Here is a 1,153,433-nt window from a genome sequence, read left to right as displayed (position 1 = left end):
GTCCTGCTGACACCTTGATTTGGAGTCTCTGACCTCCAGAATTGCAGAAGAAGAAATTTATGCTGTTTTCAAGCCATGAGGTTTTTTGGTAACTTGTTAATGGCAGTCCAAGGAAACTAATAAGAACATCTGAGCAGTATAAAAATATTCCTGGACTTTCATTTATGATTTAACAGTGCTTCTTAGAGTTTTTGATGTGTTATCTACCCTACTGTCATCAAAGTCAAAACCCTGAATAGTTTTTAAACCATAGGAAAGTTGGAAGAAAAATATTTTCTACTCTTTGATAATGCTGGGGCTTAATTACACATTTCCTGAACTGCAGCTTTAGGGAATTTCAAAACACATAATTTAACCTTCCTCTAGAGTATGATCTATTCTATTGGAACAAACAAAATTTTGGCTGTTATAGTCAGTTCTTCTTACCCAGAAGGTAGAAGTAGTAATTCATACATTCAAAGAGAGAGAGAGAGAATTTACCTAAAGTGGCCAATTTTAATTTCTGCATTTCCTAGATTTTAACACTGGGTTAAGCTGAAAGGCTGAAAATAAATGTGTCTTGCTTGGAGCCAAAGGCAGAAAATTGCATGTCTCCTAAATAATGCCAGGCATGAACACTCTTGTCCCTAGATGGTGGGATGAGGAGGAAGGAATAAACTGGGGCTTGGGGCAGTTAGCTGTGAGAAGCCCCTAGGGGTAGGGAGGGAGGGGACTTGGGAAGGCAACAATTTACAAAGTAGGACAGAGCTGCTGCCCTTTAACAACTGGCTCTGCGTTCCTATGCCAGTCAGTTGCAAGTGGCACCAGTGATGTTGGTAAAAACAACACACCTGCCAAGTGCTTTCCCACCCATCACCTTGATTCTGCAATAACACTTGAGGATAACTGCTCTTCTGTTTCACAGATGTCTCCAACCACCAAAGCCTTAAGATATAAATGACCCTCCCAGGGGTAGCCCCAATAATAATAAAAGCCCCAATATAAGTTGTGCATGCAGGCCCTAAATTCGTATTTAAGAATTTGAAGGTCAACCTTCTTTTCATTAAATGATGGCTACTTTTTAAACTGGGCTTCCCAGCTGGCGCTAGTGGCAAAGAACCTGTGTCCCAGTGCTGGTGACATATGAGACGTGGGTTTGATCCCTGGGTCGGGAAGATCCCCTGGAGGAAGGTAAGGCAACCCACTCCAGTATTCTTGCCTGGGAAATCCCATGAACAGAGGAGCCTGGAGGGCTACAGTCCATAGGGTCGCACAGAGCTAAACACAACTGAAGCAACTTAGCACATGTACACACACTTTTTAAATGGCATCTCAGGTGGCTCAGTGGTTAGAAAAATCCTCCTTCCAATGCAAGAGACTCAGATTTGATCCCTGGGCAAGGAAGATCCCCTGGAGAAGGAAATGGCAACCCTCTCCAGTATTTGGTGGGTTGCAGTCCGTGAGGTGACAAAGAGTTGGACACGACTTAGTAACCAAATAATAACAAACCAAGAGACCAAACCAGTCAATCCTAAAGAAAATCAGCCCTAAATATTCATTGGAAGGATTGATGCTGAAGCTTAAGCTCAAGCTCCAATCCTTTGGCCACCTGATGTGAAGAACTGACTCATTTGGACCCTAATGCTGGGATAGATTGAAGGCAGGAGGAGAAGGGGATGACAGAGGATGAGATGGATGACATCACCGACTCAATGGACATGAGTTTGAGCAAGCTCCAAGAGTTGGTGATGGACAGGGAAGCCTGGCGTGTTGCAGTCCATGGGGTTGCAAAGAGTTGGACACGACTGAGTGACAGAACTGAACTGAATCTTCCCTCCTGGGGCATACAACCAACCTGGTTTCCATTTCAGATGAAAGAACCAAGAAAGTTCCCCTGGAGCCAGAAAAGATGCCCACATCAAGGCTGCCATGGGAGCTGTGATGAGGGTTGGGTTCTCAGATGAAGAACCCTCGGGGATGTATTATGGATGAATCTGAAGATCGTGGTGGGGGTGGAGAAGGTCAGTGTACCTCCTCAGCAAATTACCTAATCAATGTGGATATCAGAGTCAAAAACATGTGTTGACTTTACCCAGTACACAGCAGAATGTAATAACCCAAAATGTCAAACACAAAATTCAAGATGACGGCCAAAATACATTACTTTATGGGAGAACAGGATTGAGAAGGGCGCATCCTTGCATTTGAAACTGACAACAAAGGACAGAGTTGACCTCCTCTTGCTGGTGGGGGGGTGGGGGGGCAGGGAGGAGGGGCAGGGACCATGGGGTGGTGTGGCCCGAGAACTCACGGTGGGGGTCGGGGTGGGGGGAGAGAGGTCTTTTGTTCCTGGGCTACTGTGTGCTGGAGAGGCTGTTCTGGAGGTCAGGTCTAAAGACAATTGGCCAGTGCCCTTGTATCACCTTATATCAGAATGTCCAGGCGGTGGCCGAGGCGTGCAGCTCTTTCTGTAGGTTTGCAGGAAATGAAGTCTCTCTCTCTCTCTCAGCCTCCTGCGCATGTCCTTCTGCAGGCTGCATTTCCAGCGTTTATTCCTGCTTTGAGGCTGAATAATGGATTCCGGTTCTGAGCAGCAGAAAGTCTACAAAAAAGATTAGCCAGGCTGCGCTGGGCTCTGTGCGCCGATGGACCTTGTCCCACTTGTGCTGCTGCGGCTCTTGGAGAACAAATCCAAGGCACGCACCTCTGAGGACAGAGACCTGGGGACTCGGAGGAGATGGGGAGAACCTGATGCAAACCAGAGAGCGACTCTCCTGCATTGTCTGCGGAAAGCGAAACAGCAGAGGAGGCTGGCATCGCTCTCCTAAACCTGAGAGTGAGTTTAGGCCTGCAGGGTGCCAGGAAGAACTGCCCATCAGTGTCACGTGACTCCAGGGTTTACATGACCTCCAAGGGTCACACAGCAAGTGAGAGATGCAATCATGACCGTGAGCTGGGAACAAGCTTATTCTTGAACTGAGTATTAAAGCCCTAACTCGTGTTCTGTTTCGTGTTCAGGACTGCAGACAGAAAACAGAAGAGAGTCTCTTTGCTCTCGGAAACAACAAAGTAGATTAACCCCATGTTGTTGAAACTAACAAATTAGCATGAAAGAGCCGAGGACGGAAATGACATGAAGTCCAGGATTTGCTTCAAAATGACTGTCCAGGGAGGAGGGGATTGGGTAGGGTAGAGCGGAAGTGAGACCAAGTCACGGATTAATCATTGTTGCAGTCTGGATTGAGGTACAGAAGGGTTCTTTACTCTCTCAAGTGGCATGTACTTTTGAAACTTTCCACTATGAAAGTTTTTTTTTTTTTTAAGTAGCCCATTTAGAGCAAAAAGCAGCAAAGACATTAAATTAAACCTTCCAAGAGATGTACTGTATCTGTATCTTAAAAAAAAAAAAAATCTATAATCCCTAATCGAAAAACCTGAAGCCTCAGAAAAACAGAATATTCCTGGATGGGAACTTTTGTTACCATAATGATATCAATTTTCACCCTAATTAATCTGTAAATTCAATGTCTCCCAGTGGACATTCCTGCAGGGTTTATTGGAACTTGCTTCTCGACTTCATATAGAAAAGAAAATATTCAAGAATAGCAATGACATTTAAAAAAAAAAAAGAATGAAAAAGATATTATTTTACCAAGTATCGAAACACATTACAAAGCTATAATTAAAACGTGTGGTATTGGCATAAGACAGGACATGTATTAATAGTACAAAATAGGGAATTCAGAAATAGGCACATGTAGACATGAAAATCTGGCTTAATTTAGAGATGACATTTCAAATCCTGCCCCCTCCTGAGTGGGGACAAATTCAGGTTTTCACTTGGAAAAAACGTGTACTTATAAAAATGCATCTATATGTCAATATGTTTATACATGGATATATCTATGTCTACCCTATTTCTATAGTTATGCAAAATTGATTTTTATCTTAAATACTTATTTTATATTTTATACATTTCATATGAAAACTAGTTTATTATATTTGCGTATATATTCCATGTAGACAAATGTTGCAAGGAAAAAATAAAGGTAACAAAGCACTTCCACTCCTGTGTCACTTGTAATTTGCATACAGAAATGTAGGCTGTGCCTGTGTGCTAAGCCGCTTCAGGCGTGTCTGACTCTTTGCAACCCTAGGGACCGTAGCCTACCAGCCTCCTCTGTCCATGGGCTTCTCCAGGCAAGATTACTGGAGTGGGCTGTCATCCCCTCCTCCAGAGGTTCTTCCAGACCCAGAGCATGGACCCCCGGCTCTTGCATCTCACGCGTGGTAGGAGGATTCTTTACCACTAGCGCATGTTTTGTATATATGTGTGTGTATTTGTACGTGACACACACGGCGATGTGAGCAGACCTGAAGGTGCGGTGGGGAGGCGAGGAAGACTCCCAGCGGGGAGAGCTTGCAGGCAGGAAGAACCTGGTCCAGGCCCAAGAGAGCATCCCAGGGAGCCCACGTGGGAAGCCTGGAGGCTCCCTGTGACTGAGACGTGGGAACAGCACGGAGTGGCCACAGAAAGGGGTCTACGGAGAGGAGGCGCCATCAGTGAGGGTGGAAATAACTGGGAGACCCCATCTGGACTGTCAAGAGTGTTAAGACGCATCCTAAACTTGAGAAGGAGCCAGCAAATACGACTGAAAGGGGAACAGAGCAAGGACACGAGGTGGAGGACAAAGCGGGAGCACGACCAGCCGGATGCTGTAGGACCCTCTGGAGGACAGCTCAGAGACACAGGGACCAGAGATGAGCAAGTGAGTCTGGCTGCCACTGCAGTGACCTGATCTAGACCACAGGCCAGGGGCTTGGGCAGGAGGGACAAAGGCCAAGTTCTGGCTGCCGCCGGGAAGAGGGAGCGGGGAGTCAGACGCTGGACAGGGCCACAGCCGGATACCCTTGGCAGTCACCAGGGAGCATCTCTTATTAAACAGCGATGCAGGGCCGTTGCTGTTTCTGAAGGAGCTCCGTGAGTGACTCCCCCACACCGCCAGAGCTGAGAACCCCCGAGGTTTGGGCCACAATGGCTGGAGAGGGTTGCGAACTGAGACAGACAAGGAGGAAGACGATGCGATTGGAGGAAGGCAGTAAGGCTGAGTCTGTGGTGCCTGCGGCCCATTCTCCTGGAGAGGCTGGTTCCCACCTCAGGTGTGGGAAGGCGCCAGGTTGCCAGGAGGCGCTTATCAGGTGAGATGGCATCTGACTTAGGACACTGAGGCCACTGCGACAAAATCTCAGACACCGGGCATCTTACGCAGCAGGCGTCTGCTTCCTCACAGTCCGAGAGGCTGGAAGTTCAAGGTTAAGGTGCGGGCAGGGATGGTTTCTGATGAGACCCTCTCCTCTGTTTGCAGGTGGAGGAGGCTTCTTGCCATGTTTTCATGCAATCTGCCCTCTGTTTACACGTATTCCTGGTGTCTGCTTGTGTCCTAATCTCCTCTTCTTATGAAGTCACCAGTCAGCTAAGATTAGGGCCTCATTGTCACTTAATCACCTTGTTAAAGGCCTTATCTTTAAATACAATCACATTCTGAGATACTGGACACTGAATTTGGGGGGGGGGGGGGTGGAGCAGGGATGTAACTTGGCCGATAAAAGCATCTTAGCTTTGTCCCTGAGCTCTTGGAGGACCAGCTGCCAACAGGTCCATATGATAAGGAGCTGGTGACATTCCAGTTTGTGGGGATGATTCTTACTGGGTGTATATACTTAACCTCCCTGAGATCCATCCCCACCAGACCGTGGACTGACGGGGGGAGAAGGTCGGATGCCTGTGTCTCATCCAGGGAATAAACACACTTTCATGTCCTTAGAGTCAAAACAAGAACAAGTGGTTACTGTGCGTCTGATGTGCCATCTCATTCACCCTCACAGCAGCCAAGATGCGACCTGTCTACCCTCGCTATGTTTCTTTCTCAGATGGAAAGCAGGTTTGGCTTGGAGGTGTGACCCCTGACTGGGAGGTGGCAATGCCAGGCCTTGCCCTTGGCCCGTCTGACTCTCCAGAGCCCTTAACTTTAACCCTGACACCGCGCTGTTTCTCTCAAGTCATTTCAAACCATATTTCTTTTGCTTAGAAATATTTTTAATTCTTTTAGAACTAAAGGTGCTTAAGCAATGCTTGGGTCAAGGAGGTGATCTTCTGTCAAAGTTTTCAAATCGTTTCTTCTCCCTGTGACTCTGGAAGGCCTTGACGGTATTACTGGTATGACAGTGGAGAGCAGCCCCGCTTGGATGTTCTCTGGGTGTCCTTCCAGCAAACACACATGTAGTCATCTCAGGCAGCCCTGACAGCGAGACAGAGAGGCAGAGGAGAGATGATGGGCCCAGAGAGGGCACAGAAAAGAGCTAGCAAGGACCAGAAGGGCATTTTGATTTCTGTCTCCTGGCAACATTCAGAGCGCTGTTTCAGAGAATGAACTGGGTTGAGTTAATTGACGTGGTCCAGGTGCCTGTAAAGCAGTCTATGCCTGGTGGTGCCAGAATAAATATCGAGGGGAGTAGAAAAGTCTCCCTGGGCATCAGGGCATGAACATGGGGAGAACAGAGCATCGAGGAACTCAACACAAAGATCCGTGTCTTTGTCCACCATCAACCAGTCACTTTCAAGGAGAGAACTGTACCGCTTGGTGGAAGATGGGTGGTTTGCCAACTTCATACAAAAAGCATCACTATCGTTTAGTGATGAGCTGTGTGTCTTCAGTCAGTCATGTCCGACTGTCTGTGACTGTAGCCTGCCAGGCTCTTCTGTCCATGGGATTATCCAGGCAAGAATACTGGAGCGGGTTGCCATTTCCTCCTCCGGGGGTCTTCCCAACCCAGGAATTGAACCCACCTCTCCTGCGGCTCCTGCATTGCAGGTGGAATTTTGACCCGCTGACCCGCTGGGGAAGTCCATCTTTCAAGGATACTGCCTCCATATTCCACTTGGAAAGAGAAGCATATAACCAATATATCCCCAGGAGACTAATTACTTGGGGAAGTTGTTTTTTAAAACCAATAAAAATTATACAGAAATCAGTGCTACCCACATCAGGCCTTGTATTAATAAAGACACATACAGGATTTTAGCTGAGAAGATGGAGTTCTTCCATTACAAGCCTCTGATCCATGGAGGAAGACGTGCACACAGCTTCTAAAGTTATTTGCTGAGGAAATGTTATGTTAAATATATTTTCTGAATATCCTCTTCTTATCTCCAGTGTGCAGTAAGATGGAAATCATCAAGTGTCTTTGGAAATCACCTCCGAGTTGAAAACATCTGGGTATTGCAGGAAATTGAATGAATTCACTGAAGGAAAAAATTACCTTACTTTTCATATACTGTCCAACCTGGGCAAGTATACTCAAATGAAATAAAATTTCTTTCAGTGGCTGCCACAAGAAACCATTAAAGAAAAATGTTGGCACCATCATAGCAGAAACAAGTTCGTTTTTTAAGGGCAAAAAAGTAAGAATTGGGAAGAATAATCTGTATTACTAAATAGATATGTTCCTCAGTTCAGTTCAGTTCAGTTCAGTCGCTCAGTTGGGTCCGATTCCGCGACCACATGGACCACAGCATGCTAGGCCTCCCTATCCATCACTAACTCCTGGAGTTTACTCAGACTCATGTCCGTTGAGTCAGTGATGCCATCCAATATATATGTTAAATATATTCCTAGCCCTCCCTTGCTGCTGCTGCTGCTGCTGCTGAGTCACTTCAGTCGTGTCCGACTCTGTGCGACCCCATAGATGGCAGCCCACCAGGCTTCCCCGTCCCTGGGATTCTCCAGGCAAGAACACTGGAGTGGGTTGCCATTTCCTTCTCCAATGCATGCAAGTGAAAAGTGAAAGTGAAGTCACTCAGTTGTGTCCGATTCTTAGCAACTCCATGGACTACAGCCTATCAGGCTCCTCCATCCATAGATTTTCCAGGCAAGAGTACTGGAGTGGGATGCCATTGCCTTCTCCAAGCCCTCCCTTAACTGACATCATTCATGGGTGTCTTCTCCTGGTGGATTGTCCATCGGCAAATTATAACTGCCTGAGGACTTTCCCTGGCCAAGAGTACAAGTTCAGCTTCCTGTGGGCAGATGGGTATGGCAAAAAGGATCAGAAGGTTGGGATGGCCACTCCCCACTCTGGGCAGGGGAGTTGACATGGAGGGGAGGGGAGGGGATCACCCAGGTCTATTATAAATCACTCTGAGCTCATCTCTTGTTAGATAGCACATGTCTTCCCTAATGGAATGGACAACAAAGATGTGTAATAATAGATGCTGAGAATATGTATAAACATCAGTTATCTTGAATTTCAAATATTTGTATAGGACAAAAATGGATGTATTTTCCTCGTTATTCATTCAATATATTCTAGTCCGTTTGTGTGATAATGAATTTCTTACACTCTCTGCGCTGACTCATTCTGCTTCCTAGAGTGTTTCTTATTTCTCCTCCTGAAAGGACCCAATGAGAGCCTGGAACTGAGACAGCGGGAAGGAAGGGTGGCTGTTGAGTTCGGAGACAAGTACAAACCACTGTCTTCTTTCCAAGTCACCATGAGGTTTGGGTCTCGAGCCACCAGAGACCCTGGGGACCCAGGGATCATCCATCCTATACCCTGCACCATATGTGTCCTTGTAACACATCAGGTGCCTCATCGCTAACATTTGGAAGTTTGAGATCAAGAGATCGCAAACACTCATTAAGCAAGACTAAATGCTTGGAGTTTCCCTAGCTGGACTGACTCAGGTGGAACCCATGAGCGTGGTAATAGGAGAAGGCAGCCCTGGGAAGAATTGAGCTGACATTCACTCCAGACAAACTCGGGGTGGCTGGGGGGTCTCACTGCTCCAGCGCAGAGCTGCTGTAAACAAGCTGTGTCCCTCGTGTCTTACTTTCAGCTTCCCCAGATAATGACACCTACTGTTTTGTCTTGACAATGTGCAGTGTTGACAAAAAGCTTGCCAGAGTGTGTGAGTGTTAGTGTCAGTCATGTTCGACTCTGCGACCCCATGGACTGTAGCCCACCAGGTTCCTCTGTCCGTGCTATTCCCCAGGAAAGGATACTGGAGCGGGTTGCCATTCCCTTCTCCAGGGGATCTTCCCGACCCAGAGATGGAACCTGTGTCTCCTGCATTACAGGCAGATTCTTTACCGTTGGGCCACCAGGGGTGGCGCTAGAGAGCTGCTGTTTATTAAATATTTCAATGAGTGCTACTATAACATGGTAACATTGTTCACCGTCCCCATATGAAGAATGAGGTCTGTCACTTCTAGGTAACACTAGGAAAAGCTGGAATGCAGTCTCAGCTTTTCTCCACGAAGCACTGGTGGTCCAGCCTGCTCTCCAGAGCAAAGCTCCCAGAGAATGGGCCACACTCATGACACTGGCTATTCTGTCCAGCCCCTTCTCTTGGTAGGTGCTCAATACATGACGCCCGGCAAACTCCAATCCAGATGAATGCAGCACCGTGCTTGGTCCATGGAGTCACATCCAAGGAAGCAAAGAGGGGAAAGGAATTCAGATCCTTACATCAGGTTCTCCAAAATGTCCAAGGGAAGCAGACAACACGGAGAAGCCAGCTTTCCCTAATGTCCTTGCCTTTTACCTGCCATTCTTCCTCTTGCTCCACAGCTGACAGTGGCTTCCCCAAATGTGAGTCTCCTCCAAAAAAGCCCCTCGAAACACCTTCTCTGCAACTTGGCCACTGTGACTCCTGACCTTCTCTTCTCCTCGCTATTCTACCAGAACTTGTAGAGTGTTTTCCCAACAGACACACTTTCTCTTTCAAAGTACTTCTTTCTCTCTGCTCTAGGCTGTGAACACACACACACATACATGCTAGTCAAGTCAGAAAAAAGAAAGTGGTAGGTGTAACAAGAATTCTCCCAGTTTTCCTGTTGAGAATGGTGGGATTCAGAGGATGGACCGGGATGTGAAGATATTCTGCGTTTTACCTCGGGTCAGCTACCACTTCTGCACCTGCTGTCCTGGGGACACCTGCAAGGTTCTCAGCCAGAAGAAACTGCTTTAGGGACTAAGAGATGCCCGTTATTTTATTGGCTTGTCTTGTTCTGGTTTTGTTTTCCAGAAAGGTTTAACTTTCATTTCTTGCTTTGTTCACATAAAAGATTTCTGTTTGAGAGCTTCCCAAGTGGTGCTAGTGGTTAAGAACAAAACAAAACAAGATTTCTGTTTGAAATAGAGACACAGATGTAGACAGCAAATGTACAGACACCAAGGGGGAAAAAGAGGGGAGAGGGATGAATAGAGGTTGGGACTACACGCATACTCTATTGATACTATGCATATGGCATTACTGACTCAACGCACATGAGTTTGAGCAAGCTTTGGGAGCTGGTGATGGACAGGGAAGCCTGACCAGAGGCAGTTCATGGAGTTGCAAAGTCGGATACGACTGAGCAACTGAAATGAACTGAACTGGAAAAATTGATAACTAATGAGAACCCACTGTATAGCTCAGGGAACTCTGCTCGGAGCTCTGTGGTGACCTAAATGGGAAGCAAATTCAAAACAGAGGGGGTGTATGTATATGTATGGCTGATGCACTCAGCTGTACAGTAGAAACTAATGCAATGTTATAAAGTGACTACGCTTCAGTAAAAATTAATTTTAAAAGTAAATAAAAAAGGAAAAGATCTCCTGTATAATATCCTAATTTTAAAAGTCTTATATTTGCCTATTTTACTATAGTCAAAATCTTCTCTGAGGACTACTATGATTCTCCTTGCACAGAGTAAACATTTGAGGATTAGAATGTGTTGTTTTGAGACATCCTACACCATCAAGGTCCTTTTGGAGAAGGAGCCGCTTCACAGGCCCCATGCTCCGGGGGCCCGAGCTGGGTTTAATGTTCTTGCATCTTGAGCTTCTTCGTGTCTGCACTAGGCTCTGCATACTATGTAGCTAGTTTTGTTTGGCAAGGTGCCTTTTCTAAAATTCATACTGTCATGTATGTCTTTGATCACTGGATGCTGAGAAGATTGCACACCTTTGTGCCCTCTGACAGCAGGTCCACCAGAAAAGGACCATCCCTCTGAGACCTGGGCAGGATATGGCTGAATTTCCCACTTGGTTTCCATGGAAGGAAGCCCAGGAGAGGCTCTGTGATCAGGCTCTTTAAAGCATTCCTAGGCAGCCTGCTTTGAAAGTGATATGTTTCCAGTAAGACTGGAATGCGTCAATATGCAAAAATATGTTTTTACAAACTCCAGTGCCCAAAAAAAAGAAGACTGAACAAGAAAAGAATCCTATATGTTGAGGGGCTGTTGGATGCTATTCCAGCTCTTAAAGGTCCCCTGGGTCTGCAGATTTGGTAACTTCAGGCCCCCAGCCGCCCAGCACCCACGTCCCCTGCACACCCATCATCACAGTACCGCTTCCTTCACGTCTCCCCACAGACCAATCCCAGTCTCAGCCACAGCCTGTGATCCACCGTGACTTACTACCTGCCCGAAGTCCCTCCCAGAATCGAGGCCCCTCTGGACCCTCTGGTGAGATCACCCCCTCTCTCCTGTTCTTCCCAGACCCCCTTCCCTTTGTGCCCTGGAACGCAGCAGGACAGAAGCCTGGAGACACAGCTCCTTTCTCTCAGTGGGTTCCACACAGAATCTCTTGTTCATCTGCTAGAGCGGTCAGCAAACTCCCCTGCTACCCTTCTTCCTGGATTTCTCACCGCTGAAAAAGCCAGCCTCACCAGCTCAGTGGGGCATCCCTCACTGAACAAGGGTCTTGACCCTGTCACAGATTTCCAGCGTGCGCAGTAGGTGTGAAAAGCAAAGCAAAGCACAACTTGTCAATGTGCAAAATGTGTTTGCATTGTCCCCAAAGTCTGAGAGAAAATAATTTTTCTAAGCAACACGGTAAAAGCTGCCAAACTAATTTTCTTTCTCTTTCATACCCAAAATTTCATAAATAGTTTGTTCTGTTTTAACAAAGAAGAAAAATGTAGTTCACGTGCCAGGCATTGTAAAGCTCATCTGGGAAATAAATTCTTAAGACTATCTAACACGTTTTTGAAAAATAAGGATGGTGAGGTGAGACAGACCCTAAAGAATATTTAAGGCAAAGCAAGGACAACAAAAAACTAACACAGTACGATGTCGGCCCAGGAACAATTAAACAACACAGAGGAACAAAAATACATGTTATAAAGAAATGTAGCATATGACAAAGATGAAATTGCAAATTGGGAATGAAATGAAGGATTTTTTTATCAAAATCCATTTGGACAATTAGTTAAGAATTTGGGAGATATGATTAAGCCCTTTTCATCTTAAACCAAAATAAATTCCTGACAGATGAAGGATTTATATCCTTAAAAATTATCCAAAATTCATCCAAAGCCATAAAAATAAGACAAAACTACTGGTGAAAGATTTCTATTACATGAAAGTGAAATGGGGACTTAGAAACTCAACACCCAAGACAGACAAGTCTTGGATGGTTTCCACCAAGACTACCAGACAATTACAAGATCTGAAACACAGGGTACATTCGTTAGCCCACATCTCACATGCATAAATATCCACAAGTTACAAATCAGGTTAGCGTTTTGTTAAAGTAAACATGATGCATCCTTCTAACTTGACAAATATGCTATCACAACAAACAACAAAAGCAAAACAATTTTCCATAAAGCCATGGTGTTTATATGAATGGAAGTTGGCAAAATATCAAAACCCAAAGTCAACCATTATTATGCTGTGTCTGGATGTTCTGTCACTAAGCCAGCAATATTTGGGGAAGTCATTAACGAATGTGTGCATAATTAGCACGTTACATTTATTCAATACAATTATTTTCTTGTTTTCACTTCAGCAAAAATCACTATATTATTTTTCCTCATAATTTGCACTCCATTGACACTAGTGATTTAAAGGGTTAAAGAGTAAAATGTAATTGAATTTCAAATGTGCACAATGTTAATTATTTTCTTCAAAAATAGAAATTGAATGAAGATAAAAAAACCTCTAAAATTATTTCTATGAGTTTTCAAAGAATATCTTTCTTCTAAAATATTCAAGACTTTGGTACTTCCCTGGTGGGACAGTAGTTAAGACCCTGCCCTCCCACTGCAGGGAACACAGGTTCAGTCTCTAGTCCAGGAACTAAGATCCCACATTACATGCAGTATGAGAAAAAGAAAATAAAATATTCAAGCTTTTAATTAAAATCAAAAGACCAAATTTTAATTCATGGCTTTGGAATTTTTAATCACAATTATCTTCAAATTTCTTTGTATTACATCTTACTTAATATTTTAATAAAAACAAACATTTGCAAATCCAACATTCACTGTCCTTATTGCCAATAAAAAGAAACAGAATCAGGCTTCACACCCATTATGTTTACAAATATATATGTGTATGCATAGGTATGCTATTAGTCTTTACAGAGAGAGTGCCAGGAGTGCACACGGATAGAGAGAGGCAGAGATACTATGAACTATTCAGCAGAGCGACACGTTCTTTCCCCAGCATGTGCAACTGTGAATGGAAAGACCTCCAGATTCAAGAATTTGCACTTGCAAAGAGACTAGAAAATGGACTCTCAATCTAACCAAGAGGGCACGATACACCAGACCGCATGCGTCTCACACTCTCTGAGAGGCATGGCCTGGCCAATCTGTCCTTTTTCTGCCCAAAGCCCTGGAGTCACATGGCTCTCCCCACTCAGGAACAAGCAGCTCTTCCCAACTTTAGCCTCACACAATACACACACCATCCTCGGGTGGAGACACAGTTCCCTTTCTTTTTGGAGGACATGGGTAAGAGGTGAGGAAGTTTTCTAGAAGCTGAATGATGTAAATCAAAATAGCTGTTATTTAGGGCATGGACCCCACTGTGCCCATGCTGGATACACCCAATCCCTAAGAGGCATTGGCTTTGATAACACCGAAAAAATCACTTTCTCATAAAACAAACTAGAACCCATGAATAAAATTTAAAATGAACTAGCAAGCTGGAATATACGTCTGTCACATACATAATAAAGCAGGATTTAACAGCTTTACTGTTTAAAAAAAAAAAAACTCATGCAAGTGTTTTTAAAAGTTCTCTTAAAGGAAGATATGCAAGGAACACGACACCAAATAATTCACTAGAGAAAAACTATGGATGACTATATATGGCGTATATGGAAAGACCTCCAGATTCAAGAATTTACACACAAAAAGAAGCAAGAAAGTGGACACTCCGTCCAACCAAGAAGCTGTATCTTATCATGCAAGACTATTTATTTCATATTTTCCAAGAGGTGCAGTTTGACCCATGTCTTTCTCTCCCCAAAGCAATGAATGGTAAACAAAACAATTTGATTTTATAAATATATACATAAAATATGTATTTTAGAAGTATATTTTTAAAGATATAATATATCAGTTTAGTTCAGTTCAGTCGCTCAGTCATGTCTGACCCTTTGTGACCCCGTGATCTGCAGCACGCCAGGCCTCCCTGTCCATCACCAACACCCGGAGTTCACTCAAAGTCATGTCCATCGAGTCAGTGATGCCATCCAACCATCTCATCCTCTGTCATCCCCTTCTCCTCCTGCCTCCAATCCTCCCAGCATCAGTTTTTTCAATTCTTCACATGAGGTGGCCAAAGTATTGGAGTTTCAGCTTTAGCATCAGTCCTTCCAATGAACACCCAGGATGGATTTTCTTTAGCATGGACTGGTTGGATCTCCTTGCAGTCCAAGGGACTCTCAAGAGTCTTCTCCAACACCACAGTTCAAAAGCAGCAATTCTTCGGCACTCAGCTTTCTTCACAGTCCAACTCTCACATCCACACATGACCACTGGAAAAACCATAGGCTTGACTAGATGGACCGTTGTTAGCAAAGTAATGTCTCTGCTTTTCAATATGCTATCTAGGTTGGTCATAACTTTTCTTCCAAGGAGTAAGCGTCTTTTAATATCATGGCTGCAATCACCATCTGCAGTGATTTTGGAGCCCAGAAAAATAAAGTCTGACACTGTTTCCACTGTTTCCCCATCTATTTCCCATGAAGTGATGGGACCAGATGCCATGATCTTAGTTTTCTGAATGTTGAGCTTTAAGCCAACTTTTTCACTCTCCTCTTTCACTTTCATCAAGAGGCTTTTTAGTTCCTCTTCACTTTCTGCCATAAGATTGTGTCATCTGCATATCTGAGGTTATTGATATTTCTCCCGGCAATCTTGATTCCAGCTTGTGCTTCTTCCGGCCCAGCATTTCTCATGATGTACTCTGCATATAAGTTGAATAAGCAGGGTGACAATATACAGCCTTGACATACTCCTTTTCCTATTTGGAACCAGTCTGTTGTTCCATGTCCAGTTCTAACTGTTGCTTCCTGACCTGCATATAGGTTTCTCAAGAGGCAGGTCAGGTGGTCTGGTATTCCCATCTCTTGAGGAATTTTCCACAGTTTGTTGTGACCCACACAGTCAACGGCTTTGGCATAGTCAATAAAGCAGAAATAGACGTTTTTCTGGAACTCTCTTGCTTTTTCCATGATCCAGCAGATGATGGCAATTTGATCTCTGGTTCCTCTGCCTTTTCTAAAGCCAGCTTGAACATCTGGAAGTTCATGGTTCACGTATTGCTGAAGCCTGGTTTAGAGAATTTTGAACATTACTTTACTAGCATGTGAGATGAGTGCAATTGTGCAGTAGTTTGAGCATTCTTTGGCATTGCCTTTCTTTGGGATTGGAATGAAAACGGACATTTTTCAGTCCTGTGGCCACTGCTGAGTTTTCCAAATTGGCTGGTATATTGAGTGCAGCACTTTCACAGCATCATCTTTCAGGATTTGAAATAGCTCCACTGGAATTCCATCACCTCTGCTAGCTTTGTTCACAGTGATGTTTTCTAAGGCCCACTTGACTTCACATTCCAGGATGTTTGGCTCTAGGTGAGTGATCACACCATCGTGATTATCTTGGTTGTGAAGATCTTTTTTGTACAGTTCTTCTGTGTATTCCTGCCACCTCTTCGTAATATCTTCTGCTTCTGTTAGGTCCATACCATTTCTGTCCTTTATCGAGCCCATCTTTGCATGAAATGTTCCCTTGGTATCTCTAATTTTCTTGAAGAGACCTCTGATCTTTCCCATTCTGTTGTTTTCCTCTATTTCTTTGCATTGATCGCTGAAGACAGAATTCAAACTTAACAACAGGCCTTCCCTTCCTGGTAAAGGAACCATAATGGAGTTCCTAGGCAACCTCAAGTCTGCTATTTGCATGTTTAAGAGAAGACCTGCCTTTTGAGAGCCACTTCTCTGGTGGCTCAGATGATAAAGTGTCTGCCTACAAAGAGGGAGACCCGGGTTCAATCCCTGAGTCGGGAAGATCTCCTGGAGAAAGAAGCGGCAACCCACTCAGTATTCTTGCGTGGAAAATCCCACAGACGGAGGAACCTGGTAGGCTACAGTCCATGGGGGTCGCAAAGAGTCGGACACGACTGAGCAACTTCACTTTCACTTTTGAGAGAAGCAAGAGTGGGACCCCACAAGAAGGGAGGCTGGGAGAGTCGTAAGGGCATCAGGGATGCAGTTTCAGGAAGCTGAGTGGTGGCGATCGAAGGCCACAGGGTGACCCAGGAGGGGAGGGTCCTCCTTACTTCACCTGTAGAGTCCAGAGAGGCAGGAAAAGACAGGCTGCCCTGGGGTCCGCTGTCATCAAGGTGACAGAGGGTAACTATCCCCAGCGTGGCTCGGAGTGCCCGTGAGGTGTGAAGAGTTGTGCCAGACACCTTCAGGGGGCACCTGTTACAAATCTGACAGCCTTTGAGAAAAAAAAATAGTCCATGGCTCTCGGGAAGTCACCAGGCACCTCTGAAAAGAGATGAGTCGGTGAACTGATGGCTTTGCCAAAAACAGACTTGCAAACCCAGGACCCAGGGCTGTTTTCAATAGCCACAGCCTCTACCAGCACAGAAATCAAAATCGCCAGCTTTTTCTTAGAGTTACTGGACTCTACAACATCACTTCTATTTCATAAAATACATAACTAAGAGTTTTCTGCCGTTATTATTAATTTATGATAGTGCTAGTTATAAAGAACCCGCCTGCAATGCAGGAGCCTTAAGAGATGCGGGTTCAATCCCTGGGTTGGGAAGATCTCCTGGAGGAAGGCATGGCAACCCACTCCAATATTCTTGCCTAGAGAATCCCGTGGAGAGAGGAGCCTGGCAGGCAATGGTGCATAGGTTCGCAGAGTCGGACATGACTAAAGTGACTTAGCACAAACAACATTATTAATTTAAACTAGCAATAAACATTTAACCAGAACTTTAGAACGGTGAGACTAAAAATCAATTATTTTTATTTGCTATTAACTGCTAAACAAAGGACTTTATAAGTCATTTCTGTCTAACAAAAGACTTTATAAGTCATTATTTTAAAAAATATTATAAGAGCCAAGGCTTGGAAACCACTCCTATTTGCCACTATATCATAGATTTATGTATTAAATAATAGTGGCCCAGATAGAATTATGACATACCTTTTTCTAAGTCATCCTTTTATAGCCGCATTCTCACTGGGATACTATGCTAAAAACAGTGGTACTAATTTTATCCTACATTTAACTAAACTGAGATAATTACAACCTTAAATTTTAGTTTTTAAAAAAATAGCTCTTTTCTCTTGATCCAGTAGATCCTTGCCTTTGGCACCTCTCCTGGGCCTCCCAGGGCAGATTGCCAGCTCTAGTCCATGAAGAAGTTCTCCCCCAGAAATAGCACTTGATCCTGGAAATAACAAACAAATCGCAAACAAAGGGTTAATTGCTTGCCACCTTCAAAGGTGGTCTCTGAAGCAGAATTTTTGGATTACATGTGAAATTGTTTTTGCTAAATAAGCGCCATCTAGAAAAACAAGGACGGAGAAGGCAATGGCACCCCACTCCAGCACTCTTGCCTGGAAAATCCTATGGACGGAGGAGCCTGGTGGGCCACAGTCCATGGGATTGCTAAGAGTCGGACACAACTAAGAGACTTCACTTTCACTTTGCACTTTCCTGCTTTGGAGAAGGAAATGGCAACCCACTCCAGTGTTCTTGCCTGGAGAATCCCAGGGACGGGGGAGCCTCATGGGCTGCCGTCTATGGGGTCGCACAGAGTCGGACACGACTGAAGCGACTCAGCAGCAGCAGGAAAACAAGGAAGAGTATAAATGTAAACCCTTCTAGAATCTGCTCTAGCAGGATGTGGAGGGCATTAGCTCAGAGCAACTAGCTCTGGCCGAGGTCATTGTCTTCTGCCTCCCCAGAGCTCCAGTGCCAGAGGTCAATGTCCCCTTCTAAGCCATGCAGATTCCAAGGCCTCAGAAGCCTTGCCTCTCTCTCCACTACTCTTCACCAGTGACTCCTCTAAGTTTTTATTATATTGTTATTATTATTTGCACCGTGCTGTTCTGCCGTGGAGCTAGAGAGATTGAAGAGTTTTCATAAAAAGCGCTGATATGATAAAGGCATAATCAGACTGCCAATGCATGTCGATCAGCGCATAATTTTAATTACACAGTGCATAATTTTAATTCACTGAAGTTACACAAGCAACATTTCTGAGACACTGTCTCCCCATCACAGTGCTTGTGTTCATGTGTGATTGGACATCAGCAACAGGTCTGAATTCACATCACACTCAGTACCTCTGTTTTCTGATAAGCCTGAGAGTGTAGGCATATAGAAGGTGCTTGTTGAGTGGTTGTTTAATGAGTGTGCACAGTCTGTGAGACCTTGAACTGCTCACTTCTCATGGCCAGTTCTGTAGGAGAGAAGCCCTTGGCGTGGGCACTAGGCTTCCCTGGGGCAGGGTGGATACTGGGAGGACTTCCAGAGAGGCTCCATCCAGAGAGAAGCACAAAGTGGAAGGAATACAAAGTGATCCTTTGCATATGGCTCAGGAAATCTACAGCAAGGTCATAGCAGGAGGTTTGTTGATTGGGATGGAAGATGGTCAGACATCAGGCAGTAACACTGGGCTGTGGAGGGAGGGTAGTACAGGAAAGTGTTAGGTTTTAGCCCCTGAGATGGACACACCGAAACTCTGCAGAGTGGGGACAGAAGTGGAAGTGAGACAAACACCAGACCCATCACAGGAGGGAAAAGAAGGACCCGAACCAAGGTCCAGGTGGAATGACTCTGATGGATCTGTAATAAGTCCAGCATCTTGGGGCTCAAGAACCATCTTGAGCTCAAGAACCATCTTGGCTCAAGAACCAAGCTGCTGCCTGTTCAGAGAGAGGCTAGTTGCAAAGGGGAAATCTTGCTAAGCCTCTCAGGCTTGCTCTGGACAAGTTTAAATATCTGTCCAGGAAAGAAAAAGGAAGGATGGAATGTCCCTATAACCCCAGCGAAAGAAAGATGAGGGACTTTGAGGCTGGGCTATGGAAAAAGCAGGAACTGCCCTAGAAAATATGATTAAACAGAAGTCGTTCCACCAAGGCCATAAAATCATTTTATTTGACCCAGTGATTATAAAACCCCTATTGTAAAATGGGGAGAAAAGGGAGGAGACAATAATTAGGATGTGTTCCCAAACTTAATTGCTTTTAAAAAAATCAGATTTCTGTTCCGTAAGGAAACAGTACGTATACCAAGAGAAGAAAATCGCAAAGAAACTTTTCTTTAAATTCTACTAATATAGACTCTGAGTTCTTAGATCACACCTATTAGTTCCTACTATTGTTAGGAAAACTGTAAAAGTGTTTGTGTGTGCTCAAGTTGCTCAGTTGTGTCTGACTTTTTATGAACCTATGGACTGTAGCCCGCCAGACTCCTCTGTCCATGCAATTCTCCAGGTAAGAACACTGGAGTGGGTTGCCGTTTCCTTTTCCGGGTTATCTTCCCAGCCTAGGGATTGAACCTGAGTCTCCTGCATTTCTGCATTGGCAGGCAGATTCTTTACCACTGAGCCACCTGGGAAGCCCATAAAAGAGTTCACGGTGGGGAAAAAAATTCCTGGGTATCTTGTCTAGCACGCCTTTAAACCCAAGGTCCCTGTTCAGTGTCTTTGAATTATCTTACAACTTTGTAAGGTTTTAGAAAATTGACATTAATATGAATTATTTTTGCCCATAAAAATACAAATTATTTGTTTTGGTGGAATGCAACTGATTACTGACCCATTTGCATCTATTTATAGGATCATTTCTGCATCTCTTTTCTGCTGTTGTATGTGTAAAGAACTCGGAATTCTCCTTTGAACAGGCTGTAACATCTTACTGGGGCTCCCTCCTCTACTAATGACTTAAAATATACGACATGTGTTCCTCCTAAATCAGTATGAGTCATGTTTATATCTCTCTTAAAGAGTCTCTGTTAATACTACAAAATGGTTGAGGATACTCAAATGGAAAGACACTGGAACACAAAAGAATAAGTTAAAAAAAAAAAACAACAACATTTGTGGCAGCAGAACTGTGAACTGATCATTGGAAGACCTGAGCCCCAGTCTTAGGGCTGGTGTTGACTGCGAGACCCAGGGCAAGGTCAAGTAAAGGGCACGGTGGGACTCAGTTTCCCCCAGGGGCAATGAAGGTGAGCTACCCTGGCTCCGGTCTCTGTGATCCCATACCATCAAATGCAGCTCGATTGGTCTTCGAACATGTGGCTTATAATCAAATACAAGGTGAAATCCTTTTATAGCCTAATGTATGTGGGTTGCAGGGGGGAGGGGGAGGGCGTGGGACTTCCCTGGTGGCTCAGACAGGAAAGAATCTGCCTGTAATGCGGCAGCCTACAAAGGCAAAATCCTTTCATATCCTAATGCACGGCTCTAAATCATCACATATTGGGTTGAAATATAGTCTTCTCAACAGAAAGTAAAAGCCTCTGTTTATCCATCACTAACCAGGAGTGCTGTCAGCGCCAGTCTCCAGTCTGGACACGCCTGAGGAAGAGCTGCCAGGATGATCAGCAGGGCTCTGATCTCTTAACAGGGCACCTGGGAAGGAGGGGCATAACTAATGGACCCCACAGGCTGAGCCCACAGCCCAAGGTTTAATGACCAGCAGTGACCACGTCCAGAAGAGAGACGTCAATGCAATTATCCTACAGTAGAAAGAGCAGCCATTCTGACCCACAAGCTATCATTAGTCAATGGATATGTGACAGCCTTTGCAAATTTCAGTTTGAAATAAAGGAATAATTAAGGTAAAAACTGAACTGACAAATTGAAGGCCATTACCTCTGAATACGTTTGTATATATGAGTGTATGTTGTTGTCTAGTCGCTAACTCATGTCTAACTCTTTTGCAACCCCATGGGCTGTAGCCCACCAGGCTCCTCTGTCCATGGGATTTCCCAGGCAAGAATACTGGAGTAGGTTGCCATTTCCTTCTCCAGGGAATCTTCCTGACCCAGGGATCGAACCCAGATCTCTCGCATTGCAAGTAATTCTTTACCACTGAGCCACCTGGGAGGTCCATGAGTGTATACATATTGAGAATATACATTTTTGTTGTTGTGTATATTTTTCTGGGCTCCAAAATCACTGCAGATGATGATTGCAACAATGAAATTAAAAGATGCTTGCTCCTTGGAAAGAAACTTATGACCAACCTAGACAACATATTAAAAAGCAGAGACATTACTTTGCCAACAAAGGTCCTTCTAGTCAAGGCTATGGTTTTTCCAGTGGTCATGTATGGATGTGAGAATTGGACTATAAAGAAAGCTGAGTGCTTAAGAATTGATGCTTTTGAACTGTTGTGCTGGAGAAGACTCTTGAGAGTCCCTTGGGCTACAAGGAGATCCCACCAGTCCATTCTAAAGGAGATCAGTCCTGGGTGTTCATTGGAAGGAATGATGTTGAAGCTGAAACTCCAATACTTTGGCCACCTGATGCGAAGAGCTGACTTATTTGAAAAGACCCTGATGCTGGGAAAGATTGAGGAGGAGAAGGGGATAACAGAGGATGAGATGGTTGGATCACATCACCGACTCAATAGACATGAGTTTGGGTAAACTCTGGGAGTTGGTGATGGACAGGGAGGCCTGGCGTGCTGCGGTTCATGGGGTCACGAAGAGTTGGACACGACTGAGCGACTGAACTGAACTCAGTCACTAAGTCATGTCCAACTTTCACCCACATACCCATATATATATATATATATATATATATATATATATTCAGAACAACTAACAGTGAAATGTTCCAAATATCTATGAATTTTTTAAAATTATTTATTTGCAAACCTTTATTGAGTACTTAGAGGCCCAGATTTAACTTGGCAAAGAATAGGGGAGAAAGATTCTCTTACCAGCTGGCCACCACTTTAGAACAAGCTGACCGAGTGTCTCTCAGGATGGCTTGATAGAGACTCTTGTGAGTGACTGTGAATCCGAACTGTGCATCCAGAGAGAAGAGAAAGGAAAATGGCCCCTCCAGCTTCCAGCCCAGGTTGGTCAAAGCTTGTTCCTCAGAGCATCAGGGCCCTGAATTTCTGGACTGGGGCTTGCATGACCCTGTTGATCCCCCCGTGGTCCATCCTCAGTGACAACGGGGATGCCCAGAAGCAGGAGATGAGACAGCGGGTGTAAGAAGGGGCACTGGATCCTGCCCTCAGGCCACGTGAGGAACTGGGGCAGCCACCTTGGTGGTCCCTAAGGGGGCAGTGGCCTGGACCTCCTCACTGGCCTCATGCAGATATGGGCCCTGCACATAGCTGCATCCCAGACACACAGCAAAGTTCTCAGGGTCTTTATACATAATTCTAACTTGGCTTCATTTACTATCTTCCATTTATTTTTCATAAGAATGTCCAATCACTTCTGTATTCACACGTCAAATGAGCAGCCTCCATCTTTGTATTCCTTTCCCTTCGTCTCATGAATCAGCATGAAATGCATTTTAAAACAGCCCTTTAGGGAGAGTCACATTTTCAGCATGTTCCCTAACCTAGAGGGGAAAAAATCATATTTTAAAGACGAAAGTTCACTGTCCTAAGTTTAAACTGCCCCTCGAGCCCATAAAATCCCGGTCCTAGAAGCTGTGCATTTTTTACGCCTCGCCTCTTGTTAGCAGGCCCTAAATCTTCCGCAAAGAAGGAGTCGTTAAATAGAGAAATGCTAACCAGCAGATGGGCCTCATTTTCTGGTGTCTGGCGGAGCACATATTTCTACCTGGATTGATGGCGATCCCTCTAACCCAGCGCTCCCTTTCCGAGTCCCACTTGACACACGTCTACAGTCACACTCAGCAGGAGCCTTGACCGCTGGTTCTTCCCCCTCAGCCATGTTTCTCGGCCGCTTCTGCTGGTGCTCTTGATCTCTAATTATAGGTGTCATACTTAGTGTACCCTTTGCTGACGCAAACACACGCTGAAGAGCAAATAAGAGCTTCTGGCATGTGTCCACTGCAGTGTGGCGAATGACTCAGCCTCACAAATAAAAGAGCTCCATACGTGAGTGGTCCAGAGAGCACTAGCCTGCAGAGAAGGTTCCGATCCCTATAGTGACCATTCCCAGACTCTGTCGTTGTGCAGGCCACCATCTGCTACGTCAACTCCCAGCCCACCTCACTCGCAGTCATTGCTAGAACCCCCCAGGGAATCATCTTAGAGACCACACATGCCGTCTGGTCTCTGCGGTGATGTGCAGCTAAGTGTCCAGTCATGGGCGGCCAAGGTTCACATTCAAGTCAAGGTGCCAGGGTTCCCCTTCCTAAATAAGTTTGCTGTCCTTTGCCGATTTTTGTTTCCTTGCCCAGGGATGCTTTTTTCTTGAAAAGATGAGATAAGAAGCTACAGTGGCTCCCGACAGCCCTGCCGCTCCAAGGTTGTCCAACTCTTCAACAAGGGTTGGCTGGGGACTTCCCTGGTGGTCCAGGGGTTAAGAATCCACCTTCCAATGCACAGGACTTGGGTTCAATTCCCACTCAGGAAACTAGGATCCTACCTACCACAGGGCAGCTAAGCCCACTCATGCTATAGAACCCCCCACACCACACCAAAGACCTCGAGTGCTACAACTGAGACCCAGTGCAGCCAATAAGTGAATAAATATATATATTTTAAAGAAAACAAGGTTTGGCTGAGCAGGGGACTCCCTTAAGGGATGTCACTGGGGCCTCATGAGGCCTCTTGCATCAGCCACAAAAAGTTGACTCCTTGTCACAGAGCTTAGCTCCAGCCAGTAGCATGGAGTGTCCTGAGTCACAGCTGGGTGGTCAACAGGTCCAAGGATCCCTGGGGGAGGACTGTGCCTCAGAGGACAAGAAGGTGCATCCCATTGCCTGAATCTGCTCTCAGAGTGACCAACTTGTCCTGATTTGCCTAAAACATGTTCTGAGAGCTGACTTAGTCTTGGGCAAACAAGACAATTAGTCATCTACCCGCATTTTGTGAGTCCTTCCCTGCTTTAGTGGAGAAGGAAATGGCACCCCACTCCGGTACTCTTGTCTGGAAAATCCCATGCACAGAGAAGCCTGGTAGACCACAGTCCATGGGATCGCAAAGAGTCTGACATGACTGAGCGACTTCACTTCTTTCTTCTTCTTCTTTCCCTGCTTTAGAGACCTTGGACTGGTGGTCGAGGCCCTTCCTATCTAGTTTCTCAGAGGGGCTTCACTGATGGCTCAGCAGTAAAGAATATGCTTGCAATGCAGCAGATTCGAGTTCTTTCTCTGGGTCAGGAAGATCCCCTGGAGGAGGAAATGGCACCCCACTCAAGTACTCTTGCCTGGAAAATCCCATGGACAAAGGAGCCTGGCGGGCTACAGTCCGTGGGGTCTCAAGGAGTCGGACACGACTGAGGGACTGAGCATTACTGCAATTTCATTAATATTTCCTAAAGGTACCAGAGTATTCCAAAGAGAAAGCATCTCCTTAGGGAGCAGCACCATCCCTCATTCTAAATCGGTGTATATTCCCCCCTTTCCATGAGAACTCCATCCTCATCTCCACTTGCAACTTCTAACGGGACACAGAAGTTTCCCTCTTCTGGTGGTGTTAAAATAACCAAAGTATAAATCCCCTTGGTTTGAACCATGTAGCCAAAATAATCTCTGCCCCCAATGCCCATCCCAAAGTAAAAGTCAAAGGGAAGAGGGGTTCCTGTGCCAGCATCATAAAGTGAAGTCGCTCAGTCGTGTCCGACTCTGTGCCACCCCATAGACGGCAGACCACCAGGCTCCCCGTCCCTGGGATTCTCCAGGCAAGAACACTGGAGTGGGTTGCCATTTCCTCTCCAATGCATGAAAGTGAAAAGTGAAAGTGAAGTCGCTCAGTTGTGTCTGAATCTTAGCCACCCCATGGACTGCAGCCTACCAGGCTCCTCTGTCCATGGGATTTTCCAGGCAAGGGTACTGGAGTGGGGTGCCAGTTCCTTCTCCAGAGGATCTTCCTGACCCGGGATGGAACCCGGGTCTCCCATATTGCAGGCAGACGCTGTCCCGCCTGAGCTGGCAGGGAAGCGTGCCAGCACCATAAGACATTGCAAACGCATGACACATCTCCTGCTTCCTCCGCTTCGAGCAAGCTGCCACCTCAGGCTCTGCACTTGCTATTCTTTCTGAAATAGTCTCTCTTGGTTTTACATGGCTCACTTTCAGACCTCTTTAGAGGGGTCTTCCACAACTGCATGTCTAAAGTATGTCCCCATTACCTCCATAAAGGTATTCTGCTTCGTTTGTCTTCATAGCTTTATTATCACCTGTCCCTCATACATCTATTTGCCTAATAGATAGTTTCTCCACAAAAATGTAATCTGTGTTAGGAAAGGGACTAACTACTCTCTTCACTACTGTGACTCAACGCCTAGAATATTATTTGCAATATAGTAAGTGCTCAATTAGAAAATACTGGTTTAGGGACTTCCTGGTGGTCTGGTGGCTGAGACTGCATGTTCCCAAGGCAAGGAACCCAGGTCTGATCCCTGGTCAGGGAGCTAGATCCCACATGCTGCAACAAAGATCCTGCAAGCCGCAACTAACACCTGGTGCAGCCAAATGAACACATAAATATCTAAAATAAACTAAAATTACAGGTTCCTATCTTTGAATCCAAATAAAGGAACACAATTCAAAACAATAACAATAACAACAATACTGGTTTAATGTATAGAAGTTAGTATCATTCCGTCAGAGTTGCTTTAAACCACGCTCTCTATATTATATAGTAGTCCAGTGACCGTTCCCCTCTCCAAACTTTCTCCAAGTTTTCTAGGAAGGTCTAGATGTTTCATGGATACTTTTGGTTCTTAAAATCTGGGATTTTCAATATAGTTCCATTTAGGTGCCTTATCTCCACACTTCTTGGGCTGTCTCTCTTCCAGTTGTGTTGAAATTTGGCTTTCTTTTTTAATTGGCTTAGTTCATGAAAACTTCAGAAAAGACATTTGTGTTGAAAAAGATGGAAATAGTTGTATCCTGACAATGTTAGCAACTTGAAAGGTAATACTGATAGAACATAGACAGAAAATCAGTAAAGATAAGGAAACCTATTGATAGAAAACCAATGTATTGGTTGGGAAACCAATGTATTGCTAGAAAACTCCACCCGATAAAGGCAGTTCTTTACATTTGCTATTTTTTTCTGGATATGCCTTGCAGCTTGTGTTATCTTAGTTCCCTGACCAGGGACAACCTGTTTACTGTTGGCACAGTAAAATGCCAACTCTTAATCTCTGGACCACCAGGGAATTTCTGGGTTCTTTACATTCTTTTTAATTTTTTATGAACATTTTTTGCAAATGCATATAGACCATTCACTGAGGAAAACCATGTGCTATCCATAAATCAAGCCTTAATAAATATAGGACTGAAATCACACAGAGTGAGTTCTCTAAGCATGTTGGAATTAAGTGACAAACCTGGACAATTCCCAGACATGTAGAAGTTAAATAATCCATTTTAAAACAAACCATGCCTTTAAGAACAAAGAAAAGATACAAGAAAATATTTTCAAATGAATGAAAAGAAAAACACAATATGTCAAAATTTCGCTGAAAAAGGAATTTGTAGCTGAAATTCTTATATTAGAAAATTTTAAGTCTAATTTGTGTTGTTGTGTTAGTCACTCAGTTTTGTGACTCTTTGTGACCCCATGGACTATAGCCTCTGCAATTATTTAATCATCCAACGTAAGGTAAAAATTAAGAGCATTAGAACCAGAGTAAGTAAAAGAAAATAAAAAAGAATGCGTTAAGAGACTTCCCCAATGGTTAAGAATCCATTTTCCAATGCAGTAGACACAGCTTGGATCCCTGGATTCCACATGCGGAGGGGCAACTTGAGCACTGCAACTACTGAGCCAGCAGTCTAAAGCCTGCGTGCCACAGCTAAGACCTGACACAGCCAAATAAATAAATAAATGCGTCTTACTGGTTCCAAATAGGAAAAGGAGTATGTCAGGGCTGTATATTGTCACCCTGCTTATTTAACTTATATGCAGAGTACATCATGAGAAACGCTGGGCTGGAAGAAGCACAAGCTGGAATCAAGACTGCTGGGAGAAATATCAATAACCTCAGATATGCAGATGACACCACCCTTATGGCAGAAAGTGAAGAGGAACTCAAAAGCCTCTTGATGAAAGTGAAAGAGGAGAGTGAAAAAGTTGACTTAAAGCTCAGCATTCAGATAACGAAGATCATGGCATCCGGTCCCATCACTCCATGGGAAATAGATGGGGAAACAGTGGAAACAGTGTCAGACTTTATTTTTTAGGCTCCAAAATCACTGCAGATGGTGACTGCAACATGAAATTAAAAGACGCTTACTCCTTGGAAGAAACATTATGACCAACCTAGATAGCATATTGAAAAGCAGAGACATTACTTTGCCAACAAAGGTCCATCTAGTCAAGGCTATGGTTTTTCCAGTGGTCATGTATGGATGTGAGAGTTGGACTGTGAAGAAAGCTGAGTGCTGAAGAATTGATACTTTTGAACTGTCATGTTGGAGAAGACTCTTGAGAGTCCCTTGGACTGCAAGGAGATCCCACCAGTCCATCCTAAAGAAGATCAGTCCTGGGTGTTCTTTGTAAGGACTGATGCTAAAGTTGAAACCCCAGCTGTTTGGCCACCTGATGCAAAGAGTTGACTCATTGGAAAAGACCCTGATGCTGGGAGGGATTGGGGGCAGGAGGAGAAGGGGATGACAGAGGATGAGATGGCTGGATGGCATCACTGACTCGATGGACGTGAGTCTGAGTGAACTCTGGGAGTTGGTGGTGGACAGGGAGGCCTGGCATACTGCAATTCATGGGGTCACAAAGAGTTGGACACGACTGAGTGACTGAACTGAACCTAACTGAAAGGTAAAATGTAAAAAGGAATGGGTGAAAATAAATAAAATTGCAAGCAGATAAATAACAGGGACTATTGATAAAATGAAAAGCTGGTTTTTTGAAAAATAATTGTTAAAATCAATAAACCTTTAACTAAAATCATTAAGAAAACAAAAACCTACAAATGACTAATATCAGAAATAACAAAGAGGACATCACTACCGATATTAGAGCTACTAAAAGCATAATAAGGTAATATTATGAACAATTTCATGCCAATAAAAACTGAGATAAATTCCTTGAAAGATACAAATAGCCATAACTGACAAAAAAAAAATACAAAATCTGGGTAGCTTTTATATGTTGAAAAATAATAAAAATTATTTCTATTAAGAAAACACTAAACAAATTGCTTCATTGTGAATGCTAGCCAAACTGTAGGAAAGAAGACTAAATCTCTACATTTCTTTGCAAATTCAGAAAAAGTAAATATTCCCCAACTTACTCTGTGAGCCCTGTGTTCGAGCTCAGTCACTCAGTCCTATGTGACCCTATGGACTGTAGTCTGCCAGGCTCCTCTGTCCATGGGATTCTCCAGGCAAAGATACTGGAGTGAGTTGCCGTGCCCTCCTCCAGGGAATCTTCCGGACCCAGGGATCCAGCCTGTGTCTCTTATTGTCTCCTGCATTGATAGGTGGATTCTTTACAACTAGCGCCATCTGGGAAGCCCCAAGTCCAGTGTTATCCTCATCCCAAGCAAAGACATTACAATACATAAAAATTATAGACATATATCCTTTAGGAACATAGATAACAACAGCCTTTGTTGGCAAATTGAACCCAGTAACTAGGAAAAAGGGCTTCCCCCATGGCTCACTGGGTAAAGAATCCACCTGCATTGCAGGTGATGCTGGAGACTCAGGTTCGACCCCTGAATCAGAAAGAGCCCCTGGCAGAGGGCATGGCACCCCGCTCCAGTATTCTCGCCTGGAGAATTCCATGGACAAAGGAGCCTGGTGGGCTACAGTCCAAGGGTTTTGAAGAGTCAGACACTACTGAAGCAACTTAGTACACACACACACATACACACACACACAACAAGGAAACTACATCATGATCAGTTGAGTTTATCCCAGGAATGAAAGGTTGAATTAACATTTAAGAATCAATCAACATAATTCATGAACAGAAAAAATTATTTTGAATAAATTCAGAATAAAATTGAAGAAATGCAAAAATAGAATTTAACAAAATTCAATACTCATTCATGATTCAATACTCATTCATTCATGATTCAACAAGCTGAGAATAGAAGTGTCCCTTCCCAAGGTGATAAAAGGCATCTATGAAAAAACTGTGCCTGATGTTGTATATAATGGTGAGAGACCAGATGCTTACCCCTTATACTGGGAGCTAGGCAAGTGATTACACAATCACCAATCTTGCTCAGTTTTGTCCTTGAGTTACCAGACAGTGAGACAAGAAAATTAAATGCATATAACAGCATAAAATCAGAAAAGAAGAAGTAAAACTTTTGTTTGCAGATCATTCACGGGGAAAATCCAAAGGAACGGATGATAACAAAGAGAGGGAGCCTCAAGAAGGAGTGAATATATGCATACATATAGCTGATTCACGCTGCTGTATAGCAGAAACTAACACGACATTGTAAAGCAATTCCACTCCAATAAAAAGAACTATGACGAGGATTTAGCAAGGCCACAGGATAAAATAACAATCCTTATATGAGAAGCAATTGTACTTCTGTATACTAGCAACAAATAATTGGAAAATATCATGTGAAACAAAAACAACAGCACTAACAACAGCATCAAAAAATTCTGAAACACTGAGGGGAAAATTTAGCAAACTACCTTAAGACCTTCACGCTGGAAATCACCAAGTGTTGCTCCAAGTAATTAAAAGAGACTGAAATAAATAAAGAGGTATATCCAATTAATGAATTGGATAATTCAATATTACCCAAATGTCAAATGTCTCAGAAGCAATCTATAGACTTGATGCAACTCCAACCAAAACCCTAGCAAACATTTTGGTAGTGATTTAGAAGCCAACTCTACAATTTATTTGGAAATGCAACAATATTGAAAAAGAGGAAAGACTTGAAGAGCTAACACTATCTGATTTCAAGACTTACTATAAAGATTTTTAATGTGTATGTTATATTGTTATAATATTAAAGTAAAATTTAAAATATAATGACCAATGTGTAGATTCTTAGAAGTCCTTTATTTTCACAACTTAGATTCTAGCAACATTGCCTATGTCTCTCATCTCCCCTTACATCTCTCGTCCATTTTTTTTTTCTCGCAAATTGCTTTAAAATGAAGCAGATTAGCTGTCTTTGTTTCTGTACTTTACCATCCACTACCCTGTGGGGTTTAGATTTTCATCAAGTGGCTTATCATAATGTTTTCTTCAAAAGACAGCTCCTAGCCTAAGAATAATTCTAGTTATAATCATTAAGCTAATAAAATTTACATCTTCCTAAAGCTATGGAGGATGACGATGGACTGATAGATGTAAATACAGACTTTCCTTAATAATACTGCACTTTCAAGATTTCAAGATAACATGACGCTAATTATTTCACTCTCTGCTAGAAGCTTCTAGTTTCTATGGTGATGTGGTATCTCCAGCCATACCTGCCTGTTTGAGATCCCTTATAATTGGAGTAAGACATGTGATATTAAATCCTTGATACACAGTTGAGTGAACAGTACATCATTTTGACAATGCATTTTGCAGTGAAAGGCAAATAGCTATGCGTTCAGATGGTACAGCAAACACATTTCTGGGGTGTTAAATATTCAGAAAATAGGTGTGCCCTGTTAGCACTCTTCAGAGCTCACTCAGAGCCTTGTACAGTAGAATAGGGTGGGTATAAACAGCCTCCATCTCCAAGTCCATCTTAGAGGACAAATTTCCTGGAAATACCAGGGGAGACGTATTAAAATCTGCTTCTGAACATAATCCTGAATCATAAATTCTGTTACTAGAACAACCAGATTCCAATATACATCGTTTGACATTTGGTCTATTTTAGGAAACAAAATATGAAGAATCAGGAGCATTTGGTAATTTGTTCCTGATTCGCTTTCCATTTTTCTAGAAAATGCATTCATCTGTATGAATTTCTGTCTTTGGGGGGTTAAAAAGGAAACAAGAAAGTAGATCTCAGGCATCCCCAGGCGGTCCCTGGAGTTCTCCAACTAGTCCTCCACGACTGAGCTGGGAAACCCGTTTGAGTCCCAGGCCAGGTTCAGGGGGCCATGCTGATGCAAAAGACAAGCTCCACGAGGTGTGCAGGAGAACCTATGAATCCCAGGGAACACTCGGGGAGACAGGTCTTCCATCACTGAGAGCTACCTGTCTGTCTGGCCTGCCCTTATCAGATCCTGGATACACAGCATGTGAAGAGCACGTCAGTCTTCCCTGGTGGCTTAGCTGTAAAGAATCTGCCTGCAATGCAGAAGACACAGGAGACGTATGTTCGATTCCTGGGTCGGGAAGATCTCCTGGAGTAGGGCATGGCAACCCACTCCAGTATTCTTGTCTAAAGAATTCCATGAACAGAGGAGCCTGGTGGGCTATAGTCCATGGGGTCTCAGAGTTGGACACGACTGAAGCAACTTAGCAAGAAGATCGTTGCAGCAAAGTATTTACAGTAAGTCGCCTACATATGAACCTTCAGGTTGCAAACTTTCGAACATGTGAACATGTGTTCTCATGTCCAATCATGTAAGTTAGTTCATATGTCTGGTGTACTTTGTCACATGGCTGCATCCTCTACAACTGGTTGTGCTTTTGTGCACTTTTCTGTGCACGACTGTACAGAGGACAGCGGTGCAGTATCTTTATTTCAAGCCCAGGATATCCAGAAGTGAAGTGTGAAAGCAACAGTGATATCGTTGGTATGCTAAGAAGCACCAGCTGTTATACTGTGAAGTGAAGTGAAGTGAAAGTCACTCAGTCGTGTCCGACTCTTTGCGACCCCATGGACTATACAGTCCATGGAATTCTCCAGGCCAGAATACTGGAGTGGGTAGCCTTTTCTTTCTCCAGGGGATCTTCCCAACCCAGGAATCGAACCCAGGTCTCCTTCATTGCAGGTGCATACTTTACCAGCTGAGCCACAAGGGAAGCCCAAGAATGCCGGAGTGGATAGCCTATCCCTTCTCCAGCGGATCTTCCTGACCCAGGAATCGAACTGGGGTCTCCTGCATTGCAGGTGGGTTCTTTACCAACTGAGCTATGAGAGAAGCCCGCCACCAGCTGTCACACTGCATGACTGTGCTTTTCAAGGTACTATGCATGCTATGTGCTCAGTCACTTCAGTCACGTCCAACTCTTTGTGATGCCAAGGACTATAGCCTGTCAGATCCCTCTGTCCATGGGATACTCCAGGTAAGAACCCTGGAGTGGGTCGCCATACCCTCCTCCAAGGGATCTTCCCCACCTAGGGATGGAACCCTCATCTCTTAAGTCTCCAGCATTGGCAGGTGGGTTCTTTACCACTAGCTCTATAAGGTACTATACAGTAGTATTAAAAATGTTTTCTTTCTTCTTCTTTGTGTCTGTTTATTTTTTATGTATTATTTGCATGAAAAGTATTGTAAATCTATTACAATACAGTGTTTTGTAGCCGATGGTGTCAGTTGGGTACCTAGGCTAACTCTGTTGGACTTACAAACTAACTGAACTTATGAACGCACTCTCAGAACAGATCTCATTTGTACATGGGGGACTTACGGTCCAGTGAAACTCCATGACTCGCTGTTTAGAGTCAAAAGCAGCAAAGAAAGAGAACTGAGCTGCTGGTGGGGCACACACAAGGAGCTTGGCTCTGGAGCCCAGCAATGGCAAGCAGCAAGAGATGTTCAACACCCACAGGGCTGCAAGACCGTGAGTCACTCAGGTTTCTTGGCAACGTCCTCAAAGTGGCCAAAGCTGAAAACCACAACAGCAGCAACCCAGCTCCATGAATCCAGCACCTGAGGTGATACTTATCTGAACCCAGGTCTGGGGTGAGTTCTGCCCATGTAAAGAGACAGTATTTAATGTTTTCTGTGAACACGTGACCTTGAAATCTATCTACTGCTCTGAGAGGAAAGAAGCAAATCAAATAAAAACTGGCCAGAACTTTACCCCATGTAGTCATTGTTCTTGGCACTTGAGAGGGTTCCAGTTACTAAAACAAACACCAGCATTGAACAGATGAAAAGAAAGCATGCGAAAAGCTGAGTAAATAAATTCTAAATAACAGCTAAAGGTAACAACGGGGTGGATACCATGTGGCAGTTGAGGAATAACTGCTAGGTGAATTAGAATAATAAAAGTGCTATTTGAAGAATACTGAATTTTAGACATACTCTCACGGACTTCTAGAACATATTTTTCAGCAGAATGAGTAATCTGGAGCAATTTGCTAATCATCGGCTTCACTAGATCTTGATGATGTCACCCAGTATCAGAACATTGATAAATTATTATATTTCCATTTACTTGAATATAGTGTTGATTTCTGTTTGTGGCTTTTTCCTAATTGAAGAACAGTTGATTTACAATGTTGTGTTAATTTCAAGTGTGCAGTAAAGTGATTCAGTTTCATATACGTTCTTTGGTAGATTCTTTTCCATTATAGGCTGTTACAAGGTACTGCAGATAGTTCCATGTGCTACACAATAAGTCCTTGCTGTTTACTTATTTTAATTATAGTAGTGTGTATCTGTTAATCCCAAACTCCTAATTTATCCCTCCCACCTCTTCTCTCTCATCTGTTTGATTTTAACCAACACTTATCTAAGGGAATGCAGAGTACCCAATTTGTGGATTTCTACAATCAATATTAACTTCCAAGTTTCCTCCTATAGCCATTTTGGAGATATTTCCTATGATTGACTACAGCTCGCTCACCAGAAATGGGAATGCCACTCCACGCAGCACTGACTTGAGAAAATAGATTTGGTCAGGACAATTGGCTGGAGACATACTCTAAAGCTAAAAAGAAAATCCATTAAGTTTTGTGCCCGTTTCGCATTGTCTTCGCATTACCTCCTCCATTAACGCAAATAATTTAGTTATATAAAGTACATCGAAACTATTATGAACCTTATAACAAACGATTTCCTTAGCTCTGCTTAAAGTTTTCCATTTCCACTAAGGCACCCAGTGCCTTTTCCAGAACTGCCCTCTTCACCTCACAGAGAAAAAGAGCATTTTTGGAAAAATGACCTAACACAGGTGTTCTCAAGCTTGAGTTCCCCCAGCTACACAGACCAGATGATGCTCACAGGCATGACACAGATCCTACTTGTTGGCTGTCATTCCAGCCCTTCTCGCCTTTCAATAAAGCAAAACACATGTGAGTCAGGGAGAATCGCATCCTGGAAGCAGCAGCTCTCTTCTATTGTAAAGTAAATCATTCACCAACCTGAGTCCTCTACACACTGCCAGCAACAAATGACTTAGAGTATCCCAAGCATGTGGGCTATCCCCACGTGCTGCAACAGCCTGGATGAAAACAGCTCATGTCGAGTAGAAAACAATCCCGACATCTTAAGTGACACACATTCCCCCAAAAAAGAATGGAATTTATTTTGCAAGCAACCAAATACGTAAAATGGCAAACCACTCCAGTATTCTGGCCTGGAGAATCCCATGGACAGAGGAGCCTGGTGGTCTACAGTCCATGGGGTCTCAAGGAGTCAGACACGACTGAGCGACTAACACCACGACTAAAGTCATTCAGTGCTTTAGCAATGAAAGTACTGAAAGTCATCAGCTATGGGAGGATCATATCTTCCAAGCCCCAGATTGGAACAAATCTGCTACAGGTGGTCAAAAAAACACAACAAACAGATTAAATATTTAAATTCAAGATGGTCTCGTAAAATCTGAGATGTCACGAAGTCAGGTGAGGGGAGCAGGGAGAATGCTCAGCAAAAGTGCGGACAGAGGTGAAAGATTAGGAATGGAAGAAGATCCAGAGGGCGGAGAGGAATGGGGTCCATGACCTGATCCAGGCAGCATGAGGTGTGCACGGTGGGTGTGTCCTTGGGTCTGGTGAGGCAACACCGGCTCTTGCCCACCAGCCTGCACTGCTGGGAACCAAAACTTAGATTCCCTGGTGTCTCACATTTCACTGTTCTCTTTGGGACCAAGAGGAGATCCCCTTCAGAAAATCCGCATGCCTCTATTCTTGGACAGGGCTTCCCTGGTTGCTCAGGTGGTAAAGAATCTGCCTGCAAATGCAGGAGACACCAGCTCAATCCCTGGGTCGGGAAGATCCCCTGGAGAAGAGAATGGCAGCCTACTCGAGTATGCTTGTCTGGACAATTCTGCAGACAGAGGAGCCTGGGAGGCTACAGTCCATGGGGTTGCAAGAGTTGGACACGACTGAGCAACTAACACTTTCATTCTTGGGTAAGTCTTTCTAAACCTCAGAACCGCTGTGTAGAACACGACAGCACCAAACCTACTCAGAGAATAGCCGCAAGGCCGACAGCCAAACAAACTTTCCCCTCTGTTGTCAAAATCACTCGAGTCCTGCGAGGCAGAGCTGTTCTCGCCTGCTCCAAGTGCTTTTCGAAACAGAGCATCACGAGAGGATTCCTAAGGAGGAAATATTTATAAGGCCTGGTGGCCGATAAAAATATCTCATTAATAAACATTTAGGGAAGTGAAAGTGTTTCTGTAAATAATACCAAGATGAACAATCCTTAATATCAAGAGGAAAATCTTTGGTTGGTAAAAAGTGGGGAGTCTATTTTAGTTCTTGATTTGGGGGATCCAAACGTACTTAGCAAAGTGGAAGAAACTCCAAAATATTAGGAAACTAAAATGCCTGCAGAAGTTAAGCTTTGGGGAATCACAAAAAAGAGACGCAGATGACTGAACAACAGTGGATGGGTTTTGAGGTTATAGGGGTATTCCAGAATGATCTGTGTAAGAGAAGGTGGCCAAATGCAGCACACACACAATTATGTTTATACAGTTATGTATATACAGTTACGTTTTATCATTTTGTGCTTTTTAAAAATATTGTATTTAAACGAACAGATTATTTGGAATTTGCCTTGCATGTTCTGATGCTGTTATGTAGCAGAAGATTCCAGACTATTGTGTTGTGGTTCAGTCGCCAAGTCGTGCCTTTTTGTGACCCCACGGGCTGCAGCGCACGCCAGGCTCCTCTATCCTCCCCTATCTCCTGGAGTTTACTCAAATTCATGTTCCTTGAGTGGGTGATGCTCTCTCACCATCTCATCCTCTGCCACCCCTTTCTCCTTCTCCTGACTATTACACCATCTTTCATTTATTCTCTCATTAAGCCGGGAATGATTGAGTGTCAGACCCTGTGAGAGAGGGCAGAAGACAAAGGCAAACACCCGCAAGCTTTGCCCTCCTGTCCTTGGAGGCTAAGGAAACAGAAATCAGCCTGGAATTAAGGCAATCTGTGGTGAGCATCCCCAAGGAAAGTGGCAAGATATCTCTCTTCTCTGTGCAGAGGGACTCAGGCTGACCAACCACCCTGCTTTGCCTGGGGCTGTCTCAGTTTGGTGGCAAAATTCCCTGGACACCCACCCAGTCCTGGGCAAACTGGAAATTGATTAGTCACTTAGCAGGTAGGAGTGGCCCCTGCTGGGAAGGGATGATGAGCAGGCAATTGTGCAGAGTTGATTGGATGGATCTGGGCTTGAGGTGTAAATTGGAGCGGCTACCATATGGCTGATGGTGAACTGAGTGGCCCTCCCCCAGGGAGAGAGGGTGAGACCTTTGTCATCAAAGTGAACTGAGCTCCACTTTCCTGGGAAGGCTTCTCGCTTTGACTCTGTTGACAGATACTAACATATTCTCCCTCACTTCCTTTTTAGTTCTCGTTTACTTGATATGTGTTGGCCTCAATTTGTCTCCTCTTTCATCATCGTGTTTTAAGCCTGTCTTTCATCATCGTGTTTTAAGCCTGAGTTTTGTAAGGAGCCTACCGTTGGGTTTGGGGGATTTTTCATTCAACTTTCTCCTTTAACTTAGAGGAATAACCCATTTATACTCATTGTCGTCATTTATAGTCAGTTTTGTTTCTGTCATCTTTTGAATGTTTTTTTCTTTGTTTTCTAATTGCTTGCTTTCTAGTCTGTTTTGTTCGGATAGGTTTTTGTTTCTCTGTTTTTTTCTTTTATGATGCTAGACTTCATTGTGATCTGTAGGGTAAACAGCCTTTTAATTTCGTTAATTGCTACATCATAGATTTTTTAAATGCATTTAAAATGTATTCTTCACCTGAAGGGAAACCAGTCATCAGAGTCAGCAGGGAAGTAGATTGTGTAATATCCTTTGAGGAAGATGGTGGGTTTGTTCTAAAAATTGCTACCTCAATTTTAATATTTAACTCTGCACATCCCCTGCTCTTTCCCGTCTTGATTTCCTCAATTCAAGTTCCGTTTTAGGGTTCATGGGTATTTTATTCCACTGTTTTTTTATTTCTTTAATTCCATTATTTCTTTAATTATTGGTTTTGCCCTCATCTCCATTCTGTACTCTCTGAAATGTTATTGTCTGTAATCCTTAGCTCTGTCCTTCACATACTTTTTCTTTCGGTCTTGATTTAGTCAGCTCAGGCTGCTCTGACAACTACCGCAGGCAAGGCGGCTAAAACAATAGTATGTCTCACAGGTCTGGAGGCTGGAAGTCTGCAATCAGGGAGCCAGTTTAGTTGAGCTGGGTGAGAACCCTCTTCCTGGGTCTGTCTTACCAGGGCACCAATCCCACAATGGGCTTCCCTGGTGGTTCAGACGGTAAAGAATCTGCCTGCAATGCAGAAGATGCTGGTCTGATCCCTGGGTTGGGAAGATCTCCTGGAGAAGGGAATGGCAACTCACTCCAGTATTCTTGCCTGGAGAATCCGATGGACAGAGGAGCCTGGCGGGCTGCAGTCCATGTGGTTATGAAGAGTGGGACACGACTAACACTCAGTCCCACGATGAGGGCTCCACCCTCACAACCTGAGGATCTCCCGAAGACCTCATCTTCAAATACCACCACTCCTTGGATTAGAGTTTCAAGATATGAATCTGGGCGGGGGAGGGGGAATCACAAGCACACACTTACATCCCCCTCTATAACACAATGGACTGTGATTCTTCTATTTGCTTCTAGCAGCATTCTCCCTGGCAGAAAACAGATATTTACCAAAGCCGGTTTTGTCAAAATACCACATAAAAGGAAATCAAGAGCAGCAGAAGGGATGAGGCAGGGGGAGAATCTAATCCTGACTTGACCTTAGCCAGGTGGATATTGAAGAAAAGAGATGCAGAGCCCCTGAGGCCCCTCCCATCATCCACATTTGTGACTGTCACCCCAAACGCTCGGAAACGCTGCTCCCCAGACTCCACTCAGACCGCACCCTCTCACCTCTCCAGCTGCTGCCCCTGAAACCAACAAGCAGCAAGTTGGGGGAAAAGAAGCTGGTCACTCTCTAGTTATTGTCCTCCTCGTCCTCATCCATGCCGTCCAAATTTCTTGAGAAACTGCTAAGCTCTGGGCATCCATCTTCACCTCCAGTGTCTGCCCAATCCCTTGCGGTCTGCCCTCTGCCCCATGCCCCTCTGCCATCGCTAAAGTGACCCACTATCTTCCCATGGCCAAGCCATGGATGTTTCCTGGCCTTCATCTTTTTAGTCATCATGCTGACACCCAACCCTACTGATCCCTTTACTCCTACTGGAAATATTTTCACCCCTATCTATCCTGTCTTCCTTTCTATGTCTTTGTCTGTCCCTTCTTAAGCTTTCCTCAACTCCTCTTTGATACTCATTCATTCACTAAACAAACATTTGCGGAGCACCAACTATTTGCCGGTAGATGTAGCAGTGACAATAATCTCTCATTTCATGGAACTTGCAGTCCAACACAGAAGGAGGGAAAGAGCAAGGAGTGAACGATAAATGAATAAATGAAGAAGTGTGTCAGACGATCAAAGGGTCAGAAATCCTGGGCAGCGAAATAAAGCAAGGCAAAGCTGATAGAGAGAGGCACTGGAGCGGGGAATCTCACTGGGTGAAGGCCATCAGAAATCAGCCCTCTGAGAAGGAGACAGCACATCAGAGCTGGGACAATGTGAGAGGGACTGGAGAGCTGGGGGGCGTGCGTGTGGAAAACAGAGCAGCGAGTCCCAAAGAAGCCGAAGTAGGTGGCTATCGGGTGTGTTCCAAGCATAACCGGGGGAATATGGCGGGAGAGGGAAATGGAGAGGGAAGGCGAAAGCCAAAATGCCCGGGGTGAGTGACAAAGGCCCCTGCACACCAAGGGGGAGAGGCCGTTGTTCTCCAGGCAGTGCCCTTGCTCTTCCTTCTCTGTATACTTTCAGGGCAGGACGTCGCCCAAACCCAGAGCCTCCATGGCCACCTTCATCCCCGTGAAGCCAAGCCTACTTCAGCTCAAACTTCTCAGTTAAGCACCAGGTCCTACGGCTTCCCTGGTGGCTCAGTAGGAAAGAGTCCGCCTGTTAAAACAGGGGACATAGGTTCAATCCCTGATCCAGGAAGATCCCACATGCCAGGGGGCAGCTAAGCCCACGTGCCACAACTGCTGAGCCCATGTGCTGCCACTCCTAAAGCCCCTGCACCCTGGTGTCCGCGCTCCACCGGAGAAGCCACCGCAATGAGAAGCCGGTACATTGCAACTCGAGAGTGGCTCCCGCTCGCCACAGCCCCAGAAAAGCCCACCCAGCCACAAAGGCCCAGCCTGGCCAAAAATAAAAAAAATTATTTTTTTTTTTAAAAGAAAGAAACATGCAAGCCTCTCTATATTTAAGAGCAATCAGGTACTGCGAATGAAATGGCAACCCACTCCAGTATTCTTGGCTGGAGAATTCCATGGATGGAGGAGCCTGCTGGGCTGTGGTCCATGGGGTCGCAAAGAGTTGGACACGACTGAGCGATGATCACACACACTCTCTAGTTAAGGCAGCTCTTCTCCTCACATGTCCCAAATTCATCTCAGACTCGACGTGTCCAAACCTGATCACGTCATTTCCTCTGGAACGTCTCACCATCTGACACTCACCTAGTGGAGTCATGGTCTACTGAGGTCATCAGGCTGAACTCTTTCAGAGGCATTTTTCAAGACCCCTTCCCCCTCATCCCCAACACAGCCACCAAACTATGGTTTCTGCTCAATAATATCTTCTCTCTCTGCCCTCCACTTTTGTTACATTTTCACTGTCCTGGTCTGGATTCTCAGCACTTCTTGCCACAAATATAACAACCAGTTAACTATTCTCTTTGACCTAAGTCTGATCCTCTTTGGGTCCATCCTGCATATTCCTGACAGAGGGGACATTTGAAGAGCAGATATCACTATATTCCTACCCTGTTTCAAGTCTAGAGTTCTTAGTTCAAATCCCTTGGAAAGGTGATCTGTCCATCATTTGGCTGCCTTTAAAAAAAAAATTTTATGTATTTATTTTTTTTTGAGGGGGGTTGTTCTGGGTGTTAGTTATGGCATAAGAGATCTTTAATTGCAGCATGTGAGATCTAGTTCCCTGACCAAGGATTGAACCAGGGCCTCCAGCATTGGAAGCGGGAGCCTTAGCCTCTGGACCACCAGGGAAGTCCCTCATTCTTAAATGCATTCCTCCCCAACACACACACACACACACACACACACACACACACTCACACACTCACACACTCACACACTCACACACTCACACACTCACACACTCACACACACACTCCCATCCCACCCCTCAGTCATCAGCTGGACCTGGCAATGTCTCTGGCCGTTCTGTACCTCCATGCCTTCCTTCCTGCTTGCTCCTCTGCTTACATGCCTAGAACCTCTTCAATTAATTTATGCCCATCATTCTTCAAAATACAACCCCAGTCAATGCTGGCACATCCATAGAGAGAAACACTATATTCTGTGAACGTCTTCAGAAGCATCTGTAGGATATTTTTGTTTATACAAAAAAATAAGCTGCAGAGTACTGTGCACGGGATGCTATTATTTGTGTTGGCGGGGGGGGGGAAGATTATTAGAAATATAATAGCAGAAGTAAAGATAATTTGGTAGAATATTTTGAAAATTAAAACAGTAGTGATATCTTTTAAAAACAGAGCAAAAGGATAAAGGGATAGAAAGCAGGTGGGGGGAAAATATAAGAAAAATAGAGCATCAATCCAGGATGTCAAACAACTGAATAATAGGGGCTCCAGAAAGAGAAAATAGAGTGACCATTTATTTCTAGGCTTTTTGTAGAAAAACATCAGGAAAATTTCTCACAATTTAAAGATATGTGTTTTCAGATTGAAAGGGCTGTTAAATTATCCATCATAAATTATAATAGATGAAAAATACCAAGAGAGGGCTCAAGAATTTTCACAAGCTGGAAACAGGAGAAGTACTTAGAGAAGTTTCTAAGTATACCAACAGAGAGAAAAATATATATCCATAAGATATTACATCTCTGCACATTTGGTGTAAAAACAAAAAAATTGGTTTCCCTGGATGATGTGATAAACGTCTTGTTAATAAATAACTCACTTTTTCATTATTTCCTGTGTTTTCCCTCCTCTTTGGTTGCCACGTGGACCCCTAACCCCATGAGCCTTCTTTCCAAGTGTGTCTGGACAGAGTCTGTCTGGTTGCCTCTTCACGGTGGTTCTCTGAACATATCTGGCTATCTGGAAAGAGGGCAGGTTGCCTGCTACCTGCTCTCTGCCCTACCCAAACCCTCGCTTGGCCTCATCTGGGGGACAGTGGCTGGAGCCCCTCAGGCTGATACATGGAGCAATCAGCTCAAAGACTGGAGAGGGGTTGTCCAGGGCCAAGGTCAGAGCAGGCCACCTCCCAGTGTGGTCCCTATGCCCCATGTAGTGTTTCCAAGGATGCTTGAGTCTGCTGACCAGAGGGAAGGCCAGCCTGGCAGCTTCTAGATTCATCTCCAGGACTCTCAGATAAGCCATGAAATCTCTTGGTGCCTGGGAAGAATGAATTATGAGGTCAAGACTGATCCTGTCATGGAGGCCTGAAGAGCATGACCGCCCCTGAGTGCCAAGTGGCCTGGCAAAATAGATTCTGTGCACTGCTCAGCGGCTGGAGGTCAGATTCTGGAGCAGGGCAGACCCAGAGACAAATTTTATCTTGATTTTAGCGGTGATCTTTGCTGAGTCATTCAAATTCTCTGAGCCTCGATTTCTGTATTAACCATATCTTATGTTTCATGGTGAATTGACATCTGTGTCCAATCCCTAAACATAGTAAACAACTTGTGCTCAAGCTTGTTTTTCAGTTTCAAAGCAACCGATCCAGGGTTCACACCCGACCACTTCACTCATTGGGCCCCACACTCCAGACCACTATCCACCTGCCCTAATTACACTGGGGCCTGCTAGCAGACAGCTAGGGACAGAGAATCAGACATGAATGAAGCGACTTATGCCCCGGAACCTGCTGCAATTATTCAAAACAGCCAGTCCCATGCTGCTTACCTGGCCATACCCATTACTCTCCTTGGAATCCACAGTACAGGTTTCTTACCCTCATCCCCTGGCTCCCTCTGTCTCCCACAGAACCCTGGTTCCTCTCCAGGCAGCCCAGTGTGCCTCACCTCCTGTTTCTAAGAAACTGTATGATTTAAAAAAATGTGTATAATAATATATATATATATATATATGTATTAGTCACTCAGTCTTGTCTGCCTCTTCGATCTCATGGACTATAGCCCACCGGGCTCCTCTGTCCATGGAATTCTCCAAGCAAGAATACTAGAGTTGGTATCCATTCCCTTCTCCAGGGATCTTCCTGACCCAGGGATCAAACCCAGGTCTCCTGCTTGGCAGGCAGATTCTTTACCATCTGAGCCACGAGAGAAGCCCAATTTAAATCCATATTTAAGCCTGATTTAAACAAACGTTGATGTGATCAATAGTAACTGATAGTTTGGGGGGAAATAGAAGAAAGCTGCATGCTCCTGGCCCCATGGCAAGCGGTGTGCACACAATAGGAACAAGTTCAGGCAAATCTTAGAGCTCTGAGTAGGCTTTTCTGCTCTTTCTGCTGCTCCCTAAGCTCCAGTTGCAAAAGTATCACCTCACCCTTAAATTCCCAAACTGACCAAGTTTTATTAAATTCTCACAGTTTGACATTGAAATAGTCACTGTGATGAGGCCCAGCCTTGCATAGCTGGGGTGTGCTGTGCTGGGACACCTCAGGTTGCAGCTAATCTAGTCTGTCCAGCCACATCATCCCCAGGGTCACACATCCCACCTGGCACCACACACCACACCACACACACAGCAGCTTGCTCCTTCTCAGAGCAGGCTCAGCCTGGGATGTCGCCCCTCCTCCCTGCTTCTAACCTTGGACAAATTACACCCTCAGGGCCTTTGCCATCCAGCCCTGAGGATGCCCACCCGCCACCTGTGTGCAGGCTGGGCCAGGTGGCTGTCCTGTGTGCGCCCTGACACTCAACTACTTAACAATTTACAGAGTAACTGTCTATTCCCACAGCTGTCTGATTCTTCAGTAGAAGGATGTAGGATGTACCTAGGGCTTCCCTCGTGGCTCAGACCATAGAGAATCCACCTGCAATGTTGGAGACCTGAGTTCAGTGGCTGGGTTGGGAAGATTCCTGGAGGAGGGCATGGCAACCCACTCCAGTATTCTTGCCTGGAGAATCCCCATGGACAGAGGAGCCTGGTGGGCTACAGTCCATGGGGTGGCAAAGAGCTGGACAGGACAGAGTGACTAAGCATAACACAGGATGTACTTAACCTTTCTATCCCTAGCTCCTGGCACACTGACTGGGATATATGAGCATTCTAGATAGATTTGTTAAATGAATAACTGAATACTTGAGGACAGAAATGGATATTTATTTAGGAGTATTTCTAGAAGTTTCCTGAGAGCCGCAGAACTCCTTTCAGCTGAATTTTTTATCTGTCTCCCTTCTGGATTCTGCACGTGTACCTGTGACATCCTAGCCACTCCCCTGTGTGTATGAATGAACTAGAGACACCCAGGAGGAAGGAGGGCTCAGTGTCACAGCAGCGTAGGGCGGGAAGGACAGAGCTTTCCACAAACAGCAAACAGGTTGTCCAACATTTTCTCATGAAACAGGGACTCTCTTATAGCTCATGTTGAGTTATTGGCAGAGCAAGTTTTTCTGATCTGCAGTGGTGGGTGAGGGGGCGGAGGGTGGGAAAAGCTGAGGACGGAAGAGCATCTGATTCCCCACATCCCTGCATAGTCACGGGGGGCAGGTGGGACCCAGCACCCGCCAACCTCTCCACCCTCACCTCTCTGCATTCTCCACCTCACCCTTTCACTCTAGCCACCCTGCCATCACGTCAGCTCCAAAAGGGCACGAAGCTTTCTCCAGCCTCTGAGAACCAGAATATTGCTGCCATACCAGTAAACAGTCTGTCTGACAGTCTGACAGACTTTTATTTTTGGGGGCTCCAAAATCACTGCAGATGGTGACTGCAGCCATGAAATTAAAAGACACTTACTCCTTGGGAGAAAAGCTATGATCAACCTAGAGAGCATATTAACAAGCAGAGACATTACTTTGCCAACAAAGGTCCGTCAAGTCAGGGCTATGGTTTTTCCAGTAGTCATGTATGGATGTCAGAGTTGGACTATAAAGAAAGCTGAGCGCCAAAGAATTGATGCTTTTGAACTGTGGTGTTGGAGAAGACTCTTGAGAGTCTCTTGACTGCAAGAAGATCCAACCAGTCCATCCTAAAGGAAATCAGTCCTGAATATTCAATGAAAGGATTGATGCTGAAGCTGAAACTCCAATACTTTGGCTACCTGATGCAAAGAATGGACTCATTGGAAAAGACCCTGATTATGGGAAAGATTGAAGGCGGGAGGAAAAGGGGATGACAGAGGATGAGATGGTTGGATGGCATTACCGACTCAATGGATGTGAGTTTGAGCAAACTCTAGGAGTTAGTGATGGACAGGGAGGCCTGGCATGCTGCGGTCCATGTGGTCGCAAAGAGTTAGACACGACTGAGCAACTGAACTGAACTGAACTGAACCAGTAAACAAAGGGCGTTGCAGACATCCAGCCATCACATCACAGCGGCCCCAAGAGCAAGCTCCAAAGGAACTCTGAGTGGAGGCTAGATGCTTCCCCTCTTTGAATCATCAGACTGCAGCCACCCACCCCAGCCACCCACCGTGCACCCTGAGGAGACTCAGGATGAGAAAGCACAGGATACTGGCCCCAGAGAGCTGAGCAGTGTGTCAAAGGAATGGTTTCAGTGAGCCCAGACTCTTGGGTCTTCCCGCGCACAGGCAAACACTGCACTGCTTAACTTGAGACATCTGGTTTTCTTTTATTAATAGTTATGTTTGATGTTCTGACAAGGCCTTTTGTTGCAAAAACTCCTCTATATCCTGGCTGCCCTCACCCTTGCCTCTTGAGAGCAGTTTCTCAGTGTCAACTGAGATGCTGTGTCCCAGGCTTGACATTCTCAGGACATCCGCCGGATCAAACACAGCTCTCATCTTTGAGGTGCGCCCTGCCCTTTCTTTCAGTCGACTCCTCAGACTTGGCCTTTGCTGTGCTGTCTGCCTGCATGCCCCTCCCTGGCTCCTTTCTCTTTGGCACTGATGTCCCCTCCCCCGACGGCCCTCTCTAGCTGTGCTACCTAAGTCAGGGAGTCTCTTGTCTCCTGGTTTGCGTGATTTCCTTTCCAGCTCATACCACCCACGAGCTTGTCCCTTTCCTTCTGTTTCAAGTCATCGCTGGACCCTCAGCACCAGGAAGGCAGAGCTGATGCTGTCTCACCCATCCTCAATTCTCAGGGCTGAGCCCAGGGCCTGGCACACACATGTTCAATGTGTAGGTCTGAATTGCACAACTGTCACTCTTCAGGCTTGTGACTCATGTCAGGAGCATCTTCTCCCTCAGTCAAAATCCACAGAGGGTACTCAGCCAGGCTAGGGTTTTCCCAGAAGCCCCCTCCTCACACTCTCAGTCAGAGATAGCAAGTTTGAAATTCTCTTCAACCATGTGGATGATGCAATTCCTGTTTTATAGATTCCATTGGATAAATACCTTAATGCCTTACACTTGTCTTTTCCCCCTTTTTGTATTTTTTAAATTCTATTTTCCCCTTGACATAGGCATTTTGATCATAACTGATCTCACTTCTCCTAAAGAACATTATTTTTATTTCCTTGTAGAGAACGCCCTTGTCCCTAGAAAGAGACTTTCACGATAAGCCCACGTGCGATTTCTGAGAAGTTACTCCCTAATGTGAAGTGTACTTTACAAGTGGCCAGAATGCCACAGTGTTAGCAAGCTTTGGTAGAGCTCAGGGCAGTATTTATCACTTATTCTTGCTTGAACTGCTGTCTCTAGCAGTGCTGCGCGTACTTAAGAAGCTACCAGCGTGAATAATAGGCGGTGGTGGTCGGTATGGATTAAGCTCACGCTATTGCTGGTTTAAATAACAGTAATTCCATGTTGATGGTCCAAATCCACACCAGCCTCCTCTAACTTCTTGGGCATCTTACTTTCCAACACATGAGACTTCCTAAGATGGCATTTTTCCCCCAATACACTGAGTGCCTGCCATTATAAAGGAGCCTACACTCAGAGAGAAATTTGGCAGGTGAAATCCTTTTGCAAAGCCTGAAGGTCACTTTCTTGGATTCCCTCATCAATGCTTTTCTGCCGGGCAATGCGGTCAGCTCCTTGAACTACAGTGGCTTGCAAAAAGGTATTTCTATGTACAGCTGGTATAAAACCAGGAATGAAAGATTAACTTGTAAGTATGTGTGTGTATACAAAATAACAGTAGTTTATATTTATAAACACTGTAAGCTTGACACTGAGCAATCTGCACACTTTATTTCATTTAATCCTTGCAAATATTATGCCCAGCTCCAGATGAGAAAACACCCAGCTGTTAAGTGATGGGACTGGTATTTAACCCCAGGCAGCCTGATTTCAGCACCAAATATGCACACTGGTTCACACACACACACACCCCTACAACACACACGTTTCATATATACATTCATACACTCTAGCATATTGTAAATGCTTAAGGAAAGGTTTCTGGATGGACACGTAACAGTACTTTGTTAACCACGGGATCTTGGCCAAGTGTGAAACTATGGTCAATGCCTACTTGTTACCCTTGTTGTTCATTGTTCAGTTGCTAAGTCATGTCTGACTCTTTGCACCCCATGGACTGCAGCACACCAGGCTTCCCTATTCTTCACTATCTCCCAGAGTCTGCTCAGACTTACGTCCACTGTGTCGATGACGCCATCCAAATGTCTCCTCCTCCGTCTCCCCCTTCTCTTCCTGCCCTCAATCTTTCCCAGCATTGGGGGTTTTACCAATGAGTTTGGCTCTTCATATCAGGTGGCCAAAGTATTGGAGCTTAGCTTCAGCATCAGTTCTTCCAGTGAGTATTCAGGGTTGATTTCCTTTAGGTTTGATCTCCTTGCTGTCCAAGAGACTCTCAAGAGTCTTCTCCAGCACCACAGTTCGAAAGCATCAATTCTTCGACCCTCAGCCTTCTTTATGGTCCAGCTCTCACATCCATACATGACTACTGGAGAAACCATAGCTTTCACTATATGGACCTTTGTCAGCAAACTGATGTTTATGCTTTTTAATATGCTGTCTAGGTTTGTCATAGCTTTTTTCCAAGGAGCAAGAGTCTTAGTTTTATGGCTGCAGTCATCGTCTGCAGTGACTTTGGATCCACTCTTTGAATCGTTTGAATCCTTTGAAACAAACAAGTATTACTCTTGTACTTAAAAAAACAAGTTATTGAATTTGCTGAATGTGTTTCCACTAGAAATGCTTATTGAGTCATTGAATGTTATAAGTAGCTTTTTTTTTTCTTTTGCCTTTGGAAAGAGAACTAGGAAAACTTGCTAAAATGAGAAAGCATACAGTTAATGGGGAACAACATCTTAAGACCATCTTGCTTTTCAGAACTTCAAAGACAGAAAAGTCCACAGACAACTTACACCTGCCCATGAGGCACTGTCTCTTCCAGCTCATTCCCACATCAAATCCATGAAATACAGGAGTGAGAGTACAAGAGAATCTGTTCACAGGTTTTTCTTTCTTTTTTCAGTTTTCTTTAAACATTCTGACCTCCATAAATTCCTCTCCTAGGATGCAGGCTGCTTTCGAAGATGCTTATAGCACCACGATACGATACCAAGTCCTGGGCTGGTATAGTTGTGGACACCATGAGACAAGCTCTTTGCCCTGAAGGTGAACGCAGCAGGCACTCTGCTGTCAGCGCTGTATCTTGCATTTCCACATCACGTTGTTGTTTGTGCACTTTAACACTTCTTCTTCCCTCACTGCTTAGTGAGCTCAGCTTTCCCCAGACTTATCCTTGGCTTTCTCATTTGATTGTTTCTGTGCTCTGCCCTAGCTCCCTTCCTCGGTGTGGCTGCTTTTCCTCATGTTTGGCCATTTGTGTGCTTCTGGAAAATGTCTTTTCGTAGCTTTTGTCCATTTTCCACTGGCTTGTCTTCTTCAATGCTTCACAGGCATTTTTACACAGAAAGGATATGAGTAATTGGGAATAGCAGTAATAATAGTAGATAAAGCAAAATGAATGCTACTCTGTGCCAGGCTCTTTGCTAAGCACCTTACACGCTGCACTGAATTTTCATTCTCATTTAAGAAACCGAGTCACAGAGAGGCAAGGCTGGCTAGTTCTCTTTCCAAAGGCAAAAGAAAAAAAAAAGCTACTTATAACATTCAATGACTCAATAAGCATTTCTAGTGGAAACACATTCACATTCTAGCAGGCTGGCTTCCAGGCCAGTGCTCCAAATGTGTACTTAAGACTACTAAGGACCCCCTAGGCCTCCCACATGCCTTTTACACCCTTCTTCTGAGGTCTTTTCAGGGTGACAGCTTCCCTTTGAAATCCATAGCATACATTTTAAGGCTAATTGTATCTATTTTCAGGAATTCAGTTGTCCTAACACATAGATGACGGGCTTCCCAGGTGGCTCAGTGGTAAAGAATTCCCTTCCAGTGCAGACGTTGCAGAAGACGCAGGATTGATACCTGGGACGGGAAGATCCCCTGGAGGAGGATATGGCAACCTACTCCAGTATTCTTGCATGGAGAATTCCATGGACAGAGGAGCCTGGCGGGCTACAGTCCATGGGGTACAAAGAGTCAGAGACGACTGAGTGACTGACACATGGATGATACCCAAATCAAAACACCAGTGTCCACCCTTCTAGGTCCATGTATCTGTCTTCCAATGTCTCCTTCCAAAAATTCATCAGGAACTTCAAATTGAAGTGGCAGTAAATCAGATCCCTAAGTTAAAGGGTGATCTCAAAGACCAATGAGGTTGCAAGGGCTTGGGCTCCAGAAAACCCAAGATTTGAATTTAGACTCATGGCCCAAGGGCTCATGACAGCAGCACATAAGGCCTAAAGTCATCTACACAATGAGAATAGTAATAATATCGACTTTGCTAGGTAACAGCGGGGAATGACTCAAGCAAAAGTCAAGCGAAAGCGAAAGTCATTCAGTCTGTCCAACTCTTTGTGACCCCATGGACTGTATAGTCCATGTAATTCTCCAGGCCAGAATACTGGAGTGGGTAGCCTTTCCCTTCTCCGGGGGATCTTCCCAACCCAGGGATCGAATCCAGGTCTCCCTCACTGCAGGCAGATTCTTTACCAGCTGAGCCACAATATTTCTGGGCATGGAACAACAAATGTTAGCTTCCCCCCCCCCCCCCAAGACCTGTTCTTCCTCCTGGTTTCTGCATTGCATGGGGCACCCAGTTCTTCAATATGGTAACTAGTGGTCCTCGAAATGGCTAGAGCCCAACCTCCTGAGTGGCTTCAGGTCACTCTGGTTCTACCAGTTTCCTGCTGTCAAATTAATTCTCCAAGGTTCAGTGTACTCAGGCGTGAAATGGACTAATGAGGGTAGCCAAGTGTGGGATTTGGGGGAGATTAAATGTTCCAGTCCATGGAAACTGCTTGCCACACAGTAAGTGGTGTGTTCATTCACTGGGAATTAATTGAGTACCTACTACGTGCCAGGCATATTCTAGGCACTGATGACCCAGCGGTGTACCGACCAGAGAACTTGTACACGGCCAGATGCTGTGTATTCCATTTGCGATCTGCTCAGCAGGAAATTCTTTGTAATTTTCCACGCGACTGCCTTTTTTTCTTGTTCTTACTTTTTAAACTTTGCGCTGGTCCCCACATGCTTTTTTTTTTCTCTACGGTCCTAGACGAGTGTAAGAAAGGTTTTGAGAATCATGTGCCCATGTCCGCGATCTGGCCGACGCCAACCAGTCTGCGGATCAGAACATCACCCAGGGGTCTCTGCTTGGGGCTCCTAGAGAAGGGGTGGGCGGAGGAAGATGCCAGGGGCTTGCGAGCGCTGCCAAAACGTCTCGAGACGACCGCCACCTCTAGATCTGCTCGGTACCAACCACCACGGTTCCGGAGGGGCCCGGCCTCCTGGGCCTCGCTCCGGGGCCCCCACCTAAAGGAGGAAGAGGAGGAGACGCCGAGGCCGGATCCTCGCCGCGGCCCGGGGAGACGCGGCGCCAGACCCTCGCCTGCGAGCGCTCCCCAGCCCGGCCTCACCGCACTCCAGCTCGGCCCCGCCCCCGCCTCCCGGCCCCCGCGGCCTGCCAGTCCCCCAGCCTCCAGGCCTCAGCAGCTCGGCCCCGCCCCTCAAAGGTTCGGCTCCGCCCCCTGCTTTTTCCACCGAACGCAGGCCCCGCCCTACGACGTGACCACGCCCACCAATCAATCTCACCCCGCCTCCGCCTTTTGGCCACTTTCTAGGCCCCGCCCCTTCCAAGCTTTCCCCGCCCCCTGCCTGTCCGTACCCCGCCCCGCATCCCGGCCCCCGCCGCTCGCCGCTCCCCCAGGCCCCAGGCCACATCCGCTCGGCTCCGCCCTCTGCTTCTTTCAGCCCCACGCCCTCCTCTCCGCCCCACGCCCTCCTCTCCACCCCCCCAGGAAGGCCCCGCCCCCCGCCATGACCACGCCCACCACTCATTCCCACCCCGCTCCCGCCTTTTGGCCGCTTTCTGGGCCCCGCCCCCTCCGAGCTCTCCCTGCCCCCTGCCTGTCCGCGCTCCGCCCCTGGCTCCGGGAGGCCCGGGCTAGGACCCGGTCGCCTACTGGCCCTGGGCGTCGTCCCACCACTGTCTCTCCAGGGCGCTCGGCTCAGTCTCTGTCTCCTACCGCCCAAGGCGCCTCGCTCCGGCGCAGGACCACCCTTCCCCCGCGATCCCGCTCCAAGACCTCGCCGTCTTGACCCCGCCCGGGCCAGGAGACACCCCCGCCCCACCACTGCTGCCCGCTCCCTGGTCCCCGCCTCCCGCGCTCCGCCTCGCGCGCCCCGCGCCCCGCCTCGCACGCCCCGCCCCGGAGCGGGGACCACCCTCAGCCCTCCCAGGCGGGGGCCGAGAGCTCCCAGCACTCTCGGCGGTCCCGGCAACTAGCTGCTTCCGCGCGGTGGTTCCCGCGGATCGGCGCGCGGTGCCGGCCCGGGCGCGCTCCCAGACCGCGGGGAGAACCGCAGGAGCCCGCGGGACGCAATGCGAGCCAGGTAGGCAGGCTGCGCGCCCGGGCCGGCCCCTGCGGGCGGCTCCAGCCCCGTGCCCGGCCGCGCTCCCGCGGCGCCTTCTGGGGCTCGGCGGCTTTGCGCGCCTCGCGGGTGCCGATCGTTATCCCCCGCCGCCCGAGTTGGGGGACCCGGGGGTGCCCGGGCGCGGCTGGCGCCGGACGGCTTCGGGAAGCCTTGCGCGCCCCTCGTGCTCCCCGGGGACTCCGTCACCTCGGCGCAGGCTGGCCTGGCTCGGGGTTCCAGGAACCGAGCCGCACTTACGGCCCCCGCGTGAGCCCGGCAGATCCCCCTTCCCTGGTCCTAGCAAGGCCGGCCCTGAGAGGTGACCCTCCTCGGCGACTGTTCGCGTCCTCGGGGCGCTCGGCTTGGGGGGCCGTGGGTGCTCCGAGGTCTGGAGGCGCCGGGGCTTTCTCTGGCGCGGGTCCCGGGCGAAAGGAAGGGCGCTCAGTCCGGGGTTAAACTTATGACAATGCGTGTTTCAACTTCTTCCGAGACCCCCTCATTTTAGGATGGAAATGAGAATCCTGATTTCTGGCTTCGCCGTCCGGTGACCCACAGCCGCGAGGTGACAGCAGCGGCGGCGGCGGCGGCGGCGGCGGGCGGGCGGGCGGGGAAGGCTGGCGGAGACGCTCGTTGCTAAGTGGTGTTTCGCGGGAAGCCGGCTCCGCGATGCGTATTGGTGGTCTGTAGGACCCTATCCCTGGAGGCCGGCGGCTCCCAGCCCCGGCCGGCCGGGTAGCGAGGGGACCAGGCCGCTCTGGCCCTTCTCCCGAGGGTGCTGGGCGGCCCCCGGTGCCGCCAGGGGGACGGCGGCCGGGCTTCCTGCGTGCGGAGAGGCCGGTGGAGCCTTACCGGTCAATGCGATTCAAAAAGGGAACCCGGGCAGGATGTTATCCGCGGTTTTCTTTCCAAGTTAGTGCAACTAGATCGGTACTGTGTGCTTTATTAGTAGTAAGAAGTTCACACACAACTTTTGTTCGGATCACAGAAACACTGTATTTTCTGGGTGGAAAGCACAGAAATATAAACAGTAAAACAGAAACCATCATTGATCCCACAGTTCCTACCGGCTTCAGTATTTACCTTCTTTGATATTCATATTGCACCCCCTTGCTGATCTAATCGGTAAGTTTAGACGTTGAACCTCTCTTGACTAAATGAAAGCAATCCCTTTGTGAAGCTCTCCCCCTCCCCCCTTTTAAACCTGATTGTCTCTGAGCACCAAAGTTTGGGTGTCTGGACCTGGCTGCCTTCTCAGGCCCCGGGCCCCCCCTTTGTAGTGGGTGGTGTTTTCCGTGCCTTCTGCAGGCCGGAGATGGAGAGAGTAGCCGGCAGTCAGCTAGACCACTGGCTCAGAGGAGATTGGCTGTGGTTTGGGTTCCTTGCCTTGTAAAAATGAAGGTAATGATTCTCAATCTGCTTCTCAGGGGCACCATAAAAATTAATGGGTGGTTTGCAAAGCATTTCGACATCCTTGCATCGACAGCGGCTATACTTTGAGGGGCTAGGAAGCATTTCATTCGTGTCCTTTGCTTTCCTCATCAAATAAAACAGTCAGTCTACCTCCCACCTGGTCATCCCGACTAGGAGACGGGAGTGTCCAGTGGAGTCTGGAGAAGGTTCCCGGCTCCCTGCTCAGCACTGGCTTTCCAGGCCGAGTCCCTCAGGAAATGGGGCGTGGGAGGCTTGGAAGGAGACAGAACCCCCTTATCCGTCTCCCCTATCTGCTTTATGCACATGGGCAGATGCCCAGAGTGTAAGGGGGCTTTGGCATTAAAGCCGCAGGGTTCATAGGCCTGATGCCGAGGCCACGCTGATCTGAGAGGGAGCAGTTAGTTCTGGGAGAAGGACTCAGACAGTGAAAACCCTGGCTTCCTAGGCATTTGTTTTACGGCACTCTTGTTTACCAGATGAACAATGACCTGCTCAGATCTGTGGTGCCTGAGAAGCTCCTGTGAGCTTTAATTTTTTTCCTGTTGTCCCAAGACTCTGGCACCATGCTTTAAGGAGCCTTTGAAAGCAATTGGGAGGGACTCGGATCATTTGTTAATTTCAGATACTAAAAGCTGGAGCCGGAGCCATCTGAGGTGCCACACAGGTTGCCTTTTGTTCCCCTGGCAAAGCAGCCGTGACGGAAGCGCCTCTCTGTGTAGCAGGTCTGGAGGGTTCCAGTTTGTCATTTGATAGTTTCATTTTTTTTTAAATTGTCACTCCCACCAGCACTTTGTTCTGCCCAAGGGCTAGGAGCTGAGCACAGTCCAGACACAGGGGGCTTTCCGGAAGGACCCAGAAAGTGGGCTGGACGAGTTACTGATAAGTATCCTTCCAGGCTCCTGGGCTCTTAGTGTTGTGCCCGGAATGTTCTCTGAGTTAGGAGGAAGGGGGAGTCCTGGATTTTCTCCTGTGCTGTTTGCTAACTCAATTTCTAGTCACCCAGCAGCCTGGAATTGTTTCCCTGCAGGCTGCTTCAACAGACTTTTTTCTCATTCTAATGGTATTGGTGTGATAATAAGATATGCTAATAGGAACGAGGTTGACGCCCCTGGGTCCTGGGAGGCTGCTCCCATGTTTAAATCCTGGCTTCCGGGCCAGTTAAGTGTGGGAAGGATGTGTGCGCTTCCTTCTTGCAAGGCAGGAGGCCACCTGGCTTCCCTCAGCTTCTTAGGGGAGCCCTTGGTCCGAACAAGGTGAGAAGCCACTTCACTGGGCCCTGGCTGACCTTACCCCAGCTGGGGGCAAACCACCGTGGCTCCCTGTTTGAGGAAACAGGCTTGTGTGTGCCTTGTGGGGTTGGGGCCAGCCACGTGGGTTTTCTTTAGCTTGGTTCTTTTCAAATTCAACACCTGAATTGGGCCACGTTGCAATATTTCTTCTGAGAATTGGAGTCAGTCCCCTGAGATGTGTTTCCTAAGGCCCTGGAGATGAGCACTGGGACTGCTTTATCCTGAGGGCACCGCCTGACAGCCAGGAACTGGGCAGCTAAATAGACTTAACCCTGACCTCAGGGCCAGGAGGGGAGCCCGGAGCAGTCCAGTGTTGACACTCAGCTTTCTGCAAGCTGGATCCTGCCTCCCCACTGCTTGCATAATAGAAGCCCCTCATTCTGCCTTCACCCTCCAGGGAGAGAGTGACAGGAAGAATAATTCAGCAAGCCCCTAAACACCCAACTACTTACCAGGGTCTTCCAGGAAGCCTGAGCCTGCTTCTCCATGGGCCCTGCGGGCATGATGTGTTACTGGACAGCATCTGATGCATTCAGGACCAGAGTCTGGGGGAAGGATGTTGACACAAGAGTATGTGATGTGATTCTAGGAAGGGTGAAATTCTTTACAGTTCATCACTGCCTCCCATCTGCCAAGTGTACAAAATATCTTCCCAAACCACTGGTAAGCAAATATGGACTTGTAAGTTGAGATTTGGGGTGTTGTAATGTGGATCCCTTGGGCTTCCCAGATGGCACGATGGTAAAGAATCTGCCTGCCAATGCAGGAGACACAGGTTCGATCCCTGGGTGCCATCTCTGGGTCAGGAAGATTCCCCTGGAGGAGGAAACGGCAACCCACTCCAATATTCTCACCTGGGAGATTGCGTGGATGGAGAAGCCTGGCACGCTACAGTCCATGGGATCACAGAGTCGGACACACCTGAGCACAAAACAGGGATTGCTTGCTAAGGGTTTGTGATGGACCTGATCCAGCATGCAGACTTTAAAATCCTCACAAAAACTGTGAGGGTTTCCCTTTTACAGGAAAACTACCAGAACTGGAGTCGCTCCTCCAGCCTTATTGTCCAGTAAGTACTCGAGCTGGGATTTAAACCCGTACCTGCCTGAACCCAGAGCTCTTCATCACATCTCCCCGTGTGCCTAAATGAAAGAAACAAGTCACACCTTCGGGAGCGTGAAGACACAGGCATGGAAATAGCAGAGTGCCTACCTCCTTTAGACAGTGATAACAAAAAGGTGGTGAAATCTTCAAAACCTGAGAAATCTTTGCAGCCTAAATGGAAGGCAATGTGTTTGCACCTTTGTCCCCCAGAGGGCCATGCCCTTGCACCCTGTCTACAAGGTAAAGTTTGAGGTATTTGGAAGATGGTGATTTTGAAGTTGGGGACAGCTCAGAATCTGCTCTGAAGTTTGTCCTTGTACCATGAAAAGAGGGTATTCTGGGCAGATGGGGTCACTAGAATAAGATTAAGATTATAGGAAGGCTGTTGAGTAAATGTAAGATAAGTTCCACCTTCCACTGTACAATCAAATAAAGGAGACACTAATGAGATTAGTCTTATCTGCTCCGTGAAGCCTCGTCTTCAGGGAACTCCGAGCGGATGCCTGGTAGTCCAGCTCTTCTGAACCAATTGAAAAGAATCCTTTCTGTGAAAGAGTTTTTGTGGTTCCAAATTCTTATTAAATCACCTTCTCCACTCTCCCGCCCCTTCCCTGTTCTCCCAGCTTGCTTCACTGAGGAAAACGCTGCCCCATTCTCATGAAACAGGGAAGCTTGCTAAGGTCTGCAAGCATAAAAGGAATTCAAATGTTTCCTTGGTCTCTGAGCCTGAAGTGTGCTGGTCAACCTGCTCTCAGGGGAAAAACAAAGAGCCTTGATGCGAGCATCTGCCAACTGCCCTCATGTACATCCTGCCCCCATGGCTGAGTTCAAGCTGCCAGTTGGGTCTGGCAATATTATTATGAAGTATCTGAAGATCTGTGTAGCCAGGAAGAGTGGGCTTCAGCTTGCCTTTCATTGCACTGAGCTCACCAGCCCAGCCCCCTTGTAGAACGGGTGAAATGGTTGCCTGGCTTCTGCTTGGACCATGGCTGCCTGGGAGCTGTATGTTCTGAAAGGATTTGGATGTCGCTCAGTAGCCTAATTTGACCAGCAAGAGCCGAGTGCTTCTAAACTCAAGGCTCCTATGTGTATGCGTATGCACACAGTCATGTCCCTGTGGACTGTAGCCCCCCAGGCTCCTCTGTCCATGGCAGTTCTCCAGGCAAGAATACTGGAGTGGGTTGCCATTTGCAGGGGATCTTCCTGACCCAGGGATCAAACCCACATCTCCTCCACTGGCAGGCAGATTCTTCACCTCTAGTGCCACTTGGGAAATTTTAAAAGCTCCCCAGTGGAATCAGCTGGAGAAGGCAATGGCACCCCACTCCAGTACTCTTGCCTGGAAAATCCCATGGATGGAGGATCCTGGTGGGCTGCAGTCCGTGGGGTCGGACACGACTGAGCGCCTTCACTTTCACTTCCCACTTTCATGCATTGGAGAAGGAAATGGCAACCCACTCCAGTGTTCTTGCCTGGAGAATCCCAAGGATGGCGGAGCCTGGTGGGCTGCCGTCTATGGGGTTGCACAGAGTCAGACACGACTGAAGCGACTTAGCAGCAGCAGCAGTGGAATCAGCAGTCTGATGTGTGTCCAGGGTTGAACTCCACCGAGGTAGGGAATTTGTATAAGAAGGAAACTAGGGACTAGGAGTGGTCAACTCTGTTTTTGAAGCCAAGGAGTTGAACCGTGTGGAGTAAGGGAGACAGAGTTGGCATCCACAGGGCCTTCCTAGGATCGTACGAGGGGAGAAGGGAGAAACTCGATGGCTGAGGGCCCTTTAAGAGTCTGAGCTTGGTTGCACATAAGCTGACTACTTTTTCGCTATCATAATTAGCAGTCAAATTATTTAAAATGTAAGTGCTTCCTTGAGAGGCAGCAAGCGTGTGGGAAGGAGATGGGCTGAGCCAGGCTTGTGAGCAGCTTGGGACCAGGAAGGGGCCACCAGGCCTGAGACGCAGGCTCAAGGAGGCATCTGTCTCGTGTGATACACACGCAGGGTCAGGGAGCGGCTGTGTGAGAGGGGCTGGCTGGAGGCTCACTTCCTTAGAGCCGAACCATCACCCTGGAAGAGCTCACTGTAGACTTGAGTGGGGAGCAGGCCTGGGAGCACCCCTCTCAGTCACTCCATGGTGACAAGGCACCCAGGAGGAGGTTGGGATGTTGAGGAAGGGGTCTGGGAGCCCAGCACAAACAGGACAATTCTGGGTCATGAATGATCAGAGAAGTAACACCTGGAAGACCAGGGGCCCCTGGTTTGGTTTGTTAGGACCGTGTGATTGTGCTCCTGAGGAAGATTCTAGAAAACCAAGGACGAGACATGTAGCCCACGGACACTGAGTGTTAGTGTCATTTGAGGATGTCAAGGCAGGAAGGACCTGGAATTATGTCAGAGGGGCTGGGATGCTGAGGCTGTGGAGGCCTGGTGGGGGCGCTGAAAGGAGGGGGCGTAGGACCAGTACAGAGTGATGGAGGTCCAATGAGGGGGTGAGTGGCCCCGGGGACTGTGAGGGCAAGAGGTGGGTGTGAGAGGTTGTCATGGGGACTAACTCTTTAAAAGACTCCCCCTCACCCCCTCCTCCATGCCTTTTCATGTTGTACATCTGCAGCTTGTTTTTACCAGCCTTTTTGGGGGTAAGGGGGGGACTGTCCTCATTTGTCTCCAAGACCCTGCTCCCTGAGTCTCCTCAGGGAAGCCTTTTCTGACTGCTGAGGTCAGGAGCTGACCACTGCTTCCTTGCTGTCATCCCCCTGGGCGGGGCTCTGCTGGACAAGGGGCTGCACTTTCTTTTTCTTCGCATCCTTGCTGTACAGACAGCACATCCTGTGAACCAGGAGGGAGCAGGGTGGAGACCAGGGCAGTGATTGCCCTATAACCATGAAGCAGCGATACTGCTGGTCTCTTCTTATCTTCACAGCTAAAAATTATACCAGAGGAGGAAAGCAATTCCTTTGAATAATAATCAACTGACTTGAAATGCTGCCCAGCAGTCCCTTCACAGCTCTGCCCTTTGCTGTCTCACTTACCCCAACTTCCTGCCTTTGTTTACCTGTTCGTGCTATCACCCTTTTGGAAAGGATTTTAATTTTTATAACTTTGGGATACAGGAAGGTACAGCTCTTCCTCGACTTCAGATGAGGTTATGTACTGAGAAATCCATTGTATGCCGAACGTACTGAAAATGCATTTAATACATCTAAGCTCCCCAGAGTCGTAGCTTAACCTTCCCTAACTTCAGCATGCTCTGAACACTGTTAGCCCACAGTTGGGCAGGGTCATCAAACACAAAGCCTGTTGGGTAATGAAGTGTTGAATAGCTCACATAATTGATTGAATATTGTACTGAAAATGAAAGACAGAATGATTGGGTGCAGAATAGTTTTGTGTCTGTTCTTAGCCCCAGTGGTCACTCTCTGCCCTGCCCAGCATCACGGAAGACTGTGAGACCCACATACACTAGCCTCAGAAAAGAGCGGAATTGAACATCTGAAGTCCTGTTTCTACTCAGTGCGTGTTGCTTTCACAGTCTGGTAAAGTCAAGAGATGTAAGTCAGGTGCACACGCCTGTGCTTAGTCACTGAGTCACATCAGACTCTTTGGGATCATAAACTGTAGCCTGCCAGGCTCCTCTATCCATGGGATTTCCTGGCGAAAATACTGGAGGGGGTTGCCATTCCCTTCTCCAGGGGATCTTCCCGACCCAGGGATCAACTCCCATCTCCTGCCCTGGTAGGCAGATTTCTTTACCACTGAGCCAGCTTGTTCAGTCACTAGGTCATGTCTGACTCTGCGATCTCATGGACTGCAGCCTGCCAGGGTGCCCTGTCCTTCACCATCTCCCGGAGTTTGCTCACACTTATGTCCAGTGAGTCGGTAATAACATCCAGTAAGTCAGGGACCGTCTGTAAATGGAATATGTGAAAAATGCAGCTTCGTTTAAACATTCGAAAATTACCCTGAGAATCGTTGTTTTGACAAGTGGTGTCAGATGTTTGTTGTGTGTCCCTTAGAGAAGTGGAAAATAAAGCCTCGTGTTTGAATTTAACTGGGGATGATGGCTGGAGTCACTGTTCTGCATATAACAGTTCATGTCAAGCTCTGGGCCAGGCCTGTGAGCCAGGGCCTCTCAAAGCAGCAGGTGGGGGTGATGGCAATGATAGTAGAAAGAGTCAGCTGCTCTGGTCCGCTCTCCCTGTCCCTCCCTGTCATCCTGGCCCAAATCTCCTCTGGCAGAAGTTGTGGTTTTTTTCGCCCTTGTGGCTTCAGAAATCAGTGTTTGTGACATCTTAAGGAGGGAAACTTTATTCTGGTTTTGGGCTGGTCCGCAGCCATTAGGCTATTTCACCTTTCTGTCCTGGATTAGGAGACCGAAGTTTCACATTTTGATCACATGTTTCTTTTCGGTCAGCCAAATATGAAACAGTCTGATTTGCGCAACTGAAAGTCATCAGGGGAGATTCAGAAATTAAGTGATTGACCATCCATCATGTTCTTCTAAACACTTTTTTGTACCTGAGGCCATCGTCAGGGCAAACTGGAATGGGACAAGTTCCTTTTCTCAGGCATGTCTCCGGTGGTCTTTGTTGAGATCTATTTTATCCTGGGTGATGTCATGAGCTTCCAAATCCCACACACCTGTCTGTGTTTGCATCTTTGACTTCTGTTTGCTTCTGGCTTTGACCTTGGACAAATTTTTTGACTTCTTTGAAGCTAGGCTTTCTTACCTGTAAAGCGGTGTTGGTGCCACTTAACTTCCCTGGCTGGGAGATTTTCATGTGGAGAAATGGGCCTTACTGCATCACCCTCTCTTGTGCTTTGAGCCCCGTACCTGTCCTGGGGAGGTTTTCATGACTGTGGCCTTTGGGGTCTTGTGCACACTTGCAGATTTTTTTTTAAATGTTAAGTAGAGATTTTGTGTGATGCCTCACCATCTGAATTAAACAGGAGTGCAGGGGTTTGATATTATTTAGATATTCAGTCTGATGTTTAAAGAATGTGTTTCCATTGTAAGTATTGATATTTAAAGATAACGGTAAGTGGCTAAGGATTAGAATCCCCAGTCTTTGCTCTGTCTCTGAAATTCCTGGTGCAGGAAGAGAGGTGAGGGATGGGGTCAGCAAGTTTCACTCCAGTCTGAAACCTGGAGTGGAGAATGGTCCTGGCTTGTAGACTGGGGGCCCCAGCAGCCAGTGGCTGCTCTGTGCCTCTTGCAAGGCCTGACATGTCCTCACTACCTTGGGGGATCAGGGAGGGAGGTGAAGCATCTAGTGTTCAACAGACATCTTTTCTAGATATATGAATTGTTTCGGGAAGAGTCTTTTGTGATTTTTTATTCTTAAAAAACTGTGTCCACTTAAGGTTTTTTTTCCCTTCCTCAAGTAATTATGTGTTCATTTTAGAAACGGTGTGTGTGTGTGTGTGTGTGTGTGTGTGTGTTTTAGTCACTTGATTGTGTCAAACTCTTTTGGACTCCATACACTATACTTCAGCAGGCTCCTCTGACCATGAGATTTCCCAGTTAAGAATTCTGGAGTGAGTTGCCATTCTGTTTTCCAAGGGATCTTGCCGACCCAGAGATTGAACCTGGGTCTCCCGCATTGCAGGCAGATTCTTTACCATCTGAGCCGTCATGGAGCCCCTTTAGAAACATTAGAAAATGCAAGAGAAGAAAAAAGTTCACAGTGGAATTCTGCCACTCAGGGTAACTGCTCTGGGCATTTTTGTGTTTTTCAGGTAATTTCACATGTAAACCTGCTGCTGCTAAGTCGCTTCAGTCGTGTCCGACTCTGTGCGACCCCATAGATGGCAGCCCACCAGGCTCCCCCGTCCCTGGGATTCTCCAGGCAAGAACACTGGAGTGGGTTGCCATTTCCTTCTCCAATGCGTGAAAGTGAAAAGTGAAAGTGAAGCCGCTCAGTCATGTCCGACCCTCAGCAACCCCATGGACTGCAGCCTCCCAGGCTCCTCCATCCATGGGATTTTCCAGGCAAGAGTATTGGAGTGGGGTGCCATCACCTTCTCTGCCATGTAAATCCAGATCCTTCCAAAAGCAACAAGCTGGTGAAGTGGGAACTTGGTTTTTGTTCACCAGATGCCTGACGCACAGTTATCCTCCAGTTAGTCCTTCCCTGTTGAATGAATAGGACGCCTTTTACCAAAAAATTGTTGATATACCTTCAGATCAATAAGTAGAGATCTGCATCCTCAGATTTACTGTCAATCTCTTAGGGGATGCACCCTCTTAACAAGCCCTTGTTCATAGACAGTTTCCAAATTATAAAAGTTACTGCAGTGAACATCTTTCGAAACATGTAAGTTTTTTCTTCCAATGATTTTCTTTTCTTTTATTCTTAACTTCTATAAAGAACTTCTAACTTTATTAATGATTGGGTGAAGGTATAACTGGAGGAGGAAACAGCAACCCAGTCCAGTATTCTTGCCTGGAGAATCCCATGGACAGATGAGCCTGGTGGGCTACAGTGTATGGGTCACAGAGTCAGACACAGCTTAGCTACTGAGCACACACAAAGACATAATCGCTGCTCAGAAAAGCATGTCCAAAGGGAGTGACATCCGGGAGAGTTTCTCTATCTGTTGAGTGAAACTTGGTGAACTTTGAGATCAGTCTCAGCCTCTCTGGCACTCCTTTGCAAGGAATTGATTTCTTTTTTTTTTTTTAATTAATGTAATTATTTATTTGGCTGCACCGGGTCTTAGTTGCCGTACTCGGGATCTTGAGTTTCAGCATGTGGAACCCAGTTCCCTGACCAGGAATTGAACCCAGGTCCTCTGCATCGGGAGCCCAGATTCTTAGCCACTGGAGCACCGGGAAATTCCTGGGGAATTGATTTCTGACCGACCGGGTGCTCACTCTACCTTGTGAGTTTTGGCAGGCAGGGGCTGGGAGTGCTTATCATGGTTTTAGGGAATGTACACGCATGCCAGTTTCAGAAACAGTACCATATGGGGACGTCGTGTGTCCTGAAGCCCGGGAAATGTTTCTGTTGGACATCTTCAGGGCCCTCTCCCCGCTGGAAAGGGAAGCGGCTGATGTGCATGCATTCGGCTTCAGGAGCTGCCACTTGGAGCTCGCCAGGCTCCTGTCGCTATGGATGTCAGGAGTGATCCGTGGGGCTCTCTGTGTTCCTTGGGGAGCTGTGACCTGAAGGACTGCACTTTGATCTAGCACACGGTGATGGCGCAGACTTGATTTCTGAGACCTGTGTGTTCATTAAGGGCAGAAAGTACTTAATACCTTCCACTGATGGTAAGGCCGTAATTTTGATTTCTAGCTGCAGTCTGGCGTCACAGCACTTCTTCCTTCTGGCAGGAGGGGGATGCTGAGTTATGGGCAGAATATTGGTTGGCCCGTGTCCTGAGCATGGTTTGTGGGGGACCTGGCTGCCTCCTCTGTCTTGGCGTCCGGGTTCCCGTGAGTCATCGTCCACTCAGCGTAAGATGAGGCGGCACTTTTCAGGCTGGCCGGGAGGCAGGAGGACTGCTCTTTCATGCTGGTTATTTGTCCTGGCTGCCAGGCCCACCTCATGGAGTTTGAGGGGGTGGGGAGCCCCTAGATCAGGCTTGAGAACCAGGCCCTCTTGTAACTCATGCATTTCCTCCCTCACTGTGACCCAGATTGATGAGGGGGTGGGGATGGAGGGGATGGAAAGTCCACCAGGGACAGCCTCTGTGCCAGGAATCGGCCGCCAGTGTCCCAGGAGAAGAGGTCAGGACTCCCCAGGTGTGCTGGAGGTCAGGACTGGCTCCCCAGAGAAGCCCTGCTAAGTGGGGGCCCCGAAGGAATTGAGTGGAAGCCCTACGGATACTTATGTGTGGCGGGCGGTTGGGTGAATGCCAGGAACTAATAGAGGTGCTAGTTTTCTGGGAGCATGCAGAGAGGATGGGAAATGCGGGTGGCAGGCATCTGGAAGGGTGGGTCCTTCGGGTCATCAGTCGGCTTTGAACTTTTATCTCAGGCCACCGGGAAGATGATGACAAGGAACCTGACTTGCAAGGGGTCCAGAAGCTGAGCAGATGACCATGCCTCCCTGCTCACATCCGTGATCCCCTGTAGCTACCTGGGGGTCCCCTCCTGTTGCCCCACTCTGCAACCCACGTGGGGAGCCATGCCCTTCTAACCTACTGTGAGAGTATCGTAGAATCATCTGAATGTTTAAACGACCACCCTGGACAGTTTTAAGAGTGACCTTCATTACCCAAATGACACTTGGCAACTGGGCCTGCTGTCGGATTATCGAGTCGTAGCATCTCGTGTTCCAGAAAGGAGAAGGTGTGGATCAAGACGCAGAGGCTGCCTGGATAAAACGACATGGGAGGGACCCGGTGAGACAGATCCAAGTGCCTCGCCCTGGTCAGTGGAGTCCCTGGCCATTTCTGAGCATGGCTGTCCCCCTCAACCCCGCGCTCACCAGGCCTGGCAGTCATTCCCCTCCCACGGCCCCCTTCTCCGGCCCCCTTCTCCGCCCCCCTTGAGTTGGTAGCCACAAAGCTGCGGCTTTGCTGGCCTTCCAGAAGATTTCTGTGTTTAACCCAAATTCACCTGGCTAATCCTGCGTCTACTTCTGGGGAAAAACTTCAGTCCCACCTTCTGCGCCAGTCAGACAACCCACTGTTCATCACGTTCTCGGAGTAAAGCCATTCCTTTATCAAGGTTAAAAGGGACAGAACTAAAAGCTGGACAATGATGTCATAAATACCACTTTTTTTTTGTCATTAGTGAAATTGTCAAGAAATTGGCCGCTTGCTAAATGGAGGGTCTGATGATTATTCTGGGAAGAAGCAGGGCTATTTTGATGAGCAGGAACACACACAGCAGAGGGTGACTCCCATGGGGACTGGGTGTTGGAAGGTTGTTAGTAACAGGTGTGCAAGGCATTCAGGACAAAGTGTCGATTTATGGCTTAGCAGACCACTGTAAATTAGGCATTATGGGAAAATCTGGAGCAAGTGTGACTTTGAATATGTCAGGTTGCTTGCGGTTGTCCTTTGCCTTCAGGTTTTACTGCTGGGAATTGCAAATAGACAGCTCCGTAGAGCTTGCACACCAGGCTAGCAGGAGTGTACAGAAGTGGTTTGGGTGTGAAAACTGATGGGCCGGTCTGGGGTGGTCATCTCCCCATTCACCTAAAACCCCCTTCGTTGTCCTTAACAAAAAAAGTATACTGTAAATTTAACATGTTTAGGGGAGAAAGAGGAGAAAAGGCAGCTAATATTTGTCAAACAGATAGAGGCATTCAGTATAACAGGTGCCCTCACTTTTAATTTATAAGATCCTTCTAAAAGCCAGCGGATTTCCCTGGTAGCTCAGACGGTAAAGCATCTGTCTGCAATGCAGGAGATCTGGGTTCAATCCCTGGGTTGGGAAGATCCCCTGGAGAAGGAAATGGCAACCCACTCCAGTACTCTTGCCTGGAAAATTCCATGGATGGAGGGGCCTGGCTGACTACAGTCCATGGGGTCGCAAAGAGTTGGACACGACTGAGCGACTTCACTTCTTCTAAAAGCCAGCAGGGTAGGTGGCTTTGCTCACATCTTCCAATGATGAAACCGGAGCCAAAAAGGGTAATTATTGTGTCCCTGGACACAGGGAGTATCCAAAAACCCAAGGGAGTAAGCTGTTGTATGTCTTCCTTATGCCTGGATATTATCCGAGAGGGTTATTTATCCAAAGCATGAATGCCAGGCTCTGCATGCAGCTGTTCAGTTGTGGAAACGTACACCGTTAGAGTGGGAGGATTAAGTGCATTGAAAATGACCCCAAACCAGACATTGCCCTGGAAGATGTTCGTTCACCAGCACCTGTCAGATCAGCCGTGCTAGCGTTCTCACCTGGACCCCACGTGGCGCACTGCTCGCTTCCCACCCACTTGAGCTCATCCTAGACCCCGGCATCATGTAATAGCGACTCTTTCCTCACATCCTGCATTTGAGGATGCCTGTGCCTTGACCCCCACTTAGCTTCCTTTGAGTTACAAGAATACTCAGAAACTTCAGAAATAAGTTCTTTTCGTTGATGGCAAGTAGTGCTGGAAATCCCATGGACAGAGGAGCCCTGGCGCGCTGCAGTCCCTGGGGTCGAAGAGTCCGACACGACTTAGCAACTGAATCCGAGACTCTGATTAGCCCTTATATGTTCAGCTAAGAACTAGTGCAGTAGGGGAACCTCTCACGGGCTTGGTGCCCCCGGTTTTCCTGCCTGCCACCCACGGAGGAGCCCCACCAGACTTCCCTCCATCAGGTGAGGGCACCACCTGGTCCCCTGTGACCCATCTGAGCACAGCTGAGGGAGGGGAAGGTGGGCTGCGGTCCACCAGCAGGTCTGGGGCTCTGGTTATCTTGGTGATGACTGATGGAATGTCCCGGGGCTTGCCTTTTTGAGTGCTTGATCTCAAGAGGGAATTTTTGAAAGTAGCAACATCAGTAGTACCACTGGTGGTGGTGGGGTTACAGTTGTATTTCTGGGATGGGACATCCCAAGGAGCCACCTGAGTGCCTGGAGCCAGGTGAACCCCAGTGCCATCCCTGTTGTTTTTTTCCAAGGCATCTCTTCTTTTAATTTTAAAATACTCTTTAACCCAAGAGTTCGTAAGTATTTAATTTTTCCCTTGTCTCTTTCCTCCTCTTCCTTCCTACTCAACTGGAGTCAGCGATGCCCTGTGCAGCTCTCTTCTTTAGAGGGTTTTGGGGTTTCCAGGTTGCTTCTCATGTTTGCGAACGCTCCTTGGATACTCGAGCGGCAGCTGCGTTTTCTCCAGAACACGCACGTGAACATGAATCAATCAGATTACGTTCATTGATTACGTTACGTTTCACGCGGTGGCCAGAAGGAGTCAAGGGTCGGGCTCCCGTTTCCCAACGGGACTGTGTTCCCTGGATCAACCCTAACAGCTCCTCTGTATATATGAGCTGTTCTGGCAGCTGATTGGATCTTTGGATCAATCAGAAAATGCTCTCCCGTATGTGTTCAGTGTTTGTGGTCTGAATTGTGCCTTTCTCATCGTGCTTTACTGTCTTCCCTCTGGGGTCCTTTTCAGATGTGCGTCTTGTGGAGTCTAAGCTTTTCTTCTCCCTGGGTCAGTGGTCCTTCCTGGATGTCTTATGTTGGTAACAATCATATGCTTGGTTCCATCACTGCCTCTCCCGTGAAGGCTTTGCTCCTTCTAGCCTCCCTTTGAGCGTGGTTTGGAAGCTAAACGACCCGAGAACATGGCCCTAGTTACCTTCATTAAAACGGAGGACATTTCGCCGGAAGTGTTTGGTGCATGTCGAGAGCCGCGTCGGGACTCAGGCACTCTGCTGCTCCCTGGGCAGAGCGAGTGTTTCAGCCTGGATTCCTCCCCGGGTTCCCTCTCCCCAGGGCCCCGGGGCGCTGTGTTCCCCCGGTGATGAGGCGTCTGTGATGCAGCTGTGTTCTCTGTGGCGAGGTTTCTCTAATGAGTCGGGGTTTGCAGGCTTGAGTGTGTGGTTTGATTTTGTGTGCCTTGATGCTTAAGGACTTTCGGGGTCCCCCTCCCCCGCGTGCAGTCCCTTCTGTGTGCCCGGGCGGTTGTGTGTGTCACGTGGACTGTGGGCTTTGATGGGACCCTGCAGTCATGTGACCCTGGGCACTGCCCTCAGCTGTGCCTGGTGTGGCTCTCTGGGCCGCGTCTGCCTGGGAGGCCGACCCCCTCCTGTTCTTCCCGCTCACCTGCTCATCCGTGAGCTTTGCGGACACGCCTGGTGGCTCAGTGCGCTAGACGCGGTTCAGCAGTGCCCTTTGCCCTTTGCCAAGAACTGAGAGCAGGAGCTGACCGTGCTTATTCTAGGCCTGCACACTTTCGAGGCCTTCCTGGTTTCACAGAGCAAGTCTGGCCTTTTCAGCCCGGCACTGGGTCTGGTAGGCTGTCCTTGAGCTTTCTGTCTCCAGCCTACCCTTTTCTGCACCGGCCTGCTGGTCCCCGAGATGCCACATGGTGATGCCCCAGTGTGATGTGTATGGACCCTTCTCCACAGGCCTTGGGGATAAATGTCTCACAAGGACACTCACACATGGTGGCCCTGAATGTCTTCCTGTTTTTGTTCCAGCTACATTGGTTAGACATACTGGTGATCTGAAACTTAAAACATAAACATTCAAAAAACTTGGGGCTTCCCTTGTAGCTCAGTTGGTAAAGAATCTGCCTGCAGTGCAGGAGACCTGGGTTCCATCCCTGGGTTGGGAAGATCCCCTGGAGAAGGAAATGGCAACCCACTCCAGTATGCTTGCCTGGAAAATCTCATGGACAGAGGGGCCTGGAGGGCTGCAGTTCATGGGGTTGCAAAGACTCGGGCATGACTGAGCAACTAACACTTATATTATTCAAAAAACTAAGATCATGGCATAAAACTAAAGATTCAGAATACTAGGATCATGGCATCCGGTCCCATCACTTCATGGCAAATAGATGGAGAAACAATGGAAACAGTGACAGACTATTTTCTTGGGCTCCAAAATCACTGCAGATGCTGACTGCAGCCATAAACTTGCTCCTTGGAAGAAAAGCTATGACAAACCTAGACAGCATATTAAAAAGCAGAGACTTTGCCAACAAAGGTCCATCTAGTCAAAGCTATGGTTTTTCCAGTAGTCATGTATGGATGTGAGAGTTGGACTATAAAGAAAGCTGAGCAACGACGAATTGATGCTTTTGAACTGTGGTGTTGGAGAAGACTCTTGAGAGTCCCTTGGACTGCAAGGAGATCCAACCCCAGTCCATTCTAAAGGAAATCAGTCCTGAATATTCATGGGAAGGACTGATGTTGAAGCTGAGACTCCAATACTTTGGCCACCTGATGCGAAGAAGACCCCGATTATGGGAAAGATTGAAGGCAGGAGGAGAAGGGGACGACAGAGGATGAGATGGTTGGATGGCATCATGGACTCGATGGACATGAGTTTGAGTAAACTCCTGGAGTTGGCGATGGACACGGAGGCCTGGCGTGCTGCAGTGCATGGGGTTGCAAAGAGTCGGACACGACTGAGTGACTGAACTGAACTGAACTGAACATTGGTCAGAACAGCCACCATCACTGGTGACTGACCCGGACAGCATCCTTCCTTTGCTTCTGGACTTAAGGCAGGCCTTGGTGAGTCTGTGTACCTGGGCTGGGCGTCTCTCCTTCTCTGAGCATCAGATTCACCGGGAGGGTTGCAGTCTTGCTCGGGGCCCTCTGTTAGAGTCAGTCGACCTCAGGCTGAGCCCCTGCATCCTCAATTATAGAGGCACCCTAAATGACCCTCTGCGCAGCTTCAAGTGACCCCTTTGGAACCCACGTCTTGAAGAGTATGTTCCTCAGATGATGGTTTTTCAAAAATGTCAGTGCACCTTACATTGTTTTGTTGTAAGAAAAGTATGTGCTTTTGTAATCATTCCAAATACTACTGTCGCCTGGAGAGTGAAGAGTGAGTCACGCTCCCCCACTGGGGCCGGCTGTATCTCTGCTTCTGACAACTCTCCCGGGGCGAATTCCATCAGGTTGTAGATTTTTCTGCCGACCTGTGTCACTCAGGGTTCCGCTTCTGTATCCCCAAGTGAGGTTTAGGTATAATTTCCCTTTTTGTTTATCACTTGGGGATCAAGATCACTTTTTGCCTCGTAAAGCAACTGGCAAAGGGACTTTTTTTTTTTTTTTTCTTTTGAGAAACTGCTTTAGACTTATCCTGAGGGGAATCAGGTGGCAATGGCAAGGATTTAGATGGTGTGTTGCGGCAGGGCACTGCCAGACACCAATTTCAGAAACTCTGTGAAGAAAACAAAATAGGCCACTGTATAGGACCTCCCTCTCTTTTTAGAAATTATTTATTTTTAAATTGTAGTTTTATAAAAACAACACATAATGTAAAATTTACCATTTTGACAGTTTTTAAAATCATACAGTTGAACAGTGTAACGTGAATTCACATGGTGGTACAGCTGGTCTTCAAAACTTTTTCAGTTTCCCAAACTGAAACTTACCCAGTAAACCTTGCCCCGTTTCCCCTTCTCCTGTAGCACCAGCTGAGCACCGTCTTTCCACTTTCCGTTTCTGTGGATTTGACTCACATAGCCCATATAAGTGGAATCATATAGTACTTGTCTGTTTTTGTGACTGGCATTTATCTTACTTAGAATATCCCTCAGGTTTCACCCGGGTGGTAGCCTGTGACAGAACTCCTTCCTTCTTAGGGCTGAAGGATGTTCCGTTATACGGATGGACCACGTTTTGTTTCCCACCCATCCATTCTTGGGCCTCTGGTTTGCACCTCTTGGCGATTGTGAATGATGCTGCTGTGAACACAGGTGTGGGCAAATCTCTCTTTGAGAAGCTGCTTTCACTTTTGGATAGATACCCAGAGGTGGGATTTCTTTATCATAGGGTAGTTTTGCTTTTGATTTTTTGAGAAACCTCCATACTCTGTTCCCCGGCGGTGGTACCAGTTTGCATCCCCACCGACTCCGCACAAGGGTTCCAGCCTCTCCATCCTCATCCACACTTGTGACTTTCTGATTTTTATACACAGCCAGCCTAAAGGGTGTGAGGTGACATCTCCTGGTTTTGAGTTGCATTTCCTTCTGATTAGCGGTATTGAGCATCTTTTCATATGCTTATTGGCTAGCCTGCTCTTTTTAAATGGCATTCATTTACTTAGATTTTTCTGTCAAGTGTTTCTGAGGAGGCTTTTTCTTCATACTCCTGGTAAGATGGAAACTCAAGTGAACTGATAGGGATTTCACGCTTTGACCCCTGCAGGCGTGCTGGGGGAACTTATTTTTGAATAGACTATTTAGAAGGAGGAGCTCCTTGTGAAAAGGGGGATCGCTGCCTTCGCTGTCCCCCGTCCCCTGCCTTCATCCCAGAAAGCCACTTGCCCCTTTGCAGGCTGTTTAAAGTGTTCAAGTGTGTTCTGATGAAGGACACCTGTAGAACATGGTTGTCACCCTGTCGATTTGAAATGTAAGAACTGAAGTCACCCAGTGCCTCTCGCTAGGGCTTCCCCGTGGCTCAGGCAGTCAAGAATCTGCCTGCAATGCGGGAGACCCGGCTTCGATCCCTAAGTTGGGAACATCCTCTGGAGGAGGGAATGGCCACCCCCTCCAGTATCCTTGCCTGGGAAATCCCATGGACAGAGGAGCCTGGCAGGCTACAATCCTTGGGGTTGAAAAGAGTCAGACACAAGTGAGTGACTAACATACCATAGTATGCCTCTAAGGAGTGGAGGTCAGCTGTCTTTTCTGTTTGTTTCTAAGTGAAAAGTGAAAGTGTTAGTCACTCAGTCCTGTCTGACTCTTGGTGACCCCATGGGCTCGCCTAGCTCCTCGTCACTGGAATTCTCCAGGCAAGAGTACTGAAGTGGGTAATCATTCCCTTCTCCAGGGCATCTTCCCAACCCAGGGGTCACACCCAGGTCTCCTGCACTACAGGCAGAATCTTAACCATCTGAGCCACCGGAGAAACCCGCCCACACAGAGTATGAGCCATTCTCGAAGCGCTTTCCCCAGTCTGGTTTGATAGGTGTGATTTGGAAGGTTAGGCTGATCCTTGCAGAAGAAATATTTACACTTATCTCAGTGGATCAGCTCCTCACCTGCCTGAGGGAAGGTCCTTTAGAAATTCAGGAAAGCCATGAACTTGATTCCACTTTGCTGCCCTTTATTTTTTTGAGCTCCAAAACCGCTAAAGATGATGACTGCAGCCATGAAACTAAAAGACGCTTACTCCTTGGAAGAAAAGTTATGACCAACCTAGACAGCATATTAAAAAGCAGAGACATTACGTTGCCAACAAACGTCCATCTAGTCAAGGCTATGGTTTTTCCAGTAGCCATGTGTGGATGTGAGAATTGGACTCTAAAGAAAGCTGAGCACTGAAGAATTGAGGCTTTTGAACTGTGGTGTTGGAGAAGACTCTTGAGAGTCCCTTGGACAGCAAGGAGATCCAACCAGTCCATCCTAAAGGAAATCAGTGCTGACTGTTCATTGGAAGGACTGATGTTGAAGCTGAAACTCCAATACTTTGGCCGCCTGATACAAAGAGCTGACTCATTTGAAAAGACCCTGATGCTGGGAAGGATTGAATGTAGGAAGATAAGGGAAAAACAGAGGATGAGATGGTTGGATGGCATCACCGACTCAATGGACGTATGTTTGAATAAGCTCCGGGAGTTGGTGATGGACAGGGAGGCCTGGTGTGCTGCAGTCCATGGGATCGCAAAGAATTGGGCATGACTGAGTGACCGAACTGAACTGAAAACGCACAGTATGTGGCGCGGGTGGAGTGGGTGGGCCTGTTGACACGCACCCTTGGCTGACAGTTATCCTGAAATGCAACTTGGGGTTTGCCAGTCCCCCTGGGAGCCCAGGAGTTTCTGGAATCTTTAGCTGGACTTGGCCCTGAGGCTCTTGCTTTGAGGGGTGGGCCCTTCTACTGCTCCGGGAGGCAGGAGCTCTGTTCCCACGCTGCAAGGTCCAGCCTCCTTAGCTCAGAAAGGGCGAGGGGTTTGAGCCCAGCCCAGCTGCTCTGACTTCTCGCTGCCCCTCACCTTCCCTGTTCACAGGCAAGTGTTGGGGTCCCTTTTGGCTGCTGGCGGGGAGGAAGGGCAGGAATTAGGTGGCTCTGAGTCGGTCTCTGCACCCACCCTGGGAAAGTAGTTCATCCTTAACCGTGCAGGCCCGCCGCGACACGTGGCGATTTGTGATGGGGATAATTGTATAACTTGCCCGATTAGAGGCGCGTGTGGAGCTTGCCTGACTCATGGCTCAGCCCCGCCCGGGGAGCAGTCGAGCTGGCCCAGCCGGCAGCTGCCTGCAGCCCGAGGGGTTGGGGATGAGGCGGGCGGTGACTGGGGCGTGGTGGATCTCTCTGGATCGGCATGGCGCAGAGTTGGACGGACGGCATCCAGCAGCTCCATGCCGGAATGCTCTGCCCAGGGAAAGGAGTTTGGTTTGGGTTGAGTTGCTTTCCCCTAAACGGAGTCCTTCTGGCCTGTGAGCACTAGGGCAGCACCGCGCCCACGGCTGCTGCCCCTTCTTACTTTTCACAGATGGAGAAGCTTCCCCTGGGGAAGCTGAGCCACATCCCAGGGCCCACTGTGGCCGCCTTCCTCCCAGACGTGGCCTGCCCCCAGGCCTGGGGCCCCCTTCTATCAGGGCCTGAATTCCATCCTGGAACAGCTGTCACCTGCCCTTGCCTGGAGACTCATGCCTGCCTCTAGAATCCTACCTGTGAAGCAGGCATTGTGAGCGTCTTCTCTCAGCATTAGGGGAAACCCGGGGGCACGAAGCAGTTCCCCTGAACTCTGAGGGTCAGAAATCAAACAAATGTGGTTTGACTTGGAGCACCCCCCTTCCCCCGACCACCTCCCCGCTTCTCGTCCTGAACGAAGCTAAAAGGGGATGAGTTTCTTCCCTCCTGTGTCATCCTCGGGTGCCCTCCTGCCCAGTGTTTCCAAGTCCTGGGCAGACGGCCATCAGTTCTCCGAATTGATTGAGGACCCCAGAGCCCAGGAGTCCAGGGCTGAGTTCGGCATCAGGGACGTTGCATGTCCTCCATACGGCTGGCATCTCCGAGGCTGGGGGCCGAGCTCTCACCCAGAGACCCCTCTGAAAGATGCCTGCAGACCCGGGGGACCTCCTCAGATAACCCATCCATCCCAGCAAGGGGGGGCCCCCTGCTCACCTGGCCAGGTATTGCATAAAGGCCCGAGCAAGTGGTGTCTGGGCCCTTCTATAAAATTTTTTTTTTTATATAAATACAGGCCAGGTTCTCACCTGTTTATCCAGCCTCTCAGGCTGTAACTTCCTATTGCCGTTCTAGTCAGCGGACAGTTCTGAGTCTAACCGGAGTCCTTAGGAGGGCAGAAGGCAGAGTGTGTGACTGAGCAGCTTTTACATACAGCTGCCTGCAGCCTTGTGCTCTTCCTCTGTTGCTTGTTTTGTGATAAATAGAGGAGCTTATATTTATGCCCTTCCCACTGGCAGCAAAGAGGGAGGGAGTAGCCTGGAGAGGGGGGTTAGTAGAGGTCAGGCCAGGTGACCAAGGTCAACATCAACAGTGGCAAGCCCTGTGGACAGTATATGCCCTTGTGCGGGGTGAAGAGGGCACCTCCCCAGCCGCCTTCCTCCCCAGGATCCACAGCCCCAGTCTTCACCCTGAAAAGAAGCAGACACACCCCAGCTGAGGGGCAGTTACCCAACACCTGCCTGGTCTTGCTCAGAACCGTCAAGGTCACTGAAGACAAAGAGTGCCTGTGGAATTGTCACGGTCCAGAGGAGCCTCAGGAGACAGGGCTGAATGTCGTGTGATATCTGGCAGGGATCCTGGGATGGAGAAAGGACATGACAGAGAAACTCAGGGAATCTCAGGGCTTCCCTTGTGCCGTAGTGGTAAAGAGTCCACCTGCCAATGCAGGAGATGAGGGTTCGATCCCTGGGTCTGGAAGGTCCCCTGCAGAAGGAAATGACAACTCCAGTACTCTTGCCTGGGAAATCCCATGGACGGAGGAGCCTCGTGGGCTACAGTCTCCGGGGTAGTAAAGGGTTGGACGTGACTGAGCCGCTAAACAACAACAGAAAGGGAATCTGAATATAGAGTGAACTGAACTAAAGGCCCGTCATCATTCATTGGCAAATGGGCCATCCTAATGGGAGATTTTAATAATAGGGAAGTCAGGTGTTGGTTGGCATATGGGGATGACTTGTCTTATCTTGACGACTTTTCTATGCATCCAAATCCACTTTAAAAGGAAGTTTGTTTTAGAAAAGAGACAAGACGGTGGCAGGGAGGGCCGCTGGGAGGCAGGGCTGCCAGGGCGCGGCTCTCAGGCCCTTGGCTCTGGTTGGTATCTGCCGTCGGCGGTAACCGTGGCTGGAGTCCAGAGGGTGCCCTGCAGTGCGGGCCCGTGGTTTTGGGCGGCCCCCGCCAGGGAGGAGCCCAGGCCCCCTCACCTTCTGCCAAGCGTGGTGCCCACCCCTCCAGGTCAGGCGCTGGCCTGTCTCCTCCAGTCAGCAGGCTCTTTGTTCTCTCCTGGAGTAGACTTTTAACAGTGAGCTGCTCTCCAGGTCAGTGAGGAAGCCAGCTTCCAAACACAAAGCACAGGTCAGCTCTGCCAGGTGAACTTGAACTTGAGAAAGGCAGCGGAGCAGCGGGAACAGTGGGGCTGTGTATAAACTGCCCTGCAATTCCGAGTCTGGAACATTAGGCTGGTGAGGAGGGGTGGTCAGGGTGGCTGAGGGCCCCAGTAATCCTGTTAGCGGAAGAGGGGATGAGTCGGTGAAGTTGTCTCTCCTCCGAAGGGGGCTGACTGCAGCACGCACGGCTGATCGAGGCATCCGCTCCTTCAGGCATCTTCTGCTGATGCCGAGTCAGCGCTGGGGGAGCAAGCACTGTGACGTGCCCTGCACCGGAAAAGTCACTGAGCACACACACACGCATGGAGGCTCCGGCCCCTGCACTTGAGCTTGTCATCTTCTTAGGCCAGAAGGCTTTCTTAGGGGACTCGGCTCCGGGACAGCATGGGGACAAATGTCTGTCTCCAGCTGGACCTGCCGTCCTCTGGCCAGTTTTCTGTGCCCAGGGATCGCCGGGGACGGGGGCAGTTCTGAGCAGCTCCTGGTGATGGGAGGAGGTTGCTGATGTGGGGACCGCACGCTGAGTGGCAGGGGGCCTCTGTCTGGGCTGAGATTCAGCTGGAAAGAGATAAGGGGGCGTCAGGTGGGAGGAGCAGAGATGGCAGTCATCCTGGGTGGCCCTTATGTGCGCACATTGGTTCCTCATCGCAGGGTAAATCCTGGAGCACTTACGTAGCGCCAACTGTAGGCCCCGAGCTCTTCTAAACGCTTCACACATACACTCCCCACAACAGCTTGTAGGTTGGGGGCCCTTTTTTAAAGATGAAGGCAGGTCTGCTCCCAGCTCAAGGTCCTGCCAGTGGGAGGGCATGGGAGTGATGCTCCTGGGCCCCAGGCAGCCCACCCAGCCTGGCGCCTCCTCGGGTGGGACAGCTGGAGTTCCCCAGCCAGTGTGTTTACACAGACAGGCATCACCCTAGAGCTTAGGGTCCCTGAGCTGGGCGAGCTCCTGGTGTTGGGAGCTTCTGGGGCCGCCCTTCTCTTGACAACTTCTGGACCCAGAGACTCCCGCGATGGACATAGAGCGGGGATGGCTGCTTCAGTGACCACCCCCACGCCCCACACCCGGGGACCACTTCCCTGCTGTCGGAGCTTTCCAGAAGTTTCTCTCTTCGCCACTCTTACCTCTCAGGTGCACAGATCTAAGACTCTGCATGTTTGAGTTAACACCACCGCATTCCCCAGCCACCCTGGGAAGAAACCTCTCCTGATTCCTAATGTGCTCAAGGTATGTTTGAGCCAACTCGTTTTCTGGTCCTTTTCAGCTCTTCCATGCAAGCAGGCTGTGCAGCTTGTGGGGAGGTTTTCTACAGCCAGCCTGATCTTTAGGTCCTGGGCATTCCCTGTGTCTCTCCTGGCCATGGGACAGGAGCCCCATCAGCAGGGTGGCTGCCTTGCCGTGGCCCTGGGGGCTTTGCTCCTGTAGCCAAGGGCAGCTTCGTCCCCTTCAGGTGATGTTCATGGTTTGCACTTTTTGCCTCTGTCACTCCCTCTGGAAGTGCTTTGTCACTCATTCAACAAATATTTGAGAGCCTGCTGCACCTGGGAGTATGGAGGGGGCAAAGGACAGAGTCCCGGGCACAGCCCACTTTCCATCCGTGGGCAGCAGGGCCCAGATACCCTTTCCCTAGGGCCCAGGCCGAGCTGGCATGCACTGGGCTGTGTGCTCACCGACCAGGGCTGCCCTGTACGCTGAACTCTGGCTGGGCCCCTGCGCTGCTGCCAGCCGCAGTCTCGCCCATCAGCCCGCGTAAGAAGGTTTCTTTTGTTCGGTGCTATTGGCATGATTGAATCCATTGCTGTTGCCAAACAGGATGTGGTCTGGGTGACTCCCAGCTTCCAGCAATCGAAGGTTCTTGTTTTCCACTGCCTGGAGAGGGACAAACCCCATAACCACAGGGCGCTTCGGGGGCCCTGGGGGGAGCCCTGGGTTAATGAAGAGCTCAGCACGGCAGCGTCTGGGACCAGCATCTTTAATTGCATGGGAGGGAGGGGGAGAGGTGGGGCGATTTCTTACAGTCATAACCCCGCCCAGGAGGAGATGGCTTCCAGGTGAGGCTGGAGGCCTGTGAGTTTGGTTTGGGAGGAGGGTTTCTAGGTGGGGCCCTCCTTCCAGGTCACAGCTGGGCCACTTCTCTGCAGAGCAAGGAGATCGGGAAGGGGGCCACCTTTTCCCCAGGCCTGCAGTGCCTGTCCTTACCATTCCACTGGGTTATCAGGGGGCCAGGCCATGTGGTTCCTAAATCTTGAATGCATGTGTGCGTGTGTGGTTGTGTCAACTCTCTGCAACCCAATGGACTGCAGCCTGCCAGGCTCCTCTGTCCATGGGATTCTCCAGGCAAGAATACGGGAGTGGGTTGCCACATCCTCCTCCAGGGGATCTTCCCAACCAACCCAGGGATTGAACCTGCTTCTCTTAAGTCTCCTGCATTAGCAGGTGTGTCCCTTACCATTAACACCACCTGGGAAGCCTGTAGATACAAATAACACTTAAATATTTGGGATGAATAGAAGGTGGCAGAAACAGTGACCACTCATAGAGACTGGTATAGCTTCTCCCTTTCCATGGTTTTCCCCATTTTTTCTTGCTGGATTGTAGGAGTTCTTCGACTTTTCTGGAAAATAAGTCTTTCTTGGCTGTGAGCATTGCAAATATTGCCTCCTAGTTTACTTGCCCACACGTGCTTTAAAAATCCAATGAGGCACGTTCCGAATCCGTCCTGGGGGATAATTTACACAACTGTTTTCCAAGCGTTCCTCGTTCGGGCCGGTGTGTCCTTGGTCTCGGCCAAGGCATCGTGCCTGGGAGGTCATAGGTCCAGCTTATTGTAATGACCCGTCACTGCCTTCTCTCACTTTCTGTTCCACTTCATGGATCACCCACAACCCTCCCCCCGCCCCGGGTCTGGGAGTGCTTTCCTGCACAAATCGTTTTGGTCTCTTAGTCATTTGGGGGAAAATTAGTGAGTCAGCCCAGGACCTTGGGCCTGGGGCACAGCCCCTCCTGGCCACGCAGCTTTAAATCTGCGTTTCTTTGTGGCCCCTGGAGGTGGGAGCTTTACTAAAGGAATGTGGGGTCTGGGGAGCCTGGATGCAGCCTGTTTAGAAGGAATGCATTCCTGGAGGAAGTTAAAATTAGAAAAAGCAGTTACACTTCCTGCCATTCAGCTGCAGTTGGCTGGTGTTTGTTTGCACAAGGATTCTTCTGGTAACAATCTGGGGTCGGTTTCTGGTGGAATGTGACGGTGAAGTCATGGTTTGCGGGATGGAGGTGGTCCGTTTCCATGGTGATCTTTGTTGTTGAAGTCACTGCTTTGTTTGTGAATTCTTGGAGAATTGTGCCAGCATGGAAAAATAGTCTTGAAACAACTCCTTTTTATGGCTAGCAAAAAAGATTTTATTTTTTTTTTGCGAAAGCTCTTGAATGGGAAGTTGATACCGCGGAGTGCATCTGTTTGTCAGTGAACCCTGAAAGGAGTGGACCTGGGCCCTTGCGGGGGCTTGGCTCCCCATCGCCCCGCCCCCTCGCAGGGAGGCCACCTCTCCTGGCGGTGAGGCTTGGACTTCTTGGGGAGCCCCCTGTGACTCTCTGACTGGCGTAGACGGGGAGGGGGGCATCCTCCCACGCCATCTCCAGGATTAGCAAATAAAAATACACTGCATCCTGCCGCGGTTGACTATTTGGGACATACTTAGGGTAATAAAATTTTGTTGCGTATCTGAAATTTAGATTTAACAGGGTGTCCTAACACCCAGACCACATCTGGCTTTTCTCTGTGGTCCTCGGTCTTGCTCTCGTTGGTGCCTGAGCCCCTGCCAGGTGAGGAAGGGACATCGCCTGCTTCTTGCTGGTGGGCCCTGTGGCTTCTCCAGGCTAGTCGCTAGGGGCTTGGACACTTCCTCTTGAAGGCGCTGGGCCGGCCGCTCTCACCTGCTGGCGGCGGGCTTTCAGTCAGGCAATCATGGCGCGTCTGCCTGCGTTCCGTGGATGGAGAACATGCAGGAGGTCTCGAGTCGCTCACGCACATCAGGGTCCTTCCGCCTCGTCACACCACACCCAGAAGCTGGAGGGCACAGGGGAGCTGGCCCGTCATCTTCCCTGGAGAACAGATGTACTCATCAGAAGCTCTTGTTCACGGAACCAGGGGCATCACCAGCCCACTTTACTGGCCTGCCCAGGAGTGCCATCCCTTTAGCGGAGGTAGGCGGCAAGCATGTCACCCAGACCCGGAGTCACAGGTCTCTTGGTGGGAGTTGTGGGCCACCACTGGACCTTGAAGGAAGAGGGGAGATGTGTACATAGGAGTTTTCTGGTGGGTGGCTCCCCTGGCCAGAGTGAAGGGAGTTGGCGTGGGTGCTAAGGAGGCTGGTGGGATGGGGCCAAGCTGGGGAGAGCCCTGAGCTGGGGCAGGGATGCCTGGCCTCAGGTGGGCTGGTGCCAGGAGGGAGAGGGCACTTTGTGTTCATGGGCAGGGGAACAGTCGCTGAAGGTGAGGGAGCCAGAGGATGGATTCAGTGGAGATGCAGTTGGGACCATCTGGGGAACAGCTGATTGTTTGCTCCAAGATGGTCAGCAGATCATAGCGGGCAGGGGGGCTTCCTTTTATGTTCAGGCACCAGGTACCACTGGTGGAGCTTCTTACCGTGTGCTCCGTGAAGCAGGTGTCAGGGCTGGACGCGGCGCTGAGCACAACAGCTGTTTTCCTGCCTCGTGAGCCATACAGATACGCTTGCAAGAGGTACAGGGCTGATTCCTTGGGGGATTCTATAGCAGTTCCCTGAGTGCTTGCTGTGTTCCAGGTGGACAGCGTGAGGTCTTTGCCTTCCAGGAGTCTTTCCTCTGGAGGGAGAGAAAGGAAATAAACGGATGATGAAGAGTGTTGGGAGTGATCACTGAAGCCGGGTAGCAGGATGGGCAGACAAGCTGTGCTGTTTTAAGAGGGAGTGTAGGCTCAGAGGCTTCCCAGGTGGCGCTAGTGGTAAAGAACCCACCTGCCAATTTAGGAGACACAAGAGAGGTGGGTTTGATCCCTGGGTCGGGAAGATCCCCTGGAGGAGGGCATGGCAACCCACTCTAGTATTCTTCACCTGAGAAATCTCATGGACAGAGTTGCCTGGCGGACTATAGCTCATAGAGTTGCAAAGAGTCGAGTATGACTGAATCAACTTAGCACACACTCCCGTAGAAGGCTGACTGTCCCTTCCCACCTCCCCCAGGGATCGTCATGTGGTAATTCCCAGAACCTATGAATGGTACTTCATAGAGTAAAAAGGACTTGGTGGCTGTGATAACTGAAGGACCTTGAGATGACCCTGCCTACCTGGAGGGGCCCTGTGATGACAGTGTCGTTGTAAGAGAGGCAGAGAGAGGTGTGACTGCAGAGCAGAAGGTGATGGAGACAGAGATGGAGTGAGTGGGCTCTGAAGTTGGAGGAAGGGACCGTAAACCAGGAATCCAGGATGCCAGAAGGTGGGAAAGGCAGGGTCACGGATTCTCCCAGTAGAGCCTCCACAAGGCAGCAGGCCCAGCAATACTTGACGTTTGCCCAGTGAGACTGGCTTCACATTTGTGCACTCCAGATGGTAAGAATAAATTGGCTTAAAGGCGCCAGGTTTGTGGCAGTTTGTGACAGTTCCTAGGACTGTCACATGCTTTCCCTAGGAAAGGAACACGGAAGCCTGGGGATTGAGGAGGTGATGTTTGAGCCAAGCCCAGGTGTAAATAAGAAACTTTCCCTGGTGGCTCAGACGGTAAAGAATCTGCCTGCAATGCAGGGGACCCGAGTTCAATCTCTGGATCGGGAAGATCCCCTAGAGAAGGGAATGACAGCCCACTCCAATATTCTTGCTTGGAGAATCCCATGGACAGAAGAGCCTGGTGGGTTCTGTCCACGGGGTCGCAAAGAGTCAGACACGCCTGAGCGCCTAACACCTTCACTTGCTTATTTCAGGTGTAAGGGGTGGGGACCAGAGCTCATGATGCTTTCAGAATGTGAGGGTGACCTGTGGGCTGCGACCGTGGCGCCTGCCCTGGGATCCAGTCCCAGCTGCAAGTCAGGAGTTCCTTGGGGACTGTGAGCCCTGATGGCCCTCAGCCTGGACATGATCTGCAGTGGATTTATATGTTTTTAATGTAAAAATTTCATGGCTGCAATCACCATCTGCAGTGATTTTGGAGCCCAGAAAAATAGTCTGACACTGTTTCCACTGTTTCCCCATCTATTTGCCATGAAGTGATGGGACCAGATGCCATGATCTTAGTTTTCTGAATGTTGAGCTTTAAGCCAACTTTTTCTCTCTCGTTTTTCATTTTCATCAAGAGGCTTTTTAGTTCCTCTTCACTTTCTGCCACAAGGGTGGTGTCATCTGCATATCTGAGGTTATTGATATTTCTCCCGGCAATCTTGATTCCAGCTTGTGCTTCTTCCAGGCCAGCATTTCTCATGATGTACTCTGCATATAAGTTAAATAAGCAGGGTGACAATATACAGCCTTGACGTACTCCTTTTCCTATTTGGAGCCAGTCTGTTGTTCCATGTCCAGTTCTAACTGTTGCTTTCTGACCTGCATATAGGTTTTCTCAAGAGGCAGGTCATGTGGTCTGGTATTCCCATCTCTTTCAGAATTTTCCAGTTTATTGTGATCCACACAGTCAAAGTCAAAGTTATGACCAACCTAGACAGCATATTAACAAGCAGAGACATTACTTTGCCAACAAAGGTCCGTCTAGTCAAGGCTATGGTTTTTCCAGTGGTCATGTGTGGATGTGAAAGTTGGACTGTGAAGAAAGCTGAGCACCAAAGAATTGATGCTTTTGAACTGTGGTGTTGGAGAAGACTCTTGAGAGTCCCACGGGCTGCAAGGAGATCCAACCAGTCCATCCTAAAGGAGATCAGTCCTGGGTGTTCATTGGACGGACTGATGATGAAGCTAAAACTCCAATACTTTGGCCACCTGATGCGAAGAGCTGACTCGTTTGAAAAGACCCTGTTGCTGGGAAAGATTGAGGGCAGGAGGAGAAGGGGACGACAGAGAATGAGATGTTTGGATGGCATCACCGACTCAATGGATATGGGTTTGGGTGGACTCCAGGAGTTGGTGATGGACAGGGAGGCCTGGCATGCTGTGGTTCATGGGGTCACAAAGAGTTGGACATGACTAAGCGACTGAACTGAACTGAACCAATTATAAAAATGTCAATTGCTTTTCTCCAGATTTAGCTGTGTGTATGTGTATCTTATTAATGGAACAGAATATTTCGTTGGCTTTCTAAATTGGGAGTTCCTAGCGATACAAAATAGCATGCTGGCTTTGGCCAGAACTGGCCAGAAATAATGCACCCATGTCACTCAGCTTGTGTCTTGGCCAAAAAAGGCCTAGTGGCCAAGTGCCAGCTTGACATTTGCCATCTCTTCTTGTTTGGGATCCCCAAGTGCAGAGTCCGAGGAGGGCTCTGGGGATTGACATTTTGGGGAGAGGTGGTCCCCAGAAGCAGCAGTGGGGACGCAGGAGGGCAACATGAGGAAGTGAGGGAGGCAAGTACAAGGGGAGTCAGTGGGCTCATGGTCACTGTGACTGCTGGGGGCCCTCCTGAAGAACCTTAGAATGGTTCCTCTGGGGGATGGGGCAGCCACAGGAGTGTGCCCTGAAGGCTGAGTGAGGGCTGGGGCCTGTGGCGCTGTGATGGGGGTCACACCCGCCCATATGGAGGGTATGGTCTTCTTCCTTTTTTGGCTGTGCTGGGTCTTCTTTGCTGCTTGTGGGCTTTCTCTAGATGCAGTGCCTGGCCGTCTCACTGAGCAGCTTCTCGTTGGAAAGCACGGGCTCTCGGTGCAGAGCTTCAGTGGTTGCAGCACGCAAGCTTCAGTGGCTGTAGCTGTCCTGCTTAGTTGCCTTGTGACACATGGAATCTTCCCAGACCAGGAATCGAACTCATGTCCCCTGCATTGGCAGGTGGATTCTTAACCACTGGACCACCAGGGAAGTCCTGGAGGGTATCCTGACAGCACAGTGAGGGGTGACTCGTTGTACACAAAGCCAATACAGTGTGGCCTCCACTAAATCCAGACTCACGCTCCCTGTGGGTCCTGAGAAAGGCAGCTATTTCAGCGCCCCCTCCAGCGAGAGCTGAGACAGCCTCCCAGGCGTGTCTTCATGAGTGTCCGCGGTCGGTGAAGCAGACGGTGTTCGGGCGAGGCTTGGAGAAAGTTCAAATGCATGTGTGAGGAGTGATGGGAACACAGAGGCACCAAGCACCTCGCCCGCAGAGGGACTGTTGACCCCTGTATGTAGCATCCTCTCTTGATACCTGTTTGGAACCCGGTCAGTGCAGGCGGTGCCTCCTTCCCCGTCTCCCAGGAGCCCCTCCTCCATCCAGTTTTCTCTCCGTCTAGTTCTGGGCTCACACCAGCAGCTGTGTGTCTTGGCGTCTTCCATTTTCAGCCTTTTGTTTTTTTTTGGCTGTGCTGGGTCTCCGTGCCACACGGGCTTTTCTCCAATTGCGGAGAGCAGGGGCTCCTCTCCAGTTGAGGCACAGGAGCTTCCCACTGCAGGGCCTTCTCTTGTCTGTCTGAGCATGTGCCCTAGGGCTCGAGGGCCCAGTAGTCGTGCCTCCCGGGCTTAGCTGCTTCTCCGCACGTGGCATCTTCCTGGACCAGGTATTGAATCCGTGTCTCCTTCATTGGCAGGCAGATTCTTACCACTGAGCTGCCAGGGAAGCCCCCAGCCTTGTCTATGTTCAGGTCCCTGCTGTCTCTTATTTCCCGTCTAGAGTGCAGGACCCATTGGTTTTATTTATCTTGCCAGCCCTTCTGTACCTTGCAGGGAACAGAGCCCAAGTGCAGATTTGGGAGATGACGGAGCGATCTGTTGACACTTAACCTCCTGTCCCTCAGAGCCAAATGAGCACCAGCCAGGAGGGCTTGAGCTGTGTTCACAGTTGTGTTAACCTTTCACGCCTGATTGCTGGTTGCTGATGACAGAGGTGTTACTGTGTAGAACAGTCGCTGGGTGGAGAGGCTCATCAGAGAGGCTCACGTGGCCCTGGCGGGGAGTGAAGGATGGCCAATGGAACCCACCTTTCTTGTCCCTAATAGCCACCTGGGCCAGGGTGTTCTGACATGACCCGGTTCCACATACCTATTCCAGCCTGTAGTTAGAGCTGTGGGGTCAGAGAGGGAAGTGACCCCATTGAGCTGTGCCCTTGGTCCAGCCTTGCTGGTGGCGGGTAAGGGTCACCCAAGCATGTGTCCATCAATACGAGTGTCTCCCCAAATGCCCACCTCCCCAGCACACAGGCATCTGTTGAAATAGCTTCAAGTTGGCATTTTCTTTATCTATGTGTATTGAAGATTGCATTTTTTTTTTTTTTTTTAAGTCTTGTTACAAAAGTAAGCTGTTCCAGGGGTTGGGAACTACCTTGAATTTCTGGATAACATTCTACTTATCTCAATGGAGAGATTTTAGAAACTGGGGATTTATTTTGGGGGAAATGAATAAAAACACACTGTCCTCTTATAACCTGGTTTGGGTCTTGGGCTTCAGAAAATGTTTGTTGCAGTGCGTCTGTTTCTGACCCGTTTCTGCATATCTGTGAGGGTAGGGCATGTTATCTAGAAGTGGGAGTGGGCTGGGGTACACAGCAGATTAACAAATGACAAAGCAATCCATGTTCTCTTCGAGGAGGGATTCCGCCCTTTTCCCGCAGCTTTGGCTAGGTTTTGGGAACTGAATGGTACCCCAGTCCAACAGCAAGGCAGGCGGAGGCCCCCCCAGCGCACTCTGTAGAGCTGAGAGGGGAAGGGGGCTCTTGGGAGGTGAGCCCGGCGTGGAGGGGATTTGGGGTCAGCTGAGCTGGAAAAGGCCCACTGTTAGCAGGGGGAGGGCTCAGGCTCCATCTCCGCCTCTTTCACTGTTGCTAAGATGAGAGGTTGCCGGGGTGAAGACGTGACCTCCAGGAAGAAGAATCTGCGAGGTCAGAGGGTGGGTGGTGCTCACTTTGACAGGTCTTCCCCCCTAACCCCATTCAGGGAGGGGTGACCCACAGGAGGGCACTTCTGGGGAAGGAGGTGCCTGCTGGAGTCCTGGCAGAAAAGGGACCGTGCTGGAGCCCACGTGTGCCAGGCCCTGCCAGCACGCACTCGAGGCTGGGCAGTTCCCCACCCTGCCTGCTGGGCGCCAAGGAGCAAGGGTGCATGTCCCAGGCCTCAGATTCAGCGGCCGAAGCCAGGATTTGAGGCTCTGTTCAAATAGGGTTTGCGCTTGCACACGCTGATTGTCCCAGTATTTCCGCCTCCTCTGGGTTTGTCGGGAGGCTCCCAGGCCTGGCGCAAAAGCCCCCCTTCCTGCAGCTCATGAACACCAGGCAGGATGGTGTACTTCTTCTTACTTTAGGAGACTTGAGATGGGGGAGGTTATAATGTCTGCCTTGGAAGAGGAAAGAAGGAAGGCAGGGTAGCGCTGGAACCCGGGCTGGCATTTGATGCCCTCAGGCAGAGACATCCGGTCTGCCTGCAGCCTGCTTTGCCTGCCTCTGTTTTCTTTGTGCTTGGCTGTTTTTCTGTTCATCGAGGTCCTGGGGGCGGCTTTGGACCAGTGGGTTATGATCTCAGCTTCCCGTTTCTTGACCTCGGTCAGTCATTGAAACCCCGCTGAACCTCACTTACTGAGTCTGCTGAGGACACAATGGTGCTGACCCTGCCCCCCTCCAACCTCCAGGAGGTCAGGTGGAGAAGCGCACTGTTGTCAGGTACCCCACGTAGTATCAGTGTGGGCCAGGGACCAGTGGCGCCAGCATCACCTGGGAGCAAGTTGGGAATACACATTCAGGCCTGGCCCAGCCCTCACGGTGGAGACCGGCAGTCTATGTTTTAACAAACCCTCCAGGTGAGCCTGGTATGTGCCCTTGTTTGAGAACCACCGCCTCATTCATACAGAAGAAGTTTCGTTCTCAGCCATTTATGCCATAAGCATAATCGTGAGATTTCTATTATGCATTTGGCTGTATCTCTGGACTTTGATGTTTCAAAGAAGAGAAAGGCAGGGTCTCTGCCCTTAATGTGGCCCACGTTGTTGTTGTTCAGTTGCTAACTCGTGTCCAACTCTTTGTGACCCCATGGACTGCAACATGCCAGGTTTCCCTGTCCTTTCAGAGGCTTCCCTATGTCCCAGAGCTTGCTCAAACTCATGTCCATCAAGTCGATGAGGCCATCCAACCATCTCATCCTCTGTTGCCCTCTTCTCCTCCTGCCCTCAATCTTTCCCAGCATCAGGGTCCTTTCCAATGAGTCAGTTCTTCGTATCAGGTGGCAAAAGTGTTGGAGCTTCGACTTCAGCATCAGTCCTTCCAGTGAATATTCAGGGTTGATTTCCATCAGGATTGACTGGTTTGATATCTCCCTGCAGTCCATAGACTAACAGAAAAGATGGGAAGAGTCTACTCTATGTGATAGGGAGAAAAAGAGATGATAGAGTAGAGAAAACAAAAGCTAAAGAGCAATCTCCAGCATGACATGGAGAGCCCAGTTTTACACTTGAGGAAGCCCAGACCCAGAGTCAAGTTAGGTAAGCTGGCAGAGGTTGTCAGGCCCATGAAGGGCAGAGCTGGAATGCAAGTCTTCGGATCTGATGGGGTCATCTCAGAAACCTCTGTGTCCAGGCTTTCCCCATCCATATGGCATCTCACACACCCCACCTCTGGCTGGAGCCACCTCCCCACTTATTCAGAGGAACAGGCTACAGTCAGGATGGAAAACTTCAGACTTCTTGGAAGCTCCTTCATCAGCTTTGCAGTGGGGATTGTCATGATGTCGGATTTAAACCTCCAGCCCTTCTGGGAGCCCAGATCTGTGACCCGGGTCAGATTGTAAAGGTCCTAAGTAATTAGTCAGTGAGTGGAAAAAGTTAGTCAAAGCCTGGAAGAATTAGAATTTTTTTTTTTAAAGGAAAAAAACCAGTGTCCATGGATCTTCCAGTCTTCCTACATTGGGTGAAGGTCTTTCTCTGAGTGTGTGTTTGATGACTGTATCTGGCATGCATGGACCACAGCCTAGTACAGCCTCACGATTCCCCATTTATTTTTTTACATTCATTATATTTATTTGTTTGTTTTTGGCTGCACCGGGTCTTTGATGCTGCACGCGGGCTTCCTCTAGTTGCGGGGAGCAGGGGCTACTCTAGTTGCGCATGCGGACATCTCATCGTGATGACTTCTTGTTGGCGAGCACAGACTCTAGGGCACAGGCTTCGGTGGTGCAACACACGGGCTTAGATGATCTGCTGCCTGTGGGCCCTTCCCGGATAAGAAATAAACCTCTGTCCCCTGCATTGGCAGGCAGACTCTTACCCACTGTGCCCCCAGGGAAGTCCCGATTCCCCATTTAGAGTCAAGGGTTGACACAAAGGCTGACAAAGCAGCCTGAGTCAAGAGTTCCGGAGTTTTATTTTATTTTATTTTCTTAAATGTTTAATGTGGTCTAGTTTGCCAGCCTGTTTTAAGTGATTCCTCACTATCAGGTCTTTACAAAATATTCCACTTGACTGGTCCTGGAAGCTGCTCATCTCCCGTGATGATTTATGTGATAATTAGATCCATTAAAATGTCCATAGCAAAGCCCATCAGCTCCATCCAGTGGGAGCAGAAGCCCAGAGGAGGAGGAGAAGGCAGCCTTGTGGCCACAGGTGTGGGCGTCCACATACCTGAGAGCGAGTGGGCACAGGTCACCCCCACACACGGGAGCCTCCACCCTCGTCCCCACCCTGCTGGGGAGGAAGGATGCGCAGAACGCCGGCCACGAACCATGAACCAAACGACCAACTTGATACTGTGCCAAGCGCCGGGTGGGAATGTACAGGTGTGTAGGGTGAAGTCACTGCGGGCATCTGGTCGACAGGTGTCTCAGTAACCCACCTTCTGTGCTTCACAGTCAATCCAGGCTTCCTCCACGAGAGAGGAAAGGCTGTTCCTTGCCCCCCAGTCTATAAAATCGGAAATACTATGAAATTTTAGGAGAGGAAGGTGAAGCAGTTCTGTATTCTCTGTAAGAGAGGTTTCCCCAGAGACCAGGTGTTACTTTCGCTTGGCTGTCTCACCCACCACACACCTAAGGACTGTTGTTTCACTAGTGTTTATTTTGTTAGCGTTAAATACCAAGGTCTGTCTGCAGAAGCATGAATTTTCTCAGTTTTATAAATTGGTTGCCTTGTCCTTTCTTCCATAAACAATGGAGACCCAAGAGTGAAGTCCACCGCCAGGCCTGGGCCCCGATGCTCACGTGAGCATCTCTTGCAGAGGGACCTGGGGTGCAAACCTGTGCCCAGAGGGGCCCAGAGCTCTCCCCTCGCAGGTTGGAGCGGGCTCTAGGAAGCAGTTTCTGGTTGATAAAGTCTACCTCTGGGCCATTCCTGCTTCCTTTTCAAGCCACACCTCCCATTGTTGCCCTTCCCTTCCTCTTGCCGTCTCAGATGCTGCCCAGCCCTCGGGCATTGGCCATGCCCCGTGGGTGCTGCCGACCTCTGTGATTTGAGCCTACCCCAGGCTGGCCTCTGCCCTGCAGCCTGCATAGGGCTGGTGTAGACCGGGGTCGGCGCACTTTCCCTGTAGGAGGTCAGGCAGTGTTTCCGCTCTGCAGCCCCCTCAGGTGTCTGTGGCAGTTACCTTTGGGTGTCATCGACTCACAGCAGAACCACAGACAAATCCATAAACGGACAGGGTGCCTGTGTTCAATTAAACTGTGCTTCTGCACACTGCGATCTGAATTTCATATTTTTAAAACATTTCATATGATTTTTATGTATTATTATGTGCTTTCTCTATTGAAAAACCCTCTTCATTCATGGGCAGAGACAGCTGTTGGGCTGGGTTTGGCTCTGTTTTGTGCTTTCGTGCTCCTACTTTGGTGTTTTCAGGTGTGGTGGGCACAAGAGTGGGTGAGACCGAATCTTGCCCTGGAGAGATCCCAGTCTAGATACTGACAGGTGCCCGATGTAAAGGACCCTCTGGCCGGTGGATCCATACGTGTCCATTGTGATGGTTAGAAACCCAGGTAATAGGTCAGTTTCCCCAGAACCACCCTAAAAATGCTTTTCCTCCAGCTGTGAAGAACTGTGCTGGGCGACTGTGTAGATGCCGGGCCACTGAGCACATGCTGGGATTGTAGGAGCAAAGCATGGAGGTTTGGGTGTTCAGTGACATTAGAGGGCCACGTGGGTCCTGCTCTGAGAGGCTTGGCACTGCAGGGTGGCCAGCTCTCATGGGGTTAACACGAACCAAGCTGTAGGTTGAGCAAAGGGAATGTTTCAGAGTGTTTCTGAACCTGTCACTTTCAGCTCTGAGACAGGTGGCCTCATGAGGACCCCTTCTTCTGGTTTGTTGTATGTTGTATGAGACTGGTTGTATGAGTTGGCTTGGGTGCCGTAACAAAGATCCGCGAGCTTGGGTGCTTAAACAATAAAAATGTATCGTCTCCCGGTACAGAGGAGGTTGGAAGTCCAACATGGAGTGTCTGCAGGGTCGGTTCCTTCTGAGGCTATGTGGGAGACATGGTCCCAGGCTTCCCCCAGCTTGTACTGGTTTGCTGGCAACCTTGACTTGTAGACGCATCGTCCTGGGGGCGCCTTCATCCTCATGTGGAGTTCTCCCTATCTGTGTATCTGCCTCCAAATTTCCTCCTGTGTGAAAACACCTGTCGAACTGGGTTTGGATTCCCTCTCATGACCTCGTTTTCACTGAATTACCTCTGTAAAGACCCTTTCTTCAAATATGGTCACATTCTGAGGGTCTGGTGGCTAGGGCTTCAGCGTATCCACGGGGTGGGTGTGTGCCTGCTACGCTGCTTGTCGTGTCCGACTCTTTGCGACCCCATGGACTATAGCCTGCCAGGCTCCTCTATCCGTGCGACTCTCCAGGCAAGAATGCTGGAGTGGGTCACTGTTTCCTTCTCCAGGGGATCTTCTCGACCCAGGGATGGAACCTGAGTCTCTTGTCTCCTGCATTGACAGGTGGGTTCCTTTTCCCACTAGTGCCGCCTGGGATGCCTGTGTGCATGGGATGGGGGCATGATTTTGGCCATAACCTCAGGCATGAGGAGAGAATGGCCGAGTGTCTCGTTGGGACCTGTCCTGGGGCGAGACTTTAGGATGAGGCTATGTCTTTGAATAGCTTCCCGTCTAAGTTTCTTGAGCCTCTAAGTTTACCTGCTGAGTTTTCCAGATGTCCTCAGGTAGGATAAGCCCTGTCATCCCATCACCTGCCAAGATGGTAAGCTGTGGATGAAGCAGCTGCAGTGATGCAGGGCAGTGATGTCAGTGGTGTCCTCACTGGACTGTGGTCTTGTTTGGAGGTTCCTGAAGACAACAGAGCCTTCTCAGTATTGCTTTATGACAGCTCTGTGGTTCTTGGAGATTCCCCCCGAACTTCGGCAGTAACAGCATTGATGTGTCTGGAAACAAACCACGAAATCAGGACATCGGGCATCTTCTAGACTCCAGGATTTGGGCCTAACTTGATCCGTATACACTAAGTCCTGTGTTTTCTTTGGGGGCTGTGGGGACTGATGGGCCCCTGGCTTCTGGCGGCTCCCTCCTTGGCTGAAGGACCACATCCCTCTCCTCTCAGGTCAGCGGGTCCTTGTGCAGAAACCTGGGGCTTCCAGAGAGGTAGAGCCTGCAGCTGGGGCGGTGGGAAGGGGCTGGTCCTGTTCACCTAGTCCCCGTACCCTGGACCTCACAGGCACGCCCATTCACAGCCAGAGTCATGAACACTGAGCGGGTAGAGGGCTCCGGGTGTGCACCTGTCCTGCCACAGATCTATCTAGGAACCTTACCAGGAATCCCTATGAGGGAACAGAGCTTCAGGAGCCTGCTGAAGCAAGAGAAAAGCCCAGTGGTTTCCTAGGCTCTTGCCTAAAATGCAGAGTGATCCAGCACTTCAAGCTGCGTTGACTGAGGATGCTGTAATTGGACTGGGAGAGGAAACGCAGTCCTCCCCTCTTCATAAAGTCCTCCCCTTCTCATAAAAGACTTGGTGGTGGTCTCCTCTGGTTGTGCAGAGCACACAGCTATTTTGCATCTGGAAAATGGGCTTTAGGGAGAGCCATGATGTAGATGTGGGAAGTAGAGGCCATTGACCACTAGAGATACTCTTTGCATGAGACTCTGTGGCCTTGCCAACCCCCGACCCCTTCTTGCCCTTCCTGAAGGGCCTGCAGGTGGACCCGTGCAGAGGTGAGAGGTCCAACAGAGTGACCACCTGGACAGGAGGGAGGGTAGCAAGTCCTGTCCCCCCAGCCTAGATGCCAGGGAGGGGATGGTTTATAAAGCAAAGGAGACACCCAAGTTCTCAGACTGGTGCATGCGTGCATGCCAAATCGCTTCAGTCATGTCAGACTCTTTGTGACCCCAAGGACTGTAGCTCACCAGGCTCCTCTGTCCATGGGATTCTCCAGGCAAGAATACTGGAGTGGGCTGCCATTTGCCTCCTCCAGGGGATCTTCCCAGCCGAGGGATCAAACCCACATCTGCATCTCAAGCACTGGCAGGCGGGTTCTTTATCACTAGTGCCACCTGGGAAGCCCCTTAAAAAGAAAAAAAAGGACAACAGAGATGTATGCCCTTCACACCATAGAGCAAACTGAAAAGATTGAAAGTGAAACTGAAAGTCACTCAGTCGTGTCCGACTCTTTGCAACCCCATCAGTCCATGGAAGTCTCCAGGCCAGAATACTGAAGTGGGTAGCCTTTCCCTTTTCTGCAGGGTCTTCCCAACCCAGGGATTGAACCCAGGTCTCCCACATTGCAGACGGATTCTTTACCAGCTGAGCCACAAGGGAAGCCCAAGAATACTAGGGTGGGCAGCCTATCCCTTCTCCAGTGGATCTTCCTGACCCAGGAATTGAACCAGGGTCTCCTGCATTGCAGGCGCATTCTTTACTAACTGAGCTACCAGGGAACAGCATTAAAATACCAAAAACCCACTTTTGAGAGGCCACCCCTGCACTGTTTCACTCCCCCCAGGCCTTTCCAGTACCTCCGCCCCTTTTAAAGTGCGAGGTTCTCATCTGCCCTGCCTAGACAGTCTTTGGGGTCCCGCGAGCAACTCGCTGACACGCCAAGGTCTGCAGATGCACCCAGAATCCAGGTGATGGGTGTACAGTGGCCTCTGCATCCTGAGCCTTCAATGTCCTACCCCACCCTGCATTTTCTGAACTTCTCGGGGTCTGAATCTTTTGTCACATTCAGATATATTTCCCCAGGTTGTTGCTGCCTTTTTGTAGCATTCATTGATTTCACTGGGGTTTTTCCTTTTGCCTTCGTGTTTCCTACATTCCTTGTGCACTGAGGTCTGTCTCTACCTTAAGAGTTAAGTGTACAAGAGCTGGATTTTCTCTTTCCTTCTGGTTGATTTCCTTCCATGCCTCTCAGCCTGTCCTCTCACCTTTCTGTGCATCTGGAATTCATTTTGCCATGGAAGCCCCAGAGGAAACGGTGCTATGAAGACCAGCCCCAGCATCTCGGGATAATTCTTGCCCTCCTGTGATGCTCCTTGTAATTGCATGTGGACTGATAACGTGGCTGAGGGTCTGCTCCAGGGGAGGACAGTGATTTGGGGAAGGTGCCCAGGATGGGATTTCCTCCTATTTCACAGGCTGGCCAGGTGCAGGGCTCCTGTAAAGCCTGGAGCAGCTCTGTTACTCCCATTCAGAAGGCCAGGGTGTTGTGCCATGGTGGTACCTTCGATCCCACCGTCCATCATCATCCTTGTTTAAGGAACGTATTGCAAACATGGGCTCCTTTGTTACTGTTAGTCACCACCTCCTAAGTGACCAGCAAGTGGGGAGGAAACCCCACTGCTGGCAAGCCATAAGGGAATCCATCTCTTGGGCTTAGCTGATAAGATTATTCTGTTGAGGCTGCACTGCCCATCTCTGCAGAAGTGATAGCAGGTGAGGGAAGATAATACAGCCTTGAGAAGAAACAAGCCAAAAATGCCCTCGTGGTGACTGGGCTCTTGGAAGCCAACTGTGGCGCAAGTTACTGGGGTGCACTCTTGGGGTCAGACCCTTTGGAAGGGACCTGAGGTTGGGGGTGCAGAGGGAAGCCCTTGAGACCCCACAGACGCTCCAACCCTGGACAGCCCTTTCCCACTTGTCGGGGTTGGGTGGGAGGTGGGGGTCATCCTCTTACGGCAGAGTGGCTGCCCCAGCAGGGCCGTGACCTGGTAGAGGGCCTCTTTCTGGGAGGGGGTTCTAGAAAGCCGGCCACGCACCTGGCAGCCGGAATGGAAAGGGTTCCGGGGCGATTCCAGCCTGCACCGCCACCCTCATCTTTCCCGGTAAACGCAGTGGCCAGCGTAACCGGCTCCAGATGTGAAAGAGCCTTGAGGAAAGAGCTGGAATGAGCTCTTCAGCTGCGCAAGACTGGCTCTCAGTCTCTGTTCCCCTTTTGTCTTGCAGCGTCTCCCTTCTCTGGACAGAAGGCCGCGTCCTGGGGCTGGGGCTTTGACGTCAGGGAGCTGGGGCCGGTGACAGGTAAGCGATGCAGGCAGGGCGACGGAGTGCGCCCCCCACCGGGGCCTGTCCCGCGGAGGGGGCGGCGTCACCCCCAGGACGGGGCGTGCCTGGAGTGCCCGCCAGCCTCTCAGGAGGGAGAAGTCGCTTCCCCCAGACCCTGCAGCACCGTCCATCCCCGCACGGGCCTGTCTTCACCTCCTCCTCGTCAGCGCTCCACGTGCCTGCAGGAGGTCAGAGGTCACCGGCGTGCCTGGCACGGGCGAGTTCCCAGAACAGCTCCAGGTTTCTGTTTACCTCGGTGACTTCCCTCTGTGTCCATCGATGACACGTTCTCGCTCTGCCCAGAAACCAGCTAGTCCGCTTGTCTGCCTCCCTGAAAGCGGGGGGACGGAGCCCAGGTTGGCTGTCCTGTGTGTTTGCACAAAGGAGCTTTATTCTTAAAGCTGGAGAGGTTCCGAGCTTCTGGAACAATGGCCACCAGTGATGAGATGCGATGCCTTTGGCTCTGTGTGGCCCCGGGACAGGTGTGTTCTGGGAAAGGAGTGTAAGGTTGGCAGAAAACGTGAGCAGGAAGCTTTAGCCACTGCTCAGGAGGAAGAAGTGAGTTGGCAGAAAGAAGGGAGAGTGAATGGTGGCCGGGTAGAACGTTCTCAGATATTTGCTGTTCTTGATCTTTATCCCCGTGACCTACGATAATAGTAGGAAAAACCTTCTATTGTACAATCAGCTGGGTCAGATTATCTGCGTAACATGCTGCAGACTTCATGTTTAAAAACAAAGGAGACTTTCCAACTGGGGGTGAAAAGGATCAGATATAATGAAAGGGGGTCCTTTGCAGACACAGGTTGAAGAAGGGGGTTGAGATGGAACACCCCAGACCCTGCTTCCTTGTAGAGTCCAATGTTAGTTGCTCAGTCGTGTCCAACTCTTTGTGACCCCATGGACTGTAGCCCACCAGACTCCTCTGTCCCTGGAATGCTCCAGGCAAGAAGACTGGAGTGGGTTGCCATTCCTTTCTCCAGGGGATCTTCCCAACCCAGAGATTGAACCCAGAACTCCTGCATTGCAGGCAGATTCTTTACCATTTGAGCCACCAGGGAAGCCAGGAAATCCTTGCAAGGCCCAGTTGAATAATAAAAGCTGTTCCGGATAAAGTGTCTGAGGTGCAGGTTATCCTTAAATCCCGTGTGTCTTCTGTTCACCTGGGGGCAGCTGATTGGAATTTTGTTTCAGCTTTCACCACCACCCCCACCCCCACCCCACCTTTTATATCATATCTTTTTGTTTTCTAGTATCAGCCTGTGCTATAAAGAAAGAATGTTGCAGGAGGTTTGCAGGTTATGACCCTGTGGCTTTTAATAGTGGGTGAGGAATTCAGGAGTGTTCTGGTCCCCACTGAGGTCTTAGGGACTTAAAATACCTCTGCCCAGGAAGCGGCTGTCAGCAAGCCTTTGCCCTGGAGGTTGTGATCTGTTTGGGTTTGCAGTGAAACCCAGTGAAAGGCATCCACATTCCTCGCATTCTTTTGGACTGGCATTGGCCGGAAAGCTGGGGTTTCTGAACTCAAACAGCAAGCATGTGGCTTGGTTCTTCTCTGGAGATAACCCTGGTAGATACCAGGGATGGTGTGGCTGGGCTCCCTGCCCTGTGCCCCCCCGCCCAGGTTACCTCCTCTGGGTTTGAATTGAGGGCACAGCTTGGCCGGGGTGGACCCCTTTTGAGAAAAGCAGGAGGTCAACGGGGAGCTTTACTTAGGACCCCTTTTCGGCTCCAACAGTTTCCTGGGTGTCATTTATGTGGTTTGCTTTTTCTGGGACTGAGCCAGGGTACCCTGGGCAGCAGGACCCCTGGGAAGAGGAAGCAGGGTGGGTGGGCCTTGCCCCTGGGGTCTCCATCCTGTCATTAAGGGCTCCCAGAGCGGGGCTCACACCTCTCCTGGCCATGGAGATGGCAGAGGGCTGCGGGGGCTTTAGGGAGTGGATATGTGTCTCCCAGCATTTAAAGAGACGGGATCCTCACACATTTGGCCATTTTTTTTGTGGCTTTTTTCCCCCTACAGAAACACAAATGCAGTGTTTTCTCTTTGCTTCTTAATGTTCAAGATCTGATTTGTCCTAAGTTCATTGTGAGGAGGAGCATCAAGGGATTTTGTGAAAGTGTTAGTCACTCAGTCATGTCTGACTCTTTGCGACCCCATGGACTGTAGCCCACCAGGCTCCTCTGTCCACGGAATTCCCCAGGCAAGAATACCAGAGTGGGTGGCCATCCCCTTCTCCAGGGGATGTTCCCGACCTAGGGATCCAGCCCAGGTCTCCCGCATTGCCAGAAGATTCTTTACTGTCTGAGCCACCAGGGAAACCTTCAAGGGGTTTTACCAGTGCCTAATTTTGTGATTTGCATGTAGTGGCACCCACGTGGAATTACATACACATTGGGCTTCTCAGGTGGCGATAGTGGTAAAGAACCCGCCTGCCAATCCAGGAGACTTAAGAGACACTGGTTTGATCCTTAGGTCGAAGATCCCCTGGAGAAGGGCCTGGCAACCCACTCCAGCATTCTCGCCTGGAGAAACCCATGGACAGAGGAGCCCGGTGGGCTACAGCCCATGGGGTCGCACAGAGTCGGGCACGACTGAAGCGACCTAGTACTTCACTCCCCACTCACGTGGCGTCAGATTCTTTACCTGTTACTGATCCCCTGTTATCGCCACCAGAAATCATTTATTAAAGGGCCAGTGGATGCTGCTGTTCAAGGTGATGGAGCCGGTGAGGGAGCAGGAATGAGGCCTGATTCCAGTTCCTGTCACTTTAAGACTCGTGTGATGGACCAGCATAACTGGCAAATAGCAGAGCTTGGCCCGATGGCTCCTCGGGGAGTGTGCCAACCAAGGAGGGGCTCGATGGGAGACCAGGGTCAAGGCCAGTTCCCACGATCCTGCCAATGGCCGTGGAGGCGGGAGCTCCAGCCTCGCTCACCCGCTGTCTGCATGTTAGGTCTCCTCCCGCCCAGGAACACATCCTGTCCATTTTACAGACAAGAAGTCAGGCTCAGAGAGTGCCCCCATTCAAGTTCAGGTTCAGAGGATTATTAATAAGCTTGTTTGTATGTCCCAAGTCATCCTTCCTTACTGGGAGGACACATGAGCTATGGGGCCAGTATCCCTGAGTCCCCCTCTGGCCAGTAGAAATCACTTGTGAATCCAACAGGTTAAAGTTTTTCTCTTAAAACTGCAAATTTACTTAAAAATCAAGGCTACAGTTAGGAAGTGAGTTGGGTGGTCTGAAAGATCGGTGCTGTCCAGCTGCGTGGACCCGTCCACCCTCCCTGTAGGGAGTGCCTTGGCCAAGGTCTGGTCCACGTGGACACTCAAACAGATTCTTGCTCTTCAGGGGTTACTTTTCAGACTGTATCACCAGATTTTCTGATTACGTGAGCTTGGGTTTTTGGACGTGAAGTTTGCATAGCATTCAACCAACCGTTTAAACGTATACAGTCTAGTTGGCACTTAGTTCATAGCGTCATGTGACCAGCACCTGTCTCTGGTCTCAGAATCTTTCCATCACCTCAGAAGACCCCCCTCCCGCTCAGGGCCTACTCCTGTTGCCCCCTGCCCTCCTGCCCTGGCAGCCACTTAAGGGTTTACTCTTGAGGTTTGAATTGGACGCCAGCCTGTCGGTACTGACGAGGGAGATCCCAGTTTTCTGAGGTCCTCAGGGCCAGTGCAGCCAAGGCCAGAATCCTTAACTGCAGACACCCAGGCCTGCAGGACCCCCCCTGGAGGTGAGGCCTGTCATCACAGTGGGTCAGCAGCTGGACCACTGCGGGGACCTGGCCACACATCACTTGAATGTGAAGCAGTGCTCAGCCTCTTTCAGAAGCTCTGCATGAGTAAGCCTCAGTCACGTAGGGGCTGCCTCATTAAATTAAAAATATTTATTAAAAATAAATTTAATAAAATTAAATTTTATATTAAATAAAAATTAAAAACCTCATATTGACCGTGAGGTCAGTTGCCTCCAGAGTGAAGTCTGGGGAATGCGGGCGGGTGAGAAACCTGAGTGCTTGGGCAGAGGTACTAAACGGAAAACAGCCTCTGTGGTCTTACAGGCCTTGTGTTTTAGTTTCATCACCAGCCTGCGTTTTCACTCTTCTTAAAGCAGGCGTGTCATGAGGACCGCTGAGACATTTTTGACATACTTGAGGCTGTGGAGATAAAATGTGAGTGGAAGAAAGATCCCGCAGTTGTTTATTTCCAGAGCCTTCCAGCCCCCTGCTGAAACCTGCGTAGGCTACAAAGAACTTCCCAATCTAATCAGAAAACCCCTGGGTCCCCATCCCTGGCTGGAGTTTTCCCCTCTCGTTCTTCTGTTTTTTGAAGTTGACTGGGCCAGCTGCAACTCAGGGAGGACAGAGTGAATGTGTTTCATTCTTGGGTCAGAAAAATGTCTGTTTGGGGTCAGAAAAACATCTCTGCCAAAAACTTACAGCTTTAATCTTTTCCAGGCAGAGACAGATTTCAATAATGAGCACAAGCATTTTGCATAAACTAATTTCCTTGAAACTCGGTTTCCTCACCTGTAAAGATGGAGCCCAGGTCAGAAGTTTCTCAGATAAAAAGGGATGGAATAGGCACTCCAGCTTGCTCAAGAGAAACAGTGGAGGTTTGTTGGAAACATCCAGAGGTCAAGCCCCCAGATCAGAGGTCAAGCCCCCAGATCGCAAGGGACCTGGGAACCAGGGTTGGAAAAATGAAACCGCTTTTCAGGAATCACGTGGCATGTGCCCTGGTCACCCGGCCTCTGCCGCCCAGCCGGTGTGCAGAGGAATGGCCACCAGCCACGGCCCAGCAGTCCATGAGCAGGACCTGTCCTGGGGTGCTTTTGCTTCCCAGCTCCCTGCTCTTGGAAGTGGGTTGGAGCCCGCTGACCCTTTGGAGCAGATCCTTAGTTGCTGGGTCCAGAGGCAGATGGTGGATTGGCTCACTTGCAGGTGGGGTCTGTTGCTGATCCATCGGAGCGAGGGGACAGGGCCATGGGGTGTCCAGGCTGGAGGAGCGCCTGGACCAGGCAGTGAAGCGCCCAGCAGAGTGAGGAGGTGTCGAGCTTTCACCTTCCCCTGGGGCTTTTTGCAAACGTACCTCCCCTCCCTCCTTCCCTCTCTCTCCCTCCTATCCTCCTTGTTTCCTTCCCTTGCTCCCTCCCTCCTTCTGAGGTTGCCACCCCACCAGATGGGTAAGCCATTTAATCTCCCAGGGACTCCCTTGGCTTGTGTCGGTATCGAGGGGCCCCCAAGCATCAGTCCTCTGAACATGTCACTGATGTGGCCCCAGGGCTGCCCTGCCCCAGATACTTCACAGTTTCTCAAGCCCTTCGCCCTGGCTCGTAGAGGACAGGACACCCCCCACCCCCAATTCCTGGGCAGCCTTGGACTTTGGGTTCCATAAACTTGATTCTCCCCGCTTCATCATTTCCCATCATAAATCCTGTTCACATTTGCTGTTTTCCTGTATGAACATAGAGCCTCATCTCTGCCTTTGGTTTTTTTGAAAGTAATTGTGAAAAGCATTGATTGATGCTGTAGGTGTGCTTGGGGTATCTCGGTGGCCTGAGCCTTGGCCCCTTGAACATCATCTTCATCAATAGCAGGCGTGTCCACATGGGACTACTAGCAGCCTATTGAGAGGGTCCTTAAGGTCCCAGCATGTCAAGCAAAACTTTATAGATATAGCTGGTTTTCTACAGAGAAAGCCCACAGCCCTTGTCAGAGTCCTCAAATGAGTTTTGGCTGACTTGAAAGAAGGCTAAGGCCAGCATGGAGATAAGGTGGCTGGAAGATAAGCCGGTGTTGGGTCAGACCAACGGGCTGAAGGTCTGCCCTTGACCAAGAGCGCTCAGCACACACCCAGATGAAACTCTCCTTGCCTTTTCATGCTGAGCCCCTTCAGTTGTATCATTGTGACCCCCGACCCTGTGTTCTTCAGTCCGCTGGGCTCCGCTGTCCATGGGATTCTCTAGGCAAGAACACTGGAGTGGGCTGCCATACCCTTCTCCGGGGGATCTTCCCCACCCAGGGAACGAACCTGCGTCTTCTCTCTCCCGCACTGGGAGGCAGGTTCTTTACCACTAGCCCCCACCGGGAAGCCTCCTTCTTTCCTTTATCTTGTCCTTATTTCTGTTGCTTTCCATTCAAATACCAATGGTATTTGCTCTGTTGTAGAGTGGGGAGGACCTGGCTTATGAAAATCACCTTTGGATTCTAGCTGACCTGGGCTTGCTCTGCCCCACCCCTGAAAATCAGAGATGCTGTGCGGGTGTTTGACGGGAAGCCGGGGCCACCAGCAGGCCGTCCGTGGGTCAGTGGCTGGAGAGAGGGGGCCCACCTGAACTGTCAGTCTGCACGGCGCTCAGGTTTGAGGGGCATGGGAAGCGGAGTTTGGGAATGGGCTCTCAGGGGAGGTGGGCTTCTGATGCACAGTGTGTGGTCTGGGCCTGTTGTGGGTTTAGCCGAGGAGGTTTCAGGGAGGAGACGGTATTGCGCAGTGCTCAAAGAGCTCTTCCGTAGGTTCATTTGATGTTGAAATTTTGCAGAGTGCTTTACAGTTTGCAGAGCTCTCAGATTTGATCTTGACCTTTTGACCTCCTCCGAGAGGTAGGGCCAGGTAGGGCTCTGTGGCCTCCTCTTACCGATGAGGGAGGTGGTGCTCCGGAAGCCCAACAGCGATTAATGGGGGCTCAGAGCATGAGCCCCCACTCGCTCAGAACATGAGTGATTAATGGGGCCTCCGACCCCAAGGCCAGTACACAGCTCCCCGCAACAACAAGAGCTGAGATCGGATGGTGGGAGGCTAGGCAGGGTTCACGAACTGTCCATCAGTGGGACGCATGGCAGAATCCAGGTGAGGCCCGGATGGATGTCCCTTCTAGCTAGGATCTGTTCATTTCCAAAGGATGTAAAGTAACTTGAGAACCAGTCATCTGTATTTGTCGGGAGGCAGGTTGGCACGCATCGCTAGGAAATAGTTTGCCCTCCCTGTTTTGCAGGAAAGAGAGTGGGACCCGAGAGGATGGTCACATCCCAGGTCACATCTGAGTCCTTGGGACGGCCGCCGGATGTGGGATCTTGACTTCTTGCGGGAAAAAAAATCAAGAGTGAGCCATGGTAACGAGGAAAAAGGTTTATCCAGGGAGATGCACACTCCATAGAAAGAGGGTGGGCCATCTCAGAAGATGAGGGCCATCTGAGAAGGGGAGGGCATCTCAGAAGGAGAGGGCATCTCAGAAGGTGAGGGCCATCTCAGAAGGGGAGGGCCCTCTCAGAAGGTGAGGGCCCTCTCAGAAGGTGAGGGCATTTCAGAAGGGGAGGCCATCTCAGAAGGGGAGGGCATCTTAGGAGGGGAGGCCATCTCAGAAGGGGAGGGCCATCTCAGAAGGGGAGGGCCATCTCAGAAGGTGAGGGCCCTCTCAGAAGGTGAGGGCCCTCTCAGAAGGGGAGGGCATCTCAGAAGGGGAGGCCATCTCAGAAGAGGAGGGCATCTTAGAAGGGGAGGCCATCTCAGAAGGGGAGGGCCATCTCAGAAGGGGAGGGCATCTCAGAAGGTGAGGGCCCTCTCAGAAGGTGAGGGCCCTCTCAGAAGGTGAGGGCATCTCAGAAGGGGAGGCCATCTCAGAAGGGGAGGGCATCTTAGAAGGGGAGGCCATCTCAGAAGGGGAGGGCCATCTCAGAAGGGGAGGGCCATCTCAGAAGGTGAGGCCATCTCAGAAGGTGAGGGCATCCGAGGTATGGGGTTGTCGGTTATTATTGTTGTTGTTCAGTCGCTAAGTTGTGTCCGACTCTTTTCGACCCCCTGCACTGCAGCATTCCTGGCTTCCCTGTCCTCCACCATCTCCTGGAGCTTGCTCAGACTCATGTCCGTTGAGTCGATGATGCCGTCCAGCCATCTCATCCTCTGTTGCCTCCTTCTCCTCCTGTCTTCAGTCTTTCCCAGCATTAGGGTCTTTTCTGGTGAGTGGGCTCTTCACTTCAAGTGGCCAAAGTATTGGAGCTTCAGCTTCAGCATCAGTCCATCCAGTGAATATTCAGGATTGATTTCCTTTAGGATTGATGCATTTGATCTCCTTGAGAGTCCAAGGGACTCTCAAGGGGTGGTAATTTTGTAGGCTAATGAGTGAGAGGAGTATTCAAGCTGTTTGAGGGAAGGGGTGGGGATTTCCAGGAATTGAGCCACCCCACCTTTTATGATTAAATTTCTTTATTTTTAATTGAAAGATAATTGCTCTACAATATTGTGATGGTTTCTGCCATACAGCAACATGAGTCAGCCGTGGGTATGCATACCTCCCTCCCACCTCCCTCCCCCTCCCGCCCGTCTAGGTTGTTCCGGAGCCCTGGTTTGGGTCCCAGAGTCACACAGCCAGTTTCCCTTGTCTATCTGTTTTGCAGATGTTAATGGATGTGTTTCCATGTTCCTGTCTCTGTACATCCCACCCTCTCCTCCCTCCCCAATCCCCCACGTGTCTATAAGTCTGTTCTCTATGTCTGTATCTCTTGCTGCCCTTCAGATAAGCTCATCACTATTCCTCAACAAAGTTCTCAAGTCCTAGCTATGGCAGTCAGAGAAGAAAAAAAGAAATAAAAAGAATCTACATTGGAAAAGAAGAAGTAAAACTCTCATCTGTTTGCAGATGACTTGATACTATACATAGAAAACCCTAAAGATACTATCAGATAATTACTAGAGCTAATCAGTGAATTTGGCAAAGTTACAGGATACAAAATCAATACACAGAAATCACTTGCATTCCTATACACTAACAATGAAAAATCAGAAAGAGAAATTCAGGAATCAATCCCATTTACCATTGCAAGAAAAAGAAAATGCCCAGGAATAAACCCACCTAAGGAGACAAAAGAGCTGTATACAGAAAACTATAAAACACTGATGGAAGACATCAAAGACGACTCCTCCTTTCTGACCTTTTATGGTCAGCCTTGGAGCTCTCGTGACGCCTGTGGGTGGGGGTGTGTGGTGTAGGTTGCTGGTGTGCTACAACGAGCGTATACTGAGGCTCGAGGTCTAGTGGAGGTCCACTTGTGTGCCACCTTGGACCTTGTTGGTTCTAATGGTTTACGTTGTGTCCTCGGACTATGTCATTTTCCTAAACCCTGCCCGCTTCCTGTCTCAATTGGGATGCTCAGTTTCTGTAGGAAGTCTTCAGGGTACCACTCATGAGTGAGCTCCCCTGCACAGGCTCCTGTATGCTGACTCCCCTTGTGTCCCTTCTGCACCTGCTGGGAGGTCGGCCTGGGGGTTCATCTGAAACCACTTCATCGGGTGGGCTCCCGTGCCTCCAGTAGAAAGATCAGGCTGGAGAGGAGGTCAGGGGAGATCGGGGTGGTCACTCCCTGGATCCCCAGTACCTGCCTCCCCATCCCTTCCTTCCTACTGTCATTACTCCAGGGTCTTCCTACACTCGCTGCCTCCCTCCCCACATCTCACTGTCTTTCAATTCAGTTCAGTTCCATTCATTCGCTCAGTTGTGTCTGACTCTGCGACCCATGGACTGCAGCATGCCAGGCTTCCCTGTCCATCACCAACTCCCGGAGTTTACTCAAACTCATGTCCATCGAGTCGGTGATGCTATCTAACCATCTCATCCTCTGTCGTCCCCTTCTCCTCCTGTCCTCAATCTTTCCCAGCATCAGGGTCTTTTCCAAGGAGTCGACTCTTCGCATCAGGTGGCCAAAGTATTGGAGCTTCAGCTTCAGCATCAGTCCTTCCAGTGAATATTCAGGACTGATCTCCTTTAGGATGGAGTGTCGTTGTCCCCTTACTAAACTGCACTCAAGTGATGCTAATCTAAGTGACAGCTTAGCCGGTCCCCACACAGTGAGAACACCAAGGCAGGGCCCAGGAACCTGCACTTCAACCCGACTGGCCCAGGTAGTCACTGACGTACTCAGCTTTTTTGGATTCAGATCCCAGCCCGAGCACTCTTGTCCTGTCTGCACCTGTTGGAGCGTCCATCTATCCATCTGAGAGAGCAGATGTGTACTGAATCCTGCCTGACATCTGGATCTGCAACTTGCGCAGAGCTTCTTAGAGGCCTGGCTTCCCTGGTCGCTCAGCTGCTAAAGAAACCACCCGCAGTGCGGGAGACCTGGGTTTGATCCCTGGGTTGGGAAGATCCCCTGAAGAAGGGAAAGCCTACCAACTCCAGTATTCTGGCCTGGAGAATTCCATGGACTGTCTAGTCTATGGGATCACAGAGAGTCAGACGTGACTGAGCGACTTTCATTTTCTTATAGGCCAGACGTGGGGGGCTGGGACAGGAAGGGAAAGCCAATTCCTGGCTTACGGGAGGACCACCCCCGACTTGGCTCCCTTTCGGTGACTGCACTCAGGTGGTTGATGCTGAAGCTGATGCTCCAATACTTGGGCCACCTGACGTGAAGAGTCAACTTAATGGAAAAGACCCTGATTCTGGGAAAGATTGAAAGCAGGAGGAGAAGGGGACGACAGAGGGTGAGATGGTTGGATGGCATCACTGACTCAATGGACATGAGTTTGAGCAAGCTCCAGGAGTTGGTGATGGACAGGGAGGCCTGGCATGCTGCAGTCCATGGGGTCGCAAAGGGTCAGACAGGACCGAGCGACTGAACAACACAGGCGGCATCCCACGTCTTTGTCCTGCGAGAGGGGATTTGTCCTCCAGGTGGGTGGGGAGCAGATGGAGCCCCTGCAGCTCTGGCCGCAGCCGCTGATCCTGTCCTGGGCTGGGCAAGTCAGGGGAACTACAAAAACCACCCTCTCTGTACTCGGACACCGTGCCGGGTCCCTGCTATTCTTGCGAGAGACGCAAAGCAGAGGACAGGCAGCAGGTTGTGGAGGGGGCATGGCCTCACCCTTCCCGTCTCCCTGCTCTGTTCCTACTGATGATGCTGTTGCTGCCTTCCTTTCTGTTTTGTTTTTCCTTTTCCTGTGCTCCTGGGCATGTTCAGGAAACCTCATAAGGGCTACCTGCTGCTTCAAGGGTATCATACCTGACATTTCCGGGGTTTGATAAAGGAGAGATCAACCGGAAATCTCTGGAGTAGCATCTTTATGAGAAACAAAGCATATTCTCTTTCATTTTTAATGATTTTTAACTGTGATGTAAAAACCTTCCAGAAAAGATACCAGCAGGCTGAGGCAGCCGGGACTGCGAGATGCTCAGAACCGCGGGTCTCACGCTGAGATGCCACCCAGGGCTGCTGGTCCAGATTTCCGCCTGGCCAGCGTGCCCACAAAGGCACGTGCCTGTGCAGGGATGGTGGTGTTGGTCCGTGTTGCCGCGAGCCTCCAGCACCACCCCTTCGCCCCGTGGCCCTGGCTGTGGTCTCAGTGGGTCTGAGACCGAAGGAGACGATGGAGGAGGAAGATGCCAGGGGAGCGGGCAGAGATAGCAGCAAATGGTCCACGTGATATCCCTGGGATAGGATGAAGGTTTGGGGCCCACACAGATTCTGTGGACAAGTTGGTTCCCCAAATCTCTTTCATTCCCTCTACTGACCGAACCCGTTCTAAAGGTTTAAATTAATTGGTAAAGCCTATAGCCCAGGGCCTGGCCCAGGGTAAAGGGCGTTATCTTCCTAGTTAGGATTCAAACGATTTCTGTTTTCCTAGGGTCAGAGCGGACTCGATCCTGAGAAATTGAGTAGAGTGCCCAGACCACAGGCAGTGTAGTGAGGTGATGCGTGGGAAATTCCCGAAAGAAGAAACAGGAGGGGATGGATGCGGAGGGGAGCCCGCCAGAGAGCAGGTGCATCCGAGAAGGACCAGGAGGCTGCGGTCTCAGGACCAAGTGGACCAAATCCAGTGTGCCCCCTGTCTTTGCAAATCAGGTTTTCTCAGAGCCCAGCTGCACCCACTCATTGTCTGTGGTCCTGTCTGCCTTTGCAGGGAGGAGCTGTATGGTTCGAGTAGAGGCCACGTGGCCCACAGAGCCTGCGGTCTTCCCCGCCTGGCCCTTTCCAGCAAGGGTGTCACCAGGGGCCATCTGGCAGCGTCTAGAGACGCTTCTGTCATCACAGCTGAGGTGGTGGTGGGGGGCTCCTGGCATCCAGTGGGTAGAGGTGGGCGTGCTGCTGGGATGCACTTGGATGGGTCCCATGGCAGAAAATGATCCCGCCCCGAATGTCGGTAGGGCCAAGGTTGAGAAACACTACCGTCCAGAAGAGCATTTCTGTTTCAACTCCAGAACTGACCAGCTAGGGGAGGTGAGTGGTGCCCTCTGCTAGGATAGGGATGCGGGAGAGGGGGCAGTGGGCTCAGGCCGGCGGTGGGAAGGACCCGGCCGTCTGGCCCTGCAGTGGCCATCCTGAGGGCATGGGCAGGTACTGCGGAGACCAGGCTTCAGGCATCAGCAGAGATTAAGCGGTCCCTCCCCACCCTGTCCCCAGGCATGGCCTGGCAATGGCCAGCCCCCAAGGAGAATGCGCCTAGTGATGAAGGAGAAGGGCAGGGATGGACACTGGGGACAGTGGACACTCTAGGGGCCGGCAGAGGAGGAGAAAGCATGGAAGGAAGGGGGAGGACCCGCTGGGGAAGTGCGGGAGGAGACCTGCAGGACAGGCCTCGCAGGCCGGCTCAGAGCAGGGAGAGTGGTCAGCGTGCGAAAGCCACCTGGGGAGACGCATGTCGGCAAACGCCCTCGGGACCTGGCACTCCCGTGGCCTTATCAACTCCGATGAGAACAGGGCGTCCAGGCCTTGGGGTGGGAGCAGCTTCGGGGGCAGTGAGGGGGCAGCCAGGGAGGGTGTTTGTAAGCAGAAAGGCGCTGGCACCAGCCAGCCAGCCAGGAGCCCTGGGCTCGAGCCAGCGGCTGGTGCCATAGGCGAGGGGGTCTGGAGCTGCCCGGGGCTCCGGTCCAAACCCAGGCGCAGTGGGACTGAGCACAGAGACCTCCCGTAGACCAGGAGGAGGGGAAAGGGTGGAGCGGGGCAGCAGGGCGAAGGTGCTGCCGAGAATCCTCTAGACAGCCGAGTACGAGCGCTGAGCAGAGAAAGCAGAGGATGGGATCAACTGAGCTGTGCCCCTTCTGCCCATGGGTGATTCTTTTCTCTTCCCGATGCTTTTTCTGACCTTCTATATAAAATAATCACCCTCTGGGAGGCGAAAGGAAAGCTCCTCCCCAACTGCCTTCTGGCTCCAGGTCACAATCTTCCCCCCACCAGCCAAGCTCTTGCGTCACCCTCGGAACTGGAAGGAAATTAGCCGATTATCAAAAGGCCAGGGGCCTGGCTTCCAAGGCCTCTGGGGCACTCCGTCTCTCCACAGGAAAGCTGCTGGGTCAGTCGGGTTCCGTTTCATCTCTGCCTGTACAGACGGGTAGCAGAAGCTCTGCAGACAAACAGGGTGGTTTCACACCAGGCTTGCTAGTGTTTGTGTGTATGTGTGTGTGTGTGTGTTAGTGGCTCAGTCGCGTCCGACTCTCTGCGACCCTGTAGACTGTAGCCCGCCAGGCTCCTCTGTCTATGGGGTTCTCCAGGCAAGAATGCTGAAGTGGGTTGCCATTTCCTTCTCCAGGCGATCTTTCTGACCCAGGGTTGGAACCCTGGTCTCCTGCACTGCAGGCAGATTCTTTTCCATCTGAGCCACTCGGGAAGCTCCTGCTAATGTATGCATTGATTTAAAAAAAAAAAAAAAGCACCAAGCGGACATTTGGGCTATCCTGTCAGCTCTGCCCCAGCAGCCCAGCTTGAGGGTCCTGCTCTGGTCTCTAGGAGCCAGGCTGCTGTCGGCCCAGTGGGCAGCGGGGAGGAACAGGTGGTCCTGGAATTGTCTAGAAAGGGGCCTCTCCAGCTCAGCCATCCTTGTGTTGGTCTCACACTAGCCTTGGGTTCATGGGCTCCCCCTGCAGCTACCCAGCTGGGATCCTTGGACCAGGGACCTGGCTTCTTTGCACCTCGGTTTTCCCAACTGTTCGATGGGGGAATAATGTCTGCGTCATGGGGTGGCTGTCACGTGTAAATCAGTGAACACAGAAGCACTGAGAATGCTAACGCCTGACACGCACCCAACAAATGCCCTCACGGCGGCAGGGTCAGGGGGTGACAGCGATTTGTGGCAACCCTGCATCAAGCCAGGTCTCTTGACATCTTTTTTTCAGCAACAGTTCCTCACTTTGTGTCTCTGTTACATTTCGGTAATGCTTGATTTCTAACTTTTTATTACTTTTTAAATTAAATATTTAAACATGTCAAATAATAGCTACTATATTCGTTCTAAGCATCTACGATCTGTGATCTTTGATGTGACCTTGGCAAAAAGACAGTTCAGGGAAGGCTCAGGTGATGGTTAGCATTTTGTAGCAATAAAAAGTCTTTTAAAATTAAGGCACGCACATTTTTTTTTTTTGAAAGCACTATCATATACTCACTCAGGTTCAATCCCTGGGCCGGGAAGATCCCCTGGAGGAGGGCATGGCAACCCACTCCAGTATTCTTCCCTGGAGAATCCCATGGACAGAGGAGCCTGGTGGGCTACAGTCCATGGGGTCGCAAAGGGTCGGACACGACCGAGCCCATTTCAATTTCATTTCATTTCATTTTCATGGATTGGACCATGGGGTCGCAAAGGGTTGCACACAGCTGAGTGACTTCACTTTCAAGCACGTCACAGCTCCACCTCAGATCATCAGGTGTTAAGGGTCTCACAAGAAGCCAGCCACCCAGACCCCCCGCACACGCAGTTCACTTCAGGGTTCAAGCTCCTATGAGAATCTAGCGCGGCCACTGATCTGCCAGGAGGCAGCACTCAGGCAGTAATGCGAGTGATGGGGCGTGGTTATAAACACTGATAAAGCTTTGCTCACTTGCCTGCCGCTCACCAGCTGTGCAGCCTGGTTCCTAACAAGCCATGGACCAGACTGGTACCAGTTTGGGGGTGGGGTACCCTGATTCACGTGACTTACTTCATCTTTTTTAAGTTTTTTTTTTTAATAATAATAATTTTATTTATTTATTCTGGCTGTGCTGGGTCTGCATTGCTGCGCGTGGTTCTCTGTAGCTGCAGCAGGCGGGGGCTGCTCTCTAGCTGCGATGCGTGGGTTTCTCATTGGGGTGGCTTCGCGGGCTCTCGGATGCGCGGGCTTCAGTGGTTCCGGTTCCCAGGGCCCAGAGCACAGGCTCTAGAGTTGTGGCACACGGGCTTAATTGCCCCGCGGCATGTGCGATCTTCCCGGATCCGGGATTGAGCCCATGTCTCCTGCATTGGCAGGCGGACTATACACCGCTGAGCCAGCGGGGAAGCCCCCTTGCTTTGTCCTGGCTTTATTGCGGCGGTCTAGCACTGAACGTGCGTGTCTCAGGGGTCTGCCCGCACTTTTTTCAAGGCTGCATAACAAGTGACCATAAGCATCCTGGCTTAGAGCAGAGGAAGTGGGTTCTCTCGAGCCTGGAGGCCGCAGGTCTGAGATGAGACATCTACAGGGCCAGGTTTCCCCTGAGGACTCCTCCTTGTAGCTCCGGACATTCACCCACCATCTCCATGCCCAGCGGCTTGAGCTTCATCACTCCAGTCTCTGTCCCATCTTCCCAGTTATCTTCCCCTTGCGTATCTGTATCTCCTTATCCCAATGTCCCTCTTCTTACAGGGACACCAGAGATTGGATTTAGGGCCTGCCCTAAACCAGTGTAACCTCATTTTAACTTGATCACATCCGCAGAGACCCAGCTTCTAAACGTCAATTCACAGGTACTATGGTTTAGGATTCCAGCGCCCCTTTTTGGGGGGACATCATTCAACCACCTGTAGTGGGCGCGGTTGGCTGTTTTAACCTGTATCGTGATTTCTGTTGTAGTTCAGTGTCTGCGTCTTCCTCATTTCTGCGAGCCCTCTACAGCAGGCTGTTCTTGCTTCTCTCTGTGTTCTAACATAGCAGCTAGCATAGTGCAGGACAAGGCTCAGGACCCCCGTCGTTAGTGACCGACACTAAGGAGGACGCCGCTGCTGATAACCTAGTTTTCAGGACGGAAATCTACACTAGACAGATGTGAAGAGGGCTGGGAACACAAGACGTCCCGGTGGGAGAGGCTGCCCACAGATACACTGAGATGGGAGCAACCCACAAATCCTTGGTTGGCAAAAGGACTGCTTACTGAGTGATGCTGTGTGCCAGGGAGGCTGAAGGTGCTTGCTGACCCTGAGCTCTTGGCCTGGCTGGAGATGCAGGAAGTTAAAAGAGCTGTCACGGTCAAGTGATCAGTCCTGTTGTAGGGGAGCACGGGGCGCAGGGGCTGGTGACCACAGACGTGGCATTGACTCAGAAGGCAGCCTGCTGGCTTAAGGACTTTGGCCACCCCTCAGACCTCTGGCAGCTCCTGCCTGCCCTAGCCAGGAGCCAGCCTGTCTCCTCCCACTCCCCTGGCCTCCTGCCCCTACCCTGTCCCCCGTTCCTCGATGTCCAGGGTCAGAGTGTCCTCAGAAAGTCACATCTAACAAAAGCTCAGAGTATGACCTTATCTAGAAGTGGGGTCTTTGCAGATGTAATTGACTTGAAGTCTATGTATATGCCCAGTCGCTCAGTCATGTCCGACTCTTTGCAATCCCATGGACTGTAGCCCATCAGGCTCCTCTGCCCATGGGATTCTCCAGACAAGAATACTGGAGTGGGTTGCCATGCCCTTCTCCAGAGGATCTTCCCAACCCAAGGATCAAACCTGAATCTTCCATGGCAACTGCATTGATAGGCAGATTCTTTGCCACTGAGCCACCAGGGGTGGACCCTAATCCCGTGACTGGTGTCCTCAGAAGACGGCCGTGTGTACACACAGGGAAGAAGGCCACGGGATGACAGGGGCACCTGCGAGCCAAGGAAGGACAAGGCTTGCCCGTGAAGCCACAAGCCAGGAGGAGCCTAGAGCACGCTCATCCCAGAGCCTTCTTCAGGAGCATGCCCGCAGAGACCTTGATTCAGACCTTCAGCACCCAGGACTGGGGGAGGATGGATTCTTGGTTTTAAGCCACCCAGTTTGTGGTTATTTTTTACACCAGCCCTGGGAACCCGCGCATCTGGCCCTCGCTGACCCCAGGACACCTAGGCGAGGTTTTGGCTCAAGGTTTCCACAAAGATTTCCTCTGAAGAATGTGTCCTGCTTCTAAAAATAAAACCTTGCCTGCCCCTGGGGCCCTCCTGTAACAGGGAGTTCTCTCCAGCGCTTGGCCTTGTATTTCTGTGATCTGCTTCACTTCAGACTCAGGCCCAGAGACGTGTGGTTGGATCTGTTCTGCAGGCAGCAATAGCCACACCGGGAATCGGGGTTGAAGGCTACGCGAAGGTGCTGGAATTCCTGGGGCCACTTCAGTCTGCTCCTTCATGGACCGTCTGTCTGGCCTCCAGCCCTTACTTACCTGTTAAAACGCACCTTGATCCCTTCAAGGTCAAAATGCTCTTTCGGGCACACTGGCCGGCGGATTTGCAGAGCTGCCATCGCCTGCCCTGCGGGCTTGGGCCCCGCGTGGAAGGAGTCACTTGAGGGTCCTGTGTGGACCTTGTGTGCGCCTGCAGAGCTTGCCCCCAGGACTTAGTGCCGTGAGTGTGCAAACTCAGGACCTTGCGAGTAACACCCAGAAAGTGCTGCTGCCCTTGGGTGCTTTTGTGGTGGAGTCGGGGTTAGCGTCAGTGACAGCAGAGCGGCCCAGGGAGGATTTATTAAAGGGTAGGTGGGTTCGGTCAGGCTTAAAAGAGTCAGAGAGCATCTTCCAGGAAAGGTGAGCGGCATGCCTCGCTGAGCGTGCAGAGTCTGGGGAGGGGGCCTTCAGCTGGTCGTTAGGGCCTGCAGCTGGGGGCTTGGGGTTGGGGGGCGGATGAAGCCAGTGGTATCTCGGGGGTTGAGCAAGTGGGCTTTCTTCTGAGTAATAAGGCGGTACAGATAGTGAGGGATCTGGAGGACCTTGGAGAAGGCCAGGTCCTGAATAGGGAGAGAGAGCTTGGTTGGGGCCTGAGGAGGCCGGGATGTGGGGTTGGCGGGGGCGACCTTGGGCCACCATTCACAGCGGAGGCTGAGCGATCGGGGTCTGGGTTCTAAGGGAAGGACTGTGGTAGGTTCTTTGACTGGCAGGTGAGTCTAGGCTGCACAGAGACCCTCTGCCCTGTGTGTGCACTGGGGGCACGTGAGCACTTTGAAAACGTGCTGCTGAATCTCTGGGTGGGACCGTGTTAGTCCAGAGCCTCCCCAGGTGGTTGTCATCGACATCCAGGGTGGGGAAACTGTCAAGGGGAGCCCCTTGGGGCCCAGGGGTGCCAGGCGTGGCCATGGGGTGAAGGTTGAGACTGAAATGCAAGGGCAGGAGCCAGAAAGGAGAGGTGGAAACACACGAGCTGGCAGCTCAGATTTAAAGGTAAGTGTGTTAGTGTGTTAGTCACTCAGTCGTGCCCGACTCTTTGCGACCTCGTGGACTGCAGCCCACCAGGCTCCTCTGTCCATGAGATTTTCTATGCAGGGATACTGGAGTGGGTTGCCATTTCCTTCTCCAGGGGATCGTCCCAACCCAGGGATCGAACCCAGGTCACCTACACTGCAGGCAGATTCTTTACCGAGTGAGCTACAAGGGAAGCCCCAAATGGTAAAGGAAGAGGATAAATGACGTTAATAACAGTAGCCCTCACCAGGGACGATGGTTCTCAGAGGGGTGATATCGGGGGACACATGGTGGTGCCTGGAGTTGGGTTGTCCAGGGGAGATGCTCCCGGCTTCTGGGTGTTCGGGCCAAGGATGCTGCCGGAAGTCCTGCAGTGGGTAGGGCACCCCCTGCCCCCCAGCCAGGCCCCACCCAACCACACACACATCCAAATTGTTTCTAGCATCAAGAGCAGGAAGCCCTGACTTGGGGACAGAGCGCCTGCTGGGTCTTAGTAAGCGCTCAGCATGAACCAGCCGACTTTACCCACACACTTGGAAGAGGCAGAGAGCGTGTCATCCCTGTGTTATAGATGGAGAAGGGGAGGTGCCAAGCAGTTGAGTTCTGCTTGCCAGAAGGCTTCCCCACCTGGAGCCAAGTGACACAGCGGAGTAAAGAGAGCTCATCAAGGTGAGAAAGTAGTGACCGGTTTCGAGTACATGCCAGCGCCTCTGAGTGCCAGTGCAGAGAATCCGTGCGTGGGTTTGAGCCCCTGGCAGGTCGCTGTTCCGAGACATCCTTGTTGGGCCAGCTGGCCTTCATCTCCAGGCACAGTGACGACTAAGAACAGTCCTCATTGAACACCTACTATGTGCTCACGTGTCAAGCCAGATTTTACCATCTTTCTGCTGCAGGTGATACAAATAGAGGCACAGAGAGGCTAAGTAACGTGTCCAAGAGCACACAGCTAGAGCGGCTGGTCACACTGAGGCCTGACTCCAAAACCTCATGTTCCCTTCTTTGTATGGTTTAGTCCCGGCTGCAGGCCAGGAGGAGGAGGAGGAGGAAAGGATCAGGTGAGGAAGCCCCATGCTAGAGGAGCGAGCAGAGCCAGGGAACAGAGCTAGGCTGGAGGCAGGGTGCCGAGCGTGCAGACCATGGGGTCTTCCCCTTGGTGAGGCCGACGGCCTCTGTATCTCCCAGGCCCGCAGGAGAAGATGAGCTTTTGTCTGGAAACAGATGTTTCCAGAACAGCTTTTTCCCTGCCCTGGTCTTTTCCAGAATGATTGCATCTTGAGGAATCAGTGAAGCTGGGGTTCAGTTTGTGCCAGGAGACACAAGTGCAAGTTAGCTGCTCAGTCGTGCCTGACTCTCTGCAACCGCATGGACTGCGGCCCACCAGGCTCCTGTGTCCATGAGATTTTCCAGGCAAGGATACTGGAATGGGTTGCCATTTCCTCCTCCGGGGATCTTCCAAACCCAGATCAAACCCGGGTTTCCTGTGCTGCAGGCAGATTCTTTACCAACTGAGGTACAAGAGAAGCCAGGAGACACAGCACACCCCTCAGTGCCGGTGCTCCGGCCTGTCTGGCCTCCAGACCGCTGCTGTTCCTGTGGGCCTGTCGTTCTCACCGGCCTTTCTTCTCGACAGCGGGTCCCTCGCACCTTCGCTGTATTTTGAGCTGTGCTGTCTTGCCCACTCTGTCTCCATGTCCCTGGGGGATCCCAGGGCCCCCTGAAGCCTAATCTCTTGCCCTCAGCTGCTTTCCCACTCGGCTTCCACCAGCTGCAGGAAATTTCTAGCCAAGGTTTTGCCTCTGTGCTGTGACTACAAAGGGTGTCTTTTGTGTTACTAAGGATTTGCTCATTTTGTGCGCGTCCTGTTGCAGGCGGACTGGACTCCCCTACAGGGAGCCTGACATCACGGAGATGGAGCCCTCTGGTGGGGAGGGTCTCCCCTTAGTTTAGGGGACACCAACCTGCTTTGTCCTCCTCCCGACCCCTATTTTCTGGTGGTTCCATTGTGTTCTCGGTGAGTGGAAAAGTTCAGAGAGCTCCAGAATCGTGGTGAAACTTGCTTGTTTTCCAACCCCCACGTACTTGTTGCTGCAAAGAAATGCCTCTGCAGGGCCCATGAGGTGGCAAGGTTTTCTGCAGAAGCACTCCTGGTCTGTGGGTGTCATTCTCCGCCGACGTCCAACTCCGCCTTCGGGAATGTGGGGTGAGCAGCACTCCAGCTGATGGCCTGGGAGTTTGGGATCTTAGGAAAGAATGTTCCAGAAGTGTGGGGGTAAGACCACACTTTGCAGAGGCCGGACATTCATTTGCTTCTTGAGTTCCGGTTGTGTCAGCTGGGACCAAGCGGGGCTGGAAAAGAGGAATTCCCGGGAGGCGGGAGGCCAGGCCGGCTGAGGAGCACGAGGGGCTGAGACGGCGGATCTGTGTCCACACTCCCAGGAGGCTGTGTGACCTTCCAGGGGCCGCCAGAGCACACTGCCGCGGACTGGGCTCAGCACAGCAGAGCTTCCGTCTCTCGCGGCTCCGGAGACCTGAGGCTCAGGGCTGCAGTGGCGGCAGGGCTGTCTCCTTCTGAGGCCCAAGGGAGAAGCGTCCTGGGCCCCTCTCCTGGGCTTCTGGATGGCCACCTCCTCCCCGTGTCTCCGCGCCACCTTCCCTCTGTGCCCAGTGTCCCCGTTTTGTAAGTATGCCTGTCAAATTGCATGGGGGCCCACCCTCATTGCTTTATCTGAACTCGGTCATCTACAAAGACCTTGTTTCCAGATAAGGTTGTGTTGGCAGGTAGCGGAGGTTGGAACTTCAGCATCGTCGGCAGGGGACACAGTTCAGTTCATAATGTGAGGGTAGGAGAAAGGTGTGAACATGTGTGACTGCTCAGGACTGCGCTCCCTGGCCTGGTGGTTTTTAGGTTTTAGCTAAGAGATGCTTGCTCAATTGCCTGACCTTAACTCTGTGGCTAGACCTTAAATAGCTCAAGGTAATAATGGAAGTTAGGTGCAGTGATATTAAACCTTTACTACACACAACCCACAGTTGTAATAAATAGCAGTGGAGGTAGAATTTATGAAGTGATCAGTAATTTATAAAGAAAGTATGTGTCCTCATTTAATAAAGCCTCTATAAACCAGCAGAAAAGGCAATGGCACCCCACTCCAGTACTCTTGCCTGGAAAATCCCATGGACGGAGGCGCCTGGTGGGCTGCAGTCCATGGGGTCACTAAGGGTCGGACACGACTGAGCAACTTCACTTTCACTTTTCACTTTCATGCATTGGAGAAGGAAATGGCAACCCACTCCAGTGTTCTTGCCTGGAGAATCCCAGGGACGGGGGAGCCTGATGGGCTGCCATCTATGGGGTCATGCAGAGTCGGACATGACTGAAGTGACTTAGCAGCAGCAGCAGCTATAAACCAGCTGGGCTTCCTTGGGCTTCCCTGGTGGCTCAGATGGTAAAGAATCTGCCTGCAGTGCAGGAAACCGGGGTTTGATCCCTGGGTCGGGAAGATCCCCTGGAGAAGAAAATGGCAACCCACTCCAGCATTCTTACTTGGAGATGCCCATGGATGGAGGAGTCTGGTGGGCTACAGTCTATGGGGTGAGAAACAGCCAGACATGACTGAGCAACTGCACACACACGTGCACACACACACACACACACACACACACACACACACACATACACACTGTTCTGGCACTCATTTTTAAATAAACAGACCCACCATATTTCTGGAGGAAAAGATAAAATAGTAAAAAGGTTTCAGGTCTCACCAGTGCCATGCCAGCAAAAAACAAAACCCAGTGGGGTTAATTTTTTTTGAAGGAATGAAAAGGTGGGAGAGACATATTACTAAATTATTCTGAAGTTCATTTGGAAGAAGGAAAAATAGGTAAAAATAACTGATAGGAGGCTTTGAAATAGAACGAGTCGTGGAGGCTAGTCCTCCCGGATGGCCAACTGTGGTAGAACTCTGGGAGTTACATAAGGCTGGTGTTGTGATAAAAATAGGCAGACTCACGACACAGAATAGGGTGGATTCAAACCTTGGTATCTATACACATTTAAAAAGCACCAAGTGACATCACGGAGAGGACAGATTGTGCAGGAGCCGGTGAACGGGTAATTGCCTAGCTGTTTGCTAATTAATTTTGTGAAGTTCCTCTCTGAGCAGCCAAATAAATTTTTTGTACATTAATGTCAGTCCACACGCCATTTTTTTTTTTAATAGAGGAAAATAGATGTGAATGTTTATCAAGTTTTTCAAGGGGGGAGGCTTTTCTGTGCTTCAGTGTGAAATCACAAAGGAAAGATTGACAGGGTTAGATAATTGAGACTTCATTCAGCTAGCAAATGGATTCATGTGTGTGAGCAACAGTGGGGAAGATATTTGTAACTGATAGGACATTTCCTGGAGAAGAAAGTGGCAACACACTCCAGTATTCTTGCCTGGGAAATCCCATGGACAGAGGAGCCTGAAGGGCTACCGTCCCTGGGGTCATAAAATTCTGATGCAACTGGACGACAACAAATGAAATTTTACAGTCTAATCGAGCAAAGGATGCGTAATGATAGTCGTGAAGCAGCAAACAAGATGTAATCAACATTTGAACATTTTCTGATGGACGGTTTCGAAGGAATGTGGAGTTAAACTTGGTATTTCATTGCCCCGTTGTCAGATAAGCGAAGCTTTTCTTGAACCTCCGTCAGAAGGCTGGGAAGGAATGTCTGCTGCTGTTGGGAGGGTAGCTCTCTACAGCTTTCCAGGAAAGAGTTTGGCAACGCTTCATACTCTACTAGAAATTCATCTTAAGAAAATGATCCAAAGTCTGGAGATTAGGGATAAAGACGGCCACCACCCTGCCGTGTATAGCCGCAGAAAGCGGGGAGCCTGTGGGCAACCGCAGGTCAGGGTGCTCCCCCCTCCACAGACCTGGAGACAAGCTTGGTGAGTCCTTCGTGCCCAAGGACATTGTGCAGCCCAAGCTCCTTTGTGCAGTGTCTTTGCTGATGACTCCCCATCGGGAATGAGTGGTTCCAATGCATGTGGGGACTTCCCCCACCCACCACCAGTTCCCAGACTTGGGCTGGGAGTCCTGCAGTGCAGCTCAATTCAGACACTCTCTACCTGGAGATGAGCTCAGGTCCCCCAGGCCGAGGGCTCATCCCACAAGACTGCTGCCACCACCCCACTGCAGATGCCCATCACAGGTCCAGGTTGTCACGTGTGCTTCTGACCAGCTGGCTGTAGATTGCAGTTTCCCATGACCCCCTCCTTGGGTCTGATTAATTTGCCAGAGAGGCTCATGGAACTCAAACATTTTACCAACAGGGTGAATAGGATATAATTCAGGAACATCAGACAGAAGAGCTGCCTAAAGCAAGGTATGGAAAAGGAGGCAGGGCTTCCCCTCCCTCTCCTAGCACCCCCTCCCCAAATCTCCACTTGGTCACCAGCCCTGAAGCCTTCAGAACTCCAGCCTTGGGTTTTTACAGACAGCTTATGGAGAAAGGGAAAGTGTTAGTTGCTCAGTCACGCCCCGACTCTGTGACCCCATGGACTATAGCCCCCCAGACTCCTCTGGTGGGATTCTCCAGGCAAGAATACTGGAGCAGGTTGCCATTATCTTCTCCAAGGGATCTTCCCGACTCAGGGATCGAACCTGCGTCTCCTGCATTGGCAGGCAGATTCTTTACCGCTGAGTCGCCAGGGAAGCCCATATGTATATAAAATAAATCACACTATCGCAAATCAGATAGCCTGTGTTTCCTAGATGGTAGAATCATGAGGCCAGGAGGAACAGGAACTCATGGAGCTAGAATTGGGAAGGCTGGCTTTAGATCCATGGGGATTAATGAATGCATCATTCTAGATGCTCAGTCAAGTGTCTGAAAGTGTAATCAGCTTGGCAGATGGCATACTGTTGTTATACATACTTAGAAAATGGTCTTGCAAGGCTGGAAATGACCTGCTGGAATCATGGTGTTTGGGATGGAGGATGGAAATTTATTTTATAAAATGTGTGTGTGTTTTAATTACAAAAAGTAGAAAATTTAGAGAAAAAGAACTAAAGGATCCATACGCTTGCCACATGGACATAATCACTGTCGGCATTCAGTGTGAAATTGACTCTTCTTTTTCTAGCAAATACACATTTCTAAGAACAAATTATTGTCATATTTGTGGGTTTCATTTTTCTCAAAGTTCTATTGTGTGGATTTTCCATTCTTTTCAGTATTAGAAAATTAATTTTAACAGCTGCATAAACCCAGGCTGGAGTTAGAACACCCTCAGGCCACATGTTAATTGTTTCCATACCTGCCAAAGGAGAAGGGGGTGGCAGAGGATGAGACGGTTGAATGGCATCACCGACTCAATGGATGTACACTTGAGCGAACTCCGGGAGTCGGTGATGGGCAGGAAGGCCTGGCGTGCTGCAGTCCGTGGGGTCACAGGGAGTCAGACATGGCCGAGCAAGCAGCTGAACAACAGCAGCACTCTGGTATCACTGTAAACACCACCATGCAGAAGTCGCTCGGCCTACAGCTTTGCTCTCCTAAGGACAGAGAGGCTGAGGGGCAGTGGAAGGGGAGCAGGAATAAGAGTCCTGTCCTCTCTCCTTCCCCTAATAAATACCGATGAAGGGTCGAGATTGGTGATTGGTTTATTGCCCAGGATATCTCAACTAGCCATGGACACGGCAGGTTTTCTGTAAAGAAATTCATTCATTCCCTGAGTTTCATCTGTTGCTTACTATGCCAGATGCTGGATCTTAGACAAGCGGGTGAATGAAACTGACACAGTTCCCTTCGATGCTGGGGAGGGCCTAGCTGAGGGGCAGCAGTAAGCCCCTCGTCCTCAGGAGTCAGCCCTCTCTTCCCAGGCTCACGGACAGGCTCTGTGGGGTTAGTGTCAGCCCTGCTCTGTATTTGCTGGTTGTTTTGAGTGGTGCCTCCTGGTGGGTGTGGCTTTGTTTTCTGCCTGCTCATCACCCTCCTCCCACTCCCATCCCTTTGCTTTTAAAAAATGTTTTAAGTTAATATATACTAGAAAAGATTTTTCAGTCTAAGGAAGACTTTTTTTAAAAAAAGGAAAAAAATCTAGAAACTTCCTTTTTAAAGCTATAGAAAGCTGCCTTTAAAATAACTTTTTTGAATAAGCTTACGTTGTTAGAAAGTAGATTGGTTTAAAGAGAAGCGTTAAATAATTTGATTTTTTTTAAAGGAAAGCAGTAAATCAGAGACTAATGCTTGGAAACCACAAGTCCTCCCAGCGCTGATGTTTTGCAGTTTGATTGACCGTGTCAGATGAGAGTCAAGAATCCGAGTCTCCCCTCCCTCCGGCCCATCAAGTGAATGGGCCTCTCTTCTCATCTCTGTTATAACATCTTCAGAGATAATCACGCCTTTTCTTTCTCGTCGCTGGCTGGGTACCAGAGTGGGGAAGTTTTTCTAGCCTGGGCTGATCACAAGATTTTACTTCCCAGCCGGTCTGCCGCAGCTCTTCCCATGTGACTCAGTGGGGGCAACCCCACCCCAACAGACCAGCTAAACCCCGTGCCTGGGGAGCACTCGACATGCACAGGTCGGGTCCTCTTTGAACTCCCTGCGGTCGTCAGCAGTGGGGTGATGGCACAGGAGGGCGGGCGGGTAGAGGGTGTCCGTGTGCCACACGCAGTGTGCTGGCAATCCAAGGCAGGCAGGCTTCTCGTCCCGTGCAGGCTCAGAAGGCGTGGGGCGGACCTCAGCCCTCCCCTCCCCTCGGTGTCAGTTTCTTGCACGTTGTCACGCCAGCTAAGTGATGAGCAGTCAAGGGAAGAGACTGGATCTCCATCCGCTTGTGACTTTGGTGGTCCCCCGATGCACCGTGATGCTGAACGAATGTTTGAATGAAGCATTTGTCTGTTCAGCAGATGGACCAAACCCCAGCTGGGGCCAGGCCCGTGTGCTTGATGCTGGACGATTACAGAGGAGCCAGGTATCCAGTTGGCTTCCGAGGACATGAGGGTAGCTGTCTAGAAACTATGAAATCGTGTGCGGGATCACAGCTCTGATGCCCAGAGTGAAAGCAGTAAGTGCCCAGACAAGATGACGGATAAAGCCCAAGAGAGCTCAGAGAAAAGGTGGAATTCTGTCTTCCAAAGCACCATATGACGAGGGTCCTCTCAGATGGGTAGGTTTTAACAGAGCAGAAACTGGGGGTTGCCTTGGGTCTTTTAAGTCCATGGGGTGGAAAGAGAGATGGAAGCTTGAGATTGCAAGGTGGTCAAGGGATGTTTAGAGCCAAGCGGGAGAATCGGTCGCTGTGCTTGCTGAGCTCAGGGCAGACAAAGGCGAGTGTGATACAGATATGGAGGGTGGCTTAGTGTATAGAGGGTCTGGAAAGACAAGCCAGGTGTCGATGTCTTCTACAGACTGTAGGAGCCCCTGAAGGGATTGAGATTGTTGTTTTGACTCAAGGAAATGGTGGCATTGGTCCAGCCCGCCCCAAAGAAAAATTCCACAGCTGGGCATCCAGGAGGCTGGAGGCAGGAGGCCAGGGAGTAAGAAGCTCAGGCCACGCAGAGGCAGTGGGAGGCACTTGGCCATCGCTTCCCCTCCGTGACCCTCGCCCATGACCCCGCAGTTCTCCAGACTGAGATTTTCTTATTTTGTCACTGGCCAGTGAAAACACTGGCGCTTCCCCCATAGCTCAGTGGTAAAGAATCCTCCTGCCAATGCAGGAGGCATAGGCTTGATCCCTGGGCCAGGAGGATCCCCTGGAGGAGGAAATGGCAACCCATTCCAGTATTCCTGCCTGGAAAATCCCATGGACAGAGGAGCCTGGTGGGCTACAGTCCCTGGGGTCACAAAGAGTCGGACACGACTGAGCACTAGGTGAAACGTTGGGTCCTCAGGCTGGGTCCTTCCAGCCGTCACACTTGACACCATAAAAGCAGCAGTTGGGAAGTGGTGCCCACAACAGCGAGGTCCCTCCCGTGCACCCCGTGGAGCCCATGTGGGGTTGAACTTGATCACCAGCTTTGGGTGAACAGAGTTAGGCCTTGAACATGGACAATTGCCAGCCCAGTGTGCACAGAGCCTGTTCTAGAAGCAGGTGCAGCTCTCAGCAGCTGTTCACCCAGGAGATGTAGTCCCCTGCTCGGGAGGTGCCCAGGGGCCAGGACGGATGATTCTGCCCACGAACCTCAATACTCTGCACAGACAGCCAGCTGCGGGGTGCTCTGATACCTCCCTCCCAACGCTTATCTCCTAAGTTAAGGTCCTCGTTGAACCAAAGCAAAATACGTCGTAGACAGACACTGGAACAAGCAGCTGGGCTCCCCGTGGTCCCGATTCTCTGATGGGACCGTGGGCTTCACCCCCAGAGGAGGCAGCCCTTCTCCAGGCCACACCAGAGGGCAGCGGCGTGGTCCTTCATCTCCGCTCCAAGTGCATGCAGGACGCAGAAAGTTTCTGAAGGTGAGAGGAAGCGCCCCGCCCCGTAGCGGGAAGGTTCAAATTTCCCTGCGCAGGACGGAGCTCTCCTACCTGGAGCCCATGCGTTCCCAGCCAAGAGAGCAGAAGCCAGGAAGGGACACCAGTCACGTGCTGCCTTTTCACCTGGGCTGGTTGCCCAGACTGGCCAAGGTCAGGGTCAGGAGGTCAGGAGGCGGAGGGAGATAGGGTGCTGTTTAGGCTGGGGGATGCATCTCCCTCTCCGGCTGTTGGCGGGCTGTTGGCGTTGGAGGGAAGACGGTGTTGAAGAGGCTGTTGTAGACGTTTCCAGGCGTGCAGACGGGCTCACACTCGCCTGCTGGGTCACTCCCAGCCCGCTTCCCTCAGGGCTCTGCCTCCATCCCAGGGAGGTACCCATAAAGCTAGGTTCCTCCCCACAGCCTTGGCCGGGCCTGTGGGCCTCTCTGCGGCAGCCGGCTCAGCCTCAGCCCCGGGGATTGGGTTTCTTCTGGCTGCTCGATGGAAGCGGATCTCCTGGGGGAGGGAGGGAGTGTAGCCCTGGTTGACTTTAGTCCTCGGGATCACGCTCTTTCTTGGGCAGAGAGTTGGGGGGTGGGGAGGTGGTGTCAGACAGGATGAAGTGTGTGTCCACAGAGCCTGCTGACTGAGGCTCCCTGGAGCCGGTCGAAACTCGTGCTTTCTTTTTCAGCCGGAGGAAATCTGATGAAATCCACATGATACTCCCACTCCAGAAATTAAAATCCGATGTGGAGAGTGAGTCATCTTAAAAACAAGGCATGACGGGAATCCACCCAGGGGAGGCCGAGGGCCGTCTTGGCGCCCGGGACCTCCCGCAGCAGGGGTCCAGGCCCAGCGCCTGCCTCATGTGCCTTCCCGGGCCGGGTCACCCAGCGGGCCCAGTGCTTGGCTGGTGCACACACTGGGGTCCCGACTGTAGGGCGTCTGCACGCCACAGATGCTTCTGTCCTTTTTCCTGGTTGGTTTTTGTTGCACTTCTGTATAATTTTATTTCATTGATTTATTTTTTGGCTGTGCTGGGTCTTTGTCGCTGCGCGGGCTTTCCTCTGGTTGTGGTGCCCAGGTTTCTCACTGTGGCTCTTCTTGTTGCAGAGCATACGCTCTAGGCCTTGGGGACTTCAGTAGGCGAGGCACGTGGGCTCAGCCGTTGCAGTTCCTGGGCTCTAGGGCCCAGGCTCCGTCGTTCTGGGCTTAGTTGCTCCACCGCTTAGGGGATCTTCCTTGATCAGGAATCGAACCTGTGTTTCCTGCATTGGCAGGCAAAGTCTTTACCGTGGCACCACCAGGGAACCCCACTTTGTTTCACTTTTTAATTGTTCGTCGGGCAGAATGTTGGCACATAGGCCCCCACAGTAGTATTCTGGGATGCCAGGATCCTGGGAGTGATGAGTACCCTGGGGTAGCTGAGCAGCTATGTGTGGGTTCCTGACTGTGCCACCAGCATCTGTAAATAATTGTGTCCTTGTACAAAGGTGTTGGCCGTCCAGAGGCCAGCCCCCTAGTTACCAGGGAGGGAGCTGGCAGCGGGCTCCTTTCTCTCTGAATGAATTGGCCTGTATATAAAGAAAAGGAAACCTCATTAATTGTGAGTCAGACATTAGTAAGCTTTAATGCTCCCTCCTGACTCTCAGACCTGACTTCTACCTTGTGGGGGTGATCCCTGAGTCAGGAAGATACCATGGAGAAGGAAATGGCAACCCACTCCAGTATCCTTGCCTGGAGAATCCCATGGACAGAGGAACCTGGTGGGCTACAGTCCATGGGGTCCCAAAGAGTCGGACACAGAGCAACTATCACTTTCACATATGTGCAGGGGCCACTTAACCCTTGTTGGGGATTGGGACTTTCAAAGGATACTATCCCAGGTTGTGTGCTTAGTTGCTCAGTCCTGTCCGACTCTTTGCGACCCCGTGGATCATAGCCAGCCAGGCTCCTCTCTTCGTGGGATTCTCCAGGCAAGAATACTGGAGTGGGTTGCCATTTCCTCCTCCAGGGGCTCTTCCTGACCCAGGGATCAAACCTGCCTCTCCTGCATTGGCAGGCAGGTTCTTTACCTGCCAAAGAGCTCCAACGCTGTATTCTTTATTTAAACATAATTCATTCACTCATTTATATTTGAGAGCTTGCTCTGTACTGGCTTATCACAACCCAGGGGGCCTCAGAGAGCTTTACATTGTCTTGGAGAAATCAGGCTGGAAACGGAAGAGCATGGGCTTTATCTGGTGTTGATAAGGAGAGTAGAGAGTGGGGTGTCACAGACCCCTGACTGCAGTGAGGGGTCCAGCCTGGCGAATACTCGGCAGGGGCCCGCCAGGATGCAGGGACAGCATGTACACAGGCCCTGGGATGGGAGGGAGAGAACAAGAAAAGGACCAGAAAGCCAGCGGGGCCCACAAGGTCACTGCGAGCATGAAGGAAGGCCTGAGAAGCTTTGGAGGGTTTTGAGCAGAGCCCCGACTAACTGTTTTGAAGGAAGTCCTGACTGCTGATGGAGGGGTGGATTACGGGAGCGCAGAGCTGGAAGTGTTAGATCTGATGGAAAGGAGCCAACCACGGTATTGAGTTGAAGGGGGATGGTGGCCGGAGCTTCCGGGGGTGGGGTGGGGTGTGAGCAGGGGGAGGGACGGCCCTGGGGAGTGACAGGGGCTTTGGGGCTGGTTGAGTGAGCCCTTCTCCTGTTGACTAAAGGTAGCGGCTTTGGGGAGGAGGTTTGGCACAAACCCGGAGTTGGGTTTGGACTGGGAGGGTACAGGATGCCTGCTAGTCCTGAGGGGAGCCCCTGGTGGCCTCGTCTGGAGTTTGGGGCCACTTGTCAACCGAGCGGGAACCCCGCCATGTCCAGCTGTGCTGCGAGACCACCTGGGCGTTTAGCGCTCCTTAGAGGCTTTCTCTTTCAAAGAGACACAAACACACATATATTCAAACCTTCATTCCTGACACATCCCTCCTGGAGAGGCGAATGATGGAGGCTTCCTAATATTACTTCCCTAATTTTATAAAATGTTTCATTTGGGACATTTTCAAACACATGCCTAAATAAGATAATAGTAAAAGGAATACATAAGGAAAATAATAATGATAAAAAATAATAAAGTAGAGAAATGGTAAAAAAAAAAAAAGGGAGAGAAAGCATAATGTATAGTAATATATAGTAATAGTATGAAAAGTGAAAGTCGCTCAGTCATGTCCAACTCTTTGTGACTCCATGGACTATACAGTCCATGGAATTCTCCAGGCCAGAATACTGAAGTGGGTAGCCATTCCCTTCTCCAGGGGATCTTCCCAATCCAGAGATCAAACCCAGGTCTCCCACATTGCAGGCGGATTCTTCACCAGCTGAGCCACAAGGGAAGCCCAAGAATACTGGAGTGGGTAGCCTATCGCTTCTCCAGGGGATCTTCCCGACCCAGGGATTAAACCCAGGTCTCCCACATTGCAGGCGGATTCTTCACCAGCTGAGCCACCAGGGATGCCCTGGGAATAGTATAACAGATGGTAAAATACAGTGTTGATGAGCCTTGGTGAACTCACTGCCAAGCAGATCAGAGCACCAGGCCATTTACCCCCACCTTATTATTATTATTATTTGAATAAAGCAAGGACTAATTCAGGGGGCGTGGCTCTTGACCTTGGGCCACTTGAATCGGAGGCTCCTCCAGGAGAGAGGAGCAGAACTCCTCTGCTGGTTACAGGGCTGAGGCCAGCCTGTGAGTCAGCTCGCAGGGCCGTGGAGAGGAGGGTGGAGCCCTAGGAGGGTGGGGAGAGAGAAGACAGTTTCCAGGAGGCACGGGGGAGGGTACCGAGCGGGCTCCAGGGGCAGAAGGTGCAAAGGACATGCAGGGTGGGCGGAGGAGTGGTCCCCGGTTCACGCGGGGTGGAGGTGAGTAAACCCGGATGCCCAGGTGAGCCCAGGTGAGCTGCACGATGCGGGTGCTCTGAGTACCAGGGCGGGGAGTCCACCTTCGAAGTTTTAAATGCAGCAAACCACACCCGGCGGGGTGCGGGTTGGGGGGTGCAGTTTGAGCTGGAGGGACCTTTGAGAAAATTAAGGGCATGGGCTTCCCTGGTGGCTCAGATGGTCAAGAATCCCCTTATAATTCAGGAGAGCTGGGTCCGATTCCTGGATCAGGAAGATCCTCTGGAGAAAGGGCATGGCAACCCACTCTCAGTATTCTTGCCTGGAGAATCCCACTGACAGAGCCTGGCGGGCTACAGTCCATGGGGTCGCAAAGAGTCGGACACGACCGAGCCCATTTCCATTTCATTTCATTTTCATGGATTGGACCAGGGCAGTAATCAGGGGTCTGACAGCCAGGAGCAATAAAGTGAGCTGTAGTGTTAGGCAGGTGGGAAGCAGGGAGCGTTTTTGCAGCCGAACCTCCTGGAGCCCTCCTGGCTGGGTGGGGTGGGGGAGTGCCTCCAGGCATCTCTGGAGGAGGAGTTTCAGAGCCTCACCGTGAACCCTCACCCTGACAGTGTCAGGTCGGGAGGTGCCGGGAGGACACACCCAACAGGCGTGGCCCAGCCCAGCTCTTTCTCTGCTGTGAAGTAACATCCCCGAGGTGAAGGCTGGTGTCTGGGGTGGATGTCAGGACTGCCCTGGGGAAAGTAGCCTTTCCGGGCTTTCCATGGGGCATTGAGCACCACGGACCAAAGGGCCCCGGTCCCAAGGAAGGGCGTGAATGAGCGCGTTCATCCTCCTGTGAACGAGGCTCCTGGTCATTGGGGAATCAGGCCTCAGTCCTCAGCTCTGGCTGGTACGTGGTGACGATGTGAGGACCACACAGTTGGTGGCTTCCAGGTTCCTTCCACGGCAGCCGCAGTGAGGGGTGTCTGTACTTTACAAGGACCACAGGTCTCTTACTGTAACTGCCGGCACGCTTTCTGCCTGCACTGGCTCGGGGCCATGGCTGTATCTGCCATCGATAACACAACAGAAACAGGGATCAGCCTCCCCAGCTCCCAGGAGTGTTCTGTGGTTTGCTCTCCTGCCCACCCTGAGGCCCTGGTTCCCCATCAACTGCCTTCTTGGCAGCGACAGGGGCTGCGGGAATCCGATCACTCTTAAATCTCTGCTTTTCTTGGCTGCTCCCACGAGGCCGTGTGTCCTCTTTGGGCCTCAGCTGACTTTCTGGCCACCAGTCTCCCAGCCCTGTGTAAAAGCCCATCCAGACTTCCTCCAGCTCCTCTGTCGAGGACATGGCGTCTGCGCAGGGTTCTGAGGGGGTGGGGCTTGTCTGATATCCCCTCTCTGTTGCCAAGTCCACTTGCGTCTGTCGCTGGCTTCTCCTAAACTGTGTCAGCAGTCTTCAAAGACAAAACAGCATTGGTGCTTCCAGCCGTGTCATCAGCAGCCGAAGTCATCTTTCTGGATCAGAAAGCTTCGGTGGCTTTCCCGTGGCGTCCAGGGCCGAGACTGGCCCCTGCCCTGCCCCTCCTGCGGTGCTCAGGCGCCGTGTCCCTCAGACTCATGGGCCCTGCTCTGCCTGGCACTGATTCCTTGCACTTCATAACCCTGGGCCCCTTCCCCTACTCTGGGCAGCCAGCCTGCCTCTGGGGACCCTCACCGGTCCCGCAGGCCCTGGGGTCCTCGGAAGCAGTAAGGCCTCATGACTGAGCCCATCCTCACTTTTATTTATTCCGTCCTCTAGATGCTTCCCCAGATGTGAACGGCGGCTCAGTGATGCTCCAAAAGGGAGGTGAGGGAAGGCAGGGGGTGGGGGCAGCTCCTCTTTCATCCTGATCTCTCAAAGCTTGGTCAGGGTGAACTGCCCTGGGGAGCCCCAGGGATCCTGTTTCCAGGAGCACACCGCTGCTGAAGTTCCTGGGTCCTGACCAGGAGCCTGTGGGTGGGAGGGGCATTGGACTGGGGGGCGTAGGGCAGGAAGTACGTCCGACTATGAGCGTGACCCCGAGCGCCGTCCCTGGTGCTGCTGAGTCCTGGGAGCAGCCTAGCCCCGGGGGGAGGGCTGGCAGGTTCCACAGCTGATGGCATCTCCTGGCTTTAACCAACCCCCACCTCCTTTCCCTGTTGCTGCTTCCCCAAGAGGCCGGGAATCCAGGTAGGAATTGTCCTTAGTTTGAAAAAAGCCCACCTGTCAAACACAGGTTATGGGCGCAGAACCATCACAGAGTTCTCCCCGCACCAATCCGCCCGCCCACAAATCCCATTTCATCCTCCGCGTTGATTCCCTCCAGGAAATGAGGCTTTGACTTTTGGATCCAAAATGTTTTCACGTCCTCTCATCTCAGGGCCCTAGGCTGCCTGGTCACCGGCCATCCGGTCCGGCTCCGACGGCCTCTGCACAGTTGTGTGGCCTCCGTGGCTGATGGGGAAGTGGGGCTGTGTCCCCACCTCTGGGTTGGGGGCGGGCAGGGGGGCAGGAGACCAATCCCGGGACTGGCTCAGGCCCTCCTGCTTCTAGTCCAGGTCCCTGCCACCGTCCTCTCTTGTGGAGGCCCAGCTCAGTTCTCCACAGAGAGGAACCCGGGCATGGGCCAGGGGGGTCCGAGCACGTGGTCAGTTGTAACATCACAGGGAAGGAATGGAAGTCATGTGGGAGCCACTTGATCAGGGAAACCGTCCAGGTGCTTCACCCTGTCATCCTTCAAATATCTGGCGTGCCTGTGAGTGCCGCTTTGTGTGTGTGAGATGGGGCAACTCTGGAGGCTGCAGGACACCAGGATGGGAGGCGGGTGGGAGGGACCACAGTCTGGGCTCAGGTTGGGCCTGCTTTTAGGGAAAGTGTCCCCCAGGGGAGCCGGCCGCTCCTGACCTGCCCCTTGTGCACACGCACGCCCCGCCCCCGGCCCCGGATCTTGGGTTAAGGGCCCCATTCCTGGCTGTCTTCTCGCTGTGTCCTCACCTCACCCGGCAGGCAGCAGAGAGAGAGAGGCAAGCTCTCTGGGGTCTCCTTCTGTAAGGGCACTGATTCCATCCGATTTATCTAACCTCACCCCATCCCCTCCTCCCCTTCTCATCTCTAGATATCCCTCCAGAGTGGCAGAGCTCTGACAAAGGAGATGCATTCAGCCCACAGCCAGCCTTCTCCCCAGGGTGCAGGAATGTGGCATCCTTTGAGACGGCCCGGACTGTGCCCTTGAGCCACTGCCCGTGGGTCACTCAGAGCCAGGACTGGGGCTGCTGATGGGGGCTATGGAGGCCGAGGCAGGGGGTCCAGGAGTCACGGGGTCCGGCCCCTCATTCTCAGCACCTTCCCCATGTTATCTCTCTCTCCTTCAGACAAATCAGGACAGCACTCTCCCTGTCCCACGTTACCAACATGAAAGCGAACCTCGTGTGAGGTGCTCAACACGGGCTGCTCCCCAGCAGACAGCACACATGCAATCTGGGGCTGCCTGCTGCACACAGAGCCTGGGGCCAGGCTCCGTCCTGCCCACTGCAGCATCGCTGCGCTGGGCGGTGCTGGGGCTCCAGGTCCCGCTCATGAGTAAGGGCGACCCTCCTGCGTCAAGACGATGCATCTCCCGCTGTCTGTGCACGGAGCAATCCAGGAACAGGGGCCCTGCGGCCAGGGTTCGTGAACCCAGCTCTACTGGGTGAAATTCACTTGCCCTTGGTTGCCCGCTGAGCTGAGTGCGGTGGTCGCCCGTGGCCAGCCGGAGCAACATCGGCCCAGGTCTGCTCTGGGAGAGCGTGTGACCTTCCCTGCTCTGACGTTGACTCCTGGATGGTCCTTTCCTGTCCGTTGGTCCAGTTGCCTTGTTCATCTCCAACCACCACCCCCTCCCCTGCCACACACACACACACATACACACACCTGGGTGCCCCTTTCCAGGAAAACCGAGGCTTCCGAAGGGAAGCTGTGTTCTTTCCCACAAAATCTTCCTCTCCCGGTGTGCCATCAGCATGGGGACTCAGTGAATGCAGCGCGTTCCGTCTGCAGAAGTCACACGAGAACACCTTGCCTGCACAGGTGCCCACGTGTGTGTTGTGTTGTGTTTATTTGGGGGTCCAGGGAGGATCTAGGGAAGTGTCTGGGCAGGGAGCGGGGCCTTCACAACCACTGCTGTGATGCGGAGCACGGCCCGCCCGGGGCTGGAGTCAAGGGGACCAGCCACTTTCTGCACACACTGAGCTCTAGGCCCCCTTCCCCGAGCCCTGGAACCAGCAGCGTGGACAGATGCAGTTTTGTCCTTCTCTTTGGCTATAATGAATGGGCCGGCCAGGTGCTCGAGCAGATTTCACAAACCTCATTGTGGCCCCCCAGCAAGAGGGGGTGCACAGAGCAGGCCAGGGAACACTGCTGGGACTGTGTGCACGCAGAGACCCATGAGACAGGCATAAGGGGGGCACAGAAGCTGGAGCCTGAGCCCTGCTGTGTTCTCTTGGGCCAGGAAAAATGACACGGCCTCTGGAAGAACGAGGATTCCCTCTTGCTGTTGATTTGCTCTTTAAATCCGTGTCTTTTCACTTGCTCCAGGGAAATTTCTCTTTCTCTTCCACCCCTCACAGGAAGAAGCACATTGCCAAGCTGACACCGTCGTGCAGCATGGTTGCCTGAGACAGCAGCTTCCACGCTCGCTGGAATAACTGGAGGGAGAAATATGAAACCTTAGCCCATCCGCCTGGGGAAAAGCGTTTCAGAATGGCGGCTCAGCGCATCCGGGCTGCCAACTCTAGCGGCCTCCCGCGGTGCAAGTCCGAGGGGACCCTGATTGACCTCAGCGAAGGGTTTTCAGAATCGAGCTTTAATGATGTTAAAGGTGAGCTCCCGGGAACGGCGCTGGCTCGGGGAGAAAACGCAACATACGAGCGCTCAAGACCCACAGACTCTCCTAATTACAGGCTGCCAGGTTTCACATTCAGATAACTGAAGCTGAGCTGCCTAAACTTCATCAGGTTATGAATTCAGCCCTGGAACGACAACTTCATGTTTGATTTGGTTTTGATGTGCAGGGAGGTTGTTTTGAATTTTCCCCTTAGTAATGAAACAGCTTCTTAACGAAGAATATTCTTTCTCTTTGCGTGAGTTTTGGTGACATTAAGACAAGAGCGTGGTGGAACAGAGAACCGGGGGGGAAGGAGAGTGTGGTGAGCCAATGAGGTCCTGAGAGCCACTGGAGAATGGAAGGGTGGTCTGGGACAGGGGTCAGCATGCCTTCTCTGGAGGAGGCCACAGGGTAAATACTTGAATCCTTGCAGGCCATACGGCCTCTGTCACAGCTGTTCAGCTCTGCAGTTGTGCCGAGAAAGCAGTCATAGAAGAAAGTAAACAAGTAGGCATAGCTGTGTTTCAACAAAACTTGACGAAAACCACCACCTGGATCACAAAACAGCTGACAAACCCAGGGGCTAGAGTTTGCCCACCCCTGGTTTAGAGGTGGACCTGGGGTTTAATCACTGAGTCTGGGTTTTCCTAGCAGCTCCATAAAACTGGACTGGTGGTGAAGTCTATTCTTAGGCACTAAAGAGGATGCTGGTGGGTCATTTTTCTCCTAGAATTCATCCTGCCCTCACTAGCCATCATGGTGTGTCTCCTGTGAGGTTCCTGGCATCTTACATTTCATCATCATCATCACCATCATCAGTTGACTTTGCCAGTGAATCCTGTTGAAATGATCCACTGTGCTGCCTACAGACAGCTCAACAGCAAAAGCTTTCTCTTTACCTTTATATCGTTAGTCCCTGGCACAAAGTCAGCGCTAAATAAATATTTCTTGAGCTAAACTGCCTTCTCCCAAATAAAATCATGACACTTTACCCTGATGTAGTAAACATATGTGCACGTGTCTGCCTTTTCTCTTCCGTTAATCCTCAACTTCTTCTTCTTCCTGTCTGTCCTATATTCTTGTGGCCCTGAGTATAGCTTTAAATGTTCTTCTAAAGAAAAGACTAGCCAAGGAATCATGCGTGTGAGCTCCAAGTCGCTTCATTTGTATCTGACTCTTTGTGACCCTATGGACTGTAGCCTGCCAGGCTCCTCTGTCCATGGGATTCTCCAAGCATGAATACTGGAGTGTGTTGCCTTGCCCTTCTCCAGAGGATCTTCCTGACCCAGGACTGAACCCGCGTCTGTTACATCTCCTGAATTGAAGCCCCAAGGAAGCAGGAGGCTTTATTAATAAGAGCAGCAGACCTATTGGGTATTGCTATAAATAATCGAGCCATTTATTTTTCATAGTCGGGTACTAGGCACTGTTTTCCTTATAACCCAGCTACTCACAGTTGAAGCGGGAAACTGGGAACTTAAGTTGTGGGGTTTGGGCTGGGGATGTTGAAATGAAGAGAAGAGAGCAGAATGTTGAAAGTTGATGATGCTGATCCTAAAAGAATGCTGCAGCTGGGAAGGAAGGCAGGCGAGACAGCTGGGACTGTGAGGCAGGGCCGGTTAGCTTAGGGGGACGGAGTGGGGAGAGACCCCTGGACCACACTCCTGAGGGGGCAACCAGTGGCCCAGGCAGCATTTCAGCCCAGCAGCTCCCTGCACATCCTGATGATAAAGCCAGCTTCAAGGTGGGATCTTATTTCAGGCAAAATATCTGGCACAATATCTTCCACACCTGATAAATGTTTTTTCCTGTATAAGAACCAAGGCAGAAGGGTAGGAAATGTATTATTCAGTAAGTTGAACCTCCTGACACTCGGGGATATTTTTTTGTATTAAAAATCAAGGTACCTGTGAATCTGGGCAGCACTCTCCAGAATTCATTAAGATGGAACTCGATAGGGATTTTCCTGCATCTGACTTAATGGAAGTCCCAGCCTCTTGTCCCCAGGTGTCTGTGGCACTCAACTGATAAAGAGGCAGGTCCTAGAAGGGAGCTCACCCCGCGGTCCACCTCCACACGGTCCCGACTAGAAGGGGCGCGGTCTCCCAACAGATGGCGCCTCATCCTTCAGTGAAGCCTGTAGCCACTCCTCTCCTAAGAAGAAAGCTTGGAATATTAAGTAAAACCATTTTTATTCTTCATTTGCACTGATACATTTTCTCAGGCTACATCCTGCTTAATCGCTTTGGTTTTTAATTTTAAAAAATATTACTGTAAGAGAATTATTCTGGAGGAATGTAATAGGGATATAACTTTTGAGGGAGTCTAACAAGATTTTTAATAGCTGGCCAACTTTCTTTAATTTTCATTTGGTTTTAATTTTTATGTGACACTTTCATGAGATGTGTCAAGGAAACAAAAAAAATTGTTTGTGTTCCTGGAGCCTGTGACTGGAAAACAAAGTAACGGGGAAGATCTTATGCTATCCTTGGACCTCAGCTGACCCAGTTCCCTTCTTCCCACCCCGCCTCGAAGCTGTTATCTTTGGCTTGGCTGTTTTTATTCACTCCCTCCTTTCTGTGTTAAGTGATTTCTCTCCGGTGTGATTTTACAGAAGGGCAAAGCCAGGGGAATACTAACTTTGACTTCAGCCAACACCTTGTTTCAGTAACATGGATGTTGCTTCTCTGCTGTAAGCAACTACTGTGAGCAAGACATACCCTAACAGAGAATACAGCCTAGTGGGGCAATGGAACCCTCCCCCCAAAACCAAAATAAATATGTAGGGACATTTTGTATTGGTTAATGATAAATGCTATGGAGAAAAATTAAATTAGGAGGGGGCTCGAGATGTTTATTGCTTTATATAATTTTTAAACTTTTTATTTTGTATCGGGGATAGCTGATTAACAATGTGATAGTTTCAGGTGAACAGCAAAGGGACTCAGCCATACATATACGTGTATCCATTCTGCCCTGAACTCCCCTCCCATCCAGGCTGTCACATAACATGGAGGGGAGTTCTCAGTACTATACAGTTGGTCCTTGTTGGTTATCCATTTTAAACATAGCAGCATGTACATGTCCATCCCAAACTCCCTAACTGTCCCTTCCCCGCAGTAACTATAAGTTCATTGGTTTTGTGAGTCCTTTGCTTGGACTAAGCATCATTATTTCCGTCACTTCATCGGCATCATCTCATTTAATCCTTACCAGAGCCCACTGAGGATAGATGGTTTATCCATCATGACCAATCCCAGGCTCCAGAGATCCCACAGCTGCTAAAGTGAAAGGGAAAGAAGTTGCTCAGTCGTAATCCAATTCTTTGTGACCTCCTGGACTACCCAGTCCATGGAATTCTCCAGGCCAGAATACTGGAGTGTGTAGCCGTCCCCCTCTCCAGGGGATCTTCCCAACCCAGGGAGCGAACCCAGGTCTCCCGCATTGCAGGTGGATTCTTTTACCAGCTGAGCCACAGGGAAGCCCTAAGGGTGCAGATTAAAAGCCCAGGTCTGCTGATCCCAGAGCCAGATTTTCTCTGACACCCCAGACTTGGTGGTAGGTGACAGCCTCCCCAAGGCCCAGGTACACACCCTGCCAAGCATATCTCTGTAATTTAGTTAGTGTAAATAAATAGAAACTTCCTACCTTATTTCCTGAGACTTTGCTGAAGAAATACAATATAATTCATTATCATTTCCTTTATACAATTTAATTTATTTTTATTTTCTTTAGGAAAGGGAAATGGGCAGGTGAATTTTTTTGGCAGGACTGCCGATTTGATAGACTAGTATGTCTGTTGACTTAGTCATACATTAGACAAGATGAAAGTGTAATTCCACTAAAAATGTCCTGTCTTTGCTTGTTCATTTAAGACAACTAAGAAAATCTGCTTTCATTTATCTGTAACAGGAAGGCAGCAAACTCTGTAAAACAAGGCACAGCTGGGGTGGGGAAGGGGGCCAATATATGGGGTTATTTCCATCAGAAAGAAATGTGTTCATCCTCTTAACCCTAATCCTCTACTTAGGTATATGTACTTTGTCGCCTATGGGAGGTTTTTAATTATCCGTTATTTTTCAAAACACATCCTACTTGTTTAGATGACTTTCTTTTTCTGCTGTTTCAATTGCTGTCTACATTGGTAACACATAGTTGGACACCAAGAGCCATAAATTAGCTTGAGTCAGTTGTTTAAAGTGTTGGCATTTTTTCAGATTGCTTAAGGAGTTGTTCAAAAGAACGTGAATTATGACCGAACCTCAACCTTTAATTTTCAGGGGATGAGAGAGAAGTGATTTCATGGTGTTCTTCTGAACGATTGTTTAAAAGAGGCTGAAAGAGACCCGACTCAAAAATCTTATTTCATATAAACAGTTTGATGAAAAATGGGTTCAACTTGGGAACCAGGAAACGGGTCTGATTATCAAGGGTACGTTCCCCTCGGTTTATGTATTTTATTTGGAAGGGAGAGAGTGGAATTGGTTTTTAGACACAAATAGATTTCTGCTGGAGGGCTTTCCTGGTCTTTGGTTACATGCATTGGGTCATTTAACACTGTTTTTCTAAATCATTTTCAACTTCTCTTTTGACCTAGCAGCAGTCCCAGTAAGTTAGTTGAATCAAGAAAAGTCCAGTTAAAAGGAGATGTTTAAAACCCCAGTTGTCATTCAGTCAATAAGTCATGTCTGACTCTTTGTGACCCCATGGACTATAGCACTGCAGGCTTCCCTGTCCTTCACCATCTCCCGGAGCTTGCTCAGACTCATGTCCATTGAGCCTGTGATGCCGTCCAACCATCTCATCCTCTGCCACCTCCTTCTCCTCCTGCCTTCAGTCTTTCCCAGCATCATGGTCTTTTCCAATGAGTCATCTTTTTGCATCAGGGGGCCAAAGTATTTTTGTAACTTCAGCTTCAGCATCAGTCCTTTCAAAGAATATTCAGGGTTGATCTCCTTTAGGACTGACTGGTTTGATCTCCTTGCAGTCCCAGGGACACTCAAGAGTCTTCTCCAGCACCACAGTTTGAAAGTATCAATATTTCGGCACTCAGCCTGCCTTATGGTAAAACCCAGGACATCGGATAATTCTATCATGCTGATTTGTATTTCTATGGATGGTGGAGAGGCTTTCTACCTGACTTAGACTGTGACTGGGATGTGATGGAATTTGGGGAGGATTCAGCCAGGTGAATCAGACCCCAGATTTCACTGGTTGGTTTCTGTCAATTATGCCTGGCTTGTTGTCTCCATGTCGGGGGTGATGGTTTCCCAGGCTTCTTTTGTGTCTTGGGACAACATTCTGCCTCTTCTTGGGAGCCCACCCTCACCTCCTGTTCTTTATTTTGCACAGTGCCTTCTCCCAGTGCCTTGCTCGTGGACAATCCCACACCCTTTGGAAACGCAAAGGAGGTGATTGCAATCAAGGACTACTGCCCAACCAACTTCACCACCCTCAAGTTCTCCAAGGGCGACCACCTGTATGTCCTGGACACGTCGGGCGGGGAGTGGTGGTATGCGCACAACACCACGGAGATGGGCTACATCCCCTCCTCCTACGTGCAGCCCTTAAACTACCGGAACTCCACCCTCAGCGACAGCGGGATGATTGACAATCTTCCAGACAGCCCGGATGAAGTCGCCAAGGAGCTCGATTTGCTCGGGGGGTGGACGGATGCCAAGAAGGAATCCAGCAAAGCCTACAGTAATAATCCTTTCTGGAGCGGAGTCCAGACGAACCCATTTCTCAACGGGAACATCCCGGCGATGCCCAGCGTGGACGAGCTGATGCCCAGAAGCGCCGTGGACTTGCTCCTCTTCGACACGGGGACATCCTCCTTCACCGAGTCCAGCTCGGCGACCACCAACAGCACCGGCAACATCTTCGATGAGCTGCCGGCCGCCGGCCGCCTCCCCGCGGAGCCGCCCGTCAAGCGGGACAACCCTTTCTTCCGAAGCAAGCGTTCCTACAGCCTCTCGGAGCTCTCCGTGCTCCAGGCCAAGTCCGATGCGCCCGCGTCCTCAGGGTTTTTCACGGGCTTGAAATCGCCAGCCCCCGAGCAGTTCCAGAGCCGCGAGGACTTCCGGGCTGCCTGGCTGAGCCACCGGAAGCTGGCCCGGTCTTGCCACGACCTGGACCTTCTGGGCCAGAGCCCTGGGTGGGGTCAGACCCAGGCGGTAGAGACGAACATCGTGTGTAAGCTGGACAGCTCAGGGGGCGCCGTCCAGCTGCCTGACGCCAACATCAGCATCCACGTGCCCGAGGGCCACGTGGCTCCCGGGGAGATGCAGCAGGTCTCCATGAAGGCTCTGCTGGACCCCCCGCTGGAGCTCAACAGCGACCGGTGCAGCTCCATCAGCCCAGTGCTGGAGGTGAAGCTGAGCACCCTGGAGGTGAAGACCCACCTCATCCTGGAGATGAAGGTGTCAGCCGAGGTAAAGAGCGACATTTTCAGCAAAAGCACGGTGGGCCTCCAGTGCCTGAGGAGCGACTCCAAAGAGGGGCCCTACGTCCCCATCCCTCTCGCCTACAGCTACGGGGACACAGTCCAGGTCCAGCTGGACAACCTGGAGCCCTGTATGTACCTGGCCATCGTCGCCCACGGCCCGAACATCCTCTACCCTTCCACGGTCTGGGACTTCATCAATAAAAAAGTCACCGTGGGTCTCTACGGCCCCAAACACATCCACCCATCCTTCAAGACAGTGGTGACCATTTTTGGTCATGACTGTGCCCCAAAGACCCTCCTGGTCAGCGAGGTCACCCGCCAGGCCCCTACCCCGGCCCCAGTGGCCCTGCAACTCTGGGGCAAGCACCAGTTCGTTCTGTCCAGGCCCCAGGATCTCCAAGTCTGTGTGTTTTCCAACATGACCAACTACGAGGTCAAAGCCAGCGATCAGGCCAAGGCCGTGAGAGGGTTCCAGGTGAAGCTGGGCAAGGTTAGCCGCCTCATCTTCCCCATCACATGCCAGAACCCCAGCGAGCTCTCCGACTTCACGCTGCGGGTTCAGGTGAAAGATGACCAGGAGGCCATCCTCACCCAGTTTTGTGTACAGACCCCCCAGCCGCCCCCCAAAAGCGCCATCAAGCCATCCGGGCAGAGACGCTTCCTCAAGAAGAACGAGGTGGGGAAGATTATCCTGTCCCCGCTGGCCGCCACCACCAAGTACCCAACGTTTCAGGACCGTCCCGTGTCCAGCCTCAAGTTCGGCAAGCTACTCAAGACGGTGGTGCGGCAGAGCAAGAACCACTACCTGCTGGAGTACAAGAAGGGCGACGCCATCGCCCTGCTCAGCGAGGAGAAGATCCGGCTCAAGGGGCAGCTTTGGACGAAGGAGTGGTACATCGGCTACCACCAGGGCAGGGTGGGCCTGGTGCACGCCAAGAACGTGCTGGTGGTGGGCAAGGCGCGGCCCAGCCTGCTGGCGGGGCCCGAGCTGAGCACGTCCGTGCTGCTGGAGCAGATCCTGCGGCCCTGCAAGTTCCTCACCTACATCTACGCCTCCGTCCGCACGCTGCTCATGGAGAATGTCAGCAGCTGGCGCTCCTTCGCTGACGCCCTGGGCTACGGGGACCTGCCGCTCACCTTCTTCTGCCGGGCCGAGCTGGACAGCGAGCCCGAGCGGGTAGCGTCCGTCCTGGAGAAGCTGAAGGAAGACTGCAACAACACGGACAACAAAGACCGGAAGTCCTTCCAGAAGGAGCTCATGATGGTGAGTGGCCGGCGGGGCACGGCTTCGCGGAGGCTGGGGGCCCAGTCTGGCCTTAAAGCCCTGGCACACGCGGGCACAGAAGTGGTTTCCTCAGTCGGTGGGCCCGGGGTCTGGGGCCCCTCTCTGCTCCCGGACACTCACATACACCTGGGGACTGGCATTTACGTGGGCCTCGGGGAGGGGAGCCCCAAACGGCTCAGCGCCACCGGGGCGTGAGGGTCGTTCAGGTCTCCTCCCGCTGAATTTGTGAGCTCCTCAGAGGTCAGAATGCATCTCCCCCTGCCGGATGTGGGGGTTGGGGCACCAGGGGGCCCTGTGTCCACCCGCTCCTGTTTAGATCTCCTGGGAGGAAATCCATCCTTTCCTCAGATCTCCAGGGGGACCTGTGACATGAAAGTTTGGTGAACCACTGCCCCAAAGTCTAGCTTGATCACAATGTGAATTTTTCTCTCTGGTTCTTACTTGAAGGTTCTACCCTCCTCAGTATCATTTCCTCTTCCTCCGTTTTGCTTCTGTTTGATTTGGGGTGACGTTGTGGTTGTTATTGTTGTTGTTCAGTTGTTGTCACGTCCAACTCTTTGCCACCCCCATGGACTGCAGCACCCCAGGCTGCCTCGTCCTTCACTGTCTCCCGGAGCTTGCTCAAACTCATGTCCATCGAGTGGGCAGTGCCATCCAACCATCTCATCCCCTGTCATCTCTTTCTCCTCTTGCCCTTAATCTTTCCTAGCATCAGGGTCTTTTCCAATGAGTCGGCTCATCAGGTGGCCAAAGTATTCTTGGGGCTTCAGCATCAGTCCTTCCAGTGAACATTCAGGGTAATTTCCTTCGGAAAACTCGAGTGAGGACAGCCTCTGTTTTTGCCAGCACAACTGGTAACTGGAATCCTAAGTAGAGAGGGGGTGGTTAGAGCGCCCCCTGCTGGTTAGAGCTTATAAACCAACTGGAAAGCGCCTGCCTTACCCATTCACAGCTTCTCACGGGCCTGGGCTCTGCGCTGGTCACTCTAACTGACGGTGCAGTTACCTGGGAGAAGCTTGATGCCTTCTGGGCATCCCTGGTTGAATTCATGCCAGCAGACATTCTGTTGATTCTTTCTGTAACAGAAGCCGACTCAGTTCCCTTCCCTGTCCCCCAGTACGAACATGCCACTAGTTTTTGTTCCCGTGGGAAGCCGGTGACTCGGTCATAACCTATTTTTTTCCTCGTTCCACCCATTCCACACAGCCCTTTTCACCTCCTATGCCCTGTAAGGTATGACTCCCAGCGCCCCTGCATTTCTGTCGCCTCAACTCCCCTCCTTCCCCCAGCACCTGCCATTCTGAGTGAGCGCCTATTGGAATGGATGGGCCCGGTGTGTTTGTGTGGGTGTGAGGGTGTGTGCGTGGATGGAGGTGTTGCATTCACGTCCCGTGCTGCCGCCTGGGGCTGGGGGGTACAAAAGGGATACGGTCCACGGGGGCATGGCCCCTGCTGCAGGGAGCATGACCGGCAGCCTCACAGGAAGCAAGGCATCAAGAAAGACCCCGTGACCGTGGCCCCACAATAATACAAAGTGTCAGACACACGGAACGGGATAAGAGCCTGACTTTGCCCACAGGAAGGAAACCGGACCTGGAGGTGGCAACCAGGAGGTCACCGAAGGCATCCATCACTGATGGTAGCTTCAGTCGGGGGGATGGGCAACAGAGGAACCTGCCCAGGCCCTGGATGGGGCTCCCACACAGCAAGGAGCCAGGGACCCCCTTCAGGGCTCATCCCGCCAGCCCACCCGTGAGATCAATTCTCGCAGTTTGTGTCCAGCCTGAGTTGCGCGGTGCCCTCGTGGATGGGCCTCATGCAGGGGGGCAGGAGGGAGACACCAGCAGGGATCCTCCTGGATGGTGGAATGATGTGCGTTCATGGACCATGAAGGGTATTTAATCGGTCCTGCCTCACAGCTAGAAATCGTCCCTTGAATGGGGCAGGATGAGTGAACCTGGGCGGCCTGAGGAGGTGGCGCTCAGCTTCCGTTTCCAACTTGTTTCTTTTCATCTTTTTGTTCAACTTGGGGAGCTTTTTCTGAGAGCGGGTTTTTCGGGACGCTTCCTTGGGTTAGTCGGGAGGGGAGCGGGGTTCCATGTGCGACTCGGACCTCCCCCCATCCCCTGCCAGCCCCGCACCCACCAGGACTCCCGGGCAAGGAGGAAATGAAACCCGACCTTGGCAGGAGCGTGGCCCTGGGACGAGGTTGGATTTGCGGTGCCACAGTGGGACTGGTTTAGCAGTGTTTCCCTGCTCCTGCCCTCCCCAGCTCCTCTCCTATCGCCTCATCTTGTGGGCTGGCAGGTTTGAATGGTTGGCCAAACTTCTAGAAACCACAGGCTGATTTATCCCAGCGTGTCTGGGGAGTCGCTGGAAACCAGGTGTTTTATTTCCAGGGACTTAACAAATCACTGGGCAGTCAGGCTTCCTGTGGCCTCAGTGGCTGATTTAACCCACCCCCCTCTCTCCAGCCCTGTCACAGGCAGACCACGTCTTCCCCACCCCTCTCGTTTTGAAGGTAGTTTTCTGTTCAGTTATAACTCCTTGGTTTGGAAGCAATGATTGAATGAATTAAAAGTGGTGAAGGTTTTCGGACAGTACATTTGCAGGCAGAGGAGAAGAAAAAGGAACCGAGGACTGAGTTGCCCAGCCTCCCGCTGCCCTGAGAACAAGGTCCAGCCCCTTCCTCTGGCCCACAGGCCCTGTAAGACCCGGCCCCGCCTGGCCCGCCGCTGGGGGTCGTACCTGCCGCTGCACACCAGCTACACCAGTGGCCGTTTCTCCGTGTCTTGGACGCACCTGGCCGCCCCTGCCCCGGGCCTCTGCACGTGCTGTTCCCTCTGCCTGGAATTCTCTCCACTCCAGCTTCACGTGGTTGCGTTTTATGTCCTTCAGATCCGGCTCAGATGTCCTTGTCAGACCTTGCCTGCCGCCCCCGATGAAGGGACCTGGCGCCTCTGGGTCACTGCGCCAGGCTCCCTGTGTTACTCCCTGTGTGTAGCTTTGTCCTCATGGCGCTCTCAAATCCGAAATGCTCTTGTTTACTCGTGTTCACGGTCCTTATCATGAGGCTAATTGGGTATGAACTCCACGAGGGAAAGGATGCTGGCGCACAGGTAACACCCAGATACCTGATGCGTGAGTGAACGCGTGATGCAGGCTGAGAATCTGACCTGGACGCAGTCTCCTGAGGCCGGGTGTGTTTCTGTTCTCTGGTTCCGTTCCCTCTTTCACCGTTTTAGTGCATCTGTTCAATATCAGAGCTGGTCCAGCAGCACCTTATGTAACTGTGACCTCCAGCTGTTTCTCTGCGGCCCTGTCTCACCCGCACGGTGTAACCACCGTGGAGAGCACCCCTCTGTCCCCGGTCTGCCCAGCTCTGCAGTAGAGGCCCTACCTGTCTGTGACAAAAGATGGCCGTCCAACAGGGGTGACGCTACCGCCACCCCGACTATCATGGACGTGGGGGGAGGCAAGGAGAGTAGCCAGGATGGACAGAGCTCGCGGAGCACCCCCAGGCATGAGAGAGCTTTGAACGAACCCCCTGAGGATTGCTTGGCTGGCGGGACTTGTGGTTGGGAAGGTGCTGGAAGAGGCACCACATATTTGAAGAGCTTCTGAAGTCAAGGTCTGTTGTCAGAAACAAGCCAGGGGGGGCTAGTGGCGGGCATATGGCTGCGGCTTCTAACAGAGCTCGGAAGAGCCGCCCCGTCCAGCCAGGGCGGGTGTTTGTACTCCATGTGCATGAAACATGTCTCGGGTGTCTGCTGTGCCCTTATTTGGGGGTAGGGTGTTGCGCCTTTCCTTGAGGGAGACGCAGAGTGAACACCCACAGGCGTGCAGAACCGATCAGTGATGGCCCCGAAGAAAAGATCCCCTTGACGTGAGTGGGCCAGGGAAAGGCAAGTGTGGGGGGCGGGCTGACACGGGGGATGGGCCGTGGCCCACCCAGCAGAGGGGGGCTGACATGGGAGGTGGGCTGCAGCCCACCCAGCAGAGAGGGGCTGACACAGGGGATGGGCTGTGGCCCACCCAGCAGAGAGGGGCTGACATGGGAGGTGGGCTGCAGCCCACCCAGCAGAGAGGGGCTGTTGGGTTAAAGGCGTAACATGGGCAAGGGCTAGGGGTGCAGGGGACAGGGGGTGGGGTAGCGCCAGAGGCTGGGCTAAGGTGAGATGACCGCGTGCTGATGGTGGGGGTGGCCCAGGCTGGATGACGCTCATGCTTTATTCCTTGAGGGTTGGGCCGGGGGATGGGGTAAGTGTTTTAGGGGACAGGAAGGGGACCCAGGTGTGTCCTTCTCCTTGGGGACCCACCCAGCTGTGTTGTTGTACCTTGTCACCTCCCAGCCTCCGAGCCACATGGCTGACAGGCAGTGCCCTCCACCCCCGCCCCACCCTTGGCCTGGCCCACCTTGGCAAGAGGGCGGGCAGCCTGCGAGGAGGCCCTGGGCTTTCTCTCCGTCCTGCCGTGCTGGGTGGGGGTCGGATGGCTCCGGGTCTGTGCTGTGGCCCAGAGGGGTGGTCCCCAGGCCACGTGCACAGCCATGCTGACCTTCAGAGCCCCCCGGGGTCCTGGGTCTGGCCCGCTGCTGTGGCTCATCCCAGTTTTGTTTTTTTTTCCAAAACGAAGATAGTCCTCATTAGAATTTCTGTTTGTGAAGATGGCAGATGCTCTTTTTGCATGGTTATTTGCCAGTCCTGAGAAACAGCAGCAGAAGGCCCCCACTCCGGGCCCGTCTTCCAGAGCAGCCTGTGTTAGCGGTCTGCAGTGTAGACACCATGGATCTTCCTCCGTTCCCTGGGTTTGCCCTGCACTGTCTGTGGTCAGCTTCTCTCCCCGGAGCATGTGAGCAGGCGGCTCTGGGTCTGTGCGGAGCTGCCGCCCCCAGCTGGGCAGATGCTCTGGTCCTCCGTCTCCAGGAAAGCCGTGGCGCCTGGTCTCACTGTTGCCAACGCTGCTCCGAGGCAGGTCCCGGCCCTGCGACTCCGCAGGCTCGTCCCCTCCGTTTCATGACAGCATTCTGCCAGCTGCAGGCGCCCTCCAGAGGAGGAGGAGCCAGCGTTGGCCGTGGCAGCGGGGTCACATTGAGGCGAGCAAGGCCCGAGAGTGACGGGGGATGATTTAAAAGCCCACCAGTGTCCATCTCTGTCTCTGCAGTGACCGGACTGAGTGGCCCCTGCTGGGGGGTGTGCACCCTCCTCGCCTCTTTGAGCCTTGGGTTCCCATGTCTGGGATTTAGTCTTGTTTTATGAGAGTGAGAGGGCTTCCACAGGTGGCTCAGAGGTAAAGAACCCGCCTGCCAATGCGGGAGATGCGAACTCGATCCCTGGGTCGGGAAGATGCCCTGGAGAAGGAAATGGCAACACACTGCAGTATTCTTGCCTGGGAAATCCCATGGGCAGAGGAGCCTGGCGGGCTACAGTCCAGGGGCTCGCGGAAGAGTTGGACGCGTCTGAGCGACTGAACACGCAGCACACGTGAGGCTGAGAAATGACAGAGTGTGTTCTTCTGTTTTTAAGGCATGGATGCTGCTTTTGACACACTTTGTGGGTCTGGGGAAGAGTTTTCCGAGTGCGGTTGAAAATCCAGGTGGGAAACATTGCTGTGTATTTGTTCCAGGACTTGGGGACTACAGTGAGTGGAGGGGAGGGCTTGGCTCCTACTTGAGGACAGTGAAGATTTGGGTGATGGCCATCTGTGTGTGTGTGTGTGTGTGTGTGTGTGTGTGTGTGTGTGGGTGGGTGGGTGGGTGTGTGCGCACGCCCATGTGTGTGAAGGGTGGCAGACAGACCCCTCAGGAACCTAGCTCTGTAAGAACTGGAAATGTTTTCATTTAGCAACACTCTTTCGACGTAAGGCTATTCTTGACTCTGGGGGTTACACCCTGAGGGAGCGGCAAGGAGTCTGCCCTCCGGGCTGGGAGGGAAGGACGGAGAGTTGGCTGGAACTGCAGGAGGAACCGGGCTGTGGACAGGGCGACCTCTCCTGAAGGGGCCTAAGCCAGCAATGAGAACTGGTCCTGGGGCCGCCAGGAGCGAAGCCGTCGGGGTGGGTGGCCAGGAGTCATGGGTGGTGGCGTTGGGAGTCCAGGGGCGGGAGGGAAGGATGCTGTGGGCTCTCAGGGGGAGTTTCTCTGAAAAAAGAGAAAGTTGCTGTAGAATACAAGTCTAGGCAGGTGGTGGTTCTAGGAGTAAGGTCGTAGGTGAAATCAACACCGAGAACCTGGAGAAGCGAATGGAAATAAGGGGAGTGTTGAGATCAGGGAGAGTTGGGGCTGGAGAGGTTGGGATGAAGGAATTCTCTGAAATGGGAGCAAAACTACCTTCTCCCCCGGAAGAGGATGCTGCTACCTACCAGCTGTACACTTAGGGAGGTTTCTGGGCTCTTTCCTGCCAGGTGGTCCCGAAGCCCCGAGGGCACTGATACAGGGAGGAGCAGGGTTGCCATGGTGACTGCCCTTCTGGTGTTTGAACCTCCACAGTGGAAGCTTGGAATGAGCATAGGGCGGAATGATGCTTGTTGTATTCTCATAAGAATGTCTTTTCAAACGGGGATGGGCACCCTGGCCGGAGGGCCAGCTGCTTCTGTAAGGGAAGTTTTGCTGGAACACAGCCGAGCCCACCTGTTCAAGTGCTGTCTGCGCTCTCTCGCCCCACCGCAGTCACGTAGCCAAGGCAGAGACCCCCTCCCTGCCTGCAGAGCCAGAAACAGATCCTGTCTCGCCCTACAGAGCAGGCTTGGCCACCCTGACCTAAGGCACGGTCACTGCAGCTGCTGAGAGTCGAGCTGGGGCCAGTTTTGTGCTTTGCTTCCTTGGGTGTGTTCTGTTCCCTGTGATTACCTGTGTTAACTTGTGTGTGCAGAAACTAAAGAGGTGCCACAGGGAAAACGTTCCAGAACCAGACCCCTGCAGCTGAAAAAATGTAATTTCTGAGATTTGGTGGGCACCCAAAATGCATCCTTCAGAAAAAAAAAATGTATGAACTACCCCTTGGCGATGGTGTGGGCAGCATCTGGTCCCAGCTGAAGCCGCTCAGGGGCCAGAGAGAGGGTTCCTCAGGACCTTTGTCCCTGTTCCCTGTACCCTGAGGAGAGAGCAGCTTTGAACACCCCCACCAGGGATCCCCGAATCAGAAGCAGGTGACTCTGAAGTGTTCTGTTACTTGGAAAACAGGCAGCTGAGCACACACGTGCTGCTGGGACGCTATGAGGAAGCCTGGGAGGGACGTTGTCACTGGGGATTGGCTGGGTCCATCTCAGAACAGTAGGCGTGGCTAGCAGGGGCCCTGCCTCCCCTGTGCCTCTGGGCTCAAACCACACCACCCCAAAAGTTTTCTTTTAATTTTTTTTACTATTCAAATATAGTTGATTTACAGTGTTGTGTTAATTTCTGCTGCACAGCAAAGTGATTCAGTTATACATATAGAGAGAGACATTCTTTTTCGTATTTATTATGGTTTATCACAGAATATTGACTATAGTTCCCTGAGCTGTACAGTAGGACCTTGTTTTCTTTATTATTGTTATTATTCAAGCAAAAGAATTTAAATCCTGAATTCTACCAATATATCACACATCCCCACCCCCCATACCGTGAACATGTTCTGCAGTACAAATCTAGTAAACATTTAATGTTTTTCAAACAATGTTACTTGAAGATATCTAAATTCAAAGAGACCAGTTTCTGAAATGTCTGAATCATCGCTCTGAAGCCTCATGCACGGGTCCTGAAGTCACGTGGTGCCCACAGAGCTGGCAGGGCCATTGGCCTGAGTGCCGGGAAATTTTACCTGCCTCCCCTCAGCCCCCTCGAGCTGTGGGGCCCTGGACAGGCCACCCAGCATCTACAGGGTCTATAAAACAGACCATGCAGCACTCCTGTCCCCTCGAGCTATGAGACCCTGGACAAGTCACCCAGTGTCCACAGGGTCTATAAATCAGACACCATGCAGCCCACACAGTGAGTGGGAGCCGGGGACAGGCTGCCTGGAGGCCAGACCAGCTCCAACACTGGACCCTGACCTCTCAATTTTATCTGCAAACTGGGGTGAGCTTTTCTTCTCTCCATGGGGCTTCTGGGGAGGAGATGAGCCCCGTGCCTGGCTCACCGGAAGGACTCAATGATAGCGGTTTATTTATAAAGACAAAAATCAGAAAAGGACCACATGGTCCTCTCTTCTGGTTTCCCACCTTAAAGCCAGTTGCTAAGCCCTTGGACCCTGGATGGCCTCAGAATGAGCTTATGTTTTAAAGGTAAAGATTGAGGTGCCCATGCATTCTGCGAGCCCTCCTGCCCAAAGTCACTGTCCCTTCATTTTGTTAAGTTCCCCCAAATAAATGTAAAGCTTCAGTGAGAACGCTTAGTCTAAAATAGCTGCGTTCTTTCAAGTAGCAGCCCAGCAGACTGACCTTGCTCAGATGCCAGGCTGCCCACAGCTTCACAAAATGTTTTGAAGCGAACAGCATGTTTGGCTCAGCTGGGGAGGGGCTGGCTGGTAGGTGTCTTGATGTTTTTAGCACTTTTTCTACAGAGCCTTGAAGTGACAGCCTCAGGTGCTTGGACAGAGTGTACAGGAACAGAAAGGAGGCGGGGCCTGGTCTCAGTGTCTCTTCAGTCGCATCCTTGATGTCCGAGGGCCCCAGGGCATCTCAGACCCCATCTCTGGGGGCCCGGAGGCTCCCTTCTGCAGCTATTAGGCTGTAATCCAGGGATCTTCTGGGTGAATGAGGTTGGGGTGAGCCTTGGCTCTGTGGCTTAGGTGGGTCTGGTCCTCACCGAGTCTTTTCCTCCTGCTGAGGCTCCATCCTGGCCACCCACAGTCACCCACTCTGTGCCGACTCCATGGGACCCACAGCCTGACACCCAGCAGACATCCGTGTGGCTTGGGGTGACGTGTGGAGACAGCAGACCTGTGGTTTTGCAATACTGATGTGGATTTATTTCTTTAAGCCAGAAATGTTACTGTGACCCCCGCCTCCAGCCTGGCTGCACAGAACTCCGGGGCAGCAAGCCCTGTGTTGAAAGCCTGCCCAAAGGACCAGCCCCTCACCTGGATGGGGGATGACATCCAAGGAGGGGCCACATGCTGTTCGGGTCACAAGGGGACGTGGCCTGGGAATCTGCCCGTTGCCTCCTTCCCAGCTGACAGCACTTCTCTCCTCCTGACCCCCCGTCCCTCCACAGTTAGTGAGCCCTGTGCAGAGACACATTGGAAATCTGTCACGGTTTTGACAAGGGTGGGGTCCCATCGACTCTGGAGACTCTTGATGGTTTGGCCTCTCTCAGCCTCCCTGTATCCCAGCCTTTTGTGTGTCTCCAAAACCCAAGGTCCCGGATCTCGCTCTGCACTCTAGGTCCCAATCTGAGCCCCCTCTGGCGTCTCTTCTGTGAGTCAGGGCTCCCCACCTGCTGACGTCAGCTTGTCCTGCTCTGCGCCCAGACCGTCCTGCACTGACCATCTGGGTCAAGCGCATCACTCCTCCAGTTTCCCCAGTGGCGGCGGGAACACATGGACAGCCATCATCTCACCCACCCCGCCCATCAGTGTCCTGGGGCTGCCGAGTGGAAGAACCGCAGGCCGGGAGGCTCCAAGCAGTTGAGGTTCATCCTGCCTCCGTCTGGGGCTGTCGCAGGGCTGGCTTCTCTGGGGGCTCTGCAGGGGTCTGTCCATGCCTCTCTCCCAGCTCCTGGGGGCTCCAGTGCTGCAGCTGCATCACCCTGTCCCCACCTGCAGTCTTCCCTCTGTCCCTGCGTGTGTGTTTCTCTCTGCATAAGGACGCCAGCCGCATAAGGACACCAGTCGTTGGATGAGGGGCACGCACCCTAGTCCACCAGGGCCACTGGGTAGCTGGTTCCATCTGCAAAGACTCTGCTGTAATTTATAGTCACACCGGGAGGTTCCAGGAGGGCGAGGATGTGCAGGTGGGGGGACCCAGTACATCCTGTAATCATGGGTTCCAGCAGAGGGGGTGCTCAAGCCACACAGCATCCAGGGAGTCAGCACGTGGTCTCTGCGGGGCCGGCTTCCCGGGCGCCCAGAGCCTGCTCTCAGCCCTGCCTCATCCCCGCCCCTTCCTCCTCAGGCCTTACTGAAGATGGACTGCCAGGGCCTGGTGGTCAGACTCATCCAAGACTTCGTGCTCCTGACCACAGCAGTCGAGGTGGCACAGCGCTGGCGGGAGCTGGCCGAGAAGCTCGCCAAGGTGTCCAAGCAGCAGATGGACGCGTACGAGTCTCCCCACCGGGACAGGAACGGGGTGGTGGACAGTGAGGTGAGCCCGGCTGCCCTTCCCTCCACCTGTCAAATGCAGTGGTGACGGCGTCTACATTAGAGCCTTTTTAGGAGGACAGATGCTGAAGTGTGAAAGCAAGTGCTCAGTGCAGAGGAGGCTCACGAGAGGGAGCACATCCGTCCTTCTCGGGATCTTTAGTTGGGAGCCAGGCCCTGGGTGGTGGCGAGGCTGCTCTGCGGTCAGGCAGGACATTGGAACAGCATCCTTGGAACTGCCGGTCCCTCACTGATCCTGATCTTAAATTACCTTCGGCCCAATTGGAAGACGCAGGATGATGGGGCTCTGCCCCGCACAGGGTTGGGTGGACAGCTCCTGGTGTGCTGTCGGCTTCAGCCAAGGCTGGCTGGGTCCCTACTCAGAGAGTCTGTTTTCTCACTTGTTTTGTGGAGGTCACTTTAAGCTTCTGGAAAGATGGAAAGGCTCTTGAGACCTAGGAAGCAGGAAGTCCCCAGGGTGAGGGCATCCTTTATTAACGTGGCGAGTTTCTAAATAAATGGAAAGTGCTATGGGGGTTGGAAGGAAAGAGGCCCCTTCTGTTGGCTCGGCCACTACGTGGTACTGATAGCTTACAGTGAATGGTGTTGGATTCATGATCTCTGAAGAAGAAGATTTAGCTTTGGGACCAGGGACCAGGCTTGATCACTCAGGTGCTTTTGTATAGCAGAGTTTTATTAAAGTATGAACAGGACAAAAAAATCTTCTGACATAGACTTCCGAAGGGGGACGAAGAGTGCCCCCCACTCACTAGTCTTATCAAGGCCGTATATACTTTTACCAGACCCACTCCCAAATTAAGATGAGAGCAATAAGCATCTTAAGATAACAAGATTAGTAAGAGGGTTCTTGTTAGGAAGAAATATGAACTTGAGCAAGATACTTTGTTCTATTGACTAAGACAAAGCAAAGTAGGGAAAAAAAGCTTGTCCTTTTCTCCTTGAGAGCCCCAGACCCCTCTGTCTTTCTCGGGGACCCTGGACTTCTTATCAACCTACCTGGTAATTGACTCTCAGCACTGCCCACCTGCTCTCACGCAAAGTGCCTTTTTCCCTCTGAAATGTGCTAGCCCAGGATGGGGTCGACTCTGCTTTGGGGATCATGATGCTGGTACTAGGAGAGGTAACTCAGACCAGCTCTCTCACCGTCCCCTAATCTTTGCTCTCTCTTTTGGTTTTGGACGACTGCACCATCCAGGCCATGTGGAAGCCCGCCTACGACTTTCTCCTCACCTGGAGCCACCAGATAGGGGACAGCTACCGGGATGTCATCCAGGAACTGCACATCGGCCTGGACAAGATGAAGAACCCCATCACCAAACGCTGGAAGCACCTCACGGGGACCCTGATCCTGGTAAACTCCCTGGACATCCTGCGAGCCTCTGCCTTCAGTCCCGTGGACCATGATGACTTCGTGATTTGAACAGGTCCCCCACCTCCTGCTGCTCTGGGGCGCAGACCCTCTGTCTGCCCCAGATGCCCGGGCGGGCACGTGGCACTGGGGAGGGAGGGAGGGTCAGCTGCTCAGACAGACCCAGGGGCCCTCCCAGCTGGACCCTCACCCAGGACCAAGCACACGTATGATGTTCCACCTGCCTTCTCCATCGTGGGGGAGGCCCGAAGGGAATTTCTACTGCAGGTAGTTGCCAATCAAATAGCTTTCTATTTGTTAAGTATAAATTTAAATTTAAAATCAGTTTTTGGTTTTTTTTTGAAGTATGGGGGTAGGGCGTACCAGAAAGGTAGTTATCTAATTTTTTACTGGACCCTAAATTAAAAGAAAAAAACACTTCTTAGGGTCAGATACTGTTGAGGTTTTTATGTTCTATAAAGACCTTTTTAAATTATGTGACAGATGTATATATGTATTTAAGGGTTGTGGGAGCGTTTCTGGTTGTCGGACACACTTTGCATTTCACCACTGAACACGGGAAGGCCCTTGTCAGGCGCTGGACCCTTTTGGCTGTGTGTGAAAAAGAAATCAAATAGGAAACGTGGTGTCTCAGTAAACGAGTCCAGTCGGTGCCTGCCCATTCTTTCCGAGGCTGTCCTGGTCCTACGCTTCCCTCCTGTTTTTATTACCTTCCGACCCTGGCCTCGTGTTGCAGGAAGATCAGCCACGACACAGGTGAAGCCTTTCTGAGCCCCTGCCTCTGTGCCCTTCGCCACCCGGAGCCAAGTGGTCCCTGCAGCTCTGAGAGGCCGCGCCCAGCTTCTCCCGGGGGCAGGGAATGCTCGCTGCAGAGCTTACAGCCTCTCTTCTGGGCACAGAGGACACATCACCACAAGCACACCCTATGCTGGTGTCCAGAGACGCCTGCTGGCGTTTGCCAAACTCCACTTCACCTGAAATGGAGCCCTTCTCCCCTCCCAGTCTGTCCGTCTCTCCTCTCCTTGGAAATAAAGAGCATAGGGAAATCTTTAAAGACAAAAAGCAGCATGAAGATTATCTGAGCAGGATGACCATTGTCTGAAAATGTTCTGACAAAATCTGACACTTGGCTGACGGTTGCCTTGATGACTTGATGGCTGGAGATCGCCTTGCTGGGCTGAATTCTGCAGTCGCGTGGTTGCATCATCTCAGAAGAAAGTGAGGGATGGGCATGAAGAAACATCTGGAGGATCAATAGAGTCGATGCCCAGGAAGGTGCTGGGCCACGCGCCGTGCTTACATGAGCGATGCACCATCTGGAATTCCAGAATCTCATTCTCTAAATCTGCTTGCTGGAAGCGCGTTAATTACTTAGTATAATCCATGTAAATCCCTTATTGGGCTAAAACATTTTTCTATAGCTATTGATTCCGATTCGGAAGACCCACAGCTAGAAAACAACAACAAAAAACACTACAGATTTTATGCTGCAAAGAACGAGACACCCCACGATTCCCCTCCCCATCATCCCACGAAATCATCTCACATTCTGCGCGCCACTCTCCGCCTTCAGTCTTCCCAGAGAGCCTCTCTCACTTTTCCCCAAAGAAGAAACAAAACCAGTCGCACCTTAAATGCGGAGATTTTTTTCCTCAGGGGCTTTAAATAGTTTCCTATGCAACGTGTCTTGTAGCACAAATTCAATTGTACGAAAGTTGCAGTAAATTTTCTTTGGATATTTTAACCTAACTGTGTGTGTGTGTGTTTCTGTACCCAACCAGACTTTAAATAAAGCACAAAACCTAGTGTATCTATGCACAGAACAATGTCCCATTTCCCCACTCTGCCCCCCCCCCACCATGGTCAAGGTGACATGACCTAGATGACAGGGTGACATTTGGGTTAGTGAGGATCTTGTTTTCTTGCTGCTGATTTAATTGCTCTTGGAATATAGGCATCTCAGCCATTGCTGACTAATAGGAATCAGTTTGGCCCAGAGTACCCAAAAGTGCAGGTGGCTTGCCTTTTTCTCAGTCTTTTGCACCTGGAATTGGCCAATCCCCCACCCACCGTACACAGCTGAGCGTGGACATCAGGTTAGAGCAAGACAGACTCCCAGAGGCCCTGCCCTCACCTCACTCCCGGAATACCACGTAGCTCAGGGAGAGAACGGAATGGGGTGGGGGCAACCGATGGGGCCCAGCCCCACCTGGAGGTGGTGGGGAGGATGGGGAGGAGGCCAGCCTCCGTTAGAAGTGACTTGAGTCCAAGGTCAAGGGGTAAGCAGGCAGCAGCCAGGCCAGACCAGGGGAACAGGGTGTCTGCAGCGTTGAGGGGGCACAGGGACCACCGGAGTCTGACCCCTCCCCAGGCCTGGGGTGTGCTGAACAAGCGAGAGCCTCTGAGTGCACCTCTGCCTTCCTCAACACCCCTCAGCATTTGCCAAGTCCAGCCCCACCAACCAGAACCAGCCAGATGAGAAAGGGCTCAGCGAGGCCCCCTGACTTACACAAGCTAGCAGCAGAGGCAGCGATTTTAGCCCGGAGCTGCTATCACAAAGTGCCATCTTCTCAGATCTGAAGGCCAGAAGCCTGAGATCAGGGTGTCCCATGGCCATCCCCCTGTGCCTGTCCACACCTCTCTTTAAGGACCCCAGTTATGGGAGAGGGCCCACCCGAATTAAGTGTGACCTCATCTTAACTCGATCTTCTGTGTGTGTGTGTGTGTGTGTGTGTGTGTGTGTGTGTGTGTGTTAGTTGCTCAGTAGTGTCCAATTCTTTGTGACCCTATGGACTGTAGCCCGCCAGGCTCCTCTGACCATGGGATTCTCCAGGCAAGCATACTAGAGTGGGTAACCATTCCCTTCTCCGGGGTGACTTCCTGACTCAGGTAACAAACCCAAGTCTCCGGCATTGCAGGCAGATTCTTTACCATCTGAGCCACGGATCTTCTTTAATGACCTTATTTCCAAGCAAGGTCACATTCACGGGCTATGGGATGGGACTTCCAGCAGATCTTGAGAAACAGAGCTCAACTCGCAGCCCAGCCCCCTATACCCAGGCCTTGGCGGTGGTCTGCTTAGGAGGATGGGGAAGAAATCCAGCTGGATCTGTCTCCAGGGTCTCTGCCTGGTTTAAGCAAAAGCCAGAGGGGCGGCAGGAGGTGAATCTTTACAATGGGAAGCTACTCTGGACAGGACCAGCTCGGTTCACCCAAACCCACTTCCTTCCTGAGCAAACAACTCAAGTGTCTCCCAGTTCAGTTCAGTCGGTCAGCCGTGTCCGACTCATCTCGTGTTTCCCAGCCTCCCTTCAAGTAAAGTGTGGCCAAGTGACTCCACCCACAGGTGGCATCAGCCTGGCCTGTCGAAACTTCTGAGCACCCTTCTGCTCTCTCAATGGAGCAGAAAGAACTCCAGGGACCTAAATGAGGACACAGGTCCTCAAATGACCCCTTCAAACCAGAGTTTACCGCCTGGCCCCTGAGGCTGTGGGGCTCATCGTTAGGGCAGCTGGCGTTCCTCTAGTTTCTGTTTTCTCAGATTACTACTGTTAATGGAAAAGCTGGAGGGGCGAGGGGTTTGCTCTTAAAAGGAAAAATCCTTGTCACACCTGGATGATGTCTGGTAAGTGAAAGTCATTTCCCTGGTGGCTCAGCTGGTAAAGAATCTGCCTGCAATGCAGGAGACCTGGGTTTGATTCCTGAGTCGGGAAGATCTGCTGGACAAGGGAACGGCTACCCACTCCAGTATTCTGGCCTGGAGAATCCCATGGACTGTATAGTCCACAAGGTCGCAAATGAGAACTTAGTCCTGTTCTTTCTTTGAGCACTATTAGTCTGACTATCAGACATGACTGAGCAACTTCACTTTCACTTTTCACTTTCATGCATTGGAGAAGGAAATGGCAACCCACTCCAGTGTTCTTGCCTGGAGAATCCCAGGGACGGGGGAGCCTGGTTGCCTGCCGTCTGTGGGGTCACACAGAGGCGGACATGACTGAAGCGACTTAGCAGCAGCAGCAACAGTCTGAATATGAATGACTTAGTCCTGTTTTTACTGAATAGTCTCTAAGCTGGTCCAAGATGCTCAGATAAAATTTCCAGTCCTTGACGATGTTGATTTTGACATTGAGAATGGTAATAGTTGACATGAAAGTTATGATATTTGTAGTTGTCTTTGAGGACCTACGGACCTCCCTGGTGGCTCAGACAGTATAGAATCTGCTCACAGTGAGCGAGACCCAGGTGGGGAAGATCCCCTGGAAAAGGGAATGGCAACCCACTCCAGTATTCTTGCCTGGAGAATCCCCCTGGACAGAGGAGCCTGGTGGGCTACAGCCCATGGGGTCGCAAGGAGTTGGACACAACTGAGCGACTAACACTTCGAGGACATAACACCCAGGAGAAAGACTACATCGGAAACAGCTGTGCTCCGATTTCCCAAGAAGAGGGCAATTTTGTTCATGGTCCATTCCTGTCTCGGTCTCTCTATCTGACTGCCGTGCAGTCATAACAAACGAGGCATGCGCCAAACCATTTACATCATGGTCACTGAGCCCCCACCCCTCCGGGTAGTTTCAGATCACATGTCCACAGCCACCAAGACTACTTTTAGTCCCGAGACCCTCCCCTCGGTCGGTCAGCAGGTCTCTGCAGCTGCTAGTAGGTCCTCCAACCATTCCTACTGCTGTGCCCTGCACTGCCATGAGGTGGACCAAGAAGGAATTCGAGAAAGGAGAAGGGAGCCTGTTGGGGGATGCGACTCCGAGTATGGTTGTGTATGGGCGGCTCTGAGAAGGGACCCCAAGCTGGAGGGGAAATCCTGAGAAGATTCTGGAAGGGCAGGGGAAAGGGGTTACTAAGAGACACTGCCTGGGGTGTAACCTCTGTCCCCGTGGAGCCCACATGCTAGTGGGGAAAGGGCCAATAACCATGATCAATGCTCATTGGAGGTCAGATGGAGGGAAGGGCTGTGAGGGGAACTAGGGAAACTGTGACCTTAGGGGATGGGGTGGGTATAGACCAGAGAGCCTGGAAGGCCTCCGATGCGGCGCAGTCTGGGGAGTAGTGAGGGCGTCAGTGGGGCTTCCCTGATGGTTCAGCGGGTAAAGTGTCTGCCTGCAAAGCAGGAGACACGGGAAGCTTGAGTCTGATCCCCCGGTCGGGAAGATCCCCCGGAGGAGGAAATGGCAACCCACTCCAATATTCTTGCCTGGAGAACCCCATGGATGTAAGAGCCTGCGTCCGTAGCGTTGCAGAGCCAGACACGACTGAGCGACTTTGCGCGCATGCACAGGTTCAGAGACGCTGGGGTGTATGCTGCTCTACAAAGGGCAGAGAGAGCAGGGCGGGAAGGTGGGGTCAGGGAGGAGCAGCCTGGAAGCCAGGCTAGGCTCAGAGGGAGGGGAAGGCTTTGGGGGACTGGAGTGAGGGGTGACTGACCCGGACAGAGGGTGTTGGTGTGACTAGCCGAGGAGAAGCGGGAGTCCCAAAGGCCCTGCACTGACCTGGATGTCAGGGGCAGAAGGGTGTGGGTGACAGACGGGGAAGGTGGACTCAGTGTGGCTTTGGATTGGACAGCAGCAGTGAGACCAAGAGGGGCTAGTGGCCTCTGAGAACACAGCGGGTCACGACGGGTCCCAACCATCGATGAACAGCTTTACCGGAAAGTGGGGAGGGGATGGTCCAGGAGGAAAGCTACAGGCAGTGGGCATGGATGCCGGGGAGAGCGGCGAGCTCCTTCTGTTTGGAAGCGACAGAAAGACGGAAGACGTCACTGAAAATTTTAGACCAAAAAAAAAACCAGTGCGAAGCTGGTGCAAACGGTGTGGAAACCTGGAAGGACATCCTCCATGTCCTTGGGTGGGCTTCCACCCACTCCCACGACCATTGCATTGACCACTGAGGTTTCTGGGTCACCCCCCCCCCACCCTGCCATTTCTCCAGTCTACAGGGCTCCACCTTGATCCTGGCCACGTCGCCTTTCCCTATACCTGCAACCCCAGCCCTGCCTCCTCAGTGCATCGCCCACGTGGCCACCAGCATGGTCCATGTGGACTAGAAACACGTGCCCCTGCCTACTTACCCCTGACCTTGCATGGCCCCCCATGTTACAAGCAGATGAACAGAGACCTCCCAAATACACAGACCCTCTATGGCCCTGATAAGCTTCCACCTGTCCCCAAGAGATGAGAGGAACAGGGACGCTGCTCAGAGGGCTTTCACGAAAGCCAGATTTACAGAAAGCAAACACCTTTCTGGTCCTGAGATGAAGCCCTCCGTTCCTTTTCAGTGTTAACTAAAGAGTTGTTTTGGTAACTGGTAGACCTAGTAAATCATCGTAGCTGTCTTAATGTCTTTCTTGGCAAAGTACAATGTTGGCTGATGACAAAGGTGAAAGGGAAAGTGAAGTCGCTCAGTCGTGTCCCACTCTTTGTGGCCCCGTGGACTGTAGCCCACCAGGCTCCTCCGTCCATGGAATTTTCCAGGCAAGAGTACTGGAGTAGGTTGCCATTTCCTTCTCCACGGGATCTTTCTGACCCAGGGATTGAACCCAGGTCTCCCACATTGTAGGCGGATGCTTTACCATCTGAACCATCAGGGGCAAACCCCCACACATCTCTCATGACTCAGATCGTTGGACGAATCAGGGACAAACAAGGTGAATGGTTTCCGCAGCTCTCTGCTCTCGTTTCTACCTAGGCCACCCTCCTCACTGTGCTTTGGCTTTATCATGCTTTCCAGGTGGTCAGCTTGTCCTCCTCTTAAGGACACTCTTGCTCTACATGGAACCCAGAAAACGCAAACCCACATGCCAGCCCTCCAGCCTTACCACAATAAACCCCGAATCTGTTAGAGCTTCACATTTGCTTGTTGTGCCCAGACTGTAAACTGGACAACCAAGATGCTCCCACACCCAGGTCACACTCAAGCAACTCACACTCCATACATTCTTGGATGAATGCCCTTTGAATGAACAACTTCCAATGACCACTGCTGACCGATTCCCCTGGGAGAATGAAGGCCAGGTACCAGTGTCTGAGTAGCCTTGCGTGCAATTGTACTGATTTTAAACATCAAACAAATAGAAGATTGTGGTGAGTCCACTTTTGGATTTCTTTCTAGAAAGTTCTATCTCTACATGCTTGAGTTCACTGGTCTTCTCACATTCAGTTCAGTTCAGTTCAGTCACTCAGTCGTGTCCGACTCTTTGCGACCCCATAAATCGCAGCACGCCAGGCCTCCCTGTCCATCACCAACTCCCGGAGTTCACTCAGACTCACATCCATCGAGTCTGTGATGCCATTCAGCCATCTCATCCTCTGTTGTCCCCTTCTCCTCCTGCCCCCAATCCCTCCCAGCATCAGAGTCTTTCCCAATGAGTCAACTCTTCGCATCAGGTGGCCAAAGTACTGGAGCTTCAGCTTTAGCATCATTCCTTCCAAAGAAATCCCAGGGCTGATCACCTTCAGAATGGACTGGTTGGATCTCCTTGCAGTCCAAGGGACTCTCAAGAGTCTTCTCCAACACCACACTTCAAAAGCATCAATTCTTCGGTGCTCAGCTTTCTTCACAGTCCAACTCTCACATCCATACATGACCACTGGAAAAAACATAGCCTTGACTAGACAGACCTTTGTTGGCAAAGTAATGTCTCTGCTTTTGAATATGCTATCTAGGTTGGTCATAGCTTTTCTTCCAAGGAGTAAGCGTCTTTTAATTTCATGGCTGCAATCACCATCTGCAGTGATTTTGGAGCCCTCGAAAATAAAGTCTGACACTGTTTCCACTGTTTCTCCATCTATTTCCCATGAAGTGATGGGACCAGTTGCCATGATCTTCAATTTCTGAATGTTGAGTTTTAAGCCAATTTTTTCACTCTCCTCTTTCACTTTCATCAAGAGGCTTTTGAGTTCCTCTTCACTTTCTGCCATAAGGGTGGTGTCATCTGCATATCTGAGGTTATTGATATATCTCCCAGCAATCAGTCTTGATTCCAGCTTGTACTTATTCCAGTCCAGCATTTCTCATGATGTACTCTGCATATAAGTTAAATAAGCAGAGTGACAATATACAGCCTTGATGCACTCCTTTTCCTATTTGGAACCAGTCTGTTGTTCCATGTCCAGTTCTAACTGTTGCTTCCTGACCTGCATATAGGTTTTTCAAGAGGCAGGGCAGGTGATCTGGTATTCCCATCTCTTTCAGAATTTTGCACACTTTATTGTGATCCACACAGTCAAAAGCTTTGGCATAGTCAATAAAGAAGAAATAGATATTTTTCTGAAACTCTCTTGCTTTTTCCATGATCCAGTGGATGTTTACAATTTGATCTCTGGTTCCTCTGCCTTTTCTAAAACCAGCTTGAACATATGGAAGTTCACGGTTCACATATTGCTGAAGCCTGGCTTGGAGAATTTTGAGCATTACTTTACTAGCATGTGAGATGAGTGCAATTGTGAGGTAGTTTGAGCATTCTTTGGCTTTGCCTTTCTTTGGGATTAGAATGAAAACTGATCTTTTCCAGTCCTATGGCCACTGCTGAGTTTTCCAAATTTGCTGGCATATTGAGTGTAGCACTTTCACAGCATCATCTTCCAGGATTTGAAATAGCTCAACTGGAATTCCATCACCTCCACTAGCTTTGTTTGTAGTGATGTTTTCTAAGGCCCACTTGACTTCACATTCCAGGATGTCTGGCTCTAGGTGAGTGATCATACCATCGTGATTATCTTGGTTGTGAAGATCCTTTTTGTACAGTTCTTCTGTGTATTCTTGCCACTTCTTCTTAATATCTTCTGCTTCTGTTAGGTCCATACCATTTCTGTCCTTTATCAAGCCCATCTTTGCATGAAATGTTCCCTTGGTATCTCTAATTTTCTTGAAGAGATCTCTAGTCTTTCCCATTCTGTTGTTTTCCTTTATTTCTTTCCTTTATTTATTGACCACTGAGGAAGGCTTTCTTATCGCTTCTTGCTATTCTTTGGAACTTTGCATTCAGACGCTTTTATCTTTCCGTTTCTCTTTGGTTTTCACTTCTCTTCTTTTCACAGCTATTTGTAAGCCCTCCTCAGACAGCCATTTTGCTTTTTTGCATTTCTTTTCCATGGGGATGGTCTCATTCCATGGGGATGAACCTCATTCCATAGTTCATCAGGCACTCTATCTATCAGATCTAGTCCCTTAAATCTATTTCTCACTTCCACTGTATAATCATAAGGGATTTGATTTAGGTCATATCTGAATGGTCTAGTGGTTTTCCCTACTTTCTTCAATTTGAGTCTGAATTTGGTAATAAGGAGTTCATGATCTGAGCCACAGTCAGCTCTCCTGGTCTTGTTTTTGTTGACTGTATAGAGCTTCTCCATCTTTGGCTGCAAAGAATATAATCAATCTGATTTCGGTGTTGACCATCTGGTGATGTCCATGTGTAGAGTCTTCTCTTGTGTTGTGGGAAGAGGGTGTTTGCTATAACCAGTGCATTTTCTTGGCAAAACTCTATTAGTCTTTGCCCTACTTCATTTTGTATTCCAAGGCCAAATTTGCCTGTTACTCCAGGTGTTTCTTGACTTCCTACTTTTGCATTCCAGTCCCCTATAATGAAAAGGTCATCTTTTTTGGGTGTTAGTTCTAAAAGGTCTTGTAGGTCTTCATAGACCCGTTCAACTTCAGCTTCTTCAGTGTTACTGGTTGGGGCATAGACTTGGATTACTGTGATCCTGAATGGTTTGCCTTGGAAACAAACAGATCATTTTGTCATTTTTGAGATTGCATCCAAGTACTGCATTTCGGACTCTTTTGTTGACCATTGTGGCTATTCCATTTCTTCTGACGGATTCCTGCCCGCAGTAGTAGATATAATGGTCATCTGAGTTAAATTCACCCGTTCCAGTCCATTTTAGTTCGCTGATTCCTAGAATGTCAATGTTCACCCTTGCCGTCTCCTGTTTGACCACTTCCAATTTGCCTTGATTCGTGGACCTGACATTCCAGGTTCCTATGCAATATTGCTCTTTACAGCATTGGACCTTGCTTCTACCACCAGTCCCATCCACAGCTGGGTATTAGTTTTGCTTTGGCTCCATCCCTTCATTCTTTCTGGAGTTATTTCTCCACTGATCTCCAGTAGCATATTGGGCACCTAATAACCTGGGGAGTTCCTCTTTCAGTATCCTATCATTTTGCCTTTTCCTACTGTTCATGGGGTTCTCAAGGCAAGAATACTGAAGTGGCTTGCCATTCCCTTCTCCAGTGGACCACATTGTGTCAGACCTCTCCACCATGCCCACCCATCTTGGGTGGCCCCACAGGGCATGGCTTAGTTTCATTGAGTTAGACAAGGCTGTGGGCCTAGTGTGATTAGATTGACTAGTTTTCTGTGATTATGGTTTCAGTGTGTCTGTCCTCTGATGCCCTCTTGCAACACCTACCATCTTACTTGGGTTTCTCTTATCTTGGACATGGAGTATCTCTTCACAGCTGCTCCAGCAAAGCACAGCCACTGCTCCTTACCTTGGACGAGGGATATTTCCTCAGCACCACCCCTCCCGACCTTGAATGTGGAATAGCTCCTCTAGGCCCTTCGGCGCCCGCGCAGCCACCGCTCCTTGGATGTGGGGTCGCTCCTCCCGGCCTCCGCCCCTGGCCTCGGGCGGGGTAGCTCCTCTCGGTTGCCCCTGTGCTGTCGCAGCCTGGCACTCTCGGCCGTCGCCCCTGACCTCGGACATTACATATGTTCAACTCAGTGGAAGCTCAGACTAGGGCAAAAAAAAAAAAAAAATGTTTGCTTTATTTTTCACACATGAGCATATTTTTTCTACACTCTAAGTATAAAATCAGTTCACACCCACAGTGTGGACGATCACACCTAGGTGAGACTAACAGTCGTGGGTACACTCAGTGAAGACCTGCAGCCTCAAGTGAGCTGTCCTGGTGTTGCAGGCCTCTCTGGACCATCACCTGACACCTGAGCAGAGCAGGCAGGCGGTTGCCTAGCAACTCTGGGGAATCACAGAGGGTCCTCCTTATCTAGAAGAGAAAAGGTCTGGACAACGGTCACTTTCATTTTTGACCCTGAGCCTGGTTCAGATCAACATCTGCAGAATGAAGAATTTATAGTAAAATCCCTGCTGACAAGTCAGTTTAACAACATGTAATATTGAAACATACAAATGCAACCTCATGTGTGTATATGGAAGTGCCGTACGAACATGTATTCTTTGCGCAGTTGGTGAATTAGTGGGAAAACAATTACATGTCAAAAATCTTGGAAAATTAGGTTCTAGTTATGCAAGTCATTTCTCAAAACACCTTTACATATTTCTAATTATCACTTTTTCTACGTGACAGATGAGTTGAGAAATTCAAGACAGAAAGGTGCTAAATCTGTACTGAGAGACTCAGGGCACTTGACCTAGTTAGAAATAATTTGAGCAGGCCTTGGAGACGTATGTATTTTTCCCAGGACCTGGGAGACAGTCATCATTTTTTCAAATATTAGGTTTGTGCAAAATACGTAACGATGTCCTGGTGGTTAGTGTCAGGATGCCAGGCACAGTATATCTCAAACCATCAAAACAAAAATAAATTGGTTCTGCATTCCAACATTAATACCCGAGTAAATAGCAACTCCATTTTCTGTTTGTGACATGTAGCAGACCTCAGGTATGCCGGGGCTGTGTGCACAGAGTGTTCTTGTCTGTGCACAAGTGTGCCTGAGTACGTGAGCGTGTGTGTGAGGGTCCCTGCACCAGTAGTCCAGAGGCTTCTGAGACAGCCTCCAGGCATTCCTCACCTTGGGCAGCAATGCCACGGCGGAAGCCACTGACCGTCCTTTTACTCCAAGGCCACCCAGACTAGTAAGAGCCAACACTTACTCAGCGCTTTCTCTGTGTGTCACCACCCTAAAACTTTAGAGATTTTAACTCATTTGATCCTCTTGACACATCCGTGAGATCAGTAAAATTGTTACCCACATTTACAGAGAACGTGAGGCACAGAGAGGTTAAATAATTTTCCCAAAGTCACAGAGCTACGAAGTGTGGAGCCAAGATTCAAACCCAGACAGTCTGGCTCCAAGGTGCTTGCCGGACCCCATTCCTGCCATACCCAGGGATGTTTTTCTAAGAGAAAGAAATAGGGACTTGCGTAATTGAATGTGGTAAAGAGCAAACGTCGTATTTCTGAGTTCAGCATGTTTTACATGAAGACAGTGAGAAGTGGAGAGAGGTTTTGTAATTCGCTTGTTGTTTTAATTTCCTTTGCTTAAAAGATGTAATTAGTTTATATTCCCTCTACGTATTCAATGGCTGGTATGGAGACAGCAAAGAGCCTGCTGAAGTGAGTGATTTTAAAATTTTCCTCTACAGAAATGTCCATTGATACTGGGGTGGTTAAATAAGTCACAGTATGTTTACACGATGGAATACTCTTCAACCTCTAAAAGGAACAGGAAGATCTATAGTAATTGATGTGAAAGGATCTCCAAGATCTAGTAAGTTAAAAAAATTTTGAACAGTGACTGTAAAATCTCCCATTTATGGAACTCACATGAAAAGCATTCCTGGCACGACACTCAGGAAGTGTGGCCATGGGGTTACTGGGGCCTGGCGATCTGCCTTTGGGGAAGGACGCAGTTTTCCTTGCGCACCTTTTTGTGTTAGGCTTCCCAGGTGGCACTAGCGGTGAAGAGCCCTCCTGCCAGTGCAGGAGACACAAGAGACGTGGGTTTGCTCCCTGGGTCAGGAAGATCCCCTGCAGAAGGGCATGGTAAAGGTGAGCCACTCCAGCATGCTTGCCTGGAGAATCCCATGGACAGAGGAGCCTACAGTCCATAAGGTCAAAAAGAGTCGGACACAAGTGAAGCAACAGCGCAAACACACACCTTTTTGCGCCATTTCCTGCTCTGCACCAGTGATATTTGCATAATTCTCTATGCTGCAGATAATGATTCATGAAATGAGAGTAATTTAGAATTAGTAGGCATCCAGGGATTAGAACGAATACCCCAATTTGCAAAATCAAAAAATCATACAAGTACCTAATTTGCATACTGTTAATTAGCACAGTGGGCCTGTGGAGGGAGATCATCAAAATTGATTTGGCTGTTGGAACAGAATGCTTGCACCAAGCGCCCCCAGATGCGTTTTAGGACTTTCTCTGAAACCCTCAAATGGTGTGCTAATTTTTTCTTTACTTTGGTCTGTTTATCTTCCAAGGAAGATGTCTAGAGTTTGCTTTTTTTAATATTAATTTTTATTTATTCATTTGGCTGTACCGGATCTTAGTTGTGGACACTCGAGATCTTGGATCTTGGTTACAGCATGTGGGATCTTTTTCAATTGCAGCATGTGGGATCTAGTTCCCTGACCAGGGATTGAACCCAGGCCCCCTGCATTGGGAGCACAGAGTCTTAGCCACTGAACCACCTGTGAAGTCCCAGAGTATTTTTTTTAATTAGGTACTCACACATGTTCATGATCCCCCAAAGTTCAACAACCACTACTGTAGAGGATACGAAAAAATGGTGATGTCCGTATAAAAGACTCTCCTATTCAGGGCATTGATAAGTATTAAGGGGACACATAGCAGGAGGGCCCCACACACTGGCCGTGGTCAAATGCAGCCCACCAGTGCCCAGCACACCCCTGCCTGGAGGTTTTCACAACTGCGTCTCGTGTGTATCACATACATGACATCCCGCACTCTACACATCCATCATTCTACCAGTCTGCCAGAACTGCACTGGGCCCAATGTAACAGGAACCTGGGCGCGAGCAGCTGCGTCAAGGAAGGGGTTCATTTCTCTCAGCTGACCAGTTTCCAGGCTGAGGGCTTATTCCGGAGCTGATGCACTTGCTCAGAGAACCAGCCTTCCAACTCCCCGCACAGCCATCCTCACCCCGTGGCTTTGTGCCACATCTCTGGGTACCAGCTCCATTTTCCAGGTGGCAAGAGGGGGAGAGGGCAAAGGGCATGGGGTCTACCAGCTGTCTGTCTCTTTTAGCAAGGGAAGCAAAACCTTCTGATAACTGCACTCAGTAGAATTCCACTGTGCTTCACTGCCCCCCACCACGATCCTCAGCTTTGGGGAATCCATGAACCTGTGTGACACCTCCCCCCTCCCCGCCATAAGGGGAGCAGTCTGTTGGCTAGCTGGTTGTCCTGTAACCATAAACCAACTAGATGTTCAGTGAGGCTGGACAACTAGGGGCCAGTGCCCGTCGTGCAGCCCCAAAGGGAAGCCCCACGTGTACATGCGCACACGTGTGTCTGAACCTATTTTTCCACCATGTGCTGGCAAGCATGGATTATTTGGTCAATTGGACATGAAAACTGGCCTAAAACCTTCACTGTGAAAGTACAGCCAGGGGCTGTGATTACAGACCTGCTTCCACTGGTACCATTAGAATCAAAGCCAAGTATCACACAATTTTAGACTATTCAAGTATAACTCCAATAAAAGCGCATGGCACAACTTGCGATATGGTAAACCATTCCTGATGAAAGCAAACTGGACTTCCTTAGTGGTCCAGTGGTTAAGAATCCGCCTGCCAATGCAAGGGACACGGGTTCGAGCCCTGGTCTGGGAAGATTCCACCTGCCTTGGAGCAACCAAGCCCAAGAGACACCAATACTGAAGCCAGCTCACCTAGAGCTGTGCTCTGCAACACGAGGAGCCACCGCCGTGAGAAGCCCACGCACAGTAACAAAGAGTAGCCCCCGCTTGCTGCAACTGCAGAAAGACCCAGAGCAGCCAAAAATAAATAAAATTTTAAAATAAATAAAAATTATAAAAATAGAGCAAACTGTGTTTCTTCTTCAGCTTTATTCAGATACAACTGGCATACAGCAGTAAGTTGAAGGTTTATGAATTTAGTGAGTTTTTAAGTTGAATGGAAAATGCATTTTAATAAAAATGACCTACCAGATGAGTTGTGGTCTACCAGATCAGGATATAAGAGTTGGACTATAAAGAAGGCTGAACACCGAAGAATTGATGCTTTTGAGCTGTGGTGTTGGAAAAGACTCTTGAGAGTCCCTTGGACTGCAAGGAGATCCAACCAGTCAGTCGTAAAGGAAATCAGTCCTGAACATTCATTGGAAGGACTGATGTTGAAGCTGAAACTCCAATACTTTGGCCACCAGATGCAAAGAACTGACTCATTGGAAAAGACCCTGATGCTGGGAAAGATTGAAGGCAGGAAAAGGGGATGACAGAGATGAGATGGCTGGATGGCATCACTGACTCGAGGGACATGAGTTTGAGCAATCTCGAGGAGTTGGTGATAGACAGGGAAGTGTGCTTCAGTCCATGGGGTTGCAAAAAGTCAGACACGACTGAGAGACTGAACTGAACTGACCTACCAGAAAAGAATAAATAAAGTAGCCACCTGTGCCTAATTCACCCTAAGTTCCAATTCTGCACACTCTCCAGGGCACTTCCATTATCAACAAAAGATTCCATGAGCCTGGCTCACATTCCTCACTCTGAAAAATACAAGGAAGCTTTTTCTCTGAGCTCTCATCCTAGACACCACCAGCTACCAGCTAGCAAGGGTGGGTTTATCCCAACTGGGGCCCAAAGCCCGGGGCAGGAGCAGGCAGTGAGCTGGGTCACCAGAGAAGCATTCTGTTGGAGGAAAAGGGGCATCTAGAAGTGATGAGATGTAAATGGCCAAACAGTGGTCCAGATGTACAGACAGTGACTGTCCAGACAATAACATAGAATTCAAGTTTAAGGAAGTAACATTGACATTACTGGGGCTTCCCTGGTGGCTCAGGCTGTAAAGAATCTGCCTGCAATGTGGGAGACCCATATTTGATCCTTGGGTCAGGGAGATCCCCTGGAGGAGGGCATGACTACCCACTCCAGTATTCTTGCCTGGAGAATCCCATTGACAGAGGAGCCTGGCGGGCTACAGACCATGGGGTCGTGAAGAGTCAGACACAGCTGAGTATCTAACACATGGACATTATTATTATTGTGTATTCTAACTAAGAGCAGTCTCTCTGTAGGATAAGAGCCAGCCTCCTACGATCACACCCACCACAGCCCAGCCCCCTCTCCTATGATCCAAACAGTCCAACAGTCCAAGCTGCATTCATCAAACTGCCAGGAAAGCTCTTGGCTACATGGCCTTCCCTTTCAGAATGTTTGCTAAGAAATGTTTGCAGTGTGGTATTTCTCCAAAGGTCAAGCACCCTCTACTTAATGGTAGCATCTCCGCAGAAACTAAGTATGAGTATGAATTCAAAAGCACTCTCTTCCTTAAAAAGCTTCCGTTTTCTTCACATGGACTCCAAAGTTTTAACATGAAAACCTTGTATTTTAAAGCTAGGCTACCGGAAAGCATAATCTTCAAGTTTCCCCTCCTGTTTATGACAATATAAAGGTTGTCCTGAACATGGTAGATCAGTTAGATCAAGATTTAATACACAAGGAAAAAAACATTGAGTATAAATAACATCCTTACAGAAATACCCAAAGCTTAAGAAAAAGAATAACGTTTTCTTTGCCTCCAAAAGAGAAAATTCTAAATATGTGGATATTTGCTCAACGTTTCAGAGAGATTATTTGAGAGGGAATTCAGATCATAGCTTCTCTTTCCTGGTTACACATGATGGTATTTTTTTAAATCTTCCAAAAGTACCTTTGATTTATGTTTCCTATACACCCAAAGGAATAACTGTAAGGTGATTCAAAAGTCTATAATTTGGGGAAATATCAGTCTTTTCATTTAGTTCCTGAGGATAAATCTATCATCCATGTTTCTTTAACATAAAAATTCTTTGTTTATCACAGCTCTAAAATATTTTAAAGAGGTGGATTTCGTGTACTCTGATTCTTTAGAGCATTTTGGAGCATTCTACGACAGCTTGTGAATCTTTTAAAATGTCCCCGTGGGAGCTGCATACAAAATGAAAGAGTTACTCCATAAAAAATGTAGGAGCTGTAAGAGCTATCTTGAAGTCAGCCCATAAATATGTACTGGGTGTCTGGCACAGCCCCTCCCTCAAGGTGCTGGGGTCACCCTGATAAGCAGCCAAAATCCCCTTATCTGGACAGGCTCCGGAGGCCCAGAACAACATCTTGTCAGCTTGCACAGGACCACACCATAGAAGAAATCTCTTTGAGTTAAAGATGAACAGGAAGGTCACATCTGAGACCCGAAAAATCACGCCTGGAAGCTGCTTTCAGTTCCCTGATGCCTCCTGGGGAGCACACACACACACACACAGGGAGGGGCGTCCCCTCTTTCAGCTCCCTCCATCGTCTCCTTCCTGCCCAGCCCCCAGCGAGCTTCTTCCCCAGCACATCTTAGGGATACTCTTCCATCCTGGCTTGCTCTGTTCCTTTAAAGAATGCTGGAGTGGGTTACCATTTCCTTCTTTAGGGGATCTTCCCGACCCAGGGATCGAACCCACCTCTGCAGCATCTCCGGTACTACAGGTAGATTCTTCACCCGCTGAGCCATAGGGGAAGCTCAGTTCTAGAATCATCTTTAATGTGATTGCTTCCTTGACCTCTGCCTCCCCTATGAGACTCTGGGCTCTGCTCACCATTGCATCCGCGGCTGCACCATAAACACTTGTGGAGGAAGAAGGGCAGGGAGAAGAGAAGGTTGCTGGGGAGGCGGCCATCACATTGATGAGCCCCCCAAATTCTCACATGGACGCTCTGGTCTGACAGCCCTACAGAGCTCAAAACTGGAGCCAAACCCAGAATGAACTTTGCTGGGTGCTTTGATTCTAGCCAGAGGCAGACAGCCCGTCAATGACAGCCCAAGCACTAGAATTCAGCCAGCTTCCTTGCTGCTGTGCCTTCCCCTTGTTTAAAGTCGCTCTCAAGCTGCATCTTCCATCGTGCTTAGAGTGGCTTAAAGGAACAAAACTGCCATCATATTTTATTATTAAAAAAAAAGTTTATACTCAGAGATCTGAATGTATGGTAGGTTTCTGAAAATTGCCTGCAGGCGTCTGGTTCGAATCCCATTACCTGTGGTTTTATAGCTCAGTTTTGTCAAAATGAAGGGCTGCCATAGATAGGAGCTTGACTGAAGCTTCTTTCAGTCTTTGGTGCAAACTTTGGACCTTTAACTGCTCTTACCAGCCTTCTTGGGCTTCCCTGGGGGTTCAGTGGTGAAGAATCCACCTACCGATGCAGGGAACAAGAGTCTGATCTCTGATTCGGAGAAGATTCCCTGGAGAAGGAAATGGCAATTGGCTCCAGTATTCTTGCCTGGAGAATTCCATAAAGCCTGGCCGGCTACAGTCTGTGGGGCCACAAAGAGTCAGACACCACTTAGGGACTAAACGACAATAACTCGCCATTACTCTGCAGCAAATATTTTCCATTGCTGCTCTTTCCTCCTGAATAGGGAAGAAACACACAACAACACATGACCTCTGTGAAGTCAACCTGAACCTTGCATGGGGGGAGATATTTGATTCTTCATGTTAAAGTGCAAATCCATGAGGAGGTCGGCTCAGAGTGCTGGAGAAACAGCTGCACCCATTGACTGAGGGGCAGCAGTTGGCCAGTGTCCTTCAGGGCTGAATTGCATTCTGGAAAACCCCGCTTCCATCCTGGAAGTTCTGATGTGATCTCTGCCACATCCACCACACCCCCAGCTCTTAGCGAAGCCTGGTTTGCCCTCAACCTGAGGGCTTAGAGAGAGAGAGAGGATGGGGGAGAGTTTCCTAAAGAGAAAATGTGTGGGATGTCACTGCTCATCGTCTCTGCCCCTGTTGATTGCTCTTGAACAGGCTCATTTGTTTTGAATTCACACTCTTAATAAAAGTGGTTTTGTACCAACACCTCTCCACTCAAGTACTGTTATGAGAAATTCGAAGCTGTCTGTGTGTACCAGGGAGATCAATGTAAGTTTACAACATATTGAATCCAATTAGTATTATGTGTGGGTAGTAGATCAGGCGGAGAAGGCAATGGCACCCCACTCCAGTACTCCTGCCTGGAAAATCCCATGGACGGAGGGGCCTGGTGGGCTGCAGTCCATGGGGTCTCGAAGGGTCGGACACAACTAAGCGGCTTCACGTTCACTTTCACTTTCACCCATTGGAGAAGGAAATGGCAACCCACTCCAGTGCTCTTGCCTGGAGAATCCCAGGGACGGTGGAGCCTGGTGGGCTGCCGTCTATGGGGTCGCACAGAGTCGGACACGACTGAAGTGACTCAGCAGCAGCAGCTGCAGCAGATCAGGTCCTCTGGACTCACTGCTGTTGATCTGTGGCTGGGGAACAAGGATACATCTGTTTCTGTTGTTGTTTTTAACCAGATAGCTTGTTCATTATTCATTCTAAGGATCGAATTCCTTTAAAAGTCTTTCAGGCCTAAAGAAACTGGTTCCCTCTCCTATTCTGGTTTATTGCTGGCTGTTTCCACTTATTTTTTCTTCCTGCAAAGATAATGAAGAAATAATGAGGCATGGTCCCTTCTTCGCTTCAGCGGCCCTCATACTGGCCGTAAAACACTGATCATAGCTTTTCTTACTGGCGTTTAGTTGCTTTACTACGTTGCGTTAGTTTCTGCTGTACTCAGTGACTCAGCTACACATATACATACGTCCCCTCCCTCTTGAACCTCCCTCCCACCTCCCCGCAGTGCTGAACCTATTATTGTCTAGACCTCATTTCTGCCTTGGTTCATTTTCTAGAAGAAGCTTTTAAATTGATTAAATGATTTTTTTTTTTAAGTTGGACTTGTTTCTAGCCTCAAGGTATAACCAGGTCTGAACTCGTTTACTCACCATAAACAATGAGAAAACTGGACAAAGATACTGGAAACAGCAGTTTTCAGACACTGGACCAGAGTCAGTGTGTCAGTGCATGGGTTTTCTTTTTTTCTAATTAATTTTTTTTATTGAAGGATAATTGATTTACAGAATTTTGTTGTTCTCTGTCAAACCTCAACATGAATCAGCCATAGGTATACATTTACCCCCTCCCTTTTGAACCTCCCTCCCATCTCCCCCCATCTCACCCCTCTAGGTTGATACAGAGCCCCTGTTTGAATTTCCTGAGCCACACAGTAAATTCCCCTTGGCTATCTATTTCACATATGGTAGTGTAAGTTTCCATGTTACTCTCTCCATACATCTCACCCTCTCCTCTCCTCTCCCCATGTCCAAAGTCTATTCTCTATGTCTGTTTCTCCACTGCTGCCCTGTAAATAAATTCTTCAGTACTATTTTTCTAGATTTCATATATGTGTGTTAGAATACAATATGCATCTTTCTCTTTCTAACTCACTTCACTCTGTATAATAGGTTCTAGATTCATCCACCTCATCAGAACTGATTCAAATGCATTTCTTTTTATGGCTGAGTAATATTCCATTGTGTATATGTACCACAATTTCTTTATCCATCCATCTGTCGATAGACATCTAGGTTGCTTGCATGTCCTAGCTATTGTAAATAGCACTACAATGAACAATGGGATACATGTGTCTTTCAATTTTGGTTTCCTCAGGGTATATGCCAGGGAGTGGGACTGCTGGGTCCTACGGTAGTTTTATTCCTAGTTTTTAAAGGACTCTCCCTTTTGTCTTCCGTGGTGGCTGTATCAATTTACATTCCCACCAACAGTGCAAGAGCATTCCCTTTTCTCCACACCCTCTCCAGCATTTATTGTTTGTAGATTTTTTGATGATGGCCTTTCTGACTGGTATGAGGTGATATCTCATTGTAGTTTTGATTTGCATTTCTCTAATAATGAGTGATGTTGAGCATCTTTTCATGTGTTAGTTAGCCATCTGTATGTCTTCTTTGGAGAAAAGTCTATTTCTGTCTTTCCCCCACTTTTTGATTGGGTTGTTTGTTTTTCTGGTATTGAGCTGTATGAGCTGCTTGTATATCTTGGAAATTAATCCTTTGTCAGTTGTTTCATTTGTTATTATTTTCTCCCATTCTGAGGGTAGTCTTTTCACCTTGCTTATAGTTTCCTTTGCTGTGCAAAATCTTTTAAGTTTAATCAGGTCCCATTTGTTTACTTTTGTTTTTATTTCTGTTACTCTAGGAGGTGGATCATAGAGGATCTTGCTTTGATTTTTGTCATTGAGTGTTCTGCCTATGTTTTCCTCTAAGAGTTTAATAGTTTCTGGTCTTACATTTAGGTCTTTAATACATTTTGAATTTATCTTTCTGTATGGTGTTAGGAAGTGTTCTAATTTCATTCTTTTACATGTAGCTGTCCAGTTTTCCCAGCACCATTTATTGAAGAGGCTGTCTTATCCCGTTGTATAATCTTGCCTCCTTTATCAAAAATAAGGTACCCATAGATGCATGGATTTATTTCTGGGCTTTCTATCTTGTTCCATTGGTCTGTATTTCTGTTTTTGTGACAGTACCATACTGTCTTGATGACTGTAGCTTTGTGGTAGAATCTGAAGTCAGGAAGGTTGATTCCTCCACCTCCATTCTTCTTTCTCAAGACTGCTTTGGCTATTTGGGGTCTTTTGTCTTTCCATATGAACTGTAAAATTTTTTGTTTTAGTTCTGTGAAAAACGCCATTGGTAATTTGATAGGGATCATGTTGAATCTGTAGATTGCATTTGGTAGCATAGTCATCTTCACAATACTGATTCTTCCTACCCAAGAACATGGAATATCTCTCCATCAGTTTATGTCACCTTCGATTTCTTTCATTGGTGTCTTATAATTTTCTGTGTACAGTGCTTTTGTCTCCTTAGGTAAGTTTATTCCTAGATATTTAACTCTTTTATTGCAATGGTGAATGGGATTGTCAGTGCATGATTTTGAGAGAAGGAAAACAAATGAGGTGACTGCCACCATGGCCCCAGATTTCCACTGGGAGGCACTTTCTGGACCACAGCAGAGAGAGGGGGAGTCCAAGCAAGTCATAGATCTTTCATTGACTTGAGCATTAAGAATTGGAATTCAGAGAGGCCAAGGAAGCCAAAATTTATGGAGCAGAGTACGGGAATGGAATAAACCACACAGTGGGAAAAAAAAAAAGCTCTTTGAGAGGTCTCCTTCAACGTCCTTGAGTCTCGTGGGGGGGGGGGGGGTGGGGATTATATTGTGCATTCGTACGACCAACTCTCCAAGGTCAGGGAAAGAGCAACTATTAGGGGATCTGTAAGGTTAACCATTTCTAGAGATCACATAGTCCCAACCACTCAAGTGGAGAGAACTCACTGAATGTACAGGACTTTCAGAAAAGAACTCAGAAAGTTCATGCATTAGTCATAGATAAAAACAGCCAAGAGTAAACCTGTCTACTAAACACCTAACAGCAATACTCAAAAATATCAATCTGACTAAAAAATAATTTAACTGCCTGCCAAAAAGAAAACCCTGCAATATTATTTAAAGTAGGCCCCCTCCCAAAAGAATCTGGACATTCAATCACATAATAGTCATAATGTCCAATATCCACTCAAATTTTACTAGACAAGCAACAGTGAAAGACAGTGTGCCACACCACCAGGATAGAGTTCAGTCACAGACACAGACTCAGAAATGACGCAGATGATGGAGAACTGATGGAATTAGCAGAGAAGGACTTTAAAGCTTATTATACATATGCCTAAGCATGTTAAGGAAAATAAGAACATAAAGAAGAGAGAAACAGAAGATAAAACCAAAGGAAACCAATAAGTAAGCTGGATAACACAGATCTGAAATTGAAAATTCTCCACACCTTTGCCAATCCAGAGGAGCCATTTCTTTTTATCTTTAAATATGAAAATATCTCAAACATGCACAAGAGTGCCAAAAAAAGGTGATGAAGTGCTTGTCAGGTATTTCCAGCATTTACCCAGATTCTACTCTGTGTTTCATTTGGCCTCCAAACACTTAAAAAAAAAATTTGGAGTACTGAAAACAATCACAGATATCATATAATTTCACTTATAAATATTCAAGTGTTCATTCTAAGAAAATAAGTGATCAAAGCTTAAACACACACATGTAACACCGTATTACACCCAAAAGATTAGCAATAATCCCTTTATGTTGCCTGATAACCAATCTATAATTTTTCCCGATTATCTCAGAAGTGCCTTTAGGGTTCATTTGCTCTGCTCTCTGCTTTCAGATAATGTGACTCTTAATTCTTTTGTAATCTTAGCAGTTTGCCTCCTCTTCTAGTTTTTCCACGCCAGTGATTTGTTAGAAACAATCTGATCATTTTCCAGGTCATTTGTCCAATAGAATGTCTCACTTCTGGCTTTGGCCGGCTGACTCACTGGGCATCATTTAAATTTCTTCTCAGCCTCGCATTAGCTATGAATGGGTCTAGAGGCTCAGTTGGGTTCAGGTTCAATCTCTCCACAATGATACGTCACTAGTGGGGCCGTAACCCTCCTATTGCAGAGCTTCAGTGGGTTGTTGATGTCTGGCAGTCCCACTTTCGGCAGCATTAGGACAGATGAGTGGGATCAGCCGTTGTCAGCCTACCAGCTTTTCACCTAACAGTTTTAGATGTCCCTTAGAATAATAATTTTTAAAAACCCTTGCCAGTGTCATAGCTGAGAAATGGGAGCCTTCTGTTTTAACTAGTGTTATTTGTTGCTTATTTTTCAAGTCAAGGGTTTCCTCTGTGATTCATCTCCCTACTTCCTCAAGTCTCCTCTCTGAGTCTTGATCATCTCTGGTCTATTTCTTGTCTTGGCCTTTTCCTCATGCCCTCAGGACTACTTGATGCAGAAACCATTCCATGCACAGCTCCTAGGAACTGTCTCCACATTCTGAGTCACAGGGAGATACGAGGTGTCAGTCCCTGATTCCAGCTCCCTGATGGGCAGCCTGCAAAGCCACCAAATCGCACATCCTTTCTCTACCATGGTCCACACTGCAAAATGGGAGAAGTTTAGTGAAACACTAAGTCTGTTCATCCCTACTCACTTTTTCATTTCCAGAACCTCTTCCTAAGATGAAGGCATGAGTCTCTGTGGCCTGGGCTGTGGATAGTTTGTGGAACACACTGTTCTGAATCACAGCGGCCCCTCCCCTCCTGAGTTAGCTGTAGGTCACCCGGTGCTCTTCCTCTCTCCTTCTTCAGATGACTTATCTTGCAGGAAGTTCCAAAGGTTCTCAGCAAATATGACCTTGGTGGCGTCAGCCCAGAGGTTGCAGACACATGCTCAAGTCTGTCTGAATCCTGGGATGAGCACAAGTCAGTCTGGCCCACGGGAGCCCTGACCCCAATAAACAGCAGGGTCAGTACCCTCAGAGGTACAATGTGCTGCTACCAAAAGAATGTTTTTCCAAAAGATTTTTTTTTCGAAGGAAAACAATGCAAAAATTCTTTTTAGTAATCCAGGCATCTTTGCGAAAAATGTTGACAATCCCCTAAGGAACTTTGTAGGAAAGAAAGACTTAAGAAACCCTGTTGTGACTGTTGCCACCCTGACCCCCACCCCCAGAGTGTGTCAAACCCCTCCAGGTCAGGAGTCTCCATTTCCCTCCCTTAGAGGCCCCCCTGAGCTGCAGGCCCTCATCAAGGACATCTTTTGGAGTTGAGTGCATTTTGTGTGTGTGTGTGTGTGTTTTTGTTTCGTTTTGTTTTGTTTTTACCAGTTTCTGTCATCTACTGGATGAGGGGATTCCAATGCAGAGTCCCCTTTGGAATGATGAGGGACACAGGGATGGACCCTGCTAGTGACCAGGGCAGCACTGATGCTTACACACGCACGGAGAAGGTTGAGTCCAGAGTGCTGTGAAGGCAGGATCTGGTCCCTGAGCGGCTCCAGGTCCCAGAACTTCCCTTAAAAAGATCCCCAGGAGAAAACCACATCTTAAAAACCAGAAAAATGATGGACACACAAGTCTTCTACTAATCACTCACATATGATGCTTATTTAATCTTCAGGATATCCACACAGAGCCCTTTATTCCCACCTTAACTATTAAGAAACTATCAGCCTGCTCAGCTCCTGGCTCCATCGAAGCCACTGCACGCTTCCATCCTCCCTGTTTCCCCTCTGCCAGGCTCTCAGTCTTCTTTCTTCTCTCCTGCCAGAAAGACCGGATCCCAAGCACTCTTCACTAGAGTTGTCAGAGTCTCTTCTTTCTCACTGTTGATTTTGTTTGGTCACTACGTCATGTCTGACTCTTTGCAATCCCAAGGGCTGCATCCTGCCAGGCTTCCCTGTCCTTCCCCATCTCCCAGAGTTTGCTCAAACTCATGTCCATTGAGTCGGTGATGCTATTGAATCATCTCATCCTCTACCACACCCTTATCCTTAGGCCTTCAATGTTTCCCAGCATCATGATTTTTTCCAATGACTTGGATCTTTGCATCAGGTGGCCAAAATATTATTAAAGCTTCAGCATCAGTCCTTCCAATGAATATTCAGGGTTGATATCCTTTAGGATGGACTGGTTTGACCTCCTTGCAATCCCAGGGACTCTCAAGAATCTTCTCCAGAAACACAATTCGAAAGCATTAATTCTTTGGCCCTCAGTCTTCTTTATGGTCCAACTCTCACATCTATACATGACTACTGGAAAAACCATAGCTTTGACTGTATGGACCTTTGTTGGCAAAGTGATGTCTCTGTTTTTAAATATCCTGCCTGTTTGTCATAGCTTTTCTCCCAAGGAGCAAGTGTTTTTTAACTTCATGGCTTTCTTTCTCATTAGAATGCATTTAGTCCAGTGAACTCTCAACTCATTTTATCTTACTCGGGAAGGGGTTGCCAAGCCTGGACCACAGTGGTGAGGACATCTGAAGGGCATGAATCATGGACTGTTCAGCAGTTTTGAGTCAGGACAGTCAGCCCTTCTCCCTGCCTGGCTGGATTAAGGATGCTGTGGAGCCGCCCAGCTCTCATGTTTCGGGAGAATGTCGTCAAGGTGCCAAGTCTTCAGAGCTCCCCAGGCTGGGCTCCCAGCACTCCTACTTCTATCCCACTCTGTTCTCTCCTGGGACTCGCAGAACAGCAGAGCTGCCCTTTGAGACCAGAGTTCCTTCCCTTGCTACCTCTAGTTTAAAAATGATACCTGGTCCCTCCTCCCAGCCTGCTCTGCATTCTCGGCACCCTCCCCTTGAAGCTACATGGACTGTGACTGCCTCACCCTGCAGAGCAAAGCCAAGTGATGCTGTGTGACGTCTGAAGCCAGGACAGGAGGGGCCCCCTAGTGTCTGTGACTTCCCGAAGACGCTTGACGTCCTGACTGCCATGAAAGGAGTCCTACGAGGCTGCCACCCGTGTAAGAAGCCCAGATCACATGAGAGGCCGTGGGGACAGTTCTGGCCAAACTCCATCCTTCAAAGCTCACATGAGCGCAGAAGCCTCCAGCAGATCCTAGTCACACGACAGAACAGCGATGAGCCTTGCTCATTACCCTGCCTCAATTCCTGACCCACAAAACCCACGCGAATGATGTTGTTTTCCACCTCGCCTTTTCAGGGAGTTTGGTTCTATAGCAAAACAGCTGGGGCACTGCCTGGCAGCTCTGCTCCTCGGTCTCACACATGGGTGGAGAGCCTTTCGTCTCCTTGATGCATCCCTCTCTCTCACCCGACATCTGTTATGCCTGGAGGAGTTCTGCACGCTTCCTGTCCTTCCTAAAGAAACCAAAGGAGTACCTTTCAATTATTTATTAACAAAACATAGTCGGCCCCTACAGATCTATGAAAACAAGCCAGAGAGAAAACCCATGAGGGGTTTGAAGATCTACACAGTCGAGGGGGTTGAAAGGTCCCTGTTTAGCCATTTGCTTTATTTATTTGCTAAACTTCCACTTACTATTCTTATTATCAGTTCCTGGGTTGGAAAGATCGCCTGGAGAAGGGAAAGGCTGCCCTCTCCAGTATTCTAACCTGGAACATTCCATGGATTGTATAGTCCATGGGGCCGATGACATAAAAGGAAAGAGGACACAAATCTGAATTCACAGGAAGTCGTGCCGTCAGTGCGCTCAAGGCGGGATCGCTTGCATCAGCCCTGAGTCACGCAGTAAGAAGTTAGCGCTAAAGGGCCATATCCAAGAAGTGGACTTTGCGACCACTTTACGCGACCACTTTACATGAGAATGGTAGAAACAGGCATTTCCCGAGGAAGAAAGATATGTGTGCATTGAAAATAGTTCTGGATACAGTGTTTTAAAAAGAAAGGAGGTGAGCTCTCGAGATTGTGCAGCAGGAGACCTGCACAGGAACATTCACCGTAGCCCTGGGGCCTTAGCAAGGAATGGGCGCACCTCATGCTGGCCAGTGGGAGCGATGCCCTGCTCTTTACCACCCAGCCAGGTGGTAAAGCCACACAGGAAGGAAAGCTGGGGAAAGACAGACTCGGGGTTCAGGGTGATGATCAGCCTCTGGAAGCAGAGCCGGGAGCAGGATGGGCAAGCAGAGAAAACCAGGTGGCAACAGGCGGGTCACTGTCAGCACGCCAGCTTTCATTTTGGGCGGTGAGTCCAAAGGTGCTTAAGGGTGCCTAACGAGTAAATAAGCCGGTGTGGGTCACCCACGGATCCACCGTGAGGGTAGAGCAGGAATCAAGGACCGTGATGAATCCTGCTCTGTGTATATGGGGCTCAAACTAGCACAGAGGGAGAGTGTGGAGCTGGGAGGAGAGAAGGGGCAGAAAGCAGTCCAGACAGCTCTTTCAGGAGGCTGAGTGCCGAAGGGGAGGAGGAAACAAGAGAGCGGTCAGAGGAGCAGGGACGGTCGCCACTTTGCTGTTGGTGTGCGTGTGTGTTTAGTTTGTTGACTAATGGGGATAACCCCGTAGCTAGAAACACTGATAGCGCAGAATGAAGGGCGATTCAGGACTGACATCCCTGAGGAGTGGGGGAGGGAGCTGGGGGAGCAAACCGAGCCTCCTTCCACATGCTAACTTGTGGTCCTCAGTAAGAGGAGCGCACGTGCCTGGGTTCACTGGGACCCTGAGGCTCCCCTACACACCAGCCTGCCCACACAGCAGCCTTGGCCCATCTGCAGGATGTGAAAAACCCCAGACGCCAGCTGTCTCCACCACCGACCTGAGGTTCCTCCAAATCCTGCCTTCATCCCCCTTCTCCCGAGAGTAGGAAAATCCCCCATGTTTCCAAGGTGGGTATATTCAGCAGCTGTGAAGCCACCGATGGGTTTGTGGGCTTTGCAGCTGTCCACGGAGGGACCCCCAAGTCTCCCCACACCTGCTGGGACCCACCTGTATCTCCCCCTTTCAAAAACCTGAGCTCCGGACACTGGGCCTCCAACTCTCCCATCACACCGCTCCTGGACAGTCTTCCTTCCTTCTCAAGGGTCAGAAAGAGAGCACCTGACCTCAGGCTTCATGCAAGCACCTTATGCCCCATGAGTGTCCCCAGGTCCCCTACCCACCTGCCTGTGTCTCTTGAGGACTCAGCAGTGTCTGGTCACCTTGTGTGCCTGGGGGCATCCAGGCTCCCAAAGCTGACCTCTGCCCTCCCAGGCACCGTGGGCCTGTTGCTGCCTCCAGACAGGTCTGGGGTGCCCGGGAGTCAAGCCTCACCCTGAGCTGAACTCATTGTTCAAACTGAGCCTGAGAGACACAGTTCAACTTTCCTAAGAAGTACTGTGTTTCCTCTATAAAAGTGGATTAATGTGTTTGTGAGGAGGCTTTTCACTGTGACTGGACACGGATGCTTCCAGCTCCTGGAACATTCCTCCCACCCCTCCCCTAGGGAGCCTCCCATCAGTGGGGGTTGGACTCCTGTCCTTCTGGTCTCAGCCCACCCTGGCCCACTGCCCGGTCACATCCACTCCTGGATACACGTGGCCATTCGGGTCTCCACGCAGTTCCTTCCATCTGCCCCCTTGTCTTTATCCCCATGAGACACTTGCCCCCACTCCGCACCCCCACCCCGCCGCCCGCCCGCCAGCCCAGAGGCACCTTCTGATCAGACCAGAGGAAGAAGCTGACCTTGACCCTGGCTCTATGCCGCTCTGCCCCAAACCCTGGCTGGAAGGGACCAACAAGACTCTGATGGATGTCTCTGCTCTCCACACCAGTGATCACTTCCCCTCTGTGTCATTAACCACTTCCTGCCTCCCACCCCAGGCCCCTGCCCACAACCACAACTTTCTGGGCTAGAGCAAGAGGGGAGGGTGGGACCTGGATTTGCAGACTCAGTTTCTGTGAACTGTCTGGATAACAGTAAGAAACCAGGATAACAGCAGGAAAGCCAGGAAACTGATACACTGAATCACCGACACATTTTCCAAAGGTTGACGTCTCCAGCTGTGCGGGAAGATGGTGAGGAATGAGGGCGGTGGACTTCAGAGCAGGCAGCCCTCTTGTCTTGGGTGGGAGGACCCCTAACAGGACAGTGGACTGAATCCAGGAGGCAGAGTGATGGAAACATCTAAGGTCCTTGGGGCCAACCCACCCTTCAGGAATTTTCAGATACCATTTTGCTCCTGGCATAGGAATCTCATTCTATCCACTCTGGAGCCAAAACAAGAGGCAGGTTTCCTAGGCAACCAAGGAAACATCTCCAGAGAAGGGTTACGTTGTTTTGAAGTGTTTTGAAATCTTATCAATGGTTTCCAGGGAAACTCAGGATGATGAATCGCGGTCTTGCTAGGTAACAGGGGAAAGGATTTGAATTCACAGTGTGCATGTATTCAGTTGTTTATGAAGGCAGAAAAGCATGTTTCACTCACATCTGACATTTTAATTTCCTTGTTGTACATACAGTAGCTCCTTGGGGGAGGTCAGCCTGATTCGGATCACAAAGTTTGAAAATTACGGAATGCATGAATCACTCTAGAATTGAATTTTAATTAACCTTATGTATTTTACTTTGGGAAAATGAAGATGTTAAGAAGTCACTGAGCTGCCAAATTTTGATCAGAACAATTTTTGAGTCAAAGGCAACGGTGTCTCCAGAAGAAATGAGGCAACAGCATATTTGCTGTGACCCTGTATTGTTAGTTACTTCCATACCTTAATATAGACGGTATTAAGTAAAAAAAAAAAAAAAGTCTGGCCAGTCAATAAACCTGATGCATACCTGGGTTTATCTTCTGTTATTTTGCATCCACTGAGACTACTGTTTGTGTATTTTTTTTTCCTGCAGGCAGTATTTTCCCTTTCTTTGTTGGTTGATCATCTTTTAAGACTTACCCCTACATCTCAAATTCATCTTTGCCCTTGTCCATTGTGTGACTATTTAGGAAGTTTCCACATCTCCAAAGACAGCTCAAAAGTACAGTGATGGAGCGGCTTCTCCGCTGGTCCAGTGGCTAAGAATATGCCTTGCAACGCAAGGGATACCAGTTCGATACTCGCTCCAGGAAGATCCCAGATGCCAAGGAGCAAGTAAGCCCAGGCACCCTCCTGTTGTGAGCCTGGGAGCCACAGCTACTGAGGCCCACCATCCCCAGAACCTGTGCTCCGCAACAAGGAAGACGCCGCGATGAGAAAGAGTAGCCCCCGCTCACTGCAGCTGGAGGAAACATGGGTGCCGCAAAGAGGCCCATCACGGCCAAAAAACAACAAAATAAATCAAGAAATCTTTTACAAAGTGGTGAAAAAGCGCATATCATAAGTTTGGTCAGCCTATGTTAGTAAATCTCTTAAGAAATATCTTCTCTTTCATTGAAACGGATTTTCATTTCCTGAGTAATATTTTTCATGGTTGTTCTATGTATATGTTTTATATAAAGTAACTGTCTTCTATTTTTCTGGGCTTTTGTAATGGGATCAAATACAGTTGACTACAAGCAGAAACAGATGACTCTAACGATAGATCAATCTGATAGCTTAACCACAGAGAAAAGTAACAGTGAACTGAAGTAATTTCTGAAAAGTTTACTCTGTGTACCCTCCAGTGGGATATACTTTGAGGACAAAAGAGCCGCAGAAAAATTGGAATTATTAATAGACTGCTTTTGGTAGTGATGCTGATGCTGCCGCTGAAGCTGACACTCTGATACTCTGGCCACCTGATGGGAAGAGCCCACTCATTGGAAAAGACCCTGATGCTGGGAAAGATTGAAGGCGGAAGGAGAAGGGGACGACAGAGGATGAGACAGTTGGATGGCATCACCGACTCAATGGACAGGAGTCTGGGTAAGCTCCGGGAGTTGGTGATGGACAGGGAGGCCTGGGGTGCTGCAGTCTATGGGGTCGCAAAGAGTCGGACATGACTGAGCAACTGGACTGAACTGAACTGATCCCTCCCAACATGCAACAGCAAGAAAGCCTCTCACCAAAGACGTGTGCTGCATGTGCTCAGCGGCTCAGTCATGTCCGACTCTTCGTGACCCCATGGACTGTAGCCTGCCAGCTCCCCTGTCCATGAAATTCTCTGGGCAAAACTACTGGAGTGGGTTGCCTTTTCCTCCTCCAGGGGATCTTCCCAACCCAGGGATCCAACCCGAGTCTCATGTATTACAGGCAGATGCTTTACCTCTGAGTCATGAAGCTCAGCTCTCAAATGCACAGAAAATCGGGTTTATAGGGGACCACTCAGGGCCTGGAGTCAACTCTAAACTCTCTGCTTGAGGCCAAAGAAGGTCAGGGGCAGGCCCTGGCCCGTTTGCCCCAGAAGGAGAACGTGAAGCCTCTGCCCTGAGAATCCTTGGCTGACTTTCCTCCAGGCCAATCTAGAACACCCATCCCCATTTTTTAAGTTTTCTTGGGACCCTGTGTTGGCAGAGGAAGGGCCAGATCGCCATATGCACCTGCTGAAGGCCATGCAAATCTCCCAAGTTTCATAACTTTGCAAAGACACAGAATTTCGATGGTGTTCATGAACACCGCACCATCCCCATCTCCCATTCACAACCCCCTCCAGCAAAGATTTTCCAGCCAGCAGCAAGACCGTGGTGGACCAAGCAAATTCCAATTGCTTCTGCTCTTGCCCTGGTCAGGTCAAGGCCAGGCAGACTGAAAACATCGAGAGCAATCCCCAGGACATTCGAGGAGTTTGGCCCCCAAGACGGATGATCAGGCTCTAGTCTCAGCTGCAGAGTGACCTTGAGCAAGCTTTTATTTAGTCACGGTGTCTTATTTTCTCACATGCAACACGTATGTTTATCTGCCCTTAGGGGTGATTATAAGCTCTGAGTGAAATACATTTGTTTGTGAAACACATTTGTTTGTGAAACAGCATTTGAAAATGTGTCTTTTTCTGCACAGACCACTACAGCCAGGCTGCAAGGGCTGCCCTCAGGCAGAAAGTGATCGTTAATCAGATGTGAATTTCCTTGTAGCGTGAAGCCTTCCTGAGAACCACACTATGGGGATCTGTGGACGACAACAGGTATTCTTCAGCTGCCAGGTCCCAGAGGGATGGGACATAAACAAGGAAACGCGTCCTCCAGGTAACCTGCTGTCACCTCCATAGCCGGCTGGCCCTAGAGTCTGTCTGGAGATGCATGCTTGTCCCCTCTTAGTCCAGGAATCTTTCCTTGCTGATAAGCTGCCGTTCTGGAACGAGGCATTTGGACAAAGCCCTGGAGGTCCACCCATGGCAGAGGAAAAGAGAAGAAAAATGCTGTAATAAAGCACCCAGCTTCTCCCCTCCTGAGTCTCAATTTTTCATTTCAGAAAGCCAGGGCCAACCCCATGTGTAACAGATGACCCCGTGTGTCCAACTGAGAACTCGGGGCTGCGCTGACACAGTTTCCTAGAAACCTGGAGTCAAGCTGGTCAAATCCCCACACTGGGCATCACCAGCCGCTGAGTCAGCCAGCTTGGAAGATTCCCCGAACTAGGGGGAGGGTGAGCCGGAGGACACTTCAGACCCCAGCTAGGAGTGATGTTGAGGAAGCAAGGGTTTGAAGCTATGCAATAGAAACCTGGTGAATTGTTTCAGGCTGTGTCAGAGGAGGAAATCTGCTGGTCAGGTGTAGAAATCTGGGCTCAAACACAGTCAGGGTGTTGCCAGGCCCGCCAGGGGGTGAGGGTGGAGGTGACAGTGTCTGGCACTCAGTCGTGCCAGACCCTGCGACCCCATGGACGGTGGCCCCCCAGGCTCCTCTGTCCATGGGATTCTCCAGGCAAGAACACTGGAGTGGGCTGCCATGCCCTCCTCTAGGGGATCTTCCCCACCCAGGGATCGAACCCAGGTCTCTTGCATTGCAGGCAGATCCTTTACCATCTAAGCCACTCCGAGGTATGAGGGATATGAGGGAAGCTTGCCTAATCATTCTCGGATCTCTAGCTAGGAGGGGGTGAGAGAGCTTCCACATCCCCACACTGGTCTTGTTTCAATTCTGTTCTGGACAGAGCAGCATCTGTCATCCAGATGCCCTCGTGACCAGCCTGCAGAAGAACCAGCCCCATAAGCTGAGACACATCATCCTTTCAGTAATCACATCTCCCCTGATTGACGGATAAAGCAGAACTGGGTTTATACATCAGTTGCTGCGAGTCTAGTTAACTTGTGTCTGTCTCGGCAGTAACTAAATCAGGTTCTGGAAACAAGAACTGGAAACCAAGTACAGAGAATCCACTGAGGTCAGAGCTCCCCAGGGGCACCCGCTTGTAAGGCCAGCTCTGCAGCCCAGGAGGCGGGCTCACTAGCCCCAGAAGCTCAGTGTCTGCGATCACTGAGGAATCACTTTTTCAACACTGCCAATTATTTTTTGTAAATATCTGTGCTTTTACTTTGCTTCCTAGGTCTAGTTTCTCTCTAATTTCTCTGTAAGAACAAGGAAATGTTCAGTAAGTGCTGACTTAATACATGGAGGGGTAAGTAATAGCCTCAGTATTTTTGCCTGAAAATGAATAAATATCTCTGAGAGCAAAGGCAGATAGTACGTGAAAGCACTTTAGGAGGGCTGCAGTTTACAAATACAGGAGGGTTGTGAGTGACCGGTGGGGTCACTGTAACACCTGACCACACACGGGACTCACGTCAAACAAATCTGCAGGTCTGCTGAGGGCTGTGTTGTTATAGTTCTTCATGTATATGTGCTAAGTTGCTAAGTTGTGTCTGACTCTTTGCAACCCCATGGACTGTACCAAGCTCCTCTGTCCATGGGATTCTCCAGGCAAGACTACTGGAGTGGGCTGCCATTCTCTCCTCCAGAGCATCTTCCCAAACCAGGGGTCCAGCCTGTCTCCTGTGTCTCAGGCACTGGCGGGCAGGTCCTTTACTACTAGCGCTGCCTGGAAAGCCCATAGTTTTTCATGCATGTCCTCAGTTAATCCTCACAGCACTCTAAGGGGGCACAGCCGTCGTTGGCAAGAATAAGGGTTAGGCTGGTGCGTCGTTGGATGCCTTACCCTTTTCCCCTTTCTACTTCCCCAGTCCAACCTTCCACACACCCCGCTCACTCCCCGCCTCACACAGAGCAAGGGACTCCTATGGGAGTGAAATACAGAAGGAACAATAACACGGTGGAGACCGATTATTAAAAGTTAGGCCAGAGCAGCTGTGGATATCCACAGACCCCCTCCTCCTCCTCCTCCTCAAAAAAAAAAATAAACCTCTTCCTAAACTACACACCTTACATAATTAACTCGAAGTGAATCATGGCCTTAAATGTAAAATGAAATAAATTTTAGCAACATGGATGGATCTAGAGATTATCATATTAAGTGAAGAAAGTTAGACAGAGACAAATATATCATTTACATGAGGAATCTAAGAAAAAAATACAAATGAACTTATTTACAAAACAGACTCATAGAAAACAAACTTATGGTTACCAAAGGGAGAAGGGGGGGGGGAATAAATTAAAGGTTTTGGATTAACATATGCACACTACTATATAGAAAATTGATAACAAGGACCTACTGTATAGCACGGGGAACTATGCTTAATAACCTCATAATAATCTGTAAAGGAAATGAATATGAAAAAGAACACATCTATAGGTACGTATAACTGAATCACTTTGCTGTACACTTGAAACTAACACAACGCTGTAAATTAACTTTAATTAAAAAAAATCTAAGAGACAGAGAAAAAAATTTCTTGAAAAAACCTAGGAGAAAATCTTCAGGACCTAGATTCAGGCAGAGTTCTGAGACTTGACATCAAAAACAGGATCTACAAGAGGAAAATCCGATAAACTGGACCTCATCAAAAATTAGAACTTTTGCTTTGCGAAAGACCCTGTTAAGAGATTGAAAAGACAAGCTACAGACTGGGAGGAAAGTTTTGGAAACCACGTATCTGACAAAGGACTTGCATCGAGCGTAAATGAAGGAGCTCTCCAAACGCATCAGTAGCAAGACAAACAATCCAAAAAGGCAGGAACAGACATTTTGCAGTGGAGGGCATAGAGATGGCAAAGAAACACACAAAAAGATACTCAACACCATTAGCCGGAAGGATGTAGATTGAAACCAGAGTGCGTTAGGAGACCAAACACTGATCAGAATGGCTAAAACAAAAAATAATGGCAACACCAAATGCTGATGAGCGTGAGAAGAAACCAGGTCACTCGCACAAGACTGGTGGGAATGTAGTAACACAGCCAGACTGGGGAAGAGCGTGGGCAGCTGTTTACAGAACTGAACATGTGCTCACCATACGACCCAGACAGGGCACTCTTGGGCCCTCATCCCAGAGAAATGAAAACGCCTTTGCACGCTCGAAACTACGTAAATGTTGGTGGTCGATTTCTTTGTAATAGCCCCAGATTGGGAACAACCAGGAGGTCCCTCACAGGTGAATGGTTAAAAAGTGGTGGCATGGCTATACTCTGGAATTCTACTCGGTAATGAAAAGAGGCCCCAACTACTGGTACCCACACAACTAGGGAGGATCCCAAGGGAATCATGCTCAGTGGGAAAAACACCAGTCTCCAAGGATACACGCGCTGTGTGAGTCTATCTATATGGCGTTCTTGACAGGACACAATTATGGAGATGAGAACGGATGAGCAATCCCCAGGGAGGAGGGTGGGTGAAGGAAAGGAAGTGGCTTTGGCCATGACAGGGCGGCACGAGGGACCCCTGGGATGGGGTCTTTCTGTGTCTCTACGGTAATGGCCACACAAATTCACATGCAAAATAAAACTATGGGAAAACAAGCAAACACAGGCTTCCCTGGCGGCTCAGACGGGAAAGAACCCACCTGCAGCGCTGGGGACCTGGGTTCAGCCTCTGGGTTGAGAAGATCCCCTGGAGGACGAAATGGCAGCCCACTCCAGGATTCTTGCCTGGGGAATCCCATGGAGAGAGGAGCCTGGCGGGCTACAGTCCGTGGGGTTGCACACAGTCGGACACGACTGAAGCGGCTTAGCGTGCAGGCATGCAGGCATGCAAGCACGCACACAGTGCATCTCATAAATGAGGCAGCCGGAGTGAGGCTGGGCTCCCCAGGTGGCGCTAGTGGTAAAGAACTCACCTACCAATGCAGGAGACGCAAGAGCCCCGAGTTCGAGCCCTGGGTCGGGAAGATCCCCTGGAGGAGGAAATGGCAGCCCACTCCAGGATTCTTGCCTGGAGAATCCCATGGACAGAGGAGCCTGGTGGGCTCTGGTCCATAGGGCCACAAAGAGTCTGGCATGCTGCAGTCCACGGGGTGGCAAAGAGATGGACACAATTGAGTGTCTGAACTGAGCTGAACTGACTTTTTCGGCTGCAGTGACTGAGCATGAGGGAATTTAGCCTTAGTTTCTGAGGCCTGCAGTAACACAGCAGCACAGCCAGCTGGCTGAGGGCAGCAGGCGTTCTGTTCTCTCTGGGCTCTGAGAGCAGAGGTCGGCAAAGTGCCAGCAGAGCCATGCTCCTTCCAGAAGGTCTGAGGGAGAGTCCTTGTCTCTTACAGCTTCCGTGGCCGCAGTCTTCCTTGGCTTCTGGAAGCATAACGCCGATCACGGCCTGGTCTTCCCAAGCTCTTCTCCTCTGTCTCTGCGTCAGCGTCACGCTGTACCATGTCAGCCGTGGCATTGTTCTACAATTACGCAAGGCGCTACCTTTAAGGAAATGGATGAAAGATTCATAATGTGTCTCTGCCTTATTTCTTGCAACCACATAAGAACATGCCATTGTTGTTGTTCAGTCACTCGGTCATGTCCAGCTCTTTGTGACTCCACGGACTGCAGCATAACAGGCTCCGCTCTCCTTCACTAACTACCCAAGCTTGTTCAAACTCATGGCCACTGAGTCAGTGATGCCATCCAACCATCTCACCCGCTGTTGTCCCCTTCTCTTCCTGCCTTCAATCTATCCCAGCATCAGGCCTTTTTCAATAAGTTGACTCTTCCCATCAGATGGTCAAAGTATTGGAGCTTCAGTATCAGTCCTTCCTATGAGTATTCAGGGTTGATTTCCTTTAAGATGGACTGGTTTGATCTCCTTGCTGTCCAAGGGGCTCTCAAGAGTCTTCTCCAGCACCAATATTCAAAATCATCAATTCTTTGGCGCTCAGCCTTCTTTATGGTTCAACGCTCACTTCTGTACATGACTACTGAAAAAACCATAGCTTTGACTGTATGGACCTTTGTTGACAAAGTGATGCTTCTGCTTTTTAATATGTTGTCTAGGTTTGTTATAGCTTTTCTTCTGAAAAAGTCAGTTCAGTTCAGTTCAGACACTCAGTCGTGTCCATCTCTTTGCCACCCTAGGGACTGCAGCATGCCAGGCTCCCCTGTCCATTACCAACTCCCAGAGCTTGCTCAAACTCATGTCCGTTGAGGTGGTGATGCCATCCAACCATCTCATCCTCTGTCATCTCCTTCTCCTCCTGCCTTCAATCTTTCCCAGCATCAGGGTCTTTGCTGATGAATCAGCTCTTAGCATCAAGTGGCCAAAGTATTGGAGTTCCAGCTTTAGCATCAGTCCTTCCAATGAATATTCAGGACTGATCTCCTTTAGGATGGACTGGTTGGATCTCCTTGCTGTCCAAGGGACTCTCAGAAGTCTTCTCCAACACCACAGTTCAAAAGCATCAATACTTCGCCACTCAGCTTTCTTTATGGTCGAACTCTTACATCCATCCTTGACTACTGGAAAAACTATAGCTTTGACCTAGATGGACCTTTGTCAGTTAAGTAATATCTCTGCTTTTTAGTAAGCTATGTGGGTTTGTCATAGCTTTTCTCCCAAGAAACAAGCGTCTTTTAATTTCATGGCTGCAGTCACCTTCTGCAGTGATTTAGCAGCCCAAGAAAATAAAGTCTCTCACTGCCTCCACTGTTTTCCCATCTATTTGCTACGAAGTGATTGGACAGAATGCCATAATCTTCATTTTTTGAATGTTGAGTTTTAAGCCAGATTTTTCACTCTCTTTCATCACCTTCATCAAGAGACTCTTTAGTTCCTCTTCACTTTCTGCCATAAGAGTGGTGTCATCTGCATATCTGAAGTTATTGATATTTCTCTCGGCAATCTTGATTCCAGCTTGTGATTTATCCAGCCCGACATTTTGCATGATGTACTCTGTATCTAAGTTAAAAAGCAGGGTGACAATATCCAGCCTGGACGTACTCCTTTCCCAGTTTAGAACCAGTTCATCATTCCATATCAGGTTCTAACTATTGCTTCTTGACCTGCATACAGGTGTCTCAGAAAACAAGTAAGGTGATATGGTATTCCTATCTCTTTAAGAATTTTCTCAAACTAAAAATATAATTTTAAGTGGGCACAGGGAGAGAGGGAGGAAGAAGGAATCCGTGGACTCTGGCATCTGATTGGCTCTGGGACAGGGGGCGACACTGAAGATGACATCCCACTCTCATGCCTGGATGATGAGAGACGGTGGACCCAGAACAAAACAGAGGAGGAGACAGAGGAGCTCAGCCCAGCACTCCCCACCCCCGGGGACCAGTGGCTTCAGGCACTGTGTTCTGTTTCCTTGGGACTCTGGTAACATCAGTAACATCAGACAGCAGGAGTGAGTTTCAGTGGGAAATGGGTGATTTTCTAGAAGGCTAGCAGGGGGCCCTGGAACATAAAGGCAGAAATGCAGAGAGACCTTAGGAAGGAGCCAGAACTGGGGCCAGGGAGAACACCCTCTCCTTCTCCACCTTTGTCCAGTCTTCTCCCCTAACAGACTGCCTTTCTCTGTTCCTCAGTCCCCAGAGTGGGCTTTCTACAGAAAATGGCTGCATCAGCTCCCAAGTTCACGGGTTATCACTGCTGCTGGGAGAAACTGTCCTCTCACTGCTGGTCCTAGCCCCAGCTTCCAGGGAGAAGGTTCTAACTGGGCCTCTGAGTTGCGTGCCCACTCCATGCGGCCAGAGGCCAAGGCTCTCATCACAAGCATGATCGGAGCTCACCAGGGCAGACATCCCAAAATGTAGCTATCAAGAGGGACTTTAGAGGGTTCCAGTTCCCAGCAAATGTGTAAGGCAAGAGAATTAACCACATTTTCCAAAAAGGGAATCTGTACATCTTCCAACCACTGAATTTTAGAGAGGTTTTCAACAAGCACCAAAACCAACATTTAGATTGGCTTTTACATCGCCCCAAAATTAAATTAACCAGAGCATCAAATCTCTAAGCCTTCTGAAAATCAGAGTTTTATTTTATTATAAATCCAGAGCTATGCAATAAAAATCATTCTCTTATGAGTTTACAGTAGCTACTGCCCACAATCCCTTAAACTTTCTAAAGTCATAACTTCTTATTTCTGTTAAAATAATTGTCGCTGGAGATCTTTTATTGTGGAATGACCTTTTAGCACAAGGCCCCTTTTCTTTAATAGAGAAATACTGTTTCTTCTCAGAGACAAACGTGAACGGCAGCCGTGTTTGTAGTTGTTGATACCTATGTTATTCTCTGGGGAGCGTGCTGTGACAAGCTGGCTTATCAGCTGAAGGTTGGAACCCAGAGCCAAGGACTTTGCATCAAAGGATCTGGGAAAGCAGAGGAGACTGTTCTTCCTTCTCTCGTATAAAACCCTCTCAGAAGAGGAGTTCCCTTCCTGTAAGAGCGTTTATGGAAGCAAGTCACCCACGGCACATAGGCTGAGTAAATAAATAGGTCGCCCAGGCATCTGCTACCTAGATTCAGAATTTGTTGATTTAATCCCTCAATTCTGCCTCCTGGTGATTTTTCATTAATTAAGCGCCTTAGAAACAAAAGAACTTTGTATTCCTTCATCATGGAACTCCCAAAACATCAAAGGGAACAGACATTTTCAGAAGCTCTTTGATTCTCCAGCATCTTCCTCCCCGTGAGGGCCTCCACCAGGGAAAGAGGTTAAAGGTCAATCCAGAGGAGGTGGAGGCCCCCAGAGGAAGGCAGGACGAGTCAAAGACTCAGAGAGCGTTAACAGCTCTGGAAGACCGAGTATAAAGGGGTTTTTGAAAGTAAAATCTCTGCACTTCCCTGAGAGATAGCTCTGCTGGGGCTGGCAGTCGGGGGTGTGGATGATATGAAACTAAATTCCATTCCAAACATACCATTTATGGTGGGGAGTCCACATGTTCAGGTTCAAAGAGGGGTCTGCATGACATCTCCATGAAATAATGTTGAATAGTTGTGAAAGGCAGACGGAGGTTTTCACAAATGTGCGTGCAGAAGTTTTTCTCAGAAATCATGTAGAAAACGAACTAAAAAGAATCCTGAAGAAATACCTCAGAAAGACAGCAGTTACATCAGGTTGTGTCGTAGCAGGATTTTAGGCTCCCAAGATTTTGGCTCAGACGGTAAAGAATCCGCCTGCAATACAGGACACCCAGGTTCGATCCCTGCTTCAGGAAGATCCCCTGGAGAAGGAAATGGCAACTCACTCCAGTATTCTTACCTGGAGAATCCCATGGACAGAGGAACCTGAAGGGCTGCAGTCCATGGGGTCGTAAAAAGTCAAACACGACTGAGCGACTAACACATATACATACCCCAAGATTCCAGCCCCCCTGGTGTAGACTTGGGTATACCCCATTGGCTGAAGAAAATGCACAACCTGCAAGTTAAGAATCAGGTTTTATTTGGCAGACAAAACTGACAGCTATGGTTTTTCTAGTAGTCATGTATGGATGTGAGAGTTGGATTATAAAGAAAGCTGAACACCAAAGAATTGATGCTTTTGAACTGTGGTGTTGGAAAAGTCTCTTGAGAGTCCCTTGGACTGCAAGGAGATCCAACCAGTCCATCCTAAAGGAAATCAGTCCTGAATATCATTGGAAGGACTGATGCTGAAGCTGAAACTCCGGTACTTTGACCACCTGATGTGAAGATCTGACTCATTCAAAAAAACCCTAATTCTGGGAAAGATTGAAGGCGGGAGGAGAAGGGGACGAGAGAGGATAAGATGGTTGGATGGCATCACCACCTCAATGGACATGAGTTTGAGCAATTTCTGGGAGCTGGTAATGGACAGGGAGGCCTGGCGTGCTGCAGTCCCTGGGGTCACAGAGAGTCGGACATGAATGAGCAACTGAACTGAACTGAAGCCCAGGATGCAGCCTCTCAGATAGCTCTGTGGGACTGCTCCAAGAGGTCAGGGAGCCACCAGGATACATAGGTGTTTTTGCAACAAAGACCAAATAGTCAGAGCATCAAAAGGTGAATGTTAATTAAAGAAAACCAGATATCGCAAGTTAATGAACTTTGTGCTTTTTGCATACGGGAAGATGCAAGGATCTGTTAGTGTTAACTGCTCACTGGAGTGGGTTGCCATTTCCTCCTCCAGGGGATCTTCCCCACCCAGGGATTGAACCCGGGGTCTGGGCTCACTGAAATCCTTTCCTTCATACACACCTCAGCTCTCTGGGGCCAGCATCCTGCGCCTTGTTGCCCTGAATCTCCTCAGGGTTTATCATCGGGGGTGGCTGCCACGGCTCATGGCTTGACGGCGGGCATCTGGTCTCTACCCTGCTCACCGCTGTGGCAACTGTAATGTTACGGCTGGACGGCTGTAACACCCTTCGTTTACTGATACCACAGGCAGCCCTCTGTCTCCTTGACACCCCCTGCCAGGGATCATGTGAGGACGGGGGAAGGGGCGGATGCCTGGGGACATTATGTAAGAAGGTCACCTAGTGAGCTTAAGACTCCACACCTGTTGGAAGCAGCAAATGATTGCGAGGGGAGCCACAGAGCCTGGACCTGGGGGAGGTTCACCAGGGCCTTGGAGCTCTAGGCTGGGTGTTGGGCTCTGCCAACAAGCAGGTGGGCTTGGACGAGGACCCCAGGGACTTCCTCAGCCCCTATGGGCTCCCCGTGATTCCTGCCCAGTAAGAATGGAAGCAGAGAACCCAGCCAACCGTCATCACAGAAACGGTGGGATAAGAAATGTGGCTGCTTTTGAGTTGCCAAGTGGGTGCCAGTTTTTTACATAACAGCAGAAAAAGAATACAGATCACATCAGAAAGCCAGCCCTATTGATCTGAGGGAGAGTTCTTTAAAAGAACTATATACATCTATCATAGAACAGAGGGTCGTTGCTTTTGCATTAAAAGCTTGAAAACCCTCAGTACATCACATAAAACAAATAGCACCATGTTGAGAGTTAAAAAAAAAAAAAACCACAAAACTTGATTCCAGCCCTTTCTTTCCTGGCAGGCTAACTTGGACCAGTAACTTTATGACTTCTGGTTTGCCAGTTTTAGAGTTTATTCAATGAGGAAATGAGGCAAAATGTTCCCTAAGTTTTTTCCTAGTTTTGAAACACTCTGCCAATAATTCTGCAGGCTAATAAAAGTTATTCCCAGGAGCTGCCAGACTCCTCTGTCCATGGGGTTCCTCAGACAAGAATACTGGAGTGGGTGGCCACTTCCTTCTCCAGAAAAGGAGCTGTTACTCTTCAGAGGGGGATCGGAGAGCTTTGCCAAATCTAGGTTTGCCAACACCAACGCATTGCAGTAAGCTCTCCTTGTTGCCACTGGCTGCTGTGCAACCTCAAGGAAGTCACTGTGCCTCTCTGAGCCTGCCTTCTCTCATTTGTACAAGGGAGGTTTCGGATTCAAGCGGTGATTCCCAACCTGGGGGAGGACTAGGGCTCCACAAACAAAATCTGTCAGAAAGAGACCTCTTGCCAGCTTTGTGAAGAGCCCTGTGATTCCCAAGAGCTGACTCAGCCCCGCATAAAGCAAAGCCCATACTGCCAGAGCTTCTGCAGAGCTCGGCGTACTTGAGGGGGAGGGGGCATGGGGAACCGGGGGAGGGGCCGCTGTTGGGAAGGCAGGGACCCTTGTGCAAGGTGGTCCTCCCTTGGGGTCTGACGCCTGGGGGAGAGAGGAGAGACATGCAAGACCTGGTGGGGAGAGACTGGTAGCTTGTGCTGCCCTCAGGAAAAGCCCCTCTTCCTCCAGAGGAGTGCAAATCCCGTCTGTTACCAGGCACGGCCCAAGGGTTGGGGGGGTGGTGGTGGACAGTCTGAGAACATGGGGTCCATGGGGACCCAGTGCCAGGCACGCATTCATCCCAGCCACGTGTTCATCCCAGGCACGCATTCATCCCAGCCACGCATTCATCCCAGCCACGTGTTCATCCCAGCCACGTGTTCATCCCAGCCACCTACTCCTTCCGCAGACCACGTGTCCCCGCTGAGACGCCGGGGAGCCCTGCTCTAAGGAGACCACCTTGGACTTCTGGGCAGCGAACAGCTGTGACACAGGCAGGGCCCTAGGTGGGTCCGTGACGGCAGCAGCAGTGGGGAGACCCCTCTTGTCCCTCCTGACCCCCAGATGGAGGTGAGGGGCAGTGCGGAGCACGTGGGCTTCACGGGAGAGAAACAAAGACGGCTCAGTTTAAACTTGACTTCCGTGTGGCCTGGGGGTGGATTCACAAGCACTCTGAGCTGAGAATGCTTATCTTCTGATGCTCTTCACTGTGGAACTGGATATAAAAGTGGACAGGGAATTAATAAGGACAGGCTTAATAAGGACCTATGTCCAATGGAGGTTCTTTTTCAAAGGAAGACCGTGAGCAAAGGACCCTAGGGGACGAGGAAGCTTCCAGGTTCCCTTCAGCCTCATCCCAGCCCTTCCTTTTGCACCATCTAGGACAATCTCTTCCTCCATCACAGCAGACTCCCACGACCCTTACTCAACTGAGACTGTCTGTCTGTAAATGCTATTGATGGGGCAATGGGACCACTTTTAAATCAACCGACCTAACTCCAGGCCTTCCGAGAAATATTAGTTCACCATAAAGAGCCATGCTGCTGGGAGGAGCCAGGGTCGCTAAGCAAGCTGCTAAACACTGCTCTCTGGCTCCTCAGTCCTGATTTCTGTGGCCACTGGAGTCTGCGAAGAAAAACAGCAGGGAAATGGCTTCTAAAACTCGGACTCCCAGCTCTTCCGATGAGAAAGAGACCAAGGGTCCTACATATAAAGGCCACGATAATCTGGGAAGTGGGTAGCTCTGATCAACAGAGCTTCTCTGGGTGTGAGGAGCTGGGAGACGAGCTGCCACCTGAACTCATGTTTTTCCAAGGAGTATTCAGTCACTCAGTCGTGTCCAACTGTTTGAGGTCCCAAGGACCGAAGCATGTCAGGCTCCTCTGTCCTCCACTTTCTCCCAGAATTTGCTCAAACCCACTTCCATTGAGTCGGTGATGCCATCCAACCATCTCATCCTCTGTCACCCCCTTCTCCTCCTACCCTCAATCTTTCCCAGCATCAGGGTCTTTTCCAGTGAGTTGGCTCTTCACATCAGAAGAGGATTTTCCAAAAATACCAAGGGTTAAATCCTTCTGCCTGGTTACTCGCTGCTTTATCTGGCAATTTTTAGGTAGGTATTTCTCTTTCAGAGGAAATTGTTGTGCAGAGAAGTATCTCAAGCCAGTTCTTTCTTGGGGGTGGGTTTTTTTTTTTTTTTTCTCCTTCTTTATTTTGGTTTACACCAAACTGATAAACAGAAGATCTAATCAGGACTTTTCAAATTACTTTAAACCAAGTCACATAAACATGTGACCTGATTCCAGCTGTTTCTTCAGGCCTGAGAGCCTGGCGATCCTGTTTGAGGCAACACTGAAGTTTGGGCTTTGTTAGTAAGTGTTTCTATTTAAGGGTTGGGGTGGGGAGGATGTCAGTGCTTATCTATGGAAAAGGAAGCTGGTATCCTGGGAAAACTCACTTCAGAGGGACCAGCCCGTGTGCCTGCCTTCCAAGGCTGCTATAGGGATTCTGGGCATGGGATTCGGCCCAGGGAATGTCCACCCGCTGACCAGCTTCTCCTGACCGCCCCCGCCGCCAGTCCCCAACACCACCCTGACCCCTAAAGACACTGCACAGGGGCGCCACGGCCTGGCCCGCAGCCTCTGCACTTGAAGAGTCACCCTCCAGCGCGGCTTCTATTTTCTATTCTTTTCTCACTGGTTTCTTTTCTGATGACAGCTTTCTTCAATGAACCACTGCCTGGTAATCCTGCTACTGAACGCTTGAGTGGCTTCCTAGTGTTTTCTTTCTTTAACCATCCTGAAGGATGCCTTCCTGGGTGAACTGTCCCCCGCCCCCCACCTCCTGCCACCACCCCCAGAAGCATTGTTGTAGTTGTTTTAGTCACTCAATCACATCTAACACTTTGCAAACCCGTGGACTGTAGCCCGCCAGGCTCCTCTGTCCATGGGATTCTCCAGGCAAGAATAGTAGAGTGGGTTGCCATTCCCTCTCCCAGGGAATCTTCCTGACCCAGAGATCGAACAGCCCTTTTCCATTGACAGGTAGCTTCTTTACCACTGAGCCTGGAGGGATGCTGCCAGACAGCATATATCAGGATAAAGGAAATATCAGGTAACCGTGGACCAGCCATGGCCGCATCCCATGCTCTGCACCTGGAACCCATATTCCAGTTCACAGGGAGCGACTTGACGTAAACCCTAATATTTCAGGTGAGGCAGCTGAGAGACCTGGAGATGCTAAGGCATGAAGACTTGGTCCAGTCTCAGAGCTAGTTGGGATTAAGCTGTGAAAAACCTCATCTAAGCAACACTTCTACAAGTGGGGTCCACAGACCACCAGCATCAGAACCTCCAAAGGTTTTAAAAGAAGCCTCAGTTCAGTTCAGTTCAGTAGCTCAGTCGTGGCCAACTCTTTGCCACCCCATGAACTGCAGCACGCCAGGCCTCCCTGTCCATCACCAACGCCCAGAGTCTACCCAAACTCATGTGCATCGAGCTGGTGATGCTTTGGCTCCATCCCATCATTCTTTCTGGAGTTATTTCTCCACTGATCTCCAGTAGCATATTGGGCACCTACCTATCTGGGGAGTTCCTCTTTCAGTATCCTACCATTTTGCCTTTTCATACTGTTCATGGGGTTCTCAAGGCAAGAATACTAAAGTGGTTTGCCATTCCCTTCTCCAGTGGACCACATTCTGTCAGACCTCTCCACCATGACCCACCCGTCTTGGGTGGCCCCACATGGCATGGCTTAGTTTCAGTGAGTTAGACAAGGCTGTGGTCTGTGTGATTAGATTGACTAGTTTTCTGTGATTATGGTTTGCCCAGAAACTTGCATTTTCAACAAGTACCCTAGGTGATTTTTAAAAATAAGTTTAAGAGGGGAGGAAGATGGGAGAGAGGTTCAAGAGGGAGGGGACATATGTGCACCTAGGCTGATTCACGTTGATGTTTGGCAGAAACCAATACGATATTGTAAAGCAATTATGCCTCAATTAAAAAAAAATTTTAAATTACAACGCCACCACCAAAAATGTCACTATCTTAATGGTTATGAAACAATTCAACAGCTCCTCCTCCTCCACCAGAGGCTGCAGTTTTTATGGATGCAAACAGCTTTCAAATCCAAATAGCAGCCAGGGTAGTGGGGGTGTATGTGTCCTCTAGGGTGGTGGTGGTGGGGTCATTGATAAAGAGAAATGGATCTTAGCCATGCAGAAGGCAACAGGTAAAACACAGTTTTTTAAATTTTTATTTACTCATCTATTTTGGACGGCGCTGGGTCTCCGCTGCTTTTCGTTGCTTGGCAGCAGCCCTGGGCTGCTCTTACTTCGCAGTGCACTGGGCTTCTTACTGCGGGGTCTTCTGTTTCGGATCACAGGCTGTAGGCGCGCAGGCGTCGGTAGTTGGGACACGCAGTCTCCGTAGCTGCGGGTCCTGGAACTAGCGGGCTTCGGTAGCTGTGGTGCACGGACTAAGCTGCTCCCATCTCAGAGTTAGCTGTTGCGCATCTCAGCCAACGCGGAAAGGAGACAGGTCTGACGGCCTGCGCCCCGCCCACCCCGAAATCTGCAGGGGGTGGTTTTCCTGCGCAGTTGGGTAGCCTCTTAGGGGTGATGTGCAGCATGGATAGTGACAAGTCGATAATATGGACAGTGACCCCCATTTTCTCTCTCTTTCACAATGCTCCCCGCTTCTGGCCCGGCTAGAGCGAGGGGCGAGGGCTCCGCCGGACCCAGAGCCTCTGGCTGGAGAGCGAGCGCCACCTGCTGGCCGCAGAAGCCCACTGTTTTTCAGTTCGTCTCTGGACAGAGGGGCCTTGCGGGCTGCCGGCTGCTGCTGCTGCTGCTAAGTCGCTTCAGTCGTGTCCGACTCCGTGCGGCCCCATAGACTGCAGCCCACCAGGCTCCCCGCCCCTGGGATTCTCAAGGCAAGAACACTGGAGTGGGTTGCCATTTCCTTCTCCAACGCATGAAAGTGAAAAGCGAAAGTGAAGTCGCTCCGTCGTTTCCGACTCTTAGCGACCCCACGGACTGCAGCCCACCAGGCTCCTCCGTCCGCGGGACTCTTTATAAGGTCGCAAAGACATGACTAAAGCGACTTAGCTCAGGCACGCACTATCCCTAAAGTCAGGGGTACAAAGATCCCATTGGTCTAATTCTTGGGTAAAGATGCTGTTGATTCTGCCTTTGATCTGTACAAGAGGTGCTGGGTCCTTGGGCCCTGAAATGAAATGAAATGAAACTCGTTCAGTCATGTGTGACTCTTTGCGACCCCATGGACTGTATAGTCCACGGAATTCTCCTAGCCAGAATCCTGGAGTGGGTAGCCTTTCCCTTCTCCAGGGGATATTCCCCACCCAGGGATCGAACCCAGGTCTCCTGCATTGCAGGTGGATTTGTTACCAACTGAGCTATCAGGGAAGCCTCATGGGCTTCACTATTCTTCAGCAATATTCTTCACCATTCTTCAGCATTCTTGCCTTGAGAACCCCATGAACAGTACGAAAAGGCTTTACAGAATGCAATTATTAGAAACAATCTCCACCCCCAGTAAACTTATTAACACAGGCTCCTCTTTTGTTCAGGGTCTGGCACTCAGTACGTGTGCAGCGAGATCTAAACCGCCCCCCCGCCCCACCTCTCCTGGGATGAATCCTCGTCCCAGAGAAAGGCTTTTTCATGAGTCTGTGGCCTAGAGACCAAAGGTGAGTTTGTCCTAAAGCTGTGATGGTTTGTAAGTTGTGGACTGAGATGATCGCTACACAGAAGACTGGGCATGTTGTTGTTCAGTTATGTCTGACTGTGAATTCATGGACTGCAGCCCACCAGCCTCCTCTGTCCTCCGCTGTCTCCAGGAATTTGCTCAAATTCATGTTCGTTGAGTCAGTGGGCACATCGGAGATAATTCCCTTGTCAGAGGCCCTCCTAGAGAGCTGGAAGCAATCGATGCTCTGTGCCGAAGCATCATTGCCCCTCAGGATCCCGCATCCCTTTTCTTCCTCCTGTCTGTATTCTCCCTCCTCTTAGTGACTCCAGAAATATTCCTGGACACGCAGACTACTCGGAGCACCTGTGCCTCGTGGCGGAGGGACGCTCTCCAATATTAAACCATCTGTTTCACTTGTAATTTGCATACATGCAAATTAATATTGGTCTAGATATAAACCCACAATGCCAAAACCAATTCTTCATGTTTCTCCATGAATCTTGACACTGCTGTCAGGGGTGCTGAAAATCATATGCACAGTAATAATTTGCATGATAAAATTCAAACGGTTTGCATTATTTTCTGCTACAATGATAATCTATTTCATACAGCCCTATTACAATGTTTGAAGGAGACGTGTAAATTCCTGGTTCATTTCTGAATCTAATTTTTGCTTTAAGGCTTTTATTGACAATTCCAGTTGTTAGAGCTTTAGCAGATAAAAGTCCCTTTCAAATGAAACTAATAAAAAAATGATCTAGGAACCCTAATGACTCAAGAAAGTTTGTCTAATTTGTCATTACGATCAATAAAATGCAAATCGTATGGAAATATTGATTATAACAACATAATTAGTGTCTTCTGCTGAAACGAAGCAAAGGTAAAACTGTATGGGCGATGGATCACTCATGAATTATGTATGTTGCCACTTAATCTTTTATTCAGGCAGCATAGCCTATCCACAGGACATGCACGGTAATAAACTCAGGTGTCCTTGATATTTTACCAATTTTCAGTCTATTCAAACTACAGCTTTACATGCCTTGCTCAGCAGGTCAGAGAAGGGTGAGGAGACATTTCAGCGTGGCTGACAACCCCATCAGAAAGGAGCTTCAGGCACTGAGGTGACCAGGAGAGATGGCCCCACTTCGTGGCAAATGAAGGAGAAAAGGGAGAAGCAGGGACTGATGTCCTCTTCCTGAGCTCTAAAATCACCGTGGACAGTGACTGCAGCCGTGAAACTAGGAGATGACTGCTTCTTGGAAGGAAAGCTATGACAGACCTAGACAGTGTATTAAAAAGCCAAGACGTCACTTTGCCAACAAAAGTCCATATAGTCAAGGCTATGGTCTCTCCAGTAGTCATGTACAGATGTGAGAGTTGGACCATAGAGAAGGCTTAGTGCCAAAGAATTGATGCTTTCAGACTGCGGTGCTGGAGAAGACTCTTGAGAGTCCCTTGGAAAGCAGTCAACCGTAAAGGAAATTGACCCTGAATACTCATTAGAAGGACTGACGCTGAAGCTGAAGCTCCGATACTTCAGCCACCTGATGCGAAGAGCTGACTCACTGGGAAAGATCCTGATACTGGGAAAGACTGAAGGCAGGAGAAGGGTTGGTTCAAAGAATGAGATGGTTGGATGGCATCACTGATTCAACGAACATGAACTTGGGCAAACTCCAGGAGATGGTGAGGGACAGGGAGGCCTAGTGTGCTGCAGTCCATGGGGTTGCAAAGGGTCAGACATAACTTAGCAACTGAACAACAACAACAGGCAGCTATTAAACGGCGACACTGGCTTTGCTGAAGGACTCTCTGTTGGCTCCAAGAATTCCCAAGTCAAATCTGAGAAGCCTCTTTTTTTTTTTTTTTTTTTTTAGCAGAAATGTTGAAACCATAGCTTCTGACGTCTGTCAAGCTTCACGCTCCAAGGATACAAAATATGTACCCTTGGTTCCTACCCTGGACCAAGAAGTTGGTCCTTACCCTAAAGGACTCTCATATTTTAGCTTTGCAGAGGAACACCCATTTAAAGAATAATTTCCATTTAGAACCACTTGCTACAAAACAGCATGGCAAGTCCTCAAAAAGTTCAAAATAGAATTACCATGTGTTCCTGCAACTCCATTTCTGGGAATATACCCAAAAGAATTGAAAGCCAGGTCTCAAACGATGTTTGCACAGTCGTGTGCATAGCAGCACTATTCACAACAGCCCAGAGGTGGGAAAGTCTAAACGTCCATCCAAGTATGAACAGATACAGTGTGCTGTGCCCACGCAGTGGAATATCATGCAGCCTTAAAAAGCAAGAACGTCAAACACACACTGCAACACGAATGAGCCTTAAGGACATTGTAAGTGAAATAAGACTTCCCCAAACACTCCATGATCCTATGTGTGTGAAGTCCCGGCATGCAAGCATGCTAAGTCGCTTCACTGCAACCCCACAGACCATAGCCCTCCAGGCTTGTCTGTCCACGGATCCACCAGGACAGAAGACTGGAGTGGGTTGCCATGTCCTCCTCCAGAGGATCTTCCTGACCCAGGGGTCGAACCCACATCTCCTGTGTCTCCTGCATTGGCAGGCAGATTCTTTACTACTGAGCCACTGGGGAAAGTGAAAAGAAAGTGAAAGTCATTCAGTCATGTCCAGCTTCCGACCCTATAGATTATACAGTCCATGGAATTCTCCAGGCCAGGATACTGGCGTGGGTAGCCTTTCCCTTCTCCAGGGGATCTTCCCACCCCAGGATCGAACCCAGGTCTCCCACATTGCAGGCGGATTCTTTACCAGCTGAGCCACCAGTTAAGCCCAAGAGTACTGGAGTGGGTAGCCTATCCCTTCTCCAGGGGATCTTCCCAACCCAGCTGTCGAACCAGGGTGCCCTGCTTTGCAGGAGGATTCTTTACCAGCTGAGCCACCGGGGAAGGCCCTGTGAAGTCCTTGGAGGAGCCAGATTCATAAAGACAGAAAGCAGAGTGGTGGTCGCTGGGGCTGGGTTCAGAGTCTCAGTTCCACAAGAGCAAACGAGGTCTAGAGGTGGATGGTGATGATGACTGCCCAGTGGTGTGAATCCACCTAATGCCACTGAATTATACACTTAAAAGTGGTTAGGCTGGTAATTCTATAGTACTTTTTTTACTGACATATAGTTACAATGTCGTGTTAGTTTCAAGTATAGAACAAAGTGATTCAGTTTTTTTTTTTAAATTGGAGTATAATTGGATTCCAATACTGCACCAGTTTCTGTTGTACATCAGAGCGAATCAGCGACATGCATGCATGTATCCCCTCCCTCCTGGACCTCCCTCCCTCCCCTCCCGCATCCCGCCCACCTAGGTCATCACAGAGCGCTGAGGTGAGCTCCCTGGGCCATATGGCAGCTTCCCACTGGCTATCTGTTTTATACATGGCCTTGCATATACATCAACTGCAATCTTCCAATTCATCACACCCTCTCCCTTACCTCCCTGTGTCCCCTGATTGCTCTCTACATCTGAGTTTCTATTCCTGCTCTGCTAATAGGTTCATAAGTACCATTTTTCTAGATTCCGCATCTATGTGTTAATACGGGCTTCCCTCATAGCTCAGTCAGTAAAGAATCTGCCTGCAGTGCAGGAGACCTGGGTTCGATTCCTGGGTTGGGAAGATCCCCCTGGAGAAGGAAATGGCAACCCACCAGTAATCTTGCCTGGAGAATCCCATGGATTCTGGCAGGCTACAGTCCGTAGGGTCGCAAGAGGTGGACACGACGCAGTGACTGAATCACCACCACCGTGTGTTAATACACGGCATTTGTTTCCCTCTTTCTGACTTACTTCCCTCTGTGTGACAGACGCGAGGTTCATCCGTGTCTCTACAAACCACCCAGTTTCATTCCTTTTCACGGCTGGTAACATCTCACTGGATATATGTTCCTTACATGTGTCAGCCGTGTCTACCTCTTTGCGGCCCCATGGACTGCAGCCCACCAGGTTCCTCCATCCATGGGATTTCCCAGGCAAGACTACTGGAGTGGGTTGTCAAGCCCTTCTCAAGAGGATCTTCCTGACCCAAAGATTGAACCCTGGTATCCCACATTGCAGGGGGATTCTAGCCCATGTACCCTATTACTTGCTACTAATTCACACATTCGTTCACTCTTTCACTCATCAAAAGATATTTTTATGAGGCTCAGTAGCGATGCTGGGCTAGAGCACCGAGGAGAAGAGACCACAGTCCCCATTCCTCTGATCTTCTTACTGCCTCCGTATTGAGCCTTTTCCAGAATGTCATATAGTTGGAATCATACAGTATATGTAGGCTTTTCAGCTCAGCTTCTTTCACTTAGTGACATGTATTTAAGATTCCTCTGTGTCTTTTCACGTCTCAGAAGTTCATTTTCTCTTAAAGCTGACTAATAATCCATGGTCTGGATGCACCATCATTTATTTATTTGTTCACCTAGTGAAGAACATCTTGGTTGTTTCCAAGTTTTGGCAATTATGAGTAAAGTGGCAGATTTATATGTGGACATACGTTTGCACCAGGCTCTCCTGATGGTTGAGTGGGTAAATAATCTTCCTGCAGTGCAGGAGACACAGGAGACTCGGGTTTGATCCCTAGGTTGGGAAGATCCCCTGGAGGAGGAAACGGCAACCCACTCAGTATTCTTGCCTGAAAAATCCCATGGATAGAGGAGCCTGGTGGGCTACAGCTGGAAAAAAAAAAAAAAAGGTCACAAAGAGTTGGACACGACTGAGCAACTAAGCACAAGGTCCCAGAAGTTTTCAACTCCTTTGAGAAAAGATTAAGGATCACAATCAATGCATTGCATGATAAGAGTATGCTTCATTTTGAAAGGAATTGCCAAACTGTCTTCCAAAGTGGCTGAGCCATTTTGCACTCCCACGAGCAATACATGAGAGTTCCTGTCTCTTCACATCCTTGCCAGTATTCGGTGGTGTCAGCGTTCCAGATTTCAGCCGTTCTAAAAAGTGTGTAACAGTAGGATTTTATATCTTCATACAAAGCTTTCCTTCCTACACTGTGGTCGGCATACTTGTCATGCAATGGACTGCCCAGTGAAATGAGCTCCTCAGATTTCCAGGGAAGAACTCTAGCCAGCAGGAGTGATACAAACCTGAAATGATAACCCAAGCCTTGCAGAGCATGTGTTTCTTGGACAAAAGAGCCCCAGAGCGGGCACTCAGATGCTGAACCTCTTTATGTTGATCACAGGGCAGCCTCTGTCCCAGAAATCATATTCCCAGCTTCTTAATAGAAAGGCATTTCAGGGTGAAGCTAAAGTTTCAGCTGAGGCTGCCAGCATAGATTTGCAATCTTAATAAAACTGAGACTGGCCTTTTATTCCCTGGAGGTGGCACAGTTTTTATGGTGTGAAGGATAAAAATGCAAATGGATCCTTGCCACTTGCTTGAAATGGAAATCTGAGAAACAAACCAGGAGGCTGCAGCTGGGAGCAAGCTCATCCCAGGACTCTGCCTGGTCATTCCCCAATCCTTTACTCACTTCCTCATGATCTGAAAATCATGAAAACTCAGACGCTGAATATGTGACATTAAATCTCAAAGTAGCAAAAGCTGGCTTGCTTGGTGCAATGGTTGATTTTGTGTGTGTCAGCCTGGCTAGGCTAAGGTGCCCCGATATTAAGTCAAACACTGATCCAGAGGTTGCTGTGAGGGTATATTTTGGATGTGATTAGTCTTTAAATCAGTGGACTTTGAGTAAAGTAGACGACCTTCTATAATGTGGGTGGGCCTTGTGCAATCATTTGGAGGTCTTAAGGGGCCTTGAGGTCCCCTGAAAGAGAAAGAAACTTTGCCTCCAGACTATCTGGACTCGAGCTGCAATATCTTCCTTAGCCAGAATTGACAGCTTGCCAGCCTGTCCGGAGAATTTCAGACCTGTTGGCCCCCCAAACCATGTGAACCAATTCCTGACATTTTCTCACTCTCCCTCTCTTCACATCAGCGAGTGCTGCTCTCCCCAGTGGAAGACCCCAACTGTCCCCAAGTCGGCTCCCCAAGCTTGGTCGCAGCCGGTCTCCCCTCCCCACCTCTCCAGGTAGCTCCTCACAGGGCAGGAAAGCAGGCTTCCCCACGAGTGAAGTCAGAGCGCAGCAGAGCAGTCCCTCCCCGGACTCCTGGCTGTGAACCTGTCCCTGAGCCAAGGGCCCGGCCTGGCTCAGAGGTTTATTCCCAGGCAGCTGCACTGTTTGGGCAGGTAGGATCCTGGTCAGCATTAAATACAGACATCTCTGCTGGAGATGAGCCACCAAGAGGGTAACAACCTGCCGTAGAGCCGGGTACCTCTTGCCGAGCAGGGAGCTAATGGAGAGATGACCCCCAGCGTCCTCCCAGACCATCCACTGGGCCCCCTGAAGGCACGGGATGATGGCAGGAGGCAAGGACGCTGCCTCAGCCACTCAGCGCCCCCTGCTGGGCACCTCTGAGTTCCTTCACTCTGCCAGAACCTCCCCCCAACCTCATCCCCGCCTATTTCGGGTAAAGTTGAAACACCAATACTTTGGCCACCTGATGCAAAGAGCTGACTCATTTGAAAAGACCCTGATGCTGGGAAAGATTGAAGGCGGGAGGAGAAGGGGGTGACAGAGGATGAGATGGCTGGATAGCATCACTGACTCAATGGACATGAGTTTGAGTAAACTCCGGGAGCTGGCGGCAGACAGGGAAGCCTGGTGTGCTGCAGTCCATGGGGTCACGAAGAGTTGGACGTGACTGAGCAACTGAACTGAACTGAACTGAACTGAAGGGACTGGATTCCAGACTTCTTTAAGCTTCATCCGGCACACTCCCGCCCACTTGTACCACCTCCTTCATGCTGCAAAGGAAAAACCATTCCATGTAGTATTCTTTTAGATGTTTGGATGAGGTGAAGTAAAAATCAGGGATATAGAAAAGATGAATCAAACCTCATTGCAAGTGAGATGGATCCTCCCCAAACTTAAAAAAAAAAAAAAATCACAGAGAAGTGCATACTGTGATACCAAAGCTGGCAAACAGTGAATTCTAGAGTGTCTTCAGGCGATTATCATGTGATAGGGGCATTTTAATGTCAACAGAATTTTCTGTCCATTCTTCTACAAAATTATGGGTTCCACAGTGCTGCTCATTTGTATCTGAATGACTGAGCCATCACTTTGTTGAAGCTTTAACGTTGTTATTATCTCCTGGAGGAACGTCATCTGAGCCAGCAAGCCATGGTGGTCTCTGTGCTGAAAAACCCAAGAAGATTCATGTCCTTGAAACAGACATTGGGGGTGACCAAGGGCTATGAAGAAAGCCAAAGCCACACTATCACCTGCCTCACTGTCCTTTCAGCAGAGGCTACTGCAAAACGCGAGGGATGCGAGCCAAACATAGAAGTAGTATTGATGCCGGTGAAACCTTATGTCTAAAGTACCATAGCATCAGGCAAAGGCAGTGCAAAATATAAACAGTGCTGGCAGCATGGCAGGTGGTCAGCTTCCCTGGAGTCAGAGTCCCGATCTCTTTGGCTGTGAAGTCTCTGGTGATGGTTATAAAGCGAAGAAACCTGGAAGAAGGCAGAAAGGCTAAGATGACTCTTATAATAAGGAACTGGAAGCTGGGGATGAGAGAAGAGCAGAAAAAGCCAAGGATGTGGTGTTGGAGGCGTTCAGGGGTGTGCAGAGATGGAGAGCAAAGAGACAGGATGAAAGGGAACTTCTGGAACCCCAGTGCATGGGACATTTTCCCTCTAAGTTCTTTTCTTCCCTGGTGGCTCAGCTGGTAAAGAATCTGCCTGCAATGGCGGGAGACCCGGGTTCGACCCCCGGGTTGGGAAGATCCCCTGGAGAAGGGGACGGCTACCCAATCCAGTATTCTGGCCTGGAGACTTCCATGGACTGTATAGTCTATGGGGTCGCAGAGAGTGGACACGACCGAGCGACTCTCATTCTCACTTTCTTTTCTTAGAGCTAGCATCACTGTGGGAGGCGGGAGGGCCCCGTGGATCACTGAGACATTTCCTTATTTCACCAGGCAGAGAAAGCCAGCTGAATAATCATTCATGACCCGACAGTTTTTGAGACTTCCTTTATATGAGATCTCTGTTTTATTCTGCTGTTTTTTGGTCACTGAGGTATAGTTGATTTCAGTGCAGTTAGTGTCAAGTGTTGCTGTTGTTCAGTTGCTCAGTCGTGTCCAGCTCTTTGCAGCCCCATGGACCGCACCACACCAGGCCTCCCTGTCCTTCACCAACTCCCGGAGCTTGCTCAAATTCATATCCATTGAGTCGGTGATGCCATCCAACCATCTCATCCTTTGTTGTCCCCTTCTTCTCCTGCCCTCAATCTTTCCCAACATCAGGGTCTTTTCCAAAGAGTCAGCTCTTTGTATTAGGTGGCCAAAGTGTTCGAGCTTCAGCATCAGTCCTTCCAATGAATATTCAGTGTTGATTGACTGGTTGGATCTCCTTGCAGTCCAAGGGACTCTCCAGAGTCTTCTCCAACACCACAGTTCAAAAGCATCAATTCTTTAGTGCTCAGCCTTCTTTATGGTCCAACTCTTACATCCGTACATGACCACTGAAAAGACCATAGTTTCAGGTATACAACACAGCAATTCAGTTACTTATTATATACATTTCAGATTCTTTCCCCCTAAAGGTTTCTATAGAATATTGAGCATAGTTCCCTGTGTTATAGTGGTCCTTGTTGGTTATCTATTTTATATATAAGAGTGTGTGAGATATTCTTTTTAACTTGATCAGAGATATGAGCTTGAGGAAGTGTTGAGTGAGGCTGGCTGGCTCTCTCATAGAGATCAGAAACACTGTACACCATCCTCTCCCACCTGCCTTAATGCCACTGTCCCCAAACCACATCCTTGGCCTGGCACTCAGACCTGCCTCTCTGGTCTTCTGATGCTGTGATCCTGCCTGGAGCTCGCCTTCCCGCACGCCTGCCCCCCACGCCCCTCTGCCACCAACCATCCTGTTCCTGTGCCCCTGGGCGAGCAGCACAGACTCCAGGGCCTCCCTGAGTCTGTCTCAAGCACTCTGCCTTTCTGCCTCCCACCTCTGCTGTCCTGCGGCACCAACTGATTTAGCCTTTAGCTGCAAGTGCCTCCTGGACAGCAGCCCTTCACGCCTCTTTCCTCCAGGACCACTGGTTAGTAAATCCCAAACTGTTTAAACTTGTGGTTTTTTTTAATTAATTAATTAATTTTAATTGGAAGCTAATTACTTTACAATATTGTGGTGGTTTTTGCCATACGTTCATGTGAATCAGCCATGGGTGGACATGTGTTCCCCATCCTGAACCCCCCTCCCACCTCCCTCCCCATCTCATCCCTCAGGGTCATCCCAGTGCACCAGCCCTGAGCACCGTGTCTCATGCATCAAACCTGGACTAGCGATCTGTTTCACATATGATAATATACATGATTCAATGCTACTCTCTCAGATCATCCCACCCTCGCCCTCTCCCACAGAGTCCAAAAGTCTGTTCTTTACATCTGTGTCTCTTTTGCTGTCTCACATATAGGGTCCTCGTTACCATCTTTCTAAATTCCATATATATGCGTTAGGATACTGTATTGGTGTTTTTCTTTCTGATGTACTTCATTCTATATAATCGGCTCCAGTTTCATCCACCTCATTGGAACTGATCAAATGCATTCTTTTTAATGGCTGAGTAATACTCCATTGTGTATATGTACCACAGCTTTCTTATCCATTCATCTGCTGATGGACATTAGGGTTGCTTCCATGTCCTGGCTATTATAAACAGTGCTGCGATGAACATTGGTACACATGTCTCTTTCAATTCTGGTTTCCTAGGTGTGTATGCCCAGCAGTGGGATTGCTGGGTTGTATGGCAGTTCTATTTCCAATTTTTTAATGAATCTCCATACTGTTCTCCATAGTGACTGTACTGGTTTGCATTCCCACCAACAGTGTAAGAGGGTTCCATTTTCTCCACAAACTTGTTTTTAAATCCACTGGTATTACCATTTAACTCTTCTACCAGGTTAATTAGCCTTTGATACAAGTTGAAATAGATGTTACTTAGAAATGATGTATATATATATCTTAGAAAGAGGTAATACAAATACGTATGCCAAGGCTGTATATTGTCACCCTGCTTATTTAACTTATATGCAGAGTACATCATGAGAAACGCTTGGCTGGATGAAGCACAAGCTGGAATCAAGATTGCCGGGAGAAATGTCAATAACCTCAAAAATGCAGATGACACCACCCTTATGGCAGAAAGCAAAGAAGAACTAAAGACCCTCTTGATGAAAGTGAAAGAGGAGAGTGAAAAAGTTGGCTTAAAACTCAACATTCAGAAAACCAAGATCATGGCATCTGGTCCCATCACTTCATGGCAAATAGATGGGGAAACAGTGAGAGACTTTATTTTCTTGGGCTCCAAAATCACTGCAGATGGTGACTGCAGCCATGAAATCAAAAGACACTAAAAGTTATGACCAACCTAGACAGCTTATTAAAAAGTAGAGACATTGCCAACAAAGGTCCATCTAGTCAAGGCTATGGTTTTTCCAGTAGTCACGTATGGATGAAAGTTGGACTATAAAGAAAGCTGAGTGCTGAAGAATTGATGCTTTTGAACTGTGGTGTTGGAGAAGACTCTTGAGAGTCCCTCGGATGGCAAGGAGATCCAACCAGTCCATCCTAAAGGAGATCAGCCCTGAATATTCATTGGAAGGACTGATGCTGAAGCTGAAACTCGAATACTTTGGCCACCTGATGCGAAGAACTGATTCATTGGAAAACACCCTGATGCTAGGAAAGATTGAAGGCGGGAGGAGAAGGGGACGACAGAGGATGAGATGGTTGGATGGCATCACTAACTCAACAGACATAAGTTTGAGCAGGCTCCACGAGTTGGTGATGGACAGGGAGGCCTGGTGTGTTGTAGCCCATGGGGTCACAAAGAGTCAGACGTGACTGAGCGACTGGACTGAACTGAATACAAAGGCGAAGTTTACAGCAATATGTTTTTTTTCCCCAAAATTATAGCATAGTATGACTTTTTTCTGAGGAAGCAGGACAAACTGTATTGAATCTACCCATGAGATTCCTTCTTACTCCTTACATGGTACAAGAATCAAGCAAGAAAGGGCCATTCCCTTGGTCTTAGAATTATTCCTTTCCTACATCCTGTTAGGACCTCTCCTGTCGCTCAGTGATAAGGAATCTGCCTGCAATGCGGGAGACGCAGGTTGGATCCCTGGGTGGGGAGGATGCCCCGGAGGAAGAATGGCACGTCAGTATTCTTGCCTGGGCAATCTCATGGACAGAGAAACCTGGTGGGCTCTTGTCCATGGGATCTCACGAGCTGGACACACTTAGCGACTAAACAATGACAGCAACGTCGTTCTTTTAACACCTTGCGGCTTAGAAGCACGCGTGCTCAGTCGTGTGGGACTCACACTTGGGCAGCACCGCGTTTCCACACTTGTTGAGGATGTTACTGTATTCGCAGTGCTCTGCTGCCCCCTGGTGGAAATAAACAGGTTGCACCAATTTTCCTGAATCACTGTAGCACATGCAGAAAGGACTAGAAAGAAAAATCAAGCCAATTTTCAGAATTTTCACCCGCAAAAGAATAATTTCCTCTCCATTGGTTCCATGTATAAAATATGACCTTGTTCTTCATTTTCCTCTCTACTTATGATGTTGCATGTGGCCTTGCAATTTAAATGTTTTAGTGACGCTATACAAATGAAGAGTCTTTTGAAAAGTATTTTATTTTCCCAAATTTCATGTATTAATGAATGATGCTTTTTACCTTTAGAAGCCAGCTTTACACATAAAACTCATCCATCTGAGCTGATCAGCATATATTAAGTAAATTAAATTAGTTTGATGTAATTTCAGCCAAAGTGAAAAAATCTGCCATTTCAGCCATATTGCAGGTGAATATTCTAATTGTGCATGCACCCCCACTCATGTCTGACTCTTTTTCAACCCTGTGGACTGTAGCCCACCAGGCTCCTCTGTCCATGGGATTTTCTAGGCAAGCATACTGGAGTGGGGTGCCATTTCCTACTCCAGGGGATCTTCCCAACCCAAGGACTGAACTTGCCTCTTTTGTGTCTCCTACATTGGCAGGAGGATTCTTCACCACTGTGCCACCTGGGAATTCCATAAATATTTTAATTAAAGAAACAAAGTAAATAAACAACAAATCCAGTGGAACACTATTTTTTTTTTACCTTTGCACTCCCAGTGAATGAATCATTTTGTCTGATGGATTTATTTTAGAGGTGACAAACTGAAGCCTCAAAAAAAAATGTCTTATCTTCCACAACAAAGTAGTTAGTGTGGGGCTGTGGTTAAAATGTTAATTGATTCAAAGGCCCAGAACTGTCTATGTACCACACAAAAAAAGAAGGTACAACCAGCAGACTGAAAAATTGATCACAGGTCTTGCACACAGTTTTACATGTGCAAATAAACCGCAGATTCCTAGAGCAAATGTGATTTTTGCATTTATTCATTTTTTGTATTGTTTATTTGCATATTTGATATTTTATTAGTCTTAATTAGTTTGAGGTTTGTCTAATTTTTTTCTCATAGAACAAACTGTCTGTTAACTTTCTCCATTTTTATTCTATTTCTGGCTTTATGTGTATTCTTCCATTTTCTTTTGATTTGCATTTGACCTGATTTCTTTTTTAACTTTCTAGGTTGAATGCTTAACTTGTTAGTTTGCAATCTTTCTTTTTTCCTAATAAATACTTTTCTGTAAGTAGTGACTTCTCTGTTTTTCAAAATGTTGACCCACAGAGTTTTCACTATTATCCAATTCTAAGAATTTCATTAAAGATGCTTATTTTTAAATCCAAATCTTGATTTATTTAGAAACACATTGTTTAGCTTCCAATAACATGGTTTTTTTTGTTAAGGTTTTGTTACTTATTTCAAAATATATTCCACAATGAAATTTACTAGGTCTTTTTTTGATCTAAAATATGATCAATGTTTTTGCAGGTATTTTATGGGCACTGGAAAATAATGTCTTTTCTCTAGTATTGGGGGTACATTTCAAGCTTAGTGACTAGGTCATTCATTTCTTCTAAATAAATTTGATGAATTCACTTTAGTTAGTTAGTTAGTTCAGTCTCTCAGTCATGTCCGACTCTTTGCGACCCCATGAATCGCAGCACGCCAGCCCTCCCTGTCCATCACCAACTCCCGGAGTTCACTCAGACTCACGTCCATCAAGTCAGTGATGCCATCCAGCCATCTCATCCTCAGTCGTCCCCTTCTCCTCCTGCCCCCAATCCCTCCCAGCATCAGAGTCTTTTCCAATGAGTCAACCCTTCGCATAAGATGGCCAAATACTGGAGTTTCAGCTTTAGCATCATTCCTTCCAAAGAACATCCAGGGCTGATCTCCTTCAGAATGGACTGGTTGGATCTCCTTGCAGTCCAAGGGACGCTCAAGAGTCTTCTCCAACACCACAGTTCAAAAGCATCAATTCTTCGGTGCTCAGCCCTCTTCACAGTCCAACTCTCACATCCATATATGACCACTGGAAAAACCATAGCCTTGACTAGACAGACCTTTGTCGGCAAAGTAACGTCTCTGCTTTTCAATATGCTGTGTGGATCACGATAAACTGTGGAAAATTCTCAAAGAGATGAGAATACCAGACCGCTTGACCTGTCTCTTGAGAAATCTGTATGCAGGTCAGGAAGCAACAGTTAGAATTGGACATGGAACAACAGACTGGTTCCAAATAGGAAAAGGAGTACGTCAAGGCTGTATATTGTTACCCTGCTTATTTAACTTATATGCAGAGTACATCATGGGAAACGCTGCACAAGCTGGAATCAAGATTGCTGGGAGAAATATTAATAACCTCAGATATGCAGATGACACCACCCTTATGGCAGAAAGTGAAGAGGAACTAAAAAGCCTCTTGATGAAAGTGAAAGAGGAGAGTGAAAACGTTGGCTTAAAGCTCAACATTCAGAAAACGAAGATCATAGCATCTGGTCCCATCACTTCATGGGAAATGGATGGGGAAAGAGTGGAAACTGTGTCAGCCTTTATTTTGGGGGGCTCGAAAATCACTGCAGATGGTGACTGCAGCCATGAAATTAAAAAACACTTACTCCTTGGAAGAAAAGTTATGACCAACCTAGACAGCATATTGAATTTACTTTGCTTCCAAATTGTTTTTGTCATTGTCTATTGTTATTGTACTTGTTACTGTAATTAAGCATTTAAAAAAGAAATGCAAAAAGGCAATATGGCTGTCTGAAGAGGCCTTATAAATAGCTGAGAAAAGAAGAGAAGTGAAAGGCAGGGGAGAAAGGAAAAGACACACCCATCTGAATGCAGAGTTCCAAAGAATAGCAAAAAGAGATAAGAAAGCCTTCCTCAGTGAACAATGCAAAGAAATAGAGGAAAACAATAGAATTGGAAAGATTGAGATCTTTTCAAGAAAATTAGTGATACCAAGGGAACATTTCATGGAAAGACGGGCTCGATAAAGGACAGAAATGGTATGGACCTAACAGAAGCAGAAGATATTAAGAAGAGGTGGCAAGAATACACAGAAGAACTATATAAAAAAGATCTTCTCAACCCAGATAATCATGATGGTGTGATTACTCACCTAGAGCCAGACATCCTGGAATGTGAAGTCAAATGGGCCTTGGGAAGCATCACTATGAACAAAGCTAGTGGAGGTGATGGGATTCCAGTTGAGTTGTTTCAAATCCTAAAAGATGATGCTGTGTAAGTGCTGCACTCAATATGCCAGCAAATTTGGAAAACTCAGCAGTGGCCACAGGACTGGAAAAGATCAGTTTTCATTTCATTCCCAAAGAAGGGCAAAGCCGAAGAATGTTTAAACTGCCACACAATTGTGCTCATCTCACACACTAGCAAAATAATGCTCAAAATTCTCCAAGTTAGGCTTCAGCAATATGCAAACTTCCAGATGTCCAAGCTGGTTTTAGAAAAGGCAGAGGAACCAGAGATCAAATCGTCAACATCCATTGAATCATAGCGAAAGCAAGAGAGCTCCAGAAAAACATCTACTTCTACTTCACTGACTATGCTAAAGCCTTTGACTGTGTGGATCACAACAAACTTAAATTCTTAAAGAAATGGGAATGCCAGACCACCTTACCTGCCTACTGAGAAACCTTTATGCAGGTCAAGAAGCAACAGTTAGAACCAGACATGGAACAATGGACTGGTTCCAAATTGGGAAAGGAGAATATCAAGGCTGTATATTGTCACCCTGCTTATTTAACTTCTATGCAGAGTACATCATGAGAAATGCCAGGCTGGATGAATCACAAGCTGGAAACAAGATTTCTGGGAAAAATATCAGTAACTTCAGGTATGCCTTTTCATACTGAAGATATACAGATGACACCACCTTTATGGCAGAAAGCAAAGAGAAACTAAACAGCCTCTTGACGGAGGTTAAAGAGGAGAGTGAAAAAGCCGGCTTAAAACTCAACATTCAAAAAACGAAGACTGTGGCATCCTGTCCCATCATTTCATGGCAAATAGATGGGAAACAAAGAAAATAGTGACAAACTTTATTTTCTTGAGCTCCAAAATCTCTGCAGATGGCGAGTTCAGGCATGAAGTTAAAAGATGCTTTCTCCTTGGAAGGAAAGCTATGACCAACCTAGACAGCATATTAAAAAGCAAAGACATTACTTTATTGACAAAGGTCCACCTAGTCAAGACTATGGTTTGTCCAGTGATCATGTATGGATGTGAGAGTAGGACCATAAAGAAAGCTGAATGCTGAAGAATTGATGCTTTTGAACTGTGGTGTTGGAGAAGACTCTTGAGAGTTCTTGGACTTCAAGGAGATCCAACCAGTCCATCCTAAAGGAAATCAATCCTGAATATTCATTGGAAGGACTGATGCTGAGGTTGAAGCTCTGATACTTTGGCCACCTGATTCAAAGAACCTAGGCATTAGAAAAGACCCCAATGCTGGGAAAAATAGAGAGCAGGAGGAGAACGGGACGGCAAAGGATGAGATGGTTGGATGGCATCACTGGCTTGATGGACATGAGTTTGGGCAAACTCTGCGAGTTGGTGAAGGACAGGGAGGCCTGGCGTGCTGCAGGCCATGGATCGCAGAGTCAGATACGACCGAGCAACTAAACAACAAAGTCTAAGAGGCAGACAAACTCTGAAGCAGCATTTCTATGAAATCTAAAATGAACACTTTGGAAAGACACCCAAAAAATATTTATTTAAAAATAAAAGCCACACCTTAGAGATATTGCGGGTGTGGTTCCAGATACCACAATAAAGCAAATATGACAATAAAGTCACACTTTTTTTTGTTTTTTCAGTGCATATAAACATCACGTTTTCATTATAGGGTAGTCTATTAAATGCGTGATAGCACTGTGTCTAGGAAATCAAAGTCATACCTTAATTTAAAAATTATACTGTTGGAAAAATGGTGCAAACTTGTTGACACAGAACTGCCACAAGCCTTCAATTTGTTAAAAATTCAACATCTGTGGAGCATGATATGAATCACAATAAGACTAGGTCTGCCTGTATACAGAATTCAGGGATAAGGTGCTAGCGAGGCCAATGTGAAGTGTGGGGGAAAAAGAGTAAAAGAGTTCTGCACTTTGATTTTTTATGGGGATCCTTCAGGACTTACTTGCTGCTGCTGCTGCTAAGTTGCTTCAGTCGTGTCTGACTCTGTGCGACCCCAGAGACAGCAGCCCACCGGGCTCCTCCATCCCTGGGATTCTCCAGGCAAGAACACTGGAGTAGGTCGCCATTTCCTTCTCCACAGGACTTACATGGCTTTACAGAAAAAAAAAAACAACAGTGATCCATCATAAAGAATGGATCACTGGCATGATTTACGTAGAAAAATAACTCAAACTTCCCGTCAGAGCCAAGGCATCACGTTAAAATATTTTCTATTTTTGTTGCAAGTTTGAAATAACAATAAAAATTTAAAGCAAGATCTAGTATGTGTTCTTCAAGTGATTGCCTGCTTTTCCTTTTTTGATTAACCAACCAACTAATCATTATAACTGTTAGAATCAACAGCATCTACTATATATTATTCCTGGGAATATTAGTATACCTATAGAAAAGATTGATGATAAATATTCTAAAATGTCAACAGTTCTAGTTCCAGGAAATAATTATTGGTAATTATAATATTTTTCTGCAGCCTATCTGGCAAATGTTTATGGTAAGCTTGTGTTATTGTTGTAATCAGAGCAGAAATGTTTTAAATAGAAAAAATAAGCAATATGAATAAAATTAAAAGTAATAAAAGGAAGACATGATAGAGAGACAGAAGCAGTAATAAAGTCCAGGTTGGATGTGTGAGACAGGGTGCTCAGGGCTGGTGCACTGGGATGACCCTGAGGGATGGGATGGGGAGGGAGATGGGAGGGGGGTTCAGGATGGGAGACACACGTACACTCATGGCTGATTCATGTCAATGTATGTCAAAAACCACTAGAATATTGTAAAGTAATTAGCCTCCAATTAAAATAAATAAATACAATTTTTTTTTAAAGTACTTTAACGATCTTAAAATACTTCTTCTTTATCATCATGGAAGCCTTAAGTATCTGCCAGACCAGAAGAGAGTTTTCTGTCTGTTTTTAACAGATGAAAAAACAAGATCTGAAAATGAAAGATGAAACTGAAAGTCACTCAGGTGTGTCTGACTCTTTGCAACTGTGTAGTCCATGGAATTCTCCAGGCCACAATACTGGAGTGGGTAGCCTTTCCCTTCTCCAGGGGATCTTCCCAAACCAGGGATCGAACACAGGTCTCCCGAATTGCAGGCAGATTCTTTACCATCTGAGCCACAAGGGAAGTCCATTGAAAAGCTGAGGGGCTTGCCTCAAATCACCGTTCCATTATCTACTACCCTGTAGCAAGCCACTTCGTCTGTGGGGTCGCACAGAGCCAGACATGACTGAAGCGACTTAGCAGCAGCAGCAGTAGCAGCAAGCCACTTCAAAATGCAGTGGCTTAAAATAAAGGTTTATTATTGTTTCTCATGGCTCTGTGACTAGGCCGAGCTCAAACTCAGATGTCAGCTGGGGCTGAGGCCACCTCAAGGCCCACTGGACTGGCCGCCAAAATGGTGCCTCCTGTGCCTGCGTCCTGGGAGCTTGCCTGGACCCTGGCCAGAGCGCTGACGAGCCCCCCTGCACGGCTCAGAGGCTGGGCTCTTAGAGTGCGACTCCAAGAGTGAAACTGCCTGAAGCTCTCTGTCTTCCAGTTGTTGTTCTTTCACTAAATCATGTCCAACTCTTAGCACCCCCACGACCTGCATCCTGCCAGGCTTCCCTGTCCTTCACTCTCTCCTGGAGTTTGCTCAAACTCCTGTCCATTGAGTCGGTGATGCCATCCAACCAATTCATCCTCTGTCACCCCCTTTGCCTGCTGCCTTCAATCTTTCCCAGCATCTTTTCCAGAGTCTTTGCCAATGAGTCAGCTCTTCGCATCAGGTGGCCAGAGTATTGGAGTTTCAGCTTCAGCATCAGTCGTTCCAATGAATATTCAGGACTGATTTCCTTTAGGATGGACTGGTTTTTTCTCCTTGCAGTCCAAGGGACTCTCAAGAGTCTTCTCCAGCACCACAGTTTGAAAGCGTCAGTTCTTCACCACTCAGCCTTCTTTATGGTCCAACTCTCACATCCATACATGATTACTGAAGAAAACCATAGCTTTGACTATACGGGTTTTTGTTGGCAAAGTGATGTCTCTGATTTTTAATACACTGTCCAAGTTTGTCATAGGTTTCCTTCCAAGGAGCAAGTGCCTTTTAATTTCATGGTTGCAGTCACCATCTGCAGTGATTTTGAGGCCCAAGAAAAGTAAATGCCACTGTTTCCAATTTTTCCCTTTCTATTTGCCCAAATTCCAGAGCATCTTTCTATCTCATTCTATTGGCCAGCCAGTCACTAAGAGCAGCCAAGATTCCAGGAGAAACAACTGAGCCCCTCCTCTTGCTGGGGCAAGGCAAAGGCACACGAGGGACCCAGTAGAGTGAGTTGAGTCCATCCTCGAAATTCAGACTCCAACAGGGTCACACAACTAAAGATTGCCAGCAACAGGCCGACTCGGCGTTCTTTTAATCGCAACTTCCCTCTTCTCGACTCGATTCACAGATACAAATGGCATCACAGTGTGTGAGCGGATGTGGGTCTAGTAATGCTTTTCCTAAAAATAAAGGTGATTTGAGGACAGTTCCATTTGTTAACGCGGGACTGTTATTTTTAAAGGTCTAAAGCCAACTGGAGTTTTCCAGCTCCTTCGAATATACCCGTAACTTAACAAGGGCTCAGGTGGGACTGGTCACAGCTCATCTGTTTTCTCAGAGCAGTAGTTATATGTCTGTGAGGCTGATTGGTTATTGGTAATAAAGCAATTTCCCTAGGCATGAAGATGAAACTTAGTGACTGCTTTCCATATTAAAGTCGTGAAATGCTAGAAACAGCTTCCCGCCCCTGCCCCAGGAAACCTGAAACAAAGCGCCCGGTCGTTTGAGAGTCTCCTTCATTTCCCCAGTGTCCACAAGAGCCATTTTCTTCCTTTGTCCTCAGATTCTAATTTCCCTTGGGAGGGGGCAGGATCTAGGGAGGCCAGTTCATTGGAGATTCCGGGAGCTGGGATGGTTAGTGTCCACACGAACTCTGAGGTCACTGCAAGCCCTTAGGAGGTCAGTGCCTGGGGCACTGGGCATTTTTTCTTTAAAGAGACACAGTCCGTTTGGTTTTGTTCCTCCTTGGTCTGAACATCATTAAAGAACACAAAGAACTGCATTCAATATCCCATGATAAGTGGAAAAGAGTATTTTATTAAAAATAATATATATATATATATGTATAATGGAATCCATGCGCTACGGAAGAAATGAACACAGCCTGGTAAATCAACTATACTTCAATAAAAAATATGGATTAAAAAAAGCATATTTAGTGAGCAAAACCAGAATCGTTTATTATGCCAGTGACAAATCCTGCTAGTCATCCTTCCTATTCTTAGGACTTTATGTTGTGGGAATGAACATACCTCCTGCTGAATCAATAAACAAGAAATGTCACGGCCATTGGCGGTTTCTGGCCTCCAAATGGGAATGGTGGTGGTGGTTTCGTCATTAAGTCGTGTCTGCCTCTGCGACCCCATGGACTGTAGCCCGCCACGTTCCTCTGTCCATGGGATTCTCCAGGCTAGAATACTGGAGTGGGCTGCCATTTCCTCCCAACCCAGGGATCGAACCCAGGTCCCTTGCATTGCAAATTCTTTACCGACTAAGCTACAAGGGAAGTCCCGAACGGGAATGGGGGCTCCCAAAACTTCGATCCAGCAGATGCTGTCGACGCCCTCAGTGATGGCTGAGGAGCTGGGAGAATGCAAGAAGCAGCCCTCTGCCATGTCTCCCACTCCATAAGGTGAACTAGGAAACAGATTCGGCCCCAGTGAGCTGGGATGCATATGAAGGGAATGAATTCAGTTGAGTCCAGAGGCTTGCACCTTCCCACACAGAGAATGCTAAATTCTCTAAGTTGGTATCTGATCTTCAATATTCAGACTGCCTGCTCCCTTTGTCACAAAGTTGTATATAGCCTGGTGTACCCCCTGCCTCCTTGGAGCAGTTTTCTCAGAGCTCCTGAGATGCAGTCTCCTGGGCTCAGAGTCCTAAACATTCCCACCAAATAAAACAACTCTCTACCTTCAGGTCATGACTGATTATTAGTGGACAACGTTCAGCATTTGTTTCCTCCATGACTGGTTTTATCGATTAAGTGGACACTCGTTTTGCTAATAACTTTCATTAACTATCATTGTTCACTTCAGTTCAGTCATTCAGTTGTGTCCTACTCTTTGCGACCCCATGGACCGCAGCACGCCAGGCCTCCCTGTCCATCACCAACTACTGGAGTTTACCCAAATTCATGTCCATTGTGCCGGTGATGCCACCCAACCATCTCATCCTCTGTCATCCCCTTCTCCTCCTGCCCTCAATCTTTCCCAACATCAGGGTCTTTCCCAACGAGTCAGTTCTTCACATCAGGTGGCCAAAGGATTGGAGTTTCAGCTTCAGCATCAATCCTTCCAATGAATATTCAGGAGTGATCTCCTCTAGGATGGACTGGTTGGATCTCCTTCCAGTCCAAGGAACTCTCAAGAGTCTTCTCCAACACCACAGTTCAAGAGCATCAATTCTTTGGCGCTCAGCTTTTTTTATAGTCCACCTCTCACATCCATACATGACTACTGGAGAAACCATAGCTTTAACTAGATGGACCTTTGTTGGTAAAGTAATGTCTCTGCTTTTTAATATGTTGTCTAGGTTGGTCATAGCTTCTCTTCCAAGGAGCAAGCGTCTTTTAATTTCATGTTGCAGTCACCTTCTGCAGTGATTTTGGAGCCCCCCAAAATAAAGTCTGTCACTGTTTCCACTGTTTCCCCATCTATTTGCCATGAAGTGATGGGACCAGATGCCATGATCTTAGTTTTCTGGATGTTGAGTTTTAAGCCAACTATTTCACTCTTCTCTTTCACCTTCATCAAGAGGCTCTTAAGTTCTTTAGCTGTGGCTTAAATTCAAAGCATGCTCGATGGTCTGTTGGGGACTTCCTTTCCCCTTTGTCAGGGGTGCTATGAAGTACCCTCGACTCCCCTCAATGGGCAGCCTCCTTCCTCCCCCAGATCAGCTTGGCCCCCCTGCTCTCCAGGGTCACAGGGAAGGGCCGGAGCTTTAGGACTGAGCAGGAAGTGTTGGGAAGCTGCTGGCCCCGACTGCCCGGAGATAGGTGAAGAGGATGAACTGAGTCAGCTCCCTCTCTTGGAGACAGAGGGGTCCCTGTGGGGAGGACGAGAGGCTGACACAGTAGCAGGGGTGCTGGGGAGTCAAAAGGGATTATAGAGGGAGGTCAGGACCATTTGTCGGGAACAGTGAACATCACAGCAGACAAGGATGCCCTGGGGTCCCAGGGGTGCCGCTGTGCCTCCAGCCCTGTCCTGGTGGCATGGGGTCCAGCCCGGGCTGAGGCCTGGGGTGCCTTTGAGCAGCTCCCCCTCTTCTGTTAGCCCCGGAACTCTGTAGCCACATTTCCACGTTTGTTACGATCCTCAGCCTGTTCCCCTGGCTTTGGCTCACTTTGTTGGCCTCAGTCTTGTACTGCTCCCACTTCTGAGCTCTCAAAAACTTCTCATCTGAGAGCCATCTTCCTGCTGATATTTTTCTGGATACAACTGAATTATTGATCAGAAACGTTTGCGACTATTTGGAAGAAGCAAGCACGTCTACCACTTGAATATAGCCCGGTGTCTGGATACACAACAATTTCTCTAGAAGTAGACTGCAAGTAGCTAAATTAATTAGTTCCTATGAGCAGCTGAGCCATGGGTGGATAAGGTTACCCGGATTCCATTGCTCCCGGCCAGGTGGCGGGGGTTGGCTTCGAAAAGCATAGTTTGTGCTTTGCTGAAGGCTTCGCCGGCCTGGAATACAAATGAGGTCACCTTGACATTTATGCCCAGATTAGCATGGCTCCCACTAGCACTTTTGAAACGGATCCTAAGTTTGCTGAATTTTTCCCTGCTCAAATATTCCCCAAGAAGCCAAGAGCTGCTTGTACCAGTCCACACATCAGTGCATCTGAGCAGTCCCGTAGCTGCCTGCGCCCCTCATGCTGGGGCAGACCATCCCCTTTGTGAACAGAGAGTGATGGTGAGAGAGTCAGCTCCTCGCCAGGTTGATAAGAAGTCCGGGGGTCCCCAAGGAGAGAGGGGTCTGGAATTTTCAAGGAGGAGGAAAGGACAAACGTTTTTTCCCCCTCTACATTCCTTAGGATTATATAACAATAATGTATCCTCCTTGAGGACAGTTTCTGGAAAAAACCTTCTGGCTAAACCTGTTTCCTTAAAATGTAAATTATGGGAGTGGGTCTAGTAAGGTCTTTTCAACCTCCAGACATTCTTTTGATTCAGTGTAATAACTAATTTAAAAGTATATAGCTCCATTGCTAACACTAGCGAGGGGGCACTCTCTCTGCCCCCTTCTGATGTCTCTGTCAGAAGCTTCCTCTTTCTCTTTTGCACTTTAATAAAACGTTATTACACAAAAGCTCTGAGTGATCAAGCCTTGTCTCTGGCCCCGGATTGAATTCTCCTCTGGAGGCCAAGCATCCTGGCATCTTTCGTGGTTCAGCAATAATCTTTCAGTGGTTCCTCAGAAAGAGGATATGGAATCAGGGCGTCCCATAGAGGCAAGCCCCTTCCTCCACGCATGATGGTTCCAGGGCTGCTGTGTCAAAATGGCGGTCCCTGTCAACCACCCAGACGACCCAGAGCCGGCTCCCACACCAGTGGCCAGAACCTTCGATGCTCACAAGATTCTTTCCCTTTCTTGTGCCAGATTCTCTCCCAGGAACCCTGGGGTATGAAATGGAACTTGGGGTGGTCCGTTTTCAGGACAAAAGAGCTGGCCTTGGGTGGGAAATTATTAAGAAATAGTTTTCCATTCAGAGCTAGCTAGTTTTGTCTTGGAAAAAATCACTGGCAAGCTAGTCTTGCCTAACAGCTTACGCCTGGAGAGTCCCTGGGCTGACAGGATGTTTGGGAAGGGATGCCCTAAAGTCCTTGTTGAGAAACATGGATTTAGCACAGGAAAGGAGAAGAAAGAATACCCCGTGAGACTTGGGCGACACCCGTGAAGAGTGTAACCCCACAGGACTCAGCCAGTGAGGACCTGGAGAGGACTCAGTGAGCCAGGAAGTGCGTGCTGGCTGTACCCGCCCTGGCAGTGCCTGCCCACTGGACACCCGATTAAAGACCCAGATTAAAAGTCTCACTTTCACTGTGCTTCCTGTCTCCAGGTCCATTCCTTGGTTTTGAGCATGTGAGTGTGTTTCTCACACCTGGGGTCCTTTCTTTCAATCCATCTGATTAAGGCCAGTCCAGTCCCTCAGGCTGAGCACCGAAGAATTGATGCTTTTGAACTGTGGTGCTGCAGAAGACTCTTGAGAGTCCCTTGGACTGCAAGGAGATCCACCCAGTCCATCCTAGAGGAAATCAGCCCTGAATACTCGTTGGAAGGACTGATGCTGAAGCTGAAACTCCAATACTTTGGCCACCTGATGTGAAGAACTGACTCATTGGAAAAGACCCTGATGCTGGGAAAGATTGAGGGCAGGAGGAGAAGGGGATGACAGAGGATGAGATGGTTGGATGGCATCACCGACTCAATGGACATGAGTTTGAATAAACTCCAGGAGTTAGTGATGGACAGGGAGGCCTGGCGTGCTGCGGTCCATGGGGTCGCAAAGAGTCGGACACAACTGAGCGACGAAACTGAGCTGAGTCCCTCAGGCATTTTTCAATATTACTGAGCCGCAATTAGAGGTGAGTAGGGTCTTAGCCCCTTTTCCATTATGGGAGTAATTCCACCCTTATAAAGATAATTGGAACAGCCCCGCGGCACCTGAGCCCCAAGTTCATATATTACTGGGAAAAAGAATGCCTGATTCTAGAAAGTAAAAATGCAACCACACTGAGTGCATCAAACGCTTTAGTACTTGAGAGGACCACGGATGAGCTGGGGCTCCAGATCTATTTCTCTCCCACCTCCCTGAGGGTTTAAGGGTTCTGCCCAAAGGTCATGGACACGTGGGAACATTCATGGAGGGTGATCACATGCGGTACCCAGCAGATCTGATCCCCAGAGTGGCTTGTGTTTCAACAGAGCCCTCCTTTTTTAGGATAGTTCACTATTTTACTTCTTTTATCTAATGTTTTAATTTGGAGTATTATTGCTTTACTCTGCTGTGTTGGTTTCTGCTGTACAACAAGGTGAATCAGCCATATGTGTACCTATATCCCCCCCCCGGAGCCTCTCTCCCACCCTCCCATCCCAACCCTCTAGGTCTTCACAGAGCACTGAAAAACAGTCCCTTTTAACACAACAAAAATATTTTCATAAAATTATGAAATGGAACAAACATTAATAAAGGCAAGGAAAGAAACCTAACCAGTGAACATTTTCTCTTATTGAATTTCATAGATAAAATTGCACCAGTAAAAAATAGATAAAAACACATGCCATGGTACAAAAAAGGAAATAAGTGTGCCTTTTCCCAACCATTAAAAAATGTATATAACAGCTTAAACTTTTGATTCTGTAAAAATTAATACTTGCGATGTGGAGAGAAAGGTGCGATCCCTGGGTTGGGAGGATCTCCTGGAGGAGGAAATGGCAACCCACTCCAGCATTTTCGCCTGGGAAATCCCATGTTCAGAGGAGCCTGGTGGGCTACAGTCCATGGGGACGCCAAGAGTCGGAGACGACTGAGCAACTAAGCAAAATTAAGTAAATAGATCTCGGATACCGGTAGGGGGAGCTCTTGCACCCTGTGATGACCGCAAATCCGATAGGAAGAAGAAAGCCTCCTCTTCTTCCCCGGCAACGGCTCAACCAATGAAAAGCCAAGGTCTTTGTTTACATCCTCCCTCCCCACTTCCTTTTCTCTCTAACAGCAGGCTCCTCCCCTCGCCATATGGGGCTAGCCTATGGCCCGCAATTCTCAACGCCAAATTAAAATTCTCTGCTGATCCCGAGTAAACCCGTCTTTTCTGGAGAAAAATCCAGCCGTCTATTTGTTTCAGGTCAACAGTCTTTTGATTACAGTATGATATAATATTTTATGTATATAATTGTCCAATAACCAACACGTGAATTTTAATAAAATGGCAACATCTACAAAAGCGACAATTGAGGCAACTACTAAATCACACCGTTTTGGTAAAGTTTATTATCATGACGGGTTTCCCAGGTGGTTCAGTGGTAAAGAATCTGCCTGCCAAGAAGGAGACTAAGTTCAGCCCCTGGGTGGGGAAAATCCTCTGGAGAAGGAAATGGCAACCCAATCCAGTATTCTTGCCTGGGAAATCCCGGTGGACAGAGGAGCCTGGCTGACTACAGTCCATGGGATCTCAAAGAGTCGGATTTGATGTACTCTTTAGTTTTGAAACAATTAACAATGGCAAAAGGATACATTTCATTTTCAGATTCCAGTAAAGACTGGATGGTATGAATTCAAATAAGCATGAAAGAAGTGAAGGAACTAGAGTCTCCAGCTCTGTCTCTGCTGCCATAATTTGTTTCAAACTGTCTGGTAAAGACAGAACTTGTAGCCCCAGAGCTGGAGACCCAAATGGCACCCAAAGTGTGCTTGCAAAACTCCATCCACGTAATCGGGAGTTCTGCAAATTATTAATAACTCCTGGCTAATTAAATCCTCTTGGAATACAATATTTATTAAGATCTGAGTATCACAAATGCTTCCCTGATGGCTCAGAGGTAAGGAGTCTGTCTGCCAATGCAGGAGACACAGGTTCGATCCCTGGGTCAGGAAGACAGTCTTTGGAAGGCAAAGTCTTAACCGCTGGACCGCCAGGGAAGTCCTTTATTATTCTTTTTAAGGCCCTTCAGAGGCCTTGTCTTACAGTTGGCTCCCACCCCATCCTCCCACTGCCTGGGGAATGCACAGTCCACTTGGGAAAAATAAACAAATAGAAGTTCCACTTGCAGGATGGGATCTGGAACCAAAAAAAGGAACGTTGCTTTTTCCAAAAACCAGTCTGGAAAACCCTTGCCAAACTTTCCAAGTACGTGCCCTGCTCCATGCCTCCCTCACCAGAGACCCCTGGTCAGGCGTCCACACCTGCCAAAAAACTAGCCCTGTTCAAGCCTCCCCAAAGTCTTTCCAATTCCCCAAAATTCCAAATGAAAACTGACCCTAAGAAATAGTCATTGGTGGCATATCAAATTTCTTTGGGACTAAAGCTAAATGTTCACTGGAATAAATTGTTCTAATTTGGGAGACAAGGAAAGAGGACATTTTAAAAATTGAATCAGAGTTATTCTTTTCAAGAATGGCATAGACCCCTGCAGTAGACAGGTTAAAGTTCCCCAAAGAGGTCTTGTCGGAATCCCAAAACATGGGGATGTGTGCAGAATGGGCTGGGTGCGGGGGGCCTGCAGGCGGAGCCAGGAGTGAATACCGTCTGCAGTGAGCAGGAATGGTTGGACCAGGCAGGAGGGGCCTGACTGGACCACAGACACAGGCCCAGCCACGGATGGGTAGGCCTGCCCAGGTCCTTCTGACTACACAGAACAGCAAGTGAGTTGGACCAAGAAGACTCACACTTAAGCCACCATGCCCTCCCTCAGGTCACTAAGGCTGTGACTAGTTTCAAGGGTCTAGAATGTTCTTAAGGCATCGGTGATGGACAGGAGGAGAAACTCGATCTACCTTAAGTCTGAGTTCAGGGTATATTCAGAGGGTCTTCACTTTTCAGGTTGCGTCTTGTATAATGCTACACAGGCTTGTGTCGGCTTCCTTTTGCTGCCCTAACACATATTACACACTCAGTGGCTTAAGACAACTCAAATGTGTTACCTTATATCTTACAGTGCTGGTGATCAGAAGCCTGACATGGGCCTCACTTAGCTAAAATCAAGACGTCAGCCGAGCTATGCTCCTTCTGGAAGCTCCAGTGGGATGTCGATTTCCTTCCGTCTTCCAGCTTCTAGAGGGACCTGTGAACTTCCTTGTCTTGTGACCCTTCCTCTGTGTCCAAGGTGACTCTGTCCTCACTTCTGTGATACGGACTCCTGCCTTCCTCTTAGAGAAACTCTGTCACCGGGACCGCCCTGGTGGTGCAGTGGTTAAGGCTCCGTGCTTCTACCGCGAGGGGCACGGACAGGTTCCCTCTCTGGTCAGAGAACTAAGATCCTACATATCTGCTGCATGGTCAAAATGGGAAAGAAAAACAAAAGTTAAAAAAGAAAAACCTCTTTCACTGCACCAGATAATCCAGAAAAATCTCTCTCTCAAAATCCTGAAGATCAGAGATTTGGTTTCAGAGATTAAAATCATGGACATTTTAGGGGGAAGGAGAAAAGTTGTTATTCTGCTGGTCACAGGGTCCTCTTGCCATTTTTGAAAAGCAATTCAAAAAATTAGCTCTGGTTTGTTTATTTCTCTGTCTCCTAAATTAAAACGATTTGTTCCGGTTTATGTTTAGCTAAAGTCCCAAAGAAATTCAATAGGCAAGTAATAATGACTAGTTATTAAGCTAATTTATCATCTGGGGCCTGGCTGTACTTCCTCATTGAAACTAAATGGCGGTGGTGAATTTGCTGCCGTTTTGATTTAGGCTTTGAAACAGACTGGAGGCAGCTGACAAACTTAGAATAGGATGGACTAAATCAAAACCAAAACAAGGCACAACAGGAGAGACAGCAGGTTTCACCTTCTGAGGGTGAGCGCGGGCACAGCTTCACGGCGGTCTGGCAGGTTGTCTGCTGCAGCTTGGTGGAAGGATGAGGCCACGCTTCCTGGTCTTGTGGTCTGACCCATGGAAGTACACACGTGTGTCAGGAAAGGAAACAAACCTGCTCACAGCTTAGAGAGCTTGGGAAACAGAAGGCAGTGTGGTGGGATATCGTCATCATACACGGACATCTGGCTCTTTCTTACCAAGGTGGGGCCTCCTGGGAAGCCCTTGGGGTGCACACACACATCTCAGAGGCCTTTAGCATTTGCCCAGAGGCTCAGCCTCCTCACCCTGAACAATTAGGACTCCTTGAGGCTCCTTTGGAAGAAATGATGCTAAAGCTGAAACTCCAGTACTTTGGCCACCTCATGTGAAGAGTTGACTCATTGGAAAAGAATTTGATGCTGGGAGGGATTGGGGGCAGGAGGAGAAGGGGACGATAGAGGATGAGATGGCTGCATGGCATCACGGACTCGATGGACGTGAGTCTGAGTGAACTCCGGGAGTTGGTGATGGACAGGGAGGACTGGCATGCTGCGATTCATGGGGTCGCAAAGAGTCGGACACGACTGAGTGACTGAACTGAACTGAACTGAGCCTCGATCACCATGGATTCTGCACCCCCTCTTGCCTTCTCTCCTCCAACTTTCTCAGTATCCAGACCAGTTCAGTTCAGTTGCACACCAGGCTTCCCCGTCCATCAGCAACTCCCGTAGCTTGCTCACACTCATATCCTTCTAGTCAGTGATGCCATCAAATCATCTCATCCTCTGTCGTCCCCTTCTCCTCCCACCTTCAGTGTTTCCCAGCATCAGGGTCTTTTCCAATGAGTCAACTCTTCGCATGAGGTGGCCAAAGTATTGGAGTTTCAGCTTCAGCATCAGACCTTTCAATGAGTATTCAGGACTGATCTCTTTTAGGTTGGACTGGTTGGATCTCCTTGCAGTCCAGGGGACTTTCAAGAGTCCTCTCCAACACCACAGTTCAAAAGCATCAATTCTTTGGTGCTCAGCTTTCTTTATAATCCAACTCTCACATCCATACATGACTATTGGAAAAACCATAGCTTTGACTAGATGGACCTTTGTTGGTAATGTCTCTGCTTTTGACTATGCTATCTAGGTTGGTCATAGGTTTTCTTCCAAGGAGTAAGCGTCTTTTAATTTCATGGCTGCGGTCACCATCTGCACTAATTTTGGAGCCCAAGAAAGTAACATCTGTCACTGTTTCCACTGTTTCCCCATCTATTTGCCATGAAGTGATGGGACCAGATGCCATGATCTTAGTTTTCTAAGTTTCAAGCCAGAAACTCAACATTAAAATTCAGGCGAAGGTGACTAGAAAAATTTCCCGAAATTTTCAACGTCCGAAAATGTCTTTTCTCTCCTCAGACTGCGGGCTGTGGCATTCTAGGCTGGAAATCACGTTGGCTCAGTTTCGAGGGCTTTGTCCTATTGTCTGCCAGCTCCCAGCACTGCCCTTGACACGTCCTAAGAGTGTCCTGATTCTGGAACCTCTGTAAGAAAGCTGTCCACCCTCTGAAAGCTGTACAGGGCTATTCGATCCCATGGCGTCCTGATGTTCCATGATGATGTGCCTTGGGAGGTTTCCGTTTTCCATCATGCTGGTCTCTGGCCTCTTTCCATTTAGAAACTCAGGTCCAGGGACCTCCCTAACTGTCCAGTGGGTAAGGCTCCTACTGCACGGGGCGTGGTTTGATCCCTGGTTGGGGAACTAAGGCGCCACGTGCCACGCAACGTGGCCAATACATAAATAAATGCGACAACTTTAGATTATAAACTTTAAAAAAAGAAAAGTCCTTCCTTTCTGGAGCCTGATGAGCCCTCTGGCCATCCTGGTCTCTCCTTTGAACTCCCTCTGTTAGGCTGCTGCACCTTTGGGGTCAATTCTTAAGTTTTCTTATCTTATTTCCTCTTGACTTCCATCTCTTTTCTTTGTGCTTTGCTGTCTGGGAATTTTTTCAGCTCCAGTTTCACATTTTTTATTGAGTGCTAAACTTCTACTCTCTCTCTCTCTTTAATTCCGGGAGCTTTGTTTTTCTCTTATCCTACTTTTATAAAATTATTTTTGAAGCATCTCATTTTTGCTTCATAGAAGAAATAGCTCTTTAATCCCCCTGAGGATTTTGATAGTCACCTTTTTTAAACTTTTTGTCTCCCTGCTTATTTTAAAAAGCTGCTGGATCTCCTGTGTAGGTGGATGGGGCTTAAGACACGTGGATTTGCTATGGGTGGGTGGGTGAGTTGGGTGTGTACGAGCTGTTCAGTTTGGGGAATTGCTTTCTGGGTTGGTTCAAATTCTCAGACTCCAAGAATCTTGTTCCAGGAGGCTGAAAGCCCCAGATTCTGGAAACCTCCTGAGAGAAGCAGAGTGGTGTCCACTGACTCTCTTGGTGCCCTCAGATGGAGCCCTTAAAGCAGGAGACGATGTTTTTCCCAGCCTCTGGTCTGCCCTCCGGAGACCAACCTCTCGTCTCCTGCCAGGAGGGAGGAGGAGTCACGTGGCTGTGGAGACAAGGGAAGGAGATGCGGGCGTCTGTGTACTGTTACCCGGCTTTCAGCCACCCTCCCTGGTGTGGCCCGCCGTCCCGCCCCTCCCAGAGTGCCAATTGCCACCTGTTTCTGAGCATTCCCGCTCTACGGCTGCAGCCCAGCTCTGCTGGGCTTTCTCAGCTGCCGATTTCGGATTCCCTCTCTTTTTGGCCGGTTCAGTTTGTTTTCAAGTTTATCGTACTGTCCTCTGTTCTATTTGCCCTTGGAGACTGATGATTAAAGAGCAAATGACAAAAATGAAAACCCTTCCTCCCATCTCAGCGAGGTTTCAGGGGAGACCAAGGCGAGGCGGGGGGAGAGTGAGCGCATATATTCAGTTCTTCGACTCTTACTGGACACTTCCCTCTGTCATTTCACTCTTACAAGCCCCTGTGATCCAGAACTTCTACCAGGAGGGTGGCTCCTGTGAAGACACTTCCTGGCAGAGGAAGACTTCCCGTTAGAAGGTACCTGGGTGTGAGGAGTGCGCATTCCACTGGGAGGCGGCTGCTGGGGGCTGGCGTGAGCATCCGGCTGGTGCTCAGCAGCCATCTACCAAACCCAGGGAGGGCCTCCGGCGGCGGGCTTGGTTTCCCGCCATCCTCATAGCTGGTACCCAGTGCCTTTAGCACACCCTCCGCTAGGAATGCGCCTCTCAGGAGTCTGGTGCACTCAACACACTCCACACCAGTGTGCTCAGTCGTGCCCGACTCTTTGCGACCCCAAGGATGTAGCCCGCCAGGCTCCTCTGTCCATGCGACTTCCCAGGCAAGAATACTGAACAGTTGCCATTTCCTACTCCAAGGGATTGTTCCTACCCAGGGATTGAACCGGTGTCCCCTGAACTGGCAGGCGGAGTCTTTACCCCTGAGCCGCCTGGGAAGCCCTTGGTGCAGTCAAGCCCATCCCCAGCGTGAGGTCCTTTGCGTTCATGAAACCGGTCCTCTCTGACTTCAGAACGCTGGGGGCTGTGAGCATTCCCGGTCAGCCTCAGGTTAGCCCCCACCCTGGAGAAGCAGAGACGGTCTGGGCCCTGGTTCAGGTGCTCTGGTCTCTGGCCTGTGCTCCAGCCGGGAGCAGCAGCTCCCAGCAGGCACTTTCTGTGGCCCTGGTGTTGAGTCTACCCTGAGTGTCAAGCATTTGAATTCAGAGTCCAAAGGCAGCTGGTGAAGCCATCTCACTGGGTGTTAGCCTGACTTCACTGTCACATTTACAGAATTGTGATTCCAAGTGTGTTAAGTTGTGATTGTGAAAATCACTTGTATTCTTTCACATCATGGGCTGGAAAGAGCCAGAAGGCTATAAATTCATCAACTGAGTTGAAGTGGCCTCTTCAACAACTTGCCTCTTAGGGTTTTTTTTTTCCATCATCTAAGTAGGTAAGTAAGCAAGAAACCTGTAGGAAATAAATGTCACAATTTTCATTTTTAACAGCTACAAGGAGTGTTTTATATTTAAAACTAGTTTACTCATTTATCTATTCATTCCACAAATATTTACTGAGCACTTTCTCTCCTTTGGGTTTAAAACAATAAACATTTTTTATTTATTATTATTTATTTATGTTTAATATATGGAATCTAAAAAAGTGGTACAGATGAACTTATTTGCAAAGCAGAAACAGATTCACAGTTATAGAGAACAAAGTTATGGCTACTAAGGAGGAAGGGGGTGGGATGAACTGGGAGATGGGATTGACAGATATACATTATTAAATATAAAATAGGTAACTGATGAGAACCTGCTGCTGCTGCTAAGTCACTTCAGTCGTGTCCAACTCTGTGTGACCCCATAGACGGCAGCCCACCAGGCTCCATTGTCCCTGGGATTCTCCAGGCAAGAACACTGGAGTGGGTTGCCATTTCCTTCTCCAATGCATGAAAGTGAAAAATGAAAGGGAAGTTGCTCAGTCGTGTCCAACCCTTTGCAACCCCATGGACTGTAGCCCACTAGGCTCCTCTGTCCATGGGACTTCCCAGGCAAGACCAAAAGGAACTCTACTGAATGCTCTGTGGTGCCCTAAATGGAAAAGAAATCTAAAAAAGAGGAAATATATGTATACCTACAGCTGATGACTTTTCTGTACAGCAGAAACTAATACAGCATCTAAAGCAACTATACTCCAATAAAATTAATTTTAAAAACCAGAAACATAAAAAACAAAAAATAAGCCATGCAGAGTCTTTTGAAAAATCAGATTTAGAGGCATAACATTTATGTAAAATAAAACATCAGTTTTTTAGTGTACAGCTCAGCAAGTTTTGTGACGACTGTATGCGGTCATGGAACCACAGCTACAGTCATGCTATGGAATGTTTCCATCCCTGAAAGGACCCCTGGCACCTCTCTCCCCACTGCTCCCAGGCCCCACCCGCAGGAACCCGCTGCCCTGCTTTAGGTCACTGCCTCTTCTAGACACCTGACTCTTTGCATTCTTCAGTCTGGCTCCTTTCACTCAGTGAAACACTGTATCAGAAGTGTGTCCCTTTCCCTCTGGGTGGTGCCCGCTGTGCAGCAAAGCCACAGTGTACTTTTCACTCATCAGTCCATAGACACCAGTTGTGTTTTTTTTCCAGTTTCTACCTATTATGTATAAAGTTGCTATAAACATTTGAATAAAATTCTGTGCGTTCGTATGCTTTCATTTCTCCTGGATAAATACTTAGGGGTGGAATTGCTGGGCCAGATGTTAGGTGCCCATTAAACTTTATAAGGAACTGGAAGACTGTAAAAGTGTACAGATGACACAGCTGGCAATCCACACTAAACTAATTAAAATTAAAGACAATTCTCAAGTCGGGTCCTCAGCTTCAGCAGCCACATTACGAATGCTCAACAGCCACACGTGACTAGTGGCTGCCACACAGCACAGCCCAGATGTGAAACAGTTCCATTAACTCAGAAAATACTAGCGGGCAGCGCCGGCATAGGGCTCAGAACCTTGAGTTTCAGAATGGAAACTTTCTCATTGAATTGGACGAAAGGCATTTTTTAAAGCCATGGGCAGTCTTTCTCACTGCTGTTGATGTAAACATTAGCATCCTTGCCAAGTCTAGTTAAAACTGGAGCCCATTCCATCTCGTATTCACTTTGCAGAACTAATGTTTGAAGCCGCCCAGGGACCAGATTGCCTGTCAGCCTGGAGAAATCACTGTCAGTTATTGGAGAAGTCATATGCCAGACCATGGGGAGGGGCCACCCACAGGGACCCACGGCCCTCCCAGCCTCAGCAAACTCCTATAAACAGCTGCAAGACCCAGGGACCCCAGAAATTGAGGGGGATCTCTGCTCATAGCTGGGAAACTGCCGGGGGTGCCATTACAGGTAACGTACAGTAAGCAGATTGGAATCACTATCTCAGAAATAAGCTTACACGTCGCTTTTCAGAGGGTGTCTTCATGCATCACTTTTGGAAGAAAGAGCATGAAGTCCAGTTGATAAAGTGTGTGTTACAGTCAACCTCGCCCCTCTGTTTCAAGGTCCAGCATCCTTAAATACCCCTGGATTCGACAAATTGAAGTTCATCTTCTGACCATGGCCTAAATGGGTTGGTTTCATCTTGGCTTTTCCATATGAGGCTCTGATTTCCCAGCAGCTGGGCTCATGGTGAGGCCCCCTGGTCTGGGACAGTCAGGGGCACTGAGCACAGACATGACTCAGTTCCCCGTGTGTGGTGTTTCTCAGGGAAGGGACATAGCATCATTGAAGAAGGGGCTTTTGTTACCTTGGGAACAGGGTTGCATTTTGTGAAAGCAAGTATTTTAACCAGATTTGGACAAAGCTGGCAAAAACAATAGTCCCTCTTGTGATTTTAGCCATTAATCCTCTTTTAAGTAAGGGGAAAAAAATCAGATGCTTCAATGATGTCATCGTCCTGTTCCAAAAAGAACCAGTGGCACGGGGGATACCATTGTTTCCCTGATGCAGACGCTGGAGAGTAAGAGGTGCTCATCTGTTTTTTTCCAGGGAGAAGAGAGCGAATCTGCAGCCAATAGACATGGCAGGACCGTTAGCATTGGGGGACTGGCTTTGCGGAAGCGATCAGCATTTCCAAGAGGTTCCTCCATCTGTCATCTGCTTTCCTTTCATTCTTAAAGAACAAAAGGTTTTCTTCTCTCTTCTTTTTTAATGGCACATCTGGTGGAATGGGTCTCTCTCTCCCTCTTGACTCCACTGTTCCTTTCCATCTTCACCTTTGGTGAAAAAAGTTGTTTAGGGCAATAAAGCAAGGAAGTTATCTTATGAGAGATGAGAGGTGGTCAGTGTTACTGAGGGGGACACGTGTGTGTGTGTGCAGATGCTCTGCAGGAAGAAGTCGAATGGCATGACAGGCCCATCCCTGGGGAGGACCGTGAGGACTCGGTCTGGGAAACTGGACCCTCCGTGGCCTTCTGAGAGGCTCCCCAGGAAGAAGGCAGGGAGGGAGAAGACAGATGGGATGGAAAACGGGAAGGGACACCTGTCCAGAGAGAGAGGGGATCTCAGACACTCATCACAACTGAACTCTGTTACCGCAGAAGCTACCTGGATGGCAAAATGCAGTTCGCAAAAGGCCCGATGGTGTGAGTGCTTAGGCTCTGTCCTACACCCTTTTGCAGGCAGTGTGGGCCACACCAGCAGGGCTACAAAATCGACTTTCAAAATTGACAATTTTGAATTTTCAATTCAAATTCGAATTGCGTTGAATGCAAAAATAGCCCCAGTTTTCCACTCCATCCCACAAGCTCTTGACTTTGTACTCTTTCCATCAAGAGCTGGACTCTATCTGCTGCTTCCCTTGAATGCAGACCAGGCTCTGACTTGCTGTAGCCCATGAACGTAGTGAAAGCATCTGAACCTCAGCTTCTAGATGTCTGCACTCCTCTGCGCTCGCATTTGGACCCCTGCCTCCACAGTAAGAACAAGCCCAGGCTAAGCAGCTGGCAGATGACAGACCTCATGGAACAGAGCTGCGTCTTCTTAACTGAGATCATCCTGGGTCACCTAGACTCCAGCCAGCTTGCAGATGTATGTGTAAGCCTAGCTCAGCCTCAGCAGGCAAACTAAGGGCCAGGGAGCTCAGCTCAGTGTTCTGTGATGACCTAGAGGGATGGGATGGGGGCAGGGGGTGAGTGGGAGGGAGGTCTAAGAAAGAGGGGATGTATGGATATATAGCTGACTCACTTTGTTGTACAGCAGAAACTAACACAATTTTTCAAAGCAACTATACTCCATAAAAAAGAAGGAATACATGACTGCTTTTTTAAACCACTCAAAGTTTGGGGGTGGTTTGTTACACAGCAATGAAGGAACAATTCTTTAGAAACAGAATCATTGAAGGCAAATGGATGACAGATGGCATAAAATCACAATCAAACCCAAATGATAATCAGCACTGAGTTGTGCACGAGCTGTAATTATGACGAAGCAGAGCCCAGAGGCTGAGTGCAGAAGAGTTGATGCTTCTGAACTGTGGTGCTGGAGAAGACTCTTGAGAGTCCCTTGGACTGCAAGGAGATTCAACCAGGCAATCCTAAAGGAAATCAACCCTGAATATTCATTGGAAGGTCTGCTGCTGAAGTTGAAGCTCCAATACTTAGGCCACCTGATGCGAAGAACTGACTCTTTGGAAATGACCTTGATGCTGGGAAAGACTGAAGGCAAAAGGAGAAGGGGGTGGCAGAGGATGAGATGGTTAGATAGCATCTCTGATGCAATGGACATAAATTTGAGCAAACGCTGGGAGATAGTGAAGGACAAGGAAGCCTGGGGAATTGTAGTCCATGGGGTCGCAGAAAGTGGACAGGATTTAGTGACTGAACGACAACAGAGCCTTGCCCTTCCCAGGTGGGAAGGACCCAAGTGCAGGAGACGCCGGTTCAACTCCTGGGCCAGGAAGATCCGCTGGAGAAGGAATAGGCTACCACTCCAGTATTCTGGGCTTCTCTCGTGGCTCAGCTGGTAAAGAATCCACCTGCAATGCGGGAGACCTGGGTTCAGTCCCTGGGTTGGGATGATCCTTTGGAGAAGGGAACAGCTACCCACTTCAGTATTCTGGCCTGGAGAATTCCATGGACTGTATAGCCCATGGCGTAGCAAAGAGCCAGATATGACTGAGCAACTTTCACTTCACACTTTAAGGACTTCTAGACATCCCTGTTAAGCTCCCATAGGAGTGTCTTCTCTCGATCCCTCAGCTCAGTCAACTCCCAACTCAAAAGCCAGACAGCATTCACCCCCCAGCCTGTCTCAGAAGTGAGCCATCTCCCAGTTCCCAATGCCATGTGGCCAGTTATCTGCAAACTGGATAATCTTCACTGGATGAGTTCAAGTTTACTATAAGAACAACACCTATTTCTCAAAGCAGACACAACTATTAAACTCCACCACTTGGGGAAAAGAGCAAGTAAACGTCTCCATGACCATCCTTTAGACATGGTCATACAGAAATACACACATACAACGTTCATAGATGGGTTTCCTCTATTCAAATGTATGCTTACTGCTTTTCTGAAAATGCTCATTGTAGACAATTCACACAGCAGGGAGAGACCCCGGTCAAACAGGAAGTCCTCCGTTGGCCTCTACTTGCAGATGGCAGGCTGTGAATTTCTTCCGGAGCATTGTTCTCTTTGTCACTGTGCTCTATGCGCTGAATTCTAGAACGTGAATTTGTTTTTCAGCTACATCCATTTTATGATCCGGTTCTTTCACTGAGGCTCTTGTCTCCATATTATTACCTTTTGTTGTTTTGTGCTTAGTCTTTGCAGACCCATGGCTCTCCTCTGTCCATGGGATTCTCCAGGTAAGAATACTGGAGTGGGTTGCCATTTCCTACTCCAGGAGGTCTTCCTGACTTGGGATCGAACCCGACTCTCTTGTGTCTCCTACATTGGCAGGTAGATTCTTTACCACTAGTGCTACCTCCCAAGAACTGCCTATTATCCTCTAACTGATGGTTTTCAGAACATTGTGTCCTTGTTTAATGAATGAAGATTGATTCTCAGCACTCTCTGAGGATATTGCTTAGACTTTTGAAAGGACTTCTTCCTCTTTTTTGTCTTAACCATGTTTCCTGCAAGCCATAAGCTACTTTTTCCACTTTCAGGCACTTGATTGTCCTTTAAAGTCTTATCATCCTTGCATGTGGGTCTATATTTATGAAGGAAGATCTAGGTTATCGGTCTCGGTAGCTGTTGTGAGCATCTTGGGTGAACATGAAGTCATGTTCCAATTCTCTAGTCATGTATGTTCCAGAGGGCAATGCTTGGCTACACAGTTTGGGGGTGTCCTGTCCAGGGCTGTAAGAGGCAAATGTTGGCCCGTAGAGGGGCCTTTCTGTGGTTTGTGTGGGTGGGGAATTGGCTAGTGGAGTGCAGATTCTCCTTGGCGAAAGGAGAGAGCTGGGAGTGAGCCTGGGGGCAGAGTATTTGAGTGTGTATCAAAATCACTTGGGGGATATGCTGGAGCACAGCCTTCTGGGCCTTTTGTCCTGAGTGTCAGATTCAAAGGATTTGAGGTGGGGCCTGAGAAGCTGCATTTCTAACCCGTCCCCAGGGGCTGCTGATACTGCTGGTACAGGATGACGCTTTAAGAAGCATGGAATGCATCGGCAGGTGAACGGATAAGAAAGCTGTGGTACATATACACAATGGAGTATTACTCAGCCATTAAAAAGAATGCATTTGAATCAGTTCTAACGAGGTGGATGAAACTGGAGCCTATTATACAGAGTGAAGTAAGTCAGAAAGAAAAACACCAATACAGTATACTAACGCATATATATGGAATTTAGAAAGATGGTAATGATGACCCTATGTGCAAAACTGCAAAAGAGACCTTGATGTAAAGAACAGACTTTTGGACTCTGGGAGAAGGTGAGGGTGGGATGATTTGAGAGAATAGCATTGAAATATGTATATTACCATACGTGAAATAGATTTCCAGTCCAGGTTCAATGCCTGAGACAGGGTGCTCAGGACCAGTGCACTGGGACAGCCCTGAGGGATGGGACGGGGAGGGAGGTGGGAGGGAGGTTCAGAATGGGGAACACATGTCCACCCATGGCTGATTCATGTCAATGTGTGGCAAAACTCACCACAATATTATAAAGTAATTAGCCTGCAATTAAAATAAATAAATTAATTTACAAAAAATAGATTTAAGATTTCTGTTTTAGGAATGTCTGAACCAACTGTAATCAATAGAAAACTGATTAAAATGATTAATTTGCTAGATTATGAAAAAAAAAAGGAGCATGGAATGGGACTTCCTGGTGGTCCAGTGGTTAAGACTGTGTGCTCCCAAAGCAGGAGGCACTGGTTTGATCCCTGGTGGGGTAACTAAGATCCCACATGACAGGGCCATACACAGAAGAGAGAAAAAAAAACAAAACTCAGAAGGTGAAGTCTCCTGGCTTTTTACGCTGATGTAGTTTCTCCCCAGGTAGCCCTAAGGGTAAAGAACCCACCTGTCATTGCAAGAAACTTAAGAGATGCAGGTTCGGTCCCTGGACCAGGAAGATCCCCTGGAGGAGGAATGGCACCCCACTCCAGTATTTTGGCCTGGAGAATCCCATGGACAGGGGAGCCCGGCGGGCTGCAGTCTGTAGGGTTGTGAAGAGTCAGATACGATGAAGCAACTTAGCACGGCCTGGCATGCTGACACGGAGGCCAGAAGCTGGTGGGGACAAGGCGGCCCTGATGCTCTAACGAGGACACAGGCTTACCTCAGAGGCCTGGAGCTCTTCCGGAAGCCAGTGGCCAACTCTCAGCTCCTGCCTGCTCCCTGACTTTAGGAAGTTACTGGAAAAGTAGGCTATTTACATTTCTGCACCTCCCTCAGGCTGTGAGATGTTTCAGTTCTTACTAACCTTTATCACTTCCATCGTATTCACTCTATAAAATGCATAGGTTAAAAAAAAAAATTCTTGTGTGTTTTCCAGTGGTGCTGTGAGATCTCCAACCCCTAATTCTTTTTAAGTTTCGATAGGTAATTACTCAACACACAAGAAAGCAGAGAAAACAATGTGATGAACCCCTCTGTACTCAATGCTACATTTTAAATGAGCCTGTTCTTTAAATATCTCTTCTGTCTCTTAAATGAATTTGAGGAGGAAGATGGGTAAACCAAGTGTTCCATCCACCGTCTAGATATGGCACTTTATTGACTTGAAACTGTCAATAAAATATCATCCAAATGTGTGGGTTTCCGTTCTCAGCAGTCTCCCTGGCCTAGTTCTTCTTAGCGGCACTGTGTTTTCTAGAACATTTGCCATGTGACACATTCCACCTCATTTCATAAATTCATTCACAAATAAACCGAACGCATCATCACAACAGGAAACAGATGAATGTAATAACATCTCCATTGTACAACCCACCAACTTTAAATCTTGAAGACCGAAGTGAGGCCAATAATGGACAATATTGGGTTGGCCACATAGTTTGTTTAAGTGTCCGTACCATCTTCCAGAAAAACCCAAATGATCTCTTTGGCCAACTCAATACAAGCTGCCTCTTGGGAAGATAAGACTTAGTTCATTCACGGGTGAGGCTTTACGGCGCATTCAGTTCATTCCTCCAATCCCTGGATCCTTGCTGCTTTTCTTGTATCTGTGTCTTCTTCCATCTGTCCTGAGATGACAGGCTTAGGCCATGTTTGGATAAAGTTCTGGATGCAAGGAGTTTGCAGAGATGCAGATCAACTATGTGGATTTTCCTGAGTGAAGACTCTTTTCTTAATCTGTGACATGTGTGTAGAAGTGGAGAATAGCGATTCAGGACAAGTGTTTTCCTACCTCCTAACACGTGTTCCTGGGCTGAACCTCCCTCATTCTTGATTTCTTCACCTGCCAAAGAGAAATGATGTCCACCTCATAGAACTATCAGGAAGACCAAGTAGGATAACATACACAAAATTCCCTGGGTTCTGCCTGGCGCACAACAGCTGCTCAATAAAAGAAAACACAACAAAGACCCGGCACAGACAAATAAATAATGCTAAAAACGACAAGAACGTGTGAGAGGCATTCAGCGTCCCTGGTAGCTTTGGAGATGGAAGATGGCACCAGGCACCAGGGACCAGGGCGTGCAGTGACCTCTAGAAACAGAATGGCTCTCAGTTTGCAGCCAGCAAGGAAACTGGATCACAGCCGCAAAGAACTGGGTCTGCCACAGCCTGGCTGAGCTTTAAGCAGATTTCCCACTCTATTTTTTTTTTTTTAAAGCAAAGACAACACACGCACAATACAAAAGTGTGAAATAGGCGTGAAAGTGTCTCCCCAGCCTGACATCCCAAAGCTTCCACTGGTACCAGTCAGGTATTTCTCACTCCCGGCATCTACTAGGCACATCTGGCGTATCTCTCTCCTACTTCCTCTAGTTTATGAAGTCTGCGTTGCAGACATTTCTCCAAGTTTAGAGTGACAAATCCGGAACGTTCTTTCCACGATTGCTGAGCTTTCCTTTGTGTGGAGACACGGGATCCTAACTGAAGCTCGTTGAGGTTGTGGCTCTTTCTCACCCCTGCCAGTGTCTGTGAGATGGAGTCTGTATGAGGAGCCTCTGGGTCACAGATGCTAAGATTTTAGATCAAACAGCCATCGCCAAACGCCCCCTGTTTCTGCTCTTTCTCATGTGAGCACGTTAGACATCTCCCTTTCTGACTCAGTTCTGCGCTCACAAAGGCAGACCCCCTGAGATTCCGCTTCTGAGAGCGTATCTCTCCAAAAACACCTGCTGATTCCTCCACTTGGGTTCTCTTCTGGGTTTCTGCCTCCTTGTGTTCTTTCAATCCTTGTTTCAGGATCTGAAGTCCGATGCCCACCAGTCACAAAGCTCCATCCCACCTCATTCCAGAAGATTGCTCACATTTCTTCCCAGCCTCACATGTCCCTGCTAGCAGCTGAAAATAGTCCTCGGCTCAGCGTGCAGGTTGATTTCTATACCCAGGTCTCTCTTGCAGAGCCCTACTCCGGGGTGCGGGCAGGCAGGGCACACCTGCCTCCCTGCCACAGTGCACACACCAGTTTTTTGCCTCCTGTTCCCACCAGCCCAGGCCCCCCACTGCCCAGAGGAGCATCTGCCAGGCGGGGCTCACTGCAGACGGAGGGCTTAGAGTTCTGGGGAGAAAGAACCCATGATGGCTACTCCCTGGGGTGCCGTCATCCGGGCTCCATCTGTGAGCTCAGTAATGACTTCTCCTCTGCAGCGGGGAAAGGCAGGCCTGGAGGCTGCCCTGTGAGTGTGCAACATAGGAAATGAGGGAGCTGGGTGAAAGCCATCTATTTCCAAGGGCTTCCTCCAGCCAGGGGAAGGAGTGTGCGTGTGTGTGTGTGTGTATTTCTCTTCCGAACCTTCCCCCTCCTGGGCTGTTGGGATCACACCAATCCATCCATTTTCTCCTTGCCCTCTGTGTAGCAAAGAGGGTGAGCTGTGGTGTTTTGGTAAATATTAACCAAGCAGCTCCTGGATGTAAAAAAAAAGTCCTGATCAACATTTACTGATTTCCAGGGTATAAATATTTCAAAATACTAACATGACATCACTTAATCTGAAGTTGGGAAGACACGCAGAGTAACCATCACCGTTATGTAGGACTTCTGCCATATGGCACAATAGATGGAAACAGCCTCGAAACCGTTGATAATTGTGAAATAAGCAGGAAGTGATGAGTTTTAGGTACTTATTATTTCTTTGGGGTCTTCCCTGGTGGCTCAGATGGTAAAGAATCAGCCTGGAATGCAGGAGACCCAGGCTCTATCCTTGGGTCCGAAAGATCCCCTGGAGAAGGGAAAGGCTCCCCACTCCAGTATTCCTGCCTGGACAATCGTATGGATGGAGGAGCCTGGTGGGCTACAGTCCAGGGGGTCGTGAAGAGTCAGGCACGACTGAGCGGACTAATACGCTCCACACACACACTGGTGTCTGTTGTCTTAGTTGCTCAGTCCTGTCTGACTCTCTGTGACCCCATGGACTGTAGCCCACCAGGCTCCTCCGTCCATGGGATTCTCCAGGCAAGAATACTGGAGTGGGTTGCCATTTCCTTCTCCAGGGGATCTTCCCAACCCAGGTGTCCCATATTACAGGCAGATTCTTTACCAGCTGAGCCACCAGGGAAGCTACACACATGCTACTTTTTAAAATAAAATTTATTGCTAAGCTTATCTACTTTGATTTTTAATAACAGTTGTGTTTAACAACTCACTCACAAAATTCCTGGAGCTTTAGCAGTTAGCCTCTGTGAACTTGTACAAGCCATCAATGGCTTATTACACCACTGACGGGCCCTCAGAGGGAAGCAAAGCCTGAGACTCTGTCATTTTCTTAAACAGTTACAAGAAAGAGTCCCCTTCCCTGTACCGTTCTTTGGCTATGTGCCTGAAACCCACATCTCATCTCTCATTCTTCAGGTGGAGAAAATCAAGTGGACTCCTAATTTGGGTGGGCTATTTTGTTGAATGTTCTGGAAAGAAAGATTCAAGGAAATACTTATTCTCAGTGACTCCTGCAGAGGTTAAGGTGGGCCTTGATTCTAACACACAGATCTGAACATCTGAGTTTCTGAATCTCTGGGGTTTCTGAGTAGGGAATGATTTGAGTGAGTTTTCCCCAAGGAGGCTGAGAACCGTGGTCTCCCTGGGGATGGGCTTTTCTAAGACCAGGGCAAAGACACAGCAGAGAATAGCTGCTGAAAAAATTCCAAATGCATTTGCAGAAAGCTTTCTTTTCTTATCGAAACTCTCTACTCTAACTTTCAATAAAAGAGCTTGAAGATCTCTTCCCACTGCTTGGAAATCCAAATCCAGTTTGGAGACTAAATCCAATTAACCAACCTAAGTCTGAATTGTTACAATGTGCAAATTCATCAACAATAGTTGCATATAGATAGCACAAATCCTCCTTGAGCCCCGCTGCTGGTGGTCAGTGTAAGAGCCTCCTTCATCCACAAATCTACCTGTCTTTTGCTTCAGGGCATGGGGCTGGCCCACTGGCATGTCTCATCCCCTGCCCACCATATCCTCTTCCCCTGGATGCTATTTTGGTATCCTTTTCAACACAGTGATCCAAAGACCAATTACCTACCAGGTGAGGCACAAAGGAGCAAGTGTCTTTTAATTTTCTGGCCGCAGTCACAGACTCTTGAGAGCCCCTTGGACTGCAAGGAGATCAAACCAGTCAATCGTAAAGGAAATCAGCCCTGAATATTCATTGGAAGGGCTGATGCTGAAGCTCCGATTTTCGGCCACCTGATGCAAAGAGCCAACTTGTTGGAAAAGACCCTGATGCTGGGAAAGATTGAAAGCAGGAGGAGAAGTGGATAACAGAGGACCAGATGGCTGTATGTCATCACCAACTTGATGGACATGAGTTTGAGCAAACTCTGGGAGATGGTGAAGGGCAGGGAAGCCTGGCATGCTGTAGTTCATGAGGGAGGCAGAGTCAGACATGACTGAGCAACTGAACAAGAATCAGAGGCACAAGGAGAAAACAGATGTGTTACCACACGATCACCAAAACACAACACATACAAAAATATATATGCACACATATACAGACACACACACACAGACGATACACGTGTGCATGCACACACACACACACACACACGCACACACACCGAGTTCATCATATGTCTTGTAGGAAACCTTTCAGCCACCCAATTTCTTACCTTTCTCTTACCTGCTTTTATTTAATGACATTGACCAGCTGAACCAGCAGGGGCTTCCTGCAGCAAGTGACCCTATTCCTGGTGAAGATGCTTTCATTTCCTGGGTGGGATCTGGTTTGGGCCGTTCATCAAACTGAGGACCCCATTAGGATGTGGGGGTGAGGTTTACACCTCCACACTGTGGGTGCCATACAGTTCAACTCAATTCTGACGCTCTCCACCTGGAGATGATAACAGATCCCACAAGGTAAGGCTCAGTCCACACACCCACTTCAGATGCCAATCATCCAGGTTGTCTGACAAACTGGCTACTGATTAGAGATTTGGGTTCAGTTAGCTTTCTAGAGGGGCTCTCAGAACTTAGGGAAATGTTTCACTCACTAACTTGCTAGATTAGCAGTTTGTTTTAACAGGAAGTCACTCAGGACCAGGCAGATGAAAGAGATGCCTGGGACGAGGCTTGGGGAAGGGACACACAGCTTCCATGCCCTCTCTGGGCACCACTCTCTCCAGATCTCAGGTGTTCACCAGCCTGGAAGCTCTCTGGACCCTATCTTTTCGGGTTTTCTTGGATGCTTCAAGATGCAGGGGTGATTGACTACGTCACTGGCCATTAGCAATTGATCCAAACCTCTAGCCTGGCAACCCACTCCAGTATTCTTGCCTAGAGAATCCCCATGGACAGAGGAGGCTGGCAAGCTGCAGTCCATGGGGTCACAAGAGTCGGACATGACTTAGCGGCTAAACTACCACCACCACCGCTAGCCTCTCTCCTCTTGTGGGGGGTGGAAGCAAAAGTTCCAGCCCTCTAATCACATGATTGGTGGCTCCTGGCATCCAGCCCCCATCTTTAGATGCCCCCAGAGTCACTTCGTTAACATAACAAAAGATGTCTTGGTCATTCATGACTTAGGAAGTCCTAAAGGTCTTAGATGCTCTGCACCAGAAAGGGGTTAAAGGCCAAGCAGATACTTCTTATCAATCACAGTATCACACTTCCCGGTGCAAAGCGAGGACAGGCGGAGCTGGGGCCAGCTAGATCTCGGAAGGCTACGTGGTGCGTCAAGTGCTGCCCCCTAATTCCTTGCATCTTTAGTGAGGTCAGTGAGCTCACACCCTGCCAGGGTGCCGGGTTATGGCAGGGACGGGAGCTTCGTATGCAGCATCGGCAGCACGTGCCCGCAGGCCAGCGCTGAGTGAGAAAGAGCCGTGACGAAGTGGGACACAGGGACGCAGAACAGCAGGACGCAGTTCCGCTGTTTCGCGTCTCTTGGCAGTGCTTATGAATTCTTTGAAATTTCATAAAAGCGAATAACTTTTCTAATAAAAAGCTGGACTGGTATTTTTCAGTTATCTCAGAATAAAATCAGCCATAGAAATGCTTCATGTCTCTAGAAGTGTTCTTACGGTGCCTTTGATCATGTATCAGTCAGTTGCCAACATCGCTCCCCTGGGCCTGGCAGGAGCTGGATCACTCCCTTCTACCTCCCACCCTACTGGTTCACCCCTTTCTCCTCCTGCCTCTGACTCAGAGGTTTAGCCAATGGGGAGCCCCAGAAGGATGTTGGAGGTGGAGGCTGTGGTCTTTATTCCCCACCATTGCCCTTTCTGCAGGTCTCCTCAGCCTGGCTGTTACAGCTCCTCCAAGGGGACACCTCTTTATTCCTCTCTTCTTCCAAGTTCTGGTGGCTGCCCCTTCCCCTCCTCCTGCAGGGCTCAGGATGCTGTTATTGGCTCCTGCGTACCGCTCTGAGCCGAACTGTTTCCCTGTGTGCTCAGGAAGTCCGATGCTCAGTCGAGTCTGACTCTTTGCCACCCCCGGGACTGGAGCCCGCTAGGCTCCCCTGTCCCTGGGATTTCCCAGGCGAGAATACCAGAGTGGGTTGCCATTTCCTCCTCCAGGGGACCGTCCTGGAGGGCTGGACCTGTGTCTACTGCACCTTCCTCACTGGCAGATGGATTCTTTACCACTGAGCCACCTGGGAAACCCCAGCCTGGGGCAAATACCTCTGTAAATAGTTCCTCCGTTGTATTAGCCTCCTATCCTGCAGAGACAAACTGCCACAAACCTAGTAGCTTAAAGCAAGAATTTATTCTTTCATAATTCCAGAGGTCAGAAGTCAGAAGTTCACAGGTATCTCATCTGGGAAGAATCCGCCAGCTTCTGGTGGCTGCTGGCATTCCCCTGCTCATGGCATTCCTGCTCATGGAAGCACAAATCCAATCTCTGCCTCCAAGATTGTGTTCCTTCTCTTTTGTCTGCAGTCTAACTCCCGCCACCTCTCTCTCACAAGGACACCTGTGATTGCAATCAGGGCCCACCAGGACAATATATCTAGGAGACCTCCCCACTTTAAAATCCTTCATCACGTCCATAGAGTCTTTGCCATCTAAATGGAAATGACAAATGGATTCAAAGAATCAGATCTGATAGACAGAGTACCTGAAGAACTATGAATGGAGGTTCGTGACATTGTACAGGAGGCAGGGATCAAGACCATCCCCAAGAAAAGGAAACGCAAAAAGGCAAAATGGTTGTCTGAAGAGGCCTTACAAATAGCTGAGAAAAGAAGAGAAGCTAAAGGCAAAGGAGAAAAGGAAAGATATACCCATTTGAATGCAGAGTTCCAAAGAATAGCAAGGAGAGATAAGAAAGCCTTCCTCAGTGATCAATGCAAAGAAATAAAGGAAAACAACAGAATGGGAAAGTCTAGAGATCTTTTCAAGGAAATTAGTGATACCAAGGGAACATTTCATAGAAAGACGGGTTCAATAAAGGACAGAAATGGTATGGACCTAACAGAAGCAGGAGATATTAAGAAGAGGCAGCAGGAATACACAGAACTATACAAAAGAGATCTAAATGACCCAGATAACCATGATGGTGTGGTCACTGACCTAGCTAGAGCTAGACATCCTGGAATGCTAAGTCAAGTGGGCCTTAGGAAGCATCACTATGAACAAAGCTAGTGGAGGTGATGGAATTCCAGTTGAGCTATTTCAGCTCCTGAAAGATGATGCTGTGAAAGTGCTGCACTCAATATGCCAGCAAATTTGGAAAACTCAGCATTGGCCACAGGACTGGAAAAGGTCAGTTTTCATTCCAATCCCAAAGAAAGGCAAAGCCAGAGAATGCTCAAACTACCACACAGTTGCACTCATCTCACACCCTAGTAAAGTAATGCTCAAGATTCTCCAAGCCAGGCTTCACCACTATGTGAATCAAGAACTTCCAGATGTTCAAGCTGGTTTTAGAAAAAGTAGAGGAACCAGAGATCAAATTGCAAACATCTGTTGGATCAATGAATAAGCAAGAGAGTTCCAGAAAAACACTTACTTCTGCTTTATTGACTACACCAAAATCTTTGATTGTGTGTATCATGACAAACTGTGGAAAATTCTTAAAGAGATGGAAATACCAGACCGCCTGACCTGCCTCCTGAGAAATCTGTATGCAGTTCAAGAAGCAACAGTTAGAACCAGGCATGGAACAATAGACTGGTTCCAAATTGGGAAAGGAGTACATCAAGGCTGTTATATTGTCACCTTTCTTATTTAACTTGAATGCAGACAACATCATGAGAAATGCTGGAATGGATGAAGGACAAGCTGTAACCAAGATTGCTAGGAGAAATATCAATAACCTCAGATATGCAGATGGCACCACCATTATGGCAGAAAGTGAAGAGGGACTAAAGAAAGAGCCTCTTGATGAAAGTAAAAGAGGAAACAGAAAAAGTTGGCTTAAAATGCAACATTTTCAAAACTCAAATATTTCAAAAAACAAAGAGCATGGCAACTGGTCCCATCACTTCATGGCAAATAGATGGGGAAACAGTGGAGAGAGTGACAGATTTTATTTCCTTGGGCTCCAAAATCACTGCAGTTGATGACTGCACCCATGAAATTAAAAGACACTTGTTCCTTGGAAGAAAAGCTATGACCAACCTAGACAGCATATTAAAAAGCAGAGACATTACTTAGCCAACAAGTTTCATCTAATCAAAGCTATGGTTTTTCCAGCGGTCATGTATGGGTGTGAGAGTTGGACCATAAAGCTGAGCACCAAAGAATTGATGCTTTTGAACTGTGGTGTTGGAAAAGACTCTTGAGAGCCCCTTGGACAGCAAGGAGATCCAGTCCTGAACATTCATTAGAAGGACTGATGCTGAAACTGAAGCTCCAATATTTCAGAAGAACTGACTCATTTGAAAAGACCCTGATACTGGGAAAGATTGAAGACAGAAGGAAAAGGGAATGAAGAGGATGAGATAGTTGGCATCACCGACCCAATGGACATGAATTTAAGCAGGCTCTGGGAGTTGGTGATGGACAGGAAAGCCTGGTGTGCTGCAGTCCATGGGGCTGCAAACTGTTGGATACGACTAAGTGACTTAAGTGACGTAACTGACTGAAGGTAACATTTACAGCCCCAGGAGGACCTGATGTCTTTGAAGGCCATTATACAGCCAACCATATTCATTAAACCTTGTTCAAGTTGTCCTTGGAGAAGGCAGTGGCACCCACTCCAGTACTCTTGCCTGGAAAATCCCATGGATGGAGGAGCCTGGTAGGCTGCAGTCCATGGGGTCGCTAGGAGTTGGATACGACTGAGCGACTTCACTTTCACTTTTCACTTTCATGCATTGGAGAAGGAAATGGCAACCCACTCCAGTGTTCTTGCCTGGAGAATCCCAGGGACCGGGGATCCTGGTGGACTGCCGTCTCTGGGGCTGCACAGAGTTGGACACGACTGAAGTAACTTAGCAGCAGCAGCAGCAGCAAGTTGTCCTAGTTTGAAGATGCTGCCTGCCCCCTGCTAGGACCTGAGGGATACAGCCTGGGTCATAATATTTGAAAGAGTGCAAATTCAAGCCACATGAATATGTTAATTTGATAACTTGCACATGGCTTTCGGAAACCATTTATATGTTAATGACTCCTGAATTTATATCCCTAGTCCATTCCTTTCCTCTGAGTTTCAAGATCATTTATACCCACTTGAATACTTGCTATTACCTTTTGGATAGTTCCATTTCTGTTTCATTTCAGAGGCACCTCAGGCTTTGTTCTTGTGGCAAATCCCATCTCTTCTCTTGTCCTATGTCCCACCTGCTCCTTCTCAAGTCTTCCCGGTCACAGCAAGTCCCACCACCATCCACGAGTTCACTCCAGCTGTCACTTCTTTATCTCAACAAGCTCCCCGCACCCACCAAACCATTCAGTGCGGTCTACCTCCAGTTCATTACTGTAGGATGCAGGTTCCACTCCACAACAGATGTAGAATCTCTTCTGTTCTTCCCATTCCTGCTGACTCCTGCCTAGTTCACGGACCACCTCGGACCTGAGTTACAGCAATGACCTCCTGAACACCTCCTGTCTCTCCTCTCCAGTCCTCTCCACACGAACATCCAGAGAGAGAGTTTGCAAACCTAGCTTGGATCACATCACTGCCGTCTAAAATCTGTCTGCACTCTCAGGGGCATCCTTGCCCTCACCCAGCACTTTTTGCTGAGCCCTTTCCCACCTCCCTCCTTCCCATCCACATCCCCTGAGGCTGGACTGATCTTTTCCCCAGAGCTTCACAGGTCTGGGTTGTTTGTGTCTTGTGTATCCAGTTCTCAGTTCAGTTCAGTCACTCAGTCGGGTCCGACTCTTTGTGACCCCATGGACTGCAGCACCATGGACCAGGCCTCCCTGTCCATCACCAATTTCTGGAGTTTACTCAAACTCATGTCCGTTGAGTCGGTGATGCCATCCAACCATCTCATCCTGTGTCGTCCCCTTCTCTTCTCGCCTTCAATCTTTACCAGCATCAGGGTCTTTTCAAATGAGTCAGTTCTTTGCATCAGGTGGTCAAAGTATTGGAGTTTCAGCTTCAGCATCAGTCCTTTCAATGAATAGTCAGGACCGATTTCCTTTAGGATGGACTGGTTGGATCTCCTTGTTCAAGGGACACTCAAGAGTCTTCTCAACACCACAGTGCAAAAGCATCGATTCTTCAGTGCTCAGCTTTCTTTATAGTCCAACTCTCACATCCATACATGACCACTGGAAAAACCATAGCCTTCACTAGACAGACCTTTGTTGGCAAAGTAATGTCTCTGCTTCTTAATATGCTGTCTAGGTTCTCAGCAGTTTTCAGTTTGGTGGGAAGATCATGATCCCATCTCTTAATGAGATGAGCAGGAGAGTCATCTTGTGAATGGTGAGAATGTTAGGAGGCATGACGGACTGTGGCCACTGATGAAACTCCCACATGGTGGACAATGGTAGAAACAGGCTGACCTGGGGAAGCAGTCTCCCTAGGAACAGAAGGACCTTCCGGGTCCTAAAGTCATTCTGGGCTGGTGACCACTCCTCCTGGGTTCCGCTGAGAAGTGACTGGGCTGTTCCTCCCAGGATGGGAGGCACCTGGCCTATGGGGGAGATTCTATCAGCACTGTGTCCCCATGTGTCACTGCTCAAGGTCACTGGCAGAGCCCAACTTACAAAGTGCCTCCTCACCATCCTCAGTGACCCATCAAGTGACCATCTGTGCCGGTGTCCTTAGCTTGATGGTCAGATCTCTGCATCTTTCTGACAGCAGTGATCGCCACCTCAAAGAGGAAGTCCAGATTCCTGCTGGATGTGAGAAAAAGGCACCCTCAGATCTGGAATGAGTCACAAAACAGAAATATCGGCATGGTCAATGCCAAGGTTACCATACACTAGCTGAGAAGTCCAGAAGCACCTTCTAGGTTACGATCAAACCAGTCCATCCTGAAGGAAATCAACCCTGACTATTCATTGGAAGGACTGATGCTGAAGCTGAAGCCCCAGTGCTTTGGCCACCTGATGTAAAGAGCCGACTCACTGGAATAGACCTTGATGCTGGGAAAGATTGAGGGCAGGAGGAGAAGGGGGTGGCAGAGGATGAGATGGTTGGACGGCATCACTGACTCAGTGGACATGAATGTGAGTGAATTCCGGGAGACAGCGAAGGACAGGGAAGCCTGGCGTGCTGCAGTCCACGCAGTCCGCAAAGAGTGGGAAAGGACTTAGTGACTGAGCAACAACAGCTAAGCATCCATGGCCTGAAGCAGCTACTGAGCACACGCTGAAATGTCTAAGGCATGCGCACTTGGGTCTCAAGGCACAGGCTCCCAGCGAGGCGAGGGCCGGGGCAGCCCAGGTGGGTTTGAGGGTATTAGCACCTGGAGAATCACCTGCATTCTGCTCCACAGCTCCCAAGGCCACACATAAATCATGGTTGTTTTTTTCCCCCCCGGTGGTCACTAGATGTCACTGCAGGAAAAAATCTGACCAGAAAACAGATGCAAGGGAGAGAGACATTAATGTTTTGGATCCTAAGGAAGTGGTTGCCTTGGCAACAGGGAGCACGTGAAAGAACTTCCTTCTTCGGGAACAGCATGAGGCTTGTGAGTGATGGTTTAGGCAGTGCCTCAAACGGAAGACACTGTCCAGAGCCAAAACCCATGTACGGGCCCCGGATGAAGCAACACTGGGTGGCGGGCTGCGGGGAGACACAAAGGCCAGAGAAAGAGGGGAGAGGGGCGATGGACAGACAGACGAGAAGCATCTAACAGTGGGAGTGCTCAGCAGCCCTTGTTGATTCTAAGCCTGAATTCCAAGGACAGACACACAATCAGAACGGTATTTTTTCTCTGCAGCTGTTTGTTATCCTAAGAAAGGTGTCCTTTCTTGGCAAATTCAACCACAACTACAGAAATACTGAGAGCAGAGCCTAGGACCAAGCCTGTGCCCACGGATGACTCCACTTCAGATGCTAAACCACTAACGAGGGATGAGGATGTAGGTGGGGGGGTGGGGTGTAGGGGCCAGAGGGCAAGGGGCATCCAGCTCACCTGGGGTCACCACTCTCTTGTGCTTTCCCACTTTCCATCTACACCTTTTCTTGAGGATGGGGACTCTCCCTTGAGATGTGAGATGGGAGAATGGGAGAGAAGATGGGAGAAGTGTAGGCTGAATGTTCTAAGCTTCCCCGCTGGTCTTGGATTTTAAGGACCGACCAGCTGGCTGACGGCAGGCAGGGAAAGTGCAGACAGATTCACTGCCCCCTGAGCAGCACAGCCCGAGCAGAGTGGTAACAGGGTGAGCTCTTTGCCCCCATCTCTCCACTCTCTTCCCTCTACCCCCTCCCCACCCCAAGATGCCAGGGTCCTTGAACTGCCCTCTGGATTCTCCAAAGGTCTGCTGTACACGAAGCTTCCTGCCTCCTCAGAGCTGGTTCCCAGAGCCCTGCTGAACTTTGGACTTGGAATAATCTAGCTCACCAGAGCCCGAGGTATAGCCCCTTCAGGGGATGTTAGTGGTTTCAAGAGTGGTTTCTTAACCAAATGCATCCTATCTAATAATGCCTGCAATGAGAGGTCAGAGAATTCTAGACTGGATTCCAACCAGAGCTTCCAAACCAAGAATTTTCAGTTTACCAAGGCCCTAGGCAGGGTCTTCCATGAAGCCCCATGTGCAGCAGAGTGGGCCCAGCCAGGCCAGGGAGGACGACATCCCCAAGCTCCGTTCTGGGAAGTAACTGGTGTTTCCTGGATGGTCCTCAGGGAGGGCAGCCAGAGGAAATAGTACCCCTTGGAGATCACGACAAATTACAAACAGGGTGGTACATTCCGAAGGCCAAGGTCCTCACAAAATCGAAGTCTAAACTGTCCAGCCAGGAGGAGGTTTCGTGCCTCAATCACATCAGAGCCTCGCAGGAAGCAGGTGTGATAGGCGTGGTGATCCATGAGAGTCTGGAGGAATCGGCATCAGATAGTAGGTCCTAGTGGAGGGCTGGGGTTGGAGGCTCTGGGGAGGGGCCTTAGGAGCAGCTGCCCGATCCCCAAAGGTCCTGACCCCTTTCTGCTTATGTCAGAGGACTGAGAATTCCCCTTCGGGTCATGCTGAGTGCCCTCGGTTTTGACCATAACAAAGTCTCATGATGAAACTTGCAGCCCAGATACATCTGCACAGAACACCGATCACCTCTCCTTTCCCTGACCCCCAGGCACCTTTCACCACACCGAGACCACGCTGCTATTTTACCCCATAAATATCTCAGGGATATTTGTCACCCTCAGGAAGGCAGCTCTGAGACTTTTTCTCCTGTCTCCTCACTTGGCTGCCCCATGAGTAAAGCCTTTCTTTGCCGCAAATGCCGTCATCATGTTTCGGCTTGCTGTGCGTGGGGCAAACGACCCTGCTTCAATAACACGACTTGTCTGACTTCCAGTCCATTTCCACGCTCACCCCTGCACCTCCCCTTGGGCTGTGAACCTGTCCCTCTGTTAACCTGCGGCTCTGGCCAGTTTCTCTCACCACTTTGATTTCTTCTTGGTTTCAATTGCTCAGTCATGTCCGCCTCTTTGCAACCCCATGGACTGTAGACCTCCAGGCTCCTCTGTCCGTGGGATTTCCCAGGCAAGAATATTGGAGTGGGTTGCCATTTCCTTCTGCAGGAGATCTTCCCAACCCAGGGATCGAACCTGCGTTTATCTGCATTGCGGGCAGATTCTTAGCCACGAGGGAAGCCCTGCTTCCTTCTTTGCTGAACTCTAATCAAAGCCCAGCCATTAGGGCTGCACAGCTCAGCAAGAGACTGGGCTCCCTTACTCCAGTTTTATCTGTTTCAGGATTGTTCATCTGAGTGCCTGGTTCAGTCCACCTTTGTGACCCCACCATCCATGGAGCCCTTGGCTCAGAGAGAGCACTCGATAAATTGTTTACCGAGTCAATGACTGAATTGATGGGCCATGTCCTCTATTTCTGGGTGCTCTTCACAGTTTCTAATAGAATGATTAACTGACAGATGGATTTTCCTTCGAGGCGTCCGAGATGCCTTGTGTTTCTCATTCACCTATTCATTCTCCACAAACACACTGGGCATCAGTGCTGTGCTATTTTCTAAGATTACAAAGACGAATTAAGACAGAAACCAGCCCTTAATTATCCTACAAATCAGTAAGACGGGAAGGTGTGTGCTGTCAGCAGGCTGGTCATCAGCTGCTTTGTGCTCGAGCGGAGATCTCTGCTCCCGCCAGTCATCTCAGGGGTCCGCGTGCGCACACGGAACACATCACTTCCAGGCTGAAGGATGTCGTGTCAGGAGAGGTCCTGCTGCCATGCTGCTCTCCCGGTTGTTCCTGGCGCCAAGGTCCCTCCGTGATTCGGGACCCCTCAGAACCACTTTGGAGGGCTGCTCTGTGCTGGCCTTGGGGTGACACAGTATGGAGGTACCCATGGTCCAGGATTCCTGACGCCCTGAGACTTGGGTGGTGTGATGCATCCTCCTGGACGTGTTGCAGCAGCTGGGCCAGGGGCCGGCATGTCTCAGGCTGCAGTGATTGTTACAGACTGAATCATAAAATTTATATGTTGAAGCCCCAGGACCTCAAGATGTGACTTTATTGGAAGACCTGGTCCTTGCCTATGTTATAGTTAAGATGAGGTCATACTAGAGTCATAATAGACTCCTTAGAGTCCCTTGGACTGCAAGGAGATCAAACTGGTCCATCCTAAAGGAAATCAACCCTGACTATTCATTGGAAGGACTGATGCTGAAGCTGAACCCCAATACTTTGGCCACCTGATGCAAAGAGCTGATTCACTGGAAAACACCCTGATGCTGGGAAAGATTGAAGATAGGAGGAGAAGGAGGTGACAGATGAGATGACATGAGTTTGAGCAAGCTCTAGGAGATGGTAGACAGGGAAGCCTGGTGTGCTGCAGTCCATGGGGTTGCAAAGAGTTGGACACAACTGAGCGACTGAATGAGCACTACAACATACAAGAGTAGGGTAAACCTGGTATCCTTATAAAAAGGGAGAGTTTGAACTCAGAGACAGACTTGCATAGAAGGAAGACGCACAAGGAGAAGATACATAGGGAGAAGGCTCATTGGGAGAAGACTGCAGTTTACAAGCCAAGGAGAGAAGCAGGAACAATTCTTTCCTCATGTCCCTGGGGAGGTCATCCTGCGACCCCTGATCTTAGACTTGCAGCCCTGAGACTGTGAAAATGAGAGTCACTCAGTCGTGTCTGACTTTTTGCTACTCCATGGACTATATGGTCAATGGAATTTTCTAGGCCAGAATACTGGAATGGGTAGCCATCCCCTCCTCCAGGGGATTTTCCCAACCCAAGGATTGAATCTAGGTCTCTCACATTGCAGGCGGATTCTTTACCAGCTGAGCCATGGGGGAAGCCCAAAAGTGAACGTAAAAGTCACTCAGTCATGTCTTCGAGACCCCGTGGACTACACAGTACATGGAATTCTCCAGGCCAGAATACCAGATTGGGAGATGATACCTCTCTGTTGCTTCAGTCTCCAGCCTGTGGTGCAGAATCAGGGCAGCCAGACATAGCATCATAGGTGTCCACCACGCTGTGGGCACCATGAGCCTCCAGCATCATGGGCTGCCCTCTGCCTCCCCAGTGGCTAGTTTGAGGTGGGGGATTGAGGCGTCAGGGTCAGTCCCCATCCAGGAGGCAGTTCTCGGAGTCCTACTCCCCCTGACATCAAAGCTTGGTTACTGGTCTACTTCCTACTTCCTCTTGCCCGGCTCCTCCCGTTCTGAGGATGTCTCTCCCCACCGGCCATCCGGCCTCCCTCGGGCCCCAGGACCCTGAAGGGAAGCCGGCCCATCAGGTGACGTGAGCCCGACCCCGCAAAGCGAACAGTGCGAGGCTTTCCCCGGAGGCCCTCAGCCTGCCGCAGGGGCCGCCGCCGCTGACCCGCGGGCCCCCACAGGCCCAGCTCTGGGGACCCGGCCCCAGGGGCTCAGGCTGAGGGCCGCGGGCACCCCGGGAAGTCACCCTTGGGACAGAAAACTCCGGGCAGGGACTGAGGCTGTGACCCCGGGGGGAACACGCAGCATTGGGGAGGTCTGCGGGCGGTTCAGACGTGGCGGGTGCTGACCTGGCTAGAGAGCCACGTGCGGAAGCCTAGAAGAGGCGGGGGCGCGGGCTGGGCGGCCCGACGCTGCCCCTGAGGCAGGAACCGCGACAGGGGCGAGGAGGAGCCGCGACAGAGGAGTGAGGAGGGGCCGCGACAGGGGCGGGGAGGGGCCGCGACAGGGGCGGGGAGGGGCCGCGACGGGGGGGGGGGAGGGGCCGCGACAGGGGCGTGAGGAGGGGCCGCGACAGGGGGGGCGGGGAGGGGCCGCGACAGGGGCGGGGAGGGGCTGTGACAGGGGAGTGAGGAGGGGCCGCGACAGGGGAGTGAGGAGGGGCGACAGGGGCGTGAGGAGGGGCCGCGACAGGGGCGGGGAGGGGCCGCGACAGGGGAGTGAGGAGGGGCCGCGACAGGGGCGGGGAGGGGCCGCGACAGGGGCGGGGAGGGGCCGCGACAGAGGAGTGAGGAGGGGCCGCGACAGGGGGGCGGGGAGGGGCCGCGACAGGGGCGTGAGGAGGGGCCGCGACAGGGGCGGGGAGGGGCCGCGACAGAGGAGTGAGGAGGGGCCGCGACAGGGGGGGCGGGGAGGGGCCGCGACAGGGGAGTGAGGAGGGGCCGCGACAGGGGCGGGGAGGGGCCACGACAGGGCGTGAGGAGGATGGAGTCAGACTGGCTCCACGAAGGGCAACTGGCCCAGGTGCGGGGCGTCACTTCAGGCTTCCCATTCTCCCTTCACTCCTCACACACGTGTGAGCGTGCACACATACCACACGCATACACACAGAGCACAGCACACACATGTGCCAGACATGCACACCACACCACACTCACACACCACACACACACAGCACATCACACATATGCTGGACATGCACACCACACCACACTCACACATACAGAGCACACACGCCACACACACACAGTCACACACCACACGCATACCACGCTGCACACACACACACCAAATATACACAGCACACCGCATTCACGCACACATACAGCACACCACACACACCAGACATACACAGCACACTGTACTCACACACACATACACCACAGCCGCACACCCATACACCCAGAGGACACCACACAGTACTCACACACACTCAGTACTCACACACATCACAGTACACAACGCTCACATACACACCACACACATACAAACACTATATACACTACACACGCTCACACATACTTGCTCTCACACTCAGACTGTGACACACACACACACACACCATACACCGTACATCTTTCCGTGCCGTCTGCCTGGCAAACACTTCCCAGTGTTAGCACAACAGTCGCCCCAGGAAAAGCTCTTTGAGGCTCTGAATGAGCAGGGCAAACAGGTTCATCCCTCTGCGTTTTAGCCCCCTTTCCTGGAAATGACATAGCTGTTCTGCTAGGTTCACCCACCAGAGTGGAGCTAGATTTCGATATTGGCGAATGCTTTCTGTGTTGGCAGGAAAGTAGGGGTGCCGGTGAGAACTACAATGCGGATGATGAAGATGGTGATGGCGGTGGTCAGGATGGTGATGATGAAGATGGTGAAGGTGGTGATGGTGGCAGTAAAAACGATGGTGTTGGCGGTGGTGATGGCTGTGATGGTGGTGGTGATGACTGTGATGGCGGTGGTGATGGCTGTGATGGTGGTGATGACTGTGATGGCGGTGGTGATGACTGTGACGGTGGTGGTGATAATGGTGATGATGAGGGTGATGGCACTAATGATGGTGATGCTGGTGGTGGTGATGGCGGTGGTGATGACTATGACGGTGTGATGACTGTGATGGTGGTGGTGATGACTGTGACGGTGGTGGTGATAATGGTGATGATGAGAGTGATGGCACTAATGATGGTGATGCTGGTGGTGGTGATGGTGGTGGTAATGGAGATGCTGATGGTAGTAATGATGGTGGTGCTGGTGGTGGTGGCAGTAATAACCGTGATGATGGAGATGATGCTGGTGGTGGTGATGGTGGTGGTGATGACTGTGATGGTGGTGGTGATGACTGTGATGGTGGTGGTGATAATGGTGATGATGAGGGTGATGGCACTAATGATGGTGATGCTGGTGGTGGTGATGGCGGTGGTGATGGCTGTGATGGTGGTGGTGATAATGATGGTGATGAGGGTGATGGCACTAATGATGGTGATGCTGGTGGTGATGATGGTGGTGGCCATGATAATAATGGTGATGATGATGTAGAAAGCCAGTGAATCCTATCTTCCAGGCTACTGGCCCTCTTGACTGGGCAGCTACCTTATACTGTTCTTGATAAAGTAACCAAGAAGGGACCAGTTCACAAATGTGGACAGAGCAGCTTATCCCCAGATACTCAAGTTCATCAGAGCAGAGAGGCCACAGCTCACAGACCCCCCTCATTCGGGAGCTTGTGCCTGGTACTTTAACGAGGAGTGAGGGTGCCTTGAGCCCACCCTCTGCTCAGCTCCTGTGCCTCTGCAGGGTGCTCTGGGCACTGAGCATCGCGGGCCTCCCACTCTGGTGGGCCAGGCAGGCTCTGCTACTTCTTGCAGTCCCGTGCAATCCACTCATGGTTTGCTCCCCAATGGGAAACTCGATTTAGCCAAGAGAAGTGGGAATTTTGTGTGCATTCTTATGAATTAAAAAGTGATCAGCAGTCCTGTTAGTCACATCCTTTTACCTCTGACCTAGAAACCCGACACTTGAGACAAGAAAAATGCTGTCACTTGATCCCCAAGGGCCTCTGAAGGCAAGTTCTCAAGGCCTCGAGCCCTTATTCAGCAAATTTGTTTTCCCAAGGGCACTGAATCTTTTATAGGTTATCACTCTAGACTGAAGATTTTGGTTTATTGGAACAAAAGTGAACTTCAGCTATATTCCATATAATCTGTTTCCTAACACACGTTCAATCCAAGGAGGGGAATTAGAAACAAATAAATACCCAGGGCTCAAAGTGAGCCATCAGTTGGGACAGACAAGCGTCTTGCACATGACTGGAGGGAAGGACGGATGTTTCTCTTTCTAATGAACTGGCTCTCTCACACCCGGGCAGGACATTTGTTCAAGCGATTGATAGAAAAGGTCTCCCAAAACAAGCCCTCAGGGTGCGGTGTGAAAAACCCCCGAGTCACTTCTTACTCTCTACGTAGCTGGAACCTGCTCAGTAGCATCAACTGCTAAGATGCTATTAAAAGTCAAACCAAGTGACTCTTGCGAAACCCCAGGGGGAGAGATGGCATGTGTGTATAGTTCTAAAAAGATCCTGGAAATCTGTGTACGTGAACCACATGGGCCACTAAAGTCAGAGCAGCAAGGGGAGCAAGGTCAAAACTGGGGCCCCTAAGAAACACTGGCTCTCTCCTCTCAGCCTGCTCGAGGGAGGCGATGCCTGGGCCCCCATCTACAGTCTCAGCCACAGGATGCCTTCTCCACTTTTGATCAGTTAGTTCAGTTCAGTAGCTCAGTCATGTCCAACTCTTTGCAACCCCATGGACTGCAGCCCACCAGGACCCCCTGTCCATCACCAAGTCCTGGAGTTTACCCAAACTCACGTCCATTGAGTTGGTGATGCCATCCAACCATCTCATCCTCCGTCATCCCCTTCTCCTCCTGCCTTCAGTCTTACCCAGCATCGGGGTCTTTCCCAACAAGTCAGTTCTTCACATCAGGTGGCCAGAGTATTGGAGTTTCAGCTTCAGCATCAGTCCTTTCAATGAATATTCAGGACTGATTTCTTTAGGAGGGACGGGTTGGATCTCCTTGCAGTCCAAGGGACTCTCTAGAGTCTTCTCCGACACCACAGTTCAAAAGCATCCATTCTTCGGTGCCCAGCTTTCTTTATAGTCCAACATCCGCACATGACCACTGGAGAAACCATAGCCTTGACTAGACGGACCTTTGCTGGCAAAGTGATGTCTCTGCTTTTCAGTGTGCTGTCACTTTTGATCACTAGAGGGGAAAAAGCAAATTCCTTCTCAGTGGCTCCAATACCTGACTGCTCCTCTCATTGCTGGGGGCTACTCCTATGGCCCCTTCAGTGCCCCAGCAGGCTGAGGTGGGCATTTGCAGCCAGGAGCATTTTCTGCCCTTATGTCTTCTTTGCCCACCCATGGGCACATTCATTCTGGGTGCTGCTGTCTTCAGGGAATCAGCCTACATTTATGTTGGGCCCATCACTTAGACAGTTTGAACCTCAGCTTTCTCATCTATCAAATGGGAATGAGCCTCTCCTGGTTGCAAGAACAGAGACTGATTTGTCATTTTTTCAAATATTTTTTAATCATCATATTTCTTTTTAATTGGAGGATAACTGCTTTACAGTATTGTGTTGGTTTCTGCCATATATCAACATGATTCAGCCATTGGTATACTTGAGGGCTTCCCTGGTGGCTCAGACAGTAAGGAATGTGCCTGCAATGTGGGAGATCTGGGTTCGATCCCTGGGTTGGGAAGCTCCCCTGGAGGAGGGCATGGCAGCCCACTGCAGTCCCATCCCTCGAGGTTGTCACTGAGCGCCAGGTTGAGCTCCTGGTGTTATCCAGCAGCTTCCCGTGAGCTACCTGTTTCACACACGGCAATACACACACATGTCAGCGCTGCTCTCTCGATTTGTCCCACCCTCTCCTGCCCCTGCTGCGTCCATAGGTCTGTTCTCTATGTCTGAATTTCTATTCCTGCACTGCAAATGGGTTTATCGGTACCACTTTTCTAGATTCCGTGTATATGCATTAATATACAATATATGTTTTTCTCTTTCTGACTTATTTCTCTCCAAATAACAAGCTCTAGGTTCATTTACCTACAGACTTATTTAGATTACATCAGAAGTAAGGAAACGCTTGGCAATAAGAATGACAAGGATCATGAACATGAGACAATTTTGCCAAGAGGCTGAATTGTGTTGGGCTCTGAGCAAGAGTTTTCCGGGTTCAACAGCTGAGCTGCAAACTGACCAAGAGCTGTGGGGGTGGGGGGGGTGTCAGGCTTCCTGACAAGGGGTATCCACTCATCCCACCCCCATTGCTTTAACAGGACTCAGCTGATGCCTGTCCGTGTGTTTTCCTGGGAAAAGCCCTTCTGAAGGGACAGGGTAACACTTGTTTTCCCAGGTGGGCCCTTTCTGTGTGAAGCTACACTGTAGGGGGCTGGACTGAATACAGGTTGCCTGTTCTTGAACCCCGTGCTTGTTCCTGGTTTAATGAGACTGCAGAGGTCAGGGTCACTAACAACAGGCAGAGGTGTTTCATGCTTCACCTTCAGCAGGGGAGTCATGCTTCCCCCGTAGGCTGTGTCATAATCCTTATGACACAAGTGTCTAGACACCCATCACTACCTTGGAGAGTCTGGTTAGGTCAGAGGTGGTCAGAAAAATATGGATGCTGAGCAGTAGGTGAGGTCTGATGGGATGATGGAGTGTGGGACAGGGGGGCTCGGCTTCCCCACCTCCCTGGGTGCCCCCGGCCCTGCCCCCGGCCCTGCCCCACGCCCTCCCCCACACCAGAGCACTGCAGCCTCTGCCTGGGATGGGAACCGAGGTGCCTTTGTGGGGCGGCCTTTGTTCTGCTGCCGCCCTCCAGCCCTGGCCAGTACCTGGGTGTGAACACAGGCAGGTCGGGGTCGGGCATGGTGTCCAGCACGGTCTCAGGATAGAGTCTGATGGTGGTCGTCTGCTCCTCCAACAGACAGAGCCACACTGCGGCAGGTGAGTGGCTTGGTAGAGGCCCCTGCTTCAGTCCCCACATCTGGATCTCAGCCTCATGGGAGGCTGAGCTACAGACCCAGCTACTCCCTGCTGGACTCCTGACCCCGGGAAGGTGTGAGGTCACGCGTTTGTGTTGTTTTCAGTAAGTCCTAAGTTTATGGCAATTTTTTATGCTGCAATGGAAAACACAGAGCCCGTGAGAATATAAATCCCCAAGAAATTTGTAGAAATCCTAGCCAAGGGTTTGGGATACTTTTCGGCTGTGCAGTTTGGAGAGTCCAGGCCCCTGTTTGCTAGACTCTGAGGAGTAGAGGGCACCATTTGACACCTGGCCCCACCAGGCTCTGCCTTCTGCACTTTCCTGCTTCCTAATGAGGTAAACTGTGGGACATGCTCCTGCATGGCGATGCAGGCCAGCTCTGGGCCCAGGTCCCCTGAGCAGGTAGGGTGCTGGTCAGCTCTCCCTGGAAGGGTTGAAGTCACCTGGGAGCTTGCTCAAACCCTCACCTTCCCAGGGTACACATTCTACGAGGAGAAAACAGAGCAAGACTGAAACCACAAGTGTGTGAGGTGACGATAAATGCTACTGAGATCCCCCAGGCAGGGTTGGAGGCAGACAATACTGGGCCGGGAGGAGATTTTATGCACAGAGCCCAAGGAAGACTGTGCAATAGAGCGCAGTGTCCCCGGGAGGGAGGGGGGTCTCGAGGGGGAGCTCTGTGAATAGAGTCTGGAAGGGGGCCATCCAGGCTGAGAGGAGCACAGGTGCAAAGACCCTGAGGAGGGGAACCGAGGAGACCAGGAGCTGGAGAAGAATGGGGAGGAGCCAGGTTGGGGAGGAGGCCCAGAGGCACTGGGGTGGGGGCAACACCTGAGGTCTTTAGATCCAGTGGAAGACTTGAACTCTGAACAAGATGCGGCCACGTCAGGTGTAAAAAGTGCTCATCATTAACGATTGTTAGTGCCAGCCCATTTTCCACGTGTGGGCTTCCCAGGTGGAACTAGTGATTAAAGAACTCACCGGCCAATGCAGGAGACACAAGAGATGTGGGTTCAGTCCCTGGGTCAGGAAGATCCTCTGAAGAAGGAAATGGCAACCCACTTCAATATTCTTGCCTGGGCAATCCCACGGACAGAGGAGCATGTCGGACTACAGTCCATAGGGTGGTAAAGAGTCAGATGTGACTGAGCAACTAACACACACATTTTACATTTTTAAGAGAAAATCTCTTGGCTAACTTAATTTTACAAGCAATTTAAGGAGGGAGTCCAAGAAGAGAACATCTGAACCCCCTCTTCTGTCTGCAAGCTGCAAGTGGTGCTTGTACCAGCCCCTAGTCCTCTCTGAGAGTGTTCCAGAGTTTGTTTGACATCCCAGTCCTTTGGCTGCTTCTGGGGTATTTCTGGGTGTTTGTTTCCTTCCTGGAATGCCTTAAATTCTTCAGGGATTCTAGAGGCCTCGTAACCAGCATGGAGGAAAGCATTCAGGGAGGTGAAAGAGAAAGATTGCACAGAGCCTTCGAGAATCTATTGGATGCTACAACTTCTTTTTACACCATCACCTTAGGAATTCTGCTTAAGCCTGTGTTTTCAGCAAAAATCTTTGAATGTTTTCTTGTCATCAAAACAGTGCAGACTGGTTGCTGTTCACAACTCAGAGATGAGCACCGACTGTCAGAGGACTCCCATGCAGGTCAGGCTGGTCCTGGTGCAGGGAAGGGGACTTTCCATGGCAGAGAATGTAGTTCGTTCTTAAGAGATGAATCGTTCTGCAGAGCAGAGGCTCCGAGCAGCCTCCCTGACCACTGTGGCAGCTGTTTCCGTGGCACCTGCTGGCACTGGGCACATTGAAAGAAAGAGCAAGGTTGCAATTGAGAGGTGCTTCGGGCATCAGGGAAGGGAAGAGCAAGTGAAAGAGCCCATGCATGGTAGGCAGAGCCCTCCTGGGTACGGTTCGATCACCAGCCCTAGGTTGGACAGGGCTCCCTCCTTTCATGGAGAGAAGACAGATAGTGTAGCATTAGACAGACCATTTTGGTTCAGAAAAACCACAAGAACATGTGCTGGGGGAACTCCTGAGGCTCTGAGATCTAACAAAAGGCCAGTTGCCATCTCCACTCTGAAGTTGAAGCTACAGAGCAAGGCTGGTGAGGGTGGGTCTGTGCTTTGTGTTACCAGCATCATTAGTGAGGAGTGGGTGCAGAGTGCTGTATAGATTCTGCAGGGATAGAAAGCCATGTGGGGCAAGGTCTCGTTCCAGGAGTCAGAATCTGAAGGGGAGAAGGGCTTGTTCTTGTTATCTAGTCTTTCATTTGTGTCCGACTCTTTGGGACCCCATGGACTGTAACCTACTGGGCTCCTCTGTCCATGGGATTTCCCAGGCAAGAATACTGGAAATGGGTTGCCATTTGCTTCTCCAGGGGATCTTCCCAACCCAGGAATTGAACCTGGGTCTCCTGTATCACAGGCCGATTTTTTTTTTTTTTAAACCAGTGAGCCACCAGGGAAGCCAGGAGAAAGGCTTGGTGGACCCTTATAAAAAGAACAAACCAAATCATCTCCGGGACCTGCTCACTCAGTCAAGGGGTGAGCACACAGGAAACCACTAATTCACTGCATATTCAGAATTGTTTTAGAAACTTCTACTTGAAAAATTATTAAAGGGAACACTTCAACTCAGGAGAGATGGTATGTCTTTCCATTTGAAAACTTTTATTCTCCAAAATGATATGCTACATATGTGCTGGCTAAATCATATTTGATTCTATAGCAGTCATACTTTTTACAATATTTTATTATTAAAATTATGCATGCACATCAGAGAAAATTTAGGACATACAAAATAATATAAAGGAAACGTTGCGATTTCCCATAACACACTATTCAGAGACTGTCACTGTCAAGTGTTCAGTTTTCCCTTTAAAATTTTTATGTTTCTTTCTATAAATATGTTTATAATGTAAAATATATTTGGTTAAACTGTCTATTGTAAACTGGTGACTGAACAACAAACAACAAAATTGTATATAGAACTGTGGCCTGATCTTTTTGGTGTGACACTATATTGTGCACAATTTCCCATGTCATTAAAGTTTTTTAAACACCACTTTGCTGTTGTTGTTCAGTTGCTAGGTCACAGCCAACTCTTTGCAATCCCATGGACCGCAGCATGGCAGCCTTCCTGTCCTTCACTGTCTCCCAGAGTTTGCTAAAACTCATGTCCACTGAGTCAATGATGCCATCCAACCATCTCATCCTGTTACCCCCTTTTCTTCCTACCCTCAATCTTTCCCAGCATCAGGTTCTTTTCCAATGAGTCAGCTCTTCACATCAGGTGGCCAAAATATTATTAAAGCTTCAGCATCAGTCCTTCCAATGAATATTCAGGGTTGATTTCCTTTAGGATTGATTGGCTTGATGTCCTTGCTATCCAAGGGACTCACAAGAGTCTTCTCAGGCACCACAGTTTGAAAGCATCGTTTCAAATGACCACATTCCATCCTACAGATACACTAGCCCTGATTTGACTGTTCCCTGACTGTTGGGCATTTATGTCATGTTTCATGTGTTACCATAATAAAAAACGAATATGACACCACCCTTATGGCAGAAAGTGAAGAGGAGCTAAAAAGCCTCTTGATGAAAGTGAAGGAGGAGAGCGAAAAAATTGGCTTAAAGCTCAGCATTCAGAAAACGAAGATCATGGCATCTGGTTCCCATCACTTCATGGGAAATAGATGGGGAAACAGTAGAAACAGTGTCAGACTTTATATTTTTGGGCTCCAAAATCACTGCAGATGGTGACTGCAGCCATGAAATTAAAAGACGCTTACTCCTTGGAAGAAAAGTTATGACCAACCTAGATAGCATATTCAAAAGCAGAGACGTTACTTTGCCAACAAAGGTCCGTCTAGTCAAGGCTATGGTTTTTCCAGTAGTCATGTATGGATGTTAGAGTTGGACTGTGAAGAAGGCTGAGTGCCAAAGAATGGATGCTTTTGAACTGTGGTGTTGGAGAAGACTCTTGAGAGTCCCTTGGACTGCAAGGAGATCCAACCAGTGCATTCTGAAGGAGATCAATCCTGGGATTTCTTTGGAAGGAATGATGCTAAAGCTGAAGCTCCAGTACTTTGGCCACCTCATGTGAAGAGTTGACTCATTGGAAAAGACTCTGATGCTGGGAGGGATTGGGGGCAGGAGGAGAAGGGGACAATAGAGGATGAGATGGCTGGATGCCATCACGGACTCGATGGATGTGAATCTGAGTGAACTCCAGGAGATGGTGATGGACAGGGAGGCCTGGAGTGCTGCGATTCATGGGGTCGCAAAGAATCAGACACGACTGAGCGACTGAACTGAACTGAACTGATCCTTGCACAGAAATATTTGTTCACCTTATCCATTTATCCAACAAACATTTACTAAGCTTCTGTAAATGTATCCCTCTGAGAGTCCAAGAGGACAAAATCCTCACCTTCGTGGTGTGTGTGAAGTGTGTGAAAGTCGCTCAGTCATGTCTGACTCTTTATGACCCCATGGACTACACAGTCCATGGAATTCTCCAGGCCAGAAAACTGGAGTGGGTAGCCTTTCCCTTCTCCAGGGGATCTTCCCAACCCAGGGATTGAACCCAAGTCTCCTGCATTGCAGGTGGATTCTTTACCAGCTGAGCCACAAGGGAAGCTTGGAATATACACAATAGTGGTGACAAGCCATAAACAAGTGAATGAATAATGTGATTTCAAATGATAAGTGCTTTAAAAAAATAAAGCAGAGTAGTAGGCAGAGATTGACCATAGATGGAGGCTATGTTACTGATCCCTTCAGAGAAGGCCTTTAAGAAAGTGATGCTTAGATACCTGCATGATGGGATGGAGCCATGCATGGCATTCTAGGCAAAGGGAACAGGCAGGTAAAAGGCCCTTAAGTGGATAGTAGCAGGGTGGATTGGAGGAAATCTGACTATAGGAAAGGGAGCATGAGTGAAGGTGGCCCGAGATAAAGGTCAAGTGGCCCATGTAGATATAGGCATTGGAGTCCCTGATAAGTGGTCTGGATGGTGAATGTGACGGGCAGCCATTGGCCACAGTGGTCAGGACAAGAAGTGACTTGGATTACATTTAAAACATTACTCTAGCTACTGAATCAAAACTGGTTGGGAGGAGCAAGAGTCAAAGCAGATCCCAACTCAGTCTATAGGATGGCATTATTCTGATGCCAAAATCATACAAAAAGACATCATGGGAACAGAAAACTGCATGCCAAAATCATTGGAAGGACTGATGCTGATGCTGAAGCTCCAATACTTCGGTCACCTGATGTGAAGAACTGACCCACTGGATAAGACCCTGATGCTGAGGAAGATTGAGGGAAGGAGGAGAAGGGGGTGACAGAGGTTGAGATGGTTGGATGACATCATCGACTCAATGGACATGAGTTTGAGCGAGCTCCAGGAGATAGTGAGGGACAGGGAAGCCTGGTGTGCTGCAGTCCATAGGGTTGCAAAGAGTTGGACACAACTGAGCAACTGAACAACAGCATCCCTTGAGAAAATAGATACAAAAATCCTCAACAGAATACTAGCAAACCAAGCCCAGCAACATGTAAAAGGGATTACTCACCATGACCAAGTGAGTTGTATCTCAGGAATGCAAGGTTGGCTTAATATTCAAAAATCAAAGAAGGGTCCTAAAGTTCTGAACACATCCACTTCTTCTTTGTTAAAATACATCCCCAAATGTAACACCCCTGAGTGAAAAGATAGAAAAAAAATGTCTGTTTTGCAAAGGTTTTAGATTAGGGGTTCACAGGTCATTAGACTCACGTGGTGATTGGCGTGCAAGTGGGAGAAATGGCCCAAGTGTAATTTTATGGATCTTGTCCTGCAAGCTGTCCACTCCACTCCCCAGCGTAGCACAGTTAAATTGTCTACACTCTCTGGACAAGCTGTGCCTTTCTTCCCCACAAAGAACTGCAAACTACAGCAATGTAAATCCAGGACCTTCCAGGCGGCACTAGTGGTAAAGAACCCACCTGCCAGTGCAGGAAACATAAGGGACTTGAGTTTGATCCTTGGATCCAGAAGATCCCTGGAGGAGGGCATGACAACCCACTCCAGTATTCTTGCCTGGGAAATCCCATGGACAGAGGAGCCTGGTGGTTTACAGTTCATTGGGTCACAGAGTCTAACATGACTGAAGCCACTTAGCATGCATGCGTTACAGATATGTGGCTTAAACATACAGCCACACTTGGAAGGTTGAACTGTCAGCAGCTCTCGTAGGAGAGCTACCTACAGTGTTAACAAATCTAACAAGCTGTGAGTTGTGACCTGAAGAAAAAGGAAGGGACAGAGCAAACTTTAGGAGGAGTAGTGAGGGGACGAGGACACAGGGCTCTGGGTGGAGGAGAGCAAAGTCCAGTGAGAAGCTACTCTTCCTTCCTGAGCTGAGAGGGCTGACCATGTGAAGCCTACGGAGAGCCAGGATCAAGGGGTTGGAATCTGCTGGGGGAAGGGCAAGATGAGTCAGGAAAACCCACCCAGCTGTGCACTACATAGGGTTTGGGGAAAGCATCTCACAAGGTACTCTTTCTGTGCTTGACTGCCTTTAAAAACCATGAAAAGCAACAACAGATTAGAGCCACACGCAAACCTTCACAATCTCTTGCCTCTGTCTTTTAAGGGGCCAGCAGAGGCGCTCACCTGCTCAGAGGTGAGCTGCTGAGATTGGTCTTGAAAAAGAAACTGTAATTGTGAAATAGTCCCTGACATTTGGTGTCAGTGTTTGGGTTTGGAGCCAAAGGGCTGAAAACCATGGGTGTAAAGGTATCTGTGAAACCACAGACTCAGAGCTTCCCCAAGTTCACTTTTCTAGTTGAGTTTTCCATTCTGTCAAAGGATTCCAGAATGTTCCAAAGCTATTTGAGTTGAATCCCCATTACATCATTTCCTTTGTCCATAAGGCAGTGAGTTCACCTCTGATGAACCTTTCATCATTCCCTTATCTGTTCTGGCAAAGAAAGGATTCTATGTTTAACATCCATGTGAGGGTCATCTGAGGGCAGAAATCCTCCAAAGGGTTCTGCAGGGTTTCCAGGTGCCTACAGATTTCTTTCTGTAGAAGCAAGGATGAGCATTTTCATCCTGACTCCAGCCTGTCCTGTGCTTACTGCAGGATTGGAAAGCTCATCCACTTCCAATCTTTCCTATCAGAGAAGCAACTTGACCAAAACATCTGATATTTTGGACAAGGGTAAGTAGCATCTGTATTTGTTGTGGACGCTTGATGTAAAGATTTATCTTCTTCATATTGTCATGACTCTATAGCCATATGTTCTGCATCTGTGGCTTCACTGAAAATTTTTTAAAAAAATTTTTAATTCCAGAAAGTTCCAAAAGGTAACACTTGAATTTGTCATATGCCAGCAACTATTTCCATAGCACTTATGTTATAAGTAATCTAGAGATGATTAAAGTGTGGGGGATGATGCACATGGGTTATATGCAAGTACTATGATGTTTTATAAAAGGGCTTGAGTATCTGTGGATTTTGGTATCCGTGGGGTTCCTGGAGCAAACCACCATGAATACTATGTGAGAGTTGACTATTTGTCTGAAAATATTCCTCCAAGAATCTCAACAGTGAATGAATACCATGTGATCAAACACATTTTTGTTCTGTTTGATTTCTGTTCTCTCTCTCCAGAAAAGATAGGCTGCCTAAATTTGCACTGTAGGTCAATTAACTAAGTTCTCCTCCATGTCTTTCAGAGCTGATGTAAATAGATAGAAAAGGGGAACTTCTAGTAGAAATTATTACTGCTGAAGAGAAGGAGAAGGAGGCAGAAAGGAGTGGCAAAAACCAGCAGCCCCCATCCCCCGCAAAAAAAAATTAAAAAAAAAACCCCAGATCTGCAAAAGTGAAAGTCACTCAGTCATATCCGACTCTGTGACCCCATGGAATTCTCCAGGCCAGAATACTGGAGTGGGTAGCCTTTCCCTTCTCCAGGGCATCTTCCCAGCCCAGGGATCAAACCCAGGTCTCCCACATTGCAGGTGGATTCTTTACCAGCTGAGTCACAGCAAGGAAGGGGTGGTGGGGATAGACAATTATAAGATAACCGCATGAAGAGTTGGATGGCTTTGGCCACTAGCAACTTGGGAAAGTTCACTCAGTCGACACCGTTCGCAATCTCTGGGAAATGAGAGAACACAGCTTGAAGAGCTTAAAGTCTTACTGATAGCCACTGCTTGGCACAGAAATATCTCGAGGCTAAAGATGACTTGCAATTGGCATCCTTCCTAGTGGCCCAGTGACTGTCTCATGTGGTTGCTATGGAGACTGAGTAAGGTAAAGCTTGAGAAAGCCCATCAAACTGGAGCATGTTATTCAATTTTAGGGATTATTTGTAGTCATCAAATAAAATCCTACTGGCATGAAAAGTATTTATCAAGGTGTGACAGACATGCCAGACACTTCAAATTCATGGTTTTTATTTACTTATATATTGATGACTGTCCTGGGTCTTAGCTGCTGCATGCAGGCTCTCTCTCGTTGCAGCGAGTAGAGGCTACTCTTCATTATGGCACTTGGGATTCTCATTGCATGGCTTCTCTTGTTGCAGAGCATGCTGGCTCTGGAGCCTGCAGGCTCAGTAGTTGTGGCTCATGAGCTTGGTTGCCCTCCAGCATGAGGAATCTTCCCAGACCAGGGATCAAACCCGTGTCTCCTGCATTGGCAGGCGGATTCCTGTCCACTTCACCACCAGGAAAGATCCTTATGATGTATTTTCATCTTTATTGGTCCCATTGTTTGTTTTTAAAGTGAAGATAAGTCCATGGGGTTGCAAAGAATCAGACACAACTGGGTGAGTGAACCACAGGTTATGGCTTGTCTGTGAGAGGTGTTTCTAGGTGTTTTGGAGAAATTTCCTGGGCATGCAAAGTAGCTGTAAATGCAATTCTCAAATTCCACAAGAACAAGAATGCAGCATTTGGGTTTAGATGACTCTAACATCTCCAAACCCGGAACTGAGTATTAAACACATTTGAACTTGGATGTGTCCTGCAGCAGGGGACTGGCTAGTCGATAGACACTCTGAGAAGGAAAATGCAGAGATAAGAGTGCCTGGTGTAAAGAGGGGAAGGCCGCATTTCTTAGGTTCCCCCCTCCTAACTGACATTAATAAGAGGAAAATGAGCTAGGTCTTCCATGGTTTTCCTCATACTACTGGTCTGGGGATGAGAAAAGGAGCTCAGGGTGGAGGAGGAGGCGGGAGAAGGTTTTGAGTGAAGACACTGTGTGGACAAGCTGAGATGACTCATTCAAGAAGCTGCAGAAAGTGTTTCTTCCAGCTTCATGGGCTCAAAACACCTCTGGCTGAAAAGAAGAAACAGAAAGAAGAGAGAGAAAGCTAAGCTGAAAGGTGATGTGGAACAGAGTCACCAGATAAAATGGAGCTTCTGTCTTTTGGAAGTCAGAGAGGTAAGCAGAGGATATAAAGCTGAGGACCAAGACCCCAGGACCCAGAGAAGGCCTGACACAGAGCAGTCAGAAGGACAAGGAGAGGCAGCCTAGTGATGACGCTTCGAGGTCCCACCAGCTCCTACTTTAAAAAATAAGGGAAGTTTAAAGAAGGAATACAGACTGCCCATAAGCACATGGAAAGATGAACTCACCATCACTAACCATTAGGGAAATGCAAATCAAAACTACAGTGAGACATCACCTCACACTCGTCAGGATGGCTATTATTAAAAAAAAAAAAAAATCCCAATACATTACTCGTGTTAGTGAGGATTTGGAGAAACTGGAATCCTTGTGCACTGTGGGTGGAAATGTAAAATGGTGTAGCCGCTGTGGACGACAGGATGGAGATTTCTCAGAAAACTAAACGGAGAGTTACCACAGGATCCAGCAATTTTGCATCTGGATATATACTCAAAAGAATTGAAAGCAGGAACTAGAGGTATTTTTATTGGTACGCCCATGTTCATAGCAGCAATTCACAATAGCCCCAAAGTGGAAGGTCCATTAGTGGATGAGTGGGTAAACAAATGGTTGTGTATACACACAATGGACTGTTTCTCAGCCTCCAAAGGAAGCAAATTCTGGCGTGCTACAACCTGGATGAGCCTGGGGGACATTGTGCTAAGTGAAGTAGGACAAATACTACAGAATTCCACGTAAGTGAGGTATTTAAAGTAGACACGTTCCTAGAGAAAGAAGCCAGGGATTGGGGTGGGGGGAATGGGGACTTAGTGTTTCAAGGGGACGGTTTCCACTTTTCAAGATGCAAAGGGTTCTGTGGCGGATGAGGGAGTTGCTGACACCCTAACGTGAAAGGGCCTAATGGCCCCCTATTTTAATACTTATAAATGGTTTTAGGATGGTAAATTTTGTGTTATGTTTATTTAACTACAATTTTTTTTAAAGGGAAGGGGCAGGCAGATTCGGGACATTCAAAAGTGGAGGATGCAGAAGACTGGTGTTCTCTCCATCACCTTGCTCATCTTCTCCAAGGAGGAAACCTCCCCTCACCTGTGGTTCTGGGTCCTGATATCTTGGGACTGCCTCATTTATTTATTTTTTTAAAAATATGTATTTCTTTGGCTGCACCAGGTCTTTAGTTGCACCATGTAGGAGCTAGTTCCCTGACCAAGGATCAAACCCAGGTCCTCTGCATTGGAAGCGCAGACCATCGAGGAAGGCCGTCCCCGGGGGCCGCCTTATGGTGACTACTGTTGAGGTTCCCACTAAATGTTTCTTCACGGGGATAAAGATGGTCCCTGCAAGAGAGGTAGGACGCACAGAATGGCTCATTGGGCCTTGGGCCCCTCGGACTCAGTGTATAACGAAGGTAGTTCTATGCCAATAGCTCCTCTCATTGAGCGAGATGGAAGCTTGGTGATGTCATGGGTTAGGATCCTTGGTGATGTCATGGGTCAGGTTACCCTTCCTATCACCTTCACATCCTCACCCCACCAGATTGTTGGAGAGCAGAGGCTTTCGTTACTCAGAGGGAGCAGTGCACCCGCCAGGACCATACTCTGGTGACAATGTGTCAAACTGCAGAAAAGCTCTTGCTGGAGCCCCACATATGCTCACTGTTGCTCTAAGCTAAGAAAGACCATTTTGCTTCCCCTGTGCTGGAGATGGACATGCTTATTAACCTTTGGGGGACCTGAACACGAACAAACAATCACAACATCCCACTTACCCTCCAGATGAAATCAAGCCAAAGAACTGGAAGAAAACAATAAAACAAGAAATTCACCAATATTCTCATTTTTCCCCGTGATCACTACTGAGATGAGACTGAAATTTTTTAATCAGTGTACTTTATTTTTTAGATGGGTTTTAGGTTAATAGAAAATTGAGCAAGAAGTACACAGTTCCCATAAAACTCTCAGCCCACCCCCCCCCCACACAGAGTTTCCCCTATTTACTAACACCTTGCGCTGTGTGTTGTATGCAGAGTCGCTCAGTCGTGTCTGACACTTTGTGACCCTGTGGACTGCAGCCCGCCAGGCTCCTCTGTCCATGGGATTCTCCAGGCAAGAATACTGGAGTGGGTTGCCATGCCCTCCTCCAGGGGATCTTCCTGACCCAGGAATCGAACCCAGGTCTCCCTCATTGCAGGCGGATTCTTTACTGACTGAGCCACCAGGAAGCCTAACACCTTGCACAAGTGAGGTACGTTTGTTACAACTGATGAACAAATATTGGTCCAGTATGATTAGTAACTGAATTAAGCCCACAGTTTACCTTAGGGTTCACTCCTGATATTGTGTATTCTGTGGGTTTTGCCAAACAGATAATATCATGTGTCCAGCGTGACCGTGTCATCAAGAATTTCACCGCTCTAAAAATTCTCTGTGCTCTCCACCCTACTCCAACCCCTAGCGACCACTGAGCTTCTTACTGTGTCTGAGGTCTTGCTTTTTCCAGAATGTCTTATAATTGGAATCATACAGTATGGAGACTTTAAAAACTTGCTTATGCCATTTAGCAACATGAATTTGTCTCCTCCATGTCTTTCCATGGCTCAGTAGCTCATTTATTTTTCACTGGATTTCTATTGTCTTGAGGTACCAGTTTGTTTATCCATTCATCTATCGAAGGATAGATGAGTTGCTACCCAAATCAGGAGATTATGAGTAGAGCTACTATAAATATCCACACAGTGCAGAAGGCCTGGGTTCGATCCCTGGGTCAGGAAGATCCCCTGGAGAAGGGAATGGCTACCCACTCCAGTATTCTTGCCTGGAGAATCACATGGATGGAGGAACCTCAAAGGCTATAGTCCATGGGGTAATGGCGCTGGACACAACTGAGCGACTAAGCAAACAAACGTCCTTGGGCAGGTTTTCATGAGGGGATAAATTTTCACCTCATTCGGGTAAATATCTTGGGGTACAGTTGCTGGATTTTGTGCTGAGACTATGTTTCACTTTGGGGAAAACTGCCCAGCCGTCCTCCACAGTGTCTGCTCCGGGGCCCCAGGGGGGCAGGGTGGGGTTCGGTCCTCTCCGCTAGGACATCTGTAAAGATTTAATGAATATCTGCACCAGCATTCAGCCCTGAGTGGTGCCCTTACCAGCATTTGGGTGAATCAACTTAGATGTCACCGTTATCCTCACCCCTTGCTTCTGAGTCTGATCCTCTTCCGGGTCAGGGAGAGCCACAGCTCTCAGCGAATTCCTGACCCTGCTTCCTCCTGCTTCTCCATCTCTCCCCTGAATCTATGCCGCCACCATCCTGGGTCCAGCCCACAGCCCTCGGAGCCAGCCGTCCCAGGAGCATAGGGACTTCCACTGGGGCTGCAGGTGTCCCGGGAAGGGGGTCCCATGGGGAACAAGGCAGCCTCCTCCCCTCCATCACCATGCCAGCTCTGTGCTCATGGCTGGCCGGGGACATCCTCCCCACTGGGGCCCAGCCTCCTGCCTGTCTCCATGGGTAGTGGGCCCTCCCTGCCCTCCTAATCCTGTTATAGAATTGTTCACCATCTTGTCCCCAAGCATATTGGTAATTATTTTGTTCTTTTCTTTTTTTTTAAGCTAGAAAGATTTTCTTTATTAATGACCCCCACCGTATTTCTTTAGATACAAGAGTTTTGAACTCAAATACTTAGAGAAAACAAGTTAAGATTGTGTTATCCTGCAACTCATTACCAGTAACATATTGCAAAGCAAAACAGCTTGGAAAAGAAGGGGTGGGAAAGGGGAGTGAGGGAGGGAAGGTAAAGAAAAGGAATTAAGTTGATCAAGTGGAATTCTTTTTTTTTTTTTTTTTAATTCTTGGGAACCATGAAGTCCTTGCAAGCACAGCTCGTTTTTGCAGATTATTTTCCAAACGTGTAGAAAATGGAACCAAAATGGAGAATCCCTTAAGAACCTGAAGAGGTGCAACATTAAAAGCTACGATTGTCCAGTAGCAAGTGTTCCAGCCTTCAGCTGCCAACGGCTTCCTCTTCCTGTTCCCAGGAGTTAGTGGGATGAAAACGTCTTCCCCGTGATTGTTTTCATTTCCTTTTTCTTGGCATCTGGGCGTGCACGGTTCAGCACCTCGAGGAAGTCCGACGTTTTTGTCCCCATACATGTGTGAATATAGGCCTTCAAGCGCTTGATGTGGTAGGGCAGGTAGTCCCGGAACGTGTGGATCAGGTTGATGGTGTCTCGAGCACTGGCGTTGCAATGGTGAGGGAAGAGCACAAACGTAATGTAGCCGACGTTGTCACCCACGGCGGCATCGGTATCTTTCAGCTCTAGGGGAGGTTCCTGTGGCTGAAGAGGACCTGTGGGGCGGTGGGGCTGGCTCTGCGTCGTTCTTTGAACTCCTGCATGAACACCTTTCCAATGACCACATCGTCGTCATCCTTAAACACTGTGCTGAAGACTACTGTGACTCTGTCTTTTTTTGACTCAACATACATGATCTCATCATCCCTATAATGGATAACTGCCCTGTTCTCGCCTTCCTTGTCCTCTTCTTGGAACTGGAAGTATTTCTCAAAGACAGAGGCAAAACAGTTTCGTTTCAACATGCCAGCCTGATGCACGATGGAATCCTTGGATGCAGGCAGATTTTCAAGGTCGTATAGCAAAGAGACATTGTATCCTGATTCTGGATTTACCAAGTAACTTCCGTACACTCTCTTTAATAACTTATCAGCACCATGTGCCTGAAGTTCCTTGTAGAATTTCAAAGAAATACTGATCATCACTTTTGTTTTATCTCAATTAGGATTTGAAATATGATAGAGGACTCCATCAAAATCTGCATACTTTACTTCTGCAGCTTCTGATTTGTTTCTGGCAGCCGTGTTCTCTAACTTGAGCGTGAGCGTCTCCTTGATGATGCGGCTGTTCACCTCCAGCAGGATCATGGCGGCGGCTGGGCCCTGAAGCCTGAACCTGCCTGCCGAGCCGCTGCCGCCACCGCCGCCTCACCGACAAGCCTGGTTCTTTTCTTAATCAGTTTCAAATCCTATGTTTTTACTTGCATCTTTTAAGAACCCTGTGAAGTGAGCCAGATGAGATGGGGTTCCCGTTGCTCTTTCAGACAAGAGTGAAAGAAACACCAGCATTTGGTCGTTAGGCGATTGGTTTAGGAAAGTGACAGAGAGGACAAGATTCAGGTGTTTCGACCCCTGGGCCAACTCCCTTTTCTAGAAGTGTCCAAACCCTCCTTTTTGCTACCTCCTATTAGTTTTTTATTCCCTCTTATCGTCCCAGTTTTTTACCCAATCCGGCTAATGTTTCATATGGGTCTTGTCTTATAATCCTTTCATCAAATTGGCCTGCAACTGGCCTGAAATTGAGAGGTTGAAATTGGGGATTGAAATTTTGGAAGGACCTGACCATTCTTGATAAAGGCTTCCTTTCAAGCCAAGTTCAACATCAGTTTCTGGGGTATGAATTCACGTGCCCCACAGACAGGCCTGCTGATTTAGCCAGGTTTTCCAGTAAAATGAAAAAAGATAATGAAGGCATAAGTTTTCTCTACATTAACATAGAACTTTTATCTTTCCAGCCACTTTCTGAGAATTAAGAATTCTTTCTCACACCACGAATGCTGGCCTTAACGGGGAGGCTGAGCCTACAGGGACACAGCAAACGAAGCCCCCATCTTGTCTATGAGCCGGATCAGAGAGTCTGGATCCCGTGACACTACCACCTAAGCATTTGAATCAAAGTGCAGAAGAGAGAATGTGATTCAGATTGTGGCAAAGCATTACAAAAACATCCTTTCATAAGCATTTTTAATGAGCAGACAAATCATCACAACTGGGAGAGCTGAGATCTCATGAAGGCTTTTAAAAATTATTTCATTGATATTTCAAATAACCCTTTAAAAACATTCCCTGGAGAGCTGAAATCAATTCATAAATGCAAACAGTCCCCATTCCTAAGGAGGGTACCCATCACAGGACGATCATCTTTTATGTGGAAGAAGGATGCATGTGAGATGGAGCTGCATTGACCTGCCTCTCCTGAGGCCCCCAGCCCTCCCAGGCTCCGTGTCTCTTGTCTCGGTGTATTGCACACAACCTTTGACTTGGCTCGACATAATGAAGGAGCCTCGTTATCCACACTTCACAGCCTGCACCCCCACCGAGCCTCGCTGTGGTCAAAGGATTGTGTGATGTTTGATTATAATCAGCTTCCTCTCTCTACCTCAAACCTGGGTTTCACGGCCCGCAGATGAAACCAGATGCAAGCAGCACCTTTGGGTGCAAACATCCTACTTGGGGACCAGCCTCTTGCACAGCTTTGCCAGGTCCATTTCTGACAAGCAACGGCCCGGGTACACATTTCCAAGTGGGCAGTGCCTTGGAAGTGCCCGCCCATCAGCAGATACCTGTCACAGCAAAGTGAGGAGATGGGCAGCTTCGGGAGAAGCCGTGGACCTGGGTACCACTCCATCTCTGACTCTTTCTGTCCAAAGTCTAAGCCCCTTTTGGGAGAATAGTTTTGCTCTTTGGGAAGCAAGAACTGTCAGGATTAGTACGGAAAAGCAGCACAGCAGGTTCAGGCATTTTCAGAGTGAAGGACTCAGATGTAGCCCAGGTTTTCTATTACACATTCCTAGATGTTTAATAAATTTCAATCCTAGGCTGGATTAACACCAACAGTATGAAACAATTCACCTCTCTCCCTACTGTGCCTTCACCAAGGCATCTGAGGTGGAAGGGCTGAGCTCTGAATGCAATTCATTTCACCAGCTGGTCAGCTCTGGATCCGAGGCCTGAAATAAAGATAAAGACCACGGCACTAACATTCTCACCTAGGACTCACCCCCTTTTCTCTCTCTCTCTTGCTGAAAAGGGCATGTGCGCGTGACACATAAATACTAATGCCAGAAACGAATGCTGTTATTAGAGGCTAAAAATTCCTTTTTTTTTTTTTTTTTTGGCCTTGCCACATGCCATGTGGGATCTTAGTTCCCTGACCAGGAATCAAGCCCATACCCCCTGCACTGGAAGTGCAGAGTCTTAACCACTGGACCCACCAAGGAAGTCCCTAGAATTTCCATTTACGGAAATGGTTTCCCCAAGAAGCTGAAGCCAGGACACAGAGCTGGAGCTGATCTTGCCTATTCCTTTCCTCAAACGCGGGGACTTGATCTGCCTTGATCTTGGTCTGTCTTGTCTTGCTTATTGCTTTCTTACTCTGCTGAATGACTCAACTCGCAGGCCCAGCTTCATGGCCTGGTGACCCACAGGAGCACCAGCCCCACGCTCAGAAGGGCCGGCGCTGGTTTAACGCTGCGTGCTTGCCCTCCTGGAATGCTTAATAATTTTGGAACAAGAAGTCCTGTGCATCATTTTGCACTTAGCCCTGCCACTTAGGAAAGACTGCAGGCAGGAGGAGCAGGGACGACAGAGGATGAGATGGCTGGATGGCATCACCGACTCGATGGACATGAGTTAGAGTAAACTCCAGGAGCTGGTGATGGACAGGGAGGCCTGGTGTGCTGCCGTCCATGGAGATGCAAAGAGTCGGACACAACTGAGCGACTGAACTGAACTGCCACTTAGGTAGTTGGTCCCAGTGACTTGGGGTCAACAGGATTTCTGTGCTGTTGAGGGTTTGCTGCCGAACCCACCATGCAGATCAAGCATCCATTGACACAAGACAAAGTGAAATGGGACCCAGGGCTCAAAATGACGAGAACCAGTGCCCAAAGGTGCTGCTGGCTGCAACCAGGACCAGTAGCCCTAAGGAAGAGGACACGGGGAGGAAAGGCTTAGGAAGTGAGACGGCCAGAACTCCTGGGGTGCTGGGGGGAAGGAAGGATAATACTTGGAAAGAAGACCCTAAAGTAGACCGCTAGTGTGTCCCCAAGAGGAGAAGCGCAGGAGGTAGGGAGAATCACATGGTCACACAGAAAGAAGACCCTAAAGTGGACCACTAGAGTGGCCCCAAGAGGAGAAGTGCAGGAGGTAGGGAGAGTCACATGGTCACACAGGTGTCACAGGCTTTGCTCCACCGTCTGCCTCTGATTCACTTGAGGTATTGGGGTTGTGCCGGGTTGACTTTATTTTTATTGACAACATGATGAACTCTTCCTCCCGGACGTGTATCTTCTCTAGGTCTGTGAGGAGCTTGACTGCAGGGAGAGCAAGGCTGATATGGAATCCCTTTTATCTGAGATCTAGGAACTGAGGAGAGAACCCCTCTTTGAACTCTGCCCAGGGAGAACGGGAGAGGTGCTCTGGGTGGGAGGCCAGCGCCTCCTGGATTCCAGTCCGCAGGCTGAGACCTGCATTAGGAGATACGGAGAGTGAAGGGAGAGCCGGGCTGCGTGTTTGGGATCTGCAAACAAACAGACTGCAGCTCAGCGTTATGCCTTCTTCCTGTTAGCAGGGTCTCATCCCATTTGGATAGAGTATAAGTCATCCTAGAATGCTCTGCCCTTGTTTGAAGGGCTTCCCAGGTGGCTCAGTGGTAAGGAATCTGCCTTCCAACGCAGGAGATAGGAGAGACGTGGGTTCAATCTCTGGGTTGGGAAGATCCCCTGGAGGAGGGCATGGCAACCCATTCCCGTATTTTTGCCTGGAGAATCCCATGGACAGAGGAACCTGGTGGACTATACAGTCCATGGGGTGGACATAGCTGACCCCATGCCTGCGGTTCCTGAATCCTACTGCTTTTTCCTTTTGCCTCTTTCCTCTCTCCTCCTTTCCTTGGAGATTCACTCCCCACCGCCGCCCCTGCAATCTACTCCCGTCCAGCCTCTCCTCCCCAGTCACTGATGCCCTAGGCGTCCCTCCTCGTGTCCTCACCCCTAGATCTGAGCTCCGCCCCTTGGCCATGTCCACTGAATGGAAGCCCCTGGCCCCTAGCGGATGTGGCCACTGCTCCCCCAGCCTACAGTGGGTTCCCCACAAGCGCCGTCTTGCTGCACAAAGTTCGTAGTGTTTCCCACCAGAAACAGAATAGGAGCACCCCCCGACATGGCCCCACCTCGCCTCTGCTGCTCCCCTGCGTTGGTCACACGTGTGCATTCTCCATGCACCCTCCTCCACGTCAGGGCTGCCTGTCTGCTCCTCCCTCGAGTCGGTCACTGTCCCTCTTCACAGCCAGGAATGGTGCTTCTCATGTGTCTCTGTAGGGCTGCTGGCCCCCTACCCTCACCCCAGTGGAGAACAAGCCTCCCAAGAACAGGGCCTGTGCACTCAGCCCTTGTCCAGCAGAGACGGTGGACACCGGCTTGGCCTTCAACGGCCCGTCGCAAGTGGTCTCTGTGCGGCCCTTTCCCTTGTGTCCCCAAGAGCCAGGGTGACACAGCCGTGTTCTGGGGCCACCATGTGAGGCCACCTGCTTTCCCGGGCCAGCGTTGCGTTGGCTCAGATGCCCGATACATAGCAGGCCAATAAATGTTAGCTGTTATTATTCAAAAACAAAGTTTGCTGTTTGTTTTCTCCATCAGGAAAAAATTTGGCAAATATCTTATTGCCTCTAAAGAATCTCTAAGACAAACGCTGTTACTACTCGGTGTGTGGTCTGTGGCACGCTAATTTAATCCAGGCGGCTATTCATTCAGTCTTTCATTTGTTTTATTTGATGTGCCGGTTGGATGCTCCTAGAAGCAGCTGCTGGCGCAGCTATTGACGTGAGAGGGTTATTAGGGACTAACACCTCTGAAAGATGAAAGAGGGAAGAAATGGGACTGGGCAGGGCAACCCTTCAGACCACGATGCAACTGCAGCCAGGTGTCAGTGGCCGAGCGGCAGGCGTCCCCACACCGGGCAGAAGTGTCCCCGTCCACATATCTGCGGTGCCCAGTCACTGTTTGGGGCAGCCCTGGAGGAACGCAGTGTCTTCTCGAAGCCAAGATGGTGTCTGAAGTTGCTTCAAGCTGGAGGATTGCATCCCACGGCACACTTGCAGCCACCCGGCAAGTCCTATCTTGCTTTCCCAAAACCACCACTCTCTACCCTTTGCTCCCTGGGTGTCTTTGTATGTCACCAGGAGCTGCGTGGCTAGGAGACCATTGGGCAGCTGGTACCCTCTACTGACTCTTGAGACAGTGACCCCTCTTATACCTGCCTGGATGCAGAGTTCGCAGAGAGCTGGAGGCAACTGTCACTGGTATATTACTTCGTGGAGCCCCAGTACCACACCATCCCCTTAGTTCAGTTCAGTTCAGTCGCTCAGTCATGTCCGACTCTTTGCGACCCCAGGAATTGCAGCACGTCAGGCCTCCATCTCCATCCCCAACTCTCGGAGTTCACTCAGACTCACGTTCATCGAGTCAGTGATGCTATCCAGCCATCTCATCTGTCGTCCCCTTCTCCTGCCCCCAATCCCTCCCAGCATCAGAGTCTTTTCCAATGAGTCAACTCTTCACATGAGGTGGCCAAAGTACTGGAGCTTCAGCTTCAGCATCATTCCTTCCAAAGAAATCCCAGGGCTGATCTCCTTCAGAATGGACTGGTTGGATCTCCTTGCAGTCCAAGGGACTCTCAAGAGTCTTTTCCAACACCACACTTCAAAAGCATCAATTCTTCGGCACTCAGCCTTCTTCACAGTCCAACTCTCACATCCATACATGACCACTGGAAAAACCATAGCCTTGACTAGACAGACCTTTGTTGGCAAAGTAATGTCTCTGCTTTTGAATATGCTATCTAGGTTGGTCATAACTTTTCTTCCAAGGAGTAAGCGTCTTTTAATTTCATGGCTGCAGTCACCATCTGCAGTGATTTTGGAGCCCCAAAAAATAAAGTCTGACACTGTTTCCACCATCCCCTTGGGAAACCAGAAATCCTGTAGAGCCCTGAGTTGCAGAGAAAGGAAGTGAAAGTCTCCCAGTCAAATTGTTATGAAGGGCAGAGTGCTAGCTCAGGTCCTTTGAGGAACAGATGCCAGTATGGGATTGGACATGCAAGAGAGTTTGCAGAGGAGGCACCGTGAGGATGGAGTGGGGTGAGCAGGGGGTGGGGAGAGAGCCTTAGTTTTCCGCAAGCCTGCCACCTGTGATGGAGAGAGAAGCACAGAGGGCTGGGAAGGAAGAGTCTGAGACTGCAGCACAATCCCACCTGAGATCTGGCCAGCCAATGGAGAGTCCTCAAACTGAAGTCATCCATTAGAAATGTCCAGTGGAAGACAGAGCAGGGGGAGGCAGGACTGAGGAAGAAAAGCAATGGGACAGTGATGGAAGTGTGACACTTATGAAGGAGAATGGGAAGGAAGCTGAATTGGGCAGGGAGGAGCTTCATGGGCAGCACGAACTTGAGAAAGTCTTGGGTGACCCAGAAAGGACCCCAGAGCAAAGACGGCTAGCTAGGGGAGCTCTTCACAGGCAGACACACCCAGGATCCAGAGCCAGGGAAGGGCTTGGTCTCAGCTGCAAACCTGGAGTTGACCTTGAGGTGTGAACAACTAGGCTGCCCACTCACCGCATCCTCAGGCTAAAGGGCATGTTCTTTCTTGACGGGAGATTGAAGCAACCTGTCTCCACCACTGCTGCACCAAACAGCATTCTACAGTCAGTTATTGCCGACACGAAGTTAAATGTCTGCTGATTTTCTTTAAGATGAATGAAATAATGTCGAACATTTTTAGTGCCCACTTAACAAGTGTTGATATTGCTTAAGAGTTGACTCCAAAATGAAATTCCTGGGTCAAAAGTATGATCATTTTTAAGATTCTTGGTACACAGGGCTCATTTTTTTCTGCAACATCCGAATCATTTTGTGCTTCACTCAACAATATAAGCTTGGCTCCTTGAAACAGGTCTACTTAGGGCCATCTAGTTAAATAGAAAAAAAAGTCATCTTGATACTTATTTATTACAACTTGAATGAGGTCCTTGAATATGATGGAGGCTGAACATTTTTTCCTAGATGCTCTTAAACCAGTGGTCATTTATAAACATTTGCTAATCTTCTTCTTCTCAGAGGAGGGTGTCAGCACAGGATTAACCTGGCCAGACAGTCACTGTCCGATGAGAAAAACTGGGAGGGAGGTGGGAGAGCTGGAGAACACGATGGTTTGACCCTACGTGAAGGAGAGGGGGAAGGAAGGAAGGCGTCAGGGAGGCGTGCTCCGCTGCAGTGTGTTCCAGGAGAGTACGAGGGCCAACATTGTCTCTCAGAGGAGCCTCACAAACCCCCAGAGATACTAACCTGCCTTAGTGGCCCTGTTGCCCTGCAGCCTGCCTGGGAGCAGTGTGGCCTCAGTATGACCACTATGATGGATTTCAGAGCCAGCTCTGGTCAATTATACTCCCCATGGTTGGAGATCTGAGAGATGTGTTTCCATGATCACCATGAAACTCTTCCTGCGCTTTACCTACCGTAGATTATTGTTCAGTCGCTAAGTCGTGTCTGACTCTCTACGACCCCATGGACTGCAGCATGTCAGGTTTCCCTGTCCTCCACCATCTCCCAGAGTTTGCTCAAACTCTTATTCACCGAGTCGGTGATGTCATCCAACCATGTTATACTCTGTTGCCTCCTTCTCCTCCTGCCCTCAAGCTTTCTCAGCGTTAGGTTCTTTTCTAATGAGTCGGCTCTTCACATCAGGCGGCCAGTGTTCGGGTTATCTCATTATTTACATGAGACTTTAATGTAGTTACTAGCTAGTTGCTTGTCAACACTGTCAAAGATATAACTGTCAATTTAGCATTTTATTTTCAGATTTTTATATAAGCATTTTTATGTATAAAAATCAAATTTATCTACTTTTTTCCTTTTTTACTGGAGAAGGGAAAGGCTACCCACTCCAGTATTCCGGTCTGGAGAATTCCATGGACTGTATAGTTCATGGGGTCGCAAACAGTCAGACACAACTGAGCAAAATTCACTTCACTTGCCTTTTTTTACATTTCAATCTCAAGAAATAAGGATTTCTTTGAGTTTTCATATTTAACTTTTGAATCATTCTAGAATTTATTTTTTTAATTTATTCATTTTTAATTGGAGGATAATCGCTTTACAATACTTTGTTGGTTTCTGCCATATATCAACACGAATTTATTTTAACATGAGGTTTGAGGCATAATTTTTTTCAAAATTCCAAATCACTGATTTCGCCAGGCAATTTTTGAACAACTCTTTCCTTATCTATTGATTCAAAACGCCACTGTTACGATGGGTCATATTCCTGTATCTCCTGGATATAAATTGTGTACCCATAGCTATCATTTTCCCAACACCACAGTTAATGTTGTTGTTTAGTCGCTAACTTGTGTCCAACTCTTTTTCAATGCCGTGGACTGTAGCCTGCCAGGCTCCTCTGTCCATGGGATTTCCCAGGGCAAGAGTACTGGAATGGGTTGTCATTTCCTCCTCCAAGGGACCTTCCCAACCTAGGAACTGAGCCCACATCTCTTGCGTTTCCTGCATTGGCAGTCTGGTTCTTCACCACTAACGCCACCTGTTAGATGGGTTTAGACCACTGACATGTTGAGCTACATGTGGTGTCTTTGTTTTCTGGAGCTGCTATAACTAACCCTCAAAATCCAGGGGTTTAAAACAAACAAACAAAATTTATTCTCTCACAGAGCTGGAGGCCAGAATTCTGAAATCAGGTGCCGGCAGGGCCGTGATCCCTCTGAAGGCTCCAGGGGAAAATCTAAACTCTATTCTAGGATTTTTTCATAGTTTCTGATGTCACCTGCCATCCTTGGCATTGCTGGTCAGTGGACATGTGACTCCCATCTCTGCCTCCATCATCAACATGTGATTTCCCCGTGTTCCTCTCTGCCTCTTTTCACAAGGACCCAGCCCTTGGATCAAAGGTCCAGCCTACTCCACGGTGACCTCTTAGCTAACTCCCTCTTCTCCCTAGGTGAGATGAGAGGAGGGGGTGCCCGCAGAGGATGCTCAGCCCCACCGGGCATTCGCCTCTCCTCTCTTCGGTGCCTGTAGAGTCTTCTTCCACTGTGTTCCTGCCTCTCTGTGCTCAGCACACTGGGCTCGGGCCCATCTTGCCTTCTGGGGCTCCTAGCAGGCAGGTCTGCTCAGCAGAGCCAAACAGCCCCTGTGTCCTTGTCCTGAGAGGCAATGGAGAGCTGAGGGCATCAGAAGCTGCACTGTGGCCCCAGATCCCAGCTCAGGGCTCCAGTCCAGGTTTTCCAGTACGAAAGCTGATTCATTACATCCGGATGTCCAAACTCTATGTCTGACTTTCAGCTACTTGAGAATTCATGTGCGTGTGCGCCCTGTTGCTCACGTGTGTCTGACTCTTTGTGACCCCATGGACTGTAGCCTACCAGGCTCTTCTGTTCATGGAATTTTCCAGGCAAGAATACTGGAGTGGGTTGCCATTTCCTCCCCCGGGGATCTTCCCAACCCAAGGATAGAACCCACATCTCTTATTTCTCCTGCTCTGATAGGTGGTTTCCTTACCCCTGAGCCACCTGGAAAGCTCATGGTAATTTGGGAGTGAGATAAACTGGAGAGATGGCTGGAATGAACTGGTCCTGCATTTGGGGGTGGGGATTAATAGCTGGAGAGACAGAAACTCTACGCTGGGAGAGGGCAGCTCCTTACAGCCTAGGGAGCTCTGTGTGCAGAGGGCAGAGCTGGGCTGTGAGTAACCAGCAAGGATTGATTGTTTATGATGCTTGCCTGGATCTCGGCAGTCACCTTGACCTGAATTCACTGGAGCCTGGCTGGGTCACAGCAGGCACTAGAAAGAGTGCTTGGGGCCCCAGCCAGGCAGAGCTGCCAGTGTGAACTGTGCAGGCAGCAGTGGGCAGGTGCTTTTAGTGGCTTTCTCCAATCTCCTAGCCAGCTCAGTGTTTACACTGAGAGAATTTTGGTATCTTCCTCTCCATCTTCTCTGACCTTCATCTAAAATCAAAGCAGTTTTATCCAGTAGTTGTGTGATTGCTCCACATTCACTCTGATACAGAAATGTGCTCATTTTGATTCTGAATTTTGGAAATTAGAGATGGCTTTATCCACAAGGCACAGGAGACCTTTTTAACAAATAATTGGAGTTGCATAAAGACCCATATGGGAGAAGGAAGCAGAAGTAAAGTTGAGTGACATTAATATAAATCCAAAGGGCAAAATAAACCTCCCATGAGGCTTGCGTCCAGAACATCTGAGTGTGGGAAGAGATGACATGGGCACTCTTGAGACCTAAAACAGCAGCAGGAACCATTTCAGGAGGCGATGGGACAGAAGAGGGAGAGACAAGTCCAGACCCAACCCACTTCCACCCTGGCCTCAAGTCTGCCGAGTCAGTGCTGAGCACAGCTAGCTCTGGGGGAGAGCAGACAGCAGACTCACTGGCCCCAGCAGGCCACAGGGGCCCTGCAAAGGAGCTGCAGCTGCTCTTTAGGACTCTGTGGAGGACAACCTTCCTGCAGAAGCAGATGCTGAGACCTCTGGGAGTTAGACTTCACTGGGCAGAGCAATTCCCCAGCAAGAGCCAGTGGTAGCAGCCATGGTACCAAGACACTATCACTGAACACCCCACCACTGAGGCAGCACCCAGGCTTCCCAGGGGGCTCAGTGGGAAAGGATCCGCCCGCAACGCAGGAGACACAGGAGATGCGGGTTCCACCCCTGGATCAGGGAGCTTCCCTGGAGGAGGAAGTGGCAACCCATGTAGACTGGTAGGCTACAGTCCATGGGGCCACAGAGAGTCAGACATGACTTAACAACAAGGCAAAGGCAAACGCAAACGCAAGGGCTAGAAGCACAGGCTTAAAGAGAAGCAGAGATTGAAAATCTTCCTGCACTCAGAATGTGCAGAAAGGAACCCAATCCAAGACCTGATGCCATCAATAAACTCCCTAAATTTCACAAGAAGAGGGATATCTCAAAATATCACTCTTTGTTAGAGGAGACACAGGTGTTTGGCTCTTTGACTTTGTATCAGACAGCTACAATAATGCTGGTTAACAAATAAGCCCAGAACCTCAATTCTTATTTCTTGTCCATAGGTCCATAGGTTCATGTGCAGGCACCCTTGCTGGGCTTGGTTCAGGTCTGCCCAATGCACTTCCTCACTCTTCAGAACAGTGACTGACAAGGCACGTCCCTTTTCTGGCAGAAGCACGAGAAGCTGGACAGTGCTGGCACTCTGGAGACCTCTATTAGCATCTCATTTGCTGACATTCCATTGGTCAACAAAAGCAAGTTCTGAGACAAAGCTCTAAATCAACAGGGGGTATAGATTATCCTCCAAGTGTCCCATGAGAAGCACTGCAAAGTCACAGGGAAAGTCTGGGCGTGGAATCTATTACAGAGGGCGGGTAAAGGACCAGACCCACACGCCAACTTACCATGTTGCTTCTGGTTATTGAACGCATGACACAGATTCTCCAGCAAGAGCAAAATCAAGAATTGTTCCTTTCACATTCCCTCTGTCTGCCCTCTTTCTTTCAGGTGCACACATCTCTAGATGGCCTTTGGAGACGTTGCTGGCTCTGCATTTTTGGAGTATCTCAATGCCGTCTCAGTTCCGTCTTCTGATCACATCACGAAGCCTCTGGTGAGCTGTATAGTACATCTTGCTGGACATAATTTAAGACAGTTATTGGAACAGAGAGTATATTTTCAGCCTCAGGCACAATATATCATGAGGCAAATGTGATTAATGTACTGTTCTGTGACATTTCAGAACCATTCCAGGGAAGGGCTGAACTGCTCACTGGTGCTTACTGGGTCCCTGGAGGACACAGGCAGGAGCTGTGGTTGAGATCAGGGAGGGGCCTCCTGAAGATAAGACAGCGTGATAGACCATAAAGAAGGCTGAGTGCTGAAGAACTGATGCTTTTGAACTGTGGTGTTAGAGAAGACTGCAAGGAGATCAAACCAGTCCATCCTAAAGGAAATCAGTCCTGATTATTTGTTGGAAGGACTGATGCTGAAGCTCCAATACTTTGGCCACCTGATGTGAATAACTGACTCATTGGAAAAGACCCTGATGCTGGGAAAGATTGAAGGCAGGAGAAGGGAATGACAGAGGATGAGATGGTTGGATGGCATCAGCGACTCAATGGGCATGAGTTTGGGTAAACTCCAGAAGTTGGTGATGGACAGGGAAGCCTGGAGTGCTGCAGTCCAGGGGGTTGCAAAGAGTCGGACACGACAGAGTGACTGAACTGAACTGAACTGATAGACTAGGCTCTTCTCCCCGCAAGGGTCCAGCACCAGGCCCTGACAGACCACAGCCTGACGGCGCAGTGCAGGGGCTGAGAGCACAAACCGCGGGGCGAACGCTCATCCTTCACCCCTCACACCTACACGGAGGGGAGAGGTAGTGGTCAGTGAGGGCACGGTTAAGCGGCTGTCACACGCGAAACCTCAGGGGCTTGAAACAACGAGCATTTGTATCTGGCTTACTCCACGTGACCCTCAGGGGTTGCCAAGGCTGCTCTGCTGCGCCTTGCCCTTACTCAGGGGCCCACGAGGATGGAGGGAGCTCCACTGGGTAAGATGTTGTCAGTCACCTGGCGATTCAGTCACTCTTTCTAAAAGCATGCTTTATTTATTTATTTGGCCACATCAGGTCTTCATTGTGGCATGCACGATTCTTCTTTGTGGTGTGTGGGCTTGGCTGCCTCGCAGCATGTGGGATCTTAGTTTTCCGACTAGGGATCGAACCTGCATCCCCTGCATTACAAGGTGGGTTCTCAACCCCTGGACTAGCAGGGAAGTCCCTCATTCACTCTTTTTAAACATTTTAATTTGTTTTTACTTATTATTTATTAAATATTCTTAAATATTTATTATTTTATTTACTGCTTTAAAAAAATTCTGTTTTATTTAAGTATCGTTTATTTAGGGCTTCCCTGGCAGCTCAGACAGTAAAGCATTCGTCTGCAAAGCGGGAGACCCAGGTTTGATCCCCTGGAGAAGGCAATGGCACCCCACTCCAGTACTCTTGCCTGGAAAATCCCATGGATCAGGGAGCCTGGTGGGCTACAGTCCCTGGGGTCGAAAAGAGCTGGACATGACTGAGCAACTTCACTTCCACTTTTTCATAATTTATCTAACTATACACAATGTGTTAGTTTCTGCTGTACAGCAAAGTAATTCAGTTATATGTTCTTTTCCATTATGGTTTATCATGGAACATTGAGTAGAGTTTTCTGTGGTATACAGTAGGACCTTGTTTACCCATTTTTATATAATAGCTTGCATCTGCTTTATCCCAAACTCCCAATTCATTCTTGCCCTATCCCCATTCCCCCCTAGCAACCGTAAGTCTGTGGTCTATGTCCGTGATTCTGTTTCATAGATTGGTTCATTTACGTCATATTTTAGATTCCGCATATGTGTGATGTCGATGCTATTTGTCTTTCTCTGGTCTGACTCACCTCGTCTAGTGCGGTCATCTCCAGGTTCGTCCATGTTGCTGCAGGTGGCGTTGTTTCATTCTTCTGATGGCTGAGTAGTGCTCCACTGTATGTATATGCCCTGCCTTCTTTACCCCTTCATCTGCTGATAGACGCTTAGGTTGTTTCTGTGTCTTGACTACGTGAGTAGTGCTGCCAGTGATTCATCCACTCCTAGAAGCTTCCCCCAAAACTCATGCCCAACCCACCCATGCCTCCCTTTCTTAAGCTAGTCACCTGGTCACATGGACCCATGCCTCCCTTTCCTAAGCTAGTCACCTGGCCACATGGACCCATGCCTCCCTTTCCTAAGCTAGTCACCTGGCCACATGGACCCATGCCTCCCTTTCCGAAGCTAGTCATCTGGCCACATGGACCCATGCCTCCCTTCCCTAAGCTAGTCACCTGGCCACATGGACCCATGCCTCCCTTTCCTAAGCTAGTCACCTGGCCACATGGACCCATGCCTCCCTTTCCGAAGCTAGTCACCTGGCCACATGGACCCATGCCTCCCTTTCCTAAGCTAGTCACCTGGCCACATGGACCCATGCCTCCCTTTCCTAAGCTAGTCACCTGGCCACATGGACCCATGCCTCCCTTTCCGAAGCTAGTCACCTGGCCACATGGACCCATGCCTCCCTTTCCTAAGCTAGTCACCTGGCCACATGGACCCATGCCTCCCTTTCCTAAGCTAGTCACCTGGCCACATGGACCCATGCCTCCCTTTCCTAAGCTAGTCACCTGGCCACATGGACCCATGCCTCCCTTTCCTAAGCTAGTCACCTGGCCACATGGACCCATGCCTCCCTTTCCTAAGCTAGTCACCTGGCCACATGGACCCATGCCTCCCTTTCCGAAGCTAGTCACCTGGCCACATGGACCCATGCCTCCCTTTCCTAAGCTAGTCACCTGGCCACATGGACCCATGCCTCCCTTTCCTAAGCTAGTCACCTGGTCACATGGACCCATGCCTCCCTTTCCAAAGCTAGTCACCTGGTCACATGGACCCATGCCTCCCTTTGCTAAGCTAGTCACCTGGTCACTGATCTTGCACACTCTGGGGAAGTGCAAGCCTAGTACATACTCAGGGGTAGAATGGTGGGACTAGCCCCGCCGACCAGGGTGGGAAGAGACAGTCCCGGAGAACCTCTGCTGACCTCCTTCATCTGCATTCGCTCCCATCTCCCGAGACTTCTCTGGTTGGACTGGCGAGCGGAACAATCCAGCGGTCGCTCAGAGGCGGCTCCCTCTGCTGCAGTAAGCGTACTGGGTCAGGTGCAGGTCAGGACGCCCCCTCTGTCCCCAGGCAGGGGACGCAGTGTCCACATAACGGAGTCCCCCTGCCCTGAAGATCTCAAAACTCCTCCATTCGAGCCAGCACCAGGGCTGTCTTGGGAAGGACACTTATGAGAAGTCATACTGTGGGGACATAAATTCAAATTAAACTTTTCAGAATGTTTACCTCTTAAACAAGCAAACATCCCTTTCGTTGGTTTTAAAACTCCATCTCTGCTGTACTTGTATCTTATTTCTCAGTATCTCTTAATTCATAGAGGACTTAGGGCTGATGATGAAACCCAAACAAGCCCCTCTTCAATCTTCTGGGTTTTATTTTTCATTTCAGTAAACTTTTCTTCGAAGTTTCATTATAAGATACTTCACATACAGAAAGATGCACAAATCGTAAGTGAACTGATGCATGTATTTTCATAAACACACATGTAACCGACATGTAGGTCATCAGCAGAACATGCCTTAGATCAAGAAACAGAAAGTTCCCAGCACCTCAAAACCCCTCCTTATGTCCACTTGCATTAACTAGTCCCCTCTGCCCACGATTCTGACTTTGAACCTCGTAGATTAGCTTTGCCGGCTTTCAAACTTCGCATAAACAGGATCCCAGCTTCTTCATTCACACTGCTGTCGTGAGTGGCTTTGATTTGTCCCTTTCCATTGCTGTATGAGGCTCCACTGCGTGTGTCTCTTCATGAGCTTTTGGGGTGGTTCTAGTCTGTTACTGCGATGAATGCTGCTTCTGTGAACAGTCCAGTACGCATGCCTTTTGGTGAACATTCATGTGCATTTCTCTTGTATCTACCTGAGAGTGAAGTTTCTGGGTAATAGGGTATGAACAGGCGTGTGTATATTTTGTCTCCAAAATGGTTGTGTCCATTCACACTCCCATGGGCAGTGTACGAGAAGTGTGACATCTGCACTAATGCTTGGTCTTACCGTATGGTTAGTTTCAGCCATTCTGGTGGGAGTGTAGCAGCATCTCCTTGCAGTTTTATGTTGCATTTCCCTAACGACTGGTAAGATTGCCTGGTATATGCTTTGGTCGTTTGAACAGCCTCTTTTGTGAAATACTTGGTCATGTCTTTTGCCTGCTGTCTGCTGGATTTTCTTGTTTTCCTATCAACATGTGGAAAAGGAAAGTGAAGTCACTCGGTCATGTCTGACTCTTTGCAACTCCATGGACTGTAGCCCACCAGCCTCCTCCGTCCATGGAAATTTCCAGGCAAGAGTACTGGAGTGGGTTGCCATTTCCTTCTCCAGGGGATGTTCCCAACCCAGGGATTGAACCCATGTCTCCCACATTGCAGGCAGACACTTTAGCACCTGAGCCCCCAGGGAAGCCCTCATCAGTCCACATGCGAGAGAGCTTTATATTTTCCACATATGAGTCCTTGGTCAGATATATTTATCTTCAAAACACTTCTCCCATTCCTTGGCTTGTCTTTTCCTTATCATCCTGTCTTTTCCCATTTTTGCTAATACTAACTCAGCGCTCTCTCCTCACTGCATGGGAACGACTACTTCCCACATCCATGCCTCAGATGGAGTTTGATATTCTGGTCCTAACTTTTCAGGCCATGATCCAGAACCTACAGACTGGTTTACAGACAGGGGCTCAGCACACGACCCTCCCCACTGTGTAAATTAATGCCCACAGTCCACTAAAGTGTGTGACTTCTGAAACAGGACCCTAACGGGTGATAGACTTTTACTCAGAGCTATCAGCCATGATTCATATCCATCTATCGTAAATCATCTGTCTTCAAAGACACATCCACTGAAATGACCTCTGTTTCAATCATGAGAGTCCATGAATCAATCCAGGTCGAGGGAAAGAAGACAAAGCTTACAGCATTCCGCTTATATTGGATTGTTTTTTCATTGTTTTTGAGGCTCCCTACTGGTTCATGGGACTCTGCAAACCCAAAATGAGACACATTTTGGCTCTAGGAGAAAGGGCCAAAGGGACGAAATAATTTCTCCTTTTTAAATGTGAAGGAAGAGTCACAGAGACTGTGAATGTGAGGTGGACATTTGCAGATGAGCATTTTTTAAAATAATTAACTAACTTTCGGCCATGCGGCATCTTCATCGTGAGCACTTTTCTGGCTGCAGAGAACGGGGCTGCTCCTGGCTGTGCCGCAGGGGCCTCTCACTGCCGTGATTCCTCTTGTTGCAGAACACGGGCTCTAGGCTCACCGGCTGCAGTAGTTGTGACATGCAGGCTTAGAGACAGGTGCAATCTTCCCAAACCAGGGATCGAACCCGTGTCCCCTGCACGGGCAGGCGGACTCATCCACTGCCCCACCAGGGACATCCGATCACTTTCTTTTTTTCACATTGAGGATGAGACAGGGAGTGATTCTGATGTCTTCTCAGTGAGGATCTGCCCAGGTGCGATGCACACTGAGAAGGCAGTGATCAGCAGGAACACACAGCATCTGATAGGACCCGAGATGAAGGTGAGTGGACACACGGCCCTTGGGGGCCATGGCAGGTGCACTCAGGGGCTGTCAGCAGAGACCCCATTATGCATATCCTGGAGCTTCTGTCCCAGGATGTTTCAGGAAACCAGAGATGGCACATACAGGGTCTACAAGACTCTCTTGCCTGGGAATTCCGTTTGAAGGGGTTTGATGCCAAACAGATGTGACATCTTGGCTTTGGAAAACTTCTGAGGCTCCTCCTTCCTTCCCAGGAAGCTGGTGATGGCCTGCCGGGACCGTGGGTGGACAGCCACTCCTCCCCACCCGGGGAGCTTCCTTGGGGAGCAGACCAAGGATGCAGTAAAAACACGTGGTTGCCGACCAAACCCTGCCTGGTATAAAGCAAAAAGCGGACTGGCGATCCCCAGGCAGTGGTTCTCGATGTCCACACATGTTTTTCCGGAAGAGGGATTTTCACTTCCTGTCAAAACTCAGAGTAAATAAATACACTCATTACGTGGCCAAATGTGAGAACACTTCTTTCCAAGTATTCTCAGAGCAAGTCAGTGAGACCCGGGTGGTAAATGCCTCTTCGGCTCCATGCAGCTCAGGCCTCTCTCCGCCCCTCTGAGCAGACAGCCAGGAGTGATGTGGGCTTTCCCTGGAGTGGAAGCAAGAACTGAGCCAGTGCGTTGGTGGTCCCAGGACCCCTGCGAACCTCTAAGAGTGGAAACCTACAACTATTCCTTGGGTTTGGGGATGCTACCATGAAAATGAAGAGAGAGCAGGAAGTTTCCAGGTAATTTGCTACGGGGTTTTCTCAGGGGTCCCCCCTCAGATACACAGCAGGGGTCACAGATGAGCTGCGAAGCTCTGTAGCCATCACTGGTCAAACCACAGACGTGGTCCTTGGATGCTGGTTCATGTTCTAATCACTCCAGCCCGACCTATCTGATGGTCACCCAGCCCAGGTGCAGTCTTCACTGTCACCAGCCTGGAGTTGGGTGAGTCTGCGCCCCCCAGAACTGGGGGCCTCCAGAGGTCAGAGGAGCCAAGCTGTCAGCGTCCTGCCAGCTCACACCCCCTCCCCCAGACCCAGCCTCTCCATGCTTCTGGTTCCCGGGGTTCCCACCCAAAACACTTACTAGACATCCTTCCAGAGTGATAGGCTGTTTAATCCAGATACAACTGTAAATGGACAACGGATTGCTTTTTTATTAATATATAGAATTTCCCAGTGCCCAAAGATTCTACCATGAGGTTCCAATTTGCATTTACTAGAGTAAGAAAATAAGGAAACTAGGTTTCCTTTGTATATTTGGCACTCGATGGGAGCTGAGTAGCAGGGGAAAAATGATGCTCTTGTCTAATTTAATAAACGTCTTTTGATCCAATCATCGCGGCAGCCTTCTGAGACAGCTGGCCTCTGTCGTGTCGCTCGGAGCTCAGAAGGCTCCTGGCTGCCCTGGCTCTGGGGAGAAGGGGATGTAAAGGATGCTTGGTCTTGGAGGAAGGGCGGCCCCGGCCCTGCAGTCCTCTGGGGCGTTGCCCGGGGCCCTGGGTGTGGTTGGCCCGCCCTTGTCTCTTGATGTTCTGCCACCGAGACTCCGGGGGCACGACCAGTGGTTCCTTCAGCCCAGCAGCTCTCTACTGACCAAGGGCCCCACCCCAGCCCTTCCTGGTGTCTGTCCTGGGGGCTGAAGCCCTTAGCCCACGTGTTTGGCCCCTTATCTCAGTTCAGTTCAGTCGCTCAGTCGTGGGCTGAGCCCCATGGACTGCAGCACGCCTGGCTTCCCTGTCCATCACCAACTCCCGGAGCTTGCTCACACTCCCGTATCTACCTGCCTTGTTGCTGTTGATTAGTCACTAATTCGTGTCTCACTCTTTGTGACCCCATGAAATGTAGCCCACCAGGCTCTCCTCTTTCCTTGGGAATTTCCAGGCAAGAACACTGGAGTGGGTTGCCATTTCCTCCTCCAGGGGATCTTCCCCACCCAGGGATCGAACCTGAGTCACCCATATTGGCAGGTGGATTCTTCACCGCTCAGCCAGCTTCCCTGATATCTGCCTGCCTAGGGGGTGATTTCACCCCATTGGCCCCCTTCTCTGGGAATCCTCCCAGGCAAACTTCAGTGAAGTCTAAGTGCCCCCTGCGAGTATGAACAGAAATTTCTAGTTGCCTTCCCACCAAAGCGAGGTCCAGGGAATTATGGGAGGGCCAGTCTGGAGTACGTCCCTTCCTGACCCTGGGTTCCCTCCCCAAGGCCTTAAGGGCATGAAACATAAAAGCCCCTCTGGCCTTCACTCTATCCTCTCTCTCTGTTAACACATATCCCCTACACTCCTGGGACCCCAGCCTCAACAGCCACCCATATCTGACTATCAACCACCTTATGGGGCCAGTCACAGCAGCAGGAGGCTCTGCGGGGGTCAAGTGTCTCAGCGCTTTCACCTTTGTGGTGGCTCAAAACTGTCGAGTGTTACAATTTCAGGAGGCTGGTTGTTACAAACAGGCGTAATTAAAACTGAGCTTATATACACTCACAATTAGATAAATTTGGTTAAAACAAAAGGAATGAAAACTTAAAACTCATGATCCTCTGAATATTTTACTATGATCTATACCCTTGAGATTATTCCATATTGCTGGTTTAACTTTCTTTTTTATTTAAAAATAAAATTTCTTCCAACAGTGATGGTGTTTGGTTCATTATACAACAAAGAATTGATGCTTTGAGCTGTGGTGTTGGAGAAGACTCTTGAGAGTTGCTTGGACTGCAAGGAGATCAAACCAGTCAAAGAAATCAGTCCTGAATATTCATTGGAAGCTGAAGCTGAAACTCCAGTACTTTGGCCACCTGATGGGGAAGAACCGACTCACTGGAAAAGACCCTGATGCTGGGACAGATCGAAGGCAGGAGAAGAAGGGGATGACAGAGGATGATACGGTTGGATGGCATCACTGACACGATGGACATGAGTTTGAGTAGGCTCCGGGAGTTGGTGATGGACAGGGAAACCTGGCGTGCTGCAGTTTATGGGGCTGCAAAGAACTGGACACGACTGAGTGACTTTTCAGCCTCATACATTTATTTAAAAGATAGTATATTTTTCATCTCTTATAAATAGAAAATTACCCCTCTCTAAAAGTTTTCTATGTTCAGTGAAATTAATCACAAAGCAAAAATTTTCTTCTGGGTTGTAATAACAATGATTTTTGATATTTTAAATGTTTATCCTACGTCCTGGTTTCTTGTTACTTTCTGCTCACCTCATTCTTAAAGCTCATATATCTCATTGCTATAGTTTAGACATATTGAAGAGTTGCTTGTTTTTAATCATAAATATTATCAAACATCTCCAAACTTTGTCTGCGATGATCCTGTATATCCATCAGCTCTATTCAAATATTATCAAGAAATTGCCACGTCATTTACCTGTCTTTCTTCCTTCCTTCTGGAATGTTTTTAACTGAATTCCAGACAACAGATCACATCTCTTTTATCCTCTTCAGTGTGCATTTCCTTAAAAGCAAGGGCATTTTCTTACATAATCGTAATTCAGCACTCTTAACTCCTAACGTAACTAATACAGCAATTTCTTGATAGAATCCGATATCGTTTCGTATTCAAATGGCCGGGATTGCCTCAAAATGAAAAGCTTGACTTTAAAAATCAATCCTCCTTGGCCTGTTTGAATAGAGTGGGGTCTGTGAGATGCTGAGCCAGGGTGAGAGAAGACAGGAGATGGACCGCCGCCCCTCCTCCGACCTCCCCGCCCCTCGCCCCTCCCCCAACCCTCCCCCCCCCCCCCGAAGTTTCAGCTAATTCCCCTGTCCCATCGCTCTTCCTGCTGAGTAAATTGCAGGCCTGGAAGAATAGCTCTAAGTACTCACACGGACAGTCTGGAGGGTGAATATTTGATTTCTCAGCCCCATTTATTACAGCTCCCATTAAGCCTCCGCTCGCACAGCTGCCCCGCAGCCCCGGTGGAAACCCCGCGTGTACAAGCCCAGCCACTTAGGCTGGAGATGAGAAAGGACGGCTTGTTTTTTCAAGTGCATTTTATATCCACTTCAAAAACGTCTGAAGCTAGGAGGACACTTTCATTTTGTAAAAGGTTAGGAATAAAGAACTTAGGCAGCGTCGGCCTATTTCGAAGGAGCAGACGATTCCGCAGATCAAAGGGCAGACCATGGAAATTGTAGTCACGGGTTTGGTGTTTTCCCCTGGAGATCACAGAAGCCCGAGTGCAGAGGAAGGTGAACACACATCTGAAAACATCCCGATTAAGGGCTGACAGCGCTCCGGTGCAGCGGAGACAAGAATCCGGTCTCTCGGACCACGCCCGGCCTCCTTTGAAGATGCAGCTGCCCCCGAAACAGCTGTAGGGTAACATCCAGAGATTTGGGGCGGGGCCTCGGGCTTTTTAGATGCACTGCTTTTTAGACGGACTGGACAGGCTCCAGGGGAGAACTAACTGCTGAAACCAACGCCAAGGCAGACCAGGCTCCAGACCGGGAGCTGAGAATTCAAGATCTATTCTAGGCTCTGCCCCGTCCCCATTTGGGTCTAAAACATGCCAACCTGCCTCCTTCTGCAGCACAGACACCACTGAGCAACTTCCCTTTCACTTTTCACTTGCATGCATTAGAGCAGGAAATGGCAACCCACTCCAGTGTTCTTGCCTGGAGAATCTCAGGGACAGGGGAGCCTGGTGGGCTGCCGTCTATGGGGTCACGCAGAGTCGGACACGACCGAAGCGACTTAGCAGCAGCAGCAGCAGCAGCACATTCTTTGACTCTGCTTCCCATCTGTGCTTCTGTTTGTTATGACGCAGGTGTAACCTCATCATCTCTGCAGAAAGCAGGAACCATTTGACCACAGTGATAACTTTTTCTACAGGAAAAAAATGTTTCGTCATCCAGATCACTGAGATGCCTCTCTCTCTTTCCCTGCATCTCTGCCTAACTTGGGCAGACTTGGTGGTATAGAGAACGAATATGCTCTTCTTGAGCAAATCACAGAATTTCTTCAGACTGTTTTCTGAGCAATAGAGATAGCAGCGCCTAACTTTCAAATTGTTCCGGCACTTGAGACCTATAGTTCCTGGCTTCTTCATTGGTTTGTTCTCTCTCATTTGACCAGTGATGCTGGTAGCTGAAGCTGAATCTCCAATACTTTGGCCACCTGATGCGAAGAGCTGACTCTTTGGAAAAGACCCTGGTGCTGGGAAAGATTAAAGGCAAGAGGAGAAGGGGATGGCAGATGGTTGGATGGCATCACCGACTCAATGGACATGAGTTAGAGCAAGCTTCAGGAGATGGTGATGGACAGGGAAGCCTGGCATGCTGCAATCCACGCGGTCGCAAGGAATTGGACACGACTGAGCAACTGAACTGATTGACTGCTGGTAGCTCTTCATCCTACAAACCACCTCATGAATGATGTAGCCACCTCTCAGGTGGCCTACAGCCCTTCATCAGCCTGTCGCTACAGCAATGAGAAGCTGGGTCCCTGGGACTCCCTGCTGGCTCTGCAGTCCTGGAAGGGTCCTTCTCCATCCCCTCTCCTGCTTCACCAGCCTTGAAATACCAGGGCCTTTCCCAACATCTGCCTCATCTGGCTTGTATGTCTCAAAGAACCTAGGTCTCAGATCTGCTCAGTGCCTAGTCCTCCTCACATGGGACCACTGGTTCCATCGGTAAGAACTGTCCTGCCTTGGATATCTCCTCCCAGAGGTTTAGGCAGTGCTGGGCCCACAAACTAAGCTGGGGGCAGTGGGCAGACGTCTCTGGGAGGCCGGAGTGAGGGTGGATCACAGTGTGGGGCTCACAGCTCTTCCCCCCATTCCCTGTCTGGCTCCCTGGGGTGCAGGATACCCCCTTGCCCCCGACACTGAATGGGCTTGGGCACGTGGCCTGCTGTGACTAGGGACACATGGGCAGAGAGGCATGGTAGCTTCATTTGTCCTTCCGTGCCCCTGCAGGACCCCCTGGCGGTCATTATCCAAAATCCTCACACTGCAGAGCTGTTCCCCTCTGTGCAGGTGGTAGATCTGCAATCACTGGAGCCAAGGTCACCGCACACCCTTGTTTGCCTCCACCCCCTCGGCCTGGGTAGACCTCACAACTGCACTCAAGAGCCACCCACTGCCCGGTTGGAGGACACTGAGCTTGGGACAGGAGCCCAAGGCCACCTCCCAAAGCCCTTCCCTTCCTTTTTACTCTCTGGAGCTGTGGGTGACCCACGGGTGACCCATGGGCCTTGGGTATGATGGTTATTCCAAAGCCCCAGGACATTTCATCACTCACTGCTTTCCTGTGGCAATTGCTTAGGGTGAGGTTGCAAATCTCCCCACTGAGGAGGGAGGGCTGCTGATCTTTGTTCTACTTCCTCTTGTGATGCCTTTAACTTTTCCACATGGATTACAAGTCAGAGGGTTTTAGAAAGGTCTATGCTTGGAGGTAAGTGGGCGAGGAGAGGATGGATTGTCTGGGGCATGAGAAGGGGGCATGAAGGGGCATGGCAGTTGGAATCTTGAGTGGACAGAGGGGGCAGGGGATGAGGGGGGAGGAGGTGAGTGGGTCAAAGGACCCATACTGCCTCTTCTCCAATTTTGTTGGAAAAGCTGTGGACAACCGATGAAAGAGGAACTGAAAACCACCCCTGAGTCTGTTCTAGAACTTCACTGCTTTTGTGTGCAAAATTTTGGTAATAATTGCCTGGAAGGATCTTGTGTTTAAGTTGGTACCCTTTCCCCAGTCGTGAGTGAGGACTCGGACGATGACGTCTCATCTCAGTCCCACCCGCCAGGGCCAGGAGGTCACCAGCGGGCAGCAGAGAGGTCCAGCACCAAGAAGCAGTTTATTCCCAATGAGCTGACCGGGCACTGGCTTAGGGACTTTGAGAAGCAAAGCCCTGTAACTGGGCTGACAGTTCAACAATGGGGATGCTCCCTGAAGAGGTTAGATTCGTTTGGATGATCTCTGGTCTTGTCCTCGCATGAGACCATGAAGGAAATATAAGCCAGCTTCCCACCACACTGCCAAGTTGTACCCAGGGGGAAAGACCCTCCCACCTCTGCCTTAGCCAAAATTTTTGTTGCTGCTAATTAAGTGACTAATGTGTAGATTTTGTTAAGGGGTGACTTTTGTTTTCAACATCTTCATGAAAGACACAGTGGAGCACAGAACCGATCACTAGAATGACCTTCAGATTTTCCCTCTGATGCCCCCATCTCACCCCAACTGCTGCTTTATTAAAATAGTGTTTATTGTGTTTATTAAAATAGTCCACTTATCTTGAAGCTGATTTGGGAGTGGGACCCTGAAAAGCCTTTCAGTGTGCCCAACAGAAGAGAAAGGGTGTTCACCTTCCAGCAAGAAGTCTTACATTGCAGAGTTATTATCTCGTATGTCTTGCTTAATTCAGATGTAACTATAGCAACTGCTTAGAACTGGAGATAAGTGAGGAGTCATTCCCAGGAAAATGAACTTTGCCTTAGGCCATTTTAATTAAACCATAAATGTCTTTAGGAAAGAACAAGTTAGATGTTTTTAAAAGAAAAACCAGAGAGGAAGGGAACCACATCCTTTTTTATGTATGTGGATCTTCTTGACTTCTATTTCCCTTCCTAAGGCCATAAAACCAGGGAAACTATCCTTGTTAAAGGAAAATACATTTAGAAAAATATACAGTTAATAACAGTCATTTTCAAAAATGCATTAAGTAAAGATGTAATACGTTTGTTCTTATTTTTATGCGTCAGCTCCAACCATGGCACAAATGACATCTGTTGGAGAATGAAATATAATTCCTGGAAGTGCTGAGAGTGGTGGTGGTACTGACTCTCCCAGGCACAGGCCTGACTGAGTAATGGCTGAGGGCCGAGTTCCGGATGCCACCGCAGGATCCGATCCTTCAACACCACTTACTGGTTGCTTAAGCGTGGGCAAGTTTCCAAACTCTCAGAGCCTAGGTTTCCTCATCTATGATTTTTTTTTTTTGGTTGCATTGTTATACAACTCATTTTCTCGAGTTGTACAGCGTTGTGACAATTAATGTATTATCAGTGAACCAGTGAAATTGCTGAGTCATGTCTGACTCTCTGAGATCCCATGGACTGTACCCACCAGGCTCCTCCATCCATGGCATTTTCCAGGAAAGAGTACTGGAGTGGGTTGCCATTTCCTTCTCCACATAGTACCAGCTTCGTAATGTATATAATCATCTTCCCTGGTGGCTCAGGCGGTAAAGAATCTGCCTGCAATGCGGGAGACCTGGGTTCCTTCCCTAGGTTGGAAATATCCCCTGGAGGAGGGCATGACAACCCACTCCAGTATTCTTGCCAGGAAAACCCCATGGCGGGCTACAGTCCATGGGATCACAAAGAGTCAGACACGACTGAGCAATTAAGCACACAGCATAGCACTAGCTTCAAGGTGGTCAAAATACAAAAACTTCCAGTTACAAGATAAATAACTTGAGGCTGTAAATGTGCAGCATGGTAACCATAGACAACAGCACCATATTGTATATTTGAAAGTCTCTAACAGAGTAGATCTTAAAAGTTCTCATCACAAGAAAAACATTTTGTAACTATGTGAGTGATTGATGTTATCTAAACTTATTGTAGTAATTGTTACATTTTATACATATACCAAATCATTATGCTGTGGTCCTTGGACTAATGCAACATTTTATGTCAGTTCAGTTCAGTTCAGTTCAGTTCAGTTCAGTCAGTCCTGTCCAACTCTTTGTGACCCCTTGGACTGTGGCATGCCAGGCCTGCCTGTCCATCACCAACTCGCAGAGTTTACCCAAACTCATGTCCATTGAGTCGGTGATGCCATCCAGCCATCTCATCCTCTGTCCCCTTCTCCTCCCACCTTCAATCTTTCCCAGCATCAGGGTCTTTTCAAATGAGTCAGTTCTTTGCATCAGGTTGCCAAAGTATTGGCATTTCAGCTTCAACATCAGTCCTTTCAATGAATATTTAGGACTGATTTCCATTAGGATGGACTGGTTGGATCTCTTGCAGTCCAAGGGACTCTCAAGAGTCTTCTCTAACACCACAGTTTAAAAGCATCAATTCTTCAGTGTTCAGCTTTCTTTATAGTCCAACTCTCGCATCCATACATGACTACTGGAAAAACCATAGCCTTGACTAGACAGACCTTTGTTGACAAAGTAATGTCTCTGCTTTTTAGTATGCTGTCTACGTTGGTCATAACTTTCCTTCCAAGGAGTAAGCATCTTTTAATTTCATGGCTGCAGTCACCATCTGCAGTGATTTTGGAGCCCCCCAAAATAAAGTTGCCACTGTTTCTACTCTTTCCCCACCTATTTGCCATGAAGTGATGGGACCAGATGCCATGATCTTGGTTTTCTGAATGCTGAGCTTTAAGCCAACTTTTTCACTCTCCTCTTTCACTTTCATCAGGAGGGTCTTTAGCTCCTCTTCACTTTCTGCCATAAGGGTGGTGTCATCTGCATATCTGAGATTACTGATATTTCTCCCGGCAATCTTGATTCCAGCTTGTGCTCCTTCCAGCCCAGCAATTCTCATGATGTACTCTGCATATAAGTTAAATAAGCAGGGTGACAATATACAGCCTTGACTTACTCCTTTCCCTATTTGGAACCAGTCTGTTGTTCCATGTCCACGTCTAACTGTTGCTTCCTGACCTGCATACAGATTTCTCAAGAGGCAGGTAAAGTAGACTGATAGTCCCATCTCTTTCAGAATTTTCCACAGTTTTTGGTGATCCACACAGTCAAAGACTTTGGCATAGTCAATAAAGCAGAAATAGATGTTTTTCTGGAACTCTCTTGCTTTTTTGATGATCCAACAGATGTTGGCAGTTTATGTCAATTATATCTCAACAAACTGGAAAAAATATAATATGAAAAAAGTAATAGTTACCAGCTTTATAAGGTTGTTGGTGAAATTAACTAGGACAATGAATGAAAATTATTTGGCATGGGATAGTCCATAAACACTAGCTATGATAATTATCAGTCACATCTTATTATGAGGCAGAGAGTGATGGAAGGCTTAGGAATGAGTAGAAGTTTAGAGACAGGGCTCCTGAGAGTTCTTTTTCCAGAAACTAGCTAGGAAACCTTTTCCCCTTCCTGGGCCTCAGTCTCCTCACCTACAGTCTCAGGAGATTGGACTGCATGATGTTAAACGTTCTTCCAACTCCCAAATCTCCATGCATCTAGTCCACCCTTTCCACCAGAGAGCTTTAAGGGCATGTTTCTTCGTGCACGCTCTGAAGAACCCAGGAAAGGGGTGTTAGTGCATCTCCACATCTTCAGAGAGGATACTGGGGCTCATGATGGGGGAGCCTCAGGAATCTCATACCCTTTCACCCTCCTTTAAATTCAGAGGTCTGCTTAAAGGTCATTGATCGAAAGGAATACCTAAATCACCCAGCTAAAGGCATGCCCCAGAGTTCAGATTGGTTTCTGCATTCAGAGCTTATCATCTGCTCCTCAGCGGTTCACACTCCAGGAATCCAGGCCTCCTCCCGGCGTTTGCCAGTGTTAATCAGCCTGGAAGTGACACCCTGGACATGGACACTCTTCCCCTTGAGCTGTGTATGTATGGTGACTTTGCAAACATATTTACTAAGATTTTATATGAAGGAATTTGGTTCACTTCAGATTTTTTTAAAAAAATTCACAACACTATGCGCAAATGCACACTGCCCGCAGGCCCCCAGAATGTTACATTTCTTAGAATTACATGGGTAAATATATTGGCTGTTACATTTATAATTTTATTCAGCGGATAATGCTATTAAAGGAAGAGGAGAAAAATCTATCTCTTGAAACTTGTTTATTTAGATTTATTTTATTGAAGTATAGTTGATTTGCAATGCTTCCTTTAATAGAATTATCCACGGAATAAAATTATAAACTCAACAGTTTCTGGTGTATGGCAAAGTGATTCAGTTACACACATGCATAATAGTTTGTATCTGCTAATCCTGAACTCCCATCCCAGCCTTCCCTCAGCCTTCCACCCTGCAACCACAAGTCTGGCCTCTGCCTGTGATCCGTTTCTGTTTTGTAGATGAGTTCACAAGTGTCAAACTTTAGATTGCACACATAAGTGATGTCACATGGTGTTTGTCTTTATCTGACTTACTTCACTTGGTATAATAATCTCTAGGTCCATCCCTGTTGCTGCAGATGGCATTATTGCCTCCTTTTTTATGGCTGAAGAGTATCCCATTTCAGTCTGTATACACCAGGCATTCTTTATCCGTTCATCTGTCAATGGATATCTAGGTTGCTTTCATTGTGAGCAGTGCTGCTGTGAAAAAATAGGTGTGCATGTATCTTTTTCAAATTACAGTTTTGTCCAGATACATACCCAGGAGTGGGCTTGCTGGATCATATGATAGCTTTAATTTTAGTTTTTGAGGAACCTCCATACTGTCTTCCATTGTGGCTACACCAATTTACCTTCCCTCCAACCGTGTAGGAGGGTTCCCTTTTCTCCATACCTTCTCCAGCATTTATTATCTGTAAACTATTCAATGATGGCCATTCTGACCAGTATGAGGTGATACCTCCTTGTAGCTTGGATTTGCATATGAAAGTTCTAATTTAAATTCAACAGCCCATCATTGTTACTGAGGATGTGGACAACACCGGGAAAATTAAGGAAAATTACCCCAGTGGGAGGGGTTGGCGGTCCCTAGTTTTTCCTGTCACCCCAGGCAAGCCTATGAATGATGTGAAGATCTAGGGGCTTGGAGGGGGCTTGTCTGGGGACCTCAGGGAAGACTTAGCAAGGAATCTTTCTCCACAAGGATGAGCAGAACTTGTAGGATGAAGAAATGAGGGGATGGCCTTTGAGGCTCACAGCCAAAGCTCTGAGTTTGCGCTTTACCTCTTAGCTGCAAAGGGTCTGATAGGCTGAACTGATAAGCCCACAGGTTGGGTTCTTCCAGGAGCAGACACCGAGGCAGAGTGAACAGAACAAGGAGAGCATTGGGGAGAGATATCTGTGAAAGGAAAGAGAGCATGGGAGCACTTGCGCTGGGAGACAGAGCGGGCAAAGCCTCTCCCCTGCCCATTCGCGGGGCTGCGTGCAGAAGGCAGCCTCCCTTGCGGGCAAGGGCCAGGCCCTCGCTGTGCACAATCATGGTCTGGGGCCTCCGCAAGGATGGCCTGGACTCAGCAACCGAGATGGGCACCTAAGGAGCCCCAGGGTGGAGACCGCGGGGGGACCACACTCTTCCAAAAGGTGAGGCTGAGCAGCAGAGCTCCGTGTCAGCCACAGAAAGAGCTGAGTGTGTGCGCAGCAAGAGTTACTGGGTGCAGAATACATCGTCCAAGAAGCGCTTCATTCTTCCATCTGACCTTCAGAGTCATCCTGCTATGGAGGTGCTCTAACAACTATTCCTGTTTTCCAGATGAAGACTGGGGGCTCAGAAAGGTAACATCAACTCAGAATCATGAGGCCGCTAAGTAACAGAGTCCGGGTGGCCCCCTTCACCCTGCCTTTTCAGTGTCTAGAGGTTGGGGGGGGGGTCTTAGTTTTACAAGATGATGATGGGGTGAGCAGCTAAAGCAGGAAGCCTGGTCAGAGGGCTGGTCCCTAGCACAGCCCAGAGCAGTGGCAGGAGGTAAAGAGATATGAAGGGACAGCTTAGGAAAAGTCTTCCAAGAGAGATGATGCCTGGCATGGGGTCTCAGTAAAGACAGAGGGTAAGAAAGAGAAATCACGGGATGAGGCTGAAATGTCAGACTGTTTAGATTTGATACCTTCCATGGACCAATTTTGACAACTTATAATACATTGGAAAGACATCAGCGACATCCAGATTCCTTGATTTATTAGCTTAAATTATGTCTGTAGTTTTATTTATTTTATTTGCTGGATATATAGTACAGTTACAAGTTTCAAAAAGTATAAAAGTGTATATAATAAATATCTCCATCTCTCCCCTGCTCCTCATCTGATCACCTCTTACCATTGTGGGACACCCAAGTATATATCCAGTGTTATCAATCTCCGATACATTCTTCTAGAGACTTATAATGTAGATGGCAGCAAAGACAAAAATGTATCCTCCCTGTTTTACACAAATTAAAGCATTCTATACATACAGTTCTGATCTTTCCATATTAGTACATAAAGACCTATCTGCTTATTTTTCACAGCAGTATAACATTTCACAGAATAGATATACTACATTTAATTTATCCTGTGGATGAACACTAAGAACACTTCATCTACAGGGGAAAAAAAAATGTTCTTTCTCTTAAAAGTTCTAGTTTATTACCTCTGTAATAATTTTCTCCTGCTATGTCTTAATTTCTTTTCTTTTTTTTCCCTTTGATTGTACTTCCTGAAAGCTTCTCTGTTTTTCTCTTTGTTTCCAAACAGGATCTTGATTTTAATTTTTCTGCAATTTACCTCTAATGTATCATGTTTTTTATCCCAATCAACACCTTCATCTTTGCTTATTTTTAGCATTATGTAAGTTCTTGAGTTAATACTTAGTTAATTCTTTAAAAATCTTTCTTTTCCAATAGCAAAGGTTTGTAAAGTTATGAATTTGAGTTGGCAATATACTACAGGTTTTATTTGTATTTTATTATTATTTTCTTAATCATTTATAAGCTTACTTTGACAATAATTGATCTGCTCTTTGACTCAAAACTGTTTGAAAGAGTGCTTTCAGAATTGTCCCAGTACTTAAAATTTATTTTTTTCTTATCTATTTGCAGACTATTTCTGAAGTTAACACATTTTTAACACATTTTGGTTAAATAGTGTGACCAGTGTAATTTCTGCTTTAAAGTACCTAGTCAAGTTTTTCTTTAGCTTATATATAACAAAATTTTGTAAATATTCTATGTTTTTTAAGCCTATATATAACCAAAATTTGTAAATATTCCATGTTTTTCTAAAAAGCCTTGCCTCTATTTGTACGGTACACAATTCAATATGTGTCTATTAAAATAAACATGTTAATTGCCACATGCTAATCCTTGTCTTTCCTTATTTATTTCTTGTCTCCATCTGGCAGATTCTAAATTGGTGTATTAATGTCTTCCATAATTACTGTTTTGATCATTTCTCCCAGCGATTCTGATGCTTTGCACTTTATGCATTCCAGCAGTCTGCTGTTTGTGCATCAAAGTCGCCCATGAATTCACACATTCTGAAGCGTTTTTATGGAATATGTAAATAAGGACAAGAGAGCTGTATTAGCTTTTTTTTAATTTATGGAGCATTTTGTGGAGTGAAGTTGCCTCTGGTGTCATCTCTTTCACCACAAAGTTTGACCAAACCACACACAGGGCAGAGAAATCTGTTGGTTCAGTAATTTCACTGCTGTTCTCAGAAACTCAGCCAATATCTTTCTTCTGAATGTAGTCCAGTCATTGTGTGGTACTCGTGAACTCTTCCAAGGTATCAGTTTACAATTTCTTAAATGATGGAGTCACCATAGCAAAATGAGCAAGGTCTAATTTGTACCCAGACACAAATTTCTACTCTTGGCAAGACTTGCTTTGCTTCATCTCCAGAAACTTACTGTAAAGATTAAAAATGCAACCACAATTGGGGTATTTTCAAAGAGACTTGAAGTTAAGCTATAATTCACATTTTGCCTTGCTGAATAAAGTTTAACCTACCTCAATAGGGAAGAAATTTCAACACAGTGCCTGGTCCTGAGTTCCTAAGCATCCATATTTGGGGTTTGTTATTTCACAGAACTTGCAGCGATAATAACAGGGATTTTTTTCCCCCTCCTGACATCATCTTTTAAAAATATCCTTAAATATACCTTTAGACACTTACACTAGCATTCCTTAACCTTTAATTCCTAGAAGTGAAATTCTCATATCGAAGGATGAGCAACTTACAACTGTGATGTGCGATTTGAAACTGCTCTTTGAAAAGCTTACCCCAATTCACCCAGTCACGTTGGATGTGATTTCCTATACTCTCATTGCTCTAGGCGTTATCACTCTGTTCTGTGTCCAAAGAGGGTGATATTTTTGGCAGAAAAAAATTTCATTGCTTTAATTTTCATTTCTTTAATTACTAGTAAAGTTTGAACATTTTTTCAAATTTAATGGCCGTTTGTATTTCTTCTGTTAACTGCTTGTGCATCCTCACTGCCCACTTTTCTGTTGGGTTATTTGTATTTTTCTTATTTGTCTTTAAGAGCTGTGTATAGGGTTATAAATCATATATCATATTGATGAGCTCCTTAAAGCATCCTGCATTCCAGCCATTTACAGATCCGATCCAGCTGAGTTTTTCTTACTGACCATTTTTAATATCAAAAGACACTGCAAAGTGAGTTGGTATTGTTATTCCCATTTTAGAGATAAGAATGGAATTCAGAGAGGTCAAGTGGACAGAAATGGACAAAAATAACTGAGAGGAGGTTCTGAAGTTCCATGCGTTTTTGTCCTCAGTCCCCAGAAGTCTTGCACAACTTTGTCACTGGAGCTGCGGTCACTGCCTCTTCTACTGATATTCCTGTGGCTTCAGACAGTCAGTTTCTACTTGACCCAGAAATATCCACTGCCTCTAGAAGCCTGGATAATCCCTAAAATCTTTATCTAGGACCAGCTGGGTTTAAAGTCCTGCCTCCTTAAATTCGTGGAGTTTCAATTTCCAAGAATATCTATGTTCCATCTTAAGGGGAAAACTCATTATTTTGTTTGGGTTTGAACACAAGTTCAAGAAGCCAGAGAACAATTCTGTGGGTTGAGGCAGAGTCATGTGGTGTTGGCCACAAAGCCTGGAGAGCTCCGATCCCCATCACAGGCAGGTTTCCCTCCAAAGCCTGAGGTTGACCAGATGGATGCACTGTGTGATTAGCAACCTTTAGCTAATGCCAGTTTACTGAACTGTTTCGAAGAGGAAACAGGGAAAAGCAAAAACTTACAAGGGATCAGGTTTCACTGTTGCAGCACCAAATAAGCTTTTTTTTTTTTTTTCTAGAACTACCTCATCTCTGGTGAGTGGACATGGGTGGACAAGAGGCAAGCTGCCCAGCCCAGGGATAAAAGCCAGTGCCAAGATGCTAGTCAAATGACAAGGTGGCAGAACCAGTCTAACGCAGCAGCATTCCCAGACCATGCAGGCTTTGTGAAAGTGTGGAATACATGCCATCCTTGTGTGGGCCCTGCTGCAGGTGGCTTTGACTATTCACCCCCAGAGCGATTTCTAGACCACAGATGTTCTCACTTGCATAGCCTGCAGGGTTCTGTTTGATTGGTTTCCTCTGGGTTTTTGAGACTCTAGAAAGTGACCATAGAGGTGAACCTTGGCCAAGTTGAATCCCTATACAGTGAATCCCAGGAGCACAGGAGAAATTCTCCCTAGGCTGGTGGGCACCCTAGAAAGTTTTGTTGAGTTCCATGGACTTTGTATACAGATTTATTTGAATGAACAAGTTAAATTCACAAACTGGAGAGAAAAAGAGGAGATAGGCAAAGACAGAGAGGTGATGCCTATAAATTCTTGAGTCAGACCACCAGGCTGAGACGTTGACTGTGTACTCACTCTGGGCAAAGCACCTCGGCTTTGTTTGTGCCTCTGGTTCCTCATGGGTAATGGTACTACGCTGCAGGGTTATCTGAGGATTAAACTAGATAACACATTTACCTGCCAGGCATAGGAACATTAGCTAAAGCCATCAGAGTCACTGCAATGCCATACCTACAGCTGCCTTTCCTAATGCCCCGCGGTCCCAGTTCTCTTCAGAGCCAGCTTTAAGGGTTTTCAGACCCACCTCTGTGTTTTGCTTAAAATTCAATCATAACATACTATGTTTGTGAATTTAAATTATACCTACATGTTTTAAATGTCATTATATATATATATAATTTATATATAATATATGTTATTTAAATGTCATTATATATATGCATATATATATATATATATGGGGCTTTCCTGGTGGCTCAGGTAAAAGAATCCACCTGCCAATGCAGGAGACAGGAGTTCACAGGTTCAGTCCCTGTGCCAGGAAGATCTAGAGAAGGAAATGGCAACCCACTCCAGTATTTTTGCCTGGAAAATCCCATGAAAAGAGCAGGTGGGCGTGCTACAGTCCACAGATGGGTCACAAAGACTCGGACACGACTGAGCAGCTGAGTGTTCTGGAATGATCTGATTTCGAATACCCTGCAGAGAGGCCTGAAGCTGAGTCTGGTGGGAGCCTTAGGGATGGGGTGGAAGTTGGGGTGTGGGTGTGTGTTGTGTGTAGGGCCATCTTGGGGACAGTATCTACGCCGAGACATGGAGAACCAGCACGCCTGCAGGGCTTTCTCTGTTTGCTTGACTTTGTGTGTTTTTTGCTTGTATTGAATGCACAATAAGAATGCAAGAATGCAAGTGCTGTTTGAGTGATTTCCTAAGTCGTTATCACTGGCATTTAATTTTCTGGGAATGTGCACTTTATTTTAAAACTACAATAACACCACACTGTTTTAATATAGTACTGCCCCTTATACGGCTCTTCTTTCAGCCCTCACTCTGGGTCAGGGTCACAGGTGACAGAGGAGCAAGGCCTGTCCTCCAGAGATCTGGCTTCGGCCGAACACAGGGCAGCCTGAGCCCAGTACCCTCAGATTTTGCATGCTGCATCTGACTCCTTGCTGCCTGCATTGGAAAGAAACAGTTCCCATGATGTCAGCCTCTTCTGGATGCTAATGAAGAGAAGTACTCTGTGTTCCGAGCTGTGCTCTGAGGCATCGCTAGGTGCTTGGAAACTTAAGGCAGCTACCGATTTAACCCAGCATCTTGCCTGCCCCATCAGGGTTAATAAGGGGCAAAGATGGAAGGAAGGGAGAAACATGCAGTGAAGGAAAAAAGGGAGGAGGCCAAAGATGGGAACTGGGGGAGGGGAGGCAGGGGGAACAGGAGGGGGCAAAGAGGGGGCACGTATTACCCCCAGGAGGATCTAAGCCTGACCCTGAAGCCAGGAAAGCAAAGCTAGTTCCTTCCCTCCCTCCCTCCCTCCCTCCCTCCCTACCTCCTTCCTGCCTTCCTTACTTCCTTCTGTCATTTTAACTTCTTTCCTTCCTCCTAGTTTTTCATTCTTCAGAGCCTCAAGGGAGAGTTGGTAATCTTCCATCCTTGAGGAATTATGACAAGGTTTAGAGCTCTTGGAATGTGCAGCATCTCAGAAGCACTGGACATTTATTATCTATTTCCAAACAAAGCCATAATTAGATCACTCCAGATAACTAATATCATGTTTTCAGAAGCCCCGAGTAGATGATAAGTTAATATTTGAACAGTTGACCTTAAAAATGTGACAACTGAGAAGCTTCTGGAGAGATGCCCAGGAAGGCACTAATTATGAAAGGGTTTAGCAAGGCCGGATGGAGAAACTTTCAGAATTCTCTTAAAAATACAATACAGTGATTTTGCAAATCACTCTGGTATAGTCACTGTGGAATTACTATTTGACAGTATAATTACATTTTAATTGTGGGACCCTTCATGGGTGAAGTCCAGGAGCCACTCAGCTGCGCCTGCTGTGAAAGGTAAAGGCTGAAGTTTCCGCTGTAGAAGCTCTTCCATTTCCCGGTGACCACTGGCATCTTTCAGTTAGGTCCAGGCATTTGTACGGAGAGTGAGGACTCTCTCAAAGGCAGCTGGGCTCTCAAATACCCCCAAAGAAACAGCTAGCATCTGTCAAAAAACCAGCTAGAGGCTATTTTGCAAAATGTTCTGAAGACATATTTAGGAAAATATTCCCTGTTGTGCAATCCACTCCCATGAGACAATGAAGTCTCCAGAGGAAAAAAGAAGCATTTTTGCAGGGGACTGGGTGGGTACAGGCTCTTCACCCAAGATGCTCCTTGGGGGGTCCATTCAGAACTGTTCTCTTTTCTTCCTGCTCTAAATGTGAAGCTCTTCAGGCTAGAAACCACAGCGAGCACAAATGACCAATGAAATGGTCCTTGCTCCAAATGATCCATGTGGTATTTCTCCCCGTTTGATGCTTCCCATCTCCCACCTCCCTCGCTTCCAGATCTGATGCCTGAGCTCTGAGGAGGATAAATACTACAAAGCCTTTTCATTGTAAACTACTTTCCCAACCCCCTGCCTCCTAAAATACTCAAAGTTTTATCCCCATTATAATTTTTAATCCCTATGGTGATGCTTATCATGTCTAAAATGGCAGTTTGGGACTTTGGGGCAGATGGTAACTATTTAGAAAGCTGGAGTCTCTTACAGACTTAGAAAAAGAGCTTATGGCTGCTGGGGGAGACAGGGGGAAGGATGGAGGAAGGGATAGTTAGGGAGTTTGGGATGGACATGTACATGCTGCTCTGTTTTAAATGGATAACCAACAAGGACCTACTGTATATCACAGGGAACTCTGCTCAACGTTATGTGGCAGCCTGGATGGGAGGGGAGTTTGGGAGAGAATGGATATGTGTATTAATATGTCTGGCTGAGTCCCTTCGCTGTTCACCTGAAACTATCACAACATTGTTAATAGGCTACACCCCAATGTGGAAGAAAGCAAAGAGGAAGTAAAGAGCCTCTTGATGAAGGTGAAAGAAGGGAGTGAAGGAGCTGGCTTAAAACTCAACATTTAAAAAACTAAGGTCATGGCGTCCGGTCCCATCTCTGCACAGCGAATAGATGGGGAAACAGTGGAAACTGGCAGACTTCAGTTTCTTGGGCTCCAGAATCACTGCAGATGGTGACTGCAGCCACGAAGTCAACCCTTGCTCCCTGGTAAAAAAGCTATGACCAATCCAGACAGTGCATTAAAAAGCAGAAGCATCGCTTTTTTGACAAAGGTCTGTCTAGTCAAAGCTGTGGTTTTTTCGGTAGTCATGTACAAATGTACAGTTGGATGATAAAGAAGGGTGAACACCAAAGAATTAATGCTCTTGAGCTGTGGTGTTGGAGAAGACTCTTGAGAGTCCCTTGGACTGTAAGAGATCCAACCAGTCTATCCTAAAGGAAACCAGTCCTGAATATTCATTGAAGGAACTGATGCTGAAGCTGAAATTCCAATATTTTGGCCACCTGATGCAAAGAGCCAACTCATTGGAAAAGACCCTGATGCTGGGAAAGATTGAAGGTGGGAGGAGAAGGGGACAACAGAGGATGAGATGGTTGGATGGCATCACCGACTCGATAGACATGAGTTTGAGTAGGCCCCTGGAGTTGGCGATGGGCACCTGGCATGCTGCAGTTCATGGGGTTGAAGAGTTGGGCACAACTGAGTGACTGAACTGAACTGAATTTCATATATAAAATTCAAACAAAAAAATGTTAAGAATGAGTCTTTCTGGCTAGAGGGGTCATTGGTGATTCACAGTATTTCCCAAAATCTCTACAATGAGGTTTTGTAAAAGAACCAACAAAACTCTCCAGCGCACGTTTTATTTTATTTTATTTTATTAACTGATTTTCCCCAGCTTTACTGAGATATATTTGACCTACAACATCGTATAAGTTGAAGGCGTATAATGTAATGATTTCATACACATATTTTCAATTACCACACAGGTTAGTTAACACACCCATCAGGTCACATAGCTACTTTTTTTTCTCACATTTCAGGAAAGCATTTATTGCACCTGTATATCAGCCCAGCCTGGACACACTCTATATGCTGTCAGAAGCTTAGAGTCTCTGCAGTGAGTCAGAACCTGTGAGTGTGCTCAGTTGCGTCTGACTCTGTGCCGCCCCATGGACTATACCCCGCCAGCCTCCTCTGTCCATGGGATTTTCTGGAGTGGGTTTCCTTTCCCTTCTCCAGGGACTTTTCCTGCCTCAGGGATCTGACCCACGTCTCCAGTGTCTCCTGCACCAGCAGGCAGGTTTTTTACTGCTGAGCCACCAGGGAAACCCTGAGTCCGGGCATAACTACTTGCTTTTTTTCATACTGAGAGTGTTTAAGATCTACTCTTGTAGCAATGTTCAAGTCTCTGATAAGTATTTTTATCTACAATCACCATGAGATCCCAGATACTTGAGATCCCAGAACTCATTCCAGCTGGAAGTTTATACCCTTTGACCAGCATCTCCCCACTTCCTCACCCTAAGACCCTGGCACCACCGTTTACCCTTTGTTCTCATGTATATTAAAATAAAAGTGAACTTGGATAGCAATGAATCTAAGCAATCTGGATACAAATATTAAAAATAAAATGTTCCAATGAGATTTATGTTAAAAGAAGGAAGAAAAAAAAAAAAAAAAACAAAATGATGTCCTCCCAACAAAATGACCCCCAGTGATGGAAAAGAGACACCGGGAAAGCAAAGAGAAGGCAGACGTCAACTACCAGTACAAGACAAAAGTTAAAGTCCATTAAGAAAACGCATCGTGAGAAACGTCATTTTAGAGGAGCAAATTATAGAATTAATCAGGAAAAGCCATCCTCAGACTTTCTGCCACTGACCTGTTGTCAGCCAGAAGAGTCTGGGGACTCCAGTCTCTTTTTGGGCCATTTGCTTCATCCCTAAGAGCAGAAGTGCCACGGGAGACTTCACAGAGGTGCTGGGGAGCGAAATGAACTGTTGATGCGAGCACTCGCGTAAGAACCTGAGTAACAACTTAAAAGTTCAGTCGCTCAGTCGTGTCCGACTCTTGCTGACCCCATGGACTGCAGCACACCAGGCTTCTCTGTCCATCACCAACTCCTGGAGCTTGCTCAAACTCATGTCCATCGAGTCAGTGATGCCACCGGAGTGAATAATAGCTGCTCAATAAATTTCCTTTTCATTTCATGTGCCGAACAACATGGCATCAAAATGTGCAAAGGAAAATTAGTTAGACATGAAAGGGAAGTGAATGGAAATGCACCTGTCATACGAGATTGTAACTCTGAATCATTGTCTGAATTAATATAATAGCAACCACCTCGCCTTGTCTGGGGGATCGTGAAAGAAACCAAAGGGTTTTGTAAACAAGAAAGCTGCATGACAGTGTTATTTATTTTCAAGATGCAAAATAATATTTATGGGAGTGATTACATTTTTCTCAAGGTCATAAAGAAATTCTCAGTAAATTTTAAAGGAGGCGAAATCTTGCAATCCATATTTACGACCCCAGTACCTAATACCGAACCAAAGAAACTCCATCCCCTTCAACATTTCAAGTTCTCTTCTGAATAATTAGCATATAACAAATGAAATGAAGGATTTAATAGTAACTTATTTAGAAAATAAAACACCATATATTGAAATAAAATTATACTAATAAATCAAACCATACCTTTAAAAATGTTACTGAATATCATATTTTAGGTGTAAGATTAACTTACGGGCTCTGATTTCATTTTTTAAAATCACCAAAGAGACATTCAAAAGATGTGGTAATGAAAAATGTTTAAACTATCTAAATGAGGACAGGCTGAAATGAAATATCCCCAGGAAATATCCAGACTCCATAAAGAGCTCACAGAGGTTGATTAGAAAAAAAGTTAAAGAGCCAATGGATAAGCAGACAAAAGATTTCAATCCAGAAAGCATTCTTCGTCATTAACTTGCGTGTATTATTAACAGATGGAAAGGTCAATGAGAGTACTTAATTAAATGCCCACAAATTCCAAGTGTTGCCATGGTAACTCCTTCCACCCTCCCAACATCCCTGTAAGGGAGAGAGCGTTGTTGTTCCCATTTTACAGACGGGGAAGTGGATCCTGGGAAGGAGGAATGACTCACCCACAGCCGCCTCGTCAGGAAGTGGCAAAGCCACTGTGTTGTCTTGGTCACTACACAGCAACCTCACTTGTTTACTCCGTTCTCTCCGCCCACAGGGCCTTTGCACCAGCTCCTCCCTCTGCCAAGAGCATTCGCCCTTTTGCAGTCTGTCTATTTCCTTCCCACACATCAGGGTACAGTCCAAGCACTAGTCTCTGTATAAATTGAGCCACTCTGAGTGAGGCCTTCCCTAATAGCATACCATAGTGTGGTCTGATTACTTTATTAATGTCTATGTTTCCAAGCGATTCGGAAGCTCATGAAGCCAGAAAGCTTGTCTGATTGTGTGCACCCTTGCATCCATCTTCTCTACTTGGTAAACATGTTTTGAATGAACAAATGAATGGACGGGTAGGTGGGGCTTGAAGCCATTTTCATTTTGGCAATAGTGTGGAGGTAGTATGAACTGGCTTCACATGCTGGCCAAGTTGCCACATCTCGAAACTCTCTCAACAATACAAAGCCTGTTCAGAATTACCCTGCAGGCCTGTTAAGTCACTTTAGTCATGTCTGGCTCTCTGTGACCCCATGAACTGTAGCCCGCCAGGCTCCTCTGTCCATGGGATTCTCCAGGCAAGAATACTGGAGGGGGCTGCCATGCCCTCCTCCAGGGGATCTTCCTGACCCAGGGATCGAATCCGCGTCTCTTACGTCTCCTCTACTGGCAGGTGAGTTCTTTACCACTAGCGCCACCACAGTCAAAAACCAAAAGTGAGCTAAAGATTTTTAATGAAAAGCTCTCTAAGACCAATGTCCATGGGTATTGCACGTTTGTTTAATATTTAATACTCAGCTTCTATTATTAGCATCCCTGGTGATGGACCGGGAGGCCTGGCGTGCTGCAGTCCGTGGGGTCGCAAAAAGTCAGACACGGCTGAGTGACTGAACTGAGACTAAGGAGATAGGTCAGTTACCTGCATTCAGTCTTTCTGCTTCTCATTGATAATCCATCCTACGACATGTTAGGATCTCAGCCACAAAATCTGTTTTGAATTGATTTTTTGTGGAAAACCATGGGAACATTCAATAAAAGCCAGAAAACAAATGAAGCTACAGAGCTCACGGTTGGAAAAACAGCTGCCACCGCAGTGATGGGTCTCTGGGTGGTTGAACGTGATTCTCTGAGCTCCATTTCCTTGAGCAAGCAGCCTGTCGAGGAAATGTGGGTGCAAGTGATGGCTTCATTCTTTGATATGGTTGTTAATGTTCTTCCATCTGGAAGAATAAGCAAACCAAGTCCAGGACAAGTTTCTACTACCAGCCTTCATTCTGATTGCACTACTGCCTACCTCACCGCCCCACACCGCCCCCACCCTCCCCCGTAGGCATCCTGAATCTGGATCTTGCTCGGACAAAGGCTTCTTATATTCTTAGTAACTAAAAGCAGACAGGACGAGAATCCAGAAACCTGACATTTTATGCCCGCACGGCTCCCGGCTGGTTTGGGCATAGGAAAAGTCCATTTTCTCTGGTTTTCTGTCTCTTTACTCAGTGCTGAAGTGGAGATAGAGGAGCTTCAATTCCTTCTCATTCTACGATTTTCTGCTTCTTTATGAGTTTTGAACCTCAGTGTCTTTTTCTCACCCAGGACACCATTGTGTCTTGCTTGATCAGCAGTGGCAAGGCAGGAGGTACCCAGGAGTAGAGACAGAGGTTGGAGATCCAGGCAGGATCCTAAATGAGAGTGACGGGTTGGTGGGAATTAGAGAAACAGTGTCCTGTAGGTTTTAGGGAAGGGGACTGGGGTGTGGGCTCAGTCGTGTCTGACTCTTGGCAACCTCATGGCTCCTCTGTCCATGGGATTCTCTGGGCAAGAATACTGGCATGGGTTGCCATGCCCTCCTCCAGAGGATCTTCCCAACCCAGGGATCGAACCCGATCCCTCTTGCATCTCCTGCATTGACAGGAGGGTTCTATACCGTTCGCACCAAATACACTCAGGAAAATCAATAATCTATCAGGCGTGTGTATTCACAATCTATTGCTGTGTAACAAGTTACATCAAAACTTAGTAGCTTATACTCCATCTCGTGGTTCTGGGGGTCAGAAGTTTGAGCACAGCTTTGTTGCAGCCTCTGTTCAAGGTTTCCCACAGGCAGACATCAAGGTGTCAGGGAGGTGTTGATCATGGAGGGTGGACAGGGGAAGGATCAGCTCCCCAGCTGTTGGGAGAACACAGTCTTCACTGCCCCCCAACAGGACTACTGGCTCCATCCAGGTGTGCAGGCAGGAGAAGGGGGCAGTCTGCTCCCAGAACAGACGCCACCATTTTACATGACTTGATTATGAAAATGGTCTCCCATCAGCTTTGACATCCTACTGGCCAGCAGCTGGTCTCCACATGCAGCCCATGACAGAATGAGAGGATCCCTTATTTTTCCATCCTCCTGGAAGCGGAGTCTGTTGGGTACATTAGGTCATGCAAGGCAGCAACATAGGCATCGAGGTCACTACAATGGAATACTACTCAGCCACCAAAAAGAATGAGATAATGCCATTTGCAGCAACATGGACGGTCTTAGAGATTGTCACGCTAAGCAAAATAAGTCAGAAAGAGAAAGAAAAATACCATATGGTGTCACTTATATTGTTGCTTAGTTGCTAAATCGTGTCCAGCTCTTTTTGTGATGCCATGGGCTATGGCCCTCCAGGCTCTTCTGTCCATGGGATTCTCCAGGCAAGATACTGGAGTGGGCTGCTATTTCCTTCTCCAGGGGATCTTCCCGACCCAGAGATTGAACCCGTATCATCTACACTGCAAGTGAATTCTTTACCACCGACCCACCAGGGAAGCCCAAATATCACTTATATGTGAAATCTAAAAATACAACATGAGTGAACTTATCTACGAAACCGAAATAGACTCACAGGCACAGAGAAGAGACTCGTGGTCACCAGGGGAGGTAGAGGAGGGGCGGCGAGGACTGAGAGGCAGGGGTGAACGGAGGCAAGCTATCGCATACAGGATGGCTACAGGGCGAGGTCCAGCTGGATAACACAGTTCTAAACCATAATGGGAAAGAATAGGAAAAGGGATATGCATGTGTATAACTGACTCACTTTGCTGTACAGCAGAAATTAAAAACGACATTGCAAATTAACTACATTTCAATCTTTTTTTTTTTTTAAATTTTAAAGAGGGCACCTGTCCACCCTAACAAAGCACCTGGGAGGCTTAACAACAAAAACTTATTTCCTTGCTGTCCAGAGGCCGGAGGCCAAGATCGCAGGGTGGGCAGGCTGGTTCCTTCTGAAAGCTGAGAAGGAACAGTCTGCCCCAGGCCCCTCTCTCAGCCTCTTGCGGCCTCAGCTGTCTTACGTTTGTGACTGTCCTCTCCCCATGTCTTCAGTCACCTTCCCTTTGTACACGTCTGTCTCTGGGTCCACATTTCCCCGTTTTCTGAGGACACCAGACACCACCAGGGCCTCCTAATGTCCTCATCTTAGCTTGATCATCACAAAATAGCTTATTTCCGAATAAGGTCACATCCACAGGTACTGGGGGCCGGGGCTTAGACATCTTTGCAGGGGACGCAATTGAACCACGACAAGTGCTAACACAGAGATGATTTTTTTTCTGACATAAACCAAACTTGCCTAGGGTTTTGGCTTTTCTAAACTAAGCCATTTTTTTGTTGTTTTTCCCAGAACACTGAGTATTTTTTATTTATGTTGGGGTGAAATTCACATAACTTAAAATTGACCGTTTTTTGGTTTTGGGTCTCAGTGTTTTTATTTTTTAACTTTTTGTTTTATATTGGAGTATAGGCAAGTAACAACGTGGTAATAGTCTCAGGTGGACAGCTCAGAGGAGTTCAGCCATACATACAGATGTATCCCTTCTCCCCCGAACTCCCCTCCCCTCCAGGCTGCCACGTAACGCTGAGCAGAGTTCACTATGCTCTACAGGAGGTCCTTGTCGGTTATCCATCTTAAACACAGCAGTGTGCAGATGTCCATCCCAAACTCCCTAACCATCCCTTCCTCCCCCCACTTCTCCCACCCCACCCCGTGGTAACCATGAGCTTGTTCTCTAAGTCTGTGTGTCTGTTTCTGTTTTATAAATAAGTTCACTTGTATCATTTCTTTCTAGATTTTATACATGAGCTATCATACAAAAAAGCTATCATATATGTCAAGAGGAGTATTTCTCTGACTCACCTCACTATGACAGTCTCAACACCCATTTGTCTTGCTGCACATGGCATTCTTTCATCTTTTTAATGACTGAGTAATATTCCACTGTGTATATGTAATACATCTTCCTCATCCATTCCTCTGTTGGTGGACATTTAGGCTGTTCCCAGGTCTTGGCTATTGTAAACAGTGCTGCGATGAACATCGAGATGCATGTATCCTTTCAGACAATGTGTTTCTCAGGCTATATGCCCAGGAGTGGGATTGCAGGGTCATAGGGTCAGTTCCAGAGAAGGCAATGGCACCCCACTCCAGCACTGTTGCCTGGAAAATCCATGGACAGAGGAGCCTGGTAGGCTGCAGTCCATGGGGTCGCTAAGAGCTGGACACGACTGAGCAACTTCACTTTGACTTTTCACCTTCATGCATTGGAGAAGGAGATGGCAACCCACTCCAGTGTTCTTTGCCTGGAGAATCCCAGGCATGGGGGAGCTTGGTGGGCTGCCATCTATGGGGTCGCACAGAGTCAGACATGACTGAAGTGACTTAGCAGCAGGGTCAGTTCAGTTCAGTTCAGTTCAGTCGCTCAGTCCTGTCTGACTCTTTGTGACCCCATGAATTGCAGCATGCCAGGCCTCCCTGTCCATCACCAACTCCTGGAGTTCACTCAGACTCACATCCATCGAGTCAGTGATGCCATCCAGCCATCTCATCCTCTGCCGTCCCCTTCTCCTCCTGCCCCCAATCCCTCCCAGCATCGGAGTCTTTTCCAATGAGTCAACTCTTCGCATAAGGTGGCCAAAGTACTGGAGTTTCAGCTTTAGCATCATTCCTTCCAAAGAAATCCCAGGGCTGATCTCCTTCAGAATGGACTGGTTGGATCTCCTTGCAGTCCAAGGGACTCTCGAGAGTCTTCTGTAGCTCTAGTTAAATCAGCCATTTAGAAAAGTGAACAATTCAGTGACATTTAGTACCTTCACAGTGTGCAACCACCACCTCTAGTTTCAAAACATTTCCATCACCCCAAAAGGAAACTGGACCCATTCAGCAACTGTTCCCCAGGCCCTGGCAACCCTCAGTCGACACCGTTGCTTTTTTAAGGGATTATTTTAAGTGTGTTGAGCTTACTCTGTCCCATCATTCTGCTCTTCACCTGAGCATCCCAGATAGAGCTCACAGTGCTGCGGGTGTGAGCAGTGCTACCATGTTAGGCAGGGTTCTTCAGGTAAACAGAACCAACAGAATGTGTTTGTGCATGTATATATACAAAGAGATTTCTTTTAATTGGCTCATGCGATTGTGGAGGCTTAATGAGTCTACAATCTGAGGGCGTAGTTCTGTCAGGCTGACTCCGGAGAGAGTTACAGTTCAAACCCAAAAGCCATCTGCTAGAATCTCCCTCTTGCTTGGGAGAAATCACTCTCTGAGGCCTTCAACTGATCAAGTGCAGCCCACCCACATGATGGAGGATCATCGGCTTTATTCCAAACCCACCAACAGAAATTCAAACTTCATCCAAAAAAAGTCCCCACAGAAACACCTAGGATAATGCTTGACCAAACATCTGGGCACCATGGCCCAGACTGGTCAACACAATTAACTGTCATGACTGTGAATCGTTATCGCATTGCAGAAGTGAGAAAGCTGAGCGCCAGGGAAGGTAAGTGACCAGCCCCTGGTGAGATGGAGAAGCTGTCTGGGGACAGACAGGCTGGCTCCAGGATCCACTCTCTCTCCCCATGCTCAGCCATACCCCAGCCTCAAGCAAACTGCAGCAGAGACCACGGACCCCTTCGCACATTAGTAGTCTCTCTATCCTCCCAGTCTTGCTCACACTAAGGACTTCTTCCAGGCTCTTGGGCAGCCAGAAACTTGCAGGAGCTCCTCTGAAAGCACCTCATGTCCCCATCAGGACACCTCTGGGTTCCACCATCCTAACCCACCTCCTGCAGGGGTGCTGGGTTCCCCTCTTCCTGCTCCCTGGTCCCCTAGACTTCACTGCAAGCCCTGTGGCTCACATACTCCCCTAACTGTCTCTGCGTCTACCGACCTCAGAACTTTCCCCAGCCTTCACTAAACCTAGGATAACCTTCCCAGGATGCTGGAAACTTTTGTGGCAGAAACAGATTGCAGGCCCCACCTTCAGGGAAACAAGAAACATCACATTAAGCCAGACAGAGAAAGACAGATTCCATATGATCTCACTAATAGGTAGGATATAGAAAAAGAAGAAGGATTCAACCGAACTTATTTACAAAACAGAACCAGACTCACGGACATGGAAAACAGACTTATGGCTACCAAAGGGCAAAGGGCAAGAGAGAGGTAAATTAGGGGATTGGGATTAACATACTATATATGCGATAGATAAACAGCAAGGACCTACTGTATAGCGCAGGGAACTGTATTCAAACCTTTATAATATCTGTATGGGAAAAGAATCTAAATATATATATATATATATATATATATATATATATACATAACTATGCATTTGTATAGTATGGGCTTTCCAGGTAGCGTTAGTGGTAAAGAATCTGCCTGCCAACAGAAGAGATAAAAGAGATGCTGGTTCAATCCCTGGATCAGAAAAATCCCCTTTTGAAGAGGGCATGACAATCCATTCCAAAATTCTTGCCTGAGAATCCCATGGACAGAGGAGCCTGGTGGGTCACAGAGTCAAACACACTTAAGCGACTTATCAGGTATGGACACACATGTATGGGTTTCCCTGGTGAACAATCCACCTGCCAACATAGGAGACGTGAGTTCAGTCCCTGGGTTGAGAAGATCCCCTGGAAAAGGAAGTGGAAACCCACTCTAGTATTCTTGCCTGGAATCCCAGGGACAGAGGAGCCTGGAAGGCCACAATCCATGGGGTGGCAAAAGAGTCAGACAAGACTTGGCCACTAAACAACAGCAACATTACATATACATCCATAACCATACACGTATTACATATAACTATGCCATTCAGTTCAGTCCCATTCAGTCGCTCAGCTGTGTTCAACTCTGCGACCCTGTGGGTAAAGCACACCAGGCCTCCCTGAATCCATCAACTCCCAGAGTTTACCCAAACTCATCTCCATTGAGTCGGTGATGCCATCCAACCATCTCATCCTCTGTTGTGCCCTTCTCCTCCTGCCTTCAATCTTTCCCAGCATCAGGGTCTTTTCAAATGAGTCAGCTCATCGCATGAGGTGGTCAAAGTATTGGAGTTTCAGCTTCAACATCAGTCCTTCCAATGAACACCCAGAACTGATTTCCTTTAGGATGGACTGGTTGGATCTCCTTGCAGTCCAAGGGACTCTCAAGAGTCTTCTCCAACACCACAGTTCAAAGGCATCAATTCTTTGCTGCTCAGCTTTCTTTAGAGTCCAACTCTTGCATCCATACATGACCACTGGAAAAACCATAGCTTTGAACTATATGATTCACTTTGCTGTATACCTGAAACTAACATAATATTTTAAATCTACTATACTTCAATAAAAAATAAATAAATAACAAAAACCATTTTTATTTCCTAAAAGTAATAGCACAGGAGCCACACAAGGGGTGGGGGCTTGAAGACCAGAGCACGGGGTAAAGGGTAGGTCCTATCCGTCATCCTCATTGTGTCTTCCCTGGACCCTCAAGCTCAGCATCCCTTACCCGGCCTCCCTCTGAAGTCAGCCACATGCGGGTCACTGACATAGAGCCAACCTCCCCCTTCTGGCCAGCAGAGCCTGGGGACTTCGGCCCCTCCCCCATCTCTTAGAATCACCCCTGGGCAGTCCTCTGTCTGCCCTAAAGGCACACAGTGTCATTCAATGTCCTTTACGACACCTACCCTCAACTTCCATCTCTATCGAAGCAATGGAAACAGGAGTCAGGGACCCCTCCCAGACCCGGTGGCAGGTGCAGATACATCCACAGCCACCTTCAGCCTGAACAGGCAGAGTGACTGGAGAGATGCAAGGGAGGAAAAACCACGCTCTGGACCTCCGAAAGTTATCCTGACAAACTGAAGAACGTGCTCATGGAGCTTTCCGGGGAGCTTATCAAAACGGCCTCTGGAGAGAAGGGTTTAGACGTGACCCACTGCTGTGACTCAGACGCCGTCTCCCAGAGCCTTGGAAATGACATCAGGCACCCATTTGTCATGGGGACTTAGGAAAGTTAGCACGCTTCCTCTACAGCTTGTTGTATCACCAAGAAATAAAAGCAACAGTGATGAGAAGAAATGAAATGGCAAAGTTAGAGCTGCAGGCAGCCTTGGAGATCATCCAGTCGTATTTCCTGTTATGGATGGAGTCAGAGGCCTGAAAGATGGAAGGGTGTGCCCAGGCTCACAGTGAGTTAGAGGAATAACTGCAGCCAGCACCCTCTTGTCCCACGTGGTGGGGCTTCTCAACAGGCCCATGGCCCCGGGCAGGATCCCCTCAGTCAACCACAGAGGCTGTCTGCACGCCCATGGGTGACAAGAAGCAGCACAGAAACCAGGACAACAGAACCGACAGCCACTCTACCCAGGGTCCGACAGCGGACATTACCGCAGGTTATTTCCAGATGTGTATGGAAATGTTTTACAACGCAGATGCTTTTCAGAGGCAGATTTTACAAAATGCCAGGCCCCGAGTGGATAATGGTGGGCCTTCAGAAAGAGAGGAAACCAGGCTGGCTGAACATTTCTGCTGTCTTTGAAAAAAAAACCACAGAAACCTCAGCAGGAACAAATGTGACAGAGGAAGGCTTCCTGCCAAACGTGGGAACTAGGGAGAGAGGAGAGCCTTTCTTTTACAACTGAGACAGAGACCGATCCTCCACCACCGGAAGTGAAAGACACCTCTCCAGAGAACAGGCTGTTCCCACGGTCACAAAACACGCTCATTTCTGAGAGACAAACAGGGTGACCCATCAGCCTTCAGTTTATGTTAATTGTGCATCTCAGTATTTATGAGACTTGGCAACAAAGGTAACTCAAGGTGGGGGGGCAGAGTTAGATATAATGTCATCCCCAAAATGACACACTTGGCTTTGAGAAGAGACCAAAAAAAAAAAAAAAAAAAAAGACAAATGGCAACAAGAAATGGCATTTGTCTACTAAAAACTAAGCAGAAAGCTTAAGGGTGTCTTTTTCTTATTTCCGAATAGATTGCATTTAGTCTTGTAGAAGATTTAAAACATCTCAGAAGCCACAAACTTACTTCTGGCTTCTATTGGGATAGCTTCCGGTGGCTGCCAAGTTGTCCCAGCCAGCATCTGTGCTGTGCTCTGAGCTGCTGTGAAGAGAGGAGGCCATGTGACTGTCCTCATGGCTGAAGAGTACTAGCATCTTCCACCCTGATGAGCTCAATTTATGGTCTGAGGCCAACGCCCAAGGAGACGCAAAGGCAGTTATGAGAAATCATTTACAGAGCTGGTTCAGATAAACTAAAAATTAACACAAAACCTGATGCCAGGAACCTATAATCCAGGACTATAATCTGAAAGAGCCCTCTTCTGAACACAAGTTTAATGCTGCAACCATGGAAAAAATAAAAACAGTTTGGGTCACTTAATCAAATCACACATCTATGTCTTTGTTGAAGAAGTTCAGTTCAGTTCAGTCACTCAGTTCTCTTTGCAACCCCATGGACTGTAGCACCCCAGGCTTCCCTGTCCATCACCAACTACTGGAGCTTGCTGAAACTCATGTCCATCGAGTTGATGATGCCATCCAACCATCTCATCCTCTGTCGTCCCTTTCTCCTGCCCTCAATCTTTCCCAGCATCAGGGTCTTTTCCAGTTAACCAGTTCTTCACCATCAGGGGCCCAAAGTATTGGAGTTTCAGCTTCAGCATCAGTCTTTCCAATGAATATTCAGGGCTCATTTCCTTTAGGATTGACTGGTTTGATCTCCTTGCAATCCAAGGGACTCTCAAGAGTCTTCTACAACACCACAGTTCAAGAGTATCTTTGGCGCTCACCTTTCTTTATAGTTCATCTCTCACATCCATATGTGACTACTGGAAAAACTATTGCTTTGACTAGACAGACTTTTGTTGGCAAAGTAACATCTCTGCTTTTAAATATGCTGTCTAGGTTGGTCGTGGCTTTTGTTCCAAGAAGCAAGTGTCTTTTAATTTCGTGGCTTCAGTCGCCATCTGCAGTGATTTTGGTTCATGGGGTTATCAAGGCAAGGATACTGAAGTGGTTCGCCATTCCCTTCTCCAATGGGCCACATTTTGTCAAAACTCTCCACCATGACCCATCTGTCTTGGATGGCCTACACAGTGTGGCTCATAGTTTCAATGAGTTAATCAAGGCTGTGATCCATGTGATCAGTTTGGTTAGTTTTCTGTGACTGTGGTTTCCATTCCGTCTGCCCTCTGATGGAGAAGGGTAAGAGACTTGTGGAAGTTTCCTCATGGAAGAGACTGACTGTGGGGGAATCTGGGTCTTGTTCTGATGGGTGGCTCCATGCTCAGTAAATCTTTGATCCAATTTTCTGTTGAAGGGCAGAGTTGTGTTCCATTCCTCTACTTTGGCCTGATGTCAAACTATGGTAGGGGTAATGGTAGTAATGGTGACCTCCTTCAAAAGGACTTATGACCACACTGTTGAATTCAGTGTCCCTTACCTCACAGCAGGCAACTGTCAACCCACGCCTCTGCCAGAGACTCCTGGACACTCACAGGCAAGCCTGACTCAGTCTCTCTTAGGGACACTGCTCCTTTCTCCTGGGTCCTGGTGCACACAAGGTTTTGTTTGTGCCCTCCAAGAGCCTGTTTCCCCAGTCCTGAGGAAGTTCTGTAATCAAATCCCACCGGCCTCCAAAGTGAAATTCTCTGGGGGTTCCCAGTCCCTTTGCCAGATCCCCAGGTTGGGAAATCTGTTGTGGGTCCTAAAGCTTTCTTAACAGTGTGAGAATTTCTTTGGTGTAATAGTTCTGCAGCTTGTGGGTTGTCTGCTTGGTGGCTCTATGCTGGGGCTAATGGCAACCTCCTCCAAGAGAGCTCATGCCACACGCTGGGTGACCCAGGTCTGCCGCAGCCAGAGCCCCTGTCCCCATGGCAGGCCACTGCTGGCTTGTGCCTCTGCAGGGGACAAACACTCAAAGGCAGGTCTGGCTCAGTCCCTAGGGGTCTCTGCATCCTGTTGCACACAAGGTTTTGTTTGAGTCCTCCAAGCATCTCCGGTGAGTATGGGGTTTGACTCTAGACATGATTTCGCCCCTCCTACCATCTTGTTGGGGCTTCTCCTTTGCCCTTTGATGTGAGGTATCTTTTTTGGTGGGATCCAACATTTTCCTGCCAACAGTTGTTCAGCTGTTGCTGCTGCTGCTGAGTTGCTTCAGTCATGCCCGACTCTGTGCAGCCCCATAGACGGCAGCCCACCAGGCTCCCCCATCCCTGGGATTCTCAAGGCAAGAACACTGGAGTGGGTTGCCATTTCCTTCTCCAATGCATGAAAGTGAAAAGTGAAAGTGAAGTCACTCAGTCATGTCTGACTCTTAGCGACCCCATGGACTGCAGCCCACCAGGCTTCTCCATCCATGGGATTTTCCAGGCAAGAGTACTGGAGTGGGGTGCCATCGCCTTCTCCATAGTTGTTCAGCAGCTAGTTGCAATTTTGGAGTTCTTGCAGGAGAAGATGAGTGCACATCCTTCTACGCTGCCATCTTGGACTCATTATTGAAGGAAGTGAAAAGAAAGTGGAAGTCACTCAGTTGTGTCCAATTCTTTGAGACTTCATGGACTGTAGCCTGCCAGGCTCCTCTGTCCATGGAATTGTCCAGGCCAAAATACTACAGTGGATAGCCGTTCCCTTTTTCAGGGGACCTTTCAACCCAGAGATCGAACCCAGGTCTCCCACATTGCAGGTGGATTCTTTACCATCTGAGCCTCCAGGGAAGCCCAATTATTGAAGAAAGAGACTGCCATACTCAATTGTGCAATATATTTGCAGTCTTAACTTCAGATAGTAACATAGAACAATAACAGAGTAAGGAAGAAAAAAGCATGGGATATCTCAACTGATAGAAAAAAAAATTTAGTAACACTCAATACTGATTTATAAACCAAAAAGTTATTAGCAAACTGGAAGAAGAAATGAACTTTCAGAACTTGATGACTTGCAGTCAGCCTTATAATCCTGATGGAGAAACTTTAGACACACTCCTTTCACGACTGGTGACAAGACAAGAATGTCCAATATTACAGGTACTGTTGAAGATACTGGCAGAGGTTCCAATAGCAAAGGAGCAAAAATAAAGTTAAGGATTAAGAAGAAAGCAATTTTAAAAATTATCATTTACAGATTTAAAAATTATCTACCCAGAAAAACTAAATGGATTCCTCAAACAAAGGATTAGGGCTAAGAAAGATTATTCTCCAAGCTTTCAGTTACAAGATCAACCTTCAGTAGCATTTTTCTACAACACACACACACACAGAATACAAATGCATAATCATTTGATAAATGCATTAGATGCTGCAGAAACATTTGACAAAATTCAAGATTCACTCATGTTAAAAGTTAGCATCAACCTGACGGTAAAATGACTCTCCTTAATGTGATAAATTAAGAAAAAAATAAAAGAAATACAAAAAAACTTTTTAAACTTGGTGGTTAAATGTGAGTTGTTGAATTGTTTCCTCTGGACCAGAAACAAGACAAAGATGCCTACTTGGACCTCTTCCAAACATCAGTGGAGGTTCTAATAGTGCAACAGATCAAGGTAACGAAATGACATGAAGATTGGAAAGGAAGATATAAAACTGCAATTATTTGCTGACAACATGATGTCCATAAGGAAAGCTAGATTAAATATTAGAACTAATAAGCAAACTCATCAAAGTCACTGGAAAAAAGGTCAGTATTTAAAAACTAATTTTATTTCTTCATATCAGCAAGTCAACTAGAAAATTAAATTTTGGAACATTTTAGTAATATCAAAAAATTATCAAATACCTAGGAATGGATCTTATCAAAGATATGCAAGGTCTTTATAAGGAAAACTGCTAAATATTAATGAGAAAAATTTAATAAAAACTAAATAAATGAAGAGTATACCATGCTTGTGTATTGAAAGTCTCCATATTACAGTGATGTTGGTTTATTTCAAGCTGCTCTGTACATTCAATACCATTTTACCCACTGCAAAATCTAACAAGGGGTGTGTGTTGGGGTGGGGGGCATTGTGTGTGTGTAAATTGACAAGTATATTCTTTTCATTAGTTAAACGTTTTATTTTGCACTGGGGTTTAGCTGATTAGCAAACAGTGTTGTGATAGTCTCAGGTGAGCAGTGAAGGGACTCAGCCATACATATACATGTATCCATTCTTCCCCAAACTCCCCTCCCATCCAGGCTGCCACTTAGCACTGAGCATCGTTGCCTGTGCTCCACAATAGATGCCTTGTTGGTTATCTATTTTAAACATAGCAGTGTGTACATGTCCATGACAAGTACATTCTTAAATACATATGTTAATAGAAAAGGCCAGGAAAGGCAAAATAATGCTGAAAATTAAGGATAAAGTTGAAGGATAAACTCTGTTAACTGGTGTTGGGCCAAATACAGACGAATATATATGGAACAATGGAAACAAGTAGAGTCCAAAAGCAGACTCACACATAGAAAGATACTTGATATATGGCAAAGATAGCACTGCAGATCAATAGAAAAATGATGGTCTTTTCACTAAATTGTGCTGGGTCAGCTACATATTCATTTGGAGCGTAATGAATCTCCTCCACTCCTACACCATAACTTGAGTCTCAAGGAGTGTAATTCTAAATGTGAAAGATAAGCAATAAAACTTCTAGAAGAAAACACAGTTTATCTTCATGACCTTGAGGTTGCAAAATTTATTAAACAGAACGCAAGAGCAATAATCATAAAGGAGAAGACTGATAAATTATTGACATACTGTGTTACAATTAGGAACTTCTGCTCAATCAAAGACATCATTAAGAGATTTCAAATGCAAATCATAAAGTGAGGTAAAGTATTGGCAACACATGTATAAATGACAAAGAGCTTATATCCAGAAAATGCATAATATTCTCACAAATTAGTAAGAAATAGCAAGACTTTCAATAAGCACTTCACAAAAGAAACTATCCAAGTGACCAACAAATGCAAATAGGTTTTTATCCCCGTTAGTCATCAGGGAGGTTTGATTAAAACGACAGTGACCTGTCAGTGGACACCCACCAGCACGGGTAAAGGTAAAGACACTGGCTAAACGAGACGCGCTTGCCGAGTCGCTCCAGGTGCGTCCGACTCTTTGTGACCTGCCAGGCTGCTCTCTCATGGGATTCTCCAGGCAACCATACTGGAGTGGGTTGCCATGCCTTCTTCCAGGGAAACTTCCCAACCCAAAACTAGACTCAGCAAGATGTAAAGTGATAGAAACTTTCCTTTATTGCTGGCAAGAAATATCGGTTCTACCACCACTCTGAAAATCTATGCACTGTATTAACAATAGTAAATACATGTAGCAATTTTGCTTCTAGATTTATGCTCAACAAAATGTATACACATGTATTCGTGTGTGTACACATGCATTCATGTGTATACACATGCATTCAAGAAGCTCCACAGAAGCATTGTTTGTAATTATCACAGACTGGTAACAAGCCAAATGTCCACCAAAACCAAAATGGATGGATAAATTGTGGTATAACAGTACAATGAACTAGTATACAACATCTATATGCATCAAGACAAATGATTCTCAGACAAATATTGTTGATTAAAAGAAGCCAGACACAAAGAAAGGCATAGCATATGATTGCATACATGTGAAATGCAGAAATAACTACACTAGTCAATTCATATTGTAAATCAGGATAGCATTTATCTTTGGGGGAAAAGAAGAGAATGACAATTGGGGGGATCCACAAAGGGGGCCCTGGCACCAGGAAAGCCTCTGCTTCCTGACATGGTGCTTATCATGTGATTGTAGTTACTTCATAAAAATTCATTGACATGATCTTGCTTTTGTGCAAAATCTAATAATAATTGTCAAACTCGGATTTCCCTGATGGCACAGTGGATGAGAAGCAGCCTGTCACTGCATGGGACTCGGGTTTGATTCCTGGTCTGCGGACATTCCACAGGCCACGGAGCAACTAAGCCCACGTGCCGCAGCTGCTGAGTCTGAGAGCTGCAGCCACTGAAGCCGCGCACCCAGAGCCCGCGCTCTGCAGCGAGAGAGGACCCCGCAGCAAGAGAGGACCCCGCGCACCCAGAGCCCGCGTTCCGCAAGGAGAGAGGACCCCGCCGCAGGAAGCCCGCGCACCCACAGCTCGCGCTCCACAGTGAGAGAGGACCCCGCAATAAGAAGCCCACACACCCAGAGCCCGCACTCCGCAGCAAGAGAGGACCCCGCAGTAGGAAGCCCGCGCACCCAGAGCCCGCGCTCCATGGCGAGAGGGGACCCCGCAGCAGGAAGCCCGCGCACCACAATGGAGAGTAGCCCCTGCTTGCCGCAACTAGAGAAAGCCCATGCACAGCAATGAAGACCTAGCGCAGCCAAACACAAATAAATCACAATAGTCAAACTCATAGCAGCAGAGAGTAGAATGGTGGCTGCTTAGGGGGTGCGAAAGTGGGGAGATGTTTGTCAAGGGATACAAAGTTTTAGTTATACAAGGTAACTCAGCTCCAGGGATCATGGTGACTACAGTTAACAATAAGGGATTGTGTCCTTGAAATTTACTAATAGATATTAAGTGTTCTCCCCACAAACACACACAAAATTCGTAACTGTGTGAGGTGGTGGATTTATTAATCAGCTGGACTGTGATCATTTCATCGTGTATACGAACTTGAAAACATCAACTCACACACTTTAATCCTATACAATTTGTATTTCTCAATTATACCTCAATAAAGATGGGGGAAACTCATTTAGCTATACCTGTATGACATTTGGTACGGACTGCAGGAAGATATTTGCAATCCGTATGCAGGTAATGGAGCAGTATATAGAATATGTGTTTAAATAGCTCCAACAAATCAATTTGAAAAAGATCAATGACTCAAGAGTAGCTGGGAATAAAGATAGAAACACATTTCATGGGAGAGAAAATGCAATAAAATATAGAACTATAAAAACATGAACCAATGTCCAACTTCACTTCAGTTCAGTTCAGTTCAGTTCAGTCGCTCAGTCGTTTCCGACTCTTTGCGACCCCATGAATCACAGCACACCAGGCCTCCCTGTTCATCACCATCTCCCGGAGTTCACTCAGACTCAAGTCCATCAAGTCTGTGATGCCATCCAGCCATCTCATCCTCGGTCGTCCCTTTCTCCTACTGCCTCCAATCCCTCCCAGCATCAGAGTCTTTTCCAATGAGTCAACTAGAAAAAAAAATGCACCCAAAACAAAAATATAAATTTTTCAGGAAATCACATTACTATGGGTTGAATTCTATCTCCCTAGAACCTATATGTTGAAGTCCTAATCCTTGGTTCCTCAAATTCTGTTTGTAAAAACAGGGCCTTTTAGGAGCTAATTGTATTAAAAAAATAAGATCATTAGGGTCAGCCCTAATCTGATTTGACTACTGTCACCCCCAAAAGAGAATATGCATCTTTACATACATGTGTATGTGGTTATTATAAACCTTACTGATATAAAGAATGTGTAACACAGTTTATAAATTTTAAAGTATACAGTATCTTTGTTGTCAATTCTATATAGTCAATTGACTCTGACACAATGCTTGCTTGATTTTTGGTGAACTCTTGTAGCCACAGCCAACCTATGGTTGCAGGTGACAAATGAATGTACTTGTGAGACAAACGTTATTTGAGATTTCCCTTGATGTAGTATTCCGTTGCATGCATATATACTTACACACACAACACATGATAGAATGCTACTTAGCCATAAAAAAGAACAAAATTTTGTCATTTGCAACAACATGGGTAAACTTGGATGCTAAATGATGCCGTTTACTTATGGAATATACAAAACAGAACAAACTAGTGAATATAACAAAAAAGAGGCATATCCACAGATGCAGAGAGCAAATTAGTGGTTGCCACAGGGTGGAGGGAGTAACAGGGGTGGAGAATTAAGAGGTACAAACTATTGGGTGTAAGAAGGGCTCATGGATTTATTGTACAACAAGGGAAATGTAGCCAATGTTTTGTAATGACTGTAAATGGACCATAACCTTAAATAATTGCATTAAAAAATTAATTTAAAAAGACAAAAATAAAGCAATGAAGTTGTGTGTTGAAACTTTTTGTCAATGGTGTGAGTCACTTTTGCTGAATCAGATAGTATTTTTATTAAACATTGGAAGAAATTTCCTCAGTGTTCTCGGGCTACTCATGGTGGCTATAGAAATGTGTGTTCAGTCCCTTGGTCACATCTGACTCTTTGCAACCCAACAGGCTGCAGCATCCCAGGCTTTCCTGTCCATCACCATCTCCCGGAGCTTGCTCAAGCTCATGTCCATTGAGACGGTGATGCCATCTAACCATCTCATCCTCTGTCGTCCCCTTCTCCTCCTGTCTTCAATCTTTCCCAGCTGCTGCTGCTGCTGCTAAGTCGCTTCAGTCGTGTCCAATTCTGTGCGACTCCATAGACGGCAGCCCACCAGGCTCCCCCATCCCTGGGATTCTCCAGGCAAGAACACTGGAGTGGGTTGCCATTTCCTTCTCCAATGCATGAAAGGAAAAAGTGAAAGTGAAGTCGTTCAGTTGTGTCCAACTCGTAGTGACCCGTGGACTGCAGCCCACTGGGCTCCTCCATCCATGGGATTGTCCAGGCAAGAGTACTGGAGTGGGGTGCCATTGCCTTCTTCATCTTTCCCAGCATCAGGGTCTTTTCCAATGAGTCGACTCTGCATCAGATGGCCAAAGTATTGGAGTTTCAGTTGAGGCATAGATAATAGCAAAATGTAATAAAGTAATTAGTACTTTTTGTTTTACTGAAAATGTTGTGCAGTTTAATTTTTAATCATGGCTGTATTTAACAACTGGCTTTACATAATTTCTGGAAATTTCAATCAGTTCTCATGACCTGATATGAATTTGCCCAGGCACACCTGAATTAAGCAATCCAGCACACACAAGGGTGTATTGGTGTGCCAGCCCTGCCCATGACCCTTCTGTTGGAACTGGTCCTGTCCTCACCCCATCATGATATAGGTAGGGGAGGCATCTTGGTGCCATGTGACTCCCCCAGGCCACAGCTGGATGGATCAGATTGAAAACATGTAACCTAAGAAGACCAGTTCACGTTCAGACTGAGTCAGATTCCCTATCTCTCAGGATTAGAACTGAGATTCGGAGAAAGTGGCGAGAAGGTAACTAGGCAGAAGAGAGACATGTGGAGAGAAACGTGGAGTTTGTCCATGGTGGAAAACCAGCACTAGCATGAATCATCACAAGCTCTCTTTGCTCGGATCATAAACCTATCCCCATTCTGAATCTTCCTTGGTTATTCAGAAGTCCCCTTTTTATTTATATATTTTTTCTTCTTTGCTGTATCCTCACCTCCCTGCCCATCTTTGAGCTAGAACCAAAAAACCTAAGACAGCTGTTGCGTCATTCACTCTAACTGGATGTTGCCGGCACACAAACAGGGAGATGGCCAGGTGCTACCGCCCTGTGTGAGGAATGCCTATGGTCACCATCCAGGCTGAAACGAAGATCCATTTGGCTGATGTCTGAGTCACGCAGCCCATCCCAAGCATTATACATAGAGCACTACTGTGTGCTTCCAGGGGAGGCAGAGATATCTCAGGGAGAATGGGAAGGTTGAGTCATCAACAGGACCACAGGGCTTTCCATCAGAGGCTGTGAAATGTCAGAAAAACAGACCCACAAAATTCATTTAGATGCTGAAACCCTGGGCCAAACTGACATCAGCTTGGCTGCTTGTTCATTTGTTGTATGGTAGAAAGCCTACAACATACCTCTACAAGCCTCCCGACTCCGAGGAAACCTTTGATCTGGCATCCTTTCCATGAAAAGATAAATCTGGAGTAAATGTCGTGCAAGCTGAAAACAGGTGAAGGTTTTCTGTATTTGTTTCCTAAAACTTCTTCCTTGGTCCTAACTAAACTACGGGCTTCCCAACCGGTGCTAGTGGTAAAGAACCCCCCTGCCAATGCAGAAGAGATAAGAGATGTGGGTTCGATCCTGGGTAGGTGAGATCCCTTGGGGGAGGGCATGGCAACGCACTCCAGTGTTCTTGCCTGGAGAATCCCGTGCACAGATGAGCCTGGTGGGCTACAGTCCATAGGGTCATAAAGAGTTGAACACGACTGAAGTGATTTAGCACAACTACTAAACTAATAGGCCATCCCAGGTCAAAAAAATTAACTTTATTGGAAGAGAAAGTAATGTGGGCAGTGTACACAATTATAAAACACATGTGAGACAGGGACTTTCTGGTGGCCCAGTGGGTAAGACTCTGCGTTCCCAACGCAGGGACGTGAGTTCAATCCCTGGTTGGGGGACTAAGATCCTGTATGTGGCATGGCCAGAAACACATGTTGATTTTATGTGTCAACTTGATCAGATCACAGAGTACCCATTTAGTCAAACATGGTGAAGGATATGTCTGTGAAGGTGCGTTCCTGGATGAAACTAATATTTTGAATCTGTAGACTAAGTAAAAAGCAGACAGCCCTCCCTAGTGTGGGTGGGCCTCATTCGGTCCACCGATGGCCTGAATGGAGCGGAAAGGCTGACACACCAGGAAACTCCTCCCGCCTGATTGTCCCGAGTGGATGCTCGTTGCTTCCTGCTTTCAGACTGGAACAGACAGCGTCAACTCTCCAGGCTCTCAGGCCTTCAGGCTTGGACGAGACTTATAGCACTGGGTGTCCTGGGTGCTCAACTTGCCAACCACAGATGCAGGGACTTCTCAGCCTCCATAAGCATGGGAGCCATTTACACACACACACAGACACACCCAATTGGTTCGGTTTCTCTGGAGAACCTTGAATAGTACAATATGTACATGTAAATGTGTTGTGGTTGCTGTCGTTCAGCCGCGAAGTCACGTCCAACTCTCTGCGACCCCATGGGCTGCAGCACGCCAGGCTTCCCTGTCCATCACCATCTCCCGGAGCCTGCTCAAACTCATGTCCATTGAGTCGTGATGCCATCCAACCATCTCATCCTCTGTCGCCCTCTTCTCCTCCTGCCCTCAACCTTTCCAAGCATAATGTCTTTTCCAATGAGCCAGCTCTTTGCCTCAGGTGGCCAAAGTACTGGATCTTCAGCATCAGTCCTTCCAATGAATATTCAGGATTGATTTCCTTTAGGATCGACTGGTTTGGACTCTCAAGAGTCTTCTCCTGACTGCAGCCGTGAAATTAAAAGATGCTTGCTCCTTGGAAGGAAAGCTGTGACAACCTAGGCAGCATATTTTAAAAGCAGAGACATCACTTTACCTACAAAGGTCCATATCGTCAAAGCTATGGCTTTTCCAGTAATACTGTAGGGATGTGAGAGCTGGACCATAAGGAAGGTTGAGCACCGAGGGACTGAGCTGTCAAATTGTACAATATGCTCCTTCTCTGTAAATCGATACCTCACAGGGATGTTGCCAGACTCACAGAAGATAATGAGTTCACTCACTCATTTGTTCATTCAGCCAACATTCAGTGAGTACTAGCAAAGCATTGAAAAGCCCTTGTGAGGTACCCAGACCCTGGCTGGAGGCTGTGAACAAGTTCTTAAGGCAATGCATCTTGCTGCTCATGTAAGTAATTGTTTCTAATCATTGCTATACATAGCAGTGGGCAGTTTATAAAGAATGTGATTAGAAAGTGAAGACAATTTAGGAGTTAACTGTATGAAGTTGCAGGAAGCCACAATCCAGGGCCTAATAAAAAAAAAAACACCCGATTGGAAGGCAGCTGAGTCTAAGTTTGGAGGTCTTTCTTGGGTGCCACCCTGAAGGACTCCAGTCCTGCCCCTGAGACCTGAATCGGCTTCAGCTTCCCAGACTTTGAACTTGAAGAACATGTAGAAGTCTCATTTTAGGCAAAAGGTGGATTTTGGAAGGCTTTGCTTCATTCAAGATGGATTTTCACAGACTTATTTAAAGGGATTTATATCAAATTATGCAAATAAGGTGAAATTCATAATTTTTCAATGGTTTTGCTGTCATTGTTTAGTCTCTAAGTCATGTGCAACTCTCTGCAACCCCATGGACTGTAGCCCACCAGGCTCCTCTGTCCATGGAATTTCCCAGGGAAGAATACTAGAGTGGACTGTCAATTCCTTCTCCAGGGGATCTTCCCAATTCAAGGATAGAACCCGTGTCTCCTGCATTTTGGGAAGATTCTTTACCACTGAGTCACAAATTTTTTAGTGTATTGTTTCAAAAATTCCATACTTAAATTTTTATGAGATGCATCTGGGTTGTCCATTTTCTGGTCCAGGCTCTCTGACACTGACCCTGGAGTGGACCCCTTAGAGTCTGTGCTCCACCCACCTGAAGGCCCTCTCCTCCTGGGCCCTGGGCAGCCCATCAGTGCCTGACACCCCATGTCACTCACTTCCAGGGCTGTGGGGGCCTGCCTGTCCGGGGCTGGCTCCTCCTTCCACGAATGGCGTTCCAAGGCCTTGGTAAAAGAAGGCCCCTGACCTGTCCCCAGGATGCACTTCCAGGACTCCACTCCCTTAAAATTGTCTTCACTTTCTCATGCCTATGGCTCAGAGTCTGTGTGCACTTCTTTGTTCAATCACTAAGTTCTGTCCAACTCTTTGCAACCCCATGGACTGCAGCATGCCAGTCTTCCTGTCCTTCACTACTCCTGGACTCTGCTCAAACTCATATCCATTGTGCCAATAATGCCATCCAACCATCTCATCCTCTGTCGCCCCCTTCTCCTCTTGCCCTCAGTCTTTCTCAGCCTCAGGGTCTTTTCCAACGAGTCTGTTCTTCACATCAGGTGGCCAAAGTGTTGGAGCTTCAGCTTCAGCACTCTGGACTGTCTTGTCTGTTCCAAAGTGCACACCCTGAGCAGCCTCTGAGGGTGTTTAACCTCCGAGTTCTGCCCCCTTTCACCTGGACATCTCCCCACAGCATGCCCATCATGAAGCACGGGTCCTCCCCTGAGCGCCAAGCCAGCAGCATCTTGATGCAATCTGTCGGGCAGCCGCGTGGCTTTCATGGAAGACCCACCTTTGCCCGAAGCTACAGCTTTACACCCAGCTCTTCTGAGGGCTACACACTGTCCCTCTTCTCTCCAGTTTCAAAGCCCCCTTCCCACCACCGTGTAAGCCTTGCTTCCTCTCCAAGGAGCCAGCTCAGCTGGGAAATGGGCAGAAGTGATGAAGTAATTCATGAGGCCAGGGGTCCAGCCTCTGTAACCCATGGGATCAAATGTTTTCTGCTTCTTCCAGGAAAGGAGACAGATTCTTTGATCTAAGAGAGGGTCTTGCCCTGGGAAAGAACACAGGATACCCCAGACATTAAGGAGAAATGAAGAACCAGAGATGCCGTGCAAGTCACTTATTTATGTCTAGGGATTAGGTGGTGCTCGATGGCAATCTGTATTTTTCCTGTTTATGTTCTGAGTCTATTTTGGGTCCTAACCGCTCTCCTTGCCTGGACTAGTAGGAGTTTCATGCATGGAGAGGTTCCCTCACACCTGCAGCCGCCACCGAGTGTCTTTTCCTGTGCTTCGGAACCCACACTTGCACAAAGAGGGAGTTAGTTACCCCGTTTCCCACATGTGGACCCCAGATTCTAAAAGCCTGTGATGTACATGAGGCGACCCAGGCAGGAACTGGGTAACTCCAGACTAGAACTCAACTGCTGGACATCAAAGTCAATGCCCTCTTTTCAACATAAAAATAAAGCCCCAGCTATTTTCCCATGGACTAAAATCAGCCTTCGAATCTTTGTGTGTGTGTGTGTGTGTGTGTGTGTGTGTGTGTTCAGTTGCTGAGTCATGTCAGAGTCTTTGCAACCCTATAAACTGCAGCCCACCAGGCTCCTCTGTCCATGAGATTTTCCAGCCAAGAATACTGGAGTGGGTTGTCATTTCCTCCTCCAGAGGGTCTCCCCGACAGGGATCGAACCTATGTCTCTTGCATCTCCTGTATTGGCAGGCAGATTCTTTACCACTGCTTCACTTTTGAGTCTGTAGATGACTTTAAAAGGCAACACATCTGGTAAATTGAAGGCATCCGTGGTCCCAGTCCTTCACCCACCCTGCCTTTTGCAGGCACTTTTGCAGTGTGCCTGCCCTTCCAAGAGTGGAGTCACTAGCCTGCCTTCTGACATTGGTCTTGGGCCTGTGACTTGTTTTGGCCAATAGAATAGGCGGAAGTAGCAGATCACCAGTTTCATCCTAGACCTCAGGATGCCCTGCCCGTCTCCCCTTGTCCTTGTGCTGTTGCTATGACAACGTGTTCAGGACACCTTGACGAGGATGAGAGGTACACGCAGCACAGCCAGACTGCCTGAGTCACCCAAACCACGGCCAGCCCCGCTCATTGGCAGCCAGCCACCCCCCTCTTCTGTGCATCCCCAAGGTCACCAGGTCCACCTTGCCCTCATTTCACACTGTCCTCATTCTTTTGGGCAAAGACCTGAAGAATGGAATGCTCACTTAGGAGGGCTAAGGCCAGAGTTCAGAGTGTTCTGAAAGGTTCTGAGAGGTGATCTGGGCCACTGCGGGGATTGGGTCATGCGAGCAAGGCATGTGGCTGAGAAGCGAGTGGGCGATGCTCAGAAACAAGGCAGGGCCTCAGTGGCCTCGGGAAAGCTAAGCCTTCTGGGGGTTGGGGGCAGCTACTGGTAAGACAGGCTGGCCCAGCCGCTCAGGGGTCCACATGTGGTGCAGACGGAAGCTCAAGTAGAAGCCCGCAAGAGGAGAAGACAGAGACCTGAAGAGGAGGCAGTGGTTACTGACAAGGCAGAAGAAAGTAAATGAAGGGAAAAACCCTCCCTCAAGTCATCAGCAGACAGTCCTGGCAAGAATGCCCACTCCAGGCTCACAGGTGCGTGCAGGGACTATGGGTGATGCTGGTGGCTATTCCATAACCCCACCCCTAACATTTAAACTAGCAACACAAGCATTTTCCCTAGTGCTTGTCATTCAAAGGTCAATGTAAGAGAACACACAGATTTGCTTTGGGAAAGGGGGCTGATAAATGGATCTACAGAGACTATTTCCCAGTATCAGGGTCTTTTCCAATGAGTCAGCTCTTCACCTCAGGTGGCCAAAGTATTGGCGCTTCAGCTTCAGCATCAGTCCCTCCAATATTCAGAGTTGATTTCCTCTAGGATTAATCCTGTTGCTGGAAAAGATTGAAGGCAAAAGGAGACGAGGGTGGCAGAGGATGAGATAGCTAGTATCATCAACTCAATGGGCATTAACCTGAGCAAACTCTGGGAGATAGTGAAGGACAGGGAAGCCTGGTGTGCTGCAGTCCGTGGGGTTGCAAAGAGTCAGACACCACTGAGCAACTGAAAAGCAACAGCAACAGAGGCTATTTCCAGATAAAATCCAAAGGCATCTTCCATGGGGGCAGGTGCGAAATTACCGAGGACAACCCCGACAACCACAGTCTGTGTATACAAAAGGGAATTGCAAGCACATGCAATTACCAGAGAATACTAAGGTTGTATGATACCTTTCAAAAGTCTTAATTTTTCATTCACACATATTCAGATCTTTCAGAATTCCTTGAGAAACTGAAATGAGTGAAATTTTATCTCTAAAAAATACATTGTGAAGTTTAAAAATGAAAGCACCCAATTTTTCTTGGGGTCAAGAAAGGACACTTTCTAAGATACTAAAATCCAGACTTTGGAATCAGAGTTTCAAAGAGCAGAAAATCAGATGAAATATGTGTGAAAGAAAAGTGCCTTGAAAGTGTAAATTATATTTTGGTATTAATCTGTTGGTATCACTCACTTATTTACTCAACAAAATAACTTTCACAAGGAGGAGATTTTCCTGCAAGGTTTGATGCATTGGTGGGTTAAACGTGACAGAATCAGAGAAGGTGAAGTCCATGATTTAGTCATGCCGCAGCCTGGTGAGTAAATTCACCCTCCTGTGACACATGTAATTTACGACTGGAAGTTACTAAGAGCAGTTTTTCACATCAAGCCTTGTAACAAACACAGCTTCTAGATACTCCTGGTTCGCTCAGTTTACTGACACCCCTCTCCCTGGAAGATAAGCATTAATGCAAACCTCAAAATCACACAGAAAAATTTCTTGCTCTTAGTGTTAAAAAGACTAGGAATTTCTTTTGAAAAGGCAGAAACCAAGTACATGTTGAGTTAAATGTTATGTTTCACATTTGCTGTTTCTCACTTCCATTATTTCTTAAGCCACCTCTTTATTTCCCACCAGAGGTTTCACCTGCTAAGAACATCTGTGTAGCATGGAGGGTTTTTCATAAAGCTCTGTTGAAGGTGTGGCTGGGTTTTGTACACTTTCAGACAAAGCTCAGCTGCAGTATCTGGGGCTGATGAAAGTCTCATCTCATACGTGAACCCTACGCTTAGGTTCAAAGCACCATTGTCCAGTGCGAGACGCCCGGGGCAGCCGTGGCGAGCCCTAAACCTACAGATATTCACCTCGTTTCTGGCTCAATTTCGTTCCTTTTGGCCCTTCTCGTGTATCCCCCCATCACCATTTCCCTGGCTGTCTCCCCACTGCATCTCTGCCCCCTCCTTGCCTATGGTGGAGCGGCGGAGTGGCAGAGTGGTGGGCCGGCTTCCTCGGGGGCCCTCCGGCCGCGTAGAGGGATGGTGATGGCCTGTAACATCACCCGCGACACCCAACCAGTGACACCGACCCACTGCTTGTAGGGATAATACAAGGTTGGCTTCCCACACTCCTCTGGTCAACCTTGTTTTATGTGTGTGCAAGACCTCTTTAGTACATCGTTGATTCATTATCATTAAACTCACAGCCAACAGCTCTATAACTCAGACCAGAACAAAGCTTTTACCTAACACTCGTATTTTCTCCATGTGGGCCAGCTCAGCCTTCTTGAGCTGAGGACACCAGATAACATTTCAGCCCTGCGTTTTCCTTTAAACAGCAAAATCACCGAGAAAAAGCCCCCAAATGGGAACAGTGTGGCACTGAAGTGTGAGGGGGAAGACAAGGAGGTAGAGCCGCTGGGAAGGAGGTGGTTGGGTGACCCATCTTTCAAGGCTCTGAGGAAGTCTGCCAATAATCGCAAAAGCACCCCGAGTATTGACTTGGGGGTTTCAAATAGAAGCTCATAAGTAGGCAAGTCCGCAAATAATGATTGGCTATATTTTGATCCTCCTCTTTGGTCTGAGTCTCTTGATTGCAAAACTTGTTGGGGAAAGAGTTAGAAGGGAGGGTTGTGGGATGGTTTTCGAACTGAGCTCTGGGGACCCTAAGGGTTTGGGGGCGGGGCCTCAGTGATGTGGGCGGGGAAAGAAGCCCCGCCCACTCCTCCTCTCTCTTCCCGCGGCAGCCCCTCCTCCTCCCTTAGTTCAACCACACGTTTCCATGAACATCGATTTGCAGCCTGGAGATGGGTGTCTGCCTACAGGGGCTCATCTGAGGACTCCCGGCTCCCCTGCTACTCCAGTCATCAGTCGATGGGGCGAAAAGGAGAGCAAACAGGGGCAGAGTCCTCCAGGGCACAGAGATGGGCCCCAGGAAGGAGTGCCACCCCCGCTTTGTCTGCACAGTAAGGCAAGGACACTGTGAGCCTCGAGTGACTATCAGCCACCTCCTGCCATGCAGTGATGCCATCACCGGGGAAGGTAGAGCCAAGACCTGGGAGAGGGAGAGAGGAGTCCAGCCCAGCCCTCAGCAGGGTTGAGCCTCTGACTCCGCTGTGCCTGCAGTCACTTAACCCTCAGACTGCCAGTGGACGCATTAAAAAGAATGCATTTCCTAATTTATACCCCCACTTCTCCTTTGGTACCCATGCAGACTGAGCCGTCAGGGAACCCAGACTTCTAAATACCAAAGAGATAAACAAGGTCCTACTGCACAGCACACAGAACCATATTCAATATCCTGTAATAAACCACAAGGAAGATGAATACACATACAGAAACCTGAGGCAGTGGAAACTAACAGAACCTCATAAGGCAACTATGCTTTAATTAATTAATTAATGTGATAATATATGCTTCTTTACTCAAGTCAGTTTCATGTGAATTTCTACCGCTTGGGTTAAAAACAACAGCATCTTTATTCGTACCTGAAGGCTGGACAAACTGGGACTTACTGGATTAGATGGTCTTCATGATTCTTTCTCTTCATATTTTTATATTTTCCCTCTTTTCCCCACAGTCCTGCTTCTCTTCTTCACCTGTTTATAACAAAGGGCTGCAGAATTTAGTTCACCAGGGGTCACGTTTTCCAACCAAGTCGCATGTCTGCTTTTATTTTGAAGAGCAAGAGGACAAATGATTTCTTTACCTCTGTCATTAAAATCATGTGAAGCAGATTTCTCCTTGTACGTGATGACTGATTTTCACTCCCCAGGGGTGATGGTCCTTTCATTTTTAAACAGGCATATGGCTTCCTTGGTGTCTCAGTTGTAAAGGCTCTGACTACCAATGCAAGAAATGTGGGTTACATCCCTGGGTTGGGAAGATCCCCCGGAGAAGGAAATGGCAACCCACTCCAGTATTCTTTGCCTCGGAATTCCCAAGGACAGAGGAGCCTGGTGGGCTGCAGTCCATGGGGTCACAAAGAGTGGGACAAGACTGAGCACACAAGAAAAAAAATGGCATAATCTACACAAGTGATTGGAAAAGAGAATCAATACCCTGACTCTCCAGTGCAGTCAGGGTGGCTGGGAAAGGCAGTGGGTTTCCCGGGGAGCAGACAGGGGTCCACCCTGCTCCTCTCTGCCTCTTGCTTCCTGCAACTTTCTCTCCCGGCTTCTGCTGTGACATCCTCTAGGCTTGTGTCTCTGAGATGGGAGCCCTCAGATCCAGCATCTCAAAACTCAGCTCCTATTTCTAACACCCCCTGCCTCCACCACCCAGAGCTGTCATGAGACGGGCTGTCTATCAGAGCCGAGAACTAGCTCCCTCAAACGATCCTATTGTTTTTAAATTATATGTATTTATTTTATTTTTGGCGCACTGGGTCTCTGATGTTTCGTGGGCTTTCTGTAGTTGCCTGGAGTAGGGGCTGCCCTTTGCTGCCATGCGCAGGCTTCTCTTGTTGTGGAGCATGGGCTCTTGGGCACCGGGGCTTCAGTAGTTAAGGCACGTGGGCTTGCAGTTTCTCTGCAGCATGTGGACTCTTCCTGGGCTAGGGATTGGCAGGGGGATTCTTGACCACTGGATCGCCAGGGAAGTGGCCCCCTCATTTTTAAACAGAAGACTTTTTCTCATTTGCATTGGCCACTGTGTGTGTGTGCTCACTCAGTCATGTCCGACTCTTTGCAACCCCATGCACAGTAGCCCACCAGGCTCCTCTGTCCATGGGATTCTCCAGACCAGAATACTGGAGTGGGTTGCATTTTCTTTCTCCAGGGGCTCTTCCGGCCCCAAGGATCAAACCCACGTTTCTTGCGTCTCCTGAATCGACAGGCGAGTTCTTTACCACTGGCGCTACATCGTTGTTTTGACCTGGAGGATCCATGCTGCTTGGGAGATGCAAGCAGTGGGTCTAATCTACCCATTTCCTCTTCTATTCTTCGTCTGCTTCTCAACAATCTAGAGTAGCTACCCCTTGCTGAGTTCACACTTTGAGGTGGCATTCTAGATACAGTGGCTTGGTTAAACATCACAAAACCCATAAGGAGTAGGTATGTTTTGTGCACTTTACAGACTAGGATACCAAAACTCAGAGAGGTTAAGTGATTTTCCCAGGATCACACAGCACAGAGATGACAGAGCCAGGACTCCAAAAGCATACAAGGTTATAACAGCTTTAATGCGGCTTCCAAGAAAGATTAGATTACATGTGTGGGCCCCATTTGAGGCTCACATTGCATTTCTGTTGGATAGACTGGGTAAGACAGGTAAACACACTGAATTAAATTAGCGTCACCACCACCACCGGAACGCTTGAAACTGGAACACTTGAAGACTTGGAGAGTTGCATGCTGTGGGAGGAGGAGACTTTAGGAGGAGCGATCAGGGATAGAATAGGGCGCTGAAATCCTTAAGTTTACAGACAGAGTATTCAATTTATAATGTTCATTAGGCCATGATTAAGAAGCTGTAGCACATTAGAATGAAATGCATGATTAACTTCGGAACGTAATTAAAGCTGTAAACTAATTGGATTGATGCTGTTTCCTTGAAGCTGGTGCTCTCAGGCATGCAAGGGCAGCCTCCACAGTCACCGTGCCCTGTGCTCCGGGAAGGAGGGTGGGCCTGGCGGGAAGTGTGGGCTGGGCCTCCGCAGGCCTGTGCGTTTGGCCAAGGGGAGGCACTGGCTGGAGCTCACAGGGCGGGGCCAGGCAGCCAATGACTGCAGCCATGAAATGAAAAGATGCCTGCTCCTTGGAAGAAAAGTTATGACCAACCTGGACAGCATATTAAAAAGCAGAGAAATTACTTTGTCAACAAAGGTCTGTCTCATCAAGGCTATGGTTTTTCCAGTAGTCACGTATGGATGTGAGAGTTGGACTCTAAAGAAAGCTGAGAGCCAAAGAATTGATGCTTTTGAACTGTTGTGTTGGAGAAGACTCTTGAGAGTCCCTTGGACTGCAAGGAGATCCAACCAGTCTATCCTAAAGGAGATCAGTCCTGGGTGTTCATCGGAAGGACTGACGTTGAAGCTGAAACTCCAATACTTTGGCCACCTGATACAAAGAACTGACTCATTTGAATAGACCCTGATGCTGGGAAAGATTGAAGGGGGGAGGAGAAGGGGACAACAGAGGATGAGTTGGTTGGATGGCATCACTGACTCAATGAACATGAGTTTGAGTAAACTCCGGGAGTTGATGATGGACAGGGAGGGCTGGCGTGCTGCACTCCATGGGGTCGCAAGGAGTCGGACACGACTGGTCGACTGAACTGAACTGAGGCAGGCAGGCAGAGCTCTGGGCCCCACCTTGCTGGGCTGAGGATGGGTGAGGCTGCGTCCCCCTCTCTCAGGAGGTCTCTCCTAGAACCACTGCCTGGTCTCAAGACCAGCCCCGCCCCAGCCCGGGCAGCTCCACCCCATCATGGGTTTCCCTCCTGGCTCTCTCCTGTGGACTGAGTTCATTCAAGTGTACCTGTCCCCGCCCCCGCCAGCTGAAGGGCTGCAGAGCATGGGACAAAAAGACCCATTTTACCTGGGGGAGAGTTCACCATCCCTAAAGAGCTGGGAGGAGACGCCAGACCAAGGAAACTGAGACACCAATGGGCAGGAGCTTCGGGGGCGACTAGAGAGATGCCAGTACAGAGGCGGAGGGTGGGCACAGAGGCAGGCGAAGGAGAGGAGAGGCGCACACACGGTGGGGCCCCACGGTCTCCCGACCTGGCTGCGCTCTGCTCTGACCCCTTCCCTGACCGCTGGCAAGTTTCCTCGCTGCCCTGGCCTCCTCTTCCTCACTGTAAGATGGGCCATGTACCTGACGAGCTGTGGGGAGGGTCAGCCCAGCACCCACCTGGCTCGGGGAAAGGAGAACGCTAATATCCGGCTTCTGGTTTATTGGTGCCCATCCCAGGGAACATCAGTCCTGACAGCAAGCCGCTGGTGGTCGGGAGAAGCAGCTAGGACCTCCCCCAGCACCGAGCCCTGCACTCTGGGGCTGTTGGGGGGGGTCCCCTGGGGCCTCTGGTGAAAGGGGGACACAGTGTAGAGTGTGAACCACACAGGTCGACCTTAGAGCAGAGGAGGGCTGCAGGTGCAGGGCCAGGGGGCCCATGGAGGCTTCCTTCCCCATCTCCGCTGCGGGACAGGAGACTGCCGGCCAATTCCTCTCTCTGCGGCTTCCCAAGCTCCCTGGAGCCCCCCGACACCCGCCCACTCTGCCTTAGCCCACCCTCCATCCCAGAGTGTCCGATCCTTCTTGCCCCTCACTGGACACCCGCATCTTTCATTCCCTGACCTTCCCCGCGCCCTCTGCATCCTGCTCTCCACCCCCTGCCAACATCCCCGGTCCCCGCTTTCTCGTCCATGCGTTCCCAGCACGGCATCTCTTTGCCAATGGTCATCATGTCCCTGCAGGCCAGCCAAGTGGTGGCTTTAATGTCTCAGAAACTCCTCCTCTCCGGGTTGAGACAGGATCTGTGCCCTCCTAGAAGACCCAAAATGGCTCGAGACTCAGCCTTTCCTGAGGGACCCCGTGGAGGGTCACCCATGTGAAGATATCTGGGCTCAGCAGGAGACTCCCACATGCCACCTGAGTCCATCTAAATGGTCCTCATTGGTCACTGTGACCGGTCATTCTGTGACTCTCCACCACCTCCCCCTCTGTCCCCCACAGGGCACCACCAGTGCAAGACTCCAGCGCTAGAGAAGTTCGAGACCAGCAGGAAGCCTTCAGGCGGGATGGCACATCCCTGCATCCCTCCAGACCATGCCTTCTTCAACCAGACCAGGTCCTGCTGCTCCTGGGGCAACCTCCCCTCGCTGGTTCCTCCTCTTCTCTCCATCCTGGAGTCACTCCTCCTGCCTGTGAACCCCAGTCTCCCCAAATGTAGTTGCTTTTTACCCTTCTCCGTCTAAACCTCTCCCAGTGAGGCTTGGCAAAGGGACCATCACCTTACATGGCCATTGTGGTTTTCCGCCTAAACAAAGAACAGTTTTCTCCCGAAAAGGAATTCTGTGTTCTCATGATGCTACAAGCAGATTTCACAATTACAAACATTTCCTTCACATCCCGTGTTACTGTCTCCCTTTGCTGACTTGCTCCCCGCTGAATCCCCAGAACAAACCACAGTGAGTCACAGTAAATAATCAATTTCCATTTGCTTAATAAGTAAAGCGATGCTTTAGGATGGCTCCTTGCAGCCAACCACTGTTATTGAAACCGTATCCCACGCCTATGCCTTTGGGATAACAGACTCTCATCTGATTCCCCGCTGCGAGGCAGGGAAACAGATCTGGCAGGTCGTGTAGCTGAATCCCACCAGCATCAATCAGTGTCGTCGGTGCACATTTCTTGTGGGACTCTGGGGCTCCACACAGTCTCACTTAATCTCATTTTAAGTCATCTTAAGTCAGGGTACACAGTCTTAGTACAAACTGAGACCTAAAATTCATTAAAGGCATAATTCTTCTGTATTCTGGGATCGTACTGTTATGCTTCCAAACAGAAGCTAACCATTTCTACTGAGGTGTTGGCTTTTTCTCTCGTGTCTTCATAATATTATTTGTAACTATTATTTGAGCCCATTGTCATAGATTTGACAGCTATTAATCCTCAGCTTCTGATTTGCCATTTAATTGTGTGATGGTATAGAGAATTTAAAAGTGACTCACATTTATGTAGTTAAATCTTATTTTTCTATTTAGAAAAATTAATTTTAATTAAATTCTATTTATTCAATCATGTTCTATTTAGTTTAAAAAAAAAAGAAACAGAAGCTAACCTCCAATGATGACATTCGCATGTGTGGACACCACCCACCCTCATTCCCTCTGAGCGGACTCTGCCCTCTTCACTGATGACAAGGAGAGAGAGCTGCCAGGATTGCCTGGGTTTCTCACAGCTCCATGCTCTTCGGGGTCTAGGGTCCCTCCATGCAGAAAAGCAGGCAGGGCAGGTGTGTTTATTCTGGCTCCAACCCGTTGGCAGGAAGGTGTGGTGGGTGCTGCTCTCACACAAGCAGGCTGATTCCCATAGAAAATCCTCCCATCTCTACCCCAGCCTCTCAAGATCAAGACCCTGCAGTCTCTTCCCCTTGATCATCTCTGTGTCCAGATACTAATAGCATTATGACAAAAACATGTTTGCGAGTCCTGGTCGATTTGTTTTACTCTGTGGAATCCATGTATTTTATTTCAATTTAACATTACAAATATTCTGCATCTAGGCCCATCACTTCATGGCAAATAGATGGGGAAACAATGGAAACAGTGACAGACTTTATTTTGGGGGGCTCCAAAATCACTGCAGATGGTGACTGAAGCCATGAAATTAAAAGACACTATTTCCTTGGAAGAAAAACTATGACCAACCTAGATAGCATATTAAAAAGCAGACACATTATTTTGCCAACAAAGGTCCATATAGACAAAGCTGTGGTTTTTCCAGTAGTCATGTACAGAGGTGAGAGTTGGATCATAAAGAAAGCTGAGCACTGAAGAATTGATGCTTTTGAACTGTGGTATTGGAGAAGACCCTTGAGAGTCCCTTGGATAGCAAGGCGATCAAACCAGTCAATCCTAAAGGAAATCAATCCTGAATATTTGTTGGAAGGACTGATGCTGAAGCTGAAGCTCCAATACTTTGGCTACCTGATGCAAAGAGCCGACTCATTGGAAAAGACCCTGATGCTGGGAAAGATCGAAGGCAAGAGGAGAAGGGGACGACAGAGGATGAGATGGTTGGATGGCATCACTGACTCAATGGACATGAGTTTGAGCAAACTCCGGGAGTTGGTGATGGACAGGGAGGCCTGGCGTGCTGCAGTCCATGGGGTCACAAAGATTAGGACGCAACTGAGCGACTGAACAACAACAACTAGGCAAGAACACACTCTGAGTCTCAAAACCATAACGTAACTGAACAGTTCTGAGGCTTGAGTCCTGAACCAGGTGCCAGCAGGGTTGGTTTCTTCTGAGGCCTCTCTCCTTGGCTTGCAGGTGGCCACAAACTTTCTGTGTCCTCACGTGGCCCTTCCTCCATGGGTGTGCATCCCTAGTGTCTCTCTGTGTGTCCAGATTCCCTCTTCTTCTAAAGACACCAATCAAGTTAATTAGCACCAGAAAGACCCTATCTCCAAATACAGTCACAATTTGAAGCCCTGAGGGTCCTTAGAACTTCAACATATGAATATGCGAGGGTGGAGGAAGCAAAACGCAGCTCAGCCCCTAGCAAATATGGTGTCGTTTTCTACCACAAGCCTTCAAACACCGGTTGCTCTACTTTCTGGTTGCACAAATGTTTAGTCACTGGACATTCCCTTGTGGCTCAGCCGGTAAAGAATCCATCTGCAACACACGAGACCTGGGTTCAATCCCTGGGTTGGGAAGATACCCTGTAGAAGGGAAAGGCTACTCACACCAGTATTCTGGCCTGGAGAATTCCATGGACTGTATAGTCGGTGGGGTCACAAGGAGTCGGACATGACTGAGCAACTTTCACTTTCTTTGGAGAACAAAATGGCAACCCACTCCAGTACTCTTGCCTGGAAAATCCCATGGACAGAGGAGCTTGGTAGGTTACAGTCCATGGGGTCGTAGAGTCAGACATGACTGAGCGACTTCACTTTCTTTCTTTAGTTACTTAGTCCTGTTCAGCTCTTTGCTACCCCATGGACTGCAGTTCACCAGGCTCCTCTCTCCATGGGATTTCCCAGGCTAGGATACTGGAGTGGGTTGCCATCCCCTTCTCCATGGGATCTTCCCGACCCAGGGACTGAACCCATCTGTCCTGCATTGCACGTGGATTCTTTACCATCTGAGCCACCAGGGAAGACCTTCTAATTGTATATCCATAGGCAAACTAATCTCTCTGAATCCTAAGTTCCACCTCTTCCAAATGTAGGTAATGACCATGGTCTGTTAGGGCACAGGGAAGGATTAAATGACATACTGTGGCCAAAGTGTCTGGCAGGCATAGTGAGTGGCACATAGTAGGCACTCACATGATAGAAGCTCCTTTCCCTTTGAGCCTTTCTCTGCATCACAGATGGAGGCACCAGCCTTTAGCTTCCACCAAGAGGAGCAAGTGCCCATTGTAGCGACGATGCCAGGTTGCTATGGCACTCTCTCTCCTCCAGACGTACTGGCAATCAAGGACTCCATTAGCTTCATTGAGGTTTCTGGTCCAGAACCACTGGAGGGAAATTGCTACACTTTATTATGGTAGGAAACCTACATTCATATACTTGATCTAAAGAGGGAAATAAAAGCATTATTTTAACGTCTTGTTACAAAATGCTTGGTACTAAAATTTCTCACCTACTCAGAAGTCACTGAAGGGTTGCAGTAACCCTTCTGGTTATTTTTCCTCATTTCCACTTCTCTGTTACTATTTTTAAGGTGATTTCGATGTTTTCAGCTTTTTTTTCTTCTCTTGGCTAAATATATTCCCAACATTAACATATTTTCACTTAGCAGATTTATATTTATCACCATTATTTATGTCCATCTACTCTTCTGCTTTTATAAATTGAGAAAAGAGGGCTTTCTTTTAACTAGCTAAAATTACTTTAAAATTTCAACTCTATTTTTTTTTTCATTTTTACCCTATTTTCTCCATCCTCCTACTTCGCTTTCCATTTACTCTAAGTGGACAGAAGACTTGGAGAAAAATCAAAGTATCATTTTATAAATGGTACAGTTTCTCCTCTGCCCTTAACCAGTGAGAGGAACTATACACGCCGGTTTGCCTGCTCGCAGAATCTCATTACTCCTTGTGATGTATTCAGTCTTACTGCCACCTTTTAATACATCCATTCTGCCTGGGCTTTCAAGACCTTCATTACTTCAATACATTTAGTTTCACATGTTCCGCCTGGAAGGGCTCCAGCCTTCCTGTTCTCACAAATATGAATTCAATTCTGGTGATTGCTCAGTGGACACACCCGCTGAATAGCCACCTGAGCCTTCCAACGGCGTTTACAGAAGGCTCCGGTTAAGACCTAGTGAACGGAATGGTGGTTCCTGCAACCAGTGGAATTTTGTTCTAGAGGGCAGCGGAGGGCCTCTTCAATCCTGGGCTTCTCACACAGTGCCTCACTCTCCCAATTATTAAGCTGATGCTTGTTTAACCCCAGTGCCTGGAGGGCCTCTTCAATCCTGGGCTTTTCACACAGTGCCTCACTCTCCCAATTAAGCTGATGTTTGTTTAACCCCAGCCTGTGTGTGCTCAGTCGCTTCAGTCGTGTCCAACTCTTTGTGACCCCATAGACTGTAGCCCACGAGGCTCCTCTGTCCTTGGGATTTCCCAGGCAAGAAGACTGGAGTGCGTTACCATTTCCTTCCACAGAGGATCTTCCCAGCCGAGGAATCAAACCCGCGTCTCCTACACTGTAGGTGAATTCTTTACGACTAAGCCACAGGCCAATAGAGGAGACATAAGGGACAAGGGTTCAGTCCCCGGATCGGGAAGATCCCCTGGAGGAGGACATGGCAACCCACTCCAGTATTCTTGCCTGGAGAATCCCAAGGACAGAGGAGCCTGGAGGGCTAGAGTCCCTGGGGTCACAAAGAGTTGGACATGACTGAAATGACTTAGCATGCATGCATGCTGGGAAGCCCCATTTCACCCCAGAGATCTTCAATAATCCATTCTGCTTTCATAGTCAAATACTGTCAACTTTTAAAGGTACACAGCAGCTTGATTTTCCTTCAGAAAGAGTGAGAAATTAATTATTGAATTAAACAATATTAAACCAAAAATTGCAAAACTCAGCTTGGAAATGAAAATCTCTTAGTAGGGACATGTAACCCCAGGGAGGTAAACTGGAGAACTGAGAAATAAGCTCTTGGAGTTTTGCTTATGATTTGAATAACTATGTGTCGGTCAACGCAGAATTTGGAGGATGTGGCACCAAGTGCATAGGCAGTTTATCTCATGCTCCTAGGCGTGATGGAACTACATCTTCACACCATCCCACATGGGTCTCCACATGCATGCCATTGACTTGCAGTCCAATTTGACTATCAACATTCATGAGTGAATGAGTAGTCCAGTGTAGTACAGTAAGGTAAGAATCACTCCATTCCTCTGTATAGGTAAGCAAGGGCCTCCATTCGACAGAAGCTCAGAATCTATACCTTTTCCCTTTTTGAACAATAGGCTGAGACCCAAAGAGATGTCATAGCATCTCACTGAGGTGCTGAGTGAGACATCTCACTGAGACAAGACCATTTCTGACCATTGTTTTCCTTCTATAACTAAAGTCCATCTCCTGAGTGGTATTGCCTGGTGGATGGAGTGCCTCCCCGGCTCTTTCACCAACTGAGTTATCTGGGTTACCCCGTCTGTCCCAACTCTTTCCTCATCCATATAGCGGGGAGAAAGTGCCTGCTGTACACCCCTGCCTCACTAAAGGTTGGGGAGGGGGGTCCTTGGATGAGACTGTGAGTACAGTGGAAACGTAAGCCAACGCTGAATGCCAGTGATGGACATTATTTTATAGCATCTTCTCCTTGTGACAATGGACAGCTAATCAAAGTGATGTTTCTTTCATAATTTTGGTACAATTGATATTTTCTAGGAAAACTTCCTCCTGGTGTCTCTGGATTCTTTGCTTCATGTTGAAAATCCCGGATCATGGCAAGGATGTGTGTTGGCCAGTGAGTACTGAATTTCCAGGTCACTGTACCATAACCTGGAAGCCAGAGAAGTTACAAAACAAAACCTCTGGGTGGCCACGGCACCAGCGCCACCCCAGGGGACAGCCACACAGGTAAAGCATCCTGGAGGACGTCGGGTTTTTGTTGCAGGCAGCCACAGACAACTTGCTACCACAAGCTGCCGCGCGATTGCAATGCGTTTACTAAAAAGCAGGGTTTCTTTGGGGCTGTGAGTCACTGTTCAAAAATCTTTGTTTTCCTTTGTGTACATGCAAAATGAGATGATCTATTTATGCCTTATTCTGAACATTCTAGAAGAGCGGAGCCCATGGGAGGCATTTTCCTGCCCCATCCCCTAGCTTTTGGATTCTTCTGTTTTAGCTCATTGTTTCCAGCTTGTTAGTTTAGAAAGCCTACATTCCTCCATGGGAACTGAGTGGCTGCTATACCCACTTCTCACCTGTCAGGTTGGCAAAAATTCCCAAGTTTGACAACGCACTCTGTTGGCAAGGTTGTGGAAAACAGATACTCTCATACACTGCTGATGGGAATGTAAACATGGCGTGACACTAATGAAAGGGAATTTGGCAATATCCAAAAACTCTACCTATTCATTTGCCCTTAAACCCAGCAATCCCTAGTTATTTATCCTAAAGATATTAGGAAAGTGAAAATGTTAGTCGCTCAGTTGCATCCAACTTCTTTGTGACTTCATGGACTGTAGTCTGCCAAGCTCCTCTGTCCATGGGATTCTCCAGGCGAGAATACTGGAATGGATTGCCAGTTCCTTCTCCAAGGGGATCTTCCCAGCTCAGGGACTGAACCCAGGTTTCCTGAATTTTAGGCAGATTCTTTACCATCTGAGCCACCAGGGAAGCATATTTATCCTAATTTACCTCCAACAATATAAAAATACAAATGTACAAGGTTGTTGATTGCAGTATGGCTTATAGTTGTAAGATATCGGACACTACCAAAACGCCCATGCTAGGAAATTGTCTCAGCAAACTCTGGCACGTACATACAATGGAATACAATGCAGCTATGAAAAAAAAGAGGCACATGCTTGTATTTCCCTGTTCTGTCGGCTGAGAGAGCCTAGAAGCATGACTCTTCAGTAGGAAGTTATTTCCCAGATCTTGGTGTCTAATACCATTCTCCAATAAAAGGAACAAGCGCTTCTTGGAGACATGGCTGATTCTAGCATTGAAGTAGGAACTACACAAAACAAATCTGAAACATCTTGTATTGCCTGAAAGTAATGAAGAATGTGGGGGGGGGGGGGAATGCAATGTTTTGGGTATATCAAAGAAGCATAGGGACCAACTGAAAGGGTTCCCTGTGACCAAGTCTGGAAAAAAATGAGCAATAAAGTGTTATTCTTTAGTCATCCAGTCATGTCTGACTCTGCAACCCCAGGGACTGCAACACACCAGGCCTCTTGTCCCTCACCATCTCCTGAAGTTTGCCCAAGTTCATGTCCATTGCATTGGTGGTGCCATCCAGCCAGCTCACCCTCTGACACCATCTTCTCCTTCTGCCCTCAATCTTTCCCAGCACCGTGGATTTTTCCAGTGAGTCAGCTGTTCCCATCAAGTAACCAAAATACTGGAGCTTCAGCTTCAGCATCAGTCCTTCCAGTGAGTATTCAGTGTTGATTTCCTTTAAGATTGACTAGTTTGATCTCCTTACTGTCCAAGGGACTCTCGAGAGTCTTCTCCAGCACCCCAGTTTGAAGGCATCAATTCTCCGGCACTCTGCTTTCTTTATGATCCAGCTCTCACAAGCATATGTGACCATTGGGAAGACCATAGCCATGACTATACAAATGTTTGTCAGCAGAGTGTGTCTCTGCTTTTCAATACACTGTCTAGGTTTGTCATAGCTTTCCTGCCAAGAAGCAATTGTAAATAAAATATACAATAAAATATTGTAGTATTTATAATCGTATTGGGTTATATAACTCAAGTATAAAATAAATATCCTTGAGTCCATATTGTATAAATAAACAATTCTCTAAGTAAATAAGGGGGAAGAAGAGACAAATCTCCCATGGGGAGGAATTCCAAATAATTATGGAAATATTTTCAAAGCAGGGAGTAGGAAGGGAACATAATCCTTCATTCCTTAAGTATGGGCCTTGCATGGTGATTTCCTTCTGGAGAGCACAGTATTAAAAGGGGAAAAGAGTCATTTAACAAAGGAGAAACCCAACACTACCTTAAGCAGGTGATCAAGGTTAACATCATCAATAATAAGCTGTGTTGATGGAATGTACCCTCGATTAGATATGAAAAGAATGATGCTTCATCTCTCTGGTTAGTCGATAGTTTCAGTGCAATCCCGATCTAAAGCCCGGGATGATTTTTAGTAAAAATTGTCAAACTTATTCTAATATTCTAGTGGAAATGGAAAGGACCTAGAATATCCGAAACAACTTTGAAAAGGAACAAAGTTGGAGGAATAATACTTCCTGGGTTTAAGACTTACTACATGGAACCCTTGTACACTGTTGATGGAAATGTAAATTGGTTCAGCCACTGTGGAAAATAGTATGGAAGTTCCTTAAAAATCTAAAAGTAGAACTACCCTATGATCTAGCAATTCCACTCCTAGGTAGATATCTGAAGAAAATAAAAACGCTAATTTGAAAAGATAGATGCGCCCCAATAGTCACAGCAGCATTATTTACCATAGAGAAGATTTGGAAGCTACAAAAATGCCTATCAATGAATAGGTAAAGAGGATGTGATAAATAAATGTTATATTATATAATAGAATATTATTACTCAGCCATAAAAAACATAAAAAATTAGCTTTTGCAACAACTTGCATGGACCTGGAGGGTATTATGCTTAGTGAAATAAATCAGACCAAATAAAAAGCAAATACTGTATGATATCGCTTATGTGTGGAATTAAAAACTACAGCAAACCAGTGAATATAACAGGAAAGAAGCAGACCCACAGACACAGAGAACAAGCCAGCCGTTAGCGGTGGGGAGCGGGAAGTGGGCAGGGGCGCGATAGGCATGGGGGCTAAGAGGTACAAACTTCTGTGTGTAGAATAAATAAACTACGAGGATATATCGCACAGCACGTGGAACATGGCCAATGTTTTATAATAATTTTAAATGGGAGTAAAACCTATAAAAGTTTTGAATCCCTATGTTGGACACCTGAAACTGAGAAAATACTATAAATCAACTACAATGAGAGAGACAGATAAGACAAGTGGAAGGCCTCTCACTCACAGGACAATGCTGAGAGCCAGCTGGTAGCCATGGAGGGAAGCCGGATTGAAAAACCACCATTTTGCAACCGTCATGCAAAGACTGGATTGGACGGGAATCAACGATGAATGGGCAACAACGGGTCGGTGAGGATGCGGAGTGACAGCAGCTCTCATTCATCGCTGCTGGTAACGCAAAATCGGACAACCACCCCATTGACCCAAAGGAGATGAAAACTTACCCCACACAAAACCGACCTGTGGATGTCTATAGCCATATTATTCATGATCGCCAAAACTGGAAGCAACAAAAATGTCCTTTTATGAGGTTGGTGGATAAATTAACGGTGGTCCATCCAGACAGTGGAATATCACTCAGAAGTAAGAAGAAATGCACTAACTAGTCACAGAGAGGGGTGAAAGAAGCTTAAACACACATTTCTTAGCAAAGGAAGGCAGTCTGGGAAAAGCGACATATCTTATGATTCCAACTATATGACACTCTGGAACGGGCAAAACTATAAAGACGATAAAAAGATCAAAAGATGCCAGGAGTTGGATGCCAGGAAGCAGAGGGTATTCGGGGGTAAAGCAGAAAGAACCACCAGCATGATACTGTATCAGTGGACACATGACACAACACCTTTGTCAAAGCCTATCCCACTGTGCAACATGAAAAATGAGCCTCAAGGCCAGCTATGGGCATTAACTAATAACTGCATATCAATATTGATTCATTAACTGCAACAAACATGTGCACTAATGCAAGATGTTACTCACAGAGTCACAAAGGAGAGAAGGAGGATGTGGAAACTCTGCATGATTTTTATGTAAATCTAAATGTACATAAACTTTTATGTAAATCCAAATGTGTTCTAAAGTATGAAGTCTATTAATTTTTAAAGATTTTAAAAATCAATCTGGCTCACAGTAGGTAATCTGGGCAGTCATGATGTCAATTTATTAATTTACAATGATGGAGAGTTATATTAAATTGAACAACATAATGAATCACGAAATAGATATTGGAACATTCTCTCTCTAGGCCGATCTGCATAATAAGTGAATTAGAAAGCTGGCGGGCAGGCAGCCAGGGAGGGCGGGGGGAGGGGGTGGTATCTGGGAAAACCCGGGGCCCACCCTCCTGCATTGTTTTCCGTTGTTGGCTGCGCGGGGCTTCTCTCCGTTGAGCATGCTGGATTCTCATGCAGTCCCCAGTTTTTCTAGTTGTCATGCACAGACAGGCTCAGTGGTTGCAGCACACAGGTTTAGCTGCCCCACAGCCTATGGGATCTTAGTTCTTGGACCAGGGATCAAATGCAAGTCCCTTGCACTGAAAGGTGCATTCTCTATCACTCGACCACCAAGAAAGTCTCCCTCCTGCGCTCTTGCCAGTCTGGCCAGTCTGGGGTCACGTGGCTCAGAAGCTAGTCTACAAATTAAAGCCTAGTGAGAAGTTCCTGGGGTCTTCATGGACCTCTGTGACAAGAGCGCAAGGGCCCCAGAGAGCCACCCTAGAAAGTGGGCCTAAAGCAGGGGCAAGAACTTCCTTTATTTGGGGGTTTTCCCGCCCTTGAGGTCCATACACACTGAAATTCACAGGCGCCAAGAACATGTTTTCAAAGTTCATTGCAAAGTGTGTGTCTGCCTGAATGTACCCTTGTCTGGAAACAGTGCCTACTGCCCCCCTTTAGAGTTTCAAAGGGGTTCTTAAAGACTCCCACATCTGCCCCTGCCTCACTCTGGGACCTGTAGACAATGATCCAGCCCCTTACTCACAGAGCGATTTCATACCGACAAGCACCCATGGAGCCTGCGTGGATAAGTAAGAGCATTTGATGCAAGCATGGCAGAGGATCGCGGTCATTCCTGAGTCTTTTTCAGTATGCAGGAAAGAAACATGGGACCACACAGAGAATTCTCTAGAAAAGAAAACATGGTTTTCTGTGGATGTTTCTGCTATGAAGTGTTGGAACACTGTAGGGCACTCCCAGCTCCACTTGTGTGCAGGCGTGACTGCACACACACTCTACCATGGACACCTTTTCTAGAACCAAGATCTGGCATTGGGAATTCATGTTATTCCTGTTAAGGATGAAAACTTTTGAGATGACAGTTCTGATGTTGGAATCAAGGTATTTTTAGAAACTGGGTTACTGATTTCTTTAAAAATCTGGGATGTTACATGAAAATTGCAGTGTTTTCATCTCTAAGAGATCTTCTGGAAGCTATCTTTTTCTGAGAAATGTATAATTTCAGAAAAGGGATGAATCATTTTCTAGACAGAGGTATGCTTGGGATAAAACCATGGCAAAGAATTGTCTACACTGTGAGCCTCTTTCTTTTGTTCAGGGATCTTTGGGCGTCTAGCTGGTTTTATTGCTGACAAATGTTGCCTTTGCTGTTTCCCTGCACACTTGCCATGTGGAGGAGGCTTTCTTCCTTAGCTGAACAGGTGCCAAGCAAGACTGATTAACAGAGTCTTAGCAGGTTTTACTCCTGATTGAATTTTGCATTTGCTCCTAGAACTCCAACACAATAATAAGGATATTTGCTTTGTATACTTACTGTATAGCCAATGATTAAACCTAACCTTCCCTGGTTGCTCAGAGGGTAAAGCGTCTGCCTGCAAAGCGGGAGAGCTGAGTTCGATCCCTGGGTTGGGAAGATCCTCTGGAGAAGGAATTGGCAATCCACTCCGGTACTCTTGCCTGGAAAATCCCATGGACAGAGAAGCCTGGTGCAGGCCACAGTCCATGGGGTCGCAAAGAGTTGGACATGACTGAGCAACTTCAGTTCACTAATGATTAAACCAATATTGTAAAATAAAAGTGCTTGTTGGAAGCAGGTCTGGGCCTCACACTTCTAGCATGGAAGGGATCTGATAACTTCCCCCAGCATATCCAGGGAGTTCAGGGTTTAGATGCTGTTGGTCAAAGATGAACTAAACCCTTCCAGTTGCTATCCACTACAGTGTAATAAATTATCAGAAATTTAGCAGCACAAAACAACACATATTTATTATCTCAGAGCATCTCTAGCCCAAGAGTCTGGCCACAGCTTATCTGAGTCCTCTGATCAGGGTCTTGCAAGACTACAAGACTACAATCAAGGTGTTGGCCAGGGCTGGGCTCTCATCTGAAGGCTTGACTGGGGAAGTATTCCCATCCATGCTCATATGGTTGTTGGCAGGAATCAGTTCTTTACAGGTTGCTGGGCTGAGGGTCTCAGTATTACGCTGACTGTTGGAGAAAGGTAGCCCTGAGATCCTCACCACAGAGGCCTCTTTCATGGATTGTCATCAAAGCCAGCAAGAGAGGATGATAGAGCACATCTGTTAGCAAGATAAAGCCCACAGTCTCTTGAAAGCGAATCACAAAGGTGACACCCCATCATTTTAGCCACGTTCTATTGTTGTATGAATATCATGAGGTCCAGCCCATACTCACAAGGAGGAAATTACACAATGGTGTGCATAGGAGGAGATGGAAACCCTCAAGGGTCACCTGAACCACACCTACCAAAATTGTATCTCTTCGCAAAGAACTTTTCAAGTTCCAAGTTCCTAAAACTTGCCATTTAGTGTAGGATGGCTCTGCCCAAGACCAGGATGCAAGAAACAGCAATGAACGCTGTGGCAGCTGTAGAAATAAGCCGTTATGATCTCAAGCCACAAGGAGTGTAGTTGACCGAAGGCCCCAGATGGATCCACCATCACGTCCCCATGGAGGCCGCACTTGCTACCCAGCTGCTCCCAGACAAGGCCTGAGTACCAGGGGAAGATATCACTTCATGCCCACTCCTGGCAGATATTAAACTCTTACAGCTGGTGACCTTTTTAAAGATATATATTCTTTTCTTAAATTTACTTATGTATCCATTGGCCATGCTGGGTCTTCGTTGCTACCCTCAGGCTTTCTCAAGTTGTGGCCTGCAGGGCTTATTCTCTAACTGTTGTGTGCAGGCTTCTCGTTGAGGTGACTTCTCTTGTTGCGCAGCACAGGCTCTAGAGTGTGCAAGCTTCGATAGTTGTGGCACACTGGCTTAATTCCCCACAGCATGTAGGATCTTCCTGAACCAAGAATCATACCCATGTCTCCTGCATTGCAAGGCAGAATTCTTAACCACTGGACCACTAGGGAAGCCCCAACCCAAGTTGACTTTCGGTTCAACGACTCCCCTTCAGCCTGGCCAAGCCATTCTTGTAATGACACTGTAGAAAGACTCTTCCCACCCTACCCTTCTTCTTTCCTTCTCTCCTTCCCCAAGTCAGACCTTCCTATGGTCCACAGGTTCTCCAGCATCCTCCTGGCCCCTTCCTTTTTATCCTTTACAGGTGTTTCCCCACTATGTATACTTTGCATGTCTAATCCCACCTTGGCATTTGCGGGCCCAGCTAACACAAGGATCCAAGGAGAAAACAATCAGTTTTAATATTTAGGGGCCAGAACATTTGAGGCTTGATACAATCTCATTTTGGGTATAGTGCTCAGAAATATAGATAGAGCTTCCCTGGTGGTTCAGACCATAAAGAATCTGCCTGAAATATGGGAGACCTGGGTTCAATCCCTGGGTCGGGAAGGCCCCCTGGAGAAGGGAATGCAAACCCACTCCAGTATTCTTGCCTGGAGAATCTCATAGACAGAGGAGCCTGGCGGGCTATAGTCCATAGGGTCGCAAAGAGTCAGACACGACTAAACAACTACATTACGCTACAGTGCTCAGAAAGGAGAAACTTACCTACCCATCTGGTCTAAAATATTCCCTGACACCTATGGAAATACACAGAGATCCGTTACAGCAGAGGCTAGAGCTGTGCCCACAGCCCGGGCGATGACACTGCTGACATCCTGAATTTCTGGAGGCAGTGACTCCTGGACTTTGCCTTTCTTGACCACAGCAAGTGTGCATGTGTTTCCTGGGTAGCCAAGGTGAGAAGGGCAAGTGTTTTACCCCCAGCTCCAACACTCAGGTGTCAGAACCATCTTGCTTCAGGACTCTTTGCAGTATCTTTTTTCTTCTTTTTCCCTTGTGCTGAGTCTTCATTGCTGTGGACGAACTTTTTCTAGTTGTGGCAAGCAAGGGCCACGCTCTAGCTGCGGTGCAGGGGCTTCTCTTGGTGCAGAGCACCGTCTCTAGGCACAGGGGCTCAGGAGTTGCTGTTTCTGGGTCCTAGCACACAGGCTTAATAGTTGTGGGACACGGGCTTATCTCTGCACAGCCTGTGGGATCCTCCTGGACCAGGGATCAAACCTATGTCTCCTGCCCTGGCAGGCAGATTCTTTACCGCTGAGCCGCCAGGGAAGCCCCCTTTCCAGTCTCTTGAGCACCTTTGTCCCCCTGTCAACATAGCCTGGACCAGAGAGCACCCGCTGCAGCCCTCCCCTCCTCACCCTGCGGGAACCATGCGTGCTGTCTTCCAGGTGCAAGGACTCCACGCCAGGCTCACTCATCTTCAGGTGCATGGTCTCCAGGAGCCATGAAGAGCTCTAGGGCACATCTGGGACGACTGGCATCCTGGCCAGGAGGCGGAGAGAACTAGAAGCCTTGTTCCACTGGTGCAGAGCCAGAAGCGCTGACCTGACCTCAGGATGAAAGGCCCCTTAATTAGCCATAACACGAACAGTAGAGCCCCTTAGCATGCCATAGCAGGTTTCACCATAAGGCGGACTTTGTACCCCAAGCTCCTGCAAACTGGGTGGGCTGGTTACAATGGCATTGTTTGCCTTTTCCTAGTAGACAGGCCTCTAGATTTAGCAACAGAGCTCACTCTCTTACGCATATTTATCTCTGACCACATGCTGGGCTGGCAAATGGCCAGAGTTCTTCCCTGTGAGTCAGCACCCCAAAGAAGACTCTGGTTCCAACCTCTAGCTCTCAACTTCAATCCTGATTGAGCCAGGGCTTTCAGACCCAGTATCTGAGATGCCTAACTTGACCTCTTTGCATAATTCCACTGTTAAAAGTAATTTTTTCATCCCAACCCAGAACTAAAATAAACAAGAAGTCCTAATCAATTCCACATTTAAACAAATTGAAAAATAAATTATATCCATGTATTACAAAACAACAAGAGGAAAGAAACCCTTCTAAAAATTGTGAATGAGTTAACTAATAAAGCATCAGCTCTTCTATTTTGATTTTACTTGTAAGGAATGTAAGTTACCTTATAAAACCTGTGTAACAATTCTGAAAAAATTTGTGCAATCATTCAGCAAATGTTCTGAAACTACGTTCCAGGATCTGTTCCAGGTATTCAGGATGCAGTGATAGAAAAAAAAAAAAATGAAAAATGAAGAAAAATCCTAGAGTCATGAGAATCACAGGAACGAAGGCTTGGACTGGGCTGAATTAGAAAGCTCAAGTGATACTAGGAGATTTCAAAAAGACTTATTAACACATATTAATATCTCCTTAAAAATACTTTTCAGATTGACATTTGTGATGATGCCACTGACTTCCAAACATAACATAGAATAGAAAGGGCCTACTATGCTGGTATTCACATTTCCTGGTACATATTCTACGAAAAACTACCCTTCAGTCTCAATTCCGAATGAAACAAGTAAGGTCAAAAATATCAGGATAGGGTTAAGGAATTTCTAGCACTGTCTTTTCAGACATAGCGCACGTGCCTTGGGTTGTTAACCTCCGGGTTAGGACCAGTCCCTAACTCGGCAGTTTGCAAGGCTGGTAACAGTTCTGAGAGATGGATTGCCTTCTCTCGTGACGAGGCGGCCGTCGCCCTGGCTCTGACCTCCTGACGTCCATGCCTGCCCCTGCTCCTCTGCCGCTAGTATAGACACCATAAACAGAGCCGCCTTCATGGACACGGGATCACACAGAGACATACCCTCAGACGGGGGCCTTGCCTGGGGTTTAATGCTCTGGGGTCGTTCGAGTTAAAATTCTTCATATTTTTCTCTTTGAGTTTGTGTTTTACAAATGAAGTCCAATGGGACAATGAAGTGTGTACTGCCCACCTCCCTCCCCTACCTGCCCTACCAAAAGATTCTCAGCCATTTTCTCCTCCAACCCCCCAACTGCACTCGGGGACCTGGGCACAGGTAGCAAATACGCCCCACACACTGAGTCAGTGGGGGGGCCAGGCACTGGGGATGTCTGCACTTTCTTCACGAGCATCCCTATCTCTGATGTTAAATACCAAATAAAAAACATGATGACATATATAGAGAGAGAATACAGAAGGAAGAAAAGCTTTTCCCTTGCCTTGTGAGCAAGATGCTCCAGTTTTTCATTTGGTGTGAGATCCTGAAAGTTATGTAGCCCACCCTGGCCATTAGCACCCCAAAGTCTATTTCCTTATCTCCCTCACAACTTAGAGGCAGCCAGCCCCACAGAGCAGATCTGACCTATACAACCAGCTTGCCACCAGCTCCTTGAGGACCAGAAATGTTTGTCTTATTCTGTGTTAATTTCCTGGTATAGAAGAGCAAGCCGGTGTTCAGTAATATTGGATAGAATTAACATTCAGTTCAGTTCAGTTGCTCAGTCGTGTCCGACTCTTTGTGACCCAAGTACATTATATCCACAAGTCCTGTCTCTTTGTCTGCGTCTCTATTCTTGCATTGGAAAAAGGTTCATCTGTACCATTTTTCTAGATTCCACATATATTCATTAATATTTGTTTCCCTCTTTCTGACTTACTTCACCCTGTATGACAGACTCTAGGTCCATCCGTGTCTCTACAAATGACCCTATTTCGTTCCGTTTAGTGGCTGAGTAATATTCCCTTGTATATCTGCACCTCATCTTCTTTGTCCATTCACCTGCCATTGGACAGTTAGATTGTTTCCGTGTCCTGTACGCCGCAGGGGAAGGAGAGAGCGGGACGAACTGGGAGATGGGGGTTGACGCATATACGCTAACACAGGTAAAAGAGATACCCAGTGGGAAGCTGCTGTAAAGTACAGGAAGCTCAGCTCTGTGCTCTGTGATGACCTAGGGGGTGGGAAGGAGATCCAGCAGGGAGGGGCCATATGTATGCCTACGGTTGACTCACTTCCTGGTACAGCAAAAACTAACACAACACCATCAAGCAATTATACTCCAGTTTAAGACAATCAAGTGTATTACGTGTCTGTGTGCTTGGTAACTGTTTCATTCAAGTCCCTGCATCACCGTTTTCTTATTGATCTGTCAAACCATGAGGGTGATGTTATCATCCAGTATCGTTCGATCAGGTTCTCCTTTTAATTCTCACGCACTTTCTATACTAAGTAGCTGTGTTTGGTACGTAACAGCTTCTATGACAAATGCATCTGGGTTGTACCTTTTCTTAATATAAAAATCTTTTTCCACAGTGGAATATTAAATATGAGCCTTAAAAAAGAAGGGAATCCTTGGTGAAAGGACTCAAAGGTGCAGTCACGTAGGATGGATGTGTCTAGAGCGCTCATGTAGAGCATGATGACTCATAGGTAATTCGGTCTTATGTACTGGAAATTTGCTCATTTAGATCAAATTTCAGGCGCCCTCGCGACACACACCAGTGTGAGGAGAAGACGCGTTGACTACCTTGACTTTAGTAATTGTCAATAGTATATGTGTGCCAATCACCATGCTGTCTGCTCTAAATATATATGCTTTATTAAAAACATAAAATAAAAAAGAAGGAAAATCTGGTTTTTGCAACAACACAGATGAACCCAGAGGACACTATGTGAAGTGAAATGAGCAAAACTCTTTTCAAACTGCACTCCCGGCGTTTGCTGCAAAAACTGATTGATGCCAGAGCCTGAAATAAATCTATCGGACCTATTTGGAATATATAGATGGATATGTTCAATTAATCAGCCCCCTCCACTCAGCGTGAACTTGCAGATGCTGACTCTTCCTGGAGTTGGTTGTAAAATGATTGACACTAGGGAGAAGGAAGATGGTTATTAAATGGCCCTGGAGGCCGGCACAGGGTCGTCCTGCATTACGTCTGAGCCTGCTTGATTGTCACGACCCCAACTGGGAGCCTGTGATTCCCACAGCACCAGCCACAGCTGCCCAGCTCCGCCAACACCACTCCACTTCAAGCCGTCAGAGATTCTGAGGCTGCAGCTACCTGACATCAAAATAGCCTATCAGATTCAAAAAATAATAAGCAAAACAATGATAAGCAAAACAGCCTTTGGAGAAGCTGTGGTTTGTATTTTTTTTTCCTCCCATTTAACTGGCTGTTTTGTCCACTGACATCTCTAGAGCCTCCATAAATAAAAGATGCTAGTTATATAATGGCTTTTTTGTCCTGGGAATGACTTCATGGATAAGGGTGATTGACGCTTCCATGGGTCTTGGATCGGCAAGGATGTAATTAAGAAGCCAGCTGATGCGGGCTGACAAATCCTCCTCTCACTTTAGAACACTGATGCATGGAATAAATTTCACTCCTGGCATTTAAACCAGCTTCCGAATTAACCATTTCCTTCATCCGCCCTCTTCTTTTCAGCACTTGCCTTTCCCTTGCGTCTTTAGACGTCAGCTCCAACAGTGCTCTCACTGAAGCCTTAAGGGCTTATCTACTAAGGGCTTATTTTTGACCATTATTCATCTGTTTGGAAATCTATATCTTTAACTTATTTGTTGTTTCACAAAATAAAACCTGCTCACGATTTAAATAAATCAAAATACTAAAAAAAGACTACATAAAAAGGCAATAAATAAAGATTATAGCAAAAGGCTGCAGGGGCTTTCCTGGTGGCTGAATCGGTAAAGAATCTGCCTGCAAGGCAGGAGACCTGGATTTGATCCCTGGTTTGGGAAGATCCCCTGGAGAAGGCAATGGCACCCCACTCCAGTATTCTTGCCTCCGTATGTTATTTAAACCAAGCAGGTCTTATTTTGTGAAACAACAAGTAATTTAAAGATATAGATTTCTAAACAGATGAATAATCACCAAAAATAAACCCTAGTAGATAACCCCTTAAGGCTTCAGTGAGAGCGCTGTTGGAGCTGATGTCTAAAGATACAAGGGAAAGGTAAGCACTGAAAATCCCATGGACAGAGGAGCCTGGCGGGCTGCAATCCACGGGGTCGCAAGAGTTGGACACAGCTTAGTGACTAAACTACCAAAGCAAAAGTCTCGACTTTTTCTCCCCAACTTTTGCTCCAAAGACTCCACCACTTAAGCTTTTGTTCTTTTCTTCTGATGGTTAGTCCCTCTGTATGTTATTCCTCATGGCAACCCACTCCAGTGTTCTTGCCTGGAGAACCCCAGGGACAGGGAGCCCGGCGGGCCGCCGTCTATGGGGTCACACAGAGTCGGACACGACTGAAGCGGCTTAGCAGCAGCAGCATGCTATTCCTCTCTGTATACCTTTCAGTTCTAACGGATTTTTTGTTGTTTGAGGGTGTGTTTTTTGGCCGCACCATGCTACGTGTGGGATTTTAGTTCCCTGATCAGGGATTGAACCTACACCTTCTGTGTTTAGAAGCGCAGAGTCTTAACCGCTAGACCACCAGGGGAATCTCTACCATTCAATTCTGATATATCTATTGACTTTTCCATTTCTCTTGGCCATCTGTTATGTTGTGTCTCATTCCATCAACACCCCTACTTCCCCGCTTTGGATATAGTCATATCACTATTTTTAGTCTCTCACAACACATCACTGCCCAACTAACCTCTCCCACTCTTAACTCTGTGGCAGCATCTGCTTCCCAAAGACCCAATTAACACAACTTCCCAGAGTATCTGAGAAGCAGGCAATAGTATGCGGGTTGAATAGGATAATTCAATGTCATAAAAATCTCAGTTCTCCTCAAGTTAATTTATAAATAAATGAATATTAATAAATACTAATAAATATAAATTTTGTTTAATTAAAATAATAAATAGAACTTGATAAATATTAAATAATATCAACCAGCAGTTTTATGAAGCTAGAAAACTGACACCGATGACCATGTGGAAAATTAAATGTGCAAGAATAGGAAGAAAAACACAAGGACAAAAATCTATGGTAGGGCCTCACTCTCCACATGTGAGGACACCCTGAAAGGTCGCTGTCGTGCTAGGGCACGAATAGGGTGGATGGGCAGGTGGAATCAAATGAAACGTCCAGAAACAGACCCAAGTACGTATGGAAATTTGGTGTGTGAAAAAGTTAGTATTTCAGATTGCCTGGGGAAAATGAACTTTTTAATAAAGTGCTAGGACAACTAAGTTCAGTTCAGTAGTTCAGTTGTGTCCGACTCTTTGGGACCCCATGGACTACAGCACACCAGGCTTCCCTGTCTGTCACCAACTCCCAGAGCTTGCTTGAACTCATGTCCATTGAGTTGGTGATGCCATCCAACCATCTCATCCTCTGTCGTCCCCTTCTCCTCCTGCCTTCAGTCTTCCCCAGAATCAGGGTCTTTTTCAATGAGTCCGTTCTTCGCATCAGGTGGCCAAAGTACTGGAGCTTCAGCATCAGTCCTTCCAATGAATATTCAGGGTTGATTTTCTTTAGGACGGACTAGTTGGATCTCCCTTCAGTCCAAGGGACTCTCAAAAGTCTTCTCCAACACCACAGTTCAAAAGCATCAATTCTTCAGCACTCAGCTTTCTTTATGGTCCAATTCTCATCCATACATGACCACTGGAAAAACCATAGCCTTGACTAGATGGACCTTTGTTGGCAAAGTAATGTCTGCTTTTTAGTATGCCATCTAGGTTGGTCATAGCTTTTGTTCCAAGGAGCAAGAGTCTTTTAAGTTCGTGGCTGCAGTCACCATCTGCAGTGATTTTGGAGCCCAAGAAAATAGTCTGTCACTGTTTCCTTTGTTTCCCATCTATTTGCCATGAAGGGATGGACTGGATGCCATGATATTAGTTTTTTGAATATTGAGTTTTAAGCCAACTTTTTCACTCTCCTCTTTCACTTTCATCAAGAGGCTCTTCAGTTCCTCTTTGCTTTCTGCCATAAGGGTGGTGTCATCTGCATATCGGAGGTTATCGATATTTCTCCCAGCAATCTTGATTCCAGCTTGCGCTTCATCCAGCCCAGCATTTCACATGATGTACTCTGCATGTAAGTAAATAAGCAGGGTGACAATATACAGCCTAGCATAACCAAGTAACTATTGGGAAAAGATAAAACCAGATACAAATCTCACACCGTATGCCAGAGTAGACTCCAAGTGGATCTAAATGTACAAACATGAAGCCGTGTACATGCAAACAGAATAATTCTCTTTAACCACAGTGGAGTAAAAGGCTTGGTAGCTATGATACAAGATGGAAAAACAATGAAAGTAAAGAATGATAAACTTGGCTCCATAAATTTTTTTTTTTAACTTTTGTACAGAAAAAAAAATCACCATAAGTAAAACTAAAGGACAAGTGACATTTACGGTTACTCACAAGATACATGAAAGACAAGAGGTAATATCCCTATTATAAAGAATTCTTAATAACTGAAAGGAAAGTTACCAAAAACCTTATAGAAAACGGGCAAAAGGCATATACAACAAACGTGTTGTCATTTATGAAAATGACAACTAACGTGATAATGTTTTCAGTCTCACCCATCAGAGAAATACAAATTAAAACTACCCAGAGATTTCATTTCTCATCTATCAGATTAACAAAAGTTCAAAAGGATCACAGAATATTCAATTGGCAAAACTACAAAGAAACAGGCTCTTTCCTATGTTGCTGGTGAGAGTGCAAACCAACACAGTCCTTCTGGGGGAATCTGGAAAGATCTAACAGAACTACAGATATGTGCTCACCTTGTGATCGAGCAATCTGACGTATGAAGACAAGGTTATTCGCCGCAGCGCTGTTTGTAATTGGGAACAACCTTGACGCTCATACCAGGAGAGTGGATATAGTACGGTACGTCCAACGGTAGAGTACCACCCAGCTGTGGAGAAGAAAACCAATGATCTCCATCAAATGATATGGAGGGATTTCCAGAAGACATTACATTAGAAAAAGAAAATGTAATGCGCATCTTCTGCGTAGGAATAAAGGAAGAGCAAGAAAATGTACATGTCTCTGCTCATTCGTGCAGAAACAGACACAGGAAGGAGAGGCCAAAAGGTGATATTAATAGCACTGGTTACCTCCACAGGATGGGGTGAAAAGTATGGGGAAGGAGTATACCTACAAGCCAGTTCTGACTTTTGGGACCACATTAATGTTCCATATACTTACAATCTCTAAAGGGACTTCCCTGATGGTCTAGTGGCTAACACCGTGCTCCCAAAGCAGGGGACCTGGGTTCAACCCCTAGTCAGAGAATTAAATCCCGCATGCCACAACTAAGAGTTCTCATGCCAATCCCACATGCCGCAATCAAGACAGAAGATCCTCCGCCGCCAACTAAATAACTATTGTTCAAAACGCAAGATGAATTAGATCAAGAAACGGTCAAGAACAGACTGAACTTAACTTAGCAATGAACTCAACTACTGTGTGATTTCAGGTGAACACAGCCACACTGGAAGGTGAAGAAGGGGAACAAACTTAGTAACATCGCAACGCAATATTTGACTCCGCATCTTCGGGCTAGAGACTGAAAGAATAGTCAACAAGCGTGGACTCTAGCTGTAAGCTGTGTTCTTCTCACCGATACGTGTTAGCACTTTTTAAATGATACACTCTAGCACTGAAGAAACACGGACATGTATTGTGAATCACGGGAGCCAGGCTTCTCATTATCTGAGAAGGAAATTAAAAATACGGAAAGACCAAAAGTTAAAGTAAACCCTGAAGTGACATATTGGAAGCATCAGTATAAACACTAGATAGATAGCTGGGTGGGTGGATAAATACTGATACATTTACTTCTCTCTGGCTCCTAAGGAGGGCCCAGAAGCAATAATACCAAGTGGTAATGAGCCAACCTATCATCCAGGTCTTGATTTCTAAAACTCTTTCCCCGGTGAAAGGAACCGGGTCCCGTAGAGTAACAGCTGTTTTCAGGTCTGAAGATGGAAAAGACGCAAAACCAGATCTGGGGAAGCAACTTGAAATATCTTCTTTGGTCTGACCCCAAGGTCCGCCCTAAGAAGGATGAGAACAAGTCAGAGGTTATGGGACCATCTTGAACGCACTCCCAGGAGCCAAATCTGGGACCATCTGAGCACCAAAGCAACTAGCAATAAAATACTGACAGGCAAAACAAAGTGGGGAAGAAAAATCTCCTTACAGTAAAAGGCCAACAAAGGAACAGGAAATTAGAGGGGAAAATCACCGTTTGACGACCATCATGAAACATATGTATTTCGGATGTGACCAGTGACTTAAATGATGTAGGAACTCTGGCTAACCTGAGGAGGGGGAAGATGATTCAGAGAACAGCTGGCAGACAGAGAGGGCTCATTTATTGTGAAAACCCACATTGGGATAGAGCTTAGGCTCATTAGGGGACAAGAGACGTGTTTGCTCCCTGGGCAGTGTGTTTCCCTCCAGCCACACCGCTGTCAGCCACATCACACAGGACACCCAGTTCACATCTCGGGGACCTGCGGGGATGAGGTGCTAGTGCTTGAGAACCCACCTGCCAGTGCAGGAGACTCAAGTTCGATCCCTGGGTCAGGAAGATCCCCTGGACAAGGGAATGGCAACCCACTCCAGTAATCTTGCCTGAAGAATTCCAGGGACAGAGGAGCCTGATGGGCTACAGTCCATGGGGTCACAAAGAGTCAGGCAGGAGAGAAGCAAATTGTGACACACGCATGCTGAGCCAGGAGCTACAGACGAGCAGAACTGCTTTGCTGCCTCCAAGGACATGCGGGGAAGCAAGCTGGCACAAAGGCAGCTAGTGGGTCCGCGGTTCTTTAAGCTGCCCCACACTGCTCCCCCCTCCTTGGAATTAGCGGCTGGGATTCATTAGCACCAACTTCCTGGTCTCTTCAAAGAGCATGCCATCCTAATTCCCAAATGGCAGGCTTTGAGTCTCTGAGTCCGGAGGGCCGCCTGTGATTTGCAGCGTGTGTGTGCCATCGGATGGTCCTTGTCACTGCGCAGATGAAACGAATGGAGGCAGGCCTGGGCAGGGCACTGGGTGGTGCCCCTCCCTGCCTGAGTGGCGCGCCTTCAGGCTGACTCCACCATTTCAATCCCGGAAACCGTGGACACCCCCGCTGCTAATCCCAGCTCTAGGCTTCCCGGGTCCTGGAGTCAGCCTAGGAGGGAATTCAATTAATGAGCCACTCTTCAGGATGACTTAACTCAGTCGTTACCCCTGGGAAAACAGATCCTCAGTAAAGAGAAATGGAAATTGTAGGTTCCCACTCGAGCCCTTTGTGTCTGAAAAGCAGGCGCACTGTCCTTGCCAGGAAGGGTGGGGGTTTTGCTGTAGTTCAGTGGTCAAATTAAAATTCCCACCTTGTCGTGCGGTCACTGGTTACTGTCTGTTTAGCTAAAGAACAATGAAGATTCCAATCCCTCATTAGGGTTCCTGAAATGTTTACGTGCCTGCGTCTCCATGCAGAGTTTTCCTCACTGCTGTTGGGACGGACAGGAAACACAAAATGTGTGGATGAAAGTGCTTTCCATCTGCTCTGTAGAAAGGGAAGTAAGTCAAAACTGGAGATGCTGTGTTTTCATTCAGTGTTAATAGCGTTTAGAGGTAGTATACAAATAGATTCTTTAAAAAAGGTTCTGGAGGTTTTTCTAACCTCAATACTTATTTAAACTTCCAGTTTTGTTTACTTCAGGAAAAGCAAAAATGCTGTTTTACTTCCTCCCTCTTTTATATATATATATATATATATATATATATATATATACACTTCTTGGAAGAATTACATAGCCACATTGGAGAAAACATGCAAAATAGAAAATATTCACAGCTCCAACATCAGAAAACAAACGTTTGATGTATGTTACAATTGTTTTGTCCCAATCTATTGTTTTACTTTTATTTTTGCCTTTTTTTTTGACGTTCATGATTTTCTATTTTCATTTATGTAGATAAGTTGACTTCCTTCGTCCCTTTTAAGATTAGAAAGGCCTTTCTTCTCTACTGTTGTCAGTTTCATTTCTTCCAGCTTTTTCTATTTGATTTCTTTCACTTTTTAATTCATGCAGAAGTTAACATTGATGAAAAGTGAGATTAAAAAACAAAACACATTTTATTTTGCACTGGGGTATAGCTAATTAACGATGTTGTGATAGTCTCAGGTGAACAGCCAAGGGACTCAGCAGTACATGTATATGTATCTACTCTCCCCCATCCCCCTCCAGTCCAGGCTGCCACAGAGCAAGGAGCAGAGCTCCCGGCTGTACAGCAGGTCCTTGCTGGTGAGCCACTGTAAATATAGCAGCATGCACATGACCATCCCAAACTCCCTAACTATCCCTCACCCCAGCAACCGTAAAGCCATTTTCTAAGTCCATGAGTCTTTTCCTGTTTTGTAAATAAGTTCATCTGTATCATTTTGAAAAGGGAGATTTTGTTTTCCTTCGAGGAATCGCCAAGGGATGCGCGTGTGAACCACCTGGGTTCCTCGAGTGTCCCTCCCTGCCCTGTTGTGTCACAGCATGCCATCTGCACCCCCCCCCCCCGCTTTCCCCAGCATATGCAGGTTTATCCTTCCTGCCAAGATGAAGACTCCTCTTGCTTGCTGACTTTTGGACAGATGGAGTTCAAAGCAGTAGGTAGGCAAGCTTGCAGCTCAATGCAGCTCTTGGCAAGACTGAACCCTGTCCAGGGGCTACAATGTCTTATCCTGAGAAGCTCAGAGACATAGGGACAAGGACCACCCAGCCCCAGGCGGGGCTCTGAAAATTAGGGTAAGAGAGGGCACCCCTGCTTCTGCTTGGGTCTAGGACTCAGCCTTCTAACCACAGTGACAGAGTCTGACTCAGGGCACACACCACCCCCCATCCTCAGATCACCGCCTCCAAACTGGTGTCTCCCTTGCGCCTCACAGACCATTTCAGCAGTTTTGGGGCTGGCAGTCTCTAGAAGGAGGGATGCACCACACCCCAGAAGAGTTAATACAACTCGTGGGGAAAACTGTGAATGCATAATGTTGTCTGTAACAGGTATATATGAATGGTTTCTGATCCTCTTTTCTGGTTGAGATAGAAAAGAATACATTCACCCAAGTCAAGGGTTGTGCAGTGCGTGGCAAGGCTGTATTAACTCCTCTAGAGACAATACCAGATCAATGCAGCAGCTGCAATGGGGCTCCCTCTTGGTTGAAACTGGAGTAGGCTAGAGTTACTCTCCAGATCTGTCTTGTTGCTGCAGGAGCCAGACTAGTGAAATGAATGGAATTATGACTGGGACTGCCACTCCTACGTTATATGTCTTTGCTGCTGCTGCTGCTGCTGCTAAGTCGCTTCAGTCGTGTCTGACTTTGTGCGACCCCATAGATGGCAGCCCACCAGGCTCCCCCGTCCCTGGGATTTTCCAGACAAGAGTACTGGAGTGGGGTGCCATTGCCTTCTCCAATAGGTCTTTGATGATGTACTAATGCTTCCTACACCTCCTTCCATCACAGTCTGTGATACTATTTTTTTTGTTACCTTGGGGTGGGGGGGTAGGATGCTGTTTCAGGGGCTTCCTGATCACTCTGTGATCCAGTGAAACGATACGGTGTTTCTTCCTACAATGAAATATATCAGTCCCAAGAGTCACCAAACCACTTGACACCCTCTAAGGCAGTCTTTGCTGCTTGTTGTTCTTCTTTTGAAATATGGTTTATAGCTTTCTGTTCGTTTCCACTGTACTGCAAGGTGATTCAGTTATATGCATATGTATGCATTATTTTTTACATCCTTTTCCGTTACGGTTTCTCACATGATAGTGAATATAGAGCAGGACCTTGTTGCTTATCCATCCTGTATATACTCGTTTCCATCTGCTAACCCCAAGTCCCCCTCCATCCCGCCCCGCTTCCCCTCCCCTTGGCAGCAACATGTCTGTTCTCTATTTCTGTTCCTAGATAAGTTCATTTGTGTCTTATATTAGATCACATATATAAGCATTATCATACAGTATTCGCCTTTCTTTTTCTGACTTGTTTCACTTAGTGTGATAATATTTCAGTCCATCCATGTTGCTGCAAATGGCATCATCTCTCTTTTTTATGGCTGAGCACTATGTGCAGATGACACCATCCTTATGGCAGAAACTGAGGAGGAACTAAAAAGCCTCTTGATGAAAGTCAAAGAGGAGAGTGAAAAAGTTGGCTTAAAGTTCAACATTCAGAAAATGAAAATCATGGCATCCAGTCCCATCACTTCATGGGAAATAAATGGGGAAACAGTGAAAACAGTGTCAGACTTTATTTTGGGGGGCTCCAAAATCACTGCAGATGGTGACTGCAGCCATGAAATTAAAAGATGCTTACTCCTTGGAAGAAAAGTTATGAAAAGCAGAGACATTACTTTGCTGACTAAGGTCCATCTAGTCAAGGCTATGGTTTTTCCTATGGTCAAGTATGGATGTGAGAGTTGGACTGTGAAGAAGGCTGAGCGCCGAAGAATTGATGCTTTTGAAGTGTGGTGTTGGAGAAGACTCTTGAGAGTCCCTTGGACTGCCTGGAGATCCAACCAGTCCATTCTGAAGGAGATCAACTCTGGGATTTCTTTGGAAGGAATGATGCTAAAGCTGAAGCTCCAGTACTTTGGCCAGCTCATGCGAAGAGTTGACTCATTGGAAAAGACTCTGATGCTGGGAGGGATTGGGGGCAGGAGGAGAAGGGGACGACCGAGGATGAGATGGCTGGATGGCATCACTGACTTGATGGACGTGAGTCTGAGTGAACTCCAGGAGTTGGTGATGAACAGGGAGGCCTGGCGTGCTGCTATTCATGGGGTCGCAAAGAGTCGGACACGACTGAGACACTGAACTGAAATGAACTGAAGTATTCCACTGTATGCATGTACCACGTTTTCTTTATCAAGGTGCACTTTGCTCAGACCTCAGCAAGAGTCTATGACTTTTTCTTAGAATGATCACCCTCAGCCTCCTGATCACTCTTTGTTGCTTCCTTTTGATTTTATATATGAAACACATCACTCTTGGAGGCCATTCATTTTTCTCCTAGGAGACCACCTAAGAAGTTCTTCCCAGGTGGCTCAGTGGTAAAGAATCCACCTACTAATGCAGGAGATGCAGGTTGGATCCCTGGGTTGGGAAGATCCCCTGGAGAAGGAAATGGAAGCCCACTCCAGTATTCTTGCCTAGGAAATCCCATGGACAGAGGAGTCTCACAAAAAAATCAGACACAACTCAGCAACTAAACAACAAAAACAACCACCCAAGAAGACAGTGGTCTTGTCTCCAACACTCAGTCAGGTCCCAAGGGCCAACTAACTGCCCACTTGCAGCTAAACAGCAAGGTTTTTTCTCAAAGAAAGATTAAAGCAACACACTCCCAGGGCCTCTACATCTCTGGCATGATTGCAAGTATTTTCATAATTATCTGTATTCTTGTTATGCTTTTCCTATGTTTTCAAAGAACTATATTACTTTCATATTCACTTTAAAAAGTGTTTTATAAAAATTAATTGATCACTTTGTCACTTTTCTCATGATACCTTGTAGTCATTGGTGACCTCAGAAGATGCAGCGTTGCAAGAATGGAAAGCAGATAAAGGGAAATGAGGGAGTCCCTGGCTATCAATTCCCTGCTCGTAACAAGTCTATTAAATTGATTCCCTGTGGAGTTTTTGTGAGACACCCTCCATCTTATCCCAGTGCTCTGACTGACATGGAATAGGTCTGCAGTGTGTGGACCTGGCACTCGGGCATGGGGGTCTTGGTGAGGGGTCATCTACCACGACAAGAGGCAAAGCCCAAAGAGAAGGCACACAAATGAAGCTGAGTCATGAGGAACTGAGGTTAGGTGACAGATGATTTCTGAAGAAGATTCTGGAAAAACAGGAACAATATGAGCTGCTGAAAATAATGACTATTACCACAAAACCAAATTTTCCTACTTCCCCTCACCTCTCTGAAGGGCTTGTCTGCATGGCATTGGGCTGGTGAAGCTACTTAAATTTCCATTAATATAATCCTGCTTACCGTGGGAAGTGGGCATTGTCCATTACCACCTTGGTTCTAGAAACAAGTAAACCAAGGGAAAAAATGCCAAATCATTTGCTTCAGAACACATGTTAGATAAATTCCTATGTTTCTTCGATAGCAAAGTGGAAATAAAACTAGTCTGTCCTGGGGACATGCATGAAAAGTGGAAGTCGTACTTCCTTTTTGCCTTTGTAACCAGGGATATTAATGCCAAAGTCAGCACCCTGTTGTAGAAAATTACTCAGCTGGGATCATTTTCCTTATGTTAGCTCAATTTTCTGATTTATTTCTAGTTATTGTGTTTTGCTTTATGAGTTTCTACTCTTAAGATGGCCTTGAATCGAATGGGAGCAGAAGTGTAATTCCCAGGTTAAAAAAAGAATTTTGTCTTGTGGGGCCAGCAGGAAGATTAAGGAGTTAACATTTATGCAGAACTCTGAGAACATTGGTGAGCAGTGTTTCTCTAATACAAAGTCATAACCAGAAGTATTATTATAACCTCTTCCATTCTGGAAGCTGGAAAGCTCTTATTTACTAATTAATTCCCAGTTAAGGAGTGCATGGCTTACAACTGTCACCTTTCTCTGAAGCAAATTAAGTTTCCTTGGGAACCTACGACAGGTTCTTTATAAAGCACAGTAATGTGGGGAGAGCAGTCTGGAACTTTGGAAGTCTCATCTCTTATCCAGGCTTTGTTCTCACCCAGAGGACCATCACCAACACTCTCCTCTCCCTGGGCTTCAGTCCCGTCAGCTAATAATGAAAGCGTCTCTTTGGAGGAGGGGGAAATGAGGACATGCTGACCCGCCAGCTTCCCCTAAGAGCAGGTGTGATGAGATCGCACCTCTCCTAGGTCTTCCAATAGCCTTGTAGGAAGACAATGGGTAGAATGCCAACAGGAAAAAGTCTATTTGGTGTGGCCAGATGCTAGGCATGCCTCACATTTTTTTCCGAGACCACAAGTATTTCCATGCTTTGAAATTGTTTTTCCTTTTTCCTTATGTGAGCTGGAATCTGTCACCTATAACTCACATCCACTTAATATTCTTAACCTTGAGTCTTTGCATCTAAAGCTTTCTTAGACCATCAACCCTAGTTCCACCATTAGTCATTAGCTTCTGTTGTTGTTTAGTCACTGAGTCGTGTCCGATTCTTTGTGACCCCGTGGACTATAGAGTTCACCAGACTCCTCTAACCGTGGGATTCTCCAGGCAAGAATCCTGGAGTGGAGTGCCACTTCCTTCTCCAGGGGATCTTCCTGAACCCAGGGATAGAACCTGGGTTGCCTGCATTGCAGGTGGGTTCTTTACCATCTGGGCCACCAAGGCAGTTCCATTTATGATTTTCCTAATCAATACCCTTAGCACTGTGATTGCCATATTCAGTAATACCAGTTATGTAGGAAAAAAAAAAAAAGAGGAAAACACAAGGACACGTTGGTTCACAAAGGGAATGTGTCTTCTACCAAAAGAGAAATAGCTGGGTCTCGGGACTGTGCTCTGGGCTGAGGCTATATTCCTGAGAGTCCTTCTCTGAGCACATTTTTTTAGGCCAGATGGCCAGCCCCTTCCTGGCCTTCTGCAGCCTCGGTGACATCCCATCTCTAAGTTTCCAGTCCCGCCTTCAGTGATTCAGAGACCTGGACCTCTGCTCTGTGCCCTGGATAAGTAGTGTTCACCTCATTTAAGCTGGGATTATGCCCTGGACTGACTTGGCCCTGAATCTCTTAAGGTTTCCACAGTGAGAATTTTTTGGGTTGCAATGTATTAGAAACCAAACTCAAAGTCATATAAGCAAAAAAAGGGACATATGTTTTTGTTGTTATTTTTTTAGCCACACTGCAGACCATGTGGGATCTTTGTTCCCAGAGCAGGGATCGAACCTGTGTCCCCCGCAATGGAAGCATGGAGTCTGAACCACTGGACCACCAGGGAATTCTCCTAGGGGTATATTTTTCTTTTAATCCTGGGGTTGCTCAGGAACTCAATAGTAAAATTGCATCCAGCCTTGGCCCACGGTGAGCTCACAGGCCACGTGGACTGCAGGTACCATCTGCTCGTTTTGCCTGTCAGCTCGACCATGAACTGTTTATGTCTCCCATCCAAGTCTCCCTGCTGCATGTCAGGAGGGGCTGAAGGACACCAGCGGTGACCAGGCACGGCCAAGTGCAGAAGGAGATGGTTCTGCCTGTGGCCTGGGCCCCGCCATGGCTGAGCTAAATGTACCAGGAAGGTCCTCACCTAGACCAGCGGGCCTACACCCTCATCTACACAGCAGTGGGGCACTGGCTCACACAGGCCTGGGTGAACACGTAGAGGAAGAGGGTGGGGTCTTCCCCTGTTCTAGAGACATCCTTGGACTTCCCCTGGCATGTGTGTTGTATTTCAGTAAAGAGTGACCTGATCACTACCCCTCCCCCAAAACAATCCATCCAGATTTCGGCAACTGATGAATTTTGGGGGAATCTTGCAGTCTCTGGAGTATCATTCCGTCGCCCACCTGCCTACCAGGTCCCTTCAGTTCTCCAGCCCACACAGCAGGAGCCACAGCTGCGGGTCTCAACTCCAGGCTCCAGGAGGGACTGACTTCTCTTCCTCTGTTCCAAATCCAAAACCCCCATGAAGCACTCGTGCCCACATTGAGTCAAAGTGCCCATGGAAGGCCCAGCCCACATAAGCCAGCCAGTGAGCTCGTGCGGGCCTGTCAGGGCGGCTCCTGTGGGGATCAAAAAACAGAATAAAAGACAGATGGGCTGAGTTCCCCGAAATGAGTGCGGATTGTGCTGGGTGAAAAGAACTCTCTCCCTTCCTCTCCGTCAAGCCCTACAATCACCGATCTGAGTTCCTCCAACCACTTATTTATAAATAGTTATGTTTATATAACTATCCTAAAAGATGCTTTGTTCACCCCAAAATTCTCTCTTTAGGGCATCTGTAGATATACCATGTAATAAGCACTCTCTAGAAAACTGAGGTTTCATTACCTCTTGAAAGTAACACCTATACCTGTGATGACAACCAGGTGGCCCCAAGGAGCAGGCTGTGTCACTGGGGTTCATTTGACCCCAGCTTGTTGCTTTCACCGGAAGTAAGAAACGTGGCAAAGGTCGTAAAGGATGGAATGAAGGAATCCACAACGTCGCTGAAAGAAACAGACTAAAAGGGTACACTCTGAAACGGGCCGCATGGGGCATTCTTGGCACTTCTTCATGCTGATCCTGATCCTGCAGGGTAGACGGGCCCAGTGACCACCCCAGTGTCCATGGGCTCAGAGCACACGGCCCCAGTGCACACAGAGGCTGACGTCCACTCTGCATTGCTGACCGTCATCACCCTTTCTCGATGAACAGCCGAACAGCATTCTCTTAAAAATGAAAATGGGTATTCAATACCACCCTGAACTCTGCTGTGGAATGTGGAGGTGCACAGACTTAATTCAGTTTATAATATCTCTTTCTGACACACTTGGGAACACGGATCAAGAAAGTGTCCAGACACAACCCTTCTCCAATGTTACTGGAAAAGATCTTCCAGGTTCAGTTCAGTTCAATTCAGTCACTCAGTCGTGTCCAACCCTTTGCAACCTCATGGACTGCAGCATGCCAGGCCTCCCTGTCCATCACCATCTCCTGGAGCTTGCTCAAACTCATGTCTATCGAGTCGGTGATACCATCCAACCATCTCAACCTCTGTCATCCCCTTCTCCTCCTGTTTTCATTCTTTCCCAGCATCAGGGGCTTTTCCAATGAGTCAGTTCTTTGCATCAGGTGGCCAAAGTATTGGAGTTTCAGCTTCAGCATCAGTCCTTCCAATGAATATTCAGGACTGATCTCCTTTATGATGGACTGGTTGGATCTCCTTGCACTCCAAGGGACTCTCAAGAGTCTTCAACACCACAGTTCAAAAGCATCAGTTCTTCAGCACTTAGCTTTCTTTGTGGTCCAACTCTCACATCCATAAATGACTACTGGAAAAACCATAGCTTTGACTAGATGGACCTTTTTTGGCAAGTAATGTCTCTGCTTTTAAATGTACTGTCTAGGATGGTCATAACTTTTCTTCCAAGGAGCAAGTGTCTTTTAATTTCATGGCTGCAGTCACCATCTGCAGTGATTTTGGAGCCGAAAACATAAAATCTATCACTGTGTCCATTGTTTCCCCATCTATTTGCCATGAAATGATGGGACCAGATGCCATGATCTTAGTTTTCTGAATGTTGAGTTTTAAGCCAACATTTTAACTCTCCTCTTTCATTTTCATCAAGAGGCTCTTTAGTTCCTCTTCACTTTCTGCCATAAGTGTGGTGTCATCTGCAAATCTGAGATTACTGATATTTCTCCCAGCAGTCTTGATTCCAGCTTGTGCTTCATTCAGCCTGGCATTTCGCGTGATGTACTCAGCATATAAGTTAAATAAGCAGGGTGACAATATACAGCCTTGACATACTTCTATCCCAATTTGGAACCAGTCTGTTGTTCCATGTCCAGTTCTAACTGTTGCTTCCTGACCTGCATACAGATTTCTCAGGAGGCAGGTCAGGTGGTCTGGTATTCCCATCTCTTTAAGAAATTTCCACAGTTTGTTGTGATCCACACAGTCAAAGGCTTTGGCAAAGTAAAAAAATAAAGCAGAAGTAGATGTTTTTCTGAAACTCTCTTGCTTTTTTGATGATCCAGCAGATGTTGGCAATTTGATCTCTGGTTCCTCTTGCCTTTTCTAAAACCACCTTGAACGTCTGGAAGTTCATGGTTCACGTACTGTTGAAGCCTGGCTTGGAGAATTTTGAGCATTACTTTGCTAGCATGTGAGATGAGTACAATTGTGCAGTAGTTTGAACATCCTTTGGCATTGCCTTTCTTTGGGATTGGAATGAAAACTGACCTTTTCCAGTCCTGTGGCCACTGCTGAGTTTTCCAAATTTGCTGACATATTGAGTGCATCACTTTCACAGCATCCTCTTTTAGGATTTGAGATAGCTCAACTGGAATTCTATCACATTCACTAGCTTTGTTCATAGTGATGCTTCCTAAGGCCCACTTGACTTCGCATTCCAGGATATCTGGCTCTAGGTGAGTGATCACCCCATTATGGTTATCTAGGTCATGAAGATCTTTTTTGTATAGTTCTTCTGTATATTCTTGCCACCTCTTCTTAATATCTACTGCTCTTTAGGTCTATATCATTTCTGTCCTTTATTGTGCCCATCTTTGCATGAAATGTTCCTTTGAGATCTATAATTTTCTTGAAGAGATCTCTAGTCTTTCCCTTTCTATTGTTTTCCGCTATTTCTTTGCATTGATCACTGAGGACGGCTTTCTTATCTCTCTTCTGGGGTGGATGTTTTTTGTTTTATGTAAAGTCCTTCCTGATTTTGCTACACTATCACTTCTATTATTTATGTTCTGGCTTTTTGGCCTCCAGGCATGTGGGATCTTAGTTCCCCCCACAGGGATTAAACCCACTCCCTCTGTACTGTAAGGCACAGTCTTAACCACTGGACTACCAGGGAAGTCCCTGGGGTGAACATTCTTAATCTGGCATCTCCGACTCCCAAGGGACCTCTGGAGGGTGATCAGGGGAACCAAGACGCTGCTAACGTCATGTGTGAAAATGAATGTGTATTCTCTATGAAGTTCTTATTGTCATCACTGTTGTTGTTCAATCGCTCAGTCGTGGCTGACTCTTTGCGACCCCATGGACTGCAGCACACCAGCCTCCCCTGTCTTTCACTATCTCAGGAGTTTGCTCAAACTCCTGTCCATTGAGCTGCTGGTGCTCTCTAACGTTTTTAGCTTTCATCAGATTCTCAGTGTGGTGTGTAAGCCAAGAAAGATCTCATATGGCTGATTTCTGGAAAGAGAAAAACTGACCCTCACTTGACTTTCCTCAGATTTCTCCCCATCCACTAGACTTCATTCTGCAGGCCAGCACCAGAGGCAGGGGCTCACTAAGCTACAGAGGCAGGCCTCTGAAGGACGCGTGGATCCACCTGGATACATCACACCTGGAAGAATTGTGAAGGGTGGGCCAGGAGCCCAAAACACTCTGGAGATTTTTCTAGTCTGCATCTTCTCTCCCTGGTGTTCCCACTAACGCCCACAGATGCAACCACAGCTCTAGGTATGTGGATCTGAAGCCTAGGTCCCCATTCTTCATATGGTCTGAACTGCATTTGAACTTGACTCTTTCCCTCAAACTCAGTGTGAATTAGGTAGAGCAGGAAACACCTAAGCCTGTCCCATTGGAGGCCTGACTGTATCCCTTGGTAACTAATAATCCCAGGCAAACCCTGAATCTTTCTAAGCTTCCATTCCCTCACTGGTAATGCAGCTGGGGAGACCTACCCTATAGGCTGGTGTGAGAATTAGAGTCTGAGGCCCATAATTTGCTCAAAATTGACATCAAACTTTCACCTCCAAATCAGATGCTGTCCAGTGTCCTTCTTTGCAAAAGTCCTGTCTCTCTTCACTGCTGTTGCTGTTCAGTCACTATGTTTATATCCGACCCTGCAACCCCATGGGCTGCAGCACGCCAGGCTTCCACGTCCTTGACCATCTCCTGGAATTTGCTCAAATTCATGATCAGAGAGTTGGTGATGCCATCCAACCCTCTCATCCTCTGTCAATCCCTTCTCCTCTGACCCTCAGTTGTTCCCAGCATCAGGGTCTTTTTCAACAAATCAGCTCTTCATATCAGATAGCCAAAGTATTGGCGCATCAGCATCAGTCTTTCCAATGAATATTCAGGGTTGATTTCCTTTAGGATTGACTGGTTTGACCTCCTGGCAGACCAAGGGACTCTCAAGAGTCTTCTCCACCATCACAGTTCAAAAGCATCAGTTCTTCGGTGCTCAGCCTTCTTTATGGTCCAGCTCTCGCATCCATACATGACAACTGAACAGACCATAGCTTTGACTAGACATTTACTCTTTTTAGAGTCCCTGAGTGCCTGCTCGTCTCCAAGCCCCACAGGAGGTGCTGGGAACACGGTGTTGGTTGTGACAGCATGGGCCCACCTGGTCAGTCTTCAACTGCGACGGGAGAGCAAGAGCGGCAACAAGGAGACAGACTCACAGTGAAATAACACAAGTGGCGGGGATTGATTTGAAGGGAACAAGGGGCTAAAGTGAGGGATCCTCTAACGTACCTCCCAGACAGCGCTGGCTGCGGGTCTCTCCAGAGCACGGCATCAAGGCTGAGATCTGGAGAATGGAGAGAGGCAGCCTCTGGGAGAGGAAGTGAGGAATATTTCAGAGGAAATGGCATGGACCCTCCGGGCAGTGAGAGGAAAGGAGCACGTGTAAGGAACCGAGAAAGGGGAAGTGCCATGAGATGGAGCGGGAGGGAGGGGGTAACAGCATGCCAGGCTGCCTTCAGGCCCAGAAGGACACCCTGCAGGGAGCCCAGGGACGTGGGGAGATGTGGGTTCTTTTCAGTCCCCTCTGGCTTCCGGGCTGGGTGGGAAATGATTGGATTAGGCCAGTGTGAGAGCAGGGAGATGTGCTACAGACAGGTGCTGGGGTCCAGATGACAAACAGGGCCAGCCCAGGGTGGGGAAGGCCCGTCCAGGTGAGGCCAGGCAGAAGCCACACTTCCCATCCCCCGTCCTTGCCCACATCTCATCACTCTTCCTTTGACAGCCTCTCCCCAGGCCCACACCTGCCAACCTGCTCCCATAAAGGGCAGAGAGAGAAGGGCGGAGGGAGGGAAGTGCTTTGGGGAGCAGGATCTGGTTTTCTAAGAAATCAGTGCCAGGGTTTCTTGCGCTGACGGCCATGAGATCTGACTGCAGGGCAGGGCCAAACTGCCCTGCCCAGAGATGACCCTAGCAAACCTTCTTTTCCAGACCTCCAGTGACTCTTGCTGTCAGCCTCAATCTCTCCCTCCCCACCTCTTGATTGTATGGTGAAACCAATAAACACATATTTGAGGGCAAATTGGAGCACTTTTAAGAGACGGTTTAGTGTCTAATCATCTCTGGCATGTGTCACTTGTTAGTGATAATTGATTAGGCAGGATACATGTACCAGAGGGACAGTGTTTTCAAAAGACAGTGTATGCATTAAAACTCAACTTTAAATCAATTTAAGGAAGATTCCCACCCTCCCCCCCACCACCAAGTGATATTTACATGGTATTTTTCAACCATGTGTCGTTTGATATTGACAGCACCACTGTTATCTCCAGGTGTTTGGGGGAAAAGTGAAAAGCATTTCTTTCCTTCTTTTTCATTTTTCATTGTTTTTGCAGTCTGAAGCACTGAGATATTATATCACAGAGGAAAAATGAACAGAACCACTTGCTTGTTCCTAGTGTGGAAACCGGTGAATGAAAGAGAAATCCCTCCGTTCTGCAGCAGGAAACAACAGGAGGAAATGTCAGCCTTGTTAGCTGAGGCCATCTCTCCTTGGTCTAGAACTATGAAGCTTTAAAAGATTTTACATTCCATAGAAACCTCTTTTAGCTTTCAAAAGAAACGTAATACCCTGGCTTGTCAGTTTAGCACAGTGGAAAAATACTGTCTTGCACTGCAAGTGTGTTCATTTCGTCAAAAACTTAGGCTCAAACAAAATGACATGCTCCTTTTTTACAAAATCTATCTTTAAAAATCTTAATTTGTTTATTTGGCTGCACTGGGTCTTAGCTGAAGCATATAAGATCTTCCATCTTAGTTGCAGCAGGCAGGATATTTTAGCTGTAGCAGTTGGGGTCCTTAGTTGTGGGATGCAGCATCCAGTTTCCTAATCAGGGATCAAACCCAGGCCCCCTGCGTTGGGACTGCAGAGTCTTAGTTCCCATCTTCCCATGTTCTTTAAGTAGAAAATGTTTCAGGAGACTCTCCAAAAATAATTCTCCTAGATTTAGGTATTTTTAAAATACTATCTCCTAACCCAGTTTTTCCCCTCAATCCACATTTTCTGATGTTCTAGCAAAACACCCATTTATAATTTTAAAAAATAAATTGGTCAACTAATTTAAATATAATTAGCCAACTAATTTAACTGTAATCATATAGTAAATTAGGTTGAACGTGAAGTTTTCCAGAGTTTGTACTTCCTGTCTTCTTGGATACAAAGGTCCACTCTCACTTGCAAATGGGTGTTCCTGTTTAACTCCATTAGCTGTTCTGCCAAACACTGGGATCCATCCATTATTCAAAAATTAACTTTGGCTTTTATCAAGGAAAGCAAAGAGGAATTCATAAAGAGTGACTATATGCTTCCCAAACTCGGATGAAGTTTCTGTTAGATAAGTAAGGCTCCATCAGCTCCATCAGAGAGTGCTGACCAGGACAACAGAGGGCTGGGGCTCTGTGTGTTCCATTAGCAGCTGCAGAACAGTCACCATGACAACCCTTCCCTTTAGCTTGATGAAGGCTGTCCCTGGAGCTGTGGACTTCTGCACTGTTGCCTCTGCTGGTCAGCAGCAGTCACCTTTCCAAAGCTCAGCATCTATCTGCCGAGGATCTGTGAACGGCTGCCGTGAGGTCTTTTACTGAACTCAGGTTCAACGGCTCACCTCTCCAAAGTCAACACTCAAGAGACAAGTGTTAGCAGGCAAGAAAAGATTGCTCTATCCAGGAGGTCAACCACTTGGAGAGAAGGCAGGCTCATCTCCAAAAGGCAGTTCCCCACTGCCAATCATGGGCAAGAGCTTCTGAAGGGGAGTTTCAGGGGCGTATAGGAGAGAGGGGGCTGCATGCAGAGCAACACAGAGAGCTCAGATAATCATCTCGTAATGGGTCACGTGGTGGTCTGATCAGTGCCATCCTGATTGTTTTACGTGCAATTAATCTTCACCTCCAGGGCTGGTTTACTCCCATTTCTTTGAGGCCAGTTCTTAGAACTGAGCAAGATGGAGCAGTTTTTGTCATGACTACAATCTGGACATCATGTAGTTAACTTCTTCTGCCTTGTAGGGGTTTTAGTGTCTGCAAAACATCTCAAAAGAGACGGTTCAGAATTTTATCTATAGCCCTGGAGGAGGAACTAAAGATCTTTGACTTTGTGTAATGGCTAAAACCAGCCAACCTTAAAGGAAATTAACCCTGAATATTCATTGGAAGGACTGATGCTGAAAGCTCCAATACTTTGGCCACCTGATGTCAAGAGCTGACTCGTTGGAAAAGACACTGATGCTGGGAAAGATTGAGGGCAGGAGGAAAAGGGGACAACAGAGGATAAGATGGTTGGATGGCATCATTGACTCAGTGGACATGAGTCTGAGCAAACTCAGGGAGACAGTGAAGGACAGGGGAGCCTGGCTTGCTGCCGTCCACAGGGTCACAGAGTTGGACACGACTGAGCAACGGAACAACAAATCATTTTTTTGTCTTGCTTGACTGTTTTCCTTCACTTTTTTAGTTTCTCATTTCTCTGATGAAATTTATCCTTTGGCTAAAGTTTTTCTATAGACAAGAGGCAGCCTGAGGGCATGGCAGGGTCAGAGGGGCGGGTGCGGTGGTGTCTGTCTTGGAAAGGCCCCATAGGGCCCTTCTCAGCCTCAGTCCCCCCCTTAGCAGAGAAGTGGGGGTCAGATACTGCTTTCTGGTTTGTCCCATCAGAGCTGGTACCTTTCATGCTGTCGAAGCTGCTGGCAGGATTTGCCAAGGGTGGCTGGAATCACAAGGGTCCAGGTAAGGAGTAGTCCTCGGCGGCTGTGGTATGCCGGAGACATTTTAACAGCTCACAAGATCCAATTGGTAAATCTTCAGGAATTTTGCAAGCAAGTTGTTAAACTCTTGGTAATTTGAAATCAGCCACAGTGGGAACGTTTACACCGGCGAAATGGGCAAATGTTAAAAACCCAAGCTTTGGGTTTGTTTGTTTTATTTTTTCCTCTGTAGAGCTAGTTATTAAATATTTATCCACATACACATGGGGCTGGGTCATCTCTTGGCAGCCAGGAGAATCAGACACGTGGTTCCTAATTGCTTTCCCAGGCTGCTGGAGAGCTCAAGAAGATGGTGCTGCAGGGGATCTGATTTCCCAGCAGAAAGTGTGACTGAAGCCAGAGGTTATATCAGAGATACTGTTCCATTTAGCCTTGAAAACATGAGTCACTACTGTTGCCTTTCACTGACTCAAACTGCATAATAAATGTCTGAGACAGCTCAAAAGACCACATCTTGGTTTTCTTTCATTTTCAATATTGCTTCTCTGGGAATCTGCAGGATGACCTTGAATGAAAAGGTGAAGTTGAAGTAAGTGGCTAAGAAGACTACTCTATATTCCATTTCCTGGGAAAGAGGTGGATTTCTGAGTGAATGCTTAAATGACATCCAAGGTTAATTGCAGGACAGAACGATGATAGAAACTCATTAAAGGTAAACATGCCATCAGGTAGAAATGTCACTGTGGCAGGTGCCGTCACTGTCCTCTGTGGCCTTGAGCCGCATCTTTGTAAGGAAGGTATGCCCACCCCACTCTCAGCCCCGGCATCTGCACCTCCTTACCTGAGGGTTTTGTGCTGGAAAATTCAAGCTCCCAGAAAGCAACTCTCAACAAATGGTGGAATCAGCTTGGAAATTCCCCAGCGCCGTGGTTGGGACATGCATTCTGAATTTTCACCCAAAGTGCCTTGCAGTTTATGGTCCAGGGCCCCACGTGGCCGCTGGCTTGATAAGGCAGTCTTTGGCAGGTTTCCTGCCTCTCACGTCTCATTTCTCTGTTTTCCACGAGGCTTCCTAGGATTACCTCCCAAGTAAACTCCGGGAGCTGTGATTCTTGTCCCACCCAGAGCCTCCACTCATAGAATATGGACTAAGATGGTCCCTTTCACTGGCCCCTGACTCACCCAGGACTCGATCATATGTGCACCCTGGTCTCCAAAAGGGGCCAGACCTGTGCCAAGGCACAGTGACAGTACATTTCAACCAGAGTTACCCTCCCTGCACTTCCCCTAGGGCTGGGCGTGGGTTGCATCACGCTGCTTGTAGCTAAGCCCATCTCAGCCTCCGTCTCGTTCTCAAGCCCTCAACCAATGGCCCACGGGGCTCTGAGGACTGAATTAAGAATGAGGACTTTTTAAAGTTTTATTATGTGAATTTTCAAGCTCACACAGAATTAGAGCTAACAGTATAATGAATCCTTGTTCTCATCACCCAGCTTCAGTATTAGCAACATATGGCTATTCACTTTTTGCTTGTACCTTCCATTCTATTTTTTCTGGATTATTTAAAAGCAAATCCAAGATAATCACCTCATTTCATCTGTAAATATTTCAAAAATATTTAAAAATAACATAAAAGCAATTTCTAAAACATATTACTAACATCACACTAAATAATGAAGGAAAGAAAAACTCCTCCCTAACATCAAGAACACGACAAGGATGACCCTCCTGTCACTTCTTTTTAACATTGTACTGGAGGTTCTAGCCAGGGCAATTAGGCAAGAAAAAGAAATAAAAGCCATACCAATTTGAAAAGAAGAAGTAAAAGTATCTTTATTTGTAGATGACATGATCTTGTATATAGAAAATCCTAAAGAAGTCCATCCTAAAGGAGATCAGTCCTGGGTGTTCGTTGGAAGGACTGATGTTGAAGCTGAAACTCCAATACTTTGGCCACCTGATGTGGAGAGCTGACTCATTGGAAAAGACCCTGATGCTGGGAAAGATTGAAGGCGGGAGGAGAAGGTGACGACAGAGGATGAGATGGTTGGATGGCATCACCGACTTGACGGACCTGAGTTTGAGCAAGCTGCAGGAGATGGAGAGGGACAGGGAAGCCTGGTGTGCTGCCGTCCATGGGGTGAGGGATTGAACTGAACTGAACAATAAAAAAAGCCTTCATTTTCTTTAAGAAAAAAAAAAAAACATCTCATCCATGCACTTTGTACAGCTTGCCCAATAAGAGGAAAGATTGGGACCAGGAAGAGAAGGGGACGACAGAGGATGGGATGGCTGGATGGCATCACGGACTCAACGGACATGGGTTTGGGTGAACTCTGGGAGTTAGTGATACACAGGGATGCCTGGCGTGCTGTGGTTCATGGGGTCACAAAGAGTCAGACATCACTCAGCAATGAACTGAACTGAAAGAGCTATTAGAAATAATAAATGAGTTCACCAAAGTTTCAGGATAAAATATTGACATTAAAAATCAATTGTTTTTTTTTCTATACTAGCAATTTTAAAATGAAGTTTTAGAAAGCAATCCCATTTACAATAACATCAAAAAATAAAATACTCAGAGATAAATTTAACAAAAGAAATGCAAGAATTGAACATTGAAAACTATAAAATAGCATTGCAAGAAATTAAACAGAAAGACATCCTATGTTCATGGATTAGAAGACTTAACATTGTCTAGATGGCAAAACTCCCCCAAACAACCTACAGATTCAGTGCAATCCCTATCAAAATCCCAACTTTATTTCTTATAGAAATAGACAAATTAATCTTAAAATTCATAAGGAAGTGTAAGAAAAGCCAAGACAAATTTTTTTAAGTAGGGACAAAGTTGGAGAACTCACATATTCCTCTTTTAAAGTTTGCTGCAAAGTCATAGCGATCAAAGTAGTACTGGCATAAAGGTAAACATGAAGATCATACCTCGATGGCCCACTGATGTTTGCAAGGGCGCCAAGACAACACATGAGGTAAAGAGTGGTCTTTGCTACAAACGGTGCTAGAACGCTGGATACGTGCGTGCAAAAGCATGAAGTCAGACTCCTATCTCATAACACAGGCAAAAATGAGCTCAAAATGAATCACAGACTTCAGTGTAAGAGCTACAGTGACGAAACACAGAGAAGAAAATTTAAGAGTAAATCTATGTGACTTTCAGTTAGGCCAAATCTTCTTAGATAGAACACAAAAAGCAAAGGGAACCAAAGGGAGAAAAAAAAAACAGATAAACTGGATTTTACCAAAATTAAAAATTTGCATACTTCAAAGGATGCTATCAAGAAGGAAAAGACAGTCCACAGACTATGACAAGATATGTGCAAATCAAGTATCTGGTAAGGGTCTAGTATACACAATATATAAAGCACCCTTACAACTCAATAAAAATTCAATTTTTAAGTGGACAAAGAATTTGAATAGACAAGTCTCCAAAAAAGATATACAAATGACCAATCAGCACATGAAAAGGACTATTAGTCAATAAGGAAAAGCATATCAAAAATGAAATACCACCTCACATCCACTAAATGGCTGCAATCAAAAATGATAGATAATAACAACTGTTGGTAAAGACGTGGGGAAGTTGGAACCCTTAGACGTTGTTGAAGAGGATATAAAATGGTGCAGCTGCTGTGGAAACAGTTTGGAAATTTTTTTATTAAGTTCAACAGAGAGTTTCTGTTTGATTCAGCAATTCCATTCCTAAGTATATATGAAAGACAAATGCAAACATATGTCCACACAAAAACTTGTACACAGGTTACTCACAACAGCCCCAAAGTAGAAACAACTCAAATGTCCATCAACTAATAGATTAACAAAATGTGGTATATCCTTGCAATGGAATATTATTCAGCCACAAATAAAGAGTGACATACAGCCGGATGGGACAGCACAAGTGAGCTTTTTTATGGTAAGTGAGAGAAAGCGATCACAAGAGACCACATCTAACATAACTCCCTTTACACGAAATGTCCAGAAGAGACAAATCCTTAGAAACGGAAAGCTGACTAGTGGGAACTCAGGGGAAATGAGGAGTGATTGATAATGAAGTAGGAGGTGTCTTTGGTTGGGAAGGGTGATAAAAATGTTCTAAAATCAGACCATGATCATAGTCACACAATTGTGTGAGTATATTAAAACTACTAAATTATACACCAAAGAGTATGTGAGTTATATATCAATAAAACTGTTTTTAAAAGAAGGCATTAGGCTCTTTCTGGGAGGAAGAGTTAAAACATGAGAGAGATTTGTGGCTGGCTTTGAAGGTGGAGAGGGGGCCATGTGAGGAAGAATGGGGACAATTTCCAGAAGCAGAAATCAGGCATCGAGGAAATGGGGCTCTCAGTTCTACAACCACAAGGAGCTAAATTCAGGCACCAACCTGAATGATCCTAGAGGTCGAGTCTTGTCCAGAACCTTCGGAGAGGAGCACAGCCCTAACAGCATCTTGATTTCTGCTGTCCAAGACCCTGAGCAGAGGACCAGCCCTGCCTCTCCCAGACCACTGTTCTGCAGAACTAGGAGCTGATAAGCTCTCTTTCAAGCTGCTAAGTTTGTGATAAATTCATTGGCATACAGCAAACACCAGTACAACCTGCTGTTAATGGTATGGATTTTCTCTCTCTCTTCAAACCATGTTGCCGCTCTCTGCCTGCAAACGTGTCGAACAGGAATTTTTAGAAAGAGTGAAGCAGTAGAGCTCAAATACATGAAATTTGTGAGGGGTTATCTGCAGCATTCAGCACTCTGAAAAGATGTAAAAGGACACCAAAGAGAAGTAAAATAAAAATTGATTTAAAAAGCAAAAGTATGACAAAAGATGAACTATTTTATCATTAAGTATTAAAGGGCAAGGGATTAAAATGCAATCTAAACATTTTATTGGCCGCTATAAAAACAGTAAACCTACAAAGTGATGAGAATCCAAAAAGAAATCTACTAAATATCAAAGTAACAAACTAAATGGAATTTGCGTCTTCCAGTTTATTGAGATATAGCTGATGTGCAGCACTGTATAAGTTTAAGGTATACGGCATAGTGACTTGACTTACATGAAATGACTACTGAAAGGCAACTTTAGAAGTTAAAAATTATTCTAACACTTTTTAGAGATGAATTTTTAGAACACAGATTTCAAAGATTGAAAGTAGAACCATTGTCAAGAAAAGAATAGAAATTCTAAAGCTTCTTAATTAAAAAAGAATTAGACGTTAAATAAGCAGGCGCTTATAATCAAAATCATCGTTTCAATACAATAATCCAACACTCCCCAGAGGCAATTTAAGACTAAGGTCATCAACACCTGAGATCCCAAGAAGGTACGGAAACACACGAAGCAATGGGGCAAGGTGGGCACCTGACAGCGTGTGCCAGCACTCAGTCTCCGGGGCTAGAGGCTACTGAGGGCCAGAAGGACCCTGTGTCCCAGATCCCGTCCATCTCACTCTCTGGCTGACGATGCAGACTGCCATCCCAGGAGCTGCTGCACTCAGAAGCCCTCAAAGCTTTCAGAGCACAGCTTTTTCCAGACCACGCTCACCCCTGCCTCCACCCAGAGTCAGGGTTCCTGTCTTCTGCTGGGGGCCTGTGCCCTGCATGGCGGGACAGCTCCCCTGGGCCTGGGGAGGCCTACCGTCCTCTGGAAGCTGCCCTCAGCCCCTCATCTCTCTCAAGGCATTATCAGGTGCATTCTGCTCCACAGAAAGCCTGCCCTGGTATCAAAATTCTCCCATAGCAGCTTGGATCCCTTGGACACAAAACTCCCATTGTTGACCATGACCTAAACCTGACCCCAGGAAAACTCAGGCCATGCCCTCCACAGACAGCCGTGGAGGAGACCCAAAGACCTAAGGTGGCCCAGAAACCTCTAAAGAAGCTGAACATGGTTAGTCTCCGGGGGTAGGACAGGACAATGCACGTCCACAGCCCTTAGTTCGCCGTGGCTAAAGCAATCACTATGGGACTCAAGACGCACAAGCCCCATGTGAAAACCAGCACATATGCTTTCCCTCCTGACTCAGAGGCCCAGGTCTGACGCAGCACCAAGGGGTTCACCATGCTTGCTCGGCACCTGCCCACTGCGGAGGGGTGCCCGGAATGCGCCCCTCGCCTCCTGGCTCTCATATAATTATCCCGTAGTTCCTCTTCGTAAATATCATGATGGGCGAGGGGCCCGCTGCAGAGGAAGTGGAGGAGCCACTCTGCTGAGGTCTCCAGGTCACACCCAGAGAGGAGCTCAGCCTCTCCTGCAAAGGCGCTGGGATCTTTGCCCAGAGCTCATTAAAAAAGAGCCTGGGTCTTTCAGAATACAGCAATCGCCCAGTTCCCCCACGCGTCAAATTCCTCTGTTTCTCAGGACTGCGCTAGTGAGGTCCCACCAATCTCTGAGTCAAAGGAACACATAACTACCCTCCAAGAGAAGGCTGGGATAAAGGCATGGCTCTTCTCTAGCTTAATGTCAGCCTTTCTTCCAGGAGAGGTGGATGGTGAAAACGCAGTAACCCTCAAGGAGGGACAGCGCACAAAGCCCAAGATTTTGAAGGCAGCAGGATTCCCAGGAGAGGGCAGAAACGAACAAGAACAGGGAGAAGGCAAACACGAGCGCCTGCACTAACAGGGTACATGTCTAAACGCATATGATTTAGAAGCGCTTCCCTGGTGCCTCAGTCGGTACAGAATCTGCCTGCAATGCAGGAGACCTGGGTTTGATCCCTGGGTCGGGAAGATCCCTTGGGGAAGGGGATGGAAACCCACTCCAGTATTCTTGCCTGGAGAATTCCATGGACAGAGAAGCCTAGTGGGCTACAGTATATGCGGTTGCAAAGAATCAGATACAACTGAGTAAAATCTCACAAAAGCAGGGCTCCCCATCTCAGGATCTTGCTGCCAACCCCCACAAATCAATTCCTGTTTTCCTTCAGCATCATCTCCCTAGCTTGTCACATAAATAGAAACCTGGTTAAGACCACTTTCTGAGAGATGTTTACTCCATATCACTGTATTGTAAAGGAGAGAGACGTCACCATATTTGTGATGGGTCCACATGGGCCTAATGGATCTTGGACGCAGGGCAGAGATGAAAGGCAATCTGGTGCACTGAACAAGGTTATCGTGCCCTACAGTGAATGAAACCACAGTGGCTCTGCCAGCCAGCATCCTGGCAGGACACAGAATCCAACTCAGATGTTTCCAGGGGAAAGAAAGAAGAGCTGTGGGTGGGATAAGCAGACACACAGAGGATGCTGCGGCTCCCAGAGCCCATCAGGGGTGCCCATTGTCATTGCCATCACCACCCAAGGCGGAAGGGGTGGAAATGGCCCAGCAAAAGCCCAGTGAGAGTGGCGGCCATGGGGATGGGGCTGCCTGCAAGGAACCAGAGTCATACAGGGATCCAGCGGCTGCCGGAGGAAGGCAGCCCAGAGTAGAGCAGGAGAGGCAGGGATCCACCCAGCTCCCTCTCTCTGCTGCCACTGTCAGCTACTGCCTCCCGGACGCCAAAGCCAGTGGGAGGCCAGCCGACAGGGCAGACAGCAGTGCAGACAGTAGGAGTGAGCCTCCCGGTCGCAGAGCAGAGAAGGGTGTGGGGGGAACGGGGGGATGGGGCAGAGAGCGACCACGCAGTGATCACCGATACTTAATTAAGAAAGTGCCTGGAAAAGACCCGGATGCTTGGAAGGATTTGGGGCAGGAGGAGAAGGGGATAACAGAGAATGAGATGGCTGGATGGCACCACTGACTGGATGGACATGAGTTTGGGTGAACTCCGGGAGTTGGTGATGGACAGGAAAGCCTGGCATGCTGCAGTCCATGGGGTCGCAAATAGTCGAACACAACTGAGTGGCTGAACTGAACTGAAGACAGTGCCGCTCTTGTAGGACAGGTTCTCTATCACGACACGGTCAGCACCGGGTCAGAGCCCTCTTTGCTCTGATTTAGAATGCATATGATTTAGAAGCGCTTCCCTGGTGCCTCAGTTGGTACAGAATGAGATGTGCTAACAGCATCCCTGGACTCTGCTCACCAGATGCCAGGAACAACCCCCCAGTCGCGGCACCAAAACAGTCTCCTGACATTGCCAATTGTTCCCTGGAGCAGTGGGCAAATGCAGGCTCAGCTGAGGACCACAGCTGTGGTGAGAGTATGTGACCACAAGACAAAGTCAGGCTTCATATGTGTGCGTGCGTGCTCAGCAGTGTCCGACTCTTTGTGACACCATGGAAGACAGTCCACCAGGCTCCTCTGTCCATGGGATTCTCCAGCTAGAATACTGGAGTGGGTTGCCATTTTGTCCTCCAGGGGATCTTCCCAACCCAGGGATCGAACCCAGGTCTCCCGAATTGCAGGCAGATTCTTTACTGTCTGAGCCACATAACAAAAGCGTCAACAGTAAGAAAAAAAGCTTTTGTGAAGTCCCACACTGCACCTTCCCTGGTGACTGCCCCAGTTCAGAGAGAGATGACGTGGGCAATGAACTAAAGAGACTTGTAAGGTAGACAACAAAATCAATGTGAAAACCCTCCTACTAGAAATGTGGGGAATACAGCTAAAAAGAAAAAAATAATGCATGAACCAGAAGCCATGTGGTAGGTGTGTGGACTGCCCTGCACAGCGCTGGAGCAGGAGAAGGGAGTCACAGAAACCAGGAAGCAGAGGACAAGTTTTGCAGGAGGCTTTGCAGGAGTGAAATCTCAGGAGGCTGAGATGCACATACAAAGTCAGGGCCCTTAATGTAGTGGCTGGGAGAAAATGTCCTAGCCAGCCCAAGGAAAGGACAGGAAGTAGATGACTGGGTAGACTCTGGGAGGGGAGGGATGTCTTCCTTAGCCTTCTTCATTTGATGCCATAGTTAGAGGAACCTTTAAGCCGAGAAGTTAGCGGGAGAAAACGAAAAACAATGTACAGGAGCAAAAGCCCAGCTGAGGCGCTGGTTGAGTTAAACAGAAAAGCCCATGGATTCCACTGAGGAAGAAGACACCCTGGCAATGAACTTGAAATAAAATATTATAAAACACTCGACTTTGATGGAAACTCAGCAGATGAGCATTAAATATCCTACATCAGACAGCAGAAACTACAGACAACAAGAGGAGTCGAAATCACACGGAAAGAGCAAGACTCTAGAAATTAAAAAGGACAGGTTTGAAAAGAGAAATGAACTACTAGAATTTTAAAATGTTGTTGCTGTTGTTGTTGTTATTCAATCCAACTCTTGAAAGGCCAAACTCCGTGGAAGAGTTTTAAGATTAGAAGCAGCAGAAGAATTGCATCTGAGCCAATTATTAGAAGTCAGTGAGGGGCTGTCTGATTTTATCATTGAAATAATATCATAGCAACTAAAGGATCATCAATCCTTAAGGAAATCAACCCTGAATATTCATTGGAAGGACTGATGCTGAAGCTGAAGCTCCAATACTTTGGCCACCTGATGTGAAGAACTGACTCATTTGAAAAGACCCGGATGCTGGGAAAGATTGAAGGTGGGAGGAGAAGGGGACAACAGAGGATGAGATGGATGGATGGCATCACCAACTCAGTGGGTGTGTTTGGGCAAATTGCGGGAGATAATGAAGACAGGGAAGCCTGGTGTGCTGCAGTCCATGGGGTCACAAAGCATCAGACATGACTTACTGACAGAACAACAGCAACAACTAAAGGCTACTTCCTGTGAGGTTACTGACAGCTATGTGGAAATGAACCCTAAGGCCGAACTGGGGCAACTACGGGTTGCACACTGCCCACTGCACAGCAGAAGACCTTAGTGACAGGAAAATGGATCAGTCCATCCATGCAATAGATTAGCTCACACTGGGAAGTTGTGTGTAACGTAATTTCTTAATGAGGACTCCTTTGCAGAGTTATTTCCTTGTATTCCTATCTCACTTCTTTCTGGAACAAGCCACAAATTTACAGAATCAGAAAGGTGGTAAGGACTTCACTACCTGTGGATCAATGTCGTGTGATGTTTTCTGAGAAGCTCCCCCACCAGCATTTATTCACTCCACAAATACCTATTGAGTATCCACCATATACTGTCTACTCTGATGGAGGAGGAAGAGGAGGAGGAGGGAATAGGGAGAGGAAGAATAGGAGAAGAAGAAGGGGAAGGGGACGAGGAAAAAGAAGTAAAATTACATTGTATGTGGACAGTGGTAAAGGTTTTGATGAAAAGAAATATGGGCCCCTCACCCCAGTGTACGTGTTGGCAAGGCAACCATGACCAACTCTTTGTTATTGTAAATTTCCCATAAACAAGCAGACATTTTCCTACCACTTTTCTTGCTGGCTTTCATGTTCTCCAAGCTATCAGTGATATATTCCGTCATTTGTGATATAAACTAAAACCTAGGCTTATGGTCCTCTTTCTTTCTTGTTGCTGCTTGAGTCACACACAGAGAGGCTGCCTGAGGTGGACCACTCAGCTGGGACCGCCCTCCCGAGTAAGGCATGGAGAAGCAGGACAGCCATCAGCCTGCCAGGTAACCCTACGGCCCACTCTTCTCCCAGGTCAACAATCAGCAGCATTAATGAAGCCTGAAAACAGAGTGAAAGCCCGGGTGTTGCTCTGCAGCCAAGAGGACCCCAGGGTCTCTGAAAAGCAAAATCCACAGCTAGCTGGCTCCCAGGGGAGATGCGTTTGTCTTCGTGGGAACTCGCTGAATGGCAGGGAATAGTCCGTTGGGACAGTGCATGCTTAATAGAGACCGCTGACATTTCTGCACAGTAACCCAGCCCCTCTTCCTCCCCACACATGGAAAAGGCTGCTCAGGACGAGCGGGGAAGGATGGATGAGAGGGGGAAAGAACCAACCATAACGTGGATTTCAGGTTAGGGTGACAACAGACGCGAGTTCTCCACTGAGGCACCTGCTGGAAGGGAGTGTGAGCTGGAAAAGACAAGAAAGAATCCCAGCCTCAGCCCCTAGGCGGACATGACTCTGCCATGAGACCCATTTTCAGACTTCTGGGCGCCAGCAACATAGAATAATAAATCTGTGTTGTTTGCAGCCACGCCGCTTTCTGTCATTTGTCAGAACCCAGCCACAGGAAACTAGCGCAGGCATCTTCAGAGCGCTGTGCTCAGCAGCGACTCGCCTGGGCACATCCATCCCCTCCACCAGCGCTCACTGCCACGGGAGACGGCCACGGACCAAACAGACGCGTCCCTGCCACTGTGAGCTCACAACCTACCAGGGAAGACCGACAGAAAGCAAGATTGTTTCCACTTATTTCCTGAAAACCCCTGAAGAGAAGCAGAGTGACCCCTGCCCCCACCCAGGGGCTGTGGAGAGGCTGCTTCAGGGGGTAGTCAGGGAGGGCCTCTCTGAGGTGGTGACATTCGGGCTGAACTCAGAAGGAGGGGAGTGACCTGGGTGTGGAAGAGCCAGAGAGCCCGTTCCAGGCAGAGGACACAGAGAATGGAAAGGCCAGAGGGGCGATGATCTCCAGGCAGGGGAAGGAGACCCTTGTAGACGGACAGAGAGGCAAGAGCTACTGCTTTAGCAGGGAAGAGATTGCATGAGGGGCCAGACGACTTGCAGGGTCAGAGCACAGGAGTTACTCAGTGCATGTGAAATCAAGGAGGTCTGGGTGAAACCTTACGTCCACCGATCACGTGAGATGTCCTAGGGGCTGGTTCTCTGAAGAACCGCACTCTGCTCCCATTCATAACTGATACACACAACTCATCTTTCCCACGGGGATAAAAAAGTTGTCACATATCAAGACCAATTAAAAATACTATCATGGGCCTTCCCTGGTGGCTCAGTGGCAAAGAATCCACCTGCCAATGCAGGAGACACGGCTTCTGTCCCTGGTCTGGGAAGATCCCACATGCAGCGGAGCAACTAAGCCCGTGAGCCGCAACTATTGAGCCTGAGCTCCGGAGCCCGGGAACTGCAGCTACTGAGCCAGCGGGACACAGCGGCCGAGGCCCACGCACCCAGAGCCCCTGCTCCGCAGCAAGCAGGGCCACTGCCGTGAGAAGCTCCTGCGCTGCAGCTAGAGAAGAGCCCCTCTCCGCAACCAGAGGAACGCCCGCAGGAAACGCCGCAGCAAAGGCCCAGCGCAGTCAAAACTCAGTGCGCCTTTGTGCTCAGTCGCTTCATTCATGTCCGGCCCTCGGACCGCAGCCCGCCAGGCTCCTCGGTCCATGGGGTTTTCCAGGCAAGAATACTGGAGTGGGTTGCCATGCCCTCCTCCAGGGGATCTTCTCCACCCAGGGACTGAACCTGCGTCTCCTCCATCTCCTGCATTGCAGGCAGGTTCTTGACTACTGAGCCACCTGGGAAGCCCGGAGGCTCAGTGACAAAGAATTCAATAAATTAAAACATTTTTAAAAAATATTAACATTATGTTAGGTTGACCTAAGAATTAATTTGGTATAAACCAGGCTAAGTTGTAGATGAATGGAATAAAGGACCATCTGGAAAAAGAACTGAACAAAGAAAAAAAAAACTTCTTTTGGAAAATAGGAAGTGAGAAATCTAATGATCCCTTGCAGAGTTAGAAGGGCTGTGAATGTTCAGGGCAGATCTGAGTATCAACCTCAGTAGTATTCCGTTTTGTTGATGGTGATGAATATATTTTCCTGATGTAAACTGAGGTGCCATTCCTGTGGAACTCAAACACCGTTTCACTTGACTATTTTGAACTTTATTTAACTCCCACTAGGCATTAAAAAAAAGTGTCTCAAAAATTCCATTTCTAGGAATGTTGTCTAAGTGGTCGGCACAAAGATTTACCCATAAAGACATTCATGATATTATTTTAACAGTGGCAGAGATACAGAAACACAAAATTCACAGATGGGTAAAATAATTTATAGAACATTCAGAAGTGGGTTATTATGCAGCTATTAAGTTTTGTGTTGAAAGAAAAATTACTATAGTTAGAATTTACTGAGCCCTGCCTTGTAAAATCTTAAAGGAGAGCCCAGCATATCAGCTCATTTAAACTCCATGATGACCCTACGAAATATACACTAGTATTATACTTCTCTTTTCAAATGAGAAAATAAGGTACAGAGATGTCGAGTAACTTGCCTAAGGATAGACACACTGCTAGTAATTCTGAGAGGACGTGAAAAAGCCAAAGAAATTAACTAGCAATTTCTAAAATGAATCCACTATCTAAAAATAAATCCTAAACAAAAGCATTGAAAGCTCACCAATACTTTTTAACAAATCAGTGTTGGTGTTTGTACAACTTTCTGAGGTGTTACTGTCCCCAAGACAGGTAACAGGCCATGACTGCCCAGCAGATTGTAACAAAGTGGCGATGTGTCTTGGGATGATGGGTCCTTAGAGCGCTGTTTCCAGCGTAGAGTTTCAGATGGGCGGCTCTAGACAGAAGGGCTTAACTGGTGTGAAGGGAGAAAGGAGGAAGTGAGTGACTCTGAGCGGCAGACCTCAGCTTCTTACCCTCCGTGAAACCCACAGCCCTCTGAGGTTTCACTGAGTCACGATGACTTCCCCCCAACCCGGTCTGACACTGAGGTTTCATCCAAGAATGTCAGCACTGGAGAAGGGTCTTGCGGGGGGGCGCTTCTTGTCCAGCCCACACATCCTGCACACATTCCAGAAAAGCATGCTCTTCTTTCCATGATGGAATTGCCCTTCCCTGAGAAAAGATATGCCTCAGACTCAGGAAATCTTATCCATTATGTCAAGCACTGTCATTTGTAGAGATGAAGCAATCTCCCTGGTTTGAAGGTCTGTGGTAGATTAGAGATGACCACAGATTTTTAGACACTTTTCCCATTGAGATAGGGAATGAAAATCAGATCTATGTCCCCTCCCATATATCTAGGCGGAATCCATGACTGCCCAGTAGATTTTGACAAAGTGGTGCTGTGCCTTTCTCTAGCTCAAGCCTTGAGAGACTTGTTGACTAAAAAGATTAGCAATGTGAGAGTTGCGAGTTAAGTTTTATTTGGGGCAAAATGAGGACTGCAGCCCAGGAGACAGCACCTCAGGTAGCTCTGGGAGACTGCTCCAAAGACATACTGGGGGAAGGTCAATATATAAGATTTTGGTGAAAGGGGGAGTTCAGTGCAATCAAGGTCTGACTTTACAAAAGGCTTTCTGCTAGTCATGGATGGAGGAGCCTGGTAGCCTACAGTCCATGGGGTCGCAAAGAGTTGGACACGACTGAGCGACTTTCTTTTCTTTCTTTCTTTCTACTAGCCACAAGGAGCTGATGTCATCATGGAGGGATTTAGTGAGTTTCTAAATATGAAGAGATGCAAGGACTGGGATCATGAAATCAGTTCCTGAAAATATCTAACTATCTAAAGACCCTTTCCACCAGTTTCCCTGGAGCACAGAGTGCCTCACTCTCCACCCTGAACAGCCTTCAGGACATGAAAAAGTCAGCAGCAGCACAGGGGTCAGTCTCCGCAGAGGCGGACGGCAAATGCCCTTGGCAAGCACCAGTTTGTAGTCGACAGGGGCAGCTTCCACTTCTGATCTTTACAACACTTGCTGTTGGGTTCCAGCCACCTGACTGGGAGAAGCTCAAGCCACACGAAGAGGCTGTACATAGATGCTCTGGTCAACAGACCCCACTGAGCTTCCAGCTGACAACCAGCATCAACACCAGGCATGCAAGTGTGCCATCTTGGATGTCAAGTCCAGCGGAGCCTTGAAATAACTGCAGCCCCCACCATGCAGACCACAGCTGCATGAAACAGCCCATATAAGACCTGCTCAGGTGAGCCCAGCCCACCCAACAGAACCATGGAAGATAATAACGAGTTGGAATTTAAGCCTCTAAGTATTGGGGTGGTCTGTTTGCAGAAATAGTTAACCAGAACAAAGTCTGGTTCATACACCCTGCATCCTGGAAAGTCAGGGTCCAAAAAAGAAAAGAATTAGGAGCCTTTATTTCATTTGATAAATACCTATTGAGTCTTTTCTATGGTCTAAGAAATGTTCAAGATGCAAGAAACAGAATAAAAATGGTTCCCATTCTCATGGAATTTACAGTCTAGCATGGAGTAGCATACTGTGCTCGGTAGCTCAGTCGTGTCCATCTCTTTGCAACCTCATGGACATAACCTGCCAGACTCCTATCTCCATGGGATTTCCCAGGCAAGAATACTGGAGTGGGTTGCCATTTTCCTCTCCAGGGCATCTTCACAACCCAGGGATCGAATTTACCTCTCTTGTGTCTCCTGCATTGACAGGTGAATTCTTTACCACTGAGCTACCTGGGAAGCCCAAAGCATGGAGTAGAGGAAGGGAGAAAATGTCAGGTAATGATACAGGCCAATAAAGAGAATTTAAATACAGAAATAAATGTAACTTTGAACCATATAGATATTAATATTAATATTGCTACTTTCTAGCTGCAAGCAACTAGCTTCTTTCTATTAATTTTATCCAGTGTACCTTTTTCCACCTCTTAAATTTCAACCTTTTTGTGTGATCTTACATTTTACTCTTGTAAACAAGATATAGTCTGGATTATACATCTTCTGATAGACTTTTTTCAGGCCTCATCATGCAGCACGCAGGATCTTAGTTCTCTGACCAGGGATCAAACTTGTGCCCCCTGCATTGGGAGCATGGCGTCTTAACCCCTGGACCGCCAGGGAAGTCCCTGGATTATGCATCTCCTAATGGTGGCACTCAGGCGTTCGTGTTTGTTGTAGTTATTGATGTAGTTTGGATTTATTCTTCCATATCATTTTCTATTTTTCACACTGTGCTTTAGTGCTTCTTCTCAATCGGTAACTCTCATCTATAGCATCTCCTCCAAGTTTCTCTCCAGGGCCAGCTTCTGTTCAAACATGTCACACCTCTGATGTGTCTGTTAGACACTATCTCGGTAAATAACAGAACTCCCTATTAAGCCCCAGCCAGTGGTCTTCATGTCACATCCACACAGAGCGAGTCCCATTTGTCTAGGCTCCGACTGCATTGCAAATACTCTAGTCCATCACGCTCGTCCCGCCCCAAGTCCTCTCCCAGTAACACCCTCTGTCGCCTCGGGTGGCAGCTTTCCCAGGACATCATTCCATTTTGTTACCACTGCCTTCAAATGTGGTGGCCACATCTGAAAGAGCTGGCCATGGGGTACTCCGAGCTCTTTCAAGGAAAATGAGACTATTTCCGCCCTTGTTTGGATAAACGCCACCATCGCAGGGTCTAAGCTCGCGCTGGCTCTGGGTGCACGTGGCTGCCTCCCAGGAAACTCCCTGTCAACCAAAGTCTCTACATCATGTCCCTGCCACCGTGCGACCTCTTCTCCACGTTGGGGGTTCCAGCCAACTTGTCTTAAGGTAAGAACCAGGCTGCACAATTATCCCAATCAGACTTCATCTCGTCAGAGTCAGTCCACGGCTCCAGGATGCCAGCGCATTTGGGGATTTCTTCCAACAGCATGTCACCCACAGAAGTAGATGTTTCCTTTGTCCAAGTCCCTCTCCCTGTGATTTCCATGGCCCTGGTCCAATCATCCTTTACATTTTTTTGTCTTACTGACTGGAAACACAGTCACACCTGTTGGCACTGTGTAGAGGGTGGTTATAGGAAAGGGACTCCCAGAGAATTTGCACATAAAGCCTCTCTCAGCTTAAGTAGCAAAACTCTCACCTAATGGGTGTGATTGGCCATCTGAGGGACCCAGCTGATGGGTGGCCAATGTGGGACAGGAAAGTTTGAGGACATCCAAAAGACCAACCAAGAGAAAACTCAGGAAGGCTGGGCTGTGCTGTAATTGACATGCAATGAGCAGAAATATGCCCATGTGTGTGAGGGGTGCGTCATTAATGGCAACCAATGTTTCCTTAAAGAAAAGAGAGAGACTCTTAGAAGCAAACACTCTTGGCGTCCTAGATTTGACCACATTACGGACTGAACTGTCTCCCCTCAACAACTCCTGTGTTGAAGAACCAACCCCCAGTATCTCAGCACAAGTATGTGGAGACAGGGTCTGTGAGGAGGTAACTAAGTTAAAATGAGGTCACTGGGGTGGGACCAAGTCCACTATGACCAGCATCCTTATGAGAAGAGAAGACCAGGACACGGACACACGCAGGAAAGACCATGTGAAAACACAGGAGGAAGTCAGCCGTCCCCAAGCCGAGCAGAGAGGCCTCAGAAGAAACCTACCCTGTTAGAACCTTGATCTTGGACTCCCAGCCTCCAGAGTCATGAGAGAATAAACATCCGCTGCATCAGCCGCGCTGTCTGTGCCACTTTCTCACAGCAGCCAGTCTGCCACTGCAGACGCTAGCTTGCACAAGCTCAGACCATAAGGACTCATCTGGCAAGGCCACCTCTGAGAGGCAGTGACTCAGACCACCTTTCTGAGATCAACCAGCCTCCTCTGTGCTGACTGCGGGCTCCCAGGAAACCACCTTTTCCATGCCTTTTCTTGAGGTCAGGCTGTCTCTAGCACTTACTCCTCAGGCCTGTTTCTCCTGAAATCTGGCAGATGTGTTCCATGCGTGTGCTCACACACATTAGTGAGCACACCTTCAAGCATCTGTGCTCGGTGACAGCAGCCCCAAGTGGTCAGGTGCAGCAGCCTGGGGGAGACGGGCAGATTTACAGGAAAAGGGAAAGCTGGCAAAATAGAGTTTGTGATGATGCGAAGTTGAAAGCCAGATACTGAACATTAGTGAATGATAGTGAATGAGCCCTGATTAGGCCGTTTATGGTACCGTCCAGGTAGCCAGAGAGGGATGCTCAAGCGCTTTGCTATCTGCTCACCTGTGTTCTTGGAAACACAACACTAACGCAGTCTAGAGATGGTGGCTGTTTGCTTTGCAAAAAGCAAAATTTGCAACTTACAAATTCAGTCTGGCCTATTGGAAGCCGAGAGGGAGGGGCTATGATACATGCACCAGGAGGAGATACGTCTGTCTTGATATCCAGCCCCTCTTGCATCCTGCCTAGCGCTGCATGTAACTGGCCTAGCACAAGTCTCCTGGTCAAAGGAGTTCTGGGGATGGGGACGGGGGACGAGGGGTCTCAGACACTTGGTACTTCTTCGTTTCAGGTTCAGCATTTTCCCAGCAGCTTCTCTCGGCCTCTGGGTGCTGGCAAGAAAGTTCCCGTGACCAGGGAGGGCCTCCCCCGGCCCAGGCCTGGTCTCAGGGCCTCCAAGAATCTGAGCGCTCTGTCTGAAACACTGGCTCCTTCTTTCCTCTGATCCTTCTGGGGAAATGGCAGATTGAATTCCATCATTCTCCCTGCCCACCAGCTCCACTGAGACTCACCCCAAGACCATTCAAGGGTCTCAGCTGCCCTCCCTGTCTCCAGGCCCCCACCTCGCCTCCCAAGGCTCCCCCTGCAGCCTGGCAGCCACCGCGGACCCCTCCTCAACAGGGTCCACCCCAGCCTCCTCCTCGGACAACTCCTCCTTCCCCACGAAGCTGTCCCCATGAGGCCTGGAGCTGAGTCATGCACTCAGGTAGGACCCGGGCTCCCTTCTGTCAGAGCCCGCTCCTCAGTCTGTTCAAACCCTCCTTGGGGGACAGGTAAGTGACCAGCTCCCCCATCAGATGGTGAGAAGAGAGACAAAAACAGAGTCTCCCTCCATCAGTACCCTCCTTGGGGGTCCTGGAATAAATCCGTTAGAAGCAGCCATTTCCCACTTACTTTGGACAGACTCCACACACAAAGGCATATTTTCTTTTCTTTTCTTTTTAACCTCTGTGGTTAGAAGCATCGAACTAACCATCTAACAGAGGGGTTAGGGTATTTCGAGGCAGGTGTAAGTGACAGCCGCAAGAATCAATGCTCCCAGCCAGAGAGTAAGAAAAAAAAAATTAAAACAACTCAATAGGTTCAGAATGGGGAACACATGTCCACCTATGGCTGATTCATGTCAATGTATGGCAAAAACCACTACAATATTGTAAAGTAATTAGCCTCCCATTAAATAAATTTTTAAAAAACAACTCAATAAAAGACAAAATAACTCTCTTGATGGCTAAAGATTATCCTGTCAACACAGCATATCAAGATCCCCTCTGGACTCTGGTGGGGGTGAAGATGCTTTTTCATGCTGAAGCCAGTGGCTGTGCCCCCCTTTTTTTGTGAAAGTCGATGACCGTCCTTGTATGACAAAGGCAACATGTGCAGTGCACCCTGGGCGGATCTCCACCTCCAGGCATCACGGTGTTTTGCCACTTCTGTGAGGGAGGGCAGGAACTGGCAGACTTTCTCTGCAGACCGAACAGTCCCTGTCATGATAACTCAGCTCTGCCATTGTAACACGAAAATAGCCTTAAACAAATGAGCAAATGAGCTGTGTTCCAATAAAACTTTATTTATAAAATCTGGTGGTGGGCCAGATGTGGGCCCTGACTATTGTTTTCCAACCTATACCCAAGACATTCTTACAATGATCTCCACGCTGTTGTTCAGCCACTCAGTGGTGTCCAGAGCTCTGCGACCCCATGAACTGTACCACGCCAGGCCTCCCTGTCCATCACCAACTCCTGGAGTTTACTCAAATTCATGTCCATTGAGTTAGCGATGCCATCCAACCATCTCATCCTCTGTCATCCCCTTCTCCTCTTACCTTCAGTCTTTCCCAGCATCAGGGTCTTTTCCAATGAGTCTGTTCTTCGCATCAGGTGGCCAAAGTATTAGAGCTTCAGCTTCAGCATCAGTCCTTCCAATGAATAATCAGGGTTGATTTTCTTTAGGATTGACTGGTTTGATCTCCTTGCTGTCCAAAGGACTCTCAAGAGTCTTCTCCAGCACCACAGTTCAAAACCATCAATTCTTTGGTGCTCAGCCTTCTTTATGGTCCACCTCTCACATCCATATATGACTACTGAAAAAACTGTAGCCTTGACTAGACTGACCTTTGTCAGCAAAGTCGTGTCTCTGCTTTTTAATACGCTGTCTAGGTTTGATGATGAGCTCCTCACTCACCATCAATATCAGATGAGGGAGTGAAGAGACGTCTCTGCCTGGGGATTTCCAGGCCCTGAATGGCTTAGCTGTCATCTCTCCATGCCTCGGGCTGGCTTCTTAGCCTGTGCACCCTGCCAGAGCTGGAGGTGAGTGCTACAGATGTCCCTCTGGGCCCTGGACCACATACCAGGTCCAGGACTACCAGGCCATGGTAGGGTCTTCACAAGTCAGTCATTGCACGGCACTGTTCATCCCCACCTCCAGGAGGAGGCACCAGGATAATGAATGGTGGTATTAACGAGTCTCCCTCCTTGATAAAGAGCCCTGCTCAGCTCTTTAAAAACTGCTCAATAAAACTAATACCCTTAGTCAAAAAAAAGAAGTTTGTTTTGCCACTTTATTCTAACCATGGGCATTAATCTCAGTGAAGCGCCCTCGTACAGAGGTCATGATACAAAATTCGCCTGCATAAATTCTTCCTATTTGCCTTTGCACCTCCTCTAGCTGTTTCTGTCATTTGTCTGGGTGAGCCCTCTTCCTCTTCCCTTCCCTCACTCCTCTTTAAACATCAGGCATCACTGCCAAGACTAAGCTTAACCCCAAAGCTAATTAACCATAAATTAATTGCCACCCCAAAGAGTCGGTCCTGGAAATGACTCCTGTGGCCATTCGAGTGAGACTTCGCTGAGGCTCTTCAAAGGTTGTGTTTATGAGAGGATCAGAGGGCGGGAGACTGCAGCTGTGAGCGCCCTAGAGCGGCCAGGCCCCGCTCCCCTCTCGACTGCCAGCCCAAAGATGCCGTGAAGCAGCCTGAGCTGTAACAACAGAGAGAATGTGACCCAGAGAAAACTGCAAGGAGAAGCGATTTTCTCATCAAGAACAAGAGCCACAGCTTTGGAATTCAGGCACAGCTGAGTCAATGGGGCCTCCTTGGATTTCGATTTCTGGGCAGTTCATTTTGGTCTAGGTTTCCCTGAATATCTGTATTTTCAGGACCTATTTAGAAAAGAAAAGAAGGGCTGCTTTAGGTAACAAGGGGAAGGGCCCAGAGGAGGACAATTTCAGATGCTTGTTAAACAGATTTCATCACGATGAGGCAATAAAATGGGTCAAGTTGACGGGTTCGAAAGAAATTTAGGGTCATTCAAAAGCCTTTAATTACAAGGTTAAAAGTGCTATAAATTTAAAAATTAAAGGCAATTACAAAGGCTTCTCTTCAGCACAAAGACTCAGAGGATTTGCAAAACAGAAGCTACTCTGGCAGCTCCATTAGCCCCAGCATCAAATTTGGGAAGAAATCAAGATTTCTTTTTTCAGAAGTCTTTGGAAGAAAACCCCAAAGGAAGACTAAAGTTGAACAGGAGGAGAAATGTGGCGTTCTGCTTTCATCTGGGATGTAAAAAGCTGGAAAAACCATTACTCCCACCATCATGATGAGAGGAAGCAGAGTCAGTTACAAAATCATAACCTATGTTGATCTATCAGAGATCTGAGGTTGCAAAGCAACCAACTATCCTGAAATCCAAAGATGGAAAGGGAGTTCCAAGGTAAGGTACCAGCAGCTGCTTGCCTGTGGCATAGCATGAGAGGAGAGGAGGCTAAGACCTTATAAAGAGGCAAGAAGAATTCAGCCACAGCTCTAAGGAACTACAAAAGGTTAGATATGGGCTTGCTTGAGAGTGTAGCCTCAGCAAACATCAAGGGAATTGGCACCCATTTGCAGGCTCTTTTCCACAGTCTTCCAGCAAATGCATACAAGAATGGTCAGGGGGTGGGGAGCAGACTGGAAATAGCGTCCTCAGAGGTGCAGGCATGGAGGAAGGGAGAAGGCACAGATGCAGGAAAGACAGGGAGCTCCCCCTAGTCCTAAATGAAACTAAAACCAGAAACTAAAGTCTTAAACCACTCAGGCAGAAGTCTACAACCTTTTAGGCACCAAGGACTGATTTCATGGAAGACAATTTTTCATGAATCAGGGATGGGGTGATGGTTCAGGATGATTCAAGTGCATTACAATTTTTGTGCACTTTATTTCTAACCTAACACCGCTGGTGATCCGACAGGAGGTGCCGATCCACAGCCCAGATGTTGGGGATCCCTGATCTAGAGGAAGGACAGTGAGCCCTATCTCCCGCAGAGAACAAGAGGAGAACCTCTGAGGGCTACCTGTGCGCGCGCTCCGTCATGTTCGACTCTTTGCGACCCCATGGACTGTATTGCCCTCCAGGCTCCTCTGTCCATGGGATTCTCCAGGCAGGAATGCTGGAGTGGATTGCCATTTTCCCCTCCAGGAGAATCTCCCCGACCCAGGGATCAAACCTACATCTCTTGCGTTGGCAGGTGGATTCTTTACCACTGAGTCACCAGGGAAATCCCCACTGAGGGCTAGAAGAAGATAAAAATAAAACCCCTCCACTTCTGAGGTTGGAAAGTGAATGGTACAGGTCTGTGAAGGTTCTGCATATGTCTTCCTTTCATTTTCCCTGACCCCCCTTGCCATTATAAACCACAACCAACCCAACAGTCTCACTCTAATATAGCTGTTGAGAAAAGCAAATATTAAATATGTAAAAATATCATCAATAAACCAAATTTCTAGGCAATTTTGCCTATCTAAACCTATCATTCAATTTGTTTTGTGTTTCCTCACTGTCAAATAAAATAAAACGCATGAACTGACAGTTAATATCTACATCACCACCACTGAATCATTTGCAAGAATGTACAAGTGCCAGGTGGCTACACGTTAAGTAAAACTCATCAAAGCAGTGCCTCCAGGGTGCCAAGCAAGCAGCTGTAAGCTGAAGACTCGAGTCTGTTTGCTTGGTTGGACTTCACCGTGCAAATGCTTTGACAGCTTCTGCAGAATCAATAGCATGTTCTGTCAGGATCAATTAAGCAGAAACCCCTCCCAGGCCAGTGGTACCCAGTACCACCCTTCATGGCTCCCACAGAGCAACCAGGAAAACAGAGCACTCCCCATGGAATTACAAGGTCTGCCACTAATGAGCCATATGTCCTGGGCAGGTTACTGCCCTTCACTCAGGCTGCAATTCTTCATCTGTAAAACTAGGAGGTTGGACTGAACCTCCTGGTACCTGCCATCTGCCACAGGCTACTTTCTTGGTAAGTGGCCACTAGTCATTTGGAAATGTGTGTTCTTTCTGGGTTAGCTCAAGACCAGGTAATGAAATGAGAGAACTTGGCTCTGAGCTCTGTCCGTGCTTTCAGCAACTCCTCCAGCCTCCACCTCAGAACCTCTTTCTCCATCTTTCCCTCCATAACTTTGCTCAGATCATTTCCACCAAGGTTAAAGCCCTGGCAAGAAGTGAAACCTCTATCCAAACTCAAGTCTGAAAATGAAAGAATGGGAAGACTCTCGAGCAGTGAGATGAGTTGGGATTGGAAGTCAGACCTGCTGGTTCACACCCTGCTTCTTCCAGCTGTGTGACCCAGGCAGATCACACACATATTGTACCTACTGCCTGGGATTTTCATGGGGATTCGTTGAGAAAATGTCTGCAGAGTCCACAGAACTGTGGTTGACGTTTAATAAGGACTCAACAGGGACTTCCCTGGTGGTCCCGTGGTTAAGAATCTGACTTCCAGTATAGGGGACATGGGTTTGAGTCCTGGCCTGGGAACAAAGACCCCACATGCTGCAGCGCAACTAAGCCCAAGGGCCTCAACAAAAGTTCTGTGTACCACAACAAAGACCCTGTGCAGCCAAATATGTAAGTAAATATTTTAAAAAGTAAGTCTGCGCTTACTCATGTGAAAAGACCCTGATGCTGGGAAAGACTGGGGGCAGGAGGAGAAGGGGACGATGGAGGGAGATAGCTGGATGGCATCACCGACTCCATGGACATGAGTTTGAGTAAACTCCGGGAGATGGTGATGGACAGGGAGGCCTGGCGTGCTGCAGTCCACAGGGTCGCAAAGAGTCGCACGTGACTGAGCAACTGAACTGAACTGAAGTCTTTTATTTGTGAACAAATTTTTAAAAAGACTCAAAAAATGTTAAATATTGTCATTGTTATCCCTTTTAAGAGAAAAAAATGATCAAAAGCTGAAGAAGGCAGGCTTCTGCAGGCAGAAGCTGTAAACATCCTTCCACAGTCTGGCTTGTTCTCTGGAATCTTCTGATCTCTGCTGGGAGAGGAATGTGCCCTAAGTTCATGATCCATTCAGCCTGGAAGCCAGAAGGAGAAATGTGGAACTTGAGTTCAACTTGAAGTCCGGCTGTGCTGCAGTGAACCTGTGAGTGTAAGGGTAAGTTACCGGGGTCCAGCCCCGGTGGATCCAGGGAATTTGAAGTGAGGACGGCGTTGGCGAGGAAAACTTATTTATTTATTAATATAGAAATATAAGATTAGATTAGGAAGAAATAGTGTAGTAGGAAAATTAAGTGGAGAAAGAGGGCTGAATAACTTGGATTATGTGGAAGACCAATAAAATTCCAGACAAGGAATTTGTACCATCTACGTTGGGCCACCGCTGCTCACTTGAATATCTAAGGGTGCCTCATCTTAGGCTCCTTTTCGCACGGGTCTTAACAGCCAGGGCAAGTAAGTAGACTTGGCGAGCCTCTGCGCCCCAGATGGGAATTCAGCCTGAAATTAAAGTAAAGAGGAGAGAGAGAGAGAGACACGGGGGAAACCAGTCCAACAACTGGCTCCGTCCTCTATTGTTCGGAAGGCCTTTTATACTTTTGATAAAACATGGAGATCAATGGGTAACACAAAGTTATGCAGCGTTAACAGTCCAGACTCATCAAAACCAGGCTTTTCTCTCTGTATACCTAGTTGTATACACAAGTCTTGGGTAATTTACATCATCTTCCAGCCAAAAGGGCCAATTAACATTTTACAGCCTTTTTTCTGATAAGGGTTTGTCAACCAGAAGATTCATTTGTGTTGATCTTCCCAAAGTCTGGTGCCCTTCTCAGAAAGCACTAAATAAAGTTACATTCTTACATAGTAAGGACACAAGAGGAGTGCAGTGATATATAACAAAGAGAAAAGTAATTAACTCAAAAGTCTAGTGTTGCTAACATCAAAACTACTATATATCTTTTTCCGTATCCCGTTTACATTGATTAACATCCTCCCAGGTGCCTAAAAGATAAAGAATATGGAGGTCTGGCAGCAGTCATTGAGTCAACAGTGAAAACCCTCTACCAATATGATTTTTAACTCTTTAGAAAAGGCTCTGTATCTTTAAGATGCTTTAAGCTCTGTGCCTCTCGCGGTTGGGGGCGGGGGGTGTAAGCAATTCACAAGCTGTAAGAGGTCCGGGGGAACCTGTTGAGGCAAGCTAGAGAGCTATCAGAGGGGTTTAACTGAAACATCCCCTTCAAATGCAAAAGACTAAAGCCCTGAGTTGACTTTTTCCAGAGAATATTAGAAGAGTGGGAAAGCAGGCAGATTCTTATTTTTTGGGGGGTGGATGCTCAGGAAATTCCAGGGGGAAAACCTGAGGTCTGATTAGCCTTGCCATCAGAGCTCTGCCGCATGACCTTGTCACGGGTGGAACTCCTCACGCTGGCTCCCGGCAGTAAATGATTGTTGTTCTAAACTTCTGTGCTCTGGGTGGTTTGTTACACAGCATTGTTATAGAAATAGCTGACTGATACATGTTATAATGATGCTATTGTGGGCCAGTGCCTGGAAATGAGGGAAGCTTTCCAGGTGTCAATCATGTTCCCTGTCCTGCCTGGTTTCAATGCCTCCACTTCCTTTCTACCACTCCGTGCTTGGGTTTTTCCCCCCAGAAAATCTTTATTGACTACCCGTCTGCCAGGTTCTAGGAGTATAATGCAAACAAAACATTATCCTTACCTTCTTGTCGCTCGGTAAGAGCCATGAATAACAAAAAAGGTAATAATTCAGAAGGTTAGGAACTAGAATAGAAAAATGTCAGACTGCCATGGGATCAAGCAAAGGGTCCCTGACCCAGGTTACGGGATGAGAGAAGGTGGGAGGCATAAACTGAGATGTACAGAATGGGTAGGAGTGACTGGGCAAAGAGTGGAAGGGGGCCTCTCAGGGAGTTCCTGCTCCAAATGCTTGCTTTCCTCCCCTGGTGAGCTGGTTTAAACCACAGAGAACCCTCGAGACAGATTAGTGTTCATCTCACCCTCGCCTGGGGAGCTGCTTGGAAATACCCTGGCTGGGCTCGCTTCTGGAAATTCTGAGTTAGCGCATCCCGGAAGTGGCTCAGGCGATGTGCTTTGTAAAAAAGCTCTCAGATGATGCTAATGCTCACATGGTTTGGGAATCACTGGTGAGATGTTCCCCTCACCTTTCCTCTTTCCTGGGAACCGCCCTTCTCCTATGAGCCAGGATGCCTGGAGGAGCATCCCTTAAGCCCATCACACCAAACCAGCTCCAGGGAAAGAGAGAGCCTCTTGGGGGTCCACCAGGGGAGTGGGCAGTGACCCCTCACTCTTCCCACTGAAAACTCCCAGCCTCAGTGACTGGACGGTTCCCCATCCACAAGACAACTGATAGTCGGGGGTCTGCCCCCCCACATGCAGAAGGCAGCAATGGAGAGTCTGAATAGGAAAGAGCTTGGTTTGGGCTGGAAGGTGCAGGGAGAGTGTAAATCTGGAAATCTGATATCGTGCTCCTTCTGAGCTTTTAAACACAGATGGTCAGAGCGAAAGTGGATGCAGCAACTGACTCAAGCATATTCCTGGAAACCAAAGGGTTTAACTAAATCAGTCATGAAGCTGACTGTACTCAGCCCTGTTCCCACACGTGTGGTTCCTGTCTCCCTCGACCACTGTCATCCGGCCACACACTCACACAGTCACACAGTTACTCACACTTACACAGAAACATTCATACACACACTCACACAGACACACACACCTCACACAGACATACACTCACATAGACACACACCCTTACACACACTCACACAGATACACACACACATTTGCACACACTCACATACACAGACACACACTCGCAGACACATACACTCACACAGACACACATACTCACACAAGCAGGCATGCACACCCTCTAATGCATACACATTCATACCATTTCACTCATAAACTCACACTCACACACACTCAGCTGCTAAACCAGAGGAAGAGGTAGAGGTCAAAGCCATCACTGAACAAACACAGCATCAGTTCACACTTGAGTGCCATCAAAACGGGGTGCCTGGTTCAGGCGGCACGAGGCGCTTGTGAATTTGTGATCTGCGGCAGCTCGGATGGCTTCCTCTGGCATCTTCTCTCTGGAAGAGAAATCATCCGGCTCTGTTGAAAATCTGATTTCGTGTCAGGCAGTGCGGGAGGCAGGTGGCTGTGTGTGGTGTGCTGTGTGCTGTGTGGCATGTGTGTGACACAGATGCATGTGCTGTGGGCTGTGTAAGGTATACGGCATGTGTGTCGTGGTATAGTGTGTGCTGTGCATGGGGTGATAGCGGTAGTGGGGGATGCGTGTGTGTATGTTTGCTGATATGTGTGTCTCTGCGTGCATGTTGCGTGTGGTATGACGGATTTGTGTGTGTGTGGTCATGCATGCGTGTGGTTTTATGCATGGTTCTGTGTGTGTGTGACGAGTGTGGTATGAGATGTGTGTGTGTGTTGTGAGTGCAGTACAGTTTGTGTGTGTGTGTGGTTGTGTGTGTCACACACAAAGACAACAGCATCCACTCAGGGAGGCTGAGTAATGCCTGAGGAGATTTCTCCCTAACGCCCTATTTCCAGGTTTCCCCCCTCCTTTTTTTTTTTGAGCTTTCCTTCTGAATGTCATTTTCGCAGCTTGGATCTAACTGAAAGGTGAATTTCTTTTCTGGAAATAGAAATTATCTAATCAATATACTTCTGAGCAATATCAGCAAAGGCAACTTAAGGGCAGATTAAAGTTCAAAATTTTCCATCAGTTTCTGTAAACGCACTGGGTTTTGAAATGTCAGAAGAGCTCCCCTCCCAGCAAGCCGCTCCTCGCTTTCCCGGGGTGGGCTCTCCCCAGCGGGCCCACCGGGCGGCTGTGAACATCAGAAACTCTTCCACGGGACCCTCCTGCAGCTCCAAGAGCCCGGGCAGAACCTCACTTCTCCAAACAAGCTCCCGTTTTCCGTCACGTGTGTCTCTCGAGTCCCACATTAGGAGCATTTTGCAAAGGAAAGTCCAGGAATGGACTTCAGATCCCGGGGGCAGCAGGCTCTTCCCTGACTGCTGACAGTGGGGGACGGAAGGTGGCACCATGGAACCAGGGGGCGGGGGGGCATCAGCACTTCACCTTGAACGTCACGTCATGCCAGCTTCCTCCCCAGCCTGGGCAGAGTGATGGAGGGAACGAAGGGGTGAGCGGGGTGGATGGCAGCCTGTTTACTCTGGGGCTCTTTTGACAAAGAAAAAGCAAAGCTGTCTGTCCCTGTGCAAAATATCCAAGGAAGTGGCCCCAGATGGTGGGTAATGGTTACCCCAAAAGTAGCCCAGCTCTGCTTCAACCCCTCAGCCCCTAGTCTGCTCCCCAGATCCCCCCGCTACCTTTCTCTGAGCCACTTTCTGCCCCTGGTGGCCAGTGAGGACCACCTCCCGTGGGGCTATGGGCTCCTGGGATTTGGGGGGCCAGCCCCGGGGAATTCAGGCAGGAGGTGGGAAGGTTACGGGGTTCCCCCTGCTCCCCTGGGTGGGGTCACCATTGGTGGGCTGCCTGCCTTCACTGACCTAAGATCTGAGATTAGAGAAGGGGTCCTGGCCCACTGCTGTCCTCTGTCCCTCTTGGGGCGCAGGGGAGATAGCGACACCCCAACAGGCACTGCTAGTTCCAGGATGGAGCCCTGCCCCTGGCACCTTCTCCCACCTTTGCACATAGCCCTTCATCAAAGCCTCCTGGAATGGCCCAACCTGCACACCCACCTCTGTCTTGTCAGGACCCACAGATACACCTAGGTCATACAACACCTCCCCTTTCATTCTCCCCCCTTTAAATTGTCATTTCATCCAAGCTTCAGGAAGAGCATGTTCAGTGAACCAATTCATGCATGTACCCTGTTAATCTTCAAGGCGACTTGTGCCCCACACTGCTCGCCTTGGCTGTGCCCGCCCCAATGCCAGCATCTCCGGCCAACTCTGCCCCTGAGTCCCCCTCCTCTTTCTGCTCTGCCCTCGCTCTGCCAGCCACCCTCCTCCTTCAAAACCTCTCTGCTCTGCCTTCTGGAGCCTCCATTCCTTTGGAAACCTATGCTCCAACTTCACCAGACACTTTCAGAAGGCTCCTCCCAGCCCTTGGCTCGTCATCAAGGACATTGTTTTACTGGTAACCCGCTCCAGGCTGTTTGTCATGCCCAGGGTCCACGAGCCCCCAGGTAGACCAGGAGCACTGATGGTTTAGGGTCTGCTTTGCAGCTTCCCAACCACAGCACTCCCACGCTGAAAGAGAACTCTTCACAAGTGACCCAAAGGACCCTGACCAGAGTCTAAATGTCCCCTCAGAACTTAAGGCCAGCCCCCAACCTTCTAGCAATCTCCTTAACCCTACACTTTCTTTACAATTAATCCTCACTTTTCCACTGATTTCTCACAAAACTGATGCCTGTTGTGTCCTGAGGGCGATAAGTCCCCACCCCTTCAAACCCGACCAGGTCCTGTGACTCAGAAACCCCAGTCAGGGAGCTCCAAAGAGACTGATCACTCACCTTTCAGAGGACCAATAAGAAAAAAGTGATCTCTGTGACATCCCTTATACATGGCATCTAAAAAGAGATGGATGTGAGACTTGGACTATAAAGAAAGCTGAGCACCAAAGAATTGATGCTTTTGAACTGTGGTTTCGGAGAAGACTCTTGAGAGTCCCTTGGACTGAAAGGAGGTCCACCCAGTCTATCCTAAAGGAAATCAGTCCTGAATATTCACTGGAAGGACCAATGCCGAAGCTGAATCTCCAATACTTTGGCCACCTGATGGGAAGAACTGACTCATTGGAAAAGACCCTGATGCTGGGAAAGATTGAAGGTGGGAGGAGAAGGGGATGACAGAGGATGAGATGGTTGGATGGCATCACTGACTCAATGGACATGAGTCTGAGCAAGCTCCAGGGGATGGTGATGGACAGGGAAGCCTGGTGTGCTGAGGTCACGGGGTGAGGGACTGAACTGAACTGAACAATACAGAAAGCTTTTTTTTTTTTTTTTCTCATCCATGTGCTTTGTACAACTTGTCCAAGAAGAGGAAAGGACACATCAAAGTTTGTGAAAGAGATTGGCCATTTCAGTGAATACTGAAATACTGTTTTACTGATTCTAAACAGTCATTTAGAATCTGATTTAAAGGGAATGCCTTTCTTTTTATTAGAGATGGTGCTGTATCTAACGGAATCTAAAAATAAGATAAAAGAACACAAGTTTCTGGCTTTAGTTCCATGACTGGAGCCTACTATGATTTATTGTGGTATTATCTGTTAAATGTATGACCTATTCTAGTTTTTTATATTTTATTTATTTATTTGACTCTGCAGGGTCTTAGTTGCGAAGCACTGAATCTTCGATCTTTGTTGCAACACGCAGGATCTTAGTTGTGGCATGTGGAATCCAGTTCTCCAAGCAGAAATCTAACCAGGGCCCCCTGCCTTGGGAGCTCTCAATCTTAGCCAGTGGACCACGAGAGAAGTCCAATCATGTGATATTATTGATAAAGCAATGCCTTTCCCTAGGAGAGAGAAGTTTCCTCTTTTTCTTAGAATGGTGACACCTAGGAAGAGAACGTTACACAGTAGGTAAATGCAGAAGAGAAAGAAGTCTCCAGAGCTGGCCTCAGCCCCTGATGACCTCCTGTTGGTCGTCAGAAGGTCACTGATCTGCCCAAACAGGGCAGACATGAGCTTAAAATCACGCGGCATGTGTTAAAAGCTCCAGCCTGGCAGGGCTGGGATCAGAGACCGGAGACCATTCAGAGATCAGAACGGGTGCTGAGAACACAGATGGACCTAGAGATGATCATGCTATGTGAAGTCAGTCAGAAAGATAAAGACAATTACCATGTGATAGCACTTACACGAGGGCTTCCCCGATGGGTCAGTGGTAAAGAATCCACCTGCAATGAGGAGATGCAGGATCTCTGGGTCGGGAAGATCCCCTGGAGGAGGAATGGCAGCCCACTCCAGTACCCTTGCCTGGAGAATCCCATGGACAGAGGAGTCTGGTGGGCTGCAGTCGACAGGGTCGCAAAGAGTCAGACGTGACTGAGAGACTGAGCGCACACATGCACGGATTAAGTGTTCACTGAAATTTAGCTATTCCCAGGTGGCACTAGTGGTGAAAAAAGAAGTCAGCTTGCCAATACAGGAGATGCAAGAGGCATGGGTTCGATCCCTGGGTCGAGAAGATCCCCTGGAGCATGCAATGGCAATCCACTCCAGTATTCTTGCCTGGAAAATTATATGAACAGAGGAGCCTGGTGGGCTCCATGGGGTTGCAAAGAGATGGACACAACTGAGCACACACACGCAAACACACACCACCTATTTGTGGAATCTAAAATATGACATGAATGAACTAATGTACAAAGCAACAGACTCACAGACACAGAGAACAGACCTGTGGTTGCTAAGGGGTAGGGGTGGGAGAGGGGTAGATTGAGAGCTTGGATTAGCAAATGCAAAGCAGCATAAATAAGACGGATAAACAATAAAGTCTTATTGCATAGCACAGAAACTACGTTCAATATATGGGAGTGAACCGTAACGAGAAAGAACATTAAAGGGTGAGCTCAGCTCAGTTCAGTTGCTCAGTCGTGTCCGACTCTTTGCGATCCCATGGACTGCAGCACCGCAGGCTTCACTGTACATCACCAACTCTCAAAGCTTGCTCAAACTCATATCCATTGAGTCGGTGACACCATCCAGCCATCTCATCCTATGTCATCCCTTTCTCCTCTCGCCTTCAATCTTTCCCAGCATCGGAGTCTTTTCAAATGAGTCAGTTCTTCCCATCAGGTAGCCAAAGTATTGGGGTTTCAGCTTCGGCATCGGTCCTTCTGATGAATATTCAGGACTGATTTCCTTTAGGATGGACTGGTTGGATCTCCTTTCAGTCCAAGGGACTCTCAAGAGTCTTCTCCAACACCACACTTCAAAAGCATCAATTCTTCGGTGCTCAGCTTTCTTTACAGTCCAACTCTCACATCCATACATGACTACTGGAAAAGCCATAGTTTTGACTAGATGGACTTTTGTTGGCAAAGTAATGTCTCTGCTTTTTAATATGCTGTCTAGGTTGGTCATTGCTTTTCTTCAAAGGAGCATCTGTTAATTTCATGGCTGCAGTCACCATCTGCAGTGATTTTGGAGCCAAAAAAAATGAAGTCATTTTTTCCATTCTTTCCCCATCTATTTGCCATGAGGTGTTGGGACCAGATGCCATTATCTTAGTTTTCTGAATATTGAGCTTTAAGACAATTTTTTCACTCTTCTCTTTCACTTTCATCAAAAGGCTCTTTAGTTCTTCTTCACTTTCTGCCATAAGGGTGGTGTCATCTGCATATCTGAGGTTATTGATATTTCTTCCAGCAATCTTGATTCCAGCTTGTACTTCATCCAGCCTGGCATTTCGCATGATGTACTCTGCATATATATTAAATAAGCAGGGTGACAATATACAGCCTTGACATACTCCTTTCCCGATTTGGAACCAATCCATTGTTCCATGTCCAGTTCTAGCTGTTGCTTCCTGACCTACATACAGATTTCTCAGGAGGCAGGTAATCCCACCTTCCACAGTTAGTTGTGATCCACACAGTCAAAGGCTTTGGCATAGTCAATAAAGCAGAAAATAGATGTTTTTCTGGAACTCTCTTGCTTTTTCGATGACCCAACAGATGTTGGCAATTTGATCTCTGGTTCCTCTGCCTTTTCTAAAACCAGCTTGAACATCTGGAAGTTCACAGTTCACGTACAGTTGAAGCCTGGCTTGGAGAATTTTGAGTATTACTTTGCTGGCGTGTGAGATGAGTGCAATTGTGCAGTAGCTTAAACATTCTTTGGCATTGCCTTTCTTTGGGATTGGAATGAAAACTGACCTTTTCCAGTCCTGTGGCTGAAATTGCTGTTTTCCAAATTTGCTGGTATATTGAGTGCAGCACTTTCACAGCATCATCTCCCAGGATTTGAAATAGCTCAACTGGAATTCCATCACCTCACCTCCACTAGCTTTGTTCGTAGTGATGCTTCCTAAGGCCCACTTGACTTCACATTTCATGTTGTCTGGCTCTAGGTGAGTGATTACACCATCATGGTTATCTGGGTCATTAAGATCTTTTTTGTATAGTTCTTCTATGTATTCTTGCAACCTCTTCTTAATATCTTCTGCTTCTCTTAGGTCCATACCATTTCTGTCCTTTATTGTGCCCATCTTTGTGTGATACGTTCCCTTGGTATCATTAATTTTCTTGAAGAGACCTCTAGTCTTTCCCATTCTATTATTTTCCTCTATTTCTTTGCATTGATCATGGAGGAAGGCTTTCTTATCTCTCTTTGGAACTCTGCATTCAGATGGGTATATCTTTCTTTTTCTCCTTTACCTTTGGCCTCTCTTCTTTTCTCAGCTATTTGTAAGGCCTCCTCAGTCAAACGTTTAGCCCTTTTGCATTTCTGTTTCTTGGGGATGGTCTTGATCACTGCTTCCTGTACAATGTCACAAACCTCCATCTATAGTTCTTCAGGAGCTCTAATCCCTTGAATCTATTTGACACTTCCACTGTATTAATCTTAAGGGAAATATTAAAATGTATGTATATATGTATGTGTATATATACATTTTAATATTATATATAAGGTATATAAAAGATATATATATATATATAACTGACTCACTTTGCTGTACAGCAGAAATTAACACAACATTGTAAGTCAACCATGCTTCAATACAATTTTAAAAAAGAATGGGTTGCTGAGTTGGTCTGCTCCCCAGGGAGGCACTTCCATCTCCACACAGCCTGGACCTAATTTCTGCTCAACTTCAGATAGTCCTTCAGGGCTCCAAAGGTTCAGGGCTTGTGAATAATTGGGCATCCAGGCAAGGACTGGGGGCCTTGAAAAGCAGGTGCAGAAGCCAGACTGCCTGCCCAGCACTGGCCTTTCAGCTCCCCTTCTTTCTCTGCTCATCGCTGGATGCAAATCTGAAGGGTCACTTGTCTTTTCCTGGTTTTGTGTTTGCATGGAAATAAATCACAGTAATATTGACAGTTGGGCTTCCCTGATGGCTCAGTGGTAAAGAATCCACCTGCAATGTGGGAGACACCAGTTCGATCCCTGGGTTAGAAAAATCCCCTGGAGGAGGACACAGCAACCCACTCCAGTATTCTTGCCTAGAGAATCCTGTGGACAGAGGAGCCTGTGGGCTACAGTCCACATGGTTGCAAAGAGTCAGACACGACTGAAGCAATTTAGCACGCACATAATATCGACAGTGACCATTTATTGAGCCTTGCTACAGGACAAATGCTGGGGTGAGGGCCTGCAAGCCTCATCTCACAAAACTCTGTGTGCATTGTTATTTTGAGGGAGCTGATGCTCAGAAAGAGTAACTCTAGCAAGATTATGTAACTAAAGACACAGGTGGTAACTAAAGACACAGGTGGTACCTAAACCCCAACCTGTCACCCTGTAAACTCCATGCTCTTAACTACAGCTCTTAGCCACTCGAAGTTCTCAAGATATAATCCCCATGAATGTCAATGGTGCCCTGTAGCAATTATTTGATCACTGTTCATCAGACAAATATTTCTTTGCACCCTGCACTGTGTAACGTACTATGCACATAAATACAACGAGTGAGGAAGCAGGCTTTGGGACAGAATGGTGTGTGTATGAATACCTGGAAGAAAGGAAGTGGAACAGGGAGGTGGGATGTAGACATTCAAAGTCAGGGCGTCAGGCATCCCAGATGGAGGGCACCCTGGGCAGTGTGGACTCATGCAGGGCGTGTCCAGGAACCTTCAGCTCCCAGTCCATCAGTGTGTGCAGAACAGAACACCCTTTAGTGGACTTGGAAGGACAAACCCTCAGGGCATCCCTTCTGAGCTAGGAAACGGGAATTTAATTTGCCCAGCAAGAAATTCTTGAGCAGAGAGAATGACATGATCTGAGCTGTGATTTAGGGAGATCAAACTGAAGCCTTGGTGTGCAAGTTAGATTGGAGGGTGGCCGAAGCAGGGGCAGGTAGATGGGTTATAAGAAGACGCGATTGCCCAGTGGAGAAGCACTGAGGTTCTGAACCATGGTCAAGGCAGGGAAATCAAAAAGGAGGGAAGAATGTGCCACCAGAAAGGGATTTGAGAAGACATGGAATGAAATGGAAGCAGAAGAGGGGTAAAAGGGGGATGAACTGAGCCCGATCAGGTTTAAGCGTTTGGAAGGAGGGACACCAGGAAGAGAGAACTGCAGAATCAGAAGGTAGAAAACCTTTCCCCAACACATGGCCTCCAGTGACAGGTGTGGGCTCCAGCAACGGCAGAAACAGACAGGTGAATGGAAGGTCGAGGGAAGGGAATGAAGAGAGAGCACAGAGGATCAACAATGGGACAATGAGGACCCAACGCAGAGGAAGCAGGAGATGGTCAAGGGCTCCAAGAATATGACACGTTGGAGATGACACGGTGCACATGGTCACAGGGTCAAGGGGAAGGGAGGAAGTCAACAAAAGCGTCCAGGAGGCTGAGTTAAGTGCTGGGGACAGAGCTGAGCGGATGGGACCAAAGCAGGCTGGTGGCTTCAGCAAGACCTACCTTCTGCACCAACCAAATCCAGGTTTCTGAGTTTGGAGACGGCGTTACTCTCCTGGGTACTCTGCAATGCACAACACGCAACTTCCACAGGGTAGTTACTAAGCAACCTGAGATGCAGAATCAAGATGTTGGTACCCACTCGTTTACAGTCTCCCTCCCACCAGCATTAACGGAAGACACACTGACACACGGCTGGAAGTGAAAAGGGCTCCAAATGCTTTCCTGTAAAGTCGAGGCGCTTGTGCAGCCCACGGCATACCTGAGAGTGAAGGAGGCAGGGCAGGGGTGGGGGAGGGCACTCACCTGCCTCCGTGCAGAACGTAGGGCGGGCAAGTCTGGGCAAAATCTCACTTCCCCACGCTTATCCTAGAAAGCCACTCAAATTATTTGGACCTGAGTAAGGAGGGATATAGGCTTCCCCAGTGGCTCAGTGGTAAAGAATCCGCCTGCAAGGCACGAGTCACAGGAGATGCAGGTTTGACCCCTGGGTTGGGAAGATCCCCTGGAGGAGGGCTTGGCAACCCACTCCAGTATTCTTGCCTGGAGAATCCTGTGGACAGAGGAGCCTGACTGTCTACAGTTCATAGGGTTGCAAAGAGTCGGACACGACTGAAGCGAATGACAAGGAGGCATAAGGATGGACCCACAGTTGAAGGTGGAAAGACTGCAAACTGAGGACACGTTGGTTCAGCCCCGTATGCTACCCTGAGAGCCTGGAAAACAGCCTGAAGCCTGCTCCCTGGGGCTGCAAGAGGCAAGGATGACCCTCGTGCTCAGAGGAGAGCAGAGATGTGGTGGAGGGGACTCACGTGCCACTGCTGGAGGAGGCAAGCTCAGCCTGCTGAGAGGGCAGGCTCCCCTCAGCACAGTTGGCAGGCTCTCCTACAGCTCTGCCCCTTGCTTAGGAAAAATAGCTGGTTGTTTAAACAGTCAAGGTGAAATACAACCAACCTAAACCTTTCCCTCTTGACAGTGCCTAAAAGATAAGAGCCGTGACCTAGACAGTCTCTGATGGAGCCCGTCTCAGCCACTGAGCCCCAACAAGTGTCAACAGAGAGAAGACGATTACTGAGCATATTAAGAGATTTGCCAGTTCCAAAGGGACAACCATGTCAGTCAAAGTTACGCCCAGTAAAAGAATTGCTGCAAGGAGAACACATTTTAAAAAAACTCTGCTGTATTCTCAGCAGGGCTTCCTTAGTGGCTCAGACAGTAAAGCATCTGCCTGCAATGCAGGAGACACAGATTCAACCCCTGGTTCAGGAAGATCCCACAGAGAAGGGAATGGACACCCACTCCAGTAGTCTTGCCTGGAGAATTCCATGGACAGAGGAGCCTGCTATATAGTCCATGGGGTTGCAAGAGTTGGACATGACTGAGCGATTAACACCCACATATTCTCGGTATGGTTTGAAAAGACACTACCATTGAAATCAGAGCAAGCTATCTTGGAAAAAAAAGAAAAAGAGCTACTTCAAATTTAAAGGAGACCTATGTGAAAAACATGTATATGCTCAGATATGCAGTATATGTATATCCTCAGATATAAAAATGTACATATGTATACATATACATGTATACATAAATGTACATATACGCATATATACATATAAAGTATGCATATCCTCAGATATACAAGTGATACCACCCTTAGGGCAGAAATAAAAGAGGAACTGAAGAGCCTCTTGATGAAAATGAAAGAGGAGAGTGAAAAAGTTCGCTTAAAACTCAACATTCGAAAAACTGAGATCATGGTATCCAGTCCCATCACTTCATGGCAAATAGATGGGGAAACAATGAAAACAGTAACAGACTTTATTTTCTTGCATTTCAAAATCACTGCAGATGGTGACTGCAACCATGAAATCAAAAGACGCTTGCTCCTTCAATGAAAAGCTATGACCAACCTAGACAGCATATTAGAAAGCAGAGACATTACTTTACCAACAAAGCTCTGCCTAGTCAAAGCTATGGTTTTTCCAGTAGTCATGTATGGATGTGAGAGTGGGACCATAAAGAGAGCTGAGCGCCAAAGAATTTATACTTTTGAACTGTGGTGTTGGAGAAGATTCTTGAGAGTTCCTTGAGCTGCAAGGAGATCCAACCAGTCCATCCTAAAGGAAATCAGTCCTGAATATTCATTGGAAGGACTGATGCTGAAGCTGAAACTCCAATACTTTGGCCACCTGATGGCGAACAAATAACTCACTGGAAAAGACCTTGATGCTGGGAAAGATTGAAGGCAGGAGGGGAAGGGGACAACAGAGGATGAGATGGTTGGATGGCATCAGTGACTTGACATGAGTTTGAGTAAGCTCCGGGAGTTGGTGATGGACAGGGAAACCTGGTGTGCAAAGAGGGGTCGCAAAGAGTCAGACATGACTGAGCGACTGAGCGACTGAACTGACTGGTGTGGAAAACAGGATGACTGAACATTTTCGCTTAACAGTGGCAACAGTGTTTGCTGTGTGCCATGCACAGTCCCTCAGTCATGTCTGACTCCTTGCGACCCCATGGACTGTAGCCCACCAGGGTCCTCTGCCCATGGGATTCTCCAGGCAAGGATACTGGAGTGGGTATCCATTCCCTTCTAAAGGGGATCTTCCCGACCCAGGGATTGAACCCAAGTCTCTTGGGCCTCCTTCATTGACAGGTGGATTCTTTACCACTGCACGACCTGGAAATCCCAAAACACTTTACGGTGCATTATGAAAAGCAAACAGTAGCTTAATCGAGCAGGTGGGAAAATGCTTCCAGGACTAAAAGGAAAAAAATAAGATGGGAATTGAAGAAGAATTGCGACTTTCATTCCGTCATGTGCATTCATGTACCAAATACTCTTGGAGAGCCTGTTGGGTTCCAGACTCTGCTGGGTATTGTGATGTGTCGGGGAGCAAAAGAGACGAAGATCCCAGCTCAGCTCAGCTCACCTTGTGGCTGGAGCCGCCGACCACACACGGAGGCTACAGCCGTGAGAGGACAGTGAAGGCAGCAGAGAAGGGGGAAAGTGAAGCAGGAAAGGATGCCCCAGGGTGAGGGGAAGGGTCAGGTGCCAATAGGGTGGTCTGAGTGGACCAAGGTGACAAGATGCTATTTGAGCAAAGACTGGCAGGTTGAGGGGGGCGGTCCTAGCATGGGGTCATTTGGGCAAGGGCATCTCAGGCAGAGGAAGGAGCACAGAGCCCTGGGATGTGAGGGCCTGGCACGGCCAAGGAATAACAAGGCACCTTGGGTTGCCATGAGCAATGGGGAGAGTGGCCACTGATGAGGCCAAGGAGCAATGGGGGTGAAAGTGAAGTGAAAGTCCCTCAGTCGTGTCTGACTCTTTGCGACCCCACGGCCTATACAGTCCATGGAATTCTCCAGGCCAGAATACTGGAGTGGGTAGCCTTTCCCTTCTCCAGGGGATCTTCCCAACCCAGGGATCGAACCCAGGTCTCCCGCATTGCAGGCGGATTCTTTACCAGCTGAGCCATAGTGGGGGTGGGGGAGACACGATGGCTTCAGTTATGGCTTCCCTGATAATGAGACGGGAAAACATCCCTAAGAGATTGGTTTTGAGCAGAGGAGTGACCTGATTATATTTAATTTTAAAAGAATCATTCTGTCAACTGTGTTGAAGAAAGATTGGGGTCAGAGAGAAGACAAGGTACAGGGAGGAGAAGAGGGAGGCCAGTTCAGTAATAGGAGAAATTTAGCAATAGTGTGAAACTGGGATGCAGCAGAGGGGTGCTGGAAGGTGGTCAGTCTCTGGATAAGCTCAGAAGTCAATGCGGTGCTAACACGATTTATTTGCAGTTTTGATGTGGGGAGAGACAGAGAGGAGTGAAGAAGGTTTCCAAATTTTCTGGCAGGAGTAACTGGAAGTCTGAAGGTGCCATCACTTAAGACAGGAGGATGCTGGCAGGCAGGTCAGGGGACCGAATCAGGAAGTCAGTTTTAAACTTAATAGGCTGGGGAAGTCTGTTGGCCATCCAAGTGGGAAAGTCAAGTTGAAAGTCTGGGATTCTGGAGAGACGTCAGTGCTAAAGATGTCAGTTCCTGACTCTCAGCCTCAGGATATACCTCAGCACACTCACACCTGGACTACATCAGGGAGGCGCACTCTGAGCCCTGCTTGGGAATACGTTCTGCTGAATCACAGCACGTGCTGTGCTGTGGGCTAAGTTGCTCAGTTGTGTCAGACTGTTTGTGACTCCATGGACTGTAGCCTGCCAGGCTCCTCTGTCCATGGGATTCTCCAGGCAAGAATCCCCTTTTTCCTTCTTCTCCAGGCGCTCTTCCCAGATCAGGGATCAAACCGGTGTCTCTTATGTCTCCTCCATTGGCAGGCAGGTTCTTTACCACTAGCGCCACCTGGGAAGCCTCAGCAAGGTCCTGGAGATAAATTAATTCTTTTTATAACTGAATCCAAGCTTTAACAAGCAGGCCAATAAGTCAAGAGATGTGTTGTTGAGGCAAGAAATAAAAGCTTTATTTAAGCCAACAGACCAAGGAGATGGTGAACTACTGTCCCAAAGAACCATCTCGCCCATGTTTAAAATTCAGACTTCTTTTATACTAAAAGGTGCCGGGGTCCAGCCCCGGTGGATCCAGGGAATTCGAAGGGTGGACGGAGTCGGCGAGGAAAACTTATTTATTTATTAATATAAGATTAGATTAGGAACAAATAGTGTAGTAGGAAGATTAAGTGGAGAAAGAGGGCTGAATAGCTTGGATTACAGGAAAGACCAATAAAATTCCAGACAAGGAATTTGCACCATCTACGTTGGGCCACCGGCGCTCACTTGAATATGTAAGGGTGCCTCGCCTTAGGCTCCCTTTCAAGCGGGTCTTAACAGCCAGGGCAAGTAAGTAGATTTGGTGAACCTTCAGCCCCACAGATGGAAATTCAGCCTGAAATTAAAGTAAAGGAGAGAGAGAGACACGGGGGAAACCAGTCCAGCGACTGGCTCTCCTTCTGTTGTCCTTCAAGGCCTTTTATACTTTTGATTATACATAGAGATCAATGGGTAATACAAAATTATGTAGCGTTAGCAGCCCAGACTCTTTCTGTATATCTTTTTGCATACAAAAGGTCTCAGGTGATTTACATTATCTTCTGGCCTAGAGACTTGTTAACACTTTTTGGCTCTCTTCCTTAATGAATGTTAATTTCGTTTCCCCTAAGTGTTTTTCTTTAATCGGCATCTCCTTAAAGCATTAAAGTTACATCTCTATAGAACAAAGGCGCAGTGGGTTATAACAAAGAAGGTACTTAACTCAAAGATCTAATGTTAATACCAGGTCTACTACTTGTTTTTCTATATACCAACTATATCTAAAAAAAAAAGGATATGAAAATTTGGCAGCAAGTACTGGCTCAACAAATGAAACCTTTAATCAGTCCTATTCTAAAGATTCTGACTCCTCGGAAGCCCCTACATTCCTAGGATGTTTTAAGCTTCCTGTGCCTCCTGCTTTCAGGAGGCCTCAAACAATCACTTACGCAGCTGTACAAGTCCTGCAGGCAGGCTAGAAAGCCATCAGAGGGGTTTTTGGATTGAAACACTCTTTCAAATGCAGAAGACTAAAGCCCTGAATTGACTTTTTCCAGAGAATGTCAGAAGAGTGGAAAAACAAGCAGATTCTTATTTTTGGGGGGGTGGATGCTCAGGAAATTCCAGGGGGAAAACCTGAGGTCTGATTAGCCTTGCCATCAGAGCTCTGCCACATGACCTTGTCATGGGTGGAATTCCTCACGCTGGCTCCCGGCAAAAAGGGGAGGGATGCAGTTGGTTATTGTAAACTTCTTGGCACCAGAACCCTTTGTTCTTACAGCTGTCCATGTAGGTATGATCACAAAGTGTTCCTATAAACCTCTAACAAGACAAATGTTACCCTCTGTTCTGCCACTTTTTATCTCTATGTAATGGAAAAATGTTATACCCTTAAACAGAGCCTGAGAATGGATTATTCTGTACATTTCGGGCTACAGGTAACATTCTTAGCTGACAACAAAATCAACAGAATACAAAGGCTAAACTAAAAGTTCTTGCTGTTGTTCGGTCGCAGAGTGGCCCGCTCTTTGTAACCCCAAGGATGCAGCATGCCAAGCTCCTCTGTCCTGTGACTCCCAGAGTTTGCTCATGTCCACTGAGTCCACGATGCTATCAAACCATCTCATCCTCTGCCCTTTGCCTTCAGTCTTTCCCAGCATCAAGGTCTTTCTCAGTAAGTCAGCTCTTTGCATCAGGTGGCCAAAGTATTGGAGCGTCAGCTTCAGCATCAGTCCTTCTGAAGAATATTCAGGGTTGATTTCCTTTAGGATGGACTGGTTTGATCTCCTTGCTGCCCAAGGGACTCTCAAGAGTCTTCTCCAGCATCACATATTGAAAGAATTAATTCTTCAGCACTCAGCCTTCCTTATGGTCCAACTCTCACATCCATACATAACTACTGGGAAAACCATAGCCTTGACTATATGGACCTTTGTCAGCAAAGTGATATCTCTGCTTTTTAATACACTGTCTAGGTTTGTTGTAGCATTCATTCCAAGGAGCAAGCGTCTTCTGATTTCATGGCTGCAGTCACTGTCCCCAGTGATTTTTGGAGCCCAAGAAAATAAAGTCTGTCACTGCTTCCACTTCAAAGTAAAAGAGGCAGATCCATCCAATATGAAGTCATATTTCTTCTCTGTTATGATTGTAGCCAATCAGCCAACTACCAACATTGCAAAAGACAACTTTAGAAGCAACCTGTTAGCCAGCTGGTCATTAAAAAAATTGCAAGAATGTCGGTTAGTGGGAAAGAAGGTGATAAAGGAAGATACCCATCAAGTTATACAAACAGACATGATACTTTTCTTTGCTGAGTGGTTTTTGCCCAAGCCTGGAAGTCCTTAAGTCCCTCTGCTTGTGCATAAGCATGGACTCTGGTGAGAGCAGTCTAGAGGGGCACGACCGCTGCTGAGTGAGAACTCAGGATGCAATTTACCATCAGTCTTTGTGGATGGACCAGTCTCTGAGTACTCACCGTGTGCCAGGCACTGGGGGGAGGGGGCAGCTACAGACATGAGATAAAACACAGCCCCCTTTCTTTTCTCCCCCCCAACCCCCTCTCCACCCGCAGCTGAACTTTTAGTACAGGAAGATTGACAGCAACTTCTCCAAGAAGCATTCCATGGATCCCACGTTACCCTTTCCAATGGGGAGAAAAGAGAATTACACAACCCTCCTTCTGGCCTTGTCCTTCCTTCTCCCTCTTCTCCCGTGTAAATCCTGCAAAAAGAGAATGATTGGATTGACCTAACTGACCCTGAAACCTGCTCACTCTCAGGGGAAAGTAAGGGAGGGTGTCCTCCAAGAGCATTGCAAGCCATAACGGCAAAGCGGGGGATCTGAACTCCCCTTGGCTCCGACAGGAACGTTTGACGCACGCGGCAACATCCGGAGGTGTTTTCCATGATCTCAGTTGGGCCAAGGGAGCGCTACTAGTCGTGGGTAGCTACTAGTCGTGGGTAGCTACTAGTCGTGGGTAGCTACTAGTCGTGAGTAGCTACTAGTCATGAGTAGATACTAGTCGTGGGTAGATACTAGTCGTGGGTAGCAGTGGGTGCATCTGGTCAGTGCATAGAGACCAGGGAGGTCAGTAAACCTCCTGCAGTGCAGAGGACAGCCCAAAAGTTGGACCCAGCCCAAAGAAGGGTGAAGAAGGACTCAACTCAGAATGTCAGTAGTGCTGAAGGTGAGAAACCTTGGTCCAAAGAGATGAAGCCAGGTATATAGAGAGATCGAGGCAAATTCTTCAGTATCCCTGCAGAAATTTTTAAACAAATGCAATATTTGCTGATGGTGTCATCAGCAGCATTACTTACATATGCTTTCTTCCCTTCCATCCTGATGCTATGACTGGTAACACAGAGGTTACTGTGAGGGGATAAATGAGAGGCTGGCAAACCACAGGCAGGTTTTTTTTAACCTAGCCACATGACTGCACTAAATTTTTAGTGACCTTTTGACTCATCAACTTCTTCATCATCTCATGGAGTGTTGAAACAAGAAACGGTTCTGTTACAAGATCACAAATATATCCTGAGATTGGTACCTAGAGGGTATTAAAAGGGGAAAAGTAATGAAAGCTGGCCAATGAAATTCTTTAAAGGGTGCCTAAAAATACAGACTCACATCTTACAGACTAATGGGTAAAGAAATTGGTTGGACATCTTAATCAGATGTCAAACTTGATCTTTTTTGGAGTATTTTATTACTTCCTTAATAAATGGAAATCTAAATTAAAATAGATATAAAGTCAGAGTTGATTTTTGCATTAAAACTGCTTTATATGTTCAAAGGGTAGCTTTCTGTGAAGGCCCCTGTCTCTCCGAGCTTTAAATAATGTAGTAAAATATTAAGAGAGCCTTTGATTGTGGAAGTGATTTCTGCTCTCTTCCTCTTGCTGTTATTTCAGCAGTTCAGGTTCAGACACTAAGGGCTGTACCACATGCTGGTGGTTTGAGGGGTTTTTTTTTATGGTGTGTTGGATTGTATGGGTTAGGTTTTTGTCTCTTGATTCTTACCAGCCGTAGAAAATCACTTAAGTAGAGACACAAAAGGAAATGATTCCCTCCAGTGTTTTTGGTACCATGTCTCCAGGAGGCTTTATACAATGTACTTGTTAACCAAAAGCAAGTTCATGTGCCCCATGCACAGTGAAGCCAAACAAAATGAAATATTGGCATTTGGAGCACAGACAGATTTATTGCAGGGCCAGGCAAGGAGAATGGGTGATTTGTGCCCCCCAAAACCCAAACTCCCCAAAGGTTTACAGCAAAGTGCTTTTATTTTTTAAATTATTTTCTACTGTAGTTTATTACAAGATATTGAATACCATCCCACGTGCTATACAATAGTATCTTGTTGGTTATTTTAGACACAGTAGCTTGCATCTGCCAATCCCAAACTCCTGATTTATCTCCCACCTCGCTTCCCCCTTTTACCTGGTGGGCTACAGTCCGTGGGATCACAAAGAGCTAGCCATGGCTGAGCAACAAGCACTTTCACTTCCCTTCACTTTCCCCTTTGGTAGCCACAGGTTTATTTTCTGTCTCTGAGCCTGTTTCTGTTTTGTGAATAAGTGCATTTGTGGCATATGTTAAATTCCACATATAAGTGACATCAATTATTTGTCTTTCTCTGTCTGACTTACTTCATTTGGTACGATAATCTCTAGGTCTATCCATGTTGCGGCAAATGGCATTATTCCACACAGTTTTATGGCTGAGTAGTATTCCTCTCTCTATATATACTCCTCATCTTCTTTGCCCATTCCTCTGTCAATGGACATGTCTTGATTATTGTAAATAGTGCTGCTTTAAACATTAGGGTGCATGTATCTTTTTGAATTAGAATTTTCTCCAGATATTTGTCCAGGAGTGGGATCAGCAAAGTGTTTTTAAAGGCAAGGTGAAAAAAAAATAATAATAAAGGCAAGGTGAGGGAGGGGCATGATTGGTTGTTGCAAACTTCTTGGTGTCGGAATCCTTTGTTCATGCAGCTGTCCCCACAGGTCAGTTTACAATGTTCCTGTAAATCTCCAACAAGACAACTGTTATTCTCTGTTCTGTACTTTCTAATCTCCATATGAAAGGAACAGTATCATACCCTTAAATGTCAGAGCCTTGAGAACCAGCTATCCTGCATATTTCCTGAAGAAGGAAATGGCAACCCACTCCAGTATTCTTGCCTGGAAAATCCCATGGACGGGGGAGCCTGATGGGCTATAGACCATGGGGTCACAAAGAGTCAGACACAACCGAGTGACTAGCACTCACGCTATCCCATCTATTTCAGGCTATAGGCAACATAGAATATGAAGGTTAAAGTAAAAGAAACAGATTAAATGTGGAGTCAGATTGGTTCTTTTCCTGCAAACTGATCTTGTGGCTCTGGTTTTACCACAGGGTAGGCTCTCTTTCATGGAAGCTGCAATAATGTCCAAGGAGTCCCTTTCAACATCATTCAGGCATTTAGAGATAGACTACCTGAGATACAAAGCAGAAAGATAGTTTCAGAAGAGAGGACAGCCCACTGAGATCATGCAGTCAGCTACCAGAAGCTTCTCATCTGCACTTGTGCCTCTGACTCACTGAGTCACTGACCTGCTCCACTTTGCACCCGGCAGGGCTGACCCAGACCCAGGAAATCAGCAGGACATCAAGAAGGCGAACAGACGGACAGTGACTCTCTCACTGGTCACAGGTGGCTCAGAAGGATGCTTCAGAGACTGAAATTTTGCTAATGAGAGTCCTAATTCCAAACGCCTGGGACTAATTTATTTAATGTAATGTTTTCCTGTGATTTGCCTTCAGTTCAGTTCAGGCGCTCAGTCGTGTCTGACTGTTTTCGACCCCATGGACTGAAGCACACCAGGCTTCCCTGTCCATCACCAATTCCTGGAGCTTGCTCAAACTCATGTCCATCAAGTCAGTGATGCCATCCAACCATCACATCCTCTGTCGTCCCCTTCTCCGCTGCCTTCAATCTTCCCAGCATCAGGGTCTTTCCCAGTGAGTCAGTTCTTCGCATCAGGGGGCCAGAGTCTTGGAGAAAGGGCTAATAATATGTAAGCAAGGGAAGTGACAAGGGGACTCAGCATCTCCTATTTGGTAGAGTGGGAATTCCCTGAGGAAAAAGAAGGAAAAAGAATCGCTGTTGTGCCCATTATGTGCAGATCCTATAGACCCTCACAGAAGGTCCCCCTACCACCCTGAGGGGTGGCACTGTCAAGAATTACAGTCAAGAGACTCAGAGACAGTGGGCAACCTGTACAGAGTCAGATGTGGTGGGGAAGGGAGCTGATCTCGGGCTGCCTCAGGTCAAGTTTCTTTCCCAAGCCCATCTCGTGTTGTTTGAGATTTTCCCACAACAAAGCCTGTCCAGGCTGGGGAGGAGAGGACAGAGTCTCCAGCAGCCCAGCCTTCCACGGGTGGGATTCACCCTGGAGGCCCTCTTCCCTGCACGTCTCGTTGCACACATGTGAGGTTGAGTGGCCCACGGCATTGTGCCCTCAGTCACAAGGAAGAAGGAGAAAGAGACCAGGGATGCAGGAGAAAGGTGAGTGCTCTGGGTCTTACCTGCCTGCAGCCCAAGGGACCTGGAACAGCCACTACAACAGGCCGCTTGGCCAGGCTGGCAGGAAACCTCCCCAAGATTGCAGCCTGGTCCCGCTGCAGGAGCATGCCAGCTGTGTCCTGGCTGCTTCCACATGGTCCTTTCACCATGACTTTTACTCCACATCTGGGGAGTGGGTGTGCAACTCTGCCAGCTCCAGAGCCCAGTCACGCATCAGGGGTGGGCCACACCACAGGGTGGTCTGCAGGTTCGCAGACCCGCCGTGAGCTCACCTAGATTGGAAACTGCACGAGGGGCACGCTTCCTGCTGTGACTGCAGACAGAACCGCCTACGCACTGGTTCTTGACTTTCACATCAGCTCCCAGGGCTGCTGGGACCATCCTCACATACCGGATGACTCAAAACAATAGGAATCAGCTATCTCAAAGCTATGAGGCTTGGAGTCCAAAATCGAGATGTCAGCAGGGCCTCAGTCTCCCCTAGAGCCTCGTCCCAGCCTCTGGGGGTAGTTGGCAGTCCTTCACTGGTGGCCACATCACTCCAGGCTCCGCCTCACCCCTGAAATGGGCTTCCTCCCCATGACTGCGTCTCCCCCGTGTGTCTGCGTCCATATCTCCTCTTCTTATAAGGACACCAGTCACCGGATTTAGGGTCCCCCCTGATCCAATACTAATTCCTCTTAACTTGATTATATATGCAAAGACCCTGTTTCCCAGGTCACATTCAAGGATGACCACACAGGGAGTTGGGACTTCCATGAAGCTTTCTGGGGGACACGTGTCAACACACAACTTTTTTTCATATTGACTGATACATGTGTTTGGCTACATCAGGTCTTAGCTGCAGCATGCAGGCTTGGCAGCAGGCTCCTCTCTAGTTGTGGCACAGCAGCTCTAGAGTGCATGGGTTCAGTAGTTGCCCTGCATGGGCTTAGTTGCCCCACAGTATGAAACACAACTTTTTATCCCAGTTCTCTGTGCATTTCATTTACCCCTGAGGAAACCCTCATGCATCTAGTCATCATCAATAGAGCCCCAAGCCTCATTGCCTCCCCACTGACCATCAGCCTTACCCACCACTGAGTTTACCCTCAGCAATCTCTGCTGGTAAGTGCCCAGAACTCCATCCCAACTTTGCAGAGAGCCAACTTTGCAGGGGTCTCACTTAGTCACTTCCACCCTCAGATCCTACATAACAGATCCATCTTAACACCCCCACCTCCAGCAAACCTATACAGCGTATTAAAAAGCAGAGATATCACTTTGCCAACAAAGGTCTGTATAGTCAAAGCTATGGCTTTTCTAGTAGTCATGTACAGAGGTGAGAGTTATGCCATAAAGAAGGCTGAGCACCTTTGATGTTTTCAAACTGTGGTGCTGGAGAAGACTCTTGAGAGTCCCTTGGACACCAAGGGGATCAAATCAGTCAATGCTAAAGGAAATCAATCCTGAATGTTCACTGGAAGGACTGATGCTTAAGCTGAAGCTCCAGTACTTTGGCCACATGATTGGAAAAGACCCTGATGTTGGGAAAGATTGAGGGCAGGAGGAGAAGAGGATTAGATGGTTGGATGGCATCACTGACTCAATGGACATGAGTCTGAGCAAACTCGGGAGATAGGGAAGGACAGGGAAGCCTGGTGTGCTGCAGTCCACGGGATGGGAAAGAGTCAGACACGACTGAGTGACTGAACAACAGTCAGCAACCTTCTGCGCCACTCCTCAACACTAGGTCTTTGCCAGGTCCTGCAGGCCTGGGTGCCTTCCAGGTCCCATGGGATCCTGCATCTCCATGGCAACAAGGAAGCCCGGGGCTGGAGGCCAGCAGCTGGAGGCACAGACACACGTCCTGTGTGGGTCAGGCGCTGCCCACCACAGGACGAGGGACAGGATGAGTGGTGACTACAAGAGCTTCTTACAACCTGGCCCCCTAACCATTAGCCGGGGAGGGGGTCCTTGGGCCAGAAAGCAAAGGAAAGGCGTGGACGTGGAAGGTCACGTCCAGAGCTGGGGACATGCACAGTAAGGCATGGACTCTACCCAGCAGCCCTCTGAGGGGTGGAGGGGTCTTTGGGGGGTGAGAAGAATGGGGCCCAAGAGGCAGTGGGCAGGGATTCCATCCAGCTGCAGACAAGGAGGCTTACTGGCTCTATCAGCTGCCAGAGTGGACTCCCTTCTGTGGGGTTGGCCACACGGCCCGTTAGCACCCACCGGCAGAAAAGCAGAGGCATGCACCGAGCTTTAACTAACAACCTACAAAAGCGCTTACAACCAGAAAAGTACCACCCATTGACGTCATGCTTTCCGGAAAGTGGGAGGAGACTGTCAATCGTTCCCTCCTATAGCACAAGCCCTCAGCCCTGCTCAGACACAGACCTGGGACTGCCCTGGCAGTCCAGTGGATAAGCATCCAGCTACCAATGCAGTGGACATGAGTTTGATCCCTGGTCTGGGGAGATACCACATGATGCAGGGCAACTAAGCCCGAGCACCACAACTATTGATTCTGTGCCCTAGGGCCTGAGCGTCACAACTACAGAAGCCCACAGACTGCAGTAAAGACATGTCCCCGCTCACCACTACTAGAGAAAGTCTGTGTGCACCAATGAAGAATCAGTGCAGCCGAAAATTAATTAATTCTATGTTGATCACATTTGAAATAATCATAGTTTTATATGTCGCATATAATTGTATATGTACTACATACATTTTATAATACTTAGACTATTACTGCTGCTGCTAAGTCGCTTCAGTCATGTCCAACTCTGCGTCCCCATAGACGGCAGCCCACCAGGCTCCCCCATCTCTGATATTTCCCAGGCAAGAATACTGGAGTGGGTTGCCACTTCCTTCTCCAATGCATGAAAGTGAAAAGTGAAAGTGAAGTTGCTCAGTCGTGCCCAACTTCGTGACCCCATGGACTGCAGCCTACCAGGCTCCTCCATCCATGGGATTTTCGAGGCAAGAGTACTGGAGTGGGTTGCCATTGCCTTAGGTAATACAGTATTAAAATTTCACCTGTTTAATCTACCCAAAAAAGCGTGCAGAGTAATGATAGTAAAGACGACGCAAGATTTCCTGAGACTATGAGTCCCAGCAGGTGTTCTCCACCGAAAGTTCTCCTTCATCAAATAAGCTTAGGAAGTGCCATATATTTCCTCCCTCCTTCAAAAATACACATTTGCACACAATTAAGGAGCCTGGTCTTGGGCTTCCCTGGTAGCTCAGACTGTAAATGGTCTGCCTGCAGTACAGGAGACCCAGGTTCAGTCCCTGGATCGGGAAGATCCCTGGGAGAAGGAAATGGCAACCCACTCTAGTACTCTTGCCTGGAGAACCCCATGGACGGAGGAACCTGGCAGGCTGCAGTCCATGGGGTCGCAAAGAGTCAAACACGACTGAGCGAGGCTACCATACCATACACAGGAACCTGGTCACATGACGAACTGGCATTTCCTCCAAAATGGTATTTTTTCCATTCTGTCCACGAACATCCCATGCAACCAGTGTTCCACCGAACCTACTTTGAGAAATGCTTTGCCAACATACAGAGAACACCAGCAACCGCCAGAGAGGCTGAAGGTGCAGCGTGCATGCATGCCACGTGCAGAACACCCCAGGCTCAGCGGGAAACAGCCGAAGAGAAACAGCGCGCTTGGGAAGAGAAACAGCGCTCCCCGGAAACAGCGCGCTCCATTTCCGCGTCAGTAACCCTCAAGATCAGAGTCGATATCTGTGAAGGGCTGATGGGAGCAGGCCAGGCAACAACCTCATCAGCCACGGAATGAATCACCTTCGTGTCTACATCACAGCCTGTTTCACAGAAATGAATCACCCCTTTGCGTCTACATCAGCTTGGGAGGGAGGGAGCGTTCAGTTCAGTTCAGTTCAGTTCAGTTCAGTCGCTCAGTCGTGTCCGACTCTTTGCGACCCCATGAATCGCAGCACGCCAGGCCTCCCTGTCCATCACCAACTCCCGGAGTTCACTCAGACTCACGTCCATCGAGTCCGTGATGCCATCCAGCCATCTCATCCTCGGTCGTCCCCTTCTCCTGCCCCCAATCCCTCCCAGCATCACAGTCTTTTCCAATGAGTCAACTTCGCATGAGGTGGCCAAAGTACTGAAGTTTCAGCTTTAGCATCATTCCCTCCAAAGAAATCCCAGGGCTGATCTCCTTCAGAATGGACTGGTTGGATCTCCTTGCAGTCCAAGGGACTTTCAAGAGCCTTCTCCAACACCATAGTTCAAAAGCATCAATTCTTCAGCGCTCAGTTTTCTTCACAGTCCAACTCTCACATCCATACATGAATACTGGAAAAACCATAGCCTTGATGAGACAGACCTTTGTTGGCAATGTCTCTGTTTTTCAATATGCTATCTAGGTTGGTCATAACTTTTCTTCCAAGGAGTAAGCGTCTTTTAATTGCATGGCTGCAACCACCATCTGCAGTGATTTTGGAGCCCAAAAAAATAAAGTCTGACACTGCCTCCACTGTTTCCCCATCTACTTCCCATGAAGTGATGAGACTAGATGCCATGATCTTTGTTTTCTGAATGTTGAGCGTAGTAAGCGTCAAATACTGTGTGCAGCAAACCCCCACCTACGGGGTCACAGGGCGTGTAGTTGGGAATGTTTCCACTACTTAGTGAAAAAAAAAAAATTTGCCAGGCCTCCCTGGTGGCTCAGTGTGTAAGAATCCGTCTGCCAATGCAGGGGAGATAGGTTTGATCCCTGATCCAGGAAGATCTCACGTGCCCCGCAGCAACTAAGACCAAGAACCACAACTACAGAGCCTGTGCGCTAGAGCCCAGGAGCTTCAACTACTGAGCCCATGTGCCTCAACTACCGAAGTCTCAATTCTCTAAAGCCGTTGCTTCCCCAGCAAGAGAAGCCGCTGCCATCAGAAGCCCGAGCAACACAGCTAGAGTAGCCCCTGCTCGCCACAACTAGAGAAAGCTCATGCACAGCAAGGAAGACCCAAAACAGCCAAATAAATAAGTAAAACTATTTAAAAATAAAACCTCTTTGCCTCCAGAGGCCAAGGATCTTCCATTCGAAAGGCATGTCTCTGTCAAATTGTCAACCAGCTGTAGTATCTTAACAATATTCCATTCTCCGCTGTCTACTTTGGGGCGGGGGGACTGTTAGCGAGAGGAGGTTTGACAGCGATCAGCAAGTAGCCTCCATTAGCACCACCAGCTCTTTGTCTGACTTGGGGACGGAAGTGACCTCACTGTCCTGGAAGAATCACTGCCGTGGCCTCCCTTGGACCTTGGAAGTAATGTTGCTAACTAGCCATGGCCTTGGAGAAGGGGTGGCAGGACTCTGATGGTTTGAAAGGTCCTGAGGTCTGGGTTCTTCTCCCTGACACATTGGACCATGGTCTGGCACAGCGTCCACTCGACCAGGGGCTGCGTTCTCTCTGAAAGACCAGTCATTCTGATGATGTTGATTTCAGGAAAACATTGCCCTTTGGGACCCTGTGGACAGAAGCCAGGTAAAGGATTTTCTCTGCTTGCCATCTCCTGTCAAGCGCAGCGTCACGCTCCTTCCAGAAGCTGTCACACTACCCCAACCTCTCCCTAAGGATGGAGACCTTCAACTCTGGAGTGGCCTGAGACCCAGAGGGTCTTCCAAAAAGCCACGGAGGTCACCATTCAGCAAGGCCAGCAGGGATCATGAGGGTTTCTTTCCTCCCATGGGCGGGACAGAGGAGAGTCTGAAGTTCTCTATCCATACCCTGGAACAAAAAGTCACAAAGCCTTAGAGAAAGTCCAGTTTTTGCTTCCTTCTCCCTCTTCAAGTTGCGAAAGATAAGCTTCTTCATAACCTGTCCATGGAGCAGGCATGCTTGCTAAATCACTTTAGTCGTGTCCAACTCTTTGCCACCCCATAGACTATAGCCTTCCAGGCTCCTCTGTCCATGGGATTCTCCAGGCAAGAACACTGGAGTGGGTTGCCATTTCCTCCTCCAGGGGATCTTCCTGACCCAGGAATCAAACCTGCCTGCATTGGCGGCTGCTGCTACTGCTAAGTCACTTCAGTCATGTCTGACTCTGTGTGACCCCAACATTGGCAGGTGGGTTCTTTACCACTAGCTCCACCTAGAAACATCCACAGAGAAGGGAAAGAGACACACGGGAGGAGAAGGAGGACAGCAGGAAGTCTAAGTGAATTTTCCTACTTGAAGTACCCGTTTCTGGGATGTACTGGTTTGCCGTCTGTGAGGATCTACAGCTCAGTGTCCAGAAAAACGCAGCAAGCATGGCATCACTTGCGTAAGGGTCACGTTCCTAATCTGTTGGGTTCATCTGTGCCCTGAGAAGGTGAACACAGGTACTCCAGCGGTCTCCTAAGGGCCTCCCTTAGCTCCCACCTGAGGCTCACTGGCAGGAAAAGGATCCAAGTGACTGGAGGCGGGTCACTGTGGGGAAGGGGTCTACAAGGGAGGGCTGCCAGGCCTGGCAGGGAAGAGCAATGCCAGGAGATGCCCCACTCCAGTCCCAGGGCCAGAGCCCAGGAGGTAAGGTAAAGCATGCTGGACTGACAAGCTGGGCAGGGACCTGCCACATGGAGGGCACCCTGGCGGCAGGCCCAGACACGTGGCAGGGGGTGGGCCCCTTCCTCCAGTGACACCGGAGGGAACCGCGCTGGCGGCCGAAACCAGGATGGGCTCAGACAGCTGGGGTTCACCTGCTTTCCTCCCCAGGAAGCTTCCAAAGCAGAGCTGGCTGCCCAGCAAAGCAGGACTCCTGAACAACACGAGCAGAGGCAGAGGTTCCGCTTTCCCTTGCAGGAGGATTTCTCAACTTTATCTTCAAGGCAAGGAAGACTATAATTATTCAGCATTAATTATGTCGATTCTCCAAGTAAGATACTGGAGTGAGTTGCCATACCCTCCTCCAGGGGATCTTCCCAAACCAGGGATCAAACCCAGGTCTCCTGCATTGCAGGCAGATTCTTTACCATCTGAGCCACCAGGGGAGCCCGTATTTATTTTGTTTATTTTGTGCCCCTGGACACATTTAATAGCAAAGTTTCTTTTAATCCAGGGAGGCGTTTCCCCAGAAGGGTGGGACCGTGGCCACTTTCTTCTGCAAACATTCTCTTTTCCTGCTGTCCATTAGCCACCCACCTATTCCCTGAGAGCCGTGAGATCTTGGCTATGCAGAAGCAGCAGCATTTTCCTCTTAAATCACAGTCCTGTGGGCCAAGCTACCCAGGTTGACAAAGTCCAGAGGGATGGGGTGATTGAGGAATTGGCCAAGCTGCTCAACGGGAGTTGAACTTGAGCACTTGGGGTCACCAGCACCCCCCATCAAGGTGCACCTGGCATTCATTGCTGTATCTTTCCCAGACCTTCCCAGCCTGGCACTGGGGAAACCACCCATAAGGTACTTCAGGACATCTTGCATTGGAACAAGATGGGAGAGAGACTCAAGGCATGAATGTGGGAAACCAGCCCCGAGCTCCCTGTTCGGTCTCATTAGAAAGTGATGGCAGGGGTGGGGGACAGGGCAGGGGCTGGATGAGCCAGGCATGCCTGCACCCTGAAATCTGTCTCCTCTCCCTCTCAACCCCTCTCCCTCACCCTTCTCTGCCCAAGCTCGCCCCTGCAACTCCCAGCATCCAGAATGTCCGAGCATCTTCCCGCTCCCCAGTAAGGACGGCTTCCTGACCATCCAGCCTGAAACAGATTGGGCACAGGGTCTGTGGGCCGAGAAGCCGTCAGCAGGAAGGCAATGGAGGGCTGGACCTGGCTTGGCATACTCAGGGCTCCACACGCCCCTGTGCATGTTACCAGCATCTCAGCATTTCCTCACCTGGGAGCCCGCCTCGCTGAGGGAGGAAACACATAAATCAAACCATTAAGGGGCACGGATGAGCTAATTAGCTGGCAAGGCCCTGGGCAAGGGCTTGGCAGTGTTGTTATTTTTAGTCGGGGGTTCTGAATCAGGACACAAGGCATCATTAACCGCTGCTGTGTCAGCTTTAATGAGGCACTCATTTAAGTCCAAGGATGCACGCTAGCACCTGCCCTAGGTCAAGTTTGCGTGGGCATGAGCCATATGGGTCCCCAGAGGAGACGGGCAGCAGGCTGGGCAGGGACGGGATCTCAAAACTGTTCTAACATGCCCAGTTACCTCTGGACCCCGAGTCCGCCCTTTCCCCATGGCTCTTGGTAGCAGAGCTCTTCAGAAGACATGTCCATATACATACCTCTGGTTCTTACTCTCCATTCATTCACTCCATTCCATCCAATCCACCTGCTCGAAGTCACCAATGACTTCCCACTGAAAATGGCCCACTGATCCCTAAAAGTGGCTGACTTTATTTTGGGGAGGGCTCCAAAATCACTGCAGATGGTGATTGCAGTCATGAAATTAAAAGATGCTTGCTCCTTGGGAGAAAAGTTATGACCAACCTAGACAGCTTATTAAAAAGCAGAGACATTCCTTTGCCAACAAAGGTCAGTCCAGTCAAAGATATGGTTTTTCTAGTAGTCATGTATGGATGTGAGAGTTGGACTATATAGAAAGCTGAGTACTGAAGAATTGATGGTTTTGAAGTATGGTGTTGGAGAAGACTCTTGAGAGTCCCTTGGACTGCAAGGAGATCCAACCAGTCAATCCTAGAGGAGATCAGTCCTGAATATTTCACTGGAAGAACTGATGTTGAAGCTGAAACTCCAATACTTTGGCCACCTGATGTGAAGAGCTGACTCTTTGGAAAAGACCCTGAAAGATGGGAAAGATTGAAGGCAGGAGGAGAAGGGGACAACAAAGGATGATATGGTTGGATGGCATCACCGACTCAATGGACATGAGTTTGAGTAAACTCTGGGAGTTGGTGATGGACAGGGAAGCCTGGCGTGCTGCAGGCCATGGGGTCACAAAGAGTCGGACACGACTGAGCGACTGAAATGAACTGAACTAATCCCTAAATGCATTCGTCCTGCCCCAGTCTCATCCCTGGGCAGCCTACTCTCCTCTTCCTGGATGTCACATAAGCATCTTGAACACAAGTGTGCAAAGAGAACTTCCATTAGAGCTCTTCACACCCACTCCTCTGCCAGCAACCAGAGCAGTGAGGGGCAAACCCATCCAATACTGACCAGACCAAAGCAATGGCCCACTTCTTGACTCTCCTGTCAGGGGTCACCCACCCCTGGGACCATGGACCAGCACCAGTCCTCAGCCTGTCAGGAATGAGGCCATCCAGCAGGTGAGTGGCGGTGAGCAAATGAAGCTTCCTCTGTATTTACAGCTGCTCTCCACCACTCACGTCACCACCTGAGCTCCACCTCCTGTGAAATCAGCAGCACTCTTACTTCTTGCAAAGAAAGAAAGCGAAGTCGCTCGGTCATGTCCAGCTCTTTGTAACCCCATGCACTATAGCCCACCAGGCTCCTCCATCCATGGGATTCTCCAGGCAAGAATACTTGAGTGGGTTGCCATTTCCTCCTCCAGGAGATCTGCCCGACCCAGGGACTGAACCGGGTCTCCCGTATTGTAGGCGGATGCTTTACCGTCTGAGCCACCACTTTCTCACAGGAACTGAGTAAATGCAATGCACTTGACCCCCTGGAAGGAAAGTTATGACCAACCTAGACAGCATGTGTTTTCACTCCAGTCCCAGAGAAAGGCAATGCCAGAGAATGCTCAAACTACTCAGATGTAGTAGTTTTTTGACTCTGTGGGAGAGGGAGAGGGCAGGGTGATTTGGGAGAAAGGCATTGAAACATGTATAATACCATATAAGAAATGAATCACCAGTCTAGGTTTGATGCAGGATACAGGATGCTTGGGGCTGGTGCACTGGGATAATCCAGAGGGATGGTATGGGGAGGGAGGTGGGAGGGGGGTTCAGGAGTGGGAACTTATGTACACTCATGGCGGATTCATGTTGATGTATGGCAAAACCAATACAGTATTGTAAAGTAAAAAAAAAAAAATTAGAAAAAAAAAAAGAATGCTCAAACTACTGCACAACTGCACTCATCTCACATGCTAGTAAAGTAATGCTCAAAGTTCTCCAAGCCAGGCTTCAGCAATACATGAACCGTGAACTTCCAGATGTTCAAACTGGTTTTAGAAAAGGCGGAGGAACCAGGGGTAAAATTGCCAACATCTGCTGGATCATGGAAAAAGCATGAGAGTTCCAGAAAAACATCTATTTCTGCTTTATTGACTATGCCAAAGCCTTTGACTGTGTGGATCACAATAAACTGGAAAATTCTGAAAGAGAAGGGAATACCAGACCACCTGACCTGCCTCTTCAGAAACCTATAAGCAGGTCAGGAAGCAACAGTTAGAACTAGACATGGAACAACAGACTGGTTCCAAATAGGAAAAGGAGTACATCAAGGCTGTATATTGTCACCCTGCTTATTTAACTTATATGCAGAGTACATCATGAGAAATGCTGGGCTGGAAGAAACACAAGCTGGAATCAAGATTGCTGGGAGAAATATCAATAACCTCAGATATGCAGATGACACCACCCTTATGGCAGAAAGTGAAGAGAAACTAAAAAGCCTCTTGATGAAAGTGAAAGAGGAGAGTGAAAAAGTTGGCTTAAAGCTCAACATTCAGAAAACAAAGATCATGGCATCTGGTCCCATCACTTCATGGGAAATAGATGGGCAAACAGTGGAGGCAGTGTCAGACTTTATTTTTGGGGGCTCCAAAATCACTGCAGATGGTGACTGCAGCCATGAAATTAAAAGATGCCTACTCCTTGGAAGAAAAGTTATGACCAACCTAGATAGCATATTGAAAAGCAGAGACATTACTTTGCCAACAAAGGTCCATCTAGTCAAGGCTATGGTTTTTCCAGTGGTCATGTATGGATGTGAGAGTTGGACTGTGAGGAAAGCTGAGAGCTGAAGAATTGATGCTTTTGAAGTGTGGTGTTGGAGAAGACTCTTGAGAGTCCCTTGGACTGCAAGGAGATCCAACCACTCCATTCTGAAGGAGATCAACCCTGGGATTTCTTTGGAAGGAATGATGTTGAAACTGAAACTCCAGTACTTTGGCCACCTCATGCGAAGAGTTGACTCATTGGAAAAGACTGTGATGCTGGGAGGGATTGGGGGCAGGAGGAGAAGGGGGCGACCGAGGATGAGATGGCTGGATGGCATCACTGACTCGATAGACGTGAGTCTGAGTGAACTCCGGGAGTTGGTGATGGACAGGGAGGCCTGGCGTGCTGTGATTCATGGAGTTGCAAAGAGTCAGACACAACTGAGCGACTGAACTGAACTGAAACAGCATATTAAAAAGCAGAGACATTACTTTGCCAACAAAGGTCCATCTAGTCAAGGCTATGGTTTTTCCAATAGTCATGTATGGATGTGAGAGTTGGACTGTGAAGAAAGCTGAGCACCAAAGAATTGATGCGTTTGAACTGTGATGTTGGAGAAGACTTGAGAGTCCTTTGGATGGCAGGGAGATCCAACCAATCCATCCTAAAGGAGATCAGTCCTGAGTGTTCATTGGAAGGGCTGATGCTGAAGCTGAAACTCCAATACTTTGGCCACCTGATGGGAAGAGCTGACTCATTTGAAAAGACCCTGATGCTGGAGAAGATTGAAGTTAGGAGGAGAAGGGGACAACAGAGGATGAGATGGTTGGATGGCATCACTGACTCAATGGACATGGATTTGGGTGGACTCCTGGAGTTGGTGATGGACAGAGAGGCCTGGTGTGCTTTGGTCCATGGGGTTGCAAAGAGTTGGACACAACTGAGTGACTGAACTGAACTGAGCTGAATCATCCAGAAACCATTCCCCCAACCCCTGGTTCCATGGGGAAATTGTCTTCTGTGAAACTGGTCTCTGGTGCCAGAAAAGTTAGGGACCACAGTCTCCTCTCTTCTCTTGCTCCCCTCATCCTATCTGCTCCACCCTCAGAACATACCCAGAATGCGACAACACTCACCCTGCGGCCAGCACACCAGCCCAAAGCTGCCTTACCTCCTCCCCCAGGGCAGCACACGTCCAGAGCAGCTCTCTCTGCGCCCTGTCCTGCACAATCTCTTTTCAGCTTGAACTAGGTCGTGTAGTTTCATGCTCAAAAGCATCAGATTTGAGACTCCTCACCAAAAAAAGGTTTTGTTCTATGTCAGCTTTGAAAACTCGTTTTTTTTAGCCACTCATGGCATGCGGGATCCCTGCCGGGGACTGAACCCTCATCCCCTGCAGTGGAAGCTCAGAGTGTTAACCCCTGGACCTCCAGGGAAGTCCTGCTCTGAACTTGGCATCCCCATGCTTACATTCTTCTCCTCCAACAGTAGGGGGTGAAAGCAGGCCGCTGAGGCGATAACACAGGGCCATAAAGATCCTTACGTCTCAGCTTGTACTATTAACAGGACCGCAATGAGCGTGGAGACACGTGGGTGCTGGCTGTTGATACAAAAGCCACTGAGGTTTCTGAGCAAGGATGTGGTCAGAGAGGAAAGAAGCAGGTCCACTGGGGATCCATGTCCTTTGTGTACATCTGCTAGAAAGCAAGGCAGGCCAAGAGGGCTGACCTGTTGGTAATGGACTGGAATCCTTATGCGTTTACCATCTGGGAAGTGACTCGGCATAAGGAAAGGGATAATGTTACTCGCTCCGTTGTCTGACTCCTTGCGACCCCATGGACCAGAGCCCTCCAGGCTCCTCTGTCCTTTCAATTCTCCAGGCCAGAATACTGGAGTGGGTAGCCATTCCCTTCTCCAGGGGATCTCCCTGGACCCAAGGGTCAAAGCCAAGCCTCCCGCATTGCAGGCAGATTCTTTACTGTTTGAGCTACAAAGGAAGCCAAAAACTTCTGCCTGCATTGCAGGAGGCATGGGTTTGATCCCTGTGTTGGGAAGACCCCCTGGAGAAGGAAATGGCTACCCACTCCGTACTCTCACCTACAGAATCGATGGACAGAGGAGTTTGATGGGCTACAGTCCATGGGGTTGCAAAGAGTTGGACACGACTGAATGACTAACACATTTTGGGGGGGGGGGCGCGGTGGGGAGGTAAGAAGGGTGACTAAGGAAATCATGCTTTATTACACATCAGAGAAATACCTCAGGGAAATCTAACAAACACCACAAGGAAGAGCATCTGTCAATAGCTACAGTTAAAGCGGAAAATACTGTTTCAATTTTTGGAGCTCCACAATAGTTTATTTTGAAGGCTTCATCCCCAGCTGTACGCTTTAGTTTTTGCAAAGAAAAGGAGCAGCAAGCAATCTGTAAGAATCTGCATCAAAGCAAGAGAAGATGAGTTTCACTAACATAGGTCCTTGCTCATTTTACCAGCAAGGACGACAGTGTTATCGTGAAGAGTGCCAGAACCGTGGTTTTAATGCACCCGAACTCAAAACGTGGGCTCCAAGCAAAACGAATTATCACATTTTTAAGAGCCGTCCCCACTGGGAAGCAGAGGGAGGCTGATACAAATGCAAATCATTTAGAATGAACAACTTGCCCCTTTATGCAAGAGTTTCTAAATAAAATAGGGAAATAAAATCTAGCTGTCCCCTTTCACAAGTTGGCAGTGCTCAAGGGCAGAGAGACCTGGAACCAAGTCCATGAGGGCTTGTAATCAGCGTGGGAAAAGTAAGAAACGTGGGCCAACTTTCCTTTATAAAAGCCAATCTTACCCATGCCGGACCCTCTCCATTCTCCTCTTCTTCCTCTGCTGACATCTCCCAAAGGGCAACTTCTCCCACCAGGTCTTGGGCAAGCGTCGACAGCTGCTGTGGAGATGGCCCTGCCCAGCAAAGAGGGAGGACACATCCCTTCAGCAGGAGAGCTCAGCCCAGGCCGAGGGAAGGGGAAGCAGCGAGATGGGGAGGAGGAACACTCAGGATGCAAGGCCGGTTGGAAGAAGGGAAGGGAAAGTTCCGTTCCGTGACTGGGAGGCAGGAGGGTGGCTTAGAGCTGAGGATGACATTTGGCTCGGGCAGTGAAGGACTGTGAATCTCAGAAATAAACAGGGGTTCCTGAAGAGCCAGGCAGGCAGGCACCAAGTCAAAGGGAGGAAGACCATGGTCAGGGGAAAGTGATTTTCTGGCCTGGCTCCTGGGCGAAGAGAGGCACAGAACAAAGAGGAAGGGAGGAGTCTGGAGCAAACCTGGGCCTGGCCAGGGAGCATCCCGTGTGGCACACTTGAACTTGATTCAGAAACAGAAGACCTTGTCCTCCTGGAGTTGGCCATCGTAGCATCACAGTGCGGCTCTCCCCAGAGAGGGAGACTCCGTGACGCCACACTCTGAACTCAGCCTGACCGCAGCTCAGGGGCACACAGGCCTGTTTCTTTGGCAAGACATGAATTTTGGCCACCTGATGCAAAGAGCTGACTCAGTAGAAAAGACCCTGATGCTGGGAAAGACTGAAGGTGGGAGAAGGGGGTGACAGAGGATGAGATGGTCGGATGGCATCACGGCCTCAATGGACATGAGTGTGAGCAAGCTCTGGGAGATGGTGAAAGACAGGGAGGCCTGGTGTGCTGCAGTCCATGGGGTCGCGAAGAGTCAGACACAACTGAGCGGCTGAACGACATACTAAGCAGAAATGGCCTCTGTCCTCCTAAGACAGTAAGCCCACACGTTTCAAGAGTCCAGCAAATCCTTTGATCTTTTTATGTCTAAGCTTCCGATTCAATGGAAGCCATGGGCCCTCACCCTCGTCAGTCACTGCACTTTCACAGAAGTGTGAGCCCCCAGCCACAGACGCCCTGCATAGACGGTCTGCCCCAGGAATGGGGTGGATATGGCCTTAAGTGACTCATCTTCCCCAACAGCAAACGGCTATATTATACTCGGCGCACCCGGGAACTGGATCAACATAATCAAGTAAAGTAAAAATAATTATTCAGAGATTCTCTTGTGATAGCATTAAGGATGCATTTGCTATCCTTATAATTGGCACTTATATGAAAGCCAGAGGCAAAAAGCAGTCCCAGAGCATGGCGTGGTAGAGACAGCCAGTCCCCGGGGGCTGTGACGCATTGGTGTGACATCAGGGCCACCAGGCAGGTTCCCTTGCCCTGCTCACCGCCTCTATTCTAGCCTGGACTCTGGGCCCTGTCACTTCCAAACTTGTTGGCCAAGCAGTTCCCTCTCTCACTCATGTTCCTCCAACAGGATGGGAGGTCAAAGTGTTAGTCAATTAGTCATATTCAACTTTTTGCTACCCCATGGACTGTAGCCCACCAGGCTCCTCTATCCGTGGGATTCTCCAGACAAGAATACAGGAGAGGGTCTGCCATTCCCTCCTCCAGGGGATCTTTCCAACCCAGGGATCGAACCCAGGTCTCCTGCATTGCAGGCAGATTCTTTACCAGCTGAACCAGGATGGTAAGATCCCCTCAATGTCTTGGCTCCAGCAGAAAGCCGATCTTGTTTCCCTAGTCCTGCCTTCTTCGAAACCCTCTTCCCAGAGGCACAGAGATCAAACAGCTCACCTTGCACCCCCTCCTAAAGACTCTGAACAATCACCCAACACACCTGCAGATTCTCCCCTCCGCTCCCTCCATCCCCAGCCAGCTCCGTGCAGCCCCTGCTCTGCCCGGGGCTCCCCAAACGCAGCTCTGGACTCTGAATTTGGTCTGCAGCAACAGCATTCTAGCCTGTGAAAGGCGTTCTAAATGCAGATTTCCTGGAAATTACCTGGCAAAGAAATTTCCCTGGCAAGGGAATTTCTCAAGGTTAAGACTGGCTGCTTTCACGGCTGTGGCTCAGGTTCAATCCCTGGTTGGGGAACTAAGATTCCACAACCTCCACAGTGCAGCCAAAAAATGAAAAACCCGTATTTCTAGGCTCATACATAGTATGGCTTGAAACCTGGGAGTCATTTGTTCCAGAAGCATCCCTGCCAGCTCTGACCACGGTCAAGTCTCAACGCCGGCCGGCCTATGGGCCCTGGCTTCCCCGCTCTGGGCCCTCTGGCCTTGCTGCAAAACTGCACTGTCACTTCCATCCTCAAGGGCTTCTGCACACGTGTCCTGAGTACTTTCCATGGGCTGGGAACTGTGCTCGGTGCAGAGGGGGTTAGGGAGGGAATTGATGAGAAATTTGTAAGACAGAATCCTTGCAATGGAAGAGCTTGTTGTCAGTTACAAACACCAGTTCAGTTCAGTTCAGTTGCTCAGTCGTGTCCGACTCTTTGCGACCCCATGAACTGCAGCACACCAGGCCTCCTTGTCCATCACCAATTCCCGGAGCTCACTCAAACTCATGTCCATTGAGTCAGTGATGCCATCCAGCCATCTCATCCTCTCTCATCCCCTTCTCCTCCTGCCCTCAATCTTTCTGCAGGGTCTTTGCAAATGAGTCGGTTCTTCGAATCAGGTAGCCAAAGTATTGGAGTTTCAGCTTCAACATCAGTTCTTCCAATGAACACCCAGGACTGATCTTAGGGTGGACTGGTTGGATCTCCTTACAGTCCAAGCGACTCTCAAGAGTCTTCTCCAACACCACAGTTCAAAAGCATCAATTCTTCTGTCAATAGGCATAAACCACTGCCACACACAGTGAACAGGTCTCCATTAAAACGGTCAATGATGTTCCAACAGAGCTCAGTCAGCAAAGGAGAGGTGGCCTGCCTGGAAGCCCAAGGGGGCTGCCACATGTCCTGCAGAGCTGGTCCTGGACACACTAACCCAACAGAGAGGGGGAGGGGTCATTCACCAAGCCAGATGACTTCCTCCTATACCATCGTTTCTCAGCTGCTGCTGCTAAGTTGCTTCAGTCGTGTCCAACTCTGTGCAACCCAATAGATGGCAGCCCACCAGGCTCCCCCTTCCCTGGAATTCTCCAGGCAAGAACACTGGAGTGGGCTGCCATTTCCTTCTCCAATCCATGAAAGTGAAAAGGGAAAGTGAAGTTGCTCAGTCGTGTCTGATTTTTAGTGACCTCATGGACTGCAGCCCACCAGGCTCCTCCGTCCATGAAATTTTTCAGGCAAGAGTACTGGAGTGGGATGCCATTGCCTTCTCCGTCATTTCTCAGGGTTGCAGTTTATTCCATAATCTGTAAAAAAATCCATCTCCTATTACTGAACATTCCAGTTGTTCCTGATTTTATCCCATCCTAAACATATTGTGATCCTATGGAATTAAAAATAATATTCCACTCAGAAAAATTCTGCAGCATACAACTGCCTGGTGAGAATACTGGGTTTTAACACTTTTTATTTTCTTAATCTGCATCTTTTGAAAGACCGAAATTTGATTGTTACTTTCATTTCTATTCCTAAGAATATTAATGAAGAGATACTTTTTAAAATATTTATTGGCAATTTTTAATTCTTCCTTTGAGAATTTTCCATCTTTTGATCATTCATCTAATGCACTGTTTGTAAAAGAAGCTGATTTCAAACAATATTTTAATCTTATGAAGACACTGACTTTTCATTACATACATGCATATGCATATATATTTAAAATTCCTTTGATTTGTTGTTCACCTTTTATTTTTCAATATGATGTAAAGTCTTCTTTTGCAAAATAGTATCTACCGATATTTTGCTTTATGACTTCCGCTTGGGGTGACAGTATCTCATTACTAAGCTCTGTTTTAAACCGATGTGTATGTAATAGCTTCTGCTATGTTGTCCTATATTTTATGTTCTACCAGCATATTTTGTAATTAAATACTGATTGAGTCTGCTTTTAAGATGCACTATTTTTAGGGCATCACGCATTTTGCCGCAGTGTAAGAAGCAGTAGTTGCTCATAGGAGTCAATTATCCTACAAATATGAGAAACGTGCTTCTATGTTATGGATAAGTTCAAATCAAATGTTCCTTGTAGCAGCTATGACAATTGTCATTAAAGAACACGTGCCTACACAAGTCGGTGTAGCAGACGTCTTTTTTTCTTTCTGTCATGATGTCTTGTGAAAGGTTTGTCACCGTTCAGGTCAAAGTAGTAACCAAGAAAACATAATGAAACAGAGAAAGAGTTTTTAATTCTTATCTAACCTCAGGCCTCCTGGTCATCAGATCTGCCTTTCCTTTGGTTCTTAAAGGAGAATTCCTTTCTTTCCACTCTCAAATCCCAGACCTTGAAAATAGTTTTCATGAAGGTCCCCAGTGACCTTACCTAGACAACACTTGCCTGCCCTGTATGTCAGACTTTTGAATTCTGCAGCCCCGTCCCCCATTTCCTTGAGATTTCCACCCATTTGGATTTGGGAATCTGCTCTGCTTTAGCCCCTGGCCCTACTATTCCTCTTTGAAGGCCCTCTTCGCCCATTGTCCCTTTTTTCTAAGAATCCCTAGCTCAACTTTCTTTGCTCAACCCAGCTGTTTTCACAGTGTGCTCCCTGGACCCGTAGCATCCCCAGGAGCTTGCTAAGAACTGCAGATCCCCAGGGCCCACCCCAAACCTACCGAATCCGAAATTCTGGAGTTGGAGCCCAAGCATGCTGGAGTTTGGAAACCATCGCTGTCCATAATCGCATCAAAATTTTCCAACCATTTGCTCCAGGCCAGCATTCCTTGTGAGCTCTAGACCCACACTCTAAACCACCCTGTAAGATGTCTCCTTTCCTGATGTCCACCAGGGGCCTGGACTCCACACGCAGTGTGTGCATGTTGTTGCTCCAGTCACGTCTGACTCTTTGCAACCCCACAGACTGCAGCCGCCCAAGCTCCTCCGTCCACGAGACTCTCCAGGCAAGAATACTGGACTGGGTTGCCATTTCTTTCTCCAGGGAATCTTCCTGACCCAGGGATCGAACCCACGTCTCCTGCACTGGCAGGCAAGTTCTTTGCCACTAGTGCCACCTGAGAAGCGTCGCTTAGAAATGTCATCATTTATCTGCCACCCGCCTCCATGTGAACTGCACATGTGAAGCACCTTTCTCTGTGAATTGCATCTCCAGGTGTCCCACTTCCCTCCAGGCTCTGCTCACATTCCCCCCTTCTGCAACCTACCACCCACCCGCTCTCTTCCAGTCCCCCTTCCTCTGCCTGCTCTTTATTCCATAGAGCACTCACCACCATCTACATATATCTCATTATGTTTACTGTTTATTGTCTGTTCAGAACAGAAGCTCCATATGGGAGGGATCTTTGAATGTTTTGTTCACCAAATGTCCCAAGCATTCAGATCAGTGCCTGACATCCAAGAGGCACTCATTAAGTAGTTAGATGAATGAATGAGTCTGTCCAATGAAGTCTACTTCTGCCAAGTTTTTACTAAGTCAGACAGCACTTTGGCAGAGGATGAGATGGTTGGATGGCTTCACTGACTCAATGGACATGAGTCAGAGTAAACTCTGGGAGTTGGTGATAGACAGGGAGGCCTGGCGTGCTGCAGTCCACGGGGTCGCAAAGAGTCAGACACGACTGAGCGACTGAACTAGATGACTAAGGCATGACTTCATGAGTTTCACTGCTGAGTGGAAAATGATTACAGAGCTTAGCAGGATGACCTTATTTGCAATTATGTATGTAGATGCTACACGTAGGTAGCCACAGAGCAAGGTCCAGGAGGAAAGCCACGAAGACGTTGGAAGGGATTATTGCTGGTGACCTCAGTCACGTCTCTACCTCGTGCGTATGTGTGGATCTCTACCCGTCAGGTACAGATCGAAGAGTTGTTATTTCAAGACTCTCGGCTGCTTGCTCTTGTTGTCTCCTCCTGGGAGCTCTGCACACTCTCAGTTTTTGCAGTGTCATCTTTCTTGGTCCTCTTCCTTTTTCCCTGGTTTTTGTTCCTTGGCTTCACTTTCCCTCTGACCCTTACCCTCCCTCCGCACCTGCCCACTCTCGACAGCAGCCTCCAAGTGTAGTTTTCCTGAGTCTTCAACTCCATACACCCTTCCCGGAAAGCCCATCTGCCCTCTCCAGTGAAAGGCCAAGCACCCTCCTAGACTTATTCCACCCAGATGGGTCACTGGGGACTTCTGGACTACAGCCTTGCATATCATATATCCAGCTGTACATTTCTACTCGGCCTCTCAAACCCGCAAGCACTTAAGAAAAACATCACTGAGACGAAGATGAACGTGTTCAGTGTTCTCCTATTCTTGCTTGATCATTCTTCCCAATGTACTTTATAATTAACTAGTCTAATTCTTGGGGGGAGGGGACTTGTGCGTATTTTTATTCGGATTACATTACGTGTATAAATTAATATGTAAAATTTGCATCTTTTAAGTTGTTGGGTTTTCTACCCAAGCACATGTATGTCTTTCCATTTTTTCAAGTTCTACCTGTGTTTTTCAAGAGGGTCTTATAGTCTTCTTTAAGCAGGTTCAAGGCATTTCTTACCTGTATTCTAGCTGTTTTATTTTCCATTCCCTTATTTTATGCATTAACTTCATGACTGGTAGTTTCTCTAAGCTCTCTTTTTTAATAGCCTTTTCATCATTTACTTGGGTTTTCCGGTAAATTTAAAAATAGGGACAGTTTTGGTTTTTGTTTCCAGGACTAATGCCTTTTATTGCTTTCCCTTGTCAAATGCCGGGGTTCATAATCCCAACATAGTGTTAAATTATAGTCAAAATAGTGAGCATGTTTTCTTCATTTAATGAGAAATCCTCAAGTGGTTTCTAAGTAAAGTGCTAGTTTGGGAGCATAAAATATGTGTGTGTTTATTTTTGGCGTATTAGGAAAATACCCATCATCTTATTTTATTGAGTGGGTATTGCCTTTTGTCAAAAGCTTTGTTTTTGCCTTTTTTTTTTTTTTTTGCATCTTTGGAGATGGCTTTTAAAGTTTTTGTCCTTATCTCTGTTAGTATGATGAATTATATTAATGGGTCTCCTGATATCTATCCAACTTTTCTGTATTTGTTTTCTATTCAGTTCAGTTCAGCCTCTCAGTCATGTCCAACTCTTTGTGACCCCATGGACTGCAGCACGCCAGGCCTCCCTGTCCATCACCAACTCCCAGTTTACTCAAACTCATGTCCTTTGAGTCAGTGATGCCATCCAACCATCTCATCCTCTGTCGTCCCCTTCTCCTCCTGCCTTCAATCTTTCCCAGCATCAGGGTCTTTTCAAATGAGTCAGCTCTTTGCATCAGATGGCCAAAGTATTGGAGTTTCCGCTTTAACATCAGTCCTTCCAATGAACATTCAGGGCTGATTTCCTTTAGGATGGACTGGTTGGATTGCTGCATAACAAATCATCCTAAAACTGAACGGCATAGAGTAACAATAAACATGTATTTTCTCACATTGTTTCAAAGGATCAGGAATTTGGGAGCAGGTTGTCTGGGTTAACTACACATTGACCAACAACAACTATTAACATCACACACACACACAAAGGCAACTGGGTGTTATGTGTCTTCTGACGGAAGAATATACCATCACCTATGAAGTATTCTTGTTTAAAAAAAAAATTAAACTCAGATTTGATCAAGTCTTGACCAAACTACCAATTAATTTATGGAAATACAGAGGGTAGGACAGCATGTAAAATACATCATAGGGAAGCAGTCAGTACAATCCAGACCACAAGAGAGTCTATGTGAAAATAACCTAACTTCCCAACATGTAAATTATAAAGGAGAGAGAAGGGGATTTAAGATAAAAACAGATTTAAGAGACACAGTACTCAGTCACAATAATTGTGTCTTATATGGATCTTGATTCAAAGAAATAATAAGAAAAAATTATGAGACAATTAGAAGTGCGATCACTGGCTGACAACCTGATCATATTAAGAAATCATTGTTAACTTTTTTGTTGTATTAATGGTACTTTGAAAGTTCATCAAGAAAATTTCTCATCTTTTGGAGAAACATCCTGGACTATTAATGGATGATGGAATAGGATGTCTGGTATTTATTTCAGAATAGCATGTGAGTGGGAAGTGGAGTGTACAGATGACGCTGTCTTGGCCCAGACTCGTCATTGTCATAGGTGAGTACTGGGTACATTGGGTTTCATTAACCTGCTCTGTGATTTCTGTATATATTTGATATTTTACCATATACATAGTATATACCATAATGATATACCATAATCATCTGAACACATCATTTTCTCCCATTCTGAGCTGTTCCTTTTCTTGAAAGCCTTATTTCAGTCAATAAAGAAGACCTCTACACAAGGGGCTTAACCAGAAATCTAACACGGCCAATTCTCCCTCCCTCTCACCACGTCACAATGTCCATCAGGTCCTGTGTCCTGAGGTTTTCTTTATCTCCTATTTTTTTTATTAAGATGAAATTCACATAACATACAGTTAACCATTCTGAGGTATGCCATTCAGTGACATTTGGAGCACTCACAAACTTGTGCAACCAACATGTTTTTTAGCTTCTAAGCCTTTTCATCAAACCAGAAAAACTCTCTATACCAATTTCCCCATCCTCCCATCCCCTGGTAATGTGCTCCTTCTCTCCCTGGATTTGCCTAGTCTGCAGATAACATACAAAAAAAATCATGCAGGGCTTCCTTAGGGGTCCAGCAGTGAATACTCTGTGCTTACGCTGCAAGGGGCAAGGGTTCCAGCCCTGGTCAAGGAACTAAGATCCCACATGGTGGATGGTGGATGGATCCCACATGCTACATGGTGAGGAAAAAAGAAAAAGAAATCATGCAACCTGGGGACTTCAGTGACTGGCTTCTTTCACTGAGTGCAGGGTTTTCAAGGTTCATCCAGATCGCAATGTGTGTCAGTACTTGTAAATGTTTAGTTATTTGTATTTATTTGCTTGGCTGTGCTGGGTCTTCATTGTGGCAGAAGGGTCTCTTTGTTGGAGCTTGCAGGCTTCTCTAGCTGTGGCACTCGAGCTAAGTTGTCCTGTGGCATGCGGGATCTTATTTCCCTGACCAGAGATTGAACCCACATCCCCTCCATTGCAAGGCAGAGTCTCAACCACTGGGTCACCAGGAAAGACCCTGTAACTGTTTACTAATTGTTCTCTTTCTTTCCAGCTACTTACCAACACTGCTCAACTTCAGGCCTTTCCTCTCTCCTCCCTGGACTGTTTGAGCAGTGATCCTCCTGCCTTCCAACCCAACCTGCCTCCTGCAGCCAAAGTGATCGTGTCTTTTACCATCGTATCCCACTACCCCCACCATCCCCAATCCACTCAAATTGAAACACCATCCTCCATTGTTCTTTCTTCACCCTCTTACTTCCTTGATCATGCTCATTCTTATTATTCTAATATTTGAAACACTCTTTGTCACTTTTTTTAAATTTCTTTATTTTTTATTGAAGGATAATTGCTTTACAGAATTTTGTTTTCTGTCAAGCCTCAACATGAATCGGCCATAGGTATACAGAGGTATCCCCTTCCTCTTGAACCTCCCTCCCATCTCCTGCCCCAAGTTTGTCACGTTTATTACAGCATGGCTTTCAAACACCAGGAACAACCCAAAAGCTCATCCATAGAGGCAGGGTTGGAGTAATTATATTACATCCACAGGGTGGACTGTAATTATTATGCAGTTGTTAAAAGGAATGAGGCTGAAAGAGACTGACATCAGGAGCTTCCTGGTGGGATCTACCAGGTAGAACACAGCATCATTTACCCAGTGTTCCTGCCCAAAGTGAATGGCCTGACCCTAATAACGAGGTGACGATCAGACAAACTCAGATTGAGGGACATTCTACCGAACAGCTGGCCTGTCTGTTTCGTCTCAGGGTCGTGAAACATGGAGACGGATGAGCCACAGTCACAGGTTAAAAAGCTGAAAGAGACGTGAGAAGCAAATGAAACGCATGACCCTGGATTGGATCCTGAATCAGGACAAATAATAAATTGCAACTAAGGACAAGATGGAGACAACTGATGAGATTTGAATATTGAGTGTACGTTAGACAGTGGTATTGTATGGATATTAAATTCCCCGAAAATGACATGTACCCTGCATGGGTAAAGGAATATCCTTGTTCTCGAGATACACACGGAAGAATTCAGTGGTAAAAGGTGATGGTGTCCCTAACTCACTCCCAAATGACTCTGTAATAAGTCATTACAGGACCTCCCTGGTGGTGCAGTGGATAGGAATCCACCTGCCAGTACAAGGGACACAGGTCCAATCCCTGGTCCAAGAAGACTCCCATGCCACAGCCACCGAGTCCTCATGGCACCCCTCCTGAGGCCTGGGCACCTGGAGCCCATGCTCTGCAACAAGAGACACCCCCCACAATGAGAAGCCCAGTCACCACGACTAGAGGAAGCTTCCACACAGCAGCAAAGACCCAGCACAACCAAAAATAAAGCAATAGATTGTTTAAAGGAAACATTTTTTTAAGAGAACAATCATTACATATATAGAAAGACAGAGACAGAGCAAAACACAGCAGAATGTTAACAAAATGGTAAAACTGTAATGGGAATATAGAAATGCATTACCTCATTCTTATAATCTTTCTGCAAGCTTGAAGTTTTTCAAAGAAAAAAATGAAGTAAACCACTATCTGCTGGCATGGAAAGATGGCTCCCTAATAGCTTGTTAGGTTTCAGAACACAGTGATGAACTCCATGCAGCACAAAACCCACAAGCTATTCCCAGCAGTTGCTGCCCAGGGCAGTCCTGGCTCCCACTGCTTGTCTTGAGATATAGCATCTTCTCTCTCATGAGTGCCTGTTAATAGATGATGAATCACTTGGTCCATGAGCTGCAGGAATGGGTTGATAAGCAAAGAGGATGTTACTTTTTACTTCTTCCCAATCTTTAGAGTTTTATTCTTTTTATTGCTGAGGATCCATTACTTTCTACTGAAATACTCTTAAAAAGTCTCTAAAGAAGACATACAGATGGCTAACAAACATATGAAAAGATACTCAGCATCACTCATTATCAGAGAAATGCAAATCAAGACCATGAGGTACCATCTCATGCCAGTCAGAACGGCTGCTATCCAAAAGTCTACACGCAATAAATGCTGGAGAGGGTGCGGAGAAAAAGGAACCCTCTTACACTGTTGGTGGGAATGCAAACTAGTACAGCCACTATGGAGAACAGTGTGGAGATTCCTTAAAAAACTGGAAATAGAACTGCCATATGACCCAGCAATCCCACAAAACCCACAAGCTGCTCCCAGCAGCTGCTGCCTGGGGCAGTTCCGGCTCCCACTGCTTCTCCTGAGATACATCTTCTCTCTCATGAATGCCTGTTTATAGATGATGAATCACATGGTCCATGAGCTACATGGGTTGATGAGCATAGAGGATGTTACTTTTTACACACTGAGTATGTATGCTGGGCATACACACTGAAGAAACCAGAATTGAAAGAGACACATGTACCCCAATGTTCATCGCAGCACTGTTTACAATAGCCAGGACATGGAAGCAACCTAAATGTCCATCGGCAGATGAATGGATAAGAAAGCTGTGGTCCATATACACAATGGAGTATTACTCAGCCATTAAAAAGAATACATTTGAATCAGTTCTAATAAGGTGGATGAAACTGGAGCCTTTTATACAGAGTGAAGTAAGCCAGAAAGAAAAACACCAATATAGTATACTAACGCATACATATAGAATTTAGAAAGATGGTAACGATGACCCTATATGCGAGACAGCAAAAGAGACACAGATGTATAAAACAGTCTTTTGGACTCTGTGAGAGAGGGCGAGGGCGGGATGATTTGAGAGGGTAGCATGAAATGTGTCTGTTATCATATGTGAAGTGGATCGCTGGTCCACATTTGATGCATGAGACGGGGCACTCAGGGACGGTGCACTGGGATGACCCTGGGGGATGGGATGGGGAGGGAGATGGGAGGGGGGTTCAGGATGGGGAACACATGTGCGCCCATGGCTGATTCATGTCGATGTATGGCAAAACCACTACAATATTGTAAAGTAATTAGCCTCCAATTAAAATAAATAAATTAATTTTTTAATACCAAAAAAATGTCTAAAGTATTTCTCTTACAAATTCTATCTAATCTGTAGGCATGGGCTTTAAGTTACTCATCAAAAAATATTGTAAAAACCTGTAAGATATGCTCAGCCTCAATAATGATTAGTACAGCCTAAAATGTAGAACAGCATGGGGTCATTTTATCAACCAGACTGGCTAAAATGGGGTAAATTGAGCTTTATCGAAAGGAAGAGGAGGGTTGGCCTTCTCACACACTGCTGGTGAGGAAAATAAATTAGCTCATCCTTCTGGAGAGTATTTTGTAACACTTACTATAATGGACACTGCACCACGATGCAGCAATCTAACTCTTAGATCTATATCCTTGAGAAACTCTATACACAGAGAGATAAGTTCCAGTGTTCATTGTAGCTTTGTCTGCAAGAGAGGAAACTGAGAGTCAACATCCGCCAGCAGGGGAGCGGGCAAAGAGGATAAAGGTGGACCTCCGAGTTGTGACTGTCAAGTGACCAGGGCTTCCCTGGTGGCCCAGCGCTTAAGGCTCTGTGCTTCTGCTACAGTGGGCACGGGTTCAGTTCCTGGTCGGGAAACTAAGACCCTACATGCCACACAAAGCAGCCAAAAAATCTAAAAAATAAAAAAATGTTTTAAAGAGAGGCACTAAATCCATACATGGCAACCTGCAAAGATTTAAAACCTTAAAATCAAGTCAAAAAAGACAAGATACAGAATAATATGTGCCACTTCTGTATAAGGCTTTTTAACACAAAAACCAATATTTTATATACTATTTATATACAAATATATATTCATATCACTTTTAAGTGGAACACAGGGATATGTAACAACCTCGTGAGAGAGATTGTTGTTGTTCGGTTGCTCAGTCGTGTCCGACTCTGCAACCCCATGGACTGCAGCACGCCAGGCTTCCCTGTCCTTCTCCATCTCCAGGAGTTTGCTCAAACTCATGACCATTGAGTCGGTGATGCCATCCAACCACCTCGTCCTCTGTCCCCTTCTCCTCCTGCCCTCAATCTTTCCCAGAATCAGGGTCTTTTCCAGTGAGTTGGCTCTTTGCATCAGGTGGCCAAAGTACTAGAACTTCAGCTTCAGCACCAGTCTTTCCAATGAATATTCAGGGTTGATTTCCTTTAGGATTGACTGGTTTGATCTCCTGGCTGTCCAAGGGACTCTTCCAGGAGTCTTCTCCAGCACCACAGTTCAAAAGCATCAGTTCTTCAGCATTAGGCCTTCTTTATGGTCCAGCTCTCACATCTGTACATGACTAATGGAAAAACAATAGCTCTGACTATACAGACCTTTGTCAGCAAAGAGATGTCTCTGATTTTTAATACACTGTCTAGGTTTGTCATAACTTTTGATTGACTTTGAGAAAAGAAAAGGATGTGGAATTATAGTGGGGAGAGGATCAATTTGACAGGTAGAAGATAATGGCTTCAATTTTAAATTTAAAACTAAGGGGGGAAATCTGTCAAAATATCAACAGTTGTTAATTCTTGGTGGTACAAAAACGAGTAAATATTTCTCAATGTTTCTCTCTTCCAAAATAAATATGGAGATTTTAAAGTACATGAAAGAAAAAGGGTTTTCATAATATTCTTTCATCATCCAGAGGTTGGGGTCCTTGACAAGATAAAATAAAGCTCGTGTCCCTGACATAGCCAAGTCAGTAGCTTGACTGCAACTTGATTCTAAGGAATAAAATATAACAGAACATTGAAGGGTCTAAAAACAGCAGTTCACAGGCACGTGGATCGAAACTAGCCAGAGATACGACCCACACAAGGGACAGACTCCGTCTGTAACTTTACACCTGCAGACGCAACGTGTTCTGGGGAGAAATCATGGCAGCCGCTCTCAAATGCATCTCTTTTCTTTCTTTTTTTTTTTTTTTTTTTTTGCAATTTCCTCTTGAAGTTAGCGAATAATGAAGTGGGAAGGGAGGACTACGTCTTTTCTTTGTGATATAAAAGCGAATGCACTTATTTCAAAATGTGAAGTTCAAGATCCAAAAGAAATCCCCTACCTGCAGTACATCAAAGCTCTAGGTACACTCAGCATACACAAGGCAGCGGTCCTCAAGTAGCATGCATCAGAATCACCTGGGAAACTTCCTGAAAATTCAAATTCCTCGGCACCACACTCGGCAATTTTGACCCAACAGGGATGAGATGGGGCTGAGCATTCTGTGTCTTTAGCAAATGCTTCAGATACATACAGTCAGTAGAACACAGTTTGATGAAGAATTCTATTTGTTTTATATATTTATTTTTAGTTGCACTGGGTCTTCATTTCTGTGTGGGGGCTTTCTCTAGTTGCAGCAAGTGGAAGGTACTCTTCATTGCAGTACACAGGCTTCTCACTGCGGTGGCTTTTTCTGTTGCGGAGAACAGGCTCAGTAATTGTGGCTCTCAGACTCTAGCCCAGGCTCAGGAGTTGCAGCTCATGGGCACAGTTGCTCTACAGCACACGGAATCTTCCTGGACGAAGGACTGAACACATGTCCCCTGCATCGGCAGGCAAAATCCTACCTATTGCACCACCTGGAAGTTAAAAAAAATCTTCAAAAATCACTGATTAGGGAATTAGTACTTTCCACTCAATAGCAACTTTGGTTGTGTTGGTTGGCTAGGCGGTTGGTTGGTGGGTGGTTGGCTGGTTGGTTGGTTCTTGATTGGTTGGTTGGTTCTTGATTGGTTGGTAGGTGGTTAGCTGATTGTTTAGTGATTGGCTGGTTGGCTGGTTGGTTGTTATGTTAGGTGGTTGACTAAACTGTTTTCTAAAAACTATGGACAGAAGTTCTGCCCATTCTCTCCCATTTGGCTCCTGCTCTCCACGCAAGAAATTTGAAGATTTTGGTGTTCATCTCACCCTTGTCTTTCATATCGGAATAAGTCTTGGGTGGTTAACACAGGAGGAGCACTCTGGAGTCAAATATTTTCTCAAATCCTTCTGTCCTAGAAGCCTGTACTGAGCCATCTTAGGACCAAAACTAAGCCTACTGCTTCAGTCTTTGCCTTGTGTGTGATAGTCCTCATAACTTACTAGAAAGTTAATGAGTGTGATTGCAGGATAAAGCATACTTCTTAGGTAAAGTCACTGTGATGTGCCAAAGTGCCTGCACATTTGGTCAAACATTCTGAGTGTGTCTGTGTTTCTGGACGAGATTAACATTTGAATCAGTAATCTACGTAAAGCAATTGTCCTCTTTAATGTGGGTGAATCCTATCCAATCAGTTAAAGGTCTGAACAGAACAAAAGTCTGACCCTTCCATGAGCAGGGGGAGATTCCTGCTGCCTGACTGCCTTTCAATTGGGACACTGAGTTTTTCCTGCCTTTGAACTCGAACTGAAACACTGGCTTTTCATGGGTCTCAAGCATGTCAGGCTCGGGGCCAGAACCACACCATCGGCTATGCTGGGTTTCCAGCTTGCCCACGGCAGATCTGGGGGCTTGTCAGCCTCCACAAACATGTGAGCTGATTTCTTGTGATAAATCTCTTTATATGTATATAAATACAACACAGACATGCACACACACATACGCACATGTGCACACACGCATACACACATGTGCACACACACACACACACATAATCTCTTGATCTATTTCTCTGGAGAACTCTGACTGGTACAAGGAGCAATAGGAAGTGAATACACTCATTTCACAAAAAGAGACGTGTAGTCCAGAGGAATGCAGTGAGCTTAACAAAGCTCACATCAGCTGTGTCAGGACCAGGGCTCACCAGGTCTCCTCCGACACACCACGCACTTTCCACCTCCCAGCCTGGCCATCACACCACGCTGCCATCACACGCTTGCCTGCTCATTCACCTTGCCAGAAGATAATGACGGAAAGCGATGAACTAAAGGGGCCAACAGACCCAGGGAGAGCGTGTCGAGTTCCTTAATGGCACAAGGTACCCCACCCATGGAGATGCTCTGATGCTCCAGGTGCCAGTGGCTTCTGACACTTGGCAGAAGCCTCACTCCTCGTGGGTGGTGTCAGCCACGGGCACAGCCCAGTGTGTGCAACTCTGAGACTTCTGGAAAGCAGATGCCAGCTTACCTCCTGTCTTACGTCGACACTTGGTCCTGTGTTCTCTGCTATTGAGTGAATCTGTGACGTCCTTCCGTGGTTCAATTACCATTTGACAGTAACTCTCATGCACTCAGCTCTTTAGTTAATAAAGAAAAGGGCCTCAAGTCTTGATGAGGAACTGGTACTCTACCACGTGAGTCTCTGCAAGACACATCATGTCAAAGTCAGAAAGAAGACCAGCACCCAGAGTTGTTGTCCCGAAACCCACATCCTGCCATGTGCCGAGGAAAGCCCCTAGGCCCCCCCACGATAAGGACAGCTAGCATTTGTCCTCCGAGGGTGTGGGCTGCAAGAACACACAGCTGATGGCTGAACCCCATGGCCAGGGTTGCACACCTGCCTAAACGGACTGCCCGGTGCTGGCTCTAGGGCAGGGGGTACTCATACCGTTTCAAATCAGGCCAAGGGAGAAATGACAGGTCACAAAGAGGAGCTACAGCTCGGTAGAAAGCTGAGCATCTGCCCCAGGGAGAGGGATGGTGGAAGGGACCTGGCCAGGCTGAGTGCTGGGCTGGCACCAGAGGGTAAACAGAGAAGGCACTGCTTTCAAGTTGGGCTTGGGGCTAGATCGAGCTCTCCAGAAGGAGAATTTCCAGCTGGGTAAACACTAGGGATGTTGACTCATGGGAAGAATCATTCAACTTGGAGATAAAGGATCTGCCAAGTAAGGCAACCTTGTGAACACATTACCTGAACTATCCAGGTTTCAGTTTCTTCATCTGTGAAATGGGCTAATGGTGCTTGTCCTCACTGCGGTTGTCAGAATGAGATTAGAGCGCTTGTGCAAACTGTCATGGCATGGTATTCACCAGTGCTGAGATCTAATCGTCTGTAACTGTCACAGACCTAGAGAACAGACCTGTAACTGCCCAGCGGGGTGTGGGGGAGGGTGGGAGCAGCAGGGAAGGATTGGGAATTGGGGGTCAGCAGAGGCAAACTATATAATATATAGTTATATGTAGGATGGATAAACAACAAGGCCCTATGATAGAGCACAAGGAGCTATATTCAATGTCCTGTGATAAACCATACTGGAAAAGAATAGGAAAAAGCAGATAAACGAGTGTAACTGAGTTACTCTGTTGTACAACAGAAATTAGCACAACATTGTAACTCAACTGTGCATGCATGCTAAGTTGCTTCAGTCGTGTCCAACTCTTTGCAACCCCATGGACTGTAGCCCACCAGGCTCCTCTGTCTACGAGATTGTCCAGGCAAGAATACTGGAGTGGGTTGTCATGCCCTTCTCCAGGGGATCTTTCCAACCCACAGGGACTGAACCTGTATCTCCCTGCAGCTCCTGCATTCCAGGCAGATTTTTTTACCAGGGAAGCCACCAGGAAAGCTTCCCACCAGGGAATCCCCAAATCAACTATGTGTGGGTGCTAGGTGGCTTCAGTTGTGTCTGACTCTTTGCAACCCCATGGACCATAGCCCACCAAGCTCCTCTGTCCATGGGATTCTCCAGGGAAGAATAATGGACAGGGTTGCCATTTCCTCCTCCAGGGGATCTTGCCAACCCAGAGATCGAATCTGTGTCTCTTAAGTCTCCTGCATTGGCAGGAGGGTTTTTTACCACTATACATCAGTGACTTTTTTTTTTAAGATTTAATTGTCTGACCCATGGTAGAGTGCTTTGGAAGAGTTTGTTGATTCTTAACTTTTACTTTATTTGGAGGGGCTCCAAAATCACTGCAGATGGTGATTTCAGCCATGAAATTAAAAGACGCTTACTCCTTGGAAAGAAAGTTATAACCAACCTAGATAGCATATTGAAAAGCCGAGATATTACTTTGACAACAAAGGTCCATCTAGTCAAGGCTATGGTTTTTCCAGTGATCATGTATGGATGTGAGAGTTGGACTGTGAAGAAAGCTGAGCACTTAAGAATTGATGCTTTTGAACTGTGGTGTTGGAGAAGACTCTTGAGAGTCCCTTGGACTGCAAGGAGATCCAACCAGTCCATCCTAAAGGAGACTAGTCCTGGGTGTTCATTGGAAGGACTGATGCTGAAGCTGAAACTCCAATATTTTGGCCACCTCATGTGAAGAGCTGACTCATTGGAAAAGACTCTGATGTTGGGAGGGATTGGGGGCAGGAGGAGAAAGGGAAAACAAAGGATGAGATGGCTGGATGGCATCACCAACTCGATGGATGTGAGTTTGAGTGAACTCCGGGAGTTGGTGATGGACAGGGAGGCCTGGCATCCTGTGATTCATGGGGTCGCAAAGAGTTGGACACGACTGAGCGACTGACTGACTGACTGAACTGAGCTTTTACTTTGTAATTGAATCCTGTGGTCACCCTAGGAGGAGGATATCCTGGTTTCTGGTTATGGTGGAAGCTTCTCTGGGGCCTTGGGGAAGGCATCTATGTGAACTCGGGTCCCCACCAGGACACACCCAGTGCTGGGGACCCCTGTGCTCGCTCCGCAGTCACTCCTCACTACCTGCCCTTTCCCATCTCCACCTCCTCTCTGGGGAGGGAAGAGAGGACACCAGCCCCCACCCCAGCGATACCCACACACAGAGGGGTGTTTGTGCCCGCCCACCGGGCGGGGCATAACCAACGTGGCAATCGGGGCCCTGGACGTGGGCTCACACTCTCCCAGCCTCTTCCCTTGCCCCTTCTTGGCCGGAGACGACCCAAGCGGCTTCCTCTGCTTTCCCAGCCTTTGTCCCAGGCCTGGCGGAAGAGAGCCTTCCCAAGCTCCCCGCTGTCTTGGAATCTGTAATGAAGTCACCAGCCTGCAGAAGAAAAGGCCTCTGTCTCTATAGCTGGTGGGGCTCGATGCCGGGATGTGCGTGATACAGCTCAGATCCCCAGAAATAAAGCAGTGACTGTTAAGGGCATGTCATCTGGCCTGGCAGCCCTGAGCGGGGACATTGCGTTTCTACCCTGTGAGTCCCCCTCTGCCCTCTGAAAGCCTCTGTGGCTGTCTGACCACATAATGGCTGTTGACTTTCTGCCAGGCTGGTATGTGCCACCCAGAAGAAGAGCCCCAGTCTGCACTTCCCCTGCTCCCAGGGCCGTGCAAACCACGCAGCGTCTGCCCTGGGCAGAGGGGCTCCTGCAGGCTCCCTGGGCCCACGGTGACTCTCCACGGGACCAGGTGACGTGCCCCCACTCGCAGTGAAGGCCAGAGGGGTCACCTTGTCTTGGTTCCTGAGGATGGAGCTGCAGGAGCTGCAGGTATCAAGCTGGAGTGATAGCCATCATGAAAACCAGTGAGGCGAGGAATCAGGGGCCAGGGCCGTGTGCAGCCTGGGGCCAGACCGGGGCCATCTGATTAGCATAGAGCAGATGGCAGATCCAGGGGGGGCAAGGGTGACCAGGAATCCACAGGCCAGATGGAGGCCGACCCCGCAGCATTTGGCAAGGAGAGGAACCACGTGAGCCAGAGACGGTGAGTCTTGCTGAATTCCCAAAGTGGCCCACTGGCCACATCTGTATGAATTACAAAGCTAGGCTATTCATTCAGAATCCTGGTTCCCATCCCAAATCAATCCAAAAACAAACCCCAAAGATCTGGCCCAGACCTGCATTGTGGAAGGGCTCTCAAAGAGCCACTTGAGTTCATTAAAATTAGAGCCTACACAGGGTCTACAGAGGAGAGTGAAAAAGTTGGCTTAAAACTCAACATTCAAAAAACAAATATCATGGCATCCGGTCCCATCACTTCATGGCAAATAGATAAGAAAACAATGGAAACAGTGACAGACTTTATTTTCTTGGGCTCCAAAATCACTGCAGATGGTGACTGCAGCCACAAAATTAAAAGACGCTTGCTTCTTGGAAGAAAAACTATGACAAACCTAAACAGCTTTTTAGCAGAGGCACTACTTTGCCAACAAAGGTCTGTCTAGCCAAAGCTATGGTTTTTCCAGTAGTCATGCATGGATGTGAGAGTTGGACCATAAAGAAGGCTGAATGCCAATGAATTGATGCTTTGGAGCTGTGGTGTTGGAGAAGACTCTTGAGAATCTCTTGGACTGCAAGGAGATCAAATCAGTCAATCCTAAAGGAGATCAGTCCTGAATACTTATTGGAAGGCCTGATACTGAGGCTGAAGCTCCAATGCTTTGGCCACCTGATGCAAAGAACTGATTCATTGGAAAAGACCCTGACGCTGGGAAAGATTGAAGGCAGGAGGAGAAGGGGACGACAGAGAATGAGATGGTTGGATGGCTTTACTGACTCGATGGACTTGAGTTTGAGCAAGCTCCGGGAGATGGTGAAGGACAAAAAAGCCTGGCATGCTGCAGTCCATGGGGTCACAAAGAGTCAGACACGACTGAGACACTGAACAGCACCACCACAGGGTCAGGACAAGGTCACAGGTTGCTTTTTCTGGGAAGTGGGGAGAACAAAACCTTATAGATCGTTATTTAAATTATCTCCCTCCTCTCATTTGACTTATTTTGTCCCATTTTACACTATTTCAACCACCCGCATCAAAGCAGCCATGCCAATGGGTTAGTAAATACCTTATTTAATTGAGATGTGTCTTTCAAAAGAGCCTATTGCTTGCTGTAGAAAGGTATTTTTCACTTCTATAAAGAGGGTTGCCTTGCGCAGATGCTTCTTAAGTTTTCACTCCGCACTTGAGATGCATCTTTGCTGTTAAGTGAGCATCTCCTCCATCATTTTTAAGTCCTGCACAGACTCCATGGCCTGAGAGTCTCCCATATTCTTTTTCTCAGCTCCTAGTGGTGGGCGCTGCAGTTGGCTTCATCTACACTATCACACACACACACACACACACACACACACACACACACACACCCCACACACTCTCTCTCTATTAACTCTATTAACGTCATAATTTATCTTTCACACTTAGGTCCAAGCAGATTCCGTCTTTGCTGGGTGGCAATCTAGCTTCGTCTTTCTCCATTTTGTTGGCCAGGTTCCCCAGCACCTTCAAAGCAGCCTGTCTTTCCCCAGTGGTGAACGGCGCCACTCCCGTCATATATTAGATCTGCACCTGCACCTACACCTGCTCTGAGCTCCTTGTCTCCTTCGTTTAGTCCATTCTGTTCCTTCAGTCTATTTGTCCATTTTGGCACCAGGTCCGCACTGTTTTAACCAACCAGCCCCTTGTGAAGGCCCTAGGGCCGCATCTTCATAGAAGCCTCTCTCAGCCTTGAGATGCGACCCTCTCATCTCTGGAAAGTTCATTCTCTTCTCCACCTGCGCCTCTACCATTGTACGCCTGGGAGGTGCTGTAGAACTTTATGTTTACCATGCATTTTTTTGTTTATTGGCTGCACTGGGTCTTGGTTGCAGCGCAGGAACTCTCAGTTACAGCATGCCAGCTTTACTTCCAGCACATAGGATCTAGTTCCCTGAACAGGGTTCAAACCCAGGCCCCCCACATTGGGAGTGCAGAGTCATAGCCACTGGACCACCAGGGCAGTCCCTGCTATAGGACTTTGATCACCGTGTTGCTCCCCAGTTTTCTAGTTAACCCAAAAGCCATGGCGAAACAGCTCAGAGTTCATGGTTTGTTGCTGTTCAGTCGCTCAGTCGTGTCCGACTCTTTGTGACGCTGTGGACTGCAGCGCGCCAGACTTCCCTGGTGAACTATCTCCCAGGGTGTGTTCAAACTCATGTCCATTGAGTCAGTGATGCCATCCAACCATTTCATCCTCTGTTGTCCCCTTCTCCTCCTGCCTTCAATCTTTCCCAGCATCAGGGTCTTTTCTAATGAATTGGCTCTTCCCATCAGGTGGCCAAAGTATTGGAGCTTCAGCTTCAGCGTCAGTCCTTCCAATTCCAGCTTATGGTCAGGCCCTTTGACTGGGCTAACTATTTCAAAAAGCCAAATCTCCTTTCAAATAGACAGGGTCCAGAGTCATTTTTTAGGGCTTCTCTAAAGCATGACTTCAAGGATTAGTGTCTGGAAATGGCAGCTCTGGTTTCATCATCACAAACATCCATGCCTCCCATCTACCTGGGGTCCTGGGTGTCCCCAAATTCAGTATAACACCACCCCTCAAGCCTCTAGCTTATAAAAAAAAAAATACTGCACTCTACAATTGTCTAACACTCCACAATTTTGGAAGAGCATTTACTTATTGCATTAGAACCTTAGAACTTTCTGATGAAGGGTTCAAGTGCTGTTAGCTTCATTTTAAAAGTGAAGAGGGACTTCCCTGGTGGTCCAGTGGTTAGGAGTCTGAGCTCTCACTGCAGAGGCCACAGGTTTGATCCCTGGTTGGGGAACAAAGATCTTGAAAGTCATGCAGTGAAGCCAAATTTTTTTCTAGTTAAACACACACACACCTAAAAGTGGAGGACCTGAGCTGCAGAAGTAATGTATGACCATCTGTGATCCCCAGCCCAGGAGTGATGGACAGAACTTGGGAAAGGCCTTGACCTTTCTGACTTACGCTGTATGACTGCATTAGTCGCGTAGGGCTGCTATAACAAAACAGCACAGGTTGTGTGACTGAAATAAGAAAACATATTTCTTGTCGTCCTAGAGGCTGGACATCCCAGATTCCAGTCCAGTGGGGCTGAGTTCCTGATGAGAGCACTCTTCCTGCCTGGCCGCATTCCCTGAAAAGCCTTGCTTCTGAGAGTGCAAAGAGAGAGAGCACACACGGGCACACTCTGGTGTCTCTTCTTACAAGGACACATCCTGCTGGACCAGGACTCCACCCGTGTGACCTCATTCAACCTAAATTACCTTCTAAAGATGCTATCTCCAAATATAGTCACCCTGGGAGTTGGGGCCTCAAGATAGGAATTTGGGTGGAGATGCCATTCGGTCCACAGGGCTGCTGTAACAAGTCACTACAAACTCTAGCAGCTTTAGACAACACACACCTACTGCCTCGCAGTTCTGGAGGCCAGGTGGAAAAGCGGCAGGGCTGTGATCTTTCTGGAGGCGTCACGGAAGGATCCACTTCCTTGCCTTTTCCAGTTCTGGGATCTGCCTGTGTTCCACGGTTCAGGCTTCTCTCTCTCACGTTGATCCAACCCCTCCTTCCATCAGCACGTCTCCTATGACTCCCTCTGAGCCCCTGCCTCCCTCATGCAAGACCCCCATGATCACATTGAACCCACTCAGATAATCCAGGATAATGTTCCGGGGTCCTTAACTTGATCGCAGCGGTCAAGTTCCTTTTGCCAGGTAAGGTGGCACAGTCACAGCTACCAAGGACTAGGGAGTGGACCTTGTTGGGGCCCTTATTCATTCTCCCCCGCCCACTTAACTCCTCTGGACCGCAGATGTCTCTTCTGTAAAAGGAGGAAGTGGAATGCGATTTCTAAGACCCTCACAGACCGTCTCCTGCTGGGGCTTACGGACAACCCTGTTCAGGCAGGCGTGTGCACGTCATCTACCTGCTGAGCTTTCCTAGTGTAGGGTACCGATCGGGTCGCCTCTTGGTTAAGTCATAGTGATTTTCTTTGGACCGTCTCTGTGATCTCTTTTTTCTTTTTAGTTTTTGTTGGAGTATAGCTGCTCTAGAATGCTGCGGTGGTTTCTGCTGCACATTGAAGTGAGTTAGCTATATGTATACATATACCCCCCCCTTCTGAACCTCCTTCCCACACTCCATCCCACCCCACCCATCTAGGTTATCACAGAGCGCTGAGCACCTGTGCTACACAGCAGGTCGCCACTAGCTACTTATTTTACATATCGCTGTTGTTCTTCAGTCGCCCAGTCGTGTCCGACTCTTTGCAAACCCATGGACTGCAGCACGCCAGGCCTCCCTGACCCTCACCATCTCCCAGAGTTTGCCAAAGTTCATGTTCATTTGATCGGTGATGCTGTCTAGCTATCTCATCCTCTGATGCCCTCTTCTCCTGCCCTCAGTCTTTCCCAGCATCAGGGACTTTTCCAATGAGTCGTCTGTTTGCATCTGATGACCAAAATACTGGAGCTTCAGCTTCAGCATCAGTCCTTCCAGTGAATATTCAGGGTTGATTTCCCTTAAGAGTGACTGGTTTGATCTCCTTGCTGTCCAAGGGACTTTCAGGAGTCTTCTCCAGAGCCATAATTCAAAGGCACCAATTCTTTGACACTCTGCCTTCTTTATGGTCCAGCTCTCACAGCTCTGCGTGACCACTGGGAAGACCGTAGCCTTGACATTTTACACTTGGTAGCCTGTATACGTCAATCCCAGTCTCCCAGTTCACCCCGCTCCCTCTCCTCACCGTGTCTGGATGTCCTTTCTCTCTGTCTGCGTGTCTAGTCCTGACTTGCAGGTAGGTTCACCTGCACCACTTTCCTAGATTCCACGTGGCGCTGGCTGTCAGTCTCTCAGCTGTGTCCCACTCTCTGTGGCCCATGGACTGTAGCCTGCCAGGACCCTCTGTCCACGGAGTCTTCCAGGCAAGAATACTGGAGCAGGTTGCCATCTACTACTCCAAGGCATCTTCCCGACCCAGGGATTGAACCCGCATCTATACTGTATCTCCTGCATCAGCAGGCAGATTCTTTACCACTAAGTGCCCCCTGGGGCGCCTACCTAGATTCCACATATACGCATTCATATGTTTGTTTTTGTCTTTCTGACTTACTTCACTCTGTATGACAGACACATCCGCATCTCTACAAATGACCCGATATCATTCCTTTTTACGGCTAAGATTCCATTATATATATGTACCACAACTTATTTATCCATTCATCTGTTGATGGACATTTAGGTGGCTTCCATGTCCTGGCTACTATAGATAAAGCACCCTTATACCAGCACTTTTGTTCTCCAACATTATTTTCCAACTTTAGGGAAACTTCAGAATGAATACATTTTGCTCCGATACGAGGCAGCGTCCCGTTTTTTTCTAATTTTTCTGCAGGCATTAATTAGAGCATGTGAGCATTCGTTAAGTTGTCCCTCAAACGTTTGCCCACATCGGTGTGCCAAGCTCGGTGAGAGAGCCTATAGCCTAGATGTCCACAGCAGTCAACATGAGGGAGTAAGAAAGACCTGGGTGGGGATTCAGGACACCTGATGTGTCTATCCATCGGGGATCTGGCAGGAAACGCGGTCCAGATGGAAAGACTCTGGTGGAAGGACCCCTGGACTCGCGCAGAGGTGTGGGCAGGGCGGAGGGACCACACAAGAGATGGTGGGGAACCCAGCGGCATGCCACAGAGGGCAGTATCACCATCCCAGGGCCAAAGGCATGACCGAAGACCAGTGAGAGCTGGGAGCACGCACGAGGGCGCAGTCAGGGAGACGGGTCAGAGCTGCCACCGGAGACAGGACGGCCAAACAGGGAGCACCGGGAGGAATGCCGCAGCCTCTCTCTCTTCCTGCCCCTCCCTCATCTAACGCCAGGGTACCTCCCAATGGTCACACCCAAGCAGAAGCCAGCTTGGAAATGTGCCTAGAGGGCTTAGTGGCCAAGGACGCACAGAGGGCAGAGACGAGCAGACAGCGAATGCTGCAGCGGGGTGGGGGGCAGGAAACAGGGGCGAGAGTCTTCATGCCTTCTGGCTGGCTCTGTCACCAAAGAGCTCTGCCTCCTTGAGCAGGTCATCTACTTTCTTCAGGTTTTTGCGTTTCTCACCTTAAAATGACGCTTAGGGCTGAAACCTATGAGGTCAAGGATGAGCTCTATCCTCTATTTCCATTTCAATCATCTATGGTTTGAGATATAGACATAAAAAATAGGAATATATATATATATACACATATGTAATTTATATCCAACACATCACCAAGCCATATGTTTGTTTTCCATAAATAAATGAATTACCGTAAAGACGAGGCTTCCCAGGCGTCCTGAAGTATAAATATATCAGCTGGGTGTCCCTTGGTACGCATAATTCAAAGCGGATATCCACAGAGTTAAAAGGTGTACCAACAGATCAGAGTACATTGTAGCACTCGGTCTGGCCTGACTTCTTTGATGGGGCGGGGGGTATGACTGTTCAGACTTCCTTGGGATTTTCATCTTTCCACGGACAGCTGTCATAAAAACAGCAAAGCTTCATGAAGCAAACAGTGCCCTAACGCCAGCCTGCCCTGCTCACAAGCTATAAATTCACGGTCGAGACAGCAATGTGCACTCAAGGACAAGCTGTGCAGAGAGCGAGGGGCGGGTAAGCACTTCCCTCCGACCTCGCAGGCGATAGGTTATAAAAGTAACCGGTGGTGTCCCAGAGATGGCAGTGTGGTCTGACAGTCTCCAGCACAACGCTCTCTCAGTCTGGGGGCTAATCTAGCAATACCTTTGAACAGGAAGAGACAGCCATCAGCAGCAAAGAAAACTACAGTGATGCATTTGAAGAGCAACTCCGAGGCCAGCTTCCCGCTGGCCTTGGAGGACATCCTCAGCTGGGCACCCCCTGGCCTTGGCTGGGAGCCACCGCCGTGGCCGGATGTACCTTCTGGACTCATGCCATTGACAAGCGTCCTTCCTCGTCACTGCAGCAGGGGGTTCTTCACCCTTCCCCGGGGCCACGGCCGGGTTTAGAGATCGAGTCACTGGAGAAAAATAACAGTAAGTGCTTGGAAAAGGTGGGTCGTTGATTCAAGAATGCGTACATGCCTGGATGTTTCTGGAATGCAATGGTGCATCCCCCTGGGAAATGGCAGGAGTCCTTCTGGAAAGGAGAATCAAGCTCCTGGGGTAGAAGGAGGAATTTTATCTTCATTATCCATCCTTTAGCTCAGTCTATGTTTGTGACATGTGTGCATGACTTTTTTAACTTAAAAAAACGCTCTTCTGAGACATTCGCCCATTCTATGAGCTCTGGTCTGTGGGTTTTCAGCAAGAAGGTATTTGCCACAGAAGGGCTTGCAGAGGACCTGCGACGCATTTGTTTGCACACAACCCAGTGAAGGTGTGATGAATGAGCTTACTTAGAATTCATAGAATCATATTAAATAAAAGCAAAAGGCTATAAAACATCCAAAGAAGGGCCATTTCTGAGTGTGCTGACAGGCTCTCAGATGGTGCAGGCTGCAGCACCAGCAGGTGACATCCAGAGAGGCAGGTTCTGCAAGCCTAATTGAGTGAGAAGGTGGATGTATCTTTGCAGGAGAGGACACCATTGAGGGGAGGGCATGGCCACTGCCAGCTCCGCCTCATCACACAACATTTCTGCTGGTGGATTCCTTGTGGTTTCAGGGCCTCCCATCAGCCCCTGAATTTTTCCCAAAGAGCAGAAAAAGGGCAGAGGCCACCTCTGAGAGCCTGTACCAGCCTGGGGCTTGAATACTGTCAGGAACTCGGTCCACCATCTTATGGCTCAGAGATGCCCTCTACGAGAAGGAATTTATGGTCTCCAAAAATGATTTTGTAGGACTCCACCTTGACTATATACACTCTGGACCCAAGCCGGTGATGTCCTCTGCTCTGAGGTTGCTCATTAGTTTTGGGTCCTGATGGCCACCCCTGTCTCCAGCCCTGTTCCAACACCGTCACTCTATCCTCTTCCAAGTTCTCTCACTCCAAATCCTGTCCTAACTCTAGAATCCGACCAAGTCCTCTCCCCAGCTGCAGTTGCTACCGCTCCTGGGAGCAAAAAGTCTAGGCTACCTGTGTTCTCACCAACACTCACACTATCGTATTCTTTCATCGGATTAAAACTGTTATCTCCACCCAACAGTCACATTGCTGGTTTGTTCTCCGCCAAACTGCTCACAGGCACATGGTCTGCAGCTACGTCCTTTGCTACCCTGAGCCTCGGCCAAATCTACACCCCACTTCGTCCTGTCACCCTGTCACCTGGAAGAGTGCCTCTCCCACCAAACCTACCTCCACACCCACCCCTTCCCACCACGAAGCACCCTCTGAGGTCAGACATGAAACAGTAATTAGGGAAAGTCCATTCTTTGCAGGAGAATCTGAAGGCCACTGGATAAGGTGCGGAAGACTTCCACAAACTCTTGGCCATTTAATACCACTAACTAAAGGACCATGCGAAAGCAAAACCTGCAAAGGAGCCCCTCCGGCCCCATCTCTACTCGCCCTGCCTCCAGCTACCGTAAAACACCCGAGTCCCTTTTTCCTGTGATCACCGGCCTCCTGCTCCTCTCTTCTAGCCCCGTAATAAAACTCCATGGGAGTCTCCGCTAAGCTTTGCTACACCCAAACTCCATCCTAGCCCGCAGTTCCGTGAATTACTCAATTTCTCTCATTAACTCTCTCCTCTCCAGCTGTATGACACTGAAGATGGCCATGGAGAGGCCACAACACATAGGATCTACCCTCATGTGAGTCTCCCATAGGACAGCTTCATCCTCCAAAGCTTTTCTCAATCCGAGGGACAGGTCCCAGGTGTCATAACCTAGTGCAGACAAACATGCCTTCCACCTCTTGTAGACTTGTACGTGAAGACTTCTATATTGTGGGGTGGGCCAAGGTATATTAGCTCCCCAGATATGCCTAAAAGGATTTCCAGGTGTCTCAGTGGTAAAGAATCCACCTGCCTAGTAGGAGACATGGGTTCGATTCCTGGAGGAGGAAATGGCAGCCTACTCCAGCATTCTTGCCTGGGAAATGCCATGGACAGAGCAGCCTGGTAGCTACAGTCCATAGGGTTGCAAAGAGTCTGACATGACTGAAGCAACTGAACATGCAGGCGATAACTGGGGAGACTCAGTTTGGGAAGAAGGTTCAACATCGCAGGCAAAAGAGAAGAAAGAATAAAGGGTCTCTGTTCACTTCTGCAACCTCCGTGCCTTGAACTAGTTTTGAGGCTCCATATTTGGAAGGCTTGGGCTGGGGGCTAATAGAATTGCTTTTATAAAAGAACCACGTGAGTCTCTGGACACAGCAGAGCCTTGAGGGACCACGTGACAGTGTGGCACTGAACCGCAGGGAAGGCTCGTCTTCTTGCCTTTGTCCTGAACGCAGTTCCACGCTCGATACACGACGAGCGTCAGCTTTGGAGACGTCTGGTGGCTGCAGCCTTGGCACATACGAGATTCACTGGAGCAGCAGCTAAGAGGTGGAGGCCAGAGGAGAGCAGGAAATAAATAAGGTGGATCCATTCACAAAATATTGCAAATAAATTTTAGGAGGTTCCCACAGAGCCTTTTCATGATTCCAGTCCAAGAATCCAGGTTAACAACCACTGGAAGCATACCTTGCTTGCATTTCCCCATTGCTGCTGATGCTGCTGCTAAGTCGCTTCAGTCGTGTCCGACTCTGTGCGACCCCAGAGACGGCAGCCCGCCAGGCTCCCCATCCTTGGGATTCTCTAGGCAAGAATACTGGAGTGGGTTGCCATTTCCTTCTCCAATGCACAAAAGTGAAAAGTCAAAGTGAAGCCGCTCAGTCGTGTCCAACTCTTAGCAACCCCATGGACTGCAGCCTACCAGGCTCCTCCGTCCATGGGATTTTCCAGGCAAGAGTACTGGAGTGGGGTGCCATCGCCTTCTCCAACTTACTAGCCTAAGCAGAGTAATTAACTTTCTCATCTGTAATTTTTTTTTCTGTGTCTCTAAATCTGCTCATCTCAATAGGCTGTAAGACTCGTAGGAAAGCACCAATACTTTGGCCACCTGATGCAAAGAGCCAACTCACTGGAAAAGACCCTGGAAGATGAGGGCAGGGGGAGAAGGGGATGACAGAGAATGAGATGGCTGAATGGCATCACCGACCCTGTGGACATGAGTTTGAGCAATCTGCAGGAGATGGTGAAGGACAGGGAAGCCTGGCGTGCTGCAGTCCATGGGTCACAAAGAGTCAGACACGACCGAGCGACCGCACAACAGCCTCGAGAACCAGCAGGAGAACAAAAGCTGAGGGCACCCGCAGATGCCCAGCACTCACCCTGACTCTCTTTGCTTCTTATGACCCTGATCTCACGCAGAACTCTAGCTTCTTTCTTTCTTTTCTATTTTGGCCATGCTTGCCGGAATCTTAGTTCCCTGACCAGGGACTGAACCCGGGCCAGACAGTGACAGTGCCAAGTCCTAACCACTACGCCGCTAGGGAACTCCTTGAGCTCTGCTCTCTTGAGGTCACTATCCTGATTCCTTGTGGTTGCATGCTTGCATGCTATGTCACTTCAGAAGTGTCCCATTCTTTGCAGCCCTATGGACTGTGGCCTGCCAGGCTCCTCTGTCCATGGGATTCTCCAGGCAAGAATGCTGGAGTGATAACTGGGAATCCTTCTGTAGGATTCTTCCTGACCCAGGGATTGAACCCATGTCTCTTGCGTCTCCTGCATTGGCGGATGGGTTCTTTACCACTAGCGCCACCTGAGAAGTCCAATTACCATGAAGGACGGGGAAGCCTGGCATGCTGCAGTCTGGGGGACTGCAGAGTCAGATACAACTTAGAGACTGACCAACAACAATAATCCTGACTTCAGTGCTGTCTCACGCCATGAGCGCCTGGAGTTCACGCCCTCGACCACCCCACCACGTGAGCCAGCTTTCTTGAGCGCTGCCTCACCTCCCTCCAACCCAGTACAATTTCCTGTCCTCAGACACTGGATGGGCAGCCAGTCAAGCAAGCCCAGCCCCCCATAAAACAAGCATTTGGAGTCCCCAGAGGGCTTTGACCCAGATGCTGGCCACTACCTCATTTCCAGATGTTACTGGAGAAAATTTTCCCCAAATTCCAAAGAGCCTCTCCTTTTCTCGTTCTCCGATAATGATCACAAGTATAAAAATGTCTGATTTTAATTTGGTCCGTTCATCAGCACTTCTAAATCGGCGTAAACCAATTCCGACTCTATCTTGCAGAGACATGGATTAAAATCTATCTCTGTCATTTACAACAGTTAATCCTTCCTTGAATTTGATGCTCCGAAGCTAAACCTGGCTTTGGGGGATATCAGAGCCGATTAATGACAATAAGTTAATGCTTGCTGAGTTCGAACATTTCAGTCCATTTCTCCAACTGTTCTCCTTTGCCGTTTTAATCGGAAGTCATCGCCAGACTCAACAATGTGTGAGTGTCTGCATCAGCCGGGTTCTGTGTCACAGGTGTTGCCATGAGGCTCTCGGTGTCTTTCCACCTCTATCAGCACTCTGCTCACTGGCTTTCCAGAAGGCGAAGCTGACATTGTCTCTGGCATAGTCACCATGAACTCAGCCTGGATCCCTTCCAGTCAGAAGGCAAGAATGTTCTCCTGCCCGTTAGAGGAAGATAGCGTTTTCTTTCACCCATCCATCACTGCTAGTAGATTTCCAGTAGAACTTGACACTCCTTAGCAACTCCCTAGCAACAGAAGCTTACCTGAAATTTTATAAGGCTTTCCAGAAATTGTTTTCTAAAAGGCCTCGTTCCTTCCCAAACACTTCTACCCTCAAGGAAATAATTTCTCTTTATTGCTTTCTCTGATCACCAAAGTATTGCAAACTCGCTTTAGAAAGCTCGAGCAATATACAGATATGAAAGTAAAAAATTCCCAGCTGGCACGACTCCCCAGTTCCCTGCGCTCCGCTCCCACCCCCGACAAGGAAAATCTCTCAACAAATATTATTAAACGAAATTGTTCTGTTGTTGTTCCTGCTATTTTTAAGTAGAGTTTAAGTTATCTTTATGGACAATAAGTAACAAAAGTATTTTTCCGTGTCAAAACTAGAAAATGACTTCCCTTTCTCTTGTACTAAAGGGATGTGTGAATTCTACGCCTCTTTAAAGTTTCTTTCTTTTCTTTCCTAGACAGTAGACATTCCCTTTGTCCTGAATTTCAAATTTCTACCCACTAGAAATTGTATTTAGTGAGAACAGGTCAGTATGAGACTCAGGAAAGCATAGACTAGGTTGAAAGAATTCGAGGAAGCTGGACCAATCCAAGAAACTGTGTGATATGCCAGTTATAAAGGCTGAAACGAATTGATGTAAAGAACAAAGACTAGTTGTTACTCAGAAGCTATCACACCAAAAAGATGAGCCAGAATCTTCTGTTCCTGAAAACAGCAAAGCTGCTTTTTGAACCTGACTGAGGGTCTAACCTTATGTCATCAAAGTTGGAAGGAAAAACAAGTTCTCTCCACTCCACATACATCCTAAAACAGTCCAGACCTGTTCTCTTTCTAACTAGGAATCTGGCTTCTGTCTTTAGAAAAGTTTAGCATCCCAACTGCTGTTCTCCATGTCTGAAATAAGTCAATATTAGAGATCATGTAAGATTGAGGGCAGGAGAGGAAGGGGACGACAGAGGATGAGATGGCTGGATGGCATCACCAACTCAATGGACATGAGTTTGAGTAAACTCCAGGAGTTGGTGATGGACAGGGAGGCCTGGCGTGCTGCAGTCCATGGGGTCGCAAAGAGTCGGACACGACTGAGCGACTGAACTGAAGTGATCCCACATGGATATAGACTCAATTGAATAATGTAAAAATTGCCATAGATTTCTCACAGAAAAGAAAAAAGTTACATGCTTATAGTCATTCATTCACTCAAGAAGTGTTATTAAGAATGAACTCTTGTATCAAACTTGTCACCAAGACGTGTGAGGGTAACCTGTCCATAAAACATGGATCTTGCTTAAAATAGAAAACAGATAAATTTTTGATCAGACTCTTTGCTAGACTTTGAAGATTCCAAGACGAAGAAGAAGATACTGGTAAACAAATCGTATTCCCATGAAATGCACGGCGCAGGCACTGAGACTGTATGCAAGGGCCGCAGTTATATACATACTAAAATGAGCCCTAAGATATAAACTATACCAGAAGAATGTACCAAATTCAAAAAGGTCAAGGAACACTTTCTCACTAGGAAGAGTTACAAGCCCCTTCTCCTACCCACTTAACAATTTTTATTATTCATTTTTAATTGGAGGATAAGTGCTTTACAATGTTTCTGCCATACATCAACATGAATCAGCCATAGGTATACATATGTCCCCTCACTCTGGAACCTCCCTCCCACCTCCCACCCCATCCCGCCCCTCTAGGTTGGCACAGAGCCCCAGTTTGAGCTCCCTGCATCATACAGCAAACTCCCACTAGCCGTTTTACACACGGTGATGTGTGTGCTTCCTTGCTGCTCTCTCCGTTCGCCCCCTGCCGCCTCCTTTCCCTCACTGTGTCCACAAGCCTGTTCCCTGTCTGCGTCTCCGCTGCTGACCTACAGATAGAATCGTCAGCACCAGCTTTCTAGATTCCATATACATGTGTTCATATATGATATGTCTTTTTCTTCCTGACATACTTCACTCTGTATAACAGGCTCTAGGTTCATCCACCTCATTAGCACTGACTCAGATGTGCACCTTTTTATGGCTGAGTCATGGTTCACTGTATACAGGTACCGCATGGTTTTTAAAGAAAGAAAAGTTGTATGCTAGCCTCCTGTGGCTGCCGTTGCAAATGACCATAAACTGCATGACTTAAAACAACAGAAATGTGTTTCTTCACAGCTCTTGAGGATGGGGGTCCAAGAGCAAGATGTCATCGGGCCAAGGCTCTCTCTGAAGGCTCTTGGGGAGAATCCTGCCTTGCCTTTGCTAGTTTCTTTCTTTCTTTCTTTCTTTTTTTTTGGCCTCACTGGGTCTTCATTGCCGTGCATGGGCTTCTCTTGCTGCAACTAGAAGGCTTAGCTGCCCCACAGCTGTGCGATCTTAAGTTTCCTGACCAGATATTGAACTTGAATCCCCTACATTGTAAGGTGGGTTCTTAGCCCCCGGGCCACCAGGGGAGTCTCGCCTCTTCCAGCTTCTGGTGGGTGCTGGCAGCCCTGGCACCCTCAGCTTGCAGCCACGTCACTCCAGTCTCTGCCTTCACGTGGCTTTGTCTCCTTTTGTCTCTGTGTCCAAATCCCCCTCTTCTTATGAGGACACTGGTCATAGTGGATTGTGTGTGCGTGCGTGAGTGCGTGCTCAATCACGTCCAACTCTGTGACCCCATTTTCTGTAGCCCACCAGGCTCCTCTGTCCAGGGAATTTTCCAAACAAGAGTACTAGAGCACAGTGCCATTTCTTACTCCAGGGGGTCTTCCCGACCCAGGGATCGAATCCAAGTCTCTGGTGTCTCCTGCACTGGAAGGCAGGTTCTTTACCACGGTGCCACCTGGGAAGACCTATGGTGGATTTAGAGTCCACCTTAATTCAGTGCGGGCTTCCCTGAGAGCTCAGCTGGTAAAGAACCGCCTGCAATGTGGGAGACCTGGGTTGGATCCCTGGGTTGGGAAGATCCCCCAGAGAAGGGAAGGGCTACCCACTCCAGTGTTCTGACCTAGAGAATCCCATGGACTGTATAGTCCGTGGGGTCGCAAAGAGTCGGACACAACTGAGCACTTTCACTTTCCACTTAGTTCAGTTTAAACTCATTTTAGCTTGATTACATCTGCAAGAGCCTATTGCCAAATAAGTCACATTCGCAGGTTCCAGTGGACGTTAACTGCGGGGAGGAGACACTATTATTATCATTAGTGTTAAGAATACTTAGCATCGGGGTCTTCCCTGATGATCCAGTGGTTAAGACTCTGCTTCCAATGCAGGGAGCATGCGTTCGATCCCTGATCAGGCAACTAAGATCCAACACGCAGTGTGGCATGGCCAAAAAGTAAATAGAATAATGGTAAGAATAGTAAAATAATTTTAAAAAAGAAAAAGAACTACTTAAAAAAAAAAAACTTAGCATCAGATCTACTCTACCCGCTTAGACAATTGTGGGAAGGCTTCCCAGGTGGTTCTAGTGGTAAAGAATCCGCCTGCCAGCGCTGGAGAGCTGAGAGACACAGGTTTGATCCCTGAGTTGGAAAGATCTCTGGAAAAGGAAATGGCAACCCACTCCAGCATTCTTGCCTGGAAAATCCCATGGTCAGAGGATCCTGGTGGGAAATAGCCCATGGGGTTAGAAAGAGTCAGACAGGACTGAAGGGACTTGGCACACAGACAGACAATTGTAAACACACAATAGGGTGAATTGCAAGCTATATAGAAACTCCTCCGTGCAAATGCCCTTAGGAGGAGGAAGCCCTTTGATTGCAAACTGCAGACTTAGGGGACAATCTGCCCGGAGTTCAGTTCTACAAAGAGCCCCAAGGGAAGAAGAGACAAAAAGAGACACAGGGGGCCTGAGACACAAAATGTTTAGATCAAGTGCAGATTCTATCTTTCAAAGCTTATAAAAGCAGGTCTGGTCTTGTCCAAGCAGATGGAAGAGTTTGTCAATCCCTGGTGTGGAAAAGCATAAATAGCTTTTTTTTTTTTTAATCTCAGCTCTGGGCTCTGACATTCATTTTCTATCTTGATGCTGATAAGTCACTAAATCTCTCTGGACCTCAGTTTCCTCAGCTGTAAAATGAGAAAAAGAATCTGTTCCTCCTGAAGTCACAGGGTCCATCTGAAGTGTATTAAGCACGGTGAGTCTCGAAAGCAGTTTAAATATAATGTATTATTATGAGGACGGCAGAGAGGAAACATTATTTACTCCGAAGCCAGCCAGCAGCACAGTCAGGATGGGTTATCAGCTCCATGACTTAAGAAATCCAATTTCACTGCTTCCTGCCTGCATCACAGTCCTGAAACTGTAGATTCCTTCTCCCGATGAAAATAATCCTCCTAATATCTATATCTAGGTCATACCTGAATGGTCTAGTGGTTTTCCCTACTTTCTTCAATTTAAGTCTGAATTTGGTAATAAGGAGTTCATGATCTGAGCCACAGTCAGCTCCCGGTCTTGTTTTGGCTGACTGTACAGAGCTTCTCCATCTTTGGCTGCAAAGAATATAATCAGTCTGATTTTGGTGTTGACCATCTGGTGATGTCCATGTGTAGAGTCTTCTCTTGTGTTGTTGGAAAAGGGTGTTTGCTATGACCAGTGCATTTTCTTGGCAAAATTATATTAGCCTTCGCCCTGCTTCATTCCGTGTTTCAAGGCCAAATTTGCCTGTTACTCCAGGTGTTTCTTAAATTCCTACTTTTGCATTCCAGTCCCCTATAATGAAAAGGACATCTTTTTGGGGTGTTAGCTCTAAAAGGTCTTGTAGGTCTTCATAGAACCATTCAACTTCAGCTTCTTCAGCGTTACTGGTTGGGGCATAGACTTGGATTACTGTGATATTGAATGGTTTGCCTTGGAAACGAACAGAGATCATTCTGTCGTTTTTGAGATCGCATCCAAGTACTGCATTTCGGACTCTTCTGTTGACCATGATGGCTACTCCATTTCTTCTGAGGGATTCCTGCCCACAGTAGTAGATACAATGGTCATCTGAGTTAAATTCACCCATTCCAGTCCATTTCAGTTCGCTGATTCCTAGAATGTCGACGTTCACTCTTGCCATTTCCTGTTTGACCACTTCCAGTTTGCTATGGTTTTTCCAGTAGTCCTGTATGGATGCGACAGTTGGACTGTGAAGAAAGCTGAGCGCCGAAGGATTGATGCTTTTGAACTGTGGTGTTGGAGAAGACTCTTGAGAGTCCCTTGGACTGCGAGGAGATCCAACCAGTATACTCTAAAGGAGATCAGCCCTGGGTGTTCTTTGGAAGGACTGATGCTGAAACTGAAACTCCAGTACTTTGGCCATGTCATGCGAAGAGTTGACTCATTGGAAAAGACTCTGATGCTGGGAGGGATTGGGGGCAGGAGGAAAAGGGGATGACAGAGGATGAGATGGCTGGATGGCATCACTGACTCGATGGACGTGAGTCTGAGTGAACTCCGGGAGATGGTGATGGACAGGGAGGCCTGGCATGCTGCGATTCATGGGGTCACAAAGAGTCGGACACGACTGAGCGACTGAACTGAACTGAACTGAATACCTATATCATGTTTAAGATTTTATTCGCATGTGGCTTTGTATTAAAAAAGAAATGCACTGTATGTGGTTATTATAAAAATTTCAGGTAGGAAAGAATACAGATAGTTACTTATCAAAAAAAAAAAAAGATATCTCCCCTAGTTCTTGGGGCCTGTTGCTGTTGTTTAGTCTCAAGTCAAATCTGACTCTTCTGCAACCCCATGGACTATAGCCCTCCAGGCTCCTCTGTCCATGAGGTTTCTCTGACCAGAATACTGGCGTGCATTACTATTTCCATCTCCAGGGGATCTTCCCAATCCAGGGCTCATACCCTTGTCTCCTGCTTCGCAGATGTATTCTTTACCACTGAGCCCCCAGGAACCACACCCAAACTATCTTTTGCCTCTTAATAAGCAGATATTTATTGCCAGCTCTAGAAATCCTTTAAGTAATGTGCAGAAATCCTTCTCTAAGGATCTGCTGAAAGGCTTCCTCTAACTGCCTCACGTTTGGGGAGCTGAAGTGTGGATGTGTGAGTGAAGTTGCCCAGTCGTGTCCGACTCTTTGTGACCCCATGGACTACACAGGCCAGAATACTGGAGTGGGTAGCCTTTCCCTTCTCCAGGGCATCTTCCCAACCTAGCGATCAACCCAGATCTCCTGCATTGCAGGTGGATTCTTTACCAGCTGAGCCACTAGGAAAGCCCAAGAATACTGGAGTGAGTAGCCTATCCCTCTCCCAGTGGAATTTCCTGACCCAGGAATCGAACTGGGGTCTCCTGCATTGCAGGCAGATTCTTTACCAACTGAGCTATCAGGGAAGTGGATGTGAAATTACACACAATTTTGCACGAACTCTCTGGGTTCTGTTGCCTTTCCTGCAGGTCATGACAGCAAGAAGTGGAGCCATGGTCCTCGATGCAGACAAGAGGGTCCATGTGACCAGTAACAGGCTGGACTGGAGACTCATCACTCTCTAGGGAACAGAGCAGGGCGGCGGGGGCATCCTCCCTGGGCTCTAAGCACAGCTGTATATTTACGCTGAAACTGTGTAGAAACCAGTGTCGGGCTCCTAATTACTCAGAAGTCATCACTTCCACAAAGGAAGATCAAGGATGACAGCCTTGAAACCTTGCACAAATACTTTATCCCAGTCTCCAGAAGGAAAAAGCAGTGCCCTCAAATGGAGCAAACACCAGTGTGAAACGGAGTATTTCCTGCCATATGAATAAACAAGGATGTCACGGCCATCAGTGACTCGGCCCTGTGAGTTTCCGAGCCCAGAGTGTGCCCAGGAGAAAACAATGCCTGCAGCTGTCAAGCTGTGCCACTCTCTCAGGGAGCGAGGAACTAAGTAAGGATGTGAAAAATCAAATCCCAGGACGCTGGACCCAGATAACTGAGGTGCATATGAAAGGAGTGACTTCATTGAGTCCAGACTCTGGTAGGTTCCTCTCCATAGAAATGCGCTAAATTCCTTACTTTGAGATATCTCGTTTTCCTTAATGAACAGTAATTTTTTGACATTCGTCTGAATGCCCCTTGCTGCAAGCTTCTGTATAACCTGACTCCTTCCCCCCACCTCCTCACTACCCCTACCCCTGCCCCTCCTCGGGACAGTTCTTCAGGGTCACTTGAGATTCTATTTCCCGAGCTTGAAGTTCTAAAAGTCCTCCCCACTCAAATAAAACGTAATTCTCAACTTATAGGTTGTGACTGTTTCTTTTCTAAGTCGACACCAGCCTCCTCCCAAGTGGTCCTGAGTCTCCACTCTGCAAGCTGAGCCACTGATACCGGCCAAGAGTGAGGGTTCCAAGCATCACCTTTTATTGTGTCTGTCCTTCCTTCCTTTCCTTTCTTCCTCTCTTTCTTCTCCTTCTTTCCTTTTTCAAATCAGTGGAGCATTTCCTTTAAATTTCCTTTTATGTAGGAGCCCCTCCACCTTCTTCCTCCCCAATCCACCTTTCTGGTATTATAGAAAAAGAACAGGCCCAAAATGGCATCGCTTATGCAGAAGCCCATTATATGAAGCCTAGACTTAATACCTAATCTTAGTGATCTTAGTGTTTTGAATGTCGACTTCTAAGCCAGCTTTTTCACTCCTCTTTCCCTTTCATCAAGAGGCTCTTCAATTCCTCTTTGCTCTCTGCCATAAGGGTGGTGTCATCTCCAAATCTGAGGTTATTGATATTTCTCCCAGAAGTCTGCATTCCAGCTTGTGCTTCATCAAGTCCAGCGTGTCACAGAATGTACTCTGCATATAAGTTGAACAAGCAGGGTGACAATATACAGCCTTGATGTACTCCTTTTCCGATCTGGAACCAATCCGTTGTTCCATGTCTGGTTCTAACTGTTGCTTCTTGACCTGCATACAGATTTTTCAGGAGGCAGGTCAAGTGGTCTGGTATTCCCATCTCTTTAAGAATTTTCCACAGTTTGTTGTGATCCACATAGTCAAAGGCTTTAGCGTAGTCAATGAAGCAGAAGTAGATGTTTTTCTGGAATCTTCTTGCTTTTTCTATGATTCAACGGATGTTGGCAATATGATCGCCAGTTCTTCTGCCTTTTCTAAATCCAGCTTGAACATCTGGAAGTTTTCCATTCATGTACTACTGAAGACTAACTTAGAGAATTTTGAGCATTACTTTGCTCGTGTGTGAGATGAGTACAATTGTGCAGTAGTTTCCAAAAATTGAGATCATGGCATCTGGTACCATCACTTCATGAATCACCTAATAAAGCCCATTAGACTTTCAAATTTCTTAAGAACAGAGACCTTGTTGGCCTAACTCACTGACCGGAGGTTATGCACTGAGAGTCGATCAATGTCTCTGTGAAGAAGAGTTGTTTGCCTTGGCGATAGTTCAGTTTATAGAATCTGAAGGACCTGAAGTCTCCCCCAAGGATGCAAGGGATGTGTAAGAACAACCTCACGGCGGCAGCGAGGCAGAGGGGAGGAAACACAGAGAAGGGAGTTTGGAGAGGAGCGGACGCAGGTCAAGGCCATCGAGGCCACCTCTGACTTGGCAGTTCTTACACCCGAGAGAAGAAGTGTTCCCACTCTCGCCTCCCCTCCACATGCACCCTTTGCCACCTTGTTCAGATTCTTGCTGGTATGAGTTAAACCTACGTCGCCTTTGCATACTTAGGTCATAACTGTCAACTAAATAGAGGCACAACGTGAGAGTTGCGAGTTAGGCTTTATTTGGGGCAACATGAGGACTGCAGCCCCCCTCAGATAGCTCTGAGAGCCTGCTCCAAAGAGCAGCAGGGGGAGGTCTGTATATAAGATTTTGGTGAAGGGGAAATTCAGTGCAGTTAAGCATTCATTTTATAAAAGGTCACCATGCAGGGATTTAGTGCTTTTCTAGATAGGAGAAAATGTAAGGATTGGGATCATGAAATCAATTCCTGAAAATATCTATCTAAAGACCTATTTTGCTAGAGAAGACTCTTGAGAGTCCCTTGGACAGCAAGGAGATCAAACCATTCAATCACAAAGGAAATCAGTCCTGAATATCCATTGGAAGGACTGAAGCTGAAGCTCCAATACTTTGGCCACCTGATGTGAAGAGCTGACTCTTTGTAAAAGACCCTGATGCTGGGAAAGATTGAGGGTAGGAGGAGAAGGTGATGACAGAGGGTGAGATGGTTGGATGGCATCACTGACTCAATGGTCATGAGTTTGAGCAAGCTCCCAGAGCTAGTGAAGGACAGGGTAAGTTGGAGTGCCTGGGGTTGCAAAGAGTCAGACACGACTTAGAGACTGAACAACAGCAACAATCTAAAGACCTGTTCCACCAGTTTCCCAGGAACACAGAGCGCCTCACTCTCCACCCTGAATCGCACAGGGGGTGTCAAAGGTCAGCAACTGCAGCAGCACAGGCAGAGGACAGATGTCCTCATTGTCATTCAGTTGCTGGCAAATGCTCCTGGCAAGTCTCGATTTGTAGTTGACATAACCAAGAGGTCCCTGGAGGAGAAAATGGCAACCCACTCTAGTATTCTTGCTGGAAAATACCATGGATGAAGGAGCCTTGTGGGCTACACTCCATGAGGTCACAAAGAGTCAGACACAACTGAGCAACTAACACACTTAACCAGGGGGTCACAGCTGAAAACCAATTGCTCTTTGTTGCCATCCAGGAGACATAATTTTCACACTGCTAACTGGGCCTCTAGACCTTTAATCCCTACATGGCTCCCCTATCCCAGAGCCTGGAAAGAGTGAGAACCAGGGGTGCCATTGGGAACCAAGTCCTCTAGGAAACTGCTTTCAGTGTTACTGAATCCAAATGCCAATAGTCAAGAGGCAACTGTGTTGGCTGGAAAAGCAAAGTTGCCTTATTCAGGAGGCCAGCAACCCAAGGATAAGATGAATTCATGTCCAAAAATCAACTCCAAAGATCGTTTGACAGTGAAAGTTTTGAAAAGGAAAATCATTTAGGGAGGAGATCAGAACTTCAGTGTCTTCCATTATGTGCAGACTTTCTTCTGATTGGGTGGTGATGAGGCAGCAAGACGGTGCCTCAAGGATCTTGTGCTCTGCCTGAAGTTACCATCCTCCACCTGACTGGGGGCCTTAGTTCCTATAGACTAACTCAAAGGTGTTGTGGTGTGTATTCCTTGAAGAGGAGCCAGGACCCAGGGGTGCACTCCTGTTTCCTGGCTGCTTTTCTCTTGTCTTCGCATCCCATCTCTTCTCTCATTGTTGCCATTTAATTGCTAAGTCATTTCCAACTGTGACCCCATGGACTACAACACACCAGGCTTTCCTGTCCTTCACTGTCTCCAGAAGTCTGCTCAAACTCATCTCAGTGATGCGATCCAACCATTTCATCCTCTGTCACCCCCTTCTCCTCCTATCCTCAATCTTTCCCAGCATCAGGGTCTTTTCCAGTGAGTCAGGTTTTCCCACCAGGGGGCCAAAATATTGGCACTTCAGCATCAGTACTTCCAATGAATATGCAAGGGTGATTTCTTTAGGATTGACTGGTTTGATTTCCTTACTGTCCCAGGGACTGTCAAGAATCTTCTCCAGCATCACAATTTAAAAGCATCAGTTCTTCAGCACTCAGCCTTCCTTACGGTCTAACTCTCACATCCATACATGACTACTGGAAAAACCATAGCTTTGACTAGATGGATCTTTGTTGGCAAAGTGATATCTCTGATTTTTAATAAACTGTCTAGGTTTGTGATATAAAAAAGAATGTAATGACTCAGATAATCACAATGATGTGAACACTCACCTATGAGTGTGAAGTGGGCCTTGGGAAGAATCATTACGAACAAAGTCAGTGGAGGTGATGAAATTCCAGCTGACCTATTTCAAATCCTAAAAGATGATGCTGTGAAAGTGCTGCACTCAATATACCAGCAAATTTGGAAAGCTCAGCAGTGGCCACAGGACTGGAAAAGATCAGGTTTCACTCCAGTCCCGAAGACAGGCAATGCCAAAGAATGTTCAAACTACCAAACAATTGCACTCATTTCACATGCTAGCAAAGTAATGCTCAAAATTCTCCAAGCTAGGCTTCAACCGTACATGAACAGAAAACTTCCAGATGTTAAAGCTGGATTTAAAAAAGGCAGAAGAACCAGAGATCAAATTGCCAACATCCTTTGGATCATAGAAAAAGCAAGAGAATTCCAGAAAAATATCTACTTCTGCTTCATTGACTACACTAAAGCCCTTGACTATGTGGATCACAACAAACTGTGAACAATTCTTAAAGAGATGGAAATACCAGACCACCTGCCTCCTAAGGACCCTGAATGCAAGTTAAGAAGCAAAAGTTAGAACCAGACATGAAACAATGGACTGGTTCCAAATTGGGAAAGGAGTATGTCCTTTCCTGCTTATTTAAGTTACGTGCAGAGTACATCATGCAAAATGCCGGGCTAGATGAAACACAAGCTAGAATCAAGATTGCTGAGAGAAATATCGATAACCTCAATATGCAGATGACACCACCCTTATGGCAAAAAAGCAAAGAAGAACTAAAGAGCCTCTTGAGGAAAGTGAAGGAGGAGAGTGAAAAAGCTGGCTTAAAACTGAACATTCATAAAACTAAGATCATGGCATCTGGTCCCATCACTTCATGGCAAATAGATGGGGAAACAATGGAAACAGTGACAGACTTCATTTTCTTGGGTTCCAAAATCACTGCAGATGGTGACTACAGCCATGAAATTAAAAGACACTTGCTCCTTAGAAGAAAAGCTATGACAAAACTAGACAGTGTATTAAAAAGCAGAGACATTACTTTGCCAACCAAGATCCATACAGTCAAACCTATGATTTTTCCAGTAGTCATGTATGCATGTGAGAGTTGGACCATAAAGAAAGCTGAGTGGGAATGAATCGATGCTTTTGAGCTGTGGTGTTGGAGAAGACTCTTGAGAGTTCCTTGGGCAGCAAGATCAAACCAGTCAATCCTAGGGAAGTCAAACCTGAATATTCATTGGAAGGCCTGATGCTGAAACTGAAGTTCCAATACTTTGCCCATCTAATGGGAAAAGACAACTCATTAGAAAAGACCCTGATGCTGGGAAAGATTGAAAGCAGGAGGAGAAGGGAATGACAGAGGATGAGATGGTTGGATGGCATCACTGACTCAATGGACATGAGTTTGAGCAAGCTCTGGGAGATGGTGAAGAACAGGGAAGCCTGGCGTGCTGCAGTCCATGGGGTCACAAAGAGTCGGACATGACTGAGCCACTGAACAACAAAAGATATGTCATAGCTTTCTTTCCAAGGAGCAAGTGTCTTTGAATTTCATGGCTGCAATCTACAGTGATTTTGGAGCCCAAGAAAATAAAGTTTGTCATTGTTTCCAGTTTTTCCCCTATCTATTTGCCATGAAATGATGGGACCAGATACCATGATCTTGGTTTTTTAAATGTTGAGTATTAAGCCAGGTTTTTCACTCTCCTCTTTCACCTTCATCAAGAGGTTCTTTAGTTCTTCTTTGCTGTCTGCCATAAGGGTGGTGTCATCTGCATATCTGAGGTTATGGATATTTCTCTAGGCAATCTTGATTCCAGGGGTTTTCCTGGTGGCTCAGATGGTAAAGAATTAGCTTGCAGTGCAAGGGACCCAGGTTCAACCCCTGGATTGGGAAGATGCCCTGGAGTAGGAAATGACAACCCACTCCAGCATTCTTGACTGGAAAATTCCAGGGACACAGGGCCTGGCAGGCCACAGTCCATGGGGTTGCAAAGAGTCAGACATGACTGAGCACACACACAATCTTGATTCCAGCTTGTGATTCATCCAGTCCAGCATTTCACATGATATACTCTGCATATAAGTTAAATAAGCAGGGTGACAATTTTCATCCTTGATGTACTCCTTTCCCAATTTTGAACCAGTTTGTTGTTCCATGTCCAGTTCTAAGTGTTGCTTCTTGACCCGCATACAGGTGAGCAACTGTTTGAATCTGCCCGTTGGATCTCAGGGAGGCTGAATGAAGTTTGTATCCTACAAACAAGAAACAGAGAACACAAGAAGGGCTTGTACCCAGGAGCGCCCAGGGAGTCCTGCTCTGTTTCATCAAGGACTCTAAGGAAGAGAGGGAGAAGGTAAGGAGCACGGTTGTGAGGGGCTCTCCTGAGACCCAAGGTTGGCGAGCACTTTCTCAGGAGACCCCTCCCAACCAGGAGCAAACAGTGCAGGAGGCACCATCCATAAACCTCTTGGAGGAACCCAATGTCCTTCTGGCCTGTGGCCAGGGCTCTGAAAACATCTCCGTGGGTGTTGAATTCCTGGAACTTTGAACAGAAGCAAAGATCTTTCCTTGTTCAAGAATGTTGCCCAGGGCCACAAGCTGAGACTTATCACTCAAAATAAAAGCTTCAAAGGCATCTTTCAAAATTCACCCTACTTGCTCCCGCATGTTCTTATCTTAAAATGGAAGAAAAACAAAAGACAACACATTTTTTTTTAATGGGCAAAAGTCTTGAATAACCAGCTCTCCAAAGAAATATACTAATGGCCAAGAAACAAATGAAAAGATGTTAAACATCACCAATATGTAGGGAAATGCAAATCAAAACCACAGTGAGCTACCAGCTCACACCCCTTAGGATGGCTACTACCAAAGAAAAACAGAGAAGAGAAAACGTTGGGGTGGATGTGGTGGAACTGAAAAGCCTGTGCACTCTTGGTGGTAAGGTAAAATGGTGCAGCCACTAAGGAAAAGAGCATGGTGTTTCCTCAAAAAAATTAACCTAGAATTACAATCTGACCCAGCAGTCCCACTCCTTGGTATATGCCCAAAAGATCTAAAAGCAGGGTCTCCACGTGATATTTGTACACCTGTGTTCACAACAGCACTATTCACAAAAGTCAAAAGGTAGAAGCAAAGAGCTGACTCATTGGAAAAGACCCTGATGCTGGGCAAGATTGAGCGAAGGAGGAAAAGGGGACAGCAGAGGATGAGATGACTAGATGGCATCATCGACTCAAGGGACACGAGTTTGAGCAAACTCCAGAGATAGTGAAAGACAGGGAAGCCTGGTGTGCTGCAGTCCATGAGGTCGCAATGAGTTGGACACGACTGAGCAACTGAACAAGAACACGAAGAAGCAGCCCAGTTCCACTGCCAGTGAACGGATAAGCAACATTTGATTCAGTATAGCACCAGAACGGAATATTAGTCAGCCTTTGAAAGGAAGAAAACCGTGTGACAAGCTGCAGTATGGATGAACCGTGAATACATTATGCTGGCTGACGCTGGGAAGTGATATAAGGCAGCCACAATGGACAAATACCCTGTGATTTCATTTCTATGATGTCCCCAGAGCAGCCATATTCAGAGGGATGAACCGTGAATACATTATGCTAGCTGATGCTGTGAAGTGATATAAGGCAGCCACAATGCACAAATACCCTGTGATTGCATTTCTATGATGTCCACAGAGCAGCCATATTCACAGGGACAGAAAGCAGAATGGCAGTGGCCAGGGCTGTGGGAGGAGGGAATGGGATGTTGTTCTTTAATGGGAGCAGAGCTTCAGTTTGGGAAGATGAAAGAGTTCTAGAGATCGATGTGAATATATTTAACACTACCGAATTATATACTTAAAAATAGTTCAGATGGTACATTTAATGTTATGTGTTTCACTGCAATTAAAGTTTTTAAATCTTTTCCAAAAAATTCAAAGTCTAAACATTATTTAAAGGCACAATAATTTACCAAAAAAAAAAGGGAATAAAGTTGTCAAGAGTTGGTCCTATTTAATAAAGAAGGCTAAATAGAAAAATGGAAGGTTAAATTGTACCTAGGGACACAGAATCAAAGGGAATTAATATGAACCAAAGGGAGGGGAGGAAGGAAGAAAAACAGGCCATGGCGAGTTTTTTGTAACTTTTTGAGAGGTTAAAATATGGTGTGCCAGATGGTCATTCTTGCAAGCAATGTAAGTCGACGCCCCCAAAGTAGATATTACCAGCTACTCTGTGCTTTCACAGTCCCCACACCTTTTTCTTATCACATTCATCAAAGCAAATAAAATAATTCACATCTCCTCACCACATTGTCATCCCCACGAGAGCAGGAGTTGTCTCTATTTCCCTCAACATGGTACCCACTTGACCACCTGACGCTTAGAAGACAACTCAATAAATATTTTGTTGACTGGGTGATTGATTAACTGGTTGATTGAATGTATGCATGTGTGAATGAATACATAAATTGCGCTGATAGACCCTTCTTAGGAGTGTGAATTGATGTTGCATTCTGGAAGCACAATTTAGCGAAATCTCTCAGCATTTCTAAACCACATACCCTTTGACTCAGAAACTGTCTTTCCAGAAATTTATCCTGTAGAGAAACTCCCACAAATGTGCAATAATATAAACATGGATGCGTGATTTGCAACTGAAAGATCTGGAAAACCATATAAATGCTAAAATAAATTATAGTGTATTCAAGTGATAGAGCACCGTGTAGTCATCTACTTTAAAACTTAAAAGGCAAATTGCTGAAGAGTATACTTAGGAGGGGGCTTCCCTGGTGGCTCAGAGGGTGAAGAATCTGTCTGCAGTGCAGGAGACCCAGGTTCAGCTCCTGGGTTGGGAAGATCCCCTGGAGAAGGGAATGGCAACCCACTCCAGTATTCTTGCCTAGAGAATTCCATGCACAGAGAAGCCTGGCGGGCTACAGTCCAGGGGGTCAGAAAGAGTCAGACAAGACTGAGCAACTTTCCCTGCACTTCATACTTAGGAGAATTCTGACTGTGATTTTTTTTTTTTTTAATGTTTACACTTAAAGACAAGTTCTATGAGAAAAGCTATCTCAGGGACAGGACTGTGTTTAAGAGGGAAAAGTAACTTCTACCTTTCAGGTGATGTCTATCCGTGCTTAGATTTTTTTTTTTTTTACCATAACAAGGTATTAATTTTATAATAAAAGAATTAGTATAAAACAACTCTCTAGCCTGAAACATTAAACTGTAGAAAATATATCCACTGAAAGTTGGGATGCTGAACAAATGTATATGACACGCTTGCTCAAATAGTTCTCTGTAAGCAAGAAGCTACTTCAGCATCATCTGAATGCCAAAACGGCCATACAGTGAAAACACCCTTTTGATACTGACCATCGGCACTTCAAGGTCATGTCAATGAAATGTTACATGAAGGGTTTAAATTCCTCATTTTATTGTAGATAATGTTTTATTTGGGAGGAAAGGGTTTAGAATGGGGGTGTTGTTTAGTCGCTGAGTTATATCTGACTCTTTTAACAACACCACAGACAGTAGCCCACAAGGCTTCTCTGTCCATGGGATTTTCCAGGCAAGAACATTGGAATGGGTTTCCAGCTTCTCCTCCAGGGAATCTTCCCAACCTAGGGATCAAACCTGACTCTCCTGCAGTAGCAGGTGAATTCTTTATCACTGAGTCACCAGGGTAGATAAAACTTGAGAAACTTCACAGTGCCTGAATGTGTCAGGATAGTCTTCAAGTAGGCTGCAAGAACAAAGAAATCCTCAATCAAGGCTGATTTCTCACAATGCAGGTTGGTCAGACCACTTTCTTCTATGGCTTCCAAGGTCACTGTGGCAGGGGAAGAGATCTTGCGTTAAGTAAGACGCTGAGATGACCCTTCTGCGGCGGAGGAAAGACTGACAAAGAAACCAAGGGGCAAATAAACCAGGGTCCTTGGGAGTGGTCTCCTTGAGGGTCCGAACGAGTTCTAGGGCTTGGTTCCATTCCACCCTGAAACTCCGTACCCTCCAGACTTTGGGTTCATAGAGGATCCTTATGCCTTCAAGACAAACTTCCCATCTTACTTAGGGGCTTCCCTTGTGGCTTAGATGGTAAAGAGTTTGCCTGTGATGCAGAAGACCTGGGTTCAATCTCTGGGTCAGGAAGATCCCCTGGAGAAGGAAATGGCAACCCACACCAGTATTCTTGCCTGGAAAAGCCCATGGATGGAGGGGCCTGGTGAGATGCAACCCCTGGGGTTGCAACTACTCGGACAAGACTGAGCGACTTCACTTTCACTTTCTCACTTTCTCTTCTTATTTAAACAGCTCACATGACTTTCTGGGCTTTGCAACCAAAATTCCTAAGTAATATAAGCTGTAATTGATCAATTAGGAATCAGAATTTTCCATCAATAGTGTCAAGAGCCTTTAAAGAGTTTATCTACATGGTAAACAGATTCATTTGGCAGCTTAGCAGCAATTATTTATCTTCCTTGAAATTATTTACTATTCTGACCAAGCTTTCTCAGAATTGGCAAGTAAATTATTAAATGAAGTCAATTTTGTTTATGGTACACACGGCAAAATAGCCCTCTAGTACAGGGTAAGTTGCTATTTTTAAGGTAACTGTCTTCGACGTTTTTGGCACTCTGAATTTCTAGCAGAATCTGCCAGGCTTTCTCAGTCCTAAGTAGCCTGTGTCTCCGGTTTCCTGAATTTCAAACCTGGCTTGTTGGTTTGTTTGTTGTTCTTTTTTTTTTTTTAACAACAGTGGGAACGTGTATACCTGACCGCTTGCCCAAAATTGAACGAGGAGGAGGAAACTGGCTGAAGAGAAATTCAGTGACTTCCGCCTTGGCTTTTCCCCAGGGATGTGTGTTTCTGGAAGGTGTCTGTGCGGGCATGTGCGGTTTACCGTGCAAGCATCCACCTTGCCCCTGCCGTCTGCCAGGCCCCGTGCCAGCTGCTGGGTACTCACAGAGAGATGGGACAGGGTCCCAGCCCCCCAGGAGGGCCATCAGGGCCACCAGGAAGATGGACAGGTAGCCAGGAACCACGATACCACGTGATGTGTCTAAAAGGAGCACAGCCTTCAGGCCCAGAGAAAGGGAAGGCAACTTGGCAGGTTGATCCGGGCAAACCGCAGAGAAGAGTGGGTGTGGGGGAGCAGGGACCTGATGGTGGAACAGTAGGCCTGCCGAGCAGCCAAGCAGATGGGCGAGGGGAGAGCATTCCAGGAGAGGAGGAGGGACAGAGGCATGGTGTTAGGAAGGCGCCTGAAGGACTCAGACACTGAGAGCAGGGTGGGGGAGGGGGGGGCCCTGAATGACCCCATACCCTGCAAGGACAGGAGGGAAGTACCTTTCTTCCTTCCTTTCATCCTTTTGTTTCTGTGTATGTGTGCGCTATCACTCAGCCATATCTGACTTGTTGTGACCCCATGGATTGTAGCCCACCAGGCTCCTCTGGCCGTGGGAATCTCCAGGCAAGAATACTGGAGTGGGTTGCCGTGCCTTTCTCCAAGGGGATCTTCCCCACCCAGGGATCAAACCGCAGTCTCCTGCATTGGCAGGTGTATTCTTTACCATTAGCGTCACCTGAGAAGCTATTTGTTTGTTTAATAATAGCTTATTGAAATACAGCCTACATGCCATACAATTCAACTATTTAAGGGCACAATTCAGTGGTTTCCAGTACACTCACAGTATTGCACAACCATCTCCACTACGTAATTTTTAAATATTCTGTCACCCCAAAGAAGACATTAGCAGTTGCTCCCTCTCCTCCCCAGCCCTCGGAAACCACTTGTCTACTGCTTGTTTATTTGCCTATTTTGGACATTTCATATAAATAAAATTATTCAATATGGGGACTTCCCTGGCAGTCTTGTGGTTGAGACTCCATGCTTTCGTTGCAGGGGCTGTGCGTTCAGTCGCTGGTTGGGAACTAAGATCTCACATGCCACTATGTGTGGTAAAAATAAATATTGTGCATATGTGGTTTTGGGTGACTAACTTGTTCACTTGGTGTAATTTTTTCCAAGTTCACCCATGTTGTAGCCTGAAGCTATTCTTTGTTCTTTTTATTCAAATAGTATTCCTTGTATATGAATAAGCAGATAGTGATTGCAGCCATGAAATTAAAAGACACTTCCTCCTTGGAAGAAAAGTTATGACCAACCTAGACAGCATATTGAAAAGCAGAGACATTATTTTGCCAGCAAAGGTCTGTCAAGGCTATGGTTTTTCCTGTGGTCATGTATGGATGTGAGAGTTGGACTCTGAAGAAAACTGAGCGCTTAAGAATTAATGCTTTTGAACTGTGGCGTTGGAGAAGACTCTTGAGAGTCCCTTGGACTGCAAGGAGATCCAACCAGTCCATCCTAAAGGAGATTAGTCCTGGGTGTTCATTGGAAGGACTGATGCTGAAGCTGAAACTCCAGTACTTTGGCCACCTCATGCGAAGAGTTGACTCATTGGAAAAGACTCTGATGCTGGGAGGGATTGGGGGCAGGAGGAGAAGGGGCTGACAGAGGATGAGATGGCTGGATGGCATCACGGACTCGATGGACGTGAGTCTGAGTGAACTCCGGGAGTTGGTGATAGACAGGGAGGCCTTGTGTGCTGCGATTCATGGGGTTGCAGAGTCGGACACGACTGAGCGACTGAACTGAACTGAACTGAAACAACATTTTATTTATCCATTCATCCACTGCTGGCCATTCAGGTGCTTTTCACTTTGGGGCTGTTATAGCGATCTCTATGGACATTCGTGCTGAGTCTCTGTGCAGACCTGTGTTTTATTTCTCTTGGCTATACACCTGCAAGTGGAACTCGGAGTCATACGGTTCAGTTCAGTTCAGTCGCTCAGTCATGTCCAGCTCTTTGTGACCCCGTGGACCGCAGCACACCAGGCTTCCCTGTCTACTACCAACTCCCGCAGCTTGCTCAAACTCATGTGCATCAAATTGGTGATGCCATCCAACCATCTCATCCTCTGTCATCCCCTTCTCCTCCAAATTAGATGCACTAGCTTACATTCTCACCAGCCATAGAATGTATGCTTCTAATTTCTCTGTATATTTGCCTATACTTACTATTTTCTATCTTTGATCAGAGCTATCCCACTGAGTAGGAAGTGATAACTCACTGTGGCTGTTTTATCTCCCTGATGATTTATAATAGTGAGCATCCCTTCATGGGCTCTTTATTTCTGTTTTAAAGTTCCTCCTTACCGCTCAACAAATGCCCAACTTCTTGACTTAAGTAACAAGGGGACTTCCCTCGGTGGTCCAGCGGCTAAGACTCTACATTCTCAATTCAGAGGACCCAGGTTCTATCCCTGGTCAGGGACCTAGATCCCACATGCCAAAACTAAGACCCAGTCCAGCCAGACAAATAAATATTATTTTAAAAAAGAAGTGACATAAAGGATGTGAGCACCACCATTTCAGATTCAGCAGGTAATGTGTTAGGGGACCCAGAAAGGACACGGGTGTTGGTTGGTCACAGCTATTGAGTTGGGCAAAGACCCCCTGCACTGTCAGGGGGAGAAGCTCTGAGATCTGTGTTTAATCCCTGATATTAAAGAGGAATCTGAGATTTACCATGATCAATATACCTAAATATGTATAGCACACTGGGAGGTTCATTAATATAAGAAAAAAGCATAGATTTAGACATCAGACAAGTCCAAGTTTTATTCCCTATCCTATCGCTTGTTAACTGTGTGGCTTTGGGCAGATTGCGTAATCTCCAGAAAGCCCAGCTTCCTCATCTGTACTATGGGAAACCAAATACCTAATTCATCAGCTTATTGTGAAGATTGAATTAAACAATATATGAAAAGAGCCTTTCACTTGGTGCTCACTTCTAAACTTTGATTCCGTTCTCTTCCTCCTGATACTTGACTGGGGATGGCTTTGCAGGAGCATGTTGTCATGAATTTCTTAACTGCTAATGTTTCGTAACAACGACAATATGCCCCCTGGGTCTAGGAGAGAACTTTCCAACTGCATTTGCTTTGCTTTTGGCAAGAACTAAGGGCTGAGGGACTGATGCAATCAGCAAACATTCCTGCGCCTCCTCCTAACCTGGTTCTCAGCACCTGGGCAAGTTCAAAGAGGAATCTGACTGTACTTTCCCCTCACCAGAGGGACCTCAAAATCTCACTGTTGATGCACGGGGAATCTGTGACGGTTCACACAGTACAGAGAATATGTGCTGTGTGGTCGTGGAGAAGTTGGTCCCCAGCCAAGGGCAGGAAGAAGAGGGGGAATCAGATGGTTAAAGGGCATCACTGTCTCCCGAAGAGAAAATGACACATGAGCCGGGTCTCACCATGTGAAGCGTCTGGGCTTGTATGCGTGCTCAATCACTCAGCTGTGTCCAGCTCCTTCTGGTCCCATGGACTGTAGCCCACCAGACTCCTCTGTCCATGGGATTTCCCAGGCAAGGATATTGGAGTCAGTTGCCATTTCCCTCTCCCAGCCCAGGGATCAATCCCACGTCTCCTGCATTGACAGGTGGATTTTTTACCACTAAGCCACTTGGGAAGCCCAGATATATATTATATGTGATATAAATTGAATGCGTATGTTCCCCTCCCAAGTTCAAATGTTGAAGCCCTAAGCCCCCAGTGGGATGGTATTTGGAGATGAGACCTTTGGGAGACAATTAGAGTCAAATAAGGTCATGAGGGTAAAGCCCCACTCATGGGGCTATGGACTCCAAGTTCACAATCTCTTCCCAGTTACGTACAAAGACAAGGCTGAGTGAGAACCCAGTGAAGTAGGGGCTCCCCGTAAGTCAAGAGCAGGGGCTTCAAATGAAACTTACCTTGCTGGACCTTGACCTTGGACTTCCAGCCTCCAGAGCTGTAAGGAATACATTTCTGTTATTTAAAAGCACCCAGTCTATGGTATTCTTCACCAAGGCTAAGACAGTATACACACAAAACATTTGTTTTGGGACTTCCTTGGTGGTTCCAACAGTAAAGAGTCTATCTGCAATGCGGGAGACCTGGGTTTGATCCCTGATTCAGAAAGATCCCCTGGTTGAGGGGAATGGCAACCCATCCCAGTATTGTTGCCTGATGTGTCCCATGGACGGAGGAGCCTGGCGGCTACAGTCCACAGGGTTGTCAAGAGTGGGACACAACTGAGCAACTAACATTTTCACTTTATTTTTTCACATTATTCTTAAAGTAGGGTCATTACAGTTGGGAGAAAACCATTTCTCTTTATAAATAGTTGATCAATTAATAACAATTAGCAACAATTAATTTTTTTACATTGCTTTTGAAGAAACCCATCTACCGTATGCTAGAGACATCTCCTGTGACCACAATACACAGTGAGTTAATTACACTTTATCACCATAGCTCCTTGTTTCTGGAGCCTTCCAGGGTCTCTAACTTAGAGAGAACACACAGGCTTTCTAACGTTTTTGAGCTTTGACTCTGCACAAAGCACTGCGCTCATTCTTATTTACATGGAAGAGTACTTCAATGTTCAGTATTTTTGGTTTTGTTGCACACAGAGTTTACATGTTGTATTTTTCAAGGCACAGTTGCTCTTGGGAGATGTGTCTGTTCTGAGCTGTGCAATGTGTGAGTGTATGCGTGTTAAGTTGCTTCAGTCGTGTCTTACTCTTTGGGATCCCATGGACTGTAGCTCGCCAGGCTCCTCTGTCCATGGGATTCTCCAGGCAAGAATATGGAGCGGGTAGCCATTCCCTTCTCCAGGGGATCCTCCTGACCCAGGGATTGAACCCGGGTCTCCTGCATTCCAGCCGGATTCTTCACCACTAGGGCTGCCTGGGAAGCCCTATCTCTACAACACTGAACCTCAACAGAAACACCTTTGGCCTAATTGTTTGCATGAGAAGATATATTCATAAATGCCCTCAATAGCTACATTAATAGAAAACTGGAAAAATTAGATAATCCAGCACCCTGGTGACTTGAGAATTTTAGAGCGCTGGGAGACTGGTCAGATCTGCATTTGCACATCCGAGATGTGTCAAGAGTCTCACTAATGCCCGCTGACCCCAATCATGTTGGGGTCTCCACCAACCGTGCCTAACTTCAGAGTCTGTCCTATTCCACTCTGTTCTGCCCTCTCAACCAGAGAATGTTAAGCCCAAAGGACATCACAGGCTCAAAAGTGTCAGTGAGGAAGGGGAGCTCTTGGGTCACTCACCCAACCCTTTCTTAGAGGAGGATGGAAGTGTTAGTTGCTCAGCCGTGTCTGACTCTTTGTGACTCCATGGACTGTGGCCCGCCAGGCTCCTCTGTCCATGGGATTCTCCAGGCAAGAACACTGGAGTGGGTTGCCACTTCCTCCTCCAGGGGATCTTCCTCACCCAAGGATTGAACCTAGGTCTCTTGCAGTATAGGCAGATTCTTTACTTCCTATAGACGAGGATATCGGAATACAAAGGTGTGATCTGCCAAAGTCTTTGAGCGACTTAGAGGCTGAATTCTGGGTGGGGGGTATCCCTTGGTCTCTTGAATTCCAAGCTACAGCCCTTCCTCCATCCCCAGAGGCACACAGGCTGGGGCTTCCACTGCGCCAAGCTCCATTTAGCCAATGACTGCCTGAGTCACTTAATTAAACGGGAGGACACAGCCACCACCCTCGCCCTTCAATTATTTCAATGCATCCTGTTCCCGTGGTGTTTTAACACCTCGTCCCTCCCCCTGCTCCACCCAACACCCACACCCACCTCCCCAGCAAGGAATTCATGTACACATGGGAGCTATTTTCCATTGAGAAGGCAAGTTTCAGAATAGGCGGTGCAGTTACTTTAAAATTAAAATAATAGTAAAAAAAAGAAACTTCCCCTGCATCAGAAGAGCCAGAGCTGACCCAGACTCATCAGACTCATGCTCCATGGAGACAACCATGGTGGAGCTCTCGGTGGAGATTTAGAAAGAGAAACAGTCCATTGTGGGAAGGGAGAACATTCCCCTTGGACTTTCCTGCTCCACTGAACAAATAGTCAACCAGTACCCACTGTGCGCATGTGCCCGGCTGTGATGGACAATAAAAGATGAAGATGTGTTTCCTTAACCTTCAAAAGTGGGTGTGGTTTTGAAGAGCAAGAAAGCATGCATCTAAATTAAATTTGTGTATCAATGGAAGGCAGGAAAGATTCTCCTGCAGACCGGTGGCAGAGCTTGTGTGTCATCTGCAGAATGGAGTTCCATGTCTGCCGAGCAGGACGATGCCCTGAATCCTTGGAAACACAGAATCAGCTGTGAGAGCTGGCCTGAGAGCAGTGCCTCCCACTGAATCTTCAGTCACAGCTTGGGTAGAACCTTGAATTCTCCTTTGGTGTCCAATTCAGGGATTCTGGGGTGTCCTGAAGCCCTTTTCTATCAGTTCAATCCAGCTTAGTCACTCAGTCAAGCCTAACTCTTTGCAACCCTATGGACTGCAGCATGCCAGGCTTTCCTGCCCATTACCAGCTCCCGGAGTTCACTCATGTCCATCCAGTCGGTGATGTCATCCAACCATCTCATCCTATGTCATCCCCTTCTCCTCCTGCCTTCAATCTTTCCCAGCATCAGCATCTTTTCCAATGAGTCAGCCCTTTTGCATCGGGTGCCCTAAATTGTATGTAAAGTGTCTTCAAGAAGGGTTTGGGGCTCCATTTAAATTTAATTTAACACTTGAATTTATTTGATTTAACACCTGCATTTTAGGTTAAGACGATCCAAGTCTGAAGAGGGCAACTTCCTACACTGTTGGTGGGAATGTAAATTGGTGCAGCCACTATGGAAAACAGTATAGAGCTTCCTTAAAAAACTAAAGATGGATTTACCATATGATCTGGCAATCCCACTCCTGGGGATGTATCTGGACAAACTGTAGTTCAAAAAGATACATGCACCCCTATGTTCATAACAGCACTGTCCACAATAGCCAAGACGTGGAAGCAACCTAAATGTCCATCAGCAGATGACGGGATAAAGAAGACATGGCACATACATGCAGTGGAATATTACTCAGCCACAAACAAGAATGAAATAATGCCATTTACAGCGACATGGATGGGCATAGGGATTATCACACTGGTGAAGTAAGTCAGAAAGAGACGAATATCAGATATCATTTACATGTGGAATTTAAAGTGTGGTACTAATGAACCCATCTAGGAAATAGACTCACAAACATCGAGACTTGTGGTTGCCAAGGGGGAGAGGGGAGGGGAGGGGTAGATTGGGAGTTTTGGATTAGCAGATGCAAATTATTTTTTTATAAACTGGATAAACACCAAGGTCCTACTGCAGAGCGCAGGGAACTATATTCCATATCCCATGATGAACCATAATGGAAAAGGACAAGAAACACTCCAAGAACCGACAGGAGGAGAGGGGCACCTCCAGCTAGGCTGGGGCAGGACGCTTGGAGTAAGTGAGGGCCTGATTCTGAGAGGAGGAGCAGTGCAAGAGGCTCTTCCTCTCCTGTTCCTGAGAGGCAGGGCCTGCCAGCTCACTGGCCCCTGGGCTGTCTCCCTCTAAGATGCCCAGTGTCGCTCTGGAGTGGGCCCCCTCTGCCCATCACAGAACCCATTCTTGTACCTCCTGGGTTGACTTGCATGCACATAACACTCACTCCAAGCCCTCCCAAAGTCAACCTGATGACTCACTGTCTGCACGCCGCCTCATCTTCTAATCCCACTCCTGGAGCCTTCTGTCCTCAGTCAACATTCCCCATGGGGTAGCCCCTGGGCCACCACTGGGTAGCTCTCACCCAATCTGGCCCAGGACCCAGGGTCCCCAGTCTCTGAAAACACTCATCTGGCTTGAGTACTGCAGAATCAGCGGCAACCCAGAGTGCCCAGCTGGAGCTGGACAAGAGAAGCCACGGTAGTGGCCAGCCAGGTGTGGAGGCCACGGAGTCCTGGAGGAAGAGACGCGGCTGTCCTCGGGGCAGGGCAGAGGTGATGGGTCTGGGTCAAGGGGGTGCAGCAGCGTTACGACGGACTGGACCCGCCCAGAGCAAGACAGCTGCCAACCAGCCTGCCTGCCTTTGTCCTGAGCGGGAGGGAAGGGCAGTCCGAACATCCCGGTGTGGCGGGGGGGGGGGGGGGGGGGGTGCAGGGTGACTCCTATAGACACGTCTACATCCGCCTGTGCAGCCGGTAACCCCAGCACAAGATGAAGACAGAGATTTCGGAGCTTTTCAAGACCAGCATTTTTCAAATGTTGTTCTTGTCCATGACCCACAGTAAAATAGACATTTTCCATAGTAGTCCATCATGTCCACACATTCACACATACACATCTATGTACATGCAAACACACACGCATAAATTAAGCAAGAGTTTCATAATACGTTACTCTTCCTTAGTACAAGTGTTAGTCGCTTCAGTCATGTCCAACGTTTTGTGACCCCATGGACTGTAGCCCACCAGGCTCCTCTTGCCATGGAATTCTCCAGGCAAGAACACTGGAATGGATTGCCATGCCATGCCCTCCTCCAGGGGATCTTCCTGACCCAGGGACTGAGCTCGGGTCTCCTGCGTGGCTCCTGCATTGCTGGCAGATTATTTACCACTGAGCCACTGGGAAGCTCACTCTTCCTTAGTACAAGGCACTAAGTAATTCTCTATTTTATCTCATTTTTTAAATGTACATCATAACCCTCCAAATGGGTTGCACGAATCCCAGAGGGTCCTGACCCTTGATATGAAAGATGCAGGTCTAGGTATCAGGTACCTTCTGAGGGAAGAGGGCAAATGACTGGCGGCCGGGAGGGAAACTTTTAGAGGTAGCGGGGGGACAGACCATGCTCAGCTCTCACTGTCTGTAGGCTCTTGATGGTTCAGAAAGGGTGCAGCTCTAAACCGAGGCTTCTAGCTATTCTTTCAGGGTTCTCACCTGTAGTAAAAGTGAAAGAGGAGAGTCAGTCACCACTGTTACCAAATGAGAGGACGACACGTGCTCTTCCACAGGACTCTCCATTATGAACCAATGGCCTATGAATGAAAACCAGCCAAGAGATTTTATTACAGACCCCTTCTGAGTGTGTTGCGAAGTATTTGACCACAAATTCCTGAGTATTCAGCAAATATTCAGATGAGTGGTTACCTGGAGGGGTGGGGCTGGAGAATGATGGCAAAGAGGCACCATGAAACTTTCTGGAGCGCTGGAAATATTCTACAGTTTGGTTGAGGTGGTGGTTATATGGATAATACATGTCAAAACTCACCAAATTGTACATAGAAAATGGATGCATTTTGTTGTATGCAAATTACACCTTAATAAAGTTGGGTTTTGATTGCTAAAACTAATCACTATGCTCAGTTGAAGGCAGCATGAAAAACATACTGACAAAAAAAAAAAAAAAAAAAACCTGCCCCTAAATAAGAACCTTGATAACATATACAGACACAGGCTTGGCAGGAAAACGGCAGCTAGTTTATCCAGAATCCAACTAAACAAATCTCAGCGACCCCATGGACTGCAGCCTACCAGGCTCCTCCGTCCATGGGATTTTCGTAGTTTATGAATACTCCGTTTTAGAAGCTGTTGGTGACTATTAGTAAGAGCACCAGGTCATAAGTAACGTAAGTAACGTACAAATCCTTATTAGGCATCTCAGCGTACAAGACAGAAAAAGTAACATGCCCCCAGGCATCCTTGTGAGGCCCATCAGGGGGACCTCAGCATCCAGCGCTCACAAAGCACACTTCAGAACTAGCGTGGTACCCGCGCCTCCACCCACATCAGACCCTGAAGAGCACTCATCCTGTCAGCCTCCGGGACAGTGACAAGCGCCATCTCTTCCCCTGTCTCAGCATCCAGCGCTCACAAAGCACACTTCAGAACTAGCGTGGTACCGACGCCTCCACCCACATCAGGACCCTGAAGAGGACTCACATGAGGTCAGCCTCCGGGACAGTGACAAGCGCCATCTCTTCCCCTGTCTCCCACCCAGCAGAGCAAGCACATGCTTTCCTGTGAGGTCTCTTCCCGCGTCTCGAGTCCATACTGGTCTGCTGTCTCCAGAAACCCACCACCCAGCTTGTGACCTGCACTTGTATAACCTGGTGGATGCCCACTTTCTGTCTCACCTGAAGGCCATCCGCCTCGCCCCACAGAGGAAGGCAGGGGACCAGATCTCCAGCAGGAGCCATCTCCCAGGCAGTTCTGCCCTCCCCTTTCTCCACCAGGAAGTCACAGTCCAGACCCTCAGACAGTCACAGAGCTGGCCCCTGCCCCGGTTCTCTCTAAAGAGAAAGGCACGCGATAACCTCTGGATCACAACGAAGGCTGGACTGGGTGTCCCAAGTCTGCCCAGTTAGACAGAGACAGGGAATTAGGGGGAAGATGGACAATCAGGCCCTAAATAATTACAAGTGGTGCATCAAGTTGCATTTACAGTCTGGCCCCACCCCTCACCCCCAGACCCTTCCGCTTCTTCCCCCAAAACTGACCTGGTGACCCAGAAACTAAAGCAGCCCTAAGTCGCAGCACAGATCAGCTGGGCTGAGCCCAGAACTCTGAGGTGATGACTGGCCCTATCCAGCCCCACCCAGAGACCATCTTCCCCACTCTCTCTGGATTTCCTGCTGATTCCAAGGGATTCCTGAACAAAGACAGTCAGGTATGGGGAGAGCACAGTGATCTGGAGAGCCTGTGTGCCTAGACACCACCTTAGGGGACTGGGGGGAGCTGACTTGGCACAAAAGCAGCCCCTCTTTCTCTGTGTGATTCAGAGGGGCAAGACGTGTGGAGAGGAGAAGCCAGCGGTGCAAGAGAGAGCCACCACCTCCACGAGTCTCCTGTGAAGGCGGAAGAGGTGGCCCTTCCCTGATGGACCCCGTTGCCCAGGAGGAAGGACAGGGAGATGGGAGGTTGCCTGCAGTCGCCTGAGGCTGAGGGACCTCTGTTGGTGGAGCCGGCTCATCTGCCAGCAGAGCACCAACCATTCTGGAATCGGTATTATCAAAACATGAAAGTTAGAAATACGAGCACATGTTTAACTGCCCAGCAGGTCCTTGTCTGGGAAACCACTGCTCTTTTCCAGGGGACTTGCCTGGGGCTTCGAATCAAAGAAGTGTTTTTCCCTACTCCCACGGATGGTATGAGACTCCAGACTCAATGCAAAGTCTCCCTCATGACTTTTTCCAGGGCTATCAGGAAAAACTCGGTTGCAGTCTCTATGGACATGATAAGCCAAGAGTTGATGGTGTTCCTTTTTGACACCGCTTTGAGAATTCTCACTTGAAAAACCAAGCCCAGACAGAGAAGAGCAGGGAAATGACGAAGAGCCAGAGCCAGCACTCTGATAACAGTGTTGAAGCCCCGGATCCAGCTTTTCCTGAAACTAACCCCACACCTTTGACCTGCCTCTCAGTTAAGTGAGCCGATTTACTTCCTCTCTCTCTCTCTCTCTCTCTCTCTCTCTCTCTCTCTCTCTCTGCATTGTGCTGATGTGAGCTAAATTTCTTTCACTTATAACCAAAGAGTTCTGATGTACACTCATTTCTTCAAAAATTCCATCTCTAAATAATATATCCTCACTGGAAGGACTGATGCTGAAGTTGAAGCTCCAATAGTTTGCACTTCCAATACTTCGCACTTCCAATACTTGGCACCTGATGTGAAGAGCTGACTCTTTGTAAAAGACCCTGATGCTGGGAAAGATTGAGGGCAGGAGAAGAAGGGGATGACAGAGAAAGAGATGGTTGGATAGCATCACTGACTCAATGGACATGAGTTTGAGTAAACTCTGGGAGATAATGAAGGACAGGGAAGCTTGGTGTGCTGCAGTCCATGATGTCTCAAAGAGTTAGACATGACTTAGCAACCGTGACAACAGCAAAGAAAGATGTTGTGGAGAGGGAGGTGGGAGGGGGGTTCATGTTTGGGAACGCATGTAAGAATTAAAGATTTTTAAATTTAAAAAATAAAAAAAAATTAAAAAATAAAATAAAATAAAGAAAAAAAAACAAAAAAGGGTGAGAAATTATTTATTACATAAGATTTTAAAAGACAAAGCCATAAAGGGGAAAATTAATGATTTTAAATCAACTGAAAGACAAAGATTTCAATTCTGAGATAATCAGCACATAACTGATTAGAAGATGATACTTTAGCATATGTAATTTAAAATAAACTCTGATATTTCTTTTTTTCCCTTGGTTGTGCCATGTGGCATGTGGGATCTTAGTTCGCTGATCAGGGATGGAACTCATACCCCTGCTGTGGAAGCACTGAGTCTTAACCACTGGACCAAAGTCCCTCCAAGTTTTTATATGTAATGAAAGATGAAAATACACACACACACACACACACACACACATATAGAAAACATAGAAAATGAGAAAAGGCTATGAATCATTTATTCTCAAATTGGGGAAAAAACAGCTACAAAACATAGAATGAAATAGGCTTATTAATAATGATAAATTCAATCAACAAAAATTATCATTTGTTCCTATCAGAGTGGCCCAAATTTGAGAAGGAGATAATATTGTGGAAGATAACAGGCAGGAATCCTCACAAACCATTAGAAAGCGTAAAAACTGGCAAAGCTCTTTGGGAGAGTAAATTGAAAATATTTAGTGAAAATTACATACAATATTACCCCAGAAGTCCCATTCCAGGACCCAAGACAAAACTTTCACTAAAAACCACATATGAAGATGTTCCTTGCAGTGTTGTTTATGACAACATAGAGTAGGGAATAACCTAAAAGGCCAGAGCCAGGAATAAACAGATACATAACAGTGGGTGCCCATGGTGAGTACCCTCCAGAAAGGGAGGAACAAGAGCCACATACAGCAAGGAGAGAAAAGCTCAGTACATAACGCTGAATGAAAATTAAGGAGTGCAAAGTTTAAAACACACAAAGAAGAACACGCTTCATCAAATTACACACGTGTGTAAATCAAAGTTTAAAAAATATTGGGTTGGCCAAAATTGGAAAATCCAAGTGAACTTTTTAGCCAAACTAATAGATCAGAAGGACACACATAAATTATTCAAAAGTAGCATCTATAAAGGGAAAAGATGGAATGAGACTTGGGATGGGGTGAAGAAGAAACGAGAATAAAAAATTATGAAATATTTTTAGTGGATGAGTAAAGATGAGAGTGTCCTGAGCTGGAGGCAATGCACAATCCAACTCTGTGCACTAAGATACAAAACAAACTAAAAATGGTGAATGTTCACAGCTTTTGTTATAGGAATAGTGGTGAGAGACTAGAAGCTACTCCGCTATTAAAGAATTAAGGGACCAATCAAGTTATGGCTTATTCATTGGATAAAGTAATACACAGTCATTAAAAACTATCCTGCAGTGTGATATGGTGATTTGTAAGAAATATATATGTTGGAACACTCTTAGAATTTCCTCTAAGGAGAGTAATAAAGGTGCCTTTTGTGTTATGATAATGAAAGGCTTTGGGAAAACTCCAAAGTCACCTAAGGATGGAGGCTCGTTGCCAGGGAACTAACCAATGTTTGCAAAGGGTTGAGACTTCCAGCTCCACTCCCTAACCTCAGGGCAGCGAAAGAGGGATTTGAGATCAAGGTCAACCACTTATAGCCAATGATTTAATCCATCATGCCTGTGTGATTAAGTCTCCACAAAACCCCAACAGGCACAGTTCAGAGAGCTCCTGGGGTGGTAAACACGTGGATATTCAGGAAGAGTGGCTGGTTCAGAAGGCATGTCCTTTCCCCGTATCTTGTCCTATGCATCTCTTCCATCTGACTGTTCCTGAGTTACATCCTCGTGTAATAAACCAGTGACCTAGTAAGAAGAATGTTACCCTAAATACACCAAGCTCCTACAGCAAAATAATCAAACCATTGAGCTATAGGCAGCAGGTCAAAGGCACAAGCAACCATCAACCTGGACTTATGACTGGCATCTGAAGTGGGGGCAGGGGCAGTCTTGCGGGATGGAGCCCCCGACCTATGGGATTTGATGTCATCTCCAGGTAAAGAACCCACTTGCCAATGCAGGAAAGACAGGAAACGTGGGTTAGATTTCTGGATCAGGAAGAGCCCCTAAAGGAGGAAATAGCAACCCACTCCAATATTCTTGCCCAGGAAGGCCCAGGGACAGAGGAATCTGGTGGATTACAGTCCACGGGGTTGCAAAGAATTGGATGCGACTGAGCACAGCACATACATGCATACACACACGAACCAGGGAAACAGTCAAACTGAATTAAGCTGTAGGACCCCTGCCTTGTATCCCAGAATTACTTGGAGGTGTGGGGGCAGTAGTTTGAACATTCTTTGGCTTTGCCTTTCTTAGGGATTGGAATGAAAACTGACCTTTTCCTGTCCTGCAGCCACTGCTGAGTTTTTCAAATTTGCTGGCATATTGAGTAGAGCACTTTCACAGCATTATTGTTTAGGATTTAAAGTAGTTCAACTGGAATTCCATCACTCCCCTAGCTTTGTTCGTAGTGATGCTTCCTAAGGCCCACTTGAATTTGCATTCCAGGATGTCTGGCTCTAGGTGAGTGATCACACCATCATGGTTATCTGGGTCATGAAGATCTTTTTTTGTATATTTCTTTCATATGTTCTTGCCACCTCTTCTTAATATCCTGTGCTTCTGTTAGGTCCATACCATTTCTGTCTTTTATTGAGCCCATCTTGCATGAAATGTTCCCTTGGTATCTCTAATTTTCTTGAAGAGATCTCTAGTCTCCCATTCAAACTACCATACAATTGCACTGATCACACACACTAGCAAAGTAATGGCTCCCCACTCCAGTACTCTTGCATGGAAATCCCATGGGCGGAGGAGCCTGGTGGGCTGCAGTCCATGGGGTCGCAAAGATTCAGACACGACTGAGCGACTTCACTTTCACTTTTCACTTTCATGCATTGGAGAAGGAAATGGCAACCCACTCCAGTGTTCTTGTCTGGAGAATCCCAGGGACGGGGGAGCCTGGTGGGCTGCCGTCTATGGGGTCGCGCAGAGCCGGACACGACTGAAGCGACTTAGCAGCAGCAGCAGAGTAATGCCCAAAATCAAGCCAGGCTTCAACAGTATGCGAACCGTGAACTTCCAGATGTTCAAGCTGGATTCAGAAAAGGCAGCGGAACCAGAGATCAAGTTGCCAGCATCCGTTGGATCATTGAAAAAGCAAGAGAGTTCCAGAAAAACATCTATTTTCTGCTTTATTGACTAGGTCAAAGCCTTTGACTGTGTAGATCACAACAAACTGGAAAATTCTGAAAGAGATGAGAATACCATCTCTGACCCGTCTCCTGAGAAGTCTGTATGCAGGTCAAGGAGCAACAGTTATAACTGGACAGGGAACAACAGACTGGTTCCAAATTAGAAAGGAGTGCCTCAAAGCTGTATATTGTCACTCTGCTTACTTAACTTATATGCAGAGTACATCATGCAAAATGCGGGGCTGGATGAAGCACAAGCTAGACTCAAGATTGTTGGGAGAAATATCAATAACCTCAGATATGCAGATGAAACCACCCTTATGGCAGAAAGGGAAGAAGAAATAAAGAGTGTCTTGATGAAAGTAAAAGAGGAGAATGAAAAAGTTGGCTTAAACCTCAACATTCAGAAAACTAAGATCATGGTATCCGGACCTATCACTTCATGGCAAATAGATTGGGAAAACAGTGGAAACAGTGACAGACTTTATTTTGGGAGGCTCCAAAATCAGGGCAGATGGTGACTGCAGATGAAATTAAAAGATGCTTGCTCCTTGGAAAGAAAGTTATGACCAACCTAGACAGCATATTCAAAAGCAGAAACATTACTTTACCAACAAAGGTCCATATAGTCAAGCTATGGTTTTTCAAGTAGTCGTGTATGAGAATTGGACTATAAAGAAATCTGAGCACTGAAGAACTGAGGATTTTGAACTATGGTGTTGGAGAAGACTCTTGAGAGTCCCTTGGACTGCAAGGAGATCCAACCAGTCCATCCTAAAGGAGATCAGTCCCAGGTGTTCATTGGAAGGACTGATGCTGAAGCTGAAACTCTGATACTTTGGCCACCTGATATGAAGAACTGACTCATTTGAAAAGACCCTGATGCTGGGAAAGATTGAAAGTGGGAGGAGAAGGGGACAACAGAAGATGAGATGGTTGGATGGCATTACCGGCTTGATGGACATGAGTTTGAGTAAGCTCTGGGAGCTGGTGAAGGACAAGGAGGTCTGGTGTGCTGCAGTCCATGGGGTCTCAGAGTCAGACATGACTGAATGACTGAACAGAACGGAACTGTAGTGGGGCGGGGGGTGGGGAGAGAACCCACACGTTGGCAGTGGAACCAGAATCAGAGTGGCAGAAATTAATTCATTGATCTAGAAGGTCATTCATCATGTATTAAAAGAGAAAAGGCGCATTATATAGTGGCATGCATCATTGATGCATACAAAATATAGAAAATCTTCTAAATGGATGTACAGCAAATGCTTAAGCATGGTTTCCTCTGGTATCACAAGTATTTTTCCCACTCTTCCTCCTGGTCTATCTGTAGCTTCTGATAGCTCAGCAATGAATAAACATAATTTTTTTAAATCCGAACTTTTGAAAACAAGCTTTAATTGGGTAAGAAATAATGCATTCACGAGTCAGTTCCCAAGCATTGACCCTTCTTAGGCCCCTGAACATATTTCAGTGGTCGCAAGCATCACACTATTTTTGTGCCATTTTAACATATCAGCGCCTAGACGTGCTGATTTTGGAGGAAAAATAATCGGCACCTTGAGATAGCGCATGCGTGACCTGCAGGTGTTTCCCTCGGTGGAGGAAAAGCCTAAATATAGACAATGCAAGCGTGAGAATGAACTCACCCTGTCCGTGCTGGGAACGTGAGCAGGTTTTCTTCCTCTTTGTTGTTCAGGCCACTGCAGGGAGCAAGTGGCTGTCTGGTGAATGCCAGGATGAAAGGTAGTTTTCCACTCTGCCCTCAGCTCACTGCCTCTTTCTGGGTCATTTGGCACCTGTGTGCCCACTCCATCCTGTTGGAAGGGACCCAAGGGAAAGACCACAGTGGTTAAGGGCACAGAAGCTGGCCATGGCCAAGAAAAGCACTGACTTTGCAGGACGGGGCTGGACCCTGGGCGGCGGGCTTTCTCCCCTGGTAAAGAACACACACGAGACAAGTACAACCTGCCCACCACCATTTCCTGGGACACAGAGAAACAACTTCCAAAGTCAGAAGGGACGTAACCTGCCCACCCCCGCTTCCTGGGACACAGAGAAACAACTTCCAAAATCAGAAGGGACGTAACCTGCCCACCACCACTTCCTGGGACACAGAGAAACAACTTCCAAAGTCAGAAGGGACGTAAACTGCCCACCACCGCTTCCTGGATCACAGAGAAACAACTTCCAAAGTCAGAAGGGACGTAACCTGCCCACCCCCGCTTCCTGGGACACAGAGAAACAACTTCCAAAGTCAGAAGGGGCGTAACCTGTGCTGTGCATCCTGGTCCCTGTTAAAATCCACATTGCAGCTCAGAGCATCAGCTCCAATGCGACTTTAAATAAAACGCTTCCTGTGGGACTTCCCTGGTGGTCCAGTGGTTGAGAGTCTACCTGCCAGTGTCCGGGAAGATTCCACATGCCCCTGCGCCGCAACTACTAGCCACGGCCCCTAGAGCCCCTGCTCAACGATAGGAGAAGCCACAGCAATGAGAAGCCCCTGCGCCGAAACTAGAGGAAGCCGGGGTGCAGCAACAAAGACCCAGCACGGCCAAAAATAGATAAAGAAATGATTTTTAAAAAATGCTTCCCTGTGCATTCATGATCTTTTGGCAGGTTAAAACATTACGAGGGAAGTAATTTTGGAATTGTCAAAATGGTTGAGGTTCTGCTCATAATTGAAAGCAATCATACTCCAATTAAAGAAAAGAAAGAATTATTGGGACTTGCCTGGCAGTCTAGTGGATAAGACTCTGCATTTCCTTGCAGGGGGAACTAAGATCCCACAAGTTTCACGGTGCATTAAAAAAAAATAAAAAAGAATTTTCATTTTTTATCCTAAGAAGATCTGTTCTGAACTTTCCTTAAACCCTGTTGGCTGAATTAGGCAGAATTGGGAGTCCCTAGACATGCCTCGGAGAAGGCGATGGCACCCCACTCCAGTACTCTTGTCTGGAGAATCCCATGGAACAAGGAGCCTGGTAGGCTACAGTCCTTGGGGTCGCTAAGAGTCAGACACGACTGAGCGACTTCACTTTCACTTTTCACTTTCATGCATTGGAGAAAGAAATGGCAACCCACTCCAGTGTTCTTGCCTGGAGAATCCAGGGATGGGGGAGCCTGGTGGGCTGCCATCTATGGGGTCGCACAAAGTTGGACACGACTGAAGTGACTTAGCAGCAGCAGCAGATGTGCCTACAGAGGAGGAGAAACCAGTTTGAGGAAGAGAGGAGTGAGGGGAAGGAGACTGATCAGGCAGCAGAAACCTCCCCCAGAACCATCCTAAGGAGGCAGAAAGTGTGGCCTTTCAGAAGACGGATGTGATTCCACCCTAAACCTAAATCATCCTACGTCGAAGAACCTGTTATGAAAACCAAGTGTGGTGTGAAGGACATGGAGGAGCTTGGCATCCATGAAATGTTTCATTTGGCTAAAAGCAGAGCCTCTAAAGGAGAAGGAAATGGCAACCCGCTCTAGTCTTCTTGCCTGAAAAATCTCAAGGACACAGAAGCCTGGAGGGCTACAGTCCATGGGGTTGCAAAAATCAGACATGACTAGCGACTAAGCACAGCACACAGACTATAAAACCTCTGAGCCAGTTTTAATAACAAGTTCACTACTAAGAAGGCTGCCAAGGCTATAAGAAGAACTGGCACTGCTGAGAACAGGCTGAGCAACAAGGAAGAGCCATTGAGTGCTATGGCCACGATGGAACTTGGGAGACGGGCCACCTTGGGTGTTCGTGATGACCAAGAAGGGGAGAGTGGGCAAGGCCAGGTCCATGGCTGATCTGAGCTAAGGAACTGTGTTTAAGACAAACATTCCAAAGAGTAGTTCCCTGGAAATGAGTAAGGGCCTTCAAGTTCTTTTAATGTTGCCCAACACAAGGAACCATCCTTTATGCTGACATGGGTCAATTTATCAACATTCTATGGGTATAGGCGTTCAACAGCTGTGTGTGATTGTATGAATCAGAATCCATCACACACTGTGAGTTCCTAACAGTGACGTTATGAAGATTTTAGAAACCTTCCAGGCAAGTCCCTGGGATTCCATGACCTACTCATCTGCTCCTCCAATCTCCCTACCAGCAAAAGGCTTGTTGTAAGAACAGCATGTGGGACTCACCTAGTGGTCTAGTGGTTAAGACTCTGCCTTCCTATGCAGGGGACCTGGGTTCAATCCCTAGTTGAGGAATGAAGATCCAACAAGCTGCGGATCAACTAGGCAACTAATGAGTCTGCAGACCACAAAGAAAATCCAGCACAGCCAAAAATTAAAAGAAAAACATTTTTTTAAAAGAACAGCATGACCCATGAAGTGGACACATGCGGCTTCCTAATGACTGCCTTGCAAATAACTCTCCATTATGATCTTAAGATTTTCAGGAAGTACACCAAATTTTCTATAATCATGATCCCAGGGACAGAGGAGCCTGGCAGGCTACAGTCCACAGGGTCACACAGAGTTGGGCGCAGCTGCAGTGACTCAGCTCACACGCACTCCTTCCTTCTCGTCCCACTTCAAATGTTTTTATGTCGTACTCTCTTGGGTCCTCAGGCGCATGCCTGATTTTTATGGTCACCGCCAGGGTTTGCCAGAGCACTTCTCCTTTGCCAGCTATTTCAGTGCTCTGCCACGTAACGCAACTTCATTCTGTATAATTATTCACTCCCATAAACATTTGATGAGCACAGACTATGCTTCCGCTGAGCTGAAGCTTGGAGACGACTTCCCTACCTACTTCTGCGTCTTTGATCAAAATGTCACCTCTCCAGGAAGCCTTGTCTGACCGCCCCACGCCTCGCACCCTGCCCATCTGGGACCTGCTGTGCCCAGGCCTGCTTTACTCTCCTCTGTGACACTGTCGGCTTCTGGCACGCCAGCATTTGTTTGCTTCGTGTCTCACTAGTTCTTCTGGGGGCGGCGATTTTATTTGTTCCGGGATGTTCTGGCAGTACCTCCATTTGTCTGTTGAGTGCACGTGGCAGATATTCAGTAAATATCTGTTTAGTCGTCAAGTTAATTAACTGATTAATCAATATTCTTCATCTGTCCTCTGTCCTTCCGTGGAGTCACTGGTCGTGTCCTTCGTCTCTAGATTTTAGGTTCACCAAAGCAGGCTCTAAGGGCAAACATTTTGGATTCCCTAAGTGCAAACATATCGATGAATGAATGAGTGACCAAAGAGGTGGATGGACAGACGGACGGATGGATGAACAAAGAAGCAAGCCGCTTGGGGCCCAAAGGACAAATGGCACCCTGGAAGAAGGGGGACACCACTCGGAGGAGCTTGAACAGGAGCTCAGAATTTCTGCTTGTAGTAAGAGCCCAAACCTATGTCTATACTGCTTGTGAAGCAATAGGCCCAGTTAAAAGATATATATATATATATATATACATATATATATATATACATAAAATTTTCATTTATTCAATACAATTCAGAGTTTTTCAAATTGAGTGAAAATTCTCTAAGAAAATTTTTCCAGAGTCAAATAATCTCTTTAAAAAGTCTCTAGGTTTAGCAGTTTTAAATAGACTTCTTTATGTCAGCACTTACACATGCCTTTAAAATGCTAATATTCATTCTACATGAATCACCCATATTCATAAATCCTTTTACCCATTGTTTTAAATCACAGGGTGCTCTGCCCAGGGAATAGCCATGAACACCTGCCAGTGTTCCATAGAAGAATGTTTGGGAAAGGCCGTTTCAATTTATAGCTTAGAAATTAGCACTGAAACCTACTTCCTGGCAGCCCCATCGCTCAGATTACTTGCTAATTTTTCTGTTTGCAAAACAACCGATATGTAAAGTAAAGGAAAACAGTAAGATTTGGACCTGGGTCATGTCACAGTCACGACCTCCGTTAAGCTGTCAGGAAGGATCCAGTATTATTTAAATAATAATAACAGCAAACTTAAAAAATCTGTAGGTTTCAAGGTAAGGAGGAAATGAAAAGAGGACAGGAAGCCTGACCACCCCCTTCCGCAGGTAGGAGCAGGCAGGAGTTAGAAAGAAACATGTCTCCATTGAGGGTATAGCTTATCCTAAGATAATATAATGCGTGTGTGCTCAGCCGTGTCCAACTCTTCGTGACCCCATGGACTGTAGCCCGCCAGGCTCCTCTAATCATGGAATTTTCCAGGCAAGAATGCTGAAGTAGGTTGCCATTTCCTCCTGCAGGGGATCTTCCTGACCCAGGGATGGAACCCACGTCTCCTGAGTCTCCTTCATTGGCAGGTGGGTTCTTTACTGCTGAACCACCTGGGAAGTCTGACTTATACTCTCTAAGGAAATCTCTTTCTCACACCTTTTTTCAGCTGAGGTGAAGAGCAAACTTCAAACCTATCTGTGCCAGTCTTCAGAGCCCACTAGGGTCACTTTCCATACGTGGGGCAACCCCCATCCTGGCACAGGTGGTCAAGCCTGGAGTCACATCATGATGGCAGAAGATCGGAAGGCGCAAAGGATCCTAGCAAAGGTCTTTTCCTTCCAACTCAGCGTTAATAAAGGGAGAGAGGAGCAAGGTTCAACGCCACTGGGCACCTGGTCTATTTCCCTGAAGAAAGTTTGCTTGCAGGAATCTGTTTCACTCCCAGCCCGTGGTGTGACTCTGGCACCCCCATCCTGCTTCTTCCCAGAGGGGCTTGGAAAACATCAAAGTCTGTTGCCTCTATTGGAGAAAGGATGCTTGGCTGAGCTTTTCTATGCAAAGCTCTAGTCAAGATAGTGCATGCGAGTCACAGAAGCATAAATTGGTAGAGGGAGGAACACAATAGAGTTTAGAGGAAGTGAAATGCTTGCTGTGTTTTGCAGCAAGTTTAAAGCCCTCTTACTGACATACACACACTATGGTGGCGCCAGTGGTAAAGAGTCCAGCTGCCAGTGCAGGAGCTGTGGGCTCAATCCCTGGGAAGGGAAATTCCCTGGAGAAGGAAATGGCAACGCACTCCAGTATTCTTGCCTGGGAAGTCCCACAGACAGAGGAGCCTTGTGGGCGACAGTCCATGAAGTCGCAAAGAGTCGGACACAACTGGGCAACTGAGCACACAGGTGCTATTGATACTATGTATAAAATGATACATGGACATGATAAAGTAGTCACGTGGTCACGAATCTGAGCAAACTCCAGCAGATAGTGAAGGACAGAGGAGCCTGGCGTGCTGCAGTTCAGGGGGTCGCAAAGAGTCAGACACGCGACACGCGTTAACAACTGAACACGAAGAAGGACATCACTGACGAGAGCCTGCTGCACAGCACAAACGCAGTGCTCTTCGGCCACCTGAACGGGAAGGAAGTCCCACAGATGAGGAGCATTTGCACACACGGTGATTCACGGCTGTACAGCAGAAACTAGCTCAACGTTGCAAAGTAACTATACAGGCTTAAACTATATCTAAACTATTTTTAAAAAAAGTTTAAAGCCCTTTGGTGGTGGGGGGCAGGGGTTAACATCAGCAACAGACACGGAGGTGTGTCTGACACAAAGGGCCGCCCTGGCTGCTTATAGAGGGGGCTACAGAAAGCGAGAAAGGCAGACAGAAGCCAAATCACTAGATGTGAGCTGTTAGGCTGAGAAGTTTGGTTCTGAAATTTCCCCTTCTCTCCACACTTTGTACATTTCGACGTCCGTAGATTGCTTTTGTATTTAGGGAGAAAAGAAAATCAGTTTTATGAAAAATTGGGAGGCACAAACATTTCGGCAAGAATAGGATCATATTCTCAAACTAGTTAGAAGTTCAGTTCAATAATCTCTGTTCATCTGGTCTGGCAGCAAGGGCCTCATTGGACAGAGATGCCTGCCTGCCTGGAGAGGAGGCCCCTACGGAGGTGGCTGTGAGGTATGTGATCAAGGGCAGAATCAAGGCTGCAGGAGGTCAAGCCAGGGGCTGGAGAACTGAGCATCAGAGGGGCCTGCAGGGAGCCCCCAGCACTCATCTGTGCCCGGGAGAGCCGGCAGGTGGATGCACATGGCAACCTGGGCTGGACCAGAGCTGGACCAGGTAAGCAAAGACCCAGGCAGCCTTCCTCCACCCTCCTCTCAGCCCCCAAATCCTGGGGCACCAAAGCGTTCTTCCGGGTTCCTGTTCTACTCTCAGCATTAGGCTTTTTCTGCCAACACTGAGGTGTTTGTTTGTTTGTGTTTGCACCTAATGGTGAAGAGCTGTATTTTGCATCAGGGTATCTTGAAAATGAAGCTGCATTTGGGGCACATTACAGAGGAGGAACGGTCCATCTCTGCTGAGTACAAAACTCAAATACAGAATTATTTCCTGATATAACCAGATTATGCGGTAGTTTGAGCATTCTTTGGCATTGCCTTTCTTTGGGATTGGAATGAAAACTGACCTTTTCCAGCCCTGTGGCCACTGCTGAGTTTTCCAAATTTGCTGGCATATTGAGGGCAGCACTTTCACAGCATCATCTTTCTGGATTTGAAATAGCTCAACTGGAATTCCATCACCTCCACTAGCTTTGTTCGTAGTGATGCTTTCTAAGGCCTACTTGACTTCACATTCCAGGATGTCTGACTCTAGGTGAGTGATCACACCATCGTGATTATCTTGGTCGTGAAGATCTTTTTTGTACAGTTCTTCTGTGTATTCCTGCCACCTCTTATTAATATCTTCTGCTTCTGTTAGGTCCATACCATTTCTGTCCTTTATCGAGCCCATCTTTCCATGAAATGTTCCTTTGGTATCTCTAATATTCTCCTGACCTGCATATAGGTTTCTCAAGAGGTATGTCAGGTGGTCTGGTATTCCCATCTCTTTCAGAATTTTCCACAGTGTATTGTGATCCACAGAGTCAAAGGCTTTGGCATAGTCAATAAAGCAGAAATAGATGTTTTCCTGGAACTCTTTTGCTTTTTTGATGATCCAGCAGATGTTGGCAATTTGATCTCTGGTTCCTCTGCCTTTTCTAAAACCAGCTTGAACATCTGGAAGTTCATGGTTCATGTATTGCTGAAGCCTGGCTTGGAGAATTTTGAGCATTACTTTACTAGCGTGTGAGATGAGTGCAATTGTACGTCAAGGCTGTATATTGTCACCCTGCTTATTTAATTTACATGCAGAGTACATCATGAGAAATGCTGGGCTGGAAGAAGCACAAGCTGGAATCAAGATTGGGGTGAGAAATATCAATAACCTCAGATATGCAGATGACACCACCCTTATGGCAGAAAGTGAAGAGGAGCTAAAAAGCCTCTTGATGAAAGTGAAAGAGGAGAGCGAAAAAGTTGGCTTAAAGCTCAACATTCAGAAAACGAAGATCATGGCATCTGGTCCCATCACTTCATGGGAAATAGATGGGGAAACAGTGGCAGACTTTATTTTTCGGGGCTCCAAAATCACTGCAGATAGTGATTGCAGCCATGAAATTAAAAGACACTTACTCTTTGGAAGGAAAGTTATGACCAACCTAGATGGCATATTAAAAACCAGAGACATTACTTTGCCAACAAAGGTCTGTCTAGTCAAGGCTATGGTTTTTCCAGTAGTCATTTATGGATGTGAGAGTTGGATTGTGAAGAAAGCTGAGTGCTGAAGAATTGATGCTTTTGAACTGTGGTGTTGGAGAAGACTCTTGAGAGTCCCTTGGACTGCAAGGAGATCCACCCAGTCCATTCTGAAGGAGGAGATCAGCCCTGGGATTTCTTTGGAAGGAATGATGCTGAAGCTGAAACTCCAGTACTTTGGCCACCTCATGCGAAGAGTTGACTCATTGGAGAAGACTCTGATGCTGGGAGGGATTAGGGGCAGGAGGAGAAGGGGACGACAGAGGATGAGATGGCTGGATGGCGTCACCGACTTCATGACTGAGCGGCTGAACTGAACTGGCTGATACGAGATACTCGGCTGTCGGTGTCTGCCTGTGTGCGTGCTAGGGTGTGCGCGTCATGCTGGGCTCTGCGCGACCCCATGGACTGTGCAGACAGCCAGGCCCCTCTGTCCAGGAACTTCCCCGGCCGAGAATACTGGAGCGGGTTGCCATGCCCTCCTCCAGGGGCTTTTCCTGACCCAGGGATCGAACCCGCATCTCTTGCGTCTCCAGCCTGGGCAGGCAGGTTCTTTACCACTAGAGCGCCTGGGAAGCCCTGACTAATGCTTAGCCGAAAGGAAAACGTGACTCGCCGTGCTAGAAAGTTGACAGAATTTAAACAGGCAGATATAAATGTGGCACTACTCTGTATATTTTTTTTAAGTTGGAATAAATCTCTTCTCTTTCCAGCCCTACCCATCCCCACCCCTCCCCGACGTCCTCGGAGCGCCTGCTCTTTGTTTATCACATTTTTGAGCCTGGGAGAGCAGGCATTGACCTCTGGTGTCCTGGTTCATCCTCAGTCTCTCGGGCAGGCCTGGCTCCCTGGGTCTGGGTCCTCTGTTCCTCTCCGTCTCCCCCCCCGCCCCCGGAGAAGATTTCTTATGTTCTAGGTCCAGGATGGTTTCTTTTCTGTTGCCTTCCTCCGACACAATGGCTGTGGATCTGAGCCCTGGGCAGGGGCAACAGGGTTTGCCTACCTGGGATCCTGCCTCCTGGGTGAGAGTGTCCTGGCCGAGCTGCCCTCGCCCAGCCCATACCTGCGGAGGTTTCTCCTCTCTCCCACCCCTCCCATCTTTCCCAGCAGCCAAGTCTGCGGAGAAGAACCACCAATGGGGGGAAGGAGGGAGAGACTCCCCTGGGGTACCCCGTTCCCAGGACTCCACGCTCTCAGAAGGGCCCATGTTGAGCTTGTGATGATGAGGTAGCGCTCTGGGCTGAGGTCGTCCCACCTGCCATGTGTCAGCCCATCCTCTCCTGGGTGGGACCAAAACAGGGGCTCCAGCCCCAGCCCTTCCTGGAGTCCGGAGTCACTCCCTAGACATCGGGCCGGTTGTCGGTCTTTCTTGTTAGGGGAGCACAGCTATTCCCACCTTCCTACGTCATAAACAGAGCCTGGGCCTCCCCTACCTTTATGCCTTTTCTGAAAAGAAGAAGTTTTATTAAAGGCTTAAACTGCATACATTTCTGTGGGCTCCCTCTGAGCTAATTTTTGTTTTGTTTCTGGTGACTGTAACATTTGATGGTTGAATGGTTTCACACGCTACTCTTACATACATCAAAAAAAATGTATGTGTTTTATCATTGACAAAACCCTCTCCCTTGACACTTTATCTAATTGACGGTCACGGCAAGCCAAGGCTCCCACAGGCTGACACCTGCGGGGGTCAGAGAGCTAAGATGCCAACCCAGCTCTCAGGGTCAAATCTCACAGCTACTTTCTCTGTAACATGCTTATCCTTGTAACAAGCCTGACCTAGACCAGCCAGAAGCTACTTTTCTCATGTTATTTTCATTAAACGGCAGCTTAGGTGCCAAGCGATCAGGGTCCTTGCTCAAAGCACAGCCCTGAGCCCTTCCGTTCCAGGCTGGCTCCTGAATCCACTCTTCAGTCAACGACGTCCTGCAAGGGTATAAAAAAGTGGCAGTCTCTTGGTGCCATAGGGGAGCGCGACAAGAACACCCATCTCACTGCAGACATTGGCAGCACAAAGCACAACCACTCTCCTCTGAGACAGGGGTTGGGAGGCTTCCTGCTGGCTTATAAGTGGCTCAAACTCTTCTCTCTAAAGAGGGTTCACAGCCACAACTGTAGCTCTATGAGAACTTGAAAGACGTTGGTGGGTTTTGGTGTTAAAAATGCAGTGTTTTCTCTTGCCACAAATAAGTATAATAAGCAAAATTTTTAACATCTCCTAAAAAAAAAAAAAAGAATGACGTCCTGTGTGCCCTGTGCCAGGCATCAGATTAGATTCAGAATTAGTGCTCACGGAGATCGACCTTTAAGTTGCCACAGCTAGACTGTTTCATCATCATCTTATTTTATTCTTAAAACAGCACTACAAGAGAAAGCCCATTATTTCCATTTGAAACATAGTTTTGTTGCTTTTTTAATTTCTAAACTAATGCACACTCATTTCTTTTAAATCAAACTATTAAAACATATAAAATGATCTCATCCTCCCCACCCCCAACACTTACGCTCCATAAGTATTGAGTTGGCCAAAAGGTTTGTTCAGATTTTTCGCATAATGTTATGGCCCAATGAACTTCGTGGCCAACCCGCTAGTAACAAGTAGGTTATCTATCTTGTATGGGTTTCTAATATATACTTCTAGACGATGTCTATACCAACAGAAGCCGACCCACGCATTAATGCATTTGTAATACATAGCTTTTTCCATCTAAATGGGCTACTACTATTTTGTCACTTGATATTTTACTATAGATAGATGATAGAGATAGATAGATAGCTAATAGATATAGATTTAGATCTGAGACTTCTCTCCCTCTCACTAAATAGGTAAGCATCCAGGATACTCTTCCAACCAGCTGTTCAGTATTCCATTGAATGACCATTCTAAAATTTGTTTAGCCAGTTCCCTAATTGATATCAATGTGAATTATCTCTAGATGTTACGATTACATACAGATCTAATAAGATAAACTAGCTTTGTGTCTTCTGGGCAGGATAATTCATGTCTCTATCTCAATATTTTCATTTGTATAATGTGAATAAAAATTCTACTTCCCAAAAGATTATTGTAAAGATGAAAAGAGATAATAATGGAAGCATTTAGAACAGTGCCTGGCATGTTGTGAAGACTCAGTGACTATTGAATATTATTGTTATGAGCCTTTGCAAGAATAAAAAGTACATTTCTACAAGTAAAATTAATGTGTACAAGAGTACAGACACTTAGAGTTTTGATAAACAAATTGCCCTGATAACATTTACTCTAAAAGTGTTCAATCTCACCCACAAACAAATGAGTCAAAACAGCAATGCAGGGGGAAAGCCAACACTCAGCTCCGTCTCCCACCCGCCTTCCTGGCACAGCCTGAATGGCTGCAAGACCAACAGTACTGATGAGACGTGGGGGGAGACTCTCATACTAAGCGGCAGCACGTGTGAGAGTGTCCTTGGCTAATTTTTTCAGGCTGTTCTCGGCATATCTACAGTGTGTGATTTTGTTGTTGTTAACAATTTTGCTAAGTCCAGTTTGGGCTTGAGTGACCCAGCAGTTGAGCAGTTGTGGGTCTCATCCCTCTGGTGAGAAAGGCCCTCCCAGGAGCTGTGAGCTGGCTCCAGGACACACATGGTTCCCAGTGGGAGGCTCTCGCCATCTCTCAGCTCCTTTAAGGCATGGACTGAGCATTCCAGCTGCACTTAGGTGCATGAACAGCACCAAAAGGGTGCTTCCCAGGTGGCATTAGAGGTAAAGAGTCCATCTGCCAATGCAGGAGACGTAAGAGACATGGGTTCGATTCTTGGGTCAGGAGGATCTCCTGGAGAAGGGGAGGGCAACCCACTCCAGTATTCTTGCCTGGGGAATCCCATGGACAGAGGAGCCTGGAGGGTCGCAAAGGGTCGGGTATGACTGAAGCAACTTAACACAGCACACAGCACCAAAAACAGACAGAATAAACAACAATGGCCAGAGGCTACAGACTCTTCAATTTAGAGGCTCTGAAGCCTACTCCTTGGAAGAAAAGTTATGACCAACCTAGATGGCATATTGAAAAGCAGAGACATTACTTTGCCGACTAAGGTCCATCTAGTCAAGGCTATGATTTTTGCTATGGTCATGTATGGATGTGAGATTTGGACTGTGAAGAAGGCTGAGCGCTGAAGAATTGATGCTTTTGAACTGTGGTGTTGGAGAAGACTCTTGAGAGTCCCTTGGACTGCAAGGAGATCCGACCAGTCCATTCTGAAGGAGATCAGCCCTGGGATTTCTTTGGAAGGAATGATGCTAAAGCTGAAACTCCAATAGGTTGGCCACCTCATGCGAAGAGTTGACTCATTGGAAAAGACTCTGATTGGGGGCAGGAGGAGAAAGAGACAGAGGATGAGATGGCTGGATGATATCACTGACTCGATGGATGTGGGTTTGGGTGAACTCCAGGAGTTGGTGATGGACAGGGAGGCCTGGCGTGCTGCGATTCATGGGGTCACAAAGAGTCGGACACGACTGAGCGACTGAACTGAACTGAACTGAACTGACGCACTCCTGCCTTCACGAGCTACCACTGTGTGAGCTTGGGCAAGTTACTCAACACTTCTCAACCTCTTTCTCACCTCAGCCAAATAAAGACACCATTTCCTATCTCCATGCTTGGTGTTTAGCTGTTAGCACCAGAAGGCCACAAACATGCCGAAACAGTCCTGTTTCAGCTGGTGTATAGCCACTGTCCTCATCCCTTTGCCTGAACCACTCCACGTCAACTCTTTCCACTCTCTGTCCAGGATCCTCCCCCAAGTCTCCCTTAATTAAAGGCTTTACGCCTCTGAGACCACTTTATCACAGTGGCCAAATCTGCTTTTGATCATCATTGTTCAAGCCCTACTACGGTTGAGTAACGGAGAGTACCACTCTTTCCCATCTCAAGGAGTCACAGAGTCTCATGGGGATAAAGCACAGGAGTCACTTAGCGCTGCGTACAATCTAGCCGCCATTAATAGATGACGGTTATGGTAGAAAGGCTTCCCTGGTGGCTCAGCTGGTAAAGAATCCACCTGCAATGCAGGAGACCTGGCTTTGATCCCTCGGCTGGGAAGATCCCCTGGGGAAGGGATTCAGTATTCTGGCCCGGAGAATTCCATGGACTGTATAGTCCATGGGGTCACAAGAGTCAGACACGACTGAGCGACTTTCACTTTCACATAGTAAAAACCCAACTATCAGCATGAAACAGAGACGAGAAATCAGCAGAGCATCATGCTCATCTTCCCCACATCTCTAGCTTCCTCTGGGGAAGGATTCTTGTTCATAGCTTTTTTTAAGTTTTTTGTTTTCTTCTGTTTTGGCGGCACCACATGGCATGTGGGATTTTAGTTCCCCAACCAGGGATCAAACCCATGGCCCCTGCATTGGAAGTGCAGAGTCTTAACCACTGGACTGCCAGGGAAGTCCCTGTGGCATCTTAAAGAGAACAGAGGAATCCAAAGAGACAAAGGCAGCCCCATCATGTGCGACTAGTAAAGAGGGACATGGCAAACAGAGACAGGACGGGCTTGTTGGCCAAATGTCTGCAAGGTGCTGGTTTGCAAACCAGGGACAGAAAGTGGGAGGAAGGTAAGCATCAGGAAAGGTCAGTTTTCCCCTGAGGCAGATGACCGAGGCTGACTCAGGGTGAAGCCGGCAAGCTCCAAGCTTTGGGGCCATTGGCTTGCAAGGGCCCTTCCAAGATTCTAGGAAGGGCTGAGTAATGCATGGACACAGTCATACATGTTTTTGAAAACTGCAAAAATAAGATGCTTTAATGGCAGTTGGTTATCATCTCTCTTTCTCCACTCGTTCCCCTCAGTCAGCTTCTCACATTCACAGCACTGGAATTCACTGGGGGCTTACTGGATATATTTTTCTAGTTTACAGTATTTCTAGCCATCTCAGCAGAGGGATGGCTGCCAGGAATAACCCGATCACCTGTTCCAGGACTCCATGATGTGCTGATGGCTACTCTGGTTTTTGTGTATTTGTTAGTTACTTTTTATTTTATGTGGGAGTACAGCCGATTAACAATGCTGTGATAATTTCAGGTGCTCAGCAAAGTGGCTCAGCCTTATAGATACATATATCTATTATCCCACAACATTGGCCACTTGGTGGCATGAAGGTATCCCAGATCACAGATATATGCGTAGAGGAGTGAGAACAAGTTTAAAGTAAGAAGCCAATAGCTAGCCTATGAAAACCTTCCAATCATTACACATTAATATTATAAGCTGAGGATTTAGTTCTCGTGGACGTCTAGCTAAAGTAGAAATTCTTTCCCATCAGGAGTATTCCTACAATGCCACACATACAGTTACAGATGGACTGTATCATTCTCTTTACCCAAGGGAGTTGTGTCAATAGAATTTCTATGAAAGTTGTACAGACCTGCGGCACTAATGCAAACAGTAGGCACATCTGGGTATAAAGATGTGCATTTTACCCACCCCAACTTTTAGTCCCTCCACCTGCCTCTTGAGAAATGTGTATGCAGGTCAGGAAGCAACAGTTAGAACTGGACATGGAACCACAGACTGGTTCCAAATAGGAAAAGGAGTACATCAAGGCTGTATATTGTCACCCTGCTTATTTAACTTATATGCAGAGTACATCATGAGAATCGCTGGACAGGAAGAAACACAAGCTGGAATCAAGATTGCCGGGAGAAATATCAATAACCTCAGATGTGCAGATGACACCACCCTTATGGCAGAAAGTGAAGAGGAGCTAAAAAGCCTCTTGATGAAAGTGAAAGAGGAGAGTGAAAAAGTTGGCTTAAAGCTCAACATTCAGAAAACGAAGATCATGGCATCCGGTCCAATCACTTCATGGTAAATAGATGGGGAAACAGTGGAAACAGCGTCAGACTTTATTTTTGGGGCTCCAAAATCACTGCAGATGGTGACTGCTGCCATGAAATTAAAAGACGCTTACTCCTTGGAAGGAAAATTACGACCAACCTAGATAGTATGTTCAAAAGCAGAGACATTTGCCCACTAAGGTCCGTCTAGTCAAGGCTATGGTTTTTCCTGTGGTCATGTATGGATGTGAGAGTTGGACTGTGAAGAAGGCTGAGCACCGAAGAATTGATGCTTTTGAACTGTGGTGTTGGAGAAGACTCTTGAGAGTCCCTTGGACTGCAAGGAGATCCACCCAGTCCATTCTGAAGGAGATCAACCCTGGGATTTCTTTGGAAGGAATGATGCTAAAGCTGAAACTCCAGTACTTTGGCCACCTCATGCGAAGAGCTGACTCATTGGAAAAGACTCTGATGCTGGGAGGGATTGGGGCAGGAGCAGAAGGGGACGATCAAGGATGAGATGGCTGGATGGCAACATGGACTCGACGGACATGAGTCTGAGTGAACTCCGGAAGATGGTGATGGACAGGGAGGCCTGGCGTGCTGCGATTCCTGGGGTCACAAAGAGTCGGACACGACTGAGCGACTGAACTGAACTGAAAGGAAATCAGTCCTGAATATTCATTGGAAGGACTGATGCTGAAGCTGAAACTCCAATACTTTGGCCACCTGATGCGAAGAGCTGACTCATTGGAAAAGACCCTGATGCTGGGAAAGATTGAAGGCAGGAGGAGAAGGGGACAACAGAGGATGAGATGATTGGATGGCATCACCGACTCGATGGACATGAGTTTGAATGAACTCCGGGAGTTGGTGATGAACAGGGAGGCCTGGCGTGCAGTAGTCCATGGGGTCGCAGAGCTGGACACGACTGAGCGACTGAGCTGAACTGATTTTTTGACCATGTGTCCCCATAGCTCACATCTCTTGTCCTTACAAAGTCTGCTGGTTCTAGGTGAAACAGCATGCGAAGCTGCTGCCTCGCAGCAACATGGCAAAAGCAAACAAGGTTCTTATCAAAAGCAATATTTTTCTATACATCAGTCTTTGTAGTATGAGAGCAACTCAATTACCAAATTACATGTATCAAAAATCCTACTGCACTTTCTCTACTCTTTGTAAATACTCATTTTGTGCCTAATTTTATATTTATCATTTTGTATTCTTAATGAGGCCCTCCAAAATTGTACAAGTTTCAGGCCCCACAAAATCTGGATCTGCCCCTCTCTTTAAATTCCACGTTTTGAATTAATTTTAGACACAAAAACAGTTGTTGTTGTTGTTGTTGTTGCTGTTGTTCAGTCACCAAATCATGTCTAACTCTTTGCAACCCCATGGACTGTGGCACGCCAGGCTTCCCTGTCCTTCGCTATGCCCCGAGGTTAGGTCAAACTCAAGTCCACTGAGCCGGTGATGCCATCCAACCTTCTCATTGTCTGTCATCCATTTCTCCTCCTGCCCTCAATCTTTCCCAGCATCAGGGTCTTTTCTGATGAGTCGGTTCTTCGCATCAGGTGGCCAAAGTATTGGAGCTTCAGCTTCAGCATCAGTCCTTCCAATGAATATTCAGGGTTGACTTCCTTTAGGATTGACTGGTTTGATATCCTTGCAGTCCAAGGGACTCTCAAGAGTCTTCTTCAGCACCACAACTAAATTTAGACACAAAAACAGCTGTAGAAGTCACATACCCTGCTTCCAGCTCCTGTTAACACACCCATAGTTTAATCAAGAACTGGAAATTAACACTGCTGTGAAATTATTAACTAAACTGTGACCTTGTTAGAGTCTGAGATTTTTCCTGTCATGTCCTTTCTCTGCTCCCAGGTCCTGTCCAGGATCCCATATTGCATTTCACTGTTGGGTCCCACTGGTCTCCTCCAGTCTATGACAGATCCATAGTCTTTTCCTGTCTTTCACGACCTTGATACTTTGGGAGAATAGTGATTGGTTATTTTGTAAGATGTTCCTCAGTAAAGGTTTGGCCGACATTTATTTATGACTAGAGAAAAAGCCCCACTCCAGTACTCTTGCCTGGAAAATCCCATGGACGGAGAAGTCTGGTAGGCTGCAGTCCATGGGGTTGCTAAGAGTCGGATACAACTGAGCGTCTTCCCTTTCACTTTTCACTTTCATGCACTGGAGAAGGAAATGGCAACCCACTCCAGTGTTCTTGCCTGGAGAATCCCAGGGACGGGGGAGCCTTGTGTGCTGCCGTCTATGGAGTCACACAGAGTCGGACACGACTGAAGCGACTTAGCAGCAGCAGCAGCAGAGAAAAAAGAGGCTAAATAACATCATATCCTTTCAGTGCATCTTATCAAGGGGTTCATGATGCCAAGATGTATTGTTAGCTGTGACATTTACCTGGATCATTTGGTTAAGTTACTGTTGGCTGGGTTTCTCTGTTGTGAAGTCACTCTTTCTCTTTTCTGTAATGGATAAGAATGCTGAGGGAGATACTTGGAGACTATGCAAACCCTACTTCTTCTCAAACATTCTCACATTAATTTTATCATTGAAGGATCTTTGACTGCAACAGTTAACACTGAGATGCTTGCTTAATGATTATTCTCTATTTCCCTCTTTTTGTCTCTACTTAGCAACTGATATTCTGTTCTAAAGAAGCGCTGTCTCTTCTCTCCTATTTATTTACTTCACTATTCAATTATTTATACCAATATGAACTCATGATGGCTTTCAACTTTGTGCTATATGTCAAAATTCAGCACCATCATCACCTGTTCTGTTGACCAAACGTTGTGGCTTCGGCCGTGAGGGCATCCGTCATGTTGACTCTTGTATTGCTTTGATAAGCTGCCCACTTTTCTTGGGCATTTTCTTATTTTGGCACCTCAAGCTTCATCTTGCGTTTTCCTTGGCCCAGCTCTGGGATGAACTGCTTTCTCCTGATTCCGTTTTTTTGGAGAATGGTGTTTAGAGACCAGGATCTGGGAAGTAGTCATGCTTGTTGTTATTGGGGTATCATTGCTTCCAGGCTCTCTCAGAGACAGAGCTAAGACATATGCGCATATGTGTATGCATAGTAACCCATCTTAGACACACATCCATATTTCTCTGTCTCTATCAAATCCTGAGTTTATACTAAAACCTCGGATCCCAATTCAGCACCACAGGGTTCATTCTGGCCTTTTCTGCGAGAACAGGGGCAAGGCTACCAGTGACGTGGGAATGACAGTAACCCCACACTCCAGAAACCTCCCGTCCATCCTACAGCCCCGGGGGCTCATGGACATCCCGCAGGGGTCCACATCATTTAAGCTTCTCCTCTAATGCCGCAACTGAAAATAGGTCACCTTTGTCCTGTGTTGTGACCACAAAGCCAAGGACAGGAAAGAGAAAGCGATCGAATTACAGTCGTCAGTTCTCCAAATGTTATGACTGGCCAGGATTCAGATAAATTAAGATGCATCTACTATGCTGAATTTTGTTTCTAAAATTATACTTTATTGACTTTGGAGTTGTGCTAGTCCGTGGCAACTAATTGCATTTCAGGTGGGAGCGTCGCCTATCATTTGAGTCACCATTCCAATCGGGTGGTTGAAGGAGCTTCCCCAGCGGCTCCACAGTAAAGCATCTCTGCCTGCAGTGCGGTAGACACAGGTTGCATCCCTGGGTCAGCAAGCTCCCCTGGAGGAGGAAACGGCAACCCAGTCTAGTATTCTTGCCTGGAGAGTCCCACAGACAGAGGAGCCTGGGGGGCTACAGTCCGTACGGTCACAGACAGTTGGACAGGACTGAAGCAAGTGTGCACACACACACAGGGTGATTGAAATCCCGAGGTCTACATGGTCTTGTGATGTGATGCCTACTGTATTATGCAAGCTAACCTAAGACTTATCAGTGACAACCTCCCAACAGTGCTAATATTTCCAAAGGCAGGGAGCTCCTCCTCCTTAATAACAGAATAATGCTATTAATAGCATTTACACTGGTTTCCATGAGAGAAATTTTTCCCTAAACACTCAGACTGCTTGTCCTCTCTCTTATTTTTCTCTAGGGAGCTGGGGTCCCTGACCTGATTGGAAAGTCAGGGAAAGAGAACAGGCATGCTCAGCCAGCCCATCCTCCTCCAGCCATCAGAGAGTAGACTTTCTGATCTGCTTCTCCCAGCCCCAAGCCTTCCCAGCCCAGAATCACACTCGAGGTTTGCAAGCTGCAGGATAACTGAAGCTTTAGGGAAGACAAAACTAAAAGACTGTGGATACTGACAATTTCACACAGATTTAAGCCTAAGACCCTGATGCTGGGAAAGATTGAGGGTGGGAGGAGAAAGGGGTGACAGAGGATGAGGTGGTTGGATGGCATCATCAACTCAAAGGACATGCGTTTGCACAAACTCCAAGAGATGGTGAAGGACAGGGAAGGCTGGTGTGCTGCAGCCCATGGGGTCGCAAAGACTCGGACATGACTGAGCACCTGACCAACAATGACGAAGGGAGATTTGGCCTTGCTGAGTCATTACAGCTTTGCACAGATTTGTTTTTCAAAAGGAAGGGCAACAGCCTCTGACCTTGACCCAGTCCAGGCTACAGACACTTAGCAGATGCTCCCTGTCTGTGACAGCCTTAGCAAACCCGGGCGGTGAATGGAGGACACGGAGCCCAAGCCTTAGCGAAGATGTGTGCCTCTGGGAACCAAGCAGATGCTTTTTAGCCAAATATGAGCTGTGTGGGTGGTGGTCATGCCAGCTGCTACAGCTTGACCTTGAGTTATGCAGGCACAGCTGACATTTAAATATACACACCAGTACACCAGGTGAGGCTGAGGCTGGAGGAGACCCTCCTTGACCTTGACCTCAGTGGGTGGAACAGGGTCTGCTTTTAAACTGGAAGGCAGCTGAGCTCTGCGTCTGTTGCAGAGTTAGTTGTAGCTCTAGAATGTGGGTGCTGAGCCTGGGGAGACAGCATTAGATTGGCCGCTGATTTCCTTCTGCACGCACAACCAAAGAAAACACTGGAGGGACTAAATTCTAATCAAGGGTTCCCCACAGGGTCGCGAGCTGGCTCTGGGTGCCTTCATTATGAAAGCTCTGGCTCTGGCTTTTGAATACAGAGAACCAAACCAACTTGCCTGCAGGAAGTGGTAGATTTTCAGTACAAGTAAAAAGAACCAGGATCTCTTCTGAAACTAATGGCTGTCATTTTGTGTGAAGGCAGAGAATCGCTGCAAATCTGAAAGCTAGAAAGGCCAGTGCCTCTAAGAATCTTATTTGCTCAGAAAGTCAAGGAGAAATCAGAGTGACATTAATCAAACAAATAAAAATGGTTTAGGCTTATAGTGAGGACAGGAAAAGTAACAATAAAATAAGGCAGACTGGGAGCATTCAGCTGGAGAGAGATTTTAGAGCTAGGATAAAGAGTGGGATTTTAGGAACAGCCAAAACAGTACTGAAGGAATAACTGAGATCTCGGGGCCAGGAAAGGATACAAACGGGGTAGGAGACGTACCCCCAGGTCTAACGGGAATAGGGGGCTTGTTGCTAATGTGATCTTGGTTGTTAACAGGTCAGAAAGAGTGGATTCCGATAAAATCTGACATCTCTGCCCTCATCCGCTGGGAGGACCACCTTGTAGGGGAGAAGGTGCTTAGCATCAGAGTCTGTGATGAGACCAACTGTGAACCACCATTGACGCTGGGTGGATATTCCAAGTGGTTATAGAAAGTGAACGGATTCGAGAGACACTCACTCTGACCAGCGTGAAACACTCGAAGCAGCCTCCTTAGGTGCTTTTCAAGGGGACACTGTCACTGGGACCAGGACATCCTGCCCTGTGAGGACAAGCTCAGGAACAAGGGCTCTACGAGAAGGTACAGCCAAGACGCCCTGAGCCAGGAGCACAGAAATGCGATCAGGTCCAGCCTGGCTGAAATGCTCGTCCTCTGGGAGCCTGTCCTCCAGTGGAATGACCCACTCAGGAACGGAGTCGTAAGGAGATGAAACTCTGAACAGTGGGTGGCTGTCACAGACCTGGAATCTTTTTATTTCCTTTTGGTCATTCATCAGCTGACAAGGCAGAGGATGGAGGAATATGTTAGAACCAAAGCCACGAGGAACTAGAAGGAGAGAAGGCAATTGGGTTGGGCCCAGGGTTCGAACCTGATGTGCGTGGGGCAAGGAGAGGGAGCCATAGTTTCAATTGCTGGAAGCTCAAGAGGGCCTCAAGAGGAAGAGGACAGTGGAGGGAAACTCAGGCCACTACGCACTGGAGGGTGGACCCCCAAAGGGAGCTGAGCTCTGAGCAGAGAAGCAGAGTAAGTGCTCAAAGTACCAAGGTACGCAAACCAGAGGTCTCCTTATGCAGAGGTGGGCAGAGACTGCAAACAAGCCCCAGAATGGGCCTTAGGCTACAGATGGCAAAGTTTCTGCAAGAAGGCAGCCATGTCCCATGGGAACATGTGGATTCTCCCCAGATGAGATGAACACATGCCGTAACAATGTCTCTAGGCCTACAGATGGCCAACAGACACATCAAACAATGTCCAACATCGAGAATTAGTAGACCAATGCAGATCAAACTACAAGGAGGTACCACCTCACACCGGTCAGAATGGCCATCATCAGAAAGCCTACAAATTATATACATGTGTGTTTCCTGGTGGCTCAGATGGTAAAGAATCCGCCTGCAATGTGGGAGACTCAGGTTCAATCCCTGGGCCTGGAAGATCCCCTTGGAGAAGGGAATGGCTGCCGACTCCAGTATTCTTGCCTAGAGAATCCCATGGACAGAGGAGCCTGATGGGCTACAATCCACTGGGTTGCAAAGAGTCGGAGACGACTGAGTGACTAACACTTTCACTTTCTCTTATAGCTGAATCACTTGCTGTATGCCAGAAACTAGCTCGGCACTGTAATTTAACTATACTTCAAATTCAAAAGTAGATAGTGCCTCAATGGCAGATTTCTTTCAGTTGACTGTAACTCAGAGGTCAAGGACTTGAGCCAATGCTCATAGACTGACAGGCAGCCCGTGGGGTGGGGCAGGGCGGAGAGCAAGGCTCTCTCCATCCCCACCCTTTGCTCAAGTGCTCCGGGCTCCCTGCAAGGCCGAGCACTGGTCTGCCTTGCTCAGGTGGCGGGTATGACATGGGTACACTTTTATTCCAGCCGTTGTAACACCTGGTCTCTCTAAAAAGACTCCCTCGGCCTGCCAAGACCTAAGTGAGCTTTTCAACCGTGGCTGCACATCAGAATCAGGCGGGAAGCCTTGAAGAGGACCTGGCACCTGGTCCCAGCCCAGAGGCCCAGAGTTAACAGGTGTGGGATGCGGCCTCAACGCTAGGAGTTGTACGCAAGCCGCAGGTGTATCCAGAACCTCAGAATGTGACCTCGCCTGGAAATACGGGCTTTGCAGATGTAATTAGTTTACAATCAAGGTGGGAGCACACTGACTCGGCTGGGGGCGCAGTGGCACATCCAGTGAGAGTGTCCTGCGTAAGAGACAGAAAGGGACACACAGAAACCCAGAGAAGTTGGTGTGCAGACAGAAGCAGAGGCTGGAGGAACGGGCCCACAGCCAAGGAACAACAAGGATTCCAGCAACTCCCAGAAGCTGGCAAAAGCAGGGGGTGGTTTCCTTCTCAGAGTCTCTGGAAGGAACCGACCCTGACAGCATCTTGGTTTTGAACTTCCAGCCTCCCAAGCTGTGAGAAAATAAATGTCTGCTCTCTTAAGCCCCTCAGTCTGTGGCACCTTGTTATGGCAGCCCCTGGAAACAAATGCACCAGCTGACCACCCTGCATGGCCAAGCTGGCAACCCCTGCCTTTCCAAAGGAAGAGAGCCCCCCCCCATCCAGCCAGCTGCCCATCTGGGGGTCTGCCCGTCGTCCTGGCAAGAAGGTCCCTGGCAGAGCCGACAGGAATTAGAAGTCAGGAGTGTGACTTTTGGTCTCTCAGTTCTTTGACTTTTAACTCACAAGGACAAAAAGTTTAATTCTAACTTGGATTCCATGAGACTTCCACCTCTTTGAAGTTTGGCTTGCAAGGGGACTTAATCTTCTGGTTTTATGTTATCCCCAGGGACTTCTTAATGAAGAGAGAGTTTATGTTCAAATTGGAGGTGATTTATTTCATTTTTGGAGTATCTTGAGGATGTCACTTGATCATACTGCAGGAGCTCTGATAGGAGTGTCAAACACAGGGCTAGGCCTAACTGAGCACATGACCTTGAGGGGCACGTGACCTGGAGCTGCCTGAACTCAGCTGACTTCTGAGCTATTCGGAGGCAGAGGCTGTGCTGCTAAGCTCCTAAGCGTGTGCTAGTCATCCAGTCTTGTTCAGCTTTTCACAACCCCAGGGACGATAGTCCACCAGGCTCCTCTGTCCATGGAATTCTCCAGGCAAGAATACTGCAGTGGGCTGCCATTCCCTTCTGCAGGGGTCTTCCCAACTCCTGCATTGCAGGCAGAGTTGTTAGCATCTGAGCCGCCAGGGAAGCCCTCCTAAAGTTCCCAAGAGAACCCACAAAAGACCAGTGCCTGGTGTAGGCAGAATAGACCTGCGCTGATGGATTGCTGGTGCCCCCTTCCCGGAGACGGGGCTTGCCCTCCATTGCCCATTGGCTCAGCAGGCGCAGAGGACAATCGGCTGGGGGGAACCCCTCTGTTTTTCCAGAGGAGGGGCTCTCCCAGAGCCCTCCAGACCTCCTGCCCACCCCCAGCAGGACAGCAAGGCCAGTAAGGAACATGCCAGCAGCCAGTACCAGGTGCTGCCTTGAAGCAACTCGTGGGGTGTCTTCTGCACCCGGAGAATCTGTCTCCCCCTCCCTCCACCAGCCCAGCTCGAGGCAGGACAGGGCGAGGCCTGTCAGCCGAACACAGCTCACTCTCTCCCTGCAGGCAGGGAGCAAGCCGGCCATTCCTGAACCTGGCCTCGTCAGTGATGAAGGTGCTATCCAGGCCTCTAGCTGCTGATTGTCTTGTCTTAGTTTATTGTGACTCAGAGGTCAGGTGGGAGGGCGATGCCACTACTGACCCTGAGAGCAAGCACCGCTGACCCCTCCCGAGGGCTGGGCGCAGGGCGCTGAGCCAGGACCCTACAGGATTGCTCAGTATGGCCCTGAGTGTTCGCTGCAGCCTCAGCGAGGAGACTCTCGGTCATGTCCACTCACAGGGAGTACGCAGGGGCCCAGAGAGGCGAGGTCGTGTTACACGGACTGGGGCTGGAAGAGAGGACCCTTGAACCCAAATAGCTTGACCCCCAAGCCCTAAAAGTAATGAGGGAAGAGCACTGTTACCAAAGGGGAAAGATGGGGGGAGGAATAAATTAGGAGCGTGCAATTAACAGATACACACTACTCCATATAAAGCAGATAAACACAGGGAACTGTGCAGCGCAGGGGACTGGGTTCAACAGCTTAACCTACAATCGAAAAGAGTCTGAAAATGAATGGATATGTACACATATACATAGAACTCAATCGCTTTGATGTACAGAAACTGACACAACATTGTAAGGTGACTATACTTCAGTAAAAAATAAATATACATATGCGTGCATGTGTCTGTGTGTGTGTATATATATGCGTGCATATGTACATGTATGTATATATGTGTATGTATATACACACACCTATGCATATACACACATACATACACACATGTACGTGTGCCTGAGTGAACTCCCAGAGTTGGTGATGGACAGGGAGGCCTGGCGTGCTGCGATTCACGGGGTCCCAAAGAGTCGGACGCGACTGAGCAACTGAACTGAACTGAGCTGAACTGGTACATATAAATGAAGGGACTTCCCTGGTAGTCCAGTGGTTAAGACTCCACACTCCCCAGTGCAGGGGGCCTGGGTTCTGTCTCTGGTCAGGGAATTAGATCGCACATGCCCCAACTAAGAGTCTTCCCACCCCGGCTAACAATCCCATGTGCTGCAACGAAGATTGAAGATGCCACGTGCTGCAACTAAGACCCGGCACAGCCAGATAAATAAATTAACACTCTTTTTAAATAAAAAGCATATGTGAAAATACCAAACCTAGGTTGGCAATATATTATACTTAGCATGATAAACCCATTAAGTATGCATGAGTACATATAAACATATATTCATATGTGAGGTCATGAGTATATACTATGAATATGAGTATATACATGTTAATAGGATATTTATGAGTTTCTATATAATCACAAGCCTTGATACGTATGTGTCATATATAGTTAATATATGTGTTGGTGTATGTGTATGTATCCACCAATTTCTCTCACAAGAATTTATAAAAATTAATGCTATATAAGTAGATATGCATAAGGCTGTTTGATGCAGCTTCTTTATAATAACAGAAAACGGAAACAATATGACTATGCAAAGCAACAGCTGATTAAATATATTACAATAAAGTCATGCAAGAGCTAAGGGCTTTTTTTAAAGTCACACGAGTAAGAAAAATGGAAGAGCAGAGAGCAGCGATAAGATCTGAAAGTTGGGAAGGAGAATGGTGAGTAGTGATGACCGGAGGCCTGGCTGCAGTCCCCGGGGTTGCAGAGCCGGACACGACTGAGCAACTGAACAACAGCAGTGACTGACGGCTAAGAAGCCTTAAGCGGACAATGAGGATTCTGGGAACCAAGGAGCAGAGTCCCCCAGAAGCCTAGGAACTGGGGTGAGGGAGGGGTGACGTAGAGCTCAGCCGGGGAGAGCTGAGTGAGGGCTCGGTAAACCCTCCTCTCAGCAGAGGAAATGCCCCTTCCCACCCCTGCCAAGCCTGGAAGTGGACCCTCCGGAGAGAGGGAAGCGAATGGCCTCTGGACGGGGTGGCCAGGCTCCACTGAGGGCAGAGCCCTCCACCAAAGACAGGCACATGAAGCATGTTTATCTCCTGGAGGCTGAGACCCCTTTCTTCCTGCAACTCCAGGCAGGATGTTGGCAGCAGCATCGCCTCCAGAAAGACCGCCAAAGATATTAACATCAGCAATTCCCAAATACACAGCCCAGCCATCCGAAGAAACTGACAAGGTCAGACTGGGATCCAGTTTTGCAAAAGCAACGAACAGGTGACCAGGGAGGGAAGGCTGCTGGGCTTTGTGTGGCTCTCAGGTCACCTCTGCCGCCCTGACCACTAGCAGGGGCCAGTGTGAAGTCTCCACACCGAGCACGAGGAGAGGCGAACAGGGGAGGTGGAACAGACGGAAGGTGCCACAAGCGCCGGGGGGAAGTTGTACCATGTCTAGGGACACAGCCCAGAGCCACGCTGCCGGGGAGCACCAATAAGAGCAAAGCCGGTGGCCCGTTAGACAGGGGACCGCATGGGTGTTGGCGACAAGGCCCCAGCGCTAAAGGGACCAGAGTGCAGAAGAGACGTGGCAAGGAGGTGCTTGCAGGGAAATTCCCTTCAGAGGCAAGAAGGATGCCAAGGGAACAAGTACCCTAACTCAGCGGGCCCAGAGGACAGGGCCAAGAAAGAATTTGGGATTTATGGGGAACAGATTTTTAAAAAGACCTTATTAATTTCAATTCCAAATTGTGACATTCTGCTTTTGCTTTGTAAGGCATCAGTTTGGGGTTTTAGCAACCACATGAAGAACCCTGATTGAAATCATTGGGGCGGGGGCCAGAAACTCTGTCCAGGAACCCTGGGGATGACATGGGTGGGCACAGGCTTGCTAATTATGATCAGGATGGCTGATGGAGCCACTCTTAACCCCAGAGATCTGCCTTATAAAACTCACAGCAAATAATTCAAACAGTGGAAGCCAGGGTAAGAGGCTGTTGTGGGTTCAAGTGTATCCTACCAAAAGATAGGCTGAAGTCCTAAGCCCTGGTACGAATGTATGTGATTTTATTTGGAAATAGGGTCTTTTCAGATGTAATTAAGATGTAAGTTGTTTAGTCGCTAAGTCATGTCCGACTGTGACACCACAGGATGTAGCCCGCCAGGCTCCTCTGTCCATGACATTTTCCAGGCAAGAATACTGGAGTGGGTTGTCATTTCCTTCTCCCAGGGATCTTCCAGGGATCGAACTCAGGTCTCCCACTTGGTAGGCAGATTCTTTACCATTGAACCACCTGGGAAGATTAAGTGAAGGTTATCCAGGACTAAGATAGACCCTTTATCCAACACAACTTAGCATCCTCATAAGAAGAGGGAAAGAGGGACTTCCCTGGAAATCCAGTGGTTAAGACTTTCCCTTCCAGTGTGGGAGGTATGGGTTCAGTCCCTGGTCTGGAAGCGAAGATCCCTTACGCCTCACAGCCAAAAAACCATAACAAAAGCAACAGAAGCAATATTGTAACAACTTCAATAAAGACTTTGAAAATGATCCACATCCAAAAAAAAGTCTTAAACAAAGTAAAGAGGACAAGAGGCGCAGAGACGTACTCAAGAAAGCCAGGTGTCGACAGAGACAGAGATGCGGCGATGCCTCCCTAAACCAAGGAACACCGCGGACGCTGGCGGAGCTGAGAGACGGCCACAGAGCCGGCCCCGGGCCTCCGGAAGGGCCCAACCCTGCTGGCGTCACTGGTCTGGGACTTCTGACATCCGGGCCCGGGAGAGAAGGACTCTGTGGTTTCCAGCCCTCCGGTTTGAGGGGCTAATGCTTCAGCAGCCCCAGGACTCCAAGACAAAGGGGTTCAGAGGTGCACGCAGAACCCAGATTAGAACATCTCCCGACCCACTTCTCTCCTCCTGCCTCTGCTCACCCGGGAGCTCGTTATCAGTAGGAGACAATTTTTCCGGAGACACAAGGATGTAGAGAATTGCATATAAATGGGGCCACGCTCTGGTGTTCCAGCACTGACAAGGCCGTCAGGAGTCAACTATAGATTCCTGGTACTTAAACACAAGACCCAAAGCCCTCCAACCTGGTTTCCAAGATTCAGTACTGGCACCGAGGAAAACAAGACTGTGCTTTCCATTGGAGAGGAAAATCTCTCTGCTCGCGAGCAATTGAAGAAAATGGATGTGGAACCAGATGATACCTATTTCCCAGAGCCCCTTTGCTGCCTCTTAGCTGTGCCGTACCATTCTTCAGTAAAGCAAGATTAGGCTCATTATGGCTGTGTGGTCCCTAAATAGCCACGGGCCTCTGGAATTTGTGTGCCGTGGAGCACAGATTGGTCTTCTTTAAACTTCGTGTTAGTTAGAGACCTCTTATCTGGGCGCAGCATAATTTCTGCCTGTTCCCAATGGGAGACCCTAGAGCTGCGCTGAGCGTGGCCCGGCGCCTCTGCTGTACCGGATCCTGGGGGCTGCTTCCGCCAGCTGCAGTTCCTGGCCGTAGGATGCCGCCAGCACGTGCTCGCTGGGGAACTGGCGTGCTACGCTGTCACTTCAGTCGCGTCCGTCTTTCTGCAACCCCACGGCCTGTAGCCCACCAGGCTCCTCTGTCCATGGGATTCTCCAGGCAAGAATACTGGTGTCTCCAGGGGATCTTCCCAACCCAGGGATCGAACCTGGGTCTCCTGCATTGGCAGGTGGGCGGGTTCTTTAGCTGCTGAGCCATTGGGAAAGCCCCCTGAGGAGCTGGGATGGAAGCTAATTCTGCCAGAGAGGGAAAAAGCCTCCCCAGAGGCACCAAAAACAGAAAGAACTTAATTTTTGCTGAAGCATAGTTGATTTACAAAGTTGTCTTCACGTCTGCTGTACAGCAACGTGTTGGTGGGCATGTAGATTGATGCAGCCACTATGAAAATAGTATGGAGGCTCCTCAGAAAACTAAATATAGCATCCTCATATGATCCAGCAGTCCCGCTCCTGGGCATACATCCAGGCCAAACTCTAAATCAAACGGACACGTGCACCTGTGCGTGCAGAGCAGCACCATTCACAACAGCCAAGAGGCAGAAATGGCCTCAATGCCCATCGGCAGAGGAAAGAGGACAAAGAGGGTGAGCTGCGTGTGCGCACTGAAATACTACCTGGCCATAAAAAGAGGGCAGCAATGCCATTTGCAGCAACCTGGGTGGAGATAGCTGTGAAAAGAAGAGAAAGGCAAAGGAGAAAAGGAAATGGAGAAAAGGAGAAATTCCATCTGAATGCAGAGTTCCAAAGAATAGCCAGGAGAGATAAGAAAGCCTTCCTCAGTGATTAATGCAAACAAATAAAGGAAAACAACACAATGGGAAAGACTAGAGAGCTTTTCAAGGAAATTAGAGATACCAAGGGAACGTTTCAGGCAAAGATGGACACAATAAAGGACAGAAATGGTAGGGACCTAACAGAAGCAGAAGATATTAAGAAGAGGTGGCAAGATTACACAGAACTATACAAAAAAGATCTGCATGACCAAGATAATCAGGATGGTGTGATCACTCACCTAGAGCCAGACATCCTGGAATGTAAAGTCAAGTGGGCCTTATGAAGCATCAGTACAAACAGAGCTAGTGGAGGTGATGGAATTCCAGTTGAGCTATTTCAAATCCTGAAAGATGATGCTGTGAAAGTGCTGCACTCAATATGCCAGCAAATTTGGAAACTCAGCAGTGGCCACAGGACTGGAAAAGGTCAGTTTTCATTCCAATCCCGAAGAAAGGCAATGCCAAAGAATGCTCAAACTATTGCACAATTGCACTCATCTCATACACTAGTAAACTAACCCTCAAAATTCTCCAAGCCAGGCTTCAACGTACCTGAACCGTGAACTTTCAGACGTTTAAGCTGGATTTAGAAAAGACAGAAGAACCAGAGATCATCTGCTGGATCATGGAAAAAGCAAGAGAGTTCCAGAAAAACAAGTACTGCTTTATTGACTATGCCAAAGCCTTTGACTGTGCATATCACAATAAACTGTGGAAAATCCTTTAAGAGACAGGAATACCAGATCACCTAACTTGAATCCTGAGATATCTATATGCAGGCCAAGAAGCAACAGTTAGAACAGGACATGGAACAACAGACTGGTTCCAAATCAGGAAAGGAGTATGTCAAGGCTCTATATTGTCACCCTGCTTATTTAACTTCTATGCAGAGTACATCATGAGAAACCCTGGACTGGATGAATCACAAGCTGGAATCAAGATTGCCGGGAGACATACCAATAACCTCAGATATGCAGATGACACCACCCTTATGGCAGAAAGTGAAGAAGAACTAAAGAGCCTCTTGATGAAAGTGAAAGAGGAGAGTGAAAAAGTTGGCTTGAAATTCAACATTCAGAACACCAAGATCGTGACATCTGGTCCCATCACTTGATGGCAAATAGATGGGGAAACAGTGGAAATAGTAACAGACTTTATTTTTTAAGCTCCAAAATCACTGCAGATGGTGACTGCAGCCATGAAATTAAAAGACACTTGCTCCTTGGAAAACAGTTATGACCAACCTAGACAGCATATTAAAAAGCAGAGACATTACTTTGTCAACAAAGGTCCATCTAGTCAAGACTATGGTTTTTTCCGGTAGTCATGTATGGATATGGGAGTTGGACTATAAAGAAAGCTGAGCACTGAAGAATTGAGGATTTTCAACTGCGGTGTTGGAGAAGACTCTTAAGAGTCCCTTGGACAGCAAGAAGATCCAACCAGTCCATCCTAAAGGAATCAACCCTGAATATTCATTGGAAGGACTGATGTTGAAGCTGAAACTCCAATACTTTGGCCACCTGATGCGAAGAGCTGACTCATTGGAAAAGACCCTGATGCTGGAAAAGATTGAAGGCTGGAGGAGAAGGGGATGACAGAGGATGAGATGGTGGATGGCATCACCAACTGAATGGACATGAGTTCGAATGAGCTCCGGGAGTTGGTGATGGACAGGGAGGCCTGGCGTGCTGCAGTGCATGGGTCGCAAAGAGTTGGACACTGCTGAGTGACTAACACATTGTCTTTGTCCTTTGTCCTAAAATAATCTTAGGACAAACACTGTGTGGCATCACTTATATGTGGAATCCAAAAATCACGGCAAACTAGTGAGTGCGATAGAAAAGAAGCAGACCCCCAGATACAGAGAACAGACCAGGTGCTACCAGTGTGGGGGGGCTGTGCAAGCGTGGGGTGGGAGGTGCAAGCCACTGGGTGTGAGAGGGGCTCAAGGGCATGCTGTGCAGCACGGGGAATACATCCGATGGTTCAGTGCAGTTCAGTTGCTCAGTCGTGTCCGACTCTTAGCGACCCCATGAATTGTAGCACGCCAGGCCTCCCTGTCCATCACCAGCTCCCGGAGTTCACTCAGACTCACACCCATCCAGTCCATGATGCCATCCAGCCATCTCATCCTCTGTTGTCCCCTTCTCCTCCTGCCCCCAATCCCTCCCAGCATCAGTCTTTTCCAAAGAGTCAACTCTTCACATGAGGTGGCCAAAGTACTGGAGTTTCAGCTTTAGCGTCAGTCCTTCCAATGAACACCCAGGACTGATCTCCTTTAGAATGGACTGGTTGGATCTCCTTGCAGTTCAAGGGACTCTCAAGAGTCTTCTCCAACACCACAGTTCAAAAGCACCAATTCTTCAGCACTCAGCTTTCTTCACAGTCCAACTCTCATATCCATACACGACCACTGGAAAAGCCATAGCCTTGACTAGATGGACCTTTGTTGGCAAAGTAATGTCTCTGCTTTTCAATATGCTATCTAGGTTGGTCATAACTTTCCTTCCAAGGAGTAAGTGTCTTTTAATTTCATGGCTGCAATCACCATCTGCAGTGATTTTGGAGCCCCAAAAGATAAAGTCTGACACTGTTTCCCCTGTTTCCCCATCTATTTCCCATGAAGTGATGGGACCAGATGCCATGATCTTCGCTTTCTGAATGTTGAGCTTTAAGCCAACTTTTTCCCTCTCTTCTTACACTTTCAACAAGAGGTTTTTTAGTTCTTCTTCACTTTCTGCCATAAGGATGGTGTCATCTGCATATCTCAGGTTACTGATATGTCTCCTGGCAATCTTGATTCCAGCTTGTGTTTCTTCCAGCCCAGCATTTCTCATGATGTACTCTGCATATAAGTTAAATAAGCAGGGTGACAATATGCAGCCTTGACATACTCTTTTTCCTATTTGGAACCAGTCTGTTCCATGTCCTGTTCTATCTGTTGCTTCCTGACCTGCATATAGGTTTCTCAAGAGGCAGCTTAGGTGGTCTGGTATTCCCTTCTCTTTCAGAATTTTCCACACGTTATTGTGATCCACACAGTCAAAGGCTTTGGCATAGTCAATAATGCAGAAGTAGTTGTTTTTCTGGAACTCTCTTGCTTTTTCGATGATCCAGAGGATGTTGGCAGTTTGATCTCTGGTTCCTCTGCCTTTTCTAAAACCAGCTTGAACATCTGGAAGTTCATGGTTCATGTATTGCTGAAGCCTGGCTTGGAGAATTTTGAGCATTACTTTACTAGCATGTGAGATGAGTGCAGTTGTGCAGTAGTTTGAGCATTCTTTGATATTGCCTTTCTTTGGGATTGGAATGAAAACTGACCTTTTCCAGTCCTGTGGCCACTGCTGAGTTTTCCAAAGTTGCTGGCATATTGAGTGCAGCACTTTCACAGCATCATCTTCCAGGATTTGAAATAGCTCAACTGGAATTTCATCACCTCCACTAGCTTTGTTCGTAGTGATGCTTTCTAAGGCCCACTTGACTTCACATTCCTGGATGTCTGGCTCTAGGTAGTGATCATACCATCATGATTATCTTGGTCATGAAGATCTTTTTTGTACAGTTCTGACAGAATATGGTCCACTGGAGAAGGGAATGGCAAACCACTTCAGTATTCTTGCCTTGAGAACCCCATGAACAGTAGGAAAAGGCAAAATGATAGGATACTGAAAGAGGAACTCCCCAGGTCAGTAGGTGCCCAATATGCTACTGGAGATCAGTGGAGAAGTAACTCCAGAAAGTATGAAGGGATGGAGCCAAAGCAAAAACAATACTCAGCTGTGGCTGTGACTGGTGATAGAAGAAAAGTCCAATGCTGTAATGAGCAATATTGCATAGGAACCTGGAATGTTAGGTCGATGAATCAAGGCAAATTGGAAGTGGTCAAACGAGACGGCAAGAGTGAACATCAACATTCTAGGAATCAGCAAACTAAAATGGACTGGAATGGCTGAATTTAACTCAGATGACCATTATACCTACTACTGTGGGCAGGAATCCCTTAGAAGAAATGGAGTAGCCATCATGGTCAACAAAAGAGTCTGAAATGCAGTACTTGGATGTAATCTCAAAAAATGACAGAATGATCTCTGTTCGTTCCCAAGGCAAACCATTCAATATCCGATGGTTGCTACTAAATCGCTTCAGTCGTGTCCGACTCTGTGCGACCCCATAGACAGCTCCCACCAGGCTCCCCCGTCCCTGGGATTCTCCAGGCAAGAATACTGAAGTGGGTTGCCATTTCCTTCTCCAATGCATGAAAGTGAAAAGTGAAAGTGAAGTTGCTCAGTCATGTCCAACTCTTCGAGACCCAATGGACTGCAGCCCACCAGGCTCCTCCATCCATGGGATTTTCCAGGCAAGAGTACTGGAGTGGGGTGCCATTGCCTTCTCCGATCCGATGGTTAGTAACAATTAAAAATTAAAAGTAGCCTCTAAAATTTGTATAAAAGTTTTTTAAATTAAAAATGAAATGACCTTAGGAGCTCTGAGAAAAGAACTAGGGCTGAGAGGGAGGGAGAAGAAAATCAGGGAGAGTCAGAGCAGCGGAGTGGGTGCTATGTGCTAGACCCACGGTGTTTTTCCTGTGTTACCTTGGAATTTCAGGAAAGGCCTCATTCCTGAGGACTGTAGGAAATAACCAACTTCAGGTTCTGATATAGAGAATAAGACACATCTCCCCGGGGACCTGCCCTGAGTTGACCCAGCCGGCTCCGTGATCCTCAAAATCCCACTAGCAGGCTGTCTCGGCAGAGACGGGAGCTCACGGGAGACCGTAGGTAGCACAGGAGCAGAGCTGGCCGCTAGGGAGGGGGTGTAAGGCATTTCTCCTGACCCCGACACCCAAACATCCCTGAGACGCCCCTCTTTAGAGCCTTCAGGAGGAGAGGGCAAGAGATTCTTCCTGCAATCTTAACACCCAAATAAATTCTAGGTAAGTGGAAGTGAGTCACTCAGTCGTGTCTGACTCTTTGCGACTCCATGGACTATACAGCCCATGGAATTCTCCAGGCCAGAATACTGGAATGGGTAGCCTTTCTCTTCTCCAGAGGAATCTTCCCAACCCAGGGATCGAACCCAGGTCACCCACATTGCAGGCGGATTCTTTACCAGCTGAGCCACAAGAGAAGCCCAAGAATACTAAAATAGGTAGCCTATCCCTTCTCCAGCGGATCTTCCTGACCCAGGAATCGAACCAGGACCTCCTGCATTGCAGGCGGATTCTTTACCAACTGAGTTATCAGGGAAGCCCAATTCTAGGTGTGTGGCATGCAGTGTGGTAGCCACTGGCCGTGTGTGGCTATTTAAATCTAAATTAATTAAAAGTAAATAAGAGTAAAGACTCATTTGGGTTTCCGTGATGGCTCGGTGGGTAAACAACCTGCCTGCAAGGCAGGAGACACTGGAGACGTGGGTTTGATCCCTGGGTCAGGAGGACCCCCTGGAGGAGGAAATGGCAACCCACTCGAGTACTCTTTCCTGAAAATTCCCATAAACAGAGGAGCCTGGGCTGGCTACAGTTCAAAAGGTCACAAAGAGTTGGACATGACTGATCGACTAAAGACTCATTTATTCAATCATATTAGCCCCATTTCAAGTGCTCTAGAGCCCTATATGTTTAGTGCCTACCACTGGACAACACAGACCATATTAATCATCCTGGAAAGTTGTTGAACAAGGCTGCTTTAAATGGTTCAAGAGTTTAAATGTAAAAACTTACCCTATTAAAACACTAGAAGAAAAATTAACACAAATTTTATAATCTTGAAATCAGGAATTCCCTGGCAGTTACATGGTTAAGACTCTGAGTTTCCACTGGAAGGGGGCAAGTGTTCAATCCTTGATCAGGGAACTAAGACCCCACAGGCTGTGCAGAGTGGCAAAAAAAAAAAAAATGCAAGAAGAAGTATCTAAATTCAACCCTAAAACCTAGAGACTGGAGAAAAATGGCTCTAATTGCTAAGTAAAAACTTAAAATGTTCTCTGCGTGAAAAATAACCTCATAAACCAACATTATTGAAAAACCAGAGAAAGATTTATAATCCTTAAGCAGATAAAGAGCTAATTTCCTTAATAAAATAATAAAAGACAAATACCCAGTAGAATAAGGGCCAGGCATTTCACAGAACCAAAGATATAAATGGCCAACAAATATGTGAAAAGATGTTTAACCTCACTCATAATGAAGGAAATGCAAATTAAATAATGAAGCCATTATTAAATAATGGAGAAGCCCACGTTTCAACTATCATCGGCAAAAAATTTTAAAGTTTGCATGCATTGTGAGCTAGAGTGTAGTGGGTTCATACATTGTCAGCAGAAGAATAAAATAGAGCAACCTCTTTGGAGGCTGTTCGTCAGTGGAAATCTAAATTTAAAATGCATGTTACCTTTGACCTAGTATTTCCATCTTTAAAAATGTACCCTACAGATAACCTTGCTAATGTGCACAGAGTTATGTGCACAAAATGGTCAGTTGCAGCATTATTTATTACAGCAAAACAAACCTGAGTATCTATCAAATGGCTTATTAAACAGTCTAAATCATGCTATCGTCATACAGCGAGGTACCGCAGCACCTGTTAAAACCTGTGCTGATACACTACCGTGTTTCAGATGTACAACGAACAAGGACCTCTGCTCAATGTTACATGGCAGCCGGGGTGGGAGCAGAGTTTGGAGGAGAATGGGTACATGTGTATGTATGGCTGTGTCCCTTTGCTGCCCAACCGAAACTATCACACTGTTAATCAGCTATACTCCAATACAAAATTGAAAGTTTTTTTTAAGAGGTTAAAAACAAACAACCACCCCCAAAGAAACCCATGTGCTGATAAAGATCCCCAAGATACATAGTTAGGATCACGGTATGATCCTAGTTTGGTTCGGCTTGAAGATATTCAGAATATACATATAGATGCATATATGCGAATACGCACAGACACAAGAGTACACAAGAATCTGCTAATAATTACTCTCAATGAAACTAGTAGAGGAGGCGGAGTTGTGTTTTTCTCTTTCAACCTTTTGCGGCTGTTTTCTCATTTGCATTCGTTTACATTAAAAAGGACATCATTTCAAAACTTGATAAAAGTTCTGCACAAATGGAAAATAGTCATCACTTTCCAGCTAAAGTCAATTCCGGAGAGGTGGTATTTACCCGAGTCGTGCAGACAAAGGGACCAGGGTGAGCTTCGAGGCTGTGAGCCAAGCTCAGCCCCAACACACGCTAAAAGCAGGGGCACCCAGTTCTGCCCTCTTGGTGTCAAAAGGCCAGGCTAGGGATCACCTGACTCCACTTAGGAACACTCAGCAGGCTCTGACAGACAAGGGTCTGGTTCCAGGGGATTTTGTCATCGAGAGCAAATCAGCTGGCATCCCAGAGAGAGAAACGGCCGACCAGGGTAAAGCTGTGGAAAAGTGAAATTGGTCTTGGCTCTGGGCTCCACGGAGGATTTTTCCATTAACCGGAGGTGAGCCCAGGTGCGAGGTTAGTGGAAAGAAGCAAAAGAGGCCGTCGAGGACTAAGGGGACAGTTTACACAGCAGGGAGGGCGCGGTGCCTGTGGTAAGTGGATGCTCTTTTATGAAACAGAACCCCTGGCGTGGCAGGGAAGGCCTCTTGTGGGTCTGGAAACTCAGCCTGGAGGGGACAAACAGGCTGGAGAGAGGCACTGCCAAGGATGGAAGCAGACCAGCACAAGCCTTGCTTTGTTCTCTGCAGAAACAATGAAACGTCAATAAAAGGAGAATGTCTAAATTTTTCACATTCCTTAACATCCCACTCCTCTAAACTAACTCCTTCGATTTTGACATCCCCTTTTTCTCTCTTCCTGCACATGGATTCAAAAGTTTCACATTTCTAACTAAAACCTATACAAAACGTATCATTTTCCCTTTTCGAACCATATGATAGAAAAACGTATTTTCCACATCTCTGTGTTGCACTAGTTGACATCCTGTCCTACTGGTGCCTAGTTACACTGTGGGATACTTCTGATGTTTTAGAAATAATTGTTACTTGAGTGTACTTGCTTTACAAAGTTGTGTTAGCTTCTGCTGTATGGCAGAGTGGATCACCTATACACACACGTATAACCCCCTCTGTTTTGGATTTCCTTCCCATCGCGGTCTCTACGGAACGCTGAGTAGAGTTCTCTGCGCTCTACAGTAGGTTCTCATTAGTCAGCTGTTTTACACGCAGCAGTGTATAGGAGTCAGCCCCGATCTCTCAATTCATCCCACGCCTCTTCCCCACTCTGTATCCATGTTTTTCCTTTGTCTGTGGTTCTATTACTGCTTTGCAAATAAGTTAATACAGCATGTTTCTAGATTCCACATATATGTGTAAATATATGATATTTGTTTTTTCCTTTCTGACTTCCTTCTGTACGACAGTCTCGAGGTCCATCCACGTCTCTACAAATGACCCAGTTTTGTTCCTTTGATAGGCTGAGTAATGTTCCATCATATTATACATATACGCCACGTCTTTATCCACACGGCTGCCCATGGACATTTAGGTGGCTTCCACATCCTGGCTGTGGGAAAGAGTGCTGCAATGGATATTGGGGTGCATGCATCCTTCGGAACCACGGTTTTCTCTGGGTACAAGCCCAGTAGTGGGATTGCTGGGTCATATGGCGGTATACTTCTGATTTCAGGACCTGAAAGATACTACTCCAGTGAACGTCTTCAATGTACACAGCTTTCCCCCTCCTATTAAACTACTTCCTAAAAATATTCAGGACTGAAATGACAAGACGAAAGACACAACATTTTTGCAACGTGTTGCCTCATTGCTTTCCAGGAGGGATATGACAGTATTCAGTGCCTGTAAGGTGCTGACAGGGATGGAACCACAAAGCCAGGAGGATAGTAGCTGTCTCACATAGGGCTGCTGTCATAAAATACCATAGACTAGGTGGCTTGAGAAACAGAAGCACTTCTCACAGTTGAAGAGGCTAAAAGTCGGAGATCACAGGGCCAGCATGGTTGAGTTCTGGTGAGAGCTCTTTTCTTGCCTTGATGATGGCCACTTTTTTTCTGTGTCCATATACAGTGGAGAGAGGTGGGCAGGATCTCCCCATCTCTTATAAGACCACCAATCCTTTTGGATTAGGACTGCACCCTTATGACCTCATTTAACCCTGAACTTCCTAAAAGCCTTATCTACAGATACAGATGCAGTGGGAATTAGGGCTTCAGCATATGAATTTTGGGGTAGCATCAGACTTGCCCACTAAGGAAGTTCCTGGACCATTTGAGCCCAGCTCCATCTAAGGATATATGACCACAACAGCCCTTTCTCTGGAGAAAAGCCAGAGTATCATGTGTGAGAAGAAACCAAGGGCTCTCCACCTTTAACAGAGCTTTAGGGACAGACCACGAAACAGAGACGGGGAAGGCTAGATTTCCATACTGAAGCCTGGAAACTGATTCCAACCTGCTTTGTTTGTGATAGACGATCATCGGACGCGAGTTCAGCTGAAGCAAATTGGGAACGAGCTTTCTACATTCCAGACTGAACCTGACTCTCAACAATCCGCGCTCAGGTTCTCCCATCTCCAATCTTTTCAGACCTTAGGTTGATCTGATACCACCACCAGGGAGAGCGTCATGAAGACAAGGGTGTTTGGTTAGAGAATTTCTAAAAGCCTTATTGGCCTCCAGAGAGCTCCAGCATCTTGGAGACAGGTGATACAAGAGCTTGGGCTGAACTCAGAGGAGTCAGCTTCACAAAGATTAGTTCACATTACATCAGCTTTCCCGGACTCCGCCCAGTTCAGTCCCCATGCACCAACCCTGCCCCTCCATCATCACGATAAAACATCCCACACAAGCAGGCAGGATGAAGTGTGCTGCAGAGGTGCCCCTTACCGCCTCCCATCCCCTGCTGAACCCTCCGTATATCCTGGCCAGTCAGCACTGGGCTGCACTGCGTGGATCATTTTGGCCACCGGAGTTCTTCTGCCCCTAAATCCAGAACTGATAGACTACATGAACAAAATGCAGGGCCAGGAAGCCACTCCTGCCCCATCCACACCCCCGCACCTGTAGGGACCCTGAGCGACGCTGCGTCGTCCCCGACCCAGTCTCAACGCTCCCTCCATCCAGGAAAGGAATCCACATCTGGGCCCCACCTGCGAGCTCGTAATGCGGGATTCACTGACTTCCATGGAAAGAAAAGAACACGTCATGTAGTGAAACAGAATGCAATTTCCCCATTAGCCATGTTAATTTTCTCTCTAGATTTTAGACCAAATTATTTATCGCTGAGCCTCTCACTCTCCCCCTCTCTTCCCACAGAGCCTTGAAATCACCTTCTACCATCCAAGGCTTTTTAACTATTCTTCTGCAAACACTTGCTTCCTCTCTTTCAAACAAATAACCCAGTCCTCTGCCAAAACTCGGCCAGATTCTGCTCCTTGAGCCTAGACCTTCCACTCATCTTTCCCATGACGGTCAAGGTCAAAGGGAAGGTCAGGGGTTCCAGGGTAATCAATACATGGACCTGGAAGAAGGGAAAACAGAAATCTGGCCTGGACAATTGGCCCAAAGAAGACACTGAAGCTGATATCAAGCGTACTTCATCTCAAGTCCCCTGGAGCGACACTTGAAATGAGTTAATCAGTGATGAGAGAGTATTTGCTTACCTCCATCCCTGCCGATGGCGCTGAGACGGAAGTGGCTCAGTTTTGTTTACCATCATGTCCCAAATCTCCAGGGCACTGACTGCCTCGCACAGAGCAGGCACCCAGTAAACGCTAGCTGGTTGACCAGTCCCAGTCTATGCTGACCCCAGCAGAGTCTATGCTGACCCCAGCAGAGTCTATGCATGTATGTGTCTTCAAAATGAAACAAGATTTCAGAGGGCACACGTAACCGAATTCAGATGTATTTCGAGTTTGAAAACAAATGTAAAAGGGCCTTAAACATTATAACTGTGTGTCGTGCTCTTTAGTTCAGTCATGTCTGACTCTTTGGGATCCCATGAACTATAGCCCACCAGGTTCCTCTGTCATAGGATTTTCCAGGTGAGTACTGGAGTGGGTTGCCATTTCCTATTCCAAGAATAACATAATTGCATATGTGTAATTTGAATTAATAGCTGATGTTACTAATAAGATTGCCGGTGTTACTACTAAGGTTCCCAGAAACATAATCATAATACTGTATGCAGCATGTGTTTTAGTGGCTCCATTTTACAGATGGGGACACCAAGCCCCAACGACAGTAATGAATTCACCCAAGTCATGCGGTTAACAGTAGCCATGGTTTGAATCACGTGGACTGGTATTGCAGGTTCTGTTTGCAGTTAGATGGAGTGGCTCCCTCGGTAGATCGCTGGACCAGACACTTGGTCCCACCGCTCCCTCTGCTCTGGGTGACTTGAAGCTAGCTTCAAGCCTCTGTTTTCTCATCCATAATTAAGAGCCATCTGGAGGTGCTGTGCAAGGGTCTGGCATGGGGACATCACAAGCACAGGACTGGTTGAGCTGAGCATCACTTCCAGGAAGGGTGGCTTGGCAGAGAGCAAGCCAGCCCGTGGTCCAGTCCTCTGGCAAGGCGGAGGTGGGTGAACTGCCCAGCCCAGAGCTGCAGCCAGAAGCCAAGGATCATGAGGTCCCACTCCAGGTCTCGGGGGAAGAACTGGCTAGAAGACCCAGCTCCCCCTGCTTAGGATAGGTCACGCTGTGAAGCTGGCACTGACTGTGTGCCTCTAGTGATCAGGAAGGTGATAAGTGGGCTGACGGCCCAGCAGGCACTTTGGAGTCCCAGAGAAGTTAGCTTTCTGAGGGAAAGACAAAGGGGTGGCATTCATGTCTCAGAAACTTCTAGAAGCTTCTTTGGATTTTACAAATACTGTGAGCTTCCAAAAACAGGTCTCCAGTCTAAAATACTTCAGAGAGGAGCTTAATTGCCAGGATTAGAACAGCAACCACAAAACGTTTCCATTTACAGCTGTGAAGTTGAAAGACCCCATTTCCATAACCATCTTGGTTAACCAGAGATTTTTAAATTGTACTTATTTTTGTTTTTGGCTGTGCTGGGTCTACGTCACTGCACAGGCTTTCTCTAGCTGTGGCAAGAGGGGGCCACCCTGCGTGGCAGCATGCAGGCTTCTCATCGTGGGGACCCCGCTTGCTGGGAACCACAGGCTCCAGCGCACACGGGCTCCAGGAGTCGCAGCACATGGTCTCGGGGGTTGAGACTTCTGGCTGCAGAGCAGGCTCAGTGGCTGCGGTGCCTGGGCTTGGTTGCTCCTCGGCATGGGGGATCTTCCAGGGTCAGGACTACGAACTCGTGTCCTCTGCCTCGGCAGGCAGATTCTTGACCATTGAGCCACCAGGGACGCCCAACCAGAGAGTTTTGATGAACCAGGTGCACTACAGGCTGACTACACTACATGAGATCAGCAGATGAGAGCGACGGCTTCACCTGGACCTTCTAAGCGCAGGATCTCGGGCCTCACCTGAGATCTACTGAATCGGGACCTGCAGTTTCAATGAGACTTTAGGTGATCTACAATGGAGAAGGGAATGGCAACCCACTCCAGTATTCTCATGTGGAGAACTCCATGGACAGAGGAACCTGGCAGGCTACAGTCCGTGGGGTCACAAAGAGTCGGACACGACTGAGCGACTCTCTCTCTCTCTCTCTCTCTCTCACACACACACACACACACACACACACACAGAGGTCACCTGTGTGCACATTAAAATTTGAGAGGCACTGGCCTATAGTCCTCTGGTCCATCTGACGTTTTTCAAACAAGGAAACGGAAGCCCGGGAGAGGAAGTCTTTACTCCAGGTGACAGGAAAGTCGTAGCTGTGGCAAAGGAGTCCCCCTGACCCCCACAGCCAACTGAGGCTCATCTCTGCTCCTTCTTCTGCCCCAGCCCCACCCCCCAGCTATCTGACTCTCTTCTCCATCCTATAGCCCCAGAGATGGGGAGAGTACGGGCCAGCTGTGTGGTCTCTTCCAGCAGCAGACAGCCAGGGCCACATGGCACTCCTGTGAGAGAACTGAGCTGGGGGATGCATGCTTCCTGGAGCACACAGCTTGGGAAGAAGGGTGTGGGGACCACAGCTGGTACCCTTCCTTACACCCTAGGCACACCTTCCAAACCCACACATGGATTTTTCCCTGTGGGAACCTGAGATCTCTTGGACTACAGAAATGAGCTAGGTTCAAAACCTCAGGGAATTGATGCCTCAGAGGAGAGCCCTTCGTGAATGAATCAGTGGATGCCAGTACCGGGGCTTCCGTATCTGTCGGAGATGAGACCACTGTGGGGTGACCCCCGTGTGTTCTTCCAGAGGGCCTGGGAGATGGGGGCCCAGTTGCCTCCAGCAACACCCTTCTCAGGAGCCCATCCTAAGTGGGCGTGCTTCCCATCCTTATCATATTTCCCAACCCCTCCTCCTGAGGCTTCCTGAGGTCGCCTCCCAAATCAACCCCGCGCCCTCGAACCCTCTCAGAGTCGGCTTCTGAAGGAATCCAACTGGAAGGAACCGAGAAGCTCAAAGCACTGTAGGGCGGTGGGTTCCGGTTTCCTCCAGAGCTTTGCTTCTCTGAATAAGGGATGCAGGTTTGGGGCAGAGCTGAACTGCAGTGGAGAAGACGGACCAGGGCTGGCTAACGATACTCCAAGATACTTCTCTTTTTACTTTCCTGGAATAACCCAGGAAGGACATCCACTAACTGTTACATCCACTAACTACTCAGTGAATATTGGTTTGATGAACACCACATTATTCTCCTTCCAAGCCACTGACAAAGCTCTACCCAGCTTTGTGTGATATTCAATAAGTTTTCTTTATTATCATTACATAACTGCTTCAGAGACTTTGTTGGTACAATATAACTGATGAAACTGAGAAATGAGTTGCCTGAGGTTGGTGAATACTGTTAGAATATTTATAAAATTCCTGCGCACTCAGCCCCATGGGCCTCAAAATAAGGGCTCTGTATTCACTGTGCTACTCCTTTACTATGTATTCATAGGATGCCCACAGAATTGCCGTGGCTACAAGGGAGTCCAGAGTAAGGATGCCCTGGCACTTTCTCAGGATTTCCCCTGCTCTCTTACTACTAAATTTCTGCTGTTGACCCACTTGGGTAGCTAGAAGGCAGCTGTGCAAACAACATTTTTCAGATTTTCTTCAAGCAAGAGAAAGGTCAATGGGATAAGATGATTAATTTTTTTAATTAGGAAAAAAAAAAAAAGTCTACTGTTAAGGCAGTACCTTCCAGAAACCCCTCTAAAACTAGGCAGGATCCTCTGAAATTTGCTCAGGGCTCAGCAAACTCTTCCTGCAAAGGGCCCAGCAGTATTTTAGACTTTATAGACCTCGGGGTCTCTGTCATGACTAGTCAACTCTTTGTTGTGAAAGCAAGCAGCCAGTGACAATGGGCAAACACAGGGGCACGTGTGTGCTAATAAAACTTTATTTAGACACCAAAATTTGGATTTTATTTATTTCCAAATGTTACAAACCGGTCTTCTTTTGACTTTTAAAATATCACTTAAATATGGTTTTTCCAATAGCCACGTATGGATGTGAAAGTCGCATCATAAAGAAGGCTGAGCACTGAAGAATTGATGCTTTTGAACTGTGGTGCTGGAGAAGACTCTTGAAAATCCCCTGGACAGCAAGGACATCAAAAAAGTCATCCTAAAAGAAATCAACTGAATATTCATTGGAAGCATTGATGCTGAAGCTGAAGCTCCAATACTTTGGCCACCTGATGGAGAGAGCCAACTCATTAGAAAAGACCCTGATGCTGGGAAAGACTGAAGGCAGGAGGAGAAGGGGACAACAGAGGATGAGATGGTTGGATGGCGTCACTGACTCCATGGACATGAGTTTGAGCAAACCCCAGGAGATGGTGAAGGACAGCGAAGCCTGGTGAGCTACAGTGCATGGGGTCACAAAGAGTTGGACATGACTTAGCAACTGAACAACAAGAATAACACTGATGTGTCTTGCATATTAACTAACTCCACTGCCCTGAAGTGAGTCTAATGGGGAACCTTGCCTATTACCTATTAAAAAGCATATTTAAAAAGTGGAGCCTGTGTTGGGGGTGAAGGAGAACCCCACATACTCACTTCCCACCCCCTTGGCAAGCAGGCTTCCTGAGGGAGCCCCAAGGAACACAGCTTGGTGAGCACTGTCCTAAGAAGAGGGAGTGAGTCTGAGCACATGGCCACCGCTGCTTTTCCGAAGGCAGCCTCGTGTTCCTGGGATTCACGCAGAAAGCTGGCAGGCGTGCGGGATGCCGGATACCCTGGACCCCACCTGGGCACATGACTCCCCTGCAGGACGGGCTCACACCAGGCGCAGAGGTGACACGCGCGAAGGGATGGCTGTCAGGCGGCGTGTTGAGCTGGGTAGGTCACAGCTTAGAAAAGCATCTGCTGCTAAGTCACTTCAGTCGTGTCCGACTCTGTGCAACCCCATAGACGGCAGCCCAGCAGGCTCCCCCGTCCCTGGGATTCTCCAGGCAAGAGCACTGGAGTGGGTTGCCATTTCCTTCTCCAATGCATGAAAGTGAAAAGTGAAAGTGACATCACTCAGTTGTGTCTGACTCTTCGCGACCTCATGAACTGCAGCCTACCAGGCTGCTCCATCCATGGGATTTTCCAGGCAAGAGTGCTGGAGTGACTTGTCATTGCCTTCTCCAAGTAAAGCATCAATCCATGTCGAAACATGGAGTCTGGTGAGAACAGAACAGAGTGAGGTTCGGGCCGGAAACTGCTCTTCTCTTCCACGGAAAGCATGCCCGTTGACCTAGATATGTTTGATAACAGGCTGATCTCTGTGATCACACTGATGAAACATTCCCTTAGTTTTTTTTGTTTTTGTTTTTGTTTTTCATTTGCCAGCGTGGCACCACTTGCAGGATCTTAGTTCCTCAACCAAGGATAGAACCCGGGCTAAGGCAGTGAAAGCGCTGAGTAATAACTACTAGACAGCCAGGGAATTCCCCCCTCGTGTTAGGAGATCTGATATGCTCAGAAGGTATCAACCATGAATTGGCACTTGCTGCGGGCTTGCCATCTACCTCGACGAGGGTTAAGTCATGAGCTGCTGCAGCTGGTGACCTCCAACACCCCTAAAGGAGTTCAGCGTGGAGAGCAGAAATGAGGCCCTCTGTGCTCCAGGAAACTGGCAGGACAGGTCTGTCTTCAGGTAGTTAGATCTTCTCAGGAGCTGATTTTATGAGCCCAATTCTCGTAGCTCCTCATATCTAGAAAAGCACTGAAATCCTTCATGGTGATGACTGTTTCTCGCGACTAAGAGAAGTTTCATGAGACCAGGAGAAAACGTCCACAAAAATATGTGCTTGGCTGCATGGACCCCGCCTCACCAAAATCACATACATATTGTTCATCCCTCTGCCTCTTTGGAGCAGTCTCTCAGAGCCGTCTGAGCTGTTGTTTCCCGGGCAGCACTCCTCATATTGCCCCAAATGCAACTTCACTCGCAATTCTCATGTTGCGCATTTTTTTTAGTTGACAAAGGGAAGGCGCGTGTGCTCACACTCAGAAAACTGGGCTTCACACTCTGGGTGTTGAGTCTGGCTGTGGCCTTGGGCAGTCACCTCCTGCCTGACCCTCGGGCCTCTTTGGTAGACAGCATTCGCTTCCCTGCTATATCTTAAGAGGTTAAATAAGATGACGTTGACAGGTGCCCAGCCAAGGACTTAGCAACCAGTTGATAAATATTTAAGCTGAATCTATATTTGGAAACCAAGTGAAAATTGAAGAAGAGAAAAGCAGTCCTTCTGGGGGGCTGTTGCTTTGTGTATATTCAGAGGGGACAGCAAAGGGCACAGTTTGCCAACTGGATTCAACCCTAAAGTTTAGCAGAACTCCTGAAGATATTATAGCAAATAATCTATAAAACAAACAAACGCAAAGCACGAGTGCAAAGACGCTTGCGCAAATACATGGCAAATGTGATGAGAGAAAAAAGAGTTGGTAAACATTACGGAAACCCTCCTTGCAGACGCCTGAACAGATCCTTTCTAAATCCGTTACTTAGTTTTCATATGATCCAGGGTAAGATTATATAATTTCAAAACTGTCTGTAAACTACTCATTTTCATCTGATTTCTCAGTGTCTAATTTGTTCATCAGCCACAGCTATGTGTATAAAACCAGCTTTTTAATCAGCTCACAGAGTGTACAGAAGCACATTAATCTTCCACTTTATGGGAAAAAGAATTCTTGTACTCAGAATTATTATGCATTTTGCACTCAGGTGCACAGAGGAATGATTTACACACGTGTGTTAGCTTGTGCCTCTAGAAACATCCAGTTTAAAACCTGCTGCATACCCAAGCTCGGCGTCCTGCATTCTCACACCCCCAGGAGCTGACATGAACACGGAACAGTTTTCTGTGAGGCACATGCAGAAGACGGCTGGAGCAGGTTGCTAGGAGAATGAGGCTTCTTAGCCTTTCATCTTCATTTGGAAAAAAAGAGAAGAAACAGCAACTGGCTCGGTGGGAAAATTCTAGGGACACAGCTCTTGGGCGACAGTTTTCCTAGCAGGCAAGGGGAAGGGCATCTCCAGGGAGCCCTGGAGTGTCTGCACTGGGGCCAGCACCACCCTCTGCTCTGGCCGCCCGAGTCTCAGCCACACTGGTTCCCGCCCACCCTGTGTGAGTTCAGGGCTTGGTGACTTTGACAGGGTCAGCCCTGCTCCTGCGTCTGTTTCTAACAAGTAGGGCAGGAAGTGACTTCACCCACGGGGACCTCAGTTTATTGGTGCGTGAAAGGGACTCTGAGGTCCCTTCTGTGGTGTCTATTCCGTGACAATCTGAGACTAGATTTCTCTTTTTTGAATTTTCTTTTGGCTGCACCACACAGCATGTGAGCTCTTAGTTCGCTGACCAGGAATCAAACTGGTGTCCTCTGCTTTGAAAGGAGACTTCTTAACCACTGGACCGCCAGGGAAGTCCCTGAGTCCAGACTCCTAACTGCTTTTCTCTGGCATGAATCTTAGGAGCTGGAATCCTGATCTGGAAACAGACTGAACCTGGTAGAGTTGAGCATCACTCTGACAACCATGAAAAGGGCTTGCCTTGTCTAACAACCCCACATCTGGGTATAAGCCCTGAAGAGAGAAAATTAGGATCTCCAAGAGAGATTTGTTCACTCATGTTCACAGCGGCATTATTCTCTATAGCCAAAAGATGGGAACAACTGAAATGTCAGTCAGTGGATGAATGCATAAAGAAAATGTAATATACATTCACATATATGTATGGATATATTTATTGTTTAGTTGCTAAGTCATGTCTGACTCTTTGCAACCCCATGGACTGCAGCCCACCAGGCTCCTCTGTCCATGGGATTTCCTAAGCAAGAATACTAGAGTGAGTTACCATTTTCTTCTCTTCCATTTTAGATGTAAATAATAAATCACAGAAATATTACCAATATCTGAGACTTTGTCAGTGAGAAAAATCAGATATTTTCCTATCACAAATACCATAAATTTCTTAAAATATTAAGTTTATCAGCAATTCAAAGTTCTGCTTGTAGACTGACTGCTACGCCTTGTAAATTAATATGTTAATAAAGAACATATATTCCTAATAATAACTTGTTAAATATCTTGAAAACTCTAATATAATTGGATTCCCTTCATCATCTTATGCGTTTTATTGAATGGATTTAGAATATTAAATTTAGGTAAACATGAGAAGAGCTCGCAGTGCTTAGATTTACCACGGAAAGGCTGGGTTTTTTGTTTTAGTTGTGAGGGTGGTCACTAAATCTCTGCTGATGTGGATATAGCCGAGGAACAGCCCATGATATATCTCAGTGAAATACGCAAAGCCCGTGTCTATTTCCATTGCGAGGTCAGCATCAATGGTGGACAGATTCAAGGCCTGGCAAGGTATCTGGGTCCTAACGCTGGAGTCTGTGAAGACACTACCTTACGTGGCAAAAGAGATTTTGCAGATGTATTAACGTAAGGATCTGGGGTTGGGGACACTCTCCTGGGTCATCAGTGGGCTCAGTGTAATCACAAGTTCCTTTAAAGAGGGAGGCGGGAGAGTGGGAGAGAAATTCCAAGATGCTATGATGCGGGCTCTGAAGATGGAGAAAGGAGCCATGAGCCAAGGGTGGTAGGTAGTCTCCCGATGATAGACAAGGCTGGGAAACAGACCCTGCCCTGGAGCCTTGAGAAGGCAGGCAGGCCTGCCAACACTTTGACTTTTACCCCATGACACCCGTTTAGGCTTCTGACTGCCAGAACTGCCATAATAAATATGTGCTGTTTTCAGCCAGTAAATTTGGAGTAATTTGTTATAGGAGCATTGGGACTGGAAACACCGTGGAAATGGCAGTCAAGTTATGCTTAGCAGAGACCCAGAGAGAAGGCAGGGGTGGGGCTGGGGGTTTGCTTATGCCTTTGTCCTTGGAAAGGGCTTCTCTCGTGGCTCAGCTAGTAAAGAATCTGTCTGTAATGCAGGAGACCAGGGTTCCATTCCTGGGTTGGGAAGATCCGCTGGAGAAGGGATAGGCCACCCATTCGAGTATTCTTGGGCTTCCCTTGTGGCTCAGCTGGTAAAGAATCCGCCTGCAATGCGGGAGACCTGGGATCAATCTCTGGGTTGGGAAGATTCCCTGGAGAAGGAAAAGGCTACCTACTCCAGTATTCTGGCCTGGAGAATTTCATGGACTGTACAGTCCCTGGAGTCGTTAAGAGTCGGACACGACCGAGCAAGTTTCACTTTCACTTTCACTTTGTCCTCTGAGAAGTAGCATTTCCTTACTGTCTTCACAAACCAGCAAAAATTTCACAGAATAATTGTTCCTTTAAACAAATACTCACACCCACTATCTATGAGGCATTAATATTCTTCTATTTATTCTATTCTATTTGCTGATAAGCTTGGTTTTGCAACCTCTTAAAGAACTGTGGAAGGAAATGGCAACTCACTCCAGTATTCTTGCCTGGAGAATCCCCAAGGACTGAGGAGCCTGGTGGGCTACAGTCCACGGGGTCCCAAAGACTCAGACATGACTGAGGACTAAATACAACACAAAGAATTGTGACTCATAGAATCTCTGAATAACAATTACTCCTTAATTGGAGAAAATATAGTGATTTTTTGTTGTTGTTTTCGGCTTAAAGGGTCATAAACTATCATGGCATCTGGCCCCATCATTTCATGCCAGATAGAAAGGGAAAAACCGGAAGCAGTGATAGATTTTGTTTTCTTGGGCTCCAAACTGACTGCAGACAGTGACTATAGCCATGAAGTGAAAAGACGCTTGCTCCTTGGAAGGAAAGCTATGACAACCCTAGACAGCATGTTAAAAAGCAAAGACATCACCTTGCCCACAAACGTCAAAGCCATGGTTTTTCCAGTAGTCATGTACGGATGTGAGAGGGGGACGATAAAGAAGGCTGAGCGCTGAAGAACTGATGCTTTCAAATGATGGTGATGGAGAAGACTCTTAAGAGGCTTTTGGACAGCAAGGAGAGCAAACCAGTCAGTCCCAAAGGAAAGCAACCCTGAATATTCACTGGAAGTATTAATGCTGAAGCTGAAGCTCCAATACTTTGGCCACCTGATGAGAAGACCCTGATGTTGGGAAACTTTGATGATGAAATGGTTAGATAACATCACCAAGTCAACAGATAATGAGTTTGAGCAAACTCCAGGAGATGGTGGAAGACAGAGGAACCTGAAGTCCATGGGGTCAAAGAGTCAGACACAACTTAGTGACTGGACAACAACAACAACTCTCTTGGTTTGGGGCAGATTCCTTCCTGGTGACTCAGGGCAACTGGGACTGTGAGGAAGGAGCAACTGGTCTCAGGAGCAAGGAGAAGAAAGGTCAGGAGGGACAGCGCCCCATGGAAGAGCCAAGACGCTTTCCGGAAGCATAACACTAGAGGCTCCGCTTCAGTTGACTCTCATCCACCCTGAACTCCGACTTTACCCAGTCCCACTTTCTGCGGCCCCAAGCTTTGCAAGAGTCCTCAAGATCCACGCTGCCAATTGAGTGACAGTTGGAGGCAAAAGACTTGGGTTTCATACAGGAACCATTTGCATTTTCAGCTGGATTTTGAAAATCTAGATAAAAACCATAAATCATCCATTATTAAATTTAAGCTATCCCATAAACATGAAAATCTTTTTTAAACCACCTTGGACTAAATGGTACTACTGTTCACCTTGTTTACTCTGCGTATTAGAAAGATATTCTTTTAACCTTGCCAATAACCTAAAAATATAAGTGCAAAATAAATGAAGTCTTTGAAGGGTGTGTTCATCTGTGTTTCTGTTTTCCATTCCTTTGCAACGGGGCCATGGGTTCCTACGGGGAATTCTGAGCTTGTTAGTGGTAGGGGGCTTAGGTTACACAAATCTCATGAGTTTCAAAGGCTACTTGGCACTGAGGGTGTGGGGGTGGGTAGGTCCAAGGCTGATTCTGGCAAACCAATATTTCTTTTGAAAACCCTGCTAGCTACACATAGGTAGATTCAAAGGCAATTCCTGTTACACCTGACAACCCCAAATAGTCAACAGAAAACGCATACTGGACAGTGGTAGAGTCTATTAACGTGCTATGGGAAGAATATATCATAATGCCTGGAAGCTACAGACATATTACCCTACATGGCAAAGGGGAATCAAGGTTGCATGGAACTGAGGTTACCAATCATACGACCTTGAAATTGGCAAATGAGCCTGGATTATCAGGTGGGATCAATACAGTCATAAAGGTCCTGGGAAGCGGGAGGAGGCAAAGGAGGGGATCAGACTGACATGACGTGAGAACAATTCAACTCACTTTTGCTGACTGTGAAACTGATGGAGGAAGAGGCCACGAGCCAAGGAGTACGGGCAGCCTCCAGAAGCAGGCAAAGGCACAGAAACAGATGCCACAGAAAAGAACGTGACCTCTGATGCCTTGATTTTAGCCTGTTGAGGCCCGTGTCAGACTTCCCGCCTATAGAGCGAGAGGACAGCACATCTGTGTTGTTGGTGGCAGCAACAGAAAGGCCGTGACCTGTCTCGGAAGGTGGGCCGTGGGCACGGATGAGGGCTGCCTGGGACGGCAAGCAGAGCTGATGGAGGAGCTGGAGTCTCTCTCAAGGGGCCTCTTATTTGTTCAACCAAAGAGGGACCAAGAAACAAAAATGTCATGTATTTTCACATATATCATGGTTTGCATACATTGTCACAGGTTCCAATATTCCCTCTCCATTAGTGTCTATTCCTGTAGAACAAGTCACTCCCAAATTTAGTGGCTTACAACAAGAATCACTTACCATCTCTCAGGGTTTCTTTTAGAAATTACTTATTTGGCTGCGTCAGGTCTTCGTTGAGGCGTGCGGGACCTTTGTTGCCACGTGTGGGATCTTTACTTGTTGCACGTGAACTCCCAGTTACGTGTGGCATGTGGGATCTAGTTCTCTGGCCAGGGATGGAACCTGGGCCCCCTGCCTTGGGATTGTGGAATCCTGGCCACTGGACCACTGAGGATGTCCCCGAACTTTCATTTAAATTCAGCTAACATTTATTGAACATCTACTCTGTGCCCAGTAAGATGAGAAGTGAGCGTTTGCAATAGAAGAGGTAATTGCTCATTGGTTAACTTGTTGAATATTCATGAATAAATATTCCAGGACTATGCAGAAGGGAAATGGTCCTGGTCTTCACAGAAATCACAAAGTGATGGGGGAAGCTGTTAATCTGATCAGCATTTATTCTGCACCTGCCATGTGTCAGGCCCTTCAAGGTGCTGGAGATGGAATAGGGAACAAAGCAGATAGGAATGCTGGCCCTCAGAGAGTTTATGTTCTAATGAGGAACACAGAATACACCCATGAGAAGTAAAGAAAGTATGTACTGTATCAGAATGGGGCAAGCATTAAGAGAAATTTAGTTCAGTTCAGTTCAGTCGCTCAGTTGCGTCCAACTCTTTGTGACCCCATGCACTGCAGCACACCAGGCCTCCCTGTCCATCACCAGCTCCCAGAGCTTGCTCAAACCCATGTCCATCGAGTCAATGATGCATCCAGCCATCTCATCCTCTGCCGTCCCCTTCGCCTCCTGCCCTCAATCTTTCCCAGCATCAGGGTCTCTTCAAATGAGTCAGCTCTTCGCATCAGGTAGCCAAAGGACTGGAATTTCAGCATCAACATCAGTCCTTCCAATGGACACTCAGGACTGATATCCTTTAGGATGGACTGGTTTGATCTCCTTGCTGTCCACGGAACTCTCAAGAGTCTTCTGCAACACCACACTTCAAAATCCTCAATTCTTCATCGCTCAGCTTTCTTTATATTCCAACTCTCACATCCATACATGACTACTGGAAAAATCATAGCTTTGACTAGATGAACCTTTGTCAGCAAAGTAATGTCTCTGCTTTTTAATGTGCTGTCTAGGTTGGTCATAACTTTATTGCCAAGGAATCAGCATCTTTTAATTTCATGGCTGCAGTCACTATCTGCAGTGATTTTGGAGCTCCCCCAAAAATAAAGTCTGACACTGTTTCCACTGCTTCCCCATCTGTTTGTCATCAAGTGATGGGACCGGATGCCATGATCTTTGTTTTCTGAATGTTGAGCTTTAAGCCAACTTTTTCACTCTCTTTCACTTTCATCAAGAGGCTTTTTAGTTCTTCACTTTCTGCCATAAGGGTGGTGTCATCTGCATATCTGAGGTTATTGATATTTTTCCTGGAAATCTTGATTCCAGCTTGTGCTTCATCCAGCCCGGCATTTCTCATGATGTACTCTGCATATAAGTTAAATAAGCAGGATGACAATATACAGCCTTGACGTACTCCTTTTCCTATTTGGAACCAATCTGTTGTTCTGTGTCTAGTTCTAACTGTTGCTTCTTAACCTGCATACAGATTTCTCAAGAGACAGGTCAGGTGGTCTGGTATTCCCATTTCTTTCAGAATTTTCCACAGTTTATTGTGATCCACACAGTCAAAGGCTTTGGCACAGTCAATAAAGCAGAAGTAGTTGTTTTTCTGGAACTCTCTTGCTTTTTTGATGATCCAGTGGATGTTTGCAATTTGATCTCTGGTTCCTCTGCCTTTTTTAAAACCAGCTTGAACATCTGGAAGTTCATAGTTCATGTATTGCCAAAGCCTGGCTTGGAGAATTTTGAGCATTACTTTACTAGCGTGTGAGATGAATGCAATTGTGCAGTAGTTTGAGCATTCTTTGGCATTGCCTTTCTTTGGGATTGGAATGAAAACTGACCTTTTCCAGTCCTGTGGCCACCGCTGAGTTTTCCAAATTTGCTGGCATATTGAGTACAACACTTTCCCAACATCATCTTTTAGGATTTGAAATAGTTCGACTGGAATTCCATCACCTCCACTAGCTTTGTTCGTAGTGATGCTTCCTAAGGCTCACTTGACTTCACATTCCAGGATGTCTCACTCTGGGTGAGTGACCACACCATTGTGATCATCTGGGTCATGAAGATCCCTTTTGTACAGCTCTTCTGTGTATTCTTGCCACCTCTTCTTAATATCTTCTGCTTCTGTTAGGTCCATACCTAAACTAAGCAAGTGTATTAACTTACTATCATTGCTGTACAAGATTAGCACAAAATGAGTGGTGTAAACAACACAAGTTTATTATTTTATCATTCTGAAGGTAACATGTCAGAAATGAGTTGATAGAACTGGGTTCCTTCTGGAACCATTGGTGGTGATTTAGTCGCTAAGTCATGTCCAATTCTTGCAACTCCATGGACTGTAGTCCGCCAGGCTCCTCTGTCCATGGGATTCTCCAGGCAAGAATACTGGAGGGGGTTGCCATTTCCTCCTCCAGTGGATCTTTCCGACCCAGGAATCGAACCTGGGTCTTCTGCATTGCAGGCACTTTCCCGACTGAGCAATAGCAGGGGAACCATTAGGAGAATTCATTTTCTTGCCTTTTGCTACTTCCAGAGGCCACCTGTGCTATGGCTCATGACTGCTTCATTCTATCTTCAAGGTCAGAAGTCTCCAACTTCTCTCTCTCTCTCTCAAACATGCATCTGTCTTCCTAGCTCCTCCTCTAACTCTGACCCCGATGCCTCCCCTCTTATAAGGTCCCTTGTGATTATATTGGACCCAGAATAATCTCATCTCAACATCATTAATTTCATCCCATCTGCAAAGCCCCTTTTCATCCCATCTGCAAGGCCATGTAAGATAACGTATTTACCCCTTTCAGAGATTAGGATGCGGTCATCTTTGGGGGCCATTATTTTTCCTGCCACATCAAGGAAGGAAGACATGGATTGCTGGGGAAGAAGGATGCCATCTGAGACAGGTTATCAGAGGAGGTGTCCCACATGGCGCCAGTGGTAAAAAATGCAACTGCCAAAGAAGGAGACTCAAGTTTGACCCGTGCATCGGGAAGATCCCCCAGAGTAGGAAGTGGCAACCCACTCAGGTATTCTTGCTTGCAAAATTCCATGGAGAGAGGAGCCTGGGAGGCTATACAGTCCATGGGGTCGCAAAGAGGCAGACATGACTTAGTGACTGAACAACAAGTGCATGTATGGCTTTGGAGACCAGAGGAAGGAGCTGGATTCTGCTCTGAGTGGGACAGGAGTTACTGGAGGGCTCTGAGCAGAGGCTTAAAATGACCTAACTTGGGTTTTATAAAGGTCACCAGGACTGCCTTCTGGAGAATAAACGGTAAGGTACAAGGTAAGAAGCAAGGAGACAAACTGCTAGATTCTTTTTCTAGCAATAACCCAGAGGCAAGAAGAGCGCAGGTTCAGTAGGGTAGGGGCAGTGGGGTGGTGAGAAGCTGGAGATTCTAGGTCTTGGGAGGTCAAGCTGATGCTATTTGGAATGTGGGAAAGAGAGGCACCAAGAATGGTATGAGGTGGTCAGCCCCAGTCGCTCAGTTGTGTCCGACTCTTTTTGACCCCATGGACTGTGGCCTACAAGGCTCCTCTGTTCATGGAATTTTCCAGGTAAGAGTACTGGAGTGTGTTGCCATTTCCTTCTCCAGGGGATCTTCCCCACCCAGGGATTGAGCCAGGGTCCCCCGCATTGCAGGCAGACGCTTTACTGTCCAAGCCATCCATAACTAGGATGGAGAAGATTTCAGGAGGAGCAGAGGACAGGCACAGCAAGAGATCAGCTTGAGACAAGTCTGACTGACATTGTCAGCAAGCATCCAACAGATGCTGAAGAGACGGTTGGATATGAATTTGAGGGTCACTAACTTCACTTTCACTTTTCACTTTCATGCATTGGAGAAGGAAATGGCAACCCACTCCAGTGTTCTTGCTTGGAGAATCCCAGGGATGGTGGAGCCTGATGGGCTGCCGTCTATGGGGTCGCACAGAGTCGGACACAACTGAAGCGGCTTAGCAACAGCAGCAGGGGCAACCTGCGTAAGACCCTTAAGCTGGGAAAGACTGAAGGTGGGAGAAGGGGACAATGACAGAAGATGAGATGGTTGGATGGCATCACCGACTCAATGGACACGAATTTGAGTAAACTCAGGGATTTGGTGATGGACAGGGAGGCCTGGTGTGCTGCAGTCCATGGGGTGGCAAAGAGTTGCTGCAGTCCATGGGGTGGTGGGGCACCACCCCACTGCCCCATCCCTACACGACTGAGCGGCTAAACCGAACTGAACCTGTATAGGGCATTCAAAGTCCAAAGATAGAAATCCCTGCATACAGAAAAGAGAAGAGACACAGAGACTCGGTGGCTCTCTGTATTTAAGAGAATAAGAGGGCTGACAAGCCAGGAAGATAGTAGGAAAGTCTGGTGAATTCGTTGTCCCAGCAGCCAGGAGAAGAGGGGTTCAAGCAGGGAAGGGCTCACTCACTGCTGAAAGGTTAAGAAAGAGGAAGCCACACTGTCCGCATGGGCGTTACCACAGTTACTGCGGATTCGAGGTTAGTCAGAGGCGGACCACGCAGGGAGCCATGAACTGTGCCTCAGTGCACCAGGTACCCCAGAGGGACTGGGGTGAGGGAGCAGGGGGTGAGCAAAGCCTGCGAGGGCTGAAGGGAGACGGCACATTCGTCTGGGAGAATTGTGAGTCCAGAGAGTGTAACTCAAGGATGCTGGATACCAGCTTGCGGAAGTCACACAGGCTGTAACTGAACCAGGCGAAGGTTCAGTGGGCTTTCATCAGGGATGCCGGGCAGCAGAGTCCTATTTCCAAAAGGCCACTTGGAGGGGTGGGGGCAGGGACCAGGCCTGTAGGTGCACACAAACCTGGCCCCGGAGCTCAGCACGTCTGCAACAATCCGGTTTGCCTCAAACTTTTAGGATTAGCCCCCCCTGCACGCTGGGGCCCCTGCAGCAATGCGGTCCGCCCCCTCCCCCTCCCGAATTGACGCGGGGACTGGGGTGGGTGCGCAGCCTGGGGACCGACGCAGAGCAGGCTGCAGTTAAAACAATTTTTTTAAAGAAAAAGGACGCCTAGAGACGCTCCATGGTGTGTCACCGCACCTCGTCGCGTGCCGGTCCAAAGTACACTCGTGGAGTGTAAATGCCCGCACCGTCACGGCTAAGGAGGCTCTTCGCCTTCGGAAAGAAATTTAAGTTTATTATGGAGAAAGCATTCGTGTCACTTTCGCAAAAGGAGACAGAAAGTTTAAAAATGGGGGTGGGGGGAGGCGAGGTAACAAAGCGCGGTCGGGGGCCACGGCGAGCGGCAGAGGCTCCTCCAGCCAGGCAGTTAGAGACGAACAAAAACGCGGGAGGGGTCGCGCACCGCCTCCAGGGTGCCGAGGCGCCGGGACGCGCGCCGGGCAGCGCCGGGACCCGGGGCGAGAGCCGGGGCCGCGCGCGGGGCCGCGAGTCGGAGAGCCCCGCCCCCCGGCCCGGGCCCCGGCCGCGCGTCGGCCCGGGGGCGTCTTGCGCGCCCCCTCCCCGCGGTCCCGGCGGGGCCCCGACGCAGCGCGGACTACAAGTCCCAGGAAGCCCAGAGGCAGGCGCGGGGCGGGGCCTGGCGCAATTCCCCGGGATCTGGCGCGCTGGGAAGCGCCGCGGAGGACGCAGCGGCGGCGGGCGGCGGGCGCGCGGGCGGGCGGGGCGCGGGCGCGGGCGGGGGCGGGGCCGACGTGGGCCGGAGCCCTGCGTGCCAGGGAGGGGGCTGGCCGGGCAGGCGGCGGGCGGCGCTCGGAGCGGGCTCCGCGGCTTGCACGGCGCCTGCGGCTCGGTCCCAGCTCGGCGGGCGGCGCACAGCAGGCTCGGCGCGGGCGGCCCCGGCGCGCCGGGCGGCGCAGGACGCAGCGCGCGGACTTACGCCGCGGCCAGGGAGCCCTGAGCGGCGCGGCCACTGCCCCCGGGCCGGCCCTCGGCCCCGGCGCTCGGAGCGCGGCGGCCGCCTGGGCTTTAATGGCTGCTCGGCGGGGCAGCGCCTAGGGGTGGAAGGCGACTGCGGCACAGGAAGGCGCCCGATCGAGCGTCCTCCGGGGGCCGGCCGCGCCCGCCGCGGCGCGCTCCATGGGGGCCCGCTGACCTGGGGCGCCGGGGCCCGCTCGCTCGCCGGACCGCCCGCCCGCCGGGCGCGCGTCCCGGCCATGAACTGAGTCGGCGGGCCGGCCCCGCGCCTGCTCCGCCCGCTCCTTTCTTCTCGCGCCTCCTCCGCCCGCCGCCCGGCGGGCCCGGCTCCCCGGGGGCTGCGGCGCCCGGAGCTCGGCGGCCCGCGGGCCCCGGGGCGCGGGGCGGCGGCGGCGGCGGCGGGGGGCGCGCGGCTCCGGGCGCGGCGCCTGCACCATGAACTACCAGCAGCAGCTGGCCAACTCGGCTGCCATCCGGGCCGAGATCCAGCGCTTCGAGTCGGTCCACCCCAACATCTACTCCATCTACGAGCTGCTGGAGCGCGTGGAGGAGCCGGTGCTGCAGAACCAAATCCGGGAGCACGTCATCGCCATCGAAGGTGAGGGCCGGGCCGCCGTGGGGCTTCTGGAGGGCGGGCGCGCGCTCGCGCGAGCGTGTGTGTGCGTGCGTGTGTACACACGCGCCGGGCCATGGCACGCGGCTGCCCCGCCGAGTGGGCACTGCGGTGCTTCTCACCCCGCAAGGCCGGGCGAGAGCGGAGGGGGAGGCCGAGAGGGCCGGCGAGCGCGCCGCCAGAGATGGATCGCCGGCGATAATGTGCTAATGGGCTGTAGAGTCTCCGCTGAGAAAGTGACTCTGTGCGGCCGCGTCCTGGGCCACCCGAGTGACCCGGCCCAGCCATAAGCCCCCGGGGCGGCCGGAGCGGTTGGCGCCCCCGGCCCGTGTGACAGGTTACTAGGCCGGGGCCGAGCGTCTTGCTAGACGTTGAAGAGGTCTTTGGAAAAGTGCTGCTGCTGGGGGCGAGGCTCTGGCTGGCAGGTTTCCTCCGCAGGGTAGGGCCAACCCCTTTGGTGTGTTTGCCCATTTCGGGGGCACAGTCAGTGGAGGCAACGGAACTTATACCCAGCGGAGAACCAGCCCCGGGTACCGACAGCACCTCAGGTCCGAGCCACCTGCTTCTGCGCAGAGGCTGGTTTCCTCTACAGTGTTTCCTACCGACATCCTGCATCAGATCAGAAGAACTCTCGCGCGGGGAGGGGGGGCGGTCACTTTCACACGCCTGGCACTGGGATGCCACCCACCCTTCCTGCAGGTCGGGTGAGGCAGAGGGCCTCAGGAGAGGTGCCCGGAGTTCTGCCTCTCTGGGGCCAGTGTTTTCTCTGGATCCCTGTGGTTCTTATTTCTCTGCTACTGAGCTGCCAGCTTATCCCCTTGCTTCCCCCTCTTCTTGCTGTTGTCCAGTGATGGTAAAAGGTCTGAAGGGTGAGTTGTCTGTAATATAGAATTGTCCCAAGCAAGAGTCCCTCTGGCCGCTGTTGGGGAATGCTGAGGATGTTCCCAGGCCTGGCCAGGAGTGTGTCCGAAGCCCAGCTTAGGCATCACCTAGCTTCGGTCCATCTGTAAGCAGGGGGCATTGGCCTTGGGGCCGGGGGGAACTTTGCCTGAGTGCCGTGCAGCCTGCACAGCTCACCTTAGAGTGGCTGGGCTTGACGCCTGGCCGGTTAGATGGAGAAGGCGGTGTCGATGCTCTTGGCATCTGGCGGCCCCATGGACTTGAACTGCGTCCCAGCTCAGCTGCCCGATCGGCGTCCTGTCTCCTTAGGGGACTTGCTAATTCTGGGAAGGATCTGGATGGTGCTCCAGCCTTCTGCAGGCCTGGCTGTCAGAGCACCTGCTGCCCCGCTGGCCATTTAAGATGCTTCCAGTTTCCTCGAGAGGCAGAGGCTCCTGTGTGCCTCTGGCAGGACTTGTGGGAGGCCCTGGGGACCAGTGCAGGGCCGCTGATGCTGGGCAAGCTGGCAGGAATGCCTGCTGATGCTGGGCGAGCTGGCAGGAACGTGCCTCCAGGGTCCGGGCTCCGGCGCGGTGGCCACTCATGTGAAAGGCCCCCTGCTCCTCTCGCTGTTTCCTGGCAGCATCCACGGGAGTCTGATGAAACTCTTAGAAAGCTGGTACCGAGCACTGGATGCCCCTGGCCGAGAGCGCCTAGTCTCCATGCAAAGACCTCATCGGAGCGTCCTTCCTGCTGCCTTGGGTCCATTTCTCGTCTTGAAGCCCAGCTCTGGGGTCTCAGGCGCTCCCCACGCAGCAGTTTGACTTTCTAGCAAGAGAATGTGGTTTCATTCTTCTTTTTTGGAAAAAACAAAAACAAAAATCCATGTGGTTCCTCGATGATGGTTTCTGGTAGCTCAATGTCTGTCTGCCTGTACACACTGAGACTTTAGGCTCCTTCTTGGCTGGAAGCCTTGTCGTTTGTTGATGAGACTCAGAATCAATGATGAATCCTGCTTGGGACTTTGACAAGGCTATTATTTTTTCTGTTAAAAAAAAAAGGGAATGTCTGTGTTGTATCAGGGCTGCGGTTTATTTAACGGGGCTCTAAGAATCATTCAGATATGCCTCCCTTTTTTGTGTTATTAACAATGATTGCACCTGTCATTTGTATAGAAGAACTTTAGCAGGTATGCTCATATTCGTCAGCTCGTTGTGTGGCGGTCCCGACCCTGGGGGAGAATGTGGGCCAGATTAATCTTCTAGAGGATGGAGCTTCAGGGAAGGTTAATGACCTCCTGAACATTTGACTGAGGTCAGAGGTGAGTCTGAACCAAAGGATCCTTGAAACCTAGGTCTGCAGGCTTCCCTGACTCCCCGGCCACCTTCTGCCGCTCCTAATGAAATTCGTTGTTATAATGAACTGTTCCCCCACTCTGTGCCAGCTTTAAGATGCAGTTGTGATTTCTATCTGTGCCATTGATATTTTGGAAGCTGAGAAGATTGATCAATTGTGGCAGGACGACATTTTTCCTGTGACAGGAGAAGTACGCAGAAGCAGTTTGGTGCAGTTGTGTAGGGCATGGGTTATGGGTTCTTCCCTCACCCCAGATGGGGGAGCTTGGCCCTGGGGTATGCAAACTGTAGACGCGTTTGTCAGAGCTCCGTGCCGTAACCAAGCTTGCTCTCCGGAGCATCCCAGTAGCCCTGAGGAGCACACACATATCTGCCCCTGCCTGTGAACCTGGGAGGTGAGGATGGCACCATGGTAAATGTACACCTCCTAGAATTTTAAAGTCTGTGCTCGTCAGAGTCAATTGTTTTAAGAATTGCTTGTCCCAACGAACAGGGAACATCATCTGCATTTTAGAGGATGTCCAGCCAGGCTTTATTTTCTGTCTCGGTAAGTGTATGCACAGAATTGGAGTCAGACTTACAAAGCTACTTGATTGGAGCAATGTGAGCACTTTTCCATGTTAAGAAAAATTTTGAGGATAACGATTTTTCACCTTGGCATAACATTCCAGCATTTGACTGTGTCATAATTTACAGAAACTTTTCCTGTTTTCTAGCACCTTGAAGCATTTTTGTTGTGGAAGAGAGGAGTGGGCTCGTCGAAGGGAAGGAAGTTTCGGCTCATGCTTGTTTTCAAAGTGATTCCCAGAGAGTCTGCATTGGAAAATCTCTTAATGATGGACCAAATTGTATAGATTTTAGTTGAAAGGGCTCGCCAAGAATCCCAACCCTGAGTCGGGTCTGTGACCCTGTTTGAAGGCACAGGAAGTGTGATTTAATGCTTAGTCTTGTTTTGAAACATTGCCGCTGTTAAGTTACTTCAGTCGTGTCCGACTCTGCGCGACCCCATAGATGGCAGCCCACCAGGCTCCTCTGTCCCTAGGATTCTCCAGGCAGGAATACTGGAGTGGGTTGCCATTCACTTGCCAAAAAAGAAGAAAGAGTTTTTCCAAAAATTTACTTGCGGCAGAGATGTATTTTTTCCCTCAAGTATCTGGAGTCTTAAGGAGGCATTGCCTGTTGTTTTCAGATTTACCCCATCCGTTTTCTGGGGTGTCCTCCAGAGGTGTGGCTGGCACCCCAGGTGTCCTCCATGCCTGGAAGTGAACTGGGACCAGCTGTCTCCAGGGTGAGCATCCTGCCTAGGGTCTCCACTCCAGTTCTTCTTGAAAAAGCCCATCTGGAGTTGATGAGGTTGAGGTAAATGCATCAGCTGCCTTTCTTGTTAGATAAAAAAGCTTGCTCTTCCTGCACGGGTAAAGCCTCTATTAGCGATTGCATGTTGTAATTCAGCTTGCCAGCAGCTGAACAGCGATGCGGATGACAACCCAGCCAGCTTATTCAGCCGGCCTACGGCTGAGCCCCTGACTGGTCTCATGCCTCCACACCCACCAGGCAGCAGCTCAGGGGGAACTGAGTGCCCTGCTGGCCCCGTTGGTGGTTTGTGTGGCTTCCTCTGAGGGTTTGGAGAAGTCCCGGCGTTCGACAGAACTGTGCCTGACATGCTGGGTCAGGACACTCACGGGGGGCGTTCAAGGGCAGAGCTCTGGCATGTGGGGGACCTGGGAAGATGGGACAGGGGCCCCCCCTTCCTCCCGTGGTGTAGCCGCTCCGTTGAGCATCGTGTACAGCAGAGAGCTAAGTGCTTGACCTGCATATCTCCATCCGTCTTGTGATGATCCCGTGACGTTGATGCCACCTTTGAGGCCCAGAGGGCTTCCCTCATAGCTCAGTTGGTAAAGAATCCGCCTGCAATATGGGAGATCTGGGTTTGATCCCTGGGTTGGGAAGATCCCCCTGGAGAAGGTTAAGGCTACCCACTCCAGTATTCTGGCCTGGAGAATTCCACGGACTGTATAGTCCATGGGGTTGCAAAGAGTCAGACACGACTGAGCGACTTTCACTCTTTACTTTGAACCAGAAAGGGTAAGAAACTTGCTTGAAAGAGATGAGCAGGGCTGATCATCCTCAGGGCTGACTCTCCAGCCCTTTCTGAGCGAGTGACGGGACTCCTGGTTACTCACAGTTCCTACAAGTCAAATGTACAAACCGTCCGAGCCTGTGCCCCCCACCCCCCCCTTTATCCAAGAGAAGAAGGGTCTGCGGACGTTGCCAGTGGCTGGAGGTCTTATGTTCTCTGTGAAGTTGCTTACCTCAGCAAAACTGTTGTAAGAGCCTGTTTTCCTATGGAAATTTATTTAATCTGGTTGTTGCAGGGTTAGGGAAGAAATACCTTCTCCCTGCCGTTAGGTGAGCATAATTCTTCTTCAATACTATTGACTGTATTCATAATATTTCAGGCTTCATCAAAGTTATAACCATGGGGACTTCTAGTTATTGATATGAGTATCACAGTCTCCTCCTTAAAATTAATTCTCAGGTGGCTGTTTGTCCCTTCCAAATTAAATTTCATACCTTAATGGCTTCTGACCCTTCCAGAATCCAGGCGTCCTTTCCACCTGGCTGGGTCAGCGTGCTCCCGGTCTCCCCCAGGCTCTGTCTCAGCTCTCTGAACAAAGCTCATCTCCTTACACCAGTCCAGCCTGAGGACTGGGGTTTCTTTGAGGAAATCAAGTCGTGCCCATTTTGATCTCCTCAGTGATGCTGTGTGTCATGTCTGGCCCTTGGAGGATGCCCAGGAATTGTCAAGGGTATGACTTGCCAGAGGGTCTCACGTTTTTTCTGGCTTTGGGGGCCTCTTGCTCCTCACTGGTGATCTGATCGGTGTTGATCATGCAGAGAGGGTGTTCTGAAACTTGTCACGAGAGCACAGATGCTTGGACTGGGGTGCTTTGCGGTCAGGTGGTGGTGGTTAACCTGGGCGTGCTGTTTGGATAGCAATGAGGTTTTTTTCTAGTGCATGTAGGGGAAGAGAAAGATTTCCTTGCTGAAGCCTGGCACCTTTTTCAGCACAGCTGTCTGCAGGAGGGTGGTGCTTTTTCTGCCGGTGTGAGTGAGTTTCAGGTGCAGAGTCTGTGTCATTGATAGGGACGAGTGAGTGACAGGTCTGGGTGGCTGACAGTGTGGTATCTTCAGTGGAACATTGAGAGTCTTGATTCTTGAAGTTCAGTGTGCAGTCAGATCACATGGAGGGCTTGGGAAAGCAGAGTTACTACTTCTGTAGGTTTGGAGCAGGCCAGAGAGCGTGCTGTTGACAAGTTTCCAGAGGATGCTGGCTTGCGGGTCCGCACTTTGAGAAGCAAGGTCAGGGAGGGGAGGGCAGTCCAGCAGTGGACTGGGCACCTTCCCTGGACGTCGCTCTCAATCAGTGGAGGAGGTGTCCTCTCATCCTCCCCTGTGGGGGACCGATGGGGGCCAGCAGCCCTGGCCATTGCTTCTGGTGACTCAGCTTAAACACAGTGGAGGAGGGATTGAAGCCCAGGTTTGAATGGGTTCAAGTCCATGTTCACTTCGCCTCCAACGATGATGCTGATCAAGTGCCCTGCAAGGAACGTGGTGGGTGGAGGATGGACATTGCCAAGGGCGGGCCTTCCCCTTTGGCTTATGGTAAAGAATCCACCTGTAGTGCCGGAGACAGAAGTGACATGGGTCTGATTCCTGGAAGATCCCCTGGAGAAGGGCATGGCAACCCAGTCCAGTATTCTTGCCTGGAGAATTCCATGGACAGAGGAGCCTGGCAGGTTCCAAGAAGTTGGAAAAGACTTGGCGACTAAACCATATGCTCCTTAGTCCCTCAGGACTAAGTCCCGTCGGGGGTTCCCTGGACTTCCCCTTCCTGTCTTGCGATGGTGGATTTTTAGGGAAATCTCCTGTATGTTTCAGCGAGGTTCTTCTGTATTCACTTGTTGTGATAATTTGGCAGGTGAAACATCCTTGTGTTTGTTCTTTTGCTGCTAAGAGGGCGTTTCCCTAAGAAGGAGAGCAATCTGTTATTAGCAGCTTAAGAGGGCTGTTGGGGGCCCTGGAGGAAGTGACTCAGGAGGGAGCTGCAGCCTCCACGGAGGAGCCTGGAGCCCTGCTTACTGCCTCTGTTTTCTGTCCAAAGCTGGCTTTTTATTTTGTTAAGACTGAAATTCCTTATTCTGCATCCTTTTTTGCCCCTGTGTGCCCTGCAGGTGTTTATCATTGGTGACACTGGGGCTGGTTTTAACTACTGATTTGGTCCTGTCTCTTGGTTTCTCGGCGTTCAAGCAAACCCCTGTCCCCTGCCCCCCACCCCCGGCCCAACACTCCGGATTCTTTGAGGCCTAAGTGATTGAGTTTGGCAAAGCCGATCAGGCTTAGTTATTTTTAAAATCCAGGGTTCGGGGTTCTGATCGGGTGCTTAGCCGCGTAATTCCTCCGCTCTGTTAAGCACCTGGCTCTGAGAAGGAACGACCCTGCAGATGTTTGTCTCTAATCTCGGCAGCATCTGTGATTGTCCTGGGTGTCTGAGCACCGGGCCTCCCACGTGCCACGTCCTTCCGGGAGCTCTGGGCCTCTCAGGGCCAGGGGGGCACTTTCACTCTCCTGTTTTGTGGTATGGGAAGCCTGCACATGGGGCGGCAGGGCTGGCATTGTCGTGGGTCCCGTCCCTCCCCTGTGCCTGTGCCCATGACTGACCCAGGCCAGAAGGGGCTTACTTCCACCTGGGAGCTAAGGAGGGAAGGAGAGAAGATACCAGCGCCAGCAGAAGAGGTCTGTTAATGGACCCTTTGAGTAACCAGCCAAATAGCTGTTTGTGTGCGAGGTTGGGACATTTTCCATAAAGAGCAGACTAAATATAGGCTGCAGGGTGGGGCCCAGGGCCTGAGCTGGGTGGGGGGTTGCTGTCATCACTCCCATTTTGTTTCTCCCACTGGTAATCAGAACTCGCCACCAGCCCGAACAGGTGGCCACCCTGAGCTCTCCGGGAACAGATTGGTGTGTTTGTTTAACCAGGGGCTCATTTGCAATTTTCACACTTCTCTCGCTGTTTGATTCGGATTGTCTTTTTTTGGGCTGCAGTGTTGGAGTATTTGTGCAGTGTTTCTACACAAGCAACTGTGTAATCTTAAAAACTGCTCACGCTGTCTGCTTGTCATTAGCATCATGCTTCGAAGCTGCCTTTTATTTATTTTTTTCTGAAAGGGTGGGAAACACTTTTCATGGTTCTGGGAGAAGCATTCCAAATAATTACCGGCCATGTTCACAAACGATTTATGTTTGGTCTTAGAAATGTCAACATCCAGCAGGCCCTTGCAAATAGAACCATGTTGCTTTCTAGCTTAGCACACAAAGCTCCTGTTAACAGATTCTCAGATAATAGTCTTAAAGAGGGTACAGGATCTTTTAGGAAGTGGGTTTAGCCTTATTTCAATGCATTTTTAGTTAGTATGGACACGCGATACCAGGTCTAATGAGGATACTTGAAGGAGTTAGAAAATTTTTTCGCATGAGTGCCTGCAGCAAAGCAAGGCACCCCTTAGCTTCCTGAGTTTATTCCTTCACCTTCTCCACGTGACTGCTGCTGCAGCGAGAGTTGGTGTTATAGATGCGGTGACTACAGGCACGTTTTTGTAATGAGGTAAATAGAAGTGGGTCCGGAGAGAGTGGAGTGGGCTGAAACTCTGCTGTTTGTGTTTCCAGGGATCCTTGTCTGGAGGGGAAGGTTGGCCCATTTTCCAGGGAGGGCACTTCCGTGGGCCATCCCGCCTGCCTACCCCGCCCTTCGCTGCAGTTTCTACGGATCTGGGCTCTGCCGTGAGCAGTGCCTTGGTTTCCTCCTGTCCCGACACCGCTGCTGTTAGTTCAGGCTGGTGAACCTGGTCTCAGACAAACAAATGGTTGTTTCAGTTTTACTTTGGACCATCAAGCCTGGATCTCTGATTTTCTGTATATTATTGTACCATTAGAAATTTGGGGGTTGGGGGTATTGAGACCACTTTAGATGCGGTAGCTTTTTGGGACTTATTTTTTTGGAGGGGTGGGGGCGGGGGCATAGAACGTAGATCTAAAAGGATGGCCAGGTCCTAAGGGAGGGTGTTTTCACAAACTGACCACGTGGGTACGTCCCGCATCCAGATCAGAACAGCGAAGTTGGCCAGCACAGGGCAAGACCCCTCCGTGTTGTGTGTGGTTGGAGGTGGCTGCTTCTGCTTGCTCACCTGCTCTCCCAGTGATGGGCATTTGGGTGGCTTCCTGTTCGAGGCCGTGGGAATAGGCCTGCCTGTTAGGACACCTAATATAGGACACCTCTGGTTTCCCTGTTCCTGTTGGTGAGGGGGTGGTTAGTGTCCTGTTATCCCTTCCCCCAGGTCAGCAAAGCTGCTCCCGAGCCCACTCTGTCGGCAGCCCTGTCTGGAGGGACCTTTCCTTGCTGTTCGGGGTTTACACCGCAGACCCTCAGGATGGAGGCTGCCTCCTGCCTGCCTCCCTCCCTTGCCTTCTTTCTAGCTGTTTGTCCAGAAACAGTCAAGTGCCTGATACGTTTCCGGCACTGTCTCAGGCATTAGATTTTAGAGTTAGGGTTGTCTATGGGCTCTTCATTCCTGGTTAATGGAATGATTACAGCTTCATACACAGAGCAGTGAGGGTGCAACCCTTCAGCAGGAAATGGTTTCCTTGAAAATGCGGAGCAACCCCCAGGGTCCCCGCAGCTCTCCCGGGCTCTTGCTTGACCTCAGTGGTCAGTGGGGGCTCTCTTGGCTGAGTCCAGACCACCCCTCCTGCCCCCGGAGTCCATCTCACGCCGCTGTGCCCGCCTCTCCATGTTGCTGTCTGAAGGAAACGCCTTCTGCAGCTCTGGGTTCAGACTGGCCTGCGGTCTGAATGGTCAGTCTCTGCTGTTTGTGGCGATTATGCGGAGACGCAAAGGGAAGAAAGCTAGAGCTCTCTGTTACTCTCGAGGGGTTGTTTTCTTTGTTCCTCTGACTGTGTCCTGGGAGCTGCCCTGCACAACCCGCCCCCCCCACCCCCAAAAAAGGCCACACTCCACCCAGGAAGCGTGTAAGGACCCCGGGGCTGGAGAGAGAGGGGCCTGTGCCTTGAGAAGTCTCCAGTGGCAGTACCAAGGCAATATTTATTTTGAGGGATGGGGGCTGGGAGGGCTGGGCTTCCCCTCACTTTGTTCAGCAAGCGTGGGAAGCGGCCTGTGTGAGGAGTCTGGGCGGGGAGATGCTATCGCGTGCGGACCTTGGGCGGGGCGCTGTCTTTTGCTTCTGGGGTGCAGGCAGACGGGTGCCCCCGGAGTGCCTCTCCCAGGGCAGTGGGAACTAGCCCAGGAGGCCACACCGGTCCAGACTGGGGTAGACAGATGGGGGCAGAGGGGTTACCGGACAGGGAGGCTGGTGGGACACGGGCAGAGGGCTGAGGCTCTCGGGAGGGTGGGTCGTAGGAATGGACCATCCAGAACCCCATCTCCGCAGCCGGCAGGGACCTGGGGAGGGCGGGCGGATGGAGAAGAGCCTTGTGAGCCCCAGAGAGCAGGCTGGGAGCGCTTTTATGTATTGGGCTGTGGGAAACTACTGATTATGGATTTCCGTTTGGACAGGGTGGGGGGTGGTGATGCTCGGGGCTTGCTGGGCAGAACAGAAACGTTGCGGTGGCTGCGGTGGTGGTGGGGAGTGGCCGGCAGGTTCAGAGCTGGGCTGCTCTGAGGGAAGGTGGGGGCCGGGGCAGGGGGGCAAGGAGGGAAACAGAGGTGCGCCCCCCTGAAGAGGCAGGTGCAGGCGCGAAGGGGCCTGTAACTCGCCAGGTGGAGGGAGCGAGGTCTGACCCTGGGGACGCAGGAGTGGGACCCTGTTGGGGCAGAAGGGTTCCACCTCCAGATGCTCCAAAGGTTTGGGCGGGAGGGGTGCTCAGCTACCAGGGGCGGTTCCCCAGGCACTAGGAGTTGGAGAGGAAGCACGCAGCCCCTGCAGGGGGAGCTCCGATGGATGGTTTCGGGAGTCACCCTGCCTGTCATCCCGGCTAGGGGGCCGGCATCTGGACCTCATAGGCCATCAGTTCCCCCTCTGCAGATTCTTTGGTGGGTGTCAGGGGCACAACAGCCCCTGGGGAGTGTCTCTCGCCAGGGGCTGAATTGTTTCCCAGGGGGAGGGGGACCTGTGCGATTGAGCCTGGGCCGCGGTGGCCCCTCAGGTCCTGTTCACCCCGCTGGTTAGTCTCCTGGACGGCTGTCCCTGGCCCAGAGCGCAGGTCCCGTGGCGCTCCGCTGGTGCCTGTCTCCACCTCCGACTCGGCCTGTTAGGTGTGTATCTTCTCACTTGGTGGCTCGAGTCCACAGACGGGCGGAGGCCACGTGCTGGCAGCGCAGAGATGAGCAGGCTGCTCGCTGTGTGAGTCAGGGCGGGCGCGGGCTTCAGGCCGGGTGTGCACTGGGCTGGGAAGGCTGGATGGCGCTCCTGGGGAAGTGAAGTCGCTCAGTCGTGTCCGACTCTTTGCAACCCCCTGGACTGTAGCCCACCAGGCTCCTCTGTCTATGAGATTCTCTAGGCAAGACTACTGGAGTGGGTTGCCATTTCCTTCTCCAGGGGATCTTCTGACCCAGGGATTGAACACAGGTCTCCCACAGTGCAGGCAGACTCTTTACCGTCTGAGCCACAAGGGAAGCCAGGAGCTCCTGGAGGAAGCCCCATTTGAGCCCCAGAAGATGGGAAGCGCATGCCACTGGGGGTGGGGTGGAGTGGGGAGTGGTCATTGATAGGACACTTTGGTCTCTTACCTCCCAAGGAGGCTTTGGAAAACTCATCTCTGCCCAAAGAAATCTCCCTGTCTTCACACAAAAACTTTTTTTTTTTTCCCCACTTAAAAAAATTTCAGTTTTACCCTAGTTTCTCAGTTTGGACTTGCTTTTCTGATCATCTTATATTGGGGCATAAGAGAATTATGTATCTCTTTCTGCCTACTGCCTAAATCTAGAGTTTCCCCCTCAAACATCCCAAGCCCCCAGTACTTTCGCTCAACTGGCTTGGCAGGAGAATCTTGCAATGGGGGGCAGTTGGGTCATGTGCTTCTGAGAGTCGTGGCGCCCCTGTCTGGCTGTTGAGCGGGGTCTGGACGTGTGGGAATGCTGCTTTTCTGAGAGTGGCTCAGAGTTCTAGACTTTGACTTCAGAGCCTGTGTTTTTTTTTTTTTTTCCTAGAGTTCGAACTTCTGCTTCTGGTGAGGTATGCAGGTTGAGGGGGGTCACGCTCAGGATTTTTGGTTTCCAGATCACCTTCTTGGATATTAAAGAGTCTCTGGGTGGTCTGGAACGTGGGACCCTGCATGCACTGCTGGAGACACCCGGGCGCTGGGTGTAGCTCAGGGCACGGCAAGGGAGACCCCACACCTGAGTCTGCAGAGCCCTTACCCACTGGGTGAGCTGTGGGCACCCACCCTGGGCATCTGTGTCCCACAGCCTGGGGCCTGGGATTTGTGTGAACAAGACGTTTGCTATTAAGAGAGATGAAAGTCGTGTTTACAAGTCAGGAAGGATCTTTTGCTCAACATATTGTGTTGAAAAATTTCAAACATATGGAAGAGCTGAAAGAATGTTCAGGGTGAAGTCCTACACACCCATCGCTTTGCTTCTCTGCTTACGTTGTATCTCTCTCCATCCAGAGCATGACCGTTCAGCTGGCATTTGTAACAGAATGCAGAGCTTTCCTAGGCTAGTTCCACGTTGGTTTGGCATCCAGAGGATTTCTGGAAGCGGTATCATCCTGATGTCGTGGTGTCAAGATTCCAGGTGCGGTGCAGACCCAGCAGGGACAAGGTGATTCTTACTTGTGCATCAAATACGAAGTCCCTTGAACTGCAAGGAGATCCACTCAGTCCACCCTAAAGAAAATGAGCCCTGACTATTCCTTGGAAGGACTGATGCTGAAGCTGAAGCTCCAGTACTTTGGCTACCTGCTGTGAAGAGCTGACTCATTGGAAAAGACCCTGATGCTGGGAAAGATTGAGGGCAGGAGGAGAAGGGGATGACAGAGGGTGAGATGGTTGGATGGCATCACCGACTCGATGGACATGAGTTTGAGCAAGCTCCAGGATATAGTGAAGGACAGGGAGGCCTGATGTGGTGCAGTCCTAGCTGTCGCAAAGATCAGACACGACTGAACAACAGCAACAAAACACGAAGGATCTTCTGCTGGAGCAGCCGGCTTGACTTGTGTTTTGGAAGCATGGTTGCTGTGGTTGATCTTTTTTTGTTTTAATTTTTTTTTGTTTTATTGAAGTATAGTTGATATGCAGTGTTGTCTTAATTTCAAGTATGCAGCACAGTGGTCCATTTATACATATGTGTGCATATATATAATCTTTTTCATACCTTTTTTCCTTATAGATTATTAGGAAATATTGAGCATAGTTCCCTGCGCTATACAGTGGTTCCTTGTTGGTTGTCTGTTTTATGTGGAGTTAATCTCTACATAATCTCTACAATCTCTGTTGTTAATCTTGATACAGTTCAGCCTTGAACCCAAAGGGAAACTTCGGACTGAGCTCTGACTTGAATCCTGTGGTTGACCACGTGTGTGTTTGGGAGGGCAGCCCCTCTTTGGGCCGTGCTGGTTTTGGCTGCGGGGATGGCCTGCCATCCTCTGTGTCCAGGACTTTGGTTTCCGCAGCAGCCCGTGTGTTGCCATGGAGCACAGGCATTTTTTTGCTGGATCGTGTTGCACTGTGAACACCTCCTGGAAGCAGAATGACGTTGTGCAGGGTCACAGGCTTGAAGGCCTCGTTACAACATCTGGGGGTGTACAGGGGGCAGCAGGAGGAACCCCATCGGTGAGGATAACCTCCAACATCTCTCTCTTGTTCCCCCGACTCGGCCAGGAGAGTGAAAGCAGGTGTGGAGCTATCCCTAATCCAGGTGGCACACCAGCGTCATTGTGAGCACATGGTCAGTGCTGCAAGTGTGAGTGATGTGCGCGCGCGTGTGTGTGTGTCTGTGTGTGTGTGTGTGTGTGTGTCTGTCTGTCTGTCTGTCTGTGTTCGCACGCGTGCATGGCCTGTGTGCTGGGTGTCTAGTTCAGCTTTCATCACCTCTCTGCTTCAAGAGTTCCGGGTACATCCCAGGCTGAACTGGGAGCTGAATGGCCCCATGGTTCCTGACTTAGCAGTGTTAATTACAGTGTTAATTACAGAACCTGATTAGGCCTCTGAGTTCCCATTCCCCAGACTGGGCCCACATGGGGCGTGTCTTCTGGGCTGTCCTTGAGCCAGCGATGACTTCACAGAGGGCCAGCCGTCCCAGCCTCCTCCTCCTCCTCCTCCTTGTCTGACCCCCTGCAGCTCTCTCCACATCCTGCCCAGAGCTGGCCTGTGACCACGCGGCCTTTCCAGGAATTGAGTCAGCATATTCTGTCCCTGTATCGTCTCTCAGCATCTCTCCCCCACCTCCTTTTCTTTTTTTTCCCTTTTTGGGACATGCTGTGAGGCTTGTGGTGGGATCACAGTTCCCTGACCAGGGACGGATCTCAGGGCCTTGATAGTAAGAGCACGGAGTCCTAACCTCTGGACCCCCAGGGAAGTCCCTCTCGCTGTCTTCCCCACGGCCGCTATCTGCATAGCATGGACTGACTCCAGAATGCCCCCAGGTTGGACCGGCCGGTCAGACTTTGTTCTCCCCTGACTTGGGCTTTCAGTCGTCTTAGCCCACCGCCCTGTCTTTGCTTCCAAACCAGACTTCCACGTGCTGAGCCTGTGGGGTCTCAAATACCCAGCCAGAGCCCTGGCTTTTAATCTCCACTTTGTCAGCCTCAACTTTTCAGAGTCCAGGCAGGCTTTTTAGGGAGGGGAACTCACTGCAGGATGAACCTGAGTGGCCACCTATGCACTTGTTGCTCGTCTGGGTGGGGGTGACCTTCCACACCCCCTGAGTGTCCGCCGTTTCCTCCCCCTTCTTGTCTCACTTGCTCACGGGGACCGCCTCTCCCTGCAGAGTGGGAGAGAGCTTAATAGTCCATCATGTCACCTGCTGATGGGGTGGGGGTCCTCTTGGTCTAACAGTTTAGGTTAAAAAGAAGGCCCGGTCTCCCTCACACATTTTCATGGTGGAAGGAGATTTCAGATGTCCTGCTTGTCCATGTCAACAACAGGCTACCAGAATTCTCCTTATGGCTTGGCTCCCTCTACATGTTAAAAAGCCACTTGTAGGGGCTTCCCTGGTGGCTCGGTGGTAAAGAATCCACCTGCCAATGCAGCAGAGCTGGGTTCGATCCCTGGTCCAGGAAGGTCCCACGTGCCGTGGAGCACCCACGCCCGTGTGCAACAGCCGCTGGGCCTGTGCTCTGGGGCCTGGGAGACACACCTAGAGGGCAGCCTCCACTTAACACAGCTAGAGAAAGCCTGCATGCAGCAACAGAGACCCAGTGCAAGCAGAAACAAACAGATAAATAAAAGTACGTGTTAAAAAAAAAAAATGCCACTCGTTTGTGTGACCTTACCTTAAGCCCCAGGGACCCTTGTAGCTGAGCTCCCTGTTGGTCCCCCCTCCCCTTCTCCCGGGATGTCTCTCTCATAGAAACGTAATGTGGTTCATAATTACATTTGTGAGTGTGGTGTTTGTGTGGGCGTGTTAGGGTGTCTTTTCCCGAGAGGACAGGAGCATGTGGTCTAGTTCTGTTTTATTCCCAGAGTCACCCCTGGTAGCCTTGGCGATCACTGGTTAAACACAAGGACTGTCTAAATTGGCATTCGTGTCTTGAAGCCTTGGGACAGGACTCTCCGGACTGCCGTGACCACACGTTGATTCTTCAGCAACCGCTGCCTGAGAATCCTGTAGGAAGATACTGTGTACAAGCCAACTGCAGCGAACTTTTCCAGAAGCTCGTGTCTGGAAGATCCATTTTCCATGGTTACTGTTACATTGGCCGTTGTTACATAACTCCTTTTAGATTCAGATACAGGGATTTTTTTTTTTTTTTAAGCCTGGGTTCCAGTATTGGAATAAAAAAACAAACAACCCATGACTTGAAGAGTGATGACTTTGAGATTGCCTTTTTGGAGCTTTCCGGAAATGAAACTTTTCCTCAGAAACTTAAGTTTATTTGACCTCGAGTTTCTCTCTAGGCTTGATGTCTTGTTGCCGGGACCATTCTTGGTTAGGAGCCGGGAGAAGCTGCGTCCACATGAGTAGGGTCCCTGAGACTCAAAGCCCCTCGAAGGCCCAGGACCTCCTCGTGTTTTCCCTGACCGAAGCCCACGTGGTCCTCTTTCTGCCGCTCTCACTGTGCAGAGAGGGGCAGGAAACGGGCTGGCGGCCGGCCTGGGCGCAGTGGACAGAGACCACCCAACCCCAGCCAGCAGCTCACTTTGTCTCCTCGCTCTTTGCTCTGTGTGTAACGATCCCTGCTGTTTAGGTTCCGGCCCTTCCTCTGAGTTTGGAAGGGAGCAGCATCCTGCTGAGTCTTCTCCTAAAGTCCCCCCTCCCCGGGCAGCCAGGCCACACTTGTGCTGGGCCAACCCCTTTGGAGCCGACCCCTTCCCCAGAACTTCCTGCTCTTCCGTCGGGGGACCGTTTGTGATCACGCGTGGTCCTCTCTGGGCCCGGCTCCTGTGCCTGGAAAGCCTCCCTGGGCGGGGGGGACGGAGGCAGCTGTCTGGGATCTGTCACTTGGGTGGTGGACGGCCAGGCTCACACCCAGGCCAGCTGGCCTGGAGTCCACACCCCTCCCCCACCACCTCACCCTGCCCCAGTGGCTCCGTTTCAGACTCTAGTTATGGATTAGTTTCGGGGGGACAGAGGACATCAACAGGTACTTAAAAATGCCCTGCACAGCGAGGACGCTCGGGAGAAGCCAGCCTGGGGCAGTGGATGCTTAGCGGGCGTCCAGGTGGAGGGGTCTGGCTCAGCCCGTGGGCCTGGGGCACAGCTCTGCTCCGGCATGGCTTTGCCTTGTAAGGGACACCATTGCCTGGACGCCTCCTTGACAGCCGCGCCTGCTCTGGATTCCAGAAATTTCTATAAAACATTCATGAGCACCCTCCTGGCTTCTCCTCTTTCCCTTCCTTAATGAAAGCCATCCTAGCACCAGCTGTTTATTGCGTGGGGACCCCCCCCCCCATTGAGGACTTAACATGCAGTGTGTCCTTTACGATAGAGGTGGTCCAAACCCCCATTTATAGGCCAGGAGCCTGAGGCCTGGGGTTTAAAGCTTTGTCCCAAATCCATCCACACCTAAAGGTGGCTGAGTCCAGATTTGAACTTGGGACTCATACACTAACACGACCTGCTCCCTCCTCTTACGATTTTTTTGTTAAAAAAGTTTTTTTAAACTAATTAATTAGGTTGCGCCAGGTCTTATTTGTAGCACACAGAATCTTTAGCCCAACACCAAACTCTTAGTTGCGGCCTGTGGGATCTAGTTCTGTGACCAGGGATTGAGCCCTGGCCCCCTGCGTTGAGAGTCCAGCGTCTTAGCCACTGGACCAGCTCAGGGAAGTTCTGGGATGTTTTAATGATGCAGAAAGGAAACCTCTCAGACCTGCCCAGGTTCTGTATGGGGGCTGGGAGTTCCCTGTGGTCTGTGCGCTTCTCCTGAAAGTGGTTGCAGAGGACATCGTACCTGCTAGCCTGCTTTTACTCTGTTGCTATGGTTGGTGGCATGGACCATGCTGGGAGGACACAGAACTCCAGCTGGCGGCCTGTGGTGACAAGTTCCCAGGCGGGAGGAGGGAGAGATTCCAAACAGCATGGTTAAGAAAATTCCACCAGAGTAAACGAGATCTGAGACACCTTGATTCCAGGCTGCTTGAAACTACATCTCTAAATGTAAGGCACCCGAATTATGTGACGTTTTAACAGTAAAGATGCTAGCAAGCCGCTCATCTTATTGTTGTTGCTCATTTGCTCAGTCGTGGCCCATCTCTCTGCAATCTCATGGACTGCAGCACGCCAGGCTTACCTGTCTTTCACTATCTCCTGGAATTTGCTCAAACTCATGTCCATTGAGTTAGTGATTCTATCCAACCATCTCATCCTCTGTCATCCCCTTCTCCTCCTGCCTTCAGTCTTTCCCAGCATCAGCGTCTTTTCCAATGAGTCAGTTCTTCGCATCAGGTGGGTCAAAGTATTGGAGCTTCAGCTTCAGCATCATTCCTTTGAATGAACACTCAGGATTGATTTCCTGTAGGAGTGACTGGTTTGATCTTGCAGTCCAAGGGACTCTCAAGAGTCTTCTCCAACACCGCAGTTCGAGCATCAGTTCTCCAACACTCAGCCTTCTTTGTGGTCCAACTCTCACATCTGTACGTGACTGCTGGGAAAATCATAGCTTTGACTAGACCGACCTTTGTCGGCAGTTCATTTTCAGCATGTGCCAGTAGAAGCTGCCTTTCCTCTGAGCTATAATTAACTTAATAGGGAGGAACTGATGCCCCCAAAGTCAGTGTGATTGGCCTGAAGTCACGCAGAGCCAGGTTGCAGAGCCAGAAGCGGCCAAGTCCAATGCTCGTCTAGTGCTGGTTTGTGGGAGAGCGGGGCCAGATTTCTGTGTGGGACTCGACCCGGGATCTGCCTTCCACCGCAGGCATGGTCAGTGGCTCAGGTGGCTCCGTCTCTGTTTCCGAGAGTGGCGCTGTGGGGCAGAGAAGGGAGGAGCTCGCCCGGGCTTGTCCTTCGCCAGGCCGGCGGTTCTCAGAGTTCCGTCTGGTGCGCTCTGTCCGCAGCGTCCCTTCCACGGGCATTGGGTGCCGGTCTGTGCTCTTGTTCGGTTCTAGGCCAGACTCCCCTGCAGGCGTGGCTTAATCCCGCTTCCCCATCTGCGCTGGGGGCAGACCGGAGCGGGGCGGTGGGCAGGGGCCCTGGGTGCTGGAAGGAGTGGGAAGCACCGGTGGAGGCCGTGCCCCCATCCTCCTGACATCCCCCGAGAAGGCGCTGGCGGGGAGGGGAGTGCAGTTCTGCGGCTGAGAGTCCCCACCTGCCCGGGCAGCGCTTCCCTGTGGGGCCGTGTGCCCCGTGGCCGGAACAGCTGCTCTCAGAGGTGGATTTTATGGCTGCAGCGCTCTTTGTGCGCGCCTTCTGTTTCACAGCTTTATGGACCTCCAGTTTCTGCAATAGAAAATGCACGCACCAGAAGGTTTCCATCTGAGGGATGTTGACGGACCACCCCAGAACCACCCTCAAGATGCTGGGTGTCCTCACCTCCCGAGGCGTTGCCCCAGCCCCCCCACCCCGTCTGCTCACTCGGATCACCTGTCACTGTGGATTTGTTTGCACTTTCTAGAATTTAGCAGAAATGGAATCATGCCGTAGTGGACCCTTTCTTCACCCAGCTTCCTTCACTCAGCATCAGGATTTTGAGAGCCATCCGAGTTGAGTGTATCCGTCACTTGCTCTTTTTTTTTTTTATTGCTGAATTTTATTCTGTGGTGTGCGCTCACCCCAGCTTATCCTGTTGTTGGATCTTGATGGAGCTGTTTCCAGAGTTTGGCTCTTCCAAATAAGCTGATATGAACACTCACGTACGCTTCTTCCTATGGGCACACGTGTTCGTTTCTCTTGGGTAAATACCTAGCAGTGGAGTGGCTGGGAGATATGGTGGGTGCATAGTTAAGCTTTAAAAACGCTGCCGAGCTGTTCCCCAGATCAGCTGCTGGCTTCTACCCTCGCGCTGGGAGTCAGCGCGTGTGTTCTCTGGGGGTCAGGTTGATGGGCTCTTTGAGGACTGCACTTGTCCTTGAGGAAGATGATGTCTTCTGGGTTGAGAGGTATCTTGGACTTTGTGACCCCTGACCTCCGTTTCTCTCCAAAATCCGAGTGCTTGGCTAAGATCTGTGGTGCTGAAGGAAAGGAGTGGGCACATTTAGCCCCCAGAGGACATTTGGCAATGTCTGCAGGACTATTTTTGGTGGTTCCAGCTTTGGGGAGGTGGGTGTGAGTGTCGTCTGGTGGGTGGTGACCTGGGGTGGCTGCACAGGGTGGCTAGAAGCTCAGTCTTGCTGGGCTGAGGTCCCCTGGCCCAACCTCTGCGGTCCCTGCCCAGTTCCAGTCTTCAACACACAGCTCTGTGCTGGCCAAGGGTCACCCTGACACACACTTTTTCAGGCGGGCATGCCCAGTGGGGTGTATGGACCTGCAGGCTCACTGGGATCAAGCACTTTGCAGCTGGGGAGGCTGGCCTTGTTCCGCCCCCGCCACTGATGACCCTCTCCGGATGGGGGCAGGGACCTGCCAGCGCCCGCCAGGAAGCCTCCTCCCGGAAGTCTTCTAGGAAACTGGCTCCCGGGTGAGGATGTTCCCCTCTCTCCTGCCCCTCCTCCAACTGCTTGAGTAGGCAGATTCCATCCAGCGCTTTATGACTAACCTCCTGGCAGCCCGCGCTCAGGGCGGGCTTAACGAACTCCTTTGATTATTAACCTTTGCTTGGCTCAGGGAAATTACTCGCTTGTCCTCTGGCCAAGAGTAAACCTCCTGGAAACTTCGCTGTGTGAATCTTTCTGACAACTCCGCGTTCTGGAGAGTTCTCCTTGGCAGTTCTTTTCCTTGGAGAGGTGGGGAGAAGACTCCGTGTACTTTCCTCCAGTCATGGATTTAGCTCCTGTGAAGCTTTCCACAGCTGTGTTCTTGGTGGGGCTCCGTGTGTGTGTGTGTGTGTGTGTGTCGGGGGAGATGACAGCCCTTGTCTACTCAGCTGTCACTTCTCACAGCAAAGTGCTGTGAGCTGACTTACCTGTTTGGGAGTTCTGGTGTTATTTATTCTTTTTTTTTTTTTTTTTTACTTTGGAGGGATAATAACAAGGATGAGAAACGCTTTTTTTTTTTTTTTTTTTTGGGACACAGAAGTAAGAAGATCAGCCCTGCACTTCCTTCCCCATTTCTGGCTCATTTTCTCTGTTGGGAAGCGTGTGCTGTGTGCCCATAGCTGGACTGAGATCTCTGAACTGGAAGTTGACCTTGACTTCTGACCTGGAAGCAGACCCTGACGTCTCTGGGGGGTCCCACCATTGCCTGGCAGCCTCGTGACCCCTCGAGGGCCACGTTGAACTTCTGCACCAGCCAGAGGACCTTGCCTTTGGCCTCCTTCTCTGGGAAATGAAAAGATTCACGAGTGAGAATATTATCAAGTGCCTGGGATTTTAGCAGCAGCGGCGCTGTCTGCTCCTCAGAGCAGGGGGCCTGGCTGCTCCGCGCCCCTCTGTGGAGCTGAGATTCTGGTCCCTCGGCGGCGTTTGGAGTCTGGCCTTCCGTGTCTGCTCAGGGTCGTTCCACAGGCCAGGCCTTGTCAGGTTAGGCCACGTCCCTCCAAGTCTGGTTTACAGCCTCCTTGAGCCTGTTTATGCTTTTCTAGTTCAAAACGTTGTTTCACGAGCTTCTCCTTGACACCAGACTGTCTTAAAGTGTTGAGATCGTGAAATTGGACGACACAGCCTCGGTGGTCTGTGCCCTGCTTGGGGGCCTCATCGCTCGTTCAGGAGCTGCTGTGTTGCTCCCGCAGGTTTGTAAGGCGTGCCCACCTTTCCCCACGTTGCCCTGCCCCTTCTCTCTTCCCTCCCCACACCTGTCCTGGCTGGTTGGACCCAGCCCTGGGCCTGGCTGTAGGGCTGGAGGCCTTGAGGGCAGAGGTCCTCTGGTGGCAGGAGGCCTAGGGTCACCCGGACTGTGGGTGAGCCTCGGGCCCGCCCGGAGGCACTGGACCTGGAGCTGGGGGGTGGGCCTGGGATGCTGCTTCTTTGATAGGTTCCCAGGGTGCCCCTGCCACTGCCGGATGGCACTCCGGGGGCTGCTGCTGCACGTGACCCAGTCGTGGTGTCGGGATACCAGGCGCGGCGAGTCCCCATGGCCCCGGGCCTCGTAGGTGGGCCGGAGGCCCAGTGGAGTCAAGAAGCAAACCGGTGTGGGTTTGCTGTCATGGGACATCCCGAGTTTGCACCCTGTCACCGGCCTTTCTTAGTTAAAAAGTGGAAAGGCCCAACAACATAACGACTCCCTGCCCCACCCCACACGTTAAACCTGCTGGAGAATTACTGAGCGGTTCCATATAAATGAGAACTTCATAGCTTTCAAGTTTTCACAGTGTGATAACCCCTAGGCGGCTGCCGAGATGCGTTCGGGTCCGCTTCACAGGTAGTGTGCTGTCTCCGGATCTCTGATGAGTAAGCAGTCAACACGTATTTATACTGACGTGGTGCAGGAGGGCGGCCCTTCCCAGACTCCCTCGATGCGGGCAGGCCCATCTCCTGCTTCTGCGCTCAGATGGCCCAGGAACTTCGATGTGGTAATTCGTGTTTGACAGCTTAGCTCACCCATAAATAGATTTCCAAAACAAATCTGGCCAGGCCTTGCCCTGCTTAAAAGCCTTTAATGGCTCACCAGGGCTTTCAGAATGAAGGCGGAATTCCTGGCCTCACCCCATCCTGAGCCTTTTTAGAACAAGTCACGGGGTAAGTGAAGAAAGGAAACCAGAGTTGCTTCTCTTAGCATCTGGGGCCCTTGGCCGTGGGCCTGCCCGGTCTGGCCCCTCCGCGGGTACCTCCTCAGCAGAGAGTTCCCTGGGGCCACCTTGTCATCTTGGGCTCTGCTTCGGGCCCCTGGTGGTCCGCGTTCTGGCCCCGGGCAGGCGTGCCTTCCCTTTCCTTCACCCAGTTGGCGCTTTCCTTAACCCGTTGGCGTCCTCGCTGTTTAGCTCCTGTCACTGTCCCCGGAGGATATTGGGACGTCTCCTGGCTGTGGCTCCAGGCAGGCAGCCTGTGCTCTGAGCCCTGATCATGCCCACCCTCCCCCCAACATCGCTCCCCAGTGTGGGCTCCAGGTGCTCAGGGACTGTGGTCACAGACCAGACCCCAGTCCCACGCAGGGTCCCTGTGTGGCTGTAGCTCCGTGGAGCATGACTGCGCGAGAGGGAAAGGACCGAGCTCCTGACGGTGCCTTCCCTGGAGTGAGGCCACGTGTGGCCCCGGGGAACACGCCTGATGAGCACGGAGTCAAGGCTGATATGCCTCAGACAAGAGGCCTGCAGCCCGAGTAACCGGGCGGCGAGGCGGGTGCCCAGGTCTGCAGTTACCGCGGCTGCCGTTCTGGGAATGACCTTCAGAGTTTAGGGCACTAAAAAGGCTCCTGAATTCAGGCAGTCTTTGCCCTCAGCAGTGGCCTTTGCCTTTGAGAATAAAATTTTCTCATACTTTAAGCTGGGGAGCCTGGTAAATTGGTCTATTTGGGTTCTTGGTTGAAAACATCAGAATCCCATTCTAGCAGATTCCAGCAGATGAATTTACCAGAAGGATGGCGGGTGGTGATTCTGAGCCTGGGCGGCTAGCCTGAGAACCAGGCCCGGTGATGGACTGAACCAGGGCCGCCGAGGGGGGGTCCAGGGAGCAGGCTTTTTATTTTTTTTCTTTCCTAACATTTTTGGCCCCGCCTTATGGCTTGCGAGACCTCAGGCTCCCTGACCAGGGATCACACCCTCGCCCCCTGCATTGGAAGGCAGAGTCTTAACCACTGGGCTGGTGGGAGGGTCCCAGCACAGCGCTGCCTCGGTCTTCATGGAAGTGAGATGGTTTTCAGAGACGGGGTGGCTGAGTGACACAGCGCTCGGCCTGCGGGTGCAGGGAGGGGTTGCTGAGCTGAGTGTGGGCTCTCATGGTGACAGATGGTTGAGCTGCCTCGGAGCCCCTGGGTCCCCCTCCCTCCGGCTCCCCCTCCCTCCGGCTCCCCCTCCCTCCACCCTGGACTTGGCTGCTTCTCCCGCGGACCAGGTGGTTCCCGCGGGCACGCATCGCCTGGGCTTCCTTCCTGGCCCAGCCTGTACACTTGTATCCTCTTGTCTTCCTGTCCCTCCGGGCCACCGGCAACCCAGCTGCACGCATGCCTGGCAGCAATAGACGCCCCGTGAATGCTCTGGGGAGGAACCCTTCCTGACTGTTTTACTCTGCGCTCCAGGCTTGGGAATAAAGCAGAAATGCTGTGCCCTTCCTTTCCTTCTCTCATGCCCGGCACATTTTCAGTTGAACCTCCTCTGGCCTTCCCTGGTGGCTCAGGCTGTAAAAAAAATCCACCTGCAGTGCGGGAGACGTGGGTTCGATCCCTGGGTTGGAAGATCCCCTGGAGGAGGGCATGGCAACCCAGTCCAGTATTCTTGCCTGGAGAGTCCCCATGGGCAGAGGAGCCTGGTGGGCTGCGAGTCCACGGGGCTGCAAAGAGTCGGACAGGACTGAGCGACCAAGCACAGCACTGGCATTTTCTGGGCTTCCCTGGGGGCTCAGACGGTAAAGAATCCACCTGCAATGCTTGAGATCTGGGTTCATTCCCTGGGTCGGGGGGATCCCCGGAAGGAGGGCATGGCCACCCACTTCCATATTCTTGGCTGGAGAATCCCAGGGACAGAGGAGCCTGGTGGGCTGCAGTCCACGGGGCCGCAAAGAGTTGGATGTGACCGAGTGACCAAGCACACACTTGCGTTTTCTGCTCCGTCGTGTAACTTGACTGTGCGAGGCATATACGGTAGTGTCTTAAGGAGAGTCTTTGATGTCTGGCCCTGCTCTTTCTGTCTGTGTGCCTTTGGGGAAGCTGTTTGAAATCCTGAGCCTCTGTTTTCTCCTCCTTTTCTTGGAGGAAGTGGGTGTCTGCACCTGGTACCCTTGGCTTGTCTTCCTGCCAGCTTCCTCCCCGCCCCCTGTCTCAGCTCAGACTGAGGTCTGCTGAGTGGATACACATTCACTGGACCCCTCAGGAGACTTCACATCTTCTCCATGTCCTGAGGGTCAGCGGTGCAGATCCTGGCGAGGGTGCACCGTGGGGGGCGATGCCCCGCCAGCTGGGTCTCTGCAGTGGGAGTCACCCTCCCTAATGCGGCTGACCCAGAAGCTGGCCTCGCAGCTGCTGTTGATGGACGGATGCAGCAGAAGCATCCTTGGTCCTGCAGGGTAAGATCTGATTGCCTGGGGACGCTGGGGCCAACCGGAAGGACTTGTGTCAGCGTCTGTCTGCAGGGCTGTCCTAACAAGCCATCACAGACTGGGAGGCTGAAGAAATGGGTATTGATCGTCTCACAGCTTTGAGGCTAGAAGTGTGAGATCAAGGTGTCGGGAGGGTTGGTTTCTCCCGAGGCCTCTCTCCTTGGCTTAATTATGGATGGACACCTTTTCCCCTGTGTCCCCACGTGGCCTTTTCTGTGTGCACGTCCTGGTCTCTCTCTTTCGAGGACACCGGTCCTATTGGATCGATGACCTCGTTTAGCCCTATTTATTTCCGTTAAGGTCTCATCTGCAAATACAGCCACACTGGGGGGCAGGGCTTCAGCACAGGAATTTGGAGGTGGTGGAGGTGGACACAGTTCAGTCCCTAACAGTGTCCTGCCCTGCCCTGGCCTCCCCATATCACCTGTATGTTGTACCCGAGGATTTCTTGTTTCTACAGTATCACAGGGGTTTCGTTACCCACTCAGATCAGGCAGGGCTCTGATACTGCCGGTGTGGGGTCAGCCAGTCCTTGATTTCCAAAGTGAGCGGGACCAGGAGACAGTGGCTTTCCAAACCTGAACACAGCTGTGTATTTTCTGTCTGTATTATAGCTTATTCTTATAATGTCGTTGTGTCTTTGGTAATGTTTTTGAAGTGAAAGTGTTAGTCGCTCAATCATGTCCGACTGTGGGCGGCCCCATGGACTGTAGCCCCCCAGGCTCCTCTCTCTGTCCTTGGGATTCTCCAGGCAAGGATACTGGAGAGGGTTGGGATGCCCTTCTCCAAGGGAAGCCCCCATTAATATCTTTACTTACATTATTCTTAATTATATTTATGTGTTTATTTTTATACATTTACTATAATTCTGTCTTCATTGAGATTTCAGACTAATTTGCACTGGGAAAAAAAATACTGGCTGTGAGGTTACAGCTTTATAAAAAACTCAACAGAGTATGTGTTTAGATCAAAGCAGTTTTTTAAAAATGTAAAATTATAAAAAAATATAAAGTTTAGTTAAAGAAAGAAGCCTAGTGAAAAGTAGAAATAATTGTTGGCACTGAGACATCAGTCCCTACTTGCCTCCCTGGGTCCCCATGCGGAGGGTTATTGCCCAGGGAGCAGGTGGGGGTGGTCCAAGCTCCGTGCCCCAGGGGTGAGCCCAGCAGCTCATCCTTCAAGTTTGGCCCAGAGACAGCGTCCAGAAGAGAGCATGGGGCTGGCTGTCTTCCCTTTGTCTGAAGATGACGGTTCTGCCTCATGCCTCCTGCCACGTTCAGCTCTTTCTGGAGCACTGGCTCTTGGTCCAGCTAAGAACCATGGAAACGCTGATACCGCTGGATCGTGGATTGATTTCATTGAGTTTATCACAAGTCTCTGAACCCAGCACTGGACAGTTTCACGACTTGGATTTTTCTTTCACCTACTCCCTTCGAATACTTTTTTAAACACACAGAGTTTTAAAGGTGACAGAAATAAAGCTGGCCATCAGCCCAAGCCCCACACCCACTAAATTACGTCTTCCCAAAGACATTTTGTGTCATGCCCCTCCCACCTTGGCTTCCTGGAATTGACTTTGATCCCCTTGGGTCCTGACCCCGAAACCAGGGTGGCCGTTGCGGGTCAGTGCGCTCAGCCGTCCACAGTGAGCCTTGCGGAGTGGTGCTGGGCTTCAGCTGGTGTTTCCTCCTGTCGTCCAAAGAGAGAGACGAGCAGGTCAAGCTCTGGATGTTTTCATTGGAAAAACAACCTCCAAGGCACATGCAAACCAAGGAATACAAAGGAAGGGTTATTCACTTTTAAATCCTCAGAATAACGTGGACCTCATCACTCTTGCAGCAGCAGGAGGCCATGGCTAGGTGTCCTCCCCACACCGTCTGGGAGGGCAGAACTGTCAGAGCGGACAACCTTGGCATGTTTGAAACTGGTTCTGTTAATGATAACAATTAGCAGATTATGGACATGAATCATGCTAATCAGCTTATGTTTATTAACCGGTTTAATCCTCGAGCAACTCCAAGATACAGATAGGATTCTCGGTTTGTAGATGTGGGGACATGAGGCTCAGAGTGGAATACTTATTCATGTATGCATAGAAAATAGAGAATTGTGTGTGTGGTGTGTTTTCATGTGTACAAATGCTGTGTGTGTGTAGTGACTGAAGGTAGAAAAAAGTCGAGGCGTGAACTTTTTGAGCGAAATGTTGCTTTTCTAAAACTTACAAAACAGTTCAAACACATAAAATGTACATAGGGTAACAAAACCACCTCCCAGGCACCCATCAGCTAGCTTCAGTAGCTATCAACCCAGTAGCCAGCCTTCTTTGCTCTATATACCCTGCGACCCATCAGTATTGTTTTGCAGCAAGTCCAAGCCATCCTATCATTTCATCCATAAATATTTCAGTATCACCTCCAAAAGAGAACTCTTAAAAAAAAAAAAAAAAAGTACATGTGACCACATCACCGTTATCACACTTAAAATTGAACAGTTGGATTTCCCTGGTGGTCCAGTGGTTAAGACTCTCAGCTTCCTCTGCAGAGGGCTCAGGTTAGATCCCTGGGGAACTAAGATCCTGTATGCTACACCTCTCAGTCAAAAAAAAGGGAGAACAGTGTCTTATCATAACATGCCCAGTTGATGTCCAAATCTCCGATTGTCTTGGGACTCTCATGATATTTTTTTGGTTTCTTTGAAGCGGGATCTGAATAACGTCCGCACACTGCAGGTGGTCAAAGCTTCTCCCGTGTCCCTTCCGACGGGTGGGTCCCGCAGCTGTCTTCCTTCTCTTCTCATGGAGCTGATTTCTTAACGGAACTGCAGCGCCCGGTGACACTTACTTGGTCTGGAATTTTGGGGGACCGCAGCCCCTTAGAATTCTCAACATGCTGCGCCTGTGTTTTTCTATAAATTGGTGGTTGCGGAGGCTGGTGTCTGGGTTCTTTCTGGTTTTGTCTGGCCAGACGACTTCCTGGGTGGAAGCTGGGCTTCATCAGGGGATGACCTTTGAGTTGTCTTTCTTTGATGTGCTGAGAGGTCGCAAAAGGGAGACTTTGTGATTCTGAAATTCCTTCTTTTCCAGTTGTTGGGAAGCCTTTGGGGGAGGCAGTGTTTCTTTCCCTGGGCAGACCTGGTCTCTGCTCGTCTCTGGGGCATGGTGACTGCCGATGCCTCGCAGCGGGAGAAAGCAGCCTCCCCCACGCCAGTTTTATCAGTGCCTAGGACGAGAGATGCAGGCTTGCTCGGATGGCGCCGGCTTCTGGGAGTGGGGTCTAGTTTCCCGCTCCAGGGTGGGGCCATCCACCAGGTGACCACCCCCCAGGGGTGAGCTGTGAGCTGTGTTTTACGGCGTGTGCACGCTTGCCTGCGTGCTCCGTGGTGCCCGACTCTGCGACTCCCTGGACTGGAGCCCGCCAGGCTCCTCTGTCCTTGGGATTTTCCCTGGAGTGGGTTGCCATTTCTTCCTCCAAGGAATCTTCTCGACCCAGGGATCAAACCTGTGTCTTGCACTGCAGGTGGATTCTTTCCCACTGAGCCGTCGGGGAAGCCCTGTGTTTTATGGCACCTGGGGACGAAGCGGCAAGTGCGTGCCCAGGGGCAGAGCTGGCCGGACTGGGTTCCTGCGGGATCTGGGGACAAAGCAGCAAGTGCGTGCCCAGGGGCAGAGCTGGCCGGACTGGGTGCCTGCGGGCAGACACCGAGAGGGAGGGCGTGGAGGTGGGGGGCAGTGGCCAGAGGGCCTCGGTTTGAGCTTGGACCACCCTGTGTCCTCAGCAGCTGGTGGCCCAGGGGCAGAGCTGGCCGGGCTGGGTGCCTGCGGGCAGACACCGAGAGGGAGGGCGTGGAAGTGGGGGGCAGTGGCCAGAGGGCCTCGGTTTGAGCTTGGACCACCCTGTGTCCTCAGCAGCTGGTGGCTCTGTGCACCCCCCCTCACCTCCTGTCCAGCGGGGACGATGCTGTCCCTTCTCTCCCAGCTGTGTGCTGAGTGTTGGAAGGGGTGATGTTGGAAGGGTGGTTCACGCCAGTGCTGGGCACAGCGCCTGGGACAGTGCGTGCTGTGTGCCCAGACGCGTCCGCCTCTTTGCGACCCCGTGGACCGCAGCCCGCCAGGCTCCCCTGTCCATGGGCTTCTCCAGCAAGAATGCTGGAGTGGGCTGCCACTTCCTCCTCCTGGCTGGATTCTGGTGGCGAGCGTCAGGGTCATAATAGTGGGGATGCGGGGTCACTGTGGTCTGGTGACAGCCGGCTGTACGTGGCTCCCCACGGCTAGGGCGGTGGGCCCTGTGCGGCCCAGCGACACCCACGCACACTGATAAGTCCTGCTCTGAGCGAATGGGTCACGTGGGGGTGAGCCGGGGTCGAGGGGCGGTGGCGTGGGCCCAGGATGTAACCGGAACAGGACAGGGTGGAAACTCACAGTCTACTTTGTAGCGAGGCTCTGGGGCTGGTGAGCGATGGAGGCTAAAGCGTGGAGCCCTTGAGGTGAGGGTCCTTGGAGGAGAGGGTGCTGCTGGAATGCGGCTGCGACCAAGGTCTGAGGATGGTGCTTCCGCCCGCCAGTCCGTGTGACCCCCACCCCCCCAGCCACACTCCCCAGGCTTTGCCCCAAAGCCCGAGGTAGCTGTGCACCCCCCTCCCCTCCGTTCCAGGAGACTTGCTCATCACACAAAGCGGGAAAATGGAAGGTTGTACAGGAGAGCCTGCCCAGCAAGGCTCCGCTCCCTGACTGGGGGCGGGCGGTCTGGGGGTGGGGGTGCACATCGAAGAGAATGATGGGGGGAGGGACTCTTTAGGGCTCAGGTTTCTTCTTGGGGCGATTCTTGGATATTGCCTGCTAATTAGGTATTACATTCTCGTTAAGCTAATTCTGTGTGCAGATTCTAGGTGAAAAATCTCCATTGCAAAATATGATTCTTTTTTTTAATTTAAATAAATGTCTTGAAAATGTGTTCCTCCTGAGTCCGCACAGTGTGAATGTCATTTTAAAATGTCAGGGTTACGTTTCCTAAGGTGATGAGATGGGGCAGCTATGAAATTGAGTAAAGAAAATTGAGACTGATCACTTTAATGGTCTTTCACTCCACTTTGGGGGTGGTAACTGTTGAACGTGAAATTCCTGTTTCGTGTTGACGTCTGCTTTGAAACTGGAGATGTTGATGTGGTCTTAAGGGAATGTCTCCATCACGAGAGAGGGGACTGGTTTTTGAAGTGGGTAGGCTTTGTGGGTGTTCTATCCGATGGCTGTTTTTCAAAGTCAAGGCCAGTCAGCCACGGATCCAGAGGCATGGGATGTTCCCGTTGATGCAAACCTGGGGAGCAGCTGTGACGGGCATCCTCCGAGCATCCCCGTGGGAAGACCTTCGCTGCAGCACAGATGTCCTGGCCTGTCTCCTCCCAGGGGAAGGCTCCCCATGGCTGTTGCCTCTGCTTATAATTCATCTCTGTTTACTTGGAGGCCGGGAGTTAGACTTTTATTTTTTGCAGCAAGAAAATCATTTGAAAATGTGGAAGATCACCCTTGTAATCCTGGGATGGAAAATGATTTACATTGCACAAAAGCATTTTGTGAATAATTTATGGTAACAAGGAATGAATTCTTTGGAGAAGAAAAAAACACCTTTGAAAAACACATACCTACCAGCAGTAGCATCTTGGCAAGATTGTTGTACATAAATTAAAGTCAAAAGGAGGTGCATTACGGGGTGTGAAGTACGGGGACGATGCGAGGAAGTTCACCACCACCCTGTGGTTGGAAATTGGAGGCCCTTGATGCTTCTTGGGGTTGCGAAAAGTGATGCCGCGTAAGACCCCTGAAAATGAAGGGACCACTGTCTTCCTCTCAGATTGTGGGTGAGCCTGGATGGGTTCTGGTAGCGTTTATCCCAGAACTGTGCAGTCAGACTTCCACTGATGGGATGAAACTGTGGAACCGATAAAAGAGTGAGATGTTTTGGGAAGCGTTCCTCTCCATACATTTGGGGTGATGGTGGTCTTGTCTTGTTTTTCGTCTGAAGTGGAAATACTATCAGGCTGGAGTCTTCCATGAAACTGTATCAGCCTAAGTCTCCTGCATTGCAGGCAGATTCTCTACCGTCTGAGCTGCCAGGGAAGCTGGGGAAAGTAACATTGTGCTTCTGTGGCAGCAGTGATCCGTAGGAAGTGGTGTGGGATGGGAAGCTGCAGGATCCCCACGGAACTGGTAGTGGGGGCAGGGTGTGATTTTAGGAGGAGGGTCTCGGTTGTCCAGCCACTGGCCAGGCCTGATTATCAATGCGGAGGTCTGGCCTGGGACGCTTTTAAACCTACTCAAGTCAAGAAGTTAATAGTAAGTGGGGAGAATGCCTGGAAAATAGCTGTCTTGTTAGTTTTATTCTTCATTCATTTTTCAGACTTGATTTATTTGTTCTTTTGGCTGTGCTGTTCGGCATGTGGACTCGTAGTTCCTTGACTAGACATTGAATCTTCACTCCCTGTGGCGGAAGCCCAGAGTCCAGTGGAACCCATTGACCGCTAGGAAGTCCCCATCCTGTTATTTTTAAATAAGCTATTAAGTAGACTCTTTAGACATACTTAATCTGTGTTCATTGTAGGGTTATTCAAAGTAGGAACAAGGGGGGAAAAAGGTCCATAAGCAGGCATTTCAGGATGCCGTGTTTAGGTGCTTTCAGGTGCGTTTCAGATGGTCTTTGCTTCCACTCACATCTTAGAACAGAGGCTCTTCCAGTGTTTAGAGCCTCACACCCTGCTTTTAATATCTGGTAATAAAGCTTAGACCATCTTTACCCGATTGCATGTGTTATCACCCTTTCAAGTGAAGGGACGTTTCAGAATTAGCCTCAGATTGTTGGGTATTGAAGTTGCTTCTGAGTTTTCGCTGTTGTAGACAATGCAATAAAGGACGTTTTCTTAATAACAGCACTGAGCATTTATTTCTTTGTGATGTGGTCTTCGATGGGTTATTGTTGTATCAAAGTGGTTTTTTCTTTAATGAAAATAATGTATTGTTGCACTGATTCCAGAAAGGATACATTTGTACCAATGTATCCTCTGAGGAGGAGAATGGACCCTCCCTTCCCCACCCCCATGTCCTGGCTACGCACTCTAGAGGGAAGGGATGGAAAGCGGAGGCCTTTGCCAGCCCAGTGGCTGGACCGAGACTGTCCTTTCGCCCAGCAGGCCCCAGGGACAGACGGCCACCTCCACACAGGTCGTTCCACTGGTGTTTTGTGATTTCTTCAGCTTCATAAAGACTTTGTCTGCCCATGCAAGAGGCCTAAGAGACCCGGCTTTGACCCCTGGGAGACCCTCTGGAGCAGAATGACAACCTGCTCTGGTATTCTTGCCTAGAAAATTCCATGGACAGAGGAGCCTGGCGGGCTACAGTCCATGGGGAGCAAAGAGGTGGACACGACTGAACGTGCACTCTGTTAACTATGGATATCATAATTATATCCCTGATTAATTATGGATATCATGCAGTAGTGGTACTGATTACCGACTTCTCCCTTTAGGTCTGGAACTTGCGAGTGGGATGGGGAAGCAAAGCAGCTGGGAGTTGGCTGCGGAGACTTGGTTGAGACTGCCCTTGCCATGTAGCTGGCGACCACTGTTGTCTTCCCCCAGCTTGCTTCTCACAGGAGCTTTGGGAGTGCGCGCCTCTCCATCGTTTGAGAGCTTCGGTGTGTGCAGGCCCCTTGTGTGTGATGAATAGTTTCGATTGCTGTTTGTCTCTCGGTTACTTGATTGTCCTCCTGTGCGTTTTCCTGGCCTCTTCCTCGTCGGCCGCGCCGATGGTTTTCAAGCCCCCTTGCTTGGGAATCTGACTCGGTGTGGGGAGTGGCTCCAAGCCCTGCCTTTGGGGCCTGGTAAGGTTTCTAGCCGGGTTGTGAGAAAGCCCCTCTGCTGCTGTGTCATAGTTAGAACACTGGTCCTTTTATGTCGTGGGAAGCAATTGTTGTAAGTCCTCTCCGAGGACCTCGTATTTCTGTACCATATGCTGGAGCTGGCTCTGTGCTGGTGGTTGTAATAGCTGCAATTTAGTGGGCATCTACTGTGTGCCAAGAATTTTATGTACATTGGCTGCCTATTATAATGATCTATAAAATCCCCGCTATCGTGGCAGGTAAGGATTAAGAGAGAAGACTCATGCCACGTCAGGTTCTACAGATGGTCAGTGGAGAAACCAGGCTTGGTATCTGGGTGTGCCTGACCCCAGAGCCCACAGGGTCCACTGCAGATGGTACCCGTGGGGCCCAGGGCAGAGATGGCACAGCCAGCATCCCATTCGGCAGCTCCGGGCAGTGGGCGCCTTATGTTTGAGAGCTCGGGTTGAGCCCTCGTGTCCGAGGGCTGGAAGGGAATGATGACCCTCTGCATTCAGCTTGTTCGCATTATTGTGCTAACCTGTCTCCACCTGGGATCCCCTGTGTGAGGCACTCACGCTTGCACGTGCGTCTGACCGTCACGTGTCTGACTTGTGAGTCGGGGCTGTCAGCCGTAGCAGGAGTCGGGGCTGAGTGGTGGGGGAGAGAAGGGAAGCTGGGCAGACGGATCTCTGGTCCCCAGCTGCCTGCCCGCCTGAGCAGGTGGACGACCACGGAGCTGTGGTGGTTGCAGTGATGGGGCCTTGCGGAGGCGTGTGCCTTACTTTGTGATGGGCTGGGCTTCAAGAATCCCTGTCCTGTAGGGCTTGGGAGGCGTGTGGCATCCTTGCACTAAGCCTCTGTGTGATGTTGGGAGTCAAGTAGGGCTGGGGAGGCAAGAATCTGCACCCAAGTACTGCAGGCAGCCTGCTGGCGCATGTGCCTTCTCTGTGTCCAGACATTTATCACTTCTCTCTGAAGTGGGCAGAGCTGGAAGCCTTGAAGTTTGTGTCAGAGAAAGGACGTGAGCTGTAAAGTACCTCTGACATAAATCTCACTGAAGTACTACTGGGGCTTCCCTAGTGGCTCAGACGGGAAAGAATCTTCCTGCATTGTAGGAGACACAGGTTCAGTCCCTGGGTTGGAAAGATCCCCTGGAGCAGGAAGTGGCAACCCACTCCAGTATTCTTGCCTGGGGAATTCCAGGGACAGAGGGGCTTGGTAAACTACAGTCCAGGGGGTCACAAAGAGTTGGACGTGAAGTGCTCCTGGAGGGGGTGTCCAGAAGATGCAGGTCCGTCTGGAAGACGCAGTGGGATCTGAAAGACGCAGTTTTGGGCCAAGTTGCTGCCAGGTCACTGTGCTGTCTGCGGTGAGTGTGGCCGGTTCTCAGAGTTGGCCTGTCAGTCTTCATGACTGAGGTCTTCTGCAAAGTCACGCTGCACTTTACTGCATGGAGCGAGTCGTTGCCAGGACTCTGATGGGGCCCCTCGTGACCTTGGTATTAGTTTCCTGGTGCTGCAGTGACAAGTCACCCCTAACTTAGTGACTTGACAACACAGGTCGGAAGTCCCAAATTAAGGTGTCGGCAGGCTGTGCCCCGTCCGAAGGGTCTAGAGGAGAATTCGTTCCCTGGTCTTCTCCAGCTCCTCCAGGCTACCTGCACGGCTTGGCTCCTGGCTCCTCCCTCCCTCCTGGAAGCCAGCCATGTAAAAACCTTCAGATCTCTCTCTGGCCCCCTCTTCCATCCTCACGTCACCTCTTCTCTCCCTTTTCCCAATTCTCAGGACCCTCGTGGTCAGTTTGGGCTCATCTGAGTAATCCAAAACAATCCCCTGCTGTACGATTCTTAATCATGTCTGCAGAGTGGCTCTGGCCCTGTCGGTGACAGTCTCAGGATGTGGGCGTCTCTGGGGGGTGGGGGCGTTTTCTACCCACCACAGCCCCCGCTCTGTTTCCCACCAGGGTCAGCGTTCCTGCAGGTGATTCTCCTTCTGTTGTGCAGACTGGGCATCGCCGGACTCAGCCCCCCTGGGGCTCCGCTGTTCACACAGGGTGGGGCGGGGGCACTGCTGAGTGTCAGGCTTCCTGGCTCTCTCTGCCAGCTTCCACTGCAGCTTTGAAGGCAGGGTTAGAAAACAAGCGTTCTGGGCAGCTGTGAGGACCTGTGAGCACGTGGGGGCTGCACACCTGGACTCAGCGTGAAAGAGGCTGGTTTTGGAACCCGAACTTGTCATCGTTGTCCAGACTGAGGCCTCTGACTGTCCTGCACTGACTGGGGGCTCCCCTTTTTGCTGGGGCGACAGCGTTTGTCTTGCAGGGGCCTCGCCCCCCAGCTCCTCAGTGTGAAGAGACCCTCTGGCGAGCCCCTCCCCTTGTCCCTAGGGGCCAGGACTCTGGACCTGCTCCCGTCCCCTCCCCCACTCCTGCAGGAACATCTCTTAGCCTTTCGGCCTCACCCTCGGGGGCCGTGTGTCTTCACCTCCTGGACAGTCTTCTCTTCTCAAGTCCTATCGCTTGTGACTGATCCTCTCCACTTGGCCACTTTCTGCTCTGAGATGCGTAAAGACGTGTAATAACTCCTGCACGTGTCCTCCTGGGTGGGACAGGGTTATAGACCTTGGTTCCAGCAGGGGAGACCTAGGTCTTCTGTCCACCTTCGCCTCTAGGTAAGTTACGCAGGAGCCCACAGTGTTCACCTGGCGGATGCTTGCCTCGGTTTTAGACTTTGCAACAGGAAGAGGGGAAAACGGAAAAGAGAGTTGATCGCCAAGAGGAGAATTCGAGTGAATGAACCAGTCCCTTTCCTGATTATTGCCATGTTACACGCTCAGAGTAGAAAATGGGGAAATGATAAAGGAGAAAAGTGGCCCATGACCCCTCCGTGTGAAGGCGGCTGCCGTTACTCTGGGGACGCTTCCCTTCTCCCCGCCTTGGGGGTTTACAGGGGTTGGTGTGTGTTGCCTGCACGGTGGCGTGTCCAGGAATCTTTGCTATGATGACATTTTGCCGTGTCCTCGCCTTTTCTAAAACAATCTTTTTCATGGCTGCGTGATATTTAAGTACATGGATGTATTGGAATTGACTCATCCCAAAGTTCATCCCAGAGAGCTGGGTTTGATCCCTGGTTTGGGAAGATCCCCTGGAGAAGGGAATGGCAACCCACTCCAGTGTTCTTGCCTGGAGAATCCCATGGACAGAGGAGAGCCTGGTAGGCTACAGCCCATGGGGTCGCAAAGAGTCAGACACAACTGAGTGACTTTCACTCACTCACTCATCCCAAAGTAGCTTTAAAAAAAGTTTTGAGTGTGTTAAGTGAAAAATGACAGCAAATAATATTTTAAATCAGGTAAAGAGAAACCCCGGAGCCCCTGCCCCTGTTTGCCTGCCTGTCCGCGGGGGCCAGGCTGCTCCCTGCTGGCCCTGATGAGTGGACAGGGAACCGTGGTCCTCGGCGTGGCGTGTGGACAGCGGGCTGCTTCTGTTAGTTGACAAACACATGTCACTTTCCTTGGTGCAATTTGGTCATTGGTGATGCAGGTTGGTCATGGCGGAAATGGAGGGGGCGGGGAAAGAAACATCTCTGGCTAGTGATTTCAGAAAGGAGAACAAAACTGAACAGAAAATATTTGTGAGGCACCCGTATAGTGAGAATGAAGGGAGATACAGATGAGCAGTGAGTGAGCACCAGAGGCAGGACTTCCCTGGTGGTCCAGGAGTCAGGACTCTGCGTTCCCAGTGCAGAGGGTCCAGGTTTGATCCCCGGTCAGGGAACTGGATTCTGCATGCTGCAACTAAAGATCCTGTATGTGGCAACTAAGACCTGGGCTCAGCCAAATAAAGAAATATACATGAAAAAAACTGAGCATCAAGCGAATGGAGCACAGCCTTACTTTGGGTTTCTTTGCTTTGAAAGACTTGTTTTTCAATCTAGTAATACTCCATTAAATATCAGAAATGGTCAAGCTTGTTAAAAACCACCGTCAAGTCGCACGCTGATGAGAGAGGTTTTGCCTCTCTTCCTCTTAGAACTAATGAATGAAGATCCAAAAGTTTGTGGCAGGCAGGAAAGCAGGCGGATTTTGATAGGAAATTATGTAAGAAAGCATCATGCCTGTTTTCTTTTTCCGGGTCCGCCTCGTGGAGAATGGTCTCTGGTGTTTTCTTCAGGGTCCGCCGCATGGAGAATGGTCTCTGGTGGTTTTTTTTTTCCTGGTCCGCCTCGTGGAGAATGGTCTCTGGTGCTCCAGGTCCGCCGCGTGGAGAATGGTCTCTGGTGGTTTTTTTTTTTCCGGGTCCGCCTCGTGGAGAATGGTCTCTGGTGTTTTTTTCCGGGTCCGCCTCGTGGAGAATGGTCTCTGGTGTTTTTTTCTGGGTCCGCCGCGTGGAGAATGGTCCCCGGGAGGTGTGTGCACCCACTCCTCATCAGGTTACTCTGCCATGATTACCATTGTGTGGAAGCATGGCGGGTGGTTAGAAACTGGGTGGCAATTTTGCTGAGCGTCACCTCAAAGGTTCTGCTTGGAATGCCAAACAGAAGGACGCTCTGGCTGAGATGAAACACAGGGCAAGCATCCTACTCCGGTTGTTAAAAATCATCAGGCAGGCTTTGGTATATTTTTTGGGTCTTTGTTCGTTTGTCTTTTGCTCGAGAAAGAAGCTCAGAGGATGGCCCTGGGAGGCCGGCACGGAGGCCGCTGTGGGACTTTCTCGCCGGTGGGAACTGATGGGCCCCAATGATTCCTCCTCTCCGCTCTTTCTAAGAATTAAAAGAAAAAAATTTTTTAAGTGTCTTGTTGATTTTAGCTGCACTGGGTCTCCGCCGCTGCACACGGGCTTCCTCCGGTTGTGGTGTGTGGTCTTCTCGTCCCAGCGGCTTCTCTGGTTGCCGAGCATGGTCTCTAGGGCGGGGGGCTTCCATAGTTGCAGCGTGGGCTCTAGGGCACAGGCTCTCCGTGGTTGTGGCACACAGGCTTAGGTGCTCCAAGATACGTTGGATCTTGCTGGACCAGGGATCGAACCTGTGTCCCTTGCACTGGCAGGCAGGGAGCCACCTGGGAGGTGGTGGTCAAATCCCACCAGGCGGCAGCCACGGGACCACGGGGAAGTCCTGCCCTGGCTCTTGATTGCACTGCTTTTGTCTCCAGAGCCCATCCTGGCTTCGGGACTATTCATTTATTACCTTTTATGATGAACGCTTGAAATGTAGTCAAAAGAGAAGCTTATTGATACATGCATAAAGTGAAAGTTAGTCACTCAGTCAGGTCTGTTTGGGACCCAATGGACTGTATAGCCCGCTAGACTCCTCTGTCCATGGGATTCTCCAGGCAAGAATACAGGAGTGGGTTGCCATCCCCTTCTCCAGGGGATCTTCCAGACCCAGGGATCGAACTCCACAGTCTCCTGCATTGCAGGCGGATTCTTTACCATCTGAGCCACCAGGGAAGCCCAAGAATACTGCAGCCGGTAGCCTAACCCTCCTCCAGGGGATCTTTCCAACCCAGGGATCGAACCATGGTCTCCTGCATTGCAGGCAGATTCTTGACCCTTCCGAGCCACCAGGAAGCCACATATCCACGTGTGAATTATGTTGTTCAGTTTGATCGTAGCACACGCCCTCTGCAGATGGCCTCCTTAAAACCCGGGGGTGTGCTCTGCCTCCGTTTCCTCATCTCGGGACACCAGGGACGGTGGTGTTACCTCCAAGCAGCGTCCGTCCGGAAGTTCAAGTACAGTGACTGCAGACGTGTGTTCACCGCAGCGCCCTGCGCAGGTCAGCCCACGCCCAGGAGCAGCGCCAGGCTCCTCTCTCTCTCTCAGATGGCCAAGGCATTGTGTTTTTAACCTCATCCTGCCCTGTGTGGGGCTCCTCCGATGAGTTCTCAGCCGCAGTATTGACCTTTCTTACAAAATGGTGCCACGGAGCCCAGGCAGGTGACGGCCGGGGGCCACGGCCAGCCTGCCGGGGCAGCTAGGAGGATGCTCTCCCCCCCTGCAGGGAGCTCCTGCCCGCTTCCCCATCCTCCTGAGCTAGAATTTGGGAGATCAGCCATCCATTTGAGCAGCTTTCCGCAGCCAAGAGTTTTCTGGGGGAGCCGAGGTGCTGGCAGGGAGCTGGTTAGGGTCTGGCACCTCCAGCGCTGCCCTGACGGTCCCTGCACACGCTGGGCTCTGGCTGAGCCGAGTGCAAGGAAGGAGGGACTGTGTGCGGAGCCAAGATCACTGAAGAGGCCCTGGGGGTCGCTGGTGCCGACCCTCATTATGTCCTCACTGCAGATGAAATGAGAACGTGACCGCCCCTTCCCCCGCGGGATGAATGGATCTCAGAATAGCATCCTGGTCACGGAGATGCCACTTGAAACGGCTGTCTCTCCGCTTTATCCTCCCCTCTCTCTGTTCTGCGCAGCGGGTAGGAGGCAGGTCGTGGTGAAACGTGTCCTCAAAGACCCTGAGCTGGGGCCGCCGGGCGGTGGGGTGCTCACTGACTCAGAGCTGCGGTGCTTTCGTGAGTCCGGTTCTTCCAGGCTGGCCGCTTGCGTTTCGGAGGAAAAGACTTAACCGCATCCTTGACCATACTTGCATTTTCACGCCTGATAAGTGAGCCGGGCTGCGTGCGATGAACTTGCAGGCAAGTTTTCTGGGAGGACAGGACGGAACCTGGTGCCATGCGTTCCTGCAGGCAGTGGATCCGCTTTCTGGAAACTTCTTCCCATGGTGAACATGCATTTGGAGCTCAGGGCCCTGGCTGGGCTACTTTCTAGCTCTCCAGGATTTCTGGCTTTCAAGTCCTGTATGACTTAGACCCCTGCTTCATGCAAGTTCCTTGCTTGTCTTCCGAGGAACCTCACCTTTTAATTTTAAAGCTTGTCATTCTAAAGCACTTTGCATTTCCCATTGCTTTGACTTTTTTTTTTTTTTTTTCATCTGGGACAGTCCCCTTTTCCATTAGTGGAAAGCTTAATAATCCATCAAGGACAGATCAGCTGTCCAGTTGCCTATGGAAACTATTTCCCTTCCTTCCATGAGGCTGCCCTGGTGGCTCAGTAAAGAATCCGCCTGCAAAGCGGGAGACCCTGCTCCGATCCCTGGGTTGGGAAGATGCCCCTGGAGAAGGGAATGGCTCCCCACTCCAGTATTCTGGCCTGGAGAATTCCATGGACAGAGGAGCCTGGTGGGCTACAGTCCATGGGGTCTCGAAGAGTTGGACACGACTAAGTGACTAACGCTTTCATTACCCTCTGTGGGGAGGGGCTGTGTGCTGCCTTTGTGGTGTCGCCTTGTTTGCTTATGGCACAGACACGTGGAGCCTGGCACATGTGTGTGCATGAGTGTCCTTTAGGCGGGGCACCGTGTCCCGTCCTGCTTGTCCCCACGCTGAGCACTTTGGTGCTTGTTGCTTGCAGGGCCCAGCACCTGTGTGTGTGGATGGGTAGTGGGAGCTGGGTCCCCCGAGAGGCAGGCTCTAGCCAGAATCTCACACAGAAGTGTTTAAACTGAGTGTGCGGTCACAGGCATTGGGGGATCAACAGTGGATGACCAGGCGCAAGCTCAGCTTCCTGGAGTGAGTGTGTTCAGGGTAGATGGAGGCTACAGACAAGCAGAGGTCACTAAGATGCTAGTAGAGCGTGCAGCTAGGAGAAATGACAAGGGGGAGCACACAGCAGGGAAGGGGCGTGAGTTCGTGTGAGGCTATTTTTTTTCTTCTCTTTTAGGGTGCTGAGTTGTGTCTGACTCTTGGCAACCCCATGAACTAGATGGTCCAGGGAATTCTCCAGGGCCGAATACTGGAGTGGGGAGCCTTGAGGTGGGGGTGTTGAATCTGTAGTGGCCTCAGGGAGGGCCTTGCTGAGTGGACGCTTGTCACAGCCCTGCGGGGAGGGCGGATGGGGCTGTCCTTTTGGGGAGGGCAGAGCCAGGAGCTGGGCGGGGCCCTGACGCTTTGGGGACACAGGAAGGCAGAGGAGAGGGCCAGTAGAGCTCAGAGAAGCAGTTTGGCCCAGACTTAAAGGGCCTGTGTGGACCAAATAGCAGCAGGGAGAAGAGAGTGTCTGGGCCTTGGGAGTGGGTAGCAGTGCAGGGACCCACGGCCTGGGGTCCAGCATCTCTCCTCTCTCCTCCCACTGCCTGCAATGAGTAAAACAGAAATCCTAGGAGCCTGCAGCCCTCCATATGAACACTGTCACTTTGAATCTAATTATCACTTCTAATATTAACAGTGCTGAACCTGTGGGAGCTTTCAAGTTCAAATGATTGAATCCTGAATCCAATCCAGTAATTATCTCCGCAATCGAGATACCACGGGCTGCGGGTCGTGGATGCTTTAAGGCCAGAGTCACCCAGTGAGCTGGGGCTTCACTCCTGGAAATCACTTGCTTTTTTTTTTGGTTTTCCTCTTGCCCTCCTGTTTTTTCTGCATGGCTTTGCCAGCCACATTAAAAATGTTGTGCCTCCATCATTGGAAAAGCTAGCGTGCTTTCCCCTAAAGGACAGGCTTGAAGGCTTTTTCTAATGTATTGCACCAGCCACACGGAGTGGCTTCAGGTTAGCTCTTAATTCATATTTTCTGCAGCTGCTAATATGCCCGCTAGTCATAATTGTTGCACATTTGAGATAAAAGCTAAACCTCGGCTTATCCCCTGCCTCCCAGGAGAAATTCGGAGGACAGCTACGAAGCCTGATCCATACTGTGATGTTGTTGAAAAAAAGAAAATAGGGTTATAAGCTTATTCGGAGTCTTTGAGTGTTTCTGGTTGTGCAGACTGGGTGTTCGTGACTTATAGTGTAAAATCTGAATTTCCAGGGCAGGAACCAGAGTGGTTTCTGGCTGACACACACCATGCCTGTGATGGGCCAGCATCTTATTTTTATGTCTTAAGCGTCATTCAGTCCCAGAATGCATTGGATGGCACACACACAGTGGCTGTCCCAGGATGTGCCGACCGCATTCCCAGGCTTTGGAGGAAAAACCCCAGCTGGTGTGTCTGCGTGTGTATGTATACATTATGTGTGTACGTGTGTGTACATATGCTCACACGTGCACATTATGTGTATGTTGTGTGTGCACACGGATGTGTATTTGTACGTGTGTATATGTTGTGCGCACACGTGTTATATGTGTACGTGTGTACATGTGTTGTGTGTACATTATGTGTGTGTGCTCACACGTGTACATCAGTGTGCACACATCTGTGTTTGTGCGTGTGTACATGTGTGTATGTTAGGTGTGTACGTGTGTTGTGTGTGTGCTTGTGCACCGCAGCATGGAGGATAGGGGCTTGCTCCTAGCCCAGGATCCTCTTCTCTGGAAAGTTCTCCCTGCACAGGTTTGTGCCCCTCGCTGGCACCGCGCGTGGCCTGTGCCTGGGGGAGACTAACACCCGTGATCCCTCCACCGCGGGAGCTGCCCTCCGCCCCTCTGGTTCAAACCGAAGCATCTCAGGTCATCAGTCCCTCTGCAAATGGCTTCCCTCCCAACCTCCTCACCTTTGGATGAGTTTGCTTGTGGAGGACATTTTTGAAGTGTGTCATGCGGAAAGCACTGGACAAGGAATACCAGTGGGGGAGAGTCAGATGACCATATGGAAAAAAATAAGGGGAAAGATGTTCTTAAAGCACACTGTTGCTTTATTATAGCATTTTAACACCATTTAAAAAATCAGTGGACACTGGTTTTTGACCCTGCTGTTTCTTAAAAAAAAATTTATTTGGCTGCATCGATTCTTAATTGCAATATGCAGGGTCTTTAAAGTTGTGAGATGTGGGATCTGGGTCCCCAATTGGGAACACAGAGTCCTAACCGCTGGACCAACCAGGAGGTCCTTGCTAGCAGCAAGGACTTCATTTTAGCATTTTAAACTTTTTTTTTTTCCCTAGTGGGAAGCAGAAAGAAAAAGTTGGTCAGGTCTCATCAACCACTTATTAAAGTGTGAGTTTTGCATTTATGTATGGTTCACAGAGAAGGAGGAGCTACATTCTTACGCGCCAGCTTTCCTAGATTGTGAGAAAGCACAGCGAACCTTCTCACGCACGCCTGCCTTTTCCTCATCGAATCTGCTGACTTCCCTTGGGCTGGAAGGCCCCGTGCGGCATTGCAGCAGTGGGTGTGCAAGCACCTGGCCGCATCTCATAACTTACGCTTTGCACAGCTGCTCCTTGGAGAAAGTGTTAGGAATGTTCCCACTGTGGCTGAAATTTTATGACGCATTGCGTTGGTTTGCTTAAAGAGGTTAGCGTCGAGAACGCGGAGCACAGAACTGCTTTGGAATCTTAAACTGTGCCATGCATTTGCTTTGTTAGGGGCCTTGTTAATTTAACCCCATGCTCTTGAGATATGAGGATGGGTCTTATCCCTGCCCGGGGCTGCCTGGGGAGGGCCTTCTGGCTCAGTTGAAGGACACTGGCCTCCTGCCTCCAATTCTAGGTGCTTTTCAGGATCCATGCTGTCTCCACTATGAGTAGTTATTTTTCATGTTGAACCTGCTTTTTTTTTTTCAGTCTCAAGAGACACATGGGATTTTGAATTTCCCCAAGGGTCGAACCTGTGTCTGCTTACAGTGGACCGGGAAGTCCCGGACCTACTTCTGTGATTTTTCTCTCCAGCCTCTGTCCCCTGTTTCCCCCCATCAGATGGAAGGGAGGAGACTGAGATGTGAGGGTGATCCTGGAGGCACCCCGCTGTGGGGCAAAGGTCACCGAGTCCTCCTTCCACGAGCCATTTGTTTCTGAGAAGAGAAGCTTTGACAAAAGATGTTTCAGTGCAAAACATGTTTCAGTGGAGTCTGTGCGGGAAGTGAGAAGGAGGCACTCAGCTTCATGGAGAAATAAAGGATTTTCGATACTTGGGGGCACGGAATAAAAAAGTGTGAATTTGAAGGGATGTTTGTAGCCATCATTTTCCCAGCATGGTTCTCCATGTGGTCATTCAGTTGCTTGAGCAAAGTCTAGATAGACCTAGATTTAGAGAATTTTTTTCTTGATAAAGTAATACTTGCTCACAAATGGAGGGGAAAAGGAATATGGATATTAAAGTAATTATAATGAATATTTTTTGCACTATTCAAGAAATGTTCTTATCTTATGTAAGCATGGATCTTCTGCTTTGAAACAGCCAAACACGTTTGCTTTATCTGACAAATGGCTGTTGGACACAGTGCTGCAGCAGGACACGTGGGCCTGCCTCACATGGGCAGGAATGAACGAAGCTGGTACTCTCCGTGGAAGCAGGGTTACTGCTCTTCGGGCTGGAACTGTTTGTGTATCTCTCAGAGGGGTGTCCACAGACTGTGTGTGTGTGTCTGTCACTTCAGTCGTGTCTGACTCTGTGCGACCCCGTGGACTGTAGCCCGCCAGGCTCCTCTGTCCATGGGATTCTCCAGGCAAGGATACTGCAGTGGGTTGCTGTGCCCTCCTCCAGGGGAATCTTCCCGACCCAGAGGTCGAACCCACAGCTCCTGGGTCTCCTGCACTGCAGGCGGATTCCTTGCCGCTGAGCCACTTACATATCATATACCTGCATGTGCTTCTCTGGCTTGCTGTTCTTGGCCGTGCGTGGTTTCGCCTACTGAGTCGGCAACTGGAAATGAAGTCTGCTTTCATTTCCGCTGCTGTGTAGAATGCTCACGCAGACTTGCACGGCGAGGCCGCCGCTGGGGTTCTGTCCTGTCCTTCTAACAGCTGCATCGTTTGTCCCTGCTGACACTCCGTGTCTATCTGACATTTTTAGAAAACGGAGAAGGGCCCAGATTGTGAATGATCCCTTTGTTCCAGGAATGAAGTTGATACTCTTTGTGGAACCAGGGTTACTGCTCTTCAGGCTGGAACTGTTTGTGTATCTCTCACTTTCATTTATTGCAACAAATCTCTAGAGTTGGGGACCCAGGGAGCAAAGTGCAGTTCAAAGAGTGGGTTCCTGTGGGCCCATTGCCGGAAGCTGAGGTGTCAGGTATTGGAAGCCAGAGAGCAGAAACCCACCCTGAGCACAGGGGCCAAGGCTGGGGCTGGAGCCTCGACCTTGGCTTCGGGGAGCCTTTTCTTGTCTGCACACAGGAGAGTGGAAGTGAATTCTGAGATGAAAAGGAAGCAATCAATGGACTTTGTTTCCTCCTGCGGTTTCGGGCAGCACTTTCTCTATCAGATCAAAAGAGCCCATCAGTTCCCAGCCTCCATCACTGAAAAATAAAAATCTCATTTTCTTTCTGATAAATACCTGTTCACTGTTTAAAAAAAAAAAAATCAAACACTGCCAGGAAAAAAATCCATAAATCCTCATCACCCATCAGATACTAATACATGAGTTTGATGTGTCTATAAAAGTGCTTATAAACTATATACAATTTACATGCAGCTGATCTTAAAAAGAAAGTTGAATTTCTTTGAGACTTTAAAAAAAAAATGGTTTGCCACATTTGCTTTATGTAAATGAAAATTCTTGGGCTTCCTAGATGGCTCAGTGGTAAAGAATCTGTCTGGCAATGCAGGAGATGTGAGTTCGATCCCTGAGTTGGGAAGATCCCCTGAGGAGGGCGTGATAACCCACTCCAGTCTTCCTGCCTGGAGAATCCCATGGACAGAGGAGCCTGGTGGGTCACAGGAGTCAGATAAGACTTAGAGATTAAGCAACAGCCACCACCTATGTAAAATTTTGGTTGTTTTTGTTTTGTCTTTGTTTTTACCGGACCTTTGAGGCTGCATCGTAGACGCCCTGACGTTGCAGCATCGGATCCTGCCACAGCTGAGAGTCTGTCCTCTCTCAGGACTTGGGGATGATCTGATCCAGTGCAGCCTGTACACGTATTTGCTGGCTTTTCTTCAGAACTCAGGGGGCGAGTCAAGGCCCTGTCCTTCCCGGGGCAGTGCGGCCCCGCCCCACTGTGACGGGCCAGCTGAATCCCCTTCTCCAGCCAGCACCGCCTCCCCCACGCCCCCTCCAGGGAGGTGGACAGGCTGGGCTCTGAGGAGGAGGGCTGGCTGGGGCTCCCGCTAAAGGAGCTCAGTGTCACTGGCGGTTCCTGGTGGGGGAGGGGACTGGGGGGAGACTGAGGGGGGAGGTGCTGGAGCATCAGTAGCAAGTGCCTCCCAGTTACAGTGTAGCCCGTCTTCAGGACGCAGAGTATCCACTTCGTTGCTATTAAGTTTCTACTCCTGCAGAGCATGCACAGTGGCACACTGTTAAATCCAAGTCTGGGCCTCTGGCTGACAAGAGTGCTCACTTTGCTGGGGGAAGAATTTTTAGCTTTGCATCTTCACCCGGAGACTTTCAGAGCATCCAGGTGAGAGGGTGAGGGAGTTGCCACTGGACTGAGCTCCTGCGCAGGGCTGGGGCTGCATGGGGCTGTTTCGGAACCTGCAATGCTGACGTGAAGGCTTGGGGGCTGGGGTGAAACCATAGCCTGGGGCAGGAGGCCTTCTGAACGGGGTGCGGGGGATGGGGGGAGGTGCAGACAGACTCAGAGGTCGACAGCACCTTCGCCCACGGATGTGGCTCCCTCCTCGGTGAGGTTAGATGGTGTGGCTTGACATTCTGGTTCTGAGCAGACTGAGCCGGAGAAGACCATGGTCGGGGCTTCCCTGGTGGTCCAGTGGCTAAGACGCTGGGCTTCCAGTGCAGGGGGCTCGGGTTCTGTCCCTGGTCAGGCAGCTAACATCCCACATAGCCACACAGTGCAGCCTACCCCGCCCCCCCCCCCCCAAGCCCCACCAAAAAACAATGATCCTATATTCTGCACCTTTTTCTAGCAGTTTCTTGAACACTTTTCAGCAGGGTGAGGGCTCCTGGGAAGAGCAGGAAGTCGGCAGCCTTGAGGCTCTGCTCGTGGGAGCCGAGATCGAGTCTGTGACTGGTTCTCTTTGGCTCTTTAGTCCCTTGTGGGCCTACAGAATGATCGTAGCCGTGACTCCGCCGTGAGCCTGGGTCTCACCCATGTGCAGGAACCGTGGCCTCTCTGAGCCCTAATGTCCCTGCAGCTGTGCTTTGGGGCGCCTGGGGGTGGCATGTGCCCTCTAAATGCATGGACTTAGTGGGAGGTCACAGGATGCATCTGAGATGACATCTCGCCCAGGGCCTGGCAGGCTTTCTTCCAACAGTGCCCGCGTGTTCTGCCCGCGTCCCAGGTGCCCCTGGGGCCTGGGTGCCTGAGGCCACGCCCTGTTCTCAGGTGCTGGCTGCTCGTTGTCACCTCTCTCTCTCCATTCAAGGAAGTGTGCTTGAATACAGAGTGAGCTGGGTGGGACATTTTCTTTTAAAAATAAATCTACTCTTACTTTTGGCTGCGCTGGGTCTTGGTTGCCGTGAGGGCTTTTCTCTAGTTGCGGGGAGCAGGGCAGCTCTCTAGCTGGGGTGCCCGGGGCTTCTCGTTGTGGCGGCTTCTCTTTCTGAGGAGCACGGGCTCTGGGCACGCAGGCTTTAGTAGCTGTGGTTCCTGGGCTCTGGGACAGAGGCTCAGTAGTTGTGGCTCATGGGCGCAATTGCTTCACGGCGCGTGGGATCTCCCTGGACCAGGGATTGAACTCATGTCTCCTGCTTTGGCAGGTGGATACTTTACCACTGAGCTACCAGGGAAGCCCCCCTGGTGGGACATTTTTTATAAGGCTGACCTTGAAGGTGAAGGGAAGTGAAAGTCGCTCAGTTGTGTCCCAACTTTTTGCGACCCCATGGACTATATAGTCCATGGAATTCTCCAGGTCAGAATACTGGAGTGGGTAGCCTCTCCGTTCTCCAGGGAATCTTCCCGACCCAGGGATCGAACCCAGGTCTCCCGCACTGCAGGTGGTCTTTACCGGCAAGCCCTTGAAGGGGAACAGATGCTTAAAAACACATGAGTGGCCGTCTGGGAGAGGATGACTGGTGACTCAGGTGTGGGTGACACTGGCTTCAGGAACTTGATGGAAATGAATGGCAGAGGTCTCCCATCAGCGGGCCATCAGGACTGAGCGGAGCCCACGGAGACGCGGACCGTGCTGTTGTTTACCTCTGTGAAAGCCTCACACCCCCCAGGATCACTTACAAGGTCCCGAGTTCTACAAGGATTGATTCCCCTCTCTAGATGGGTCTGTGTTTCGTTTCTTTTCTGTGTGTATGTGTATTTAGCTTGTATTAGGTAAGATTTCCAAAGAAGGATGCTCTTCGGGTGATCACCAGCCTTCTTGGGGTAAAAATAGGATCCTTTTCATAGTCAGTGGGGCTGGAAGCAGGCTTCGTGAAAGTCAGGCTCTCAAAGGGTGGGAGCCGAGCTCCTGAGCCCCCTTCCCCATAATTGACAGCAGAGCAGCCCAGATGTGTGTGGGTCTGTTGCCTGCCACCCCCAGGGCGGGGCCGTGTGTTCCTGGCCAGCTGTAAGTGCAGAGGTCTGTTGGACACACACCCTCCCACCCCCATGGCTGTCAGACTTGAATTTCTAGTTGACTAACCAGGAAAATCTGCCTTCCTGCTGGAATGTTGACTCTGGAGAACCTTCTGTGTCAGGTTTCAGAATTCCTTTTTGTTTCTTCCTGGTTGGGACTGGTCCAGGCTCACGTTACCATCTTCTCAGTGGTCCTGGAGTCTGGGGTTAGAGGTTTTTAACAGTTCTAAAATTTCGGCTTGAGTTAAAACGTATTCTGATGAGATGAGCAGTCGTTTCAACATGCGGATGTAAACATCTTCTACATCCCATGTAGTAGAATTACAGTGTTTTCTCAGCCTCCTCTCTCTCACCCTGGTTATTGCCATTTTCTTCCTTAGATCATCTGCCGTGGGGGGAAAATGAGACACTGTGTTCTCAGTGAGGCCAACACTCCCGAATGCCCCACCTGCGTTCAAAGGGCTTGTTAAAATAGTGCTGGAGGTTAAACTCATTATGACCCTCACTTCCTTGTCCTGTCGAAAATAGTGTGAGTGTTCCAGCGTGCTGCTAGTGAAACACAGCTTCACACACCTGTGCAGCTGAGCACGAGCGTTCTGCGTTTGGAAGAACAGGATGATTATTCAAAGACTCTGAGTTTCCTGGAAACCGCACAGTCACCCTAGCTACATTCCTTTCGGGCCAGTGTGTGAAACCTTAAAGTGTGAGCCGCCCAGTCATGTCTGACTCTTTGTGACCCCGTGGACTGCAGCCCACTAGGCTCCAAGCATGACCACTGGTATGGGTTGCCATTCCCTTCTCTAGGGCGTCTTCCCAACCAGGGATAGAACCCAGGTCTCCCGCATTGCAGGCGGACCCCTTACCGTGTCTGCCACCAGGGAAACCTTAGTGTGAGGTTGGTTTGGAGGAAATTTGAGACTGAGCTGAAACCTTTCTGGGTCCCTTGTAACTGCTGATGATGAAGCAGGGGAAGAGGTGGGTGGAGTTTCTTGCTTCTAACGTGTGGTCAAACTCAGTAACTATCTCCTGGAGCCATTTACTTCCTGAAGATGTCAGGAGTTTGGCTGTGGGGAGCCCGTGTCACTAGGGTTAGTCGCAGCTCTGCTGTGGATTCTACTTGTGGAAATCAACACCTAAGCAGCTCCGGTGCACCTCCAGGGAGCTGGCCCTGACGGCTCCAACCTTCGTCTCCTGCAGTTCAGTCACTCAGTCGTGTCCGACTCTGTGACCCCATGGACTGCAGCACACCAGGCCTCCCTGTCCATCACCAGCTCCCAGAGCTTACTTAGACTCATGTCCATTGAGCTGGTGATGCCATCCGACTATCTCATCCTCTGTCGTCCCCTTCTCCTCCCGCCTTCAATCTTTCCCAGCATCAGGATCTTTTCCAGTGAGTCAGTTCCTTTGCATCAGGTGGCCAAAGTATTGGAGCTTCAGCTTCAGCATCAGTCCTTCCAATGAATATTCAGAACTGATCTCCTTTAGGATAGACTTGTTAGATGTCCTTGCAGTCCAGGGGATTCTCAAGAGTCTTCTCCAACACCACAGTTCAAAAGCATCAATTCTTTGGCCCTAAGCTTTCTTTATGGTCCAACTCTCACATCCATACATGACTACTCGAAAAACCATAGCTTTGACTAAATAGACAGACATGCTTTAATTCCGGCCCCATAGGATGTTGCTTTGTGATGGACAGGCTGGACTCTGTTTTGGCTCTGCTGGTTCCCATAGCGCCAGGGGCCAGAACCACCTTTCATGCATGCTCTTATCTGCCAGAGCACCAAGCATCAGTCAGTGCTGGCTGAGTACTTGTTGGATATAGAGCGTGATCGGGGTTGGGGCTTCAGGACAGGGGGGGCAGGCAGGACCCAGAAGGGGACTCCCTCCCTCCCCTGGCCCTGGGGGACAGGGTGGGCCACAGACGGCAGGCATCCACTAGCTGGCAGAGCAAGGTCCATGCTTCTTCCGTAAACAGCCCAAGCTGGGGACTTCCCTGCTGGTCCAGTGGATAAGACTCTGCTCCCAATGGAGGGAGCCCATGTTCAGTCCTTAGCTGGGGAACTAGAGTCTACATAGGAGTTTGCATGCCCCAACTAAGGATCCCGTGTGCTGAGACCTGGTGCAGTCAAATAAATTAAAGAAAACAAAGCAGGCCAAGCTGTTTGTAGTCCCTTTATACCATGTGTTCTTAGTGGCAGTGAAAATTGGCTCTTGGGAGGAGGAAAAGAAATCCTAGCTAGGACAGTGGTCGTGGTGGGCCACAGGCTGTAAGCAGATGTCTCTCTGCTGTTCAGGTTTCATGAGGGAGAGTGATTAGGGAAAAACAAACAAACAAACTTGAAACAGTATTTTAGGACAGAAAATAGTGAAACAAAAGTGACAGATTCCAAAACAAAGGCCAGGAGTGGAGTCTATTAAGCATCCGGACAGTAATTTGAAGTAGAGGATTTATTGGCAAATGCAGAAGTAAGTTTGGCAACATGGAACTGTTTTCACACAAAGTTAAAAGCACATTGTACTTCCTTCCTAACCGCTTGCCCAGTCCCCATCCCTTCGAGAGGGGTAAGGGTCATCTAACTTATTTCTTCTGATTGATGATTGTCATTGGCAACTTTATTGCTACTTCTGTCTTGGGTATTCCTTTAGAAACGGTGTACGGATTCATTACATATTGTCTTATCTGTAGAGTATAAGATAAAGTCAAGCATGTATCTGCTGATACTTTTTAAGTTGACCTGTCTATACTTAGAAATGTCTCTTAATAGTAAGCTTCCCAGTTGACTCAGATGGTAAAAGAATCTGCCTACAATGTAGGAGACCCCTGTTCAGTCCCTGGGTCGGGAAGATCCCCTGGAGAAGGAAATAGCAACAACCCACTCCAGTATTCTTGCCTGGAGAATCCCATGGACAGAGGAGCCTGGTGGGCTATAGTCCATGGGGTTGCAGAGTCCGATGTAACTGAGCGACTCTCCCTCAGTAATGAGACATGAATTAAGAAGCACGCTCGCTCTATCACACGAGACGCTCACCTCCAGGGGTCCTCTCTGCTTGAATGTCAGCGTCCACACCCCCAGGGTTGTGGCTGGACCCTCCCTATTCTTCAGGGTGTGGCCCAGCTTTGCCTTGCCTGGGGAGCAGTTCTCCACGCTGGGCTGTAAGGGTCTGTCTGTGAGGAGGGGGTCGGGGGCAGAATTTCAGGGACATGGGGACAACTGTCGCTGATCTGGCAGCTCAGTTGGATTTTTGCCGTGTGTGTGAGAGTTGCTCATCAGAGCCAAGAGTGGAGCTGAGGGGCATTCCACAGCTGAGTGCCCTGCAGGCCTCTGCCACCCGCAGCGGGGCCAGGCTTGCTGGCTCAGGGTCTTGATTTTCAGGAACAGCAGGGATAGGAAGAGTGGCGGTTGTAGTCTGGAAGTAGCCTCGTTGTAGATTAGCCAGGTTGAACTCCTGGTGGGTCCCGGCATCCCGCCAGGAGGAGGAGTTTCTGTTCTCAAAACCATGCCTGCCCTGAGCGCGTCTGTTGTGGGTCTTGGTCGACAGACAGGGCTGGGGTCCTTCCAAGATGCCGCCGGTTCCCAGCAAAGATGGAGGTTGTTTCGCAGCTGATGGTGACGGGGTGGGAGCTGGGGGTGGGTGGTTGCTGTAGGTGCTGGCGATGGCTTGTCTGATCTCACCAGCAGTCCTTGAGTCCGGCACACATGGTTGACCGCCTGTGAGCCAGAACAAGGAGCTGCTGGCCCGGAACCGCGTGTGCGGCCCAGTGCCCCAGTGACCTTTGGCTCTGTGGGCTTCAGTTTCTCCTGTGACAGAATTGAAAAGATTTTATTTAGATGCTGCCGTGAATCTTTTTTTATGTCAACAACTCTTGCCATTTATTTTGGAATGTTATATGTGTATATATATCTTCCCTGGTGGCTCAGACACTAAAGCGTCTGCCTACAATGAGGAAGACCCGGGTTTGATCCCCTGGGTTGGAAAGATCCCCTGGAGAAGGAAATGGCAACCCACTCCAGTATTCTTGCCTGGAGAATCAGAAGGACGGAAGAGCGTGGCGGGCTACAGTCCATGGGGTGGCAAAGAGTTGGACATGACTGAGCGACTTCTCTTTCCTGCATATTAAATTGGAGGATAATCGCTTTACAGTGTTGTGTTGGTTTCTGCGACGTTGTGTTCTGTTCCCCTGGAAGCAGATGAAAGAAGGTTGAGGGGAGCCAAGCAGTTGGTGGAGGCAGGCCACTGAGTACACGACACGTGGTCAGGGTGGGCCTGCTGCTGCCCAGAAAGCTGTGCAGGGGTGGACCACGTGGGCACTGTAGCAGAGGACACGCCTGTTTAGGATGGTGCATAGACAGGTGCTCTCTGCTTCCTGTCAGAGAGCAGGGAGGCAGTGGACTTGGAGGTGGTGCCCGGTGTCATCACCCTGGGAATGCCACGTGGTACCCACCCTGCCAAAGTTACGTGCTTTCTCTTATGGTCCAGAGGCTTTAAGAAATCTTTCAGCAAACCTTTGCCCTCGTGTCTTATCTGTCATTTGCTTCCCAACTTCTGAGCAAAGCTCCAGGCTGCCGTATCGACTTTTCTAACGACTTTCCAAATTCCCTTGGCTCCTTCTGGTCCAGCTTCTGAGAACATCACTTCACTGCCCAGCAGATCTATAACATAGCAAGAGAAAAGAGCCACATTCTTCCAGCACTTTGCAGTGGACGTGAGTTTGAGCAGACTCCAGGAAATGGTGAAGGACAGGGAAGCCTAGTGTGCTGCCCTCCATGGGGTCGCAAAGAGTCAGACACGACTGAATGGCCGAACAGTAACAACCGTAGGGAAACTACATGGAGATGAATGGGACCACAGGGCCCGTGAAGCCGCGCTTCCAGCCTGGCACAGGCCAAACCAGCAGGTGCCGTGAAATCCATTAACACAAAGGTTAGCAAAGCCGAGGCGAGCACATCGGATGGAAGGGGGGTGGACCTTCAGTGTTCCTGGCTGCTGGGTCCCCGTGGCCTTCCTTCATGAGATTCACGCATCTCTCCGGCACCCCCGCCAGCCTTCCAGGTTCACCCCGGGGCTTGTGTGCAGTGTTGGCATGGTGAACATACATCTTGTGTGCAGTGTGGAAAGGAGTGTGTTTCTTCCAGGACATACCCAGTGCCCCACGATGTCAGCCTCCCAGAAAACCGCATCCTAGCCTGTGAGAGTCCTTTAGCCTGTTGGGGGACCTTATCTCACATTGTCTCCTTGAGGGGTTGCGGTGACTGTGGGATGGGGGGCAGGCAGGTGCTTGGTGTCTGTGCATCAAAAAGAAGAGGGCCCGGGCCAACCCCAGTGGACGGCGGGTTTGTGAAAATGTGTGTGCAGGTGTGACAGGTGCAGTGGGTGTCTGTGAGCCAGGCCTCGGGAGGTTCGCCTTCAGCTGCCGGTTCTGCCCAGACGTCACAGGAAGCAGTCATGTCCTTTTTCGAGTGAGAAGGCGAAACAGCGCGCTTGCTGTGAGGGTCCTGTTAGTTCCAGAGTGAAGTCCAGTGTTCCGGGCCCTGAGAGCTCAGCTGATGGGCTGCTGTGTGCCTCAAGGGGTGGCAGCACCCTGACCTGGCGTCCTGGGGACCTGCCCCCCTCCCCGTGTCCGTCTCTGTTCCAGTGCAGGATCCATGTGCTGAGATGCGCTCAAAGATGGTGCTCGTGGCCTCATTTCTCTCCTCCTTGTTTCATCCTCCTGAATCTTTCACCTCTCCCCAACTTACTTCCCTGGTGGCTCAGATGTTAAGGAGTCTGCCTGTAATGCGGGAGACCCGGGTTCAATCCCTGGGTTGGGAAGATCCCCTGGAGAAGGAAATGGCAATCCACTCCAGTATTCTTACCTGAAGAATCCCATGGATGGAGGAGCCTGGCAGGCTGCAGTCGTGGGGTTGCAAAGAGTTGGACGCGACTGAGTGACTTCACTTCTTCTTCAAGGCCCACAGCCCCTCACCTGGATTTGAGAAATCTAAGAAATCCAGAGGCCTGCCTGGGTTCTTTCTGGGTCCGTGCGCCTGAAGGCACTTGCAGTTGGCCGTGCAGTCGCCCACGCATTTGATTAGGGGCGTGGGCAGTCTGTAGCATCTCAATTTTTCCGACCATCCCTGTGGGTGTTTTAGGAGTGCCTGTTTCAGTCATTATCGGAGAACCGTTTAAACCAGGGGTCCCCAGCGTCTGGGCCGAGCACTTTTACCTCCTGTCAGGTCACTGGTGGCATTAGACTAGATGCAAAGCGCACAAGAAAGGTCATGCCCTTGAATCATCCTGAAACCTCCTCCTCCCACCTGCCTCTACCCTGTGTTTTGTGGAAAATTTGTCTCCCGCAGAACCAGCCTCTCTGGTGCCACAAAGGTTGGGGCCCACTGCTTTGAACCACTCAGAACTGTTCATTCAAGATGCAAGGCAGGACACGCAGGCGATCGGAAGGCAGTGCCCGCCGCCCACCGGCCACCGGGACCACGTCACAGACGCAGGACAAGTGCCCGAGCTGTAGCTGCGCGCCGATCCCCACGGGACAGGCGGTGCCCGAGCTGTAGCTGCGTTTCGATCCCCATGGGACAGGTGGTGCCCGAGCTGTAGCTGCGGCTCTGACCCCCACAGGACGGGTGGACATGCTAACAGGACGAGTGCCCGAGCTGTAGGTGCGCTCCGACCCCACGGGACGTGTGGGCACGCTGACAGTCTGGGGGTCTCTGGTCAGCCCCTCTCATCCGCCAGCCTTCTGTTCTCTGCGTGGAGCAGGCTGGGAGGGGGGCCAGGGCAACCTCACTGGGCCCTCTGGCCCTGGTATGGTCCCCCCAAAGGTTTCGTGTGCCCTGCGCCAGCCAGCACAGTGGGGCACTGCCCAGGGAGGCACGGTGGCCCAGGAGTGGCAGCTCCTTCCTCTTGGCCTGGGGTCTCATCACAGGGACCCCCGACCGCTCAGGGGGCCACCAGCAAAGGGGGATGGCCACCCTCCCCGGTCCCAGCTGTTGTCACCCAGTTCTCCTCCCGGGAGCCTTTGTGCAGGGAGACTCAGACACCAGCTGCCACGGGCCTGTGACGGGTTCCGGTGTCAGAAGGTCCCTCTGATCCCGTGGTGGTGGCGCCCCTGCCTCTGTTCCCCAGCTTTCAGCCCACTTGGTGTGGGCGGGGCTGGCCTGGGGTGTCCCCGTGGCGGCTTTGGTGGCCCCCACCTGTCACGCAGGAAGGTGGGGAGCTGCCGGAGTGAGTGGGGGATGGGAGCACCCAGGTGGGGGGCCAGGATGGGCCCTTGGTTCTCCAAGGGGGCTGCAGCTCAGGTGTGCGGGCCCCTGCGAGGGAGGAGCTGGGTGGGGTCAGCCCTCCACTTGGGGAACTCAGCTGCCTCTGCGGTGGTCCCCGCTGTCTAACATGCGGACTGTCCTGGTGTCAGTATTTGTCTTCAAGAGGCTGGGTGGGTTTGAGCGAGGGCTGGTGAGACTGGCACACGTCCTCTCTGGGCTAGAGTGCTGGGCAGGGTGGGCACTGGAACTGCAGGCCGTAAGAAGGGCACCGAGGCTAGTGCCCAGCGAGCTGCAGGTGGGCGGCTCTCGGGCACTCAGGGGCCTGCGGCTGGAGTCTCCTCTTGGGGCCCTTTCCCCGCCTTCCCCTTCCCAGCTCTCTGTAAAATGGAAGTCCTCTGGGCTTCTCCCCAGCCATTCCTCCCACAGAGCTCAGCTCCTCGGGGCAGGCAGGGTGGCTCCTCGGTTCGTGGTCCAGCCCTTTCCTTCTTCACCCCCAAATGCCAGCGTGGTGCCCCCCAAGAGCTATCAGCAATGCCAGTTCTTGGCCTCTTTGTCCCCCGACCCGCTGACCTGGGAAACGCCATGGGCTCCTGTTTGGTGGTGCAGGCAGGCGTCTGCCTTGGTGGCACTGACTGTCTGGGGGACTTGGATTGAAGCATCTTCTTTCCTCCCCCCCCGGAGAGGCGGGTGCTGCAGACACCACACCTGGGGCAGTGGGAGCCTCTGATCTTCCTGCGGCTGAGCCGTGAGCGCACACTCTGCTGATGGAACAGCCTTTATCAGGAGTGAGTCAACGCCAGAGGAGAGAGGCCGGAGGCTTAGCGGGACCCGACTCGGCAGCCGATGCCCGGTCCCTGGGGAGGGCATGGGGGAGCATCAGCTGGGACCCACGCTCCGCACAGATGGGACCACCCGGGAAAGGTAGCCGAGGGCACAGGGGAGCATCACCTGAGACCCACCCTCTGCGCGGGTGAGACCACCTGGGAAAGGTAGCCGAGGGCACAGGGTAGCGTCAGCTGAGACCCCCGCTCCGCACGGGTGGGACCAGCCGGGAAGGGTAGCCCTGTCTCTGTGTCTCTCAGGAGCTGTACTTGGCTCCCTGCTGAGGAAGGGAAGATGCCTGCCTGTCCATCTTCCGGGAGTGGGATTTCCAGGCCTCCATGTCTCCAGAGTTGATCCTGAGCAGGTGGGGAGGGAGAAGCTCAGGCTCCTTGATGAGACCACTTGAATCCTCTTCCTTTCCCAGATGTGTTCTTGGTGGGCATGTACTGAGGGGCACCTTTAGTGACTCAAGGACAAGCCGGGGATTTTCTCCGGGATGTAGAGAGGGGCTCACCTCTGACCTTCCCTCGACTGGCAGGTTTGGGAGGTGAAACGGGGGGTCCTGTGTGCAGGACAGCAGGGAGCTGTGTGCTGGCGTTTCAGGGATGCTGACTTGAGTGACCGGGGAGGAGCCTGATGGAGCAGTAGGCTGGGGGCGAGAAGGTGCTTATGGTAAACCTCCCCAAACCATTTTGCAAAGATGCAGAAAGTTCACAGAGTGCCTCGAAGCAGTCTGGTGTGGAGTTAAGGTGCAGACGGTTTGGATCCAGTCCCTGCCACCCCCATTGAGCAGGACTTGGGAGAAGCATTCAGTGGATGACTTGGAGCATTGTCTCAACGGCGGTTGAATCTCCTCTCCGCCACGTTCATCGTTGGGGTCTGCTCCAATCCACTTCCAATTCTGCACAGGGCTGGCGTTGAAAATAACAGTTACTGCAGGGGAGAGAGAGAGAAGTCAGCGCCAAGAAATTCTATCAAGGGAACGATCTTTAAGTGGAAATAGTGTCGGAAACCAGGTTTAGGCCACTTCCCTGGTGAGCTTACAGCGTGAGTGGGATTTCACGGCGTGTTGGATGCCTGCTGCTGGTGGAGGCAGGAAGCCCGGGGGAGTCGCTTGGTCAGGTAGCACCGTTGGCTGTTTGGAGAAAGTCCAGAACCCCAGGGGCTGGATATTCTGGAAAGGGGGGGTTTCTTCTATCTCCCCTTCATCCACAACGTCAGGAGAGCAGCGCCCACATGTCAGGCGGCAGGGAGGCAGTGGTGGGCAGGTGCACGCGCCTGTCGGAGGTCTGCAGCCAGGTGTGGCCCAGGCATCCGGAGCTGCTGTGGTTGCAGAGAGGGTCGAACCCAGAGGGCGGAGGCAGGGGCGACGAGGAGGGTTCAGAGAGGTGGGGAAGAACCAGGTGGGAGTGGTGTCTGCCGTCAGGGAGCTGGGTTTCAGGAGTCCACAGCGGACTGCAGTGAGTGACAGGCTGTGTCCACCCTAGGGCGGCCTTGGCCGTGGGCCCAGGTGATGCGGAGAGGGAATGCCTACCTTGGTCCTAGCTCACTCCCCCGCCACTCACACACATACACGCACGCACACTGTGGGTATCCGAGTGTGAATGTGATGACCTCCCCACTCCCCTGCCACTCACACACACACACACACACACACACAGTGGGCGAGTGCACACACACACACACACACACTGAGGGAGTGCACACACACACACACACACACACACACACACACACACTCTCTCTCTCTCTCTGGCTGAGTGTGATGACCTCCTCGTGTGCCTCGGTTTTCTCTTCTCCGTGAGTAGCACTCACGCCTCTGTTGTGTTGCTGTTGTTCAGTTCTGTCTCTTTCTGACCCCAGGCACTGCAGCTCCAGGCTTCTCTGTCCTTTATTACCTCCTGGAGTGTGCACAGGCTCATGATGTCTGTTGGATCTGTGATACTCTAAGCATCTCATCCTCCGTCGCCCTCTTCCCCTCCTGCCCTCCATCTTTCACACCGTCAGGGTCTTTTCCCACAGGGTTGTTGCTCGGATTTGTTAAGGAGAGCAGATTCTGGGACGCGGACCCATGGTTAGTATCAGTAAGGGGCTGCTGCTACTGAGTCCTTGATGCCATCGTCCCTGAGGGCGTGTTGAGGCTTGGTCGGCCCACCTCCCTGCCGGCTGGTTGGCCACTGGTGGCCGCAAGTCTGCATGCTAAGTGGTGCCTGGTCCCTGAGACTCGTCTGGAGTCTCAGTGAGGCCATGGGTTGGGTTCCCACCTAGAGTGAGCAGAGGGCCAGGCCTCCAGCCCTGGGGGAGAGGAGCCACCCAGGGCACCTGTCAGCGTGTGAAGCCCTCCTGAGTGGCACTCTTTCCGCCTCTCGAAAGTGGCTTCACTGAGCTTTGATTGATGCGCGAAAGAACATGCGCTTAGGGACCCCCAGAACCTCTGTCTCCTCCGCCTCCATCCCAGCTGATGGGGCCCCGAGCTGCTGTCCACTCCCCCAGGTTCTGTTCCTGGGTGCGCAGAGGCTTCATCTCCTTCCAGCCAGAAGTCCAGGGAAGCTTCTTTGTACCGGAGGTGGCGCCTGGACGGGAGGCCTGCAGAAGGGCTCCAGGGAGTGCGATCTTCAGGAACAGAAAGGTTTTCTGCAGTTAGGCTTTGGGGATGGAGAGCTTGGGAGTCTGCGAGGCAGCGCGTTAGTTGGCAGGTCATTGGGAGCCCTCGTCTCGAGCAGCTCGCTTTAAGCAGCTTGCTCTGCCGGGCGGAGTCCGTGCCATTGCACCAGCGCCCGTGGCCCTGGCCCTGCTTTGCCAACCTCGTGGTTGACTTGGGTTTCCTCAGTGGCAGGTTTGCAGCGGGGCTGGAACTCTGGGTTGCCATCCCCTGGCTGGGAGTGGACCAGCATCTCCAGGGCACCCAGGCAGCGCTTGGAGCTTCCCTGGCGAGACAAGCATGGAGGTCCCGGCCGCCCTTCTAGGCCTGTAACCAGAGCCCTGCTGCCTCCGGGGGTCCCCCCTGCTGCCAGCCTCTCAGGGCACCAACAGGGCGCCCCCCTCCCCCAGCTCTGATCAGGAAGGAAAAAGGCTTCCATCCACACGCCTGTGGGTGGGAGGCCCTCCTGAGAGCCTTGAGGCTGTTTGAAAATATCTTTTTGCGCTTGTCAAACAAACTTTTTCTCGAGCCCATAAAAGCGTAGAGAGAGGTGCAGGGAGGTGGTTCTCCGGGGTGGTGGTGAGCAGTTGGTTCTCAGTGTCCCAGAACCTGGGGCAGCCCTGGAGGGGCCCCGGTGCCCCCAGGCAGAGCTGCCATGGCTAGGTGGGTCTTCTCTTCCGGCTGGACCGTCTTCCCAGGAATCTGGGTTATGGAGGGAAGCGTGACTTCTTAAAGGGCCAGAGGTCTGCCTGCTCTGTAATGCCCCTCCTGTAGCTGTACCACCCCTTGGAGAGCCTGGGGTCCTGCCCTGTGGGCCCTGTGGCCAGCAGGGTGGGTCTGCCCAGCTGAGACCCCAAGGAGGGGGCTCCCCGGTCACTCGTGCCCATCCTGTCAGCCTCAGGATCCAGTCTGTGAGTGGAACTTGGCCCCAGTGCAGTGCCTGATGTCTGCCTGTGGGCCCAGAGGGATGTTCACCCAACCCGCAGACGCCCTGTGCCTCCCAGGAGGGCGCACACATCCTGGTGTGCAGGCCCCGCCTGGCCCCCAGCGGACAGCAGGGAGAGCTGGCTGGGTGTTCCCCGCTGGGTCTGCCCTTGTGTCTTTCCATCCAGTTGCTTTGGGCGTGGTGGGAGGATGTCTCCCAGAAGCACAGGCGTGACCCCTGCCTTTGACCTTGGCCGCCTGCTCTGAGGTTCACACCTGAGTGGAGGCCGGAGATGCTCTGGAGAAAGGCCTGGGGGTCACGGCCTGTTTCTGAGTATCTGAGGCTTAAAAAGCTCCACGGTAGGGAGGCTGGATCAGAGGTTGGCCAGTGGCCGCTGCAGGTAGGAGATAGGTTGGAGCTCTGGGGCACATACTCTGTCATGTACAGCCAGGCGAGGCCCCTCAGGTGGAAAGCAAGCCCCCCAGCTGCTGGCTGGCCTTGAGTTTGTCTGCAGGCTGCGTGGGGTCTGCTCCCTGGAGGAGCCTCGGGGGAGAACCATGCCGGGTGGTTCTCGGGGAGGAGAGGGGGGCTGCTGAGATGGAGAGGGGGTGTGTGTGTGGTCGCCTGCCGCTGACCAGCAGAGGCGGCCCAGGCTCCTTGGAGCTGTACCCTGGGGAGCTTGGGGGTCACAGCTCCCTCTGCCCACTGACCCTGCTTCCGGAACGGGCCTGGGACCCCTCAAGTCCCTACCTCCGTCTTCTAGGGCTCGGCCACTGCCCCACAGACAGGAGGACCTGCCCCACAGCTCAAGCCAGGCTTGTCCCAGCTGCCCACTCCTAGGCCATCTGGGGTGCAGCAGTGCTTGGGGGCAGCTCCTGGCCCCTTGTCCTCTTGTGGGTGAGCCATGTGGGAATCTGCGGGTGCCTAGCCCCACAGGGTGTCAGTAGAGAGGCCACGAGTGCCCTCACCCTCACCCTTTCAGCTCTCAGACTGGCTGGGATGTCGGCACCTCTGAGTGATCCCTGGCCGGGCAGGGAGGGCGTCTGGGGGCTCCGTCTTCTGGGTGTCCCCTGCCTCCACGGGTGCATGTTGGAGTAAACTCGTGAAAAAGTTGCTCAGTCGTGTCCAACTCTTTGCAACCCTGTGGGCTATACAGTCCATGGAGTTCTCCAGGCCAGAATACTGGAGTGGGTAGCCTTTCCCTTCTCCAGGGAAATCTTCCCAACCCAGGGATCGAGCCCAGGTCTCCCGCATTGGGGGTGTATTCTTAACCAGCTGAGCCACAAGGGAAGCCCGGAGTAAACTCCTATGAATACTTAATCCAAACCAGCGTGTGTTAATCTTCCTAGCTGCCTTAGCAAGTGCAGGAAGCTACATTTAACCTTTTTCTCTAACAAGCCATGAAGTCAGGAGTGTAAGGTCATTTTGGTTGTGTATTGAGCCTAGTGAGAGGGGGTCCGGTGTCAGCGTGCACTCACCCTCGGGACTGTGTGTGGATGTGTTTTGAACACGAGCATGGGCGGTCTTCTTTCTCACGGACCAAGTGGAAGTCAGGTGTGAACTGAAGACTGGTGTTTCGGAGCCGGGCTGGATCATTTTCCGAGGACCCCAGTCTTTAGCAGGTACCGCTGTGGCCCCTTGGCTTTCTGGAATTGGAGGTGGAAACTCAAAAGGTGGTCCTGGGTTTCCCAGCCGGCAGGGCGTTGGGGTCTACGGTTCAGTCTGGGAAGGCTGCTGGAGCCCATGGGTCTGTGGCCTTGCCAACAGGTCTGCTTCCTGCTGGCATTCAGAGCAGAGCCTGGAGGCTGGGTCCCGCTCCGGGGAGGGGAGGGGAGGGGAGGGTGGGCACCTGGGCTGCCTAACCCCTCTCAGGCACTCGCTCCTTCCCTGCGATTCACAAACGTCTTTCCTCTTCGAAGCTGTGCCTCGCGCCATGCTGATGTTTCTTTAGGGCTGGAAAAGCCTTGCTGGGCTCCTGCCCTCCTGAGGACCAGCGCTGCGGAGCCTGCAAAGAGCACTGTGAGACGGCGGTGCGGGGCGGAGGCTCGGGGTTTTCCTGATTTGGTGAAAGGAATGGAGCCTGAACTCGTCCCAGAGATGCCGGCTTTCGAGAGCTAATGAAACATGGAAAGCCAGCGATGATGACGATGGCAGTCAAGTTGATGAAGTTTATTGGCTTTTTCCGTGCCGAGAGCTATTTGGGAGCGTAACCCGGAGGAACCCGCTTGGTCCTCCCACCAGCCCATAGCTAGAGCTGGCCTCCTGGTCTTGTCGTGGGTCACAGCGTGGACGGTGGGGCCAGAGCCCACGCAGACCACCTGGCCCAGAGCGGCTCCTGCCTGTGTATCTGGGCCCGCGTGTGAAGGGGACCATTTACCCGGTCGCGGAGGCGTTTTCGATTTGCCCTGAACTGTGTGTGACACGTGGGTGCTTCCTGCAGGCCTGCCTCGAGGGGCGGAGGTTTTGGTCCCTGACGGGTTCGCTCCCCTGGCAGTACCGGGCTGGGTTTGGCCTGAGAGCCGGGGCTGTTGGAACTGACGTCCCTGGGCCCAGGGCCTGGCGGTCAGCCCCTCGAGCCTCAGGCCCTGTCTGGAAGTGGCAGGAGTACCAGGCACCTGGCCGGGGCCGCTGCGTGGAGGGGTGAGACCCTCTGCCTGGGAGAGGGTGTCGCTCTGTACTCGGGGCACGTGGTGAACCTGTGCATTCCCAGAGGTTGTTCAGCTCCTCACGGGGCCTTTGTGTGTCTGTGTGCGTGTCTGTGTTAGCCCGTGTGTGTATGTGTGTCTCTGTGTATGTGTGTCTCTGTGTTGTGTGTCTGTCTCTGTGTGTGTGCTTGCATGGTTGTGTGTCTCTGTGTTGTGTGTCTGTCTCTGTGTGTGTGCTTGCATGGTTGTGTGTCTCTGTATGTGTGTCTCTGTTGTGTGTGTGTGTGCTGCATGCTTGTGTGTCTTTGAGTCTGTGTTGTGTGTCTGTGTGTCTGTCTTGTGTGTGTGCATGCATACTTGTATGTCTCCCTTTGTGTGTCTCTGCTGTGTGTCTCTTTGTGTGTGTGTGTCTGTGTCTGTGTGTGCACATATGCTTGTATGTTTCTGTGTGTTTTTGTTGTGTGTCTGTCTCTGTGTGTGTCTCTGTGTTGTGTGTCTCTGTCTCTGTGTGTTTCTCTCTGCTGTGTGTCTGTGTGTGAGTGTGTCTCTGAGTGTGTGTCTCTGTGTGTTGTGTGAGTGTGCCTGTGCAGCCATGCCCCACATTCTTCTCCTCTGAGTGTGTGTGTCACTCTGTGTGTCTCTGTGTTGTGTGTATCTGTGTGTCTCTCTGTGTGTGTCTCTGTGCTGTGTGTCTGTGTGTGTGTGTCTGTGCTGTGTGAGTGTGCAGCCATGCCCCACATTCTTCTCCTCTGAGTGTGTGTGTGTCTCTGTGTGTCTCTGTGTTGTGTGTCTCTGCTATGTGAGTGTGTAGCCGTGCCCCACATTCTCCTCCTCTGATTGTGTGTCTCTCTCTGTGTGCATGTCTCTGTGTGTGTTTCTCTCTGCTGTTTCTGTGTGTGTCTCTATGTGTGTGTTTCTCTTTGCTGTGAGTCTGTCTCTTTGTGTGTCTCTGTGTTGTGTGTCTCTGTGTGTCTCTGTGTTTCTCTCTGCTGTGTGTCTCTGTTTTGTGTGTCTGTGTGTCTCTGTGTGTGTGTCTCTGTGCTGTGTGTCTGTGTGTGTGTGTCTGTGCTGTGTGTCTCTGTGTGTGTGTCTCTGTGCTGTGTGAGTGTGCAGTCATGCCCCACATTCTCCTCCTCTGATTGTGTCTCTCTGTGTGCATGTCTCTGTGTGTGTTTCTCTCTGATGTGTGTGTCTGTGTGTGTGTCTCTGTGTGTGCGTCTCTGTGTTGTGTGTCTCTGTCTCTGTGTGTGTTTCTCTGCTGTGTGTCTGTGTGTGAGTGTGTGTCTCTGTGTGTGTCTCTGTGTTGTGCCTCTCTGTGTGTGCGTCTCTGTGTTGTGTGTCTCTGTCTCTGTGTGTGTTTCTCTCTGCTGTGTGTCTGTGTGTGAGTGTGTGTCTCTGTGTTGTGTGTCTCTCTGTGTGATGTGTGAGTGTGCCTGTACAGCCACATTCTTCTCTTCGGGGTGAGGAGTCCTGAGCATTCAGCTCTTTTGGATGCAGGTTCCTCGTTTCCCTCCGTCCATTATTTATTCTTTATTTAACTCTGTTGTCCTGTTGTGTATCTCCCTCGTATGACATTAGCCACCTGTTTTGCCCCGTATTTTGAGCCACTCCCCTCCCCCGAAAGTCCCCCCAGCGCCCGTGCCTCGTCCCCCGTGGACACATGTCTGCGTCTGACCGGCTCTGCCCCCCGGGGCCTCTCTGTGTCCCTGCCTCCCGGCACCTTTGATGCGCATGACGGACTCTAAGAATAGAGTGTGACCGGGAAAACCACATGTGTTGAAACCTGATCTAAGCCCTGGAAAATATTCAGAGCCCTTCCAGAATGTTCTCCCGGCTCCATCCTTGTCCTTTCGCTCTGCTTGAGCCCAGCGACCCTCCAGTCCTGGCCTCAGGAGCACAAGGGCCCGCGAGAGTGCAGCCCACCCTCCCTCGCCCTGCCTTCCAGGAAGCCTTGTCTGCGTTTCCCAGAGGATCGGTGTTACCCGGGGATGGGGCCGCGTTCCTGATGAAGGAGGCAGCCTTGGAAGGCTTGATTAGAGAGCTGCAGCAGTGCCCCGCCGCTCTAGAGTGTGACACCACCGTTGCACTCTCAGCCACAGGTGTTGCCCAGGGCGACTCCACGAGGAGCCCCGCTGTACTGTGGGGTGGAGTTCAGTATGTGCAGAATTGTGCTTGTGAACACGTTACTGTAGCTTCAGACGGGTCTGTTTATAATTAAGGGGGAAAATTCATTGCGCATTTCACTGAAGACTCTTTAAAATATGTGCCAGCTTACAATGCACGGGATAGGAAGATGGGGGTGATTTGCGTGTCCTGGGACGGGGAATCATCCAGGCAGCGCAGCATCGATGTCATCTTGGGTCTTGGCGACCTTCTCTCTGGCAGGTGGTGAGGGCTTGCTCACAGCACGCCTCACGCTGGGCAGGGATGATTGATGCTTGTGTTGGTGGAAGGTTCTTTCACTGTAAGAAGTGTTCTCAAAGGTTTTAATACGTTTTTCGTCATGAGAGTGGAGTATGCCCACTGTCGGAGAAACTACAGAAGATATTAAAAGTTGAAGGATATCCAGGATCTGAGTTCCCAGAGTAAGTTACTACTGTTATTGCTTGGAGAGGCTTCCTGAGGTATTCTACGCCCATGACATCTGGTATGTTTTCTTAGTTTTAAAAAATAACAGCTTTATTGAAATGTAATTCACCTACCATGAGATTCATCACTTTAAATTGTACGCTGCAGTGGGGTTTTGTGTATTCCCAGAGTCGTCCAGCCATCCACTGCTATCTAATTCCAGAACATTTTTGTCACTCCAGAAGACCTCTGTCTGCATTAGCAGGCACTCTCTAATTTGTCTGTGGATTCTGCTTAATCTGGACATTTCGTGGAATAAGAATCATGGAAGTTGCGGTCTTTGTGGCAGGCTTCTTTCAGTTAGCCTGGTGCTTTCAGGTTTCATCCCTGTTGTAGCGTGTATCCGAATTCCCTCCCTTTTCACCGACGTATACACACTGCTGTATATAAAACAGAGAAGGAATGGAGCTACTGCATAGCTCAGCGGAGAAGGCAGTGGCACCCACTCCAGTACTCTTGCCTGGAAAATCCCATGGATGGAGGAGCCTGGTGGGCTGCAGTCCATGGGGTTGCTAAGAGTTGGGCACGACTGAGCAACTTCACTTTCACTTTTCACTTTCATGCATTGGAGAAGGAAATGGCAACCCACTCCAGTGTTCTTGCCTGGAGAATCCCAGGGACAGAGGAGCCTAGTGGGCTGCTGTCTGTGGGGTCGCACAGAATTGGACACGACTGAAGCGACTCAGCAGCAGCAGCAGCAGCAGCAGCAGCAGCATAGCACGGGGAACTCTGCTCAGTCCTCTGTAACGCCCTACATGGGAAGACGATCCAAACAAGAGTAGGGGAATGACATGTGCAAGTGTTTGACTTTGCTGCTCAGCAGAAGCTGACAACATTGTAGCTCAATTATATTCCAATAAAAAAGAATCTCCTCCTTTTAGGACTGCCTTCCACTGCATCCCATGGTCGGAGGAGCTTGGCGGGCTACAGTCCACGGGTCGCAAAGAGTCGGACGCGACTGAGCGGCTTCACCTTCACTTTCACTTTCCATTGCATGTGTGTGTGTTGTGTTTTGTTTGTGGACTCATCCGTGGGTGGACGCTTGGTGTTGCTCCCGCCTTTTGGGCATTGTGAGTAAGTTCCTGCTACTCCTACTACTAGCTGTATCTGTGATGCGAAAAGCTGACTCATTGGAGAAGACCCTGATGCTGGGAAAGATTGAAGGCAAGAGGAGAAGGGGGCGACGGAGATTGAGATGGCTGGATGGCGTCACCGACTCAATGGACATGCGTCTGGGTGGACTCTGGGAGTTGGTGATGGACAGGAGGCCTGGCGTGCTGCAGTCTATGGGGTCGCAAAGAGTCGGACACGACTGAGTGACTGAACTGCACTGAGCTATGTCTGGGGGCCAGTTTCTGCACATTCTTGCCAATACGTGCTGTTACCTGTCCTCTTGACAGTGGGTGTGAAGTCGCAGCTGCTGGTGGTTTTGGTTTGTTTCCCTACCGACGGGTGGTGCTGGACGCCTTTTCACATGCTTCCTAACTGGCCATTTGCAGATCTTGGCAGGAATGCCCATTCAGGTCTTTTGCCTACATTTTAATTTCGTTATTTGTCTTTTTATTGTTGAGTTCTAAGAGTTCTCTGTGTATTCTGAATACTGAGCCCGTATCAGATGCGTGATTTGCAGATGTTTTCTCCCGTTTTCACGATGGTGTTTTTCGATAAACGAAAGTTTTTAATGAAGTCCGGTTTGTCTGGTTTTTTCCTTTGGTCAGGGAGGCTTTGGTGTTACACTTAAGAAATAACTACCTAAGGCCCTGGGTATTCAATCCTGTGTTCCTCGCCAGGAGTTGTATGGGTCTGCCTCCTCCCGTGAGGTCTCTGATCTGCTCCGCGTTAATTTTTGTGTATGGCGTAAGATGGCGTTGGTCCTTCTCTTTTGGAAAGATACATGGAACCCCCTAAGCCCTGTGGTGCAGCTTGCCTTTTTGCCGTCATGGTCCGCTTGGACATCAGCGTGTTAGAGCTCTCTCTCTCACAGGTCCTCCGTGGTCCTGTTGCTGGCCTTGGTGCCATCACTCATTTCCCTGGACCCCTGTTAGGTGCTGCGGGGTCTGTTCTCTGTTGCCCCCAGTTACGGGCAGTGCTCCAGGGACTGCTCTGGAGCGTGTGTTGAGAAGCAGGTTAAGCCCAAGGGGTAATGTGCTTCTGCCTTCATCTCTCCCCCCGCGGTGTGGGCAGAGTAATGACCCCTAGAGATCCGTGCCTTGATCCCCACAACCCGTGGTTGTATTTACCTGAAAGGGCAGAAGGGACCTGGTAGGTGGGATTAACGGTTTTGAGATGGGGCATTATTCTGGATTACCTGGTCGGCCCAGCATAATCACAGGGGTGCTTAAAGGTGAAAGAGGGAGACAGGCGGGTCAGCTGGAAGCAGGACCGCAAATGCGCGTGGATTCTGAAAGCTTTTGGAGAAGGTAAGGAAACAGTTCTTCCCTGGGGCCTTGATTTCAGCCCTGTGAGACCCAGGTCAGGCTCTTACCTCCAGAATGGGAAGGTGGTCAGTTTATGTTGTGGTTTTGTTTTGTGACTTTTTTGTGTGTGTGTGCCTGCACTGGGTCTTCGTCGTGGCCCATGGGCCCTCTACTTGAGGCGAGTGGGCTTGGTTCCCCATGTCACGTGGGCTGCCAGTTTCCAGACCAGGCATCGAGCCCACGCCCCCCTGCAGTGGAAGGCGGATTCCTAACCATTGGACCACCCAGGACATCCCCAGTGAGTGTTGTTTCCAGTCGCCGAGTTTGTGGCCGTTCCCGGCGGTAGCATTCTTCTGATGAATGTGTCCCCGCCTTTCTGCAGGCTCTGAGTAGGCCTCAGGTGTTTCGGTCTCTGCTGGACCCCCTGCTGCTCTGGGACGCTCAGGCCACTGCTGAGGGTGCCCCCACCCTGCTCAGAGTTCCTCTGTCTTGTCGGAAAGGTCACAGAGGTTATGGATCAGACTCACTGCACACTGAGGATTTGAATGCTTCCTTGAAGGATGCGCTGTTCCTGTGGCCTCCAGGCCCCGTGGAGAGGCCGCGGGAGGGGAGAGGCCACCAAGGTGAGCTGTCCCCAGGCTGGGTGCCGCCGGGCCGCCCTCGTCATCGCCTTAACCTTGGTCCACTTTCTGGTTTGTTTTCTTGGGGTGGACACAGTCTTTCCAAGTCCTTTTGGGCCAGAGAGGCCTCTGTAAGCTGGATGGGATCCTAGCCACCATTTCCGGTGTTATTTCTGTGTGTCTTGAATTCTGAACTCTCAGCAGTGACTTTGAGAACCCCTGGGGGTTGGGGTGTGGCGGGAGCCACTGGGGGTCAGTGGGGGGCCTCACAGATCCCCTGCGCTGCTGACAGATCCCCTGCGCTGCTGACAGATCTCCTGCGCTGCTCACAGATCCCCTGCGCTGATTACGGATCTCCTGCGCTGCTTACAGATCTCCTGCGCTGATTTGGGGCAGTGGGGGGTGGCTGACATGCTGCGGTTGCTTTGAACTCCCCCTAGCGGATCCAGCTGTGCAGTGAGGTACCCCTTATCTCGGGCTTCCCCTCCACTGACCTGGGGGTGTGAGCGGAGGGCTGACTCCCTGCTCACGGGCCTTGACCCTCGTCACGACCCCGGGCAGTTTCTGAGGCCATTGCCGTCTGCCTGTCTGGTCAGGATACAAAAAGATTACACTGCTAATTCAGTAATTGGGGAGAGTATCTGTGAACTTAAATAAAGGCCCATTAAATACCTTTTTTGGATTAGAGCTGTAATTGACTTAGTGATTAAGGCGGAAACAAAGGCCTTTGACTTAAAAGCTGTTGACAGGTTTGAACCTAAGCTGCCTCTCCTTGCAGAGGAAGGGGCTGCCTGCCAGTCCAGGCTGAAAGGCACCTTCTCTTATGTCCTCTGAGCTTGACTTTTCTCCTGTTTCATGAAACGCAAGGCTGTACATGTTCACTCACCCGCGGGGCTCTTTGTGAACCAGCTTGAGGTTTTTTCCCCGAACAAACTAGCTGGTTCTGGGACTTTGTCGAGATGAGCAGACACTCAGAACCCCAAACACATGGAGACCGCATCTGTCCGCTTAAGAGTTCGGGGTGCGTATAGTCTTTAAGTCTCTGCGAGTCAAAGACGTCGCAAGCTTATCTTGAAAGAAATAGACGTCTAAAGTCCACCACGATGGACAGCGATTCCTTTATACATCGGTTACACGAGGCGTAATTGAAACGTTTCCTGTATTTTCTTGTACTGTAATAAGCTGGCAGTGTAGTCAAATCATACCAGATTATGGCTATAATCAAGTGACCATACCGTGCGAGTGTGTGTTTTGCCGCTGTGGGGTTGAGGAATAAGGAGATGGCGGGTCCTCCAGGACAGTTGCGGGGGCGGGACATGGCCTCTTTCCTGTGTTTCGGAGCCTCTGCTCTTGAACACGTGGGTCCCTGGGCCCCTCCAGCCTGTGAGCCCCCAAGTCCCCAATTCCCTCCTCAACCCCCAGCCATGTGAACCTCTCTCCCCATGCCCGGAGCTTTGCAGGGAGAGGCCTGCTAGTATCCAGACCAGGGGCTTTCTTTCCGTCTTTTTCTGGAGCCCTTCCTGCCCTGTAGCTTCTGTTGTAGAGCCCCTGGCCACCCCGGGCTCCCGTCCTGGCTCTGCGCCTTCTAGACAGGTGGCGTGCGTGGGCAAGCCAGCCACTCAGCTTCCCTGCCTGCAGCGTGTGTGTGGGTCATGGGGGAGCTGTGGCGCACGTCTTCGCCTCCTGGGCTGCCCTGTGGGTCACAGGAGCTGTCTGTGCCCCCTGCCTGGTGTGGGACTTGGGACACTGTAGGGTCTCCTCCCAGCGCCAACTGCAGCTCCAGACCATGCCCGGCCTGGACCGCACCTCTGAGCTCTAGACCTGCTCCATGTCCCCCGCCCCTTGGGATGGCTAGTCTGACTGTCTGTCCTGGGGTTGCCTCATCCCACTCATGCTCTGCTTTCTGCCTCATGCCTTCCTCCTGGGGGCTGTGTTTTGGTCCATGCCTGTGTTCACTCTTACCCAGGTGGACAGCCGTGTCCCCTGGAAGCTTCCTGCACCCCCTCATCGGCCCCGATTTCCTTCCCCGTGGGCTCTGGCTGAGATGCTGTGGCTCCTTCAGTGGAGAAAATGAACACGTTAATTGGATCCAGCGTCTTTGACAAACACTGTTCTATTTTTACAGTCAGACAGGAAGTTGTTGTCGCTTTAGAACTCCTTAGATTACAGCCCTGGGGGACTTGGCTTGCTATAATGAATTATCATCCTGTTTTTGGTAGGGTGATTTTTGTTTTTTCAAATTTTTGGGTAAATTCTAGGAAGTTGCTGCATTTTCTTGATCCTAGTTAGCTTTGCTAGGGTTTGGGAAGGGGCCCTGCAAGAGGAGAGAAGGAACCAGCATTTACTGAGTGTCTCATGGGTGGTGGGGTGCTGGCTCTTTGAAGATGCTGTTTGATTTAATCCTTGTCAAAATCCCCGTGAAGGGGGTGGTATCACCTGTCTGTCACGGATAAGGAAACAGGCTGGGCAGGTTGGGGCACTTGCTCCGGGTCACGTGGCCGTAATGAGAAGGTCACGCATGCGGGCCTCTTGTTCCCAGGTCGGGCGCTGTGTGCCCCCAGGAATGTGCTGCTGTTGGTCACGTGTCCCCACTGCGGGGCATGAGCTCTGAGGTCAGGAGGCTCTCCTTGGCAGTTCATCCTGCACAGCTTTTCAGCCTGCACAACCTTTTAAAGCTTCTTTATAATCAGGACCCCGACCTCTACCCATCGAATCTTAAAGTGGTCAAGCTCCTAATGACCAAGACATGACCTCATAGGATGCTTTCCTTGGACCGAGGAGCCGGGGTAAATGGCAGCCCTGAGCCTTGCTTTAGAGCAGTCAGACCCTCCGGAGTGAGAGGGGATTGTGTTACTCTGAGCGTGGTCTTCAGAGATCAGTCTTGTCTGACATACAGCAGGCCAAGGAGGCCTCCTAGGCTGGCGCGGCGGGAGAGGATTTCGGTCTGCTCGCTCAGGCCGAATACCCGAGACGAGCTTTCTGCTCCTTCTGCGGAAGTATCCGCGCTTTCCTCTCCTAAACGTCGGGTTTTGATACATCGTCCATCCATTGAACACGGTGGGGGCCTGCCGGCTGTGAGCCACACCTGGGGCCAGGTGTCAGCCTGCATCCTTGCATCTTGGTCACCTGGATTCTGGCACCAGCCCCCTCCTGTGGGGCTCTGTGCCCTGCCGACAGTGCTGCAAACCGAGGTGAAGGAGCCGTGCTCAGCTTTGCAGTGTCTGTTTGAAGGGCGTTAAAGGAATGCTCTCAAAAGATTCTTCATTTAGTGTCCTCTCTCTTAAAGCTCAACTTTCAGAAAACTAAGATCATGGCATCTGGTCCCATCACCTCATGGCAAACAGATGAAGAAACAGTGGAAACAGTGGCTGACTTTATTTTTCTGGGCTCCAATGGTGATTGCAGCTATGAAATTAAAAGACGGTTACTCCTTGGAAGGGAAGTTATGATCAACCTAGACAGCATATTAAAAAGCAGAGACATTGCTTTGCCAACAAAGGTCCATCTAGTCAAGGCTATCGTTTTTCCAGTGGTCATGTATGGATGTGAGAGTTGGACTATAAAGAAAGCTGAACACCGAAGAATTGATGCTTTTGAACTGTGGTGTTGGAGAAGACTCTTGAGAGTCCCTTGGACTGCAAGGAGATCCAACCAGTCCATCCTAAAGGAGATCAGTCCTGGGTGTTCATTGAAAGGACTGATGTTGAAGCTGAAACTCCAATACTTTGGGCCACCTTTTCAAATGAGCTCTCTCATTTGAGAAGATCCTAATGCTGGGAAAGATTGAGGGCAGGAGGAGAAGGGGACGACAGAGGATGAGATGGTTGGATGGCATCACTGACACAATGGACATGAGTTTGGGTAAACTCCAGGAGTTGGTGATGGACAGGGAGGCCTCGTGTGCTGCGGTTCATGGGGTCACAAAGAGTCGGACACCACTGAGCAACTGAACTGAACTGAACTCCCTGTAGCCTGGGTTGTCCCACACCTTGAGGTTACCCTGCCTACCGGTGTGACATGTGGGAGGGGACTCTTAGAGGAACCTGCCAGGCTCTTGTATTCTAGTGATGTTACGGAGATGCACTTGCTTTGTCTTTTGTGATGAAAGGATTCCTGAGAGGCCGCTGTGAAGTGTTTATCTACCCAGAGCTGCTCATGTCATGGGTATCCAAAAATCTTCAAAGGATGTTTTGCTGCTGAACTTTTTTTTTTTTTTTACTGTGTTTCATTATGATAACGCTTTTATCAGGATTAAGTATGATGGTGCATGTAGGTGGTTATTTAGGACAGTGCCTGGCAAGTAGTATGACTCCGGGAGCCTCAGGTGTCTTCCTCTTCACAATAACCTACTTTAAATATGAATGTATTATCTAGCGCCCCGCTCTCCAGTGGGGCCGCAGTGAGCCATGAGTGACTGTTTAAATGTCAGTTAAATGAGAAGTCCAGTTCCTCGTGTGGCTGGTGGCTCCCACGCTGGACCCTGCAGGTGAGAGGTGTTTCTGTCACTCTGGTCCACTGTCTGTGGTGAAGGTTAAAATATCGACCCCCTGTGCCTCCCCCCTGTATAGAAATCCATTTCCCAGGCCGTTTTCTGATGTGTATTTTACTGGGAAAACCCTTTTGTATGGTAGGGAAATTGTGACTCTTTGTCGTAATGACAGCTCTCCCAGAAAACAGAAGGACGGATTGGCTTACGGAAAGAGGCCAACAGGGCCCAGGGGTGGAGTGGACACTCGGGCAGGGAATGGTGACCACCCCGCTCTTCCCTGTCCTGGAGGTCCAGAGACCACGGTCAGCTCTCTGCTCTGGCGCTGGCCTGGCCTCAAGCACGGTTTAAATTTGAACGTCGCTGCATTTTGCTGAACAGCAGCAGCAGGCAGACGTGTTAGCCTCCTAGCATCGCGGAGGGCTCCTCTGCGTCCCTGTGGGACTGGGCTCTGCCTCGTCTGCTCGGGCTCAGTCGGCCCGTCCTCCGCGGCCGGGCCCTGAGAGTGTGCAGCGCTACAGCTTCTGGCAGCGGCACGACTCCAGGACGCTCAGGACGTCTCAGCGTCGCGGTTGGCTTGGCAGCGCTGACACCTGGCCCGACAGCGCTGTCCTGGAGCTCGTGAGGACTGTGGCCTGAGGCCTCCCCTGCAGGTGTCTGGGGATGAGTGGTCAGAGCCCAGGGCCTGAGTCTCCGGTCCTCGCGGGTCAGGCTGGTTCTCCAGGGAATGGGGCTCCCCCTGCTCTGGACTCCGTGCGTCCCCCCCTCTTCCTCTGTCCCCCCACCCCAGCATCTCTGCACCTGCTGTCTCCTGCCCCTTGTCTGCACCTGGGGGCGGGGCCTGCCCAGGGAAGCAGACACTTCCTTCCCCATCTTCTCAGTCCTGGTCCCCTCGGAGCCTCTGAAATGCCTGCAGTTACCTCTCCACAGCCTTCCAGGGTCCCCCAGCAGTCTCGTGTGTGTGTGTGTGTGTGTGTGTGTGTGTGTCTGTGTGTGTGTGTGTGTGTGTGAGTGTATGTGTGTCTGTGTGCGTGTGTCTCTGTGTGTGTGTGTCTTCGCTGCCTTCAGTCAGCTGATGAGAACCTGCTGTGTGCTAATGAGCATGTGCCTTCAGGGGCTCCCAGGGCACCGGTGGGGGGCGGCGGGCAGCCAGTGTCGCCCCGAGGCCCCTCTGGAACATGCGTGGATGCGCGTGACTAAATGAGAAGCAGCGTCGTGGCCGTTCAGTGTTTGCCGCCTCCTCCCTGTCCTTAAAGGTGTCTTGAGCTTCCCTGGTGGCTCAGATGGAAAAGAGTCTGCCTGCAGTGCGGGAGACCCAGGTTCAATCCCTGGGTTGGGAAGATCCCCTGGAAAAGGAAAGGCAACCCACTGCAGTGTTCTCGCCTGGAAAACTCCGTGGATGGAGAAGCCTGGCAGGCTGCAGTGCATGGAGTCGCAAAGAGTTGGACACGACTGAGAGGCTTCATTTTCTTCTCTTTCACTTGAGCAGCTTTACTTAAACAGTGTTTTCTTTTAAAGAAGCAGCTCATCTTCAGGGAATCTTCCCAAAACGTTCTCTGTCATTTTCAAAGCAAAAAGAAATCCCTCTTATTGAATTTCCCATTTAATCAATTTGTATAATGTTTAATCAAATGATATAATTATGGCTACTCTTATTAAAACTTCCGTTTAATCGATTTGTGTACTATTTAATTAAGTGATGTAATTAGTTATAAGTACAGCGGATATAAGGAGGTTTGGAAACACTGCAGGCACGTGAAGACCAAGTTCTCCGCCCGCGGTGGGGGCTCCAGGTGTGGTGAGCCCGTCGCAGCTGGTATGATCGAGTGCCTCCTCAGTGTGTTGGGCGCCATGTTGGTTGGTTATGTTTATCTTTCAATTTGCATTAAAAAGAAACCTAGACTTCAGTTCATCAGTATTGTGGTTCAACTGCACAGTCGTGGCCAACTCTTGGTGACCCCGTGGACTGCAGCACGCCTGGGCTCCCTGTCCTTCACCATCTCCTGGAGCTTGCTCAAACTCGTGTCCATGGAGTCGGTGATGCCATCCAACCGTCTCATCCTCTGTCGTCCCCTTCTCCTCCCGCCCTCAATCTTTCCCAGCATCAGGGTCTTTTCCAATGAGTCAGTTCTTCACATCAGGTGGCCAAAGTATTGGAGTTTCAGCTTCAGCATCAGTCCTTCCAATGAATATTCAGGACTGATCTCCTTTAGGACGGACTGGTTGGATCTCCTTGCAGTCGAAGGGTCTTGAGTCTTCTGCGGCATAATATTACTTGGGCTGCACATACTCTATAAAAGGTTTGATTGAAGAGGAGTAAGTGACAGTGTCACATGGGGCCCGAAGGTGGCAGCGAACCGTGCAGGTGGGACGTGACGCTTGAAGCTTGGGAAGCAGCCAGGGAGCCACGCAACTGAGGCTGAAGCTTGGAGGAGCCGATTTGATGATGAGCTCTTGAGGAAAGTATCAGTGGGCAGCCACCTCGTCCTTGACCCCTGTCTCCCCCTACTCTTTGTCACTTGTCTGGCTTCATGAGCAGCACAGTCCATGCCCTGGTGGGCCAGGTGCTTGGCCCTGGTGACCCACAGACCCCGCACCCCCTTCCGCATTCCTGTAACCTGGGAGAAGGGGCTGCCTTGGGGAAAAGTATTAACGCACAGATTTGCATAGTTCATATTCTAGATGTTTGCTTTATTGGAAAGAGTCGTCTTTTCTTTTATCTTGACTTTCCTCTGTTGCTCGTGACCTTTTCTGTTTTCTGTAAAGTCACTGCTATTTCCTGAGATGGGAGAGGGAGGCTTGTCTCTTTTGAACCATCTCCTGTTGACTTCAGGGGAAGTAGTCCCTTCTTTTCAAAAGAGAAGATGTGGGAGAGAGAGGTTTTTCTTCTGAGAAAGCTGTACCCTCCCACAGGGGGCTTCCCTGTGTCCTCAGGACCCTGACCTCCCTGATCATTACTGCGCGGCCTGCAGTGACCCCTGGGAAGGCAGAGAGACCAGCAGCATGAGGTGCACCTCTTCCTGGAGGCCTGTGTGTCTGGGCGTCCCAGCGGGGCTCCTGGGACAGCCGTCTGATGGGTGATGCCTACAGCCACCCCTGGTGCGGGGGAAACGGTCCAGCAGGCACAGCGCTCAGGACCAAGTCGGGAGGCAGAAGAGGAGGCCCCAGGGAAAGTGCATGCAGACTGCCAGGAAGGGGTCTCGGAAGGGCTCAGCTCGCGCTGCCCGAGGGGCTGAGTGTGGTTGAGTACCTACATGCAAAACAGTGGGGAGAGGACCATATAAACCCAACCGGTGGGAACACGGGCCCAGGCCCGGCAAAGCAGGGAAAGGTTGAGGGAGGCCAGCACAGGCTCTGGCTCCCGCCATTGGCTGCTCATGGCTGGCCTCTGGACATTCCGTAGGATCGCAGCGGTATCTGATTAGCCTGGGAAAGTGACCAGCCTCAGACCTCCCCGAGGTGAGGGGTGCGCACATTGCGGGGCATGGGGAACGGAAGGGTCGCTTAGTCATGTAAAAGAGCGTCAGGTTTCAAAGCACGGCCGCCGACAGCGCGTCTTTGTGTGGGCGCTGTGGGGCGATCGCGAGGCTCTCAGCGTCTTGTCAGCGGGCACGTGCCCCCGTGGTTACTTCTCCTCTTTCCATCGCAAGGGGTGCGGGATCCATCCCTGGTTAGAGAGCTGAGATCCAACCGGCCTCGTGGCCGAAACACCGGAACGTAGAACAGAAACAATATTGTGACAGATTCAGTAACGACTTTAACAAGGGTTCATAAAAAAAGAAAATCTTACAGATTAATCAGAACAGGATAGGGTGGGAGGTGGGACAGATGTTCGAGAGGGAGGGGACCTGTGGCTGACTCCTGTTGATGTCTGGCAGAAACCCACACAATATTCGTAAAGCAGTTATCCTCCAATTAAAAATAAATAATTAAAAAAAAATAAAACAGGAAAGGAGCTGAGAATCTGCCAAGAGCAGAAACGCCTCTTCCTTCCCTGCTGAAGGGGCCTTGCTCAAGAGTGTGAAGGGGGTCCTGGGGGGCCGGCTCCCGACCTGTGCACGTGGTCACCAGTGAGTGTGGAGCTGTGCGTGCTTGGGCGTGGTACGGAGAAGCAGGTGAGCCAAGCTGTTAAGAACCTGTCTGGACAAGAGGGTGCCTTTGGCTTCTGGGGCCGGGCATTTCCGTAGTTTAGAAACAGGCTGGAGGTACGGGGGGCGTGACCCCCCGGGGTGGATGAGGTGACGTGGAAGAGGAGCCCACAGAGGCTGCTCCAGCTCAGAGCAGCTGCCTGTCCCCTCCAATGGGGTTTCACTGGCTTTTCCTCCTCTCTCGGTTGATGCTTTTCCCGCTTCGGTTGTGGCTCATTCTTCCTGATTCTTGGTGTAACGGGACAGACAGGGCTTGTGATGGAAAGCAGAAGTTCGCACCTGCTCCTTCCTCCCCTACTCCGCTCCCTGAGACCTCGTAACCGGTTCTGCTCCTCGCGCTCTGGATGGTCACCTTCCACGTCCCCACTTGGGATCCTTACAGAGCACGTTCCTTCCTTCTTAGGGGCCAGCGGGTTAAGTGGCTTGGGCCCTGGTAGCCATCACCGGCTTATTTTTCCAGTACGGTCTCTTAAGAAGAAATGTATGTGGTCTTGTCCCCAGTTCCTGCCACTGATCTCCTAAAAACCCTTGGCATTTCCTGGGTGATAGGAGCGCCCTTGGTTACTCCTCAGCCCCTTGAATCGCAGCTGAGCTGGTGCTGACACGGTGACTTAGGAGGAGGCCCTGGGTAGCCTTGGAGGAGGCAATGGCACCCCACTCCAGTACTCTTGCCTGGAAAATCCCATGGACCGACGAGCCTGGTGGGCTGCAGTCCAAGGGGTCGCTAAGAGTTGGACACATCTGAGTGACTTCACTTTCACTTTTCTCTTTGATGCATTGGAGAAGGAAATGGCAGCCCACTCCAGTGTTCTTGCCTGGAGAATCCCAGGGACTGGGGAGCCTGGTGGGCTGCTGTCTGTGGGGTCGCACAGAGTCGACCATGACTGAAGCGACTTAGCAGCAGCAGCAGCAGCTGAGTAGACTTGGAACGGAGTGAGTGGTCAGCAGACCAATCAAGTAAACAGAGCTGGAACTTCCCTCCTCTCCCCCGACCTCTGGGGAGGGAAGAGGAGCTGGAGATTAATCTCTGTAAATAGAACTCCTGAGCAGTGAACACCTGGAGCTCCAGCTTCTGCATGACTTGCCTACACATGGCCCCCATCCGGCGCCTCCTCACTTGTGTCCTTTATAATAAATGGGTAAGTGGACTGTTCCAGAGTCTGTGAGCCCTTCTGGTAAATTATGGAACCCAAGGAGGGGAGGTGGGGACCCCTGGATCACAGCTGGCTGTGCCGAGGGATGGCAGGCACCTGACTGATCCACGTTGGCATCCGAGGTGGGGGCGAGCTTGTGGGTCCAGGCCCTTAGCTGGTAGGGCCTGACACCAGTTCTGGGTAGTGTCCCAATGTGCCTGAATCTAAGCCTGCGGCCATATCGGCCTGACCGCGCCCGGTCTCCTCTGATCTTGGAAGCCAAGCAGGGCCGGGCCGGGTTGGTACTTGGATGGGAGAGTGTGCTGAATCTCAGGCACCACGTGGAGGACCGGGAGTTGGAGCTGTTCCATCAGCTGTCGGTGTGGAGGAAACTCACACGTTTGGTGTCAGAACTGTTGCGGCTGGAGAAGGTCTCAGTCAGTGATGCTGAAGGGCCCGGGGCAGAAGGAGCCACAGACTCTGAAATCCGCACAGCAGGTTTGTGCCCCTTGTCTGACCCCCAGGTACTGTGAAGCTCTCCCATCAGGGCGGCAGGCCGCTGGGGGTGACTCGCCCGCCCTGTGCTTGGCAGCAGAGACTGATCAGCAGCTGCTGGACAACTGGTCCGGCCACACCGCCTGCCCCTGCTCCCAGCCGGTCCAGTGCCGTTGTCCAATCACAGGTCAGCTTAGTGGAGGCAACTAGCGCGTTTCCCTGCATCATACGTGTGACATCGAAGAGGGGCAGGGCGTGAGTAAGCTCAGGGTCACATGCGGTTCCTGGAGCAGCTTGAAGTTTAGGAGGTTTCAAGTACGTTTTATATCTGTGTGTATTTCTTATTTAGTAGCGTCAGGTAGAATAAAGAATGTCTTCCTGGTAATCCCTTGACATCTTGACCGGTCCAGGGCTCCCCAGCACACATGGACATGTCCTCCTCTCTCTGCTTGGGGATGGCATTTAAAGCTGCATCTTACGTGACTCTCCGTTTTGTTCCTGATAGTACAGGAGGGCTGCTCTCTGCAGCAGAGATAGGGTTCGGGCGTTGTTTACCTGTGTGCCGTGGGTCTGCATCCAAACCATCTATCTTGACACTCGTCTCATTCTCCAGGCTTTTAAAATTGGGCTGCTGTTCGGGTGGTGGTACCCTGGGTGTGACTTGTGCGCTTAGGGGGTGTGTGTGTGTGTGTGTGTGTGTGTGTGGTATCAGCGCAGGCTCCACCTGCACAGAGGTTTGTGAGGTGTATTCTAGCCAGGGATACAGGAGGTGCTCAGGGAACATTTGCGCTCTCTGACCTGGGACCTTCTCCTCTTTGTGATGAGTTGACCCGGCATCTGGTCTTGAGAACTTCATTGTGTGTGTCTCTGGGACGTTCACCAGAGGTCATGCTGCGTGCTCACGGCTGCTGTGAGCACCATAGAGGTGCATCCCTTTGGACCCTCCTCCGGTGGGCTGCCTGGCGTGGCGGTCTGGCCATGTCAGCCCAGCCTGGCGATGCCAACAGCCTGCACGCTTTCCTGGGCTCCCTGGGGGCTGGCAGAGCTGTCCTTGGCTTCTCCCTCTGGTCAACCCTGCTTCTCCCCGCCCTCACAGACATCTCTCCGGCATCCACACCATGCCTGCCACACTCCACCCCTGCAGTCTCTCTGCAGTCCACTTTCTTGCGGTCCCCTAGCAGATCTGCCCAGTGGAAACAGAACGTAAACCTTGAGTCTTTTGAAATTCTCACATAGCCACGTAAAAAGCTGAAAGGGAGCAGGCGGAATGACTTTACCCGAGATGTGAATACGTGATATCTAAACCAGCACACCCACAGTCCCATCTTGCCGATCCACGCAGTCTGGGATTTACTGGGGGAGGATGGGTTCCATCCTTTGGACTGTGGGGCGCTGTCCGCTCACGGCACATCTGGGTCAAACCCGCCTCACTTCAACTGCCGTGGCCGGTGGGCTCTGCTGGACAGCTTTGATTTAATCCCAGCTGTCTTGACCCTCTGCCCGGAGCCTTGGCCGGGATGAGCACTGCCTCGCTGACTGCCTGCTTGGAATGGACTCCCGTGTGTGTTTGGAAGCCGTGGAACCCTCTCAGGTCACCTGCTGGGTCGGTGGTGGCCCAGAGTCCTTGCTGCGCACGACTGTGTGGTCGGTGGGCAGGCCGGCGCGGGGGGTGATTTTAGGTGACTCTTCCAAGCACTGAGTGTGTTGCCTTCACCCTGTGATGGCTTCTGGGCTAATTGAGCCCTAAACAAAAAGGGCTTTCATCGTGGGCTTGTCTGCCCCTCCTCCAGGAGGCAGGGCGGGCTGGCCGTCCCTGAAATGTCACCCTCTGTCAACGTTGCACAAAAGCCTCATGTCTGCGGCTCTGAGCTGATAGATGGCCTTTGTGCTGATTGAAAAACCCCAAGCTGGGCCTGGTGTGAACAGGGTTGGGGGGTAGAGGGCAGTGCTCACAGGGGCCGACCCAGGGTCAGCGGTGATGGGGCCTTCGTCAGGACCACCCGTCATGAGAGGCAGGGCACCCTGTATCTGGACTGGACTCTGAGGGCCAGAGCACGGTGGGCATGGAGCCCGGAGCTGGGCCTGGGCCCGGGACCCGCTGGGCACCCTCCCCGTGGGTCCCATGCCCTGTCTGCCTTACCGCTCCTGGCATCTTTGTGAGAAACCAGCAATGATCATGTCACTGTCTTCTCACCAAGATGCCAGGGGTAGTAAGGAGGGCGGGCCTGACATGGTGGGCTTCCCTGGTGGCTCAGACAGTAAAGAGCCTGCCCGCAGTATGGGAGACCACATTTGATGCCTGGGCTCAGAAGATGCCCTGGAGAAGGGAATGGCACCCCACTCCAGTATTCTTGCCTGGAGAATCCCATGGACAGAGGATCCCCTGGAGAAGGGAATGGCACCCCACTCCAGTATTCTTGCCTGGAGAATCCCGTGGACAGAGGATCCCCTGGAGAAGGGAATGGCATCCCACTCTAGTATTCTTGCCTGGAGAATCCCGTGGACAGAGGATCCCCTGGAGAAGGGAATGGCACCCCACTCCAGTATTCTTGCCTGGAGAATCCCATGGACCGAGGGCTGCAGTCCACGGGGTCACAAAAAGCTGGACAGGACTAAGAGACTAACACACACAGTGAGAGGCTGGAGACCTTAAAGATGGTAATGGGTGCTCCTGGTGCCACTGAATTCCGTGGTTAACGTGTGTAGGGTGGTGAATTTTATGTTGTATATATTTTCACCAGAATTAAAAAAAAATCACAATGCACTATTTACATATTTGTGTTAAAGCTTGACAGTTTTTCAGTTTTAAGGTGAAAGTTACCCTTCTAAAGTATATTCCTGTCTACATGCCTGTCGTACAAATCCTGCATCTTAGGCATCTGTTTCTGTTTAGACGTATAAATATGGATCTTAAAATTGTTTTCTTTTGATAGTTCAAGTCTTAGAAGAATTAAGAGTTTTGTTATCACCTGTTGCAGTTGAAAGATACCCAGTTTAATCACCTTGGAAAGAAACTCAGGAAGCAAAGTGATGGTGTCCTCAGCTTTTGTCCTGTTTCCAGGGTCTATTGGCCAGATTACAGCTTTTAGGTAAGGTAAGGGTGTGCTGCAGACCCGGATGAATCTGCCCAGCGAGGCTTCAGGAATGAAAGTGAAAAGTGTTAGTCGCTTAGTCGTGTCCAGCTGTTTGTGACCCCATGGCCTGAAGCCCACTCGACTCCTCGGTCCATGGAATTCCCCAGGCAGGAGTACTGGAGTGGGTTGCCATTTTCTCCTCCAGGGGATCTTCCCGACCCAGGGATCGAACCTGAGTCTCTTGCATTGCAGGCAGGTTCTTTACTGTCTGAGCCACCAGGGTGGAAGGGGAAAAAAAAGCCAAGAGAGAATCTCGGAACGGCTCTGGGAGAGGTGCTTGCTCTGTTTCTGAGCAGTGGGGAGGGATGCTGGAGGGTTTCGGCCGTCATGGCGCGGCCCTGCCACGGTGATGGTGAAGGACAGCTGCTACCCGCTGCCCTTAAATCGTGACTTCCCAGCTCACACCGCACTACCGCAGAGCTCATTGCATTGTCTGATGAGCGCGTGAGGGATGGAGTGGGGTTTTCTTACCAAGAAGCTGAAGCTCAAAGAGACTGATGCTTTGAAACTTACACTGGGACCGGGGGTGCTGAGACTCCAACCTTGTTCTTCGACACTAAAGTAGGATGATTATCTGTGATGCTCAGTTTTTAAAGGACTGAGTGTGAAACTGATGGAAATACATGAATGGAAGCCATTTAAAAAGAAAACAAAAACCAAAACCCTAATGAGATTATTACCATGGATATCCTTCAGCCACAGGGACATCCTGAAGTATGACCACAGTTGGTGGCAAAGCTTGAAACCTGTAAGAAGAAAGCTGTGTGATGTGGTTGTTTCAAGAGCGAGCAGGAAGGTTTCATTGTTCTGTGTTTACCCTGGAAGATCTCGAAGGCTTTCAAGAAGGAACCTCAGGGGTTTCAGCAGCCTTTCAGGAATGACAGCTGTTTGTACATCCGGAGAAGATGGTATTGTTGCGGAGAGTGCCTGGGAGGGACGGGGGTGATGCTGGACACAGGCTGCAGGAGTCAGGAGGTGATGGAGTGATGGTGGACACGCTGGAGGAGTCAGGAGGTGACGGGTGACGCTGGACAGAGGCTGGAGGAGTCAGGAGGTGACGGGGTGATGGTGGACTCAGGCTGCAGGAGTCATGAGGTGATGAGGTGATGCTGGACAGAGGCTGGAGGAGTCAGGAGGTGACGGGTGATGCTGGACAGAGGCTGGAGGAGTCAGGAGGTGACGGGGTGATGGTGGACTCAGGCTGCAGAAGTCAGGAGGTGATGGGGTGATGCTAACACAGGCTGGAGGAGTCAGGAGGTGACAGGGCGATGCTAGACACAGGCTGCAGGAGTCAAGAGGTGATGGGGCGATGGTGGACACAGGATGGAGGAGTCAGGAGGTGATGGGGGGATCGTAGACACAGGCTGCAGGAGTCAGGAGGTGACGGGTGATGATGGATGGACACAGGCTGCAGGAGTCAGGAGGTGACGGGGTGATGGTGGACACAGGATGGAGGAGTCAGGAGGTGATGGGGGGATGGTGGACACAGGCAAGAGGAATCAGGAGGTGACGGGGTGAAGCTGGACACAGGCTGAAGGAGTCAGGAGGTGACGGGGTGATGCTGGACACAGGATGGAGGAGTCAGGAGGTGATAAGGTGATGGTGGACACAGGCTGCAGGAGTCAGGAGGTGATGGGGTGAAGCTGGACACAGGCTGGAGGAGTCAGTAGGTGACGGGGTGATGATGGACACAGGCTGCAGGAGTCAGGAGGTGACGGGTGATGATGGACACAGGCTGGAGGAGTCAGGAGGTGACAGGGCAATGCTGGACACAGGCTGCAGGAGTCAGGAGGTGATGGGGTGAAGCTGGACACAGGCTGGAGGAGTCAGTAGGTGACGGGGTGATGATGGACACAGGCTGCAGGAGTCAGGAGGTGACGGGTGATGATGGACACAGGCTGGAGGAGTCAGGAGGTGACGGGTGATGATGGACACAGGCTGGAGGAGTCAGTAGGTGACACGGTGATGCTGCACACAGGCTGGAGGAGTCAGGAGGTGACGGGTGATGATGGACACAGGCTGCAGGAGTCAGGAGGTGACGGGGTGAAGCTGGACACAGGCTGGAGGAGTCAGGAGGTGACGGGGTGATGCTGGACACAGGCTGCAGGAGTCAGGAGGTGACGGGGTGATGCTGGACACAGGCTGGAGGAGTCAGGAGGTGACGGGGTGATGGTGGACACACTGGAGGAGTCAGGAAGTGATGGGGCGATGGTGGACACAGGATGGAGGAGTCAGGAGGTGATGGGGGGATCGTAGACACAGGCTGCAGGAGTCAGGAGGTGACGGGGTGATGGTGGACACAGGCTGGAGGAGTCAGTAGGTGACGGGGTGATGCTGGACACAGGCTGCAGGAGTCAGGAGGTGATGGAGTGATGGTGGACACGCTGGAGGAGTCAGGAGGTGACGGGTGACGCTGGACACAGGCTGCAGGAGTCAGGAGGTGACGGGGTGATGGTGGACACGCTGGAGGAGTCAGTAGGTGACGGGGTGATGCTGGACACAGGCTGGAGGAGTCAGGAGGTGACGGGGTGATGCTGGACACAGGCTGGAGGAGTCAGGAGCTGACGGGGTGATGCTGGACACAGGATGGAGGAGTCAGGAGCTGATGGGGGGATGGTGGACACAGGCAAGGGGAGTCAGGAGGTGACGGGGCAATGGTGGACTCAGGCTCCAGGTATCAGGAGGTGACAGGGCAATGCTGGACTCAGGCTGGAGGAGTCAGAAGGTGTGGGGTGATGGTGGACTCAGATTGCAGGAGTCAGGAGGTGACGGGTGATGGTGGACACAGGCTGCAAGAGTCAGGAGGTGACGGGTGATGGTGGACACAGATTGCAGGAGTCAGGAGGTGATGGGGCGATGGTGGACACAGGCTGGAGGAGTCAGGAGGTGATGAGGTGATGAGGTGATGGTCGACTCAGGCTGGAGGAGTCAGGAGGTGATGGGGTGATGGTGGACACAGGCTGGAGGAGTCAGGAGGTGATGTGGTGATGCTGGACACAGGCTGCAAGAGTCAGGAGGTGACGGGTGATGGTGGACACAGGCTGGAGAAGTCAGGAGGTGATGGGGTGATGGTGGACTCAGGCTGGAGGAGTCAGGAGGTGACTGGGTGATGGTGGACACAGGCTGGAGGAGTCAGGAGGTGATGAGGTGATGAGGTGATGGTCGACTCAGGCTGGAGGAGTCAGGAGGTAATGGGGTGATGGTGGAAACAGGCTGGAGGAGTCAGAAGGTGACGGGGCAATGCTGGACTCAGGCTGGAGGAGTCAGGAGGTGAAGGAGTGATGCTGGACACAGGCTGCAGGAGTCAGGAGGTGACGCCAGCCCCACCGATGAGAAGAGACGCCTGGTCCCAGATGTGGCTCCGGGGCTCCCAGTTGTGGTTTCAGAGCATTTGGCCCTGGGTTGACCCTGACCTTGGAGATGTGAGAGCGGGCTGCGCTGGCAGTGCTGCTCCATGTCTCAGTGTGACCGTGTGTCGTGGCCATTGAGTGTCACACCACGGCTTTCAGTGCCCCGAGGCCAGGACTCCCGCCCTATCCAAGTGTGCTGGCCAGGCCTGCGCTCTGGAGACGGGTGTTGCCCCAGGTGTCCCCGATGGCCCATTGAGAGCCACGCGGGCCCCCTTTAGAGGCGGCAGCAGTTCCTTGCTCCGACAGAAGCCCCGCTGCTGGGTCATGGGCTTGGTGCATAGTAATGTGGTCAGGTTTCAAGGGCACCTCGAGGTCAAAGGAACGCCCAGAGGCTTCTCACACTCAAGGGCAGCATCCCTTTAGCAGGATGTGCAAATGTGTTTCTCAGCAGGCCTTGCATCACAAGCATGGACCAGACATCGAGGGTTTTTGCTGCCGGAGTTGTGGCCCGAGGGAGCTGCGAGTCCGCCAGAACTCGGGCACCTGGGGACCAAGCCCTTCTCTCCGTCGTTGGGAACTAGAGTTTGGGGCCAGCGCGCCTCCTCCCAGCCTCCCAGGAAAGCCAGGGTGCTGCGCCGGGTCCTGCGTTTCCTTTCTAACACTCTGACCCCGGCCAGCAGCTTCGGCAAGAATTTACAGAACTGGTTTTTTTTTGATGAAATGTGTTCCTGAAGCTGGGGGAGAATGTCCCCTGTGTTTTAAAGTTGGAATGGTTCCCTAGTAAACTGGCCATCCCCAGACCCCTGTACACATTTTCCAGGATAACCGTCACTTCTCCTTGACCGGTAGAGGCGAAAGGCCAACGCCAAGGTCCCGGCGCAGCTTGGAGGAGGCTGAGGTTGGGCAGGCCACCCCCGCGTGGCCATCACTGTTGGAGGACCACGGCCATGAGCATGTTCCTAAAGGAGGGTGTTTGGACCCATGTGACTGTCTCGGGTCAGTAGTTGTCTGCTGGGAAGAGGGCACACTTGTGTCTGTGGAAGGAGGGTCCCCAGCTGTCTTGTGGAGGCTGGAGGCCATAGGTAGGTTTGGAGGGGACCCTTAAAAAAAGATCTCACAGAAGTGAGTCCATTTTTACTAAATATATTTTTTTCCTTTCTAAAAACTCAAAAGTTAACAGGTACATTCAGATCTATTACACATCATGTTCTCACCCATTGGTATCCACCGTCATCTTAATTTCTTCTGGGGGTGGTCAGCTCCTTGTTTTGTGCAGACCCCCCAAATGAAGCTGATCTGGTCACTTCTCTTTAGTTGGAGAAGTTCTTGAGATGGCAGGGCAGTGGTGAAAAGCCGTAGCCACATGCTGCTGGGGTTTGCGCCAAGCAGAGCTAAATGGAGTAACCACTTAACCGCTAAGGTTACGGATCACAGCAGACACCGTGGGCATGTTGAGACGGGTTCTGACTACAGATTAGATGTGGGCGGGGGCAAGGGGAGGTGGGCTCATCAGCTAGTCAGGTGCAGGTCGGGGAAGTGAGGCGGAAAAGTGATACCTGCTGTTTAAACAGTAGGTGTGAGGATGTTAGTCGACTCCGGGCTCCGTATGACTCAACTCTGTGGCGTGGGAGCACTTGTGTGTGTACGCACACACACCTGCATGCTCAGCTGGGTGGCTGAGCCCTCAGGTTGCCTGCAGGGCGTGTCATCTGGGAGAAGCAGGAGCCGCTGATCCACCGCTGGCGGACCACCCAGGCTGACCTCCGCCAGCTCCCCTCGCAAGGGTGTTCTGGATGTGGTGGGATCCACCGGGTGCAGGGCAGTAGCCTGGGGAAGGTGCTCGCCTGGCGGCTTTCTTGTGCACCTTTCGCTGGAGTGCCATTCGGCTTGAAGAATTTGCACCAGGAGAATTCGTGCGTGTCACTGGCAACCCCGTCAAGACACAGAAAATGACCGAGGCGGCGGTTTTCAGTCCCTTGCAAACAGACACTTTCTCTGACTCCGTGGTTAGTTCATTCTTGTGCCGGTTAGTGAGGAACCACTCCCTAAATCCTTATTTGAATGGATGAATCAGTGCCTCGAGTTGAATAAGTTTTGAACTGTTTGTAGGGAGGTCTTACCCAAATATAAACATGGCTGTAATAATAGAACCCCTTTTATTGATATGTCACTGATTAATTACACAAACACCTCTTCCCTCCTCGTTACGTGAAGAGCTTTCTCCTAGGGATTAGCAAGTGGAGACATGGGAAGGAGTCCCAATCAAAGCAGAGCCGAGTGCAGACGGAGATAGAGGCAGCTGGAGAGTTAGAGGGAATTAGAGACGGCACTTGGCGTTGATTTCTGCATCTTCCTGGTGACAATCGGAGGTGTGCCTTGACTTCCGAGCTCACCGGGGGCCTTACTTTCCTTGAAGGACTGGCAGGACTGTGTTTCCTTTGTGGCACAGGGATCTCTTGTATTGGAAGGATGCTCAGGGCAGGGGTGGTTGTGAATGGAGCCGCCTCCATGGAGGTGGGGACCCAGTGGGAAGCCCTAGGTCCTGCGGCTCCCGTATAGCTTCCCAGGAGCTGAAGTCCAGTCCTTTGCTGAGTGTAAGGAACTTGATCTCTTTCCCTGGAGGATTTTGTTCAAGCCCCTGCTAAATGAAAATTGTCACAGGGGAGGGTAGTTCTCAGAGTTTATTATGGATCAGGTATCTTAGAGTGCAGGGAAAGCTGTGGTTCTTTCTCCTTCTAGCAGCCTTCCACGATCACCCCCCAGGGTCCTTCCCCTCATTTCCACCCCCACCCTGGTGCTTGTCCTCGCTGCTGAGATGGGCAGGCTTCTTTAGAACCCGAGACTCACTGTGACTGCCTGCACGCCGGGTCAGGTCTGGCCTCTGATGACGTTTAACTCCTCCACATAGTGAAATCCTGATTTAGGATAGTAATTGGCTTTTAGGAGAGCTATTAACAGGGCTCCAGAGATGAGTCATTAAGAAGTTACACTCTGTCTGTTTAAATGCCTCAATTCCTTTTTGGGAAGATTTCTAGATTTCCTGAAATTCACAGAGGGATGCACATCGTTCTTTCTATTCCTTTTACATCTTTTTTTTTTTTTTTTTTTTAACTTGGGGATTATTAGTGTAAATTACAGACCAAGAATGCCAGAAACGTCTTGACTTAACTAAAATTTATCCCGGGGCTCAGTGACTACAGCTGGCCTCCCTTTATAGGTTGTGTGGGGGATTGTTGTTACTGATGGGACTCTTTCAAGACTCTTCCAGCACAGGTGGGTCCCACGTGGCTTGTTCTCCGAGCTGGTTTCAGAATTTTAACTGGCCCCTGAGGTTAGCCACAGCTTGGATTTTCCTGCTTCCCTGCGTGCTTGGGGCTTACTTGCTTGTCTCCGTGTTGAAATACAGCTGTGCTTCCTCCACCCGGACTGGGTCTGCATCAGTCATTCAGGACTTCGGTAACGACAGTGCCACGCGCCGAGGGGCTGAAGCACCACGCGTTTCTTTCTCGCACTTCTGGAGGCCGGAAGTCCAAGGGCAGGGCACCAGCGGATTTGGTTCCCTGTGGGTCTGTGCTTCCTAAATGGCCATCTTCTCTGTGGCAGAGGGGCCAGGGAGCTCTCTGGAGCCCCTTTTATGAAGGCATTAATCTGTTTCATGCCTGCCTGCTAATGCAGGAGACCCAGGTTCGATCCCTGGGTCGGGAAGATCCCCTGGAGGAGGAAGTGGCAGCCCACTCCAGTATTCTTGTCTGGAGAATCCCATGGACAGAGGAGCCTGGCGGGCTGCAGTCCACAGGGTCTCAAAGAGTCAGACACTGAGCCACTGACACTTCCACTGAATCCCTTTCATGAGGGCTCCACCCTTACGACCTAATGACCTCCCAAATGTCCTGCCTCCTAATACCATCACCTTGGGGGTTAGGTTTCAACACGTGAGTTTGGGGGGTGGGGGTGGCCACAGACATCTAGTCTAGAAGAATCTCTCTGCCACATTTTCCAAGCTCTCCTTTCCCCAGGAATTCTGCAGACGCCCTTCCCTGGTCCCTCCTGGATCCAGCCCTCATTAAAGGATGCTGTTCACCCTTAGGCTTTGAGAGATGCTTTCTTCCAGTGTCTGATGTGAATTTTCACGCCAGCTGAACCCTTCAAATGCCGCTCCTGGCTCTTCGCGGTGATGAGGGCCTTGCCAGCGGCAGGCGCCGTGTCCCCTTTGGGATGGCTGCCTTTGGAGTGAAGATGATCTAGAGGAAGTGGTGGGCACCTCGGCGTTCTCGTCATCACGTGTTGGCAGGAGGGAGAAGGCGGGCTCAAGTGGGGATGATCCCGGGGAAGGGACACGGGATTCCAGAGTCCAGGGGAAGGGAGAGGCGAGACCCCATGGGAGGAGGTTTGAAAAGGCTAGAAAGTGCGTTTTCTTTTGCTGTTGCATCTGTCCTGATTTTCGCTCAATGAGAACTTCTTTATGGTTCAGATTTTTAAAACTAGTTCTGTTTTTTTTTAATCATGCAAACATAAACAGAAAGCAACCGTAATCTCTCCACAAAGATGAATGTTACTAACCCTTCGGTGCACGTCCTCCCTGTTCTCGCGGATGCTGCGTCTCCCAGGGCTGTGGTGGGCAAGGAGGCTGAGCTCCCTGTGTCCAGGTGTGTGTGTGAGGACTGGTACAAGGCTGGTGGTGGATAAACATGAGCTGGGAGAAAAGTGTCGGAGAAGCTGAGCCTGGCCACGATTATAAAAGGCTCTTAGAAGGACCTTATCTGTTACTTTGGGATAAGATGCGACGAAAGGGGTGTGCCCTCTACACAGGGCTGCGGATGGATGGGGTCATGGCAGAGTGCTCCCCTCCCTGCTACAGCCTCCTTTCTCACTGGGAGATGATCCTGGGACAGGGACCAAGCAGAGGTGGGCTTCCCCGAAGGTCATGACCAGCGTAGCCCCCGATTGCACCCTCAGCTTCAGCCGGTCTATCAGATCCAAAGGTAAAGATCAGAGACTTTTTTTAAAAAGTCCATGCATGTGATAGGAATGAACTGACTCGATGTGAAGGACTTGAGCAGGAAATAACGTGACGTCTTGGGCATAGCTCAGTTGGTAAAGAATTCACCTGCAATGCAGGAGACCCTGGTTCGATTCCTGGGTCGGGAGGATCTGCTGGAGAAGGGATAGACTACTCACTCCAGAGTTCTTGAGCTTTCCTTGTGGCTCAGCTGGTAAAGAATTTGCTTGCAATGTGGGAGACCTGGATTTAATCCCAGGGTTGGGAAGATCCCCTGGAGAAGGGAAAGGCTACCCACTCTGGTATTCAGGCCTGGAGAATTCCATGGACTGTATAGTCCATGGGGTCGCAAAGAGTTGGGCATGACTGAGGACTGCAAGAAGATCCAACCAGTCCATTCTAAAGATCAGCCCTGGGTGTTCTTTGTAAGGAATGATGCTAAAGCTGAAACTCCAGTACTTTGGCCACCTCATGCGAAGAGTTGACTCATTGGAAAAGACTCTGATGCTGGGAGGGATTGGGGGCAGGAGGAGAAGGGGACGACCGAGGATGAGATGGCTGGATGGCATCACGGACTCGATGGACGTGAGTCTGAGTGAACTCCGAGAGTTGGTGATGGACAGGGAGGCCTGGCGTGCTGCGATTCATGGGGTCGCAAAGAGTCGGACGTGACTGAGCGACTGAACTGAACTGAGTGATTTTCACTGGGTCTCGGATCTAGAACCCCTGACTGCAGTCCTTGGTGGAATGTGTCCTGAAGGCCAACGGGCTTGGGTTCAGAGAGTCAGCCACGCTTCTTCTCAGTGGCGTGTCTGTCCCCAAGGGATCAGCGTGTCCCGTGTGCTGTGAGTGTCCGTTTCCCTCAGGTCTAGATGGAGTGAGTGGGAGTGGCTCAGATTCTGAGGGGTCCAGGCCTGGGAGGACGGGGAGCTGTGTCTAAGGGGGGTTGGTGAGGTGGCCAGGACGGTGCTTGTACCCCAGAGCACAGGCCACCGGGATGTGGGTTTTGCTAATGGGCACCATGCTCTTGAGCCAGGAGACGTGCCACGGCTTACAGAAGGAGCCTGGCGCTGATAGAGTGAGGGGGACCTTTCCTTTGCATGAGATGGTGTCTTCCAGTGGTTTTTTTTGGGGGGGTGTTGGGGGGATGGTGGGGCTCCAGAAGAGACTGGTTCCATACTGGCAGTTTTGAAACTGGGACCCCAGGAGGGGCCTTGTGGCTGGTGGTCAGACTTACAGAGGGTGCTCTGGGAATGACTCAGGCCCCCCTTGCTGCGGGTGTGATCAGTGATTCCAAACAGGGCTCCTTGTTCACAGGTGGGGCATGCCTGGGAAGGAGTTGACACCAGTTAAATCGTCGCAGAGTTGAGACAGAGGGAAACCAGAGCTTGCGAGGTGCCCTTTGCTACTGTGAGCTGCTCATGGAATGTGGAGTTTGGCGAGGAAATCCATGCCCTCTCAGGGCTGAAGCTACCGGGGGAGGGGGACGCTGTTTTCCTGGGGAAGGGAGGACCGACTGGGAAATAGAATGTGAGATGGGTGCAGCTTCTTGCAAGCCGCCCCATGAGTATTGGGATCCCAGGAATGCACATTACGGAGAGATGTCTCAGCGCTCCAGTCAGTGATGATCAGATGAGGGTACTGGGACTCCTGGAGGGGGGCCTCAAGGGCTGGCTGAACTCCTCGAACAAGCCTGGGGCGACACCCCATCCTGCGTAAGGCCTTTGTTCACCTGGCCAGGAGTGAGAGGATAGCAGACGATGCGGTCCGGGTTGCGGGTCTGGAGCTCTGTATTGGTTATTGATGTCCGCCACCCTGAGATGGCAGGGTGCATCAGAATTACCTGTGGCTTCGGGATTTTAAGAAAACGTTTTCATGTAATATAAGAGGGCACCACCACTCTGGAAGGAAACGGATGCACCGATAACTGCATTAATTTACATCACGCCCACTGCTGTCCTGTCGCTCAGGCGTGTCCGACTCTTTGCCATCCCATGGGCTGCAGCGGGTGAGGCTTCCTTGTCCTTCACCATCTACCAGAGCCTGCTCAAACTCATGTCCATCGAGTCTGTGATGCCATCCAACCATCTCATTCTCTGTCGTCCCCTTCTCCTCCCGCCTTCGATCTTTCTTAACATCAGGGTCTTTCCTAATGAGCTGGCTCTTCACATCAGGTGCCCAGGTATTGGAGCTTCAGCTTCAGCATCAGTCCTTCCGATGAATATTCAGGGTTATTTCCTTTAGGACGGACTGGTTGAATTTCCATAACTATGTGTCATGTTAATTATTAAAATTTTAATTGTAGGTTTGCATGTGATAAAATATTTCTAAGTGGTATAAAGGAAGCGAAGAGTGAGATATTTAAACGGAAACCTGGTGTGTCTTTAGCCTCATGTGAGCTTTTAGTGTCTGAGCTCACTCAAGACAGAGAAGCACTTACGTAGTCTTTAAGATGCTGCCCCCTTCTGGTGATTAAACATATTCTAATACTGCCTCTTCTTAGTTGCAAAATTGCATTTTGATTTTCTTTTCTATTTAAATACTGTTTTTATTATTGAACCTGGAAAAGAAAACTGGAGTCAGCAGTGGTCTCTTCTGTCCCTCTCCCTCTGTCGTGAACACAGGAATCGCTCTCTGATCCCTTTGTTCTGACTTTTATAATGATTGTTTGGTCCTGACCAGTTTTCTTCCTTTACGTGGAGCATGTCTGTGTGCTGGGAACCACAGTCGGCTTTCCATGAGCAATATTGTTATTTTAAAGGATTGAGAATATGGTGTGTACTCTTCTAGGTTAAAAAAACATGGTCTCAACACAGTTACAGACACACTGAAATCGTTTTTAAAGAAGTTTAATCTTAGCCTTTTGAGAGGCGGTGGCTGGCGTCAGGACCCCTGGATGGGCCTTGATGAGGGGAAAGAGGGCTGTCCCTTTGTCTGAGGCTCCTGGGACTCCAGAGATGGGCCAGGTGAGAGGGTTGTGGAGCACGGAGGAGTCTATTTCAGGCCTGAAGAACTCGCTCGGATTTCCCCGGAGAAGGGGTCTCAGAGAGGAAGAGGGCAGCCTTGAATAAGTGCCCCAGGTGAGGAGTGAAAAGTTCAGCCCAGCACCCAGGGGAAGCCGGTGAAAACTAAGGATGTGTTGGGGAACCAGCGAGTATGGTGGTGGTTGTCCAGTCGCTAAGTCATGACAACTCTTTGTGACCCCCATGGACTGCAGCAAGCCAGGCCTCCTCCCTGGCCTTCATTATCTTCTGGAGTTTGCTCAAACTCGTGACCATTGAGTTGGTGATGTTATCTAACCATCTCATCCTCTCCTGTCCCCTTCTCCTCCTGCCTTCAATCTTTCCCAGCATCAGGGTCTTTTCCAATGAGTTGGCTCTTCCCATCAGGTGGCCAAAGTATTGGAGCTTCAGCATCAGTCCTTCCAGTGAATATTCAGGGTTGATCTTTCAATCTAAGGGCCTCTCAAGAGTCTTTTCCAGCATGGTTACAACGCCTTACAAACAACTGCTGGGCATGACTTAGAAAAGCAGATTTCCCATAGAAGCATGCCCTCTGGACTGCCGGAAATGCTGATAGTAACCCTGGGCCCCCCAAATCCAGCCTACACACTGAAACATAGTCTCAGAACATCCAGTTCACTGAAGTCTTGAATCCACCTTCCTCTTACACACTACTCCACTATTGCCTGGATTTGTCTGCTCATATGGTTTCAGTTTTTTTAATGAAGTACAGTGCTTTTAATTATATAACCAGGGGGAGCAAGGCTGTATAGATTTTCCAGTGTCCATTATGGAAACATTTAAGCCCGGACTTTTCTGGGACTCATTTTCAAGCAACCGCCGGTAGATGGAGGGAGTGAGACATGTAAACAGAGGGGAGTGACCGCCCTGCCACTTCCTGTTGGTGTAAATCCGCTGCTAAACCGAGCTCACACGGAGCTCACTAATAAGATTCCCTGCAGATACAGCTGAGATATTTATCATCGATGGTTTACATGAAATGAACAAAGGCTAGCTGTTGACAGCCACGTGAAGTGGCGAAGGCTATTTTAGAACCTGTCTTTGGAAATTAAGAAAAAAATGCATGCATTCATTTGCCTTGGAGCCCTTTAAGAATAAATCAGCATAAACTAGGGCGGATTATTAAAATATTAAAGAGAACCACAAAGTCAAAACGTTTTCTCTTCAGAGGGAAGCAAGGGCATGCTGCTTTACGAACGTTGTACACGGGGTGTCAGGCGTTTCTCATGCCGAGGGGGCTGTGTTCTTAGATGTGGTTGTGTAAACACAGGGGTTGCCCAGGTAGCCTGCAGGGAGAGCAGAGATGTTCAGTGGAACCCAGCCAGGAGCGCCACCTCTTCTCCCATTTCAGCAGCACCTCTGCTGGTCTGGAGGGCACAGGTGGGGCCCGGGAGACCCTGAGGTTCTTGGCCTTTGGGGTACTGGGTGTTGCGTGGCTGCTTTTGATGGGATTGTGCACGTAAATACTGACTGTTAAATCAGTTTTTAGAATCAACAGAATTGTAGATCTCCAGGGAATCATCTCTAAGCCTGCTTTCCTCTTCCACCCCAACCCTTGAGACCAGAAAACTAATGTTTCCCGGGACTTCCCTGGTGGTCCAGTGGTTCAGAATCCGCCAGCCAGTGCAGGGGTCACGAGTTCGATGCCTGGTCCGGGAAGATTCCATATGGCACAGGGCACCTAAGTCCGTGTGCCACAACTACTGAGCCCGGGCACTCTAGATCTGGCGCTCTGCAACGAGGGAAGCCACCGCAGCGAGAAGCCTGCGCACCGCAGCAGAGTGGCCCCTGCTCGCCTCAACTAGAGACAGTCCGTGCCCAGCATTGAGGACCCCGCGTGGCCAAAAGTGAGAAGAAAACTAACGCTTCCTGAGGCCAGTGCTGGGGACGGAACTGCCCCGCCCCCCCATGCAGGAGCCCAGCAGTGAAGACCCCGCATGGCCAAAAATAAAAAGAAAACTAACGCTTCCTGAGGCCAGTGCTGGGGATGGAATTGCCCCGCCCCCCAGATGCAGGAGCCCAGCAGTGAGGACCCCGCATGGCCAAAAGTGAGAAGAAAACTAACGCTTCCTGAGGCCAGTGCTGGGGACGGAACTGCCCCGCGCCCCCATGCGGGAGCCCAGTAGTGAAAACCCCACGTGGCCAAAAATAAAAACTAACGCTTCCTGAGGCCAGTGCTGGGGACGGAACTGCCCCGCGCCCCCATGCGGGAGCCCAGTAGTGAAAACCCCACGTGGCCAAAAATAAAAACTAACGCTTCCTGAGGCCAGTGCTGGGGACGGAACTGCCCCGTGCCCCATGCGGGAGCCCTCGTCCCCACTGTGCTGCTACTTGGCGATGATGAGATTTGTTTCCTCATAAGAGGAGACCCCAGGGCCGCACCTCCACCACCCAGCAGGCACGTGCTGGCTTGCAGCTGTCCCCTCTTCCTTTCCTTCTTGTGGGGTGGTTACTGTGTCTCCTGGGACCAGAGCCACAAGCCCCAGAACTCCCTGGAGTAGGGCCTCAGCTCAGAATCGTGCTCGACAGCAGAGGGAGTACTGCTGGGCTCTGCGGCCTGTAGCTGGTTCATCCACGGTCACTTAATGCATGCAGAGCTAGCTTTCGCCTTCTTGCACTTGTCGCTCTTGGACGATCCAGTTATCAGTTCAAAAGTGCTAAGTCCAGTGCAGTGGCAGGCGAGGGAACCACTTACTGTCTCAGACGGAGGGTCTTGTTCTGCGTGCACCTTCGGTGTTATTTTTTTATTGACGTGTAGTTGACGCGTTAGTTTCAGGTACGCGGCTGCTGCTGAGTTGCTTGTCCGACCCTTTGCCACCCCATGGACTGTAGCCTCCCAGCCTCCTCTGTCCATGGAGTTCTCCAGAAAGGAGTGTTGGGGTGGGTGGCCGTGCCCTCCTCCAGGGCATCTGCCCAACCCGGGGACTGAATCCAGGTCTCCTGCGTCGCAGGCAGGTTCTTTATCCCTGAGCCATTGGGGAAGCCGGTTTCAGTAGACAGCATTAGACAGCATTGCAAGTCAGCATGTAGATTATGCTCCCTTTAAAGTTGCTGCTGTTACAAACTGCCGGCTGCATTTCCCTGTGCTGTATAATGTGATCTTGCAGCTTATTTGTTTTATTACTGATACCTAGTCGTCCGTACCTCTTAATCTCCAGCCCCTGTCCTGGCCCCCTCCCCTGCGTAACCGCTGGTTTGTCCCTGTGCCTGTGATTCTGTTGTTGATGGGCTGCTATTCCTGTAACTGAGCCCCCCCCCCACCCCGGCCCCCCTGGGGTGACTGTTGCAGTCAGTGGTGTGGCCTGTGGTCTGTGCGTGTGCTGTCCACCCCTCCTTGGGCTCCCCAGCTACCTCTGTTGGACTCGTGGCAAAGTCGTCGGTTTTTCACGATTATCCTTAAATACTTGAACCAAAACTGCAAGTTGCTGAGACCAAGCCTGCTGACGACCTACTGGGAACCCTGTCCCGTTGCTGCCCAGTACTGATCAGCCTTCACTTTCTAAGACATCACGAAGGCATTATGTTTAAAAAGTAAGTTAGAAGAAAGGCGGATTTGCAGTCAGAGGGGTTTTGACTAACGACATCAAAAGCCCAGGCAGATGGTGGGGGCCTCAGGAGGGTTTCACCATGGCAGGCAGGCAGACGTGAGGAATCGGAGCCCCCCGCTTCTTGTCGGGGAGCAGAGCGCTCTGGAACTCTGTGATGCCCAAGGCAGGCAGGTCTGGTGGTCCAGGGAGGGTCGGACAGACTCAGCAGAGGACCCTCACATCCCCAGGCAGAGAGAGGGTTTGGTTATTTCTCATTTACATGCAGAGAGGTGAGAGTCGGGGCCCCCATTCCTTTCTTACTTGCTGTGAACAGCGAAGTCGTGGGCTTCCCAGGTGGTGCTAATGGTAAAGAACCTGCCTGCCAATGCAGGAGAGGCAAGAGACGGTATGGGGAGGTATGGGGAGGATCCTCTGGAGGAGGAAACAGCAGCCCACTCCAGTATTCTTCCGTGGAGCATCCCACAAACGGAGGAGCATGGAGGGCTGCAGTCTGTGGGGCACGCACACGAAAGTAGGAGGTTTATGTAGAAACCGTGTGAAGCCGCTTCCTTGGTGGGCCAGTGCTTGAGACCCCGCCTTCTGATGCAGGGAGCTTGGCTTCCATCCCTGTTCAGGGAACTGAGATCTCACCTGCCAGGGGACCGCTCAGCCCGTGGGCCACAACTCCTGAGCCTGTGCTCTCGAGCCCAGGGCTGCAGCCGGAGAGAAATCTGCATGCCTCCATTGAGACCCTTGTTGTTTTTGTTGGATCACCCAAATCATGTCTGACTCTCTGCAACCCCGTGGACTGTAGCCCGCCAGGCTCCTCTGTCCATGGGATTCTCCAGGCAGGGATACTGGAGTGGGTTGCTAGGCCCTCCTCCAGGGGATCTTCCCGATCCTCGTCTCCTGCGTTTTCAGGAGGGCTCTTCACCACTGAGCCACCACATAGAATGTCGCCAAACGAGCACTATGTAGCCCCCCCCCCCCCAAATAAAAAAGACTGGAAAAGCAAAGCTTGGCTCCCTGATGTAAGCATTCGGGGCTGTGGAGGGGCTCAGCTGCCTGTAACTGTCTGGCCGGTGCAGCCAGCAGCTTCCTCCCGCGGACCCGGCCTCCTGGTGCTGCACACAGATGGGCCCATTGTTCTCCGCACAGCAGGTGAACTGTGTGTCCCCAGGCCTTAGGATGCTGGGCTAAATCAGTTTGAAATGCTTCCTCTGTTTTTTCCTCCTGGAGGACTGACTTGAAGCCAAGATAGAAACTTCTGGAAGAGGGCACCCCAGCGTACCACAGCTGGTCCCTTCCTCGGGGCGAGAGAGCCTGTGCAGGTGTCTTTTTTTAGCCACTGGGGGTGTGGGAGCTGGAGGGAGTTAGCCTTTGTGCGGGGGGCATGTCTATTTTCTGTCTTCCTGCCCTGGTTTTGCCCAGGAGGAATCAGATGACCGAGAAGGGGGGAGGGCTGGGGACCAGGAGGCTGGGAAGACAGGCTCTGCCTGTTGTCCTGGTGCCCAGTATAGGGGGTGGGCGGGGCCCGGAAGTGGACCCTGCAGGGTGAACTGTAGAGGGCCTTGGGGGTGTTTGCTGTAATTAATCAGCCGGACACGAAGGGTGTTAATTGGTGATGGCTTTTCCCTACGTGTTAGAAATGACTACGAAGTCGTGTGAGGCTTTACTCTGTGGCTACAAAAAGGAAAAGAAAAACCAAAATCCCCACCAAGTCAGGGTCTGTATAAAGAAGTGGTCACGGTCACTCATCCTTGGAAAACTGCACACGATGTCAGGGCCCCGGCCACTGCTCCAGTGCCTACAGAATCATCCAGAAATGGCTTTAAGACCACCCCCTTCTCCAGCCCTGAAACAGAAACCTGCAAAAACCCCAAACAGTCTGATTAACAAAGAGGCAAAGCACTTGAATAGACTGTTTCAAAGAAGACATACAAATGGCCAACAGGTCCGTGAAAAGATGCCCAGCATCATTCATCACTAGAGAAACTACAGCGAGATATCGTCCCCACCTGTTAGAAGGGCTTTTGTCAAACTGACAGGAGACAGGTGTTGGTGAGGATGTGGACAGAAGGGAAGTCCCGTGCCCTGTGCCAGGATGGAAATTGCTGTGGTCGTTATGGAAAACCGTATGGAGATGCCTCCAAAGAAGAGGACCACCGTGGTGTGACCTGACAGTCCCATTTCTGGGCATCCGTCCTAAGGGAAGGAAAGCAGCGTGCGGAAGAGAGAGCCCCGCCCCCATGCTTACAGCAGCGCCGTTCACAGTGGCCAGGACGCGGGAGCTGTGTGTGTCCGCGGGCCAGGACACGGGAGCTGTATGCGTCAGCGGGTGGGTGCGTGGGTAACAAACGTGTATACACAGTGGATTATTATTCAGCCGTAAACAAGAAGGAAGTCCTGCCTTTCGTGATAACCTGGGTGAAACTTGAGGGCGTTGTGCTAATTGAACTAAATCAGATACTACCCAATTTCACTTATATGTGAACTCAGAAAGGTCCATGTGGGAAAAAGACCTTGGGAACAGAGAGCGGATTGGTGAGTGCCAGGGCGCGACGGGGGGATGTCAGTGAAAGGGAGCAGGCTGTGAGACATCAGTCGAGTGAGTTCCTAGCTCTCACGTGTAGCGAGCTGACTTACCCGTGCCGTGCGCGTGTGCTCAGGCGCTCAGTCGTGTCCAGCTCTTTCGCAACCGCATGGACTGTTGCCCACCAGGCTCCTCTGTCCGTGGGATTCTCCAGGCAAGAATACTGGAGCGGGTTGCCATTCCCTTCTCCAGGGGGTCTTCCCCACCCAGGGATAGAACCCAGTGTCCTACGTCTCCTGCATTGCGGGAAGGTTTTGTGTTTTTTAACCAGTGGGACACCTTAACAGTACTGGGTTATGTGCTTGAAAGCTGTTAAGAGAGTAGATGTTAGATGTTGCTACCAAAAAAGGTAATTTATGTGATGAGGTGAAGTTGTTAGCTCACCTACTGTGATAATTGTTTGACAGTATGTACGTGCATCAAATCATCATACTGTCAGCTCTGAACTTACACGTGTTATTTGTCAATTACATCTCAGTTCGGTTCAGTCACTCAGCCATGTCCCCACTCTTTGCGACACCACGGACTGCGGCACGCCAGGCCTCCCTGTCCATCACCAACTCCTGGAGCTTACTCAAACTCATGTCTGTTGAGTCGGTGATGCCATCCAGCCATCTCATCCTCTGTGGTCCCCTTCTCCTCCTGCCCCTAGTCTTTCCCAGCAGCAGGGTCTTTTTTAATGAATCACATCTCAAGGCTGGGAAGAAAGAGAGAAAGCCGAGGACCACTTGCGGGCCACTTGCAGGTCCTCGTTGGGCTGGGAAGAAAGAGAGAAAGCCGAGGACCACTTGCAGGCCACTTGCAGGTCCTCGTTGGGCTGGGAAGAAAGAGAGAAAGCCGAGGACCACTTGCGGGCCTCGCGCCCGCGGGGCCGTTGTGGACCTCCCTCGTTCCCCTTGACCACACCTTGGCTTGGCTCAGACCGACAACGGGTTTTCCTCTCAAGTGAGATTGGTCTGCTCTGCTCTCTCAGACCTTCCGGGGAGGGGCATCCACTCTGTGGCTGGCTAGGTCCCTGCACTCAGGCCTGCTTGACCCGAGGCTGGGATGGTGAGTGGGGAGACCTTCCTGGTCATTGAGGGCAGTGCCTGGATGCTGGGCACAGAGGTGCAGGGACTACAATGGGCCGCGACCGTGAAGAGAGTCGCTCTGTGTGGCTGAGTAAGGCCAGGCCCTGTTTCCAGTGGAGGTTTGGAAGAACGCCATCCCTCCCAGACTCTCAGGACCACCAGGCACAGATCACAGCCACAGCAAACCTCAGGTTGTCGACTTTCAGAGGCGCACAAACAGCCTTCAGGGAGCCCCTACCCCACCCTGCCTTGGAGTCATTCAGTTACTTATTCAGCAAGTCGAGGTTCAAGCCTTTGGTCTCGCGTCAGAAAGCCACGAGAATGGAAATACCCTGTAACGCACTTGGCTGCAAAGCCAGACCGGGTGACCTCACATGAGGCGCGCGGGCCTGTCTTTACCCCCTTGTTGTGGATACTGACGCCTCCCTGCGCCTGCCTCTGGGCTGCCCCTGCCTAAGGGTGGGGTGGGGGTGGTACGTGAGCTTCCTCGCCTCCAGTCTGAAGCACCCTCCCCTCGCCCTGGCCCCGGCCCGCCATATGTCCTGCCTGCAGCCTGGCCATCTCAGCTGGTGGTTGTTGCATTTCCCCAATAGGTTGTTCAGACCCTAAAGCCAGGATCATCCATCACACCTCCTCTCTTTTGCTCACTGTCCCCTACTTCCGGTCAAGCTGGCAGCCCCCCACCTCGTTGCACCCTGGGCGCAGGAAGAGTCCTCCCAGCAGCCCCCCTTCGCCCCCGTCACTCCAGGGCTGTCACAGTGCCCATGGACCAGTCCCTTTTCTTCCACCCCTCCCACCGGGAGACCGTCCTCAGGAGCTTCTCAGTGACTCTCGGAATCCAAGTCAGTCGTGTTACTGCAGAGTGTGCGCTTACCACGGCCTCCGTGTGCTCGGGACAAACTCTGCAGAGGCCCTGCCAAGTCGCAGGAGCCAGTCCGCCCTGCACCTGCCCGTGTATTTTTAATGCATTCATTTCTGGCTGCGCTGGTCCTTCACTGCTGCCTGTGTGGGCTTTCTCTACTTGCAGCAGGTGGAGGCTACTCTCTGGTTGTGGTGCATGGCCTTCTCATTGTGGTGGCTTCTCTTGTGGCAGAACAAGGGCTTTGGTAGTTGAGGCCCGTGGACTTAGCTGCTCCTAGGCCCGTGGGATCTTCCCAGACCAGGGATCAAACCTGTGTCCCCTGCATTGGCAGGTGGCTGCTTAACCCCTGGACCACCAGGGAAGTCCCCTGCGGCTGCTCTTGAGCTCTAAGGATGTTCTTATGGTTACAGAGTGCTTCGGGGCGGGGGTGGGGGTAGGAAGAATCAAAAGGAAAATATTTTGGGGCCCGTGGAAGTCCAGTGAAATTCACGTCTCTGTGTCCGAGTGAGTCACAGCCACGTTATTTGCTTACATACCTTCCGGGACCAAGTTTAGACAACGGCGGCAGAGTCGGAGACCTCCATGACATCCTCGATGGTCTCCTGGCCTGGAAAACCTAAACTGTTTACTCTCTGGTGCCTGGCGGGAGAGGGTTACCAGCCCTGCTGTGGCCGCCTCCGCCCCGGCCAGCCTGCATCTCCTCCCGCGTGCGGACCTCAGGACTGTGACTCTGGCTGCGGTCTCTGCCTGGAGGGCTCTTCTTTGCGGGTTTCACTTCCTTCAAGTCCTTGCTGAGACCTCAGCCTGCCAGCTGCTCAGCGCTGAGTCCTCTCTCCAGCCCACGGCCCTGCCGGTTCTCTCTTCCAGCTCGGTCAGCCATCCGACGCTAATGTAAACTTGTTTCTTAATCTGTGCTGCCACGGCTGGAACGTCAGCTCCTCAGGACCCGGGGCCTTTGTCTCTTTGGGCCCAAACACCGAGATCAGAAGGGGGTTGGTCCTTGTAGTGTTCACTCCGAATCTGTGGGAAGACTCAGCTTAGAATAAGTATGTGCAGTTTAGGTGCTCTGGGGAGGTAGGCAAATGTCTGTTAGATACCGCTTCTTTTGTGTACTAAAAACCAGCTTCTGCGAGTATGAAACTTTCAGGGATTTTTTTTTTTTTAAGAAGTAAAAAAGTATCTGACCATGTATGTGAGTATTTTCCTTCTCTGCCAAGCCCTGCTTGTGTAGTAAATGGTTTGGAGGTGAAACATTTCATGGCGAAATAGTTCCCTAGAAATCTAGATGGTTAGTGAATTACTTTTATTCCATTGTGTTAGAAAGAAGCGCTTTGGGCTGGTTGCCCACGTGCAGGCCAGAGGTGGCTGTGTGTAGCCTCCTGCACACACGCCCATCGGTACACGCGTCCGCCAGCACACATGTCCACAGCACACGCATCCGTCAGCACACGCTCCCGCCATCACATGCGTCCAGAGCACACGCGCCCGCCAGCGCACATGCTCTGGTCATCCCTGGCCACAGGGTCTTGGCACCCAGGAGATACAAGCTCCCTGTTAGTGCTTACGCCGCAGGGTGAATTTTCTGTTGCTTTTGGGAAGTTTGCTATTAATAGATCCCTTATCTATGAATTTAGATGAAGAAAACTGTTTGAGATAACGGGGTGTCTTATTAAAATGTCTCAGACCATGCAGTTCATCTGTTCATTTCATTTTGCTTTTGAGACGCATATGACCATTGACTTAGGCACTGAGGAGGCCTCCAGCTCTAACCTGGCATCTGGAATAGAATTGAAACTTCTTTTTTAAAGGGAGTCTCTTGGCAGTCCAGTGGTTAGGACTCTGCACTCTCACTGTTGAGGTTGTAAGTTCAGTCCCTGGTCAGGGACCCTGCAGGCCATGTAATGTGGCCAAAAAGCAAAGCAAAGCAAAACAAAATCCAGCCTACCCCAAACCCACATTTTTTAGTTCGAATTACTATTCCTTCTCCAACCAGCACATAGAAGAGCAGTATTGCCTGTCACCTTATGCCATGCTTGTACATCGTATTTCTTTTCTGGGTAATATTTAATAATTGTCATAATAGAAGTTAATAAGTGGGGCTAAATATCGAGAGTTTTCCGTGTTCTGTGCTGTGCATTTCATGTCCATCATCTTCGTTAATGTCCTCGTTATTATCCTCACTTTACAGATGGGGAAACTGAGGCTCAGGCAGTTGATAACTGTCCCAGGGCTGGACAGGTAACCCCTGACGGTACTTGCCAGTTGTGACCTAATCCTAGCATCTGATCAGAACCTTTTTATGCTTATCACTCAGCGCTACAGCCTTTGGCATCATATTACTTTGGTCACTGTTAGTTACTTTCTTCTTGCCTTGTTGCCAAATGAAATGTGGATGTATAACAGGTGAAACACTGACGATCAAGACGCCCTAGGGGGAAAATAGAAGGAAGGCAGCTTTTAAGAAACGTAAGCACATTTACAAAAGGCCAAAAGTTTTAGACTTACTCTGCATCAGAAACGGGGTTGCGGAAACGCCGCTTTCTAAAAATTGCCAGCTCTGCCCCATCAGCATCTTTTTGTTGTGTAACATTTCTTCTCAACCAGCAATTAGTCAGTGACCCTGGAGTTTCAGCCACAGATCCAAGGCGCGCAGAGGAAGTCGCACACACCCCCCCCATGGCCTCATGTCGCCATGGTAACAGCGGTGTCCCCTTCCGCCTGCAGCTTCAGCTCAGTGGTTCAGCTCAGTGGTTCGTGGAGCCCCACCAGAACACCTCAGGCACAGAGAGGTGCTTGCCAGCCGGAATTCTGACTACTCCTAAAGATTTTCTAGACTTCCTCTGATAAGCATGCGTTTTATGATGGAAACAAGAAAGCAACTATGTTTTATCTGTCTGAAGAGAATTCTTTGGATGCTAGCACGTATTGATCATCGATTACCACAAGATAGGCCGTTTTCCAGGTGTGAACCGAGGCGTCTGCTGCGGCCGGTTGCCTACTTGCCATCTGTCGTACTTGGCTTTCCTGTCCAGACTTGCGTGCCGCTGCCCTGCCAATGGCCGTTTTTAACCGCTTGGCGAATCTGGTGCAGGAGAGGAGGATGGGGAGAGGGCTGTGTTCTCTGCTACAGGGCTGAGATCCGACGGGTCAGCTTTTAATGAAAGCCAAACTGGTTTTCACAAGGTGAATGTCATTCTCCGTTTCCCCATCTGTCTGCTCCTGGGTTTGGGGAGGGCTGGCAACAGCGAGACTGATGGGGAGGTTGCTTTCCGCTATTCAGAGACCAAGTCCTGCTTCAGTTAAACAGTCACCAGGGCTTGTCTTCTCACTATCCTGGGTGAATCTTGTCCCAGAAACGATATCGGGGCATCACAGCAGATCATGCCCGTTGCTGAAGGAGTCACACACCGGTCCTGGTAGAATAATGGCAGACGCCCTTACTGATGTGCGGAGCTGCAAAGCAAGGAGCAGCATCTCTCATAAATTATCCTTGTTTATAAACCGATTTCACACGCATTATCTCATGCACCCAGTGAGGCTGGGAGGCGGGAAGAATGGATGAGTGTTCAGTTCTTGTTTCCATCCTCTGGATGGGAAAACAGAGTCAGCCCCCTGACGAGGGGTTTTTCCCAGGTCCCCAGGGAGCATGGTGAGCTCCAGTGTCTCTAAGGCCAGAGCCGTCTCTCCCTGACACCAGTCTGTTCCCAGAAGCAAGCAGGGGAGCATCTCAGGTGGGAAACGGGAGATTTTATAGACCAAAGCACCATGTAGCCAAATGGTCCTTGGGTTCCAGTCATTCCGCTGTTGTCTGGAAACAGTGTGCTTGGATTACCTTTACCTTCTTACTCATGAATTCTAGCTAATTAAAAAAAATATATGTTTATGTGTTTATTTTTGGCCGTACCAGCCGATATGTGGCATCTTGGTTCTCCCACCAGGGATGGAGCCTGAGCCCCCTGCTTTGGAGGGCGGATTCGCACGGAACCGCCAGGGTGCTCCTGAGTTCCAGCTGCTCACGTGGAAATTCAGCTGCTGTTGGGTGTCCTCGCTTATCTCCCTGTAGTGCTGTCTGCAGAAAATCAGAGGGCGCAGGAGCCCAGGGCGGAGGAAGGTGTTCTGTGTGCTGGCGGGACTGGCTGGCGAAAGCCTGGCTCTGCCCTCTTGGGGGGAATGAGTGTTGTTCGAGACCCCCTCTCAGCCTGTGTGTCTCCTCCCACCTGAAGGTGCTGGACTCTGAGCCTTGTACGGCCCCCCTGCCCACTGCGGGGGATGGATTGGGAATCTCCCCGAAACTCTCTGGAGCTCCAGGCACCTTCCTGGAGATGGGGCAGCAGAGAGGAGATTCTTGCTGCCAGAAGCTTGGATTCCCAGGCTCCAAGACAGCTGTGGTGGGAACATTCTTTGTGGGTTTGTTAGGGTTTTAAATTTTTTAAAGGGACAGATAATATCTTGATGTTGTGTTCCACCAAAACAAATATTGTTCTTTTGAAAATATGTTAGACACAAAAATGCACCCGGAACTACTGAGGCTGACTTAGGAATGCACGCGTGAGCCCCGCTGTGTCCCAGCCGGGAGCAGCCCGTGAGTTCCCAGCCCTGTGCTTTGTGCTCGGTGTAGGGGGTGGGTGGGGGCCATGGCGGGGGTTAGACTCTGACTCTTAGCTGTTTCGTAGCAGACTTGCCTGGTGCGGCCCCTCCCTGACTCTCCTCTGCCTGGCCCCCATCAACGTCCTGGCCTGTCCTCACAGGGAGACAGCTGCAATCAGAGCCAGCCAGCTCTGATTCTGTATTTTGTAAATTTCCAAGGCGTGTGTTTTATGCCCCCCTCCCCCGCCCCCTTTGTAATCTGGCTCGGGAAAGAACCCTGCCCCTCAGAGTTCCCAGCTGAGAGGGCTTGGCGAGGAGTCTGCGGGGTGTGGTTCCTTGGAAAGTGGAGCCATCCCAGGCCAGGGGCACCAGGGGTGCTCAGCCTGGGGGTGGGGGGCGGCGACCAGGCCCTGGGCCCCCTGGAGGCAGCAGGCTCGCCAGGCCTCCTCTGCCTCTCCCCATCTCTGAGTGGGAAGGAGGTGGGAGCCAGGATGGTCAGTTGTGTGGTCAGATGGTTCCTGCAGAAGACCACAGACCCTGAAACAGTGGAGCCCGAATAGGAATGGGGGTTTGCTCATTTCCTGAGGCTCCACTGCTACCCAGCTGCGGAGTAACAGATTGCTCTCCCTTGACTTTTATTTATTTTTAGTGGGCGGGGAGGAGCAGTTTTCCATGACAGGCATCCAGTGCAGGGCCTTGAAGTCAGCATGTTGGAAGCCTGCGTGCATGCCCAGTCGCTTCGGGCGTGTCTGACCCTGCAGCCCCATGGACTGCAGCCCGCCGGGCTCCTCTGTCCATGGGATTCTCCAGGCAAGGATACTGGAGTGGGTTGCCATTTCCTCCTGCAGGGGATCTTCCCGACCCAGGGATCGAACCGGCACCTTTTATGTCTCCTGCGTTGGCCAGCAGCTGCTTCACCACTAGAACCACCTGGAAAGCCCTGGAGGCCTCGGAGGAGCAGGGTCAAGAGCGAAGGCGATGCTGGACTGCGAGGGAAGGCTCGATGCAGCATCGCCCACCCTGGGTCATGCTCCCTCTCGCTCGCTCTTTATTTTCCAGGTGACCCCTGACGACTCACACGCTAGTCATCACAGCAATAGCAGCGGTGGTTGTAGCCGGTGACATAATGGTGGTAATGATGATAAAAATGGGAGGCTATAAACTGAAGGGCAGACTCACTGGAAAAGACCCTGATGCTGGGAAAGACTGAGGGCAGGAGGAGGAGGGGCGACGCCACAGACTCCATGCATGTGCGTTTGAGCAAGCTCCGGGAGAGGGCGGTGGACAGGCAACCTGGTGTGCTGCAGTCCATGGGCTTGCAGAGAGTGGGCTACGACTGCGTGACTGACCAGCAACAAGAGGGCAAGCGTGGGCGCCCATGGAAAAGGGAAGCAGCGCCTGAGTTCTGCAGAGTAGCTTTGCACAGGGCTGCGTCATTTCAAAGGGTGCTTATTACTGAGGGCTTCGTGGTTTCCTTCCTCCTTTTTTGTCTTGTTTTTGGTGGTTTTCTGTCTTGATGTGTGGGGAAGAGTTTGTGGCCAGGTGCTGTGAAGCAGCTCTCTGAGCACTTTTTCTTGAGCCCTGATTTTAATTGTATCATCAGCTGTGGGGAGACCTGTGGTACTTGGGAGAAAGCGGTGAGGTTGTGTTCCCAGCAGGGGCATGGGAGCCCCGAAATGATGGGGCCGATGGGGGACGAAGAGGAGAAGGAGAGCTGGGGAGGCAGCTGGAAGCCCTCAAGGGCCACCTGGGATAACATTATTTGAGATTTGATGTTGTCGTGTAGCCACTAAGTCGTGTCCAACTCTCTGCGACCCCGTGGAGTGCAGGACGCCAGGCATCTCTTGGAGCTTGCTTGAACCCATGTCCATTGAGTGAGGGATATTGTTTTTTGCTCAATTGTATCTGACTCTTTGCCGCCCCATGGACTGTAGCCCCCCAGGCTCCTCTGTCCAAGGGATTCTCCAGGCAAGGATACTGGGCTGGGTTGCCATGCCCTTCTCCAGGGGATCTTCCCCACCCAGGGATCGAACCCACATCTCTGGAGTCTCCTGCCCTGGCAGGCGTGTCTTCACCACTGGCCATCTGTGTGGGGGGAGGGTTTCCTCATTGATAAGCTGGAGATTAAGCTCACTGTATAAGAACAAACAAATAGCTGTACATCCTTTTGTTGTTATTCATTTGCTGAGTCGTGCCCAACTCTCTGCGACCCCGTGGGCCGCAGCAGCCAGGCTCCTCTGTCCTGCCCTGTCTCCCGGTCTTTGCTCAAATTCACATTCATGAGTCGGTGATGCTGTCCAACCGCCTCATCCTCTGCCGCAGGTAGAATAAAACGTGTAATCTGGAGTTCCTGCTAAAATTGCAGTTTGGCGTTGAGTCTTCATTTCTTTAAAAAGTATTTGTCAGTCGTAAATATCTGAATTTCATGCCTCTGTGGGAGCTTCCACATAAATATGTTTATATTTCGGACAGAGAAATGCTTCCATCTCCCTGTCCCAGTTTCAGACCACGTGGTACCTGGGTCTTCAGGGGCCGAAACCGCCTCTTAGGCCACTGGTCAGGGACCCCAGCGCAGCAGCGTGACTCCCTTGCAGAACATTCTCTGTCAACGGTGATGCCGATCATTCTGTGAAATTATTTTGCTCCGCAGCCTGCGGTCTCACTGGAGAGCAATCAGACATGCTTTATTTTCTAATCATAATTCGAGCGCAGTTGCAGGATTTTTGTTTTCCCGGTTGCTCATTGTTTCAGGCTTTCCCCAGCGAAGGCTGTATCTGCCTGTCTCGTGCCCGCGGGGCAGGTTGGCTGTGCCAGAGCGGGGGCTGGGCGGGTGCAGTCCCAGCACTCCTGGCCTCTCACCTGGTGGGCCTTGCGGGGTGCTCGATGATGGATTGCACCCTTCACTGTGCTCTGGACGGGGCCCGTTTGGAGCAGGGCTCCAGATGTGCCTCCCCTGCAGCTGTCTCACGCACGCCGTCAGGGGGCCAGGGCTGCAGTGAATAATTCAAGCCGGCCCGGCTCCTGCCCCCAGTAATGAGGTCTCAGGGGCGATGCCGTAGGGGCCCGGACCCTCCAGACAGTCTCCGGACTGGTCTTTGCCTTCGTGCTTATTCAGACCGACAGAGACACGCTTTGCAGCCCTTCGCCCGAGGGAAGGAGTGAGGCGGCCCTGTGTGGGTTTCCCTGCTGACTCCTGCGTGCGTGCGTGCTAAGTCGCTTTAGTCGTGTCCGACTCTGTGTGACCCCGTGGACTGTAGCCTTCCAGGCTCTTCTGTCCATGGGGATTCTCCAGGGAGGAATACTGGAGTTGGTTGCCATGCCCTCCTCCAGGGGAATCTTCCCGACCCAGGGATTGAACCTGTGTCTCTTACGTCTCCTGCATTGGCAGGCGGGTTCTTTACCACTAGAGCCACTTAGGAAGTCCCTTTGACTCCTGAGAACCTGCCAATCCGTGAAATGGGTGTAACAAGAGTAGTGTTCAGATGGGACAGAGTTTGGGAGTGTCAGCAGTGTATGTGGGGTTGATTGGGGGTGTGGTGGCGGTTCTCTGTGCCATGGACAGAGATGTGGGCTAAGTGGGGGTGGGTGGCTCCCACCACAGATGTGCCCGTGGCCGCCCACGTTGCTCTCTCTCGGGTTTGTCTTCCTGGTTGGCACCGTGCCCTTGTGGGCATGTGCGCCGACCTCTCTGGATTCCAGCTTCTGCATCTACGTGAAACTCCTTGCCTGGATTGTCTGGGTGCCCTTTCATCTTTTAGATGTCCTGCTCGCTCCTCATGAGTTCAGCTCAGTTCAGTTCAGTTGTGTCCAACTCTTTGCGTCCCCATGGACTGCAGCACGCCAGGCCTCCCTGTCCATCACCAACTCCCAGAGTTTATTCACACTCATGTCCATTGAGTCAGTGATGCCATCCAACCATCTCATCCTCTGTCGTCCCCTTCTCCTCCTGCCCCTAGTCTTTCCCAGCATCAGGGTCTTTTCAAATGAGTCGGTTCTTCACATTAGGTGGCCAAAGTATTGGAGTTTCAGCTTCAGCATGAGTCCCTCCAATGAACACCCAGGGCTGATTTCCTTTAGGATGGACTGGTTGGATCTCCTTGCAGTCCAAGGGACTCTCAAGAGTCTTCTCCTTCACCACAGTTCAGAAGCATCAATTCTTCGGTGCTCAGCCTACTTTAGAGTCCCTGGGTGCCCTTTCATCTTTTAGATGCCCTGCTCACTCTTCACCATTAGGGGCATTTTTATAAATGGGCGGGTACATGGCTGCTTTGCTGCCGAAGGTGAGCAAATAAATACACGTTGTAAAGAAGTCGTTTGCATTTAATGCTCTTCATGTGAGATTTTGAAGCAGATAGTCTTAGGGATACAAGTACCTTAATAAGTTGGCAAGTTTGCAGTATAACAAGTTCTGCCTTATAATCTAAACTTGTTTAATGCCTGTGTCAGGAGCCCAGTCCCCCCAAAACTTTCAGCTTCTGTGAATGACATGTGTTACATCTGTTTGAATAGAAACCATGGATTCAGGAACTAGCAGAGCACTCTGTTCCCCTGAAAAAGAGAACGGCTAGGGAAAGGATTTTTCGCTCAACCCCATTCTTGTCCATGGGATTTCCAGGTGGTGGTAGCGGTAAGGAATCTGCCTGCCAAGGAATGGAACGTGAGAGACTTGGGTATGATGCCTGGGTCAGGAAGATCCCCTAGGGGAAGAAATGGCAACCCATTCCAGTATTCTTGATGGGAGAATTTCATGGACAGAGGAGCCTGGCGGGTTATAGTCCATGGGGTTGCGAAAGAGTTGGATATGACTGAGCGACTGAGTGCACACTACAGGGTGGCAAAGAGGCAGACGCAGCTGAGCGTCTGCGCACGGCACGTGGGCATTTCCTTTGTTAAGGGGAAAAAAGCTGCTAGAAAAGAGGAAAATGCATCGCACGCAAATAGAACTACCCTATCGCATTTTACTCCAGGCAATCTGCTGATAAAGGCCTTCTTTAAAATAAATGGGTAACTATTTCAAAATATTCCTTTGTGAATGTGCCTGATTGGTGCAGCCCTCCCCTTAGAACCCACCAGTCCACCCGCAGTTTGGAGGAAGGGCTGTAATTAACAGTGAATTAGCATAGGTATTGCAGCGTGGTGTGGACCACGGGTGTCCTCGCCCATCTGCTGTATGGGGAACCAGGGTGACACCTGGCTGGCAGTGGCCTGTAAGACTTCTCTGTCATTTAGGAGCATACGGCTGTGTCAAAAATCTTTCTTCCTACAATTGAAATTGTAGACACTCGCCCCTATACACACAACATACAGGGACACAAACGAGTATTCTGCTAAATGATCACGAGAACACGTAAATGTTCTGCGTTCATGTCTGTTCATTTATTCACTCTCCAGATATTCATGGAGCATCTGTGAATGTGCTTGGTACCCTGTGGGTGCTGGTGAGCTAAGGCACGAGGTCCTTGGCCTCAGGCGCTTGGAGACTAGAAGGGAAGGTGGGGTGGGTCACCCCCGTGACCACGCGGTTTGGTAAGATGAGCACTGCTCTGAAGGGAGGTGGATGGTGCAGGGGTGGAGTCGGGGGGACCCAGGCCAGCAGTGGGGTCAGGAGAGGGTCTCTGAGGAGGGCGGGGGCTGACCCAGCTTAAGAAGCTGCTGCTCCTCTTTCAGTCTCAGAAGGGGTGTGAGTGCACATCTTCCATGCGGGGGCCAGCGTGTGTGAGGGCCCTGTGCACGAGGGTGTATTTGAGGAGATGGAAGAAGTCCCTTGCAGCTTCGTGGTGAAGTAAGACGCGTGGAGCAGGTTACCGACTTGCTCTTCGGAAAACCTGGGAAGTCATGGGAGGTTTTCTGGTGTAGAGTCCTTGTCAGTTTCACTTAAGGTGGGGCGCGCTGGGGGTCCCTAGGTTTGTCCTCCCCACGCCCCCGCCCTGCACCCTCCGGCAGCCTGGTGTAGGGTCTGGGCCGTGCTGGGCACAGGGGCACCTGCTCGTGGCCACGTGGTTGGGGGAGAGGCTGGAGCCTCAGTCTGTACTGTGAGTCCTTAGTGTGACATGGAAGCAGACGAGGGTGCTGTCCTTTCCCGTTTTCTTTGCCTCCGCGGAATAACGTTAACTGCATAGCTCTCTCAACTTGGAGCGCTTGCCAAATGTGATATTCCTACAGCTGATTCAGTTCTTCCAGTCGCCCGCAGCCAGTGAACCTCTGCCCGTGGGTGGCGCGCCCACGGAGGGAATTCCACGCCAGCCAGATGCCTTCTCTGTTGGATTGTCTCTCTGCTCCTAAAACGCAAGCGAGGGGAGCTCTTACGTGCAGAGTGCAAGAGGGTGACGCCCTGTGTTTCCTCACGAGGTCAGAGGTGGGTGTTTTCACCTCCAGGGTCTGGCAGTGGAGAGCCACGTCCCTGGCTCTCCACTCGGTCACCCAGGGTCCCAGGCCTGGGGGTCGGAGAACTGGACTTCACGGGACATCTGACCACGGCATCCCTCATCTTTCTGCTCTGCCTGTACGCGCCTGACTGGCCCCACTGAGAAGTTTGCCAGTATTTTTAAAATTGGAATGATCTAAAATGACCTAAAATTGGAACAGTCCCTTTCTTTACTCACAGCCTGAGATTTTTTTTTTTTTTCCAAAGCATTATCTCTCTAGTGTTTCTAGGCAGAGCACTTGATACATTTTGCCTGAATTTATCTGTAAGCCTGGGTCAGATGTACGTTTGGCATCACTCTCATCTCTGAGCCATTGTAGCCTACTTTTTATGCCAAGAGAAAGTATTTTAAGCCAGTGGGGTCAGCTCTCCTCGGGTCTCCTGACTTCACAGGATAACTATGCATCCTGCCTCTTGTGGGGAGCTGGGCTATTATAAAACTAGGTCAAATGATTGTTTTTCTCTTTCTGCCTATGGCCATTCCAAAGACAGAATCCTTTCCTCCGAAAAAGGTCTTGAAAGTCGTATATTCTTGGGATGGCCATCAAAGGCAGAGGATAAAAAGAGAAAGTTTGCCTTGATAACATCTGAATAAGTGAACAACTTCTGAACATCATAGACACTTTAAGCAAATACAAACTCAAACAAAAAACTGGGAAAATACTTAAAACGTATGGCAAAGGGTTAGCTTCCATATGTAAAGAGTTGTTATAAAACAATAAGAAAAGTAAATTCCTCAACTAAAGGAGCAGGCACAGGTTCATAAAAAGAAATAAAGGGTCAAATAATATGTCCATATATTTAGGTGCATTACTTAAAGAACATTAACTGGGTGAGGTGAGTCTTTAATCTCGTCAGTTCAATCCAGTTCAGTCGCTCAGTCGTGACTGGCTCTTTGCGACCCCATGGACTGCAGCATGCCAGGCCTCCCTGTCCATCACCAATTTCCAGAGTTTACTCAAACTCATGACCATTGAGTCAGTGATGCCATCCAACCGTCTCATCCTCTAGGTAATCTAGTTAAGTATCGTCTTAAAATCAAAGGGCCCATATTGGCAAAGGTATTTGGAAATCGATCCTCATCTTAGCGCATTCCGGCTGCTGGAACAAACTACTCCGTACTGGATGGCTTATAAATAAGAGCAGTTTTTAGCTCATATTTCTGGAGCGTGGAAGTCTGAGATCTGGGTGCCAGCATGGTAAGCTGAAGGCTGTCTGCTGAGACCCTGAATTCTGCTTATGTCCTCCTGTGGCTGAAGGGGACAGAGTAGCTTTCTGGGGTCTCTCTTTCAAGGGCACTGATGCCATTCATGAGGGCTCCACCCTCATGACCAGTCATCTCCCAAAGGCCCCGCCTCCTAGTACCATCACCTTGGTGGGGAGTAGATTTCAACCTGGGAATTTTGAGGGGGACATTCAGACCGTAGGATTTCCATTTTACAGGAGTGGAATGTGTGTTGGGATAGCCCTTCTGGGAAAAAAAAAAAAAAATTGGCAGAATGGAATAAACGCCTTAGCAAGGTATGTGGCCTTTGACCTAGCTTTTTCCACTTCTGCCTACCGACCCTTAACCCTTTTTCCAGTTTGGCTCAATACATGAGGCAGTCATGTGAGACTATGGAAAACCTCAGCCCGCTCCAGCTGTGTTCAGCTTAACATCACTGGATGCCTGGTGTGGAGGGGACCTTTCATACATGTTTTTGTCCTGAACAAATTTTCAAAAAGTAACAATTAAAAAAAAAAATCCTGAAGATAATAATTTAAAAAAACACATTATAGCTTAATAAAAGCTTGGGAAAGATGCACTTTTAGTTGCACTTTTGAAGTGTGGGGGGATATATTGTGTAGTTTATAAATGCCATCATTAACGTCCCTAGAGATGCTTGTAAACTGGACAAATGTGAATCTTAAATTTTTTTTGTTTTTTACTTCGGATAAATTAAAAAGTCAGTCATACCAGCTCCTGGGGGATTGGGCGGAGCTCACATTTTATGAATTTGTAATAAAGAAGGGAAACATTTGCTCTTGTTTTTGGCATGCTGCAGTGGCCTTTCCAGGGGACTGTAACTTTATAATTCAAGGATTAATTGTAATGTAGGAAAAAACATTCTTGAAACACAGGCCAAATATATGTGAAGAGACGAGGAACAGCGATCAAAATAATGCTTTTTAAAAACGAGGTTAAAATGTCCAGAGAATTTATTTTGTCCAGAACACGGAAAGTTACCCTTCATGTGCAAGCATTTTTGAATCACTGGGGTTTAAAGAGGAGGGTTAGGAGCAGGGTTGACATACTCAAGCCCCAAATCAGGGGTGTGCTTCCTGCTTCTGCTGCCTTTGCTGTTGTGAAGAACATTTGCTTTTGAGTTATAACCTCTGTCTGTGACCTGGGTAAAGGATTGGGTAGAAACATATTTTACCCTCAGGAGATTTTTGCTTTTGCTTTTTTTAAAATTAATTTTTATTAGAGAACAGTTGCTTTGCAATGTTGTGTTGGTTTCTGCTATCCAAATGCATCAGGTGTATGTATACGTATATCCTCTCTTTTTTGGATTTCCTTCACATTCTGGTCACCGCAGAGGAGCTGAGCCCTGTCCCCTGTGCTATAGGGTAGGTTCTCCTTAGGTATCTGTTTTATACATAGTATCTATAGTGAATGTGATTCAGCCCCAGTCTCCCGATTTGCCCCACCCGCTGTATATCCCTTGGTATCCATGTGTGTGTGCGGTAGTCGCTCAGACGTGTCCCAATCTTTGCGATCTAATGGACTGTAGCCCGCCAAGCTCCGCTGTCCTTGGGATTTCCCAGACAAGAATACTGGAGTGGGTTGCCATTTCCTTCTCCAAGGGACTTTTCCCAGCCCAGGGGTTGAATCCGAGCCTCCCACATTGCAGGAGGATTCTTTTCCATCCGAGCCACCAGGGAAGCCCCTTGGTATCCATAGGTTTTTTTCCTGCTACCTTTTATAGATTCTGCAGTTGATGAATGGAATCTAAATTTGCATAGCGGTCAGCTTGCTGCTGCCCAGCGTAAAATCCTGTTCGCCTCTCCTGTGTGTGGAGCCTATAGACAGAAAGCCACTCAAAATGATTTTCTTGGTTTGTTTTGCTACACAAAATAAGATTTAGTGGGAGCATATGTGTGTGTGCATGCCCCAACTCTTCTGCTACACCATTGGGTATAGCCCGCCAGGCTCCTCTGTCCATGGAATTATCCCGGTAGGGTTACTGGAGTTGGGTTGCCAACTCCTTCACCAGGGGGTCTTCCCTACCCAGGGATCAAACCCACATTTCCTATGTCTCTTTCATTGACAGGTGGATTCTTTATCGTTGAGTCACCAGGAAGCCCCTTAGTAGAATTAGCTCAGGTTAAAAGCTGATGTTTCTCTTCACCCTTTGAGGCAAGAACTTCCAGAGTGGTCCGTGTCCCAGCCACCCTGACTTCCCTGCTGGCCTTATAGAGTGTTTGCAGACGGTCAGCAGGCTCTGGAATGAGCAAATTAAGTCGCACTCTCTGGCCAGTCTGCGGTCTGTAGCATCCTCGCCCTCTAAGTACTGGGCACACTCCTCTCACCTGCGTGCCCACATGCACTCAGGTCGGTGAACAGTAGATCTTGTGTCTGGGCCCATTCTGCAAAGCCAGGGGGTGGGAGAGGATGGCCTTGGGTCTGGCCATGCTTTCTTTAAACTCTCAGGGTCCTAGTTGTAGGCTCACCAAAGTCAACTTTGACTCTTGGGCCAGTGTTGGTTTTGACAACCAGATCTGTAAAGCTGGGAGCTCCGGCCAGTAGGGAAGCAGTTCTGTGGCCACTCACACCGGTCTCGTGGACCATTCGGACCACGCTAGTTAATGTTTCTGTGGGCCAGGCCCTGTTCTCAGCCCTGACCATTTACCCCAACCCCTGAAATATGCTGAGAGATTGCAGGAAATGGCAGCCCACTCCAGTATTCTTGCCTGGAAAATCCCATGGACAGGGGAGCCTTGTGCGCTGCAGTCCACAGGACTGTAAAGAGTCAGACAGGACTGAGCAACTTCGCTTTCACTTTCCTTTTGCAGGAAATGCGCCCATGGTGCTTCTTGCACAGGCACACGCTGGACAGTCCCTGCAGGAAGTAGATTGTGATGCGTCCAGGCTCTTCTGCCAGCAGCATTCTTCCTTTTTGCTTAAATGTCTCTGTAATTGGGGTGGGGGTGGGGGGGATGTTTTACAATGTTGTGTTGGTTTCTGCCATATAACAGTGGTAAGTTGCTCCCTCGTGAGCCTCCGGGCACTTTCCCCCCACCCCACCCCGCCCCCCTCCCTCAAGCCCTGCTGGAAGCCTTGCTCCAAGAAAGGGAAAGGCATAGTAAGCATAAGCCTGTGGGCGGGGACCCACCTGCTCCCCGGAGGGAGGGGAGGGGACTGGAACAGTGGTTACCTGCAGCGCTCCTCGGTTTGCATCTGAGCGCATTCTAGAGTTGAGCTCATTTTCCTGGGGATTGCCTCATGATCTCCAGGCCGCCACAGCCAGGAGAGGTGTACATAAATGGGCCTTTCCTTTCCTTCGGAATTTCCAGTGCAGCTGCAGAAACAATGCATCCGTATTGACTGACTGCTTTGGGGATTTTTGCGTGTGCTGTAGGCTGACCTCTGCTTGTTGATGGAGAATGCCTCTCACAACAACAGCAATCTCCGGGCGGCAGCCTACACAGCAGAATTTGCCTTGCTTCGTGCCAACTGGGGTAAACATTCGCAAAACATGTTTCGGGAACAGAAAATTAGTTCATTTGGAAATAGCGGGTTATCAGCCTCTGCTTGTTTGGCACGTGGTGGCTTTGAGAGCTGCTGCTCGGAGGGTTCAGTTCGGGGTGACACGCGCTGTCCCCGGTCAGGACCTTGTCTCCACTCCTCGGTGAACACCTTTCCTGCTCCCTGTCCCTGAGCTGGGTCGTCCCCGTCACCCGTGGTGCTCCCCGGCCAGCTGTCAGTCCCCTGGTCCTTCCAGCAAGACTGGGCGTGTGTGGAAGGTCTGCGTGCCTCCCAGTGACACAGTTGGGATGGATTTCTAGAATTTTGGCTCTTCACCCTTCCTTTCACTTTAGGCGTTCTTCTCTGAATGAATGACATTTCTGCTCTCTGCCGCACCAGGTTATTAACTTTCTGTGTCAGATTTTTCTTGGGTATTGTAGTGTTTTCCAGCTTTTATGAAACACTTAGTATTTGTAATACGACAAAAGGTCAGATTTAATAAGGTATCGTACCCAAGAGGAATATTGTGTTTCCGTTGGAAAGATAATTCCAGTGTGAGCTTGCCTCATGGATAAGTTAGATCACACCAGTTATGTCCAGAAGCGGGGCCTCCAGGGGAATTGGTCATCGTTAATTACTCACAGAAGAGCTTGGAGCCGTGGCCAGCCGGCCTGGAGCTGGTGGCCTGAGAACAGCTCTCTGCAGCCATGGTCCCAAGCGACTCTGCTGAAAAGCAACTTCTTTAGCATTGAGAGAACCTTGTATCCTTCTCACTGAAAGTATTAAACGGTCCAGATTCTAAAATCCAGAGAGAAGACCTTGCCAATGTGATTATGCACCTCCTTGATGTAAAAATTCCATTTGCTTTTGCTCTGTGGGGTGTGGTTGCGTTTGTGTTTGTGAAAGAAAGCATTAGAGGGAGGGAGGCCCACCACCACCACCTGCTCCGTCTGTGTTGACAGCGGTTTGTGTCTTTCCATCCGCATCCCTTTAGACTGTGGCCTGAGCGTATGTCCTTAGGACGTGGTGTTCTGTGTGCGAGCCTATGTCCTTAGGACGTGGTGTTCTGTGTGCGAGCCCACGGGCTAGCACACTGACTGTGTCCTTCTGCAGTGTGAATGGGAAAGACAGACAGCCCATCATTTGGGGGGCATCTCTGGTGACCCAGTGGCTAAGATGCCACTCTGCCAATGCAGGGGCCCAGAGTTCAGTCCCTGGTCGGGGAACTGAATCCCAGATGCCGCTGAGGGTCCTGTATGCTGCGTGCACACAGCTTCTGTATGTATACGCACACGCAGGACACACACTGCGTACATGAGGCACGCTGCATTCACGCAGGACACACACTGCGTACATGCAGCATCTAAGACCTGGCGCGTCCGAAGCAACAAGTAAGTGAATAAACAAGTAGAAAGGCATGCCGTGCTGGTCCTTCCTTCTACCTGCTATAGAGTATCCTGTTCAGGGGTTCCCGGCAGCCACACTTCCACTTCAGGGGCTCTGGGTTCAGTCTCTGGTCTGGGAGCTAAGCTCCTGCAGGCTGCACAGTGCAGCCAAGAAATAAACAAGGACATTCCAGCTAGAACTGCTCTCATAGGTAAATGTTCATATATTTCTTTAAACGAATGGAGACTTTTGAATATTAACGTGTTTTCCCTGTGTGCTGTGCAGCGAGTGCATGTATGTTAGGGCTGTGCGTGTGGGGAGGTGCTTAGAGGAATTCAGGTCTTACTGAGAGAATTGGGCCACGGCCTCAGGTACCGAGTTGGGAGTCGAGGTGCGTCTCTTTTCCGCCCTAGCCTTGACACCTGAGGCTGTAGCAGTTCCTTCCACCTAGCAGGGTGCTACAGGAGCACCACACCTCGGGCTCTGGGATGGCGCCCCTGCAGTCGTGGGGGATGCAGGCTGGGTTGTGCCGAGGCTCCCTGGACAAGGTGTGATGCCCGGCAGGCCTCAGCCCTGGACTAAGCTGGCAGAGGCAGCAGGAGGGCATCCCGGGGGTCCATGTGACTGGGGTCAGGGCGGCTCTTCGATTTGTGAGGAAGGTGTGTTGCCAGTGGTGGGGGAATGGTGGGTCTGATTGGAAGGGAGTGCGCTGTGGACTGTGTCCGCTGTTATATGAAGATGCGTTGTTATTACCCCAGCAATAGTTTTTCAGCCTTGTCACCAAATTTTAGCTCCTTGCAAGCTTCAGCTTGAAAGGGATTTAAAAGATGGCACACATATAAAGGCATGTATTTAGGATGTATTTAGGATGTATTTAGGATGTCTGCATGTGTATTTAGAATGTCTGCCCAACTCTAGTATGAAGTTGTCCATAACCACAGGTGTGAACTGTGGACAACACTGTCTTGCTTTGTTTCAGCTGGGACTTTTCATGGTGATTGTTGTTTAATGCTGTTCCCGATGGAAGGTTAACATGAAATAATTCAGGCCCTTGTCACATGTCCCTGGCAGGGCGTACACAACGGCCAGTTCATCTGGAAGTACGACAGCAAGGGGTGGAAGCCTTCAAAATGTTCACACGTTTGGTCTAGAAATTCGAGAATATTATACTTTCCTATAATATTCTGTTAGGAATACTGTTTCCTACTGAATATTCTGTTCAGTATTACAGGAAAGTAGAATATTAGAGATATTTGTAGAAAGAAGGCACAAGTATTTGTTGCTCCATTTTATTAGAGTGAAAACGTTGGAAAATGTAAGTATCCACATTTATGTCTGTATTGTGTGCAAAGATAACCGAATACAGGTGCACACTCTCCCTTGTAAGTTTGTCTGATGGATTAGCGGGGAGACCCGGGTAAGGCCCACGGGACGGGCCCCGGTGCTTGATGAGTGGTGATGTGAGGTTAATGCCATCGTCTTGTGAAAGGACAGCTGCGTCTAGAACTTTGGAAGGATGGTTCGCCAGGATGGCGGTGGTTATGACGGTGGGTTTTACAGGCGGTTTTTCCCCTTTTATTTTTTTTTGTTATACAGATACTCCTCTTTTCTTTGAGGATCACGTATTTCTGAAGGTCTTATAAGAAGAGGTAGCTTGAATGACAGTAAGATTTTCTTTTCTTGGAAACAAAATACCGTTGAGGTTAGAAGTTCTGTGGAGGTCAGCACTTTCTGGGAAGGGCCAGACGGTGAGTATTTTAGGCGCTGAGGGCTGTCCACTCCTTAAGCGGTGTCTCAGCTGCTTTTGAAAATGCATAAACAGATGGTCATGGCTGAGTTTTGGTAAACATTATTCACAAAAACACGCTGGGCTGGATACAGCCCACGGGCCGTCGTTTCATAACCTGTGTTGTTGTGGGTCCTGGTGGGTTTCATGGTTGAAATCCAGCAGAAAGGGGCCCAACCACCATGTAGGTATACTGAGTTTATTTTCATCGTTCTCATAAAGTTGACTTTCCAACTAGACTGCGTGCGTTGCTATTTAATTTGATGCTGTGGATTCTTTGTAGGACAAAGGCTCAGCCTTTCTCTGAGGGGAGCTGAGTCCTTTTGCTCTGGTTTGACAGCAGCCAGGGGTGCGGTCCTCGGATTCTTCGGTCATGCTCATCTCCATAGCCTCCAGTGCTGGCCCTCGAGATACCAAGTCCGGATCCAGTCTTTATTCCTGCTGGCTCATCATTCCGGGAAAGTCACAGTAAAACGTTGTGTCCCGACCGAGCCTTCCGCCACCCCCTGCGGTGTTTTCCCTGGGACAGGACAGCATCAGGGCTCATGTTTATTGCTGAGAGCGGGAATTTTGGGCAGTGGGTAGGCGCAGTTTTTCTCAGTGGTTTAAATGTTAATTTTGAGTTCTGCCTGAAGGGTGATGAGGATGCGTCAGAACTGGAGAAATGTGTCCTGGAGTCTTCTTGACTGGAGAGGGGAAGGGTGGACTTAGGAAGGACACGCTTGCTGGAAAAGAAGGGAGGGAGGACCCTAGTGGGCACCGTGTGCTTGGTCCGCGTGGGAAGATGGCCCTGCCCCCACTCACTTGCTGGGCCGGTGTCCTCCAGGGTAGCTGTGGTGGGAGGAGAGGGGGGCGTGAGACCCCAGTGAGTCAGGGCTCGGAAGGCTCTGGGGAGAGTCTGTCGGCATGGCTGGAGGCAACTACATGAAGCATCGCCATCGCCGATGCTTTCGCTGCAGTGGGGCTGCTCTTGGACCAGAGGACAGGAAGCTGGACTGTGGCTGTGGCCTCACGCCTGGTATCCCCCCCGGAGGACCCCGGGGAGAGGGCAGGGACACCGGGCAGGGTGGGGCCAGCATGGAGGAGCTCTTCGCTGGGTTTCTGGAGGTGGGCTTGGCAGAAGGGCAGCCTGGACGTGTGGTCTGGGCAGAGGGATGGGTGAGCAGGTGCACGTGCCCAGAGGCCTGGAGGAGTGAGGGGAGGTGGACGCTGGGTGTGCAGGTGGGCAGGCCCCGGCGGGCCTCTGCAGTGAGGCTCCAGGAGCGGAAGGAAGGCGGGCAGGGGGTGGGTCAGGATGCCGCGGGCACAGCCCGACGCTGCAGACCAGGAGGAGAACGTGAAGGGCACGCAGGAGGAGCGTCTCCAGGCCGGGGACCAAGCGTCCAGCACGGGGACCACTGCGGCTAACCTGAGGGAGCGGACGCCGTGGAAGGCAGCCAGGGACCGTCGCTCAGCGGATTTTTATGAAGCCTCATGGGTCCCAAGGACTTCTGGAGCAGGTATTCACCATTCCATCGCTGTGCATGGGAGATTTCATCGCATTTTTTTTCCAGTAGAGTAGTAATCCATGGATGTGAAACTACGAAGTAGAGCACCACAGGGAGGTTCTATGCAAGTAAAACACACGACAAAAGGAAAGATGAAAGGTACCGTTCTGAAAACTATTAATGTGATCATTCATGTTTCGCTGGATTTCCTGGTAAACGCTTTTCTGTACGTTCTTCCTTGTGAGATGAGACGTGTGATGTAGAATTTCGAAGCCTTTTGGCCGACGCATCTTCCGTGTCATGTCATAACGTGGCACAGCCGTGTTCTGTGCCTCTCGAAGGCTTAGGGACACACGGAGGGGGCAGTGGGCACTGTTGGGCTTCAGTCTTTACGTTCAGGGATTCTCATTCTTCACTGCCTTGATGCTGTTTGGCAGCCCAGTGGCTCTGGCGGGGGTGCGGGGGGCGAGGGCACCTGTCCTTCATCCGCACAGAGTGCCGCCATGGCAACAGTCAGCCCCGCCTCCCCCTAATTATTTGAACCCAGGCCTGTGTGCCGCCCAGGCCTGCATAATGTATGAGCCCGAGGGACAGCCCCGCGCGCAACCCGATCAAAACAAAGAGCCCGCCTCCGAGAGCTGGCGGCAGATTGTGGAAACATACTGTGAACACATTCCCTGGCAACAGTGAACCGTGTCATCAAACGCATCTCTGGTCCGTCACAAAATATTTTGACAGGGCCCACCGGCTAGCGCCTTATTATGCAAATATGCCGGCAAGGCCCAGATCCCAGGGTGACCCCCCGAGTGGGAATCCGGAGTGGGGGGCGGGGGTGCAGCCCACGTCATCAGGGTTCATCCCTCCTGCAGATAAGCACACACGGAGAAAGCTCTGTTTCTGTTCTCATGTGTAAATAGCCGAATCGGTCCTGATGCTCAGATCCTGGGGGGCGGGGATCATGAAAGGGTGTCCTCCAGAGGACTTGGACAGGGCGCATCAGGAGAGCTGAACTGAAAAGCCACGCGAGGCTTGGGGGGTGACGCCGGGAAGGACGGAGGATTGGCCACCCCTGACCAGCCAGAGCCGGGCGGTTGGGGAGGGTCAGGGTGGGCTTGGCCGGCTGGCTGGGCATCATTGGTTGAGAGGGGCCTTGTGCCCAAGAACCGGAATGTGTGGTCCCCGCTGTGCCCGCTGTGGCTGGCCTGCCTTCCCACCAGAGGTTCCCGGGCTTGGGGATCACCTCTCCTAACACTGTGCTTCTTCCGGGAGGGCCAGGCCTGCTGGGGTGCACAGTCAGCCCCTAGGACCAGCTGCCGTGGGCTGGACTTCGGGGTGAGATGTTAGAGCCTCTGTGTGCTTTGGAAAAGGGGGGTAATATCTATGCAGCACGCTTGCAGTGAAAATGCAGTGAGAGCTGCGTGGAAACGCGCTTAGGCGTGCCTGTGGCCGGTGGGAAATGCTGATGAGGCACGGGTAGTTCTTGGTCCCAGTCTGCAGCAGGGTCCCCAGAGGAAGGACCCATGCTTCCCCTCTTGCTGTGGGGGCTGGCTGCTCCCCTGAGATGCAGCTGGGGGTGCTATGTGGCAGCTTCTGGTCAACCTCCTTCCAGGAGAGCGGGGGGTGTGGGGGGGTCCCTTTGCCCCTTCACCCCTTCCTCTCTGATTGTTCTCTCCTCTCTGTGTGTGTTAGTCCTTTAGTCATGTGTGACTCTTTACGACCCCATGGACCGTAGCCGCCAGGCTCCTCTGTCCATGGGATGCTCCAGGCAAGAATACTGGAGTGGGTCGCCATGCCCTCCTGCAGGGGATCTTCCCAACCCAGAGATAGAACCCAGGTCTCTCCTCCTGGGGCCCCTTCCGTATTGGAACTGGAAGGGGTCCAGGTTTGTGGAGCACCCTCCCAGCCTCACCTGGGACAGCCCACCTGGACACTCCCTTGATGGGAGGCGCCTGCCTTTCTGTCTGCTTTAAGCCACTCTTAGTTGGGGTTCCCAGGCATATGTGGCCAGTGGACTGTGATTCGTACACAAAGTGAGAATGTGGTGTCCAGGAGACCTGGGAGGCTGACTGCCCCTGCAGTGCAGTGTCTGAACTGAATTAATAGTCTGTCTTTCAGGGGGTGAACCTTTCACCCCTTGAGCAGAGTTTCCAAGAGGCTGCTTGGCTGAAGCTGAGACCCGCAGGCTGTGTTCTGGGGCTGGGGGATGTGCTCTTTGGTGGCCCCTCTGCCTCGCCAGCTCCATGATGATGGTCCAGGCTTTGGTGAGCTACCAGATCCGAGATACACCTGAGGCTGTCAGGCGACCGTCTGTTGATGGCTGAGTTCTACACGGCTGGTTTTCTGAGCCGCAGTCGGGCAGGCTTGGGCAGGTCACGGCTGCAAACAAGAAGCTCCGGATGCTTCTGTTTTTCTAGTTCCGCCTGGCTTCTCCGGAGAGCGAGGCTCTGTCGTCTCTCCTTGCTGATGAGGTGGTTGTGTTTCTGCTGCAGAACAGAGCCCGCCGATTTAATCAGGAGGCAGGAGAGCCGACCGCTGGCTGCTCGTCCAGCCTTCCTTTCGTGGTGCCCGATGGCCTGCCAGGGGAGCTTTATTGCGTGTGCTATCGCCTTGATTTGCCTGTTGGGATGGACATCATGGTTTCAGAGGAAGGTCCCAGATCCCAGTGGCTGGAAAACAGAGACAGCCGGGTTGGCAGATCTGCCTGCCCCTAACTTGCGTAGGAGGCATTTCTGTTTCGAAGTCAGCAGCCCAGCGGGCAGCCTTACTGCTCCCTCTGGGCGACCTTGGTGGGCTTCTGTGTTCTGCTTTGCTTGAGCCTCTCTCACAAAATCAGCAGCGAGGCGGGCCTTGATATTTCCCTAAGCCTCAGGGTGGGGCAAGACCCGTGCACGGGGGCCGGACGCTGGAACTTGAAGACAAGCAGCTGTGACTTGAAGACAGACAGTGGGGCTTTTCCCTTGATCATCCCACCACTGTGTCTCTTCTCCTTGGAACTTCTCCTTGGGGTCCTGGGAGTCGTTTATGGGATGAGTTTGCACTGGCTTGTCCCTGGATGAGAGTTCTGCCTTTTGAAAGCTGTGTGTGTAAACAAGGTAACCGTGGATGTGTGTTTACGTTTCACGTCCTTAGGAGTCTTCCACGCAAGTCACAGCACTGTCATTTCATAATTACGCCCCTCTGCGCGATACTGTATAAAACAGTGGAGAGCCCCAGCCTTGGAAGTCCCCCCCCGTTCCCCCACTCCCGATCCCACCAGAAGATGCTTGTTTACAGCTTCTCACGGGAACCGGAGCCGAGAAACTGTCCATCAGAAGGTTATTCCTCATGTCGAAACCAAGTTGCTCAGGCTGTGAGTGAAGCCCGTCTCTAACCATTTCCACCGCGTGTGCTGCGGGCCAGCTGTGTGTCCCGACCCTGAGGACAGTCAGGAAAGGTGAGCCCCCCGGGGGCTTCGAGGGACCTTCTCTGCTACACTTTTGATTGTCAGCATCCCAGTCGGAGCGAGGCCCGAGCCCCTTGCTTTTGTGGCTGTGTTTTCATCGGATTTCTCCCCTTTCTCCCTTTAATCATCCCATTGAACCTGAGAATGCTGGTTTTTATTTGGGTCAAAATGGAATCTTTTTCCAGAGTGTTGAAACGAGCGTTTAATTTCTAGCGAGAGAGAGCTTGTGCTAAAAGAGCTCTGGCTTGTGGTCAGAGCCCCGTACCTTTCGTAGGATGAATTAACGGACGGAGCAGTGGTCCCTGTCCTTCCCCCCGCCTCCCCCGATCCCTCTGAAGTGTGGACGTGGTGGGCGGCTGTCATTGGCAGGTCCATGTGGGTTTTCAGGGCCTCAAGTCAACTTGTTTCTTCCCTGATGACGAATCTTGCACAACCTAGTGCCCAGGGTCTATGGTGCCCAAGGTCTATGGTGCCCAGGGTCAGGAGACACCTGTTGATATAAGCAGCGGGTGTCCTGGATTTGAATCTGACCTTAGAGCTCCTTGGAAGGAAAGCTATAACAAACCTGGACAGCATATTAAAAAGCAGAGGCATCACTTTGCTAACAAAGGTCCATCTAGTCAAGGCTATGGTTTTTCCAGTAGTCACGTATGGATGTGAGAGTTAGTAGTCACGTATGGATGTGAGAGTTGGACCATAAAGAAAGCTGAGTGCCAAAGAATTGATGCTTTTGAAAAGCTGAGGCGTTGGAGAAGACTCTTGAGAGAGACCATTGGACTGCAAGGAGATCCAATCAGTCCATCCTAAAGGAAGTCAGTCCTGAATATTCATTGGAAGGACTGATACTGAAGCTGGGACTCCAGTACTTTGGCCACCTGATGCAAAGAGCCAACTCATTGGAAAAGACCCTGATGCTGGGAAAGATTGAAGGTGGGAGGAGAAGGGGACGACAGAGGATGAGGTGGTTGGGTGGCATCACCGACTCAGTGGACTCAGTTTGAGCGAGCTCCGGGCGATAGTGAACAACAGGGAAGCCTGGCGTGCTGCAGTCTGTGGGGTCGCAGGATCCGACGTGACTGAGCAGCAACCAGCTCGGAGCTCAGCTGTGTGGCCGTGAGTAAGGCATCCAGTCTTCCTGAGAAGCTGGAATGAGAAACCTGCCCAGGGTCACGTGATCCAGAGAGAGGCGTCAGCTCCTGAGATGCGGGCGTATCCTCTGGTTTCCCTGTTTCTGCTGATAAGGTTTGACCTTCATCTTACCTGGTAGTCTTCTTAGGAAAACTAGTTGCTCTAAAAAGCTCAGGAGAGTCTCCAGGTATGGAAAATGGATTAGATTTTTTCATCCATCATTCAGAAAAATTCCAATTCCTGAGATTATTTAAAATTTTTTAGTTTAAAGACTTTTATTTATTTGGCCGTTTTGGGCGTTCGTCGCGTCGTGCAGGATCTCCGTTGTGTCGAGCAAGATCTTTGGACAAGGACACTCGGACTCTGTAGTTGTGGCTCGTGGGCTCCGGAGCACACAGGCTTCAGGAATTGCAGTGCTTGGGCTTTGTTGCTCCGGGGCATGTGGGATCTTCGTTCCCCACCAGGGATCGAACTCAAGTCCTCTGTATTGCAAGGCAGATTCTTTACCCCTGGGCTACCAGGGAAGTCCTGCTGAGATTATTTTAAATGGTTTGGCCACAGTGGGTTCAGTCCTTGAGACACAAGAAGGCAGAGCAGGAGTGCACTTGGGTTTCCTTTTAGGAGGAATCAGCTAGAGGAGTGACTTTTCCAGAGTCAGTGTCAGAGCTGTCAATGAGGCCTTTCCCAGCGCTTTCTCACGCCCGCCAGAGTCGTGCCCCCAGGGAGCGGCCTCCTGGGGTGCGGGGACAGCAGCGTTCTCCTTGCAGGTGGTTTTCTTTCAGTGCTGTGAAATCCCAGCTTAGGGACAGAGGGTTCTGGAGAACGAGCCGCGCAGCTTGGTTGTCCTTTTCTTCAGGCAAGTGCTTCGAGCCTTTGCTCCTTGGACCGCCTTTCCGGGGCTTTGGCCACAAGCAGAGAGATGGGGGCGTCCTGTGCACTGTGATTCTCGGGCTGACTGTTCTGAAGAATAACGACACCCTTGCTGACGGAATAGAAGGGGAACGCTCTCTGATTGTGGGAATGGTCATGACCTTGGAAAAGGATGTCAGTGTGCAGCCCTCCGGCTAAATGCTGGGGTGGAAGAGGCCTTGTCCAGAACCCAGCCTCCGTCTGGCCCGAGCACCCACTCCTAGACGACCCATCCCCTGGGGCCCTGCACCCAGCTTTCCCAGGAACCCCCTGGCTGGGAGGTGAGTCAGCCTCATGGAATCTTGTGTCCACCGCTTGTTACGGATTGGACTGTGTCCTGTCCAGAATCCGTACGCCGAAGTCCTGCCTCCCCAGTAGCTCAGAATGTAGTCTTCTTTGGACATGAGGTCACGGCAGATGTCATTCGTTAAGAATAGGTCCTCCGGGAGAGGGCAGGCCCTGATCCAGCGTGACCGGTGTCCTAATAACTGGGGGAGATTTGCGCATCACGGGGAGAATACCCCAGGAAGGTAAAGGCAAGAGAGCCGTCATCCAAGGAGCACCCGGGCTGGCCCTCAGACCCCCCAGAGGCGGGAGAGGCCTGGTCAGGTCCTCCCTCAGGCCCCCAGAGGGACCCCCACCCTGCAGACACTTTGCCGGACGCCTAGCCCCCAGGCCTGAGCGACCATAAATTTCTGCGGCTTACGGCACCCAGCCGAGGAGCTTCAGCACAGCAGCCCCAGGAAAACTGGAAATGCAGCCGACTCAGCGTGCGGTTCCGCACCTGGTGTGGGATGCTTGCTCTCAATCTTGATCTCCTTCTCTGTAAAATGAAGATAAGACCTGCCTCGTAGGGTCATGGGACGCACAGCATCTCACGGTATCACGAACTGGAATGGTCTTTAGGAGAACATGATGATGGATGCTCCAGGCGAAAGGGCGGTGTGTTTCAGACCTCTCCGGATGCCGGCCAGGGGAGTGAAGGGGTGGGCGTCAGGATGCTGGTCACATGCCTGTTCGGCGCCTGAGTACCAACCCTCCTGCCTCCTCGGGCCCCGGTGCCCTTGGCTCTGAAGCAGGAAGTTAGACCTGATGCCCGCATTTGGCCCTGTACTGGTAGGGCCTTGAAAGGTGAGCCTGGCACTGCTGTAGCTGTAGCTCTGGGACCCGGGCTTAGTCTCATCCCTTGACTGCACATCCAGCATCCCATAAACATTGACTAAAAAGAGTGAAGAAAACTGAGGAGTGAGTATGTGCGTTGCTACAAAACTGTGAATAAGCTGATGAAAGATAAACCGCAAAGTGATGCGAGGGAATGTCCATGTTATTCAGTTAAAACAAGCTGCAAAAGAGTATGATGAATACTATCTCAATTTTGCAAAAAAAAAAAAAAAAAATTTTTTTTTCCCACTTACATCAAGAGTCTATATATTGTTGATTAGTTGTGAAGTCATGTCTGACTCTTTTTCACCCCATGGACTATAACCTACCAGACTCCTCTGTCCATGGGATTATCCAGACAAGAGTACTGGCGTGGACTGCCCTTCCCTTCTCCAGGGGATCTTCCCAACCAGGGATCGAACCTATGTCTTCCAGGTCTCTTGCAGGCGGATTCTTTACCACTGAGCCCCTGGCAAGCCAGAGTCAGTCAATCAATCTATCTTATCCATCCATCCATCCAGATAAAAGACCAGAAAGAAAACTCTGCAGTGTGAATAGCAGCTGTCTGTGAGTGGGGAGATTCCCTGTCATTGGCCCTGCTTTCTAGGATTGAGGGGAGAGTAGAACTGTGATTCAGTTCCCAGGTAGCTCCTTGGTAAAGAACCTGCTTGCCAATTCAGGAGACGCAAATTCGATCCTTGGGTCAGGAAGATCCCTTGGAAAAGGAAATGGCTTACCCACTCCAGTACTCTTGTCTGGAGAATTCCGCAGACAGAGGAGCCTGGCGGGCTCCATGGGGTCTCAAAGAGTTGGACACAACTGTGCGCACACACACAATACTGTGATCACGTGTGTCCTGGAGCCAGAGGTTGCTCTGGCTTCCCTGCGGAGCACAGTCTGGGCAAGTAGGGACTGGAGGTAGGGAGAGTCCAGTGGGGCAGCTGGCCATAATCCAGGAGAGGGATGGTGTTGGCCCAAGACAGGGATATTTGCACCGTCAGCCCTCCTGACACTAGCAGGGGGGCTGTCCTGCTCCCTTGGCTGGCTGACCTGGCCTGCTGGCCACGGCGGGGTGGTCAGCAGCGTCCCTGGCCTCTCCACCCATTAGGCACCAGGGCACCCCTTTTGAAGTGTGACAACCGGACATGTCTGCAGACAGTCCGGATCCGGTGTTCCCCACTGAGAACCACTGGCCTGGAGATGGCAGTGGGGATGGAGGCGGGGCAGCAGTTCTGGAGAGATCTCAGACGAGCTGGTCCAGGACTTGATGGTTGATTGCATTTGGCAGAGAAAGGTCGAGGGCGGGGAGCTGGGTGGATCATGGTGGCACTCAGGCTTTGGGAGGGACCGGGCTGAGTTCCTAGTTGGCCATGCTCCTGCTGAGCCTGAGGGCTTCCATGGGACAGCTGAGTGGGCTTGTGGGAAAGACTGTTGAGCCAGTGGCCCCCTACCTCCGCCCTGAGCAGGGGTGTCCATTTGAAGGTCATCTGGAGATGGAGAGCAGGCTGCAGGGGTGGGTGAACTCCTTCTGGACGAGAATCCTGGGGAAATCCCAGTGTTTCCAGGATGGGCAGGAGAGGAGGAGGCCGAGAAGGGAATTTATTTCTGCAGCTGGAGCCGTGGCTCGGCGGCTGCTGGGGGCGAGGGTGAAGCTCAGGGCAGATGTACACACGTCGGGGGTGATCTCACGGGGCGGAGCGTCCTGGGTCCATCTCTCCCTGCTCCCCCTCCAGCCTGTAGGAGCTGGGCGTCTGCTGTATTTCTGGGTGCACATGAGGTGTGTTCTGTTTGCCGAAGAATCTCAGGGAGTCTCTCTCACTCGGAGATAACAACAGAGCAGAGAGAGGCTTGCCGCACCTTGGTCTGTCAAATCCCCACCCCGTGGTTCAGCCCGCTGTGTGGCTGGACCGTCCAGTTCTGCTTTGCAGAGCGGAGAAGATCAACTTCAAAGGCCACTGTGCTGGAACTTCCTTTTCAGATTATTTTCAAGGTCTTGAGGGACCCAGGAGTTGATAAGGTCATCCGGAGTAGACAGCTTCCCTTTGGGGAAATCTGCATTGTTTCTAGTTGTGACATCCATCAAGGGCTCGGAGACCTACAGTTGCTCAAGAAGACCTATGTATCCCTTGACGTGAGGATCCCCCGAGGTTATTGGTGTCCCCTGGGGAAGTGGCGGTCAGCTTCTAGGGCAGCCCAGTTTGTTTCCACCTTCCTTCCCCCAGGGTGGTGGTGGGCATCGCAGCATCACTTACCAGAGGCCATCCTCTGACCCAGAGGTGCCTGGGTGTGTGGGCCTGGTCAGTCAGGGGCTGGACTCCCAGGTGCATGGAGATGTCATGCTCTGAGAGCTGAAGCCACTGGAACATTTCCTGCCTCTGTTGGAGACTGAAGCCAGCCCATCTCCTGAGATTCCAGCTGGTTTCCCTTGCAGTTAAAAATGATCCCCCATGGCCCATGTGGCCCCAGGCCAAGAGGGAAGGTGCTGTCTGTCCCCCACCTTCAGGAGATCAAGGGTCAGCAGAGGCCAGCCTACCACAGGGCAGAGGGACTGTCTTCCAGAAAAGGAGGGATCTGCACATTCCATCCCACCCCAGAGTTCCCATCTCAGAGCTCAGAAGTCAAGAAATCCTAAAACTCCCAAGAACCGTCTCTACCACTGGTAGACGGACAGGCTCAGCTGAATGAGAGAGCAGTCCCGAGTGGCGTTTCCTGGTTGCTTCCTGGCACGTCTAGTTTATAAACAGTGAAGGTCTGTAATTAAGCTGTCTGATGGGGAGTGTGTGCCGCAGAGGCCGTGAACGCGCCAGGCTGGCATGTGTGAGTCGTTTGTATGTTCCCTTGCCTGCCGCCATTTTTAACCCCCCCATCATCTTTTAAGAAAAATTTGGGGGTGAATTCTAAAGGACAGACCCTTTGCTACCTTAGGAAGCCTGCCTGATTGAGCAGGGAGGCAGGTGTGATCTTTCCCCTTGAAGGAGAACCATGTGATGTTTGGTGGGTCAGAAAGAACTGGGGAGAGGAGCCCCGACCTGTTGAACTGGACTGAGGTGGCTTAGGAAGCAACTCTGTCTGCCTCTGAGTGTGTTCTTGCCCAAGAATCAGGTCTCGGCCTTTCTTAATGGCCAGCCTGACGCCTGCCAGCAGTCCCCTGCCCTGGGAAAGCCAGGTTATGATTGGACGGTATTTCCCATAAACCACTCTCCAGCCAGCATTAGCCATGCAGACCTACACGTTACCCAAGACAATGTATAATGGGAGTTTTAAACTTTTTTTTAAAAAGCAAAACTCCCTAATCTTATAGACCCAGTTCAGACACATGCAGCTCTACAGAAGTATGTGATTGGCCTCCAAATGTGGAATTCTTTTTTGCTTTTTTAAATATGTCTTGGTTGTGTTTTAGGGAAACTTATAATTAGAAAAGAAATGCCTTTCATGTGTGTGTGTGTGTGTGTTGAAAGCCTGCCTGAGCATTCCTGGGAGCAGTTCGAGCAGCTCTTTGGTGAATGTTAGGGAGCTGGGGCCTTGGAGCTGGTGGCACCCTGTCTTCTCCGGCGCCTGGGTTCCGCTCCTGCCCATGTGGCCACTGGCTGGCCTCCCTGCTGCTGCCTTCTGTCCCGTGCAGAGTTTTGCTTTTTTCTCCTCCGACTTTCAGTGACATTGACCTCTAAATGTAAAAAAAAAAATAATACGCGTGTTCTCTCTTTGACGAATGACATTATTGCTGTAACATGGTTACTGCGCTGTAGGAAATAATCGTTCTAGAACAGGGGCCCCTGTCTGATCGCCGACTTGGCAGGTGATGTGTGTTCATTTCCCCGTGTGCTCCGCCAGCCTGTTCTTCTGTGTGGTTAGATGACCTCAGGATGTCTCATTCGAAAAGACCCTGATGCTGGGAAAGATTGAAGGCAGGAGGGAAGGGGACGACAGAGGATGAGATGGCTGGATGGCATCACTGATTCGACGGACATGAGTCTGGGTGGACTCCGGGAGTTGGTGATGGACAGGGAGGCCTGGCATGCTGTGATCCTTGGGGTCGCGAAGAGTCAGACATGACTGAGCAACTGAACTGAACTGAAGGATGTCTCACCTGCTCAGCCGTCAGGGTCATCCTTTTAACAGGGGTATAAGCTTCTCTCAAACATGGCTGCATCGGTGTGTCTGTCTGAGTATCTGTTTGTCTTGATCCCTTTTTGGTGAGCATCTCGGTTGTTCACTATTGATGGGCCATCTCTTCCTTCATCTCCTTGCACTTCGAGTCTCTGTTCAGCCTGAAGTCCCAGAGTGGGTTCCTGGGGCTGAAGCGATGTGAGGTTCTCTGCTTTCCTGTTAATTTCCAGGGTGGGGATCATCTTGAAGTGACCCCACCCACTGGGTGTGTGCCCCTCACCCGCTCAGCTCAGCCTTCCTCCCACTAGGGACTTACCTCCTAGGTCCCATTGCCTGTACGGTTGAATCGCTGCTTACGTGAGCATTTCTTACATCACTGAGGTTTGGGGCAATTGGTGGGAGGATTTCTAAAAAAGTAGGAGGCTGAGGCCTTCTGTGCCACCACCCTCCACCGCACCTTCCTGGGCCCTTGGGCTACATTGAGGGGAATGACCTTGCCGCCACGGGCCTTGATGGAGTTGACCTCACGATAACCTTAGGAGGAGAGGTTTTGGCACCCAAGAAGGCCTGGATCAGGGCCAGGGGGAGCCTTCTGCATTTTCCTGCAGGGATGTCAGGCAGGACCCCCGCCCCAGGAGAGCCTTATAGCTCAGGCATCCAGACGGGGATTATGTCAGGCAGGACCGCCCCCCAAGGAGAGCCCTATAGCTCAGGCACCCAGATGGGGATTATGTCAGGCAGGACCCCCCGCCCCCAGGAGAGCCTTATAGCTCAGGCACCCAGATGGGGATTCTTCTGGTCTTGGTTTGGCCAGACTGCAAGGGGTGCTTGTGCCAGAACTTGCCCTGCCCCCTCACCCCACTCCACTCCCCCCCACCGCCCCATGTCCTGACAGCTGTCGGCAGAGGCGTCCACAGGGCCCAGCTGTGCAAAGTCAGACCCACCCGCGAAGGTGGTGCGCTGGGAGATCAAGTGGGGGCTCCTCTGGGCTCAGGAAGTCCCAGGCGGCCCAGGGCTCTGTTGATGAGGAAGTGCAGATGTAATTCCTGCTTTCAGATGGATTAAAAAAAAGTGACTTGGGATCACTTTTCGCAGCAGATTTCCTCCGAGGATTGGGAAAGACACAGAATTGGGCTGGACTGTAGCAACCATCTTCCGATGCTGCTGCCCTTCTAGGGAGGGGAAGCCCATGAACACGGAGCGCTTGGAGAGGCTTCCCCCTTCATGCCCTTTACCATTTCTCTTCATTGTGTTTGTTGGTGGGGAAGGCAGCTGGGGGTGATTGTAGTGAACCAGGAATGGGGGGAACTGGAAACCCTCTGTCTGTGACACAGAGGGGTCCCTCCCTGTTCAGTGCTGCCTGGGAAGACCCACAGCATCTCCGGGGGTTTACCTAATCCCGTCTGCAGGGCCCAGGAGATCAGGTCATCTTGCGTGTGGGTCTGAGCACAATTCTTTGGACGGGAAGCCAGCAGTTGACAAGTTCCAGGTGGAATCATAACTCAGAAGTAGACTTTGTCGAAAGCGGCTTCTTTCTCCATCCTGCTCTCTCTTCAGGGGTCCCTGGTGTCTGAGCCAGCGCTCCAATCGGGTTCTTCCACATCCTGTGATCTTTGGAGAGGAAAAAAACAAAAACAAAAACAGTAATCTCATCAAAGGAAGCAGGCGACAGAGCCCGAGGTACAGGCTGCCTTTGTCTGGTGCCCCTCGGGGTGGAGGAGGCTGGGGGCGGGCAGGAACGGGGCTCCTTGAGCCACAAAGCAGGGTGCCGGACTGCAGGCTGCCTTCCCGCTCCGAAAATGGACCAGCTCTCTGACCTGGGACGATCAGGCTTGCAGACGTCCAGGGATTCTCAGCTGTTTCCGCTGCAGGTGGTCAGGACCAGCTCCTTGGAGGCAGGATGGGAGGATGGGAGAAGAGAGTCTGCGAGAGCAGCCAGAGTTCTCGCCGATTAGCTAATCCGGAGGCGGAGTGAGAAGGGGGAGCGGAGCTCCAGGCCAGCTCTCTCCCATCCCCGTCATGGGACGTGTCCACCGATGTGCACGCGCGTCCGTCCGCCCGTCCCTGGGGACTTTCTAGGTCTGGCTGCTCTTTCTCGGACTCACTGGTGCTCACACAGGCCTTGCCAGGGAGCTGGCCCCATGAAACCACAGGAGAGGCCCCTTTGATCTGCTACTAGCTCATTCTCTGCCCTGGAATAGACCGTTCACTCGTAGACGTTCAGTCTCCTGAGTTCGAGGCCACCTACAGTGTCTCCACCTGGAAGGAATCATTCACACTGTCCACGTGAAGAAGCACGAGGCCATGCTGAGTCTGGCACTCGGACCACGAGACAGCCTCTGAGAAGCTGGCTAAATGGGGCTCGGGGATCTGAGGCTGGACCGACACGCACACAGAGGACTGTGGCCGTGAGGCTGGTGTTATACCCCTGGCAGGCCGTGCGTGCTGTCTGCATAGAAAGGCTTGTATAGAACACCTTTGAGTGTCGGGGGGGGGGGGTTGTCCAGGAGGGGGCTGTTGACTGTGGCCCTGTGCACTGCCCTAGGACAAGAGATAAGGAGAGCAGAAAAATAACTCTGTAGGAAAGCAGAGGTGGGCTGGGGTTGCTCACAAAGGTAGATGTTGCTATCGTGAAGGAGGTGGGGGGAGCACGGTCATCTTTGCCCTGGAAAGTCGACTGGAGGGGCTCTGTGTCGCCCAGTGACAACACAGAGGGCACCTTTTTTGAAACTGCATTTTAGAAGTTTGTGAATTTATTAACGGCTGTGCTGGGTCTCCGTGGCTTCACGCAGGCTTTTCTCTAGTTGTGGCGAGAGGTGGGGGCCTCTCACTGCAGTGCTTTCTCTTGTCTTAGAGCCTGGGCTCCAGGGCGATCGGGCTTCAGGAGCTGGGAGTCACGGGCTTCGCTGTCCCGATCGGGGGTTGAAGCCGTGTCTCCTGCTTTGGCGGGCAGATTTCTTTCCCTCTGAGCCGCCAGGGAAGCTCCAGAGGGCACCGTTCAGACCGCTGGTCTCGAAGACGCTGGGTAAGTGTTCGACTGCATGCACATGAGTCTGTGCTCGCCGTCGTGACAGCTAGTCACAGCCTGCCCTGCCCTTAGAGTGTTCCAGTGGCTTGCTGAGGAGGGAGGAAACACCTCCCCGAGGGCGCCTCAGTAGCCTGAACGTTTCAGACCAGACCGTTTCAGCCTGCTCTGTCGAGGCTTTCAGTTGAAGGATCACTTGAGATGGCCTCAGAAAGGAATCCTGATAACGTTGTTGTTGTTCACTCACTAAGTCGTGTCCGACTCTTTGCGACCCTATGGACTGCAGCACGCCAGGCCTCCCTGTCCATCACCAACTCCCGGAGTCCACCCAAACTCATGTCCATTGAGTCGGTGATGCCATCCAACCATCTCATCCTCTGTCGTCCCCTTCTCCTCCCGTCCCCAATCCCTCCCAGCATCAGGGTCTTTTCCAGTGAGTCAGCTCTTCCCATCAGGTGGCCAAAGTGCTGGAGCTTCGGCTTTAGCCTCAGTCCTTCCAGTGAACACCCGGGGTTGATTTCCTGATGTCAGCGTGGTAGACTCTGGGGAAGAACTGGGAGCTGGGAACTAGCAGGTGCGTGTAGGATGGATAGAGTCAGCAAGGTCCTACTGTGTGGCGCAGGGGACTGTATTCAGTATCTCCTGATAAACATAATGGAAAAGAATATTAAAAAAAAGAATGTGCCTGTATGTGTAACTGAATCACTTTGCTGTACAGCAGAAATTAACATTGTAAACCAACTCTGTACTTCAATAAACTTTTTTTTAATGGTAGAATTTTAGGTCTGGAATGGATTTTCATGGAAGTTGTAGTCTCATCTCATCGTTTTATGGTCAAAGCTCATGGCTGACCAGTTCAAGGGGAGCCCAGGTGGGGCGTGGGGGTCCCCCTTCCTTCACCCAGGTGGGGCGTGGGGGTCCCCCTTCCTTCACCGAGGACCATGCGGCCACTGCTTTCCCATCAGTCTAGAGCAGATTGTTGCCATTTCAGAGGAATTCAATCATTAGTTAATGCAGCCTCCCCTCCTCTGCCCCCAAATACAGTCATAAAAGAAGGTCAAGAACTCTGGGGTGACAGAGATGAGCACAAGTGACTTCTTCTCTTGAGCCTCACCCTCCCTTTTTTCTTAGAAAGCCTTGCAGTGTCGGGCCAGTGTTGGCAAGGCTTTGCTGTGGGTGTAGGGCTACTCCCTTTTCTTCTGTGTTCCTTTCCTGGTTGCCCCAGCCTCCTGCACGCACACACCGCAGTCCCCTTCTGCCCCCCGCCCCCGGGCAGTGGGCTTTGGTTTCTGTTTTGACCGTCAGCCCCTCATTCAGGGCAGGTCATGAAACTGTGATGACGCCCTCGCCCTGCACCCAGGCTGCTGATGGGCCATGGACCGTCCAGCTCTGCTCTCTCCTCGCACTGCTTCATGAGGGTCCCTGAGGAGCCTGCAGGCGACTGTCTGACTCTCAGTTCAAGTGCCTTAAAGGTCAGCAGTGAGGTGACTTCCCCTGAGTGGTTCTCGCCCTGGAAAGAGGGTTTTCCGTGTCCACTGTGGATCCAGCCACAGCCTGCAAAGCACTTCCCCCTCTGCAGGGTGGTGCCCTCTTGGCGTGATTGTTGCCATAAAGCTAAAGCCACGTGAAGACAGGAGCAGAGGCCACAGCGGAACTGTGGCTGTGGGGCTCGGTTCCAGGACATGGGAAGCAGGGCACCCCCTGGCACCCCGAGCTAAAGCCATAGCCGGCAAGGGACAGGTAGGTCCAGGCAACTCCGCTCCAAACACCCTCCCCTCCTCCTACCGTTTCTCGTCTCTTAAGGCAGGAGCTGGCCCTCTGGAGTCACGGCTTCAGATTCCTGTGCCCTCCCTCCTGGCACTGCTGTGCGACTGAGTGATGCCTCTCCAAGGCTCTGGGCCTTTATTTGGAAAAAGGAGAAGGGTAATGGTACCCACCTCCGAAAGTGGATGGAGGCTGCGATCAGCTCTAAAACACGCATGCCCAGATGCCTGAGGTTTTCGCGCGCCTGCGGAATTAACCTTCATTAAGGTGACCCGGGTCCAGCTGTGGTCACCCTGCTGATGCGGTCGGTTCAGTGGCTCCCCTGGATCACGGAGGGTCCCAACGATCTGACTTTCGTGAGGGCAAGTAGATATTTCTAGAAAGCTTATTTAAAGCCCTGAAGGGACTTCCTTGGTGGTCCAGTGGTGAAGGCTTTGCGCTTCCAACCCTGGAGGCATGGGTTCCATCCCTGGTCCGAGGACTACCCACAGGACACAAAGGGCCCCCTGTCCACCCCCCCCAAAACCAATAAAAAACTAACCAAGTAAAGAAAACCCTTGACACGCAGTAGGATTTAGTTGTGTTGCTGTTTAGGGACGGGTGGGTGGGGGCTCCGTGGAGGAGGGTGGGTGCATTCCCTGGGCAGAGAGCTCTGGGCCCAGAGGACTCTAGGATAGAGGAGAAGTTCAGTTTCCCCTGAGTCTAGCAGAGATGTTTATTTTTCTGTTACAGAATAAGTCCTGGTAACATTTTGGGTGCAGTTCTGCCCTCTTCTTCCAGGGGATTTTAATTTTTCTGTTACTCCATCATTGACTTTGCCCCACTCTAAAAGCCTTTCACCCTTGTTACGTGACTTTTTAAAATGTGTGACTTTGATGACCCTTCAATGCTGTACCACTCTTCCAGAATTCAGGGAAAACAAGAAAGGGTGGGGGAAAATAGAACATTTGGCTCTGTACTGAATTGGTTGTTTTAAGACGTTTGCTGAAGTGTTTATCTAAAGTGGTCTGTTACATCAGAAATGGCGGGACGGATGTCCACCCTCCGTGTCCCGGTGCAGTGCTCTGCACACCTGATCGGAGAGGCCTGAGCAGCGTCTGGAGACTTCTCGAGACAGAGTCCTGGGCTCCTCCACCAGTGACTCTGATTTAGGGGGTTTGGGCCGGGCCTGAGCATCTGCATTTCTAACGTGTACTGCTCTCTCTCTGGATCCTGCTGGTTGGGGCCACATGCCAAGGAACACTGCCCTGGAGATTCCAGGGCTTTAAAGGGCACCACAGAGTTTTCTTGGGCTCCCAAATCACGAGGGACAGTGACCGCAGCCACAAAATTAAAAGTCGCTTTCTCCTTGGAAGAAAAACTATGACCAACCTATACCGCACTTTAAAAAGCAGAGACGACTTTGCTGACAAAGGTCCGTCTAGTCAAAGCTATGGTTTTTCCAGTATGGGTGCCAGATTGGACCATAAAGCAAGCTGAATATTGAAGAATTGATGGTTTTGAACTGTGGTGGTAGAGAAGACTCTTGAGAGTCCCTTGGACTGCAAGGAGATCCAACCAGTCCATCCTAAAGGAAAGCAGTCCTGGGTGTTCATTGGAAGGACTGATGCTGAAGCTGAAGCTCCAATACATTGGCCCCCTGATGCGAAGAGCTGACTCATTGGGAAAGACCCTGATGCTGGGAAAGATTGAAGGTGGAAGGAGAAGGAGACGACAGAGGGTGAGATGGTTGGATGGCATCACTGACTCCATGGACATGGGTTTGAGCAAATTCCGGAAGATAATGAAGGGCAGGGAAGCCTGGTGTGCTGCAGTTCCTGCGGTTCCTGAGAATCTTAGCGTGACAGTGACTGAACAGCAACGGGACGTGCGTTGTATCAGGTGTCACTAATTTAAGGATCTGGGCTGTGCCTAAGCGTCATGGGGTTGATAAATGTGGAGCCAATTAGCAGCACTTCAGCTCTTCATCTAGGTCATGGGCTGGCTTGTCTCATTATTTACTCCAGAGTGCCTTTTACATCAAAGGTAGTGGCTTTTAAAATTCAAGCTCAGGTTAATTTGTGGAGTTTCCAAGGCAAGAGAATTCAGTAAATCAAACACGATGACCCATGTTGGTGGACAATCAGAAGAACGCCTTTTCTATTGGGGAGTGATCTTTGGATGGACGAGATGAAAATATGCATCAATCAGACCTGGGAGGAGTGAAGAGATTGTGAGGGAGCCTGGCTGCTTGGCGAGCTGCGGGGGCAGGGGGGTGGGATTATTTGTTTACTTCCATCCCACCATCTCCTTAGCCCCCACCCCACATCCACTGTGTGTCCATCGCTCTCCAGGGCAGTTCTAGGCACTGAAGACACAGCAGAGAAGAAAGAAGGTGAAACCCGACGCTCATACTGTAGCTCGCACGTCTTCTGAGCTCCGGGAGGATCCTGCAAATGATATTAATCTCCACCCCCAACCTGCTGTTCTGAAGAATACCTTCCAAACAGGGGACAGAAAACTCAATGTGGGGTGGGGGGAGAAGTATCGATTTTAGCAGTAGGAAAAAAAAAAATGTGGTTCCTGCAAATTACAAACCTGTGAGTTTCCCTTCCACTGCCCATAATCCGTCCAGAAAGACCTATTAGCGAATGTTTTGTGAGAAGAGCTAGCAAGCGGGTCAGGAGGATGCCAGTCTCAGAGATTGTTGGCATCCTTGGTGACCGGCCAAGACAGAGACAAGGCGGGCCGGCACTCTGTGGGCAGTACCAACCGGGCGGGAGAGCTGGCGCCATTGAGAAAACTGCTCCGGGGTGCCTGCACAGCCGCGTTCTTGAAAATCCTTGTTTTTGATGTACGCTGATCTCCATTTGACAACGGAAAACGTACTCGCGCCGACTGTTACAGCCAAATGGCCGTTCTTCATGATTACAGAGCTCATGCAGGTATAAATGATGATTCCATAGGTAAAGGAATAAAAGTAATCTGAGAGGCCAGTGTTTGAACAAACAAGCAGAGAGTGAACACCGTGATGAAAATGACAGAGAAAAGTCCATCTCCATGACCATGCCGTGAGGGTGGTTTGGACTGTGACTGCAAGAAGCCTGTGTGTTGTATGTGGGGTAACATTGAGGCCTCCCCCCCAGTAATGATGGGGGAGTTGAAATGTTTACCCTTCCTAGAAAGCAGGTGGGAAATGTGAATGGATGAAAAGCTTGTACACTTTGACCCAGAAATTATGCTTCTCGGAATTAAAGAAATAGAGATTTCCACAATGATTGATGGGTTAATTTGAATATCTACCCTATTTTTTTTTCAAAGCCTACAGGGATGGGTGGGTAATTAAATGTAAGGCATCATCGATGAAAATGTCTTCTCTTGATGAAAATCAGCCTTACATTACACAAAGTGTCTTCTACTAGGAAATGCCTGGGATTTGGGCACCCCCTTTTTTGAAGTCAGTTTTGTAATGGTTATTTAAATGGGGGAAAATACAGAGTGATGTCTGCTGTAGAGTTGGTGCCAGTGGTAAAGAACCCACCCGCCAGTGCAGGAGACATGAGAGACGTGGGTTCGGTCCCTGGGTTGGGACGATCTCCTGGAGAAGGGGACGGCAGCCCACTCCAGTATTTTTGCCTGGAGAATCCCATGGACAGAGGAGCCTGGTGGGCTACAGTCCATGGGTTGCAAAGATGTAGACACAACTAAAGTGCCTTCATCCCAGAGGGGTGGGCTTGTCTTCACTGGAAACACACCTGGACTGGCAGGAGACTAGCTGAGCAGCCTTCCCAAAGGGGGGCCCCACCCAGGCCACCTGGTCAGCTCCAGCCTTGGCCCAGTGCCCACTGAGGTTCCACCCACCCACACGCTGGGTTCCTATGTCTTGGGACTATGTCCCCTACATTCTTCCTGTTGGTTCAGTCACCCTCAAGAAAGTGCCCTAAGCAAATTCCCTGGTCACAGGCCTGTGGGGTGACAATATTGATTACACCTTAAGAGAACAGCACCAAAGAATTGATGCTTTTGAACTGTGGTGTTGGAGAAGACTCTTGAGAGTCCCTTGGACTGCAGGTAGATCCAACCAGTCCATCCGAAAGGAAATCAGTCCTGAATATTCATTGGAAGGACTGATGCTGAAGCTGAAACTCCAATACTTTGGCCACCTGATGCAAAGAACTGACTCATTGGAAAAGACCCTGATGCTGGGAAAGATTGAAGGCGGGAGAAGGGGATGAAAGAGGATGAGATGGTTGGATGGCATCACTGACTCAATGGACATGAGTTTGAGTAAACTCCGGGAGTTGGCGATGGACAGGGAGGCCTGGCGTGCTGTAGTCCATGGGGTCACAAAGAGTCGGACTGAGTGACTGAACTGAACTGAGCTAGGAGAACAGCTGGGGTTGGGGCATGCGTGTCAACACAGGAGATTCCAAAACTTTGTTGCCAAAGATTGCTGAAACCTCAGGGAAGAGGGCTTCATGCTGGAGACAAAAATATGGAAGGCAGCGATGCCTATCCTCCCGGTGGTCAACAGGAGGGAGAGGCAGCGCAGCACAGGGAAGGAAAGGGGCGTCGCTTTAGAGTCCGCTGGCCTCAGGGAAGCCCCTCACCCATCACTCCCTGGCTGGCTGGCCTGGGGCACGTCCTTGCCCCTTTCCTCCTCTGGAAGGAGAGAGTGGTGCCCAGCCACTCTGTGGGGTCCCCTCTTTGCTGCTTAAGGAAATGTGGTGTAGCTTCACTGCTCACTTCTACCTGAGCCGTCCCAATTTTGTTTATTATCGGGTGGATTAGGGAGGCTTTCCTGGCGGCTCAGATGCTAAAGCATCTGCCTGCAGTACGGGAGACCTAGGTTTGATACCTGGTTTGGAAAGATCCCCTGGAGAAGGGAATGGCAACCCACTCCAGTATTCTTGCCTGGAGAATTCCATGGACAGGAGACTGGCAGGCTACAGTCCATGGGGTCACAAAGAGTTGGATACGACAGAGGGACTAACATTTTCACTTTCACTGGAGTAGTAAAGGGGAAACATCCCAAGAAGGATTTAAAGGTGGTTGGCTTGAGAAGAGAGATGTGAAGTTAGATTTAAAAAAAAAACAAACCACAAACCACTATCTTGATCAGAGCATAAACAAAATTGTTAAAAATCCTGCCTACATCAAAGTCTAACATTTAAAAATAGCTTTTCTTATTCAAAGGAAAACATGTCAGTTTCAGAAAAATACAGATAAAGAACCAGAAGAAACATCTTACTGTTACTGAGAGGAGATTACAATCAGTGTTCTCTAGCAACTCATTTCAATCTGGCCTGTGACGAGGTGATAAAAGGCAGTGGAGGCATTTTATTCATAACTGTGTATTTAACGTGGGCTCTTTTTTTTTTTTTTTTTTGGCTTCTTTGTAGCGGGCGGAATGGTTGTCAGGAGCCCCAGTCGATTCTTCCCTGCCCAATAATGTGTTCATTGTGGTGGTATTTCCTGGACAGCTGGGGTTGCTTAACTATGTAACAATAGCGAGATGAAGGAAACAGGCTTTCCAGTTGAATATTTTGATACAGGATGGGTTGAAAGAGGGCACCATATCCTGCAGCCCGGGTACTGCTGATTGAATGATGACCTAAACAGAAATTGCACCGGTAATAGCATCACCGTCGGAAGTGGAGGGTGGTTCGCCCAGTCCAAGGCCATCCTCAGAAGCCCGAGTGTGGACTTGGCGGGGATGCAGTGATCGCAGAGCAGTGTCACCTTTCAAGTGACAGGAACTAGACATTGGTGGTTGGTAGCCCCCCGGCCAGTCCCAAAGCTGACCTGCTCCAGTCCCCACCCACTGTTTAAAGACACACTCTCTCTTCTCATCCCACGAGACAGCGCTTGATGGTAATTTCATCTGAAAAGCCTCCATCATGGGGCTTTATTTTCACGAAGGCAAATAGTCTCAAGAAACTGAGAATAAAAATATCCAACATATTCCATCAGAAATGTCTGAGTCGCTTCTCCCAGCTCTGTCTGGACCAGAGCTAAACATTTATAAGGAGTAAGCCGTGCGGTTTTCAGTCCTTATGTTGTGTCTTCGTCATATGATTTGCATTCCTATAGGAAGCACTGCAAACTTGGAAAGAAAATGACTTTCTGATTGAATCATATATTTCAAACGAAGCTCTTTCATGAATAAAGAATATTAATTACTGTTTCCTGAGTGATCCCTAGGTGTTTTTTTTTTTTGAGTTGTGTGGTAACAGAAACATTGTGCATTCCACCCAAGGTCAGCATAGATTTAAAACCAGACATATGCTTTAAAAATTAATTCATGCTGGAATTGAGAACATGGAATTAATTAGGTGTCCAGAAGCATCCCGGTCTCACCTCACTCTTACTTTTGATCCAGGTCCCTTATTTCACCAATATTACATTCCCAGCCCTCAACTTCCAAAATGAAGGTGGGGGGCGGAGGGCGGGTAGGGGGGAGGAGCAGAGCTGAGTGCTCTTATCTGATCAGTTATCATGACAGGGTGTTTCTCAGGCCAGGCTTGTGTGAGCCAAGCCCCAAGCAGAGCAGTTACGTTGGCAAGAAGCAGGTGGCTCCCGTGTTGCTCTATGGATTGCCTCGGAGCCTTGGAACAGGATTCCTTTGTGGGAAGTAATCTACTTTAACCATATATTAATACATACACACACACACATACTCCGCCCCCACCCAAAGTATGATTTATTTGTTTTCAATTCGCTCCATGGAGATTTCCAACCCCCACCCCCACCCCACGAGGCTCTGTCCTGTTCTGTGGGCAGATCTGTTGGAATCAGATCCTGGTTTATGACCTACTGATTTCTAGGGGAGGGAGTGAGCAACGCAGAGTGAGGCAAGGCGGGGGGGGGGGGGACTTTGATCCTTCCAATAAGTCACACAGGCTCAGTCGGACAAGCGAAGAGAGCGTCATGTCCAGGAAGGCCGTCTCCTGCGTCGCAGCCCATTCCCAGGGGGAAGGTCAGGCCCGCTGCTGATGGCTCATGAGCACGCCAGGTGGGAGAGAGTGTTGCCTCCATTTATCCTGGGGCCTTATCACCACTGCAGAGACAGATATCCGGGTTTGAATGGGACACACTTATTTGGCAGGCTGGACCTCATACACGCCTTGTGGTTGTTCAGTTGCTAAGTCATGTCCAGCTCTTTTGCAACCCCATGGACTGTAACCCGCCAGACACTTGTTTTTAGGGCTGTGCTTAAAAAAGACTTGTGGTGCTGGAGAGTCCCTTGGACTGCCAGGAGATCAAACCAATCAATCCTAAAGGAAATCAACCCTGATTATTCATTGGAAGGAATGATGCTGAAGCGGAAGCTCCAATACTTTGGCCACCTGATGCGAAGAGCTGACTCATTGGAAGAGACCCTGATGCTGGGAAAGATTGAAGGCGGGAGGAGAAGGGGACAAAAGAGGATGAGATGGTTGGATGGCATCACCGACTCAGTGGACAGGAATTTGAGCAAGCTCCGGGAGATGGTCAAGGACGGGGAGGCTGCCATGCTGCAGTCCGTTGGGTTGCAGAGACACAGATGGACACGACTTATCAACAACAACGACAAAACCCCGAGTTTCAAGTGTAAACTCTTGATTTATGCCCAGTGAACAAGGCAGTCTGAACAAAGTAGCTCCAGAAGAAAAGGAGGAGCAATGCATTCTGCTCGGGCTCAGGGGTCTTTAGTTGGAATTGCTGGCCATATGTGTGGGTTATGGTTTCATATTTGAGACATGCCTAGTTTTAAATGAATCCAGAGTTCACGGAAAGGTAGACATGAGAGTCCATACTGATCTCAGCCCATGCGTCTGCCGTGAATTTTCCCAGTTTCCCCGAGATGATGGCAGTGAGCCTAGGAGGTGAGATTCTTCTTCCTCTGGAAGAGCCTGAGTGTGTATGTCTGTTTGTCCAGAGTTTACCCGCTAGTGACTGTTTCTGCCACTGGGGCCTGAGGAGCCGGGAGCTGAGTGTGGCAGTGCCTGGATGATGTCAGAGTTGCTCTGGAGTTTTTACCGTGAAAAATGCCCTTTGTACATCCAGACGGGACTCTTGTACACTGAATGCACCCCGTTCTTTAAGAACCACCACTGGGATGTCCCTGGAGCTCCAGTGGCTAAGACTCTGCCTCCCAGTGCAGGGCATGTGGGTTGGATCCGTGGTCTGGGAGCCAAGAGCCCACGTGCCTCATGGCCAAAAAAACCAGAACATAAAAGCAGAAGCAAAATGCGGTGACAGCTTAATGGTGGCGCTGGCAGTAAAGAAGCGCCTGTCAGTGCAGGAGACGTGAGAGACGCGGGTTTGATCCCCGGGTCGGGAAGATCCCCTGGAGGAGGGCATGGCAACCCACTCCAGTATTCTTGCCTGGAGGATCCCATGGCCAGAGGAGCCTGGTGGGCTGCAGTCCATGGGGTCGCACAGAGCCGGACACCACTGCAGCGACTTAGCACGTATTTGAAAGAAAACAGGAAACGTTGGTATTTGTTAACTATGGCACATCTGGGTGTGAGCTGGATTGGGTCCCCTTCTAGAATTTATATGTTGAAGCCCTACCCCCTCAGTACGGCTGCACTTTGAGACAGGGCCTTTAGAGAGGTTATTAAGTTAGAATGAGGGTTCTCAGATGGCCCCTAATCGAATAAGACTGGCGTCCGATATTATAAGAAGAGAGATTAGGACACAGATAGGCACAGAGGGAAGGCTGTGAAGACCCAGGGAGAAAACACCGCCTACAAGCCATGGAGGGAGAAGTCCTGACTTCAGACTTGGCCTTCAGAGCTGCGAGAAAGCACACTTGTGTGGTTTAAATCCCCTGGTCTGTGATCCTTTGTGACGGCGGCCGGAGCAGGTGGGTGCAGCACTGTTTCAAACGCCATCATGAACGTGTCAAGCTGTCTTGGTCGTCAAGGTCATTAAAACCATGGCAGCCGCTTGGACATCTGTGGACGTTTTCCCGTGCACTCTGACCTCCTTTGGGAAGCGTTTCTGCTTGTTTGTGCCCACCGTTTCCTGTGAGCAAAATAAATGTCTGTGTTGCTAGGGGTGTTGAGATTTTGCTTCAGAAGTAATGTTGCTGATTCTGTAACCCTTGGAGGGAGTGAGCTGACAGACCTGTGAAAGGTGTAGATGTCTCCTGGGGGACACGTACAGCTTTCCTGATGCCTGGGCCTGGGTCCCGATCTCACTGGACCTGGAGTGTGTCTGATGCTAAGAACTGATGGCTTCATAATTGAGGACTTCCGCTTTAGGGAAGGGAAGGCTGCATGGTACAGACTTCCCCTGCAGGCTTCCAGGGTCAGGGTCCAGGGCTGGGAAGAGGAGTCGGGGCAGGCCAGGAGGGTGAGAGAGGGCTCTCCAGGAGCAGGTGGGCTCTACAGGTGGACTGGGCAGTGGCTGGGCAATTTGGGGCCACTAAGTTTTCCTGGGGAGACATGCCCTGGAGTTTGGCTGGAGGCGGAAGCAGTTTCAGAGTTTGGGGGGGTCGGGGGTGGGGAGGCAGATTTGCTCAGCCTTTCTTAGAACTTAAGGAGGAGGGGGTTGGGTCTTGATGGAGGGATCTGGGGATAACCCTGACTTCTGGACTGGTGCCTTGTCCCTGGAGATTCAGATGAATGGGAGCCTGTTTTACCCCAGGCTGCCTGGAACGTTCGGTGCCCCCTCCCCGCTTGGAACTGAGTGAGAAGCTGTGGGTGTTGGCTCCTCTGCCTGCTTGCTCCCAAAGTCTGTTACCTCTTTACCTCCCGCCTCCCTCCCTAAGCAGAGCACAGTGATGTTCTCTGACTTGCTTTCCCAAAAGCCCTCTCATCCTGTCTCCTCTCCGCCCTAGCTTCCCCTCTAGCCTCCCTTTGCAAGTCGGAGGACCCCAGAGTGGGGTCAGCCGCACAACCCCGCCTTGGGTGCACTGGGTGCTTTTGGAGGGGGTGGGGGCAGGGGACACCCGGCGTGAGATCCAGGGCACAGGGGCTTTGGGGGATCAAATGGGATGAACTGTGCTGACATCTGTGAAGGGCCCCCCAGCTGAGCCTGGCCTTAGCCTTGGCCCTCTTGGGAGGAGCAGCCCAGGGCTGGTCTGGCTGAGCCTGGAGGCCCTGGGCTGCAGGAGGAAGGTGGTGGGGAGCTGGCTCCTTGGGGGTCTGGGTGGAAACGCTAGAACGGCTGGCTGGGGGTGGGCTGGCTGGGGGTGGGCCAGCCCACCCTGCTCGCTGTGCTGGGGTTTAAAGCCTGGGGTTAAAACCTCTTGTAGGCAGGAGGCGCCGCCGCCCCCCCTCCCCCCCCCCAACAAGGCTTTGGTCCTGGATTCGTCAATCAGTGTGAATTACCTTTTTACATCTTAATTGTAAGTGAGCTGGTAAACTGAAAGTGTGTTGTGAGCATGGCTTACAAAGACTGGCCACACCACTGCTCTCCCGGTCTTTATCATGAGTGAGACCCACTCTGGCCTGGCTGCAGGAGGTGGGCTAGTGCTGCCCTGCCCCACGCAGGCCTGGGGAGGGCGGTGTGAGCAGACTGCAGGCCCAGGTTCATCCCTTGGCTTCACTGCAGCCTGTGAATGCTGGGGAGCTGTGTGCTGGTGGCTTTCCTGGACTTCCACGTCAAGTGCTAAATCTCCTCGGGCATAAACTTTTGTAATGCCAGAGAGCAGTCTTCCTGAGAAGAAGGCCTTTGGTATGAACATTCTCCTGCCTTGTGTCACTTTAAAGAAAAAAATTTTTTTTGCACCCAGAAATGTCCAGTGACAGCTGTTGGTTCCTGGAGATTCCGGAACACTTTGGGTACAGAGAGGCAGTGTTTGCAGAGTGGCCACCTCTGTAGGCCCACTGCAGCCTCCCAGGCCTTCCCTGAATGTGCCATTTGAAAAGTGATGAAAACCACTCTTCTGAGAACTTCGGAAATGCCAGGTACTCAGAGCCACAGGATCCTTGAATTGACTCTAGTGGAGGTCTCATCAGTAGCCCCTCCTTTCTGAATTACTTCAGGTGTTGTATTTCTTCCTGGGTGTTCTAAGCACCTGGCCCAACAGCCTGCATTTCCTTCTCTTCCCCAGTGGCTCAGCGGTAAAGCATCTGCCTGCAAGGCAGGAGGCTTTCAGGAGGCTGTGGTTCGCTCCCTGAGTCAGGAAGATCCCCTGGAGATGGGAATGGCAACCCACTCCAGTATCCTTGCCTGGAGAATCCCAGGGACGGAGGAGCCTGGCGGACTACAGTCCAGGGGGTTGCAAAGAGCCGGACACGACTGAGCACAGAGCACGCACCCAGCGAGGGCCCAGGGCTGGGCAGGTGGCTCTGCTTGCAGCATCCCAGTGAACCGGCCGACCACCCCCATCCCCACCCCCATCCCGGGCTGGCTGGGAACTCCTGGGTGAATCTCCACCCACCCTGTTTTGCATAGTGGGTGTGACCAAGACTCAGGCCCGTGGCGTGGGCGGGGAAGGAGCATCACCTTCCCGGAAACCTCCAAGGAAAGCTTTCTCCAGGTAGCAGGCTTTCTCCCCTCTGAACCGCACAGTTCAGTTCAGTCCAGTCGCTCAGTCGTGTCCGACTCTTTGCGACCCCATGGACTGCAGCACGCCAGGCCTCCCTGTCCATCACCAACTCCCGGAGTTTACTCAGACTCAAGTCCATTGAGTCGGTGATGCCATCCAACCCTCTTATCCTCTGTCTCCCCCTTCTCCTCCCGCCTTCAATCTTTTCGAGCATCAGGGTCTTTTCCAATGACTCGGTTCTTCGCATCAGGTGGCCAAAGGATGGGAGCTTCAACTTCAGCATCAGTCCTTCTCTCCTCCCTAAAATGAAGCTTCTGCCTCGGGGACACCGCCCCCACCACCAGGCAGTCAGGCTCTGGGCAATCTCTCCTCCTCCCCCCTCCCCCGCCCAGTCGCGTTTGCCTGTTTTCCACCGAAGGAGGGGCAGCTTTTCTCAGGGGGCAGCCACCCCAGACCGCTGCAGCTGAGGCTTCTTGTGGCCAGGGGAAGAAATGACTCACCCTGTCCTCTGCGCCTTTCTAAACCGCTGGAGACTTCCTAGATACACTCGGAAGGGGCGGGGGCGCCCCGGTGTGTGGCCGAGTAAACCCGAGCATCCGAGAGGGGGCGGGGCCCGGCGAGTCAGCTGACCTCTGCTGGTGCTTGTGACATAACGCGGGTCCTGCTGCTCCCCCCGCCCCCAACTCAGCTGGAATCAGCCCCCTGGATCGATAGCATCAAGCCCTGGGCAGCATTTCTTCAGTAGAGCGCTGATCAAGGCTGGGATTTAAGAGAGAAAGCTGCCGGCCGTGGTCTTCTGGGGGGAGATGGTTGTGTCCATGGCACGTGGCAAGTGTCAGGTCAGAGAAAGTGACTGATACCTTGAAGAGGTGTGCACAGGTGTGTGTGTGTGTGTGTGTGTGTGTATAGGGAAGGACACAGACACCTGAGCCCGGGCTCCAGTAATGAGAGGAGCTGGCTGATTCTGCAGGATGTGGTGGGGAGGCTCCATACTTCCCAGTCCAGACTGGCAAGCGGTTAGACGTGTTGTGATGAAGGCTTGGATGCTGCAGCCCACACGCGTGTGCTCCAAGCCCTGGAGCCAGGACTTCACAGCCTGATCCTCAAATCTGCCCTGTGATTGTCCCCTTATGTCATCAGTGAGGCTGATGTGGAGGCCACATTCCCAAAGTCACACAGAATTTGCACCCCTCAGGAGTCTAGCACCCCAGCTGCTCTGCACTGCAGGGGTCTGCAGGGGGGTGGGTGGGGGGCCGTCCGGGCCTGGGGTGCAGGTGCTGAAGGGGCATTGGACTCTGCAGGTGATGGGACTCTCTGGAGGTCTGGGGCAGCATTGTGCCCCAAAAGTCTGTGATTGCAGCACAAAAGGTGGTTGCCTAAGAGTGGGCTAAGCCAGCGGCGTGGTGTGCCTGGCCTGCCTGCCCAGGGCACCCAGGGGAAGATGGTGAGGATGGGAAATACTTGGGGACGGGGCGGGCACTCCTTATTTGGGGGGGATATTGGGAGAGGCTGAGGACAGACAGACAGAAGATAGACTGTTGTTTCTGTGTCCCATTAAGTGGGCGATGATTGAGCAGTTTCATGGGCCGGCCTGGCCTGAGGTGAGCAGGCGATTGTGATAGACGTGCCAACTCTGAGCGGGGGAGAGAACGGTGTGGTCACGAGGCTGGAGAGCCAGCTGCTCTGACCACTGCCCTGCACACTTTCTGGGAGGCGTCCTCAGGGAGGCGGTCAGCTCTGATCACTAGCATGGGGAGGCGAGTGGGGGCCCAGGGCTGCAGTGGGGACCGCAGGACGTGGTGCCCAGCCTTGCCCGCTGTGTGATCGTCTGCACTGGGCCCAGGGCCCCGGCACTTGAGCTTGACCGAGAGCTTCTTGGAGATGTGGAGGGCTGGGTGAGGGCCATGTGCTGCCGGCCCATGAACACGCTGTGAGGCGCATCAGTCCAGCGGCTGGCGGTTGGGGTGAGCGTGGGCGGGGGCAGGGGGTCTCAGAGGCACCAGCGGGCTGGCAGGGTCATGGCTGGTGTAGACAGCGGGATGTCTCTCGGCCTTTGCTGCATTCAAGGGTCTGAAGGACTGGGGAGGAGAGGCTGTGTTGAAATAACGACTGGTGGCAGTTCTAGGAGAGGATGGCCAACCTGGAGGCTTCGGGAAGAGAATGTTCGAGGCCGGGATAGTAGGATGGCATTAGCTCAGCGTGTGGCCGTGTGGGAGGAGGCCCAGGAGGCCAGTGAAGGACAGGAGACCCCTAGAGGGCAAGAGGCAGGGGTGCCCTGGATGGACCGAGGACTTCCCCGGCCGCCTCCCTGCTGTGGAGTGGAGGAGGGACCCAGGCATGGTACCCAACCCCCCGCGCTGTGCCCCCTTGTGGCCGAGCCAGCTGGTCGTGGCTACAGTGGTTATCGGACTTTGTCATTTAGAGGCTTCTCGGCCACTTTTGACCCACCCACTGTGGTGCTGGCGGGTGGAACCTCCTTTTCCAAATTTAGAAAGTTTTGTGCGGGTCCGTCACCAGGCAGGTTCACAGTTCAGCAGCAGTCCTAGGGGGACAGAGACGACAGGAGGGGGAGACTCAGTCCAGATTTTGGGGCCTGTAGATCGCCTGCCCACAGCTGATTTATCCATCATTCCCGCTTTGGTCCTTCTCTTTTCATGGAAGGTTCCAGGGCAGGTGGTGATTGTTTTTAAAGGAGACACGCCTCGCACAACTTCATAACCAGGTAAAGAAGCTGAGAGCCCGCCGGAGTCATCTGGGCCAAGACCTGCAGCCCTGTGTTCCCCAGTGCCCCTCCGCACCCCTCAGCTTTCTGCTCCAGGAACCCCCTCACCCCTGCTCTTTGCAGGCTGGGTGCTGATGGCCAGGGTGTGGCGAGCAGATGCGAAGATGTGGACGTTTTATTCCGTCTTACTGTGTTGGAACTGATCCTGGTGGCCCACTTCTCTCCTGTCCCCAGAGCTCTTATGCAAATTGTTATCTACCTAGTGGAGGGTGGCTGCTGTCACCAGCCATTGTGGGGCATTTATCCTCCCAGCCTGGGAACCAGGGAGCTGGTGACACCTTGGCCAATGAAGGCAGGAGGCTGATCACATGTCTTTCATTGCAGATTTGGGGTAGGGGGGTGGATTTGAGCTTCAAACAGGCATCTCAAACATGCTGTTTTCAGCATTCGGAGAAAAACATATCAAACCTTTACGTCCCCGGGCACAGATGAAAGATTTCCAGATATCTCTGCAGCCGGGTGCCATATGAGCTGCAGTCATGACAACTCTTGTTCAAATAGGCTTTTTCTCCATAAAGGTGAGCTTTGTCACCATGCTGATAATTCCCAGGGTACTGTTTGTGCCCTCGACTTTTAGTTTCACAGGAGTTCTGGATTTTACGACTCTGGGATGGGGGTCTGTGGGTCCAAAGAGCAGCTTGGAAAACACCCAGCCATTGTCACACGCGCGCTCAGGTGGCTGGTCTTTGCCGGTTCCTGGCGTTGGTTTCCACTGCAGAGGCTGTTGGGAGGGTCCCTACAGACTCTCGCTGGGGTTTTGCTTGCCATGTCAGTAGGACCGCCCCGTCGGGCAGATGTTATTATGAGGGGGTCCCTCCGGTGGGGTCCTGCAGTGCAAGATGTTAGCAGGTGGGCTCAGCCCCTCTGCCCTCGCAGGCTGGGAGGGTTAGGTCATCTGCGGGAGTTGCCTGGGTTTGCTCCACGCACATTCCAGGGCTGCTTCGCAGCTGTTCAAGGAACAGGTGCTCCGTTGTGTGTTGGCCTTGATTAAATCCTTCTGACTCCTTGGCTGAACTGCCGCCGAAAGCCAGAGGCTGCATGGAAGAAAGGGGAGCTTCCTTGCTGGGAGCCCCACGGTGGCCGTGGGTGGGAGCCGCTGTGGTTGTCACTCCAGTGGGGGTTGGTATTTGTTTCCATAAAGTGACAGTTCATAGGCTTGGCTTTCATTCTAGCCTAAGTCTCTTTTGCCTGACACTTAGCAAGACCATGAAGACGTCTGTGACACATTCCTGTATTGGAGAGTGAGGACCTAACTCCTCCCTGACACGGGCATATTTCTGAAATCAAAAGCTGCTCGTCACCAGCCTGCTTAACTGGACGTGTGATTTCCACTGCACTTTAGACTTTCCTGGGGGCTCCTGTCCCAGCTGTGTGCAGGGCCCTCTGCTCCTCTGCTGTGGCCTCAGGCAGGTGGCTTCCCATGGAGTGAGCTGCTTTATCTGTGAAATGGGTCAAAGGTCCGTCTAGTCAAGGCTATGGTTTTTCCAGTAGTCATGTATGGATGTGAGAGTTGGGCTATAAAGAAAGCTGAATGCCGAAGAATTGATGCTTTTGAACTGTGGTGTTGGAGAAGACTTGAGAGTCCCTTGGACTGCAAGGAGATCCAACCAGTCTATCCTAAGGGAGATCAGTTCTGGGTGCTCATTGGAAGGACTGATGCTGAAGCTGAAACTCCAATACTTTGGCCACTTGATGCGAAGAGCTGACTCATTGGAAAAGACCCTGATGCTGGGAAAGATTGAGGGCGGGAGGAGAAGGGGACAACAGAGGATGAGATGGTTGGATGGCATCACCGACTCAATGGACATGAGATTGAGCAAGCTCTGGGAGTTGGTGATGGACAGGAAAGTCAGGCGTGCTGCAGTCCATGGGGTCGCAAAGAGTCGGACACAACGGAGTGACTGAACTGACTGAAGATCTCTTCCAGCCCTCGCTTGCTGTAATTTAACCAGTGGTTCCCATTTGCAAAGAATGGAATGATGGTCACCCTGAGCTAGTTCAGGGGGGGACCGTGTGACCAGGTATCTCCCACCCTGGATCTGTGGCCCGTCCAGGCTACACACAGTCTCTGCAGGAGCTCATGGCGGGAGCGGAGATCCCACGTGTGCTCAGGTACCTATTCTCTCCACACCTAGGCCGTGCTGGAATGCACTCCTGGGTCCAAATCTTCAAGCATCTTGCTTAAGACATTTTCTGATTAAACACAATACCACACTGCTTTGGATTTTAAGTAATTAAGATAGGTGAAACCTCATGTTTTTCCTTTCCAGCATTTTAATCACATTCCTGATACTTACTCATTTAAACCAATCGTAAGTGATAATGTGTCTATCACAGATGGCCTCCTCTGTAACTGCTGCTGTTCTTTGCATTTTGGGAGAGACATGCTGGAAATAATTGCTTCTCTTTCTATAGAGAGGCTGTCTAGAGCCTTTCTTGATTACATGCAGAAGCAGGCGGGACTGGTTGAATAAGTAAAACGGTAAAATGAAAAGTCAAGAAGACCGGGAATCCCTTGTTTCCTTTCCACGTGAGTGTGTCTGGCCTGTGCCTTTGGACTTGTGGTTTCCCACCTAGGGCGTTGTGCTCCCAGGAGATGTTTGCCAGTATCTGCTAACTGCAGGGGTGGTGTGTGTGTGTTTGTGTGTGTGTGTGTTGCTACCAGCATCTAGTGGGTAGAGGCCAGCAATGCCGCTAAACAAACATTCTACAATGCACAGGACGGCCCCCACCAAGAAGGAACCAGCCCAGGATGCCCAGAGCACCATGGTGGATGCACCCTTCTCTGGATGAAAGCCACATACCACTTCCCTTTTGGAAACCTTGAGTGTTTCAGGTAGAAATACTAGTGTTCTGCCTTTCTCTTACCCACCTGCTTCTTAACTCAAGTAACACTTTCCCCTGGTCCACTGACTGTCAGGGTGGCCATTTGTGATTCGTCTCGAACACAAACTCCTCTGTGAGTCAAGTGTGAGCACCCTCGCGCAAGCGTGGTACCGACTGCCAGCATCTTATCAGTCAACAGTCAGCTGAAATCTGCAGGAAGGTCCCCGGATAAACCCTGGCTGCAGGGACACTCTGGGGGTGGCTCTCCCACCCTCCTCTGCCCTGGCCCACCCGCAGGGGCACCCAGCTCTCTGGCTTCCATGTGGGCAGAACTGCCCGATTCTCAGATCTGAGGATGCCTTCAGACAGGCAGCGGACTGAGAAACGCTTTCTTCTGTGGTCAAACCAGGCTCGGTGATGATCGGTAGTGGTGACCTGGTTCCTCACTCTCAGGCCTGGAGCTTGGTTGTCTTGCCCATTGCAGTTACGCCATGGGGGCTTCCTGTTAAAACTGAGGGGTGTGGCGCACAGGCCTCGGAAGTCTGTGCGTCCAGGCATGCCACGTGGTCCCGTCACTAGGCTGGCAGTGACTGCACCATTGTTGGTCCTTGAGGGAAGATGCTGCCAAGCTACTTGGAGGCCCCCTGTGGTCTTTATCCTGCTGGATCAGAACGTCCTTGCCTCAGGGACTGAGCACAAGCTTCCTCCTTCTGTGACTCGAAGGTCTCTCCCTCGAGTCCCACTTTGACCTGCAGTTTCAAAAACGAGGGACAGCGAGGTCCCTGATGAGGTCAGTCCCGGCAGGGTAATGGCAGGGGCTGAGCATCTCAGCAGATCCTAGGTCTAGATCCTGCTCTCCTCCATCTGACTTGAGTCTCTGGCCGAAAGAGATTGCCAGGGAATTATTCAGGAAAACACGCATCTCTTTTTCTGCTTCCTGTATGTATTGGTCAGCCTGCTGTGAGAAAAGAGCCCGTCACAGGCCCCGTGACAGCGGCGAGGGCTCTTTGTCGGTTCTTGGGGGGGTGGGCGTGCAGAGGCCAGGACAAGGCCAGTGGGGGCTGGGCGGTTTCTGTGGTCCACAGATGGGGCTCTGCCAAGATGCTGTAAACGTGGTAACTGGCTGGCATGTTCTGTTATTTGGAAAGGCAGCTCGTGGAGCAGATGGCTCTGCGGTCTACCAGGGGCTTCCTTTTAAACACGGCTGATCAGCTCTAGGAAGGCTTGCGAGAAAGCATTTTCACGCAGGGATGTTTCATTTGTAGGCAGCTAGACATGGCCTGGGACCGGAATGTCACAGGAGGGTGGTCGAAGGACCTTTATCAGCTTGGGGCTGGGAGAGCGACATCAGCTGCCAGGGGTGATGAATGGGGGGCTGGGGGCGTAGATAGGGCCGGCCACCTCTCCCAGACCCCCACTGCAGTCCCTCCCTCTCTGACACCGGCATCTCTGCAGTATCAGGGCTTTGCCTACTGCTTGGTTTTGATGTGGCAGTAAGATCAACCCCAGTCTCTCTTTTTTTTTAAAGCCCAAATGGTGATACAGATATACTCCATGGCTGGAAAAAATTCAAGAAATAATGGCCTAGAGGGGCTGCTTTAAAAAGCAACAGGAAGATGAAAGCGCCATGCCCACCTGAACACGTATAGTATAATTATTTTTATTTTTCAAAGGCAGGTCTGGCTGTGAGAAAGAGGATTTAGATTCTGGAGTGGCAGGTTCTGGCTGAGCCTCGGAAGAGCCCATGTGTCCAGGGCAGTAGGGAGAAGCCATTCTTCCAGGTTTTCCGGTGCAGGCCATTGGGCCTCACGTGGAATCGCTATAACTGCGTGGAAAACGGTGCTGCCGGTGAGGCTGAAAGCACCGAAAGATGGTGAACCCGCCGGGCGGCCGGAGTAGAAACAGCTCGCTCCTTCAGTGTCATCTAAGGCAGATCAGATGGAATCTTCTACTCTGCAGCCTGCAGCCTCCCACAGCAAAGTGCAAAACCCGGGCTGGATTTCAGACAATCATAGAGGGACTGGAAGGACCCTGACAGTCCAGTGTTGCTGTTGTTTAGTCCTGAAGTCGTGTCTGTCTCTGTGTGAACCCCTGGACTGGAGCCCACCAGGCCCCTCTGTCCAGTAGGATTTCCCAGGTAAGAATAGTGGAGTGGGTTGCCATTTCCTTCTCTGGGGGATCTCCCTGACCCAGGGCTCGAACCCATGTTTCCTGTCTTGGCGGGTTGGATCCTTGACTGCTGAGCTACCAGGGAAACCCAACTGCACAGTATTCACGTTCTAAAGAAATGCTGGCGACCCCCGCCCCCACTGTTGGGCTTTTATGAATGCCCCAGATACCAAGATATAGTTTATATCTTAATTATGGGCCAGCTGATTTCATGTTAAAATTCATCTCAATGTTTTGAAGTTGTCATGGTGAGAACAGACCCCAGGCTAAGCTCAGGTCTTGGATTCTGGTCCTAACAGAGATCAGGTCTCTCTGCATTGCTGAGTTTTCGTTTCTCTGCTTGCAGATCCAGTGGGCCTTTAGGTCTCGACAGCTGTAAGATTGGAGGCTTTAGCTGTCTCTTCGGGTGCTCGTCCGTTACAGGGCACCTGTACCGTCCTTTCAGCCTCCTGTCTGTGTGTGTTCCATCACTTGGCCTTGAGATCTGCAGCCTTTTTCATGGGTTTGTGAATTCTGGAGATCAGAGACCTGGCCTCCTCACTGCGGAGTGCCACAGTGGATACTCAATATATATATTTGATGAATAAATTCAACAAATGGAGCAGTGAATAAACGAAGACTTGCTGACAGGTTGTGAATCATCTGTGTTCAGTTCAGTTGCTCAGTCGTGTCCGACTTTTGGCGACCCCATGAATCGCAGCACGCCACGCCTCCCTGTCCATCACCATCTCCCAGAGTTCACTCAGACTCACGTCCATCGAGTCCTTGATGCCATCCAGCCATCTCATCCTCTGTTGTCCCCTTCTCCTCCTGCCCCCAGTCCCTCCCAGCATCAGGGCCTTTTCCAATGAGTCAACTCTTCGCATGAGGTGGCCAAAGTACTGGAGTTTCAGCTTTAGCATCATTCCGTCCAAAGAAATCCCAGGGTTGATCTCCTTCAGAATGGACTGGTTGGATCTCCTTGCAGTCCAAGGGACTCTCAAGAGTCTTCTCCAACACCACAGTTCAAAAGCATCAATTCTTCGGCGCTCAGCCTTCTTCACAGTCCAACTCTCACATCCATACATGACCACAGGAAAAACCATAGCCTTGACTAGATGGACCTTAGTCGGCAAAGTAATGTCTCTGCTTTTGAATATACTATCTAGGTTGGTCATAACTTTTCTTCCAAGGAGTAAGCATCTTTTAATTTCATGGCTGCAATCACCATCTGCAGTGATTTTGGAGCCCCCCAAAATAAAGTCTGACACTGTTTCCACTGTTTCCCCAAATTTGGGCTTCCCTTGTGGCTCAGCTGATAAAGAATCCTCCTGCAATGTGGGAGACCTGGGTTTGATCCCTGGGTTGGGAAGATCCTGTGGAGAGGGGAAAGGCTACCCACTCCAGTATTTTTTAAGTTTTTAAAAATTTTTTAAATTTATGTTTAATTGGAGGGTAATTGCTTTACAATATCACATTGGCTTCTGCTATAAAACCACATGAACCAGCCACAGGTACACGTATGTCCCCTCCCTCCTGGTCCTCCCCCCACCACACCCCCCGTCTGTGCTGTCACGGGGCCCACCGTTGTCACGGACCCCCCCCCATCTGTGCTGTCAAGGGCCCCGTGTCGCCCCTGTGCTGTGCCATGGCTCCTCACTGGCTGTTTACGCCTGGCCCTGCACGTATATCAGCGCTGCGCTCTCAGTCCATCCCGCCCTCTCCTTCTCCACCTGCGTCCACAGTCAGCTCTCTGTGTCTCTCTTCTGCCCTGCAGATGGGTTCATCAGTGTCATTTTTCTAGATTCTATGCATGTGCATTAATATACAAAATTTATTTTTCTCTTTCAACTTACTCAGTGTAACAGTCTCTAGGTTCATATTTTATGAGTTGGGACAAATATATAATGATACATATCTATCATTCAGGGTACAGGGTATTTTCAGGGCCCTTAAAATCCTCTATACCATAAAGTATCTTTTAAAAACTAAACTCAACTAACTTTTATCTCATCAAGTCCAAAGATCTCATTTCACTGAGGTAAAATTCAGATTTCCTAGGTTATAACCTCCTTTGTAAGAGACCCCGATTCATCTTTATGGCATTTTCCCTGCCATAAACAACAGTAGGTGCCCCATAATTATTCGAGAGACTAAAGAAGGGAAATCAGCATTTGCAAACAGCTGTCTAATCCCACAGCCACACCTGGCCTGGCCTCCAGCACTTTTCTTAAAAACCACCTCTCTGCAGTCTTGGCATTTTCAGGCCTAGAGAAGGCTGTAGAAAAGCATCCAGTTTGATGAGACATTTTCTTTCTGAAACTTTTAAACAAGCGAACTAGAGAGATCTATGTTCAGGACATCATGAAGAACTAATACGTGGATCAAGTCCATTGACTGTGGTGCTGTGTTGGATAATACGGAGAACCAGTATCTAGAAAGCCAAGAAGTAGCTGGTCGGGCAGAGATGGCAAATACTTTACTTAGTGCTTACACAGAATGCCTGCACGTACGTCTTAGCTAATTCAGTCCTCACAAGAATGCTGAGAGTTTACGTACTGGGTTTTTTGTTTGTTCCCTTTTCCATCCTTACTTAACAGGTGTAAAAACCAAAAACCGACCCCTGAGCTCACAGAGCTGGGACAGGCCAGCCTTTTTCCTCCTCCTCTTCCTTACTGTGTCCTCTTGCCTCTGACCCCAGACAGCAAATGCCTGCCTGTTGGGAGGTTTCCCTCCACGTTGGGAAAATACTCCAAAATATTAATTAGGAGTGAAATTGCGGGTCCTTTGTTTGGAAGGCTCTGGTGTGACCTGCAGTCCCATCGCCTGCCTGATGCCTTCCTGGGCCCTTACTAGGAATGCATTATTGCTCTTCTAAAGTTAGGACCAGTACCTAAGATACTCTGCTTTTTAAAACAAGCCTCTTGAGTCGTATCTTCTTTAAACCACCTTGATGAGGACAGGGTTTCGTAAAAATCCTCAGTAGGTTACAGAGGGCTCATATTTTGTTTTCTTTGGCAAAACAAGCCCTCACCACCCCCTCCCCTACTCATCTGCGCCCCGCCCCCCACCCGACCCCAGGCTCCAGTCCGTGAGGCGGCGATCCACCCCGGCGCTTGGGCCCGACCGCCGATCCGCGCGCCCGCCGCCGCCGCCGCCGCCGCGCTCCCGGCACTAGGCGGCCGGGCTGGGCGCGCGGCCCGCCGTCCCTGCTGGTCCGCCGCCCCCCCGCCCGCCCCGCCCCGCCCCGGCGCGTATTTCCATTTTAAACCGCCGCCCCTCGCCCGCGGCCGGCGCAGCTGCCCGCGCGTCCCGAACCCAGGGAGTGGCGGAGGCTGCGGACTCTGCAGACAAGGCCGGAGGATGCGAGCGGGCACCGCGCCGTAGACAATGAAGCCGCGGGCGCCGCCGCCCGCCCCGGGCCCCGCGCGCCGCGACCGCACCTGCCGGCGAGCCCGGCCCCGCGCCTGATCGCCCGCCGGCTCCCGCCAGCCCATGGCTCGGCGCCCCGGGCCCGGACCCCCGCACTCGGGCCGCGCGGCGCAGGGGCTGGCGGGCACCAGGAGCACCGTTCCCGCAGCCTGAGCGCGCTCCGCCCCGCCTCGCGGCGAGCGGGGGGGCGTGGACCCTCTCCGGGCGTGCCCGCCCTCCCCGCCTCGCCCGGCGACCGGGCCCCGACCGGCGCGGCCCGGAGCCCCGCGGCGCGCTGGATACGGCGGAGCCCTGGCGGGCGGCCGCGGCCCGGGGCGACATGTACCTGCTGGACGGCAGCGGCGAACCCGCGTCTCCGCCCGCGGACGCGATGCCGCGCGGGCCGCCCCCCAGGAAGACCGTCTACCGCATCTCCGTGACCATGGTCAGAAAGGAGCAGCTGGGCGCGCCGGGCCCCGGCGGCCCCGACCCGCGTCCGACTTGGAGGCCCCGGCCCGCGCGCTCCCCGGACGCGCCCGGGCGACTCGTGGAGGAGGCGGCGGGCGCTGAGGACCCGGAGGACCGCCGGCCGCCGCGCACCTGGGACTTCCGCACCTTCCGCACCCGCAGCACCGGGCAGCTGGAACTCGGGCGGCTCCGGCCTTGCGCACGCGGCCCGGAGCCCGAGGACCGGACCGGCAGGCCCCAGGCCATGGAGGAGGAGGTGGAGGAGGGGTCGGGCTCGCCCGCGCCGGGCAGTCCGGACGTGGAGGGGGCCCGGGCCGCGCCCCTGCGGCGGAGCCTCAGCTTCAGGCACTGGAGCCGACCCGAGGCGCCGCGGGGTAGGACCCTGGGCCGCGGGAGGCGCTACAGCAGCTCCGGGAGCCTGGCCTGGGCCCCGGGCGGGGAGGAGGTGGCCGACCCCGAGGCCGCCCTGGAGCCCGCGGCCTCGGGGCAGCCCGCCTCGGAGAAGCGCAACACCCTGGACGTGGGTGAAGTGCTCAGCAAGAACGACGCGCTCTCGGACCTGGAGCGCTGGGAGCGCAGCAAAAGCAAGAACCGCACGCTGGACAACAGCGACCTGCAGCGGCTGGAGCGCGCGCGGGCGGCGGCGGCGGCCGCGGGACACGGCACGGCTTCGGAGCACCGGCTGCTGCGCTTCTTCAGCGGCATCTTCGCGCGCAAGGACGGCGCGCCCGGCGGCGGGCCTTCTCCGCGGAGCGGCGCGTCGCGGTCGCGCGGCTACTTCAGCAGCCTGCGGCGGGCCCCGGCCGACGCGCACTCGTCCAGCGCGGAGAGCATCGACGGGTCCCCCCGCAGAGGTGGGCAGCGCGGCCCGGGGAGGGGAGGGCCTGAGTGGGGTCGGGGTCTCCGCAGGCGGCCTGCCTGGTAGAACACGCCGGGGCTTGGTCAGGAGTGATCAGGGACCGACCCTCCCGGGTCACTGACGGCAGGTGGCCGTGCAAGGAGTGGACTCCGGTACTGCGGGTCTGGAAGTTCTTGCCCCTGCTCCCGGCCGCGTGTGCTGGTGCCCCTCAGGGCCTGTCACTGAGGCCACTGTGAGCCTGTCTGCGGAGACATCACCTTGCCCAGCGGTGTCTTTCCCCCGCAGTTGCTGGCGCAGCCCTCTTTCTCCATAAGCTCGGGCTGCCTGTGATACCTGTGGGCTGCCCCAGGGACCCCGGCTTGGCCCCTGAAGCCACCACGCAGGTGATGCTGCCTGGCTGGGAGAGGCGGCTTCCTCCCTGGTTAATTTCTTCCTCCCGCGTCCCAAGCTGGTCTCTGCAGACGCCACCGTCTGCGAATGCTGCTGTGTGGCCTCGCTCACCTATTGCCCTGCTGGTTAAGAGGGTTCACTCCAGTGGTCAGAGCTGGGTCTCTGCCCACGGCCTCCCTGCCAAGTGGTGTCACGTGGTGAGAGCGCTTCCGAGCCCCGACTCTTAATTCCTGGGAATGTATGCTAGCATTCAGGCAGGAAAACCACAGCCCCGCAACATATCCTGAAATCTCAGTTCTCTGTTCTGCCAAAGGGCTTGCAGAGAAGGTTCTGGAGGCAGATGTAATACTCCCTTGGAAGAACCAACTGACCTTCTGGTACTTGTTTGGGAGTCAGAATTCTCCAGAAACAGCAAAACTCTGCGTGCCTGGGCAGCACCCTAAAGGGAAGAGGCCAGGTGCAGGGGGATGGCTGGATTGTTGCACCCTTCTCACCGGGGAGGGCTGTGAGCAATGTCTGAGAATATTGGTCGGGTGCATTTTCCACCACCGAGAAATCATTAGTAACGTCCTTTCTGCTAATTACCAAACTCTGCCGTCAGTAGAGATGGAGGTGGGTGAAGCACTGTAGTGTGGATTTTTAATTAGAGGTTCTCAACTGCTAACTCACCACCCCTGGAGACAGTGTTCCTCCTTAGTGGACTTCACAGGTTAGCTGGCTGCCAAGCCCTATATTAAAACCAGCCGACACAAAGAAACCACTGCCCTCACTGAAGTTCTTTTTAGGGTAAACTGAACACAGGCGATGTCATGTTCCCATCCGCTCCGGTTCATCCTCAGGTGACAGAGGATGTTTGGAACCAGGCAGTCAAATGTGCGGTGTGTTAAAATCTGAATTTTTTGATTAATGAGGACATAGCAGTTCTCTGTAGTTCTCTGTAGTTAACTTGCTGCACACACCTTTTGTTTTAACCTGCCCTGGAATTTTTTAGAAGACACCACATTTGACTTCCACCATTTTCCCATCCCTTCCCACATACCCTTAAAATATTAAAAACGACACAAGTTATTGCCCTCATTGAAAGCTGAGACCCTTGGTTTGTAGTAAGTTACCGCTGCCATCACTTGTGTTCTGGGGGGGAAGTTCTGCTCTGCAGGCAGCTCTTCCTCTATGATAGCAGGCTTGCATCTTTGTTCTCACAGTCTTTGTAGAAAATAGTAATTAGCTGCCTGAGTTGCAGACAAGTACACCAGCAGTGGGGGGCGTGGAGCTGGCCCACACACCACTGAGGAGGCAAGTGCTTCGTCGTGGCTATGCAGGCAAGTTAGAAGCTGGTCAAATGGATTGATAGTCGGTTTGGAGTAGTAAAGATGTGAAGTGTATCGGGAATTTTTTCTCTCTCTAGGGCAGTATATAAAATATAGTAATAATTAAAATCACACTTGGTTGCTTTATCCCTGTGGCCCTTCCTTCTCAGGGTGGAATTACTTTCATCTAAGAGTAACCCTCTAGCATTGTGGGTTGTGTGGGAAAACAAATGTTCACGAACTAGATTAGAGGACACGCAGTCAGAACTCTAGGGCCTTATTTCACAGTTCTAGGTAATCACAGAACTACTTCCTTCGCCTGTCTTTTGGCAAACAGGCTTGAAGCGTAAGTGTCCTCAGGATTTTTGTAAGGCCTGTGTCTAATTCCAAGGAAAAGGTGCAGCCCCACAGCTTTTTGCTGTTCTCATTTTATCATACTTGCTTCCTGTGGCGTAGATTATGCAACATTTAGGTGCTGTTTAAATGAGGTTTTGAATTTTGGGCAGAATCCTCTCTCGGGTAGCGTTCCTGCGCCATGGAGCCCCAGGTTCAGTCTTCCCTGTGAATGTCTGTAGCGCCTTAAACTACGGAGCCAGATGGCTTTGCCAGATCTGGAAGATGAGGATTTCAGGAAGGTCAAGTAGTGTGGTGTGGTGTGGCAGAACACGGCTTGTGAGGTCGGGCAGCACCCTGTAATCAGACACTCTCAAAGTGCAGCAAAGCTGGAGATGTTCACGCTCGGCATGATAAATATGCTTTGTCACCGAGAGGCTGCTAAACGTTTGTGAGTCAGGCTTCCATCTTCAGAACTGTTTGGATATCAGAGTTACAGGTAAGCTGTTGCAGACCTGTGATGTGATGTGTTTGAAGAGGAGCAGTCACTAGCTTTAAATCTCAGCCACTTTGTGTCAGACTTTGACGTCCTTTCAAGTGTAAAGGGCCTTAGAGGAGATTTGTCGTGGGGGGCAAGTTTTCCTTTTGTTACACACTTCCAGCTGTTAAATTTTTTTTAATTTGGCCATGCCATTTCTGACCAGGGATCAGACCCCTGCCCCCTGCATCGGAAGTGCAGCGTCTTAACCCCTGGACTGCCTAGGAAATCCCTCAGCTGTTAAGTTTTTGAACTGACTCTTGGAAAAGAACTTTGAAAGATTACCTGATTATTATGTAACTGGCCTCTTAGAGTTAATTGGCTTAGTCTTGGACCAGGTACCTTTGTAAGATGGTTAGAGTCTGATTTTAAGAATGCACACAGGTTCATACATCACATTGCTATGGATTTCTTATAACCTTACCTCAAGGCTTTAGGGTTAAAGAGTTTTGAGTTTGAGCAAGCTCCAGGAGTTGGTGATGGATAGGGAAGCCTGGTGTGCTGTAGTCCATGGGGTCCTCAAAGAGTCAGACACGACTGAGCAACTGAACTGAACTGAGGGTTAAAGATTAAAAGCTCCTACTGGTATGGGGTGATTTCTCATAGTTTTTAATCCCTAATGGTTTTGTCCATTGAGGAGGCTCTTCCCCTTTCTCCCCAGTGATGTGTATCCTTCGCCTCCCAGGGTTCCAGGGCTGTTGTCCTCGGATTCCTAGCTGTTAGGAAGCCCTGGAATGTTTCAGGGGCTTCCCTGGTGGCGCAGTGGTAAAGAACCTGCCTATTAATGCAGGAACCACAGGAGATGCGGGTTCGACACCCGGGTCAGGACAATCCCCTGGAGGAAGAAATGTCAACCCGCTCCAGTATTCTTGCCTGGAGAATCCCATAGACAGAGGAGCCCAGCGGGCTACATACAGTCCATGGGGTTGAAAAGAATCAGAGATGACTGAGGACTGAACACCGACAGCAACAAAGAATGTTTCAGAGAGGCCTTATGTCAGATCAAGGGCAGTTTTCTGTTACTCAATATGCATGTAACGGGGCAGAGTATGTTGACACCAGTATAATTTAATACAAGGAAAGCTCAAATGATGAATGATTCATTAGGCTGTCGGGTGTCACTCGCTGGCGCTGGCCTGGCCAGCCTGCAGATACTCTTTGGGACCAGCTGTGGGCAATGGCAGGCCAGGGTCACACGTGTTTTCGGCGTGTTCTTTTGCTGTCTGGGAGGATTGATTACAGCAATAAAGTGATTCATTGATAGCCCCGACTGAGATTAGCTCTTTAAATTAGTCATTTACAACTGATTTTTGACAACATGTTTTGATGAGTGGCTTTGCTGTTTAATTTTTGATTCTCTTTAATTTTCATCATTCAATTTGTGTAGGCAGAGAGACTGTTCTATAGTTTTTTTTTTTTAAACTTCAGTGGAGAGGTGAAGCAATAATGAAATGAAATAACTGAAATAACCTGATACATTTTTGGGGTACCTTTTTAAAGTTTGTTTCTAATTGGAGGATAACTGCTTTCCAGCATTGTGTTGGTTTTTGCTGTACATCAGCCGTGAATCAGCCATAGATATACACCTGTTCCCTCCCTCTTGAACCTCCCTCCTAGCCCGCTCCCCATCCCTTCCCTCTGGGTTGTTACAGAGCACCTGATTTGAGCTCCCTGTGTCAGAGAGCAAATCCCCACTGGCTGTTTCACTATGGTGATGTATATGTTTCCATGCTACACTTTGAAACTTGATTTGTTGCTGAGAAGGACTTTCAGGGCTTTAAAGAAAGAGTGTCACTCGAAGTTTCTCGTTTGAGACATTTTGAACTAATTACATACTCAACAGTTTGGAATTCACTTTTTTTTTTAAGTTAATTATTCCAGGTACACATTTAGGAAAATCCCCATTGTTTTATTTATAAGGTTGACGACTCGTTTTCCTGGAGACGGAACAGCCCACCTGGGACGCAGAGCCTCACTGGGCAGCGAGAGACGCTGTGTGTGCGCCTGAGATTTGGGCTGTGTCTTGCCATGTTAATTTTCCCTAGTTGGAGCCCACTTTTCATCCTAGTCACCTGTCAGCGTCTCTGTTAATCTCAACCTGGCCTTGGAATATCCTGTCCCCAAAGGAATGTTTGAAAGTGCCTCTGCTGAAGAATCCTCCAGTTTTAACATGGGCCCAGTGCAGCCATCTGGGTGGTTATACAGTTTAAAATGTTTGGAAGTATAAGACGCAGCTATAAAGCACTGGTACCGCTTTGTATTTTGGGCTGTTTTCTGTTTCTGTTGCATTAAGAGGCATTTGGGTTTCTGTCGTGTACTCTGCAAGAGAGCTGGGGCTTCCTAGGGCACAGTTCCTGACTTCCAAGGTCCGTGGCTGTTGGGGAAGATGGTGAATCCTGTGAAGCACAGCTTCATGGGTACTTTGGGGAAGATATGACTGCATTTCTCTGCACAGCAGACCTCCATTGGAGCACTGACCCTAACATGTTACAGTAAGGTCTGATTATCAAAAAGTGTGAAAAAGTGTTAGTCACTCAGCCGTGTCCAACTCTTTGCGACCCATGGACTCTAGCCCACCAGGCTGCTCTGTCCATGGGATTCTCCAGGCATGAATACTGAGGTGGGTTGCCATGCCCTTCTACCGGGGATCTTCCCGACCCAGGGATCAAACCTGAATCTCCCACATTGCAGGCAGATTCTTTGGTGTCTAAACCCTAGTCCTAGTGTGTCAGAAGGCCTAATATCCTGCCAGGTCTAAGGCTCAGTGAGCCCCTTCTGGGTGTCCCATTCCTTTTCCTTATGCAGGATGAAGAGCGCTGGACTTGGCAAATAGACTTGTAATAAGTGTTTGTGGGAAGAACTGACGAAATAACTGGAGGACACAAGAAAAGGGAGCAAATGGCCATAAAGAGGGGGTGGAGTGGGTCTTGTAGGATCGGTAGGAGGTTACCAGGTAGAAAAGAGGAGATTCTCGATCAGCAAGTTGGTTGAGGTTTCTATAATTAATTCCTTTTAAAAAAAAAAAAAAGATTACTGTTTCCCTGATCTATATGACTAATGCCACTGTTGGGCATTAAAAAGAATGTTTTGGTTTCCAGGAGGTTTCTTTATCCTTTTTTCCTTTTTTGGCATGAGTTTTTTGTTTATGTTGGGAAATTGCTTTTAGGCTATTGTTATGCTTTTTCTGTAATTATGTGAAAAATTATATTCATTTAAAATGGTGACACTGTGAGTAAAATAATGAAAAAGAGGTTTTATTTATTTAGGGCATCAATTGAGATAAAGTATGTGCAGCTGCAGTTATATCCCCAGGTGATGAACAGAATTGGTATTAAGGTCAACAGATTAGCACAAAGAAGGGCGATTATTGCCTTTGCATCATTTTGAGAGAAAGTGCCATCTGCCCAGCATCGTTTCGATGTGGGTTTTGTTCAGCTCACACTGGAGTGTAGTATGGCGATGATGCTTCCTTGCCTGTAGGTTACCGTCTGAGACATTCTCTCTCTCATGCATTTCCACCGATCCTGGCTTTCACATTTGTTCTCTTTTCTCTTGTTATTAATACTTTGCTTAAGACGAAACTGTATATGCTTGTAGAGTTTAGAAAGTGTTGGCACACATCTGTTGGTTTGCCTGGCCTTAATTCAAAGATTCGTCCTGACCTTTTGTTTTCTCATCTCTTCTCCTTGATTTCTCTTTCTTTTTTTTTTTTTTGCTTTGGTTTTTCAGTTCTGATATCCCTCCTGGATCTGAAGGTTCAGAAAGCTTACAGAAGAAGTGAGCTTTGTGGACTGGAGGATGGGAGTCCCAGTCACTCCTTCAGTACCAGAGTGTACCAGCCAGAGGCTTGGGAAGCAATTATTTGGCTTCTCCTTATCTGACCAGTGAAGATAATTAGAAGAGGCACACTTCAGCTGGTGGGAGGGAAGGGGGAAAAGAGGGCCCCTTTCTTCCCATTCCTTATTGAGAATTCTTCGCAAGTACCGAATTTGCTTCTGGCGCGATCATTACGTGCAAGGTCTTGCCTGACTTAGTCATTTAATCGACCTGTAGGGCCGCTCCCTTTACTCCATGGGCTGCGTGCCGTGGACGTTCGTCTGTTTGAGATGCTTGTCACAGGGCATCTTGTGTTCCCTCTCGACCCTGTGCCTGTCATTGCAAGGGCTGACACTTGAGGATTGCCACCAGCCTCCGATGCAGTTCCTGTCCTCTTGTCCTCAGACCAGAATTACCCAGATGCCTCTTGGTCAGTGGATGGACGTGGGGGATGGTGGGTGTTTATCCATCTGGGACCTTCCTGTTCCAATTGGCAAGGGCTTTTAAACAACGGAAAAGTCCGTCTGTGAGATGTGTGTGACAGGATTTCACACCTGTAACCTGCTTTCCTGCAGCCCCAGTTCCTGGCCAGGTCACTGGTGGAGTGGTGGGCCCAGCAAGGCAAGCTCTGTCTCGGTGGTGCCCACGGCTCAGCCTTAGCTCCTGGATACTCAGATATCTCGTCCTTCTGGTTATTTTAGGTCCCAGACTAGAGTCCCAACCATACTTGACTCTGACCTTCCTTGCATTTAAAAGGAGATGGCCTAATCTGCTTTCCTGATCTGGTTCACGGAAGGCTCTGGAAGCCCAGTTCACTTAAGGACACTAGGGGATTTCTAATTTGGAAGGGAAACCCGGGAGCCTGGAGACTTGTCTCCCGGTTTTTGAGAAGCAGACATAACACGGACCCAGGAGTCACTGGTGAGGGAAAGGTTGACTCAGGTCTCGGAAGGCACAGACAAGCCATTCCTCACACTTGGAGTTGGCTACCTCTTTACACGGGTTGTTCCCGGTCACCAGAGGCTTCCACACATGACAGAGTCGGGATGTTGAAAGGGGGCCGTGTTGATTGTCTCGGGGCCTGGAATTGGTGGTCTTGGGCTTCCCTGGTGGCTCAGATGGTAAAAAGTCTGCCTGCATTGTAGGAGAACCTGGGTTTGATCCCTGGGTTGGGAAGATCCCGTGGAGAAGGGCATGGCAACCCACTCCTGTATTCTTGCCTGGAGAATCCCAGGGACACAGAAGCCTGGAGGACTGCTGTCCAAAGCGTCACAAAGAGTCGGACACAACTGAGCACAGCAGCAGCAATCTCGGACCGAGGGAAGTCTGCTCCCACCCCCGCTCCCCCCAAGGCCACTCCCACAGGTGGCAGCTGCCCCAGTGGCTTGGCTTTGCTTCCTGGGCCCCTGTTGGGCCATTGAGACCCCCCATGATCCTGACGTCCTTTGTCCTTCTGGCTTCAAGGTGGTGGGTGCTGTCCCAGCCTCACCTTAATCTGATTCTCCTATAGCCCATGCTTCTTTCTTTCTTTGCTTTCTGTTAGCGTTCTTGCCTTGAACTGATTTCAGGTATGTGAGTTACACAATGATGGTGGCAGGAAAGAATGTTGTGTTTATCGTGGGAGCCGTTGCCACATGGAGAGGGTGCAGCTTCTGGAGTCAGTGGAATCCGTTTGGTCTTGGCTGCAAACTTAGGCTCAAGGCGCCCTGAGAAGTCATTTCACTGCCCTGAGGTCCAGCTGCCTTGTTGATTTAAGTAGAGTCCCTGTGACTGATTCTCAGGAAGGCCAGTTGTCGCCGTTGTTCAGTCGCTCAGTCGTGTCTGACTCCTTGTGACCCCATGGACTGCAGCACGCCAGGCTTCCCTGTCCTTCACCATCTCCCAGAGCGTGCTCAAACTCATGTCCATCAAGTCAGTGATGCCATCCAACCATGTCATCCTCTGTCATCCCCTTCTTCTCAGGAAGGTCAGAATGAGTGTGAAAAAGAGCCCTAAACTATGTGGCCCAGCAGCTTCGCTTTATAATAATTGCTTGTTGTGTGTGTGTGTGTGTGTGTTTGCAAAAGGCCCCAGAATAGAACATATCACATATGTGGATATGCTTGGACTTGGGGTTGCTCTGACGTGTAACTTTGCCCAAGTGGGGCAAATGCGTTCCCAACACTACGAGTATGAAACCTTGTATTTTGTTTCCGCTGCTTCATCCTGTGTTTTCTGATGACCTTCATTTTAGCTGCTGCTTTTTAAATTGCTGGCTGTTGCGCCTTCGGTTTTTAAGTGGGGGGGGGGGGGGCAGAGTGGTCTTTTTTCCTTCTCCCCCGTGCCCCACCCCCTTCATCTGTGTAACTGGAAGAGTTAGCTCTATCTGGATTCATGGTGTTCTGACATGAGCCAAACGTGTTTGTTTCCAAGAGCTGTTCCGAGCACTGCATCCTCACCCTGCCTCCCGCGACCCGAGGACTCCGGTGGGTATGAGGGACCTTTCGGAGTAGATCATTCACAGATGAGTCAGCATGAGACCCTCCGGGAGATCTGTCGTGTCCCACCCAGACACACCACGTGGCGTCTGGCAGAGGGTCTGATGGTGAGCTCGTTGTACCCTGTGAGGCTGCTCTGCTGAGTTTGGTTTCCTTGTGTTCTCATGGAGTGCCAGTGGGCTCACCGTGAAGCCCCTTTCAAACTGGTCTCGCGCCCGTGTGGCTTGTCGGCCGGGGCCGGGGCTCCTGGCGCCCAGCGCCTGGTGTTTCTGTTTCTGGATGTGCGTCCACGGGCACGTTCTGTGGCCTCTCTGTGCCTCGGTTCCCTGTGTTCCTGGAACTCCGGGCTGGAGGTGAGGGTGTGGGTGCTGCCCCAAGCTGCTGATTCCCTGGCCAGTAAGTGGGGCGAGTGGGGTGCTGCGTATGTGAGAAGTCGTACTTTCCTGTACAGTGAAAAAAAGGACACCCTAGGAAGGGGTTACAGTTTGGGTTCCACTGACTTTTTTTTTTCCCCGAATGTATTTGCCTCTTTTATCGTTCTGAAATACACGTTTAAATTTTGGTTAATATTTAATATTTACTCTATTTACAGTTCATACACTGTACACATATATAACATTTTATAAATCATAAAATAATACATTTGATATTTAATATTTAAGTTGGTTAAAATTTTTAAATTCACGAGTACCTGACTCGGTAGGCCAGGAAGCTGTGGTTGAGATTTCTACTTGCTGAGCCTTGAAGCTCACTTCCTCCTCCTGCAAAGGGTACTTGCCTGCCTGCAACACCCGAGGGAGGTTTGGACATCAGCCGCTGACCGGCAGATTCGAAGGCCGCTTCCGAACTCTGGTTCAGAGGAAAGCCTTTTGCTTAACCTCCTTCCCTAATTCCCCGTCCACTCCATCCTGATGAATCTCAAACATTATTACATATGGGCTTGCTTCTCAGACCTGCAGGTTAAAGGTCAGCTGGGTGGGGCCTGCAGCAGCCTCTGTCCAGGGCAGCCAGGAAGGGGTGGACCCCAGCTCTGAGAGTGTCAGCCCAGCCCTGAAAGTGCGAGCCATTCTCAGCTGAAGAATCCAGGTGTGTGTGTTTGTTCTCTGCCACTCAGCCTTGTCTGACTGTCTGTGACCCCATGGATTGTTGCCCGCCAGGCTCCTCTGTCCATGGAATTCTCCAGGCAAGAATACTGGAATGGGTTGCCACTTCCTCCTCCAGGGGATCTTCCTGACCCAGGGACTGAACCCATGTCTCTTACGTCTCCTGTGTTGGCAGACAGAGTCGGTACCACTGTGGTACCTGGGAAGCCCACGTAGTTGGTATTGAACAGGTCTGCATTCCCGAGGCATGAGTTTTCCACACTGTGGGAGATTTTTGTGGCATTTTCCTTTTCTTCCGAGTCTTTAGAATGTTATCGATCTCTGGGAAGGAGATTAAGCCCTCAGGTTCCATCAGGCCAAGTCATGCTTTCCGTCTAGGCTTCCTGGGTGGCAGATGTTAGCCAATACCTTTTATGTCCAGAAATTACCTCCAGCTGCCTCTGAAGCCTGACTTTTATTTGTAGCAGGTCTGCCTTTGGGGTGATTATATGATTTGTGCGCATAATGCCCGGTAAATCCTAGAAGGGTCCTTCACCTTAGATAGCGGCTGACAGTCCATTTCAGGTGGATTTCCAGACTTAGATGTTCCTGGTGCATGTCCCTTGCAACTTGATAAAACTTGCAGATAAAAGCCCTTATACTGGTGACCAGCCTTTGAAAGGCGGCTTGTTTGTTTAGATGACCTGTCAGCTTTTCGATTCTTCCGTTTCCAAAATAAACAGGAATGCCCTCTTGCTTCACAGAACAGAGCCGGAGGTTTATCTGAGCAGACTTGAGGGAGGGCAGGATTTCAGCACCAAGCATCTGTCTTGAGGGAAAGCCCCTATCCCCAGGAGTTTAAGCTCTGTCGTTGAAGACTGTCCCCTGGATTTCGCCTCTGGTCTCTGCCCTGGGACAGTCAGGTCCGGACTGTGCCCTGTCTTTGGGCCCTTTGGCCAGTCGAGGTGTCTGAGTGAGGTGTTAGGTCTCAGCATGCCTTTGGGGGGTCCTGGGTGTGGGGGGCGCTTTTTGCCTGTCCCAGCCGCGTCCCTTCATTCCCTGGGTCTCGAGGTTAGGGAGGGCTCCACAGCTCAGTTGCCTTTTGCATTGCTAGCCCCTCTGCCCCATAGCACACTTCTGGAACTTTCTGCCTCTCTCTGGGTCCTCAGTGTGCCCTGCAGGTGCAGACCGCGTTCAGAAGAAAGATCAGCTCCCACCACTCACGCCCCAGGCCCTTTGAGAGTCTGTTGTGTCTTTTCCAGTGAAACGGAATTTTGTCCTGCTTGTGCCCAATGGCTTGTGCCTGTTACTGCCTGGACCGGGGTCTCCGTGGCTGAAATAGAAACTGTGGTCTATTTCAAGGGGCGGGGCTGTGCAGCAAAGCCCAGCGTCGTGCAGTGAAGGGACAGAGCTTCGGGCGCTTGGGACCACAAGGGGACCATGGGGCCATCCCCCATCCCCTGCCTGCCTGGGGAGCTCCTGCCACTAGACTCTGCTATTCGAGGACCAGGCCGATTACACTTATTTTTAAACTGTTTTTGCTGTGTCACAATAAGGCAATTAGCAGCCGCCACACCTGCATGACGTGTTCCAGGCTGGGCTGTCGGGAGCGCTCTGCTTTTGTTGATTCACTGATTGCTGCAACCGCAGATCAATAGGACCAATGGGTTGTCAGTGGAGAGAGGTCTGTGGAGCTGTCTGTGGCGATGGACGGGGAGATCGGAAAGGGTGCCCGAGCCCCCATCAGTCAGGGGCCCCCAGGCTCCAGCTTAGCTGCTGCTCCGATGACCTTCTCTGCTGCACGGAGGTGGTCTGGGGCTTGGGGGCTGAAAGGCGCGTGCTGGGGAGACTTAGGCTGCTTTGTCCTCCCTGTCACTGAGCAGCCCCTCGGGTGGCGGGGGCCAGAGGCTTTCATCTTCTTAGGCTCTTAGACCCTGGCACAGCATTGGGCGTCTTCATGAGCAGGCAGGGTTTAGCGACGCCAGTGTCTCCGAGCAGCCCTGGGGACTGTACACTTGGGACCACACCGAGAGGGTCAGGCAGAGTGCGTGTGGGTCTGTGAGCCGAGGGGATGGGATGACATGGGGCGGTGGTCTCTGGCCGGGGCAGATCCCCGTGGTCTCAGGTCTTTGTTCTACTGCCCCCCCCCTTGCTATTGTCATTTATTTCGAAGATGTAATTTCTCAGGGGCCTCAAGCTGTCAGTCCCTTAACAGGGATGTTCCCTAGCTTGCTTCCTGCATCTCAGAGTTGAAAACTGTTAGTTGCTTAGTCCTGTCTGACTCTTCATGACCCCATGGACTGCAGCGCGCCAGGCTCCTCTGTCCATGGGATCCTTCAGGCGAGAATACTGGAGTGGGTTGCCATTCCCTCTCTAGGGCATCTTCCCGAACCAAAACCCCTTAAAAAAAGATCAAGGTGGTTTTCCTGGGTTCCCCTGTGATTTCTGGCTTTCAGGGCTGGGGTGGTGGTAGATCGGCGTGCGAGTGTGTGTGCCGTGTATGTGTGTTTTCACACCTGTGGAGTCTTCGCTGGCAGGGCTGAGGCCGATGCTGTCCAGGCAGGTGGGCCGTGAGCTGGGTCTTGAACCCTCGGCTGCTGGTGCACTCTGGCTGGCTGGTTTGCTTTCCAGGCTGTATTAAACACTTGGGGATGTTTTGTGGTGTTGGCAGTGGTTTTAAAATATTTCTTCTATTTAGTATTTTTTCCCTGGCCTGCATTTATCTGATAGTAAATTTATCTAACAGCTGCATGTGTTTGATGAAAGTGTTGTTCAGTCGCTAAGTCGTGTCTGACTCTTTGTAATCCCGTGGACTGCAGCACACCAGGCTTCCCTGTCCATCACCATCTCCCAGAGTTTGCTCAATTGAGACGATGATGCCACCCAACCATCTCATCCTCTGTTGTCCCCTTCTCCTCCTGCCTTTAGTCTTTCCCAGCATCAGGGTCTTTTCCAGTGAGTCAGTTCTTCAAATCAGATGGCCAAAGTATTGGAGCTTTAGCAACAGTCCTTCCAGTGAATATTCAGTGTTGATTTCCTTTAGGATTGACTGGTTTGATTTTCTTGCCGTCCAAGGGACTCTCAAGAGTCTTCTCCAGCAACACAGTTTGAAAGCATCAATTCTTTGGTACTTTTATGGTTCAGCTCTCGCTGGAAAAACCGTAGCTTTGACTAGATGGACTTTTGTTGGCAAAGGGGTGTCTCTGTGCTTTTTAATAATGAAAGTGAGACAATAATAAATGCATGGGTGCCTGGGCTCAATGCACTGGCTTCACTTTTACTGCTCAGAGTGCTTAAGTACAGATTTCTGAAACAAAGAACCCTGCAAAGTTAGAGCTACAGGGACTTTGACCCCTGCCCCACCCCACCCCTTTTAAAGGTGAAAACACCTTTTTAAGTTAAAAAAGTCTAGTCAAAGCAATGGCTTTCCCAATAGTCATGTATGGATGTGAAAGTTGGACTATAAAGAAAGCTGAGCACCAAAGAATTGATGCTTTTGAACTGTGGTGTTGGAGAAGACTTGAGAGTCCCTTGGACTGCAAGGAGATCCAACCAGTCCATCCTAAAGGAAACCAGTCCTGAATATTCATTGGAAGGACTGATGCTGAATCTGAAACTCCAATACTTTGGCCACTGGATGCGAAGAACTGACTTATTGGAAGAGACCTTGATGCTGGGAAAGACTGAAGGCAGGAGGAGAGGGGACAACAGAGGATGAGATGGTTGGATGGCGTCACTGACTCCATGGACATGAGTTTGAGCAAGCTCTGGGAGTTGGTGATGGACAGGGAAGCCTGGCATGCTGCAGTCCATGGGGTCGCAAAGAGTCGGAGATGATTAAGCAACTGAACTGAACATTCTTTTTAAAGGTCTGGCCCAGGTGGGCTTCTGAGACTGTGGTGGCCACAGGCACCACACCCCTTCCTCCTATGCCCCTCCGCCCCACCTGCAGGCCTGGCTCTGTAGGTTACACTTAATTTCAGAGCTCCAATCGAATATTCGATGCTTTGCATTGGAAACTTTTCAGCATGTTTTAGTTTAAGAGAAAAAAATGATAACCAGGAAGGGATATGGTTTATTCTTGTTTTTTTATTTTTAATTTTTTTGGCTGCACGACACAGCTTGTGGGATCCCTGTTCCCCAGCCAGGGATCAAACTTGTGTCCCCTGCAGCGGAAGCTCAGAGCTGTCACCACTGGGCGGCCAGGGAAGCCCCAGGGCGCAGTTTATTCTTAGTCCCTGGATGGGCAGGGTGAACACTTGCAGTCTTTGTAGGCAGACCTGAGACTGACGTGATCCTGTTGGCCTAGGAGTCGTGCCTGGGGGCAGCCAGATTCTGGGACTTCTCGGGAAGAGACAAGGCCTCTGCATGTGCTGGACCTGAGTTAGCTCAGGGTGGGTGTGTTGCTCTCGCTGGACCTTTGGGTGAGGTCATTGTGTTTTTTTTCATCTGCTCATGGTTTTTTTTGCCCTGTCCAGTCCAGTGTGAGTATTGGTTTTGAGAAGTCCAAATCAATGGTTTTATTTTCAGAGTTCTAAATCCAGCCACGTAAACACTTGGGAGTCTGGGCCTGGGGTTTGGCAGTGGTTTGTGGCTATTTTAAATATGCCAGGAGCCTTCTTGGAAGCCGCCCACTGCCGGGTGTTTTGTGATTGTGTTGTAAGCCAGGGTCTCAGAGCTCTCCAGTGAGAGCACCACAGCCCTGGGGTGGGGGCTGTTGACAGGCAAGAGTCTGATTCTCTTCCCTCTAGAGTCTCTTTCTGAGGAACTGGGTGCTAGGTGCTGGGTGCCTCCGGTCCTGTGAGCCAGGCCAGTGTCTGCAGGTGGTTGGCGCTCATCAAGGGGGAGGGGAGAGCTGGGCCTTTTTAAAGCCTGTGCTCGCCAGTGATGTTCTCCCAAGGGTGGGAAGTTTTACACATTTCCATTGCTATAAGCAAAAGTAAATTTAGCACAGCTCCAAAGTCTGCTTATGGCCTCAGGTTAATCATCGGAGCTGTGCTAGCATCCAGGTAGGGCTTGTGCGTCTGTGACTGGCTTCGGTTCACCTCCTTCTCCTCCGCGCCCCGCCCCCCCAACCCCAGCCCAGGGCAACACTGGGTGTAAAATGATCAGGTTACCATTGTCCCTTGTGGATGTGACCACAGGAAGGTCATGTGTCAGCAAGCGCTGCAAAGCAGACTCCGGGAGAGCCCTTGGTGAAGTCTGTCTGTTGTCATGGGTTCACGTCAGCAGGAACCCCAAGGAGGGAGAGACACTGGGCGGGGCTTCGTGCCCTGGGGACCTGCCCCTCCCTTCCTTCCTTCTCCTCTGACCTCACTGTGGCCCCCATCATGTGGGCCCTGCCCCCAGGGGCGCAGCGCTGGCCCACGCATGGGAACGTGGCTGATGCCTTCTAGGTCCCTGGGAGGCAGGGCGGGGATGCAGAATTAAATTTCCTAGACATAGGCAGGCAGTTATGTTGTGAAAACTTTCCAAGGGGTGAGCGCCATCGTAACAGTTAGTAGCTAACTAGCTAGTTGTAAAGTAGAGGATGCCCACAATGAGGGAGACCTGGGTTCGATCCCTGGGTCGGGAAGATCCCCTGGAGAAGGAAATAGCAACCCACTCCAGTACTCTTGCCTGGAAAATCCCATGGACAGAGAAGCCTGGTGGGCTACAGTCCATGGGGTTGCAGAGTCAGGCAGGACTGAGCGACTTCACTTAAGGTAAAGCAATCTCCAGAGGATGTAACTAAACATAAGCTCAGACACTGGAAGTTCATCGTGAGTTTGATCTCACGTGTCCACCGAAGAGGCTTCAGTCTGGGATGTTTCATGTATGTACAGCCCAGATCCGAGGGGGTTTCCTGGGAGGCACCCACCAGGGATGGTTCCTTCGTGTGTGGCAGGTGTGGACATCTCCACCTGGGTGTGTCCCTGACCACACCTTGGCCTCTGGTCCCTTCCCCGTGTTAGGGCCTTGCACCTCCAGCCAGACACCTGGCCTGCCCTTCCCCAGTCTGGTCCTTCAGAGGTCCTGGGAGAGTCTGTCTCTCCCTCGCGCATGCCTGCCAGGCCTCTCTGCTCATGGGGTTCTCCAGGCAAGCATCCTGGAGTGGGCTGCCATTTCCTCCTCCAGGGGAGCTTCCCGACCCAGGGATCGAACTTGAGTCTCTTGTGTCTCCTGCATTGGCCGGTGGATCCTTTGCCACTGGGAAGAATCCTCACCATCTGGGAAGCCCTCAGGCCCCAGGCTTAAATGCCAGCACGTCCGGGCCCCTTGCTGACTGTCTGCCCCGGGGCAGCCTCTCCCTCTTTGCCCCCTGGTCCCCACAGCTCCTGCCCTGACAGTGTCATGGGCTGGCCTTACAAACCTGAGTGCTCACTGATCTCCTGCTCTAGCAGGCTGCTTCTAGAGGGTGGGGCCTGTTTGGAGTTGGTCCTGCATGCTCCTTGGTGCCCTGTGGGCTCTTGAGATAAGTGAACTAGCTTGGGCAGCTGGGTCAGGGACTGGCAGGGTGCTGTGGGCATAGGGGCACAGTTACCCGTGACTCAACGTGGGGTGTCAGAAAACACTCCCCAGTTCTGGCCCGGTGGTGTTGGGGCTTTCCTGGTGGGGCTGTGCTGTGCTCTCCAGCCCTCGGGGGAGGTCAGCTCCTCGCCTGCAGGCTCTGGAAGGCAGGCAGCCCGGCCCCTGGGGCTGCGGGCGCTTGGCTCTCCCTTGGAGGAGGAGGGTGGGCTGCACACTGGGAGGACAGCGGTCGCAGGCTCCTGAGCGGGCCCCACACGGGGTTCAGGCACCCCAAGGAGGTGGTGAGGATGGGGATGTCGGAGCCGGGGCAGCTCTTGGAGTTGTCCAGGTTGGGCAGAGGGGCAAGGCTTTTCTAAGCCCGTTACCCGTCCGTGGTCAGCTGTGCAAGGGTTGGGTCCTTGAGCTAGGCCACTCTCTGGCCATTGCGTCAGGGTCAGCCCGTGGTCCACCACCAACACACCCCACACCCCCACCCCAGGGCTGGAGGGAGGGCCATATCGCCCTCCACGGTCGTGTGAAGGTGCAGTTGGAAACGCTCGTGAAAAGGGCATCCGAGTTGTACTTGGCATCGTGTAGGAGGACCCAGAGATTAAATAGAGGAGTTCCCTGAGAGCTGATCTTAAATTAGCTTTTCCTCGTGCGCAGAAAATCCTCTCTCTGCCAGAAACGATCTCCTTTGCTGTGAAGTTAGAAGCAGATCCTGTGAGCGGCTCCCTAGCAGGTGGGAGGTCATGGCTTTTCCATTTGGAAAGCGATACAGTTTCGATGCCTGATAATTTTACAGAAGAGTCAGTTTTTTATAGAAAGTGACGGAAATCACGTCTGGTGTGAGAAGGCGACTGTCCGCTTGGGTGTAAGTTTAGTGATGAAAAGGCCCGGGGAGCACCCTCCTGGGCATCTCCTGGGTCTCTGGGGCACCTGCTCTGGCTGCCTTGCTCGGCAGCTGCTCCAGCGCTTCCGGGAGCTGTCCAGCTGCACACCTGCCTTGTTTCTCTCCACACGGGACTCGTTCCCTCCGGGGTGGCTGTGCGTTATCAGAAAGCAAACACAGCTCAGACCTAGAGGACAAGTTGCCAGGGGTAAGTCAGCGCCAGGACGGGTGGGGACTCAGATTTCCTCCTCCCAGTTTATCTGGCAAGATGTTGACACGGAGCCTCCCGGTGCAGCCTGGTTTCTGCAGAGGCTTTGAGCTGTGATCGGCAGGACGCTGGTGATGGGTGGGCTGATGGGCGGTGCCCCAGGGCTGGGAGCCGAATACACGGGCAGCTGCTGTCGGTCAGTTGCGTCAGACTCTGTGCGACCCCGTGGACTGTAGCCCGCCAGGCTCCTCCACCCAAGGGATTCTCCAGGCAAGAATACTGGAGTGGGTTGCCGTTTCCTTCTCCAGGGGATCTTCCTGACCCAGGGATGGAACCCAGGTCTCCTGCGTCGCAGGCACATTCTTCACTGGCTGAGCCACCAGGGCACGTATAGAATCGCATGTCTGTTCTTTTACTCGCTCAGTGGACCCTGTAATTTCACAACCATCTGAAAGGATCTCTGACAGTCATAGTCTGAGGACTAAGGAGTCCGCAAACAGTGGGGACTGTCTCCCGCGTTTCCTCCATAATTCAGTGCTCAGATACTGAGGCCGACCTTCAGAGCCTTGCTCCTTTGACCACGTGGCGAGTCCTCTTGCGCTCCTCTGGTTCTTAGAGGCGTAACCAGGAACCACTCCTTTACGAGGGAAGCCTCTCTTTTACCTTTCCTGACTGCAAAAAGAACCCCCACGCCCAGGGTAAAGGAGGAAAACAGGACCCGAATCAGTAGAAGCGTCCCCCTGCCTCTTCCTCCTCAGAGAAATCGCCCGGCTGGCCTCATCACAGTGGCCGTCATCGCGGACCACCTTCCTTGCCGTGGTTTCTGAGCTGTGGTTTATCAGCTCGCTCACTCGCTCACTTGACTGGGTGCCCAAGCGTGGGCTGAGGGCGCCCGTCCCGTGACCTGGTTTTGGTGTGTTGCGCGTCAGCTGTCCTGGGGCTTTCCTGCGCACAGGTCGCATTTTGCGGGGGCGCAGTCTGCACCCGAGCCTCCATGGGGTTGCAGCCACGTCTGTGCTGTGTAAACCGGGAGGTGCAGTGGGGGGGCACCTTGCCGGGGCAAGAGATAGGAAGTGGGTGGCGCGTCCCACAGGTGCACGCGTGTGTGCAGGACCGCTGGGCACCCAGCCTGGGAGCAGAGGGGCGGAGCAGGGTGAGGCTGTCTTCCCAGGATGCTCCTTGAAGGGGACCGAGGTGGAGTCTTGGCGGAGATGCTGGGGGTACCCATGATGTTGTGACCCTTGCCAGCCCTCTGTCGTGAGCTTCAGGATTTCATTGCTCTCTGTAACCACTGGCTGTTCTCCTGTTCTCAGAACAGAGGAGAGGAGGCCCAAGACGGTGCATGCGTGGGTGCGTGGCAGGGGTGGGTACCAGGACTAGCAGAGTGGGGATGGGCGTGGCCCTGACCAGTGGGGAGGGACTTGGCACACTTGTTTTATCTTCCAATTTTTCATCCATTGCACATGGCCAGTACCGACCCTGGAAGGCAGTGACAGAGGGGCCCAGAGGTCAGGCAGGCCCTGGAGTGCTCATTGGACACCCAGGTGTGACGACGTAGCAGGCCTTCACCTCTGCACTCTGCAGCTTGCGTCCTCGTCTCTTGGACAGGAGGCCCCAGGCCAAGCCCGCAGGGAGGAGGCCCGGATCCGTGGCTGTCAGCTGGCTCGACAGACCTTCTGCAGGAACATGATTGGATTTGCTGGACATTGCAGCCTCATGGACAGCGTTTGTTTTAATCTTATAAAGCAGCCCCGGAATTGGTAGGGGCAGCCTGAAATCCCTACCCGTTTCCTATGCAAGGGCGGCAGGCTTACTGTGAGAGAAAGTCATGCATACTAACTTGAGGTGAGCCCCGTTCCCACCCTGGAAAGAGAACTATCCCAACTCTTTTTGCTTTAATTTGCTTTTTATCTATGTTAAGTCAGGGGTAATGGTAGCCGAAGGCCATTCTGTACCCATCACAAGGAACCCAGGTCTGTGAAACCTCCCTTCTGGCCAGCGCAAACCCATTAAGTTGGGAGAGGCTTGGCCTGCCCCATGCACCAGGGCACTGAGGGTCTGCAAGGGAGGGAAGAATCTTTCCTTGAAGGGAAGATTCTAGGATGTGAGGCTGAAGGGACCAGATGCAGGCTTCTTGTCTTCCAGGGTAAAGGATGGGGCCGCAAGAGACCAAATGAGTTGCTTACTGGAAGCAGGAATTCCCACCTTCAGCTGGGGCAGTGCTGGTTACCGTCTCCTGTTTCAGATGCTTAGCTTCCTGGAGCAGCTCAGAAGGGGTTCACCACATCCACGCCCGCTCACCCGTGTCCCCTGCAGGCCCAGGTGGGAGTTGCTCTGTGCTGGTGATGGGCGGGCCACAGCAACAGACACACAGTGGGCTCCGTACCTTTTGCTCTGCTGTTGGGGGTGTGCAGTCCTGGATCCCACCGGCCACATGGCCTCCACGCCTCTGCTGACCTTATAATTTTCTGGAGGGACAGAATTCATGGGCTCCCTGGTGGCTCATTGGTAAAGAATTTGCCTGCAAATGCGGAAGATGCAGGAAACTCAGATTCAATCCCTGGGTCGGGAATATCCCCTGGAGAAGGAAATGGCAACCCACTCCAGTATTCGTGCCTAAAGAATCCCATGGACAGAGGAGCCTGGCAGGCTACAGTCCATGGGGTGGCAAAGAGTTGGACACAACAGAGTATGCACGCAGGAAAAGAGTTGTTTCTGCTTGCTCATTCTGTAGTGATCTTCTGGATTGGATTGGATCTGTTAGCAATCCACCCCTTATTATAAACATTAATTGCATCATGAATTAAAAAATATTGCTATTTATAATTCTTTATGAATTTAAAACTGTCAAGACTCAATTATATCCAGCACAGGACAGACTGAAATGCAGCTTATGAATTGTAAACATCTAAGCCATCTCTGGGAAGAACCCCCGGAGGAGGAAATGGCAACCCACTCTGGTATTCTTGCCTGGAGAATCCCATGGACAGAGGCGCCTGGCAGGCTACGGTTCATAGCGTCGCAAAGAGTTGGACACAACTGAGCGACTTCACACACACACAAGATGTCTCTTTTTTCCCAGGGTTTATTTTAACCAGGAAAATTTTCTTGTTTCAGCTCTGTCTTAACTTTTACAAAGAAAGTGAAGGTTACCCACCAGCAGCATCTGAGCTGCACAGTAGAATTTACTTTTTAATATATCTGTTGACTCAGACTTTAATAAGGAGAAGAGCCAACAGCTGCTTAGAAGTGCCAGGAGCCAGTGGCCGGAGGCTGTGTGTCCTTGACCTTGGGCTGGTGTCTTAGTGGTGGGACGGGGGCTTTGTGATCCTAGGGCCCTTGTCTCAGGACCCTAGTGTGGAGCCGGTGTTACGGTTTCTCACTCATCACGCCAACTATCATTTGAAAATTCTTGTTACTGTTCCCACTTACAGAAGCGGTTACCCCAGGCTCAGCTGTAAGTCCCCGTGCAGGTCAGGTTGACCATCTCCTCTGTGCTGAGACCCTGGGTGGGTCTTTATCCAGCTCCCATTGGCAGTGCTCTGGAGACAGAGAGGAGCCTGAAGGCGGCCTAAGCCCGGGGCTGGCTTGTGGGCCAGGCAGGAGGTGTTCGCAGCCTGAACTGCTGTGGCCATCTGATAAAGCCTGGAGCCCAGGCTTGTTTGGGAAGGAGAGATGGAAAAGGTTGGCCTAGGCGAGGTGTTTGAGACCCCAGATTCAGACCTGTGCCTCCCCGCCTCGGCGTCTTTCCTTCCCTTGGTAGGAGGAGGGTCTGGTGTCACTGCCAAGGCCTGGGGACATCAGAGGGGCTGAGCCAGGCGATCGAGGTCCCGGGAGGCCCCCTGCAGACACCAGCAGTGTCTGGTTGGGGATCACCTTGGTGTGTAAAACTGAAATATAAAATAGGAAGGTTTCAGGTGGCAGCAGTTGGCTTAACAGGAAGAATGGGAGCTGACCTTTCATAACATTGTAGTTTGTGACCCTAAGATACGTTTAAAGTTGAATGCACTCTCCTGCTCACCAAAGTTTTGTGACCCTTTTCAGTGCTGGTGAAATGGGACCTCCACACACTCGGTGACTCTTCTTTCTGAAAATCCCTGGGGCATTTAGTGGCCAAATCCACTCCTAGAGCCATGGAGTGAGCCTCCGAAGAGTGAACAGCTGAGGCCACGTCGCGTTCTGCCACCTTAAGGGTTCAGTTCAGTTGCTCAGTTGTGTCTGACTCTTTGAGACCCCATTGCAGCACACCAGGCTTCTCTGTGCATCACCAAATCCCAGAGCTTGCTCAAACTCATGCCCATCGAGTCACTGATGCCGTCCACCATCTCATCCTCTGTCAGCCCCTTCTCCTCCTGCCTTCAATCTTTCCCACCATCAGGGTCTTTTCCAATGAGTCAGTTCTTCACATCAGGTGGCCAAAGTATTGGAGCTTCAGCATCAGTCCTTCCAATGAATGTAAAGGACTGATTTCCTTTAGGATGGACTGGTTGGATCTCCTTGCAGTCCAAGGGACTCCCTAGAGTCTTGTCCAACACCACAGTTTGAAAGCATCTGTTCGACTCGTAGCCTTCTTTATGGTAGGGAAGGGAATCAGCCATCCTCTTGTAAGTAAGAAGCCTGCACACTCCCCTGGAGCTCATCTGGGCAGACAGCATTTACCTTGGGGGCTCCTTAAGGAGAAGAGAAAAGGTCCTATCAAAGGCTGGTCATGTGGAGAAGGATTCTGAGCCACATCAGGGCTCAGGGGAGAAAAGATGCTTTGGGACTGCGGACCCTCAGTCTTGTCCATGATGGTGGGATTGGGGGTGTCTGGGTGGCCTGGCAGGGGTCACCCTGCACTGAGAAGGGCCTTTGGAGTGGGGGTGGGACAGTGCCTGCTTCTGTTGCAGGAAGAGGGGCTCATCTAACACTTGGAATTGAATTGTCCAAGGAGACACGCTTGCTGACAAAGCAAGAGACTTCATAGGGAAGGGGCACGGGGCGGAGAGAGGAGCCTGAGGGGACGCGGGAGACCTGCTGCGCCGCGCGGCTCACGGTCTCAGGTTTTACGGCAATGGGATCAGTTTCCCAGTTGTCTGGCCAATCTTTCTCACTCAGAGTCCTTCCTGGGGGTGCACCTGTTGCTCAGTCAAGGTGGATGTCAGCAAGAAGGGTTCTGGGAGGCAGTGAGACACGTGGTGTCTCCTTTTGGCTTCCTCCAGTTCTTCCGGTTGGTGGTGACTTGTTAGTTCTGCGTGCCTTACCAGGACCTCCTGTTTGTAAAATAACTCACCTGAATGGTCACTGTGGTGTCTGGCCAGGGCGGGCAGTTTCAGGCAGTGTGTTTCCCCTAACACTTCGAGGGTCTTTGAGGCCCCTGGAAGCCAACTTGAACTTCCAGGGAATCCCAGAAGGAATCTGGTAACCCAGAGATTTATGGCCTATTCCGTTTATTATAGATATTCAAGGATTTTCAAATAAGAAGTCAAATCATCCCTTGGAAAACTGCTGCCAGTGAGCTTCTGTTAAATCCTCCATTGGAGAGTCATCAGCGTGTTAATGTATTAGCCAGCCTGCGGTGTGGCTCTTTCCTGCTGCAGCCGAAATGGATTTCTTATTTTATTAGGGACGTGCATTTCCTCTCTCGGCTCAGAAAGGAGGCTGAGTGGAGCGCTGGCGGAGACCAGGGTTCTCTGGAGCTGTGCTTTCTCTTCCCTGCTCTTGTTTCCCTTTATATTTTGGGATTCTGAATGCTTTAAGCTAAAAATAAATGCTCCCTCACTTTTCTGTTGCTAAAAAGAGTTAAACAAAAAATTCTTGGAAATTTAACGTTTCAGACAAACATCTCAATCCTGGAGATGATAGTAGGTTGTTTTTTAAAAGTCATCTGTGGTTTCAGAGTTTTTTTTTTTTTTTTTTTAACCCCTGAACATAATTTCAGAAGATTTGTCTGCAACCTCTGGATCACTGGATCCAAATGGGATTATAGGGAAAGGAGAGGATGAGATGGTTGGATGGATATGAGTTTGAGCAAACTTCGGGGGATAATAAAGGACACGGAAGCCTGGCGTGCTGCAGTCCATGGGCTCACAAAGAGTTGGACGCAACTGAAGAAGTTTTTATTATGGTTTCAGTCCCCCTACCAGATAGGCTACTAAGATTGTCCCTCCTCATTAATCATTTTCCCCAAGGTGTGTATTATGCCAGGCGGTTGTTATGTATGGTGCTCATTTTTAGCATGAAATGCACAAGAAGGAAGTCCAGCCACAGCTTTGATGCTTCTTGTCTGAATGTCAGAGTGTAACCGCTTGGTCCAGGCTCAGTGGAAATGGACGTAATGAAGGGGTAATCTCCCTGGCAGATCTTAACTCAGGGTTCCTGGTTATTGGTGGAACCCAGAGATTAATACAGTGTGCAGCCGTCTTCATCCCCTGCAATAAAATAAACTCCCAAGATTTTGGAAGAAATCGCTGGACAGGAAGTTTTTTTTTTTTTTTTTAGCGACTTTGCAAAATCCAACTGGTTTAAAGACTTTTGATCCACCAAGTCAAGTAAAGAGAATGGAAGAGTTGATGCTGTAGTAATATGAAATAGTCCAATAGTACCAAGGGGAAAAGGGGGCGGGTGGGCTTTCTGCCCAGTAGGAGGTGACTATTTCCTTGGCGATTTCTCACCCGTGTTCCTAGCACTTAGGAAGTAGTTGATGAGGTCAAAATCCCTACAGGGCAGCAAGTTGTTAATTGGGAATCCGTCCTTGCCCCTGCCCACCCACACCCTCTGTGTTCTCTTTGGTCCAAGGGGATTAAAAGTGGGGAGCCTTTATGGCTTGGGTGCCTATTGTGTGTGTAGGGTATAAGGAGAGCCTTACATTTCCTGGTTAAAGGCGCTGTTCTGCATGTGAATAATCTTGAAAACAGACCAGGGCTGAGTCCCTCACTTAAGTGCTATTGAAAAGCAGAGATTGAAAGGAGTTTGGAGTCAGGATGAATTTTAAGAAAGTCCCAGGCAAGGGAAACAGCACAGTTCTCCTGGGAGCGAAAACAAACAGCTGAGCTGCTTTGTTGCTGGATCTGATTTGTGTCTGTTTCTGCTCCCTGCCCCCGCTGCTCTTAGGTCTGTCCTCCCCTGTGTGGGTATCAGCAGCCTTCCGTGGAGTGCAGAGTCTTGCCCCTTCTGAAGAAGGAGCCAGGATAGGGCTGGATGTGGCCCTGAAGGGGAGCTTCCTGAAGGAAAGCCCCCTCCGTCTTTGGTTTCCTCCAGTGGCCCAGAAAAGCCTCTGCCGAGGAGAGAGGCTTTTCTCTGAAATAAGCCTGAGTCCTTTGTGGCTGTATCTCCCTCAGAAGAACAGGGAGGGGACTTTGGGGTGTCTTGAGGGGGTGCACGCTTAAAATGCCTTCCTGAACCCCTCGAGGTTGATCTGTGTGTGTCCTCTGGAGGGGGCTCAGGCTGTTTCAGAGACAGGGTGCCACGAGCGTTTTGGGGGACAGGGTGCAGTGGGGGGCCCCCCGCAGGGTCCAACCTTCCTCTGCCAAGTGGATGGTCGCAGCTTTTGCTTCCAGCTGCAGGTTGTCTGAGCCCCTCCGTGGAAGGCTGTCCGTTTGCCCTCACCCCGCAGGTCAGCAGGCACAGCCAGGTGGACCCTGTTCTGCAGGGGACAAAGCCACATTGATGCAGGTGCTACGTTGATGCAGGTGCCTGTGGGTGTGGGAAAACAGCAGCCCATGGGAGGAGGATGGAGGCCGGCTTGGAGGAGGAAGAAGCCAGCCTGGAGAAAAAGGGTTTTCTCCAGTGTTTGTATAATGACGACGTTCCTCCTGCATCAGGCATTCAGATTTACTATGAAGGCCTCAAGGCCACCTCCTCAGAAGTAAGTGCAGAGTCTCCGGGCACCAAGGGCAGCCGACCTCACCGAGGTGGTCGGGGCCCAGTGGTCCAGATGTGCGGCACGCGGGCCTTTTGTTAAGGCGCCTGCTGTGGGTGGAGGCTGGCTGGAATCGGCAGGAGCCCCGCCCGGCGCCCTCGGGGCTCCCCCGGGCCAGGCAGCACCGGAGCTGGCTCCCAGCAGTGTCCTTCTCTCAGGCACTGTGTGTGTAAACGCCTGTTACTCAGTGACCCACGTGGTCAGCAGTGTCAGGACCAAAACAGGAGTGAATCCAGTGTGGTGTTGTCAGTACGTCTGCCTCGGCCGTCTTCCAGGTCCAGACTTGGCACCCCGTGTGTGTGTGTGTTTGTGTGTGTGTGTGCGCGCGCGCACGCGCGTGCGTGCATGTGTGTGTGCGTGTGTGTGTATTTACGATTAAACCGAGAGGGAAGAACAGTGCTTCCCTTATCCTTCCGCGCCCTCCCGCCTTCCCATCGTCAGCATCGCTCCCCAGAACGGTACCTCTCTACCAGGGCGGGACCTACACTGACACGCCACAGCCTCCCCACATCTGTATTTCACCTTTAGGGCTCACTGTTGTCAGTTTTAAAAGACTTAAAACGAATGAAAGCTGCATGTAAAACAACAACAAACTGCTGATGACGCCGTAAGTGGGTGACCCAGATGGTGTGAGTTTCGTGTTTCTTGGGGCTCGGCACTGTCCGTCCGAACGCCAAGCGCCCCTTCCTTGGAAAGTGCGGATCTGGCAGCTTCCTGCTTGCTCAGCGTCACAGCAGTGTGTATTGTGTGGACACAGTGCACTTCCACAATCTGACCTTCACTGGGCTTTGTCTTAAAACAGAGTTAAGCTGGTCAAGAATTCTACCGCCATCTGTGTTTAGCTGCGTAGGGACTGCCTTTCTCAAGTCCTAAAATAATAACATGCCATGCATGTGGCCCTTGGGCATACCAGGGTGACAGCGGGGGGCTGGTGTCTTTTCCTTCAGCTTCAGGTATTTTGGTCCTTGCTCAGTGGTAAAGAACCTGCCTGCCAATGCAGGAGATGCTGGTTTGGTTCCTGGGTCAGGAAGATTCCTTTGGAGGAGGAAATGGAAACCCACTCCAGTATTCTTGCCTAGAGTACCCCATGGACAGAGGATCCTGGCAGGCTCCATGGGGTTGCAAAGAGTCAGACAGGACTGGGCTGGGCTACTGAGCACTCATGCATATTAGAAGAACTGGACTGAGCGGTTCCCCCCACCCCATGTTGAGTCATGTTGATTTCCCTCCCCTTCGTGCAAACACCTCTTGTTCTGTGAGGCGCTTTGACCACCTCCTGCAGGGAGGCTGCTTTCTTTCTCTGACTGCCTCCAGATTTCTGTTCTGAAGAAGCTAATAGTTCGGGTTTTTCATTCCTAATAAAAGTTCCCTGTTACTTTAGTTCCCTAATCTTGGTGTTCTTTGAGCGTTTCTTTTCACTGTTAATGATTTAAATTGAAAAGATAACATGGAATCTGAAGTGGAGCCATGTTAATGATAAGAAATGACGAACCACCTTCCTTTCCTAAACTCTGCTGGGCAGTTACCAAGGGTCCTCTGCAGCCTGGGCACTTGCCAGCCCTGCCGTGACATCTTCTTAAAGAGGCCTCAGTGTCACAGGTTAAATGCAGTCAGTCAGTGGTCACCAGCCATATTGCATTCAAAATTCCAGTCCAGGGGCTTTCAAAGAGGCTCAGTGGTCAAGAATCCACCTGCCAGCACAGGAGACAGGGTTTGATCCTTGGGTTCGGAAGATCGCCTGGAGAAGGAAATGGCAACCCACTCCAGTATCCTTGCCTGGGAAACCCCATGGACAGAGGAACCTGGCAGGCTACGGTCCTTGGGGTCACAAAGAGACATGACGGAGTGAAGGACAACATCAGCTGCGCTTCCATCAGCGTGCGGGAATGCGTTTTCTTAAATTGTTCTACTCTAAGTGGGGCATTGAGTGAAGCTCAGAAATGTGACTTGGGATTCTAACTGCTCTGAGAACACGCACACACGTGCACAGGCGTTCCCAGGCGCGCACACAGGCTTCCAGGGCGTGTTCCAGGAGCATGTGTGCTTATCCTCCGAGGGTTGCTGCACCGTGGAACTTGAACGTGGTGACCCAGGGACTGAAGGGCAGATAAGACCAAGGAGGGTCTTGGAATGCAGGAAGGGAAAAACCAGACCCTTATCGTCCTTCCCTCCCCTGTGTCATAACCTTTCACGGATTTTAGGTCCTCCTGAGGAGCATAACCCGTCTCCCCTCCTACCCCACAGTGAAGGTTGCTCAGTCGTGTCCGACTCTTTGTGACACCATGGACTGTGCCATCTATGGGATTCTCCAGGCCAGAATACTGGAGAGAGTTAGCCTTTCCCTTCTCTGGGGGATCTTCCCAACCCAGGGATCAAACCCAGGTCTCCCGCATTTCAGGCGGATTCTTCACCAGCTGAGCCACCAGGGAGAAGGTATGTGCCTTACTCTTCCCCCCGACCCAGTATATGTGCCCCGTCCAATCAGCAAAGGACCCACAAGACCCCCACCCCACTCCTTGCACCCTGGGTATAAAAGTGGACTGAGGAGCTCTCTGGTCAACGGCGGTTCTCCCTTGAGCTGGCCTGCTGTTCTAACAGCATCTCCCACCCTAATGACCTGTATTCTCCTCTCATTCTGCCTCCTGTCCGGAAATTCTTCTCCAGATCACGCGCCCAGATCACGACCTTAAACAGGGCAGCTGGCTGGTCTGGGCCCTACAGTCCCCACCCTGCTCACCCCGTGATGTGCTGTCAGCTCTGTCGTCCCCGCTTAGCAAGTGCAGCCCTCGGAAAGGCCCCGATCCGTAGAGGAGGAGCATGTAGAAGGCTCTGGCGGGTGCCGCTTTGCTGCGTCTTCTGTTATTTTTCATTTCACCTCTTTGGAGACGGCGTTCTGTCCTGATCGGGCAATGATGGAGGCGACGAACGTTTTTAAAGCGCATCTTTTAAAATGGAAGATGTGTTGTTTCTGGTCAGTTAAATTAAGGATTTTAATTTCATTAATCTAGTTCTCACGAGCAAATGTATTCCGCTCGAGGGAAAATTTATTTGCAAGCAAGAAGGCACCGCACACGTTGTTCCAGTGTTTATATAATTACTGTCTTTATTTAATGGAGCCCTGCTTATTATGAATATGTAATGTTTGTTGTGATAAACATAATCTTTTGGTGACATGTGCTTAAAAATCAGCTGAGCATTAGTGAATGAAGCTCATTTTAATTCCCACTTTACCCTCTTTGTTTTGCTATTAAGAGTATTAAAAGCTGTGTTATTGAAATTTTTTTTTATATGCCAGATGGTGTAAAATTTGAGGGGTACTGAAAGGTGTCAATGACAAGAAAGTCTCATTACCTTGTCCCCAGGCTGGTTCCTTAACCCTAGATCAGCAACTGAGAAGTGTTTATGCTTCCAGAAGCGTTCTCAGCACACACACACACACACACAGATCACTGTGGCTTCGGGATGGTTGCACTTCGGTACACTGAGGCTTTTGTTGGTGACTTAGCCTTCCTTACAGGAATGTAGCCCAGAGAAGGAAATGGCAACCCACTTCAGTGTTCCTGCCCGGAGAATCCCATGGACAGAGGAGCCTGGCCAGTTACAGTCCATAGGGTCGCAGAGAGTCGGACGTGACTGAGTGAGCACATAGGAGTGTATCCACGTGCATGTAACCAGCCCTGGGCTGTTATAAGCAGGCAGCAGCCCGGCTTTGGGAGACATTCTTGGCCCAGGTATTTCATGTTGATGGACCAGCTGGCATCTACTTCCCTGGACTGTTGGAATCGCCCCACCCCCAATCCTACAGTCCGCGTTCCCGTGGCCCTGAGATCAGCTGATGGCAGACAGTGAGTGTTTGGTGACCTCTCTGATCACCCTGTTCACTGCGGGGACGGTGTGGCGTTGGTTCCTGTGTGCTGAGTGCACACGAGGGCTCAGGCGGGCCCTGTACGAGAGCACCCACGGTTAACTTGTCTGCAGGGGCAGCTTGTCTGGGACACGTTAGGGTGGTGCCCGCTGGCCAAAGAGTGGGTGTGCAGGTACCCGATCAATGTGTGCCCCCGACGCGTGGCCCCCAGCTGGCTCCCTTCCGTGGAGGGAGCAGTGGCCCTTGCCCTTCCCTTTCCTGAGTGAGCATCTTCCCTTCTGAGCTCCTTTCCAGTGGGCCCACTCACTCTGCCAGTTGGCCGGGCGTTCGAGTCCCCGAAGTCCAGCGTCTCTGCTGTCGGACCCCGGTCCCCGCCAGCTCTCAGCTGCGCCTCAGAGGCCCTTGGCAGCTGCCTGGCGCCTCCCATCGCATCCTGATCCCCCAGCCCCGCCTTCCTCTGCCCAGTATGAGGAAGGCCTCTGAGCCGGCAGACCTCAGCCTCCGCCTTCGCGGGGCCGGCGGCGTCTGTTTTTTCGTGTCACCTCTGCCTTCTCCGCGTGTTTTCTGGTCATTCTCTGCGATGCCCCCAGGGGCGCTGCGTCCGTTCCTACATCCATTGGGTTGGAAAGTCCGGCATCTGTTTGAAACCCTGGCATTACTTGACTTTTAGGCCATTTGCGATTTGACTTCTGGTCATCGTGTAGCATGAAGGAATTAGGGGTTTTCAGAAAAGGCGTGGAAACTGAAGGCCCTTTGGAGGCAGGCCCTCCGCTCGGGGGTCTCTGGGGCAGCCGCCGTGTTCGTTACCAGCTCTGTCTGTCCGTCTCTAAGTACACAGAGCGGGTGGCGGGGTGGGGTGCCATGAAGGGAAATGGCAGGTGGGGGACATGGGGAATCAGGTCGTCGGGGTCCTCCCTGTGGGGCGGTCACCTCCACCCATACACTTGGGGGTGAGAGGCAGAGACTGTCAGGGGAGGCCGCCCTGAGAGTGAGAGTGCTGACTGGGGGGCCAGGCGCTGCAGTGGGCTGCACAGTGGCTGGGCACCCCTGGTCTTTCCGACATATCTCATGTCACCCCGACGTGTCCTGACTGGATCTTCAGTGTCTGTTGTGTCGCTGAGGATCAGAAGTCCAGCTCAGAGGTCTTCTAAACCATGACATGCTGTAAACACTCGAATTTTCAAAATCCAGTGATCAGCTACTGTAACTTTGTTGGTGGAATTTTAAGCAAGTTGCTACTATTTTAGGGGAAACCCCGAGGCTTAAAGTTGCCTGGCATCAGGCTCAGTTTCAGAAAACCCAGAGCCTCCATCGTCCTCCAAGTGGCCCACACTTAGGGTCAGAAAGGTTTGAATGCCCAGGGCAGCTTGGATCCTAAAGGGCTAGGGCAGGACTTGGTGGTCTTGGGTCGGAGTGTGTAATGAGGTTTAGCAGACAGGACACAGACTCGTGTCAGAGCGGCCATGTGCGGCAGGCAGATAGATCTCAGCATCTCAGGGGACGAGATCCCAGGCTGGGGCTGGATCGTCTTCCGTGTCCTTCCGGTTTGAAAACTGGCACCTCGGGGGCGTCTGACCCTGCCCTCCGTTAAGTCATGGCGTCTCACTTGCGTTCACCCTCCTGTTTTACAGATGCCTTCGTGAACAGCCAGGAATGGACGTTGAGTCGATCCGTCCCGGAGCTCAAAGTGGTGAGTGGTTGCTCTGGCCTTGAGCCTGGCTGTTTCTCAACCTGCAGGAGGGGGGCTTGGAATGGGCCGAGGAAGAGGCGCGGCGTGACCTGTGAGCACCCCACATCTTCATCGCGGGTGCCGTCTCCTCCCTTGGGGCCCAGAGGTGTGTCCGGTGTGTCCTGGGGAGTGGGGGGCGCAGGTGAGGCTGAGGTTGGGGCTGGAGCCCAGGGTGCCTGTGATGGTCGTGATGGGTGGCCAGGCAGATGGCCTGTGTGCAGGGCTGCGTGCCCCCCTGCCCTTCTCTCATACCTGTGGGTGTGTGTGTTTCAGTGAGCAAGAGACACTCAGCGGTTTGTCTCTCACACACCCACCCACCCACACCTTTGCCAGTCCTTTGCGGGATGTCATGGGAAGTCTCTGTGGCTAACTATCAAGTCATAACTGTAATTCATTATTAAGAACATGTGGCTATGTACTGTTAACGAAGGACCAGTGAAAAAAGCTTCGTTCTCATTGTGAGCTTTAATAATTCAGCGAGGCTACTCAAAGCTTTGTTTGCTGTTCAATTGCTGAGTCGTATCCGACTCTTGGCGACCCTGTGGACTGTCGCGACCCCCTGGACTGTAGCCCGCCAGGCCCCTCTATCCTCCACTATCTCCTGGAGATTTAAAGCTTAGAAATTGGCTGAAGTAAAAGGTAACTTGGGTCTGTTGCAGTCATACCTCTGAGCCCTTCCGCACTTTGCACCCCTCACTTTAAATTGGAAACAAGGACCAGTAGAACTATCACATGACCACGTTGCTGTTCGAAAAGTGGCATTTGGAGGATGTGTGTGTGTGTATGTGTTTTTGTGTGTGTGTGTGTGTATAGGTGTTCTTTTGTGTGTGTGTATGTGTATTTGTGTGTGTGTGTATGTATTTGTGTGTATGGGTTTTTTTTTGTGTGTATATATATGTTTGTGTGTGTGTATGTTTTTTTGTGTGTATATGTGTTTGTGTGTGTGTGTATATGTGGTTTTTTGTGTGTATGTGTGTGTGTGTTTGTTTTTTGTGTGTGTATGTGTTTTTATGTGTGTGTATGTTTGTGTGTGTGTGTTTGTGTGTGTATGTGTGTTTTTTTGTGTGTGTATGTGTATGTGTTTGTGTGTGTGGTTTTTTTGTGTGTGTGTGTGTGTTGTGTGTTGTGTGTGTGTGTGTGTGTGTGTGTGAAACGTCTCTTGTGGCGGACTCTGACCGTGGTGAGAGTCTGAGCCTCCCCGGTGACACCTTCCTTGGGGGAGACCACGGGGCCCGCCGTCCCAGGGCGCCCCAGACGTGTGGGTTCTGCAGGCCCAGCCCAGTGACAGCGCCGCTCTGCCCTGCATGCGCTGAGACGCGCCCCCGGCAGAGGGCCAACCCTGCGGGCCCTGGCCAGGAAGTACCATCAGCAGTCTCGGTCCAGCAGCCAGGGATGCCACTCAGATTTCCAGGAAGGCTTCCTAGTTCCAGATTGGCCCTCCTGAGCCAGTGTGGCTGGTGCGGGTGGGGAGCTGAGGATTGAAGTGTCATCTGAGGATCAGACCCTCTGGCTTAGACCCAGTTTGGAGAGCTGAAGGTGTTGATGATTCTGCCAGAGCCACACACCAGCCCGTGATAACTGAGGGTGCCTCCCACCCAGACTTGTTCTCTGCTGGTGTTTCCGAAGCATGCAGTGTTCTGGAATCAATGCCTGGAGGGGTGGGGTGGCCGTGTTAACAGGTGGATTTACGATCCTGAAACAGAACTCTCTCGTAAAGTTGGCTGGAATTCACAGGAGGGGTGGACTGCATCTCGTGGACAAGTAAATGCAGAGGGTTCTGGAGTCCTTCTGGGGAAGGGCCTGCCCACCCCGCCACGAGCTGTGTGGGGCCGGCCAGGACCCCCACTGGCACCTTCCTGCTGGGGGGAGGAGCAGCGGGCAGCCCAGCCTCCCCGGGAGACCCCTTCCGTGCCAAGGCATGCCCAGCGTCTACAGAAACACTCCTTTGTTCAAGGGCAACCTCTGTGTGTGACCACAGGGCCACGATTGTGTCCTGCTGGGTGCGGCCCCCAGAACAGGAGGCCCCTTAGGTCAGTGCCCCTCAGATCCCCGACTCTGTTTCAGAAATGCAGCAGGTCCATCACAGAATAGCAGGCCTCAAGTGGACTCTTTAGATCTTGTTTGAGCGTAAATCTTCTGGAATCCGTCAAAGAGAAAAATGTCAATGTTTGCTTGCTTTCTTGCTGGCCCCATCGCCCGGCGTGCGGGACCCTAGTTCCCTGACCAGGGATTGAACCTGGGCCCTCGGCAGTGAAAGTAACAAGTCCTAACCACCCAACTGCCAGGGAACTCCCTGGTGTTGGCTTTCTTTTCCAGACGGGCAGCGCCGGGCCGTCTGCTTCCCGAGGTGGGGTCGGTAGTGGGGAAATGATGAATGGCCGGTTGCTTTCGGACTCCCTGCCACGGGTCCACACTCGGGTCCCTGTGGATGTCTGCAGGCATCACGTGCTGACCGCTCACCTCCAAGCAGAAACGAAAGGACTCCTGAGATCCCTGGCCTCGTAGAGGAGGGCATCAGTCCACAACTTGTCACATCCCGTTCGTGTGTTTTCGTTGAATTCCCAACTGGGATTTTTAACCAAAAGCCTCAATTTTCTTTTCAGCCAACTCCGTGTTTAGCAGGTAAGCAGTGGAGTGTGGGCAGTAGAGAAATCAATTTAGAAAGACACCTCGTACGGCCTGACAGTTGACAGTTCTGCCCCGAGGATGCCCAGGCCCACGGTGGTCACGTGTTGCCACCAGAACACACGATTCTGTAATTTTCAGGGCACCTTTACCCATGTTACCTTGCTTCTTCCTGAGCCTGGAGACCCAGACTGGCTCGATTCCATTCTTCTCTGGTTTGTATCCAGGAGCTGTTCACAGATCCCAGCACAGCTTTGCAGCTTAAAGAGCATTTTCATCCCTTGTTTTATTTTCTCCTCACAGCTGGCTGTTAGTTTCTGCCAGTGTTTCAAATTAAAATAAAGCCCATGGTGTGCACACATAAAAAGGTGTCTGAGGTGACCACTCAGTTCAAATAAAACACCTTCCCCCCCTGCCCCGTGTGGGGAATCGAGCGATTTGATCCTTGCAAGGGGCGAGTTAATTCTTTGCAAATTGTTGACGTGTCAGAAGGAGAGAATGTTTTCACACACAGAAAACACAGACTGAATAGAGTTTGATTTCGAGCACTTTCCTCCTCGGGAAAGAAGCAGCCTAATCTTAATTAAAAATTCAATTCAGTGGCATACTGTTTTGGATTTTCTCAGCGTGAAGCTGACAAACAGCAGGTGCCCTTGAGCAAAAGAATAATTAATAGGTGAAAATTCTCAGATTATAGAGGCTCACGGCAAAGGGAAGGCAGGAGTCCAATCAGGAAGGAAACAGCTTTATTTAGGTTCTGTCCACATGGTCCGAAGCTTGGAGCCGTAGTGATGAAGCATCTCATTTCTACTCATTGGTGTTAATTCATTCATTCATTTATTGCCCAGTGTTGTGGGGGGCGGGTAGGGGGCAGGTGTCTGCCTTGGGCAGTGCTGGGAGGTGGAGGACCAGGCCCACTTGAGAGCCAGCCAGTCCCTTGTCAGCACTGGAGAGAGTCAGACCCTCAACATAAGATGCTGGGAAAACAGAGGTAAGAGGCAGGCTGGTTGTGTGAGGAGGGCAGTGAGGGAGCTTTGGGAGGAAGCATTATTTGAGGCTGTGGCATTAAGAAGGCTTCTCAGAGGAGGTGACGTCTGAACTGATGGCTGAGGCATGCATAAGAGTTTGTTTCGGGCAGTGATTGGTGGGGAAATGTCTAGGTGTCCAGAGTCGGTGAGGCTGAGCGTGGCGCTTGGTCACTGGCACACGGACCTTGAAGCAGGGAAGGGCAAGTTGAGGACGGAAGGAGCCTGACTGGTGGGAAGGACAGGATGGGTTCAGGGGTTTAGGTTGGATTTTAATAATGTCAGATGTGTTCTGTTTTATTAATCTGTTTGTTGTCCTAGTTATTGGACCATCATCCATTTATCCAGCCAGCCAACATCTCTCTCTTCTCCCTCCCTCCTACCTACTTGTCCATCCACTCACCCACCTGTCCACCCCATCCACCCATCTACCCAACCCTTTACCCATCCACTCCACCCATCAACCCATCCACCCACTCATTCACCCACCCACCCACTCATTCACCCACCCACCCACCCACCCATCCACCCATCAACCCATCCACTCACTCACCCACACACCCACCCACCCACCCTCCCGCCCATCCACCCTCCCACCCTCCCGCCCACCCACTCATCCACCCACCCCCCTCATATTTCCCAGCACTTTGTTGGGACCAGAAACTCCTGAGTGTAGGGACACAGACGAGTGTCCTTGCCAGTATCCGAGACCTAGTTCCTGGTCTTGGGGGATGTGATGTGGTGGGAGGTAGAGCCGAGAACATCAGCAGTGGACAGTGTGTTGGGTGTGCAGAGAAGCACGGAGACCACCCTAAACTCTTGGGTGAAGTAGAGCAGGAGGGCCCGGGTGAGTGAAGCGTGGGTGTGGTTCCCGCCTGGCCAGGGTGCCTCCAGCAAGATTGATTGTAAGGATGCGGAGGGGACACTTTGTTGTCTGCTCATGAAATTCTTGGACTCCAGCCTGTAGCCAGAGTGAGAGGCTTCCCAAGAGTTGTGAAATGAGGGTGTCGCATTTTTGCAGTGTTGATCGTAGAGAATCTCTGGTATTCTCGGGCTGAGGAGGGGGAGCTCCCAGGCAGGGTGACGAGCTAAAGGCTGTCCTGAGCGCCAGTGGATGGACTGCACTGCCTGCCCCATGGAGCGGTGGAGATGCTCACAAACTGTCCTCCAGGCGGGTGTGAGTAGTCAGGTGTGTCCATTCGGAGCCTTGGATGTGTGTGGGTTTACCTGAACGGGGGCGGGGCTGAGACACGACAGTGGGAATCCGAAGCTCCTTACGAGGAGGTGGGATGTGGCCTTGGCTCCCTCCAGTGGGCTTTAGAATCCAGGATCCAGGGGATTCTAGGGAAGGAGCCCACATGGCTGAGATGGAATTCCAAGAGGAAGCCCAAGGCAGAAGTCTGCAGAGAACCTCATCTACAGCTTCTGGTGAAGGGCTGGGTCGGGGCAAAGAGAAGGTGAGGGGTTTCAGAAACCAAAGTTGTTGGTGACCTTGAGCAGTGTCTTTGAAGCCATAGAATCAAAAATTTTGGGGGATGGTTCAGGGTGAGCAGGAAGGGAGCAGGTGTGCCCTGGAGGCCTGGCTGGCGGGGGAGAGAGGCAGACTCTTCCTGGGAGGAGACTGTGCGGGGCAGGGCTCTTGTCCTGCTTTTCCTAAGCAGGGATTGATTTTGATGCTTCAGCGCGGCTTTGGGGGCGCAGTTCTAGTGGGGGAGGAAGAGGTTGTCATGCAGGAGGGTCTTCACACAGAAGATGGTGGGGGGTGAGCTCCTGAGAGGCGGGGGCTTCCCAAGGGGCGGTCCGTGCATCCAGGCGTGTCAGCTGTGGGGAGCTGTCCACAGGGGAGCTGTCTCTGGTGGAAGGTGGGATAAAGCCAGCCTTGCCCCCTGGAGATGGTGCGTTCCTACCTGCTGGGATAGTGGTCCCTCACGTCTCTCTGGAGCCTGTTTCAGGGAGGATGAACGCGGGCCCCTGGTGTGTCCTCATCGCGGCCCTGCAGTGTGGGACCCCGTGTCCAGAGACCAGGCCAGCTCGCCACCTCCGCCCTGCTTGGTGCGGCTTTCTCCCCTCCAGTCCCTCCTGGACACTGTTCCTCCCGGACTCCTGATCCTGCCCTGAGGTCGTGATGGAATGTGTCAGAATGTCCCCTGATCTCTTTATGGCCCAGTACTGCCGCTGGGTCCTCTTTAACCTCGTTCGTGCCTTGCTGAGAGTTTTGAGGGTCCCCGATGCATGTTGGTGGGCTGACTCAACTGTGCACCTTCCCAGTGTAACCAGCACTCAAGGGATCTAGAAAAATGCCACCACAGCCAACGTGTGTCCAAACCATGTTGGTTCTTCAGGCCGTGGAGACTGATAGAGATGTGTGATGTTAACTGAGGGTGCTGGCATCCCTTTTTCTCCCGGAGAAGAATTTAATGAGATGATGTTTCGGATTGCTGTCCGTTCCACCCCTGTCTGTTTGCAGGTTGCTGAAAGCGTGGTACACTGACCGCTCCTTAGTGACTGTCCATTTCTGTGTTGCAGGGCATTGTGGGTAACTTGGCCAGCGGCAAGTCGGCCCTGGTGCACCGCTATCTGACCGGCACGTATGTCCAGGAGGAGTCTCCCGAAGGTATGCTCTTTTGGCAGACAGTCTCCAGCTCCAGAGAGTTTAGTTGGCCGAGGTTTTCGTTAGCATATTCTAAATCGTGACTGTCATGTATCCCATATTAAGAAAAATAATAAAATACGAAGCAGTAGAAAGCCGTAGCTATGTTGCTTTTTCGGTAGTAGTGGCAGCCAACCAGTTACGTTAACTTCGTCTTGGCATTGGGAGCAATAGAGTCAAACCATAAATACTGTTAAATATGCCTCTTACCTGGTGGTTCTTTCCCTTCACATATGAGTCCAGTGTCAATGCCTTTAAATATTACTGCTCGGACATGTCTTCACTTTGGATGTCGAGTCTATAATGTAATTTGTATGGACTGTTCCATAGTCGCAGACCCGAGTACTTCAGATGACCACCACCATACGTTTGAGTATGTTTCCCCCTTTATATTGCATTCTAAACATGGAGTAATCATTTCTGCATGAGAATAAGCTGTTTCTTTCGCCATGAGGCTTTTACTTCTTCAGTTTAACATATCCACGTTTTGTTTTTCGCTGTAAATGAAACAACGGTAGGAAGGCTAGGAAACCAGGCAGCTTCCGTGTCCCCCCAGATCCAGCTAGCGTGTACACACACCGTTTTCTAAATTATATTTTCTCTCCGTGTAACCTTTTAAAAATCCAACTCTGAGACACTGAATTTCTGGTTCCTTCTTTTTCTTACTGGCTGTTCCATTCTTTGCAGATATGGATGCAGGTAACTATACATTTCCTTCATGGCAGCGCTTGTCTTGTTTGAAGAGCGAGGAGAGACCCAACTCTATACTGTAGTCCTCCCTTGCCTCCTCGTTCTGTGTTATCCATCCTATTTTGTTCTCATCTTATCCTTTTTTGTGTTTTTTTTTTTTTTAAGTTAAACATTTCACCCTGTTTTGTCCCTTAGATGTCTTCTTAGCAGTAGTTCTGAGTAGCTTCCCATGTTCCCTGTAACACCTGTTCTAGTATTTAACTCTCGTTGCTGGGCACCTTGTAATCGTTGCGAAGTGTGTGGAAGGTGGAATTCTCTGGCCACCTTTGTTTGGGGCGCTGCCGTGACTTGGCAGAATTCTCGGTGGACACGTGAGGGAAAAGCCCATGTTTCCGTTATCCATATCCACATGATGATTTCAGGGAGATTAGAGGTGAAGGCTTGGGTGTGGGAGTCAAGGAGGAAAGGCATGCCTGGCCACAGAGAAATGGATACAGATGCCGGACAGTGGCGTGCTTCAGAGGCAGTAAAGGCGGCCCCTCTCCCCTCTCCTGGACTCCGTACTCGGGGTGTGCTGGTGTACATGTGCCTTGGCGTCTTGAGTGCGGATTTTAGGCGTGGTCACCTGGATTACACCCGAGAGTCTTTTAGAGATTGTTTTTCTTGGGTTTCTACTTATTCCTCGGGACAGGCTGTGTAGGTTGCTGACCCTACCTCCTCGAGTCAGGCTGCCTGTGGGCCCGGGATACCCTGGGCTTCACTCGAGGGTGGGGGCCGTAGCGGTTACGTGGTCTGGGCCCCAGTTTCGTGGCCGCACGCTGGCCTCTCTCCTGCCGGACTTGACGTCTGGTGTGGGTGGTGGGGGTCTCCAGGTCTCCTGCCCGTGGCCAGCTTCCCCTTCCCCCGTCCATGGTGGTGCTTTGTCGTTATTGTGACTTTTGCCGTTTCAGTGTCTGCCGTCACGTTTGGGCCTCGCTGTGCTTTCTGTGTGGTGGACCCTTAGATTCTGATGAACATGGAAGCCTTTCTCTTGCGTGTTTGTGCATCAAAAGTAAAACCATCCCCAGTGGGGGGACCCAGACACGCCCTCTTAGTAGCCCCACTTTCTCCACTTTTCAGGCAGTAGTTCGTAACGATGCGAATTTCACGGTGTCATATGATTTTCAGAATACCTCGATTGTAAAGAGGGGAAGCATCTCGAGTTCACTCTCGGGACGTCCTTTCTTCCATCTGTAGCGGGGAAGTGTCTCACCCCTCAGCAGGGCTGGTGCCCAAGTGCTCCCAGGTCAGGGGAAAGTGTGTCCGCGATCTTTGCTCTCACCTTCAGGGGGTGGCCCTGCCGCCTGGCCACCTGTCCTCTCATTGTTTGATTCCGGGTCGAGGGATTATTCTTGGCATTGCCAGCAGCCTGCAGGGGCCCTCCGGGTCCTGGAAGAACCGTGAGCAGATGCCCCCTGGTGCCTGGAAGTCTAGCCCCACACGAGCCCCTGTTTCCCAGGGCCCGCCACCCTGGGACTGGGCGGGGTGGGTGTGTCTTTGCCTCTCTTGTCCAGACCAGGGAACTGACATCCACGTGCTGGGGCAAGCCCCACGTGGTGGCAGGAGCGGCCCAGAATTTGTTGTTTCTGAAAGGAAATGCGTGAGAAAAGCCTTGGCACATAAAAAGTCCTTGCTTCTGGTCCGGGAACCTGTAATTGCCAAGTGTTATCTATCAATCCTTGCCAAACACCTTAACATCCATCAGTTACCCATGCTTGCTTCCTCGAGAAGCTTGACAGCAGTGAATGTTCTGGAGCTTTCGGGCACTGTGTCACCACCCAGGTTTATGGGGAACGTGGGAGCAGAGGGATCCTTTCCAGGGGGTGCCGGAAGCCAGTGGTGCCATCGCAGCTCAGCTGCATCCGTGCGACTTTTGCAGCAAAGGGTCAGATCAGGGCACAGCTGCTGGTGTTATGCCGTGGGTGCTGGGCTGAGGGGTCTGGACTCTGGGTGAGCTGTGAGACCCTCCCATTTCCTTGCTGTTGTTATTGAAAGTGTGAAAGGGTTAGTCACTCAGTCGTGTCCGACTCTTTTGGGACCCCATGGATGGTAGCCCTCTATCTCCTCTGTCCAAGGGATTCTCCAGGCAAGAGTACTGGAGTGGGTAGCCTATCCCTTCTCCAGGGGATCTTCCCGACCCAGGGATTGAACCTGGGTCTCCTGCATTTCAGGAGGATTCTTCACCACTGAGCCACCAGGGAAGCTTACCGATTTATCCCCCTTGCCTCTTATACAGAGACTGGAGTGACATGCTGCCATCTCCACAGGCCAGCAGCTTTCCATGGGAGGCGTGTTGCTGTGGGCTCTGTCTGTGCATACAGCTCATTGGGGCTTCCCTGCGTGTCTCCTGTCTGCACAGGGCTGTCCTTTTGCTTTAATCAATATGTAAAAAACCTTTAGTGTAGTCAACCCTGAACATTCATTGAAGGGGACTGATGCTTAACCTGCCGCTCCAATACTTTGGTCACCTAATGCAAAGACTCATGGGAAAAGACCCTGATGCTGGGAAAGATTGAGGGCAGGAGGAGAAGGGGGCGACAGAAGATGAGGTGATTAGAAGGCATCATTGACTCAGTGGACATGAGTTTCAGCAAGCTCCGGGAGATGGTGATGGACAGGAAATCCTGGCGTGCTGCAGTCAACGGGGTGGGAAAGGGTCGGATGCGACTGAGCGATTGAACAACAGTCCTTTAGTGTCACTCTGACCCATGGTGGGGGGATCTCTAGGTGACTGAGAGGGAGAAGGTGGTCAGGGCCTTCTGTTTTCACCTCCCCAGCCTTCTCCCAAGTGCAGGTTACGTCCGCTTTCAGAGGATGACGTCTGTCGTGCGTTCACTGTGTGATCCGTTTTGGTTAATACTTTATCCTTGTGGCAAAGATAGCTGACGCATCCACTTTAGATTATTTTAAAGATACAATTGGAAATGAGGGAATGGATTTAAATATTATGTGTGTTTTTATAATTAGTGAATTAGCAATGTACCAGGCTCCCCTGGTGGCTCAGACGGTAAAGTATCTGCCTGCAATGAAGGAGACCCAGGTCAAGAAGGTTCCCCATGGAATGGGAAATGGCAATCCACTCTAGTATTCTTGCTTGGAAAATCCCATGGACAGAGGAGCCTGGTGGCTACAGTCGATGGGATCACAGGATTGGACACGACTAAGTGACTTTCCCTTCCTGCAATGCACAAGTAGGTAACTCAGCTGGGAACCTGTAAGTCCACGGAAGTGTAATAATCCAAAGAGTAAAATTTGGGGGCACGCACATAACCTTTTTAATCGTGTGTGAGACAGCGTGTACGTATCCGAGTCCTTAGGGCTGCCTTGACGAGTGACCACAGTCTGGGTGGCTTGAAACTAGAGCTGTGTTCTAAGGGCTCCAGAGGCCGAGAGTCCGGGAGCAAGGCCTTCATAGGCTGGCTGTTACCAAGGGAACTTGGGAGAGTCTGGGTCCTGGTTACTGCCAGCCCCGGGTGGTCCTGGACCTGTGGACAAGTCTGCAGTCTCTGCCTTGTCGTCCAGGGACGCCTCCCCGTGTCTGATTCCCCATTTCTTTCATGTCATGAAGACACCCGGCTCTGGATTTTGGCCCACAGGTACTGAGGGTTTGGAATGGATTACATTCTTACGGAAAGTTAACCCACAGCAGTATGTGTATAGTATACCCTGGGCGTTGACGCAGAGCTGTCGAAGTTGCCCCGTTACTTCTTAGTGAGACGAAGAACCTGTAGCTGCCCCAGGCCTCACTGGCCGGGCCCACGCTGGTCTCCTGGAACGTCAGAAAGATTCGGTCGGTTTACGTGTGCCCTTCACACCGATGATGGAATTTCACAGCTGTCACTCTCTTCCGATGGAAATTACTCCTCTGCCGTCCGTGCCCTGCTGATGGCTGCTAGTGAGGCCAGTGAAGGAGGATCTGGGCATGTAATTAGTTTCCAGCTCGTGTGTTTGTATGCTCGATGTCCACCGTGCACCCCCGCCTCCCCGCTGCAGACCCCACGTGTCTGCCGCTGTTTTTAACTCCCTTCAAGATAAGAAGAGAAAGGAAGGAAACTCAGGCTGCCCAGTATTATGTGGGGATTTGATGGAGAACATGGGCAGCCTGAGCCGCGTCCCCTTGCAGCTGGGAGACCGTGGTGTCCCCGAGGGCTTTGAGCTTCAGGCATCTCTTTCTGTGTTCCTCCCTCGTGTCTCCTGCCGTGGGCCACACAGAGGACCTGAGGCCCAGAAAGGCTGGTTCCCAGCAGCTGTCCTCCCGGTGGTGGGGGGTGGGGAAGGGGCCCATCAGCTCTGAGACGGATCAAACCGTTCAGCAGATGGAGTGGTGGATGTTAAGGGTGGTGGGCTGTGACGGTGCTGGGGGTGATGCCTCCATCCATCTCTGCTCTCAGGCCCCTCCAGCCCACACGTGTGGCAGCGCCCACCACCACCCCAGAACAGAAAGCATGGGCTTGGATCTAGGAGTTGTGGCTCTGCACCCTTCCTGTGAGGAGCAGAACAGACTAGGACGGTCGGGAGAGTGCAGACAGAGAATGAAGGGTGGGTCTTCCCCCAGGGATGTGCTGGAGGTGGGGAGGGAAGCCCGCGTCCTTCCCAAGTAGGAGGAGGAGAGGGACTTCTTCCGCATAAAGAGGAGGGGCTGAAAGGGCAGAAGAAACCTGAATGTCTTGCTGAAGTAAGGAAAGGTGTAGGACAACGGCTAGTCAAGGAAAGCTTTACATAATGTGTGTTAGTCAAGGTGAGAAATCAGGCTTTCTGAACATAAGTCATAGAATGTGGGATGTGCTTTAATACTGTGCCCTGGGGTGTGGGGAAGTACACCGGGTATGTCTTGACTCTTAAAAACCTTGCTGAAAGGAGCCTGCAGCTGTTTCTCTTGTTGGTACGGATGTACGGAGTTTGATAGACTTAGTGGTTTCACGGGAAGAAGGGAACTGACTTGCCTTCCTGGGAGAGGGGCCTGTACCTGCCTTCGGGCCGAGTGGTGTGTGGTGGGGGAGGAGGGCTGAGTGATTTCAGGGATGGAGCAAGACAGCGGCAGGAGGGCGGCGAGCTGGTGACCCGGGAGGAGCGGTGTCTTTCCCGGGAGCTCCAGAGCATCCAGGGACGTGGGGGTCTCACGGCTGGGGCGCCCGGATGCCCGAGTGTCCCCAGCGACGGGGCTGCCCTCCTCCTTGAAGCCCTGAGCCTCTGTGCGAGGCCCGCGACTCACTTGCCTGTGGTTGAAGCCTGGCCTGCCTCAGCCGCTGAAACTCTCGGTCCTCCTGGCCCGGGGTGAGTTAGCCAGCCGCCTGAATGTGGACTTGCTCCCTTTGCTCCGAGAGTTGTTTGTGGGGACGGGAGGGTAAACACGTAGACGATTCTGCTTAGCGCTGGCGCAGAGCTGGCCGGGGCCCAGGGATGTGCAGCTGGTCCATACGGGTCCTGCTCCTTTGCTGCTGTGTCTTCCGCTCCAGGTGAACAGCCTTCCTCCTCAGCTCTCCTCACCGTGTGACTTCAGGACCTCGTGTCTACCAGGAGCAAGAACGTAACGCCCCCGCTTCCCACCCACCCACCCACCCTCTGCTCCTGCCCCAGACAGCTTGTTCCCTGACCAGGCTCCCATGACAGTGTTTACTCCACCAGCTTTAAGTGCAGCTCAGCTCAGGACAGCAGAGCTCTGTATGAGACACCTGGGACCTACATTGTGGTCATCTGGAAACGAGAGAAAAGAAGAGAATTTAAAGTGGGCTGGGGACTTCCCTGGTGGTCCAGGGGCTAGGACTCCGTGCTCCAGTGCACTGGGGTTCCGGGTTTGACTGCCCCCTCCTCCAAGTCAGGCAGCTAGATCCCACGGACTACAACTGAGGGTTCACATACTACAAGCAAAGACCCCTCCTGCTACAACCAAGACCCAGCAGAGCCAAATAAAAAAAATAAAAGTAGTAAAAAAAAAAATAGTGAGTTGACCACATCCCCAGTGGTGCGGGTTGAGCCTGAGTTCCCTGGGTTCTTTCTCGCCCCCGGGTGTGGTTGCTGTCTGGGCTGCGGGGGTGGGGAGGGGGGATCAGGAGCTTTTCTGGTTGCAGGTGCCTCAGCGCCCCAGGGCCCCCCAAGAGGGGTGAGGAGCGCCCCCCATCTTTGCCTTCTCCTCCCTGGTGTGTCCAGCCTGACGGTGCCCCTCGAAGGTGACCGGCCCTGAGCTTGCCACCGTGCCCTGCTGGTTCCTAGCTGGGATGTCAGGTGCTGGCCGTGGGCACCTCCTCTGGAAGCAGGGGTCTGCTGTGGTCAGGTCACCTCGAGCTGGACGTCTCTCTGTTAATCCCTGCATCCCTGGAGGACCCCCTGGAATTGTTCCCCGACAGATGTGCGTATCGTCAGGGCAATAAAAGCCTTCTCAGGAGCCTGTGTATCTTAAATCACTTTTTAAAAAATGAACTGTTTAGAACGAATGTTTACTTAGTTTCTTAGAAACAAGCCATGTGGTAAATACCAGCCTTTATTTTCTGGGACATATGAAATGCATTTAAACTGTCAGCTCCAAAAATCCTTTCCAAATCAAATAAACTTAAAAAAAAAAATTTTGTCAGCTACCACTGCTCAGCAGATGTTAGGCCTATTTCTGAACGCGTTCTTGGGTGCTGCTTAATGTTCCAATGAACAAAATCTGTAAACGCTAATAAAATTTGAGGAGTTTTGAAATCTAGCCAGTTCAGTGTTTCCACGTAATTTTACCATGTTAGTTGCAACCAAGTGATTAAAAGTACATGGTAATTTTTTAATGAGGAGTATCTGAGACCTTATGAAGAGCCTGCTGGTAGGTTGGCTTAGTAGGTAAAGCAGCAGTCAGTTCAGCCACCTTCTCTAATTATTGCAGATGCTAACTCGGTCTGTAACTGTAGACATATCCTTGACGCTTGTCATCGTCCTGATCTGCGTAAACAGCGTGCTAAATAACGTGTCCCCTCGCACGTAAGCCATATTGACGATCAGATAATGTTGCCTTTACAACAGGCGAAGAACGCTAAAGTTATCGCTAGCACTTCAAAGAAATAAAGAGAAAGTAGGTTCTGCTTCATTTTTAACAAGAAAAAAAAGGCCGTAAAATTAAGAGTAAGGAGATTATGTTTTTGGCATGAACAGAGTTGGCAGGACAAAATGTGTCTCTGAGTCGGTTGTTTGGAACTCTGAACACACCGTCCCGTATTGTTATAATTAATTCAGCGGGAAACCGGGGGCCTGCTGAGAGCTGGGCACGGCGCCTGCAGTCGGGGAGGAGGCGAGGCTTCAGGACGAATGGCTGTAGTTGCAGGTGGTCATTTACACCTGAGCAGCTGAGCACGCTGGCTTCTCCCGGAAAGCATCCCCACACGCTCCGTGGTGTCGTTTGAGCCCCAGAGCCCCCCAGTAGTAGCCTGTGTGCTGCGGGGACATGATTGTTGCTTCCCTGAGACACCTCCTGACTTCACAGATGACAAAACCACTTCCTTCACAGGAAAAAGGAGACTGGGGTCTTGAAAGTTTTACCGTCGAAATGACAGATCATTTCCTCTAAGGAAATGTTAAGCTCGAAGATGGTTTGTTTTTTTTTTTTTTGAGCTTTAAGTGGTGGTTTAGTTGCTAAGTCATGTCCAACTTGTGCAACCCCATAGCCTGTAGCCCACCAGGCTTCTCTGTCCATGAGATTCTCCAGGCAAGGAGACTGGAGCGGGTTGCCATTTCCTCCTCCAGGGGACCTTCCCGGCCCAGGGATCGAACCTGGTCTCCTGCATTAAAGGTGGGTTCTATACCGACTGAGCTACCAGTTAGAGCGTGACTTAACTGCACATTAGACAACAGTTGTTGGGTCTGTCCAAGCGGACGCCCCTCCTGCCCACCAGCATGTTCATCCTAAGACACCGGCCAGATGCCCTCTGCTGAGTCCTGACACTGTTTCCAGGGGAATAAGACGGTTCCTGAGAGTGTTCCAGCTCCACCCCCAGAAATGGGAGGTGACATTCCCAACGCTCAGGCCCGTGTCCCCAGCAGGAACTTCTAGGGCAGACAGCTATCCCGCAGTGGTCACCTCCAGCCCATGCGGTCGAAGGACTAGGTGCATTTCTTTTTTTGCAGTCTGCACAAACATGTATTTACAAAACAACCATGTTACATATACACAGGTTTTTGACACACAGTAGTTTAAACTATTATGTCTTTTTACTCCTAGAAGGTAAAACATTTAATAAACTAAGCCTTTTGCTGTTTTTATACAAAGTGACAGGTCATGTACTTTTTTCAAGTTTCAAAGTCTTTTGCTAAGCCCAAACCCTGGATTGCTGTCTCCAGTTTTAAGGCAAGAATGGGACCATCACAGAGCAGTCTCTCTCTCTGGGAGGCAAGCCTGGAGGGGGAGGTGCCGGCTGCTTCCCAGGCCGCTGACCTTGGTGAGGGGTCACTGTTGCATTTCTAAAGGCTTGTAAGAATAAACAAAAACAAGACACCCTACGCAAACAAGGCTGCTGCCTGCAAGGCCTGGATTATTGATTGTCCGGCAGCCACTCCCAGAAACAGTTTGCAACCCCTGCCCTGTAGTGTGTCCACACTTCAAGGCGTGACCTGCAGAGGACTCTGGGTTTCTCCACAGGATCCCACCTCACAGCCACCAGCCCTTTTAGTTTTCTCGAAACAAACACCTGAGTTGCATGCAGAGGACTGTGTGAACTGACAGTTCTATGGTTATTTTTAAATAAACGTATTCAAAAATATAGTTCACATGACACACAAAAAATTTTTTAGTAAGTTCTTTACCAGGAAACACTAGTTTAGAGTGGTCACGTCTGAGGGACAGAGAGCCCGTCTGGTCAGCTTCTGGTGGGTGCAGGCCAGCCCACCCAACGCCCACATCCACCTTGCTGAGGCGCCTGCCCCTGGACACGTCTCGGGCCCTGGCTGGTGGGGCCTGGCCTGGTTTTTTAAAGCCACTAGGTGAGCAGCTGGGCTCTCTGTCCTGCAGCCTCAGTCCTTTGTGTAATTTATCCTTTTTGATGCTTAAAATAAATTTGAAGGGCACTAAAAATAAATAACCTTAAGTACGTTTTTGCCCAAGGAAACAGATGTGCACCACTAAATATATCCCATTTACCACCAGACTATTTCAGAGAAAGGAGTTGATGCTGGAACGTTCACGTTCAGCCCAGGCGGTGAGCACTGGGTGTCCAGCTAACAGCCTCCCTCTTCGGTCACCCAGCCATCCCTCGTTTTATTGACGCTTCTCAGATGCCCCCTTTAAAAAAAAAAAAAAATTGAAGTTCTGCAGCTACCTTGCATCGAGCGATGTTGGCTGTTTTTCCCAGCAGGATTTGTTCCCTTCGTGTCTTACGTTTTGATAGTTCTTGCAGGATTTCAAACTCTTTTCAAGCAAAAAGGTTGTGGCTGGCTGAAGCCTCAGGTGATTTGGTCAGCCTTTATTTTAGCAGGGTTTAAAATTAAGGTATGTATGTTGGTTTTTTAGACATGATGTGGTTGAACGCTTAGAAGACTATGACGGTACAGTGAGGACGTAACTTACACGCCCTGGGAACCTTCCAGGTTCTTGTGACTCACTTTATTGTGATATTTTATGGCGGTGGTCTGGAGCTGAACCCACAATCACTCCGATGAGCGCCTGAATATTAGATTCTATTAATATATGGAGGTGCCCATCATTTTGGAGAAATGGCTGTTTTCTCCTTCAGAGGGCTGATTCAAAGCCAGACACCCCCCTGCGTCATCTGCTCAGGGGGTTCCCAGTATGTTCTGGGGGACACGGGGTGTGTCTGTTCCTGGTGCCCAGTCCCCTCCCATTCCCCACCCAGCCCGCTCTCCTCATCCCTTTCCTTTTTCTCCTACTGCCCTTGACAGTCAGAAATCCTGGGGACTTCCCTGGCGGTCCCGGGGTTGACTCCGTGCTTCCAGTTCAAGGGGTGTGGGTTCCATCCCTGGTCGTGGAGCTAAGATTCCACATACCGTGCAGTGTGGCCAAGAAAATATATATTAAAAAAAAAAAAGTCCTGTCCTGTTCACTCTGTTCCCGGCATCACTCGATGACGTGGAAGTCCCCAGCTAAGGTTAGGGACACACCGTGTGTGTGTTAATTGCTCAGGCCGGCTCTTTGTGGCCCCACGAGCTATAGCCCGCCAGGCTTCTCTGTCAACCTCCACTCTCGGGACAGCGGAGTGTGTGTCTGTCCTGAGAGCAGAGCTTGATGGCTCAGCTGCCAGATCCAGGGGCCTCAGTGAGACTCCTGATCACCCCAAGTCTCCTGAGGTTTGGGCCGTGCAGGCTGCCTGTCCGTTGGAATGGCCGCTGAGTTACTGGGAGAAGCACCCAGTTCCAGGGGTGATGGTGTATGAACTTTGCGGGTAGGGGGCGGGTTCTAGCTTCCCAAAACAGTTTTGCAGGAGAGTCCCAGGGTGTGGAGCCAGAGTATCCTGAGTGTGTCTGGGGCTCCAAGCCCAAGGAACAGGCTACAGGCCCAGGCGTCGGCATCACACCTAGAGCGTGAGCTGAGGACGGCTAGGTCCAGGCTTGTCTGTGCAGCGAGTGTCCCCTTTCCACCGTAGAGTGCTTGGACACCGTCACGAGAAAGGATGCTTCAGGCTCTGGGACCTGCCTGCCTCCTGGGATTAGTGATGCTGCAGGGAGTGGTTTACTCTGCAGTATCTGAGATTCTGCAGCCGTGACTAGAGAGACATGCTTTGTTGTGATCATGCTATCTTACAGCAGTTTTAGTGGGGTACTTTTGCAGGTGGTGGTTTTGTCGTCATTTAGTTGCTAGTTTGGCTGACTGTGGGACCCCATGGACTGTAGCCCATCAGGCTCCTCTGTCCATGGAATTCTGTAGGCAAGAATACTGGAGCGGGTTGCCATGCCCTCCTCCAGGGGGTCTTCTTGACCCAGGGATGGAACCCGAGTCTCTTGCGTTGGCAGGCGGATTCTTTACCATTGAGCCATCAGGAAAGGCCCCCACCTTGTTTCACCACAGAGGAAAAGCAGATGAAACTTAGTGAAGGTGGACCTGGGTCTGTCCTTAGTTGATGATGATCAGCCAGCCTACACCTGCCCCGGGCTTCTATGTTTATTGCTGTCTTGAAAAGGTGGTATTTGGAGGGGAGAGCTCTTAGTGGGTTTCATGTATTAAGCTGCCAATTTATATTTTCCTCAAAGCTCTTGAAGTTAAGATATAAGGAAGCTCAGTATGACTATTGAGCAACAAACCACTTCCTCAAACATTAATTTCAGATTTCTTTTTGAGCAGCAGTGCCACTTTTACAAAATGCTTTCAGTAGCCCTCTGATACCTTGTGCAGTTCCATTAATAAAACTCGTACAAGTTCTAGTTTATAAATCTGACTCGCTGCTTATCAGGGATGGCAATGAAGCTGTTTTTATGAACACAAAATAGGGCTTTAGGGTCTCCTGTTTCCATTTCACATCTGCCTTTCCATCCAGTTAATTTTTGCTTGTATTTACTTGATGTCAGGAAAACCTGAAGTACACAAGTGAGACTTTAAAATACATTCACTTCACCTGCCATTTCAAGGTCACTCTTCTGTGAAGTAGATCCAGAAGTGTTGAAGCAGTAGGAACAGTGAGGTTCTTGAAATTCCAGGTTGAATTAATAAAAATCAACCACTCATTCCCTAGAGGTGTTCAGGCAGGTCCCCATGGACCATGGTGCTCACTAAATGTGCGGTGACATCCCCAGGAGTCAGCTGGTTAACTGATTGTTGTTGCTTAACTGACTTGGATCACACAACACACTGTCACCGCACGTGTACCCAGCCTGTCCCTCCCAAGAAGGTGGGACATATCCCAAAGCAGGTTGCTGGTTTTAAGAAGGCCGGGGTGATGGTGCAACCCTCCCAACACCCCAGCAGCGGGCTCTGCCTTTGCAGAGAGCTTACCTGATGCAGCCAGAGCCCCTATCTTGGTCTGTGGCTTACCATGTAACACACTTGCCACTGCAAGTTGGTTGTTACTGTCACAGTTTCAGAACCAGTTGTACATCTCTTAAAAAATACTACACTGGCCATTTTCCAACCCCCTACAAAGGCTCTGGAGAATGTTCCTGGGGGTGCACCTGGAATGCCGCTGCAGGATGAGAGTCTTGATTGGCAGGACAGCTGTTCCGCGGGGCCTCCGAGGCTCCATCCTTAGAGAGTCCCTGTCGTTTTCTCCTGGAATATCGCGTGCTCTTTCGATCTGCAGGTTCTTCTCTTCCCGCATTTCAGGACAGTTTCTCCGTACTTCACCCGAGTTCTCTAGTTGGGCATTTGTTGTCAGGGGCAGCATTTCTCCTTTCCTTAGTTTCGTTTGTCTTCCTGTCAGTTAACTTCTGTCTTTTTGTCTCCTTGACGGAGTTTATTTCCTGCCGTTCCTCCTGGTCAGAATTTCAGCTTGGAGCTCTGTGTTCTTCTTTCCCTTACTTTTCCACATTTTATTCATTTGTTCCAAAATGCCAGTTGTGGTCCTCTGTTCCAGAGGCTTCCATCTCTTGTGATGCTGTTTCAGATTCTTTTCCTGGAGCTCTTGTCTCGTTAACTGCCTGTTAGTAAGTGGCATCAGGGAGGGAAGCGACTGGAAGGGATTTCCTTCTGCTTTTTGAGTTTTCTCTTCCATCTGCCCTGTGAGTTTTGTGGGCTCCTTTGCAACTCTCTCCCGCTGGCCTTTTTTTTTTTTTTTGGCCGTGCCGCGCAGTTTGCAGGATCTTGGTTCCCTGAGCAAGGATTGTACCCTGGCCACAGCAATGAAAGCCCACAATCCTAACCACTAGGCCACCGGGAAACTCCCACAATCCCCTGCTGTTTTTCCTTCCTGCCGTATCTTCACACGATGTCTTTACCGTTTCCGTAGCTTTCCCCCCTCTTTTCCTGAGATTGGCACGGTCTCGACGGCAGTTCAGCACAAGGACGCATTCACTTGTCAGGCCGTTCACGCTGGCTGGGGCCACCGGAGGGCTTCGTGGCGAGCCACGTGTGCCGGGTGAGGTCTGGGAAGCCCCCCACCGCCACCGGGTTTCCTGGGGAAACAGGACACTGGCTAGAGGAAACCTCTCTGGACCAGAGGGATGCCCCACTGTGCCCGCTCTCGTGTCCTCGGGCCTCCGATACCCACCCCCTGCCAGGAAGTGCTGGACGCGGGACTGAGGTTGGGTGTCCCCTCCGGAGAGCCTCAATATAACATGAGCCCTTTGTCCTCTGAGGGCATCCCCTCCAGACCTAGGTGAGCTGCTGTTACAGGCAGGCCACTGCTCTCCAGGAACCTGCTGGGCGCCCACCCCTGTGGGCAGTGGGAGGGTGTGGGTGCTGGCCCCCCGGGGCCCCTCCATGCAGTCTGGGTGTTGCAGGCACTTTGCCTCCAGAGAGCCTTGGCGGCTGCTCATCTTGGAGCCTCCTCACGGTCAGGGCCCGGGACAGGAAGACCCTTCTGCCCCCACCCGCCATAGCATCCCTCCTCCCTCAGGGACCAGGAGCCCCTCCCCACCTGGCCCTGTGGTCCTCCTCGATTTGTTCGGCTGTGCTGGGTGCTTCTTTACCGCACAGCGGCTTTCTCTGGTTGCAGTGACTGGGGGCCACTCTCCAGTTGTGGCTTGCGGGCTTCTCATTGCTGAGCGCGAGCTCTCGAGTGAGCCAGCTTCAGTATCTGCAGCTCAAGAGCTTAGTTGCTCTACGGCAAGTGGGATCTGCTGGGACCAGGGATCGAACCCGTGTCTCCCTCATTGGCAGGCGGATTCTTAACCACTGGACCACCAGGGACGTCCCCTCCTTTTTCTTCTCCCCCTTCTCCCGCCCTGCTCCTTTTTATTCTTAAGGCCAGTGATTTCAAGGTTGTTTATGTGGCGCTTTGCCTCTTTTCTTGGTGGATGGTGAATTTTGTTTTCTGGTTTTTAACTACCTCCCCTCCCTCTGCCTCTTTTATTAGAAATAGAAGAAAGGGAAATTCCGTTACAGTAAAATTTGAATCTTTCCTCTTACCCTGGAACTCTGACTTCTTTCCTGATCTTTTCGTCTTTGTTGTACTCAGGTCTGGATGGAATGAAGTTGTTGAAGACCGTAGCCTTTGTGTTAAACCCCATTTCACCTCAAGCCAAAACTGCGAGCCTTTCACCTGTGAACTGACTTACCAATCACCACGGATTAATTGGATCCTTACTCTTAGTACATTTTTATAGCCCCCCCCCTTTTTAAAAAACAGTAAGTTTTTTAAAAAAAATTGGCAGAGGAAATGAAGTCTGATTTGGTTAAATTTTGTAATCGAATATGTTACCAATAAAACTTCTTTCCCATTGTAAATATATGATCCAAAATTCATTTAAATATCACGACACAAAACTTCTCTAGAACCTCAGCGATAGGCATCAGGCTTCAGTATTTTTACCAGAGAGCAAAATTCATTTTAAGAAATTTTTGGCACATGATTAATTTTTTTTATATTGTCCCAGGGAGAAATGAAAAGACTCATTTGTTGTCTCCAGTGTATTCCTCTCATCTCACCAGTCCTAAATAATTATGAGACGACCCCCTTCGCAGATATTCTATTGTATTACTAGGCTAAGTAAGAAGAACGTTTTGGGCAGATGTCAGAAATGACAAGAATCTCGAAACCGTCCCCCTGAGAAAATCAGGAGCTCCTGAGCTGGGGCCCTGAGAAGGTGTCAGGACTGGAGGCCAGGACTTAGCAGCTGAACATCAAGGATCAGCCTCTGCAGGGGGCTGTGTTAATTTCTTCCTGTCTGCAATTATTCACAGGTGGGCCTGGTCAGGATGTTTCCTGTGAGCTACACACAAGTATTTTTGCTTAATGTTCACTACCTGGGAGGCAGGGTTCCCAGAGATGGGCCGTTGTATCATTTAATCTTATAGGCAATATCCCTTTCATGATGAACTTGTAACGAAATACAAAGGTGTTTTCCCCATCACAAAAAGTGTTGGGTAGGTCTGTTCCTTTTAAGTCTCCTAAGCACTAAGTCTCCTAAGGGTTCCCAGGTGCTGGTAATGCTAAAGAGACAAGAGATAAAGGTTCCATCCCTGGGTTGGAGAGATCCCCTGGAGGAGGGCATGGCAACCCAGGCCAGTGCTCTTGCCTGGAGAATCCCCAAGGACAGAGGAGCCTGGTGGGCTACAGTCCGTGGGGCCACAAAGTCAGACACTAAGTGACTTAGCAAGCAGGCACAGGGATGACTGTCATTTGCAGCTGAAGACCGCTCCTTTCCGTGGTGGTGAGTGGAATGAGAAAAAGACACATGCCACCACCCACATTCTTGTTGCCCTGTGGGTGTAGGGAATCACACGAAGGCTTCCAGGCTCCTTTGCGGACGGTGTGTGCCATGAACTGTCTCAGCAGAAGTCCACACAAGAGAGAAGACGTGAGAACCAGGCGGCATGCGTGGGTTTGGGTCTCTCCCCCTCCTTTCTGGGGGGCAGGGGGGCAGATTGATCAGCATCTGAACTTCTTTTCCACCCAGTTAGATGTGGATATTCTGGTGGCATTTGCACCATAAGATGCTGTGAGGAGGATGAGATGAAGTGGGAAGTGAAGTCCTGTGTAAACTATAAAGTATAAGGCTCGCTATTGCTTGGAGACCTGTTAATGATATGTTAATAATTTTTAGTCCAGGTAGCCAAAAGCATAGAAATGTCAAACATCTATTGGAGTGTTTACTGCCAACAAAACTTTAATTTTTTGGTAATAGGAAAATTCGGTTTTCTTTTTCCCCTTTTTAAAGCAGAAATGCCAACCCAGGTGAGATGGTTATACCCCTCTTGATGTAGACAGCTCTTATATTTAACAGGATTCTATTGTGGGTCCATCCTGCTCGAGTTTAGAGAGTAGAGGGAACTCAGCGGTTTTGACCTATGCCAGCATCCCAGATTCAAAACTGGTTCCCCCAGCATGAGACCAGGACTCAAGAGTAACTTTGAAACCTTGAGAGAAGTTGGTCACCAGTGGATTATACCCCGGAGAAGGAGATGGCAACCCACGCCAGAATTCTTGCCTGGAAAATCCCATGGACAGAGGAGCCTTGTGGGCTCCAAAGACTCCCAAAAGGTCACAGAGAGTCAGACACAACTGATGACTAAGCACAGCACAGTGGATCGAAAGGGACTCCTTTAAGTCTTTTTTTCAAGATATTAAAAAAAAAAAAACCTGATCTTTTTCTCTCTGGTGAGCTTTTCGTAACACATCCACGTCAGCATCCCTGCTTCTGTTTGGTATGTTCAGGTCCACCTTTTACCTTGACCCGCCTAAGAATTCAAGCTCAAGGGCAACAGAGGCTCCCAGGACAGTTTTCTGGGTGGAAATGGAAAACTAACCTTTGAATGAACCTGAAATTTTAAAAACTGCACGTGGGGCTTCCCAGGTGGCTCAATGGTAAATTATCCACCTGCCAATGCAGGAGATGCAGGTTAGATGCCTCCGCTGGGGAGATTCCCCTGGAGGAAGAAGCGGTCAACCCACTGCAGTCTTCTTGTCCCGAGAATCCCATAGACAGATGCCGGGGTCCAGCCCCGGTGGATCCAGGGAATTCGAAGGTGGGGACGGAGTCGGCGTCCTGGAAAAAACTTATTTGATTATAGATATGGAGGGAGATTAGGAACAGATAGTGTAGTAGAAAAGGAGGCTGAATTCAGATGGGAAAACAGGGAGCGAGAAAAGATGACACGGGGGAATCAGTCTTTCTGGAAACTGATCCGATTTCTTTATTTTTTAGGTTTGTGTATATACCTTTTTGTTATACATAGGGATGAATACAGAGTCAACGCGGGGGTCAGCAGACCTGACCCTTGTCACAATCAGGTGCTTCATATAAAATTATACAAAGGTCTTATGAGTTTCATCATCTTTTGGCCATGAGGTCTGCTGACATTTTATGGCTCTTTCTGATACCGGTCAGTTAACCAGAAAACTTATTTTTCCAGGGGTGATTTTTTTCTTAAATCAATCAGGCGCCACCCTCCAAATAAAGTTGCATTCCTATAGGGTGAGGGTGTAATGAGTTACAATCAAGAAAGGAATTTACTTAACCTAAGGTTTAACATGATTAATCTTAAAGGTTAATACTTATTTTTCTTATATGCTAGTTATATTCATTATAAGGGCAGGAATATGGAGATTTGGCAGCAAATATTGGCTCAACAAATGTAAACCCTTCACCAATGTTCCCCTTAAGATCTATTTTGTTTTAAGATAGAGATAAAGTTACATTTTTGCATAGCAAGGACACAGTGATTTATAGTGATTTATAACAAAGTACAGTGATCTTATAACAAAAGAGAAGATTCATTAACTCAGAAAGTCTAGTATTGCTAACATCAAAAACTACTATATTTCCTTTTCTATATTCCAAATACATTGATTAATATATTCCCAGGTGCCTAAGGATATGGAGGCCTGATGGCAATCATTGACTCACCAATGAAAAAAGCCCTACACTAATACTCCAAACTCTCTGTGCTGTTTATGGCTGAGAGGCTGTCACACAAGCTAGTCTGTCAGCAGAGAGGTTTGACCTGAGACATCCTTGTCACACCCAGGGCAGGGAATTAGCAGTAATTATTGGCAGGACAAATGAAAAAACCCTTCACCAATATAATTCCTAATCATCCTACTAATACTATACTAATGATCTTCTAACTTCTCAAAAGAGTCTGTTTTTAGAAAGTTTTAAAACATCCCGTGCTTCTCACAGTTGGGAGGCTGTAAACAATCACATGCGGCCGAACGAGCCTGATCAGGCAGGCCAGAGAACCTCCAGAGTTCGTAAGTTGAAACACTCTTATCACGCCCAGGAATTTTTATTAACTGGAGCTGCAAGTTAACTCCTTTTCTGAGAGAAATGGTTATGGGGGAGAGCTCCCCATAAAGTACTCTGGTTTTGGGGTAGACGTTCGGGAACAGGGGGTTTCCTGAGGCTTGATCACGCCTTTGCGTATGCCAAGCTTCCTTCCTCATGACCTTTGCCATGGGCGGAGTTCCTCACGCTGGCCCCCAACAGACAGAGGTGCCTGGCAGGTGCCAGTCCATGGGGTTGCAAAAGAGTCGGACACAACTGAGCGACTGAGTACACACACAGGTTAAATTTAGGCAGGAAGAATGTCCCCTATCTGTGTACACATGAGATGTAAGCGATCTTGCTGTTGAGCGAGACTCAAGAAAACCAAAGCCCAGAGATGAACTGGACTCTGCTCACCCATGTGTGCCTGCTTTACCCTGGTGCTGTCTGCCTCTGCTGATCAGAAGCCATCTGTGGAAGGGATCCATCAGGAGCGCTCTCTGTTAATCCTTCTCAGGGAGTTGTCATCACAGGTGCAGAGAGCCCTGCTTCCCCCGTGGACTCGGCGGGCTAGACGGCCCTGCACGGGCCCTGCACACCTGTGCACAGGTGGGCTGAGCCAAGTGTGTGTCAAAGGCTCCCAATACGGGGGTCAGGTTTGGGCGAACTCTGAAAATAAAATGATCTCTCGGGCGGTTTAGTGTCATGTAATAGTATTTGGCAGTCAGAGAAGGTTGACAGTTATTCATGTAACAAGTTTATAGGGTGGGGCCATGGTTGCAAAGCTGGGTCAAACAGACCTGTAGGGAGATACAGCCGTCTCTCTGTGCAGACAGTTCTGTATCCACAGATTCAGTCAGCCATGGATCGGAAACGTGGCGGGGGGAGGGGGGCAATTACAAGAAGTTTTCAAAAAGCAAAGTTTGAATTCGTTTCATGCTGGCAACTACTTACATAGCATTTATGTTGTACTTAAAGCTCTTTATGTGGCATTTACAGTGCATTACATGTTATAAGTAATCTGTAGATGACTTAAAGTATACAAGAGGATGTACGCAGGCAGTGTAAAAATTCTTCATTTTATGTAGGGGATTTTGGAAGCAGCCCCCTGTGAATTGCGAGGGATGACTTTATTGGAAATAGGATTAGAAAACAGACATTTATAAATCTACATTAAAAATGAAATTGGACGTAGAGTTTGGTGGTGTGCTCTAATATTTCAGTAGGAAAAGATCCAATGGCTAGGATCAGATGGTGGGTTTGAATTTCACAAAACAAGGGCAATGGCCCCTGATGGATGTAGACCAGCTTGCTGCCGCCCACACCTTCATCCCAAGGTCTTTTCCCTTTGTGTCTCTGAAGTAAACTATAGAAAATGGCTTTTAAAGTCATCTTTTATTTACCCGCTGGGGTGTGTTTCTCCAGTACTCAGGGGCCTGTGTTCCCACTGAGCCTGACAGTCTACCAGCAGTAGGAGTTTATTGTTTACATATGACTTTTTAAATCATATTCTTTCTCGCAATCTGGGTGCTTAAACACCTGGCTGATTTTTATCTAGTTATCAAACCTTTGGGTTCACGGCAAATGCATTTGAGTGTTTCATTTGTTTCTTGATGTACATACAACACCAGAAAACACACCCAAGTCCACTGCAAGTGTCTGATATTTGCAATCGTAAAATACGGACGAGATTGTGCTGCTGCTGCTGCTGCTAAGTCGCTTCAGTCGTGTCCGACTCTGTGAGACCCCACAGACGGCAGCCCACCAGGCTCCCCCGTCCCTGGGATTCTCCAGGCAAGAACACTGGAGTGGGTCGCTATTTCCTTCTCCATCGCGTGAAAGTGAAAAGTAGTGTCCGACTCTTACCAACCCCATGGACTGCAGCCTACCAGGCTCCTCCGTCCATGGGATTTTCCAGGCAAGAGTACTAGAGTGGGTTGCCATTGCCTTCTCCATTGAAGAGACATACTAACTACATATTTTAGAGGGGAATAATATATAGTGATTTTTAGAATGGGAAGTGCCCTTAGGGATGCAGAAGGCAATCACCTGCCCTTTTAGAGCTGATGCAAATTAGCTCCAGAGGCCTTTGCATGTGGTTACACAGCAGAGGAACAGAGGAGCAGAAAGAACTCTGAGCAAACCTTTCCTAACGTTCATATTGTGATCTAATCACTGGGATACATAACTTGTAAACGTGACTCTACAAAAACATATCAAAGAAGGGGAATGGCAGTCGATGTGAAATCCATCAAGTGCTTACCCTGTGAGACAGAGGACGCAGAGACCCAGGGGAGGGGCAGGGCCAACAGCGGGCGTCACTTCTGGGGAGCTGAGTGGTGACGCCCACCGGGTGCCAGCTCCCCAGGGAGGTGGGGGCGGCGGCTGGCAGCGGAGGGGTGCTGGTCCTGCGGGAACTCCCCCTCCTGCCCCGGAGATCACGCAGATTGGTGAGGAATTGGCCACCTGAGCCCAGCATGCCCGGGGCAGCTGGGCGGCCTTGTGGAGGTGGAAACTGTGTTCACCAGGCAGGGGCCGTCCTCCGCGAGTGCTAAGATGCCAGGGCTCAGGCATCTTTGGCCGAGCTGTTGGGGCGCAGGGACCCCACTGTGGGTCCACCCACAGCCGGAAGCGCACGCGCAGCCCTCTGTGGTCTAGCGCGCATGCGCTCTCCCAGCACCGTCGCCTCTGTGTCCTTCCAGCGCTTCTCCGTGGAGTGCCCCCTCTTTTTTTCCCCTTATCAAAAGTGAGGGGGACCAAAATGAGAGTTTATCGGTTGTAATGCTGGAAGGCTTTCTTTGGTGTTTGAGTTTTGCTGTGTAAGCAAGCGCGTCTTGCCCGTTACAGGGGGGCCTGAGTGGGAGTGGCCGTGTGTGCGTGCGTGCTCACCTACCCCTGTGACCTCCCACCCAGCCTTCCACCCCAGCCTCACGGGGCCTCAGCCCACCCGCAGGCCTCCGATCCTTTGGGGTGGCCCAAACCCCGGAACTCTGGGAGGGGAGGCCGGCATGGTCCAGGCGTCACTGTCGCGCCAAGCCAGATGGGACTCAGGCTAGCGAGAGACCCGACCCACAGCCTCTGGGGCCGGAGGTGCTCTGGCAGCGTGGTCCTCGGGGGGCGTCCAGTTGCTCCGGGTTGTCAGTTCGCTGGTGTTTCTGGAAGGCCTCTGTGCTGGGGTAGTTGGAATGAGACTCGTCCCTCTCTGAGACCGCGAATTCCCAAGCCCGGGGAAGGGGTGGGCGCAGAGCGCAGAAGGTGCGGAGGTGGTCTGACTCTGGAGGTGGCAGAGGAGCCCAGCGGTGGGCGTGTTTCCCGCTGTCCAGGGGAAGGGCTGGCAGTCCGACCCTGGACGCCGATGGGAGGTGCTGGAGGCGGCTGTGCGCCCACCGGGCGGGAGGGGTCAGCCCTGCCGCCTCCACGTGGCCGCCCCGCGACCCAGCGCGGTCTCTAACGCTGTCTGTCGCCAGCTGCCCCGCTGTGTCTCGCGCAGGTGTCGTCCAGTAGCTTCTGTCTAACCCGTGTGTGGTAGCAGCCCCTCCCTGTGCCCTGTGAACACGGAAGCGCCATCGCCATGCTGTTGTGTGTCTCCCCTTCAAGAACTGGGTTTCCCTTGAGGAGAATACAGAGGTTCTCAGCCCTGGGGTTTGTCCACGCGGTCGAGACCAGGCCCCCACCCTTTTCAGGGCACATGAAAATTTCATTTCGGTTTCCTGAACCCAAGGAGAGAATGACGAATTTCGATGCTCTCCGTTCTGGACTCTTATCAGCCGGGTTCCCAGGGAGCGAGAGACATCCCGAATGGGCACACAAAGCCCGCATGAGCGCTCCACCCTCCTGAGTCCCGAGCCATCCTGGCCTTGCGCGGAGCCTGTGTGTCCTAACTCCAAACGATCATGGGTTCTTAAAGACGACTATTGGAATCTGGAGTGGCAGTAGGCCTTCCAAAGCCCAGTGGTTGCTGGAGACAGATCTGAAGCTACTCCTAAACACTCAGGGCTGCCTCCAGGGCCGCAGTCTAGGGCGTATTTTTCCACAAGCGAAGCCCACGTCTGTTCGCCCTCCCCACGCTCTGTCTTTCCCGTGTAACAAGGTGTTTTGTGTGTGTGTGTGTGGCAGGTGGCAGGTTCAAGAAAGAGATTGTCGTGGACGGACAAAGCTATCTGCTGCTGATCCGAGATGAAGGTGGCCCCCCAGAGGCCCAGGTGAGTACAGCACCCACACTGGGGACCCGCGTGCAGCTCTCGCTCCTCCTTGAGGTTCTGACTCCACAGGTGTGCACAGAAGAGGTGAGAGCGGCCCCTGAAAATGTTTCCTGTGACTGAGGTTTTTCAGTTCAGTTCAGTTTAGTCGCTCAGTCGTGTCCGACTCTGCGACCCCATGGACCACAGCATGCCAGGCCTCCCTGTTCATCACCAGCTCCTGGAATTTATTCAAACTCATGTCCATTGAGTCGGTGATGCCATCCAACCATCTTATCCTCTGTTGTCCCCTTCTCCTCCTGCCTTCAATCTTTCCCAGCATCTGGATCTTTTCCAATGAATCAGTTCTTCACATCAGGTGGCCCAAGTATTGGAGTTGCAGCTTCAACATCAGTCCTTCAAATGAATAGTCAAGACTGATCTCCTTTAGAATGCACTGGTTGGATCTCCTTGCAGCCTAAGGGACTCTCAAGAGTCTTCTCCAACACCACAGTTCGAAAGCATCAATTCTTCAGCACTCAACTTTCTTTATAGTCCTCTCACATCCATACATGACTACTAGAAAAACCATAGACTTGACTAGACGGACCTTTGTTGGCAAAGTGTCGTCTCTGCGCTTTCATATGCTGTCAAGTTTTGGGGAGAGGCTAATTCTGTGTTTCCTTCAGGCTGAAACCTGGAGGGGCAGTTTGGTCTGTGTGGCTGATTTTCCCTTTGTGCTTCTAAGAAGGAAGGAAGAGCAGATGTTGCACTGATTTGTCAACTCAGTGGCAGTGGCATCTGGAAGTTTCTATAGCTTCCCACCCTTTTCTTATAAACGTTTCATCTTGAGAGCATGCCAAGTCACTGCAGTCATGTCTGACCCTTTGTGACCTCCATGGACAGTACCCCGCCAAGCTCCTCTGTCCAAGGGACTCTGCAGGAGAGAATACTGGAGTGGGTTGCCATTTCCTCTGGAGCAGTGCAGTCACTTAGAAAGCTAGGTGGAATTGGAAATCTGAACACCACCACCAGGCTGCCCACCAGGCTTCACAGCCCAGGTCATTCACCACTGAAAACCAGAAGCTGCAGCATGGTGTGACTTCTTTGAGAGTTCCTTGAAAAATGGGCATTGTGGAGGAAAAAAAAAAGACCAGCCTGAGTGTGAAAAATTTCTTTCTTTGGTTTACTCACTCCCTAGTTTATAGCTTTATTTCTATAATAATTTACCAGCTAAACACTTTAAAGGAGGTAAGGGCTAGTAATAGTCAAGACTGATTACTGCAAACTTAATATCAAAAAATATCCCAGATGTTCTTTCTTCAACTTACCCGTTTGTGAAAGTGCACTTAAATTTAGTGATTTAAGTGAACAGTGTTGAATATGGGGGTTGTTAAAGAGTTGTTAAAGAATTAAGAGTTCTAGAAAGAACTTCATACACTGAGAGGTGTGTGGCTTTACAGAAATATGGTGTGGAGTTATCAGGTTCCAGTGAGTCTATAGTGTCACTGATTATAAGCTATGCCAGTATTTAAAAGAAATACACTGTCAACTCATGAAAGAAAGCAGTCCTTAAGGTATGTTCTGATAGCAAACATGTGAAAGTATGGAAAAGATTTCTTTAGCTTTGATGAAACAGTGTAGTCAATGATAGTAGTAAGGAAACATTAAAGACAGGTTGAACATGGGAAAAGCAGGTTATGAAGCTGCGAGAGCTCCTGGTCAGTGCATGTCGGTGACTCCGAGCAGGACCGGCTTGCCGTCTGACAGTGTCCGGAAGGTCTCTGATGGCAGTGAAGCTAAATGACTCTTAGTCGACCTTCACCCATTGGGCGTCTGTCCTGCTGTCATGAAGGCTCCCTCCGCGGCGGCTGGGGACAGGTGAATGAAGTAGGTGAAGTGTGGGGGTCACCTGGGGTGATTTTCCGCCTTTCCAGCTCATGCACGTCTCGGAGTGTGCAGGGGCAATTTCACACTCGGAGAGCACACCTCGGCTCCAACCATTAAGAGTCTAAGAAGAAAGTTGAGAGGCATGCAGAAACGCGTGTCAGAGCTGGCTGAGTGGCTTCAGGGCCGCTGCTGTCCAAGGTCGCTGCCCAGGGATGGACACCAGTGGGCACAGACCTGGCACTTTTTTCCCTGACTCCAGTGGTAGACCAGCGAGCCGGCCGCCCTGGACCAGAGTTAGTGATGAGACCTGTCCCTAAGGGTTCCAGGTCCACCCTGGAGAGGGAACTCCAGCTTGAGGAACTGGGGGCTCAGCGCACCACTCTACCCTGAAGGTTTCAGCAGCCGTGATCGCCATTGTTACTGCTGTCTAGTAGGTATCATCTGAACTTCAGGTTTAGTTTTGTCCTGTCACATAAAATCTCCACGGGCAACTGAATACCCTTCTCATTTCTATGTAGAAGTCAGAGCTTGGGCTTCCCAGGTGGCGCTAGAGGTAAAGAACCCACCCGCCAATGCAGGAGACGTAAGAGATGCCAGTTTGATCCCTGGATCAGGAAGATCCCCTGGAAGAGCGCATGGCAACGCACTCCAGTGTTCTTGCTTGGAGAATCCCATGGACAGAGGAGCCGGGAGGGCTGCAGTCCATAGGGCTGCAGAGTAGAACACGACTGACGCGACTTAGCATGCCAGCTTAACCAGCGGGAACCTTCCCCGAATGTGTTAGAGCTGACGCCTTGACCATCAGAACTTGTGTTGGAGCTGCAGCTTCTTTTAGAGAAAGCACGTGGGACTTTTCCCCCGCATTTTCACTTGGGTCTTTCATTAAAGAGGAGGGCATCAGGCTCCAGATGGTGCCTGGTGCCATGTGTGTGACCCTGGGGAGCTCTGAGTCCTGGGGTGCTTTGCTCACATGGCTCCAACTTTACAAGGTGACTGTGGGTATCAATGAGCTGACGTGTTCCTCCAGCTGATTTGCCAGAAAGAGGGTCTGATGTGAGTTCAGCTGGATGCAGGTAAAACAGGATAAAATGATAACAGAGCCGGGCTGCTGTGGGGCTTTCATTTTCCCCCCTCCTTTTTGCTCATTTTGTTCACTGGTTTGGTTAATGTCTCTGGCTGCTGCTGCTAAGTCGCTTCAGTCGTGTCCAACTCTGTGCGACCCCACAGACGGCAGCCCACCAGGCTCCCCCGTCCCTGGGATTCTCCAGGCAAGAACACTGGAGTGGGTTGCCATTTCCTTCTCCAATGCATGAAAGTGAAAAGTAAAAGTGAAGTCGGTTAGTTGTGTCCAACTGTTTGCGACCCCATGGACTGCAGCCCACCAGGCTCCTCCGTCCATGGGATTTGCCAGGAAAGAGTACTGGAGTGGGGTGCCATCGCCTTCTCCAAATGTCTCTGGCAGTGGGTCGTAATTCCCACGAAGGGTGCTGTAATTCATCTGCGGCAGATCTTGACAATACGAAGACCTCTTCTGTTGACAGAGTCGTTGGCCCTGGGGGTGGAGGACTTCTGAGCCGTGGGCCCCCAGAGGAGGAGGGCCAGGGTCCCAGCGCGGCTTCCTGGGGGGCTCTGCAGGCAGTTTAGGGTGCAGCAGGAAGCTGCAGAGTCACCCCACCTATCGGTACCCAAGTTGGCTCTGTGCGCGCTGGGTGCTTTCCATCAGCTGAGTCGGGACGGGGGTGGACATTCCCGTGGGGAAGAAGGTCTGATTTGACTTTGGAGACACGGTGGCCTGGGTGGGAAGCAGGTGCGGGCCCCATCCCAGGTGTGTTGTTCCAAGGATGAGAAGGGCGTTAGCGATGCTTCAGAAGCGGGTTTTGGTAGAAGCTGGATGCCATGCGTGGCCCCCCTGCCCATGCTCACGAAGGTGGCCCGATGCTGCTCCTTCCCTCTGTCTCCTCGCTCCTCGCCCCCCACTCACCTGCCCTCTTTCTCCCCAGTTTGCCATGTGGGTGGACGCCGTCATATTTGTCTTCAGCTTGGAGGACGAGATCAGTTTCCAGACCGTCTACCACTACTACAGCCGCATGGCCAACTACCGGAACACGAGTGAGATCCCGCTGGTCCTGGTGGGGACCCAGGGTGAGTGGCATCTCCGGGCAGGTGGGGCTCACGAGGCTCTGGCCGCTGAGCCGTCATTGGCTTCCTGGCCTGTATTTTCAGAGACGGGGCCAGTTTGCAGAAGGTGTAAAGAAGAAATAATTTCCTGCTGAAGTCTTAATTTTTAAAAATTTTTTTTTACTTTACAATATTCTATTGGTTTTGCCATACATCAGCATGAATCCGCCACAGGTGTACACGTGTTCCCAATCCTGAACCCCCCTCCCACCTCCCTCCCCATACCATCCCTCTGGGTTATCCCAGTGCACTAGCCCCAAGCATTCTGTATCCTACATCGAGCCTAGACTGGTGATTTGTTTCTTATATGATATTATACATGTTTCAATGCCATTTACAGGGAGAATCCCTGAAATGGCAATCATCCTGTCTCCTCATTTGGTTCAGCAAAGAAATCACTTGGCAACTTCAAAACAAAACACACTGCTACACCCCCAAGGGCTTCAGAAAGAAAGAAAGTCTAATTTCTATATTAGGGCATCTTAATTCTGTCTGTCATAAAGTAATGTGATTTATAAGCAACCTAAAAAGTTACTTCTGTTAACGTTTACAACTTTAATACTGATTTTTCATACATTGCCGAGTTTCATTTTATTCTACTGTATTTCTTAATGTCTTATGATCCAAATCTCATTTTTAGCAGATCCCTCAGAGAGCGTACAATCTTATTGCATGGGTATGTTTTGTATTTTTTTTCTAGGTCACATAAAACTTGATCTCTTAGTAAAGTGACATCACCTAGGACACTCTTGGTCATAGATTCATTGACGTGCTAGTATCTGCTGGGGACTTAACTAAGGGGTCACAGGGATTGTTTTAGAAAGTCAGATGAAAGTGCAAGTCGCTCGGTCGTGTCTGACTCTTTGCGACCCCATGGACTATACAGTCCATGGAGTTCTCCAGGCGGGAATACTGGAGTGTAGGTAACCATCCCCTTCTCCAGAGGATCTTCCCGACCCAGGGATTGAAGCCAGGTCTCCCGCATTGCAGGCAGATTCTTTACCAGCTGAGCCACCAGGGAAACCAGATGAAGGTTAACTTTAAAACCGCTTTGTCAGAAAAATGAGGAATTTAAAAAACAATCACGTCCAAGAAAGCCTGGATTTATCCCTTCGTTTCTTGGTGCAGGTTCTGTTTTTGTTGATTCCTTTGGAATAAGCACATCCAATCTGCCCTTGCGTGCCCTGACGTGAGACCTCTTCAGATAAGGAACTCGCTATGTTTGAGCAGCAGGACCAGTTAGCGATATGCAGGGCACCAGGTCTGATGTAACGGAGAGCAGGCGGGATAAGCCAAGATCATGGGGTGGGGAGGTGTGCTGGGAGGAAAAAAAAAAGTGGAATAAACTGAAAGCATGTTTTCAGGGCGCCAGATGTAAAATGTGAGTTGGGGTTTCATGGAGAGGACCTCACCCCCATCTTGCCCCCCGCCAAGCATATATGTCGTGACCAGTGGTCTCATAACTGACGCCTTCAGAGTAGAGGTGGGTGTAGACCAACTTGGGACATCAGTTCAGTTCAGTCCATTCGGTCGCTCAGTCGTGTCTGACTCTTTGCGACCCCATGAACCACAGCATGCCAGGCTTCCCTGTCCATCACCAACTCCCGGAGTCCACCCAAACCCACGTCCATTGAGTCGGTGATGTCATCCAATCATCTCATCCTCTGTCATCCCCTTCTCCTCCTGCCTTCGATCTTTCCCAGCATCAGGGTCTTTTCCAGTGAGTCAGCTCTTTGCATCAGGTGGCCAAAGTATTGAAGTTTCAGCTTCAAATCAGTCCTTCCAATGCATGCTCAGGACTGATCTCCTTTAGGATGGACTGGTTGGATCTCCTTGCAGTCCAAGGGACTCTCAAGAGTCTTCCCCAATACCACAGCTCCAAAGCATCAATTCTGCACTCAGCTGACATGCGAGATTTTTAATGCCCAACGCGCCCTCTAGTGGTCACTGTGAGACAAGGCGCACCCGCAAGGAGCCCTTGGTTTGTGTTTGGACACGTTCGGGATTGGGTGTTTGACTTCCTAAAAAAAATAATTTCTTTTTTTAAACTTCTTATTTTGTATTGGGTTATAGCTGATTAACAGACAATGTTGTGATACTTTTGGATGTGAAGGGACTAAAACTTCTTGACACATAACGTTTTATAGTGGGCAGCTCATCTATAATCAGATCTTGCTTTTCCAAGCTGCCTGGAGATCAAGGCAGTTAATTTTCAGTAAGCCACCTCTCCCTGCAGGCCTGCCCAGGGCATTTGTGAGCCAAAGCGCAGTCTGTGTGGGCATCTCCTTACTGGCTCCCTGGGTTCAGGGGTCTATGCTCAGGACACACAATGTCTTTGTGCAGTAGGGTCCCCAGGGTAAAGGGAAGATAGGCATTCCGTCCAAGCCAGAAAGCTACCTTGACCACTTTGCTCTTTCTTCTTTAGCTGTGTGTTTAGGTGTAGAGAGTGGGGAGTCTGGGGGCCACGCAGACCCGGGCTCCCTGCCTCTGGACTGCTGTTGTCCTTGACGCTGCCAGGCTTTGGAGGGAGGAAATCTCACGGGGCCCTGGGGGCATCCGTGGGCACAGCATTGTCGAGCACGTGGCTGGTTTCCTTCCTTCTGTTTCCACGTATGGCCCACCTTCCTGAGGTCCTGCTGGGGTGGTCGGCGGGTCCTTGCCGGCCGCTGACCTTGGAGGTGCGTGTCGCCTCTGTGTGTCCCACCCCAGCTGAACGGGTGTCTGACCACATCTCCCGCTAGGATGATCTGGGTCTCGGGGGGCCCCGGAGACGGCTCCGTAGGCTGGGGAAGTCCCACCGAGGGCCCTGAAGGCAGAAACCAGCCCTCTTTCATTCCCTCAGTTTTATAAGCATCTGTGCCTGGAGAGCTTGTCTCAGACCTGTTGGGACTTCAGCAAAGCCATGCCCCAAAGGAGCAGGACTTGAGTGTTTTCAGGAGAGACAGTCCTCACCTGAGGGGTCATTACCCAGACCTCCGATTCCCAGAGCACCCCAGAAGCCCCCATGGCGGGAAGGTGGAGTGAGCGTGGGCTTCTGGGAAGTTCCACCCTCAGGGATCATTAGCTCCTTGTGGGTTTGCATTCTGTGAACCCTGCACACTGATCCTGCCGCTGTGCAGAGCACATGGGGCCTCAGAAACAGAGGTGAGGGCATCTCAGATTCCCCCCGACTCCACCGCCCGAGGTGGCTGGGGCCTGTGGCCCCGTCGGAGGTTAGAGGGTGCAGAAGATGAAGGAGAATCAAGTTCATTGTTCAAGGACACGTAGGGTGCAGGGCCTCACCCGGCAGTGGGTAGACGCACTCTCTCTTGGGGAGCTGGAGGATGTTCGTCAGGGCCGAGGTGATGGTGTTTGTTAAACATGGCCTGTTTTAGAGATGGGCCCATCGCATTGATTTGAGGGTGAAACCTGAGCTGTAAAAAAAGATAAAAGATGTAGTCTCAGGAGTGAAACAGGAGGCAAAAAGAGTGCTCCAGGGTAGGGTCTGTTTCTGACACGTGATGCCGAGTCGTGGAAGCCAGATGGGACAGAAATGGGGTGGGCACCCACCAGGGAAGGAGGCCTGGGTTATTGTGGGAACTCTGGTCAGGATAAATTCTAGGCTGGATTAATGCTCTGTGCATTTATTTTCTAGTTTACATACACCACAGCGTTTGAAAATCCTGGGTTTCTGTTTTTCTACTATTTTCTTAAAAGATGTTTCCACCTTAAAAAAAAATACTTCTTTTCCTTAGGTGTTATGAAACCCAAGTCAGGTTTATTAATCTGTAGGTGAGACAGGATAAGATACTGTTTGAATTAATCCCTCTGACAGGCCTTGCCAGGAGTCTGAGTCATAGTTTTCCTGAGGTCATTCAGAACTGTCAGTTAAACCTGTTCCATGGGGCTAGGGAAAACAAACAGGGAATAAGGAAAAGAGAAAGTGAAAACAAAATCGGTGTATCATTCCCTGGAGATGCCTCTCTTGTTGAATACTGAAAAAGCTGAGAGCCTCATGCATTTCCTGTGCTGCAGCAAACATTTAAGAGGATGTTGGTGTCTTATCTGCTGCTGTTTCCGGGACTAGCAGAGAAGACTTCCGCGGGTGGGCTTTTCTTTAAAGAGCTCTTAGCTGTTTCCTGTACCTCAGGAGCCTTCATGCCCACAGGAAAAATGCCACCTCAGGAACAGTCCCTGAAAAGCGTGTTTCGTCCCTGAAAAGCCCATTTCGTCTCATGGTAGCACCGTGGCTGGAGCATCTGGGCCCTGTGTGCCCGGCGCGTGGCTGCCCCCCTCCCCCTCCCCGCAACTTGGGAGTCATGGAACGGATGCAGCAGGGGGCTCATGCAGGCCAAGCTAAAAACAAATAGGGGGGGCGCGGGGTTCATTTTATCGGGAGACCAGTGGCTGGTGCCCGATGTCTGTTTTGCTGCCCAGATCTCCCCATCTGTACACAGGTCCTGCAGGAGGTGGCGGTCCCCTGCCCGCCTACCCAGGCCATCTGCTCAGACCCGGCGTGGCTCGTACACTTGTCTGTGGCCCCCTCTAGCGCCCCAAGTCACTTGCCACCCCTGCTCTCAGCCTTGGATCGCCCTTAAACCTGAGATGCTCGGCCACCCTCTGCCCCCGACCCCTGCCACCCTGCGCCACCTCCTGCAGGCGGGCTTCCTTGACCCCTGCCCTCCCAACCCGTCTCCCGCCCTGCGCCCCACCTACACCCCTGGTCCTTTCTTGGCTCTGTCTCACTTTCTGCCCCCTCCCCGGCTGACCTGACACCCACTCCGTGAGAGCGCAGGCTTCTGTCCCTCTGGTTCGCTGGGGTTTCCCTGTACCCGAACAGGACAGGCACCTGCGGGGGCTCCGCGAGCGTGTCTCCAGCGGCCGAGGGCGCCTGGAGGCGTTGCTGCTGGTGGAGGGATGTGTTTCGCGGGCGCCTGTGCATAGATGGCCACTGCCCGTAGTGACCGTGCAATTTTCTTCGGGAACCACATTTATTTACCCTTACCCTTCCCTCCCCTGGTGGCTCAGATGGTAAAGAATCCGCCTGCAATGCGGGAGACCCAGGTTTGGCTCCTGGGTCGGGAAGATCCCCTGGAGAAGGACATGGCAACAACCCACTCCAGTATTCTTGCCTGGAGAATCCCATGGACAGAGGAGCCTGGGGGGCTACAGTCCATGGGGTCACAGAGTCAGACGCGACTGAGTGACTAACTCTGTTGCATTTCAGCCTTCCCTCCCGGTCTTTGCGGACATGCTTTTATTTCCTGTTCAGGAACAGGGCCCTCTGGGACAGCTGGCCATGTGATGTCTGAGCTGAGTGGGGATGAACTGTGGTCTGATCACTCCAGGTCCTGAGAACAATCCCCTCACTGCTGAGGAGGGACGGGCTTAGAGCTCCACGGGGCAGCGGGTGGCGGGGCGCCTTCAGGCTGCTTGGGGTCACCGTGTCGCCTCTTCTTGTCCGTCTGTTGCAGACGCCATCAGCTCCACCAACCCGCGGGTCATCGACGACGCCCGGGCGCGGAAGCTCTCCAGCGACCTGAAGAGGTGCACGTACTACGAGACGTGCGCCACGTACGGGCTGAACGTGGAGCGGGTCTTCCAGGATGGTATGTGCGCGCCGTGCAGGGGGTGGGGGCCTGCGCCCTGCCTGCGGGAGGGGTCCCTCAGCGCCGGGCCGTGCTCAGGGGACCACTGAGCATCCGCCCTGAGACAGTCCAGCAGCCAGTTCTGTGTGTCCCGTGGGTGACCTTTATCATGGACCGTTCTTTATGCACAGAACATGCAAGACGCACACACGTGTGGCATCATTTCTGCTTCACTGTAGATGCTCAGTCTTCATTCGACCCCTTAAAAAAAAAAGGTTTAAATGGCAGCAAGTGAAGAATAACTAAAGAGCCTCTTGATGAGAGTAAAAGAGGAGAGTGAAAACGTTGGCTTAAAGCTCAACATTCAGAAAACGAAGATCATGGCATCTGGTCCCATCGCTTCATGGCAAATAGATGGGGAAACAGTGTCAGACTTCTTTTTTGGCCTCCAAAATCACTGCAGATGGTGACTGCAGCCATGAAATTAAAAGACACTTACTCCTTGGCAGGAAAGTTATGACCAACCTAGACAGCATATTCAAAAGCAGAGACATTACTTTGCCAACAAAGGTCTGTCTAGTCAAGGCTATGGTTTTTCCTGTGGTCATGTATGAATGTGAGAATTGGACTATAAAGAAAGCTGAGCGCCAAAGAATTGATGCTTTTGAAGTGTGGTGTTGGAGAAGACTCTTGAAAGTCCCTTGGACTCCAAGGAGATCCAACCAATCCATCCTAAAGGAGATCAGTTCTGAGTGTTCATTGGAAGGACTGATGTTGAAGCTGAAACTCCAGTACTTTGGCCACCTCATGCAAAGAGCTGACTCATTTGAAGAGACCCTGATGCTGGGAAAGATTGAAGGTGGGAGGAGAAGGGGACGACAGAGGATGAGGTGGTTGGATGGCATCACTGACTCAATGGGCATGGGTTTGAGTAAGCTCCGGGAGTTGGTGATGGACAGGGAGGCCTGGTGTGCAACAGTCCATGGGGTTGCAAGGAATCAGACACGACTGAGTGACTGAACTGACTGAAAAGTTTCATGTTAGGAAGACAGGAAACAGAAAGAACAGAATCAGGTCTGGCCAAAAGTAACAGCACCTTAGGCCTGGTGGCGGCAGCCAGCGCCAGCGTTTGGAGGTTACTTCTTGTTGTCGCCTCAGTCTTGATCTCTCACCTCCAGGACGGCCGTGCCTCAGGTGGGAAATTCTCCTGAAGGAGCCGAAGGTTGCCCGAGGGATAAACAGTCATGGACAGGTTCTTGATGGCAGATGAGATGCTGGAGGCGAGCGGGGGAGTGCAGGTGGAGAGGAGCGGGAGGTAGGGGGGTGGGGAGGCGGTCAGCAGGGAGGGGGCGATCTCCCCGACTCCCCCAGGTCTGGGCTGGGGGGCCTGGCAGTGGTTAGCATCCCAGGCCTGGGACAAGGATGCTCCTGGCAAAGGGTCCAGTTTCTGATGGGAGGCGTGGGAAGCGAATCCTCGGCCTCCGCCTCTTCTGGGTGAATCTGGGTTAGACCGAGCTTCGCATCCCCAGCTTTGGTACCAAGGCATGTTGGGGGCTGAGCAGGGTGGCTGGGCAATCTCCTCAGAGATTCCCTTACTGCCGGGGTCCCAGAGTCTCGTGGTGCACTGGTCTTGGGGAGACTGCTCGAGCCAGGAAGAGCGGCAATGCAAGGTTGCTCGCGGCACGGCTCCAAACCGGGCAACGTATGCTCTCCTTTTAAATGTCCAAGCGAGTTTTCAGATGAAATCGCAGGAGTTCCGCTCTTGCTTTCATCATTTCATTAAATTTCAAACCTTGGCATCCATTTTTTAACTTTGCATTTTCTTCCACTTGCCTCATCAATCAGCTGCTTTGTAAGCTTGCCCTCTCTTTCCGCTTGTCTGCCTCACAGGTAATCATCAGCCTCTTCTGTGTCTCAGCACGTTTCTCCTGTTTGGTCCCTGCCTACCCCTTACAGCTCAGGATTCCACCGCTGACAGCCCCAGACCCTGGGATCCTGTGTCCCCTTCATCCCTCACCTTACATTTACGTGGACCGTCCCCACCTGTGCTGGGGAGCAGACCTCCCCCCTCCCGCCCAGAAAATCATGCAGAGCCAGCGTCTGCGGCTCCTTGGACCTTAGTGAGCAGATGCAGAACCGTGCAAGGAAGCACGCGGGCTCCCCGAGTGGTGACCTCCGGCGGGCAAGGTGGCTGTCAGCCATGCAAGAGCAGACACCCCCAAGGGGTTACGTGATGAAAGGTCCCCACACGGGACCCAGGGTCCAAGCCCGGCCCGCAGCCTGTCTCTAATAATGGGCTTTTTTGCTTACAGGCTGCAGGGGGGCTGGGTTGCCCCGTGGGTGTGACCACAGAAGTGAGTGGTTCCTGTGATATCTGGTGGCCGAGGGAGTCCCGGATACTGGCTCTGTGGCCTTTCACAGGACTCCTGCCCATCCCTGATGGCAGTTCAGCTCAGTCACTCAGTCCTCTCTGACTCTTTGTGACCCCATGGAGTGCAGCATGCCTGATCTCCCCGTCCATCATCAACTCCTGGAGCTCAAACTCATGTCCAGCTCATGTCCAAACTCATGCTCATTGAGTCAGTGACGCCATCCAACCGTCTCACCCTCTGTCCTCCCCTTCTCCCGCCTTCAGTCTTTCCCAGCATCAGAGTCTTTTCCAGTAAGTCTGTTCTTCACATCAGGTGGCCAAAGTATTGGAATTTCAGCTTCAGCATCAGTCCTTCCAAAGAACATCCGGGACTTATTTTCTCTAGGATGGACTGGTTGGATCTCCTTGCAGTCCAAGGGACTCTCAAGAGTCTTCTCCAACACCACCGTTCCGACATAGAGGATCGGAATTTAGTTGCATGGATGAATGTCTTTTTCCATGTGACGGCTTTGCTTGTACATCGATGGAGGTTTGCAAACGTGACCTCTCCATGAATAAATGAATTCATCTCATACATAATAAGCTGGTTAATACTCGAGGATGACGAGTGATGAAGCTTCCCCGCAGGGCTTCCAGAACATCCCAGGCAGTGGGCAGGTCCCCTGTGTGCTGGGGCACGCCTCTCTCACCCTCACGGTGGACCCCAGGCAAGGGGAGCAGGAGGAGGGATCTTCCCAGAAGTCACTGGGCAGAACCCCACAGTGTCTCCTTGCTGTGACAGCTGCTCAGTGAGTCCACTGTGAAGCAAGTTCAGCCCGAAGTGTGAGCTTGCACAGGCTTGGATTTCCCGTCTGTTTGTTATTACTCTAGCAGTTGCCATTAAGTATTTGAATTGTACAGAGTCTTCAAAGGAAATAACATCTGCAGTACTGCACCTTCCGTCTCTATAGTGATCTTTATCCTTAAAATATTTTTATTTACATGAAAATAAGTTTTGTAAGGTAAAATTGGGGTGTGTGTGTGTGTGTGTGTGTGTGTGTGTGTGTGTGTGTGTGTGTGAAGTTGTGTTCGACTCTTTGTGATCCCATGGTCTATAGCTTACCAGCCTCCTCTGCCCATGGGATTTTCCAGGCAAGAGTACTGGAGTGGGTTGCCATTTCCTTCTCTAGGGGATCTTCCCGACCTATGGATCGAGCCCAGGTCTCCCGCCTTGCAGGCAGACACTTTACTGTCTGAGCCACCAGGGAAGGCCCTCTGTTTTATACAATAATTAGATGACATGTATTTTAATTTGTTGATCATCAGCTCTTTCATTGTTAGTTGGTAAAAGTAGGTGTCAGCCAAGTGGGGAGTATTCTCAGTACTTAGAAGTAATTAACAACAGCCATCCGTTTTAATCTTCCAAGAGAAAAAACTGGGAAGTTCTGTAGCTAAAGAACTCAAGAAGAGTCATGTAGCTCAACCAAAGGCCCTCGCCTTCACTGAGCCCCAGTCTGGGAGCCCAGAGCCCGGAGCCTTAACCACATTGTTAGAACAGAGCACCATGGGCTTCCCTGGCGGCTCGGTGGTAAAGAATCCGCCTGCCAGTGTAGGAGACGTGGGTTCGATCCCTGGTCCAGGAAGATCTCACATGCTGCGGGCAACCAAGTCCCCACAACTAGAGAAAAGCCCACACAGCAGCAAAGACCCGCGCAGCTAAAATTAAAAATAAAATTCAAAAGTAAGCATTTGGGTCCCTCAGGTGGGAGGGTGGGGTTGGGGGTGAAGGGCGTGTGTTTAGCTCACAGATTCACTGTCCATTCATGGACTCAAGTTTATCTGGATTTCTTTCTTCTTTTACTTCAGTTCAGTTGCTCAGTCGTGTCCGACTCTTTGCAACCCCATGAAACCGCAGCACGCCAGGCCTCCCTGTCCATCACCAACTCTCGGGAGTTACCCAAACCCACGTCCATCGAGTCAGTGATGCTATCCAACTATCTCATCCTCTGTCACCCTCTTCTCCTGCCTTCAGTCTTTCCCAGCATCAGGGTCTTTTCCATTGAATTGGCTCTTCACATCAGGAGGCCAAAGTATTGGACTTTCAGCTTCAGCATCAGTCCTTCCAATGAATGGGCAGGGTTGATTTCCTTTAGGACTGACTGGTTTGATCTCGTTGCTGTCCAAGGGACTCTCAAGAGTCTTTTCCAGCATCACAGTTCAAAAGTATCAATTCTTCTGCGCTCAGCCTTCTTTACAGTGCAACTCTCACATCCATCTATGACTATTGGAAAAACCATAGATAAAATAATAAAGTGGCTCCAATGAATAAATACATTTTCTTTTCCAAAGGAGTACTTTCAAAGATTTTTCATGTTCAAAAGCAAGCCATGTGTGTCTACACATATAAATATATTTAATATATATTGACAAGGTGAACTTGTGAGTTGCCATCTGTTAATACGTACTTTTTATCATTTGTAGTGATGACTGATACTTATATCACGGTTTAAGGGCTTATGATGTAAGACAGATCTTACGAGGCCTGGAAACTGCCTTCTTTGTGGGGTGGCTTCCTGCAGTCACACCAGACTGCTGGTGCCAGGCCAGTGTGTCCTTTTTCTGTCTTCATGGCACCTCTGTGCCCACCAGGGTCACGGACACACCCCCTCCCCAGTCCCACACCCACAGCCCGCTCTGCAGTGAGAGCTGGATATGCCAAATTTCCTGGGCCAGATGGGTGATTAGTGTCTGTTAGGATGGGGCAAAAAAGGTTCAGCTGCTTGAGTTACACTGTTTAAAGGGGTTTACTAGTTTGCTGGGAAAGATTGAGGGCAGGAGAAGGGGACGACGGAGGATGAGATGGTTGGATGGCATCACTGACTCAATGGACATGAGTTTGGGTGGACTCTGGGAGTTGGTGATGGACAGGGAGGCCTGGCGTGCTGCAGTTCATGGGGTTGCAAAGAGTTGGACACGACTGAGCGACTGAACTGACTGACTAGTCTAAAATTCTCCAAGAACAGGGATGACATGAAAACGGTTACCTGCCTAGGGTGATGCTCAGTGGAGGGTGGCAGGTAGAAAAGGAAGATGGTCATCAGGCTCGTCTAAGTTAGCTGTTTGCGTCTAAGAAGGTGCTCTGACCCTGGTTTGATGGCTACCCGTCATTAACCACGGGTGTCACCGGCTGTCACTGCCTGGTAGCTCTTTACATGATCTAATCCACTAGAAATTAGAATTTGCAGGTTGTCCCTGAAAAGGCCACATCTGATTCATCCTTGATAATTTCTCACCGAATTTCAAAGATGCCTGATATGGAGTAGACTTTTGATTGAACCTGTGGGTGGAAGGTGTGTGTATAGTGTATAGTAGGGGTGGGGTATGTAGATTTGGTGGGGGGGGGGTCTCTCTGTTGGTGTTGTAGCCCTTGTTTATGTTTGAATGAGAAACTGTGTACATGATTTATAGTAACTATTTTTATAAAGCATCACACTGTCAGTACCACTTGTATATGTGTTTTCAAATTCAGTCAATTTCTTAAGCAAGAAATTAACAAATTGAAACAATGCATGAATGCCAAAACTAAAGTAGCAGCATCTGGTGCAGTAAACTGAATTCTCAGAGAGAACAAAAACAAAAGAAACACTTTTCAGTTACTCTTCAGGAGAGAAAAAAAATTGAGTTCAAGTTCTTAGTGGTGGGAAGTTTTAAACCCATGTGTTACAGGCAAGCCCAGTGTCTGGCACGTGATTTGTAACCAGATCTTCCAAACACAGTGAACAGGTGAGGAGTGTGTCAAGGTGGGACCAATACCCGGTCTGCATCCACTAATGTGGGGCTAGGAGGTGATGAACCTTGAATAACCCAAGTGTCTGAAAATATGATTATCAATTTGTCACTGGTATGTAATCAGCTTGTCCCTTATCTGAAGTCTCTTTGTCTGGAAGTAAGAGCTTATCTCACATTATGTTCAGTGGGCCCAGAGGACTGACTTTTAAAGGGGAGTGACCTCTTTCGACTATCGATGGATTTACTTAAAAAATTGGAATTGACATATATTATACACTTGTTGTTTATATGTGTCTGACTCTCTGACCCCGTGGACTGTAGCCCGTCCGGCTCCTCTGTCCATGGGATGTCCCAGGCAAGAATATTGGAGTGGGTTGCCATTTCCTCCTCCAGGGGATCTTCCCAACCCAGGCAGGGATCGAACCCGTGTCTCCTGCATTGGCAGGTAGATTCTTAACCCCTGAGCCACCAGGCAAGCCCATATGTCTGCTGCTATGAATGAAATAGGTGACTAATGGGAACCTACTGTTTATCTCGGGAAACTCTACTCAACGCTCTGTGGTGACCTAAATAGAAATGAAATCCAAAAAAGAGGGGATGTATACATAGGTGGAGCTGACTCACCTGGCTGGACAGTGGAAACAAACACCACATTGTAAAGCAACTTGAGCCCTATATAAAGTTTTTTTTTTTTAAAAAATCACTTATCCAAAAATGACAGTTTTTAGGTAGAGGGGAATTTCTAGATTATCAGTGTGGCCCCTACTCCACAGCCTGCAGCCACTGGCCATCGCGATACTCAGTCAGGTGTGAAACTTGATGGTTCTTAAGCTAGTTTCTGATGCATGTAGAAGGGACCGTCACAAGGAGAGGCCTCTCAGTCCTTTAAAACATAACATAGGCGTCACCTTAAAATCTTCATTAGAACTGATGATATTGTAAACAGCAAGAGACAGGACGCCATCTGTCATCTCACGGTGCCGTGGACTGTTGTGTTGACAGAGGCTTTGATCTTTCCTGGCAGTTTGGGTCCCTAAGTCTGGGGCTTTGTCCCGCTGTGCTGCTTTCCGCAGGAGCGGCGAGTGGGCCCCAGTGCTCCTGTGTGCGCAGAAATGCCTGAATTAACTCCCGCGCTGCCAACTCGAGGTCATTAGGCACACTGTTAGTGGGTGTGCTCTGTTTAGAGCCTCTTGCTCAGAGCCCCTCTTTTGCTCGTAGAATTAATTTTATCAATGCCACCGAAAATGGTTCTTTGACTACTTTGCTGCAGCGTGGCATCAGAGCCGTGTTTTGCCCCAGGATTCCTCCTAATGACTTTAGCCAGCTTGAATTAGCTTGATGTATCATTAATGCATACAAATGGCTTTTATTTTTGTTCATAATCTGTTCATAATGCCGTGGCATTCTGCTCTTTCTAATGTTTTTGAGATGATTAAACGGTGATGTACTTTTTGACCTATTTAACCCTCCAGCAGAGTCTCTGATCAGAAGGACATGAAGATATGATTTCCCTAGGGGAGTCAGAAGTTGTTACCATCTCTGGCTGATGTTTCCAAGTTCTTTGAAGCCTGTTTTTTATAACATTTTTTCACTTACAGAGCATGGCTTTTAGCCAGGTATTTTAAAATGGAAGTACCGTTGATTTACAATGTTCTGTTCATTTCTGGTGTACAGCAAAGTGATTCAGTTACCTCATAGACATTCTTGTCTGTTCTGGTTTATCGTAGGATATTGAATGTCGTGCCCTGTGCCGCACAGTAGGACCTTGCTGTTTTTTATCTATTCTCTATATAATAGTGACATCGACTAACCCACTCCCGCTCCATCCATCCCCCAGCCCCCTCCGCCTGGGCAACCACAAGTCTGTTTTCTGACATAGCCAGATTTTGAGTGACCTTTGCTCACTGAGGAACCGCTCAGGACCCACCAGGTTAGCAGCACCAAATCGGTTCATTTCGTGAAAGATGAAAGTAGTCCTCAAGGGAGGTTGACTTTTACGCTGTGAGATGCTCTGATATGGGACTTGGTACCTTGTCCCCGTGGACTTGGGTGTTTTTTACATGCTATGTACTGGGTGAGCCTGGCAGACCTTGGCTTCAGAAGTCAGTCGGGGAGCCAGGCTTGGAGCAGATGCTCAGGGTCCCCAGAGACCAAGCTCTGGAGTCCGAGGTTAGTTTGTGTAGTTAGTGTGGAGTGCTGGGAACTTGGTAAAGAGGAGAGCAATGTATTAATACCTTGATCTGTGGTCTTCCCTGAGTCCCGGAAAAGTAAACTGTGGAAAATGGATTGTAAATTTGTCTAGCAGAGACAAAGATGTAAAAACCTTGATGAGTAAGTTTTGAGTTTTATGAGACTTGCCAAAGAAAACAAATAGTTTTTAAAGGATGTGAAATATGGAAATAAATACCACCGGTCAGATCACCATGCATTGGCTATTATTGTCAAAGCCTGGAGAGGTAAATGTACGTGGATGCCCATGTGTTAGAATAGACAGAGTGTTGGGCTTTGTAATGTTTTGCAGTCCGTTTTTTCGCAAAAATACTTTTTCTACAAAATAATTTCTAATTTTTATACTGCATTCCATTGAGTCACTATAACAACTTTTTTGTCCAATCTATTAGACATTTAATGGTCATGCACCCCTACCCACCCCAGCCATTTATTTATTGTTTTTAGAATTAATGCTTCAGTGGGTGACTCTTTGGCTAAAGCTTCATCTCCATCCTTCATCGTTTCTTTGGGACACACCTCTGGACGTCAGATGACTGGTCAGCCACTTGCAAAGCTTTAAAGCCTCAGCCTTCCAGGGAGTCTGAACCAACTCTGGTTTCCTCCAGCAGATGTCTTTTCTGCCCACTGGCCACCCTGGATATTTTCATTTTAAAAGTGCTTATTGTTTATAGACAGAAAATAACCACAGTTTCTAGTGTTTTTTTTCAGATATTAACTTCCAACAGGTCTGTGCCTTAATACAAAAGATAAGCGCATTTCCTGCTGTCAGCTGACTTTTTAGGAGGTGGCAGCGAGTCTCCCGGGAGGGATAAAAATACTGTTTTTTTAATAATCTTTCCCTTGCTGCTCCTGCAGAGGTCCTTGCCCTCCCGGTGGACCAGGCAGGTTCTCTGAGCACCCAGCCCCTGCAGCGGGCCACCAGCCCAGAACCTGGTCCCCAGCCCCTGGCAGAGCTGTGACCTCGGCGGCCAGATGTCCTCAGAGCTTTCTCACCAGCCTGCCTGTGGCACCGTGGAGACAGGCATTCTGGGGGCCTTCTGAGGGAAGCAGGGAGCGCCCAGGCCCTTGGGTGTGGGCCCGCCTCTGAATCCCACACCGGGTGCCCGGGGTGCCCGGGGCTGTGTGTCTCTGTCTCGCGTGCACCTCCGTCTGCAGGGAGCCCTGTGGCCTGACCCTGCTCAGTTCCCAGCACAGCCATAGTGCAGGGAGGCTTTTTTTCCTGTGAACGTTGGAATTTCAGGAAACTCCCTATGTATACCGTTGTCTGTAAACCGAATGAAACAGTCCTGAGCACCGGTGCAGTCGTCTGGATGTTAGGGAATACTCCCATGCCCGCACCAAGGTTTCACCCTTAAATGAAATACCAGGGTGTCTTCTACAATTAAGTTCTTTTCTTGCCTGGCCTGCAGGCTTGTAGTTCACATCGGGAAGGAGCCGAGGCCTTGTCTTTTCACCCCTCGCTTTGCAGACAAGCCAGCAGGACTCATGGGGCCAGTCCAGGCAGGAAGCCCCCTTAGTAGCAAAGCAGAAACTGGAAATGAGGTCTGTATCTGTTGGCAGCACAGGTTTCACCTTTGTCCCGAAAACGTAATTCTTAAAAGCCACTGGTTACATTTTTAAACATGGTAGGGAACAAAAGTGCTCCAGCAACTGATCATTCAGTTCAGTTCAGTCACTCAGTCGTGTCCAGCTCTTTGCGACCCCATGGACTGCAGCACGCCAGGCCTCCCTGTCCTTTGCCAACTCCCAGAGCTTACCCAAACTCATGTCCATTGAGTCAGTGATGCCATCCAACCATCTCATCCTCTGTTGTCCCCTTCTCCTCCTGCCTTCAATCTTTCCCAGCATCAAGGTCTTTTCAGATGAGTCAGTTCTTCACATCAGGTGGCCAAAGTATTGGAGTTTCAGCTTCAGCATCAGTCCGTCCAATGAATATTCAGGACTGATTTCCTTTAGGATTATTTTTTAATGAAAGCCATTTCGCCCGTGAGGAATCTTGGCTTAAATGCAGTGCTATAATTATGAATTATTTCTGATATGCTACCTAACAAAAACACATTCACACAGACTGTTTTCTTTACATGATAGGATATGCAGGTAATAGAACTGGATCTGTGACAGGATCTCTGAGATTCAGTGAAAAAAAAAAATAACAGCAAAAGACCAGTACTCAGTTTTATAATTTAGTGAGCTGCCACTAGGAGGCATCCTAAGCGCTCATAAGGATGACTCTTGCATAATTACAGCTTTTGCAGTCTCTGCAGAATACAGACATCATAAAACTAACACCCTGGTGTAAGAGGCGATTTAGACCCTGTAAGAAGATCCAGTCCATAAAGTATGTGAAGCTACTGCGCCAGCAGTGCACGGAGGCAGAAGTGAAAGAAGTTTCATCCGCTCATTGGAATGGGGAGGAGAATAAAATTTTCAAAGAGGAGATGATGTAGTCTGTGGTTAAAGGGACCCAAATCCCTTTTTTTCCTAATTTTGTCTCACATCTAACTTTACAGAAGAAGCAAAGAAAGTTTGTGCAAAAGATACACTTATTTTTATGTATGGATTTATTATAATAAGTAACAGTAAATTAGTATAATAAATGGACTTACTTGTTCCATCATTCTCATTTGATAGAAGCCACCAAGAGTTCTGTTGACCCAGGCGCCCCACTTTAGAGTCTGCACCCTAGATCGGAAGGCAGGTGGTGCCCAGGCCGCTCACCAGCACACAGGCAGGGCAGGTGTCTGTGTAGGACTAGGGTGCAGCCCTGGCCATCAGCCTCCCGGTTTGGGCGAGGCCGTGGGCTCTTCACTCAGCCTGGCAGTTAGAGATGAGACAGACGACAGTCAGGCTGACCTTCCCGGGCAGGAGGGAGGGAGGTGGTCAGTTCGGGGCATCCTAGGTGGTCTTTGCTGTACAGGCGAGCAGCATCACTGAGGGGTCTGCAGGCCCCTGCGGTGTTGGGGACCCTTCTGGAGAAAAGGCAGTCTCTGCCTCCTCTGTGGGTCGGCAGTGGGCTGGGGGATGCGAACAGGAGAGTTGTGCTCGGGCCAGTCTGTGGGTTTCTTGAGATGGTGCTGTTTACTTTTTGCTTCATTTTGTTCTGTTGGTTCATCTCCCCGCTCAGGTTGATAACTTCTCCCTCTTACTTTCCACTTACTTACGTTTTGCTTGCACCCTTTAATGTTCTCCCACTGCATAATTCCCACTAGACATGGTCGCATCTCAGCTCAGAAGATTTTTCAGTTTGTTTGGGAAATGGGATTAGTTACGCATTGGGTGCCTCCCGTGAGAAGTGTATCAAGCCACAGGCTTTTCTGAACGGGTGTTCTTTTATCGGGCTACTTACAAATGGAGTGATCAGAATTGACAAAAGAGAATAGAATTTGGAGAGTCCCACGGTTTTCAGTCCTCGGGAGAGTTGGAACAGGGCAGAATATTTTGAGCAAGAAGAGGAGTTGGGTAGAAGTGGGTACATTCACCCGAATGAGACGTGAGATGCCCCCTGGAGGACAGCTTTCACAGACAGGCTTTCAGAACCAGAGGCTGTTTACCAGCCCCTGCCCGTGAAAGACCAGTTGGGGTGTGTGGAGATGGGTTGAGGCCCAAGTTTGCAGGTATTTCCGTTGAGTTCAGTACACTCTTCCTGCATGAAACCACTCGCAAAGGCACCGAGGTGGGTCCACAGGCCTGGCAGAAGGTGAGCTCGGCTCCATAGTGAGGCTGGCAGCGCACACATCGTTGAGGGTCAGTGGGCATGAAGAGTGTCCCGGGACCCCTCGTATTCTGAGCGAGGGCTCTAGGGGGCTGGACCCCAGCTCAGCCAGAGCAGTCAGCTGCACCTTTCCGTGTTGGTGTTGCCTGATGAAGCTTTTCCAAAAGAAGGAAAGTCCGCTGCTAAAGGACACATGGAAGAACAGTGATCTCACAAACATATCTCTGGGGATGAAATATCCTCAGCAAATATCCTGGTGAATCAGGTAATTCAGAATAAACAGGGGTGAAAATGCCTGTAAAATAGATTGGAAACTGTGAGCGGGGGCCCTTCTCCAGGAGACCTTGCTTTTCCCCAGGGTGTCTCCCTCCTGGGGAGCCCTTTGTCCCCACATGGTTCCCAGAGAAACGCAGTTAGACGTGCGGGTCACACTGCTGCGTGCCGCAGGAACCGGTAGGACGCTGAGGAGATAAGATGATGGACCAAGGAAATCCTTCCGGGGCATAGGTCACTAACTCACCTGCTATAAATACAGTGGTCCAGGAAGGAGGGAGCGTGGAAAAGAGCCAGTCTCAGGAGTCGGACTCAGGTGTTTGTGGCCCCCGCCCACCTGGCCAGGTAACAGTAGGGAAGCGGGGCTCCTTGTTCTGTAGCTTCGCTGACCGTCAGGTTGCACAAGGCCCAGGCTACGTGAGTGAGTCCTGCACTGTGGGGGTGGGTGGGGGTCATAGCCATTGGCTGCTAAACTGTTACCCTTCCTGTGGAGTTTTGCTTTTCAGAGGGGCTTCCTTGGTGGCTCGGCTGGTGAAGAATCCACCTGCAGTGCAGGAGACCCCAGTTTGATCCCTGGGTCGGGAAGATCCCCTGGAGAAGGACATGGCAATCCACTCCAGTATCCTTGCCTGGAGAATCCCACGGACAGAGGAGCCTGGCGGGCTACAGTCCATGGGGTCACAAAGAGTCGGACACGACTGAGCAACTTTCACTTTCTTCCTTTACAGAGTCCCAGTTCACGTCTATTTCCACGTATTTGCATATTTCATGTGTCATCTGTTTACATATATTGAAATGTTCATGTTGTTCCTGACTAGGATAACCCTTGTTTGTGAAAATACAGAAAAGTGTGAAGGAAGCCAGTTAAAATCACCTGTGATCCCACCACCTCGTGATAAGCGTTGTAGCCATCTAGTCAAACTAGTCACTTAATACTTCAGAAGCAAAGTTGGCCCTTTATTCTGTACCCTTGTTAATCCCCTGCTTTAGAAAGACCTGGGAACAGTTTCTACATGGCTTACTTTCCTCAGTGTCTTCATGACTTTGCAGCACTCCTCTCTCCGCCAGCATCTGCCAGCCTGGATTCACCAACCCCAGAGACAGGAGGTGGTCTCCAGACCCGCCTTTGTTGAGATCTCTGCCCACAGCATCTCCAGTTCTGACCGTTTGTTTAGACCAGGAAGGTCAGCTGTGACGTCCCTGGCCTGCCTGGGAGTGGTGTGTGTGCGGGATGAAGCCCAGGAGGCCTGCCTATGTGCACGCGACATCCTTCACCTGCCAGCAGCCCCCTTCCCACATCTCTGATCACCAGGGAGCTGTGGTTAGACTGCCCTGCCCGTTGGTAGACTGGGAGAAGCAAGTCTTAATTGCTTGGTGCATGGATTCCTCTTAATAAAGGAATTGATACCACTAGACACATTAGACAAAAATCACAGAGGGCCATCTAGGCTCCTTTTATGGATCCCCTTTTCTTTTCTGGAAGATTAGCAAAAGTAAGCTGCACTTTATAAAGATCCATTCCTAAATCTCATGTATCCATTTTCCCATGTACAAAGCCTTCTTAAAAAAAAAAAAAAAAAAAGCCTAAATTGAGAGACAATCTTAAAACGGTCATTTTTTTTAATGAATGAAAAGTCATTCAAAATTTTATTCAAACTAATCAGAAAAGCTGCTGGATGGGGAGTTGGGGGAAGGCAGTATGCCTTTGGTGGGCTCCCCCATCAGTGCTGGGAAAATTGGTCTTGAAATGACAGATTGCAGAGCCGCGGCCTGAAATGGTGTGGCAGGTGAGATGGACATTCCCCCCAACCCCCCAGGTATTCACGTCCGAGTCCCTGGCCTGTCAGTTCAGTCTCTGAGTCATGTCTGACTGACTGTGACGCCATGGACTGCAGCATGCCAGGCCTCCCTGTCCATCACCAACTCCCAGGACTTACTCAAACTCATGTCCATTGAGTCGGTGATGCCATCCAACCATCTCATCCTCTCTCATCCCCTTCTCTTCCCACCTTAAGTCTTTCCCAGGATCAGGGTCTTTTCCAATGAGCCGGTTCTTCGCATCAGGTGGCCAAAGTATTGGAGTTTCAGCTTCAACATCAGTCCTTCCAATGAATATTCAGGACTGATCTCCTTTAGGATGGACTGGTTGTATCTCCTTGCAGTCCAAGGGACTCTCAAGAGTCTTCTCCAACACCACGGTTCAAAAGCGTCAGTTCTTTGGCAATGTGGATCTACCTTAAGAGGCAGGAAGGGGTTTGCAGGGTGGTTAAGCATCTTCAGAGCGGGGATCGTGGACCATCCCCGCTGGGCCCTGAAAGGAGCTGCTTTTATCCTCTTAAGGAGACAGCAGCGTGGATCCGAGCGCACGCGCAGTGGAGGACCACAGAGGGTGGCGCGGAGGGATCCCAAGGCCGCCGTGATGGGACCACAAGCCAGCAAACACCGGGGAAGTAAGAAATGGATTCTCCCTGGAGCCTCCTGCGAGCCCATCCCTGCCAGCTCCCCTACTTCAGACCTAGATGTTAGGTTCTCAGCATCCAGAGCTGGGAAAGAATAAAGACTTCCGCTGATTGCAAGCCGCCAGTACTGCGGGGATTTGTTACGGCGGCCAGGGCAAGTCCCTGCAGATGGAAAGGGGCTGGCTGCCCCGCGAAGGTTGGAGGAAACCGTGCCTGCGGTGGAGATACTGAGCCCGGTGATGCGGCAGCCGAGGGGGTCTTCCCAGGAGGGGTGACCCAACCTGCAGGGGCTGACGCAGGCCCTCGCCAGGCGGGGTAGTCTGACTGCTGGCCATTTCTCAGCAATTCCATGAAGTCAGGGGTCTACACACCTTGTGCGATCGAGGGGCTCTTTGTCTTAATTTTCCCCGCTTCGCACTCCCTTCCCCACTACGGCCTTCCGGCTTTCACCAGCTCGCCAGTGACTGGCCCCTGTCCAGGGGCCACTCTCCATGCTGGTCCTGCCCTCACCTATCACCCTCCGTGACACCTGCCACCCCGTCCCGGGCAGCTGCCCTTCCTCCTCGTCTGTGGGTTCCTCCGCTGCCCAGCCCCTTTCTTGACGGTGGAATTTACTGAGGCCCCGTCCTGGGCCCCTGCCTCTTCTCTCTCGGGTCATCTCAGCGGCAGATCCCTCTCGTTGATTCAGTGGATCGATTTCATGCACAAGAAACTGCATTAGCTGTTTTTGCCAGGCGGCTATGAAAAGTGGTGTGGAGACCCACCATTGGCATTGGCCCGAGTTGGCCTCCACCAGCGTTTACTGAGTGCCATGTGTGTCCCTTAGCATGCTGGCTACATGACAGCAGGTGTCTGCCCGCCGCCTGGAGGTACCACAGTGACCGCAGGTCCGCATGGTGCTGGCCAGCCACAGTGGGCACTGGCCCGAACGTACACGTTCAGCCTTCGCAGAACCTGGCAGCTGTTGTCTGCCCCATCTAGATTTTTCAGAACAGGAAAAGACATGCCAAAAATTGTGCAGCTGATTTGGGAAAGTTTGTAGAAGATTGGAAAAGCATTTGAGTATGAGTCTAGGGTTCAGAGTGGGTTCCCTTAGTGGCTCAACTGGTAAAGAACCCGCCTTAATGTGGGAGACCCTGGTTTGATTCCTGTCCAGAAGGTCCCCTGGAGAAGGGATGGGCTACTCGCTCCAGTATTCTTGGGCTTCCCTGGTGACCGGGACGGTAAAGAATCCTGCAATGTGGGAGACCTGGGTTCAATCCCTGGGTTGGGAAGATCCCCTGGAGGAGGGCATGGCAACCCACTCCAGTGTTCTGGCCTGGCGAATCCCCATGAACAGAGGAGCCTGGTGGGCTGCAGCCCATGGGGTCACAAAGAGTCGGACGCAACTGAGCAGCAGCAGCCAGGGTTCTGAATGTTTCCCCATTTTAGTTTTATTACATTTTGTATCTTATCATTCAACTCTTCTGCCTGTTTCCAGATAAGTGGCACGGGAATTGAAAGCAGATTCATCCAGGCTTTCGAAAAACAAGCCACAGAACTCAGGTGGAATTATTTACCTATTCTAGTCAGACGATGGTTGAAATAAAGGGAATGTCTCAAAACCCAGATGTTTCTTAAAACTTTGCTAATGGCAAGACAAGCTGAGCTGTTGCTAATGAAACGAGACGCCTAGGAACTTCAATTTCTTTTGATGAACTTCCTGCTTAATCCAATAAAGACAGCTGTTACGGAATCTCTACCGCCGCAAGGGCTTGTGAATTCGATAGGTATTGAGTCATCATCTCAGATGGTGCTGAGTCCTTACCAAGAAACCATCGCCTCCAAGTGGCCTGGGGATGGATGCCGGGCTGGACCACAGGACACTGGGCTCCATCTTCATCTTCCTCGGTTTGTGACGATTCACCCGTCACCTCCTCAGCGTACCCTGCTGTGGGGTGGGGACCGCTGCCCATGTTACTTCTCCCTAGGGATGCCCAGGATAACTAAGGCATCTGGGCTTGCCTGGGGGACTTCGGAAGAGAATCCCTGCCTATCCTGGAAGTAGCAGACGACCTTGGGAGCTGGGCTTTCAGAGAAGGGAGCTGGCCCCGCTGGCCCTCCGGGAGGTCCTGGAGCCCCTTGCCCACTCCTTACCTGTCCCCTCCTCCCCGGATGTAGGACAAAATGCACTGAGTCCTCTCTATCTGCTTTCCCCCGTGTTCTGGGTGCAGACTTAACTCACCATACAGTCCGATTCTTTTAAATCACACCTACTTGCTCATTAAAACCGCTTCTAGAGGACCTGTTGAGTTGACTCATAAGTCACACTCTGTTACAGGGGTGAGTGTCTGGGTAACCACAGTGTGTGTGTGTGTGTGTGTGTGTGTCTGTGTGTCTGTGTGTGTCTGTGTGTGTCTGTGTGTCTGTGTCTGTGTGTGTCTGTGTGTGTCTGTGTGTGTCTGTGTCTGTGTCTGTGTCTGTGTGTCTGTGTGTGTTCAGTCGCTTCAGTCGTATCCGACTCTTTGCAACACTATAGACTGGTGCATGCCAGACTCCTCTGTCCGTGGGATTCTCCAGGCCAGAATACTAGAGTGGGTTGCTATGCCCTCCTCCAGGGGATCTTCCCGACCCAGGGGCTGAACCCAGGTCTCCTGCGGCTCCTGCATTGCCCATGGATTCTTTACTGCTGAGCCACCAGGGAAGCCCCAGCCGCAATGTATCTACTATTAATTAACCGAGTTTCCTGGCTGCCTTTCTTTTCCTCATACCTAAAGAAAAATTAAGTCCTTCTTATAAATATTACCAAAAATTCATTGACGAGGCCTTTTATTCCCTTGGTTAAGATGAATCTCTCTTCATCTCACCTGCTGATCATTTCCACTGGTCTCTTTTCCTAGAATCCTTAGCAAAAAATAAACAGCGTGGAGAGGTAGTACGTAGTCTCTAGTTATTACCTGAATAAAAGCTAAATTTCGTAGTCTTGCCCACACTGATGTATTGTGCAGTGAAACATCCAGACCTATGAGCTGCTTTGTATTAAGTTTTGAAATGGAAATTCAAATAGTAGATGCCTTTTCTCAGAATGTTACACAGTCCTCTGCCTCTACCCCGGCCCCTGAATATGGCATACATCTAATTAAGAACCCATGGCTGGGAAATTCACAAAGCAAACAGTGCGTCCACGGTCGTTTTAAGAATCCTCAGTACTGGTACCTCCGCTTCTGGCTGAGGAGACAGAGGCGCTGTGGACAGAGGGCCTGTAACCACAGGGTAAGTGGTTCGGCTGAGACGTGGGTGCGCGTCTGTAAAGGGTGGCGCCTGCAGGGTCCTGTGCTCTGCTCCACGAGGATTTGGGCAGGACAAGTAGGTGATGGAAAAGCACAAATCAAAGATCGCAGCCTGGGAGCGTGTATCCTAAACACTGCTGATAGCAAAGCAAAGCAGCGACTAGGAAATGCAGTCTTTAAAATGGAAATGACGCTGGGGCTGGAAGTGGAGCTGAGTGTAAATGCAGTAATTAAAATAGTTATCAGGCGGCTCGTAATTACCTTCGCTCCGGCAGGCCGCCTTTATCTTTATGATCGGTGCTTGGGTTCCAATCAGAGCTTTCAAATGAACTTATTTTGGTATTTTCGGCGAAGTCTCAGAGTCAAAAGCAGATGGTTCTAAAGTAATTACTCACCCTTTTTCTTCCTGTGGAAGAGAATTAAGATGAGAGAGATGCATGGCAGTGGGGGAAAACCCCTAAGGAGATGCTCTGAGTTGTGGGCTGGTCCATTCACTCTCATCCCTCGAGTTCCTCCCTGACCACGAAAATAAGACGACCTGCACCTCCCGAGGCCACAGTTCATGTGCCGCTCGGAAACTCAAAGCTGCCTTCTGAGATTTGAATCTGATTTTTCATGGAAAGGAGTCCCCTGGTGCAAATTCTGGGAATGGTCGAGGGGGAGTTCAAGGTGTCGTGATGAAAATAAGACGGTGGGTCGAATGCAGCTCCAGTCTTCCTGCCTGGAGGATCCCATAGACAGAGGAGCCTGGTGGGCTACAGTCCGTGGGGGTCACAAGAGTTGGGCAAGACCGAGTGAGTTTTAGTTCAACTCAGAACGCGGCGCTGGACTGGACGTCGGCCAGCAGCCTCATGATGCGAAGGAGGGAAGTACAGAGCTCCGTGGTGGGGCCTCCGGCCCTGCCTGGTACCCACCCGAGGACCAGACATGACGGAGAGGAACTGTGATACTGGGCGCCGAGTTTTGGGGAGGGCCGCCCTCGATGGGAGAAGATTAGCATTGATGTCGCCTTCGTTTGAGCCCCAGGGGCTGGGATAGCTGCTGTGAGAGCATTTTAAACCAGCAGAGGTAGTAGGGTTTTACTAGGAGACGAATCAAAGCCGTTCTCAGTCCTGGACGTGTGGCATTCTTCCCACTGGGACAAGATGGGCAGCATCTCCAGGACGAGCCTCCACAGCAGCTTTGTAGACTGTGCTTTCCTTGGGCAGCAGCCTGGTTCTCTGACGGCCCGGAGGTCAGCACTCACCCCCGTGAGGCTGAGAAGCTCCACAGTCCTTCCTCCCTCAAGACGTCCAACTTGCCGCCTGTGCCTTGCTGTTCTGAATTTCCTGTGCGTTCCGGGATGGGGTCACTGGGAGGGCCTTTACTGTGTCTCCTCTCTGGGAAGAAGGGGCTGGATTTTGCAGAGAAACAAGCGTGTCAAGACACGTGATGCCCTGGGCTCTAACTTAGCCGCAGGGATGAAATGCGCAGAAGTGGCACCAAGGCAGGCAGACTGCGATGAAGTAGCGCTCTACACACTCTGTCCTGTGCTCAGCGGGGACCCTGACTTTTTTTATGTGGGTCATGGGGACAAAGAGAGGCCTCCCTCCATCTCCACCCCCAGCCTCCTCGGTGGCCTGGCTGGCCGAGCTCTTTGCCTGCTGTTGGCACAAAAGGCAACTCCTCCACTGCCAAGCCTGCGTCCACCTCCAAAGTCATCTCAGCTTTCCACCCGCACCCCCCACACACGGATGCAGACACACACCCACCCTGTAGGTGACCGATGGTACAGTGGCTGTTGGGAAAAGGTCCTTGCTGCAAGAAAGGATGGGTTTTAAATATTTAGGGCTGAAGGGAAACAATAATCTACTTACTTGGTGCAGCTGATAAATACAGCAGTAAGAAAAATAGGGCGAAATGTTTGCATTTGTTGCCTGTAGGCGGTGGGTTTCCAAGGTGTTCATCCACCATGCAGTACTTTTTTCAGTGACGCTTCCACATAAAAGTGTTCTGAATAGAGCAGATTTGGGGAGGAGCCAGTTGTTCTTGCTGTGGATTGGGGCGGGGGGCACCGCCTGGGACCCTCTTGGCTCCATCCTGGCCTTTGCCTCCGTTCCCTCTGAGCTAAGGCATCTACTTGCTCAGCTGAGAGTTCGGGGCTCGGCCAGAGGGGAGCTCTTCTCTGAGAGCTGTCCCACGTGCCCCTCTGACCCTGGGGGTCCCAGGACATCTCCCCCTTCGCTCAGGCTGGACAGCTGGGGCCGTTCTCCCCCTCTCTGTGCCTTCCCTCCTGTGTGCCCTTCACCGAGTTCTGTTGGTTTAACTGCCCGGCTCTGTGGTCACTTACCCTGTGTGACCCCCCTCCCCCAGTGCCCTGGCCTGGGCCACTGCCTGCCCCCCAGGCTCCTCTCTGCACTCGAATTTTGTGGATGTCTCCTCTTCCCCTCTTGTCCTTCTGCCACGGGTTTTGGGTTTTTTGTTTTTGTTTTTTTCTCTCTGTACCACGCAGCATGCACGATCTTAGTTCTCTGACCAGGGATCGAACCTGCAGCCCCTGCGGTGCAGCATCTTAACTACTCGGCTGCCAGGGAAGTCCCTTTCTGCTGTGCTTTTAAAATTTAGGTCTAATCGGACTTTGCACCTCCTGTTGTCTTTCTGAGACTCTCCACTGTTCTTTGGGGTGGAGACCCCCATCTGTGAGTCCCAAGAGACTCCTGGCTCCCATGCCCCCCCACCACCACCACCGGCCCCTGCACCTCTCAGCATCCACCCTGCTCCAGGCTTCTCCCTCTTCCCCCGCACCCTCCTCGCCTCTGGTCCCTGAAGCCCCTCTCTTCTCCAGAGTGCAGACCTGGGATCCAAACCCCGAAGTCTGCCTCTCTGCTGCCCCTGTGCCCAGGGCGAGGTGCCAGGTCCCGCAAGTAACAGGTGACTGTCGGGCACCTGCCGTGAGTCGGTCACAGTGCAAAGATCAGAGTAGGTCCTGATAAAGAGTAAGGGGCTCCCTGGGCTTCGATCTGAGGGTCCATCTCGGGGCCCTGCTCCCCGCCTGGTCAGCAGGGACTGCGTCCAGACCATCAGCCTGCCTGCCCCCATCTTCATCTCCGTCATCGCCTTGCCTGTGTTACCTCTGCACGAGGCTGGCTCATTTCCTTGTCTTCCTCTCATCACGTGACTTCCTCCTCGGACCACCACCCCCTTCTCCCGCGAGGCAAATACGGAGGTGGAAACAGGCCCGGAATCTGGGTCACCACTGCAGAGCTGAGAGGGGAGCCCATGCGCTTCTCTGTTGCACTGACTGTCTTGTAAATACTTTAAAGAGAAACTTTTTTTTTATTGGAATATAATTGTTTTACAGCGTTACATTGGTTTTCTGCTGTACAGCGAAGCGAATCGGCTGCATGCATACGTCATATCCTCTCGCCCCTCCCACCCCGCCCCTCTAGGCCATCACGGAGCCCCGAGCTGAGCCCGTGCGCTGTAAGCAGCTTCCCACTAGCTGTCTGCTTCACACGTGGCAGTGCAGACATGTCAACGCTGCTCTCCCGGTTGGTCCCACGCACCTCTCGCCCACGTGTCCGCACGTTCTCTACTTCTGCGTTTCTATTCCTGCCTTGGAAATAGATTCATCTGTACTACTTTTCTAGATTCCATATACATGTTAATATACAATATTTGTTTTTTTTTCTTTCTGACTTACCTCTCTCCTTATGACAAACTAATCAGTTCAGTTCAGTTCAGTTGCTCAATCGTGTCCGACTCTTTGCAACCCCATGAACTGCAGCAACACCAGGCCTCCCTGTCCATCACCAACTCCCAGAGTTTACTCAAACTCATGTCCATTGAGTTGGTGATGCCATCCAACCATCTCATCCTCTGTCGTCCTCTTCTCCTCCTGCCCTCAATCTTTCCCAGCATCAGGGTCTTTTCCAATGAGTCAGTTCTTTGCATCAGGTGGCCAAAGTATTGGAGTTTCAGCTTCAGCATCAGTCCGTCCAATGAATATTCAGGACAGATTTCCTTTAGGACAGACTGGTTGGACAAACTAATTTGACTGATAAATATTTGCCAAAAATCTCAATGGAGTCATCAGCAAAGAATCCTCAGGAAGTTGAGGAACCCTCGCCAGAGGACTTGGGAAAGGAAATCTTAGTAAACTCATTGATGAGTTTTTTGTTTTTTAAATAACAGCCTTGTGAGTGAGTGTTCAGTCATGTCCGACTTTTTGCAGCCCCATGGACTTTATCCCGCCAGGTGCACCTGTCCTTGGAATTTTCCAGGCAGGAGTACTGGAACGGATTGCCATTTCCTACACCAGGGGATCTGACTGACCTAGGGATGGAATCCATGTCTTTCTGAGATCCAACTCAGTGCCATCAAAAAAATTACCTGTTTATTTTTTATTTTGAGATTTGGGCTTTTGGCTACAAGTCATGGGTGTTTGTAATCTGAGAGCAATTTGTGATTAATATCGTATGTTTTCCATACCCTACCAAGTATTTCTCATCGTGGTTTATTTTCCGGAAGCACTTTAAATAGCATATTTGGCTGCCCTAGAACAAGGATTGGTGATGGACAGGGAGCCTGGCGTGCTGCAGTCCATGGCGTCGCAAAGAGTGGACACGACTGAGTGACTTGAACTGGACTGAACTGAGAACATGCTCAGTTCTTCAATGCTCAGAAAGATTTTCGACCCTGGAGCCCAAGCCTTTCTGGAAGGTCGATGACAGAGGCGGCCACTAGATGGCAGTCCTGCTACAGGCAGACCAGAGCCGCCTGATCTGGTCTGGTCTTCCCTTCAGGTGAGATAATCAACTCAGCGCTTCGCAGACTGAAGGTGGTGAGGTGATGCTCCGCATCCGTTTTCATTTGAAAGATACAGTGAGTTAAATCAGGCAGAAGGAGGACGCGCTAGGGAACTGGAAGCTCATGGCAGAGACACAGTCAGCTCCTGAAACAGCAGGACCCAGGGTTCTGAGCCCCTGTGTTGCTGTTGAGCAACGTCCTCTCCAGCTCCTCTGAGTAGACAGACACACTTTATAAAGTTTGCACCCAATGGGAAAATACTTTGGGAGCCTGAATTCTTGCTGAAGGGTTGGACTGAGTAGTTGCATTAGTGAGCATGTGCAAAGCTCTTCACACGAGGCTCAGGACATTGGTATCCGGGTGTCCACTCATAAAGGTGTCTGGAACAGAAGGTGGCACGTCCCCTGGAGGGGCTTTCCCTTCCCCTATCAGTGGGTCTGTCGTCTCTCTTGATACAGATGGGCCCGATTTATTTCCAGGCAATAGTTGATTCTCTTCCTTTTTCTTTTTTACAGCTTTAAAAAAGTAAGTTGAAGAATGTAGGTCTAGAAAAGTGAATAGCTACAGGTAACCAGCATCAGATAATCAGTGGCCGACGCAGCAAAAAATACATTTCTGCAGAAAATTGGATTTTGCACATAAAACTTAGTAATACTAATAAAGACAGGTCATTACCAAGTTTTAAGCCAAATAAGCAAATTCAAAGAGATCTGCTGTCAGTGTGAATCTCGGTGGCTTCCTGGTTTTTTTTTTTTTTTTTTGGAGACGTGTAAATCAGTTTTCGTTTAGCGGGTACACGGCGGGTTTGCAGAATTCATCCTGCCCCTTCTGACGGTGGGCAGAGTGCCTGGTGCTGGGTGATTTACAGTCTGGTGGCAAGGTATGTTTATATTTAAGCTGTGCAACGGTGTAGCTAATGAGAAAGATAAGAAATTTATAGTCCTAGGTGATTGATAGGATTACTGCCTCGGCATTAATTGAAACCTGAGGGATCACAGCTGTGGGCTCAAGTTGGTGGGGGTGGGGGGGATTACTTCAAGTAAAAGGGAAACTTTCAGATTTGCTTGTGAACATTTGAAAGATAATTTTCCCGCTGACAGTCTGGTTGGTGATAGAAACAGTTGTTCCTTGCCAAGGCTTGGGTAATTACATGGTGATAATTACAGTATTTGTTCGGTAACCTCCCTATGGTAGGTGGTTATAAGTGTGGGGAAAAAAATTAAAGACTGTGGAGTTTTTTAAATGGCTTTAAAATTTTACATGGAGAATAATAAAATTCTCTATGGTTACTCTTTGCTAAATATTCTCTGGGCTATTAAAGATGTTAGCGGGGAAGGAAAAAAACCGAACTAATAGTGTCAGAGGCGAACCTCTGGTATTAGATATGCCTTAAAATTCCCACCGATGGAGTTTCGTCTGGGTATTTCCTAAAGTCTCTGAGCCCTGACCCAGCCTGTCGCTGTTTAAATGCACCGTTCTTGTTGGAGCTCGGTCTTGTGAAAATGTCTAAATTTTCCCATTAAGTGCTTAAAAAGTAATAAAACTACAGTCATTAGACTTCACTCATCAGAGTTATATCAGGAGGAATTTTCTCCGGTGCCATAAATCTGAGCACGGGTTCGACATTCATACCCCTCAGATTCATTCCCTGGAAATGGACGTTTAAAGGTAAATGGCTTAAGTAGGGCAGTTTAAATTTTTAATACAATCTTATTGTAACTGTTAGCACATGATTAAAGTGCAAAGGGGCCTTCTGTGTTTTGCAAGATTTATAATAAACGTCCTGTGATGCCTCTTGTATGCTGAACTAGAGATATTAACGGCAGTTCAATGCGGATAAAGGCCAGAAAGTCACAAACGAAGGGTCAAGTCTGGATTACAAAGTAAATCAGGCTTTCAGAGCGCAGGTGTCTTTTCAGGGGATGCTTGTGAATTCCTGTCTTGTTAACATTCTCCAGGTGCCTAGAAGTTGTCAGCAGCCAGAGAGCACCCAAGCCCTCCTTTGAGCCATTTCACAGCCAGGGGACGCTGTTGGCAAAATCTGTACATCGGTCTTCCGGACACCAGTTTGCTTTTGCAGATGTGTTGGTAAAGGAGCCTTCTCATCAGAAGTCTTTTTCTTGGGTGGAACGCCTCTGCCGTGTAAGGAGATGCCTGGTTCCCTCTGCGGGACCCAGGAGGCTTGAGGCCGTGACTGCCCACTGTGATAGTCTCCTTCTGCAGACCCAGGACACAGCGGCATTCCTCTGTCCACTGTGGGTTGCTGGTGTTCGTGGGCTTGTTTTAAGGCTTCTGACAGGATGGCAGGACGGGCTCTTCATTGAGGGGCCAGCCTCAGCCCAGGAGCACAGATGGAGCTGGGCAGGCTGCCACCAGCTCAAGGCAAAAGATCACCCTTAACTTCCCAGGCCTGGAGGCCCAGCCTTTGTGTGTGTGTTGGGTGGTGGCATGGGGGGTTGGTAATGCATTTAAAGGGTGGCTCTAGCTACCGTGGGTCTCCCTGCTGGCTCAGACAGTACACAATCTGCCTGTATTGGCGCGAAAGTGAAAGTGAAAGTCGCTCAGTCACGTCCCACTCTTTGCGACCCCCCGGACTGTACGGTCCATGGAATTCTCCAGGCCAGAATACTGGAGTGGGTAATCTCTCCCTTCGCCAGGGATCTTCCCGACCCAGGGATCAAACCCAGGTCTCCCGCATTGCAGGTGGATTCTTTACCAACTGAGCTATCAGGACGTGGGTTCAATTCCTGGGTTGCTAACATCCCCTGGAGAAGGGAATGGCAACCCGCTGCAGTATTCTTGCCTGGAGAATTCCCTGACAGAGGAGCCTGGTGGGCTATAATCCATGGGGTCGTAAACAGCTGGACATGACTGAGTGATGAACTCTTTCGCTTTAGCTATTGTATACTTTATCCCCCTCATTTTTTGTATTTTTGCCCATCAAAAGAGAAATCTGTGTTAAATACCTTTCTCATCTATCCTTACATATATTTTTTGGAAGAAGGAAGAAAGTCTCTGGATTTTCTAAACTGTCTCTGACCATGCCCTTCTTTGACATATTGAGGTTTTAGGCTGTAACTGCCTTTTACCCGTGCGTCTGAGCCAGCGATGGATTTGGGATGTCAGCAGTGAAGAGAGAGTATTCCTCCCAAATTGTTTTCTCTAATTCTTGTGATAGATGCTAATGGTTGGGTTATTAACTAGCACACACTTGAGTCTTTTTTCTCTGTTCACGTGGGTATCTCCTCTCGAAATGAATTCCCCAAAGCTTCATTAGAAAAGCTTATGCTGTACGTAAACATGCCCACCATTCCTGGCTACAGTGTCACCTGGAGCAGTGTTGATGGAAGAACCACACACTGTGAACTTCTCTGAAAAACTTGATAAAATTCACAGCCATGTCCTTCTTTCATTGTAAGTATCACCTTGAAGGGTGTTACGGCAGCGGGATGGTGTGTTTCATTTTCACACTTTTCGACATTGAGATGATGTGTTGAAGTTGCAGTGTGACTTCTTCCCACGTTAAGCATCACTGATCATCCTGCAGCCTTAGACTAGGCATCGGGTAGGAGCCTACTTCCGTTCTTGGGCTCTGAAATCATGTGGCTGGCGACTGCAGCCATGAAATTTAGAAGATGATTGCTTCTTGGAAGGAAAGCTACGACAAACCTAGGCAGTTTATTAAAAAACAAAGGTATCACTTTGCCGACAAAGGTCCATATAGTCAAGGCTATGATCTTTCCAGTAGTCATGTACAGATGTGAGAGTTGGGCTATAAGGAAAGCTGAGCGCCGAAGAATTGATACTTTTGAACTGTGGTGTTGGAGAAGATTCTTGAAAGTCCCTTGGACTGCAAGGAGATCCATCCAGTCCATCCTAAAAGAAATCAACCCTGAATATTCATTGGAAGGACTGATGCTAAAGCTGGAACTCCAATACTTTGGCCACCTGATGTGAAGAACTGACTCATTTGAAAATACCCTGATGCTGGGAAAGATTGAAGGCAGGAGGAGAAGGGGATGACAGAGGATGAGACAGTTGGATGGCATCACTGATTCGATGGACGTAAAGTTGGGCAAACTCTGGGAGATGGTGAGGGACAGGGAGGGCTGGCGTGCTGCAGTCCATGGGGTTGCAAAGAGTCGGACGCGACTTGGCAACTGAACAGCAGCAGGAGCTTGCTGTCTTCAGCTGTAAGTGCTGGGAGTTGTGCGTTGCTTGTCGCTGCTGAATCTCCAGCATTTTACATTGCTGGGATACAGATGATAACTTTTTCTGATCTGCTCCCATGTGTGCAGGTTGAGGTGGGAGGAATTCTGTGACTTGTTTTCATAGTGTCCACCATGGATTTTTTTTTTTAATGTGATTTTTCTCAATGAGTTTGAATCATGATGTTGCCAAGGGCAACGGTCCTCAGTTTCTGTTAATGAAGGATGTTTTCTTAGGGTGGATTAAAGGAAGACTCCCATGTGTAGAAAGAGTTTTGAGCTGTGGTTTAAAGAGGCATTATGACCTCTTATCTACTGCTAACACATACACCCGAGGTCAGGCACATTTAGAAAAAGGTGTAATGTTCTTAAAAAATGGCCACTATGCTCCTTTCAAATCCTTGGCAGGACCAGAGAAGTTTGTGATACGAATTGGGAGTTTGAGACTGAAATACATATACACTGCTGAATGGCACAGGGAAGTCTCCTCAAGGCTCTGTGGTGACCTAAATGGGATTGTTGTTGTTGTTTGGTAGCTGAGTCATGTCCGACTCTCTGTGACCCCACAAAATGCAGCACACCAGACTTGCCTGCCCTTCACTAACTCCCGGAGTTTGCTCAGATGCACACCCACTGAGTCGGTGATGCCATCCAACCGTCTCATCCTCTGTCATCCCCTTCTCCTCCCACCTTCAGTCTTTCCCAGCATCAGGGTCTTTTCCAGTGAGTCAGGTCTTTGTATCCGGTGGCCGAGGTATTGGAGCTTCAGCTTCAGGATCAGTCTAGGTTTCTCAGGAGACAGGTGAGGTCATCTGGCACTCCCATCTCTTTAAGAAATTTCCACAGTTGGCTGTGATCCACACAGTCAAAGGCTTTAGCGTCGCCGATGAAGCTGAAGTAGATGTTTTTCTGGAACTCCCTTGCTTTCTCTATGATCCAACGAATGTTGGCAATTTGATCTCTGGCTCCTCTGCTTTTTCTAAACCCAGCTTGTAATCTGGAAGTTCTCAGTTCAGGTACTGCTGAAGTCTAGCCTAAAGGATTTTGAGCATGACCTTGCTAGCATGTGAGATGAGGGCAATTGTAGGGTAGCGTGAACAGAGCTTTGGCATTGCCCTTCTTTGGGGCTGAATCGAAAAATGATCTTTTCCAGTCCTATGGCCCCGACTGAATTTTCCATATTTGCTGACATGTTGAGTCAGCACTTTAACAGCATCATCCTTTAGGATTTGAAAGAGCTCAACTGGAATTCCGCCAGCTCCACTAGCTTTGTTCATAGTGATGCTTCCCAAGGCCCACTGGCCTTCACATTCCAGGACGTCCGGCTCTAGGTGAGTGACCACACCATTGTGGTTATCTGGGTCATGAAGACCCTTTTCCTCAGTTCTCTTGTGTATTCTTGCCCCTTCTTAGTGTCTTCTGCTTCCCTTGGGTCCTTACCATTTCTGTCCTTTATCATGCCCATTCTTGCATGAAAATTTGCCTGGATATCTCCAGTTTTCTTGAAGAAATCTCTAGTCTTTCCCATTCTATTGCTTTTCTCTATTTGCTTTGTTCGTTTAAGATGGACTTATCTCTCCTTACTATTCTCTGTAACTCTGCATTCAGTTGGGTATATCTTTCCCTTTCTCCCTTGCCTTTCACTTCTCTTCTTTCCTTAGCTGTTTGTAAAGCCTCCTCAGACAACTGCTTTGCCTTCTTGTATTTCTTTTTTACTTTGGGATGGTTTTGGTTACTGCCTCCTATACAATGTTAAAAACTTCCATCCATAGATTTTTAGGCACTCTATCTACCAGATCTAATCCCTTGAATCTATTCATTACCTCCACTATGTAGTCATAAGGGATTTGATTTAGGTCGTACATGAATGGCCTGGTGGTTTTCCCTACTTCAATTGAAGCCTGAATTTTGCAATAAGGAGTTCATGATCTGAGTCACAGTCAGCTCACAGTCTTGTTTTTGCTGATTGTATAGAGTTTCTCTATCTTTGGCTGCAAAGAATATCATCAGTCTGATTTTGGTGTTGACCATCTGGTGATGTCCATGTGTAGAGTCATCTCTTGAGTTCTTGGAAAAGGGTGTTTGCTATGACCAGCACGTTCTCTTGACAAAACTCTATTAGCCTCTGCCCTGTTTCATTCTGTACTCCAAGGCCCAACTTAACTTGTTACTCCAGGTATCTCTTGACTTCCTACTTTTGCATTCCAATCCCCTTATGATGAAAAGGACATCTTTTTCTGGTGTTAGTTCTATAAGGTCTTATAGGTCTTCATAGAACCATTCAGCTTCAGCTTCTTTGCATTAGTGTTTGGGGCATAGACTTGGATTACTATGATATTGAATGATTTGCCTTGGAGACGAACAGAGATCATTCTGTCGTTTCTGAGGATGCACCCTGCATTTCAGACTTTTTTGTTGACTCTGAGGGTTGATCCAGTTCTTCTAAGGGATTCTTGCCTACAGTAGTACATATAATGTCTGAATTAAATTTGCCCATTCCTGTGAATTTTAGTTCACTGATTCCTAAGATGTCACTGTTCACTCTTGTCATCTCCTGCTTGACAATGTCCTTCCAATTTATCTTAGTTCATGGACCTAACGTTCCAGGTTCCTATGCAGTCTTGTTCTTTACATCATTTGGGCTGTACTTTCACCACCAGACACGTCCACAGCTGAGTGTCATTTCCGCTTTGGCCCAGCCACGTCTTTCTTTCTGGGGCTATTAGTGCTTGCCCTCCACTCTTCCTCAGCAGCATATTGGAGACCTTCCAACCTGCGGGCCTCATCTTCTGGTATCATATCTTCTTGCTTTTTCATGGTGTTCATGGGGTTCTCGTGGCAACAATGCTGGAGTAGTTTGCCTTCTCCAGTGGACCATGACTTGTCAGAACTTGTCACTATAACCTGTCCATCTTGGGTGGCCCTGCACGGAATGGCTCATAGCTTCGTTGAGTTACACAAGCCTCTTTGCCATCACAAGGCTTTGATCCATGAAGGGGGACCTAAGTGGGAAAGAAATCCAAAAAAGAGGGGATGTATGTATACATATAGCTGATTCCCTTTGCTGTACGGTAGACACTAACACAACATTGTGAAGCAACTCCACTCCAATACATTTTTTTTTTTAAGAAGTTTATGATAATTAGATGTTACTTGTAGAGAAGCTCACCGTCATCTCCAGGGACCTGCTGTGTTTCACTGGGAAGAGAAAAAGGCTTTGTAACCATGATTCTGGTAGCTCGGTGTGCCAGGGCTGATGTGTGTTTGAAAACTTGTTATTTTGGATGTATTCACAAAACATGATGTTGAGTGAAAGCAGGCTTTCATACTAAATGAATGATTCCATTTATATGAGGTTCTATGAATACAACAGGCAAAGTAATCTGCAATTTTAAAAAATCGGCAGTAGGGGGTGGTTGCAAGGGAGTAAGAAGGGCTGGTAGAGAGGATTTGGGGTGATGTAGGCCAGGAGGCGGAGAAGGTAATGGCACCCCACTCCAGTACTCTTGCCTGGAGAATCCCATGGATGGAGGAGCCTGGTGGGCTGCAGTCCATGGAGTTGCAAAGAGTCGGACACGACTAAGCAATTTCACTTTCACTTTTCACTTTCATGCATTGGAGAAGGAAATGGCACCCCACTCCAGTGTTCTTGCCTGGAGAATCCCAGGGATGGCGGAGCCTGGTGGGCTGCTGTCTATGGGGTCACACAGAGTCGGACACGACAAGTGACTTAGCAGCAGCAGCAGCAGGCCAGGAGGGGAAACAAGACTGCTCCCTGAGAGAGTGCAAGCCTTCTCTGTCTTCATAGTGATTTGAGTTACGTGACATTTGGCACTTTGTGGGGTGGTACCACCGAGATGTTTGCATTTCAGAGGGTGTACATTTAATCATGGGAAAAGGAACCCTAAGTGCTCAATGAATGCGTTAAGTATGAACACGCTGAAGTGTGTCGGGCAGAAGAGTGCCGGTGCCTGCCTCATATTTGAAATGTGTCAAAAATAAAATGGATGGATGGTAGGTGTATTATAAGCCAAGTGGAGCAACAGGGGGCAGTTATAGAACGGAGGTGGTGCGGACATGGGTGTGCACAACATGTCTTTCCATGGTTTGGTGCAGGGTTGTAAATTTGCATTATGAAATTTAAGGGGAGAGAGAAACTGTTGTTATTCCATTTAGAATACTGTTGTAGGTAGTTTATATTAAGGTGGGTCAGGTGGTGGTTTAGTCGCTAAGTCGTGTCTGACTCTTTGCAACCTCATGGACTGTAGCCTGCCAGGCTCCTTCATCCATGGGATTCTCCAGGCAAGAATACTGGAGTGGGTGGCCATTTCCTTCTCCAGGGGATCTTCCGAGGCATCTAACCCAGGTCTCCTGCATTGCAGGCTAATTCTTTACCGACTGAGCTCCAAGGGAAGCCCAAAGTGGGTCTAGATGCACTGAATTTAATGTGAAGTGCTTTCTAACAGGGGGGCTGGGCAGTATTAGGAGGTCTGTTTTTTTTTTTTTAATGGCACTTTCCGGAACTAAATGAGTGCAGGATTCTTTGAAGGACTTCAGTTATTCGTAGAAATGCGTGGTAGTGTGGGAGGATAGTTTAGCTTCCTCACAGTGGCTGAATCACAGCAGATTGCACACTTAGAAATCAATCAATATTCTCTGCTGAACTCTAATTAACACTTAAACACGATTAGTCACAAACGCGAAATCTTGATGGCGGTGACCTCAGGTATTCTAAATGTAAATAAAATTAGATTTAGATCCCTTTTAATTACCTGCAGTGCTGTGAGTAATTACAGTGGCAATTGATACACTCAATTTCTTGTTGAAGGAAAGAACTCTGGCAAAGTTTCTCTGAGCTGTGTACTTAACCCTTAAGTAGCCGTGATGTATGGAAAAGAATGACCAAGGGTGCTGTTTTATTTTGCTTCAAATTGGTTTTGGAGAATGACTGATTTACAATGCTGTGCTGGTTTCTGGGGTGGTTGCCAGTTCCTTCTCCAGGGGATCCTCCCGACCCAGGAGTCGGACCTGTGTTTCCTAAGTCTCTTGTGTTGTCAGGCAGGTCCTTTTTGCCGCTGAGCCACCTGGGAAGCCCGTGTTAGTTCCTGCTGTACAGCAGGGTGAGTCAGTTCTGCGTGCACACACCCTCTCTTTCCCGTGTAGGTCATTGCGGGATGCTGGGGAGGGTCCCTGTGCTATGCACTTGTTCAGTCACTGTTGTGCCCGACTCTTTTTCGTCCCCATGGACTGTAGCCCGCCAGGCTCCTCTGTCCATGGGATTTCCCAGGCAACAGTACTGGAGTGGCTGCCATTTCCTTCTCCAGGGGATCTTCCGGGGTCAGGGATTGAACCCTTGCCTTGTGCATTGGCACGCTGATTTTTTACCAGTGGGCCACCGGGGAAGCCTGTACTATACAGTAGGTCCTTATTACTTATATATTTAGGATGCTGTATTAAATCTATGGGATCATACCGTTTCTTTACTTGGGCCCTTGGATTCACGTAACTTAAATGCCTGAAGAAGTCAAGTGAAAGGTGCTCAGTCATGTCTGACTCTTTGCGACCCCATGGACTATACAGTCCATGGAATTCTCCAGGCCAGGATACTGGCGTGGGTAAGCCATTCCTCTCTCCAGAGGATCTTCCCAACCCAGGGATTGAACCTAGGTCTCCTACATTGCAGGCGGATTCTTTACCAGCTGAGCCACCAGAGAAGCCCCACTTAAATGCCTGGTATCGCATTAAATATCGCAAAAGGCAAACCGTGTGTCTCCGGGAGAGGGTAGGGTTCTGCGTGGTGGTGCTGGCTAAATGGTAATAATTGATGGGTGATGGGGGAGCCTCACAGTGACTTAATGCACACAGCCCTGCTGAAGACCGAGCGGAAATCTGTTTTGTCATCTCATCCTTCTTGCTAATTGCATCACAATACATCGTATAATTCAGTCTCTGTCGCTGTCACTCCTCAAGGCGTCTCACGCAAGGAGCAGGGCTGCTGGCTCGCTATTCACAGAGCCGGGAAGCGAGGGATCCTTTTCCCAGGTTCCGACCGAGACGTCTTCTCCCCCACTTTAGGAAGAAAATGTCTTTTTTGTGGAGATTGTTGTAAGGATAGCTATTCCCAGAATTAGGAAAACAGCTTCAGTTGCGATAGATAAGTCCGTTTTTCTTGAACGTTAGAAGGTATCTCTAGGAGAATGTGCTTATGGCAAATGGGGATATTAAAGAAGTTTCTAAAACTCCCTTTTTTTTTTTTTTCCTGTGAGCACATGTCTCCGTAGGAAGCAAGTTAGACCTCCCAAATTTGGTTAGGCCAGTATTAACCAAACCATATTAATTTTTAAAAGAGAAACCAGTGCTTGTGTTTAACTGTATTTGTCTCAAGGCTCCCGATTTAAAAATCTACTTATGGTCTTTACATCTCATGTATTTTCTTTTTTCGGGCCCCTTTCATCTCCTGTTCCTCATTTATCTTCATCTTCTCACATTCCTTTGGGCTTCCCAGGTGGCGTTAGTGGCAAAGAACCTGCCTGCCAATGCAGGAAACAGAGGAGTCATGGGTTCGATCCCTGGGTCAGAAAGATCCCCTGGAGAGGGAAATGGCACCCCACTCCAGTATTCCTGGCTGGAGAATCCCACGGACAGAGGAGCCTGGCAGGCTGCAGTCCGCAGGGTCGCAAAGAGTCGGACACGACTGCAGCGGCTTGGCACAGTCATCTCACCTTCCTTTGCGTTTTCGTGCAGTTCCTTTGCTTGAAGAATCACGTCTGTGGTTTTGCCGTTTCCTTGTAGTCTCTTCTGTTTTTGCGTGTTTTGAAATCCTCACTGCAGGAAAAAAGTCACCTGTTTCCTACGTCACTTCTGCCTTTGTCATAGATCGTATTCTTCTGACATCGCTACCTTTATTTGCCTGTATCCTGGGTGTTTCTTTCGTCTGACTCATGTTATGAGTCTACATGTCAGTCTATTTTGACCTGTAATTTGGCCTTTAAAAAAAATCTGAAAGGTGAGCCTTCCCGGTGCAGGAACAATGGCAAGGAACTCCCATGGGAAGCATCCGAGGGAAGCCTTCCCCTTCAGGGGGTGTCAGAAGCCTCTCCGCTCCAGAATCATCCGCTCTGTCCGCAAGACAGCTTGATGAGTTGAGAAGAAGTGACAGGCTCATTTTTCCCCCGCTTTGTTTAAGCCATTTATCTTTTAGATCCTTGTCTGCCATCTAAATTGTATTGCCAGTTTGTTGGGATCTTCACTTGCCTTGTCTTGGAAGACGCTGATTTGCATCCACCTTGAGCATAAAGGAGAAAGTTAATCATCTCTCAGCCTCTTGAGCAGATCCGCACAGGGCTTCATTGTTGCCTGATCCGAATCTGGGTGAAAGTCCCTGTTCACCAGGGTCTTGGTGAGAATATCCTTGAGCCCCAGTCCAGAAAGCTTGGCTCTTTGAAACCTCTGTAATTTATACTTTAGGCAAATCTTTCTATATTTGCAATTAACCTAAGCTCCATTCATAGCTCTTTATTCATTAAGCGGCATCATAGTAATGAATGCCCAGTGAGCACTGAGTGGATGGTACGCAGCCTTGTAGCTGTGAGCAGCAAGTCAGGGTAGAGCTTTCTTCCTTCTGAGCCGGCGAGGTTACGCAGGAGAAGTCCTTCTCCCATAAGTCCGGGAGCGGTGTTCCAGCCCTTGCTGAGGTCTCTGCGCCTGTCAGGAGTACCAGCTCCCACCCCGGGCATCTCCCTTGGGTGATGCTCAGACCCCACGGCCAGCAGCAGCCGCCTGCTCCTGGCTTCTGTGAGTCTGAGAAAAGTGCTCATCTTCTCCTGCCTCAGGTGTGAGCCACTAGGCACACCTACACCCTTTGCTGCAACTTCTAGGGACACACACACACACACACACTCTGTCCTTTTCATCAGGCCCTGCGCTCGTCTGGTGGTGATTGTCGCTGATTTTTCAGGCAGGGCACTTTGACACGTTTTGTGCTCCTGTAATCACTGCGGTCATGCGTCCCGATTTTTCCTGCCTTTAAAATTTTTTAATCTTTTAAGTGGAAGTATAGTTGATTTATGGCTCAGCGGTAAAGAATCCACCTGCCAGTGCAGGAGACACGGGAGCCGTGGGTTCGGTCCCCGGGTCAGGAAGATCCCCTGGAGGAGGACATGGCTACCCACTCCAGCATTCTTGCCGGGAAGGCCCATGGACGGAGGAGCCTGGCGGGCTACAGCCCTGAGGTTGCAGAGCTGGATACCACTGAGAAACTGAGCACGCACACACACGGTTGATTCACAGTATTGTGTTAGTTTCAGGCGTACAGATATCAGTTCAGCTACGTGTGCATACTCTTCTTCAGATTCTCTTCCCTCACAGATTATTGCAAAGCCCATCAGTAGTGTTCCCTCTGCTATACAGTAGTTCCTCGTGGATTATCTGTGCTACGAATGTTGTGTGTATCTGTTAATCCCAGACTCCTAATTTATTTTGCTCCCCAGCCCCTCTGTCCCCTAAATCGTCCCTGCTTTTGACGATTTCCTCCGTGTCTGTGTGATGCGTTCCTGATCCGTCAGCGTTTCCCTCCTGGGAGCTGTTCCCGCTTTGTCACCAGCACACGCCTCCTTTCCGGGCACTGTTAGGCCCCAGCGGCAGGGCCCGTGTCTGACACACGTATCAGGGAAGAAAGCGAGTGCTCAACCTGAAACGGCGAGCTTGAGGAAGAGAGAGGTGTGCGGGTTCTTGGCCGAGACTGGCGAGCCCTTCTCCTGGGAGACCTCCGTGAACTGAGGCACGAAGGCCGTGTGACTGTCTCTTCCGAAGGGCGCCCTCAGCAGGGCCGTCTGCTCCTTCATTGGGGCGACCGGCACGCATCTCCCCATCCAGCAGGCAGCCTGGCGCGTCTAGCTGCTCCAAGATGCGATGGAAGAGTAGATCGGGAGCCAGGCGGGCCAAAGAGCAGAGGGAGTCGCCACCTGCGACCCATGGAAGGGGAAAGCCGGCTCCGGGCAGACCCGTGCGAGGACCGAGCGTGTCCCGGGACCGCCCGGGTCGCCGGCACGGAAGCCGCCCCGCGTGCACTGGCCGGTGGCGTCCTCGTGCCCGCTGCGTGGCAGGGTCAGGGGCGAGCCAGGTGTCTCTCTCCACTGCATTCCTGCCGAGCCACCCCTCAGGCCTGCGGTGCCCGTTTTCCTTTGACCCTCTGGAAACTGGAGTGGCTCATGTCTGTGCTGGTGCCCCAGATGCATCGGGAGCCTGAGCCCGTCCCCACGAGGAGCCCCTGATCCTCCAGGTGTCCTCCAGGCGTCGGATTTGTGCCAGGTGCGGGGTGGGCGCGTGTCCCTTCCACACCCGGATGGGGGAATCCGGAGTCCGCACGGTGACGGAGGGGTGGCATGGTGAAGGACGTGGAGGAGGGCCCCGGGGGGTCAGCGGCTGGAGAAGGACCTGTGTCCTTCGGAGCCTGGAATCCCAGCTCACGGTCCCCAGGGGAGGGAGGGTGGGCGGAGGGGCTGGAGGACTCCTCGGTGTCAGCAGAGCACGTCAGCATGTCCCGAATGGACCATCGACTGGGCATCCTGAGGGCACATGGGCCCGCTGGAGCTGGTGCTGCAAAGCTGGGGGGAGTCCAGGCGGGGCTGTGATCCATGCCTGCCTTCTTTCTAGTGGAGAAATGCTGATTCCAGCCCCGGGCAGACTGGCCGCGGGCAAAACCAGCTGCAGGACATTTGGCAGCATGGTGTTGCGTGTGTTGGAACATTTTCTGTAAAGTGAATGTTTGTAGTCCTCTGGGTGTGGACACAGGGATCCTGTGTCCTTCGGGGCCTAGAATCCCAGCAGGCAGTCAGCGTCCTGCAGCCCACTGCCCCACAGACCAGCACCCGGGGCACTTGGGACCTAAAGCTTGCTGTTGGCAGCTCCACTTTGGGGCTTGGTTTTAAGGGACAGTGTGCTCTGAAGAAACTCGAAAAAGTGGGATGTGGTGTCCGACGGGATGACTTGATGTCCCCCTTGTCACAAATAATAACTTTACATCAGACTTGGATACACGTGCAAAACACACTGCATAGACCATATTTATTTCAGTTTGAGTTTCTAAAAATGTTATGTTCTTGCATGATCTGTGAGGACAGGGGAAATCCAGCTGCCGGGGACACGGTAGAAATTTCCCCTCGTTGTGAGATTGTGAAATTAATGTCAGGAGCCATGACTTTGCTCCGTCCTGAAGGTAACTGTTTATTACAGTCGGCATTTAAATCCCCCGATTAATAGGAGCAATTAAACAATAGCTTCATTTCCAGCAAATTAACAACCCTAATAGGTAATTGCGACATAAATGAAGATAAATTTGTTTTAATACAACGAGATAAAAAGAATACAGACAAGAACAGAATCTCAGATTAGGAATTCAGACTTCATTACTTCATGGGAAGCCTGAAAGCTTCACCAGAAGAAATTAAAGCAAGTTTGACTTTTTTTTTTACCAAGACCTATCTTGCTGGGAGGGATTGGGGGCAGGAGGAAAAGGGGACGACAGATGATGATGAGATGGCTGGATGGCATCACTGACTTGATGGATGTGAGTTTGAGTGAACTCCGGGAGATGGTGATGGACAGGGAGGCCTGGCGTGCTGCGATTCATGGGGTCGCAAAGAGTTGGACACGACTGAGCAACTAAACTGAACTGAACTGATCTTGGTCTAAAGGTGTTTTGTTTTTTTTTAAATAAAGTGTCCGGTCTAAAATGGTTTTTTATAAAGTGTCATAGAAATGACATATTTTGTGCTGAGGTCCACAGGGTAAGTCATCAAAGGATGTCCACCACCAAACTCTTTCTCTTGAAGACTCGCTCGGGGCACAGGGGCTCCTGGCAGAGCTTCTTGCGAGGTTTTCACTGACAGGGAACCAAAAAGCAAAGCATAGGAGAGCGTTTTTTTTTTTTTCCCTACACCCCTGTATTTGTTTTATGATCTGTTCAGTCACAGGGAATGTTTCCTTCCCTAATAATACTTGTTATAATTAGAACACTGTGCTGAGGCTTTATAGTTTGTTCTGTTCAAACATGGATATGATCAGGCCAGGCCTGTTTTTAGAGTGATAATGTATCTGTTGGAGGAGGAAATGGCAACCCACTCCAGGGTTCTTGCCTGGAGAAGCTCATGGACAGAGGAGCCTGACGGGCTATGGTCCATGGGGTGGCAAAGAGTCGGACACAGCTGAGCGACTGAGGTCACACGCAAGGTGTCCGTGCGAAGGATGCTTTGGAAGGGGTCAAGTTGGCTCCAGACAGAGCGGTTGGTGGTATTAAAGGTAGTGGCACAAAAGCTGAAAGCGGTGCTAGAACAGGGGTGATGACTTTCTCCTGGTGGGTCGCTCTGCCGACAGGAAGATCTAACACACAGCAAAGAACAGGAGCGCTGGTCTCCCTAAGGAAGGTCGGCAAACTCAGATTTAGGAACTATACCTTAGAAGAGGTTAAATGTCCAAACCTGCTCTGAACATTTTTAAACTCTGGGCGTTTAGCTGACGTTACATCCCTGAGCTCACATCCCCTTAGAAGAACACCTTTTGGCCACTTCGAATCATCAAATGATGTGTAATCAGCCTAGAATTCAAACTCCCTTGAAAATATTAATCTTGGGTAAGGGTAGACAGGCCTCCCTGGTGGCTCAGTGGTAAGGAATCCACCTGACGGTGCAGGAGGCGCCTGGGTAGGCAAGATCCCCTGGAGAAGGAAATGGCAATCCACTCCAGCATTCTTGCCTGGAAAATCCCATGGACAGAGGAGCCTGGTGGGCTACAGTCCATGGGGTCACAAAGAGTCGGACAGGACTGAGCGACTACGCACCAAGGGTAGCTGTCAAACCAGACTGTCCCGGAGCCGGCGTCCTGAGTGAAGACCGTGGCGGCTCGGTCACAGCCCCCTACCCCACCCCTCATGGTGTCCACACACACCCCATGTGCTTCCTGTCTCCACTGCCCAGATAGAAGTCACCCGCCTCTTCTAAACCACGTGGACCTGGTGTCCTTTCAAAGCGTGGTTCTCGTCACTTGCTCACGACTAGTTTCGGCGGCTCCTGTTGTCTGAAGGACCCGGTCTACACACATCACTCTTCTTTGCATACGGGATTCTTACCTCTGTGTTTCCATTTTCCCTTCTAAGTTGCTTCTCTACCTCCCTCCTCTTGACGTCCCCACTCCGTCCCCACTGGTGAGCCATCATTTCATTTGTTGACCCGGATGGGGAGCAATGGTTGAAGGTCAGGTATGCATTGACCTTGGAAAGTAAGTGAAGCATCCTCTCTAGTGTTTCCAGAGGTGTCTGGAGGCCCGTGAAGCTGGCCCATCATCTTAGAACATGAGCTGACTGTCTTGCCAGCTGGCAGCAAGTGTGGTAGGATTTCCAGAGGTGTGTGGGCCAGGCATGGCTGTGGGTCCCTGTGGTTCACTAGTTGTCACCAGGCATCACACAGTCCAAGAGGCCTTCGAGGTAGCTCCTTCCGCACTCCCCACCTCCCTCTCTCTTTTTCCTTTTGCTGGTTTTTCTGGCATAGCTTCCTCTATACTTAAAACTTAGATTAGATGAAAACTCATCTAGGGGATGGGGATAGGATTACCAACAACACAGAATACCCCCCTTTAACGTTCATTAACTTTGAGAGTTGAGAAAAATTTCACTTCGAACTTTTTTTTAATTCCTAAGTCACAAATTCAGAACTACACGGATAATTTGGTAATTAATTTCTACTTAATTAACAGGATCGTTTAATGATCCCTCAAACTGTAATTTAAAACTGAGTTGAGACATTAGGGGACCTTTTATTTGTTACTGGAAAATTTACAACCCCTGGTGGTTTTCATTATTTGTTCAGAATTTGCCTGGTAAGCCCTCCAAGGTTCTAACAGAAGAGCCTTTCAATGCAAAGGCAGTCAATGTTACCTCTGGGTGGTAGCACCAAAGATAGAAATAAGACAATGGCATAAACTGCAGCCATGAAATTAAAAGACGCTTGCTCCTTGGAAGGAAAGCTATGACCAACCTAGACAGCGTATTAAAAAGCAGAGACATCACTTTGCTGACAAAGGTCCATGTAGTCAAAACTATGGGATTTCCAGTGTTTACGTACAGATGTGAGAGTCGGACCATAAGGAAGACGGAGTGCCAAAGAATGAATCTGCCACGGGCGTACATGTGTCCCCCCGTCAGAAGACAAGTGGATGAGGAAGTTGTGGTACATACACAATGGAGTATTACTCAGCTATGAAAAAGGGATGCATTTGAGTCAGTTCTAATGAGGTGCATGAAACTGGAGCCTGTTATGCAGAGTGAAGCAAATCAGAAACACCAGTTCTGCATGTTAACGGATATATGTGGGCTTTAGAAAGATGGCGACGCTGGTCCTAGATGCAGAGCAGCAAAAGGGCTGCGTTCCTACTGTCTTGTTTCTCCCCCACAAGCCCATCACTGTGTCGGCAGGTTTGGATTTGCTGTTTGCTGTCTACGCTCAGTCAGCCTTCCTCGTGCCTTGTCTGCTCACGTATCCTGTGACTTCACTTCTAAGTTTATTTTTGTCGTGAGCTCATGATCAGTGGTCTTTGTCTCAGGGAATTCTGAGGCCTGGATTAAGAGCACCTCTTCCCGAGATATTTCTGTTTGACTTCAGTCTGGCTCTTGCATGAAGGTGCGGTTCCCTGATGGCTCAGAGGGTAAAGCATCTGCCTGCAAGGCGGGAGACCTGGGTTCGATCCCTGGGTCAGGAAGATCCCACTCCAGTACTCTTGCCTGGAGAATCCCATGGACAGAGGAGCCTGGTGGGCTACAGTCCGTGGGGTCGCAGAGAGTCGGACACGACTGAGCGACTTCACTTTCCCTTTCAGTCTGGCTCTTGCATGAAGGTGTGGTTCAGACTAACTTCTGCACCACAAAACTGAGACAAAATCAGCCCCGAAACTCACATAAGTCTGGCCTGTTCTTATGAAGTCTGGGGAGTATCCCTGTAAGCAGGACCAAAGAATTGATGCTTTTCAACTGTGGTGCTGGAGAAGATTCTTGAGAGTCCCTTGGAATGCAAGTAACTCAAACCAGGCAATCCTAAAGAAAATCAACCCCAAATATTCATTGGAAGGACTGATGCTGAAGCTGAAGCTCCAGTACTTTGGCCACCTGATGCGAAGAGCTGACTCATTGGAAAAGACCCTGAAGCTGGGAAAGACTGAGGGCAGGAGGAGAAGGGGAAGGCAGAGGATGAAATGGCTGGATGGCATCACCGACTCGAAGGACAAGAATCTGAGCCAGCTCTGAGAAATGGTGAAGGACGGGGAAGCCTGGCATGCTGCACCCCATGGGGTCACAAAGAGGCAGACATGACTGAGCTACTGAACAACAACAGCAATGAACCCCCAACCTCAAACTGTGCTTTTGAAATATTTTTGCGGAGTAAAAATTAGAGTCTCACACTGATTTTTAAAACAATTTTTTAATTGAAGGATAATCTCACGCTAGTTGGTTTTTATAAGTGTGCCTGTTATAAACATTGAAACAGTCCCGTAATAGATGTATCATTCATACTTCAATTCCCATCTAACACTGTTCACTCAGCGCTCTCACCCTTCCTGGTCTCCACAGCCTGCGTCCAGCTTTTCCCAGTAGCCGAAGACCGCCCCCTGGCTCAGGTGTGGCCGGGTTCACACTCGGTCTCCAGTCGCACCCGACGGCGGCTCCGGGATGTCGGTCAGCTGTTCCTGCTCGTGCAGTGCTGTGCTGGGCTGCAGCCCCCGGCTCCCCGGGCCCCCGACTCACCCGCTCCCCAGCGCAGCCCAGAAACGGGGGCCACGCTGCTCCTACAGCAGTGTCCACACCGCGGGGGCTGCCGTTGCTCACAGGGTGGTGGTGGGGGACATCTGAGAGCAGAGCCTTACACACCTGGTTGAAGAGTTAAGTCTCCTGCACACTTGGGAACTGGGGAAAGGCAGGTGAGGGGGTTGCCTGATGGAGAAGCCGCTGTTCCCCTGGGACCTGGACAGGGAGCTGGTGGGGTTGTAGGATCTCGTAAGTAGAGTGAAGAACAGATGGGGCAGGAGGGGCCGCCCAGCCCAGTGTTTGAGCGGTTCTCAGTGCTCCGGTCTCCACTGGAACCTTGGAGCTCTGGTTGAGGTGCCAAGGACATTGCTCCCGGCTTGGAGCTCCGAGAGGTGAGAGACCAGGTCACACACCCGTCCCCTGCCCTCCCTTCCTTCTCTGGGTCCCAAGGTGGTGCTTCCAACATTCCTGTTAATTGATCGATTCCAGTAAATCGTTCAAAGGAGAGAAGATATCTTGTGGATTACATTTGCTAACACTCATTGAACTATGCCAAAAATGTCATCATGGCTAATGAAATTTTAAAAAGCTTAAGTGCTTAACTGTGGTGTTGGAGAAGACTCTCGAGAATCCCTTGGACTGCAAGGAGATCCAACCAGTTCATCCCAAAGGAAATCAGTCCTGAGTGTTCATTGGAAGGACTGATGTTGAAGCTGAAACTCCAATCCTTTGGCCACCTGACGCGAAGAGCTGACTCATTTGAAAAGTCCCTGATGCTGGGAAAGATGGAGGGCAGGAGGAGAAGGGGATGACAGAGGATGAGATGGTTGGATGGCATCACCGACTCAATGGACATGAGTTTGGGTAGGCTCCGGGAGTTGGTGATGGACAGGAAGGCATGGCGTGCTGCAGTCCATGAGATCGCAAAGAGTCGGACACGACTGAGCAACTGAACTGAATTAGTGCTTAACTATGGATGTTGCAGACATCGGGTGGTGCCGTTCAAGGGGAGTGTTAGAGGCACCCCTGGCCAGGGACCTCGTCCAGTAAGTAGAGAGCTTGAGGCCAGGACCTGGTGTGAGTGATCATGTGTTGGTTGGGGAGGAGCAGTTCCTATGCCCAGGCACTAGGGATTCAGGGCTGAGAACTAGAATTGCAACCTTCAGCATGGCCCTGACTGCTGTGCCCCTGTGTGTGTGTGTGTGTGTGTGTGTGTGTGTGTGTGCGCGTGTGTGTGTGCGCGTGTGTGTCTGTGTATGTAAACATGCATTGGTGCTCAGTCAAGGCCCAGGTAAAACACTAGCACCCGTGGGCATTTGGGGTGCAGGGTCCCCCTGGAGGAACCTCATGCTTAGAGAGGACAGCTTACCTAGGAGAGGTGACGCTCGTGGTACGGATTCTGAGGAGGAGCTGACTGTGAGGTCTGGGCCGTGGTGCCCGCTTGTGTAGCGTGTTATGTGAGGTGTGGTGGGTTCTGTGTGGCATGGCAGTGGCCGCGAGGCTGGAAGGTGGTCGCGTCAAGTTGGGATTGCCTCCTGTCCCCTCTGGGGTTCTGAGTCAATTAAGAGGTAAGATCACCGAGGGTCAGATGATTCCTTGTTATGGGTAAAGCTGTACCAGGCAATAACGCTTATCTGGGTTTTCTTCTGTGAAAACCAGAACCAGACTGACTTGGTTCCAGCCAGCGGGGGAGCTCTCGCCTTGCCCCCAAGCTCCGAGCACACGGCTCCCGATTGCAGGGGTGGAGAAGGGACAGCCTGTCCCAAGCTGGCGGCCACTTCAGTCACTTAAGTGGGTCGGGCCTTCGCAGGAGGGCTTGGGAATAGGTCAAAAGAGGTGCGGCTGTGGGTTCCTGGCTCAGTGGGAAGTAATAACGGGAGTGGAGAGCCCCCCGCTCCTCCACGTAGAAGAGCCCTGTTTTGCTGATAACTTTCAGCTCTGACATCGGTGTGGTCACGGGGCGTGTCTCAGGCCTATTAGTGGAAGCGGGCGGGGGAGAGCCACACGAGGCCACCTGCAGCGTGTTCTGTGGGCGGCAGTAATGCTGGAGACGGCAGTGATGGGGGACGGCCTCGGAGGCCGCCTGAGGAGTCGGCCATAGGTGGGTGGAGGTAGGGTCCAAGCAGTGGTCGTGAAAATGAATTTACGAGAAATTCCGGTGAAAGAATCCATCTCTTCCGCCTCCTCTGTCCCTGCCCTGGCGTCGCAAGTGACGGTCCAGTTAGAGCTGGGAGATGGCTTGAGACCCAGGCTGGACCACGTGGATGTCAGGGTGCATCCAGAGCAGGGGGTGTGGAGTCAGTCGTTGGATCCACGGTCCCCGAAGCAGGAAGGACGCGGAGCAAGGCTGCGTGGATTCGGGAGCCCTTGGCCGGAAGAAAAAACGGCCAAAGAAGGAAGCCTCGAAGCACCCAACATCCATCAAAGGAGACCGCACAAGAGGTTCTGCCAGAGAGGAGCCCTCAAGAGTCGGTGTCAGGGGAGGAGGAGCAGTCAGTGGTGCCCAGGGCCGCCCAGAGGTCAAGCAGGAGGTGACCGGGCCTCCAGCTGGTCACCAGCAACCTTGGCAATGGCAGGTTCCAACCAAGGGCACAGAGACGGAAGCCGGGTTGCGGTGGTCAGCACAAGGGAGGGGGCGTCAGGGAGAGTCTGTGCGGGCACAGGGCAGAAGGGTACACAGGCCTGTCCTGGGAGTGCCGGGGTCTGGCGGGGCGGTGTTGCGAGCACTCCTGGAGGCAGACGGGCTGCGTCTGCACCCCTGATCTGCCGATGGCTCCCCCGCCTCGTTTTCCCCCATCTGCGAAATGGGACTGTGAGGGTTAAATGGGTTAGTAGATAGGATGTTCAGGGCTTCCCTGGTGACCCAGCGGTAAAGAATCCTCCTGCCAATGCAGGAGACCCAGGTTCTGTCCCTGGGTTGGGAAGATCCCCTGGAGAAGGGAAATGGCAACCCGCTCCAGTATTCTTGCCTGGAGAGTCCCATGGACAGAAGAGCCTGGCAGGCTACAGTCCACGGGGCTGCAGAGTCAGAGATGATTTAGGGACTAAACAGCAGCGGACAGGATGCGCGTGACCTCCTGGCCCGTTGTTCAGGTGTAAGGGTCAAAGGTGGTGGGGGAGGGAGAGAAGGGGGAGGGGGGAGGAGAGGAGGATGCCCCCCCAGATCCTGGTGAGCGGTGGACCTGACTCCCTTGGGGGGACCAGACTCATTCTTTCTGCTCCTCCTTCAGTGCGAATGATTTGAGAACCAGGAGAAGCAGAAATTGGGCATTAGGCCAGGTTTTAATGAGGTCTTATTTGGGAGCTATCCGAGAGTCTTATTTTTACACACTAATTAAAGGGTGTCATTTATCATCTCTCCAATAGAAAATTCAGAATCTGTGGAGAAAGTAAATGTATAACTCGCTTTTTCTGCTTGCTTCAGTTCTTGAATCAACTTCTTTTTAATTGAAGAAGGGAAATATATTTATGAAAGTATAATCAAGGGCACAACTGAAAAATAAAGATCTCAAGGTCATCACGCAGGTCGAGAAGGGGCCACTGGCAGCCCACAGTAAGCCACTCAGGCCTCTCCCAGGCCGTGGAAGTTGCTTCCTTATTTTTGAAGTTTCTACAGTGAGATTATGGCTACATTTAAAGGGTATCTATCACCCAAATAAAACTTCAAAATTGTGGAGTGAATGATACTTATTCACTCATTTGTTTATATTTGAGTGTATTTAATATTTTTTCCCTTCCTTCCAGTTTTACTGAGCTGTAACTGACACACCATATAAGGTGCATAGTGCAGTGATTCAACTTGCATCATGAAATGATATCACAGTAAGTTTAGTGAACATCCACCATCTCATATAGATAAAAAATTAAAGAAATGGAAACGTATCTTCCTTTGATGAGAGCTCCTAGAATTTACTCTGTTAATAACTTCCATCTGTAACAAGAGCAGTGTTGATTATGTTTATCACGTGTGTATTAGTCCCTAGGAAGCGACTTTTCAGACAGAGCCAAGCACTACTGTCAGAATACCAGGTTAATGAAACTGGTTAGCGTCTGGCGCCGTGCTGCTGTGCATGCAGTCGCAGAGAGTCAGACACAGCTCAGCAACTGAACAGCAACACCACCTGGAAAAGGAGCAGACATTTTCAGGGTCTGCCCTCGACAGCAGTTCAGACTTGGGCTTAGCTCCTGTGGCAGCTTTATACAAAAGCATGGCACCGAAACTGGCGAAACATCACAGCTTGATGATAAAGAGTCCAGATCCTTTTAAGTCAGCTCAAGTGACTGTGTTTCTGTTTTATTCATTCATTACATCATGAGAAACACTGGACTGGAAGAAACACAAGCTGGAATCAAGATTGCCGGGAGAAATATCAATAACCTCAGATATGCAGATGACACCACCCTTATGGCAGAAAGTGAAGAGGAACTAAAAAGCCTCTTGATGAAAGTGAAAGAGGAGAACGAAAAAGTTGGCTTAAAGCTCAACATTCAGAAAACGAAGATCATGGCATTCGGTCCCATCACTTCATGGGAAATAGATGGGGAAACAGTGGAAACAGTGGCAGACTTTATTTTGGGGGGCTCCAAAATCACTGCAGATGGTGATTGCAGCCATGAAATTAAAAGACGCTTACTCCTTGGAAGGAAAGTTATGACCAACCTAGATAGTATATTCAAAAGCAGAGACATTACTTTGCCGACTAAGGTCCGTCTAGTCAAGGCTATGGTTTTTCCAGTGGTCATGTATGGATGTGAGAGTTGGACTCTGAAGAAGGCTGAGCACTGAAGAATTGATGCTTTTGAACTGTGGTGTTGGAGAAGACTCTTGAGAATCCCTTGGACTGCAAGGAGATCCAACCAGTCCTTTCTGAAGGAGATCAACCTTGGGATTTCTTTGGAAGGAATGATGCTAAAGCTGAAACTCCAGTACTTTGGCCACCTCATGCGAAGAGTTGACTCACTGGAAAAGACTCTGATGCTGGGAGGAATTGGGGGCAGGAGGAGAAGGGGACGACTGAGGATGAGATGGCTGGATGGCATCACTGACTCAATGGACGTGAGTCTGAGTGAACTCCTGGAGGTGGTGATGGACAGGGAGGCCTGGCGTGCTGCGATTCATGGGGTTGCAAAGAGTTGGACATGACTGAGTGACTGAACTGAACTGAACTGCATGTATTTATGTAAAATATGTAACATTCACTTGTGGAGTGATTAAATGCTGGCAAAAACTCAGTGATTCTAAAGATTGCCCAGCCAGTGTAATCTGAGGGGTAAGTAAGATTCATGTTTTAAGTCGACTGACCTTTAAATGTTCTGGACAGCAGGCGCAGTTGATGACTATAGTTACAGAACAGAGCCTCCCTGCTCTGGGACCCCATTTCCCTTGAGCTGCTACTGGGGAGGGCGCCTCATCCACGCACACGGCCCAGCCCAGCTCTGTGGCCACAGTGGGCAGGAGGCTTTTCCCTGTGAAAAAGAAGGTGGCTCAGCCTTACAGAACAGTCGCTGTGTCTCCTCGTCCTCCTTGAGTCAGACACTCCCATTGCTCCCGACGAAGTGTCCCCCACTGTTATGGGTTATCCTGTATTTCTGATGCAGGATATGTGTTTTAGTACCAAATATTTGTAACTCACTTCCTTGCTTCCATTTGTGGGTAGACATAAAAATAATGGTGAAATAAAACAAATAGGATTAAACGTTCTAGTTAGGCTTAAAAGAATGCTGTGAGTTATTAGAGGCTGTGACTTCATATTCTGTTATAAATGTGGCGAAGCAGTAATTCCATGGACAGAAGAACCTTAGTACTTAGCGTGTGGTTGATGCTTTGCACGGCCCTTTTGGTCCCCATGTGGGAGTCTTAATGAGTAAAGGTTCTCTCTGCCCGTGGACTTGCTCTTTCTAGCCTCCGTGTGGGGAGGAGAGAAAATTCTTTTCCATTCGGAATGTCATAAAATGAGGATTTTAGTAATGTATTTGACTTGTTTTAGAAAGTTTCTCAACTCTCCCCCTTAGAGTATACAACACTTACCGAGAATGTCTATAGAGTTGTCCAAATAGTCTTGCCCTGCTTAATTCTGATGTTCATGCTTTTCCATGAGATTGAAGATACAATCCTGTATGGCCATCCAACTGCATAGTACCTCTGAGGTCAGGAGGAGGACAGAAATGCATTAGAGTTGATCATCAAGATAAAAGAGGTTCTTACTTTTGTGTTTTTAATGGAAGTAGATTGGCAGTCACCCTGACAACCGTGATTGTAAGTGATTTAACTTCTGGTCTTGGAATCTCAGCTCACCTATACAGCACTTGCTGCTGGAATCTGTTCTTGGGTTTTAGTTTCGAGTTCACATAATGATTTTTGAAATATTCTGATGTGCATCTTCAAAGACCCCAGATCAATACGCCAATGGCTTTGAAATGACAAAGTGTTGCGATATTCCTCTGTAATTTAAACATGATTAGCTGATGAAGGTTATGATCAATACACTATGGGAAGATAAATTAATTGATATCATCCTTTCAGGATGATAAGAGGCCTATTGGAGGTGGGATGTAACTAATGAGGCTGCTGTTTCATCTCTGTGAGCCATTTTTTATATATTGCATTTTCACTTAATCATATTTATACTATCATTCATTTACATGAAAGCCGTAAGCTGTGGACAAATCAGCTCCTTATTAACATTGCATTCATTTGGACAAGAAATGATCCGCGGCCACTGTGTGTGCTCCCGTGTCATAACCTGCTGCTGGGGACATTGTGTTCCTTTGCATGGGTGTCTTTAAAAATAGCCACTCTCTGGGCAAAGGCAAGGATTGAATGTCATTGAACTTAATTACAGCTCGTCCCCAAAGACACACATCTATTCAAATAAAACCTGCAGTTACTCTCTTGTAGTGACACCTATTGGTGTAGGAAGAGTTTTCTAATCCTTGACTTCCTTTCTAATTAAATCCAGTATGCCTTATCAGCCAGCCTATTTGCCAGAAGTTATGACTGGTGGAATTTAGATTTGTATTGATTAAGATAAACTCTCAATGTGTGTAGCTGTATATTTAAATTTAAAAAAAAAATCTTTGAGATAATTACATGTCCTTGAATATAATTCTATGCAGTCGCTTGTAGAGTTGAGAGTAATTCTTTAGGCTATGCAAAAAAAAAAAAAAAAAAGATAAGTAAAATAGATTTTTTGGTTTCCGAAAGGATTTGGTTTAAATTCCCCTGTCTTATTTAGGATGATTTTTGCTGCAAGTAATTGGGGGAAAAATCATTAGAATGATTTAAACAAGATAGATGTGTATTTTTTGTGGCTTGCCTATAAAGCTTCTGAGGCAGTCTGCACAGGGCTGGCAAGGGCTCATGTCCCATCAAGTGTGGCTTCCACCTCCCCAAGGTCACTGCCAGGGCTGCAGCCAACATATGTGCCTTTTATGCAGCCAGAAGGAAAAGGTCATGAGGAAGAAATAGGCCAAAGGCATCTCTCTTGAGGGTGCATCTGGGATGCTGCTGCGTGACCCTCCTGCTGACATCCTATTGGCCAGAACTTGGTCATGTGGCCACATGTAGCTGGGGGACAGGAGGATGGACCAGGGGAAGCCCCAGGGAGTGGTGTGCCTCTCCTGGTGGTCCTGTGCCCCACTGAAAGTTGGGGAATTATGTTAACTGTAGGCCCAGGGGACAGTGGGTGATGGGGACGGACCTGGGCCTCTGCCATGTGCCCTGGGTTTGGAGAGCAGCCTCGCAGAGACCTCCTCTGTCTCCTTGCCCACAGTTGCCCAGAAGATTGTTGCCACGAGGAAGAAGCAGCAGCTGTCCATAGGTCCCTGCAAGTCCCTCCCCAACTCGCCCAGCCACTCGTCCGTCTGCTCCGCGCAGGTGTCCGCCGTGCACATCAGCCAGGTATGTCGGGCCCCTGGGAGGCTGGGCTGGAAGGCAGGCGCGAGCCCGGGAGGACTCGCCTGCCAAAGAGGGTGCCCAGCCAGCTCCAAGGTGGATTTCCTGTTTGTTTCAACTTAGCAAATAACAGCGTGTCTGTAACTGACATAACCTTTCCTCCAGAAGCTGCTGGGCCCGGTGGTTTTTATGGGAATCAATCTTTAATGCTCCCGCCTCCACGCTGTCTCTGCTGTTGATTTAAACAACCCCGAGTTGGTCCTTGCTCTCGTCTGCTTGTAGGCTGAGCAGTTGTAGGTAAATCTCATTGGCTCATCCCACAATATGCTTCAAGATGGTAGCAGTTCTGGGTTAGAGTCCGCTTTTCCCTTATGCCCTATGGAAACTGGTAACTTTTTTTTAAGTCTTTGTTGAATGCTACAATAATGCTTCCCCTGTTTTGTATTTTGGGGGGTGAGTTTTTTGCCACGTGTGTGCATGTCGGAACTTAGCTTCTCGAAGAAGGATTGAACCTGCACCTCTGCACCGGAAGCTGAAGTCTTAAGCTCTGGACCGCCAGAGAAGTCCCACTAGTATCTTTCTATTGGAACATTTTGCTGTTTATTTGGAAGCAAATCATATATAAGTCACTTTGAGGAACCTAACCAAAATCCCAGAGAGGAACTGTTGGCTTGTCCTTGCCTGCTGTCCTGTCTTCAGTTTACATTTCTCAGACAGGTATTATGTTGATAACTTTTTAAACAGATTTAGTGAGAAGGTTAGGCATCCTCCGTTTGGTTCCTTGAGGAGAAGGGAAGTGCGTTTACAGTAGGGCCCTACAAAGGTACTATCAAGGTACTGTCAAGGTACCATCAAGGCTGTTAACGTCCCCACCACTGGCATCTGTAATTCTCTCTGAATTTTGAAGTATCTTCCAGATGCATCCACATTTCCAAGAGGTCATTTTCTTTTTTTAAAACTAATTTTTTTTTGGGGGGGGAATTTTTATTTACAGTGTTGCATTGGTTTCTGCTGTACAGCAGAGTGTCATTTATACATGTATTGATACATATGTCCCTTCTCTCAGATTCTTTTTCCAGATAGGCCATTACAGAGTATTGAGTATTATTCCTTGTGCTATGCAGCAGGTCCCTGTTAGTCATCTTTTTTATATATAGTAGTGTGTATATGTCAATCCCAGTCTCCAGATTATCCCTCTAAGAGGTCATTTTCAAAATGTGAGTTCTGGTCCTCTGGGGCACAACTTTGCTCTTTGTGCCTCTAATCTAGCTCAGTGAAGGGACCACGGAAACCACTCAGTTCAACCAGTCCCTTCCTTTTTCAGAGGAAATAGAAAATAATTACATTTTCACTCTCAAGAAAATTTAAATGAAAGAGACTTCCCTGCCTTCAGTCCCTTTTCTTAGCTGAAATGACGCTGAGCTGATCGCTCTCTTCTAGAAGGACACCAAGCGTCCTTTATGCCGATGCCACCAGCCAGTGGGAGAGGCTGGCCCACCCATCCGGCTGCACCTGCTGCGTGTGACTTGCTGGCCCGTGGGTTATGGTCCCACACAGGTGGTGAGTGAGGCTCCCAGAGGGGTCCCTAACACAGCCTTGGCTTCGGATCGTTGCAGACGAGTAATGGCGGCGGGAGCCTGAGCGACTACTCCTCCTCCGTGCCGTCCACGCCGAGCACCAGCCAGAAGGAGCTCCGCATCGACGTGCCGCCCGCGGCCAACACGCCCACGCCCGTCCGCAAGCAGTCCAAGCGCCGGTCCAACCTCTTCACCGTGAGTGTCCCCCAGGGCTTGGAGCGTGGGTCCCGAGACGGTCACCGAGTGGTCCTCTGGCCGCCAGGTGGTCAGGGACGGGTGTCGTGTCCGAACCAAATAAGCAGGAAGGGCGCTGAGTTCCATGGGTGTCTCAGAATATTGTGGGAAGCCGAGGTGCAGGTGCTGAGCAAGCTGGGACTTGCTCAGTTGCAGGGAGTCAGAAACGAAGAGCCAGGGGTTTGGATAAAGGGGTCCCTGGTCCTGCGACTCTCTTGGTCTCCCGTTAGATGCACACTCTGCCAGGATTCCCCACACGTGTGCATCCAGCCTTCGAGATGAGATGGGTAAGCCCTATAGGTGGACAAACCCCCTGCTCCTTAGGCTGCGGCCCTGAGGACTTCCTCAGGGTCTGTAGAGGCTCACGGACACGAGCCTGTGACCTTGAAATTTTCTTCAGAACCATTTGCAGGGCTCTGGTGGACATCAGCTCTCAGGGCTCGAGTTTATGAGCTTGGAATCTGTGAGTGGGAATCAAGCGTGTGTAGTTTTTTAAAAGCTCCCTGAGCGGTTGGGCTGTCCCGTTAACAGCAGAGGACACAAAGGCGCAGCCACCCTGTCCATTCCCTTACACACAGCAGGCATTACCAATCAATGGTGGAGAAGGCTTTGCAGCTGAGCCCAGAACTCCAGACTCAGAACTCAGGGCACAGCTACTGCCATGCATGGCTGGAGTCATTTGACTTGAGAAGAACACTTTCCCTCCTGGGACTAGGTCTGTGCATTACGAGTTATACAAGCTTTCAGACCAAGGCTTCTCATCCAGATGCTTTTGCTCTGCCAGAAATTTAGCAGTTTCTGGAGAAGGTCTGAGTTGTCTCAGCTGGGGGTGGGGGTGGGGGGTGGGCGTGGTCATGCAGAGTTCTAGTCTGGGTGCCAGCCACAGAGGCGTTCAACATTCCACAGTGCACAGGCCAGCTGCACAAAGAGGATGTCTCCAGTGTCCAGTGTCTTATCTTAGAAACGGAAATTTGACTTGTCTTAGAAAGTTACTCAACTCTACCATATAGCGTCAGGGTGCCCTGTTTCCAGCCGTGTGATTTTTCCTCTTGGTTGTTGTCTGGGTCGGGAAGATCCCCCTGGAGAAAGGGGAATGGGCAAACCCCACTCCCAGTATATTCTTTGCCTGGAGAATCCCCATGGACAGAGGGTCTGTTTGGCCAAACAGGCACAACCACTTCCTCCTCACAGCTGTTACCTTCCCTGGCTCCTTGCCCCATGCCGTGCGAGTTCTGGCAGGCGCTGCTGTTGGAGGGCCAGAGTGAGGATCAGACAGGCTCAGGCCCTGGTCTCCACTGCCTGGGGCTGTGTGACCTTGGGCAAGGAGCTCAACCTCTCTGAACCGGAAACAACAGTAGTTGCAGAGAGGTTGCTAGGAAGATTCCCTGTAGGGGTGACGAGTCCTTTGCTTTCATTTTTATCTCACCACCCCACTGTTATGGAGTGACACAAAAGTGGCTGTAGATCGGGAGGGAGGTGCTTAGGTGTGTGCAAAATACAGGTACATACCTGCTGTGCTTAAAGGCACCCACTGCAAGATGCTGTACTGTGGGATTTCTTCAGACACGCTGAGAATAGCAGCAGTCACCTAACAGCACTCGTGGCTTATCCATCCACCTGTCACACGTGTGCACACCCAGGTGGGGGCTTCCAGGTGAGGCGGGGTCACCTCGGAGAACAGGCTGTGGATCGACCCAGGGCTCCATGGACCTGAGGAGGAGCCCGCTGCTGAAGGCGCAGAGAGGGCACGTGGGCCGTGAGCGGGACACCGGCATAGCGGGGAGGAGGGGCCCTGGAATGTGGGTCAGGGCATCTTCTGTGTGTTTGCCACTTCTTCTAGGGCAAGGCGGGAGGATGGGACACCCAGGCTCATGACACCTCTTCAGCGTCACCTTTCTCAGTCATTGGCTTTGGTCTGTCTTCAAGGCAAGAGGCGAGAAGCTGGGAAGTCTCTTTGAAATGGGGCTGCTCCAGCACATTCCATCCCACACCTATATGGGCACCGCTGGGGTCTGAAGGTGCTGGAAAGTAGTGTCCTGAGCCCTGCCCACTGGGTACCTGCCAAGGGGGACACATTTGAGGCAGGAAGCAGATGAACAGTAACTCGGGTGATAAGCCTGCCCTTCCCTGCCACTGTCTGCACGGCCAGATTTGTTTTCCATCAGGCGTGGGTGTCGTCAGAGTCAACCTGGGTTCAAGAGGAGGTGGACTGGGATGGGGGTGCTGCCTGCCCAGAGGAGAGCAAAGGGATGGGACCTCCACCCCTGCACAGTTGGAGCCGTGCACACATGTATACACCGAGTCCAGGCGCCCAGACAGCGGCTAGCTGTCCAGGCCGGGTGGGGCAGGGCCAGAACCAGTGCAGACCCATCCTTATGGTGACTGGAAATCCCCATTGATCATGTCGTAATTACTGCAGCTGGTGATGGAGGCGAGGGCCTGCCTGTGAACCAGGGCGGGATCGAGGCTTGGTCTCTCCGTGTTGGAAAGCGGCCTGAGAGTAAACCCTTTCAGAAGCTGAATCCATTGCACTGTGTCACTAGTGGGAACAGGAATTGGGGTCGTGAAGAAGCTACCTTCACGGCAGGTTTGCATCATGGCGTTGAAGGAGAAGACTGAAAACCTGTATCTTCATCACTGCCAGCTTTGACACCGAACAAAGCGCCGGCGCTGATGGTGATGGTGACGGGTGGGCGTTGCACGCTGAAGATCTCAGAAGTGATAACTCCACTAGATGTCAGTGTCACCCAGGGAATGACAAGAGGCAAATTGATTTCGAAATCGTGGCCAATTAAGAAACTAGATTCTCCTTGTTACCGGTTTGCTCCGATTCTTAAATATGTAAAATGTCATAGCCTCCTCATCCCTGGCGATTGTTAGTAATCACTGGCTTCAATTAGCGAAAAGTGTATTTATTGAAAAATGTGTATTAGGAGGATGGAAGTGCCCTACATCGACCAGTCTTAGTGAGTGAAAACCCACTCAGGCTGGGACGGTAATGCCCAGATGAAGGAGCTTCATCTTCCTTACTTAGGAAATCCTCCTAAAGAGGCCAGCATTAATTAAGTAGTACACACACCAGTCTGCAAACACCGTGCTTATAAATCTTATAAAGTGACCTGTAGTGTGCCACCCTGGGCTAACATTCTTCAGTCCCAGAGGCTTCTGTCTGTATACACACACATGCAAAAGTAAGCCAAAATCTGAGCAAAAATAAATCACACACACACCTTTTACGAAAGACTACGAACTTGCAGATCCTCCTCTAGTAGCAAGTTTTCTGTTCTGTTGGCAGTAGGAACCATCAGTCACTAATTAAAAAGCTGAATGATATCGTATCTTGCTTATTTCTTTGAAAAAAAAAATATTTTTGAAAAAAATATTTAAAGGCTATATCCATCGAATTCCTGGTTCTGTAATATATGTCCTTAGGATGAGTAGTTTCATAGCCCGGATTTATTAACATGTGGTTCAAATATTTTACTAGGAAGTATTTTCAAACATACAGGAATTTAAAAACACATGCATGTACTCACCCTGCAGCTCATAGACTGCGCACATTTCCTTGCCACTGCTGCTGCTACTTCTGCTAGAAATAGCCCCGTCATAGATGAAGAGTGCACCTCCAGAATATCCATCCCCCTCCCCCCCACGCCCCCATCTGGGGATCGGCATCCCTTTGGATGCAGTGTCTGTTATCTGTGTGCACGGCTTAAACGCACTCCTCTACGTGTGCGCAAATTGTCTGGTGGACCATTTATAATCCTGATGGCACTTACGTGCTTATTTCTCAAAGCTTGCCATATAATGCCGACACCCCAGAACAGAGCCAAGCATACCCAGTAACCAAAGATTGTGAAAAGCCATTACCCAGTTCATAGAGACTCTCTGTAAAAAATAAGGCAGCGGAATTGATAGTATAAATAGACCTGTTTGAATGGTATTTTGTCTTCAGAGGGCAGGGAGCAAGGATCCTCTGACAGTGTGCCCCAGCAGTCTTGGACTCCCTCATCGGTTGGAGAGGGGAAGGCGGGTCTCGGTGTGATAACGAGGGCGCTTGGCCGTGCTGCTCCTTGTTCTCAGGAGCAGGCCGCTGGTGGGGTGCCCCTCACAGCTTCCTTTATCACCCGAGGGGCAGCTGAACGTGTCTCTGACGGAGGGGGTGATTAGGTTTATCCTGGCCTTCCTTTCTGCTGTGTTCACTGTGCGCAGAGGCTCTGCGGTCGCTGTCCCGGCTCCCCGTGGCTTTCTGTGTTGGGTGTGATAAACTGCTGTTAGGGTTCTGGTGGTGTTCCAGGCGGGTGCCTTGCACACTCACTCCTGGACCCCCAGCAGCGGCACCCAGGGCCGCTCTGGATCTGACGCTTTCGCCGAGCCATTTGAGTGGCGTTGTGAGGCTGTGCTGTGGGTGGTGTAGTCTCGGGGCTGGCAGAAGTAACCGGAGGCCTCCCTGGGAATCTGCGTGCTGCGGTGTTTCATGTCCAACGGGTTTGGTTTAGTTTGGCTGTTGGATTTCCATTTTATGATATATATCACAGACTGCTATACCAAAACTCACTGTAGGATGGAGAGACAGTAAACCCTTCTGCCTAACAAACTATCACCACTCTGTCCATGAAGCTTTAGTTTGATGGTTCTCTCCACCCAAGTGTGTGAGTCATCGGGAATTTCTGCTACATTTTGGCAGGGAAGTTTCCCCTCAGTTTCCCCCTCATTCATCTCAGGGTATGCGATCAGAAGTGGAGTTTAGTTCCTGATCATGCTTCCTGTGGAATCTGGAATTCTCTGACGACAGAGTGGCTATGGAGACAGATGTGCTGCCTTGAGGAAGATGTTAATTTTTTTTTTAATGTTTGTTTTGTTAATTATTTTGATTAATAGAGAATAATGAAGACAGATTTCCATATTTAGAAATTCAGAATTCTCAAAATTCCAAAGTAACATTAGTGGTCTCTATTGATTTGAAACAATTTTAAATGTCATCCCTGTGAGCTTCGAATCTCATTTACAGATAGAAACCTCAAATTCCAGGTTTCTCATGAACTGAGACACAGGGAAAAGAGAACTTATGTAAGAGCTGTTACATAGCTCTTACCGCAGGTTATTAATTAAATGGTTAATTAATTAAAGAGAAAAGTGAGCCCCTAATTCTTTAAAGTTCATGACAAGGAATTGATAAATCTCTATTTATTTCCCACCAAGCCCAAAGGTTAAACATTACATTTTACATTCTTCCACAACTTTCTGTGTGTAACTTGTTCCGTTTCCTGGTACCTCATTCCAAGCTTCTAGCATCCTAAAGAATCAAGGCACAGTGCCTGGCTCTTAGTAGGTGCTCAGTAAATGATGTCAGCTTCTTAGCATCATCAGAGAAGCCTGTCTTCTGTGGAGCCCGTGGGCTCATTGCAGTCCCTGATCTGGGTTTACGTCATGGGAACTTTTCTCCTCATACCCCATGACATCACTCCGTTTAATATTAAAAATATATATATACACATATATCAGCAGCGCCATGTCACACCCTTTAAAACCGGATTTCATTAGCTTCTCATTGCCGCACTGGACACCACGAAGTCTGCTCATTTCATATATCATCTCAGATTTGAAAAGCACATGAAAATGTTTCTCCATTTTCAATATTGCGTGAGTAATGTTCCCATTGAAAAGTAATGGAGTGGAGTTGTCACTTGTCAGCACAGTTATTAAGGAGGACGAGTCTCAGATCTTTCTCTCATAATAAAATAAATCTGTCAGAAAATCATCGTGCTCACAGTTTCTCATGCCATCAAGCGATGGAGACTTAGCTGTGGTTGCTCCTTCAATGTCCCCAGGTCATGGTGTCCTGGGGTGGCTTCCCTGGGGCCCCCGTTGACACCCTCCCTGCTGGCCGCCCTCCTCCTGGGCATGCATGCACATCGATATTGCCAAGAAAACTGTCAGGAACTTGGCAAACAAAGCCGCTCATTTTCCCCCAAAGTACTGATGTTTTACCCCCAAAGATATCTTCAACTTTCTTTCCCCTTGGTTATTTTCTGTGGTATATTAGCACTAGTTTAACTTTGAATTCGCTCTTTTCTGACTCTCCAGAAGCAATAAAAAGGAACATTAATGGCAGCTCAATATGAATTAGGAGTATCCCGTTGAATTGCACAGCTGAGACGTTAATAGAATTTTTAAAATCCTTCAGATGTTAATTAAATATATACATTTATGTCACAGGTTTCCCAAACAAGCAGCGAGGAGTCCTTTTCTCCTCGGCTGGATTTAACTGCAGCTTCGGAATGTGTTTTCCTGTTGGGCGTTACTTTCCTGTATGGTCCATTGGCTTCTCGTAATTGAATTTTGAACTTCTTTACAAAAGAATTAAAAGATGATTTTGCAGTGGAAAAGTGGGAAGGAAAGTTTAGAAAATTTCCTGTAACGTGATGGCTCGGTGACGATGGACGCCCAGCAGTCAGTTCCTGGGATATGTGTGCGTGCACATGGGTACACATACAGCTCATCCATGTGGGTACATGCACAGCTCATACCTGGGGGTACACGCACAGCTGGTACATGTGGGTACACACACAGCTCGTACATGGGGGTACACACACAGCTGGTACATGTGGGTACACTCACAGCTCATCCATGTGGGTACACACACAGCTGGTACACATGGGTACACACACAGCTGGTACATGTGGGTACACACACACCTCATACTTGGTACATGCACAGCTGGTACATGTAGGTACATGCACAGCTCATACATGGGGGTACACGCACAGCTCATCCATGTGGGTACATACACAGCTGGTACACGCAGGTACACGCACAGCTGGTACATGTGGGTACATGCATAGCTCATACGTGGGGGTGCATGCACAGCTGGTACACGTGGGTACATGCACAGCTCATACATGGGGTACATGCACAGTTGGTACACGTGGATACATGCACAGCTGGTACATGTGGGTACACGCACAGCTCTTACATGGGGTACACAGCTGGTACATGTGTGTACATGCACAGCTTGTACATGTGGGTACATGCACAGCTCATACATGTGGGTACACGCACAGCTCATACATGGGGGTACACACACAGCTCATCCATGTGGGTACATACACAGCTGGTACACATGGATACATGCACAGCTCGTACACGTGGGTACACACACGGCTTGTGAGGGCTTCTTCAGGGCTTGTGTATTTTGCAAAAGCTATGCAGGTGGGCTTCACCTCCCCAATCTGTGAACCGCAGACCTTCCCCAAATGCTAACTTTATTTTTGCTTTTCAGTCTCGGAAAGGGAGTGACCCAGACAAAGAGAAGAAAGGCCTGGAGAGTCGGGCGGACAGCATCGGGAGCGGTCGAGCCATCCCAATTAAACAGGTAACGCGGCTCCCCCCCCTGCCCGGCCCTGTAGCCGGAGACACACCCGGGCCTCTCCTCACCGTGAGGCTGGCTCGCGCGCCAAGGTTTGTTTGATGTGCTCCGCTGATGAATGTAGAAGTCACTCACTTGACATCAATTAGAAGAGGTTCCTGTGTGTATTAAAATAGGATCATTAGAATAAGAAGAGGGGAAATGTGACAACAGACCTAATGAAGTGCAGTCTGCCCGCCTGCATATGGAGTGCGTTTCGAGACCGCGCTGGCTTCAAAGGCTGCCTTTGTAGCGCGGCTTTGATTGGGCCGCTGGCCGCCAGGCAACAGGGGTAAATCAGATCCCCGTACAAGAGCCCCTTGTGATCACAGGAATAGCCCGACGTGGCCCTAATTTGCTCTCGCAGACGGACATCTGAACACGGTTTCAGGCTGGCTTGTAACAACGAGGCAATTAGTTGTGATAATCATAGCCGGTGTGTCAGCTGTGTGCTCTTGTTTGTAATTTGCTAATGAAGGAATTGTAACTTTGATTAGGTTCAGTTTCATTTAGACCTTATTATATAAAGGAACATTTACAGCTGTAATGTGGGGCCTTAATTAAACTTCCTCATTACACAACAGGACTCGAACGCAGGCATTTGTTTTGGCCTATGTCGCTAGCCTGGAATCGGTTTTCATTAGCCCAGAAGCCGGGTACCAAATGACTTTATGTCTCAAGGAAAAGGGGAATTCACAAGACCTATTTGGCTGTGATAGTTCCCAGGGAAATGAAATGAAAGTGTTCAGCCCAGCAGCACGGCTTTTGGAAACGCCGTCTCTTAGTTTGCTGAAGAAGGCCGGTTGGTTTCGAGTGTTTTCTGCTTAAGGAGAGGAGGAGTCAGTGGGCAGGATGACAGCTCTGTCCCCGCACTTGTACCTGGACAGGTTCATGAATCCTGTAGGCGCTCGTGTTGGCATTGGCCACCCTTCAGGAGGGCTAGAGTCTTTCCACTTGAAACAGGTAGCCTCCGGCTTCACTTGGGGACGGGGCAGTTTCTGCATGCAGGTGTGGGGCGGGCCCCAGCATCACAGGTGAGACAGAGGCGGAAGTCCACAGGGTTTCACAAGACCCCTTCAGAGACCGGGGAACTGATGTGTATGCTGGCGCGGAGAGCCGCTGAGAGCAGTCTCCTTCCCTCCTGCTGTTCGCCTTTTTGTTTTTAATTGAAGTATAGTCGATTTACAATGCTGTGTTTAATTTCTGCTGTACATCAGAGTGACTTAATTATATGTGTGTGTGTATATATATGTCTGTACATATACGTACGCATACATTCATATGTATTTATGGGGTGTGTTTATGGGGCTTCGCAGGTGGCGCTAGTGGTAAAGAACCCACCTGCCAATGCAGGAGATATAAGAAACTCGGGTTCGATCCTTGGGTCGGGGAGATCTCCTGGAGGAGGAAATGGCAACTCATTCCAAAATCCTTGCTTGGAGAATTCCATAGACAGAGGAGCCTGGGGGGCTGCAGAGCCTGGGGTCGCAGAGTTGGAGCGACTGAAGTGCTGAGCACGCCGCTATATGCATAGTGAGCCCTTGGTGCATGAAGTACCCCCTCTGTCTGTGGAGTTCTCCAGACGGGATTGGAGTGGGCTGCCATTTCCTCCTCCCGGAAATCTTCCGACCCAGGGATCGAACCCGAGTTTCTTACGTCCCTTTCACTGGCAGGTAGGTTCTCTACCATTAGCACCCCCTGGAAAGCCCCATAAACACACCCCCCTGACAGACACACACATATATATACACACGTGTGTATATATACATATGTATATATTTGTCTGTGTTTTTTTCCACGTGGGTTTCTCACAGGATACTGAACCCAGCTCCCTGCGCTCCGCAGCAGGGCCCTGTTGTTGATCTGTCCCGTGTGTAATCAGTTGTGTCTGCTAACCCCATACCCTCGGTCGTTCACTCGCACCCCCTCCACTCTCCCCTTGGCACGTCTGTCCTCTGTGTCTGTGAATCTGGTTTTGACTGCTCCTAAAGGCTTTCTCTCTTGTAGAGATGTAGGCACAGTTGCTTACTCTTCGTGCAATTACTGATCGATATAAACCTAACTCTCCACATAAGGTAATTTTAATGTGTAATTTTCAATCTGTTGATGCTCTTTCAACTAGAATTGGGAAGATCACTGAACTCTTTCCCTCTCATTTAAAGTATCCATCCTGGGACATTTCCTTTTGGGGGTGCTGGATCTGGTACCCCATGGGCTTGGGTGGGCGTGCTGGCCGCCACTCCAGTCAGACTGGTCCCCGGTGTGGGTGGGGCCTCCCTTCCCTCAGTTTCTGCCCTGCGCCTCTGCACAAGGGCTTGCTGTACAGGCCAGGCTTTCCATCTGGAGGCTGACAGTCAAGGGTAAGTCGGGTATTACCCTGTCCTGGGAAGCCTTTCAGTAGTAAATGTTCAAAATAATCCAGCTTACCCCTTGAGCCGTGGTCTGGTTTCCTGGGGCATCCTGACACAGGCAGCCCAGCCAGCTGCTGTCTCTCGTAGCTGCCTCTACGTACAGACATGGGAAACCCGCGTCTTGGAGACCATACCTCGCGGGTCAGAGTCCCCTTGAGGCAGAACATGCCCGGCCTTGGACTCCACATCTGGGAATTGGGCTCCAGATAATACCGAGTCCCTTGGGACGCTGAGATGAGGAGATGCCAGAGAGGATTTTTAGATTCTGGTAAAACCAGATTTTCAGATTCACTGTGCTCAGGACATGTTGGAGCCTTGCTGTGGGCCGCACAGGCTGTTGTGCGTTTGCACACAAACGTATAGATACATCTATATTTTTATAAAGGAACGGAGACCCTTAGAGGTAGTCTGGATTCCTCAGCTTGCCAGGGATGACATCAGCTAGTAGAAATGAAGCGAGAGGATTGTGGAGGACGGGGGCCAGATAGAGCAGCACCTGCCAGAATGTTCTAGACACTGCAGGCCTGAACAATTAAGTGACTGCTTAGTATTTGCTAAGCGTTCACGTAATATCTCTGAACCCTCAACATTGCCACAGTTGACATAACTGTGTTACCTTCATTTTTAAATTAAATCCTTGTGGTGCAAGCTTTCCAGACCAGGCCCCTTTGGAAGCCGAGGGGCCGGGATTCGAACCTGGCCCCTGAGCCCATGCAGCCATGCACCCTATGCTGCCTGTTGGCCAGAAGCCTTCAGAAAGCTTAGGAAGGGAATTCCCTGGCAGTCCAGTGGTTAGGGCTCTGCACTCTTACTGCCGAGGGTGTTCGACCCTTTGTCGAGGAACTAAGATTCCACAAGCGACACGGCACAGCCAAGGAATAAAAAGAAAGCTTAGGAAGCAGAGTTACATGCCTTGAATTAAACGTGTGCCCCCAGCCTCAGACAAGTACCTCGTGCCCAAGGAGAGGAATCTTCTGAGATATGCCTGCAGCACCACACGTCTGCAGGGACACGGGTCTACATGTTGCCTGGGGTCCCTGCATCCCTTCTCCATTGCCTATCCTTCCCACCAGCATCTGAGCCTCTGTCTCCACACTCAGCCCCCATTCGAGACTGGGTCTGCGTGTTGGGGCCCTGAACCCCGGCTCACAGGCCCTAAAGACAGAGAAGTCCTCCTCCTGAGCCTCCGGGTCTTCTGTAGGGCTGGGCCGGGGGTGGCTTGGGGACCATCACAGGCTCTCTCTCCACCACGGCGCACAGGAGTCTTGTCTGGGTCAGTTCAGGACACGGGCGAGGCCGTGTCTTCATCACGCTTGGCAGCCTGACGCGTGTCTTTGCAGACGAAGCGTGTTCCGGTGGGTTATTTTAACCGCATCCGGCTCACGTTTTACAGCTTGTCTGTTGGCTCTGAGACGGAGGCTCTCCTCGGCCCAGCTGGGAGGAGCTGTCCACGGATGGTGGGCAGTGATCCTGTCTCCCCTCCTTCCCCCGTGAAAGCTTTCTCATCGAGAATGTGACATCTTCTGCAAAATAACTTCCGTTTTTTGAGGACCGGGGCCCACCTCCACGTTCTTTGTCCTTTCTGAGTCTCAGTGGAGATTCGGTTCAGAGAGGTCTGCTTCTCCTCCGTCTGCCTTTCCTTCCTTCCTCCTCCTCCTCCTCCATCTGCCTCCTCATCCCAGCCTCCTCCTTCTCCTAAACTATGGCGATCAGGTCTCTTCGAATAGAAATGTAAAAGCAAAAAGCAGGAAAAGGAAAAGCCAGAGGCCCGGCTCAGCGGCGAGTGGGCTTGTCACGTATTAATTTTTCATTGCTGTGGAGAGTTGTACATACATAATCACTTGATTGCAGTGGGAGTTAGGGAGCTCCTATGGTGTCATTTGCATAAATCTTGTTAAGTCAATGGCAGTTAATGAAGTACAAATGAGCCCGGAGAAGGTGACATGCAAATCGTGGGTGGCAGATGGGAGGTCTGTTTGGGGGACGGCAGCTGTGTGCTCTTTTTTTATTTCCCTCTCTCCCGAGTTTTTTCATCTCTATATGATGGTCCGTATACTCAGCCTGTCCTGTTTCGCTTCCGGACTCCTCCTGCCTCTGATGTTCACCCTGAAAACACAGACCTCAGGGCCTCACCTCACACCCAGTAACACACGCTAGAGTGTGAACATTTGAATTTGTAGAATCTTGGATGAGAGGGCTAGACATCATCACCGACTCGATGCATGTGAATCTGAGCACACCCCAGGAGACAGTGGAGGACCGGGAAGCCTGGCGTGCAGCAGTCCGTGGGGCTGCAAAGACTCAGACACGACGGAGCGACTGAACAACACTCTTGGTCAGTTGATCCTGCTCACGCGTTGAAAGTACCTGTATATATCTTTTGTATGTGAAGACAAAAGGGAAAGCAAGCAAACGCCTCACTAAGTGTTGTCTCATGCGGTTTCAGAGAGTGAAAAAGTGAATACTGTCTGCTTTATCACGCTTCTGTCTGTCTGTCCTTCCTCCTCTGCAGACAGACTGATGGTGTTTATCTGGTCAAGATCCCTCCCAACCCCTGGCCCCCCTTGACAGGTGAGCCCTAAGGGGTGGGCTTCCGCAGGTTAGTTGGGCGGGGAGACCCCAGAATAGCACTGTAAATGCCCCCCTGTAAATCTGGCTGCAGCGAGGACCCCTTAGAGTCTGCGTGGACCCCCTCAGCAAGGCCCCACAGGCCTGTCTGGACGAGGCTGGGGCGCCCCTGGCCTGGTGGCTTTTGTCTTGGAGATTTAAGTGCTGGCGAGGCTCAGAGAGCTGTTAGAGATTAACAGGCGAAACACTGCATCTGCTTGCTTCCTGCTTTCAGAATTTTATATTTTTTTAATTTCGTCCACTGGTTGCTATTTTGAAAGAAAGAAGTCCCTGTTGTCCTTGAACAAATGCAGGCAGAACAGTATGTGTGAGGAACTGGGCTGCGGCGGGCCTGGGAGCCACCCGCTCTGTGCGGTCCTAGCTCTGCCCGGTCCAACCCGGGGGCACTTTCTCAGAACCTGGGTCTGAGGTGCTGCTGGAGACCCAGGTCAGCTGCTTAATTCTGGGATCCATGGAAACACCAAACACTAAGTGTCTTCACGTGATTTTCTATTTGTGTTCTTTCCTTTTTATTAACCTAAGTTGGGAGCGTTTTATTTCGTCTTTTAAATTTTATTGGAGCAGAATCGATCTACCATGTTGCGTTAGTTTCAGGCGTACCGCAAAGTGAGTCAGTTTTACGTATGCACACATGCGTACTAAGTCATCTCAGTTGTGTCAGACTCTTTGCAGCCTCATGGACTGTATCCCACCAGGCTCCTCTGTCCGTGGGGATTCTCCAGGCAAGAATACTGGAGTGGGTTGCCATGCCCTCCTCCAGGAGATCTTCCCGACCCGAGGATTGAACCCATGCCTCTTATGTCTGCTGCACTGCAGGAGGATTCTTTACCACTAGGGGCAGCTGGGAAACCCCTTGTTATAGGTATACATGTATTCAATCTGTTTTAGAGTCTCTTCTCTTACGGGTTATCACAGATGTTGAGTAGAATCCCTTGTGCTATATACGGTAGATCCTTTGTGGTTTCATGTGACTTTTCAAAGAATTCTGAATTTTGGCCTTGAACCCTGATGGGACTTTGGCCACCTCTGGGCCAGAGAGCCGCCAGTGAGCACAGAGCCCTTCCTGTAGCCCCTGAAGCCATGGGGAAGCCCTTCCCAGGGCATAGAGGCAAAGCGGCCTGGGTGGCCTTCCCCAGCGCCCTGCCATCGAGCCGCGGTGAAGCTGTGTGTGTGTTTGATTCTCAGTCGAGTAGAAAGCAGCAGTTATCAATTCAGTGAAAGGAACCTCGAGTTAACCCCCTGGCCAGCCTGCCACTAGGCCTCTGACCTGTGTGGTCTGGTACTTGGAATGCACACCAGGGGCTGGATCGATTGGCATCTGCAGAATAAAAGCCACGATGCCGCTCACTTTTGACGTCCCCGGAACGCCTGACACCGTTCACAGCCAGTTGGTCAGGCATCCGGCCATCATCTGCTTTCACAGAGCCACCAAGATTGGTGAGCGAGATGAAACTGTAGGCAGACTGGATGGGAAAGAAAGAGGTGGCCCTGCCCTTCTCCCAGGACACACGGGGGCCGTGTCCACAGGGCTCCTGCTTGCCCCTCACCACAGCCGGGCCCCTGCCCTTCTCCCAGGACACGTGGGGCCACGTCCACGGGGCTCCTGCTTGCCCCTCACCACAGCCGGGCCCCTGCCCTTCTCCCAGGACACGTGGGGCCATGTCCACGGGGCTCCTGCTGGCCCCGACCACAGCGAGGCCCCTGGGCACCAGCACCCTGAGAAGATGTCGCTCACCCGTGTGGCAATCAGCTCTGCCTGCACCCACCGGGGCCCAGTCCGCTCCCCAGAAGCAGGTAATTTGCTGACGCCGACCTGGCGCCCTGAACCTAATTTACCTCACTTGGGTGCACAGCGCCCAGGGAGGACCGCATCCAGCCTGGACCCCGGCAGACGTCGCCAATTATGATGATTAATTTAATGGGTCAGGTGGGGGCATCACATGCTTTTCATCCGGCTCCTCAGCCATCAGAGTGTCGTTGGCAGAACACTCTGGAAGGTCTGGATGCCTCGGTGGGAACTTCGCATCTTCCATCTGCCATGGGAGGGCAGACCCTCCACAGCCTCCTGACGCTTTGGCTCGTGTAGGTGGATGGCGGCGTGGTCTGTACAAAATGCTCAAAATGCTGCAAGAAATGACATCGACCACAAAATACAAGGCCCAGAGTTTATGTTTAAATCTACAGAGCAGGTTAACCTAATCCTTCCCTTGGTCAGAAGGGCTACAGGAGCATAATGCAGGTGATGCCGATGAGGCACTTTATGCACTGTTAAGCAGGGGTCTGCTCTGGTGGTCTCGTGGGGGCGAATCCTTCTGCCCATGCGGGGATACAGGTTCAACCCCTGGTCTGGGAAGATCCCACCTGCCTTGCAGCGGCTAAGCCTGTGATGCACAGCTCTTGGGCCAGTGCTCTGGAGCCCGTGAGCTGCAAGAGCTGAAGCCCGCGTGCCCTGGAGCCTGTGCCCTGCCACAGGAGAGACCACCGCAGTGAGAGAAGTCCTCATCCCACAGGAAAGAAATGTTCCCTTTTGCTCAGCCTGTATCTCCCTCTCAACAGTGCCTCTTATGACAGTTAAGGCCAACTTCCCAGGTGGCGCTAGTGGTAAAGAATGCGCCTGCAGTGCAGGAGTCACAAGGGACACAGGTTCGATCCCCGGGTCGGGAAGATCCCCTGGAGGAGGGCATGACAACCCACTCCAGTATTCTTGCCTAGAGAATCCCTTGGCCAGAGGAGCCTGGCAAGCTATGGTCCATAGGGTTGCAAAGAGGTGGACACAACTGAACTGACTTCACACTCAAGGCCAGCTCGGATTTCTTTCTCTGTAAATAGAAAGTCTGAAACAAGTGAGCACCTTGCTTTCTGGCAGGAAGAATCACACTGGCTGTCAAAATGTCATGTTTTATGTCCATCAACAGGTGAATGGTTAAAAAAGATGTGCATGTATTCAATGGAACATTCCTCAGGCGTAAAAAGGAATGAAATGATGCCATCTGCAGCAGCATGGACGGACCTAGAGATGATCATACTGAGTGAAGTGAGTCAGACAGAGAAGGAGAAACACCATATGACGTCACCTATATGTAGAATTTAAAAACATGTTACAAACGACCTTACTCACGAAACCGAAATAGACTCACAGACACAGAAAACAAACTTGTAGGTACCCAAGGGGAAAGTGGGAGAGATGGATAAATTCGGAATTCAGGACTAACAGATACACACTGTGCTGGGCTTAGTCGCTCCGTTGTGCCCGACTCTCTGTGACCTCATGGGCTGTAGCCCACCAGGCTCCTCTGTCCATGGGATTCTCCAGGCAAGAATACTGGAGTAGGTTGCCATGCCCTCCTCCAGGGGATCTTCCTGACCCAGGGATTGAACCCAGGTCTCCCTCATCGCAGGTGGATTCTCTTACCAGCTGAGCCACCAGGGGAACCCAAGAACACTGGAGTGGGTAGCCTATCCCTTCTCCAAAGGATCTTCCAGACCCAGGAATCGAACCTGCATTGCAGGCAGATTCTTTACCGGCTGAGCTACCAGGGAAGCCTGGATATGCACTACTATATCTAAACTCGATCACCCAGGGCCTACTGTACAACACAGGGAATTATACCCAGAATTCTGGAATGACACTATAGAGCAAAAGAATCTCAACAAGAATATGTATATATGGAGGGGGGTGTGTGTGTAACTGAATCCCTGTGTTGCACACCTGGAACTAACACTGTCCATCAACTATACTTCAAATAAAACACTATTACATCTTAGTGCCTTCCCAAGGCGGCTGCTGCTGCTGCTGCTGCTGCTGAGCCACTTCAGTCGTGTCCAACTCTATGCGACCCCATAGACGGCAGCCCACCAGGCCCTCCTGTCCCTGGGATTCTCCAGGCAAGAACACTGGAGTGGGTTGCCATTTCCTTCTCCAATGCATGAAAGTGAAAAGGGAAAGTGAAGTCGCTCAGTCGTGTCCGACTCCTAGAGACCCCGTGGACTGCAGCCCACCAGGCTCCTCTGCCCATGGGATTCTCCAGGCAAGAGTACTGGCGTGGGTGCCATTGCCTTCCCCCTTCCCAAAGCTAGTCTCCCCTGCTCAGTCAGAACCATACCCTGCTCTGCTCGTTCGCTAATGTCTCCGCCTGCTTAGAAAGCCCTCGCGATTGACCAGATCGTTGCTGTGTTCGATTTATAATAAGAACGCTGGCCGTCCTCCTGGGCTCTCACCCTGCATCAGTTACTGTGTTAGATGCCTTAGTCACATGACCTCACTTAATTCTCCGCCAACCTCAGACACAGCTCACTGCCCATGACAGATGAGGCGTCCCAGGCCCAGGGAGGTTGGGTCACCCTGCCGAGGTTACTGAGCTGTGAGGGTGGAGGTGGGGGTCACACCCAGGAATCGTCTAGCATGTGTGCCCACAAGAGCCTTTGCCATCCACCCCTGATTGAATCTGTGCCTACACTGACCATCTTTGCCAGACCAGGCTAAAGGTCACGGCATGGTATCCTCCTTGTGGGGTTCCAGCAGGGCAGGTTGTTTATGCGGGGGTTGGGGGGGGGGCTGTCCTCTAAAGCACGTGCTGTCTGGCACTTGGACCAACTGCGGTCCTTGGGCTACAGCCACATCAAGGTCACCTGCAGGCCCAGAGAGGGACCGGCTCACGAGAGAGGCCAGCATCACCAGATGGCCGGGCGTTGGGGGTCCCTCGGGGTTCCTTCCCTTCCATCCTCATGCATGTTGAGCTCCCAGCTTTGGTTGGTCCCTCAGTTTGTGCTTGGTACAGCCTGCCTGTTCTCAGGGCCCATTTCACGTGCGTTCCCTTCCAGGAGATGCAGTGTCCCCTCTCCTCGCTGCCCTGATACCTCGTCAGGTCTTGGGATTTTGCCTCTGTCTTCCCTGCCTCGTGGACGCATGCATCGTCCATGCCCTCTGCGTCCCCATACTTTGGAGCCAGGAGGGGTGGGGTGGGGGTAAGAGGGGCGTGCCCTCTGATGGTCTCTCCTGGGGGTCCACAGGGCAGGGCAAGTAGGTCAGCAAGTATATATACAGTAGATGGAGTAGGTCAGTAGCGTAAGGTGTTTCTCTTTCCCGGAAACAGTATCGTGTTTCTCTTAAAGAAGGTGTTACATCGGAGAGGTCATGCTCTACACTGTTAGATTTTAAGATGCAGAATAAATTTTAATCTTTCTATCTCTTAATTTAACTCTGATTCTTGTACAGAGGATACACTATCTAGGTGTAGCACAAGGGGCACTCCTTTTCATCTTCAAAGAGTGGAAGCTCTGTCAATGATCAAGATGATTTTAGAAAGCTGGCTTCTTCTAAAACTTTTTCACTGCAGAAGAAAGTTCCTCTAAATAAATGTCTTTGTTATGTAATTTTGTTTATAAAAATTGTTTCAATTCAAACCTGCAGATTTTAACTCGACTGTGTTCATACTTGCCAGATTTTTGCCCCATTATTCAGTCCCCTGGAGAAGGAGATGGCAGCCCACTCCAGTACTCTTGCCTGGAAAATCCCATGGACGGAGGAGTCTGATGGGCTACAGTCCATAGGGTCCCAAAGAGTCAGACACGACTGAGCGACTTCGCTCTCAGACTACATAAACCATAGCCTCTGTGACAGTGATTTGTCCCCCAAACAAGAATGTTTATCCCCAACAAGTTCTTCTGTAGAAAAATAATTTGTATTGTTTTTAACATGCAAAACAAAGCATTTTCTGGAAACATGTACTACCTGTGCCAACATACCACTGGGGATGTAACACACAGGGGATGATTTGGAAATGAAGATCCTCCAGAAGGGAGTAAGTGTGGATGGGCATGCGGCCTTTCTCTGCTCATTCCTGAAGTATCAGAAACTTAAATCAATGAGAAATCATTTTGTACTTAGGCTTATCGTTAAGAAAATGTGGTAAAACCCTGGTCTTAGCAAAAATTAGGAGAGAACAGAATTTTCGGAATGTACTGCTATGTTACTGAAAATTGGCCCAGCCCTCTTGGAGTATAAACTAGCAGTATATAAAGGACAAAAAATTGTACTCACTTTGTCCCCATAATTGCTCTTGTAGAAATTTATCCCAAGAGGATAATTCACTAGGAGAAAGGGAAAAATGCTTTACGTGTACAGAAATGTTCATAGCAGGTTTATTTATAATATTGAGACCTGGGAACTAAAAATACTCAACAAGCAAGGAGTTAAATTAGTGACTGTCAGCTAAACGGTAGTAGGATATACAGCCTCTAAAATGGTCAATTTCAAGGCTCTTTAGAAGTGTGAACAGTGTTTAGAAAATACTAAGTGAAACCAAGAAACTGTGTATTTATCATAATTAGCACATGAGAATTTATGTCCTTTTGGCTTAAAATTGGATGAATGGGAACACAAACAAGTACATGTGTAGGATTAAAGGAGAACTTTAACATTTTTAACTTTTAATTGAGAAATAATTTTAGATGTGTGGGAAAGCTGTAGAAAATCATACAGTGAGTTCCCACACATACTGCACCTGACTCCCCCTAATGCAAATCGTTTACACGACCCTGTCTTGGTGGCTCAGTGGGTAAAGAATCTGCCTGCAATGCAGGAGACGCAGGAAGACGTGGGTTCAGTCCCTGGGTCAGGAAGATCCCCTGGAGCAGGGCATGGCAACCTACTCCAGTGTTCTTGGAGAATCCCGTGAACAGAGGAGCCTGGCATGCTGTAGTCCCTGGAGTAGCAAAGAGTTGGACACGACTGAGTGACTCACGCTTTTTGAAAATTGTTTACTTATTTTCGTCCGTGCTGGGTCTTCAGTGTTGTGGGGAGCGGGGGCTGCTCTTTGCTGCGGTTTGAGGCTTCTCATTGCGATGGCACCCCTTGTTTGGGAGCATGGGCTTCAGTAGATGCAGCCTGTGGGCGTGTTAGCCGCGGCTCCCGGAGTCTAGAGCCCAAGCTCAGTAGCTGTGGTGCCTGGGCCTCACTGCTCCAGGGCAGGTGGGATCTTCCTGGACCAGGGATCAGACCCACGTCTCTGGCATTGGCCAAGTGGATTCTTTACCACTGAAGCACGAGGGAGCCTGGTACTGACCCTTTTGATGTCATAATATGTACAACTCAAAAACATTTCATAGCCTGCCAGAAAGGACAGCTAAGATTGTCCTGGAGTAATTTTTCTTCTTCTTCTTCTTCTCTTTTTAGTCTTCCATTGATTTACCTTCTGAGAACCAATGAAGTGCTTGTTTAGACCCTCTGTGTTGGGGGGAAGGGGGCACAGTTTGAAATTTGCTGGACCTTTGAGCTCAAATTTCAGCTGAAATTTGCTGGACCCTCATTGGGAAAGACCCTGATGCTGGGAAAGATTGAAGGCAGGAGAAGGGGACGACAGAGGATGAGATGGTTGGATGGCATCACCAACTCCACGGACCTGAGTTTGAGTAAGCTCTGGAGTTGGTGATGGACAGGGAGGCCTAGCGAGCTGCAGTCCATGGGGTCGCAAAGAGTTGGACACGACTAAACAGCTGAACTAAACTGGACCTCTGAGGAGGAGCTGGAGGGGACCGGGAGCGGAGGGGCCGCGAGGTGGGGAGTGTGAGTGGACCTGGCGAGACAGATCTGAGGGTAGGCGGCAGCATCCAGACAAGGCTGACCAAAGGCTTGGGAGGCGCGCACCTGGTCAGTTCTCAACAGATCCTAAGGAGTGACCAATAGCTGTCAGTTTCTTTCATTTAAAAACTTGTCAGTGTGTTTATCAGACCACAGTCTGCTGTGAGTGCTGCTGGAGTCTGGCTTTGTGCCAGGTTGGTGCAATGTAGCAAGGAAGCTTTTCAAAGGGAACCATTCAAACCAAGCATCTGTTTGGGTTTGTTCCCTATCACACTTTGCTGGAAAATGGGAAATTTATATATTTTTCTTCAGTAGTTTATTTGGGCTTCCCTGGTGGCTCAGTTTAGAATCCGCCTGTGATGCAGGAGACCGCCTGCAGTACAGGAGACCCGGGTTGGACCCCTGGGTCGGGACGATCCCCTGGAGGAGGGCATGGCAACCCACTCCAGTATTCTTGTCTGGAGAATCTCCATGGACAGAGGAGCCTGGCGGGCTACAGTCCACAGGTTGCAAGAGTAGGGCCCGACTGAGCGATTCACCCACCAGACCACCAATTTATCTCAGAGAATGATGAATTTAAGTGTGTATATTTATATATATATTGATGTGCATATATATTTATATATTAGCTTGCTGCTTATGTATGTTAGCCATAGAGTTCTTTTTTGCTGTGGTCATCCCATTTTTGCCCAGATAACCAGGTGCTCTTCTTGGGTGGGTCCTGGAATTAGTGTTGCTTTAGCACAACAGATTGGAGAAGGCAATGGCAACCCACTCCAGTGTTCTTGCCTGGAGAATCCCAGGGACGGGGGAGCCTAGTGGGCTGCTGTCTATGGGGTCGCACAGAGTCGGACACGACTGAAGTGGCTTAGCAGCAGCAGCAGCACAACAGATACGCTGGTTTTTGTTTTTTGTTTAAAGCTAGAAGCGATCTCCATTTCACAGATAGGACAGCTGAGTCCCGAGAAGGTTGAATGACTTACCTGAGGCTACACTTCAGTGTGTGGTGGGATGCTTACTCCATGGTCCTTTCCACTGTTAACATCTTGGGCATTTTCTTCTTCCTTGGAGGTTTTTTGGTGAAGGAAAAAATAATAATAATAATAATGTTTGTGGATATTTTTATTGTATTGTGACTGGCCATGTTTTTCTGCATTGGATCTTTCAGTTTCATACTGTTTGATCTGACTGTTTTAAAAAGGAGGAAGAGAAGAAATAAAAATCATTGCATTTAAAGGGACTTGGTTCCCAATAAGAACCATTTGTGTGTATGTGTGTGTGTGTGTGTGTGTGTGTGTGTGTGCATTTATTCAGCAGCCTCCCTGCTTGTCCAGCGCCCCAGGGGGCTGTGTGCTGTTACTCTTCACATTTTATAGATGAGAAAGCTGAGACTCAGCTTACATGGGTTCATAAAGCCAGTGAGAGGCAAAGTTCCACCCATATCTGCTTCTTTCAGAAACCTGTGGTCTTCACACTGAGTGGCCTCGTCTAGCACTGGGCTTCCCACGTTATACTAAAAATCCAGGCCCAGGACAAGGTGCAGGGGCGCGTGCAGATGCGTTTTCAAAACAGCACCAGCGCTGCGAGGTCTTTGGTGGGGGGCGTCCGCATGCCGCGGTGCAGCCAGTCCTTCCGCAAGGGCTCCTCTTGCGTTCTCTAAGTGTATATTCCACAGCAGTTGTTTGTAATTGGAGTATCTGGAATTCACTGTGGTTTTAATTAGTTGATTACTAGTTCTTTAAAATGTACAGTCCTCACTGTGGGTCTTGCAAATTGGTAACTGGTAGCTACCAGTATAATTAAATATTTCAGAGCACTTGGCTACAGTAGCATTGAACTGTGAAGAAATAATGTTGTCGAGCCAATCAAAAAGAGATCCTTGTAAACTCATTTACCGCGGCACTGTGTGCTAGGATCATTGTAGAGACGCTTATTGCGGGAGAAATTGAAGATACAATTTTGTGCTAAGAGGCAATATAGAAATTAGTTCCTGAATTACTTGTTAATTGATTTGGTAATTCCCTCGGGTTCTGCGTGCTCTTTTTTTTTTTCCCCCTCTTTTTGTTGTTGCGTTCAGTTAACAGTGACTATTCCCAGAGCAATAAAAATATTTTTCTCACTTAGATCAGATATGTCCTCACATCAGACTGCCCACACTGATATTTGCAGAACCAAAAAAAAAAAAAAACCAAACCTGCCTTCAGCACATCAGGCTTATCGTTGTCTGATGTGTACTCATCACGGAATGATGGTGACCCACGCGTTCCCGGGACTGGATTATCTCAACAAAGGGGAAGCATGTCTTTATGTCCCGTGTTGGAGGGAGGCTTCCCTGGGTCCTGTTGTTTGTTTGTTTCCTAATGGAAACCCTCTTTTTATTATCAACAGAGGAAGAGATTCCACAGAGTTGATTTATGAAAGTCTTTTCTTATTGTTTGCAATTCAGCAAGAATAACCGTACCAAACACTATTTGTAGACGGGTGCAGATTGCTCCTAGAAATGATATGAGAAGAAAATGAGACCTGTTTCTCTGCGTTGAAATTGAGCGTGTCTCCGAGAAGAGCTCCGTGAGCCCTAGGTTGGCAGGGGGAGCCCCTGGGGCCTGGCTCCCCATGTCGTGGCCGCCCCCTCCCTGCCTGCTCGTTGACAGATGGGGAACAGCTCTGCGGTGGATGCACATATTTCTGCTGCTTCTGTGAAGGGGGCAGGTGCTGTTATCCTTCTAGATTTTTGAAAGAAGCACTGACCGCCCTTTGGACAGCTGTCAGCAATAGTGGCCTTGGCCTCGTTGCAAAGAACATTTTTTTTCTTTTATCCAATGATTTGGTTTAGTAAATTATGGTGCATCAACATGACAGAACATTATTCAGCCTCCAAAAATTATAATTAAAATGACTATGTGCATTATATAGGGAAAGAAACAGCAAAGTAGTTTATATACATAATTGCATTAAAATATATCTGCTTGAGAACACGTTTTTAACATTTTGTTGGTTGTACTTATGGCCTGAAAAGTACCATAAATGACTTTCTAAAAGAAATACATATCAGTATATTAATTTTAGGTTCATCTGTTATTTTCTTCTATTGCCCTGCCCTTCCCTCCTCCATGATCACCTGCACATATAAATGTCAGAATAGTTTGCCCAGCTCAGGGCAGTTGGTGTTTATTTCAATGTCTGCTGTGAAAAATAGATGGTAATATTTTGTTTTCAGTTAGGAAAAGCAAAAGATGTTCGCGTTTAGCATTTCATCTAATTCTTTATAAATTTGGCACGATTGCTCACTTACCAAGTTAAGTATATTTGCGTGTTTGTCAGTTTATACAATAAATAGTAATGTTTAATCTGAATTTCACGTCTCCCTTTTGGGCTTCCCTGATAGCTCAGTTGGTAAAGAATCCTCCTGCAATGCAGGAAACCCCAGTTCGATTCCGGGAATTGAACGGAAGGGTAGCCTATCCCTATCTGCTGGAGAAGGGATAGGCTACCCACTCCAGTATTTTGGGCTTCCCTTGTGGGTCAGCTGGTAAAGAATCCACCTGCAATGCGGGAGACCTGGGTTCAATCCCTGGGTTGGGAAGATCCCCTGGAGAAGGGAAGGGCTACCTACTCCAGTATTCTGGCCTGGAGAATTCCACGAACTGTGTAGTCCGTAGGGTTGCAAAGAGCCGGACACGACTGAGCACTTCCACTTAGCCGAGTGAATTCTTTACCGCCAGCGCCACCTGGGAGGGACCGATCTGCTGTTTAGAAGGCGTGGCGACTGCGAGAGCACCTGGAATAGGGGACACTCACAGGCTGTTATTAGGCTCCTGTAGCTCCCACTCCTACAGGTGCAACGGTGGCTTGGCTAATTCTTGGCTCCAGCGGACAGAAGGCACACTCTGCTCTTCACTCAGATAGACTCCTTCTCGCTACCCCTGGCTGGGATTGCTGGCATTTTTCTCATAATCTGGTTCATCGGGGACCCACAAAGTCCAGCCTCATCATCATGCGCTTGGGTCGTATTGTTCCTGACTCCCATCTCCACGTCTCTGCTCCTCATGGCTCAAGTGTTTTCTCATGGAACTAGCTCTGCTGGAAGTTCCTTCATGAAAGCTCCTATGCAAGGGGCCCATCACTTTTGTCTGCAGATTGATTCAGACACACCAACATTGACCTTCATCACCCCAGAAACAAAGGTTCTCCCAAACCCACTGCAGTATTCTTGCCTGGAAAATCCCATGGACAGAGGGGCCAGGCAGGCTACAGACCACAGGGTCGCAGAGTCAGGACACAACTGAGCTCACACACACAGAGGCTCCCTCGACACCGCTAACCTCGCCTGAGTTAGATCCACCTGCCTTCCCTTTGCAGAGGACCCAATGATGGTTCCCTTGGAGAAGAAAGCAGGAATCCCACTGTGGACCCTCAGGTCGGGGGAGTCTCACAACCCTGGGCTGGCCTGCAGCCTGGGTTTGTGTTTCTTTCTCCTCAAGTTGCACAGAAGAGAAAAATACGTCCCCTTGAGGGATTATTAGAAGGACACCACTGTAGACATTTTTATTTGAAAATGTATGTGACATGAGTTTGGATAAACTCCGGGAGTTGGTGATGGACAGGGAGGCCTGGTGTGGTGCAGTCCATGGGATCGCAGAGTCAGACACGACTGAGCGACTGAACTGAACTTTATCTTCTAATGCGTAAGCATGTCTCACGTTTGAATGCTTCCTTTTTTCATGTGTGTGTGTGTACATATGTTAAAGTATAGCTGACTTGCAATCTTGTGTTAGTCGCAGGTGTACAGCAGACTGAATCACTTAGACGTATACACGTACCACCTTTTTCCCCGAGATTCTTTTCCCATTCAGGTCGTTATAAAGTACTGAGTCGAGTTCCCAGGCAATAGAGCAGGTTCTTATTAGTTGTCAATTTTATAAATGTTTTCTATGATTTATCAGTTAAATTATAGACTTACGTCTCCAAACGTTTGAATGAAATTTGGTTCTCCACCAGGGCTGACCTTGCTTGTGCCATGGTTTCGAGTGAAGGTGAGGACTTTGCAAACCCCAGGCTGTAGCAGGGCTCGGACCTGAGCATCTTGGGTTGAGACCACTGGTCTCCTGCCACCCCAGGCTGAGGGTTTTGCAGCAGGAAATCAGTGCTGGTGCTGAAGCTCCAAGGTGACAAATATTTCTCCGTGATATTTCTGCACTTTAATGACTATTTCTACTAATGCTTGTGCTAATAATTTTTAATGGTTCACATTGAGTAGGTGACATTTTGATACATTAATGAGCCTTATCGATGACTTTGAAAAGTTCTTTGGTCTGCCAGGATACTTTGCCTTGGCCCCCAAAGGAATGGCTGGAGTGCTGAATCCTTCCTGTGCTGCCTGTGAGCTGGGAAGTGGGTGCCTGGCCAGTTGCCCGTCTAAGAATAAGATTCGTCACTACATCATGTCAGAGGGCTTGGATTGTGCTTCCAAGGTTTGTCATGAAGTATTTTCCTTGAAAATCACTTGCTTGCACTCAAAGACCTGCCAGAGTGTTTGAGAAGCATAAGCCTCGCAGAGAGCAGGGTGGCTCTGGCCCACACCAATGCAGAGGGCCAGGGCAGGGGTTGCTGATGTTTGTGGGGAGAGGTCCTCCCTCTATAGAACCTTCCAGGAATCAAAAATGCCAGAGGTTGGGAGGATTCCTCCTGGGGGCAGGTGCCTGCCTCGCAGTCCCCAAAGCTCACCCAGGCCACCTTGGGTACTAATGACCCAAGGCTGTATTTACACAGGAAGGTGGTGTGTTTGACCGAATTAGGACAAGTGCCCCCAAAGAAGGGCTTCCCAGGTGGCGCTAGTGGTAAAGAACCCACCTTCCAATGCAGGAGATTTAAGAGATGCTGGTTTGATTCCTGGGTCAGGAAGATCCCCTGGAGGGGGACCTGGCAACCCACTTTAGTAATCTTGCCTGGAAAATCCCATGGAGAGAGGAGCCTGGGGGGCTCCTGTCCATAGGGTTGCAAAGAGTCGGACATGACTGAAGCAACTTAGCATGCATGTACACACCCCAAAGAAAGGTAAGCACAGGTAGTGATCCTGAATTTTGCTTTTCTGGGAACCAGTGCGTTTTCATTTGTTCTCAGGTTTCTGGGAAATAGTGGGCAGGGACATTCTCAGGCACAAGATTTGCCAGAGAAGAAGTAGTCTGAGATAAGTGAAATAAAAGCTAACCCAGCAGGCATGTCCCTGTGTGCCAGGCCCTCAGCTTACCCTGCAGGTGTCACTCCATAGCAGTAAATGTGTTGAGGTCAGGACATTTTTTTAAAAAAATTTATTTGGCCGCTAGTTTATTCCAAGACCCTAGAGGAAGTAAGCGCTCAATAAATATTTGTTGAATGGACAATTTCAATTCTTACCACCTCCTTGTGGGGATAACAGGATAATCCACGTTTTAGAATCCCTGCTTAGAGAAGTTAAGGCCCTTGTTCAATGTCACACAGCTGGGGAATGGTGAACACTGGGATGTAAGCTTTCTGTGGGGCTTCCCAAGAGTCACGTGTGAGGTGACCACATGTCCCTGCAGGACCTGGGGAAGGCAGAGGGAACACGTGGCATGGAGAATTGGTGGTGGGGAGGCACTTCAGGAAAAGGCAAGTAGTCCCTGTTGACAACTACCTGGACACTTTCTCTGCAAACAGTAAAAAGCCTGGGGGCAGGACCATGGACAGTAGAGCTCCCTCGGGGGCAGCCAGGGTACTTCCCTTCTTGAACCACAGAGGCAGGGGGCTGACGAGTAGTTACCAGTGCCAGGCCACTGTGATCCGACCTAGGAAGGAGGCCGAGGACAGAGCAGGAGCCCAGGAAGGTGGATGAGGAGACACTGGGCTCTGGGCATTTCTTGAAGACACCAGGAGAGCGGGCTGGAGTTGGCCTTCTTGGTGGCCAGGGAGGATCGGTGTGCTTCTTAAATTAGTTGTATTTGATGGTTTCGAATTGTGCTGGAGAAGACCCTTTTGCAGTCCCTTGGACTGCAAGATCAAACCAGTCAATTCTAAAGGAAATCGACCCTGAATGTTCATTGGAAGGACTGATGCTGAAGCAGATCCTTTGGCCTCCTGATGCGAAGAGCCAACTCATTGGAAAAGACTCTGATGCTGGGAAAGATTGAAAGCAGAAGGAGAAGGGGACGACAGAGGATGAGATGGCTGGATGGCATCATTGACTCAATGGACATGAGTTTGAGCGAACTCTGGGAGATAGCAATGGACAGGGAAGTCTGCGGTCCATGGGGTCACAAAGAGGCGGACAGGACTTAGCAACTGAACAACAAGAAGAACAAGGTTATTTCATTATTTAGTAGATTTTGTTTTTCTCTGCATTTGGAAATCTCCATGAGGAAAGATGTGCTGTCTGTCACCAGTAAGCATCACTTTCCCTCCAGGGCAAGGAAGCCCAGGGCGGGTTCTGGCCTGAGGGTATCAAAGTGGCCAGATCCCCTCCTTGTTCCTCTCTCAACGTGTCCATTTCAGCAAGCATTCGATAATTCAGATACCTGCTGGTAAAAATTAACACACACTACCAAATGTAAAATAGATAACGAACAAGGTCCTACTGTGTGGCATAGGGAACTATATGCACTCTTCTGTAATAGGAAATGGCAGCCCACTCCAGTATCCTTGCCTGGAGAATCCCATGGACAGAGGAGCCTGGCGAGCTGCAGTCCACCGTGGACTGCACGAGTCGGCCACGACTGAGGGCAGCACGTAGGCACACACCAGTGTTTCACTCTTCTTTTCTTCCTCCTCCTCCTCCTCTGTTTCATTAGTAGATTTGATTTTTTTAGAGAAGCTTCCAATTCCCAGCAAAACTAAGCTGGAAGTACAGACAGTTCTAACTTAATCTCTCCCCACACATGCACAGAGTCCTTCACCATCAACAACCAGAACCACACCGGTGCATTGCTTACAGCTGATACACCTGCGCTGATACCTCATTATCACCCACAGTCCATAGTTCATTTCATGTCCCCCGGGTTTGGACAAAACTTCACAGACATGTTCCCATCATTGCAACATTATATCATACAGATTCACAGCCCTGAAAATCCACCTGTTCATGGAGCACTGATTCCTTCCCTGCACCACTGGCAACCACTGATTTTTTTTTAAATTGTCTCCAAATGAGGTTCATGACATTGTACAGCAGATGGGAAAGACCATCCCCATGGAAAAGAAATGCAAAAAAGCAAAATGGCTGTCTGGGGAGGGCTTACAAATAGCTGTGAAAAGAAGAGAGGCGAAAAGCAAAGGAGAAAAGGAAAGATATAAGCATCTGAATGCAGAGTTCCAAAGAATAGCAGGAAAAGATAAGAAAGCCTTCTTCAGCAATCAGTGCAAAGAAATAGAGGAAAACAACAGAATGGGAAAGACTAGAGATCGCTTCAAGAAAATTAGAGATACCAAGGGAATATTTCATGCAAAGATGAGCTTGATAAAAGGACAGAAATGGTATGGACCTAACAAAAGCAGAAGATATTAAGAAGAGGTGGCAAGAATACACAGAAAAACTGTACAAAACAGATCTTCACGACCCAGATAATCATGATGATGTGATCACTAATCTAGAGCCAAACATCTTGGAATGTGAAGTCAAGTGGGCCTTAGAAAGCATCACTACGAACAAAGCTAGTGGAGGTGATGGAATTCCAGTTGAGCTGTTTCAAATCCTGAAAGATGATGCTGTGAAAATGCTGCACTCAATATGCCAGCAAATTTGGAAAACTCAGCAGTGGCCACAGGACTGCAAAAGGTCAGGTTTCATTCCAATTCCAAAGAAAGGAAATGCAAAAGAATGCTCAAACTACCACACAATTGGACTCATCTCACATGCTAGTAAAGTAATGCTCAAAATTCTCCAAGCCAGGCTTCAGCAATACGTGAGCCATGAACTCCCTGATGTTCAAGCTGGTTTTAGAAAAGGCAGAGGAACCACAGATCAAATTGCCAACATCCACTGGATCATGAAAAAAGCAACAGAGTTCCAGAAAAACATCTATTTCTGCTTTATTGACTATGCCAAAGCCTTTGACTGTGTGGATCACAATCAACTGTGGAAAATTCTCAAAGAGAAGGGAATACCAGACCACCTAACCTGCCTCTTGAGAAATCTGTATGCAGGTCAGGAAGCAACAGTTAGAACTGGACATGGAACAACAGACTCTTTTCAAATAGGAAAAGGAGTACGTCAAGGCTGTATATTGTCACCCTGCTTTTTAACTTATATGCAGAGTACATCATGAGAAACGCTGGACTGGAAGAAACACAAGCTGGAATCAAGATTGCCGGGAGAAATACCAGTAACCTCAGATATGCAGATGACACCACCCTTATGGCAGAAAGTGAAGAGGAGCTAAAAAGCCTCTTGATGAAAGTGACAGAGGAGAGCAAAGAAGTTGGCTTAAAGCTCAACATTCAGAAAACGGAGATCATGGCATCCTGTCCCATCACTTCATGAGAAATAGATGGGGAAACAGTAGAAACAGTGTCAGGCTTTATTTTGGGGGGCTCCAAAATCACTGCCGATGGTGACTGCAGCCATGAAATTAAAAGACGCTTACTCCTTGGAAGAAAAGTTATGACCAACCTAGATAGTATATTCAAAAGCAGAGACATTACTTTGCCGACTAAGGTCCGTCTAGTCAAGGCTATGGTTTTTCCTGTGGTCATGTATGGATGTGAGAGTTGGACTGTGAAGAGGGCTGAGCGCCAAAGAACTGATGCTTTTGAACTGTGATGTTGGAGAAGACTCTTGAGAGTCCCTTGGACTGCAAGGAGATCCAACCAGTCCATTCTGAAGGAGATCAACCCTGGGATTTCTTTGGAAGGACTGATGCTAAAGCTGAAACTCCAGTACTTTGGCCACCTCATGCGAAGAGTTGACTCATTGGAAAAGACTCTGATGCTGGGAGGGATTAGGGGCAGGAGGAGAAGGGGGCGACCGAGGATGAGATGGCATCATGGACTCAATGGACTTGAGTTTGAGTGAACTCCGGGAGATGGTGATGGACAGGGAGGCCTGGCGTGCTGTGATTCATGGGGTCGCAAGGAGTTGGACACTACTGAGCAACTGAACTGAACTGATACTTTTGCCTTTTTCAGAATGTCATATCGTTGGAATCATGGAGTATCTAGTGTCTTTAGACTTGCTTCTTTCACTTAATAATATGCGTTTAAGCTTTTATCACGTCTTCATTCCTGGTTAGCTCATTTCTTTTTAGTGCTGAATGATATTGCAATGTCTGGATATAACACAGTTTGTCTTTTCATCTATTGAAGGATATCTGGGGTTGCTTCCAAGTTTTGGCATTCTGAATAAAGCTGCTTTAAACATTTGTGTGCAGATTTTGGCATGGACACAAGTTTCAGCTCACTTGTGTAAGTACGATGGAGTGGGATTGCTGGATTGTGTGGTAAGACTCTGCGGCTGTTGATAAGAATGTTCTAGCTTCATGAGAAAGAGACAGGCTGTCTTTGAAAGCAGCTGTGCCATTTTGCATTCCCACCGGAAGTGAACTGGAGTTCCTGTTGCTTCACGCCCTTGCCAGCCTTCGGCGATGTCAGTATTTCTGGTGCAGGCTATTCCAGTAGATGTGTTCGGGGTACTGCACGGTTTTAATGTGCAATTCCACAATCACTTGTGATGCTGAGTGTCTTTTTACGTGCTTTATTGGCCATTTGTGTACCTTCTTTGGTGAGGTTTCTTTTCAGACCTGTTCATTTTTCAGTTGGGTCATTTTGTTGTTGTTGTTGATTTTTAAAGAGAGTTCTTGGTACGTTTTGGACAACATTCCTTTATGAGGTATGTCTCCCAGGCTGTGGCTTGCTTTCTCCTTCTCTTGATCATCCCTCCTCCTTCCACTTCTAATAATTATCCTCTGGTGTTCCCTGCCGTCATTATTGATGTGCCTTTCCATTTTCATCTTGAACTTGTTCGGTTTGCCAGCAATGTTTCATGAGCGTTTTCTTTACAGTTTAGTAGAATTATTGCTTACTTTTCAACCTGTATGTAAATGCATCCTGAAAATCATCGACTCTTGATTACATAATTGCTCAGAAGCATATATAATTTTTTACAAGTACTTTATACGTTGTATTAAATTTAGAATGGGTGAAATGTTTTATAGTTTATGTAGTGTAGACATTCTAAGCTTAATTCCAATTAATAAGAATAACAAGCATTCAGGGCTGTGTGAAAGTTCTTAGGGATAATGATTCTCCCAGTCCTGTGTTGGGTCAACGTCTCTAATTAACAGTTGGGGGAGTACTCAACTGCCTGTCTGCTTCTGTGTTTATTGCCTGGAGTGACTGGGTGTCGACCAAGCCCTGCTGAGCCTTGGGGGAGGGTACATACCCCTGAATAAGAGGGTCGGCAGGCAGCACAAGGCACTGGTCAGTTGCCAGGGAGAAGGTGGCTTTCCCACCCCCTTTGTGGGTAAAGAGGGAGCTGCCCCTCCCCACAAGGCAGGGTTTCCTTTGCGATGAGATGTCACATCTGACTCCTGAGGCACAGACTTGGTCACAAGAAAGTGAGTTTGGAAGGGCTGGCGGGCTGAGGGATGTAGCGGAAGAGAACCTGGAAGCCAGACAGCAGGTGTCTCTGGAGGGAGGTGAGAAGGCTTGCTGCAGATCCCAGGGGCAGTCAGCAAACAGGCTATGGGTACAGAGGTTGAGGATCGGAGCCGGGGCCATGCTGCAGGGGGACCCGCAGCCTGCAGCCTGGGCTGGTGGTTGGGGGCGAGGGGTTGTCAGGAGCACTGTGTGAGGCTTAAAGGGCAGAGAGAAGCCAGGCAGGGGGCGCTGGGGCCTGGGTGGTTGCCTGGCAAAACCAGAGCTGGAAGGAAGCCCGCAGGCCTGCGGAGGGGCAGGAGCCACAAGGGACCAGGCAGGCGGGGTGGGGTGGGATGGTGCCCGGGTGGAATTGTTTTGTAAACCACGGCGGAAAAGTAAAGGAATGCATCCTCGCTGTAGTAAAACGAGGGAGCGTATACAAGGACAGAAAGAAAAGTCACCCGTGGTGTCGTGCCTCCAAGCTCGCAGCGATCACCCACATTTTTTGAGACTTCTGTTCAGGGTCACTGTGTCTGGAACCCTTGCTCTCCCCCTCTGTCACCCTGGTCCCTCCTGGAGCACTGCTGTCACCTGGTTGGTCTCACCTGCTCTGGGTCCCCTCCCAGAAGAAATCGTGCCTCTTGGTTGCAGTTAGTATCATAACAGGCGCTCTGTAAATGTTTCCCGAATGAATGAGTAAATGAAACAGTGATGGTGTGTCTTTGAATTCCCATCGCTGCGTATAGGGAGGGCGTTTTGAATCTGCTTCTGCTTTCCAGCCTTTGAACTTTGAAGGCGTCTTTGAGGTGTCCTTTACCTGGATCCATCTGAACCCCTGGTTGCTATTACTAGAGGGCAGAAGGGTTTCAGCGACACCCAGGGAGCCACATCTTTTTATGTTGATTCTTCCCAATTTCCCTAGCATATGTTACTAACAGGTTTGCTTAGTCAAAGGGCATAAGACTTGTAAGGCTTTAAATAAATATTTCTTTTTTTTTTCTGGAGAAAAAATGTACCAGTTCACTCTTTCACAAGTGATATTTCTACATACTTTCATCTGCATTTGCGTATTTGTGTGTGTGTGTACACATACATATGTTTTTTAATCTTAATTTTTATTTATTAGATTGCACTCTACTGTTTTGAAAATAGACTATTTATTTCCAGTTTTTAAAAGCATGTTGATTGGCTCCTCCTCAGGTTGTTTTGTGTGGAGTGCATGCTTAAGTGTTGGCTCATTTTCCTACTAGTATCTCCGTCATTGTCCTGTTAATCCTCTTCATTTATTAAGCATGTTAACGCTTAGCTTTTATGTTGTTGCTCAGTCGCTAGGTCATGTCCGACTCTTTGCGACTTCATGGACGGCAGCACGCCAGGCTTCCCTGTCCTTCACTGTCTCCCGGAGTTTGCTTAAACTCACGTCCATTGAGTCGGGGATGCCACCCAACCTTCTCATTCTCTGTCACCGCTTCTCCTCCTGCCCTCAGTCTTTCCCAGCATCAGGGTCTTTTCCAATGAGCCTTTGCCTTTATATATGTTACGTTATGTACGTTATGTATTTATTTTTTGACTTCAGCTTTATTTGCAGTAATTTTGGACATTGAGAATAGAATTTTTTAAAAATTAATTATTTTACTTGGAGTTTAATTACAATACGATGGTGGTTTTTGCCATACATGGACATGAATCAGCCATGGGTGTGCACGAGTCCCCTGCCCTGAACCCCCTCCCACCTCCCTCCCCATCCTATCCCTCTGTGTTGGCCCCGTGCACCGGCTTTGAGTGCCCTGCTTCATGCATCAAACTTGGACTGGTGATCCATTTTGTGTTGCCTCCTTTGTTAATTATCTTTAGAAGTCTTCTCTCCTCCCAAGCCCTCTGATACCTTCATCCTTTCACTCTTTTGCTGTTTGATTCTTTTGGGTAGCTAAGCTCTTGCGTTGATTGATGAGTCTGTCTGCCGTCGACTGATCTGAGCAGCGCTGTTACCGGGTCAGGTAAACATCAGGGTCTCAGGACAGAATCTCCGTGCTGCACCCCATCAGGTTTCCAGGTAAACTTGGAGATCAGGCAGGAGAGCTCCTTCAGAGGAGAGGCCTTGCTAGAAAGCACGCATCTCTGGGGAGTGAAGCTTCCTTCTGTCCCTAAGGAATGGCTGGGAGACGCCAACTATCAAGAAAGGCTGTCGGTGCAGTGAACATCTCCCTAGAGACTTTCCTCACAGTTTTCCTTTGTCCCTTTCCAAGGTGGAGCCAGGGCTTCCTGGTGGCCCTGCTAGTAAAGAACCCACCTGCCAATGCAGGAGACTTGCAGAAGATGTGGGCTCGATCCCTGGGTTGGGAAGATCTGGAGAAGGAAATGGCAACTGTCTCCAGTATATTCTTTCCTGGGAAATCCCATGGACAGAGGAGCCTGGTGGGCTACAGTCCACAGGGTCACAAAGAGGCAGACACGACTGAAAAAGGTGAAGCCACTATTCTGATTTCTTTTCCCATCGACTAGTTTTACCTGTTCTTGAGTTTGACATGGATAGAATCATACAATATACACACACCAAAAAAAAAAAAAAAAAAAGGAAGAAGGAAAAAAGAAAGTTTTTTGATTTTCTGTGGACTGAACTTAGGAGAACGTTGTATGGAGAATGTAAGACTGTAAAGTAACATTAATAGCTAGTAGTTCTGGCAAGCTTGCCATGGGCCAGGCGATATGGCCAATTTACTTAGACTGTTGTGTGGTCTTTGCAGAGTCCTACTTTGGGGAGAAACCCAAGGGGTCTGCACAGAGGGGGTGTCACTTGTCACAGGCTCACAAGCACTGTCCCGGGGTGTCCAGGGGCCAGCCTGGCCAGCTCACACTGTGGGAGTGCCCAGGAGGACGGGGATGTGTGAAGCTGGGGTGTGGGCTGACCATAGGGCCTTCTGGTCATTCTGGGTCATGGCTGGGGCCTCGTCCCTATGTCTGTGGTCTTTTGGAGTGGGGTCTCTGAAGTTCAGCTGCAATGACCTTGTTTGAGTGGAGACCCTGAAATCCTAGTCTCCAGGAGTCTGGTGACCAAGATCTGGGGTCATCCAGGCAGAATAGACGGTGGCCTTGTCTAGCGGGCAGCAGCCTATGCCCTGCAGGTCCCAGGAAAGCCCAGCCTGTGGGCAAGGGCAGCGAGGCCTTGCTGAAGCCCACAGACTCAGGCTTTGGAGGGGCTGGTTTTTAAACTCGTCCCTTTGCTTCTTCACGTGAGTTCCTGTCCAAGGCCTCAGTGCCATGCCCTCCTCTTGTTACGCTCTTATGGGCCTTTAACACTCCAGAGTATCATTAGAGCCAGGGACTATGTAAGCTCACTTTGTCCACGTTTACATGGTGTGATTGGTGTAAAAGGCACCACAGATCTTCTACCAGCCTTTTGGACATATTTCAGAATTCATTAATCACATCACAGAGGAGGGAATGAATCTCACGTTGGGATGCCGTGTGTGTGTGCACGCACACATATGCCTCACTGATATCAGAGGTCTGTGACAGCACCCTTACTAAGTGCACTGCATTCCCGTCTGTTCTTTTCTGTACGACCCCGCGCCCCGCCACCGCCCCCTCCCCCCCACCCCCCACCCCGGCCTTTTTTAAATTGTTGGTTGCAACCCACTACAGCGACCTGCTGCTTGGCAGGCGTGCGTGCATGCTAAATTGCTTCAGTCATGTCTGGCTCTTTGCGACCCCATGGACTGTAGCCCACCAGGCTCCTCTGTCCACAGGATTCTCCAGGCAAGAATACTGGAGTGGGTTGCCATGCCCTTCTCCAGGGGATCTGCCTGACCACCCAGGGATTGAGCCCACGTCTCTGGCAGCCGGGTTCTTTACCACTAGCACCACCTGGCTCGGCACACACTTTAAAAACACCGTCCTGGTAGCATCGGCCCCACTGGAACAGCTGCCGACTAGCTGAGGACGGAGCTGACCTCACCCAGGGTGCCAAGTCCACCAGCACCAGGAGGGCAGAGTTTCCCATCTCTCCGAGGCCAGGCCCGCCATTCCAGCTCTTCATCCACGCGTTCTGTGGCTGCCTTGAGAAAATATTTCATCCGGAATGTCAATCTGGGAGGGCCCGGCCTGCTGAAAGTCCCCTTCGTGCTTTCCAGCTAACTCATTTAGCAGACTGTTACGAAGGAGGTTCCCCCAAGAGGATAGGAACATGCCATTGAAATAAAAGGTCACCCAAGGAGGAGCTGGCGAGAAGGCTGGGAGGAGAAGACTCCATCCCGGGGACCTGGGCAGGATGTGCAGGGGCGGCTGCAAGGAGCATGGGGAAAGGCAGCTGGACTAAGTCACCGCCCTTCCAGCTTCATTTGCATAATCTCGCGGGAACACTGGATTCCTTAATAGCGATGAGTGGTAATAACTTTCAGGGAGTAGGTAGGAAAGAAACTAGCTTAAAACCTGGTTGTCACCTGCTTCTTGCCTCCCACGTCCACTGCCGCTCTGTGCCCTCACGCCCCTCCTCTCCTGGACTACGTGACAGCCCCCCACCGCAGCCTTTTCCCCCTCCAGCCCTGACCCACACTGAAGCCAAACGCTGCCTTCAGAAAATGCCAATTAGATTCCGTCAGTGCTTAGCCTAGAATCTTCCATGGCTTCCCCACGGCCCGTGTGTGCAAAGGCGGCTAAAGCCCGTGGCAGGGTGGGCCCTCCTCCACCGCCCTGCCGGGATCTGGTCTCCTTCAGTCTCCCCGAGAGTTCCCGCCAGCCCGCAGAGTGTCTCGGGCTTCCCAGTGTGCTGTGTGCCTGACACCTCACGTTCTACAGAGAGCTTCTTCGGCCTCTGGCCTGTTTCCTCCTCCATCTACCCTCTCTGTTCTTTTAGACTTCTCATCCTTAAGATGCTGCTTCTGCAGCCCCTACCCTTTGAAACCTTCCATATTTATCTCAGGCCTATGTCCCGCCTCTCTCCACCCCGTGGCCCATCACTAAGGTGTGTGGCCCATTATATCAACTTTTGCTTGGGCGGGGGGTCGGGGTGAAGGTGCCTGTCTGGCTCTCCTGATGGTCATCGAGTTCGCGGAGGACTGTGGGTCCCTGACGTCTAGCCCTGCTGGAAGCTTTGAGACAAGGTCACGTCTCAGTTGTAGAAAGTTTGCATCATATTAAACGCTGTTGCTAATCAGTCTGTCTGGAATTAAGGTAAGAAGGAACAACTGAGCCAGGGCTCCTCAGGAAGACAAAGAAAGCGGCTGAGGGCAGCCAGCCGGCGCTGGAAAGGCCGTGGCTGTCACCACGATTATTAATACATCGCAGAGACATTTTGGGGATTCCGCCATATTTTGTATGGTTGCCAACAAAATCTTGACAGTTGTATTGTGGTTAATAAATTCATTTAGATTTATAAGCATTGTTTACAGAACCTGTTCGCCTGCTGAAACTGGAACAGCATCTGTTCCTTCTTACTAATTAACTGCTAATTACGAATGAGCTTTGTGTGTTTGTCAGTTATCACTGGCTCATGCATTTTGTAAGGAACATTAACAAATTGATTTACATAGTAGCAAAGCAATCAAAAGAGTAAACTGAACAGCAAGCCGCTAAAACCCTTCAGCCTGGTTTCTGAATGAAGCAAACTTTTGAGGCTATAAATATCACCATAAATTTCCCCCTTACCTTAATTCCTTAGTAAAGGTGCGGTGCTCAAAAGCCATATCCAGTGAGTAATAGTCGAATTAGCACCCCGCAGCAGGCGGCCCAGAGCGCTGTGGTGGTGACCCAGGGAATCCATGAGGGATCTGACTGGGGAGCAGAGCCAGAGAAGTGGTCCTGTGGGGACCACGTCCCGTCCCTGTGGGACTCCCTGGGCTGCTACTGAACCCTGGCCTTCAGGTGATGCTTCACCTCCAGCCAGCATGCAGCAAGGCCTTGTCCAGAGATGTGAAACCCGGGGGCTGTCCATCACACTGGTCCTCCCCTGGGAGTCTCAGATCTCAAACTGGGCTGATGCACATCGTGTTCTTAAGACCACGCATTTAAAAGTAACGAGTTGAAATGGGTGATTCCAGAAGCTCAGGGCTCATTGATTTTGCAGGGAGATGATGAAGGCAGCCCCCTGCTTTGCTGATAAGACAGGCCTGTTTGCAGCCCAACAGCTCCCATGGGAGTTTCTCTAAAGGGACCTCCGTGGTAAGAGCTAAAGGGCAGAGAAACAACCAAGGCGAGAGCTATGTGAACACAGAAAGAAGGGAAGAGATAAGTTGCAACAGTAAGCATTGGTTCTCTGGTTTCCTCTCCCCAGATCTCAGATGCTGGTGTAAACTGAAGGTCGTGGGTGGGGCAGGCAGAGGGGTAATGTGTTCAACGGTTTTGAGAATCACTCAGGTTAAATATCGCTTAAGAGCCTCATTGTTGTTGTTCAGCTGCTAAGTCATGTCCGACTCTGCGACCCCATGTTGGGAAAGATTGAAGGCAGGAGGAGAAGGTAAGGGGATGACAGAGGATGAGATGGTTGGATGGCATCACCTACTTGATGGACAGAAAATGTTTGAGCAAACTCTGGGAGTTGGTGATGGACAGGAAAGCCTGGCATGCCGCAGTCCATGGGGTCGCAAAGAGTCGGACATGACTGAGTGACTGAACTGAACTGTATAGCACACCAGCCTTCCCTGTCCTTCACCATCTCCCAGAGTTAGCTCAAACTCAAGTCCATTGATTCAGTGATGCCACCCAACCATCTCATCTTCTGTCCTCCCCTTCTCCTGCCTTCAGGCTTTCCCAGCATCAGGGTCTTTTCCAGTGAGTCATTCTTCTTATCAGGTGGCCAAAAGATTGGAGCTTCAGTTTCAGCATCAGTCCTTCCAATGAATATTCAGGATTGACTTCCCTTAGAATTGACTGGTTTGATCTCCTTGCAGTCCAAGGGACTCTTAAGAGTCTTCTCCAGCAAGAGCCTTACATTAAAATAAAAAAGTACCAGTGAGTATTTCCTGAGATGGAACATTTATCATAAAGGATCATGAGACACAGCACTGGTGCAAGCTTTGACACAGATGTTCAGGGTCAGGACCTCTGGCAAGGTGCAGAGATCCAAGCTTTAGAGTGAAACCCAACTTACCAGCTGTGCACCTCAGGTAAACCCCCCACCCTCTCTCTGAACCTCAGGTAGCTCACTTGTAGAACAGGATTGATAGAACAGCCCTCTTCCAGAATTGCTGGATGGATTAAGAAGTTACCAGAAAGCCTCTGTAAAGCAGGTGGCACCTTACCGCAGCTCAGGAAATGCAGTTACCGTCATCGTAGTATCTGCAGTCATGTGGAAGTAAATATATGTGGAGAGGCACCATCAACAATAAAACAGTATCATTGTTATTCAGCTGCTAAGTCGTGTCTGACTCCTTGTGGCCCCGTAGACTATAACTATATAGCCTGCTAGGCTCCTCTGTCCATGAGATTTCCCAGGCAAGAATCCTGGAGTGGGTTGCCATTTCCTTCTCCAGGGCATCTTCCCCACCCAGGGATCTAATCCGAGTCTGCTGCAGGCAGATTCTTTTTTTTTTTTTTTTTCTTTTTCCTTTTTATCAGCTACTTATTTTTGGCTCTGCTGGGTCTTCGTTGCTGCACGGACTTCTATGTAGTTGTGGCGAGCCGGGACTGCCCTTCACTCTGGTGCTCGGGCTTCTCTTTGTGGCAGTGGCGGCTTCTCTTGTTTCAGAGCACGAGCTCTAGGGTAGGTGAGCTCAGTAGTCGCGGCTCCCGGGCTCTGGGGCGCAGGCTCAGTAGTTGTGGCACAAGGGCTTAGTGGCTCCACGGCACGTGAGATCTTCCTGGACCAGGAGTTGAACCCCCGTCTCCCACACTGGCAGGTGGACTCTTAACCACTAGGCCCCCAGGGAAGCCCGTTGAGCTTTATTAGCTCATGATAATTACGTTTGGGAGGAAGATTCTCCTTTCTCATCAATAAGTTTATTGCTGTTTCAGATAAAGGGAGAAACTTTAAGTGAGCATGAACATCCTAGGTGGAGAGTTCAGGAAGTGTTCAGGATGGAGTGACCGTTATATCACATACCTGTAACGTTCATTTTGTATGTTTAACCGATAGCCGAGCCACATGGCCAATACTTCAGTAGCACTGCTGGTGGTGAGTAGCCTGCCATTGGTGAGGGTTTGCCTTCAAAATAATTTCATTAAAAGCCAAAAACATTATTTGCATAAAAAAAAGTTATTTCTTCTAACTCTTCATATGGTAGGAGGAGGAACAGGCACTGTGCTTGCTGAAGCATTCACTCCTTCTTGCAGTTTTGCCCATGGATCAGTGTTTAGAAAACTTAATGAATTCAATCTAGTTTGCTCCAGAATATTAGGCAATCATCAGATTGAATCAGTGGACATGAGTGTGAGCAAATTCCAGGAGATGGTGAAGGACAGGGAAGCCTGGCGTGCTACAGTCCGTGGGGTTGCAAAGAATCAGACGTGACGGACTAAACGACAACAGATTGACGGCATATCATTTCAAGTGGCCCTTGCTGACCCATCTATGTGCTGGCCACCGTCATTAGTTTTGAAAAGGAAAAACTGGTTTGAACGGGAGAGTCTACGCACTGAGGACTCCCAGGCCAGCAGGAAGCCAGGCTTATCTGTGTAGCTCCAGGGTGTACAGGCTTCAGCACTAAGGGCCCGGGGCCAGAAGAGATCCTCTCACAGCCTCCATCCTCACCTGGGCTCCCACAGATGAGATTTAGTGAACAGGACACCTCTTTTGGAATCTCATTGACCGAAGACTTCTTTTGAACACACAAATTAGAAGTGAACACCATGGTTTGGGACTTGCCGTGAAAATCCAGCTTCTAAGACTTTTCGGTTTAATTTTGCCATTCAGGAATTTCAGATGTAAAGCCCTTCTTTAAGCTACCTCCAGTGAATGAGGCACTTATTTGTTTGAATGTTTTTGACATTTCAGTATTTAGCAAATTACCCACGTTGGATATTCTACGTGACCAAGGTCTAGATGTCAGAAGACATACATGTGGTATTTTTCTTGCCAGGGACTTTGTCTGCATTTAGTATTAAGCAATCTTTTGTGGAGAAAGCTCATGAACAATAGGAGGAAGTTAAAGTGAAAACACAAAGCCGTTCTTTTCCACTTAAATATGGCACAAGGGACTCCAAGAAAACCTCCGCACCAGTGGTTTTCCATCTTGGAGATACATCTGTTCACGTCTCTGCACACACACAAATGCTCAGGCACATTTCTTACACGGAGGTCAAGATTCATCTGATCCAGGTTGAGTCTGATGATATTCTCCCGGTGACTGTTCATCAGGGTCACCTGAAAGGCTTACAAACCGGGCAGAACACGGCGTCAGAGGAGCCAGACCCCAGGCTTTGTGAATGGGCTCCCGAGGAGGGGAGGTTGGTTTCAAACCAGTCTTCCCAGCGATTTCACTTCCACCCCATTAAAAACCACGACTCAAGGGAAACCCAAGGCAAAGATGGAGGAGGCCGCTGCCGCCTCCTCTCCAGGAGCCCTTGGAAAGGGGGGTGTCTGTGCTTTCACACTGAAACAGTTCCTTATTTGCAGATGATCATCATTTGAAAGATATTTTTGTAGCTTGATTTCTGCTCAGAAATAGATGTCACCAGCACAGGATGAGAGAAACTTAGAAAGAATTATGAACTTCTTTTTAAAATGAGAAAGTCAATGAAGGGAGGCATTATAACCAGAAAGGGGGAAAATTAAAATCTGAAATAATTTATGAGCAAAATAATTTTCCAGCTAAGAGTATATTAGCTGTTTATTCAAAATGTGTGAGAGGGATGTTTGTAATCAGATCATACTGCGATCTTCAGGGGACTCACCATCTCCTTGCAACCCAGGGCTGCAGTTTCTCTGTTTCTAGACTTACGGTGGGGTAAGTAACACGCAGATGCCCCAGAGGAGACACACCTGTTGATGGCCAGTCTTTGAGGAGACTCAGCCGCTTTCCAGTTGATGGCTTCAGCTGTCATGATGCTATTTAGCAAAGCAATGGCTTAGAGACACGGCACAGTGATGTTCGTCGAGGGAGAAGACCCTTTGTCCTCTGCCATATTTTCACCTGCACGCAGAAGCAGAACCATCCCCTTTCTCGGTCTTCCTTTCTGATTCCTCCCTTGGGAATCCTTGTCATGTGATGGGTCAAAACTCCACATCCATTGGCCCAGGTTTGGCATTCAGACATGTACTTCTAAGCAAGAGCCTTCTGGGCTTGAGGAGGCTGTGGCTGTGGGAATCCGAAGAAGAGGATGTGTCTGGAAGATGTTATGGAAGCCACCTGAATGGGAAGAACCAACTCACTGGAAAAGACCCTGATGCTGAGAAAGATTGAGGGCAGGAGAAGAAGGGGACGACAGAGGATGAGATGGTTGGATGGCATCAGTGACTCAATGGACGTGAGTTTGACCAAGCTTCAGGAGATGTTGAAGGACAAGGAAGCCTGGCGTGCTGAAGTCCATGGGGTCGCAAAGAGTCGGATGCAACAAAAACTGAACACCAACTTAGACTCATCAGGGAGTTAAGAACATAGGGCACAGAATTAGCAGACATCTCTGTGTTTAAAAGAAATCTGTGGCCCCCACTCCACAATGATGCCTCCCACCCTTGTATGAGGTACCACTGTGGCACACGCTCTTCTGAGACATCCCCATCTCTTCCTCCTCTTCCAGCTTCTGCCCCAGCCTCTTTGTCGCAGGCGTGCCCACCACCCATGTCCCCGGGCATAGGTGCGGCCTCACCCCTGTGCCTTTGCATGCAGCTTTTATCCTCCATCACACCCGCACCTGGCCTGGCCTGCTAAGTCTGCCGTCAGCCCTGCCTCCCCTCAGAAGCCTTCCTGGCTTTTTTCTCACCGCCTCCACACAGGAGCTGGGTACTGACAGTGGGTTATCTTATCCACACCCACCCCGCCCCCAGTGATTCTCATCACGGGCAGCAGTTACACTTTCCTGTGGGACATGTTCCCAGGACCTGGCGAGGATGCAGGCTGGCTGCTGGGCTCTGTTGGTGAACAGCTGAAAAGGCAGCTTCCAGGCCACGGCCCTGCGTCAGGCCAGGTGGGCCACCTAAGCAGGAACAGATCCATGTCCTGGACCAAAGCTCTGTCCAGGAGCCTCAGGGGCAGCCCACAGTTGGGCCGTCCTGGTATCTGAGAAGGGTCATGGGGGTGGCAGGGCAACCGCAGACCCCCAGCTACCTCCTGAGTCAAATCCTGTTTATGGTGATTTCAGAGGCTCCAGAGCCAAATAAGGCACTGGGCCGCTTCTGTGAATGCACATAGTTACAGCCGGACACACAGATACACCTGCTGTGCTCAACACTCTTTACTGGGACAGCATGCACAGGTGCTAAGTAGCTTCAGTCAGATCCGACTCTCTGCAACCCCATGGCCCATAGTCTGCCAGGCTCCTCTGTCCATGGGATTCTCCAGGCAAGAACACTGCCATTTCCTCCTCCAGGGGATCTTCCTGACCCACGGGTCTAACCTGCATTCTTTATGTCTCCTGAATTGGCAGGTGGGTTTTGGGGGAAGCCTGGAAGAGCAGCGTGTGGGGCAAACTTGGCCCACAAGTTTGTTGGGGCCCCGCCTGTGGCCCCCTGCCCTGCTTATCTACAGAGAATCTTCTTTTCGTTCCTGAGCACTTGCATCCCTATGTCTATCTCAGTGTCATATGTAGAGTCACTCCGGTCTGGGACTCTTCTTGGTCCTGCTGATTGTCGAGCCTGTGCCCTCAGGAGGCCCGCCCCCTGGCCCTGGTGCCCCTGTGCCCGGGCCTTCCGCCTGATAGAACACCTTGCCTGCCCAGCTGCTCTTCTCAGCTCTTCAGGAGAGTTCCCACATAGGCCTGACTGCTGACCCCAGAGTAGCCTGTCTGTGGGATGGCTCTTGGCTAATGTCTGGGAACTTGGATTTCAAGGGGAGGGTCCCCACAATCCCTGATCAGCGCAGCTCGCTGTACCTACCGTTTGTAGAACCAGGGTGGTTTGTGCCGAGCAACTGCTCTTCTCCAGGGAGCCTGGAATTTGGGGCCATGCCAGGCAGAGGGTGCGCGGGGCAGCCCTGAGTGCTGAGTCTGCTGAGTGGCCCTGGTGGCTGGCACTTCCCACGAGCTGTCTCAACTCCTGGAGGAAGGAGCTGTGTGTATGTTGTGTGGCTTCACCAGGAGGGGCCCCTGCAGGCCCTCTCCCCTGGACTCCACCCCAGGTGCCTCTTCCCTCTGCTGCTAGCAGTCTGGATCCTTTTTGCTGTAAAAAGTCACAGCTGTGACCACAACCACATCCCCACTCCTGTGGCTCTCCCACCAGGACCCCTGGCACACTGAGCCTGTCAGATTCCATCTCCTCTTTCCTTCTGTTTCACTATATGCTCAATCCTAGTTCCCATCACCCTCACCATGCTTGACTGAGGCCGTGTGTCTAGTTAGGTGTGTTCCTGTACAGACGCTGGCGAGTGTTTAAGAGGCATCGTGTTCAGCAGTGCACTGGCAGTGGAGGTTTCGATCTGGGACTCAGAGGAGAAAGAAGGTTTTGAAGAAAGCCACTGGTGACGTGCAGACCCCTGGAAACCTCACAGGATGGAGAAGCTTGTCAGAACACCTTCTTGAAAGAGGTGCCCTGGTCCTCTGAAGGGCTGTGGCCTTCCTCTCCCCTTGCCCCACGAAGCTAAGAACTGCAGACTGGTTGTCATCTCCCAGCTTGACCACGTTGAACAAGGAGGCCAACAGCTGATCCGGAGTCGGTGGGGGAGGCACAGAGGCCAGCCGGGGCCCCGGGCCCAGCCTGTCTCCAGTCTAGAGGGGGACGGAGCATCTTGGGAAACTCTAGGTTTCAACAATAAGTCTTTGTAAGGATTGTGGATCTATTAACAGAATCAGAAAGTGAGGAAGAAAAGATAATTCCATTAAAGGGGGAAAAAAGCACTCCATTAGAAAGGAAGCAGCACTGAAAAATCCTGGGTCATCAATTCTTTCTTTTTTTCCCCACTCTAGAGTGTGGCCATTCTGGCCTTTATACCTTCCTCAGACTCAGCATCCTATTTCTGTTCACTTGACTCTTGCTTTTGACTTTTTCCAAAAGAAAAATGATCTGCAGTGAAAATGTTGTTGTTTGATGTACATACTCTTTATTAAATCCATAAGTAATATGAACCTCTTCATAGATTATTTAGCCCGAAGTTCATTCTGCATAGAAACTTACATTTTTGAAAAGACAGGACAGGGTTTGAATGAGCCCAGCTGTTTTAACTGTATTCATTTAATCCATCATTCTATCAAACATATCTTTTCACTAGTTTTGAATAGTTGTGACTTTAGTGCGCCAGCACTCCTAAAGAGATGACCCCTACCCTTCCAGTTAGGTTTCAAGACCCTGGTACATGCTTCTCTGAGTTCGTTTGCCGAGACAGGGACCCTCAGACACCCCTGCGCCTGACCTGTCTCAGCCTGAACCATCCCCAGCGCTCCACTGTTTCTTCTCCCAAGGAGGACAAAATCACCATGAAGTTATCCTGTTCCTGGCATACATTTCACATCATCAAAATGAGAAACTAGACTATACTGCTTCTGCTAACTTGCTTCAGTCGTGTCCAACTCTGTGCGACCCCATAGACGGCAGCCCACCAGGCTCCACCGTCCCTGGGATTTTCCAGGCAAGTACACTGGAGTGGGTTGCCATTGCCTTCTCCAAAGCATGAAAGTGAAAAGTGAAAGTGAAGTCGCTCAGTCGTGCCCTACTAGATGACCTTTAAAGTTACTTCCCACCTGAGAATTCTAAGATCCTATAGTTTAACAGTCTAGTCAGTACATGAGGGTGGGAGGAGTTAAAAGTCTTTAATATCTCGACTTCCCTAGTGGTCCAGGGGCTAAGACTCCTCGCTCCCAGCATAGGGGCCCTGGTTCAGTTCCCTGGTTGGGGAACTGGATCCTACATGCTGCAACTAAGACCTGGAATAGCTAAATAAATAATAAAAAATAACCTTTAATATCGATTTCTGGTCATCCCTGTAAGACCTGCACATGTCCATTCACCTATCAGAGTTGCCGAGTAGTGCTGAGCCTCTTCAGGGAATGGCCTGTCATCATATTACTCCCCCCAGACCCCCAGCACAGCCCCTGCGGGAGAGTCTGCAATTGGTGAGATTCCCAATAAAGTGAATAAAGCCTCACTTGTAGGCAGACAGCTTCCTTCTAATACTGGGAGCTGGTTATATTGCATTTCAGACTTAAAAAAAAAGAATAACTGCCATCTCAACAACTTTTTGGATTTAGCAAAGTTCAGTTCAGTTCAGTTCAGTCCAGTCACTCAGTCGTGTCCAACTCTTTGCGACCCCATGAATCACAGCACACCAGGCCTCCCTGTTCATCACCATCTCCCGGAGTACACTCATACTCACGTCCACCGAGTCTGTGATACCATCCAGCCATCTCATCCTGGGTCGTCCCCTTCTCCTCCTGCCGCCAATCCCTCCCAGCATCAGAGTCTTTTCCAATGAGTCAGCTCTTCGCATGAGGTGGCCGAAGTACTGGAGTTTCAGCTTTAGCATCATTCCTTCCAAAGAAATCCCAAGGTTGATCTCCTTTAGAATGGACTGGTTGGATCTCCCTGCAGTCCAAGGGACTCTCAAGAGTCTTCTCCAATACCACAGTTCAAAAGCATCCATTCTTCAGCGCTCAGCCTTCTTCACAGTCCAACTCTCACATCCATACATGACCACAGGAAAAACCATAGCCTTGACTAGATGGACCTTAGTCGGCAAAGTAATGTCTCTGCTTTTGAATATACTATCTAGGTTGGTCATAACTTTTCTTCCAAGGAGTAAGCGTCTTTTAATTTCATGGCTGCAGTCACCATCGGCAGTGATTTTGGAGCCCCCCAAAATAAAGCCTGACACTGTTTCTACTGTTTCCCCATCTATTTCTCATGAAGTGATGGGACAGGATGCCATGATCTTCATTTTCTGAATGTTGAGCTTTAAGCCAACTTTTTTGCTCTCCTCTTTCACTTTCATCAAGAGGCTTTTTAGCTCCTCTTCACTTTCTGCCATAAGGGTGGTGTCATCTGCATATCTGAGGTTATTGATATTTCTCCTGGCAATCTTGATTCCAGCTTGTGTTTCTTCCAGTCCAGCATTTCTCATGATGTACTCTGCATAGAAGTTAAATAAGCAGGGTGATAATATACAGCCTTGACGCACTCCTTTTCCTGTTTGGAACCAGTCTGTTGTTCCATGTCCAGTTCTAACTGTTGCTTCCTGACCTGCATACAGATTTCTCAAGAGGCAGGTTAGGTGGTCTGGTATTCCCATCTCTTTGAGAATTTTCCACAGTTGATTGTGATCCACACAGTCAAAGGCTTTGGCATAGTCAATAAAGCAGAAATAGATGTTTTTCTGGAACTCTCTTGCTTTCTCCATGATCCAGCAGATGTTGGCAATTTGATCTGTGGTTCCTCTGCCTTTTCTAAAACCAGCTTGAACATCAGGGAGTTCACGGTGCATGTATTGCTAAAGCCTGGCTTGGAGAATTTTGAGCATTACTTTACTAGCATGTGAGATGAGTGCAATTGTGCGGTAGTTTGAGCATTCTTTGGCATTGCCTTTCTTTGGGATTCGAATGAAACCTGACCTTTTCCAGTCCTGTGGGCACTGCTGAGTTTTCCAAATTTGCTGGCATATTGAGTGCAGCATTTTCACAGCATCATCTTTCAGGATTTGAAACAGCTCAACTGGAATTCCATCACCTCCACTAGCTTTGTTCGTAGTGATGCTTTCTAAGGCCCACTTGACTTCACATTCCAAGATGTCTGGCTCTAGATTAGTGATCACATCATCATGATTTTCTGGATTGTGAAGATCTTTTTTGTACAGATCTTCCGTGTAGTCTTGCCACCTCTTCTTAATATCTTCTGCTTCTGTTAGGTCCATACCATTTCTGTCCTTTATCGAACCCATCTTTGCGTGAAATGTTCCCTTGGTATCTCTAATTTTCTTGAGATCTCTAGTCTTTCCCATTCTGTTGTTTTCCTCTATTTCTTTGCATTGATCGCTGAAGAAGGCTTTCTTATCTCTTCTTGCTATTCTTTGGAACTCTGCATTCAGATGCTTATAGCTTTCCTTTTCTCCTTTGCTTTTCGCCTCTCTTCACAGCTATTTGTAAGGCCTCCCCAGACAGCCATTTTGCTTTTTTGCATTTCTTTTCCATGGGGATGGTCTTGATCCCTGTCTCCTGTACAATGTCAGAAACCTCCATCCATAGTTCATCAGGCACTCTATCTATCAGATCTAGGCCCTTAAATCTATTTCTCACTTCCACTGTATAATCATAAGGGATTTGATTTAGGTCATACCTGAATGGTCTAGCGGTTTTCCCTACTTTCTTCAATTTAAGTCTGAATTTGGCAATAAGGAGTTCATGATCTGAGCCACAGTCAGCTCCTGGTCTTGTTTTTGTTGACTGTATAGAGCTTCTCCATCTTTGGCTGCAAAGAATATAATCAATCTGATTTCGGTGTTGACCATCTGGTGATGTCCATGTGTAGAGTCTTCTCTTGTGTTGTTGGAAGAGGGTATTTGCTATGACCAGTGCATTTTCTTGGCAAAACTCTAAAGGGGGAATAATTCATGATGAAAATAATATCCATTGATTGTGATGTTCGTGGTGATATCACTACTTATGAGACTAATGCTGATCGTGTAATTCACCTATCAGGAACTGTTTTCAAAGCTCTTGTGTATTTGGTGTATCCAAACGTAGCCATTCAACACAGCACACAGATCAACTCTTCCTTATCCTCTCAACAAACAAGAGTGAGAAACACACAGTTGTACCTTGATCATTTTTTTCCTCTAACTTCTTCCTCAGCTTGTAAATACTTGGGACAGTTTCTCTCGTTTGGGCTCTTAATGCTTTTCCACTGTTTGAGAGTCATATCCATGACTACTTTCTCTTTGCTTCTTGCCGTCCTCTCAGTGTCTGGGGTCCGAAGGGGCAAGGGCTCCCTGGTCGTACATGTACTTCAGAGGTGTCCTGGCCATGTTACTCCTTAAAGCTCTAAGTAAAATGACTTTGCTCTGTGGCGCTCTGTTAAATTGGCTGGTTAATTCTGGTGTTATTTACCCTGTAATTCATTAGTTTCACCCCACCATTGGCAGCTGACAGGCTGTAATTTCACGCCTTGCAATAAAAGATGTCTCGTAATCCGCTTCATTTAGCAGCAAGAGAATTTAATGAAATTAACTGCAGTCCTAATTATGCCAGTGAATACTAAAGACCGCCATCAAGTTTTCTCAGAAAAAAAGGACGAGGTCCACCTCGTGAAGGATTTCGAATATAATTTCCTGGGAAAAGTTGCAAATGTCTTCCTTCTATTGGCCAACAAGGCCCAATTATGACTACACATATGACTGTAATTAACCGTTTTTTTCTGAATGTCTCTCCAAGTATTCATCATTTCCAATCAAATTTAAAAGCAGTTCTTCTATTGGAGTGGTGGTGGTGATGTAAACAAGCTGACGTCGAGTTTTCCATCAGTGGTCTTTCCTCCGTGCTGGTCCATGGCATGGATTTGCATTACATCCTAGGTGGGTAGCAGGTTTGCAGTGTGTGGCTGGGAGAGGGTTCCCACGTACACTGTGAAGACACCCTCCTGCCCTGAGGATACCTGGGGGAACTGCCCACTGCAGATAGTTACCTGTAGGGCTTGGAGTTTCCTATCTCACCTGCTTCCTTGCCCTGCCCTTCTCCAGGACACAGGGTTTTTCCATGCTTCTTGGTCCACCTCCCCTGCCACCCCTGGGTGGGAAGAAAATGTGTTCTTGGCACCCGATGTGACCATCTCCCTGTTGCAGTGGTACACACTGCACGTCTCTCCTTAAGACACAGTCCCTCTGCCTCTCCAGGCTCCCCTGTCCTGCCCTCCACCTTTGGCTTTTCTACCTGGGTCTCCGCTGCGCATCCTCATTAGTGGAGGATACAGAATGGAGAGGAAGTAAGACGCACTCATGCTCCAAAAAGATCCAGGCTTCCCCACGTCCCAGCCCTCACCCAAGGGGCCACACACCCAGTTCCCGTCCTGTCTACGTCTGCGTGCCTGGGCCGCTGCCGTCAGCAGCTTCTCTTTGCGATGCAGACACTGCAGCATGCCTGGGTGGGTTAGAGTGTGATTGAAACATGTGCTGCACAGGGGCCAGTGAGGTAGAGACTCCTGGAGGAAGACTCACATGCTCTACCCTGTGTCTGTGTGTGCTCAGTCGTGACTGACTCTCTGCGACCCCATGGACTGCAGCCCCCCAGGCTCCCGTCTCCATGGGATTTTCCAGGCAAGAATGCTGGTGTGGGTTGCCCTTTCCTCTTCCAGGGGATCTTCCTGACCCAGGGATGGAACCAGCATCTCCTGCTTCTTCTGCATTAGCAGGTGGACTGTTTACCAGTGCACCACCTGGGAAACCCCTCTACCCTGTAGAGACAGCAGTTCAAATACAGTCATGAGAAGTTCTGTTTTATTTAAATACAGGAGAAACAGCAGTAGCCCCAGTTATTAACTGCTACCCTTCTTCCTAATCTTACTTTAAAAATTAGTGACATTCCTCAAATTCTCAAAACGATCACCTGGCTTCCTTGGGCTGCAGCCCCTGTGTAGTGGGCTCCACATCACAGATGCATACTCACTCACTGTGGTGACGTTACCCTAGCAGCTTCTGTTCAGAGGCCAAAATGAGATGAAATGTGAAATGTGATGGTGAGGTGTCTCTTCTTCACTTGCGGTTGCTGGGCGGGCAGCCTTTGACCGGAAACACTTTAGAGCCACTTGGGATAGCTGCTGTGTGTTCCCGAAAAACAACTGCTTTGCAGAGTATTCAAGTTCATGATCAACCTTCTTCTCCTCCCTGTCTCCAGGAGACAGGCGTTGTGCTGTTGGGGACTCGGAGAGATAAGGACTGTACAGCAAGGTTGGGGAGCTCCGTGGTCTCACCCCACAGCCCACTCGCACCAAGGCCATCCCAGGGGCCCTGCGGTCTTGCAGGTCTGTGTCCATCTGTGGGGTTAGGTAGGGGTCCTCCCCTGGGATGTTGGGTCAGTAGCAGTGCTGGCCCCTGACTCAGGGTCTTGCCCTGGGCCCAACCTCTGTCACCATGCAGTGGCCCCTCACTGCCCACAACCGATGGGGGCGGCTCCCAGGCAGAGTGTGGACTGCGACGGCATTCATGGGGCGCTCTCACGCCCCGGAGACCTTGGTCTCTGGGTGTCCTCCCGGCTGGTCAGCCTTGGGCCCGCCGGCCAGCTTCTCTGGGCTCTCTGAGCTCCAGCCTGGTCTGGAACGCTGGTGCTCACAGTGCTCAGTGCCCAGCAGAGCGTCGGTCCTGACTGTGTGAGCACCCACCGGGAAGGCCCTGCTTTTGCAGTGAGAGGAAGGGAGGCGCCATGGACGTGGGGGTTTGGGCCTGGAGGACATGTAGAAGCAAACACCCGAGGCAGGGCCAACTCAAGGGAGGGATCAGAGGAAGCTCTGTCCCCTCCTCTTAAACCAGATGCTCCCATGATGCACCAGGTGGGGGGGCTAAGTGCAGGGCAGAGAAAGCTCCGCCCCCTCTCCTTAAACCAGATGCTCCCATGATGCACCAGGTGGGGGGGCTAAGTGCAGGGCAGAGGAAGCTCCGCCCCCTCTCCTTAAACCAGACGCTCCCATGATGCACCAGGTGGGGGGGCTAAGTGCAGGGCAGAGGAAGCTCCGCCCCCTCTCCTTAAACCAGATGCTCCCATGATGCACTAGGTGGGGGCCAAGGGCGGGGCAGAGAAAGCGCCATCCCTCCCCTTAAACAGGCTCCCATGATGCATTAGGCAGGGGCTAAGGGCGGGGCTTAAGGGCGGGGCAGAGGAAGCCCCGCCCCCTCTTCAACTGGCTGCACCCATGAGGCACCAGGAGGGGCTGTGGCGTCTGTGAGAGGATCACACTGGTTTGGGGGTTTTCCGACCAGGTGTGCTGTTTGCTCTGGGCATCACTTCACCAGCCGTACCCCTCAGTCTCCCCACTTTGGAGCATTTGCGGCTGAGGCCAGGCTGCTGCGGGGCAGGGCACGGGGCCCTGTGCCCAGATGTCCACCCTGCTCATCCGTGAACACCCAGGAGCCGCCAAGAGGTCCCAGCGCGGGAGCCTGTGGACCCGGAAGAGGGGGGTGGGACGCTCGTCCTGACGCTCTCCGATCTGAAAGCTGGGGGTTCTGGTCGCTTCTTGGGAAGGAAAGAGAGGAGGGCCCACTGTTGGGATGCACAAAGCCCCATCTCGTCGGCGGCGCGCCAGAGGTAATTTTGGCGACGAGCAGTAAGGAAACCTGAAGTATTTCTCTCCCAGACCCTCCCAGCTTATTAAAAGAACTTATAGACATGAAAATACATTAAAGTGGGCAAAGCGGAGAGGGTGAAAGAGATTAACAACCTTCGCTGAATAGAGCCTATTGATGAAGCGGGCCTGTGAGCGGCTGCGGGCTCTGAGACGAGGTGCGAGCCTCTGAAAAGAAGGTCAAGCCTGTCCAGAATTTAGGGGGGCGGGGGTGGGAACTGACATGTAAAAATACGAAGCGCCTGCCTGGCCCTCTCCTCCCTCCTCCTGACTGGGGAGGTTTGCTCTGGGAAAGAGGAGACACCGCCCTGCCAGCCGATTTCCCAGTTTTGCACCCAAACTAAAGGATCCACTTAACATGCAGCAGAGACAGGGGTGGGGGGCGCGTGTACATCTCGCCTGTTGTGTGTGGTGTCGCCTCGTAGTGTGGGTGTCAGCATGGGAGATGGTGCGGCAAGAGGAGGCCGGGGCTGGAAAGGGGCGGGGCGGTGGGGGTGGGTACCGGAATCAGGCCAGCTTGTGACGGGGGTGGGTGCCTTCGGAGATCTTTCCAGGCAATGGGGTGTTAGCAAGTATGAGTGCAAGCAAGCCCGCCAGTGTGTGTCTGTGTGTGAGAGAAAGTTAGCCGTCAGTCAAGTTTTATCTCTTAATGAATAGAGACTGCTGAAGTAAGGGTTAGGTAATTGAGTTTATAATTAATTAGCCATAACCCTCATCAGATAAAGCAGTTGTGAGGAATTTTTTTTTTTTTTTTATCTCCTTTCTCTCCCCAGGGCCTGCCCTTCTTTGTCCTTGCACTGACAGCCAGCACTTATCTCGGGGCCGTTGCAGCCCGTGCGGGCAGTCCTCCACACCCCCCCCCCACCCCCGGCCAGGGCCCAGGGGTGGTCAGCCGGCTCCGCTTTGTGCTGGGAGGCCGGCAATCAGTCCAGCTGTCCGGGCCATGATGAATTAGCGGTGGGAGTGAACACAGAGGTGGACCCCAGATCAGCCTGATAGCTCCCAGGCCGCTTCTGTGTGTCCCAGCTTCAGCGCGACTCTGATAGACCCTTGACATCTACCAACAAAGAGATTGTGAAGGTAAAGGTGGGGAGATGGATCGTGCCTCTGAAAAGTTGGGCAACTTACAAAAGACTCCTTAATTTCAATAGCTGGGCAGTTCACTCCACAAAGGAGGGAAATCAATGAGCGTTTCCACTCTTTCCTTGAGGACCTTTCTTCTTCATTTCTCTCTCCATTTACTGGAGCTCTCTGCATGTTCAGAGAACAAGCAATAAATAGTACACATGTAGGCATTAGAGTCCAAGAGTGTGTCAAAGAATCTGCCTTTCTTTACAGACCGTGTGGCAGCGGGGGGCTTCCCCTTCTCTGTTGATAGAGGCACATTAAGGGAGGAATTTTTTAAGGTCCAAGGTTGTGCTTTTCTTACTGCTTCCGATAGTAAATCAGAAAAACCCTGGACTTGTGATGTCAACTTCCTTGTGGTGTTAGTTGTTTCTCATTAACCCCAAAGCAGGTACAGATAAACCTCTCAGTCCCCCAGGGATGTGGCCCAGCTAAGGATGTGCTTGCTTTTCCATCTCCAGTCGCTGCCTGTTGTAGACAGTCTGGGACACGATTTTGTTTTTCTTTGTTTGCCAGAGTAGGTATCGCTTCCCAAAACCCTCTGGTAATTGTCTGAGGACTCAAAAAGCCAGAATGTTTTTCCAGACCGTGTGACTGAACCATGATTTTGAATGTTAATGAAAATTTAATCAGACCGAATATATTATTCAGCCTCATTTAGGGAGTAAAATATGATAAGTGCGTTTACAAGTGCTGAAATTTGTAGAACAAATGAGTTCATTTTTGTGGGGAACAAAGTGAGAAATCCACAGGCTGCTGTATTTTGAGATGGGAGAGAAGGATGGTTGTTTGTTTTGGGTTCTGCTAGAAATAAATGTCGACTGCTCTCAGAGTTAAGTTGGGAAACAACATTAGTAGCAAAAATGCCGAAGTAAAGGCCCATGATCTTTGTCACCTTCCAGTACAGAAACGCCAGATGCTGTCATTGGGCTGCACCTGATGACTCCAGGTTTGTTTGTTTTTTAATGAAGCAAGTATGGTAAATATGCCAGTTCTGGGCTTTCTTTGGGGGAAGGAAAAGGAATTAGGTGCATAGATTCACAGGATGATTAAGAACAAGATGTAGAATCCAAGTTACACATCTGACAAAAGTGGACCCGCCCTGTGGAGCAGACGCCCCACCCACCCAGCCGCCCCTTACCTTCCAGACTTCCTGGGGTCTCTTCCAACCCCAGAACAAAGCCCATGGAAACCCCTGTGAGCCTATGATCAAGCTTTGGCAACTTCTGTCACAGCTGAGCTAATTTAGGTCCAGTACTTGATCGAGATCAACAGATATAGAATATTGCACAGAAAAGACCATGTTTCTTCTCTGCGTCCAGCTGAACCATACATCATGGTTGGCAAACCACGTGGCCCAGGGCACAGAGAGTGCATCTTCCTCTTTTTTTCCCCATCCCCTTGGGTAGGACCTGAGGTCCCTCCCTTAAGTGGCATCAGCCAGGCCACCCTGTCGCAGGTTTATTTCCCAGATGACTATCATGCCCTTCTTCAGAGAGGCAGAGCCAACTGGTTCCTCTGGAATTGCACGGCAGCTACATCAGCTGACTCTCCAACCACTGACTGAGATGTGGTCGGTCATAGCCATATACAAACTCCGTGATGGGGAGTCAGCTCACAGCCTAGACGTGGTGGGAACAAAAGGCTGTGAGTCCAGGCCAGCCTGGTGCCTGGTACCTCTACTTTCACCCATCAGTGCCATAATTTGGGGAGTTTTCTTAGCCTGTCTAAGCTTTACTTGCATCATCTATTGAGCTGTGGGCTGTCACCGTGAGTGAAGTTTCAAAAATGGCTAGGACTTCCCTGTTGGCGCAGTGGGTAAAAATCCGCCTGCCAATGCAAAGGACACAGGTTCAATCCCTAGTCGGGAAAGATCCCACATGCCTCCGAGCAGCTAAGCCCATGTGCCACAATTACCGAGCACTTGCTCTAGAGTGAGCTGCAACTACTGACGCCCGCTCACCTAGAGCCTGTGCTCCACAACAAGAGAAGACACTGCAGTGAGAAGCCCACTCAGCTCAATGGAGAGTAGCCCCGACTCCCCTCAACTAGAGAAAGCCCGAGCAAAAGCAATGAAGACCCAGTGCAACCAAAAATAAAAAAATTAAATAAAGCCCATTTCCTGTGGTCTTTAGGATAAAATGTAATTTTAAAAAAAGGTTAATCTCCCGCTCCCCACACCACCACCCTCCACCCCCACTTTACTTTTTATTTTTTTTATGTAGAAGTTATTGGAGCAAGTTATGAGAGACAGTTCTTTAGCCTTGGTTTTGAAGCCCATGTCCTGGGGAGTTTCGATCCCCACAAGTTTAGCTCACTTCTGCAGCTAGAGCCCAGGACGTGGGTCGGCTCTTGCGGTGTGACCTGCATCCCAAGAGGATGCTTCAGAGGGAGAGCTTTCAGTTTTTTTCTCTCTGTTACTTCTGAAACCTCAACATCATTTAATTTAAACTGGGATGACTAATGGATCCTTGCCTGGTTTTGTGCAAGTAAAGCAAAGCAGAAAAGGTTTAAAGGAAGACCAGATGAAGGCCTTCCTTTGTGATGTTCAACTGGCCACCGTTCTCAGGCGTCCCACGTGGATCCTGGCCTTGCTGATGCATGGGCTGCTGTTGCACGTGTCAGGCTTGGGATGGAAGAGAAGGGCAGGTCTGGTCAGCAGGTGACAGGAAATGATGATATGGCTGGACCAGGGGATTCGTGGTAGTGTGGCAGGCATTTCAGACTAATTAGTATATTTATTCAAAAGAAAATGTCACCTAAAATCCTAAATTCTCTTTGCTCTCCTCTATTTAAACATGTTTTCATTCTGTTCATGGGGTTCTCAAGGCTCAAGATCAAATTGCCAACATCCGTTGGATCATAGAAAAAGTAGGAGAGTTCCAAAAAAACATCTACTTCTGGTTTATTGACTACATCAAAGCCTTTGATGGTGTGGATCACAATGAACTATGGAAAATTCTTCAAGAGATGGGAATACCAGACCACCTTACTTACCTCCTGAGAAATCTGTATGCAGGTCAAGAAGCAACAGTTAGAGCCGGACATGGAACAATGGACTGTTGCCAAATTGGGAAAGGAGTATGTCAAGGCTGTCCATTGTCACCCTGCTTATTTAACTTACATGCAAAGTACATCGTGTGAAATGCCAGGCTAGATGAAGCATAAACTGGAATCAAGATTGCTGGGAGAAATATCAATAATCTCAGATATACAGATGACACCACCTTTATGGCAGAAAGTGAAGAAAAACTAAAGAGCCTCTTGATGAAAGTGCAAGAGAAGAGTGAAAAGCTGGCTTAAAACTCAACATTCAAAAAACGAAGGTCATGGCAACCCGTCCCATCACTTCATGGCCAATAGATGGGGAAACAATGGAAACAGAGACTTGATTTTCTTGGGCTCCAGAATCACTGCAGATAGTGACTGCAGCCATGAAATTAAAAGACACTCCTGGAAGAAAAGTTATGACCAACCTAGATAGCATATTAAAAGGTAGACACATTACTTTGCTGACAAAGGTCCATGTAGTCAAACCTATGGTTTTTCCAGTAGCTGTGTGTGGATGTGAGAGTTGGACTATAAAGAAAGCTGAGCACCAAAGAACTGATGCTTTTGAACTGTGGTGTTGGAGAAGACTCTTGAGAGTCCCTGGAACTGCAAGGAGATCAAACCAGTCAATCTTAAAGGAAATCAGTCCTGAATATTCATTGGAAGGACTGATACGGAAGCTGAAACGCCAATACTTTGGCCACGTGATGCGAAGAACTGGCTCATTGGAAAAGACCCTGATCCTGGGAAAGACTTCAGGTGGGAAGAGAAGGGGACGACAGAGGATGAGATGGTTGGATGGCATCACTGACTCGATGGACGTGAGTTTGAACAAGCTCCAGGAATTGATGATGGACAGGGAGGCCTGACGTGCTGCAGTCCATGGGGTTGCAAAGAGTCGGACATGACTGAGTGACTGAACTGAACTGATTTAAACATCATCAATCTTTTCTCGACTTGGTTATTAAGTCAGTTACAGATTGAGTTCAAACCTAATTCCAGACTTATTTTATCTTAGTTGTAAAAGCTGAGTTACACTGAATTAAAAATGAAGTGATTGCAGGTTTAAATGTAAGTAAAATGTCTTCCTTCCCTTTAGACTCCTTCCTAAACTTCAGGTGTTTGTAGTGCTCGGTCGCCAAATTGTGTCCAACTTTTTGCGAGCCCATGGACTGTAGCCTGCCAGGCTCTTCTATCCATGGAATTCTCCAATAGGTTGTCATTTCCTTCTCTGGGGGATCTTCCTGATCCAGGGATCAAACCTGAGTCCCTGGCATTGGCAGGTGGATTTTTTTACCACTGAGCCACCTGGCTGCTGTCCATACACATTGACTCAGACCTCTTTCTCTTGACTACATGATGCTGGGAAACCAGGAGGCCTATTGGTGCCTGAAGAACTAGACACCCAGGAAGGGAGGAGGCGTCCTTGATCATGCTGCAGAGACATGGGCTTCTTTCCCTTGGTGGGGAGAGTAGGGGATATCTCTGGAGGCACAGAGGCTGCTGCATTCCTGGAAGGCCAGTCTTATCTCGCAAGTACTGACAATATTTCTAATGTGCATATTAATCTAGCATCCCTGGGGCTGTGGCTCCTTCCCTGAGGTTTGTCCCCGTCCTTGGTGGCTCACCTAGAATGGTCTGGGGGCTGCATGTGAGAAAGTGCACCTCGCCTGGCGCCAGCAAGGAGACAAGGACAGCCCCAAACTGTGGCACTGGGAGGCATCTCCTGGCCCTGCCCTCTTTGAGTTCAGGCTCTGTGTGTTCTCCTGCTCTGTGTGCTGAAACCCGGGACTTCCTGTCGTCTCCATGTCTAAGCTAGCAGTAGTGTAGAAAGAAGGCCCCCAGATGGTGCTCACATGGACACCTTCCTGTCCAATTCTGACCCTGCCCGCATGGTTTCGGGACATAGTGTGCACTGACAAGGCAGTGACCTTGACCCAGGACACGTGTTGGCCCTGTGTACACAGGCTGAAATGAAAACGGGGACTGATGCAGGAGAACCACCAATAAATGTCCCTGCCAGGGTTGCCATTAAATTTCAGCGCTTCTCATAGATGTGGAGTCTAAAGAAACAAAACAAAAAAACCAGACTCCCACAAAAGGAAATCAGATTTGTGGTTTCCAGAGAAAGGGGGACAAGGAGTTGGAGGAAGGTGGTCAAAAGGTAAAAACTTCCAGTTAATACATTAAGAAGATAAGTAAGTGCCAGTACCATAGTGTCTCGATGACTGTAACTTTGTGATATAGTCTGCAATCGGGAAGGTTGATTCCTCCAGTTCCAATTTTCTTTCTCAAGATTGCTTTATATCAGACTCTTGTGTTTCCATACAAATTGTTTAAAAAAATTGTTCTGGTTCTGTGAAGAATGCCACTGGTAACTTGGTAGGGATTGCATTGAATCTATAGATTGCATTTGGTAGTATAGTCATTTTCACAATATTGCTTCTTCCAATTCAAGAACATGATATATCTCTCCATCTGTGTCATCTTTGATTTCTTTCATCAGTATCTCATAGTTTTCTGCATACAGGTCTTTTATCTCTTTAGGTAGGTTTATGGCTGGGTATTTTATTCTTTTTGTTGCAATGGTGAATGAGATTACTTCCTTAATTTCTCTTTCTGATTTTTCATTGTTAGTGTATAGGAATGCAAGGGATTTCTGTGTGTTAATTTTGTATCTAGTGACTTGACTAAATTCATTGATTAGCTCTAGAAATAGTACTTGTGAACCTATTTGCAAGGAAGGAATGGAGAGAGACATGGAGAATGGACTTGTGAGCAGAGCTAGGGAAGGAGAGGGTGGGACGAATTGAGAAAGTAGCATTGCCATATACACACTATCGAGTGTGAGACAGACAGCTAATGGGAAGCTGCTGGGTAACACGGGAGCCCCACCCGGCGCTGTGTGGTGACCTGGAGGGGTGGGCGGGGCTTAGCAGGGGAGGGAGGCTCGAGAGGAAGGGGGCATATATGTGACTGATTTGAGTTGTGCAGCAGGAACCAACACATCACTGCAAAACAATGTTCCTCCAATTGCATAAGTGCCAGCGATGAGACGGACAGTGTGATGGCTGTAGGCAGCACTGCTCTGCGGTGTGTAGGCAAGTTGCTAAGAGAGTGCGTCCTGAGAGTGCTCATCACAAAGAAAAGCTCCCTGCCCCTTCCTCTCTTTTCCTCTTCCTTTTCTTTTTGCTGTATGTTTATGAGAGAGGAATGTTAGCTGAACCTTTCGTGGGAATCATTTCACAGCATTTGTAAATTAACCGTAGTGCTATATGCTTTAAACCTGTGCAGTGATGCGTGTCAGTTATTTCTCAGTAAAACCAGAAGAAAAGCTACTGCAGACAGCACTGGCTGCTTGAGGCTGAAGCCCAAAGACCCCTTGTCAGTAAGGGGTCAGCTTGTGCCGGGTGGTGTCTGCGCCACTTGCTTCCTGTGGTGGAGTCCGGATGGCGTAGTCCGGCGTTCAAGGACACTGCTGTAGACACGTGTAAAGACGTGCAACCTAACCCCACCCTCGTTACTGGTCCCAGAGTTGTTTGTGTGGGAACAAGCGTTCCATGTGGACTTGCGTGTTGGAGCCCACCCGCGTTCCGCCCCAGCAGTCCATAGCTCGGGGGAGAGGCTAGGCTTGCCCCGGGGTTGATGCTCATGGTCATCTTCCTTGAGGTCCCACCCCTCTCCTGTCCCTGACCCTTCTGGGCTGCTCAAAACATGTCCGTTGAGGAACATACCACTCTGGTTGTGGCCATAACTTTTAAAACAGAAACTGCAAAAGTGGATGCCCATGAAATCATGGCTTGCTTGTCACACCCATGTGGTTCTTCTCTTCGCGTGTGTCCCCTGCGTGTGTGACAGAGGAGCCCCTCTGAGCCAGCAGGCCAGCTTCGTATTTGCTGTCAAGCAAATACACGGTCAGTTGCTGTAAGGAAAGACTGATAGAAGCACGTTCTGTGTATCCCTGTAACTGATTTCCAAGAATTCAATGTAAAAGTCTCTTGCGAGTTCACTGGGTACAAAGAAAGCACTGAAGGACCCAGAGGTCTGCTGAAGTTCATCCTAAAATATCCCTTTTGATCTGTGCTGCATGTTTTAAGTGTTCGAATGTTCTAGGTGAGCATGGCTACTTCCCACAAGGCTGCCTTGGTGATCTCAGGGAATTTTTGTTTTTTTTTCTGGCAGAGGACTGGGTAATTGACGCCATGATTGTACATCATTTAATTTAGTATTGCCATTTGGAGGAAATGGTTATCTTAATTGTGAAAACCTTCAACTTTGTATAAATTCAAATGGAACACAATTCTGATGCTATAGCAGTCTTCAAATTCCACCATCACTGTAACTACAGAAAGGAAACTGAGGCTGGGCACATAACATTATAAATCATTTAATTTTTCTTTAGTTGATAAATTAATATTCACGACTCCACATTTTATCCAAGGTTTTGGAAACATTAGTTAAAACATGAAAAAATAACACTGTAGCATATAAACACAACATCTTTAGGGAAATATATTTATTAAACTTCTTAGCTGCAAGATTCTGGAGCACTTTTTACTGATTAAGATAATTTCTCCTTCTAAAAGATAAGGCTTAGTGTTTTGTTTTGTTTTTTTAAAGACACTGAACCTTCAAGTTGGAAAACTGACAGGCAGAACATATATATCTACTTGAATTTGTTTAAAATGTATCAATTTAGAGGGAATTATTTTTAAACTGTATAAAATTAAGAAGGCAGATGGCTTAAGTAGTTAGGATGACTCTTATCCAGAGATGATAAAAAGTAATGAATATGAATTATTTCGCTGTGAATTATATTTTGTGCGCACCGTGATCCGTACTCCTGACTTGCTGTGTACGTCCCCTTTGTCAAAAGTTATAACGTATCCGTCTACCATGAAAGGTCCCTATAATGTGAAGGTGGCTTCCTTCCATGCCTGTGAAATTGATGAGCTGATGAGCTGAGAGAGACTCCCTCATATTTTAATGCCAGCCATACCAGTCCTCACCCCCAAAGAGCTGGGGCATCAACATCGATGGTAGCAAGGAATCTTTGCTGCTGTAATTGACAAATAATACCCCTCATAAATACTGCCAGTCTTTTCAATTAGTTTTCATCTAAAATTCGGGCTACAAAATGATGGCCTGTCAACTGACAATAAATGGCAAAAATTAATAAATTGTCTTCTAAATAGAATGGACACTTAAGAAAAATTGGGCAGCCAATTTAGCACAGCATGAAGCGAGGGGAACCTTTTGTACTGATGCCCGGCACTAATGTCGTCCCCGTCTTTATTAATGGTCCTCAGCGGCTGCTGACAGTTTTGTTGCTACTGGCAACTTTCTTCATTAAAATTAAAGCCAGCATCAGATTCCATTAGCCCGTACTCTGGGCACCTTGCATTTTCTTATACATATTGTTTCTTTTATTAACTCCCTCTCCACCCATGAGAAGTTTTCAAAGAATTTAGACGGGAGGAAATATTTGCCGAGGCCAGAGAACCGTTCTGGTGTCCTTAGGGAGAGATGGCTGTTACTTGCCATGCTAGAGTCAGCTTCCTAAAACCTACGAGCATCTCTTTATTTTGTCCCTTCCCTTTAAGCAGCACGAGAGCCTGTTTCATCTCCATAAGTGTGTGTGCTCTTGCCTGCCAGCTTTCAGACAAATGGCCAAGTGGCATCAGGCCTTCAACTTCCTCATCCCCGCGACTCCCACCCCCCCCCCCCCCCCCCCCCCCCGCCCAGCAGTTTTTGTTTGTTTGTTTGTTTTGTTTTTTAAGTTCCGGCTTTCCCTTTCTAACTTATCATTCCCAGCTGACTGTACCTGGGAACAATAGTAGCTTGATGCTCGGAGGGACTTGAATTCACCAGGAATGCCTTAGAGTTATTTTCCCTGAAGGCATTACTTTTATCTGTAGAACAAATTTCAACCTTTGAAGGAAGAAAAAAAAAAAAAAGCTTTGCTGAGCAAGTTCTGAACTATTGTCTGGAGATCGGCTCTGTGCCCCTCACAGCACCATTCACGGTTCAAAGACCGAAATGCCTCAGCCCGGGCTCCGAGCCTCTTTCCGCAGCAAGAAGTGACGAACAGCTAGGGATCCAGGGCAGCTCGGGTCCTGCCGGGGACCTCTGTGTCCACCCTGCAGCAAGGGCTGTGTGGGCGCTGTGAGTGCCCCTCGAGGGGAGTCAGGCTGAGATCAACGGCCGCATGGCTCCTGCCCCTCCCAAAACAATTCCTTAACTGCTTTCTTATGCCCTTAGTTTGGGGCTAAACCTTCCTCTCCGTTGTTTTTCTTCTTTTCCTTCTTTCAACTCGATTTTACACGGAAAGAAACCCAGACACTTGTGAAAACAATAAAAGGCACCAAAGGAAAAGACATTTATCAGAAGAGCTACTTGGAAAAATTTATCTCTGAGCATCCTGGCAGTCGAGGCGAAAAGGAGAATACGGTACTCTGTTCTGTGGGGAGTTGTTACGTGAGCACCCGCCATTTCCTACAAACCCCGTAACCAACCTGAAGTCATGAGTTACCGTTCTCTTGTTTTCTCAAGGGGCAGTTTATGGATTCAGTATACGAATGAGCCTTTTCTCACCACTTAGATTTCCAGTCACCACTGTCTCACCCTACCTTCTACTTTCACATCATAGATAGGTACGAACAGTATCTAGGATAGTATTAAACCAAAGAGAAGCCAACCCGGGAAACATCCTGTCTTAGTCTCAACTTTGGGTTGGTTTTTTTTTAACATAAAAGTGACCAGAGATTGCAAGCAATTTATAATTAAAGGTTGTATGGCTTTTTGCTTTGCAGAGAATTGTTGCAGCCTATTTTTTTCTAATAAGTATTTCTGACGTAATAGTGAAGTGAATCAGTCAGATCATTGCAAGAAGGCTCTGCTCTGCAGTCTTCTCTGAGTAATCTTAAATAGTTAAACGAAGAGCAACATGTCAAATAGTGTTTCAGTTAGTTGGCATTAAAAAAAAAGCATTGATAAGCTAAAATCTAAATGTGCAATTATTTAATATTGAAGGGCCCATAAAGGAACAGGACGAGATCTCTGTACATGTGTACAGCCCTCTGAGCCCCAGTGGGCTCTTCCCACTGTAGGCTCCCCCTCCCCAATATCTGAGCCCAGCAAAGAAACAGTTGTTACTTGATGATTGAACCCACTAATATGTTACAGTAAATGGGGCATGAAATACAATACTTTGTATATAGTATAGACTAAGTGTTTCTTGTATTGGAACAACAAGACCATTTTTAACTTGCTGACACAATGTTTGCAGTGTTTCATCATTAAATTGTCCTGATTAACAATCAGCTGCTAGAATGAAACCCTTGGAGTCATTTTTTTCCTAATGTGATGCCTCAGAGGATTGGTTGAGCATCACTTCGTCCTCCCTTGTACCTCAAATTTTGATATTTGAGGCCTATGGAGTGAAGCAAGGTATAGTCTTTTTTGATAGGATACATCATTCAAGCACTTGGTCTCAGTGTTCTCGTCATTAGTTCAACAAGCATTTTTGTTTTTTTTTAATTTGTGTATTTGTTGACTGGTTGAATCTTAGTTGTGTCGTGTGGGATCTTTGCGGCTCATGACTCTGTGGTTGTGGCGCACGGGCTTAGTTGCTCTGCAGCCTGGGAGCAACTTAGTGGGATCTTAGTTCCCCGACCAGGGATCGAACCCAAATCCCCTGCATTGCAAGGGGATTCTTCACTGCTGGACTCCCAGGAAAGTCCCAGGTACAGTCTTATTTTTTATGTGGATGTTTCCTGAAGCACATTTTTTTTGACAGCTGCTGAGAATATTATCCAGAATTTCTGTATTAGTAAGGTGTGGTGGTCGTCACTGATTTTACTCCATATTTAGAGCACACATCTCTCCGTCTCCGTTACACCCACCGAGTCGGGGCAGAGGAGACGTCAGGAGAGGATGCTTGGTGAAAAAGAAGCATATGCAAGTCACCCCACCATCACCTCTGGCACCCCTACGCACTGTGTGTACTTGGCAGAGTAGCCCCTGCTTGCCATTTTGGGGTGCACAAGCTGGGCACTCTCTTCCCTCTCTTTGGTTCCGGGTACCTTCAGACAGATGCTGTCTGTGAAAAGACCCACTGGTGACCCTGGTGGGCACGCCAGTTCCTGCTCACCAAGGGAGTGATCCTAGGGATGACCCTTGACCTTCTGTATATGGATTCACATTTGTAAGCACATGTATCCATTTGATCCCAGTTTTCAGCAACTTGACCTTTCCTCAGCTGAAACTGATGGGAAGACACTGGAATCTGTAGAAGTCACACCTGACATCTTAGATGTGAGACCACAGGACCATCTGGGAGGAGGAGAACCATCTTGCACCTTGTCCCCAGGGGGTCTGGGGGGTCCTGGGTATCTTTTCTTGAACTCACTCATTTAGACAAAGACTGAGAGCAGGGGTGCCCCCTTCAACCAGGCACCTTGTAAGGAGCACCGGGGCAGTTGACCATCTGAAATGAAACCTCACCACAAGCTTATTTAGGCCATGAGGGACCCTACTGTCCCGGGCGTTTAGTGATAATGTTGAGTGCACACCCAGCCCCAGGACATGGCGATGACTAGATTTGTTTTGTTTTTCCAGAAACACGGTCCATCTGCCTCTGTCTCTCTCTTTTACTATCTAGTCAGTTCACAATATTGTTCAGTGTCCAAGAAATTGTTGTTGTTTAGTCACTAAGTGAAAGTGAAAGTCACTCAGTCATGTCCAACCCTTGTGACCCCATGGTCTGTAACCCACCAGGTTCCTCTGTCCATGGGACTCTCCAGGCAAAAATAGTGAAAGTGAAAGTCACTCTGTCGTGTCCAACTCTTTGCAACCCCATGGACTATACAGTCCATGAAATTCTCTAGGCCAGAATACTGGAGTTGGTAGCCATTCCCTTCTCCAGGGAATCTTCCCAACCCAGGGATCAAACCTAGGTCTCCCACATTGCAGGTGGATTCTTTACCAGCTCAGCCACCAGGGAAACCCAAGAATAATGGAGTGGGTAGCCTAGCCCTTCTCCAGCGGATCTTCCCGACCCAGGAATAGAACCCAGGTGTCCTGCCTTGCAGGCAGATTCTTTACCAACAGAGCCACAACGGAAGCCCTTCCAAGAAATTAAATAATACTAGTTATGGTTTCGACTCATCTCACATGCTAGTAAAGTAATGCTCAAAATTCTCCAAGCCAGGCTTCAGCAATACGTGAACCGTGAACTCCCTGATGTTCAAGCTGGTTTTAGAAAAGGCAGAGGAACCACAGATCAAATTGCCAACATCCGCTGGATCATGGAAAAAGCAAGAGAGTTCCAGGAAAACATCTATTTCTGCTTTATTGACTATGCCAAAGCCTCTGACTGACTGTGTGGATCACAATAAACTGTCGAAAATTCTCAAAGAGATGGGAATACCAGACCACCTGACCTGCCTCTTGAGAAACCTATATGCAGGTCAGGAAGCAACAGTTAGAACTGGACATGGAACAACAGACTGGTTCCAAATGGGAAAAGGAGTACGTCAAGGCTGTATACTGTCACCCTGCTTATTTAACTTATATGCAGAGTACATCATGAGAAACGCTGGGCTGGAAGAAACACAAGCTGGAATCAAGATTGCCAGGAGAAATATCAATAACCTCAGATATGCAGATGACACCACCCTTATGGCAGAGAGTGAAGAGGAGCTAAAAAGCCTCTTGATGAAAGTGAAAGAGGAGAATGAAAAAGTTGGCTTAAAGCTCAACATTCAGAAAACGAAGATCATGACATCTGGTCCCATCACTTCATGAGAAATAGATGTGGAAACAGTGGAAACAGTGTCAGACTTAATTTTTTTGGGCTCCAAAATCACTGAAGGTGGTGACTGCAGCCATGAAATTAAAAGACACTTACTCCTTGGAAGGAAAGTTATGACCAACCTAGATAGCATATTCAAAAGCAGACATTACTTTGTCAACAAAGGTCCGTCTAGTCAAGGCTGTGGTTTTTCCTGTGGTCATGTATGGATGTGAGAGTTGGACTGTGAAGAAGGCTGAGCACCAAAGAATTGATGCTTTTGAAGTGTGATGTTGGAGAAGACTCTTGAGAGTCCCTTGGACTGCAAGGAGATCCAACCGGGCCATTCTAAAGATCAGCCCTGGGTGTTCTTTGGAAGGAATGATGCTAAACTCCAGTACTTTGGCCACCTCATGAGAAGAGTTGACTTATTGGAAAAGACTCTGATGCTAGGATGGATTGGGGGCAGGAGGAAAAGGAGACGACTGAGGATGAGATGGCTGGATGGCATCACCGACTCGATTGTCAAGAGTTTGAGTGAACTCCAGGAGTTGGTGATGGACAGGGAGGCCTGGCGTGCTGCAATTCATGGGGTCGCAAAGAGTTGGACACAACTGAGCAACTGAACTGAACGGTTTCTAATCATCACCATCATCATTGGGATTATAGATAGTCGTGGAAGGAAATATTTGTGCTGCCATAAAAAGATTGCCTGTGGAATGTTTCTGGAGACCGGGACTCAGCAGTACCAGGGACTGGCTAGCCATGGATTCCCATTCTGTGCTGGTTCTCACCCACAGTGGAGGCTGCCTGGAGCACGGCATACAGAGCTGGAGGCTCGCCCCCTACGGCTGCTGTAGAGGGCAGCACAGTGGGAGCCCGCCCACCACATGGGTGCTGCCCCTGGTTCAAGTCTTGGCTTAACATCGAAACATGGCTATTTGCACAAGCTTTCTTCTTTTCTTAACCAAGAACCAAGTGAGTAATCCCTCCCTCCTTTGATTTCTCTGATAGAAACTCGTGTCCATGTTCGAATTACTGAGTTAGAAGAAAGCAGAGGGGCAGGCCCTGAGGGCTGTTTCTCTCTATACCTCCCTGTATCCAAAGTAGCAGTTTACACTTATGGTCTGTACAGCAAGGTTGTGTGTACTGAGTTGCTGCCTGACGGGATCCTTTATGAGCCTACCATTTCTAGTCTGTCTGTATAGTCAAAGCTATGGTTTTTCCAGTGTTCGCATACAGATGTGAGAGTTGGAGTATAACGAAGGCTGAGTGGTGAAGAATTGATGCTTTCGAACTGTGGTGCTAGAAAAGACTCTTAAGAGTCCCTTGGACAACACAGAGATCAACTAGTCAATCCTAAAGGAAATCAACCTGAATATTTATAGGAAGAGCTGAAGCTGAAGCTCCAATACTTTGGCCACCTCATGTGAAGAGCTGACTCATTGGAAAAGACCCTGATGCTGGGAAAGATTGAGGGCAGGGGGAGAAGAGGATGACAGAGGATGAGATGATTGGATGGCATCACCGACTCCATGGACGTGAGGTTGAGCAAGCTCCGGGAGTTGGTGATGGACAGGGAGGCCTGGCGTGCTGCAGTCCATGGGGTCGCAAAGAGCTGACACAACTGAGCGGCTGAACAGCAACAACATTTCTAATCAAGTTCGCAGTGCAGAGCAGGCACACGGTTACCATGATGGGATCAGAGCCCTGCAAACAGGTGAATGCAGGTCTGGGGTTCACTCCTCACTGGTCATATTCAATTATTGACCTTATTCAATTATTTAATCTTCATGAAACGTTTTACCGTCCATGGTGATGGTGATATCGTACAGTTATGCGTTCACATGTTCAACAAGCATTTCTTGAACGTTTGTTGTGTGCCAGGTTATAGGAAACAGCAATGAGCAGAGAAAAATGGTCCCTCCCCTGGTGAAGCTGGAGCCCATCAGGGAGGATCAGATGTGGTCTGGGCCGGCAGCACCATCAGATAGAACGTGAGCTATATAATCACATCCTGCTTTTGGTATTCACATTAGGAAGAGTTTTTTAAAAAGTGAAGTTAAATGTAAGAATACGTTTTGTTTGACTGAGCCTGTCCCAGATAACCTATATAGAGTCATCCTCTTTTACTGCTGAGCTCCCCGAACCTGGCATGTGGTTCACACCTACAGCCCATCTCAGAACTGACCACAGGTGGGGTCCTGGCTTGTCACTCGGGCCTCACGGTGGCCCTACTGGGCAAAGCAGGTCCAGAGCTGGGGGTACTTAAGCTGAGGAGGGGGAGGAGGCAGCGTGAGGAGGGGTGTCTTCTGGACCCGGGAGCCGCTGAGGCTCTGCAGAGGGGAGGTTGCCTTGCTTGGCGACAGCCCTCACCAGTTTAGCAGCACTGCTGGAGGAAGCCTGGTGTAGGTGTGATGAGGAGCTCTGGCCTGAATAGGGTCTCCCAGGGACCCTGGAGAGAGCTGTCCACAGCTGTGGGTGAGGTCTTCTAGGGCAAGGCTTAGAGAGAAACCAGCTCTGGGCAGAGGCAGTGTCCGGCAAGGAATTGGTAGACGGGTAGGACAGAAGCAAGAACAAAGTGTGTCCCAGGGAAAAGACATTGAGAAGTGTTTGTCTGGAGAGAAGAGACACATCTCCCTGCAGAAGACGAATACATGCTTGTTCAGCCACTAAGTCGTGTCCGACTCTCTGAGACCCCATGGGCTGCAGCATGCCAGGTTCCTCTGTCCTTCACTGTCTCCTGGAGTTTCCTCAGATTCATGTGCATTGAGTCAGTGATGTCCTCCAACCATCTCATCCTCTTTCACCCCCTTCTCTTTTTGCCTTCATCTTCCCAGCATGAAGGTCTTTTCCAGTGGTTTGACTCTTCGCATCAGGTGGCCGAAGTACTGGAGCTTCAGCTTCAATATCAGTCCTTCCAGTGAATGTTCAGGGTTGATTTCCTTTAGGATTGGCTGGTTTAATCTCCTTGCAGTCCAAGGAGCTCTCAAGAGTCTTCTCCAGCACCCCGATTGGAAAGCATCAGTTCTTCAGTACTTTTCCTTCTTTCTTGTCCAACTCTCTCATCCGTACATGACTACCGGAAAAACCACAGCTTTGGCTATACAGAGTCAATGTGAATGTGAAACCTACTCAGCTCACCTGATGTCTCACACTCTATTTCCACGCCCCCCTCACACCCCAATCCCATGCACACCAACAAACAGTTGCCCTGGGGGGTATAGTATCAGTGCTGGTGACTGGGTTTAGGGATCACTTGCTTGAATAAAGAGGCAGCCGCAGGTTTTTTTATTTCTTATACAGAATTCCCCTTGCCACGTCTGTCACCGTAGTATTTTCAGCAGTGCCCACCATCTGTCGCAAGGAGGGGTTCCTCCACCCCTGGCCTTGTGTCACCGGTCTGGACACTGGGGTGTCCTGGCTTCCAAGTCGGGAGACTGAATTCAGTGATTTTCTTTAGTGAAAAGAAGAAAAAAAAAAAAAACTTCACCTACTCAGAGCTGGCACAGTCCATCTCCAGCCTGTGGTTTTGTTTGTGGTTCTCGCCTCCTGGGGTGGTCTGGGTGGGACCAGCCCAGGATGGAGGATGGGACCAGCCCAGGATGGAGCGGTCCTGCTCGGTCACGCCCCCTCGGGGTGATGGAGCGGTCTGGCTCGGTCACCCACCCTCAGGGTGATGGAGCAGTCCTGCTCGGTCACGCACCCTTGGGGCCCCGGACAGTGGTCAGTGTACAGAGGGGCGGCCACAGAGGCGTCCCCTGGCTGAAGCTCTCATCACAGCTGCCGAAACCCTGGTGCCAGACGGAGGCAGAGTGAGAGGGAAGGAAAACAAGCCGATCAAGAGAGAACGTTAACTGGAAAAATCAAGAAGGGTCTGTGCATCCTGGTGGGAATAGGTTTTTTCTCCCTTTCTTTTATTTCGATGTGAGAGTTGTTTTTGGTTCTTGTTTTAAATTATTCCAATATATGATAGGCTCATTGTTGTTATTTTTTTCCTGCCCCTGTTAAAAGAATTCATTTGGTTCTTGCTGGGACTTCATATTCAGCCATAATTCAGCCATAATTCACCTGAAGTACACATCTCTTCAGCATTCCTCAGGTCAATGTGGTTTTTAAAAAAGGGGGTTGAAAAAAACCCAACAAACTTTTTTCCCTTCTCTATCATTGTTCTCCATCTTGTTATTCAGTTAACATGGAATTAAATTGGATTCTGTGTCCATCATTATTAAAATGTGAAGTGTGTCGGTCACAAGGCATCCATTCCGGGGCAGTTGGCTGAATAATTCTTTTCTTTATTATCCCAAATTACTGCTGAGCTCTGGAGAGGGGAGCAGTTTAGCCAATTATTGCCATTTGAGCTGGATTTGTGGGTGATTAGCTCCTGGTCGAATCCAGTCCCGGCCGGCGCTTTGAAGCCGCGCCGTGTGATTTTCTCAGCGGTGAGGTAGGAATCGGCGCGGCTAATGACAGGAAGGTCGTGCGGGTGAGCTGACCCGCGCGTGGTGCAGGCTCGGGCTTCGCAAATAGGGCATCCACAATAACAAGTGTGTCACTAACCCCGCCGTGCATAATCGGGGCTTTATAGGATTGCCGGAGATGCTGACAGCTCAATTAAAGTGGAACCCTTTGTACCCTACAACCTGGCAGAATGACAGAAATATTACTAACCAGAAAGGGGAGGGCATCACGGGGGGGCGGGGAAGCTGGTTAGAGATCCCCAATCCTCGCCTGGTCCCTTGGCCCCCTCCCCCACCTCCCGCCGCAGGCTAGAGCGGAGCCTCCCCCGTTTGTGGTTTAATAGAGCCTCTGGATGGGGTCTTGGAGGCAGATATCACTATTCCAAAAAATGAGCTCAGTTAGGATGGGCTTCCTGCTGTTTCTATGGAAACACTCTAAACTGGGTGTGAAGTTAAAATGGAGGAGTCAGGGCAAAGCTCGCAGCTCCTGGTCAAGTCAGTCCATCTCTTTTTACCAACACTGACATGCAAGCCTCACGTGTGTGAGTTTGCTAGAATCTTTTTGCATTTGAGGTGGATCTGGGGAAGCCAGTTAATTGAAGTTATTTTCTTGCATACAATGAATGGTTGTTACTGATTTTCTTCTTTTACTTGAGTATTTTCTACACCTGGAGCCATAGGCTGCTTTGACCCACAGTGTATGTAGTCTGATCATTTTTGTCACACTTGCTTTTTCCTTGTTAAACCTCTCAGGTGTGGGTCCCTCATCTTGATTGGATTGGATGGCGTTTTAATTGAGTGGTGGGGTTTTACACCCTCCCCGCCTTTTTATTTTTGGTTTCGGGGTTTTTGATGGATTGCTTGGATATACGGAGACATTCTGGGTTTTTGGAGCTGTTTTATAAGTAGGAACATCTGTAAATTGGGGTGATTATGTAGGGCTAGCCTGTGCAAACTCAGAGAGACCTGGTTCCCCAGCATTCCCAGTCTGTTGGGGTATGCCGGATCTGAGGTGCCTCATAGACACCCAGGGAACACAGCCTGTTGGGAATAAAAAGTGAGCCTCCAGTGAGCTGGGATTTGAGAGCTGAAGATGCCGTCTGTCGTGGAGACCTGCAGGGCGTGTATGGTGAATCCAGGCTGTGCGCCTGCTGTGCTGGGTGCTGGAGGACTAGACCATTTCTCTTCGCTGCGGGAGCTCACAACCTGTCTGCCCACCACTGCACCATTCTTTCAAGGCTGCTGTGCCGCTGCAGAACCAAACTTGGGTCCGCTTGCCCACAGTAAAGCTACTCTGTGGACGCAGGGTTGTGGTGAAGGAAAGTAGGGTTTCCTGCAGGTGCCAAGCAAGGAGTCCAGGTAGCTAGTGCTCAGAAGACCCAAATTCACTGATGGCCTTCAGGGACAGGCTTTTAAAGTCAGGGTCTAGGAGGAGGGTTGTGGGGTGTGTGATCAGCCCGTGGACAGTCTTCTGATTGGTTGGTAATGAGGTAATCGGGACTCGGCATCATTAGCCTTCTGGCTGCAACCGGTCTGTGGTCTCCATGCTTGTGGGCAGCGTCCAGTTAACTTCTCCCACCCGGTGGGGGTTTTAGTATCCACCAACCCACTGAGAGGACGTAGTGCAGAATGCTGTTACCCGTGACCCCTGAGGAGGAGCTGGCGCTCCTTGACTTTGTTTAATGGCCAAAGTATTTGTTATTTTGTCTTGCTTGATTGTTTTCTATCTGCATTGCTTTTCTCTTCTCTGATTAAATGTATTTAAAACTTTCATTAAGGTTTTTCTACGGACGGTGGGCAGGCAGAGGACATGTGGTTGGGGGGCAGTGCATGGAGCATCATCCCGGGGAGGCCCCGATGGGTCCTGCTTTGTTCCAGTTCCATGGACTAGGGGGCTTAAGAAGAGTCATTCATTTTCTCACAGTCCTGAAGCCTGGAAATCCGAGGTCAAGGTAATGCCTTCCTTCTGAGGCCTCTCTCCCTGGTTTGTGGCTGGCCATTTTCTCCCCGTGTCTTCACACCAGTTTCATTCTGTGTGTGTCTGTGTCTGAATCTCCTCCCGTAAGGGCACCAGTCACACGAGGTTAGAGCCCATCCTAAAGGCCTCATTAACCACAGGCTCCTTAAATGCCCTGTCACCCAGAGCAGTCACGTTTGAGGTACTGGGCTTAGGACTTCAGCATCAAAATCAGGGAGGCTGTAATTCAGCCCAGAACAACCACTGTCTAAGGGACCAGGTGATGCTCGTTTCAGTAGAGGTTATGGAAGCCCAGAGCCCTGTTTACGTAAGTGTAATGGGGTCTTCCCCAGGAAGGGCAAGGAGTAAGGGGAGGATGCAAACTGGGAACTAAGTGGGGAAAAGCAGGCTGTGCCAATTTTAAGTTAAGTCAGTGGCTGCTGATGGCTTCTGTGTGGTTCCAGGGCCAGAGAGTGAGTGTTTTAGGCTTTGCAAGTCACATCATCTTTCCTGCAACTCCTGAGCCATACCATGCCATGTAAAGCAGCCACATGTAAGGACAGACATGACCACGTTCTGATGAAACTTTATTTACAGAAAAGAGGCAGAAGGTAGATTTGGCTCACAGGACTGACTTTGCCAGCCCCAGTCCTGCGGGAATCCCAGCGTGAACAGTCTCTGTAGGGTCCACTGGCCTTGAGATTCCTGTTGAAACAGAAACGAGCCCAAGGCTCAGGTTTTTACATCCAACTCTCCTGATGGGGAGTTCACAGCATCAGCTCGGTCCAGTGTGTAAGTGATGGGGGGATGTGAGCAGAGGAGGGTGCAGACGCCACCCCTGCAACAGACACTTCTGTGCATGAATTTCCACTCCTCTGGGTCCAGGCATGTTCCTCTAAAGTGTGTATTTGTTACCTGCAAGGGACAGCTTGGCATAATAAGAGCAGGAGCAGGATGGATGGAGAGTGAAGTTCTGTTCTGGAAAAGCAGGCTGTTGGGGAGACAAGCGGAGAGTGACACCAGACTGGGGGGGAGGGCTTCTGCAGGAGCCCCTGACCAGGCAGAAGAATGTCCCTGTCCCTCATATGATCATTTGATCCCTCTGCTTCCCCAGTTTCTAATAATGAAATGTATCTCTCAACCAAATGCGTTTTTCTAGTTTAAGTCCGCCAACCACAAGTAGTAGTTGTTCAGTCGCTCAGTCATGTCCAACTGTTTGCAGCCCCATGGACTGCAGCACGCCAGGCTTCCCTGTCCTTCACCATCTCCCGGAGCTTGCTCAAACCCATGTCCATTGAGTTGCTAATGCCACCCAAGAATCTCATCCTCTGTCGTCCCCTTCGCCTCTTGCCTTCAATCTTCCCCAGCATCAGGGTCTTTTCGAGTAAGTCAGCTCTGCACATCAGGTGGCCAAAGTATTGGAGCTTCAGCTTCAGCGTCAGTCCTTCCAGTGGTTTCCTTCAGGATTGATTGGTTTGATCCCCTGCTGTCTAAGGCACAAGTAGATAAGGTTAATACATTTTATGGGGAGGATCTTGATGAGAGTAAAAGTACTGAGTGAAAATGTGAGACTTAAGTGATCGGCGATCATACTCTTTGACTCTTGTAAAGATGCCAGCTTTCCTCTGTGATGTTTTAGAAATTCACAGAAACCTTGAACTGCTATCAGGAGAATCTACTCGAAAGTGCTAAGAACGGGAATTGTCATGACACTGAGGCACCCTTGACAGGTGTCCCTTACGGAACCGAAGAAGGATGCAAACGGCACTTCTTTTTTTAGAAGCAGCAATATGAAACATTTTTGAACTTGTATGGATGGATTCAAACCCTGGAAAAACTACCATCTTTTTAAACTTGATAATTAGGGAGCTATCACACCCCCTCTGGTGCAGCAGGATAATTCAATTTATATGACTGCTGAATCACACGCAGACTCTCCTTTGCTTTCAGTCAAATGCGTGTGTGGCCTCCAGTGGCTGTTAAAGCAGATGAGAAATGCTGCCTCTGAGCGAAGATCAGCGCTTCGTGGATATGTCTGTTGATGGTCTGATCTTTCCGTGGCTCAGCCTGCGGCGGGCTGGTCCTCCCTTGCCTCGTAGGACTTTGGCCGTTAAATGTTCTCCTGGTGTCGTGATGCTCTCTGGGCTGGCGGGCGCCAAGGCCACTGGTCCCCGCGACTCAAAACAAAGACTGATTTGCCTGCTTAAGACCCCCAGCCTCGAACGCAGTCAGTAAATCTTTGTTGGTAAATAATTGCTATCGAGCAGGGTTTTAATATAAATTTATGAGTGGTGTTTTATCACAGCTTGGGGCTGCAACGGGCACTGAGTGATGGATTTCAGACGCCACTTACATTCATTACATTAACTTTGTAAGTTATTTAAAGCTTGTACACTTAACATTGCTTTTGGCTTTCAATGACCTCTTGGGACCAGGCAGAGACTACACACGGCTAATAAAGAGATTGCAGCCGAAAAGATAATTCTACTCTTTGCTCCACAGTAGAAAACGGTCCTTGAGCCAAGGAAGCAAGTAATGCCTGCCTGGAGTCTGAGATTTTGGTTGTAGATCATTTAAAAAAAAAAAACAAAACAGCCTTTCTGGGGCATCAAAGAACAAAATGGTAACAATTAGATCAGCATTTGCCATTTCCAAGTAAGAGAAGAGGAATATTTGAAATGGGACAAAGCCCGTACATTTCTTGCTGTGCAGACAGGCCAAAGATGTTAAAGCTTTGCAGCTGGTCTGGAGGGTGAGATGATTGACAGGGAGGTGGCCTTGCGTCCAGTTTTGAGTACAGACTACTGCTCCTGGCTCTTATGCTGCAAGGGTGATCTACTGCCGGGGATTAACTCACATCAGAGCGGTTTAAAGCAGTAGCCATTTTCTTATTGCTCATGACTCTGTGCATCAGGAATCTGGAGCAGGGATGTTGGAGACAGCTCATCTCTGCCCACAAAATGCCTTCTAGGGCTGGGGTGTCCACGCTGATTCCCTTACTCGAATCTGGTGTCCCAGCAGACGTGGCTCCTGTGGCAGGGGGTGGATGCCCACTGGTCAGTGGCGATTGCCCCATAGATGAGACCTACATTCTCCCCTGTGTGGTTTCGGGGTCTTTGCCTCCTCACTGTCTCCCTAGCAATATGGTCCAACTTCTTTTACGGATGCTAGGGCTCCCAAGGGCATAAAAACAGGAGCTTGCTAGGCCTCCTTCAGGCTTTGGCCAGAATAATAGCATCACTTCTGGCACATTCTCTTGGTTAAATTGGGTCTGGGGTCCTGGGACGACACAATGAGCTGGGTTTTTGAGAGTCATCTTTGGAGACTGACTACTTCAGTCTTCCCTCGCACCTGCAAAATACCCTCACCCCGATGCACAGACTCTCATTCCATGTGGCATCAGGCTTCCAGCCAAGATTGTCGTCTAGGTCAGGCATGCATGTAGGTGAGGCTCCTGGGATAGAATCCTTCCCCTCTGAAGACCAGGCACTCGAGAGATAAGTTATGTTACACACATGCACACTCACACAGCACTGGCTCAGGGACGGGAGAACCGCAGCCGATCCCTTATTCACAAAAGTAGGAGAGGGACGGGACGCCTGAGGCTGTTTCTGGTCCCCAGCAGTTCTGAGCCCAGCCGGGCACCCAGTCTGCCCTGCTCTGGGCAAGGGGATGTTACTCTCCCGGGGGCATCCTCCCTGGTCCTGGTCTCTCTGTCTGAGTCGACCTTCCTCCTCCATAACAAGTAGCCTGTGTTCATAGCTACGTAGCTTCCTCAGCCTGCTTCCTGCCATACTTGGGTTGAAAGCCCAGAAACTCTTTTCATTTTGAACCTTCTCTGTGCTTTTTAGTCCAAGGTGGTGTAATTCTTTAAAAAAAAAAAAAAAAAAAGCCTCATGGGTGACTTTTGTATCAAATTACAAATTCCATCCATTAGACAAAGGCCAGTCTACACATCCCTGTCTCTAATCCACAGATCTTCTCTAACATGAAGGGCCTACCTTAAATCTTTCTGAGTTCTCAAGAAGGGGTCTGAATGGCACACCCTGGTGGTGTCTATATTTTGAAATCACATCTCCTGGCATTCAGGGCTTCCCTGGTGGCTCAGATGGTAAACTATCTGCCTGCAATGCAGGAGACCCCAGTTCAATCCCTGGGTTAGAAGATCCACTGGAGAAGGGAATGGCAACCCACTCCAGTATTCTCACCTGGAGAATTCCATGGACAGAGGAACCCGGTGGGCTACAGTCCATGGGGTCAAAAATAGCAGGACACGAATTAGCAATTAACAATTTCACTTTTCACTCCTAGCATTCTCTGGATTCGGTCTTTGATCTGAGGCCAGTTCTGATTCTTAGAGGTTTCTGCTGGAGAAGAAGCTGGGACTGAGATACCGTTTTTCTCATGGCCTGGTCCAGCAAGGCTCTGAAATATTCATTTCTAAGTCTGCTTGGAAACTGCCTTGAGTCCCTCTCCCTCCTTTCAGACTCAGCTGAGCAGCCAGTGTGCCTGGCACTCTGCGCTCAGCCAGGTCCGTCCAGGGGCTCGCTGGGCGCCCTGGCTGTGCTGCACCTTCCCACAGGGAGCAGGTCTGCTACCTGTCCAGCCAGCCAGCGCGCAAGTCAGCCCCCTTTCTCCACCCTCAGGGAGCATCTTCCTCATGGTCCTTCTAGCTGCTCCGTCCCACCAGCCTCCGTCTGCTGCCTGATTCCAAGCCAGTGCTGCGTGTTTTTGACTTTCGTTACTGAAGTGCCAGATGGTACTTCTGTTTTTCTGATCTGTTTGTGCATAGGGCTTCCCTGGTGGCTCAGACAGTAAAGCGCCTGCCTGCAGTGTGGGAGACATGGGTTCGATCCCTGGGTTGGGAAGATCTCCTGGAGAAGCAAATGGCTACCCACTCCAGTACTCTTGCCTGGAAAATTCCGTGGACAGAGGAGCCTGGTGGGCTACAGTCCATGGGGTCGCAAAGAGTCGGACACGACTGAGCAGCTCCACTTCTTCACGTGCATAGTACTCTCCTCCGAAACTTGTGTCTGTTAGTCGCTCAGTTGTGTCCGACTCTTTGTGACCCCATGGACTGTAGCCCACCAGGCTCTTCTATCCATGGAATTCTCCAGGCAAGGATACTAGAGTGGGTAGCCATTTCCTCCCCCAGGGGATCTTCTCTAACCCAGGGACCAAATCCAGGTCTCCCACATCGCAGGCAAATTCCTTACCATCTGAGTCACCAGGAAAGCCCAAAATTTAATGATTTGGAAAAAAAAAAAACAACTGTCATTATTTTTCATAATTCTGTGTCTCAGAACTATGGACAGAACACAGCGTGGCTTCTTGGTCAGAGCTCCCCAAAGCAGAAGCTGTCAGAATTCCTTTCGATTTAAACCCAATGTAGGGGGCATCACTTCAGCTACTTCTGGGTAAATTGAATCTCAGGCATCCCCCAGTCAGTGTGGGATAATTTACACAGGGGCAGGAATAACATGAAGCCTGGTGCAAATTGGAGTTATCTTGAGATCAGCTACCAAGCTGGCTGTGTGCCTTCGGTAAGCTACATACCCTCTCTGTGCCTCAGTGGCCTCTTCTGTAAAATGGGGATAATCAGAGTAATTACCAGCAGGTGGTAATAAGCTTTCGGGGGTGGGGGGAGGTAATTCTTAACTTGTGAGGCTCTTAAAGCAGCATCTGGCTCACAATGAGCCCCATATTGTTTCAAAGTAAAATTTTTTTAAAACAGAGGCATAAGCCATACAGGAGTCAAATAAAACATTAACCGTAATTGACGTCTACACTGGGGTAGATGGTCAGTGAGAAACAGTTTGAAGCAGGAAATTGTTTTTACATGTACAAAAGTGGCATCTGAAAGATAGACTGAGGATACATTTTGACATTCCGCCGTGCGGTTTTGCCCTGGGTCACACAGGATCAAAGGGACTTAGGATCAGCAGGACCGTCTACCTCGCCAAGGGGGGCTGCCCGCCCGCGTGTCTCCGGCAGAACGCCTTCCGGCCTCTGTCATCTTCTGGCTGGTGGGATCACGGCTTCACGTCCTTCAAAAGTTTAAAATGAACTATTTATAGGGTTTTCCGTTTCCTTGGCGCTTAGAGTAGAAAGTGTGTGAATTTGGGAAGACAGAACCACAGAGGGATGCGATCTAGGGGCTCAGCCAGATGCAGTGAAGGGCCTCCTGGCATGTTTGAGCATCGTGGCTCACTGGTAGAGGTTTGTCCTAAAAGGAGGCTGGGTTCTCCCGCTTTGGCACTTTGGTGGGATCCTACTGTGTTCAGAGGAGAGACGCAGCACGTCAGAGCACTGGAACCTTTTGCTTCCAGAGGAGTTGGGGGCTAAGACCAGGCTTGGCTATGTAGCTGTGTGATATCTTACTGGACCTTGGTGGCAACTAGCCTTGGTCCCTGGAAGTCAGGGTATGCTGGGACAGCCTCCGCTCCAGACTTACAGACCAACTCCCCCCAACCCCCACCCCTCTGCACCATCTCTGCTCAGCCGTGGACTCCTGCTCGGGCAGCTCTAGGGATCCAGACACTCGCTGTCCCCAGGGATGCTCAAGCAGGGTGGGCCCAGGCAGGGATCCTGCACAAAAGCTCATCTAGCAGATTCGGGACTGAATGGTTCAACTTTCAGAGCCTCTTGAGATTCTGCTCTTCTGTGATTCCCACTTGATACAAATTACTCTTTAAAAAATCAGTGTTCAGAATTAATTTAAGGAAAAAAAAGAAGAAGCAACAGGAAACACGTCTTGAATCCACTGAAGCTGTTGCCTGAGTCTCCTCATTTGAAGTCCAATTGAACCTCTGATTACACAAGTTTCTCCGCCAAAGCCCTAGCTTCCTACCGTAATTCATCAAAGAGCTCGCCTCCCATCATGTTTTTCAGGATGGGGCTCTCTTTATTGTTTATGGAGAGACCACTGAGCGTGCTGGCTTCTCCTGGTGTCGTGGCTGACCTTTTCTAAAGGCTCACATGTATATGTGCTCAAGTGGACTCTGACGTCTAGAGCTGTGGGCACTGATCCAGGACTCCCCTTCTGGGAAGTGAAAGGCCGTGGATGGCTGTCGTCTGGGTGATAGGATGGAGGTCCCACGTGGCCCGCTGTGAGTCCAGTGCCTTAGTCCAGACTCCGATACTGCCTCCTACTGACTCTTGGCATGAGGTCACAAACACAGAGGTGCCTGCCTCTGACCTGCCCATGTGTTGGGTTTGGCCTGAATTACATGCAGATGGTATATAATCCATTTCCAACATTCTAAAATAAGGAGCTGTCCCTAAAGCTCCAGTTTTTCTTTTTCTCTTGACTCATCAGGAGATCTGGAAACGTAGACACATTCTTTGGGTTCCCTGCACAGTTCAGGGAGGCCGTTCCTGGAAGGGTGGCCTCACTGGGCCTCGCAGAACCTCCATCAGGAGATGTGACCTTCTCCACTCGCAACCGCCCTGACCACCCCTTCCTGGAATTTTTTAGTAGCCTTGAGATGTGCTTCCATAAATTCTTCCCTCTCTCAAGGACACTCAGCGTTTAGGACATTCTCAGGGTACTCAAGATTCAGCAAGCAGAAACCCCTTCCTCGGGGTCCACGTGCAGTAGATTTTAGGGGGCACATCTGAATCTGTTCCTGTGAGAAGGGTGCTTGTCATTTCTTTCACTGTGTGAATATGAAATACCAGTACCTATTGGCCACCACCCCTCAGGAGAGGAATCAGACCTGAATGGCTGCCAGGATCCTGGATGACCCACCTCTCTCGGGCTAGGGATTTGTGCCAGGAAAAAAGGAGCTGGTACTTTGGGACTGAAGGCTTTGGGCTGAGCCATGGCAGGGACACTGGTAGGCTTGACCGTGGTGGTCATTTCCAGGTCTGAACTTGGCAGCCCGCAGTGCTAACAGCAGGAGTGGAGAGGGCAGGGTGGCTGGTCCCGTCACTGTCCATCAGCTGACTAGCGCCCTCACCTCTGTGGTCAGAGTTCATGTCCAAACCAAGGGAGCCACAATAGCAGCTGCCCCCGTCCTGCTGCCGATGGGGGACGAGGGAGGGAGAGAGCGCGGCAGTGCTTAGAAATGTGTGGGCACGTGCTCAGGCCGCTTAAAGAAACGTGCGCCTTACCTGGGCCACCTCTGCCCAGACTGGCATCTGGGCGGCCCCGACGTGTGTACGTGTGATGTGGGGAGCCAGTTCAGTCCCCGCCTGGTGTCTGACGGGGGCATGATAAACCCAGCTGGGGCCAAGGCTGAAGGACAGAAATAAGGCTCCAAGCATGCCAGGGTGGTCTTCAGTTCAGTTCAGTTCAGTCGCTCAGTCGTGTCCGACTCTTTGCGACCCCATGAATCGCAGCACGCCAGGCCTCCCTGTCCATCCCCAGCTCCCGGAGTTCACTCAGACTCACGTCCATCAAGTCAGTGACGCCATCCAGCCATCTCATCCTCGGTCGTCCCCTTCTCCTCCTGCCCTCAATCCCTCCCAGCAACAGAGTCTTTTCCAGTGAGTCAACTCTTCACATGAGGTGGCCAAAGTACTGGAGTTTCAGCTTTAGCATCATTCCTTCCAAAGAAATCCCAGGGCTGATCTCCTTCAGAATGGACTGGTTGGATCTCCTTGTAGTCCAAGAGACGCTCAAGAGTCTTCTCCAACACCATAGTTCAAAAGCATCAATTCTTCAGTGCTCAGCCTTCTTCATAGTCCAACTCTCACATCCATCCATGACCACAGGAAAAACCATAGCCTTGACTAGGTCTTCAGTCCCCGCTGAATTCTGCAGTGTTTGAATAGTGCAGGTAATCAGAGATAATCCTTCGAGGTGAATCACGGGATTTATTTAAGATTGTAAAGATTTGGATTTTGTATTTATTTATTTATTTATTTTTAGCAAGACATTGTTTTCCTAGCACAAATTGCCTAATATAAGTCCCCAGAAAACTATGATGTCCCCTCTTCACTTGGCCTCCTGGTAAATTTTCTTTTCATTCCCTCAAGAAAGGAGTCTTTATTCCCCTCACCAGGCAGTGCAGGACTTGCTCCTGAAAGTGCCCTGAAGATGGCCTGAGGACTTCTGTGTGTCCCTCTCCACGGAGCCTGTCTTTCGTTTGAGGAAGAAAGGAAAAGCTTCTTGAGGAGGTCCTCCCTGGTGGTCCCGTGGCTAAGACTCTGCACTCCCAATGTAGGGGTGGGTGGGGGGGCGCAGGTTCGATCCCTGGTCAGGGAACTAGATCTCACGTGCTGCAGCTGAGACCCGGCACAGCCAAGTAAATAAATGAATAAAAATAGTAAAATATCTTTAAAAAGGCTTTCTGAAATGCAGGGCAGCTCTTAGCTGGTGAGGGTGCACAGTGACCCCGGCCCCTGTTGGTGTTGCTGGAATTCCATCTGAAACAGAGGGTGGGAAAAGGTGAGCCTACGGAAGAACTTGTTTATATTATGTATATACCTTTATTTGGCTTTTTAAAAATATACATAATTTTATTTATTCATTTGACTGTGGTGGGTCTTTGTTGCTCCTCACGGGCTTTCTCTGTTTGCAGTGGGCAGGCTCCGCGTGGAGGCGCTGGTTTCTCTTTGGTTTCAGATCATGGGTTACTCTGGGGCACACGGGCTCCGGTAGCTGTGGTGTGTGGTGTCTAGAGCGTGGGCTCAGTAACTCTTGGCGCACAGGCTTAGTTGCCTGGTGGCGTGTGGGGTCTTCCCCGACCAGGGGTCAGACCTGTGTCCCCTGCATTGGCGGGTGGGCTCTTAACCACCGCAGCACCAGGGAAGGCCCTGTGTCAGATTTCATTACGCTAAGTTTTAAAATCTTAGGAATCCCGCTGGGAGGGACACTTAATGATATTAAGGGGTTGCTTTTTCATCGCCACTAATTCACTGTCACTAATGGAGCCCCCCCCAACACACTAGTTCTTACTGTGCCCTGAAACCTGTATCCTCTCCAATGGGAGCTAACATTTTTCTCTGGAGCTGGTTCCCTTTGTTGGTCTCAATGCCGTGTTTGGTTTATATCGGTTTAGATTCCAAGAAATCAAGGTCTGCAGCTTTATATCACATGCTTCTTTAAATAAGAACTTGCAAAGAAATGATCTTCCAAAGGTTTACTTGTTAGTTGCTTCAAACTCCGAAATATTTTCCCTCAGAAACAATAAACAGAGTCCCCAGGTGGCTCATAATCCATTACATTTGTAAAATCTGTCCATAAAAACGCAATGTCATAATATTGGGAAACTGACTCAATGGACATGAGTTTGAGCGAACTCCAGGAGATAGTGAAGGACAGGGAAGCCTGGCGTGCTGCAGTCCATGGGGGTCACAAACGCAATAGGCTTTTTCAGTCCATGCAAAAGAAAAATGCCTTCTTGGTGGTTTCTCGTCCTTTGGTTCCTGGTTGATAGAATTAGGAGGTGGGTGGGGGCTGGTAAAAATTCTCAAAGGGCCTCGGGAGGCCGCACCTTCCTAAGGTATCAGATTCTGTTTCAAACTGACCATTTTCTTTCTGCCTCCATCTGGGTAAATTAACTCACATTAGTCTTAGGCTTTCCCAGTCATACTTACGATCTCGCACTTCTCCTTGTCTTGGCTATGCTGGCTCTCATCACGGCACACAGGCAGACTTCTTACCGTGGGGCGCAGGCTCCAGAGCCTGCAGGCCCAGCAGTTCCAATGTGCTGGCTTCTCTGGTTGTGGTGCACACGGGCTCAGTTGCTCCAAGGCAAGTGGAATCTTACTTCCCTACGGGCAGACTTCTCTTACCGTGGGGCGCAGGCTCCAGAGCCTGCAGGCCCAGCAGTTCCAATGTGCTGGCTTCTCTGGTTGTGGTGCACACGGGCTCAGTTGCTCCAAGGCAAGTGGAATCTTACTTCCCTGACCAGGGATTGAACCCACATCCCTGGTTTGGAAGACAAATTCTTAACCGCTGGACCCCAGGGAAGTCCTGATCACATTAACATGTGAGCAGCAAGAGGAAGAACAAGGAGGGAGGTTCTCCTGCTCCCCTTCGTTGCTGTGGATGGGAGTTAGACGAATCCAGATATGAAAGCTCAAGTTTAAAACTGACTGACTAGAAGGACGTGGGGCTTCTCTGGTGGCTCAGATGGTAAAGAATCTGCCTGCAATTCAGGAGACCTGGGTTCATTTCCTGGGTCATGAAGATCCCCTGGAGAAGGGAATAGCAACCCACTCCTGTACTCTTGCCTGGAGAATCCTGTGGGCAGAAGAGCCCAGCGGGCCACAGTCCATGGGGTCACACACAGTTGGACATGACTCAAGCGGCTTAGAATGCACACATGCAAGCAGCGGGGCCTGAAGCCCCAACAGGGAAAGAAAGTACCGACTCAAGGTGCTGGGCCTGGCAGAGCTCAGGCTGCCTCCGGTTTTCTTAATTCAAGAAAGCCCAGAAATGAGACAGAAGGTTTACTGGGAATTGGTAGTAAAAACAAGAGCAAATCCTCATCAGTCATCTAAGGAAGACTGGATTAAATATACTTGTGTGTCGGTTTCAAGTGTTGAATGGTTTTTAAGAAGCTTTAATATGATTTCATTAAAAATGGATTAAAGTAAATTATACACAGTTCATCTATTAAATGCCATTGCTAAGTTTGCAAATGGAATTTCATTTTTAATAAATTAAGATCTGAAGTGAAAAACTGTAAAATAAAATGTTCTTATTTGTAAATATCGTAAAGGAAGAATATGGTTAGTGTCTTATTTTTAGAAAAGGAAATTTACGTTCCTTTTTTAATTCCTTTAGGAGCTCTGTGTGCTTACAGCTTAGTTATAGGAAAAGGTATGATATATCACATCACAATGGTTTATATTATATTGGCTGAACCAATGGCACATCTTAGCCCTCATTAATGTCACAATATTAAGTTCTGAACCCACATACACAAAAGGGAATTTTGTGTTGATTGTATCTATATTTTATAAAAAAAAGAAAGGGGAAACCGCATGACCAAGCCAGAAATGTGTCATTTCCATTTTAAGATGGCAAAGAGAAGATGGAAGTTTAACAATTTAAAAGTTAACCTATGTGCATACTCTTTTTTTTTTTTTTGGCCTACTCTTTTTTTAAAAATGTACGCAGGATTTTACGATTATACTAATTTCTGCCTGGCTTCTTTTTCGCTTATAGGGCATGCTGCTGAAGCGCAGTGGCAAGTCATTAAACAAGGAGTGGAAGAAGAAGTACGTCACCCTGTGTGACAACGGCGTGCTGACCTACCACCCAAGTCTGCACGTGAGTGTTGCTCCCTTGGAGAAGTGAGCAGGTACCGGGCTCCGGGGATGCAGAGGGGGCCCATGCACAGGCAAGCCTTTCGGCTCTGTCAAAGGTTAATGTAGTATTTTATTTAATTTTAAATTACTCCTTTTTTTAATTGGTAAAATTTATTTTTAAACCAAAATGAATATTTTATAATATTATAAATTTTGCATCTTATTATAATACTAACAGAATGAAAGTTACTTTCTTAATAGAGCATTCCTTTAATAGTATGTAGTCTTCCTCTTTCCCAAATTAAGGATTTTGCATTAAATTCTATTTTGATAATATATCTCAGTGTTCTTTTAGCTAATTCTTTTTTTTTTTACAGAATAACCCTTTATTTTCAGTCTATATGGTGTTCCTATAGTTTTTTTTTGTTTGTTTTTCTATTTTTTTTTTAAAGTAAACTAATATTTTAAATGAGAGGAAAAAGACAGGAGCAAGTAGTCAAAGAGAAAGGAGAAAAAAATCTATCTGAAAATCTAGACTAAGAGAAACTATAGCAAGTCTACATACGAACAAGCTCCGTTCCGAGAGTGCATTCACAAGTCCAGGTTGCTAGAGAGTCCAACAGAGTTAGCTCAGATACCCCGCTGACACAGTCGACCTGACAGTGTGGTACTCTTAATAAGTTTACGGGCTTCCCAAGTGGCTCTGGTGGTAAAGAATCTGCCTGCCGATGCAGGAGATGTAGCAGATGCTTGTTCAGTTTGGGTTGGGAAGATCCCCTGGAGGAGGAAACGGCAACCCGCTCCAGTATCCTTGCCTGGGAAATTCCACGGGCAGAGGAGCCTGGCGGGCTACAGTCCATGGGGTCACAAAGAGTCGGACACGACTGATCACCATAGGTTTATAATACTTTTCTCCAAAAAATACATTAAAAAAAAACACAAAATAATAAGGAAAGCATTTTTAATCTTACAGTACAGTACCTTGGAAAGCACAGTAATGCAGTACCACCGCCGATACTTCTCAGTAGTACCAGCTGCGTCAAGCTGCCTTCACGCTTGCTTCTAGACACCCTGGGCTTGAAATAAGAATGCTGCACTGCTGTCCTCTCTACAGCACGGCTCAGTGAAGTGCACAGAAGCACAACCACTCGCAGAGGATGCACGCATGTGGCAACGCACACCAGACACGTGAGCAAGTAACACGACTGGACGTGCGAACACACAGTTGCATCTTAGAAAGTCTGCAACTTGACAGTTCATTTGTAGGGAGCTCGCTGTGCATCGAAACCCAGGCTCAGCTTGAGCAGCTGAGAACAACAAAACCAAGAGTTGAATGCGTGCTGGTTTGTAAGGCAGGTTCGTTCTCTCTGTGTAAGAACGTCTCTTTATCCTGGTGATTTACGTAAGGTAGAGGGAAGGACACGTAAGTTCATCATTGGGAGAAATTATCATCATTGGGAAGGGAAAGCTTTGGTAAAACCTGAAGGTGGTTGCCATGGCTCTCCCAACACAACATATTCCATGAACCTTGCGTGACGTTTATCTGCCTTCACACAGGTATGTGTGTGAATATGTAGTATTAGCTGGTTGTTTGACTATATCACAGTGTTAAGCACAACTTTAAGCTTTTAATTTTAAGTACTTCTTGAAAATTGCACTGTGATTAATGAGAAGTTAAAGATAAACATACCGAAGAAAATGTCCTCCTCCCAGATAGCCCCTAAGAAACGCGGCTGCTCACATTTTGAGCTGTATCCTCCTAGCCGTGTCTGCAGTCTACGCCTTTGCCTCTGCTGGCCTGCAGCCCCCTTGGGTACACAGCGTGCTCCCTGCTCTCCTAGATGACGCCAGATCTCAGGCACCTGCCCGTGCCGACAAACACGCCTCTATGCCACCATCTTAATAGTCACATAACATCCGTCCTGCACGTGTGCCCCAGCGGACTGAACCAACATTTGGCGAGCCGACTTCCTTTCTCCATGATTTTTACCGTTGTGAGTCACTCTGATCAGCGTCCTCGTTTGACACCTCTGTGCCCACATCCATGTCCTGCAGACACATTCCCAACCATAGCCTTCCTGAGTTGAAGAGGGTGTGCTTCTGTGGGCTCTGGGTATGGACTGCCAAATTCCAGGAAAGACTGTGTCAGTTCATCTCTGGCTTTTTGCCCCTGTACTCTCCGGGACATTTCCCTTGTGTTTTGAGCTTTCAGTAGGACAGGTAACAGATGGTGTCCTTGCAGTGGGACTTGCTGTCTGGAGTGAATTTGCTTCCAGGGTTTCCCCAGTAGCTCAGCTGGTAAAGAATCCACCCACAGTGCAGGAGAGCTGTTCAATCCCTGGGTTGGGAAGATCCCCTGGAGTAGGGAAGATCCCCTGGACTGTTCCATGGACTGTATAGTCCATGGGGTCACAAAGATTCAGACACAACTGAGTGACTTCCTCTTCGACATTTATAGTCCCTTGCAGGTATTTGGAGTGGCTGTGTTCTAGTCTTAAGTTGTCGGGAGCTGCTGACCCCCGGCGGCTGAGTTAGCCCGACATTCTTTGGTTCCAAACAGGAAGAGGAATTACCTTCCTGAAAGCCTTTGCAGCAGGACCAGTAACAGAGCGTATCCTCACCATGTCATCTGCTGGCTGGGGTGAACTGTCCTTTTCCCTCTGGTCTTCCTGCAGTGGCTTCCCCTCTCTGAACTGGGCTCAAAAGCAAGCATGTATTTAGGCCCCTCTGCTTGTTCCTCCTATTGGTGGGGAGTCTTTCTGCGCTTCACTAGTAGGTAGGCTTTCGAGATACACACTTCTTGGACTGAGGGGATTTCTTGTGCTTGATTTATTGGGGTTATTTGGGACATAGAGTCAGGCTGCTTCCCCAGTGGCCTAAACCAGAGACTTAACACTATCCCGTGAGGCCTGCCTGTGACTGTCATGCTCCCGTCTGGGTCTTTGGGGTTCTTTCTCCAAAGCTCTATCAACAGGGAGGTGCCCTTTCCCGGGCGTAGTTCTTCCTAAAAACCCCATCAAAGAACAGAACCTATTGATGGACCCGTTTGCTTTGTTCCTTGGAGGGAGACGTGCAGTCACGGTCTCCTTGCTGGCCTCACCGACCTTTAGAAAGTGAGATCTCATGGGTGATGCCCCCCCGGTCACATTCCAGTCTCCTGCTGAGCACCTCAGAGGGACGTTGGCTGTTTCTTGCCAAGGGGGAAGAATGGTGGCAACAGGAGATGGTTCTGGAACATTCCTGCTGGAGGGCCTATGCTCCCTTGCTTTTCCTCTCTGCCTTTTGATGATACGGTCGCCATCCGTTCTTCAAAAGTTCTCCCGCACAGGCTGCTTCTCATGATGGTCCTCAATGCCATCTTTCCTTTTTTTTCCCATGTATGCATGGATATTATTAGAATATAGTAAAGAAGCAGAGTGGGGCTTTATAATTGTACAGCAGGCAAGAGCCATCGTCATTTTAAAAAGTGCGATTCGGTTAATGCGGGTCGCCTGGGAGCTACAGTTATTGATACAGGTAGATAGTTCCCTAAGGAAGTGGCTTAATCTAGTGGTGAGTTTGAATTACTAGACCACAGACAGATGTCATGACTTTCATTGTAATCCTTCGTGGATTCTTGTTTTCACAACCAAGCTTTGGGTGGACATTTAGAGGGCTGTGAGTTCCAGGTATATTTCTTGGCAGGTGCCTGGAATGTTCTGGTCTTGGGTGTTCGGAACCACAGATGCCCAGTGTGACATCCCCAGTGGCTCAGTAGCAAAGAATCTGCCTGCAGCACAGGAGATGCAGGAAACGTAGGTTCGATCCCGGGTTCAGGAGGATCCTCCGGAGGAGTGCGTGGCAACCCACTGCAGTGTTCTTGCCTGGAGAATCCCATGGACAGAGGAGCCTGGTGGGCTGCAGTCCACGGGGTCGCATAGAGTTGGACACACCCGAGCGACTGGACCCCACAGCAGACGCCCAGTGGCTGAGTTAGTCGTGTGCACTCTGTGGTCCCAGACACGAAGGTGCATCAGGGGGATGTCCAAGGGCAGAAGGTGCATCAGGGGGATGTCCAAGGGCAGAAGGTGCGTCAGGGGGATGTCCAAGGGCAGAGTGCTGCCTTCCCTTACTAAGAAATTCGGGAGCATTCAGATAGGTGCTACTTTAGGCCCCAAAGGTCTACATCATGGAGAATGGCCCAGTTATTAGAGTCTGGAAAATTTCAAAAGGGGATGGAAACGAATGATCTCAGATAGCAGTCACACTGTAACACTGGCTTCCAAGGTAAGGGGTGTTATGGGAGAAACACCACTAAGATCACTGGCCGCTTGTGCTGAAGACCTAAGTGATCTTCAGCCATTTCCTTCTCCAGTGCATGAAAGTGAAAGTGTGAGTTTCAGGTATATATTTTCAGTACTGGGGAACTCTTGTCCAGGTTGGTAGCTTCTGATTTCCACACTGTCCATCATCCACCTCTTACTGGTCACAGAGCAGGGGACCTACATTGGTCTCAAATAGCAGATCCTACAACCCGTGACTCTGCTGGGAGTCATGGGAAATAACCTGGCTAAACAGGCTGACATTTTCAGACAGAGTTTTCAACAGAGGTTGTGGTTGTCCTTGGTGGACTATCTGTGCCAGCGACCCTGTACCCTCCTAACTTTTGATGATGAGATGGTTTATATATCAAAAAGGAAGCTGGCATGCTTTTATGAGGGCAGAATTTTAATCAGGTAATTAATACTCTGATAGTAGGGAGGTTTGGGGTCGAGAGCAATAAGGCTTAAGATGCATCAAACGTAGGATTCAAACAGATGTTAGGCGGGCCTGCAGCAGCCCCTTCAAAACCAGCATTTTCCCGTGGCCCTGGGGCTCCCTTCCTGCTGGGATGTTTTATTTCCTGTGCACACATGCACTGCTCGGGGCTCCATCAGCCTGGACGCTGACTCCACCACTGGTCACCTTGGATGTGATGCCCTGTTAAACCCACGAATCTGGGGCCTTTTGCATACGAGGAAGATGAGCACAAGAGTAAAGGACCAATGAACATTGGGGTACATGTGTCTCTTTCAACTCTGGTTTCCTTGGTGTGTATGCCCAGCAGTGGGATTGCTGGGTCATAAGGCAGTTCTATTTGTAGTTTTTTAAGGAATCTCCACACTGTTCTCCATAGTGGCTATACTAGTTTGCATTCCCACCAACAGTGTAGGAGGGTTTCCTTTTCTCCACAACCTCTCCAGCATTTATTGCTTGTAGACTTTTGGATCGCAGCCATTCTGACTGGTGTGAAGTGGTACCTCGTTGTGGTCTTGATTTGCATTTCTCTGATAATGAGTGATGTTGAGCATCTTTTCATGTGTTTGTTAGCCATGGAAGCAAGCTAGATGTCCATCAGCAGATGAATGGATAAGAAAGCTGTGGTACATATACACAATGGAGTATTACTCAGCCATTAAAAAGAATACATTTGAATCAGTTCTAACGAGGTGGATGAAACTGGAGCCGATTATACAGAGTGAAGTAAGCCAGAAAGAAAAACACCAATACAGTATACTAACACATATATATGGAATTAAGAAAGATAGTAATGATGACCCTGTATGCAAGACAGCAAAAGAGACACAGATATAAAGAACAGACTTTTGGACTCTGTGGGAGAGCGAGAGGGTGGGATGATTTGGGAGAATGGCGTTGAAACATGTATACTATCATGTAAGAAACGAATCACTAGTCTAGGTTCGATACAGGATACAAGATGCTTGGGGCTGGTGCACTGGGATGACCCAGAGAGATGATATGGGGAGGGTGGTGGGAGGAGGGTTCAGGGTTGGGAACTCATATACACCTGTGGTGGATTCATGTTAATGTATCGCAAAACCAATACAGTATTATAAAGTAAAAAAATAAAATTAAAAAAAAAGAGTAAAGGACCGAATCTAGTCATACGGAAAACGGCCATTGCGCTGGATTGTCATACTGCAGTCAAATGCATCGCCTGCAGGGTGTGGCCTGCCTCAGAGAGCACGGTCTGCACGGCCGGACGCCCCCTGATCTGATCTGAGCTGATCTAGGCCGCTCCAGTGTTAGCCAGTTTAAAGTCACAATGCTCCACAGCAAGAGATGTCACCGCAGTGAGAAGCCTGGGCACCACAGCTAGAGAGTAGTCTCTGCTCACCTCAACTAGACAGAGCCTGATCAGGGCAGCGAAGACCCAGGACAGCTAAAAATAAAAATAAATAAAATTTTTTAAAAAAATGAAGCCCTAGATGACCACACTGACCAGTGCTGCTGGACAGGGCCATCCCACATGCCTCTCCTGCCCCCGCCTTGCTGTACTGCACCCCATCTTGGCTCCCTGGGCTGCCAGCGATGGTGGTTTGCTCAGACATCTGCTTGGATAAGATGCTCCGGCAGCACTGAGTTCTGACTTTAGCTCACTTTGGGTGCTCTGGAAGCAGGAAGCTGACCATTTCCTAAACTTGCTAAAAAAAAAAAAAAAAGAAATCCACACAGCTCTTATATTTTTTAAATGTCTTCATTGGATGCCCTTTAAAAAAAAAAAAAATCTCCCAGAAGAGGTCATTCGTATCCTTGAGGGAAACAGATACGGTTTCCTCATTTCACAGGTGTCCGTGGAAGTGTTTATGTAAAGATCATCCTTTGGACAAGTTTCAGTCCCAGCAGGTGTCTCACACAGGTTTATTGTTGCTGTTGTTCAGTCGTGTCCGACTCTTTGCGACCCCACGGACTGCAGCACGCCAGGCCTCCCTGTCCATCACCAACTCCTGGAGTTTACTCAAACTCATGTCCATTGAGTCGGTGATGCCATCCAACCAGCTCATCTTCTGCTGCCCTCTTCTTTTGCCCTCAGTCTTTCCCAGCATCAGGGTCTTATCTAATGAGTCAGTTCTTTGCATCAGGTGGCCAAAGTATTGGAGCTGCAGCTTCAGCATCAGTCCTTGCAATGAATATTCAGGGTTAATTTCCTTTAGGACGGACTGGTTTGATCTCCTTGCAGTCCAAGGGACTCTCACAAGTTGCTGGGGTAGAAAACAAACCCAGCCTTTGGACAAAGCAAGCAGTGGGTGCCAGACCCCAGCTGTGCACCTGCTTGTGGAATCTTAGCAGAGCAACATGCTCTTGGAAACCGTGGCTTCAGAAACAGGCCGCCAGCTGTGAAACCAGGCATCCTCAGCTTTGCAGCAGGCAGTGGGTTTGGGTAAGGCCGACCAGCCTACCGAGTGCTTGGGGTGGGTCAGCTGCCAGGGAAGCTCCTGCCGATGGCCTCCCTGGATGGCCAGGCCCCATCATAACTCACGTGCCCGAGATGAATAATAGCTCAGGGCCTCGGGTGGTGGCCCCGTGACATCAGTTTCCCCTTCCTCCTTCACATCCTTTCCTAACCACGTCTTCTTCCCAGGCCCTCAGAGTCTGCCCAGATGTGTCTGTGTGTTTCACCCCAAGATGCATCCTACAACAGATTATTTAAGAGCCCCAAATCCTTGGTCCCTCTGACGCACAGCTCAGCCTCATTCTGGAACTTATTCAGCGCAGGCGTCCCTGAACCTTCCCTGACCACAGCTAGACGTTGTTGAAGGAAGCCCTTTTACCATAGGCATGTTTCCTGTTGTTGAAAACCCGAAACAGTCCTCTTAGGGAGAAGAGACCCTCTCAGAGCAGTGGAATAGAATTGCCAGCACGTGGCCAGATCATAGGTGTGACGGTCTGGGAATTAGAATACTGACCAAACATGGATCCTGCCCAGACAGTTCCCTACAAGTTGATACCAGTGATACCTCCGGGCCCCAGATTTGCTCTCTCTGCGCTCCTAGGAGTCTCAACCCCACCCTTCACCCACTGCGACACCCCCGGCCTGCTCTGCCCTTGCCCAAAGGCTCAGGAGCTGTTGGCAGTGGCTGGCTTGGCCTGCCGGGGTCCGCCTCCCTCCTGCAGCGTGGGTAGAGAGGGGGAGATGTGAGCAGAGGCGGGAGGGGATGGTGGATTTCAGCCTAGGGGCTTCCTAAAGATGGGTGGTTCTTGCGCTGCGGGATGATTGCTTCAGGGTGTGGGTCAGGGCCATGCTTGTGCCGTTGCCTCCGTAACTGAGTTTGCGTGCCCCCGGCCTGTGGTGGAACTTGTCGTGAAGCATCAGCTCCTGCGTCCTTCCCCTTCTGCACGGGGTCAGGCCCTTCTTGCCGTGCCTTTTAAGGTAGACCCGGAGAAACTGGCCAGATGAAGTCTGCTCGTGAAACCCAGAGAGAGAGTCCGTTCGCTCCAGGGGATGTATGGTGGTATTGTCTTCTGAAGATCACTTGAGACTCTTTAGAGTGTGTGGTCCAAAAACGCCACCAAAAACTCTTAGCAAATGGAGGCTCCTGGAGCCAGTCGGACCCCCAACCCCGCACCCCACCCCACGACTGCTGCTGCTGGGTGGGATGGGTCTCATGGTAAGACAAAAAACTGGGTTCAGGAGAAAAAAAAAACAGTTTATTTGATTCATCTTTCTTTCTCAAGATGCTGTTATTAAGTAGAACCTAGAATGATGCTGTTATTAAATGGAACCTAGAACACAGTTTAGATAGCACGTGGGGAACTTAACCAAAGTAACGAAGCTGCTTTAGCTTTGTGGGCACTCCGAGTAGAGTGTCTGACTGCCCTGGTTTTTCCTAAGATGCGGGACGTTTGGTGCCAAAAATGCAGGAAGCCCCAGGCAACTGGGACAAGTTGGTCACCTGCCCTTCAGGACTGACCAGCTTCACTGCTCCTTCACCTCCACGTGGTATTTTGCACAGACAACCCTAAATACATAAGTAAGACTGAAACGGTAAAAAGCAAGCTGTTGACGTCTGCTGTGGCCCTGTGGCCTATATATTTTTTTGATTCTCAGAAGACCTATACGACTATTAGACTTTAAAAAGCCCTAAGTGCTTGACCTTCTTGGAGGAGACACATCTGAGTGTCCGGAGGTTTCCTGACACTTGGCTGGGTCGTGGTCTGGGTGGGTGAAGGGCTGCCAGTTCTGAGAGCCTTGGATTCGCTCTCTGTGGACTTGAACGTGAGCCCTTAAGCAGCACCTTGATGGGAAAGTGGAGGGGATAATGAGAAAGAACTTGGACCCTCAGGGCCGCGCAGTTCAGCACCGCCACCCATTCATCTTCCATGTCAAGGGGGCTGCCGTCCAGGGCGCGGCTGAAATAACTGCTGACAAGGCTGTGCGCGGGGCATTCCTAAGTGGACCCGAAAGAGTTCACTCGGGGCCGCAGGTCAAACCAAGGACTCGACGGTGCCCTGACCAGGAAGGTTTCCCTGGCTTCCTCCTGAGCACGAGTGGCTGGCTGACACAGCTGACTGACCCGTACTCGAGGTGCTCACCGTTTTGAAATCTTCCTTCCTGGATTTCTTTCTCATTCCATGTGCTGCCCGAGTGAGAAGCCGCTGGGCTGCGGTCACTTGCCCCTGCCCTGCAGAACCGGACGCTTCCTTCTCACAGGACCTTCCTTCCTAATCAAGTGGCTTAGGCGTTCCATTTCCACGCAGCCTTTGCTTCTGTATGCCGTTGACATTTCTTTGTTTTTTCCCCCCACGGACTCCGCCTCTGAATTATCATCAGAATGCTGATTTCAACAAGTTTCTAGTTTCAAAATCATGGAGGAGGGGGAAATCTACTTTTTTTTTTTTTTTTACGGATGCCAAAATAACAGAAAGATGTGAGATGCTTTCCAGAGCAGGCATTCTTCTCAAAAGAAATATTTCAAGGTAAAAAGGAAGATAACCTTTTGTTGTAAGAGAAGCAACTCTTGCCCGTTTTCATCTTGCAAAAGTGAAACTCTGCCCCTATTAAACACTAACTCTGAATTCCCCCTCCCCTGGCCCCTGGCAGCCACCTTCTACTCTTTTGATTCTATGAATTTGACTATCCTGAGTACCTCGTATCAGTAGAATCATGTAGTATTTGTCTTTTTGTGGCTGGGCTTTCACTTAGCCTCCTGTCTTCAAGGTTCATCCGTGTGGTAGCATTTCTCTCCTTTTTAAGGCTGAGTAATAATCCACTGTATATACATACAATACCATTGGGTATGTACATCCTACAACTCAACCAACTGCAGATCAATAGTTTTTTGGGGAAAAAAAAATCCAGAGTTCCAAAAAGCAAAAACTTTAGTTTCTCACATGCTAGCAACTATTTACATAGCATTTATATCATATTGGGTATTAGAAATAATCTAGAGATGATTACAGGAAGATAAAGGTTACAGGGGCTTCCCTGGTGGTTCAGATGATAAAGAATCCACCTGCAATGCAGGAGACCTGGGTTTGATCCCTGGCTTGGCCCAATCCCCCGGAGGAGGGCATGGCACCCCACTCCAGTATTCTTGCCTGGAGAATCCCATGGACAGAGGAGCCTGGCGGCTACAGTCCCTGGGGTCACAAAGAATTGGACATGACAGAGAGACTAAGCACAGCAATGTGTATAAGTTACCAGCAAATACTCTGCCATTTTACATAAGGGCCTTGAGCATCTGTGGGTTTCGTTGCCACTGGGGGTCCTGGAACCAGTCCCCAGGGTGTGCACCGCATTCTGTGTGTCCATTCATTCGTGGGGCGACACTTGGCTCCCTTCCTTCCTTGGCTACTGTGAATGTTGTTGCTGCTCAGTTGCTGGGTCCTGTCTGGCTCCTTGTGACCCCCGTGGGCTGCAGGGACACCAGGCTTCCCTGTCATTCACTGTCTCCCAGGAGTTTGCTCAAACGCGTGTCCACTGAGTCTGTGATGCTATCTGACCGTCTCATCCTCTGCCACCACTTCCTCCTTTCGCCTTCAGTCTCTCCCAGCATCAGGGTCTTCTCCAGTGAGTCCACTGCTCACATCAGGTAGCCAGAGTATTGGAATTTCACAGGTGTGCAAATACGTCTTTGGAGCCTGAAGTTTTAATGTTAAAAACTACAGAGCGGGAGAGCTGTTGAGAATAGCTGAATTTAAAGATGCCTGACACTAACCAAGGCCCTGGTTGAGAAGTACTACAGAGAAACTGGCTGGGCCCTTCATGATCAAGGGGGGTTCTGGAGGCCTAATAACCTGCATGATGGTCTAGAACCCACGTGGTGTGAAAACACCCACCCAACCCTGCCCAAGTGGGCTCTCTGTGTTTGCTGAGTGCCCTCCGAAGGTGAGGGAAGCTGTCCCTCTCTGTTCTTTGGGTAGCCTGGGAAATACTTCTGGCATTCATTCGAGTTTCAGATAGTATGAGAAATCATTTCTCCTGTGTATCAAGACTTTCAGACGCATCGAATGACACCACCACAATAGAAGAAATATTTTCAGGGAATATCTATAACTATTGTTGGCAGGAGGGACCACTGAAAAACTCACACGTTTTACACATACACAGAAATGTTAGATTCTTTATCAAAGTCTGCTCTAAGGAATTCCTCGTTTATTTATATAGCCCTCAGGGTTTGAAAGTGTTTAGATTTACAAGGGGAAAAAATGGCCAAAATGCTGGCTCACCATGGTACACTTTGTCTTGATGTTGAGAACAGAGTGACCGTAAGTAGCCCAAGATCAGAGAAAGTCTTCCTGTCTCTATAGAAATTAAGCTATCAGATAGGGTAGACTGTGTCTAACTGACTCTTTTTTCTACATCGAAAACCTCTCCTGCCTTCTTGCCTTAAAAAAGTATATATATGTTTTTATAATAGCTTGTGAGTTTGAGTAAAGCTTCTAGGGGAATCCATGGGATGTTGCCTTATCAGTACACAGCATATTTCATCCTTGTACCCAATCTGCAGGGCTTCCCAGGTGAAGCAGTGGTAAAGAGTCTGCCTGCTAAGGCAGGAGATGCCGGTTTAATCCCTGGGTGGGGAAGATCCCCTCGAGGAGGAAACAGCAACCCACTCCAGTATTCCTGCCTGGAGAATCCCATGGACAGAGGAGCCTGACAGGCTACAGTCAGCGGGGTTGCAAAAGAACTGGACACGTCTTAGCAAGTAAAACAACAGCAACAACTCACTCTACATCACTTTGTTTTCCGCTGGGGCCCTGTGAGGGTTGTTCATTGTGGCTGGAAATCCTTGCCAAAGATAGCTAAGTCAAATCCATCCATTTTCTTCACTGGCAGCAAGTCGCTGTGGAGAACTCTCAGTGGGAGAGCTCGGACGTGGGGGACAGCGCGGGAATGTTCTTTCCCTGCTGCCAAGAGATGGGGTTTCATCATTAGACTTTATAAATGTGTGAAGCTCTGGTTCTAACCCGGTTGCCGGCCGGTTGCTAAGGTGTTGGGAGGAAGGGAGCGATGCAGACTCAGAGGATGGCTTCTTCTCAGGTGTGCCCGTGGCCCCAAATGGAAACCAATCAAGGTGCGATTTATGTTCATTAAGTGCTTGTCAAAACTGAAAAATTTTCTAATCAACAGCAATCTAGCGGCGTCCCCATCGATGGCTGGGAGTGCCGCCTCTGCCGCAGCGGCTATTTGCCTGTTACAACTCTAGGCTAAGAATCCGCTGATGATTACATTAGGCTAAGCTGCGAAGTAAATGAACCATATCTTATTTAGGTGCCACAAGCTTCAGTGTAGTCCTGCCCCGCAGGGCACTTGATAGCGTTTTATGGCTTTAAAATTAGTGTAGCTTCCCATTGGCTGCAGGGCGCTTGCCTGTTATGCCTTTGAACTCAATAAGCAAGGGGAAGGGGGCCTTTTGTTTTTCTCCTGTATTTTTCTCCCTCGGATTTTTAGCAATTTTGTTTTGCATCTTTTCCAGACGGCGTTTTGCAATAAAAATGTCTGACTACCCTCTATATGCCTACCCCATTCCACCTCCCCCCCCACAAAGAAAAGAAAGAAAAGGAGAAAGGGAAGAAAAAGAAGAAGTAGAAAATGTGATGCATTTGCAGAGGACAGTTTCTTTCCCCCGTCCTGCTAAGTGAAAAATAGCATTGCAAGTCACCCCCAATGGCTTATCAAGTTGGAATGGCTACCTCCAGTGGAGACAACACCTATACTTCGGGAAATGCCCACGTGAAATCACAGGGCAAATATTTCAGAATATTTATTAGACATGAGCAGTAAGAGCCAACATGTATTAAGGGCTTTGGGATTCTTTCAAGTTCTTTATGCATTATCTCAGTTAATCACGACGACAATTGCCTGACGAAAGAATTATTATCATCCTTATTTTTAAAGATGAGAAATGAGAACCCGGGATGATGAAACAGTCCACAACCCCTAACAGACGGAGCCTCCCAGGCACTCTTACTCTGAGGACATCCTCTGGCCTGGAGAAGCTCTGTCTTCTGCAGATAGTCTTAATTTAGAAAACCAGAGAACTATGTTAGTCAGTGAATTGACCACTCTTCATTTGAAATGAATCTGATTATATTACTGTAAACCACCTTGGTGGGCAGTAAATAGCATTAGGAAAACAGAGTCACTCCCAAAACAATGCATCAGGGAGGCAAAAAAGCATTTTTTTTCCTAGACAGGCCTAGTCAAAGTTCTGAAATTAGAAGAAATTCTGTGATGGGCAAAAACTGAAGTGGGAATTTTTCTGTCCATGTTGAGTTAAAACGGTAGAAGAAGATAGCGACCATCAGTGTCCTTGGAAGAGGACTTTGTGTGTGTTTCTGTCTTTAAAAAATCTATTTCTCAAGTGCTTCACGTTCTAGCAAATGCATCCCAAGGAATCTGGAGTTTTAAAAAGGTTCAGATAGATCTAATTATCATTACGGTGAATATTCCTACATAACTCAGACTTTGTCAGATCAAGTCCTGGTCCAGTTGTTTCAAGCCGTATTTAATTATAAAAATACTCGTAGAGCCAGGAATGGCGCTGGCTCCTTGAAGTTCACTGCAGTGAACTTTCACTCATGCTTGCCTCTGGAAGAGACCTGCATATGCAACACATTCATTTTGTAAGGCTAGGTTTGAGCATGCATGGGTTACAACTGGGTAATATTCAATTTAGCTTAAAATGAGAAAAATCTGCCTTGCAGTGTAAAGCTCAATATACAAGGTCAATCAAGACAGAGACAATCAAGAAGCACAAAGATTATATTCATAATTCATTGTGGAAATTTTCTATTTTGATTTAGTATATTATATTAACCTATGCTTCCCAGGTGGCTCAGTGGTAAAGAATCCACCTGCCAGTACAGGAGACGCAGGAGACGTGGGTTCAATCCCTGGGTCAGCAAGATCCCCTGGAGAAGGAAATGGCAACCCACTCCAGTATTCTTGCCTGGGAAATACTATGGACAGAGAAGCCTGGCAGGCTACAGTCCATGGGGTCACTGTCAGACACAGCTGAGCAACTGAGCATGCATGCATATTAACCTGTGACCAAGCTTACGTTGGACTTGAGCCCACCATGGACTTGAGCCCACCATGGACTTGAGCCCAGCATGGACTTCAACGCTGAGAGCATGTGCACTGGAGAGGTTACCCTAGGGTGTCGAGCTCTCCTTGATACATGACGGGTGCCGTACTTGCGTGACCTTTCACCAGCCTTCTCTGCTGATGTGTCTTAGGTTAATTCCCCGGGCGCAGTAAAGCCTTTGTTCAGAATCGGGTGTCGTCAGCTTTGCCTTTGCCTCGTCGCTGTTAGACATCCAGTTTGCTGGCCGCCTTCTCCCTGCAGTGGCCGCAGGTCACATGGATGAACACTGGTCAAGCGGTCGTCCCGAAGCAGCTCTAGAAGTGAGACTCTGGGATTCTCTTGGCTGTCTTGGGAAACCAAACTGATTCTCCCAAGGCTTTTCTCTCTGAAGCTGCCTCCTACCTTGCTATTGTAACTGTGGTCCTGTGGAGATAAGGAGAAACTGTCCTCTTTGAGGTATGTGATCTGAATGGATGTGGCCGGAAGATTTCTCGTAGTATTACAATATCTTCCTGGTATCTTTAGGGTGTCACTCTCCTCCGCGCCGGTGACTATATATGAGGCTATTGTTTATTATTCATGCGTGTTGGACTTGAGCGTTCACTGGTCTCTTTGAAGGGATGGTATTATGTATGTCTTTATAGAGGAATTTCCTTTGAAAATAGTATTAAGCAGAGTTTGGGAATGGCAGGGCATCTGACAATGGCTTCTCTTACATACTTTTTTTTTTTTTTTTTTTTTTGAGCCCAGAAGTAAAGGTTTTTAAAAATAGGATTTATACAGACTTCTGTTCTTCTTGAAACTAGACATACGTGAAGTGTAGTGAAAATGGGGAAGACTGAGTTATTCCTCTCCTCCAAGAGAAGACAGACAGGGTGCTGACTGTGTCCAGTACCTGCTTCCCCCAGTTGTGTGCACAAAGTCACACACGGCCAGCCCGTGGCTGGTTTGTGAACATTAAGTGGGACTCCTGGCTCTAGGGCCCGTATGCTTTCTTAAAAATCGAGGAATCTGAATGAGCCTTTGTTTCTGTGGAGTATATCTATTGATCTTTGTCACGGGAGAAATTAGAACAGAAAAAAATTTTATATTCTAGAATTCATTTAAAATAATAAGAACCCACCCATCACATACTGTCCCACAAACATTGTTTATGAAAAAGATATTTTCCAAAACAAAAGGAAATTGTGAGCAGAGTAGCATTGTTTTCCTTTTTTCAAAGCACTTTTAAGGTATGTAAGAAAAACTCTCATAGAGATACTTGGCTGGAAGAGGGAGGAGTTTGCTTTTTTCGAATGTTGCTTTTAAAATTCTCTGTTTTCGAAGCATAGCTGCTCCACAGCAGCGTGCCGGTTTCTCCACTGCAGCGCAGCGATCCAGCGATTCGTGTGCACATTCTTTCCACAGTTTTTCCCACTGTGGTTTGTTGTGTGATATTGAATATAGGGCCCTGTGCTGTGTGGCGGCATCGTGTTGCTTGTCCCTCCTATATATAATACTTTGAATCTGCTAACCCCAAACTCCCAGTCCCTCCTGCTCCCACTCCCCTCCCCCCCAGGCAACTTCAAGTCTGCTCCCTATGGCTGTGAGTCTGTTTCCTAGATAAGTTCATTTCTGTCATATTTTGGATTTCTGTATATGAATGCCATCGTATGATATTTGTCTTTCTCTCTGGCTCACTTCACTCACTATGGTGATCTCTACGTTCATCCATGTTGCTGCAAGTGGCATTATTTCTTTTTTTTTTTTTAATGGCTGAGTAACAGTCTTTTGTTTGTGTGTACCACTTCTTTGGGGGCTTCCCTGGTGGCTCAGAGGTTAAAGCGTCTGCCTCCAATGCGGGAGACCCGGGTTCGATCCCTGGGTCGGGAAGATCCCCTGGAGAAGGAAATGGTAACCCGCTCCAGACTCTTACCTGGAGAATCCCATGGACGGAGAAGCCTGGTGGGCTATAGCCCACAGGGTCGCAAAGAGTCGGCCACGACTGAGCGACCTCGCTTCACTTGCACCACTTTACCCGTTCGTCTGTCAATGGGCTTTTGAGTTGTCTCCATGTCCTGGCTGTTGTCGACAGTGCTGCAGTGAACGCTGGGGTGCGTGTGTCTTTTTGAATTATAATTTGTCTGGATATTTGGGCTTCCCAGGAGGTGCAGTTGTAAAGAATCTGCCTGCCAGTGGAGACACAAGAGATGGGGGTTTGATCCTTGGGCCAGGAAGATCCCCCGGAGTAGGAAACGGCAGCCCACTTCACTTTTCTTGCCTGGGAAATTCCACAGACAGAGGAGCCTCTCGGGCTACAGTCCATGGGATCACAAAGACTCGGACGTGATTGAGCGACTAGGAGTAGGATTCTCGGATCACATAGCAGCTCTAGCTTCTGAGGAACCTCTGTACTGTTTGCCATACTGCTGCAGCAATTCCTATTCCCACCAACAGTGAAGGAGGGCTGAGGGAGGAGCACTTTAATAGCCATCTCAGATTGTGGGTCTTCTTGGGTCCTGCACCAAAACCTGACAAGTGACAGTTTCTTAAAGCTTAGGAATTCAGTGAATTTTTCCTTCCTTGCTGATTTAAAATTCAACGACCTGTCTTGCACTTTGAATGAACTTGTATCCACGCATGTGACATTCAGCGTCAGTCGTTTCAGAAAGCTTGTTTAACTGAGGTATGCAGATTTCCAAATCTGCGCTTTTCATCGAGTTGTTGTTCAGTTGCTAAGTCATGTCCGACTCTTTACAACCCCATGAACATCAGGCTTCCCTGTCCTTCACTAGCTCCCAGAGTTTGTGCAAACTCATGTCTACTCAGTCGGTGATGCCATCCAACCATCTCATCCTCTGTCACCACCTTCTCCTCCTTCCCTCAATCTTTCCCAGCATCAGGGTCTCTTCCAGTGAATTGGCTCTTCACGTCAGGTGGCCAAAGGATTGGAGTTCCAGCTTCAGCATCAGTCCTTCCAACGAATATTCAGGATTGACTGGTTTGATCTCTCTGTGGTCCAAGGGACTCTCAAGAGTCTTTTCCAGCACCGCCACAGTTCAAAAGCATCAATTCTTCAGCACTCAGCCTTCTTTATGGTCCAGCTCTCACATCCGTACATGACTACTGGAAAAACTATAGCTTTGACTATGCAGACCTTTGTCAGCAAAGTGATGTCTCTGCCTTTTAATACACTGTCTAGGTTTGTCCTAGCTTTTCTTCCAAGGAGCAAGCATCTTTTAAATCGACCACTGTTTCCATTTCTCCCCATCTACTTGCCTTGAACTGATGGGACTGGATGCCATGAACTTAGTTTTTTGAGTATTGAGTTTTAAGCCAGCTTTTTCACTCTCTTCTTTCACCTTCTTAAAGGGCTCTTTGGTTCCTCTTCACTTTCTGCCATGAGGGTGGTGTCATCTGCATATCTGAGATTGTTGATCTTTCTCCAGGCAATCTTGATTCCAGCTTGTGATACATCCACCCTGGCACCTCTCGTGATGTACTCTGCATGTAAGTCAAATAAGCAGGGTGACAATATGCAGCCTTGACATACTCCTTTCCCAATTTTTAACCGGTCTGTTGTTTCATGTCCGGTTCTAACTGTTGCTTCTTGACCTGCATGCAGGTTTCTCAGGAGGCAGGTCAGGTGGTCTGGTCTTTCCATCCCTTTAATAATTTTTCACAGTTTCTTGTGATTCATGCAGTCAAAGGCTTTAGTGTAGCCAGTGAATCAGAAGTAAATGTTTTTCTGGAGCTCTCTTGCTTTTTTGATGATCCAATGAATGGTGGCAATTTGGTCTCTAGTTCCTCTGCCTTTTCTAAATCAGAGTCTTTGAATACCCCCCAAATCACATTCGTTAATATCACCGCCAGTCTTGTCAGAAAAAAGTCTCTAGGTATTTGGAAGGTATCAATCTCATGGTGAGAGTTACAAGTTTTCAAACTTCACATCATCACTAGAAAGCTCAAATCCTATCACTGGCCACAAATACTGTCAGCTGCTTTCCTTACAGTACTAACTTTGTTCATTTTCAAGAAAATATCTGCCAAGCAGCCAAGACTGAATCACCACAGTTAGTGTCTGACATAGCCCTTCTTTCAAGTAGAAGTGTTGCCCCAGCAAACAAGTGACAAATTCAGCTTGTGACTGAAGCGCTGCCGTGGCATCACCCGAGAAATTTAAAGGCTCAGAGGTCACAACTGTTTTTAATCGGTAGGTTTTGGTTTATTAAGAACATCGTTGGGTGAAACTGTGTTTTGTTTGCATTTTGAGAGCATAGGAATCAGTGAAAGAAGGACGGTGTGCAGAGCAGAACCTGGTTACCATGGTCTCGCTCCATGCTGAGACGCGGTCAGTGCTTATCACTCACAGCGCTTCTGTACTATCAGAGCAAATTTCAACACAGGGAAAAAGCAAACGATGTCTTGGGGTTGTTTTGAAAATAGCGTTGAACTTGTGAATCCTCTGATAGGGTGTTGAAAACTACACTTTGAGGGTTGCTGAACTTAGATTATGCAAAGAGAAAATGCTTGATTAGATTAGCCATGACTCAAAGACCAAAGCAAAGCATCCGTCTGTCCTAACAGTTATCTCACTTAGACAAAATACTAGATAGTAATAGGAAAGTGTAAATTTCTCAACATTTTATGTACAGTTAGGAACCAGAACTTATTGAGAAAACCTAATTGGAACACAGATTCCTGTAATTTTTTTCCATCGTGTAATTATGGAAACAAATAGTCTTAATACCTTTAAAAAGTATATGTGAAATTGGGGTGATATTGAGTGCATTTCAGAGCTGTGTGTTTTATTCTGATGATCTAACTTTGAGATGCCAACCACATCATGGATGCATTTGGGTTTCTCTCTAAGATCTTGTTAAACTGCTTTTTGGTACCCTATGAACACATGAAGCAAATCATCTTTCACCAGACAGCCAAAGGTAACAAAGGGATGGGAAGCAGTGAGAATCAATATAGTAAGAGTATTTTTAGGGACTATTGATGGATTGCTGTATTTTGAGCTTAACTTCAAGGGCCAAATGCCCCCGAGCTGACTAAGATGAACTCACCATTTACTGAGAACTGTAGGGCGTCAGGCACACAGAGGGCTCTGGGATGGCCAAGACGACACCCACACATTGTTCCCTTGGCTGTCTGGGGAGAGCTCCTGGACAGTTTTTTTTTTTTTTAGGAGCCTTGTGCAGTATTTTGATAGGGACTTGACGCCAGTCTCCTGGCTGGGACTCAGTGCTTCTTCAGTGACGACCTTCCGGTCCTGGTAAGTTGTAACTGTGAGACTTTAGGACAAAACCGTTTCCGCAGCGCATTCATTAATGCGCCAATCAGGAGGGATCTGGTACACCCACCAAGGTGCCCAGGGCTCCACGCCGTCTCCAGAGGCAGCCCGAGGAAGGAGGGAGCCACGTGGAGCTGCGCTGCTGTCAGCAAGCTGGAGGCTGCGGGTCCCTGACACGCTCTCAGTTGCTAGCAGGTTCCCTCACTGTACCTCATTTGCATCTGGGACATCAATTAGCATGTTTGTTGAGGCTAATTGAATGAAACTCAATCATAGCTCTTAATTGCTTGACTATGTGAAAAGAAATCACATTAATGCAGCTAATTAAGTGTACGGCAATAGATGCAACATAATTAGGAGGAAAATGTAAAAACCAAGGGATGGCAAAGGTGCGGGAGCCGGGTGGCAGGGGGGCGCCAGGCGCGGTTACCAAGCTCCATCCACCCGGTCCAGGACGGGTCCCTCCGCTCCGGTGCCTGCTTGCAAAAAATAATCCAGGCGATGAGCACGGACAACTTGAGAAGAAAAATGCAAATAGGTTTGCAATTACTACTTTTTCAAGCTGTTGAGGGGCAGGAGATGGCACCTCTGGGGGGCCGGGCTCTTGAGTGGGCCCCAGGGACTTGTTAAGTGCTGTTTAAAAGTACTTGGCTTTGAATTACCCTCATGCCTTGTTAAAGGGTTTTTTCCCCTTTTATCCTCGATCAGCATTTTTCTACCAGGAACACAGGGAAGGGATGTATCTGGAACATTTGCATATCAAAATCAAGCTCGCTGGCTTTATTTCACCCTGCGAGGTCCCTACTTTGGACCACTGGGCCCCATGTCCCACTTCTAAAGAGGCGACGTTATTTAGAGGTTGTAGCTTCAATTCCTCAAGTCCCAAGCTGGGGCCAGATGAAAAGGGTAATTCTTTCAAAACCAGAAAACTCCCGTGTTGTTTCTCTTGGGAGAAGCTAGAAGCCACTGATTCCGGTATCCACCTGTTTCTGAAAACACCAAGCTAAAAGACTTGTGTGGACTAGGAAATGCATCTTGTAAAGGTTTTAGCAATGTTAGAGGCTTGAAATTTAGGAACTGCCAAACTTACCCTCTGAATTTCTTAAGAACTAATTCATCTGTGCTTTGAAGTGCCTAACTCAGGCAGGAAAAACAGATCCCTCAGCCCGTGCTGAGCCAAAGATAAATGAGTCCCTTCGCCGCATTCAGATCTGGAGAGCCGGCACTTGGTACATTTCTATAATAATTTTAAATAAAATATCCTGGTTATTGTATGTTAAAACATGCCTATTAAAAAGGAGGCCATGCTGAGGCTTAGTCACTCTCTGATTAGGCTCATTTCAGAGCCCATAAGCCATAAATGCTCAATTACACTCCTGTTATTGTATTTTAATTTGTTAAGAATTGGCATTAAAGAAGAAAGTTATAGCAAGTTGATATTTTTAAAGGAGTAACTATGCAAGAAGGAATTCATTATTTACAAGTCCTAACTTTGGTTTTGAAACTTGAGGTTTGCCCCTTTTCAGTAGATATCAATGGAAGTAAGTGAAAACTGCTTGAGAACAACCTTTTTTCACAGTGACCTTGACCCTTGGTCCTGTGCTGCCTGAAGGTCACTTCTTCCTTATGTTTTTTGTTTGCCATCCTCTTGACAAGCTGCGTCTTGAGACCTCAGTGTTTCCTCCCATCTGCCTTATCCTTCAGCCTAATTTAAGGATAACGACTTTCTTTCTATCCTTTGTCCTCATCCTTTTGAAATCACAATTTTTTTCATAGTAAATAGTACTTGTGGTGGGAATCAGGGGGCGCAGTTTCTAGCAGTTTCTAAGCATCTTAACTTTCAAGTGGAGTCTTTAGTCTGTTCCCAGTTGGACATAGCACCTCCCTTCCCTAAACCCGTGATGACTCTCCTTACAATATGCCCATGGCCAACCCTGGCAGATGTCCCTCCGCAAGAGATGGGAGATGACTTGCCCGGCTGGTCCAGCCCCGAGTGTATCAGTGCCTATGCCCCCAGCTTCTCCGACTTTCGGCGTACGAGCCGGTGCAGGCGCTTCCGTCTGGATGGTTTATCATCACTGAAGAAGGCCCAGCCTCGCCCCTCCCTGGAGGAGCTGGTCTGAATTCGCCTCTACTGTGGTGCACCCCCTGACCCTTCCTCTATCCGTGTGCAGTCCCATGTTCCTCCTGAGTCTAGCTGCGGCTTTTTGAGCTTCTGTTCTGTGCTAAGAATTGGCCATCTGAGGTCTGTCCTTGACTGATCACCTGTGACCCTGTTGCATATTCTCTTGCTGGGCTGGTGCTCGGCAAACCTTCTGGGGTTCTGTATTCTCCATCTCAAGCTCCGCTCACGTGATGGAGTTTCTCTTCCAGCACTTCCTCCTCCTCTGTTGAGAATTCTCCCAGCCCCTTTCCTGAGTCTGGAGTGGCCCCCACGTGGCCACGACTCTCAGCTGCTTAGGTTCCATGGGGAGGTGTGATGCTCAGTCCGTCCTCCCTCCTGCCTATGGCCGAGAGAGGACAGCTCTGTCTGTCCTGACAACTCAATTTGGGCTCTTGCTCTGGGTTGGAATCTTGGACTTTGGATTCCTTTGGGGGCCATAATTTCTATTGGAAAACTTCCTGCTTCTGGATATACCAGTCCCTTCTCAGCTGCTTCACCTCCTGAAATATTGACCTTGTCTTGCAATTAAAAGAAGCCAGTGGGGTCCTTCTCTTGGCTTCCCTGGTACCTTGCGTCTCCTCGCGAGCGTCCGTCACACGCCTTGACCGACTTTCCTGGCCCCTCTGACTGTGCAGTTCGCTCCTAGACCATCGCCTCCTTCTCTCCCTGCGTCAACTGGCCCTGTTGACGGGGTACTGACTCTGTCTGCCAATGCGGGAGACGTAAGAGGAATGGGTTCAATCCCTGGGTCGGGAAGATCCCTTGGAAGAGGAAGTGGCAACCCCACTCCAGCAGTCTTGCCTGGAGAATCCCGTGGACAGAGGAGCCTGGTGGGCTACAAGTCCTGGGGTCGAAAAGAGCTGGACGTGACTGAAGCGACTTAACAAACACGCGTGAAGGATTCTGCCAAGGAAGGAATCTGTTGATTTCCTTCCCTGGTTCGTCTTAAAACACTTGAAATATTATTTATCCAACAGTGATTTAGATAGACTGCAGCGTTTCTCAGTGTGCGACGTTGGTTTAATGATACGTCTGCAGAGACAAGGGGGCTGATTGCCCATAAAAACACATGAAAAGATCAATAACTCCTAATGCACCAAGAGACCCCTCACCATGGCTCTCAGTCGCCGTCTCCTCTCTGCCCATCCATCGGCTGACTCCTAAGTGTTGTTTTCCTCCATGCAGAATTGGATGACGGCCCACTGTGTGCCCAGACTTCTCCTTGGTTCCATGACAGCTGCTAGTCCTTCACCTCCAGAACACAGACAGCAGCAAGACACTGGTTCTGAGCACAGCGAATCCCCTGATGAAACCTCACACTGAATATAAATAATGTGCTTTCTACCTGAACATCCGGCTCTTGTCCATCCATTAGGGACCTCTATGTTTTTTCAGCACCCTACCACTGACCCCTCAGACATCTTCCTGAACAAAACGTTTGGCCTCTGAGTTAGAGTGTTTACCTGAGTTCCCAGCAGACAACTTCAGTCTTAGCTAGACATTCAAGGGTATCACCATCAGAGACAAAAAGGTTATTACAAAACAGTTTCTACTTCATGGAATTTTCCCTGCAACTCACAGGAAGAGCCCAGGCTCCTCATGTGCCATCTGATAAGTATCAGTTCACAGAGTAGGATTTCATGTCCATATTTATTTTCTTTACCCTCCTGCATAGAAGCATCTACTGCGTCTCCTGTATCTCCAGAGCCTGGGCTAGTTCAGGACACAGGCAGAGCTGATTTCAGTATAATGATGACGCCATCAGGACAAGACAGATCAAAGCCTCCTTATTTTTTAAAGAGCTCACCACCATGGAAGGGTCATAGGATGACGCCTCATGATGTCTCATAGATCCTCTTGTCCTAGATTGTAGAAGGTCTCCCTTTTAATCTCTCTTGGGTGTTTTAACGTTTTGAACAGGATTACATGCAGAATGTTCACGGTAAAGAGATTGATCTTCTGAGAACCACTGTGAAAGTCCCAGGGAAGAGGCCCCCCCGAGCCACGTCGGCCTGCGCACCCATCTCCAGCCCGAAAACCAACGGCCTGTCCAAGGACATGAGCAGCTTGCACATTTCACCGAATTCAGGTAAGCTCACAGCCGACCTGCCGAGGAGATCCGGCCCGACTCCAGCAATGGGTGGCCCCGATGTGGGAGACAGTGCTGGGCTTCTCAGGTTAAATGGAGTTCTGCCATTAGACTGCAGGCTAATGGACACCCTCTCATGTCTTCTGTGGGTACTTGTTCCCCCTGCGCTTTGGGTCCCAGGACTGCCCACAAGCAAACAGCGGCACTTTGAGTAACAGCTGTGTGGACCGCTAGGCCTTTCCAGGGCTGGGCGGTTGAAAGTTGTACCTTACACGTGATGGAGGCTTTAAGGGCCCTCTGAAAAACATCAGTTCACTGTTAAAGTGTCAAGGATTAGTCCTAACTAATTTGTCGTAAATGTGTATAGAAAAATGGAAACACCAATTTGGAGCAAGATTTAAAGCAAACCATTGGACCTGCACAAAATTTCAGACTCTCTCGGTTTTGTATTGTAACTGTTATGTCTTCTTCGACACAGCTTTGGTTTTCTGCATTCTCTTTTAAAGGAGGATTTGTCTTTCATTCAGCATCAGAGAAAATCAGTGTTTCTCAAAATAGGTGTGTTGAGAAATTCCCAGCCTCGGTGTACAGCGCAAGCCCTCCAGGGTATTGTGGTTCATTGTTGTATAAGAGTCTTGGTTGGCAAACCATGCTGTGGCTTTTGCCTTCCATGATTTCTTACCAGAGGAAAGGTGGTGAGGACTTTAAGTCTTCCCACCAACAAATTCAGACTCCTTCAACAAATGGAATCCCTTAACGGATTTCAGTTATTTCCTTTCTCCTCTCCAGCTTACATCTGATTTTCTCAAAATAGATTTCGGTGCTGCAGTCATTCCTGGCATGTGTCCCTGCCTCTTAAACACGCTGCCTTTCTTCCTTTCTGAAACGCTAAATGCTTTTAAAGAGAAATGATGCTCACCCCATCGTTCCATGGTGTGAATGACATTGTTGGCCAAAGGAGGCTAGTAAAAAGGAGACGGAATTTGGGGTCCACCAGCCTGTGCCCTGCTGCCGGGGGCTGCGAGGTGTTGGGTAGGTAACTGACTGCACTTCCCATGAGGCTCATCCGGCCCGGCCTGCCTCCGTCACAGAGGTGTGATGGCAGGTACTGCGGAAACTCATAAACACAACACAAATGTCAGCTGTTGTTACTAATCAAAGTAAAACTGGGCTTTCTCATAACAGAGACATTAGTTCATTCCAGGAAGCAGATAAGATTACCCTATGTGTCTCATGGCCTACTGACCTTCCTTCCAAGAGATACGTGAATTTTCCCTTTCAGGATGGTGTGCTAACTCTATGGGAAGAGAGAAAAGTGCCCAAGGAAAAAAGAATTTTTCTATAGTGAATAAAAAGCTGCTGTCTTCATTTTAAACTATTTCTTTTGTTCAAAAAGCACTTCTTGAGTATCTGTTCCATGCCAGGGATTGTGCATTGTGTGGATCCCAAGTTCCCGACCTCCAGAACTTCCATGCAGGGCAGTCACCCCTTAAGGAAAGTCACCAAATTTCCATATCCCCTTCTAAGCGACCGTCATGCCACGTCTCTCCATTTATTTATTCAAGTCAGCAAGTATATATGAAGTTTCTAATGTGTGCTGGTCACTGTCCTGCACCCCGGGGGAAGAGAAATATGAGATGTTATCCCTGCCCTCCGGAATCTCCGTCTCTGGGTAGATGAATCAGTGCAGCGGCCCATAGTCGGGGCAGGTAAGGGGGTGTGAAGGCCCAAGGCCATGTGCTTGGCTCCACCCCAGGAGGTGGGACAAGGCTTCCAGGGGATACCCGTGTGGGTGGGAAGAAAGGGTGGGAACTTGCCAGCAAGTAGGACGAGGAAAGAGTCCTGACAATTTGAAGCCGTGTGGGCTATGTAAGATTTGGGGTTTGAACGTCATCTTGAGATTTGTGCTCTTTGGAGCTTCACCGCCACTGACTGTCCTAAGGAAAATGTTGTGTTTGTTAACAAATAGAAAACACACCAATGCCATATAAACCTTATCACATCCCCAGGAGATGTTATGTCGTGGGCCTCAGCCTAGGATTGAGTCCACAATGTCCAGTTGCCTTCTCTTTAAGAGTCTTGCTGTTGGGTGAATGGGAGGCTTCGGGGCACAAACAAAATCCTTTTTCCATGGTCACACCCTCAGTTCGTTACAAGCGGGTAATCAACCTACACCGCGTGCATTGCCATGCAGGGAGCCTGGTAGATTTTCATCCTCCTTGGATCACAAGGAGGGACGCGAGCAGTGCAAGTTCAGTGCCTGAAGCAGGGCACCCAGGGCCAGTGCTCGGGACAGCCCAGAGTGATAGGGCAGGGAGGTGGGGAGGAGGGGGATTCAGGATGGGGGGGACACATATATACCTGTGGTCGACTCATGTTGATGTGCGACAGAAACTGTCACAGCATTGGAATTATCCTCCAATTTAAATAAATTAATTTAAAAAAAACACAAGTAGGGACTCGGAAGTGGGACTACGACGTCCGCCGGAGCACAGCACCACTTATGGGGAGGAAAGCCGCTCGTGGCCACAGGGCTCAGGGCTGTGGCGCCCTCTGCCAAGTCCTGGACAGTGTCATCAACTGGTGTCCGGCCAGAGTGACGTCTACCCGGCTGTTCGTAGTACTGGCTCATAGGAAGCATTCCAGCCCGGCAAACTTAGTTCAAAGCAAATCATTGCTGCTTTCAAGTGATGGATTTTTTTTTTTTAGCTGAAAAATGGGTATGAGTTATTTTCGAGCTACTTGACAAAGAACTTACCACAGTACTTAACCTCATCTTTCAACTGTCAGCTCATTAGAATTCTGCCACTTTGGTTTGGAACTCTGGATGAACTGCCATTTCTTTGTAGCTGTTTTGATTGCTTGTTTCACTTTCTATCTCCACGTTATTGAATCAGATCGATGTCGTGTGCCTCCCCTTGTATAACTTTTACATTCACCTAGGCCTGACCTGATACACACTTATTCTGAAATCTTTGTGCATAACTTACTAATATCTTAGACTAAAAGTCTGGAGTTGAAGTGACTCGGTAAACAGATATAAACATTTATAAGATTCTTGTTACACATTTCCAAATTCATTTCTAAAGAGGTTTTATATAAAATAAACTTCCGTGTATAAAGTGAGTGCTCATTTCACTTTCACACATTTTTAGAATCTGTGCTAATCTCATGAGCAGTGAAAGCATTTGGTGTTTCGCTTGTTTGGATTCCTTCAGTTCATGCTGACGTTGAGCATCACATATGTCTTTAGGTCGCCTGTGTTTCTTACGTTGTAGTCTTTAGATGCATCCTTCGCCCGTTGCTGCACTAGGGACTTGTCTTTTGCTTATTAACACGTAAGAACTCCTTGTATATTAAGGGTATTAACACTTTGTAATATATTTTGCAGCTACTATTTGCTTTTTTGATTTCATGGTCTTATTTGCATACAGAGGTTCTCCTTCTTTGGTATATCATAAAATCATTAGACTTGTACATCTACAGTTTCTATTTTAGGTATTTAGAAATCCTTTAATAATCCTGAAATAAGACCATAAATCATATATATTTATTTCAGAGTTTTATAATTTTACTGTTGGTCCCTTTCCTTTTTTTTTTTTTATATTTAACGTCTAGTCTACCTCTAATTTGTTTGGGTCTATTATATGTAATAGGAAATCTAGTTAAACTTTTTATTCAAATACATAACTAATTGTTCTTTCTCTGTTATTTCCTTTTCCTGTTGACTCTGTTTGTCTCCTTTTTTGTGCAACTAACTCATTTAATCAAATTGGTTATGTTTCGGGGCTAAAAAATTTATTCCGTTGACCTACTTTCTCCACATTGTGTGGGTTTCCTCTGCTGTCTTAGGTTCACGGCTCGATTTATACCTGGTAATAGAACCTATAACATAGTTTCTTATTACTCTGATTTTATAGTTTTTCTTGGTTATTGCCACCCATTTATTTTTTTTTTCCAATAAACTTCAGCAAAACTTGAAACCTCTTCCCCCTAAAAATAATCTCATTGTGACTCTAATTGTCATGCTGTTCATCTATGAATTAGTAGTAGAGGAACTGACATCGTAGCTATATTGAGTTTCTTATTCTAACACAGTTCTTTCCCATTTATTCAAACTTATTATATACCCCTCTGTATGTTATTTATTCTATGACTGTTAGGATAGATCAGACTACTGTTAATCCATTCTATTACTTTATAATTTTTGGTGAAATGTGAAGGTTATATTTTAGGGGGCGTGTCTATTGTATCATCTAATTGGTAAGAAATAAGAAAGCTCTGAATGTTTGTATTTTTTTTTATCCGGCCATCTTAACTCTTTCTTAGCTGAAATAATTATCCAGATGTTTCTCTGGCATTGCTAGTGTGCGGCCATGGTGCGTTCCGTGCTCCAAGTCTCATGATGCCTAACCATGTTGACGCTGACTTTTAGACTGTCTCAACAAGCGTGACGATTTGGGTACTGTGTTGCTCCACCCCTTGTACCATGCCCTCACCATCATTACTGAATCAGTGCCTGCCCAGCCCTGATTAGTGCTCTGGAGTTCCAGGGGGTGAAACAAGACCCTCCCTCCAAGGGCTGTACCCTCCAGTGGAGGCTGGAGGAGTCCGACGATAAACACACAAATGAGACCACTGAAGCTGGTGGGTCTAAAAGGGGCAATGGGATAGAAAATTACTCGGGGGAAGGCTGAAGTGAAGTGAAGTGAAGTGAAGTCGCTCAGTCGTGTCCGACTCTTCGGACTGGAGCCCACCAGGCTCCTCTGTCCATGGGATTTTCCAGGCAATAGTCCTGGAGTGGCTTGCCATTTCCTTCTCCAGGGGATCTTCCCAACCCAGGGATCGAACCCAGGTCTCCCACATTGTAGACAGACGCTTTACCGTCTGAGCCACCAGGGAAGGCTGAGTCTTATGCTATTCCTAGTATTGGGGAGTGGTTTGCCAGTGTTGGAATGCTGACTACATCTCAGACATTAAAATGCTGGAAATCTGATGATATTAACGTCACGTTTTGCCAGGGGGTTGGGGAGGAGGAGGGAAAACGCATTGTCATGCCTTCATACTGCGGACCCAGCCTGGGTCTCAGTTTGGAACTTGCAAGTTAGCCAGAGCAGAAGGCCTGCAGTGAAGATGGGGAGGCTCCCGGCTCTTCTGTGAGAGGAAATTACAGCTGCCATCAGGGCTTCCCAGGTAGCTCTGTGATAAAGGGTCTGCCTGCCAAGCAGGAGACACAGGTTCTATTCCTGGGGTCAGGAACATGTACTGGAGAAGGAAATGGCAACCCACTTCAGGTATTCTTGCCTGGGAAGTCCCACGGACAGAGGAGCCTGGCAGGCTACAGTTGCAGAAGTCAGACACAACTGAGTGACTAAGCAACAACGATTACTATCACGAGAAAGATTTAAGAGGTCGGTTCTTGTATTTTCGAAATGAAGCAAACTAAAGATGAGATGAAAACCCTGAGGAGAAAGAGCTCTGAGGAGAAATTAAGGGGGGAAATTGCGAAAATAAAAATTTCAGTAGATGGATTACAAACTATGAAGAACATAGCTAAAGGTACTGCTGGCAATCAAAGATGTAACAGAAGAGAGGATGCTGGAGACGACCAAGAAAATGCCAGTGTCTTCCCATTTGAAGAGTCAGGTCTCAAACTGGATAGGAGAGTAAACATGGACAAGTTCCCCAAAGCATCCAAGTGAAGGAGCGACCGAGGTTAACCTATCAAGGAAGAAAACTCTTACCGACCTTGGCCTTCCCAAGAACACCACCTTGTATTTGTTACATGGACAAATCATTTTGAGTTTAGAAGCTTATGTAGAGTCAAGCTATTATCAATGAAGTGTGAAGGCAGAAAGAAAACATTTTTGGATAACACACCTGGATATAGAACATTTCCCTCTCAATGGGTTTTTGAAAAAATTACTGCAGCATCTACTCCAGCAAGAAGACGTTTGTTGATTCAGACCTGATTCAAGTCCGCCCTCCCCATCACATCTTTCCCTTCCTCCAAGACGGGTTTCTCAGGATGCCCAGGGCAGCATCTGCCTTCTCCATCCTTCTTGTTTGCTTGTTTTCAGGTTTAGCTGTGCTGGATCTCTGATGCTTTGTGCAGGCTTTCTCTAGCTGCAGCAAGCGAGGGCTGCTCTGCCTTGCAGCGCACAGGCTATTCGTGGCTGCAGCCTCTCTCGTGGTGAAGCACAGGCTCCAGTCATGCGGGCTTCAGTAGTTGCAGCTTATGGGCTTGGGAGTTGCGCCTGGTGGGCTCTAGAGCTCTGGCTCAGTAACTGTGGCTCACCAGCTTAGTTGCTCCGCAACACGTGGGATTTTCCTGGACCAGGGCTCGAACCCATGTCCCTGGCATTGGCACATGGATTCCTATCCACCGCACCACCAGGAAGTCCTACGTTGCCATTCTAAGGGAACCCATCAGAAGTCACATTTAGAGAATCTACCCAACTGTCATTTCAGGGATGCTTCCAGAGAGGGTGGAAGAACTGCCACCTCCCTGGTGGCTCAGACGGTAAAGCGTCTGCCTCCAGTGTGGGAGCCCAGGTTCGATCCGTGGGTCAGGGAGATCCTCTGGAGAAAGAAATGGCAACCCAGTACTCTTGCCTGGAAAATACCATAGACGGAGGAGACTGGTAGGCTACAGTCCATGGGGTTGCAACGAATCAGACATGACTGAGTGACTAAACTTTCTAAAAAAAAACTTTTCCAGAGAAGGTGGGCAAATGTCCAGAAATACTTTCTGACATGAGTTTTGGGCCAGGTTGGTAGAACTGTATCCACGTGTGACAGAATAGAGCTCAGCTCTGACAGTTATTTTGATGTTTCAGTAGAAAGCAGGAAACATAAGGGCCCACAGTGGGGGCTTTGGAGTCACAGACACTAAACCGAATCCCGCCTCCCCCATCCTAGGACCTTGTGCAGGTGTCTCTAAACCCCCAGCTTCCACGTCTCGAAAACGGGAACAGTGCCTACCTCCATCCCTGTCAGGATAACACAAGCCGTGCCTTTCCAAAGCCTGGCTCTTCAGCACTGTGTCAGGAATCCATCATGATAGTCCTGCTCATCACCAGTGAAGAAAAGGAAGAGTGTTGAGAACTCAGGTCTTTGAATTAATTTTGCAGGTGCCATGAAGTGTTTATTTAGCCGTTGGGTAGACTTAGTGGCTTAGACTTACTAAACCCATGCCCCCCACCCCCCAGCTCCCCCGACGATGGCAGCAAGAGGCGTCCCCGTTAAGACGTCCCTGGATCTCCACGGGCACCCCGCTCTGGTTCCGTGTGTCCATCCTCTCTTTATTCCTGTGTTCTCCCCAGCTCCCAGTTGCAACATGCGATCTTGAGATGTCAGCTCTCTTGTGGTCCCCAAAGTGCGTCTTTTGTTGGGTATTTGTGGGTGTGTTTTCATCCTCACCAGACTGACACTGGGACCTCTGTAAAAGGGGGGAAACCTTTCCCCCCCACTTCTCCTCCACCTCCCCCCAACACAGGCCCCCAGTGGTTTCGAGATAGGAAAGCCATCCCCAAGGGTCGAGCTGATTTTTTTTTCTAGCTGGGGGGCGGAGGGGCAAGGATCTCAACGTGTTTTGCGGACTGAACCGCCGTTGACATCGAAAGTCTCAACCATGCTGTTTTGCTCCACACTTCAGTAATCAGGACATCCAGCAAACCCATAAAAAACCAAACTAATAGCATGAATATTCAGTGACCTAGAATACTAATTATTGTCATGAATATTAATGTGATCGGACTTGCTTTTTCCTCTCCTCTTTCTCTCCCGTCCTCTTTCTCCCTCTCTCCCTCTCCTCTCTTTTTTTTTTTTTTCCACTTAGCCGGCTCTAAAGATGGGTCATAATGAGAGCATTTAAGAGGGAGCGCGCTCTCCGCCGTGACAGGGACTGGGGTAATAAGGAGAGCTTGATTAACGCGGAGCACTTGGGGGAGAGATGAGAGACTTCACGTGGGCCTGATCGGGGGAGGCAATGAGACACCGGCGGCTCTGTTGCTGCTCCCGGAGATTAATGAGGCCTAAGAGTGCATTAGGAACAGTGACAAAGGTTTGATCTAATGGGCTCAGTCATTTTTCCTTTGAGTGACAGACGCACAGAAGTAATTGGCTGTGCAGAATGGCAGCTCATTGGCGGTACTTAAGGATACATTATCCCCGTTGTGTGGCCCGCAGAGGCTGTTTATCAAAACTGCTCACACTGCAGACGCCGAGTCGCTAAGCTGCTGCTACGGTGGTAATAGCTATTTAAAAAAAAAAAAAATCACGCGACATCAAAACTGGATCCGTGGTTGTCTCGTAGAAACAAAAGTTTTTCTTTGTTTAGTTTCAGATGGTCTAGAAGACATGGTAATAACTCCAGAGCCTGTTCTGTGAGCCGGATGAGCGATCCCCTCCCGGTGGGTCGCATCTCAGGCTTGTTAGGGCTTCAGAGCCTGGCTTCTCACCCCGTGCCTGCCTTGGCCACCCGATTATTGCCCACCCCTTGGGTTCTGTTTACAGCGTGAACTCGCCAGTGCATCAATTGGACACCTCGCCTAAACTCCTGTAACTTGGCGGAACACTTGCAGACGCTTGCCTTCTTGGTTGAGAATTAATTTGCTTGAGAATACTCCCCCAAATCAGCATCACATGGTGAGGTCTGCTTCCATAAACCAGATTTCAGCGGGCTAGGTTTTGATGGCTAAGTAGTAATTCATTATTTTTAGGTTAAACATGTCTCATGGGGCTTCTCTGAGACTAGCATTTGAGAAAGTTGGTGACATCTGAAGTGAAATGACTCAAGCTATTATTTGATTCGGCCTCTTCTGCTCTTAGGAGAAATGCCTTCTTACTGTTGGTTTTCTCTGTTGACATGTTTTTCCCACTGAGGTTTAGGCAAATCCGTGCTATATTGTTTTTGGCATTAAACTGTAAACTCTTTGAGATGTAGACCACTATTTCTCTTCCTTTGTTATCCTCTCCTAATGTCGTGACCTGGCAATTATTTTTGCATGAAGTAAATATGCTTGAATATCACCTGTCATGTGAGATGCAAGTGATAAATATTGAGGGTAACTATGTTGGCTTTCTGATAACGGTTCCTCCATTGCAGTATTCTATGGTTGAGACCTTTGGGGTACAGTTCCCATAGAAATCAAAGCCACAACTTCCAGTTTAAGGAAAACATCTTCAGTCGTTTAAACTCCAAATGGAGTGTTCCCTTCTGTAACAATTGACAGAAGCAAGTTAATCCTTGATGGTTTTCATTATAAACATACGAGGGATGTTGGCAATACTAAGTTGTACATCTCTATGGGAACAGATATTCCAATAAGTAAATAAAAGTTGCTGTAGAGACTTTCTCCCCTCTCAAAAATGTGTGTGTTCAGTGGAGAGTAGGATTTCAGCTGTTGATATGATGCTTTCATGATGAGCAAAATAGTCAGCGTGGAGGAGCTATAGGAAAAGGGCTGGGGAGGCAGAGCTCCAAGACAGACGTCAGTATGTGACCCACAGTCTTCAGGAAGGCTGGCCGGGGCCTCGGCCGGGACCAGGGCCCCAGGTTACAGCCTTTCTGTGCGAGTCAAGTCCATGGTTGGCCCCCTTGCCACGTAAACATTCCTGTGTTGGCAGGAGAGAACCAGGTCATCCTGATGTCCCACCAGCTCCGAACCTTGTGGCCCAGCATCTCAAGTAACCACGCCTGCAGAGACCTTGCCTCTCTCTGGAATGTTCCTAGTGAGGAGTCACCCCCCCAAATGTCCTGACTAACAAACAAGTACCCCCTTCACAGCCTCACCGTTGCAAACACGGAGTTGCCCAGTGCCCTCACTCCTTACAGACAGGGCCTCTATTCAGTCCTGAGAGATGATTCTGTGAGACCTGGGAAGGAGAGGAGGAAGTCCAGGTGGACAGGCCTGGGCGTGGGGCCGTTGTGTGGGCATCACGGCCGCCTCCTCGAAAGGGCTCAGGAGATGCAGTGAGAGCCAGAGACGCCTGCCCCCAAAGCAGTGCGCCGCTCAGTTATGGGGGATTTTGTACAAAAATGCCTACTGCATATGTCAGGTGGAGGAGAAGGAGTATGTTGAAGAAGGGAGTGAGCAATTGAACTAAGTTCTTGAGGGCACAGAGCCAAATAAGGAGCTACAAGACAAGATATGAGCATCTTGGACTTTGTATTTTATAAAACTGTATTTTATTGAACTGAGTTACTGGAAAAGACCCTGATGCTGGGAAAGATTGAAGGCAGGAGGAGAAAGGCAGAGGATGAGATGGTTGGATGGCATCACCGACTCAATGGACATGAGTTTGAGCAAGCTCTGGGAGTTGGTGATGGACAGGGAGGCCTGGCTGCAGTCCACGGGGGTCACAAAGAGTCGGACATGACTGAGTAACTGGACTGACTGCATGAGTGTTAAATTCATGTTTTATTACTTAAAATCCTTAGTGTTAACCTCCTTTTGTGCAGTGTTGTCATACCTCATTATAACTACCGCATATAAACTTGTTCATATAACCTGTACCACGAAATGGCTTGTGGCTAAGTAAGCAGCGTGTAAATAAGCACAGGTGGTGGTTGCTGTCGTCCGTCAGCATCTTCAGAATGCATAGCAGCCAAGTGTTCATCACTCTCATATAAACGGGCAGGATGAGAACTGCAGGTGTCATTGGCAAGAATGAGTGCCACACCACACAGCTGGAAGACGCAGGCTTTGTCTTTGGAGTAAATATTTAAACCCATTTCCAGTTATTAGAACTTACCTTCTGATGGGCTTAAGGGTTTCATCCTGAATTGTAGCAGACATCAAATTCTATCCGTCCCCGAGGTGGTGCGGCATCCCAGCGACGGGATGGAAGCTGGGGTGGGCCTTGGATGCTCCAGCTCCCCTCTCCTCACTGTGAGGTCCTCTCTGTCATCCTTTGCTTGCGTCAGCCCCGAGCATGTGATTTCTCCTCTCTCTGTCTCTCGCTTTATCTACTCTACTTCTGATGACTTCGGCATTACCTCTGGTGGGGAGATGAAGAGTGGGAAGTGCGTCGTCAAGTTTTCCCAAGACTAAGCACTGTGCTGGTCCGAGTGCAGGAGCGGGGGTTCAAGAAGCATCAGCCAGTGAAAGAGTGCTTGGGCTCGCGGGAGGTGTTGACTAGGACGTCGAAACACAGATACAAGGCAAAGGGTCTGGGCAACTTACACACACCAGGATGCCACCACAAGGGAAAGAGGAGTAGATATCCAGACTTGTTAGATTTTAAAGTCAAACACAAGATTAGCAGTATCACCATTTTTGCTGGAAAAAAAAATTAAACTGTAGGGAAAAGGAAAACTCACCATTGGCAAAATTAATAACAACCAGTATCTTCAGAAGCTTGGCAGTTGACAAAGTGCTTTGTGTAATTTGGTCCTTGTATTAACCTCAGGGGGCTGTTATGATTATCTCATCATTATGACCATCATCACTGTTACTGTTGTGTCCGTTTTACAAGTTATGACCTGACTTGTTTGCTCAGGTTCCATCTTCTTTTAGCCCACTGGTCCATTAAGAAAATTAATTCATAGCATATATCATGAGTCAGAAAGATGTTGATGCTGTTTGACCCAATCAATAATAACTCTTCTAAGATATCAGCCTAAGGAAACGTCTAAAAGTAGAAGATGTCCTTTGCAACATTGTTTATGATAATGAGAAATTTCAAACAGTCAAAGCAATACAGAGGTAAGAAAATGGCAGGGTGAGTCATCTCCATTAAATCAGTAAGATGTTCTAGACCTAAAATTATCATGAAGGTTTCAGAACAATAAGGAGAAATGGATGGGAAGTTATATTAAAGAAGTGTAATAGAATATTACATCTTTTCTGTGGTCATAACTAAGAAAAATATGTACATGTCCAATAAAGAGTTGATCTATTAGATGCATTTTGGTAGACTTCTAATTTACATTCTCTGTGTATCTGTATAACCTTGCAAAACAAGTTTAAGCAATTTCTACAACAAAGCATACTCCCATTTTTTTTCCCCCTTGGCATCATCTTTAGAACAGGGAGAAATCAGAATAAAATGAGCTGTTTCCACATTTTAGGAAATAACCACGGACTGTCTTAATTCCAGGATTTTCAATTCTGGGCATGGCCACAATGTTTTATTTAGTAGTAATTAGATTTGACATTACCCCGAGTCTGGACTCTGTACATCCTTTTTCCTCCAGTCAGCATACTGCAGAAAATATATACCCAAAAAATGAACACAATGCATAGCGTTCTGAGAAACACACGATTCCTGTCTCAGTGGTCAATGTGTTGAATTGTGCTCTTTTACAAAGCAACTGTCACACAGTGCTGAGTCCTGAACGCCTGCATCTTTAAGAAAAGCTACTGAAGGTGTCCTTGGGAAAAAAAAAAAAATCCTCTTAGCCTGAAATCCTGGTTGCCAAAAGGAGGGCAGATTTCCAATGCAAATAGTGAGGCGAGTGGGCCCTCCTCACAGGCACTTAAATCATTTGTATCTCACTTTTTATGGTAGTGTTGTGAATTATATTATTTTTGGGTTTGTAATTAGAGGACGGAACAGATGGCGAAGGCCTAGTTTGAAGTGATGTAGCCGTTAGGAAGGCCTCCGCTGTCCAGTCCTGATTCCAGCCAACCTGGTTTTTCCTCCAGTGCTCGGAGCGGGCCGGGGCATAGCCGTAGGTTTGCATGGTAACATTGAACTCTTGAGTTTTTTTAATAAGATTTGAAGCCACACAGGAATGAGAAAAAGGCCTCCAACAGCAGTCTGTATTTCAAAGACCTCCAACGGAAAGAGTGAGTGCCTATTAATCTTTTTCCCGTAATTATGAATTTTTTTTTTTTTTAATTACAAAGTCCTACAATGGAAATAAAGGTCTGTTTCATACTCACACACTCATAGAATCCTCTTTGGGTTTTTCTCCTCCACTCTCGGACTGCATGAAACTTCATTATCACCATCACCAAGAGTTTCTGCCCTTTTCCAGGCTGATTCACCAGTAAGTCAAATCCCAAGTATTGTTTTCCCAGTTGAAGCATTGGTAGGAAGGATCAAATCTTGTTATTGAAGATAAACCAAAATCAGGACATGCAGTGAGCAGAATTCTGTATTAAAGAAAAAAGATTGTTGATGAATCTCTATTTGAATGCTATGAAAAGCTTTATTTCAGGGTTTTTTTTTTTAAAATCAGGACAGGCTATTTTAATGTAATAAGCCTATAGCTTAAAAGAGGAATTCTGTCTTTGATGTCATTTGGCGAATGAAAACATTCTTGTTCAATAGAAAACCAGCATCTTTTTCATGCTTGTGTGAGATCAGGCAACATACTGATATTCATTCAGCTATAAATGCCATATTCACTTTGAAATGCAAATTGTTTAAAGAAAAATAGCATATGGTGGAGGTAAGTACCTTTCAAATCAACTCTCACACTTTAGGGATGTAAGTAAAGCTAAAATTATTCTTGGGGAAGAATTTGGTGCTTTTGACACATGGAAGCTTGCACTAATCAGCCGGCCCAGTGGGCACACACATCTCCATATCAAGGGGCTGGCGTGAGGCTCCATGGATTAGCATTGTAATGCAGCCACCCCTGCCCATCAAGGCCAGCAACCAGATGATCCAGAGAAGGGGTCTTTGAGGGAACAGGCTTCTGAGTTCAGAATGGACCAGGAAGTCGACCATGTCTGTCGTGATAATGCAGACCCTGGGGGGAAGTACTGAGACGATACCAAAGTGGTCCTTCTGTGCCTTCCTTCCTCTGGATGCCAGCATCCCATACTCTGTAGGGCTGGACCACTCTGGGACTTTACGCTGGCGAAACTGTCTCCTTGCTCCTGGATAACTTTATCTCATGCTTCCTGATCTGACCTTTGCGTTCACAAACCATTCAAATGAGTTTTTTCTTTTCTTTTTTTCTAAGAGGTTTTTTTTTGGGGGGGGGTGCTAAATTATATTGATTTAATATACAGTGAAGCTGCTCAGTCGTGTCCGACACTTTGCAACCCCATGGACTGTAGCCTATCAGGCTCCCTCCATCCATGGAATTTTCCAGGCAAGAGTACTGGAGTGGGTTGCCATTTCCTTCTCTAGAATATACACTCAGAAAGTGAAAAATCCTAAGTTCTAGCTAAGTGTATGGGGCTTCCCTTGTGGCTCAGCAGTGAAGAATCAGTCCAGCTGCAGTGCAGGAGACATAGAGACGTGGGTTCCATCCCTGGGTCGGGAAGATCCCCTGGAGAAGGAACTGGCAAACGCACTCCAGTATTCTTGCCTGGGAAACCCAATGGACACAGGAGCCTGGTGGGCTACCGTCCTCGGGGGTCGCAAAGAGTCGGACACAACTGAGCGACTAAGCTACAACAACGTGGGTGACCAGCGTGGAGGTCAGGTCGCAGCCGGTGGCCGGGCAGCCCAGCAAGCCCCCGGGTCCCATCCCACCACGGCCCGCGTCGCCCCCTGCTCGTGCAGGGCGAGCCCGTCTCATTTCCTGCTCCGCCGTTGGCTTCGCCCTGTGGTGCGGCTGTGTGGGACCAGGACCGGTGGTGCCCCGGCCTTGGTCTTCTGTGGGTCCACGCCCTGTCTGATGTCTGTCCTGAGGAGGCCCACGTCAGACTCCACTCCCTCTTACTGCCAGGGATCTCCCACGAGGTGCCCGTGGTGGGTGAATGGACACTTCAGCCATTTCTGGCGTGGGACCATTCTGAACAATTCTGCCAGGTGCCTTCTTACACATGTTGTTCCGGTCGATTGTTGGTGCATGCCTGTATCACCTTTTCATCCTTTTAAATTTGTTTAAAATGTTTACCTGAAGTACAGTATTATTATGGGAGTGACAGGTATAGTGAGTCACAATTTTAAAGGTTATACTCCATTTAGAGTTATAAAATAGTGGCTGTATTCCCCATGTTGTTCCGGCTTATTTTATACGTAATAGTCTGTGCCCGTACTCCTCATCGCCCCGCCCCCCACTCCCCGCTGGTAACAGCTCCTTATCGCCTACGTGTCTGCTTCTTTGTTATACTCACTTTGTCGTGGTTTTTAGGAGCCACCAGTGCATGATATCATCCCGTATTTGTCTTTCTCTGTCTGGCTTATTCTACTCAGCCTAACAAGAGTCGGACACGACTGAGCGACTAAACTGAACTGAACTGAATGCCCTCCAAGTCCAGCCATGTTGCTGCAAATATCAGAATTTCATCCTTTCATATGCCTATCACTTCAGTCGTGTCTGACTCTTTGTGACCCCACATGGACTGTAGCCTGCCAGGCTCCTCTGTCCATGGAGTTTTCCAAGCAAGAATCCTGGAGTGGGTTGCCATTTCCTCCTCCAGGGAATCTTCCACACCCAGGGATTGAACCTGTATCTCTTGCATCTCCTGCCTTGGCAGGCAGGTTCTTTACCACTGGCGCCTCCCAGGAGGATTTGCCCTGGGGTTCAGCTCCTGAGGGGGCCCCCAAGGAACCAAACTGGAGTCTCTGGAGTGAAGAAACTCTCAGGTGGCACTAGCGGTAAAGAACCTACCTCCTTTGCAAGAGATGCAGGTTTGATCCCCAGGTCAGGAACATCCCCTGGAAAAGGGAATGGCAACCCACTCCAGTATTCTTGCCTGGAGAATTCCATGGACAGAGGAGCCTGGCAGACTACAACCGATGGGGTCACAAAGGGTCAGACCTCAGTGACTGAGGATGCAGAAATAAGAAGATCCTCACCAGCTGACGAACCCTCAGCGTGGGCTTGTCTAAGGATTCCACACAGCTGTTTTGGGTTTCATATGGATTCTGCAATCAGACACCAGGACCACGCAGCCTTGACGGGAGTTTCTTCACTCCGGAGACCCCAGTTTGGTTCCTTGGGGGCCCCTCAGGAGCTGGACCCCTAAGCAGATCCACCAGCAGCATAATGTGCTGAAAATTTCATTCGACAAGCAGCTGGAAGTTGAAAAACCAGGTGTACATTAGTGTCATCACATAGCTTTTCATTAGCGTGTACATTTGTAATGAATCCACCCCTTCGCTTTCCAATGGTAGGTGTTTGACCTTCAGACAAAGAGCTTATCATCCTAAGATTGGCCCTAATTGGATGTTTCCATCTGAACGTTTCCTGTGTCCCTGATCTGGAGTTGAGGTTGACCTCGGTGTCTGAGTGTGCCTGGACACTTACTCTTGGAGTCTGGCACCAAGTAGTCAGGGATAGACACACTTAGATCATCCCGTCCACCTTCTGATGGAAGCAAATGTGTCAGGAGGGTTTGGGGCTGGTTGTCCTCGGGGCCACACCCCAGACAGAACGAACAAAGGAAAGGGCACCTAATCGATTCATCAGCCCAAAGATGGATCGACGGTGAACTTATTCTTGGCTTTTCAGGTGTTTTGGCCCTGTGTGCCTAAAGTGAAAGTGAAGTCGCTCAGTCGTGTCCGACTCTTTGCGACCCCGTGGACTGTAGCCCATCAGGCTCCTCCGTCCATGGGAGTCTCCAGGCGAGGATACTGGAGTGGGCTGCCATTTCCTTCTCCAGTGTGTGCCTAAAGGTTGTATGAAATGAGATTTTGTGGACAAATCCCACACTTGATGGGCTTCCCTGGTGTCTCACACGGTAACGAATCCACCTGCAATGCAGGAGACCTGCTTTCCATCCCTGGGTCAGGAAGATCCCCTGGAGAAGGAAATGGCAACCCACTCCAGCATTCTTGCCTGGAGAATTCTGTGGACACAGGAGCTTGGCGGGCTACAGTCCATGGGGTCACGAAGAGTTGGACATGACTGAGTGCACACATGCCCACACTTGACAAGGACTTGTCAGAGGTACAGATGGGCACTGAAGGGAGGATGGAAGCATCGCCTTGGCATTCTCACCAAACAGCAGGCATCCCTGTGGGTAGCATGGGCTTGAGGAGGGGGTCCTGGCTCAGAGTTGGGGTTGCAGCCCACATGCATCTTATTATCACTGTGCTTCTCCTCCTGTTCTCTTTCTTTTCCTTTCATCCACCAAAAAAATGTTAGCATTTCTTTTCGTGGCCACATGCCCAGCATGTGGGAATCTTGGTTCCCCAACCAGGGAATCCAGCCTGCAACCCCCCTGGCACTGGAAGCTTGGAGTCATCACCACTGGACCCCCAGGGAAGTCCCAAAACTGTTAGCGTTTTTCTGAGTTCTGCTGTTGAAAGCAGAAAGGGCCTCAGCGCCTCAGGAGGGGATGTGACCCCCTCTTAAGTGGTGGGTACATGGAACCGGCGTCCCCACAGGGAAGGGAAAGGCTGAGGACCACACCCTTCTGGTCAGAAGGGTCTCTTTACAGAGGGACAGGCGCGGGCGGAGGGAAGCCGGGAGGTTGTGCAGGTGGCAGGGCTGGCACCAGGACCACCCTGGACCCGAAGGGAAAAGAGGTGAGCCCCAGCGAGCCTCCAGCACAGGGAGCCTCCAGCACAGGGATCCCAGTGAGAGGAGCCCTGGAACTCTGGAGGGAGGCCAGACATGCGCACCCCCACTTCACACTCTGGTATTCCCACCTGGTCCAGCCAAACAGGGAGCCAGAGGTACCTGAGCTGATGGATGCCACCCGGTGGGTATCCTCGAGAGGGCAGAAGGTGGTGGGAGACTCAGGTGTCAGCCCAGGGGAGACCCTGCCGAGCCGCCCAAGGGGAGCACCCACTCAGCTCCAGGACGTGCTCGTCCTGCTGTTACACTGCCCCATTGTGCAGGGATCTGGCCAAAGTGCACCCAAGGAACGCTCCCTAATGGCAGGTGGAGAAGACCCCGAGGAGCATGTGCAGTGGCCCTTCGCAACGCCTCGCTGAGCCTGGGTGCCCCCGTCCTTATGAGATGCTGCACACCTGGCTGAGGATGGGGCTGGAGCAGGCGCCAGTGCTGGTTTTGACACTGTCATTCAGGACGTGAGACTTTCCACATTCCTGGGGCTCGAGCAAGTCCTAGAATCAGAACATCTGAGCCGGGAGGGAGACGGGGAGCTGGCTGGCTGCAGATCCCCAAAGCCCAGCCGAGGGGCCAGGGCGGGTGCACTTGTCAGGAGCATCTCTGATCTCGGTGTCCTTGCTGCTGAAGAGCTTCCACTGTAGTTTTTATTTCTCCTGTGATATTCGAGATGCACCCAGCTTCCACAGTGGCATAGAGTTGGCATTGTTTTTTAAGGTAGAAATATAGTTTTAAGAGCAGGATCTTGCCACTTCGTGCGATGACAGTGAGGGCCTTGTTTGTGGCTGGGCCCTGGTTTCCGCCTCTTCACTGCTCATCAGGACTGCCAAAGTCCTTCTGAGAAATGTGTGTTCCCTCGAGCTCTACCCGCCAGACCATTGGAATCAAAATTTGAATTTTTTTTGCAGCTGCTATTTTTTAAAAAGCTCCATGGGTAATTCTGGTAATTGGCCATATTTGGGAACTACTAGTATGCTCTATGTATTTAAAATCATGCGCTATGAAAATCTTCTATGGAAACAATTTAGAACTTAATTGGTTCTAAACTTAAAAAAAAAAGGGAGGAATGTTTAAAAATCAAAAGAAACTGTTTAATACCTTCAAAGATCTCCTTACAGATGCAATGAACTCGCTAGCAGCAAGGTGTGATTGGCTGAGCTTTAGAGAAAGGCGCTTAATTATATTTTTGAGTTTGAAATCCTGGTGACCAGATAATAATTCACTCTGACGTTGAGCAACTGATTCAAATCATTAAGTATACAATGGAACCGTTTTTCCACCTCACTACATGCTGTTAAGTTGCCAAGATTATTTTCCCTCTGTGTAGTCTCTTTTCAAGGCGAAGAGTAAACTTATCTGGTTTAAGAGCCTGACTCTGCCACCCGTGTCTCATCTAGGAACTTTGATTTGCGTTGATCCTAAAGTATAGCTGTCCCACGAGAATAACTCTCTGGCACCAGACAGTGGAATCCGACTGGCGCTAGTTTTCGCTTGCACCAATACGTTGACGCAGGAGGACTCCTCCAGGACCCGCCTTGTCTCGCTGGCCTGCTAGGAATATCGTTGTTGTTAGTCGCTCAGCCGTGTCCAGCTCCTTGCGACCCCTTGGACTGTAGCCCGCCAGGCTCCTCTGCCTGTGGCATTCTCCAGGCAAGAATACTGGACTGGATTCCTTCTCTCGGGGATCTTCCAGGCATCGATCCAAGGCTAATTCGTTGGCAGGTGGTTTCTTGACCCTTGCGCCACCAGGGAGGCCCCACTGGGAGTAGTGGGTTTTTTTTCCCCCAAAAGTGGGTCTCCTGTCTTCACCGCTGCTCCGCCTAGAGGTGGTGGTGCACGTCTTTGCCTTGGCTTGCGGTGGTTGCAGCCTCCTGAAGCCTTGGGTTCCTTTGTTGAGCACCATAAGGCTTGCTTCGCCGTCTTCCTCTGGAACGTTCTTGTTTCACGTGCTGCCTCTCCTTTTCGTGAATCTGGACGCCAGGCGCGCGGCGTCAGGTCCACGGTGCGCAGGCGCGAGCCCCCTAGACTAACTCGTGCCGGCTTCGGGTGTGCAGTGCGCACTGGTGTTCACCTGACTTGTTTATTCCTAGGGAATGTCACTAGTGCGCCTGGGTCTCAGATGGCGAGCGGCGTCAGCCTGGGCTCCTTCACCAGCCGAGCGGACGGCATGCAGCAGCGGTCCTACTCTGTCTCCAGTGCCGACCAGTGGAGCGAGGCTACGGTCATTGCAAACTCAGCCATCAGCAGTGGTAAGAGAGAGGCAAGGCCCCGCGGACCCGGGCCGCCTTGCGGTCCTCGGTTGTCAACCAGAGGCTGGAGGCAACGCTCTGCTGTGAGCGCGGCCGCCCTGCCGACGGCGTCACGCCTTGCGTCCTCGATCGGCCGCCTCACCCACGTCACCTCGTGTCCCGCTCCGGTGCAGAGACACAGCGGAGGTTCGCCCCATTTGACAGATTGGGAAACTGAGGCTTTGGGAGAGGTTGTGCCCCTGCTCATGCAGCCCGCCACGACATGGCCTTCATGTTGGTGGTCAGGCTTCACTTTTTTGGCATCCAATCAAAGCACAATTCTTCCTCCTTGTTCGTTGTCCCAGGTTCCTGGTATATCCTCTTAAGTTTGGGAGAGTCTTCCCTCTTGCTTTTTTTTTTTTTTTTTCTCCAAGTGTGGACATCTTCTTGGGAAACAAATGTGCTCCCAGGAAACCATCTTGACATATGCGTGAGCGCATAAATTATGCAGCATCGAGCCCCACTTACTGCAACATGCTTTGCCTGTGGCACTTTTGTCTATGACCTGTTCACCGGTATTTAAAGGAATTCCCACTGTACTGTGCCATCTATCAGACAGGATTTTAGAGTAATTTTAGCATAATTTGTTCTAATTAAAAGATCCAGCATCAGGTCTTCCCTGTAGACGCAGCAGCTGCTGCCGCAGGACGTGTACTTTGGGTAAACATCATCCTTGTCTCCAGCCACCCCACGTTCCTCCGTCAGCGGCCGCCAAGCAGAGGCCTTAAGGAGAGGCATCTCCAGGCCCAGGAGGAGAAGCCGGGTCTGGGAAGGCAGCGCTGAAGGGTGCTATGACCTCGCCGGCCTGGGGCGTACACACAGCCTCACCCAGAGCCCAGCACCCTGCTCCCCTCTCCTTCCTCAGACAAAACGACATGCTTTGGTGGAGGGCAAACCTCTGCCTCCAGCCTCTTCGGGGGCTGGGCGTTTCACCTCTTGCCTGCTATCATGACAGCACCTCCAGAAGTTCAGTGACGGGGCTGAAGTCGTCACACATTAGCCACCTGCAGTTTATTCCCTTGTAATGTGACACCTGTGCGTTCACAGTCATCGGGGCCGCAGAAGGCCCGGTGTCTCAGCAGATGGGGCTGTGTTTCCAGCAGACCCCTCCCCGCTCCCCCCGCCGACGGGACGGCCTTGGCAGGTGACCTCCGTGTTCTTATCTTCAAATGGGTGTGCTCTTCCCGCCCTTGTGTGGTCCATAGGTGTGCAGGGGACCGTCCGCCTGTGGCTTCTGCCCCTGAGTAGGTGCTCTTGTTGCCCCTGGCACTTTATTTTTTGGAGGGGCAAGTAGTCCACATACTTGTTGTTTTAATCGCTAAGTTGTAGGCAAGAATGCTGGAGTGGGTTGCCCTTTCCTTCTCCATCACATGCTTAATTGCATTGGCCAGGTCTCTGCAGTGTATCCATTTTTTCAGTTGGCATTAGTCTTTGTCCTAGCGGGTTTATGCCGTCGCCCTCTTTCTGAGAAGGCACACTCGTGTTTGAGGGTAGGAGGAGCTGAGCTGGGCCTCCTCGGCCTGGTGCACACACCACCCTGGCCCTGCCTTGCCCAGCAGCTGCCCCCGGCCAGAGCTCTCCTCGTCTGATGAGAACTGTTGAGCCCCTAGCGCAGCCTGATTGGGGCAGCAGCCTTTGGGCTTGGTTCTTTATGTGCCATGTAATAATAAACAAGAACAAGTTTCACCCCAAGTGTTGGCCTCCCACACGCTCAGAATATTTTTTGAGGAAAAACACTGGAAGCAGCACATGCATCTAAAATCCATTCTTTACAAATACTCCGTTTGCACAGAGACTCGCTAGGGGGCTTCCCTGGAGCTCCAGTGCTTAAGACTCTGCCTTTCCACTGCAGGAGGCACGGGTTTGATCTCTGGTCAGGGAACTAAGATCCCACATACTGTAAAGTGCAGCCCCCGTCCCCCACCCCCCCCAAAAAAAACACCTTACTGGCTAACTCTCCCTATACCCAGTAGCTCTTTGCCTCTGGTCGCGGGTGTGAGCCAAAGCGCCCCCACACCTTGTCTCATCAGACTCCCCGATTTCCAGACACTTGGTTTGGATGGGAGCCTCTCCCCACGGAAGGTGATTGCCTCGGTCTGTACAGTTCAGTGCAGTGCAGTTCAGTCGCTCAGTCGTGTCCAACTCTTCAAGAACCCATGGACCACAGCACTCCAGGCCTCCCTGACCATCACCAACTCCCGGAGTCGACTCAAACTCATCTCCATTGAGTTGGTGATGCCATCCAGCCATCTCGTCGGCTATACAGACATCTTTATAAAGTACCTGTACAACTGAGGTCACCACCAGATGAATGCTGTTTTTAAATGTACCAAGTGATTTCTCACACACTAACGCCCGGGTGCCCATTGTTCTGTCCTGTAGCGTGTTTGTGAAAGACTAGTTAGGCCTCCTGCTGCCCCAGAGCGCGAAGCCTGGACACAGGAGATGAGAAAGCAGTGTGAGCCTGCAGTGGTATGGGTGGAGAACGCCCAGGCTGAAACTGCGCAGTTGGTTTAAGGATGAGAGAGTTAATCACAGAAGACTTCCCAAAGAGAACCAAACTTGAGCGACGTTTCAGGAACCAGATGGATTCCTTGTGTGTGCAAAACTGCAGAAGGAGGTTCTTAACATGAAAGCTGTTTGGACCAAGACTCGGAGAGGAGGAAAGGGGCGCTTGGGACAGCTGAGGGGCCACACGGAACTGCAAACTTGAGCAGCATTTCAAGAACCAGGTGTTAGCTGGAATACAGCAAAATGAAGACAGGCAGGAAGAGCAGAGAAGAATGATCAGTCATGTCCGACTCCCTGCGACCCCATGAATCACAGCACACCAGGCCTCCCTGTACGTCACCAAATCGCGGAGCTTGCTCAAACTCATGTCCATTGAGTCAGTGATGCCATCTCATCCTCTGTCATCCCCTTCTCCTCCCACTTTCAATCTTTCCCAGCATCAGGGTCTTTGCAAATGAGTCAGTTCTTCTCATCAAGTGGCCAAAGTACTGGAATTTCACCTTCAGCATCAGTCCTTCCAGTGAATATTCAGGACTGATTTCCTTTAGGATGGATTGGTTGGATCTCCTTGCAGTCCAAGGGACTCTCAAGAGTCTTCTCCAACACTGCAGTTCAAAAGCTTCAATTCTTCAGCCCTCAGCTTTCTTTATAGTCCAACTCTCACATCCATACATGACTACTGAAAAAAACCACAGCTTTGACAAGACGGACCTCTGTAGGCAAAGTAACATCTCTGCTTTTTTTTTTTTTTTAAATTTTAATTTTTATTTTTTTTTTTTTTAATTTTAATTTTTACTTTATAATACTATATTGGTTTTGCCATACATTGACATGAATCCACCACGGGTGTACATGCATTCCCAAACATGAACCCCCCTCCCACCTCCCTCCCCATAACATCTCTCTGGGTCATCACTGTGCACCAGCCCCAAGCACGCTGTATCCTTCGTCGGACATAGACTGGCGATTCGATTCTTACATGATAGTATACCTGTTACAATGCCATTCTCCCAAATCATCCCACCCTCTCCCTCTCCCTCTGAGTCCAAAAGTCCGTTATACACATCTGTGTCTCCTTTGCTGTCCTGCGTACAGGGTCATCATTGCCATCTTTCTAAATTCCATATATATGTGTTAGTATACTGTATTGGTGTTTTTCTTTCTGGCTTACTTCACTCTGTATAATCGGCTCTCTGCTTTTTAATATGCTGTCTAGGTTGGTCATAACTTTTCTTCCAAGGAGCAAGCATCTTTTAATTTCACAGCTGCAGTCACCATCTGCAGTGATTTTGGAGCCCCCCAAAATAAAGTCTCTCACTGTTTCCATTGTTTCCCCATCTATTTGAGATGAGTGATCAGTTCAGTTCAGTTCAGTTCAGTCGCTCAGTTGTGTCCGACTCTTTGCGACCCCATGAATCGCAGCACGCCAGGCCTCCCTGTCCATCACCATCTCCTGGAGTTCACTCAGACTCACGTCCATCGAGTCGGTGGTGCCATCCAGCCATCTCATCCTCTGTCGTCCCCTTCTCCTCCTGCCCCCAATCCCTCCCAGCATCAGAGTCTTTTCCAATGAGTCAACTCTTTGCATGAGGTGGCCAAAGTACTGGAGTTTCAGCTTTAGTGTCATTCCTTCCAAAGAAATCCCAGGGCTGATCTGCTTCAGAATGGGCTGGTTAAAGGGGTCAAAATTGCAACATTAGGACTTCCCTGGTGGTCCAGTGGTTGAGAACCCGCCTGCCAGTACCCGGGACTCTGCTTTCATCCCTGGTCTGGAGAGAGCCCACACGCCGCGGAGCAGCTCAGCTGGTGAGCCACAGCTTCCGAGCCTGTGCTCTGGAGTCTGGGAGCCGCAGCAGCTGAAAGCCCGTGCCTGGCGTCTGTGCTCCATAACTAAGAGCCACTGCAGCGAGCCGCCCTCAACCAGCAACCAGAGAGTAGCGCCCTCACCGCAAGGAGACAAAGACCCAGCACAGCCAGATAAATAAATAATGTGTTAATTGCAGAGTTAATTAGCACCTCATTTAAAACTTAGAGCTGACATGTTAAGAAGCAAAGATCCAGAGAGACAACAGAATGTTTCACAGAAATAAGGTTCCTGCAGTTTCACAGGGATTTTCCTTCACATCTGTATTTCCTAAGGATGGATGGCTCTGTCACACCCAAGATATGAATGAAATGAGAAACGGTAGTCATGATAAAAAAAGAGCTAATGATACTGAGGCCCTCGTGTGGATCGTCACGTTTGCTCCCCATGGAGTGGGCACTGCTCCTAGCTCCATTTCCAGTGGGGGAGACTCTGGTACAGAGGGGCTCAATATCGCTTATGCAAAGTCACGTCCTGGTGAAGCTGCCATGTGAACCCAGGTGGCCTGATTCCAGGCCTCAGACTCTCTGCATCAGCACTTCTCAGATAGGCTGCCCAGACCCGTGACGGCAACATCGCCCGGGAACTGGTTAGAAATACGAATTCTTAAGTTCCATCCCAGTCCTATGCGTGGGTGCTAAGTCACTTCAGTTGTGTCCAATTCTTTGAGACCCTATGAACTGCAGCCCACCAAGCTCCTCTGCCCATCGGATTCTCCAGGCAAGGATACTGGAGTGGGGTTGCCATTTCCTCCTCCAGGGGATGTTCCCAGATCCACTGAATCTAAAACTCAGGGGTGGCGCCTGGCAGCTTCTGTGCTAACAGACTCCCCATGGAATGATGCTGTAGGCTGAAGTCTGAGAACCGTCACTTGAAATCCTTGCTTCTCAAAGTGTGGCCCACGGACTAAGTGGTATCTGTCAGCCCCTGGAAGTTGGCTAGAATCGCAGAGTCCCAGGCTCCAGCTAGACCTCCTGGATCGGAGCGCACGTTGTCAAGAACTCTAGGCGACTGGGACCCATTTGCATCCGGAATACATCCCGGCTTCCCTCTTGTTGGCACCATCCTGCCATACCCCAAGCAATTGTTAATAAAAACCAGGGCACAGGATCCGACGGCTCACTTCAAGAAAACACATTTATGTATGGATTTCAGGACCTCAACTTGGCATCTGCGTTCCCTGCCACACTTGGAAAATAACCACAAAAGAAACAGGGATTAAGGGCTCTCTGTCATGTTTTTTCTCTAAGTCGCAGTGAAATACAAACTCTACCTTTTCTTTTCACTTAATCATTTTATCTTTTTCCCCCATGTCTCTGGTTTCGATGTCAGTTCAGTTCAGTTGCCCAATCGTATCCAACTCTTCACGACCCCATGAACCACAGCACACCAGGCTTCCCTGTCCATCACCAACTCCCGGAGTTTACCCAAACCCATGTCCATTGAGTCGGTGATGCCATCCAACCATCTCATCCTCTGTCGTCCCCTTCTCCTCCTACCCTCAATCTTTCCCAGCATCAGGGTCTTTTCAAATGAGGCAGCTCTTCGCATCAGGTGGCCAAAGTATTGGAGTTTCAGCTTCAACATCAGTCCCTCCAATGAACACCCAGGACTGATCTCCTTTAGGATGGACTGGTTGGATTTCCTTACAGTCCAAGGGACTCTCAAGAGTCTTCTTCAACACCACAGTTAAAAAGCATCAATTCTTTGGTGCTCAGCTTTCTTTATAGTCCAACTCTCACATCCATACATGACCACTGGAAAAACCATAGCCATGACTAGACGGACCTTTGTTGGCAAAGTAATGTCTCTGCTTTTGAATATGCTATCTAGGTTGGTCATAACTTCCCTTCCAAGGAGTAAGCGTCTTTTAATTTCATGGCTGCAGTCACCATCTGCAGTGATTTTGCAGCCCCCAAAAATAAAGTCTGACAGTTTCCACTGTTTCCCCATCTATTTGTCATGAAGTGATGGGACCAGATGCCATGATCTTAGTTTTCTCAATGTTGAGCTTTAAACCAACTTTTTCACTCTCTTCTTTTGTTTTCATCAAGAGGCTTTTTAGTTCCTCTTCACTTTCTGCCATAAGGGTGGTGTCATCTGCATATCTGAGGTTATTGATATTTTTCCTGACAATCTTGTGCTTCTTCCAGCCCAGCGTTTCTCATGATGTATTCTACATATAAGTTAAATAAGCAGGGTGACAATATACAGCCTTGACGTACTCCTTTTCCTATTTGGAAGCAGTCTATTGTTCCATGTCCAGTTCTAACTGTTGCTTCCTGACCTGCATATAGGTTTCTCAAGAGGCAGGTCAGGTGGTCTGGTATTCCCATCTCTTTCAGAATTTTCCACAGTTTATTGTGATCCACACAGTCAAAGGCTTTGGTATGGTCAGTAAAGCAGAAATAGATGTTTTTCTGGAACTCGCCTGCTTTTTCGTTCAGTTTCGTTTCATTTAGTTTGGATGTCAGAGTCATGGAAAAGCTTCCCCAGTGGGAGCTGCAGGGACGGGGGCAGGGGGACGACAGCAGCTTTTGAATCTGAGTGCCCGAGTGTTGGTGAATATGCCTTCTTATTATCCCACGTTTTTATTGTACATAATAATTCGTAGCGTGGGGGTTCCATTTTCCTCTACCCCATCGTCCACTCTAAATTAAGACTTTGGCTCCAGAGAACTTTGTCAGGTCTTCCCCTCTGGATGCACAGGTACCCTGGGGGGTTCTGCTTTTCAAAGCTGTGAGCAAACTCCTAATTAGCTAGATGACGTTGTGGTGTGCAGAACCACAAAACAGGAGGTCCTGGTTAAATTAAGCAAGGGGCGGGGGGTGCGGGAGAAAGAAGCAACCATTCTGTGAGATGGAATGCCCCACTGCTTTATGAGTATTACTGTGGTAAGGTTTTACATTTAAGTACCTGAGGTTTAAAATTAAATGTCTAGTATAATTTGACGTTGCTAACGTGAGACCAACAGCTGCCCCGAGAGGAAATGCAGACAGCTTGGCTCAGGGTTTCAAATTGCTGTCTGCCGGCTCTCAGTCAGGGTGGAGGGTTGGGACCCACTCCCACTCAGCACCACATGCAGCTCCAAGTAATTTTTTAAATGCAGAAACATATTCATCTTGAGCTTCGGCGTTGAGAAAGGCTGCTCCGGTAGTACATGAAAAATTAATTTTTTTACATTTTTCCTCACTCTCCTAAGTGTTTGACAGAAGTAATTTTTGCAGCAAGAGAGAATAAAAAGTGGCGGCTGTAAATTCCTGTCCCAGAACCTGTTGTGCAGATTCTTTATGGACCCAGAATTGATCTACATGTCAGACCCTGTTGTGGTTTAAACTGTTTATCACCATAATGGCAGGAGTAAGCCTGTGAACACCAACTTATAATCCCGGGTGAAAGAAATTGGTGCTTGCAGTCAATGAAGGGGCAGCTCGGCTTTATTGATAGATTCAGAACAATTATCTCTGCAACAACTATTGGCTGAGGAGTCTCTGGAATCTCGTTGGAAGTCTGGGATTTTTTTTTTTTTTTTGATTAATCGTTTTCTCTATAGGTCATTTTCTCCAGAAGTGTTAGCCAAGAGTTAGCATGACTGTGGGTAGCCAGGGACCCTCGGGGGGTCATCTGTAGTATACTTGGTGGTCTTACCTTGCTCCAGGGCGAAATGTATTTAGAGGTGTGTCCCACCTGTGCTGACGGCCCGAGCCAACGCCGCGAGCCCCGTGCACTGTCTGCGAGTGTCCCTGCGTGTCTCGTCAGCAAGCCTGCAGGCCCGCCAGCCTCTCCTGCCAGTGCCTGCCTGTCGGCGTGGCCGCCAGAGTCCCTGTCCCTTCTGGCTGTCAGCTTGTTCCGACGGCTCCACCCCGTCCCCGATTGCTGCACTCCAGCAGTTAATCTTCTGCCGCCCTGGCTGGCCCGATATCGCCGGCAGTATTGCATTGCTTCAATTGCCGCTTGAACATTTCACTTCAGCCTGCCTGCACCAGGCCACTGTCTGACCTCGTCAGCCAGAAGTACAAACCATACCCGTCTTTCACGCTTCCACGTGGAAGGTGTGTGTGTGCGCGCCTGCTCCCTCCACACCGTGTAACTACACATCTTCCCACCTGAATCTGTGGTTATTGGACAACCAGTCCTGAATCTAAAGCAAAAATTTACATATTTGCAAACTTTCAAATATTTTTTTTTCATCGTGGACATTTTTTTACAGGACTTTAGGCCCCCCGGGTGGCACAGTTGGTAAAGAACCTGCCTACTGATGCGGGAGACACTGGAGATGTGATTCCTTGGTGGGGAAGATCCCCTGGGGAAGGAAATGGCAACCCACTCCAGTGTTCTTGCCTGGAAGATTCCTGTGGACAGAGGAGTCTGGCGGGCTACGGTCCATGGGGTCGCAAAGAGTCGGACACGACTGAACACACACACGCACCATTAGAAACACACATTTCTGCTCTGGCCCACGTGTCCTGCACTTCCTTGCTTCTCCCTCCCCATAGAGCCAGCTCCAGGAGGGACAGGCAGCCCTGAACTTGACATTACAGAGACTATGCCATAAATGTGGGTTCTGGGGATGTTTTCTGTCGGTTCATTGATTTTAGTTTCGACAACTTGAGCACTTTTTCTCTCTCCGCGGCTTCTGTGCTAGCAATTTTAGCGTGTGGCCAGCAGGTGGCGGTAGTGAACGACAGTACCGCTCTCACCTGGGAGTTTAATGGAAATACAGTTGGCTTCCCAGGTGGTTCAGCAGTAAAGAATCCCTATGCCAGTGCAGGAGATGGGGGTGAGGCTGGGGGTACTGGGGTGGGGTTTCAGTCCCTGGGTCAGAAAGATCCCCTGGAGGAGGAAATGGCGACCCATTCCAGTATTCTTGCCTGGGGAATCCCATGGACAGAGGAGCCTGGTGGGCCACGGTCCATGGAATCATGGAATCGGATATGACTTAGCAGCTGAGCGAGGGCACGATAGTTGATTTACAATGCCGTGTTAGTTTCGGGTCTTTAGCACGGTTATACGTATGTATCTATTCTTGTCCAGATTCCTTTCCATTATAGGTTATTACAAGCTAGTGACTATAGTTCCCTGGGCTATACAGTAGTCCCTTTTGGTTTATTTTATATGTGGTATGTGTCTGTTAATCCCAAATTCCTGTATTACACCCTTCCCTTTCCCCTTTATTAACCCTGAGTTTATTTTCTTCCTCTGTGGGCCTTTCTCTGTTTTGTAAATTAGTTCATCTGTATCTCTTTTTTTTTCTTTTCAGATTTCGCATGTAAGTGATATCCTATGATATTTGTCTTTATCTGGCTTATTTCGCTTAGCTTGATAATCTCCCGATCCATCCATGTTGCTGCAAGTGGTATTATTTCATTCTTTCTATGGCTGAGTAGTATTTCATATACATACCGCATTTTTGCCCATTCATCAGTCAGTGGGCGTTAGGTTGCTTCCATCTCTTGGCTGTTGTGAATAGTGCTGCTGTGAACACTGTAGTGCGTTTATCTTTTCAAATTAGAGTTTTCTCCAGATATATTCTCCTAGGAGTGGGATTGCAGAGTCATATGTTAGCTGTACTTTTAGTTTTTAAGGAACCTTCAAACTATTCTTCATAGTGAAAGTCGCTCAGTCGTGTCCAACTCTTTGCGACCCCGTGGACTATACAGTCCATGGAATTCTCCAGGCCAGAATACTGGAATGGGTAGCCTTTCCCTTCTCCAGAGGATCTTCCCAACCCAGGAATCAAACCCAGGGTATTCTGCCGTGTGGGTGCCATTGGGGAATGGGGAAGCCCCAATCTTCACAGTGACTGTACCAGTTCACGTGCCCCCAGCAGTGTCGGAGGGTTCCCTTGTTTCAGCACCCTCTCCAGCGTGCATCACCTGCAGACTTTCGGTGGCCATTCTGACCTGTGTGAAGGGATGCATCACTGTAGGTTTGACTTGTGCCTCTCAAGCGTCAGCAGTGCTGAGCGTCTCTTGTGTGCCTGTCGGCCACTCAGCCTGGAGTCTGAGTTTGTACAGCTGCCCGTCTGTGTCCAGTGCCTGCCGTCTAATGCCCGTTTCCTGAGAGTCATTATCCCTGTTTGATAAGTGAGGTTCAAAAAGGCTGAGAAACTTAAGACCACACTCGTTTAATAGCCAGAATTCAAACCCAGGGCTTTCCCATTCCAAAGCTTATGGTTTTCCCCTCTGCTGTTTGCTTAAAGGAGAAATGAATTCTTGGTATTGAAACAACATATCATAAAAATTGTTTATCTTTTCATCGGGCTTGCTTTCTAAGGGAAGATACGCAGACGTTTTCCCTCTCTCACTGATCCTGAACTTTGCCTTTCTCATCATTTCTCCCAAATCTTGGCTGGCATTCAGAAGCCATCCCCTGGGGGTTGTCATCAACTCTCGGCTCCGTTCAGTATTAAAGGGCCCGCGGGCTCTCATCTCGGAGTTGGGCAGTCCCAGGCTCAGCCGCCGCGGTCTAGTCCCCCCACCAGGCTGGTCGGCCTAATTAAAGGAATGACCCCAGTTTCCTTCTACATGCGGAACCCGCTTCCCTTTCTCTGCGTGGGACTGAGGAGAAAGCAGAAGCTTCCTAGGGTATCTGGCCACAGGGGGGAAAGGTGTTTTTTTTTTTTTCCTCCCAATCAGAACATTGTTACTTTGTACTTCGCTTGCTCAGTTCTTCCCTAACAGCTATTTCTAGCAGCAGGTGCTGGCCCGGGGGAAACGCTGCCCCCAGTATCAGACACAGAGCAGAAGATTCCGAACCCACGGGCCAGCAATTCTCGAGTTGCCTGGCAGACGTCTGGAAATCATTTTAAACAGACGGCCGAGAAGAATGCTCTTGCCAGTCGCCATGGTGCCGGGTCCCAACCTTTGGGGCCCTCTGGCCCTCGGTGTCTTCATCTCGACCAGAGGTTCTCAGCCAAGGGTGATTTTTGTGTGCCATTCCCCTGGGGATGTTTGGCAGTGTCGAGACAGTTTCGGTTGTCGTGGCTGACATGACACGGTTGGAGGGGTTTGCCGCTGGAATCAAGGCGGGTAGAAGGCAGAGAAGCTGGTGAACATGGGGCAGCTCCCCCGAGACAGAGAACCATCCTGTTCAAAGTCAGGAGTGCCGAGGGCAGAAAACCCTGGCCTTGACCGCGTAGACCTGGGCTCCCTGGGCCCTGCCAGCCACCAGCTCACCCTTCCCGAAGGCAAGGGAGGCTGCTCCCTTCCCTGGGAGAATGACTGCAGCCAGCCCACGGCGGCGCCTTGTCCTCAGCAACACTTCCAACTCCGCCTCCCAGATGGGCCCCTCGAGACAGAGGGCAGGGCACGTGGCTGGCCCCACGGTGGTCCTGCCGCCGCCGCCAGTGATGCCGTCACTTGGCGTCCATCCAACGCCCCCTGCCGGCCAGGCACAAGGACCCTGGGGTGGGTGGGGGCGGAGGGCTAGTGCCATCCCCACTTTGGTGAGAAAACAGAAGTAGCAGAAGGCTGGATCCATCTCAGGCTGTCTTAACCTCCACCCACTGTGCCTTTCTGCGAACCACCCGCCCCCGAGAACCCTGCCGGAAGGAGACCCAGGGTGGCCAGGGCTGTCTGCAGGCCTGTGCTGAGGACACATCGGAGACACACGGTGCCAGGCGTCATCTCAGTGTCCTCCCTACTCAGAGGCCACGAAGCGGGCCAGGCTCACAAAGTGAAGCTGAGAGAAAGAGGTTCTGCGTTCACGCTCAGCAAACCAGCTGTGCATGCACTGAATGGGAGCCTGACGTTGACAGGCAGACCCAGGCATAGCCCGTCTCCTGAGACGCTGAGACTTCCTCCGCTTCCCTGGTGGCTCAGCGGTAGATAATCTGCCTGCAATGCAGGAGACGTGGGTTCAATCCCTGGGTCAGAAAGATCCCCTGGAGAAGAGAGTGGCAACCCACTCCAGTCTTCTTGCCTGGAGAATGCCACAGAGGAGCCTGGCGGGCTACAGTCCATGGGGTCACAAAGAGTCGGACACAGCCGAGCGATTACCGCTTTTACTTTCACTCTTCCCTAAGGGATGAGAGGCCTCTTCATGGGGCCGTGTTTCCAGAAGGTCACTGGCAAATGGGGAAGTGTCCACAGCAGTGGATAGGGGTATTTCGAGAAGGCTCCGGAACCCCCATCAGAGAAAGAGGGATGGAGGGATTGGGAGGCAGGAGGGGCTCTGGGGCCAGGGGAGGGGTCCATGGTCCTGCTCTGGAGGGTGCTTTTCCAAAGCACTGCCTCTGGGGCCGGGGAGGGGGGCTGATTTGAGCCTCAGTGTCCCCAGGTGGCTTCTCGGGTGCAGCTGGGGTTAAGACCCACTCCTGTGGAGCTGGAGGGTGGGGGAGTGGGCGGCACATGCAGACAGCGGTCAAGGTGACAAGCAGGAGCCGCACGTCCAGAGGACCGAGCTCAGAGCAGCAGGCCAAGGGCGCAGGGAAGGTTCATGACCTTTTTTTTTTTTTATGACCTTTTCTTTTAAGTCTGTATTGGAGTAGAGTTGGTTTACGAAGTTGTGTTGTTTCAGGTGTGCAGCAGAGTGGCTCGGTTACGCATGCAGACACACCCACTCAGTTTAGATTCTTTTCCCGTAGAGGCCATTACAGCGTATTGAGAAGACACACATTACTATATGTAAAATAGGGAACTAATAAGGACCTGCTGTGTAGCTCAGGAATTGGGGCAGTTGTGACTCAGTTCAGTTCAGTTCAGTGGCTCAGTCGTGTCCGACTCTTTGCGACCCCATGGACTGCAGCACAGCAGGCCTCCCTGTCCATCACCAACTCCCAGAGTTTACCCAGACTCATGGTCTGTTGAGTTGGTGATGCCATCCAATCATCTCATCCTCTGTCATCCCCCTCTCTTCCTGCCTTCAATCTTTCCCAGCACCACGGTCTTTTCAAATGAGTCAGCTCTCCACATCAGGTGGCCAAAGGATTGGAGTTTCAGCTTCAGCATCAGTCCTTCCAAGGAATACCCAAGACTGATCTCCTTTAGGATAGACTGGCTGGATCTCCTTACAGTCCAAGGGACTCTCAAGAGCCTTCTCCAACACCACAGTTCAAAAGCATCAATTCTTCGGTGCTCAGCCTTCTTCACAGTCCAACTCTCACATCCATACATGACCACTGGAAAAACCATAGCCTTGACTAAACAGACCTTTGTTGGCAAAGTAAGGTCTCTGCTTTTCAACATGCTCTCTAGGTTGGTCATAACTTTTCTTCCAAGGAGTAAGCGTCTTTTAATTTCATGGCTGCACTCCCCATCTGCAGTGATTTTGGAGCCCAAAAAAATAAAGTCAGCCACTGTTTCCCCATCTATCTGCCATGAAGTGATGGGGCCGGATGCCATGATCTTCGTTTTCTGAATGTTGAGCTTTAAGCCAACTTTTTCGCTCTCCTCTTTCACTTTCATCAAGAAGCTTTTTAGTTCTTCATTTTCTGCCATTGTTTTTGACACAGAGAGTAGCGTAAATAAGATACGGCGTAGTTTTTCGGCATACCGTTTCAAACATTGTGCTCTCGAATCTTTCACTTCGCCCTCCCCTGCTGGCCCTCTTTAAGCTTCACCAGCCCCACACCCCCCTGCAGCTGGAGCCACAGGCTTCACGGAGTTTGGGGCGTCCCTTGTAAAGCGTCGCCCACCCCCTCTACCTTTGGACCCATCACCTCTCCTAAAGGGCTCTGCCCCTGCAGGTACCCCACCTGCTTCTGTACCATCAGATCCTCCTGGGTGTTGGGTCCTTCCATTCAGCAAACAGGTCCACTCAGGCATCTCCCATCCCGGCTCCATGTCCCTCTGACATGTCCTTCTCAGCGCTCCTCCTCCCACCCTCCCAGAACTCCTGTCTACACTCGCTGTCTCCGGTTACTCACCGAGTGCTTTCTCTCTGGCCCATCCCTGTCTCGCCCTCTCCCCGCACGGCTGGACCCCGCTCTCTCCCAGTGTCCGGGCCACCTGCCCCGTCCACCCCAGGCGCTCCACGGCTCCCTTTGCCATCTGCTTCTCGGGGGAGCCCGCTGCCGGCTCCGTCGTGCTGGACACTCTCTCCTGTCTTGGCTCCTCTGACGTTGCCTTCTCTGGGTTCTGCTGCCATGCCCAGAGGTCTGCGTCATCAACCTGCAGGGTTGACATCGGTGATGTTGCTCAGGACTCAGCTTCTCTCCTCATCCCACGCCCTGCTCCAGTGGGCCCAGCCAGCTCTCTGAACAGGGAAGGCCACCAAGGTCACAGCCAGCCTGACGCCCCCTCCTCCACTGCACACATGTGACCAGCGACCTCCTTGCACGGCTGTTGACCGGTTCACTCAGGCTTGTTAAAGTCACAGCAGAACCAGGCGTCCTTCTAGACGCACCAGCCTCCCCACCGTCTCATCTTCCCAGTGGCTCGAGTCGCAGATGCAGGGCCACTCACGCACGAGTCTTCCCTTAGCCTGACCCTGAAGGACCAGTTCCTGTGGTGAGTTCTAGGGACTTGACTTCCCAGGGCGCGTGCTGGCCGCTCACGCACCGATCTCCCTCCCTTGTGTCCACCACTCGCCCCGCAGCCCTGCCTCATCTCCTGCCTTTTTTTCTTGTTTCCCTAAAGTCTTCCAAACTCACCTTTTAAAAAAAATAGACACGAGCCCCCGTTGCCGCTGCCTGCCCGTGGCACCCGCGTCTCCCTCTGCGCATGGTGTGTCCCCCTGGTTTTGTTTCTGGCGCCCAGGACAGCTGGTCTGGGCCCTGATGTCTCTCTGTCAGGTCTCCCGCCCCCGCCTGGCTCCCTCTCCGTGGCTCAGGTGTGCTCTGCTCGGGTCCGGGCGAGTCCCGTGGCCGCTCAGGACTCATGTCCATGTGGCTGGCCACCTCCCCCCAGGTGTCCCTTCTCCTGAGCTTGACTGTGGCCTGGCTGGCACTGCACCACTTGTCTGTTCGTCTCCTGCCCGGTGTGGCAGGTCCCTGCCCCTTCCCATCTCGTGACCGTGTCCAGAGTCATCCCATCTGGCCTTCTCGTTCATCTCCTCCCCGAGCCCCTTGTCTCACCAGGCCCCTGAAACCACAGCCCGCGCATCCTCACAGCATCTTCCTCGCTCACCAGATGCGCTGACCTCACTCCCGACTCCACCTGGATCGTCGCTAGGTTGTCCCCAAAGAGGGGCGGACCCCGTGGTGATGGGGGTGGTGTGATGCGCTTGCAAAGTGAGCTCCTGGGCCTTTCTGCCAATCTCCTGTGATAAAAATTCTCTGAGTTTTTTAAGATTTAAAACAAAGCACTTTGCCTGCTGCTCTAGAAACTGTTTCTTAGCAAAGCCAACGCCCCTCGGGTGGAACAGAGAGGGTGGAGGGAATGTTTCAGTTCTGGCTAAGACATGCCCGGGGAGCCGTGCGATCTCCTTGGGCAGGTCTTTTAATAGTCTTTGTTTGTCCGGCTCCATCAGGTCTTAGCTGCGGGGGCAGGGTCTCTGCTGTGTCACGCAGCATTTTTTGTTCCGGCGTGCAGACTCTCTGGTCGTCTCCCTGGGCTTCAGTCACTGCTGTCCACGGGCTTAGTTGTGCCACAGCCTGTGGGATCTTAGTTCCCCAACCAGGGATTGAACTTGCATCCCTGCGTTGCGAGGTGGATTCTTACCCACTGGACCACCAGGGAAGTCCCTTGTGCAAATTTTTAAATCAGTTGATGGTCAGAGATTAAAACTGAGTTTCCTTCCTTCAGTGATCTCAAGCCACTTCAGAATCATAAGTAAGATCAGTGCTCAAGTAAGTAGGGATAATCTAGGTTAGACTGTGAAAATGCATTTCATGGCATTTAGTTAATTTTATGTTTAACCTCAGTTATTCCACAAATATTTATTGACCACAGCACCCCACTCCAGTACTCTTGCTTGGAAAATCCCATGGATGGAGGAGCCTGGAAGGCTGCAGTCCATGGGGTTGCTAAGAGTCAGACACGACTAGCGACTTCACTTTCATGCATTGGAGAAGGAAAGGGCAACCCACTCCAGTGTTCTTGCCTGGAGAATCCCAGGGACAGGGGAGCTTGGTGGGCTGCTGTCTATGGGGTTGCACAGAGTCAGACACGACGGAAGTGACTTAGCAGCAGCAGCAGCAGCAGTATGGTGTGTCATCCACTGCCCTGAGCCTGGCAGTGGCGCCAGGGATCAAGAAGGAATTCCTCGGTCTCTGGAAGAGAAAAGAGAAAAAGATAATCAATAAACAGACTGAAATGTACTTGGTCAAGTGGTGAGAAGTAAAGTGAGATTAGTAAGGGGTAGCTGTGATATACATGTTTGTGTTCAGAAACGGGGTTCTGAGTGAATATGTGAATTACTAAGCCTTCTTCCCACTGAAACTGTAAAAGTGCTCTATCTGTTCATTCATTCATTCAACAAACATTGTGCAGTTCACCATGCGTGGTGGGTCCCCACGGTGTATTTGGAAATGGCCCTGGGGAAGACAGATGTGTTACTCGGCCTGAAATGCTGGTAGGAGGGCATGTGGGCCTACCGGGTGGAGGGAAGGGTGTGTGTCCCAGGCTGGGAAAGGCATGGTGTGTGGGGAGCTTCATGGCGTGAATGATGAAGGGACTTAGCTGGAGAGGAGACCTCCAGGTAGGAAGGACGATTAGAAAAAGCATCCCCAAAAGGTTTGGGCTTGAACCTGGGCAGTCGCGTGACCTCAGAGTCTCAGGGAGGAGTAGTTGCCTTTACAGGCTAACTCCTGAGTCCATGGGGTGATCATCAGTGTAGAAAGACGAGGGTGAGGTGGGTTGTGGAGTCAGGGAGTCCAGGCCCCCAACCCCTTATTCTCCTGGAGTCTACAAGTTTCACAGACAGTTTTACAGGTTCAGTTTTACTGTAAAAACTAAATTTTACAGTTAGTTGCTTGTGTGTGTTAGTTTGGTCCCAGCAGTTTTAGTTGCAAACTTTCAATTTTAGGGTAATTTTTTAAAAAGAGAGAGAGAAAGAGAAAGCATCACTTACCCCCGCCCCAACATCCAGTGAGATATAGGTAGAGTAGTGTGAAAAGATTCATCAAATATGTATGTGCCCTTTCTCCAAGAAATGAAATAAAACTTTCAGTGAGGTTTTTGCAACATTAAAACATCTGATTTTATAACATTGTGTATTTTTAAGCAATATAGGACATTTTCTCACGGCATTATACCACTCTGGGGACAGAAAAATCCTCATTCTGTATTCCTTTACTTTGCCCAGGTTCTCAACCTAGGAATCAAGTTGCTTAAGGGACTTTAATTATACTGTCTCCCTGGCCACCTTTTCACTTCTTAGAATAAAATTTGATCAGATCTTTTTCCAGCCCTCCCTTGCTTCCTGTTGTAGAATTTACAAATACATGCTTCGAGGGCTTAGAATGTTTGTAAATACCAATAGAAAGTCAGGAGTGAGAGTGGTGGTAGAGAGGAGAGATTGTAAAAATACAAGTAGTTGTAAGATGGTTAAAAGGAGACAGGTAGGTAGGTAGGTGGGTGGAGAAGGAAATGGCAACCCACTCCAGTGTTCTTGCCTGGAGAATCCCAGGGACAGAGGAGCCTGGTGGGCTGCCGTCTATGGGGTCACACAGAGTCGGACACAACTAAAGCGACTTAGCAGCAGCAGCAGCAGGTAGGTAGGTAGGTAGATAGATGATAGATGGCAGTAGAGAGATAAATTGGGAGTGGGCGAGGGGGATGGATGGACCGAGGGGCAGATAAGATTCGGTAGGTAGGTAGGGTGGTTGATAGATCGTTAAGCAGAGATAGACAGGTTGGGGTGGCTGGCTGGCTGGCTGGCTAAATGAGATAGGTAGGTAGGTAGGTGGGTAGGTGGAGTGATGGGTGATAGGTTGGTAGACAGCTGATAGATTGTCGAGAGAGAGCTTTGTGTAGATCAGGCTTATCCTCAAGCTCTCTGTATGTTTACTCCTTTAGTATCTGTACATTACGTTGGTTTTGCATTCTTGAACTTCTTTCAATGAATATATCTTCCCCTACATCTTTGCTTTACTCTCTGACAGATAAGGTTATTAACAGAAAGCGATATTAATATTAATTACACAAGGATACTAAAAATTTTATATCACAAGGAAACAGATGGTTATTTTAAATGGCTTAAAATTTTGCTCTTTTATAGGAAGAAACATTTTAAACATATTTAGTTATAAATGCTATTTTAATTGCTACATTATTTCTGCAGTGGGATTTTTAAAATCTTACTACATTAGCAGGGGAATGTTTCTCTATATGTTTCAGAGTCTCTTAAAATGTGTTCTTATTTACAAGAAAATTATTATAATTAAATTTAAAATACAGTATCCAAGAGCTCGATCTTATTGATAAACGCATTATACAACTCCCACACCTGATCTTTCCCTGGCCACAGTTCAGGATTTCAGCTCCGACAGGAAATCCCCTCTCTGTAGCATTTAGCCACGATCGCAACCGCGCCAGTTGCCTTTTTACATGGGCTCTCTGTTTTTCATGGTGTTTATAAGTATGCAGTCCTTATCTGGTCTCTGAAGTTATAACTGAGGGAAGCATTGCTCCTTTAGAAATGCTTCGATGTATCATATAATTACAAGACAGAAAAATGTACTGCAAAATTTTCAACTTAATTTCACAAGATCCGGAAACTCAGCTTGCAGCCAGCTGTTGGCTTCTTGGGTTCCCTTCATCTCAAGCTTTGCAACAATACAGAAGGTGAAATAACCATCTCTACTGCCCAAAACAGCCATCAGAAATCTCCTGTCTGAGTGCTGTTTTCCTTTGACATCAAAATGTCCCGGGAAGCTGGTGTCCAGGAGCAGCATCCTGCCGTCTCCAGGAGAGACGCCTTTATGGTGGGGGTGCAGAGGGAAATTGAAGGCTGGGGGCATGTCAGGCCGCCATCAATCAGCAGGCAGAGCAGAGCCAGCAAGACACGTGGGTCAGGCCCCCAGATGAGATTTGTAAGCCGGCAGCATGCATCTGGGCCACCCATTCTGGAAAAATTATCATCCTGTGATACCATCTAAAGCAGTCAAGGTTGGGGTTATTGCCTGAGCCAGCCCCTGGTTTTTATACACGTCTGTCTTCCAGGGCTCTGGCAAAACTATAAACCAAAGTGTTAGCCATCAAATCACATGAATACAGATTCCTGGACAGTTAATTTTTTTTTTAAGAAATTATTTGTCCTTTCAAACCATATTCACTTTTTCCCCATAGTGTTCATTGTGCTGTTTCTCATTTTTAAAATTCTTTGATTTCTAGAAGCCTTAATAGCAGAAGCCTGGTGTGAAAGTGTCACCAGTGGATAGGACATCCGTGTATCATGCGCTAGAACGCAGGGTCACACGGCTGCCAGTCACGCATGTTTCGGCCTGCCCTGGGAAGTCTGCCTTCTTCCTTCTAGCAAGTGGGTTAACTCACCCATCCCTTCATTAATTTTTGTGATAGTAACTTTCTATTTTCCCTAATTATTTATAAAGCATTACGTTTTAGAAAAATTTAAAATGCAGAGGAACTTTTTGCTCTAAAAACAAACAGAAAGAAAACACCCTGCAGGAAACTTTTAGTCGGGGAGATGTGTACCCCTCCAGTGCCTGCGGTCCTGCTTATTTCCCAAAGCTGGATCATGGCATGACTGGGTTTAATCATAGATGTGTTAAGTTTCTGTACTCTCTGTGACTAGCAATAGGGGAGTGGTTAAGTAAGTTACCGTGCAGCCCTTAGTGGGCTGCCGCGTCGCCCTGTTAGCGCTGCTCTCCGTGTAATGGCCAGGGAACATGTTACAGACGCTGTAGGCGCCCTCATGCTATGAACCGACGTCAGCATGACGTGCGTGGTCCCACTGCTCCCGGGCCTTGTCCCGTGCTAAGCTGGGGAACCTCTTCCCACACCCATGTGACCTCCCCACCCCTGTGTCCCATCAGATACCACCTTGTCCAGGAGGCCCTCAGCTCCCTTCTCTGTTCTTTTCTCTCCATACCACGTCCCACCTTCCAACCTTTGTGACTCACCGTTGATTTTATTATCTGTCATCTTCCCCACTAGAACTGAAACATCTTAAGGGGGAGACCTGGGTGGCTCAGGTGGTAAAGAATCCACCTGCCAACGTGGGAGACTCGGGTTTGATCCCTGGTCTGGGACAATCTCCTGGAGAAAAGGAAATGGCAACCCACTCCAGTATTCTTGCCTGGGAAATCCCATGGACGGAGGAGCCTGGCAGGCCCTAGGGTCGCAAAGAGTCGCACACAACTTAGTGACTGAAACTACAACAACACAGAAGGGTGAGGATTCCGTCTGGTCCACCTCCCTGCCCCAAGGCCCAGGACGGGCTGTGTCTCCGTCAGGCTCGGCCCGGGGAGCCTCCCCGCAGGCTTCCATAAGGAACCAGAGTCATCCGCCCTGCGCAGTCCTGCAGTCAGTGCTTAGACACACTGCCCACTGAATCTATTGCAGCTCTAGTCTTAGAGAGTCTGAATAACTGGCCAGGGTCACACGGCTGGCAGGGTCTCGTGTGTGTAGATGGGCTGGGTGTGTGTGCACCTGAGTGGAAAGCGTTGTGGGGTGGGGGAGTCATCTAAGATCCAACCATTCCCCCTTGTTCTCACTTCAGCATTCAGAACTGAATACCTACTACTTATGGAAAATGTTTTACATAAAGTTATCCCAAATATTTTACATAAAATACTTTACAAATATTTTATGTAAAATATCCCAAATATCCTGAATATTCTTTGGAAGGACTGTTGCTGAAGCTGAAGCTCCAGTACTTTGGCCACCTGATGCAAAGACCCAACTCACTGGAAAAAGACCCTGATGCTAGGAAAGATGGAGGGCAGGAAGAGAAGGGGATGACAGAGGATGAGATGGTTGGATGGCATCACTGACTCAATGGACATGAGTTTGAGCAAGCTCCAAGAGTTGGTGATGGACAGGGAAGCCTGGCGTGCTGCAGTCCATGGGGTCACAAAGAGTCGGATACAACTGAGCAATTGAACTGAACTGAAAAAAAAGAAAGAAAGTGAAGTCACTCAGTCATGTCCGACTCCTTGTGACCCCATGGGCTATAGCCTGCCAGGCTCCTCCATCCATGGGATTTTCCAAGCGAGAGCACTGGAGTGGGTTGCCATTTCCTTCTCCAGGGGATCTTCCCCACCCAGGGATCTCCCACATTGCAGGCAAGACTCTTTACTGTCTGAGAACTGAACTGATCCCAAATATGAATTCTGTAGTTAGGAAAAACACAAGTGAAGAGGTGAACATTTGAGAATTTCCACTTGCGCTTCGTTAGGAGCTGTGTTCAGCTTGCAACTTGAAGTGGTCAGGAAAGTGTGGTCCTCAACTGGTGTTAGTAGAGCCAGGAGGAGCAGAGCAAGGCAGTGGGGGGTGGGGGTGGGGATTTGAAGCTTTGGGCCGGGGCTAGGGGTGGGCAGTAGGGGACCTGGGACCTGGTGGGCAAACAGAGACCAGAGTCAGGACACCACTGGGCTCCCTGCCCCCATCCTGCCCGTTGCCACATAGGGCAGAACGTGACCGAGACTGCAGCAGACCCGATTCAGCTCAGAGCAGCCGGGTCAAGTCATGGGGAAGCCACAGAGCCTGTCCCGTCTCCTGGAGAGCAGACGTCACCCCAGTAGGGACTGGAATTACTCACACATGTGAAATGTCCACAGTAGGATGAACCATAGCTTAAGAGTCTCATGGCGTTGAGCAAACTGCAATGTTCAGTAGTCAGAGCATGTTCTCATCGGCTGGAACCCAGAACAAGGCTCTGGATCCTGGTCTTGCCCGCCCCTTCTCCTTGCCCACACGAGCACAGCTTGAGCAAACAGGCTCCCTCCAGAGACTCTCCCAACGTGGAGTCAGATACAGTTAGATACTTAGAGATACTGTTTTGTTACTGATTTTTCTCATGTATTAAAGTTGTATTTGTGGGAGTTCCCTGGAAGTCCAGTGGTTAGCACTCTGCACTTCCATTGTAAGGGGCACAGATTCAAACCCCCATCCAGAACTAAGGTCCGGCCAGCCTCGCAGCACGGCCAAAATAATACTACTAATAATGTGTTGAATCTGTAAGAACAGTGGCTGGAGTGCCTCATGAGAGAGTGGCGTTAGGCTGTGCTTTTCCCGAGAGCTAGAAAATGCTGTGCAATTGCAAATTATCCCTCAGCTCAGCCTGCTTCTCTGCACTTTGTCTCCGTATCATCGTTTTGATCTCTTTCTTCACAACTGAATGGATCTGGTTAAATTCCCGAGTAGCCGAGGTAGCGTGGATTCGCCACTTTGAGTGCCTACCGAATCCCATTCTTATGCCCATTTTGCATATTAAGCTTGCAAGTCCCGAGCTCTCTTCACAAATATCGGTATCTTCTCTCTCTCTCTCTTTTTTTTTTCCCCATTTTCCACTCACCCTCAAGAAATCAGGGCAGAAATCCACTGACTCGCCCCAGCTACATAAACCCCCGGGCAGACGAGGAAGCCCAGGCATGCTTCGCTGCCCCCCCTACCCCCAGGATGTTTTTAGAACTCAGTCACCTGTCGTTCAAAGGTCAGTCTCTGAAAAGGACAGAAGAGACACCTTCACCTGGGAAAAAGTGTCCTGAGATCTAGAATGAGAACATGAACTTGGGTTTCATGGAAGAAGGAAGGAAGCACATACCCTGATTTCTTCCTTTTCTGAGCCAGAGCCGGGAACCAGAGAGAACACGAAGAATAGCCGCTGCTCCCAAGAGCCCTTGGCTGCCGGGAAATGGAGGGTCTGAGCCTGTGGAAGCGGGGTAACTGTGGCCGTCTAACCTGGTTCTAGCCCCCGAGGACCTAGAGGAACCTGGGGTGGGCAACCTTTCGGGAAACCCTAAAAGCGCTCCCACCTTGGGACCCTGAGTCTCCTCTGTTCCCCAAAAGTGACAGAACCCCAGTGATGAGCAGGAGACAGCTGGCCAGTCCCAGCCGCCCCTGTGCTGTAGGACAGGGGTCCCCAGTGGTCCAGGGACTGTTAGGAGCCGCATTGCACAGCAAGAGGTGAGCACCCGGTGAGTGGGGGAAGCTTCACCTGTGTCTCCCCATTGCTGGCATTACCGCCGGAGCTCTGCCCTCTGTCAGATCAGCTATGGCATCGGATTCACATCGGGGCATGAGCCCTAACCTTCAAGTCAAGGCAGCATATCCTGAGATTGCCACAAAAGAGAAAAAACGGCACAGTAGTCGTAATGCACTTGGATCATCCAGAAACCACCCCCCCAGCCCCGCCCCCCATCTGTGGAAAAACTGTCTTCCACGAAACCGACCTCTGCTGCCAGAAAGTGCTGGGGACCGCTGCTTGGGCATCACAGGGAGTGTGGGCAGGGACAGCTGGCGAGAGTGTATTTAAGAGAGCATCATGGATGGCCAGCACCTTCTGCAGGGAGGAGGGGCGGGGAGAAGAGGGGAAGACTCGTCTTCCTGAGGCCTGGGGGCTGGCAGAGGCGAGGAGGTCGCATCCTGCTCGGGAAGGCTGTGGGGACTCGCTTCTTTTAACCTCACCCCTGGGGATCAGAGGCGGCGTGGGGAGAATGGGAATGAGCGATCCCCAAGTGAGAAGCGGGCGGCAGATTCTGCCTCCCGGCCGGGGCCACCGCATCCTTCACTGACCCTCCGTCAGCCACACGGGGCTGGGCTCCTGCTCAAGGAAAAAAGAGAAAAATGTCAGTTATTATGTTTGGGAGCACAATCTTATCTTTCATTTCATTTTACAGCAATTTCCCCAAAGATCCGCCGTAGTATCTGATGGAACCATATTGACAAAATTTTAGCCGTGATAAAGAAAATGCTTTGAACTCCCCACAAATCCAAGTCAAGATCTCCAAACACTTTCTCCTTTATTGTGTTCTATTGCGTTTTATTTTACTTTTGCCCGGACAAAGCCCAAATTCCAAGGCCGTGCTGAAAGTAGAATGATAAAGCTGGAGTAGTCAGAAGGAAGTCCGTTCTTTTTTTTTTTTTTTTTAAAGAATTTTCTGGTCTGAAGGCTGAATTATTAACAGCCTTTATGTCAGAAGTAATTTAATATTAGTTTTTAAACACCACCATTAATTTTAGACGTTACACTCCGATTTCTCATTTTTGTGGAAAAGACAAAATAAGAGTCGATCATTTGGCCGATGTTATTAAACTACTGAAGAAGGCTATACTTTAAACAGCACTTCAGAAATGAAATGGTTTTTGGTCTGCGGTTTTGAATGGAGATATTATTCATGGTGTCTTCATCCACGGGGTTACTGGGAGAGGCAGCTATCCTAAATATAGTCTTTGACAGATTTTCAGGCAAGTTAAAATTATGTGTCACGTTACAAACTTTATACGTCCCAGACGTGCTTTTCGATTTGAGATTGACATGAAATGGTCATGAGATTCAGTAGGATAGAACACAGAAATTTAGGGCAGGTTTTCCGACGGGCTTTTCCGCCTTCATGAAACCTCTTACTTGCCCGAAGCTTAATAGTCGTAATTATTAGATTTCCTTTTAGCTTTTTCTTTTTGTCATTTTCAGAAATGATGGCAGAATGAGATGAAGGTTGTGCAACCATATGTTACTAATTATGCTGCAAAACAGACGTAACCTGGGATTGCTCCGGAAGAAGTAGGGCGATTGTCGCCCTAGTCAAGCTGGTGCATCTGAACACCCTTTCGTTGTTCAGTTGCTCAGTCGTGTCCGACTCTTCACCGACCCCATGGACTGCAGCACACCAGGCCTCCCTGTCCATCACCGACTCCCAGAGCTTGCTTAAACTCATGTCCATTGAGTCGGTGATGCCATCCAACCATCTCATCCTCTGTCATCTCCTTCTGCTTCTGCCTTCAATCTTTCCCAGCATCAGGGTCTTTTCCATTGAGTCAGCTCTTCGCATCAGGTGGCCAAAGTATTGGAGCTTCAGCTTCAGCATCAGTCCTTCCAGTGAACACTCAGGGTTGATCTCCTCTAGGGTGGACTGGTTTGTGCCCTCTGGTGCAGCCTTTGTTCCTCGTGGGCACAGTCTGTGGCTGTTACTCGTTTTATTCCCGCCCAGAGTCAGTGATATGCTAGTGTCCTAAGTGGGCAGAATCTTGGGCTTCAGACGCAATGTACCGCACCAGCCTGCCAATCTCTGCGTGTTCTGGGCAGTTTTTGCATCATCGGAACATAGGGCTTGCCAAATGTAGAAAGCTACAAGGCTTCTTCCAAAGAAGAAATCTTAGCTACCAGATTGGGGTAGAGACAAAACAGCCCACTCTGATCCACTCATTTGCCTTCTGGTTTGGGGAAGTTTCTGTTGTTCTGCGTGCTAAGTGCCAAGTCACTTCAGTCATGCCCGACTCTTTGCAACCCTATGGACGGTAGCCCACCAGGCTCCTCTGTCCATGGGATTCTCCAGGCAAGGATACTGAAATGAGTTGCCATGCCCTCCTCCAGGGGATCTTCCCAACCCAGGGATCAAACCTGCGTCTCTTACATCCCCTGCATTGGCAGGAAGTTTCTTAAAGACTAGCACCACCTGGGAAGCCCTCTGTTATCCTACCTAATACGTATTAATATTTGTGACTTGGTCAATATTATTAGCCTCATCTTCTTATTAATACAGCACCAGACTGATTCCCAAATTCAAAGTGCAGATGACCTGAATGTCCCAAGTTCTTTCTTCAAATGACTGCAGTGCCAGCCCTCACCTACCTCTGGTTAGAGACATGAGTGAGTTGATAGCATCTAGTGTTCAGGTAGAGGAAGTTAGAGGTTAACCCCAGCCTTGGAATCTACATAAAATATGTATGTAGCACAATCATTAGTCATTAGCAGCAGGTTAGCAAAATTCTGAAACAGCGGGAAAGAGAAATATTCTCTTTTCAGTGGCAGTTACAGAAGTCATCTCACACTTTTCAAAAAAAAATTCGTAAGACAAATCCTCACAATTAAGTATAGAATTGATCCATATTTTTATCAAAAATGTTTATTTGTTGAAAGGGTGTACAGGTACGAAACAGGTGCCCACAGCAGCCCGTGATGCAGTTTTAAATAAATGTATTCCGAGCACCTCTTGCCTCCGCAAGTCCAATATCAAATCACGTTTGAATTGGTCTGTTTGGTTTTGCACTAATTGTATCTGCTTTTTTAAACACATGGGCTTCCTGGGTGGCGCTAGTGGTAAAGAGCCCACCTGCCAGTTTGAGAGACTTGGGCTCAGTCCCTGGGTGGGGAAGATCTCCTGGAGGAGGGCCTCGCAGCCCACACCAGTCTTCTTGCCTGGAAAATCCCATGGATAGAGGAGCCTGGCAAGCTGCTGTCCTTAGGTTTGCAAAAAAGTCAGACATGACTGAAGCGACTTAGCACACACGCGTGCAAACACGTAGCGTCTTTCCGCTGTTTCCCCAGGGCCTAAAACAGTGCTTCTCACAAAGTAGGTCCTGGGTAGTTACTTGCAGACTGGCATCTTGTGCACATATGTAGTCAGATCATACTCATCTGAGTGGGGAGGCCTTGTCTCCCGTGGTTCCCAGTGATTGCCGGTTGCCCTTCTCCAGCTCCAGGGCTTTCTGTGCAAAACCACTGAGAAGGGATTACCAACAGAGCCCACCCTTTAAACCACCCCCTGTGCCCTTCCTCCTGTGGGCCGAGTGGCTCAAGGCAGGAAGGGGTCCTGCTTACTATCCTCCAATCCCTTGACTGGGGCGATTGTTAGGGCCCAGGTGTGCGGAAAGGAATGGAGTTTCTGAGACGTTCGGGGCCTCCCTTTCAAGCGGCCAGACGTTTGAAGCACCTGATACCATCACTTACTGGCCTGCCACCCACCATCAACAAAGGCTTGGGAACCACAATCAAGCCTCCTGTCCCACGGCTTCAGAGACAGTAGGGAGATGATATAGAACAAGAAGTTTTTCAAGTATCATTTTAAATGTTGAGAAGATATTATTTCTGTGACTTTGCAAATTATCATTTGATTTCATCCAAAAAAAAAAAGCCAACATTGAGTTCAAACATAATGTTACATGTGATGACGCCCAAGGGAAATTAAGATCTTTTTAAAAAGAAGGTACAATTTATCATCTTCATAGGGTAATCATTTATTTTCCAAAGGGCTCAAAACTGAAAGGATATTTAATACAGATTTTTCAGCTGGTATTTAAATAATATTTAAATCCTCTAGGTCATAAATATACAATGATAGAGATAGTGGATTTTTTGTTTCTTCCGGCAGAGACTTTCCTTAAACATGTAGGGTTTTTTTGTGCTACAGTTTGTGTCTTGGCCATTCTTTTTTTTTTTTGGAAGACTTTTTACTGCGCACCTATATTTGGTGTTTTGTGCCTTCTGGCTTCTAGACACACATAAAGAAGTTAAATCTCAGGGGGACACAACCACGGAAGGGAGACATCCCCCAGAGTCAGATCACAGCACTTCGAAGGTGGTGGTAGGGGTGCAGCGTTGTGTGGGAGCTGGGAAGAGGAACAGGGAGGAAGTCACGGAAAGGGTCATCTGGCCCTGGGCGCCCAGCCCCTCTCTAATAGTTACCAGAACTTTGCTTCCTTAAATTTAAAATCTTCTTTCAGTTCAGTTCAGTCATTCAGTCACGTCTGATTCTTCGCGACTCCGTGAACTGCAGCGCGCCAGGCCTCCCTGTCCATTGCCAACTCCCAGAGTTTACTCAAACTCATGTCCACTGATTCGGTGATGCCATCCAAATAATCTTCTTTGGGGATCAGCTTCCCTGGCTCAGATGGTAAAGCATCTGCCTGCAATGCAGGAGACCCGGGTTTGATCCCTGGGTTGGGAAGATCACCTGGAGAAGGAAATGGCAACCCACTCCAGTACTCTTGCCTGGAAAATTCCATGGACAGAGGAGCCTTGTAGGCTACAGTCCATGGGGTCGCAAGGAGCCGGACACGACTGAGCGACTTAACTTCACTTCTTCTTCACTTCTAATGTATGTTTTTGGTGTTGCAGTTCTGTGGTAAGAGTCTTCGGTTTCCACTTCCTGGGGGATGATTTTTTTCTTTAATCGAGGCATAGTTGATGTCCAGTATTACGTTCGATTTAGGTGTACGATGTAGTGATGCACACTTTTTGAAGGTTATATCTCGTGCATGTTTTTATAGACTACTGACTGTGTCCCCTGCGCTGTGCAGAATGTCCTCGTCATTCATTCTGTGCACAGCGGCTTGTGCCTCTTACTCCGCAGCCCTGTCTTGCAGCCTCCCCTCTTCCCTCTCCCCGCTGGTAACCACGAGTTTGTTCTCAGTATCCGTGAGTTGGTTTCTTTTTCTCATTACATTCGCTAGTTAGTTTTTTAGATTCCACGTATAAGAGACACCAGTGTTTGCTTTCCTCTGACTTGCTTCACTAAGTACCCTCCAGGTCCCTCCGTGTTGTGGCAGGTGGCACCTTTTCACTCTTTTATCTGGCCGAGTGGTATTCTATTGTGTCTATAGCTATCTAGCTAGCTAGCTCAGTAGATAAGTGGATATCTCGCATCTTCTTCGCCCATTCAGCTGTTGATGGACACTCAGGTTGCTCCTGTATCTTGACAACTGCAAATAATGCTGCTGTGAACATTGGGAAGCATGTATCTTTTCAAATTACTGGGTTTTTTTTTTTTTCCAAATAAATACCTAGGAATAGAATTGCTGGCTCATATGGTAGTTCTATTTTTAGTTTTTTGAGATACCTCCATACTGTTCTTTATAGTGGCTGCACCGATTTACATTCCCACCAACAGTGAACAAGGTTCCCTTTTCTCCACATCCCCGCCAACTCTTGGTATTTGTGAATGATTACTGTTTTAAAAAAAACAAAAACAAAAACAAAAACAAAACCTTGCTTGCCCTTTGTGGCCACATTTAACTGGTTTTGAGGATTAAGGCTAAGAGCAGGCCAGGGACCCTCCACGCCCGCCTGGATTGCCTGCCCGCTCAGCATGCTCACCCTCTGTGTTCTGTGTGTGTGTGTCTGTGTCTGGTGTGTTTTTTGATACCATCTCCTCACTGGAATGCAAGCTCTCCAGGACAGGAGCTGTGTTTCCTTTGGCTGGCACACCTCTAGACGAGAGCCTGACTGGGGCGAGCGGGTCTGTCTGTCCATCCACTTCAGGTGGTCGGCACTGCCCTGAGCACAGAGTCCAGGCACCGGGTGGCAATGTGCCCTCCTCCTGCACTGCCAAGCGGTGTGAGAGGGAGAGTCGAGTCAGGCTGGCCCATGCTGCCAACCTGTACACCTGGAGGGTGGAGTTGCTGTCGACCGAGGCCGAGAAGGGGCAGGTTGGGGTGTGGCTGGCCAGGGCCGGGTACCCAGGGGTGCCGTTTCGCCCATTGTGGTGGAGATACTGAGACCCAAAGGAGATGAAGTACCCAGTCACACAGCCAGGTGGGAGTTGGAGCTGCTTTTCTGACCCCACAGCCGGGCTAGTTTCTGCTCGTGGAGCTCATGCTGTGGTTCTCTCCTTGTCCCATCTCCCTTCCTTTTCAGCCACTTGATGTCAGCCATTCTGAGGACCGTGAACTTCTTCATGCAGAATAAGAGCTGAAATGGGAGTCAGCCAGCAAGTGGTACCCCTCACACCCTGCCGTAGTCGGCGGAAAGTACAGAACTCATTTTCTTGGGCCCTTCCCTTGTAAACTGCCCTCATGCAATAATTAGGAATATTTTTAAAATATATGAAAAGTATTGATTTATGGTAAAAAAAAAAAAAATTTGCAGTCCATCTAAGCAGTAGGGAAATAGTTAAGCATGCTTAAGCACACTCTACGCTTAATTTACCTTTTTGACAGTGTGATCCTAGAGCAATGGAAGGATCTATCACAACCAAATTACCTCCTGTTTTAGTCTGGGCTTCTGTGTATTAGGTTTTCTTAGAGCTGGGAGCACCATTGCTCTACTTTTTCAAACCACATGATGTCAGTAGATGAAGAGCAGGGATGTGCCGTGAAGCAGCAGCCTTGTCTTGGTGTATTTCTATGTCTTGCTCAGAATGAACGAACTGAACACATTCAGGACCCTGGACAGAGCCCTCCAGGGATGGGTGGAACTTTAGCCTGCCTTCCCGCCTCCGTCAGGACCGTTTCTTGTGCAGGAGTTGGGAATTTGATTCCAAATGACTTCTCATAGAAACAGCTAAGTTTCTAAAGATGGGAAATTTTTGTCATCAAAGAAGGATCGTGCATCTAATTAACTTCTCTATTTAGCTGAGTTTTCTTCTAGACGTCTCAGCCTTTCCCCAGCCTGCTAGGCCTGTGGAGCCTCCCACGTATAAGAGAATCTCTTTGTCATTTAGCAACCATCAGCGCCCAACTTGAGAAATGGGTTGTGGCTGATTATGTAAAAAGAGATGAGGCTGCCAAGAGGTGGGAGTCTCTTGAAATGATTTCATTTCTACCTAACAGCACCTTTTTGCATTTTTCGGGAGCACACTGGATTAATTTAAACTTGTGCAGCTTGATTCAGCTAAAAATCAACTAGAGAACAATTTAATATTTGACCCTTAGATATAAAATGCTGGCCTGCATTCCCCCAGATTGGGCAATGGTATCAGGACGTGTGAGCATCCGGCAGGAGGAAAAACTGAAGGGACCTCAGGAGACGCTTACAGAGCCTGCTGTTGTGGGCAGGAAGGGACAGGTGACAAGGCAGTGAAGAGTGCAGGGCAGGAGGTTGGAGGGGAGAGGGGTGTGGCTCAGAGAGGGGGAAGACATGAGGAAGCTTGAGAAGAGCAAGGCTCCCCCCACGGGCATGTGCTGTCCTCCAAAGGACGAGGGGGACGTGGGGCGGGTCCCTCAGAGGAGTAGTCATCACAGGGTCCACCCTCTGTCTGAGACGTAGAACCGGGTCCTGGCGCATGGCTGGAGACCCAGGCAGCCACGTAGGTCCCCACGCTCAATGGTGTGGCCTGAGGCTTGTGACCCGCTTGGCTTAGGTTCCTGAGTGTCCGCGGGCCCCGTGGACCACCTGCTCTGACCCCAAGCCTGCAGACTGTCTAGCCTGCCCCACCACCTTCCTTGTCTCGCTCATTCCGTGGCTTTGAGCACTGAATACAGCGTTGTTGTTCAGTCACTCGGTCGTATCCAACCCTTTTGTGACCCCACAGACTGTAGCCCGCCGGGCTCCTCTGTCCATGGGATTTCCCAGGCAAGAATACTGGAGCAGGTTGCCATTTCCTTTGCCAGGGGATCTTCCTGACCCAGGGATTGAACCCATGCCTACACTGGCAGGCAGGTTCTTTACCCCTGAGCCACCACGAAGCCCATTTAATACAATGACCCCCCACCCACCCACCCGCTGCTGCCTTTTTTTTTCCTTTTGCTTGAAAATAGCTTTATTGAGATTAACACTCAGAGCACATATAATTCACCCGTTTATCACTGACACTTCAGTACTTTTAGTATATTCACGGATAGGGGCAACCGTCGCACAGGCCTAGAACATTTTCATTGCCTCGGAACGAAACCCCGTACCCTAATTAGTGATCAGAATTTCTGGGGGATTTTGAAGGCTGTTCTGGAAACATATGTCAGTAAGGAAGGGCTTCCAGTAAATGAAGACCCACCCGACCCGTCTGGCTTCCTCGTCCGAGACCTCAGGGCGGAACGGAAGTCAGCCCGGGTAGAACACCCTTCTGCCCGTCTTCTGCCTTCTCGCCGGCCCCTCCTATTGTCTTCCTTTCCTCCCACTTCTGTGAGTCCGTCGGACGCTGTGTTGCCGCTTCCTTTTCCCCAGCACCTGTCATCTTCCCGGGCCCCCCACCGTGTCCCCGCTGCCCCTTCTTCTGACACCGTGTACCCTCTGTGTGCGCGCCGCCAGCCGCAAAGGGAGCCGGACAATGTGCCGGGCTCTGAAACATCTTCAGAGATGGGGATTCAAGTAAACCTCCTCCTGTTGAAAGCTCCCGTCAAAAGGACTGTGAGAAGGGGCGAGGTTTTGAACTTCACTTCACACTCAACCTTTTAACAGAGGCCCGGGATGTTGTGATTTCCTTGGATGGCAGAGGTGGCCTGGTTCTTTATTTACCGGCCCACACGTCTCTCTGAGCTCCAGGGAGAGCAGAGCCCTTCGTGAAGGTCCAAATTGGCTTTATGCCGTCGGCTTTTGTCTTGAAGGAAATGGGTTTTAATGGACCGGCTCCTGTGATGGCTTCATCTTGAGTGTTTGAAAGGTCTCAGCTCTCCAGTGATCTCCCCCACCACCACCACCCGTCCCCGACAAATAGCCATGTCTTTGATCATTTTTGAATTCTCGTAATACCAAAACACGAAGGTTTTTTTTAGTTCTGTGTGGTTCCTAATCCTGTCAAATGAGCAAGGTAGGGTCTCTTTGAGAGTGAGAAAGAACAGCTAATATGCATTCACGGTCCTTTCCCTTTTTAATTTTCTAATAGGCGTCCGGGCTTCTGTTCTATAGTTTCACTCGGTCGTGGCCTTTGGCTGTGCTGGGCCGCCGCTGCTGCGTGGGCTTTCGCCTGGTTGCAGCGAGGGGCTGCTCCGTAACTGTGCTGCTTGGGCTCACTGCAGCGGCTCCTCTCGCGGAACTCGCGCTTCGGTGGCTGCAGCCGGTGGGCCCAGCCGTCGTGTCCCCCGGGCTCTGGAGCCCTGCTGCTGTGACTCCCCTTCAGCTCAGTGCGTGCAGTCTTTCCGGACCAGGGATTGAACCCGTGTCTCCTTGCGCTGGTAGGCAGATTCTTTACGGCAGAGCCACCGAAGATGCTTTACGCCCTCCAGGCTTGTGAGCATGCCTTTTAAAGCATTCCCCATTGTTCCATCACTCGGTCATGTCTGACTCTTCGCAACCCTGTGGCCTGTAGCCTGCCAGGCTGCTCCATCCGCTGGATTTTTCCAGGCGAGAATAAATACCATAGCAGGTAGCCATTTCCTTCTCCGGGGAATCTTCCCCTATCTAGGGATGGAACCCGCGTCTCCTGTATTGGCAGATGGAGTCTTTATCGCTAAGCCACCGAGGACGCCCTCTTTCTTCAACACGTAGGAAATTAACAGTCAGCCTGCCCTCAGAACCATCAGCAGCACCCCCAGACAGCGTGCATGGGGCGGGGCGGGGGAGTCCTGCAGGGAATTCTTGGTGTCCCCTCTGCAGGTCAAACCCAGTAAGGAGGAGTGGTGGGAGGCGTCCCTCCAGAGCCCCTGGCTCCCTGAAGTAGACTCTGGGTGGTGAGGAGCACACGTCCACTGGAGGACCATGGGCCGTAGTAATACCGGTTTTGTTGCAGTGCTAACAGTCATGGGGACGCTCAGCTCCCACGCAGCACGGTGCAGAAGGACTCCCCCTGCCCGGCACACGCACTGGGAGACCCCTTGGGAGAAGCAGGGCCTTGGGAGTCGGGGGCACGGAGCCCGGTCTATTTGAATAGCAGCCAGGGATGTCAAAAACCCATCCTCACACCTGGCACCGACGGCCATCACCGAGGCACGCTCCCCGCAACAGTTCATCGAAAATGGCCCAGCTAATGATCGGCTGGGCAGATAATCGGAGGAGAGTTAATTGTAAGGTTCGATATGGCATCTTGTCAGCAGAGATAAGTTGTCACGTTTTCCACTTGAGCTGAAACTAAATGATTGTAAAATAAGTTATGAGTGTCCTTGGGCCTGTCTGCCGGAATGATGGCTAAGAATACATTCCTGGCCCATCAGTCTCAAGCAGGCTGCTTGATATTTATGCGGACGGAATGTTATTTTATTCCCCCTCTAGTCATGCTTGTCAGCTCTCCGAGTGAAAAGTGAAGCTGCTTCTTTGACTCATACTTCACGTACCGAAGCTCGAGAGCCTGCAGATTGTTATCATTATTGCTCATATTATGTATTTTTTGGGGTGTGGGTTGAACATTGATGCCCGATTGGGAAGAACTAATGGCCAGCATTGAGTGCACGGGATGGCAGAGGACCAGCCCATCCCGGCTCAGCGCCGTGTCTCGGGAACTCCGGGTCCCTCCATCAAAGCCGGGTGAGAGGGGGCATAATGAGGCGCTCCCCTTTCTAATTTGCTGTGGCTTTCTTTTCTTCCCGTCTCCCCTTTTCTGCCTTCTGCCTCGCCCCCTCTCGCATTTAAGGGCATCGACAGGGCCATCTGTCCGGTGTCCACTAATTGACACAAAACAAGATGCGTTTTTTGTTCTCAGGAGGAGCGGACTGTGTTCTGCAGGGGCATTTTCAGGGTCTGGGGCTGGGCCGTCAGAGGCTTTTCAGGTTGAGGGATACTTTGTCAGACAAGAGGAGTCATCGGAGATGGAAAAGCGCAGCACAGAAGCCCAGTGTGTTTTGATGGGTCGTATTTTAAACCAGGGGACTGTTTAAACACCTCCTCTTGAAAGGGAGTTCTCAGTATCTAGGAGCCGGGCATTCAGATACCAGCACCCAGACATGGAACCCAGGTCACTAGAAACCAGAGCATCCTTGACGTGGCACCCAGCCTGGAGAATGGTCAGGGCTGCTGGGGACCCTCTCTGCTCCAGGCCTCCCTGACCATGACCCAGCCTGCCCCTGCTCGGCCTCTGTCACAGCTCGCCACCCCAACCCCATCCTCGGGGCCACAGACGCCGGCCCCTCGCGTAGTGGGTGCTCCTGCTGCTGCAGTCAGCCCGCCTGGCCCTGACACACAGTTCCTGGCAGGACCCTTCATTCCTGGGGAGCTGCCTGGCTTTGCCCAGCTGTCCACCGCGGAGCTGTGCCTGCCCCCACGGACCCCAGCCTGGAGCACCTGGTTTTCCCAGGGACTTCTGTGCCCAACTCCCGCTTAGCTCACCTGCTGTGGACACCTGGCCACATCATGGTTATCTGTCCTTCCTCCAGAGAGAGACTTGGGATCACATGTGCAGGGCTTGGGCCAGCATTGAGCACTGACCGGGCAGGGAGAAGAGATGAGGCTCCAGCGTTGCCTGCAGTCTCTAGACTTTGGCAATGGCGCTCGTGGCTGGGCCTTGGTCCTGTGAGCAGCAAGCCAGACGGTAGATGGGAAATGCTTCTCGGTTTCCGAGCAACGGGTACACATCACTTCCTTTATCCTTGCCCCTCGTTGTCTGAGACGGGATTGCTGGGGCTCACAAACAGCTGGTCCTGCTTTCTGGTTTCGTCATTGTGATCAGTGTTTCTATTGCTAGCTGACAGCCCTGAGTTATTCTGAAAGCTCACCTCCCGCCTCCCTCCCTTCCTGCGGGGCCCAGATCAGGACCCGTGTTTTTCCGTTCTGCCCTTCACCGTCCCCACGCCAAACCCACTCCTGGCCCCTTCCCTGGCTCCGTGGTTCCTTTGTCTCTGTCACTCACACTCTGGGTCCTGGTGGCTCCTCCTGGAGCCACGTTCGTGTTCCTCAAGGGAGGCCACGGAGCCCCCTTGCCTCAGTGACTGTGGACGTGTAGATGGCTCCCCACCTTACTTCTCTCTGCGTGTAGGTGGCACTTCTGTTTACATAGGATTCAAAGTGAGTGAAGACGCTCAGTCGTGTCCGACTCTTTGTGACCCTAGGGACTGTAGCCCACCAAGCTCTTCCATCCATGGAATTTTCTAGGCAAGAGTATTGGAGTGGGTTGCCATTTCCTTCTCCAGGGAATCTTGGTGTTTCTGCCATAGATCTGATTCCCCCTCTTCAAACTCCTATTTCCCAGGAGATATAGTCTTTCCTGGAGGTATCAAGCAAGAGGCCAGACAGACATCCTCTCGGTCATTAGAAGTCACTCCATGGGGACAGGGGTTTTCACTCTCTAGTCCAGACATGTATGGATGTTGGACCATAAAGAAGGTTGAGTGCCAAAGAATTGATGCTTTCGAACTTGGTGCCAAGGGACAGAGGGAAGTAATAAAACACCTGTCCTGCTGCAGCAGAGGGCAGCGGTCTTAGCCTGCACCCCCCATCTGCCTCCGTGACTAGAGTGTGGGGATGCTCACTGGGACCAGTCTCCCCATGGCCTGTCACCCAACCTGGCACACAGTGGGTTCTTAACACTCCAGAGTCAGAGAGGATACGGTCAGAGCATGAAGAGTTTTGAAACCTGGGCAGAAAATATTTGAAATGACAAATATATTCATCGTAAGGCTTGAGCACTGACTAACATGTAAAAGGATTGCTTTAGGATCAGCTAGTGACCCTGGGGTCCCTGGACACCTCAGCAGTATCAGGCAGCTTCCAAACTGTCTGAAATTGTGCACAAGTATTAACTAGACTGGGGGCTTCCCGGGTGGCTCAGTGGTAAAGAATCCACCTGCCAATTCAAGAGATGAGGCCTCAATCCCTGGGTCAGGAAGAGCCCCTGGAGGAGGAAATGGCAACCCACTCCAGTGTTCTTGCCTGGGAAATCCTACGGACACAGGAGCCTGGTGGGCTTCAGGCCATGGGGTCGCAAAGAGTCGGACACGACTTAGCGACTAAACAACAACATTAACTAGACTAACCTTTTTTTTTCCCTTTGATGTCTATGTACAGTCTTACGTACAGTGGGGTATTTTATTTACAGTGGGATCTAGTATTTTCAAAACGTATGTGTATTAGAAGTGCTATTTTTAAAAGATTTGTATTTAGAAGACTGGGACCACTGAAAATGTGAAAAGCTAGCGAGAGAGGAGCCCTCCTGCAGTTAGCCATACTCCCTGCACCTGGAGGGGAGCGGGGTCTATAGGGCAGGAGCCAGACCCAGGGTGAGTGTGCCTTTGGTGGAGAGCAGGCAGCAAGTTGGAGAGAAAATGAAGAAATGACCATGTGGATAGAGAGTCAACCTAGAGTTCCAGTCTCCTGGAGGCAGGTTCTTCTGCAGGAAGGAGCTGTGGGTTGACTCTTACACCCCTCCCAGGACAGGCTCCCAGCGGCCTTGGCTCCGCAGGGGATGGGAAGAAGGTTGACCCTCCTGACCGTGTAGGGATGGGAAAGGTGCTGCTGGTCTTAGGACGTCAGGAAGTTGCTTCCTAGGGCATTCCTGGAGCTGGCTGTAGAGCTTAAAAGATACTAAGCTTTTTTTTTTTTTTTTTTAATATTTCTTAATACATGCTAAAATGTTCCAGGGGTTCAGAAAATAAAAGTATTTTAAATTCAGATTTCCAGTATCTCTTTATAAAAATGTTGCTTATTTATTTTTGGCTGTGCTGGGTCTTCGTTGCTGCAGAGGCTTTTCTCTAGTTGTGGCGAGCAGGGACTCGGCTCTGGTCGCCAGGCATGGGCTCCTCACTTCAGTGGCTTCTGTTGTTGTGAAGCACAAGCGCTCGGCCCACAGGCTTCAGCAGCTGTGGCCCCGGGCTCTGGAGCACAGGCTCATCGGTTCGGCCCACGGGCTTCAGCAGCTGTGGCCCTGGGCTCTGGAGCACAGGCTCATCGATTTGGCCCACGGGCTTTGTTGTCCCGCGGCAGGTGGGGTCTCCCCAGATCAGGAATAGAGCCCGTCTCTCCTGCCTTGGCAGGAGGCTTCTTTACTACTGAAGCACCAGGGAGACCCTCAAGTATCTGTGTATTCAAAATCAGGTCATCCTTCTGTTCAAAACCCTGCAGCAGCTCCCCAGAGTAAACGCCGGGTCCTAGGCAGTGTCTGAGCCCCTTCCTCTCTGCTAACACCCTGTCTGAGTCTCCCGTCCTCACCGGCCCTGGCCACTCTCCCCTCTGTGGTTCTGGGACAGCATGCACACCTGGTCTTAGGGCCAGGTTCTGGTGATTTCCTCCTCCCTGAGGTATGCATGTGAATTCTCATGTCTTCACCATCTTTAATCATTGGCCCACGGGTTGCCTTCTCATCAAGACCCTCTCTGTACCCCCACCCCGTCACCACCTCTATAATGTCCACTTACCATGAGCTCCTTTCCCCTTTCACCACCTTGTGACGAAGTCTAGGCTGTGACCCCGCGGCTGTCCCAATGCCACTTAGACAGGGACCTTTGTTATTCTCAGCAGTGCATCCCAGACATCTAGAAAAGTGACTCAAAAGAACAGTAAGTGCTCAAAAGAACATTCTTTGGATGAATAAATATTTATTCATTCATTGCACAGAAGGTTCTGTCTTTTGAGTTAACAAAGATGCTGTGTCATGAAATGATGAATTCTTAGGAGCTTGGAGGTATCTGGATGGTGTTCCTTCATCCCTTTTCTCAGTGAACTTGTTTATTCTGCTGAATTGCATGTTCATTTCAGGTCTTTTGAGGGAGTTGTGTTCTTCTCTCTGATAAAGTAAAGTTAGTCATCGTTAGTTGAGAGTTTCACTTCCAGTACACTGGTTTTACCATTTTGTTAAGTAGGTTCAGTGAGTCTAAAATTGCCGGGTCTACCGTGGACTTCTAAGCACTGTTGCTGGACATTGGTGAGACAGGGAGGTGGCATGCAGCAGCTCACAAGTAATCAACTGGCGTTTGGTCCTACAAAGTCTTGAGGGAAGGAGACAGAGAATCAGACATACCTGTATCTTGTGTGTGAGCGCACACACGGCTCAACCCCATTTGCGATGACACTCTGCTATGTATTCCTGAGCATGTCTTTCATTCCTAATAGATCAAATTATTTGTGAGAAGAGAAAAATGAACAAGTAACCCCCCCCACTTTCCTTTTCCAGAACTCCAAACATGCAAAATAGAGAACTTTATAAATCAGATAAAGACGAATGTGATACGATATCACTCATATGTGGAATCTTTAAAAAAAAAAAGGGGGGCGGTTCAACCAAACTTATCTACAAGATAGAAATGGAATCTCAGATGTAGAAAACAAACTTATGGCAACCGGGGGAGAAGGAGAACGGGTTGGGGCTGACATATACATGTGACTGTATATAAAATAGTAATTAAGAACCCACTGTGTCACACAGGAAACTCTACTCAACAGACTGTAATGACCTATATGGGAAAAGAATCTTAAAAAAGAGTGGGCATATGGATACGCGTCACTGACGCAGTTTCCTGTACACCTGGAACTAAAGCAACGTTTCAAATCAACTCTACTCCAATAAAAAAAAATTTTAAGTAATAAAGTTGGAGAAGCACTGGTCTTAAAAAAAAAAAAAAAAAGAGGACTTTCAATTCTCCTGAGCAAAAAGAAGAGGCCGAAAGGGGCTCCTGGTTTGGAATGGCAGGTGGCGTGTTCAGGCACGGGGCACCCTGACCTCTGAGCCCCTGGTTCGGAGACTGTTTCCAGGGCTTGGTAACTGGAAGAACGTTGCTGTGGTCCTTGGCAGAGTCTGGTTTCTCCGTGCTGACCTCTGCGCTCTTTTCCTTTTCCGGTCCGGCGGCAGACACGGGGCTGGGTGACCCCCTGTGCTCGAGCCCCAGCATTTCCAGCACCGCCAGCCCCAAGCTCGACCCGCCCCCCTCCCCTCACGCCAACAGAAAGAGGCATCGGAGGAAGAAGAGCACGAGCAACTTCAAGGCCGACGGCCTCTCCGGCACCGCTGACGGTAAGGCCCCCACCCCACCCCAACTTCCGAAGACTGTCGGGGGCAGAGGTCACGCTCCTGAAAAGTGATTCTCACTCCTCCCATTTGTCGCATTGTTTGTCCTCTGAACCTCAAACGCTCGGGGATGCAGGTCAATGCGTGTGCTTTCTGTTTACAAGGTGGTGCTATGGGCCCTCTCTCTTCCCACTGATCCTCCAGACTGCCCGACCACATCAGCTCTTACCTCCTGACGGCTGCCGCTGGGTCCATGGTGACACTGGTGGCCCAGTCCCCCATTCACCCGGGCAGGTGGTTTGGTCTTGCCCAACCTCTACAAGCTGGGTTTGTGTGTCTGCTCCAGCCAAGCTGTGCCCCGTTGTCTTCCTCCAAAAAAAGACCAGCCTCCGATGTAGGAGTCTCCCCTGATCCCAGCTAGACTCAGCTCGAGTTAAGACAGCCACTCCGATCCTGGCTTTCAGCTTCTTCTGATGATAACCGCCTCCTCTATTAATGCCCATCACTCTTGTTGTTTCGTGAGCTGCATTAGTATTTCCGTGGGCACCGTCCTGTCTTGATTCTCCTCTGACTTGTTGAAGTCAGGTTTTTTGCTCAGGGCTGGGCCCACGTGATCTTTCAGAAGTGGCTCCTTCTGATGGAGTTACGTTTTCTTAATTCCTTGGTGTGTGAGTGGAGGTGGACATGCACACACAGGCACACGGGCGTGGTGGGAGGTGAGATTAATACACTGTAATAAGCAAGTTAAAGAGATGCTTCCAAGGAAAGTTCAAATGTGAGAACATTGTTGTGTAACATGAATAATGATTGGTGAGACCAGTGAGAGTAGATGAATCTGGTTTCAACAAGGATTCCATGTGTGCCGGAAACAACCTTTGTAACTTACATCCTTTTCTTTCTCCATCTCTGCTGCACTTTTTTGGAAATACTCTCTTGACTGTTCAAACTGCAAGTCTGAGTGTGAAAGAAAGTGCCTGTTCCTTCCTAATATCTGAAGATAAGCTTAAATGAGATAAGCCCATGATGCATTTGTTAGCAAGGCAGGAGCAGAGTTTACAGTACAAGTGCTGTGTCATTTACCGTAATTCTGTGAGTTCACGGCATTTTCATTTATAATGAGGAGACCGAGGTTCAGAGTGTCAGGGAGCTTGCTGGGGCTCTCACGGTGCCAGGAAAGAGTCTAGAAGTCCTTTTTCAGTGCCTATCTTACCATTTTGCCTCCCATAGCTTCCTGCTAACAAGTTTAGCCCGTAAAAACTGATTTTCTCCTGTTATGATAAATGAGGATGATTCTGTTATATCAGCAGTGGTGAAAAATAATGATTGTGGATCAAAACACCCACTCAGAGACCGCTGGCCTTCCCATTGGAAAATAAATCGCCCACAGATGCTGAGCATTGATGCAGCGCCTTCCAAAAACTTCAGCAGAAAGCCCCCAGCCACAAATGGGTGGCCACACACCCCACCCGCTACAAGAGGACTGGGGTAAAGTCACGAAGATGCGTGGCCACCGGCCAAGTGGGGAGCAGGTGCCCCACGGGCCCAGGGGAAGAGTAAGATTTGCCTCAGGGGAAGGTCTCAGGCCCATTTCACAGATAAACATCTTACTGTGTTTGTCACGTGGGTTTCCAACTAATGACTTTTTTTAAAAGGTACCACTTGGTAGAAGCTGATTATCAAGTCCACCTATCACTTCATTACACACATTTCATCCCTGCTAATCATTCCACCCACCTCCTGGCATAGTGAACACTGTGTGAAAAAGATACAGCCTGAAAGTAAATTAGTAGTGGTTGCGCGTTTAATTGGGCTGCCGGCTCAAATCAGCATCTTCGTCATCCAGTGGGTTCGCAGAAAGTTCGAGAAGTGATAGTGGGCTTGTCGGATGCCTGAAATGCTTCCATCTTCCACTTCCTGCGTTACTGGGGCGGTGCCATGGGCTCTGAGCAATAGCCTGTGACGAGGCTGAGTCAGATCCTAAGCCCCCAGCCAACCATGGACCCTTTCATTAAGAGCCTTCCTGCCGAGGTGGTGACACCAACAGAAAGACAGGTTCAGAAGCACCCAAATTAGAAATCACAACAGCATCTCAGGCATGTTTGATGGGTGTCGGTTGATGTGTGTTCAGAAGTTCAGTGCTAATGACTAGAAAGGACACCGTGCCTCACTTTGTAGTTAAGAGGACCATCCCCATGATGCTATATCTGTGACATCTTTCCACTAGAAAATAAGACAAGTTCTCTGTCAAAAGAAAACGGATCATTTTTTCCCTAGGAAAAGTTACCTTCCCAACTATAAATGAGTCATTTTGGGGAGACAGGCTATATCCAAGGCATATTATTCTTTTTTTTTTTTTTTTTCACATTTTAACATCTTTGAAGTCAGAATGCATCATTCAACTGAAATAATTTTAGATTCACAATGATGCACAATTTTTAAAATTTTCTTAATAACTATTAATCAAAGTGTATTGTGGGAACCATCAAAGCTAAGCCTTCTTAAAATGAAAGCTAGTTGTATATTTTTAGAGGATTGTTTAATTTTAATCACTAAAAGTATTTATATTTCTCTTTCCTGCAAGCGTTGTGACTTGTTATTGCCAGTATATTCTCTTTGGCTTGACCTCACGCTGAACAGTTGCAACTGCAGATAGTAAAAAGTTCTCTAGATGATGTCCATAGAGTGGATGAATCGTGTAGTTTTTGAGACGCCCCATTGGATCAGATGACTAGACTCAAATCTCTATAGAGAATAAGAAACTTTCACTTCCACTGAGTCAGCTGTTTCACTCTGGGTTTTGGGGAAAACATGGCACCGTCAGCTGGGTCATTGATGGGAATTTTCCACAGGGACTGTCTGTAGACGTGTGGGGCAGGGTGTGGGAAGAGCTATAGGGGTGGTGTGGGCCCCCAGTGGGTAATAGGGAAAGGAGGAGCTGGTTATAAGGCCCAGAGGGAGGCGTCTGGGGAAGACCTCCATCCGGGGATGTGTCCTTCAGCAGAAGGACACTTGCCACCTGGTGACCCCAGAGGGTGAGGGGCCCTGGAGAAGCCCCTGGCCTCCCTGTCCCCGTTGCCTCTGGTCCCCTGCCGCCACCTCCCTGACCAAACCCGATGAGACACCAAAGGCGTCGAGCTACCCAGGCTGGCTGCCACCCAGGCCTGCCTCCAAGGGCGGGGGGGGGCAGGCGGGGACGAGCTAGCAGAAGCCGTGCGTGCTCATGCCTTTCCTAGTGCCTCTTACACGCCCCTGGGCACATCTGGCCCCTGATCTAACATCGGTGCAGTGGACCGGAAGTCTCTGTCCCCTGTGACCCTCAAGGGCCTGGCCTGAGCCCTGCCGAGGGAGGGGTCGGAGCTCCACGTGTGCGCGTCTGAACCATCCCCCGCCAAGCCCATGAGGGAGCCCCACTCTCTGCCTAGGCTCTCAACTGAGCACCAAGTTTCTGTCGCTGGACATTTCTTACCTTTGTGGTGTCTTTGTTCAGAAAGTAAAGACTAAAAGTGTGCCTTCATCAAATATTTACATTGCCTGAAATTCCAGAAACTCTCTGTCCACGTGGGAGCCCTTGGTGCCATAACGATCTTCTTCCCTGACTTCCTCGCTGCCCTGGCCCTCATCAGACTCGATTACAGAGGTTCTTTCCTGCAGAAGAACAGGTCTACACAGAATAGTTGAAAACGGTGTAACCTAAATTAACTAGAACGGCGGTCATCTTCCTGTATTTACAGTTTAAAATGAATGGATTGAATCTCGTAAATTATGGGAGTAGCAACTGTGACCAGAGAGTTCCTTCCTGAATATTTTGAGTTCCAGCGTGGTCACTGGGTTCAAATATAACCCAGCCCTCGTACGTGCTCAGTTGCTCAGGGGTGTCCAACTCTGTGACCCCCCAGACTGCAGCCTGCCAGGCTCCATGGAATTCTCCTGTCAAGGGTACTGGAGTGGGTTGCCATGCCCTCCTCCTGACTGACCCAGGGATTGAACTTGAATCTCTGCCCTCTGCAGGTGGATCCTTTTCCACTGCACCACCTGGGAGGCCCATAGGGAGAGTCAATATCAGAGTAGTCCAGCCCCTTCTGGGGTTGGGAGGGGGCTGAGTGTGGAAGAACTGTGAGGTATGAGCTAGTGTGGGTGGCATTGCACGTCGTCTAAGGCAGAAGTGCCCTGGAAAGGCGGGTGTGTGTCTAGGTGTCCCCAGCACTGAGAGTTGAGCTGTGTCTTTGGGCGGGCGAGGGCTGAGCGCCGTGGTGCTGACCTTGGGAGGACCTGGTGCATGTTCCCCACACCCTCTGCATCACCGGGCATCAGCCCCCCCACTGCCTACCTGGAGGCTCCTGCAGGTGAGGGTCTGTTCTTTCCATACACACACTCTCTAAAAATACGTGAGCATTTTCCAGTTCCGTGGCCCCATCTGTAATGATAAAAACACCTTTGTGATGCCTTTACCTGGGAAAACTAGACCATTCGTGAAGAATGTCAGCAATGGGGCACTTCACTGCTGAGTATAACTTTGAGGGTAAGCTTCTCAGAAACCAGCAGCCTGCAGGCTTCCCATGAAAAATGTGAAGGCGGCATTTAGCTTTAAAAAAAAAAAAAAAAAAACCTTCTACATCATGAATAGTACTTGTATTCTTATTTCATAGACCATCGGGAACAACGGGATTGAAATATCAGTGATAGTCTCGGTTTTAAATTGAATTTGACTTGCTCAGAATTATTAGTTATATTTAACAAAATGGGTAGGTTCGGATCTGGGGGCTAAACTCTATGGTGATTACAGACCAACCAAAGTGAATTCATAGTTAGGGAGTTTGGGATGGACTTGTACACACTGCTTCATTTAAGACGGATAACTACTGGGGACCTAGCTGCTTCATGCTGTGTGGCTTCCTGGATGGGAGAGGAGCTTGGGGAGAATGGATATATGTGTATATATGATGTATGGCTGTCCATCTGAAACTATCACAACACTGTGAATTGGCTATACCCCAATATAAAATTAAAAGTTTTTATAAAAAAAGAAACATAAACTCAGATATGGGGAAAGAGGGTGGTGAGCCAGCACGAGGGGCATGAGGGCGTCCTGTGTTCAAATCACGGAAAGACAGTCCCAGCGCGTCCTGGGTGGCCCTGACGGAGTTCACTGGGGCTAGTGGGTGGAACCTTTGCAGAAGCGGATTTTGGTTAAGATATTAAAAGGAAAACTTTGTCAGAGCTGGGGCTGCCCTGAGCGGCAAGGTTCCAGGTCCCCCTATGGCAAGTCTAGCACTGGTTGGGCCCCCATAGCAGAACCTAGGTTCTGGAAGGATGCGAGCCCCAGGGGCCCTGGGCTCATGGCCAGAGTCAAGTTGAAGGGCGTGTGCCTGGAAATCCCGTGGGCAGTGGGGATTTTGCAGATCATTAATGACTTGCCATCTTTTGCCGTTGCCTTGGAACTGCCGTCCGTTCTGGGTATTCTTCTCATACAGGGTCCAGGAGAGAGGTTGTCATGGCTGAAACTGTGCCGGTCGTCTCTGCAGCCCCGGTTCCGCAGTCCCGAATCGGGTAGTGCTTGTTCGTTTGGTAACATTCATGCAAGTTTGCATCGGGTGTTAATTTCCCTGTTTCCCCAGTGAAAAGGCAGAAGTAGAGAGAGGTTAAGTGGCTTTCTTGTCCAGGGTCAGGTTGCTGGTAGGTGACAGAACTGTCTCTTGATTCTCTGCCTCAAGCTCTTTCCACCAGGCAAAAAGCAAGTCTTTGAGGTGTGTGGAGCGGCTTTTAAATCTAGGAGTGGGGCAGGCAGAGTGGCTTCCTTGATATTTCTCAGATTCCATGTAAAGACCCTGACTTTCATATGGATCATCAAATTCAGAGGTGGTAGAGCAAAGATGTTTCTTTAAAAATGCAGGACCAGTCTGGATTTACCCAACCTTACTATACAAGAGAGGACTCGGAAATCTTGTTGTTGTTGGGGTTTTTGTTTGTTTCTTGGCATTTTGTTATTGTTTTCTTTTTGCTTGATTTTTTTAATTTATTATTTTTGTCCCCTTGGGTTCTTGGTGCTTTGTTCTAAAGGTCTCAGAAGGGAATTTATTTTATCCTTCTCATCTCCATCCCTTGGTTGTTCATTCTGGGTTTTTTTAGACCCATTGCATGGCTGATCGTGGATGAATACTGAAATATTGCTCGGTAGGGGAAACATCACAATGAGTTGCCCATCGCAGCTGTACCCACTAAGCCATCTCAAGTGAGGCCTCCAGCATGGTTACAAATTTCATTAACTCCAGTTTGCAGAGGTCAGATGAGACTTAGTCTTCCTCCGTTCTTTCCAAGGACAACCTGAAGTTGTGAATCATTTCATTCTCTCATCAAATATCGTACAACAAGCACAGAGGAAGCTCTGTGTGCTTGGCTCAGTGGGAAACAAGACAAATAAAAATCAGTTCCTCTCTCACCCCAAGGCACTCAGTGCCCTAGTATGGGAATAAGACACACACCAAGGGGACTTCCCTTGTGGCCCAGTGGTTGAGAGTTCACTTTCCAGTGCAGGGGATGCCGGTTCAATCCCTGGTCAGGAAACCGGGAACCAGAGTCCCACATGCCGAGGAGGTACTAAGCCCACTCACTGCAGCCACTGAGCTCGTGTGATCAACGTGCATCACAACAAAAGAAAATAAGTAAATATATATATTTTAAAAAGATATGCCCCAGGGACTATACCTATGATTTCAGGCAGAATATGTAAGAAGGGCATGGATGGTCCAGAAGAAAGATAAACCAGCAATGAGCTGTAAAAGTCAGGGAGAGCTAACATGTAGAACTTCATGTTAGATTCTGCAGATTTAATACACAATGGTTATCTTAGTTAATAAAATGCCACAAAAGGCATCACTCTTTGATTAAATGTCATTATTTGCAGCAGCCTAAAACCCCAGCGGTAGTGATTGAATTAGTCACAGAACAGTTTCATTTTCACTTTAGTCAGTTAAGTTCAGTCGCTCAGTCGTGTCCAACTCTTTGTGACCCCATGGACTGCAGCACGCCAGGCCTTCTTGTCCATCAACAACTCCCGGAGTTTACTCAAACTCATGTCCGTCAAGTCGGTGATGCCATCCAACCGTCTCATCCTCTGCCGTCCCCTTCTCTTCCTGCCCCCAAGAAAACAGATGTTGCTGTAATTGATCAGTGCCTTTTCATCTTAGGAAGAAAGTTTTTTTTAATTAGTTGATATATTGGAAGACACATGGAGAAGAAATGAAGAATTCTGCAGGAGCATTGTACAACTTTTTTCCCCTACATACTCATTTTTACAGAAAAGCAGCAGCTGCAGCTGCTTGGGGGCTCAGGTTCGCCTGTGCCCACTGGGTGGTGCTGAGTGTCGGGCAGTTTGTTTCTTTTGTTATTTAAGCATCTTTTCACCGTGACGCTCTCACCTTTCCTCTGTGGGCACAGTTAACACGCTGGTGGCTCCATGTTACATGCGATGGAGGACATGTGACTGCCAGGAAACATTGACGACCAGGAACCTGCCTCTATGGGGCCTTTCTTATGGGATTTTGTGTTATTTGGAAGTGGTTACTGAGGAAATTCAGAGCAGGCAATGGCACCCCACTCCAGTTCTCTTGCCTGGAAAATCCCATAGACAGTGGAGCCTGGTGGGCTGCAGTCCATGGGGTCGCGAAGAGTCAGACACAGCTGAGCGACTTCACTTTCACTTTTCACTTTCATGCATTGGAGAAGGAAACGGCAGCCCACTCCAGTGTTCTTGCCCAGAGAATCCCAGGGACAGGGGAGCCTGGTGGGCTGCCGTCTTTGGGGTCGCACACGACTGAGGCGACTTAGCAGCAGCAGTGGTGAAAATCAGAGAAGACTGTGAAAGCTGTCAGGTGTTGCCATCGTGGGTCACTCTTGGATCTCCCACTGTGTAAACACTGAGGCAGTGTGTCTACACCTTGTTATAATCTTGGCAGCTGCCTTCTGTGAAAGGAAAGACAGTCAGAGGTCTCCACCATCAACTCCATCAGAATTCCATGATCAACCGTATTTCCTTCTAGCAGTAAAGACTCCTCCACGGAACCTCCTTGTTAATACACTAGTTGGTTAGTGCCTCTGAATCGTTGAATTGAATAGTTAATTAGAGCGAATGTGAAATGCCGAGAACTATAACATCTTCCTAGATGATTTCCCCACAACACGGGACCTTTGATGAGGCGGCCAGGTTGCCTGGGGCTCTTTGCCCCTGAGGCGGACATTGTAGGAAACACTGGATATCCAGATGGACTTGCCTACTCCCCACACACCAGATCATTTTTCCTGAGAGAGTTCTCGGGTGGCAACTCCAGCTTCCACAAGAATGAACTTGCTGAAATTGAGTAGATGTGGGCTTACTCTAGACATTGACATCCTAGATGGGGCGCAGTTGACTCAAAAGCCGTCCTGCAGGGTTCAGTCCTTCCAGCACAAACACACAGAAGCTGACGGTGCTCACAGATCCTTTGTGGAAGGCTGCGGGTCAGAAATAAACAAAGATGAGTTGATCACAGCGGGAGAAGCCAGATCAGACGATTCCCATCATGATGAGCCGACAACAAGAGAAGGATTTCGGGGTCTTTTTTTTTTTTTTTTAAGTACACGCAAACGAAAGCGTTAGATTGAGTTCCATGAAAGCGCATTAATCACCTAGTGCAGGCCAAGAGCTATGCCTAGGACTGGATGGAAGAGTGACTGAGGTGGCCCCTGCCTTCAGAATGCCCACTGTCCAGTGGAAAAAGCGGGTCTCTAAACAGACTGTGGCCACTGGAGCAGCCTGTGCAGGAAACCCAGGGGACCCCAACCTAGCACCTTGGGTCCTGGAGGCAGCAGCGTGAAATATCTGCTGTTCAAAAAAAAGGGAGGAAAGCACAAAAAGTGAACACATGAGAAATCTTGGTATAAGATGGCTTGAGGGCGTCCCAGGGGGCGCTAGTGGTAAAGAACCCACCTGCCAGCGCAGGAGACGACGTGGGTTCAATCCCTGGGTCGGGAAGATCCCCTGCAGGAGGGCATGGCGACCCACTCTGGTAGTCTTGCCTGGAGAATCCCACGGAGAGAGGAGCCTGGTGGGGCTATATAGCTTCTGTGGGGTCACAAAGGGTCAGACACGACTGAAGCAGCTGAGCACACACACAAGGTGGCTTGGAGCTCCAGCCACAGACACCCCTGGTGCAGTAGGCCACACTCCACTTCCTGCCATACAGACAGGTAGACTTGCCTTCGAAAAGCACAGACTCTTCTCAAGCTTGCTCTCCCCGTGTACAGATCTGCTGCAGAGCCCTCCTTTTACTGACTCTAACACTTGGAGTGCTTTTTTGCACAAGCCTCTCACAGCCTCCAGTGTCCATCAGCAGAACCCAGGATGGGCATTGTCCTTCAGGAGCCCTGAATTGGAATTCTGCCTGGGTGGAGAGACCCCCCCGCCCAAGTCAAACTGACTTTTAGGGGATTCTCAGATAATTTCTCATCTTCTTGATGTTCTCCAAAAAATGGTAGAGCTGTCAGAGTCTTTGGAGGGCATTTCATTAGCCATGAAATCAGGGGTGTGCTGTGATCTGCTCAGACCAAAGTCCAGGAAGGGCAGGCCGAGCGCTGGCCACCCGGTGTGTTCTTTGCCATTCGGATGGCTTGTGTCCTTTTTCTCCTTTTGCCTTGCTGCATGTATTTTATCACAAAGGGTACAGGGATGCAAACGGAAGCTGTCATGCTCAGGAGATAGACATGATGGCATGTCTACATCTCTTGAGTCTCTGCCTCATGCAGCCCCGAGACCCACAGATGCTCTACATTAGACACAAGCATCCGGGCATCTTCAGGAGATAAAGGCACCCGGGAGGTTTGTAATCAGATGGTCTAGCTGAGCACGCTGCATCTGTGCCCCCGGCCCTAGCAATAATGCAACGAGGCTGTGTTTTATCTCATGTGTAGAGGCAACTTCATTCATCTTCCTGAAGATATAAAACAAACCAACAAAAAGGATGGAGACGAAATGCAAAATGCAGTCTGTGTAACAGCAACTCGGCAAATGGGAAATATCAAATAAAAATTCCATCCACTTTGGGTCTCAGTCTGGTTTAGCCGCCATAACAGAACCGCAGACCAGGTGGCTTAAACAGCAGAAAGTTACTCCTTTCCATTCTGGAGGCTGCAGATCCAGGTGCAGGCCCACTGGGTTCTGGCCTGCAGGGTGAGCTTTCTCACCATGGCCTTTCCTCGATGCGCAGGAAGCACTCTCTCTCCCCTCCTTGGAAAGGCACTGAGCGTATTCTTTGGGCGCCACCATCATCTTCAGACGTCATCACGCTGGGGGTGACAAACAGCAGACGAACTTTGGACACAGACATTCAGTTCATAAAAGCTGTGACCTTGCCTTCCTATCTGTGGGATTCATGGGTCCGGACCCTCTGCAAATCAACCCCTGTTGTGTTCACTGCCCGCTCCCTCCCCAGGGTCTTGGGTCCCTTGTTGGAATAGGTCTTTAAGCCCCCAGGGAGGAAGCCACGGTTCAGTGACTGCTCTTAAACAGGTGTTACCTCATTGCATCCTTCGTACAACCCATTGTGTCGGATGGGGAGGTGGCGTTATCTACTGTTTTCCCGTGAGGACTACAGTTGGGTGACGTGAAGTGATTTGCCGGAGGCGGGCAGGCGAGTGTGAACTGGGGGTCCGCCTCTGGCCTCTGGGACTCGGAAGTCTGCACGACCTGCTTTGCACCTGTGCTGTTCACCTGGCCAGGCCCTCAGCGGCTTGAGCATGACGAGGAGTCTTCTGCAGGCGTGGCGCAGCCCTGAGGCTCCTGGAGAGGCTTCTCCCCATCGCCGCCGGGTGCCCACCACCCCCACCACGGCCCTTAAAGGACCTGGCAGCAGCGAATCCTTTACTAGTTTTGAGCTCAGCCTCTTTTCTCAGGACCCCGTTGCGACATGGCTTCTTCACAGAGACGTGGCTCTTGCTGCGCGTGTCTGTGGCAGGGGGTGTACGTTCCAGGAAGGCTGAGGATCACTGCCTCAGATGCTTTGCAGACAATTAGAACACGCGGGATTAGAGAACGTCCAGGGGACATGACGTAACTTTTTTTGGACTTAAGGATGTTTCACTCAGAGGCAGTCAGCCCAGCTTTTAAGTTCATTATGAGGACGATGTCCTTTGTGGGCTTTTGGAGTTGGGGAGTGAGTGTGTTTAAGGACAGTCGGAGGGAGGAGGTGAGCGTTTGATCTTGCTCCCCGTCATTCATTGGAACCCTGCCTTGGCCTGATCTAAGTCTGATCAGATGTCCGTCTCATCTTGCTGGCGGGTCTGATCTCCAGGCACTCACCCTCGAGTGGGTGTGGCTTGAGATGAATTCGGTGTGTTTATTTAGGAATCTTTGCTAATGCGCCCCTGCCTTTCAACTCCACCCCTTTCTCATCTCAGACACATAATGGGGCCGCAGGTATTAAGCCCAGGATGTTAACCGCCAATGAAAGAAGAAGGTACAGCGAAAAACTTCAGTCGTCGCCCCTGAGATGCACACACAACCTAACAAGCCTCCTTTTGTACTCGGGACATGGAGAAAATTGGCCATTTGTCTGTGGGGTAATGGGCTTTGCTGCCGCAAGAGCATCTCTCAAATGGTTAAATTCAATGACATTATTTCCCAGTTCATGAAAGCTACTGCCGCACACAGTTTAATTCTATTTAATTTTTTTTAAAGGAGGGGGGAAAAAAGGCAGGAGGGAAAATGTTTTAGTTTCTCTTCAGCTGATGTCTCCCTGCTTCTTCTTAAAAGTGCCTTTCTAGTTGCCGTGCGGTGATGTGATCATTATCTGCCGCCTCGTCGCCTTGCCGCCTCTCCATGCAGTAAAATCCAAAAAAAAAAAAAAAGAGAGAGAGACAGACAGGGAGAGCGTGTGAAGTATGAGTTCCTATCCGAAGACTCATTGCCTGCGATCCGTACCGCTTGACAGTAATGATCTTATTACAGTACTCTGGACCTTGAAGAGATTTCGTGAGGAGAGCGAAAGGACAAGCCTCCGTGTAATCAAGTGGTGCTGAATATTCCACGCGTTTCTGATCACCCGCTGATTGGCCACCGTGCTAGCCCATCTTCTAGTCAATTAGGCATGGCCCCTGTGCTCCTCACCTAGTCAGAGACACTGATGGCTGTTGTCTGGGTTCTGGCAGGCAGCCAGGGGGTTTGAAGCGCCGCACACGCCGTCCTCCCAGGATAAGCGCTTTTTTTCGTCGGAATTGATTACCTTTCTTTGAGTTTTGCCTAATAGCAAAACTGCATTTGGAGAGGGCTTCAGGTGAAAAACAGACACATTAGCCGTTGAGAGCATCCGAACTCCTAGTCGATTTTTTAGGCTTCCCTTTGCCTCCGTCTAATTTCTGTTTAATGAGAGCGTGTGGGAGAATGCTGAAGGTGTTTCACGGCACTGGCCGCCAAGCACGCATGTAGCGTGGGGAGGACCACAGGGACGGGACCTGAATCCAGGTGCTGTCTCAAGCTTGGAGAGATAGAGCTCTTGTTTGTTAGTTTCCGTCTCGGCAAAAAGCTTTTATTAGCTACAGATATTTTCGTCTGTAGGAAAACAAGTGATGAGTTCTTCCTGCCATCTACTGGCCTGCCTTTAGTCATTGTGAGGAGTGCGTCCACGTGCCTGGGTGTGGTGACCTCTGCTGCCTGTGCCCAGAGGGCTGTCCCCTGTCCCCTCGCCCTCTCTCCAGCTGTGTACCTCCTGTTATCGGTCTCCAAGCATCAGTCGCTTATTTGTGTCTGAATCTTTGTGACTCCGTGGACTGGCAGACTGTAGCAGACCAGGCTCCTCTGTCCATGGGATTCTCCGGGCAAGGATACTGGAGTGGGTTGCCATTTCCTCCTCCAATCAGTCTCCAAGCCTAGTGAGATTTGAAAGGATGGGATTTTTTTCCTGCCAGAATGATTGCTTGATGCTGCCTATTATGAAACTACTGGTTAAGCACATGTTAATGCATTTGAGAAAAAACTGTCATAAATCAAGATTTTTTGCTTCCTCCAAATTCAGATTCTTGGCATGTAGAATGTCCATTGAGTCGGTGATGCCATCCAACCATCTCATCCTCTGTCGCCCCCTTCTCCTCCTGCCCTCGATCTTTCCCAGCATCAGGGTCTTTTCCAATGAGTTGGCTCTTTGTATCAGGTGGCCAAAGTATTGGAACTTCAGCATCAGTCCTTCCAATGAATGTTCAGGGTAGATTTACTTTAGGAAATTCCCCAGGGCTCGGTGCACCCCATATGGGAGCTGTAGAAGGTGGTATCTTGAGTTGCACACTGGGCACCTCGATAACCTGATTTGACTCTTCATGACTGAAGAGTAGGTGTTACAGCTTCGTTCTTTGACTTGTTTTCATTTGCACCGGTCTTTGTGCAGCAGGAATGGTTTTCCTCTTCAGTTGACTCTGCAGAATCAGGGTGTACTGTAGGCAGCCCTGAGAGAAACTACTGGAGTCCTTAACTTCATGTTCTGCATACACTCACACACAGACGCACAAAGGCACTCACGCACACAGACGCACAAAGGCACTCACACACAGACACACAAAGGCACTCACACACAGACACACGAATACACTCACACACACACACACACGAATGCACTCACACACACACACACGAATGCACTCACACACACACACACGAATGCACTCACACACAGAGACACACAAAGGCACTCACACACACACACAAAGGCACTCACACACACACGAATGCACTCACACACAGAGACACGAATGCACTCACACACACACACAAAGGCACTCACACACAGACACACAGGAATGCACTCATACACACAGAGACACACAAAGGCACTCACACAGACACACACAAATGTACTCACACACATAGACACACGAATGAACTCACACACACAGACACACGAATGCACTCACACACACACACGAATGTACTCACACAGACACACAAATGCACTCACACACACACACACACACACACAGAGGATTTATTCTTTCTCACTGTCATGGGAAGAAAATAGCTTCCATCAAAATTTAGAGTTAGTGATAAGTCTTTAAAAGAGAAAATCACAAAACAGAAAATCTAGGTTAATCATCTATTGGCAATAATCACTGCACCCAGTCACTGACCCCTTGCTACCCATCAGCCCTGCGATTAAACCTTCCACCGGCCTCCTCTTCTGACTTTCAAAGGAGCCTCCCACTTGAGTCTCCACAGTGACCAACCCTCCCTTTGGAGGGTCATGTGTCTTTTCAGTGGCCTTCCCTCACTACAAATCTTGGCTTATCTAGGACTTTCCCTAAGACTTAAATTCATATAAAGCCGAGACTTGTATTGAATACAATAGGCTCAAAAGAATATTTCTTAATTATAATAAGTTAATACTCAAGCCATTAAAAACTTATGTCATTTTACCCCAGCTATGTTGACAAAAGCATGTTTTTGTAACAGTTGGAAAATAGCAAATTCAGAATTAGCAAATGGTTTAAGGTTTAAGGTAGGAGTTTTAGAAACTGGCGTACATGATGATGACCTGTTTACAGCCGTGTGATTTTACCTGAACCAGTGAATCCAATGCTCACATTAAAAGAGAAAGAGCCAATAACTTGAAAATACAGTTCCATCATCACCAGGTGCAGAATACCTCCTGTAATTAACATGTAATTACCCTGAAAAAGGCCGATTAATTAAATAATGTAAACAGTTTAAGTCAACTACTTTCTTAAATCCTGCCCCCCAAAACATTATTTTTTTTCCCTCATTGTGGGATCAGACTCCTACAGCAGGAGGTGAGAGGGAGGGAAGGACTCGCCAGCCCAAAGTGACCCAGTTTTGGAGGGGGTGGGGGAGACTCACCTGCCTGCAGTGCCCTGAAGATGTGCCCGCAGGAAGAGCCGCCACTGTGGCAGGTGGTCTGGGACCTTTGCTTGTTGCCATTCAGTTGATAAGTTGATCCAGCTGTTTTGTGACCCCGTGGGCTGTAGCCCGCCAGGCTCCTCTTGCATTTCCCAAGCAAGAATACTGGAGTGGGTAGCCATTTCCTCTTCCAGGGGATCTTCCCAAAAGTGAAAGAAGTAAAAGTCACTCAGTCACATCTGACTCTTTGCAACTCCATGGACCATACAGTCCATGGAATTCTCCAGGCCAGAATACTGGAGTGGGTACCCTTTCCCTTCTCCAGGGGATCTTCCCAACCCAGGGATCAAACCCAGGTCTCCCACATTGTAGGCAGATTCTTTACCAGCTGAGCCACAAGGGAAGCCCAAGAGTACTGGAGAGGGTAGCGTATCCCTTCTCCAGCAGATTTGCCCCACCCACAAATAGAACCCGAGTCTCCTGCATTGCAGGCGGATTCTTTACCAACTGAGCTATCAAGGAAGCCAGATCTTCCCAACCCAGGGATCAAACCCGTATCTCCTGCATTGCAGGAAGATTCTTTACCTCTGAGCCACCAGAGAAACCCTGGACCTTTGGAGTATGTATAGCTTTTTGAATAACTACCAGAGGCCCTCTTTTCTTTTGCTGCTGTGACTTCCCTTTTTTTCTTCATCTAAAGCAGGAAATGGAAGATCTCCTATAGTTGAATGAATGCATTTTTTTGGCTGCCTCTTAATTACAGAAATATGCAAGTTTAATGTGGTGAAATCTTTCTGTTTTCCTTTTTAGAAAATCCTAAATATCTTTAGTGAAGGATTCCTTCCATTGGTACGTGAGTGACATTTGATCCCCTTCTCTGCCTTCCCGAGTCAGTCACAGCCTCCCTTAGGGACTCTGGAGTTTCCCATCAGCCCACACTATTCCCCACCAGGAACCGGTCTCTAAACATGAGGACAGGTGTTCTCCAGAGAGCCCAGCTTCTCTACCTGAGTAGCAGCAGTTGCATAGTCAAGGCACGCGGGCACTCTTCCTATTTCAGTTTGCTGGCAGAGGTCAGCTTTTCCATCTTCTCTGGGATACTTGCATTTTTATATCACTTCCCAGTGATGAGCTGCCCAAGAGTAAATAGAATCTTAAAGACCAGAGACGATTCTTTTTTTTCTGCCAACCTTGAGTCGTGGTTGGAGGCAGGAGGGAGTGGAGGAGATGATGAGGATGGGGTGGCCAGTGGACCCCAGTCATGGGGAAGAAGGGCTGAAGATGCTGGCAGGCCAGGCAGTGCCTGTGGGAGAGGCCTATAAGAGTGGGAGGGTCAGGTCACAGGGGGCGACTCTGGGGAGAGGGGTACCACGTGATGGCTCTGGTCCAGTGGAGGCGGGCACAAGGGAGGGGCCAGCCAGCCAGCTCCCTGGACGATTCTAAAATCACTGATTTGAAACCAAGATTTAGGTCCAGCTGGCCTCTGGGGAGCCTAGACGCCAGCTGATTCCAGCTCATCAGGGCTGAGAACCAGTGGTTCAGGTGAAGGTCAGCTAGGACAGTGTCAAGGACGCACACCACCAAGGTTCAGACACATCTGAGTGCCGGCCACCCGCCAGGATGTGGCAGCCCCCGAGGACTCTCTTCCCACTGGACGTCATTTCTCTGCCCCAGGTGCTCTACCATTAGAGTCCCTTCCTCTGTTGTATTGATTTTATTTTTTTCCTAGTTTTATTGGTTTAAATCAAATTTCAAACTTATAAAAGCTCAAATTTTGTTAACTGTTTTGTTAAATACACCAGAATTCGTATTTGGGTCATAGCTGCTGTTTTCAAGGCAGTCTTACCCCTCAAAAAGTACCTGCCAGACTTGCCTGGTGGTCCAGTGGTGAAGAATCCACCTTACAATGCAAGGAACAAGGGTTCTATCCCTGGTCGGAGAACTAAGGTCCCACACACCGCAGAGCAAATAAGCCCATGTGCCACAAATACTAGGGCTTCCCAGGTGGTGCTAGTGAGAAAGATCCTGGCCTGCCGATGCAGGGGACGGGAGAGACACGGTGTTGGGTGTTCGATCCCTGTGTCGGAAAGATCCTCTGGAGGAGGGCATAGCAACCCAGAGTTGGACATAACTGAAACGGCTAAAGAATCTGTGCACTGCAACTAAGAACCAACATAGCTAAGTAAATAAATAAAAAGAACCTGCCCCTTTGCATTTTCCCTGCCGCCGTAGGTGGTCACACAGACAAATCGATGGAGCGTCCAGCCGCCAGAGCAGAGCGCTCCCCTAGAAGTGTCCCTGCCCTCAGTGGATCGGGAATTAGGACAGAAATAGCTGAGAAGCCTTTTCTCTGCTCCTCGGTGTCTGGGGCCTCGCCCAGAAAGCTGTACATGCTGGGGCTGGAAGCATCTGCAGTCCGGGTCCCTCACGTGCCTGACTCTTGGTCTGACCTTGGCTGTGGGCCAAGGCACCTACACAGGGCCCTCTCACACCCCCATCCCCACGTGGCCAGCCTTCCTCCCAGTGCAGGGGCAAACGTCCTGGGAGAGACACGCAGCCAGGAAGGAGCCCCATTTCCTGCTGCGTCCTAGGCTTGGAGGATACACGGCGTCCACTCCACTGTGATCTATAGGAAACACCAAGTCCCAGTTGCAGGCAGCAGAAATAGACTCTGCCTCCTGCCAGAATGTGGCGAGATTCTAGGAGAGCGTGTGACCCCCACCGTGTTGCTGTCGCCTATGGAAAATGGGTCGCAGGTAGGCAACATATCACACGGCAGGCTGTGATCGATGCAGTGGCATGAGATGAAACAGAGGAAGGAGACGTGAGCCCATCAGGCTGCTTGCTGGAAGGACAGGGCCAAGAAAGATCTCGAGGAGACTCAGCAGAGAGCCTGCAGAGGCGAGGCTGGTGGCTGGTGGCCCTGTGGGGTCCGCGTGTCCCCAGGGAAGGAGTTGTGTTCTTGTTTTAGCTCCGGGGGCCTCACTAAACTCAACACTTGTCCCTCATCAATGTCATGATCTGTATGCATGTTATTGTATGCTATATTGTTTCAAACAAGCTGACTTTTACTTTGACTTCACTGTTATAAATCGCTGGTAAAATACCTAGGGAAACAGTTTATTTTCCCTAATGGCTCAGACTGGAAAGAATCTGCCTCCAATGCAAGAGACCCAGGTTCAATCCCTGGTTCGGGAAAATCCCTTCAAGAAGGGAATGGCAAGCCACCCCAGTATTCTTGCCTGGAGAATCCCATGGACAGAGGGGCCTGGCGGGCTACAGTCTGTGAGGCTGAAAAGTCGGACACAACTGAGCAACCAAACCACCACCACCATGTAGTCCTTCTCTCTCCAAATTTGAGGAGAAGAGCCGGTGTAAAGATATTTCAGTATCTTCTAGCTTGTTCCCCACATATCATTATATTCCTGTCTTTTCAGGATTCATTCTTTCCAAACAGCACATTAAACCAGAAAACCGTACCTTTTATTACCGTTATTATTTATTTGGCTGTGCTGGGTCTTAGTTGTGGCATGCAGGACCTATCAGTAGTTCCCGACCAAGGGTTGAACTCAGGCTGCCTGTGCTGGGAGCACAGAGTCTTAGCCACTGGACCACCGGGGAAGTCCCCAGGCCATTTTTAAAAGTGGTGGAGAGGGCTTTCCTGGCGGCTCAGTGGTAAAGAAGCTCCTCCAGTGCAGGAGACGCCAGTTAGGTCCCTGGTCCGGGAAGGCCCCACATGCTGTGGGGCAGCTACGCCCAGCTGCAGCAGCTGTTGAACCCCTGATCTAGAGCCCGGGAACCGCAGCTACTGAAACCCACAGACCCTAGGGCCTGTGCTCTGAGGCGAGAGAAGCCTGCACACCACGACTAGAGAGTGGCCCCCACGCACTGGAGTTAGAGAAAAGGCTCGCACAGCATTGGAGACCCAGCCCAGCCAAAAGTAAATCACTTTTTTAAAAAGGGCAGTTTACAGAACCACTGCGCACAGTGGGATGCTGAAGAAAAATGAATGCCTTTTTATGCGCATCCCTTTACCAGTTGGAAATAAAGTAGATTAAACATTTTAAAGTTTTTAAATAGTTTTATTCTGTGTGGGATTACTTTCAGAGGTTGCTGAATGGGATAGGGAATTTTCCAGCAACTGGAAAAAGACATGAGCGTTTAATACAGGGTACTTCCTAGTGCTTTTAAAGCGAAGGCAATCATATAAGGCCATCTCGCTTCATGGGTAATTAAGGCACTTCACTCTGCAGTTCCTTATTCTAATGAAGAAGAAGAAATCTCTCTTTTTGCTGAAATATTTCTTGGAAGGGTTTTATTTCTAGTCATTGCTGAAACTTTGGAAAATGTTTCTCCCCTTATCTCCTCTAGTATCTTTTTGAATTGTGAGTCGATGTCGGGGGCAGGGGGGGAGGTGATCAAATGTGTAAAGACCCTTCACAGATTCAAACTTTTGTAAAATGCCTAGAATCTCACTGTCCAGGAAGGGGACACAGCCAGCACCGCTGGTGCCCGGACGCCCTGCTCTTCCTCAGTGACCAGCAAGACTCTCATCCCAGTGTTTCTTCCCACCGTGTACGGCCAGTCCAGTCCAGGCAGGCAGGTGGCCGAGCAGCATCAGGCGCCCTGACGGAAAAAGCAGTGATCCCGGGCAGCTGGGGGGACAGTCAGGATCTCAGGCCATCGTGGGCTGGTTTCCATCTCCTACTGGTGGGATGGCCTGGGCCAGTTCACTGTGTCTCCTGCCCTGAGCTCCCAGCTATAAGGTGGAGGGACGACGCCTCCTAGAACTGTCACCAGGGTGCCGTGAGTTCTGCGACTCGTGTGTGTAGGACAGAGCGCCTAATTCCTTTCTTGGGATTCAGTGTGCACGTATTAACATAATACTCTTGGGCCTCCCTGGTGGTGCAGCGGATAGGAATCTTCCCGCCAGTGCAGCGTGCACGGGTCCGATCCCTGGTCCAGGAAGATTCCACGTGTTGCAGGGCCACTAAGCCTGTGCCCCACGACTGCTGAAGCCTGTGCGCCTGGAGCCTGCGCTCTGCAGAAAGAGAAGCCCCCGCAGGGGGAAACCTGCGCACCCCTGCTGGAGAGGATCCCGAGCGCAACGAAGACCCCGCACAGCCAAATACAAATTAAGTAAATTACAAATCATAATTAAGATAATACTCTTAGGACTCAAATCACTTGCAGTACATTTGTAGTTTATACTGGCTCACCTAACACAGGCCCAGGGACTTTGTTTTCTGACTCAAGGGATCTCTAGTTAAACCATGTTTTTCAAGGGTGATAGATGGTAACTGGGCTTCCCTTGTGGCTCAGCTGGTAAAGAATCTGCCTGCAGTGTGGCAGACCCGGATTCAATCCTTGGGCCGGGAAGATCCCCTGGAGAAGGGAAAGGCTACCCACTCTAGTATTCTTGGGCTTCCCTAGTGGCTCAGCTGGTAAAGAATCCCCCTGCAATGTGGCAGACCTGGGTTCGATCCCTGTGTCGGGAAGATCCCCTGGAGAAGGGAAAGGCTACCCACTCCAGTATTCTGGCATGGAGAATTCCATGGACTGTATAGTCCGTGGGGTCCCAAAGAGTCGAACACGACTGAGCGACTTTTTCACTTTCAGACGGTAACCACTAGAGGTGATCTATTAAGTGGTGAGGATGAAACGTTTAAGCTGATGCTTCTCCTCACCCAGAGTACCATGCCCGTTAGTGCGGTACCGACCCGTGGGTCAGTAGACACTCCCGGTGCACTTTGGGGTGGATAAGAGCTGCCTCCGCACAGAAGTGGGTCCCAGTCCTTGGGTTCTTCCAGCCTCTTCTGGTGGATCTCCAGGGTGAACCATTCAGTGTCTTCCTCCAGCCCCTCCAGGGCTGGGGAGCCTGTCCCCCCACGGAGGCCAACTTAGGAATGTCTGCACTGTCACTGCCAATGTCATGACAGGGTTACAGAAGGTCCCTAGTAAAGCAGTGGTAGAAGTTACTGTTAAAGGTGAAGAAAAACCGCTTCACGGTACAGCATGGATTTGCACCTGTGTGAACTGAAACTGAAGCTCTAACAGAGACTCTGCAGCGTGGGCTCGGTGTTCCTGCATGGCGTTCCTTTCCCTGCGCGCTGACAGCGGGGTGTGTAGAACGTCCGTAGTCGACGGCTGTACCGCTAAAAGGCTGACCCTTTGGAGGGGGCCACTGATCTTTTCCTGAACTCGTGCTGATCTAGGCAGTTCAGTTGACAGCCAGTTTCTGCCAGGGGACAACGCTGTTTTGTGTACGTGACTCGTTTGTTTGAAACGTTTCACGTGGGCTGGCCCTGCCTCCTCACCTAGATGGAAAGCTGGAGAAGGCAGGAGGCACCGTGCTACTGCTTGCTGGTGTCCCAGGTTGAGAAGAGAGAGCCCACATGAGCTACTGATTGGGTTCCAAAGCACTTCTTTTGGACGAGGGTGGTTTTAGGTGATATAAACCAGTGTGTTTGCCAAAGTTTGTGTTATCAGACGTGAACCCAACATGATGCTCTGAAAGACAGGAGTTTTCAGTGTCGTTTAGTCCAGCCCCCTCCTAGAGTTCTAGATGCACTTTGGCTGAAAGGAAAAGGTATGTGTGTGAGTGCTTGCTCGCTGGGTCCTGGCCAACTCTTTGCAATCCTTTAATGAACCAGAGGACTTCGCTGGTGGCTCGGTGATAAAGAATCTGCTGCCAGTGCGGGAAACCCAGGCTTGATCCCTGAGTTGGGAAGATCCCCTGGAGAAGGAAATGGCAATCCACTCCAGTATTCTTGCCCCATGGGACAAGCCCATGGACAGAGGAGCCTGGTGGGCTACAGTCCATGGGGTCGCAAAGAGTCGGACACAGCTGAGCACCTAGCAACTTGAAGACTATGTGAGAAGCTCTCCACTTAAAAACAGAAAAGAACCCCCCCCCCACTTAATTGATTTAACCTCGGAAGGAAGGTTACAATGGTGCTCAAGGCAGTGCTTCTCATCCTGGCAGACGCCTTACCCAGGGTCCCCAGCTAGACATGGATCCCCAGGCTCTTAATGCCTCCAGCACTCATGCTTGGGTTAAAGAACCCCTGATTTATCACTTAAAGTTACATAACACACTTTCCACATGTGTCCTAATTAATAACTGTGTAGCTTCATTCTCTCATCTCCACTAACATCGTTGTCTTAGAGAATGTCCATCTTTAAAAATCCACTGCGTGTAAAATTTTTTTCCTGCCTGAAATTCCTGGTTACGTTTAGACATGTTCCCCGACTGTTTCATGCTATAGAATAGTCAGTGGGGATGATGTAATTTATCAGGGGCACCTCATATTCATTTCTGTTCGTGTAACTGAAGTCTTACCATGCTTGTACTTAGGTATGTCTTGACCTTACCAATGGGCAATGATAGTAATGTAAGTAGAGGCTTGCTCCTTTCTGTTTTGAAAGTTGATTGTTGTCATCACAGCTAATATTGACTACTTCTTCTCTGCCAACTCTATACTAATTGCACTCTGTGCGTTATCTTCTTTAATTACTTTTCCCCCAATCTGGTGATACAGGCATGAAAGAGAGGCAGAGGGCCCAGAACACCAAGTTCTGGTTTTCACGTTATGTCAGTTTCTTGGGAAAAGAAGAGCCTGTCGAATTGATTTGATTTGTACCCAAATTAAGATAAGACACGACCATATAATACCGTAGAAATAAGTGTGCTATTTTGAGTGTTGTATATTTAATGTCCTTAAAGCCACACTCCCTGCCCCCCACTCTCCCATAGAATAACAGAAAAACGTCGACTAAAAGAATAAACATGTTGTGTTGGTTGCGGGCAGAAGGCAGATTCCAAGCCCAGCAGCGCTGCGCTCTCTGGTGACAAACAACCTTGATAGGCACTCTGATGCCACAAATCAGACTTCACCACCGAGAAAATCTATCTGCCACCCCATACCGGTCGGAAGTCATTTATGCTCTGATCCCACAGACAGTTCCATTTCTCCATGTTAGGACGGTGCGCTCTCTGGCTGGGCCTTATCTTTCTTTCTTGTTGTGGCTCTTTCTTTTCTCTATCTCTTCTCTCCCTCGCCCATCACCAAAAAGAAAAAAAAAAAAATCCATTGTGCAAATTGATTCGGAGATCAGCCTTGATAAAACGCCGGTCTCTAGCCCTCACTGGCTCCGTGCAGCCGTGGCATTAGCTCTTCGTGATTACCTGGCTGCTCCGCCTGGGAGCTGCCTCTTCGGGCTGGAGGTCTGCAGAGATTAACTGGGGCTCTCCCACCGTTTGTCACACAAATGGCAGTGCCAGTAAACTGGAAAACGATCCATCATTTTTCTCAAGATTGAAACCTTTTATCAGTTGTGTCAGTTTCATTATTCAATAAACGATTAGTAGCAGCCGTTGTCGCGTACTCATCCGTACTTAACCACTAGGCGCTCCCGCTGCCCGAGTGGGAGGTGAAGACACCTTGATGCTTAGCCCTCCCGCAGGGGGAAGGATGCTGGACCTGCCAGTCACAGCGCCTTGATGACTGGAAGGGTAAAAGTGTCTGACGTCGATCTACTAAGTTTTTTTATTTTTTTGATGGCACTTGTGTTAAAGGATCTACCTGCCAATGCAGGAGATGTGGGTTCGATCCCTGGGTTGGGAAGATCCCCTGGAGGAGGCAACCCAGTGACTTAAGGGCACTTAAGTCCAGTATTGGACTTAATACATGGCAACCCACTCCAATCCCATAGACAGAGGAGGCTGGCGGGCTGCCGTCCATGTGGTTGCAGGGTCAGACATGACTGAGCTCACACACACACGTTTGACCTGGTGTCTAATCATTGGGTGGGCTTTTTCTCTGACCTCTCACCTAGCTTTTTATTTAAACGTTTTTGTCTTTAAATTTAGATGCCAGCCATCTTGATTAGAGGGCTTCCCTGGCGGTCAGCAGTAAAGAATCCACCTGTAATGCAAGAGACCCAGGTTTAATCCCTAGGTCAGGAAGACCCTCTGGAGAAGGAGATGGCTACCCACTCCAGTATTCTTGCCTGGAGAATCTCACAGACAGTCCATGGGGTTGCAAAAGGGCTGGATAAAACTGAGCTGCTAAACAACAGTAGCGCAACATCTTGATTGGGGACATCACGTTGCTCCTCGGTGCCCGCAGGTCGCTGCTGGCGGCCCTGCTGACTCTCAGGCTGCCCGTTCGGGACTTGTGTTGATCATCAAGCCATTTGTCTGGAGGCAGGAAAGAGAATGAGCTCCCAGCCTGCAGGTAACAGACCTCCAGAGGTGCTGGGGGTCTTGAGACAAGGGGTCCTCTGTAGAGTCACAAGTGAGCTTGTACTGACTTTGTGATCGACAAGGAAGCAAAGTCACTTTAGAATGCTACTGAATCAAAGTCATCCAAAGGGGACGTGCATGCTTTTTCAAAATGGGGAACCACTGAGAGAGGTGGACTTTTGCTAATTTGGTTTTACATTTTCACCCAAGTTGAACTTATTAGAAAATATATTTCTGCCATTAGTTAAAAGCAGAAGAGAGACATCACTGCATTTATCTATCACTGGGACCTTATCTGATGATTCTGCTGAAGCACTGTGTGGCCAGGAGTGGAAAAGTGTGTACGTGTCTGAATGTCTGTGCGTATATACATATGTATATGCATGATCCCTTTAATGAGGGGATTGTAAAATATCATAACTCCTGAAACCATTCTGAACTGTATTTCTACAGTTGTCAGAAATACCTCCATACTTTCTTAAGCTTAATAATCTGTATTTTTTCCCCTTGATCATACATTTTTTTTTTGAAGGTTATGGGTGTTTCTTGGGCCTTCAGTTGCAGGAGTATTTATGTCAAATACTGCAGCCAGTATGGTTAGTGGTTAATTATATGTTGATCTCTGTCAAAATGGTCAGTTTATTGTTTGAGAAGATGTAATTTTGAGACCTTCTAAGCTGCTCTAGTGCAGTCTCCAGGATATGTAATAAAAATTCGTCTTCCTGCTATCTGAAAAAGTCAAAGTCCAGTCAGATGGATGGTTCTGGTCTTCCCCTTTAATTCTAGCAGAGTCTTCTTTTGGAATTCCTCTCTTCAACCCTCCTGTGTGTGAGAGAGAGCTACTGTATGTTTCACAGACTGCTTCCAGGTTCAAATTTTATGACTAAAAGGATGCGAAAAAATTTGTCCACAGGGTCACCACGACTCCCATGATGTAGTCATCAGCTGTTGTTACAGTGTGTTTCGGTCAGAAAGCCTTTTCATCTGTTTCTCTTTGCTGGAGGTTCTTGGCCTTTGAGGGTCAAACTCGTTGCATCCTCCGTCCTTCCCAGATGGGACGTTTAAACATTAAAAAGAAGGGACATATAGACGGATGATGCTGTAAGAGTCACGTTGAACGGCTGCCCTTCATAAAATTATCGAACTGTACCAAAAGTTACAGGAAGCTATTTCAGTAACACATTTCATTCCATTTATACTATTCTCGTCTTGAGTTCAGTATGTTCTCAGATTGTTTTTTTAACGACTGCGCTTTCTAAGTCTGGCCTGCTGCAGTCCATGGGGTTGCAAAGAGTCGGACACGACTGAGCGACTGAACCAAGCTGAGCTGAACCATGCTTCCTAAGAATGGAATCTGTATCAGGAGGGGCCAGATGTGAAGCCCATCCTCAAGACACCTGCTGTACTCCCACCACTGCCTTTACTTTGCTCACTGGAAAAAAAAAAAAAAAAAGGAGCATGGAGGGTCCGTAGAACTCATGGAGAAGTTCATTAGAAGGTCGTACGAGTTACACGTTCAACCCACGTGTCCTTCAAGCTGTCGGAGACTTTCTTTCCCGGGGTCTGCATACTTTGAGTGGTCTTGACCTCCCAGGCTTTCTGCCCTCTTGGTGTGTCGTCTCCCTTCCCCCTCGAGGCATCCCCGGAGGTGCTGGAGGTCCCTGATGGAGGTGATGACAAGGGGGCCGGGGCACAGAGCCCTGCGTCTCCCCACAGCCACCTTGCACTGCTGCTGGGTGGGGTGGCGAGGGTCCCACTTTCCCACCCCACCCCCTTTCTCACCTCTTCATCACACCTGGCATTTGGGAGGAAGGCAGTGTAGACACCACCCGGATCCAACTCAGTGGTTAGCCCACTGAGCCCAGACATATGCCCTGCAGCCTGCTCTCCTCCTCCTCGGAGGCAGCCGTTGATGGCTGTCCTGATGGTCTTTCTTGGCAGTTCGCAGGTCCTGCCCACTCTATAAAACATCACTTTCTCTCCCAAAGAATTAGAAGTTTAAATAATATGTTTCTTTAACCCAAATAATGCATATGGGGTACAGATATATATGTTCCCTATCCATTCATGAAAGTGATGGATGAACACCGCAGGTCTTAAAACCATCAGGCCGTGAAGTCGGTACTTCTTTGGATTAAGTTGGTTTAGTTTCTTTTCCTGGCTATCTATTTGAGGATTTTGTATGCAAAATGGACAAGAAGAGCACCTCGTATCACGTGTCCTGATAAAACATAACTGTGTCAGACAGTATTTTCTGAATGTACTGGTGATTGCAAGATTGTTTTTCATATGTAGCTATCACAGTTCATCCCTGTTTCAGACACCGACTTTGTCTCCTGACCAAAGTCTTGAGGCCGTTGCTGAGCTCAGACCTTCTTGGTGTAGACAGGCATATATACCAGGGAATCTCAGGAAGCCAGCTTAGCGTGGCTCTCTCTTTAATTTCATTAAACTCTGCCACTTTTACTAAAAAGATGATTTTGTGTGCTAATTAGAAGCTGAGATCTAAATTTAACATGAGCAAACTTTTTTCTCAGTGGATCAAAGCTTATTTTTTAATCATTAACAGCTAATCCTGAAAGTTAGCTGGAAACTTGTTCAAACATGTGTGTCTGTAACTCAGTCACTAGGTTATTTCTGACATTTTTGTGACCCCACGGACTGTAGCCCACCAGGCTCCCCTGTCCATGGGATTTTCCAGGCATGGTGCATTTTTATGAAATATGCATTGTAAATCACTAAAAGGGAAAAATAATTTAAAGTTCAACAACTCTAAATGAAATGCAGGGGAACAGAACAGCAACCCAAAGAAGCAGCATCGGTAGATTATTGCTTCTGAAGATTAGTTAACAAACATACGCTGAAGCCCACCTTCACAATGATAAATTCAATCTTTTCACTCAACTCCCCATTGGGGTGGGCATTCAAGATGTTAGGAATTTCAGTGCTACACGTGACACGTACTATTGATGCCACCCTAAGATTCCAGCTGTCTCTAGTTTGTAAAAGTGGGTTTAGTGAGTAGAATCAATGATCCAGTGTGATGAGATAGTTCTCTCTGTGTATGTTACAAGTTACAAAGTTTTCCCTATGTAATGTTACTCCTGGCATTTTATTCTAAAGAAACAAAATAATTGGGAGGAATAAATACTCCTACCCAGAGATGCTGATTATGGCACTGCTTTACAATGCTGTGTCCGTTTCCGCTGCACGAGGAAGTGAATCAGCCGGTTGTTGTTACTGCTGTTTAGCAGCTCAGTGGTGGCCAACTCTCTGCAACCCCATGGACTGTAGCCCACCAGGCTCCTCCATCCATGGCATTTTCTAGGCGAGAGTACTGGAGTGGGTTGCCATTCCCTTCTCTGGGGGATCCTCCCAACCCAGGGATTGAACCCAGGTCTCCTGCTTGCCAGGTGGGTCGCTAAGCACTGAGCTACCTGGGAAGCCCATGTCTTTGTGCATCCCGTTCCCCTTCAGCCTCCCTCCCCCCGCCTGCCCCATCCCACTCATCTAGGTCAGCACGGAGCCCCGAGATGAGCTTCCTGTGCTGTACAGCAGATCCCCACTCACTACCTGTTTTACACATAGTAGTGTATACAGTTGTCTGTTTGCCAAGTCGTGTCCGACTCACTGCGACCTCAGGACTGCACCACTCAAGCCTCCCTGGCCCTCCCCATCTCCCGGGGTTTGCCCAGGTTCGTGTCCTTTGAATCGGTGATGCCGTCCAGCCATCTCGTCTTCTGTAGCCCTCCTCCTCCTTCTCCCTTCAATCCTTCCCAGCATCGGGATCTTTGCCAGTACTTTGGCCACCTGACGCGAACAGCCAACTCATTGGAAAAGAAGTGTGTGTGTCAGTTCAACCCCCAGTTCATCCCATCCCCTGTTCTGGTGGCTCAGCTGGTAAAGAATCCGCCTGCACTGTGGGAGACCTGGGTTCAATCCCTGGGTCGGGAAGATCCCCTGGAGAAGGGAAAGGCTACCCACTCCAGTATTCTGGCCTGGAGAACTCCATGGATGAGTCCATGGGGTCGCAGAGAGTCGGACACGACTGAGCAGCTCTCACTTCACTTCACTTTGGTTTTTACATACTGCCTCTCTGTTCCACCCTGACCCCAGCCTGGCTGCCACGGGACATGTCGTCCTGTCGTCTCCTTTGGCGGCTCTCGGCTGGGGCATTTTCTCACACTTCCCTTGTCTTTGATGATCTTGATGAGTCTGAGGAGGGCTGGTCAGGCGTATTGCAGCAGGCCCCTCAGCTGGGATTTGTCTGATGTTTTTCTCAGGGTTAGTCGGGGGTTTCAGGTTTTGGGGAAGACCACAGAGAGAGTGTCGTTTTCATCACATCACGTTGAGGCTATGCACCATCAACAAGACGAGACTGTCAGTTTCGACCTTGATCACCTGGCTCGAGGGTGTGTTTCTCAGCTTCCTCCACGGAGTTGCTCCCTCCCCCAGCACCCCTTCCACACTCTCCTCTTCGCAGGGAGGTCTCTGCACAGCCCTCACTTAAGGAATAGAGAATTACGCACCCCCTCCTTTAGGAGGGGTGCCTACGTAAATTGCTTCAAATTCTTTCTGCCTGGAATATCTGTCTCTGCTCCCCATTTATTCATTTGTTTGATCACTTACATCAGTATGGGCTGTTTATTTTATACTTGAGGTTATAAGCCAGTACTGCTTTGTTTTTCTTCGTGTTCAAATTGTTCCAACCTTCAGCCATTGGGACCTCTTTCATTTGGTCTTGCTTACCTGTTTGTTTTAGCGGTTTTTTACTTCCTAGAACTGTAAGATGCTTCAGGCTCATCTTGTGTTTTTCCTCTCTCAGTCCTAGAATTAGCCATTTTTCCAAAGGTGTCCTGGTTCTGTTTATTGGAGAATGGTATTAGAAACCAAGATCTGGGGTCTAGGGATGCTTGTTGCTACTGAAATGTTATTTCTTGGTCCTCTCAGCAGATTTAGCAAAATAAAGGAATCCAAGTGATAGCCTAGCATGTATATTCACATATCTATAAATATTTCTGTATATAATTATTTGTACCTATATAGTATCTTTAATAGCATAAAATTAGAGATCACTAAATATTTAACAGTAAGGAATGTCTGGGGCTTTCTTGGTGGCTCAGATGGTAAAGAATCTGCCTGTAATGCAGGAGACCCAGGTTTGATCCCTGAGTAGGGAAGATCCCCTTGAAAAGGGAATGGCGCCCACTCCATTATTCTTGCCTGGAGAATTCCAGGGACAGAGGAGCCTGGCAAGCTACAGTCCAAAGGTCTACAACTATGATGTATGTTAACCCCACAATGCAACTGTGGAAAGGGAAAGTTTTGAAAACCCTGGTACCTGTAACGCCTTGCAAACACAAGTATACTTGTAAGTGTGATGATTACAGATGTAGGTAGATTCGAACTTTGGAGGGAAAATGGAGTGGATGGTTAGAGTGGTCCTAGTTTATTCTTAATATTAAACTACAATGAAATGAATTTGGCTTCTACAGTAATACTTAAGAATCTTCTAGTATGTTCTCACTTGAAGCTGAAAAAAGTTGATGTATTTAAATTATTTTCAGATGAAAGAAATGAGACATCTTTTTGTTTTGTTGCGACAGTAACTGGCTTCTCCTACGATAATAATGACGTTGTTTAATCATTCACAGTAGCCAAGGGCCATGCTAAGAAGCTGTGAAGTTCTAGTCAAAGCAGTTTTAGGGGGAAGGAATCTGTTAGTGTTTAAAGGAATGTATTTCCATAAGAGCAAGAAGAATCAGGAGTCTAGCATTCTTCTTTTGTTTCCCCACTCTGATCTTTTTTACTTGATTGACTCAGTAAGTACCACAGATCTTTTGGCTTCCAGGATTTCTCAAGCCACAAATCAGAGTGCTCTTGAGAATTTCCGGTGAAGTCCTTCTTAAATGCAGAATGTTAAAAAGGTTTTCTAGCAGATATTTCCCCCAGTCTTCTCAGGTTCAGCTGGCCACAGGGGGGAACGTGATGGACTGAATAACCCCGAAGTGTATCATTTAACTCCGCGGTTGTAGGAAGTCAGCTGCAAAGATGGCAGATCAAATGCAACGTCTGCCATTGTTGAGGCTGGTGGTCCAGTGATCACAGCGCCTCAATTACAGCCCTTCCAGGGAGCACGAGCAGCGGTCATTAAATCATTATGTCTTTGATTAGTTGCTCTAACTGGTCATTGCCTTTGAAATACGATAGCACAATTTGAAGTTTTATTAAACTTTTTTTTGGAACTGCTGAAAAAGATGTTGTGTTTTTAAAAAAATTGAAAAAAGGCTTGCCATGTATTTTATTGGAGGAGGTTGAGAAGAAGAAAAAGAGGAGAAAAGAAAAGACGAGTGTTTCCCATTATCGGTTATTTTGTGGTCTCAGAAAGCCTAAGGTGGTCCCCGTGTGCCCACAGCCCGCTTCTCAGAGCAGCTGGCCCCCAGGGAGGGGACATGAGACGGGGCAGGTCAGGAGACCCAAACCCACTCCCGGACCCTGCTCCTGCCTGCCTGTGTGAGCACAGCTTAGCACAGCTGGCAAAAGATGAGCTTCACCTTCACCATCCAGCTTGAACTACCTGATTCAAACTTCACTTTTTTTAAGTGAGAATTTGGTTTCCTTTTTATTTCTTTTTTTTAGTATTGCTTTATTTGCTTGTATTTGGCTGTGTTGGGTCTTAGTTGCCGCAGGCAGGATCTTCACTGCATCGTGGGGCATCTGTCCTTGCACAGACTCTCTAGTTGGGGCATGCAGGCTCAGTAGTTGCTGCGCATAGACTTGGTTCCCTCACAGCGTGAAAGTGAGAGTCACTCAGACTGTGCCCAACTCTTTGAAACCCCATGCACTATATGGGATTCCCCAGGCCAGAATACAGGGGTGGGTAGCCTTTCCCTTCTCCAGGGTAACTTCCCAACCCAGAGACTGACCCAGGTCTCCCGCATCGCAGGCAGATTCTTTACCAGCTGACGGGACCTTGGTCTCCCGACGAGGGATGGAACCCAAGTCCCCTGCATTGCCTGGTAGATTCTTAAACACAAGACCACCAGGCAGGTCCCTGCTTTTTGTTTCTGTTTTGAAGGCCAGGTGTTCAGCCTTCCTGCTACAGAACCATCAGAGTACGGATAACCCTGTCGCTGGAAAACTAGGCTTTAATAAAAAAGGCAGAGTGTTCTTTGTGATGCTGAGAACCCAGTACCCGAAAGTGGTTCCTGCTCTCACACCCTCGTTGCATCCCAGATGAGCGTGATGCCTAGAGGCCAAGAAGCCCCAATTTCAGTATCCTAGCAAGCCACCCCCCAATAGCCATCCCTTCTCAAAATGAATAGCTGCTCCTTGAAGACATGGAAAGACGTTTCCATTACTTAGCGATACAATTCTCATCTCCATTTGAGAATGTGCCGAACTTAGAGTGGGGATATTTCTACTTCAGCTCACCTTTTTTTATTTCAGTCCCTATTAAAAGTTACACTCTCTGTGTCAAACTGAAATACCCAATTAATTGTGGGTACACTTGAACCCTTGCTCTGTGACTCAGTGTGTTTCTAGGCCGAAAGGGAAACCAACGCTCCACCTAATTGGAACTTCTGGTTTTATGGCGTATCCTGGAGTTTTCGCTTCGTTTTTATTTTCAATGTTTTCCGGGGTTAATGGTGTTTTCCGTGCTCGTCTACATCAGCCCGCTATGTGGAAGCCCTCGGCAGTTTTCAAATCGTAAGAGCTTCAAAGAAGCCGCCAATGTTGAAATTGTATTTGCTGTTAGGAAAGTCGTTATGAGTTACTGGAAATGGAATTAAAACTGTATAATGAAGGATCGATCCCTTATTTCGAAGTTCGGTTTCGTTAGGTATTTCGTCTTGTGCTCTGTGGGTTCAGATTACGAAAAGAACACTCGTCTTCGGGGAAGGATGAAGTTATTTTTCTTTCCCTGCATTTGTCCTGTGTTGCCTGGCCTCTGGTTTTGTTTAATCCTCTCAAAGACCCTTTTAATGGACATTTCAACACGACTACTTCTCTGTGTGGTAGCCTCTAGGAAACAACCATTATGTCAAGCCCCTTCACAGCTAAAGTAGTAAGTTCACATAGTGGAAGAATCTTCAGGGTTGCATCTTATGGGAGGAAAAAAAAAAGCCCACTGCCTTTTTTTATTTATTTTTTTTTTACAAAAGAACAGAACATTTACCCAGTCTTGTTGGGCACATGAATGTTCAGATGCCGGCACAAAAGAAATCTCCAATCTCTAACCTCACAATGAAATTGCTCCGACAAAAGATCACGGAGCACCGGGCGCGCTAAAGTGGAAGAGACACAAAACCGCAGCGGCATCTGACCCCGCCTGCAGAGGTTTCTGGGGGACCGTCTTTATCCAGCATCCCGGTGCCGCGGCCCGGCTGCAATGCTCCGAGGAGCCCAGGCAGTTCCCCGGCACCAGTGGCATTTACACCGGTGGCGTCTCTACAAGTAAATAAATGCCCGTCCGAGGAGGACAGGGAGCCGTGCTATAGAACACGGTTATCATTTGGCTTCTCCAAGAGGCACAAGTTTCCACTCCCCGGTAGGAAGAGAGAGGGTTATTTGTCTCGTGCTGAGACAAGGCAGTCTTCAGAGACGAGTGGCACACCCTTGTCAACCCAGCCCCTTCCTGCGCCGGGCTAAAGAGACCCTATTAGTTCTCATAATTGATTCTGAGGGCTGCAGCCTGCGCTTCCCCAGCTCCGCGCCGTTCACGCCAGGGATGTAACTCATGCACACTTGAGCATCCAATATGGCTGGCAGGGCTCGGACTCTCCGCTCCTGGCTGCCTCATTTTTAAATCAGCTATCTGAGGAATATTTATCTAATCAACAAAGAGTGCTGTCAGAAGGAGACCAGCGTGACATTAATATAAGTCTGTGGTCTCCTGGTGGAATGACGGAGGAAGAGTTTAGGATAAAACCCTGCTTGTTTGAGTATGCCAACAGACCACGGAATATGTTTATTCCGCTTAGAGAGAGCTAGTCGAAGGGTTTCTTATGTTGGAATTTTGCTCTGTGATTTGTTCTCAGGTGTTCATATGCTGTAGTTAAAAAAAAAAAAGTTTTATTTATTTTTTTTTTTAGAGAAACAAAATGAATTTTCCTTTAAACGAAAAATTTAAGTCCTTATGATCATCATGGGGAACTTGGATGAAAAGCTGTAGCGTCCAAAAGTAAAGAGGTGTGTAATAACTGGGAGTCGTTAACTCTAAGTGATTCCAGCTCCTCTGACTTAGTCAAAAGCCGTCATTTGCACGTTTTCCTTTTCTGTCTCCTCTGAAAAGGTGGTGACTGCCTGTTAGTAATTATAAGGAGTTGAGTGTGCAGTGCACAAAACTCATCGTGTGTAGCGCTCAGACACTGCAGAGGGATGTTCTGTGCATTAGACTTTATGCCAGCTTTCCTTCTTCAGATGTGCGGCTGGGGTGGCCAGCCGTCAGGACCTGGGCGAGCTGGGTCGTGGCCACCCACCCATCAGGCTGGCAGCCCGCTCGCCCAGAAAATCGGTCAGCCGAGGATGTGGACACCATCAGGTCTGTGCTCTGGAGGGGCAGGGTCACGTGACACCCCCAGTGCGCATGCTCCAATACTTACCAACCTTTGCACCAAAGTCACCTCTCTCTTCCTGTCCTTGTAATTCAAAGATCGCCTTTTAAAGTCGGTTTTCATAATCCCTTCAGTGTTCATACGCAAGAGGGCTGTTTGTCAGTTCTGAGGGGAAGTGACAATACCCTTGTTATCAAAGGGCAGTACACTTTTTGTTTTCTTACAGTTTGGAGCACAAGTCTCTGTAATGTCTTAACCTACCTTTTCCACAATTTTAATCCTTAGAAAATACCTTCCAACCAGACTCCTGATGAGTTTCACCTCCCACCCTGCTGTTAATTCTCGACCCTCAGCTGTGTGCCCCGTGTGCCTCCTCATGTTGTAACAGTCCAGCAGCTGTCTGGGATTCCACCCACGTCCACGGTTCACATTTCGTTGCCATTATGGGGAGAATGCTACAGTGTCCAGCTAAAGCCTTCCTTTCCCAGGCCCCCTGACGTTTCTGCTGACCTAGACTGGGATTCCAAAAGATCCACTTAATTTGCAGGCTGGGGACTTTCCCTGGCTGTTCAGTGGTTAAGAGTGCTTCCAGTACAAGGCATGGGTTCCAGGAACTAAGATCCCCACATGCCATGTGGCGTGGCCAAGAAAATAAAAGAAAAATTCATTAATTAATTTTTGAAAAATAATAATTTGCAGGCTGCAGTGATACGTGGCCCATCTCACCGTCTACATTTGTTATTGTTGTTCCGACTGTTTGCCACCCCATGGACTGCAGCACACCTGGCTTCTTTGTCCTTCACCGTATATGCTCGAGCTTGTTTAAACTCATGTCCATTGAGTCGGTGATGCCATCCAACCATCTCATCCTCTGTTGCACCCTTCTCTTCCTGCCTCCAGTCTTTCCCAGCATCAGGGTCTTTTCTAACGAGTCAGCTCTTTCACGTCAAGTGGCCAAAGATAAGACCATCTGTCTACATTGGGACTGACCATTGGTTTGCACTAGATCTGGAATTTTATGTCATGGGTTGAGTCTGTGTCCATTAAAATGTGCATGTGTGTTCTCAAACATTGGAGACAGTGGTGTTGAACCACTGTGCCTTTCCAGTAGTTAGGTAAGGTATTCTCAGCTCCCAGGTGGTGCTAGTGGTAAAGAACCCGCCTGGCAGTGCACGAGATGTAAGAGCTGAAGGTTTGGCTCCTAGGCCCAGAAGATCCCCTGGAGGAGGGCCTGGCAACTCACTCCAGTATTCTTGCCTGGAGAATCCCATGGACAGAGGAACCCGGTGGGCTACAGTGCCATCTGGTTGCAAAGAGTTGGGTACAACTGAGCGACTTTGCATGCACGCAGAACGTAAGGCATTCTGGAAACTGCTCACAGAAGTTCAGTTCAGTTCAGTCACTGAGTCATGTCCGACTCTTTGCAACCCCATGAATTGCAGCACACCAGGCCTCCCTGTCCATCACCAACTTCCGGAGTCCACTCCGACTCACGTCCATCGAGTCAGTGATGCCATCCAGCCATCTCATCCTCGGTCATTCCCTTCTCCTCCTGCCCCCAATCCCTCCCAGCATCAGAGTCTTTTCCAATGAGTCAACTCTTCACATGAGGTGGCCAAAGTACTGGAGCTTCAGCTTTAGCATCATTCCTTCCAAAGAAATCCCAGGGTTGATCTCCTTCAGAGTGGAGTGGTTGGATCTTCTTGCCGTCCAAGGGACTCTCAAGAGTCTTCTCCAACACCAGAGGTCAAAAGCATCAATTCTTCGGCGCTCAGCTTTCTTCACAGTCCAACTCTCACATCCATACATGACCACCGGAAAAACCATAGCCTTGACTAGACAGACCTTTGTTGGCAATAGTAATATCTCTGCTTTTCAGTATGCTGTCTAGGTTGGTCATAACTTTTCTTCCAAGGAGTAAGCATCTTTTAATTTCATGGCTGCAAACACCATCTGCAGTGATTATGGAGCCAAAAAAAAATAAAGTCTGACACTGTTTCTACTGTTTCCCCATCTATTTCCCATGAAGTGATGGGATCAGATGCCATGATCTTCGTTTTCTGAATGTTGAGCTTTGAGCTGACTTTTTTACTCTCCTCTTTCACTTTCATCAAGAGGCTTTTTAGTTCCTCTTCACTTTCTGCCATAAGGGTGGTGTCATCTGCATACTGAGGTTATTGATATTTCTCCCAGCAATCTTGATTCCAGCTTGTGTTTCTTCCAGCCCAGCATTTCTCATGGTGTACTCTGCATAGAAGTTAAATAAGCAGGGTGACAATATACAGCCTTGACGTACTCCTTTTCCTATTTGGAACCAGTCTGTTGTTCCATGTCCAGTTCTAACTGTTGCTTCCTGACCTGCATATAGGTTTCTCAAGAGGCAGGTCAGGTGGTCTGGTATTCCCATCTCTTTCAGAATTTTCCACAGTTTATTGTGATCCACACAGTCAAAGCCTTTGGCATAGTCAAGAAAGCAGAAATAGATGTTTTTCTGGAACTCTTTTGCTTTTTCGATCATCCAGCGGATGTTGGCTATTTGATCTCTGGTTCCTCTGCCTTTTCTAAAACCAGCTTGAACATCTGGAAGTTCACGGTTAACAGACTGTTGTTTCTCCAGTTAGCAGAAGGGCAGAATGGAAAATGCTGATGGAATGCTCATACCCTGCTGCCTTTTTGTCCCGTAACAGGAAGTTCTCATATTAAAATAATTGTTTTATGTGAAATGAGAAAATCAACGTAAGTTAACCTTTGTTTAAAAAGATGAAACTATATTCCTGAAACATTTTTATTTATTTTGGTGGAGCAGAGGTGTTTTAATCAACGTAGTATTTTTTAAAAGCTAAATTTTTTAAAAAATATTTATTAAATTATAGTTGTTTTACAGTGTTGATAGTCTGTGCTATACAGCAAAGTGAACCTGCGATGCGTATACATATATTCCCTCTCTTTGGATTTCCTTCCCATTTAGGTCCCCACAGAGCACTGAGTACTGTCACAAACACAGAAATACAGATCCATGGAACAGGAGAGAATGCCCAGAGATAAACCAACACACCTATGGTCACCTAATCTATGACAGAGGAGGCAAAAATATACAAAGAACTCTACTAAAAACTAAATATTTAATTAAAATAAAGATTACCCAGGAAATTTAGTCTTTTGAGCTAGCTCCACATGCAGTCCTCAAGAGTCACCGACTGATCCAAAGGCCTGCGGTCAAAGGGTGCTGCCAGCATGATGGCCTTGGTGTGCGCTGGTCCATGGAGCCAGCATCCAGCTGGCAGGATCAGGTCGCCTCACTCCTGGGTCTGTTGGGTGCAGCGTCCTCCTTTCCTTAAAGGTGAATCCAGGCAGCAGCACTGCACATAAGCTGAGATTTTATTGATGATAATATGATTGTATTTTCTCATTGAGAAGCTTCTAAACAAGTGGACTTAGAGCAATCAATGCCCCAGGAGACAAATGCACGTCTCAGGACCTCTGTATCAGCCAGAAAATGTCCATTTGTTTAGGAGGAAGAAAAAGGCATGACATTTTACACATTAAAATTGATTATTTCATCAATAGGTTAATAGAAAACCAGGCTTCGAGTTCCCTTCCTGCTTATCCATCCACACAGTAATGGGAGGCTGGGGTTTGAAAAATGCCAGGTGGGAAGCAGGCAGGAGAGAGGTTTCTGCACCAGCTCCGCTTCCTTGCAGAGGGGTGCCCAGCCCCGATTCTGCCTATTTATATGTAAATGCTTTAGAACGAGGTAAGTTTTTCCACTGAGAAGTGCAGTTTCTGTGGCTGTGACTTTCTGGAACTTTTGATACATGGGCCAAGATGCCAGAGCTTGGGCTATTGAGATTACTAAGTACACGCTTCATTCTGTGAACATATGACTTGTAGCTGAATGCGTGTGAATGAATGCGTGCTCAGTTGCTCTGACTCTTTACAACCCCATGGACTGTAGCCCGCCAGGCTCCTCTGCCCATGGGATTTCCCACACAAGAAAACTGGAGTGGGTTGCCATTTCCTGCTCCAGGGGATCCTCCCAACCCAGGGATGGAACCTGCGTCTCTTGCGTTTTGTGCATTGGCAGGTGATTTTTTTTACCCCTGTGCCACTTGGGAAGCCATCTGTGCCTGAGGAACCTGGTATTTATCCCCTGCACACTTCCCAAGGGAACTCTCAAAAACTATGACTGGTTTCCTTTGTCTCAAGTGATCTTTGTAATAGTGGTTGTACTTGAAGGCCCTGTTGCCAGATATGGTGTTAAAAACCTTATAGATAAGACTCCTTGAAAGTCTAGAGATTAGAGAAGCTTCTGCACTGATGGAAAATTAAATTTGGGCCTATATACCGTAGAAAGGACTTGTTCAACCTTACTAGGTTAGAGATGACGTTTCTTTTTTTGTCTTTTTAAAATTTATTTTGTTGAAATGTAGTTGACTTACAATATTATGTAAGGACTCTTGAGAATCCCTTGGACTGCAAGGAGATCAAACCAGTCAATCACAAAGGAAATCAATCTTGAATATTCATTAGAAGAACTGAAGCTGAAGCTGAAGCTCCAGTACTTTGACTACCTGATGTGAAGAGCCAACTTGTTAGAAAAGACCCTGATGCTGGGAAAGACTGAAGGCAGGAGGAGAAGGGGACGATAGAGGATGAGATGGTTGGATGGCATCACCGACTCAACGGACATGAGTTTGGGCAAGCTCCATGAGACGGTGAAGGACAGGCAAGCCTGGTGTTCTGCAGTCCATGGGTCACAAAGAGTTGGACACAACTGAGCGACTGAACAACAATCTTGTGTTAATAGTTGTACAGCAAGTGATTCAGCAACATATATGTGTATTATTTTTCATATTCTCTTCCATTGTGGTTTACTACAGGATCTTGGGCAGAGTTCCCTGTTCTCTATACAAGGACCTTACTGTTTAACTCTTCTATATATAGCAGTTTGCATCTGCTAAACCCCAGACTCCCAAGACATTTCTTATTAATTTGAGTTTTCAAGCCACAAAGTCCTTCTTAGTCATTGTTACAGCTTCACTTTTTCTTCTTTTGAATCAGGTGACAGCTAACTCACGTCTAGTTTTTATTCTCACTAACATGAAACGTGTGTCCTGATTATAGAGTACTGTTTCTCAAATATGTCTTACGTTGTCACGCCAAGGAAGTCCAGTGTGCACCAAATTGCTTGGCATTCGCTTCAGCAGTGGACGTCCTTGTGAAGACCCGGTCCTCTCCCTGTTTGTTCTGTGGCCCTCAGAACTTGACACTCCACAGCCTGCACTGTGCTGTGTAAGGTTGAGTCTTTTGGCCCTAAGCTACTGCAGGCAAGACCAGCCAGCCTGTCCTAAGCCAGCAGTGTGTTGGGGTGAGCAAGCTGGCCCCTGACCAATGCGTGCCTTACTTTGTGGTCCATCTGTGACCCAGTGTGTCAGCCTGGCTTTCTGCAGTGAGCTTCAGACATACTTGTGGAAACACATACACCTGCCTCCCCAGGTCAGCACTTCATACCTGCATTAACAAGTGCTCCCTGAGAGCTCAGCTGGTAAAGAATCCACCTGCAATGTGGGAGACCTGGGTTCAATCCCTGGGTTGGGAAGATCCCCCTGGAGAAGGGAAAGGCTACCCTCTCTAGTATTCTGGCCTGGAGAATTCCCTGGACTGTGTAGTCCATGGGGTCGCAGAGAGTCGCACGTGACAGAGCGGCTCTCACTCACTTCACTGTCCAACGAAAGCCTCGTGCAAAGCTGAACAAATTTCTCTTCTGGGCTGTGGAAATCAAGAGATGGGTGGTCCGATCATGCCCCGTCCTCGGGAGCTTGGGTGACTGTGGCCGTCCTGTCTGTCCACACTGGTCTCTGGCTGGATCTTCAGCTGCATTAGCCTGAAGACTTGTTTCTCAAGAACCACCCTGTCTAACTGTTTGCTCTTCACGGTATGTCTCCTCTGAAGGGCTGAGGGGAGGCAACCTGTTTGCTCCATGTGTCTAGTTCCTGAGTTGGGGGTGGGAGGGTGTGGGGCCGATGAGGTGAGGACCTGTGTGTGGAGAAGAGTGTTCGGGGAGGTAGGAGAGGGGCTTAGCACCCCAGGTCATCACTACACGCAGTGTGAGCGGTGGGCGTGCCTTGCCCATGGGGAACTCATCCTGAGGTTCACTTCCAAACCCAGGGCTGCCCGTGGGTCTCTTGGTGTTTGTCTTTTTCTCTTGGATGCTTTTTTCAGTGAACAGAGAGCTTAAGGGGGCGTGTGCTCTTTGGGTCTCTCGGTTCAGAGCCCCCGAGCCTCCTCCTGTAGGAAGGAAGATGGAACCACCATCAGCCGCAGCACATTGAACGAGTTTAGCTGGTCCAGTTCCTGTCCAGATCACAATACATCTGGGGAGAAAACGCTTCATTTTTTCCTTTTTTTTAATGGCTCTGGGAGTTACAGACCTACCGTCTGCAGTGTACGCAGGAGCTGTTTGATTTGACACTCACCCAGTGTTTTGCCAGATCCAAGGGATTATGTCTGCTGGCCTCGGTAGCTCCTTCAAAAGACGCACTAGCGATAAAGAACTTGTCTGCCAGCCTAGGAGACGCAGAGACTCGGGTTCAATCCCTGGGTCAGGATGATCCCCTGGAGAAGGGAATGGCAACCCACTCCAGTCTTCTTGCCTGGGGCATCCCATGGACAGAGGAGCCTGGCGAGCCACAGTCCATGGGGTCACAAAGAGTCAGACATGGCTGAAGCGACTTAGCACGCACATGCACCAGCCCCCAGGGACAAGGCTTTGCTCAGTTGTCAGTAAGCGCTGTAGAACCAGCAGGACGAGGCTGATGCATGAACTTCCTTGTCTGGGCTTTTGCGGGATTCTGTGCAAAGCTAAGGATGCTGGCTGGCCTCCCTCTGCCCTGCCCGAGACCCTCTGCGCTTCGGGCCCAGGGAGGCCTGGCCGGAGACGAACCTCCTCTCCTGGCGCCCACCTGCCTCCCGGGAACTGCACGTCGGAGGTGATGTCACGCGCTCCTTTGACATTTCTTTTCTCCCCGTTTCATTTGTTTCTTTTCCTTTTTGTTTTCTCTCTTTCTCCCCCCTCCCCTCTCTGCTCTCGGGATGCAGCCAAACGCAAAGCATGGAAACTAAACCGTGTTGGTAGCCTGCGAAATATTTACAGCAGCAGCACCAACACCGAAGGTAACACCGCCCCCCCCACCCTCCGCACCCCTCACCCTGGCCTTCCCGCCTTCCCGCCTTCCTTCCCTCCCATGCAGGAATGGAGATGCGATTCGCCCAGAGCCGCATGCACCCCAATTGTGTTTGCAGAGTCATTCCCGTGGTCTTTTCATCTTTTTGTTTGTGTGTTTGATTTTTTTTTTTTTTTTTACCATTCATGTTCCTTTCAGCTTACTTAAATTTTGACCTTTCCCTTGCCGTCCTAGACTAGTGATGTTTAAATTACTTCAGAAACCTATTTTCTCCTCTTTTTTTTTTTTCTTTTCCTTTCTACGTGTGGGCACTCAGTGTAATATTTCCCAAGTTATTACAGTTTTTAAAAGTGTTAGTATCAGGTGTAATGATCTGTAGCCGAACACAATAGTGTGCCGTGACATTTAAGTAACAGTCTTAATTTGTTTTGTGGAAACATTCTCCGTAATGCTCTCTGCAGCTCTAATCCAGAAGCAGCCAGGCCCGGGTCATTTGCATGGGCTGCTATCGCTTGTAAATTCAGTATATTGTTGTGTTTCTAAAGGTCGTCTGGTGCCAAAGTTCACAAATTGACTTGCCTTGCTTTTTTCACCGAAGACAGCCGTCATTGCTTTTGTATAATAGCAGATTGAATTTCCCCCCCTCCCCACCTTCATTTGAAACAACACAATTATAAATTGCCCTTTTTTTTATGATTACAAATGTCAAGGGTCAGAATTATTTTGATGCCAGGCAAAAGAAAACCACCCCTATCAGCCCCAGCCCTTGTAAGGGAAGCTGGCGTATAATACGTGCGATGCAAAATAGGTCACAATCCAGCGATCTCGGTATAATATGGGGGACTTTTTTCTTTTTCACTTAAGTGCAAGCCAAATGGGTCAAGTAATCGCAAGCTCGTGCACCAACACTAATTGACTTATTTGGGGATGATTATAACTGTAATATTTTTCTTAATGTCACTGTTTTCTGGGCTGTTGATTTTAGCGATTGCCAAGCAGTGGCATTAAATCTCTTGTAAATTTTAAATTGCACGCTATTTCTGTAAACAAGTCCCCCTCTTCACATCCCGATCATTAACCTTTGCTGATTTATATCACCATCCTTTTTTCCTTTCTTTCACAATTACTCCTCTCTCACCAACCAAAAGCCCAGCTCTCGACCAGGAAAAAAAAAAAAAAAAAAAGGCGTCTGAAAAACGAAATTACACTTTCATGATGGCTTGTTAAAGAACTATTGTTTTAATCATAATCTTTTTTTTTTCATTCCTCAAGGGGAAACTCTTGTCTGTTAAGGTGCCAATGGAGCTTGACCCACCCCCTACCACCTTGGTATTTTCTTTCAAAGCATTCACTCTAGAGAGACAAAAATGAGAGAGAAAAATAATAGAAGCTTAGAAACAGTCACCTGCAGTATCATTTTCTGCTGGCTTTAAAGGGTATTAAGTGTCCTCATTCTCTATGTTTTAATGTTAGTTTTTCAACTCAGGGTTCACAATCATTTCTCTTCCCTCTGTCCCTATCAGATATGTTTTTCTATCCTGTGTGCACTTGTCACAACAAATTTGTTTCTTGACTTCCAGCCTTTAAGCAATATTTGTGAGGTCTGGTTTTACCTGTGGTTGTATACAAAACTGGGGGGGAGGAGGAGGCAGGCAGACAGTCCTCCCACCCCCGAGACTTGCTGATGGGGTCTTCCAGGAGACACTGACAGGGAAGTGTCTCACGACAGGTATGACAGTTTGCAGAAGTGGGAACTTCTCAGCCTTGACCAACCAGGTAACCTGCAAAGTTTGCCCTGCCCAGCACTCCTGGGTGGGGTGGGACGATGATGCTCTCTGTGCTCTGAAATCTGTCAATACGGCAGCAGTGCAGTGCACTCAGGGTCCCGTCAACTGCCAATACTCTAGGCAGTCCTGAAGCTGCTGGAGTAAATAGTGTCCAGTTCTCTGTCACACTGCATTTCTGTTCAGCACGCGATTACATCTGTGTATCTTCAGCTAAGCGACATGACCGTTCTTCATTTACTTTGGGTTTCTTTCGAGACTGTTATCTGTATGTACCAAGTCTCACGTCATACAGCTTTCAGGATGATAGTACTGAATTCGTGTAACTATATGAAAATACCAGAACGCCTTTCTGATTTCTCATCTTTTGCTATATGGTATCACCGCCTATTTTCTGTCTATAAATTGACCCTTCATGGAAAGTCATGTTTCAGACATTCTAACTTTTGTGATAACCTGAGTCCTTGAGTGTTCCCCTAAAGATATCCTGAATGGAATATTTTTTAAACTGGTTCACTTGAGTAATTTGTTCAGCTGCTGCTGCTAAGTCGCCTCAGTCATGTCCAACTCTGTGCGACTCCATAGACGGCAGCCCACCAGGCTCCCCCATCCCTGGGATCCTCCAGGCAAGAACACTGGAGTAGGTTGCCATTTCCTTCTCCAGTGCATGAAAGTGAAAAGTGAAGGTGAAGTTGCTCAGTCGTGTCCGACTCTTCGAGACCCCCGCAGACTACAGCCTACCAGGCTTCCCCATCCCTGGGATCCTCCAGGCAAGAACACTGGAGTGGGGTGCCATTGCCTTCTCCAATTTGTTCAGAGGTATCCACAAAATACTGTTGATACCAGAGTTTCCTGTAGAGGGAGTTAGAACTTGAGTTTCGGGGGTGGTGAGCAGGCCCTGTCCAAGGAGCTTGTCCACACCCCTCCATCCAGTCCCAGAGAGAACAACTCAGACATGGTGCAGCTCACCCCAGGACTCGGGCTGGTGACAGACAGGCAAGACCAATAAATGAACCTGACGATCTCACTCCAGACCCTTTCTCGCGCATATTTATTCTTCTGGCCCCAGGGCCACGGTCTCCTCATTGAATCTTCGCTGCCAGGTAGGTACTTCGTTGCAGGTGGGAGTTTAAACAAGTCAGACGGTTTTCTGCAGGACCGGGAGCTGGCATCTTCCAGAGACAGGCCATGTGCCCGGATCTCTCAGCTCCATGACCCTTCTCCTGGGTTCTCGTGGAAAGAGTCAAGGATGAATGTCGGGAGTGGATGAAAATAAATTAAACAGAGCTAATTAGGGACACACATGGACAGGATTAGAAAACAAACAAAAATATGTTCTCTTCCACTTTCTTTTCTGTCCACTGGGGCTAATTATCTCTGAAACCAAGCTGGAAACCTCGTTTATGTATTATATTGCCCTAATTTTTAAACCTCCGTTTACTTTGTAAAAGCTCAGTTCTTTCCCAAAGTTGGTGAAATTTAAGTTCCTTCAACAAGAATGCAACTTTTAATTTTCCCATCTCGGAAACCTGCGTGCGAGGTTGGATGGAAGGTTTGTGATACGATTCTTCACTTCGTAGCTGCCTATTAAGCCAAGGGGAAAACGTATCTGAAGTCCGGTGGGTGAGGCTGGACTTGAGAATGTTCAACTCCAAGGGAAACATGTTTCTGGAAGCAGAGGGACCTGAGCAGAAGTGGACGCGTGGCCAGGCAGCCGGCTGCGTGGTCTGTGAGCAGCATCACCCCTGCGGGAGGACGCGGAATCCGTGTGCGTGTCCTCAGTCCTCACATTACCTGCACCGCTGGGGTGGGTCGGACCATCACCCACTGTGCAGTGGGCCGACCATGGACTCTACTGGGGGTTTTCAGCTCTCCCTGCTCCTACAGAAGAAGGCACAGGGTGAAGTGTAAATGGGTAGAGAAGCAATGTATCGTGGAACAAGGAGCATTTCCAGGGGTGCCAGGCCCACCCACGCCATATGCATGGGACAGGCCATGTCAGTCGACTACCAGTGGGCTTCAGTACAGCCCGAAGTGCCAGCTCAGCCCTGGTGTAGACTCTCTGTCTGTGGATCTGGAACTTGACCCAGAGGCAGGCACGTGATGCCTGTCTGGGGTCCTTGGCCACAGCGCAAAGGCCAGATGGGGGAACTAGAAGCTTCCAGGCACCGTGGTTCCACACAGGCCCCATTGTGGAGAAACATGAGTCTCATTCTGGTGGTCCCTCAGGCCCCAGTCATACTTACACCCCCTTCCTCCAGTGGATGGCCAAGAGTGTCCCTCTGCTAGGAGCAGACAGAGCAGGCCAGTCTGTGGCCGGCCTAACTCTGTGATGTCCTCTCCACTCTCTGGAGTCCTCAGGCACAGATCTGAGATGCCCGCCTCATCCACGTCCAGTTCAGTTACAGGTGATATTCAGGGGCTCCCGCCTGTTGAGATCCCACGGACGGTGCAGGTGCCCAGAGCTGGACCCCAGGCAGATGGAGGGTCAGGCTGACAGTCAGCCCAGGGAGGGTCACAGAGACCCTGAGGCAGGGTGAGAACGGAGAATTTCCAACCAGGCTCTGGTGGCCTGGAGCCTTAGAGGAGACTGAGGCCACGTTGGATTCGGGGGTCCGGAGCCGTGATGGGCCCCCGGGCTGAGGACTCAGATTTCCTGGCATGCTGTCCTGTGGCCAGCAACCCCTGTGCCCCAGCAGCCTTCCCCAAGCCCCGTGTGTGTGCTGACCTGGATGGGGCCACCATCTGAGGCTGCCTTCCACGCTACAGCCAGGCTCTTCTTCGCCGTAAGTCACTCACATACTTGTCGTCAAAGCCTCGTTCCTGATCAGAAACCACAGAAGTATCTTAAACAACTAGCCCTGGTCCAGTTCTCGCATCCCCACTTCTTCACTCAAAGCTGGGGCCATCCCCACGTGCTCTCTGCACCTCGGTTTCCCCATCTGTCAAGTGGGGACAGTGAGGTCATGTGTCCAGAGACAGGTAACACGGCGCCCGCGCTCACCGCTTCCACTGCTCCTAGTGGCAGAGATGCCACGGATGCCCTCAAGGAAAAGCCAGAAGATTGAGCACCACCTACGTAGCAGGGAGCGGAGATGCAGCAGGAAGTATTGCCCCTGGACGCGTAAGAGGGGGTTTTTAAAAGTCAAGCTTCTTTTTCCCAGACGCGTTTCCCTGCCTCTCCCAGTTCCACTGTACCCTCGTCCTCCAAAGACCCATCAGATGGAGAAACCGGGCTCTTGAGTCCAAGGTGCCTGCGCCCAACCCCAGCTCTGCTGCGCCCCCGCTTCGTGAGTGCCTGGGGTTGCTGGGCCTCTCCTCTCTGCTTAGCTTGCTTTCTCCAAAATGGAGACCGTAAAACCTGTGCCAAAGGACAGCTGAAGAAGTTGGGAGAGGCAGACGAAGCCCTGACTGGAACTGGGTACCCGCTGGCTGCTGGGAAGCTGACGTAAAGGCCGACATCACAGAAACCCTCTCTGGGAACACACTGCCTGAAGCACAGGCGTTTTAGGCCCGTGGATCTGTACAGGGCAGGATCAGCCAAAGCCAGCCCTCTGCAGCCACGAATGGCCAAGATCTCATGCAGATAAGTCCCGATTTAGGAAACCCTTTTCACGGGAGCTTGCTCCAGGATTTGACTTTCTGGGGAGAGCAGCAAGATTGCCAGCTTTTTCCAGCCCTCAGCATTTCAAAGAAAAGATGAAATAGATAATCATCCCTGTGCTGAGCTACAGCCGGGAGAGAAGAGCTAGAGGCGGGGGCGGCGTGGAAGGTTCTGGAACCTGCCCTTCAGAGTGTCCTTGATCTCACCCTGGGCTCTGGTCAGAGGAAGGGTCCTGGGCCCCATGTCCCAGTAGATTGGGAGAGCAGAGGACCTCTGAAAAGTGATGAATGTAAGTTAGAATGAGTAGCAAATGGTAAGCGTATTGCTTAGTAGCAGTGTATGGAGCATTGCTTAGTAACCAGGTAAATGACAACGGGGGTCTCTGGGTTCCCTGTTTGTAAACTGGAAGCTGGGGCCTTGAGTATTCCCGGGGTACCTGGGCCTGAGCCAGTACCAGGCAGCGCATTAACACAGCCACCTTCTGCCTCCTGAGATGGTTTCATTTGGGGATCCAATCACTCACTGTAATTTAGAAGTCGTGCGTGGCCCCCGACGGTTCCGAGAGCAACAGCTGTCTCGTGGCCTGGCTCTCCGGCTGCCCTCGCACGTCTGTCTAATGTGTTGGGAAAATCAAAACCTTCTCTGTGTTTCATGAGGATCTTCCTGTGATAACGCGGAGCAGTAAACAGTCCTAACTCTGTGACCTCCCTCTGGGGTCTCGCTTTTTCACGACATGAATTCTGCTCTTGTCCTAAATTAAGCCACAGCACAACACTTCAGTCAGACTCTGGGCTAAACAAACACATTTACCAAGCCGAGAGCTTGCAGAAATATTTACCTGAGGACCATGGCCAGTGCGTGTCTAGAAAGACTAGTGATTTTTTTTTCCTTTTTGTTTAAAATGAACAGCTTCTCAAGTGGAAGAGGACATTTTTTTAACTACTTTTTTTTTGCTATAGGTCTTGGGTCTGCACAGTCCCAGACACCGTATTCTTCACATTTATCTTTTCTTACAAAAAACTGAAAATAAATAGAAACTGACTTTCAATGTTATGGTGGGTTTGGGCTAAACTCTTAAACCTGGGTCGTTTTCATCATAATTGGGTAAAATATCTAAACCATATGCTTATTGAATATACGCTTTGAAAGCAAAAGTATTGAACTGTTTTACAAATTGTCGAATTCCTCAAAATTAGCATGAAAGCTTGAGGCTGTGTTTGACCAAGCCTGGCGTAGACTTCAAGGGTACAGATTGTGGGGGACCTAGGAAGGGGGCAGACTAGCAAATGCGTTCCATCTTGGTTTCCAACTTAGATGAATAATAATGGCACCCAGAGAATTTTGCTGACAAAGGTCCATATAGTCAAAGCTACAGCTTTTCCAGTAGTCACATACGGATGTGAGAGTTGGACCATAAAGAAGGCTGAGCACAGAAGAACTGATGTTTTTGAATTATGGTGCTGGAGCAGACTCTTGAGAGTCCCTTGGACAGCAAGGAGATCCAACCAGTCCACCCTAAAGGAAATCAACTCTGAGTATTCATTGGAATGACTGATGCTGAAACTGAAGCTTCGAGTACTTTGGCCACCTGATGCAAAGAGCTGACTCATTGAAAAAGACCCTGATGCTGGGAAAGATTGAAGGCAGGGAGAGAAGGGGATGACAGAGGATGAGCTGGTTGGATGGCATCACTGACTCGATGGACACACGTTTGAGCAAACTCCGGCAGGTAGGGAAGCACAGGGAAGCCTGGTGCGCTGCAGTCCTTGGGGTCACAGAGAGTCGGACACGACTGAGCGACCGAACAACACAGCCTGGGGAACTGGACTGGGAGCGATTCTGAGCCTCCATCAGGCTGTTTGGGGTTAGTGATGAAGGTCTTTTCCTGGCAAAAGAAAGGAAGGCACAGCACGCCTTTGTCATCATAGTCCGTCCCGTTCCTTCTTGGACCACAGAGCCGAGACCAGCTGGGCAAAGTGGGCAGCTCAAGGCTCCTGGTTAGGACATGGCAGGGCAGGAAGGGAGAAGGGCATTCTGGGAGAGAGAACCCCAAAAGTGGGAGCCCAAAACCTGAAGGATGCAAAGGAAAGACAATGCAGAGGTTCAGGCAGAAACAGGGAGATGTGTACGGCTGGGTCCCTCTGCTGCGCACCAGCAGCTCTCACAACGTTGCTGATCGGCTCTACCCCCAACATAGTACAGAAAGTTAAAAGGAGGAAGGAGCAGGGAGAATCCCATTGCAAAATCTGTTCAGGAGAAAAAGTGCCTGACCAGGGGTTTGCCTTGCTGTTAACACAGTCATCAGGGTACTGTGCTGAACCCTAACACGGAAGTCCCAATTCTGACAACAGACGTCACAAGCACAGAGGACGGCAGTTTCCGCACGAGCCTTGGCTACCCGGTGGTCAGGGCACTTTGAAAGGGTGTCCGTCAAAAAGCCTCTGGAGTTGGTGGCACCTCGACTCTTTGGCCACCTCTACCGGTGGACACATGGTCCCTCCATCCTGGATGCTGTCAACTCTGCACCATTAAAATAGCAGGTTTTCATCATGTATTTGCCGTTAACTATATTCAGTAGGACGTTTAGCCTCATGCACAGAAAGGGACATCGGGGTCTTGGTTCCAGGTTTGTAGGGGAGCTGGGGAACACGGACCAGATTCCTCACCTGGCCAGTGAAGAACGTGGAATGAGTGATGTCTGCAGACACCTTGAGTCCTGCAAATGCAGAAGAGAAACTGATCTATTCAGCATCACCATACACAGCACACGTGCATCTCGCAGGCCCGCCTAAGCCACTGTGCATCCGACCAGCAAGAGGGTCCGGACCCTCTCGGCCTCTGCAGAGGCACAGGGCCCTCGTTCTCCTAGTGGGCAGCTCGAGATGGATCTCCCGCCCCTCGAAACAGGAGTCGCGCTTCCGTCCGTCTCGCCTTTCACCCACCCACTCCCCAAAAGGCATGCTCGCCAGGTGCACCCTGTTGAAAACAACCTCCAAGTGGAAATCAGTTGCAGCTGCCTTTAGCCCTTTAACCCTTTGCCTGCTAAGATTCCGCAAAAATAATTGATGACTGATTGGCCCATTAACCTTTAAAAAAAAAAAAAGTTTGACAGCCCGGACTTGTGTAATGAGGAGGGATTTCTTGTGAAATCAGTCTGATGGCTGAGTTGCTTGCCCCTAAGGAGGTGAAATGAGCCCCACGGGGCCTCGTCTGCATAGAAACTGGACACAATTAGTGTAATATCCGGTGTTATTAATGTCGTTTGGAATAATTGGGCAGGTTGGTTTCGACAGGTTCATGGTGCTAAAATAGTATTATAGTGGACTTTCCACAGCTAACCGTTAAACACGGAAAGCTGTTTAAATCCCTGTGAGCCTAATCACAGAACTTTATGAAAGCGCTAAGCCCTGGAATGTCACACTGTGAGACAACACCGTTCTTTCTTTTCGGGCTCAGGGTGTGGCGGGCTTTGATTTTTTTGTTTGTTTGTTTTCACCACCAGGGGACCAGGGGGTTGAATTTTCATGATCACCTGTGTATCTAAGGCTGCGAGACAGCCTGTCCCTTAGATGTCGTCAGGAATTTCTACAGGCTGAATTCTATATTTACAAAATGAATTAAATATAAGCCGCTGTAATGGTCACGAAGAGGCGGTTTGTAGTAATGACACGAAGACGCTTGAAACGCAGCCACTGAGAACCAGCCTTCTCATTCTTCACCTTTTTAAATGAGGGTGACGTTGGAGAGGAGTGCTCTTTCTGACTCACTGGCCTCTCACCGCCAATTATTTTTATTTTTATTTTTTTTTATGTGGTTGCAAATACTAAAATAGCATCCCAGAGTCACTTCAGGGATGTGAGGGGGTCCTTCTGGTCCACTGGTGGTTGGAATAGGGCTGTGTCATCTGATAGAAGTCCTGTTTCAATGTGGGGAGGAGCTTGTGAATGTTCTGTCCACACGGATGCAGGGGTAATATTTAGTATTTAGGTCCCTAGATCTACTGTTTACTTAATGAGTGTCAGCTGCATGGTATGGAAATACAAGCCAGGAGTAACTCTAGAGGTCTACCACGTGTTGACCTAAGAAGATGCTGACAGCAGCTCAGGGGCTCCCATTAGGAACAGATCTTTTCTCCACTGGACTCATCAGGACTGGGTTTGGAAGTGATGGAAATTTAAATGGATTTAGGCAGGGGAAAAAAAGGGAGGGAGGAGAATGGATTAGCTTGTCCAAACCAATTGTAGGACAGGTGGCTGGAGCCGGCTGCAGGGACCCGGGGACTTGGCAGGCATTGGGTCCATCCCACTCCTGCTTTCGTCTGCTGGCCGGCAGCGTTCTCACCTGTCCACAGGTAGCAGCCTCGATAGCAGAGGGTCTCCGGCCCGTGGATAACCGTGGGCTGCATCTTGTCAGGTCCCAGGTGAGAAGGAAGGAGTTCTTTTGCCCCGAGTTGGATAAGAGCAGTTGGTTGACGTGTCCCCCACTAGCACAGACCAGAGTGACCACGAGCATCCCCGGCTCTGACCGTCCTGGTGTCTGTGGGCGCGTCCCTCCTCCCCGTGTGGACCGATCGCTGGCTCCGGAGCAGGATGTGTAAGAAGATGGCAGCTGGCACGTCCCCAGCTGATGACTGCCACATCCACAGCCACGTGTCCCCAGCATTCTCCAGAGGTGACGAGTTAAAAAGAAATGAGACACTGGGAATTCCCTGGTGGTCCAGCGGTTGAGACTTCGGCCTCCCAAGACGAGGACACAGGTTCGATCCCAGCGTGGGTAGGGGAGAACTGGGACCCCGCATGCCAAGCAGTGCAGCCCCAAAATTTAAATATAATAATAATTTTAAAACACGAAAAAAGAGAAATATAACACTAGTGACTAGAAGTTTCTGGGAAAATTACCTTTAAAAGTTCTAATATCAAGAGTGAGGGAAAAATAACAGAAAAATTCACTTGGAAGTAGGGAGACCCCTCCACCTCCCACTGAATACCCTAGGAGAAATTTTTTTTAATGTTTGTTTGTTCTTAAGAAACAAAGCAGTGCTGGCCACCTTGAGAGAAGAAAGTAATCAGAGTAAATGAGATGATGCCGAGAAAGTCCTAGTGTGGTTCCTGACACAAACGTGGAGCCCAATAGTATTATTTTCATATTTATTATTCCACGTGGTAGATTCACCACAAAGAAACAAGCATCCCTTCATGAAAGTCATATGTAGCATGATTTAAAATGTAACTGTTCTATAATCCTTTTTCTTACTTTTTTTTAAATCTTGGGAGGCAAAGGAAAGTCATAATGCAGATATAATTCAGTTCTGAAAACTCTAACTGTATCTGTAAGTGTTAACACATTATTGTTGTTGTTTAGTCACTAAGTCGTGTCCGACCCACTGCGACCTCATGGACTGCAGCCCGCCAGGCTCCTCTGTCCGTGGGATTTCCCAGGCAAGAATACTGGAGTGGGTTGTTGCCATTTCTTTCTCCGGGGCACCTTCCCGACCCAGGGATTGAACCCACACCTCCTGCATTGGCCGGTGGATTCTTTACCCCTGCCCCATCAGGGAAGTCAGCATACTGCGCTTCTATGGCGGCTCAGCTGGTAAAGAATCCACCTGCAAGGCAGGAGACCCCGGTTCAATCCCTGGGTCGGGAAGATCCCCTGGAGAAGGAATTGGCTACCCACTCCAGTACTCTGGCCTGGAGAATTCCATGGACAGAGGAGCCTGGCTGGCTGCAGTCCACGGGATCGTGAAGAGTTAGACACGACTGAGCAACTTTCAACATATTAACCTCCCTCAAAAAGAAAAACAGCCACATACCAGCAGTATCCAGGGAAACACGAAGCCATCAGCATAAGCTTGAGGTCCATGGATGCTGCTGGCATAGAGTGATTGAAACTAAACTCCGTGCACAGATTTAACCCCTTCCTCAGGAAGTGAGGTCGCTTAGCTGACCGGCTCAGTATAAAGACATCTTCACCAGGGCCTGAAATCCAAAAGAAGGCTGGGCTGCTGCTGCACTGAGATGGCACAGGGGTGGTCCATCCCATCCTCCTTCCCATCTTCTCCATGCTGAGTTGGGCCCCGTCCTCCAGGTCGCCCAGATGTCTGCATCCACAGCTCAGCAAGGAGCCCCTGAGCATGGCCCACTGGGGAGAGGCCATCCCAGTAACACAGGCACCACCCAAGGCGTCTTTATTCCAGAGCTGTGGCCTGATCCCGCATGGACAAGACTTAAAGGCACGTCCCCTTGCCTCTCCAGGACGAGGCCAAGCCATTCTGTTAAAACAAGAAAAAATTCACATAAGAGCATCTGGTCAGTGTTTCAGTGCCTAGTGAGCTACTCTGGAGTGAAACGCCTTGACCCCAAGTCCCGACTCATACCTGCCTGTGGCTGAGAGCTCAGGGCCCGAGAACACGCTTCGTACCCTAGAGACACAACGCGCTCATGGACGGTCACGGCCACTGCCGCTTATGGCTGAGGCTCTCTCAGTCACCCAAGTATTGGGACTGTGGGTTCTGATTCCTGTGTTCATGGTTCATATAATTAACTGTGTGCCTTTCTGGCTTGACAGTCACCCCACTGAATGCCCCCTCTCAAAAGGACACTGTGTCAGATGAATCAAGTTGGGGTGTTTGCACAGTGGGTTCTCAATTATGACGTGAAACGTGGCTTTGCTTTCCAGGATCATCCAGGCATGTTCCTGCGGCTCACCTTTCCAGTCCCAGCCTTTTCTCATGAGCTGCTGTCAACCAGGCTCGGGCCACGGGACGCCCTGCTTCCGTTTGCTCTTTTGAGCCTTTCTGGTGTTACATTATCACTAGTGGACCACCCAGGGTTTCTTCTTCCAGAGATGAGTGAAACCTCTCTGGCCACTCATGCTCTTGAGTTAATTCATCCCCTTAAATGCGGTGTGAGAGCCTCTCTTTCCCACCAGTTACCATGACGACAGGTCCCAAGTCACCCTCCGTAGTGTGACTTTTAGGGAACTGTTTGGCTCATTCACATTTCTTTGTATCTCCCCTTCCCTCCCCTCACAGGTGAAAAGAAATGAATTTATAAACAGGTACCTCTAAATGCGATTTCTGTTAGATCCTTGTATACAGAAATGCAATGAATGCTTCATTATATTGGTCCTCTATCTTGCCCATTTACTAACTGCAAGTATTATTTCTCGTCATTTGTAGATTCCTTGGGGTTTCCTTTAACTGATGTGAGATGATTACTTCTAACATTTCATCCTTAAGAATAATGTTCTTTGGGTTTGCATAGCTACTCTTTGTCCATGGAAAGAGGATTCCCTTCTATTCCTAGTTTGATAAAAGATTTTAATATTTTAAATTTCCATCTTCTTTGTTAGGGAGTCATACATACTACCTCTTTTCTCATAGAGGTGAACCCTGGGATTTTCTCATGTGTGTCTAATTTACCAAGGTCTAAAGTTAGTCCTTAACTCTCCTGGGTAACAGTGCAAAATCTTAGGGCATTTTCACTCTTGGGTCCCCATCTCCACTTTAATTTCTCTAGAATTGGGTACTTTCCCCAAATTAGACATGATAAGAGAATTCGCATCTGGTATAATTTTTGTTTAGCTATATCCACATATGCATCTGTGCATTTGCTCACCAACCCGTCTGGCTCAAACCTTTGTAGAATCTTCAGAATTCTACAGCTCCTTTCGGGAAGGGCGCTCAGTCACCGGCTCTTTCCGTTTTTATATGAAAATATCTTGATTCCACTCTGGCTCTTGGAAGAGAGTTCTCCCAGCTCCAGATGTCCGGTTGCATCCCAGCCGCCCTTCCCCTCCCGCTTCATGGACCCTCTTGTTCAGCCCCTTCACTGAGCTGTCCTGGGTCTGCTCCACCTGATGTCCAATTTGGCCCCTTTTGGGGGGCGGGCCTGCAACCTGCTCCTTTTGTGCCAGCACTTTTCCACGCCGCCACAAAGCACCCTCGTCACAGGATCTCTGAACAGTTGCCGGGAGGGAGGGTCACAGACATGTGAGAAGCTGATGGGGGTCGTGGGTCCTCTTGTCCGAGAAGCATGACCGGGGGAGGCCCTAAACCACCTTCAGCAGCTGTTCAGAGCAGGATCTACGGACTGAGGCCTCCCCCACCAGCAGGTTAAACTCTGAAAGAGCAGCGATGCTGATGCTGAGTAGAACATGATAGGGTTGCCATCAGAATACATAAAGACTCCGTGAAAAGGCAGCGTGGCTCTGTTTCTGTGGCAATTGGTGTTTGTCTACGGAAGCGGTCCCCCAGCCCCAGGTATGGTGTAGCCGACACAGACATGAGCGTTTGGTCCCCACCTGCCTGGGATCAGTGAGGTCGGGTGAGAGGGTCTCTCAGTCACAGGAGTAAGAGCTGCCTCTCTTCTGAGAGACCAAAGGGGAGGTGGAGAGAGGCCTGCAGGTGCTTCGGAGGCCGAGCGAGCATCCTCGTGTCAGAAGCTGATGGGCTCCCAGTGAGGCAGGGCCTTGAGAAGGGGTGGGGCCCTGAGAAGGGGCGGGGCCAGCCTGGACAGTAGGGATCCCTCGGAGGTCAGAGGTCAGAGGCCATGAGGACACAGGCTGAAGGAGCCAGGCGTGTGGCAGACGGAGGTTTGTCAGACGTGAGCAGAAAGAATGGCCACGTGTGGGTGTCAGAGGCAACAGACTGGAGCAGCAGCCCGCCAGGTGGGCACTGGGTCGTTTGCATTATGGATAACGACCGCCCTCCCGGGAGATGGTGGCACCATGCCGTCCAGCAGCCAGCGATGGGACGCTACTGCTTTGTCTGAGACGTGGTGCCTGGAAGCCCACGTGCAGACATCTGCACGGTTCCCTGCAGCTGGCTGTGCAGGCTGCACACGGCGCCTCCTCTGCCTTTTGCTTTGTGTTCGAGGCAGGAGGGTAGATGAGGGCAGAGACGTGCACCGGCGCCGTGGGGGGCATCCCGTGGCCCAGACCGTTGTGGGCCTGAGTTGTGCATATCATTTAGCTGGTGGAAAATGCGCTGAAGAAGGTGGGTCGCCCCCATTGTGAGGGTGAGGAAATGTAGAGAACTCGTCCAGACTCCCGCGTGCCAGGTGGCGGGGCAGGAATTTGAACATCGAGGCCCCTCTTCCTGGTCCACGAGGTGCCCCTTCAGATCACCTGGTATCGTGCTCGCTCTTCAGCCTGAGTCTCCCCACCGAAACTAGTCTTCTGCCCTAAAATGACAGGCGCCCTCGAGGCCTCCCTCTTTGCTCTGGTGGTATCTGTGGATCGGGGCCAGGTGCTTATAAAGAAATTAAATTGCACCCTGAGACGAGCAGGGTTCACTTGATTTTCAGCCCGCTGTCAATTTCAGAGCCCGGCACCGACTTATGATATCAAGAACACCAGTCACAATACAATATCCCCGAGTCGCTTCATCTGTGCCCAGCACAGAGGCACTGACATCACACGCTGGTTTTCCTTTTTCCTCCTCCCCTGAGCATTGATTGAAACCCAGCTAAGCCACGCTGGCTTTAGGAACCGAATCCGGAGTGTGTGGAGGTGTGCGGGTTCAGATCTCCGCGGCGGGGCGGCCGGTCCTGTGTGTGCCCGAGGCCCCATGCAGGTGTGATTGAACCCGAAGGCCCTTTCATGACCGGGGACTTGGCAGAGGGGCCTCAGTCTCATGAAAGCTAAAGTCTTCATCCCCACCACTCTTCTCTGTTTCAGAGCAAGAGGAAAACTTTGAGTTTATCATTGTGTCCCTCACTGGCCAGACGTGGCACTTTGAAGCCACCACATATGAGGAACGAGACGCGTGGGTCCAGGCCATTGAGAGCCAAATCCTCGCCAGCTTGCAGTCGTGTGAGAGCAGCAAGAACAAGGTAAGGCCCGGAGCAGCCTCCCCCAGGCCCCCACCCCACCCCTAGAAACCAGGAGCCACTGATCCTGAAAGGGAAACAGACGGGGGCGGGGGCCGGGGTGCATCCTGTGAGGCCGAGGTGGGCCCGAAACCTTCACACTTTCCAAGCAGAAAGGGAAATGATCAAGGAGATAATGCAACACTGTGTTGATGCGTGTCCTGTATCACATATTCGTGTCTTAGCTCAAGCGCATGGCAGAGTACCCTGTTCTAAATCTTTTGCTCTCTCAAAGTCATCCCAAATGTGAAGTAGCGACCTTTGATTGCAGAGGATAGAATCTTTTGTATTCTCGTGGCTTATGTGTCCATATCCGTTTTTGTTGTTTTTAGGCAGAATACCCTCAGGAAAAGAAGTGCTGGTTTAAAAAGAAGCCCTGTTCCATTCTCACAAACGCCACCCGCCCCCCCCCCCCCAATTCAAATCCATGTTGAGTTAGGAAACTGTCCCTTGGTACTGTCTTCGATGAAAAGAGCATGCATGTATATGAGTGTGCAGTGAGTTCAGGGAAGATAAAATATCCATTTTCTAAATTCCGTTGATAAAGCCTGGTATGTATCTTTATTCAATTAGAGTTAATTCTTTTGCGTTTGTTTAGCCAGGAGAAATAGATTTTAACCTGCATTTTCTGGATTACTGCCCCATAATAGTCCTTATACAAAGGTCATTTTTCTTGTTTCCTTTTTCCAATCAGAGTATTCCTTCAAAAATCATTATTTTTGTGCTTGGATATTTTAAACCTCTTCTCTGGGACACTAACATCTTAGAGAGCATTTTTATTTTTTTAGACTGTGAACAACTAGAAACCAGGAGAAAGAGCATGGCCTCTCAACCTGCAATTTCATTTGTAACCATTTAAAGAAATTTCTGCCAATGATTTATGTTCAGCTTTGTCATTAAGAAGGGAGTCTCTCTTTCAGAAAGATGGAGTATCTATTTTTATTACCCTCTTTAACCAGGGTAAACCAGACCACAGTCATTATTATTATAATGTAATTTGCCTCTCTTTTTAAAAGAAGCTTTATACCCACAGTGGGGAGAGCCGGGGCCTTTCACTTCTGAGCACCTTGGCTTTATTCAAGTCATGGCCACAGATGTGGCTTCTGAAGCAAACTCAGGATGCTTCCGGGTCTCCTGTTGATGGGGACCAAAGGCACGTGTCACCCACAAAGCTCAGGAATCTGGTTTCAGAACAGGAATTGGCTGAACAGACAAAACGCATCTCCAAATTTTACATAAAATCACAGTATATCAAGTCGGACTCTGAATCCATGCCCGGTGATCAGACTCAGGAAGGTGGAGGACAGCGTTGGCCTCTTCTGTTTCACAGCCTTGCCAGCCTCCTCCCAGCTCCCTGCTCTGTGGACACGGCCAGCATCACCTTTGGGCCTGATGTAGACACCAGCCTTCAGATGCTGCCCTTTCCCTCTCCCTGGACGTGTGCCCTCTCAGTCGGGCACCGCTCCTAGGAGGACTTGCTGGGCACAGACAAAGACAGGCTTGTACCCGTTCACCTTGAGCATTTGCTGACCAGGTGTGCAGGTGTGCAGCATGGAAATAATGTCCACAAGGAACAGCTGGAGGGGAAAGAATGGACTGTGAGGTATGCTAGCTGCCCGGGGATAGTCAGTTGGTGGCAATCCAAGAGATTATAAAGGTAGACAGAGGCAGTCACACACTCACACACACACACACACACACACACACACACACGCCAACAGAAACTCTTCAACACACTGAATATTTGGGCATCTAAGCAAAGGGTTTTATTCCCTTTATATTTATTTACATTTATTCCCATAATACAGAATGATGGATTATGCTACTCTGATGGTAGCAATTATTAAATTGTAGTTTGTGATTAAGTGGTCAGCTATCAGTTATTTAACTGCAAACAGTTTGACATAACGATGCTTCAATTTATGAATAATTTTTACACAAACATCAAGCTTATCCCAAGTGTCCTCTGGAACTTATTTGGCTTTGACCATTGTATTAAATGTATCCATCACGAGCCTTAAAACCCTTAAAAGGTACATCCTTTTACCGGCCACCTCTATTTAAAAAAATTCATCTTTAGTAAATGATCATTGAATTTGTGTAAAGTTTTAGCAGGAAACATGTGCCTCACAGCACTCTTGATAGTAGAGGAAAGCTGGGAACAGCCTAAATTCCCATCAAAGAAAGCTTCATAAAGAAGCCATCATAAGTGGAATATTATGCAGTCGTTTAAAATGATGCCAGAGTTATTATGACACTTTCTCTAAGACGTCTTGGTGCCGAAAGACTGAAAATCAGTAACATATGTAATAGCTACCTTCCGAAATCAAATTCTAAAATGTAAAAAGTAAAACTTCTGGATAGTCATCACATCAATAAATAAATGAATTAAAATGATGCCAGAGGTTACGTGATGCCATTGAGAGATGATGCTATGGCATTAGACAGATTCCAAAGTAACATATACTGTGCTGGCTTTTTTTTAAAGCACTTCTGTTTCTATACATGTGCTTTTTTCAAAAAAGAAGCCTAGAAGAATAGATATCAAAATATTAATAAAACCTAACAGTGATAGTTTATCATTTTATGTTGTTCTTTTCCCCTCTGTACTTTGTGACTTTCTCAGAAAAGACGATGAAGGGTTTGTGTTGAAGCCTAAGTGCCCCCAGCCACCCGCACAGTCCCCTCCCCCCCACCCGCTCCCCCCACTGCACAGTGGCCTTGCTGCTGTGACAACTGCCCGAACCGGAAATGGGAAGTGAGTCCCCGAGGCAGAGTGTGAAGGGGGCGTGGTCTCCTGACGAGGAACCACCAGGCGTGTCTTGGGCACCGAGTCTCTCATCTGTCCATCTCACCACGTGCTCCTGATGGGCTTTTCATCAGCTGGGCTCCACCCCAGAGACATCTAGTGTGCTGGGCTCAGCTGCCCCATTGTGCCCGACTCTTTGCAGCCCCGTGGACTGTAGCCCGCCAGGCTCCTCTGTCCGTGGATTTCCCAGGCAGGAGTCCTGCAGTGGGTTGCCACTTCCTCCTCCAGGGGATCTTCCCGACCCAGGGACCGAAATCCCACATCTCTTTCATCTCCTGCGTTGGCGAGCAGGTTCTTTCCCACTAGCACCACCTGGGAAGCCCAAAGACATCTAGAGAGGAGACCCGTTTTGGAACCTGACCTCGTGTTGTGTTTGCTCACGATCCACCGCTGATTCCCGGGTGTTCTTTAGCAGTCATGTACACTTACGTCAGGGGTCTCACGTCTTCCGTTTATACGTCTCCCTCTGTGCCCAGTCCCGGCTGACCAGCCAGAGTGAGGCCATGGCCTTGCAGTCGATACGGAACATCCGCGGGAACTCCCACTGCGTGGACTGCGAGACCCAGAGTGAGTATGCGCACGGGCGGGGGGGCTTCGCCCTGGACAGAGGGAGGTGGGCTGGGTGGACGCAGCCCCGGCAGACGCTCGTCTGTCATCTGCTATGGAAGGTGTATTGCATGAATTAATGGCATGGAAGGCCTTGACATGCTTTTGTTTGGACTTTAACACAGTGCCCTTCGCACAGAAGCCTCTCTGATGGCACCATAAGTATTTCTGTCTCTCTCTCTCTCTCTTTTTTTTTTAATTAGATGAAGTATAGTTGATTTAAAGTGTTGTGTTAATTTCTGCCATATAGCAAAGTGACTCAGTTGTCTCTGTGCATATGCTTCTTCGTATTCATTTCCATTCTGGCTTCTCACGAGGCCTGCTTATGCCTCTTGGCAACCCCATGAGCCGCAATCATACCACGGGTGCTGGGGTTCAGTCAGCTGCCCACATGCTGCGCCGTGTCCAGCACCCAGGGGACACGCTGTGCAGACTTGGTGCAGAAGGTGGGCCGGGCTGCAGCAGGAGGGGAGGGAGTCGCTGGGAGCCAAGGAGGCGGCAGGACGCATGGCTGAGCGGCTCTGGTTTGTTCAGGGAGAGGGCAGCTGCTGCTCAGGTAGGATCTGGGTGACTTTACAGAAAGAACTCGGGACTGTCACACATCAAAGAGAAGGGGAGAGCCCGCCTGGGAGAGAGCCCACCCCAGCCGGCGGGGCAGCTAAGAGCAGGACGGTGAGGCCAAGTCTGTGGCCTCCAGGAGACAGAAGAGGTCTCTTCTGCACGTTCCTGGAGGGACTTTTCTAAAGCATCTTCTTTTGTCTGAATTTTTAACTTTGACTTTCAAGCCGCGTCATGCCATGAAGTTAGAGAGAAGTCATCACACGAAATGTGTTTTTGTCAGAGGTCTTTAAAAGCACAACTCTGATTACTCTCAGAACCTCCATTAGGAGACATGTCCATGATGGTTTCCACCACCATCTGGAAGACCCCTTTAAAGGGAATATTCCATGGCTCACGGGCTTCACAGTGTGTGGCCAATTGGAGGGCGAGAGAGTTTTCTGGGAGTGGGCCAGGCGGGCGAGTGCCCAGGCTGGGGACGGCGGGTGGGAAGGGGAGACTGGTTCAGGGGAGGCTCCGGGGCCAGTTGGTTTAGAGTGAGGCCACATTTGACAAGTGTAGAGAGAAAAGCGATCCTAAGCTTCCACTTCTTAAACACATTCTCTCTCAGGCAATCCTGCCAGGCACTGTCTCTTAATTCTTGTGGCTGTAATAGTTGGTGCTATAGTGTGTCCCACTCCCAAAGGGACAGGAACAGTCCGAAGAGTCGAGTTAGACATCCCAGGTCACCAAAGAGCTGGTCACGGGGCAGGATTTAATCTAAGCTCTTAGGTCAACCTGCTTTGTTTTCTCAGAAGACAAGGGGAAGGCTGAGGGACTGAGGTCAGGGACATGAGCAATGACATAGTGGCAAAGCCGTTGGTTTTTTATGTGTTATCATTATTGTTATTTTTGCGGGCATTTGCTTCTTTTCCCCCACCAAGACCATCTCTAAAGTCACAGACCCCTCTTCTCGTGTGTCCCCCCCACCGCCCTGCCACCACATGGTCCCCACCCCCTTCCTGCCTTGCTATGTTGAATATTAAATAAATAGCTGGCTGATTTCTGTTGAATTAACATAAAGTCCTTCCCAGTCATTTGCCGTTTATAGAATGATTCCAGATAAATATGATGTCAGTTACCTGGTGTTTTTTTTTGGTGACTCTTCAAGTCTACCTGGAGTAAGGTATTGATTATTCCTGGATGACTTAAGCCTTATTTGCTTCTGTCAGTGGTGAAAGCCATTTTCCGTCAAGGTCAGCCGCATCTTTGGGAATCAGCTGGTGATTCTAGCACGAGGCCGGCCCTGGGCCTGAGTCCTCGGTCTCCTGACCAGTCCCACCGGTTCCACACCAGGCGCCCCAGGGCTGTTCCCTGGACTCATGTGATGTTCATGGTGCCGTGTTGCAGCCCAAAGCCTGTTCCGATTTGTTCTGTGAGTCAGGGTTGACGGTGCTGAGCAGGAACCTAAGCAACTTGCCAGCGGTGAAGGATGGAGAAATGGGAACTGCTTGGTTGGTTGCCCCTCAATAAGATCACTGAGAGTCAGACGTTCTCATTGTGGTGAGCCTCTCTTTCATCTTTGAAGTTTGCGAGCACACCCACCATGCCACTAAGAACGTTGATGTTCCCCGGGTGCAAGAGATTACCGGGGACACTGTAGCTTTGGGAATGACCAGCTGTCCCTCTCTTTCCTTCTCTTTCCCTGCGTCAGCAGCCATCCACAAGAGACACCAAGCCATGCCTCATTCCATTTCCCTCTGTATCTGCTTGCTCAAGGGGTTTGCCCACTGTGTGTGGTAGTCATTCAGTCATGACTAACTCTCTGCGCCCCCTGGACTGTAGCCCACGAAGCTCCTCTGTCCATGGGATTTCCCAGACAAGAATATTGGAGCAGGTTGCCATTCCCTTCTCCAGGGGATCTTCCCGACCCAGGGGCCGAACCTGGGTCTCCTGCCTTGTAGGCAGATTCTTTGCTGTCTGAGCCACCAGGGAAGTCTGCGGAAGCACCCAAACGTGCGTTTTTTCTCTCCAAACACATGCTTTCAGTTGTTCAGTGTGTGTGAAATTCTAAGGCCTTGGCCAGAGCCTTAGATGTTTGAAAGTTGCTGCCATCACGTCAGACCTTCTGAGACGCCTAAGACAGTTGCAAGTGGTGTCCAAGGGAGCATGTTTAAGGCCCTGACTCAGAGGAGGGACTGCTGGAGTGGGAAGTCTGGCTAGCCGTTTCGCTCTTGAGATCCAAGGGCCTTGGGAGTGAGTGATTGCGGTCCGGTTGCATCTGGCGTCCCCTTCCTCCGCCCGCAGATCCCAACTGGGCCAGTCTGAACTTGGGAGCCCTCATGTGTATCGAGTGCTCAGGGATCCACCGGAACCTCGGCACCCACCTCTCTCGAGTCCGGTCTCTGGACCTCGACGACTGGCCTATTGAGCTCATCAAGGTGATGTCGTCCATCGGGAACGAGCTGGCCAACAGCGTCTGGGAGGAGAGCACCCAGGGACGGACGAAGCCCTCGCTGGACTCCACAAGGTAGGGGTGCGGGGAGGCGGGTGCTCACGCGGCCTTCTGCTCAACAAAACCGGGAGTGACCTTAGCGACAGCCACCGCGAGAACTGCCCCGGGCACCCGTGGGAAGGCTGATAACCCAGCCAAAATGTCTGTGTTTAAAATTGGTCTTCCACAGACGTGGATAATTCAAACTCCTTAATTTTTCATGTTTGTTTTTACACTTTGGGGATTCCTCTCCCTCTCTTAGAGACGTATTAAGCTTCTAACCTGATGAATATATCACTTTAATTAATACATTTCTAATAGGCATAAGCTGTGCTGATAACACTAATTACAGAATTTGGGATTCTTTTGATTTTGTTATTCTTATGTCTTTGATAAGCATCTATTCCACTGGCTCCACTCCCCTCTGACCTCCCACTAAGTGAGTTGATAGTAACCAAACATATTTTATTTTCTAAACTGTATTCCTAACACATTTAATCAACCAAGTTCGGCGTACGTAACGTGTGGTGGCTGCTCATTAGTGTTAATTGTTACCCAGTGTAAAAAACGCATTTATTTTGAGCCCATTCTGTCTCTCATTTTTCATTTACAGCAATTATAAGCCGTTTTTGAGTACACATGCATATTTAATGTACCTAAGAGGTGATAAAATGGCGCATCTTCTGAGAAAGCCTCTTTCACGGAGGCAGGGTGGACCATCCCGTCTCTGAGGCTGTTCTGAGTAGGCACGTTGTGGCGTCTGAAGCAGAGGCGTGGTGGGTGGGCGCAGCCTTCACGCCTCAGGTGTGTGCACGGTGGAGGGGGAAGCTGGGTCTCCCAGCGCCAGCGCTGATGTGTTTTGCCAGTGATCAGACAAGGAAACCTGGGTGTCCGTCTATGGGTGGGCCCCACGCGAGGGGTAAGAAGTCGGTTTCTGTCAATAAGCAGTAATGGTGTGGCAGGTTGGTGGGCTTCATCAACACTGAAAAATGAATTTGGGGTGCCCCCTTCGGTTCACTTGCGAGAATGAAGCCGGTGTCATTAACTCTACTCTCCGTATTAGATGCTCTGTGGAAAGGGGGTGGGGGACTGAAAGGTGCATGGCGTCTCTCTGCTTAAAACCTCTCAGCTCGGCGCTACGAGCTCTTACATAAGTTACGTCGTGTAATATGCCATGTGGGCAACGGTCCTACAAACTGAAGACACGATACACTTCTACAGTTTTTAAATTTTGATATAATGCTAATATGGAAATCTGCTGGCTCATCCACTAGGGCCATTCTTCAAAGATTAGTTCATGTTTTAATATGTATTTTTTCATACATGTAGTTTCCCTAGAGGGTAGTTAAATCTGAAAAAGAAAAGTGATCGAAAATTGGATTGAGCTTAATGTGTGAATGCAGAAAACACTGAAGTAAGCTGGGAAAAGATTAATTTTATACATCACTGTTTGTATGTAAAAGGAGCATATGTACTACTTTCAATACCATGAATTAGAAGAGTTTGTTTTCCCATCTGTCAAAACTAGAAACTGTTTAGAATGATTAGAAACAGAGATGTAGAGTAGGTGTTTAACTGGGAAATATTTTGTAATAGTTTCGTCTTCATAAGTGAAGACTGTGTGTAAGAGTATTTTGTTACTCTGTCTTGAGGGTTGTAATTAAGTTCCTGAGTGCATGACTTCCCCTTCTGTGCAGGATTATATATATTGTATCTTTACAGTTTACAGACATTTGAGTCTTCCTTTCTCACACGTGGGGTGATTGTCGTGAACTTCCTATGGTGAGGATGGTATGCTTATGTGGTCTTGCCCAACATAACTCTGGACTTTCTAAATTCTGTTCAACTCTTAAGAAGATAAAACATGTCTGAGAATTGACTGTACCTTTGGTCATTCTCCCAGGGAGTTGTAGTTTTAATTAAATTCAGCAAGTATTCATCGAGTGCCTCCTCATGGAACAGAAGTGGTCGCCAGGTGATGACCTTAGGTCTGCAGTGATGGGTGTGTGTGTTCAGAGCTGGCCAAGGATGCCAGGACATGGCATTCAGAGACGGGAGGGGTCTGTGGTCTCAGGGAAGTTCAGGAGAAATGTCTTCTGAGCTGGGCTTGGAACCATGGGGTGGTTCTCCAGGCCTAGGGGTGTGGGGAGCGTGTGGTGGAGGCTTAGGCAAAGACAGGAAGGCAAAAGGAAGCCTCGGGGGACCCTGGGGAGGTGGAGCCGTGGGTACAATTGGGAAGGGCAAGGCCATGATGGAGCAAAGACCTCGTGAGTCAGGGGCAGTGCTTTAAGAGTGATTCTGGGGGTGGGTGGGCTTCCCTGGTGGCTCAGCTGGTAAAGAATCCACCTGCAAGGCAGGACACCTGGTTTCAATCCCTATTTTGGGAAGATTCCCCTGGAAAGGGGAACGGCTACCCGCTCCAGTATTCTGGCCTGGAGAATTCCATGGACTGTATAGTCCATGGGGTCGCAAAGAGTCGGACATGACTGAGCAGGTTTCACTCTCACTGGAGGGGTGGGCAGAGGGTGGGCTGTTGGGGCTATTTAAGTGTTCATGGCTGTCCTCCCTGTTCCCGGGAGGACCAGAGGCAGCCAGCAGCATCATAGGAAGAAACGGAGACAGGTGAGGAGACCAGTCTGAAGGCGGTGGTCCTGGTAGAACAGATGGAGAGCCTCAGATACTCAGAAACAACTCAACATCATTGCGTCGTGAAAACCCAGACCCCCACCTCCTCCACTACCTCCTTGCAGTTTCTTCAAACAAAAAGAAACACTAAAAAGTTTGCCCTGGAATGTCCACGTGGAATTCCACCTACGATGTGAGAAATGATGCCTGGCCTGGTCCCTGCCTCCCCAAGACCAGGAGAGATATGCCCCCCACCCACCCCATCTTGCTGTCTCCACAGAAGCGGTGCTCGCTATCGCAAACAGCTGGAGGGCTTGTTAATGTGGCCCTAAGGTAATACTAAAAAGAAATATTTTAATAAATTTTTATCTCCATCTGAGGAAAAGCCAAGTGCAATATATCCAGTCTAATTCTTTGAAAAGGGGCCCAGCTGTTTTCCCGAGAAGCTCCGTCCATTCTGTCTTGTTCAGAAGATTCATTCTGACAGTGGCATATAATTAGAAATGTGCTGTTCCTCCCCCAGCACGCACGCATGCACGCACACACACACACACTCAGGAGCATGGGGGAGTAGAACACAGCAGATCCTTCAAACACACACACACACACACACAGGCTCAGGACTGTGGGGAAGTAGAACCTGGCAGATCCTTACACACACACACACACTCAGGACCATGGGGAAGTAGACCCTGGCAGATCCTTCTCCAAAAAAAAAACCTGAAACCACCTTGCACGGTGTCACCCAGACGTGCGGGTGACACAGGACACAGGGAAGCGGGGTCCTTTGGCCAGCCGTCAGTCCTCTGCACCCTGATTAGGGCAGCTTCGGACGGCTCATAATTGGTTCCAGCGATTCTCAGCTGCCCCAAGAACTGCCGTTCAAACTTGAACAGCACAGAGATCAATCGAAGCTGACGGCGGCAAAGCTGTATTGACTTCCCATTCCTAAACCGGGGGATCATTAGTCAAGAAAAGCATCTTTTAATTATTCCCAGGAAGAAAAAAAAAATCTTTTTTTGGATGGATTCTGCAACAACTGCCATTTTTTTCCCCCGGTGCATTCGATATTAAATTTATCGTCGTGGGAGGGGAGAGGGGGCCCTTCATCCCGCTCTGTGATGGAGGTTTAATTTGGAGAAAGGAGCCAGTTAGAGATCGATGTGGTAACAATTAACTACATCTGGGGTGGAATCAGAATTCCCCTCTAATTGCTATTGATACCATTTAAGCACACACTTAAAATATTGATTGTGAATGGGGCTGCAGAGGTAGGGGCGAGGTGGGAACAGAGAGAAGCAGCGTTAGGGGCTTACGGAAGGGCGGCCTGCTGTCTGCAGGCCGGTCAGCACCTGAGTGTGTGGTCGCCCCTGACAGTACATTGTCATGTGGACGCCCGCGAGGCCTGGAGCAACCAGGCAGGGCTCCAGTCCCCGTGTCAGGACACGATTCGGAGGTAAAAACAGTCATGTGCGTCTTTCTGGAGTGAATGAGTGAGACAGAAAACTGCCTAGCTTGGAATACACGTGTCAGGGCATCTTGCAGCCTCGGAGCCTTGGAACCCCTTGTGTGTTTGTGAGCAAAATGCCCAGTACACGATGAAGCCGTCTCCATAAGCCTCTGTGTGCACCCTGTCACGCTCAGCCCCGTGCTGGTGTTCTCGGGGGCCGGTCTGCATCACTTAAGGCAGATCCTTCTTCTTGATCCCATCCCCCTTGCACTTAGAAGCTTTTTCGATTGACTTGCAGGGAAAAGAATGTCCTACCAGGACCGATCAGAGCCCTCCGCAGCCGCATTCCTCTTGGCAGCAGCTGAACTCTGCTGGGCTGAGCGGCTCTCTCTTCATCTCCCATCTTTGTATCTCCAGGTGGCGGGCTTTGGCCAAAGCCCGGGAGGGTGTGCAGGGACCAGTTGCTATTTGCATTTCACGGCAGGTAGCCTGTTTACAAGGCGCTTTGGGGGCCTGCCGATTTGGTCTAGGAAATCAAAGGAACCTGGAAGTGGAGAGCTTGCATTTTCAATTCCATGAAAGAGCCCTTGGGAAAAGCTCTGAGCCCAACTGAAATCATCCGCCATCTCTTTGATCCCACTCGGAAGGGACCCCAGCTTGCAGATGGGTGTGCGTTCCCTTCCCTCTCCAAGCATCCTTTCTCTGGGTTCCATCATTTGTCAGTTCACCTGCGCCCCTAGCCGCCCCTCTTGTCTTTAACCTCTAAAACCCTGTCAGTCCGAGAGGAGGACGTGGGGCTGGACATCAGGAATCTGCGTGGGAGAGACTGACGGGCCGCACACTCGCGGGCCGAGCGGGTCCGTCCACCCGGTGATCCGAGTTCCGTGTCCTTTTGATTTCCGAACGCCACTTTCATCTTATTTATGCACATGGAGATATTGATAAAGGGGAAATGTATCCAAACTGAAAATAATTGGATCCCCACCGCTCCCTCCGAGATATTAAAAGCAGCCCCACTTGGCCACGTCTCTGTCTCGTTAGGTTTGATCGTTAAGATCACAATATCGTAATCTCGGGCTCAAATTTCTGGCATAAAGATGCACTGATCCAAATGCAGCCTCGGGGAGCGTGTGGACCCACGCGGCCCCAGGATTGTCTCGTCTTATTATTTTTCCACAGCTCTTGGCCCCGCTGAGGTCGGTGTTTTTTCTCTTTTGAGTGTTCCTCTATGCTTGACACCTTTTCCTATTTTCTTTCCTTAAAAAAAAAAAAAAAAAAAAAGGAAAAAGAAAATGGGCAGGGGGAGAAACATGGGGGGGGGATAAAAAAAGGACTTTGCCGTGATGACCAGAACCCATCTGCAGTTGGGTGACATCTGCTCCCCACATGTCACTTCCCTCATTAACAAGCAATTGAATTAATTAAATGCTACTCAGAACACGCATAACAAGCTACCGGCAGTGTCCAAATTAGCACTGATAATCAAGGATGATTTCCTTTATTATCCTGCTAAGTGGTGTGCAGACTCTGATCTCCCTGTCTGCCCTCATCTATTTACATACCCCCAGCCTCTGCCTTTGGAAGCGGAGGTTATCTTACCTAGTTAATTTGCCACGATCACCGAGCATGGCGGATTGATGCCCTGCCTCTGCCGCCAGAGCTGCCGCGTGTGGGGGTGGGGGGAGGGCACCCTCTCCCCCCTCCCCGGCTGCCCTCCCCCCAGCCCAGCCTTTGTATCTCAAGCTCACTGATAAATTAAAGGCCACCCCTGTGGTCTCTCAAGTGAGTAATAGAGGCAGAAATTTCATTTTGCAACTGGCTGATTTAATGATCCAAAGGGTAATTAATGGCCTGATTATCTTAATGTTAAATATGTCCGGCAGCAATTACTGTGACCTCCCGCTTGTCAAGGTCCGGGCTGTGCTCTTCTTTCAATTAAGTTCTCTGGGGCTTAATGGTATGAATAAACTCCTCTGATTCTGTCATCCCAGACGGACGCAGAGGGTTCAGAGAGCTGGGGGCTCCTCGGGAGTTTTAATCAGCCCTGTCTTCGACTCTGGCGATCAGAGTTAACAATTATCCCAAGGACAGCCTCACTTCTCTTCTTCCCCATGCAGGACCAACCCCCCACCCCACCCCACCCGCCCTTTCGTGTTGTTGTTTTATTTTATTTATTTTCTCTTATGTGTTTCCGCGCTCGGAGGGAAGAATTCTGTTTGCGGAGGGAGCCACTGTGCTCCGGCAGGCTCGTCTCTTCCAATATAAATTATCATGTGAGCGCTGTGGTTTTTCTGTTTGACAGGCTTAATTAATTGGCAGGAGCCCCCGAAAATGACAGTGCCACTAATTGCAACTCCGGGTGCATTTCTGTCATCACGGCGTGCCTGTCAGCGGGCATGCCCTGGCCCCAGCCTCCGGAGAGGGGGGCCCGCCCTCCCAGCCTCAGGTCCAGGCGCGGACAGCATCCTGAGCATGTGGGGACAACTGGCCGGCTTTGAGGAGCCTTGCGTTTGCAGGCACGCCGTACCCCGCACAGGAGTGACATTTACTGCCTATGAAGTTTACACGTCCGTGGCTCTGCAAACCCAGCAGCTGCTCGGGGGACCTAGTCTTTGACTTCAGATATTTTAGTGACTTCTCGGAGCAGGGCAGCTTGGAATCAGACCCCAGAGCTGTAACTCAGAGACTCTCCTTGACTGGACGGTCCTCATGAGCACGGTGCTAAATAAGCTAGGGTTTCCCTGAGCTCTGCACCCAGATCAGAAATATTCCACTGTAAGTATTAAGCTTTCAGGGAAGTGTACAAGTGAGAAGTGCATTAACACTGCCTCAAAAATAATACCTGAAGATTACAGTTGACAACAGACAGAGACGTTCCTCCGGTAAACTGCAGGCAGGGAGTGTGGGGGGATCCACGCATTGGCAGCACGCTCTGATTAAGCTCTCTGGATAGACCGGCCCTAATTATAAGAAAGGCGGATCTAACAAGGTTCTCCATTAGGTTAAGTGAAGTGGGAGCCACGTCTTGCCGCATAACTCTGCCGTCATCTGCCTTTGAAGCAGGCGGTCGAAACAGTGCTGCTGGTTTATCACGCCTGCCTGCCGCAGCGAACCCGTCTTTTATTTGATCCTGCGGGAACCGAGTGTGGGGGAGCCAGCTTTGCCGTCTTGGGTTGAAAATCACTCTGCTTTCTGAAATGTAGCCATGGAGACAATCAAGGAATTTCTTCACGTTTAAGGGTTGTTCCTGTCACTGGTAGAGCTGAAAATGCAGTCATCTGCTCACGTCCGTTTCTGTAGGGGCCCTGACCACTTGCGAGCCCACGTCCGTTTGTGATCGCGGATGGAGCAATGTGATGTGCAGATGAACCATTAGGCTTGAGTTACGTTATCATGAGAGACATTCTAATCAGATGCCTAGAAATAGTCTAAAGCAACTGCCTGTGTTTTGATTCCTCCACAGCAGAGAATTTTCCAGAGAGTCTTTCCTCTCAGTGATGTTTGGATCATTTTGCAGCAGAAACTTTCATTCTTCTGAGCGAGGTTCTGCTTTCTTCTTCCTCATAATGAAGAAGAGGCCGAAGCAAATAAACCTGGCCCAGAGCTCACAGTGTGCATTGCTAAGTCGCTTCAGACCCATCTGACTCTTTGTGACCCCATGGACCATAGTCCCCCAGGCTCCTCTGTCCATGGAATTCTCCAGGAAAGAATACTGGAGTGGGTTGCCCTGCTCTCCTCCAGGGCATCTTCCCAGCCTAGGGGTCGAGCCTGTGTCTCTTGTGTCCCCTGCATTCACAGGCGGGTTCTTTACCACCAGCGCCACCTGGGAGGCCCAGCTCACAGGGGATGGGGCACTTTTTCTGAGCACAGGCCATCCTGCACATCGGATGACCACCCCCCCTTCCCAGGTGGAGAGACTGTGAAGTTAGGGTCCTGGAGCCATTTATCTTGGGTCACCCAAGCCTCAGGGACAGGTCATTTGAACTCAGGACCTGGCTTCTGACGCCCGCCCTGGTCCTCCAGCTGCTCCTGTGCTTTTCATGCTCAGCATCACGTGGCCACATCCGCCGGCCCGTTGTGGCGTCGAGGTCCCACTGTGTTTACACGTACCCGTTCCCTCTCCCCCGCTCAGCCCCAGCTCATGGTCCTACCAGCCTGTGTCTGCCTTTAGATATTATTACTGTAAATTTATTATGTATAATAATGTAACTGTAATATTTTTCCACTTATAAAACCTCGTAGCCTCATTCATGGTAACTTGAGGATAGTAAAGCATCATTCATTTTAGTTTGCATTCCTATGGCAGACCTGATTGTTTTAAGTTACTCAGTCATGATTCTGAAGTTTTAATTTTCTGATGTCAGTGCTAATCCTGAGAGCTTCTGTGGAAAACAGTGCTGAATGAAAAATTTTTTTAAAAGAGTGCTGATGCCTAAACAGATGCGTGAACCAATGTAGTCAAAGGGTTCAGATTCTCCCATAACCACGTCCTTCTCCTGCCTGAACCCCTGACCCAACAGTGTCTGTTGAAAACATTCAGCTTATTTTCCCAAAAGCCTCACAACCATAGTTTTTGTTATCTGCATGATGAAATGTGGAACCGGACCAGAGGATAGTTCTGGTTCCACAGGCAGCATCATCTATGATTGTGATTTTTTAAAAACCAAGCATTTTCTCATTTTTAAGATGAAACTAGTCATTAATCCGCCCACGTAATCATGCGATTTAATGCCAAAAGCAAATCATATTTAGGAAGTTTCCTGGGCTCTTTTGTCTGGAAATCCCAGTCAGCTTTGTGCCTGGGTCCTGCGTGCTGCTGGGGAGAGAGGCAGGTGACCCTTGCCCGCTCAGGTGCTGGGGAGGGTCTGCTGATGTAAAGGGCGTGGTCCGTGTTGATTTTGCTTTGTATCTGCAGAGTGGTTTATTGCAGCGTCAGCAGTGTGCGTTCCTGGGCCCCATTCCAAACGTGTCCCTGTGGCGGGGCCCAGTGATAAGTTTTAGCTCTCTAGGTGATTCCTGTGCACATTAAAATTTGAGAACACTGGTCTCCACCAGGCAGTATAAACAAATGCCCACAGCCTGTGTGGGGTCTCTCTCCCAGCCTTAGCCCAAGACCCTGGACTTTATTCCTCATTTCTGAAGACCCAGGTTATCAGTCTTCTTTCTTTACCAGACTCTAATTGGGCCTGGCATATCCAGTATGCCATCCCAAAGATGCTATATCTCTATGTCTGCCCTAGTACAAAAGGATTATATACTATGATCAAATGTCATTTTCCCCAGGAATGCAAGGTTGGTTCAGTCAAAAGTGAGGCAGTGTAATAGTACACCACCTCAATAAACTAAAGGACAAATACTGCATAGTCATCTCAAGAGATGCAGAAAATACATTTGACAGAATTCAGTACCCCTTCGTGATATAGACACTCCTCAGCCAAGTGGGAATAAAAAGAAACTTCCTCAACCTAATAAAGGACACAGCTAACATCAAACTTAATGGCAAAGTACTGGAAGCTTCCACCCTTGGATCGGGAACAAGACAAGTCCACTGTCTCCACTCCTCGACGACTTTGTACTGTAAGTTTAAGCCAGGGAATTAGGCAAAAGGAAAAGAAACCAAAGGCATTCAGACTAGACAGGAAGGAGTGAAACTGTCTCTGCTTGCAGATGACGTCATCTTGTATATAGAAAATCTAAAGGAATTCACAGTAAACTATTAGGGCTAATAAAGGACCTCAGCCATACACAAAATTCAGCCGTAGCTCTATACACAAGAAATAGACAATCCAAAATAAAAATTAAGGGCACCATTCCATTTACAAAAGCACCAGAAAGAATAATATGCCGAAGAATAAATTTAACCTCTATACTGAAAGCTACAAAGCATCTTTGAGAGAAATTAAAGAAGACTAACAACTGGCTGGTTCAAAATTAAGAAGGAGTACAAGGCTGTATATTGTCACCCTGCTTATTTAAATTACATGCAAGTACATCATGGGAAATGCCCGACTGGAAGAAGCACAAGCTGGAATCAAGATTGCTGAGAGAAATATCAACAACCTCAGACATGCAGGTGATACCACTCTAATGGCAGAAAGTGAAGAGGAACTAAAGAGCCTCTTGATGACTGTGAAAGAGGAGAGTGAAAAAGCTGGTCTGAAACTCAAATTCAAAAAGCTAAGATCATGGCATCTGGTTTCATCACTTCGCTAGATAGAAGGGGCAAGAGTGACCGATTCTGTGGCTTCCCTGGTGGCTCAGTGGTAGGGAATCTGCCTGCCAATGCAGGGGACGTGGGTTCGATCCCTGGGTCAGGAAGACCCCTGGAGAAGGAAATGGCCTCTCACTCCAGTGTTCTTGCCTGGGAAATCCCATGGACAGAGGAGCCTGGCAGGCTACAGCCCATGGGGTCACAAAGAGTCAGACGCAACTTAGTGACTAAACAATAACAACAACGACAGATTTTTTTTTTTTCTTGGGCTCCAAAATCACCGTGGATGGTGACCGCAGCTGTAAAATTAAAGACACTTGTCCCTGGAAGGAAAGCTGTGACAAACCTAGATAGTATGTTAAAAAGCAGTGACATCACTTTGCCAACAAAAGTCCATGTAGTCAAAGCTACGGTTTTTCCAGTATCATGTATGCATGTGAGAGTTGGACCATAAAGAAGGCTAAGCACCAAAGAATTGGTGCTTTCAAATTGTGGTGGTGGAGAAGACTCTGGAGAGTCCCTTGGACTGCAAGGAGATCAAACCAGTCCATCCTAAAGGAAATGAACCCTGACTATTCATTGGAAGGACTGATACTGAAGCTCCAATACTTTGGCTACTTGATGCGAAGACCTGACCCATTTGAAAAGACTTTGATGTTGGGAAAGGCTGAAGGCAAAAGGAGAAGGGGGCAACAGCAGATGAGATTGTTAGATAGCACCACCGACTCAATGAACATGAGTTTGAGCAAACTCCGGGAGATGGTGAAGGACAGGGAGGCCTGGTGGGCTGCAGTCTGGGGGGCTCGCAGAGTTGGACATGACACAGTGACTGAACAGCAAGAACCAGTAACCGACACGACGCCCATGTTCACGGAGCCAAAGACGCAATATTGCTGTGACAGCAGGGCTCCCCAAAACAATGCACAGATCCGACAGTCTCTTTCCGAAGCACAAAGGCCTCTTTTTGCAGGAATGGACAAACTGATGCCATACATTATATGGAAACTCACAAGACCTTCAGATAGACAAAACAATTTTGTAAAGGAATAACAAAGTTGGAGGAACCATATATCCTAATTTCAAAGCTTGCTACAAAATTATAATAATCTAAGATCGTGATGCTGCCGTAAGAATAGACATATAGATCAATGGTATAGAATCAGAAGTCCTGAAATAAGCCCATCCATCTGCGAGTTCCCTCGCGGGGAGCCCTCCCAAACCAGACCGCTGCCTCCCACGTGGTCACGCAGCTCACGAGAGACCTTCACAACTGAAGAGCCTGTGGCCCAAAGCAAGGTGACCTTGGCCCTTGACACCCAGCACCCTGAAGCCGTCGAGCCCAGAGGCGAGCTGAGCTCCAAAGGCCGGGGGTGGTGGCGAGCCAGTCCTTGGGAGACTGAGAAGGCTGTTGTTTGCCGTCCTCCCTGCAAAGCATAACCTCCAGGGTGGATCCACGTGGCCCGTCAGCATTGTGAAGACCGAGTGTGCCAGCTCTCGCATGCCTGCCCACTTCTGACAGCACCCGGGCAGGCAGGCTGGCCCCCCCCCACGCCGTCCCCCACCCCACGCCGTCCTGCCTTGCCAGCCCCCCGACATCCTAATAACCCTGAGCACAGCGTCCTAATACTTAACGTTTCCCAGAACCCCCCGGGGGTCACACAGCAGGTACTCGGTGACAGGGAGTCTGTTCCCAGGAGCCTAGCTCCAGAACCCACGCTCCGAGCCTCCGTGCTTTGCCGCTGGGTTTTTGGGGGTCGGTGGCCAGAGGGTACTGCCTGTGGCACCAGCCAGCCATGAGACACAATACAGCTGCCCTCAGGGCTCAGCAGGACACAGAATAACAGATGGCAGCGTGTCTGCACCTGCCCCCCCTCCTGCCCACACCCAGCGGGCAACTTGGGGCAGGGGCCTCACCCTCTCCCGTGCGCACCCCTTGCCGTGTAGCACGTGGTCTTCTTTCCGGCACTTGAGGACCATGATGCCCCCTGAGCATGGTGGAGACTGGTGGCTGGAAAGCGTGATGGCCAGCATTTTTAGTTTCTTGTTCGGGCTTAGCACGCACCAAGGGACGACCGGTCAGTCTCCTGCACGTCCATCCTGAAGCGTTGAGTTCTGCTTTCCCCAGACGCGTGCTGGTCGCACCCGCCTGCCTCCTCAAGGGGAGGATTTGCTGGTCAGCCTTTGTCAGGGGTACAGACTACCTGGGGCTGGGACTGTGTGTCTGCTCTTGGGAAGGCTGGGGGTCCTTTGAGTACTTTGTATGAAAAAAGAGAAGAAATCAGGGGCACTTAGGGATGCTTATTGGAAATACCGATCTCACGTAGACTTCTAACCCGGGAGTGGGAGGTTTTCTCCCTGACAGCAGGTTCCTTCCTTCGTGAAATCTCTCATGCGTCTGTTGCAGAAGGCTTAGACAGCAGCTCTCTGGAGAGGACAGAGGTGGTAGTTATGGGAACGGCCCACGCTAGGTTCTTGTCCTCACTCTGCCCCTGGGAGTAAGTTAGCAGAGCATGCCCAGGCCTCAGTCTTGTCATCTGTAGACTGGGAGCAGCTGTGCCTGCTTCCTGAGGCGCTTGCACAGGTCAGGTGGGAAGATGCCCTAGGCCACCCAGAGAGGCTCATCTCAGGCTGCAGAGAGGGCAGAAGCTGAGAGCGGGGCCGGCCTGGTGCCTTCCGCGTTCTTCCAGCTCAGTTTCTCCGCGCGCCTTGGTCCACCTCTTTATCTAGAGCATTCTCGGACCTGGTGTCCCCATACCCCAGTCAGGGCGGAGACCTCGGCAGGTGGGACCAGGGGGCCAGTGGAGCCCTCACACCCAACCAGCAGCGCCCAGTGTGGGCAGAGTGGGAGCAGGACCGGGAGGCAGCCCCCAGGTCATTGGCCCAGCTCCAGGGAGGCCCAGAGACCCCCGGTGTGGATGGAGTGGGTGGAACAGGCTTGTTCTGGGACAAGGTGAAGGCCAAGCCTCGCCCCAGACATGTCTTCCGCCCTCTTTAACCCGCAGCCCTGTTGTCGAATGAGCCACCTTTGCTGAGAGCTGAGGGTCTGGAGGTCTGCCGCTCACGCAGGACTAGCTCCTGCCTTTCTCCCTGGACTCTTCAGGGAGGCAGGCATGCTCTAGGCAGCTGCCAAGTGAAAGTACTCAGTTATGAATGACTCTTTGCGACCCCATGGACTATACAGTCCATGGAATTCTCCAGATCAGAATACTGGAGTGGGTAGCCTTTCCCTTCTCCAGGGGATCTTCCCAACCCAGGGATCCAACCCAGGTCTCCTGCATTGCAGACGGATCCTTACCAGCTGAGCCACCAGGGAAACCCAAGAATACTGGTGTGGGCAGCCTATCCCTTCTCCAGGGGATCTTCCCAATCCAGGGATCCAACCCAGGTCTCCTGCTTTGCAGACGGATCCTTATCAGCTGAGCCACCAGGGAAGCCCAAGAATACTGGCGTGGGCAGCCTATCCCTTCTCCAGGGGATCTTCCCAACCCAGGAATCGAACCTGTGTCTCCTGCATTGCAGGCGGATTCGTCACCAACTGAGCCATCAGGGACGCCCCCAGCCAAGTGGCCCGGAAAGGGCAGCCTCAGCCGTGGGAGTGTGGCCCCTGCCCGGGAAGTGGCTGCTGGCTGGGGCCTGCCAGGACGATCCCCGGGCTCTCCGCCCCACCCTGTCCGGGCACCGGGGCCTGTGGTCTGCGGCCACGGGGCAGCTGTGCTGCTGCTTTGCTGGCCTGGGGCCTGACCTCCAGGCCTCGCCTGCCCTCCTCTGTGAATGCTCACATGCAGCGCTTCAGCCCAACCAAGGTGCCTCCAGACCCTGACCGGTCCCCTGCCCTCAAACCCCAGGAGGCCAGATAAAGCCAGCCGCCTTCATCCCAGCTCAGCCTTCACGGTGAGCAGAGATCGGGATGCAGGAAGCCATGGACCCAGGGCAGAGCGGGAGGTGGGGAGAGACGCAGGTGGAGGCAGGAAGCAGGGAGACCAGCAGTATCCCAGTCGTGTGGTTTTCTACAGCCCGTCCCCTGGAGGAGGGTGTGCTCTGCTGAGACGGAAGCAAGCCTTCCGACTTCAAAACAGCTTCCTGAGAACTCACTGGTCTCAGCCCAAGGTTGAAGAGGACTCTGTTCTTCACGTTTGCCCACCTGGCTTGGAAATTGTGGGGCTAGGGGAGGCTGAATTACTTATTCAAGGGCAGGGAACGCGGCTGCCGGCTTTGAGTTAGGAGCCCACGGCTGGCTCTGCACCACTCACCACGTTGTTGCGCCCGCTGGGTCCTCTGCACCTGCTGGTCACACTTGATTTCTGAAACGCGCTCCCAGCACCGCAGCTGGGTTTCATCTGGCCGTGAAGCCACCATCAAAGGCGGTCCCCTGACCCATGTGTTCACAGGCAGCCTGGAAAGCTTTGCTGTCCCGTCGCTAACACTCCTTTGGGCTCTCTGCAGAACAACCCCAGTGTTTGGCCAGCCTGCAGACACTTGGGTGATTATCCAAAGTCGGGGGGGGGGGGTGCCCATGGGGGCGCGGAGCACAGAGAATGCGTGTATTTACAGTGCAAACGTGTTTCCTGAGGTGAGGGAGTGGAGTCCGGTTGTTGTTACAACAGCCTGTCTCCTGGTGCTTTTTGAAAGGGGGCTCTTTGGACGGTGGTCTCATGCTGAGCCCGAGTCCTGCAGTGGCCACCCGGGCTGTGGTTTAATGAGGGACCCAGGACTGATGTTCCAGACACCAGCTCTGATGTGGCCTTCCCAAACCCTAGTGCTGCCCATCAAACACCTCATCGGCTGGGGCACCCCTTTAGCCACTGAAGATGAGCTTGTGGGTCTCCATGGCTTCTCCCTGCGGCGCTTCTGCCGAGATTCGATGGAGTGGTTGATCTCGTGGCCCGGAAGCCCCCATCATCGTGTGTCTATTGATGTCATCAGCCCCGCCCATGACCTTGATGACCATGCTCCCCAGCGTGGCTTGGCTATGCCGCCTGCAAAACCCTGCTCCCCTGGCACGACTCCTCCCATTCACTCTCTCCCCCTTGTCATCACAAGGCCTCCTCCCTCCCCAAGCTCAGCAAAGCCCACTCTGCGGATCCATTTACTAAAGCCCAGACTGCAGGAGGCTTTGGCTAACAGGCCACCCTGAATGTGCAAGGCCCATGCCAGTCCCTTGAATACCTTATTCTCAGTCCAAATGTAAACCAAAAAATTCACTCAAAAGCATCCTTGTGAGATCCTTGCGATACATCCTGAAGTATTGCAATTACTGGATTATTTAATGAGGTGAGGAAGGGTAATTTTTAAACATTTATATCAAGGTATGTTCTGCCTGGGCTTCCCGGGTGACTCAGCAGTAAAGAGTCTGCCTGCAACGCGGGAGATGTGGGTTCCATCCCTGGGTCGAAATGGCAAACCACTCCTGTATTCTTGCCTGGGAAATCCCATGGACAGAGGAGCCTGGTGGACTGCAGTTCATGGGGTTGCAAAGAGTCAGACGCGACTGAGCACGCACGCATATTGTGGACACGGTGCCTTGCATGCATCTGAGGGAACCAGGAGTTCCAGCAGTTCTGACATGCGCGTGTATCACCCAGGAAGTGGCCTCGTACCCTTCCAGCTGATCGCCGTTAAACAGTGTTCATGGATTTGCTCTCTATCAGGACAAGACGTTGTTGTTGTTCAGTCACAGAGTCGTGACCGACTCTTTGCATCCCCACGGACTGCAGCATACCAGGCCTCCCTGTCCCTCACCATCTCCCAGAATTTGCCCACGTTCTTGTCCATTGAATCGGTGATGCCATCCAGCCATTTCATCCTCTGCCACCCTTTTCTGCTTTTGCCTTCAAGCTTTCCCAGCATCAGGGTCTTTTCCAGTAAGTCGACTGTCTGCATCAGGTGGCCAAGGCATTTATCTAAATAACATATGTACTGTTTTTTTGGCTGACATCTATTGCTCAGAAAATTACTTGAAAAGGATTCTGCTTCTGTCAGTGGTGTTTTTTTGTGCATACTTCATTGTTTCAAAGAAATATCTTAAATATAATTTCTTATCAATGGCTGTTTTTAATTTTTTAGTGACTAAGACCTAGAAGCATGGTACATGTCGGATGCATGGGTCAAGCTTGGTATATATCCAGAGGGTTCTGGTTCTGAAGCTGAGGTTCAAGTTCAGGCTCAGGTTCAACTGACCAGGGTCAAGTCTTAGTCTGCCACTGACTTGCCGTGTATCCTGGGCTGTTTGACCTCTGTGTGTTTGACCTCAGTCACCCCATCAGTGTTACTGGTATACTTATAGTGCCTGCCTTGTATCATGATTTTGAGGATTAAATGAGCAGGATATGTAGCACCATGACAAATACCTAAGCTTCTAAAGAAAAGCCTGAATTCTAGGTAAATGTCATCTATTGTTTTTGAAGGGAAAAAATCACCTGGCATTTAAAGGGTGAAAATGTTCTCCAAGTTCACGTACTGTGGAGTCAGGTTCAACAAGCTCATGTGAAAACTGTCGTGCACACACATCGTGTTGGCTACAGTGGCCTTTAATCAAGTGAATGATCAGAGAACATCGTCAGTATCTGCAGGAATCCTGGCACTGAGCCAGCCCCTTTGGGACAAACAGGAATGATGTTTCTGGAAAGACAATGCAGTTATTTTCCTATGATGTAGTGTAAAATAATGCATGCTCCTATGGGATCCACTCTGTCGCCGAGTGAGTGTCACGACTCTGCAGAACAGAATGAAGCGATATTTCTTCTCTGATTCTGGGGAAGCAGACTCATCTCATAGACGTCTTTTGCATCCCTTGTAACTTTTCATGTTCGGTACCTATGAGGTGATACTCAGGAGTCACAAGTGATTTTCATGTGTGGTCACAGAAGCTGAAGAGCAGTGACCGTCACTGGGGTATTTTGCACTGCGTTCCGAGTCCCAGTCACTGGCCTTTCAGGGTCAGCCGTCGGTCTCCGTCTGGATGGTCTGGCAAAGAGAAGGCTGTGCCCTGCATGTTCCTGAAACCTGGAGTGGCTCTTCCTGAAATCAAATAATTATATGCTGCAAATCAATGGGCAACATCTGACAGGGAAAAAAAGATAGTTATGTTTCTGAAAATAGTCATCCTTTGTGGAAATGCACCGTCAACCCCTCCCCCACTGCTAACACTGCTGTAAGAGTAAAAGTTGGGAAACCGTCCATTAAGTATAAATAGTCCTTGTAAGAGCATCTTTTTTTTTTTTTTTTTTTTTTTTTAAATTCAGGTAACATTGGCTTATAACATTAGGCTTCCCAGGTGGCGCTAAAGAACCTGCCTGCCAATACAGGAGACACAAGAGACCCAGGTTCAACCCCTGGGTCGGGAAGATCCCCTGGAGAAGGGAATGGTACCCACTCCAGTATTCTTGCCTGGAGAATTCCATGGGCAAAGGAGCCTGGTTTGGACATGACTGAGCAACTGACACTTTCACTTTTTCATGTGTATAAATTTTTTTCAGACCCTTTTCCATTGTCGGCTTTTTAGGTGATATTGGCTGTAGATCCCTGTGCTATTCAGTAGGTCATAGATCTTTGTTTTTTATCTGTTTTGCATGGATTAGTGTGTATCTGCTAATCCCAAACCCCTAATTTATCCAGCATTATATTTTGAATTCTGTGTACGCTATAATGTGCTTACCACTGAAAGTTTCCATCAGTCAGCATAAAGCTAAATCACTTTACCCATTTCACCTTCTCCTCCATCTTCCCCTCTGGTCACCATCACCAAGTGTGGTTTGATTTGTTCTTTTTTTTTAATGCTCTGCTTATGAGTAAAACCATATGGTATTTGTCTTTTTCAATCTTGCTTATTCCACTTAACATAATACCCTCAAAGTCCATTCATGTTGCAAATGGCAAGATTTCATCTTTTTATGGCTAAGTAGTAGTCCACTGTGTGTGTGTGTTTATAACCTCTTCTATATCTAATCATTCAACAATGGGCACTTAGATTGCTTCCATACCTTTGTTGTTCAGTTGCTCAGTCATGTCCAACTTTTTGCAACCTCATGGACTACAGCATACCAGGCTTCTGTGTCCTTCACTATCTCCCAGAGTTTGCTCAAACTCATGTCCATTGAGTCGGTGATGCCATCCAACCATCTCATCCTGTCACCCCCTTCTCCTCCTTCCCTCTATCTTTCCCAGCATCAGGGTCTTTTCCAATGAGTCTGCTCTTTGCATCGGATGGCCAAAGGATTGGAGCTTCAGCATTAGTCCTTCCAACAAATATTCAGGGTTGATTTCCTTTAGGATTGACTAGTTTAATCTCCTTGCTATTCAAGGGGCTCTCAAGAGTCTTCTCCAGCACTGCAGTTTGAAAGCATCAATTCTTCAGTGCTCAGCCTTCTGTAAGGTCTTGAGCTCTAGACGTGTGTAAAGCGCCCCCAGTGCTCCCTGGTCGGTAAATGGTACGCACGTTATCACCTTGCTGTGCCCAGATCCCCCTGGATTTCCGCCTCGTCCCTGTTTTGGCAAAATTTCTTACACCTTGATCATCTTCCCAAGACCTGGGGTTCTCCCTCAGCCTGCGGACCTGGACTGGTTCCCTGGACCGTGCAGCTGGATCTTCAGACATGAATTTCCTGTCCCCAAGCCTGAGTATAGTCTGTGTCTCAGGCTAAAATGAGACCTTGTATGTCAAGGCCACCTGCCTGGGCTTGGAGTTATCTGGCCTCAGCTCTCCTGCCTGGCGGAGCCTTCCTCCCCCGGCCAGCCTGCCCCTGAGAACCATCAGCACCATCCCACCCCTAGCCCTTTCCTCAAACTCTGACCTGGTCCAAGAGCCAGGACTGGCCAGGGTTGGGGGTGGCGTGTGTCTACAGGCTCATTGCCAAGCAAATCAGAACCACCAGCCTCCAGAAGCAACTCGGGGCTGCAGTCGATGAGAGCAGGAGGTTAAAGGCTGTGGGCTTCCCGGGAACAAAGAGCCCGTGACTTTTGCCTTCCAGACAGTCCTTTAGAGTAGCCAACCCTCCTTCTCATTAAAGGTCCAATGACAGTTTTCATTAGAGCTTTGTCCCAATGTCCTTGGTAATACATTAGTCCTTTCCAGACTGGAGTTTGCACACCACCTGACTGTGAGAGTGAGCAGCCTGACCTGGTAGAAAGAAACTGCAGGTTCTTGACCTGTCTGAGCCGCGTGTCAGTGCGGGTCACTTCTCCTAACATCAGTGTCCATCAGACGCTGGGCAGAACTCCGCTGAGGAGCCCTATCTTCGAGTCTCTTCTTTTCCCCCATTTATGATCCACTACAAAAGGTTTCGACATGTCTTTGGTGTGAGTTAGACTGAGTGTAGATAAAGACACCATATAAAGAGACTTCTCCGATCCTCGGGTTAATTACCCTAACGGTCTCTTCAGAATGGGCAACTTCATCATCAGTTGATGTCTAAAGATACTAAGGGCCAATCCACATCGTGTACTCAGGGAAGTTAGCCATCAGGTTTTATCCAGCATGGCGTAGGCTGTTCTTACTTTTCAGATTTTAAACCCAGCAATTTCAAGTTCCTTTTAAACGTCAGAAGAGTCCATTTATACTCACTCACAGTCTACATAAACCCTAGGACCTAAATACAGTAGGTATTTCCGAACCAAAACGAATGTGTGGAAATGGTATGAAAAGTTCTTTGAATTGGTTGAACAAGTAGGCCAAATATTTGTTCGATGCAAAGCCCTCCCTCAGATGTGTGTGGTTTTTTTTTAATTTGCACGTCCTATTTTCATACAGTTGCCAGTGCAATGGTTTTTAGGGCTGGAGTCCTCAGCGAAAGGAGCCAGGCAGAAAAGGCAAATCCATCCAGAGAGAAGGGGCTTCCCTAGTTGGTCAGTGGTAAAGAATTCACCTGCAGTGCAGGAGAAACAGGTTCAATCCCTGGTTCAGGAATACCCTCTGGAGAAGGAAATGTCAACCCGCTCCAGTATTCTTGTCTGGGAAATCTAGTAGACAGAGGAGCCTGATGGGCTGCAGTCCATGGGGCTGCAATAGGGCAGGACATGACTGACGTGACCGAGCAGGCACACACGGGCACATAGAGAAAGAGAGCAGATTAGTGACGGCCTGGGCACGGAGACGCGAGCTGAGCACAGATGGGCACGGGGGAGCTGTGGCCGGTGATAGAAGTGTTCTCACGGTGAATTGTGGTGATGGCTGCACAGCTCAGTAAATGTACTAAGAATTGTTGAAATGTATATAAACTTAAATAGGTGAGTTGTATAGAAATTACACCTCAGTAAAGCTGTTAGGGGGAAAGAAAAGGCTTGGTACTGCTCCCCTGCTCCAGGGGGGCTTTATTAAGTTTATTAAGAAAACTAGATAAAACATAGAACAAGAAAAGGCCACGTCAGTGGGGCCCCCGGAACCACCACGGGCCTCCTGCCACAGTCGTCAGAGGGAACAGTGTTCCAACCTGGGATGAGGCCGGGGAATCTGGGCCTTCTCTAGTCCTTGGTTTCCAAAGTGAAAACCGCTCTGTTGTGTCCAACTCTTTGCAACCCCATGGACTGTGCAGCCCATGGAATTCTCCAGGCCAGAATACTGGAGTGGGTAGCATTTCCCTTCTCCAGGGGATCTTCCCGAACCAGGGTCTCCTGCATTGCAGGCAGATTCTTTACCAGCTGAGCCGGAAGAGAAGTCCAAGAATACTGGAGTGGGTGGCCAATCCCTTCTCCAGGAGATCTTCCCGACCCAGGGATCGAACCGGGGTCTCCTGCAGTGCAGGCGGATCTTTACCAACTGAGCAATCAGGGAAGCCCTAGACTTAGGTTTCCAAAGACTTTCAGGTAAATAGGGAACCTGCCGGGGCTTCCAGGTACTAGAAATAGGCTGAGACTTCCTCCGCCTGAGACTCCGATGCGGTCCATCATGTCCCCGGCTCCAAGAGGGGGCCTCTGACCGTGAGAACAGATGTGTGAACAACCCAGCAAGCTGTAGAGATGCTGCCAGTGGGGCTAGATTTGAAATCCTGGATCAGGGCAGGCAGCTCAGGGTCCAAAATGTATCAGGTTAGCCAAGAAGTTCAGGATTTCCTGTAACGTCTTACAGAAAATCCAAACGAACTTGTTGGCCAACCCAGTATTTGGAGAAGCCCATTCAGAGGAAGCCTCCATGAGGACAGATTTCCTGAGGCTGGGGTTGCAGAGGAGGCCTGATGGAAGCAGGTTATCACAGATGGGGCTGGCTCATCACACAGGGACCTCCAGAAGCCAGGAGGAGATTCCAGGCTCCACCTGGACCCTCCCGCCCCGTCATGGGCCTCCTTCACACACACGTCCCAGTACGATCTGGTGATGGATGTAAGGCTGTTTTCACTGTCAGGAGACTGTTATGTGGTTTTTGGAGTCTTGAGAACATCTCTTCCCTGAACGTCTTGAACATGGGCTGTAAACCAGCCAGACCTTCTTCAGCATAGGAACCAGGAGCCTGTGTCAAATCCAGAGCATACTCCTGTGCATTTTCACTCCAGCAAGTGGTAACAGGTGTTTCTGCAAACAGAGGTGAGTTTGTGGCTTCTTCCAGTAAGGGGTGTGGGCTCTGTGTTCTGAGCAAGACAGTGCTTCCCAGGCTTACTTAACAGAACCCTCCCTAAGAAATACCTTCTGAAGGTCAAGGTCCACATTTTGGGAGGCTCTCCCAATGAGAGCTGAAAATATATACGTATATGTCTGCATATACTGTATTGTTCGTGCATCTACACACATGTACCTGTGATTTCACCACCAGTCAGCACTGGAGGTATTACATACATTCTTCCTACATATACGGATGCTGAAGCTCCAATACTCTGGCCACCTGATGCGAAGAGCTGACTCATTGGAAAAGACCTTTGTGCTGCAAAAGATGAAGGCAAAAGGAGAAGGGGATGACAGAGGATGAGATGATTAGATTCTATCACCAACTCAGTGGACATGAATCTGAGCAAACTTCGGGAGATTAGTGAAGAACAGGGAAGTCCTGGTATGCTGCAGTCCATGGGGTCACAAAGAGTTGGACACGACTTAGCAAATGAGTAGCAACAAGGCAAAATTTTTTAAAAGAAACAGTGCTTTAAAAGCTATTTTATAGCCTTTTTTTAAGCCATCACTAGTATTATATCATGATCCGCTTTCTTTCATTGTATATTTCTTTTAGAGCCTGATTTTTAGTGAAGTCACAGTAGTTCATCTGATGGTTGAGCCGTCAGTTCAGCCCTTCACCTTTGGACTTTGGGAACATCTGTACTGAAATACTGAAAGAAGGCTGCAATGAGCATGTTTGTGTGTCCATCTTTGAGGGGCTTACAACTCATTTCTTTCTAAGGATGAGTTCCTAGAAGGAGCATAACTAGATCAAAGGTGGTGGATTTTTTGAAGAATTTAAATAGTGTCCATTTTCTCCCCAAAGGTGATACTCTCTGCCCTGCACCCCCCACCAAGCATCCTGCCCTTGTCTCCATCCTTCACCACCTGCTCCTCGGTCTCTTGAAGCTGGCCCATGTGCCCCCTCCAGGATCGTGATTGGACGGCACTGCTTTGATCGGGTCACTTCTCTCCTCAGAAACCTGCTCTGCCAGCCAGGCTTCTCCTAAGAAACAGAACCAACTCTGTGTGTGTGTGTGTGTGTGTGTGTGTGTGTGTGCACGCGCGCACGCGTGCACGCACACATGCACATACGCATGTACGAGAAGAAAAATGTATTTTAAGAACTGGCTAGTGTGATAGTGAAGACTGGCAAATTTGAAATCTGTAGGGCAGACCAGAGGCTCGGTACTCAGATGGAAGTCAGCACCGCAATCTTGAGGCCAAAGTCCTCCAGGAAACCGCCAGGTTTCTCCTCCCCCGAAGGCCTTCAACTGATTGGGTGTGACCCACCCACATGCTTGAGAATGATCTTCACTTAGAAGCAGCTGACTGTAGATGATGCTAACCATTCACAGTAACACCTAGACGTGTGTTTTATGAAATCACTAGGCCCTGCAGTCTGGAAAAGTGGACAGGCGGAGTCGAGCATCATAGCCGCCTGGGTTCTGATGGCCAGGAGAATGCATCCCCGCAGAAGTTTCCTGCGGTCCATCCTGGAGGGGAGGGGGGTTCATTTGATTGGGTCCTTTTGCCTTTTAAGGGATAACCTCCCTAGATAAACATTACTACCCAGTGGCCTCTTGAACGACTTCGGTATCTCCTGACATCCTCACATTTTTGGTCCTTCCCTGGCTCCTATGACTTGATGCTCTCACACCCTGGACCCCGTGTGCCCTCTGGGTTATAGCAGTCCTGTCTTTGAGCCAGACTGCTCACTCTCCAAAGGCTCCTGCCCTGGGCCGGGTCACTGACCTTGGTCACGCCTTCCTTTCCACCCGGAGCGGCCCTCATCCCGTGTGATCAGATGGGTGACCACCCCACTGCCTGCCTCTCCTCACCACCAGCTCTGCCTTCATCCCAGCAGGAGGTGTGGCCCCAAGCAGTGACCTCAGAGCTCAAGTGGTGAGGTTCCAGTCCTGTCCTCACAGGGGGCGACACCACACAGAGCGCCAGCCCACACCCTGGCCTGGGGACACCAGGCCCGTCCTCGGGGGTCTCACTGCCCGGGGAGGAGACACACCTGCTGAGAAAAGGCTTGAGAAGGTGATGCCTGCAAAACTGCAGCGGGAGGAGGGGAGGAGAGAAGCCCAGGGCGACCAAGTGAAACATGCTGGGGAGCTGCAGCCTGGGGGCCTACACGAGCGGGTACAGTCTCCTCCCCAGCTGCCCCTCCAAGCCCCCAAGTCAGGAGGGTTCTGGACTCTCCAGAACTGAGGCTGGAGACTTGAGGCAAGAGGCCACCTGTCCTACCTTCCTTCCTCTTGTCGGCAAACCATCCTTCCTTGGCCTGATGCATCTGCACGACCTTCCGGCAGAGACTCCACTGTCTTCGTGTCTTCGTTTCTCCCCAGGAGAAAAAGAAACCTGAGGCAGGAAGTGGCCAGACAGATTAACAGGTGTCTCCCTGAGCCGAAGGCCAACATCCGAGGCCAGCCTTAGCCGTCAGTCACAAATCGTGATGGGTCTGAGGTCCTTCCAAACAGTAAGTTAGCCTGCTGTGGCTTCGTGGAGCTGGTTCAGGATGTGACTCCTGGGGCAGAAACAAAGAAAAGCCCCGGCTTTCCTGGTGGTCCAGTGATTGAAGAATCCGCCTGCCGACGCAGGAGGCACAGATTCCATCCCTGGTCTGGGAAGGCCCCACAGGCCGGGGAGCAGTGAAGCGCGTGCACCGCGAGTCCTGAGCCCATGTGCGCTGGAGCCCGTACTCTGCAACAGGAGAAGCCACCCCGGCGAGAAGCGCAGACTCCGCAAGGGAGAGTAGCCCGTTCTCAGTAACGAAGACCCAGTGCCGCCAACAAAAAAAATGTTTAAAAGAGAAGCTCTTTCCTGTCTTGCCCTCAGTTCCCAGGATGAGGCAATGGGGCCAGATGACGTCCACACATGCAGCACGACGGGAAAGGAGCCCTCTGCTCGGAGAACCCATCAGAGATGGGCAGAAAGCTCTTCACCTGTGCGCCTGTGCGGCCTGTCTAGTCTGGGGCTGTGCCCTCTGCAGGGACTCCGGGAAAGATAATCAGACACGAAGACAGTGGAGCCACTGCTGGAAGGTCGTGCAGATGCAAAAGGAAGGATGGTTTGCCGACGAGAGGAAGGAAGGTAGGACAGGTGGCCTCGTGCCTCAAGTCTCCAGCCTCAGTTCTGGAGAGTCCAGAACCCTTCTGACTCGGGGGCTTGGAGGGGCAGCTGGGGAGGAGATAGGAGGCCAGTTTGCAGTGTGGGGTACTGTGGAGTCCCCAGGCCAAAGGCACAGAAGGCTCCGCGGAATCCCCGTGTCCACCAGGGGCCGGGGCTGCCGGGTGTTCATGGCAGCGGGCCCTGTCCCACCAGGCCCCCGCGCCCGCTCATGCAGGCCCCCAGGCTGCAGCTCCCCAGCATGTTTCACTCGGTCGCCGTCCTGATGGTGTGGGTTTAGACTTATACCACTTCGGTAACAAACGACCGCAAACTCCATGCCTTTCAACCACACACGTTTCTTGTCTCAGTTCTGGGTGTCGGAAGTCCAGAGGGGGTCGGGGTGTCTGCGTTCCCTCTAGAGGCTCCTCTGAGGGTCCGTCTGCTGGCCTTCTCGAAGGGAAAGCGCCCGCTCACGCCGGCCCCTGGCTCTGCTTCACTGACCCGTGTGCCTGTCCCCGCATGTCCTCTGACTGCAGCCCTCCAGGCGCCCCTCCCCCGCAGTGTGGTCACATGTACTAACTGGCACGTGCACAGCTTTAGAGAGCCTTCATCTGTCTGCCACACCACCCTTTTCCCTTCAGTTATCTGGCCCCACCATCCAACCCCCTGAACCCCCACCCCAGGCACGGCCCTGCCCGCGTGTTTCTCTCCATCGAGAGGTCATGCTTGTGGGCACATCCCAGCCTGGGCTAAGGATGAAGCTGTCTCTCGGAAGGAAGACCATGTAAAGTTAGAAACGGGGCAGGGGGGCGTGCAGGCTAGAATGAAGGCTGGGGCCAGGGAGGCGGGGTCAGACTCTGCCCTATCAGTGGCCACCCAGAGCCCCAACTTTCTCACTAAGGGAAAAGTGAGAATAGCAACACATGCCTGGTCTACCCAGCAGACTGTTGTGAAACTCAAATGAGAAACTCCTGGGCGTGTGTTTCTAAACCACATACGAGTTTAAAACGTTGCCACTCTCCAACAGCCATGTATATTCACCCCCGTGTGTAAAACAGATAGCTAGTGGGAAGTGGCCGGGTGGCACAGGCAGCTCAGCTCGATGCCCTGTGATGACCTAGGGGGGTGGGATGCTTGGGGGAGGCTCAAGACGAGGGGATGTATGTATACATGTAGCCGATTCACTTCCTTATACAGCAGAATCTAACACAACGTTGTAAAGCAGTTACACTCCAATTGAGAAAGATGTTGCCACGGTCTGTCACATTTTTAAGATTTATTTTATTGGAGTTTATTCTGGAGGCTTCCCAGGTGGTGCTAGTCATAACCCACCTGCCAGTGCGTGAGACATAAGAGACGCAAGTTCGATCCCTGGGCTGGGTAGATCCCCTGGAGGAGGGCAAGGCAACCCTCCCCAGTATTCTTGCCTGAAGAATCTCATGCACAGGGGAGCCTGGCAGGCTACAGTCCACGGGGTCGCAAAGAATCGGGCACAAGTGAAGCAACTTAGCACGCACGCACACGTAGTTGATGCCCAATGTTGTTTTAGTTTCAGTTGTACTGCAGAGTGATTCAGTTATGCATATATCTTCATATTCTTTCCGTTATGGTTTATTCCAGGATGTTGAATATAGTTCCCTGTACGACACTGTACAGCCTTGTTGCTTATCCATTCCATATATGATGGTTTGTGTCGGCTGATCCCGGACTCCCTGTACGTCCCTTCTTTAATCTCGTGTCCCTTCCATTTGACCAAGAGCTTCTCTGTGTGTCAAGATGGGGATAAAATGTTGACCAGTTGTCAGGCAGATGCCACTCCTCTTGGTCAGAAGTCGCCAAGTCATTAGCGAGAGCTTTTCCTGTATAAATGCAGGACTTCTGCTTTGAAATGACTTACTAGTGAGCGTCTGTGGATGGTGGAACATGTAATGCTTCCGTCTGCTGAAAGTTCTGCAGTTTTGTGCCAGGCAATTATCTGTATAAAATACTTTTTTTTCTTTTAAGCAGAATCCTATTGCTAATGAAACCATATTTTGAACATGAAATTGTTACAAAGAAAAAAAAATGTCATTATCCAGAAAAGCAGCAATAGCTCCTGCATTTGATGGTCTAAATAGAATATTCCTTTTCTGGGGGAGATGAAAGTGATTCCCTCGTATCAGCCTATGAAATTATTTGAGGATTGCGTTTTAATCCCTGGAACGAGAAAGGGAAATGGAACCCTCACGTAGGTTCCAGGCCTGGGAAGTCAAATCTGAAATGGAGAGACAGAGTATATGGGCTATCACGCCTCATCACTAATCCAAAAGAAATATGAAAAAAAAAAAGGGAGTTGTTTTAATGTTGGAAAAAGGCAGCTTGAAAGGTAAGGCTTCCTTCCTGCGGTTTCCCCTGGTGCCCTTTCCCCGATCACATTCGCTAGATGTCCATTTCTGAAAGTTTTCCCTCTAGAACAAACCTATCATTTTTCACCACAGGATATTTACAGCTTCAATCAGTGCCAAATTCAATTGGCTTCTGATCTCATCGCTGGAAGTTATAGATGCAGATATTATTTGCACTGCGGTTAATTATGGAGCAATCAAACTTTGGCTTTTCCACTGTAATTTCCTCTGCCAGCTAATTTAATTAATCACCCCCAGCTCAGCTCTTCCAGCTGCGACCAGCAGGGTCATTAATTAGGCATGTGGCGGTGGCTCACGGACCAGGTCCTGCTTCAAGGCCGCTGCCCATTTGATCTCCCAGGGAGGGAGAGCTTTTCCCAGGCATCCAGGCAGCTGAGGGCTGGGGAAGCGTCACTCCACCCCCCTCCGCAGAAAAGATGATCCCCAAGAGGCGGGTCAGGGGCAAACAGCTCACCTGCAGTGGCAATTGGATTATGAATCTCACCAAGTTTAAAGAAGAGAGGATGGACGGACCTGGAAATTATCATACTAAGTGAAGTAAGTCAGACAGAGAAAGACAAATATCGTATGATATGCAGAGTCTCAAGTAAATGATACAGATGAGTGTACTTACAAACCAGAGACAGACTCACAGAGAACAAACTTATGGTTACCAGCAGGGAAGGGATAGGAAATTGAGTTCAACATGTACACACTGCTTTGTTTAACATGGTTGACCAACAAAGGGGATTGTTGGTTATCTTAACATACAAAGACCTACTGTATAACACACGGAACTCTACTCAATAGTCTTGAATAGCCTAAATGGGAAAGGAACTTGGAAAAGAGTAGATAAATGTGTATGTAGAACAGAATCACTTTGTTGTGCACCTAAAATTAATACAACATTGTCCATCAGCCGTACTCCAATATAAAATAAAATTTTAAGGATAAAGAAAGGAGGAAGCAAGGAGGCCTCACCTTCTAGACTGGCTGATTCAAGTGAATTTACAGATGAAGCCATGATTGACAGGAGGTCTTGGGTTTTCCATCGTCCTATGTGAAATGAAAGTCTCTGAATCGTGTCCGACTCTTTGTGACCCCATGGACTACACAGTCCATGGAATTCTCCGGGCCAGCATACTGGAGTGTGTGGCCTTTCCCTTCTCCATGGGATCTTCCCGACCCAGGGATCGAGCCCAGGTCTCCCACAGTGCAGGCAGACTCTTTAGCAGCTGAGCCACAGCTGGGCTCCTTCCATTGTCTGTGTGTTCCCCGTAATGCAGCCATCAGTGTTGGGGGCTGGGTTTGTCACGTCAGGGTTGTTTCCTATACAGGCCTGTCGTATCGATACTATGACTTTGGAGGCTGACTTTTTTCCTAAGGAAAAGTTTAAAGGATAGTTTTTGTTTGGTCATAAAGAAGTGACTTTTTTGTGGTCTGCACTCATCAAAGGAGGCCTGCACGTTTCAAGTGGTTCTCCTGTTGCCTTGCTTTGAAAAGACTATTTTCAAGCAGTTAGCAGCTCACCTTTGCTATGTAGAGAATACCCCCACCCCCCTGTTACTAAGAATGTATCACTGGGATTCCATATAATCGTGTGTGTGTATGTACATGCATACACAGAGAGAAATAATCACTCTAATTTGAGAAGCTTTTTATAATTGCTCTTAAATAGAGAAGTAGAGTTTCTTACAGTTATGTGTTTTTTTTTTTAACTTAACGTATTCCATAGGAAATTTTTATAAGTGCTTTAAAGATATTAAGTCTGGTCTTTTTTACAAAAGGATAAATTGATGAACAGGTGTTTTCAAGAGCTGTAATAAGTCATCCTAGAACAAGGAAGGCCTCTTCTGAAATCCTCTGTAATGCCTTGTGCTCAATTAAACGAATCTAAGGGATAAATGTGTGTGTGCGTGTGTGTGCACACACGCACACACACAAAGGTTCCAGTGGCAAGGGAGCAGGGGGTGTCCAGCTCAGTAATTGGGAGGATAATAAGGACACATTGTGTGCCAGGCGGAAGAAAGCGTGCAGGACTCACCGCGTCTGTCGGGTGGGCCTGTGAGTTGAGGCGGGCAGGAAGCACCCCCATCGTAAAAGCCCATGGTCTGTAAACCCCGAACTTCCCTGCCACTGATGGTAGGGCTGGGAGGCCCCCGCCGGGAGGGGCCGTAACCCGCTTCAGTTGTGCCTTTCTGAAGAGGAGGGGTCTGCATGGTGGTCATAAACTTAAACAAGTGAATTCAGTCTTGACGGCCAGCCCCGTGACCCACCAGCATATTAAAATTTAAATGCTCGGTTCATTCACTCATTTCACGCTGTAAGGATCATTCTGGAATGAATTCTAAGTGAAGGTTTTCCCCACCCTCCCCCCTGAACATTCCCACTGTGTTATGAGAATATGGGAGCTTTTTGAGAATTGCAAAACAGCCATGATGCAAAAGCCTCCGATGTATTTCTGTCCTTAAAAAAAAAAAAAGAGAGTTGCAGATCTATTTTTCCAGTCATTTTCCTCCAGGGAAGCGTCTGTTTGGATTTAAGTAATTGCAGACTCTGAAGTCTGAGACAAATCTATTCATCAGGCCCATTTCAGCTGCGAGTATGTTTTGTTTACTCCCTTCCATCACTGCCGCCAGCTCTCCAGCGCTGACCTCACAGCTGGGCCTCAGTTTCCCTCCATCCCTGTGGCCCCACACCTGGAACCACTGACCGTGTCCCCAGTGGTCTTGGCTCACTGTAGACCCCGAAGTCTGGCAGGTGGCAGGGGCGGGGCAGGGGGGCTGCCCAGCACTCATTCACAGCTGCTGCTTTTTCCCTCATTTCTGTCTGCCCCAGGCCCTGACCATTATGAGAAAGAACCCCAGGTCTAAAGAGAGCCGGGGGTGGGAGGATGCTCCCGCAAGAGGGGTAGGCAGGCCCCTGCCATGGCCCCCAAGGGCACCCTGCGGTTTTCCAGGCTTGGGGAGCAGTCCTGCTCCGTGGGCCACCCCAGGATGTGGCCGGGCCAGCTTCCTTTGAGAAGGCGTGCCAGCCTGGGAGGAGGGCTCCCTCCGCGGACAATGGCTTGTCCATCAGGGATAGTGGATCCCGCGTCCTGGCCTTGGGTTCACTGGGCTCGGTGGGGAGGGGTGACGGCCGAAAGAAGCCTGATCACAGTTGTCACGTCTCTGCTCTTCCGGCAGCCGGGGAGCAAAAGAGGGTCCGTGTGGCTCCTTCACTGCATCTTCAAAACCTGCCCTCCTCTCCCCCGCTTTTCTCTCCCTCCTGCTCAGGAACAGGCTCTGACAGTTGGAATGTCGGAAATAATTGGATTCTAAATCCTAATTCATCTGTAAAGTATTCGGTGATTAAATTAGCCTAATAGATATTATTTCTTACGTGGCTGCATAATTCTGCCCTGATCGGATCTCAGCGGCTTTCATATGCGCCCCCCCACACCCCAACTCCCGATTTACTATTGACGTGTGACTCTCAGAAGGCACAGCATAACTCTGCCTCCTTCAGCCTGTTTTCCCAGGTTAAAAGTTGAGCTGATTTATGCTTCGAGGGTAGGGCCTCCTGGCTCAAGTGTGCTTGCAAGGTGTATATTATCCCTTAAGAAGAGCAGGAGAAGAAAAATATTATTTTACGTAATTTCGAATCCTCTCTTTCTGCTCATCACTGGGAGGGACACCGACCTTTGAAACCCTTGGTGCAGAAGCTTATCTTGTAGGTCATGTGGGTTCTTTTTAAACAGAAATCGTATCACAGTCAGGCTGTGCCACTCATAATGTAGATCTTGGAAGTGTGCATGCAGTCCCCGAATTTGTAAATCTTCTAAGATAACAGTCTGAGCTCGGGCATCTTTATTCTTTATAGAATTCTTGGTTGGAAATAAGGGAGTAGGGGAAGCCCAGGACCCCACCGTTCCAGCTCAGACCCATCGCATTCTTCAACCTCGCTCCTTTATTTCTCGGCCTGAGTTTTAATTTCTTCCAGTGTGTGCCTCCCCTCTCCCCGCCCCCACACCCTGCCCCGCCTCCTCTCCAAAAATCTGCCAATAAAATTCACGGCTCCCTCCCTGGTTCAGTAGCTGGAAACAGCTGGTGGGTATTGTGCAGCCACTGAACCAGTGGGGGGAGAAAAGTTTTGGCAAATACTCCAGGGGGGAAACCCGGGACAGAGGAGGTAGGTAAATTCAGGAAACTGTCTTCATGAGTAAATGAAGGAAACAAAGCTGGCCCAGCGGGAGCCGAAGGGACACACACTCCCTCTGAATAGCTCCCTAAAAACCCAGCTGAAAAGGAAGAAGGCCCATTTGCTTCTGGGAATCCAATAAATTGTTTCAGGAAGTGAACGTCTGTCCCGGCTAATGGAGCTGTGATTGACAGCGCTTCTCATTATGGAGCCCATCAGGGGATGGGCTTTCAGGGCGTTTAGGGGCGAAATGGGAGTGAGAGGGGGCCCAGGTTGGGGGTGGGGGGCGGGGCCAGGCTGTGTGCATCGGGAGAGAGGAGCGCCCCCCCACGGCCCCTCCCGGAAAGACTTCACTGTCCTTTTACCTGCTGCGCGGTTCCTGCTAAGTGGGATGGAGGGTTGGGGACAGGTTCTGGGCAGGGATCCTCCAGGACGTGATCACCTGATCACCAGCCTCCGTAAAGGCTCTCCTCTGCGTCCGTGCGAGGTGCAGAGCCGTCTGTTAGGCGACAAGAGACATAGCCATCCTCTTTGTCCACAAAGGACCAAGCCGGGGGAGGTGGGCTTCAGTTAGCCCGGACTGATTCATCATTATCCAGGACTCCAGAACGGTCTAGCTGGAGGTGGGAGGGAGGCCCCTCATCTTTGTGGAGAAGGGGGTATTACAGGCGCCCTGCGCAGTAGAGACCCTCCCCCCTTCTGCGGAAGGTGTGCAGAGGCCTTAAGGGCTGGTCAGCCTTCACAGAAGGCAGGTGACCGGATGTAGCAAGTCAGATAAAGCATCAGCACCAAGCCCACACCAGGGTTCGGGAAGGCATGTGAGACATGCTTAGAGTCCCCGCAGCCCAAAGGGACCCGTCACAAAGCGCTGGCTGGCCAGTCTGTTGATGTGCTGACTGGGCAGATTCCCCACTGGGGCAAGAGAGTGGCTCAGCCCCCAGGATGGCCATTCCAGAAAGGCAGGGAGCTTCTCTAGAGTCCTTTCATTTTGGGCCTCACTCATGCTGGTCACCCTCTCCTGGGTCCCAGGCTCACCAGGTCTCAGAGCCCCTCCACTAGCAGTGGGGAGGGCCTGGGGTAGGGGAACAACACAGGCTCTTAGGTGCAGCTTGTGGGGGCCTGTGAATTAAATTGACAATGGACAGAGTCACAGGGTAAAAGACATATGAATATATTCATTTTTATCTTTACATGCATTGGGCATTTGGGAAAGATGTGAAAATGAAAAGGATGGTGAGATTTGAGCGCTTCTTTACCAGTCATTTCCATGATGGAAAGGGAAGCAGAGAAATACTGTTTACAAGAGAACAAACAACTTTCAGGAAAGATAAATGGGTCCCTAGGAGATGAGATGGGAGACATGAAAGCTGGTGGCAAAGTTTATAAGGGTGTGTGTGCCGACTTCTCATCCCTCCTGGGGTAAGAGTCCCTCTTCCCTGGTTGGGAACTCCCAGGGAGGGGATTTATGGCCATGACATTCTTTTTTTACGGAGGACCTGCTTGTAGGCAGATATGGGTCATTCAGAGAACGCCTTCTCCTGCATTTGTTGGTTTCTAAATATCTTCAGTTCAGAACCATCCTTCTGCCTGAAAGACACATTCCTGTCTCCTGTGCAGGGAACTGGGTCTCTCTGAACAGTGCTGTGCAGGCATCTGTGACTCCGGTGGTCAGATGGCCCCAGCTGTGCTGGGAAACCGCAGGACCGCTCAGCAAGGAGCACGTGTGGTTTCTGGCCCTGGTGTCGCCACTGTGTGACACCATCCTGAAACGGCAGCCGCTTCTGGTACACGTGTCAGAAAGCCAGCATTTCCAGAGAGGCCTTTACTCCTGGGTTAGTGGGTGGTAGATATATCTTGAGGCGATTGCCTCCATGAACTTAAAACATTTGTTTAAGAGATTCACTGGCTGCCCACTAGTAGTGTGTGTGTGTGTGTGTGTGTGTGTGTGTGTGTGTGTGTGTGTGTGTGCGTGCGCGCATGTTAGTTGCTCCGTTGTGTCCGACTCTTTGTGATCCCATGGACTGTAGCCCTCCAGGCTCTTCTATCCATGGAATTCTCCAGGCAAGAATATTGGAATGGGTTGCCATGCCCTCCTCTAGGAGATCTTCCCAACCCCAGGATGGAACCCGGGTCTCCCTCAGTGCAGTCAGAATCTTTACCATCTGAGCCACCAGGGAAGCCCAAATCACAAGTTGTAGATGCTCCCAAGATTTATTGATACATTTTCTGTTCTTACAACCAACCTAGACAGCATATTAAAAAGCAGAGACGTTACTATGCCAACAAAGGTCCATCTAGTCAAAGCTATAGTTTTTCCAGTGGTCATGTATGGATATGAGAGTTGGACTATAAAGAAAGCTGAGTACAAAGAATTGATGCTTTTGAACTGTGGTGTTGGAAAAGACTCTTGAGAGTCCCTTGGACTACAGGAGATCCAACCAGTCCATCCTAAAGGAGATCAGTCCTGGGTGTTCATTGAAAGGACTGATGTTGAAGCTGAAACTCCAATACTTTGGCCACCTCATGCGAAGAGCTGACTCATTAGAAAAGACCCTGATGCTGGGAAAGATTGAGGGCAGGAGGAGAAGGGGACGACAGAGGATGAGATGGTTGGATGGCATCATCTACTCGATGGACAAGGGTTTGGGTGAACTCCGGGAGTGGTGATGGACAGGGAGGCCTGGCGTGATGCGGTTCATGGGGTCCCAAAGAGTTGGACACGACTGAGCGACTGAACTGAACTGAACTGAACTGAAGCTCCAGGAAGTAGTGTTTGTTTCTCATCTGGTTTTAGCTACACTTTAAATTTTGTAAACTAAATCCAGGGCTGTCCACAGAATTGAAAACCAAGAACACACAGATTCTCTCTCATATTCAGCATGTTTGGCTTCTGTGAACTGCTTTACCACAGTCAACACCACAGATGCAGGTCTTTTCCCATTGTGAGTTATTTGCTTATCTGTCTGTCTCTACTCACCTGTAGCCAGAACCTGACGCAGTGCAGTGCCTCACTCCTAGTGAGCGCTCAATTGCTATTTCTTGAAAGAATGAATGCTTCACAGGCCATTAGATGATGGTGTAATCAAATCACATTCAGAGCTCACTTTGCGGGGGTGGATTCTGTGTTTCCAAGTACAGAGTTGGAAGGGAGTTGACATCCATCACTTCAGGAAATTGCGAAAGAAGGCATGCAGACTGAACTCGGGGTGCTGTGCAGAGCAGGAAATACCCAGGAGGAAGGGGGCAAGCCCGACCACTGACCTGGGTGACAGTGGCCAAGCTTACTTTGTATGCGTTTTTAAGCTATTGCTTCAGTTATTTTTATTTCATTACTTAATTTGTTGGCCCCTCCTTGCTTCACATGGGCTGCTGTTGCAGCGGCTTCTCCTGTGACGGAGTGCAGGCTCAGTAGTGGTTTACCTGCCCCAGGTCATGTAGAATCTTCCCGGACACTGGCAGGGCAGATGCTTAACTGCTGGACCACCAGGGAAGTCCCACGTTGTACTTGTCTACAGGTTGGCTCTTTTCTCAAAGAGCATACACTTCTGTGAATTGTTCTTTTTTTCCTTCAAATAAAACATACAGACTTAAAGTCAGTCCAGTCAACTGCTTTAATGCAAAGAGCAAGCGTCCATACTGTTTCCCTGAGCAAACCTATGTGTTTCCCCACTGTTCCCGAAAGGATGAATTGACCTCAGTGCCTCCTGGCCCCCCCGGTTGCCAGGACTGTGTTCCAGCAGATGTAGTGTCCAACGATCATGAGATGGAACATGGATGCCCACGAGGCCTTGGATGCCAGCATACGGCTGAGTGGTGCCTGACTGAAGAATACCGTGATTCCAGTAGCCCTGAGGCTCCCTGAGGGCTTGTGTCTGGTAGGGAAACCAGAGTCTGGAAGGAATCTCGTTCCTTGTAGATTTCACACTCATGTCAAGTCCTGGTTTCCCACTGATGGACAAAGAAGAGTTTGCAGAGAAGAAAGAGGAGGTGGTTTAACCAGGAAGGGCCTCTGAAAATTAGGCTCCTGTACAGTCAGCGTTAATATGCTTCTTTTCAAACACATAAAGAGGGATTGAATTGCAAGAGTGTCCGTGATAAAGGGTGCGTTTGCGGAGTGATAGCCTGATTGGCAGCCCTGCCTTTTGAATGGCTGACGAGGTCTAATTGGCATATAATGCCCTATAAATTTATTAGCACGCCTCGCCTCTCATTGGTGGACCTTCTACTGTCAACCACCAAGAAATTACCAATTTTCAGGAGTTAGTCACTCAAGTCGCACTATGACTGGATTTAACAACAAAAAAAAAAATCCACGCCGCTCATGTTGTAAATCAGGCTTATGCCTCACACCGCAGCACTCCCGCTGCAAATGAGTCACTTGGGTCGGGGAGTTTGGGGCCATCGGGTTACAGGGAACCGTCCAGATTTACCAGGAAACCCCGCTCCCCCCTACTTCTCCTCTCAGCCGTTGTCCGCCCCGGGGCAGCCCCAGCTATTCAGGCCACCACTGGGCGGGCTGGAAATCGCAGTGTTGTGGTCATTCTCATCCGGCGCTTTGATGTTCTCAAGGATCCATTCAACCCCCAGGCATATCACGCGAGGAGGACGAATCCACCCTCTTAGTTCGGGAGCATGATAGAAATATTCAGGAGTAGACATGATTATTTCAGTGACGTCTCTCTGGTGTTTGAGACACACACTCAGGAGTCGCAAATTAGAAAATAATATTTACATGTGTTTTCTAATGGGTAACAGACTAGAGGCATTTTATCTTTTTAAATAATTTCCAAATGTGCCCTGGAGAGACTAGGGAGGGGCGGGGAGGCAGTGTAGAAATGAAGACATGGCTTTGCCAGGAGACCCAGGGGCCCCGTTTGGGCCAAGACCCTGGATGGTGCTGAGCAGCCAGCATTTCTGCAGTGCACCTTCCAGTGTTCAGATCTGCGTTATTTCCATCACTTTATCCTACTGGAAACTGGCAGAGGTGGGGCTACATGTTTTCTGACCACCTTGGGAACTCAGTCCTCACTTGTTAGTATAGGTAGTGAAAGTCACTCAGTCGTGTCTGACTCTTTGCGACCCCATGGACTTAGTCCCTGGAGTTCTCCAGGCCAGAATACTGGAGTGGGTAGCCTTTCCCTTCTCCAGGGGATCTTCCCCACCCAGGGATCGAAGCCAGGTCTCCCACATTGCAGGCGGATTCTTTACCAACTGAGCTACCAGGGAAGCCCATAGTGTATGCATGAACCCACTTTTATTTTTTTTTTTTTCTGCTGTGCTAGGTCTTCATTGCCGCTCAGGCTTTTCTCTAGTTGCGTGGAGCTAGGGCTACTCTCTGGAGAAGGCAATGGCACCCCACTCCAGTACTCTTGCCTGGAAAATCCCATGGACAGAGGAGCCTGGTGGGCTGCAGTCCATGGGGTCGCAAAGAGTCGGACAGGACTGAGCGACGTCACTTTCACTTTTCACTTTCATGCATTGGAGAAGGAAATGGCAACCCACTCCAGTGCTCTTGCCTGGAGAATCCCAGGGACGGGGGAGCCTGGTGGGCTGCCGTCTATGGGGTCGCATGGAGTCGGACACGACTGAAGCGACTTAGCAGCAGCAGGGACACTTCTCTTGTTGCGAGGCCCAGGCCCTAGGGCGCCCGGGCCTCAGTATCCACGGCCCCCAGGCTCTAGGGCCCCCGGGCCTCAGTATCCGCGGCTCCCAGGCTCTAGGGCGCCCGGGCCTCAGTACCTGCAGCTCCCAGGCTCTAGGGCACCCGGGCCTCAGCAGCTGCAGCTCCCAGGCTCTAGGGCGCAGGTCCAGCAGATGAGGTGCACAGGCTTAGTTGCTTCAGGGCATGTGGGATCTTCCCCGGTCAGGGACAGAACTTGTGTCTTCCGTGTTGGCAGGCAGCTTCTCTACCACTGAGCCCCCAGAGAAGTCCTCCCACTTTTAAGAAAGATGCGTATGTGTTTGCTTCTGGGGCTGTGTCTGGTCTCACTTGCAGCACGCGGCATCTTCAATGCAGCACACGACTCTCTAGCTGTGGCTCCCGGGCCTCCCGAGTGTGTGGGCTTCAGTAGTAGCTCACGGGCTCAGTGGCTCCTTGGCACACCCCTCGGCATGTAGGGTTCCACGACCAGGGATCGCGCCTGGGTCCCCTGCATTGCAAAGCTGATTCTCAGCCACTGGACGACCAGGCAAGTCCCCATCAACCCACTTTTTCTTCCCTGCATCCTGTCTCTTCAGCCATGCTTTCTACACACACACACGTTTGCGTGCCTGCTCATTTTTATGTACCATCTACTTTCTGAAACTAACCTGTGCCTCTCTGTCTGCCCAGGAGTGTTGGGGGCAGTCGAGGGAAGTCGGGCGGTGGGGGGAATGAAGACAGAAGCTGGCCCTAGCCCCCAGGGCACCGTGTTCTCATTCAAACACCGGGGTGTTGTGTTCCTCTAACTCAGAAGGCCCTCCCGGTGCCTTTTTCATAATAAAATTTGGCTTCCATCAACTATTGTTTTGAAATTCTGATTTCTTCTACTCTGGAAAACAGATGGGCATTTCCCTGTAGAACTGGGACTTGCCTAGTGGTCCAGCTTATACTGCAGGGGCCTCAGATTCAATCCCTGGGTCAGCAGTATCTCCTGGAGAAGCAGATGACAACCCACTCCAGTATTCTTGCCTGGCGAATTCCATGGACACAGGAGCCTGGTGGGCTATCCCCCATAGGGTCAAAAAGATCGGACATGACTGAGCAACAAGCCACCACCACTGCATGTGAGTCTACAATTATCTCAGATTTAAGTTACAAAAGCAAAGCAAAATGAATTCCTTTTCAGAGAATGACTTACGGAAATGTGTCACAGCAGACCTGAGAAAGTAGGATGGACCTAGAAGACTCTGCTGTGCCAAGAAGCAGGAGACCCACAGGGACAAAGGCTGACATGTCACACAGGACAGCGGGCTGCACGCACGGCTCCCGCTGGCCAAGGCCAGGGCAGGTCAAGAATGCCAAAGCCGAATGTCGACGGTAGTTTATATGACACACTTTGTTTTTTAAAGTCTTAGGGTCTACAGTGATGCTCCAGAAAGGTGGGCAGGGGTGGGGCGGGACCTCTTCTTTACAGAAAATGCCAGTTAATTAACAGAAAGAGTGAGAGAACGGGAGAAGGCTCTGTCTTGTACCTTGAGGAGGTAATCACTGATCAGGGTCACCAAGTGATGCCAGCGCACCTGGGGTAAGGTCCAGAGGAACAGGAGACTCACCAGCTCGAGGTATCTGCCTCCAGGTCACTTGTTGGTTGTCAGAGGAAGAAGGTTCCAGACAGAGGACAGCACTGGAGGCCCCTGCTTTAACCCTGTGCTCAGGCCCGGCCACAGGGACCACCCCTACGCTGCACCCCCTGATGGAGGGGGGTGCGCCTTGCACCCGTGTAGTGTTCGCGAGTGAAATATGTGACCTGAAGAATCAGACAGAGCAGGGTGGGGGGCCTTCCACAGTAGACATAGTTTGGAGTGCTTGAAACAATCAATGTAATGAAAGACCAAAGTGTGGGGAGAGAGTTTGGAGGGGACTGTTGTTAGACTAGAGATGAAAGAAATAGGGTGACCAAGTGCATCACCTCTTCATTGACTGACTTAGGAACTGGAAGAAAAATTAAGCTCTAGAGAACATTTGGGGATCGTTTTAAAGTGAAAGCATTAGTCATTCAGTCGTGTCCGACTCTTTGCAACCCCACAGACTGTAGCCTGCCAGGCTCTTCAGTCCATGGAATTCTCCAGGCAAGAATGCTGAAGTGGGATGCCATGCCCTCCTTCAGGGCATTTTCCTGACCCAGAGGTAGAACCTGCGTCTCCTGCATTGCAGGCAGATTCTTTACCATCTGAGCCACAGGAAAACCAATTATGGACCACACTGATTAGTATCAGTAATAATATTATGTTAATTTTAAGTTCCTGGGATATAATAATATGAGCCATCAAAACACAGGCCCAAAACATCAGAGACTCACACAGCGGTGTCCCCGTGAGGGAATAACAGAACATTCAGATTCTGGATTTTATCTTTAATTGTGGCAAAATTCATATAACATAAAATTGACTGTTTTAATCAGCATTAAGTGTACAGTCCAGTGGCAGTAAGTACATTCACATTGTCATGCAGCCATCATCACCATTCTTTCCAAAACTTTTTCATCTTCCCAAACCAAAACTCTGTCCTCATGAAATAGCAAATCCCACCCCCGCTCCCCCAGCCCTTGACCACCACCCTTCTGTCTTCTGTCTCTCTGAATTTGGCTGCTCTCGGGACCTCATGTAAGAGGAATCATACAGTATCTGTTTGGTTTATATAGCCTCATGCCCTCAAGGCTCATAACTGTTGCAGTCTATATCAGAATTCCCTTCATTTTCAAGGCCGTGTAATATTCCACTGCATAGATAGACTCCATTTTGTTGCTCTGTCGATGACGTTTTCAGTTGCACCCTTTGGCTATTGTGAGTAATGCTGCTATCAACACAGGGGTACAAATATCCCTTCAAGAACCTTCTTTCAACACTTGTGGCTATAAACCCAGAATTGGAATTGCTGGTTGTTGTTGTTCAGTCGCTAAGTTGTGTCTGACTCTTTTCAACCCCATGGACTGCAAAATGCCAGGCTCCTCTGTCCTCCACTGTCTCCTGGATTTTGCTCAAACCCATGTCCATTGAGTTGGTGATGCTACCTAACCATCTCATTCTCTGTCATCCCCTTCTCCTGCCCTCAATCTTTCCTAGCATCAGGGTCTTTTCCAATGAGTCAGTTATTGGATCAGGTTGTCAAAGTATTGGAATTTCAGCTTCAACATCAGTCCTTCCAATGAATATTCTCAGTCCTTCCAATGAGTATTTAGGATGGACCGGTTGGATCTCCTTGCAGTCCAAGGGACTCTCAAGAGTATTCTCCAACACCACAGCTCAAAAACATCAATTCTTCAGCACTCAGCCTTCTTCACAGTCCAACTCTCACATCCATACATGACCACTGGAAAAACCATAGCCTTGACGAGAGGGACCTTTGTTGGCAAAGTAATGTCTCTGCTTTTCAATATGCTGTCTGGGTTGGTCATAGCTTTTCTTCCAAGGAGCAAGTGTCTTTTAATTTCATGGCTGCAGTTACCGTCCACAGTGATTTTCAAGCCCGAGGAAAGAAAATCGGTCACTGCTTCCACTTTTCCCCTTTCTATTTGCCATGAAATGATGGAACTGGATGCCATGTCTTATGTTTTCTGTATGCTGAGATTTAAGCCAGTTTTTTCACTCTTCTTTTTTACCCTCATCAAGAAGCTCTTTAGTTCTTCTTCACTTTCTGATATTATAGTGGTACCATCTGCATATCACATCAGGGGTGTAGCTCAGTGGTAGAGAGCATGCTTAGCATCCACGAGGCCCCCACTTCAATCCCTGGCATCTCCACTTGGAAATATTTCTTTAGTGGGTCTTCCCTCATAGCTCAGTTGGTAAAGAGTCTGCCTGAAATGCAGGAGACCCCAGTTCAATCCCTGAGTCAGGAAGATCCTCTGAGAGAGAGAATGGCAACCCACTCCAGTATTCTTTCTGGAGAATCCCATGGACAGAGGAGCCTGACAGGCTACAGTCAGTCCACAGGGTCCCAAGAGTCGGACATGACTTAGCGACGAAACTGCCACCACCATCTGCATATCTGAGGTTGTTGATACTTCTCCTGACAATCTTGATTCCAGCTTGTGATTCATCTAGCCCAGCATTTTGTATGAGGTACTCTTCATAGAAGTTAAATAAGCAGGATGGCAATATACAGCCTTGTCATACTCCTTTCCCAGTTTTGAACCAGTCTTGTTCTATGCCTGTTCTAACTGTTGCTTCTTTAGCCACATACTGGACCCTACAGTAATTCTTTTTAATTTTTTAAGGACCCTCCATACAATTTTCCCAGAAGAGTCTGGATTTTTGACACATTTAAACTTAGAGTGTTGACTGTCTTGATGAAATCCTTTTTTTTTTTCCTAAAAGGCTTTTTAAAAAGTCTCTCAAGCATCCTAATGCAGGACAGATTGCAAGAGCGTGGTCTTGGGAGCAGACTTGCCCTGGTCCTCCAGCTGCCTCAGCGAGTGGTCCTGCCCTGGACAAAACCATCCAAGGAAGGGGCTGGGCAGATGGGGTTTCCCAGCTAAGTCAGGTTTTAAAATTTGGGGGTGATAGATGTGGAGTAGTAGCTGGTTCTTCACTTGGCCAAGTTAGGAAATCACGTAAATCATTTACCATCACAATGATTCTGTGAAAGTACATGTTAGCATCCAGAAGGCAGAAAGAACGTAGCACCCGAAAACTGCCTTAAAAATTTTTTAAATCTAGCTTTATGGAAACCTCACTACAGTGAATTGGCGATAGCTTTGCCACCAGCAATACTTAAAAGCATCTTGCCCATCCTAGGACAGCTAGAGAATTTATGGGGCTCAGTGCAGAATGAAACTGTGGGGTTCCTGTCCAGTAATTATCAAGAATCTCAAGGCAGCAACCACAGACCATGAAGCTAAGCACAGGCCCCCTCTGAGCTCAAGGTCCAGCTGCAGAGCTCACACCCACATGGAGCCAGCCCTGGGCTAGCGAACCCTTGAGGTCTTCTTTATGCCACTGTTCCAGGATTCCCTCTCCAGGAAAAAGCTGAGCAGATAGAATCCCATGTCACCAATGTTTTAATGTCTTAATGTCTTAATATCAAAGACAGTGCCACTGGGCAAGTTTAATTCTGTGTCAGTTGTGAAAAATAAAACATCTGCCCTGTTTCTGCGTCCTGATCCCATTAGATAGAGGTTTGGTGATTTTAAGGAAAGGATTTATCTTGTTTAATAATAATGCTTTCCTTACTCTGGAGAATTCACGAATTTACATCACTTCCGATGCATCATTCTTGTGATCAGCTCCACCCTGTCCCAACCAAATTTAGAAGGGAAAAAAAAAAAAAAATGCTACCTAATGGATGTGTAGATTAGAGCCTGGTGTTCTGAACGTTTAAGATTAGTTGAGAATGAAAAACCAGCATTATTCATTTGTTGAATCTTCTCTAAGAGGGGTATCAAGTCTTTAATAAAATTTGTCGTTACACTGGAGTGGAATTCACCTTGCCTGGTGTGAGTGGCTGCTGGCAGACCATCCCCACTGTAAGGAGTCTGAGTGTGGATCAAGCTGCCGCCCAGTCACATTAGTATCTTTCAGCATGTTTCTATGTTTTCATAGTTTGAGGAAAAAAAAAATAGCATGCACATATGTTTTAAATGCCTCCACTGGTTTACAGACTTTCTGGAATGTTTTTCCTCTTTTAAAATCTGTCTTGTTATTGTTATTATTGTTTTGTTTGTTTCCCCATTGAGGAACCATGTGATTCTTTTCCAGTCCCCTTCTCCACCCCTCCCCCTCAGAAAAAAACTAAAAGGAAAATTAAGATTCTTTGCTGTTCAGAATCATTTGTCTTATGTCTTAAAAAAGTAATAATATTACCAAGAACTGTAGTGCTTAAAACCACTTGGCAGTTTTTACTAGAAACCTACTCAGACCTCTCCATCACTTCGTGTTGGCGCTGTGTAACCTGCAACCTCTGTCTCTCTGCTTAATGACCACTTAGCCCGCAGTCACCAGGTCACACTTGGCTCTCTGCCTCACTCCATTCTGTCCCTCAATTTCTCCTTTAAGAGCCGTGGAGCTTTGGCTCCCTGGTGTTTAAGGGGCACTGGTGCACACCCGGCAAAGGCTTATATCCATTTTACAGTATTCTGAGCGGAGGAAAAGGGCCATTTCTCTTCCCTTATCTGTTTATGATGTGATATGTTCCAAAGCCGGTCCCATCAGCCATGTTATGGTGAACTTAATTCGCTGTGATGGGGGTCCAAGCACCAGGGCTGACGCGAGTACCACCGCGGTGCGTCCCGTTTCATGCCACATTACGCGGAATCTAGGACCGCCTCACTTGACTGGCTCGGGCTCCCTCTCGCTTGGCACAGACTTATCGGGATTTATGCTTTTGAACGGTTGTCCGCATTTTTCCTAATGTGGGACTACAGAAACATCCAGGGTGTTCGTGGCTTCTGCAGCTCAGCTAGGGTGACTGTGTGAAAACACACACTCAATTTGCAAATTAACTCACAAACTTAATTTGTCAGACTAGCTTTGCGCAGAATAACAGAGGTGTCTGTACTAAAATCCCAGCGAGATGAAATATGCCTGTGAGTGGAAATGACAAGGAGGAAGCACAGAGACAAGAAAAGAGTAGGGGTGAGTGGAGGAGGGGTGAGAGTAGGGGTGAGTGGAGGAGGGGTGATACGGAGAGGAGGAGGGGTGATACGGAGAGGAGGAGGGGTGATACGGTGAGGTCTCCTCTTCACTCCCTGTGTTTTGTGGCCTTATTTCTCGATAGGTTAGAAAATAGGGGGAAAAGTTGAAAACTTAAAAATAAAAAATACTTTGAATAAAAATACCAAGAACTTAAAAATTTGAAAAAATGTTGAAAATATGTCATGTGCTTCTGGAACAAGTCTGATGTTTGGCCTTTTTCTGCTAGGATCACGTGCTGTCAAAAGTGATTGCCTTAAGAGTTAGACTTTCTCTAAATTGCTCTCAGCCTCCCCACTCTGCCTTCTCATGTCTCCAGCTGCCCCCTGAACCTGGTCTCTGGGCGCCTCACTAACTCCCCCAGCTCTGTCCATTGCATCTGGAAGACAGCGCCCCCCCACCGACACACACACACCTTTTCTAACCTGGTGGCCTCCTGAATGGTCAGTAACAGGTTTGAGACAGGTGGGCTGCGATTCCAGGAACCAGCAGGTAAACATCGGCTGTTTTCTTTCCTTCTGGGATGAATTTTTCCCATGAATGGAGCCTGAGAAAGCAGTGCAGGTCACTCGCAGCAGGCCAGCGGGTAAGACCGTTGGTGGTCTGCCGGGGCAGGGCTCGGTGATTCCCCCTCTGCGGGTCCAGGTCTGGTAGCAGCGGGACAGCATCTGTATGTTGGAGAGGCCCGTCAGCTACATCCTGGCCACAACTCTGGGCGCCAGCAAGGTGGTTGAAAGCTGTGAGTGGGTGGCTGCCCTGGGTGCCACTTGATGTACAGATGGATTTGTCCAAACGGAAAGCTCAGGGGAGGCTTCCCTTTGCGTAGATCCGATGAGAGGGGAGATGTCTGGGGCAACAGCGCGTCGCTCACCCAGTCCCCAGGCAACAGCGAGGACCTGCCTTCCGTCATTTACCCCTAGAGCGGATGCCCCTGGGGGCCTTAAACTTCCTCTCCGGAAGGAAATCGGGGTCCCCGAGAAGCCGGGTCTCTTCTTCCCTGAGAGCACCAATGCATTGCAGACTCCTGGCAAGTTGTGGAGTTGAGCCAGTGTTCATTCATGAATTCACCTAATGCCTTCTCACTCCCAGGCCGGCGCAAGCCAGTCACCCAGCCTGACTGCTCCTTTATTCCTGCTTGGAGGTTCCGAAGCAATATCCCCATAGGTTGTCTCCAAGGTTTAGAGGGATGATGTTGTATCTGCACCCCTGCTTGGATCCTGGGATATTTTCCCACTCAGCCTGGTCTAGTTCCAAACAGGCAGGGCCTGGGAGGCTCCCGGTGCTCGTGACTGCAAAGCCGCGAGGGCCCCAGGCCTCCATCTGGACCTCAGCTTGAGATGTGGGGGAAGACCGGTGCACGGACCCCCGCCTTCTAGGATGATGCAGGGCTGAGCCCGCATGTCCTGGGCCTACCCCTGAGCAAAGGATGGCACTCCTGGGCTTCCCCGGGCCGGCCCCTGGCCCCACACCCACCCGCTCCCAACACCTGCCGCCTGGCGCACTTGACTGTAATAAGCCTAATACAGTTGACTTTATTTAATTAATAATGATCCTTTTCTGTTCCTCTGAGCTCATAAAGCACCCCGCAGGTTGGCAAAAACACTCATAATATCGATCCAAAGTCAGGCAGGATATTTATTTTGTCTTTGCCCCGTGAGCATAAATCCTTGTCCGTCCCCTCCTGCTCTCCTCCGCTTGTGGAATTTACAGTGGCCAGTTTCTTAAAAGCTTTCGGTAATTAAGGAATAAATGGCCATCGGTCTTTGTTGGTTCTCCTCCCCCTCCGTCCGTCCCAGGCCCAGGCCCCCTTGGCAACGCGGGCAGGGGAGAAGGCATGCGTGCGGGGCTCGCAGCGGGCCGGGGTCTCCCCCTGCCGAGAGAGGAAGCCCCTCTGTTTTCCTAACATATTGTTCCAGCCCCCTCTACCATGCCTCCCCTCCCAGTTCCTGTTTTGCTTGAGGCCAAAAGACCCTTGGGAAATTCCTTGCTGCTAGCTAGCACTCTTCCTCCCTCTTGCTGTCCTCTTGGGTCACCGTGAAAGCTGTACGGGTCTCCTCCAATTTCCCCTCGTCCTCCCCAAGGACATTCCTCCACTCCAATATACTTGGCTACAAAAATCTCCTTTAAAATCACCATTGAAAAAAATCCTTCCCCACCCCGTGAGCAGGGGTGAAAGCAAATAGACGTTTCTGAAAGAAACAGGGTGACGAGCACTCAGGAAGTTTTTGGCCCTTTAACATTTGGGGGGTGAGTTTCCCATAAAAATGGAGAGACTTGACGCTGCGTGGGCTTTTGGAAAAGGCTGTTCATCATCCCCCGACCCCGATGTCTTATCCAGAGAAGGCCGTGCTTGTGGAGACGGGGAGGCCGAGGCCAGAATCACCGTAGGACCACTCCTGACATTCTCCCAGAGTATCATCTGCCCTGCCTTAACAACGGGCACCTGGGGGGCATCCGGTCACGGCTCCCATATCTGCCCCTGGTGACCACAAAAGGGAGCTGAAAGCCGGTCAGAAGCGTCGTGGTTATTTACTAAAACGGTGTTTTCTGGGAATCCAACCCATTAACCTCGTCACCCCCTTGGCAGCCCGCTGGACCGTCCCTGCCAGACCCCAGATGCAGCTGGTGGCAGTGGAGTGCGTCTGCATCCGCCCCGCCCAGCGCATGAGGGACCCACCGCAGCAAGAAGGGTTTCTTTAAGGAGGGTGGCCCAGATGCAGTCTGGGCGCCTCTCTCTCAGCCCCAAGGTTCCTGAAGGGTCTTTGAGACCCACCCTGCCCTTTGCTGCTCACCGACTACACGCCTTTGTGGTGCTCGGGTGACATCATTGCAACCTCAGGTACAGGTCCCCCGGGAACCTGGCTTCTGTCCTGAGTGCTGGCATCTGCTTTGGCTTCCATTGGCTCAGCCCCTCCACCGCCACCCCGTGCCCACCCCTCCCCCCAGACACACATACATGCACTGGTGATTTCCTTTCTCTTCATTCCCAAATAATTTTTGGTAAGGAAAAAAAAAAAAGGTGGGGGGGGGGAAACAGCCAGATTGTCTGCATGCATGCTCAGTGGCTTCAGTCATGTCTGACTCTTCGCGAGCTCCCCAGGCTCCTCTGATCATAGGATTCTCCAGGCAAGAATACTGGAGCGGGTTGCCATGCCCTCCTCCAGGGGATCTTCCCGACCTGGCCAGATTGTCATCAGCGCTTTTCCTCTACAAAGATGAACGTGTTCTAGACCCGGTGATAGAGATGTTCTTGATCACCACTGAGCACTCGGCCTAGGAGATGTGTCTGGAGGGGCTGGACTTCTACTGAGTAATTTAAACACCTGTCTGTGGCTTGTGCTGCCCTCCACCCTGGGGGCTACAGCTCGAGATTCTGCAAAGCAGCTCACACCTGACCGTCCAGCAGGTGCTGAGATGGCTGAAGAGAGCAGGCAGGCAGGGTGCTGGGGACAGAGCTAGAATCTCGCAACCCAGGAGATGCCTTTCCAGACGGGGTCAAGTGTCCTTAACCTGGGAGGCAGCAGAGCCCAGAGGAAGAGCTCAGGCCATGACCACCGGGGGCAGCCACTTAGCCGCCACAGGTCAGGGACCCAGCAAGACTTTGTTCACCATCTAAAACGACAAAAGTCAGCTTCTCTGGCGGCTCAGGGGTGAAGAATCTGCCCGCCAATGCGGGAGATGTGGGTTCAATCCCTGGGTCGGGAAGATCCCACATGCTGTGGAGCAACAGCCTGAGAGCCCCAACTACTGAGCCGGTGCTCCAGAGCGTGGAAGCTGTGACTAGGGAGTGGCCTCTGCTTGCTGAAACTAGATGAAAGCGCAGGCAGCAATGAAGACCCAGCACAGCCAAAAATAAGTGAGATAAAATGGTGGGAAGGTGGCAGGACCTACCCACCAGGTGTCATCAGGGTGAAACTGCATAATTGCTCAGCCCGACAGCTAACACGCCAGCAATACCCAGTAAACATCAGCTCTGGTGCTGCTGGGGATTTTCCCGGGGTATAGAACAGAGTCCAGCTATTTAACAGCGACCTGTCTGTGGATCGATCACCAGAAGCCAATTGCTTGGCCCAGGCCTGAATTAGGAAGTAAAGGTCGAGAAAGGATGAGGACGGCCAAGGGTTACTGTAAAACACAAGCAGAGACTGACACATACGCGTGCTGCTCCGTCACTTCAGTCGTGTCCAGCTCTTTGCAACCCTGTGGACGGTAGCCCGCCAGGCACCTCTGTCCTTGGGATTCTCCAGGCAAGAATACTGGGGTGGATTGCCATGCCCTCCTCCAGGGGATCTTCCTGACCCAGGGATCAAACCCACATCTCCTGCATGGCAGGCGGATTCTTTACCACTAAGCCACCTGGGAGGCCTGTGTATATACGGGCTATATACACGTACTGTACTATACAATGTATACTGTATACACAGCCCGTGTGTGTAGTAGTATATACACACTGCTGCTGCTGCTGCTGAGTCGCTTCAGTCGTGTCCGACTCTGTGGGACCCCATAGACGGCAGCCCACCAGGCTCCCCTGTCCCTGGGATTCTCCAGGCAAGAACACTGGAGTGGGTTGCCGTTTCCTTCTCCAACGCATGACAGTGAAAAGTGAAAGGGAAGTCGCTCAGTCATGTCTGACTCTAGCAACCCCATGGACTGCATGCAGCCTACCAGGCTCCTCCGTCCATGGGATTTTCCATGCAAGAGTACTGGAGTGGGGTGCCATTGCCTTCTCCGATAGACATACTACTGTATATAAAATAGACCATGAATACTGACCTACTGTATAGCACAAGAATGGTGCGGGCTTCCCCAGGCCTTTACGTCTGGCCGCCCCAGCTCATAAAAGGAAAAGCTGCGTCCGTCAATTACAGAATCCACCCTTTCCCCCACCACCTGAAACCTGGCGCAGAAATGCCCCATCTCGTTTGTCCTGAAGGCTTTCCTTAATGTCCTGACTTCCCCACATAGGGCCACACTTCCGCTGTCACACACGCATGGTACTTAGCTTCTGACACGTAGTGAAAGTGAAAGTCGCTCAATCGTGTCCGACTCTTTGCGACCCCAGGGACTATACAGTCCATGGAATTCTCCAGGCCAGGATACTGGAGTGGGTAGCCTTTCCCTTCTCCAGGGGATCTTCCCAACCCAGGGATCAAACCCAGGTCTCCTGCATTGCAGCCGGATTCTTTACCAGCTGAGCCACAAGGGAAGCCCAAGAATACTGGAGTGGGTAGCTATCCCATCTCCGGGGGATCTTCCCAACCCAGGAATCGAACCGGGGTCTCCTGCATTGCAGGCAGAGTCTTTACCAACTGAGCTATCAGGGACACATAGGTCACTCATAAAAACGTGGCGGGTGCTCCAGGGCTCAGGCATCATCAACAAAGCCAGGTGCTGCCGTCACCGTGATCACCACAGCCATCAGCACCATCATGGGAAGCGCGCCCACGTCTGGGAGTCAGCACCCCCTGAACTGGCGCTCCCACTTGATTCCATCTGGCAGGCACTGAATCTGCGAGTTGCAGGTAAGGCGTGCCCCCGGGACTGCCTTTGGTGGCTCCTCAGCCAAGTCTGCACCCCTCAAGGTCAAGCATGTGGCAGAGCCTCATCTGTCAGGCTGCAGGCCCAGCGGACCCCGCAGGACTCTGGACTCAGGGCCTCCGGGACGTCGGATCCTGGATTCACACACCAGGCGGCTTCCGGGGCCTAAAGGGGCCCAGCGGGTCACCTGGAAAGGGCTTCCCGTTAGGCAAGAAGGAGAGGAAAATACTGACCATTGTGCCTGCAGTTGCGTCTTGTCTTTCTCTTTGGGGGGACCGGGCCGGTGTCTTTCTTCTGATCAGTGGCCCATTCTCTCATTTTCCCTGCTCCCTTGCGGTTGATTTATTTAAAGGTGTGTCAGCATGGGGCTCAAATGAGGAGCAGCCGGGCCTCTTCCTCTCTGCTGACGGCCGGCCGTGCCAATAATTCATTTTTTAGCTCATTAGCTAACGGAGGCTGTGAGCAGCGGGCCTCCAGGGGACTGGAATGAGGTGAGGTGATCTACTGCTGGCTACGCTGCTCTTGAACTGGCCTTCCTTGGGGAAAATGAGAGGCTGGGCTGAGACGACAAGCCGGGGATCCCAGAGTCACCACTGGGGTACCCATGCTTTGGTATCGTGGTTTCTCGGGGCAGTTGGTTTTAGACTGGCTGTTCTAGGGACTTCCCTGGTGGTCCAGTGGTGAAGAATCCGCCTTGCAGTGCAGGGCATGTGGATTCGATCCCTGGTCGGGGAGCTCAGATCCCCCTCTCCACGTGCCACGGAGCAACTAAAGCCCGCGTGCCTCAGCTGGAGACCCCACATGATACAGCAAAGATACCACACGCCACAGCTAAGACCCAGCACAGCCAAATGAGTAAATAAGTAGAATGATTTTTTTTCCTGTCTTTTAAAAATTAATTCGTTTATTTTAATTGGAGGATAGTCACTTTACAATATTGGGGTGGTTTTCACCACACGCCAACATGAGTCAGCCACAGGTGCACAAAGAAGGCTCGCAGGAAAGGAGTCGCTGTCAGAGTGTCTGTCCTTCACATGTTAACTGTTGGCACAAAAGCCGCACGGAGACGATGGGCCACGTGGCTGCCCAGCGTTGGTCCCAGCTGCTGTAACAAAATACCATGAACTGGGGGAAGAGGGGTGGGGGAGCCTTCGATAACAGAAACCTATTTTCTGGAGATAAGGCCAGCCTCACCCAGTTCCAGAGGCTGAGAGTCCAAGGTCAGGGTGTGGGCAGGGCTGGTTTCTCTGGAGGCCTCCCCCTGGCCGGCAGACACCCCTGCTGGCTCTGTCCCCAAGTGGCCTTAGCTCTGGGCAGGCCAAGAAAGCTTCCTCTTCTTATCTGAGGCCCATGACCTCATTCAACCTTAATTCCTTCTTCGAAGTTCTGTCTCCAAATACCGTCACACTGGGAGGTAGGGCTTCAACACATGGATTTGGCGGGGAGGGGAGGGACAGATATAATTCAACCCAGTAGCATCCAGGAGGGCTTTAGATATCTCAAGGCCATGGGCAGAGGCCCACCAGACTTGGCCCTAGAGGCCCTAACACCCCACTGCAGTACTCTTGCCTGGAAAATCCCATGGATGGAGGAGCCTGGTAGGCTGCAGTCCATGGGGTCGCTAAGAATCGGACACAACTGAGTGACTTCCCTTTCACTTTTCTCTTTCATGCATTGGAGAAGGAAATGGCAACCCACTCCAGTACTCTTGCCTGGAGAATCCCAGGGATGGGGGAGCCTGGTGGGCTTCCATCTATGGGGTCGCACAGAGTCGGACACGACTGAAGCGACTTAGCAGCAGTAGCAGCAGCATCCAGGAGGGCTTTAGATATCTCAAGGCCATGGGCAGAGGCCCACCAGACTTGGCCCTAGAGGCCCTGACAGCTTTGGGCTGGTTTGAATTTGCTGAGCACTCGTCACCCCAGTCTCTCAGGCCCACCCGCACCCAGGAGTAGGAGGCCTGCAGGTCCCCCCTGGGTTTGTCAAGGCCTCTGTCCAGGGACCCTACCCCACCCTGCTGAGTATGTTACCCAAGAGAAGCTCTTATCTACAGGCAACTTAAAGTACCCAGCGGGCGTTTCAGGCCCCGCTCTCCAGCCATCAACACCACCGTGTCACCCAGAACACCCCCATGGTGAGCTCTCACGTGCATAGTTGTGGCAAGAATCATGAGAGATTGTTCGTCTCTTCAATCATCCTAGCGCCCACAGCTGCTGTTTTGCCAGGTGAGCACGGCGGCCAGGCAGAGCATCATCCAAACACGAGACTTCGAATCCCAAAGCCACCTTACCTGCTGGAGATGTCTCTGTGCCCATTTTACAGGTGAGGAAACAAAGGCCCTGGAAGTTACTGAAGTCGCAAAGGTCTGCAGCACAAAGGAGAAGATGGACACCTAAATCCCAGCCTCTCCAACACCGAAAATCCGCAGCCTTTTATCTCCGTGTCGATTCTCTTTTGCCTCCCTCTGGCCACTGCCGGAAGCACACAGCACTAAGCTTTCCTCCCTGTGTGTTAGCGTGGGCAAAAATCACAGGACATGGCCTGTAAATAGTATTAAGTGGTGTATCAGGGCTTAGTTGTCCCACGGCATGTGGGATCTTAGTTCCCCAACCAGGAATTGAACCCGCGTCCTGGTGGGCTTCCATCTATGGGGTCGCAGAGAGTCGGACACGACTGAAGCGACTTAGCAGCAGTAGCAGCGGCGGCAGCAGCCCATGCATTGGAGGGCAGATCCTTAACCACTGGAATATCAGGGAAGTCCCAGAGTCTTCCTCTTAAAGAAGGCTCCCCAAGGGACCTCCCTGGTGGTCCAGTGGACTCCACACTTCCACACAGGGGACGAGAGTTTGATCCCTGGTCAGGGAACTAAAACCTCACATGCCTTGTTGCCAAAAAAAGAAAATATCTTGAACCAAATAAAAATGAAAATGCAGGGTATCAACTGAGAAAAAAGAAGACGACGACACCCTGAATGGTACCTGCTTTTAGCCCCGCGAAACCTGGACCCGCCTTTGTTATGTATCGGGAACAGCACTGGCTCTTACAAGCAAAGGACAGCTTAAATGCACTCACCATTCAGATGCCTGTGAGTTCAGTGAATACAGGTGAGCGTGGGAGGCTGGGGTGGGGAGGGTGGGACTCCCCCGCGAGCACATTCCGACCGCAGGAGAGCAGCCAGAAGCTATGGATCTGACCTCGTTCTTTGGCTGGGGTATTCGCACATGAAAAAGAAAATGGGATAATTGCAGTTAGCACTGTAGCGTCTATGTTCCGTCCTCTGGTTTACCCCTGAATGATTTGGCAATGAGTATTAAAATCAACCGGAGCAGAATAAAAGGCGTCTGATTTTAATGCCAACCGAAAAAAATGAGAACTAGCAGATTGGAACTTGAAAATCTGGATGTATGCTCCCCCCTCCTCCACTGTCCCTTTTCATTTAATTCACGTTTTGCTCTTTGGCGATTTATGAAATGCATCAACATATGTTTAATACATTTTAAATAAGGTTTTTAAATAACATGAAAAACACGGCCGGCCCTGGGTTTTTTGTCTTTCACCTCCTCCACTATTTTCCAAGATGTTACCGGCGCTTTTGTGCCGTCTTCTGGCCCAGGCGAGGGGTGGTATGCAGCCAGCCCCTGAGCTCTGGGGCGCGGGTGTGAGTTCTCAGCTGCGGCCACGTGTTCTGCCTGGAAATCTCCGAATGAAAGGGTCGGGGGTCGCTCTGGGGTCACTCGTATGGACCAGGAAGTGAAGCAAAACTAATCCAGGTTTACTCCTGGAAGAATTTGTTTGCCTAAGTATTTAAAAACAGATTAGGGCTAACCCGACACTGGATCACTAGTGGCAATGTAAACACGGGCAAAAGGCGTAAACGGGGCCTTTTTCCCTGGAAGGAAGAAACGTCACGGTAACGAGCTTTCTTTCTCCGGCCTGAACGAGCTTTCTTTCTCCGGCCTGGCAGAGGCCGCAGGTGATTCCTCTGAGCGGTTTGTTAGCTGTGTACCCCGCTGACACCCCCGAAGGAAATGCTGAGTTTTAGGGGAGGGCAGTGGTGGGTCCCTGCATGTGTAAGTCTCCACGGTAATCTCAGTCCCTTCTCGTCCGCAGGGCTTCTGTCTCTTCTCTCATCAGCCTCAGCAGAAAGCATCTGTCCGGCCTGAGATGCCCCCCTCCCCCCGGCCACCAGCCCACCCCCACCCCACCCAGCACCCCCGCCCCCGCCTCCTTCTGTTCCCAGGACGCTCTCATTTCAAGAGCTCCTGGCGAAGTCTCACTTCAGTCTTTTGCACTTTTTCTGCCCCCCTTTCTCCCCCCCCCGGCCCAGCAGCGCTGTGATCTTGAGGACCGCTGAGTTGTTCTCAGTGGTTTTCACCCCTTATTTGAGGAGCCAGAACTGAAATCCACCAGTAGCGGTGGCAGGAGGGCAGGAGTGGACGGCTGGGGCCCCTTCCTTCCGGCCGTATAAACACACCTTGCAGTCGGTCCCTCTTTCTTCAGCTCTTCCTCCCATCCTGCCCTCCCCATCTTCTCCCAGCCCTCTGTCCAGTGTGTCCGGCTGCTCTCTGTCCTCTTTGGAGCTGGGGTGGTGCTTTGGGGGAGGGGCAGCTGCCATTCTCAAGCCCCTTCTCCCCAGACCCCCACTCCCTCCCTCCCAGATGTCCTGCCTCTGCACCCCTGCTCAGCCTCAGGGGGCCGCCCCGCCTGCCTCTAGACTGGGCCCCATCACACTTTCCCTCAGAAACCCAGCTGCTCTTTAGCAGGAAGGACTTGGGGGGTTTTTCCCCGTCTTTTTCATTTGCTTGAAAACTTTTTGTTATTTTTATTGGAGTATGATTGCTTTACCATGTTGCGTCGGCTGCGTGTGTGCAGGTATCCCCTCCGTCTTGAGCCTTCCTCCACAACACCCCACCCCACCCATCGAGACGCCCATAGAGCTCCGAGCTGGGCTCCCGGCGCTACACACGGCAACTTCGCACTAGCTGTCTGCGTCACACGTGGTAGTGCGTGTGTGTCCATCACACGTGGTAGTGCGTGTGTGTCTGTGACACGCTCCCACTTCGTGCCCCCCACCCCGCCATACCCACAGGTCCATTCTCAACATCCGTGTCTCTATTTCTGCCCTGAAAAGGAAGGAAACTGAGTCATTTTGTAGAGACTGTCATACAGCACGGAGTAAGTCAAAAAGGGGAACGCAAATATCATACATGATTAATGCGTGTGTGTGAAGGGCTTGTGGACGCCCCCGCACTGGGGTTTCCCCAGGTGTCGGGAGAGAGCAGGCAGTCAGCAGGAACGTGAGCTATGCTTGTCTCTTTCCCGATCTCCCCACTGGAGCCGCTACTCTTTCGCATGTGTGCTGCAGCCACATTTTCCTCCCCGGGAGTATGGAGCATATGGACTCCAGAGTTCAACACATACACACCCGCTCCTGGGCAGATGCATGGAGAGCTAAGCCCTCAAAGGTCACGTCAAGTGGGGGAGTCTGCGCCCGGGGCACTCCAGCCAAGTGCTCCGGGATCCCGGCTCTGACTGTGCCTGCTCAGCCCTGTGGCTCGGGCCTCTGGCCTGTGGCATCTGCCCTGCATGGTGCGGGCCCCCGGGTAACATGGAGTGCTTCTTCTGGAGCCGCGAAAAGCAAAAGAAATCAAGGCCAATCCCTGGCTCTCACACCATAGGGTGGCAGAATCCCCTGCAGAGCTGGTGGAAACGCTTCCCTCCGGGGGTTCTGGCGGGGGTCGGGGCTGGGATGGGGCCTGAGAGTCTGCATCCCTAACAGGGGCCCAGGTGGTGGTCCAGGTGGGGACCCACTTTGTAAGCTGCAGGGCAGGCTTTCCTGGGGGGCTTCCTGGTTCCGGTGAGCACACCTGTCTCTGCCGTCCCCTCTCCCCTGGTGGCCTCCTGGGCATACACCACGCAGGCTGGTGGTGGGGCAGAGGGGTCGCCTCCATCCTCCCCCCCAGGATTGTGACCGCGCCCGTCTGCTGGCTCTTGCAGGGAAGAGAAGGAACGGTGGATCCGGGCCAAGTATGAGCAGAAGCTCTTCCTGGCCCCGCTGCCCTGCACGGAACTGTCCCTGGGCCAGCACCTGCTGCGGGCCACGGCCGACGAGGACCTGCGGACAGTCATCCTGCTGCTGGCGCACGGCTCCCGGGACGAGGTGAACGAGACCTGCGGGGAGGCGGACGGCCGGACGGCGCTGCACCTGGCCTGCCGGAAGGGCAACGTGGTCCTGGCCCAGCTGCTCATCTGGGTAGGTGGCCCAGCGCCCACTGGGGAGCCCAGGCGAGCCGGGTCCTTGTGCTGCTCCCAGTGGGAAGGCAGTGGGCACCCACCTGAAAAGTGGGAAATACTAGGAATCGGGCAGTTAGGATTTAGGTGTGGGGTGGGCCCCCTGCCTTTCAGCCCACCTGTGTGACGGACCACACAAAACTGCCAATTTAAGAGGGAGGAATGAACTCAGGTGGGTGTGCACGCCCCCCACCCCCATGCAGGCAGAGTGCTCTGCTCTGCACAGCACTTGCTGCAGTTCCTGCCAAGTTCATCTTTGCAGTGACCCCCTCGGGTCAAACTTAGTTGGTGATGACCCTGTTGTTCCTTTTCCGAAAAACTCCCATCATTTTTGAGGGCAGGGGGTGGAGAGGGTGGATACAAATGGAACGGTTGGTGTGGTTTTCCCATTACCACCCCTTTGGGTTTTTCATTCACCTAATACAGAACTGTCGGACCCTACGCCTTGAGATTTGATGTGGTAGGAGTTTGTCAAAGGGCTTCTCCTGATTAGTTTCTACTTCAAACAGTTCATCTTCTTACATTTCTATTGAGGCATGTGCCATGCAGCTGGAATGGGGAAGAGAAAGGGAGAACATCATGGAGCTGCTTCCGAGAAGCCCACTCACCCTCCACGGCAGCTACCTGCACGCCTCTGGGGTCCTCGGCCAGGGGAGGTCCTCCCATTCCAAGGATGGCAGAAAGCTGGACGGAGGGGGTCCCTAGGCAGGAAGGGGTGGTGTGTGCTCACAGTACTGGGACGCTGTCCAGAAGCAGGGGGCTCTTCTCCTACCCCCAGGGCAGGGCATGGTCTGTCCAATGAAGCCAAGGAGGATGCTACATTCTCCATATTCTCCCTGACTCTTGGGAGGGGTGTGATGGGAGAATTAGATGCAAAGGTATCAGAATCACTCGGTGTTCAGCTTCCTGTTGTAAAAGCAACTGCATATGAATCTGCTGAGGCTGCCCTGACAAAATGCCACAGAGTGGGCTCAAAAACTTGAGACTCAAAAAAAGCAGAAATTTATTTTCTCACGGTTCTAGAGGCCAGAAGTCCAAGGTCAAGGTGACAGCAGGGCCTTTTTACCTTGAGGCTTCTCCCTGGCTTGCAGACAGCTGACTTCTCACTGTGTCCTTGCAGGGCCTTTCCTCTGGGTGTGAGCATCCCTGGTGTCTCTCTTTTCTTATAAGGACATCGGTCATGTTGGATTAGAGCATTACCCATATGACCTCAGTTAACCTTAATTATCTCTTTAAAAACGCTGTCTCCAACCACAGGCGCATTCTCAAGTACTAGGGGTTAAGACTTCAACATAAGAAGTTGGGGGGTGGGGAGAAGATGGCTAGTTCCATTAACAAATCACATGCCATCTTTCCCCCTCACTTTGGCCAAGAGTCCCTTTCATACTGACGCTTCCTGAAGACAAGAGTTGAGACTCTCATCCGTTGTGGTGGAAGAAGTGATCATCAGTCCACCCTTTCTCAAGACCCGGAAGCTTAAAAGCATTGGTGTAATTTAATCTCGTATTTCCCCTTCTAGTCATCACTCTTGACCATCAGAGATCCTGAGATAGAGTCAACAGGAGGACATACATCACAGCAGTTTACACCAATGGCGACTTCACCACAAAATGTGTAGCCACCGAGGACAGAGGAACTGAATTATGCTCATGGGGAGGAATACTATGTGGCTCTTAGGAGTCATGCATGTGAATAATTTTTAATGACCTGAGAAAATGAGCAGAGTGCTGTGTTCAGCAAAAAAAAAAAAAAAACAGATAATTTGTGCCAGTTTAGTCTTATTTACCCATATATGCATTTAGATTCAAAGGAAAACCATTAGAAGGAAATCACTGAGATATTAACCAAGATTATCTCTGAATAGCGGGATTATAAGTTATTTTTTTCCTTCTTGTGCTCTTAGGTATTCCTTATGCATTTCCTACAGTGGAAATGAGTTGCCTCTGAGATCCTAAGAGTGTGTGTGTTTAGAAGGGGAAAGTCAAAACAGAAATAGCAAAACTAGAATTATCCTTGGTCCGTTTCTGTTGCACAGGGGAGGGGCTTTAGATGCAGAAAGCACATTGTTTCCTTAAAAGAATACACCTGGGCTGGGAGCGCGGGCTGCCAGGCTGAGCCAGCGACACTGGGCGCTGGTCTCCCCAGCCCTCCTGGAGCGCCGCTCCAGGGCAGTATTTGCCCAGCTGTGCGCGCGCGCACACACGGGGCGGACCCCGCCCACCTACCCACCCGCCCGGCCCCCTCCCTCCGACGACGCTAACGCGGCTCTGTTGCCTCCACAGTACGGGGTGGACGTGATGGCCCGCGACGCGCACGGGAACACGGCACTGGCCTACGCGCGGCAGGCCTCCAGCCAGGAGTGCACGGAAGTCCTGCTGCAGTACGGCTGCCCCGACGAGCGCTTCGCGCTCATGGCCACCCCCAACCTGTCCCGGAAGAACACTAACCGCAACAACAGCGGCGGGAGGGTGCCCACCGTCATCTGAGGACCGCGGTGTGCCCGCAGCCTCCCGCGCGTGTCCTGGGGAGTCACCCACGTGAGTCCCGTCGGGTCCCCCTCACTTCTCCTGGTGGTCCCGGCCACGCACCCACCCACCACACCACCCCACCCCCTCCTCACCCCGAGCAAAATCACAAAACCCAGATGGCCCTCGAGGGGCGCGAAGAGGCTGCAGCGTCGACTCCCTTGCATAGACTCCCCCCGACCGACAACATGAGCGGCCAGAGAGCCTGGGTTCTTGATGGTTAGCACACCGGCGCCCGGACCCCGGTCCATCCGGCGGCCGGAGAAGACCGAGCGTGGCACAAGGGGCGGTGGGGGGGCGCGCAGGGGGCGGGGGGTGGGGGAGGGCGACGCAGCCAGCAGAAAGGGGGTGACTCTCCTTAACTGGCAGTTAAGCACATCAGTACATTTCACCTCTACCAAACGGAACACTTGGATTTCATCTCTTCTCCGAGGAGCTTGACGGCATAAATCAGAAGCAAGCAGAGTTTGTCAGGTTTGAAGCCCCTATGATGGTATGTGTCAAATCAGTTGTAGCTAATCTGTCCAGGGAGGATACTGGCTTCATTACGCTCGTGTAGTTGAGTTCTTCCAGCATTACCGCTGCTTAATAGAACATGATTACTCATCACCGGGAAGAAAGCGTATTAGCGGCGGAGGTAGTTACACAGCACGCTCGGGTGATTGCCGCGATGTGATCGCAATATTCTGAGAAGCCGCGTATTATCCCAGACATGTTCTCCCAAGCCCTTGGAGCCCTCCTTTCTAAATTCACTGTCATAATTTAGTATCTGTTTAATTTTTCAGTCCAAAGAGAGGAAATCAGTTGCTGAGTATTATTTGACTGCACTCTCCTTGGTGCAAAAACAAAATGGAGAAAAATAAATAAGAGTGACTTGGAATTTCAAAAGGAAACCACGAATTCCGCTAACCACGACATTTCAAGCACATTTAGTAAACTCAGTAAAGGTGTAAAAGGCTTTTTTTTTTTTTTTTTTTTCCTAAACCAGAGAGATATTTTTTGTCCTTCTGCCAAGGTGGGTGTCTTGGGTGTCAGTCACTCCGGGGCCCACGCGGCCCAAGTCATGCAGGCCTCTGTATTCTGTCTTTAGACAAGATGTGTTGAAAATCTATTTGAATAAAAGAAGTTCATAAATATGCATTGATTTTTGTACAGAAAAATGGCACCTCTGTTAATTTATAAATGGAACTGGATGTGAACTAATAATATGCAACTAGTTGAGACAAGAGGGTTACAGACCATTGTACATGGGAAATATTCCCAGCAGTAAACACTTCCATTAATGTGATATACAGCTTTTTAAAAGGAGCACATCAGAATAAGATGGTGGTACCATTTGCTTATTAAAATCAAGAAAGTGGAGAAAAAAAAGAGCAAGCATATTGGGGGGGAAGAGGCAAGTGATTGCTCATTACCAAAAGCATGATCGCTATCCGACGCTGCTTTTGATAACTGCAAGGGAGCGCTGTGTTCAGACACAGGGGATTCTCCAAACCCCAGACCCTGGCGCTTTGCAAAGGTCCACCCTGACCACCACTGCCAATGTGGGGGCACAGACTGACTCATGAGACTCCCTAAGACTTTTTTTTTTTAACCTGGTGGCCAGGCCCATCATTTTAGTACGTCACCCAATTTGCCGTCATCATGGTTTCTGGCTGCTTCAGACTTCGGGCACCTCCAGCATGGTGGCCAAACATAACCAACCAGACGGCAACACCTTAGGTTAAAGGGGGCAACTGTGCCTTGAGCCCCTTGGTGGTAGGATGGGGACACAGGGTGTCCCCTGAAGGATAGCACAGGATTGGCAGCACCAAAACAGAGGACCACACTCCCCCGGCTGCCCCCGGGGAAGTCCCTTGCTCTCATATATGAAACCTTCTATTTTGTAAGAGTTTTTCCTCTTCTTTCACTTTAAAAAAAAAAATTAAAAATAGGTGGCGGGGGGGTGGAAATAAAGCTTTACACAGTTTCTACATGGGTCAGTGTTTCACGGGCATCTCACCTGGACGCAGCTCGGGGGAATCCGGCCGTTTCCCAGGATAAACAGGTGCACAAGCCACCGGCCTGGGAACCCTGAGGACAGGTCCGTAATCCCTCCTCCGCCTGGTTTTTAATTCTGTGTTTCATCACTGTGTGGTTATTTTAAATGTGAATAGAGGGGGGGGAAAAATTCCTTCTTCTTCCTATTTTTGAAGAACGCATTACTGTTCTAATCCAGCCACACCCATTGGCCCCCCACCCCACGTTAGCATAGACGTTACGATGTAGTAAATGCAGATAGAGTATAAATGAAATTATTAAATTATTTCATTGTAGTTACTTCCCACCATAGGAATGCTTTATCATAGTGAAGCCTTCTTTTGAAAAGAAACGGAATTCCTTGTAAGGCTTCTCTTCGGGATGTATATGAGTGTGTACAGATTATTAGATGTGTTTATAATATAATATTTTCCCAGATGGCTTCTGTTTTCACTTAGCCTTTCACGACCAGTATGCTAGGCTGGTTTCTTCCCTCCCCTCCCTCCAGCGCTGGGGCTTCGTTGATTCCTCCCTAGAAAACGTGACCCCTCTCCTGGTATTTTTAGCGATGGGGATCTGTTCCAGGAGGCGGCCTGCTGAACTGTGAGCACAAGTTTTGGCAACAGAGAAGGCGGTAGTGGGTTTCAAGGGTTTTCTTTTCAAAGGAAGGCGGCTCATCTGTGTTTCAGTGTCAGACTAGAAGCCCTTTCTCTGCCAACCGTGTTCTCATTCCCATCTTCAAGCCTTGCTGGCACCAAGGCCAGAGGAGCAAGGACGCAGGGCCTGTGTTAGACATAACCAGTTTGGGAAGGGAGTCCTGTTTTCATAGTTTATTTCCATGTAAGTTCAGGGACATGATGGTGACCCAGGGAGTTAACCGCTGTAGAATCCATCTAACCTTTTCTATTCAAAATTTAAAATTTTTCCTTGACCAGAAACCCACTGCCCGGGGAAGGCGTGTGGTCAGGTGGCCACTCACGAGGGCCCCTGGCTATGTCACAGACCTCTCTGGATTTCTCCGGTGGCCAGGGAAGCCTGCAGAGAAAGGAGCCTTGATTTCTGCTGGTGCCTGGGTGCATACTAGGCTGGACAGAGGGACGGTTCGCCAGGCGAGGGTCCCAGGCCCCCTCGTCCCCTGTCTTCCCCAGGAGAGGAATGGTGAGCATCATGGTCACGAGCCCTTGGTCCCAGAGGCCGGTGCAGGCCCTGTCCCCCAGGAAGCCTCCCCGCAGTGTGGAATCACCCGGAAGATAGGTGAGGGCAGCGGGGGCTTGCTGACCGTTGAGCCCTCGGATGCAGGTGAGACCAGCTCTTCCTATGTTCCTCGGGCTTGCAGCCCTTCCATCAGCCCCTCCCTGAGAGGCCCTGGGCCATCTGTGGCCCTAGCAGGCCCCTCCCCTGAGGTTCCATGCAGCCTGCTGCGGCCTGCAGGCGCCCAGCCTCGGCCTCCAGCATCGCCTGGGGCTTCCCACTTGCGTGCCACCCCCAGGCATCCAGAGTCGTGCCCCGTGCTTGCACAGGCGCTGTCACCGGTCCGTTAGGGAGTAGTCTGGTGAGAAAGGCAGCCCCTGGGTTTACCTGGCCTCACCGCCCCGCCCTGGGCAGCTTCCAGCTTCCAGCTTCCCTGGGTCCTTCTGCAGTGGTGGAATCCAGTGGCCTTGCAGGGTGTGGGTCTCACGTGATGAGTGCCGGCCCCATGCCCGGCCAGGGACTGGCTACTCAGGACACGGGGGTGTTTATTAAGAACAGAACGCAGACTGGACAGGAGCCAGAGGACTAGACAGGAAACCCAACCCCCCAAGCCCCTCCCCAAGCTGGCCACACGGCCACAAGCCAGTATCCCCGGGACTTGGCAGCAGGGCCCATTTGCCAGACCCTCTCGCCCAGGCCCCCCTGTCCCTGCAGAGCCCATCAGTGCCCCTTTCCATTCATGCATCAGGGGAGGGAGCGGGGCTCTGAGGGCTGCCCACCCCCAGGAGTGAGCTACCCACTGAAGTGCCCCCTCCAGCCTCTTCCTCTGAGCTCACATTTCTAGGGAAGGACAGCTGGAGGTCTCCCTCACACCATTCACCCCCCTCTCTCCATCCCCACTCTGCCACGGTCGTTGATGCCACAGGCCTGCCCCCTGCAGATGCTTCCTCCAGCGCCCAGAGGCTGCTGGACGCACTCATGTTCGGGCCCCTTTCAGTGTCTTTGCCCTCAGTTAAGCTCAGTTGCTCAGTTGTGTCTGACTGCGACCCCATGGACTGCAGCATGCCAGGGCTCCCTGTGCATCCCCAACTCCTGGAAAGCTTGCTTAAACTCATGTCCATCGAGTCGGTGATGCCTTCCAGCCACCTTATCCTCTGTTGTCCCCTTCTCCCGCCTTCCATCTTTCCCAGCATCAGAGTCTTTGCCCCGCTTCCCTTTAAAACTAGAGCCTCTTACAGGGCACCCTGGGCTGGCAGGGGGTATGGCCACAGGCTCCACTGTCTGCCTCCCTCCTTCTATCCACCCTGCCTCCAGCCTTCTTCTCTCTCTCTCTCCTCTGTCCCTCCCTGAGCCTGTGTGATTGGTCGGTGAGCACCCACCCTGCGGGAGCTCGCTTCCTTTTCAGGGCTGACACTCGCCTTGTCCCACGCCTGTCCGTGGTGGTCACCTCCTTCCCCTTCAGAGTGGGCCCTGCTTCCTGCCCTACCTACCACCGGCCGGAGCTGTGCTCCTGGGGGTGACGTGGGCTCCTGTGGCTCCAACCCCGCTGGTCCTTTCTCCTTGCGTGTAGAATGTTCTGGAAGCAAGAGGGGGCGCGCCGCCTTCCCGCCTGGGGAGGCTTGGAAGCCATGTCACATTGGAGGGCCTCTAGGAGCAAGCCGGGCCGGGTCTCAGAAGCTGCTCAGAAAACGCAGACAGTGGGAAGGCAAGTCGGCCCCCTCTGCCTCAGCCTGCTCTGTTTACACCCCTCCAAGCGCCCCCCCAAGGTCATCGCGACTTTTCCAGAACTCCCCTGGATTGTATTTATGTCCTTCAAGCGCACGAATTGAGAAAGCCGTCAGGAAGGAATTCAGACAGAAAGAAACGTGCTGGAGAGACGCATCTTTCTTCCCCAGGAAATATAATTTATTTCTAACTGCCTCCTCATACGCGGGTCTCACGTTGTGAAGTCGTGTCTCGGAGTGATTTTCACCCTCATCCTTCCTCAAAAAAGCTACATGAGGGCCTCTGGCACGGAGACTCGCGTTTTCCTCTCTTAGCCGTTAGTCAGATGTGCCTCCTTGGACCAGCCGCCCTGCCTGCCCCCCAGTGACCGCCCTCAGGAAGCCTGGTGGTTGGCGGGCCTTCAGGTGTGGGCAGGGCTTGCTGAGAAGGGCGTGGCCTGCCCCCTGCGCTGCCCAGCGCTGCGGGCTCCTTTGATGCTCAGGTTTCTAAATCAGGTCACCCTCAGTCAAGACCTCAGATTCCTTCTGGTTATGCAGATGAGAGAAGCCGGGAGGGGCGGGGATTGGTCACTTGGGGTAGATGCCCTTTGAATCCTGTCACTGCCAGGAAGTCATTCCAGGACCCCAAGATGCTGTGACGTCCAAGAGACAAACATTGCCACTCAGGGTTTGCAGCCCCGTCTGTCTCAGCCACCTAAGACATCATTATCTCCAAACCACAGATTTTCTTCCCCTTAGAAAACAAACGCTGTCTTGAAATAGATTTTTTTTTTTTAATATGAATAAATTCCCTGTCTCATTTTAGGTATCTGCTGATTTTAAACAGAGCAAACCCTCTTTTCCAGTTCGGCTGTTGTGGTTTTGGTCCGAGTTGAAATTAGAGGACGTCTCATCAGCAGGGGATTCTGTAAAACAAGAAAGTCTGTTTTTAATCCATGATTTTTTTTTTTCAGTCCATGCTTTAGACGTATTTCACCTGTGTAGTAGGCACACTCCCCAAAGCAAGGCGGCCATGACCGTGAACTTGAAAACCTTTCCTCCCCGCGTTTTACTTCGGATGCGTTGCTTTTTTTGTTGACCGCAGTTGGTTTGGGGAGTTTTGCCTCTTTGGTTAAAATGTCCTTATCTGAGGCCTTCATCCCATCCAAAAAAAAAGGCCTTCAGTACCAAAGAGAGGGCAGGGTTGGGGCAGGTGTGCCCAGCAGAGGCTCGCAGTGGTCCTGAAGGCTGTCCCCAGCCCCAGGACACCAAGCGCCAGGCAGGTGCTGTCTGTGTGCAAGGTGAGGCAGGGTGCCCATGTGAGTGAGAGGTGGGCTTGAGGCTTGTCTTCTGTTGAGTCTGACTGGCATCTGTCAAGAGGGACCCCCTGAGGGTCTTGGTCAAGGAATAGGGGAGAGCCTTGCCTGTCCTTGAGCATTTAGCACTGATAAAGATTTCAGAGTCAGTAAGCCTTCCGTGACCTTGAGATGCAGATGGAAGAAAGGAACCAAACGAGATGCGGGAGGGCTGGGGGATCTTTGAAGTGCAGCAGACCCCCTCAGCGCACACACCCGCTGTTGGGCACAGTCGCCCCTAAATCGGACCATGTCCCCCCGTCTCCCTACTGCCAGGCAGCATCCACGCCGACCCGGAAGCTAACGTCTGAGCGGGTTCAGATACTCTTGTAAAACGGAAAGGCTGCCCAACCCCTGGAGGCTCACCCTCAGCACTGGCTCATGGAAGTTACAGGGATGTTGGGGGCTGGACGAAGGACGTCCTGGGTCTCCCCATCCCCCATGGATGCCTGTGTTAGAAACCGTGAGGGCCCGGCTTTGTGCAGAGACCTTGGTGGGCAGCCCAGTGTACTCGGGGGTGCAACTGAGCGTGCGTTGAGCCACATGGGGAAAAGGCACATCTCTCTGGGTGGACAGACGCCAGAGCCCGGGAGGCCGCTGTCACTGGCCACATGAGCACATCATGCCCCTCCCAGGCCCACCCCGGGGTCCCGGCCCCTTCCTCTCCAGGACTATTACAGGCGTGCTGATGGACTTGAGTGGCTAGGCAGAGGGTACCCTTTGAAACTGCTTTATGGCCGTTCATGCATCTTGGTCTTAGAAACAACGCCTCCTCTAAACGTTGAAAAGCAGCACAGTTTCTCTCCTTCAACCAGGTTTTTGTGTCTAAAATACAGCAAATTCTTGAGGCTCCTGCCCTCGCCCTGGCTTAGCACCCGAATACTAGCTATGCTGTGCGCCCTTGATCAAAGGCGTGCGGGCTGGCGGCCCCAGGAGGGCTGGTGTTCGGCCATGCCAGACGCTGGCACCACCACGTGGGTCCCAGGGAGTGGCTTCCTGCCCCAGACAGACCCCCGCTCTCCTGCCCCTGACTTGGAACCAGGTTCCCATCTTGTGGCTGGGTGTGTTACCGAGAGGGAAGCCTGAGCAGGTCAGAGGTGACGACCAAGAGGCATTCTGGGGAGGTCCCAGGGAAGGCCTGGATGCGGCGCATTCTAGCGCATTTCTCTCTGTAAATAACCATGTATAGAAGCTGGAAGCGTAGCCTGGGGTCTATCCAGAGATGGGCTTTTTTTTTTTGTTTGTTTTTTCTTTCGGTTATTTTCTATTACCTCATTCAGCAAGTTTATGTTTCACAATGACTCAATGACGCTTTATTTATATTGTTTGTACTGTAATTAAAACCATTGACAGACATTTCACTTTGCTTGTTACTTCATATGAGCTTGTTTTGATTAAATATGCCAGTTTGTATTTTCCTGCCTTGGGATTTTTTTGTGTCAGCTGTACAGTATTCTAAGGGGAAAAAAAGAAAAAAGAAAAATGTGTAAAGTAATGGAGAGAGGTGGCTATAGCGTAGAGGCCTCTTTCTAATAAAGAAATGGAAATATGTCTACATTGCTTCTTTGAAGGTTTTCCTTGGGTTTTGGGGGTGGGGCAGATGCGGAGGGGGAGGGTTTATTTGTCATGATTAATTGGACTCGCTTACCAAAGGGGTTCTCTTAGGGTCAGACAGCCTTTTGCATGAGGAAACTTGCCCAGGGGCTGTAGTGATGGCCAAGAGATAAAAAACAAGGAGCAGCTCTTCTGACTTTTTTTATTTACGAGAAACTCCAAGAGGCTGTGATTCCTCCAGCCAGGAATCGGCAGGGCCCGGAAGCTCTGATGCATCCTACGTTTTGGATGTTATCTTTGCCCTGGACTGCCCTGCACTAGATGTGTGATAAGGCGTCTGCTGTGGCTAGGAAATAAACCCATTCCAGCATGATGCTATTATTAAATGTTTGCCAAAATTTTGGTGCTATCTTTAATAAAGATGTTTGTCTCTAGCATCCAAAAAATAAATTTAAAAAAATTTCTCATGCACAATACATCCTATTTTTACCACCCAAATCAGAAAAGCATAAAGAAGGTAACACTCACCCCAAATGCCACCACCCAAAAGTCACCACTGTTAGTGAGTTGAGCACCTTCCAGATGTTTCTTTCTACAGAGAGAAGGATGGCTTCTCCCCTGCCCACCCCTCAAGTCTTCCATGTCAGTAAAGACAGAGCCGCATGATCACAGGACATGCTAGTGTTAAGTTCTGTTGGGGTTTCCCCATGGCATGGGGAGCCTACATCACCACAAAGTGTCTTGCAAATTTTGCAACAGAAGGGGACACCATCCTTGGGGGCACAGCATGCCACCCGGCCATCCATTCACATGACCCCCAGCAGCCCAAATTCAAACAATAACAAAGCTGACTTGTCTTCTAGGAAATAACCCCCAAAAGGACAAAGAAAAGTGATTTCAGGAGGAGTCAGTTCCATTCACATGCATCAGTTCAGTTCGGTCGCTCAGTTGTGTCCAACTCTTCGTGACCCCATGGACTGCAGCACGCCTGGTCTCCCTGTCCATCACCAACTCCCGGAGTTTACTCAAACTCATGTCCATTGAGTCAGTGATGCCATCCAACCATCTCATCCTCTGTCATCCCCTTCTCCTCCTGCCTTCAATCTTTCCCAGCATCAGGGTCTTTTCCACTGAGTCAGCTCTTCGCATCAGGTGGTCAAAGTATTGGAGTTTCAGCTTCAACATCAGTCCTTCCAATGAATATTCAGGACTGATTTCCTTTAGGACTGACCAATCTGATCTCTCTGAAGTCCAAGGGACTCTCAAGAGTCTTCTCCAACACCACAGTTCAAAAGCGTCAATTCTTCAGCGCTCAGCTTTCTTTATAGTCTGACTCTCACATCCATACGTGATTACTGGAAAAACCATAGCCTTGACTAGATGGACCTTTGTTGGCAAAGTAATGTTTCATGCATACTGGTTATCTATTTGATAAGAGATTTTACAAAACCGTGGCTTAAATAAGGGAAGACACCTGGAGGAGGAAGGCAGGCCAGGGCCATCTAGACCATACCAGAAGGGCACCTGGGCCTGGCCAGCTGGTCAACCACCGTTTGTGGGTGCTCGTCTCTTCCCGGCTCCCACTGAGGGCTATTCCATGTCCAGTGCCTGCCTTCCAGGAAGGGAGATGGGAAGGGGCAGCCTAGTTGGCCCTTCTAATTCAGCATCCTTGGAGCCCCACCTGTGGCCACTGACACACCACAGGCCTGACAGCGTGGGGTCATTCAGGGCTGCAAGGGGACCTCGGTAGGGCCAGGTCTGGTGATGAAGAAGGGGGAACAGCTGTTGAGTGAGCAGCCCTGGGTCTCTGCCCCTCCACCCTTAGGTTCTCTGACATCCAAACACACCTGTCTGTCGACTCACAGAACCCTCCCCAGGGAGCTGTCCAGGGGGCAGGTTGGCCCGTGCTCTGTGTCGCTCGGCGGCTCCTGGTCCATCCTGGTCTGCCGCTTCCTGACTGCTCCTACCTTCCCTCCAGTGCTCTTGTATCAACCTCAGAGCATCCTTTCTCCCCGCTGAAAGATCACAGCTTCTCCATTCCCAGGGGTGGGGAGCTGAATCCCTCACCTTGCCGGCCCAAGGAACGCTCTGCCAGGTCAGTAAGGTGACAAAATCAAGGCTGAGCGCCTGGAATTTACAGCCACATTTTTTTTTTTTCAAAGCAAACGCATACAGTGCTGGCCAGCCTGCAATGGACCTGTCCCCAACACGCTCTTGATGGAGACCAAGTACAATAGCATTTCTGCACAGTGACATGGAATTGTGTGCAGAGGCTCTGCAAACCTCTCCTGGCCCAGGGATCCAGGGCCCAGACAAGCCTTCATCACAGTGGGAGCTCCATAAATATGTGTTAATTACACGAGCAAATTCAGTGTCTAGGAATCTGGCCAAGGAGTAATGTGATTAATTAGACGTTTTTGTGAAAGATATTCATGGCTACAGTTTTCGTAATAACAAAATATGGGGAATAAACACAAAGTGTAACAGGAGGGGGATAGTTACTGTTTTCATTGAAGTATAGTTGATTTATAATATATTGGTTTCAAGTGTACAGCAAAGCGATCAGGTATATATACATACATATATATATATATATGGGAAGATAAGTCATTTCAGGTTGTGTTTATCACCTGGGGAAATGATAAAATATACATTTAAAAATTAGGAAACTGTATTTAAGACTAATCTATTAAATAAAGACATTCTTTTTTTTTTTTCTTTTTTACTATTGTTTCTTTTAAGAGACTTTTTCAATGTAAATAAAGACATTCTTACATCCGGAAAAAAATATCCAAAATGTTAGCAATGGCATCTCTCTTTGAGGAGTTCTGAGTGGTTTCTATTTTCTTCTTTATACTGTCCACCTGTTCCCCATAAGTAAGCATTTTTTATAAGTTATTTTGAGGTACATTTTAAAGCTCACGGTTTGCCACTGACTTTGAAGAAAATAGTTAGGTTTTTTAATTAATGTATTTTTCGCTCATACTAAGACCCTTGAGAGTCCCTTGTACTGCAAGGAGATCAAGCCAGTCCCTCCTAAAGGAAATCAACCCTGAATATTCATTGGAAGGACTCATGCTGAAGCTGAAGCTCCAGTACTTTGGCCACCTGATGTGAAGAGCTGATTCATTGGAAAAGACCCTGATGCTGGGAAAGATTGAAGGCGGGAGGAGAAGGGGACAGAGGATGAGATGGTTGGATGGCGTCACTGACTCAGTGGACATGCATGTGAGCAAACTCTGGGAGTCGGTGGAGGACAGAAGCAGCCTGGCATGCTGCATCCATGGGGTCACAAAGAGTCAGACAGGACTTAGCGACTGAACAGCAACAAAACTGGTGAAATAGTCCTTAACTGGTTGATAAAGTATGGAAACAAGTTGATTAAAAATTAGGAAGCTTCCAGGCAGGGAGCAAACTGTCAGATGGAGAATCTGAAGGAACAAAGTTCAGACAGACCCCTCGCCCAGCCTTAGCGCACAGAGCTCAGAACCATCCAGAAGGCCAGGCTCACCGGGGCCTCCCCACCCCCTCCCCTCCCACAGGACTCCAGTGTTTCCCCTCCCTCCATCCCTGCCTGCCAGCCCCCTCCCACCAGACCACAGCTCCTCTCCTGCCCACTGGAGACCCCTTCAAACCCTCCTCCCCACAACCAGCCGTCCTCCTGGGGACCTGAGCTCACCACTCCCCTGCTCGAAACTTCAAGCTCCCACGGGAAAGCCCGCCGTCCTAACAGGGACCCCGCAGGGTTGCCTGCTCTGCCCCCCACCTCTCTCACCCTGCCTCTTGCCCCGGGGCCCCTCACCCTTCTGGACCTCTATGCGTCTTTTCTCTTCCCTGGGAAGACCACCCCTCCTCCCGCCAGCTTCTTCTCATCTTTGGGGTCTCCCACGAACTGCCCCTTCCGCAAGGAGGTCTCCCTCACCCTGAGGGCCCCCTCCGCCTGACCCCCGCTCTCGCATTAGGCTCGCCTTGACCGTCACAGGGCCCCCCTAGTGTTCGCCCACTCCTGCGGCTCACTTGGGATCCTCGACTCCACATCGGTCTGGTGGCCCCTAGACTGCCTGGGCTCCGCTCAAAAAACCCCTGAACAAGGGCACAGGAGGCAGAGACAGTCCTGCCCGGGGCTCTGGGGTGCGGACGGCCCACCCAGTGGTACCAGTGGCACCATTTTCTCCTTGTCCTTTAATATTTATTGATTTATATTGAAGTATAGTCGGTTTACAGTATGTGTCAGTTTCCAGCGTACAGCAAAGAGAGGCACAGATGCCGTGCGCGTGTGCTCAGCTGGGTCTGACTCTGCAACCCCGTGGACTGCAGCCCGCCAGGCTCCCCTGTCATGGGATTCTCCAGGCAAGAATGCTGGACTGGGTTGCCATGCCCATCTCCAGGGGATCTTCCCGACCCAGGGATCAAACCCAGGTCTCCTGCGTTGCAGGCAGATTCTTTACTGTCTGAGCCACCAGGGAAGCCCATATGTATTCTCTATATATACCTGTCTATCTATATACTTCCTGATTCTTTTCCATTATATATAGCCTATATCTATCTATATACTTCTTGATTCCTTTCCGTTCTATTATATATAGCCTATATCTGTCTGTCTATATACTTTTTGATTCTTTTCCATTATAGGTTATTTAAAGACATTGAATGTAGTTCCCTGCACTGCATAGTAGATCCTTATTGATTACTTTACGCATACTGGTATGCTCCTGCTAATCCCATATTTCCAGTTCACCCCACACACACACACACCATTTTCTTAGGTGGTTCTGCTGTTGAGAAAACTGAACCTCATGTCACTGTGAAGGGGCTGAAGGGGAAAGGGGCGTAGGGAGGCCCCCAGCTCAGGATCTACCCCTTCCACGGGCAGTCGGGTCCCCCAGCTGTCCCCAGCCACCGCGGCAGGACCTCAGCCCTGTCCCCGGCCCCAGGCCAGCGTCCAGCCGGGCTCCCCGAGCCCCCACCCGCAGGCCCCAGCTCCGTGGAGCAGGGACGAGCCAGTAGCCCCCCTGGCCCCAGCACGTTCGCAGAGCCGCTAAGCCACGATTTATCACCAGCGAGTCCAGTGAGGAGCCTAATTGGCCCATAAATGTGGTCCGATAACCGCACCTGACACCCAAAGACACTGCAGGCAATTAGCACTTATTTATTTGCACGTGGTATTGACCACGCTGGGCTCCCGCCTCAAGGTCTGTCTGCGCGCCAGGCTGGAGGGACGGGACTGGTTCACTATACTAGCACACGCGCACATACACACTGCGCAACTCCATGACACACACACCATGACACACATACACGACACAACCCCACTACACACATATACCACACAACCCCACTCCACACACACCACACAGCTCCACTACACACACACCATGACACACACACACCACACAACCCCACTACACACACCACGACACACACCACACAACTCCACTACACACATACACTGCACAACCCCACTACACACATACACCGCACAAACCCACTACTCACACACCATGACACACACACCACACAACCCCACAACACACACACCACACAACCCTACTACACACACGCCATGACACACACACACCACTCAGCTCCACTACACACCACGACACACACACCCCACACAACCCCACTACAGACACCACAACACACACCACACAACCCCACTACACACACACCATGACACACATACATGACACAACCCCACTACACACATATACCGCACAACCGCACTACACACACACCACACAACTCCACTACACACCACGACACACATACATCACACAGCTCCACTCCACACACACCACACAACTCCACTACACACACACATGACATACATACACAACTCCCCTACACACACACCATGACACACATACACCACACAACCTGACTACACACACACCACGCAGCTCCACTACACACACACCACACACCACACAACCCCACTATACACACCACAACACACCACACAGCTCCACTACACACACACCATGACACACACACATGGAAACCATACACTACATACACACACAGCTCCACTCCACACACCATGACACACATACACCACACAACCCGACTACACACACACCACACAGCTCCACTCCACACACACCACACAACCCCACTACACACATACCATGACACACACACCCCACACAACCCCACTCCACACACACCACACGGCTCCACTACACACCACGACACACATACATTACACACTTACCACAGAAACACTGCACATAAACCAAACACTATACACATACCACACACACACTACACAAAGCCACACACACCACACAATACACACACTACACACCACACATACCACATACAAACCATACACCACATATACACACACCACATACACAAACACCATATATCATATCACACACA

The 1,153,433-nt window shown here is 49.3% G+C and overlaps 2 protein-coding genes and 1 pseudogene across 14 annotated transcripts; 2 read left to right on the top strand and 1 right to left on the bottom strand.

Annotated features, from left to right (window-relative positions):
• SH3BP4 (SH3 domain binding protein 4) lies at nucleotides 51,394-151,092 on the top strand. 5 transcript variants are annotated; one of them, XM_018040868.1, is made up of 6 exons: nucleotides 51,394-51,850; nucleotides 93,288-93,362; nucleotides 129,690-129,940; nucleotides 135,299-137,658; nucleotides 147,769-147,957; nucleotides 149,170-151,092. In XM_018040868.1, exons 3-6 carry the CDS (start codon nucleotides 129,823-129,825, stop codon nucleotides 149,392-149,394), a joined length of 2,892 nt encoding a protein of 963 aa, XP_017896357.1. In that variant the 5' UTR covers nucleotides 51,394-51,850; nucleotides 93,288-93,362; nucleotides 129,690-129,822; the 3' UTR covers nucleotides 149,395-151,092. The 5 variants fall into 5 exon arrangements, with proteins under 5 accessions (XP_017896357.1, XP_017896365.1, XP_017896380.1 ...); XM_018040876.1 differs by lacking the exon at nucleotides 51,394-51,850 and adding an exon at nucleotides 68,712-68,819; XM_018040891.1 differs by lacking the exons at nucleotides 51,394-51,850; nucleotides 93,288-93,362 and adding an exon at nucleotides 125,071-125,093.
• LOC102168512 lies at nucleotides 273,117-274,055 on the bottom strand (annotated as a pseudogene).
• On the top strand, nucleotides 568,560-1,140,362 carry AGAP1 (ArfGAP with GTPase domain, ankyrin repeat and PH domain 1). 9 transcript variants are annotated; one of them, XM_018040832.1, is made up of 20 exons: nucleotides 569,125-569,327; nucleotides 760,335-760,393; nucleotides 766,609-766,696; nucleotides 767,420-767,431; nucleotides 789,350-789,435; nucleotides 793,302-793,443; nucleotides 798,933-799,067; nucleotides 848,687-848,814; nucleotides 850,425-850,580; nucleotides 857,902-857,994; nucleotides 935,074-935,178; nucleotides 958,873-959,041; nucleotides 978,566-978,724; nucleotides 1,018,285-1,018,446; nucleotides 1,059,212-1,059,286; nucleotides 1,074,367-1,074,521; nucleotides 1,077,843-1,077,933; nucleotides 1,080,817-1,081,039; nucleotides 1,136,406-1,136,661; nucleotides 1,138,982-1,139,530. In XM_018040832.1, exons 1-20 carry the CDS (start codon nucleotides 569,165-569,167, stop codon nucleotides 1,139,183-1,139,185), a joined length of 2,661 nt encoding a protein of 886 aa, XP_017896321.1. In that variant the 5' UTR covers nucleotides 569,125-569,164; the 3' UTR covers nucleotides 1,139,186-1,139,530. The 9 variants fall into 9 exon arrangements, with proteins under 9 accessions (XP_017896329.1, XP_017896337.1, XP_017896345.1 ...); XM_018040805.1 differs by lacking the exon at nucleotides 569,125-569,327 and adding an exon at nucleotides 728,367-729,401; XM_018040840.1 differs by lacking the exon at nucleotides 767,420-767,431 and having other exon boundaries at nucleotides 568,560-569,327.

This window comes from Capra hircus, chromosome 3 (assembly GCF_001704415.2).
Source record: "Capra hircus breed San Clemente chromosome 3, ASM170441v1, whole genome shotgun sequence".
In the NCBI taxonomy this organism is placed as follows: domain Eukaryota; kingdom Metazoa; phylum Chordata; class Mammalia; order Artiodactyla; family Bovidae; genus Capra; species Capra hircus.
The sequence above is the reverse complement of the archived record's forward strand: the minus strand, read 5'-3'. Positions and strand labels throughout refer to the sequence as shown.

What these genes read in the sequence shown, in the direction of transcription:
- SH3BP4 (XM_018040868.1), top strand. Translation starts at nt 129,823, where the DNA reads ATGGCGGCTCAGCGCATCCGGGCTGCCAACTCTAGCGGCCTCCCGCGG. An exon ending in GAGCTTTAATGATGTTAAAG is followed by an intron (nt 129,941 to 135,298) that starts GTGAGCTCCCGG and finishes TATTTTGCACAG; the next exon opens with TGCCTTCTCCCAGTGCCTTG. An exon ending in ACGGGGTGGTGGACAGTGAG is followed by an intron (nt 147,958 to 149,169) that starts GTGAGCCCGGCT and finishes TGCACCATCCAG; the next exon opens with GCCATGTGGAAGCCCGCCTA.
- AGAP1 (XM_018040805.1), top strand. Translation starts at nt 728,420, where the DNA reads ATGTACCTGCTGGACGGCAGCGGCGAACCCGCGTCTCCGCCCGCGGAC. An exon ending in GTGGCCCCCCAGAGGCCCAG is followed by an intron (nt 789,436 to 793,301) that starts GTGAGTACAGCA and finishes CTTTCTCCCCAG; the next exon opens with TTTGCCATGTGGGTGGACGC. An exon ending in GCCGGTCCAACCTCTTCACC is followed by an intron (nt 850,581 to 857,901) that starts GTGAGTGTCCCC and finishes TTTGCTTTTCAG; the next exon opens with TCTCGGAAAGGGAGTGACCC.